We start from the raw sequence: 1153433 nt of genomic DNA, 5'->3' as shown, positions 1-1153433 counted from the left end.
AGATTGTAATATGTATGGCATAGCGCTGTGCTTTATAACCTAGGCATCGAGGAAGGCACGTTAGATGGGGCAATATAACCCGTGCGAAGGCAAGTGTGGCATGACATATTCACGGGGTGGTGTTACAGTGCACATGGGCTAGAGAGTGTCATAGCATACGCACTAGCTGGTGGAATACAACACAGAGGTGTGTGGCACTCGGCGGCACTGGTGGGTGTAACACAGCATTGGGCTCAGCCAGGAGCACGCTGTGACTCTTAAGTGAGGTTTGTCTCCTTTCCAGAGAGTAAAATAAAAAGTATTAAACATCCGGCGGTGGATGTGTGTTTTATTAACCGTGAGGGGGTTTCTTGCATAGTTTGGTCGAATTTTTGTCGAATCCCCTTTGAATGGCTTGGTGTGCATGTGTATTAAATGTGCCCGTCAATAGCTACCCATGTTTGTATAAATAAACGACAAGGGTGTCTACTTGGAGAGTACCCACCAGCGGGGGCGCCGGGATTAGGCACGGTAGGGTGTCAGAGCTTCACTAGCGGTGTGAATAGATTCTACGTGGATTCATTGTATGCATAGTCGCCTTTTAATGAATATCACGCAAATCGTCATGGTGATAGGTACATACGGTTTGTCCAGCATGTCCTAGGTGTTTCTATAAATATATATATATTTTTTTAAATAAAAAACAAAGGCCGGCCCCGGGGGATGGGGTCCCCGGGGCCATAAGTGGCCTGAGGAGGGGGCAACGCAGCCCCCCTCCTAAAGAATTAAAAAAAAAAAAAAGGCCATGACCCGGGGGTTGGGATCCCCGGGGCCGATTAAGGCTTTGGGAGGGCGAAATGTATTTTTTTCAACAAAAAAAATTAGGGTGCAGGCCCTGGGGGATGGGGTCCCCAGGGCTAATAAATTAGAAAAAGAAAGGGGGCCACACAGCCCTCCTTCTTAAAAATAAATAAATAAAAGACCAGCATCGCGCCGGAGGCCACGCCCCCTCCTTGCAGCACTCTGCAAACGCGACCCCTGGCCAGTTGTAAGTTGAGGAATTAATTCTCCTTCAATACTGAGGGTCCCTGAGGGCCAACTAGCCCAACAGGTATCTCCAGTGTGCGCCAGGGAGCTGCGTTGCAGACAGGTGTTCTTAGGCCACGCCCCTTTTTACACCTCCATGCAACGCAGCTCTGTGGCGCTTACTGGAGGTACCTAGTGGGCTAGTTTGACCCTAGGGACCCTTAGGATTCAAGGGGACTTAATCTCTCAACTCAGAACGCCCACAGGCCCTGTGGCGCGTTTTTAAGTTGGGGAAATAATTCCCTTTCAGTCCTGAGGGACCCTGGGGTCCAACTAGCCCACCAGGTGCTTCCAGTAAGCACCACTGCTCTGCGTTGCAGAGAGGTGGTGCAGGCCGTGCCACTTTTTACACCTCTCTGCAACGCAGCTCTGTGGCGCTTACTGGGGGTACCTAGTGGTCTAGTTGGACCCTAGGGACCCTCAGGATTCAAGGGGACTTAATCTCCCAACTTAAAATGGCTACAGGGCGTGTTTACACAGTGGGGAAGGGAGGGGACTGGGCATGAGGTGACGTGTTCAAACACGCCCTGTGGTGCGTTTTAAGAGGTAGTTTTAATCCCCTGCCCTAATATATACTAGGGGCTTACAGAGGAGGTCATGCTAATCACAGGGGGACCCCAACACATAGTGTGCCCTAGTGTATGTAGGTGTTTTCACTGTATTCTGAGTGTCTTTTAACATAGCACTGGCTCTAGGACTGGTTAATCAGACTCAGTTACCACCAGTATCCGTCTGAAAAAGTTGAGGGTACAGGATGATTTTGCAACAAGGCTTGTTTCTGCTCTTCTGTTTGTTCTTTCTGCACGTTATACTTCTTCCTGCACTTTTCTTAGACTTTGAGGACTTCTGTTGCTTCTTTCTGCATTTCTTTTTTTTCTTTCTGTGCGTTTTTCCTTCTTTCTTCACATGTCCTATCTCTGTAGGCATAGCTAGAAATTAGCATTTAAAAAACCTTTGAAATTCACTGAAAAAACATAGGTTTCAGGCACGTTATAGCTAGGAATTAGCATTTAAAAAACCTTAGAAATTCACTGAAAAAGCCATAGGTTTCAGGGGCGTTATACTTAGCTGGACTTTTCACTCGTACAAAATCATAGAAATTCCCCCGTTATAGTTAGTTCAGCTAACTATAACTCGCGCGCCCGCAATGCACTGCTGATGACGTCACATATTACATCACTCATGACATGGTCAGTGACATCATATATATATGTATAAAGCTCCAAGATGCCCCTAAGGCAAGACCACACTCAGGCAATTCGCTTACACAGCATTTATTGGTAAAATTGCATTTCCAGGGCAGAATGCCTCCACAGTCTCTTACTCCATTAACAGTCGATGTTGCCGACGCGTTTCGAAGCCACCATACTTCTTTCTCAAAGGCTCGACTGAAAACTGCAATGTCCGACACACCTTCTTTTCAATTGATGCCACGCCCTCCAATGGGCAAAGAATTATGGTTCTTGTAGTGTGTCAAAGTCATAAAACCCTGAATGGGTGCAGTGTTCCTCATTACTGCTTCTGGCAAAATTTCAAGCCCTCAGATGGGCCTCCGCCCCAGAGTTGTGCTTCAGATCCAATGCCAATTGTCCCACAAAAGGCAAGGCGAATCCAAAGCCTCGTGGCACCCTATTTCGGGTTGGTGCGAGTCTTCGCGGCAAGGGCGGCTGGGTTAACATAAAGCTCCAAGATGCCCCTAAGGCAAGACCACACTCAGGTAATTGGCTTACACAGCATTTATTGGTAAAATTGCATTTCCAGGGCAGAATGCCTCCACAGTCTCTTACTCCATTAACAGTCGATGTTGCCGACGCGTTTCGAAGCCACCATACTTCTTTCTCAAAGGCTCGACTGAAAACTGCAATGTCCGACACACCTTCTTTTCAATTGATGCCACGCCCTCCAATGGGCAAAGAATTATGGTTCTTGTAGTGTCAAAGTCATAAAACCCTGAATGGGTGCAGTGTTCCTCATTACTGCTTCTGGCAAAATTTCAAGCCCTCGGATGGGCCTCCGCCCCAGAGTTGCGCTTCAAATCCAATATCAATTGTCCCACAAAAGGCAAGGCGAATCCAAAGCCTCGTGGCACCCTATTTCGGGCTGGTGCGAGTCTTCGCGGCAAGGGCGGCCGCGTTAACATAAAGCTCCAAGATGCCCCTAAGGCAAGACCGCATAGAGATGTTCAAGTCCCCACAGGGATGGTGTGTTATCATAGTGATGTACAAGTCCCCACAAAGATAGTGTGTTATTACAGTGTAGTTCAAGTCCCCACAAAGAGAGTGTGTTATTACAGTGTAGTTCAAGTCCCGACAAAGAGAGTGTGTTATTATAGCAATGTTTAAGTCCCCACAGAGATGGTGCATGAAGGTGATTGTTTTTAAGTCCTCATTAAAATAGGGCCCAATTTACGAAGTTAAACTTAGACAAAAAGTTTAACTTTACTACTTTTCAGTATTCACAAAGCCCCATACAGAGAATGTAAAGCTGATGATGTTCAAGTTGAAGCAAACACAAGGAGATGATGGACGGAGTGCATAAACTTTTCAGTCACTCACCCCCAGTCACAGATCTGGGTTGAATCTATTGTTGTTCTTTAGCTCACTTTACCACCCCAGTTCAGACCCAGCTATATGCAAATCAGTCTTGACCCTGTGCCTCATGGGAACTGTCCAGCCCAAACTGCCAAGCCAGGTCTTCCCTGGACCGGAAACAAGCATCCTGGGACCGGTTTCGGGGTAACATCCCCTCATCAGCCAAGCTAGCTTGGATCCAGTGGCAAAGTGAGCAAGAGACCCACGTCTGGGCATACCCTGCCAACTTAGGGCAAACAAAGCAAACACAAGGAGATGATGGACGGAGCACTGAAACTTTTCAGACACTCACCCCCAGTCACAGATCTGGGTTGAATCTATCATCGTTCTTTAGCTCACTTCGCCACCCCAGTTCAGACACAGCTATATGCAAATCAGTCTTGACCCTGTGCCTCATTGTATCCCTTGGTGCTTCAAGTCGAAACAGAGCTTGCGTTTAGTTACAGGAATGCTCAAGTCCCCACAGAGATGGTATGTTTTTATAGTGATGTTCAAGCCCCCACAAAGATAGTGTTTTATTATAGCAACGTTTAAGTACCCACAAAGATAGTGCATGAACATGATTGTGTTTAAGTCCTCATTAAAATAGGGCCCGATTCACAAAGGTAAACTTAGATAAAAAGTCTAACTTTACTACTTTTCAGTTTCACAAATGTAAACTGAGACCAAAAGTCTAACTTTACTACTTTTCTGAGCTGATGATGCTCAAGCCACAACAGAGCTTGCGTGTAATTACAATTACAAAAATGCTCAAGTCCCCACAGAGATGGTGTGTGACTATAGTATTACCACGGTCGCCAAAGAGAATGTGTGTGATTATAGACATGCCCAGGTCCCCACAGAGATAGTGTGTGACTATAGTATTACCATGGTCGCCAAAGAGAATGTGTGTGATTATAGACATGTTTTAATCACAAAAAATACTCCCTTAGACCAACCAGTGGTCAGTGGTGTTAGTTAACTAACTACACGTGGGAAACAAGTAAGATAACTAGGCAAAAATAGGGGAAGGAAGAGGAAATAGGGGACCTCTATAGTGAAAGGTTGTACCTAACTCAACCATAAATGTGGGGAGGGGAACCTTAACATATATTTAGTTACCCTCACACACCCTAGTGGTGTCATGCTTCATCACCGGGTCACCCCGACTCCTACAAGTCGGGTGGGCTCGACCACAGTGTTGGGAGCTCTTTGGATAAATGAAGGTCGGGGGGGATTAAAGATTAAGAAACCTCAGGCAGACCCCTGGTGTCCCTTTATTCTTGGGTCTGTCTGGGTTATTAAAAATTGTAAAAAACGTGTCTGTAGGAGTGTTATAGACATGCCCAGGTCCCCACAGAGATAGTGTGTGATTATAGAGATGTTGAGGTCCCCACAGAGATAGTGTGTGATTATAGACATAGTATGGGTTTTGGAATGGCAAGGGATATTTTAGGGTTTAGGGTGGGTATAGGTTTTTCGGTGTCAATTGAATTGTTGGGGTTTAGGGTGGGTATAGGTTTTTGAGTTGTAAGGGATTTTTTAGAGTTTAGGGTGGGTATGGGTTTTTTCGGTGGAAAGGGCATTTTTAGGGTTTAGGGTGCGTATGGGTTTTTGGCTGGCAAGGGAAATTCCAGGGTTTAGGGTGGGTATGGGTTTTTAGGTGGCAAGGGAATTTTTAGGATTTAGGGTGATTATAGGTTTTTGGGTGGCAAGGAAATTTCTAGGGTTTAGGGTGGGTATGGATTTTTGATGGTAAGGTATTTTTTAGGGTTTAGTTTGAATATAGGGTTTAGGTGATATGAGCTTTTTAGGTTTTAGGATGGGTATGGGTTTTTGGGTGGCAAGGGAATTTTTAGGGTTTAGGGTGAGTATGGGTTTTTGGGTGGCAAATGAATTCTTAGGGTTCAGGGTGGGCATGGGTTTTTGGGTGACCTCTGAACTTTTTAGACTTTGGGTGGGTAGGGATATTTGGGTGGAAAGGGATTCCTTTTTAGGGTTTAGGCTGGGTATAGGCTTTTGGGTGGTAAGAGCTTTTTTAGGATTTAGGATGGGGATGATTTTTGTGTGGTATGGGTTTTTTTGGGGTTTAGGGTGGGTATGGGTTTTATGGGTGGCAAGGGAATTTTTATCATTTAAGATGGGTGTGGGATTTTTGGTGGCAAGGGATTTTGTAAGAATTATGGTGGGTGTGGATTTTTGGGTGACAAGGGAATTTTTACGGTTTTGGGTGGGTATGGGATTTTAGGTGGCAATGGAACCTTTAAGGTTTAGGTTGGGTATGGGTTCTTGGGCGATAATGATTTTATCAAGGTTTAGCATTTGTATAGGTTTTTGGGTGGCAAGGGGATTTTTAGGCTTTAGGGCGGGTATGGGTTTTTGGGTGGCAAAATAGTTTTTAAGGTTTAGAGTGAGTGTGGGTTTTTGGGTGCAAGGGAAATTTTATGGTTTAGGTTGGGTATGGGTTTTTCAGTGAGAAGGGATTTTTAGGGTTTACGATGGTTATGGGTTCTTGGGTTGTGAAGTTTGTCTTGGGGTTTAGGGTGGGTGTAGGATTTTTGGTCGCAAGGGAATTTCTAGGGTTTAGGGTGGGTATGTTTTTTTAGGTGATAAGGGCTTTTTAGGGATAAGGGTGGGTATGGGTTTGTGTGATAGGGATTTGTTAGGTTTTAGGGTGGTATGGGTTTTTAGTTTATATGGGATTTCTTAGAGATTACGGTGGGTATTGGTGGCAAGGGAATTTTGAGGTTTTAGGGTGGGTATGGGTATTTGGGTGTCAAGAGAATTTTTAGGGTTCAGGATGGGTATGGATTTTTGGACGGCAAGTTATTTTTGGGGTTTTTGGGTGGCAACAGATTTTTTTAGATTTAAGGTGGGTATGGGTATTTTGGTGGAAAGGGATTTTGAGTGTTTAGGGTGGTGGGTAAAGGTTTTTGGATGGTAAGATCTTTTTTAGGGTTGTGGGTGGGTATGATTTTTGGGTGGCAAGTGCATTTTTAGGGTTTAGGGTGGGTGTAGGTTTTTGAGTGGTTAGGGATTTTTAGGGTTTAGGGTGGGTATGGGTTTTATGGGTGGCAAGGGCATTTTTATCATTTAATTTGGGTGTGGTATTTTTGGTGGCAAGGGATGTTGTAGGATTTATGGTGGGTATGGGTTTTTGGGTGGCAAGGGGATTTTTAGGGTTTTGGGTGGGTGTAGGTTTTTGTGGGGCAAGGGAAATTTTATGGTTTAGCGTGGTTATGGGTTTTGGGTGGTAAGGGAACCTTTAGGGTTTAGGTTGGGTATGGCTTTTTGGGCGATAATGATTTTATTAGGGTTTAGCATTTGTATGGGATTTTGGGTGGCAAGAGAATTTTTAGGGTTTAGGGTGGGTGTGGGTTTTTTGGTGGCGAAGGAACTCTTAGGGATTTCGGTGGGTATGGGTTTTTGGATGGCGGATTTTTTTAGATTTAGAGTGGGTATGGGTTTTTAGGTTTTAGGAAAAAGCTCCACTGGCTACCTATTCTATCCAGGGTCAGAGTTAAAGCCCTTTGCCTAGCCCATCAAGTTATACATGGCATGGGTCCAGCCCTGTTAAAGTCCCTCGTCTCCCCATATGTCCCCAACAGATCCCTCAGGTCCTCATCTGACTTCCTCATGAACACACTAAGGATAAAGAGATCTAGATGGGGAGGAAGATCTTTTTCTCACTTGATCCCAAAACTCTGGAACTCAATGACCACTGAATTAAGACTTTCAAAGGACGAATGTAGTTTCAGGAAAAAACTCAAAACTTGGCTCTTCCCATGAGGGTTCCTCCATACCTCCTTGCCTCCTCTCTGCAGTGCTGGGAAGTCCTTGGGCAGCCATGCTCTTTATAAATCCCCTAAACCTAAACCTCTAGGCTGCTGTATTCATAATTCTTCTCTTTCTACCCAACATTCTTAACGGTGGCTCAATATATTTTTCTTTTCTGTGCCCCTTCCTACTTTGACTTTTTTTCTCTCCTTTTTTCCCTTTTACACTTTATGTATGTCCTCCATATTTCTATCGCATTGTTCCTGTAGCCCCGCTTTCTTTCACTTACAATTTTGTTTCTTGCCTTTCTGTTCTTACCCTTGTTCGCTCCTCTCTCCAACATATTCTGTTATTGCTCCTTGTGTGCTCTTTTCTGCATGAGTCCTTCTCTTATATCTTTCTCTCCCTCACCTTATTTCTTCACATCCCATCACTTTCCTCATTCCTTTTCCATCTTTCTCTACCTCTTTATATCATTTCTATGTATATTTAACTCTTTCTTCTTTCCCCCTCCTCTATCTCTCTTCCTGTTTTTTCTTTCTCCCGGCGGGTGCATGCAGCCCTCCTGACCTTTACATGTGGCCCCGTGGGAAGCAGCAGCACTGAGCGTCTGTTTACTCGACTCAGCACTAACAAACTTTTTCTAAATATACAACAAGCACTTATTTAAAGTATAAGAGCAGTTAGGGAAATGAAGTAACAAGACCCTTAACTTTAGGAACAGCTTCATTTTTAACAACAGCAAATGTGTAAAAATACAATAGTCTTTTCAAAATTCAAAAAGTGTATTTCATTGACCTGTAGAACCATTTCACTTTAGTAAATCAAATTATAGCAGTGCATTCAGAAGTATTTTTCTTAAAGTGATGGTTTTCAAACATGAATTTAGAAACGTTCATGCTTCCCCCCCCCTCCCATCCTGACAACAATGCCATTACCCCCAGGTCCCTCCTGTCCTCGTTCCCTTCATACTGACTAGTGAGATAACCTATCTCCTTGACAGAAAAAAGAAAAGCAGGAATGCGGGTACACCCCTCCCCCTCTCCACTGGGAGTACATAAGGGTACCTTACCCAGCATTCCTCCTGTTCTTTTTTCTGTCTTCCGACAGTATGAAGTGGACCAGGAGCCTGGAGGCTCCTGGGGCTTACCTGTTGCTGGGCTCCGAGTTTGTGCCCTTATGCTTGGTCTCCCCCCTGCCGGGCTTGGGGGGAGCCATGTTGGCGCTTCCTGGCGGTTCTTCTATTCCTGGGGAAGTCTCCCTCCCGCTGGTGGTGTCCTGGCCGCGTCTTCCGTGTTGCTGGGCATGTCAGGGATGTGGCAGTTCCTGGTTCTTCTCCGGGAGTGCCGCAGCCTCCGTGTGGCTGGGGCGCTTCCTTCCGGGGATTGCCTGACTTCCTTTGTTTGGAGCAGGAAGTCAGACGTTTCATTGATGGCGGCTGGCGGTGGTGGCGTGGGGTGCTTGCCGGCCCTGTCTGTAAGTACTGCATGGCGTTTTTTTGCTATTTCTACTGCCCTGGTTACTGGATTTTCACTGCATTTCTTTTTGGCCGTTTGGGGGTGAAGTGCTGCTGTGTTCTGTGCCGGTTTCGGCTGCCTTTCTTCGCACATTTGGGCTGCCGCTTGGAGGAGTCTTCTTTCCTGTGGTCCTGGGCTACAGGTGGGCTGCCTGGCTTCTGTGATTGGGTGGTCTGATGTCCTGCTCCTCCTGCGGTCCTGCTCCTGTGGTGGGTGGCTTGCGGTGCCTGGTTGGTCTGCGGTCCGGCAAGATGGGCAAACATGCCAAGAAGAACAGGCATGTGGATGTTTCCTCTTCTGCCTCGGATTCGTCTTCCTCTTCTCCTTCTCCTCCACATTCCGGGCGTCATTCCCAGGGGGGTGATGCCAGACTGAAGAGGCTCATTAGGGAGACTTTGATGGAAATGGGGAGTGCTCCCCGGTACAAGTCTTCGGGTCGGGCTCCGCCTCCTCCTCCTTCTACTTCTTCTGAGTCTGAGGATGAATGGTTGGGGGGCGATGTGCTGAAGGGCAAGTATGTCGAGAAGGACATGTTGCCGGACTTGTTGAGTCATGTGAAGGCTAATATGGGGTTTCCTGCTGAGTACTTCTGGGAGTTCCTTGCTTCGCCAATTCCAGTGCTCTGCTCCTGTGGTCATGCCGGTTCATCCATGTGTCAGGGAGGTGCTTGACCGGGAATGGAAGGATCCGGATCGCATTCTGCTCCCTCACTTCATGGCTAAGCTCTATCCTCTTCAGGATATGGCTAGGGACTTGCTGGACTCTGTTCCTGTGGATTCTTTTGTGGCCTGTCTCGTTGGGCACACTTCTTTGGCTGAGGACGCGGTTGTGCTAGATCCAGTGGACAAGAGGGTGGACGCTTCCATGCAGAAGGTTTATTCTGGTTCTCATCTAGCGCTCAGGGCTGGCATTTACGGGACTTATGTGGCTCAGTCTCTGCTTTCGGACTTGAAGTCCTTGTATGGGTCTATGGATGATGCCGTTGTGCGTGCCTCGACCCTCTCTGGGGGTGCTTGTGTGGCTGCACATCGTAACTTGGTTCTCAAAAACTGGAAGACTGATTCGGCCCAGAAGTCTGCTGCTCTGCGGTTGCCCTTTCAGGGTTCTATGTTTGGTGAGGAGTTGGAGGGCAGGTTACATCGGCTGATTAAGTAAAAGAATCATTCTTCCTCTTTCAAGCAGGCTTCTGCGGTGCCAGCTTTCTCTAAGCCTAAGCCGTTCTTCCGTCCTTCATCTCGCAGGCAGTTTACCAGAGGCAGAGGTCGTTTTCAGTCTGGGAAAAGTCGTGACAAGAAGGCGAAGTCTCCTCCTGCGAAGCCCCGTTCCTAACTGTCTGGGGGCGGCCGGCGCCGGATCCTTGGTTGGAGGTCGGCTCCGGTTCTTTCTTCCTGCCTGGATGTCCTCCTGTTCAGACTTGTGGGTGCTGGACATTTTCTGTTTGGGGTACCTCTTGGAGTTTTTGGCTCCTCCTCCGGACTTGGGGGTCCGTCCGACTCCCTGGCCGTCTTGTCCATCCAAGCGGGTAGAGCTGACTCTGGGGGTCAGGTCTCTGCTGGACAAGGGGGCGGTTCAGGTGGTTCCTCTGGGGGAAAGGGGTCAGGGGTTTTACTCCATCATTTTTCTGGTCTCCAAGGTGACTGGGGGGTTTCGTCTTGTCCTGGATCTAAAAGCCCTGAACAAGTATGTGCTGCGGGTTCTGTTCAAGATGGAGATTCTCTAGCGGGTGATTCTCCTGGTTCTCTGGGGTCATTACATGTGCACTCTGGACCTCCAGGATGCTTATTATCACGTTCCGGTCCACCCCCTCTCTCGTCCATTCCTGAGGTTTTGTCTTCAGGGTGTCCATTATCAGTTCCAGGTCCTGCCTTTCAGCCTGCGGTCAGCCCCCAGGGTGTTTACCAAGGTGGTGGCTCCCCTGGTGGCTTACTTGCATCTTCAGGGGGTGATGGTTTACCCATATCTGGACGATTGGCTCCTTCATGCTCCCTCCGGGGTTCAGTTGTTGAGGGATCAGGGGTTAGTGTGTTTGGCCTTGGAGACCCATGGGTTCCTGTTGAATCTCCCCAAGTGTCAGCTTCTGCTGTCTCGGGACCTGACTTTCATAGGGGCTCGTTTCCACACGGATCTGAATCGGGTCTTCCCACCGTTTGCTCGTGCGGTGTCCTTGTGTTCCCTGGCACATCGTTTCTGGTAGGTCGGTCCTTCCCGGTCCGTCTTTGGTTGCGCCTTCTGGGTCTGATGGCGGCTACGGTGTTCACTGTGCCTTGGGCGTGTTTCCATCTTCGGCCTCTTTGGCTCGGTGGGATCCTTTGTCTCTGGATTTGTCTCTGTTGTTTCTGGTGTCTGTCGATCCTTCCTGCTCTGCGCTGGTGGACTTTGTTGGACAATCTGGCCAGGGGCTTGCCTCCACAGTCTCCTCCTCCATTGGTCCTCACGACGGATGCCAGTGCGTTGGGTTGGGGGGTGACTTTGGGGTCAGAGTTCCTTCAGGGTCGTTGGTCACTACTGGAGGGTCGGCAGTCTTCGAACTAGCTGCTGTGTCTCAGGCGGTCATGGGGTTTTGGAGCCATCTGTTGCACCGCCATGTGTTGGTTCGGTCGGACAACACTGTGACCGTGGCCTTCTTGAATCATCAGGGGGGGTATCCTGTCTCAGTCCCTGAACGCGGTGATTTCTCCGTTGTTTGCTGGGCGGAGAGACAACTCTTGTCTCTGGCGGCTGTGCATGTCCGGGGGGGGTCAATGGGGTGGCGGATGCCCTCATTCGGTTTTTTCCAGTCTCCCTGTAGTTGGCCTTGACTCCGGTGGCCTTTCGTTTGGTGTGCGTGAGGTTTGGTCGTCCCTTTCTGGACCTCTTTGCTTCCCGGCTCAATGCTCTGCTTCCCCGCTTCTACTCCCGGGTTCCTCAGGAGGGGTCTTGGGGGGTGGATGCCTTGACCCCTCCCTTGGCCTTCTCGCCTGCTGTATGCCTTTCCTCCCCTTGCTCTGATCTCTCGGTTTCTGTCTCGGCAGGTGCTGGAGGATCGGTAGGTGGTGGTGATGGTGCCCTTCTGGCCTGCCGGTCGTGGTTTCCTACTCGGTTATTGGCGGTTCAGGGTCCTTGGTTCTTCCAGTTCTCGTTTGGAGGTTGAGAGGCAGGGGTGGAGGAGAATAGGGGTCTCCCCGAGCATTTAGCTTTGGCTATTCAGCAGTCCTGGAAGCCTTCTACTCTTCAGTCCTATGGCAGGCATTGGGGGAACTTCGAGCGTTGGTGTCTCGGTCTGGCATTGTCTCCTTTGGTTTGTCCTTTGCCTGATGTTCTTCAGTTCCTTTGGGTTGGGTTTGAGAAAGGTTTGTCTGTCTCGACTCTGCGGGCCCAGTGGGCTGCTATTCGGGCTTTCCGTGCCCCTTGGGGGAATCTGCCTGAAGTGGATGACCTGGTTTCTCGTTTGTTGCGCAGTTTTACGATCTCGCGTCCTGTGGTTTGGCCTTCTTTTCCTCTTTGGGACCTCCCTTTGGTTTTGCGGGCCTTGGTGGCTGCGCCTTTTGAGCCTTTGGAGGAGGTTGATTTGAAGTTTGTCACTTTTAAAGTTGTTTTTTTGGTGGCTATTACTTCTGCGCGTCGCCTGAGGGAGCTGGGGGCTTTGATGGCTAGGGAGCCTTTTCTTTCTTTTTCTGCGGATGGGGTTGTTCTACGTTTGGATTCCTCTTTTGTTCCAAATGTTTCCTCCCAATTCCATCGTTCTCAGGAGCTGGTCTTGCCTGCTCTATGTTCTGCTCAGGTGGATGAGGACGACCTTCCCTGGTCCTCGCTGGATGTTTGCCGTGCTTTGATGGTCTATGTGGACTGTACCCGTTCCTTTCGGCGTTCTGACTCCATGTTTGTTTCGTGTGGGGTGGTCTCCAGGGGTTGCCGGGCTACCACTTCCTCCACTGGTCGTTGGTTGAAGCAGGTTATTATGTTGGCCTATTCCCTTGCGGGCTCTCCTCCTCCGGCTGGGGTTCAGGGGCGTTCCACGCGGGAGGTGGCTGCTTCCTGGGCGGAGGTTCATGGTGTGTCCCTTTCTGAGATTTTTAGGGCTGCTACTTGGGCCTCTGCTAATACCTTTGTTAGACATTACCGGATTCAGAATGTTCTGGGGGATGACGCTAACTTTGGTTTGGGGGTGCTTCAGGCTGTTTGCTCCTGATCCCCCTTTTTTTCCTTGCAACTGTGCTGTTTTCTAATAGATTACTGGGTTTGCTATGGCTCTGTGTCCTGGTGGTTTGTTGGGTGATGATGGCCGGTTGCTGCTTGGGTATTCTCACTAGTCAGTATGAAGGGGACGAGGACAGGAGGGACCTGGGGGTAACGTCCTATTACTTACCGGTAATCTTCATTACTCCGGGTCCCGTTGTCCTCGTCCCCTTCATACCATCCCTCCCGGGCTTTCCGGCCCTCATCTGGGGCTTGGTGGTTTTGGAGGAATGCTGGATAAGGTACCCTTATGTACTCCCAGTGGGGAGGGTGAGGGGGTTACCAGCATTCCTGCTTTTATTTTTTCTGTCAAGGAGATAGGTTATCTCACTAGTCAGTATGAAGGGGACGAGGACAACGGGACCCGGAGTAATGAAGATTACCAGTAAGTAATAGGACATTAGTGATTACATCCAAGCATAGGAAATGGTTTTGAACAGTATGCATCCTGAAGTTGTGTATTTTGACTTCCTCTTATATGTGATAATGTAGAAAATGAAGTAAATTGAATTAAACATTTGCCTAGGGTCACACAAGTTGGTCACGTGGAGAAGCCGGGATTCATCCCATGTGTTCTAGTTTCACATTACGCAGTTGAGTTTAGCCACGACATATACATGCTTTGCTTCCAATATACTAAGTTTACACACCCTGCTGACATCAGTGCAGCCCGTGGTCACACCAAAGACCAAACTTTGTGGACCCCAGGAAAATGTTTGTGAGTGCCCATAGCATAGAGCATGAACAATGGGTCAGCCCATTTTAGCCATTGGCTAACTTCACTGTGTGCATCGGCATTGTGCTCTATCACAGTTGTTCCATTCAGTGCCAGGAATTGCTATGGCGATTTGTGGTTTTGAGACCTAAAAAGATTAGCTGTTAACCAATTTTGTTAATATATATATTGATGATTCTCCAGCACCTACCCCAACAAAATGTTTCACAAAAAAAGTGACAAAACAAAACATGCATTTACAAAGTCAAATGGCTGGTGGCAAACGCCAGACCTATTTGCTTTGCCAGTGGTTGTTATATCTTGTACTTTGTTCCTGTTACAATTTCAATGTTCAAAGACACATGTTTTTTTATTGCACAATGATGGTGATTTGTGCTTTATGTAGCGCTTGCTTTAGCAGATTTCTGCCATCCGTTCATTGATACTTGTTTCATAAATTCAAGAACATGATAGGCTGTGAATCCCCTGCTGATATTAATAATTGTGCCATATAGGGTAGACACAGATATCTGCAAAAGTCACTAGTGGACCATTTATCCATATTAGAACTTGCCAAACTTTGTGTTACATAGACCTACTCTTCTGAAATTCACAAATGTTGTGTTTTAGCAAATTCTGCAAAATTTCTTGGCATTTCATGAGTGCAAATTTGTTTTTAATTTGTGCCCACAGGACACTAGTCTGAGCATAAAATGTCTTACAGGGAGAGCAAAACCACTGAAGAGGTACATTTTTCTTCAAATCAACCTCCTACTGGTTTATCGTGGGGCTCTTGTACACAAGGCATGCCCTCACGTCAAATTTTTACTCAGGATGCAGGCCATCTATATGCAAAAGGGCCACCTATATGCACACATTATTTGCATTTTGGAAAGAAATGCATTTGTGGGCACTCCTAACCAATATGTAACATCATACTATGACTATTATATACAACCCAATGCCACAATGTAAAATTTATGTTGTACAGTTCAAGTCAAAATAGTGCTGCAAGTTATGATTCTCCTTCTCCTTGCATTACTAAAAAACACATACAGACTACTATGAAGATTTTTTTCTAATGTGACAGGCACTGTTCTTTGTCTTTGGAAAGCAAACCTCTTTCCAGAATATCATCATAGCTCGCTTTGCCATGTCATGTGATATCATGCCATGTCATACTGTTAGTAACTTCCCTTTTCTGCTTTTGTTTTAATGGGCGCATGCAAGGCACGAAACACGGGTCAGACCCTGGATGGCTATTCCTGCTGTTTGTTCTAAATTTGTGGTCTCTTCTATTTTAAACCAAGACGCCAGGACGCATTATGTAGCCCACTTGGCTCTTTATTATTAAGAAAGTGAAAGCATGTGAAGCAATGTACAATAAAAAAATAACTAAACGGAGGCCAGTCAAGTTATAAATGGCTCTCCGTCTTCAAGCAAGATGAGTGACCTTTGGTCCGCCTGCTGCAGTCCAGCTGGCCCCTCTTACGGCAGCTGGCGGGGGTTGGAGCCCTTTCAACCCAATGGGTGTTGCGCCCCTGTACATATTGCAATATGCCTGGTTCCTTTCAATGAGTGCATCAATCATGCACTGCTGTCACATAATGCAGACGCTTACATAGGTCTCAAAAAATACCTTACACATTTTCAAAGCTTTTAAAATGCTGCTATGACTCACAAGGTGAACTGGTATTTCATTATTTTGACAATGATACTAGCATGTCCCTGTTGGGCAATGAAACTGTTCTTTTTTTAAAGTACCTCACATTTGGTTGTATGGGGAGTTTAATGCAAAAGAAGCCTGTCATGGGCACATCAGGCGCTGGAATGCTATAGAGAGGGCAAAGCCTTCATGCCTCTCTCTGCATATCAAACAAAGTCGTTTTTTAAGAGGCGCATACAATACAAGATAAATACATACACATTTTTTTCGCTGCTCCTAAATCTATACTGCACAATTAAAGACACAACATAGTATTTTCCCCTCTAAAACCAAGGAAAAATGGGCCTTTGGGTTTACTTCTAACAAACAAAATGAAATGAAAATGCATTGAGGGCTAGTCACATTACTTCTGTTCCCTTATCACCATTAAAACAAAGGCGGAAACTTTGCATTTTGAGCACAGTAAAAAGAAAGGCCCTGCACAAAGCTGTCCGCAAAGTTTAGAAAGGACAACCTGCAGCGTTCTCAGGACAGGAGCTAAGAGAGCACTGTATTAGCAGCACAAAGGTTTCCAAGCCACCCACCTGACGAGGTGTTCACATATGTAAATTACCCCTTTGTTTTTCACCTCTGTGGCTGGAAGTGGAGGTCAAAGTCAAAGGGTGAGGCCAGCACTACAGGGACACCTCTCCCTTCCCCCAGCCGGGAAACACCTTGGCGGCTGCAACTTCTACATTTGAAAGGCGAAGAGCTGAGAGCCGAAAGCAATGTTTAGTGTAATGCAAGCAGGGTGCTAGCAAGGAAATCACTAATGTTACTTTGCACAAAAAAAGTCTTTTTTTTTTTTGGTCCCTGTACACCAATGAGACTCCAAAAAATAGTAAATGCCTATTATTTAATAGTGTACTGTGTTACATACCAACCGACAAACCAACCCATGAACGTGATTTACAAATTTCAATGTTATTAATTGTAACTGTCATTTCTAAATAAATACCAAAAAACATAACTAACCCTAATATAGTTTCCAGAATATAGGCCACAAATGTCCAGAGGAAAAAACTAAAGTACAAACTAAGAAATAATTTTTAAAGTGCTTATTCGATTTAAAATGTCATTCAACAGGATACATCAAATGGTGTGAAAAGGAAAAATAAAGATTAAAGACACCTCTTTCTGGGACATTTTGTCCGATGCACTAGTTCTAACGTGACCTCATACGCATATTGTTCCCGTTTTAGCACTAGAACTGCTAAGTAAAAATGTCGCTCATTTCTCCCATTAGCACTGAAAACTACAATCAGGTTTTACTGGGTTGTTTCTGTTTATGCTAATTCATGAACAATTACTAATATCATGTGCATAGTGGATATTAGTGCTGTTTATGTGTATTATTACCTATTTCATTGCAAAGAAACATTAAACAGCTGTAAATAAAAAACAAGCACTAGCAAATCCAATTGGTCCCTCCTTTGGGACCTGTTGGGTTGTATCCATGCTGAACATCGCCCTTGATGCCGTGCAGCATCGCTAAAGTTTTTTTTTTTAAACAACCTCTTGAGGTGCCCCTGTGCATCATTTTGTAGTCACGTGCATCACACATGCCTGCCCACAAAATGGTGCTGGCTTTTAAAATTATTTATGGTTAGCGATCCAAGTCAGATCAGTAACTAAAAAGAAAGATGCCAGGGAGGAGCGCCAAACCAAAACAGGGATGAGAGTGGACTGGGAAGCAAAACGGGGGATGCTGGTCATGCGAAAGCAACATGGGGGACAGAAACAACACTGGAGGGGCAGAAGAGCACAAGTGCAGACAAACCAGCATGGGGCGAGCCCAGAAGCACGGGGAAGCACATGACAAGACAGAGCAGCACGGAGGTGTGGAAAGCAACAAGGGGAACGGGAACAACATGGGAGGGGCAGACAAGCACATGAATCATATGGTGGAATAGGAGCTCCTGGACAGTCACAATGGATCTATGCTATGCAGCCACATCTTCCCTCGTCTTTGTTTGTCATCAGGATTTTGTATTTACAGTGGAAGAAGTTGGCCATATCTGGGGTGGAGGAGTAACTGAATCAGGCATTGGCGATGACTGAAAGACAGATATGTTAATGGAGGTCACAGGTAGTCTTAGCTGCTCCATAGAGCATCAATAAAAACACACAGTAAGGCATTAGATGGGAAAGGTGATGATACTTAGTCATCAGGGAAGTAAAGAGAAGGAGGAACATGAAGTGGAGGCGCAGTAGCAGGGTGGTAGGATAATCCATCACATGTTTGTGAACAGGTGGGCTTGAGAACCTGGTTATGGAAAGGTCACTTGAGAGTGCTTTGATGTTGTTAAAAAATTATTATTAAACCATTATCATGCCATTGTAATAGATGTTGATGGTGGTTGTTGAATTATGAGATTTAGCGGAAGGTATGAGCTTCTGCTCATCAGCACGAGGGGTAGGGGGCAGATCATATGGAAAGACCTTATTGTTCCAAGCATTGGTGTCACAGGAGGTTGGTAGTGATAATCTCATTTTAGGGCCTGATTATGAGTTACACACAGTGCTTAATTTGAGCTGATGGTTGCCAGTGGGAGGGTTTGCAGGGTGTCACAAAGTTCCTGGGAATGGGTGTTGACGATTTCGGTGGCTGAGGGGTTGAAGAACTCTCTGACTATGTTAAAGATTCCTTTGCAGGGGTTTGGGCTGGCTTTAGTGCGGTCTGCCAGGGAGTTGTTCTTAATCTCCTTCAGGAGCTGGTGGTAGTGGTTGAAGGCTGTCTTGAAGGTGGCTCTGTCTGTGGAATCCTTGCTAGTGCGCCATTTCCTTTCTAGTTGCTTGTAGTTGTGTTTCATGGTCCTTAGTTCCATGGTGTACCAACTTTTCTTTTCGGTGGATCTTTTGCATTTGCTGGGCTTGGTGGGGGCGACTGTCGGTGCAGTCAGTGATTCAGACAAAGCCGTTCTTGACAGCCTGTTCTAGGTTTGATGCAGTATCAGGGTGGGAAGTGTTGAGGGCATCGGTTCACTGCCTGTCTGACACTTTGATCCAGCTGTGGAGGGGGGAACTGGGAGGCTTGGTCAAAGTAATGGGAGGGTCTTCTGATGACAAAGTGGATAATGGTGTGGTCTGTCAAGGTGAGCTTGTGACATGACTGTACTTGACTCTGTCACTGGCCGTGAAGATGGGGTCATGCATGTGTCCTGCGTTGTGAGTATGGCTGGTAACTAGTTGGGTGAGGCTGATATTGTTCATGCTTTCGAGGAGGATGGCAGTGTTGAGGTGGAAATGTGGGACTCTGAGGAAGATGTAGCTCCTACATTACTTTACAACACTTTACACTACGCTGCTCTACAACACTATTCTACACCTCTCCACTCTACATCACTCCATTCTATGACACACTATTCCACTCCAATAGATACAAAAATTAATTAGGTAGTAGTGTTCCTATAATAGGAAAAACGGCACACCAAAAAATACAAATAGTAAATGAGATGCACAGAGTCAAGGCGTATTAATGTCAACAATCAACAGTGTAAAAAAAGGGTGCTCAAAGCTCAAATTGATGTCTACTACCTAGAGACATCATCCGTATGTACAAGACATACACAAATTGGTAATCACAAACAAAGACTTAAATGGCACACCCAAACGGTATAAAGGTTCAGTTTCCCATTAATAGGAATTACTGACTGTAATCAAGTCACATATGCTTGTCAAAAGAGAAAATAATAGGAACAGTTCCGTTGGTTGTCTTGTCCGATAACAAATCCAAAACCCCTTCACATTTAGTTGCTTGTCATCTTTATTATTTAGGATTGAAAGTTCCAATACACGAACCAGCCGACACGTGTTTCGTCTTACAAAGACTTTTTCAAGGCTGGAAAGATAAACATATTCACTAAATACATCCACCTACAACATAAGTTTAAAACACAATGTGAGGATTCCAAATTAGGATACTACCAATTACGTGCTCACCCACATTGGTGTTAATCGAAGATCAGTATGCCGATAGATGCCAAAAGCTCCCAAGATTTACTTGATGTATTGAAATAGGAAAAAAGATGAAATCATATAGTAAACCAAATGCACCAAACCACTGTGACATGTTATTCTTATCCCAATAGGGTAGGTATTGGTATTAACCATAGAGAAAGAGAGAGAAAGGATTGCGACACGGCCCATGCATTGTACGACAGTAATTAGCTAACTATCAAAAGTAAAACGAAATGTTGACAACCCACCACAATTTGTATTTTTTGGTGTGCCGTTTTTCCTATTATAGGAACACTACTACCCTCCACTCCACACCACTCCACTCCACTTCAATCTATACCGCTCTACTCCTATCTATACCACCCTACTGCACTCTACACTACATGACACTCCACTCCACTCCACTCTACCCTACTCCAAGACACTCCACTTCCCACAACTCGACACTCCACTGCACTCTACACTACTCCACGACACTCCACTCTACACTACTCCATGATACTCCACTCCACTCTACTGCACTCTACACTACTCCACTCAATGACACTCTACTACACTCTACACTACTGCACTCCACGACACTCTACTGCACCCTACACTACTGCACTCCACAACACTCTACTAACCTCTACACTACTCCATGGCACTCCACTCTACATTACTCTCCTCCACGACACTCCACTCTACACTACTCCACGACACTCCACTCTACACTACTCCACGACACTCCACTCTACACTACTACATGATACTCCACTCTACACTACTCCATGATACTCCACTCCACTGCACTCTACACTACTCCACTCAATGACACTCTACTGCACTCTACACTAGTGCACTCCACGGCACTCGACTGCACCCTACACTACTGCACTCCACAACCATCTACTAACCTCTACTTTACTCCATCCCACGACACTCCACTCTACACTACTCCACGGCACTCCACTCTACACTACTCTCCTCCACGACACTCTACACTACTCCACGACACTCCACTCTACACTACTCCACACCACTCTACTCCACTCCATGACACTCAACTCTACACTACTCCACTCTACACTACTCCACTCTACACTACTTCACTCTACACTACTTCACTCTACACTACTTCACTCTACACTACTCCACTCTACACTACTTCACTCTACACTACTCCACTCTGTATATAAGGAATAGTGGCAAGGTGTGGTCGATGCTTCAGGCAGTAACACTGGACACAAAGGAGGGCCCTCTGATTGTTGCACTTAATTTTGCGAGACCTCACTTGGCCGTGGGAATTCCCCCCTTTGTGTCCAGTGTTACTGCCTGGAGCATCAACCACACCTTGCCACTATTCCTTATATACAGAATCCAGCCCTACATTCAGAGGCCAGAATTGGCTCTACTACCTTGCCAAGCAGCGCCTAACCACGGTGTTCTGGAGCACGTTCTTGCAATTCAATAGTTCCTTAATTAAGTACTCGTGCCTATATTTAGGCGCTAGGCCCGACCAGGCCCCTTTTACACTTTACACTGCACCCAATATTAGTTTATTGCAGCCATACATCAGTATTGTGAGGGTACTCACCCGATTGAGCCCTGATGAAGTTCTCCATGAGAGAGCCAAACGCGTTGGCTAAGTTCAATGTTTCAATATCATAAGGAAATTAAGAATTGAAAATAAAGACTGTTTTTGAAAATCCACTATCAATCTCTAGACTTCATTATCCGGCGCACGCCCACCTTTTGCATTAATGAAAAATCTGACTGGGAACAGCAAGAGAGGTATGTTTTTAGCTATGAAAGTCTATTTCTGTATGGAATAGCACGTCTTACTTTTGGAACCAGCGATTTTTGTACACAAACCAAATAAGAAATCCAGAATTGGGTTTGAAGATCCTCTAAACTTTATATTATTTAAATTGATTGGCTTATCATTTAACAAACGTAGCCCTTCATCCATTGCCCTCAAGTGACCCTCATTTAGGGGTGAAAAATAATCATTCTTTTTCATGGCTGGACTGGCTACCGGGCGTTTTGGTGCTGGGGGTTGATTTCGTTGATGGCGACCTGTGCGTGCATAAAACCATTTGTTTTGCTTTGTTTATTTAGAAGCACATGCAGGTCACCATCAACGAAATCTGCCCCCACCGCAGTGTAATCAGCTTCCAGCTTGGCAGCACACCAAAACACCCGGTAGCCAGTCCGGCCTTGTTCTTTTTACTTGAAAAAATGACTGCATCATCACTACACAATCATCTCAGAAATGCATTTTATATAATATCCAGGCCCAGATTTACTAAAATATTGTCTCGGTTGCATCACTTATTTGGCGCAGTTGAGATGCAAAATCCATTGTGGACTTAAAAGGCTATGAAAATCCTGATATGCGTTGCCTTGTTAAAAACAAGTAAGGCAAGGCAGCACATAGAACACCCCCTTTGTAAATGGCAGATGAACACGACTAATAGAAACCTACATACATACTTAGAAATCCTGGACAAGCTATTTAGAATGATTGACAATGCTAAGTTTGTCTCCTCCCAAAGTCAGACAGGCACACATAATTAACGATCTTCTTGCTCCTCATAGGACAGCTTTGTCTGCCTCTTCGCTTTCCGCTCCAGACTTTGCAACCAGCTTCTCATGAAAAATCACCCTCCGATAAACCCTAGCCTCACTACTAACTTCTCCTCGTTCCACATTTGGCAACTTTGCCTGTAAATCCATTGGACCGTCCTCCGATATTCAAATCTAGTAACTTTTTGCGAACTTTTTACCCTTCAAATCCACAACCATTAAACTTCCTGCTCTAACCACTAAAGTACTACTGTGTCTGGCATCCCTATTTCGCACTCTCTCCTATCTGGTACCTACCCCTCATACTTTAAAACTGTGTTGGAGATACCTTTATAAAAAACAGCAAACCCGCATCCCAATCCAATGTTTCTACTGCCCTCCTTTTCCCAAAAATTAAATGTCTCGCCTTCAATCAACTTCAAGTCTTACATCCTGCTCCATGTGTTCCAGTCGGGATTGTGATCCCTCCACTCCGCTGAAATTTCCCTCATTCACATAGCTAACTTCCTAAAATCAGCCTATTGCTACTTTCTCTGAGCTGTCTCACTCACCACATTTGACACCATTAACCACCTACCTTACTTGAACTACTAAGGCCCATAACATTATAGGCTCAACATTGAACTGGTTTTTCCACCTCTTTGGGTGGTATGTCTGTGCAGACTGGCAATCCAACAAATCATCTCACCCCCAACTACCAGCTGGTGTCCACCAAGGTTCTGACTTTGGTCCTCTCCTTTTTTTGCTTTACACCACCTCCCTTAGTGATGTGATCTACTTGTTTGTGTTTGCTAAGAAATTTATGCGGACAAAACCAAATTTCCCCAACTTTTTCACCCCTTCTGAAGCCTCAGATATTAGACTGCCTTGAAGCAAGACATTTTCTGCATAAACCAGTCTTATGTAGGCAAAACAATGGGAAATTGCGTACGTTGAAAAATGTGTTGCTAGTGTCTTTACATTTATGACCATGCCTACTACTGAAAGTGAGTTCAGGAAAGCCTAGGATACATGTCCCCAGGCACATAATTAGTGAAAGTAACCCAGGAAACTACTGCTCCTGGCACAATGATAAGCGGAGCATTATCAGGTGCCTTGCAAGTATTCAAACTGCTACTCGGTTGAGACCCTCTACTGGTCATTCTCCCAAGAGCACAGCAGCAGATTAGAGATGTATGCTGAGAGAGAAATCTGAGTCTCATATTTTCTTTCTGAAAGGAATATGTCACTAAATATTGTTAATTTCTTATTTTACAAAACTGTACACCTTGTATCAAGAAGCAATTCAATGAACATAAAATATTAGGATAATATCGGTTCCTCTAAAAATAGAAATATCACATTTTCAAGTTTACATTGATGTGATTTTACTATCAAGTATGTAAAGATTATAGGATGTAACATAGAAAGCTTTTTTCTCGGTTGGTCATCTGAAGGAAGTGAAGCATATACTTTAAGGGGCATCCAAGAGTTGTGTTCAAGGCAGGTTCTGGCATTTACCTATTGCAGTACATACACCATAGCTGAAACCAGATTTTGATGTGAGGGATAAATTGAAGGATAGCTGTCCAGTATGAGAATTAGATTTTTGATGCTTGTAAATCTGAAATATAGCTGTGTTCCATGAAATACAAGCACTCAAAGCTATATGTAACAAGAAGGGAATCACTCTGTTCCTATGTCTGAGCCTGTAATTTGTACTCTGTAATACCTGAGCCTGTATGAATCTTTGTCACCTGAGATGTGGTTGAGACAAGAGTCAATTGATCTTTGTACCCTTTGGATTACTTTGGCTTTGTAAGGCCTCTGAAATGTGCATATGTGGGGTAGTTGTTTAGGATGGGATTAGTATGTGCCTGGGGCCCTCATATGGTACTTTCTAGTGTATGCCCTAAGGATTTGTTATGTGTATGAAATAGATGTGACATGGTCACTCAGGTACATCAGTGAATTGTAGAAGTTTTCAAACTTTGATTTGCCTTGTTATATGCAATACATAATCAGCACAAGTTTCAAAGGAATTCCTCGCCTGCATCGACCATTTATAATAGCACTTATTGATTTTACTCTGCTAATAATGCCTAATGCCGAAAAACAAGTGTGTCCTTGTGTAAAGTAACTGATGCTCATGTAAAGAGCTCTAGTACCTTTGGGTTAAGTTTGCGCCCCATACTCACTGACTCCCCTAAGAGAACGTGTGCGGATAACTTTTGAATACTTTAATGCTATCATGTGAAAACAGAGAAATACCCACTAGGATGATGCCCCATTTCAGAAGCAGAACACAGCTGAAGAGTGCAAGGGGTCAAGGAGTTGATCGTCTCCACACAGTCAAAGGTGATGGTGTTCCCTTCAACCTGAGGCTGTGGGAGGAGGGGATGGCAGCCTGTTCATTTTGAGTTGAGCAATTAAGGCACCTTGAGCGAGCTGCTCCTAAGCTTTCACGTGCAAATTGACCTTGGCCTCGCAGGGTGTTTTTAACTTCCCAGGCTGGTTTCACTTCATTCCTGAGAATGGACCAGGAGGGTGGAGTGTTAGACGATTTTCACTTTATGTGCAGAAACCCAATTCGAAATAAGGCTTGGATATTCCTACTGAAGCTTTAATGAGATGAGAAAGACCGTCTTATGTGTTCCCGAAATTGCACTTTTAAACGCTGTTTAAACTGTACTAACACAAAGCAAAAGAAGAATGCTTTCAGCTTTGTAATGCTTTTACAGCTACAAATGAAAATGTGCTTTAATCACATTTTAGACTGCTTCTCATTTCACTTGGGCTGAGCATTCAGACACGGAATGAAATAAACGGCAGCTTAGATTGCCGAACATTTTTGCGCAGCAAATACATGGTTAATGTAACCATCCGAAACTCCTCATACTTTCAATTGATATAAATAGGAAATAATGCAATGTGACCCACATGCTTCTATTTTTTTGTGGTTTATAACCATATTTATTTCTATCAGATTAAATAGTGAATCGGTTAAGTGTTGGAAGTGTAAAGAATTAGAATCCAAATAATTGTTCATGTCAATGTTTTTCAAAGAAGATAGCCACCAAACAAAATAAAAGTGGAATGTAAGTAGTTTCATTTGTTTCTAAAAAAAGGAAAAAAGGTTACATACAATTAAAAAGGTCATTGCATTCAGGCATTATGGTTTCTGACGGGTATGCTTCTTTAAAATCACTATCCTCTGTGTTGCTAGATAGGATTCAATTACTGCAGTGTGTTTAATATGCGAAGTGTGTTTAAGGCTGCAGTGCCACCTCCTGTCTACAGGGGCAGAGCTGAGCAAAAAAATAAACACACTTGGTGAAACACAGGTCCCCACAATGCAATTTTTACAAACGTTGTACAAATTGGCACAGATGCTTTTGAAGTCATTTCCAATCATTTGGAAGACTTTACCTTGTGGGGACTTGGGTTCAAGTCCCCACAGTGCAATCAAGTCCCCACAGCGTGAGTGTGTTATCATACTCAAGTTCCCACAAGGATAGTAACACACACACACACACGCACACACACGCACACGCACACACACAAAACATAAATGAAAAAGAAATACACGTCAACTGACAAAGCACTTGCTACAGTGCTGCCATACGCAATATAACAATTGTTAAAACCCTACATTAAATTTTTTTTAAAAAGGGCTATGAACAGAGTTTACCTTTATTGGCCCTATAAATCCTGCAAAAACATTGTTTTGAACTTGTAGCCTTGTGACTATGACTACATAATATGATCAAGGCTTCAAATCTGTGCCAGGAAAATAGCATCCTAAAGAAATAATGAACGGAATTTAAGGGTGGGTAGTGGTAATTTTACGGCTTAGGGGTGGGTAGTGGTAAAGAATGGTAAGGGTAGTTTTAGGGTTTGTGGGTGGGAGTATAGGGTGGTAAGGGTAATTTTAGGGGTGGGTAGTTGTATACTGTGGTCTGAGTAATGTTAGGGATTAGAGGTTGGTTGTAGTAATTGATGGTAAGGGTGATTTTAGGGTTTAAGGGTGGGTAGTGCTATAGGGTGGTAAGGGTAACTTCAGGGCTTAGGGGGCCTGTGGTAAAAGGTGCTGGTTAAGTTTGGAGTTTATGGATGGGTAGTGATATAAGGTGGTAAGGGTAATTTTAGGGGTGGTAAAGGCAGGCTTGGAGTAAAATGTAGAAAAAAATAGAGGGCTGGTGGGGGGGGAGGATTCAGTTCACCTGCATGGGAAAGTTATTCACCGTAATAAACATACATAGAGACATGAGCAGATTTGACCCTTATGCTGCTGTTTACCGCAGACTCAATCGCCAGTGGCCTACAACATGTACTGTTTTATATAGGTTCCAAATAATCCAATTCATGTGGGGTTTATTAAGAAGAGCATAAGGGTTCGAAACAACACAGTACATGGTCTCTCTTACATGAAGGGTCCACATCCAACAAGGCAAAATACATTTTTATTAGGTTTTGCTTCCAAACATCATGTGTGCACATTGTTTGCATTGGGAAAAAAGCTAGCATTAGGAAAAGAAAACAATATGCATTTAAAAGATTATTGTATTAAATGCAGAAGGGACAACACTCAGCATATTCAATTGCGATACTATAAATGGAAGTAACTGTGAGTTATCCAACTTATGCTAAAGTGTTGAACATAGTGGAACGCACATTCCAAGAGATCAAAGGAATGCTTGCTCACAGTGCATAAGCATCCCACAGAAAAGCCTCACAATAGAAACTAAATTGAAGTGTTAAACACTGCAAAGAATTGGTAGATTTCCCAAAGACATAAAAATGCGTGCTCAGGTGCTTTCTTTCCTATTGGAAGAACACTTTTCATTACCAGCAAACATTTGGACAATTTATATATATTTACAGTCTGTTCAGGCCCCTGGTCAAACAGCGGATGGGCCAGAGATTTTTGTTGGCATGCCATAAAGATAGCACTATGCTCTCTTCATAGGTTAATTCACCTACAAATCTTGGCAGTTATAAAAACAAAAGGACAGCTTCTAGCATCTAAGCGGAAGGAGTGCTGTGGCAGCACTTAAGCACGCCCAGTGAAAAGCAAACTCTAAACAAAACACTTTCATGCAGAAAATGTGTTTAAAAAAACCGAGACAAAAACAGCTTCTGATAAAAGAGACAGCAGAGTCCACAAATTACCTTACAGAAGCCATATAGCGAGAGCAGTGGGGGGAAGCATCCATTCTCATTAAGTGCTAAAAAAAAGATTTTCCGAACAGCAAGCGGTCATGGAAGAATAGGAGGAGCCAATCAGGAAGGTAGTAAAAAGGCTATGCTTCACTGGAGGGACTAGCTCAAGCTAGGTAGCCTAAAACAAAGCCAGCAAAGAGATTGGGAGATTGCAGAGAAGCAAAGAAAAGTTTGGGCTGATGAGTTGAATATGGCGGCATCATTCCTTCCAGCTAATGTATGTATGTATTTATTTTTTTATTTATGCATTTTTATATAGCGCGGACTTTACCCAAAGGTGTCAGAGCGCTTTACAATAGGATCAGTTACGTTACAGGAGGAGAATGTTACAAACGTATATGTTACAGAAGCCAAGGAGATGCAAGAAGAGGTATATTACAGCAATAGATGACAGTCACTCACAAACACACTAGGATGACGCTTGTACAGGCAAAGAATTCAAATTTACAAAAGTGAAAGAACTTCCTTGGGGGACTTGAAAGGGCATGTATTAGTTCTGGAAGTGTCTCTGGAAGAGAAGAGATTTGAGGTCAGTTTTGAAGGTCCGGGTAGAGGTGGTGGTACGGAGCTGTGGCGGAACCAAGTTCCAGATTCTCACTGCATTGCCCGAGAAGGATTGAGCCATCGATCTTTCCCTTTTAAAAGTGGGGGGCTCAAGCAGTAGTTTTTCCACATTACAAGACGGTCTAGAGCCTTCAGAGATTTTCAGTTTATTCGCCAGGTAGCGAGGGGACGAAGTGTTCAAGGCTTTTTGGTGATACAGGCAGTTTTGTAGATTGATCTTGCCTCGATAGGAAGCCAACAGAGGGAAGACAATAAGGGCGTGATGTGGTCACTTCTTTTGGCCCCAAAAATAAAACGAGCCGCTGAATGGAGAAACGATTTAAGAGGGGAAAAGTGGGATTTGGGGAGACCAGTAAGAAGAGAATTGCAAAAGTCCAATCTGGAGAGAACCAGCGATTAGACCAAGGTTTTTAGGTCTTGCTCTGGGAAGAAGCATTGAATCCCCCACAGAAGGTGCAGTTGGTATCGAGCATTCTTTGCAAAGGAATTGATGTGGGCGAGAAGATTGAGCCTTTTGTCGAGTACGACACCAAGGGATTTTGCGCTGTCGACAACGATAGGTTTACTGTTAAGTAGATTCAGCTGATCCATCCAAGATTGAACAGGAGGAAGAGAGAGTGAGGTAGAGAGGAGGAGGAATTCTGTTTTGGAGGGATTCAGAATGAGTTGACGAGTTAGCATCCAGTTTTGAATGGAGTGGAGAGTAGAGTTGAGGATTGAGAGATCATGTGTGGAGGACATTTTAAGTTAGATTTGGGTGTCAACCGCATAGAGATGGTAGAGGATCCCAGATTTACTAAGGAGATTTCCCAATGGTTCCAGATAGAAATTGAACAAAGTGGGTGCAAGGATAGAGCCTTGAGGGACGCCTTGACCTACTGCCAATGGAGATGAGACTGTTCGCTATTTTGATCATTTGGGATCTGTCAGAGAGAAAAGAGGCAAACCATTTAAACACTGTGCCTTCCAAACCCTTTCAGTGTTAAAGAGTCTTAAGGAGAGTGTTGTGATTGACAGTGTCAAAGGCTGCAGAAAGGTCTAGAAGAATCAAAAGACAAGACTACCCTAAATCGAGTATGCGCAGCACGTCATCAATCACTTGCAGCAGGGCTGTTTCAGTGCTGCAGTTTTGAATGAAACCAGACTGAAAGTTGTCAAGAAGATCATTGTCCTTAATATGACGGGGAAAGTTGTTTCGCTACACATCTTTCTGTGATTTTTGCAAGAAAAGGGAGGTTAGTGATGGGGTGGAAGTTGTTGAGGTCGTTCACATCAGCAGTGTGTTTTTTTAAGACGAGGGGTAACCTGTCCTGTTTTAAAGGTAATAAGAAGGGAGCCTTGACTGAGGGAGAGGTTAACCAGACCGGTCCAATAGGAAAGAGTATGGGTGTAGAAGTCAATGGCAATGTCACTAGTATGGTTTGGTTAAAAGTGATGGAGCGTACAGACAGCTTGGCTGAAAAGGTAATGTGTAGAGAACTTTTCAGCAGCACTAATGGGTGAAAGATAAACAGGCCGAGATAATTTACACAGGGTTTGATTATAAAAACAGCTTTTAAAGTAATCTCTTAAGAGTAGAGATTGGTCTCTTGAAAGAATGTGTCTTCCATATGGTCTAAAATATTTGTTTTCTTCTTGCATGGGCTAATCTTTCTAATTGATTATTGTATTGTAATTGGATTAGCCCCACCCCCCCTCTGAGGCTAAATTTATCTACCACAGAAAGTGCATCTGTAACCAGATCAGTATATTTGAGGGTGTTGAATTGTTCACACACAGAGTATGTCTGGTATAAAAATGGGACTAAAAAGAGAAAGGAACAGAGATGGTGAAAGGCAGAATCATGTAGTTTCAGGACAGAACCCTCACTCACCCGAAGGTGACGTGGTTCATCAGTGGGTTCCCTCCTCACAGCACGACCACAATACCTGCTGTGGGTTTTTGACTGAGCAGGGCAACACCTTTCTCTTGATCGCAGCACAGCCTCTATATGGTGCTTGGAAACCTGCTTGTGTTATTGCTCATATTACACGAACCTGGGTGAAGGCCAGAACCATTGTAAAGGATCCATTTTCCTGAAGGATGCCTAAAAGCACTGCCTTGGCCCCCTGAAAAGTGTTGGGATCCTGCAAGACACAGGACTTCAGTTTCATGGATTGCAAGCATGTTCGCCATCTACGTACCCTTGATTGCAGCATGAGGACTTGAAATGAGGGGCCTGGAGCGGCGTGTACCATCCCATTCCAAATGGATGAAAGAACAGTGGGAAAAAGTTATTGCTGCCACTCTGATCGATGTATCAGTCCCGGCCTGGTGTTGGAGGAAACACTTTTTTCATGTTTTTTCATTGTCCCTTCAGCTACAGGCTTCCATCAACACAGTATCATTAGTTTGTATGCTTCTTCAACACTACAGCTTTTGAAGACACAAGAATGTTAGTCAATAAAACTCGGTTCTCTTTACTTCAATGCTATAGTAGTCCAGGAAATACCTCACCCTGCAGCCGTTTCTCCCATGCCTCCAGGTCAAGGTAAGGTCTACCTGCACCATCATCGCAGTGTTGTACTGGTACTAACGTAGCTTCTTAGATTGTCGTCATGCTTTGGCTACCTGTACCGATTCCATTTTGAGTTGTTCAAGGGGTTCTCTTGATCACTTTCCTTTTGAGAAGCCACAATCGTGAAGGGAAGAGAAGAGAAGTTAAGCAGTTTTCATCATGCCCCTTTTGATGCACTCTATGATTTCCAACACGATGGTCTTTCTCAATCAGCTCCATTCCACAAGCCGACAGTAGTCAACCAGGGTGGTTATAGAGAACACAGGCTGGTGTGAACTATTCCGAAGAGCTATGGTTAATCTATGCATGATCGCTCTGGGCGCTAGAAAGGAAACGTGTCAGTTAATCTTCCCAATGGCTGCAATGTGTGCCCGGCACTTGGAGCTTCTACCCCAGGCCAAACACTAGATCATGCATCTAAGTGGTGGATGCTCAACTTTCTTACTTGGCTACTGTAGGTGACAGTGCAAGATCATGAAACCATGCAATTGGGGAGGAGCACTATATCTCACCTCTGCCCTAGTAATGGCTTTTTCCTTCTCACCTGGCAGGCTGTATCAGTCCACATGACAAGTCTGGGCCCTTTTTGGCTGTGTCTGGGCACAGGCGTGCTTCAGAAGAGAATGTTTTCTTTCAGAATGAGATTACTTTGACCCTCATAATTTAAAGTCCATCATTCTCAAAATATTCCGGCTATTATCGAGCATAGAACCCAACTTTTTTCACTAAAACAGCTCCTTTCTCAACAGCACATCCTTCCATCCCTAAAGCTCTTGTTCAGAGGAGATTCCATCATACTGTTGATGGTTGTTAAAATGAGGGGTAAGACACAGGTGGCGCTTAGGGGTTGCGGCCAGGCGTGCACAAGAAGCGGACACATACAACTTCAGACTGCCTTTGCTTTAAACTTTGACCAGTTCAGGTTCTAGGGACTGGGTGGTGTGAACCTACCTGCTGCACATTCAGTACTGCTGAGGGCCAAGAGCCTCATTTAGGCAAGAGATGCAAAGTGTAATCCTCCAAAAAGCATTAGTAACCCAATTTTCTTCCTAAGAAGGATCTTCACGGGAGCATTCTCTGCTGGATAAAATAACACTGCCACAGTTCAGGTCCTCTGGATAGAAAAGCTACTACAGCTGCCTAATAATGTAGAAAACTACAAATAGGGCAAATGGAATTATTTGGCAGGGAGGGCTCACATTAGGCAGCAAATTATGTGGCAGGGTGTCTACATTTTGCAGCACGAAAAGACAAATTATGCACCATAAGGAGGCACATTTTGAGTAGCATTACTTTATCATTTTGTCATTATTAGATGTTAATGCTGTATGGGCAAAGATTCCAAATCAAACCATCCATGTGTTTTTTCACTCAGCAACTGAAAGTTTAATCATTGACCTTTGCAAAGAGTCTGCCATGGCCCAGCAACATGAGTGGCAGCGTTTTAGTAACTTTTGATCATAATGAGTAGCAGCAACTTTTTGTTTGGTAAAATCTGCTCATTTTGCAGCAGATAATGAACAAAATGAGGGGGTTCATTTTGCCATATAAATTATGATTAGTGCTGCAGAAAGAAAAACTAGGGCACATTTTGACTTCTGAAATCCTCTTTTATTTCATAAAAACATTCTGACATGCAGACTGAAACATGCACTTTGAATACCAGCAGCAGACTTGCCTGGTGAGCAGTAGCTTTACTACAGTGATCTAATGAGCAACTAGAGTGCTAACATTCAGAATTTATGGAAAATGTGTGACACATCTGAATGCCTTCTTGATGGAATCAAAGTAAAAAACTGAAAGTATTTCCTACTGAGGAGACTGCAGTAAATGAGGAAATTAGGAAACTTCATAACAAATAAATCTCCCAAGATGCCCACCAGAGACAAAAGAGCCCAAATGTAGCCCAAATATCACCCAGATGTAGCCCAAGTATAGCCCAATGACAGAATGTCCCAGAGTGTTCTTAAGAACAACTAGAGCGCTTACTGTCTTACTTATGACAAAAGTATGGCACACCTGAAGCCATCTTGATTGGAATAAACTGGTAACACTTAAAACATTTAATTTAAAAAGGAACACAATGAGGGGGTTCATTTTGCCATAGAAATTATGATTAGTGCTGAAGAAAGACAAATTAGGGCACATTGTGACTGACTTCTCAAATCCTCTTCTATTTCATTAAAAAATTCAGATATGCAGACTGAAACATGCACTTCTAATACTAGCAGCAGACTTCCGTGGTGAGCAGTAGCTTTACTACAGTGATCTAATGAGCAACTAGAGTGCTAACATTCAGAATTTATGGCAAATGTGTGACATATCTGAATACCTTCTTGATGTAATCAAAGTAAAAAACTGAAAGCATTTCCTACTGAGGAGACTGCAGTAAATGAGGAAATTAGGAAACTTCATAACAAATAAATCTCCTAAAATGGCCACCAGAGACAAAAGAGCCCAAATGTAGCCCAAATATCACCCAGATGTAACCCAATGACAGAAGTGTGCAAAACACTTATTGTTTGTGTATTTGCAGTTTTATATAGTGCAGACTTGTCAGGTATTGGAGTGCTTTACATGAACATTGGTTACATCACACAAGATCAAATTCATTTTGGTTGTAGACATGGGGAGATTAAGTGATTTGACCAGAATCACAGAATGTTGAGCTGAAGCAGAAACTCCAACCTGGTTCCCCAGTTGCAAAGTCTGCAGCTCTGGAAGTAACACCACACCCTCTCCCCTTGGATGCAACATTTAATCAAGTGGTCAACTGGATAAAAAAACTAAGATTACAAATAATTTAAAAGTTCTTTGTCGCTATTTGAAAACTCAGAAAATATGTCCTCATTTTAGTTTTTTAGAGCACTAACCATAATTTTGATGCAAATAAGACCCTCTCATATATGTAATTTCTAAAGGAAATGCTCTAGGCATTACAGTTTTGATTACATCAAGATGACGTCAGGCATTACACACTTTTGTAATAAATATAGAATGTTAGCAATCTAGTTGTTCATTGGGATACTGTTGAGAGGCAGAGTCCAGGGGCACGGACTCTGAAAATTGAAGGCAGGTAGGAGAGTGCAGAGGCAACAATTTGACCACACTAGGCAGGCAGGAAGGGCAGTGGCAGCACAACAAACTATGGAGGGCAGTGGAAAGGGGGGCAGGGGAAACAAACCAACAATACAGGACTGGCAAGAGAGGCTGTGGCAATATAATAGACCATTGTGGGCAGAAGAAAGAGGCAGTGGTCATACAACCATACATGCCAACAGACCCGTTTCAGCCAGGAAACGTCCAATGTTTTTAAGCTCAAATGGGCTTTACTTGATCTGTTTCCTGTCTACAATCTTCTCTTTTTCAATGTAACTCAAAGGGGAAAATCAATACCCCAGTTTTATTTCAAAATCTCCCTCTTACCAAGTTCGAAATGTTCGCAAGTATGGTACATTGGATCATGGTAGGCAGGAGGAATTGGGGTAGGGACATGGACTCGGATAACAGAGGACAGGAGGGACATTGAGAGGTGCACCAAACTGACCCTACAGGGCAGACATCAGGGTTTGCAGCAGCACAATACACCACACAGGGCATGCGGGACGGGAGTGCAGCACAACAATCCATAGAAAGCAATAGGGAGGGGACAGGACCATGCACATGGACAACAGACAACAGAGGGGAAAGAGGCAATGGTAGCTAGCTGACCATAATGGACAGACAGGAGAGAAAGCTGCAGCATAACAGACCATAAAGGGCAGGAGGGACGGATCAGGGGCATTACAATGGAACCGACAAGCCAGGAGGGAGGGAATAGGGGTCTGCACATGGAAACAGAGGGTTGGCGGCAAGGGGGCAGGGCAGGAGCAGCAAGATGACCATGGAGGTCAGGCAGGTTGGGCACTAGAAACAAGACACACCATGGAGAGCAACAATGAGATTATGATGGCATACACACAGACCATGGAGGGAAGGTGGGAGGGGGTCAGGGACAGCTAGCTGACCACACAGGGAAGGTGGGAGGGGTCATGGCAGCACAGAAGACCATGCATGGCAATCGGGAGGGTTAGTGGCAGCACAATGGCTATGATGGGCAAGAAGGAGGGTGCAGGGGCATGCACAAAGGACCATGGAGGATAGAAGGGAGGGTTAGGACCTGGGCACAGACAAGAGAGTTCAGGGGAAGAGGCCTCACAACAGACCGCGCGGGGCAGGCAGGAGGAGCAGTTGCAGCACAACAGACCAGGGAGGGCAGAAGGGTGTGGCAGTAAAATGGACCATGGAGGACAGGAGGAAGGGGATAGGGGCATGGCATGTGGACAGGCAGGGTGGAGGTGGCAGGGTCAGGTTACAGTCATCTGACAATGCTAGGCAGGTGGTAGGGGAGTGGCAGCTCAACAGAACACTCAGAGTAGATAGGATTGGCAGGTCCATGGAACATGGTGGTCAAAAAGGATGGAGCAGGGGCATACACAAAGACATCGGAGGGCAGGGGGAAGGAGAATAGGGGCAGCAAGCCAAGCACAGAGGCTAAGCAGGAGGTCAATGATGGGCCATAGAATTGGGCAATGGAGGGCAGGATGAGTGGACTGGTACATCATGCTAAATGCAGGGCAGTAGTAGCACATCAGACCATGCATGGCAGGAGGAAGGAGGCTAGTCCATGGATTCAGACAACAGAGGATAGGGAGAAGGTGGATGGGGCAGCAAGCTAACTGTTCATAGAAGGTGGGTATTAGGAACTTTATTGTTTTTAAAATGTGTGTCTGTGCGAACTACTTAAAATATGAACAAGTATGCAGCATAATCTCACTTTTATTCAGGAAGAAGAGGACGTTTGGGACTGTGACTCCGGGCTCACTTGGCAGAAACATCCCCTGACCCTCCACCCCCCATCGCAAAATGTAATGCCCGTGAAAAGGGTAGGCGGACGCAGTGTTATATAGAACATAGTCCTGAGAGCACGATTGAAAATGAAAACTAGATATAGTATATGGTATAAACTATGCACCAAAAAGTGTGATATAAGATGAACCGGGCGTGAAATATAATATGTAATACATTGTGCGCAATGACAGATTCATTGGAGAGCGCGAGATAGCACAGGCACTAGCGCTTGCTATGTGATTTGCGCCTTGGAGTGTAATATGCACAGGGCAGTGTTGTGTAACCTAAGTAGTCTCTAAAGTTGTAATATAAAATATGTGCTGGGTAGTGTAACATTGCATATGCACTGTGACAAAGATATGGATCCCAGATTGTAATATGTATGGCATAGCGCTGTGCTTTATAACATAGGCATCGAGGAAGGCACGTTAGATGGGGCAATATAACCCGTGTGAAGGCAAGTGTGGCATGAGATATTCACGGGGTGGTGTTACAGTGCACATGGGCTAGAGAGTGTCATAGCATACGCACTAGCTGGTGGAATACAACACAGAGGTGTGTGGCACTCGGCGGGCACTGGTGGGTGTAACACAGCATTGGGCTCAGCCAGGAGCACGCTGTGACTCTCAAGTGAGGTTGGTCTCATTTCCAGAGAGTAAAATAAAAAGTATTACACATCCGGCGGTGGATGTGTGTTTTATTAACCGTGAGGGGGTTTCTTGCATAGTTTGGTCGAATTTTTGTCGAATCCCCTTTGAATGGCTTGGTGTGCATGTGTATAAAATGTGCCCGTCAATAGCTACCCATGTTTGTATAAATAAACGACAAGGGTGTCTACTTGGAGAGTACCCACCAGCGGGGGCGCCGGGATTAGGCATGGTAGGGTGTCAGACATGTCAGAGCTTCACTAGCGGTGTGAATACATTCTACGTGGATTCATTGAATGCATAGTCGCCTTTTAATGAATATCACGCAAATCGTCATGGTGATAGGTACATACGGTTTGTCCAGCATGTCCTAGGTGTTTCTATAAATATATATATTTTTTAAATAATAAAAAACAAAGGCCGGCCCCGGGGGATGGGGTCCCCGGGGCCATAAGTGGCCTGAGGAGGGGGCAACGCAGCCCCCCTCCTAAAGAATTAAAAAAAAAAAAAAGGCCATGACCCGGGTGTTGGGGTCCCCGGGGCCGATTAAGGCCTTGGGAGGGCGAAATGTATTTTTTTTAACAAAGAAAATTTGGGTGCAGGCCCTGGGGGATGGGGTCCCCAGGGCTAATAAATTAGAAAAAGAAAGGGGGCCACACAGCCCTCCTTCTTAAAAATAAATAAATAAAAGACCGGCTCGCGCCGGAGGCCACGCCCCCTCCTTGCAGCACTCTGCAAACGTGCCCCCTGGCCAGTTGTAAGTTGTGGAATTAATTCCCCTTCAATACTGAGGGTCCCTGAGGGCCAACTAGCCCAACAGGTATCTCCAGTATGCGCCAGGGAGCTGCGTTGCAGACAGGTGTTCTGAGGCCACGCCCCTTTTTACACCTCCATGCAACACAGCTCTGTGGCGCTTACTGGAGGTACCTAGTGGGCTAGTTTAACCCTAGGGACCCTTAGGATTCAAGGGGACTTAATCTCTCAACTCAGAACGCCCACAGGCCCTGTGGTGCGTTTTTAAGTTGGGGAAATAATTCCCTTTCAATCCTGAGGGACCCTGGGGTCCAACTAGCCCACCAGGTGCTTCCAGTAAGCACCACTGCTCTGCGTTGCAGAGAGGTGGTGCAGGCCGTGCCACTTTTTACACCTCTCTGCAACGCAGCTCTGTGGCGCTTACTGGAGGTACCTAGTGGTTTAGTTGGACCCTAGGGACCCTCAGGATTCAAGGGGACTTAATCTCCCAACTTAAAACGGCTACAGGGCGTGTTTACACAGTGGGGAAGGGAGGGGACGGGGCATGAGGTGACGTGTTCAAACACGCCCTGTGGTGCGTTTTAAGAGGTAGTTTTAATCCCCTGCCCTATTATATACTAGGGGCTTACAGAGGAGGTCATGCTAATCACAGGGGGACCCCAACACATAGTGTGCCCTAGTGTATGTAGGTGTTTTCACTGTATTCTGAGTGTCTTTTAACATAGCACTGGCTCTAGGACTGGTTAGTCAGACTCAGTTACCACCAGTATCCGTCTGAAAAAGTTGAGGGTACAGGATGATTTTGCAACAAGGCTTGTTTCTGCTCTTCTGTTTGTTCTTTCTGCACGTTATACTTCTTCCTGCACTTTTCTTCGTCTTTGAGGACTTCTGTTGCTTCTTTCTGCATTTCTTTTTTTTCTTTCTGTGCGTTTTTCCTTCTTTCTTCACATGTCCTATCTCTGTAGGCATAGCTAGAAATTAGCATTTATAAAAAACCTTAGAAATTCACTGAAAAAACCATAGGTTTCAGGGGCGTTATAGTTAGCTGGACTTTTCACTCATACAAAACCATAGAAATTCCCCCGTTATCGTTAGTTCAGCTAACTATAACTCGCGCGCCCGCAATGCACTGCTGATGACGTCACATATTACATCACTCATGACCTGGTCAGTGTCATCATATATATATATAAAGCTCCAAGATGCCCCTAAGGCAAGACCGCACTCAGGCAATTGGCTTACACAGCATTTACTGGTAAAATTGCATTTCCAGGGCAGAATGCCTCCACAGTCTCTTACTCCATTAACAGTCGATGTTGCCGACGCGTTTCGAAGCCACCATACTTCTTTCTCAAAGGCTCGACTGAAAACTGCAATGTCCGACACACCTTCTTTTCAATTGATGCCACGCCCTCCAATGGGCAAAGAATTATGGTTCTTGTAGTGTGTCAAAGTCATAAAACCCTGAATGGGTGCAGTGTTCCTCATTACTGCTTCTGACAAAATTTCAAGCCCTCCGATGGGCCTCCGCCCCAGAGTTGCGCTTCAAATCCAATGCCAATTGTCCCACAAAAGGCAAGGCGAATCCAAAGCCTCGTGGCACCCTATTTCGGGTTGGTGCGAGTCTTCGCGGCAAGGGCGGCCGCGTTAACATAAAGCTCCAAGATGCCCCTAAGGCAAGACCACACTCAGGCAATTGGCTTACACAGCATTTATTGGTAAAATTGCATTTCCAGGGCAGAATGCCTCCACAGTCTCTTACTCCATTAACAGTCGATGTTGCCGACGCGTTTCGAAGCCACCATACTTCTTTCTCAAAGGCTCGACTGAAAACTGCAATGTCCGACACACCTTCTTTTCAATTGATGCCACGCCCTCCAATGGGCAAAGAATTATGGTTCTTGTAGTGTGTCAAAGTCATAAAACCCTGAATGGGTGCAGTGTTCCTCATTACTGCTTCTGGCAAAATTTCAAGCCCTCGGATGGGCCTCCGCCCCAGAGTTGCGCTTCAAATCCAATGTCAATTGTCCCACAAAAGGCAAGGCGAATCCAAAGCCTCGTGGCACCCTATTTCGGGCTGGTGCAAGTCTTCGCGGCAAGGGCGGCCGCGTTAACATAAAGCTCCAAGATGCCCCTAAGGCAAGACCGCATAGAGATGTTCAAGTCCCCACAGGGATGGTGTGTTATCATAGTGATGTACAAGTCCCCACAAAGATAGTGTGTTATTACAGTGTAGTTCAAGTCCCCACAAAGATAGTGTGTTATTACAGTGTAGTTCAAGTCCCCACAAAGAGAGTGTGTTATTACAGTGTAGTTCAAGTCCCGACAAAGAGAGTGTGTTATTATAGCAATGTTTAAGTCCCCACAGAGATGGTGCATGAAGGTGATTGTTTTTAAGTCCTCATTAAAATAGGGCCCAATTTACGAAGTTAAACTTAGACAAAAAGTTTAACTTTACTACTTTTCAGTATTCACAAAGCCCAATACAGAGAATGTAAAGCTGATGATGTTCAAGTTGAAGCAAACACAAGGAGATGATGGACGGAGTGCATAAACTTTTCAGTCACTCACCCCCAGTCACAGATCTGGGTTGAATCTATTGTTGTTCTTTAGCTCACTTTACCACCCCAGTTCAGACCCAGCTATATGCAAATCAGTCTTGTCCCTCTGCCTCATGGGAACTGTCCAGCCCAAACTGCCAAGCCAGGTCTTCCCTGGACCGGAAACAAGCATCCTGGGACCGGTTTCGGGGTAACATCCCCTCATCAGCCAAGCTAGCTTGGATCCAGTGGCAAAGTGAGCAAGCGACCCACGTCTGGGCATACCCTGCCAACTTAGGGCAAACAAAGCAAACACAAGGAGATGATGGACAGAGCACTGAAACTTTTCAGACACTCACCCCCAGTCACAGATCTGGGTTGAATCTATCATCGTTCTTTAGCTCACTTCGCCACCCCAGTTCAGACACAGCTATATGCAAATCAGTCTTGACCCTGTGCCTCATTGTATCCCTTGGTGCTTCAAGTCGAAACAGAGCTTGCGTTTAGTTACAGGAATGCTCAAGTCCCCACAGAGATGGTATGTTTTTATAGTGATGTTCAAGCCCCCACAAAGATAGTGTTTTATTATAGCAATGTTTAAGTACCCACAAAGATAGTGCATGAACATGATTGTGTTTAAGTCCTCATTAAAATAGGGCCCGATTCACAAAGGTAAACTTAGATAAAAAGTCTAACTTTACTACTTTTCAGTTTCACAAATGTAAACTTAGACCAAAAGTCTAACTTTACTACTTTTCTGAGCTGATGATGCTCAAGCCACAACAGAGCTTGCGTGTAATTACAATTACAAAAATGCTCAAGTCCCCACAGAGATGGTGTGTGACTATAGTATTACCACGGTCGCCAAAGAGAATGTGTGTGATTATAGACATGCCCAGGTCCCCACAGAGATAGTGTGTGACTATAGTATTACCATGGTCGCCAAAGAGAATGTGTGTGATTATAGACATGTTTTAATCACAAAAAATACTCCCTTAGACCAACCAGTGGTCAGTGGTGTTAGTTAACTAACTACACGCGGGAAACAAGGAAGATAACTAGGCAAAAATAGGGGAAGGAAGAGGAAATAGGGGACCTCTATAGTGAAAGGTTGTACCTAACTCAACCATAAATGTGGGGAGGGGAACCTTAACATATATTTAGTTACCCTCACACACCCTAGTGGTGTCATGCTTCATCACCGGGTCACCCCGACTCCTACAAGTCGGGTGGGCTCGACCACAGTGTTGGGAGCTCTTTGGATAAATGAAGGTCGGGGGGGATTAAAGATTAAGAAACCTCAGGCAGACCCCTGGTGTCCCTTTATTCTTGGGTCTGTCTGGGTTATTAAAAATTGTAAAAAACGTGTCTGTAGGAGTGTTATGGTCCTAGGACCCTGGTGCCATTATAGACATGCCCAGGTCCCCACAGAGATAGTGTGTGATTATAGAGATGTTGAGGTCCCCACAGAGATAGTGTGTGATTATAGACATAGTATGGGTTTTGGAATGGTAGGGGATATTTTAGGGTTTAGGGTGGGTATAGGTTTTTCGGTGTCAATTGAATTGTTGGGGTTTAGGGTGGGTATAGGTTTTTGAGTTGTAAGGGATTTTTTAGAGTTTAGGGTGGGTATGGGTTTTTTCGGTGGAAAGGGCATTTTTAGGGTTTAGGGTGCGTATGGGTTTTTGGCTGGCAAGGGAAATTCCAGGGTTTAGGGTGGGTATGGGTTTTTAGGTGGCAAGGGAATTTTTAGGATTTAGGGCGATTATAGGTTTTTGGGTGGCAAGGAAATTTCTAGGGTTTAGGGTGGGTATGGATTTTTGATGGTAAGGTATTTTTTAGGGTTTAGTTTGAATATAGGGTTTAGGTGATATGAGCTTTTTAGGGTTTAGGATGGGTATGGGTTTTTGGGTGGCAAGGGAATTTTTAGGGTTTAGGGTGAGTATGGGTTTTTGGGTGGCAAATGAATTCTTAGGGTTCAGGGTGTGTATGGGTTTTTGGGTGACCTCTGAACTTTTTAGACTTTGGGTGGGTAGGGATATTTGGGTGGAAAGGGATTTCTTTTTAGGGTTTAGGCTGGGTATAGGCTTTTGGGTGGTAAGAGCTTTTTTAGGATTTAGGATGGAGATGATTTTTGTGTGGTAAGGGTTTTTTGGGGGTTTAGGGTGGGTATGGGTTTTATGGGTGGCAAGGGAATTTTTATCATTTAAGATGGGTGTGGGATTTTTGGTGGCAAGGGATTTTGTAAGAATTATGGTGGGTGTGGATTTTTGGGTGACAAGGGAATTTTTACGGTTTTGGGTGATTGTGGGTTTTTGCGGGGCAAGGGAAATGTTATGGTTTAGGGTGGGTATGGGATTTTAGGTGGCAATGGAACCTTTAAGGTTTAGGTTGGGTATGGGTTCTTGGGCGATAATGATTTTATCAAGGTTTAGCATTTGTATAGGTTTTTGGGTGGCAAGGGGATTTTTAGGCTTTAGGGCGGGTATGGGTTTTTGGGTGGCAAAATAGTTTTTAAGGTTTAGAGTGAGTGTGAGTTTTTGGGGGCAAGGGAAATTTTATGGTTTAGGTTGGGTATGGGTTTTTCAGTGAGAAGGGATTTTTAGGGTTTATGATGGTTATGGGTTCTTGGGTTGTGAAGTTTGTCTTGGGGTTTAGGGTGGGTGTAGGATTTTTGGTCGCAAGGGAATTTCTAGGGTTTAAGGTGGGTATGTTTTTTTAGGTGATAAGGGCTTTTTAGGGATAAGGGTGGGTATGGGTTTGTGTGATAGGGATTTGTTAGGTTTTAGGGTGGTATGGGTTTTTAGGTTATATGGGATTTCTTAGAGATTACGGTGGGTATTGGTGGCAAGGGAATTTTGAGGTTTTAGGGTGGGTATGGGTTTTTGGGTGTCAAGAGAATTTTTAGGGTTCAGGATGGGTATGGATTTTTGGACGGCAAGTTATTTTTGGGGTTTTTGGGTGGCAACAGAATTTTTTAGTTTTAAGGTGGGTATGGGTATTTTGGTGGAAAGGGATTTTGAGTGTTTAGGGTGGTGGGTAAAGGTTTTTGGATGGTAAGATCTTTTTTTAGGGTTGTGGGTGGGTATGATTTTTGGGTGGCAAGTGCATTTTTAGGGTTTAGGGTGGGTGTAGGTTTTTGAGTGGTTAGGGATGTTTAGGGTGGGTATGGGTTTTATGGGTGGCAAGGGCATTTTTATCATTTAATTTGGGTGTGGTATTTTTGGTGGCAAGGGATGTTGTAGGATTTATGGTGGGTATGGGTTTTTGGGTGGCAAGGGGATTTTTAGGGTTTTGGGTGGGTGTAGGTTTTTGTGGGGCAAGGGAAATTTTATGGTTTAGCGTGGGTATGGGTTTTGGGTGGTAAGGGAACCTTTAGGGTTTAGGTTGGGTATGGCTTTTTGGGCGATAATGATTTTATTAGGGTTTAGCATTTGTATGGGATTTTGGGTGGCAAGAGAATTTTTAGGGTTTAGGGTGGGTGTGGGTTTTTTGGTGGCGAAGGAACTCTTAGGGATTTCGGTGGGTATGGGTTTTTGGATGGCGGATTTTTTCAGATTTAGAGTTGGTATGGGTTTTTAGGTTTTAGGAAAAAGCTCCACTGGCTACCTATTCTATCCAGGGTCAGATTTAAAGCCCTTTGCCTAGCCCATCAAGTTATACATGGCATGGGTCCAGCCCTGTTAAAGTCCCTCATCTCACCATATGTCCCCAACAGATCCCTCAGGTCCTCATCTGACTTCCTCATGAACACACTAAGGATAAAGAGATCTAGATGGGAAGGAAGATCTTTTTCTCACTTGATCCCAAAACTCTGGAACTCAATGACCACTGAATTAAGACTTTCAAAGGACGAATGTAGTTTCAGGAAAAAACTCAAAACTTGGCTCTTCCCATGAGGGTTCCTCCATACCTCCTTGCCTCCTCTCTGCAGTGCTGGGAAGCCCTTGGGCAGCCCTGCTCTTTATAAATCCCCTAAACCTAAACCTCTAGGCTGCTGTATTCATAATTCTTCTCTTTCTACCCAACATTCTTAACGGTGGCTCAATATATTTTTCTTTTCTGTGCCCCTTCCTACTCTGACTTTTTTTCTCTCCTTTTATCCCTTTTACACTTTATGTATGTCCTCCATATTTCTATCGCATTGTTCCTGTAGCCCCGCTTTCTTTCACTTACAATTTTGTTTCTTGCCTTTCTGTTCTGACCCTTGTTCGCTCCTCTCTCCAACATATTCTGTTATTGCTCCTTGTGTGCTCTTTTCTGCATGAGTCCTTCTCTTATATCTTTCTCTCCCTCACCTTATTTCTTCACATCCCATCACTTTCCTCATTCCTTTTCCATCTTTCTCTACCTCTTTATATCATTTCTATGTATATTTAACTCTTTCTTCTTTCCCCCTCCTCTATCTCTCTTCCTGTTTTTTCTTTCTCCCCTGTGCCCTGTACCTCTTTTTCTTTTAATCACCTCCATTTTCTAAGCTAATCATTTGAATATACCTTCTAGCAATGCTCTTGGAATAACTAATTTTCAATGTTCAGCAGTACACCAGAAAAGAACGATTTTACCATGCACATTTTTTTATGCGCTTTATCTGATATATTTCAATTCTTATGAAACATTTTCTTTTTTTTTTTAGGTCCAGCGTTAGCCAACACCTTTTGATTTTACTAAAATATATACATAAAATACTTACTCATAGGGGCTTTCAGGCATCTCACTTCATCTATTGGTCTGTTTCATTCTAATTTCTTCAGCTCACAACAGCATAGAGCAGGGATACTCAAAGTACGGCCCGGCGGGTGCATGCAGCCCTCCTGACCTTTACATGTGGCCCCGTGGGAAGCAGCAGCACTGAGCGTCTGTTTACTCGACTCAGCACTAACAAACTTTTTCTAAATATACAACAAGCACTTATTTAAAGTATAAGAGCAGTTAGGGAAATGAAGTAACAAGACCCTTAACTTTAGGAACAGCTTCATTTTTAACAACAGCAAATGTGTAAAAATACAATAGTCTTTTCAAAATTCAAAAAGTGTATTTCATTGACCTGTAGAACCATTTCACTTTAGTAAATCAAATTATAGCAGTGCATTCAGAAGTATTTTTCTTAAAGTGATGGTTTTCAAACATGAATTTAGAAACGTTCATGCTTCCCCCCCCCCCTCCCATCCTGACAACAATGCCATTACCCCCAGGTCCCTCCTGTCCTCGTTCCCTTCATACTGACTAGTGAGATAACCTATCTCCTTGACAGAAAAAAGAAAAGCAGGAATGCGGGTACACCCCTCCCCCTCTCCACTGGGAGTACATAAGGGTACCTTACCCAGCATTCCTCCTGTTCTTTTTTCTGTCTTCCGACAGTATGAAGTGGACCAGGAGCCTGGAGGCTCCTGGGGCTTACCTGTTGCTGGGCTCCGGGTTTGTGCCCTTATGCTTGGTCTCCCCCCTGCCGGGCTTGGGGGGAGCCATGTTGGCGCTTCCTGGCGGTTCTTCTATTCCTGGGGAAGTCTCCCTCCCGCTGGTGGTGTCCTGGCCGCGTCTTCCGTGTTGCTGGGCATGTCAGGGATGTGGCAGTTCCTGGTTCTTCTCCGGGAGTGCGGCAGCCTCCGTGTGGCTGGGGCGCTTCCTTCCGGGAATTGCCTGACTTCCTTTGTTTGGAGCAGGAAGTCAGACGTTTCATTGATGGCGGCTGGCGGTGGTGGCGTGGGGTGCTTGCCGGCCCTGTCTGTAAGTACTGCATGGCGTTTTTTTGCTATTTCTACTGCCCTGGTTACTGGATTTTCACTGCATTTCTTTTTGGCCGTTTGGGGGTGAAGTGCTGCTGTGTTCTGTGCCGGTTTCGGCTGCCTTTCTTCGCACATTTGGGCTGCCGCTTGGAGGAGTCTTCTTTCCTGTGGTCCTGGGCTACAGGTGGGCTGCCTGGCTTCTGTGATTGGGTGGTCTGATGTCCTGCTCCTCCTGCGGTCCTGCTCCTGTGGTGGCTTGCGGTGCCTGGTTGGTCTGCGGTCCGGCAAGATGGGCAAACATGCCAAGAAGAACAGGCATGTGGATGTTTCCTCTTCTGCCTCGGATTCGTTTTCCTCTTCTCCTTCTCCTCCACATTCCGGGCGTCATTCCCAGGGGGGTGATGCCAGACTGAAGAGGCTCATTAGGGAGACTTTGATGGAAATGGGGGGTGCTCCCCGGTCCAAGTCTTCGGGTCGGGCTCCGCCTCCTCCTCCTTCTACTTCTTCTGAGTCTGAGGATGAATGGTTGGGGGGCGATGTGCTGAAGGGCAAGTATGTCGAGAAGGACATGTTGCCGGACTTGTTGAGTCATGTGAAGGCTAATATGGGGTTTCCTGCTGAGTACTTCTGGGAGTTCCTTGCTTCGCCAATTCCAGTGCTCTGCTCCTGTGGTCATGCCGGTTCATCCATGTGTCAGGGAGGTGCTTGACCGGGAATGGAAGGATCCGGATCGCATTCTGCTCCCTCACTTCATGGCTAAGCTCTATCCTCTTCAGGATATGGCTAGGGACTTGCTGGACTCTGTTCCTGTGGATTCTTTTGTGGCCTGTCTCGTTGGGCACACTTCTTTGGCTGAGGACGCGGTTGTGCTAGATCCAGTGGACAAGAGGGTGGACGCTTCCATGCAGAAGGTTTATTCTGGTTCTCATCTAGCGCTCAGGGCTGGCATTTACGGGACTTATGTGGCTCAGTCTCTGCTTTCGGACTTGAAGTCCTTGTATGGGTCTATGGATGATGCCGTTGTGCGTGCCTCGACCCTCTCTGGGGGTGCTTGTGTGGCTGCACATCGTAACTTGGTTCTCAAAAACTGGAAGACTGATTCGGCCCAGACGTCTGCTGCTCTGCGGTTGCCCTTTCAGGGTTCTATGTTTGGTGAGGAGTTGGAGGGCAGGTTACATCGGCTGATTAAGTAAAAGAATCATTCTTCCTCTTTCAAGCAGGCTTCTGCGGTGCCAGCTTTCTCTAAGCCTAAGCCGTTCTTCCGTCCTTCATCTCGCAGGCAGTTTACCAGAGGCAGAGGTCGTTTTCAGTCTGGGAAAAGTCGTGACAAGAAGGCGAAGTCTCCTCCTGTGAAGCCCCGTTCCTAACTGTCTGGGGGCGGCCGGTGCCGGATCCTTGGTTGGAGGTCGGCTCCGGTTCTTTCTTCCTGCCTGGATGTCCTCCTGTTCAGACTTGTGGGTGCTTGACATTTTCTGTTTGGGGTACCTCTTGGAGTTTTTGGCTCCTCCTCCGGACTTGGGGGTCTGTCCGACTCCCTGGCCGTCTTGTCCATCCAAGCGGGTAGAGCTGACTCTGGGGGTCAAGTCTGCTGGACAAGGGGGCGGTTCAGGTGGTTCCTCTGGGGGAAAGGGGTCAGGGGTTTTACTCCATCATTTTTCTGGTCTCCAAGGTGACTGGGGGGTTTCGTCTTGTCCTGGATCTAAAAGCCCTGAACAAGTATGTGCTGCGGGTTCTGTTCAAGATGGAGATTCTCTAGCGGGTGATTCTCCTGGTTCTCCGGGGTCATTACATGTGCACTCTGGACCTCCAGGATGCTTATTATCACGTTCCGGTCCACCCCCTCTCTCGTCCATTCCTGAGGTTTTGTCTTCAGGGTGTCCATTATCAGTTCCAGGTCCTGCCTTTCAGCCTGCGGTCAGCCCCCAGGGTGTTTACCAAGGTGGTGGCTCCCCTGGTGGCTTACTTGCATCTTCAGGGGGTGATGGTTTACCCATATCTGGACGATTGGCTCCTTCATGCTCCCTCCGAGGTTCAGTTGTTGAGGGATCAGGGGTTGGTGTGTTTGGCCTTGGAGACCCATGGGTTCCTGTTGAATCTCCCCAAGTGTCAGCTTCTACTGTCTCAGGACCTGACTTTCATAGGGGCTCGTTTCCGCACGGATCTGAATCGGGTCTTCCCACCGTTTGCTCGTGCGGTGTCCTTGTGTTCCCTGGCACATCGTTTCTGGTGGGTCGGTCCTTCCCGGTCCGTCTTTGGTTGCGCCTTCTGGGTCTGATGGCGGCTACGGTGTTCACTGTGCCTTGGGCGTGTTTCCATCTTCGGCCTCTTTGGCTCGGTGGGATCCTTTGTCTCTGGATTTGTCTGTTGTTTCTGGTGTCTGTCGATCCTTCCTGCTCTGCGCTGGTGGACTTTGTTGGACAATCTGGCCAGGGGCTTGCCTCCACAGTCTCCTCCTCCATTGGTCCTCACGACGGATGCCAGTGCGTTGTGTTGGGGGGTGACTTTGGGGTCGGAGTTCCTTCAGGGTCGTTGGTCACTACTGGAGGGTCGGCAGTCTTCGAACTAGCTGCTGTGTCTCAGGCGGTCATGGGGTTTTGGAGCCATCTGTTGCACCGCCATGTGTTGGTTCGGTCGGACAACACTGTGACCGTGGCCTTCTTGAATCATCAGGGGGGTATCCTGTCTCAGTCCCTGAACGCGGTGATTTCTCCGTTGTTTTGCTGGGCGGAGAGACAACTCTTGTCTCTGGCGGCTGTGCATGTCCGGGGGGGGTCAATGGGGTGGCGGATGCCCTCATTCGGTTTTTTCCAGTCTCCCTGTAGTTGGCCTTGACTCCGGTGGCCTTTCGTTTGGTGTGCGTGAGGTTTGGTCGTCCCTTTCTGGACCTCTTTGCTTCCCGGCTCAATGCTCTGCTTCCCCGCTTCTACTCCCGGGTTCCTCAGGAGGGGTCTTGGGGGGTGGATGCCTTGACCCCTCCCTTGGCCTTCTCGCCTGCTGTATGCCTTTCCTCCCCTTGCTCTGATCTCTCGGTTTCTGTCTCGGCAGGTGCTGGAGGATCGGTAGGTGGTGGTGATGGTGCCCTTCTGGCCTGCCGGTCGTGGTTTCCTACTCGGTTATTGGCGGTTCAGGGTCCTTGGTTCTTCCAGTTCCCGTTTGGAGGTTGAGAGGCAGGGGTGGAGGAATAGGGGTCTCCCCGAGCATTTAGCTTTGGCTATTCAGCAGTCCTGGAAGCCTTCTACTCTTCAGTCCTATGGCAGGCATTGGGGGAACTTCGAGCGTTGGTGTCTCGGTCTGGCATTGTCTCCTTTGGTTTGTCCTTTGCCTGATGTTCTTCAGTTCCTTTGGGTTGGGTTTGAGAAAGGTTTGTCTGTCTCGACTCTGCGGGCCCAGTGGGCTGCTATTCGGGCTTTCCGTGCCCCTTGGGGGAATCTGCCTGAAGTGGATGACCTGGTTTCTCGTTTGTTGCGCAGTTTTACGATCTCGCGTCCTGTGGTTTGGCCTTCTTTTCCTCTTTGGGACCTCCCTTTGGTTTTGCGGGCCTTGGTGGCTGCGCCTTTTGAGCCTTTGGAGGAGGTTGATTTGAAGTTTGTCACTTTTAAAGTTGTTTTTTTGGTGGCTATTACTTCTGCGCGTCGCCTGGGGGAGCTGGGGGCTTTGATGGCTAGGGAGCCTTTTCTTTCTTTTTCTGCGGATGGGGTTGTTCTAAGTTTGGATTCCTCTTTTGTTCCAAATGTTTCCTCCCAATTCCATCGTTCTCAGGAGCTGGTCTTGCCTGCTCTATGTTCTGCTCAGGTGGATGAGGACGACCTTCCCTGGTCCTCGCTGGATGTTTGCCGTGCTTTGATGGTCTATGTGGACTGTACCCGTTCCTTTCGGCGTTCTGACTCCATGTTTGTTTCGTTTGGGGTGGTCTCCAGGGGTTGCTGGGCTACCACTTCCTCCATTGGTCGTTGGTTGAAGCAGGTTATTATGTTGGCCTATTCCCTTGCGGGCTCTCCTCCTCCGGCTGGGGTTCAGGGGCGTTCCACGCGGGAGGTGGCTGCTTCCTGGGCGGAGGTTCATGGTGTGTCCCTTTCTGAGATTTTTAGGGCTGCTACTTGGGCCTCTGCTAATACCTTTGTTAGACATTACCGGATTCAGAATGTTCTGGGGGATGACGCTAACTTTGGTTTGGGGGTGCTTCAGGCTGTTTGCTCCTGATCCCCCTTTTTTTCTTTGCAACTGTGCTGTTTTCTAATAGATTACTGGGTTTGCTATGGCTCTGTGTCCTGGTGGTTTGTTGGGTGATGATGGCCGGTTGCTGCTTGGGTATTCTCACTAGTCAGTATGAAGGGGACGAGGACAGGAGGGACCTGGGGGTAACGTCCTATTACTTACCGGTAATCTTCATTACTCTGGGTCCCGTTGTCCTCGTCCCCTTCATACCATCCCTCCCGGGCTTTCCGGCCCTCATCTGGGGCTTGGTGGTTTTGGAGGAATGCTGGGTAAGGTACCCTTATGTACTCCCAGTGGGGAGGAGGAGGGGGTTACCAGCATTCCTGCTTTTATTTTTTCTGTCAAGGAGATAGGTTATCTCACTAGTCAGTATGAAGGGGACGAGGACAACGGGACCCGGAGTAATGAAGATTACCAGTAAGTAATAGGACATTAGTGATTACATCCAAGCATAGGAAATGGTTTTGAACAGTATGCATCCTGAAGTTGTGTATTTTGACTTCCTCTTATATGTGATAATGTAGAAAATGAAGTAAATTGAATTAAACATTTGCCTAGGGTCACACAAGTTGGTCACGTGGAGAAGCCAAGATTCATCCCATGTGTTCTAGTTTCACATTACGCAGTTGAGTTTAGCCACGACATATACATGCTTTGCTTCCAATATAATAAGTTTACACACCCTGCTGACATCAGTGCAGCCCGTGGTCACACCAAAGACCAAACTTTGTGGACCCCAGGAAAATGTTTGTGAGTGCCCATAGCATAGAGCATGAACATGGGTCAGCCCATTTTAGCCATTGGCTAACTTCACTGTGTGCATCGGCATTGTGCTCTATCACAGTTGTTCCATTCAGTGCCAGGAATTGCTATGGCGATTTGTGGTTTTGAGACCTAAAAAGATTAGCTGTTAACCAATTTTGTTAATATATATATTGATGATTCTCCAGCACCTACCCCAACAAAATGTTTCACAAAAAAAGTGACAAAACAAAACATGCATTTACAAAGTCAAATGGCTGGTGGCAAACGCCAGACCTATTTGCTTTGCCAGTGGTTGTTATGTCTTGTACTTTGTTCCTGTTACAATTTCAATGTTCAAAGACACATGTTTTTTTATTGCACAATGATGGTGATTTGTGCTTTATGTAGCGCTTGCTTTAGCAGATTTCTGCCATCAGTTCATTGATACTTGTTTCATAAATTCAAGAACATGATAGGCTGTGAATCCCCTGCTGATATTAATAATTGTGCCATATAGGGTAGACACAGATATCTCCAAAAGTCACTAGTGGACCATTTATCTATATTAGAACTTGCCAAACTTTGTGTTACATAGACCTACTCTTCTGAAATTCACAAATGTTGTGTTTTAGCAAATTCTGCAAAATTTCTTGGCATTTCATGAGTGCAAATTTGTTTTTAATTTGTGCCCACAGGACACTAGTCTGTGCATAAATGTCTTACAGGGAGAGCAAAACCACTGAAGAGGTACATTTTTCTTCAAATCAACCTCCTACTGGTTTATCGTGGGGCTCTTGTACACAAGGCATGCCCTCACGTCCAATTTTTACTCAGGATACAGGCCATCTATATTCAAAAGGGCCACCTATATGCACACATTATTTGCATTTTGGAAATAAATGCATTTGTGGGCACTCCTAACCAATATGTAACATCATACTATGACTATTATATACAACCCAATGCCACAATGTAAAATTTATGTTGTACAGTTCAAGTCAAAATAGTGCTGCAAGTTATGATTCTCCTTCTCCTTGCATTACTAAAAAACACATACAGACTACTATTAAGATTTTTTTTCTAATGTGACAGGCACTGTTCTTTGTCTTTGGAAAGCAAACCTCTTTCCAGAATATCATCATAGCTCGCTTTGCCATGTCATGTGATATCATGCCATGTCATACTGTTAGTAACTTCCCTTTTCTGCTTTTGTTTTAATGGGCGCATGCAAGGCACGAAACACGGGTCAGACCCTGGATGGCTATTCCTGCTGTTTGTTCTAAATTTGTGGTCTCTTCTATTTTAAACCAAGACGCCAGGACGCATTATGTAGCCCACTTGGCTCTTTATTATTAAGAAAGTGAAAGCATGTGAAGCAATGTACAATAAAAAAATAACTAAACGGAGGCCAGTCAAGTTATAAATGGCTCTCCGTCTTCAAGCAAGATGAGTGACCTTTGGTCCGCCTGCTGCAGTCCAGCTGGCCCCTCTTACGGCAGCTGGCGGGGGTTGGAGCCCTTTCAACCCAATGGGTGTTGCGCCCCTGTACATATTGCAATATGCCTGGTTCCTTTCAATGAGTGCATCAATCATGCACTGCTGTCACATAATGCAGACGCTTACATAGGTCTCAAAAAATACCTTACACATTTTCAAAGCTTTTAAAATGCTGCTATGACTCACAAGGTGAACTGGTATTTCATTATTTTGACAATCATACTAGCATGTCCCTGTTGGGCAATGAAACTGTTCTTTTTTTAAAGTACCTCACATTTGGTTGTATGGGGAGTTTAATGCAAAAGAAGCCTGTCATGGACACATCAGGCGCTGGAATGCGATAGAGAGGGCAAAGCCTTCAAGCCTCTCTCTGCATATCAAACAAAGTCGTTTTTTAAGAGGCGCATACAATACAAGATAAATACATACACATTTTTTTCGCTGCTCCTAAATCTATACTGCACAATTAAAGACACAACATAGTATTTTCCCCTCTAAAACCAAGGAAAAATGGGCCTTTGGGTTTACTTCTAACAAACAAAATGAAATGAAAATGCATTGAGGGCTAGTCACATTACTTCTGTTCCCTCATCACCATTAAAACAAAGGCGGAAACTTTGCATTTTGAGCACAGTAAAAAGAAAGGCCCTGCACAAAGCTGTCCGCAAAGTTTAGAAAGGACAACCTGCAGCGTTCTCAGAACCTGAGCTAAGAGAGCCCTGTATTAGCAGCACAAAGGTTTCCAAGCCACCCACCTGACGAGGTGTTCACATATGTAAATGACCCCTTTGTTTTTCACCTCTGTGGCTGGAAGCGGAGGTCAAAGTAAAGGGTGAAGCCAGCACTACAGGGACACCTCTCCCTTCCCCCAGCCGGGAAACACCTTGGCGGCTGCAACTTCTACATTTGAAAGGCGAAGAGCTGAGAGCCGAAAGCAATGTTTAGTGTAATGCAAGCAGGGTGCTAGCAAGGAAATCACTAATGTTACTTTGCACAAAAAAAGTCTTTTTTTTTTTTGGTCCCTGTACACCAATGAGACTCCAAAAAATAGTAAATGCCTATTATTTAATAGTGTACTGTGTTACATACCAACCGACAAACCAACCCATGAACGTGATTTACAAATTTCAATGTTATTAATTGTAACTGTCATTTCTAAATAAATACCAAAAAACATAACTAATTAACCCTAATATAGTTTCCAGAATATAGGCCACAAATGTCCAGAGGAAAAAACTAAAGTACAAACTAAGAAATAATTTTTAAAGTGCTTATTCGATTTAAAATATGTCATTCAACGGGATACATCAAATGGTATGAAAAGGAAAAATAAAGATTAATGACACCTCTTTCTGGGACATTTTGTCCGATGCACTAGTTCTAACGTGACCTCATACGCATATTGTTCCCGTATTAGCGTCAGAATTGCTAAGTAAAAATGTCGCTCATTTCTCCCATTAGCACTGAAAACTACAATCAGGTTTTACTGGGTTGTTTCTGTTTCTGCTAATTCATGAACAATTACTAATATCATGTGCATAGTGGATATTAGTGCTGTTTATGTGTATTATTACCTATTTCGTTGCAAAGAAACATTAAACAGCTGTAAATAAAAAACAAGCACTGGCAAATCCAATTGGTCCCTCCTTTGGGACCTGTTGGGTTGTATCCATGCTGAACATCGCCCTTGATGCCGTGCAGCATCGCTAAAGTTTTTTTTTTTTAAACAACCTCTTGAGGTGCCCCTGTGCATCATTTTGTAGTCATGTGCATCACACATGCCTGCCCACAAAATGGTGCTGGCTTTTAAAATTATTTATGGTTAGCGATCCAAGTCAGATCAGTAACTAAAAAGAAAGATGCCAGGGAGGAGCGCTAAACCAAAACAGGGATGAGAGTGGACTGGGAAGCAAAACGGGGGATGCTGGTCATGCGAAAGCAACATGGGGGACAGAAACAACACTGGAGGGGCAGAAGAGCACAAGTGCAGACAAACCAGCATGGGGCGAGCCCAGAAGCACGGGGAAGCACATGACAAGACAGAGCAGCACGGAGGTGTGGAAAGCAACAAGGGGAACGGGAACAACATGGGAGGGGCAGACAAGCACATGAATCATATGGTGGAATATGAGCTCCTGGACAGTCACAATGGATCTATGCTATGCAGCCACATCTTCCCTCGTCTTTGTTTGTCATCAGGATTTTGTATTTACAGTGGAAGAAGTTGGCCATATCTGGGGTGGAGGAGTAACTGAATCAGGCATTGGTGATGACTGAAAGACAGATATGTTAATGGAGGTCACAGGTAGTCTTAACTGCTCCATAGAGCATCAATAAAAACACACAGTAAGGCATTAGATGGGAAAGGTGATGATACTTAGTCATCAGGGAAGTAAAGAGAAGGAGGAACATGAAGTGGAGGCGCAGTAGCAGGGTGGTAGGATAATCCATCACGTGTGTGAACAGGTGGGCTTGAGAACCTGGTTATGGAAAGGTCACTTGAGAGTGCTTTGATGTTGTTAAAAAAATTATTATTAAACCATTATCATGCCATTGTAATAGATGTTGATGGTGGTTGTTGAATTATGAGATTTAGCGGAAGGTATGGGCTTCTGCTCATCAGCACGAGGGGTAGGGGGCAGATCATATGGAAAGACCTTATTGTTCCAAGCATTGGTGTCACAGGAGGTTGGTAGTGATAATCTCATTTTAGGGCCTGATTATGAGTTACACACAGAGCTTAATTTGAGCTGATGGTTGCCAGTGGGAGGGTTTGCAGGGTGTCACAAAGTTCCTGGGAATGGGTGTTGACGATTTCGGTGGCTGAGGGGTTGAAGACCTCTCTGACTATGTTAAAGAATCCTTTGCAGGGGTTTGGGCTGGCTTTAGTGCGGTCTGCCAGGGAGTTGTTCTTAATCTCCTTCAGGAGCTGGTGGTAGTGGTTGAAGGCTGTCTTGAAGGTGGCTCTGTCTGTGGAATCCTTGCTAGTGCACCATTTCCTTTCTAGTTTCTTGTAGTTGCGTTTCATGGTCCTTAGTTCCATAGTGTACCAACTTTTCTTTTTGGTGGATCTTTTGCATTTGCTGGGCTTGGTGGGGGCGACTCTGTCAGTGCAGTCAGTGATTCAGACAAAGCCGTTCTTGACAGCCTGTTCTAGGTTTGATGCAGTATCAGGGTGGGAAGTGTTGAGGGCATCAGTTCACTGCCTGTCTGACACTTTGATCCAGCTGTGGTGGGAACTGGGAGGCTTGGTCAAAGTAATGGGAGGGTCTTCTGATGACAAAGTGGATAATGGTGTGGTCTGTCTAGGTGAGCTTGTGACATGACTGTGCTTGACTCTGTCACTGGCCGTGAAGATGGAGTCATGCATGTGTCCTGCGTTGTGAGTGTGGCTGGTAACTAGTTGGGTGAGGCTGATATTGTTCATGCTTTCGAGGAGGATGGCAGTGTTGAGGTGGAAATGTAGGACTCTGAGGAAGATGTAGCTCCTACATTACTTTACAACACTTTACACTACGCTGCTCTACGACACTATTCTACACCTCTCCACTCTACATCACTCCATTCTATGACACACTATTCCACTCCAATAGATACAAAAATTAATTAGGTAGTAGTGTTCCTATAATAGGAAAAACGGCACACCAAAAAATACAAATAGTAAATGAGATGCACAGAGTCAAGGCGTATTAATGTCAACAATCAACAGTGTAAAATTGGTAATCACAAACAAAGACTTAAATGGCACACCCAAACGGTATAAAGGTTCAGTTTCCCATTAATAGGAATTACTGACTGTAATCAAGTCACATATGCTTGTCAAAAGAGAAAATAATAGGAACAGTTCCATTGGTTGGTTGTCTTGTCCGATAACAAATCCAAAACCCCTTCACATTTAGTTGCTTGTCATCTTTATTATTTAGGATTGAAAGTTCCAATACACGAACCAGCCGACACGTGTTTCGTCTTACAAAGACTTTTTCAAGGCTGGAAAGATAAACATATTCGCTAAATACATCCACCTACAACATAAGTTTAAAACACAATGTGAGAATTCCAAATTAGGATACTACCAATTACGTGCTCACCCACATTGGTGATAATCGAAGATCAGTATGCCGATAGATGCCAAAAGCTCCCAAGATTTTTACTTGATGTATTGAAATAGGAAAAAAGATGAAATCATATAGTAAACCAAATGTACCAAACCACTGTGACATGTTATTCTTATCCCAATAGGGTAGGTATTGGTATTAACCATAGAGAAAGAGAGAGAAAGGATTGCGACACGGCCCATGCATTGTACGACAGTAATTAGCTAACTATCAAAAGTAAAACGAAATGTTGACAACCCACCACAAATTGTATGATGGTTGTGTTGATGGTATTAGTGGAATTAAGGAATAAAAACTACATAAAGCAAAATTTGCTTTATGACCATCTGTGAGAGTCCTCGTGGTGGGATTCTGGTGTGGATTATTTCCTCCTTATGAATTGAACTTTGAGAGACATACCCTCTTGTAGTTTTTATTCCTTAATTGGTGTTGATTTGTCCTCCCAATAGATTTTATGATTTGCTGCGAGTTATAGTGACCTTGAACAGTTTGGACTTCGTGTTTTTGAGTTTCTACAGAGTACCACTAATACCATCAACACAACCATCATACAATTTGTGGTGGGTTGTCAACATTTCGTTTTACTTTTGATAGTTAGCTAATTACTGTCGTACAATGCATGGGCCGTGTCGCAATCCTTTCTCTCTCTTTCTCTATGGTTAATACCAATACCTACCCTATTGGGATAAGAATAACATGTCACATTGGTTTGGTACATTTTGGTTTACTATATGATTTCATCTTTTTTCCTATTTCAATACATCAAGTAAAAATCTTGGGAGCTTTTGGCATCTATCGGCATACTGATCTTCGATTATCACCAATGTGGGTGAGCACGTAATTGGTAGTATCCTAATTTGGAATTCTCACATTGTGTTTTAAACTTATGTTGTAGGTGGATGTATTTAGTGAATATGTTTATCTTTCCAGCCTTGAAAAAGTCTTTGTAAGACGAAACACGTGTCGGCTGGTTCGTGTATTGGAACTTTCAATCCTAAATAATAAATATGACAAGCAACTAAATGTGAAGGGGTTTTGGATTTGTTATCGGACAAGACAACCAACCAATGGAACTGTTCCTATTATTTTCTCTTTTGACAAGCATATGTGACTTGATTACAGTCAGTAATTCCTATTAATGGGAAACTGAACCTTTATACCGTTTGGGTGTGCCATTTAAGTCTTTTTTTGTGATTACCACTATTCCACTCCACTCTATGCCACTCTTTGCCACTCCACTGTAATCCACTTTACTCCACTCTATGCCATTCTACGCTACACCACTTTATGCCACTTCTCTCTCAGCCACTCAAATCCACTCTGAGCCCCTATACAACTTTACTCGGCTCCAGACCACTTCACTCTGACTCTTTACTCCCCTCCCCTCTACGCTACACCACTCCACGACACTTCACTCTATGACACTCTATGCCACTCCACTCTACGCCACTCCATGCCTCATCGCTATGCTAATCCTCTCTACCACACAGTACGCCACTCTACGATACTCTATGCCACTCGATTCTATTACTATTACATTCCATGCCACTGTACTCCACTCAATGACCCTCCATGTGGCAACACTCCAGTCTACACTCTGACACTCCATTCAATGCTACTCCATGCCATTCTATGACACCTATTCTGTACCAATCTACAACACTCTCTGCCACTCTACTCTTCTACCCTCTACTACCCTCCACTCGACACCATTCTACACCACTCCACTCTATGCTTCTCCATGCCGCTCCGTTCTTACACTATACAATGCTCCACTCTTCTATACGCTACTCTATGCCACTTCACTCTACAACACTCAGCACCATTCAACTCTATGCTACTCTGACACTTCACTCTGTGACACTGCGCCACTGTACGCCACTCTATGCCACTTAACTACTACACTCCATGCCTCTTCACTCTACTCTGACACTCCACGCTATGCAACTCCTTTCTATAATACTTTACTTCTCTTTTTGCTATGCCACTCCACTCCACTCAACAGCACTTTACTAAATTTAATAACACTTTACAACACACTATGCCATGCCACAATGCCACTCTAGGCCTCTCCACTCTATATCACTCCACTCCAATCTATGACATGCTATGCTATGCCACTTCACTCTGTGCTACACCACTCTATGCCACTTAACTCTAGGCCACTCTACTCCACTCCATTCTAAGACACTATGCAACTTTACTCCCTTCTACACCCCTCTGATCTACAACACTTCCCTCTATCCCTCTATGCCCCTCTAGACCAATCTGCAACACTCTACACCACTGCACGTCCCTCCACATTATGCCCCTCCACTCTGCAACACTCCATTCTTCCTCACTTTTTGCTCCTCCACTCTGCGCCCTTCTGCTCTACGACCCTCGACTCTACAACCCTCCACTCCATGACACTCCACAGTACTCTACTGTGCTCCAAGACACACTACTCAACACCACTCTACAACACTCCACTCTACCACACACCACACACCACAATTCCCTAAGACACTCCATGCCACTCTACACCACTCCACTCTGCGTCACTCTACTCTATTTCACTCCACTCTAATCCACTCTATGCCTCCACACTCTATGGTCCTCCACTCTATGCCTCCCCACTCTACGTGCCTCCACACTATGTCCCTCTGCTCAGTGACACTCCACTCAATACCACTCCATGCCACTCCACCCTATGGCACTGTACTCCATGCTACGACACTCCACTTTACTCAAATGCACTCCATGACGTTTTACTCACTGTAGGACACTTTAATCAACTTAATGTTATGCCACTCCATTCTACGACATTCCACGACACACCACTCTGTTCCACTCTACTCTTCCCACTCCACTCCACTCCACTCTAGTCCACTTCATTCTATCCCACTCCATGATACTTCACTCTATGACACTCCACTCGACGACAGTAAATGCCACAACACTCCATGCCCCGCCACTGTACTCCCCCCTACTCTACGTGACTCCACTGTATGACACTCTGCTCCAGAACACTCAACACCCCTCTATGCTAATCTATGCTACTTAACTCTAGGCCACTCAATTCCACTCTACACCACCCCACTCTATGACACGCTACACTACAACACTTTGTCACTCCACTCAATGCCAATTCACTCCAATCTATTCAATTCAAAGCTGATTTACTCCACTCTGTGCCCCTCCACTCTTTGCTCCCCACTCTGCAACCCTCCACTCCGCAACCCTCCACTCCGCAACCCTCCATTCTATGATGCTCCACTCCATGACTTTCCATGCCTCTCTAATCCCCCTCCGCTCTACACCCATTCACACTATGGCCCTCCACTTTCCACCCTTTTACTCTATGCCCCTTTATGAGACTCCCCTCTGACACTCTATGCCCCTCCACTCTATGTGATTTTTCTCTACTACACTCTACATCCCTCCACTCTGTAGTCCTGCAATCATTGCTACTCTACACCACTGTACTCTACAACACTTTACTCCCCTCCCCTCCACTCCACACCACTCCACTCTACTTCAATCTATACCGCTTTATCCCTTTCTATACCACTCTCCACAACGCTATTCCACTCTACTGCACTCTACACTACAACACTACATGACACTCCACTCCAATCTACCCTACTCCAAGACACTCCACTCCACTCCACTTTCCACTACTCCACGACACTCCACTGCACTCTACACTACTCCACGACACTCCACTCTACACTACTCCATGATACTCCACTCTACACTACTCCATGATACTCCAATCCACTGCACTCTACACTACTCTACTCCATGACACTCCACTGCACTCTACACTACTGCACTCCACGACACTCTACTGCACCCTACACTACTGCACTCCACAACACTTTACTAACCTCTACACTACTCCACGGCACTCCACTTTACACTACTCTCCTCCACAACACTCCACGACACTCTACACTACTCCACGACACTCTACTGCACTCTACACTACTGCACTCCACGACACTCTTCTGCACCCTACACTACTGCACTCCACAACACTCTACTAACCTCTACACTACTCCACGGCACTCCACTCTACACTACTGTCCTCCACGACACTCCACGACACTCTACACTACTCCACTCTACTCCACTCCACTCCATGACACTCAACTCTGTGATTTTACTTTACTCCACTCTACATCCCTCCACTCTGTAGTCCTGCAATCATTGCTACTCTACACCACTGTACTCTACAACACTTTACTCCCCTCCACTCCACACCACTCTACTTCAATCTATACCGCTCTACTCCTTTCTATACCACTCTACTGCACTCTACACTACAACACTACATGACACTCCACTCCACTCTACTGCACTCTACCCTACTCCAAGAAACTCCACTTCCCACAACTCCACGACACTCCACTGCACTCTACACTACTCTACGACACTCCACTCTACACTACTCCATGATACTCCACTCCACTCTACTGCACTCTACACTACTCCACTCAATGACACTCTACTGCACTCTACACTACTGCACTCCACGACACTCTACTGCACCCTACACTACTGCTCTCCACAACACTCTACTAACCTCTACACTACTCCATGGCACTCCACTCTACACTACTCCATGGCACTCCACTCTACACTACTCTCCTCCACGACACAACACTCTACACTACTCCACGACACCCCACTCTACTCTACTCCATGATACTCCACTCTACACTACTCCATGATACTCCACTCCACTCTACTCCACTCTACACTACTCCATGATACTCCATGATACTCCACTCCACTCTACTGCACTCTACACTACTCCACTCAATGACACTCTACTGCACTCTACACTACTGCACTCCACGACACTCTACTGCACCCTACACTACTGCTCTCCACAACACACTACTAACCTCTACACTACTCCATTGCACTCCACTCTACACTACTCCATGGCACTCCACTCTACACTACTCTCCTCCACGACACCCCACTCTACACTACTCCACGACACCCCACTCTACACTACTCCACGACACCCCACTCTACACTACTCCACGACACCCCACTCTACACTACTCCACGACACCCCTCTCTACACTACTCCATGATACTCCACTCTACACTACTCCATGATACTCCACTCCACTCTACTGCACTCTACACTACTCCACTCAATGACACTCTACTGCACTCTACACTACTGCACTCCACGGCACTCGGCTGCACCCTACACTACTGCACTCCACAACCATCTACTAACCTCTACACTACTCCATCCCACAACACTCCACACTACTCCACGGCACTCCACTCTACACTACTCTCCTCCACGACACTCTACACTACTCCACGACACTCCACTCTACACTACTCCACTCCACTCCATGACACTCAACTCTACACTACTCCACTCTACACTACTTCACTCTACACTACTCCACTCTACACTACTCCACTCTACACTACTCCACTCTACACTACTCCACTCTACACTACTCCACTCTACACTACTCCACTCTACACTACTCCACTCTACACTACTCCACTCTACACTACTTCACTCTACACTACTCCACTCTACACTAGTCCACTCTGTATATAAGGAATAGTGGCAAGGTGTGGTCGATGCTTCAGGCAGTAACACTGGACACAAAGGAGGGCCCTCTGATTGTTGCACTTAATTTTGCGAGGCCTCACTTGGCCGTGGGAATTCCCCCCTTTGTGTCCAGTGTTACTGCCTGGAGCATCAACCACACCTTGCCACTATTCCTTATATACAGAATCCAGCCCTACATTCAGAGGCCAGAATTGGCTCTACTACCTTGCCAAGCAGCGCCTGACCACGGTGTTCTGGAGCACGTTCTTGCAATTCAATAGTTCCTTAATTAAGGACTCGTGCCTATATTTAGGCGCTAGGCCCGACCAGGCCCCTTTTACACTTTACACTGCACCCAATATTAGTTTGTTGCAGCCATACATCAGTATTGTGAGGGTACTCAACCGATTAAGCCCTGATGAAGTTCTCCATGAGAGAGCCAAATGCGTTGGCTAAGTTCAATGTTTCAATATCATAAGGAAATTAAGAATTGAAAATAAAGACTGTTTTTGAAAATCCACTATTAATTTCTAGACTTCATTATCCGGCGCACGCCCACCTTTTGCATTAATGAAAAATCTGACTGGGAACAGCAAGAGAGGTATGTTTTTAGCTATGAAAGTCTATTTCTGTATGGAATAGCACGTCTTACTTTTGGAACCAGCGATTTTTGTACACAAACCAAATAAGAAATGCAGAACTGGGTTTGAAGATCCTCTAAACTTTATATTATTTAAATTGATTGGCTTATCATTTAACAAACGTAGCCCTTCATCCATTGCCCTCAAGTGACCCTCATTTAGGGGTAAAAAATAATCATTCTTTTTCATGGCTGGACTGGCTACCGGGCGTTTTGGTGCTGGGGGTTGATTTCGTTGATGGCGACCTGTGCGTGCATAAAACCATTTGTTTTGCTTTGTTTATTTAGAAGCACATGCAGGTCCCCATCAACGAAATCTGCCTCCACCGCAGTGTAATCAGCTTCCAGCTTGGCAGCACACCAAAACACCCGGTAGCCAGTCCGGCCTTGTTCTTTTTACTTGAAAAAATGACTGCATCATCACTACACAATAATCTCAGAAATGCATTTTATATAATATCCAGGCCCAGATTTACTAAAATATTGTCTCGGTTGCATCACTTACTTGGCGCAGTTGAGATGCAAAATCCATTGTGGACTTAAAAGGCTATGAAAATCCTGATATGCGTTGCCTTGTTAAAAACAAGTAAGGCAAGGCAGCACATAGAACACCCCTTTGTAAATGGCAGATGAACACGACTAATAGAAACCTACATACATACTTAGAAATCCTGGACAAGCTATTTAGAATGATTGACAATGCTAAGTTTGTCTCCTCCCAAAGTCAGACAGGCACACATAATTAACGATCTTCTTGCTCCTCATAGGACAGCTTTGTCTGCCTCTTCTCTTTCCGCACCAGACTTTGCAACCAGCTTCTCATTAAAAATCACTCTCCGATAAACCCTAGCCTCACTACTAACTTCTCCTCGTTCCACATTTGGCAACTTTGCCTGTAAATCCATTGGACCGTCCTCCGATACTCAAATCTAGTAACTTTTTGCGAACTTTTTACCCTTCAAATCCACAACCATTAAACTTCCTGCTCTAACCACTAAAGTACTACTGTGTCTGGCATCCCTATTTCGCACTCTCTCCTATCTGGTACCTACCCCTCATACTTTAAAACTGTGTTGGAGATACCTTTATAAAAAACATCAAACCCGCATCCCAATCCAATGTTTCTACTGCCCTCCTTTTCCCAAAAATTAAATGTCTCGCCTTCAATCAACTTCAAGTCTTACATCCTGCTCCATGTGTTCCAGTCGGGATTGTGAGCCCTCCACTCCGCTGAAATTTCCCTCATTCACATAGCTAACTTCCTAAAATCAGCCTATTGCTACTTTCTCTGAGCTGTCACACTCACCACATTTGACACCATTAACCACCTACCTTACTTGAACTACTAAGGCCCATAACATTATAGGCTCGACATTGAACTGGTTTTTCCACCTCTTTGGGTGGTATGTCTGTACAGACTGGCAATCCAACAAATCATCTCACCCCCAACTACCAGCTGGTGTCCACCAAGGTTCTGACTTTGGTCCTCTCCTTTTGCTGCTTTACACCACCTCCCTTAGTGATGTGATCTACTTGTTTGTGTTTGGTAAGAAATTTATGCAGACAAAACCAAATTTCCCCAACTTTTTCACCCCTTCTGAAGCCTCAGATATTAGACTGCCTTGAAGCAAGACATTTTCTGCATAAACCAGTCTTATGTAGGCAAAACAATGGGAAATTGCGTACGTTGAAAAATGTGTTGCTAGTGTCTTTACATTTATGACCATGCCTACTGAAAGTGAGGTCAGGAAAGCCTAGGATACATGTCCCCAGGCACATAATTAGTGAAAGTAACCCAGGAAACTACTGCTCCTGGCACAATGATAAGCGGAGCATTATCAGGTGCCTTGCAAGTATCCAAACTGCTACTCGGTTGAGACCCTCTACTGGTCATTCTCCCAAGAGCACAGCAGCAGATTAGAGATGTATGCTGAGAGAGAAATCTGAGTCTCATATTTTCTTTCTGAAAGGAATATGTCACTAAATATTGTTAATTTCTTATTTTACAAAACAGTACACCTTGTATCAAGAAGCAATTCAATGAACATAAAATATTCGGATAATATCGGTTCCTCTAAAAATAGAAATATCACATTTTCAAGTTTACATTGATGTGTTTTTACTATCAAGTATTTAAGATTATAGGATGTAACATAGAAAGCTTTTTTCTCGGTTTTTCATCTGAAGGAAGTGAAGCATATACTTTAAGGGGCATCCAAGAGTTGTGTTCAAGGCAGGTTCTGGCATTTACCTATTACAGTACATACACCATAGCTGAAACCAGATTTTGATGTGAGGGATAAATTGAAGGATAGCTGTCCAGTGTGAGAATTAGATTTGTGATGCTTGTAAATCTGAAATATAGCTGTGTCCATGAAATACAAGCACTCAAAGCTATATGTAACAAGAAGGGAATCACTCTGTTCCTATGTCTGAGCCTGTAATTTGTACTCTGTAATACCTGAACCTGTATGAATCTTTGTCACCTGAGATGTGGTTGAGACAAGAGTCAATTGATCTTTGTACCCTTTGGATTACTTTGGCTTTGTAAGGCCTCTGAAATGTGCATATGTGGGGTAGTGATTTAGGATGGGATTAGTATGTGCCTGGGGCCCTCACATGGTACTTTCTAGTGTGATCCCTAAGGATTTGTTATGTGTATGGAATAGATGTGACCTGGTCACTCAGGTACATCAGTGAATTGTAGAAGTTTTCAAACTTTGATTTGCCTTGTTATATGCAATACATAATCAGCACAAGTTTCAACGGAATTCCTCGCCTGCATCGACCATTTATAATAGCACATATTGATCTTACTCTGCTAATAATGCCTAATGCCTAAACACAAGTGTGTCCTTGTGTAAAGTAACTGATGCTCATGTAAAGAGCTCTAGTACCTTTGGGTTAAGTTTGCGCCCCATACTCACTGACTCCCCTAAGAGAACGTGTGCGGATAACTTTTGAATACTTTAATGCTATCATGTGAAAACAGAGAAATACCCACTAGGATGATGCCCCATTTCAGAAGCAGAACACAGCTGAAGAGTGTAAGGGGGTCAAGGAGTTGATCGTCTCCACATAGTCAAAGGTGATGGTGTTCCCTTCAACCTGAGGCCGTGGGAGGAGGGGATGGCAGCCTATTCATTTTGAGTTGAGCAATTAAGGCACCTTGAGCGAGCTGCTCCTAAGCTTTCACGTGCAAATTGACCTCGGCCTCGCAGGGTGTTTTTAACTTCCCAGGCTGGTTTCACTTCATTCCTGAGAATGGACCAGGAGGGTGGAGTGTCTGACGATTTTCACTTTATGTGCAGAAACCCAATTCGAAATAATGCTTGGATATTCCTACTGAAGCTTTAATGAGATGAGAAAGACCGTCTTATGTGTTCCCGAAATTGCACTTTTAAACGCTGTTTAAACTGTACTAACACAAAGCAAAAGAAGAATGCTTTCAGCTTTGTAATGCTTTTACAGCTACAAATGAAAATGTGCTTTAATCACATTTTAGACTGCTTCTCATTTCACTTGGGCTGAGCATTCAGACACGGAATGAAATAAACGGCAGCTTAGATTGCCGAACATTTTTGCGCAGCAAATACATGGTTAATGTAACCATCCGAAACTCCTCATACTTTCAATTGATATAAATAAGAAATAATGCAATGTGACCCACATGCTTCTATTTTTTTGTGGTTTATAACCATATTTATTTCTATCAGATTAAATAGTGAATCGGCTAAGTGTTGGAAGTGTAAAAAAATTTGAATCCAATTAATTGTTCATGTCAATGTTTTTCAAAGAAAATAGCCACCAAACAAAATAAAAGTGGAATGTAAGTAGTTTCATTTGCTTCTAAAAAAAAGGAAAAAAGGTTACATACAATTAAAAAGGTCATTGCGTTCAGGCATTATGGTTTCTGATGGGTATGCTTCATTAAAATCACTATCCTCTGAGTTGCTAGATAGGATTCAATTACTGCAGTGTGTTTAATATGCTAAGTGTGTTTAAGGCTGCAGTGCCATCTCCTGTCTACAGGGGCAGAGCTGAGCAATAAAATAAACACACTTGGTGAAACACAGGTCCCCACAATGCAATTTTTACAAAAGTTGTACAAATTGGCACAGATGCTTTTGAAGTCATTTCCAATTATTTAGAAGACTTTACCTTGTGGGGACTTGGGTTCAAGTCCCCACAGCGCAATCAAGTCCCCACAGCGTGAGAGTGTTATCATACTCAAGTTCCCGCAAGGATAGTAACGCACACACACACACACACACACACACACACACACCATAAATGAAAAAGAAATACACGTCAACTGACAAAGCACTTGCTACAGTGCTGCCATACGCAATATAACAATTGTTAAAACCCTACACTAAACTCTTTTAAAAAAGGGCTATGAACAGAGTTTACCTTTATTGGCCCAATAAATCCTGCAAAAACCTTATTTTGAACTTGTAGCCTTGTGACTATGACTACATAATATGATCAAGGCTTCAAATCTGTGCCAGGAAAATAGCATCCTAAAGAAATAATTAACGGAATTTAAGGGTGGGTAGTGGTAATTTTACGGCTCAGGGGTGGGTAGTGGTAAAGAATGGTAAGGGTAGTTTTAGGGTTTGTGGGTGGGAGTATAGGGTGGTAAGGGTAATTTTAGGGGTGGGTAGTTGTATACTGTGGTCTGAGTAATGTTAGGGATTAGAGGTTGGTTGTAGTAATTGATGGTAAGGGTGATTTTAGGGTTTAAGGGTGGGTAGTGCTATAGGGTGGTAAGGGTAACTTCAGGGCTTAGGGGGCCTGTGGTAAAAGGTGCTGGTTAAGTTTGGAGTTTATGAATGGGTAGTGATATAAGGTGGTAAGGGTAATTTTAAGGGTGGTAAAGGCAGGCTTGGAGTAAAATGTAGAAAAAAATAGAGGGCTGGTGGGGGGGAGGATTCAGTGCACCTGCATGGGAAAGTTATTCACCGTAATAAACATACATAGAGACATGAGCAGATGTGACCCTTATGCTGCTGTTTACCGCAGACTCAATCGCCAGTGGCCTACAACATGTACTGTTTTATATAGGTTCCAAATAATCCAATTCATGTGGGGTTTATTAAGAAGAGCATAAGGGTTCGAAAAAACACAGTACATGGTCTCCCTTACATGAAGGGTCCACATCCAACAAGGCAAAATACATTTTTATTAGGTTTTGCTTCCAAACATCATGTGTGCAACATTGTTTGCATTGGGAAAAAAGCTAGCATTAGGAAAAGAAAACAATATGCATTTAAAAGATTATTGTATTAAATGCAGAAGGGACAACACTCAGCATATTCAATTGCGATACTATAAATGGAAGTAACTGTGAGTTATCCAACTTATGCTAAAGTGTTGAACATAGTGGAACGCACATTCCAAGAGATCAAAGGAATGCTTGCTCACAGTGCATAAGCATCCCACAGAAAAGCCTCACAATAGAAACTAAATTGAGGGGGGGCGTGGCTTGGATGCCGCGCAAGATGGCCGGCTAGGTACGGAGCTCCGCCGCATCGACCACCTCACGGCGTTTTTTCCCGATGTAAACGGGATCGCTACTGAGCACCGTTGCCGGATTTGGCTGGCGGAACATTAGCGAAATCGGCGGAGCAGCTTTTCATCGCTTATGGAGCCGTTTTTGCCCCTCTCCGCGATGGATTCCCTGCCCCTCACGGAGCCGCCATTTTGAAGCTCTTTCGAGCATCGGAGCCTCTGCTGACAGGAGCTGTCACTACACGACGTGCCACTGGACACCAATGAACTTTCAGACACCGACTTCACTTCAGGGGTGAGACTTATATATATTGTGCAAGACACCTTTACTGCGTTTTTTCTCTCCTCCTCCACATTAGAGGAAACGTCCAAATACGCAGTTTTACGGCGCTTCACCCCTGACAACTGGATGTTTCCCGCCCTAACATGCTCACTGCTCTGAAACACTTTTTATCCTAAATTTCCTCCTCATGGCGCTATGATAACAACGTTCTCTGAGACTTTTTGCCCGTTTCTCCTGCGCCTCAGCTACTTCAGGATGCTCCTTCCTGTGCTTCCATTTTAGTCATTCTCCCCTTTTTGTACTCGTTATTTAGCATACTCTAATTCCCTGTCGCCTTTTCCACTGAGTTACGTCTGGGTGCTTCTCCCTCTCTTTGGAGATATTTCTGGAACATTTCACATGCACCTTTAGTCGTCTCACAGGGAATTGAGACTATATTGTCGCACGTTCATTTCTTTCTATGGTCAACTTACGCAAACCTAAATTTGTCTTCATACCATCGAGGAGTACTTCAGGTGCATCTTCATCTGGTACAAATAGAGCCACTGCATCTGCGAAAATGACGACCCCAAAATCATCATTGGCTCATACTAACACCAGTAAGTCTTCCCCACCCGCTCCGGCGGGCAAGCGCCTCAAGCAAAATTCTCCTACGCCAGAAGACAATCCTTCTCATTCTTCTATTGACCAAATTCTAGAGGAATTGCGTGCGCTGCGCCCATTTATTGAAAAGACGAGTACAGATATGCAGCTTTTAAAAGATAAATGGGAAAATATGGATGCCCGTCTCTCTACTGTTGAACACCACCTTCCTGAAGTTCAGTCCAACACACAACGTATAGACTCTTTAGAAAAAACGGTCCTCTCACTCCAAAAGCATACAGAGGATTTGGAAAATCGAAATAGGAGGAATAACCTCCGTATTTACAATTTGCCGGAAAATCTTGAAGGGGATAATCCAGTAACTTTCTTCACCACTTTCTTGCCGAAACTTCTGGACCTACCACCTTCCTCCATTAGTATACAAAGAGCCCATAGACTAGGTGCCAGAACGGGCTCCTCCTCAAAACCTCGTGGAGTCATTATTTTATTTCTGAAATACACAGATCTTTTATTGATTCTCTCAGCCGCGAGGAGTAAAAAACAAGTGTCTTGGCAAGGTCAACGAGTATATCTTTCTCAGGATGTCTCTAATGTCACCGCCTCCAGACGTAAAGAATTTCTGGCTATGCGTCCCTCTCTGCGCGCCTTGGGAGCAAGATATGGCTTGTTTCATCCTTGTACTCTCAGAGTCACCTATCGAGAAAAGACTTGGTCATTTCAGGAACCTGGAGAATTAAGGAACTTTCTTCTTCTACACAGTGGAGAAGGGATGGACGCCTCCTCTTCTGCTTCGACCAGTGGCTGAAATTGGACTTTTATTGTTTAACTTGTTTGTCTTCCTAATGGCTTGTCTTTGACTTCGTGTATTCTCCTTACTTCTCATCTCAGTTCTTACACTCTCTTTTCGCATCTCTTCTCTCCTTTATCTGTTTCTGGCATCTCCTATATACCCCTCTATTTTCTTTTCCTACTCTCTGGACTTCTATGTTTACGTCTACATGTTATGTATGTTAACATTTTTCCCTTTTTTCCTCCCCAGACGGATATGTATCGGATACTCCTCTCAACACCTTGTCCCATTCCATGTTCCTTTTGTGCGGTCTCGATGTGGTTCTCCTCCTGATCCTGGTCCGTACGTCTTGTAAAGCATCATCACCTCCCCACCTTCCCTATGTGTATTTTTTCTCTTTCAGGTATGTTTAATACAGTCATCCTTCTGGATTTGTACTGTCTTCTATGCATTCTCTCTTCTCTTCCTTCTTCCTTCCCCACTGGTCTCCCTTCCCTTTTCCCATCCCTCCCCTCCTCCCTTTTCCTTTTTCTTCTTCCTTTTCTACCTGTTCTTCCTTCTTCCTTTTTGAAGAGTTTTATGGTTAATACTTCTATACAGTTTGAATTATTATTACATGTACAGTATGTTTTTGCAAATCTTGATTTAGATCAGTTTAGTAAGCTTTCACCTTCAAAGTTGTTTCATGGAATGTGAAAGGATTTAATCACCCTATCAAAAGGCAAAGAGTACTCTCCCACCTTTCCTCTTACAATCCAGATATCGTCCTTATCCAAGAAACTCACCTATCTGACATCGAATCTTTAAAGCTAAAGCGATTATGGGTTGGAACTGTTTTATTTTCTTCTGCTTCCCAAAAAAAGAATGGAGTAGCCATTTTGATTCATAAGCGTCTCCAGTGTAAAGTAGTTCTAGAAGAAAAGGATGACGAGGGACGCTGGGTCTTAGCTAAACTACTAATTAACAATATCCCACTTACGATACTCAATGTTTACGGTCCCACATGTTTTGACTCCTCTTTTTGGCCCTCCATTACAGCAAAATGTATTCAGCGTAAAGGTGATGCTTTTCTATTGGGTGGAGACTGTAACCAGATCATTGACCCATTTTTAGACCGAAGATCCTCTGTTCGTTTTTCTCCTCATAAACCACATAAACAATTCCTTGACACTATCACCCAAACTCATCTGGTAGACTCATGGAGACTCACCCACCCAGACGTTATGGATTTTTCCTTCTTCTCTCCTCCTCATGCTTCCTTCTCCCGTTTAGACTATATCTTTCTCTCTTCATCTCTTTCTCAACACCTTATTTCTTCCTCTATTGAACCAATTGTTATCTCTGACCATGCTCCTATTATTACTGTTTTTGACCTTCTTCCTCCTACTCCTAAATCTTCTCGCTGGCGCTTCAACCCTTCTCTTCTTACTGATCCTCTTTTTTCCTCCTCTTTTCGTGCTTTTGCTTCTGAATTTTTTCATCTTAACTCTACGCCTGATACCCCACCTCATACTCTTTGGGATTCCTTCAAGGCCACAGCCCGAGGTTTTATTATTGATTTTGTCTCTAAAAAAAAGAAAAAATTCCTTCAAAAGCGTAAAGTCACCCTTGCACATATTAAATCTCTGGAACATCAATTCTATACTTCCTCTGATAAGATTATGTCTCCTGAATTGCTTAAGGCTAAGATTGCCTTTAACAAACTTACCACAGACTCTGCCTCCTCTTTTCTTCTCCGGAGCAGCGCGCGATTTTATGGAGGTCGAAATAAATCAGGTAAACTGTTAGCTAATTATTTAAAATCTCGTAAAGAACGTACTAATATTGATTCTATTTATTCCCCCTCTAATGTACTTCTTCATACCAATTCAGAAATTTTGGAACAATTCCACTCTTTTTATGAAACTTTATATACTCCGGAAAACCCTCCCACCCCAGAGCTTATTCAATCCTACTTTGACAACATACCTCAACCAGATACTTCCCACCTTAATATTTCGGCTGTTGATTCTGATCTTACGATTTCGGAACTGTCCTCTGCTCTATCCTCTCTCACTAAGGGGAAAACCCCAGGACCGGACGGCTTCCCAGTTGAATTCTACCTACATTTCTCAGACCTTCTTTTGCCCCACCTTCTATCTCTATTTCAATCTTTTTGTTCTACTGGATCAGCCCAAGGTTCTTTTCAGGACGCTACCATATGCCTTATCCCTAAAGATGGTAGAGACCCTAAGTTCTGTAAAAATTATCGACCTATATCTCTAGTTAATGTTGACTATAAAATTTTTGCGAAACTATTAGCTCTTCGCCTTGACCCGCTCCTACCACATCTTATAGGGAAAGAACAATGCGGCTTTGTTAAGGGCCGCCTGACCTCGGATAATTCTAGACTCTTCCTTAATGTTTTAAGTAAAGCCCCTTCACTATCGATTCCCCTTGCAGCCATTTCAGTAGATGCTGAGAAAGCCTTTGACCGGGTTGACTGGTTTTTTCTTCTGGCCTCCCTAAAATGGCACGGCTTTAACCCTAAATTCATTTCTTATATTTCTTTGATATATTCTATGCCCAAAGCGTCTGTTCTCGTTAATGGTCAACTCACTTCCCCATTCACACTTCAACGTGGTGTTCGTCAGGGCTGTCCCTTATCACCTCTTTTATTTATTTTAGCGCTTGAACCTTTTCTTACCTCCATACGCAATAATCCATCCATCTCTGGCTTCCCGTACGGTAAACGTCATCTTAAATTGTCTGCATATGCTGACGATATTCTTTTATTTATTTCTGACCCGCCTACCTCAGTCCCCGCATTACTAAACGAATTTCAGAAATTCTCCTTGGTCTCCGGTTACAAAATAAACTCGGACAAAACAGAGATTCTTCCTTTAACCAAACTTTGTCTCCCCCACTTTTTCACGGCTACTGGCTTTGCTTGGAATTCTACAAAAATTAAATATCTCGGCGTTCTTTTTTCTAGCTCCATATCCTCCTCCATTCAACTCAACATGAATGCAGTCATATCTAGGATAGACTCATTACTCACCTCTTGGAATCCACTATTTCTTTCCTGGTGGGGCCGTCTTGACTCCATCAGAATGATGATTGCCCCTATTTTGATCTACTTATTATCCATGCTCCCACTTCGTATCCCAAACTCCTATTTCCGTCGCATTGATTCTACGTTGTCCAAATTTCTTTGGAAGCAGAAAAAAGCCCGCATATCGCTTTCCAACTTACGTAAATCTAAACTTAATGGTGGTACCAACTTTCCAGACTTTCGCCTCTATCATAAGTCCTTTTCCCTTCGACAGGCTTCCCGCTGGTTATCTCAGGAACCCTCCCCTTTTTCTCCCCTCTGGCTTTCTGTTGAACAGGAACTACTGCTTCCGTACTCTTTTCAAGAAGTAATTCGTTTTACCTCTAAAGCCCCATGCCTTAATCCCCTTTTATTCAAACATACTTCTTCTCTTCTGCGCCCTTTAGTTTCACCTTCCTCAGTAACGCAGGAATCCTTCCTACTATTGCCTATATGGTACAATTCACTTCTATTAATTAACAACCGACCTATTGCATGGCCCTCATGGAGAGCAAAAGGTATCATTTGGATACGTCATCTTTTTGATGGGTCATCCCCTTGCTCATTTCCTGCATTTCGGTCTCAATTCCACTGCCCTCCTTCTTTTGTAAAGAAATTCCCTATCCTTATGGAAACCATTCTAGATCGTTATTACTCTCTCCCCTCTGAAGACCTACCTACCTCATCTTCCTCTCTACTCACTGTCCTTTCTACAACTCCTAAAGCTTCCATCATTTACCGGTACTTTTCAGCCCCCAATCCAGATCGTCTCAAATCAAAATTAGAATTGTCCTGGGAGACAGACTTACATTCTTCATGGCCGACTTCTCTCTGGGACAAAATATGGGCTCGATCCTTGAAGATTTCCCGTACTGCCTCTCTCACTCAATCCCTATTTTTCTTTTACCACAGACTATACCTTTCTCCTCTTTCTATCTCTCGCTTTCAACCTGATGCTGTATCTAACTGTTGGACCTGTAATGCCCCTTCTGCGGATCTTTTCCACCTCTTCTTCTTCTGTCCTTCAACTCGTATTTTCTGGTCTCAGCTATTCTCTCGCCTTTCTCGCATTTTCAACCTCTCTATTCAATTTTCTCCTTCTTTAGTATTTCTTGGTAGCCTTTCAGAGGATTTAGACCTCCCCCCACATTCTCGCGGTCTTTTTGACCTTATGCTGGCTCTGGCATTACAGCATACTGTCTCTAATTGGAAATCTCTGAACAAATTGTCTCTCAATTGTTGGTGGAATCTTGTATGTCACTCACACAGACTTGATGTTGCCTTTGCTTCCTCCTGTAAACCCTCCCGAAATGTTGAATTTTACTGGCTACCTCTTACTCTATACCTTGATCAATCCGCCAAAAAGAGTTACTCTCCACTATCTTCAGATAATTTCAAGCCCCCCTGAACACATGTACTCTTGCCTGCAGTTTTTCATGATATTTTTCAGTCTCAATATTGTTATTATTTAGCTTTATATTGACCTTCTTCATACTTCTTTTTCATTCATGCAATTACTCATATGATGGTCTTTTACTGTACTTTTTGATTGCCATTGACTGTATTTCCTATTATTGCTTACCCATCTTCTACGATCAATACCATGTTTTTGTTTTCTTCTCTCCTCCCTCCCCCCCCCTCCTTCCCTCCCCATCATTTAAAATGCTTTGTTTTTCATTGTGATATTGGCTGCTTCTATTTTCTTTGTCCCATCTTATACCTTTGTTCTCATATTGGCTGATGTCACCTTATTGTAATACTTATTTTTCTCTAATAAAGCTTTCAAACATAAAAAAAGAAACTAAATTGAACTGTTAAACACTGCAAAGAATTGGTAGATTTCCCACAGACATAAAAATGCGTGCTCGGGTGCTTTCTTTCCTATTGGAAGAACACTTTTCATTACCACCAAACATTTGGACAAATTATATATATTTACAGTCTGTTCAGGCCCCTGGTCAAACAGCTGATGGGCCAGAGATTTTTGTTGGCATGCCATAAAGATAGCACTATGCTCTCTTCACAGGTTAATTGACCTACAAATCTTGGCAGTTATAAAAACAAAAGGACAGCTTCTAGCATCTAAGTGGTAGGAGTGCTGTGGCAGCACTTAAGCACGCCCAGTGAAAAGCAAACTCTAAACAAAACACTTTCATGCAGAAAATGTGTTTAAAAAAACCGAGACAAAAAAAGCTTCTGATAAAAGTGACAGCAGAGTCCACAAATTACCTTACAGAAGCCATATAGCGAGAGCAGTGGGGGGGAAGCATCCATTCTCATGAAGTGCTAAAAAAAAAAAGCTTTTCCAAACAGCAAGCGGTCATGGAAGAATAGGAGGAGCTAATCAGGAAGGTAGTAAAAAGGCTATGCTTCACTGGAGGGACTCGCTCAAGCAAGGTAGCCTAAAACAAAGCCAGCAAAGAGATTGGGATATTGCAGAGAAACAAAGAAAAGTTTGGGCTGATGAGTTGAATATGGCGGCATTATTTCTTCCAGCTAAAGTATTTATTTATTTATTTATGTATTTATTTATTTATGCATTTTTATATAGCGCGGACTTTACCCAAAGGTGTCAGAGCGATTTACAATAGGATCAGTTACGTTAGAGGAGGAGAATGTTACAAAAGTACATGTTACAGAAGCCAAGGAGATGCAAGAAGAGGTATATTACAGCAATAGATAACAGTCACTCACAAACACGCTAGGATGACGCTTGTACAGGCAAAGAATACAAATTTACAAAAGTGAAAGAACTTCCTTGGGTGACTTGAAAGGGCATGTATTAGTTCTGGAAGTGTCTCTGGAAGAGAAGAGATTTGAGGTCCGTTTTGAAGGTCCAGGTAGAGGTGATGGTATGGAGCTGTGGCGGAACCGAGTTCCAGATTCTCACTGCATTGCCCGAGAAGGATTGAGCCATCGATCTTTCCCTTTTAAAAGTGGGGGGCTCAAGCAGTAGTTTTTCCACATTACGAGACGGTCTAGAGCCTCCAGAGATTTTCAGTTTATTCGCCAGGTAGCGAGGGGACGAAGTGTTCAAGGCTTTGTGGGGGATACAGGCAGTTTTGTAGATTGATCTTGCCTCGATAGGAAGCCAACAGAGGGAAGACAATAAGGGTGTGATGTGGTCACTTCTTTTGGCCCCAAAAATAAAACGAGCTGCTGAATGGAGAAAGGATTTAAGAGGGGAAAAGTGGGATTTGGGGAGGCCAGTAAGAAGAGAATTGCAAAAGTCCAATCTGGAGAGAACCAGCGATTAGACCAAGGTTTTTAGGTCTTGCTCCGGGAAGAAGCATTGAATCCCCCACAGAAGGCGCAGTTGGTATTGAGCATTCTTTGCAAAGGAATTGATGTGGGCGAGAAGATTGAGCCTTTTGTCGAGTACGACACCAAGGGATTTTGCTCTGTCGACAATGATAGGTTTACTGTTAAGTAGTTTCAGCTGATCCATCCAAGATTGAACAGGAGGAAGAGAGAGTGACGTAGAGAGGAGGAGGAATTCTGTTTTGGAGGGATTCAGAATGAGTTGATGAGTTAGCATCCAGTTTTGAATAGAGTGGAGAGTGGAGTTGAGGATTGAGAGATCATGTGTGGAGGACATTTTAAGGTAGATTTGGGTGTCATCCACATAGAGATGGTTTAGGATCCCAGATTTACTAAGGAGATTTCCCAATGGTTCCAGATAGAGATTGAACAAAGTGGGTGCAAGGATAGAGCCTTGAGGGACGCCTTGACCTACTGCCAATGGAGATGAGAGACTGTTCGCTATTTTGATCATTTGGGATCTGTCAGAGAGAAAAGAGGCAAACCATTTAAGCACTGTGCCTTCCAAACCCTTTCAGTGTTAAAGAGTGTTAAGGAGAGTGTTGTGATTGACAGTGTCAAAGGCTGCAGAAAGGTCTTGAAGAATCAAAAGACAAGACTACCCTACATCGAGTATGCGCAGCACGTCATCAATCACTTGCAGCAGGGCTGTTTCAGTGCTGCAGTTTTGAATGAAACCAGACTGAAAGTTTTCAAGAAGATCATTGTCCTTAATATGACGGGGAAAGTTGTTTTGCTACACATCTTTCTGTGATTTTTGCGAGAAAAGGAAGGTTAGTGATGGGGCGGAAGTTGTTGAGGTCGTTTGCATCAGCAGTGGGTTTTTAAGAAGAGGGGTAACCTGTCCTGTTTTAAAGGTAATAGGAAGGGAGCCTTGACTGAGGGAGAGGTTAACCAGACCGGTCCAATAGGAAAGAGTATGGGTGTAGAAGTCAATGGCAATGTCACTAGTATGGTTTGGCTAAAAGTGATGGAGCGTACAGACAGCTTGGCTGAAAAGGTAATGTGTAGAGAACTTTTCAGCAGCACTAAGGGCGAAAGATAAACAGGCCAAGATAATTTACACAGGGCTTGATTATAAAAACAGCTTTTAAAGTAATCTCTTAAGATTAGAGATTGGTCTCTTGAAAGAATGTGTCTTCCATATGGTCTAAAAGAATTGTTTTCTTCTTGCTTGGGCCAATCATTCTAATTGATTATTGTATTGTAATTGGATTAGCCCCACCCCCCTCTCTGAGGCTAAATTTAGCTACCACAGAAAGTGCGTCTGTAACCCGATCAGTATATTTGAGGGTGTTGAATTGTTCACACACAGAGTATGTCTGGTATAAAAATGGGACTAAAAAGAGAAAGGAACAGAGATGGTGAAAGGCAGAATCATGTAGTTTCAGGACAGAACTCTCACTCACCCGAAGGTGACATGGTTCATCAGTGGGTTCCCTCCTCACAGCACGACCACAATACCTGCTGTGGGTTTTTGACTGAGCAGGGCAACACCTTTCTCTTGATCGCAGCACAGCCTCTATATGGTGCTTGGAAACCTGCTTGTGTAATTGCTCATATTACACGAACCTGGGTGAAGGCCAGAACCATTGTAAAGGATCCATTTTCCTGAAGGATGCCTAAAAATAAATAAGGCACTGCCTTGGGCCCCTGAAAAGTGTTGGGATCCTGCAAGACACAGGACTTCAGTTTCAGGGATTGCAAGCATGGTCGCCATCTACGTACCCTTGATCTCAGCATGAGGACTTGAAATGAGGGGCCTGGAGCGGCGTGTACCATACCATTCCGAATGGATGAAGGAACAGTGGGAAAAAGTTATTGCTGCCACTCTGATCGATGTATCAGTCCCGGCCTGGTGTTGGAGGAAACACTTTTTTCATGTTTTTTCATTGTCCCTTCAGCTACAGGCTTCCATCAACACAGTATCATTAGTTTGTATGCTTCTTCAACACTACAGCTTTTGAAGACACAAGAATGTTAGTCAATAAAACTCGGTTCTCTTTACTTCAATGCTATAGTAGTCCAGGAAATACCTCACCCTGCAGCCGTTTCTCCCATGCCTCCAGGTCAAGGTAAGGTCTACCTGCACCACCATCGCAGTGTGTGCCCGGCACTTGGAACTTCTACTCAAGGCCAAACACTAGATCATGCATCTATTTTGAGAGCCCCTCTTCGAGAGGAAGTGGTGGATGCTCAACTTTCTTACTTGGCTACTGTAGGTGACAGTACAAGATCATGAAACCATGCAATTGGGGGAGGAGCACTATATCTCACCTCTGCCCTAGTAATGGCTTTTCCCTTCTCACCTGGCAAGCTGTATCAGTCCACATGACAAGTCTGGACCCTTTTTGGCTGTGTCTGGGCACAGGCGTGCTTCAGAAGAGAATGTTTTCTTTCAGAATGAGATTACTTTGACCCTCATCATTTAAAGTCCATCATTCTCAAAATATTCCGGCTTTTGTCGAGCATAGAACCCAACTTTTTTCACTAAAACAGCTCCTTTCTCAACAGCACACCCTTCCATCCCTAAAGCTCTTGTTCAGAGGAGATCCCATCATACTGGTTGATGGTTGTTAAAATGAGGGGTAAGACGCAGGTGGCGCTTAGGGGTTGCGGCCAGGCGTGCACAAGAAGCGGACACATACAACTTCAGACTGCCTTTGCTTTAAACTTTGACCAGTTCAGGTTCTAGGGACTGGGTGGTGTGAACCTACCTGCTGCGCATTCAGTTCTGCTGAGGGCCAAGAGCCTCATTTAGGCAAGAGATGCAAAGTGTAATCCTCCAAAAAGCATTAGTAACCCAATTTTCTTCCTAAGAAGGATCTTCACGGGAGCATTCTCTGCTGGATAAAATAACACCGCCACTCCTCAGGCAGGGAATCCTCCTATAAAATTCAATTTTCGGATGAAATAATGTCACTACTGTATACTGGAGGAATATTCATCACCACCCTTATCTAAATCAGGTCCTCGGGATAGAAAAGCTACTACAGCTGCCTAATAATGTAGTAATCTACAAATAGGGCAAATGGAATTATTTGGCAGGGAGGGATCACATTAGGCAGCAAATTATGTGGCAGGGTGTCTACATTTTGCAGCAAGAAAAGACAAATTATGCACCATAAGGAGGCACATTTTGAGTAGCATTACTTTATCATTTTGTCATTATTAGATGTTAATGCTGTATGGGCAAAGATTCCAAATCAAACCATCCATGTGTTTTTTCACTCAGCAACTGAAAGTTTAATCATTGACCTTTGCAAAGAGTCTGCCATGGCCCAGCAACATGAGTGGCAGCGTTTTAGTAACTTTTGATCATAATGAGTAGCAGCAACTTTTTGTTTGGTAAAATCTGCTCATTTTGCAGCAGATAATGAATATGTGGAAATTCCTAACTATGCAGAAAAAAATGAGCCGCAGAATCGCTTTATTCTAGTAGCTCTCACTATAAAGTTATAGACAAATGTAATAAAGTAAGGTAGTGAACTCGGAAGCGGAGTAATATAATGTACTGCCATGTTGCTATTCACTAGCTGCAAAAGTGCTTCCATAAATGGTGCCGGGTTGTAGATTTGCATTCAAGCTGGGTATTTACAGCCAAAGATTTGCATAAATGCTACACATTTAAAGAATATTTGATTTTGGATTCCTTTTTCAGATAATTAGTAACAGTGTCTGTATCATATGCCATATCTACCTCACACATCTTCGCCTTTGCTAAGAGACTGTGTAACATTTTTGTGGACATCACCTCTGGAGCATGAACATAGGACTGAGGTTTAGAGTTGTTTGAGGAGTGCTAAAGCCACTCCATTTTATTATAATTATGAAAACTACTCCCCCACACAGACTCTAAGCAGTGGTGGAATGTAAGCTACAAGCAGCCCTGGGAAATGTGTAGATACCAGCACCCTAGTATACTGAGTATGTGTGGGGAAACGGCTGTCTCGGAAAGGGGGAAACGGCTGTCTCGGAAAGGGGGAAACGGCTGTCTCGCAAACGGAAATGGAGCTGCGGGAGGTCGAAACGGAGTTGCGACTGTCGGTGCTGGAGACCTGCTCAGTGGCGGAGGCCCTGCGTCGGCACGATTCCCGGCACCTGGGGGTCCTGTGAACCTAGTGAGACTTCTCCTTCAGCCTGCGAAACCTAGACGTGCAACACCAGCTCTTCGGTTCGGATGCGAGGGCATGGACGAGGGGGCCCCTTCCAGACCCGCAGTGTTCTCCAGAGACTGGGTGTGGTGAACGGCGGAAGACCGGGCTTGCCATTTCACTCCAGGCGGCGCTGTTGCCTTGCTCGTCCGCGAATCTTCTTCTGCACCTAGAAGGTGAGGAGCCGTCATCGACTTGACTTAGCCGATCCTGTGCCAGCCAACGCTCAGGCGATCCTCACGGATGCTCCGTCACGCGGCCCCTAGACCCGCGGTGGCCTGCAGTGATTTGGGGAGCTGCGTAGCAACAAGCGTGGATCTTCTTCTCAGAACCCTGCGCCTTACTCACAGACATCTTCGCAGCCCCCATCTGCCATGTAGTCCCTCTCGGTCTGCTTGACTCAACCCCGGAGTCCTTGCTGGAAACCTGCTGCTACATCTTAGGAGACGCCGCTGCGCGGCACTGGCCTAGGACCACTGGAGCTCTGATCCGGTATTGATGCTTGGTGGGATTTCCTGACTCCGCCTGAGCTCATCCACGCATCCCCAGTGGCCCTGCAATACTATTGTACCTCGAGAGCGGGAGGCTCACCTGGGAGTAAAAAGGTGAGGGGGGCTGCAGATCCTAAACCTGATTGTACCTGCACTGTCCAGCACGAGAGCTGGGGACGCATAGGTGTCATTGAGAAATCACCTGGCCGACTGGGGCCTGCAGTCGTTTGGAGAATTGCGCGCAGACTGACGCTGAATTTTCCCATAGCAGTGCGACACCTCATGCAAAGACTTTGGTACACTCTTCTTCGGTTCAACACTGCTTTAATCGCCTGCTGCGTGCTCGTGGCCAACGCCGGGGCACACTGCTGCGTTATTATAAGTGGTACAAAAGGGGGTGGTGATGGACGGAGCATCAGAACCAATCAAACACTCACACCCAGTCAGCAGATCTGGGTTTGATCCATCACCGTTCTTTAGCCCACTCTGCCACCCCAGTTCAGACATGGCCATATGCAAATCAGTCTGAACCTGTGCCTCATGGGAACAGTCCAGCCCGAACTGCGAAGCCATGCCTTCCCTGGACCGGAAACAAGCTTCCTAGGACCGGTTTCTAGCATTTCAGCCGTCTTCAGCCAGGCTTGCTTGAATCCAGTGACACAGTGAGCAAGGGACTCACGTCTGAGCATACCCTGCCAACGTATGGCGAACAAAGCGGTATAAAAGGGGGTGGTGATGGACGGAGCATCAGAACCAATCAAACACTCACACCCAGTCAGCAGATCTGGGTTTGATCCATCACCGTTCTTTAGCCCACTCTGCCACCCCAGTTCAGACATGGCCATATGCAAATCAGTCTGAACCTGTGCCTCATGGAAACAGTCCAGCCCGAACTGCGAAGCCATGCCTTCCCTGGACCGGAAACAAGCTTCCTAGGGCCGGTTTCTAGCATTTCAGCCGTCTTCAGCCAGGCTTGCTTGAATCCAGTGACAAAGTGAGCAAGGGACTCACGTCTGAGCATACCCTGCCAACGTATGGCGAACAAAGCGGTACAAAAGGGGGTGGTGATGGACGGAGCATCAGAACCAATCAAACACTCACACCCAGTCAGCAGATCTGGGTTTGATCCATCACCGTTCTTTAGCCCACTCTGCCACCCCAGTTCAGACATGGCCATATGCAAATCAGTCTGAACCTGTGCCTCATGGGAACAGTCCAGCCCGAACTGCGAAGCCATGCCTTCCCTGGACCGGAAACAAGCTTCCTAGGACCGGTTTCTAGCATTTCAGCCGTCTTCAGCCAGGCTTGCTTGAATCCAGTGACAAAGTGAGCAAGGGACTCACGTCTGAGCATACCCTGCCAACGTATGGCGAACAAAGCGGTACAAAAGGGGGTGGTGATGGACGGAGCATCAGAACCAATCAAACACTCACACCCAGTCAGCAGATCTGGGTTTGATCCATCACCGTTCTTTAGCCCACTCTGCCACCCCAGTTCAGACATGGCCATATGCAAATCAGTCTGAACCTGTGCCTCATGGGAACAGTCCAGTCCCTTGCTCACTTTGTCACTGGATTCAAGCAAGCCTGGCTGAAGACGGCTGAAATGCCAGAAACCGGTCCTAGGAAGCTTGTTTCCGGTCCAGGGAAGGCATGGCTTGGCAGTTCGGGCTGGACTGTTCCCATGAGGCACAGGGTCAGACTGATTTACATATGGCCATGTCTGAACTGGGGTGGCAGAGTGGGCTAAAGAACGGTGATGGATCAAACCCAGATCTGTTGACTGGGTGTGAGTGTTTGATTGGTTCTGATGCTCCGTCCATCACCACCCCCTTTTGTACCGCGTTATTATAAGTGGCACCGTGAGTACCTCTCTTGAACACAGAGGAACTTTAACTACATGCTGACATGGGACTGGGCACCCTTGCATAATCGTATAACTGCATCTTATACCCCGTGACTCGTAGCAATATTCAACACCACCAACTAGTCTCTTATCGCATTAATCACCTGGAGTCACGAGGTACTCTTATCCTCATATATACCGAACTCTGTCTCACACCCAGCCTTTGCACCCCATTGACTTTGATGGTCGCGAACATTTCAGGCACCTGCTATTTGAATAAAGCTCCTGACGACGCTGTGCCCAGTCATTTCGGGGTCCATGGTTCTCCCTAGCCCTGTGCCATCCAGTACCTCTTAACGCGATTGTGCCCCTCAGGAGCCCAACCACAATCTGTGATATTCGTGCTTGCTTGGAGGAGGTTGACAAGGACTTCAAGTCCCAGGGGGCCTGCTGCTGATTGCCCGCACCTGACCCTGCCATTATTTTACCACACGCTGCTCCCGCTTCGTGGAAAGCGCGCAGGCGCGCGCCGGGCGAAGCCCGGGCCAAGGGCGGGCCTGTTTGAGCCTGTTAGAGAGCGAATGAGGCCGGGCTGGGCCCACTTTCTGAGACTGCTCACCCGACAAGGTTAGTCCTTGTCAGTATACTGGTGTTATTTGGAGGAATACACAGAAAAAGTCAGCTGTGTTTTGTTTTATTTCTACTTCCAATTCCATTTAAATAGACACCGAAGGATGAACCTGCGAGAGGGTAAGGGGAGAACTGGGCTGCCTGCAGGAAGCACGGTGGGGACTTTGGACCAGGTTTTAATCAGAGCTAGCTCGGTCCTTGCTCATGAGATAGCATTGACGGAGCGTCGTCTATCTCTTGATCCCCAACTGTCTAAGCGATCATCTTTGGGCGTAATGGCATCTGCACGTACTCCTGATTGTTCTTTGGTTGTAGACGCTGACTCCCCTGATGAGGCAAGTGATGCTGGTCAGTTTGCTAATGGGCTATTGGAAGCCTCTGCATCGCTGGTCACTGATAATATACTTAATCATGTGGAGTCGGTCCAGACGGATGCAGCACCCACCCAAAGCACCACACCTCCACGTGTTGTTACAAGGTCAGCACCCTAACGGAAAAATAAAGTTCCTGCTCCAATTCCAGATCCAGTGCTTAAAAGAAAGCGGGGAGGGGAGCCCCAGAGACAGAAATCGGTGAAAACTCAAAGGACAAACACTAATGGAGGAGGTACTACTTCAGCAATGGTAGCGACGGGGGAATCAGCTCTTAGTGTGCCTGGAATTTTGACCTCAGAGACTACAGGTGTTTCCTCTGCTGAGGCTAATGAGGCTGTGGAATAAACTGGGGGATTTAATTATAACATCTTTAACTCCTATTATCCACAGATTGACTAAGATCAAGGAGAGACTCAATAATTTCGAATTGAAGGTCATGATAAATCATAGTACCATAGAGGGTTTACTGACACAAGCCAACCGATTATCTACATCTAAAGAGCTGAGAAATGCGGTAGAAACCAATTCTAAACTGCTAAATCCATCGCCAACCAGGCTAATGTCATTGCTGTCAGGGAAAAATGGTACTGTGTCTATCAACCATGAAGTTGGAGTAACAAATGTGGGAAGGGAAGTGGGTGAGATAGAGAATGTGCCTAGTGGTTCTAGTGAAGTTAATCAGGGAGCTCGGGGAGGAGAGGAAACTAGATCATGTATAGGGCTTGTAGGTGAAAATGTACAACAGTCAATTTCCCGTGTACCAGTAAATCGGGATAGCTCTATACTACGGCCTTATGAACAAGGGTACCCCCAGACACGCTAGGGACTGGATAATAGCTCAGCTATTAAGGTTCTCGAGACTTACACCTTCCCCCGGCCGCAGCCCCTTTGGTGGTGGTTCTGAAGAATGTCCCAGTATTACAGGAAGGTCAGATTGAAACCACCGATCAACTGATGGCTAAAACCATGCATTGGCTTGCAACAAAACTGAAGGAGGTTGGGGTATGGGATTGGGATATCTGTAACCAGATGATTATGGTCAGACGATCTCCATGGATAGGTCACTCTACAAAGGATGGGAGAGGGGATTGTATAGTTAACTTTAATAACGAGAATGTCGTTAGATTTCTTTTAGACCATCTAAGTAGCATCAATCTAGAGTATCATAAATTTCAAATCTTTCTCCTGCCCCTAGGGTTCTTTTATAGACCCCGTCATACCCCTACGATGGGCTGGGCAATTTCGCGCCCAGTAAACCACCCAAGGGCACCCCACAGAATCCCACATAGACCACCTGATCTAAATTTAGCTAATAGATTTGCTCCTCTCTCTGGTTTAGATACATGTGACTGACTACCAACTGCAAACTTGCCCCTGTTAGAGAACACTGCTGTTCGGTCCATATCTCTCTTTTGAGATACGAGTCTTCAGCAAGCTATACCACCATACCCCATGAACAGTTTGATTAGGTCTTTTTTAGATAGGAGTGTTAGCACTGCTCCCTCTTTATTAAAGATAATGTCATGGAACATTGCTGGTTTTAAAAAAAAAATTAACTCTAGTGAGTGGTCGTGCTTTATAGAGAATCAAGACATCATTATGTTCCAGGAGACCTGGTCACTGAATAAGATTTTTCGTCCTGGGTATTTGACTTTTGGTAAATCGGCTATTCCTAGTCATAAAGGGAGACCATCTGGGGGTTTGCTCACATGGGTTAGACAGCAGGCATGTTACCAGGTGGAAGAGCTAATAATATATAACCCTGACATCCTGGTTATTAAAATTCGTTTTGAACATGGGCTAGATCTTATTTTTACCAACGTCTATGCAAGAGGGCAAGTAGGAGGGAAAGCCTCTCCTACAATCTTTAAACTTGATTCATTTATTAAACCATTGAAAGGGGCAAACCATCTAGTAGTAGCGGGTGATTTTAATTTTACATTTGAGCCCATGGGTTTAGAAGATGGAAGCCTGTCCAGGGATGAGGATGTGACCTGGGGCATACCATCGCTGGAGCTTTTCCCAATTAATAAATGGTCAGAGGCGGTCCTCCAGTTAAAAAGTTTATCCCTGGAAATGGGCCTTAGGGCTGTAAACGGAAGGTCAAAATCGGACTTTGAGGGCACCTATTCTTTTAATAATGGGATAAGAAGTAGCAGAATAGACTACTTTCTTATCAATTTGGAACTGTGGGTAAGGCTAGAGGATATGAAGGTCCAGAATAGACTGGAGAGTGACCATGACCCCCTAATTTTAACACTTAAAACTATTGGGCAACCTACGGCAAGGGTAGGTACTGAAATAGCTACAGCTGAAGTGACTATGTCCAATGATTGTCGTAGATTAAAATGGGCACGGATCTCAGAGGATGAGGGTACTATGGACCTGATAAAGCTAACCCTTGAAGATTCCTTATCAGTCCTCTCACAGCTTGATTTGCATGAGGCCTCTCTTCCTGCCCTTACAAAGGTTCACGAGGAGCTATTCATAAAGTTGAAAGCATTTTTTACAAAAAATAATAGGAGCTCCAAGCAGGTCATACAGAAATCTGCAAAATGGTATGATGGGGCATGCAGGGCTGCTTTTGGTCACCTCTCCCAAGCTGTTAGGTCAGGATTCCCGCGAGAAGTTAGGGAAGCTAGGGTTGCATATAAGGAAACCCAGCGAAGGGCAAAGAAGACCTTTGATGAAAAAAGATGGCAGGATTTACTAAATGCAAGTAATGGGAAAAACTGGGTGCGGTTCTGGCAGACAGTGAAATGTGGTAGTGGTGATATAGGGCCATCACCAACTAATAATGTCCCTCCTGAAGCATGGGTCATGCACTATCAGACCCAGTTTGCTTCAATGAATAGTAGTTTAAGCCATTATCCACGATTAATGTGTGACATCATGCTAACTTTTGATATAGGGGAAATTGAGAGAGCTTTGGATATTGTGGCAGCAGGTAGGGCTCCGGGTCCGGACTGCATCCCAGCGGACATTTTTAAATCTGAAAAAACTGGCTTAAATATATAGATCATATGGCCAATGGACTTGCAAGAGGTGCTCCCTTGCCAGAATCCTGGCGCGGGGCAGAGATTATCCCTATTTATAAAAAAGGGGATCGCGCCTGTCCAAGTAACTACAGGCCCATAAGTCTCATAGATACCATGCAAAAGATTGTGGCTAGACTTGTGTTGAGTAGGGTAAATACTTGGATAGATGATCAAGATATTCTATCCACTTTTCAAGCGGGCTTACGCCCTCATGTCAGTACTATTGACCATGTTTTTAGATTCAGGATGATTTACTGGAACACTGTGGTTTTAACAGGGGGGACTCTCTATGCTGCATTTATAGATCTAAAGTCAGCATTTGATTTTGTGCCCCGCTTTAAGCTGTGGGACTCACTTAAAGAAGCAGGGATGCCCCCTGCGATTTTAAATTTTATAATTAAACTTCATGAATCTAATTATGCCCGGGTTCGATGGGGTCGACAGGGAGAGATAACAGATCGGTTTCCTGTGACCAAGGGGGTACGGCAGGGCTGTGTTTTGGCCCCCACCCTCTTTTCTTTGTTCATAAATAATGTTCTCATATTTCTCTGAATATACAACTGATGCCCCTACTCTGGCTGGCGTGAGGGTTCCACTTTTAATGTTTGCAAACAACACTTTAATTTTATCCAAAACACAAATAGGTCTGCAACGAGCCCTCGATAGATTCACTTTACTTTCAATGACCATGAACTTATAGTTAATGTTGATAAGACTAAGTTCATGGTGTTGCATAAATACAAAAAAGTGAAAGGCAGAGTTGTAATGAATGGTGCAATATTGGAACAAACTGACACTTTTAAGTACCTGGGCGAAACGATGAGTTAGAGGATGAACTGGAAGCCTCAGATAGATTTACTAACCCTTAGGCATAATCAGTTAGCAAGGGCCCTTTTAAATGAGCACCGGCTGTCCTTCACTAAACCGCTAGGTCCAGCACTTGCCATATACAATGGGAAAATCAGGGCTTCCATAATTTACGGTGCAGAACTTTGGGGCTTCGATAATTTAGGCCCCTTAGTCCTGGCCCAAAATAAGTTTTTGAGATCTTTGACTGGCCTTCCCCAATCATCCCCCCTCAAACCCCTATTTTTTGATCTGGGATGTACTTCTATTGAGGAGGCAGCGGGTTTCAGACCCCTCGCGTATTGGAGACGGCTTTGGACAACCCCTGAGTTAGTACCATATGCCAAAGCAGTTAAGTACATCAGAGAAGCTGATATGTCTTCAAAAATCATTTGGCTGAAAAAATCAAAAGCATGCTGGTTGATATGGGGCTTAGGTATTTGTGGGAGGACCCCGAAGGGAATCAGTTTCCGTCTAAAAATGATTTTAAATCTCTTTATTGGGACATGGTTTGTCTTAAGTTCCTGTCACTGGTGGATAGTACCTCCCTGACAGGCCTCTTTTTAGATCATAGGTATGAATACTCGCTTGAGGCCTATTGGGATGTCATTACGAGACCTGGTGACAGGAAACTGTATCACCAACTTAAAACTTTTACGGCAAAATGGGGAGATGGTGACACAAAATGCACTGTGTGTACATCTCAGGATAAGTCCATACTACATGTATTGTTTGTGTGTCCCGTGTACAAGGGTCCCTGTAATAAATTGATTAAGCCGATCTGCCGTAATATTGGCACAAGATCATCCCAAATAGCACTGCGTATTTTAAAGACAGATACAAGGGAACCTGTAGTCATAGCTATGGCAAAATTTCTGAGCTGGGCCTGGGCCCTTAGAAGAAGTAGTTTGGCTGCAAATGCATGCTCCATTTTGCACTAATGAAGTGAATAATATAATGCGGGATGATCTTCCTCTGATGGACATGTGGGAATATTGTCTTTCTTTTTATGTGGCTCCCCTTTTTGATATAATTGTGTTTTATAATGAATGTAATTTAAAAAAAAAAAAATCCTTTTTAATATAATTAATTAATTCTTTTTAATAATAATCGGAAAATTATCGAATAAATACGCATTGAATTGAGTATGTGCAGGCTAAATTACTTGCATGTCTGCAAGAAAGTCGGGTGTGTGCCTTCAGAGGGGTTTGCTCAACTGGATAACTTTTGATCCCTCTTTCTATCCACCCCTAAAAGCAGCCACGCTGTCCTCGGCTACCAGGGTTTTTCCCTGATTACCTTACTGTCAGTTCAAACCCAACCAGTACTTAATTTGAGCCAGTGGTTGTGGGTGAGGGCCACCGTTCCTTATTTTTTGGGACCAGCACTTAGTTTTTCTCATCAGACTTTGACTGAGAGTAAGAGCGAAAAACACAAAAGAAGAAAGACTGAAAAAACTGTGACAAACAATTAACGCAAGGATGAAAAAGAACCTGCAAGAGTGAGATAAAGAGGCAGGGAGTGTTGTAGTGATTGAGAAAGGCATGAGGTGGAATCCACAACACATAGTTGTTATTAGCTAAACCCAAAATATGACAGCACAGCCAGGGCAGAGTCCGACTGGGACAAAAAACAGATCCAGGAGCCGAAATAAAAGTGGCCCACATTAGTGATTTAGAAAGTTAATGAAATGTTTGCAAATTGGTACCGTTTTTACTTTGTAAAGACTCACTGTATGTGTTTTGCAAGGTCTTGTAATTGCACTTGTATAGTTCCTAAGTACCCCTGATGAGGAATTGAAGCGTTTTTTGGCGAGTATATGGAAGACTTAAAATTTTTATTTTAATATCCGGAAAATCAACAGTAAAAACCGGCCTGGTAGACAAAGAGAGGCCCACATGCAGCCGCAAAAATGGCACACACTGATCTTTCAGACCAGCCCATCCGGCACTGCCTGATTACCCCATAGACCAGTCCAGCCCTGAGCAAAAATTTGGTCTCTGGCACATTCTTTAACAAATCAAGCACAGGGCTAACTCCTACAGTGTTTATTTTTCCAACCCCCAGAAAAGTTGAAGAGAGATTTTTAACAATCGTGTGCCAACGACTCATTGCCAGCACAAGCCGTCGCTGTGATTTACTTCATTGTGTATCCGCAGCTTGAAAGTAACTAATTACACAGCGCCTCGCAATCATTCTGATGCGAAAGGCGCGTGTCCCTGGCGCTCCTGCAAGCTGCCTGCCCCTAATGGAGAAAGTCATAATTATGTATTTAGAGAAGTAGTTTTTAGAGAAGTGGAAGCGTCTGTTTTCCAAACTTTGCTTTTTTGGTTGCCTTGCTCAATAGTCAACATGTATTGGTTTCTTCCCAATGTTGACTCCTGTCCGTACATACTGTACGCTTTAAACTTATTTTTTCTCCTTTGAATTTCAATCACTTAAATTATTTAAATAATTGGGTATTTCATATTGCTGCTTTTCAATTCTGAACGTAGTAAAATAAAAGCTGCATTTATTCATAATTGACTGCTTATTGTATAAGCCTCTATCTTTCATGCCAGGCACGTTTTTCATAATTACATACGGATTTATTTGCACCTTCAGTCAGAGAAGGTAGCTCTGTGCCGCCAGAACCTCTAACTACATTTCATTTATTTAAACTCCTACTTATTGTTTCAGATCTGCATACCAATATGTTTTTATAAAATTAAAGGCAAAATTTGATATTGCTTAATTCACTGATCGAGGGTGGTGGATGGAAAGCACTGTCTGGATTTATCACACTTTTTCTTTCCACTAGAAGGACATATGCATTGAGGGACAGATTTATCAAAGTGTTGGGTTGCCCTTGTGTTACGCAGGAGCAACACAACACTAAAGGCACATTTACCGAGCCTGCAAGGCCACTTTGCACGGCCCGGCAGTTTGTGGCAAATCAATAACGCAGAGCTGCATAAGTTGCTCCTTCTGTACTCTGCGGCAGGGAAGCGTTCCATGGGTGGAGCGTGGGTGTTCCCATGCATCCATCCACTGATTTTGGCGCATACCCAGATTTAACATGAGTGGTAGACCTGGGAACGCGTCAAAAAGCTACGCCTGCCCAGGGGAGGCGTAACAAGGAGACATATCTTCATTTCTCCTTGTTTTTTCTATTTCTATGTGGGCCGTATTCTGCAACAAACATAGAAAGAGGAAAAACCTCAAAGGATTGTTTTTGTGCAGGAACTCCCAGGCAATTGATTGCCACTATGTTGTGGTGTGGTAACTAATCCTCACTGCCATCAGATGCCATCTTATTTGCAAATGTATAAAAAGCAACACAATTACATTTTGAAAAAGGAAATAGCAGGTGCTTAATTATTTACAGGGTATTGTTTTAAATTGTTTGTGGTTGTTTTTTCCCCCACTGTTGAAAAATGAATCTTTATAGATCAATTATGGTGTACAAGTACAAAAGCTAAAAACAGTGCAAAAAAGGGAAAATAAATTCCATTACTATATTGTGAAATGATATTAAAGCATAAAAAAAAGGCCAACTATTTTGTTTAAAGTATGAACTTATGCTTTGTAGAAACTAAATATTTAACACAGAATTGTGCAAAAAGTAATACTAACTTATATTTATGTTGTTGGAAACCGGGCAACCGGGTTAGCAGTCACCAGGTTCCCAGCACAGTGGTAGCTTGGCTCGAGCGGTTGGGGGTCAGGCACCGTGTTAAGCGTACGTCACACCCTCACAATAACCATGCGTTCATCCATTCCAAAAACGACACTACACCGTAAAAATTATGGAAGTCAAGATGAAAATATATATGTCTTTATCCTATTTTCTCTTAGTTGCAGGCTTCTTATCATAAATACAATACAATAAGGATTTTCCATCAAAAGAGCAGGTCAAATAAACAATACTACTACGGAATTTCAACAAATAGGTTCAGGTCCTCATTAAGCAAAGAATAAATAGAGGTGCAATAAATACAGGCGGCAAATAAATACAGTCAGACAATAAATACAGTGCAAGAATAAATCAGTGGAAAACAATAAGTAAAGCACCTTCAATAAATAAGGTAAAGCAATCAATGACAATTACAGATCAGATCACTTTCATGAGGTCACTATACCAGTCTCAGTTCACCCCTGGCGCTCCCAGGCTGGTCCTAACACTCCTCTAACCCCTAGGATGGTCTTTAGGGCTCCACGGGGCCTTAGACGCCCCCTCTACCACTTACTGTCCCTTCCTCGACGATCGGCTCCGCTCGGCGCCGTGTCGACGCCGTGAGGCGGCTCCGGATCGATGTCGCTGGGCGGTCTCGACTCGATGTCGCTGGGCGGTCTCGACTCGACGTCGCTGGGCGGTCTCGACTCGATGTCGCTGGGCGGTCTCGACTCGATGTCGCCTTCCGGCATCGCAGGGACACGGTCTCTCCGCTTCCGGGTGTCTCCGGAGTGCGATCTCCACTCCCGACCTCGGGCGCGCTTCACCTCAGCTTCCGGCGACTCCGGTGGGCGGACTTCACTCCCCCGTCGACGCCTCACCTCGACCTCAGGTGACTCCCCACTCGACCTCCGGGGCCTTTCCACGACCTCCGTCGGCGTCCTCACTCGACCTCAGGTGACTCCTTACTCGACCTCCGGGGCCTTTCCACGACCTCCGTCGGCGTCCTCACTCGACCTCAGGTGACTCCTTACTCGACCTCCGGGGCCTTTCCACGACCTCCGTCGGCGTCCTCACTCGACCTCAGGTGACTCCTTACTCGACCTCAGGTGACTCCTGACTCGACTTCCGGTGCCTCTCCACGACCTCCGTCGGCGCCCTCACTCGACCTCTTACGGCTCCGGGTACGACGTCTGCTTTCTGTCAGCGCCGCTTCTCTACCTCAGGCCCCAAGTCTCCAGGCTTCTCGACGTCAGGACTCCAGGAGGACACCGCCTAACAGGTCAGGAGCTTGCTGTTCTTCCTCTTTAAGGCCTGTTCCAAATGTTCAGATCCTTAAGATGGTTCTTCTGGTCTTGGTCCCACACAGGGCTTTAGGCTGGGCTTGGTCAGTAGGGACTAGCATCAAGGGTGGGTTTCTGGACCCCACTCCAAGCACTGGTTTCCACCTCTGCTGCCTTACTCCGACCTCCTTCTATCTCTGTCCTCTCTCTTCTCCAGTCAGTTGCCAACTGCCACTCTGAGATGGCCTCCCAACATTCTAAAACTGCCTCCCACTATCACAAGATTCTAGAATGTTCCAGAAGGTTCTAGAAACCTCCAGTGAGTTCTGGATAGGTCACAGGTGACAATGGGTGGCCACCATTTTGTGTCTCAGGCCCACAGACAGAAGTTCCAGGGGTAGGGAAAATGGCTCCCTGACCCTGCATCAACACTAAAAAGTCTGGTGGTTCCCAAAAAGGAAAAATTATAACAGGGTTTGAGGCAGAAGTGGGACAAAATAAATAATGATGAGGAGGGACCACCCAAAGGGCTGACAGGTCTAACATATGTTCTTTATATTTTAAAACAAATGAATGACACCATCAATTGGAGTAAAGTAATTTTCAAATTACTTCTTTCTGTGTAGGTATACAAACTAACATTGTCATGGTATACACTAAGGTAGAGTCTCACTGAGACATACAGACACACACTGATAAAGCTACTCGTACACCCAGCCACTCACCCATTCAGCCACTCACATACTCACCGACACAGCCCATAACACACCAAAACATTTACACATACATCTACTACTACATATACTCACTTTCCCATACAGATACTCACAAACCCACTCATACAGCTACTAACACATGCATTTACTCATCCATACAGCCCCTCACCTACATTCACTTACGACATACATACCCACTCACTCATGCGGTCATTCATCCAGTCGCCCATATAATCACTAATATGCCCAGTCACTCTCCCATGTAAACACTGACACATCCAATCACTCAGACACATAGCTACAAACACATCCACTCACATACCCACATAGCTACTTACACACACTCACTCAACCTTACACCACTAATACATTCACTCACACAACCACTTTGCACCGTTTTGCTTACCCATACAGATACTCCTTGATACAGCAACTCACACACTCACTCATACAGTACTCACACTCACTTACTATCTCACACCACCACTCACACACCCACTATTTGACCCATACAGCTACTCATGCACACACTTACTCCTCCATACAGTCACTGACACAGCTACTAACTCACTCATAGAGGTACACACTCACCCAGACACTTACTCATACATGAACTCTCACACACATACCCATACAGCACTCATTCAGTCACTCACATACCCATACAGCTAGTTACACACTCGCTTACTCACTCATACAGCTAGTCACATGCACACTCTCTTATTTACCCATACAAGCACTCAAACACCTGACTCATCAACATACCACCCACGCACCCATTCACTCACTCATACAGGCTCTCATGCACCCACTTGCACACCCATACACCACTGATGCAGGCACTCACTCTCTCATAAACTACTCATGCACTCACTGTCACCCATACAGCCAATCATGCACCCTTTCACTCACCCATATAGATACTTACTCACTCACTCACCCATACACCACTCACACCCAATAACTCACCCATGCAGAATTCCTACACCCACATACACACTTATACAGCCAATAAGACACCCACTCACACTAATACTCTACTGATACACCATTGCACTAACTCATACAGGCACTAACACACACACTCTCACACACCCACATACTCATCTATACACTCAATAACACACTAATCGACATAACAAGATATATTCACACCACTACAAACTTACATTTAACATATATATTTTTTTCTTTCTCAGAGTGGAATGGGTGATTTTGACAAGAACCGTTTTTCAAAAAATATTTTTTAGTTTTTTTGTATTTTCTAACGGTTTGGGGTTTTTTGGTGGCTTTTTTCTTCTCAGAAAACTGGAAAATGTAGTGCTTGTGAACAAGTAGCACAGAAGTACAACAACTGCTGTAATAGTAGAAAAAACCTATCACTAGTTTGTGTTGATGATCTGAACTAGAGCAGGTATTGATTGTTCACCTATGCTCAATACTTTTTTGCATTTCAGGCAAAATTGACCCACATTCGCAAATTCAGGAACAGTTGTTGGAATACCCAGAATTTCTTGAGCAGCTGATGAGGTGCCTGGTTGTGGTTCAGCTCCAGCAAATGTTGCTTGCTGGCACCTCTCTCTTTCTCTCTCTGCTCATTCTGCCAGATGGTTGAAATGTATGGTCCTGAATTGCTACATCATTCTAAAAGTACCACAAGATTACTTCTTATCTGTATCTCTTGAAAGGGTCTTCTTGCAAATATTCTAGGTTACTTTTTTAGCATTAAGTTTTTTTCTCCCACTGGTATTGAGAAGAACTGCCATACAATACTCTCTTTCTTGGGCCTTACTTTCTCCAGTGAAGAGTTGCTATTTTCCTCTGGGTGGTCTTGATGAGCAGATGCCATCTTTCTCTAAAAAATTAAAAAACAAAGTAAAACAGCAAAGTAAAACAAAATTATCAGTGGAAATAGAGAAGTGTAAAAAAACACAGCCACTCCTAAAAGAGGGAGAAAAGTGGTGGGAGCTTCCTCTATTAATGATGAAAGGTGTTTCTACCATCAAATCCATTTGTTCCTGTGTCACATGCGATCCGTGATGCCGGCGTGATGTCGTTGTGACGCCATCGCAAACTCTGAAAATGTATTTAAACGAGCTTTAATATGTTTTTTCTCTACAATAATACTACTTTTAATACTTTATCAGTAAATCTCTAACATCAGACAATGCCTTTAAACTGTCCATATATGTGTATTAAGTGCTATTAAAAAACATGCCGGAGTAGCCAATTTCCCACAGTACCAGAAGTATGTGCTGGAAAGGGTCACGACTGAGTTGCGACTCTCCAAAATAATTTCAAAAAACATTGACACACACCAGGAGAGGGGCTTGATGAGATAAGTCTGACCCAAAACTGAATTCACAATAGAATGTAGTGCAGCCCATGGCCCCAGACAGTGTTGGTGTGAGAACTGGCAGGAACCTGAAAGACCACAGCATGATTAGAGCAGCCAATGGAATATGGGTGTGAGTAAGATATTGATGGAATTCATGAAACAACAGACAACACTTGTGCACCAGTATTCCTAAACTGCCAGCCCTGTGAAGGACCTCTGTCCAATTCTTGAGGCAACACCACTATTCTTAAGTGCAGTAACCAGTATTAGATCTAAAAATGAACTGTGAACATACACTACTGCACAAACCTTTTCAATGTGACTAAACTGTGCAAGGGTCTCTTATTAAGATGTTTATAGAGATAGACTTAATGTACACGCATGTACCAGTAAACATATCTTTTCTACAAAATCACATAAGTTAAAGAATACCCGCACTGTAAAACAAATTACCATATTTCCACGCAGGTCACAAAATATCATGCAGCACTAAGGTCAGCGTCATGTCACTCTGTAAAGTGTTGCCATATGAATAAATTCATTTCACAGATAGACCCTGCCACTGACAGATGTAGCGCCAACGATAGCTGTAGTGTAATGAAGGTAAAGCTTTGATGCACACAAAATTACCCATACATCCAAACAGAAACTAACACATCCAGTGACAACAATTAATACACCCAATAACAGAGCCATACAGCAAATTACTACTCTCCCAACCATAAAGGTACTTACACATTCACTGACACACACACACACATAATCACTGAAACATGCACCCACAGACCTATACAGACACTAACACACCCATTCTCAACGATTCGAAGTTACACTCAGGAAATTGAAAAAAAACCTTCAAAATTCACTAAAGAAAATGGTTACAGGGACGTTTTAGTTACAAAATGACCTTAAAAATCCTTTCAAATGCACTGAGAAAACCAAAGATTACAGGGCTGATATAATTAGGAAATAGATATAAAAAAAACTAAGAAATTCACTGAAAAAAACCAAAGGTTCTAAGGATGTTATAGTAAGGCTCACATTTCACTCATACAAAATCATTGAAATTCAGCAGTTATCGTTACCTGAGCTAATTATAACATACACCCCTGCAATGCACTGCGTATGATCTCATTTCTTATATCACTCATGACATGGTCAGTGACATCACTGATGATATTATTGATGACATCACTAATGATATCACTGATGACATCATTCACTGGATCACTCACACACCCACACACAACCCCTCATACATCCACTCACATACCCATACAACCACTCACATACCCATTCACAGACCTATACAACTACTGTTACACACCCAGTCATTCACTCATACAGCTATTCACAAAACTCACTCAAACAGCCATTCTCTCACCCATACGCTACTAACAGAGCTACTCACTCATGAACCATTCATACATCCATTCACTCATCAATACAAGTACTCACATAACCAATCACTCACCTACACAGCCACTCACACACATACTGTGCAAAACAGCCACTTGCCCACCCACTCACACCTATACCCACTCAAACAGCCACTCACCCATATACCCACTTACACACACACTCACCCACCCACAGTCACTGACAGAGCCACTCAGTCACCCACACAGTCACCCACACACCCACTCACTCACCACTAGTTTCTCACAGTCACTCACATAGTCACTCATTCAACCATACAGCTACTAACACAGCCACTCACCCATGCAGCAATTTATACACCCACTCACACACCCATACATCCACTCTAACACCTACTGTCACACTGAAACAGAGTCACACAGATTACATATGTTATAAACAGTATCACTCAGAAGTACAAAAAGAATAGTAATTTAACTTATGCAGTAGCTTACTATATATCTTTGTCTCAGAATCTTTTATGAAACATATCAGTGATGTAATTTGAGATGTCATCAGAGATGTCATCAGTGATGTCACTGACCATATCATGAGTGATGTGATATGTGAGGTGCATCGTGAGGGCGTAAGTTATAGTTCGCTCAGGCAACTAGAACTGCTGAATTTCAATGGTTTATGCAAGTGAAATTTGAGCCTAACTATAATGTCCCTGTAACCTTTGTTTTTTTCACTGAAAAAAACAAAGGTCACATGGATGTTATAGTTAGGTGAATATGTCAGTGACAACATTAACATTTGGAACTGAAAATCACCCAGAAATTCATCAGTTATAGTTAGCAACGCTAACTATAACTTGCGCCCCCGCCATGCACTGGTTATACCCTCACAAATGACATCACTCATGACATGTTTTATGGCATAATTTATGACATCACTGATGACATCTCAAATGACATCATTGATTACCTCACTGATGAAATCATCTCATGAGTATTAGTTTGTTTTCTAGTTTACTTAGTGGTGGCTAAATACCATATTACCTTTCTACCTAATATTGTACAGGCTGTGTCTAGCCAATCGGTACAAATGTTTACAAAACACATGTGCTCCTAATACACCATTGGTGTGAAGTGGTATTGAACACGCTTCTGAAGCAACTCTCTGTGGGCAGGAGCAATGCCTCTCCTGCTGGATGTGGGGAGCCAGCTGGGGCCACTGGGGCCTTGCGGCTCCCCCGGCATCCCCCAACGGAACTATGGTGGGTGCCCTGGGTGGGCACAAAGGCACCCACCTTTAGCAGTGCAGGGCCCCGAAGGATGGATTCCCCTGTGTTGAAATCGGCCTGGAAGGTCGCGTACCCCCCTCCTTCAATGAATAGCAGTGTAGTATAGTTCCTATTTCCCTAATAGACTCAACACATTGGACTAATATACCCTATAGATTTGGCATAGGATTGAGGTCAGTATGCCCCTATTGAGTATATTAAACATGAAATGCTAAACATTAAACAGAGTACCACATGTTGTAAAAAAAAATTGTAAAAGCACACTAAAAGAATTAGTTTTTTTTGTAAAGTAATGCAAATGTACTGTACATTTTAAACATTTTTCTCATTCTAAGCATACATCGGAAAAAAAATGCAATATGAATGAATAGAAATGTATACATATAACAAAATGGTTGACATGTGGTACTGTAAAATTCGGAACCACATTGGAGGCATGGCCCCACCATGCCGATTTTGGTATCAGCGAACCGCAAATGACTAGCGCGGTATGTATGAGTGTTTTCGTCATGTTTTACCGATTAATTCACCGTGTATACGATACTATATATCGTACCCTCGGGTTCCATTTTAGAGCGGTAGCCATTTTGTGGTTGCCCTCACATAGGCTGTGCACTAAGGCCATGCCTAGGCCTAAAGGACACGTACACCTTCTGATGACTTCTTTGTGACCTGTGCAAACTGACTCCAATGCCCGAGGTCATTCATGTCCGGCCGGTTCCTTTTACTGCGGCCAAATGGGATTAACATCAGGGCTTGACACACCATAAAGTCGTTCTTCCCACACGAACCCTGACTAATCTCTTTCACACCTGACTCCGTTTCCTACTTTATGGCTTACTTTACGAGGAGGAGGTGCCCGTTTTCTTGGGGTCTGTTGATATCTGATGAGGGTTCTGAGCCTTGCTGGGTTAAATGATTGTGGGCTGAACGAACTGAAATGTGGGATTGTCATCATGACTCTGCTTTTTCTTTGAAGCGAAAACATGTGAATGACCACTTGTAAAACAGGGGCGGTGTTGCCCAAAGCGTAATATTCTGTATAAAAGAGAAGACTGGTTTTTTTGATTAGGGAGACTGCCTCGTTCAGTTGCTAAGGCTTCTGTGTGACGTAGTCTCACTCATTTGAGTTTAATAAAGATGTCTTTTCATATTTCAGCTTCTTTTGCCAAGTTCTTTGTTATATTACCCTGAGAATGAAAATTTCAAGTACTACAGACAATTATTCAAAACCCAAATCCATTTCATAACATGGTACTAAATGGAATAGAGGTAAATAAGGTGACAATGTGTCCCTGGAAGTATTCAAAGAAGTCAGTTCTATTTGAGTAGTTCTACTGTAAGCAGATTGAATTGCCATGTATTTTCAAATTTAGAAGAGTTCCAAGTTTTGTTCTGTTTTGAAAATATGGAGGCCAAATTCATAGCTTCCCCGATACACTGTGAGTCGAACCAAGTCAGTGTATGGGTCTGGTGTAAACATGAAATCATCTACTCCTGTAGACAAAAGATCGTCTACCGATGTCGGTGACAGTTGGAACACCTTGTTTAGAAGGTCAACTGCACAGAGATGTGAAGCATCGCCTTCACCATGGGATGCCGCAGCAATGTTCACGTCTGTTAACTGTGTGCTTGTTGATCCATCTCGTACCTCAGCAGTAGCAGGAAGCGTCTGTGAGATCTCAACGAATGCCGTCATCAGGATTGTTAGCCTCTGGGGACAACACCGAGCATGGGCCGTTATCGGGTCCAGCAGAGTATCGATATCCATTGGCATGACTGATGGGAGTGTTAGACAGATGTCTAGAACGCATTCTTCACCGCAAAGCAGGCAGTGTAGAACAGGTAAGATGCAATCTTGCCAGATTGGTCTAAATGACAGAAACCATGTTGTATTAAATTCCCGTAGACGAGGTATGCCCAAAAGTTGCACTATGCGCTCATGGCACTTCCGTTCTAGGAGAGCTTTCTCCAAGTTGTTGGGAGTGACGCCGGTGGATAGGCTTGCCATAGCGTAGTAATAGGAATAGAAACAGCATTCCCGCAGTGAGTGCTAGAATTAATGTCAGATCACCAAACACTGAATGCACGAAGTTTGGAATGATTCCGAGGACTGCCTGAAAAGGTGTTAACAGTCCTGAACATATGGTCTTAAATACAAGTACAATCCCGTTCGTATCAGACATGTTTAAGATACGTCCCATCATTTCTACCAAATGTATAGGGCAGTTTGTATGAATTAGAGCCTGTATCTCAGCCGAAGTCCTTGCAATTTGTAGATCATAGGTTTCTTTGACCGAGGTCAAAGGCACGGTCTGTTGCAAAAGCATGGCTTTCATTATGCTTAAAATATCTGAAACGTATAAAAGAAACATTCAATGAAGGCCATAGAGGTGACTCCCTGACTGTGTCTATTTGGGGGAACAATACTTGCATACAACAAGTAACTCTGGAGCTAACCGTTACCAGATATGGGATGCCTGGCAACATGCCATAGCAACTTTGATCTTTCAACATGAGGTAACTCCCATTAGAAAGTTGGCCAAACGTTGAATTAATCACTGCAGCTGGTGTACCCTGCAGGTGGCAGGACAAGTTTGCCACAGAACCATTACAAGCCCCATCTAAAGAAATGTCCTGACATATGAGTGATCCGCTCAGTGCATTTTCACAGTGTGTACCGCTTAGAAACACTTCACGGCCCCCACTCCAACATCTGTATTCGTAAGGTAAATCCCAGGATGTCTTAATGTATTCCTTACCCAACCTTTCATATTTGCCTGCTTGCATTTGTTTGAGGCAATACTGAAAATGGAAAGTAGTGACAGGCAGAGTTATTTTGCCATGGATAAGCCATTCTGTAGCTGGTTTCTTCTGCTGCCGTAAATGGTAATGTTTCCAGTTTTTCAATGCTCAGCACTGTATGCTTTGCTCCCTTTGTGTCAGTTTGATCTGTTTATCTGTGAGATTGTATTCTGAAAACACAGAAGACGTGTTGATAAAACGCCAAGGCACATAGCCTGCACGGAAGGATTGAAGCGTCCAGCCTAATAACATAATAGAACGCAACTGAGATTGGCCTTGTTGTAACATGGCTAAATCTTGCTCCAGTATGTCAATAGCAGAGGATACAATGTAATATATTCTGTATGACAAAGTTGTTAACCCATTGTCGACCACAGTGAGAGATTTCTCTAAGTTAATACGATCAAGCTCACGTATTCTTTCTGCGTCCTCTGCCTGTGAAACCTTCCATATTTCATTATAAGCAGCATAAATGCCGGCATATATGAAACGTTTTTGATGCGGTTTTCTTGTTCCTAGCAAGAAATCCCAAAGGTCTGCGTCTTCTTTAAGTAAAGATAAGTGTTGTTTCACATCCCCAAGTGTAGATTTTTGTAACCAGTGGAGGCACAATTTTCCTACACTGTATGTTGTTACTACCTCGGGTGCTGTCGTTGAACATAACGTGTGTCTGGCCTATAGATAATAAAGCCCTGTATTCTATTCAGAATTCTTTCTTGACAGATGTTTGTGTCTGTGGGCCAGAGCAACCATTTTTTCCAATCAGGATCTGATCTGTTGTTTTGTAGTATTGTGTCTACTGTGACCGCACCCTGTGTAGTGCTATTACTTGCAGGTGTTGGTACAGAAGGTGTGTTCATGTCTTTGATCTTGGCTAATCCAAGGCAAGACGTTTGTTGCACAGTGTCATTCAAAAACCTAATTTGCTGTGGATGATACAGGCTCTAAACAAAGCTTCTATCCCCTGCACTTGCCAATCTTTAGAACCCCAGACAGATTTTGTGTTGATTGTGTTTTTCCAAAAGTCAAACCCTTGTCTCGACAGTTGGGCAATAAAGGCTGCAGAATAAATCTGTTTTGTATTAGTTAACATATTTTTCTGTCCTGTTACGTTTACATTTCTATAGAAAAATGTTTCTGGATCCGATGTATTGTACAATGAAAAATATGAACAATTATTTGCAAACGTTTTCGAACTACCTTTTGGTGGTGTAGGACAATGTTCCCATTGGTTAAACATAAACACATTTCTAGGCGTTCCAGATTTATGCAAGAAATGATGATCATAGTGGTTGTAACAATAAAGCTGTTCGTAGTCTAATGAACCCTCTAAGTTTTCATTGTTAGAGAACGCAGCAGACCTTTCTAGATCAGACATCATGTTATTAACAGCCTCAAAGTCCCAATCATCAGAATAGGTACTGGAGGTAATAAAGTCACTTAATGAAATTTTAAATAAATGTGGAATTTTCAAAAGTTCAGTCGGGCCGAATATGTCAATCGGTTTTGCCCCAAACTATACCATCCTGCATAGGAGCGGCTGTGATGTTCACTGCTGACAAGTCTCTTTCTTCACGATGGGAAGATTTGTGTGTCTTTAAAAGTAAGTTCACATTTTACTTTCAGTGTCCAAACAAATGTATCTGCCATTCATAAGCACGCTAAGAGTCATTACCAAAGCTAGCCAAAGCAGAAAGAAACATATACCAGAAATAATCCATAGTTCAATCCATGGTGAAACCAGATAAGTGTCTTCAAGAAAATGAAAAAAGTTTTGTACTTGTTGTTTGAAAGTTTTTAGGGCTGGCGTCAATTCAGGCTCACTTGGATCCTCAGAAAACGTATCAAAGTTATTGAAGTAGCCAGAAGCAGTTCGGTCTATTGTTGGAATAGCATCAGGATTCGACGAAATCACTGGAACAAGTTGATCACGTGTTACGTTGGTGTAGACAGGTGTATCTGGACGAACTGTTACTTGAGTTTCAAGAGGGATGAGTTCCATAGCATTGTTGCTTAGTCCTTCATCTCTTACTTCTGAATTCTCAATGGTTATGAGTCTTTCAGTCTGAACCTCTTGGATAGTAGCAAGAGGAGGGCGTCTGCTACTAGGTCGGAGTCCACGAGGCCTACTATTTAGTATCGGCCTCATAGTGTGGTTTGATGAGGTCGATTGACACAAATCTTTTCTCCTTTTTTCCAGCAATGGGCGGCAGAAGTACTGTTCTTGTTCTGTGGATGGCTAGGACAGGTACTAGTTGTCTGTAAGAAGGTTCAAATTCCTTCTTGTCCTCCATCTTCTCTCTGACTAGATCCCCAACTTTTGGGATCCAGACAGGCCTTGCTGGGACTGCCGGTTATTCCCCAGAGGTGGTTGGCTTCAGGAACACGTTGCTTTGTTTTGATCTTAGTTCATTTAGATCCTGTGAAACAGACAAACGATCTTTGATATCAAAGGGTCTATTTTCCACCACTGTGCCTTTACATTTGAGATCAGGAACCCACATTCTTGTCCCAAATAGGACCTCATATGAAGTGACCCCCCCTAGAGAACTTCTTGGAAAATTATTTAATGAGCGTTGGACCCCATAAAGATGTTTGACCCACCCATCACCCGAACCTAATACTCTAGCTGTTATAGACTGCTTTATGTCCCGGTTTTTCCTTTCCACAACAGAATTTCCCTCAGGATGAAATGGAGAGGAGTACCGCAATGCTACGCCCAAACTGGCCAAGGCTTCTTTGTAAGCCGGAGAGCTAAACGGAGGGCCCTGGTCAGAATGTAGTATGCCCATTGCGTATGTGCCGATTAAAGACTCACAAATTTTTTATAACAATTCGAGCGTCAGCCGAGCCCTGAGGCCACATCCATAGGAACCTTGAGCACAAATCTACTGCGACCATTATATATTTATAGTTACCGTCCCTTTGCAAGGGACTGCAGTGGTCTAGGTAAACACAAGCTAATGGTTTGTCTGAAATCAACAGGGGTGTCTGCGCAGGACTTTTCACTGTGGAGACTTTCATCTGTTGGCATATTTCACATTCCAAAACATAGTTTTTGGTCTGGTCTGCCAGGCCACCAATATCTTTGTTTTAGTAAAGATACAGCTGCAGAAACACCTGCATGTGCAGAGGCTATCCCTTCATGTGCTGCTAGGATCAGTCCTAATCTACGTTCCATGTTTGGAATTACCCTATCCCCCACTCCAGGGATTCAAGCAAAAGGAACGTTGTTCGCATCAATCACATAAGAGTACTTGAGTGGAAATTTCTTTGGTAACGCTGCACCACTGCCTTTTGCTTGAAGCATTGACACGCAACAATATCTCACTGTCTATTCTCGTTTTTGAACGAGTGATCGCAGCTACGGAAGCTGTCTGAACAGCCCCCTTTGCGGCTTCATCAGCCAATGAATTCCCTGCAACGTGAATGCCATCACGTTGATGACTCAGCGTGTGTTTCACGTGAACTTTTGGTAGTTTGTTTCATAACTGAACTACTTGTTCCCAAAGCGTTTTATGCTTTATTGTGCCACATTTTGCATCTTTGAATCTGTTTTGAAGCCAATTCTGTAAATATTCATTATATGTCTGAACACAGTAAAAGGAATCTCACACTATAAGTGTGGGGAATTCACGATCTGTACTTTCAAGTGCCAGTATGAATGCTTGTAGTTTAGCTCGCTGAGCTGTACAATCTCCAAGAGATTGAGTTTTAGTGGCCATTGGTCGGAAGTTACCATCACGCATGCGACCTTTAACGATTGAGCACGCTGCACTGTAAGCTTGCTTACTCCCTGTAGCGGGTTGTGCTGATCCGTCAGTATAAATTATGAATTCGTACTGATCGAGAGGCAGAATTTCAGTGGGCAGAGGACATTCATGTTCATATTGCAGGAACATTTGTGTTTTTAAATCAGGATCAAAAACATATTCAACATCTGTTGCAGCAAGAGAAATTACCCATTGTATCCATCTAGGATGTAAAGCTTTTGCATTTGGAATGCTCGCTTTTGTAACCGCCTCTTAGGCTGGTACTGGAGTCACGACAATAATGTGTTTCCCCTGAGCTAGTGCTCTTTCTTTTGCTACAGCGGTTTGTACTGCTGTCAATATTTTTTATGTTGAAGTGAAGCGCATTTCTGCTTGTGTATACAAATGGGATTTGTATGCTATTGGTACTTTTCACCCTCATTAAATGGTAAATAGGTGAATCCGCATTGACCCGAAATTATTTGGATCGCTAAATTGCGTTTATTTACGCGTGTTTGTAAGTGATTTGTTGCTAACATGTTAGCTTGGAGTGAACGCAGGATGTCTGTGTGTTCCTCAGTCCAATGTTTTTTTGAAAAATCAGGTTTGATTAATTCGTAGAGAGGTTTAACCCTTTCTGCGTAATTTAGAATGTAAGTTCTTCCAAAAATTTAGGAAACCCAAGATGGACATTTTTTTGCGTTTTTGGAGGTTGGAGCAGCGCACACTTTTCTAAAACGTTAGCTGCCAGGCTTTTGCCTTCACCTGAAAGCTCATATCCTAGGAAAAGGACATTGAGATGAGCAATTCTGGATTTTTTAAAGTAGAATTTGTAGCCCTCAGAGGCGAAGCCCAGTATAATGGTACTCACCCTGTTTAAGTGCCTATCTAGGTCATTGTCTGTCAGATAGATGTCATCGACATATGACAATGCCTCCTCATCATAAATTTGTAGTAACTCTGTTACCCTTGCTAAGAATAACCCCAAGCTGGTTTTGAACCCTTGTGGGAGTCGACAAAATTGACTCCAAGTCCCCATTATTGAGAAAGCTGTTAAGTACCTGCTTTCAGGTGCTATGTTTTGACAAGAGAAACCATTTCAAATGTCCAATGTGGTTATAGATTTTTACGCACAATGCTATTCATTAATGATATACTAGGTGCATTTTGCACAGCAAATGTTTTGGAACAAGTGTTCAAATGTCTGTAATCCAAAACTAGACGATATGTATTGTTTGGTTTGGATACAGGAAACAAAGGATTGTTCATTGAGGAGGTGCATGTTTCAATCACCCCTTTGTATTCAAGTTGATCTAAGATCTCCCTGACCTGTTTTTTAGCTTCTTGCTTTATTGGGTACTGCCTTTGTGCGGTAGGTGGATTTTTTTTGTATAATGCTGGGACCTGGGCAACTGCCCATTTCCTGGCATAAGTATATTTTAGGTGAATTGGAATATGGTTGGAGAAAGCTGGCATAATGATGTTCTCGCCGTGTGGGCACTCCCTGACAAATTTTGGTGGTCAGTCCTGTTCTGCTAGAAGTATATCATAACCCCTTGAAAGTTTTTCCCAAAAGAGTGCTTTCACTTTTCTTGGTATGTCTCCCTCCATCCGGAGTGTTATTTCATATAACTTTTGTGGAGTACTAACCCTGGTGTCTACAGTCTCTACTGTAATGTACTCATTCAATTCCACTATCTCCAGAAGTTCCTTCAGGTTCTGGCAAGCTATTGTTACTTCTACTCCACTGTCCAGCATTGTCTGAGCCCATTCTCCATTCTTGATCTGTGTTCTCAGTATTCTCGGCATGTCTGATCTTCAGACCTGCTACCTTCTTTTTGGTGAATTAAGGTTTTGATTTATGTTTCTGAATGTGTTGATCGTCTTTGGACTTCACGCGTTCTTCTTTGTGATCTGACCGTCCTCTTCTTTCTGATGTCTGTGACGATATCTGAAAGGTACGAGAGAAACGTGTATCAGTATCCTGATAACTGTCAGGTTTTCTTAAATTAACCCTATTCCTGAGGTTATACCTCCTTTCAGAGGGCTCCTTTTGAGGAGATCAACCTTGGGATTGAGAACGTTTCTCTTTTGAATTTTGTTTATTAGTTTCCAAGTTCTTTTTAGAAGATGTAGGATTTTGTGTAATGGAGTTCTTCTCAGGACCTTCAGACAGTTTTGGCTTCAATGGTTTTCCACCCAAACTGTCTCTGCCTAATTCTGCATAAGATTTTTCTATTCTGGGTAGTTCATGTTGATGTTCTGTTACATCAAATTCCCTTAAGCGTTGGCGGATCGCCACTGATGCTGCCTCCCCTTTAATATTAGATAATAGTATTGTTGAGACCTGTTCGAAGTTGTTCAGTAATTTCATATCTAAAATCATATTCGTTTTGAATTTGTTTCAGGACATTGGGTATTACTGCAATGGACGGAACACCATGTGTTTTAGTATAGATGGCAGCAAAGACTGTGCCCCAAGTGGTGCAGTCTTCCAGTTGTGGTGTGATCCCCATTGGTAAACAGATTGTTAGGATTCTGTGTTTCTCACAAAGGCTATACTTGGAAATACTTCTTCAATTTGAGTAATTTTTGGAGCTATCCAGAATGAAATTTGTTCACGTTTTGTGGGCATTTTACCCATGACTGCGTATAAAGTCTGTGGAGTAATTTTTAGTGCATACTCCTGTTGAGTGGTTTGATTTAGAATGGTCATTAGTGATTGGACTGTGAAAGTCCGCATGACATATTGGACTAATTGTCTGCAAATTTTTATTCACTCTTGTATTTGAGTGAGTAATTCCTCGTCTGACATCTCTTCGATGTCAAGATGAGGTGTGTAGCCGGCTAGAATCGTAGCTTCTTTCTACCTAGTGGACCGAGCCTGGTAATGTTTTTGTGATGTTTTAGGGCACCCTTAAACCAGAGATTATGCTCCTGGTATGTGAGTGGAATTTCAATATCCTCGAAAGGAATATATCCCTCAGGTGGTTCATCTTCTTTAAGGAAGTGAAATACTTTTGTTACTGGAGTTGATTCTGGGAATACGATCCATGAATAGAATACCTCTGTCTGAACGGATTTGTGTGCCTCTATCACGAAAACTGCTCTACCACCTCTTGGTGTTAGGCCGTGTTTTATAAGCTTTAGAGTGATGGCTCTCCTAAGTTTGTAGGGATGTTTATAACACCCTCATCGGTTTCATTTAAACCTGTAAAATTAAAAGCTGTTACGACTGGGTAAGCCGCAGCTACACTGTTCTCGGTGTTAGTATCCCTGTTAAGGGACATTGTTTTTGAAAAATGTAGAACAAGTTTCAAGGAAACAAAGATAAGGTGCACAATATTTTGTAACACTGTATCCTTCAACGTTGAACAAACCAAACAGCTAATATATAGGATTTTTGTCCTATTCAGTTTTGGTGGATACTTGACCCTACCCACTCCAGACGTCTTATGGAGTATGTGAGTAAGTGTCTCTGAGAAAAGCACAACTGAGTTACTCAGTATCTAGCGTTAAATTAGTGCCTTACCAAACGTTGGGCGCCATGTAGTGTAGTTCCTATTTCCCTAATAGGCTCTGCGCATTGGAATAATATACCCTATAGATTTGGCATAGGACTGAGGTCAGTATGCCCCTATCAAGTAAATTAAACTTAATTACTTTGTGCCAGCTAACTTAGAGGCCACTGGAAACTCCTTGTAAACAAGAAGGGAGTAGTTTCTGGCAACCGCATAAACATGACCACTTTGTTTCCCTTTAGAATCGAAACACTCTCAGAATCGTGGAAACAGATAACAGTTTCATTCAGCTAATCGTGCTTGCTTAGTTTCTTCAGAGTTACACAGAAGAATAGACGGGCATTTCAATAAAAGGATTTCTTGAACAGTCTTGTTTCTCGTGTAAGAGATATGAGCTGTTACAATCGTAAAACAGTATGCGAGATATATTATGTACAGAGTAAGCAGTACAGCGTAAGCAGTAGAAATAAATAATACTGAGCTAGCATTATCTTTTAGTTATGACACATATATTCATATACATAAATACCATAAGCTAAAAATGCTAGTACTCATAAGATGCTACTCTAACTAATTCTACCCCAGTGTACCTAACCTAAGTGTAGTACAAGGTAAGAAGTAGGTGATGTATTCTATAGTATGGTATTCTATAATATGGTATGCTATAGTCTGGTATGCCAAGAGTCCCTCTAGGTTCTAGTCAGCTCCATACCTTGAGAAGGAGTGAGGTGGGAATCTCTTTCCGTGTCTCGAACTCTAACACCCCGCGAAGGGAGTCAGAACACTGGAAGCTGGATTCTCTGTGAGCAGGGATAACAGCGTCTCTTGTCGGTGCATCAGGCCGGGACACGGGCTCCTCTAAAGTCGAGGTCTCCTCCTCCTTGCTTGGGCAAGGGAAGGTATATTTATACCTGGTAGGTGCCTTGGAATGTTAGCATTGACATAACCTCGAGCAGAGGAAGACGTCCGGAATGAACCCTTAAGGAAGAGCGGTTCATGCATAATAAATGAGTTCTTGGAGAAATCAATAATCCTGTGCTGGGGGAACTCCCAAGAGCTTAAGGGTCTGGTTTCTAAGGTCTCGTTGTGACGTTTGGGTGGATGGATGTAGGTGACCATGTCTGTATTTGGATAGCATGGCTAAAGCCTAAATAAGGACTGGGATCTTATGCCTATTTAAAGGCAATGCAAATTGTGCCTATATAAAAACATGTATCAGGAAAACCTATATACGGACACCTAAAGCGGAATACAACAGCAGTGGGCCCTAGAGAATGGTGCCCAAGGCTGAAATCGGCCCAGGGAGAGGGGCGAGTGTCCCCTCTCCTTAACAATGTCAGCAGGCCCAATGGGATGGGGTCCCCAGGGCTGAAATCGTCTCCCCTCCTCTTTTAACATATGCCCTGGGGATTGGGTTTCCAGGGCCCAAAGAGGCTCGGGGAGGGGGCTGCACAGCCCTCCCTCCCCTTTATAATATATATGTATGGCCCTAGAGGATGTGTTCCCCAGGGCCTAAAGAGGCTCAGGGAGGGGAGCAGTGTCCCCCCCTCCCCTTTATATCTAGTAATGGCCTGAGAGATGGGGTCCGCAGATGCCTAACAAGGCTCGGGGATTGGGGCTGTGTGGTCCCCGTCCCCAATAATAATTTTGTTTTTAAAAAGGCCATGGGGGTTGGGTTCCCAGGGCCTTAGTAGGCTTGGGGAGATGGGCCTCTTGGCCCCCCTCTCCTTTAGAAAGCAAAAGGCCCTGTTGCCAACCCCCAGCAGCACATGGCCAAAGTAGGGTAATAAAATATTACTTTGTCACAAAAAAAACTGAAATTCACTCCAAAACTTTTTTTAGAGTTAATGTAAATATGTCAAGGACAACATTAACATTTTTAACTAAAAAGCCACAGAAATTCACCAGTTATAGTTAGCAGAGTTAACTATAACTTTTGCCTTCGTCATGCACTCCATATTATCTCGCATATTACATCACTCATGACATATTCTAAAACATAATTTATGATATCACTGATGGCATCTCAAATGAGATCATTGATGACCGAGATTTCATCAGACAAGCCTTGTTTTTGCACATGTTGCTCTATAAATTAGCATGGCATTAGAGGTCTGAAAGTAAATACAAAATAGCTCAGATGCACCTCCCTGAGGTATAGAAAGCATGTGTTATGTGCAATATTGATGCTACACCATACATTTTATAAGAAGCATGGTTCATATTAACAATCAACCACAGATATATGGAAAACCCTCCTTGCATACAGTGTTCAGTCTGTTTGCAACTGTCCAGAAAAAGCAAAGTTCCTAAAAATACTTACCCTCTGCTCTGAAACTAATGCCCTTCTGCAGACAGTTTTTATCTGTATCAAACCCCTGACAGTCAACCACCTTACATTGAAAAATGTAGTTGAAATAAGTAGAGAAGTAGGCACTGTAAACAGTGTTCACTCTATGGAATATTTTTACTCTGTACATCACTGTTTGCTGACAGTAAACCTCTCATGAGAAATACACTACAGAGTATTAAAAAGTATTTACTAAGAACAGTGTACACTCTATGCAGCACATGGCAGAAAAAATACACAGTTCGCTTAAAATAGGCTACGTGGGAAGATGCTAAAGATTATACAACCTGCAGCCTTCACATTGTGGTGAAAACTTTACAGATAAAACATATTCTGAAGCAAAACAAGCACACGTATATAGATTAACACATTCTGCACACAGTCTTCTATGTTACGTAGAAATTGTCAGGCTGAAACAATTCTGTCTAATAACTTAAGACTGCTTACAATATGTAGTATGTTGTATGTAGAATGTTTGCCCTGTAGCAAAAGTTTTCTACAGAGCCTAAAATCATGTGTGGAACATGCTAAGCACAAGTTGTCAACTGTCTCCTGCTCATGTTAAATATATCCTGGGTATCTTGATAAAAGGATACTTTTATGGTATACCCTGGGGTATTTTTTGTCAAATAACTGGACCCAAGTTATCTAGAAAAAATAATATCTAGGAACTCACTTGGATTGTCAAGCCTGAGGTAGAGCCTGCCCTGGTAGTACCATCTTACCACGGTGGGACGAGGTGGCCTATGATGAAGCATGTCACATTACGTGAGTGAGCCCACCTTGTCTAAATCTTGGAATGTCCAGGCTTAGTAGGAGTCACCCCAGCAGATTCCGAAGGCTCATTAGAGTAGCTACTGGTGTTTCCCACAGATGCTCTTTTCATAAGGACACCATGCCAATTGGTCTATTGTATAACTGTCACCTGGACACAGGGTTACACTTCATTGTAAACATTTATAACCTGTTTAATATTTGTACATGACTATTATGTGTTAGGAGCACATGCATTTTGTAAACACACCCATCAACTTGACACATGGTGCACAAATTTAGATAAAGAAGTACTGTTTGTCACACACCACAATGTCAACTATATATTAGTCTAACACACTCATTGGATTTTTTTTTTGTATTAATTCTTTTTATTGGCATTTGGTAATTTAAGCGTACAAACATCGTGTTTCGTAAAGAGGACTGTGATACATAAGTAGCAGAGTAGACCATCATCAATACATAGAGTACGTTTTACATCTTATTCAGTGTGTGTAACGCCCTGAACGTCTCAGGATCGTTTAACAGACACGACAATGAGGACGCAACCACTTGTGAAGGGTTGGTTCTTTTAATGAAGGCAAATAAAATACAAAGAACAAACAAAAGTTATAGTCACTGGAATCCTCCAGGCTAAGTACGTTACCAGCCCACAGCACGGATGGTCCTAACCGTCCTCTGCATATACGCCGATCCCGGCGTATGCCAACAGAGGGCAGAAATGAAATGGCCGACAATGCCAATCGGTAGGCTGTGAGGGGCACGAAGAGTGTTGGGGAGAATCGAGGAGTCAGGGAAACACCCAGCCGGGGTCTCTACCTGAAGGGAGCAGCCGCTCAACCTCTTCCTCAGACTGCACCGGGACGCGGAGTCACCTCCTGGTGATGCGTCACCGATACCCCAATCACCAGCAAGAAGACTGAACCGAGAGCAGCCGCTCGATCGATCCTGTGGACTTCCGAGTCTGTAACGCGGCAAACACCTCCTGGTGTGCGTTACAGCTGGCAGTCCCTGTGTCTCTGGTCGGGCTGGGAGTTACGACTCCAACCAGCAAAAGCGCCACTGCGCTTGGACTCAGCCGAGTCAAAAAGCGAAGCTCAATGGTTGACCGGTAGAGCTTCCGGGTCCTTCACAGGTGACGATGGGGCAAGACACGGCCCAGGGAGTAACGACTCGACCTACCTCCGTTCTTGCCTTACTGGAGCACCACTCCGGAACACTGCTCTTCACGAAGCAGGTACGTCGGTGTAAACACAATATCCGACAGCCTTGTACCTCCCGGTTCCTCCCTTTATAGGGCGTGTTTTCCTTGAGTTATGTAACAGCTCTCCTGTTTACATAAGGGCGTGTTTCCCTTGAGTTATGTAACAGCTCTCCTGTTTACATAAGGGCGTGTTTCCCTTGAGTTATGTAACAGCTCTCCTGTTTACATAAGGGCGTGTTTCCCTTGAGTTATGTAACAGCTCTCCTGTTTACATAAGGGCGTGTTTCCCTTGTATGACAGGAATTCTTGACAGTGTGGATGCGGTCTGTGTTGTAGCAGGTCATTGCCAGTAAGAAAAACTCTGGCAAAACTAAACTGGGATGTGCCATGGGGTTTTCAGTGTTTAGGCCAGGCATGTACTGTGGGTCCGTTATTGCCTACTCGCAAGTGCAGCTACTATTCACCTGGGAGGAAGCGGGTGCGCGGGCTGACGTGGGGGGCCGTGGAGTGTGGCAGACGGGCAAGGACAGACCCGGTGGGTCTAGGAGTGGCGCGGGAAGTTGTGGAGGGGGATCCCCTGCCTCGGGAGCCTGTGCAGTGTGAGGCTGTATGGTGTCGGGGGTATGTAGGTCCGTGCCCGGGACCTCCGGAGTCTGGGATTGTCTGAATTAGTGCAGTAGAAGCGCCCATTCTAAAGAGATTGGGACCTTGCGGATACCTTTGGATTCTTCCTCGCAAATTGCATCCTCCTCGGCTGCCGGCCATTTCAGAACCGCCCCCACCCATGCCGCTAGTGGAGGACCCGATGGGGCCCGCCAATGCATGGCTATACAGCGTTTGGCCAACAGGTGGGCTAGGAAAACAAAGCGCATTGGTATTTTGTGTCGTTTCCTCTGTCCGAGTATGCCCAGCGCGCAACCCTCCCAGGTAGTCAAGTGGGTCAGCCCGGTGAGATCTTGGAGCGTCGCGTGGATAGATGACCAATAGGTCTGAATGCCCGGGCAGGTCCAGAACATGTGGGAAAAGGCTGCGTCCCCTGCTTGACAACGAGGGCAGAGGAAGGTCGTGTTAGGGTAGAAGCGTTGAAGGCGCGCTGGCGTTAGGTAGGCCCTATGTAGGATGTGAAACTGTATGTTCTTAAAACGGGCATTCCTGGATACTTTTTTGGGGAATTCTATCGCTCTTTCCCACTCACTATCATGTAATGGTCGTCCTGCTTCCTCCTCCCACAGGGCACGTAGGGATCCTAACAGTGGGGGTGTCAGTTCCCTAATCGATTTGTACAACCATGTGGTGAGATGGCGACCCAACCCCATTCGTAGTATTGAGTGGAGTACTGGGTGTGTGGGGGGTTCCCCCGATGTAAGGTCGGAGTATGGTCGGTAGTGGCTGAGAAGTTGACGGTGGAGCAAGAACTGGCCTGGGGGCAGGTCATAATCGTCCATAAGTTGTCGGTACGACCGGAGCTGTCCTTCTTCGAACAATGCTTCTGCCTCGACTACGTCTCTAGACGTCCATTCCCGAAGCATAGCAGAGGTGAAAAACCCCCCGTGTCTGGGCCAGCCGACTAGCGGTAGCAATGGTGTGTATGGGGGGCATTCTGGTGCCATGCGATGTATACGTTGAACGCACTTTCGGGCGATGTCTACATGTAGGGGGTAGGTTTGAGTGGGGCGAGATCCCGGTATAAGTAGGCGGCGTAACTCTGGTATGGGCATACGACCTGTGGTAGTACATGTTTCGAGTGTGTATCTGTCCGCCGTCCAATATGAGAGCCACTGAAGCTGCGATGCCAGGAAGTAGGCTTCAAATGACGGTGCGCCGAGCCCCCCTTGTGTTAACACACTCATTGGATGATGTCATCAGTGATATCAATTATGTAATTTGAGATGTCATCAGTGATGTCATAAATTATGTCATAGAACATGTCATGAGTGATGTAATTTGTGAGGTGATATGCAGTGCATTGCGGGTACACAAGTTATCGTGAGCTGTGCAAACTATAACTGGGGATTTTTTTTGCTTTTTAAGTTTAAATAATTAATGCTGTCACTGACAAATTCACCTAACTATAAAACTAATTTAACCTTTGGTTTTTAAAGTGAATTTTGAAGAGTTTTTTTATTTTTACTAAACCAGATCTTTTTATCACACCGAACTATAACATTACTTTACCCTTTGGTTTTTATCACGAATTTCTAAGTAAAAAAAAAAATAGATCTTTTTATCAAACCTACTTATATAATGTTACTTTAATCTTTGGGTTTTTTTTCAGTGAATTTCTAGGATTTTTTTAATTGCAGCCAACCCCCCTTCGACTATGAGGGGGAGGGGCAGTTTGGCCAAAGGGTCCCCATCCCCCAGGGCTATATTTTTAAAACTTTTCAAAGAGGAGGAGGTTGTGTGGTACCCTGCCCGAGCCTCATCACACCCTGGGGACCCTATTTTCCAGGATACTATTTATTTTAAAGGGGGGGCAGGGCTGCATAGTCCCCCTCTCTGAGCCTCATTATACCCTGGGGACCTCATCCCCAAGGACCTTTTTTTAATTAAGGGGGTACTTGCCCCCCCTCCGAGCCTCTTTAGGCCCTGGGAACCCCATCCCTTAGGGCCGTTTTTAGTTAAGGGGGGGAAAGCACGTCCCCTCCCTGACCCTTGTTGGGACCTGGGGACTCCATCTCCCTGGGCTATTACTAAATATAAAGGGGAAGGGGGCTGCATTGCCCCCCTCCCTGAGCCTCTTTAAGCCCTGGGGAACCCATCCTCCAGGGTCATACATATAGATGATGAAGGGAAGGAGGGCTGCGTGGCCTCCCACTCATTATTCCCTGGGAACCCCAGGGCCATTTTTGTAAGGGGAGGAGAGCCTCTTTAAGCCCTGGGGAACCCATCCTCCAGGGTCATACATATAGATGATGAAGGGAAGGAGGGCTGCGTGGCCCCCCACTCATTATTCCCTGGGAACCCCAGGGCTGTTTTTTTAAGGTGAGGAGGGCAGCATGCCCCCCTCCCTGTGCTGTTATCGCCACCCAGGAACCCCATCCCCTGGGACCTGTACTATTAAGGGTGGGTTTTCTGGTGCCCACCCAGGTCACCCACCATAAACTTGTTGGGGGCTGTCGGGTAGCTCCAGGGCCACTGCGGCCCCAGTCGGTTTCCGGCTTGCAGCGGAACCGGAATTGTTCCTACCTGGCGGAGCAACTACTTATGCGGCTCCCTCCCGGCAGGAGCAATATTTTGATCTGTTTGCCTGCCTGATCAAAAGTCTGCTCCCAGGTGGTGGGAGCATTTTTAAAGCACCTGTCAGCTGTGAGTATACTTTGTGTTTGCTGCAGAGTGTTGAAAGATTAAAAAATTCTCTGGCCAGACAGGGCCAGACACCGGCTTCCCTACTTGCACTGGTATGTGCACGGAAACTGCTATATCCCAGGGTCGGCTCCCTAGGACATAGCTAGTAAGTCAGCCCTGGGGGATGGGGTCCCCAGGGCCAGAGAAGGATCGGGGAAGAGGGGTGTGTGCCCCCCCTTGCTTTTTTAAAGCATTTCGGTCCCAGGGCTGCACAGCCTTTATTGAAAAGGGCCCTGGGGTGGGTCCACCGGGCTTATAATTGAACAATGAGGCCCGACTGCCATTTTTTTAATGATACTGTGGGAGTCCCATGGTATCGCAGCGATTTTTGCCAACTTTGTTTTTGTCTTTGGTATCAGGGGTGTCCCTCTGTACCCCCCTCCCCCAATAGGGCCTAGGCTGATCAGGCTATCTCTACCCTGCCCCTTATATATATATATTTTTGCATGTTCAGGCCAGAGGACTAGTAATGGCTGCCAGAAGCATTTGTTTCATGTCGCTGGCAGCCAATTAGAGCACTTGGTCCCGCTGGAGTCTGACTCCTGCAGGCAAGAGATGGCCCATGGAAAAATATCTCCGTAAGCCAATCCGAGCACTCTTATTTTAAATTGGCGCACCTGTGAGACTCTCCTGAGCTTCTTGCGGACACACCAGTCCAGATATACAATTATTTTGAAACCTTAATTTCTCAAACACTACCGAACGGATTTAAATCAAATCACAAATGCCCAATCAGTGTACCACGATCTAGCTTCCTGATAAATGTGTTGCAATTCTATTCTGCAGATTTTGCTGTAGCCCTTCTTAAAGAATTCTATGGAAAATGTGTGGGAATTTTGCGTTTTGAGACCCCCCCTTTTTGTTTATCAGCCCCTGCTTGACGGATCATTGCGAAACTTTCCATGAACAAACCGATCAGAAAGTACCACATTTAAAAAAAGTTTTGTGGTGATGCGTCAAACGGGACTAAAGTTATCAGCAACACAAATGCTGTTCCTATGGAACAGCTGACCTAACTATGATATATATATATCTATATATATTACCTACTGGCGGTCGCCAGTAGGTAGTTATAGTTAGGACCTATTTTCCATTGGAAATCCGCAACATTCTATTCCCAATAAGTCTGGCGCTGGTTGACGAATGCTCGTGAAATTTTCCAAACTTTTGGCCAGCTTCGGTCCGCTCTTATCCTGAAAGTTTCGTTGTGATTCGTCAAGCGGGGGCTGAGAAAAAAGGGGGGTCCCAAAACGCGTTTTCCCCATGCAATTTCCCGTAGGACCTGTTGACGCAGCTACAGCCCGAACTGCTGAACGGAATTACACCAAATTTGGCAAGAGGTAGTCCTCAGTTCAGACTTGTGCCTTTTGCATAAATGGTGTAAATCTGTTCAGTAGTTCCTGAGAAAATTAGACTAAAAAAGATAGATATATCTATGGCCTCGGAGGATCCGTGCACCCTAAGCGCACCCTATGAGCACCCTCCCCGAACCGAGCACGCACCCTCCCGATCACGCGCTTAATGCTAATTGGCTGTCAAGTGTCTGTCTACATTCAAAACCAGAAACTGTTGGCAGCCATTTTGTGCCTCGGTAGAAGCGAGGCTGATTAAGTAAGGGGAATAAGTGTTTAAAACATATAAAGGGGGCAGGGTAGAAATACTCTGACCCTCTAGTGTTGCTTAGGGGGTCCCAGAAGGACCCCCCGGACCCCCTTTTTTTAATTTTTAAATCGGCAAAATGCGCGCAGGGTGCGCAGATCCGGACGAAAAAAATAAAAAAGCCAAAGCGCGGCCTTTCGCGCTTCGTTGATAATTAGCCCCCGGGTGGGCCAAATCCCGGGGCAAAATGATTGTAAATTAATTGGGGGAGGGGGGCTGCGTGGCCCCCCTCCTGGAGCCCTCGAGGGCCCTGGAGACCGCCACCCCCCAGGGCCGGCTCTTTACAGTGTCCTGGGGTGCCCACCCCAGGACACTGTTTGCTATGAGAGGGCAGGAGTCTCCTGCTCTCCCATAGCAATCTTCATTAGGCTTTTGAAAGAGTGAGCAGGGAAACCTGCTCTCTCTTTCAAAATCCAAACGATATTGCATTTCCACACGGGGAGCTGCATGTCAGCAGCTCCCCATGTGGAAAAGCAATGCCGGCTCCCGAAGGACGCTGGAGCCGGCGGGAACCGTAGGGGCATTGAGGCTCCCTCCACCGTCCCCAACGGTTTTTTATAAGCCCCAGGGGATGGGGACCCCGGGGATAATAAAAATTAGTGATAGGGGCTATTTTTTTACGGTAAAATTAGGAGTCGCGCATCCCAACGCGTTGGGTGCATGGTTCCTCTCGCGTTGGGTGCGCGGTTCCTATCGCGTTGGGTGCGCGGTTCCTATCGCTTTGGGTGCGCGGATCCAAGGAAAAAAAAAGAACTTTTTGGGAGATAAACATCAAGCTTAAGTGTTTTGTTCTTGAGTGGCTCTAAAAAGAGCCGCTGTGTTCATTGAGAGTTTTTGGTACTTATAAGTAAGTACCTATACATAGTCTAAAGTTGTTGAGGAAGACTCTGTTTCCTTCATTAGTAAAGTGTACTCCATCTCTCCTATACATCTCTTGCATATGAAAGCGCAGATTGTTATTATAAATGGACCCCATTCTATAGTCTTGGAGAAAAGCAGAAACAGATTTATTCACATGTTTCCTAGCTTTCTCAATTTGTGGACAAAAATGATTGGAGCAGTTCCATTTCTGGCTTTGGCATATGTTGGAATACACAAAGGCAGTTTTGGGAAAAAGTGAAATCAATTCTTCAAAGGTGTCCTTCATAAGCATTTCCAGACATACCCCAGTCAAAGTGCCTATGCCATTGCCACCACAGTGCACTATTATGAGGTCAGGGTGTTGGATATGCATAAAGGTTTTTTACCAATGGCATCAATTGGTGCCACTTTAACCCTCTCTGCCCAATCCATTTAATGTCTACATTTGGCAAACCTAGGTCTTTGTGAATGCCTTTGTTTTCTGCATACCTTTGGCTCCAGAAAATATAGCTGTGTCCCACAATCCACATTCTAAGCATCTTGAAGGGAGGTCTGGATGCACTCAGATGGTCTCTGTAAATGAAATGGCAGTTTGAAAAGTAAGATTTTTCTAAAATGGTGGCTAAAATGCAGTTTTGAAAAAAGACAAGAAATCATTGGTTGCTTGACAACCTTCTACACTGAAAGGTAGGGTGCATGTTTCTGTTTTTTAAACGCATGATTCTTATTGTTTAACAAAAAGTGATTGAAAGGAACATTATATATGATAAGCTGATATGTTGAAAAGTCAAGCACACTTGCTGTTTTGATTTGCAACATTGTGTGCTGAACTTGTGACCTGTGTGCTTAGTTCAGTGTTCCATAACCTGTTTCTGTGGTAACAGGCAGAAGGCAGATTGGGGTAGGGTTGAAATGTATGTCATTTGGAAAGGGTTGAAATGTTTAACCAATAGAAATGTGTGTTTGGTTTTGAATTTATGTGGGAAGGAATGTGGTTTGATGTTTACATGTATATGTGTGGAAAATGAGAGGGAAACTTTGCCATTCTTTGGTTTTGCTGACAGGTGCACAGTGCAGAGATTCTGTATAAGAAAATCTGGTGTGTGACTGATATACTTCTTAATCTACAAAACAACTTGAAAGGTGAGTTATTTAATTGTGAGGGGATGTATGTGCTGTATTTTGATTTTAATCAGACTCATGTATTTCCCTGGTATAGTGCATGGAGTACTTATTTTTGTCTATTGACAGTGTGTGCATGTAGAAATCATTCTGTGATAAGCATTTGTGTTTCATGTGTTTGCAGAAAGATAACTGCTGTTTTTATATTTTGGTACAATTAGAAATCAGTCATTGTTTATGAATTTGCAAAATGAGTCATGTTGCTACACTAAAATGTAGTATTCATAGATTAAGAAATGTGTTTTGGTATAGTGCAAGGGATAGTGTTGTTTGTCTAGGATGACACAGTGAGTCTGTGTGCATTTAGGAATCTTTTTGAGTCAAACATTTTGGTACTAATCTGTAGTAGTAGATTTTCTGCAATGTATGCAGTCACCTTAGATTTTGTAGACTAGTCAATGTATTTTGTACAAGGGAAGTTGTCTTTCTACAATTACACTGTGAGTGTGTGTGCATTTGGGAACCACTGTGAGAGAAGCATTTGTTAACATTATGAATTTGCTGACAGATAACTGTTTTAAAACCTGCCATGTTGTCAAGTTTTAGAAGCATTAGAAGGCAGTCTTTGCTTATGCATTGAAAAAATGAGTTAGGCTTTGACACTAAAGTGCAGTACTTAAATATGTAGATTGTGTGCAGTCCCCTTATCCCTTCCATAGTAGTGAATGAGTTTTGGTGAACTCCTAGTGATAGTGTTGCTTGTCTAGAATCACACTGTGAGAGAAGCATTTGGTAACATCATGTATTTCCGGACAGAAAATTGTTTTAACCCCTTCGCTGCCAGGCCTTTTCCCCCTCCTGTGCCACGCCCTTTTTTGGCTATTTGAGGTAGTGCGCGCTGAGGCCCCTGTAACTTTATGACCACATAAGGTATCCACGCCAAATTTGCGTCCTTTTCTTCCAACATCATGGGGATTCTGAAGGTACTCAGGGTTTGTGGATTCCCCTGGAGGGGTCACGGAAATCCGCTGGACATTACTGGTTGTGGGGATAGATAGGACTTGTAGATTCACGAAGAATTCGACGAACCCAGAGCCAAAAACTGAGCAGCAACTTGCAATGGTTTTTTATTATGTACCGGGTATATAGTAATTATTCTGTAAAAATGTGTACATGGAAAAATCGGTATGAAAGACACTTATGTATTTCTGGAATGGGAACAAAATATAGAGTTTAGAAACAGTAGATATTTGCACATTTCCAAAATTGGGAATACTCATACTAGCATGAGAATTATCAGTCTTTTTTTAGAATGACTTCTTTTTTACACAATGTCTTTCATTTGGAAGGCAGAAATGCATCGAAAGTCAATAGGTAATAACAGTTCCTTTACAAATCTGAATTACCCTAAGTCTCCCGATAAAAATGATACCTCACTTGTAGGGGTAGGCCTAGTGCCCACAACAGGAAATGGCTCAAAACCCAACGTGAACACACCACATTTTCACAATGCAAAATTACCCTATTTTAGCAAAGTGCCAAGCTGTAGTTTTTTAACCCTAGCTCTGCCGGCACCTAGGGTAACCTAGCAAACCTATACATTTTTGAAAACTAGACACCCAGGGGAATCCAGGATGGGGTGACTTGACTGCCTCCCACCAGGTTCTGTTACCCAGAATCCCTTGCAAACCTAAAAAATTGCCAAAAAAAACACATTTTCCCCACATTTCTCTGGTGGAAAGTTCTGGAATCTGCGTGGATCCACAAATTTCCACCCACACCACGTTCCCCAAAGTCTTCCGAGAAAAATGGTACCTCACTTGTGTGGTTCAGCCTAGTGCCCGCAACAGGAAATGGCACAAAACGGAACATGGACACACCTCAATTTCGCTGTGAAAAATGACCCTTTTTTGGAAAAGTGCCTAGCTGTAGTTTTTGAACCATAGCTCTGCCGGCACCTAGGGAAACCTAGCAAACCTATACATTTTTTTTTTTTTTTTTTAAACCGTTTATTACAAAACTCAAAAAATATACAGAGATGGGCCTACAACCTTCCGGCCGGCCGCTAGTAGACAAAAGGAGCATATGATACACATTGTAGAGCGTGCGTTGCGGCTGAGGAAGATGCACAGGAGTTAGCAGCGTTGATAGCCACACCATCCGGACCCCACTGTACGGTTTCATTTTAAACTAAAAAAACAACCAGAAAAACAAACCCACAAGGCAATCCACAATCCGAAATAGCAGCATGTGCTCCCCTGAGAGGGGGACCCTACCAGTCCATAGGAGTATCAAGAAGGGGAAGAGATCAGGACTAGGGCTGGGTAAACTCAATGCCCGGAACAAGGAAGATGGGTCGGCTAAGGGGATGGGGCAGGCGACGGATCGGGCAATAACGGCGGAGCACAAATTCCCCCGCGGTAGGCGTTCCAGGGGCCCCATACTTTCACCCATGTCCCAGGCTTACCTCTCGCCACATACACCACCTTTTCCCGAAACATGCACCAATCCATATGTTCCTTCCAAGCCGAGACAGTCGGGGACCTCTGGGATCCCCACAGTTGAGCAATATCACGCTTGGCCACCATATATCCCAGAGTCACCCACCACGTCTGTGGGGCCGAGTTGTCGGTAGGTTCCCACACATTCAACAGGCATCTCCTCGCTTCGGGTAGCAGCACCACATGCGTAACCACACGCAGGACCTCATGCACACCACGCCAGAATCGCTCCACCTCCGGGCATTCCCACAGTATATGTAGAAAGGTCCCCAAAGCGCCACACCCACACTTACACAACCCGTCCACAGCATAACCCATACGCAGGAGCCTTGGCCCCGTCATGTAGACTCTGTGGAGTATCTTGAGCTGGACGAAGCGAAGGCGGGCCGGTATGGCCACCTCTTTCGGGGAGGCCACCGCAGAGGTCCAGTCCTCATCGTCCAGCTCCAGTCCATCGGCAACCCAAGCCTCACGAAGGGCAGTCAGCAATCCCGAGCGGTCATTGATCAGTTTTTTGTAGATCAGTGAGATCGTGCTGTCCGGAACGTGTCCATCCAGCACTCTATCCTCCAGGGGGGAATACTCCGGGATGGATGCAACGTCCGGGAAGACGGAGCCCAGTGCATGACGGATCTGCAAATACCGAAAGTACTCCCTGTCATGCAACTGGAATTCCGTCTGCAGCATCTCGAACATTTTAAATCCTCCCCTCGTCCAGAGATCCCCCACTTTGCTGATGCCTATCATGTCCCACTTCTCGAAGCCCTTCGAGGTCCACAGGGAGCCCAACTGCTCGGACGCGTATAGTGGCGATGCCCGGGTCAGACGGTCCTTCCACCCCATCGCCACATTAGCCGCGTGCCACACTCGCACCATGACACGCGTGGGGCCGGTCAGCCGAGCGTCGGGCGCGCTGGAGTAGAGCACTCGATTATAGTCCCCACCCGGGAGTAGCATCTTATCCATTTCGAATGCCGGGTTTAAGGCGGGCCCGTACAGGCCGTGATTAATCGCAGCCAGCTGGGAGGCCCAATAGTACCGTTTGATATCCGGGAGGGCGATCCCTCCGTCATACCATGGGAGCGTCAGCTTCGCCAGCGCGATACGCGGCCTCCCGTCCCAGAACAGGCGGCGCTGCAAACTCTCCACCTCACGGAAGTAGCGCGCTGGGACGAGGTCCATAGTATTCTGCAAAGCGTACAGGAAACGTGGCAGAGACATCATCTTAAACAATGCCGCCCGGCCGAGCGGCAAAAGCGGCAAGCGCCGCCAGCGCGTGACATCTTCCTTCAGGCGCTGGAGGGGGCGAAGCAAGTTCAGATCATACCGGGCCTCCGGGTCCAGAGTAATGAAGACACCCAGGTACCGAAATCCCTGCGGGGCGATCTGGATCGGACAGCCCCGCGGGAGAATAGGAGCCTCCCCAGAGAGAACATACACACACGATTTAGCCCAGTTGATGACAAGGCCGGAGTTACGACCAAATGAATGCAAAACATCAACCAGTACTAGTACTGGGGAAGCTAGGTACAAGAGGATGTCATCAGCGTATAGGGATACGCAGTCCTCATACTCGGGGGTCCAACGGAGACCACAGATGGAAGGCTCCCACTGCAGCCACTCCGCCAGGGGCTCCAAGGCAAGCGCAAAAAGGAGCGGCGATAAGGGGCAGCCCTGCCGCGTGCCTCGGCCCAGCTCGAACGGAGCCGATACTCTACCGTTCACCACCACCTGCGCCAATGGGCCCGAATACAGCAATTTGACCCAACTGATGAACCCAGCGCCAAAGCCAAACTTCGCAAGCATCGCCCAGATGTAAGGCCATTCAAGCGTGTCAAACGCCATAGTGGTGTCCAAGGACGCCAAAATGGCCGGCTCCCGGATGTACTGAACACGTGCGAGCACCTCATGCAAACGCCGCAAGTTAAGGGCCGTGTTATGATGGGGAATAAAGCCGGACTGATCCTGGTGAACCAGTTCGCCAACCACGCCGACCAGCCGATTGGCCAGGACCTTGGCGAGAATTTTGGGCTCCGCGTTCAGTAGCGAAATGGGCCGATAGGATGTAACCCGGTCCCGAGGTCTCCCCTCCTTGTGGATAACCACGATTGTAGCCAGACGCTGGTCCAGCGGGAGGGAGCCCACCGAATGAGCCTCCAGGAACATCGATCGGAGATGTGGAGCCAGCGTATCCGGTCGCAACTTGTACAACTCGATGGGGAGACCATTAGGACCCATGGCCTTGCCGGAAGCGACCGAACGTATGGCGAGGGCGATTTCGTCGGAGGTTGGAGCGGCGTCCAACGACACTCTGTCCTCCTCCGAAAGGGAAGGCAGCGCGATATCCCTGAGCAGGGCACGGGAATCCTCTTCAGAGCGGGAAGACACCGGGGAATACACCCCACGGAAATAATCCGCGAAGCAGGAGACAATTTCTTCCGGCTCAGTAACACACACACCATCCGTTTTCTCAATCAGCGGGACTACACGACTCGCTCTCTCCTTTTTGTCCAGCCACGCAATCAATTTACCAGCCTTATCACCCACATCATACAGTCTCCCCTGTTGCTCTCTACTGAGGCCCCTGGCCGCCTCCGTGACGAGGGCCCTATAGGCCGCTTGCTTGAGTTGGAGGACATGTAATACGGCATCCGTCACCCCACATTCTAGATTACCCTCCAACTCGGCTATCTCAGCTTCCACCCGGGTCACCTCCTCCCGCTCGCGCCTCCGGGTGTGGGAAATGAGGGACAGGGCCTCTCCTCGTAGTACTGTCTTGAATGCCTCCCACAGTGAGACAGCCGACGGCACGGACAACCTATACATTTTTGAAAACTAGACACCCAAGGGAATCCAGGATTGGGTGACTTGACTGCATCCCCCCAGGTTGTGTTACCCAGAATCCCTTGCAAACCTAAAAAATTGCCAAAAAAACCACATTTTCCCCACATTTCTGTGGTGGAAAGTTCTGGAATCTGCTTGGATCCACAAATTTCCACCCACCCCGCGTTCCCCAAAGTCTTCCAAGAAAAATGGTACCTCACTTGTGTGGGTCGGCCTAGTGCCCGCGACAGGAAACGGCGTAGAACGTAATGTGGACACACCTCAATTTCGCTGTGAAAAATGACCCTTTTTTGGCAAAGTGCCTAGCTGTAGTTTTTGAACCATAGCTCTGCCGGCACCTAGGGAAACCTAGCAAACCTATACATTTTTGAAAACTATACACCCAGGGGAATCCAGGATGGGGTGACTTGACTGCCTCCCACCAGGTTCTGCTACCCAGAATCCCTTGCAAACCTAAAAAATTGCCAAAAAACCCACATTTTCCCCACATTTCTGTGGTGGAAAGTTCTGGAATCTGCGTGGATCCACAAATTTCCACCCAAACCGTGTTCCCCAAAGTCTTTTGAGAAAAATGGTACCTCACTTGTGTGGGTCGGCCTAGTGCCCGCGACAGGAAACGGTGCAATACGCATCGTGGACACACATCAGTTTCGTAGTGAAAAATGAACCTTTTTTGGCAAAGTGCCTAGCTGTAGTTTTTTAACCCTAGCTCTGCCGGCACCTATGGAAACCTACTAAACCCACACATTTCTGAAAACTAGACACCCGGGGGATTCCAGAGGGGTATGGCTTGCATGGATCCCCCAATGTTTCCTTACCCAGAATGCCCTGCAAACCTCAAATTTAGCTGAAAAAAATCACCTTTTTCACACATTTTTGTGTGGGGAAAGTTGTGGCATCACCGGGCTGACACAAATTTCCTACCACACAGCATTCTCCCTGGTCTCCCGATAAAAACTGTGCCTCACTTGTGCGGGAGGCCCAAGTACCCGCGACAGGCAAGGGCCCACAACGTAGTGAGGCGACATGAAAATTGCCTATCTCAAAACAACCTGGTTTTGCAAGGGGGGTCACTTGGGTTTTTGGCCCGGTGCTCGGCGGCCACCAGGGAAACCTACCAAACACACACATTTCTGAAAACTAGACACCTGGGGGATTCCAGGGAGGTATGGCTTGCGTGGATCCCCCAACGTTTCCTTACCCAGAATACCCTGAAAACCTCAAATGTAGCTGAAAAAATCTCCTTTTTCACACATTTTTGTGTGGGAAAGTTGTGGCATCACCGGGCTGACACAAATTTCCTACCACCCAGTGTTCCCCCGGGTCTCCCAATAAAAATGGTGCCTCACACGTGTGGGAGGCCCAAGTACCCGTGACAGGCAAGGGCCCAAAACGTATTGAGGCGACATGAAAATTGCCTACCTCAAAACGACCTCGTTTTGCAAGGGGGGTCACCTGGGTTTTTGGCCCAGTGCTCGGCGGCCACCTAGGGAAACCTACCAAACCCACACATTTCTGAAAACTAGACACCCAGGGGATTCCAGGGAGGTATGGCTTGTGTGGATCCCCGAACGTTTCCTTACCCAGAATGCCCTGCAAACCTCAAATTTAGTTGAAAAAATCACCTTTTTCACACATTTGGGAAAGTTGTGGCATCACCGGGCTGACACAAATTTCCTACCACCCAGCATTCCCCCGGGTCTCCTGATAAAAACAGGGCCTCACTCGTGTGGGAGGCCCAAGTACCCGCGACAGGCAGGGGTCCAAAACGTAGTGCGTCTCAACAGGCAAGGGTCCTAAACGTAGTGCGCCTCACTACGTTGTGGGCCCTTGCCTGTCGTGGGTACTTGGGCCTCCCACACGAGTGAGGCACCATTTTTATCGGGAGACCCGGGGGAATGCTGGGTGGTAGGAAGTTTGTGTCAGTCCGGTGATGCCACAACTTTCCCACACAAAAATGTGTGAAAAAGGTGATTTTTTCAGCTAAATTTGAGGTTTGCAGGGCATTTTGGGTAAGGAAACGTTGGGGATCCATGCAAGCCATACCTCCCTGGAACCCCCCGGGTATCTAGTTTTCAGAAATGTGTGGGTTTGGTAGGTTTCCCTAGGTGGCCGCCGAGCACCGGGCCAAAAACCCAAGTGACTCACTTGCAAAACCAGGTCGTTTTGAGATAGGCAATTTTCATGTCGCCTCAATACGTTTTGGGCCCTTGCCTGTCGCGGGTACATGGGCCTCCCACACGAGTGAGGCACCGTTTTTATCGGGAGACCCGGGGGAACACTGGGTGGTAGGAAATTTGTCAGCCCGGTGATACCACAACTTTCCCACACAAAAATGTGTGAAAAAGGTGATTCTTTCAGCTAAATTTGAGGTTTGCAGTGCATTCTGGGTAAGGAAACATTGGGGGATCCATGCAAGCCATACCTCCCTGGAATCCCTCGGTTGTCTAGTTTTCAGAAATGTGTGGGTTTGGTAGGTTTCCCTAGGTGGCCGCCGAGCACCGGGCCAAAAACCCAAGTGACCCCCCCTTGCAAAACCAGGTCGTTTTGACATAGGCAATTTTCATGTTGCCTCACTACGTTGTGGGCCCTTGCCTGTCGTGGGTACTTGGGCCTCCCACACGAGTGAGGCACCGTTTTTATCGGGAGACCCGGGGGAGTGCTGGGTGGTAGGACATTTGTGTCAGCCCAGTGATGCCACAACTTTCCCACACAAAAATGTGTGAAAAAGGTGATTTTTCAGCTAAATTTGAGGTTTGCAGGGCATTCTGGGTAAGAAAACGTTGGGGGATCCACGCAAGCCCTACCTCCCTTGAATCCCCCGGGTGTCTAGTTTTCAGAAATGTGTGGGTTTGGTAGGTTTCCCTTGGTGGCCGCCGAGCACCGGGCTAAAAACCCAAGTGACCCCCCTTGCAAAACCAGGCCGTTTTGAGCTGGGCAATTTTCATTACGCCTCACTACGTTGTGGGCCCTTGCCTGTCGCGGGTACTTGGGCCTCCCACACGAGTAAGGCACCGTTTTTATCGGGAGACCCGGGGGAATGCTGGGTGGTAGGAAATTTGTGTCAGCCCGGTGATGCCACAACTTTCCCACACAAAAATGTGTGAAAAAGGTGATTTTTTTCAGCTAAATTTGAGGTTTGCAGGGCATTCTGGGTAAGGAAACGTTAGGGGATCCACGCAAGCCATACCTCTCTGGAACCCCCGGGTGTCTAGTTTTCAGAAATGTGTGGGTTTGGTAGGTTTCCCTAGGTGGCCGCCGAGCACCGGGCCAAAAACCCAAGTGACCCCCCTTGCAAAACCAGGTTGTTTTGAGATAGGCAATTTTCATGTCGCCTCACTACGTTTTGGACCCCTGCCTGTCGCGGGTACTTGGGCCTCCCACACGAGTGAGGCACCGTTTTTATCGGGAGACCCGGGAGAACACTGGGTGGTAGGAAATTTGTGTTAGCCCGGTGATGCCACAACTTTCCCACACAAAAATGTGTGAAAAAGGTGATTTTTTTCAGCTAAATGTGAGGTTTGCAGGGCATTCTGGGTAAGGAAACGTTGAGGGATCCACGCAAGCCATACCTCCCTGGAATTCCCCGGGTGTCTAGTTTTCAGAAATATGTGGGTTTGGTATGTTTCCCTAGATGGCCACCAAGCCTGGGGCCAAAAACTCACAGGACCCCCTTTGCAAAACTAGATTGGTTTGTGATAGGTAATTTTGATGTCTCCTCAATTGGTTTTGGGCTCTTGCCTGACACGGGCACTAGGCCTACCCACACAAGTGAGGTACCATTTTTCTCGGAAGACTTTGGGGAACGCGGGGTGGGTGGAATTTTGTGGACCCATGCAGATTCCAGAACTTTCACCCACAGAAATGTGAGGAAAATGTGTTATCTTCGACACAATTTTAGGTTTGCAATGGATTCTGGGTAACCGAACCTGGTGAGAGCCAGTCAAGTCACCCCATCCTGGATTCCCCTCGGTGTCTAGTTTTCAAAAATGTACAGGTTTGCCTATGTGCCAACTGCGCTAGGGCCCATAATCCACAGGTATGCACATTGCTAAAAAAAAGTAGGAGCCCAGTGGGCTTTCTGCCGGCCTGGGGGGGAATCGGGGAAGGGGGTTTCATCCCGATATGCCGCTAAAGGGGCAGAAAGACTGGCTATTTTTTGTGGGGGTGGGGGCATTGGTATGGCCATTTTGGGCAGCCCCCACCCCCATAAAAAAAGCCTGCGTACTCTCTGGCGCCTAGTGGGCTTTCTGCCCCCCCAGGGGGCAGATCAGGGGCCACTGCCACCATCTGCCCTCCCGGGGGGGGCAGAAAGACTGGAATTTCTCTGTGGGTGGGGTGGGGGTATTGTCATGCCCATTTTGGGGAGCCCCTACCCCAATAAATCAAAAAAATCCATGGTTTCTAGTGGGCTTTCTGCGCCCTCCAGCGGGGGCCAGATTGGGGACTACAGCTCCCATCTGCCTCCTGGGGGGCAGAAAGAATGTCAGTTTTTGTGGGGGGGTGGGGGCATTGGCGTGCCCATTTCGGTCAGCCCACACCCTAAAAACTATTGCGCAAAAAAATCCCTGGTAGATAGTGGGCTTTCTGCTCCTCTGGGGGGGCAGATTGGGGGCTACTGCCCCATCTGCCACCCAGGGGGGGCAGAAAGGCTGTAATGGTGGCGGGGGTGGGGGCATTGGCGTGCCCGTTTCGGGCAGCCTTCACCCTAAATAAAATCCATCACCCTAAATAAAATTGCGCGAAAAAAATCCCAGGCGTCAAGTGTACTTTCCACCCCCCCGAAGGGGCAGATTAGGGGCCAATGCCCCATCTGCCCCCCAGGGGGGGTGGAAAGGCTGTAAAGATGGCGGGTGGGTGGGGGCATTGGCGTTCCTGTTTTGGGCAGCCCCCACCCTAAAAAAAACCTAAAAACAAATCCCTGGTGTTTAGTAGGCTTTCTGCCCCACCAAAGGGGCAGATTAGGGGCCAATGCCCCATCTGCCCTCGGGGGGGGGGGCAGAAAGACTGTAATAATTGGGGAGGGTGGGGTGGGGGCATGGGCCTGCCCGTTTTGGACAGCCCCCACCCCTATTTTTTTTTTTAATTCCCTGGTGTCTAGTAGGCTTTTTGCCCCTCCGGGGGGGCAGATTGGGGGCCAATGCCCCATCTTCCCCCCAGGGGGGGCAGAAAGGCTATAATAATTTGGGGGTGGGGTGGGGGCATGGGCCTGCCCATTTTTGGCAGCCCCCACCCCTATTTTTATTTTATTTTTAATTCCCTGGTGTCTACTAGGCTTTTTGCCCCCCCCCCGGGGGCACAGATTGGGGGCCATTTCCCCATCTGCCCCCCAGGGGGGGCAGAAAGGCTGTAATGGTCACAGGTGGGTGGGGGCATTGGCGTGCCCGTTTCGGGCAGCCCCCATCCTAAAAAAAACTAAAAACAAATCCCTGGTGTTTAGTGGGCTTTCTGCCACCCCGAAGGGGCAGATTAGGGGCCAATGCCCCATCTGCCCCCCGGGGGGGGCAGAAAGACTGTAATAATTGGGGGGGTGGGGTAGGGGCATGGACCTGCCCTTTTTGGACAGCCCCCACCCCTATTTTTATTTTATTTTTAATTCCCTGGTGTCTACTAGGCTTTTTGCCACCCCGGGGGCACAGATTGGGGGCCAATGCCCCATCTGCCCCCAGGGGGGGCAGAAAGGCTGTAATAGTGGGTGGGGGCATTGGTGTGCCCGTTTTGGACAGCCCCCACCCTACAAAAATACTAAAAACAAATCCCTGGTGTTTAGTGGGCTTTCTGCCCCCCCCGAAGGGGCAGATTAGGGGCCAATGCCCCATCTGCCCCCCGGAAAGACTGTAATATATTTTTTAAAAAATTCCCTGGTGTCTAGTGGGCTTTTTGCCCCCCAGGGGGGGCAAAAAGACTCAGTGGTGCCAAAGTCATATGGGGGGACCAAAGGCCCTTGCCCAAGGGGCCGCTCCCCCCTCCCTGGTGTCTAGTGGGTGGATCCCTGCTTGGGGATCGCCCTCCTGTGGCGATCCCCAAGCAGGGAGATTCTCCCCTTTCCAACGATACCTCTCCCGTCTTTCTACGTGCTCAGGGGGCTGAGATAGCGTGACGTCGGCGCGACGTGCGAGCCGATCGTCAGTACACGGAAAGCAGGGGGGGGCCTCGGGAGCTGGGGAAGCTCTTCCGCACCAGAGGGATTCCCCAGGGAATGCCTCATGACGAGCTGGACTCGTCATGGGCACACGAGAACGGTGTGCCATGACGAGTCCAGCTCGTCATGGGCATTCAAGGGGTTACAATCACCCGTAAGGGTCTCTAGGCACTGGGGGCCGTCGGGAAGATTAAGCAAGCTATTGCCCAGAGTCACATGGTGCTGGACTACCTGCCTCTGGTGCTGGGGATCAAACCGTGATCCCCAGATTCCGGAGTCAGTCGCCCTGGCCGCGGCGCCACGATGAGTCAGGCTTTGACACTAAAGTGCAGTACTGAAATATGTAGATTGTGTGCAGTCCCCTTACCCCTTGCACAGTAGTGAATGAGTTTTGGTAAACTCCTAGGGATAATGATGCTTGTCTAGAATCACACTGAGAGTCTGTGTGTATTTGGGTAAGGATTGTGAGAGAAGGAATTGGCAACATCGAGTATTTGCTTACAGACAACTGTTTTAAAACCTGTCAAGTTGTCAAGTTTTAGTAGCATTAGAAGCCAGTCTTTGCTTAGGCATTGATAAAATGAGTTAGGCTTTGACACTAAAGTGCAGTACTTAAATATGTACATTCTGTGCAGTCCCCTTACCCCTTCCACCGTAGTGAATGAGTTTTGGTAAACTCCTAGAGATAGTGTTGCTTGTCTAGAATCACAGTGTAAGTCTGAGTGCATTTGCGAACCACTGTGAAAGAAGCATTTGGTAACATTGTGTATTTGCTGACAGATAACTGTTTTAAAACCTGTCATGTTGTCAAGTAGCTTTAGAAGCCAGTCAATGTACAAGCATTGATAAAATCAGTCAGGGATTGTCAGTAAAGTGCAGTACTGAAATATGTAGGTTGTGTGCAGTACCCTTACCCCTTCCACAGTAGTGAATGAGTTTTGGTAAACTCCTAGGGATAGTGTTGCTCGTCTAGAATCACACTGTGAGTCTGTGTGCCTTTGGGAACCACTGTGAGAGAAGCATTTGTATACTTCATATGTTTGAATACGCATAACTGCTTAAAAACTTTCCTGTTCTCAAGTTTTGTTAGAATTAGAAGGTAGTCATTGCTTATGTTTTCACCCAGAAACTGTCCTTGCAATACTGTAAACAGTCAGTTAATATTCAAGTAGTAACAGAGTGAGGCAGGCCTTAGCACATGCATTGATTTAAATGCTTATCTACTATGCATGCAGTCCTCTAACTATCTACACAGTTCTTTCACACCTTTAATTCCACAGTCAGTATGCATATACTTCAAGCAAACACCCTGTTACTCCCCATGTACTCCTCTAGTGACCCATTCAGCAGCATATACTAAAGCATTCACTTTGCCAAAACCCAAACACTTATAAATTCACTCATGCACCCTCTTTGCAGTACTCTTATCATTCCGTCAGTATCCAAGTATTCATGCAAAGAGCCAGGCCTTACAACATGGACTGCTTCAAACCGCTATCCAGTATGCATACAGGCCTCTAGTCACCTACACACTTGTCTTTCACTTCTTTAATTAACTAGTCAGTATCTATATACTACAATAAACATCCTGTCACTCATCTTGCACTCATCCAGTGACTGATCCAGTACCATGTACTAATGTTTTTACTGCGCCAAAACTGAAAAACGTCAAAATTTTACCCAGGCACTCTCCTAGCAGTAGTCTAATGATTCAGTCAGTTTGCAGGTACTCATGTAGTAAACCATGCATTACCACATAGAGGGCTACAAATGTCTATGCAGTATGCATGCAGTCTTCTAACACACTATACACTTGTCTTTAACAACTTCAATTCCCCAGACAGTATCCATGTACTTTCAGCAAACATCCTGTCACTCCCCTTGCAGTGTTCCAGTGAGTTATTCAGCACCATGTAGTAATGCATTCACTGCGCCAAAACTGGAACACTTGTAAATTCATCCAGGTACGCTTTCTGCAATAGTCTAATCATTCAGTCAGTACCTAAGTACTAATGGAGTGAGGCAGGCCTTAGCACATGGATTGATTCAAACGTGTTTCCAGTATGCATGAAGGCCTGTAACTACCGACACAATTGCCTTTCAGAGTTTCAATTTCTCTGTCAGTGTCTATAAACTCGAATAAACACTCTGTCACTTTAATTGCACACCTCCACTGACTTATTTGGTAGTAAGTACTAACCTATTCACAGCACTAGAATCCAAAATCTTAAATTGATTCACTGAGTCACTCTTTTTTGTAGTACTCTAATGATTCAGTCAGTAGTCAGGTATTTTTGCAGTGATACAAGTGTTACTCTATGCACTGTTTCAAACGTCTATCCATTATGGATGTAGGTCTCTAGCCACCTACATACTTGTCTTTCACACCTTAAATATCCCAGACAGTATTTATACAGTTCCAGCAAATACTCTGTCACTCTCCTTATACTTCTCCAGTGACCCATTCAGCACCATGTACTAATCCATTCACCGCACCAAAAGGCAACCACTTTTACATTCACCCAGGCAGTGTCCTTGCAGTGCTTTAATCATTCAGTCAGTACCCAAGTACTCCTGCAGTGAGCCAGGCCTTAGCACATGAATTGCTTCAAACACCTATCCAGTATGCATGCAGTCCTCTAACCACCTACACAGTTGTTTTTCACACCTTCAATTCCCTACTCAGTATACATACACTGCAGCAAACACCCTATCTCTCCCCTTGTACTCCTCCAGTGACCCATTCAGCATCATGTACTAATCCATTCACCGCACCAAAAGTCAACGATTTATAAATTCACTCAGGCTATCTCCTTGCAGTACTCTAATCATTCAGTCAGTACCCAAGTACTCAAGGAGTGAGTCAGGCCTTAGAACATGAATTGCTTCAAATGCCTATCCACTATGCATAAAGTCCTCTAACCACCTACACACTTGTCTTTCACACCTTCAATTCCCTAGTCAGTATTCATGCACTTCTAGCAAACACCCTGTCACTCCCCTTGCAGTCCTCTAGTGACCCATTCAACACCATTTACTTTGCCAAAACCCGAACACTTATAAATTTACCCAGGCACTCTCCTTGCAGTACTCTAATCATTTAATCAGTATCCAAGTAGTATTGGAGTGAGACAGGCCTTAACATATGGATGGATTGAAACATGTGTCCACTATCTATGTAGGTCTCATCGCCTACACACTTGTCTTTCACACCATCAATATCCATGTCAGTATTCATACACTTCTAGGAAACACCCTGTTACTCACCCAGTGTATCTCCTTATAGTATTGTAATCATTCAGTCAGTTAGCATGTACTCTTTTAGTGAGGTAGGCTTTAGGGCATGAACTGCTTCAAAGTAGTATGCACTATGCATGTAGTGTTTTAACCATCATCACACTTGTGCTTCAGGGCTATAGTTTCTTAGTCAGTTATAATATAAAATGTGTTTCTACAGTAATAGAATGGTATAAATTTGAAGGTTATTAATATACTTTTATTTGTGATTCTTTTTTACAGATACTGTTTTTCAACGTTAAAATGGAACAATCATGCCAGAAAAAAAAAGAAAAGAACAGAGACAGGAGAATTACTTGAAGAAACATGAACCACAAGTATTGAATGTACAAGATAATGTGGCTAAAAAGAAAAAATCTTCTGGTAAGATCACAAAGTAATTTATTAAAAATGTTTGTAGGAGCAAACAGAATGTACAGAATGCTGAAACCACTGAGAATGGTACAACTAGAAAAAAAAAAAAATAAGAGGAAAAGCAAAACAACAAATGTTCAGTCAAAGGAGACAAAGTATGCTAAAAGAAGGCAAAATCAATATAAGGAATTACGCAAAAAAATATTTTACAAGAGAGTAGTTCATAACTTGCTGAAAGATGTGAAGAAATATAAAAAGAGAGCTCTATTTTATAAAAAGAAGAAGCATATTGAAAACATTGTTGAAAAGGCTTTTGAAGTAAAAAGGAAACTATTCATTTTAGTATTAAACAGAATTTGATCACTAGATAAATCAATTTAATGAAGGCCAAAAGTAGGAGGAAAAGAATAATTAATAGAAAAAATGTTTGTGGTTTTTTTTGGGAGAATGGAAACACAGTTCCAGTTCAGAGCCTTTCTTTAATGAAGAGTTATTTACAGAGCAAAAAATTACTGTTTGCAGTTGACACCAGTGGTAGAGGTTATGAAGTTAGAGATGGTTGTCCAATTGAGAAAGAGAAAATGGTTGAAAGAAATGCAGAAGAAGTGATAGCTGAGGAAGTTCTAGGGAGACGTCCTAAACACCCTGTGTATACATGGGATTGCAGTAATATGTGTAGTGTGCGACAGGAATCTATTGATAAATTATGTAGTTTTTTACGAGCATATAGTAAAAAAAAAGTGTTAAACAAAAAATTAAGGTGTTGCAAGGATTAGACCCTTGCAGAGTGAGAAAAAATACTGGTTTGCAAGGTCATTCTCTGGCTTGTCTTTCTAGGAAAGTTTGTGAAAGTGTTTTTCACCAATTCAGGATGCTGGCAGTACATCATACTCAAATGCGGAAGTTAGTGAGAAGATTGTATTATGCGAAAAGTCCAGCACTAAAGTTAAATGAGTTGAACAGTGCTCTTTTGCGTGGCTCAGTATCAGATGTGAAGAAGGTTTGTGATGATATTGAGTTTTGTTACTTTGGTCCTCAGCAAGAGAGTGTAGAAACTGACACATTAGTAGAACAAAATGTTGAAGACAATGTAGAACCCGTGATTACAAAAAATTTTGAGGATGAAATCACAAAGTTTAAGGTAATTTCAGGTGAAAGACCAAATGTTTCTTGTATTTGTTGTCGGCGAAGTCACTATAAAATTCAGACTAGGGGTGTCAATCTGTATTTAAAAAGTGAAATAGAAGATAATGATAAGTGGATGGAATTTGAAACTTATTTGTTGGTAGAGGATTGTTTTGATTTGGGATGTGAGCAGCGGATTTGCAAATATTGTTATACCAAATCAGATGAGAATAAAATGCCTGCTAGAGCTTTTCATAATAATCTAGAATTGGTTGCTATTCCTCCAGAGCTGATAGATTTAAATACGTATGAGTCTATTCTCATTCAATGTGTTCACCCGTTTCAGGCTATTGTTCGTATATACCCTAAAACAGGTAAATTACCTCCATCAGAGTTGCAAAGAGGATTGAAAGGAAGAGTTGTGTATTTACCGTTAGATCTAAGGAAAAATATTGAAACTATTGGTGTAGACCATGTAGAAAATGAGCCACTAGTCATTCTAGTTAATGGTGTTCCTACTAAGAATAAGAAAATCTGGCAAGAGTTAGTGGATGTTAGAAAAGTGCAAAAGGCATCATTGTATCTGTTAAAAAATGAGTACTATAGAAATGTGTTTGTAGGAGAAGAAGAAATAGATTTAGCAGAAGATACTGAAACATTAAGTGGACAAATAGAAAACGTGGACATGTCCAGATGTGAAGAAATCTATGAACATTAGAGTGTACATCCACTTCATTCCAAAGAGGTGATGGGGAATACGATTGAGTTGTTCCAAATGAAAAAAGCAACAGGAAGTCCCATGAGTGTATGGGAAGAGAGTTTGGAGGCTCGTTGTTTCCCGCAGTTCTTTCCAACAGGAAAAGGTGGACGATATGATGAACGTCCTGTGCAGATTCCTGCATCTGAATATCGGACAACAAGATTATATGCAGAAGATCCAAGATTTCGACAATGTATCCCTAATATGTTTCATCTTCTGTTTGAAAGTGACTTGTCTGGACTTTCATATGCAGTAAATCACATTTTAAAACCTGGAATGCATCTGCAAAATGTAACTGCAAAGGATTTTATGGATAAAGTGCATCAGAGAGATGATCATTTAGAATCTCAGTTGATTAATCTGATGGCATGTCAGCGTGGGACTAATGAATATTGGTACTGTCGCATGGAGAACTGAAATGTATGCTACGTAACTTGGGAACTCCTACATGGTTTGTTACACTAAGCTGTGCTGAGTATGCTTGGGATGATTTACTTGAATGTCTTCGAGAGGCAAATTCCAATATAAAAAATATTGAATACAAGACACCTGGAGAATTGTGCTCTTTGGATCCTGTTAATGTATGCAGATATTTCAATCATAGATTTGAAGCTATGATGTCTTTCATCTGCAATAAAAAGAATCCTCCTCTTGGAGAAGTTGTGGATATTTTTTGGAGAAAGGAGTATCAAGCAAGAGGTTCTCCTCATATACATATGTTGTTGTGGATCAAGGACGCCCCCAAATTTGGAACAGATTCAGATGAAACTGTTTTGTCTTTCATTGAAGATTATGCCACATGTGCTGTACCCAATAGCAAAGAACATAAAAACTTAAAACAACAAGTCTTACGATTCCAAAACCATCGGTGTGGAAAATACTGTCGACGAAAGTACAAGTCAAAGGATAAGTTCTACACCAAATGGCGTTTTGGATTTCCACGTCCTGTATTATCTAAAGGAAGAGTGAACAGTTTTATGTCAGCTAAGCGACATACCATCACATGAAAGTCTCCGAAAAATACCTACAACTTAAAAAGAAGTGAAGGGGGGGGCGTGGCTAAGCCCCAGCGAAGATGGCGGCTTAGGTGCGAGCTCCGCCGGAGCGACATGTTTCCTCATGAAAATCCGGAATAAATCAGCCATGCAGAGCGGTTACGAGGTGGGAGAATCTTAAGGGCGACCTGCGGTGCTAAATCCTGTGCCCAGGGGACCTGAGGACGCCTTCGCGGCGAAGATACGGCGGACGAGTTGGGAAGCGCCGGGAGCAGCGAGGAGGCGGGCATAGAGGCGCACGCAACGCCCCGGAGGCCTGCGCGACACCTGCTGCCTGAAAAGTGAGATCCTGTCGGCCCCGCGTCGGAGGCGGGCGCGGCACCTGTAGGTACCGGAGGAAGGGACCGGCTCTGGGGGATGGGGCGCCGCCTTCCTCGTGGCAGCTTAAGCGGCGGCCCGGCGGGCCTGGACGACTGAAGCGGCAGACTCTGAGGGGCAACCACGAGGCAGCTGGTTCTATGGACTGTGGGGGACACCCCGATATGTGGAGATGACCGGGACCCTGGAGCAGCCTGCTGACCCCTGGAGCCTTGGCCATACACAACCCGCGGGGGTGCGAGCTGCTGAGTGAGGTGGAGGATCTGTGTGGCGTGCCTTTGGGGCCCCGCGGAGCAGTGGCGGAGAGTGAGTTGGGCCGCCCCACGGGATATCTGGGCCTCTCCTCCACGGGCCTTCTTGAATACACTCCGAGGGCCCGGGAACCTGTGGCCCAGTCGCTGACTGGGAGCGTCCACCCCACCAGGACCCGAAGGGAGGGCTACGCACCTGGAGATTGATCCCGGCCGCCCCTGGGCAGGGGAGCCAGGTACGGACGTGGCAGTGTGTGTGTGAGGCAGCCGTAGGCGAGGTGACACCACTGCACTGCACCCGTTGGTCTGCCTTCGGGCTGTCTGTATGGGTCCTGTCGGAGAAGGGGACCCGAGAAGTGCGCGTTCATCCACCCCCCCCTTTGTTCGGACTGACCAGGGGACATCCTAGTGGCGGCTGATTGGTGAGGAAGATCTGGTTGGCGCATGATAGACCTATTATCCTGCCTACAGGGATGCACCAACGGCCGGGTGGCGGTTGGCGCCGCGGGGCGAGGAGGCATAGCTCACTCCAGCAGAGGTGCTCCGATCAGCAGCATACGGCTGCAGCCTGCATGCGGGACATTACTGGGCAAGTGGCCTAGATCACGACCCGCACTTGTGGCCGGCGGCTTCACGTGGAGACCTCATCATGAAACCTAAAGGGGCGGTGGCGGCCCAAACGAACAAACTTGATAAGTATGCAGTCCCGAGGCCGGCCCCTCAGACCGAAGGGGCAACGGGGGAGCAGCTGACGCCGGCGGAGCCCTCCTTGACGGCTATCATGACCGCCATACAGACCCTGGGGACTACCCTCGAGACTAAAATTGACAAAATGTCCATTGAAAGGAATCTTTTGCGTACAGACCTCAACAAAACATCGGACAAGGCAAGAATTAATGAGACTGACATAGTGGAACTCAAGGCCTCCTCCAAGAAACTTGAACAGAGGGTCAATGAGCTGGTCCATCAACACCGTCAGGTGGCCCTGAAGCTTGAGGATCAGGAAGGGAGGGCCCGGAGGAACAACGTCCGCGTGGTTGGTGTTCCGGAAGGTTCAGAAGGGCCTAGCGTGGACCTATTCCTTGAAGACCTGATCCTTAATAGCCTGAAACCAAAGCGGCTCTCTGCTATGTTCTCCGTCGAAAGGGCTCACCGCGCACCCGTCCCTAAGCCTAGACCCGGTGCCCCGCCGCGAACCATTATTGCAAGGATCCTCAACTATAGGGATCGAGACGCCATTCTGCAGGCCGCCAGACAGAAGGGGGACCTACAGTATGAAAACGCGATGGTCAGGTTCTTTCCCGATTTCATGCTTAAGGTGCAACGAGAGTGACGATCGTTTGAAGGGGTGAAAGCAGTGTTGCAGGAGAGGGGCATCAAGTACATGATGTTCTTCCCAGCAAGGCTCAAAGTTCTCGATGGCAGCAGATCCCTCTTCTTCACTACGCCTTCAGAGGTGCAGGACTGGCTGGACAGGGGAGCCTCGCGACCGTCAACCAGCGCTACGAGGGACGACTGGAGGGAGGCCCAGATCGGCTCGCCAGTGCCCCTGATCGGCGGGTCGGAAGCGGATAATTTAAGTCAGCGCTCCTGGCACTCAAGGTCCCGCAGTCCGGACCTGGATGGCACCTAAAGACCTCGGAGGCGCTGGCACTGATGGGAGGGCGTTCTCCCTGGAGGATTACGCGCTGACCTGTAATGTATAATTTTTATCTACGATATTGAAGGGAGGGCTTGCCCAGGACAGCGCTTCCAGTGTGGGGGCCGCCCTCTCGGCGCCTGTGAGGGAATGTCTCTACACGGGAGGAGTCGGAGACTGCCAGGCTTTACATGCCTGCTCGGTGCAGGTAGTGGGCCCGACTTGCTGAGGACATTGAGGGAAAACAATTGATAAGAGAGCGTGGCAGTACTGCAGGGGACATTAGACTCTCTTGGTGACGTGCTCACATGGGTTGGAAGAGACTAAATGGAAATGGGGAGGGGTGCTCATCGGCTGGAGTTGGTGCTAGCGCACGCCTCACTTATCAGTTCTTAGAGGGGAGGGACTTTTTCTTTCCTTTCTTGTTTAGGGCGAAAGGCGCTCTGCTAGTTGGGGATGTGGGTAGTTGTAAACCTACATGGCAGGGTAGCAGGGAGGGAAGGGAGGTGGGGGGGCTACAGTTTCTGGGGGGTTTTGGGGGGATTAGTGACTCTCCGGGGGGGCAGGAGTTTCAGTTGGTCAAGTAAGAACGATCCTTGTAAGGTGGTGCGGTGTTGCATGCCATATGGACAACAGATTTACATCGTCTCTGGGAATGGCTATGAGGTGGGATAAAAGTATCAAAGTGCTTAGCTGGAATGTCAATGGGCTGGGGGACAAGCTTAAGAGAAGTATAGTACTCCAATTCCTCAAAAGGCACCTCCCAGATATTGTCCTATTGCAAGAAACACACCTCATCGGAAATACGTGCCAGGCACTTAACAGATGGGGGTACACACTGGCCACGCATGCCGGCTTCACATCGGGATCCCGAGGGGTGGGCATACTGGTGCGCCGTAATTTTCCAATGGTAATTGAACACACGAAAACGGACCCGCTGGGCCTCTATGCGGTGTTCACGGGAAAATGGGCAGGTCGTACGCTTAACCTGGTGACGGTGTACATTCCACCTGGTCTCCAGAGTCAATCCTATCAGGATCTGGGGGAACTCCTTCTCTCCCTCCCCGAAGGGCAGCTCTTAGTTGGGGGAGACTTTAATGCAGTAGTGTCGGGTGACTTAGATAGACATCCACTGCGGAACATTGCACCGGGGCACATGTGGCTCTCCAACCTGCTGGAGGCGTATGGGCTGGTGGACCTTTGGCGCCTTCTCCACCCCACCCAGCTACAATATACATTCTTCTCGGGACCACACCACACATTCTCCAGGATAGATTACCTCCTTACTCTCTTGCAGCACGACACTATGGTTCAGGACGTCAAACACTTGGCAAGGGGTATATCGGACCACTCCCCGCTGTGGACGCATCTAACAATCGGGGAGCAGAGGGTGGGATGTGTGGCGCCCATAAACCCCTGGTTCTTGCGTCACCCTGAAATTAAGAAGGCACTCACTCGGTCAATAGATCAATATTTCACTGACAATGTAGGGACAGTGGAGGCCCCAACTACCCTCTGGGAAGCATTTAAGACTGTATTGAGGGGGGAAGCCCTCTCAAAAATCGCCGGACAGCTTAAGGAGAGGGAAGCGCAGATGCTTACAATGGAGCGGGATCTTCTCGCACTTGAGGGAGAGGCACAGGTGCATGTGACCTTAAAGACCCAGCATCAAATGCAGTTGAAAGCCGCTGAGTACAAGGCCCTAGCCACGGAGGCTGCTAAGACTCTAGCGAGAAATAGAGGAGGCCGGCTATACGACCAAGGGGACAAAGCGGGTAAATTAATCGCCTGGTTGGATAAAAAACAGATGACGCAGAGGGTGGTGGCAGAAATCTGTTCTGAGGGGGCCTCCCCCCTAACCGAATAGGCGAATTTGCTGCACATTTCAAAGGAGTGTACAGCAGAGGTTCGGACCGGTCAGAAGAGGATTCCGCTGCGCTCCTAGAGGACATCAAGCTGCCCATGCTTACTGGGGAGGATCGCGAGACTCTGGACGGCGACCTCACCGTCGCCGAACTGGTTAAAGCTATTAAGGACCTGCGGCCTGGGAAGGCCTTGGGCCCTAACGGCCTACCTATTGAGCTGTACAAGCTCCGGCCCGACTGCCTGGGCATGCATCTCAAAAGTATGTTTGAAGACATCAAAGTGTTGGGGAAACTACCAAGAGACCAACGCATAGCCACTCTGGTAGCTATCCCCAAAGAAGGGAAGCCCAGAGACCGCTGCTCCTCCTACAGGCCAATATCGGTATTGAACGCTGAGCCTAAGATACTGGCTAAGCTCCTTGCAAATCGGATTAAACCAATAATCACCAAATTGGTCCATCCTGACCAATCGGGCTTCATGCCGCATCGAAATACAGCCCTTAACCTGCGCCGGCTCCACGGCGTGATGGGTCGCCGCCACACGATCCAGGAGGATGCGGTGGTGGTATCATTAGATGCCGCTATGGCATTCGATACGCTGGAATGGCCCTATATGATGGTGGTCCTTAAAAGATTGGGCTTTGGTCCCAACTGCGTTGGGTGGGTGCGCCTCCTCTATACTGAGCCGGTGGCCCAGGTAGTGGTGAATAACAAGAGCTCCGAGGTTTTTGCACTCAAAAGGGGAACAAGACAGGGCTGCCCCCTCTCACCCTTGCTGTTTGCCCTCTGCCTGGAGCCTCTGGCAGCTTGGATAAGACAGGATCCCTCAATACGAGGACTGAGATGGACGGAGGGATGGGAGGACAGGATCTCGCTATATGCAGACGATATCCTGTTATATCTTGCCTCCCCCTCTTAATCCCTCTGGGTGGCCCTAGACATTTGTACTAGCTTTGGGAAAAACTCCGGCTACAGCATCAACTGGGGAAAGTCATTGCTTTATGTTTTGCATGGCACCCCTCCCACTTTTCTGCGTGGTTGCCCGATCCAGATAGCCACGGAAGGGTTCAGGTACCTCGGAATCTTTATCTCCGGTGATGCAAAAATACGCTTTGAATATAACCTCAGGCCACTCCTGCAGAGGTTCCAGAGGGATACGGCAATCTGGAAGAAGCTCCTGCTGTCGCTGCTGGGTCGTGCGGCCCTTTTTAAGATGATGGCGCTGCCGCGGTTTTTATACGCGCTCCAAAATTACCCAGACCTGGTCCCACACAAGTACTTCGCAGATATTGAGGCTACTCAGAGAGACCTTCTGTGGAGTGGCGCACCACGCATAGCTCTCCAAAAACTAACACTGGGGTGGTACGACGGTGGTATAGCACTGCCGGACATCCGTAAATATTACTGGGCAGTGCATCTCTCGGCTATCAACCAAGGCACGTACGGCAGTGGGGATGATCCCAGGTATGGGATGGATAGGTGGCTCCTCCCCGGGGGAAACTTTGAGACCACACTCTACTCACGGCTCAATAAGTTCCACCTCACGGGGCCTACAAAGCACTCGGTCCAACTGTGGCACATTGTGAACCGGAAGCTAGGGTGGGCTGACAAACTTACGAAGGCAACCCCGCTCTGGGTGTCAGAAAGGCTCGGGTTGTTGGGTCGCACTAAGGGATTTCGCAATTGGGACCTGATCGGGATATCGCAATAAAGGGGAACTTTGGGGATCCAGGGGAATGGTGACCTTTGCCTCCCTACAGCAGTCCCACGAGTTGGCACACTCGGAGTTCTTCCGGGTCATGCAGGTTCGGCACTCTCTTCAATCTAACATTCCACCCGGGACAGCGCTCCCGGAATCCTCCCCCTTAGAGGATAGGTTGCTTGATGGCTACCTGCCGGAAAGGGCAATATCCCTCACATACAAAAAACTCGTACGTCACTCTCCAGATCCACTGCGCTCCCTCAGGGGGAAATGGGAGGCGGACGGCCTGGAGATTGATGATGAGGAATGGAGGGAGGCGCTCTCTTCCCCCAAAGAGGTGGCGATATTGGCAAGGTTGCGGCTGATACAGCTCAAAATATTACATCGGGTGTATGTCTCAGGCACCAGGCTAGTGTTGATGGGGAGGAGTGCAGATGGGCTCTGTCGGTGGCAGTGTGGGGAGAGGGGGACATTTCTTTACATAGTATGGGAATGCCTGCAAATTCAAACATATTGGGCAAAGATACATGATTGTATGAGCGAGGTTTGGGGGGTAAAGTTACGGCCTGAAGCTAAGCGGTGCCTCCTGAACATTTGGGAGCCCACGGACCTATCGGTAAAAGGCAAATTGTGGGCAATGCTGGGGCTGGTGATTGCAAAACGTAACATAGCGCGCCTATGGGGAGCGGGAGCGCCCCCGCTGATTAGTGCATGGAAGAAAGACATGGACTGGTGTATGCTGCAAGAAAAGATAGTGTATGTTTCGAGGGGGTGCCCCGGGAAATGGGTAACAGTCTGGTCTTGTTGGAATGCATACCGCGGCAACATCTGCGAACCTCCCATCTTCCCCCCCCCCCTTGAAGAAATGTTAACCCAATAATGTGATGGTACTGTCTACCCCTAATATGCTGTCCCATGTTAAGTTACAAAATTGTCTGTGAGTCCAAGGATGAAACACTGTAACACCATTAAGGGAAAACTGTGCAACGACCAACATGTTTGTGTGTTAATAAAAAGATTTAAAAAAAAAAAAAAGAAGTAAAGAATCGAAATACATAAATGACTACAATCCAGTTATTTTATCCATGTGGAATGCAAACATGGATATTCAGTATGTTGTGGACAATTCCATTGCTGTTGCACGATATGTAACGTCCGACATTACTAAATCAGAAAAGACGGAATTGAAAGAAATGTGGGAAGAGATTTCTCACGAGAAGACTCTAAGTAAAAAATTATAAAGTTTCAGTTTGAAGATGTTATCGCATTGTGAAATTGGAGCATATGATTGTTCAGATCGGTTATCATCTGCAAGTCTATATTCCAAAAGTAGAAGAATCATTTGGGTGAGTCTAGGTCTTGCGGGAATGCAAAATCGGGTACTGAAATCTGTGCAAGAAATTGAATATTTAGCAGAAAAAGAACCAGAAAGTACAGATATTTTGAAAACGAATATGTTGGACACATATTACCCAAACAGAAGTCATCATCTTGAGAGCATGTGTCTCTATGAAGTGTTGCAAAACTACACTTTTAAATGGAATACTACAGAGAACATCAATGATGGAAAATATGCAGTGATTGGTTCTGAAGGATGTCTGGTGAAACAAAGGAAAGGAAATTTAATTAATCACAGGAAACTGAGTTGCAACACTGCTGATAAAAGGGAAGTTTACTATTTAGCCCTTTTGCAAATGTTGAAACCATGGCGTTCAGAACTGGAATTACTTGGAGATTTTCATAGCTATGAAGATTTATTTAATGCTTGTAAAGATAGCATACAATGCAGTGCTTTTGCAAATTATATGAAAATGTTGAATGATGAAATTGATCAAGAAGCTATAATTGCAGCTGAGATTGCTAGAGACAGATCCACTTGGACAACCAATTGTTGAAAATGAAGCAGCGACTGCCATGAATGAGGTGGAAACAGCAATGTATCAAGCTCAAGAAGATGTAATACAGTTAGGAAACTTGGAAGAACAACTAAATGTTGAACAGAAACAAATATATCAACAAGTGAAATAGCAGATTGACCATGGATTACTTCATGAAAAGAAAGGGTGCTCATGTACATCATTTCAACGTATCCGAATGTATGTGAGTGGTCAAGCTGGAACAGGAAAAAGTTTCTTAATTAAAGTAATTACAAGTTATCTGCAAAAAACAACATTTGTCTTGTGTTGCCACTGCTCCAACTGGATTGGCAGCACATAACATTAAAGGAATTACTTTACATCGTTTACTAATGATATCTGGAGAAGCTTGTTGTGAAGTTTCAAGAGTCTTGAAGAAAATGAAACATCTCATTATTAATGAGGTAAGCATGGTCTCAATCTTGATGCTTGCCTTTGTGCATTTAAGAATGCAGCAAATTCTTAAAACAGAGTATGACGTGTTATTTGGAGGAAAACACGTCATAGTTTTTGGAGATCTATTGCAACTGACTCTGGTAAAAGGACAACCGGTATTTAAAACACTTGCACATGAAGATACCAGAAAGTCTCTTGGTAGTGTTGGTAATGTGAACATTTGGACTAATTTTGAATACAAAGAACTGACAACAAATATGCGACAGGCAAATGATGCTGAATATGGAAGTATTCTTCAAGATATAAGAATTGGAATTCTTACAAAACATGGCAAACAAGCTTTGGAAAGTCGATTACTTTGCAATGTCTTTCCAAATAAAAATGTAGTTCCTGCAAAAGTGTACATGAAAATTGCTGAAAATAAATCAGTGATCTGTTTAATGCCGACACTGCGCGAGTGTTCCATATTCAACGAAGAACTATTGAAATTGGAAAATGAAGAAATTATAAAAATGGAAGCCATCGATAAAATAGAGCATGAAGGAATCACTATTATTTTGACGGAAAAGTTGAAAACAAAACTGGATTCTTTAGAAAAAAAAATATCTAAAACAGCTGGTTTAGAAAAGACACTGTATGCGTGTGTAAACTGTCAGGTAAATTTAAGGCGTAATTTGGATGTAGAAAAAGGGTTAGTTAATGGTGCAATGGGTAAAGTGGTAGATTTTGTTAATTATCAGAAAAAAGAAGGAATTGAATTTTCAAAAATTACTTTTGATCAGATTGAAGATGTCAAAGAAATTGGTCGTTGTTCAGTTCGTATTTTGCTTGTTAAAGATTTATATGTCCGTAGGAATCCATTTCCATTTTCTCCGGCATATGTAGTGACTATTCATAAATCTCAAGGATTAAGTGTAGACAGTGCTTTGGTGAACATTGGATCTACTGTATTTAAATAGGGTATGGCATATGTTGCTTTGTCGCGAGTCAGAACATTATCTGGTTTGTTTTTGATTGATTTTGATGAGACAAAGGTTACTGCAGATGCAAACTGTGTAAAAGAGTATAATAGGTTAAGATGGGTGAATGCTCCAAATTTAGGTCAATATCCTGTATTTGAAAAGCGTGTGGTTGGTCGAAAAAGAAGGTTTGAGAATATCTGTTCTGAAGATGTTGAGAAGGGAATAGAACAAGATAATGTGATTGCAAGTAAAAAGAAATTGGACACTGTTGAAGAGGTTGTTGGTTATCGGTTTGAAAATAGTTCAGGTGTCAACTGCTATGCTAATGTAGTGGTCAATGTTGTTTTTTATCTTGAAGGTTTGCAAGAACAAATTATGCAGAATCGGCAACAAAGATTTTGTTCTCTGTTGCATTCTGTTTTTGAAAAATTGACAACAGATACAAGTAAAATACAATCTGTTTCAGATGTTCGTAATCTTTTGGATGTGTGTTCTGGTTCTACACAATTTACACAAAATATCCAACAAGATGCTCAGGAATTTTTAATATATATGATTACCATTTTTGAAAATGAAGGTGTAGAAATAGAAAATATTTTTGGGCCTTTCTTACAAATGGGAACATCATTGTGAAAATTGTATGTATACATGTTCCACTAATGTAGACACTGAAAGATTTCTGTATTTAACATTACCAGACTGTAAATCAGTTTCTTTTAATAAATTAGTTAAAGGTGCAAATCAAAACATGGAGTGTAGCCAATGTAAATCAGAAATGTTATCCACATTATTTTCAAGAAAATATGGACAATACATAATTTTAATGATGCAACGTTGTACAGCTGATGGAAGAAAATTGGATACTTTAATAGAGCAGTTTTTAGCAACACAAGTATCAATATCAGGAAGGACTTTTGTAGCAATTGCAATAATTTTCAATGATGGTCCTTCCACCACATCTGGACACATTATACTGCCTATCTAAAATGTGACAAAGGCTGGACACTTTGTAATGATTCCCAGTTGGTTTTCAAACAACATTTGCCTAGGGAATTACCAAATTCCTACCTAATATTTTTAAAGTCAAAGTTTTAGCAAGATAATTCACTCTCTGAGTAATTTATTATTATAATTTAATAGGACTACCATTGGACAATTTACATAAAAAAGAGTGCAAAAATACCATTTGGCCTCAAGGAAAGGTATATGTTTGAATTATGGACTTTTTTGTGCTCATTGACTCGTGAATATTTTTAAGCGAGAACATTTATAATTTTTATAAGTTAATGTTATAAAATTTTGTTAGCCATAAGCATTTCATATATGTGTGATTTGTGGTATTTTACTGAGAATAGCATGCTGGGTTTTTTTAAACAATCTTTTTGATTGTTTTTTTTTTGCCCGCTGTTAAGTGATGAGTACGATTGAAATCACTATTTCTAGTGAAATTCAATATATTCTGAGAACACCAAAAAGGGCAAACAAATTACTTTGTTGAAATTATGCTGTGTGGTAAAAAAATGTATTATTACATGTTATAACTATTTTTTCTTTTCTTTACAGATCCTAATTCTAAAATAAGCAGTTTACATAAATTTTTATTGCAAAACAAAATCTGAAAAAAATGTATACCATTTTTAATTTCTATGACTGTGAAGGTAAGTTTAAGTATAAATATGCAGAATGGGCAGATCTGCAAGAACCTACAAAGATTGATCAACTTTTTAAAAACACTCTGTTTATACCGATGTAGTTTTGAAATCTCTCTGTTACCGGATATTATGTGACCTGCAAAAAAACAGATTTGAGTGGTTCATAATATTTCCCATTGTACCTATCGAAGGACCGCAATCATTTCAATCATTCTTCTTTGAGCATCTTTGCAGACAAAACTCTGTGCTTACCTTTAATTATTCGGAAGCAATTTTAAAACAGAAATATGTCAGTTTTTGTAACATAGTTATTGCGCAAGATACTCTTTCATATTTACAAAGAGAGAAAAAGGCGCTGTGTGTACTTTTTCTACTCCATGTAAATACAACCTCATCATACGCACCACTTTGCGTTGAAAGGTTGTTCTATGAGTGTTGTTTTGTATGATTGCACTGAATACTCATAGAACAAGACACATCTCCTGATTTATCATAAATCATAAATCTCGATATGTGTGTGAATGCTGCACCATTCTCTAATTGGTGTACGAAAGCAGAACAAGGAGAATTGTTTTCTGTTCTCCTCATTTTTAAATCTTCAATGCATGCTAAAATGTTCAGCATACATTGAAAGAGAAAAGTGCGTTTATTGATAGTTTTTGTGCATGAAGGTGTGTCTTTCTGTACAAAAACAAACAGCACATGAGACAGATATCCTTGCACTATGGTGCAAGGGTGCCTGTGTCACCACATGGCTGCAATTTAACCACTTCCGTGCTCAGGACGGCTCCCGGCTGTCATGAGTCACGGTAGTCGTGTGCTCATGACGGCTGGGAGCCGTCCGACCGTTGCCGCTCTGCCCACGCGCAGCTAATTCCCCGCCTGTGCGGGCGAATTAATCAGAGGGTGGAGTTCGGACAGCTCCCGGCCGTCATGAGCACACGCCCACCGTGATTCATGACGGCCGGGAGCTGTCTTGAGTACCTGGGTGCCACACCCAGCCCCACCCCCCTCGCACCGTGGCAGAATTTGCTGCCCGCTGAAGGGGTTGAGCAGCCATGCAGAGAGAAGCATAGATGTGCAACATATTTATGTACATATGTTGCATCCCTGTGCTTCGGAAGTACTACAGCATACTGCAGTTAAAGAGGTTACTGTGTGATGCTGCAGCACTTCCTCATAGTTCTGCACTTATACATTCACCATATGCTATTAATGCATTCATTCAGTCAATTACGTTCTACACATACATTCATCTAAACTTTCACACACCAACAAAGTATATAGCTCTTTTTTTAAACCAGGAAAGTTAGTTCTTAGAAGAACTTTTTTTTCTTCTTTTTTCTTTTATATTTTTTTTTGTTTTTTTGAACAATTTTTTTTTTTAAAAAAAAGGAAAAAATAGAACTGGAGGAACAAAACAATGAACTTCAGGGGGAAAAAAAAAACCTAGCAATGGTGACTTTCTTGCTTGCGGCAGATCAGATCGATAGACTGCTCCCCGTAGCATAAAGTTGCATTGCATTTTGTGCAGAGCACTTTCAAAAATTGGAATTGCGGACGGATGTCCAAATTTTGTGCAGAAGGATGCACTCTTGAAGTGCTTGGCTGTGATGAATCGTAGGAGCAGGAGCGACTCTCATCCTTTGGCATTCCTCCCGAGCAAGATTTACTGGATGAAGGGTCCTCAGATGCTTCATCATGCTCGCCATTCCGCATGAATATTTCTTGTTTGGATCCCCACGAGACAGCACTCTCTGGCAGATCTTGCAAGTGACCAAGGTGGCATTGGTCTTTGTTTGCCCCTCTGGATATGTGAAAAACTTCCACACCACAGATGAAAAACGTGGTGGGCGTGGTGGCTCTTCCAAAAATTCATCCTCAGATGAATGAGGAGATCCAGGAGATGCCTGCTGCCCTGAAGCCATTGTTTGGTTAGAAAAAAAATTAGAGCTAAGTGTAAACTTAGTCCAAAAAAGCTTCTTCTCTGCAAAGAAATGCTCCTCCAAAGAAGGTCAAAGAAGAATGATTGAAATGGGTGGGGTCTTTCAATAGTTAGAATAGGAAGTGTAATGAACCAATCAAATCTCTTTTTTTCAGGTCACATGGGATCCGCGCACTGTGCGCTTACGCAGCACGCACCCAGCGCGCATTCCGCGAAATTGAATTTAAAAAGCATAGAGGATTAAATGTAAAAATATATTACTTTTATGAGTAGTTTAGAGTTTGTGTTCAATTAATATTCACATAAAATCCATATATATATGTTTTTTTAAATGTTAAATATTTCGCGGGATTCGCACACCTACTGCGTCTTGCACGCACATGACGCATCGCGGCAGCGCGCAAGCGTCGCGTAACGTGCATTGTATGCGTCGCGTATAGGCTTGGAGTCGCGTACTGGTCGCATTGTATTCGCGCACCAAACACGTACCCAACACATACCGTTCGTGGATGCTTACGCGTACGGGTCGTGAAGGGTGCGCATAGGGTGCGCGGATCCTCAAAAAATGAAAAGAAAGAAAAAAGAAATTGAAAATATAGTTTTAGAAATATTTTAAAAATATATTTTAAAACTAACAATTTTTTTTTTAAAACCCAATAAAAACAAATAATGTATTTTAATTTTTAAAAGAATTAATTGAAAAAAATACGTTAAAAAAAGGTGATAAAAATAAATTTAAAAAAAACATAATTAAAGGAATTGACAGACTGAAATAGAAAAATTTCGATATCCAATGAAAATCATTAAACAACATAGTTTTAGTGATAAATAACCATAGGTTTCATGCTCGTTATAGTTAGGAATTGGCATTTAAAAAACCTTAAAAATTCACTGAAAAAAAACATAGGTTTCAGGGGCGTTATAGTTAGCTGGACATTTCCCTCGTACAAAACCCTAGAAATTCCCCCGTTATAGTTCGTTCAGCTAACTATAACTCGCGCCCCCGCAATGCACTGCTGATGACGTCACATATTACATCACTCATGACAGTCAGTGACATCACTGATGACATCACTGATGACATCACTGATGATGTCATCCATGTGATAAATTAGTGCATCTTCTCACACCCTAATATAACCTTTGATATACCGACTCAAAATTTCAGATGCCATTCTCAAAACCATAGATACTCCAATACCAATAACTACATACCCACTCATTGACTCTTAAGTCTACACACACCTCCACTCAACCACCTGTACAGTCACACATAATTACACTGACTCAGTACAGGACTATCATATGCAATTATACACCTATATAGACACTCAGACACCGCCAATCATCCATAGACGTACTCACACACCTAGTCAGTCATGCAAATGATTAATCACACTCCAATTTACTCACCTATACAGTTATAGACACACAAGTTCACTTACTCATAAAAATACTACCATATTCTGACGCTGTTATACAATTACTGATACAAACACACACTCATCCATACAGCCACTGTCACAATCACACACTCTCACATATAGCCAGTTATATACTCTTACACACATATACACTGCCTTTCACATATGTAGTTACTGGCACATGTACCACTGAGATATACATTCAATCACTAACACAACCATACACACAGTCACCCACCCATACAGTCCATCACAGATGCACTCTTAAAACCATGCACCATAGAATCACCCACTCACACATCTATGCGCAGAGTCATACACACCCTACCCACACAAACACTCAGGCAGCCATACAGATACTCAGACAACCAATCAATAACCCATATAGACACTCATATAGCTATTCACAAAACCATGCAGCCACTTATACATCAACAGATAGACAGATGCACGCATTCACACAGTTTAGTCACTAGTCTGCAGTAAGATATGTTTAATGACTCACTTATATAGTCAGTCACTCACCTACTAAATCATCCATTCACATACTTATACACCCACTCATTCTTCCATAGCCCTTTCCCTATATATATTAAACATATTTAAATTTTACAGAAACACAGACTCACTGGATGACGTCATCGGTGATGTCATCAGTGATGTCATTTGAGATGTCATCAGTGATGTCACTCACCATGTCATGAGTGATGTAATATGTGACGTCATCAGCAGTGCATTGCGGGGGCGCGAGTTATAGTTAGCTGAACTAACTATAACGGGGGAATTTCTAGGGTTTTGTACGAGGGAAATGTCCAGCTAACTATAACGCCCCTGAAACCTATAGTTTTTTCAGTGAATATATATATAATATATATATATATATATATATATATATATATATATATAATCGTTTTACCCTCTAGTTTGCCTGTTTTAGGAATACAATACTGCTGTATCTATTGCCTATTGCTCTTTTTAATTAATGGGAGTGTTCTTAAAGATTCATTTGTCTTCAGTTCTTTCGGATTAACATGAGCTTCCAGCAAAAACATAATAGATTTGTCAGAACCACTTTCAGAGGGCCACATGGCAAACAGGTGTTACTGGGTTCCAACCATGGAGATTAAGGCCTTTTAATCCTTATGTCTTGGGCCTGACCTACTATGGATTCTGAGCAACTGGGCCAAGTAACCCTTCAGCACATTACTCTCAGGAATAGCATGGTCCAAGCACTGTTAGGCTCCCTCAGAGGGAGGTGTGGATAAAAGGAAGTTCACAACTCCAAATGTGCGCTGTAGAAGCAAGAAATCATTGTCCACCCAAATACTCACTTTTATGACAAAAGAGAAGCGTTCTATTTCTACCGCTACTAACATATAGGAAACATGTCACAGTCACAAACAATTGCACTGTCCCCCTGAGGGCTCTAGTGCTCTTTAGGTGAATCTGGTGAGTTTGTCACACGCAGGCCAGGCGGGTTACACTTAGTGGGTGCAGAGTTGCTCACTCGCGGTTGCGCCGCTGAAGTGACCTGAGGTTCTCTGCAGCTTCTTCTTGCAGGGTAAGTGTCTGATCCATCTCACAGCAGGGAGGTAACGATTCTGAAGCGGGTCCCTCATCTAGTTGACGATGTGCAGGCACTCCACGGCGACCTCACTTCTTCGGTGGGGGGCGTCAATCAGGTTGCACGTCTTGTTGCTCCTGGTGACCCTCTCTGGCTTACGGGGTCAACGTATCCTCTCTCTACATGGAATCTGGTCCGTTCGGCAAAGCAAAGTCCTCGATGGTGGCCCGTCCTGGCATACGGGGTTGTGGCACTTCACACGGCAGCAAGGCAGTCTTATCTCCACAGCCCTACTGAGATACATGATCCAGACTCACCACTGCACAAAGGGTACAGCCCTCACAGCATGGCAATCTTCTCACGGCAGCACCTCCTGGCATACGGGGTTGTGGCTCCTCACTATGCACGGGCCCTCACCTGATTGGCGTAGCGATGCACAAAGCTTATTTCATGTCAACCCTCTTCTGGAATACAACGATCACTGACTTGGACCTGCACACAGTCAGTGACCTGATCAGTGTATCAGCTGTCTCCTCATACCTCACAGAGGGAGTCCTCTTGATGGGGCTTGCCAACACGCTCCTGCCAATGCTTTCCTCTTCTTCACAGGTCACGCTGATCGTGGCAAGAAGGCAGGTGCTGGTGCTCCAGGGCAGGTGGTCTTGGATTCTTTGGGTGAAGTGCCCTCACCCAGCAGGGAGACTGGTAGTCCTTGGCCCCCAGTCCTGATCACATACAAAATTATTGCAGAATTTTCCCTCCTGACACAACTTGTCTGGTTGCTTGGCATTACCATTTTTGGGGGTCTCAGGCCATTCTTCTTTTAGTCCATTTCCAGATTCCAAATGTAATTTAGAGTCTGAGTCTTTGAAGATTATTTTGGGGGTCTGTTTCTTTTGAATTGCCCAATCCTCAGCCCTCTCTTCTACTTGAAAGCAGTTTGTCACAGCAGGAGTGACTCCAAAGCTCATAGCCCCACAACACAATCCACAGGCGTGACTAGAGTTCACATCTGGATGTCAGCCACTGTGTTGTATATCAAAAGGTTAGCTCAGTGCCTCACCCCTACCCTATATAATTGTATTATCAGCCCCATCTCCTTCCTGTGATTGCCTAGAACCCTTTCTTGTTACCTCTCACTGAATCAAAGAGCACCCTTTGAAGCGTACAGGGGAAGCCTGGCTCTCCCCTCTCCAGTGTCTGTTCCACCCAGCTTACAGAGGTCTGTCTAGGGGCTGGGAGGGGTGGGGGGGCTCTACCTCCTCTCTGTTTCATCATGTAGGCATGGGTCTCCCAGAATGGAACCCAGCGCATTCCATGTATTGTACCATTCACAGGCACACATACTCCCTATGCAGATATGCAGCCTCCACACAGTGCACAGTACTGTATCCTTCATGTACTGTACCACTGATAGGAACCCATATATCCAGCACATGAAAACACACTGCACAGCACTGAATCCATAAATGACTGTACCACTCGTAGGCACACATACATCCAGCATATGCATTTTCAAGCATGCACTGCACAGCACTACATCCTTCATGTATTGTACCACTCATAGGCAGACATACATCCATCACATGCATGCATGCACTGCACAGTAATGCACGATCTCTGTATTGCACCCTTCTCAGGTGCACATACACCAAGTACAGATACTCTATTCCTGTGTTGTACAGCACTACACATCAAACTGATGTAGGCCAAGGGTGAGTTAAGCACTCAGCAGCGGAACTTTAACTGAGAGAGCCTGTGGTCCTGTGACACAGGTTTAAAAGGACCTGTTCACTTCTACTGATCACTACATGATATACTGCCACCTCCACACGTGTGCTGCTTAACTTCTGGTGAAAGCAGTAGCCTTTCACCACTATGAGGGTAATCATTTGGCCTCCCCACCTGGTCCACCAAGACTGCAATCTTTGAGACAAGCCTATGTCATGGTGCACATGCATGATCTGTGTTTGCCTATGACAATAAAAATCAACATTAAGGATCCAGACATTAGCACAGTTAGGGCACTCAGGACAGGGGTGCACATCCATCCAGGGGCGGCTGGTGTTAATGGGCAAAATGGGCGTCATTGCCCCTACCACTCTGAGAGGAGAGGCAAAAAGAGAGTTCAGAAAATCGTCACGCAGCTGAAAATAAACTCCTACACGCTGCGCTCTTGGTTTTTATGGGCAGCTGTGAACTTTGCAGATGTCCTGCTTCTGCTGTGCATGTGCCTGCTGGGCGAGGTATTCTTCGACCTGCAGGCACAAGCTACAGCTGTAACATCAGGGCAGAGGGTGTGCCGATTTTCAATGTCATGAATAAGGTTCGATTTCGGGGGCTTACACAATGTCCCTGGGAGGAGTTCACAGAACTCCATTCATTTCAATAGCAGGGGGTGGGGCAGGCTGAGGAGAACGAGGTAATGGGTGGTAACAATTTAAACTCATCTCGAGAGGGGGAGGGCTGTAGGAGGGGTGCAGGGCAGAGGGTGTGCCGATTTTCAATGTCATGAATAAGGTTCGATTTCGGGGGCTTACACAATGGCCCTGGGAGGAGTTCACAGAACTCCATTCATTTCAATAGCAGAGGGCAGGGCAGGCTGAGGAGAACGAGGTAATGGGTGGTAACAATCACAAGAGGGGGAGAGCTGTAGGAGGGGCGCAGCCAGATTCTGTTCTCATTCCTCATGTGTCTTCATGTGCTTTCACTTTTGGAAACGTTACTCATGAAGCGGAAGCTGTGCCTGAGCCCTTTCTCTGTGGGTACCTCTCTCATCTTGTTCGAAGCAACACAGGCCCTAAAGAATACAGGTTGGCACCTATGTTTCCTTTAACTGCTATTACCTGAGCCCCCTGGCTACATTAGAGAGTTCAGCTATTTTCAGGCACCAGGTTGAGCGATTTGCCCAGAATCACATCACAGGATGTAGAGTCGGCACCAAGACTCGAGCAGCACGTTGTGCTTTTTAGGTCTCGCCTTAGCCAGCGCTTATAGCGCTGCTCTGGTGAGAGTTTTAGTAAGCGGGTTTTGGAAGTGCTAACCTAGTGGCTTTTCAGGCCTCCAGCTTGCGTTCGCGATGTCGTGCATGCGCACAGCTGCTATCCTGCTTTCTAGCATCCCTCGCATGGCAGGCTTTCCTCCCCCTGTCTCACCTGCTCCTCCCCCTCCCTTACTGCGAGACAACAGACAAAAGCCGCCACTGGGCTCGAAGCCAGACAGAGCCATCTGGCTTGATTAATGATTAATTACAGTGGGCAGATTGGAGCATTTTCTAAAAATGGCAGATTGGAGCATTTTACGCAAATTCAAACGGACTAATAACTTTTTTTTTTTTTGTCTTCGAGCACTTCATACAGTGCTCGTGTTTTCCGTTCACAGGCACTTTTAGTTTCTAGACACCCAAACACCACTAGGGAGGAACATGGGGGCACCTCAAAACGGATTTGACATTTTTGAAAAACCCTTTGAAAACAACCCTTCGCCGCTCTCAGGGTCCCCCGAGAGGACGCAGACCATGGCAATATTATCCCACTAAAATACACCTTTCCACGCACTTAACCTTTAATTAAATTTGTTTTTTAGTCTATTCCCTTTCCTCGCCTCCTCAAAATCATTAAAGTGTGCGCCACGTGCTAGAGCTGGGAACACGACTGCAGCCAAGGGAATGTTTTATTTCTTGGGCACAAAAAAATAACAGACAAAAGGAACGGTTGCAAGTAGGGGGGCGAGGATGGAGGACGGCCTTGTGCTGTGCCGGTTGTACATTGCGGGGAGGCGACGCGTGTTGTACACGTCTCCACACATCACTGTTTGCAAGTAGACACGCCAGCCCTCTCCGCCAGCCCCTCTCCGCATCACACTTCCTCCTTTGACGCACCCCAAACCGAATTGTGGCTGCCTCGTCCCCGTAAAAAAAGAAACAATGTCATAAAATGTTGGATGCGTTCTGCTCCGCAACAAACTGTTATGACCCGGACGCATTTCAACGGAGAGCGAGGAAGTGTGACTTGCCATGGCGTTGAAAGTTCACGAGCAACTGGCCACCCTGGGTAAACATTGCGGCAGCCGTGTTCAACGGAACCCCGATATACCAGGGGCTATGGTGGCGCTGGGAATACATAAGTATGCGTTTAGTTCTTTAGAAGGCTGTCTCATCTGTTTGGTAACAATATCTAATTACCTTGCATGCCATAATGCCATACATTCGACCACTACCATTTAAAGATATAAACAAGCATTGGCATAGCCAATAGGTCTCGCCTTTGGGACCTTATAAGTGTTTAGCCATGCAAAAGTTGATGTTGTTGTACCAATGATATTGTGTTGCATAACTAAATACTTATAAGGTCCCAAAGGCGAGACCTATTGGCTATGCCAATGCTTTTTTTTCTCTCTCTAACCTCTGTTTCACCTGGTGCACAGCCTGTGTTTTTCTCTTTTGGCACGCACATCTATGCCTGTGTCTTGTAGTGTTTACCCCATGTCTGTCTCTGTCTCTTCAGAACACATTGCGCGCCGTTCTGTACCGTGGCAGCCGGTAGCTGTCTCTTGTTACTTGTATTATCAGAATGGGCTTAAAAAACCCAGGCTGCAAAGTGACGATATAAGATAAAACCGAGGGGAGGAATCACACGTGGGCCTCTGTTGTCACCAGGCGCGCACAAATACTGAACATGGCAAACATTCACCCCAGGGTAGCACAATCTGCAGATCAGCAGAACATCTCCAACCTCCCGCCTTTGAAAACATCCTACGTCAGTCAATAGTAGTACCTAAAAACGCACAGATGGGAATATGAAAATACATTTCACCTTGGTGGCACAGTCGACCAAAACTATTTGTTGAATTAAAAAAAAAAACATACAGTATCAGTCATGAAATAACTACTCTAGTTATATTCTTATGTTATATCTCGTCTGTGCAAGTGCCACAATACCATAAGCAAATATTTTAAAAGGAAAAAGTTGTAGCTCCTCTTTTTCGTGTAAAAAAAAAAAAAGACCTAATTATATTGGACGGCTGTTATGCAGCTCAGTCATACAGTGATAATTAATTGATGATAAATATCCTAAAACGTTCAGGAATTTGGTGTCATCCTTGCGCAGGGGCCTTGCTAATCTCTGTATGGTTCCAATAAAGTCTAATATTCAAACTATTCCTTTCTAAGAGTGTCTACATCAAAGTAAAAACTGTGGTTATTACGCTTGTGGTACTTTCCTAACAAAATAAACTAAGATTCTTTAAAGAAAAAAAAAATGTGGACGTAGAAATAAACCTGTTTTACATCAATTGCATCGCTGGTGCACTATGGGTATGCAAGTTTTAAAAATGACTTCCCTGCCCAGGCTGGTCGTACTGCTCAGCTGGCAAAACACGTGTGACTGCAAGACCTATAGAAAGAACTATGGAGGAGATGAACTTCCGTTTAATTGTCAAGGTGATGTTTAATACATTCTCAGGGAACCAGTTGAAAGTGTCTTACTGAACTGGTTAATGTCTCTTTCTGCTGGTTAATTGTATCTCGTGAATCTGGTTAATAGTGTCTCAGGGAACTGGTTAATAGATACCACTGCTTTTTTTAAGCATATTTTTATTAACGTTTTGTCATACATTAATCCACATACAATATTAATAGTTTCTCCATAATATAGTGTCTACAACATGCAGGACATAATCAATCTTGGAGAAGAAATATTACAGCGGTCAGTACTGTAGCCAAGTGCTCCGGATCAGAATCATACCGATATTTGGCTGGTCCAGTATGTATGTATACCAACTGTTAGAGATACCTCATTCGAAAATTGCAGGACCCTAACTTTAGGTGCCTGCTTCTCTGCCTCCCTGGATCCACATAAACTTACATTCTCAAAAGCATGCAACGTAATTATATCTGGGCATGTGGAGGCTCCCCCGCTTTATGCCCCCATATCTATAATAATGAAAAAAGGAAAACCCACGTCAAACAGGGGAGTAAAAAAAATTGGGAAGTTAGCTGCCTGTCCAATAGGGTACCATACATACGAAATGCGTTTTAAGTCTCGGTTAGTGCCCAGGTAGGAGGGGAAAAAGAAGGGGGAGGGAGGGCGAGAGAGGGGATAGGAAGGGGGAGGGGGGAGGGGGGCCAGGTGGGAGAAAAACAATCCGCTCTACTAGTCACACCTACGTGCCAAACCCAGTCCCCTTAATGAGAGGGGGAAGAAAGAAGGAGGGAAAGGGGGTGTAGGAGAGTAGGAGAGTAGGATCTGCCTCTTATGTTGCCCCCACTTTTTTTCTGATGTTTACACTGGTTTCTGGCTATAGTCTGGCTGGGACCCTGCTAATCACGGCCCCAGCCTCTCTGGTCTCTCTAAACAACATGGAGTGCATATTAGGTACACTAGTGATTGGATACTGTGGTGCCTTATGAGTCCCTAGTATATGGTACCTTAGGTACCAAGGGCATAGGTACTTCACAGGCCTACCAGGGGCTGAAGCATGTATTATGCCACCCCTGGGAAGAAGACTAAATCTGAAACCACAGGCTGGCTACTGTAGCCTGGGTGAGGTAGTGCTAGCACTCCTCACTGAGATATAGGTTCACTATATCTCTCCTGCACACACATTTAAACCTATCAGTCACCCCTAAGGCAGGCCCTATCAATCCTGACGGCAGGGTGCTTGGTTTTCATGTGAGGGGGTGCCTCTGCCTGAGCAGGGCCCCTCTGCAGCTCTCAGAGTCCATTATCTGAGGCTGTTTGTGAATGCGGTCAAACCATATACTCTTAAGTGCATTATAACTTCGCGGTAAATGCTAACTTTGGAATGGCTGCATCAAAACATGTCGTGTTTGGTGTCATGCTTTGGAATCATACCCCCACACCAGTAACTGGTGTGGGAGTATGATCCCACCCTTCTAGAGGGATAGACATGTACCTACTGTGGAAACACGTTAGAATCCTGAAGAGCCCTGGCATCCGAAAATGGATGCCACCAGTCACAGACACTGGGCTGCCCTCCTGCTGATGACCAAAACTCGCAGTGGAGGAAGCCTAACAATAAGTATCCTGTCACAGGGAGGTGTGACCACCTCTCAGACAGGGTTTAGTGTATTGGGGCTGGGTGGGTGCACTCCTAGAGTGCTTTGAAGTCCTGCACTGGGGGAGCAGTAGGCTCCTCTGTGCATACACCAGTTCAAACCGGTTCAGGGGCTACCTGCCCCTGCTCTGGCGTGAAACTGGACAAAGGGAAGTGGCTGTAGCCACCCACTCCCCTGACCTTCCCATAGGTGGGGTCATAGAGCTAGTCCCTCCCTTCCTTTCAGTATAAGTTAGGGAACCCTTGCCATTGCAAACTAGATATCCCTGGACGTTGCTCTGAAGAAGAATCTTGGACCTTCGACGTTCCACTACCTCTGGAAGACGGAAGGATCTCCCTTGGAGTCAAGGAGTGACTCCCTTGCTTGGCTGGCAGCAAAAACTACAATCAACGGTCACAAACTCCATCGCTCCCGCCGGAGACGAAGTCCCTGCAGCCCTGGAAGAGGATTTTCTGACTTCTCCAAGGCCATCGTGAGTCCCCAGCGACGCTGAGGCAAGTGGACCCCACGAGTGATGAGGAACCGCAATACCTGGGTACCGTGCACTATTTTCAAGTGCAATCCCTTCACATGTGGTCCAAGCCTCCAGCAGGAATCCCTCCGAAGATCAGAGGCCTACCCTGTCCCGAGTGACCGTGGGCCCCTGTTGAGTGAATCCTCCCGAGGCGTCTTTGCGATCCCTTGCCGGTTGACTTGTGGGTCCCTTGAAGATTTTTCTACAGTTCCAAAGGGCTCCCCTGGTTGCTCCAGGCCTGCCCTGACTTACCCTCGCTTGGTGAGTCCCTCAGACCTTGCTGGTCTGCACCGCTGACATTTTATCCTTTCCACAAGACTTGATGTTACCAAGGCTTGTTGGCTCCAATCTGGTCACCGACACCGCAGTAAGCTGCAGACTTTGTGGGATACACTGAATCCAGCTCCTGGTTGTCGTCGACGCCTCCTGGACCTCGTGGCTGAAGAGTCAAGACACCCATGGATCACCTGAAATCACCCGACGATTGTGCGCATCCATCTTCCTTGCCCCGGGTCACTGCCAAGTGACTTTGAACACTGTCCCCTCTGCTTTCAGGTCCTCATTCTTCTGAATCCAGCCTTGGATTCCACCAGACACTTCTCCTGTCTTCACAAGCAGCAAGTCTTCTTTGGCTCCCATTGAAAACGACGCCCCGACCCGACACCAAAAGACACCTATGCACCCGGCTTCCCTGGGTGAGGTAACTCCAGCACTACGGTGCTCCTGTGGGTGTTGGATCTATAACTACTTACCTTGTAATTGACTTGCTTGTAGACTCTCCCGAAGTATCCTTAAACTCCTAATTTCTAATCGCGACTTACTCCATTGAAGTCAATAGGGATTCGCGGCTGTGTTCTCACACTGCATGCGTCTCCCGTGGGTCCTTTACTTACCTGCCTTGGGTGGTTTTGTGAGGCCCCAGCGCTTCTGAAGGCCCTAGGCCTTCTCCCCTCGCAAGTCGTTATTCTTAAGTCTCTTTTTTAGTATATGGTCTGGTACGCCCCTAGGGCCCCAGCCATATTTGTGCTTAACTTATTGTGAACAATATAAATCAAGTGTATCACCTTGACCTTTGCGCACTGTTGCCTGAAGCTATTTGCTTATTTGAACGTTTATCACCATTCGCAAAATTGTTTCTAATAAAAAAATTCCTTTCAAAACGCACCAAATAACCAAAAATGCCTTTTGTGATAATTTTTCTTCATACATTTATTATTTCATACACAAAAATCAAAAATTCTTATTTTTGGTAAATTCTCATTTAAATCAGAGATGCTGCTTGTCCATCACATCCTTTCTTTTGATATTCAAAATTATTTTCTTCATTTATTGTTTGCCCGCCCAATGCATTTCGGGCCCCTTTGGCCCTTCTTCAGGGGTGAGTATCTGTAAATTATACAAACAATACATCATTGACACATGAATTTCATGATATGTACAGGGAGACACTGTAGTCTACTAGACACTTTGAACAAGCTTAAAAATCCGTCACTAAATTAATCCCAGAAAAACTCGAAAATCATAATTATAGAAGACAACTATTATCCATGGTTCCCTCAGGATAACCCTTACAAGAACTAGTGCACGTATTTTCTAACTGCTCTAGTGTATACCTGCCTCTTCCTTGAGATCCCTATGTTCACAGAAACACTTCTTTTATACTAAATGACATAAATAAATGCTTGAAAACGCACCTTCATGAATCTCTGAATCGTTCACGCTGTATTATCAGTAGCCAAGAACAAACTGAAGCTGTCGCTGACGTTTCTAAAAGTAACCGAAGAAGCCAACAATGTAAACCTTGTTTACAGACAGGAAACTCTTCTCCTATATTAATCCGTTACTTAGTCACCAACGTAATTCTTACCTCCCCGTTCTTTCATGCATGCCGCGATTAGTCTCCTTTTTCTCAAACCGGCTAACTGCTACCAGACGCGGCGGGAACCCGCTCCATTACACCAGCTTCTGATTCATTCAATTTCACTTCCGCTACATAAGCACTTCCCAAACGTGTCTAAACAGCGAAAACGGACTGCTCAATGATAACTCCAGCGCTCCACTACTTGTATTACCCCAATCCAACATGGAGTGTCTAAACGTGTTTACTCTGTTGAAACAGATCATTTTATTACACTGATCGCTCCATACCCTTATTCTCACAATCCTGCACATAATGCGTTTTCTCAATATTTCACATTTCTTACCTGATAAATCTCAAAAAAACCTTTGAAAATTGCTAAAAAACACCAAAGGGGTGTTTTTGATTAGCTATTCACGAGAAGTGCTGAAACATCCTATGTTGCCCGAAAATAACACAATTTTTATGCATAAATATATGATAAAATGTGGAAAAAATGATAAGTACAACAAAAAGAAGTTAGTGACATTCAATGTTCATTAAAGCTCGACAACATGTAAGTCTTATACTGCAGGCTGCTTGTCCAGCAAAAGACTTTCAACATCCTGTAGTTCGTGTAGTGCCACTTTACCTAAACTTTAGGTGCAATTACAAAAAGCAACCCAAGTCTACTTTATCGTTAATTCCTTTCGGATCCTGAGTCTCCAGTCTCCTTATCCAGAAAATCTCTCTCTGAAGTAGAGTTTTGCTCAGATCTTTACCTGGTGTGTGTTCGACCTTCTCAATTATCTGAAATCTCAACTGTGAGATATTATGGCAGAATTTCATCCAGTGAACAGATAAACTACTTTTCATGTTTTTATTTCGAATGGTACTCTTATGTTCTGATATTCTGGTTTTGATTTTTCGTTCTGTCTTCCCTATATACAAAAAACCACATGGACACTTAATTCCATAAATCACGTTGCTTGTATTACAGTCTGAATTGTGTTTGACCTTGATCGTTTCTCCTGTGTGGGGATGTTGTATAGTATTTCCACAGATCACATTGTTGCAATGCACACAATTTTGGCATTTACGCAATCCTCTGTATTCTTGTTCCCCTTTCGTATCTTGAAACTTAAGATATTCTTTCAGATTCCTTGACCTTTTATATGCAAAAACAGGTTTGTTATCAAACAGTTCTTTAAAGTCACTCTCATTTTCTATAAATTCCCAACGTTTATTGATAATTCTTTTTAGTTGACTAGAGCTGGTTGAAAATGTAGAAACAAAGACTTGTCTTTTCAATGTTTTTTTTGGTTGAACTGTAAGTAATTCCTCTCGGGATATTGTGGTAATTTTGAGAATAGCTTCATCTAAAACATCTTTCGGATAGCCTTTTGACTCATATCTTTTTCTGATGATTTCCAAATTTTTTTGAAACGAATTATCATTTGAACAAATTCTTTTTGCCCTGAGTAGTTGAGAAAATGGAAGATTCTTGATCAGATTTTGAGAATCGAAACTGTTGAACACCAATGTATTATTTTTGTCAGTTAGTTTATGAAAAACTTCCGTCTGTATGGTATTTTCCGTTGGAGTTATCAAGACATCCAGAAATTATATTGATTTTCTATCAATGGTATGTGTGAAATCTATATGCTCATCCATTGAGTTTAATTGTATTATTTTTGTTTCCAACAAATTCTTGTTATTTCCCCAGATACAAAAAATGTCATCTATAAATCTGCAATACATCAACATATTGTCTGTCCATTCTTTATCTGATTTGATGTATTTTTCTTCAAACATAGCCATGTAGGTATTCGCGTACGCTGGAGCCCCAGCAAAGCCCATTGATGTACCTTTGAGCTGCAAAAAGAATTGATTCTCCCATTCAAAGTAGCTATGATGAAGGCAGAAATGTAACATTTCTAGTAGAAATACTTTGTCAGCTCCTATGGTCGATTGTTTTAATAAGGCCCATTCTACTGCTTCCATTCCTCCCTCGTGTGGAATGGAGGTATATAAAGCTTTTACGTCCAAAGTACATAAGAAAATCTCTTCATTATTTTCTACTGCAACTGTACGTAATTTTGGGAGAAAATGCGTTGTGTCCTTTACATAGGAAAACCAGTTTTGAACGAAAGGCTGTCGGAAATGATCAATGTATTCGAAGATCGTGCCACACCCTGTAATGATCGGTCTGAATGGTGGGTTGTCTAAACTTTTGTGGATTTTTGGTAACATATACAATCCTGGTTTCTTGGGGTTGGCGACTGTCAAGTATTGCTTAGTATTTTGTGTTATCCACTGCATTTCTAATGCCTTGATTAATATGCTGTCCAAAGTTGTTCTCATTTCCTGAGTTGGATCTTGATCTAAAAGTAAATACGTGCTGGAATCTGATACATGTTCTTTGACTTTGGATGTGGAAAATGTCCGATCCATGATCACTGTTGCACCTCCCTTATCTGCTTTCTGAATTTTGATCCTGGCATTGGTTTTAAGGGATCTCAAAACATTCTGATCATGTAGTGCAAAATTTGTTTTTTTAGTTTTTCTAACATTCATTGCTGACAAATCATTTTTTACTAAATTTTCAAAAGCATCCAATATCTTGTGTGACGTTGGGGCTTGAAACGTTGATTTTTTTTCTTGAATTCAATGAATTCGGGATCTTTTTTTTCCCCTTGAATGTCAGGTAGGGTAGCAAAAAAATAGCGAAGGCGTAATGTTCTCATAAATTTGAATAATGCTATTTCATTGTCCAGTTTTGTGGAATGATGCGTTGGCACAAAGCCCAATCCCCTGTTGGGAAGCCTAATTTGTTTGGGAGTCAATTCGACTGACGAAATATTCACCACTATGTCGTCTTCTGACTTCTCAAATTCAGTTTTTGTTTTTCTTTTGCTCCTCCTTGTTTTCCTCCCTGTTTTCCTGGTGGTTGGCTGGTGTCTGTTTCCTCCGATAAAAAAGACTTCGAGGTGGAACCTGATGTAGAAGGCATTTCTTCTTGTGGTGATGTGATGCCTCTAGTTTTTTCCAACCTTGGAGGTGCTCTAGTACATTGGGTATCCGCTTTGGTTGCTACACTTTCTTCTGAAGAGGTGTTGGTATTCCTCTTGAAATATGTTCTTCTTTGGGCGTATACTTCCGCCCAAGTATATACCTCATTTAACTTGTAATCTAACGTATCCCTCTTGTATTTTCTTAACTTGCCTTCTTGAAGTTCTTTAGAATACACATCTAATCTGGTATTGATGTCTTCCATTACTTTATTCCAATCTTCCATTTCCATTCTGGATTCCAGATCCGTTTGAATCATTGTTATTTCTTCCGTGATTTCTTTGATCACTACCGATAATTCCTCAATCAATAACAAGATGAGATCCAGAGAACATTTATTTAGTACCGCGTACCAGCAGTCCATAAATTCCTTTTTAAGATGAAATCTAAAAAGCATGGGTTTTATTGACAGTCTTAAACCCCTCTGAATTCTTTTGGCTCTGTGATATTGCACCAATGTTGAGGCGTGGAGGCGTTGATTTAATTGTCGCCTTGTTAAAAATTCTAGTTGTTTTATTTGTTGTTGTAGCGTGTTTCCCTGTACATTAAAAGATTTCACTTCTTGGATTAGTGAGTAAATTTCGGATGCTTGCTCATTTGTGTATGCTAAAGTTGTTGCTCTGTTTTCCGTAAGGTTTGTAATTGCGTCGAATGACATTTTCGGGTGCCTCCTCTTATGTAGACAGATCAGAAAACTTTATTTGTTGAAGTGGAGCACTCCTATTTCTTCTTTGATTTATACTTTATTGAACTCCTAAACATCGGCGTGCTGCAATGGTTGGACCTGCTGTCAGCTCAGGTCTTGAAAAGAACAATATAAATCAAGTATCACCTTGACCTTTGCGCACTGTTGCCTGAAGCTATTTGCTTATTTGAACGTTTATCACCATTCGCAAAATTGTTTTTAATAAAAAAAAATCCTTTCAAAACGCACCAAATAACCAAAAATGTCTTTTGTGATAATGTTTCTTCATACATTTATTATTTCATACAAAAAAATCAAAATTTCTTATTTTTGGTAAATTCTCATTTAAATCAGAGATGCTGCTTGTCCATCACATCCTTTCTTTTGATATTCAAAATTATTTTCTTCATTTATTGTTTGCCCGCCCAATGCATTTCGGGCCCCTTTGGCCCTTCTTCGGGGGCTGAGTATCTGTAAATTATACAAACAATACATCATTGACACATGAATTTCATGATATGTACAGGGAGACACTGTAGTCTACTAGACACTTTGAACAAGCTTTAAAATCCGTCACTAAATTAATCCCAGAAAAACTCGAAAATCATAATTATAGAAGACAACTATTATCCATGGTTCCCTCAGGATGACCCTTACAAGAACTAGTGCACGTATTTTCTAACTGCTCTAGTGTATACCTGCCTCTTCCTTGAGATCACTATGTTCACAGAAACACTTCTTTTATACTAAATGACATAAATAAATGCTTGAAAACGCACCTTCGTGAATCTCTGAATCGTTCACGCTGTATTATCAGTAGCCAAGAACAAACTGAAGCTGTCGCTGACGTTTCTAAAAGTAACCGAAGAAGCCAACAATGTAAACCTTGTTTACAGACAGGAAACATTTCTCCTATATTAATCCGTTACTTAGTCTCCAACGTAATTCTTACCTCCCCGTTCTTTCATGTATGCCGCGATTAGTCTCCTTTTTCTCAAACCGGCTAACTGCTACCAGACGCGGCGGGAACCCGCTCCATTACACCAGCTTCTGATTCATTCAATTTCACTTCCGCTACATAAGCACTTCCCAAACGTGTCTAAACAGCGAAAACGGACTGCTCAATGATAGCTCCAGCGCTCCACTACTTGTATTACCCCAATCCAACATGGAGTGTCTAAACGTGTTTACTCTGTTGAAACAGATCACTTTATTACACTGATCGCTCCATACCCTTATTCTCACATTCCTGCACATAATGCGTTTTCTCAATATTTCACATTTCTTACCTGATAAATCTCAAAAAAACCTTTGAAAATTGCTAAAAAACACCACTACTTGTATTACCCCAATCCAACATGGAGTGTTGGATTGCAGTATAAGACTTACATGTTGTCGAGCTTTAATGAACATTGAATGTCACTAACTTCTTTTTGTTGTACTTATCATTTTTTCCACATTTTATCATATATTTATGCATAAAAATTGTGCTATTTACGGACAACATAGGATGTTTCAGCACTTCTCGTGAATAGCTATTCAAAAACACCACTTTGGTGTTTTTTAGCAATTTTCAAAGGTTTTTTTTAGATTAATCAGGTAAGAAATGTGAAATATTGAGAAAACGCATTATGTGCAGGAATGTGAGAATAAGGGTATGGAGCGATCAGTGTAATAAAGTGATCTGTTTCAACAGAGTAAACACGTTTAGACACTCCATGTTGGATTGGGGTAATACAAGTAGTGGAGCGCTGGAGTTATCATTGAGCAGTCCGTTTTCGCTGTTTAGACACGTTTGGGAAGTGCTTATGTAGCGGAAGTGAAATTGAATGAATCAGAAGCTGGTGTAATGGAGCGGGTTCCCGCCGCGTCTGGTAGCAGTTAGCCGGTTTGAGAAAAAGGAGACTAATCGCGGCATGCATGAAAGAACGGGGAGGTAAGAATTACGTTGGTGACTAAGTAACGGATTAATATAGGAGAAGAGTTTCCGGTCTGTAAACAAGGTTTACATTGTTGGCTTCTTCGGTTACTTTTAGAAACGTCAGCGACAGCTTCAGTTTGTTCTTGGCTACTGATAATACAGCGTGAACGATTCAGAGATTCACGAAGGTGCGTTTTCAAGCATTTATTTATGTCATTTAGTATAAAAGAAGTGTTTCTGTGAACATAGTGATCTCAAGGAAGAGGCAGGTATACACTAGAGCAGTTAGAAAATACGTGCACTAGTTCTTGTAAGGGTTATCCTGAGGGAACCATGGATAATAGTTGTCTTCTAGAATTATGATTTTCGAGTTTTTCTGGGATTAATTTAGTGACTGATTTTAAAGCTTGTTCAAAGTGTCTAGTAGACTACAGTGTCTCCCTGTACATATCATGAAATTCATGTGTCAATGATGTATTGTTTGTATAATTTACAGATACTCACCCCTGAAGAAGGGCCAAAGGGGCCCGAAATGCATTGGGCGGGCAAACAATAAATGAAGAAAATAATTTTGAATATCAAAAGAAAGGATGTGATGGACAAGCAGCATCTCTGATTTAAATGAGAATTTACCAAAAATAAGAAATTTTGATTTTTGTGTATGAAATAATAAATGTATGAAGAAAAATTATCACAAAAGACATTTTTGGTTATTTGGTGCGTTTTGAAAGGAATTTTTTGATTAGAAACAATTTTGCGAATGGTGATAAACGTTCAAATAAGCAAATAGCTTCAGGCAACAGTGCGCAAAGGTCAAGGTGATACACTTGATTTATATTGTTCTTTTCAAGACCTGAGCTGACAGCAGGTCCAACCATTGCAGCACGCCGATATTTAGGAGTTCAATAAAGTATAAATCAAAGAAGAAATAGGAGTGCTCCCCTTCAAGAAATAAACTTAACTTATTGTGAAACATTGATTGTGCATATGTTCCTGCCTTCTAATCTCATAAAGAGATTAGTATAGAGTTGTTTAGTAATACATACATATATATTTGATGTATATACCTGTGTGGTGTCCTTTCATTCGGTAATTCAAGAGATTATAAGGTCAAACAAGCTGCTTTACATTCCTCTAAAGACTTAGCCCGAAGGCTGCTCTCTAGGATAGCTTTCTTTAAAAGGTTGTCTTAAACCTACTACCATAAGAGTCAAATTGTACTGGTGCAATGTGTCCACTTTAACTAGTGAACAGCATATACCAAGCCAACTTCTCACAGGGGGGAGAAGGGAGAAGGGGGGGAAGAACAATCCACCCCAGTCAGTCATTCCCTCTGGACTCCGGGAGGTGTCACTGTCTCCGCTCATATGGTCTGGGGCGTCCGGGTATTCCCAGGCATGTAATACGTCTCTCCATTGATCTGCTATCGGATGCAGTCGCAGCCCTCTCAACTCTTACCTACGCAGCGCTCTCTCCTCTGCCCCAGCCCACGTCGTTCCTTTCTTTCACCACACAGAAGCCTGTGGTCCTGCCGGTGCTTTACATGTGATTGCTATGCGCCATCTTGCCTACACCAGGGCCAGATCTATGAACTTATTTCCAGCCTTACGTTTGGGTGGCCTAGGAAAGAGTCCCAACAAACAGACAGCCACAGTGCAAGGGAGCGCACGATCAAGTGTAGCATTGAGCGCCAGGAGTACTGCGTGCCAAAATGCCTGTGCGAGCCCACATGCAGGAAGTCTGCATCCTCCCAGTTGCATCTCGGGCAACGCCTCAGTTCTCCCCCAAAAATTACGAAAATCCGGTGCTGAGTTAGATACGCCATGTGCACATAGTTGTGTGCTCCGTGCTACTTTCTTAGGGGATGCCATGATCCTACCCCATTCTGCATCTGTGAGGTCCCTTTCCAAATAACTTTCCCATTTCTCACGCAACCGGGTCAAGGGGGTCAGCGAGGCATCATGGAAGGACGCATAGAACCATTTAATTTGGTGTCTTGCTGTACCCAGGGTAATCAAGGAATGCAGCACAGTATGCGTTTCTGGTTCCTCCCTATTCCGGCCCCATAGCTGAGCAAACGTCCTCTGCAGCGTCTCATAGACTAAGAATTGGCCCGCGGTCAATCCACATCCCTCCGCCAACTCTGCAAAGGGAAATAATATCTTGTCTTGGTAACAGTCCACCGTGGTTTCGAGGCCTACCGCTGCCCAAAGGGCCAATTGCTCTACAGCCATGACCGGCAGTGGTTCGCCATGAGGCAGTCCCACCAGAGGTAACTCTGGGGAGTGTTTTGGAGCGTCTGGTATTCTCTTGAGGATACGTCTCCAGCATTGCAACGCCGTAGTCTGCAATACAGACTTTAGGGAACTCTTGTTGTGTGCATTAGTAGCTTTGCCAACAACAAACTGGGTGTCTGGCCAGGTTCTGTTAAAAAGGTTCCGTCAACATTCACACCCTCCAGCCATTGGGCCAGCCACTGCATCTGGGCCGCAAGCTGATACAGTTCGAAGTCAGGAACTCCCAGACCTCCCGCATCGATGGGGAGCTTCAGTATCGTAAGCGACACTGCGCCTGCCGTCACCCCATACCGGGTCCCGCACCAGGGAGTCTAAGGTACGAAACCAAGCCGTTGGCAATACCACTGGCATATTGGCAAAATAATACAACACCCAAGGGAGCATAATCATTTTTATCAAGTTTATCCTGGCCATGATGGGGAGACGCAATGTGCCCCAAAACTGAACACTAGATTGAAGGGACCTCAGCGCTTTCCCCAAATTCCCTTCTCTCAGATCCTCCAAAGAATGGAAGATCTGGATGCCCAGATACCGGAAAGTTTCCGATGCCCAATTTAGGTCCGCAGGCTCCCCCAACGGGAGCTCTAAAGGGCCAGCCACGGGGAAGAGACATGTCTTTCGTTTATTGATTCGCAATCCTGACAGGTCCCCAAACAGCTCCAAAAGTCGCAAAGCCGTGTCTGTCCCCCTAGCCGCATTGCAGAGATACACTAATAAATCATTGGCGTAAAAGGAGATAATGTGTATCCTTCCCCCTAGAGTCAGCCCCATGCCCTCACCTCCAAGCCGAAACAACTCAGCCAGGGGCTCTATGGTCAGAGCGAATAAGAGTTGCGACAAAGGGCAGCCCTGATGGGTGCCTCGCGCCACACGGTATTGGGAAGAAATAATTTTACCAGTCCTGACCCTGGCCGTGGGGACTGTATACAGCAATCGCACTCAAGCCACCCAGTCATCCCCCAAACCAAGACGTTTTATAACCGCCAGCAGGTATTCCCACCCTACAGTGTCAAAGGCCTTTTCTAGGTCAATTGATAAAATAGCAGCCTGTTGAAGAGGGGGCGCTTCAGGGTGGTAAAATACCGACTACAACCGACTGAGGTTGTACGAGGTGTTGCGGGAGGGGATAAATCCATTTTGGTCAGAGTGAACCAGGTCCCCCATGTGCGGGAGCAGCCAAAATGCCAGCACCTTGCTAAGAATCTTAAAATCGGTATTGAGCATAGAGAGGGGCCTAAAATCTGTCACTGCAGCGTCCAGGGACGCCGTCTTAGGAAGCGGGACCACCAACGCATCACGCATATTATCCGGCAAACAACCTGCTTGAAAAGAGTCTGCATACAGCGTCATCAGCCGTGGTGCTAACTCACTCCCATATTTCTAGTAGAATTCCCCCGGTAAGCCATCTGGGCCGGGAGTTTTCCCATTAGCCATAGTGGCAATAGCACCCTGCACCTCCTCCAGGGTCACCGGACCACCCAATTCCGCGCTCGCCTCCTTGTCTAGTGTACGAAGACCAAGCGGTTCTAAAAAAGCCCCAACAGCTGCACTGGGGGGCCCTGAGGGGGCAGCATAGAGAGATTTATAGTAATCCCTAAACAAAGTGTTGATATCACTTGGATCGTGCAGTGTCACGCCATCCTCCTTATGTGCATAATCGGGGATATAGATACTACTGCTTAATAGTGATTCTCAAGAAACTGGTTAATAGTGCCTCAAGAAATTGGTTAATGGTGACTCAATTAACTGGTTAATAGATTCTAATAGAACTGGTTACAAGTACAACTAAGTGTCTCACGAAACTGGGTGACAGTGTCTAAGAAATCTTGCTAATAGTGTCTCACAAAATATGCAAAGTCCTGCAGAACCGGTTATTAGAATATCGTGCAATTAGTTAATAGTGTCACAGGGAATAGTTTAATAGTGTGCCATGGTTACGCTCGCGACATAACACTTATCAACTTTTATGCCCTACCACTTTCAAATGTCATCAGCCGCCACAGCATCCATCACCTTGCGGTGGACTTTTCTGTCCCAACAAATTTATTGACTTCTTCTAAAATGCTAACTAATACTGGATCTTATAAAAAACAATTATATAACTTTGGCCTTATTTTGGGAGTTCAAAATTTTTATTTATTGAATTGGACACGGTTATAAAGTTGCCCTGTAGTCATGTTTAAATTGTATAGCTTGGAAACCAAGGACCAAGGCATCTTACTTACAGATCCTTCTGAATTCTTTTTTTTCTTTTGGTTTTAGGTTCTGCATGGGATTATCTTCAGTCATATCTTCCAGATCACACATTGTCTGCATCTTGGTAAAGCTCTCAGTTTGCGTGCCTCACTGTGTTCCGCATGGTTTTCATGAGGACTCTGTTCTTCGTCCCCTGCTTTTTTCTCTTTTTACTGTTCACCTGATGACCATAATACCTTCCTATGTTCAGGAGGCTACTGTTATATGGAGTATTTCTAAATCTTCATTTCCTTTAATCATCTTCTCACCTCTGTTCATGCTCAAGCCTTACTTTTCTCTCTTGAAGAATGCATGGCCTCTTATTGTCTCAAATGTATTCCTAAAAGCTCGTACGTAAGAAAGGTATTTGATGTTGCTCACCCCTTGGGCTAAACCTTTGAGGAAGAAGGATTGCATTGTTATAATCCTTGTTAAGAGAACTTCTTAAGAGGGGTTGTATATGCCGGATCTGGTGGCTTAGTGGACTAATGCATCCACTGTAGAGGCCTGTGTTCAACCTCATGGTCACAGGTTCAAACCACTGTGAGTACACTCCTCCTTTCATCCTTCTGAGGTCGATAAAATGAGTACCATTGATTTGGTTAACAATAAACATCTGCTATTCAGCACCAAGGTACCCTTGGGTGAACGTGCGCTTTACAAATACACATATTATATTGGTTTGCAAATTGTGATTTTACCACTTGTTATTTTGCTCACTGTTAGCTTGATGGTTGTCTTGTGAGTAAGCTTATACTTAATATAGTATGCCTGAGGGGGTGATGGTGATAAGCCAACGGTAAAGGCAACAGCCCTTATTAATTTAGGTAAGTTATATAGTAGCTGCCATAAGACATATAGTTTTAATATGAAATGTTATGAAAACGATTTACAGGAATAGTTGCCTCTCAGGTTGTTGTAAAAATAAAGAAATAACTTCAAAGATATATACATACATAGAGGGTCCTTGGGTCAGCCCTCTTCTGTCTGTTTCGGTGTAATTCACTTTCTGCTTGTCCCTATGACAGCATACTGCATGGGGGCAATATTTAAGCCCATTTCTGCAATTGGACCTATTGGCTTGTGAGTAAGAGCATTTTGCCTGATGAATGGTACAGATCTGCCTGGAAAGAAGTGTGCTTTAGTATCCTGGCTGGTGGACAGTTCTTTAGTTTTCCGTTTTTCTTTCATCAGTCTCATTTCATTTATTTCCTCCCCTTTTCCCCCAGTCAGTCATACTGGGCTGCTTGATTGGCGCTCATTTCATCTGTAGTTCGCTGCATCCTCTGCATCCATTATTGCTTAACTGGGCAGCCATCTTTGAAGTTATGTAGTGTGTCATTGTTTTGCCATTCCAAGATAGCCACCGTGTTTAGAATAATTGGGTCTGATTCACAAACTGCACTTTGTAGTACTAAAAAAACTCACATTAATCTACAAATATTTGTGTGGATTTCTATGCCCCGACTGCAGAGTCTCTGCACGCGTATGTATAGGTTTTAGTAGTTGATGTGGTAGGAATACAGGGGAATGGGTGGGAAAAGGAGCAGGCTTACTATTAAAGGGTATGGGATAGAGAGGAGTAAGAGGGGTTTTGAGAGGGTCGGGAGAGGTTTAGAGAGAGATATCAAGCAGCCACACAAAAGCAAGCCAATTGCTTTAATCTGGTGGTGGAGACATGTAATGCACACTTTTGTAGTGAGTTTACACTTGGAGTTTGTGACTACTGATAGTAGTAAACTTTCTCCAAAGTGTAATCTTGCTTGCACCTTAGAACAATGATATTCTATACACTTTAGAATTCAAATATGGATATCTAGTACCCCTACTGCCAGCCTCAAATCTTGAAAAATAAAATATTTTAACCGGGTTTATTATTGTTTTACTTTTCATGTTCTAGTCTTGGAGCGGGATCATCGCTAGGGAAGTCAGGAGAGGTAGTGGAGGGCACTAGTATTGGCGTGCATGTGTGTTTGGCCGGCCGTGTCAGGCTGGCCAAACACACATGCGCACTGAGCTGTCTCCAACCCCAGCTGTGTTGCTGGGTTGGAGACAGCAAAGCACAGGTTCCCAGTCTCACTGGGAGAGCAAATTCTCAGCGTTCAGGCCAATCCTGAAGCTGCTTTCAAACATGAGAGCAGCGTCATTATTGGTCGCAAGGGACACTGGTAGCCAGGGTCACAGCTGCAGCAAGACTCGGAGCAGAAAAGCAGCGGGCAATCCTAAGGTAAGATTTTGTTTTTCCTTTCTTTTATTTCTGTTTTCATCCCATTTTCCCCCATCCCCACCCTGTTGCTCTGCCCGCACAGCAGCCACTACTGCCCAGTGCAATATTTACTGAGTGGCCCTCGTGGAATAGTATTGTGCATAGTTTACGATTGGTTTATCTGCTTCAAGATGGCCAACACATTGCCTCTAAATGTGACAACAGAGCTGTTCTTTGCTGGGATAACGTCCTGGGTGAAAAGAAAGTTGGCACCTTCGCTGCTATGGTGAATACAATGATTAGCTGATACCACCTTGCTGATGGGGGAAAGGATTGTGGGTGTGTGGCAAAATGGGTTTTTTGCCCTCAGAAGAAGGAAACGGGGGAGTGAACTTGCCACTATCCAAACCTGAGAAGACAAGCTTAAACACAGATTCCTGAAGTGAGCACATTAGTCACCTAACCACTAGTATTATTTCACGTTCTTATATCCAGCATTTTGGACAATAGTTCTTCAAAAATTAGTGATCAATTGCTGTTTTTCTTTTGTTAAATTTGTTCGTTTTTCTTAATGGTACTGATAGAGCAAGGACTCGTAGAAAAGAGACTTGCTCGGATGCAATCCGCTTGTTTAACTCACTAATAAGTTAATAAGACTGTTTTGTGTTAAACTAATGCACACCACACAAACACGCGGGTTAGAGAAGCTTGCTAATGTGTTTACTAATGCAAGTAACACGGAAGAAGGACTAAAAATCCCTTTAAACTGGGAATCTTTACTGCGCATGCGTCAACTGCATTTACGCAGTATGGCGAGCTAACTCGCATGAGCAGAAGGCACTAACATGGCGGCTTAAAGGCTCACGTGCATGGCATCTGCTTTGCTGAAAAGAAAACAAGCTATTATACTAATGCTAATGCGGGGAATGTATCAATAAATAAAGGGGAATAGAGTAGAGATGGGTGTTACACAGTGAAACCATTTATGTTTAGAAGTAACATCTGTCTTTCTGACTTTATTATAAGTAAGCATTTGGGCCTCTTGTGTATGACAGAAGTAAGCAGAGCCATGTGATTGACTCGTTCAACTGTGTATGCCTATTGAGAGTGAACCCGGAAAGATGACTACAAACTTGAATACAAGCCAAGGCCGCAGAGTGCCCTGGCCTGAGAACTGAGCGGTGAAAAGTTCACTGGAATGAAAGAATATGTGGAAGTTATTATAAATGTTGCAAATGTAATGTGAATACGGGTGGGAAATAAAGAATGGAATAAAAATTGAGGGGATGAGTTTTGCAAACAATGGTCAATAGATATTGATGTCATGTAGGCATGGTGTGATGATCCCCTCTTGCCTGACCAATTAGATTTCTAAATTTTACGATATTGAAACATTAATGGGTGGAACATCCTGAACGGAAGGTATAATTAAGGTAACTTTAGTTAGTTAGCACAAGAGCCTAAGAGATGAAGATTTGCTGAATGCTGCAGAGGGGAGATGCTGTTGGTGTAGCGGGTGATGCAAATGCTGAGAGAGACGCTGTGAGATGCTGATGAAGAAGCCGAATGCAGAACTTTCTATCCTAATTTAATTGAGGTTAGAAGAAGACTTGCGGAAGAATCTCGGGGAGGAAGAGAGCGTCGGAGAGGGGTGCGGCACAATCGTCGGTATTAGAGAGGAAGCTGTCCTGAATCCTGTCCTGAAGTCTTTGTCTCCTGAACTATCCCGGGGGACCCTTACCAGCCCTTTGGGCAAGGGATTGGTCTTCACACCATTCTTGGTAACTATTATTTTGTGTATTTGCAGATGCTCTTATCTCTCTGTCCCCTCCCTTTATGAGCATAACTCATTGCAAGTGTTCGAAGTATGTGTTTGATGGTTAATTGAATTTTCTCTCCTAATGAGTGAAGGTGACTGTACTGTATTTTGGAAGTGGTTCACATACTCTAAAATTTTAGTTAAAGTTTTAAACCTTTAAAGGAGTCTGTGGTTATTTCATTTAATTAAAGTATAGGTAAGTGTAAGCGCTGCTATGGGCAGCTTAGTATAATTGTTCCTATGATGCATATATCAGATGTGGTTTTTCCCTCTTTGACGCGGATTTCCCGCCTTCATATATTGTAACTTGATGTGCAAGTTTCTCGATAAAGGTTTTTGGAAAAGAAAAAAGAAAAAAAAAGTATAGGTAAGTTGAGTTTGTCATTATCACCATTAATTAGTTCAACTAATGGTCCATCGACCAGAGGAAAGAACTTTTGATCTGTGAAGGGTTAGCAAAGGTGATTAAGACAAATCCTGAACATTTGTGCAAACCTATAAACTTGACACCCAGCGGTTTACTCAAATTGTGTGTTTATGGGCCCAGGTGAGTATATGGTAGTAGAGTATCTGTTGCTATTGAACCGCTAGATCAGTGCCCTTCACTAAAAAAGTAGAGCTTTATAGTTTTCAGACCTAGAGCACAGTGCTGCCATTCTTCCAGCTGTGTTGTCACAACCAGTTAATAAATAATGTTTGTAGTCAAACAATTGACACATTTTCTGCATGTTTGATTTATAGCATATATTTTTTGACTTTCAATCCCCCCAGTTCTTTTTATATTTAGCCGCATGGTTAACCATCTCAAATATGAGATTTGCTTTTTAGGCATCCCAGTTCAGTAACAAAGACGATTCAGTGTTAAAGTAACACTGTATGAAAACAACACAGTGCTGGTTTTGAATCTGAGGAACAATTGCACCCAGCATTGGTGTTTGGTAAAAGTGTGCACTGCTATGTCGGCTCAGACACCTGATATAACTATGACATTGGAGTTTGCCTGTAAAGAGAGAATGGTCCAATGGTAATGCTCACAGCTACAGCAACCAATGAGTGTGATGTGAACTGATCAACATGGGAATGACACAGCAACCACTGGGTGGGGTTGGTGGGGGGGGGTTATCTATTGACTCTCTTTCTGGGTAATGATGGGCTTGTCTCTGCCAGGCAGTTAAACCCAGATCCACTGAAATTATAGCGATTTTTCTGCATAAATATGGTGTTGGGATATAAATCATAATCAGCGGATTTTAGCAAAAAAAGAATACCAGCTCAAACAGACCAAAAGATACTAAAAATGCAGTAACACATGCTGCCATGCAGTGGAAGGATCTTCACAAAGATGATTGGTTACCTTTCTGTTGCTCATTGCTGTAGTATGGTGTCAAACTGGTACTAATGAGGTGAACTGTTTGCAAAGATAGTGTTAAAATGTGTAGGAATTACAAAATAATGAGGTAACATTATCACAAAATGTGGCGCATTATGCTGCATAATTTGTCCATTATTCAGTGTAATATAGCGAACCCTGTCAGATAATTTGATTCTCCCATGTGGCATACGTCCACTGGTCCTGGCTAAGCCTGTCTATGTCAGCAACAGGCCCTCATGGGCATGACTGAGCCAAAAGTAAATTCTGCCGCCTATGGACATTACAAACTTGGATTCTACATGGGAGAAAACTGAACTTGCGTGTTGGACATGATGGGGCGGCCTGTTATGGCTTTTATGGGTGGATGTTTAAGGAAAGAGAATTGGATTTCCTGGATAGCAGAAAATTGGACGAGGTCTCAATTTGAAGTCCATGTCTGAGACCTGCACTCTAATCGCAATGTGTGACCCTGAGCAAGTTACTTCATATTGCTTTGCTTCTGTTCCCGTGTCCTCCCAACATTTGTGTATCTGCTTCACAGGTTCCAGACTGTTAAAAATGCAGTGGCGAAGCTGATCTGAAACGTTTGCACTGGTCACCAGTGTCCAAAGGCATTCAATTTAAAGCGGTAATTTTTGTCTATAGAAGTTTTTTTTAAAGGTCCTGTCTATATAAGGAAAAGTCTTAACCCTTACCACCAAGCCAGATCTCTTAGATCTAACAAGCTTATGTTACTTCAAGTTCCCATAGTAGGCAAGGCCAAAAGACTCGCGGTGGCAGATCCAGCGCTTACCTCGCTTCTAAGCTCTGGAATGGCCTCCCTTTGGCTTTGCAGCGGACTCCTAATGTATCTATTTAAAAAAAGCAACTGAAGATGCTTCCATTAGTTTCCAATTCGGGGGCCAAATGCCCCTTGTCCTGCTGAGCGCCGGGGCGCTTCTTTGAAGCGGTTGTGCGGTGTATAAATGGCTTTATTATTTGGATAGCCTCGGTATTACATCGGTACTAACACGGAGGCCAACATCCGTGCCCTTATTTGCCTCTTGCCTATGCCGAGGCAGAAATGTACTTTTGCTTCTCTGTTCGTGTGGACCAGTCAAATTAAACGTCGCCGGCACCGCCGTCCACGCAGCACAGGAAGATGACGCGCGTGGTCCCTGTGGAACGTCCGCTCATCTGTTGTCTGAAAAACGAACCGAACTATAAGAACAGACCTGTCAGACGGACCTTGATATGTGATGAAAATGGAAAGTGGCGTGATATGTATATTATAAAACGCTAACGGGCAAATCTTACTTTGTGGCAAAATTGTTAAGGAAGGATGGAGAACAGGACTCCGCTGGAAAGAAGCGCAGGACTCATTCAGCAGATTTAAAGGTTCCCTTCGCTCCTCCCCCCGCCTCGTCAATCACCCCTCAGCTCACGATGCGTGTGATGCTCAGGCTGTCACTACTATGAATGACTACCCGTGTGCTCGGCTTTAGCGTGGAGTTGATTCCCGCAGACGGATATGTCTGCACAGACGTGCCGTGAAGACTGCCTGCGGGGGCTGCTCCAGACTGAGCCCACCAGAGCCCGCTGCATGCAGAGGGCACGGCGCTGCCTTCCGTAGTCAGACCTGGACCTCTCCTCTCCTTCACTCACCCTTCCCCTCACAGCTGCACACAGACTGAGGACCGAGAGGCGGCTGCGCCCCCGCCTCCCTCTCCTCCAGTGTGTTTACACGCATCGCTCCCAGCCCGAGCTCGTGGCAGGTTGAGGCCCTCGCAGCCCCTGCTGCATCCCTTCCAACAGGGTGCTGCTCCCCAGAGGATGGAGTGATGCTGCGACTCCCGCGGATGTGATTGCATAGCAACACTGGAGGAGGCGGGGGAGGCGGACGGAGGGGCGGCACGCGGCGAGCACCGGTGTCACTTCTCTGCTGATTCACGCGGGCTCCTGCCGTCACGTCCCCGGCGCCCCAGACCCGTGCTGACAGGATCACAGGTAGGCCTCGGCGGGAGGGCACCCCCGCGGCACCGCGAAGCTCCTGCTGCACCCCGAGTGCAGGAAACTTGCAGGGGGGAGGACGGGGCAGCCCGGCCGGCGCGCGCCAGACTCCTGGTTATGTCATTACCACAGTTGAACCCACGCTGCGGGGGCCACGGACTCGGCTGTGTGCCTTGCCTGACTGATGCCTCAGCCGTGGCCTCTCTGTTACCCTGTTAATGGCAGAGGCACGTTTTATTAGCAAAGGAGCGTCTCTTTTGGGAGAAGCAGAGTACAATGGCGGGGATGGGTAGCAGTAGAGGCAAAGAGTGACAGGACTCCTCGCAGGCAGATGCGATGAGAATAAATCAGACAGAAACAGGTGTGAATTCAACCCGCCCGTGTTTAACTGTGTGCTTATTTCTAGTCTGTGTTTTTAGCTGTGTGTGCGTGCGACTCGCAGTCCCGTTTGAACTAACCACCTTAGTTTCAGGGAGTGATGAATAAAGATATTTGACATTGTTTTTAACTCCATGCACACCTAGTTGCGGATGTGAGCAGAGAGGCCGTATAGTGTATGGATAGCAATGCGAGGCGCCCTTTCGTTCCTCTTGAGATCGGCATGGCTAGGTTGTAGTGCTATTTGTACTGTGTATTTGTTTAACTCGATCCTTTGGTAAGCACAAAGTATGGTGTTTAAAATATTCTGCAGCAGATCAGACCCCCCCCCCCCCCCACACACACACACAGCCTCCCGTCCTCAGGGGTAGTAAGCGCAATATAAATTCAATTACAATACAATACCGTGTGGGACCGCTCCTTCCAGTAGGCCCCACACTGCCTAGTCTGGGTAGCGGGTTCCAAGCCGTGAGTGGGGCTTTGATACCATCCGTGCCCATGACTTGGGGAAGGCGGCCTCCCTACAGGCAAATCACTGCAAATAAAGAAAGTATGTACCAAGAGAACACGTCTCAACGCAGCCTCATTCAGAGGGTCTTACACTCCACGAGCTCATCTTCTCCCTCCAAACAAGATAAATGAGTCCATTGGACTTCAACGGGGTCCCCTGCTCTGAGAGCCTCCGGGTTGGTCTGGGACAGAGAGTAGAGCCCAGCGCCACAAATAGTGTCTCCCCATTAGTGAATTACATAGGTGAAAAAGTGGCCCATGTTCGCAAACTGGGCCAGCTTTGAGCCTGTAAAAACCTGCTGCGTACGTGTTTTAAGAGGTATGGAAGATTGCATTGATTTGAACTTGCTGCAGGCAATGTATATTTTATTGTGAGGAAAATCAACAGAAAACCCGACTCAGCAGACCATAAAACAGACCCACAAAGAACCCCCAAAACGAGTTCATGCACTGACCTGTGAGACCAACCGGACAGTCCTTCGGGCATTGCTCGGTTACTTTCGTCAGACTGCAAACATTCCATTCCACTCCCTTGATTTCAGTAGGACGAGCCACAATCTCACCCTTCTTTGGGAATCAAAAAGCTGAGACATCAAACCCCAAAGTTCGGGCAGAGCCCGTGAGATGAGACGGGACATTTATGATGTGCGCCCCTGCTGGGCTAGCCCTGCCTCTTTGGTCATGTCTGTCATACATACTTTGCTCCATTAGCAGTGGTGACGTGAAGGTTTGCCTTACATGCATTGCCGCCAGAGACGTTTTAAGGCATGGGCAAAGTGGGCTCTGGCCCAGGGCCCCAGACTTTCAGGTAGGCCCCTTATAAAGCCAGCTCTGTTCTGAGGACAGTCTTGCCCTGACGCCCTTGAATAATTCTTAAACAGATTGTTTCAAATACCGTTTTCCTTTCATTTATTTTTAATGTGGGTGATGTATTTTGCAGAAAAAACACGTCGTGTTAATGTTTCACGCAACATCGATAAAAAAGTTTCTTTTCGATCAAAACAGGACCTCACGTATTCATATGTCACAGAGATCATTTGCAGTATTATTAATGAGCTGCTGCTGTGTTACACTATTCAAAACACACATCACTATCCCTAAAAATTAGATTTAGAATGTGGACCAGTGCGCCTGTGCTCTGACAGTGACCTGGCCAAAGAGGGCATGAAAAAGCTGAAACTGGATTATAAATTCCGAGCTGTTGTGAAAAAGGACACCATAATATAATCTGCCCAGGGTCCCCAAAATCCTTAAACTGTCCCTGATTGCCGCCTCGTTGTGAGCACGTGAAGAACAGCGAGGGACCTATTCACCCCTGTAGGTTTACAGCGGCATTAATGCGAGTTAACCCCAGCCTGTATTTCTCGTCAGGGGCTCGTTTGTAACCGCGTCAGGGCTGCTTATGCCCCGGGCCTTCTTTGAGGTCCCCCCTGACCGGCACACGTAGCAGGAGACTGACCGAGGTGCGCTGTGCATGGGCTGAGCAGAGGCCAGGCTCCTGGAGAGACCTCCAGCCCGTATTCTCTGCCTCTCTCCCGCCCTCTGTCTCTTTCCCAAGCATCTCACAGGCTCCCTCTCCAGCCCTAAGTATTCCATTTGGACCACTCTTTCCCAGGCAGTGTAACCTTCAGTCTCTCGTCTTCAGTGTCGTTCTCTCTCAGGCTGCCACTCCATTCTTCAGCCTCCTCTTCCAGCTGTCCGCCCCCTCTCTATTTTGTCTCCCATCCTGACTCGTTATCTGTCCCAGTCACTCCCTCAGTGTCACTTCTTACCGCCTAACTCTTCTTTCTTCATCTCACTTAATGTCTGTTTCGTCTCTCTCTCTTAATTTTTGCTCTTTCTCTGACACCATCTTGGTCAGCCTTACTCTTTCTTTTCCTCCCTAAGCCTCTCACATTCACAGTCTCTTTTTTTATCTACGTCTATGACTGTGTCTTAGTTTCCCTCACTTTTCCTGACTGATTCTCCGCAGTGAACGTTTTATTTCGTTCTCATGAAGCCTCTCTCTCAGTTCTTCGCGGTTCTTCATTCTCTTTAAGGCCCGCTGTCTGTCCCCCAATTGCTCCTTCTGGTGGTCTCCCAACTCTTTCTTCCCTTTCACCTATCCTCGCCAGTCTCGCTCTTTATTTTGGTTTCCAATTCGGTCTTTTATTCTCTCTTTCTCGCACTCTATCTGCATGTGTGTGTGTATGTATATATATATATATATATATATATATATATATGTCTATCTATTTATATATATATATATAATCAGTTCTTAATATTTAATTCTCATTCTCTCACCGCTCTTTCATTCTTCATTGCTCACCCTCTCCTTTTTTTCTCCCACCGCGTCCATGCCCTCCTCTCATGTTTCTGTGTCTCTCTCTTGCTTCTGCCTCTCTACATGTTTCTGTGCCTCTCCCTTGCTTTGTCTCTCTCCTGTTTCTGTCTCCCTCTTGCACGGGGACAAGCTGTTAAATCAGGAAAGCGCAATGAAGCCAGAGATTCTTCTTGTACTCACTTTCTGCACCTGAAACACACTCTCCCTTCTCATGTCTGGCCTGTCCACGCGCACCCCATTTCACTAATCCCAATACACATACACAAAAGGCCCACATATTTTGTATCCTCCAGGGGCTGTGGACTGCAGATACCACCGTCAATACATATCTTTCTATTTCAGTTATTCTTGTGCAGCAGACAGCATACACACCATGAATGTGTTCACTTTTTTAGAGTCTCTGTTGGGTTGACGTGGGTGTTTATTCTGTGCTTCTGCTCTTACCCAGGGGCAGACCCACAGGCACACACCTAAGTGTACAAAACATTTATTGTGTCGGTATTGTGTCCAAATACGGTTCATACTTCCCTTTCTCAGATCTCCCTGTCTCTGATATGCCTGTTATTTTTACCTGTTAGCCCACTGTTCTTATTCGTATTCTTGCTGCATTGTGGTGTTCTTTGGTATATTCTATTTGAATCGCATTCCCTTTACTTTTAAGTCCTCTTTGTAGCATGCTCTCCGTAGCAGTGGTTTGTATTCCAGGGTCTCACTTTAGCTTTTGTATTTGACACTGCTCTGGTTTTCATGTTAATGCAGTGAGAGCTCTTCCCTCTGCATTTAACTGTTGGGATGTGCTCACCAGTCATTAATCAGGAATCCTGTCTGCTTCTCAAACGAATTCCTACCTGATTTCAGATGGTGTCAGCACCGCAAGAGCAGATCCAAGAGTTGCTGTTCACTGGCAGTACCCTGGTGAATTCCACTCACCAGTTGGAACTGGTTGCTAGCTCTATTGCTGGTTGTTTATTGATATCTATTGAATTGTGTCAGTATAATTAAACAATGCAATGCCCCTTTTGTTTTTTCCACTAATTGTCCATGTCTCAGCTCATAACCATGTTCCAATACCCATATATACCACAACATGATGCCAAAGAAACAATTTGATGATCATTAAACTGAATTACATAACTAAAAGCAGTACAAAAGCGCCAAAAACAAGTGGAAAGAAACTATTGTTGAGATTATTTGTGTCAAATTCTTGCAGATTAAGTTGAGAACTGGAACCATCGAACCAACTCAACTTATTGCATCACATCTTGATCTCCAGAGGAAGGCTGTGGTAAAGCCCAACTTGCCACTCTTTCTGGGTGAGGATTACGTTAGAGATGACATAGTCATTCGGTCTTTATGTGTTCTTAATTTCTTTAATTCGTTTCTTGGCACTACACATGGACTTATTGCAAAACATCCAAAGCGTTTCGCCCACAATTCGGGCTTCTTCAGGGCTCAAAACGTATTATCAATTGCTTAGTATCTCCTTAGCGTACAGGAACAAATCGAAAGCGCATCTATGTTATGCAATGTTTAGCTGGGAATTAGCTGTAGCCCTGTTGTGTGGTTAAAGTTTTTTTGCACTAAAAAGCAACTTTCCAGCTGGCTATTCCATTGCATTTTAAGACTTTTCTGGGAACTTCATGAAACAATTTTCCGTCTATAATGACCAGTTTTTGAACAACAGTATGGATTTATATTTGTGTGGATGGATTTGGAGATATTTGTCTAATCTGTGTTGAAATAAAGTTGTAGACCCTTGGTGCATACCAATAGAAGGCCTGTCTTCAAGCCTTTTCCTTCTTGGTATCTTCTGTTTAAATCCTGGCAATATACTGGGTATGTGTGCTTCACTGACCACCGAAAAATTGATCTTAACTGCTGGGTTAGAGGGGTGTTTGTTGGGGAAAGCCTTGAATATGAAGCAGCATGATCTTGAAGGTGAAGGCTCCTTTCAAGGGGAGTCAATGTGGCTCTTGCCACATGGATGTGATTTGTTGGAACTTTCTCAGTCACTTGATGAGACTTGCTGGTATGTGGAGGGCGGTGTTTAGCAGCGTGGGGTGGATGTCTGTAAGGCTGGTGATCAGAATGGTATTGCTGTGTTGGTGTGGCAGGACAGGGTCTTGGTAATTCTGAATCAATACATCTGGAATGCATAATTAGAGAGTTTTGCTTGATTTTCCCCTGTCATGGTGCTGTTGTATTGAAATTTGAGAGACTCTTGGAGACTATTGAAGAGCTCGGGTGAATTTGCCAAGATTTATAGTAATGAGCCACTACTGTACTTAAGCAAGTTTGTTGTAATTGCCAAACTCTGTTTCCTGGAGTTACGCTTCATGTAGGCTTCAAACATCTAGGTTTGGATGAAGGAGAGAAAATTCTTTAGATGATATTGTTGCTATCAGATGCAATTTTATGCTAGAGTTGTATTTTATTTACCTATAGGTAAATCTTAATGTCGTTTCCAGCCTGGAATACACCGAGAGTTTTTGTACATAGGTAGAGCATACCCAGTGATAGGATGGTACTTTTGGATGTGGTGTGGGCCACTGAAATGCTTTCTGATCCTGAGGGTCTCTATTACATAAAGTGTTCCAGGAGCACAACACGCTTGTCTGCCCACTTTCTGTCCCGCAGGGGCACTTTGGTATTACAGAAGGTGCTGCAGACGCATATGTAGCTACTTCTATAATATACATTATGCTGGCACTATACATGGATTCCCTCATTTGCATTAGGTCGTGGCCCAATGCAAATGAGGGAAGCAGTTTGCCTCTGCACCTTCACTGTACTATGAACACAGGAACAGATGCAAGAGGCAGTCAAAAGACTCACTGACTGTGAGCCACAAAGAGGTGCTGGACAACCAGTAGGCCCCCCAAAGTTGTTGAGAGTTTGCATCCACCGAGTCAGAGGTATGACGTGGAGCAAACAATGACAGCACCAGGGGTGGGTGCAATCCCTCATGCGGAGTTACCAAAAAGCTCTGAGATTCCGCGAGCGGCAGAGTTGTGGTACGTTGCGCTGTTGAGTGTGATTTTTTAGCACTGGGAGCTTGTCCCGTGCTGTAAGATCAGCGCAAACTGGACCCCATGGCATGCCACAGGGTGCTGCTTCTTTCTACCACTTTAGCAGATTTTCTATACGAGTGGCAGCTTTCTCACCATGAGCATCAGCTTTCTCAATGCAAGCAGTAACAACCTACCGCAACTGCCTGCGTTGAGAAATCCCTCTGGGAGGGGGTCTAGTGCTTGATTTTCTTGCTCACCAACTTACTGTTGGTGAGCCACACAGAAGAAAAAATTCCGCCACGCGGTGGTTGGCTGAGTTAATCCAAAACTCTGTGCTCCAAGTGGAACGCAGGGTGGGCAAATCTCTGTGATCTCCATTGTAGGAGAGGAGTTTACCACCCACCTCTAGACAGCACACCGTTTACATAATGCAGGCTAAGGAGTTAATTTTGATAACATGGTATCTGCTTCTCAGACCCACTTATGAAGGATGCTATCAAAGCTCTCATTTGAAGTGAGGATTTTGAGCAAGTCTAGATGATTAATTGTATTGAATGCTAGAATTATAGGGGATTGTCCACCACCTCATTAGTGGTTGTCTCTGTGTTGGACGGTTGACTTAAATCTGACTGATAGCCATCTTTAAAGGCTTTGGTCTCAATTTATGTTTTTGGAAGTTTGTGATTCCGTTTTCGATGATGTAGCTGTGGAAGGGTAGATGGATGATTGAGCAGCAGTTCAAGAGGTTGTCGGGGTCAGGTTTGCCTTTCTTCAATAGAGGATGGACTTGCCCGGTTTTGAGTGTGTCTGGAATGATGCCTTGTGTGAGGGAGATATTGGCAATATATAGCAGTGACTTGAGTACTTCTTATTTTATTAAGAGTGTTTTTATAAAGCGCGAACATGACCCAAAGGATGATGGATTTCACTATTGGGGGTGGGTTCATGCCTTCATAGGATGTGACGTTGAAGAAGTTCAGAGGTTAGCTATATGGTCCATAGTGGTGGTTGTCTGGAGGGCATGAATGTTTACTACAGTGTATTGTGGCATTCCTGATGCGTTTCTTAATCTTATTTTTTTCCTCCTCGATGGAGAGGCTAACAGCACAAAACAAAGTGCTTTGTATATTTTTAACTCTGGCAGCAAAAATGGCTCTCCTTGGTGTGTTTACGTAGATAAACCCGGGCATATTGCAATGCCAACAGGGACTACTATTACCTTTTGTCTTTCACTGTATGCTGCTTCATTGTTCCTGGATATATTTACATTGTAGTGTAAGCAACAGAAGAATTCTTACCACTCACTTCTCTCCACAAGTGATATTACTATTTATGTCTCCCCACTTGCCTGCCTTGAGATCTCAGGCGGGGAAGCAGTATAATGTTGGAACACAAAGTCTATAATGGATAGTGTTGCTTCGAGGGAACGTTTTTGATGTTGTTGTTCGTGAACATCTGTCTTGTACAGGAGAACAATAGCCTTGGATTGTATCAACCATCTTGTGGTACTATATACATTGAACTGAGTCTAGGTTAGAGCCTGAGGGGGTGGGGTGGGGTGGAGGGAGGCACAAGAGATGTGTTCATGTTTAAATACTGTGTTGTTACTAACTTTGTCAGTATTAATGCCGTGATTATGAAATTGCCAATAACAACTTACACTTAAAAAAAAATCTTGTGAACGAACCCCAATGCAATGTTTGCATTATTCGATTTAATTTCTCTTTAAAGAGAATGTGCTTAATTCTTCCTTTCTCTCGTGCCGATGTATTTTTTCAGGGGTACGCTATGTACACGTGCACAGTGTCCCTGGTACGGTATGTACACGTGCACAGTGTCCCTGGACTCGCCCCTTCCCCGTGGCGCCCTGTCAGTCACGCGCCTATAGGCTGGTCTCGAGCCATGGCGCAGTCGGTTTATGGTTCCTCATTGCCATGTTCCGGTTTCACATTTTGGTTTCGCATTATAAAGCACTTCACTGGCCGCTGGATTCCTCACGGATTTATTTTGCCGTTTCGTGAGGCTGATGTGTAATTCAGTGCCTAGTTTACAGGTGGATTCATTTTCAGTTTGCTGTTTTATGCATGCATGCATGCATGCAGTCAGTGCTGCAACTGGAACACAATGACTGTGGGAAACCTAAAATAGGGACACTGCGGAGGTGGAGTTAATGGGGGCGGGCCAGGCAAGGAAGAGTCAGAAAAGATGCATTGTGTGGTAGGCAACCTAACGTCTAAGGTCTGCAATTACATATTAATTATTTGTTATAGACTCTGCTCCAAAGGTAACTGACAATTAGAAAAGCAATATTAAACTGTACTGGCATATTTGACTTTCTTATATAGACCACATTTTACAAAACCCATAACTTTGCTTAACATAAATGCTCGTACCGGATATAAATAAACTTGCATACAGATGTGCACAGCCAAAAGGAAATAAAAGAAGCCCTACACTCATACATAAATGTATGATAAACTGCCTCGTTGTACCTTTTATCCGCCGCTCCATCTGGGGATGAGATGTGAAATTCCTTACCTGTGCCAAGCCCCAAAAACAACCTATTGAAAATGAATTAATTACCTGTCAACCATGCAAATGTCGAGAGCCCGGTCCAGTCCATAAGGAAAGTAATCATGTGTCAATATGAACACCTCTACTTAACAATGCAGCACACCGCCACGCACAAAGAGGAGGAAATGGCCCCATCAACCCCCTGCTGCCAGCCAGCTGCTCAGTAAAATTCACACAATGCGTGTGAGGGACTGCCGTGATTGCCGAGGGAAGCCTGTGTGTCTCTATCGGGGACAGTGGCGGGGGAAGCTGCTGGCACCAGCCAAGAACGCTTTTCCCAAGCAATAATACCCACCGGAACGGGAAGCCTGTGCGTTCCCACAGCGTTCCAGCGCTGGATGTGTGTCAGCCAGTTCAGGAAATGGTAGGCGCACGCTGACGCAGTGTTGATGGTCTCATTTGATGGTGAACTATCCAAGTGACGGGCACTCCAGACTAGAGGAAATTACGACTTTCATAGTGAGGAGGGACTATGCACCCACCTGCGCGAGACTGACGGCCATAACCCTCAGGTTTCAGACTGTCTCTGAGGAGAACTTTCTTACGCTACATGTCTGCAAACATTGTAGTGTTTAAGACGGGCTTTTCATTGACATTTCACTCTGTACATTTATCTGAATAAGGTTTGACTGTACACGGGCAATTTGTAAAAAACAGAAGTGCCGGGGCACTCGTCAGGAGGCAGCTTCGACCTGCCCATTTCTCCTTTTAGCGCTGCTTAAAACAGCAGCAACAAACCCTACAAGTGGGGAAGAGGATGTGACCTAATGGCCAGGGCTGCCCACTTCGGAGCTGGGGAAACAGGTTCGAGTCTTGGCTCAACATCCTTTGATTCTGAGTGAAACACTTAATCTCCCTGTGCCTACCAAAAATGAATGTGTTCTTAAATGGTGCTCAAGCGCTGGTGTTGATGATTAAGTGCTGGTGCTGAGCACCGGCTCAAATTAAGCACTGATTTAGATGTATTTACGTCATGCAACCCTGGCCAGGTAGGTGAGTTAGAAAACCTTTTCTAGGCGCTAAGGGGCACCTTCCTGCACAAAAACTTTCAATTGAGGTGATTTCCTCTTCCAATGTGTGCTTTAGAATGTGGCACGCACTGAAAGAGGAGAAAAACGAAGAGAAATGAAACCATTTCTCCTCGTTGCACCTCGCTATGCCACCCCTAGGTTGACATAGCATTCTGACGCATTTCCAGATTTACGATTTCTCGTAAATCTGGAAATGCATCAGTGGACATGGGTGTTCCCACGCAACACCCATGTCATGCCCCTAACACGCAAAGTGTTGCGTGAACAGGGGCAATATTTACAAGCACAGGTTAAGTCACGCACTGTGACTTTACCTGTTTTTGTAAATATCACTTAGCAGGCTGCGTCACCAGTGTGTCACGCAACGTGATGCACCGGCGGTGCCAGGGGCTTGTAAAACTGCCCCCCTGAGTGCCCATACTACTTGCGGTGGAGGAGCAAATTAAAGCAATAAAGCTTTGCCTGTGCCTCTGTAAGAATCCAGTGACACAGTGTTGAAGTAGAAACTTAGTTTATTCCAGGAAATTGGATCCCATCCACAAACAGGCTGTTACAAAGATCCAAGCCAGGCTCCAACTGACCCCCAAGAAGACTTACATCATAACATTCTCTAGCACCTGGCAACAAGTGCAGAACCTTGGGATGCCACACATCTCCCTTCTTTACAATTAAAAATAACAATATGCTCAAATAAGATTACAATAAGATAAAAATACAAATTAACAATAACAAAAGGGAAAGGTAGAAGAAGATGCATACATCTACTTAACAAAATCCTTTAAGTAGCTTGGAGGAGAAGATACTCTCGAAGTCTTCCGAATGACAAGTGGATCATTAGAGGTGTGATGCAAATCACCAGAAGACTCCTTAGAGGTGTGATCCAACCCACCAGAAGACTCCTTAGAACCACAAATAAAATCCGTACTAACCACTACCACCCTGCTCAAATTCCAAATGCGGTGGTCAGCAGTCTTGATGGCATTGTTAAAAATCTTAATGACCTGAATAGGTTTCAAAAATGCCTCAGACGACCTTCTCTTGCAGGGATTTTTTTATCAAAACCCAATCTCCAACGTTCACAACTGTTTTCTTTACACATTTCTTAACATCATGAAGCTTTTTTCTAGTTTCAATTCTCTTGGACTCAGCCAACCTCCAATCACTCTTTTCATTTTCAATATGTCGATCTGGTTGCATGTCATTCACCCAAGTAGGCGTAACCAAAGTGTTAGCACACCTACCCCTAAACAACTCAAACAGGGTTCTTTTGGTGACAGCATGGGGAGACAACTTATAAATCTCAACTTTTTAAATAAACTTCTGTACGCCAGTCCAAACTTGCAGACTTGGCCATTTCAATAGTTTCTTTGAGCACCCGATTAAACCGCCCAACCAATCCATTGGTCTCTGGGTGATATAATGAAGATTTCTTGTGCTTAATACCATGTCTAGATAAGAATTCTTCCATTTCCCTGGAAACAAACTGCACACCATTATCTGTAAGAATGGTGTTGGGTATGCCCTTCTAGCAATGAGTTTCTCCAAAAATACTTTGACATGTTTTGTTTCAATTCCTCGTGTTATGGCAATTTCTGGCCACCTCGAAAAGAAATCAACAAGAACAACTATGTACCACTCTGTGCCAGAAGAACGGATGGGGCTAACTATGTCTAGACCAACCTCCTTCCATGGACCATCAGGACGCTCCCTTATGACCATGGGCTGCACCTTAGGTTTGGCCACTCTCTCACTCAACGCACATTGTATACAATCCCTAATATTCCGTTCTGCCTGTAAATCCATGCCAGGCCACCAATAAAACAATCTTAATCTTTCTTTTGTCTTAGAAATTCCCTGATGTCCATCTTGTGCAATGAAATTAGTTCTTCCCTAAGAGAACTTGGAGGAATAAGTCTCACCCTACCTTACAAGTAAACCATTTTGTTCTGACAGTTGATCCTTCACAAGCCAAAACTTTTCCACATTTTCATCACCTTTGGGTTTGATTTTCCAACCTGTTTTAATACACTCTAGAACCTTTACTAAAACTTTGTCAGCATACAAGGCTTTCTCCCATCTCTCTTTCTCAATGATGCTTCCCTCAATTTCTTCATCCTGTTCACACTCATCATCAGGGAAGACATCGTCTCTAACAACTACGTGGGATAAAGCATCTGCCACTTTATTCTCTACCCCCGGTAAATACTTTATATCAAAATTGTAATCTTGTAGAGCCACAACCCACTTAGTGATTGTACTGGAGACCGCATCGATGCCCCTTTCTGTAAAAATTTCACACAACGGCTTATGGTCGGTTCTGACCTCAAATACGCCTCCCCACAACACATTTTTCAGTTTCTTTACTGACCAGTACACAGCAAGAGCTTCTCTCTCTACCACTGAATATCGCAACTCAGGACCCCTCAAGCTTCTTGACAAAAAGAGTAGGACTTCATCATGCCCCCGGTCTCTTTGCAGAAGAACAGCTCCTAGACCTTTCAGGCTAGCATCAGTTATCAAGATAGATTTATTCTCTGGGTCAAAACTACTCAATTTAGGTGCCGAACTTAACTTCTCCTTAAGAATGCAAAATTCTCGTTCACAATTTTCGTCCCAAACAAACTCACACCCCTTACACAACAAGGCCCTCATGCGGACACATAATGAGGCACCGTAGATCCGAAGGCAGGCCGAGAGTTAAAGTCTGCAGGTGGGACGGGTTGAAGTTTAAAGGTTCATGGCTGTGGATGCTGAGGTGGTTGGGAGCTGGAAGGGGGTAGGGAGGGGGCGAGGGGCTGAGGATGGTTGGTGATGAATACTGTAATTGGGAGGGATGGACGATGGATTGTCGGTGTAGTTAGTTCCACGAGGGTTTGCGGGGAAGGTAGCTGATTGTGACTTTAGGGGGGAGGGCGGCGAGGTGTAGTAGAGCAGATTGGGAGGCCTTTGGGTGTCTTGGACTAATCTGTTAAATCTGCATGAAGCGTGAGGATCTGGTGTCCCTTTGATCTTCTTCTCAGTACTGCAGAATAAAGGATTTCCCGATGGGCCGGGCCTGGAAATCCAATCTGTTCCCTGAGCTAGAGCCAGGACCTGGCGCGAAAGACAAACATCGCCGTGTTCACAAACAGCAAGTAAGGCCTTCCTTCTGTTTGTGGTTGTCTGCCCCCTCCCCCGACTCTCCCCTCCACGTGCTTGTCGAAGAGGGCAGTGGGGATACGTCACAGATAAAATAGCATTACATTGAATCCGTGGTGCACAGGGGCGCTCAGTTACCACGCCGGTGACCATCACGTCACGCCACCCACGAGTCCACGACCCACCAAAAAAAAGCAGTGTTGGTAATGGCTTATTATTATGACCGTTACTTATGGTTACTGGTGGTGGTGGTGGGTGGCCGGGCACTGGCCTGCTTGCCTTTATTCGATAGGCGGCTTAGGCCTGCTGCTACCTGCACTACGACGTTGTCGGGCCGGGCTAACCACCTCAACCGCTGATGACTCATGGAGGAGTGCATGCAGGTGTGCCGGGGTGCGCATTTTGGAAAAAAATCTACGCACGCTGACTGCCGCACAGCCCTGCCCCCGCAGAAATCCAGCCCCTGCCCAATCTGTGTCCCGCCCACCTGCAAGGATCACCACCTAACTAAAGCAAATTCAAAAATGCGCATCGTGACCGTCACGACTGAATCACTGTGTGGATCTGATCTGCGTATTGGATTCATTCATGGAATAAATAAATTATTAGTCGAATGGTCTGGACCAGTATGTGATGCACCGAGTCAGTGAGGTAATTTAATTTTTTATATTGTCTAGTCTACGGCTAGGCGTACGCCACATTCACATTGCCATATGACGTGCGGATTTGCAGACACTTGGTGTTATGTAGACCCGGCCCTGATAAATATGTGCTGGTGCTAAGCACCGGAAAGCACAGACACAAATTAAGCACTGGGCAATATTTATGAGAAATGAATTGCCAGAGTTTATGAATATCCAGGAAGTCACACCTCATTTTCCTTCCCTCCTTCCACCCACCCCTACGCCTGTTGAAAAGCCAGTAAATCGGCGCCAACTCCACCCTTCACTCCCATTATATACGAATCCGCATTCAGTCATTTGCAGCCTCTGATTATGACACTTTTTCACACCAGAATTTCACTTTTGTGGGCAAACAGTTTCAATGAGCATGATAGATTTTTAAGGGTCCGGATATTTTTAGGTCTCGGGACCATCCGGTCTGCCGAAGGCAGAACCGGAAGTCGAGAGATTTAATGTTTTGGAGAAGAGGGGCTTGAACCCGCCCCTCTTCTCCCCTGTTCTCCATTGGCTGGCCTCTTCAATGCTGGCCAGCCATTGGAGAAGAGGTCCCGTCACTCCGATCATGCCCCGTCCTTTTCGGATCGGGGGGCGTGTTTTTTGCAGAAAGTCTAATTATCTCCTCCAGCCAATGGCTGGAGGAGATAACAGCAAAACACGCCCCCGAATCCGAAAAGGACGCTGCGTTTCTCCGAGGCATTTCTGCTCTGCCTCGGAGAAAGGCGGTGGTGTCTTCCGGTGCCCTCGGCTTGTTCCTCTTTACTTGTTTTTCACTGTACGAGTGCTGCCTGCCTAAAAAAACAGGGCCAGAGTCCCAGACCCTGTAGCATTTTAGAACGAACAAGTAAACGGATCCCCATTGTCTTGTCCTTACCTTTACTGGGGAAAAGCACGGACTATTTCTGAACAATTCATGTAATCCAGGTCAGTTATTTAGCGTCCGTTTATATTTCACGTTTTACTAATCTTGCACTCTTAGTATTCGCTGTTCCCACTAATGTTTCTGTAAATTTTATTTTCCTCTGGCATTACTGTTGAAATGAGCCTCCGAGTGTTTATAAAGACTTCGAGAGCGCGCTCTGGTATTCAGACTCGAGGCAGTGCGAGTTTCGTGCAGTGTCCCTCAGTTGGTCAAAAAGTTGTTCAGAATATAGGGACATCCAATTCTCGGCTTTTTTAGAGTACATTCATCCATTTGCAAAGCACTGTCCAGGCTGGTTATAGGTGCATGTCTTGTGTTGCATCTATATTCATTTACGCTGCCTAAGAACTGGTAGGGTGCCACATTATGCACGCAGCAGTCAGCAGACTGTTTGGGATGTGTACGTGACGAACCATCAAGCTCTTGCCCTGCAGAGGGACCAGAATCTAAAGCAGATGGGAACGGACCAGGAGATTTGAAAGCGCCAGCGTAATATGGTATTGTTGCGCTCACTGTCCCGCCATCATACGAAAATGCAGGGACACGAGTAACGCAACCCCAAATTAAATATTGGAAGAGAACCGTTTGACAGTGCTGTAGCACTGCGGTTCCTAATCTTGGTTTGTGAATATCCACCGAATTACGTTTGAAAGTAAGGTGCGCCGCCTAAGCAATTTCTACTATCGACTTCAAAACCCTGCATAAAAAAAATGAACATGTAAACTATCAATCCAGCCTAGCCGTTCTGTGGCAAGGTCAGACAAAGTAACTTCTAGACCTCTTCGGTACACAAAGCCAAACAAGCCTTCCCCCAGTTGATGCAACCTGAAAATTCCTCCCGTTTAAATCGCACGGGGGTGGGGGGGTAACAACCACCTCTTTATCTTTGTGGCCTAACCCGGAATTAATCTCCAGGAATTCAGTTAAGTTTATTTGGCAGCCCTGCGGCAGAATATTAGGCCTGAGAAATGTAGTTTCTTCTGTAGGTTATATGGGTGGATCAGAAGGGGGTTGAAGGCCCTTAAGTCTTAGCTGCCGCTTAAATTTACAACCTGTTCGAACTGCAGAATTAGCCCCGGGTAGTCTACGGCTAAATCCGTGGAGCAAAGCAAAATAAAAGCTCAGTCGAGGCGCTACATTTCCCCACACAACGCGCCCGTCACCCAAAAACATTCATAAACTATGCAAAGATCAGTCACCGAAAAAGTAGTATTGTAGGAGGGGCATCTTGTAAATGCTCAGGCCAATTCATCTTTGCCTAGAAAAGGGACCAATTGTTCGCAACGATACCCCCTACGATGGCTTGGTAAATGTTTCAGGAAAGTGAATCCAATTTGGTAAATAACGTTAGTGGTATTTTTCCCGCTGTCTCCATTTTCCCCTGTCTCTTCAAGGGTCTCTACGTTTTCTCATACTCACGACTAAAGACCAGATTGCAATCTGGATGCAGTGGGTATCCCAGGGTACCATTTCAAACCAACTAACAGACTCACATGTCTGCCGCTCAAATTAATTTCATATTTCCCTACACTAATTCACCAATAATACTTTTTGGGTTCTGGAGCAGCGTGCTACTCGCCGAAAAGCGCCTCGACTCCTCGTCAGGGGTAGCAATCGCGATATTAATGTAATTACAATTACACTCAATTATAACTGTCCTTGTTTTATACAGAGCTGCAAGCAAGCATAGATAGTGTTTTGTATATAAATATATATTTTTTAATGGTGTGCATTCACTTTGGAATTTTTGCGTCCTTTAAACAAGCAAACAGGAATCGGCATTTGCCTGGAATGCTGAGCTCTGCCTTCTTTCAAACACAAAACAAGCATTTACAATGCAATGGTCTCGGCATTGGTAAAGTTAGAGCTATTGGCATTGCTCATGACAATGCCGTTTCTTTAAATGTTTTAAAAACAAAAACATAAACAAAAATAATGTCATGAGCAATGCCAATAGCTCTAACTTTACCAATGCCGAGACCATTGCATTGTAAATGCTTGTTGCTCTTGTGATCAAGGCTTTTCATTAACTCCATGAATACTGCAGTTTAGAATGTGGCTTGTTTGTGCCTATAAAATGTTGTCACTTTGAGTCATTTCTAAAGTGAAGTACCCATTTGAGTTTCAAAAACATACACATGATTTACTAGAAGTAAAATCAATAAAATGCTGAATTATATTCGTTGTTTTTGTAAAGTGTTTGTTCAGGCAGGGGACCACTCCAGAGTGCTGATAAAACATAAAATAATAAATACATTTTTGTGTAAAACGTCACATTTTTAATGCGTCTCACATGTGATGGGACTGAGGCATACTTCCTGTACCATCAGTTCCAGGAACATCAGTTCATGGGACGTCACTGTGTACATTGCATCTACCAATTAGTACCTCATTATTTTTTCTAGGACTTTAGCCGTGCTTATGATTTCCTCTATTTTCTGTACTGCTTTTTCTGTTTCAATGGCACTCTACTATTAAGCCTTCTCGCCCCAGTGGCCTGTTTTCTTAAAGACCCATAAAACATGAATTCCAGTTGACCAGTCCACAAATGTTTTCAGGGGAATCTAGAATGATGTGCTTATCACAAAGGTACTTGTAAACTACATATCAAATAGGTAAAGCCACTGGATTTATGCATCAAGGAAGGACCAAGTTATGTGTCAGGGTTAACTAAATTATGCTGCTCGGAAAGGCAAATTATGTGACTGAACAGGCACAAATTGGTAATAGTATTCATAGTTTTGTCATTTTCTCACATGTTAACGCTCTCTATGCAAAGGTTTTGCCTCATTAGTATTATTTTATATTCCAAATACAGTAATAAGCAAGTGAAAGATGATGAGTTAACCTTTGCATATGATCTTCCAGAGTGCAGCAGCACAGCTTGCTGTGATTTGTCTGAATTTTGATCTGTTTGAAGTGGAAACACATTTTTGTTAAATTTGCAGGTTATGCATTTAATAATGGATTATGTGGCAAATCTGTCAAATCCCTACTTATGCGTAATATACAGTGGCCACCGTATCGCAAAATTCTAGTGGTCCTGCTCACATTTGTGCATGTAAACCTATTTGTGACAGTAAAATCCTGACACCCTTGAGCATAAACACTTACGTATAAATGGACATGGTGTACACTTACATTTCTCTTACAAAACGCGTATAAATCAGTTTGCAAGAGAAAAATCCCAATCCCTATTCACTGAATCACACCCGGCAAAAGGCTGACCTTATGAATGATGTTTGCAATAACTGAAATTTGGAAAGTGTGATAGAATTTTAGCAAGCATAGATTTACGTTAAAAGGCGGCTGTGTGGAAGTTTTTAAGAGGTCCGACATGCAAACACAAGTGAACAGCTACAAACGGTACATTTGGAGGTGGAGGACAAGTGTTTTCTTTATTCTCAACGACGGAAGATATTTTTTTTTTTATTTTTTTTTTTAAATCTCTTTATTGACTGCACAAAAGCACTTTCACATACAAAACGGAAGATATTTCCCCCATTGAAAAGCAAACAAAAATGTTGATTGTGCAATTAAATATTTAAACCGTATTTTCCCCTTGATGGAAATTCTGCATGGAAAAAGCACACTGTTCAATTGAGGTCCTGGCGCCTGCTGTAGTTTTCCACTAGGGACTCTTTGTGAATTTCATAAAAGTTGAAAACAGTTTTCAAACAACGGAGTAATCATAGGGGAGCAAATAGCAAATTTCTGGCGTTCCTCATACTTTTATGCACCCACCCTGTAGCCCCTTGTTATCTAAGTGAGTTGTTCCTTTAACGCATCGTTGTCTCTGTCTCTAGTTCCTTGTAGCCTCTCCCTTTCTCTGTTTCGTTTAGTCTATAGCATTATGAGCCCTTCATGATTTTAGAGTGTCTTGCTTAGTTTAAGTTGAATGTTTTATATAGTACCGAACATATTGAATTCTTAATTGTCAGAACATGTTTCCCAGTGTCACATTTTTCCCACCCATCTTCCCCTACAGCCTCTCAGTTGCTCACTGTTAGTATCTTCTTGCATTCTTACTGTTTCTCAATGCCATATTCACTTGTACTCAAGGCTGGGCTGGCTGTACCAGACATCAGGCGTTTTTGTAGCAGTGCAGCATTATTAAAGGTACCGTAGAGCCCCTTGTATGTCCAACAGTTTTCAGGCAACAATAAAAGTGCCAAGATCAAGGCCGGACTGGCCGGACCAGGCGTTTCCTTGGGATGTTGGAAGGGTGGGTGGCCGCTTTTGTAGCAGTGCAGCAGTTTTAAAAGCACTGCACAAATCCTAGGATATCCAACACTTGTCAGGTAACAATAAAAGTGCCAAGATAACTCTGGTGATTAATGTACCTGCTGGAGAGAGATAGGAGTTTTGTCTAGTTTTGACTCACCTAAGGTAGCGCAGAGCATTATTATGCCTGCTACAAAGGGCGTGTACTGTGCAGATCACAGAACAGTATTTTATGTGCATAGCTCAGTGGGTTACTGCTTTTGTCACAGAGATCCTTTCGTTACTGTGCAATTTATAAGTTACCATCATAATCTAGGTTAGAAAGTTATAATTATTTGTCCCAGTTTTTTATTATACTAATTATGCTAAAAGGGTTTGCTTGGGTAGAAATAAATTCTTGTTAGTAAAGTCAACTTTAACCCCTGTGCTACCCTCTGAATCCCAAGTTTGTGCTTCCCCAGACAAAGCACTCTTAAAAAATGCCTACCAGAATGGATGACGTGAATCCTACACCTTGTAGTCCCCCTTGTGTTAGGTAACATTTTCTATTCACTGATTTACTTAGGCATGAATCATTGTCTCTTAATGTGTTTGTGATGTAAAATGATCCGACACCCAACACTTGTATGAAAGACGCTATAAAACAAATGAAATACATGTGAGAGATGGGCTGTGGAGAGATGAGTGGCACTGTCGGAGTGTGATAGTGAGGGAATCATTGAAGAGCCCCAATAAAGATTGCCATATGCAGGTGCACTGTAAGATCATCATTTACAATGCTTTAATAGTGAAAAGAATTGTATATATAATGACAAATGTGTTGTAGTATGCACCATTGTTGCCACTTTTCCCTACCCCCCCCAAACTCCTTGTAGGGGTGAGGCTCGCGTGCCACGCTCGCTCTTTATGCATCATATGGGGCTGTTCTGACAAAATTTGCCAGGGCTGCTTTGGATTACCTGTCCGGCCCTGCTGGTACTAACCATTTTCTTGATTTTTTTGGGGTTCCAGACTTTCTTTTCTCTTAGCATCTTCCTATGTAGTGTTCTATTTTTTATGTGTCTGCTTTTTGGTGAAAGCTTTGTTTCCACTCAGCCGCATTGCAGTGCAGTCATTTTCTCCATCAGTGGTGTGTTCCCTTGTCTTTTATAATTGCACCGCTCTGGTCTGTTTCTCGTTTCAAATTCTGATTCAATAGTTTGTTTTATTGGCGCCACACTCCCTTGCACCTTGTTTTATTTTTGGTGTTCTTTCACAGTATTTTGTATAATGCGTTTATGAGCCAGGTAAAACTGGTTCCAGACAGAAAATATTTATTTTAATCTACTCCTGTAAATGTAAGTAAATGTAGATTTAGAAGTATATTCATGAATTTCCACAAATTCTGATAAAATTCCATGCTTCTACCTGGAGCGCTATCAAGCGCTTATTCATGTGCAAATGCACATGATGTATATTTACGCACTTGAAAATTTTCAGCTGAAGTGCATCTGCACGTCATTATTTTTTTTTACTGTTCGTGAGTGAAAACATTTCCCCCAGTGGGAAATTGATTGCCCCAATCACCGTCCATTTTTAGAGGTGTCCCTTAATACTTTCCATGGAAAAATATTTTATCCTGCCCTTGACAGTAAGAAATATCACATCTTTGACTGTTCCAGGGTGCAAACTGGCTTCAAAGAGTTTGTAAATACCCCCAAACTCACACGTTTGAGGGTGTTCACCATCATTGGGTCACATTTTCTTCTTGGAACAACTATTCTCTGCTCTAGCCGAAGATTTAGTGGCATAATATTACATGAGAGTTGATCAGTTTACTTTTTCCGAAGTGTCAATGTGAATTTTACACTCATGAATTTGGCTATTTGAGTGCATTCTCCACGCCGGGATACTCATGAGTAGCTGTGCGCGCTATAAATTTATGTAACATAACATAACTTGAATTTATGTGTGTAAATGGATTTGTGAATCAGGTCAAACAAATATGAAGCACACTCACAACTCACAATGCATCTGTCTACTGCAGTGCCTCTTTATTGAAATTCTTCTCTAATATTCGTTCATTTACTTCTGCAGGAGCTATCTCTAACTATGATGGCCCTGCTCTGCCCTAAACCAGAGTTGTTTTCTAGTCTACTTCCTGCCCATCCCCCAGACCGAAAGTAGTGTCTTGCATACAGTGCCTTCTTTCCCAGCTTCATGGTACTATATGCATGGCCTCATCTTAACTTCCTACTTCCTCAGTGGTAGATTAACATTGCGCTCTTTCTGTACTCAGCTTGTTCCCTTGCAGTTTCTACTCCTGTTACGGTGTAGTTTTCTTTTTCCTTAGTGGCTTGCTCGGATGTAATCTACGTATTCATATCATCATGGTCACTGATGGTGTTCTGTTTCGTTAATGTCATGCTGCCTTATGGCAGGTATTCGCCTAAGTCCCCTTAAAAGTCCCAAAACCCCGCCCGCCCCAACACGCCCACTTCAAATGACATAGCTCCAGTCCAGTTTTCTTTTTTTGGGTTAGGGGGTATGCAGGTCGTAATGGTATGTCATATTTATTATGATTGGCGGGTGGGGTCATGTTTGGTGGGGATAAATGTAGGGTCCATGTACTGAATCCTTTTAGTCCAAAATAACAGCGCTGTCACTAAACCCTCCAAGGGGTGCTGGCAGCAAGTCGAAAGGAGGTTGTGGTGATGCAGGGGGTTGGTCTCTGCTATAAATGAGGCTACCCTAAATTGGGGGAGCCTCTTCAATATGGCATGTAGTCGGCTATGTCCCCTGAAAGTCCCATCATCCCGCTACCTCACCATTAGCTCTTTTCAAATGGCATAGCTCCATTACAGTTATATTTTGGGTTAGGGACTGTAAAATCCCCAACCCTATTTACTATACATATACACACACAATTGTAAACATTACTGCGCAGTAACCCACAATAATTGCATCTTGCTCACAGGATTGAGACCTAGCTTAAACAGAGACGCTAGTACATTGGCATTACCTAACCATAACTAAGATTTGTTCCTGTGCAACCAAGAAAAAGCATAGGCATTCCGATTGAGATCATGACTGGCTTCAGGACAATTCCTCTTAAGACCCCTCATCTCTAAAGGAAAATGGATGGGTCCCACCTTATGGGAGGACCCCACCAACCGCCCTCCCATTCGGGAGTTTTCTGTGAATACCTACCTTGGGGCACCCCATACACCCACACTGCTTGTCCCCTAAGGGTCTGTGCTAGCTTGTGCCTACTGCGCCTGTGCCAGTGGTTGCCACGTAAGCATTGTGTATCAGCAACTGCACTGAACCCCCCTTGCCCCTGCAACCTCCATTTTACTAGATGCCTGCACCCCTTGAGGGTCGAGTGATGCTGCTGTTAATTTTGGTCTAAAAGGGTGCAGCACATGGATCCTAAATATCCCCACCAATTATGGCCTCACCCGCCATGGGCCAGCATAGTGCTTTCGGGGGCCGCTCCTGCCTGGCCAATCGTGCACGACCAGCCCAAAAGCCTGCGGCGCATTGCGCTGCAACCCTGGTTTGGTCCTCAGCTCCCCGCCATAAGTGAGTCTCCCCGAACTGGGAGAGCCTCTGAAATGTGTGTTTTGTTTTGTCAATGGCAAGCTCTGGTTATTTTCTGGGTATTCTTATCTTCATGTTCTCATGTAGTCCCTAAATGTCTCAGTGTTGTTTTTTTCTTGCAGTGCTCCACTTTGTTTAGTCTTCTTGTCAGTTAGTGTCTTGCGTATTCTTTTTATTTCTCAATGTCTTGTTCTCTTCCATTGTTTCTGTATTTTAGCTGGGCCTGTTCTTGTTTAGCCTAATGATTTTTGGTGCTATGATTTGTTTTGGGTCTCTGGGGCTGCCCCACTCTTGTTTACTATTCTGTTTTTTGTGTGTTGTACTATTCTGTTATAGTGCCTTGCTGTCTTATAGTGTGCAGATTCCTCATCCATGAATTCACTTGTATCTTCCTAGTCTCTGAGCCTGTTACCATCATTGTGTTCTTATTGTCATATTCTCATTTTGACTTGTTGTGCTTTGTCCCTTTCTCTTGCTATCTCATGACTTTCTGTGTTGTTATATTTTCTTGGTTTTGCGAGGTTTCATAATGCAGTCTTTCCATTTTTAAAGTTTTGGTAGATTGGTGTGTTGTTCCCTGCCATTGCTCTGTTTTTCCAGTGTGGACTAAGGCATGCTTTGGTGATCAGTGTTATTTCCTAATGGCATTTCTTTGCCACACACTCATTTACCATTTAGTGCGAAAGAACACGTAGTGAGGGTATTCTTAATCTCTTATAGTCCCTAAATTTCTCCGTGTCCCGCTCTCTTGCAGTTACTTAGTGTGGTAATACATTTAGTGGTGGTAGATATTGCAATAATAACTAAGGGTGGGCGTAGTTCGCGAAGTAGCACTTCGCGAAGCTACGCAAAGTGAAGTTCGCACTACGCGAGCTACGCGTAGCACTTCGCGAACTGCGAAGTAACATGTTCGCACTGTGCAAGATGTTGTTTTCAATGATTGCACAGTGCGGACAAGCAACCGGCACTGTGCAATCATTGAAAATGGCATCTTGCACAGTGCGAGCTGTAGTTTTCTGCTGCTCGAGTAGATTTTTCCTCGAGCTGCAGCTTTCTCAACGCGAACTGGTAGTTTCTCATCGCGAGCGGTCGCGAGCATACGCGACCCCTCGCAATGAGAAACCTGACCTTCTCGCGTTGTGAATCTCGCCGGGTGGTTTATTTTCCATGCTCGCGATCGCGAACAAGGAAAAAGTCTCGCCAGGATGTCATTTTGCTTGCTCGCGGTCGCCAACTTGACGTTGAGGACCGCGAGCAAGCAAAAAATGACCGCAGCACTACGCAACACTACGCTACACGTGTTCGCACTGTGCTACGTGCAGTTCGCGTAGTGCGAAGTAGCGCGAACTTCGCAAACTACGCGAGCGTAGCGTAGTGCTTCGCCCAGGCCTAATAATAACCATCCATTTAAACATTTAGGCAATAGAAGTCCTAAGATGTGTTCTAATGCAATAAAACACACAGTAGTACTGCAGTGCTATCACTGCATGTGGTGCTACACACTTTATCATTAAACCTGTAGTAAAGTGCCCTTGCATGGCAGAATAACTTGTCAATGTTGTGAATGCCATAACCCATAATGCAGGTAATTTAGGCCCTGCTTGTTGGTTTTATTGAAAGAGGGAGTTGTTAACCAGATGCCTTTGGACCGTTTATTCTACGTGGCATTTTTGCCGCTTTTCTGACCTAATGAACTACTTAAATCTGGCAGATTTTCGACAAGGACATTATTAAATTGGGAGTAATACCATCAAACTAAAAATATGTAGATACGGTAATTTCTGGTGGTAATCCAACTTCTGCTGAGTTTCCAAATTACCAGCATCCTCTACATAAAGGCCCCAGTGTCAATAATTGATGACTCCTCCGCCAAGTCCTGTGCAGAGCAGCAGTTCTCACTGCCATTACTGATGTGCATCATTACTGCTCTGACACCTCATGCCTCTCAGTAAAGCTCTGCCTTCTCAGTGCCATGTTTCCATTTAAACCTCTCTGTTGTTAAGTGACAAGTGTAATTGTGTTTTATATTCCTGTCATTCCCTAAATAAGAGCTTCTGCCACAGTTAGATGGGCCCTAATGGCTTGTAATGTGCAGCAGTCTCCTTGCTGCTTACTCAGGAATCCACACCATGAGGCAAGAGGGTGATTAGGGCAGTGAGATGTGAATCGCATATTATGAAAAACAGGACGCAGGTGTGACCTGACGTTAGCTTCTTGGAAAGAACCATTACTTGTGGTTAAAGTGGGCATCAATACGTGATAAAACAGCCTTTATCACAGCTTGTGCAATTGTGTTTAAAAAAAAACGGACACTGCTTAGACAGAACTTAAAATGGCAGCCATCTTGTAAAAACGTTCTCATGGGTCTATTTTGCTGAAACATTGTTTTTGCCAGATTAACCACAGTGATGTCCACACACATTATTGAGTGAAGTACGTTGGAAATGTAGGAGAGTATGTTAAGTGTTAGTGGCACCAGAACTTCTTCAAAGACCTCCTGGTGATTGCCTCGAGTCTCTGTTCAGGCCTCTTCAGTTCTTGATTGTTATGTACAAAAAACACCCTACCGACTTTGCATTAGACAGTACACATTGACTGTTTTTAGGGCAGGTTGGTCTGCTGTAGCGGAGTCTGTGGAGGCTGTGCGTGGTCACACACTCCGACATGATTGAGGACAGCTTGAGGGTATATCCAGGTAGACATGGCCATGAAGACGTGAGGGTTGACCCACAAAGACATGATTGTGGACGGCATGTGAGTGCTATCCCACAAACATCGATTTTGTCAGACGTGAGTTATTCCTATGCAAACAGGATGGTGCAGACAGCGCAAGTTCTTCCATGTTGATATTTTTGGAAACCTGTTACTACGTGTAGTACCCCTAACTGGAAATTAGAAAAGAAATACAAGAATGGCATTGTCCATTAGTTATCAGGACCACGCGCATCTTTTCATTAGGTTTAATATTTACTAAAGGCGATGAAAATTCTTCATGTAATGAGTGGAGAGGTGAAACAGCCCCAACTTTCCTCCAGACACTCGTAACACACATCCCCAAGAAAGGCTGCGTCACAGATTCAGCCGCATACTGACCAGTGTCTTTCCTCGATAGAGGCTCCCAGTTTCTGGGCGACTCATCTCAAATCGCGTGAAGCCTGGGTCACGGAGTCTTGTCACTTCCGTCCTCCAGGCCACATTTTATTATGGAACAGGCACAGCGGAAACAGGCTTTTAATTTGTGATCTTTTAGCATATTACCCAAAAAACAAGATGTACAGGTTATATAGGACTTTCATTTGATACTCTCAATAAAAGCATCATTGTGGAAAACCTTCTTGGCCATGAACCTGTTATTCTACTTGTAGGTGGCTTCTACTCGGGTTACACCACAGGTTGATGTATGGTCCAAGTGGCAGACTAGTCGTTCAGTTTGAAGTTATAATATGGTTGTCTTTTCCCACCCTTTTTTGTTTAAACTGTATAAACCTGGATACAACTTTGGCTGGCCCTAACACGGATATCCACAGGACTCACAGAATGTCCGACCATATAGAAACTTTCTTCATCCATTGTTTGACTTTCCTTAGGTTTGGTGCTTGAATGATTTCAAATAGTGCATTTCTGTTCGCATTATTGTGGTAGAAGGGTGCCAGTACTCTTTAGAGAAATAGTTTCTTGTCAGAGAAGGGTAGATACACGCTGATCCATTCAATACTGCACAAGTGCTTCCCAAGCATCCAAGCACTCCAGACCTGGTATTGCTGGATCTATTGCAGTTGAACACGAAGACGCTGAAGGCAGATCTGCGCCTGGGAAATAATTGCAGCCTCTAATCCATATTACAAATGGTGTTCTATGGCTTCTTAACAAATATGTTCTGTATTTTTAATTTTTTATTATTGTAGGGAGTTATATAGGACTCACATTTTTTGACAGCTCGGTAGTAAAGGAGAAGCTTGAGGGGTCTGGCGTCTCATGATTTAGGCACGCGATTCATATACTTCTCAGACTGGTTGAGCCGAATAGATGTGGCTAATGCTTTGTTGGTCCAAAGTGCACAGGCAAAGCTAGCTTTCAGTCCCAATACATTGATGAGAGATTGAACCAACAATGCTGAGCTTCTTGGCTAAGGCTGTAGCATACGAAAAACATGTGGCAGATTTGCATAATATGGAAATATAATGCACCTTTAAAGCTGCTCCTAAAAAGCTAAGAGCATGTTCCCTCGGCTGCAGGCGCAAGCATCCACTGGTGCCTTTAATTTGAATGCTATATCTAGCGCAAAGGCGGAGGAGAGTCGCCCCACAGGAAAAATAAAATGATTATAACACCATGTTATTATCATTTTTAGTTTTCAGTACTGGCTCTATTATGTTTCTTTTAGGTGTTGGGCGAGGTGGGAAAGGCCTGGGATGTCCACAATGCGGGTGGATGAGTGGTAGGCACTTTCCAAGTGCGCATGACAGTGTGGCCGGGTGTCTTGGGCCCACCAGACAGACATGTGCACTTAGCATGTTCTCCATCCGGCTGTATTGCACAGCTGGGTGGATAACATGCACAGGCTCCCACTACCTGTCTGAATGCCCAAATCAGGCTGCTGAGACCAATCACGACGCTGCTGTCATGATGATGACAGCAGCGTCGTGATTGGCTTATGGGAGTCGGGAAGCCTGTGTGCTTTCTGAGTCGATCGAAGAGGACGGAGGAGAGGTGGCAGCCACCTTTTTTTTATTTATTTTTTTACTGCTCCCGCCACCACAACTGCCATAGCAGCCGCCACTGATCTAGTGTTCAGGCAGGCACTGGACAATGTATGGTTTAGTTGACCTTCTGTTTAAAAACAAATGGCAGTCGCTAAGGAACTACCAACATATATTCTTCATTCTGAGTCTGAAGTTTGTAACAGGTGCAAATACGACTCGCAGCATCTGGGTGAGAGGGCTGTTTATTTGAGAAGCTACTGATGAGGTTTTTGAGGACACCACGTTGAAACCTGTACTGATTATGGAACATTCTCCAGTGCCTGATAACATTTCAAGTGCAGGAGTCTTTATAACTAACCTAAGCATCAAACCGCTGCCCTTAAATGAACTGGAAGCCAGATGGAGGGAAGAGCGGCTCACTGCTCTTACTGTAAATCAATACAAAGACCGGCAGAGCATCTATTACTGGCCTGTCTGTGTTATCATGTGCTTCGACAAAGACAGGCAATCGTGATCTTCATGGCGCTAATCTGATGGATGGGAGAGAGCTGGACTGAGAGCGAATTCCATCCCTGGCAAATGAGAAACAAGCTCTACGCTGCAGTGTGCAAGTGAGCGTGGCCACAGCGCATGCGCGACTCTCTGCTCTGAGGGTGGGCTGAGGGCGACGATATTCTACCAGTGAAAGAGTGTGTTTGTAGTTATTTCTGAAGGAGACTGGGTGAAATATTGAAATGCGTAAGGGTTTATCACAGTGCGGGGGTAATATTTATTTAAAGGAGAAACTCCTGCCTGCACCTACAGAGACCTCGAGTGCTAGTTACAACAAACGTTGACAAAGCCAATAGGTTTCACCTATGCGAGCTATTGGCTTGGCAATGTTTTTTTTTTTTTTAGCCATGCTGTACAGCAGCACGGAACCCCAATCGATTGCAAGAGAGAGTGCATGCGCTGTCGTAGGTGAGACCTAAAACGACGACGACTCCATAATCCCACACATTTGTGTGAGCTCAAATATTTGTTACAAAGGAGACCTATTCATTTTATATTCATGGGACTTTTGTCTTGCACGTGAATGGGTCTTCCGAATACAACAAACACGAGCGTAATTTGCAGCAACACTTGCATGGCCAAAATATGTGTAACACAGCCTAGCTGCCCAGAAAGTACAGACCATACTAGCGTGGTAATACTCAACCTACCGAGGGGAATAAACGGGTCTGGTTTCTGAAAACAATCGATGTAATATACTGGCCCATATTTAAATCCTGTGCTCTCGTAAACCCCATTCAAGCTTTTTTGTTAGGAGAGTGTGATTAAATACACGAACACATTTTCGCAAGCTTGCAAACTCTCCTCAGTGCCTCGGGATTATCAGTTGTGGCCCTGTAAAAAATGCAGGTTTGGGCAAGCACTTGAGAAGACTCAGTAAAGTATCCTCTGCCCACTCCTGCCAAAACAGTCCGCAACCTGGGGGTCATGGTGGACGAAAATCTCCAGATGCAAACCCAGGCCAACAAAACAATCCGCACCTGCCTCTCCCTGCTGAGAGCTCTTCGCCAAATACTCCCACTCTTACCAAGCGAGGCGAGGCCCTTAGTGGTCCAGAGTGTAATTCTGAGTAGACTGGACTACTGTAACTCCTTGTATTTGGGTGCTCCCCAATACATTGTGCAGGGGCTGCAACGAGTCCAGTCTATGGCAGCCAAAATGGCACTGAACCGACAACGTGACTCCTCTGTGCTGCAGGCACTGAAGGATCTACACTGGTTGCCTGTGAAAGACAGAGTTAGCTTCAAATCTCTGGTCATGGTCTACAAAGCTCTACACAGCATAGGTCCGCTACCTCTGCGAGAGCGCTTTTCATGGTATGAACCTAAAAGACTCCTCCGCTCCACCAGTCAAGGCCTAGTATCCGTCGCTAGAGTCAAACTAGCAAGGATGGGAGGCAGGGCCTTTGGCACGGCAGCCGCATGTCTTTGGAATAAGATCCCCCAAGAACTGAGACTGGCCGAATCCTGGCTGGGTTTTAGGAGAGGCCTTAAGACGTGGCTATTCGCCAAGAACAGATAGTAACTTCCCTGATTAGCTGACCGATCGTTCGACATGTTCTACATCATTTCTGTCTCTAAGCCCCAGGATACCCGTTGGGTGACAGTCGCGCTATACAAAAGAGTTATACAATACAATACAATACTCCTGGCCATCATCCTCATCTTTTAAAGGGGCTAAAGCCTGTCCCATATCATCAACCTTTTTTACCATGGAGTCCATTGCCCCCATATTTCGCATCATTGTCTCCATAAAAATATCCATGCGAGAGCGCTGTTCGCTCCGCTTCCCCTTAGGGGCCATTAATACTACCACTCAAATGCCCAATACCTTTAAAAACCAACTGCCACTAGAGCCCCACAATGTACTCCCAAAACAACGCAGTATCACGGGATTATATAATTACCAAAAATAATGCAGGCCAATGGCACCCCAACAATTTATTAAACTGATGGCTTTACCCTAGGGCACTCTTGCCCAATGCGCAATGGTCTGGAACACTGCCGGGATCCTTACCTCTAAGAAGTAACAGCCTCGGCCGGCCACCAGCACCCACGCAACCAGAGCCACGCCCACCAGCTAGTCCAGTGGATCAGATGAGTAAACTCTAACCCGCGTGGCTCCCAGAAGCAGTGGAAATGCAGGCCTGCCGGTGCTGCCCAAATGAAGAAATCCCAGTGTTCCTGTCCGAATTCCCACGAACCATCACATATGATGCTGGCCACACACCTGCAGTGGGACAAGGAGAACAAAAACACACTGCTCCCGTAATCTTCTTTGCTTTCAGCTGTTACCCAATCCCAGATCAGCTGTGGTAAAGAGCACACCCCCGGCGCTCTTACCGCTGGAAGAAACCAGCTACTTCCCCCGACAATCAGCTGTTGGAGGCGACGCTCGAGAGGAGAAATCACCCCAGCCTCCGGATCGGCTGCCCTCGCTGCAGCGTCTGCAGGGAAACAAGCAAAAAAAGAAGCAACACGATCCCCCCAGAACTCTTGCCGCTTGAGCAAAACCAGCTGCTTCCCCGACAATCAGCTGTTGGAGGTGGCGCTCGAAATGAGAAATAACCCCAGCCTCAAGATCAAGCTGCCCTCGATGCAGCGTCTGCAGGCAAACAAGGAAAAAAGCAGTAACACGATCCCCAGCTGCCTGGCGTCAATCAGCTGATTCAGCCCTCCGCCGCCTGGAAACCGTCTCGAACTCAGCAATAGTCCTGTAGGGAAACAAAAGAAAAAGGGTTCGTTGGGGCCTCAGACTGAGGTCCTGTCCTGGTATGCGACCGGAAGGCTGGGGAGCGGTGAACAGAGACCGTCCGCTTAGCTCCCCAGCCTTCTAAGCCCTTGAAGTCAGGCAAGCCGGTTTTGACCGGCTTGCCCGTCCGTTGACCCGACCCGTGAACCGGAAGCACTTGAAAGTGCTTCCGGTTCACGCCCGGACAGCCAATCAGGTGTGGGGGTTCAGGGGAGGCAGGGCGCCACATCACTTCTGTGCGTGGTGCGCGCTGACTTCCCCTGGGGCCTGGCGTGACCGACATACTGGCGGCGTGCCTGAGCTGTGCCTGCCTTTCAACAGTCTGCTTTCAGTACTCAGCAAATTTATAAAACATGGCAAGCTTCGCACAACTGCTTCTTTACATTTGAAATTTCACTAAAATCTGAGTGCACTTAACGTTCTCCTGCCAGTGATTGGCTGCTGATGAAAGCAGAAGGCAGTTCTTTTATCGGTTCCTTTACCGCGCCACCACGTGTCGATAACACGCGTGTATTAATAGCAGCTCAAACAACTGGATGAAGTGTCCCTAAAAAGCTTAAGCATGCCATTTACAAGCCAAAGGTGATAATCATTAACACGCCCCAAAAATACATTAAGACATTTAAATAAAAAGTACAAAATGGAAAAAATATATATATCAAGCTTTACAGCCTGAATACAATAAAAAAAGACGTGATGCTGAAAGCTAGGCTATTTCAATCAAAACTTTACATTTTAGGAAATAAAGGAAGTGCGACTACCCGAAAATTTTAGAGATGATTCATATCTGAAGGGCAAGAGAAAGACACTGAATGAGTAGAAAAAATCAAATAAAGAACAAATGCATCTTTCTTTTTGTAATCAAAAATAGTACCTCACTCACAGAGTGAGCAACACAGGGACATCAATAAAGTTAAATTAAATTGTACATGGGCCATGCTGCACACATATGCAGGAAGTGAAGTGTCGCAAGCGCTGCCGAATTAGAAGGCAGCAAAGAAGTGATTATGATGGCAATGAATGGTAAGTAATTGGTGGGCTAAAACCCCTTCTAGTAGAACTTTTTCTTTTAAAACACAAAAGATCATCATCATAGCGCTGCCTATAGTATACACTCGACCTAAAAACAATAGGATCCGAAGCAGGCAAATATTTTATGCTACTGAGCATGCAATGCATAGCGGATACAGGGTGCCCCATTGAGTAAAGACCGGGGCCGGACTGGCTACCAGGTTTTTTTTGCTGGGGTGGCAGGGTGGGGTCCAGGTTCACTGCTGAGGGGCTAATTTCGTTGCTGGGGAGCTGTTGACGCTTCTAAATGAGCAATCCAAAACAAATAGCTTTAAAGCATACTTTTAAAAACATTTTTTTTTGCATTGATTATTAAGGAAAGCCTGGTGACCAGTCCGACCTTGGTAAAGACCAATGCAGAATGCAACGCCAAGAGGAAGCCTTTTCTAGCTCAGAGCAGGGCCCAGTGCCTGTTTTATGTGCCTGCAAGACGTGAGGTGAATTCATTTAAGGCGACATTTCTTGAAGCGGGTGCTTTAATTTCGGATATCACTGCTTGGAAACAATGGTTCTGAGCTGGGCTGTCTGAAAATAAAGCACTGACTCCGAGAAATAACAACGGGTTAAGTGACTTTGCTTTAGGTCCTGCAGGGACATAAAACAAGAGCTGGGCTCTGCACTGCGCTGCAAAGGCCATCATGATGCGGCCACTCGTTTACAGTCTGTCAGGATACACCGCCCACCACTGTTCATGTGCTATTTAAGAGCCTGTCAAAAAATCGTGTTGCTAATAATATGCCGGTCTGCCATGGTGCTTCTCAGAGAAGAGAACCACTCAAAATGCGCGCCTGTCACGCATGATCACTGATGCTCAAAAAGCCCTTCGTTGCTATTTGTGACAGAAGGCCTCTCACAGTGTGCACAGGGCGTCCGATCTGGAGCAGGTAACCTGTTACAAAGGCTGAGTCCCCACACTTTAGTGGTGTCCGTGAGGCTACAGGTAATGCCAGTTACCACACTGCGCCAGTAAGAACATCAGAGACTGCCATGGAGGTCTCCCCGTTGCCATGCATGCAATACCACGCAGCTTTGTCAGATACCATATTGTAGAATTGTGCACCCCTGTTATGCTACTGCCAGTCCACATGACCCCCTATGTAAAGAACCACGACCAAATCAGAATCCACATTTCTCTGGGGTGTTCAGCAGCACTGCAGTCTGAGCATGAATCCTGCCTCAGTTCATTATCATGCCAGAATCCGCTCTGCCCAGCACGACGGCCCCACCACCAGGGTAACAAGGTGCCTCAATAGGGAAAAGCCCAATTGCAATGCAAGCAGCATTGCTAGTATGCTTATAATAACCTCCACTTCCGCAATATATTTACCTTTGCTCCTTCTCCTACTGGGGTATAATGCATGTCCGGTGCTAGGTGCTGCTTAGATTCAGGGGTGCAAGCGGGCTGTTTGAGTGGCTAGGGCACTAGGTCAGGGCTTGGGCTAGAATGGGGCCCATTCAGTCCTAGCAGCAAACACTCAGCTTGCAGTCCGTAGTGACATTTCAAGGTGCCTCAGTGGCCAGTCCAGCCCTGTTTGGAAAGGAGGAGTACAAGCATTTGCTCCAGTTTGAGAGCAATGATGTGGCTGAGGCATTCTAAAATAGGAAAATAGTGTCTGTGTAATAAGAACAAGACTGTTCACTGTATTACTTCCTCGCCACATGAATAACAAAGTGAGCTTCAGCTCCACACCAGAACCCTTCAAAGCAAAAAGTTAGCCTCCCATCCCTTCCCAATATGGCCAACCCAGTTCACCCATGATCTCTATAAGAGGCGGGCCGACCCAACCCTTCAGCCTGTTTTTTTGGTTCTGCGCTGCAGATCCTCCAGAGCATCAGGTAAGTTGGGGCGAGGTCCTGCTCCAGCAGGTCCCAGGGCCCTGGGGAAGAGGCCCTGCTCTAGTGGACTCACACACTGGTTCCCCCACCTTCTGGCCCTCGCACTACCATTTGGGTTCCCGCTCTGCCCAGTCGGGCCCTGGTGGTTGCGGGCTCTTGGGATTTGGTCTGCCCTGCTTTCATCCCCCTTGGAACTTGATACCCTGCTATAGCGGGCTCTGGGGTTTGGGCTATGCTGTTTGGCAGCCCGTCTCTGTGGGCTCTGGCAGGGGTGATTCCAGCCCTGCTCCCGGGGCGGCTGTGAGCTTCACTTGGATGTTGGGGCAGACCGGTTCCGGCCTCGGCCTCTGGCCTAGGGCCCGATTCGACCTGCTGCTGCCTTTACTATTTCGCAGGGTCCTGCAGCTCATGGGTCGCGTCTCTTACCCTGTACCGGGGGGCATCCTGTGGTTCACGCTCCTCCCTCACGTCTGGTGGCGTTTCTGCCCTGCTCTAGCGGGCTCTGGGGCATGGGGTTCTTGTGGGTGGCCCTGTGCGGACAGGCTCTGTTGGGAGCTCTCGAAGCTGCCTGTCACCCTTTGAATTGGAAGCGAGACCATTCCCTTCCAGCTCCGGGGGGAGGCTGCTCACACCTGCAGTCGGTTGTCACCACGCTGATGCTCAAATGGATTTATTAGTTCACAAGCCTCCTCGTTGTAACTTACTTTTGCTTCTCCGGCTCCTGTTGTGGGCTGCTGCCATGGCCTTTTTCAGTTCCTATCCCGACAGGATGCAGCGACTTCACCCGTTCCTCTGGAGCAGGGTCGAAACTAGGGCCGTCTTTCAGGCTGCTCCCTTCGGAGCTTTGACACGGCAGCAGGAGCGGAGGGCCCTGCTTGGACCCCGATTGCGGATTTGGGTTGTGTTTCAAAATGGATTGTGCATTTTCCGGGTCTGTGATTGTTGGAACTGTGTTTCGCCTTACTGCACGTTGCCTTCAGTACTACTGTTTGTTGACGATCCTTTGCTCCCTCGCATGCACACCTCGTTCGTCTCCAGCAGTGGGTTGCATCCCTGGTTTACGACTGTCAGTGGGAGCGGGTGAGTGTTGTGCTCTTGTCTCGCCTCGGATTGGGTCCTGATGTCCCAGTACTGTTTTGCAGGTGCAACGTACTCTTGGTGAGTGCTCTATATCTCTATTTGAAAGGATTTATGGAGGGGTTTTCTGCCTCCGTTTCCAGCGGTATGTCTGTTTTTTGCCTTGATACTTTCATTCGAGATTATGCTTACATTTCCCTTTTGGGGTGCGTTGGTTTCCCCTATTATGCCTTGTGTAGCCGGACCTGCTTCTTAGGCTGTGCGTTTGTTTGTGTAAGACGCTCAACATCCTGTGATTCTAGTGTTATACTAGATGTTCATTCTATGCTTTCACATGCTCACCGTCAACTGGGTCCTCTACGTCTCTCGTTTTTTTGCAAACATTTCTTTATTTTTTGCCTACCGGTCATTCCTGATTTTAAGTTGTTGTGATATTTTTCTTACAGCAGCATCTTGGAGTCTGGTGTACGCTGTCATGTGCACTGATTTACGGGGCCTTTGGCCCTTCCGGAAGTTTCTGCCGGGATGCTTTTGCTAAATGGTTCATCTTGTGTCTCTAGTGCACTGGCTCCCACAGGACTGGGGTTATTACCCTACTATTGCTGTCTGGTGTCCCAATGTGGTCCATGTTCCTGCATTCATTCAAGGTTGTGGGTTCCTGTCCTGGTGTTTTCCTGGGATGTTGGAGGTTGTATCATGGGGCCATGCCTTCGTCTTGTTGGCTGTGTTGACCCTGTCTCCTTCTTCCATTTCGGTTTTTGGGCCTGCGGTCCATTCGTCCTGTATGCGCCTGTTCCCGCCTGCTCTCTATGGGGTGCGGGTCTGACCTGCTCTGTCCCTGGTTGGTCGTCCACCTGGGGCTTTCTGGGTCTGTTGGCAGCTGCGGGTCTGATGGGGGCATGTTGCTGTTGGCACATGTCCGTCCTTCTCTGGGCTGCGTCTGTAGTCTCTGATTGGGCTATTTGCTTCTGCTTCTTCTCCTTTGGGCTTGCCCTCTCCTGTCCGAGTCCGCGCTCTTGGTGCCAGTATCTCATCCAGATTCTTGGCTCTGCATACGGCTGCTGGGGCTCTTGTCCGGGTCCTGCTTCTCCTCTGCACCTGACCTTTGTCCACCTGCTGCCGCGCTTCTCAGTTGTCGGTCTTGGCGGTCTCCCTGGTGCTCCTCCGGGTGTGGGGGGGCCTCGTCAGGTGAGGTCTTTGGGCCCTCCCTGTTCCTGGCGGTTCTCCTTGATTTTTCCTCTGGCCCCCTTCCTTTTGGTTGGGGTCCTCCTCGGAAGGTGTCCTGGTGTATTGTGGGCTTTGCATGGTCCTTTTCTTGGGGGCTCATGCCTTCCGGTCGTTCTCATGGACTGCTGGTCCATCCTGGGTTCTGGTTCAGTTTACTCTTCGCCTGTTCCCATGAGGGGTCTTTTCTCTGTCCCGCTCTCGGTTCCGTTAGGCGGTGGTTATGTCTCCACGGTTTTGGTCCGGTCTGAGTTGGTGGTTTCCGTTCTCTTCCCCTTCCTTTTGATCACAGGTCGGGCATGCGGTGCCCCCTGCCGGGTGATTGGGGCCCTTTCCGGCCTGTGGGGCTGGGGGGCGTGCTTGGGTTCCCGGTCGCCCTGCTGGCAGGTTCCTGGTCTGGTTTCTGGTGGCCTCTCCTTGACTTGTCTGGAGTTTGCCCCTGCCCTGCGGGGGTTTTTCTGGCGTATCTTCTGGACAGGTTTTCACCTGCCTCGTTCTCCGGGGGGTCGCTGGGTTGGCCCCTTTTGGCACAGTTTTGCTGTCCTTGACTGGGTCTCCTTTATTCCAGTTTTGGTGTGGTGGTGGCTCTCTCTCTGCCTTCTCATCCGGGCTTCTGGTTTTGCGCTTTCCTCTGGTCCATTTGCTTACGGGGGTCTGGGATTGTCTTGCCTGGGCGGGGTATTTGACTTGTTGGTGATGCCCTCCTGGAGGGTTCTATCTTGTTTTCTGCTGCTACGTGTGTTGGGCCATGGTGCTATGGCTCGTCGGTGCGTATTGCGCTTCTGGGGGCATGGCTTGCTCTGGTCAAGGATTTGCCTCCTGCCGCATCTTTCGCCTTTTCCCACGTTGGTGTGTGTTTGGACGGTGCCTTTACTTGTCCGGGGTGGCTGGGTTTGCCCGGCTACCGTTCCCCGGGCGGGGCCCTTCGATCCCTGTGTGGACTTTGCATCCTTTCTTCCTTGTACCTAGTTTTGGATGCATCTCTGTGGCTTGATGGTTGTGGTACTGTAACCTGCGTGCTCGGGCTTGTTCCCTGGTGTTGTTGACGTTGCTCTGGCTTGTTCGCCCAGCTATTCTGTCATTCTCGACTTAGGTGTGTTGCTGCCTGTGGCCTTGCCTCCCTGTGGGCTCCTGTTCCTTTCGGCTCTTCCTTGTTCGGCTGGGTAGGGTCTGGTTGTTGGTTGGCTGTATGGCCTCCTGTGCTCGCTTCGGCGGCTCGCTTCCTCCTTGTGGAAAATTGCTGGGACGTTTTGCTTGGCCCCTGGGCGGTGCGGTCTCACTCCTCCGTTCCCCTCCCTACTGTTCTGTTTGCTTTCTTGGGCATGCTGGCCCCTGGTGGGCCATCGCTTTCTGGTGGGTGGGCCCTGGGCCTGGTCCCTTCCGCTCTTTGGGATCCATGGACGGCCTTCTGGGTTTTCTGTTTCTCGCTGTTGACCGGTTGGTTTCCCTTGGGGTCCGGGTCATTCCGGCGGCTTCCTGGGTCTTTTTACCTTGCCAGGTTTTTCTCTTTTAGTGTCGCTCTCCCTTCCGGGGGGTCCTTTGTGCGACTGAGGTCGGTCTCCCGGTTTTGGGGACCTTCATTTTTCTGTTAGTTGGCGTGCTGGGTTCACTTCTGCACCTCCTTCGGTACTTGCAGCTGTGGCCTGTCAATTTTGTGTACTTCTGGTTCCGCTGCTTCGGTTCTCGGGTGGTTTTGCCTCTCTTGCGGCTGGTGGTCCCCCGTGCAACGGACTGCGTAGCTTTGCTGCTGTGGTTTGTTGCTGGGTCACTGTGGTAGGGTGGCCCTCGGTTTTCTTCGGTTCCAGTGTCTGGGCTTTTGCTTCCCTCTCGCTTTTGGCTGTCCGTTGGGCGATCTTGTTGTGTTTGGACCAGCTTGCTGCTTTCTGTTCTGGGGTGTACCGGGGGTCCGGGTCCTCAGTCCTCCCGGTGTCTCTCTGTCCAGGGCTGGTTCTTCCTGCTCCTGGTCGCCTCTTTCTTGGGTGGTCCTTCCACTCGTATGGTCTTTTGGGGTTGCCTGCTTCGTTCGCATCCCCTCCTGGTCCATTGGTTTCTGGTGTGTTTCCATGAAGCCGCTTGGCTTTGGTATGTGCTCACTTTGTTATTCATGTGGCGAGGAAGACTTACGAGGAGGTAATGCCCCGGTTACTTACCGGTAATCTTCGTTACTCCAAGTATAGTCTTCCTCGCCACATGATTTCCCATCCCTCCCTCCCTGTCTGGCTATCGGCTTCATGTTTTTGCTTGGTAGTTTCAGGCTGAAGGGTTGGGCCGGCCCGCCTCTTATAGAAGTCATGGGCGAACTGGGTCGGCCATATTGGGAAGGGATGGGAGGCTAACTTTTTGCTTCTGGTGTGGAGCTGAAGCTGAAGCTCACTTTGTTATTCATGTGGCGAGGAAGACTAAACTCGGAGTAATGAAGATTACCAGTAAGTAACCGGGGCATTAATCAAGCAAGCACGATTAAGGGGGTGCACACTGTCAAACTTCATTCTGAATCAAATGCCTGTGTATGTGTTCACTGTGGGGGATGAAGATGAGTTAGGGATGTTTGCTTGAATGTTTTTTCTCTTGAAATTATGCATGACTCTCATCATAAGCATTCCTCAATCTTATCTGTGAAGATTGTGTTGGATGCTTTTATTTGTAGATTGATGGCAGCAATTGTTATTGTAATTAATATATGAAATAAAGTGTTAAACTGTATTTATCTTTTCTGAAATACACTGCGTTGAAATTGGATAACTATAATGTTGCAGTCTGAGGTTTTGCTCGGCTCCTCTGACAGAATGCCTGCCAAGAACCATGGCTAGAAAAGCTGGCTTCCATGGATATTTAAGAACTGTTCCTCCTCCAGGAGTCCTCCTGGAGCCTCTTGAAAACCCAAGATCTTGAGGCCCACCGACTGCGTTCCTCGCATAGAAGGTGCTCAGGGGTTATTCTTGTTGGAGCCTTGGCACCTGCCACACACACTCCTTGAGACAGGCCTAGTTTAGACAATCTGAGGCTGTAGACTGAGACAGAAGCCACGACAAGAGCTGGGAATGTATCAGCAATGAAGCAATTGTGCTGTAGCGGTCATCTCCACAGGAGAGAGGTCAGGAGAATGAATAGACCGAGAGGCAGGTTGGGTGACACCCAGCTGGGGGCATTAGGGAGTGGGCTACATAGACGGTGAAACTGATGTTTTTTTATAAACAAGAATCCATACATTGGAGCTCCTACTGGTACCCTGTTGCAGTGATGTAATTTGTCCATAATGAGAGAGAGGTGTGGGCAGATCTTTCTAAAATGTAATAGGCGGAGCCTGGCCACTGTGGCAGTGTTGACTGTGAAAGAGCCTAGCCTGTCTCCAGCTGTACTAAATGCTCAGTTCCCAATGGTTTCCAGTGTTACATAAAATCACAAGATGATGGTAAGTTAGTCAAACTCAAAGGCTCTTTGGTAGTTGGAGAGGGGCAGAGAGAGTCTAGTGGGGGAGATTAGCAGGGCTGAAATAGGAATGATGGAGGATGCGGGAATATGTATTGTTTCCGTTTTGAAGAGTTAGTTGTAAGGCAGTGTAAAGCTACCCAAAACTTGATGGACGTTGAGATAGTTTTAGCTCCGGCTGACAGTATAAGATGGCTGTAAAGGAAATGAATATCTGGGTATCATCAAAATCCAAGTGTTAGTAAGAGGGCTGTAATAACATTAAGGGATGAGGCGTGCAGTGAGAAAACTAGCAAACCCAGACTGTAACATAAGGGGCACTCGTTGAAAAGAAGGTAGCTGCACGTTGGATTGAGTATCATGGGATCAATCATGACTGGTAGAATAACTAAGACGTGAGTCATTCATTTTATGCCTGCAACTCTAAGAAAGTTGTATGCAGATAGTACTTACAGCAAGGGATCCCTCATGTTTCATGTCCTACCTTGTGTCTGATACAGAGGGCTAGAGGCCAGTTTATTTTGCCAGTTCTTATTCAGTAAGAGGTGGTTGAGTAGAGCGTTTCCGCAAAGCTTTAAAACTTAGCATCTTTTAATCTCTTTTCCCATTTCAAGATATATGGTGTTGTCAGGGTTGGTGATTGTGAGAATCTCAAAGTCTCATTTCCAGGGTTAATTGTCCTTGGTACGTGAATAGTATCTGGTTGCTTACAAAGAGAGCGGGAGTAGTATGCATTTCTCGCGGCCTTCCTTGGATAACCTCATCAGTCTCTCGGTTCCATTTATGTTCAACTGCTTTCACTCCAGCTTGTCTTTTTCTCCCCCTAAGGTCGAACTCTTTTTCATTGTTGGCTTGAATTGTAAATCGCTTGTAGGTAGATTTAATAGCAAACAACAAAAATAACCCCTCTAAACATACATTTTGGGTCAGTACAACAGGACCCTTTATCACCTCAGAAGTAGATTTTGATTCGTGGAGATGGAGCTTGTGTAGGTAGATCAAATGTTATTTTTAAACATTTCATGAAATTATCTGTCATTTCCAATGCATACACAGACTATGCATGTGGAGAAACTCATGGGCACATGTTGATAGCTCTAGAACGACTTTCTGAATGACTAATACAAAAATGAGAAATAATTAATGGTATAGCTGTCATTAAAAGATGTTAGAATAGAACAACATTTTTCTAACTTCTTTGAATGAGGGTCCTCACTGGGTAGAGGTGGGCGAGCGTCTTAAGTCTCGACGCTCTACCATCGTATGGATAGAATTAAAAACAAAGCATAAGCCACTGGGGTTAAAAAGGAGGGAAAGAGGTAGTCATTGAGTGGGTGAATTGCATAATTTGAAACCTGAATATCTGGAACTAACCCTGGCTTCCTTGCTTGACCAAATTGTGTGATACTAGGCAAACATTAAAATTTACAATGCCTCCTTTTTCTTCATTATTACATATGAGGGCACCTTCCAATGCGTGAGTTCATGGGGTGCACTGTACAAAATAATCTGTTGTATTAGGGTGAAAACCTTTTGTATGTTAAAGAAGAGTTTTTTTTCAAATTTTAAAGAGACTCCCATACTTTCACGTGATCTTTGTTGCATGATTTAGATCCCAACTATTTGCACAGTTCGACTCATGCGTGGGCTCTTAGAGCCCAGCCAGACCATTGGCTCGGCTCTAGCTGAGCTCTCATTGTTAATTTGTTGGCTCGTAAAAGCTCTACTCATGGTCTTTCCTCTCTCCACCAACATGTGCCTTTCTTTTTGTTTTGACTGGTGAAGGCTCTTTTTGGGTCGCTGAGCACCAGTTCGTTCTCAACCCACGACAGTTTGAAGTTTAGCTTGCACATCTCCTTTCTATTCGCATTTCTCAAAATACAGAGGAGACTTGTGGGTCGTTGCCCAGCCCTCCCCGGCTCAGGAGAGCCGCTTTAGGGGTACTCAAGGACTGTCGTTGGCTGATGCAAAATGGAGGGCCAGGAGCTTGGTCTCGCATGACTCTCCTGACTTAACCCTATTGCAGTTTTTAATGTTACTCACAAAATACATTTTCCAAAAATAAACTTTTGTTCCTTTTTCACCATTTTGCATTCATCATAATTATTTCGTTTAATACACACATTGTCATACGTTGACCATTTTAAACTAAAGGACTATCATTCAGGAGCAGGAAAAAATGAATATTCAATTTAGTCCAGAATGAAAAGCAATAAATGAACGTTTCCTAACACTAAATGGAACATAACCCTCATATGTTGAACAAAGGAGGGTGCAGTGCAATTTTGAATTTCCATTAGTTCCCTCAAGACATTCACCTGAGCTGCTCTCTGTGTAGAAAATTGATGGAAATGTTGATGCAAGCCAGTGTGGCTTGGGTGTATTTAGATTTACCCTTCGAAGTGTGGTAGACGCTGGAGTACATCGCACACCAAGTCTATGCGTGAAGTCCAAAACTGACTGGACTCATCTGACGCGCGATGATATGATACGAGGACTGCTACGGTCACCATGACCACCATGAAAGGGTGACGGGGAAAGGCACACGGTTGTGCTCAAGTGTGTGCTATTCCTTTCTACTCGGGACAAATGCAGGGCATTTGGTCATGACAGGACCATAATACTATTTAGGACCAGGCCGAAATATTTCTCCTCCTTCAGCCTTTATGAGTACATTTTTACAACCGTACTGCAGATACTTGGCGCCAACATTCTGTCTTCATTTTGCCTCTTTGACACACTGAGGAAAATAAAAGGGCTTCATTTCTCCCCAGTGTCCATTTCTAACATGAAGTTGCAGCTTAATATCAGCTACACATTGAAGGATAACACATAGCAGAAACGAGGCGATTTTAAGTAATTCTGAGGTCGGGCTCACGGCTGATGGGTTTTGATCTTAACTTTTATGGCCCGGAACTATGGCACATCGCTCTTCTCCAGCCAGTCACACCAGCTGTGGGACAAGGTGGCAAATCCAATCTTCCCAAGTCTAGCCGTGTGGTAGCGGGTGGTCTTCCCAGATGTGGAACAAATAGGTATTACTTCTGGCAGCTACTCCAGTGATGCAGGAGTTGTCCATTGCTAATGGATTCCAACAAAAAGCTCAAAAGGCCCTGTCTGCAGGTGAATGCTTGTGCAGAAAACCTGCAAGTGAGAGTGGATAGACCATGATGGCCAGCTGAGAGAAGGCATGCCCCAACCTGCTGATACTAGCATAGCTGCCTCGAAATAATCTGTAATCCACGGCAGTAGTGTTCGGTCTTTATTTACACAGAGCTGAGTCCCGCTAATGGAATCCTTTCTTGTGGATTCCATTTGTCCTCTCTTAGGCGCCATCTTGAGAGGGAAAGTAGGAATGGAGATTGGTGCAATTCCTAATCCTCTAAAGGTGTCGGCCAGGCGCTCACCTTTGTCTTCGGTAACAGAACTGGGCACATGAAAAAGGAGGGGAAATTCTGAGGAGGGTCCACTTGGTGTAATCCCACGACAAGCATCCTGCATGGACTGTGATACCTAGGCACAGGAAGGAGGAAGGGGATATTGTGAATACAGTGGGCTAGTTGGGGCACACTGGAGTCCAATCCCATTAGGTTTACCATTACAGTAATGGCTACCATCACCACCTCAGGTTCATAAGTAAGCCAGAGGGACCTCTAGTCGAAATATGATGGTCCCTCGAGGGCCCTCACAATTATTCGAGAGCGGACTCCAGTCAGGATGGAAGCATAAAGGCTCCGCTTCTGCTCTCCTGAATCTTGAGCCGCCATTGCTGTATGAGAGCTTTTTTTGGTGGTGTTAAGATTATATCTTAGTGTTCTTGAAGAAAGGAGGCTCAGGAAGCACAAACAGCGAGAGGGGAAGAAGGAAGGCGTGACAAAGACGAAAACTCTTTTCAGATGATTGCTCATTATTAAGCCAACACCTGAAGATATTTCAACATTGGGGAAAACTGTGCAGCACGATGAGGCAGGCTAAGACAACCTATAATGTGCAGAGAAGGCTACAGCAGCCGCAGACAAGATTTTGGCTCTATAAATTACATTTTCTAATTTTTCTGCCCCATTAGAGTGAGCAAGTGCTTGGTTCATGGAAGTATAACATTTTTTTAGGAGCGGCAACAACAAATCTGTTTTTACATGGAGATGGAAAAAGGGAAGCTCTAGGACTATCTGCAAAAAAAACCTTATCAAAGCATGTTGTTTTTTGTGGCCTTGCATTCCCCAGGATATCTAATACTGTCTGAGTAATGGCGTAACATGCAAAGCATTTAGGATCCATGTCTAATGTCCAAAGAATTTATGGTTCATACATAATGTGCCAGTTATTTATGATCTATGTCACTTTTCGTCTTACGATTTATATACAATAGAGAAGCGTATTTTCATATAATCAGGTGTGGAGTCACTTTTGTGGTGTCTTCATGGTGTTACTGTGTGAGCGGGTTGCGCAAATGCTTTACACATTGCCTCGGATGATAAGCTTGCCTGCTCTGCGCCAAGCTACAAGAGAATGTGCACAGGTTATCTTTGGTGTTTAACTTACTTGCCCTGATTAGAGTGGTGGATTCTGCCTGGGTTAGGTGCATAATCTGGCCAACCGGAAACCCAATTTCTAACACTAATAGGTCATTCTCTTCCTGCTCATGGATAAGGCTTATACCTCTCATTAACTGAAACAAGTTTATATTTCAGCACTAGGTGAGCGGAATGCAATTCAACTCTCTGCCTTGATTTCAGAAAGCTGTTGGTGATTTTCTCCTGCCTTTAGCCACTAAAGATATTTAATCTGGAAATTTCCCAAGGGTAGTAGTAAAACTCAGTAGTTAGAAGTGTTTCTGCAAAACTGATAAGTCATTGAATACATTTAATAGAGCAAGAGATTATGAATTTCCATAAATGTAATAGGGCAAGTAAGTATGAATGTCTCCAGTGTCTCTCCAAGGGAAAGTGGAACAAAGTGTAATGTCAACTACTCTACATCATTCACAAAGTCTAATTGGGCTCAAGTACCTGCAAAAACCTAGCATACCAGCCCCTTCTTTATTCTCTGTCAGTCCTAGAATCTGAAGCTTTGCAATTTAAAAATGTTCCCTATACTTTACTACAGGAGGACTCCACAGTTTGGCTGGTGCCACTGCATTGTAAAATTGTGGATAAAATTTGAAAAGTTTTTAAAACTTAAAGATATTAAAATATGTTTAGGATACATATTAATGACACACATATATTTATTTTAAATACAAAGCTCAATTAAAAAGATGAGATAGCACGATTCATTTAATTTTAAATGAACTATTTAATTTGTTTAATAAATTACATGAAAATTATTTTTCTGAAGTTTTAGTTAAAAAGTAAATTCCCAGCTAAAGCAGCTCATGTAAAAAAATAATGCATCAATAAATATAAAAAATTATGCATAGATTTTATTATAAGTACTTTATTTAGACTTTAATAAAATGTATTGTACATTATTTTTTTAATTCAAAAGTTGTTCAAATATTTTATAATCAATTAAAAAATATGTACCAATGTGTAAATTATTTTTAACAAATTATATATTTCATATTTTTCAAACTATTTTTAATAAATTAACTTACTTTAACATTGATTCAAAGGTGTTTTATTAGAAGTTCACAACACATTTTTTTTCTACTAGAGTATTTTTTTTGTGATAACATACGTAAGTTAGCCTACACCCTCTTTTCCAAAGGGTGGGAGGCATGCAAGTCCACACTTTTCATTAACTTTAGCGTTGGAGTTTGTGAATAGCTAAAAGTAATAAAGTTAATCAAAAGTGTGAGTAGCCTACATATGTAACTCACACTTATGAGTACATTTCCATTTGTGAATAGACCTGCCGGTATTTCATCCAAAATATGCAGTAACACTGTAGCCAACTCAGGTAAAAAAAAGTTTGTCACCTTGGTCAAAGGAATGAGAGAGATTCTTTCGATCCTCTACAACCTGTGACTCGATGCCGAGAGTAAACCCTCTATCTCCTCAGAAAACAGACAATGAAAATTGCTATTGCGTGAAATTCCCCCCCAAAATGTGTGCAGTATTAGGCATAGAATCACACTATAAATTCTCATTTAATTAGTACCTATGCCCAACACAATTGCACAAAAGATTTCCACAAACTAGTGAACTATGTTGGAGGAGCTAATCTCAAAGAGGAGTTTTGCCATATATGGTGGGACTGTCCACACATTCAGCCTTACTGTACCGAAATATAAGCAGCAATTAAACACATTTTGGGAAAGCTTTTCCCATCAGACTTTGCACCTGCAGTCTTGGGTTACTTTCACTGCAGCAGGAGTGCCAAACTTAAATGGATTGCTGGATTATGTGGAACTGCTTGGGAGCGTCAAAACAACTTTAGCCTCGCGCTGGGAGCTAAACGTTGCTCCCTCGCTATCACTTAAGACTCTGCCATATTATGGCGATGGAGAAACTGGTAGGCAAACCTCCATAATAAAGATAAGAGAAGAGGGCTTAATCACTTACCTATTGAAAGACTTACCAAGTTGTTCTTACCCACCAAGATTGCTCTGCAGTAATTGTGCCATTGCTGAAATACAGCACTTGTATAGCATGCCCAGATGGTTTGAAATATGTGTGTATCCAGGGCTCGAGTCTAGGGTTATTCGCACTAACTTAACACAGGCCCCTGCGGTGTGGGGGCCCCAACCTCTAGGGCGTCCCATCAGCACAATACTCTGGATGGAAAGCTCCTGATTGAGTCCGGAGGGGGCTCCTCCACAAACTTTGCTGGGGAGGGGGGGGTGGGGGGGAGGGCCTCGAGTTTCGTTATATCAGTGGGTAGACGCAGGTATATGCCGTCTTCCCACTATTTTTAGAGGGTAGACTGCGTTTACCCTGCTGGGAAGCTGGCCGCTTTCAGCAGAATGCCACGTTGCTTTCCTAAATTCACAGAAATAAGCTGAACTCCTCCTGGTGTCATTTTCTGACACCAGGACACTTTCAGCAGCGCCTGCACGTTGTCTGCCTTTGTTCCGAGCAGAAATGTGCAGGTGGGGAAGGGGCTTTTCAGATTTCAGCTTCTGGCTGGGAGCTATCGGGAGCCTCACACCTAGAGGCAAAGGAGTGGAAGCAAAGGCTCACATCTTATCACTTCACAGGTACTTAAGAGAGAAATGCTTTTGACTTTGTTCAGCTCATGTATATAAAAGATATGCGCACACTACAAGAATGTCAGAAGTGTTGGTCGCTCCAGTATTTACACAAAGGATGCATGACGTTACAACGCGTGCTGTTACAACGAAACTGTTACAACGCAAGTGGATTTACAACGCATGCCATTACAACGCAAGTCTTTACATCGACTTGCGCTAGATGGCGTGCTAACATTAGAAAAGTGTAATTTACTATTCCAACTCCAGTCCACTTAACAGTAGGGAAGGTGTTGGGATAGTAAACTACACTATTTGTAATGTTAGCACGCCATCTAGCGCAAGTCGATGTAAAGACTTGCGTTGTAATGGCATGCGTTGTAAATCCACTTGCGTTGTAACAGTTTCGTTGTAATGGTAGTGCGTTGTAAAAGTTGCGTTGTAAAGGTTGTTCCCCTTACACAAATAACGATTTAAATACCACAATTTTCTTTTATTTCTTTTATAGCACTTTAGCGCTACAGTAGCGCTAAACAGTTATAAAAGAAATAAAACAAAATAGTGGTATTTAAATTATTTGCGTACTTGTAATGTAAAGCGCTCTGACACCCTCCATTGAGATGAGTAGTGCCACTATTCATCCCACTGCAGGGTGTCTGAGCACTTTACATCACATGTACAGATTATACATTCACAATAAATCGTGTGTGTACATCAATATAAAGATGTGTTACATAAAACAGTGAGGGTTACAAGGTGTAGGAGCCACATGTCCTTCATACCTCGCTGGGCTATATTAGAAGGATTACAATTTATGAACTGTAAGTAACAAAAGGATCTCTGTCTTAAAAGCAGTGACCCACTAACCTATTTACAGAAAATAAAAATCTGTAATCTGCGTTGTGCTTTACAGGAGACATATTTACCTTCTATGCTACTTTGATTCAAACCTAGGACTAGGCTCAACACAGATCTCTCCAGCAAATGCGTTATCCTCCAGAGTTATCTTATCATTATTATTATTCCCTGAGATTTAGCTGGCACACAAAGATCTCTGCAGCAGGTGCCTTAACCCTATAAGAGATTTCAAAATACTGACATAGCAACCAATTAAGCAGAACAGATTTACTGACACGTTTCTCCTTCTTGCCAATTTCTTTGTGGCAGAGTTTTAAAAAAATGTATAAGTTGAGGCCGAGATTTTGCGTTGTGGTTGCGTCAATATTTTGGCACAACCCCAATGCAAAATCAAATTTGGTAAATATGCGCTCAAATGTACTCATGAAAGACCTGCTAAACATATGTGAGGTCTTAAGATCTGATGTCACTTCCTGTGGGGTCATGGGTTGTGATACTACTTCCTATGATGCCAAATGTAATGTCTCACACCGTGATGTTACTTCCTGTGATGTCGCACACGGCGATGCCACTTCCTGTGATGTCACAAACAGTGTGATGTCACACACTGTGATGTCATGTGCAGGTATGTCACACCCATTCTGCCTAACTTGGTGAGTCCCCTTACTTTTTTTCTGTGTGTATCTCAATTTAGGGCTGGGGACAAAGTCAGTTTGAAGGTGTGGGGGGCACATCATTTGAAATGTTCTGTGGATTTCATTTTGGGCAGCAAAACATTCACATTTCTGCAGGAGAAAATCTAAAGCATACATTCACTTAATAACGTATTTTTTCACACTGGGAAGATTTATCTTCTTGGAGAAGCCAATTATCTTACACCCCAATTGATTTTGGGGTATCCCTTTCATTATCCAGTTTTGGAAAAGGATTTACCACTATCTCGTCAGCAGTTAATGTCAAACCTTTTTCAGTGTGGCAAAGGGTCGCAGAGAAGTTTGTGAATACCTAGCAGGCTATACGATTCTGGCATTCCAGTCCTATAGTTCCCACTACCCTCTTGTTCCCCACCCATCCACTTGTAAATATACCTTCCCAAAAATCCTTCTGTGAGTAACTCCATTTAGGTCTGTAAAACCCTTTTTTCCTGAATCAGAAAGGTGATTTTGCACTTTTGGTTTCGATCAGATCCTTACTTCCGTCGACGTGGTTGACATGAATACATTTGCTAATCCTGTCTTTATTACATACATGTAAGGGGTGTGCAGCTGTATCTGTTTTAGGTGGAAGAGAGCGCGGTGCCCAATGAATGTATGGAAAGTGAAAACTGGCAGCCATTTAGTGGTGCTACAGATCATTGGATCAGACCCTTTCAATTGCACACTGGCATTAGCATGCACACAACAGCCAAATAGAAAAAAAGTGACACAAATAGAATTGTACAACTGGCAATAAATTTGGAGAAAACACAAAGATCAATTTAATCACCAAGTAAACTACACTAATGAGGTGCTGGATATCAAGAAAAAAAAAGCAGGGTTTGAACATCATTAGGATAATTAATTCATCATTAGGAATACAATTGGGAAATCTAAGGCGTGGTAGATTTGCAAAGAACTAGAATTCACTGTAAATCATTGCAAGTATAGCTGATGGCTGTGTGAGGTATAACATGGCTGGGACAGAGGTGAAAACGCAGGCGAGAGAAATAGTGAGGGAGCATATCGGGTTCTTATATAGGTGCAACATACATATATTGTAACAGATTGTGCTCAACATACCATATGCAAAATGGTACTAGCAGTTGGAATTAGAAATTCTGAGATCTCTGCTAATTTATGTAAACAAACCAGCCCTTTGACAAAGATGTGAGCTGTGAGGGGGAAGGCTGGAGCATACTGATCGAGTGGGGGTTTGATTGTTCAGAAGCTGAATGCACTCTGTTTTTGCTTTGAAGTTGCAGGTAGGGCTTCCACTCTGCCTTGAGGGGCTTGTGTCTATTTAGGGACTGATGCGTTTGGATTTGGGCTGGTTATGAACCCCACACCACCGACGGAAAAGGCACTGCAAGTGATATGGCGTGCTGGAATATTGTCCACCAGCAGTGAGGGTACCAAAAAAAGGGAACCCTTTTAGCGACCTTGTGAGGAAACAAAGGAGAGTATTGCTTTGACAATAAATTCACTTTTACTGAAGAGACCTTAGACATAGATAATCACCAGCAGGTTGACTGTGAATCCCTCTAAATTAACATTCACACATCAACAAACATATCATTAATTACTAAAACATACAACAAAACACGAAGCAAGGTAGTAACAGAACTGACAACGTCTAGCTAGCTACAAAGAAAGTACCTTCTATATCAACTGCCCTTATATCCAGTGGTGGCTGGTATGGAATGGGGGTGACGGGTGAAAAAAAAGACAACATTTCACTTACCTCTGCACGAACACCGTCTCTCCTCCGTTGTCTGTCCTCTGCTTCTCTTACCAGAAGCAGGAAGTGCACAGACTCCCCTAAGTCAATCACGACCCTGCTGTCACCAGCCTCACAGCAGGATTGTGGTTAGTCTGAGCGGCCTGGTTTGGCACTCTAGACAGGCAGTGGGAGCCTTTGCATGTTCTCCACCCAGGCTTTGCAATACTGTTTGGGCGGCCTAAGACGGCTGGCTAAACTGTCATGCGCATTTAAGTGCACCAACCACTTCTCTCCCTGCTGGCAGCCAAGCCCTGCCAGCGGAAAAAAAATTAAAGTAACATTGTGTTATTATCAATTTATTTTTTCCTTTTCTGCACTGCGGAAAAGCAGTGAGGTGACGTTCCTCCACCTTAGTGGAGGAGCCACCGCTGCTTATATCCTTTGTCTGGGCTGACATGATGTCTAGATGACTTTTGGTTCTCCAGGTGGCTCGGAAAATCATCTTGTATTGAAAATTCTCAATTGGCAATTTGATATCATAGAAAGTGGCACTGAATATGGATGAACATTGAAAACAATGACGACCCAAAATCTCATGATATACCAAGGCGAGGGTCTCCTTCAACTGTGTAGCTTTCTTTCAGCTAGGACCCTTTGACTTTGATATGATTTGGTTTATGAGGGCTGCATGTGTAAACAGTTCTTGATAAGAGATTGGAACTCTATCAGGGACAACTTGAAGCACCCTAGTAACTGGACTCCACATTATAAAGTTTGTTGTACGAGTAAAAAGATAAGAACTTGCCTTAGGAGGGTGTTATTAGTAGAGTATTAGTACAAAAGCAAAAAAATAAATTTATTTTCTGTTTTATGTGATATCAATATTGAAATGTTTAAAAAATAAATAAAGATAATTCGATATATTCAGAAAGCATAGGCTGCGTAAAACTGCAAATAATGTGTATATTTGAATGTTGTAGTTAAAGGATATGGAAATAAAAAAAATGATTCACTTAACTAAACACCTATTTGTGCAGCCAAAAATGTATGGTGGCATATATCTTTATTTGGAAATTCGGTTATTATGAATAGTTCTTTTACTGAACATTCTGGCTTGTATATTTGCGAGACTTTCAATTTAGGACTGGGCAAAAGATCGAAATGGTAAACTCTGCAACACAGAGTACAAAGTTTCAAACAGAGGACTGTCTGAACATGTAGGCGCACTTTTCACAAGCCCCAAAAAAGGTGCTTCAAAATATTTCATCTGAATCTCAAATTATTTAAAACGACAATTTGAATCATTATATATGAGTGAAACACGTTCTCTTCGCTTGGTTGTAAACACTATCAAACCTTGAAGATATGTACAGCCCAATGAAACTAATGATACGCCTGGAAGACATGAACATGTAATCCAAAACAGTGATGAAAGCAGGCTCAATCGACAAATTGTTCATGTCATTAAATCCTGTAATGTTGGCGTTTTCATCTTTTCATATCTTGATAGCATGAATTGAAATCAAAACAATTCATAGTTCCCAATGCATTTCGGTGTCACTACACCTTCGTCAGGGGAATACTTTAAAAAATATATATACAAAGCTAATGTTTACTCAATTCAAGTTAACTCAAATACAGCAACATAAATATTTCATTATGCGGACGATTTTACACTTGAAATTTTGCAATTCTACAATTGACGATTGACAGGCCAAGCCGGTATCCAAAAAAAACTAAAAAGGACACACCGGTGAAAGAAAAGAAACCAATGGAAAATCATGTGACCAATAGAAAAAGAAAAGAACCGAGATATTAACCAAACGTGTATTAAAAAGTGTGGAGAGGGTTAAAGGTACGTGTTAGAAATGCGCAAAATCCTCAAATAAGTCTGTTACCCATACGAAAGGCAAACAAACATGTGTCATGCTGTTAAAGCATCTATATATCACTCGGTATCTCTGTGGAAAGCTCACCTACATATATGCCATCAGAAAACTGCTCCGCAAGAGCATACGCCGATTCAGTGCTATAAAAAATATCCAACAAAAAAGACTTCTTTGAGTACCTCAAGTCAGTTAGATATGACCGAGCATGTAGAAAATGCAGACAAATGAAAAGACCTACTTGGCAGCTCGAAAAGAGGGTCATCAATGAACTAACACGGTGATGGATCCTTTTAAAATGGGTAATGCTGTTAATTACAAAACACCCGGTTACTCCGGTTCGAAAGCTGGTATTGGACAGTATATCAAAGAGACCAACGTGAAGTATGCCTACCTTAATAGTTCAGCGTGCACTAGTGCAACATAATGCTCCTCTTATGTCTGTGTGCGAAATAGCCCCGAAGTGCTTCTCGAGTGCGTTTATTCCAAACTCAGCGTGTGACGTCACCGTGTCACGATCATAGACAGAGACAAAAGACTCGAAACTCTTGTGATCCGTCTCCATATAGCGGAGTGTAGTTTCTGATTTATATGTAAAATGCAAGTTTAACATCCTTGTATGTGATTTGAAAAATCAAGATGACCGAGAAGTGACAGAGGGAGTACAATAAAAGTGAAAGGAAATATAGCCGTAAAATAAAATAATGTGAAAGACCCAGACCACAGGGATAAAGATTAGTAGGAGGTTAAGAATGCCACAAGTGATAACCAAACATGAAGGTACGAATATGCATAAGAGCCTTCTAAACATACTATTACAATACATGTGAACCTACTGCGCTTTTCTAAAAATGAAATACAAATTACACAATTCGACTGCATCAAGTAAAAGAACAACAAAAACAATCAAAGTGCAAGTAAAAATAGACAAAATTCAAAACTGGTACAACCCCAAATGAATGAGAAACCAGTCTAATTACAGAAAACATGTAAATTCAATTTTATCATTCAGCCCACAAGGACTCATTGTATTTAATGAACGAATCCCAAAAAATTCTCTTTGTGCCAAACGTCTAGCAACATCAACATGTGGTACATTTGACACCTGCTCTAATATGGTGAAGCGGAACTGTGGAATGGTGTGCTTTTTTCCGGCCAAGTGTACTGCCAAGCAGGATTTAAAATTAGCCGTTCGGATCATGCTTTAATGTTCAGTTAGTCTTATTTTCATTTTTCTAGTTGTACGCCCAACGTACACAAGCCCGCATGGACATTTTATAGCATAGACAACCATACTTGTATTGCAATCAGAAGTGTGTCTGAGTTTAATGAGTTGCCCAGTGTGTGGATGTGCAAATTTGTCTCCCAAAATCACATTCCCGCAATGACCACAGTTGTGGCATTTGCCCATGCCAAGTTGGTGAAAGATGACACCTGCTTTTTGAGAATTTCCTTAATATTTTTGGATCTAGAGAAAGCAATGATTGGACGGCCACTAAAAACTTCCTTACAGTCATCCTCCTGCTCAATAATCTCCCAACGTTTATAAATACAACGTTTGATCGCGGTAGCAGCTGTTGAGTACTTGAGGACACACACCTCTCTAGTAGACTGTGACTTAGTCGCTTTCGCCAAAAGATGAGAACGATCTAGATTGATCGCCTTTTGTTTAGCTGTCTCCACAACTTCTGATGGGTAAGCCCTTCTCAAATATTGTTCAGATGTATCCTCAATGTGTGCTCTCCCCTGTGAATCATCAGAAAAAATCCGTCTGACTCTGATGAATTGTGATAGTGGCAGATGATTTTTGATGGTGTGTGGATGAAAACTGTTATAATGTAAGGCATTGTTCCTATCCGTGGGCTTTTTATATACCCTTGTCATCAACTTGTTACCTTGTCTTTCAATCAAGATGTCTAAATAATTGATGATGCTGGAGTTGATAGAGTGTGTAAACTTAATTTGGGGATGACACTGATTCAACATTACTAATGCATTTTCCAATTGTGTTCGAGTACCTTGCCAAAATACTAGTATGTCGTCTATGTACCGCAAATAGGTCAACAAGTGATCCGACCACACCTCATTGTGTAAAATGTGTGTATCCTCGAACTTAACCATGAAGATGTTTGCATATGTGGGTGCCCCCGTAAAACCCATAGAAGTGCCAGTCTTTTGCAGGTAAATCTGATTCTTGTAGGAAAAGTAACTGTGATAAAGACTAAATTGAAGAAGTTCTAATAGAAGGATGTTTAAAGATTCTTCGTGGTCGTGTCGAAGTTATAGCCACTCTACCGCTTCTATGCCTTCACCGTGAGGAATTGATGTGTACAATGCTGACACATCAATGGTACTTAACCATATTTCTGTGTCCTCTGGAATGTTGACCTTTTGTAATTTGTTCAGACAATCTGTAGTGTCCTGAACATATGTTAGCCAATTCTGAACCAAAGGTTGAAGATAATAGTCTAAGAATTTTCCAATTGGTTCGTGTATGGACCCACAACCTGCCACTATGGGGCGAAAGGGGGGTCTGTAAGATTTTTGGGCATCTTGGGAAGCATGTAAATATGTGGTCTTTTTGGATGATCAGATGTCAAGAATTTTCGAGTATTATCGTCGATCCATCCTACGTCTGTGGCTCTTTTCAAAATTTGTTTAACACCATTTTTTGAGACGTAGTCAATTGTACATTAGATATGTTCATGACTAATTCCTCTTCGGATTGCGTCGTGTACCGTCTTGTTTTTTTGGACCCGTGTCCCCTCCGGATTCGCTTAATTTGGCTGCCCCTTGCTCTTCTGGAGGGTGATTGGTTGTGCGTCCTGTCTAGGCCTGGGCGAAGCACTACGCTACGCTCGCGTAGTTTGCGAAGTTCGCTCTACTTCGCACTACGCGAACTGCACGTAGCACAGTGCGAACACGCGTAGCGTAGTGTTGCGTAGTGCTGCGGTCATTTTTTGCTTGCTCGCGGTCCTCAACGTCAAGTTGGAGACCGCGAGCAAGCAAAATGACATCCTGGCGAGACTTTTTCCTTGTTCGCGATCGCGAGCATGGAAAATAAACCTCCCGGCGAGATTCCCAACGCGAGAAGATCAGGTTTCTCATTGCGAGGGGTCGCGTATGCTCGCGACCGCTCGCGATGAGAAACTACCAGTTCGCGTTGAGAAAGCTGCAGCTCGAGTAAAAATCTACTCGAGCAGCAGAAAACTACAGCTCGCACTGTGCAAGATGCCATTTTCAATGATTGCACAGTGCCGGTTGCTTGTCCGCACTGTGCAATCATTGAAAACAACATCTTGCACAGTGCGAACATGTTACTTCGCAGTTCGCGAAGTGCTACGCGTAGCTCGCGTAGTGCGAACTTCACTTTGCGTAGCTTCGCGAAGTTCTACTTCACGAACTACGCCCACCCTTAGTCCTGTCTCCAAAAAAGACTGATTGGAAGTGCCACTGGTGGTCGTAGCGTCTGCAATGGTCTCAGTGGTGCTTGATGGAGTTTTAGCAGGGGGACATGTGGGTAATGTATCTTGTTCTGTTGCTATGCTCTCTTCAGATGTAGAGGCATCAGGTTTCCTATAGGTGCGTCTTTGGGCGTACATGTCTGCCCAAGTATACACCTCATCCAACTTGTAATCAATTGTGTCACGCCTAAACTTACGAAGTTTACGTTCGTGTACTTCCTTAGCATATCCTTCCAGTGTCTCATTAAGATCCTTCAAAGTTTGTTCTAATTCTTCTGAGGACATTCTTTTGGATAAGTCAACTTTCAAATCTTGGATTTCAGTTTCTAATTCTTTCAAAATATCAGATAACTCTTCGATAATCAGTAATATGAGATCTAAGGAACACTTATTTAAAATGGCAAACCATTTGGTCTTGAAAGGTTTGTTGAATTTGAATAACATGGGTCGTAATGCTATGCGCAATCCTCGCGGTATACGCTTTGCCTTGTGGTATTGAATGAGTGTGGTGGCATGAAGCCTTTGATTAATTTCTCTCTTCAAAGAATATTGTAATTGTTTAATCAATTGACTTGTGGGTCCCAGTTTGGCCTGAAAAGACCTAGTTTCTTGTATTAATGAATAAATGCTCTCAGCTTCCTCAGTTGTATAAACTTTTGTTTCTGCTTGGTTGAGTGTCAAGTGTGCAATATCATCAAAATCCATAGTTGTGGGTGCTAGTTACCAGGTTTGGGGCAAAAAAGTTATGAAGATCAATGATAATTTAGGTAACCTGCACAACCAATTTGTCAACAAAATTATAACCAATTTTCACAAAGATAATAATTTTAAACAATGTGTCAGGGCACCGTCATTGACACATTGTTTAAAATTATTATCTTTGTGAAAATTGGTTATAATTTTGTTACCAAATTGGTTGTGCAGGTTACCTAAATGATCATTGAAACTCTGCAACACACTACCAATGACTTGCGAATAAGCTTTGAAAAAAGCCAAGATAGAAATATAAACATATACGATTTATAGTAGAATGAAGCAAAATGCTAGAGGATGCACTTTTTTGTTGACTGCCTTCGATGTAGGGGAGTTAAATGTTTCTGTTCGCAAAAACTGCCAAACACGAAGGTTCAGGGGAGATTTTAAAGACCAAAGAGCCTGTCTCCATAATGCAAACACAAAGATGCTTGTAGTCTGCATATTGTGTGGCTAGTTATGCCACAGACACCCCTATATCTACTCTGTCACTGACTCCCTAAACACACTTGTATGTTAAGGATGGAAACCCACACCCTCCCGAAGGCGGCATGCTTCATCATATGGAAACTACTGACATTACTGACGAAAGCTTGTGGTGTGGGCCTTGGCCCTCCAACCCATGGAGGGGAGCACTTTGGAAGATGGTCAAAATGAAGTGAGTCTATGTGAGCAACAAGGTGTGGGTGTGTGCAGAATGCAAAATGAAACAAGAATTATAAATAAAACTATTGCTTGATGGATCTAAATGTGGCTTTATTATGTGTCTTGTCTCCAAGATAAACGATTAAAACTAAGATAGGCGACATTCACCCAAATAGTTGATAAGGAGTTGACATGTTTTGCCTGTTTAAAACCCTCTAGGAAGGTGTGAAGGCATTCAGAGGGCCACAGGGCAGGCAGGGGTTACTGGGCCCTACCTTGGTGGTTTAGGCCTTTTACAACTGATGTCCCGGAGCCCAAACTACTATGAATCCTACTCCACTGGACCAAGTACTCCTTTTGCACTTGACTCTCAGTGGTAGCTGTGGTCAAGCAGTGAAGGCTTGCATGGGGAGATGTAGATACAGGTCGGTGAACAGGACTCGTTACTGAGCAGCACTCCACATCTACCTGATGTAGACCAGGGCTGAGTAACAACACATCAGCAGAACCTTTAAAAGGTGAGTGAGCCTCTAACACCTTACTTTAGTGGTGCAGGGTAAAAAGGTCCTGTCCATTACTACTGATCACTACAAGGTATGCTGCCACCACTGCACCTGTGCTGCTTAACTCCTAGTGAAGGCTGTAGCCTTCCACCACTATGAGGGTGCATTTTCTGGTCCAACAATACCGCAATCCGTGAAAGAGGCCAATCTCATGGTGCACACAAAAGAGCTGTGTTTGCCTATGACAAAAACAGTTAAATCAGCATTCGGGATCTAGACAACAGTACAGTTGGGCATTCAGGGCAGGGGTGCACGTCTTTACCATGCAGAGGACTTTTCCATCCCAACAACCATTGTAATCACTCTGCCAGCTTGTAAGAACCAAAAATAAGCTACCAAAAAATGTACAAGCAGTGTCTAAGGATGGATTATGTCCACCATTGTCTCAACCCCAAACGGTTGGTTTCTGGGCTTCAAATCGAGCCTGTCGGTCAGGGAGGAGGAGGGGTTGTGCCTATGGTCTGCCGCATACAGCGTGTGCCACATTTCAGTAAGAGAGTCTCCGGGGTCTGCATTTCTCAGGGCAACCCTTGCGACAGCTTCTACTACAAACTCACTGACTTGTCAAGTACCTCGTTAGGCTCTGACTTTCAGAAGCCAGTAAATTCAAAGGGTCAAAGCTTACTTTTGAAGGATGTAGTGGGGGCAGAACATCTAGTTCACTCAACACATGCGTCACTTACAATAAAGATAATGTCCAAAGAGTTGTATTCTTTAAAAAAATATATATATTCCTTTCATTATCATTAATGGAACATTGATATGTGTTATGACATTTCTAACACTTTCAGCTACCATGTGACACCAAGTAAATGAACCCAGAAAAACAGGAGTATGGCAATCATAAGGGTCTGTATGGTCCCTACAGTATTTTGAGTCTGTTGGCAGTTGGTGTTATGCCACTGACTCCATAAGCAGAAACTGCTGGTAGTGGTTCAACACAGTTCAGCAGTGGCAGGTCGATGGTTGAATGATGTCACATGGCCTTAACTGTAGGTGCAAGCTGTTCTCAAGTGATCATGGTGCTTGAAAATAGGTACAGCTGGGATGTGGTACCGAAATTAGGATTATCGCTGATGCGCTGGTCTCAGAGGAGATTGCAGGAATTCCATAGGCATGGGTGCACCTTCTTTCCTGGCCTGCCATGGTTCTCTGGACCGACAGCCAAGTGACAGTCAGCTATTTGTTTAAATGTTTGTGAAATTTTGAAAATTCATACCGGCATCCAAAAACCTGGTGTGACAAGACAACCAGATGCTAAAAGACAACAAACCCAGACTATTTGAAACAGTAAAAAACGATAGATGCATTTTTCACATGTGAATGAGACATCAAAAAAAACAAATCTTGCCTGCAGCAGGCCACATTGAACTCTTCTGCCCGTCTCTTCCGCTGGCACAGGCTTCCAGACTCTACTGCGGCCAATCTTGATGCTGCTCTCAGGCTGCTGGTGGCAGCATGAAAGCAGCACCAGGATTGTACTGAGTGCCATGAATTTGCACACCCATTTAGACTGGGAGCCTGTGCCTGCTGTCTCCAACCTGGCAATGCAGCTCGGGTTGGAGACAGCTTCAGTGCGCATGACGGTTTGGCCGGCCTGAGACGGCAGGCCCAACAGTCATGCGCACTGACAACAGTGCCCACCACTTCTGCAGTCTGCCATCCCTAATGGCCCCGCCCCCAAAGACTCATCAGGAAAGAAAAAATAAAACAATAATAAAACGTGTTTATTATAGTTTTATTTTTCCTTTCCTACTGTTTTGAGGCAGATGGCAGGGGAGGGTGATGCTCCTCTGCAATTGCGGATGAGCCGCCGCTAGAGGGGAATGTCTAGAGCCAACGCATCGTTTGTTTCTTATGTGAATAGAATATTACAATATATGTTTTGGGGTTTTATCAGCATATTGACTAGTACATCCATTGATATTCTAGAATTATTAAATAGCATAAATCATTTGAACCCATGTAATATAAGATATGATTGTACAAAATCAGCCTTGATGATAATGGACATGATTTGGGTTAGTGGATCCCGGTGCAGGTGATGACTGATTGCGATCATGTGAAAGGACGCACTACACACTATGCACCTGTGGAGGAGGAGCCCGCTCGAGCTGCGAGCCGAGGAGCCCGCTGTGAGCCGCGGTCCGCCGAGGCTGCCGAGACTGCCATTGAGACTGCCACCGGGCTGGCCACCAGTCTCTGAGTCTGCTGAGCCAGCTGAGCCAGCGCCGGTCCCTGAGGGGTGCCTGAGGCGTGAAGTCGACGTTTGGTGGGTGGCTTGCCAGAGCGAGTGAGCTAGGTGAGGGGAGGGGGAGCGGGAGCAGGAGCGGAACGGTGTGCAAGAGGAGCGGAGCAATTCAGGCATGGTGGTGCTCACTTGCTCCCCGCCCATACCCCCTAGCTGGCTGTTTTTTTCTACGGAGGACTGTGCAAGTGCAAGTTTGACACACACAGTGCATCTAGGAGCACAAAGGAGCCTAGGAGGTAGGCCTGCACTGGAGAGCACAGTGGAGAGCACAGTGAGAACGGAGAACAGAGGTACGGTTTCCCTTTACCTTTCTCCTCCTATGTAAGGGAGCCCCCCGGAGACCGCCCTGAATGCCTAGTGAGCTATAGACATTCACAGAGACTGCGGGTGGCATAATACTGGGAGCTTCGGTGCGCCGCCGGGCAATTTTTACAAGAACGAGGGAGACACATTTGCGAGGCTGAACTGAGGAGACACAGCCTGTCCTCTTGCTGCGGCCAGAGCTGCTGAACACTTTCCCACCCAATGCTCACCCCACAATAGTTGTGACTAGGGTAGATAAAGTCAGTAGCAGCCAGTAGCAGTAGCGCATTGTGGGGACACTGGGAGCTACGACTGAAAAGAAAAGCTACCCGCACGCGGGTTATCGCAGCGCATCCTGACTCTGGTTCCTCTGTCCCGTGATTTGGATGACTCTGGACTGCTTTACTGCTTTATTTGTCATTTATGGTTATTTATGGTGTAACGCTCTATCCATTTGTTCCTATGTCCCTTTGTCATTGGATCCCTTATTTTTAGTAAAGAAAGGACAGTTCTGGCTCCAGTTGTTGTAGAGAGAGCTACTTTGTTCTGGATATTAAAGAGACTGTAATTAAGTCTATAACAAATATATAAGAATAAGTCTACAATAAGTCTACAAAACGTCTACAACAAATTGTACAACAAATATAACCTATATAATTGAAACTGGTTACCTACGCAGAACACTTTTTGTGCAGACCTTAAATATAATGACGGCAAGAAAACTTAGGTCAGGGCGATTACTTGTAGGTAGGGACTGTGCAAAAACTAAATCAAATCCCTTACGTAACAAGGACATCTGAAAGGAAAAAGTCAACTATTTAGTCTATGGGAAAGGAAAAAAATCTTCAAGTTGAGTCAAATACCTCGACCATTTGGAATGGGGGGGATAATGTGACTAGGAATGATGATATAATGGTTAATACTGTCACTGATATGGTTGAGGCCATTGAATCACATACTGCTGATAGTAAGCATGGAGGAGGAGAGCCCTTGGAGTCCCAGAAGCATTCAGTATGGTGCCCTGAGGACCTGATTGGCTCTCCAGCCCATCTGGTATCCTTAGGATCTTCTTTACCATCTCCTAAGACGGCAGATGTAATCCCACACAGAACAACACACGTGATCATAGAAGAGCCTCTTGGTCCCTACTTAGTAGAGGATGTCCAAAATAAAGATTTTACTATCCCCAATTTGGATTTAGAGCTTTGCAGGAGGTATATTTCTCATGACACTAGCAAGATTACGGAACTAGCAAATACCCCTGCAATGGCAGCTCCTATAGGACTAAAATTATTCAGTAGTACCCCCTCTAATAAATCTAATTATTCTCTTCTGCAATCATACCCCTCTTTGACCCCTGTTCCAAATATCAGTGATACCCAACCCAGTCAAATTCTAAGGAAGGATATAATAGTCTCGGATTCATTAGTATCCTTAGAACATTTATTATCCTCTATCCCAAAGCTACTCGAACAATTTGTAGGAGGTTCTGACTGTGTGTTGGAAACTGTAACTCAAATATTGAAGGTATTGTTAAAAAGTAATCAGGAGAGGGAGACTAGTTCAAGTGTACATATTGAACAAGTAGAAGCGGAAATAAAGGTAGAGGCGGTTCTAGAGAATATACTTGGTGGTGCTAGTAGTCAATCAGTCTGTACTGCATATTATCAACCCTCAATATATATGATCAACATGACATTACCAAAATTCTACTTTCTCTAAAACCAAATAATCATTACAATGACCCGCTGTCGGCGAAATGCTGGCCCTCCTGCAACCATATGGTCATCCCCTACTGGACTAAGATTATTAATCAATCGCTGGCCTAAGGATCAATTCCGGACTGCCTAAAAACAGGACAGGTGGTCCCTCTCTTAAAGAAACCTACGAGAACCCATCGGACCCTAACAACTTTCGTCCTGTAACAACCATTCCCCTTCTAGCCATAGTACTAGAAAAATGTGCACACAATTACTTAAATCAACACTTTACTAATTTTGAGCTACTTAATGACTACCAATCAGGGTTCAGACTAAACCATAGTAAGGAAACAGCAATCCTACACATAATAAATGACGCTTTACTAGCACTCGACCGTAATGAAACCTGTCTCTTGATCCTTCTAGACCTATCATCTGCATTTGACACAGTAAACCATCCCAAATTATTAGAGCGCCTGGAAAATAGGATGGGCTTATCAGGAACTGTACAGAAATGGTTCCACTCCTTCCTAGAGAACAGATCGCAAAGATTCCTGGTAGACAGAAAACTATCCCCACCATCTCCTTTTAAAATTGGGGTCCCACAAGGATCAACTCTATCCCCTTCACTATTTAACCTCTACATCGAACCATTAACTGAAGTACTGCACAAGTCTAACATTTCATTTCACATGTATGCTGACGACACCCAGCTGTATATGAAGATATCATCTCCGGAAGAGATCAACACTATGAACCATGCACTCCAGAAAACCGTTGAATGGCTAGCTGACAATCATCTTAAGCTCAACTCACAAAAAACCAAATTCCTTCTGATCTCCCCTCCTAAAAGTGCAGCCAAGATCAAAGAATGGACCAAGTTGATCACAGCACTAAATGGTACTCCTACTACACTGGACTCAACCAAATCCCTGGGTATCACACTGGACAGAAATCTAAACATGCGAGCTCACATCAACACAATGGCAAAAAACGCCTGTTTTCATCTGAATTACCTCAGAAAACTGAAGTCACTCATCGATCCCGATGATCTGAAATTGTCAGTACAAGCACTGGTTATTTCAAGAATTGAGTATGATATCAACAGCACCCCTAAAGGCGTGTCTTAATGTAGCAACTAGACTTATAACGGGAACAAGAAAATACGACCACATCACTCCACACCTGAAAGCGATCAACTGGCTACCATACGAAGCAAGAATAGAGCTACAAATTGCTTTTATCACTCACAAGGCATTACACCACAAAACTCCCAATTACCTAGCTCATAAAATTATGCTATCCGGAGGCGCTAGACCCTCGAGGGGATCGGAAGACTTTCTACTGAAACCAGCACTCCGTAAGAAAAAAACTTACGATAGAGCATTCACGGAAGCAGCACCAAGGATTTGGAATTTGCTCCCACAGAATATCAGAAGAATCACCTACGCTCCTCGATTCAAAAAGGAGACTAAGTCATTTCTGATGGGTAAATATCTCCCATAAGGACCAACAGGGACGTCGAAGTAGTTATTGATAGGAATGTCAATACGACGTGCCTAATAAAGAACAAAGAAACTGTTCACCTCCCGATGCATGATGCTATCATTTACTGAACTTTAATAGTGAGCCTCTACTCATATATTTGAAGTATGACAAGTCAATCTATAATGTAATCTAATGAGTTTTAATATTCCTCACTATATTTTTGTGTATAGACAAATATTTGCCAATATTAGCGGAACACATAGAGATGTTATAGATGTGAAAGAATTGGATATCTGCTGATATCAAAATTGTTGAAATGTAAAGCGCTCTGACACCCAACTCAGGGTCTGGTTTGCGCTTTAGAAAACACAGAATAAATAAATAAATGATGGCAATCCCCAAAATGATAAGATAATGAATAAAGTTGTGATGTTAGAGAAGACTCCTGAACGTTTACCTGAACCCATACAAGTTATCTCTGATTCGGCTCAAAAAGTATAAGGCTCGGTGGGCTTACCTAGAAGGATAGACCAGGAAGTATTCCCTATTTTTAAAACCCAGTTCAGTGGTGAGAAAGACAATGTCTTAGGAGCCTCACACCTGGAAAAAAATGGGAAAAAAGGTAAAGAATAGAGGGAAAAAGATGAAATCAAAACGAAGATTCTCAAAAAAGAAGCAAAGGAGAATTTGGTTTAAAGAAAACAATGAGGTCTCAGTTAGTACAGAGACTTCCTCCCAGCCCCTGCAACATACATCACGAGATATGAAGCTGGAAGATGAAATCGATTTTGTGAACTCTCAGAATAAAGGATTAACAACAGAGTCAATGGTGGCCTATGAGGCCTCCTCCTCGAATATTATTTACTCCACAGGAGATTGTGCTAATACCATAATAGAGGGGGTTCCATTACCTATAACAGTGGAGCAGTCAAGGTCAGTTAACCTTCTTTCATCAGTACTTAACCCCCTGGCTGTCCCCTTCCCTGACACCGTAAAAATGAGAGGTAAATCAGAGATAACTTGTGTTGAACCCCTCTGGGAAAGCATTGACACACTACAGTTAGATGTTATTCCTCTGTTTGATACAGATTTAATATTAAATAGGACTTCACTACTTAAATGTCTCTCGGAGACTGAAAATTTGAAATTTACACAAAGTAGTGATGTAAATTTAGTTTCCATCTTAAATACAGAAGTTGGTTATAAGTCGAGGGGAAGGTTTAATTCCCAAATTATTGCAAATCTTATATTACAATGGTCAGAAGGCCTCCAAAGCAGGGGGATTGATGTTATTCCACTCTTTGAGATACCCCGAAATAGAGACCTCGACAATAGATCTTTGTCAACTCACTCACATTTAGACAGTAGAGATTCTTTGCATGAAACAGAGGAATTAAAAATCTGTATTAATACAAATGGTAGACAAGTGAAACTTAAAGAATGCCCTCCCCTTTCCTTTAAATGGAATTCTAAAGAAGAGAGTCCAAAATGGAATTGGTTGCCTGGTGTACTATTGGGCAGATCTAACAGTAAACATCTACAACAGGTATGTAGGGATTATTTCACTTTAGATTGTAAAGCAACCCCATCCAGGAGGGGACATGCAAAGGGCGGGGTGGCTTGCTCACTTTCAAATAAGAGAAAAGGGAATTACAATTACTATAAAGATCCTAGTAATCTTTTTTTTACAATAATGTTGTATAATCTTGATAATAATGTAAAAAGTCCGTCACTAATGCTGATAAATGCCTATATTCCACCAGATGCCTCTCATGATGTTCTCTTAAAGGCGTTTTTTTCCTACATTAAAAAAGTTAACCATGTAGAACTTCCCCCTCATATAGTTCTGGTAGGAGATCCGAATTGTAAAATCTCTAACTCTACTTTGGATAGATTCTGAAATAAAGACAAAGAAGATTCCATGCAGATTCCTCAAGCGCTGTTTTCACAAAATATAAGAACTAATAAGAGAGGGAAAATGCTTGTTGATGAATTAATGAAGGTTGATGGCATTATAGTAAATGGAAGATTTCCTTCGGATACACCGGCAACTTCCACTTGTAAAACTTATAGTGGAGAATCTATTTTAGACTATGTGGTAGTGGGAAGTTCCTCATTTTTCTTATTAAAAGACATAAAGGAATCTAATTCTTTCTGTAGTGACCATAAAGTACTAACTCTTATCGTAAATTTAAATTTGTTTTCGCACAATCCATGGGCATTAAATGGTGAATCTGTTAGTTTTGCTAAGAAAACCGGGAGATGTCATTGGGATAACAAAGCCATTTTAGGCCTTGACAGTATCTTAGAGGTCACCTTAGAGAAATTGCGTAGTTGGAATGGAACAGAAATTGTAAGTTTTAACACATTCATGAATCAAGTGGTATAAATTGCAAAGAAGGTGAACCAAAGAATAAGCATTAAAGTAGTCCCCAGACTCCTCCTGCAGTTAAATGTTGAAATAAATAAACTGGTTAGGGAACAGTACTTGAATTGCTCCTCGGAAAGATATAATAGAATATTATTATTAAAAAGGAGGAGAACTCGGGTAAAGGTTAGGTTAAGAAAAGAGAGGGAAGATAACATTTGGATTAAACTGAGGGAAGCAGCCTTTAAAGGCCAGGTAAGAACCTTTTGGTCTCTCATCGGGGAGGGATGTGGAGCTAGATCTCAACCTCTCCCTGTGGCCATTGAAGAACGTGAATGGGTCAGCTTTATTCAGGATTTATATGCAGATAATGCAATGGCAATTAAGTACATCGCACCAAAGGAAGACCCCTCATCGTATGGACCTCCTTCTGAAAAAGAAATAGAAATGGTGATCAGGAGGATCGCTTCTCAGGAGCGATGGGCCCCGATGAATTACCAATCACAGTTTTAAAACAAAATAGTATACTGTGGAGTAAAATTATTTATCCGGTGTTCAAGTATTGCGATGAAAACAAAATGGTTCCCCCCCTCTTGGAAGGGGAGTATAATAGTCCCTCTGTTCAAGAAAGGAGATCAAGATGCTCCTCAGAACTATCGTCAAATTGCGCTTCTTGACGCAGTGGGTAAGGTTTTTGCTAAATGCCTCTTGACCCAAATTAATGACTGGGTGGATGCGGTTACAATTTTACCGTTGGAGCAAACCGGGTTTAGGGCAAAGCATGGAACAATTGATAACCTAACTGCACTACAGATAATAAATGAAAAATATGTTAAAGTTAGAGGAGGAAGGGTGTATACAGCCTTCATAGATTTCTCCACAGCATTCGATAAAGTAGATCGTCTTTTGCTGTGGAGAAAACTGTCAGACCTGGGTATGCCGGCTACCCTTTTGGAGTTAGTTCATGCTCTCCATACGGATACTTGGTGCAAGGTTCTAATGGGAGGGAAAAGAGGTCTCTCCCAAACCATCACTACTGAAAATGGCCTAAAACAAGGATGTTTATTGGCTCCCCTACTTTTGTCCTTGTATATCTTTGATCTTCCTCACAATTTGGCCCAAAGTGAGGGCATTGCCCCGTTACTGGGAGAAAACCAATTGCATGTTTACTTTATGCAGACGACATAATAATATTGTATCTAATGCCTAGGGGATTAAATAGTCATCTGCAGGCACTTCATAAATTTGCAGAGGCCCACTACTTAAAGATTAATATATCCAAAAGTAAAATCATGTGCATGCATGGAAGAAAAAAGTTGCAGTAAGGGAATTTCGTATGGTCTGTAGGTGGCCAAAATGTGGAACTTGTAAAATCTTACACTTTCTTGGGAAAAATAGTGTGTGGCAATCTAAGTGACAAAGCCCATATAGAAAATAACATCCGTAAAGCTACTACGCAGGGGGAAAAGCTTGACATCCCTCTGGAAAAAGACACTCCACACTTTTATTAGGGGTTTTTCGTGCAAAAATCCCTGCTTCGCTGTTGTATGCTATTGAATTTCTTGATGTAGAGAAATGTTTTTTTTAAATACAACAGAAGGCCAGGTTTTAAGGAGCCTACCTTGAGTCAAGTCTGCTTGCTCTGTGGCTGCTCTCAGGTTAGAATTTGGTTTAAGAAGTAGTTGGATACAGGGTCTTGCGAGGATAGTGTGATGGGTTGTAAGCCTGGTAAAGGGTGATCTTGGTACGCTAAGGTTTTTAATTCTTAAAGAAATATTAGAAAATTTAAAAGAGCAGTCATTAATTCTTAAAAATTTTAGGACTGCGGTTGAATGAGTCTCTGCTCTTCACCCTATTGTCATATCAATTAAAGGCCACTTTGAAACAGGCCACTTGGGAATTAAGTTTCACAAGGTATAGAGAAGCTCGCATTTTAAAGAGGGGTATCCACCTGGCCATAAACTCTTGTGTGATAAATAAAGTACAGGCCTATATTTCCTGGAACCTGCCCCATGGAGTGCGCCGCTTTTGGCTATTATTGAGGCAGGGTATGCTCCCTTTAAATACCGTACTGTCTAAATGGTATGGTTCTTCCCCGATTTGTAATTTGTGTAATAATACCATTCAGGATGTTAATCATGTGCTATTTATTTGCCCCGCTTCATTATTGTGTCGGCGTAAATGGATGAGACCAATTTGTTTACAATTATCTATTCTCTCGGCCTCTGCACTAATCGATTCTATTTATGAGCCACCAAATGAAATGTTTTGTCATGTGATTTTTAACTTTTTAAAGTGTTTTTTAAATTTGTATTAACGCTCATTCGATGAAGGGAGCAATTATTAAGGGGTCTATTACGATGGCAGGCCGTAATAGAACACAGGACCAACCGCCTAAGTTGTGGCGGTCCCGCCAGGCCAATTAGGATGCGCCCGTCACACTGGCGGGCGCATCCTCCTCTTTAACATTGTGGCAGGCGATGCTGTAAGCAGTACCACCCCAATGTTAAAGCCCAAGTTGTGCATTGCCATGCACAATGTGACAGGCACCGCGCGGTGCCTGCCTCCTTGTGCATGGCAATGATGGGGGTACCAAGGGTACCCCCCAGTGCAGCCACCCACCCTCCACCCCCCACCCCCGGGTCCCGCAATGGGCCCCCACAGTGATTTCCCGCATGCCTTTCCATGGCGGAGTCTCTGCCATGGAAAGGCAGGCATCCTAATATGGATGGCGGTGCCTGTAAGGCACCACCACCATATCCTGTGCCTTTTCCGCCCGCCCGGCAATCCACCTGGCGGAAAAGCGGCGGACGGTCTTTTTGTCCGTCGCAGTGCCCCTCGCCATACTAATATGTCAGGGGTGAAACAGGGTCATTTTTGCGGGCGGATCGCCACTGCCGGTCCGGTGGTGGCGATCCGCCAGTGATCCTACTAGGCCCGTAACTTTGGTTTTGACCTGTTGTTATACAGTATTAAGGGCATAAAGTATATTTTAACTATTTCTTACTGTATAAAATATTTCACTGTCGGCTTTCGCTTAGGATTGTAGAAACTGTGTTGCACAACATTTTGTATTTGTTGTTGGTCTTTCAAGTTTATGTGGATCTCTTTGGAGTTCCAAGATCATAAATAAATAAACTTGAACTTGATTGTACAAAATCAGACTTGATGATGATGGAAAACCCAAACAAAAACATACCCAAGGCAGAAAAGCAGCACAGTAACAAGTTGTACAGTAATATGTGTCAGGTGATCATTTAGAGGTATCATAAATAGCAAGTTCACCTACTTTTGAAACAAGCAAGCACCAGAGTACAAACACTATTTTATAAATTTTGGCAGCATAAAAATAAGCTATCTATAGTGCAATGAAACTGCAAGCCCGGAGCAAATGCTACATCAAGTAATTTATCATATTTAAACAAATGTAAGGGCACATCCCTAACACTGATAGCAATGAATACATGGAGCCATTATTTCCATCCGACTACCATTTCTTTCTTTGTGAAGTCTTGCCGGTAGCAATGCTAAATACATTTTCAAAGTACTGAATATTATTAAATCATGTCCTTCGTAGAGCCAAGAGCAAAATCAGGCTTGATCTGCAGTTAACTGCGGAAGATAGGAAATTAACGAGCTCTGAGAATACTGGAGCTCAGATTTACTAATTGGCGGCCACACTACTGTTCAGAAGCAATCGGATGCATCGAGAGGCAAAAGCTGATTCACAATGAAAATGTTTCATCCAATTACTATTTTGTTTAGGTGTTTTTGTACACTGTCTGCTGATTATTTTGTTATTAGTTTCAAAATTTTGAAGCAGTGCTTAGTTTGTAGAAAAAAGTAAGTGCCATGGCCCTCATCAAGAGGCCACCCCAGCTAGCACTACCCATTGCCGCTGGTAGCGCTGCCAATGACAGTACCTACACAACTACTAACCATCACACTCCTACAAGTGAGACAATTCAGACTGTTCGAGGTCCCCAAAGCTTATAAGAATGGTTTGGGATCAGGTTTTAGTTGTTTTCAATGTATATTCAATGAATAAATTACTGTGTTCTACTCATCTCTAAATTATACAAACCGCGCCAGTATGTGGCAGCTGTTCTAAGTGCCAGTGTTGATAATTAAGTGCCGTGTTAAGCACCAGAAACCACTGGCTCAAATTAAGCACTGCTTTGAGGAAAATAAAGAATAGTGTGGCCTGATAGACTAACTAACCTGTGTGGAAACAACACATTTTGCTACACACACATAGTCATGTAGCAATCCCAGCTCATAGAAACAATCAGTGTAAAGTTTGAGTGGTAGCACAATAATGCATCTGACCATCTGTCCCAAAATATGGACGCAGAACAATACCCATGTAGCTCAAACTCTTTCAAAATAAAATAAACATATCTAGAATAAACAGTCTTGTTTGTAGAGCAAAGATTTTAAGAGGAGAGATATATAGAGTGAAACACACAGGTAAGGAGGAAAGCCATGGGGGTGCAACAAATCAAGGTCACATTCTAAATGCCACATGTATTTGTAAATAAATAAACAGACTGCACTACTTTTTAGGTACATTAAAAATGATAAAACAGGTGTCACAAAGAGTGTCCAGACCTTAGGCATGAATGAATTCGTACTCCTCAAGGCAAGAAACTCTCACTTCAGATCTACACTTGTAACCCATCACAGCTCTAAGGAACTCTGCAGCCATACAAGCAACTCCTTAATTTACAAAATCCTCATCCCTAACCCAGCTATCTGCTAATTGCTGGGTGTCTTCAACCATGGCTCGTGGTACTCATATCGGCATAATTATAGCGCACTCTGCCCCTCCTGTCAAGCGAGTACTATCACCAATGTTTTTGTTTATAAAATGAACAAAATCATAAAAACGAGCTACCTCCCATCCAACCTTTAGATACCTTCTTCAATGGCAGTGGTGATGGGTGTTCAGGGTAAACCTCTCCTCTCCAAAATCAACACCTTCCTCTAATGTTAATATAATCTGTGAATAAAAATAGCCAGTGCCATCCCAGCTTGTAAAGAAGTTAAACCTGGTCCCAGAAGGTTATTTTTTAAACTATCATATCTCTTTTATGGCTAAGACCCTTGAAAAATTGTTAACTATTCTTAATTGCAAACCCGCCTTGAGGTTCCTAACATTCTCTCTGACTGGCAACCTGGTTCAAACCAGGAAGCAGTATATTCTTGGCATTGCCAAGTAAAGAAAACAAATTACATTGTTTTAGCAGCTACAGTCATTGAGCAGACCAGCAACAAACAGTACATGGTTGATCACAACCTCTTAACTTTGAGCTGCAAACTAACAAGGTTAAAAAAAAACGAAAACCCACACATTGACATATCCAAATATTCTGTCCCTTACTCTGCTTCATTGACAATGTAATGGTGATCATTGCATATGCGTGCATCGCTTAAAAAACTTGTTCTATAAAAGGACCATTAGCAAACTTCAACTGGTCAAAAGAATCACTGCTCTAGTTTTTGACTTTGATAATTCCTTCTGCCTGCCTCTATTTCACTGACATATGGTGTCTGGGATGCAGAAAAGTGGTTTGTCTCCTATCACTATCAAACAGAATCTGCCAGTTGGTTGTGTCATGGTTGTTTCAATTGTCCTTCTCTATAACTTCTTTTCACTACATCTTCACGACTGTCTGTCTACTTTATAACAGGCATTTAAACACCCACCCATTTTCTCTAGTGTCCTGTTCTTTTTCACACTCTGTGCTGTACATTTCCAGTAATGAACCATTATCTCAGCTTACTGACAGAGTGGCTTAATCCACCCCTCAATGCCATTTGGAACTCCTCACTAAGGCTTGTGGTTTTTTCATCAGCCTGGAAACTTGCGTTTCTACTCCCCATACTGAAGAAATCCAACGCCAACCCTGAAGAGGCCAGTAACTTCAGGCCCATCTCTCTTTTTTCAGCCCCCGCTAAAATCCTAGAGAAATTAGCCCACCAGCAGTTGGCAGCCTTTATTGAATCCAATGGGCTACTGCATGACTTCCAGTCTGGCTTCCGCCCTGGCTACAGCACTGATCGAGATGGCTGATTTCATTCGCTGGGCGGTGGATGGGGGCGCTGCGACTATATTGGTACTCCTCGACTTGTCATCAGCGTTTGAACAGTGTCTGATTCCATCTTGCTTGATCGTCTTAAACAAATTGGTATCCGTGGGACCACGCTGGACTGGATCGCCTCTTACCTACATGGCCGAGACCAACAAGTCTTTCTCCACCCTTTCACCTCTGCTGCAAACCACTTAGATGGGGAGTGCCTCAGGGCTCGGCTCTAAGCCCACTACTCTTCAATATCTATCTGGCACCTCTGGCGGAGCTCATTGCTAACATGGGGATCAAGATGATATCCTAAGCAGACGACACCCAACTGATGTTCTCCTTCAGCGAGGTGTCATCTTCAGTCTCAAAAGCATTTCCATCTGGATGAGCAACAATTATTTAAAGCTTAATGCCGATAAGATGGAGGTCCTGTTTTTTAACCAAGCAATCCCACCCCTGGCTGCCTTGTGGTGGCCGGCAGAACTGGGGACTGCCCCTGTGCCTAAGGATTCAGTCAGGAACCTTGGAATCAGATGGGATAAAGACTTATCCCTTTCTGCCCATGTCCAGCACGTATCCGCAGCCTGCTTTGGCAAGATGAAAATGATTAGAAAATTCATCGACTTCTTGCAAGAGCAATCCTGTAAAACTGTAGTGCATGCGTTAGTCACCTTACATCTCGATTACGCCAATGGACTCTACCTTGGCCTGCCTTGCTGCTTGATCCGCAGGCTACAGATAGTCCAAAATGCGGCCGCTATATTGGTATGTAAGGTTCCCATCCACCAGCATATTTCCCCCCACCTCAGACACCTTCATTGGCTCCCGGTGGGCAAGAGAGTGAAATTCAAGGCCCTCACGTTTGCTTTCTGGCCTACCAGGGCAGAGGCCCTAACTATCTGAAGAAGAGACTTCACCCTCACCATCCCCTGCTTTGTTAAAGCAAGGATGGGGGTGCAGAACGTTTGAGGTGGGAACCTCCAAATGCAGGAATGGCTTGCCTCTTCATCTACGTGCGATGCCCTCTGAACAGGAGTTGAGGAAGGCTTTGAAGACCTGGCTGTTCAGGCACAGGGACTAGCTCTTTTGCCAGCTCAGCTTTGTGGTTATCCGCTTTAGCGCCGGGACACCTCAGTCGAGGTAGCTGTGCGCTCTATAAATGTCTTTATTATTATTATTATTATTATTACTGTTATCTCAACTCAGATGCCCTTCTGCTCTTAGTTTTGCACTTGTGCTACAATCATCCTAGTCCCATCACTTTCATGCTGACCCAAACCTCACCCAGGCTGAAAATATTTTAGTGAGGTATGATGGATAGAGAAGTGACCTGGGTTGTCGTGGTTTTTAGTGGTTTTGTGGTGTGATGCAGTGTATATTGCTGTTTTGTAGTGTGGTAAGGTGTGATGTGATGGTGAATATTTTGCTGTGAAGAAGGTGTGATGTGGTACAATGCATAACCCCCGCACGGTGCCCACTCTTGCATGACATGCAACTTTCTTACATCTTCCATATATACTTGTACATAAACAGCCAACACATATTTTTGGTATTTGTGGTCAATGTTGGCCGCAGATTTAATATCATAAATGAATCATATCTTTCCTTACACTCCCCAGGTCATCACTTTATGACCCTGTTCATAAATCATCATAGTGGCATGTTACACCTTGTTGCTTGTCATAACTCGCTTGTTTGCCATAAATCATTAGCACATCATAATTCATAAGGTACTCAGCCAGTTCGTTGCTCTGCTTCTTCTGTGGGCAATTCTAATTTCTTGCCACTTGTGGGGTTCCTAAATTGTTCTGTTGGTTTCCACGCCCATTGCATGTGAAGGTTAGCCTCTCCCCGGAATTAGGCCCCAACTTGCTACCTTGTTTATCTCTTTTGCGCCCTGCCGCCCGGCCAGGTCTGGGCTGCGAGCGCCATCTCCGTTTGCTAGCCCCTTTTTGTCAGGCCTACTCACCCTGCCGTACGCCATCCCAAACTGAGTGACCTTCCTCCTGCACACCACCCTGCTGGTGTGCCTCCATAACCAACCATTGTACCCCTTCCTATCCGCTGCCTTGTCTGGTGTCCAGCACTGCAACGCTGCTGTTCCTATGACGTGGATGGGTGGGTCTAAAAAAAACGGTGCACCGCTCCCCCAGCTCCACAATGGTCGTGATGAGGTGTACTGTGAGGGGGAGAAGTGCCTATAACCCCTTGTGCCTCTGCTCTGCATGGGTGGCTTCCCCCTCTCATTGGGGGGATTGAAAATCGCCTGCCCCCCCATTGGCCTGGTGACCTGGCGCCTTCTTGGCGTGACCCTTGGTGCCAAAAATTGGGGCTGGTTGGGGAAGCTGGATTGCTCTTCTCTGGCGCTTTGTGGCAGCCCAAACTAGATTCTTCTGGGGCAGTGGTGGCTGTTATGGCGCCGGCCCTCGAGGCCCCCTTTCAGGGGACGGCCTCTGCAATTACCTCTGCACAGTGCCCACTCTTGCATGACATGCAACTTTCTTACATCTTACATAAATACTTCTACATAATCAGCCAACACATATTTTTGGTATTTGTGGTCGATGTTGGCTGCAGATTTATTATCATAAATGAATCATCATATCTTTCCTTACACTGCCCAGGTCATCGCTTTATGGCCCTGGTCATAAATCATCATAGTGACATGTTACACCTTGTTGCTTGTCATGAATCGCTTGTTTGTCATAAATCATTAGCACGTCATAATTCGTAAGGCACTCTGTTCTTTTGTGGGCAATTATCATTTCTTGCCATTTGTGAGGTCCCAAAAGTGCTCTGTTGGTTTCCACGCCCTTTGCATGTGAGGGGTAGCCTCTCCCCGGAGTTAGGCCCCCACTCGTTACCTTGTTAGTCTCTTTTGTGCCCTGCCGTATGGCAAGGTTTGGGCTGTGAGCACCGTCTCCGTTTGCTACCTCCTTTTTGTCAGACCTACTCACCCTGCCGTAAGGCATCCCAAAGTGAGTGTCCTTCCTCGTACACACCGCCCTGCTCGTGTGCCTAGATAACCAACCATTGTACCCCTTCCCATCCCGCCACGTCGTTGGGGAGGCTTCCGTATTCTTGTGGCTCCCCCTTCGATGACCATTGCTTCTTCTTTTTTGGGTGCTTTGTAGCGGCCCAAACCAGATTCTTCCGGTGCAGCGGGGCTGTTATGGTGCCGGCCCTCGAAGCCCCCTATCAGGGGGCAGCCTCTGCACGAGTGTTGTTTACTACAAAGCATTGGTTTATGATGGCCTCTGATGTTGTGAGGTGAACCATGTCCAAGGTGCATACGCATGCATTGTTTCCTCGAGTGTCCGTTACTGACTTTGTGCCATTTAGTCCATGTATGTATTTATTCCAGTACCTGTGTCCTGTCGCCTTTTTTTGTCTATCATTTACAGTGTCTGTAGTTTACAGCTTATAAGTATTCACTCTTGTACCTGGTGTTTGTGTCTCCAGAGTGATTGTTCTTGATGTGGGGGAAGAGTTCTAGTGATTCAGATGCAGGTGCAAAAAGGAATTTTCACCTAAACTGGAATTACAAGTTGTGCTCTAAAATATACTCCCATTTTTTGTATATGATAAAAGGTCCTGGAAAGGACAAAGACTCCAGAAAGACAAATTCTGCTGTAATTCTCCAATGGACAAGATCAAGACTCATTGGGGCTCATTTACAAGAAAGTGCCGCAGCGCGGCACCGCAAGCCCTTTGTCTGCGCCACGCTGCGGCACTTTCAAAACACAGTGATACGTCATATTTACAACAATACGACACATCCCTGTGCAATCTCCTGCGCTGGCGCATAATCAGCTGCCATGCACCACGCAGGCACCCTTGTGCCATGGTGCAAGGTGGCCTGCGTTGCGGAGAGACTGTTTCTGTGCAGGAACAAAACAATTTTTAAAAAAAAGGTGATTTCCTCTTCCTGTGTGTGCTGCAGAATGCAGCATCGCTACAAAGAGGGAAAAAACGAGGAGAGATATAATAATTTCTCCTCGTTGTGCCTTGCTACCCTGACGCATTTCCAGGTTTACGAATTCTTGTAAATCTGGAAATGCGGCAGAATACATGGGTGTTGTGTGGGAACACCCACAGCAACACCCATGTCATGCCCCTTTCACGCAGAGTGTTGCGTGAGAAGGGGCCATATTTACAAGAACAGGAAAAACCACGCAGGGTGGCTTTACGTGCCCTTGTAAATATGGGGCAGGAGGTTGCGCCAGCGGTGCGTCACAAAAAAGTGACGCATCAGTGGCGCAAGGAGCTTGTAAATAAGCCCCATAATCTCTCAGGATATTAAGTACCTGTCTGTTAAAACCAACTATTTACGACCAACTAACTAGGGTTCTGTCTCACTAAAAATATTGTGTAACAAAGAAGGTGGGAGCAACTTGTTCTGCTAGGTCGACAATGTGGTAAGAGTACCTATTAATGATGTGCACATTTCGGAGTATCCTTTGCGTCACCAATGAGCAGCAGATTTGAAATATGTCTGCATGTCATTGGCCTATTGTTTGAACTTGCGCTAATGGGAAAGGTCTTCCAGTGACTGCACCTCAGGATTGAAGATAAATGACTGGATTTAAGTCAAGTCAATAAGCTGATGGCACAATTTTCTCAGTGACTGATGCTGGAGGAGGAGGACATCTTGGGCCCGATTCACAGAACTAACTTAAAACAAAATCCTAAACTTACTACCATTTTGGTGTTCACAGAAGGCACTTACTCATTTCGGTATTCACAGAAGTTAGGAGTCCTAACTTTAGGACTCCTAAATGCCTTCTGTGAATACCGAAACTCTTAAAGTTAGGATTTTTCTAAGTTTAGGAGTAGTACATTTAGGACTCCTAACTTTACTACTCCTAAACTGAGAAAAATCCTAACGTTAAGACTTTCGGTATTCACAGAAGGCATTTAGGAGTCCTAAAGTTAGAAGTCCTAACTTTACTACTCCTAAACTGAGAAAAATCCTAACTTTAAGACTTTCGGTATTCACAGAAGGCATTTAGGAGTCCTAAAGTTAGGACTCCTAACTTCTGTGAATACCGAAATGAGTAAGTGCCTTCTGTGAATACCAAAATGGTAGTAAGTTTAGGATTTTGTCTTACGTTAGTTCTGTGAATCAGGCCCCTTGTACCCATCTGTTTTGATAAGGTGGACAATGTATCATTATATTTACATACAGTCCCGAAGTTGTTCAGTGATCCAGACTGCATTGATTGACTGTCATATCTGAGGCCACCCAGCACGTGGAAATGTTTATTTTGTTCATGAAATAGGGTAATTAAGATGCATTGCAGCAATCCATTTTCATACTCCCCCATTTGTTGGAGAAGGGTCTTTTGTTGTAGTGATAAATGCATATTGTGGTTGTTTTTCTCAGATGATGTTACAAAGTTAATGGCATTGAACAAGCTGTTGACCTGGATTGGGCTTGGTCTCATTGCAAGAGAAGAACTCCTGGCCAATAGCATCGTCCTCATCAAGGTTATTTTCAGCAGTAGACATAAAACCAATTGCAGTCCAGATTTCGAGTGGGTCGTGTGAGGCTGCAAGACCTGGGTATATAAAAAATTCAGGACACCTTGAATTGTTTAATTCACTCTTGATCGGAAGAGCCTTGACTATCTTGTGATGCGTTCTCCTAGCTTCTGAAAAACAAGGCACCTTTCCAAGCAGCTACAGCCAGCATAGTGAGGCACTGCAGAAGTCACAACAATCGCTTTGACGTGGGACTGCACTGGTAGATATTGGCATGGTTTTGATGCTAGGAGTTAAATGATTACAGTAGGTCCCATTACCAAACAAGCAGCCTGCTCTCTTGTCCATGATGTTGTCCAGATCGGCATTTATTCTGTGTACACACGGTGTGAAAACAGAATAAACCAACATTAATGGGTGTTACAAATGGGGTCTCTAGTTGGCAGTGGAAATGTGTAAAGTATTTGTACACACACACAGTAACACAGTGAAAACACTGCAAAAGTACTCCACACCAGTTTAGAAAAATAGCCAATATTTATAGAAGTAACACAAGACCAAAACGACAAAAATCCAACATATACAAGTCGATGTCTGAAATTTCAAGGTTAAATAAAGTTATAGCTCTTAGAAATCAATGGTTACGTTTCACCAGGACAAAGTATCTTTGATGCATCAAAATCAAGGATGATGTGTGGTGCAGGGGAGGTGAGGTCTCATTAAAGCAGGTGATGCGTCAGTTCCGTCCTGCTATCCAGGTCGCTGGCACGTTGGCGCTTGGTGACGGTGTCTTGCACAAAGCAGGCGATGTCTTGGTTCCTGGAGGCGGTGCAGGATCATTGAACCGCTAACGCCCGGTGATCATGTGAGGCGCAGGGGGTGTGATGCGTTGATTGAAAATGGGATGCTTCCGTTCCAGAAAGCCACGTGGTGTCGATGATGCATCGATGTCACAGCGCATTGCGTCAAATCTGCAGCGTCGATGTTAAACCATAGGCGCTGTGTTGGAGTCAGAGCGATGCGTCACCTTCTTCTGTGATGCGGTGCTCGAGACTCACGCAGTGGCGATTATTCAGAGCCCTACAGCAAAGTTGGAGCTTGAGCTGTAAACAGCGGTCGGTGTGTCATGCGCTTGGAGAGCAGAGACCACGGCTTCGGTGCAGGCAGCGGCGATTCTTCCATAGGTGCACTGATTCCAAAGTGACGGTTGGAGTCGATGTGTGGTTTTCTTCTCTTAGCACCAGAACTCACTTCCAAGGGCCCAGAACTGGAATTGGCACCACTTGGCAGAGTAGGGCTCTCAGTAAAGGAGCGCAGGTGCTGGCAGTTATAGTCTTTGATGGCCCTGACACTTCCAACAGGCGGCAAGCTCAACTCAAGCCTTTGGAGAAACTTGGAAAGCAAGATGTAGAGTCCTTTCACTCCCAGTACAGAAGCAGCAAGCAGCAGGCCAGTACAGTAAAGCAAACTGAAGAGTGGCAGTCCCTCCTGACAGCATCACAGCTCTTCTTCCTGGCAGAATGTCCTCAACCCAGAAGTGTTCCGAGTATATTGTGTCAGAGGTCCAGTACGTATACCCATTTCGGCCTTTGAAGTAGGCAAACTTCAAAGAAAAGTCTTTGTAGTTCACAAGGCCCTGGCTACAGACACACTACAGGGGGGCAGAGACTGCTTTGTGAGCGGACAGGCACAGCCCTATTCAGATGCAAGTGTCACCTCCTCCCACCACTCTAGCTCGGGGAGGCCCATCAGCATGGTCCACGTATGCAGAGCACACCTCATCTCACTTTGAGTGTGACTATATTGAGTTTATTCACAAAGCCCAGACGTATATTCTAGAGACAGGCAGAGGCACAGAATGGGTAAGCAAGAAAATGCCAACATTTAAAAGTGGCATTTTCAGACCTGCAATTTAAAAAAAACAACTTCACTAGAAGGTGTTTTTTTAAATTGTGAGTCCAGAGACACCAAACTCCAATTTTCTATCAGCTCCCAATTGGAAAATACACTTGTAAAATGTTATAAGGGAGATCCAATGCTAACCTATGGGGGAGATAGGCCTTGTTGTACTGAAAAACGAATTGAGCCATTTTTCACTACCAGGAGATGTGAAACATCAACATACATGTCCTACCTTTTATCTACACTACACCCTGCCCTTGTGGCTGCCTAGGGCCTACATTAGGGGTGCCTTACATGTAATAAAAGGGGTTTGACCTGGCAAGTAGGTGTACTTAGTCCAGACTGGGGCGGGATTTTGCCCCAATCAAATGCACAGCTAAGGTCGCCAATTAGGCAGTCATCTCTTTCAAACAAATTCATCTATGTATTCCACCGTAACCCATATTTTCAACACTGTAGTTCAACTTAATGTCAACGTTTTTTCTCTCTCCACACACGGATGATGCTTGCCAATTTTCATAATTTCTAATGCTTATGCTGGGCTGTCCGAACCTCTGGCAAAAAACATGAAAGATGCAAATTCGTCTAGGGCAGTGTTGTAATAACCAAGGAACATATTAAAACCTCAATAACTGATATTCAGCCGTTGATATCCTGTCAAAAATTAAATGCTACTTACTCGCTACCAGAGAATGCCAACTAACATTCCCCCCAACTATAATTAGCAGCAGCCCATGTGTACAAGTGATATGGAATATGTTAGGAGAGTGACGTACAGTATTTACCAACAATTTCAAGGTCAGTGGGACCCGTCCTCTACGCACTGTTACTAACTGGTGAAAGTACCAATTTATTTATTCAACATTTGTTGTCATCACAAGTTGTATGAAGAAGATTTTATCATCAAATATACTGAATTGATAAACAAATGACATATCTTTGTAATGAATACATTCCAATTTTATTCATTGGTTGTCCATAAAGTTCATTTTGTTCAATCCAGGTTTTAAACAATGGAAATTTCAATGTGTTTAGCGTATTGCCCAATGCATTTCGAGCCTAGTCGGCTCTTCTTCAGGGGCTCAGTTTTCTACGATATAAACAAAAATATTTTCTTTACATTGATGTTCAAGCATCAGTTTAACCAAAGCAATATGATATTATTCATTTAGCACAAAAAGTGAAAAATGGTTGGTAGTTCAGCAAAGACTTCGTAAAGGTAAACAAGTGGACCCTCCACCTATAACGTGACATAGTGAGACAATGTGCTGTAATCCGTAAGAAGACTGTTACTGTCAGGCGTAGCGGTGTGAGAAGAAAGTGAATAAAATAAGAAATAAGAGGGAGTGAAATGAACTGGTACCTTAATCTTGGGTCTGAAGGCACAAAGCGCAAAATGATGATAAAATCTTGAGTAATACGCGGTCTGAAAAAGCGATAATGGAATGAATGAACTTACAAGGGTTCAGAATCAAGCTTCTAAAACTTGGTTTGGTCGGGACAAGAAGGAGATTCTTACCAGGCGGTAACCCGAAGATTCTGAAGTCATTGTCCTTAATTCTTTCGTACAGAAAAATCAGGGGGTTCGACCAAGGTCTTCACCGTGCAGTGGCGCATAGTTCAGCGTCTAAAGTAATGGTAAAAAAGTCGAAGGAATCTCGCGTAAACTCTAGAGAACTAGAAACTGACAAGGGTCTTAGTGATAAAGGAAGTCGCCATCTTGGAACGTGTGGAGAAGCTTAAAACCAATTGGGTTTAGATCGCGGAGCTGTACATAGGGGGGGCGTATGGGAGCTCATAGTAAGGCTAATGTCCTTCGATGGAAATGGGGGTCTCGTAACTTAAAAGGGTACTGTATATCGATGATAACAAAGAGGGGACGAGAATGTGGAAACAGAATGTGGGAACAAATGGTGTGATAATAAAGACCAAAACACAGCCTAAACCACCCCGTGTTGTGTCGTCATGATATAGATTAGAAAACAGCGTATATATATATCATGCTGAACCATCCTATAACAGTGTGAAAATCCTTTCTCATAAGTAACATGTATAGTCAATTTTATCATTAATTCCCCTATCGATCAGAGTATCAAGGCGTTTTATCCAGTAAGTTTCTCTTTGTAGAAGACTTCTGGTGAGATCTGTTTCTGGATGTTGTACGACCTTTTCCAATACTGCAAACTTTAGTTGGGCGATGCTGTGTCTCTCCTCATTCCAGTGTGTAGCTAGACTGCTGTTTGTATTCTGTGTTCTGATAGTACTTTTGTGTTCTGATATTCGTACTTTAATTTTTTGTTCGGTTTTACCTACATATAATTTTCCACATGGACACTTAATGTAGTAGATGAGTTTACTCGAGTTACAGTCTGAGTTGTGAAAAAGTTTGATCATTTCTCCTGTTGAAGGGTGGTGTAGTATATTTCCGACTATGACGTTATTGCAATGTACAGTATTTACCACCCAAATTCAGGACAGTTTCAGTCATCCACAGTGAGTTGCAGCTCGCTGTAAAGGGCGTTCCAGTTCGTGGTGCCATCATCTTGAGATGAAAGAGTGATGAGGATACACTGAAACATACAAGTCTATGGCTGTCTCCAAAAATCACAAAATAAGTATTCTTAGTGAGTATTAGAAACAATATTGAATTTACTACTGACCCTGGATAGACTGATCGAGGGACACCACCTGTCATCTTCTGGTACGCTGAGCGAAGATGCTTACCAAGTCCTGCTGTAAGTGCCACAGTTCAACAGTGACTGTACTTCCTGATATGATGCATAAAAAAGCTCTACCCCTGGGGTGGGAGGGGGCTGTTCTTTTTCTCATCCAGTCAGGCTTTTTGTAAGTATATTTTCTGTAGAAGTAAAAGGAATCAAATGATATAAATATATTTCGGAAGGAAAATACCTGTGACTTATTTAGTAGTTTAATGGCCTATGTGGTTTTACCAATATCAGAAATTACTTGAACGTTTTTACCTTCCCATAACTCTTAACATCATCGCCAATCAATAGATCAATATCTGACAAGTGAAGTATGTTGAGTACCACTAGCATTTTATGAGAAAACTATTATTGTGTCACATTTGGAAAATCAGAAGCAGGACCAACCCCAAACCTGGTACATGGAAATGTTGTAGTTAAAAATATTAAGAGGTTTATGATAATTGTATTGTAACTTTCACCATCAAAGGCATAATTGTATCACTCAGTCCTTATAAAACTAGACTACGGGCCTGATTTAGATTTTGGAGGGAAATTAAAATAAACACCCCAATTTGGAGAAGGAACTCTTAAAACAGAGTCGAATCTATCAGCTGAAGTTCCCCCACAATACCATCCCTATGGTGGATGGAGGAAGCTCAGATGGAAAGTTCTACTTTGTATTTAACTTTCCCTCCAGAAACTAGAGGATTTTGAGTTCCCTCTAAATGGTAAATGAGTCCCTATGCCTCTGTGTCCAATGAGGAGCTAGTCTCTCTCATTGGAGGCTCTTTCATACACTCTCACTCTGCTGCTCTATCACTAGGCCCCAGTGCTTAATTTGAGCCAGTGGTTTCCGGTGCTCAGCACCGGTACTTAATTGTCAACACTGAGACCTATTACAGCCAGCCACATGGTGGCGCTGTTTGTCTAATTTTGTGATGAACACAACAGTTGTTTAGTAATTGTATATGCATTAACATGACTAATACCTGCCACCCAAAGCTATAAAAAATACCTTGAGTAGCAAGTATTTGTCATTTTCAATGTATAAAACGTCTGGCTTGTCATTAGTAGTGCAATAGGTGGTGCAAGCTGCTGTGATCTCCTGACAATGGCCCTAGCACTTATCTCTTTACAAATGGAGTCCTGCTAGGCCCGTTCTCATTCCCAGCACACGCTCATTGTTCGCCCACCTTGCTGGAGCATCTGCAAGGTCTGCGAATAAAGCAGCACAGAGATTAATTCAATCCACGCTTCAGAGTGTATCTTTTTTCATGTGCGTTTCTGCTACAAAGAAAATAAGATGTTGAGAAATGAGACAAAAGACCCTGAGGATTTGTTCTGACAAGCAGCAGTGATCCTTGGGAGTCACTTATTCCTGGGCAGATGAGCACAGCATCGATCCGCCTTACCTTGAAGCCGCCCATGGGTTTCACCGGGTCGGAGTTCCACTGATTGTCCACTGAGCCAAAGGGCCAGGAAGGCACCAGCACGCGCTGCATCGCCAGCGCCGCCGTAGAAAGAGACAGGCAGTCCATGACCCGAATAATGTGCCAGCAACTCGCATATCTTTTAGTCCAGCTGATTTTTTTAATGGCCTATTAGCGTTTCTTTCCACTAATGCCCTGCGCATCAATATTGCATCCTAACTGAAAGGCGTCAGGAGATAATGATGCCAGTGTGGGAGGCTATTATTGACTTTGCTGAAGTATTTCACCTGCAGGCCAGTCACTCCATGTTCCTACCTATGTTCACAGACCGACTGGAAGGATACAGTAGGACTCTGTAACCTCAGCAAGGAGCCTGGGAGGGAGGGAGGGAGGGAAGAAGGACTCCCTCTCTCTGCGGCGTGTCAGTCTGGGGAATGGGGTGGGACCAGGGTATGTAACAATCTGTATGAGACACCAGGGAGGAGGGCGTGTCTTGTCTCTGGCCCCTTTCGATAAACCACACCCTTAATTTAAGCTGTTAGGAGCTAAAACGCAGATGGTGGTTCCTTTCACAAAGGTTTGCTCATGGGAGTATTTGTATGAAGTGACAAGCATTGGCAAAGCCAATAGGTTTCGCCTTTGTGAACTGATGGCTTTGCCAATGGTTTTTAGCCACTCTGCACAGCATCCTTGATGCTCTGCAGCATGGCTGAAGTAAAAACAAAAAACTTTGAAGTGGCCACCCACGTTATTTTGCAGGCACGCGCACCACGTATGCGCACGCCTACAAAATGATAACAAAAATAACTACAAATACAAACACCGTCTACACAAGATAGCTGTACAATTGTACCAAATGAAAAGTTCACAGGAAGCCAGTGTTGGAGCCCAGGGTGGGGTCATGAAGCATCGTGATTTTTTGCGCATGAAACAAGCAATCTTTTTGTGACTTAACGAAGTTCAAGTAGAAACCATGATACAAACATTCACTGTGAGACATTGTCCAGAACATTACAGGCATTCCAGTAGCGAGGGATTTTCTCCACATAACATACTGAAATCGCATTTAAAAGCCAGAGTTACGAATTTCCAGAATCAACAAGCAGCCAAGAAAAACAAGATACGGGCCACCGCTCCACTGCATCTAGCCAACCACTGACCAGGGGGTAGTTCCTGCCACCTCAGCCAATCAACCACTGTTGACGAAGCAGCTCCCGGAAAGCTTAAAGAACAATGGAAAACTCGAGGTTTCCAGAGCTAAATTAACGTCACCATGGAACTAAACGAAGGAAAAAGCACTAACCCATTTTGAGGTGGTATGAAATTATTTTAAATGTTGAAAAAATGATTAATCCCAGAAAAACCATGGGCAAATTTGCATTGTTTAAAGGATTCAACCAATTAAATTTAAGGCGCGTGTGGAAAATGATACAATGACCAACACACTAAAAGATGCATAACTTTTTTTTTGTGAGAGGATGTGGCATAACACGAAGAGCAGCCGACTATGGAACTGAGGAAGTGGGATAGAGTCTAGACATCGACTCTCCCGTTCCTTCAGAAATGCAGACATGCCCATTTCAAATGTAAATAATAAAAAAAAATGGCATAAAGTTTATTAGCACTGATACAGGGAGGTGCTGAATACAGAGAAAGGGAGGGGGCGGGAGCAAAGGCATCATAACAACGGCAGCACTCACAGAGATAGGAGCAAAAGATGCTGATTTTTTTACTGAGAGGATCTGGCATAACACGAAGAGCTGCTGACTTGGAAGTGGAGAAGTGGGTTTGAGTCTCGCATCAACTCTCCTGCGCCTTCGGAAATGCAGACATGCCCATCTTAAATGTCAAAGAAACCATGCTTAAAAGTTTATTTTCACTAAAATGAGGGAGGTACTGAACACGTACAATGGGAGTAGCGCGTGCAGATAGGAGCATATTGTAGATATGCTTAAAGGGAAAACTAGAGCGGATGAGGACAAGCAAGAGATGTCGGGAGATCATGCCATGCAAATAAATGAGTGCCTGAACAAAGGTTAAATTAATTTAATTGTAAGGACACTTGTAATAGGGGCAGTTGCCACAAAATTGAAAACACACCCAAAGGCAGGACAAAGGGCAGTGTTACACCAGTAAAAAGAAAAGACTACAGAAAATAGAAAGTGGGGTTGTGGTCAAACATCACAGATGGATTACTGCATGTCTCACAGAGCAGTGCATGCGCGCTACCTCCAGGTTCGACCTAAAAGGGGCAGCACCAGATATGTGTGTATGTGCAATATAGGCCACAGGTCACATTTCCCTTTCCCACTGGGGCAAGATCAGAAGTCCTGCAGCCTGAAGTGCTAACAAGACTCGGCTGACCTGAATGTGTGCATATGCAGTGTAATAGTTATGGGTTTTGGGTTTCACGTCTATGCTTTCACTGATTGGTTGTATCAACATTCTAACTGAATCTCTCTCATTCTGTTGCATTTATCTTTGTATGCGGGGATTGTAAATCGGCTAGCTGGGATTAAACAGAGATGCAACCCGATTTTATACCTCATTGTGAGCTCTTTAATAGTTACTTTTATCAGCTTCCTGTTGTTTCCTCATTGGAAACAAGTGCTAAACAACCCCTTTAACAGCTCATCTGCTACTCCTGGAATAGCCCCTTGAGCTAATAGCTCTGGGTCCCAATAGCCGGCTGGTGGCTCCAACAGTTGCAATCTGAGTGTTGTTTCGACTGCGATTGATGATTAGCAGGTGCCAGTCAATCACTGGGCTGGTGATTTTGGTGGGCAGCATTTGGAGTGGAATCTGCCTGCCTGGAGCCACCACCATTATATCTTCACTGAAAGCATCATCATGCAACAGTGGTAGCAGAGTTCAATGTGCGTAAAACATTTGTCACAAGCGAAACAGTGCATCCTTCCACTAGTATTTAGGATAGCATCAGCTTGCCAAAAGACACCCAGCACCAACATGAAAACATGGTGGCTTTATTGTTTTTGTTTGTTTGAGTTTTCTGATGATAAAACACATTTTTTCTGTTATATCAACTCCTGTTGCATACACCTCAAAAGAAAATCCTGTAATAAGGTGCTGGAAATGGAGGTTGGTATTTTCTTTTAAAATAACTTTAGTGTTATAGTCTACGGACATCTATGTTGCTCCTTTGCATCTTCAACTTTATTTGCACTTCTCAGCCAACATGCAATGTGTTAATCCACTAACAACTTTCATGTCGTTTTTCAAATTAATACATTTCAGTCTAGCTCTTCCTCAGCAACAATGTGGCAAATCCCAATGCATTTCGAGCCTAAGCTCTTCTTCGGGGTACCTAGTTGGGGTAACAAATGTGAGACAAAAGAAATTAAGGACATAATTAAAACAAATACATGTAAAACCCCTTCATATCATGAGCAAGCCCCCTGTATGAGACAATTAATTGTTGTGTATGCAGACTTCTTTCTATATTGTCTATTCCCTTAATCCAAGTAGAGTTCTACTCTGTTTACCTCCCTGCACTGGCATTTAGCAAAACAGTGATATACAGCTAATAAAATACTAATGCGTCTGTTTGCTCTGCAAACACGCTAAAATAAAAGGTCATCAATTCCTAAACGCATGTCGGCGCCTCAAGTCAGTATTTATAAGCTGCGCGACATTAGACAGGAAATCCAGGGGATGCGCCTTCCGTACGCGACCTTTTCTTTCCTCTGCTGTTGCAAGGGAGTGTCGTCTGGTTCTCAAACTCGCTTGATTGTAAGCGGGGGTTAGCAGTAAACCGCTCCTTTCATTGGCTTGTGCGCCCTACTACAGCAATACCAGCATCTGCCTTTCTCACTGTTATAAAGTTGTCTACTCTTTCTTGGCATTCACCAATCAAACGCATGTTTGATTAATGCATCCCAAAATGTGTCTATGGGTCTGATTCAGAGTTTGACGGGCAGTGTACTCAATAGAGATGGCAGCGGGTACCCTCTCTGCCAAACTGAAGGTCCACCCACCTCATTTAGAGGTTGCCAGACCTCCAGTATGTCAACGATGAAGACTACATGATCTCCGTCGCTGGCATGCTCCTCCGACAGCTAGATTAAAGGCCGCCAGAGGCTTGGCTACCTGACTGCCCAGCTTATTCAGAGGGCGGTCAAATGGCCAGTTTTACTGCCATAAAACGTGATGGTAAGTGAAAGTAAACACATTTAAATGACCCCACACCGTGAGAAAACAGTCCCAGAGTGATGGGGGTCATCAGTTTCTATAGTTTCAAAAGAAAAATCTGCTTTGGGATTTTCTTTTTTAAATTAGAAAAAAAGTAGTGATAGCGTGCCAGATTCCACTGTCATGTTGATGGAGCCATACGGCACACTTTCAATCCATTGACAGTAACGGCTGTGACAGTTGCTCCTGCCAATGGTGAGATATGTCTGCTGGGCAGACGGACATCTCTAAATTCAGAGTGCGGTTGCTCTGTCAGGGTGAGGGAGTGCCCTGATGGAATAAAATCTGTATTTTATTGCAAAATCTAAATCCGGCCCAAACTTTTTAAGGTTCTCCTGCATTTAGTGCTGACCCATGTTGCTAATTAAAAGGTACTGCGTTGACTAGTCTAATCAAATGCTGAACTCTCCAGTTCACGCTGGATACTGTAGTTTATTTGGGCTGTTACTTATTGTAAGCAAGATGTTTAAATTATAATGGATAATTTTGCTTCATTCTTCACACCAATCAGTGGCTAATCCACGTATTTAAAGTTGTTTTGATGGATTTACTTTTATTCTCAGTAAAATGTAGATGCTGACTTGTCTGTAGTGTAGCTCATGCTGTGGTTGTTCCTCAAACTGCACCTTGGTTCAATTTCCTTGTACACTTGTACTCAGGGTCCCTAATTCACTCATTTGCTCCATTGTGTAATGCGTCATTCATATATTGACAAATTTGTTTTGGTGTACTCAATACAGTAGCTGACGTGTCTGCAATTTAGCTCTAAGTCAAGTTATACTGCAGTTAATCCTCAAACTGGATCCTGATTTCAGCTCAGTGCCTTTGCTTCTCCTGTTTCCAGTTCGGTGGCCTTGTTTCACCGTTCTTATTTCAACTCTGTGTCCTGGTTTTAACAATTTGCTGCTTTATTCTATATGTATTTTAACTGCTTTCCTTCTCTCAGCCTTGTAAAGACAGGATGGAGAGAAGAACGATGAATGAAATGGTTAAATGTATCTCCGTGACGCCAAAGTTTTCAGCCTTGTCTTCTATTAGCTGGTGTATTATATGGGTCTTACACAGAACGTATAAAAGGACTTGCGCTATGTTGTAGATCATTAGATAAAAAATGACTTTTGTGCTTTATGATTCAACCCTCATGGAAACAATGCATGCAATCTTTTGGTCCAAAATATTTCCTCTTGTGGTAACTATTTAGACCTGTCTTCTTCCTTCATTTCAGGGATGAGTTCTATGATCTGCCATCTCAGTTGTCTAACATTGTGCCTTCACTTTGTCAGGTGCTTGGCTACATATGAACTTGATTTTCAGTTCTTGTGTTGCTTTTGTGTCCAGAAATCCTCGCCTTGATTTTCTGTTCTGTCTTGCCTTCCTTTCCCAAGCCACAGGGATATTTGAGATAGTATATGCGGAATGGAGATTTACAATTCAATTAGCTTTTAATTGACTCTTTTCTTCTGTCTGGGGAAGAAGAGACAAATCGCCCTTAATTACATTGGTGCAATACCTGGAGTTCAAACAAGGTTTAGTGCAGGGTGCTTCAACGAGTAGATTGTGAACTACTGGTACTCCAGCTACGTTTAAGTGCTCTACTGTGTGCAGCCCTTTCTACTAAATGAGAAGACTTTGCCTGGTTGAATTAATATGTATATAGCAAAACAGCGACTGTGTATTTGAGATGACAATGTGTGTATATTCACAACTCACCAGCTGATGTCTGGAGAAAATGTCTGAATTTCCAATCTCCATTTAATACTGATAATTGAGATAATTGAGAGATAAATAATGTGGCTTTGTGGGGGGGGGGGTTATTATTACTAATAATATTACCTTTGTGCCAGGGCATTGCATCTATGACTCTTGTACCTGTGCGAGGCAATCCGAGTTGACAAAGCTTTTTTTTTACCTTACCACTGACAACCCTGCATGATGTAGTGAGGTGATCACTGCTTGTAATTTTGCATAAGCTGGCCACTAATATAATTTTGTCTGAAGTGGTCACTATTACAATACTAATAGTAAGAATGATTTTCTTTGAACATGAGTAGTTCTTGTTACAGAAAAGGTTGGAGACCCTTGGATTTGGGCCTTTTTTTCTTGATGTGCTAGAATAGATTTTCTCCTGCTGTTTATGATAAGGCCCATGGTATTTTTGCTTCTGGAGAAAGTGACAAGCATTCTAATAAGATGTTACTTATCATCTGGATGTATCACACACCAGTGTTTATAAATTAGCTGCTTCACGATTGTCATGAAAAAGTGGAAATGAACACTCGTTTTGTGTTGGGTTTCCTCTCTCTTTCATTCAGGAGTTGGATTTTGTCTATTTTATTGATTCAACCTTCAGCTTTGCTTCATATTTCATAAGAGTAATCTCTCTCCTTACATTTTTATTTCACTGTCTCTTTTGACTCCACATTATCCTGTTTAACAGTGGCAATTCTCTTTTTTCTCATGAATTGAGAACACAATAGGTTTAAGTGACCAATCATGAAAACTGTGGAAGTGCAATGTATGGTTTGCGTCCATAGGTTATTGGAATAGACGTGTCTGCCAATTCTCTCCTGTTTCATTGAAATTCATGTCTAGAAACTCTATAAGACTACCACTGAATGTATGTGTGAATTTGATGTTGGGATGTTTGTCACTAAGGGCCTCATTTACAAAGCAAATGAATGCTGATTTGTAATTTGCGATACTTACTGAATCGCAATTCCTGAATTGGTATTTGGTATATACGAATCTGTTCATCTGCCCTTTACCGATTTGGTACGAGCCTCATTCTCAATTTTAGGAATCACATTTAGTGATTTGATAAATAGTGAATCGAGACGCAAATTCAGAATGTTGTTTTCTGGCAGTGAGGGATGACTTCACAAACAAGAAGTAGTGTAGCACCAGGCTATAAGAAGACTGTAGAGCATTGAGACTGGTGGTTGTCTTTTGAATCCAATTGGAAATCAGCACCAACCTCAGCCATCCACCCTTGGAAAGCATCAATATGTCTTGGCAGAATCCAGAAAAGGAGAAGGTTCTTGGAGGGAGAAAAAACTTGGTTTGGGAATTTCAGATATGAAATAATACACATTGGAAACATGCTCAGAACAAGTTGTTACCCTTATAATTAAAGATGGAGAAGAGAAAAGCGTTGGCCACACCTCAGTTACGCACGGGTGAAATAATGGAGTGATGTGAATAACGTTTAAGTACAACAGAGAACATGGAATTTCAATGGTGGTTCATAGTTCAATAAAGGGAAGAATGTTTTACACCCAAGGACGCTGGTGTGGACTGATGTTTACCATGAGTACACAGTGCACCGTACACATTTGTTCAATTATGATGTATTTGTCACTCTTATCCAGAACAGATAAGTGATGGGAGGTAATCCTAGGCCTTCATGTCAGAGTGGTGGGTAATTATCGGAATTCCAGGGGGTCAGGTGTATCTGGCAGGTGTGTGCACTTCCTTGATGTTGTCTGCTGGCCGGTAGACCTGGGCTGAGCTGCTTGACTATATCTGCTCCTGGTGGTGTCTTTTTATACACTTGTCAGCTTGCATTCCTTCTCTACCATTTTCAGGTACCACAAATACGTACTTTAAGTTCTCTGTTGAATGGTTGGATGAAGGAAATCGAACTGTGTCATTACAAAACAACATTCCCTGCAATATCTGAATTTGGCATTCAAGGGTGCAATGAACTTGTTCTCTATTTCTCAGGCAAAGAACTGGCATTAAAAGTGTACTAGCCACCAGGACCAGACTCGGAACCGAAACGGGCCCTGGCAAACTGCTCGGCCGCCCCCCCCTTGGGGGTGAGGCCGAGCTGTTTGCTAGTGCCGGTTTCAGTCGATTTTGTTACAGGGGGCCGATATTGCCGGCCCCCGGTAACAAAAAAGGTCCACTGAGACCCAAAACCGGCCCCCACCCTTGCCGCCCACCGGGGAAATGCCCGGTGCCCACTACGGCCAGTACGGCCCTGCTAGCCACATTAAAATACTGTAAAGCATTGATACCATCATAACCTTTACAACATTTTGCATTTTGTTTATATAAAAGGGCAGGATGTCTCAGTAATTTGAATGCTCGCCATTGACAATTGTTGTGATTTGAACATCAAGGCAGACTCAGTATTTCATCCTTTGGGCGTAAATGTACTGCTATAAATTGGTTAATACTGAAATCCAATGCTTCATATGTTAAACGCCAAGCCCAAAGATTTTCTCGGAAGACTCCTCCTGCTTGTGCTGCTGAATGGCTCTGTTGCTGAATACCAAGGCTGTTTAGTCTTCATTCTAAAACATTCCTCTCTTCCACCACCCTACCGCCTTATCTCACACTTCTTTTTCATTCCTGATTTCTCCCTTTGTCACTGTTTTCTGTTTTTCGCTTCCTCATTTATTTTCCCTTTTCTGCTTTTTTCTCTTGTAATGGGTCTAAGTCTGATGATGAAAACTAGGTCCCTGTCCCCAAATATGAGTGCCAGTGAGCCCGACCTACAACCACCAGCTCTGAATGAGCACTGGGGATATCTGTTATTTACAACACTTGGAAATAGTCAAAGTTGGTAGAAAGTGCTATTTGAAAGCAAGGCATTATTTTTTCAATATATAAAACCAGTTTCTGAAATTAACAGGTATTTTGTAGTTGAAATAATGTATGGAAATAAACAATAGATTCCCTCATATTGATATACTGTAATTTATACCAATGGTTATTGAACATTTAGAAATTTCAGACTTCGTTGCCAAGAAATAATTATAGTTTCAGAAATTAACAGATGTTTTGCAGTTGAAATGCTTTATGAAGACATGCTAAAGGCACTAGGGTGGATATCTCTATTAAAATGCAATGCAACAATATACAGTGGAATAATGGTCTAAATGATAAAACAATTCAGAGATATATTCTCACCCATATATCGGATTTAGAGACTAGGCTGTCAAAAGATAATGGCATTACAAAGTTGATTGTACTAGAAATTCCTACATGAACCCACAATGGTGGTATTTTACCACACCAATTAGAAAATGACTTTGAACACCTATGACAAAAATATTTAATAAGAAAAGTCAACTTAAATAATGAAAATAAAGTTAATACATTGAATAGATAAAAGGTCAGATATATAAAAACATGGAGATTTGAGGATCATATCTCGGATAATAAAATGTACAACGTAGTTTCACAAAGAGGCCTAAGTTAACTAAGATTATGAGATCCACATACTGAAATGTAACTCATGTGCACAATGATAATAACAAAAGAAAAGCAGAGGCACTAGGTTGTTAATAAATTTCATAGAACCTTAAAAATCAATGAGTTAACAATAAACATAAGGCTCAAACAAGGCATAATAAATGAGCTAAGGGAACAGAATTTTATGGCATGACACGGAGGCTAACATTATGGAAATCTCCTTTATTGCGCAGCTCACAGCAGCAACAATTGAGGAAATCTAGAACTTCAAGAACATTCTAGTAACATTTAGAACATTGGCATGTTGGGAGCTCCATTGAAAAAAATGGAGTGCTCCGGGCTTATAATGGCTGGTATAAGCCCGGAGCTCCAACAGTCCAATGTTTCTTTGTTCACAGCTCTGGCTGTGAACAAAGGCTTCAGGGAGCCCGAGGGGATTTCAATCCCCTTGCGCTCCCTGAAGGCTTTGTTTTATTTGTTAGAACATTCTGCCCTCTAGTGGCAGAATGTTCTAATAGCCTTTTAGCCCTTCGTAGCAGGGCTATACCGCAATTAAAGTCCCGCTGCTTTGTTAAAGTCCCTCGCCTTCGGCTCGGGCCTTTAACGCTGCAGCGGGCCTTTAATAGCCGGTACAGCCCGCTACGGCGGGCTATAAGGCTATAATAAAGTCCATCAGCACGAAGCATTCTCCCTTCTTTGTTGCTGCTGCTCACAGATAAATACACTCTTTTGCTCTATCTTCAGTTTTGATTTAATACTGTTTTTAGCTGTTGAATACGCGTTTTATTAATACCCACCAACCCTCTACTAATACCTACACACTCCCTTTACATACTGAATTTCAACCCTTTCTGGGTCACTTTAATAGGAGGTGTGAAGCATCCCCTATCACCAGAGTGGACCCTTACCCAACACATTGCAGATTACTTCTCCTTTTGGCTCCACAAAGAGATACCTAAGGATGTCAGATCACGCTTGAATGTCCACGCCCCTCCCTACCAGACAAAATATCTGTAACTTCGGAACTTGACCCCAAAGTTGTTGCGTTTATTGCAAAAGGGGAAAAAGACCAAAGAAAAGGCATTGACGGGCCTTAAATCATGCCAGGATTGACTACTTCACCTAACTGGTTCACTGACCAAAATGTTCGAAATGGCCGAAGGGGCCTACATGGTTGACTCCCTAATCGATCTAAATGAGTTACGCCAATGGGTGCAGAGAGCAATCTGCCTCCTGGGAAATGCCAACACGGCACTCTCAAATGAAAGAAGGAAGAGCATCTTGCTAAACATTTACCCAAAAGTCTTAGAATTGGCTTCCAAAGAAGGTGGAGCTTCTGCCCAAGGACTCCTCTTTGGGTATATTTTCATTCGAGATATGGCAAAGTATGTGGGGGCTTTCAGCTCCATTAAAAGATCCCAGAAGGATATTAAACGAGTTTTTCAGCACAGAGTTTTTGGGAGGGCCCGGGAGAACACTGGGTCGGTTCTCCAGCCGTAGACAAGGTAATTCAAGACCTTCTTACAGACAGAGTCAAAGATTCCAGTCAAGCTTTGGCTCGTACTCCTCTTTCTATCCGCAGAAGCAGAGAGCTCATGGTAGAGGATTCAGAGGAGAAAGGAGACAGATAACTTTGTCAGCAGGTAAGACTTACCACAGACCTTTCACATACCCTTCTACAGGTGGGAGGGAGACTAGCCCAATTCTCTGGGGACTGGAATATGGTGATGGAAGATCCTTGGGTCTTAGAAACAGTGAGGGGATATAAAATAGAAATCACTGGTACCCCAGAAGAAATTATTAGGAAAAATAGATTTCCATCTGAGAACCCTAGCAAGGATTGTAGGCCTATCTTCTATTATCCAAGCTATCTACCCAGGTCCCCTATATTTGCAAGCTCTTCAAAGGCTCAAAGCCAAGGCTTTGAGAACTGACCAATCCTATTCTAAAAATGTAACTCTGGACTCCGATTCGAGAAAAGAAATAATATGGTTGTTAAAAAATGCAGAAGCATGGAATGGGAGAGCAATTTTCGGGGAAGAACCAGAGATAGTGATAAACTTAGATGCGAGCTTAGAAGGATGGTGGGCCAGCACAACTCGACAACTGGGGGTAGCTGGACAAAATAAGAGAAGGAATTACTCATCAACTGTTTAGAGTCACTGGCAGGCTCTTTTGCAATCCGTTGCTTCACCAAAGATTTAATTAAATGTTCTGTCGTGTTACGAATGGACAACTTATCTGCAGTCAGATATGTCAACAAGATGGGGGGAACCTCACTCCAAGGGTCTGACGGATTTAGTCAAACTCTTCTGGGGTTACTGCCTGAGCAAAAACATCTCAGTAATAGCGAAATATATACGAGGCCTGAACAATGGGGTCGCGGATTGGTTTTCCAGGAATTTTCAAAGATTCCTGCAATTGGAAATTACACAAGGGAATCTTCCTTTCCATCCAATCAATGTGGGGACCTTTCAGGGTAGACCTGTTTGCAGACAGATTGAACACTCAATTAACCAATTTCTTCAGCTGGAAGCCGGACCCTCAAGCCCTGGGGGTGGATGCCTTCTGTCAGAGTTGGAGGGTCTAACACATTATGCTTTCCCTCAGTTTGTCATGCTTCCCAGCCTACTAGTACACACTTGCAGGAACAAAGAAATTATAGTAGTAATAACCCCCTGTGGAGATCCCAGGTATGGCTTCCAATCCTGCTGAAAATGAGCAAACACCTTCCAATTCTAATACCAATATTCAAGGGAATATTACAGGCCCATAGGGAGAACAACATCGTTGGGTAGAGCAGGGCCTTCTAACACTGATGGCTTGGAAGATTTCAGGCGTCAGTGGCAGATCGTAGGCCTTTCGGCAGATGCTTTCAAACTCATATCAGAGTCATGGGCTCCTGGCACCAGGAAAACATTTATACTGGCTTGGGAGAAATTGGTTCGCTGTAGTCTTCAACTGAATTACAATCCTGTGACAACTAATTTAGTTCATGTATTAAACTACTTATGCAAGCTTTTCACATCAGGACTCCCTTACAGAACAGTTAATGTTTATAGGTCCACGATTGCAGTGGGCCACTGCCTCGTAGAAGGAATATTTGTTAGGACAAAACTTACGAACAAAAAATATTATGCGAAGTATGCGGGTCTTAAACCCTCCTTCCACAAAATACGCCGCTCTGTGGGATGTAAAAGATGTTCTTCAAGTTCTAGTTAACTGGGGTGAAAACTCTAACTTATCCCTTAAACATGTATTCTACCATCTCACTGTTTTACTGTGCCTGGTATCTTTTAGACAAACCTCAGATGTTAAAGCCGTAGACGTTAACAATAGGGTCTACCAACCAGTATGGGTTTGTTTCTACATAAAAAGAAGGACCAAAACAATGTGAACCTCTATTTTATTAGCCCTTTTCCCTCAAAATGAGACACTTTGCATTGTGAAATGCTTCAAGAATAGGAGAGGAAGACTACAACACTGAGAAGAAACACAAACCAATTGCTTCTATCCTATAGATCACCTCATAAGGCTGTCTCATCTCTCACTTTAGCTAGATTGGTCAAGGAGTTAATTAAAGAAGAGGGCATAGACATTACTGTATTTGGTGTACCCTCTCTAAGGGGTTCCTCTGCATCCAAAGCTTTCTTTCTAGAGGGAGGCCTACAAGATATCTCTAGAACTGCAGATTGGTCCAATGAAACAATGTTTAAAAGCTGTTATTTTAGACCTATTTGTAGTGCTATTGATAGTGTATTGAATGCACTTTAAACTTGCATAATGTTAGCCTCGGTTTCATGCCATAAATTGTAGATTTTTCACAGCCTGATGGGCAGAAAATCTGGATTTTATTAAAAACATGGAGGCTAAGATTATCCCACCACTGAAAACCCTCCCTGGTGGAGTAAAGTTTTTTTCTGACTGTATCTCATTTTTATTTTTCAGAATAGGAAATACTACACTTAGAAAACTAAAGTTATAGAAGTTATTCAGTTCGCAACATCAACAAAGAAGGGAGAATGCTTCGTGCTGATGGACTTTATATGTTGCTAGAATGTTATTGAAGTTCTAGATTTCTTCAATTGTTGCTGCTGTGAGCTGTGCAGTAAAGGTGATTTGCATAATCTTAGCCTCCGTGTCTTTAATAAAATCCAGTTTTCTGCCCATCAGGCTGTGAAAAATCAAAATGTACTTGACTGAAAGTATTGAAGATATAGCTATGTTGTAAACCATAAAAGTACAAAGGTGCTACAGCGAACCTACAGTGACTAAAATTGGCTTGGTTCCAGAAATACTACATTTTCATGCAATGTAGCACAGTAACCAAATAAGCTGCACTGTTTTGCACAATGGGGAAGGCTAGCCAGGGCAGAGCCATGTCTGCTGAGATTGGCTTGCTGCTACTGTCATCTCCGGAGCTGGTTCTTTTACCCCTTCTGTGCTCATGACGGAATGGTTCCGTCATGAGCACAAGTTCTAGTGTGCTCATGACGGAACCATTCCGTCATGAGCACATGCTCAGGAAATCCCTCTGCTGCAGACAGCAGAGGGATTTCCCTTTTTGGCCTGGGGACGTGGGGAAGAGCTTCCCCAACCTCCCCAGACAATATTTGGTATTCCATTGCAATGATGATCGCGCGCATGGTGTGCTATCGTCATTGCAACGAAACCGAAACTGAAACTTAGTTTCAGTTCCGGTGCTTGTGGGGCTATCTCAGCCCCCCGAGCACCGTAAAAGATGGGAGGGGTATTGTTGGAAAGGGGATAATCTCCCCTTTCCAATGGTACCCTTCCCTAATGGATCCCTGCTTGGGGATCACCCCAGGAGTGTGATCCCCAAGCAGGGATCCACCCACTAGCGCCAGGGAGGGGGGAGCGGCTCCTTGGGCAAGGGTCTCCGCCCATATTTGTTTGGCCGCTAATGACTTTCCGCCTCCCCTGGGGGGCAGATGGAGGCAGTGGCCCCCAATCTGCCCCCCCGGGGGGCGGAAAGATCACTAGAAACCAGAGATTCTTTTTTTCATTGAAGTTGGGGTGGGGGCTCCCCAAAAAGGGCAGAGAAATGTAAGTCTTTCTGCCCCCCCTTGGGGGCAGATGGGGGCAGTAGCCCCCAATATCCCCCCAGGGTCTGAAAGCCCACTAGGAACCAGTGTTTTTTTTATTGACGTTGGGGTGGGGGCTGCCTAAAAAGGGCATGGCAATGCCCCCATCCCCCCCGGGGTGGCAGAGAGCCCACTAGGAACCAGGGATTTTTTTTTAATTGACGTTGGGGTAGGGGCTGGCCAAAAAGGCCAATGCAATGCCCCCTCAGAGAAATGTCAGGCTTTATGCCCCCCCCAGGGGGCAGATGAGGGCAGTAGCCCCCAATCTGCCCCTCCCAGGGGGCAGAAAGCCCACTAGAAACCAGGTTTTTTTTTTATTGCCGTTGGGGTGGGGGCTGCCCAAAAAGGGCATGGCAATGCCCCCCACTCCCCCAGAGAAATGTAAGTCTTTCTGCCCCTAGGTGCCGGCAGAGCTAGGGTTAAAAAATCTACAGCTAGGCACTTTGCAAAAAAGGGTCATTTTTCACTGTGAAAATGTGGTGTGTCCACGTTGCGTTTTGCGCCATTTCCTGTCACGAGCACTAGGCCTACCAACACAAGTGAGGTACAATTTTTTACGGAAGACTTTGGGGACGTGGGTGGGTGGAATGTTGTGGATCCACGCAGATTCCAGAACTTTCCACCACAGAAATGTGATGAAAATGTGTTTTTTTGACACTTTTTTAGGTTTGCAAGGGATTCTGGGTAACAGAACCTGGTGAGAGCCAGTCAAGTCACCCCATCCTGAATTCCCCTGGGTATCTAGTTTTAAAAAATGTATAGGTTTGCTAAGTTTCCCTAGGTGCCGGCAGAGCTAGGGTTTCAAAAACTACAGCATTTACAATGAAATGGTCTCGGCATTGTTAAAGTTAGAGCTATTGGCATTGCTCCCGACATTATTTTTGTTTATGTTTTTGTTTTTAAAACATTTAAAGAAACAGCATTGTTATTTACAATGTCAATAGCTTAATCACTCTCAAATGCGAGACCTATAGCATTTGCACCCACACACAGAGCCACACACACCAAGCCACCCACACACACAGAGCCACCCACACACACAGAGCCACTCACATAGAAGCAGAAAAATAATCAGACTTCTGACCACTCGGAGATGAACAAAAGAGATAAACCTTCCTATGATCCCACCAGATGCGAATAGCAGAGATACACCTTTCTTTGATCCCTTCAGCATGAGAAACAAAGACACAACCCACTTGGCCCTTCAGGTGTGAAAGGCAGAGGTGAATTGTCCTTTGCCCCCCATAGGTGTGAACAGTAAAGATAAACCATCTGACTGCTCAAGTGTGTACAGTAAAGATACTTCCACTAGGCGCTCACATGCTAACAACAGTGACAAACTCTCCTCTGGCCTCTCAGGTAGGGACCAGCAGAGATAATCGTACTTCCTCGGCTGTGAACAGTAGAGATCAAACTTCTGCTACTGATGCTGCGTGACAGAGCCAAACAAGGCCGGGAGAGGAAGCAGGGTGCGCAGAACAGAATTTCCTGTATGTGTCAGAGCAGCTACTGTACGAGAATCTCACTGGAAACGACAAGTCCTTCAATGAAAACAAAAATATATTTTAAAAAAACAATGACCAGTCAAAGCACACTGAGCTAGAGAACACTGATGGATTCAACCCAGATCTGTGACTGGAGGGGAGTGTTTGAAAAGTTTCAGCACTCCGTCCATCATCTCCTTATGTTTGCTTTAAGCATATAATAGTCCTGTCCTCTTGCCCGTGTCATTATCTTTACTTACCTTGCCACAGTCCTTGGCCAAGTGTCACATTCAAAGCCAAGCAAGCATCACTGCATCATACTACCATTTTACCCAGCACTCTCTGGCAATGGACCTAAGCCTCCTCATGCCCACCACTCTTTCTGTCTCATGCTACCGATCGTGCAGGCCTTCCCTTCTTGAACCCTTAAATCTCAGGCAATTTTACACCATTCTATCTCGTGTCACTCTTGTAACCACCATCCTGACTTACCCCTTTCACCCTACCCTTCTACAATCATTTTTCTTCTCAAGTCATCTTCACCTTTCAAACTTCCACTCGACCAAATGCCACTATCCTTGCCACTAGTTCCAATTCAAAGTTACCATTCTCTTTCAGCCCACCACCATTCACCCCATGCCACAATCCTCGCCCTGCCGCCTCCACCACCCTCGCTTGTCACACAACTCAATCCAAGCACTGGCTTCGCCCTCTCTGGCCCTGTGCCCTCACCCTTGCATTAGACTTGTGCTCTCTTTCCCATGCCTCCCTTCTCATTCTGCCCACAAACATTTGCAACAGGCCACCATTTCTGACCTGTGAGACCACACCACACGCCTTGATGCCACCATTCTTGCGACCTCCACTCCGTCAGCTAGTCCTGGCTTTTAGTCAACATCACTTTGCAATCCGGTAGTTTCTTTCTCCACTATACCCAGGGTCTCGCATGTGTGAGCGTGCAAAGACGGGACTGTGAATGTGCCACATATGACACAGGGCTATTAGGCAGCATGCCTTTGTTGATTATCTCCCCTCCTTGTTAGTCCCGTACTACTGGATTTGTCCTACTCTGGCTCTCCGCCCGTGTGGTCACTATAGAGTAGACCATGTTTACTCGCGTCACATCTTTGTTACCCCTTTCACCACAGGCGATCCTCAACCCGCAGCTTGCCCCTATCACTTTCATTCTACACCCCCTTGCTACACTTCTTTTTCTTGGTATTCCCTTTATCTAACTGTTTCCCACTGCCCTTCACTCTACCTTTCGCCCCTCTCTTACCCTTATTATACACGTGAAGGTCAAGTCTAGCACCCCTTCTCCCGCGCAGAGACCAAACTGACGCTAGCCCCTGTCCAAAAGTTCCTCTGCGTCTGAAGGTCATTTGCATCCTCCGCTGCCCGACTCCCTCTCAGGCTTCACTCACCCGACTAACCGCTTTCTCCGCTTTGCGGGATCCTTGTGCCTCCGTTGCTGTCCCCGCGTCCGTCCTGCCCCGGACTGCAGCTCTGACAGCGGCTCCGTGCTCTGCACTACCACAAGCCGCCGCAAGGGGGCGTCAGACGGCGCCCCAGTTTCACGAGATATGGAGTCATAACACAGGGCCCAGTCAAGGGGAAAGTAGTGAAGTGACAGGGCTGCATGGGAGATGGAGTTTAGAGCCAGAGCTGTTTCTCAGACAGCAGTAGAGGGCGCTCGGGGTCAACGGGAGATGGAGTCTTGAGCTGCTGAATATTATCGACAGAGTGCCCAGAGGAACGCACAGACTTGTATATGGAAACCGAAAAACTCTGTGACAGGTGCACCATGGGAAACGTAGTCACGGACTGAAAGCTACCAGCTAAAGTCGAAGAATCGTTTACATTTACTATTTAAAAAATAAAATACTGTGCTAACATTTAACTTTGTGGCTTAGATGTTAATTGTTGAACAGATTCAAATACCTATGTGCGTGCTGACAGGCGCTGCTCTTCTGCCGGGCAGCCTCGGAGGCGGCGGCCGCGAGCCTCTCGGTGGATTTTTCGAGCTCCCGCTTGCCGGCCGCCCTCACCTCGGTGTGCAGGGCAGCCCTCTTCGAGGAGGCCAGCCGATGGGGCGAAAATGGCTGCATCGCACCACGCGAATCTACAGCGTGTGTTGCTCATGCTGCCTGCACGCGCCAGTAGGCTCTCTGATTGGTTGACAAGGTCCACCAATCACAGTGCTTATTTGGTAGTTGCCAACCAATCAGAGAGCCGACTGGCACGTGTAGGCAGCGTGAAGACATGCTGTCTTGTGGGCGTGTAAGGGGCGGGCTGCCAAAAAGCGAAAAGTAACAAAAAAAAACGCCCCCGAATCTGAAAAGGACGGGGCCTGTTCGGAGTGACAAACCTCTTCTCCAATGGCTGGCCAGCATTCAAGAGGCCAGCCAATGGAGAAGAGGAGAGAAGAGGGGCGGGTTCAAGCCCCTCTTCTCCAAGTCATTATATCTCGCAAGCGAGACTCCGCAAGCGCAGCCTTCGCTAGCCGAGACCCTAGCCGAGACCTAAAAAAAGTAATTTTTCATTTTGAAAATGAGGTGTTTCCATGTTGCGTTTCCTGTCGTAGGCACTAGGCCTACCCACACAAGTGAGGTACCATTTTTATCGGGAGACTTAGGGTAACACAGAATTTTAGAGCAACTTTTATTACCTACTGACTTTTGATGCATTTCTGCCTTCCAAATGAAAGACGGTGTGTAAAAAATAAGTCATTTTGAAAAATTACCTATAATTCTCATGCTAGTATGGGTATTCCCAATTTCGGAAATGTGTAAATATCTACTGTTTCTAAACTCTATATTTTGTTCCCATTTCAGAAATACATAGGTGTCTTTCATACAGATTTTTCCATGTATACATTTTCCCAGAATAATTGCTATATACCCAGTACATAATAAAAAACCATTGCAAGTCGCTGCTCAGTTATTGACTCTGGGTTCGTTGTGTTCTTGGTGAACCTACAAGTCCTATATATCCCCACAACCAGAAAAGTCCAGTGGATGTAACGGTATATTGCTTTCAAACAGCTGTCATAATTAGAAGAAGTTACAGGTGAAAATGTTGACACAAATGGCTGTTTTTCTCAACTAAATTTCAATTTTTCCTGTATTCAACGGTTAGTTTCTATAAAGAAACCTTGAAGGATCTACGCAAATGACCCCTTGCTGAATTCAGAATTATGTCTACTCTTCTAAAATGTATAGCTTTCCAGGATCCACTATTGCTTTCATACCCATTTCTACCATTAACTGTAAAGAGGTTGAAAGCACAAATAATAGCTAAAATAAGCTATGTCCCAGAAAAATGCCAAACTGTGTAAAAATGTTGGTTTTCTGACAAAAGTCTGCTTGTCCCTGAAAGCTGGGAAGATGGTGATTTCAGCACCACAACCTCTTTTTTGATACCATTTGCAGGGAAAAAAACAGACACTTCCATCTGTAGCCCTTTTTTCCCATTTTCCCCCAATAAACAAAATGTAGCTGTATTTTGGCTAATTTCTGGGTTCCCTCCAGGGGAATCACAAATCCTGGGTACCTTTAGAATCCCCATGATGTTGGAAAAAAAGGACGCAAATTTGGTGTGGACACCTTATGTGGTCAAAAAGTTACACGGGCCTAAGCGCAAACTACCCCAAATAGCCAAAAAAGGCTTAGCACAGGGGGAAAAAGGCCTAGCAGTGAAGGGGTTAACAAAGCTGACTTGTGTGATGCAGCCCTGCACCATTATACAAAGATGAGTGTGCATTATCTAGCGTAGATTTTATGCTGGAAGGTATATTCTTCCATTACTAATGCCTAGTACTAGACCAGCACAGAACGACCCAATGAATTGGCTGTGTGCTGTGCACTTCTGCATATATGCAATACATCATTTTTTGATAAATTAATGAACACATTTCCTCTTGTTTATGCTTGATTCATGTTGAACTAGTTTCTGATGTAAAACCGAATGTGGCTATTTTAGTAGATCAGGCATCATACCGAAAGCTACAAATGTTTTTATACTGATCTGTTCCAGTAAGGCCCACTTAATAGTCAAGGCCCACTTGACAGGATATAGCAAAAATATCTTTTTCAATTGTATGAAACTCGAATTTTTAGTTGGTTAAATATTCTCTGCTGCTGCCGATTTAATGTTTGTTTTTAAATTTTCGCTGATCATTTTTTCAATATAGCGAACTTTGATTCATTGACTGTACCTGAAACACTGATGAACTGACTACACCTAGACATATTTTGCACATTGCACACTACCATTGATTCCGCTTCTGCATGCTCCTCTGTATATTTTCTGGTGCCTGACTGTGATTTTTTTCTCCTCTTGGTTTTGGCAGAGGAGGAGGAGGCGGCTGCCATTTTTGCTCAACCCGGCTGGCACAAACTAGAGACTCAATTTTTTTTATTAGACATGCAAATTAGCATCAATAATTATCACGCCTATTCTATATTCATGCTTCATGCTTCTTCTTAATTAAACCTGCTAGCACCACAGGGTGTGGGGAGCAAGAAAGAAATGTTTGAAGGCAATTTTGTATTGTTAGTCTTTATGTAAATATCTCAGGCATGGGAATAGATCCTAAACAAGGAGAATATCTTACAAATACTGAATACTTTTAATGACACAAAGTTAAATCAGCAGGTATTGAGTACAGAATGTATTTCAGCTACAGATGCTCTTCTGAGAGAGGTAAAAAGATTCACCCGAGTATTCATCGGGGCTTCCACAGCTCGACCTGTCATCCCAGGGGTCTCCAATTGTTGTGTCGGAGAGAGGTGTATGTTGCAAAGCCAGGACTTCAGCTGCTTCCTGAACTTCCTCAGAGAGGAGGATGTGCGCAGGTAGTGGGGGAGGCCATCCCAGGACTTGGCGGCGATTTACGAGAAGGCGCTGCATCGGCTGCAGCAGATGAATGGGACGTGGGCTAAGGCGAGAGTGGCGGAGTGGAGCTCTCTGGTTAGTTGGGAGAAGGTAAGGTGGTTGTTGATGTAGGTGCAACCCTTTTTGTGGAGGGCTTTGTAGGCGTGAGTGAGGAGCTTGAAGACGCATCTCTTCTGAACATGGAGGTAGTGGAGGGCTCTGAGTTGAGGGACGATGTTGGCTCTTCTGGGAATGTTGACGATGAGTCTTGCTGCAGAGTTCTGGATGGTTTGGAGGCCGTTGAGGAGCTGTTTGGTGGTTCCGATATTGAGTACACTGCCGTAGTCGAGTTGGCTGGAGATGACGGTCTGGGCTACTGTCTTCCTGGCCGAGGTGGGGATTCACAGGAAGATCTTACGAAGCATGCGGAGGGTGTGAAAGCAGGCAGAGGAGACAGCGTTGATCTGATGCTTCATGGTGAGCTGGGTATCCAGGATGATGCAGAGGTTGCATGCGTGATCCGACGGGGAGGGTGATGGGTGGAGTGCGGAGGGTCACCAGTTATTATCCCAAGGGGAGGGCTTGTTTTCTAAGATGATGATCTCTGTCTTGTCTGAGTTGAGTTTTAGGCAGTTGCTTTTCATCCAGGCGATAATGTTAGTCATGGTGGTTTGGAAGTTGAGTCTTGGGTCTTCTGAGAAGGATTGGACAAACTCGGTGTCATCGGCGTAGGAGATGATGTTGAGTCTGTGGGTGCGGGCTATGTTGGCCAGAGGTATCATGTATGTGTTGAAGAGGGTGTGGCAGTGAGGGAGGAACCCTTGGGGATACCGCATACGATGTATTTGGGTGCTGAGGCAAAGCTTGGGAGGTGCATGCTCTGGGTTCGTCTGGAGAGGAAGGAGGCAATGCAGTCGAGAGCCTTGCCCTGGATGCTTATGTGGTAGAGTCTGGCAATGAAGGTGTGATGGAAGACTCTGTTGAAGGCTGCGAGAGATGGAGGAAGATGAGGGCAGCAGAGCCAACTTGGTCAAGGAGTCATCTGATGTCATCCTCGGCTGCGATCAGGGCGGTCTCAGTATTGTGGTTAGGCCAGAATCCTGAATGGAAGGGGTTGAGCAAGTTGTTCTCTTCGAGGAAGTTGGTAAGCTGGAGGTTAATGGCTTTCTCCAAGACTTTAGCGGGGAAAGAGAGGAGCGAGATGGGTCAGTAATTTTTGAGTTTGTTGGGGTTGGCTGTGGGAGTTCTTCAGGAGGGGTTTGACCTTGGCGTGCTTCCATGCGTCGGGTACGGTGGCAGTAGTGATGGAGGTGTTGAGGGGTCCTGCAATTTGGCTCCAGTAGCTTCACTTCCTAGGTTGAAGATGTGATGAGGGCAGGGATCTGAGGGGTATCCGGAGTGAATGGAGTTTATGATGGGCATGGTGTCTTCAGGTGAGAGCTGCTTCCATTCGGTGATTCGGTGGAGGGTGGTGTCACTAGGCGTGCAGGGCGCGGGGGAGGGTGTGGTTGGTGGTCAAAGTTGCTGTAGATGTCAGCAATCTAGTGGTGAAAGAAGTCTGCCATTGTGTCGCAGAGGGCTTGGGAAGGGTGGACAGTGTTTTCAGTGGTGGAGGGACAGGTGAACTCTTGGACAATGTTGTAGTGCTCCTTGGTGTGGTTGGTGCTCCCCTCAAGATGGGAGGTGAGGGATTCTTTCTTGGATCGAAGGAAGTAGTGAAAATGGTAAGGTGATTATCTCTATAGTTATTCGATGTTGACATAAATGTTTGTAGAATGGTGAAGCAAAAATGTCCATTTATGCAGTCAAGAACATACCCGTTGCCTGCCTCAGGGTCTTGCGAATCTAGCTGACTGCTCATACTCATCCCTGGGCTCTTCACGCTAGCCGCTCAAAAGGCGACCTAAGGTATTAGTGAAGCACTCAGAGGAAAGGGGGATTGGAAGAGAGGAACAGATGTTGGTGCTTCTAGAAGGGTAATGTCTTCTCCTTTGGCAGCCATTCTGCAATCAGCTTTATCAGCAGGGATTCTTTGGGAGGAGAAGAATGAACAACATGACATAACTCAGTGTTGTATGGCTGGCCCCCAAAACGTACTTTCTTTTTAACCCTGTTTGGGTAACCCTCACTACTTCTACTTCCTATATGTGTCCTTAGCATCGAACCTCGAGTGCTCTTTCTTCACTGCTATTGTTATCTCTAAGCAAGCAAGCAATTTTAACACACACATAGCACGACTACTCTCCGTCAGTATAACCGTCAACAGTTCTTAAACTCAACCTGAGGTAGTGATGCATGCCGCTAACTGCCAGTGATGCTGAATTAATATGGAGTGTTCCTTCACACTCTTATACACTCCCCACCTCTCTGAGCTTTTTGAGCCTGTGTGAGGGTTTTCTACACTCCTGCATCCCTACTGATGTCCCTGTGCACATGGTTCTCTCTCTGCCTGGGTCTATGTGTAGTCAGTCCAGGAGCACTAGGTTCTTGTAGTGCTTGTTTTCCTTTTTTTATTTTTTATTTTTATATTTTTTTATTTTATTCAAATCAGCATTGATAATTTCATTCTTACATTCAGAGAGCAATTATCATTACATAAACAATACCCAAAAACAAAGATAGAACAGTCAGACCCAATTAATTATTGGGGCCCATAGTGCACACCCAAGTTCTTTTTTTCCTTCACCTTTAAGTTTATACAGAGCGATTTCCAAATTATACAGGGATAGTAATTTAGCCTTCCAGGTAAAAAAAGACGGTGATTCCGGACTAAGCCATTGGGAGGTGATACATAAACGAAAAATGGCCATATATAAAAACAAAAACCCCTTTTCCGGGGTTGACCGTTTTCTGATATTTACCCCAAGCTCATATCCAAATAACACTAATTGAGGTGTAATGTCAACAGAGACTCCGAGACCTAGGTTCAAAAAGTATTTTACCTCATTTAACAGGGGGGCTAATGCAAGACAGTCATAGAACATATGCACCAGATCAGCTGCCCTCAAAGCGGATCTTAGACAAACATCCCCCCGATTGGTTCCCCATTTAGCTATCTTCGCTGGGGAATAATATAGGTCAAAGATAGCCATATAACATTGACTTTTGAAGCTGCCTGAAAAAAGAACAGCATCAGCTAAATAAAATACTAATTGTAAATTGACACCTACTATCCCCAGAATTCTATCCCAACGTTGCTCAAAGTAAACAAGGTCGTCCTGTTGGGCTGTGATTATAATTTTGGAGATTTGAGAAATCTTACATCTCGCCTTTATACATTCCAAGATCAGGTTCTTTTCCAAGCTAATCTGCCCTCTTAAAACAAGTTTATCTAAGAAGCTTCGAATTTGGAGATGTTTAAAAAAATCCGAACGTTGCAGCCCCGAACTTCTCTTGAAGTTCACAAAAAGACATCAATTGATTATTTGAAAAAAGGTCACCAATAGTTCTAATCCCCTGAGTATTCCATCTCCGCATAGATGAATCACAAAAAATTATAGGGAGTTTCCCTATTATTCCTAGAGGCATATAGCAGTTATATTCCTTTAAATTAAAATGTTTGCGAACTTTGCACCAAACTACAGCTGCAGCTCCAATAATCTTAAAGCGAGTTCTTTTATAGTAACTGGGCTCGAAAAACTTAGAAAATAAATGCCTAGCTTCAGGCCCCATAATAAGTTCATATATAGAGGGAGAAGCGGCAGGATCTATATACGACTGGGTACCAAAAAACAAAATCCCCATGTGCTGGAGCATCGCCGCCCAATAATAGTACTGGAATTGGGGAATATTCAGTCCCCCCCCTCGCTCTTGGTAGATTAAGTTTTTTGAAAGCTCTTCTTGTCCTCTTATACCCCCATATAAAACGAGAACACATTCTTTCTATCCTTGTAAAAATTGAATTAGGTAGCAGAAGTGGAATCGTGCGAAATAAATAAAGACATTTCGGAAAAACAACCATCTTAATAACATTACACCTACCATATAAAGATAAGTGTAAATAATCCAGATTTTCTAACATTTTATTAGATGAGGTTAAAATTGGGTCAAAGTTTAAGTTAATGGTTTGTACCTTCGAGGCAATTTTAACACCCAAATAAACAGCCTCTGTGACTGTATTAATACCTGTGAGAACATCAGTGCCAGTAAAAAGAACTTGTGTCTTATGTAAATTCAATTTATAGCCTGACACAGCACCAAATTCCGATGTCAAAATTTCAATACGTCTCATAGCTTTACCACATCCGTTGTAGCGACAACCACATCGTCTGCATAGGCTAAAACTTTAATAGATTCTTGCATGGGTTTAACTGATATAATCTCTGGATCATTCTCGATTTTGATCAACAGAGGCTCAATATAAAGAGCAAAGAGAAGGGGGGAACAAGGACAGCCCTGCCGAGTGCCCCTATATATCTTAAATTCCCCTGAATACTTCCCAGAAATAGGAATTGTGGCGGCAGGGCGAGTATAGAGGGCTTGCACTGCTTTGATGAAGGAAAGTGGGAAGCCTTTCCAATGGAGAACTGCCCATAAAAATTCCCAGGAGACCCTGTCAAATGCCTTCTCGGCATCCAACAGGGCCACCCCTATTGGAACTTCGGCAACCTGAGCCCAATCCAAAAGGGATATTATTCGGCGAACATGATCGGTGGTACCTCTACTTGCTACAAGCCCGTGCTGGCGCTGTGAGACTAAAGGTACTATAACCTTCCCTAGTTTGCTAGCAATAAGCTTAGAAAAAATCTTACTATCTGAGTTGATTAAAGTGATTGGTCGATATGAGGCCGGCTCAAGTGCATCCTTCCCTTTCTTTTTGAAAACGATTATGGTTGTCTTAGACCATGAATCCGGTACTATACCATTGAATGCCTGCTGAAATAGAGAAAATAACAGATCCCGCAGGTCAGCCTGAAAGAGAATATAAAACTCCAAGGGGATCATGTCTGGCCCCATTGCTTTGCCCCGGGGTAAAGATGCCATCGCCAATTCGATTTCCTCCCAGGTTATGGGGATGGACAGAGTCTCCTTCTGAGCCGAACCTAAACCTGCCAAAGGGGTTTCCCCCAGGTAATCCCTCGGATCTATAGTATTTTCATTCATGTATAACTTTTGGTAAAAAATTTTAAATACCTCACGAACACCAGCCTCCGACTCTTGTAATGACCCGTCTAAATCTTTAATTTTATCGATCTTGATTTGCATCTGTTTTTGCCGTAGTCTGTTAGCCAACACCTTCCCCACCTGTTCCCCATATTCAAAGCATTCCCTTCGGAAAGTCTGGTATTTAGCGGCCGATTCATCGGCATATTGCTGAAAAATTAACGACCTGTTTAGCTAGATTATTTTGAGATACAGAGACATCCAACCTATCTTTAATCTTCTGGGCTAACTCGCATTCCAATAAGCTTAACTCTAGAATACGTTGTTCAGATTTGTATCTCAAAGTATTGCGCTTCTGTATCACAAATCTCAGAGTTTCCCCCCTCATACCGGCCTTAAAAGTATCCCAAACAACTATGTCTGAAGCCGAGTTTTTATTAACTGAAAAGAAACCTGGGAGCCAAGACTTGATATAATCCCGATACCTCATCAGCTAATAACTTCCTATCAAAAGTCCAATTAAAACTTGAAAACGGTGCAGCAGACATCTCAAATTTTAACATAAGGGGATTATGATCCGAAATTAATCTTGGCAACAGAGTGATTGTAGCTTTTTCCAATATAGCAGATGACACCCATATATAGTCAAGCCGAAACAGTTAGTTGTGGGGTGCAGAGTAAAAGGTGCTGCCCTGCTGTCCTTTGTTAAACCTACTCCAAACATCATGAAGACCCTGATTCCGTGCTAGGTTGCACAGGGATTTATAAACTCTTGGCTTTCGTCCCACATATGTTGAACTTGAGCTGATACTGACTGACTCGTCTATATGTATATTAAAATCCTCGCAAAGTATAACAGGTTGGGGCCTTAAGGCAAGTTCCAGGTTAAGAAAATCGTATATTTCGGGTTCATCCAGGTTAGGCCCATAGATAGTACAGAGAGTTAATACATCCAAATTGCCAAATAATGCCTCAACGATCACCCACCTACCGTTTTTATCCTCCTTATATTTCTTACAAGACAAAACCCCCATTTTACAAAGAATTGCCACACCCCTAGTGTTTGAAGATTGTTTTGAACACGCAATCAGCTCCATCCCCATTCTTTTAAGCCACACTCTATTGGCCCAGGCAATATGTGTCTCCTGGAGGCAGAGAATGTCCCAAAAGAGACCTCTAGCAATATTTGCCAAAACCTGTCTTTTTTTAACATCATTCAGACCACATATATTTAAAGTACATAATGATAGTGTTTTCATTTTATGCTTTCAAAATTTAATTTTAAACCATTTAACCCTGCTACAAATGTGGGCCTTACCACATAACAATTAGACATCACTGTGTTACTACTTATTTCGAAAAAAAAAGCCTTCAGTTTCGAACACAATAGCACTAAAACAAACATCAATGCTGATTGTTCTTTACACCCCCCATCACCACCCCTTACACAGCCCCCCAACACCACCCCAACCCCCACCCCGTCCAGTTTCCCCCCACCCAACCCACCCTTACCCTTCCCATGAAGCACAGGGACAATGGTCCCAATAGATGATGAGTTGAGCTGCCCACCTCCCCCCCCACCGCAGCCCCTACATCTCAATCAATCGAGTTCAATATCCCTGAAGGATAATAAAGCCGAACACAATTTAAGCTTCCATAAGTCCAAAACTCAGAGTCCACAGAGAAAAAAAGATGAAAAAGAATGACTATAACTTATGCAAAAATTCCTTAGCAGTGCGTTTTTCCGTGAACACTGATGACCGTCCCTTAACAACAACTTTGAGCTTGGCCGGATTTTGTACAAAAAACCTGTGCTCCTTTTTCCTGAAACTTCGGGATTAGCTGTCGGAGTCTCCACCTAAGGTCCACCGTTGCCTGACAAAAATCCGGACGTACAAAAAATTCACAGCCCCTGGCTTGGGCTTTCTTAGTGGGACGGGCCAAATCAAAAAGAGCTTCTCGAGCCAAGAAATGATTCAGTGAGATTAAAATAGCTCTAGGGAGGGGGCTTTCTTGACCCACCGGTTTCCTCTGTAAGAATGGTAATCGATGGGCCCTCTGGACCTCTACCTTACAGTCCCAACTAGTGACTTCTGGAAACGCCTCAGAGAGGAGCTCCGCGACGAACTTCCGGGGGTCTGCTCCTTCCTTTCCCTCCGGGACCCCAAGAATTCTGAGGTTGTTGCGTCTTAACTTGTTTTCCATATCCGTAATCTTCCATACATAATCATCCCTATGAGCATTCAGTGCCGTAATCTCCTTTTTCTGAGACAACACGTCATCCTCTAGTGTTGATATCCGAGTTTCGGCTTCTCCAATTCTTATGGCAGTATCTGCACATGATTTAGCGACCCTGCGTAAAGAGTTCTGCAGCTTCTTTAACACATTCTGAGTATGGAGACTTTCCGCCTGCGCCTCTGCCCTATGCACCATAATGACATCATAGATAGTGTCCAATGTAATTTTTCTATGCTCATGGCCAAGAGGATCAAGGGTACCGGCTGATTGTGACGCTTTGAAAGGTTGGTTATTACTTTGAGGATTAGGCGAGTCTTGATATGCCCAGTTTGAGGAGTCATCAGACCCTTGTAAGCTCCCCATAGCAGATACAGATATTGGTTTCGATTCAGCTACCAGGTCTTCACCATCCTCTCCCCCTGAACTGCCCTCGTCTAGCCAGCCTTTCACCAGGCTTTCAGCTGAGGAGCGATCAGATAAAGAAAAAAAGTCATCCCCAATTGAAAGTTTATCCTGAACTTCGACATTACACCCCTCAGATTGCGCAGCACCCAATAATAGTGCAGAGTCCCCCGCAGGCCCCCCATGTTATAAATTGTTTGTTGTAGAGATCGGATGTACATCTCTAAAATCGCCTTCACTTTGTACAGTTAACGGGGTCATCAGCGCCTGCAGCGGGACTACAGCTCCCATAATGCCTTTCCCTAGTGACTCACCGTCAGTTACCGCACTCTGACAGCAAACCACCGTCCCCGGTATCCTACACGGTGATATCACAGGCGCTGCACCTACAATCGCGCAGGCAGTACTCTCGGAGCTAGAAGCTTCCCAAACCGGCAGCGAGGCAGAGGGTTGCAAGGTACTAGCCTGTGTTTCTGGTGTCACGGAGTCCTGTACAGGGTTCTTATTGCTCCGGGCTTTAAGAAAAAGGGACGGGACTTTGGGCCGAATGTCGCCAGCAAGGGATGCTTGCCCTTCCCTAACATTTTTACCAGCATCAAAATGGGCTGTAGCCCCCTCCTGTGTTGCTGCGTGTGCTTTCCCAACTGGTGCCGCTCCGGTCGCAGGACGCGTCTTCACCTGCGGAATGAGCGGCTTGGAGCGAGAAGCCCGGCATGATCCCTTGGTCGGTATAGATTCCTGTGGACAGGGCTTTAGTTCAGGAAAGGTAACAAACTTTCCAGCCACACGAACACAGCAACGATGTAAGAGAAACGCTTTGGCCGGATACAGCAGTCGCCAGAGCATCACGGAAACCACAGAGGCATCACTTCAGGTACGCACAGCATTCGGAGACCCGGGAGGGAGAGCAGCCTGCTCAAACGGCCAAACGCTTAGCCGCCATCTTGCTTCCGTCAACCTTGTAGTGCTTGTTTTCCAATGTACTACATCTATGACAAGAGTATTGTGCTCTGTCTCCTATGGCGACCCACCCCTTACATAAAGGATGTGGCCTGAACCACAACAGGCTTAGAAACATATGTGCAGGATTGCTGCTGGTGAGGTTTACTTGCTGTGGGGGACAGCGCTCTCACTGCTTCATGCAGAGTCCTTAATGCTGCCAGTGAGCTGCTCCTTTGCGAGGTCAGTCAGGATGTCCTTGCATGAGCTCTTTCCCAGGGAGCATTGATATCAAAGGTGGCAGTTAGTGAGGTCTTCATCCCATGAGCCTGCCGAATGTGACCTCCATGCTCTCATAAGACTTGATAATTGCCCATGAGCTTGAAGTCTCCTGTACTGTAGTGGAGCTGTGACGTGTGGACGAGGATCTGCTTCTTTCTGTTGTTGTCCTCTAAGATACCTGATTGTTTGAGGGGTTTCTGACTGTCTTAGTGTTCTTGGTTGTGTGCCTCCACAAGTCTAGCGTAACTGTGCTGGCTTGTCTCTGTTTTCGTTGAGCCATGATGGTGACAAAGGCCAGGTTTCTTTGCTGTCTAGTGACGGTGGTTCTGTTTTGCTAGCCTTCCAAATTGAAGGAGATACCTTGTGGCCACTGGCCATTACCTGGACACCCCAGGTGATCCAAGATCTATATCCAATGCCTCAACACCTCAAGCTCTGACATATGCTAAAAAAAATATCATTCCCTAACATGGAAATATATCTCAGCTTTCAAGATACTGTGTCAATCAGGACTCTGTTAAATGACACCAGATACATTAACTTAAATTCAAATTGATAATTTCCTGAACCAATAAAGGGGACCCCTAACAATAACCTCTGGAAGAGGGACCCGCAAGTAGTCAGATCTTGACCACTTCTGGCCAGACTGAAAGCTGGTTTTGCCCCTTTTTACATTAGAGCACTTACAAAATTGCCAGAATACTTAGAAGATAGCGCTCTGGAATGAGGCTGGATATCCTTGGGTTTAAAAGCATCTGATTTTGGTTTGCCTTGAAAGAGAAAAGATAATGTGTGATTTAAAAATGCTTTGTTGAATCATCTCTTGCAGGTCTTAAGCAAATGCGTTTCGGCCCTCAAATGGCATATGAAGCAGAAGCAAGTCTTTTTTGCTAGCATCAGTACGCAATTATCTCACCTGGTTGCCACCGTGTAACCTCCAGTAAAAACTGCCACATACATGGAGAGAAAAACAATAGAAGACAAAAATCCACTTGCTGACAAAATGTCCACATCCACCCTGTGGGAAAGTGAGTCTTTAGTTGTCATATCCCTTCCCCTGCCATCAACCCTGCCTTCAGGGTTAAATAACATGGAATCCAGCTCTCCATCCGTCCCTCTACAGGATACATTTTTGCCATAAGCTTTGGCATGATAAATTTCGCTGGACGTTTCCACTCACACAAAATCACACCCTTCATCTATTTATGTGGAGGAAAAGTAGAAGTGGATGTAGATGGCAAATCATATTACTCAAAAATAACTTTCTCCTTATTGTAGATAGCGGAAGCGCTAATAAATCCTGATTGTTCCCGGCACGACTCAGGGTTTGCGTCACCAAATCTATAGCCATAAATCTAGATTGCCTACTCAAACCCATGTTCTCCTCCCCATCAGAATTAGCAGCAGGGGCGGCTCCTCCGTTTGAGCAGAGCAGCGTCGCCTCACTGGTTAAAATGCCCCTCCATGCCCCAGAATTGAAAAATAAGATGGTAATAAAGTTGGTATATCAACATTTTATTTTTCAATATAACCCCGGTCTGACACTCACGTCAATACGTGACAGCAGCATGGTGGAGGGTGTGCTGCCTCTGCACTTTCCAAAGTGCACATGTCTTTTTGGCCGGCCGTCTTGCTATGACCAACCAGACATGAGCACTTTGAAACCTCTAACCCAGCTGTCTTAAGACAGTTAGGTTAGAGTAAGTGCAGGGCTCCAGTGTCCTCAGAAGCGGCGAGTAAGGCCGCTCCCTCCAATCGAGGTGCTGCTCTCACAGCATGAGAGCAGAGACAGGATTGGTTAAGGCACTTCTCAAGGACTTGCGCTACAGGAGGAAGACGTTCAGCAAGGAGGGGGTAGGAGGCAGACGTGTCGCAGGTGTTTTTTATTTTTACCCGCCACCCATTTGCTTGCCCCACCACTTCCCATGGATGCCAGCGGCCACTGATGAGCAGAGTACTCATGGTTTCGCCATTCCACCACAACCACAGCAAAAAAGGTTGCCTGAATCATGGCTTGTATCTCCGCAGCCCTTCGAGGAAGCCTACTGTCATAACTATTGAAGGGAGATCCGTGAAAGACACGCTCATAAGCTGGGGATCGTAACCATGACTGGAAGGAGAGTGTGCTCCTCTCCAACATCTCCTCCGCTCCGCAGCCTTTTTTGCCATGTGCTTCTTTGCTGAAATGCTTCGTGCAACAAGAGAAAGTGCTTAAATATGACACACACCAGTTTACTAATCATTCAGGGTTGACACATAGGCCTTATAAGATTGATAGTATTGGATCTGTTGAGGTTTGTTGTTCCAGGAGACTTTCCAAGGTTAGTCAAAGAACATTTCCCAGACTTTGCAAAGTATAAGCTTAGTAGGGGGAATGGTGTATAAGGCAGCAAATATCTATACTGCCACTTAATCAACCTATGTCCTGTCCACCTGACAAAAAGGGACTGCATGCAATAGTGCGGCTGAGTTTCCAAAATGGTAACGTGCTAGAGGGTATTCATCAGTGCCAGTATAGCTCTGTAGATCAAAAAGGACCCAGGGGGGAGTTCGGTGGTGTTAAGTAAGAAATCAAAGGTAATTAATTCCCCATTCTCAAAAAGATCACCCAGGGTGATGAACCCAGCTTGATTCCAGTGAGCTGCTGTGCGATCACCACACCTAGGCATTCACCAAATGGAAAGGTAAGAGGCATATTAGGAGCATGGGGTGTCGTATCTTTAGTGCGATGTGGCATCATCAAGTGACAGTATTGCACTACATATACAAGGTAGGCCGCAGTGTACCGTGGCATGTTGGCTGTGAAACCCATTGAGTCAGCTGTGTCAGCCTGAACTGTTGGGAGTTACCCTTGAGCTCGCTCAAATTTCGTTTCGCCAGTCAGCACACAATCCACTGTGTTTGGGCTGCCAAATAATACAATTCAAAATCTGGGATCTCCAGACCCCCTGCTCGATCCTCTGTTTCATGGTACTTGGGCAATTCTAGATGACCCGCATTTCAAATCAGATTCGACAATAAGCCATCTAGCTCTTCAAAGTGTTTCCTGGGGAAGATACATAGGAAATTTGTATAGTAATAAAGCGGACGAGAAAGCATTATCATGTTCCATTTTCCATCTGCAATCTTGACTGGTTGGGCCACCTACTTGACATTAGCTTGATCTGTTGTTTTTTGGATGCAGTTTACTTATTGCTCATCCGGGCTCACAACTTATGGCTCGAATGACATCCACTTACAGTGCCCGCTCGTCAGTTTCCCCATATGTGTATTTACACACTCCCTGCCCATCTGCTGCACCCAAGTAACACTATCTGAGCAACTTTCTACAGGTGACCCAATGTTGAGGTTCTGATGGATGCATAGCAAGTGAAGTTGAGAGAGTAGCGTCTTGTTACTGTGGAACAGTGGTATAATGGATTGCTGTCTAGTGGCTGCAGTACTAGGGAGTAAGCAGAGTATGGAACAGTTTAACACTGTTTAACACTGAGGCTCGGTAAAAGCTCTGATGTAGGGAGTCCCAGGGTGTCTGAAATTTCTGAGAGATCCTTTTGTTGTGGGTAGTGGTAAGAAGAAGTGGAAGCAACATTATGTCAATCTGATAATTTGGCTAGGCGATGTAGTGGTTTCCAACGGAAGTACCTGCAACTTCATGCCCTAATTTAGCTTTCTATTCTGCTATCCCTTTCCCCAGCAGCCCTCTAAAAGTTTGGACATTACCCTTTACATCACTGTTTCCCCCATTCCTGACCTACTCTGGCCTTCTCTGATCCAGCTGTTAGTGCAAACTTCCCCCCCCAACATACTGAAGTCTGAGTAAGGGAGGCATGGACCAAAGACTTGTGCCCTGGCTATATTTTTATTTCTTCTGGTAGAGATGGTCCTTCATCTTGTGTGTGCCCACTGACTTCCGCTTACCTTCCCACTCCACACGTATTGCGTTTTTGGCTGGGAGAGTGCTGTGTTTTACTGTTCAATGGGGAGTTGCTGAGGCACCTGCTGCCATTGAGTTGGTTATAGTGGCCCAACATGTTGATACTTTTGAAATCTCTGTGCTGCCAATTTACGAGTTGAACAACAAATGTTCTATAGACATCTGAGGTACTGTGAGGTATGTGAATCCCTTGCCTTATCTGTGATGTTTCTCCTATTCCTCTTGCTTCTCTGGCTGTTTTTGGCAGAGGTGAGAGTGCAGTGTTGACAGGGGATTCAATGAAAGAATTACTGCTTTACCAACGACTGCACTGCCTCGCTTTGTCCTTAATAATGCTCTTAAATAAGCTGCAAAAGGAACAAATGATGGACGGAATGCTGAACGATGCAAACGTTCACCCCCAGTCACAAAGATCTGGGTAAAATCCATCTTTCTTTTGCTCACCATGACACCCCAGTTTGGACACAGCCATATGCAAATTGGTCTTGACCCTGTGCCTCATGGGAATAGTCCAGTCCGAACGGCCAAGCCAGGTCCTCCCTGGACTGGAAACAAGCATCCTAGGACCAATTTCGGGGCATCACCCTTCATCAGCCATGATAGCTTGAATCCAGTGGCGCAGTGAGCATGGGACCCACATCTGGGCATACCTTTCCCACTTAGGGCAACAAAAACAAAAGGAAACAAGCATTTGCAATGCAATAGGTCTCGCATTTCGCAAGTTTGAACTATTGGCAAGTGGGCTGCTGGATGCTGTTGGCGTAGGAGTGGTTGATCATAAGAACTTGCAGGAGACACATGTGAACTCTGGTTCAGTGGTGCAGCGTGGCAGCAGTGCGGTGAGCGGCAGCCAGGCCTGAAAGCACAGAGGAGTGCAGCACGGTAGTGGGGCTTGGGACAGAACCAGGGTCCCTGGTGCTGGACACGGTGCAGGTGCAGATAGGGACAGCTGTGCCTGCTGCACGCATCCTTTCATCATCCGTTTTGCAGCTGCCACTAAGTAGTTTATGGGAAAGAGAAGGAGTGCAGGGTGCCGTGGGCGGGAAACGGAAATCAGTTATGTCACTTCCTGCACAATGGATGTTCGGAAATCCAGTGACGTCCCTTTCTGTGTAGATGGTTGATAGGAAATTAAGTTCTCTTTGTAGGTTTCTTCTACTGCCTAGATATAAGCCCTCATTTATTTCCCATGCTTGCAGTGCAATAAGCAGGTTAAACATTCACACTACACATATAGCCAGCGCACCTGTGTGCAAGACGGCGTTTACATGCATGAGCACATTGAAGCTTGGTACAATCAGACTACAGCATTAGTTCTGTATTGAAGAGATACAATTTGGAGAGATTGCAGCTCTTCTCGAGAGTACATATGGAAAGATAAACTGTTTTTAAAGCCTGCGTTCTATACGTTTTATCTTGAGTAACACAGATGCAGGCCTTGGAACTGCTAAACTCTGCGTTTCACTATTGCAAAATATCCAAGATAAGGATTGACTGAAAACTGGTAAATATAAAACTTTGCATCAGTTTGCAATTAACACGAAGGTGTGTTATTACCATGAGTGCTTGCCGCTGTACCTGTGTGCGTTCCATCAGTGATTGGCGCTGCACTGTAATGGCATTCTTGTAAAAAAAAACATCTCTGAGGTAAAAATCTTTCACAACAGGGCACATCATTTGACAGAATATTTTCCCCTTCTTACTACCATACTCCCGTTGGTGCACTGTAGTCACTAGCAAGCCACTTTCGTCCTCATGAGAAGGAATGATGGCAGCCGTTTCACCAACTCTCTGAGAAAGGCAGGTGACATGCATGCAGTCGGAACAACTCGCAAAAAAAAAAAAGCATAACAAATGCAATAGGTCTCGCCTTACATTAAGTTAAAGCCATTTGCTTTGCTATACAATACCATTAGCAAAGCAAATGGCTTTAACTTAATCAAAGGCAAAACCTATTGCATTTCCAATGCTTATTTTGTTAGTTGGCAAGTCTGGGGTTTACTTCACATTCGAAAAACAACCGTCTCTCACAGTGATTAAATATCACATTGAACGAATGGGAGGTTCGGGATTTTAGAAACTAGATGCACATTTCGTTTACTCTACAAAGTTTACCTCTCCTTTCGCTGTCTCAGCATTCAAACTTTTCAAAAGCGATATCTCCAATCCGCCCCATATACTTTTGAGCCCCCACCCCAATACCACTCCCTGTATTTTATGGCCAAGTTCCTACAAAACCTCTTTAATCAGAGAGGAAAGATATGCGCTAGACAAACCCATAAAATGTTAATAAACTGCCACAAATCATGCTCGCCCGCGGAAGCCTCTTCCCCTGACAATGTAATTGCTGACAGCGAAGGTGTGAACTGCCCGCCGCGGCGAGCTGTGATGTGTGTCTGGAATTTGGGGAGCGTCGACCGATTAGCATACCACACTCGCATTTACCGCTATGGGCTCTTCCCAAATAGCCACAAAAAACAACGTATAGAGGGGCATATTATCAAGAAACAGCGTTAACATTATCACCGCTTTAGCAGCAGAAAGCTGCCGCTAAAGTCTGATAATGGGCTTGATAATATGCCCTTGAGGATTCCCATAGAAGCCTGTTCTGGTGTCAACATGGGCTTCTATGGGAATTCTCTGCGGCATATTATCAAGCCCATTATCATTGCTTTAGCGGCAGTTTTCTGCCGCTAAAGCGGCGATAATGTTAACTCCGTGCTTGATAATATGCCCCTTGATTTCCATGTAGCTCGCCTGTTAATGGCACAATAGTTGATGCAAAGTTGTGACTCACTGGAAAAACATGACGCGCTGCTAGTGGATGCGTTAGCGATAAATCTGGGTTTGTCTGAGCGCTCCGGTGTTTTAAACTGGGATCCAGACCTGGTTTTAAAATGCCCCCCTCAACTTATTATGGGCCTGTTGAACGGCTGACCAATTGCCCCCATGTTACTTGTGATGCCTTCAGCCAGTCCTTTTTAGCCAACATCGCTATGCATGCTGGGGCCTGTAGTCTCATCGCTCTAATGGCAAACACGAAAATGCAGTTATCGTCTGGTTTCAAAGCCAAGGCTGTTGGAAGGTGCTACGCAGGAGTTTGTGCCACTGACGAGTGTTCTACGAGGGCGCTCTTAGTGCAATGGTGTGTACTGAGATTATTAGAAAGTAGAAAGTGTTCACTTTCTTCTGTAGTCCCTTTGACAAGGCTGTTGGACATGTATATAGCATTAACTACAAATTGAAATTCTAATTGTGCCGGAATATTGCATGCTGTTGATACCAAAATCAATAATACTCATTTTCAGTGTATCAGTTTATTGTAGGCATAAACCATTAGAGTGAAAATTTCTTACAACGATATTTTACACACACACAGGCGCACAAACACACACACACACACATTCACACACTCTCTTTTTTAAAAATACATTTTCTCTTCGTCCTTTCAAAACCAGAACAAAATGAAATAAAGTTCACCAATTCTAATTTTTTTAAAAGCAGTGTTGCACGCGCACCACAGAGGAGCGGGGGGAGGGAGCGCGGCAGCGAGGCGAACGCACGCTGCTGTTTGTGCTGGACACCGACGGAAATGGGCGTTGCAAAGGCGGGACATGCGCCCACCTTTGCCCAATCGCGTGCCTTTTTTTAAAAAAAAACACGCGAAAGCTAATGGTGGGCGCGGAAGCCTGATCGCACGCACGAGCGTGTGAGCAGCTTTCAGAACCCCCTTACAAGAGGTCTCGTGCTACGCACTTGCAACGCTAGGCGCGAGACCTAAAAATGATGGTCTGCATGCTGAACAATGCAAAAATTAATCCCCCAGTCACAAAGATCTGGGTTAAATCCATCGTTTTTTTGCACACCATGCCACCCCAGTTTGGACCCAGCCATATGTAAATCAGTCTTGACCCTGTGCCTCATGGGAACAATTGTTCCGCATTCTGTCCATCAATTATTCTTTTTGTTCTTTTTACTTAAATAAGATGCAGCATGATGAATGAATGAATGATTTATGGCACTTATGCTGGGCACAATAACAATAAATTGTCTTGGCAAGGTTATGAAAGGAATACTTAATAAGTAGATTAATTGATATTTTTGTAATCTAAGACAAACATGGTCTGCAATGAAGATATACTACATTTATGTCTCACAGCAGTAGGACTAATACATTAAGGATACATGGGAGTATGTTCAAAATTGGATAATTAATTGTCTTTGTACATAACATTTCCAGGTACTTCGAATAATTTAACAACATTGTTTTTGTTGAGAGTCTAATGTTTGCCATTGCAGTTATCCAGCTGGAGTGATTTATGCTGCCACACCGCTCTGAACCTACTGCCACCCGTACACCAGATAGTAGGTTGGTTAGGCCTATGGAAAGGGGAGTGGGATAAAAGTGAAAACAGAAACACTGAATATCACCACTCTGCTTGGCGATACAGCTTGGCACTGTCTTCAAATGGTGGAACGTTAATATCTTAAACAGGATGTCTTTAGCATTCTTATTGACCTTGCAACATCTATTCTTTTATATTGTATATGATATACCTTTAGTACTTCTCTCTGTCTCCTACTCTCTGGGGAATCTGTGTCTTCGAAGAGCTGAGACACAATTATCATCTATCAAATAAACATCAAGAGAATTTGGAGCTATTATGCTTTTCTCTCTACACACAACTACCTTTTGTGCTATGTGAATTGCTCTGTGAATCAAATTAAATTTGAAGTGACAGGTTCATAAATGACAACATAATAAAGATATGTTTTTCGAAAGTTCGTCTGACAACAAGCAATTTTCTCACCTGCGTCAATACCTTCATATCATACCAGTGTCAAAAGAAATGTTATCAAAGTCTGTGAAGAGATGAGAATTATTTGTTCTTTTCACATGAAAGATGTTAAAAATAAGAATTCACAAACCTCAAAGGATTACTCCTTTAAATAGTGCTCAGAAAATATAACCCAAATAGTTTCCTAGAATACTTCTCTGTATCCAGTTTACACTTTCATTGAATCCAACATAAACAGTCGGTAAGGTTTCTCATAACTTTCACAGTTTTAGCAACTAATGGGCATATTTATGAGAGGCTTGTGTCATGTTTGCCCCACGCAAAGTGGTACATTGGGGACGCAAGCTTCTAAGTAAGATTGTGTGGCTTTGAACGGCTTCATAAATCTGGAGTCAGGCAACGTAGCACAAATTGCTTACATGGGTGTTGTGGTGGGTGTTCCCATGCAACTCCCATGGCTTTTGACAAATTCTTAGATTTATAAAGACTTATAAACCTGGCAAAGTGTCAAGATCTTACTCCTCCCCAGGTGAGACGTAACAAGGAGATATATATTTATTTGTCCTTTTTTCTCTTTCTATGCTGCAGCACACATAGAAAGAGGAAAATGCCTCTATGGATTGTTTTGGTACAGGAATGTGCCCCTTCCTGCACAAAAACAATACTCCCTACTACAAAGGCACCCTTGCACCATCCTGCAAGGGTGCCTGTGTTGGCGCTAGGCTTCTGAGACAGCGCTAGCGCAGGGGGAAAGGACAGGAAGGCACCTTATTGAATTAATACGATGCATTTCTGCCCTTTCCGTTTGGCGCAGGGCAACACAGCAAGGTAACTTGCTGTGCTGCCCTGCACCACCATTCCAGTAAATATGCCCCTAAGTATCCTGATTGCCCCACAAGGGTATTCTAGACCAGTGGCATAGCTACGGGGGGGGGGGCGGTGGGGGCAGTCCGCCCCAGGCGGCACTATTTTGGGGGTGGACAAAGGCATTCAGATAAGGCTCGGCTTGCTTTCGTGGACGGGCAGAGAAGGAATAGGACTTGGGCAATGTCCTCTTCTTTTCTGTGCTGGCAGCTGCCCCCCCCTCTCTTCCTATTATTCCCTCTCTTCCGGTCTTGCTCCTCACTTACTGAAAACGATAGCTTGAAGAAACGGTTCACAACCTCTTTCCTTCTTTCATTTAGTTGCTTCCCTGTGAAATGGATCCAAAAAAGAAAAACAATCTTGCTAGAAATGCCCTTTTTCTGACATTTTTCTATTCCAAAGTGCAGCAGGATGGAGAGAAATAGAAGGTTTTAAATATGAAAACAAGTACATAACTAAATAAAGCAAGACAGAGTGGTTGCAAATTGGTTTTATTCACATCCAAACACATCAGCCTCACTTTACAGACTTTGCAGTGAAGCGCTACTTTTGTTTTCGCGTCTTTCTTTGAACAGCATTGTTGTTCCCAGGTGGGAAAGTGTACCATTACTGGAGGTACTGCAATACCTGGTTGATGGATGGATTGGAAAACAAAATGTGTATGGCTCTGTTTATGGATGTGGTCTTTTTAAACCATACTGCTTACGTTTATTAAGGATATAAGCAATGGACATTGAAACGGTTCCCTTCAGGGCCCTGTAGATATGTCCTTAACTTTTCAGGTAAAACCACTCGCTGATTTCTGAATAGTGAGTGAGAGATCGTTAAGGCAACCATGTTGTTTCTGCTTACATTTCACATGCTTTACTTAATCTTGCATTCCCTATGAGTGTTTGCTTTTACTTTTTTTTTTTTAGGCAGCATATTACCCTTATCAAGTGCATAATTTGAATTGATCCACATCCAAGTGTTTATAGCGGGCACAATTAGGTTGTAGCTTAAGGCAGTGAGAGTTTCTCTCAGTGGGGCAGTATGGTGTTCAGTGGGGGAGAGGATGTGGCACTATGGCCAGAGCTGTCGAATTTGGAACTGGGGAACTGGGTTCAGCCTTCATGACCAGTCCACCAGACCACTCTACTGAGGGAGTATATTCCCATGCTAGACCTTACAAGGCCCCACTAGACCTTAGAAGGCTTGATGTCTTAGCACAAGCAGGTGTACCCTAGTGGTGTCAATTGTGAGTTAACCTCGAAGGCTTTTTCACCACAATCCATACTGAAGTTCATCTCCAGTCTTGCGGGCAGGCCTACGAAGCAGCACACCCTAGAGCAACAGTGATCCAGTCACTGTGACTCTGTCACTGAGGTCACATGAACCTTGAGCAGGTTAGGGCGGTGCGAACGGTGTGACCGCCCTGGGTACCTATTTCGGGTGGGTGCGTAGTGTTTGCAAGTATATTATGGTTTAAAAAAAACTTGCTGCCTCCTTCCTGGCCTCCAGCAATTTTCGGAAACAATAAAAATGTTATGATAACTTCGGTGATTAATGTTCTTCCTAGAGAGAGATCCGAGTTTTGTCTAGTGGAAGGGTTGACTCCTGGAAAGGTAGCACAGAAGGTTAATGTGCCTGCTGCAAAGAACATGTACTATGCAGATCAGAAAGTGCACTGCTTTAATGGGGGGACCATGATGAATGGTCATTTAATGTCAGCTGTAGATGATGGATCCCCGAACAGTGTCATGTATGTGCATGTTTGCATTGTGCTGAGGGGATAACCAGGTAATCGTTCATGCAGCTCTCTGATGGATGTCACATGCAGTTTTTTCTGAGTCCCCAGATAGATCATGCAGTCTGTGTGTTCTCTTTTGTACTGCCAGTCACTGCCAGTCACCGGTGTATTTAACTGTGTAGCCTTGGACTGTGTCATGTATGTGCATGATCGAGGTAACTATTAGCGGCGATACTACGTGTCTCTCGATCCTCTTTCAAGTGCTTGCCGTCATTTTTCCCCAGCACTCCCCTACCCCCCCCCCCCCCCCCCCCCAGGGGCGGCAATCTGAGGGATAGCCCTGGGCGCCCCAAGCTCTAGCTATGCCTCTGTTCTAGACCTCAAGGATTTTATACTTTGTAACTTCTAAATGACTGCCAAAACTTGCGAACATGGTGAAGGATCTGCAACTTTACAGGGCATGTAGTTTCCTTGACTTGTCTAAGCCGTCTCGCTTAAAATGTGCAGTGAAAATGGGACACTTCTCTCCAAGAGGCGCCAAGACTCCATACAGCCTGCCAGCCTTTCCGGCTTCTGAATGTGGGAACCGTCAGGCCGTTCGGAGCTGGTTGAGCTGGACCACAGATCATGTCTGTGGTCTATGAACATCTGACTCAACTCAGCTCTTTTCCTCTCTCTACCTGTCCTTGTCTCTTTCTTCCCCTTTCTATTGTGATTAGCACCAGCATGTGCTTCAGTACTCTTCCAGTTTGTTTCAAAACAAGAAGCACTTCTTGTCCTCAGAGTTACCACCTCATGGGGATGATGGAAGCTAAGACCTTGATTCGGCATTCTTGTGTTTCAAAAACTCCTCTGCTTCTGTCACCTCTGTAACTTCAGGAGTAACAATGTTCACTTAGCATGCCAGTTTAAAGTGAAGCTTTCGTGTGCACACAAAGGGCTGAAAATTGCACAAGGCCCGGGAGTGCTTGATTTACTTGCATAGTGTAGCCAGGAGACCCTGCTTCTCTGTGGCATCCTCCCATCTCTCAATCCGCTAGATTCCCTCTCTGACTGCTCTCTGTGAATCACAGCCTTTTAGAAAATATGTTTCTTTTTTTTCCTGACACTCAAACTTACAATGAACTGCCAATCTTTGCTTTGCGTGAAAGGAGAGTGTGGGGGAAATGACGCGTTGCAGTAATTCCACGTGTTTTTGAATGACAGACTGGTTTATTTACCTTTTATCGTTAGGCAGTATTGTGTGTTTTGAATTCATGTTTGGATAATGGTCTTGAGAACGCGATGATGGCAGTGGTGGGAGAAGGGCTCCCTCGATGGGTTAACGCTGTCTGTTGCTCACCTTTTATCTTGCTGTTCCTATCTCGCCAAGGCCAGTGTGAAGGTGCTGCGCGCGAGCTCTCCCTGCCTCCATCCACGCTCCCCGCGCAGCGCTCGCGGGCAGACGAGAAGCGGGCTTTGTCCTTCGTGTTCGCGCGGCATTCTGAGGCGGCGCTCCCACGGGGCTCGCGCTCGCCCACCTAGAAAACCTTTTACAAATTGCAGAGAGGCCGCCTCCATTAGTACCAGCCAGCCGCGTTCGAAAAAATGTGCTGATGAGGAATGGAACCTCTCAGGTTAATGCATTCTTCAGTGCTACGGAATATCTTCGCTTTGTATTTTTTAGTATACCTTTTTTATTTTAGCTTACGTTATACAAAAAAAAGAGAGTGTTTTTTTGCGATGTCTTCCTCCTGCAGTTTTTAGGGACAGAGGATGATATAATAGTTTGAGGGAAATTAATGAACAGTTGAAAATACTGCGTAAAAGGTGCCCGTCCATCACTGGGCCCCAAACGTTTGCAGAAAGGCTAACTATTTTTCTTGATTTATACTCTTAGATTGATTGAATAAATGCGCTCTCCGTTTGAGCAATATCTGTGGTCAACAAAAGTTCCTGAAAACATATTTAAAAAAATCACCAAAATGTAACATAGAGTGTAACGCTATATAATACATCGTTTATATTATGCGTGCACTGATAAGGGCAGCTGTCTGGATATTGCAGAGGCTTCTACAATTTACCATGCAGGTCTGCGTTTAAGCCCCTGTGTGTTGATAGTGAGGACGTTTATTCGAGGTGGGAGATCGAGAAGAGAGAGCGCCTTAGGGTAATGAGCAAGGCAGCTGCCAGGCGCGCCCAGGGGTGCTTTTCGGAATCCTAGTGTGTGGATTGTAGCCTTAAATGTGTTTAGGCATAAGTGTCTAAAGTTAGTTTGTCATAATACTGGAAAAGCTATTTCACTCCGAACAATGGAGTGCGGACTTGTAAAAACGCTCTGTGTGAAGGTGAGACAGTGGCCTGCACCCTGAAGATGACTGATGCAGAGATGGAGTGCGGAAGGGGTGGAAGAAAGCTGCGCGCGAGCCGCTCCTTGTGCCTCACAGCCCTGTACTATGGTAAAGCAGGGCCTCGACTTGAGGAGGCCTGGATATGACGAGGATTATTTGGGGGAGACAACTGAGGCGTGTTGGGGAAGCAAGAGTGATGTGGCCCCCTTATGCATGGTTGGATAATAAGTAAGACTAACATCACCGGGGTCTCTGGGACCCCTGGCCCCTAGCCCCTGTTGATAGCTACAACCCTGAACTGAATATGGCTGAATTTATTGGCCTTTTGTCCATCTGACGCTGAGAACCAGGCATTTGAAAGTGTGCGTTCAGTTGATTAAGTACTTCAAACGTGGCACACAAACGTCCTTCCGAAAATATTCTACAATGTAAGGATCACTTGGCAAACAATATAATTCCCCCCGAAAAATTTTGAATGTTTCTTTTTGCAAACTTCAGTCACAAAGTACAAACTCTGTGAAATAATAATTTTCCATTTAGCACTGAGTGCAACAAAGATGTTATCTCTCTGATTGAATACATTCTTTACACTCAAGAGGGTGGAAGTTAAACCATCAAAGGGCTTTCAAATTAGAACAGTCTATTTCGTAATTAAGCACAATCAATTCCATTATGAGTGGCTATTTATTTATTTATACATAAAGTGGCTCTTCATTGATTATCCAGTCAGTCGATGGAGCCTATTCACAACGGTATTTTGGAGTGAATGAAGTAGTACTCCTGTCGTACTCGTTTACCTACTATTACAAGCCTTCATGAATTTTCCCCAAAACATATAAACACATAAAATACCCACAATTAGAATGGTCTGTGCCCTCTTTGCACATTTACTAATAGGAAGTTTGTAATTTAGGAGCTATTCATAAAGGCATGAAGAAGAAGTAAACAAGTGCTCCTATAGTATAACTTCCTGTAGTCATATTGCCGAAAAGCGCTTCGACGCCTCGTCAGGGGTAGTAAGCGCTATACAAATGCAGTTACAATACAATTACAATACATGTTTTTGTGAATCAGCTCCTGTATGTGTAGGAGTGATTATGAGAAGTAGTGACTAGTTGGATGCAAATACTGTTATTGATTTTATTAGTATGTCATCGAGCCTTGTCCCATGGAGTTTGGCACCTAAGGTCGTGGATATAATGCTTAGCGACCATAACTGTATTACTGTAGAGGTTGCTCTATGGAATAAAAAACCTGTACCTGAATCGGGAGTTATAGCTAATATTGAACCACATAGACCAAATGGTACAAGGTTAAGATGGAATGGCGACAAAGCGGAAATGACGTCTGATCTAATTATAAATAGCTGCTTATTTGAAATTATTGAGATTCTTGAGCAGGCTGACGTCACTGCCGATTCTATTCAACATTTTATTAGAATTAATTCCATCATTGATCAAAAATTTACCAAATCAACTGAGCGTAAGTCCAATCAGCAAAGGGGATGGTTCAATCATGCTTGCACCCTTGCACTTAAAGAGCTTAAAGATGCACTGGCAACCAAACCTAGAGTTAGGAGCCAGGTGTCTCAGCTTAGATTAAACTATAAGAATACAGTTAAGCGAAGGAAGACGGAGTTACAACACGAGGCCTGGGATAAATTGACACAGGCTGCTGAAAGGAAGGGCTGTACACTATTTTGGGCCACTGTTAACTGTCCATTTTTAAAAGATGAGAAGGTACCAGAATTAACATCTACGGTCAGTATGGAAACATGGATTTCCCATTTTTCTATTATTTTTGATTCGGATAAAGCCTTGGTTAATTATAATGACTGTTGGCCCATTGTCCCCTTGGATATTAGCATCACCGAGGTCTTAGATAGCATCGGTGCAAGCAAAGGGGGAAAGGCTCAGGGTCCCGATGGGGTGCCCATCGATGTTTATAAGTTAGTCCCGGAGGTATGGGGACCCATGTTGGTTAAAGTTTTCAATGCAGCAGTTTGTTTTTGGGTACCCCCAACTTGGGAGGAATCAATTATAATACCAATATTTAAGAAAGGAGATCGGGGGGACGTGAAGAACTACCGTCCCATCTCCCTGTTGGATTCCTCTGTGAAAATAATGAGCCGGGTACTTTTGGTCTGGCTGGAGGAATGGGCAGAAACCAATGGCATTCTGGCAAATTGCCAGTATGGGTTTAGAAAGGGACGCGGGACGATCAAGCAATATTTAAATCTCGAACTTTTGATTGGGAAATACACCCAGGCTAAGAAGGGCTCTATTTATCTCTGCTTTGCAGACTTGAGTAGTGCTTTTGATATGGTGGACCACGCAATTCTCTGGGCCTAGTTGATTGAAATGGGGGCCCCTGAGGGTATTGTCTTCTTCTTGGCCCGACTCTATGTCAAACTACGTACTAGCGTACGATATGGTTCTAGTGGGGAGTGTACCACCAAATTTTTGATCGGACGGGGCATAAGACAGGGGTGTGTTCTTGCCCCCTGCTCTTTACCCTTTTCATTAATGAAGTGGACTCCGTCCTACAGACGGTAGCGGCAGACGCCCCTAGAGTAAATAATATCAGTGTTCCGGTATTACTCTATGCGGACGATGCCGTGTTATTGTCCAGGACCCCGATAGGCCTTCAACGCTTAATGGATGGGTTTTCACAGTTTATTAAATCTAGAAAATTGGTGATTAATAAAACCAAAACTTATACCATGGAGTGTGGGCCGGGGAAGAGTAAGCCCCACTCTTATTATATAGATGAACATAGGGTCCAACAAGTTGATAATTTCAGTTATCTTGGTATCACTTTTTCCAAGAATTGCAGTTGGGCCAGCGAGCATATAAGTGTTAGAGCTAAGATGGTAAGGAGCGCTAATGGGGTCTTTACTTTTGCCACTAAATTAGGGGATAAACGGATAAGCGATATGCTTAAGATATTTCAGTCACGATGCCTCTCCACCGCCCTTTATGGGGCGGGGGTTTGGGGTCTTACCCCGGCCGGGTGCTTACAGGTGGAGGAGAATGTCTTTTTGAAAAAGACTTTTGAGTCTGCCCAAATCTGCTTCTAATGACTAAGTCCATAGAGAACTTGGTATTCCATTTCTGAATGATCTGATCCTCCTGAGGCCATTATTGCTGTGGCGGTCAATTTGGCTGAAAGAAGAGACATCTTTAAACAGAGCCATTATTAATGATTGTCTCACTGTTGATAACCATTTAAAGATCCCATGGATTAAATATATTATCAACAGTTTCCAGGAGATCTATGGCCTTGATATTAAAACTGATAGATATGGGGCTTCAGAAATTCCAAAGGCAGAAATGAAGCATATCTTTTTGATGTGTAAAACTGAGAGACGGGCCTGCAATACTGGCAATCTATCCACCTGTGTGCGTTACAGCAATGTGGTTATCAACCTTATTTGACCCAAGTGACCAGAGTTTCTCACCAGTTTGTTTTAACTAGACTAAGAATGGGGATTGTGCATCATCTGGTCGCCTTCCCTTCCGTGAACAAGCAGCCTGTTGGTCCCTGTCCGTGTGATAACTTGTCAGCACAAAGCACTACGCACTTTCTCTTGCTGTGTCAATTATAGGGGAACTTCCGTGAAGCCTTTTTAAAACCCATTTTTGTTAAGTTTGGTGTCAGGACAGTACATGATTCTATGAAATTGCTCTTTAATCTGCACCATCCTGACATTTGTTTTTTTACTGCTACTTTCCTACTAAAAGCTATCAATGTTAGGAAAAGTATGAGTTTTTAAATATTTATTCTCCCCTCGCCTGTATTATATGTTTCCTTTTTATATATCAGCTGTCTAATGTGATTGTAATTGTTCTGTTATTGTATTTTATTATATATGTGCTTTTATGGACATTGCTTTTTTGTTCCGAATAAAGCCTTATGAAATGAAATGACTAGTTGGATGCATGAGAAAGTGGATCCATGGACGTCTAAATGAGTGAGTGGATAGATTTATAGTTATAGAAGTGAGGGAACTCTTGGATCAAAGGGGGATTGAGCGTATGGTTTCATGGAGACAGGCTGCACCAATCTTCATCATACACCAGCAGCGATAATGTTAGAAAATGGAGTAAATTACCAATATTATATGAGTGCAAGGTTTGCACAGGGATTGAACACCATAGTATGAAGACTGACTAGTATATCTAATTACCACAAACCATATTGTTAGTGCAAATAGTATACCAATAGTGGGCTAATCGTAGAAAATGTGTCAAAAGTAAGTCAATAAATAGGTCCATTTTGGCAAAGTTAGCATTAGACAAAAAAGGACAAATTAAGGGAAGAATGTCCACAATAGTTTAATAATTATTTCTATTCTAACCTGTTGTGCATGTTCAGAATTATATCATAGCTCATTCTTAAGTCCATATGCATGTATAGATTTGCTCCATTCACTGGTATTCCTTACTGCATGTTTTTGCTGTAACATTTGCTGTCAGTGCGCCTTCTAGGCAGTGCATTGCATCCTTTACATCAGGTACTTATGCTGAAATCAGTCATGGGTGGTCGGCATTGTAGGTTTTTGAAGACGTGAAAGCAGATGCCTGATGGCTGGCAGCCTGGGATGATATTTGTCATTCAATACATGGCCTTGCCTGCTGAAAACACAAGATGGTACCACTGACGAGGTCTTCTTTGAAAGGTAACATTGGAATGCTCTAACGTGCTTTGACAGTCCTTGGCAGCACCAGAACAAAAATAACATGCACTGAAAATGGGCATTAAGCCGGAAAATTGTGAAGTTGTTAAAAATCTTTTGCAAAGAAATATGATTTAAATATAATTATAATTTCCTTCAACAATAAATATCATGAAATGGATTTTTACATTGTTCACTCTAAAGCCATTCCAAGATGGCTGAACTCCTTGCTGTATGACAAGCTTGAAAAAGCAAATTATGGGTCAGGTAGACCATATTGGAAAGGCTGCTTTCCCCACTACAGGCAACACAAGTCACCAAAAAATCAAAATGTTTATTTTTTTAATTAAGTATATAAATATGCTACAATCATTATCAGGCCATATTCTTTATTCATTCTGTATTTATATGTACATTTGTTGCACAAAACAAATGGTTTTATTGAAAATATAGTGCATTTACATAATAATTTACTCCACCACTTTCATCATTGTTCACTGAAAGACTATATACCATTCCAACATGGTCGACCCTTTTCCCTTTCCTTGGCGAGGCGGTCTTGTAATGATGCCTTATTCATAGCATCATGCTATGGTCAGGGAAACCAAATTGAAAAGTTGTGAGTTCCCTCAGCAGCATAAAAACACAAAACACAGATTTTAAGTATCATCTGAATACTTATTTAACAACACTATCATAACTGACATGCCTTATTTTGTGATAACTTTTATTTAATGATATTAAAAAATAATAGACAATTATGTTAGTATATTTACCTACTTAATTACATTATACGTCAAGCTTTTATTGGGGAAACCACTCTTTCAAAATGTATATGCATTTAGAAATTAGTCCCTTCCAACTTCTCCACAAACTAATGCATCTCATGCACTGCCTCATGAACTATCATAGGAGGCGGAATATTACACCAAGCACCCTTTAGCAGGACGATGGCAGAGAAATTTATGTTTCTAGAAAAGTAATGACGAAAGCTTGGAAAATGCCTAAAGTCACCAGGCCTTCAATTTGCAAGAGCTCAATTCTTCCCGAGGGAGTTGAAGTTAAATTAGTATCCATCATGCAGCACATGTTCTGTAGATGGCTATGCATATAAGTAATTCCTCTCACTGGGTGGAGAGTCAACAAGAAGTAATCCAGTAGGGTATTGTAGTCTGAGGCAGAGCGAAGGCTTAATCCTCTATTGTGGTTTTGTTCATATCAATGGTTAAAAAGCTTGTTAATAGATTTGTAGAGCATGCATTTACCAAGAGAGAAGTCTTGGCACTATGTTTGAATGGTATCTAACAGAAAAAAGGAAAGAAGAGAAAGTACCTACTTAGTAGCCAGGGGGAACAACCAGGTCAGGGAATTCATTTCACCATTTACAATTGGTATGGGAGAAACTTCTCCCTCCACAATGGGCCTTCTTGATCCTGGGGAAAACTACCTTGTTGGCAGTCGGGTATCGAAGATTACGAGTGGGTATATACCACTTGAACGACGTTTGGAGGGAGAGATGGGCAACTTTGTGAAGGGCCTTGGGGGCCCAGCACAGGGCTTGGAATTTAATCCACTCCCTGAAGGGTAGCCAGCGCAAATCGCGAAAGCTCTGAGAGATGGAACTGAATTTTGAGCGATTCATAAGAACTCGGGACTGCTGCATGCTGGAGAATTTAGCATTTCCCTAAAAAGTGTCTTTTTTATAGGCTCTTGAATGCAGAGGGGTTCCTTAATAGATTTCAAAGAGGGGCTTAGCATTTGCCAATGCGGATTGGATAGTTTAATAAAGCTGTGTTTTATTTGTTTGAATTTTGACTGTGCTGAACCAAGAGGGCCGATTGTCTAAGTTTCTGGAAGTGGTACAATTCAGTGCTAGATCTTATAGGTAATCTGGTCTATTTTTAGTAGCCTATGTAAAGCATACAACATTTTGAAGTTGAACATCTACTACAGAGGCAAATAGTTTAGGGTAATCAGTCCTTGTGTGGCTTGGTCACATATTCTCACATTTATATAGACTTTCAGACTTTCATTTTTTTTTAAAACAACATGTAAACAAATGTTGCAACAGTCAAGTGTTGATGTTAACTTTGATTTGAAGATTTGTAAGTAGTGTTTGGTTTACAATAGTAAGAAGACTTTTTGGAGCATGTTTAGTTGTATTAAGGAGATGGTGTTACCCTGTGGCCTAGCTAATTTCTGTAACTCACTCTCAATGATCAATTAGGTTAACTTACTTTAACTTCCAAATGTTCTTCTAACCAACACAAACCTGTATACCTTTTCTGTATGCAACTATGGCCCTCATTACAATTGGTGGAATTTCACCCAGAGCGATAACTCTTGGTGAAATTCTGCTGCCTACAATTCCAAGTCTATCTGGGGCTGGATTCATCAGGGCTAGAATCTCCCAACCATATATTTCCAAGCTTGGAGACACTGGACCCAGTAGCGGCTGCTACCAGACGGGGTGGTAGGGCGTGGTGAATGGGAAAAAAAAAGAACTTACCTGAAACGGACGGACAGCCGTCTCTCCTCCATCCTCTTCCTCTCCCGGTCGAAGTTCCGGCCAGCAGCAGGAAGCACCCAGGAATGCCATAGCCAATCACATTGCTGCAATGCAGCTTTGTGATTGGTCTGAGTGCCACGGTTCGGCACTCAGATGAGTACAGGGAGGCTTTGTATGTTCCTCAACAGGCTGTGTAATGCAGCCTGGTGGGGAAGATGCAAAGTGTGCATGACTGCTTGACCTTCCCAAAAGGGCCAGCCGAACAGTCATGGCACTTAGGCAGTGCAAACCACTCCTCCCCCTGCGCTGCCCAGCCTTGCCTCATGAGCCACTCACTTCCATAGGTAATATACAATGATAATAGCAATATGTTATTATCATTGTATTTTTCCTTTTGAGCAGTGGGGCGACGCTCCTCTGCCTGAGCGGGGGAGCCACCACTGACTGGGCCTTTCTTTGCTGCTGCTAGGGCCGGGACTGCGGGTAATATCGCAGCTTGGCCACTGTCTGACCCCTACAGCAGTACAGGTGGAGCAGACAATGCTCCTTCCAACCCACAACCCATCCCACTCACCGAACGTCCACCTACTCTTTTCCTGACATTTTCCACCTGCACAGAGCAGGCAGAAAATATAGGTGGTTTTTCTCGCAGGATTTGTGGAAAACCACATGGATAAGGACCTCACATCTCCAAGTGTCTGTCCTGATCCCCACACCAAATTCTAGCAATATGTTAATGAGGTCCAATGTGTTTACACAAACATTAAACATCAGTTTTGGTGTCATTTACGTTCCAGGCCAGTCCGTGCCTGTACCGCGCCCGGTGCTGGTCCCCCTGGTCCTTTCACCCAAACAAGGGCAAGCCCCATTAGTTATTCTTGAGACACTCTACTGGCACTACAATCAAATGCCCCCACTATAACTCCATGCCTCCCCCACAACCCTAAACAAACTGGTCGCATTAAACTCCACTTAGGAAGTAATCCAGATCAGACAGGAACAACTGATCAGAGGCAAAGGAAGGGCTCTGGCCCAACTACCGTAATATCTGCTGTATGCTACTAAACACAAGATCTCTGGTGAAACGCCAGCTAGATTTGTATGATCTTGTCCAAACCCAGAATGCTGATGTGACATTCGTGACAGAAACCCCCCCCCCTGGATTTGCTGTATATCGATTGGATAGACAGCAAAAAAAAAGGAAGGGGACTGGCGGTATTCTATCGCAGTCACTTCAAAACAAGATTCGAACCACTAACCACTATAGCTTTAGTCTTCTTGGTACAACCACCAGACTCATCAGCAATAAAGGGGATGTCAGTATATCGCCCGCAAGGAGTAAGGAGTAGCTTTATTGATAAACTTAGTATGGTGATAGAATCTTTAATTATCAATGAGAACTTCACTGTACTGGGAGTTTCAATTTCCATCTGGAAAAAAAAACTGACCCCGACTCTCAAAAACGTATTGATGCCATGGACGCCTTTGGACTCTCCCTAATAACCAAAGGCCCAATACACAGGGCAGGTCACATGCTGGATGGCATTTTCTCTAATAATGAGGCCATCCGCTTACTGCCATCTTTTCCAGTGACTTGGTCTGACCACTGGGCTGTTAAATGGCTAATAAAGATCGAGAAAACCATTAAACACAGGCACCCTATTCAACAATCCAAGGGCAGAGCCTGGCATAAAATACGCTCAGATGAACTAGAAGATGCAACCACCTCCAACCCTAGGGAATAATTTGGAACAAAATGTTGAAAACTTTACAGACTGGTTAAACACTGCATTGGACACGGTAGCACCAATTACACATAAAGGCACAACAAAAAAAGTCCAGGCCCTGGTACAATGAGAATCTCAGGCTATCAAGAGAGGACTGTCACAGACAATAACAAAAATAGAGGAAAAACTATGAGGCAGAGGAAAAGATCATCTATAAAGTTAAACTAGCAAAACGCAATGAAGGCATCCTAGCAGCAAAGACCACCTATTACTTAGAGCATATCAAAGCCGCCTTCGATGCAAATAAAACTCTCTTCTCTGTAATAAAAATGCTGGTTACACTAACTAGCGCATGCCACGCAGGTACAAATCAAGACTTTTGTGACACGCTAGCAACCTTTTTTCAAGAGAAGGTAGTTAATATCTACAATAAATTTGCCACAAATAAAGTAGCTAATCACCAGGATGAACAAGCTCCAACTGGCCTAGAAGGCAGACTCAGCTTCTCCACCTTTAAGATCCCCTCAGAGAAACAACTCATAGATCTAATTCCACTAATTAAATCTGGTGCACCACAAGATCCATGCCCGCGTAAGATCATGCACATGATACCTGCCCAAGTGGCAAAATACCTGGGACAAATCATTAACAATATGTTTACCAAAGGGATTTTCCCCTCCCAGTGGCAACTTGCCTCAATCCTCCCACTTCTAAAAAAAAAAGATAATCTGGACATTGCGGAACCCAGCAACTATTGCCCCATATCGAGACTCCCTTTCGCTGCTAAACTGGCAGAGAAAATAATGAACCAACAGATCTCAGAATACATAGAGGTTAACTCGTTACTGGATGACACCCAGCATGGATTTATGGAAAATCGTAGTACCGAATCGGCACTACTTGTAACAACGGAAGAAATACGAGAAACTCTTGATAGAGGGGGGGGGGCGGGCGACGGCGCTGATTCTGCTTGATCTCTCTGCGGCCTTTGATACGGTCCGCCACAAGATCTTAGTAGATCGGCTCCAGAGCCTGGGGATAACAGGTACAGCAATAGATCTCCTGAAATCATTTCTGACAAATCGACCACAAAATGTGGCATTGGGCAATTTTGTTTCTAGGCAGTTTTCTCTCCCGTGCGGAGTTCCACAAGGATCAGCACTGAGTCCAACACTTTTTAACCTTTATGTTACTCCACTTGCATCATTCATCAAAAATGCCGGTTTCACCTTGGCATCATATGCGGATGATACCCAAATTGTGGTGTCACTGACTAATGGTGATAACAACTCAGGTGAGGCATTTCCTATGTATGAGCAAGGTAAGCAACTGGATGGATTGCAATTGCCTGAAGCGGAATGCCTCAAAGACCAAGGTCATAATCTTCGGCAATAAACCCTCTCTCTGGACACCGGACTGGTGCCTGCCTGAGCTGGACACACTTCCTGCACCCTCAACTAAGGTTAAGAACCTGGGAGTAATGTTAGACAATGAACTGAAATTCAAAGAGCAAGTTAGTAAAACTGCATCCGCATCCTTTTGCTCCAATAGGCTGATAAGAAAAATCAAAAAATACCTGCCCCCAGAACTTTTAAAAACAGTGGCCATGGCTGTGGTCCTTACGAGGATTGATTACTGTAATAGCCTCTACCTCACTCTAACATCAGGCCTCATGAATAGACTCCAGATTTTGCAAAATGCTGGTGCCCGTTTCATCTTTCATATCCCCAAATACGAATTAGTGAAAGAAGCCATTAGAAAACTGCACTGGTTGCCAGTCACAAAAAGTTGCAAATTCAAAGCCCTCTGCCTGTCATTTAAATCTCTGCACGGACTCGGGCCTAACCAGTTTAAGAGAAAACTTAAATGGTACACACGGGCAAGAGCACTACACTCAGGCTCTGCCAGGATCATGGTGGCCTCCCCCCTTTAAAAAGGCCACCTGGTGGGGGAGGAGTTTTTACAGGAACACTGCAACGCTCTGGAATAATTTGCCATTGACTTTAAAAACAGCTCCTTCCCTACTCAGCTTCAGAATAGTCTTAAAGACCTGGCTTTTGACACAGGATGGATAAAAGCACCTTTTTCACCCCCTTGCTTATCCGTAGTGGCTATTTCTGTTACCCTAGATCAGACTCTATAGCACCAAGACGCCCCCGGGCATGAGCCGCGCTTTATAAATTATATTTACATAACATATGTTTTACATAGGGCATAAATGAGTATAAAATAATCAGATACAAAAATCTTCTTTTGACACTTCAGATGGCAGTATATTTAAATTAGCTGGGTATCAGTGGAAATGTCACATTATTTATAAAGGCTCGGAGAGCTGGCTACAAAACAATTCCTCGACGTACATCCGTGGGCAAGCCTCGAGATGGATTTGTGTCAAAGATCCTTGATGAGTGACAAACGCATTGACCCCTGGGTTTCTTGGTTTAATTAAATCATTCGCTTTTTATTCAGCCTCGGGTACATCTGGAGTGACAAGCAACTATCTATAGGATCATCAAGATACACACACTGTAGGGAATAGTATAGGGACTCGCTAAGGTAAATAACGAGCGAAATGGGTAAAACATTTGCTATCCACAAACATATGCTTCACAGCTTCTTTTTAATTAAACCTAGTCATGGTTGCTCACTTACAATAATAATAATAGGGTTCATTCATTGTAACTCTCTAGAATAAAATAAGCCTGTTTGCTTTCTTTGTAGGAAAACATTGCATTACAAAATGATTTAAAGACACTTTGTGTCCATTTCAATAATGTTGAAATTTATGGGGCATATTTATAGGATTGGTGGTGCAGGGCAGCGCAGCAAAATATCCTGCTGTACTGCCCTGTGCCACAGGGAAGGGCAGGAATGCACAGTATTTATCCAATATGGTGCATTCTTGTCCTTATCCCCTGCACTGGTGCCGGCGCTGTTTCTGCAGCCTAGCGCCAATGCAGACACCCTTGCACCATGGTGCAAGGGTACCCATGTTGTAGGAAGGATTGTTTTTGTGCATCTAGGGGTACCTTCCTGCACAAAAATAATCCACAGAGCTGGAGCACACATTGAAAGAGGAAAAAACGAGGTGAAATGAAGATATTTCTCCTCTTTATGCCTCACCTCGAAAGGCGTAAGATTGTGACGCATTTCCAGATTTACAAGTCCTTGTAAATCTGGAAATGTGTCAAAAACCATGGGAGTTGCGTGGGAACATGCACCACAATGCCCATGGAACACCTCCCTTGCACAGAGTAAGGCAACGCAGTGATTTGCACTGCCTTGCCTTACTCCATATGTAAATGTCATTCAAAGCCACACAAAGTGGCATTGCATGGCCTCATAAACATGATTTGGTGGTTTGCATCAGCGTTGCATCACAAAAAGTGAGGCCACAGAGGCGCAGGGGGCTCATAAATATGCCCTTATGTCTTTTAGAACGGGCAGAAATTAACATAAATCAACTGATGCAAAATCGACTTTTAAACACTACTGTGCAAGTATGATGAAAATAGCTCTGCATTCTTTTTTATGTGTTGAGGGAAAATTTTACCTTACACAATGTGGTTTACATTAATTATTAAAGATTCATTTTATAGTTTTTATAGTCACCAGTTATGTGTCGGACTATTTTTAAAAACATAGAGGAATCACTTTTCAGATTTCACTCTCAAGTGCCTGTCCCTCAGGTGTAGGAAAAGGGTTCATTTAAAGACAATCTGCCTTTGTGGTTCTCTATGCTAATTGTAAATGTAATTAAGGGAAGTAGTTAAAAGCCTCGCTAGGGTGGGTCTGATTCTCAAATCGTTTGCTAGCAAAGGATGTTACTGGTACTTGTAGTAATCCTGCCTTACTCCTGGAGTTCAAAATGAAGCCAGAAGTACTACAAGAGTAAGTGTTGGGACAGGAAAGTCCCTTGCTTAGTGACAAACTTATCCCACTGCCCTGAGTTCCCTACCTGCAGTGATGTCTGATTCCATGGTGTTGATTTTTGTTGTCATAGGCAAACATGGGTCATGCATGTGCACCATGACATAGGCCTGACTCATGGATTGTGGTTTTGTTGGACCGGTAAGGGCGCCTAAAGCTCTGCCTTCATAGTGGTGAAAGGCTACTGCCTTTGTTACGAGTTAAGTAGCACGAGAGCGCTGGTGGCAGCTTACTATGTAGTGATCAGTAGAAGTGAACAGGCCGTTTTCATGTGTGCTTAGTGTGAAGTCTATAGGCTTACTCATACACAGTTCCGCTGCTGTGTGCTTAACTCACTACTGGCCTACATCAAGTTAGTATGTAGTGCTGTGCAGCACGGGAAACAGCGTTTACAATGCTGTCTCCACTACGCGGTACCTTTACTACGCAGTCGTTACAAAGACCGAGTTGTTCCCACGCGTACCATTACATCACAAGTTGTTGCAATGACTTGCTGTAGGGGTCGCGCTGGTGTGGATTTACAATCCAACACCTTCCCTGCTGTTGCACAAACTGGAGTAGGAATAGTAAATAATACTATTCCTAAGTCCAGCGCGCCCCCTACAGCAAGTCATTGTAACTACTGCATTGTAACGGCATGCGATGTATTCGCATGCGTTGTTATGAGACATATTCTGCAGCGCAGAATATGAATGTGCTGGGTGTATATGTGCTTGTGAATGGTACAATACATGGAGGATTCTAGGTTCCATTTTGGGAGGCCCAGGGCTGACTGGAGGCGAATGAGGAAGTAGTGGAATCCCCTCTGACAGATTTGTGGATTGCTGTATTCCTGTGAGCTGGGTGGGACACACTCTGGAGGAAGGCTCTTCAGTATACTTCAAAGGGTGCTTTTTCAATTAGAGAGACTGGAAAGGGACTTGGGCACATCTTAGGAAGGAGATGGTGCTTATAAGAGAAACACAAAGAGTAGGGCTGGTGCCCTTGGGTAACAGTTTGATGCAAATGTCACTGTGGCTGTCATTCAGGTGTGAATCCTGAGTCACTTCCATGGCCTGTGTTGTTTGACTGTCAGATATGGAGGCACTGCTGCTGTGACTAACCAGTTTCTAGGGATCGGGTACGGCAGAAGAGCATGCACTTCAAAAGGAAGCAGACCTCCAAAGCAATCGTCAAAGACTCAGTCTCACGTTTGGTGTCTGGAAATGGACTGTAAGAAGGGAAGCTTGAGACCCCTAGAATTTGCAACTGTCATGCAGTCAGTCTGGCTGCGCGAGTAGGAGAGGCTCTGCAAGGCTTCTGCCTGGGACCAGGACTGGGTGGTAATGCCTACCAGTCTCCCAACTGGGACAGAGGGATATTCAAGACCACCTGCCCCAGGAGCCTGGAGCACCAGCACCTGCCTGCTTGCCAAAAACAGTGTGGTGTGTCCTGTGATGAAGAGGAGGAGAGTGCTGGAGAAAGCGAGGTCCAGTGAGGGATCCTGCTGAGTGGACCCCTATAGCGAGATGTGAAGAGTAAAGTTAGCAATGGTTAACATGACTGCCATGCTGATCGGGTTGTAGATCATGTGTGGAGTGAAGTCAACAACCCTGTATGACAAAGAGGGCCACTGTGAAGATTATCTCTGTGACTTTCTTTATAATAGGGTACTGGGTACATCACAATTTGTCTCTTATAAAGAAATTAGAGAAGGGTTTTTAGGCAGGGATTGCAGAAGCCCATGTATTAGAGTATTGCTATGTTGCTTTATGTAGGTTATTGCATTATGGTCAATTGGCTTATTGAGATATGTTAAAAAATACTGCAACATCTCCAGATAAAAGCAGAAAATGCATTGGAAGTTCCTGAGACAAGCAAACAATTACCATTGTCTACGTTTGCAAAATAGTCCCGCTCCAGCTCTTCAATGACCTAAGACACTAGTCATCCCAAAACGGTGGCAGAAACTGTGTCTTAACTTCACGCTCCCAGTGCTCACTTTATATGACATAGCCCTGGATCGTCCTACCTAAACACTTCCAGTGCTCACTATATGTGAGACGACCCAGGGAGTGGTAATAATTGGGGGGAGTACGGTAATTCTGATTTGTCTGATATGCACTTTAAATTTAGAAATTTTTCTTAGCAAAGTGCATTTCTATAAATGAATAAGATACCAAATAATGTTGTGGTGCAACAGCTGCCACAGGCCGTCATTTTGTATATGCTATGTACTATAAAGAGAAAGCACAAACAGTAATTGAGCGTTATCTGAAAAATATTGTATGACTACCTAATGAATAAAGCAGGTCATCATTGTTTCTCACCAAGACATAACTAGGAGACAGATACAGAGATATGAGAGAAACTATTCTCTCAGGTTCACTCTACAGATAAAAGAATTCCCAGAAACGTGAATACACAAATATTAGGAAACCTGGAAGTCTTAGAGGTAGTTTATTTTTTCCTTTTGTACCACTATATTGTCATTTATTCCATAAAACTAATTTGAAAATTTAGAGAGCCTGTATATTGGATAGATATGTTGCATTGCACCATCAATTGGAAAAATACAAGTAATGTAAATTAAGTTTACTCAAAAACATGTATGTGTTTGGCAGTGACGGCTGGTGATCTTTGAAAGTAGTGAGACTTAATGCTTGCCCCGAAGTCCAGCAAGCAAGTGTAGCAAGCAAACCCGACTTGTTTCTGGAGAGGTTGATGGGGTAACCCCCAAAAGAAAATGTTAAAAAAATGTAATTCAAATAGTACATTTTAAAGCACAATTTTCATGTGAATTTATTTAAAAGCCTTAGTTCTGAAAAGGCACTAATGAAATATCCTTGGTGTGCTCATGAAGCTCAACTCTTCCCAGCAGTTAACCATATGTTCCATATGGCAAGGATTACCTCTAGTGTGCCATTGGCAGCTTTTTGTGATGTTACCACCTTTATTCCATGAATTACATACAATATTCCTATACTATCTTGTTGCCATTTCTGCTGCCCATTTATCATGTGTGCTCCATAAGTCACAACTGCATCTAGCATGTCAGGGCCATCATTTTCTTATTACTGTCACCCATTACCTCCTATCTCCATATGCCACGGTTGCCTTGCCTTAGGCCAATAATTATTTTCAATATTCCAGTACTAGCATTTTACTATGGCTCGTCCCTATATTCAGAGAATTGCCTGCAGTATGCCTGGGCCTGCATTTTGCTTTAGTGGCCTTCCCGTTCAAGAATTACCTCCAGCACGACAGTGCCAGTAGCTAGTCATAGGCATCCCCATCTAAAGCAAGAATTACTTCAAGTATGCCATGACCAGTGTCAGACACTCAAGCATGATACATACTCTCACACATTCCCACTCACTCACACCCCCTCACTCACTCATTCTAACATACTCTCATTCACACTCCCTCAACCTCACTCTCTCATTCAAGCTCATACTCTCTTACAAATATAGTGACACTCACTCAATTTCAGTGACTCCCATTATCTTACTTACCCTTTTTTTTTTCTTTTCAAAAACCTTTATTGAAAATCGCGCATATCAAGTTACAAGGTAAGCAGATAGTACTGCAGCACATGACAGGAGAATGAAGAAACATCACATCAGTCAGAAACAGCATGGGAGTGGTAATACAAAGGTGGCACATTATGGAGTGAGAGGTTAAGTGGCTGTATGCGGAATGTACGGGGCAGCGCAGGGCATCGCTCGGGATGGGATATGGGCGCGAGGGGAGCAAGTGGACAGCAGTGCGCAAGGGGGAGGGAGGAGGATTCCTATGGACCAGCACCGGTGACCGCCACGAGCGGACTGCCGGCAGGGAGCGCGGGAGAGGTCGCAGAGGGAGCGGCATTCCTAGAGAGGAGATACGAGACAAGAGGGCCCCAGATATCGCGCGGCCGACCAGTAACCGGCGTTAGCTCCCAGAATTCGGATAAAAGAGTCTGACGCCGTGCAGCGTCTTCAAGCCAGGCCTTGGGCACGGGTCTCTGACCCCAATGTATAGCAACTCTGTGACGTGCGAGGACAAGCAGCATAGCCGTGAGTCGGCGGGAGGCATCAGGGCAGCGCCTTACCAAGCCAAGTAGACAGATCAGGGGATCCGGCAAAACGGGCGAGGAGGTTATCTCTGTAATGATAGTGCACACTTCGCGCCAGTATGTGGAGACCACAGGGCACAGCCAGGCAAGATGAGAGAAGACCGCTCCGGGAGACGAGCACTGAAGACACCTGTCACTAGGTATGAGATCCATTCTGAATAACTGAGCAGGGCAGCGGTATAGCCGATGTAAATATTTAAAGTGTATGAGGCGCAGGCGGGTGGGGATAAGCGTTTGGTCTGCTTGCAACAGTACAGCCAGTCCTCCTGAGAAAGATCGATGCCTAAGTCCTCGCTCCAGGCCATGTGGGCGCGATCAGCAGATATTGAAGAGGCTGCTAGCCTAGTGGCATAGAGCCTAGAGACCAGTCTGTGAGGAGAGGAAGAAGTGTATGCCAGGTCAAGGGCAGCCATTGAAGGAGGGGGCTGCGGAAACGTGGGATGCAAAGCCCGACATGACACTCTGAGTTGGTAGTAGATCAGTGTGTCCATTGGGCTGGATTCGGCCGGCAGCGAAAAGAAATTGCCATTGGGGTAGAGGTCAGAGATAGTGGTTAGACCCATGCCAGCCGCGCGTTTCGCCATCCCTGCAGTGTGCAGTGAGGGAAAAGCTGTGTGGTACACTACCGGCATGGCGCTGGCGGAGAGCGAGCTTGAGCCCGAATATTTACGGAGGCCGTCCCATGCCCAGTGCAGGGTCTCCACCATGTCGATTTCTCCACGCGGTGGCTTGGCAGGGGCAAAGATTGCGGTCTGTAGGGGTAGGGGGGCTGCCAGGTTGTCTTCGACAGCCACATGGGGCTGGAAAGGCATCGGATGCAGCCAGAAGTGGAGGAAGCTGGCCTGGGTGCTGAGGGAGTATAATTTAAAATCCGGGGCACCCATCTCTCTGCACGTGAGAGGAAGCATGAGGATATCATACGCAATTCTGGGTTGACGTCCTGCCCAGACAAGAGAGATGATGAGGGGACGGAGAGTGCGGAAGAAGTGGGCTTGGAGAGGGACAGGCACATTCAGAAACAAATATAAAAATGTCGTTAGCACTACCATCTTAGCGATGGCGATACGCCCTACCAAGGATAGGGGAGGCGCCACCAGAGGGGTATCTTGGTCTCCAGCCAGTCGACAGCCCGACCAAAATTGACTTTCCAAAGTTCATCCTTGTCCTTACTGAGCCAGATGCCCAGATATCTAGTGGGCCCCGATGCCCACACAAAAGGGTAGTCTGGGGTGAAGAGGAGGGTGGCATCCGTTAAAGGGAAAAGAATTGACTTGCTCCAGTTAACTTGGATGCCGGATAAGCCCCCAAAGTGTACCACCTCATGGGGCCGAGGTTCTCTTGGGGATGGCGGACATAGAGTGTGACATCGTCGGCGTTCATGGAGACGACCAGGGCTCGGGCCGCAAAGCCCAGGTCCCTCGGAGTGCGGTACGAAAAGCATGGGTGACAGTGGGCACCCCTGCCGCGTACCCCTCGGGACGTGGATGGGGTCTGATATCTGACCATTGATCTGGAGGCGGGCCACTGAAAGGGCGTAGAGGAGCTGGTCTTTGTGCAGAAAAACCGGGATAAAGCCAAGACGGGGGAGGAGATAAAAAAGGAAGGGCAATTCGAGAGTATCGGAGGCTTTCGTGGTGTCTAAGAGAGCCACCACGGCTGGTAGAGCATGGTTGATCTGATGGAGGACAGCAAATATTGTTATAGATTATGTGACGTAGCGCGCCCGGGAATAAAGCCGGACTGGTCCGGGCGAGCAATCATGGGCATGAGGGGCAAGAGGCGTGAGGCCAGAAGATCTTATTGTCGGTGTTGATAAGTGAAAGGGAGCGGTTTGAGTCCAGGAGTTCATGGGATTTGTCTGGTTTCAGGAGCAAAGTCAGCAGGGCCTCTCGAAGTGAAGGGGGAAGTGGCCGGACTCGAAGGAGTCGTTATACATGGTGGCGAGGTGCGGGATAAGGATGGGTGCAAATGCTTTATAAAAAGAGGCGGGCAAACCATCGGAGCCGGGTGCTTTGTCCCCGGGCAGACTATTGATGGCAACTAGGATCTCTTCCTTAGAGAAGGGTTCATCGAGGTATTCTCGGTGGCCATTGCTCAGCCAGAGGAGCTCAAGAGTGTTAAAGTACTGGTCCAGGAGGTCGTGCGGCGGGGCAGCCCTGGTAGAGTAAAGTTGAGTATAAAAAGCAGTGACACGTGAAATGACCTCGGTAGGAGAGATGTAGGAGGCAGCATGAGGTTGTCGCAAAAGATTGGCTAAGGTCTTACCATGCCGGTCACCCTCACCATAGCGGTGCGCCCTTGCCTCCCTACCCAAGAAGGAGAGCTCCCTATCGGCTTCTTGCTCGAATTCGGAGAGTTTACCTCGGAGCCGAGCGAGAGTGTCAGGTGGGTGTTGGTGGAGTGTAGAGAGTCGAGAGCTTGAATGTCGCCCTCCAGGCGCTCGAGAGTGCCACGGATAGAGCGCAAGACCCCCGAGTGTTTAGAATTACATTCGCCCTGAATCACCACCTTAAAACCCTCCCAGAGTATGGAGGGGGAATCCACTGAGCCGGCGTTAAGTTCGAAATAGTTCTCGATTGCTGTTTGAATCTCGGCGCAGAACACACTGAATCTTGGAGCGTGTTGGGAGGCAGGTGCCAGGTGAACATGCACTTAGGCACATGCAGGGGGAGTATGCTAAGGCGTACGGGTGCGTGGTCTGAAAGACTGCGCGTCATTTGCTCAATCTAGGTGATCCACGCATATGCGTTGCGAGTGGTGAGCCAAAGGTCCAAGCGGGACCATCAGCCAGAGGTTCCCATGATGCAGGTGCCCTTGATCATGTATGGATGAGTATGGCGCCACGCATCCAACAGGGAGTTGTCGGCAAGGATGGAGCGCAAAAGGGATGCAGAGCATGACTGCAGAGTGCGGGGCCTAGAGCAGTCCAGAGTAGCCGAGGGTGTGATGTTGAAGTGCCCCCCCCATAGTAGTGCGACCGGGCTAAGAGAGGATATGTGTTGCCAAACCTGCGCAAGGAAGTCGGGGTCATCGTAGTTAGGGCCGTAAATTGCAGCAAGAAACAGGGGCTGTGCGGAGAGAGTACAAAGCAGGATGACAAAGCGGCCCTCAGGATCCGTAATGACCTTGGTGGTGTGCCAGGGGAGCCCTCTGCGCTAAAGGATAGACACCCCGTGGGAGTAGCTAGAGTAGAAGGAGGAGTGGGTCTCTTCCCAGTGCCGAGACTGAAGCCTGGATGCGGTGGCAGGGAGCAAGTGCGTTTCTTGGAGGAAACAGATGTCAACTTTATGACGGATGAGGTGCACGTGGACCAGGGGGGCCTTCCGGTGATCATTGAGGCCACGTACATTCCAAGTCCAGATCGTGGTGGCTGTCATGTAACTAGGCCAGAGAGGTGAATGTCGGATGTGGCAGGGTGCGAAAGGGGAACCAGAGAAGCGTGAGGTGCGATGTGCAGTACAGTGAGCAGTATATCGGACGGCACAGTACAAAGTAGGTCAAGGAACAAACCCAACAACAGGCCACGGAGGCGAGGCAACATAACCCAGAGGACCTCCCCCACCGCCCACACCAATTGCCCCAATCAGGTTGAGAGACCAACCCCACCCACCCATGGATCCCCCAACTGGGAAAGGGAAAAGCTAAGCAAAAAATCAAGGCAATCATCCCACAGAGACGTGGCTCAGTGCAGCATACGCCCCTGCCACTGAGGCAGGGTGGTCAAGCCGTAGGTGAAAGCGGACTGAGGAAGAAGGGGAGGAGGGCCCGATATATCACCCCAGGGCCTAGAACCGGCTATGAAGACTATTAACAAATACAGTACAAAAAGAGAATGTCGATTCTGCGTAACGAAGGAGAGAGGGGTGTGGGCCTGTGAGGATCGCTGCAATATAGGTCCAATCAGCAGAGAGGAGCAACCAGGGTCATGAGCCTGGGAGCATGAGGGCATCAAGCGAGAGCGGACGTGATAATAGTAGAATAAACAACAGGAACTGGCGCGCTCGTGCCATGCAGCACAGGAGATAAGAGTACATGAGTAAGGGGTGTCGTTAGTCATTGTCACTTAAATCGCCGGTCGCGGCCCCCTGAGAGTTGGAAGGAGTGGGGAGCTGTGATTTGTCCAGTTTCTTGGCGTAGGCTAAAGCCGCCTTTGGCTCCAGAAAAGTGTGGACCTGCGAGCCGTGCCTGATGCACAGCTTGGCCGGGTATGCCAGAGAGTAGGATACGGCGTGTTTTTGCAGCAGGCGTTTGGCCGGGAGAAATTTGCGGCGGGCCGCCTGGACTGCCATGATATAATCAGGGTAGAATGAAATTAGGTTACCCTGATGGCGAATCTCCCCCTTCTCCCTGGCAGCTCTGAGGACCACATCCCGGTCACGGAAGTTTAATAGGTTGGCGATGATGGGTCGAGCAGGAAGGCCAGGTGGAGGCCGGGGCCCCAGAGAGCGGTGTGCGCGCTCAACGATGAAGACCGGGGAGAGGACCTCCCAAATAAGTCTCGGATCAATTGTTCAACAAAATCTTCCATTTTGGTTATGTTGGACGATTCGGGCACGCCCGTGATACGGAGATTGCTTCTGCGGGAACGCGCCTCTAAATCCTCATTTTTGTTTTTGATGAGTTCCAAGACTTTGTCCATCTGTAGTAGTATGTGGTGGTCCCGGGAGGCGATATCCTCCGCATCCGACACCCTAGCCTCAACTTGCGTTAGCCGCGTATTGTGGGAGCCCACCCGAGCCTTAACTGTGTCCAGACGGGCGGAGAGTTGGTCCAGCTGAGCAGCGATGCCAGTGACAGTAGATTTCGCATCCAGCATAATGGTTTTGAGATCATCCTCGTGGGAAGAGCCGCTTTCTGGCTGGGTATCGGGTTCGCCAGTGCCTGTGACTGTCTGTTATGGCTGCCAGGATATTTCCACAGGAGCGTCAGGAACCTGGAGAGAAGTCCTCAGCCTTCCCCTACGGCCTTCCGACTCTATCAGACTCTAGAGTATCAGATGGCACGTCAGGGGAAAACAGGGAAACAAAACAAGGAAAGGCGGGGGTAAAATCCGGTTGTGTTGATGGCACCACGTCAGGGACAGTTGAGGCAATACCCAGCTGTAAGAAAAGACTGTGTTATTCCTGTCTTCACCTTACAACCCAATTGTATTAACAACACACCTTTAAACACCTACCATGGTTATATGTCAGCTCTAGTAGTATAGGGGGAGGCGTATTTGGTTCAATCACTAATATCCTATACAACAGAAAAACAAAAGATTAGATAGGAGCCTCCATATTTATTAAAACATATGCTATAGATGTGTGCGACTCACCCCACCATTCTGCTGGAGAAATATGAGAACACAGGATCGTAATCCACCTTAGGTCCACGAAGAGCGAGAATCGTGCTTGTTCTGCTAATGGGTAAGGTATAATCTGCCACAGGATTAAGTCAAACTAAGTACCCCCCCAAAGTCACCATAAGCCACAATATATATAAGAAAGTAGCGCACTGCGCTGTTACCGTGATTCTGGAGCAATGAGCCTTAACTGCACAGTGGTCCACGCAAGTGCCCCAAGAGAATAATAGACAAAACCATCACAGGGAAGGCTGGGGAACAACCTCTGCCAATTTGCAGAGCACTTAGGTAGTGCCCGGCCCGGCCGTGGGGAACAGAGCCGGCTGCGGGGCGGAGCACCAGGTTTAGGGAAATACAGGGAAGAAGGAGCAGAGGAGTTCACGTATCTTTAAACGGCTTCAAACATCTCCCGACTGAGCACGGAGATCATAGGCAGTGCCCGGCCCGGCAGTGGGAATAGAGCCGACCGCGGGGCGGAGAACCAAGTTAGGGAAATACAGGGAAACAGCAGCGAACAGGAACCGCCAACTACTGAGAAGACGTTAGCGGAAACAGGAAACACCCAAAACGGAAGTCAGGCAACAGCAACAAAGACGGAAATAGGAGCAAGAACGCTAAACGGCGTTCGTGTGCACCTATGCTCCTTAAATACTAGACACATCTTGGGGCAGGACCGCGGGGAAGGACCGCGGGGCATGACACTGTTCCCTCCTGGCGCGCCGATTTGCGTTGGTCAAACGCCAGCTTCACTGTAGGGGGTCTGTCCACCCCATTATCTGGTGCAGACGCGCCCGAAGATCAGTGGTCAGGGAGACGAAGAGCAGCGTGTGGTGAGGCTGGGGTTGGCAGGAGAGGCCGAGTTGGAAAGGTAGCGCCAAAGGGGGTGGTGGCAGCCAGAAAAGCAGCGTAAACCGGAGTGGGAGATGTCGCCCACCATTGGCCAGGCCAACCAGGAGGTGAGCAGCATAAGGTGAGCTGGAGGGCCCAGTGGAGAGTGTTCAGGCGTCTGGGTGAGCAGAGTGTTCTGGCGCCGGTGCATTGGTAGCATGCCCCCACGAGGCACCGGGAAGACAAATCAGACCGGGTCGGAGAGGGGAGACCGGACAAGGAGGAGGAGGAGGAGGAGGAGGAGGAGGAGGAGGAGGTCCGCCCGTGTGTGAGCCCGGGCCGCAGGTGGTAGGTTCAGTGCCGGGACCCCGCAGAGCAAGTGGCACCTCGAGAGTGGGGGTGATGGTTGGCAAGAGAAAGGGGGCTCCTCACTCAGCAGATCGGCAGATGCAGTTGGCCCAGGAGCCGGGCGTGCAGGCCTGGAGGGCTGGGGAGAGCAAAGAAGATGGGCGGAGCGCTAGCCCTGGCGACCCGCCACAGAGCAAGGCTCGGCGGGGAGTCGCCCAGAGTCGGGAGGGGCTGGCAAGTGTCACGCCCGTTGGTCCAGGCGGTATCTGTTGTGTCAGGGCAAAGGTGAAGGCGCAAGGCCACGCCGGGCCGAGCAGAGCGTGGAGGAGGTGCTGGGCACAGGAGAGCAGCAGCGGGCTGACAGGAGACAAAGGGGAGGACGCCGCCCTCTGCAGCCAGGAGCCGGACGAAGCAACCAGTGTTTTGCACCCGCAGAGTCACCGGGCAGCGGGGAGCGTGCCGCCCACGTCGCAAGGCCGGTGGGTGAGAAAGGTGCCCTCGTTGGGAGCCGGCCCAGGCCTGGCGGTATGGCGTGTGCGTCCCCTACCCCGCCACGAGGCACCCACGCTAGCAGCGACTCACCGGGTCCGGTGGAGCAGGGTTGCAGGGAAGCTCAGGCAAGGCGTCCAAGTCAGTAGGAGGTCACTCCACGCAAGGTGGTGGGCCGGAGGCACCACTGCAGTGCAGATCGGGTGCCCTCCACGCGCCAGCAGGTAGGCCCAGTCACCGCACCGGTCCCCAGCGACAGCGGCGGATCTCAGCGTGTCGGCACAGATGGGGGCCCATGAAGGTAGCAACACGTACCCTGGGGTATGACGAGTCTGATGGTCCTGGTATAGGAGGAAAGTATCTTGAAAGTCCGCAGGATTTTAACGGATTATAGGCTTGGCCAGCAGAGCCCACTTAGAGTGCGGCCATTTTGCAGCTGGCCAGGCCACCCCCCCTTATCTTACTTACACTTATTGATTCTCACTCTCAATTGCTCACCCACACACACGTTCACCCTCTCAGTCCCCCTCACTCATTCTAACCCACTATACCACATCACTCGCTCATTCCCTCTCACTTACTCTCCCTCGTTCAACTACGCATTCTCACTCCTATTCTCTTTTGCTCACTCTCACTTACTCTCAGTTACACACACTCACTCACAGATGCACTCACTCTGAACCTCACTGATTCTCATTTCGTCCCACTGATTTTCACTCAGTGTCACTTATTTTCATTCACACAGAATCACACTCCCAAACAATTCATACGCTCACTCACACACTTGCTGTTACACACTCACATATTAATTCTCACTCCTACTCTCTCACAGCTACACACTAACTCTCTATCTCTCAAACTCTCACTCTCTCTTACTGATTCTCTCTCAGTCAAACACATTTACTAAGACACTCAAGCCCATACTCCCAAAGATATTCATACCCATACTCCCATTCTTTCACACTTCCTCTCTCTCACCCTTCCTCATTTACCCATTCTAACTTCCTCGTACTCACTCACACTACCTCAGTCACTTCCACACATATCCCCATCACTCACTCCCTCTCTCACTTATTCTCACTCATAATCACTTTCAGTCACTTTCTGAGACATACTTTCTCCCTATCTCTTGCTGATTCTCACACACACTCACTCGCACACTCACACACATAGTCTCACAAGTCTTACTCACATATGCACAGAGCAATTTACTTTTTTTACTTTACCTTGCCTCTGATAACTCTGTCATTACAGCAGTAGGGCAGGCATCTAGCACTGCACACAGGTTCCAGCATGGAGATGAGGAGCCAGAAAAGTCAGCAGAGTCACAAGAAAGTCCTGCCTCAAGCCTTCTCTTAGCTTCTAACAACGCAGGAATCAAAGCACTCTCAGAATCTGGGACAGTCTGGTAGCATTCCCTCCTACTCTATATGGATTCTCGTTAGGAAACAAGATGCCCCATATTATCAAATTCACTGTGCTGCCTGAGACATGTTCAGTATGCTAAAGAAAATGGATTGTGCCTGTTTGAGGAGATCGCAGTTGAATTATGCCTCTCACACACGTGCAATTCAGACATCCAGTGTGTGGTGCTCTTGAACAGCACTCATTAGAGGGAATATGACTCCGCCTCTTCAGCTCTTGCCCCCTCCTCCTTATTCTGTCACCTGAAGCCTAGAGGGACCAGGAGGGTTGACCTGCATGCTAACTGCAAAGGTCATAAAAACACAATAGTTACTAAACTATTTAAAGAACTGTGTGGGCAGATTGTGTCAGCTCAGAGGTGGCAGGGCTGCTCCCTGGTGACCTTGTTGACGAACTGGCACTGATATATGGGCACTTAGTGGATGTTAATACAATAGCTTAGAAGGTTAATGTAAACAACTGCATATACATTGATGGTCTCAGGTTTGAAGCCAGTGAGGTGCCCCCCGTCTTTTTTCTTTTTAAGACTGATGAGTCAAATGCCACATGTGCATATATGTATTCTAGAGTTACAAATAGTCGTTGTTGCAATGTGTAAATTATATCTACATCTACATATTCGTTTTTAGGTCGAGGACCTTCCGGTCTGCTGAAGGCAGAACCGGAAGTCGGAGATTTAATGATTCTTAGAGTGGCTATTTAGCCCGCCTCTCTTTTTGCTTCTCCTCGATTGGCTGGCTTCCTAAACGGAGGCCAGCCATTGGAGGAGAGAGCCGTCCCTCCAAATAGGCTCCGTCTTTTTCAGATTCGGGGGCGTGTTCCGTGCTGTTCTTTCCACTTTTTAGCCACGCCCTTTTTCGAACAGCAGGAACACGCCCCCGAATCCGAAAAAGTTTGGAAGCTTCCATCCGCCATTTTTTAGGTATCGTCTGGCCGTGAGGATCTTCTTGCTGTTGTGCGTACATTTCAGCTAACGCATCGATCTTCTGGCCGCCGAAAAACTTCCTGAATGCGCCCACAGCCCGACCTCAACTCGCAGCGCTTTATCTGCCACATAGAGTGCAATGTATCTGTGAGTCTTTACCTGTAATACACAGTAAGGGTTTGCTCCGAATTTGCACCTCTCTCTATGGCGCGGCTTCACCAACCCCCTTCCAGCATTAACAGACCGGACTCGTACTCTGACGCACTTTTTTTTTTGTTTACATTTCAGCTAACGCATCGATCTTCCGGCCGCAGAAAAACTTCCTGAACGCGCCCACAGCCCGACCTCAATCCGCAGTGCTTTATCTGCCACAGAGAGTGCAATGTAGCTGTGAGTCTTAACCTGTAAAACACAGTAAGGGTTTGCTCCGAATTTGCACCTCTCTATGGCGCGGCTTCACCAACCCCCTTCCAGCATTATCAGACCGGACTCGTACTCTGACGCACTTTTTTTTGTTTACATTTCAGCTAACGCATCGATCTTCTGGCCGCCGAAAAACTTCCTGAATGTGCCCACAGCCCGACCTCAACCCACAGCGTTTTATCTGCCACAGAGAGTGCAATGTATCTGAGTCTTTACCTGTAAAACACAGTAAGGGTTTGCTCCGAATTTGCACCCCTCTATGGCGCAGCTTCACCAACCCCCTTCCAGCATTAACAGACCGGGCATGTAATAGGAGCTTGCACAGCGCCTGGAGGACGAGCGCACAGGTCAGCAGCACATTAAGTAGGCGCACGAGACTCTGGGCCGGTCAGTGCGAGAGTGGCATTAAACACTGCCAGCTCGGGATGCCAGGCTTGTAAGTCGACAGGGGCCGGTTTGTTCAGCCAGCGCACGGCACCCCAGGAGCTATGGGCACGATTTGCTCCGAATTAAACGACTGGACAGGTGCACCTGAAGTAATAATTTACACGGAGAGGATGTTGCATAACGGCCAGAGCGGTCCAGCTTGAAGCTGGGGAACCAGATTCGAGTCTCGGCAGGGACACAACATCCTGTGATTCTGGGCAAAGCACTTAATCTCCCCGTTCCTAATAAAATTATGTGGCTCGACTGTTGTGCCACTGGCTGTATTACATCCTGTTAGGAGCATAAAGCGTAGGGTAACGCAGCGAGAGGTGCAGGGCGCGATGTACCGCAAGCTTCCCAGACTACCTCTGCCAATACATCTTCATCCCGACCAGCAACCCCTTGCCCCTCCCCGCTGAGTGCTTCAAGTACGTGAAAAGTGGAGGGATCTATCAGTGGATTAAGGAGTGGGTGTAGCCTACGGAGGCCTTCTTGTGAAGTAGAGGTCCCGGCTTAGTACTGAGGGCTAGCTAGTCTCCTATGCTTCATAAGTACGTCAACTAAATCATTCTGAATACAGAGAACATAAAAAAGTCCTTTTTCCCCCTGCTCGAGAAGCTAATAGTGGTTGCCCCAAAATTAAGAGGCCTTTTCAAGGTATGGGTGAATAAAGAGAAGAAGTACTATTACCAGCAGGTAAGGTTATTGCCAACTTTCCAAATTGGTCGACAAACGGTAGTACTAAACACATTTCTTGAATCAAAATTAAACCTCTCTTTCGCTCTCAAACGCTCACCTCCTCTCTATTGTCCGACCAGTCTGACGTAATTGACCTCTGGAGCCATAGCCTGCTCAATCTCATTCCTCACGCTTCTGCCTGAGCTCATCTCATGCCCAGAGGGGTAGGAACATTCTCCCAGAACAGAACCTGAATGGCAGGTTCTAAAAGAACTAGTCCTCATTATCTTCATCGTCCTGCCTACTATCTCAAATTCTTTATTTTCTTCCATACTTTAAACAACTCCCTCCCCACGCCACTCTTACTCGTGCTTTCTGTACTGCATGTATGTTTGTGTAGTAGTGGTTTGTGTTTGCCTGCTTTTAAAACCCAATAAGAGACCCCGCACACATGTTCATGGAAAGTTAGAGAAGTGAAGGAACCAAGTGTTGAGACGTTGTGTCGACTCGATGACCTGTTGGTAATCTTCCAGCCCCTTCTCTCTTTTTTGGTAGTTCTTTGAAGATGTCATGGAGATGCAATAACTTTTCATGCATGGATTTGGTTACCATTTTAAACTTCCTTCTCGTTCTTTTTGTCAAACTACCAAGGCCTTACCTTACGTTGCGCAGGTTTTAGCTCCCACTCTTAGACCCACTGCAAATTACATATGTCCCTGTGTAGTGCACACAAATTAAAGTGAATCAAAAGAGCCGATTTTGGTGGAACAAGGGCCGTTACAATTGAGGCAAGATCAGGGCACGAGTCGGGGTTAAACGCAGGTACACGGCGTCCACTCTATATTGCACTGTGTGAATGTATATAGATCTGTGTGTCCACATGTGTCTGTGTAGATTGCTTTATGGCTAAGTGTCGCTATTTAGAAGTAGCTCTGTCTGTGTGTACCTAAGTTTAGGCTGGATATATGTGTGTGGCTCTGTGTGTAACTGTGTTTGTGGCGCTCTGTGTGTGTGGCTCTGTATGTGTTGGTGGCTCTGTGTGTGTGTGGCTCAGTATGTGTAAGTCTGTGTATGTCTGTGTGGTTCTATGTGTGTAGCTGTGCGTGTGTGTGGCTCAGTGTATGTGTAGCTCAATAAGTGCATAGGTGCCTCTGTGTGTGTATAGATGGCTCAGTATCTTTATGTGGCTAGCTCGGTATGTGTGTTAAGTGACTCTATGACTCTGGCTAGCTCTGTATGTGTAAGTCAGTGGCTCTGTATGTGGATGTCTGTAGCTCTGAATATTTATGTGGATAGCTCTCTATCTGTGTCTGGCTGACTCTGTATGTGTGGCTCTGTGTGGGTGGTTCTGTATGTGTGTGGGGTTGGCTCTCTCACTACGTCACTCTCTCTCCCTAACTCTCTCTCTCTCTCACTACCTCACTATCTCTCACTACCTCACTATCTCTCACTATACTACACTCTCTCTCACTAACTCTCTACCTCACTCTCTAACTTACTACTCAACTCTCTCTTTCTCACAGCAACACAATATCACTACCACAGTAACTATCTCTCACTCTAACACACTACTTAAAAACTTCACTCTCTCTATCTCACTACCTCACTCTCTATCACTACATCACTATCTATTTGTATCTCACTCTCACTACCGCACTATAACACAACACACTCTCTCAAAACTTCACTACATCACTCTCACTACCTCACAACTTCACTCTCTCTTTCTAACTCTCTAATTCACTCTCTCTATCTCACTACCTCACTAAATCACTCTCTGTTTCTATCTTAATACCTCACAACATCCCTCACTACCTCACTCTCTCTTTCACTACCTCAATCTTTCTCTATCTCACTACCTCACAACATCACTCACTGTTTCTATCTCACTACGTCAGAAAATACCTCTCACTCACTAACTCACTCTTTCACTACCTCACTCTCTATCTACCTCACACTCTCACTACATAACTCTCTATACATCACTACTCCCCTCTATCTATATCACTACCTCACTATCTCACTACTTCTCTCTCTAAAAAGATCACTACCTCACTCTCTCACTAAGTCACTCTCTATATCACAACTTCACTCTCTCTCCAACTCACTACATCACTCACTCTCTATCTCTCTACCTCACTCTTTCTATCTCACTAACTCACTTTCACTGTCTCTTTCACTACCTCACTCTCTCTCACTACATAACTCTCTCTACCTCACTACTCCACTCTATCTCACTATCTCACAACTTCTCTCTCTCAAAACATGACTACCTCACTCTCTAGCTCACAACCTCACAACTTCACTCTCTCTCACTCACTACCTCAATCACTCTCTATCTCACTACCTCACTCTTTCTATCTCACTAACTCACTTTCACTCTCTCTTTCATTACCTCTCTCTCTCTAGCTCACTACATCACAACATCACTCTATGCTTATATATCACTACCTCACAACATCCCTCTCCCTCACTACCTCACTCTTTCACTACCTCACTCTCTCTATCTCACTACCTCACTCTCTATCTACCTCACTCTCTATCTCACTCTCTATCTACCTCACTCTCTCTCACTACCTCACTCTCTATTTCAATACCTCACTCTCTCTCTCTCTCTCTCTCACTACCTCACTCTCTCTCTCTGCTAATGCAATAGGTATCACATATGCAAAAAAAAAAGCTAATGCCAATAGAAATGACAATGCCATTTATTTAGGGATACAAAAATGATTAAAAAAATGAGCAATACCAATAGCTCTACCTATAATATTGCCGAGACCATTGCATTGTAAATGCTTGTTAGAAATTCATGGCCAGCAGGGAGTCAGAAATGCTCTTTAGTTTAGTTGTGGCGCTCAATACAGGTTATCTACGTTTCCAAATTCAGGTTTTTTTTTATCCAGAAGAGCATGGATAGATAAATAGATACCGCAGATCTTAAATAATGCTGATAAACATTTATTTTCTGAATGTTAGCCACTTGATTAATTCACCTGCAGAAGACACGCTACTCTGAAATTAAAAGTATTTTTGCACAATGTAGATTCTTACGTGATGTAACACATATCTTCTTGCCCATTGATATCGCACAACAAAAAAGGACATTTTACAAAAGTACAATTTACAACCAGTTTTCAAGGAGAGTAGCGATTCTAATTTCTAACTTTAAAGAGACGTTTTTATCGTATCAAATTAGCTATCCTTTATTTGCTTCTTGAATTAGTAGAAGGGAGTAGTGCCCTAGAGACAATAGTTTGTAATGATCAAAATTCCATTGGTTCCAGAGTTTTGGCATTTACATTCAAATACTGCATTCCATATCCTAAAACAACTTTATCAAACAAATCATGGAATATTATGCGCAGAAGATGTACCCATATTCTTAAATCGGGTTAGTATGACAACAGAGGTGCTGAGTAGGAGTTAGTGAAACATATATATGTGTATTATTAGGTAGCATAACTTCTTAAATTAACTCAACTGTAGTATTTATAGATGTCACATATATTGCAATGTTGGCTGTTTTAGGGTTTCGTTATATATTATCGAATTCCTTCATGTAGATTAATTCCCTCAGCCAGTACATAAAAGTAGTGGAGTGAGTTTAGTAATAGCAGCCTTTTTCCACGTCTGAGTACACCCAGGCCAAAGACGGCTGCATTGATTACAAATAATTCAATAGAAACAAAATAGAACAATCTCATAAGTCTTGGACTTTTTATTACGCTCAAACACACATCTCTGAATCAATATTCTTGTGCTTCTAGAGAGCGGCAAAGCAAATGCCCCAAATTATTCATTACAGGGATAATCTGTCGCCACAGCCAAACTTGAGGATAGAGTAGTTTTACATTACGTAATAAAATTAATTTGGAATTTGGAATTCAGTGTTTAAATGTAGTTCTCAACACCTGAAGCAACTTGCTTGAGCCGAGAAGGCCAAGATTCACAAATCTTAGCAATTTGCAAGAATGTAAAATGGCACCACATGTTTTAGAAATCACAAATGTATTTAGAATTACAATTACATGCAAATAAAGAAAATATAGTTTAGAGGATTTTGTGTGTGCGAGCAATGAACACTTCATATCAGAGGCAGAGCAGAGCGGTACGACAGACTGTCTTGAAGGTCAGGGAGATTCCAAATGAGCAGTGTTCATCAACAATTTTACAGATGAGACCCTGGAAACACTTGCTGAGGAAGTGACAGCAACAACATGTCCACCCTTTCTCCACCCCCAGACTGCCAACTGGATCCAGTGGCGTAATGCAACTTGAGGGCACCCTGCAAATTACTTGAAGAGTGCCCCCCCACGCTCTGGACCCAGTCTGGAGCACTCAGGCCAGGGGCCTGCTGACCTTGGACTGAGCCAAAGGGGGCCCCCTGGAGCTCAGGGGATGCGGGGGCTAATGTTACGCCACTGGTGGAATCAAAACACCGGTGCAGAGGTAATTTTTTACTCAGTCCAGTAGGAGAGTGAAATGCATTACCTCCATGCTTGCAGCAAGTTCCAGTTCTGTGAGTATGGCCTCAAGGTCAGTAACCATGACATGGAGTTACCTCACTCTCCAAAGATCATACATAAACCAGCTTTCCCTTTTTTTGTCTGCACTGCTCAGTTTTAAGAATCATCAGCAAAGTGGTCCTCACTCTCAATTACTTAGCCTAAGCTGATCTGAGAGCTTTTTAAGGAATAGCACACGTTACAACGCGTACCAATACAACGTATACCATTACAACGCGGGTATTAGTACACGTTGTCAATTACAACCCAAACTTTTACCCCGACTATGCCTTTATCACGCATGCCATTACAACGCAAAAACATGCATGGAAAAGGTATAGTCGTGGTAAAAGTTTGGAAGGTAATTGACAGTCCTCTCACTACATTTACACTACCCAGCACGACCCCCCTACACTACCCTAAACCCTAAAACACTACCCTACACTACACATACACAACAACACTACCCTTAACCCTAAAACACTACCCCAGCACGACCCCCTACACTACACAAACACCACAACACTACCCCAAACCCTAAAACACTACCAGCAGCACGACCCCCTCCACTACACAAACACCCCTACACTACCCTAAACCCTAAAACACTACCCTACACTACACAAACACCACAACACTACCCAAAACCCTAAAACACTACCCCCAGCATGACCCCCTACACTACACAAACACCACAACACTACCCTAAACCACTACCCCCAACACAACCCCCTACACTACACAAACACCACTACACTACCCCAAACCCTAAAACACTACTCCCAGCACGACCCCCCTGTCTCCCAGTCCTGTCCCTACACTCAAACACTACCCAGCACGACCCCCCTACACTACCCTAAACCCTAAAACACTACCCTAAACTCCACAAACACCACAACACTACCCTAAACCCTAAAACACTACCACCAGCACGTCCCCCTACACTACACAAACACCACTACACTCCCTAAACCCTAAAACACTACCCCAAGCCCGACCCCCTAAACCCTAAAAAGGTAACCCCATGCCCAATCCCCTTACCTTTCTCCCCCGACCCCCAGTCCTGTCCCTACACTCAAACACTACCCAGCACGACTCCCCTGCACTACCCTAAACCCTAAACACCACCCTACACTACACAAACACCACAACACTACCCTAACCCCTAAAACACTACCCCAAGCACGACCCCCTACACTACACAAACACCACAACACTACCCTAAACCCTAAAACACTACCCCCAGCACGACCCCCTACACTACACAAACACCACTACACTACCCTAAACCCTAAAACACTACTCCCAGCACGACCCCCCGGCCCCCAGTCCTGTCCCTACACTCAAACACTACCCAGCACGACCCCCCTACACTACCCTAAACCCTAAAACACTACCCTAAACTCCACAAACACCACAACACTACCCTAAACCCTAAAACACTACCCCCAGTACGACCCCCTACACTACACAAACACCACTACACTCCCTAAACCCTAAAACACTACCCCAAGCACGACCCCTGACCCCCTTAACCCTAAAAAAGCAACCCCATGCCCAATCCCCCTTACCTATATCTCCTCGTGGTTCCTCTCTCCTCCTGGTTCCTGCTTCACGTCGTCTCAGAGGGGCGATGCACGTCGTTGTGAGGAAACGGAACAGCCTCTGTTTCCTTACAACGACGTGGATCGTCTACATTTTTTTAGAACGCATGGTCAATTACTATACATACCTTTACAACGAAATTCATTGTAAAGGCATGCGTGGTAAATGACCATGAGTTCTAAAAAAGTGCGTCGTAATTACTTTGCGATGTAAAACGCATGCGTGGTAATGCATGCGTTGTAATGGTATCGCGAAGTAAAAAAATCGCTGAAATGGCTGTTTACCCTTTTTAAGTTGAACCTGCGGGCTTGGCAATGATAATACCAGTAAAGTCACCTTTTAGAAAAAAACATCAGTAACTGCTGTCACTCAGAGCCCCTTTTATGTGTGGTACAAAAAGTAATCACCTGAACCCATTACTAAATTGACAGTCACATACTCACACAAAGAAACAATATTTACGGCGCACATTTTCTATTTATTTAAAGTAAACTTTTAACTTACAGATGTATGCAAGATAAGATGCGCTACCTAAATCTTTTCAGCTGCATCTTTCGCAAAATAGGATACCATGTGCTTGTGATGTTAGGACACTAATATCTTCCATGCAGCATTGTGAGGCATGCCATTGGAAAAGAACTGCGAAAGCTAGAGGAGCCAATAGGAGCAGCTGAGACAGGTTAGTGGAATGCCATAAAGTAACAAGACAGACTATTATTTATTTTGTGACACAGAAGGGCAGTGTGTAATGAACACAGTCTGGAATTTGGGAATACATTTAAAATTCTGATCAATGAGACAGATTCCTATTGGCTCCTCTTGCTTTCGTAGATCATTTCCGAATGATATGCCTCACAATACTGCACGGAATAAATAGTGACCTAACAAATATGTTATCCTATCGGGTTGGGTAACCTAATAATTAGAAAACATTCTGACAATTAAACTATGTAAAATATATACACTGCTGCCAATAACTGTCCTCCCTCCTCTAAAACCAAGAAAAACTTGGGCACTTCCTCACCCACCAGCAAGGAAATTTGTAAAGTAAAAAAACATCTGGTACTCACAAATTACTACCTCAATATTACGCAAGCTAACGTTATGAAATGCAACATTTGCCTGTTTGTGTATTCTTGGTATTACCAGATCAACACTTCGCGGACCAAAGGAAATATCCAAGGAATACTAATAATGGATTCCATTACACAAATACCAAAATTGCTAAGTGTTTACCAAAACACACTCTTAAGTTTGTACTCAGATTCCAAACTATACTTTAGTTCAGCCAAACATTGGCAAAAACACACTTTTAGAAATGGGGTTTCTGGTTGGCTAGGGTATGCCCCCAAGCCAGGCAGAACCCACCACTCTAGTCAGGGCAAGTAAGTTACACACCAAAGATAACCTGTGCTCACCCTCTGGAATCTTGGGGCAGAGCAGTCAGGCTTATCATCAGAGGTAATATGTTAAGGGTTTGCGCAACACACTTACACCAGTGGCACAATGAATACACCGCAAAAGAGACTTCACACATGATTATATAAAAATATGCTTCAATGTATATAGATATCATAAGACCAAAACAACATAAATTAGAAACATTATGCATACCATGCCAATACTGAATTAGTACTTGATATCCTGATAAATGCAAAGGGCATCACTTCATCATACTTGATAACATCCAGGCATGACATACAAGACATTGGTCAGAAACCACACCTGAATTACACTGTATCACCCTCACCCCCTAAATACCCAGCAGGTAGTGCCCACTGGTTTAAAGGAACTACACATCACTAGAAAGCATATGCCCCAGTGCATCTGTGCTTTTAGTAGCAGGGCTACAATAGTTTCGGTGAGCTCTGAAGGACTAAGTGAATTTAGGAGCAGTGGGTAGGCCACAGGAGCACCTGCGTGTGCCAACTTGTCCGGATATGGTAATGCTGAATTCCATGTGGGGCAGGTGAACCCCGGCCTGCCAATTACCAACTATACGATCTCACTAAAATGAGAGGATAAGACTCCCTTGATCCGTGGCATACAACCACCTGTCAGACCCTCGAGACCAGTAGGCTTCAAAAAGAAGGTGGTTGTATTGAGCCACGCACAGACCCCACAAATCCTGCAGTAGACCTCACTGGGTATCCTGCTTCCCAAGTTTGTAACATGGCCGCCCTTGAGGAAGCACGGGACGGCTGCACCAACTCAGGGTGTGCCTCCTACCCCGCAATACCTGTTGGTCAAAACAGCGGGTGAGCCCAAGGGGCCGCGGTGAGATCCACACTGGTCTGTCCTCCAGAATGATATCTGGGCATCACCTTATGTCAGCGGCCTCCTTCTAACGTGCTGATACCGCAAACTTCACTGACACAGGGTGCACTGGACACAGCCACGCAGTAATCTGATACAGTGATAGCTGGTCACAGCACAGCACCTTCCAGGCACCGCAGCAGTCCCTCCTGACCTAGTTGACGGTGTCCATGTCGGGAATTCCTCTGACTTTTAGGAGTGGTCGGTGGGCTTCGAAAGCGGGCCCACATTGCCAGTGCAGCACATGCACTGTTTAAAAGAAATCAGATAAAGTACTCACCAGGCGCAGATCACAAAGAAGTACAAATATGAGTCGCTCACCATGCGCTAATTGTAGGGTCTGCGAGGGACGGACTCAGAGTCCGACGGCCAATTCTGGGGCAGCCATCAGTCCCAGGAGAACACTTGGGGGGCCGGCAAAAGAGTCCTTTTTGCAGGGTGGCAGTCTCTCCAGCAACCTAACAGGCAGGCAGGCCAGCACACAACAAAGCAAGAAGCTCAAATGGAGGATCCTCCTGACACCACCACAGTGCCTTGGTAGACTGTGAAGACAGAGAAGCTGGAAACAGGGCAACAAACAGAAAAGCAACCCAGTGAGTGCTTTATGCTACCCAGCAAGTAGTAGGCAGCAGGGCAACAGCAGAAGAGCAGTTCCAGATGAGAGTAGGTCCCAGTTTCAAAAGTGCTCTGCCAACATGGGTCATAACCCCTGTACTTTCAAGCAAGCCATGGCTCCAGATATGAGTGGGGGTAAATCAGTGCTTAATTTGTAAAATATTAAGTACAGGTGCTCAAAGTTTTGAAGGAGGCCGCACCCACTTTACCCAGCTCCACCCACTTCCTCCACTGGCCGCACCAACTTACTCTATTGGCTCTACCCACATCCTCAACTGGCACTCCTGAAAGCCAGATGTAATACCCATACTGAATTTCAGCAAGGGAGCCTGCCTCAAGTAAGGTTTTGATAGGAGGTTCCCCCGCCCCACATTCTGAAAAAGTAAATTTAATGCACAATTTTGGAATTAAGTGGCAAAAATGACTAATGCCTTGAAAAGGGACCTGTGAAATATTCCAGTCTGTATGTGTCGATATTGAGGAAAGGACAATATTGGGATATGCACAAAAGTGCTCTGTGTTGTAATTTTTAGCAGAGTCTAATTGAAATTTGAATTAGCTAAAGTGGGAATATTGTTTTGTGATCTGACTCATATGGATTTAAACATATACACTAACATATTTGTTCCATTTAGCACAGGATGTATGTGTCATGTGTCCTCAGCAGTGGGCAGCACCGAGAGCAGGGCTCACAAATCAGCTGTCCCATAACACACCATAATGGGTCTTAGAGGCACTAACAGTGCTGTATGCCTGCCACTCCATGAAGTCACACCGAATGTCTTGGTGTTGGGAATACATCTACCACCACAGCTCTATGTGGGTTTTGAGGAAGGAGAAACACATCTGGGTTTCCCCATGTGCAAATGGAATAAAAAATTATGCACGTTTTTTTCCAGATTACTCCAGATCGTAGCCCCTCTCCCAAAAAAATAGGATCCTGTATTTGTAGTCAGTCTTTATTGTAGCGAAATTCTTCAGTAGATTATAAGGTGAATGCAGGCACATGCCACAAAGCTGCAAGTGTGGGGTTTATCACAGCCATCGGCCACTTTATAAAAACCTTCACCCCTACACTATGGTGTTCTGCTTTGCACCATTTTCACAGAAACCAACTCCAGAACCACAAACCATCATCCCACATAGTAGGTTTTATAATACTACCTCAAATTGTTTCTGTCCATGAATGCCCTCTACTTATCTTATACCCTCCACACAACTTCAAACTGGTACAGCTATCACGATTCCAGTAGGTGCAGTGGCCGTGGTTTAAATGGGCAGGTACTGTCCGGCACTTCTTTAATTTGAAAGGGAGAGTACCTGCACCTCTCAGCACTACAGCAATTCCATTTAATGAGAGAGAACTGCCACTCCTGAGGAACAAAAAGTTCACTCAAGGGAGTACCTGCACTTCTATATTTCCGTTTAAAACACTGTGCAGTGGCATCATGGCCCCTGCGTTAGCAAGGGTCTGCTGCACCCCAATTAATAGCGTGGCGGTTTCTTTTTACTACCTAACCAGGGGTTTGGTGACCAATGTCCTTCTTTACCGGAGGGCCCATGGCACCCTTGCTGTGCCACTGCACGTCACTCAACCCTGGTCACTGGTTCTCTCACTATGGAAAAACACAAGCGTAACCTTCCATTCCTCAAATCAACAATTGAAAATGGTGGATATTAGACTTGGTGTAGTCACTTAGCTTCAAGGGTTTTTAATCACAACTGGAGCAGCTTGATCAATGAGAAATATGAGAAACAACTTTTGCATTCTAACAGTGCAGGATTTGTTATCTGAGAGAATATCTCTCGAGTAGACTCTGCAGTAATGCTGAAGGCATGATTAGAATGGCTGGGCATGCTGACCACTGTATGTCTAAGTTTTCATGCCCATATGCAGGTACAGTAGCAGCATCCAAAGTATGTCTAGAAGGGCTGGCGCCATCCCATATTCTAAGAATTACCAGTGATTATCTGAATGAGTTCCTTTTACCATATTTGTATTCAAATGTATCTCATTTTGATATCCTAAAACTGTAACCCAGCTCCGGCCTTCTGGGACCTATGTTGGACACCCTTGAGATACAAACTAAATCCTGAACAGCTTTAAAAACACAGATAATGACTACCTGATCCTGGGATTGGGGCATGGGAGGGCCATCTGCCAATAACAACGTGAAGGATATAGGTCACTTTCATTAGAAGGGGTAGCACCATAGCATTATTGTAGCCAAATAGTCTGTGTGCATATGCACGTGCAGCAGGAATCTGTGATTCAACGGACTCTGATTCACGTCTGGGCATGGCAGACTGACTTAACCTTTAAATGCTCTAGAGCCCCAATGATAGGAGTACGACTGAGTGGGGTAATAGCAGCGCATATCATTAACAGGCAGAGTGGCGATTTAGTTTCCAATGTGCGGGATATAAACGGTCAAGCTCCCCATCTACATCTAATTTGATCAGAGGTCGGCGCTTCAACAAAAATTGCTTCTAGTCTTTCATAGATAGGGTTGATATATTGAGTGATTTCGGTCACAAAAGCGGAGCACCATGGAGTCGGACCATAGATCTCTATCAACCCTGACCCTAGCCCCGGTCATTCCAGTTGTGGTAACCCCACGCTGCATCTCACAAACATGGTGCCCTGCTTTGCCACAGCCGCTCTCCTCACGCTAGAATGTTGTACCACATATTTGCATCTCGGAGATTGTGAAGTATTTCTACAAACTAGCTCGCTGTTATGTTATTTAGAAAAGTAAGCTTTGCTGGCTAGCATGTTGAGTATCATTGTTCTACATTTTATTATTTGAAACCCCTCAAACCAGACAGTTACGCCTGGTATATAGCGCTAAACTGCGAAAAAGAACAATAGTCATAGCTTCTTGTTCCGGTTGCACACAAGTAGGCAGCTGCTGCTGAAGGCTGTGCAATGGACCCCTAAAAACACTCTGCCAGTACACCTAAATATTTGCCTTTAGAATGCTCTACTAGTCCAGGACAGATACTCTCAACCCCACCCAAGCCGTTCAACGAATTATGGCATTACTTGACGCAGATAACCAGGCCGCTCTGTGTGTGCTGGAGGAACCGCGCATTCCATAGCCATCGATAATTTTACTAATTTCCGACGATATTTTCGGGCATAACATAGCAACGTAAGCCTGCGTTACTGTTATTTTATCTGCCCTAGGAAAAGCAGCGTTACTTGTACTTACTGCCTTTTAATGTGATTCCGAGACCTGCTGCTGCTACACGAGGACACGCTGCATGCTTCTTTAACAGACTGAAAAGAGCAGCGCTGCAGCTGCGCAGTATGCTAGGGCGGATGACGGTGCGTCATGCGTGTGTGCATCATGATAACGTGGGTGGCGTTGAATCTTACAAAGGCTACACTGCAGCACACAGGACAAAATCCAGCCGTCAGTGGCTCACCACAACACTGGCTGAAGATATGGATTTACCGCGTGAAATCGGCTGGCTCTTCACCTGGAGACAGTTGTGAAGTGCCGATATTGTGAAACACGTTGCCACCACCATGTGAGTCAGCAATCTCAGGTATGTCAATAGACCCGGCCCTGAGAAATAAGTGCCGGTGCTAAGCACCGGCACAAATTAAGCACTGGGGTAAATCAGCCCTTTGTGTGAAGGTAGGACTCAGCCTAAACAATTGTAAAGTGTGAATACCGCTCTCTCTCCCAGCTCAGAAAGGCCATCAGTATGGAGCTGAATGCAGATTAATACCCTGTCACACCCAGCCCTTCCTGTGTGGTGGCTGTCTGGAAAGTATACACAAGTGTAACTGTCTCCCAGCCATAGACATGGATTAGAATCAGGCTGCAAAGTACAAAGAGTTAGAAGCACAGAGAAATGCTTAAACCCTTCTTGACCGAGGTACCTTCTTATGTGCGTGACACGGCTGATTTTATCAATAAGATTGAAGGCCATGAATTTGATGAGTTGACCCAATGGATGGTGTCGTTTGACGTCACCTCATTATACACGAAGATACCCCAAGATGAGGCACTTCAAGTGATTGAGGCCTACTTGGAGGAAAGACCTCGTCCTCATAGGGTACCCTCACAGTTTATTCTTCAACTAGCAGAGGTTGCCTTAAAGAAAAATTATTTCAGATTTGAGAATTCCTTTTTATTCCGATCAAAGCTTCAGCTATGGGCTGTCCGTTTACTCCAGAAATGGCGATGCTCTTTATGGCCAAATATGAGGATAGATTTATTTTTAACAACAATCCATTTAAAGAGCATATAGCGAAATGGTTGAGCTATATAGATGACATCTGGTGCTTGTGGAATGGGTCTAAGGAAGAGTTGGAAAGTTTCTATGGTTGGCTAAACACCCGCCATCAGGATATCAAATTTACATTGACCTTGAGCAGGACAAAGCTGACGCTTTTGGATGTTGAAGTAGCGTCCAATGATAAAGCGTTAACAACTACTTTGCATAGAAAGGCAACTGATACAAATACCATCCTTCACCATACAAGTCCTCATCCTAGGAGCTTGAAAGAAAATCTTCTGTATGGACAACTATGAAGAATACGTCACAATTGTTCATCAGAATCAGATTTTGAACATCATGCGGCGTTATTTAAAGAACAGATGATCCTTCGTGGGTACCTAAAAAAGCTCTTGAAGCATTCAATAAAGAGAGCGTGGTACACGCCTCGGAAAGATCTTTTACAAAAGAAGGAGAAACCACCATTGAAACGTAAGATTTGAGCGACCACTTTTGGTCCGGATACAAATAGATTCAGGCAAGTTATAATGAAAAATTGGCACTTGCTTGAAAAATTAGAATGCGGTTTTCCAAAACCCCTGTTTGCATTGAGAAAAAACAAGAGTATTGGTCAACAACTAGTACGAGCAGACATCTTTCCCATTCAAAATAAACAGTCTTTAAGATCGCAATGGCAATTGAAACCGGTTGAGGGCCATCATAAATGTGGAACGTGTGCAGCTTGCGATTCAACCATTGAAGGTGTTGAATTTTCCCATAATGGTACCAAATGGCGCCATTCAGAATTCACTAATTGCAAATCAAAAAACATAGTGTATGCAATTGTCTGCCCGTGTGCCTTATTATATATTGGCAAAACAAATCAACAAATAAATCAAAGGATCACGCAGCACCGTTCTAGGATTAAAAAGAAAGTGTTGACTGCCCCTATGGTGCAACACTTTATTGACAATTCCCATACTGAGAAGGATTTTAAATGGACGGCTTTGTCTAGCTTTGAAACAACCAAACGCTATTTTGATATTGATGCCGCATTATTGAGAAAGGAAGATTATCTTATTTTAAAATTTGACAGTGCTTCCACTGGATTGAATGGTATGACTGAATTAGCTAGAGTGTAGTGTGCATACTACAAATCCCATAATTCAATTCATGAGCATTTGCAAAAAGAGGGACTTTAGAGCGTTTTGATCTGCAGTAAAGGTACATATCTTTTTGGTGCTTCCCTCTGGGTGTGTAAGTCAAGAGTATAAGTAGATATATTCAATACTTTGGTTCTTTCATTTCAGAAATTCATACTGGCAAAGTGTTAAGGGAGCCTCGTAGGCAGTAACATAAACGAGTCCAGTGGCAGAAAAGCCAAAAACTCTTGGAGCAAACGAGCTGGAGCGGCCGCTCCATCTCAAGAAAACAGGTACTCACTCAGTTAGTTACATGTACAAGAGAGAGAGTTAGTTCGGGTTGACGCTGGTTTTGCATCATTTATTTATTTCGGTTTTTGTAGAATATCCGGTCCATTTATATGAAGCCCTGATGATAGTCCCACTACTATTCGCCTGGGTCTTGAAACGCGTTGGCATTTTGGGAGGAATTTAGTTAATTCTGAATGCGGCGAGAGTTGAAGGAAATTATTGGATAAAGGATTGATATACTATTCAGACACTCTTTTGACGCTGGAGTTGGAATAACCCATGTGGTTCATAACAATGGATATTTTCATGTTTATTACTACATTTTGTATATGATGTACATTTTCCTAAAAATGTGTTTTGCATCAGATTAATGTATGAATTCATTTGCTGCTTTTGTCATGTTGTAAGCTGTTGCCAATAATTTTTTCACAGTGTCTAAGTCCATTTTTGTCTTTAAGTGTATGTTAATGTGAATTGTATATACGTGTAAGTTCATGTGTGAATTTGATAAGTCTTTTTCAGTCCAAAAAATAGTTTTGATCAATTTTTAAATTAATAAGAAACAGGAATGGTCTAATAAAAATTCAATTCGGACAGATAAAAGAGTTGACTGTTCGTTACTCCATGAGTAGTAGGAGTATACGGTAGTACGGAGCCGGGTTCATTGTTTTGTGTTCTGAATTTTGAATAGCCGTACCCGGCCCCGGTCCGTTGGGCTTAACCCCTATAGGTTTTTGCACTTTCTAAAAGTGGCATTTCTAAAATAGTAATGTGAAATCGGCCCACAGCAGTAAGCCGGATTTATCACCACTATTGCAAACATACCGAACATGGCAACACAACTCCTTTCTGATCAGCAATTACCACTTAATACTATATATGGGAATTCCCAAAGCTAGCCTATAAGAGGAGTAGGCCACTCAGCAGTGCGAAACAAAATAGATGATTTGGCACTACCAGTACATGCCGCATAATATTGGCACATGTCCTACCTTTTACTTACACAGCACCTGCCCATAGGGCTACGTAGGGCCTACCTTAGAAGTGTGACCTATATAAAAAGGGAGTTTAAGGTTTGGAAAGTAGTTTTAAAGGCCAAGTCAATGTGGCAGCAAACTGTGCATGCAGGCTCTACAGTGACAGGCCTAAGACAGGTTGAAAAGGCTACTTCTGTGGGTAGCACAAGCATAGCTGCCAAGGTTTCAGAATGCTATATGTGACATTTTCATAAATTAAGTGTAATTATGAGTGACATTTCAATGACTGTGAGTGACACTCATGAGCAAGTGTACCTACACTGAATAAATGCTACAAATAACCAAGTGTTAACTGTATACAATCCCGGTGTGGAGCGCATTGACACCCCTTCTATGCATTAGCTTGTACTGTGCAAAACATGCAAATAGCCCAGCGTTTAGGGTTTTGTGTCTTTGTCTTGTGCCTGCGCACAGCAATGCTACAAAGTGTGTGGACATCCTATTCAATAAAACAGTGGCCATATTTGCTTACTGGGCCGTCAATATGAGAATAACCCATGACTCTACCTGAAAGAATCCACGTCACAATATCAATTTAGGAAAAGATTGTCTTACCATCATCCAGGTATGCATGTCTAGTGCCTGCTGATGAGATCCTGGACACCTTCAGAAGCAGTAAATTGGGCTCCTACAGCCCTCTTAACTAAGTCTGGCATCGCGCTTTAGGCGCTCCAATGTAGGCACAACTCTGATCTTGGGCTGGCTGCAAGCAGGCTCAGGCCGCGAGCCACCGCGGGACGAGGCTATTCATGTTTGTGGTCCGGCCCGCCTCCAATGATAGTTGTCCAGACCGCTGTCCTGGGCAGGGCCGTCCGGTGAATGACAGTCCTGGCGGCTGCAGCGTCACCAACTCCTCTCCGTCTCCTGCTGCTGCAATATTAAATTAGGCCGGAGGTAATAACAGCTGGCATTGACAGCACATAGCCACCCGGTGCAAGCTGCAGCATGCAGCGCTGAGAGCCCCGCGGCCGGCGCTATAACTAATTGCAGAGCTGCCCTCAAACTAACCAGCAGCCTTCTCCTATCTCCAAAAACAAACGCCCCACTCCTCCGGGAGCAGGATGTGACGTCCTCCAGCGATGCCGTCAGGCTGATGGTTAGAGCCGCGCTGCGGGGATTGGAAGCACAATCATGATATATTGTATCAGTTGAGTGAGGCTGCCAGCAGCCTTAGCTCAACTGTGAGCCCCAAGTCTGCGGAAGCAGTGCGGGCATGCCACAGGTGGCGCGCTGCCACAGACTCAGTTTTAGGCAGCTTTTTCAGTGCTAGCTGCCACACAGCATATGCGTGACAATGCATTTCAGTGCGGTGATGCGGCCACCACACTGAAATGTGTTAGTCTAACGCCTGATGCGTGGCACTTGGCAGGACTGCACAAGCAGTGATGCAGGCCCACTAATAGCATTTCATTTACAGGCCCTGGGTATATGGGATACCTCTTTACAAGGGACTTGCAAGTCAATTAACTATGCCAAACAGGTGCAAACCAGTTATACCATATTTTAGGAGAGAGAGCAGATGCAGTTTAGCACTGATGAGCAGTGCCCACAGTCCTAAAGCCAACAAAAAGGACAGAAAAATAGGTGAAGGAATGCAAAAAGTTTGGGGATAATCTTGCAAAAAAGGCCAGGTCCAACACACACTATCCAACTTCAGACCAGTCTCCATTCTACTAATATTTGGTAAAGGAATTGAAAGATGTGTCATCAACTTGATAAACTGATTCACTGACAAAGAGAAACATTTAGCGGACTACTGTGCAAATCAGTGGTAAAATGTGAGATGATCTGCACACAAGTTTGGGGTAAACCTCTCCCTTACAATAGAGTTTGCCACTGAAGCTTCATCAAACTCACTAGTGCTCCAGGGGATAGAAGTGAATAAAATAAGGGGCGATCACACTTCATCAGCTACTAGTAAATGGTGACATCAATTATTGGCTCGAGGTGGCCTTCATTCTACCCTGTCTGGTACTGATAATTTGTTCACTCTGGGGTAGACAAGTGGTTTTCAGTATCGAGCACAAAATTAGAAAACAGTAAAAGATAGAAATTCACTTACCAGCAAAGGGTTACAGACTGTGATGAACCCCATGAAGTACCTGTAGACCTCTTGGAATTTGAGCACTGTTGTCTTGCACCTCCAGGCAGGAACATAAATACGGCACAAAAACAACCAGAAAAAATCTAGGGAAGATGGTATAGGAAGGAGCCAAGAAATGGGAAACTTTAGGGATCGAGAGGGAGCCAAAATAATGAAGGTTAGGGAAACAAATCACTTTCGGTAAATGAACTAGAGCGAAAAGGAGGAGCTATAAGAACCTAAAAGCAATATTGCCCTGCACCAGCATCATAGATCTAAGTTTCTTTATTTTGCTATTTGCTCAGTATGACCCGGAACTACTGTGTGACCTAGGTCTCTTAAAGGGCTGATTACCTTTAACTAATCCTTGTCAAAAAGCGCCAGCTTTTCCCTACCCATCATCACCCTGTACTCCACAGTTGTCGATCTCTTATACACAGTAACCTTCTCACTGTTCACTTGGAATTATATGTTGTTAAGCATTTTGTTTTGTTCTGAGTCTTGTTTCTAACCTGATTCTCAGATGCATGAGACCTCCTCTTGCTTTCGTCTCTAGGTGTGAGTTACCCATCTCCTATCTTACCGATTCGTGACAACTGCCAATCTGTCTTTTGCACTGGACATCGCATCAAAACAGTGACACTCAAATGTCTGGATAATTTACATCAAATCCAGGATGAAGGCAAAATCATGTCTCCACATTACTCATGATCTTTGGAGGAATTTAACTTGAACGACTAAAAACTGATGGATACATTAGAATATAATATTGACTTTTAAGGAGAGGTTCGAAACTGCTTTCCTGACTCATGTCTCACCAATATCAGTTAGTCTAAATTAACTTCCAAGAAAATCTCCATGACACGGGATTCAACAAAGGCTAGGGTGACCAACTGTCCGTAAATTTCACGGACCGTCTGTTATTTCCTTGTCTAGTCCGTTGTCCGTAATAATTATTTTTTATGGACTCCTTTTGTCCATAATTCTGGGGATTGCCGGAATCTGCGATGCCCACTGTGAGAACCCTCAGGAGTTTTACAGCAGTCACTGTTGAGGGCCAGCTCGCATTTCTTTGAAGGGAAGATGCCTCCCAGATTTCACGGACTGTCAATTAGCCCCATTGTCATTCTGTCTGTGGACGGTTCTCTCATACAGAATGACAATGGGTCATGCTGCAGTTACAGCATGTGGCGTGTCTGTGCCTGCATCGGCCTAGTACACCATTGCAGGAATGCATAAGCTCCGGAGACACACAGACCATAAACTTTAAAAAGAAGTCCATATAATATAACAAGCCTGTATTTCAAATTAATTAAAAAAATTGAATTTAAAAGGGACACTTTTAACCTACTTTGCAGTTTAAGGGAAAGGAACTATTTTTAGGCAAATATGAACAGTGGCTGAGACTTTGTGCCGCTCATACTGATGTAAAAAGAACAATTGATGGAAAGAATGCAGAACAATGTCATACATTCTCCCCAGTACAGAGATCTGGGCCTAAATCTATCGTTTTTCTGCTTACCGTGCCATTCCAGTTTGAACCCAGCCATATGCAAATCAGTCTTGACCCTGTGCCCAATGTGAACAGTCCAGCCCGAACTGCCAGGCCAGGTCCTCCTTGGACTGGAACCAAGCATCCTAGGACCAGTTTCAGGGTTTCACCCCTCATCAGCCAGGATAGCTTGACTCCAGTGGCATGGAAAGCACAGGACCCTCAACTGGGCATACCCGTCCCACTCGAGGTGACAAATGCAAAAAGAACAATTGATGGACAGAATGCAGAATGTTGAAGGGTGCAGTGGTAAAGTGGGTTGACCTATATAGCCCATTGATGTATGCCCTGGTGGGCTGAAGCAAAGTGTACATTTAACAATTTACAATTTAACAGGCCAATGAATGAATGATGCTGGCTCACAAAGACCCCTTTTATGTATTTATAATAGATATGCTCTTTTTTGTTGGCAAAAGTAGTATTTTGTCATTTTGCTTCTATTTCACAAGAAAATGTTCTTTATGTAACAGACAGTGTCTCCATACGACCTACAATAATGCCTCAACAACATATACAGTTTTAAGTCTGTAGCACACTTCTGAGCATCAAAGAGAATCCTCAGTTTACAGCTCACAGAAATGAAACAGCCCAATCAGTATGCTATTTCCCATATACAGGTAAAATAAGGAGCGCTGATATGGCTAGCTAGAACATTATATAGAAAATGTCAGCTCCTATCTAACAGTTCTGGTCCACAATAATACCACAACACTCAGCAGTGTGCAGCTAATTACAGCTCATGCAGGCTGGTTAATAACTCCTGTTTCCTGCTTAATGTTCCTACCCTCACACAAGACCTGTACGCTTTGGGTTATATCCATCACTTAGGTCTGAACCAGACTCTAAACCGGTCCTCACCAGCGGAACAGACATGGGATACATGAAGCGATCCAACACATAAAGCTGGCCACTCAGAGGACTGCACTCTAGTCCAGCACTGCAGGTCCCAATTAACTACATTCTATGAGTGCTTCTTTACATCAGCACTCCGATATGAGATATTAGTAACAAAGTCCATCCGAGCAGATCTTCCCGACCACTTCTCTTACCAAACATGCCTACTCCAGACATGAACTATAAACAAAATATCAGACTAAACAACCAGTGCAGTAACCATATAAATAGATTATGATAATCTGAAATACCACAAAAAGACCTGCACAGTTGCTCAAAGCTGCGCGCATACCGAAAAACAGCGAAGTGCATGATCGTCTCAACCTGGAATTAAAGCTATTAGACATCTGCCAGTCAGGTTTCAGACCCAGGCACTGCACCGAAACAGCAATTCTACATATAGAGAGGACACCCTACTTGCAATAAACCGTAATGAAACATCTCTGCTTGTGCTGCTTGACCTCTCGTCCGCTTTCAACACTGTTAACCATGGCAAAATACTCGAGAGACTTGAGAACAGGATGGGTGTAATGGGAACAGTCCTCAAATGGTTTAAATCCTTCTTAGATAACAGAACACAAAGATTTCTGGTGAATCAAAATATATCCTCACAATCCCCAAACCTATTAGGAGTACTACTAGGCTCAACACTATCCCATCACTATTTAATCTCTATATTGAACCCTTAACCGAAATATTACACCAGGCTAATATCTCCTCACACCCGTACGCAGATGACTCTCAGCTGTTTATTAAGATCACTTCCCTAGAAGAGATTAGGATGATGAACTAAGCATTAAAAAAGACCGTTCAATGGCTAACAATCACCTTAAGCTAATCTCTCAAAAAAACAAATTCCTTCTAATCTCCCCCCTAATAAACTCCACGGTGATGAAGGATTGGACCAAGCTGATCACTGCACTAAACTGTACTCCGATCCTGGAGAACTTTACCAAGTCACTAGGAATCACTCTAGACAAGAACCTAAATATGCAATCACACATCAACATGATGGCTAAAAATACACGTTTTCACCTCAGCTATCTTAGAAAAATGAAACCTTTCATCGAATCACCAGACATCAAAACTGCAGTTCAGACGTTAGTCATCTCGAGACTTGAATACAGATGTACAACTCTATCAGGACTACCCAAGATCTCAACAGCCCCGCTTAAAGCCTGTCTTAATGCAGCCGCAAGACTCTTAACAGGATCCCAAAAATAGGATCACATAGCTCACAACTGGCTGCCTTATAAAGCAATAATCCAACTAAAGATGGCCGGTATCACTCATAAAGCGATCCATCACAAAACTCCACTGTACCTAGCACAGAACTTTCGATTTCTGGAGGCAGCAGACTCTCTTGGAGCACCGGTAATCTTCTTCTGAAACCTTCATTCTTCCTTAAGAAAAAAACAGACGACAGAGCCTTCTCTGGGTCTGCACCAAGAATATGGAACTTGCTCCCTCTGAGCATCAGAAACAACTCATCTACTTCTATATTCAAAAAAGAAGCTAAGTCCTTCCTTTTGAGCAAATTCCTCCCTTAATCCCCAGCAGCCCGTTCACACCATGTTCTAGAAGCCCCAATCAGACAATCACTCGACCTACTTTAGCCTAGAGTGATACTCTCCGTGAGTTCATCCGCTATCAGACTCTGGATGGAGCTCCTCATTCTATAGCTAGGCCCATTCCTCTTGTCCTGATTTCACAATTGGATATCCTTTTGAGGACAGCTACATCTAATGTCACCATTGTGAATACCCAGAACAAGTACAAATGTATTATAAGTTAACAACCTAGGTTCTCTCTAACTGTATTATTGATTGTAGAAATGTTTCATTGTTTATTTTTTATTTTTTTATTAAGAAACCTTGCAACTGTTTATAGGTATCAATTTTACTGTTTAATACTACAATGCTCTAGATATGTGAAGCACTCTGATACCCATTTCTGGCTCTTGTTCGCGCTATACAAAACACTAAAAAATAAATAAATATAACCTAATATAAACTTATTTTGACTTGTACTTATGTTCGTTGTCTATTTACTTACTTACATACTGGCGCTCGACTTCCTCTGATGTGTCTGTAAAATGTACCTTTTGTCCCGAATATTTGGCTTGAATTTTGACCTTCTGTCCTGAATTTTGACCCTTTTCCCTGATTTTTTATACTCACCATCCTGAATTTGCACCCATGCCAGTTGGTCACCCTAACAAAGGCTCAACCTTAGCACCTACTCACCAGTCTGTATGTAATACCTATCCACACATTGTTTGCGGGGCAAGGTGTCGCCATCAAACATTACGCAGATGACACATACCTTTGTTTCCCTTCTTAAATGTTTTGTTGCAACTTCGAGACTACTTGACGAACTTGAATGTCAAATTATTTCCTATCACTACGCCCACAAAAGTGAATTCGTATTCATTAACTTGAGACACAAAAATAGCTTTAATCTCACACTCATCGGAGAACTAACAAGTAGTTGGCATCTCCTACTCCATTTCACCTTCCGTAAAATCCCTTGGCTTGGCATTTGCCTCCACTCGATCATCCATCACTCACATGCACAATGTAGTCAAAGCAGCCAATGTTCACCTATATGCTCCGATAAAAAAGTCTTCTGTCCTCACACATATAAAAATACCTGCATATGCCCTGGTTATCTCACGTCTTAATTTTTGCAATGACTCAATAGTTGGACTACCACTGCCTTCCATTAGTTTCTTGAAGTCTGTTCTACGCTCTGCTTCAAGACTTAGCAGTGCTTCAGAAAAATATATACCCCATAACCTCAATATATAAAGAAATACATTAACTACCTTTAAATTCTAGAGTGAAATTCAAGATTGGGTGCTTGGAATGCTGCGCAATTCACCCTGGCTGGCCTACTGGTCACGTTCAGGGGTCACAAACATGGTAGGAACAGAGATTCTGCACAATTCCAATCCTCTAAAATCACATGCTCACAGACGCACGCCAAATTATTTTCTGGGTCAACCACATTCTTCTGAACTTCCTACCACCAGACTGAAAAACAGAGCCCATACTGCTCCATTTTCAGGAAATATTTTAAAATCCACGTGTTTAGGTTACCTTAACCCGAAATAACGACTGGTACTGACCTGTCAAATTACCACTGCTATTCCATTTGCCACCTTTACTATCATTCTTTTAAATGTCAATGTATATTCCATCTAATGTTATGCCTACATCACTCTGCTTGACCCATCACTTTTAATCCTAAATTACATCTACTCTGCCACTACCTTCAATAAGTCTCATCTGTATCTTTCTATGTGTCATGTGTTCATGTTCCTTGTGAAGTTGACATATGTCACCAAGGCTCTGCAGTGCTCAAGAAAAAAAATACATATGCAATCCTGAACAGAGTGGAAGACCAGCTCAAACGTACACACTTCTTGTAAGAAAAGGTACTACAGCTGTGGTCTAAAACTTGTATTTAGTTTCCGGGTTTACCCTGTGCGAACACTAGAAGGCCTCTTTCCATTATGAAACAAACTTGAGGGACGGTAGAGTACATTCACATGATTTATGCAAGTGGGTCAGTGGGAAGCACATTGTGGTTCAAGAGGCTGGACCTTAAAAACTAGATGCAACATCTTTAGGATTCGTTTAAAGTCGGAATGCCATCTTGAAATAACTGATGGTTTAAAAACAACGTGTATAATGTAAACGGGAATACCTGGGAACAGAGAAGAAAACAATTTCATGACAAAGAAATCATTTTTCTTTCTATTCTTTTAGAATTAAATTTGTGTATTTAAGGTTCTTAGGGCCTAATGTAAAGTTTCGTGTAACAAGAACAGTGGTTCCTGATGGATGCTTCAATAATTTTGCATCACAAAATGACAAAAAGCTGGACCCATCAGGCAAATGTTATAGAATAAATATAATTGATTGATACATAAATGTACAAATAAGTGCTATGTGCTCAAGGGATCACACAGTGTAAAATGCAAATAACCAGTACAAGAGTGTGAAGATAAAAACAATGGGACAGTTCATTGATATTATACAAGGCACAACTCTGAGTATAGACAAGGTACTACTCTAGCTGCGCTTGCGCTGCTGTGTTTGCTGTGATTTTTAACTCCCCTGTTTTGTATTTGCTTTATCTTATTTTCATTTTCCCTGGTTTTAGTCTGGATTAGGTAGTGGTCTTCCCCCCCCCCCTATTACCGCATTTAAAACAATTCAAGCACCGCCGTTTGGTGGGTCCGGGTCACGGGAGGGTCCATAGTTTGGTTTTGGGCGCCATCTTTGGTTGGGCTGGTGTTGCTTTTCCCGGCGGGCGCCATTGCGAGCGTCCACGTGTCTGGACAACCTCGCGGGACACCTATTTAAAGTCGCTCCTCCCGCGCAGCGGGATCGCGCAGTGGGGCGCCGTCGCTTAGCCGGAGTCGTGCCTGAGTCCTGCCCGTCTGCGCCCGTCCGCGTCGAGGACGCTTGGGGCGCTAGGGGCTTGTATCGGGCACCCGGGTTGTGAGCGTCGGAATGATTACCTATACCAGCAACTTTCTACGGTCTATCGGATATTCCCTTCCAAAGTGTGATCAGGCACAGATACATCCGCTAAGCGGCCCATATCGGTGTGCCTGTAAGAGATGGGCACTTGGCTCTCCTGCCCACATCTGCAAGGGGACCCCCCTTGTAGCTTCCCAAGGCAATGCTTCGACGCCGATACTTCGTATATTAAACCTAAATGTTAGGTCTTTGGTCCAACATCATTTAGCTGTCTTTGACCTCATACAGGAGGAGTCCCCTGACATATTTGCGATTACGGAAACGTGGCTGCAGGAACACGATACTGCCATTATTAACTTGGCTTTCCCCCCGGAATATTCCGTTTTCACTCTGAATCGGACATCTAGAGGAGGGGGTATCGCCCTTGCTGTCAAATCTAGTTTCCCCTGTAGTTGGAAGGTATTAAACATCGTTGGATGTGAAAGTGCCTCTTTTAATATTTCGATCAGCCCTCAGTTTTCTATCTCGGGGATGGTGGTTTATCGGCCCCCAGGCAGTGATGTGGCATTTAGAGAAGTTTTCCCTGATGCTGTCAGCTCTTTGTCTATTGGCTGTGCTAATTTCTCCATCTTGGGAGACCGTAATCTCCACTTTGAGAACAGGAGTATGCCGGCTGTTAATAACATCTTAGCTGACATTGAGGCCCTCCAACTGGATCAAAAGGTAGCCCAACCCACTCATGTGGGAGGGCATACGCTTGATCCTTTTTTTTTTTACTAATCTTTTGGAAGCTACCATCTCTTCTATTACACCTGTGGGGTGGTCGGATCATTTTTTAGTGGCCATTCGAGTTCCGCTGCCTGTCACTCCCTTTATACCTCCTCCGCGACCAATTTTTAGAAGGCACTGGAATAAACTTAGACTAGAGGACCTCCATGAGGTTTTGGCTGCAGACCCGCTGGGACCCTTGGATAGTGTGGAACTGGGTTATGACCAGTTTTGCAAATGGATCACTAGGGCGCTTGATTCTTTGATCCCTATTATGGCAAGTAAATCTCGCGCTAGAGAATCGAGCCCTTGGTACGATAGCGCCCTTCGGGCGTTAAAGGGCACTTGTAGGCGGGCTGAGAGAGAGTGGCGGAAACACTACGATGCGGCTAAGAAAACGCTGTATTTAATCTCTGTTAAGGCGTACCATCGTGCCATTTGTAGAGCCCGCGCGGCGTTCTACTCGGAAGAATTCCGCAACAGCTCTAATCCATCAAAATCAATTTTTAAGGCCCTTAAAGATCTCTTGGCCAAAAGAACTTCCTCCCCGGTACTGGCCTCTACCATTCATTGTGAGGCTTTGGCATCCTTCTTCTTGGAGAAGGTGCAAGCCATTTACCGGACGTTTTCTTCCGCGACCCCATTATTGGGACCTCTGGTGATGATCTTGGGCTGCCCCATTATGGAGTCCTTTCCTCTGCTTTCTTCTGAGGAATTTGATAGGGTGACCCTAAAAATCAAGTCTGGCTCACCCTTGGATCCATTAAAGCCTGTCTTTTTTAGAGATCAGTCCTTTGTAGGACGCCCCATATTGCGATCTCTCATTAATGCCTCACTAGTGACGGGCATGGTCCCAGCTAACTGGAAGCGGGCAGTGGTCTCCCCTATCTTGAAGAAGCCTTCATTGGATCCTTTCTAAACCGGAGAATTACCGGCCTATTTCCCTACTTCCTTGGCCGGCAAAAGTCATGGAGGCCCATGTGAATCTGGCCCTCTCTGATTATCTCATCCGAGCCAATATCTTGGATGACACCCAGCATGGGTTTCGTGCTGGGCATAGTACGGAGACGGCTCTTCTCACTATGGTTGAGCATCTACGTGGGATGTTGGATGTGGGACAGACGGCGGCGCTAATACTATTAGATCTAAGCGCCGCCTTTGATACTGTCTCACACCCCATCCTTTTACGTCGCCTGGAGGAGATGGGCATCGGTGGTGTCGCCTTACAGTGGTTCCGCTCCTTCCTTGGCGACCGTTCCTTCTGCGTTGCCATACCTCCTCACCAGTCCAAATTCCATCTCTTGGGCCTGGGGGTGCCTCAGGGATCCTCGCTGAGTCCCACGCTTTTTAATCTTTATGTGAGGCCGCTGGCTGATGTCGTCAAGCAGTGGGGCATGACGATGGTCTCTTATGCTGACGACCCTCAGCTGGCGGTCACTATCAGCGGGGATGTTGAGTGCGATGCCCCCAGGTTCCAGAATGGACTGAGAGCGGTGGCTAGCTGGATGAATGCTAATTGTCTCCAGCTAAACGCGAAGAAGACCGAGGTTATGGTCATCGGGAAGGGGCGAGAGCTGTGGGGAGACAGATGGTGGCCACCGGAGCTTGGGCCGGCTCCTACTCCGGTTACGGAGTTGAGAAACTTGGGAGTGTGGCTGGAGCCCGCTCTCAGTTTTGTGGGGCATTCCAAGAAAACTGCAGCCTGCTGTTTTGGGGTACTTCGAGGTCTAAGATCTGTCCTGAAGTTTTTTGATCCCCCCACGAGGCAGCTGGTGGTGCAGGCTACTGTAATCTCTCGCTTGGACTATGCCAGTTCCCTTTTGATAGGGGTTAATCTGGCAGAAATCAATCGCCTCCAACGCGTCCAAAACGCAGCAGCCAGAGCCATAGTTGGCCTGCCTAGGTCCTGCTCTGTCTCCAGAACCCTCCGGTCTCTACACTGGTTGCCGGTGAAAACTAGAATTGATTTTAAAGTTTTATGCCTGGCCTTTAAGATCCTGAAGGGTCTAGCTCCTCGGACCCTCCGGAATCTTCTGTCTTTTTATGTACCTTCTCGCTCTCTGAGATCGGCGGACCAAGCGCTTGCGGTGGTCCAGAGATTCAAGTTGAGTCGGATGGGAGGTCGGTCTTTTCGGGTGAAAGCAGCTAGTCTGTGGAATTCTCTTCCGTTGGAGATTCGCCTTTTGGACGACCTCTTCTTGTTTCGCAAAGCTTTAAAGACTGTGCTATTTTAACTGTTCCCCTTCTGTGCTCTTTGTTTATCACTCTCTCTGTTCTGTTAGGTGCGGCTATGTTTATCTTGTCATGCGCCAGGACGCCCCTTAGCTGGGGCAGCTGTGCGCACTACAAATGCCCCTAACATAACATAACATAGGGAAAGACATAAGCAGCTCATGAGTTTTAGTGTCCTCATTGTCAGGGTTATTGATGGTATTTGACCCCAACACTATATAAGGGTCATCATGAGGACTACAAAATAAGTGGAGCAACGTCAGAGCAAGAACTCCACAAATAAAAAAAAGCCCACCCCCCCAAACAAAATGGTCACTTGAGCACAGAGCACTTGTTTGTATATTTATGATCAATTAAATGTGTGTGTGTGTGTTTTCTATACCATTTCCTAATGGGTACAGCTTGTTGTCATTTAGTCATGTAAAATGATTGCTTCATCTGCCAGGAACTACTGTTGTTGTTATGAGAATCTGCCCCTGTTTGCTTGTGGTTATTGGATTACCCCAGGTCTAGGTCACTACATATTTAAAGTTTGGCAGACTGGATGCTCCACCAAAATGTAGAGGGTATCGCATTCACTGTATTATAAGAGCCATAGGCAGGGCCAATGGAGTTTTGGAAGCTCTGGGAAGTTTTAAACGACCTAGGGATTCCGCCCTATCTCCTTAAAGTCCTGGTGAAGCTACATACAGGGACCTACGCGCAAGTAAGAAGTGGGAAACATGGGAAACTATCTGCGCGCTTCCCTGTTAAAAAAGGGGTACGCCAGGGATGTGTTCTTGCCCCAACCCTATTTTGTCTTTATATCAATGGGCTCATTGACCATCTTAACAACACCAAGGATAATGATGCCCCGAAATTGGGTTTGGGGAAGATACCTGCGTTGATGTTTGCGTTTGACACCCTGCTGCTGTCTAAAATTCCATCAGGCAGCCAACGCATTTTGGATGGATTTGCCGAGTTTTGTATCAAGCGGGGTTTGGAGATCAATTTAACCAAGACAAAATACATGATCTTCAACCCCCCCAAAACTACTCGACCAAGTCCCTCTCTTGATGGTATACCCCTGGAAAGGGTGAGGACATTTGACTACTTGGGTATTACCTTATCTGAAGATTTTACATGGGAACCCCAAATGGTCAAGGCCAGACTCAAATTAACACAGACGGTAGGTGGGTTAATGAAATTTCATCGGTCAACCCCATATAGGCCAGTGGCACCTGCACTAGAAATATACAAAGCCCAGGCAAGAGGAGCTGCTTTATATGGGGCTGAAATGTGGGGACATATGTCTGCTGCCAATTTTGTAAAAATCGAGAACAACTTTATGAGACAGATTGTAGGTCTCCCACTCAGTACCCCCTTAGTTCCCCTTCGTATGGACCTGGGCTTGCTGCCTATAAACGAAGAAATTGCCCTGAGGCCTATTACATTTTGGCGCAGGGTGTGGGTGACCCCTGAACTTTCCGCCTACAGAGACGAGCTGAGGGAGATCCTTACTACTATTAAAACCACAAAAAAGATCCTGTGATTGTTATATATTAGGGATCTCTTGGCTAGGCTAGGTAGGCTGGACCTCTGGCTAACCCCAGAGATATCATGTAGATCAATATCTAGACAAGACCTAGTGCTCCTCTATAGACAGGTTAACTTGCTGGCTATCCAGGAAAGTTTTATCGGGGGCTCGATGACTGCCAAGTTTTTGCTAGTCAAGGCTGAATATAGGAAAGAAGAGTTCCTAGACTTGATTTATCCCTTGCAGGCCAGGCAACACTACATGCCATTTAGAGTGGGGAATCTCCATCAAAATGCCCTTACTAGCAAATGGGCACTAGGGTACAAGAGGACCTGCCCTGCATGTACCTATAGGGAAGAGTCTGAAACACATGTACTATTTTTTTGCCTGGCATACACCCTCCCACGTAAACGCTGAATAATACCAATATGTCGCAATCTTGGGTTTAAGCTACATTTAGAGTCCTTTAGGATATTAAAACATGATACCCATCCCCCAATAGTTTTTGCTGTATCCCAATTTCTAAATTCGATGTAGTATCTACGCAGGGGCCTTGTAAAGTGATATGTGAATTTCTGTGTATACTGTGCGAATTTTTAATTTTGATTCAGGTTTTAACTTTTGAGTGTTTTTATCCTATTTTTTTTAACTTTGAGACATTTTATGTTCCTGAGATCTACATGTTGAATATAATATATTTCTCTGACATGAGATGCATTAGCTAAATGAGGCCTTTTTTTTTACATTGTAGATATAGCAAGTGTATGTGCTATAAAGGATGGACTCCCTGTATAGTCCATCTTGCAGTATCCATAGACTTATGTGGTCCCCGGCGTCCTATCATCTATGTATATCACAAAGAAATCATGATAGCATCCATATCTGCGTAAATCTCTCGCAATTAATTTTTACAATTAATTAATGACTACGTTTCTGGTCAACCAAAATTTGCACTATTTTTTATGTAATTGGCGGTAGTCTTTGCTTGTTTGCACTGAAATTGTATATTGTAGTATTTTTATTCTGTGCTTTTATGGTCTTTGACCGAAAAAAAGTTATTTAAGATAAGGAATTATACAATTTTGCAGCTGCAGCTTTTTCCGCATAATGATGGAGTTGCCACATAATCCATCTCTGCTACACAATCTGCGGATATTAACATAAAAAAGTTTCAGACTCAACTGGATCAAAAGTAAGTTACTAAAATCATGGGGAATCGTGTTACTGTGCAGTGGAAGACTTTATGCAAAGGTTGACTGTTCATCGTTCAGTTGATTATTATTGTATTTGGTAATTCCCCCACGGTGCGGGCGGGGGTGGCGCGGCGCCGCTGTGCTCATGACGAGTTGAGCTCGTCACGACCCCACCCACTGATTAATTCTCCCGCACAGGCGGGGAATTTATCGCTCGTGGGCGGGCCGCGGCCATTATGACGAGCTCAGCTTGTCATGAGCACAGCTCCACTGTGACTCATGACGAGCTGAGCTCATCATGAGCATGGAAGGGGTTAAACTGGTGCTAACAAGGTGAAACTTTTATCCAGGCAGTGTTAACATGTAAAACAAGCATTGGTAAATTCATTAGGTTAGGTCTCTGTAATTAATAATAAGTTGGTTTTTGTTCTAAGTTGTCGCTTACTGAATAGTTGTACAATGTAAGATACAGAAAGTCTGTTAAAGTGTTATGACTTGTTTTTATACAAAAAGGCAATATATTGTGCTACTGCCAGTTGTAAAGTGTGGGTAAGTAATAGCAACATTTTGAAAAATAAAAGAAGAAAATAATAGAATGTATTGATGGAATAGTAATATGATGTGTTTAGAGGAGTTCTGACAACGTTGGTCTCGGTGCCACTGCACCTGCTGCACCATTCAAATCATGCCCCTAGTGCCTGCAAGATAACTGTATTTGTGACTGCCAGTTTAGTAGTGAAATATAGGAATAATCTGTGTTTACTGGGGTGCCTACAGCTTTTGGTCCTAGTGCCTCTGCAATTGCTGCACTATTGAAATCATGACCCTTGTAAAGGAACAGGCTGCAATCACCATAAACAAAACTCAAGGAAAACTTGCACTAATGTATGAAACTTCAGTAAAGGTTGTATGCTACACCACTTGTTCTCCAGTATGTCATATGCAGGTAATACATTTACAGTGTGAAGAACAATCAGAAAACAATAATAAAAACACAGCAGAAAAGAATTCTCCCCCAAGCCCAAACCCCTTCCTTTAGTGATCAGCCCATCTAACTTAGATCCAGAGCTAACAAGCATTGGCATAGCCAATAGATCTCACCTTTGGGACCTTATAAGTGTTTAGCCATGCAACAGTTGCATAACTAAATACTTATAAGGTCCCAAAAGCGAGACCTATTGGCTATGCAAAGCGCCGTGCGGCCGCGAAAGTTAAAGTGATCGCGATCACGATCAAACATCAAAGTTAAAGTGATCGCGATCGGGATCACAATCAAACATCAAAGCGCCCGGGCGGCCGCGAAAGTGAAGGTAATTGCGGTAAAGCACGGTTCACGCGCACATGCACTGTAGCTCTAGGCTGGCCTGGTAGCACTTTTTGGAGCCCTCTCAATAAGTGTCGCCAGACCAGCGCATGCGCTGGGTCAGGCGAGCCCTAAAAAGGACTAGTTGTTAAAAAATGTTCAGCCATGCCAGACCGGGCTAGTCCTTTGCATTGCTACCCTAATCTAATTTCTTTAGGCAGGAATACCTTTTAAGTATTGCCTATGGAATGCTCATTTTAGGGGTGTGTTTCACTAAGCGGTTCATTGTGACAAAATAGACAATGAGAGCCAAGCTCGAGTTGTTTATGACACTCACAACCAAGAGGTGAAAAACATCCCCTTCATTCAGTTACCAATTTACACATTTATATTGTATATGTTGGTTTCAAATCTGTCCACTATTGTGAACGGGGTGTTAAAATTGTGGTGTTTTAAAAAGAGAAATATATATGGACTGGAGAAAGCCCTGACATTGTACTGACATCTCTCTCTTCAAATGGCCTACTATTGACCTCACACATTTATGCAGAGGAAACCTAATCTTAGAACGAAATCTCCCCGACTGGAGTGGAACAAGGAACGCTTATAGAATTCCAATAGCTGATACCATAGGCGCTGGAATAAGGAGCTGCAGCACCCCCACAAGTAATCATGCTGGAGTTCAAAAGGTGAATGAGCAATAAAGATCCCTTTAAATTTTGTGTGTATTCTGTCACATTTGCTGCACCTTCAAAGTTCAAATATCAGGCTATAACTTCTAAGAAGTGACGGCTTTTGCGGAAACTGGAGAGTACTTTTACTTCTCTGACTGCAAAGTGAGAGGATTTTGTAAAAGTGACCTAGGTGACAATCCTGTTGGGGTACAGAAAGCGAAAGTAAAGGAGGTAGCATGTCAGTTTTTTTTCTAACCCAGTACAACATTTAAATATCAGGAAATTACCTACACACATATTTCAAATTATATCAGCAATTAGGAACACACAAATAAAGCTCTCTTTTGTAATTCTGAAGGGTGATGGAGACAAAGATTTTAATGGGTTCAAAAGAAATCAAGACACATTACTCGGTGATGTGCAAATGATAAATATGAAGTCAAATCGGCTTTCCACACATTGGTTTTGCGCTGTATATTTTTACCAGTAAAACTGCATATCCATGCAAATGTATTGCCCATTTCAACAGAAAATGCGCTGTTTGTAAATGAAAGTGCACTACCTCATCAGCGCTCCAAAATTCACCGCCAGTATATATCACACCCTTACCATTCTCCTGCTGAATAGGTATGGCACATTTGCTACACTTGTTTTTTTTTTTGGCTCTGATGCTTGGATCTATCACAGTCCCTATGAGAGTGATATAACATTAATGGCAGCACTCCCACTCTGAAAATTGTTCCAGTACCACTGGCTGATACTGCCCGGAAACATGGCTGTGGCGTTTAGCATGCATTTACAGAACGTGCACATCCGGTACAGACTTGACCCCGTGAATTAAAAAAAATGGCATGCACCGACGGACGTACCAGAAATGCGTTTACGATTACAGCTGCCATGGTTGAAAGGCGCATGAAATGCAACAGGCAGTAAAAGCACCATTCTTGATGTGCATCCAAGCTCTGCCTTTGACAGTGTAGATCTTCATGGCATCATAGCGCTTTTTATTCGCTTTAATCCATGCTGCATATTAAAGGTGGATGAAACTGGTGCAATGGGTCAGCGACTTAGATTCACGCTCCAGCAATCTGAGCCTGACTTGTTTGACATCTCGAGTGGGCCAACTCAGCTGTTTGTCCTTCCATGGTCGCCAAACTGAGCAACTTGCTATTTATAACTCACATAAACTGCAATAAAAGAAGAAACAAGCTTTACAGAAAACTGTTATTAATTTTGATGAGTGTGGCCAATCAGTAACACATTTATTTCTGTAATAAAAGAATGTGTACATAAAGCATCCCAATTATACACAAGAACGCCCTCTTTAGTATTAAATCTTACAAACATGCAGCTCTTGTCGGGTGTATCATAAATGTTCCCACAAATGTGTTTTTTTTCTCATGCTTTGTGCAAAGTACTGCACCCTGTCGCAGTCACTTAATTATTACCACAGCACACTCATGCAGCTCTCGTCGGATGCATTATAAATTTTCCCACAAATGTGCTTTTTTTCTAAATCCTTGTGCAAAGTACTGCAGCCGACGGCAGGTACTTAATTATTAACTATGCAGTTTCTTACGGAAATGTAGTACTGTGTTGTGAGCATATGGCTCCTGCATTGAGGAATTGTAGTGATTTACACTGGGACCTGTAAATGAAATCCCCTTCCTCCATGTGAAAAAGCCTGCATTCAGTTTGTGGTCTTAAAAAAGAAACAGATGGAAATAATGTGGAAGGCTCAGGTCTTGAATGTGTGCATTGTGTGGGGGCAAACATTTTTCCAGTGCGACATGAGTGGTCCGTTTTAGGAGGGGATTCATGGCAATTATGCATTATGACAATTTGTTTTTGTTTTCACCGTCATGTGCCTCAGGTACTGAGTGAAGCTGGGCACCTTGCCCGGACAAAGAATGCTGACTCTCACTAAGTGCACCATATAATTGTGCATTACTATTCTCACACATCCCTTCCACCTGTTTAAAGGGGGTGGTGGACTATTAGAGAGCGGTCAAATGATAGGGCAGTTATAAATTTCTGTCAAGCATACATTACACATTAAAGCACTAAACATGAGATAATCAACAATAAAGTGGGGGGAAATGTATGACTTGTTACATAAATTAATAAATATGGGGGACAAAAACTGCTTTCTTATTTTTAGACCAATGCCCTGCTAATGGGAACTACTGACCCAATTGGCAAGTTGCAATCTTTACGGCATGATGGATACTGCTTTTATGCTTCTTTGGCCCACATGCATCAAAGCAAAAACCAGTCGCAAACGGGCAGATTCTCAGAATCTGCCCCTTTGCGACTGGGATTTTTGCATTTGGGATGCATCATCCCAAATGCAAAAATCGCAATTTAAGGAATCTCTAAATTGCGATTCCTTAAATTGCTATTGCATTTAAGGAATCCCAAATTGAGATTCCTTAAATGCAATGCATGAAAGTTAAAAAATTAGTGATTTCGCTAATAGGGGGAGCAAATTACCATGAAGTTGAACTTCATGGTAATTTGCAAAAACTTTGAAAAATGCACTAAAGTGCATTTTTCAAAGTTCCATTTTACACACACACATGCCCTTGGGGCATGTGTGTGCAAGATGTATTCATATGCAGATTCCAGGGGTGCAACAGGGTGTCTTTTTGACACCCTGGCACCCTTGAAATAGCATGTGCAATTTGCGATTCTCTAATTGAGATTAGCAAATTGAGAAAGTCTTCCCATTCATTCCTATGGGCCTCTAGGCCCATAGGAATCAATGGGGAGGTATTCCTTAATTGCAACTCGCAATTTGCGAGTAGCAATTAAGGAATGTTTAGAAATCGCTATTTTGTAAGCGATTTCTACATGCATAGCCTTTTGCTATTCCTTATTAGCGAATCCCTATTTTTTCGCTATTAAGGAATCGCAAATGGCATTGTTGATGCATGTGCCAGATAGTGTCTTGAGCTAATTCTAATAAAAAGTTGTTCAGTTGCTTAACACCCATGTAGATTTTTCTGAACACATAGAAGAGAGACCAAGTGCCTTTCTCACACTTTTTATACTTTGCTATCCTCAATGCTGAACACCCCTAGACAGGAAATGACAGGAAGTGACGAAAGACATCATTTACTGTAGTGAAAAACGAAGTTGAAAACTGACAAAAGAGGTCAGACATGCTCAATGCAGGAAGAAGCACAGAGAAGACATATTGGAATGTGTTTTTGTAATCGATGCAAAAAGAAAACAATATTGACATATTACAGTTTTACTAAGTTCACATTCTTGAATATATTTTTAATGTAATACATATTTTATATTTATCAGCATGTGAATATGTCAGTTTACCGGCTCGTTTGTCTGCCTGGGAATAATTGAAGCACTAGGGGCTGGAAATTAACCAACTGTCCACTGTGGACATATAACATGTAAGTGCCTCAGTGTAGAACAGAGTATGTAAACATATAACTGTGGAGCAAATTATTAATAATCTGCTGGTGCTGGGTCACACCACTTCGCCACGGGTTCTTATCAAGTAAGGAGGAAACGACACTGGAGTAAAGTCACACCATAGGTCATTTAATCATTCATGAATGGGTCTCCATCCGACAAGTACCATCAAGATACCCAAGGAGAGAGCACACTTGTACGATGGTTACATGGGTTTTTATAGGGAAGATCACAAATAAGGAACGCCCAGAGGTAAATATAACTTTGGAAAGAACGCACACATGAGGCAAGGCAAGAATCGACAGCCTCGGTGTCTTGTGCAATTGCTACGTCCTAAAGCTGGACAACAAGATATGCTATTCTGAGTAGACTTTACTTAAGATTAACCATTGCCTGAAAACTTTCGAGCAAGCTGACTCTGCATGTTTTCACAGCCTACAATGTCCCAACCTGCAATTCTTTACTCATGTTTATACAGATGCGGTGTCAAAAAGAGAGCCAGGCTGAAAGTAGGGCAGGGGTGAAAATGGATGAAGCACTGCTTAATCAAAAAATGAAAGAATCAGATTTTACATTTTAACATAACCACAGCTTGTCTTAAAGACGTCACTGATGACAGCCCCATGCGCTGGAGGCCTTTTTGAAATGAGAGTGTCTCTGTAGGCTTTGAAGCCAGACTGGCTTTGTGCAATGACAATCTGTGGAGTCACAGTACTGTTAAAATCAAGTACTCTATCACTTTTAAAAACACCGTCATCATGGAAGTAATGATAACAGACTACAACAAGCATAGTGCAAGCGCTGTGCCAGCAAAACCTTTACAAAAATGTTCCACAATTGCGGATGGAAACAGTACTTGGTTACTGGGAAACTGAAATGAGAAAAACAGAGGAGCAACAGGAATAGAGCCACTGGTTAGAGGAGGCATACCCTGAAGCAGAGGTCAGACCCGAGACCAGGGTTCGATTCCCAACGCGGCAGGGTCTGGAGCCCAATTGTCCACGGACTCGATAATTCTCGCTTCGGTGCCTACTCTAAGCACGAGTTCACACTATGCAGCTCTGGGCAACAAGCTTGCTTAATCTCCACAACGCCCCCCGCGGCGGGATGCCTGGCTTTCACCTTGGGGATGCCCAGTACGGGTTATCTCACAGGGAAAAACCAGGACGGGTTCCCAATGCAAGCGCCGAGATGCCCAAGGGTAATTTGAGCGCTATATAAGACCGCACATACATTCATACATACATAAATGGAGGAAAAGTAAATGGCAAGCACAGGAACCAATGAGAAAGCAAGGGGGTTGGATATAAGCCCTTTTTAAGATTTATATTAAATACAAGAGATTTCACAAGCACCGTGTACGCACTGTGCAGGTGAAACCTAAAAAACAATGACAAAATTATTAAGTAATATCACAAAATGTGCAATATTAGGTCGCATATTATGCCTTTTCGTGCTGGATAATTTGGTCAACCCTGCCGCATTTTTACAGGGTCCACGGCCGTAGGTTATAATGCACTTATAAAATGGGGCAAAGGACATCAGTCAGGTTCGTGAGAAGTACAACCTCCTCCCAAGGTCTATAATGTAACTTATTTTATGCTGCAAGCACGATCCAATCTCCAATACAGCACCTGGGATGGAAACCAACATAGGGAGAAATTCCAGGGCAGGCATTTAACAACAATCGCGGCCTGCGGCCGGAGGCAGCAATGTTTATTTTGCAATAAACGACTATAGCTAATCTTAACAATTCTGTTATCTTTACGACTGATGTCCCCTGTGTCTAGTTGTGCTTTTATACCGTGTTGTCCCTTAAAATGTAATGGGTTCGCAGGAAACGTCATTCCTTTCTTTATTCGGCAAATTCACCACAATCCTTTTCTTTCTGATTATTAAATTAATCCTCATTCGCAGGGTCCCGAGAACGCATCTGTCATGAGGCTGTTTGTACCTATTTCACAACAAAGGGTACAAACTCATCCATTCTATGAAATCTAATTGAAAAACATGTTTCCGCTCGAAGTCGTCCATCTGTCTCGCCTTCGACAGCTTTGTGTTTGAAATATCGTCCCTGTCCTGAGCCTCAGAGGGACACTCATCTCCCATCTTATCTCGCTGCTCTGCAAAGGGCATTTGGCATCCTCCGAAAAAAAAATCTTCACTCTGAAAAAACCCATTCATCTCTCTACGTGTCTCTCAGTGTCTGCTACTCGTTTTAGTATTAATGAGTCCCCATTTCCCCGAGCGGTCGGCGCGTGCGCACGCACGAGGGCACGCACACGCGCACATGTGTAAACTGTGAATTGGACTCATTTTCGCGTGTCTGATAGGTTGATGATATGTTATTCTTTGTGTAGAGTGCTTTCGGCTGCGTTATTCTCAGCTGCAAAGCTCTGTATGAAGACAGGTGACTGCACTCGAGAGCAAATGATTGTGTTAAGATACAAGAAATAGCTTACAAAGCAATGTGCTGAAAGCACTTACTAGCCGTGCACATTTATTTTAAATTTGTTAGAGATGTATTTATTTATTTGGTTATTATAGTAATAGGTACGTGATATTTCAAACATAAGTGCAAATGTGGGTACGTTTTCATTTCTGTAATACGCTGGCCAATAGATTATGGGGAATCACAAACAACAACATGGTTTGAAACAATATGTGTTAAAATAGGCTGCTGTATACATTTCGGCAATACAAACAGGCATACGAATACAATACAACACAATTCATTTACTAGGGTGACCCACTATCCTAGGTTATTGCGCACACTATTTACATTCCTGGACTTTTGAGTCATAACCTAATGCATTCTGGGTGTTGTAGTGTGCAGTGGTTTTGCTTTCATTGAGCTAATTAGACTAACAACCCTGAAATCAATGATTTTTAGATGAAAAGTTCAGGACTGGAGACAGTGTGCGTGATGACCTGGAGTGAGGTGGTGAACCTTTCCTGTACCGTAAATCAGCATAGTAGATAGTTGTCTCCTAGCTTGGGATGTATGCACCATTGACATGTTTACACTCGAAGGTCACCAGCGGTAGTAGTTGACCTCTAGGCATTCTAATTCTGAGAGGTGGATCTGTATTGCTTTTTAAGATTTGTGTAGTGTATCTCGAGTGTTGCAGTGTGTGAATCCACACTGCGTTGATGTCACCTCCACTTCCAATGGTGTTTTGGTGGATTGGCATCTATGACTTCAGGCTTGTGTTCGATTCCAAAACATAGTTTACTTTTTGTTAAATATGACAAACATATAGAGAAAATCATAAAAATCAAAATGTATAGGTTACACAGTGAGGTTTGAAAAGCGCATCTGAACTCTTTACATGAAGATTAGAAGTATTCTAAAAAAAAACAGTTAATTGAAATGCTCCATAATTACATTGAAACATAAATATGAAAGTAATAGAACTTCTGATAATCAACCATAAGATAGTAAAGAAATGATATGGCTAATAGTTTGTTTCGCCGCTTTTATAGCAATAACAGGTCCTTGGATACCTCGGAACATAAAGCCTGGCACTTCTCCCCACAAGTGACGAACATGTCCAAGCCTTAAATACATGGGGGCATATCAACAAGGGCTTTATCTCTGCTTTTTTGGTCATTTACTGTCAACGATATCTGATTTAACCCTAAACTTATGCTGTCGCGTCTTCTGCTTTTACCTGTGACCGTCAGACAATATATATTCAACATTCACCTCATCCCTTTTTGAAAGCGTTTCTTCTAGATAATGTATACCATACCTTTAAAAATTACTATTTTGCTGTCTCCATTGTTCTGTTTATGTTAGAAGGGAAAGTGATTTTATCTTTAGCTTATCTGCTTTTCCTTATTTGTCATTCTTTTTTAGCTTCTTTATTTAATTGGTGCCATTAAGGCTCTAAAGTTATTGTATACTTTCAGATCTGTAATATCAGCGTTCCCTTAAACCGCGGTGCAGCTTCTAAACCTCGAAATCAAACTTTTATTCCCTTTGCCAAATCTACAAATGCTCAGTGCATTAGCCCACTGTACCTATTCAGCGACATCTCCAATTACATCCTAGGCAAAAACAACCTATCAGCCAAGTAACGGAGCTTAGAGTTCAGTGGGGTACGCTGGTTGGTGGTAGGAACCTAAGATGTAGTGTGGTGTCAATTTCGGTAAGTATTCTTGTCTTTTGATCTAGTGTGCCTTGTGCAAAAGATTTTATTAATGGTTCCTCAAGGAACCTGTGAAGACCTTTCCCACTAGGATTTATATGGTCAAGTCTATTGTTGGAGAACCCAATACAAACAATAGTGCAACAATCAAGGCGTGCCTACACATGGGTTTTGTTTAGCTCTACGCAATGTTTAGCATGTTGGAGCAAGGGAGTTTCTCCAGCTATTAGAGTTGCTGCTAGATGCTTTTGACAATGGTGATGATCTATGGTGCAAATGAGGCATCTGCAGAGAAAATAATATATAGTTGTATTCTTTCTTTGCGCTGATAGAATCCAATAGACACAGCCCAGTGAAATTAATTATTTCTAGTATTTTCACTCTCTGCACTAGGATCTTCATTTTGGATGAATTAAAGCAAAGAATGTATCTTAATATAATAGTATTCTTGGTCAAGGCATATGATCATGTTACTCTGGCTGCCCAGGTTATCTTCTGTGATGGGATTTTGTGCATTGCTGACACATTCATTTGGAAGTGAACACAGTACTGCCCTAATACCTGCACCTTTGGCTGCATGTAGATATTTAGCTGCTGGGGCAGGAGGGATGATGCTTGAGGTCATACTCTGTCATCATACATGATGATTTTTCAAAAGATCCAAAGCGTATTTGGTAGTTTTGATTTGATGAGCGAGGAGGAGACTCATTCTAAAGTTATTTCTAATATGCCTAGGCATGGTGTTTGGATTTGACAAGAAAGTCAGAAATTTCTGGTTAGCATTCAGTTCCTTTTCTTGTGATTTTGGTGGGTGCAGAAGGCTTCTTTAATTAATGGCTTGCATCCAAGATTGGCTCTGGAAGAACAGAAAGGTTAGTCTTGGATATGAGATGCAGCGTTGACGGCCAGGAGCAGTGGTGCTGTGGTCCCATGGGGAACTTGAGGAAACCACACTTGTAGCAAGGCAGACTGCACAATTGGGGCTGGTCTCAGGTGCAGGAACAGCATCTCTGGCAGCCCAAAGTTTCAGTAATTGTTCACCCTTTAGGCTTCTTGAGCTCTTCCTTCATGCTACTGCTGGCCTGGACACAACAACGGTTTTCGTTGTCTCTCGGGGACATGGTGAAAGTTGCATGAGCCCGACTCTTATTGTCTATGATTCTTGTGTCACACTGGGCATTGAAATCAGTAGCAATACTCGTCTTTTGTACAGACTCCTCTTCCAGGAATTAGTACTCAGGGTAGCTATTGAAGCAGCTGGGCCTATGGTTCCTGAGCTGACAAAGACAGATTTTCAGCACGAAGAACAGTCTCCCACCTTCAGGTTACATCAACTTGGCTGCGCCCTTATGGAATGGCAACCAATACTTTCACCCTGGCCTAATCCTTCCTCTGGGATGGTGCACCACTTGGTCAAAAATTGAACTTGATAACTGCCTCTCTGTGCCAGTTTATATTCTCAAGTAGTTGAGTTGGTGGCAGGAGTAAATTCTAGGCTACCCGATAGACTCCAAATGCATCATGCTTCTGGTACATTTTAGTCAATGCTAAGAAACATATTGTAATGCTATTTTGATTGTTAGGTGTTTGTTATGAGTTCTATCTTAATGCGTTGAATAAAAGTACTTGTCGCATTTCCTGGTGTAGAAGGCTGTTGCATGACTTTATGTGTGTGTGTGTGATGTACTGCATATGTGTACTAAATTCTTTCTAAACTGTACTGTTAGTTATTTATTTGGAAAGTGTATTCAATCGAAGGCATTCTCCCCACTATCGAGGGATTTGATGGGTCAGCATAATAAGAGCTCTGTCCAAATACCTAATGTTTCTATCCCTCGTTCCTCTGCTCTGTTATCTCCCATGAATGCACCAGATTGACTGCATAACATATTGTGTATGCATCCCTGTAAGAGCTCAGGCCACATGAAATCCGGGGCACTGGGGGATATAGTGACAACTAGTGGTACAACTCCTATATATCTACAATTGTACCCCCCAGGCATTAGTAACAACAAGGAGGTGCTGTATGAGGGGGTACAAAGTTCATTTGAAAGATATGATATTGATGACTGTAATAATATATGTTTCCCTGATGACGCTGCGAGTTCATAAGAGCTCTTAGGCAGTGGCGGCTCGCAGCGGTAACGCTGTGGGGCGGGGGTGTGGCTGGGTGGGAGGGTAGGGGAGTCCAACATACAACAGCAAAGGTAAACGTAAATAAATACATAAATATCTGCCATTGTATGTCGGACTCCACTACCCCCCCCCATCCAGCCCCGCCCTGCCTCCCCGCCCCACAGCGTTACTGCTGCGAGCCGCCACTGCTCTTAGGGCACACATCTAATACTAATAATGATGATGATTTTGCCATTTTTCTTCATTTAAGTTTACTGTCTTGGAACCTAGCTGGTTTAAGTGCGAAATTATGTGATCAGGACTGGCTACGGTATATTAAGGACTTTGATGTGTGTCTGTTACAGGAGACATGGGCTACAGAGAGAATCTTTATAGATAGGTACACATCACTTAGCGTTGACGCTAAACCTGCCTTGCATTTTGACAGAGCTAGTGGAGGGCTTTTAACATTGGTAAATAATGGTCGCTTTAGCACTTTAACGCCCTTGGAAATAGATTGCCCAGACTTAATGGGGACTTTGGTTACTTTACCCTCCGGTCTCTCCTCGGCACAATTTAATATTTATGGTAGATCGTTTAAGTCCGATGATATTTCCGCTACTCTAACAGTTTAGATACCATACTGGAGGATTTACACCCTGATATGAAAATAATAGTGGCGGGAGATTTTAACACCCCCTTTAAAACCCGGTTCCTTTTTAACAGAGATTACTGCAGAGGAAGACGAGCATTGGGGTATTCCAGCATTGACAGTGCCCCCAAGAAAATTCTTACTTCTTGTGCATTACAAATAGTCTCGTTGATTACTAGTAGAGCACTTAATTGTCGCACCACCTCCTACTCTCTTCGTGCACCAACATTTAAGAGGAGACTATCTGCTAATGTTATTGATTATGTATTAATTGACGTGAGACTATGGCCTTTAGTAGCCGATATGGGAATTAATGTAAGGTTTGATAGCGATCACAATTCTCTTGAGGTGACATTTTCTGGAGAGCCCTTGGTGCAAGGGTATACTGCCTTCCTCACGGTTGTCCCTGTGTTAAATGGTAGCGGCAGTTTCAGTCGATAACCTTTCAAGTATTTGCCCGGCGGTAATCGCCTCTCATACCACTCGATAATTTACCAATAAAAGAGGCAGGCGCCGGAGACTGGAAGGCAGGAAACAAAGTTTTATTCCGTCGGAGCAGAACACATCAGATCAGACAGCAAGGTATCGTCACGAGGTGCTCTAACTGCATCTCTGAGACCTGGTCTCTTATACACAGGTTTATTGCTTTATTACACATAGTACATTCTTGAGATTCCCTTGATGTATGGGGGAATATCCCCTGAAGCCCTGGTTCAGATCCGATCCCACACATAGATACAGTAGAAGTTCCCACCCCACCCACAGTGGGAGATGGCTATTGCGCAGCAGGGTATTCCGCCAATTCCTGGGGGGTGTGTGTGACCGGTCGGGTCTCAGGGAGTAGGGGCTTTGATCTACTGTAATCCCTTTGATGTGGGGTGTTTCCCTTACAGTAGGGGCAATAAACTGCATCCGCAGGGCTAGGTGATGGCCTGGGACCAGTTCAGACAATGGGGCGCAGAGGAAGGGGGTTATTAAAGGAGAGGCATGACCATGTATGGGATGTCGGTCGGATGTGGTTCCGTAGCAGGGTCGCGCAGAAGGAGAGGGTTTATGGCCTGTATGAGAGAGCGGGGGTGGCCAGCGCGCAGGGGATGCTCGCAGCGCCAAGGGGAACGCGCTGGCGATTGACAATGAGCGGGGAGAGAGTGGGGTGCCTAAAATGGCGGCCGTGCATTCGCTGTGCGTGGCGCTGGGGAGAGGCAAGATGGCGCAGATAATGTTCAGTTTGCAAGCTAAATTTCCACAGTCCTCCCTTTTAACATATCTCGCCAGCTTGTCTAGTTCGGATTTATCCCCATAATACTACGGACTTCCACCTCATAAAGGGCTTTCATCCGTTCTGTTTCAAAGTTCAAAGTCTTAGGGCAGATGCAGTTCATAAAAAGCGAACATAAAGGTGGCAGACACTGAATCCCCAAACAACATCCACATAGTACCACAATCGGTATTAGGATAAATGAAAACAGCCTCCATCCCCAACTTTTAATAGCGTCCCAAAACCAACTCCCCAGCGACCATTCTTCTTGCTCTTGATGGACCTCTGTGGACAGTCTGTGGAGGTGTTCAATTGCTTTGTAGACTGAGGGTGAGTTATCTGGTACGTAGGTACAACAGCTGGACCCAATGATGCGGCATGCTCCTCCACGATCTGCCAGAACCATGTCTAGAACGAGGCGGTTCTGAAGGGCCACTAAGCGGACGGCCTGGAGCTCGGCGGTGTTGTTGGCGAGGGCGCCAGCCGTAATGTTCATTGCCGTTTCGACTGCCTGGGTTAAGTGGCGTATGGCACGGCTGTTTGCCATTGGACCCCAGAGTGGAACAAGGCCTTTTACTGCGTCCATGAACTGCGCTCCGGTGGAGTCGGCTTGTACAAGGTCTTTGGCACGTTTCTGTCGGTGATGGTTTGCTGGAGCCACATATGTCGGGGGAAGAACAAAGGCGATGTAGCAGGTGCCTCCCCAACCTTTCGGGAGCCAGGTGTAGGCCTTAGTACCACAGACGAAGTACATATTCGGGGAGGCAACAAAGGAGGGTGGGTCAACTGAGTCCAATGTTCGGGTGATGAGGCAGGAGCTGTGGCTCACCAGCTGTGCCCCCAGGCCTTCGAGGCATACAGATCCAGTGATGTTGATGACGGACAGGGCCACTGTTAGGGTGGCGGCCGTCCGTTTTCGGAGGTAAGAGAAGGTGAGTCTGGCTGGATTGTTGAACACTTGCATTTCAACTCGTTCTTTGGCAGGGATGTCCATGTGAAAGGAAGTGTTCGATCTCAGAGGGCAGAAGAGGGCGGAAGTTCTACCAGTTTTGTTCAGCCAGAACCCATGGTAGAAGTGTGACATGGTTCTGCCGGAAGTGGCATTGTCCTTGTAGCTCTCCTGCAGGAGGATCAGCCAGGCGAGGCAGGAACCATGGACAGAAAAAGGTGAAGGGATGAAAGGGATTGAGTGCCCAGTGGCATGTGGTAGCAATCCACAGATCCAGCAGTTAGTGGCGTTGGTGGCAAGATTGTGTTGGTGGAGCAACTGCACAAAAGAGTTATTCCAGAACTCCTTACGCCTTTCTCGGAGTTGGGGTGAAAGTGAGATCAGATGGTGTTCTTTCGTGGTGGTAGGTTGAACGGTGGTCAGCAATGTCTTATGAGCGGGTGTGTTCTCTTCCATGATCCAGAAGGTGACCATGAGGAGAAGGCAAAAGAGAAGGGTAATGAAAAGTGTAATAGTCTTTAAGCTGTGCATTCGGTCAGTCTTTGGGTTTCTGTAGTGGATCTTCGGACGTCCGGTTGCTTCCATCATCTTCATGTTGGGCGCTTCCATCACCTTCAAGAGACTCGGTAGCGGGCAGAACCACAGACTTTGTTTAGTTTCTCTCCTGGTGGCCTTTGAGGTGGCTAGGCAACCGCTCTGAAATTTCCACTTAGCCTGTGGTCTGCTTAGCCGAAGTTCTCTCCTTTCGTCGCAAGTTATACCCTTCTTTGGATGGCACAGTGGGATCGGGATGTTCAATCAATTCAAGTGTCTCTGTATCCGGGCAGCGGCTCAGGGATGGTCGGTCTTTGTCCAGAAGTTCCTCTTGGGCGGTGACGTTGTCCGTGGTTGTCAGGGTCGGTGATACCTTCTTGCAGTGGTGTGCATGCAGCCAATTGCGTTTCCCCTCCACTCGAAGAGCTGTTTGGGTGGTGATCAGGACTTGCAGGGGGCCCGTCCACCGGGGTCCAGAATCTTGGTGCGCTGGAAGTTACGCACTAAGACGAAGTCACCAGGTTGGATGTCGTGCCCGGGGCCCCTGGAAACATCGGGAATGGCGTGCAGCACCTGCTGATGGATGATAGACAACGTTTTAGTTAGATTGTACAGATAATCAGACATGAGGACGTCCGGGACGTCGTGGATGGATGTCGGTTTTGGTGCAGTCCAAAGGTTCATGGGCCGCCCGAAGACGACCTCGTAGGGGGTTAAGTGGTGTTTGGTGGGGGTGGAACGCATTGATAGCAATGCTAGTGGGAGAGCGTCTGGCCATCTTAGCCCTGTGGTGGCGACTATTTTTGCTATCTTAAGCTTCAATGTGGCATTGTGTCGCTCAACCAGGCCTGCAGATTGGGGATGGAAGACCGCATGGAATTTCTGTTTTACACCCAACCCTTTTAAGATGAGTTGGATAACTTCGGCTACGAAGTGGGGGCCGTTGTCGCTCCACAAAATTCGACAAAGGCCGTATCGGGGGAAGAATTCCTTCAGTAGTACTTTTGCGGTAGTCATAGCGGTGTTGTCATGGGTTGGGTAGGCTTCCACCCACTTGCTGAAGGCACACACAACGACAAGTACATACTTTAAACCTTGGCACCTTTCTAGCTGGACATAGTCCATTTGTAGGACTTCAAAGGGGTGATTGGGGACCCCAAACCCTCCCCGGGGTACAGCAGTTCCTTTCCCAGGGTTGTGTTGGAGGCATACTAGGCATTGTTGGACCAGACGTTTGGCTGAGTCTGGTATTCTGTCGTTGTGCCAGACTTTGGAGATGAGTTCGATCATGGGGGCAGACCCTATGTGTGCGGGGGAGTGTGCCATGGTCAGCATGGGGATCAAGTATGAGTCGGGTAGCAACCATTTGTTCGAGTCTTTAGTTCGCCAACAACCGTCATCGTCCTTCAATCCCACCCGGGCCCATTCAGTTAATTCGTGTGGTGTGCTGGCTAGTTGGATATCCCTAATTGTTTCCCTAGCATCCTTCCATTTCTCAGTTTGTGACCTGGTCACGTACATACGGGTCGTGGACCTATTCTCGGCTGTGGTTCGGGCAGTAATGTCAGCTAGTGCATTTCCCTGTCCTATAATGTCTGTCACCTTCTTGTGTGCCTGGCATTTGATCACAGCTAACTGTGTGGGGAGGAGGACTGCTTCGGTCAGGGCAGAGACTAGATCTCCATGCAGGATGGGTGTGCCATGAGAAGTCAAGATTCCCCTCTCTTTCCATAAGAGCCCAAAGTGGTGAACTACCCCAAAGGCGTACTGATTGTCTGTGTAAATGTTTGCGGTTGTCCCTGCTGCCAGGATGCAGGCTCGTGGGAGGGCAATTAGTTCCGCCGCTTGCGCGGATCGCTGTGTGATGCGGGCTGTCTCAACAACTGTTCGAGCTGTGGTGACTGTATAGGCAGCTGAGGTGGTACCATCGGGGAGCTTGATGCATGAGCCATCCACCCACAGTTCTCCGTCAGGGTCCGGGAAGGCAGTATCCCGGAGGTCAACCCTACTCTTGGTTTGTTCGTCGGTGAGGGTCACGCAATCATGTATAGGGGATGCATTGGGGTCAGCGTCAGGGAGAGGCAGTAGTGTGGCTGGATTCAGAGTGGTGCATCGTTTTAATGTGATGTGGGGTGCAAGCAGAGTCAGTTCATAACCAGTCAGTCGTGCGCTAGTCAGGTGTTGAGTCTTGGTTTGGTTCAGGAGGGTATCAACAGCATGGGGTACCAATACTGTGAGGGGGTTCGAGAGCACGATCCCCTCACTTTGCCGGATAGAGACAGCAGCGGCGGCTACTGCTCGAAGGCAGGCGGGCAAAGCTCTGGCTACGGGGTCAAGAGTGGCAGAGAAGTAGGCACAAGGGCGTTGCTTAGGGCCTATGGACTGGGTTAGGACAGACAACGCACATCCCTCCCTTTCGTGGGTGTAGAGGGAGAAAGGTTTAGTGTAGTCTGGGGTTCCTAGGACTGGGGCCGAGCAGAGGGCGTCTCGTAATTCTTTGAAGGAGGATTGACATTCGGGTGTCCAGGGGAGGGGGAAGGGGGTATCTTTAGCCAGCAGGGAAAGCAGAGGTTTTACGATAAGACTAAAATTTGGCAACCACTGACGACAAAAGGAGGTGAGGCCCACTAGGGACCGCACTTGCTTCTGAGTTTTGAGAACAGGGGTTTCTAGGATGGTTTGAATTCGGTCAGGGGTAAGTTTCCTCCCGTCTTTGGATAGTAGGTGGCCTAGATACGTTACTTGGGGCTGGCAGAATTGCAATTTCTTTCTGGAGACCTTGTGACCGTTCTCCGCTAGGAAGTGGAGGAGGTTAATGGTGGCTGTGACGGCAAGTGGAGTGGTGTCGGCCGCCAAAAGAATGTCATCGACGTACTGTATCAACGCCACTCCATCGGGTAGTTGGACTGCATCTAGTTGCCTCTTGAGGGCTTGGCTATAAATACTAGGACTCTCTGTGTAGCCTTGGGGTGCCCTGCAGAATCTGTACGAACGGGCTTTTAAAGTGAAGCCGAACAGGTAGCGGCTGTCTGGGTGGATGGGGATGGAAAAGAATGCGTTCTTGAGATCAATAACGGTAAAGATGGTGGCAGTGGATGGAATCAGGGTGAGGATGGTGGTGATGTCTGAGACCACGGGGTACTGGGGTACGACTACTTTGTTAACCTCTCGCAAGTCAACAATGAAACGGTAGGCTTTCTCATCCCCCTCGCCTTGCTTTTTTACAATGGGTAGGATAGGGCTGTTGCAAACATTACTAACTACTTCTTCTACCACTCCTGCTTCGACTAGGGACTCGATTTCCACCAATGCCTTCTCGCCTTCGGGTGATATCCGATACTGTGGAAGCTTTGGGAGCACTGCATCCGGTCGGACGGTTATGTGTACCGGGTCGATCACCATGCGCCCTACGTCTGAGTCGGTTTTAGCCCATAGATGTGAAGGTAATGTGTCGAGTAGGGACATATCAGCATCGGTTATAGAGAGCATACGCCGTGTGTGACAGGGTCTGGACAGATCTGGGTTATCGTGTAGGATGACTCGAACTCCGTCTGGGGAGCATCTGATGGTAGCTCGAAAATGTTTTAGCAAATCAAGTCCCATAATAGCATCGGGGGTGTTGGAGGAGAGCAGAAAGGGCGTGTCGGTGGTGTTATCTTCTAAGTCAAAGGGGATTGGTGCTGATAAGGGGTTAGTGGAGGGCGTTCCGTCAAAGCCTATTGAGGTTACGTGTGAGCCAGACAAGGGTGCCCTAGGAATCGGTCGTTTAGATAACGCACTACGTGTCACCCCAGTATCTACCAGGAATGGAGATTTTGTGCCCAAGACCTTAGCGGTGACGTAAGGACCTTGCTGGTCAACACGGAGTTCGACTGGATCCCTCCCTTGCCCCTGGCGGGCCTATGCGAAGTCATGAGTGCTTTCATAGTCGGACTGCTGACACTGGTTTTGTCGGGGGCGATCAAAGGTGTTTGGTCTGCCTGGCCTGTCGTTGATGGCGTCGTTCGTGTGCCCTCGTCCCTGTCCTCTATTTCTGGGGTCATATGCTGTGTCTCTGGGGTTCCTATTTTTGTTCATTTCCAGAAGGACCGGGCACTGGGATTTCCAGTGTCCGAACCCTCTACAGAACGCACATTGATTCCCATCTAAGTCTCTCCGTCCGTTGTAGGGTGCAGGTGTATGGTCTCTAGGGGGTAGCTTTCTAGGGGCGGTTGGTTGGTAATTCTCTTTTGGGGGTTCCCTTCCTATGGTCACCCCTTGCAACTGTGCTATCATCACCCTCTCCTTTAATTCCTTTTTCTTCTTCTCTGACGCCCTATCGTTCTCGTTCTTCTGGTTTTCGTAGTATTGGGCCATCTGGAGAATTGCTGCGGGTTTGGAGGCTGCCCAACTACTCTCGCTGGTCTGTAGCTTCTGGGAAACTTCTTGTGACAGACCCTTTACATAATTCTGGACAAAGAGGTGGTGTCCGGTTGCGGTGGTCATGTCTTGGCCACTGTAATCGGAAAACACAGTCTCGAATCGGGAGGAGTATTCAGACACATCTTCCTGGGGTTTCTGGCGGCAAGCCGTCACTATCGACCAGTCTACCTTTCTTTCTGGGATTAGAGTCTTCAGCTTTTGTACAATCTTGTCTGGGAGCTCTAAGATGGCTTTCGGGGGTTTCTGTCCTGGTTCTCGCTGTTTATCTATGGTATCGAGTTGTACCCAGGTATATCCGAACGGCTCAGCGTGGTCAACTTTCCGGATTTGTTTCCACACATCAGCCGGCAGGCATAGCCCAAAGAACAAGTCGATATCTGCTAACGTCATTATCGTTGAGCCTAAGGCTGTACCCAATTCCGTGTAGAAGGCAGTCGGGTTCTTTCTTAAGTCGGGTAGAGTCTTTCTAAAAGTCAAAATATCTTGCCGGTCCCACGGCTGATAGACCCAGTTATATACAACCCTTCCCTTCGCATCTTGGTGGTTGATGTCGTCGTGCGTTCCCTGACCCCGTGGGGGGACCCAGTAGGGGGCAGCTTCTTTGATGGGCATCATGGCATCAGCCCTTCCTCCCTGGGGTTTAGTTGCTATGGGGGTTTCTGTTTTGGTGGTCTGTCCATGTTCTTCAAGGTGTCGGTAGACCTCGAGTGTACGAGTGAAGAGGTTCGTTACATCGCCCTCTCTTTCTTCCCCAATGTCTACCTTCCTATATAGGGCCGCTAAGCCTTCGGGACCTTTATCGTGGTACCTATCCTCATATGCATTCAGGGCGTGATAACAGAGCCGTACGACGAAGTGTCGTCTGCGGCTGTCGGCATACGAGTTATACACGTCTGTTATATACTCCTCACTTTCTTTTCGCTCCACCAGCGTCCCTACTATCTTATCAATTCCTGCTCGTTCATCCTTAGTTAGTCGATTCATTCTGGTGGACTCTTTCTTTCCTATCTCATGGTCATCTAGCGTTGTAGTCGACATTGGGTTCGGTACAAGAGGCTCAGCCGGCGCGGAGGCTGTGAGGGCCGAGGCCCCTGTACTGCTTTCGCTCGTGTTCGGGGGTTGTGGGTGTTGCACTACTGATTGGGAGGGTGCATACGGAGGGGGCATGTAAATGATCGGGGGACCTAACAGTAATTCGTCATTCGTTCGCTGCTTGGAGGACAACTCAGGGTAGAGCAAAGAAGGGGTCCTAACAGCGTACTGGCCTGAGGTTTCGGGCTCCTGTCTTAGTTTAGTTTCCCTTCTCTCCTTTATGTCTTCTTCTAACTTTCTAGCGGCAAGGTGAGCTGCCTTTCGTAATTCCTTTTCTGCTTTTACTTCTTCCCTCTTTTTCCGTTGCATTGCTTCTTTGCGCCACATGCCGATACTGTCAAGCATAGTAGGCGTCGTCTTATTGCTACGCAGAGCTACTTCTAGCACTTCTATCTTATGGTCGTCGAAGGATCCCATCAGTGGCCACTGACTCTCGGGGTCCTTCTTGGTATATTTATGCCACAGTTTGCTATAAGCTACGGCGACTAGTCCATATTTAGTGAACATGTCCTTATTAGGGGTGCCTTCCAGTGGAGCCGGATGGTTCACCTCTAATAAGCGGTCCGGGCAGAACCAACTACCAATCAGTGGGGAGAAGATAGGCATGACGGGTTTCAACGGGGACAAAAGTCAGCACTACCTATCTTTTCACTGCTTGCAAAGACTAGACAGAATATCTCTATTCTTCGTTATTTGTAAGCAGAGAATACCTCCAAAGAACCAATATCGAACAACTAGTGTTCGGACAATCAATCAATCAATCAATGGGGAGATAAAGATAGGCATGACGGGTTTCAACGGGGACAAAAGTCTGCGTTACCTACCTTTCACTATTTGCAAAGACTAGACAGAATATTCCTATTCTACGTTATTTGCAAACAGAGAATATCTCAAAAAGCACTATTCTTCAAAACAATCAATGTTCGGACAATCAATCAATGGGGAGATAAAGATAGGCACGACGGGTTTCAACGGGGACAAAAGTCTGCGTTACCTACCCTTCACTATCTGCAAAGGGAGAGAGAGAGTATTTCTACTCCTCCCCGTTTGTAGACAGCGAATATCTCAAAGAGAACAATCAATGAGCAATACTAGTATTCAAACAATCAATCAATTATTTCGCACTTTTGTCGTGTTTCACGACCTTACCCGGACCGCGTGGACAGTTTCTCGTCTTCCGCCTCCAGCGCCCGATCGTCCTCTACTCTCCGTATTTGCCGCGGCACTCCTGATGGTTCCCAGTCAGGACCGTAGATCACTCGAGAGAGGTCTGCTCGGAACCAGTGAAGTTCGGATGATCGGCTGCCAGACGAGGGTCTATTGGGCAGGAGCTCTCCCGATCGTTGCAGTCGTTCACTCTGTCGTCGGGACCTCTCCCACTGGATCCACGTGTCGCTGATGGGCCCCACGTTTGGGACGCCAATTGTTAAATGGTAGCGGCAGTTTCAGTCGATAACCTTTCAAGTATTTGCCCGGCGGTAATCGCCTCTCATACCACTCGATAATTTACCAATAAAAGAGGCAGGCGCCGGAGACTGGAAGGCAGGAAACAAAGTTTTATTCCGTCGGAGCAGAACACATCAGATCAGACAGCAAGGTATCGTCACGAGGTGCTCTAACTGCATCTCTGTGACCTGGTCTCTTATACACAGGTTTATTGCTTTATTACACATAGTACATTCTTGAGATTCCCTTGATGTATGGGGGAATATCCCCTGAAGCCCCGGTTCAGATCCGATCCCACACATAGATACAGTAGAAGTTCCCACCCCACCCACAGTGGGAGATGGCTATTGCGCAGCAGGGTATTCCGCCAATTCCTGGGGGGTGTGTGTGACCGGTCGGGTCTCAGGGAGTAGGGGCTTTGATCTACTGTAATCCCTTTGATGTGGGGTGTTTCCCTTACAGTAGGGGCAATAAACTGCATCCGCAGGGCTAGGTGATGGCCTGGGACCAGTTCAGACAATGGGGCGCAGAGGAAGGGGGTTATCAAAGGAGAGGCATGACCATGTATGGGATGTCGGTCGGATGTGGTTCCGTAGCAGGGTCGCGCAGAAGGAGAGGGTTTATGGCCTGTATGAGAGAGCGGGGGTGGCCAGCGCGCGGGGGATGCTCGCAGCGCCAAGGGGAACGCGCTGGCGATTGACAATGAGCGGGGAGAGAGTGGGGTGCCTAAAATGGCGGCCGTGCATTCGCTGTGCGTGGCGCTGGGGAGAGGCAAGATGGCCCAGATAATGTTCAGTTTGCAAGCTAAATTTCCACACCTGCTCCAGCTGTAACCAACAATTGTTGCTCTGTAAAATGGCCCAAGGTTATGGCAGATCAAGAAGTATATTCAGAACTCTATATGCAGTTTTTTGCCTCATTAGAACAATATGAGGGAATAGATCCAGCCAGAATACCTATTCTCACAGTTTATAATCAGTTTTTGGGTGAATTACAGAAGATCTTCTATAAGGAGGGGACTGCTACTAATACCACACATTTAAGCATAATGTATGGTTTGACTCTGAATGCAAAGCAACGAAGAACTCATTGAAGATGGCAATAGTTGAGTGGGATGGAGGCAAAATTCGTACTGCTAAAGGTATCTATAAATCCCAACTTAGGCAGGCTAAACAAGATTGGGAAGATACATCTTGGGAGGATTTACTTGCAGCTAGTAAAATTAAGGACAGTAGATCATTCTGGAAACTAGTAGCGCAGAATAATCATGAAAGAGTGAAGTACCCTAGTTATAATATATCCCCTGACAAATGGGTGGTGCATTTCTCATCCCTTTATTCCCCGAGAAAATCTGACGACCCAGCTAGTGCTGTAAGCGCAACTGAAGATATACTAGAACATCATATAGAGCAAAAGTCACATAACACTCCTATTTGTTTTAGTACTGAAGAGACAAAAAGTGCAATAAATTCTCTTAAATTAGCTAAGGCACCAGGCCCCGATAAAATTCCGGGTGACCTTTTTAAGACAGAGCCATTCATCTGGTCTATCTATTTTAACTTATTAACAAATCCAATTTCGGCTGGGGGAGATATCCCCGAATCATGGAGGGGGGCAGAGACAATATGTATTTTTAAGAAGGGAGACACTAGCAATCCAGCAAATTATAGGCCTATAAGTCTGTTAGATAATGCCCAAAAAATCTTCTGTGGGCAAATTTTGAGTAAACTGAAGGATTGGATTGACGAAAATCAAATACTGTCACCCTTCCAGACCGGCTTTAGATAAAAAAAATCAGCACTATTGACCAGATTTTCATTATTATACTGGAAAAATTTGCTTTTAAATCTGGGTTTGTTCTATGTAGCTTTTATAGATCTTAGAGCTGCCTTTGACCTCATTCCCCGTTCCAATCTATGGCAGGTCTTAACAAATCTAGGAGTTCCGACCAATCTTGTACACTTACTGAGTAAACTACATGAGAAAAACTTTGCCCCAGTACGCTGGGGCCCGAATGGTGAACTAACTCAACGCATCCCAATTGAACATGGAGTTAGGCAAGGTTGTGTTCTTGCCCCCACTTTGATTTCTCTCTACTTAAATGATGTAGTTAAAGTATTGGAAAATAGTGTAAATGATTCCCCAATGTTGAATAACAAAAAGGTACTGATTTTATTATTCGCCGATGATTCTCTACTCATATCAAAGTCTCCCATGGGTCTGCAGACCCTGGTAAATACATTCTTATACTTTTGTAATGACGGGGATCTCGAGCTAAATGTTAATAAAACAAAATTTATGATATTGGGTAAGGGGTCTAGGAAAGGCAAAATAACTATTAGGGTTGGGAACAAGATCTTTAAGAGGGTAGATCATTTTGATTACCTAGGGGCTCGATTTATGGAGAGCTTTAAATGGTCGGATCAGATCATGAAAAGTAAACTCCTTATTGAACATAGGTCAGATGCCATTTTGAAGACGCAAAAGAAAACGGTGTCCCATGTAGTGTCGCCAGTTTTGGAGATCTATCGGGCCAAGGCACAGGGGGCTGCTCTCTATGGAGCTGAAGTCTGGGGCTATGCTGATGCCCAGCCACTTGCATTGGTAGAAAATAGCTTTGTTAGGAAAGCACTATGTGTTCCCCATAGTACACCTCTTATCCCATTGAATTTATCTTTTGGATTAAAAAGAGTAACTTATTTGGCTCCCCTGAAAATATTGGTATACTGGGTGCGTCTCTGGTGTACACCAGAGCTTGCTGACTACAGGGATTCCCTAAATGATGTTCTTAAGCAACCAGGTGCTAGATCGCTCCTATGGATTAAACATGTGTCCTCCTGGATGGGTAAACTAGGTCTCCATAGATTTTGGGCTGATCCTACCAAAATAAACAAAACTGATATAAGCCTACTAAAAACCACCTACTGAGCTTGTATTAACGAAGGGATAACAAGTAGATGTTCTGTAGGATCTTTGACTAACACATTTTTAGATTTTAAATTTCTACCCCTTTTTGAGGAATATTTAGACTTCATATCTTTAGCCTTTCCTAAAAGCCTTTTTATACGTTTTCATCTGGGGCACTCCCTGTAAGATCATTTACCCACAAATGGAATAAAGCACAGTCAATATTGAACTGTCCTATGTGCAACCAGGGTGATGAAAACGAATCACACTTACTCTTTTTCTGCCCAGAGTATTCGTCCCCCCCGTAGTAAATGGATCATTCCCTAATGTCAAGAACTGGGGATACACATTATCAAGCAGCGTTAAGGATACTAAAGACTGACTTATCTTTCAGAATTGTTTTAGCTGTTAGTAAATTCCTAGAAGCAGTCTGGCACACACATACATGCAACTTAAAAAAATCAAACAGCGTAATGATTATGCGCTCTATTTTACTCTTCATTTGCTACAATGAACTGCCTTTTTACGTACTGATTTTATGGTGTTTTACTGCATCTTATTTATAAATATTTAATGTGTTTCTATTCTGTATTGACCCTATTTATGATGTTATCTTATTTACTTTGTAATGCTACTGTGGTATTATCAGTTACATCATTTCTGAAGCACTTGGGACTTGAAAGCAGACAAACGACCTTGATGAGGGCTGCTACTAAGTATGCTGCTATCATTGTATATGGATACTAGCTATATCTATGCTTTGTATTCTTTTTGTCTAGTACTTCATTTGTATTGTATATTTTATATTGACAGTGGTATTTGATTCAAGGTGTATTCACTATGTTCTAGAGGTGCTGCTGTTGCTTGCCTGTATTGGTTACGGCGTATCAGGCAATAGTTCGATTTATGGACTGTGTATTGTTATTTTAATGTTTTATTCTGTTTTGTTGCAAACGTTGATGGTTCTCACAACTGAATAAAGTAATTACTACTATTTGGCAAGTGGTTATTAGAGATGCGCTTTAGTGAGCACAGTGGTACCCACATATATCACATATAGGCGCTGTGATGGATGTGTGTGTGTTATGATTAAGGTGTCCATTTGAGAGATTGTGTGTTTCCTGCCCAGAGTCGGTTTTGGAAAGTGGGAGTAAAGCTGGAGGACAACAAAGCAAGGAACTAAGTAGAGGGTAATGCAGAGGTCAGTGACTACAAAAGGGAGGCTGGCATTGGCGAAGAGAAAAAGGTTAGTGTTGACAGAATAGAGGGTAAGTTGAGGCACCCATGGACATTCTGGAGAATAGGTGAATACAGGAATTGTTGGACTAGGAGAAGGCTGCATTAGAAAACACGGGAAGATAGCTTATTAAAATTGTTGGGAAACAAGAGGATCATGAGCTGCCAGGAAGAATGTGGAGCAGCAGCTGCCTAGATAAGAGATCAGAACCTGCCTGGCAGAGAGGACACAGACATGACCTATGTAAAGGATGAACAGGACTTGGACAGAAGAGAGGTGGCTGCAGCTCCTCTTTCTCACCCTATATCTGCTGCAGTTTTCGTTGCCTACGTGTGTGTTTTTTGGGGGGGTTTTGTAGGGTACTAAGTGTCGTCTTGTGGTCACTTAAGAGCAGGCTCTGAACTTGGGACACTCGCAATGAACTGCAGAAGGATTTCTGATTGGGATGTACTTGTTCCCTTAAATGGAGAATTTGAGGATATGTAGGGACAATAATTCCTCCCAGTCCAGTTTTCTAGGAGTGAAGGATATGTCTCTGTTGTCATGTCTAAAATGCTATGAGTGCATATAAGCTGACTATGCTGCCAGTATTAAGTGCTTTATAAAATTCTATAATTGTTTACATTAACAGGCAGACGAAAGCTGTGAAACACATTTGCTTCCAAATTCATCCATTGTGCCTGCTTTGGCACGTGAAGCGGAAGAAGGGCTTAGCTGAGTTGGATTGAATTGGAATTGGCTAACCAATGCTGACCTCGACAACTGACCGTGACCAGAAAAGTATTCAATGCATCCTCCGCTTCAGACCATTTGAAACCTTTTAATGCCTACGAAAGCCAGTATTCTCTAAGGAGGTGTGCTGAATGGCATTGATACCATCCTAACAGAGATCAAAAGCAGTCTCATCCTCTTGTGAGCTCCAAGCCAAGAGTATGTGATCTGCTGTAAATGTTTAGCAACCTTCTGGAAACCTTAACGCAGTGGTTGCATTGGGAGGTCGGAGGCAGGAGTTCATCTCGTTTAGATTCCTTTTGCATATGCCTCAATTCATTAAAACCCCCTAAAGTGAGAGGGAATTGAAATTAGCATACTCCTATTGTTTTTTTCAGATTTTTTCTGGTTTCTGTAGGTTGAAGCTATTGTGAGTGACTGGGTATGAGATTGACCTATGTCTGTAGGGAAGGAAGTTCTTCAGGAGGGAATTAACATGTTCATAAAGCACTTTGTGTGCCAGAGCTTGAATGAGTAAATATACTGTTGCAGGGATCCTGCACATATACAGAACTATGCACAGAAAACCAGGACCTCGGTGTATAGTGGTGTACCAACCTATCACCTTAGTGCCCTAAATCCCAAAAACCGACTAGCTATAGTGTCTCATTCGTTCTCTGACATAATAGTGAAGCTACCCAGAATTAGACAACCCAGAACACAACACTCCTGACTCTCTCAGGAATCGTGGTAGTAAGACAACTCTTTCGCTCACTCACTCATACTTGTCCACAATAAGAGTAATCAGAGTCACTGTATAATTTAAAATGTTTATTTTAACTAACGTGCTTTATGGAGTGCAGTACACATGCCATTGCCAGCAGCAAAATGCATAAACACAATACGGTCAGCATTGTTACAATTCCAAAAAATACAAAAGGGGATGTCATTTTATAAAGACAGTGGAAAGGGCTATAGTACCTAACCACCCTCCCCATGGTAAGATATAGTTTATTATAAAAAATAACACCTCTGGGCTTTGTCAGCAGACCCCATACCTCAAGGCCTAGATGAAAGGTTTACATCTCAGGACCAGCACAGCTCTTCTCTCTGGAAAGGTCTCTCTCTAAGTGTTCAGAATAACATGCATCTCTGCAATATGAAAGCACGCGACTTTCAGTAGTGCAGCTGTGTGTCGTGTTATGTCTAGGTGCGAGGGACTGACCAGAACAGAATAACAAGGGGCATTGTTTATCGACCTTGTACTTCGTGTGCAGACTAAACCCCAGAGAACAGCAGAGAACGCGAAAAGCAGACAGTTCTCATGTGAAAGGCACAAACAAAGTCTTGCAAAATAAAAGCATGTAGTAACGTGCGCAAAAGCAGCCTCATGGCAGCGAAGCTCATGCTAACTTAGCAATGTTGATAATGATACTACCAACCATACAACAACACCTGTGAGGTGTTGCGGGGGACAGTTAAGTGAGGAACAGAATCACTATGTGGACGAAAAGTAGAGGGACCACACAATTACACTTCCCTTTCTTTGCCCCTACATCATCCCATAATTACCACCAACTTTATCATTCCCCAAATCACCATTTTTATCTTTGAAGTGTTTCTTTGCAGGTTTGAAGGATATGCCGAGTTTGCTGTCTGTGACTCCATGGGGACGACTGTCATCGCAAACACTACTTATGATGAGCCCTTTTCTCAGAGTCCTTAGGCCAATCAGGGAATGTTTCTGGGGCATTAGCATTTTCAAGTGCTGATTACAGAAAGCAGGGGATGGGAAAGCTTCACATCCCTTTTACTTAAGTGAGACCAGAGGGGTTGTCATTTGGCAGTGTCTTTGTTAAAATGTTCTTCATTTCACTAAAATTATTTTGATTTATTTTGGAAATCTATCCATAAATTCTCACAACAAACAATATTATGTACCAAAGTGTTGATTTAAAAAATCTAGCAATGGATTTAAATACGGTTTCTTAAAAGAAAAAAAAAGAAAATACATTGTAAATCTAGCATCTAAGAAGCACTGGTTGCCAGGTTTTAAGCTTAGTCTATGCACAGTTTGGTTTTTAATGGGTTTTACAATATGTTATTATTTGGGGAAGCTGTCGGGAAAAAGTTAAAATAATTTTTGTCTTAAAAAGCACACATTGCTATATTGGTCCCTGGCACAGAAGGGATGTGATCCTTATGAAAGGGCAGGATATCTTTACTCACAGTGAAGCTAGCCAATGGCTGATGAAGTGAGATGACCCATTGCCCAATGCTGTTTGCTGGGCTAAATGAAGGAACCACTAATGCCATTACCATGCATGCCTTTACAACACATCCATTACCACACATAGGCCTATACCACTCAAAGTTTTACTACACATGCCTTTTCATACGTAAGTGTTTCACAGGAAAGTATAAAGCTTTTTAATATATATATATATATCACTGAAAAAAATGAAAGTTACAGGAACGTTATAGTTAGGCTCAGATAACACTCATGAAAAACCATAGAAATTCAGAAGGTATAGTTACATGAGCTAACTATAACTTATGCCCCTGCAATGCACTGCTAATGACCTCACATATTACATCACTCATGTCATGGTCAGTGACATCACTGATGACATGTCAAATGACATTACTGATGACATCACTGACACCCCCACATACAGCCTCCCATACACCCACTCAAAGGTCGACACAGCCACTCACATACCCTTTTTCAGTCCCATACAACCACTCATGCACCTACTCACTCACTCATACAGCCACTCACACACCCATTCATCAAGATCCTGTACCCAGGCTCTGAAAGCACAAATCAAATCAACTGGAAAGGTACTGTTCCTGTCAGAGGAGATAGAAACGGAGACAAAAAAGGTGGACAAACCTCGGAAGGGGAATCCTACGGACAATTTCTTGGTGCCTTTACACACCCCTAGAGATGTCATGCTTCATCATGGGCATTGCTCCTCGTTGCTCCAGACCTGACTAAATTACATCCACAATTTCTGAATCTAATTAGGCACATTACGGCCCCACAGTAGCCCCAACCATGTTTTGGTCTTTTAATCCTGCCAGGAAAACCATCACATTAAAATACTGTTTTGGAATCTCCTAGACAGCATTAGTTTTTTCCTCACTTCCATATACACAATCACCCCACACTTTTAGGATGCCCTCATACTTACACCCTTCATCATATGGCATAAACAACAAAAGATCTCCTCTGAAGTGATCGTTTGTGGGGCCCGTGGGGCATTGCAGCACCGGCCCGATGAGAAGCAATGCCCATTGATGAAGTATGAACATCCTTGGGGGTGTGTGAGGGCAACAAAAAGTAGTCCGTAGGATTCCCCTTCGTAGGTCCATCCACCTATTTTTGTCTCCTCTCCTAACTATAATGTCTCTGTAACCTTTATTTTTTACAATGAATTTCTAAGGGTTTTTTCATTCTATTTCCTAACTCTAATGTTCCAGTACCCTATGCTTTTTTCAGGGAATTTCTACGTTTAAAAAAATTCTATTTCTTAACTATAAAGTCCCTGCAACCTTTGTTTTTTTCAGTAAATTTCAAGTTTAAAAAATATTATTTCCTACCTGTAACCTCTGAGAGTGGGTGTGTGAGTGGCTGTATGGGTCTTTGAATGGGTCTGTGAGAAATTTTGTGGTTGTGTGAGTGGCTGTATAGGTCTGTGAGTGGGTATTTGAGTGCCTGTGTGACTCTTTGAGTAGATGTGTGAGTGTCTGAGTCGGTCTGTGAGTGGGCATTTGAGTGTCTCAGTGGGTATGTGACTGAGTGCATGAGTGGGTCTGTGAGTTGGCGCATGAGTCTCTGAGTGGTTCTGTGAGTGTCTGAGAGTGTCTGTGAGTGCATGGATGAGTCTCTGAGTGGGTGAGTCAGTGGGTGCACATCTGACTGAGTGGGTCTGTAAGTGGCTCTGTGAGTCAATGAGTGGGTCTGTGAGTGGGTGGGTGAGTGGGTCAGTAAGTGGGTGCATGAGTCTCTGAGTGGATCTCTAAATGAGTACATGAGTGTCTGAGTGGGTCTGTAAGTGGCTCTGTGAGTCTCTGAGTGGGTCTGTGAGTGGGTAAGTAAGTGGGTGCATGAGTCTCTGAGTGGGTCTGTCAGTGGCTGCATGAGTCTCTGAGTGGGTTTGTGAGTGGGTACGTGAATGGATGAGAGGGTCTGTGTGTGGGTACGTGAGTGTATGAGTAGGTCTGTGAGCTGGTGCGTGAGTGTATGAGCAGGTCTGTGAGTTGTTGCATGCTAAAAGAAGGAGGGGCACATGGGGCCCGTTCCTAGGGCTTTCTGGAACTCTGGGGACCACTATCTCCACAGGACATTATTTTATCAATAGAGGGGGCCACATGGACAACCCTCCTGAGGCTTTACCATACGGGGCAAAATTTACAAAATAAGCAGGGGGCCGCCTGAACCCCCTGGGTCCTGGGGACCACCACTTCTCTGGGGCTTATTACAAAAATAATACAGAGAGGGGGGCCACTCGGCCCTACTCCATGGGCCAATTGCGGCCCCGGGGACACCCATCCCCCGGGTCCATGCCACCTCTACCTGGGAGGCCCACCCAGGGCACCCAGTGTGCTTTACCCCCTCCTGGGACTTTACCATGCCCTGGGAACCACCACCCCTGGACTAAATTTACAAAATAAGCAGGGGGGCAGCATGGACCCCCATGCCCTGGGACCACCAACTATCTAGAGCCTATTACAAAAATACCACCTCTCTGGGGCAAAAATAATTTTTTTATAAGGGGGCCACACAGATCCCCAGGGTCCCGGGGACCACCACCTCTCCAGGGTCAAAGACATAATTGAAACTTAGAGGGGGGCTGCACGGTCCCCATCCCCAGACCAATTTTGGCCCCAGGGACCCCATCTACTGGGGCCCAGTCAGTTCTAGCTGAGTGCCCGGGCATCCACCGAGGGCACCCAGTGTGCTATGATGGGGAACGTGGGGGAGCCTGAATGCCCTCACAGTCCCTGCCGGCTCCCCACCTCGTGCGGGAGCCGGCATTGCTCAAGCACGCAGGGAGCTTCTAAATATGCAGCTCCCTGCGTGTTGGAGCAATCTTTCATCTGTTTCCCTGCCTGCTTGACAGCGGGCAGGGAAACTGATGAAAACTCCACTCCCAGCAAGGGGGAGCGGTTTGAAACACAATTTGACACTGTAGTGCCAACATAAGTGGCAGAAGACCCACCCTAAATACTCTGCAGAGCTCAAATCGGTCATCCCTGCCTATTCAGGTTGACTTTTGAATCAAAGTCTATAATGCAGCTCATGTAAGGAATTTCCCACCTCATTAGAGATAGGAAGGGGTTGCATACTACGGCTAGTTAGCATATTGGGGCTCAGGGAGTCAACCTAACTTTTCTGAAAATTATATTTCTTAACTGGTTAAAAACAAATCTGACTTTACCAATTAATTGGATTTTAAAACAGTCATGAAAAGTTCTTGAACTTTTTCTGTAACTGTTTCCAACTGGATAATGCAGAAGTGGTGATTTAATCTGCTTAAACAGTACTTCGGATAGAAACAGTTAAACCCAGTAATGTGAAAATAGCTTTTAGTGATGTATTCACTGTAGGTACATGCTAGCCTTAATTTAGGCATTTCTCACTTCTGGGCACTATGCACCCTACCTTATGGCAAAACAGTAATTTAGGGGTGACTTATTTAGTCCTTAGAAGTGGGGTGTTAGGCGAAAGGTGAAAGAGTTTATTTGTATAGGTTAACATGAGAGTTTGCAGGATGCAGAGGGACAGGCCTCAATGGAGGCCTGTGTCATGTTTTCAGGGTCACAGGGTGGATGGTACAATATAGTACTTCGGTGAACATGTGACATTTCATTTTGGGTGCCATTGGTGTAGTTGTTATTCCATATTCAGTGGCTTATAGTAAAACTGAATATGCCAAATGGATTTTAACCCATATTCAACTTTAGTTTAGGGGCAGAGACATACACTGGGCACTGGATAGCAGTATTTCAGTGTTAGAGTTCAAAATTACCAGCAGATGAGTCCAAAAAAACATGAAAAACTGGGAATGACCACCCAAAAAGGGGCTGCTTCGTGATACACACAGAATCCCCTTATTCCATGCGGTTTCACCACATACCTTTACCACCTGCTTAGTGCATTGGGCAGGTGTTGCAGTCGGGTGGGTTGGAATTTTTGGAGGAAAGGGAAAGTTTATTTTTAGCTGGGGAAAGCACAGTATACTACTGCAGCCAAAGTGGTATGCACTCCCCCCCCCCTTATAAATCATATCAGGCCCTTCCACACCCAATAAATCTGGGTAGGGAAAAACCTAACCACTTATGGGTCCAAGCATGTCTTAATTTCTTTCCACTTGACTTGTAATCAGGCCCATAGCAAAATATTCCAGTGCCCACACGCTTTCTCACCCTCTTTGCCTCTAGCCGCCTCAATGCACCAATCCTTTGCTCAAGTGACTACAGCCACAGCAGTCCTTTGCAAGTACTTGTAGTCTCATAGGTGCCCCAAGCATCCAGCTATGCATTTCAGAGCCCCAAATGGCCACAATATTTCTCCCATTGGCCCCACTGTGCCTTTCCTTTTGGGATCCCAAGCCTCTATTGTCCTCTTCATGTGCATCTAGATTATTTGCCTCCACAAACTGATTTAAGTACAACAGTCCTTGGGCCCCAGTCAAGCTGCCACATGCAAGAGCCACCAAATATGTGACACTAATTGTTCCCTCTCCATGTACCACCTTCACAGCAATACCTCTCAGGGCCCTCCAGTAATCTTTCCATCAGAGATCCACAATGGATCACAGCCAGCCACAAGTGGACAGGGCCGGACTGGGAACCAAAACCGGCCCTGGCAAAGAGCTCGGCCAGCCAGCTGGAAGGGGGTGTGGAGGCTAGTGGAAAGCTCTGTGCCACTATTTGCTTTTGTTCCAGGGCCCCAGTAACAAAAATGGCCCCCCAGATGTCTAAAACTTGCCCCCACCCTGGCAGCTTACCCGGGAAACGCCCGGTGCCCACTACGGCCAGTCCGGTCCTGCAAGTGCATTTGTGACTGCCACAGCTCCAACTGCCTCCCCTGTTACTTTCAGGACTGTACCTGCAGTTTGAATATCCATTTCAAAGCACCCCCAGTTGCTTTACCCGAAACCCGGTAGCCTACTCCAATAGACCTCGGTAGCCACCTTCCTTAGAGCCGAAGATATTTCTTCTTCATTCCCCATTCCCTCTTATTGCCCATTACTCCACTCCTTGTGTGTCACAGAGGCCTGCTCATGTGGTTGCAGCTTGCCCTGTTTGCTTTCATGTGCCTTGGGCCCCAATGACTGTTTCCAAGAAACCCAAACGCTACGCATCCAGCTCAAGCTGTCTCCTTTATGTGCGTCCAAGTGCTCTGTTCTACGAGTTGTGTTCACCAGACTGTTCCTCTGTTTCCCTCTGTGGACTCTAATGTACCAATTCCATTTGGGCTCCTAGTTTAATGGCACCTTCCATGAACTACCAAACACTGCATCTTGCCTAATTGTTCCTCCATTTTCAATAAGGTGCTATTCTTTGAACCCCCTTCAAGACTCACCAGGAGCTATGCCCTCCTATGCCACTTGCTCATTCTGAGTAACATCAAGCACACTTATCCCTCTGTGCCTCAGATTCGCCTTTTGTATGTCCTTATCTGCACTTCTTGGTGTCCTCGTGCTATCCCTCCCTGACTAACCCCCAGTGACCAACCAACAGCCCCCCTCTCCTTTCTCTCTCCATGTGAAGCCAGGATACTGTTCCCCTGTCATAATTTCCTTCTGTAAGTATCTCAAGGCACCCCATTCCCTTTGTCCTCTCTTTGACTAGATGCCCATTTTCTGTGCCTCCTGTCCAAATAATCCAGTTGGATACCCCCACACTCCTCCCCTCTGTGCTGCAGAGGCTCTATCTCTTTGGCCTCATCCTAATTGCTTATTGTAAGTGCCATAGCCTACCACTACCTCTGTGCACCAGATGCAACAGCATCTAGCTCTAATGTCTTCTCCAGCACATCAAATTTAGCCTCGCTCCATTCCCAAATGCACACTCAGCATGGGACTACAACTGATCGTTTTCTCTGAGCGCCCTGTACTTTTCAGCTTCTGGTGATCCCACCTCAATCTACTAAACTCCAGTTCTCTTCTGTATGTGCTTTCTGGCAGCACATTCCTCTATGCCGGTGTTGCGCATTTTCGTGTCCCAATCCCCACTTACCTGTGGATGGGTGATGCCCAGGGGCCAGATGCCTACCCTGTAGCCCCGGAAATAACTGGACACACAGGCAGTGATTGTGGTGTGGCGGGAAAACCCTCAGCGGTCTCTCGCTGTTTATTTATCCCCTAGAGACAAGCCCACCTGAGGGGTGCGTGCAGTGGCAACAAAGTAGTGGAGAGCCCAAATGGCTCTCTACATCCCTACTTTTCTTTAGCCACTACCAATCACATCAAAGGCATGCTCAAAGTAAAACGCACACAAATTTTTTAAGCCACTGGTTAGGTGCAGGGTCGGCAGGAGACCATACCTCTGGTTACTTCTTCAGCCGGACTGCACGTCATCGGTTCATTCTGGGTGTCCTTATGGATAGTGTCTTGGGCTTGTGCAGCCATGCCAACCTGTGTCTCTTCAGGGTCTCCACTTGGAGTTGGTGAGGATGGCCGTCCACCACTCAGGGGGTTCTCGGCTTCCTCCAGTTTGATGGGCCAGTCCTGATTCAAGCAAGGTCCGTGCACTTTCTTAAACCAGGATACGTTCCGGGTGACCACACGCTGGCCTTTTTGTGCTAAGACCATAGTCCCCTGGATGCAAACGACTCCCCACACCTCGAACTCATACGGGGTCCGGGATTTCTAGCCTTCCCGACTACCACTTAGTCAACTACACCTAGTGAGGGTATCTTAGCGCATTTGGCGAGACTTGCTTTGTGGTTGGTCTTTTCTCTCTAGGATTGTACTGCTGTGCTGTCTCTCTCTGGGGGACTCCAGGCGGGATAGGTCAGGATGCTGTCTTGTGGAGCTTGTCTGAAGAACAGGTGAGATGGTGCACAGCGGGTGGTGCTGTGGGGGGTCTGCCGTTATGCATCAAGGAACTGGTGTAGAGACCTTTCTGCATCTTCTCCCCATTCCACTGCAATGTGCAGCGCCCGGTTGAGTGTCCTCATGAAGCGCTCAATTTCTCCATTTGCTTGCGGCCACTGCATGGTAAACTTCTGGGGTCGAATGGCTTTCCTTTCCTGGTATTCTTGAAACTCTTGCCCTTGGAAAGGGGGTCTATTGTCTGACCTGATCTCCTCTGGTAGGCGCAGCAATGCAAAAGATTTTTTGAGGACAGCTTGGACCTGGGCGAATGCTGTGTACACGAACACTTCTACAACAGGAAATTTTGAGTGGGAGTCCATTAGTACTAGTGTGCTGCTGCTGTCGGGGAAACTGCCGAAGTCAATGCTGACTCTCGGCCAGGGTGTTTCACTGGGTTCTTCGGTGATAACCGGGGCTGGGGCAGGGTCCCCTCCTGTTATTGTACATGAATGGCAGTTCCGGAATTTCTCCTCCACCATGGCGTCCATGCCAGGGAACCACACTTTGCAGCGCAGGCGTGCTTCAGTTTTCACCATTCCTTGGTGACCGACGTGTGCCAGCCCCACCATCGGGTCTTGTAGTTGCTTCGGGACCACGATGACATGGCCTTGCAGATCAACGCCTTGTAGGCCGAACAGGGACTCCCTGATGGCATTCTGGAAAACCTCAGCAGCCGATCACATCCCGAAGCTCAGCCTCTTGTATCTCCTGAGGCCCATGTGGGTGGAGAACGTGGTGATGTTTTGGCTCTCCTGCTCGAGCTCTAGCTGATGATACCCGGAATTCAGGTCTAGCTTCGAGAACCACCTGGCCTGTTGAGGTCCGCCACAATGTCGTCCATCGTGGGTGTCAGGTGTCGCTCCCTTTTGATGACCTTGTTTGGGAGGCACATATCCATGCACAGCCGGATAGCCAAGGGCTGTTTGGGCTTTGGTGCAATAACCAACAGCAATACCCACGGGGTGGGGCCGGACACCTGTTCAATGATGTCCAGGTCTTCAAGATTCTTCAGTTCCACTTCTACTTGTGGTCGTAAGTGGAACGGCACTCTCCTGTGTCTCAGGGCTGTTGGTCTGATGGATGAGTCGATATGCAGTTGAACTGCTTGCCTTTGAGTTTACCCTGGCCCTCGAACAGTTTTGGGAACTCCTGCATGATGGCGTCAGCGTCGGAGCCGTGTACCTGGTTCGCAAAGAAGACAAGGCCTAGGTCTTCAGCCATGTGGCAGCTGAGGAGAGTTCCTTTCTTCACTTCTGTGACGTGGAACTTTGCCCCATGTCATGTGCTGGTCGCTGGTGACCTCTACTTCAATTGCTCCTCTTAAGGGGAGCGGGCGTGTCCCACCGGCAGTATAGATTCTTGCTTTTGTCGGAGCGAGTGGGCGTCATGGTGACAGTCGCTCGTATTGTTCTGAGCCCATGACGTTCACGGACGCCCCTGTGTCAATTAGCGTTAGCACGGTGGACCCGGCCACTTTGACGGTGCACATGGGGGGAGGCTGGATTTGCTTGTCGGAACAGCTCACAAATGATATGATGAACACATCGTCATCGTCGTCTTCTATGTCAAATCGGCACCCTTGTACTGTGCTTTCTTCCTGGGTGTGATGGTCGTCGATCGTCAGCTGACAAATATTTGACGTGACTCCACATGGCTTGGTGAAGGTTGGCCAGGGCCTGCCACTCCTACATACCTTCACAAAGTGATTTTGCTTCCCGCACTGGGAACAGACTTTCCCTTTTGCAAACCAAGGGCCAGTTGGGGGATGTTCGGCTCCGCAGTTCCTGCAGGCTCCCCCAGTCTGGGCCTTGGTGGTGTTGCGCATCGGGTTCTGGCGCCTGTAGACTACTTCAACCCTCTCTTCCTTTACCTGGACATTCCGGTGAGCACACACGCGGTGGAACCTCTGATAAGGGCGGCTTCCATTTCATCCGATCTGGAGTCTGACAGCTCTTGAGACCGGGCGAGAACGAAGATGTCATCCAGTGACATTCCAGGTTGTCGGAGGATCAAACTACCTGAGAACCACTGATCAGCACCCCTGATGATCTGGGCCCTTATCTCCTCTCGTTGATTTGCAAGCGTGCATTTACTTGCGAGCCACCTTAGCCGTGCATAAAACATGTCCATTGATTCAGTGTCGGACTGCTTCCCCTGCCGTAGCTTGAATCGCTCAAAATCCGGGTTGAGCTGAGGGTCGAAGTGTCAGTTTAGCGTTGCAATGGCAGCCTCGTAGTCATCGTAGTTCTCTGTGTTTGGGAGTGTCTCAAATAGGTCATAGAGTTCTCTGCCCCATAGTATATTAGCAGAAACTTCTTCACCGCCTAGTCTGTCGCCCTCGTGCCACTGAAGTAATGGTTGAGGCGTCCTAGCCAGGCTTTCCAGTGTGGGGCTGCTGGCTCGGCGATTTCAATGAAAGGATGTAGCGGGGTTACTGCGGCGTGGCTGTGGATATGAGGTGGCACTGCAGCGCCAGCTTGAGGATCAGCAGCGCCTGCTTGTGGGCCAGCTGTGCCTGCTTGGGGTTGCGTGCTAATGGTTGCGTGACCTGCTGTGAGTGGACTGCTTCCTGAAGGTGTGCCTCTGTTGTGCCTCTTGCGGGGTCAGTGTACTGGCTTAGTTGTATTCTACCCTTGTGAAACATTTTTTGTTGTTTTTTCTTTGGATGATGGACAGTCTTATGTTGTCTGTGCTTCAGTGGGGGTTTGTTTCCCGTCTTTGTTCACAGGTTTGTTCCTGTTGGGGGCAGTATAGCTGCAGCTCCCATGTAACACATGGGGTCCCAGCGGGCTCCCCTCAGGTGCTGATGCTCCCGCACCCGTCGCTCCAGGCCTCTCATGACAGGCATGCACGCGCCGGGAGAATGTGAGCAGGGCCTCCCACTTCAGGACGGAGGCAGTCTCCGGTGCTCATCACGCAGCTTAGGCCTATCAGTGACTCACAGGCAGCTGTAGCGGGGACACTCCGAAGCACATGGATGTCAGCGAGGGGAGGGGGATGCACGTTCACAGCAGGAACTGTGGAGCCCCGGAGGCGGCAGCCGATCAGGCGCTCTGCGGCACAGCACACTTGGGACAGTTTGATGATCCTTTGCAGCTCGATGCAGGTGAACCGACCAGGTGCGGGTTCGGCACCGGCCTCATCGCTAATGTAGAAGGGTGATGCCCAGGGGGCAGAGGCCTACCCTGGTGCCCTGGAAATAACTGGACACACAGGCAGCTGTTGTGGTGTGGCGTTAAGACCCCGAGCGGTCTCTCACCGTTTATTTATCTCCTTGGACAAGCCCGCCTGAGGTGTGCGTGCGGTGGCAACAAAGTATTGGAGAGCCCGGATGGCTCTCTACATTACCAAACGCCTAGGCACCCCTTGTGCCACTGGTCTACTCTTTTTGTCCTAAATGCTTCATCTGCTCACTGTATAGTTTGGAGGCCCAGGCCTGTGGTAAGAGCACACTATGCATGTCTGAAGGCTTTCCTCTGCTTGTACAAAAAATATGGCTGCCTTGGGGTCAAGTCCTGTACATAAAGCCCATGGAGCAAGCAAGCAAGAAAAAGAATTATGAAAAGTAGGCACCTGTATGGGCCCTAGAGTTTAGGTGTAGTGCTCTTGAAGCAAACGTCAGTACTCTGCATTTGTGGTAAGTCTCCAAATAGATAGATTAAAAAAGCTATGAGCACAGAAAATCAATCAAGGGTTTACCATGGCAGCTTCCAGGAGACGAGCTCCCCAAGGCAAAGCACTGCACACATTTATAACAAATGTTGGAAGCTTGTAGATAAGACTAACTTGGTTATAAGTTTCAATACAGTGAGGCAGGTGTTGTAATGAGATTATACAGAACAGTGAAACATTGGAACTCAGAGGAGGTGTCCTTCATTTGTACCTAAGCTTGAAACTCGGCTTCTTATCATTTTATTCACAGCAGCAGTTTTTAAAAGTTATGCATCTCAGGTGCCAACAGAAGCCTTGTTATGCTGGGAGGTGAGAGCTTCTAGCTAATACAATAGCAAGGGGTAGGGAAAGACCGCCCCTTGAGTTAGCATAATTTTCTTTTCAAAGGGCCAACCCTTCCTGGACATGTCTGAAGGCTGGGTGCAGTGGAGGTTGGCTGCACAGATGGTTAAGTACAGGGCATTGGCAAATGCAAGATCCTGTGTCCAATATCCACCTAGCATGTCTGAATGGGTGATTGCTCAGATTGAGCAAAACGACTCAATGTGAAAGTATCAAGGAATAATTGCATTAAAATATTACAGTTTTACCACCTACACACGCAATCTTAAGCTCAAGGTCCCTTAGCAGACTTTACACCGCAGCTTCTGATACATGCCGGAGACGCGATGCTAATATGCTGACTCCTAGCACATGGTTTGGACCTGGTTAAGACTAAAATCATTTTGAAAGGAAGAAAGCGACTTGCTCTTCTGTGCAATGGGCAGACCCTGGTCTGTGATTTCTTAGACCAAGTCATAATCCAAGCGAGCAAATCCGAGCTGTGCAAGTCTGAGATTTGTCGGTTTGGAAACGTGACTAGGTCTAAGAAATCCCATGCGAAGTGTAGGCTTATCGACCTTGCCTTAGTGATCACTAAGCAAAAACATAGAATTTCATCAAAAACTGCCACAACCCAGAGCATTGCAAGGTGGCTCTCTGATACAATCCAATGGCTGGAGTCTGAGTGCAAAGTGCATTGGGTGGAGAACATGCAGTGGTACCGTGACTCCTGTCTAGGTGGCACTTCTGCTCAAAATGTCCAAGAATAATAATAGGCCATCTTAGTTTTCTCAATGGGTTGCACAGTGGGGCAGAGACTTGGCTCCTCTTCTGGCATTATAGAAAAGTCCTCTCTATGAATGGAAGAGTTTCAAGGAATATCATTGGATGGATGTGTGATAAGACTCTACATGCTGTGCCCGCCTCTGTATAGTGTTTCAGGTTTTTATCTCACAGTGGTGAGGTTCCAACAGCATCTACTCCATGTCTGCTTGCTTGCACTCCCTTCTTTTCTCTTTTGTCCCCTAGGGTACTGGTAACCTTTACCAATACCATCTAGGAGATTGTGCGTTGTTCGTCAAAATGCGAGCTGTTACTCGAATCATTATTTGCTTAGCACCAACGCATGACTAGCCTAGACCCAATGTTATTTTTCCATTTGTTACTTCCTCCTAATCTATTGGCTTGTCTGCCTCTTTTATGTTAAAATCTCAGTGAATATATCTAAATATAACAGTGGAGGGCCTTGCATGGTTGAGGGGAGGCTACACAAAGAGTTGGGGGCAGGGCCCGGCTGCAGGTCAAGTGGAAGACCACAGACATTGGCACACTAGGCCTTTCCCTGCTATTCATTCAGTTTACCGCCTATGACCGTACACATGATGTCACAGATGATTTGAAATGCCCTCTAGATTGCACACTCAACCATAATTATTTGGTGAGTTGGTTGGGAAGATTTGGGACTCATCTAATTAAAAAAAACCATATACGTTTGCTCTTCGGAAAGTGAGCCTAATCTCCCCCTCGGCATCCTATGCTCTTCTGTTGTATGGGCAAATGTTCTTCCATCTCTAGTGTATGGGCTGGAGACGCTTCCTGAAGATAAATGGCTTGATTGTGTGCAGCGCTTTACTTATAGACCCCTTTTTGATTTACCTCTGTCTACTATCCAGGTGTAAATACGTCTGATATTTAAAGGTGTGAGACAGGCCTGTGAGGTTCATTTTAATATACTTTAGAGTTCAGCTACTTGTGTGCATTCCATCAAATCCTAGTGTCAGGGAGAAGATTCATTTGGGGAAGGATGGCCGTCAGAATCCCTGGTCTTCAGATTTATCATCCTCGTTGAGTAATGTAGCGCTGAGTGAAGCATGGACCAGAGTACGGACCAGCCTAACTCCACATCTCCAAGAAGATCTAAAGCTAAAGACGAGGAGAAACCTAATTGCGTCTATTTCATAGATGTAATAGATTTCACTGAATTAGGACATTTTACTTTTCAGACTGGATGCTGCTTGAGTCTTAAATCTGTTTCACACCTTAGGAGTGCCTTTATAAACATGACTACATGTCATAGGGGAATTAATACACACACAATTTCTCCAGTTTAATTTACTAGAGCTTACAAAATATTTTCAGGAAAAAAAGCAATTGAATGTGATCTTGCAGGGTAAATGTTGCCTTTGAAAGAAATGTATCATGGCCTTGGTGGTACGTGGTGCAAAGTGGATCATTAAGCTGTGCAGCAGTAAGTAGCAGTGGGTAATAATGCATGTCTTATAGAGAGACATAGCAGCTGTTATTGGACAATATGGGAATAAAAACATTTCATCCATGCCTTTACAGTCGATCTGTGTGGTGAGAAAAAGCATTTTGGGTAATGCCGGTTGCTTCAAAGATGTGACATATGCGCACATTTATTCAATGGGGGGAGAGAAAAACAAATTTGTCGTGTGATGGAGGCCTACGAGCTGACCAGGATGCACTGCGTAGTTCGAATTGCTGCTTGGCTTGGAAGTCAATTGAATCAACATGGATGAGCTTGGGATGTAGATGTCAGGAGTTGAAGTAACATGCACGTTCTTACAACGAGGTGCGGCAGCTCTATGTTGGCGGTTACAGTGCAGAAATACACCAAGCTAGTAATCTTGCAGAGAATCATGCTGATGCTCCTGACATTGAGCTGAAAGCTTGAGACCGGGACCATAGGAGACCAATTTAGGTGACCAAGTGCATTGATCATCTGCCAGTGCGGGGAGGCAAAGTAAGACAAAACATAGGGACTGCTAATTATCTACAAACTGGTACAGATGCTTACCTGTCTAGAGTAGTGCGGTGGGCTGGTGAAGGGAAGGCTGAAAGGAGATTATGGATTGTTTAGTTATCATCATAGAAGTTTGTTCAGAGATGATTCCTGTGAAGGTATCTAGACAGGGGAGAGAGTTCCCTTTTCTGTAGGCTTACATTGAATGAAGACATTTGTTTTCACCTTTTTAAGAGGAGTTTCCCGACAGACAGCTTCTACTGTTTTGCAATATATCACTCTGTATCTGGAGCTGTGTGGGCATTACCTTGTCTCTTGAAAGAAGCCAGCACACTGGCAGAAGATAACCGAACTGCATTTTCAAAGGAAAACTCACAGCGAGGAATGTTCAACAATGCAGTATGGTGTGAAACGTCACTTTCTAGCTGAATCTAGAGGTATGGATTCTAATCTCATATTAGGGAAGGTTTCTATTGATTTGAACCAGTTTTTTTTTTTTTTTATTAACAGGGTTTATATAGCGCGAGCTTGACACAAAGCGGGGATCAGAGCGCTTTACATAGCATCAGTTACGTTACATGAGGACACACATTCATTTTTGTTAGGCACAGGGAGATTAGGTGATTTGCCCAGAATCACAGGATGTTCAGCGTCATTGCCGAGACTCGAACCCAGTTCCCTAGATTCGAGGTCGTCCGCCCTAGCCGTTAGGTCAACTCCTCTCCCGTTCTGCAGTTTATTATAAGCAGAAGTGAGCGGGAAAACACTCAAGGTCATATCTATAGTTAAGTGTGCACTTGAATTCACTCGTGACTGTCCTCGAAGACAAAGTGTTTTGAGAGGGTAAATGAACCAATGTCTGCAGCCATGCAGCCTTATGGGTATTTTCCAATTTGCACAGCTGCCATATGAATTAGTTTCATCTGCATCTGTCTTACAGAGTTTATGGGCTAAGGGTTAAGATCACATGGTGTATCTTACAAATTACTCCTGTAGCACTACTCTACGCTGGACCCATACATTTATGTTTTGGTGGCTTTCTTTTTAATGATCACTCTTTGGCACACATGAAAAACCTTTTCATACTTTTCTTTATTTCAGACTATGGGCCCCATTTACAAAGGCATTTATTAGCAGGCTTTATTTATTTATAACTGTCTTTGCGAATTGGCCCCACTTCTTGGCGCAACCCAAGAATCCCTTTACAAGTTCCTGGAGTCTGAATGGACATGTTATGGAGAACAAGATCAACACTTCATAAATAGAAATGTAAAGTTATGAAGAGTTAAATATACTTGTTGGGCTTCAAGGTTTCTAATGAAGGGCAAAGTCCGAAATCTGGTCTGATTCAAGCTACTGTCGATGCTACAACATTCAAAATAATTTATGTTCATGGGTTTGGTGGTGTACTATGTAAAGCTGGTCACATTTCAGTGCATTAATTGAGCCACTTCCACAATTTATTAGAACATTGGAATGTTGGGAGCTCCATTGAAAACAATCGAGTGCTCCGGGATTCTAATGGCTGGTAGAAGCCCGGAACTCCAACATTCCAAAGTTTGTTCACAACTGTTGCTGTAAACAAAGGCCTACAGAGCCAGAGGAGATTTCAACCCCCATGGACTCCGTTTACCTTTGCTTTACAAATTAGAACATTCTGCCTTCTAGGGGTGGAATGTTCTGCTAGCCTTAGAGCCTTCCGTAGAAGTCTCTTCCTGCAAATTAAAGGCCCGCTCCCTTGCTAAAGGCCGAAGGTGAGGGCCTTCAACTCTGGAGTGGACCTTTATTGGCTGGTAGAGCCCGCTACGTCGGGCTCTAAGACTGTATTAGAACATTGAATGTTGGGAGCTCCATTGAAAACAATGGTGTGCTCCAGACTTGTAATGGCCGACAGAAGTCCGAAGCTTCAACATTCCACAGTTGTGAAAAAGCCTCTAGAAACCAGAGGGGATTTCTATCCCCTCGGGCTCCATGAGGCCTTTGTTTTATTTGTTAGAACATTCTGACATCTAGTGGCGGAATGTTCTGATAGCCTTATGGCCCTCCGTAGCCTGGCTATACTAGCATTAAAGTCCCGCTCCCTTACACTGGAGCGGGCCTTTAATGGCCGGTATAGAACACGGTGAGCTATAAGGTTGTACTGGAAAAGGGCAGGTATTCCTGTGTTAGGGGAAAAAACAGCATTAAGGGTTCTGTCGCAAAAAAGAGGTAAGCGAGAATGCACCTATTTTTAAACCCTTCCATGTAGGGAAACTGATGATTTTAACAGTGAATCCAAGCTCCTGTGAACGAGTTAGATGGAGAGAAAGCTCTAGCATTCACTTTCTATGCTGCAGAGGGTAATGCAGGAAGATGATACTTTCAGATCTGTGAAGAGCGAGTAGCCTGTGTTTGGGAAACTGCCTGAGGACATACCTTGAGAGTTGTGCATCCCTTGACATCTGACCATACATATACCTTTACTGCATGCTTTGAAACCGAGCGGTTTGCCATTCTTGCTTGCCTGTCAAATTTTAAGTGTATTAATCCTATTTACAATGAGATATTTGCCATAGTACCAACAGAGAGTATAGTGATTGGAATAAATGCTGCTACGTTTTAACATGTTTCCTCCTAAGGTAATTTATAACACATTTTCGAATTATTAATTACACACGCTGTTTTTTTCTAGCTTGTTTTTACTATCTAAGCACCTTTCCTCGCCTTGTTCACGATGATTAATTGAAAAACTCACATTTGCCTAATTTGTTTCACAGCTGGGGCTCGTTTATGAAGGCGGACCTATTTGTTGTGACACATTTAGCACCATGGGTTGTTTTCACACGTGCTCTCATTCACTCCTCATATAAATGTATGGAATCGTCAATAGCGGTCTGGCAGGGGCTGTGGGGTGCCCACGTCCTCTGTTTTCACGTGCTCTCAGTACCCACCTGTTTTCTCTCACATCACACAAGCCTCTCATCCCTTCAATATACGCAGCTAAGGGATCTGGATCAGTCACCTGAAATGATTAAACGTAATTGTTAAAAGCAAACCAAATTATTTTGCCTCAGGGCTTGTAAATTCACCCAGCAGCCTGCACATGTTTGTTAGCAAATAAAGAAAACAAGCTGAAAGGGGGGATTGAGAATGTTGGTGACCTTGTGCATGCTTTTGCGGTTTGCCAATGCTTCAGGGATTTTGAAGGAGAACTTTTTTTTGCCTTAGCTCAATTTTTATTTGCGGGTATAACATGGCCACCATTCCATGCAGAATTTCAAATGTATTTTTATCCAACACCCTGTTTGTGGCTCGTTTATTTAACAACATCCCTGTATCCACCAGGACGACCTCTGTTGTCCTCCTGTTTAGGAATGAGCTGAAGACACAACTATTTAAAGAACCCTGCATCCCAACTAGGCTAAAGCACACCTCCGTGCTCGGCCCACCTCCTGCGCGCCTTTGATCCTGTGCAGTAGTCGCTGCCTTTCGGCTGGGTTTGTGTTATACCTTGTACATACATACATACATACATACATACATGCACGCTTTCCCAGAAATTGGATGGAGGAGAGGGCTCCACGGACCTTCATGAGATCTTCCACAATTAAGTGGCTGAGTTAACATTAAGTCAAGAAAGACAGTTGTCTACGGATTTCGGTGTTAAGTGAAAACCATTGGCTGCCTTATTGCAAGACTAATTTATAGCTCGTTTTTCTTTTCTTTCTGTATAGATTGTTCATTTTATTAAAAGGCCGTGCATTTATTTATTGAGTCTTCTGTTTCTCGTTTAGTCTTTCTTTGATACATTTCTTCTTCTTTGTTTCGCGTATCCATTATTCTTATATGCCCGTTTTCTTGCATTTATGTATTTTTGTTATGCCACTAAAAAAAAATACCATATATTAGCCCTTGTCATGCAAGCTCTAAGCTTGCATGTCAAGAAAGGCCAGAAACTACAGATATATTGGCTGAATCTTCCTCTTTCTAAGTGAAACTATATAACAGAAATGTATATTTGATGGTGTTCTACATTCTTACTCTTTAAGACATATAATGCTACAGTTTACGGCTAAACTGCACTAATTAACAAAGCCATAAACATCCAGGTTTAGCCATGAGACCATTCAACAGTTTTACATTTCTTTAAACAGAAAGCAATGAATATTTACCAGTTTACCTGCGTTACCTTCTTAACCTAATACGATCGCTATACTACACATTTGATTTTCCAAGTATTTTACTGTGGCTTATGTATTGCATATAATAACAACAGCTTGTTTTTGTAGATGTGAACATATATTTGATATACGTTGCTGGTAGCCAAACTGCACCTCAGCGACTGAGCTGGATATACTCTTGTGTACAGCTTTACCGTCTGGCTGTCGAGTTGTGGTCCAGAATCATAGCAAGAGGGCAACAATCCAGTCCTAAGTAGATTTGGAGATTCACCTTATAGCTGCCTGCTTGGGGTCAGTTTGAGGCACTGGAAGTCTGTTATTGTGTCTCTTGGGAGATTTATTTTAGAAAGAAATGTGATTCCTTTTGAAGATGGAGCTGGAAAGTAATGACATAGTTCAGAGTTCAGGATGAGCGATTAGAATGGAGTATATTTTAGAAATGGGGTCTCTAGTTGGCAGAGATGTGTGCCCTGTCCAAGTAGGGACCCACAATCCTAGTCAGGGTAAGTGCAGTACACACTATGTTTACCTGTGCTCAACCTCTGGCAGCTTGGCTCAGAGCAATCAGGCTAAACTAAAGAGGCATGTGCAAAGTATCTGTGCAGATACACACACACACACACACACACACACACACACACAGTGAAAACACCACAAAAGTAATCCATACCAGTTTAGAAAAATAACCAATATTTATCAGAGTAAAACAAGACCAAAACACCAAACATCCAACATGCACAAGTCAAGATATGAATTTTGAAAGATTAAATCAAAATGCAGTACTTAGAAGTCTAGAGTTCCAACTAGGGATATCTGGTCGTGCTTGACCGGGACCAATCCAAAAGTTCCGTCCGACCGTGATGAAGCGTGGGCTTCGATTCGTCAGAAACCAAAGAAAATGCGTGACGCAGAGGAGATGAGGCGTGGCGAATGCAGGTGAAGCGTCAGTTCCTTAAGGCGGTGCAGGGTCGTTGAAGCTGGACAGCTGCGGGACAATGCATTGTGCAGAGGAGATGTTGCTTGTGCGAGACCTCAGTTCCTGAATGTCTTGTGGTGTCCATGATGCATTGATGTCGAGAGCGTGGAACATTGATTACTTGGTGTCGAAGTCAAACCGCTGGCCCAAAGGCGATGTGCCGATCGAGATTCACGCAGGGTGTGTGATGCGTCAGAGTCGGAATGGTGCACCACGGACGTCGGTGGCGCATGGTCAGGACTCACGCTTCGGCGATTCTTTGGAGGCTTGGTGGCAAAGTCGGGCTGAATTGAAGTCAAGGCCGTCGCACTGTGCACTTAACAAGTGGTGTCCACAGCTTCGGTGCCGATAGCGGCGATGCATCAATTTCACAGGGATTAACCAGTTCCTAATTGACACTTTGGGTCAATGCATCAATTTCTTGGTTGCAGCACCAAATCAACCTCCAAGGGCCAAGGACTGGTTTTGGCACTACTTGGCAGGTTAAAACTCACAGAAGAGGAGCCCAGGTGCTGGTAGCAATATGCAGGTGAGGTCATTGATATCCCTGAGGCTTCAGAAACAGAATGCAGGCTCAGTCAAGTCCTTGGAGAAGCTTTAGAAAGCAGAATGCAGAGAGCAAAGTCCAGTCCTCTCACTCCCAGACAAGAAGCAGCAGGCCAACACAGCAAAGCAAGCAGCAAAGTGGCAGTCCCTCCTGGCAGCCCAACAGCTCTTCTTCCTGGCAGAATGTCCTCAGTCCAGATGTGTTCTGAGTATATGGTGTTAGAGGTCCAGTACTTATACCCATTTTAGCCTTTGAAGTAGGGAGACTTCAAACAAATGTCTTTGTAGTGCAGAAGACCCTGCCCTTCCTGGCCATGGCTTCAGGCACAGTACAGATGGGTATGCAGTATGGGAACAAGCACAACCCTATTCAGGTGACAGTGTCAGCGCTTCTCACCACTTTAGCTCAGGAGTGCTGTGTGAGGAAGACGGTGGGGTACACAAACCCCGGACTGAGGCAAATTGGACGCCTTACCGTTTCGACGATGATAACACATCCCTGCCGGAATTAAAGACAGACTTCTCCCTTCCGCAGGACGCGTACCGTAACCCGGAAGAGGAAACCCTGGAAGGAGGTGGACCAGAGGTGACGAGCAACCAATCCGCAACGCGGGATCGAGGTCACGGACGGCAGAAAAGCGGGACCGTGAACAGCGAAGGTGTGTCAGCCCAGAAGGGGAATCCAGAAGCAGGAGACGCGGACTATGGGAAAGACGCCAAGACACCACGAGACGCCGCCGGGAGCATTGAAGACGGGACCACTGACGAGGAAGACCACGAGGCCCCTGAAACCTGGTCGGAAGACTGGTGGATCCCGGACGGCGCACAAACCGCCACAACTCAGGAGAGTTGTGGCTTTTAACGGTACGTGGCGGAACAAAGGTGGGAGGGTGGGAACAAGCATAGAGGGAGGGGAAAACCACAGAAGAAACGTTTTGTTTAGTGATTATTTCTCCACTTTAGTTTTTGCCTCTTTGGTCTCCAGGCCACGGGACTTACTCCCTCTCCAAGCCCTTGCAATCCCCCCCCCCCAACCACACTCCTCTTTCCCCAAAAAGGGCAAGACAGACGTCAGGACATACACTGTCTATACCCTGAAAAGTAATCCAATGGACAGTGACCATTTAAATACATAGTCATTTTTTTTATTGATTTTCTTTTACCTCACACCTTTACAAGAAAGACCACCAATTGTGTGTATTCCCCCTACTTATGCACTTGGTGTGGTGACGGTAGACTAAAATGTCACAGTACGACATTGACCGCTTCTTCTCATTTGTTTTCTTTTCCGAGTGTGTTCCGGGACCACATCTTCGTTCCACCATGGCCCAACAGCTGAACCTCTAACGAAGAACCACCCCGGAAGACGTTCGTGAAGTTCCCTGTACCAGAAGAGAACTTATTGAATTGTTTTCAAGACTATCCTCTGCTCAACCCTTTCTTCCTTTCGCCACCCCAAAAATAAAAACCCAATATTCACCCTATACGGCCTCCTCGCTTCTGTTTCCGACCGTCCCTCCGACATTTGGTGTCAGAAGTGGGATCGGAGGAAATGGAGGCCGTGGTAAAAAAGATGGCTGAGGGGCAGGACCGCCTCGAACAAATTATGGCCCGGTTCTTGGAGACCGCAGAGGCTGAGAGAGAGGCTCTCCACAAAACTCTCACTGGACAGAATCAAAGTCAGGAAGCCACTGAGGGAAAATTAGCAGAGGTCCTGGGGCAACCTAGGGGATATACGGCCCCTCCTTCCATGGTGATACGGAAATATGTTCAAGGGGAGGATCCAGATTTTTTCCTCTCCAATTTTGAGAGAATGGCACGAGCAGCCCAGTGGTCGGAAGACCGTTGGGGTCAATACCTGGGTCCTCTTCTCAGTGGGGACCTTCAAGCAGCATACCAAGCCGCCAATCCCCTCGGGACCACACCCTATCCCGACATCAAACGATGTATATTAGAACTCATGGGTATAGACGAAGAAACATACAGAATGCGTCTTCGCAACATACGGGAAGGTCCACAGGAAAACCCCAGAGCACTCTGTTACCATATACGGGACACGGCAGACCGCTGGTTGAAACCTCTCACTGCCTCTAAAGAAGCGATATTGGAAAAAATGTATTTGGAACAATTCCTCTCCTCTTTACACCCCCCTATCCAGAAGTGGGTTCGACAACACACAGATCTCTCCCTGGACAAAGCTGTAGAGGTCGCAGCAGCCTATTTTAGGGCACAGGAGTTACAGAAGACTAGAGAGGATACCACTTGGAAACAACCCAGTAGTCAGCCTGTGAGACACACCCAGCCCCTACCTAACCCCCGTAAACCTGACACTGTGACCATAGTACCAAGTCCTTTAACCCCGGTTACAAGACCACCCGTCCCTGTTGGACCCAATGGTATCACTGTGGGGCCTTCGGTCATATAGCACGTTCCTGCCCACAGAAAGAGGAACCCATGGAAGTAGGGTATGCTAGAGCCTTAATGTGTTCTGTACAGGGTGACTCTCGTCCTTTCCACCATCCAGTTGCCATTAATGGAGAACACCAACAAGCCCTTATAGAAACAGGAAGTCGCCAAACCCTACTAAGACCACAGGTTATTCCAGGTGGTCCCCCAAGCCCCACAGGCGTAGTGAACATCCAGTGTATCCATGGAGATAGCAAAATGTACCCCGTGACTAATGTAGAGATACAGCACCAGGCCGCCCAACCCCCTGTAAACATGAAAGTCGGGCTCCTTCCTCACCTCCCTGAACCCGTTGTCCTAGGTACTGATTATCCTCACTTTCATGCTTTATTAAATGAAAAGAAAAAGGAAGAGGATGACTGGAGCAGAGAAGCCCCCTTCTTCCATGGCCTAGACCCTGGGTGGGTTCCAGGAGAAGATAGAAAGAGCAGACGACAGAAAAGGCAAGAAAAGAGAAACGGAAACCCGGTCTTTTGGAATAATACCCATACTCCTCTTTGGGACCACGATAGGACTTTTCGTGCGGCTCAAAGGGAAGACAACACCCTCCAAGAAGCCTGGAAACAAGCAACAGAAGAGGAAGATCCTCTGCAAGTAGGTCCCCAGTTCTTCCTCTATAAAGGCTTATTATATAGAAAGGGGGGAAAATACCAACCTACTCAGCTTCTGGTACCCATCCCCTTTAGAGAGAAAGTCCTCTACTTGCCACAGAGCCATTTGCTGGGAGGTCACTTTGGGGGGGAGAAAACCGAAAAGTCTATACTAGAAAGGTTTTATTGGCCTGGTATATACCAACAGGTGAGAAATTACTATAGAGAATGCACCAGTCAATATATCCCCCCCCCCGGGTTCCTTTGAGACCCTTACCTGTAATCGATGTCCCTTTTTCCAGAGTGGGAATTGATATCATTGGACCCCTACTACCTTCCCGTAACGGATATCGGTATGTGCTGGTCCTTGTGGACTATGCGACTCGATTTCCTGAAGCCGTGGCCCTCAGACAACCTAATACCACCCAAGTGGCTTAAGCGATGATTAACGTTTTTTTACCGCGTAGGGTTCCCCAAAGAAATACTTACTGATCAGGGCACACCCTTCACGTCCAGGCTGATGAAACAAGTTTGTCAGCAATTACACATCAAGCAGATCCGTACCACTGCCTACCACCCACAGACGGATGGCCTGGTTGAGCGGTACAACGCCACCTTAAAAACCACCTTACGGAAGCTGTTCAACCTAGAGGCCCAGAGATGGGAAGAGATGCTTCCCTTGGCCCTGTTCCCCATAAGGTGTGGACAACAAAAAAGTTTGGGGTACTCTCCCTTTGAGCTATTGTATGGGAGACCTCCCCGTACCCTTTTAGATATGGCCAGAGAGGAGTGGGAGGAAGAGACAAACACCACAAAACCCCTCCTGGAGTACGTGGCCGGTTTAAAAACCCACTTGAATCAGATCAGGGAGATAGTACGAAACAATCTAGAACATTCCCAAGCAGAACAAAAGAAGCACTACGACAAGTCCACCAAAGAACGGACCCTGCAGATCGGTGATCAGGTTCTCCTGTTACGTCCAACCTCCGAACACAAACTTCTAAGTCAATGGCAGGGTCCCTTTAAAGTTCTTGAAAAGGTAACACCAGTCACCTATAACCTACAAACAAATCCTTCCGCCCATACCACCCAGATCTTCCATATCAATTTACTTAAGAAATGGGAGGGCCCTACTCCTGCTCTCCTAGTGAGTCCCCAGACTACTCTGTATGACCAAAGTATAGATGACACCCTAACAGAACCCCTTAGACAGGACCTAAGACAAACACTGCCCCCCCTCCAAGAAGTGTTTTCTCTAACACCAGGTAAGACCCCATTAATAGAACATGCAATTCACACCCCGCCAGGGAAAACCGTACGACTAAAACCTTACAGAGTCCCTGAAGCACGAAGAGCCGCTATAGACCAGGAAATCACACAAATGTTACACTTAGACATCATTGAACCCTCAAAAAGCGAATGGTGTTCATGTCCTACACTGCACCCTGCCCAGGATGCCTTATAGGTAATTAAAGGGACGTGTGGGCCTGGCAAGTGGGTTAGCTTGCCTTGTCGACATGGCAGTTTAGAATTGCACACACAGGATCTTCAGTGGTAGGCCTGAGACAGGTTTTAAGGGCTCCTGAGAGGGGGGCCTAAAAGGGGCTGCAGTCCCACTAGTAGTATTTGATTTACAAGCCCTGGGTACACACAGTGCACTGTACTAGGGACTTATTAGTAATCAGATATGCCAATCATATGAAACCAAATGCCATTACATTTTAAACACAGAGCACATGCACTTTAGCACTGGTCAGAAGTGTTAAAGTGACCAGAGTCCTAAAACCAGCAAACATGAAGTCAAAAACAGAGGAAGAAGGCAAAACATTTGGGGATAAGCCTGCAAAAGGGCAATTTCCAACAGTATCAAACAGGATAACGTGGCACAAACATTTTTTTCTTAGCCCATATATTACATTTGCATAGAAAAATAGCTCTTGGAGGATGTGAAATCCACACATGGGTAGCAAGGAAAGGCATGTCCTTTAAATAGGCTGAATGGAGGTGGAGTCGGGATATAAAGTATTTTATTCATCCTCTGGCATCTCAGTTGTAATGGTTTAACTTGAAAGTTTACCATATGCTACCCTGTAATACATTTTACATATAAGGGATTGAGAGATCCTATACCACTTCACTAAATATGGTCAATCCCACCGATTAAAAAGACATTGTATGGGTCATTCGTTACCACTGCTTGTTTATGATGAAGAGGTTACTGGACAAGGAATACCTTAAACCAATTGCCTGCTTTACAAAATGAATGTGAATTGTGGACAACCCATGTTGGCTAAGTGAAATAATAAAAAGATAAATATATCTTGCCTCTATTATATTTAATCTATGCAGGACCTAGGGTTTCCACGGATACGATACTATACTACGAAAGTTTGGTAGAAAACACATCCATGAGACCTTGACAGGAATTTCCTATTGGACTATCTCACACTCTCCTTGAATGCTGAAAGATGCGTCTGTGAGTTTACTGAAAGCTCACTGCAACTAGTTGCCAAGTGCTCCCAAACTTTGGATATCAAGACACTCGACTCGAATAAGCAAACTGCTACATTAGTTTAGTTGAAGACATAAGGCATTTGGTTGTACCATCTTATACTGAGCCTAAGTCGCAGACTGGTTCCCTCTTTTGCTTGTTTGTTTTTATTTTATGAGTTTTATATAGCGCTGGCTAGAACCGGAGGTATCAGAGTGCTTCGCATGAGGATACACATTGGTACAAAGTTACATCAGTTACAAGTTACATCGGTTGCTAGAAACATTTAAATAGCATAGAAGATGAAATAAAAGGTGCGTAGAAGGGTAAGGTAAAAGGGTCGAGGGAGATACGGTGGAGAGACGAAGGAAGGACTGCCCAAAGTCCGGCTGGGTAGGTGACGGCCAAGGGGGAAGTCCACAGCCCATCTCCTCTATAGCTATTGAGGTAGCTACACCGGGCATCGGCCAAAATGCGAGGTCTCATAGATGTATACAGACCTTTTGTGACGATTTTAACAATGGGTGCAATTAGGCTGTTCCAGTAGGTTTTAGAGATGAGCAAGTGAATGGCATATGCTTGTGTATTGCCTTTTTATGTTGCCTTCTCCAGCACCAGACTGGCCCAGTCATTGGACTGTCATTTTAGGGTCCAAAGCTCTCAGTGAACAGTGAAGAAAACATAGCGGGTAATTCAAACAGAATTGGTTTCATAAAAGCTCTGGGACAGATTTAAGCTCAGATTTGGTATGAGGGGTGGTTGGAGAGATTTCTTCGAGAATGAATTTTAATGATGCAAGTGTGTTCCTTAAGGAGGTGCACAAAACACTGTCCTGTGATATATCCCAGCAAGGTTTTGAAATGTGTTTATATTCATTGTCATTGTAGCTTCTTGTGGTTATGCATTTCTTTCCTGAATCGATCCTAATCTCTTTGCTATTAAAAAATGATGTGTGAAGTGCTTGGTTAAAACTGCTGCTTGTTGATGATGCTGTTCTTAATACAAACTGTCAAGTAATGTCTTGGTTGATTGGCACTGGAATCTTTCCTGATCAATATTCTCTTGTCTAACCAATCGGATTTCGCATTACAGTATTTTTTTTCTTTGTAGAGGACAGACTTTTGAGAAAACGGAATTCAAACAATGTAGGAGGAGCCAGCATGAAAACTTCAATTTCTCAATCAAAGTGAGGTGTGATTTATTCCAAAGGCTTCATATTAGATGTAAAAGTTTTGTGAGTTTATTCCTCCTTTTGATTTTGGTGCTTGCTAGGGGCCACGAAAAGTTGTCGAATGGGGAATAAGTCTCAACTTTTTTTGAATACTGAACAGGAAGGCGTTTCCAGTATTGGAGAAAAAGTGCCAATGAATAGTGAAGTGAATGCCTAAAAATTGTATTAGGAAGCAGACGTTGGTCCATATGTGACTGGCGAGAATAAGTAATTCCCAAAAAAATGCATTTGAGCTAGACCTGCAGGTATGTCGAATTTAGGGTTAACTTTTAAGAGGGTGACCTGATCCATATTAGTAGAAGGTATGACATCACATACTTCAGTTTTGATACCATACATTTTGAGAAGTTCCATATTATTTGAAGAGCAGAATTGATGTCAAAGAAGAAAAGATAGCAGGAAGGCACACTGGGGGCCTCTTTGGACCTTGTGATGGTAGGCCATCACCCATTAGTAAGGATTAAGGATGTGGGGAAAGTTATGGAATCTTTACCAACTGGACAAAATCCAAATGTAAACATTTTAGAATGGGACGTCAAGTCTGACAAATGCATTTTCATTATGTAGGGTAATGGCACAAGAGTTGTCAGATTTTTGGCTAAAGCAATCAGGTTAGTGAATGGTTTGATGTTTGCCAATACCATGTTTGGTTGGGTATGATCAGACAACATATCACAGGAGGCATGAGACACACAATTCACCGAGGCTTTACAATAAGGGTTGTAGAGGGAACAAGGGTATTAGTTCCTTCTTTGGAGGAGGTCCCTGTAAGAGTTAGAGATTAAGGTAATCTGTGACTTTGCAACATTTATTTTCTGGTGACTGTGAGTGGAGAGGTACGAACAGGATAAGTCTAGCCTTAGGACAAGGGAGCTTAAAAAAGTGACATTCCAGGGAAATCTGGTGCATTGTTAGTGCCCCCTCGCCATGTTCTCTGCTTGAAATGTTGGGACAGATAAATATATAACAAAATGTGTTACTATTAATAATTTTAATGGTAGCAGATGGTAAAGGTGTGAGCCAATATGTCAGAACCTGAAGCATAAATATTTAACACATATTTCTTCACAAGGCATATCGAATGAAGCCTGGTTATACCTGCCTAATGAGAGTTACAAATATCTGTATCCTTCATTAAAAGAACATTTCAAAGAAGATTTGACAAAGTAGTTTAAGTGGAAGAAAACATCAAGGCAGGTTTATTTAAATAGATCTAAAGGGGCATATCTTCATTAGACGTACCTCATAGTGATCCTATGGCATACATCCTTCTATAACATTGTTTAAAATTGATCTAATCAGAGATATGTTTTTATAAGATGCCACAATGCACATGAAGTATAAGATCTCATTTTAAATGACGACTGGACTCGATTAAAGAAAATCTATCATTCAAATGTTCTAAAAGAAATCAAATGTGCAATATCATTCTACAAAATACTTGTTCAAATAGGATATATTATGCAAACTGGATGAAACATTAGTCTAACTATGGGTCTTGAGTGCCAAAAGGTAGATTTATAAAGGGCAAAATATTTTTCTTTAAGTATTAGCGCATACAGACATCTAGACACAGCATACAGTATATGTTTTTAATCGGATAAGTTGAGAATATGTGTTATGTGAAATTGAGATGCATATTTTTTTATTTAGGCATTGGCAAAGAAACATATCTGAAATACTTAAATAATTGATATTTGGTAGTAATCAATTATTGGCAACATGTGGATGTATAAAATGTACATAATCGTAAGTAAACCTAACTACAAGTGCAGGAATGGGATACGTGACAAAGACACAGAACGTTTGATGAAACAAGGAAGAAAATCTGCTTGTGAGATTCAATGCAGAGGCTACATAAAACATAATTTTAACACAAAAGGTGATGTTTCTAAGCAAGGCCAGTCAGTTGTACCTCACGTCAACTCAGATTTCCACTGTCATATGTAATCCTGTAGAGCCTTTATGAGCATGACGAAATAGTTAACATTTAGGATGCCTCCTACTTGATTAAATAGGGTAAGATTTATAAACAATGACCATTTCAGGACCTGCCTTGGCACAGTAAGGATCTTACTCCCTCCCAGTCTTCAGCCGAAATTGTAGAACACATGATACAGACATTCCCAAATACTACCTGCAGAATATTAAAAAGCTATAATACACACCCGACACAGCCCCACCTTCCTTCAAGACTTATTCTCTTCCCCTCTGAATTCATAATCATCTCCAACCCCCTTCTCACTTTAAACTTCAACTTCTGGCTAAGCACTAAATGGCTTGGGCAGGAAAAAGCCGACTTTCTAATAGTGGCGTTTTTAAAATCTGACTTTATCATGAAGGAGGATTTTTCATTACAATTCCGAAGACACCAAACGTGAACAGTAGTGTTTACCTGTACCCATTTTGAAGTTACAGTTTATTATATGTAATAAGGTAACTCCAAAGTTATCCTATGGGAAAAGCAGGCCTTGCAGTAGTGAAAAACAAATATTTCACTTCCAGTGCATGTAAAACTTAAAATTATATGTCCTACTATTTAAATAAATTGTACCCAGCCTTGTGAGCTGTTTGGGGCCTACCCTAGGTGTGACTTATATGTATAAAAAGGCAGGTTTGAGCCTGCCAAAATGTTTATTTTGTCAGGTTGAAATGGTAGGTTAAAACTGCACACACAGGCTTTTATAACGACAGGCCCGAGACAGGCCCGAGACGGGTTTGCAAGGCTACTTAAGTGGGTGGCACAAGAAGTGCTGCTGGCCCACTAGTAGCATTTAACTTACAGACCCTAGGAACATGTAGTACCATGTTAATAGGGATTTATAAGTAAACTAATTATGTCAATTGGGTGTAAGCCAATTCAACCATGTTCAGAGGAGTGAGTACAAGCACTTAATCACTGGTTAGCACTGGTAAAGTGCACATAGTCCTAATGCCAGCAAAAACAAGGTCCGCAAAAAAAATGAGGAAGGGAAAAAGTCTGGGGATGACCCTGCAGAAAGAGCCAAGTTCAACAGTGGCACATTATATACTCATGCACGGCATCATGTATTACACTTTTACTGGCCTATGATTATGCCAGTCAGCCACAGAGCAACGTGGAAGAATTTCTTGACCCTCCATGTAGGTCGAAATTACCTGCAAATGTCTGTGGTCACCTGCAATAGCCTGCAAGGCATTGTACCCAGATACCAATGGAAAACAATTAAAGGCTACCAACCATCTCTTTGATAGTGATCTGAGACAGCCAACCTCCTTATGGGCTCCAGAACAAAAGCAGAGGAGACAAATGCTTCTTTGTTGCTGCCTCTGGAATAACCATAACTCTTGGTTCCATGTTGCTGGAATAATAACATCCCTTAAACATCTGCAGTGCCTCAAACACAAAAAGATTTCTAAGCAAAACGGAACTCCAATCTTTCCTGCTACATCTCTGACATTGGTTCGAGATATGACCCACTAATTGATTCCCAACTTCTTGCATACAAGTCCTTGTGATATGCTGTGATAAAACATAGTGCAGCTGACCTTCAACACAGCTAAGTTCCAAATAGGGTGCAATGGTAATATAAAATGTATACATAAATAAAAGTTTTAATTGAGACCTCTCGCACAAACAGCATGGAGGGGAATGCATAATGCATGTAAAAACTCTCTCTAATACATTTTGCATGTATCACAGTTTACTGCACATATCACCAACCATTAAGGGCCTAGAACCAATGAAGGGTTGCTGTGTGAACTATACAATTAAAATAAACAAAGGTATTCCCCTATGTTTCCATTACCATCCTTCTCCCCAGAATTACCTCTGATCCTGAGACCATAACGTTACTGACCCGCGGCTGCTTCCTGTCGTCAACCCTGGTGGGGGCACAGCAACGGTGGCGATCCGTCGCAATCCAAGCCGGAGAAGGCACTCCCCTGGGACCTGCTGTCCTCCCATGTACCCCGGCCGATGTTGCGGCTTTTGTGGAGGCTGCAGTCGCCGGGCGGAGCTGCAGGTCCCATTTTGCGGTCTTGGGCGTGGACATGGACGTTGCGGCCTGCCGGTAGTAGGCCTAGACCAGAGGAGAGAGAGGAGACTAGGTTGCCTGCTTCCCGGACATGTCCGCATTGAGAAGGACCAATGGCCGGTCTTTTCTGCTCAGGCCCAGTGGATGGGCCGCGGCCCCGGCTCGTGGGGATGCAGCATGGAAGAGGCTGGGCCCTCCCTGTTCCTCGGCTAAAGCTGCTTCCTGGTGCTCTCCTGATCCCTTGTGGACTTGCGCCAGCTCTGGGGAAGCATCCTTTTCCACTGTGGCAGTCGTGGGGTCCGCAACCACAGAGAATGGGGCAGCGGCAACGCCGTGGTTCCTGTGATGTGGCCTTGGGTGTGGCTGCAGACGTTGTGGCACACAAATGGATGGCCGTGGACTGAGGGAGACGAAGGGGCAGGGTTGACCTGCTGCCCTGATGCAGCTGATTTGAGGAGGACTGACTGCCCCTTCATTGTGCTAGGGCCCGACTGGTAAGCCACCATCCCAACAAGCATGGAGGACATCTGGACGTTACCGGCTCGGGGATCCCTCCAGGCCCAAGATCCCCACCGGTCAGTGCAACAACACCCTGAAGGCCGGGCTGAAAGCAAGAACCCCAGCAATGGCGAGAAGATCATGCTGTCAGGGGCGGCTCCTCCACTAAAGCAGAGGAGTGTCGTCCCCACTGCCTTCAGCATGCAAAAAACAAAAAATACAATGATAATAATGTGAGGTTATTATGATTTTATTTTTCGTGCTGAGGCAGTTTTGTGGGGTGGGGTAGGGGCGGGGCTAGGCTCGGCAGCGCAGGCGGGAGGAGAGCTGGCCCCCTATAAGTGCCCATGACTCTTTGGCCAGCCGTCTTGATCCGGCCAAACAGCCATGCACACTTTGCATGTTCTCCACACAGGCTGCATTACAGCATGGGGGGAACATGCCCAGCCTCCAATTCCCAGTCTGAGTGCCGAACTACTGCGCTCATACCAATAACGTTGTGAATGGCTTAAGGAGCCTGGGTGCGTCTTGCTCGCAGAAAAGCCAGGAAGAGGACAGAGAAGACGGAGGCAGACGGCCAGCCGGCAGTTCGGTAGGTAAGTGAACTTTCTTTTCAAAGCCCTCTTCTCTCCTCCTTCCACCCTCCCCGCCCAACTACCGCTTCCCGGCAGCAGCCGCTCCTGCATGCTGTGTAAATATGTTATATATATTTGTCCAACCCTAATTGCGTCTACTTCTCTGAAGATGTAACCTTGTGTGAATATGGAACTTGTATATTTGTAACTCTAACCACTAGTATCTTTAGTAGACGTATGTACTTACTACCATTCTTATGTGAATATAGAGTTTATCTGTATCTTTTATGTAAATCATGTACTCTGAAGCCCTTATGCAGTGTAACTGTTCTATTGTAAAGCGCTCTGACACCTTCGGGTAAAGTTCGCTCTATATAAAAAAGCATAAATAAAAATATAAACGCTCCCTTTTTTTCTGCACTAAATATGCAGCGTGTTAAAAGGCAATGTTTTTTTCGCTTTTGGCAAGATCACTTTTGAGCCTCTGCAAATCCCGAGCCCGCGAGAAATCCGTGCCCTGGTAGCTTTTGAATAATATGAGAATGGCTTCAGAGCCACTCTTCCTATCAGAGGGAATTATCACTTCCAGTACATGTCGCTGCCTTCACAGCAATGCTCGCTTCATTCAGCGGTTCCAGTCCCCGGCAGTCCTGCGTCTTTCTTTTCATTTAATGTACCTAGAGAGAGGAATGTGAGTGGATTATATTAGAGGCTTTCAAACCTGCTCTCTTCAGATGATGCATATTTTTTATGCATTTGTCCCCACAGACTGGTAGCAATTCTGAAAATAGGAAAGTAATAGAAAAATGCATTGACTCAAAAGCTCGGCTAATTCAGTCAGGCACTTCATTCAAGCCGCTATTCGGGCAGATGCGCGTTTTATGCGCTGAAAGAAATGTACCTCTTTAGCCGCGGTATGATTTGCATTAACTATATTGTCCTGGCACGTACACCAGGTGCGACACATACGTGCTGTTATTCTGCCAGTAACAGACGGTCCAATTGAGGCTTTGAATTCAGCAGCAGCTACCGTTTCACTTTCGGTTTCGAACGTTTGTTTCTGTACAAAACTCAGATGAAAGGCATTTCAATATTGTTAGATGTTGTACTTCCATTTCTTCGCCCCCTCTTCCCCCCACCCCAGCATATTCAGGCAAGAAGAACCCTTTGGCCTGACAGGCCTGCTGTTCTGGAGCATGGATACATCACTTTCCATATACTTTCAGATAGGTATACATTAAACGAGGGTCGCCCTACACATTGGTCTGGCAGGCCAGACATCAAGAAGGTGCCATCTGAAGCCTTCCTGTTTTCGCATTAGGCTCTTACTGCCAGTGTCCAGTAAACTTCGACTCGGACGATAATTCGAGTTGGTCTGGTCTGAGAGTGTAGACCCTTCAGTCCCCCGCTTTGTACTCATTCCTTTGATATGGAGGCATACAAAGAAGACATTATAGCAAACTATTCGAGAAGGGACGGAAGCTCTGACAGGGTTAACCTTTTATTATGGATTAGATAGGGAAACAATCTGAGTAGTGTTGACAAGCAGTGTGGTCCTGGAGGGAGGTAATGTGCCATTTCATTGTGACTGAGACGGCCCCGTAGAGTAGATCTGGGTGCCATTTGCATGCAGGCAGAAATTCAGGCTTTGGATGCTGGTTGTGTTTGCTAAGGGTCGCATGCACTCATTGAAGAAGAGATAGAAAAGGGACACTGGAAATACTCTTTGGTGGGTCAATTTTTGAAGATCCGATCCACAGGCAAATGCCTAAAATTCACCTGCGATGTTGGCGGCAGTGAGCAGAACGGTGCCATCGACCAATAGGCGCAGTTCTGCTGGCATATCATAGACCTTTGTATTCATTCATACATTCATAGACCTTTGAGATACAGTGTGCCCCCCTCATCTGAAATCATTCTTCCATTCATATTAATTATTTACCTGCCTCACCAGGAGGTAATTTAGAATTGAAGGCATCGCATCCTAAAAAGAGATGCAAAACGTCTGAAATGCTTCTGCTGTCTGATAAAGAAACCAAGAGAAATGACTGCTGCTTTGAAACCAAAGGTGAAGACAGGGCTTTAAGTGAGATAGAAAAACAGGGGGGGGGGGCAGCAGAGAGGGTGTCTCTCAAAGTGGCATGGTCGATGTAATTAAGGGCGTGGCTTAAAAACACATAAACTAACAATCTGTGCTTAGCATAGTTTGCCTCCCGACTGGAATTTTGCTGCTTCTGTCATTGCATCTAGATATATAATACAACAAGTAACATTACACCTACAACAAGCCAGGACTGTTGGCTTTGTCCATGGTTGTTAGTTGCATAAGATAATAAGCAACAAGTATAGCTTCCTTGTTTATAAGATTGAAAATGCTTCCGTTCTGAAGTGGCGAGACTGTGAAAGTACTATAACGGGTCTCTTTGAAGGCAGTGATGGCTGGTACCTCTGCAGTGTTGAGATTTATTTTTCCCCCTCATGGTGAGGGCAAAAATGGAGAGCCCGATGGAGACCCACCTCAGCACCTGCTTTTTGGAAATGCTGGTGCTGAGCACCGGCAGGACCCAGCCCACTTAAAGCCCTGGGTGAAGATATGTGTTTTAATAATATTCCTCCATCAACCGAAAATGTTTCCATTATGTGGACAACATTGCCGCCGGTTCAAATTGCCAGAATAATGCGATAATCAGCAGTTGAAAGACAACCAGTTTGCGTTTTCTAAGTGTCTGGCCCAATGATTTTGTAACGTTTGAAATGTTGAAGCTGATGCAATAACATTTTCCCAGAGACCCTGAATATAAATAAGTATTCGAATCCTCATGTATGTATAGCAGCAGGAGGTTGAAGAATTCATCAAGGAAGGTAGTTGTAGGGGTTAATGAAGGGGCAAATGGAACCGGAAACAGTATCTAATATTGTGGTTGTATTTGGAGTGAGTGAGAAGTTTGCATCGGTGTTATAAGAAGGGAGCTATGCTGAAGTATCACACTACTGCATAGTGAGGATAGGAATATTGTGATCTAAGAATATTGTGGACAAAATATCAAAAACAAAATATCAAAATACTACAGTGCATGCATACAGAGGAAGCATAGATCTACTATTCCCAACTCCACATCTAACCGCTGTCTGCCATATTCCAAAGCTCAACAGTGCCAGCCTCCCCAACGCGTTTCGGTGCCTTCACGTTGCTCACGGGTACAAACGGCAGTTCATCATAATGACCTGAACCTTCACACGTGTTTTATAACATTTCCATGCATTTAAATGAGTTTCCACAATCAGATTATCAGTGGTGCATTATGGTTCCGGTAGTTTAAAACAATCAAATCCAACCTCCGATGGGTCATAAAACATTGTTCCTGTGCAAATATTGATCAAGTCCAGACATCCCATCACCAGCCCTACCAAAGGCTGGGAAGGCCCTCAAACACAGAAACCTGCGATAGCACGTAGCGTCATTCCACAATCATCACTTCCATAGTGCAGGCGATACGAAGCTGTTTTGGAGGGGGTGCAGAATCATACGGCATTGGGCTATGCCGGAATTGTATTTACAGTTTCTTCTCACGAAACCCTGAGAAAGAGAAGAGAGTGCACTCATGTACTATATATATATATAAATATATATATATATATATTACCCACTGGCGGTCGCCAGTAGGTAGATATAGTTAGGACCTATTTTCCATAGGAAATCCGCAACATTCTATTTGGAATAACGTTGGCGCCGATTGACGAATCTTCACGCAATTCTCCAAACTATTGGCCAGCTCCGGTCTGCTCCTATCCTGAAAACTTCACGGTAATTCGTCAAGCGGGGGCCGAGAAAAAAGGGGGTCCCAAAACGCGTTTTCCCCATGCATTTTCCCATAGGACCTGTTGACGCAGCTACAGCCCGAACTGCTGAACGGAATTACAGCAAATTTGGCAAAGAGGTAGTCCTTAGTTCAGACTCGTGCCTTTTGCTTAAATGGTGTAAATCCGTACAGTAGTTCCTGAGAAAATTACGGTAAAAAAGTTAGTGATATCTATAGCCTCAGAGGATCCGCGCACCCTCCCCGCACCCAGCACGCACCCTGCCGTGCACGAGCTGAATGCTAATTGGCTGTCAACACTCCAGATCAGGAAGTGTTGGTAGCCATCTTGTGCCTCGGTAGAACCGAGGCACAAGAAACCTAAAAAACCAATGCGAAAAACGCAACAAGGGGGCAGGGTAGAAACACCCTGACCCCCTAGGCCTGCTCAGGGGGTCCCACAAGGAACCCCAGGGCCAAAAAAAGAATTAAAAAAAAATGTGTATTATATAGTGCCCATCCCGCCTCTCTGCCTCAATCCCACAACTAAAGCAGAAGGCACCAGGGCCAGACTGGGAACCAAAACCGGCTCTGGCAAAGTGCTCGGCCGCCCCACTCCGCACCCCCTCTCCCCGCGGAGGGTTGGGGGTGCCGTCGATCTCTTTGCCAGAGCCGGTTTTCAGACGATTTTGTTACAGAGCCGAATTTTTTTTTTTTATTCTTTTTTTGGCACTGGGGGTCCTTGTGGGACACCCTGAGCAGGCCTACAATAAAATAAGCAAATACATATCTGTTATCAGATAGCTCAGAGTATAGTCAGGCGTAAGCATAATATACGGTTTTCCTCAGTTGCTGTGGTATTTTCTAAAGTACTGGTCAAAACATTGAGAACAACGAGCCCTGAAAGTTTTTAAGAAATACAAATTAAGTTGTAATAATGCTTTTGATTGAACTTATATTATTACACTCACAGGACCTCTCTGAGCGCCATGGGACGAGGCCACATTTGCAAGCTTTTGAGGGAGATGACACTTCCTTCTTGTCCCATCTATGGTTTTAATTGTGGGCCGTGCGGAGCAAGGGCCCCAATTGAGCGGCTTCTATACCCGCTGTCTCCACGGAGGCGTCGACTCCATTTTTTCCCCACCATGCACACTGTTAAGTAAAGTTGGTTGGACAACCCTTGGTAAAGCGCACATTGTCAAATGCTTTTTTTGTACCAGACAGCGATCTGAGAATAGAGGAGTCTTAGAGGACCACATGCAATCAAGAGCTCAGGTAATTGGAGAGGTCCACTTCTCTAATGCAAGCTCCCTATTCAATTAGATGTGGTCTTTGTATGCTCAAGGGAAGATGTGACCCGCTGGAGTCTACACTTAGGATTCATCTAACTATATTCTATGGGGTATGATTCACCCTGTGCGTTTGTCTTGGTACTTCTACCTGCTGGTACATGCTGAAGATCTTGTATTATTGTGTGATTTTCACACAGTGGAGTTTTCATAATTCATTGGCAGCTACACAGCCTGTTTTTTCAGACCCATCCTTTGTCTCCGTGCGGAGCTCAGATGAAAAGAACTCATCTTGCAAATTAGTAGATGCTGACCTGCCACATTCACAGGAATTCACAGAAATAATCTTTTTGAAATGGGGAAGGGAGCACAAAACATATTCAAAGGATTGATACATCAATGGATACAGTTACGGGCATGACAGAATGACATGCATTATGAAAGAATGAAGAAAGCCTTACACATTATTTTAATACCAACCTTAATAGTTTATGTGCAACATGTAGGCCCATGAACGAAAATGCAACAATGTATACAAGCTTTATCCAGATCAAAAACCAGACATTGTTAAAATATTCTCACAGTTTATACTTCTCGCAGATAAAAACGTTTCCAACCCCAGTGCTACATCCAAGGGCCTCATTTGTGCTAACATAATAATAATAGAGCAGAGCGTTTACATATTTCATTTAAAAAAACATGCATTAAGTACATTCGACGAATGGATACAAATATGGGATAATTTAAAATTAAATGAAGTGTTGAGTATTTTATATTTGCTATTCATACACCTTCCGCTCCTGCGATCTAACATTTGACTTCAATCTCTTGATGTAAAACCTGGGATGAAAACAGGGGCGGCTCCTCCGGTATGGCGTAGGAGCGCCGCCCCCCCCTGCTTGAGTGCCAGACAGCAGACAGAAATAGGAAAAATAAAATTATAATAAAACCATTTTATTTTCATTTTATTTTACTTTGTGATGCCGGCAGCCAAGTCTGGGTGGAGCAGGACTATGAGGACTGCAGGGGGAGGAGTAGAACACACTGTAAAGTGTGCATAACGGTTTGGCCTGCTGTCTAATTTGTTTCTTTTTAAATCTGTTTATTGACATTTCATAGTAAAACAGCAAGAGCTAAAGAACAGCAGTATGCATGCTATTACCACAAGAGCGACCCCCCCAATCATGAAGTAGCTTGAATTCTATTGAGCTTATGGTGTGCCATGAAAGGAGTAACATAGTACATACATTGGAGGGTCACTTATCGGTGTCAATTGTGGCGAGAGAACCACAATATGGTTTGTGGAGATGTATAGAATCCAGGAGTGTTATGTCACAGATCTGAACAGTGGGAGTGGTATTCAACAGAATGAGGACAAAGTAAGTAGAAGGAGAGGGGAATTAACTGTTAGTGACACGCAGCTGCGCTGTTCTCCGTCTAGTACCAACCCACATGTGTATTATTGTGTATGCGAGAGATGTCCCGTGTGTATGAGCTAGCTCGCTGACTGACTCAGGTAGGGATCTGCCCCAGATATATCTCCGAGTAGGTAGTGGCAGAGGAGTAGTACCAATTATGACGCTACAGCAGTCCAATCCTCTACCCCTACGGAGGAATCCACAGATACTACGTCTAGTCTCTGCAGATCAGCTAGAATAGCCTCCCAACTGTTGGCTAGGGGGCGTTTACGGAGACCCAGCAGCTCCTCCCTGTGCAGGATGATGCTCTCTGCCCTGGCCCAGTTAAGAAAAGGGCAGCGCCACGCTACTGCATTTGGAGCAACCAGTGTTCTCCACCGTTTTGTGATTAGACATTTAGTGGTAGCTAGGCCCAAGTCCAAGCGGGAAGTGACCCTATGTTTCCTGCCCCTTTTGAATAGATTTAAGAGATAGACCTCCCACTGGGAAGGGATGCCACGGTCAGTGCAGTGGGCTAGGGTGGCGACCACTTCAATTCAGTACCCATTGAGCACGGGACAATGCCATAGCATGTGTAGGACATCTGCATTGGTTAAGTGTCATCTAGGGCAGGCAGAGTCTGTGCGGTGAAAGTACTTATTAATTTTGTCTGGGGTGAGGTATGCTCGGTGTAAAATAAAAAACTGAGTTTGGCGGAAGCGCTGGTTGCAGGGGATGTGAGTAGGGCTTTCCAGGGCAGCTGTCCATTCTGTCTTTGAGAAGGTACGTCCCACATCTCCCTCCCATTGTAGTTTTAAGTGGGCTAGTGAGATTGCAGCATGCTGACGGAGTGATGCTGGGAACCATCGGATCAAGTGACCCCCTTCACCCATAATGTGTAAGTATTGTATTGTGTGGTGCACGGGAGGCTCTACAGACAGGCTACCCCATCTGGATGAGAGGGTTGCAATGATTGAGCGGTGCAATAAGAAATACCCCGGATAGAGACCCTCCTCCGATACGAGCTCGGTGTAGGGATAAGAGTACCATCCCAGAAGAGGTCCCAAGTGTCCAGCTGTGTCCGTGGTTGGCTGTCTATTGTCGTCCAAACCGTCATGCGCAATAAGAAATACCTAGGCCCTGAGCGAGCATTAAACAAGCCCACTTAGACCAATCACGGCACTGCTGTCATCTAGAAGCCTGCGCAGTGTGCAGGGACCCCAAGCCGAAAATTCCCAAGACTGCGGCCGGCAGCGCAGTAGCAGGTAAGTGTTTTTTATTTTATTTATTATATTTCCCTTACCCCCACACCTCTCCCCCTCCCCCCTACACCTCCCCCACTTCACCCCGCCCACCACTTGTTCAGAAAGGGAGCCTCTATTGAATGAAAACCCACTCTTCTAAGTATTTAGGTACACATTTTCACATCAGGAGGTTCTTACCCTCCAAGATAACCTAGAGAACCTACAAGTGACTTCTTTTGGTTACTATAATTACAACCCCTCTGTTGGTTTGGCTACTATGATGGTGCCTTCTCGTCCATGTAATACCGTCCAGGCAGCCTCGTACTCATTTATGATAGATAAACCATTTTTTGCTTCTCTTTTTTCTTTTTTACCTTGGTGCCTTCCGTAAAGAACTGTACCATTCAGTAGACATTCATTCAGTAGCCACTGGTCAAATGAAAGGTGTCACAAATTCTTGTACTATCTTGCACCTGAATAAGCATGTCATCTCCATAGTTGGTTTAGAAAACTGGCCAAGAAACCATATTAGGCTGATATTAGGCACAGCTCAAGTGGCCTGATCTGAATTATGGAAGTCGAATACTCTATCCAACCTGTAAAATCTAATAAATCCAAATCAGCTGCCTGGAACAAAACTCCTGTGCGGTAAATCAAAGTTGGTAACATTCTGAATAGGTAATCCCTCCTGAATGTCCAAAATGAATAACTACCATGATTACTACAGAATTTATCAAGACCCACAACAAACACACCCCTCTTAGCACCGAACATCAGCCCTTCGCTCACACCGAGATCAAATAACCACCCCAAATGTGTATATCTGGAGATCACCTCCAGCATAGCTGAACTCATAAATCAGCAGTGCTTCATGGCGATGGGGGCAAAACAAAGGATCTGCATGAAAATGAAGGCGCGGTTGCATGCACCCGGTCCTATACACCAGCACCACAGCAAAGTAACATGCTTAACCTCACAGTAGATCTCAGACACTGCTCTTCTTTATCCATATCAGGATATATTATATGGACATTAAACTGTGACGTGTGGGAGACGTTGCGGGAGCCGGGAGTTGTGTAGAGTAGCCCTATATCCCCTTCTTATGCCCAAATGGAAGTGGTTGAGAATCCTGCTCAATCTCCCTGTGAATCTAAAGGCAACCAACGTTTTTCCAGATATTTTGTTGATGGTATTAATTCCTTGTTTCCCCACAGTTAAGCATTTTGATCCCAAACTTTCCTCTGTCAACTATGCGAAATGCTGCACAGAATTCTTGAGAACACCTACAAGAACAATTCCTTCCAAACTCCGGGACCTTAGCAGTCTCGAGAACTGCACCAAAAAGTGCCACCAGCAGCGTTAGCAGCATGTCCATTAAAGTCACTGGAAGGCCATGAGTTGGTCCCCTAAGCTATAGAGTTCAGGAGCTCTAAAATGTGCCTCCTTAATTAAAATAAACAGCTGTTAATGGAGGCATACATGGTGCCATCTTTAGCCGGGGACACCGAAGGTTAGCCCTGAAAATGTGTTTTCCATGCTGAACCCATGCCTACAATGCCTACAGTGTTAAATTGCAGTCACAAATCAATTCACTTCATTACTTCGAGAATTTGTAGATCATGAGCTGTGAAAGTAAAACAGCATTCTCATGTATTTTTCTTCAGAGGGGGGCCTTGTTCGGGAGTACTGTGGAAAACACGAGAAAGCTTGACCAGGGCAGTTTTTATTCAGTTTTACTTGGTCTACTTTAGGTGGATAAAATAGATTAAAATATTGCATATGGTGATGATAGCAAACAACACTTAGGGCCAGATGTATGTAGCTCGCATTTTGCTATTACCTAATTGTGAATCACAAGGATTCGCAATTAACAAATAGCAAAATGCAATGTATGAAGGTGTATAGTACTCCTTTTGCGATTCCTAAGGGGTCGCAAATGACCTACCTCATGAATATTAATGAGGTAGGTCACAATTTGCGACCCCTTAGGAATCGCAAAAATCACAGGGATGGTGGCCTGCTGAGATCAGCAGACCACCATGTCCATGATTGCTATTCAATAAAGCAATCTTTTTTTTTTGTGAAGCAGCCCGTTTTCCTTTAAGGACAACGAGATGCTTTACAAAACGAAAAATTAAAAGTTTTCTTTTCATTTTTTAAGAGCAGGCAGTGGTCCGTGGGATCACTGCCTGCTCCTAAAAATGGTTTTACAACATTCACAAAGAGGAAGGGGTCCATTGGGGACCTACTTGAAGTAGGCGGTAAAATGCGAATGTTTTGCGACTGCAATTGCGGTCACAAAACATTCATATAAACCGATACTACTCGGTATTAGGAAGGGACGCCCTAAACACACCCCTTCCTAATACCGAATCGCAAACCCATTTTGCGATTTGGAAACAGGTTACCGAATCGCAAAATTTGGTTTGCTGCATCGGAAAAGCCATTTTTGCGTTCACAAACTGGCAGATTCTGCGAATCTGCCCTTTTGCAAACTCAAAAATGCTTGATACATCTGCCCCATAGTTGTTTAGTTTATTAGAATGGAAGGTATCAACTGTCAATTTGTAAAATAAATCCATGCAGTTCAAAATTTGTTTGCGTTTGGTTCGAACAATTTCTGATTGCCTGCAGAGGGGATACGTTTTACAGGGTTAAGGTGACCTCAGACTGGGGTGACTGGGGTGATGTTCTTTACCTTCCTGATATGATATTGACATCCTTACCTAAAGAGGTAGTTTTGCAGAGCAAGGCAGACGACCAAGGAGTTCCAATCAAAGTGTAGGGGTGACAAAAATGGAACACTCAATGACAAGTAAGGAAACAAACCCAACTTACTAACCTGCAGAACATATGCATGACCATTACACAAAGACTCATCAAATATAAACTCTTAAACAACACAATATCTCACAGTGAGATTGATCACCAGTCACTAAAACATGAAATCCATACTAAAAATGGTATGAACCTCTGTTGAGCAAGAAATAAGCCACCCCCGGAACAAGAGACATTGGCAGACATCCGAAGCTAGCAGCACTGTTGTCTTCAATCTAAATGTACTGCAGAATAAGTTGCTGTGTGTGCCGTTTTAAACTGCCATGTCGACCTGGCAAGTTAACCCTCTTGCCAGGCCGAAACCTTCCTTTTTAGGTCTCTGCCAGACAGCGCATGCGCTGTCTCGAAGAGACTTATTGTGTTCTATCTGTGGGCTTACAGGCCGCCCATCTCCTACCATTGGTAAACTTCACTGTTGCTCTCATTCTCTTTGTTGACGTTCATCATTGCACGCAGGCATCATGCCCTCTTTTTGTGTTTGGCCATCCATATTGCATGGACCAAGTACATGTGTACTTACTCCGCTCTCGGTTTGCTGAGCTATTTTATTCTTTGTTTTCAAGCACTCGTGCTTGTGTTTTCTGGCCTTCTCTCTTCTACACATACACATATATCACTAAATGCATACACGTGTACATAAACAAATGAATTTCTTAAAAAGTTGTTAAAACATGAACAACTGTATGGTTTATTCTTTTTTTTGCCCGATCAGATGGCATTGAAGAGCTTGCTCCATCATCCGTCTTGCCATAGCGCAAACTCAAGCTGATGGTATTGGAGCACTTTAAGTGCTCACCAATAACATTACACAACGAACATTTATTTCTGTCACTGATCCTGCTTCAATTAAGTTTTTTTTCCGTCGTTGCTTTCCTATCTCCCCATCCCCAACTGCTTCTCAGCTTGGCCCGTCCCACACTACCTCCCTTGTCGCTGCTGCTTTTTTTGCACGATCCGATGTTATTGGAGCGCTTGGTTCATCCTCCATCTTGCTATAGTGCTAACACCAGACCAAGGTATTGGAGTGCTTTCAGTGCTCACCAGTTACATTACACAATGACACATTCATTGTCGTTGACAGAGGGAAGCATAAGTGATTTGCCCAGAATCACAAATGGTTCAGCCAACCTCTAGATTTGAACCTGGGTCCCCAATTCCTCTGTCGGCAGCTCTGGCTGTTACACCACTTCTTTGCTTCACTTCAAAGCTCCTCAACTGGTTCTCACTATCACTTCCACATTTGTTCAGCAAGATGCCATCAACACCAAACAGCTTTGTCAAAGCCAATAGATCTCAGCAATGCCCGAGCTATTTGCCTTATCAATGTGAATATCTTTTAGCCATGATGTCTAGCAGCACATCTGCTCTTCAGCATGGTTGAAAGACACTGAAAAAAGTGCTATCATGCAGCCAGCGTAACCCATGTAATAGCGATTTTTTGTGTTAGGAGGGGCAGAACAATAAACTCAACATAGGGGGAGAAGAGACTCAGCATCAGCTCAACATTCTGTGATTCTGGGCTTTCAGTAACTTTCAGCAATGCTGAACAGCAGTTGTGCAACTAACCAACATGGCTAAAAACACATTCCCATTGACAAGGTAAAAAGCTTGGGTATTGCCAAGACTTATTGTCTTTGCCAATGTTTGTTAATACATATATGTCACCCTTAAGGTAGGCTCTAGGCAGCTCCAAGGGCAGAGTGCAGTCTATTTAAAAAGTTGGACATGTACTTTTAAGGTTTACATGTCTTTGTAGTGAAAAACTCTCACATTCGTTTCTCACTACTGCAAGGCATATCTCTCCCATAGGTTAACATTGGGATTACCTTATTACATTTAATAAGTTTAATTTCCAATTGGGAAAAGATGGATATTTCAAGTTTAGTGTCTCTGGACACTAAACTAAAATCACAACCTATGGTAAAGTTGGATTTCAAAGTTGCAAATCTGAAAATGCCACTTTTAGGAAGTTGGCATTTTCTTTCTTTAACCATTCTGTGCCTTCTGTCTGAATACACGTCTGGGCAGTGGTGGCTCCTCCGCGAAGGCAGAGGAGCGTCGCCCCACTGCTTCACAGCAGTGAAGTAAAGGAAACATAAAATGATAATAACTTGCGTTATCATCATTTTATGTTTCCTTCTGCTGCAGCTTTGCGTTTGGGGTGGGGCTGCTCCGATGACAGAGGAGCAGGGGAGGAGTGGTTTGCCCACTCCTAAGTTCCTAAGTGCACATAACTGTTTGGCCCGCCCTCTCGGGCCGGCCAAACATTCATGCGCACTTCACATCTTCTCCATGCAGGCTGCATTTCAGCCTGCGTGGAAAACATGCCCAGGACCCCATTCCCTGGCTGAGCGCCGATCCTTGGCACTCAGACCAATCACAACACTGCTTTGCAGCGTTGTGATTGGCTATCGGGAGGCTGGGAACTGGGTGCTTCCTGCTGCTTCCTGTATCCTACTGCAGGGCTGGACTCAGGAAGAAGAGGATGTAGGCGAGGCGGCGGCTGGCTGGCCGTCACAGGTAAGTGTTTTTTTTGTTTTTTTGCTCTTTTTGTCCTAACCCCCCTGCCCCACCACCCATGTCCGGTAGCAGCCGCTACAGCATCTGGTGTGGGTGACAGCTGGGCCTTGTGCATTCCCTACAGACAGCCACACACAATGGGAGCTTAGATGTGACTTGATGGGGCTTAATGGGCCATTAACTGGCTTGATGAGGTGGCAGAGCTAAATACAACCCCACTTGCACTTGAATGGGCTGGGCCCTTTCTCCCCACAATAGGCCTAACAACCCTGTATTGTCACTCCAACCAGCTTGGAGCCAGGGCAGGGGAGTAAGGGGATTCTCTGCACTTCAAATTCACTGTCTAGAAGCTTCGCCCACATTCCAGAACCAGAGCAACAAAGTATAAATACTGGACCTCACTCACCACCACTTCACTACACTTCTCAACCTGTGGACACTATGCCAGGAAGAAGGACTGTTGTGCTGTTACAAAGAGTGCCACGCTACTGGTCTGCTACTCTGCTGGGCTCCTGCTTTGCTGTGCTGGCCTGCTTCCCTCTTGCCTGGTAGTGAGAAGGACTGGACCTGCATCTCTCCAGCCCTGAACCAAAGTGACTCCAAGTGCTTGCTGGCTTGCCTCCTGTTGTCTAAGGTCTCAGGGCCACAAACTACTTCCAACTCCAGTGCTACAGCAGCTGGACCTTGCCATATATAAGTCTGCCCTGACAAGTGGTGCTATCCCGGTCCTGGACCCTTGGAAGTGGGCCTAAGGTGTTCTGCCTTCTGTAGTCCTTCTTGGAACCGAAGTAGGAAAACGCAAAGCCTTGCAAACTAACAGGGCGCAGACCTCGCACCAGGATTTAAGGTACTGTGTTCAGCTGGAGCAGGTGGGTTCCTGTAGCCGGCCCATTCTCTTGCGCGGTCAGTCTGAACTTGTGACTTTGTCCTGGTCTGGTATGACCAGACAGCCATAGTTGGTGCTTTGCGTTTTTATGGGTTGTTTTCACCGGAATCTTTAAAACTGCATATTTCAGGATCTACTTATTGGAATGTTTTTGTTTTGGTCTTGTTTTAACAGGTGTGGTTTCTTTTGTGTAGTGTTTTCATCACTGTTTTGCTGTTTGAAGTGTTGCACAAATACTTTAAACATTGCCTCAAGTTAAGCCTGACTGGGTGTGTATCTGACTTACCCTGACTAGGACTGTGGCACCTGCTTGGACAGAGTGCATACCTCTGCCAACCAGAAACCTAATTTCTAACAACAGGGTAGAGTGACTATCAGGACACTTTAGCTCCCTTAAATCCTGTTCCTGACCCTAAGTATCTAAATATTTTTAAGTTGAAAGGCCCCAACCAGCAAGTTATCAAGTGTACATCTCCTGCCCATACTATTTTAAATTCTAGAATTACATAAAACTAGTGGCTGAAAAGAAGCATTCACATTTATTGAGCCTGAGACTGCACTTGAGCTCCTTGGGCATGCGCTTTTTGCGCATTTTTTGTCAGACTTATTTGCTGTGATCCAATTGGGCAGCATCTGCTGGCGTCACCTCCTCCACACAGCACTTAATTTGCAAACAAATAAGTGCCAGGACTCTCGTCAGGAGACCGCTGCACTTTGTACTACACATAGCCCCTTCCAGCGCAGCCAATGATAGTAACAACACAAGTACTAACACTCACACTCCTACAAATGTGACAGTTAGGACTATTTCAGGCCCCCCAAAGCTATGAGAATGGCTTGGGTGGCAGGTAATATTCATTTTTAATGTATATTGAGTTAAAAATTAACTGTTGTTGTGATTACCTCTAAATTAGCCAGAAAGCGCCACCTTGTAGGAGACTGTCACAAGCCCCGGTGCTGACAATTAAGTGCCTGCGCCAAGCACTGGAAACCACCGGCTCAAATTAAACACTGCCTCTACACATTACTTCAGCTTTACGTACTATTTGTATTATTTTTTAAATGTATTCTTCATGTTGCTTATTCCCCCTCCCAACCATCCCCCAGGTGAGAACCAAAAAGCGATATGACGTGGCAAGCGTTTGCCACGTCCGTCATAACTCTTTTAACTACACTGATGTAAGAGAAACAGGCCTACCACATGTCTTGTTTTTGTTTGTTTTTAAATTGTGTCCATTCCAGGTTTCATCTTTTTCCGTGTTCACATGCAAGGCCTGTGAGTCCACTTAAGGTTGGTGTCTGTTTGCTCATTTTTACAATTGCTTATGCTTCGCCTGGGCACGTTTTCTTGTATTATATAAGTAGCAATGTGTTGGCCAGTGACATTTGGTTCCAACCATTGATGCCTGCAGTAAAGGGCATAAATGATGCTTCAGCCCGTTTATTAGTGTTTGTATTTGTACAGATGGACACTGAACTTTCCAGGACGTAAGGGGGATCGAGCATCTTAAGTATCTCACTGCCCATGGCCTGGCCGACCTACTGGAGACATTGGGGGAGCGAACAATATGGTACCATCCTTTAGAGGGAGTGGGGGGGAGAGCCTCCCTCATAGACTATATGTTTGTAAGCCCGAATCTCTGGTTTTCCAAAGCAGAGATTCTGCCCACAAGCTGGGGTGATCATAATGCCTTTAGTGCCTCCATCTGTCTACCGATCAAGGGTCTTGTTTGTAATAGCCATTTAGCTTCTATTGCACAACACTCTTTTCATGGTCTAAGATTAGTGTGGCGCTTGAAAAAACCCAAGGATACATTGTCAGCTTTAATCAAGTCACACCTAGATGTATTTCTTAACTGTTTAGTTGAAAGTGATCATGTGTCGATGGCCTTGTATTGAAACAGGTTACATTGCACAATCAGGGAGTCTATGCTCAAGCCAATCCATGAGTCCAATATGGACCCGAGATGGTTTGATAGGGCTTGTTCTCAGGCAAATCGTAGCCTGATAAAAGCTCTAAATGAACGGCACAGGGTAAGGAGTGAAATCTCCATGGCACGCATTGAGTATAAAACCACACTTTTAAACAGGAAGAGGGAAGTACACAAACAAGATTGGTAACTGCTGGAACTTGCAGCCCGGGGAAAGGATATTAATTCCTTTTGGGATTTAGTCAAATGAATTAAAACAAGAAACTCCCTCATTAACCCACTTCTGCAAAATAAAACCTTGGGCACAGACTGGGTCACTCATTTTGATTCTGTGTATCATATATAGGATGACCCAATTATGTCAGCTGTACTGTACAATAGATTGCAGAATATTTCTCCCCTCTCACTAACACTGAAGAAAGTGGTACTGGCTATCCAACACAGCAAAGGCGGGAAAGCGCCAGGCCCAGATTGGGTACCTATGGACCTTCTGAAATCCATGCCCGAGATATTACTAACACATTTAATTCTGTTTTATCAGTTAATATTTCTTCTTCCTGGACTACTGCAACAATTGTGCCAATTTTTAAAAAGGGGGACCGGTTGTTCCCAAAGTGTTATCATCCTATATCACTTATCAACAGTACTAATAAAATCATTGGAAGAGTTATTTATGACCGACTGGTCATATGGGGCAGCTGATAGAGATATTCTCTACCATTTCCAGTTTGGTTTTCGCCCGAAATTAGGCACTATTGAACAGTGTCTAAACCTGGCATTGACAATTTCCAAATATACTAAGGCTAGGCGTGCCCCTATCTTTATGGATTTGTCTACTGCATTTGATTCAGTGAAAAGAACTCAACTTTGGCTAATGCTGCTGGATCAAGGAGTGGACCCCCCTTTGGTAAATTTTTTTAAAATTTCTTTTTAATAAACAAAACATGCATCAGGTATATGCATTATACAGTATACATTAAAAGCATTTATCAGACATGACAACTATCGAGTCATTGCAACCCATCTTCTATATTAAAGGTGTGCGCGGAGCCCAGCAAAACCCAATGGAGCACGTCCCTGAACAACCCATGGAAACCATACGGTGTTCCACACAAGTCTCATCACAGGCCTCTATATTCTGTCCAGGGCCCCCATATCTTTTCACATTTTTGCGGGCAGCCCCGGCTTTGATATACCACCTGCTCCGAGCCGCTGCACCAATCCATATCACTGAGCCAGGCCGCCACTGTCGGAGGTTCGGGTTCTCCCCAAGCTCTTGCTATGTTCCTCTTAACAACCCCCCCTGCCAGAGCCAGCCACACTTTGGCCCATTTCGGCCATGTGAATTCTCCCATGACGCCAAGAATGTGCCATCTGGGCTCAAGCGGAACTCGTGCCCTCGTTACAGCTTCCATTACAGGGGTGACGCCTTTTCAGAACTTCTGAATCATGGGACAGGACGACAAAATATGGAAAAAGGAACCCTACACGCCACAGTTCCTGAGACAATCTATAGAGCTCCCTCCATTAATATGCACCTGCACCATTCTTGAGGCATATGACCTGTGAAGGATACGCAGTTGGACCAGTCGAAATCGCACATTGGAGGGCCTTTGCCCAGTTGTCGTCCTTCAGCAGGCCCACATCTGCCTCACAGGCCTCCCGCAAGGGGCCAAAACAATCTGGAGTGTTGTTAACAAACTTTTTGTACATTAATGACACCGCCTTTTGAATCATGGGGTCTAAGAGCAACCTATCCTCTAATGGGGTGTATTCTGGAACCACCGTCCCTTCTTTTACGTGGCAGTGGAGCGCCGAGCGCAGCTGACAGTATCAAAGGAATTCTCCTCCACTCATTGGAAGCCCTCTCGAAACTATCAAAGGTTACCATAGTACCACCTCTCCTGACATCCCCAAGCAAGTCAATGCCTATAAGGTTCCACCTCCGAAACCGCTGCAGTTTGTGCACTTCTTTAAGGAAATTCCCCTCCCACATTGGGATCTGTTCAGTGAGTTTCTGTTCCCACCCGCCATTCTAGTTGCTCTATGCCAAATATCTATGACCATTTTTGTATGTGGTGGTAGATGTGCTGAGCCTCACCCTCCGATAGAGTTCCCCCAAATGATTGCTCGAGCCCAATCTCAATCTGTCCACCCTATATGCCGGTTCCTCAAGTGGGGAGAAGACCCAGCTGTTAATGTTGATAAGATGGGCAGCCCAATAGTATTTTCTGAGGTCCGGGACTGGTAGCCCCCCTTCGTAAACTCCCTTTTGCAGTTTCTTAATCGCAATTCTGGGGCCACCTCCCCCCCCACAATAGCAGGCATAATTCAGAGTCTATCGTATGAAAGACTGAATCGGGATGTGATAAGGAGTATTCTGTAGGACGCACAGTAGGCGCGGGAGGGCCATCATATTTAAGAGGACAGTCCGTCCCATAAAGGAAATAGGAAGCCTCCTCCAGTGTGTTGAGTCTTCACGCAACCTAGACAGCTGTCCCTGCAGGTTCAGTTGTGTAAATTCCACTTAATTCTTAGTGATCCAAATGCCCACGTATTTGAATTTATCCTGATGTCCCATTTCTGAACATGTGGACGTCAAGACCGGAGGGTCCCCCGCGAGAGGAAAAACCAGGGACTTGACCTCATTTATACGATAGCCATAGTAGGAGCCAAAGGATCGTATGATATGAATAAGCCGATGGAAGGTCTGTCGGGGCAGGTGTGCGTAAAGAAGGATATCATCTGCATATAGTGAAATACGCTCTTCCCAGCCCCCTCCGAAATCAATCCCTCTTACCACCGGGTCTTTCCTAATCCAAGCCGCCAAAGGGTCAAGCGCCAGAGCAAAGAGCATCGGGGGCAGAGGACATCCCTGTTGTGTCCCCCTGTGCAATGCAAAGGCTCTGGAGATAGCCCCGTTAACCCGCACTCTGGCCATCGGGGCAGTGTATAGCAATCGGATCCACTGTTGCAGTCGCGGGCCAATGCCCATCTTCCCCAGCACAGCAAAAAGGTATGGCCATTCGATGCTATCAAACGCCATCCTCGCGTCTGGAGAGAGGAGGGCGGCTGGGAGCTCTGGCTGCCTTTGGGTCATATACATGACTCCAAATAAGCGTCTCACATTCAATCTCGTACTTCTATGGGGCATAAACCCGGACTGATCCGGATGAATCGAGGATTGTATAACCGGACCTAACCGGTTCGCAATAATTTTGGCTAATTCCTTAGCTTCGAAGTGTAAGAGGGATATTGGTCTGTAGGAGCTGCAGAGGTCGTGTGGTTTTCCTTTTTTAAGAACCACAATAGTAGCCATTCTCATGTCTTCTGATAATTGCCACCCCTCATACACCTCCTTAAACATTTCTAACATGTACGGAGCCAACTTGCCCTCCACACATTTAAACATTTCAGTGGGGAGCCCATTCGGGCCCACTGCCTTCCCCAATTGTAAGTCTCTCATGGCACTCTCCACCTCCTCCAAGTGGAAGTCAGAATCAAGCGCCTCCCTGTTTTGTGAACCTAAGGTTGATAGAGAGATGTCTCGCAAAAATGTGTTGCATTCCGATTCCCCCTTCATGGATTTGGATTGGTAAACGCTTTTAAAAAAATTGGCAAAAATCTCTGTCAGGGCCGCCCCGATGCCTCCCTGCATCCCTGCTTCAGACCGAATCTCGGACACCCAATTGCGACTCCTGTCCCTACGTTCCAGCCAAGCGATTAGTTTGTTGGCTTTGTCCCCCAGATCATATATTCTACGTTGTGTAGCAATCGCGTGCGCCCGAGCCATGTTTTCCGCAAGGTCACACAGGGATTGTTCTTTAAGTTTGAGGGAATGCTGGAGTCCACTGACCTCCCCCGTGGCTTCGGTTATGGTGCGCACCAGGGCAAGTGTGTCCTGTTCGAGTTCTTCACATTGGCGTTGTTTCTCTTTGTGTTGCGCACCCCGTTCCGCCTGCACATAGACCCTTGCCACCGTCTTGTATGCCTCCCAAAGGATACTGGCAGAGCTAACGGAGTCCACATTTTCAGTGAAGTATAGTTCCGTGCGTTCCTCGAAACGCTCCTGGAATTCCTGGTCTCAGAACATAAATGGATCCAATCTTGGGGGAAGAGACCAATCACTGACTTGACCTTGTAATTGTACCTCCACTGGTGAATGAGCAGAGATACCTCTAGCCCTATGACACCGACTCAGAAAAAGCCCTGCCGCAGTAGTATGTGTGAAAATATAGTCCAGCAGAGCACCACTGCCTTGGTACATTTTTATACTCATTACACGTAGATCTTTAAGCCAGAGTCTGTTTAAATTTTCAGGGCGAGCTGTCTTCTGATTTTTATTTGAAGGGCACGGTGAGGCAGGGGTGTATATTGGCTCCTTTATTAGTTATTTTACAAATTAACGGTCTAACAGTCCATTTATCTTCCTCTCACTCAGATATCCCAAGAATAGCTGGAACCCCAATTCTTCCATTTCTGTATGCTGATGAAGCTTTATTGTTAGCACTCACCCCAAACACACTGAGCCATCAGGTGGACTATTTTGTTTCTCTTATGCATAGTCTGAATTTAAAAGCTATCTATACAAAGTCACACATTATGTCTTGTGGTCCGGGCAAACTAAGGATACATAAAATCAGTATTAATGAACAAGAATTAAAGAGCATTGATAACTTTTGTCATCTAGGGTTAACCTCTAACTCCTCAGGGCGGTGAAATCCCCATCTTGCTCAATCTAGTTTTTTAAGCTTTGTAAATCAGCTAGCAGTTTGTGATCTTACTAGACATGGCCTCATGGGGACCGTCCTAGCACAATTGAAGGTTTATAACTAACTGTGTATCAGAGCAGCTAGGTATGGTGCAGGAGTTTGGGGTTTTAGCAAAAGTTACTCTTTACAGGCTGAGGAAAATCATTTTTTGCGGCGATCGCTGCGTTTACCACAGTCCATCTTTAGTCCTATTACCCATTTCGAGTTAAATCAAGAATTTGTAGTGGACAAGGTACAACCGGCACCACTCTCACTATGGGTCAGTATTTGGACGAAACCTGCAGCTAAGCTATGCAAAGACATTATACTAGACTGTTTGTTGTTGGACAAGGCTTGTTCTATGCCATGTCTAAGTTACATTCAGGACACTTTAGGAATCCTGGGCCTGTCGTCTTGGTTCATTGAACCTAGTTGTAGTACCAAAAAATTGAAGGCGAAGGTGAATACATTAATTTAAGGAGTTTTGCACAGACACAAGAATGGAAAATTAGTTATCCTTCTGTCTCAACCTACTGTAGTCTCTTATTTACAGGAGAACCCCTTATGTATCTATCTCTAGAATTGACAAGATGGGAGCCTTCTCTTCTTCTCTGATTTAGAGCAGGATCAATTTATTGGTCCTTTTGTTTAAAAATTATTTTAGACGCAGAAGGAAATACAGTATCTACCTGTACCTGTTATTTTCATTCTGCACAAACACTTTTGCACGTTATGTTTTTTTGTAAATTGTACAGTTTAGCACGTATGCACTTTCTGACCCCTTTGTTTCATAAGTTAGGATTTCGACGTTGTACAATAGCCCTGCTCCACTTACAATTTCTAAGTTCCCCTGAAATTGCCTTCTGTGATTGCACTTTTCTGAAAGCAGCCATTGGGACCAGGAAAACTATGGTATATTAATTCTTTGAAATGTATGTGTGATGTGGACTCGCAGGTGGAATCTGCTCAAGGTATTCTGGTTGTTTACTTTTTGGGGCGGGGGAGGGGAGTTATAGTAGGACTGCATAGCGGTCCGTTATTAGAGGTTTTCGTTCTCTGCTTTTCTCCCTAATTATGGAGATGTGTTACACTTTTTATGTACTTTTATGGTCTATTTTTAATCAGACCGAATAAAGATACTGAATTGTATTCGTAAAAAGCTAAGTAGTATTCTGGTCCGCTTCAATTAAACGTTTAAAGTTAATTATGTTTGCGGTTTAAAAAGATGCAAACGGACCCGTTTGAAGCGTTTGTCTTTACAGGGCCTGACTTCGTAAATGCTGTATTACGGAAGGTTCATGTGCTTGCAGAAAAAGAGCTCCTTGCGCCGCTTTTCTAGATGCATAGACACAAGTATGTTGTGCGCCTGTTAGAGATGCTATGCTCGGGCCCGCATAGCGATCTTCAAGCCTCAATTGCGCTCGAGGTTTAGTAAAGTGAGGTGAAGTGAGGATAAAACACTGAGACAGGGCGGTCAGTTTTAGAGTTTGAGCTGCTAGTGACGCTCTTGCTTTTTAAGGTGTGGTGCACTAGAGACGATAGTCATGTTTTAAGTAACAAAGTTTGTGAAAAGTACAACAAACATACCTAGTTAAGAGACAAGTTTAAACAAGCATTGACAAGAGTTAGAGCTACTGGTGTTGTCGTTCAAAGGAGGGAATGAAAATGTAATAACATATTTACTGAGGGTGGGTGTGGGGGACATTATGTCGCCACTGGGAAAATCATTTTCTTCATAGAGGAAATAAAAAGACACCTTTTTGTCACATGTATGCAGACCTTTTCACAATGTTGAACATCTGCATTAGTGTTATGCACTGCCCTTCCCCAGGAAATCTGCATCTGTAAGTCCCTAACAATGGCGATGGGCAGGAGATTAATGAGAGGCTGGACTGACGTCAGGCGGTGGGCTGAGGTCAGGAGGTCAGGCGGTGGGCTGAGGTCAGGAGGTCAGGAGGTCAGGAGGTGGGCTCAGGTCAAGGGGTTGGCTGAGGCCTTGTGAGTTGCCCAAAGAGAGTCAGTTTTTACTGCATGAGTGAGTCGTAGTCAAAGGTGAGTGAGTTTAGGTAAACGGGAGAGCTGAAGTCTGCCGGTGACTTTAGCAGAGTGGGCGACAGTACACAGATAGGAGGGGCGAACTGAGATGACGTCACACTATCATACATGTGAATAACCTCCACATCAGAGCCTAGTAAGCGATAGTCCATAAAGTTGGACCCTGGTTTTTGACCGCATTTTTAGAAGCAGACCAAGGATGGCCCAGCAAAAAGCGCCTGACCCTTTTGTACCCTCAACCCTGGAGACCGCCCTTCATTATACACTTTGAGAGCTGAATAACACAAGGCCAGATGCCGACAGGGAGGCCCTTATGCACACCTAGTATGCAGTGCGTTTCGCGTCTGGATGTGAATAAGACATTGGAACGTAGTTCAGACTAATATTGAAGCAAGCCAGAAAAACATTGATTTCTTTTAAATAATGCCTTACACAAGAAATATGAATTAATTATATCGCCTACGCTGAGCAGGTACATATTGGCCAAGGCTCACTTGCTGCCTTCCATCATATAAACAGCGCGCTGTATTCTCACATAAGCGACTCAATGACAAACAGCAGAATCTGGTGTAAGAGGCAGACCGATAGAGAGAAAGGCAGATATCTACTGAGAAAGAGGGAAGATAGAAAACAAATAATTGTAAAGGGAGAATAAGGCAAATGTGTGTTTGACTAAATATTGCAAAGTGCGCTTTCCCGCACTGAAAGCCATAATGTGATGTAACCGACAATTGTGATTCTGAAAATAACATATATCACAAAGTCAGCGTTCCTTCGTAATGGTACAAAAAATGAAAGTCACCTACGAAAGTGTTGCTTTGCAGGATAAAAAATGGAATGGATGAACCCACTGAATGTATTTTCACATTGTTTGGTTCACACACTGGCATATTAAAGGCAGCATTATTGTACGGACCTACCATTCAGCATGACCCAACTTCATAGCTGTAAACTATCTATCAGCTCTCTTCACATTGTCACCTGGTTAGGATCCGATATCAATCAATCAACATTTGTAGAGCGCACTACTCACCCGTGGGGGTCTCAAGGCGCTAAGAGGGGGGGGGGGGGGGGGAGAAAGCTGCTACTGCTCGAACAGCCAGGTCTTGAGAAGTCTCCTGAAGGTCAGCAGGTCCTGGGTGTGTCACAGGTGGATGGGGAGGGTGTTCCATGTCTTGGCGGCGAGGTGGGAGAAGGATCTGCCACCAGTGGTGGATGACGACCTCCGTCTTGTCCAAGATCAGCTTCAGGCGGCTGTTCTTCGCCCATTCGGCGACGGCCTTCATTTCTTTGTGGAAATTGGTCTTGGCGGTGGTGGGGTCCTTGGTGAGGAAGAGGATCAGGTGGGTGTCTTCGGCGTATGAGACGATGTTGAGAGCGTGCGATCGAACGATGTTGGCGAGCGGTGACATGTAGACGTTGAAAAGGGTTGGGCTGAGGGATGATCCTTGGAGTACGCCGCAGGTGATCTTGGTGGCTTTGGATCAGAATGGAGGAAGGTGGATTCTCTGAGTTCTGTTGGTGAGGAAGGAGGTGATCCAGTCCAGGGCTTTGACGCGGATCCACGCGTTGTGGAGGCGTGTGCGTAGGGTGTGGTGGCAGACGGTGTCGAAGGCGGCCGAGAGATCTAAGAGGATGAGTGCTATCACACAGTGGCAGGGAAAATGAGCTGAAAACCACTGTAAATAGTGGTTTTCCAGCTTGTTTACATAGGCTTTGAACTGCCGACATCCATTAAGGGGTGTGAAAACCCCCTAGGATATCGGCACCAGTCTCAGCAAGCTTTTTTGGGGTGAAGGAGGGGGGCAGTGGCGGTTCCTCTGTGTGGGTGTTGGGGTCTCGCCCCACTGATTATTTTGCCCCAGGGCCCACCAGCAGGCAGCAGCACACTTACTTTATAAAATTCAATTTCAACCTGCGGCACAGCAGCAATTTCACTCAGCCGCAGGCATTACCTCACGTCACTCACATCACTCACGTCACTCACTGTGGGGGGCGGAGGGGGTGTGGTTAGGAGCAAAGCAACTTGCAAGACTCAGGCATTCAGCAAGCCTAGTGCCAGTGCAGCAATGCGCATGTCGGGTTGGCCGGGTGCCTTCCCTTGGCCAGCCCGACATGCGCAGTCTTCAAGGTCTCGCCACTCTCGCCTATACAATGGGGGAGGGGCTTAGGAGCGGCGAGTTCTCCTGCCCAGGCCAATCCAAGTGCTGTTTTAGCAGCGCTTGGATTGGCTGCTTTAGCCAGTACTGGCCTTAATGTCTCTAGGCAGAGAACGCAAAGCCTGCTGTGACTGGGCACGTCCACGAGCATGAGAGGCATATTGACAGTGATTGGTCATTGCTGCCCTAGCTCAGCCTCTCCGTCCTCCCCCTCCCCTCCGTGCGCACGTGTATTCACACATGGAAGGGAGTGAGAGAGTTAGGAGCACTCGGAGAGCTCCGCCTGACCTTGTTGCCCAGTGAGGCCTCGCTGGCGCACACTAGCCCTGGCGCACACACTACTTCTTCATGGTAGGCAGCTTGCAAGCCCTGCAGGTGCTGCTGTCTTCTTAAACCTGCGGCTGAGTGCAGACCAGTGTCAGACTCTGGAAGGAGGATCGATTCAGTGAGTACTGACTACTAGCTGCGCTGCATATTGTTGTATTTAGTTTATCGTGCAGTGTATGCAGGCCCGGCTCCAGGAATTTTAAATTTGGGTGGGCCAAGGGTGCATTCGGGTGGGCCACTGCTGGCCCGATTTATCACTTATATATCTATCCAGGTCTGCTTCTGGGCCCTCCTTTATCTCTCCTTAGTCTTACAAGGCCCAGTAAAACGCACTCTTTTCCAAGTCTCTTTCTAAATGTTATCACTCTCAAAAAGTGTTTTTTCCATGTAATGTCCCTTTGATGGGAATAGGAGGTTTCTAAGGTGGGAGTATCAGGCAAGTGACACTACTCGGGCTCCCTCTGTGCGAGCCTTCAGGGAGAAAGCTTCTTCATTACTACCTCCACCTGACCCCTGATTCTGCAGCGCACTCCCTTACAGGCTTGATTAGCCACTTTTCTACCACCCCTCTCTATTGCACCTTATCTCACACCTGACCTTGGGCCCCAGCCCAATATCAGCCACCATTCAGTTCCACTTTCATTATTCCCAGTAGAAAACAACAGTAAAATCACCTTCAAACTTAAAACATTGAATATAGCAGTGAATGTAATTAGCACGTACTTTAAAGTATGCTCCACAGTTGTTCTAATCACCTGACTTTTAATTAAATAAACGAAAACAGAAAGGCCATAACAGGGCCGGCTTTAGTGCTGGAGTGAAAGTCTTTTTTGGCGGCCCACCAATTGCCTCTTTCTCTGTAGATAACTTAACTACCACCCTCCAACATTGCCCTTCATCTCTCTGTAGCCCCTCCCCCTCATGGCCTCCTCCTTAGACTCCCTAACTACCACCCTCCACTAGTGCCCCTCATCTCTCTGTAGCTCCCCCCACCCTATGACCTCCTCCTCAGATTCCCTCACTGCCACCCTTCACCAGTGCCCCTCATCTCTCTGTAGTTCCCCCCCCACCCCATGACCTCCTCCTCGGATTCCCTCACTGCCACCTTCCACCAGTGCCCCCCATCTCTCTGTAGTCCCCCCCACCCCATGACCTCCTCCTCGGCTTCCCTCACTGCCATCCTCCACCAGTGCCCCCCATCTCTCTGTAGTCCCCCCACCCCATGACCTCGCCCTTAGATTCCCTCACTGCCACCCTCCACTAGTACCCCTCATCTCTCTGTAGTTCCCCCCCACGCCATGACCTCCTCCTCGGCTTTCCTCACTGCCATCCTCCACCAGTGCCCCCCATCTCTCTGTAGTCCCCCCCACCCCATGACCTCTCCCTTAGATTCCCTCACTGCCACCCTCCACCAGTGCCCCTCATCTCTCTGTAGTCCCCCCCACGCCATGACCTCCTCCTCGGCTTCCCTCACTGCCACCCTCCAATAGTGCCCCTCATCTCTCCGTAGTTCCTCCCACCCCGTGACCTCCTCCTCTGACTCCCTCACTGCCACCCTTCACTAGTGCCCATCAGAATATCCCGCTTTGTGAATGTATTTTAATGTCAATAACTCATTATAACCTTAAATAATCATATATATCTATTGGTTGATTAAACTGGGCAGTGAAATGCCAAACAAATACTAAAAATTGGGATGTTTGCGCATTCTGGCCACACCTCTGGCTCCGCCCACTGACCAAATCCACTCATTATTCCCGCCCTCTGATTCTCCGCCCACAGTTCCCCTACTTTTTTTCCCCCACTTTGACCACTGACTGCAAGTAACACAAGGATATCTGTGACAAAGGCAGTAACCCACTGAGCTATTCCCATAAAATTCAGTTTATCAGCATTTAAAAACTACCAACAGACAAATGGTTGCTCTGCAGCAGGATCATAAATCACCAGTTATCTGATTTTTTTTTTTATTGTTGTTGTACATCTGTAGAAGATTCACTGCGAGGGCCAAGGCTCATGTTTGGATGGGCCAGTCTCATGTTTGGGTGGGCCTGGCCCACCCGGCCCACCCTCTAGAACCGGGCCTGAGTGTATTGTGGTAAATATTTAAATTACCTGTACTATTTTTTATGCGGTAAAGTCTAGTAAGAATAACTCAGTCAAAATAAGAGGCAGAATCCGTGGTATTAGAGGTTCTGAAAAGGGCTTTATTCCTTACAAAGGAATTATAGTTCGAACTAGGCAACCATATTCCATCACCACGAAGGTTCAGGAAGGGATCAGCAATACATTATTGACAAGTAACAATATTTATATGAAAAGCATTGCATTAGGACAGATGCAGGAGGCGTAACAGCTGATAATACAGATAAGAAATACACATACGTAATGAAAAATAGGCGTAATACTAGAAACGTCATTTAAAATGATGTCACAAGTGGGTGGATCCATAAGAGAATCCTGCAGTGTCAGCAGAAATATTTGACAGAGATGCGCGCGCAGCCGCATGACGTGTGATTGACGTGCAACTAGAGGGTGAAGGGGAATTGACATTTAGCTCTACATATGGAGACAGAAGTCTGGGGTGTCAGGACAACCTAGTCCTAAATCATATCTAATATCTTGTGTTTAAGGAACCATATTATCTGGAAGGAAAGGTCTTCTCGGACAGATCCTATTCTATACTGACTGTTAGTGCGTGTACAAGCGTCTATGTGTCTACATGAGATGCGAGGGGGCAAGAATCTTCCATGGGCCTACGAATTACTTGCATAAAGACAGCGAGGCCGGGCCCTTTGCTCGGTAGCTAGAAGGATGTTTACCTAAACTACTAGACAGGAATGTATTGGATGAGGAGCGGAGCAGATAACTTTGAAGGCTGAATACAGTTTTTGGCAGGCAACAGGCCGCGTCAGGCACCGCTAGCCGCGCAGGGAGTAAGACAAAGTTCATGGACACAGATGCAGGTCCAAGCTGGAGCATTTCAGAGGCAGAAACAGAAAAAGGCTTGATGGCAGAATTCAGGGCCTACTCGCCTTAACTACAAAACTAGAAAAGTGAACCACATAAAGTCGGTGGCCTTTCATACTTAGGAATGGAATATTCGACCCATTCATGGCGGATCTGAAAGAGGGCATGTTGACGTTGGACGCACATGTATTTGCGTCTTCATAGCTGGAACTGGAGGGAACATACATGTACTTATAGCATGTACATGGAGCCGTTGGGGTCTAAGATAGGGGACACAATTGACCATAAAAATTCATATTTCCACATTCCCTCCTTGTCCCCTACGGACCCTCATGAAATATCCATCTTCATCAATCCATCAATCTGTTCATATAGCATCATTTGTTCTTCTTTCTTCTTCCGGGATCTTGGATGAAAATTTGAAGGTGGGATACACGATGTGGCACACAGACCACAAATCGCTGGCCCACATTGTAGACACAAGCAGCAACTGAATAGTATGAGAAAGCCAATACCTAGGAAGGATAGGATCCTCCATCCCCAGGCTGACAACACGCTCCAGAACCAACCGGACCAAGTCCAGGTGCCTGGATTCTGGTGTATCTGGCTTACGATCTTATGAAGTCGAGTTATGGCTTTATATACTGACGGCGCGTTTTCTGGTATGAAAACACAGCAACTTGATCCGATGACCCTACAAGCTCCGCCCCTATCGGCCAGAATGACGTCAAGGACAAGACGATTTTGGAGAACAACGATCCGCATCGCAGACTGCTCCTCCGTTAAGTTGCCCAAAGCGGAAGTAGTTTCATTCACTACTGCTTCAAGGGTTCTAGTTAATCTACGTATCAGCTTACTATTGGTGACTGTACCTATGTAGGGAAAGAAACCTTTATTGAAATCTGTGTATTTCTCCCATGCTGTTTCAGTGTAGTCGACAATCGGGAGGTCTCTCTGCTGTCTATTGTGTACTAAATGGGTGTTCCTATGATAATCAGGCGGGGCTAGGAAAACAGGTGGCAGAAGGAATGCAATGTAACAGGTACCATACCAATCTAGGGGTAGGCGTATGTATGCGGTGTGACCACAGATGAAGTAGGAGTGACGGGAAGCTCTAAATGTAGATTTGCCTTTATCACTGAATTCTATTACAGTGGTACATTTACTATGGCCCATGTGTATTGAACCATTCTTTCTTACACATAATTCGCCTCTAACTGGAAATACTGACATAGCGGGCAAAATCGGGGTAGCTTCGGATTCAATATTCAGGATCATAAGATTAAGTGTAAAGTTACCTAATCCATATACTTCATTTTCTAGATCAGTTCCTGTTCTTTTGGGAAGTCCCTCCTTGTTAGGGTAGCAGACTTTAAGTAAAACTAGGTTCAGGTTTCCCCATACCCAATTGTCTTGGTAAACTACTGTATTTGAATCTAGGGAATTAATCAAACTAAACCATGCTCCACAGGAGCCATTGTGTGTGAATGGATACGGAAAGAGGGGCAGAACTCCCTTGTATTTCTGATAGGGAGGGAGTCGGCCACATATCCAACAATTTGTAGCATTGCTGGTCTGATGAGAATGATGTAACATACTAATGAATGTGTTGTTGCGCAGCGCAAATCTATAGGACAACTCATGTGGGGGTAATTCACTAAAAGAATGTTCGGCAGTAGCATTAAAAACATGCTTGGAGATAGGGTAATACATGTGTAATAATATACCGGAGATAATAATCAGAAGACTTAGAAAAAACATAATTAACAATGTCACTATGCAGTGACTCCGAAGTGATTTACAGTACGCATGTGTCCTGAGCTGTTTCTGTCCATTTTTCTCTCTATTTCGGTCTAGAGGATACATGTCAGAGACAAATTCAACCGATTCACCTTGGAGAGGACTTAAACAATCAAATTGTCTGACTTGCTAGACCTTAGTTTCAGTTTATAGGTTTCACTCTTGGTTTGTTCAACCAGGGGTAATTTTGAATCAGTCTGTGAGGGAATGCAGGGCTGAGGGTTCACGTCGGACGGTAGTCCATAACATTTTTTGATGTGGCTCGAATGCAACCACCCTTTACGTCCCTCAATCTTCACGGCTGTCCTTGTGGTTAACAAGACGAGCTTCGGCGACTGCCACCGAGGCTCCAGCTGGCTCCTCCTGTCAAAATTCCTCACAAACACGAGGTCCCCCGGAACCACGTCGTGGGGCTTCACCCCAGTGTTGTCGGGAAAAGCTGCAGCTACCTGTGAACGACAAGATTGTAGTGCAGACATCAAGGAAGCCAGGTAATCTGTCAGCATATTACAATCAACATCAGTTATTTTACGAGGTATAGGCGTCCCCCACATATTTGGCGGTCTACCGAAGATCACCTCATACGGAGATAGCCCTGTTCGAGAGTGTGCTACCATTCTCATGTAAAAGAGCGCAACTGGTAAAGCTACTATCCAGTCGACACCTTTTTCTCTACATACTTTGGATAGTCTAATTTTCAGAGTTTGATTATGTCGTTCCACGAGACCTGCTGCCTCGGGATGTCGGACACAGTGGAATTTCCATTGGTAGCCTAACAGAAGTGAAACATTTCTCATTAGTTCGGATGAGAACGGCTGGCCATTATCTGAGTACACGATACGGGGCAAACCATACCGTGGGAAGAATTCTCGAACTAACTGCTTGGCAGTGGTCGGGGCAGTGTAATCTGAGACGGGATACGCCTCTGTCCACCGGGAAAGAGCGCATACAACTACGAGGACATATTTGAATCCTCAACAACGTTCCATCTGGATATAATCCATCTGGAGGACTTCAAAAGGGTGATCGGGGGGTTGAAATCCACCCTGGTCTACAGGTACGCCTTTTCCTGGATTGAACTGACAACAAATCATACAGGTACGTACTTTCTGTTTAGCGGCTGCTCGTAAGTGTTTATTAAACCAAATGTGTTGAATACTGTCTAGCATAGCTTTCTCTCCTAGGTGCGCTGGACTATGTATTGTGTTAATGATGACCTGAACCATTGAGTCGGGGAGAAACCATATAGATTTTCCCTTCGTCATCCATCCTTGATCCGTTTGGATCCCTCCTAATTCAGTCCATTTCTTTATTTCTTCTGGTGTAGCATGGGTCTGTATGTCAATTACATCAAGGGCGGGATCCTTAACTGTCATGCAGTGTGTTGGTGTCGGAACTATTGTCTTTGTCGTGTCAATTAGACGAGTCTGATTCTGAGCAGTCTGTTTAGCTGTTCTGTCAGCTAGGTCATTACCCTGAGAAATAATGTCAGTCACTTTTGTATGGGCTTTACACTTCATAATCGATATTGCAGTAGGCAGATGTATTGCATCTAACAGAGCTTGAATAAGGGGACCGTGCTGGATGTGGGCACCGTGAGAAGTTAAATAACCTCTTTCTCGCCACAGCACGCCGAAGTCATGGACGACTCCGAATGCATAACGTGAATCTGTGTATATGTTGACTTTCTTATTTTTGGCTTGAATACAGGCTTGTGTCAGAGCGATGAGCTCTGCTGCTTGAGCTGACAAGGTATCGATACAATTTGTTTCAATAATTTCAGTGTCTGTTGTGACTGCATAAGCGGCCACTAATTCTCCTGCATTTGTTCTCATGCATGAACCATCTACATATAATGTCAGGTCTGGGTCTGATAAGGGAATATCTGTCAAGTCTTGTCTGGGTTTTGTTGTAATAGTAATGACTTCAATACAATCATGTGCCAATGGGTCTGTTCCATTTAATGGCAAAAGTGTGGCAGGATTTAATGTACTACAGCGTCTGATTTCTATGTGTGGCTGGAATAATGTTAATTCGTAACCCGTCAGTCTTGCTATAGTCAAGTGTTGTGTTTGGGTCCGGTTCAGGAGAACCTCTACTGCGTGTGGTACTTGTACTGTCAATTGATGTCCTAACACTATGGCGTCGCTTTGTCTGATTGCTAAAGCTGTTGCTGTGACTGATTTCAGGCACGCAGGAAGAGCCTGAGCTACGGGGGTCTAATGTACTAGAAAAATAAGCACATGGCTTGTGTGATCCTGCTTGTTCCTGCGTGAGTACTGACAAAGCAGTACCTTCACGTTCTGTAACAAAAAGTGTAAAACGTTTGCTGTAACATGGCGTTGCTAAAACAGGTGCTTGGCATAAAGCTTTCTTTAAGCTTTCAAAAGCTTGTGTATGTTCCTGAGTCCAAGGGAGGACAGTCGGTGTCGCTGCCTCCTGTGTTGTTAACTGAATGAGTGGTTTAGCTAAAAATGCATATTGGGGGATCCACTGCCTACAGTACGAAGTGAGGCCTATGAAGGCCCGTACCTCCTTTTGTGTCTTGGGTGGTGGCATGTTTACAATTAACTGGATGCGATCAGGTGTGAGCTGTCTCCCCCATTTGGACAGCAAGTGCCCTAGGTACACAACTTGCTGTACACAGAATTGTAGTTTCGAAGGGGACACTTTGTGCCCCTTGTCGGCTAAGAAATGTAAAACCGTCAGTGATGCTTTTTCACATTCAGGTTCGCTTCGCGCGGTGATCAGCAGATCATCGACGTATTGAAGCAGGGCAGTGTTAGCTGGCATGTGAATACTGTCAAGTTCTCTTTTCAGTGCTTGGCTATAGATGCTGGGGCTTTCTGTGAATCCTTGAGGTGCGCGTGTGAATTTAAAACTTCGTCCATTTAAACTGAATCCGAACAAATATTGGCTTTCCGGATCGATTGGGACGCTAAAGAAAGCGTTCTTGAGATCAATTACAGTAAAGAACGTTGCTTCTGAATCTATGGCCGTTAATAATGAAGAGATATCTGGGACCACGGGGTATTGCGGTACAATGCATTTATTTAATTCTCGCAGATCAATAACTAGTCGATATACTGGTGGTGCTTTTGGATCGGTTCGTTTAAGAATCGGAATTATCGGGGAATTACATATATTGGAGTCGGTTTCTACAACCACTCCTTGTGCGATGAGCTCGTCAATGATTTGCAGTAAAGCCACAACAGCATCTGGCGGTAATTTGTATTGTCGCATTCGTGGTAGTACCACTCCTGTTTTGAGTGTGACTCGATATGGTGTAATGTGCATACAACCTACATCAGTGGGGCCTTGTGCCCATAAATGTGCAGGTAGATTCTGTAACCGGTGATCCATGTCTCTAGACACGTAGTGACCTTTAAAGTCACGCAAAAATAGTCGTACTCCTTCCGGAGAACAACATATTACAGCTCCTAGAGCCTTCAATGTTTTTATACCTAACAAGTTTTCTGGACATGATTTCGTAAGTAATAGATCTGTAGTCCGTGTCAATGGACCGACTGTAAATGCAAGTGGTTGCGATACTTCGTTAACAGTAGGCTTTCCTGAAAAACCAAGGGAAATATTTTGTGAGCCTGAGAGGGGTACCCCTGGGACTTCGCTGTGACAGATAGTGGTTCTGCTTGCCCCTGTATCGAGTAGAAACTTTCTATCTTTCCCTAATAACTGACTTTGTACATAAGGACCTTCTTGATCTACTGGAACTTCAATAAGGGGTAAGCCAACTTCCCTCTCTAGGCTATTTCATGTGTAGCGCTGATACTCTGGGTAGTCATTTTGTGCATACTGGTACATCTGTTGTGTCGTGTTTTGTGTTGCAGCAATAGCCTGTGGTTGTTGTTGTAGTTGTTGTTGTGGTTGTGGTACGGTCTGTTGTACAGCTGGCATAGGCTGTATATTCTGAGGTACTTGTTGTTGGATCTGATCCTGTCTAGGCGGACGTGGTCTCTCTTTCGTTATACCCGTAGAGATATTATGTTTCAGAACTGCGCAATCGTGTATATAATGACCTGGCTGTTTACAATAGTTGCATGTCCCTCTAACAGGACCTACTGAATCATTGGACTGTGTCATACCCTTTTTATGACCGTCAGCTGGAACTGACTGAGCAACAAGCATTTTCATTTTCGTGTCCTTCATACGTTTTTGTTCATGTTCTTGTTCTTCCCTAATTCTATTGTGATGATATTGTAACATTTGTAACATCTGTGACGGTGTGTTTCCTTGCCAGGTACTCTCGAATTTCAGTACTCTACTCTTGACTTGGGGCAGGGAATTCTCAACTAATTTTGTCACAAACAGATGTGGATACGATTCACTACTTGCTTTTATGCCACTATTAATACCAAAACATTTTTCAAATCGGGAATAGAAATCACTAGTGTCTTCATCTTGTTTTTGTTTACAGGCTGAGATTGCACCCCAATCTTCCTTTTTCGTAGTTAATAAACGTGGTAGTACCTGCACTAATAATCCTGGTAATGCTGTAGTCCTTTCCCCAAGCCCTGAACCTGCAGCTCGGGCCTTTTCTTCATTTTCTAATACTGTCCAATCTATCTTTTGGTCTCCCACCTCCCATTCCTTTTCTTTGAGTTTCTCGTAAATACCGGCGGGTAATAGGACTTTTAATATTTTCATAAGGTCCGGGTAAGTATACTCTCCCAGGAGTAACATGTCTTTTATCTCACGGTGGAAACCTGCTGGGTCTTTGTCATGGCTAGGTACTACTTTCTTCATCTCTAATAATTCAATTTTAGTTATGGGCGCGTACACAAACACGCGTTTAAAAATATTGTCCTCACCTCTGACTGGGTGCACTTCGCGTAAGGGATTCTGTCTGTCTATGTGATACGTTTTTCTTTCCAACTTGGGGGGAACTGAAACATGCTCTGGGCATACGAAGACAATGTACTGGTGTCGATATTCTAGAATTTCCTTAATTAAATCAGTACCTGAACCTCTCCATTTATTCGTGAGTAATTCTATCAGTATATCAGGCAGGGGACCGGGATCGGAGTGTTGACTTCTATATAATATAACGAGATGTTGTATCATGTATATACCAGCTAAGCGCTGTTCGTCTGGGGTAAGATTCAAAAACGTGTGTGCCAACGCATCATCACTGTATTTTTCAGAACTGTCAGCCCATTGTACTGCTGACCTGGCTAATTCTTGTTCATCCATAGAATCGAGCATATGATACCCCCTTCGGTCTCGGAGTAATTTATCAGCAGCCTGGAATAAGTGTTCAGGGGACTTCATATTTAACATAGGGGCTTGAAAATGTCTGTTACATTCTGGACGTATCGGGCGTATCGGGTCATTAAAGTATCTGGTATTGTTACAAGGTCTTCCCCTACCTACATAAGCTATCGTTTCTAATTGTCCTGTGGGCATTTCTGATTCTTCCTCCTCCTCTCCCTCTGATTCAGTTTTGTCTGCCTCTAATCTGGCTTTATGTATTCGTTCTACTTCTTTGCGGATCTTTCGGCACATAACTACTATGCATGTCTGTTTATCATGCTTTCCCTCGGATATATTCTGACCCCATCGGGTAAGTACTTGCATTTCATCCTGGTCTACCTCGGACCTATCTCTGTCTCTGATCAAGCAGTTTATGAAGAAACGTAACAGTTGTCTCTGTATATCCGCTTTCTGGTATTCCATGGCTTCGTCAATACTTTCAGGGCCTTGCCCTGTTTGGACAAAGCGATATATATTGTCTAAATGTTTAATCATTCCTGGTAGCGTCGTTAAATATATTGAGGCTCGTCGTATACGTAGTGATGAGAGCACCATTCTGTCATTTTTACCGGGCACTGGATCATATCTACAATCTACAAGATGTTCCTTAAACATGTCGGATGTTGTTATTTGGGGTGTACGTTGGTTTGCTAAATCTCTAAGAGACGATTTGCTTCTTGATGGTGGTGTGGCAAAAATTGCTGTCGCACCTTCTGAGGTGCTAGGTATGAAAGGATTTGTGGGGTGTAAGGTAGAGACTGTGGATGCAGGAAAAGCGGTGGAAACAGATGGACCTGTTGGATTATGCGGAGGAGTTTGTGGTTGCGGAGGTGGGGGCAGATGATCTCGGCGTTGAGCACCATCGACAGGTGGCGTGTGTGGTGGACCATTAACATATTCTGGAGCTACATCGTCTAAATAAGAGGAAAGGAAAATATCTTTTGCGGTCTTGGGATGTGCTTTAGTCGGGAGTAATGGGGGTGGCAAATCTTTCGGCATTTCCGGGGTGGCCTTAGGTAAACCTTCGGCCAAAAGAGGATACATACCATTCATAAGAGTGTTTCGTTGTCTGTCTACTTGTTCTGTTTTTACTCGGATACCTTCCTCAACTAATACGTTTTCTCGGACTCTATTTGAGTTCTCCCTACTTTTCTCTTCTAGTCTGAGCGCTTTCTCCGTACGCCTATGCGATTCTTTACGCCATAACTCAATAGCATCTTTCTGTGACTGTCTGGCTTTCTTTTTCCATAATTCTTCTTCTACTCTTATGATGCAATCTGCATCCCATGTCCCAGCTGCGGGCCACCTCTGACTTTCTGCTAGATCCTTGGTGTAGTCCACCCATAAGTCAAGATATAATACGGCATCTAGGCCATGTTTATGATACATAAAATACCCTGGAGTGTCCCTAGGTGGAATGGGAACAGCTTCTTCGAGTACTCCTTTTCTAGTTTTGATCTGTCTTAATTTTGAAAAGAACGGCATCTTCAAACCTTGTTACTTGGTTCTTACTCGAACTGGACTTGAACACAATTAATACGATAAACACAATATAGAACACTCATTCATACCACAATTTTTGGACACAGTAAAACATTTAACATTTAACATTTAACTTTTAACGAACAATGATAATTAGAAGAAAACTAGTTACTGACATAATACTAATACTAGATAATACTGAATTATATACATGAACATACTGGATATACTGCTAAACAGTACAGATACACTGCTAAAACAGTGCAGACCGGATCTGTGTACCCAAACCCGTCAGGACCGGCACAAATTAATGTGCACGTCTAACTGCCTCCCCAGCAACGGTACTCACCGGGTAGCACGGAACGGAAGGCCTCGGAACTGAACTGAACTGGACCGGACTGGACTGGACTCGACTCGGAACTTCGGAACCTGGTGGGCCTCTGTATACCTCGGATCTTGCTCTCTCAGCTAGGCTCTGGTCGGGATACTTCGCACTTCTCACCGCCTCGTCTGGGTGTTGATCGCAGCCTCAGTCACCCCCGCTTGGTCGGAGGGAGATACAGGAAATCCTGCGGGTACGCGTTGTTGTCCGTCCGGCTGTGGCAGGAGACCGGGCCTGCAACGCACCTCCGGCGCGTGAGATGAGAAAGTGTCCCTATTCGGGCGCCAATTTATGTGGTAAATATTTAAATTACCTGTACTATTTTTTATGCGGTAAAGTCTAGTAAGAATAACTCAGTCAAAATAAGAGGCAGAATCCGTGGTATTAGAGGTTCTGAAAAGGGCTTTATTCCTTACAAAGGAATTATAGTTGGAACTAGGCAACCATATTCCATCACCACGAAGGTTCAGGAAGGGATCAGCAATACATTATTGACAAGTAACAATATTTATATGAAAAGCATTGCATTAGGACAGATGCAGGAGGCGTAACAGCTGATAATACAGATAAGAAATACACATACGTAATGAAAAATAGGCGTAATACTAGAAACGTCATTTAAAATGATGTCACAAGTGGGTGGATCCATAAGAGAATCCTGCAGTGTCAGCAGAAATATTTGACAGAGATGCGCGCGCAGCCGCATGACGTGTGATTGACGTGCAACTAGAGGGTGAAGGGGAATTGACATTTAGCTCTACATATGGAGACAGAAGTCTGGGGTGTCAGGACAACCTAGTCCTAAATCATATCTAATATCTTGTGTTTAAGGAACCATATTATCTGGAAGGAAAGGTCTTCTCGGACAGATCCTATTCTATACTGACTGTTAGTGCGTGTACAAGCGTCTATGTGTCTACATGAGATGCGAGGGGGCAAGAATCTTCCATGGGCCTACGAATTACTTGCATAAAGACAGCGAGGCCGGGCCCTTTGCTCGGTAGCTAGAAGGATGTTTACCTAAACTACTAGACAGGAATGTATTGGATGAGGAGCGGAGCAGATAACTTTGAAGGCTGAATACAGTTTTTGGCAGGCAACAGGCCGCGTCAGGCACCGCTAGCCGCGCAGGGAGTAAGACAAAGTTCATGGACACGGATGCAGGTCCAAGCTGGAGCATTTCAGAGGCAGAAACAGAAAAACGCTTGATGGCAGAATTCAGGGCCTACTCGCCTTAACTACAAAACTAGAAAAGTGAACCACATAAAGTCGGTGGCCTTTCATACTTAGGAATGGAATATTCGACCCATTCATGGCGGATCTGAAAGAGGGCATGTTGACGTTGGACGCACATGTATTTGCGTCTTCATAGCTGGAACTGGAGGGAACATACATGTACTTATAGCATGTACATGGAGCCGTTGGGGTCTAAGATAGGGGACACAATTGACCATAAAAATTCATATTTCCACAGTATGTATCATGTGTGTGAGTGCACTGTAGTCATCATGTGGCCCGTGACCGACCGTACTGACTGACCGTACTGGCCAGAGCACAGCTGCGGACTTTGGTGTGTCGAAAAGTCAGCAGGTCTGCTCTGGCCATTACGGCTATGACTGCACTGCACATTGCGTCAAATGATAAATGTTGAAGCCATCGACGCTGAGACCCGAACCTGGTTCACCGACCTGAAGGGAACCTAGTTCGAGTATTGGCATGGTCGACTCAACATCCTGTGATGGGCAAAACACTTTATAAAAAATAATCAACAGTCCCCCGTCCCCTGCCTGACAAAAAGTTATGAAAATGATGCCTAACGTTTCAAAAGAAATATTTTTTCAGAGGCTCGGAAACAGAAATGTATATCTGGGCGTAGACGGCGTGCTCATGAGAAGTAGAGCCATTTTTAACACGGAGCGGTATTCTGCTGGTTTGAATTCGGGTGGAAACTGCAGTGCTTTTTCGCTTGGATTTACCGGCCTCGACAAGCAGAAGTATCCTATGCAAAGAACAAGTATGTTATTATTTGTTCCACATCAATGCATGATTTGGGCACGTTGATATGCAAATGTTTAGCAATGGCCGCCATAGTCATAGACAGTAAGATTGCTGGATGAGTTGAAATCCATCGCTCAAAAGTGCAGCTGAGCTCACGTGCCTCGAAGCCCAACCTGCGGCCACGCAGCCTTAGTTTCAAAGGGGTACAAAGGAGGGTGGTGATGGACGGAGCATCAGAGCCAATCAAACACTCACACCCAGTCAACAGATCTGGGTTTGATCCATCACCGTTCTTTAGCCCACTCTGCCACCCCAGTTCAGACATGGCCATATGCAAATCAGTCTGACCCTGTGCCTCATGGGAACAGTCCAGCCCAAACTGCCAAGCCATGCCTTTCCTGGACCGGAAACAAGCTTCCCAGGACCGGTTTCTGGCATTTCAGCCGTCTTCAGCCAGGCTTGCTTGAATCCAGTGGCAAAGTGAGCAAGGGACTCAACGTCTGAGCATACCCTGCCAACTTATGGCGAACAAAGCGGTACAAAAGAGGGTGGTGATGGACGGAGCATCAGAGCCAATCCAACACTCACACCCAGTCAACAGATCTGGGTTTGATCCATCACCGTTCTTTAGCCCACTCTGCCACCCCAGTTCAGACATGGCCATATGCAAATCAGTCTGACCCTGTGCCTCATGGGAACAGTCCAGCCTGAACTGCCAAGCCATGCCTTCCCTGGACCAGAAACAAGCTTCCTAGGACCGGTTTCTGGCATTTCAGCCGTCTTCAGCCAGGCTTGCTTGAATCCAGTGGCAAAGTGAGCAAGGGACTCAACGTCTGAGCATACCCTGCCATCTTATGGTGAACAAAGCGGTACAAAAGAGGGTGGTGATGGACAGAGCATCAGAGCCAATCAAACACTCACACCCAGTCAACAGATCTGGGTTTGATCCATCACCGTTCTTTAGCCCACTCTGCCACCCCAGTTCAGACATGGCCATATGCAAATCAGTCTGACCCTGTGCCACATGGGAACAGTCCAGCCCGAACTGCCAAGCCATGCCTTCCCTGGACCGGAAACAAGCTTCCTAGGACCGGTTTCTGGCATTTCAGCCGTCTTTAGCCAGGCTTGCTTGAATCCAGTGGCAAAGTGAGCAAGGGACTCAACGTCTGAGCATACCCTGCCAACTTATGGCAAATATGGTGCAGGGGAGTGCGCCACCAGAAGGTCGAAAGAAGTGACGGCACTATCCCCTTGTTAATTTGTTCGTTAATGCCTGAAAATGATAGTTCGTCAAAGATTTTGAGGAGTGTATGAAGTGTGCCTGGTTTGGCAGGCCTGATGCCAATAAAAATTAACCCAGCACTGGCCTTTAATAGAGAGTGTGCCAGTGGAATTTCAGAGAATAGTGGATAGGGTAGAGTAGTATAATAGAATACCTGTCAAGCAGAGGTGTAGCTAGAGCTTGTGGCGCCCGGGGCTATCTCTCAGATTGCCGCCCCTTGGGGGGGGGGGGGGTTGCTGGGGAAAAAGGATGGCAAGCACTTGAAAGAGGACTGAGAGACACGTAATATCTCCGCTAATAGTTATCTCGATCATGCAAGTTACATGCACATACATGACACGGTCCAAGGCTACACAGTTGAATACACCGGTGACTGGCAGTACAAAAGAGAACACACAGACTGCATGATCTATCTGGGGACTCAGAAACACCGCATGTGACATCCATCAGAGAGCTGCATGAACAATGGTAATCCCCTCAGCACAATGCAAACATGCACATAGATGACACTTGTTCAGGGATCCATCATCTACAGCTGACATTAAATGACCATTCATCATGGTCCCCCCATTAAAGCAGTGCACTTTGTGATCTGCATGGTACATGTTCTTTGCAGCAGGCATATTAACCCTCTGTGCTACCTTTCCAGGAGTCAACCCTTCCACTAGGCAAAACTCGGATCTCTCTCTAGGAAGAACATTAATCACCAAAGTTATCATGACATTTTTATTATTTCTGAAAATTGCTGGAGGCCAGGAAGGTGGTAGTAAGTTTTTTTTAAACCATAATATACTTGCAAACACTACGCACCCACCCGAAATAGGTACCCAGTGCGGTCACACCGTTTGCACCGCCCTAACCTGCTCAAGGTTCATGTGACCTCAGTGACAGAGTCACAGTGACTGGATCACTGTTGCTCTAGGGTGTGGTGCTTCGTAGGCCTGCCCGCAAGACTGGAGATGAACTTCAATATGGATTGTGGTGGACAGGCCTTCAAGGTTAACTCACAATTGACACCACTAGGGTACACCTGCTTGTGCTAAGACATCAAGCCTTCTAAAGTCTAGTGGGGCCTTGTAAGGTCTAGCATGGGAATATGCTCCCTCAGTAGAGTGGTCTGGTGGACTGGTCATGAAGGCTGAACCCAGTTCCCCAGTTCCAAATTCGACAGCTCTGGCCATAGTGCCACATCCTCTCCCCCACTGAACACCATACTGCCCCACTGAGAGAAACTCGGACTGCCTTCAGCTAAAACCTAATTGTGTCCGCTATAAACACTTGGATGTGGCTCAATTCAAATTATGCACTTGATAAGAGTAATATGCTGCCTAAAAAAAAGAAAGAAAAAGCAAACACTCATAGGGAATGCAAGATTAAGTAAAGCATGTGAAATGTAAGCAGAAACAACATGGTTGCCTTAACGATCTCTCACTCACTATTCAGAAATCAGCGAGTGGTTTTACCTGAAAAGTTAAGGACATGACTACAGGGCCCTGAAGGGAACCGTTTCAATGTCCATTGCTTATATCCTTAATAAACGTAAGCAGTATGGTTTAAAAAGACCACATCCATAAACAGAGCCATACACATTTTGTTTTCCAATCCATCCATCATCCAGGTATTGCAGTACTTCCAGTAATGGTGCACTTCCCCACCTGGGGACAACAATGCTGTTCAAAGAAAGACGAAAAAACAAAAGTAGCGCTTCACTGCAAAGTTTGTAAAGTGAGGCTGATGTGTATGGATGTGAATAAAACCAATCTGGCCACTTTGCAACCACTCTGTCTTGCTTTATTTAGAAGTAACTCCATGTAATATGTGACATTGTCAGCTATTACTTCCTTCTTTTAACCTAACAGTAAAGTGCGTTCTGGAACATGTGGCTACAACTTTTTATCCTAAGAAATAAGAGCATGCAGAATGGCCTAGACTGACTGAAGGTGTCACGCATGATATGGTAGCATTTGGAAGAAAAAGGGCATTTGGAAGGGAGAATTGGTGAGGGGTGGCACGCTGGAGGATTGTAAATGTATTTAGAAAACAGAGGGGCTGGAACATTTTTTTTTTTTAATGAAGCACACCTGCATAGCAGAAAGTGAGGAGTGGAAGGATTATGCACCATATTCGAGAGGAAGGAGGCAAGAGAAGGAGGAGTAAGGCATAATGGTTACTAGAGGAGTATATGTTATAATGAATAAAATGCTCATTCAGAAGTTAAAGGAATAACGTACTCCTAATCATGCATAAGAAATACCATGACCCTACAAAGGCACGAGGTGCTGCAGCCTCTATATGACTTGAAATTGCCTTATAAATTACAGTTGGGGATTATCTATCTATCTATCTATCTATCTATCTATCTATCTATCTATCTATCTATCTATCTGTCTGTCTGTCTGTCTGTCTGTCTGTCTGTCTGTCTGTCTGTCTGTCTGTCTGTCTGTCTGTCTGTCTGTCTGTCTGTCTGTCTATCTATCTATTTGTCATGTGTGTATTATGGTACACAAACGTTTGGAGAAAAAAAAACTTAGCAAAGTTAAAGCTGCCTCAAGGAGTAGTTTTTTTTAAGCTAACACCTGACTGGATTTACACCAAAACCCATGGGTACTTACGTCGAAATGCCCATGTACCACCAAAAGAACGCCCCTTAACTCAAAGTAGTGCATAGTGCAACTTTGTGTTACTTTAGGACTCAACGCCAATGCAGCACTTTGCAGAATTTTGCATCACTTTTGTGATGCAAACCCAGCTCACTGTGTAAGTACCTCTGTGCCTTAGTGTAAGAAAATAGGACTATCCTCCCAACCATATGTAACTTGGATACGACTGAGTATAAGGTGCAAAAGTGGTTTATTTGCTCAGTTCTATCAATTGTTTAAAAAATATACATATTGTTAGACACTGCACTTTGGTTCTGTATCACTGTTCATACATTTAGCCAAGATCAAAACTTAAGTTTGAATTCTGCAAAATTGCATAGTATTAGCTTACTCATAAGAAGAGGAAATATACTTGTTCATAGTTAATGTATGGAATCAAGCAATAACGTGAAGAGTGAATGATGGTGCAGTGTTCAGTCTGCAGTCTGAGTAAAGTTCAGTATTAGCTATGTTGAAGATTGGTTGTGTTCACCTGGCATCATGATTCTATCTTGGCACATAATTGCAATTCTATGTTAAATTGACTAGTTCGGTATGAGTCGAAGAGACAAGAGGGAACACATAGGAATAAGTGAAGTCTGCGCACATGTAGCAAATTAAGGGGCATATGTATCAAACGATTTTTTAATCGCAAACGCTGCGATTCGCAAAATAACAGCGTTTGCGATTGAAAAATCGGTAATCGGGATGTATGAGACAAATCCCATCGCAAAATTAAGGAATTGCTAATTTAGCGATTTCTTAATTTTGCGTAAGCATTTAAGAAATCGCAAATTGCGATTTCTTAAATGAGATGTAAAAAGCACCCAAGTTGTGCAAATTATCCTTAAGAAATCGCAAATTACCACCAACTTCCAGTTGGTGGTAATTTGCGATTTCCTTTCAAAATTCACTTTTTTTAATTTTACAAAGTGCCACGTGGCGCTCATACATGCCCTTAGGGCATGTATGTGTGCCATATGCACACACATGCTCATTTCAGGGGTGCATCAGGGTGTCATCATGACACCCTTGCACCTTTGAAATTATTCCCAAATTGCGATTAGCAAATTGCGATTCGCTATTTGAGAATTACTTCCCATTCATTCCTATGGGTCTCCTGGCCCATAGAAATGAATGGGCAGGTATTCCTTAATTGCGATTTCGCAATTTGCTAATCGCAATTAAGGAATTTTAAGAAATCGCAAAAAGTTTGCAATTTTTTAAATACATCCCGTTTTGCAATTCTCAAATAGCGATTCTTTAACAATCGCTATTTGAGAATCGCAAATGGTCATGTTGATACATATGCCCCTAAGTGAAGTATAATATTATCATGCAAAGCGGAAGGAGTGAGGAGTGAGCATCTAATGCTGATCTCACCAATAGTGATTTGAAAGACATGCATAGGTTTTCACATACATCCCCTCCAACAAGAGCACACATAGCAGAAAACAAAACGTTGGTCAGATGCACAGCTTTCTCATGAGAAGAATGAAAAGGGTGCAAGAAATGCAAACTATCCGAAGGTGAGCTAGTCGTTTTATTAATCCCCATTTAGAGTGGCAAACATAAGAATGAAGCTGAATGCACCAGTGGTGGGAAGGCTGAGCACGGGCACAATGGAGAAACAAGGAGGCAGTACTAGAATCAGCATAGTACAGTGGTTTTATGCAAATTGTCGTGCAAACTCACAAACGCTTGACACACTATTTGAAAGTTTTGTATCAGTACATAAAAATACAACCACGGTACTCCGTATTTTGAAATGTGCATCACACTCTTTTTTTCGCCGCAAAACGTTTTGCTTCGCTCAGACCTACATAGACAGATATCAATATCTGTTTTTTTCAGTAGTTTTTAAAAACCTAATTCCGGTTGGCCCTGATTTAAAAAAAAAAATATTTCCTTCATTCCATAAAAGGAATTATTTTGCAAGTTTTTTATACTAAGAAGCATTTTTTGGGCCCAGTTTGATTTTGTTTTGGCTCCTAATGACTGGGTGCAGCAATCTAGGATTCTTAAATTAATCCACTCTGTCACAGTGTGCATTTATTCAAATAATTGAGCTGAATGGTTTGGCCACCTTCATCTGTCTCTGTAATAGAGAAGAGATTGCAAGTATTGTTTTTTTTTTTTTTGTTGAAACATTTTTTATTGTTTTCCAACACATCAATACAACAATCAACTCTCAATCCCCGCCCATTCAGGAAATACCCCACATATACCAGCATCTCCGCTCAACCTTCCCACCCGGTCCCTTCCCCCCCCTCCCCCTCCCTCTGTCAGTGTGCCCCCATCTTCTACCCCGGTCCCACTCTCGATGTGTCCCCTCCCCCTGGTCAATGCAATACAGGGGCCCAGCCTCTCCCTAAACCAACAGGACCTTCCCGCTAGCCCAGCCCAAAGTGTAGGCGGTCAGGGCCCGCCGTCTCGCCTCGACTACTCCCCGCTCCCCACTACCACTTCCCCATCAGACCCACTCCCCTCCTCCCCCGACTCGGACATCAACCCCTGGAGCTCTACCACCAACGCTTCCCATGCCCGGGCCGTCGCTAGCGCTTTTTCGTCATCTCGCCGGAGGGCCAGTTGCACCCTGAGCGTGCCCTCAGCCCCCGCCCAACGCGCCAGCGCTGATCTCCAGCGCAGGAAGTTGGGTCCCCCCCGGGATTTCCAGTGCAGAGTCAATTCCCTCTTGGCCATTATCAGCCCTAGATCATAAAATTTGCTAGTGACCTTCGTGCGACGAGTGTGGGGGAACCAAAGCAGCAAGCAGGTCCCCATCTCCGGAGCAATGGAGCAATCCGTGACCTGGTTCAAGCAATCTACCACCGCTTCCCAGTAGTCACCCAACTGCCTACAGGACCAAAACATGTGTCGAAAGTCTGCACCGTCCACCCCGCACCGCGGGCACTGAGAGTGCACACCCCCGAAATATTGCAGTATCTTGGCCGGTGTCAGGTATGCTCTGTGTAACGTGAAAAACTGGACTAACTGGAACCTGGCATTCCTCATCCCCTTCCATGCCCTCCGCACCAGTGTGGACCATGTAGACTCAGGGATCTCTTTCCCTAGGTCCGCCTCCCACTTTTCCCTCAAGGCGCCCAAGGGGCGGAGGCTCTCCGTCGATAGCCGGCGATAAAGGCATGTGATGGCCTTAGCCGTCCCCGCCGCCATCACTACATATTGGCAACCCGCGGCAGTCGGGGGCTCCGACAGCCCCACGTTCCAATGCCTCTGGAGGCTCGCCACCAAGGCCGCATGAAGCAGGAAGTCCCCCCGCGGAAGCCCATAAGAGTCCTGCAAGTCTTGGAAAGGCAGCAGTACTCCCTCTCTAAATAAGTCCCCCACCATCTGTACCCCCAGTTCCTCCCAGACCGCTAATCCCGACCAATCTCCTCCATGCGGGAACGCCGTACACATCCCCAGGGGGATCTCCGGGGCATAGGGGTGAACTATGTCAGCCCTTCTTTGGCATCTGTTCCAGCATAACCGGAGGGTACGTTCCTCCATGGTGAGCTGGGCGAGGTCCAACCTCTGGTGGAGGACTATAAAGGCCAGCACGTGGCGCGGGATTAGTCTGCCCTGGGGGCCTTCCGGGCCCCTGTACTCCCTGGCCACCGCCTGCGTGAGCCACTGAAGCTGGGCCGCCAGATAGTACCATTCGAAATCCGGAGCCGCCAGGCCCCCCTCCGCCCGTGGCCGCCGCAAGGTGGTCAGCGCCACTCGACGCCTTCCCGAACCCCAAATGAAGCTCGTGGTTAATACCCGCAGCGTCGCAAAGAACGACGCCGGGATCCATATTGGAAGGGTGCGAAAATAGTAAAGGAGCCGCGGCAGCGCCACCATTTTCAGCAGCGCCACCCTCCCAGCACACGAGAGCGGGAGCGTTTTCCAAAACCCCATACTACTCCTTAGGCCTCGAAGCGCTCTACCCACATTCCCTTCCAGCAAGTCAGCCTGGGTATGGTAAATGTTAACCCCCAGATAACGGAGACAGCTGCCTTCCCAGCGGATATGACCCAACGCCTGCGGGGGCTGTCCCCCTCGCGACAACGGGAACAAACATGTTTTACGCCAGTTGACTTTAAGCCCAGACAGCCGACCAAACACCTCCAAAAGGGCAACCGCTCCCTCCAGTGCACCCGCCGCATCTGCCAAGAACATCAGCAGATCATCCGCATAGAGGGAGATATAATGCGTATCCTCCCGCAAGGAAACCCCTACATACGCACCCCCTCGTCGGGCATGCGCCGCCAATGGTTCAATGGCCAGCGCAAACAGCAGGGGGGAGAGGGAACACCCCTGTCTCGTCCCCCTCCGGACATGGTAGATTGCAAGTATTGTTAACTCATCTATAAAGTAGCTGCTGGCATTCACATGGATGTCCATCTAAGGTGCACCATTTACTCTATTAATTTCAGGTGTTCAAGATAAGATTTGCCTCTAAATTTTCTAAAATGAAGTGCAGTCTATTTGGTCCAATACGTACCTTTTACTTACCATTGATTGATTCTGTTGCTATAATTTACATGGGTCTGATTGGTCAGCATGTACTTTGCATATCTTCCTGCTCTGCTTTGCCTCTTCATGCAGTGGCGTTGAGTTTAGCCCAAGTACAACTTCCAGTCACTGGCCATTGTCTGGCGGCCAGTGTCCTTCCACTGGCTACGCACTCTGAACGTACTTTTTAGGTCTCGCATAGGCAGCGCATGCGCTGCCTCTACGAGGCATGAAGTAATCTGGATATGTGTAGAATCTCCACCTACTGCAGCTCTTTGTTAGTAATTGGTTCCTGAGCTTGTCTGTTTTCTTGTGATCGCTTTTGACAGGCTAATACGCTTTGTAGATCAGCCTTTATTTTTTCAGGAACGCCCATGCAGCACCACCTAACTACAGTAAACATGCAGCAAGTGGCCTGAAGTGTTTCTGTTGGAACTCTTTTGTTTCTTTAGTGGTTATTGCTTTCTTCTATGTAGTGTTTTTTTGGGGGGGATATATTTGCGTTCGTTTTATTATTTTTCTTTATCAGTATTTAAGGAGTTTCTTTGCTCTTTATTTGCAGTGTTTGATGTTTTAGTTGCACTGCTATTTTGTGCGTTTAAATTTATTTTGCCGAAAGAGTTTTGGAACTCTTATTTACATGCATTATTAGTGCCGCGTTTTGTTGAATTGTGAAAGAGAATATACCGCGGTTTATCTTTTCGGGTTTTATCCTTTAGGATTGCAAACAGCGCTTTTACTTTCTTTTATGATAATTATATTTTGTTAAAGGGGACACTCACAAGTGAGAGGCCACCGTAGCAGACAAGAGCATCTCCCGCCCCGTTCCCAGCTCTTCCAGGAGTCCAGAAGCAGATATTATCTCAGAAGTGAAAGGACACGCACTCTCTGCAATAAACAAAGAGGCATTTCTATTTACGAGTGCAATTACCACTGACATCCACTCTTGGTAAACAGAACTCCCCGGGGCATTGATACATTTTGCTGCTGCGAGGTGCTGTAATTTTAACAGAGGTTGTCTTTGGCCGCTTTCTCCACTTCTACCTCCGCACATTCTCGTAAGCTGCCAAACCGGATGAGACATTTTACTCAGGGTCGTTTCACTGGTGCCTTCTGGCTGCAGCTGATAACGGCCACGGTCTTATGCTGCAGCTGCACTGAGTAGGAGGCTCATGGGAGATGCTTCTAATTATTTGTTTTGCATTTTCATATAGCCGAAATTGACCCGAAGGTATTAGCGTGCTTCACACAAGCACCAGTTGGATTACAGAGGGACATATTCATTCTTAGGCACAGGGAGATTTAGTTATTTGTGCAGAATCACTGGATGTTTGAGTCTCCTGCCAGACTGAACTTGGTTCCCCTGCTTCAAAGATCGCTGGCTTAGCCGTTAAGTCATACTTTCTCCCCAAACCATGTTTCCTAGTGACAGTTTCCTCTTTACGGAGGGCAGCTTTTTTTACTCGTTCTTTCCCAGTGTGTGTGTGTGTCGATCGCGAGCGTTTGGGGCTTATTTCAAGATTCTACCCAAAATATTTTTTTACATTACACCTATGATACAGTGCTGGGATTATTAGAGGATTCGTACTCTGTTTTAAAACACCTGCATTGTTTTCTTTGTATAACTATATTACAAATTGGCAATTTAAAGGGCCCTCCAATGGAAATAAAAATACATATTTTAACAAGTGTGGCCTTGGGCAGAACTGAAGAACCCACTTCTCGCGCGCCCTTACTAACTAACACACCTAAACACACCTAATACAGCACTCCGGATGACATTGCCTATTCTGGTCCAACGCCTCTTGATGACAATTTAACAGTTGCTTGATGGTCGGTTGCACTGGATTATGTTGTAATTGCGGTTTTATAGCGCTTCTTTCCTCGTGCGAGGCCTCGAAGCGCTCTACCTGATGGATAGCAGTCTAAATATCGAGGGTGTGCTGATAAGCACCGTCTAAAAAACTTGCAAGTGACGGTAATCATGTATTGAATTCAAGCAAAAATACAAACCATTAGGGCGTTGCAATTTTAAATGTGAGTTCACAAGTTTCCAGAGAAAATGTGTTTTAAATGCCTCAACAAAAGAAATAATTCTAAACATGATCATACAGTTGCATTAACATTGTTAATCATAATACTATTGTGCAAAGTAAATTATATCTATTTTAATGTATGGGTCCAGCTATACTCTAAAAATTAACTCCACGGCCTATGCGATGTGTTCAATCGTATGCAATAAGGATTTGTAAATAATTTCACAATAAAATGACACATAAACTACCAATGACAATTGCAAAAGTTTATTTGAAAAGCGATTTTTTCCCTCCCTAAATGCCACAAAGAAGCAGTCCCTTAACCCCAGGCATAAATAATTCCAAAGTCTTATCAAATAAGATGTTTGATACATTAATTAATTAATTTTATTTGCATTTTTTTTCTGTGCTAGCTAAAGGAAATGAAATGCAAAGAGGTGGCTGGCATATATTTTTAAGCAAACGACAAAGGGCAATGGCTTGGTGAGGACTCCTTTGGTTATTGAAACGTGTTTATCAATTTAGGAAATCATTACATTTTGGGTTGCAGCGGTCAACCCCTATATTTTCATTTGCCTATCAAAGTAAACTTTAAACATCTAGACGCTACATCTGCTTATCGTCCAACATTGTAATAGCTAGCGCTACGAAGTAGCTTGTGGGCGCACGTCAGCGCTGCAAAGCAAACAGCCCTGAATACCGCAGGGCATGTACACACTTGCACCAAAGGCCCCCTTTGCGAGGATGCAGTGCAGCTCCTGCTAGGAAGGGTTAAGAGGACGTGTTTGATCCCTGGGGTGTTTATTAGGTCTCGCCTGAGCCAGCGCTTTAGCGCTGCTCTCACGAGAGCTTTTGTAAATGGGGGATCTGGAAGTGCAAACGAGTGCTTTCAGGCCTCCAAATACAGTGCATGTGCGCCGGGCGCGCGCATCATTTGGCAGCCTGCACACCATTTGCTTTCACTTTCGCGGCCGCATGGCCGCTTCGATGTTTGTTCGCGATCGCGATCACTTTCTCTTTCGCGACTGCACGGCCGCTTGTTCTAATGTAACCCAGATTGCTTTCCGACTTAAAAACAAAAACACTCGCCAATTTCAACATGTTGCTAAAACTTGCATTTCTTTCCTTGATTGTTGTCTGGGATACTTTTGAAGCTTTTACTTTACGACAGAGAACTTACGTTTAAGTCACTTACTACAACTGGAAACTCGCGGTCGCATTTGCTTGCAATTCTAAAGCCTGCGTGCCTCTCTCCACTACCGCCGCACAGAGAACTTACGTTTAAGTCACTTACTACAACTGGAAATTCGCGGTCGCATTTGCTTGTTTATTTTTATTTTGCAGGGGTGGGTTTCAGCGTGCAGAGCTAACATTTATCTGTTGACCCCCATGCATGAAATTAAGGAGTACAGGGAATGGTAATTGAGTTCAAAGAATTTTTAAAAAAACAAGCTCGCAAGGAAAGGCTCTCAGTCCGTAATAGATTTCCAAGCAGATCAGAGGGAAGTTTTTTTTTTAGGAAACGGGGGGCGCAGAGGGGGATGTGGGCTACCAAAAGTGTTTGCTTACGATGACCCGTGTTTGTCCCTGCACATGTTGTCACCTCCTGCAAATGGCGATTCATTAAAAGGGATTAGCAAGGGCCTGCCCTTTGATGTGAGAGCGGATCCCCCCTGCAGTCCACTGAGAGCCGCCCTCACTCTTCTCTTGAAAACACAGCCACACCAATAAACTCTCGCAGCGCTCTGGGCTCCATGCGGGTAGAAGCCAACAGCGCATTTTGCCCATTTGGTAGTTTTGCAACACTTTGAAAATTAGCATTTTCAATGCAATCGGTCTCGCATTTACGCGAGTTTAAGCTACTGGCATTGTAAATGACAATGCCATTTATTTATCTGTTTTCAAAACCAATACATGGATAAAAGGATTGTTATTTATAATGCCAATAGCTCAAACGTTTGCAAATGCGAGACCTATTGCATTGCAAATGCTTGTTTCTTTATCGAGCACTCCATCCGAGTGCATCTGCAGGACGTCTTCTTTCCTCCCCAGCGTGTTAAACTACCAACCACACAGTTGTTTTTAACTAACCCCAGTGTTTTAACTCACCACGCCCTACACCCTGCTCTCTGTCGTTTTACCCTTCCCTCTGATTCAGCCACCTCCCACGCCCTCACTCATGTCCCCAAAGGTATTGGAGTGCTTTAAATGAGCCCCAGTTACATTACACACTGACAATTTCATTTTGTGTTTTTTTGCTATTACACAAGGGGCATTAAGTGATTTGCCCAGGATCACAGGATGTTGAGCCGATGGCGAGAATCAAACCTGCTTCCCCAGTTCAAAGTAGGAGGCATGAATGAGAACCACTGAAAATTAAAGGGGTCAGCTTTATTTTAATAGTTTTTCCGTGTGTATTATGTCAGTTCCCATCCCACATACATAACGCTGACCGCACCTGCAAACACTCGCTTCCACCCATTATTCATGTTCACTTGCCGCTCAGGCATGCAATAAAGCTTTCACTCTTAGGCTGGTTCGCTGCGCTTGTGTGAGAATGAAGTGATTTGCCCAGAATCACAGGATGTTGCACTGTTAGATTGGTTCACTGCACTTGTGTGAGGATTAAGTGATATGCCCAGGATCACCAGATGTTCAGCTGATGCTGATTGCTGAGACGCGAAGCAGCTTCCCCAGTTCCAAGCAGGAGGCATAAATGACAAGCATTGGCATAGCCAATAGGTCTTGCTTTTGGGACCTTATAAGTATTTAGTTATGCAGCACAATATCCTTTGTGCAACAACATCAACTGTTGCATGGCTAAACACTTATAAGGTCCCAAAGGTGAGACCTATTGCCTATGCCAATGCTTGTTATTATAGGGCCCCAGTTTAACAATCTACTTCTGAGCCACTCTCATTTCGATTTTTAGTACGAGTTCACTGAGAGCACCACTTCAAAGTGCGCTCTCTTTTTCAATAGGTCCTGTCAATGTAGGTCAGAGCTGCGAACGTGAAAAGTAACTGCATGCCATGGCACAAACAGGCCGGGTGGCGAGAATCAAACAGCAGCCAATTAAACTAATCATAACGTCCCAGCGAATGGAAGGAAGCTCACCTGATACTTCGTAATGGAGAATATGCTTCCCAGTCCCGCGCAAGCCTTGGCCGCCATGGTAGATGATACATTTCATGATGTTAGTATTGTGCGTATGTGACGCAAGGCAAAGTGAAGAAACAGCTTAAACTGCACAAAAATACAATTGAGTTGGAGGTTATGAAAACAGTTAGCAGTTAATTTTACAGAAAGGGATTCAACTGTTTAAGGAGACCACAGTAACGCCCACAATTGCTTTGAAGGGTTGGCGGCGTTTCGACCTATACAATTTCAGGTTATCATCAGGACCGAGTTACTTGAATAAGGTAAGTGCTGTACAGGGAGAAAAAGGAGAGGTAAGAGTCAAGAAATACCATTAAGGTAAACGTTGAAGGACAGTGAAGAAAAGAGAAGGGACTGTAGAGCCCGTCAGTGAAGAGCGAATCAAGTCAGGAGAGTCCAGGCTGGGTCTGTGGGGGAGGAATAAGAGTAATGAGGGTGCATGAAGCAGGGCACGGGACCAGTTGAAAAGAGGTAAATTATAAGGGGCAAAGTAAGTACCTGGGAAGGCTGCGAAGAGCCAGGGGGTAGGAATGAATCAAGTCGAGGCATACAGCAAAAATCTGCAGGGAGATGGAAATGGTGAATGGAGCAATTCCAGCAAGGTAGGTAGCAGTGGTGCCTGAGGGAGGTTGCGAAAGGCAAGGATGCTTACCAGCTAGGACACGTGTAGTTCAAGGCGTATGCAGTGAATGCGTGAAGAGGACAAATCTCCCGGTGTAGTAGGGCAGAACCGAATTGAAGAGGTCTGCGACGTGTGTGGAGGGACATCAGATGGGGAGGGGAGGCATGAGGATAGGCTGAAGGAATCAATGTAATTAAGGGCCGGATAATCCTGAATGGTGTGCAGACAGTTACCTGTAATGGAACGATTCCGTGGGGTTAGCGGAGACAGCTTGACGGGACAGGTCTCCGGCATTCAGTAAGGCAGAACCCAGCAAGCGTCTGGGTCCCGAGGGCGAGTGAAGCGCGCCTGGATCCGTGAAGATGTTTGCGGTATGTCTGGGTAAACTAGCGTCTTATTGTGGATTGGGGGTGGGGGTCATGTGCTACGTGGAGGGATAGGCCAGTGAGAAACAGAACTACCCAGTGCCCCCGGGGTTCGAGAGGATAAAGTGGAATAGATTGAGACTCAAACAAGATGAGAGATCGGAAAGTGCCCATAAACAAGAGTGAGGATAGCTAAAAAGCCCCAAAGGCATTTGTGTAAGCAAATAGGTCGTAGTGAAAAGTTTGCAAACACAGGTCTACAAATGGACATAATGGTAATACATATTGAAACAAGTATTGGCCGCGCGGTGTTCTGCTTAATGAGGAAGAGAGTTGTGTGCGCGCGCTAAACCAAATCAGCGCGCGCCGCCGCGCGCGAGCGGACGGAAACGCAAAATGTGGTGGGGGAGGGGGAGAAGCGGGAGTTGTGGGTGCGCGTGCGTCATCGCGATCGCTCTGAAAGCGAAAGTGATTGCGATGACGCACACGAGTTTTCAAAGTGCTGCTGGCGGCCGGCTGCGCGCGTGCATGATCGCGTGAACACAAGCGTTAGGCCAGCCAGCAGCACTTTGAAAATCCCACATACAAAATGTCTCTTCGAGCCAGCGCAAGCGCTGGGGCTCAGCGAGACCTAAAAACCACCCAAAAATGAAAGGGGTCAGCTTTCTTTTAATAATGTTTCCATATGTGTTGTGTCCGCTCCTGTCCAACATGCATGACTCTCACCACACCTGCAAACACTCTATCTCACTCACTGTTCATGTTTACTTGTCACTCATGCCTGCAATAACGCTTCCACTTTTAGACTGGTTCACCGTGCTTTGCCGCATTTATATTTCATCTTTAAAGTACTTGCTATCTTTTACCAGCCCAGTCCATGGTTTGTAGTGGTGTTAGGGCTGCAGACCATAAACAAAAATAAATCCTATATCCAAACTCTATGAAACATTAGTTATGCCAGTTTGCTAGTATTGTGTACACATTTAGATATACAAAGCCATCAGCACAAGCAGACAGTGTGCATATTTTTTGGGATAATCAATTTTATTGTTTGAAGAAAATGCAGCAAAGAAAAACAGTACCAGCTCTTGAGACAGTGAGCAGTGCGTAGCAGTGACAAACAAGCATTGGCATAGCCAATAGGTCTCGCTTTTGGGACCTTATAAGTATTTAGTTATGCAACTGTTGCATAGTTAAACACTTATAAGGTCCCAAAAGCGAGACCTATTGGCTATGCCAATGCTTATTACCATTACCAGGGTGATCAGATAGCTCCATGTCAGAGAACACTACCTTTGCATTCCTGGGCATTTTACAGGTCATTGTATTCTGGGAGTTGTAGTCTGGGTTCATTTCAATTGGACCAACACAGCTGATGACAATATTATGTAAGGCAAAGTCCAGCAATGGAAAAGTGGTGTCACACTAGCGTTATACCACCTGGTCACAAGTCACCGTAACCGTAAAGCATAAGGTAACTCGATCTAAAAGCATGCACATGCTGTTGATTTCAAATCCAGGACTGGCAAGAGGTGTCTCACATGATATGGATCCAATTAGAAGCAGCGTGAGAAGACACTCCAGGGGTGGTGGCAGGAATAATGACCATATGTCAAGCATACCTACGGTTTACCGGATGGCTGCAGTTTACCGACTAGTCCATGTTCTAGTTTTTTTTCTGTTTTGCGGTTTTTTGATAAACAATTTTTTTTTATTTTCGGCATAAAGGACAATATCAAGAATGATATACAACAGTGCATTGAACTTGGCATCAGTAACTTCAATCAGGGAAGCATTGACAAACAAATGTAAACCCCCCCCCCTCCTCCCCCACCCCCCGTCCCCGCCCTCGGCGCCCCCACCCCTCAAAACAGGCCCCCCAGCCATTTCCCCCATATTTTTCAGAATTTTTTGGGGCAGCCCCGGGCAGCGTACAACGACCGCTCCTGAGCCGCGCACCAATCCACCCCTCTACTCCAGGTAGCCCTTCTGGGCGGATCTGGCTGCGACCACACGGCCGCTATATCCCTCTTGGCTACCATTAGGGCAGTAGTGAGAAAGTACTTGTCGTTACGGGACCCATACAGCCCGTCCGTGATACCCAGCAGAGCCATTTTAGGCTCATGAGGGTCCTCCCATCCCAGGACCTCCGCTAGATCGGCTTCAATCGCTGCCCAGTAGCCCTCCAGGCGGGAACAAGACCACACCATATGAAAGAAATCCGCCGGAGCCACCCCACAGCGAGCACAAGAGGCGTCCACGCGGAGGCCAGCACGACATAGGCGGTCCGGAGTCAGATAAGCGGTGTGGAGGTAATAGAGTTGGATGAGCCGCAGCCTAGCGGAGGTGGTAAGCGATCGAGGTGCCATAAGGGCATCTCTCCAGTCCGCGTCATCTAGGGGTCCCACCCAGACCTCCCATCGCTGCTTCAATCCGCTCCAGTCTACCGGGGTATTGTTAATCAGGGATTTGTAAATGCGGGATATTCCCCCCTTCCCCAGACACCCCAACATCACCTGAGCCTCAGGCGGGCTATGAGAAGGCAATCTGGAGTCTAGAGGGACGTGGGCCTGGACCGCATGGCGCAGCTGAAGGTATCTATAAAATTGGGAAGGCTGTAGCGAGAAGCGGGTCCGAAGCTCCTGGAAGGAACACATGTGGCTCCCCCGCCATATATCGCCCAGGCTGGAGATCCCTAGAAGATCCCACTGCCGAAATCCTGCAAGTCCCGCCACCTCCCGCAGCCATGTCCCGTGCCACAGCGGTGTGAGCTGTGTTTTCATCCCCGACCAGCGGGTGTGCCTCAAAGCTGCGCACCACGCCAGAAAAGGGGCCCGCACGACACCGGGGAGCGACAGGGGGACCGTCGCCCCATAGAGCATGTTCTGGATAGAGGAGAACCCGAGACATTGCACCTCGAGTCGATAAGCCGGGTCGTCCCATCCACTCGAGAACCAGTCATGAATCACCAGTAGCTGGGTGGCCAAGTAATATAAATACAGGTTAGTCATGCTCAGGCCTCCATCATAGGAGGGGACTCTGCAGCGATCTAAGGCCAACCGGGGCCTGCCGCCGCCCCAGAGAAATTTAATCACCATCTTATCCAGCTCCCGGAACCACGGGCGCGGAAAGGGGCACGGAGTGTTTTGTAGCATGTACAGAAACTTGGGGAGGATCATCATCTTATAGAGGGCGACCCTCCCCAGCGGATTCAATGGGAGTGACTGCCACCTGAGCATATCTGATCTGGTCTTGTTGACTACGGGAGCCACGTTGAGGGCCCAGCAGAGTTCCGGAAGGAGGGTGACCCAGATCCCCAGATATTTGAATGAGAGTCTCCGTAGGGGGATATCAGATTGCCAGTCGAAACAGTCCCTTGACGGGTGTAATGGGACTAGGACGGATTTTTTAGGGTTCAGATGAAGACCCGACGCTTGGCCAAACCGACGGAGAATCCAGCGGACCTGGGGCCCCAAGGTCGCTGGATCAGAGAGATAGAGGAGGACGTCGTCCGCGTAGAGGGCGATCTTATCGGGGGTCATACCTGGCCAGTCCCACCCGCGGAGAGCGGGATCCGAGCGAATCAAGACCGCCAGGGGTTCCATGGCCAGAGCGAAAAGGAGGGGCGAGAGCGGACACTCCTGGCGCGTTCTTCGACCTATGGGAAACGGGCGGGATAGAGCCCCATTGACTAAAACACGGACCCGCGGGCTCGCATACAGGACGGCAACCATGGCTCGGAACCGGGGACCGAAACCCATGTGCTCCAGGACCTCACCCAAGTACGCCCACCCCACTGAGTCGAAGGCCTTTTCAATGTCGACCAGCAGGAGGGCCAGATAGGGGGAAAGGCGGCCGCGGTGCGCCAGGGCGAGGTGCAGGCGCCGCAGGCAGTATCTGGTCCCCCGTTCCGACATAAATCCACATTGGTCCGGGTGGACCAGGGAGGCAAGAGACGGGCGCAACCGCTGCGCGAGGACCGTGGCATAGATTTTGAGCTCGGTGTTAATAAGGGATATCGGCCGGTATTCCGAGCAGGACTGCGAAGGGGGCTGCGTCTTGGGAAGGACAACTATGGTTGCTGTGTCCGTCTCCGGCCGGAACGAGCCCGTCTCCACCACTTCTGCAAACAGGTCCCGAAGCCTCGGGGCCAGAGTCTCACGATAGTGAGCGTAGTATTCCTGAGGGAACCCATCAGGTCCTGGGGTCTTCCCGGGCGCCAGGCGGCTGATCGCTTCCTCAATCTCCTGCAGCTCGATAGGCGAATCGAGGGTCTCAGAAACCTCAGGGCCCAGCCGTTCAAGCACCGCCCCATTCGTCCCCAGCAACTCCTCCAGGGAGAGCTCAGACGCCCGGATTCGGTACAACCGGGAATAATAGTCAGCGAAAGCTTGGGCCATCGCCACCGAGGCCGTATGGAGTCCGCCCGCAGAGTCTTTGATGGCTGGAATAATCCTGCCCGCCCGGGGGTAAGTGGCCAGCCGGTGGAGAAGAGTGCCGTTTTTGTCTCCCCATCCGTATACCCGGGCCACCGAGGAGCGCCGCAAAGTCTTTGCCGCCTCCAGGGAGTGTAGACGAATCTCTTCCCGCAGGAAGGCCAAGCGGCGCGACCGTGTGTTGTCTTCCAACTCCCCCAGGTTGCGCTCCAGTTCCAAGGCTTGAGCTTCGCAATCCACGAGTTTCTGGGATTGAGCACGTCTCTGCCGTTGCAGATGCCCCTTAGCGGCCCCCCGAATAGTCGCCTTGCCGGCCTCCCAAAGGACGGCAGGGGAGGGGACGGAGCCTACATTGTGAGAATAATAATCAGCTATCTCGCCACCGACCACCTTCTGAAAAGCCTTGTCGTGGAGGAACCAAGCGTTCAAACGCCACATCGGACGGGCAGAGAGGGGGGGGGGGGGCCAAGAGCAAGGAGCACTGGCGAGTGGTCCGAAAGGCCCCTCGGGAGAATGCGTGCATCCTGCACCCCTGCGTAGTCGGTAGATGGGACGAAGATGAGGTCGATCCGGGCATGGGAGTGATGAGCCGCCGACGTGTGGGTGTACTGGCGAGCCTGCGGGTGCCAGATCCTCCAAACATCGCAGAGGCCCTGAGATTCCGCCCAGGTCAAGAGCTGCTTTGCGCGAGCGACACGCGCCAGTGATACCGGACCCGTCGAGTCCAAGTGGGGCGTGTAGACCGCGTTAAAGTCCCCGCCGAGAATGAGGGAACCCGCCGGAAGCATCGGGAGGAGGCCCGCGGTGTAGGAGAGGGCCGACGACAGGAGGGATGGAGCCGCGTAGAGGGACATCATGGTGAGGGGTCGCCCCTCAAGAGTACCACATACCGTCACTACCATGCCCTGGGGGTCCAAGTGCACCTGGGTCAGGACAAAGGGAAAGGACTTGCGGAGCAGGATAGCCACCCCCGGGATCCCCGTGCAAAACCTGAGTGCCACACCCTGTCATAACCGTAGCGGGTAAGAAAGGGACAGTTATTGCCCAGAAGGTGAGTCTCCTGGAGGCACGTCAATCTCCGCACGGTGCGCATATTTGAGGACCGCCATGCGTTTAAACCGGTCCAGAAGACCATTGACGTTCCAGGATAATACGCGCATGGCGGCCCTAGGAACAGGGGGGTCAGCCATGGTCCAGGACAGAAGAGGGGGTCATTGGAGGCATGGCTGCGCACGCCCCTAGAGAGGAAGGACAGCGGGACATCGGGCAGGAGAGCAGGTCAAAGATTACAAGATGCCTCGGAACAACAACAAAGAGGGAGTCACCCCCCACCAACAAAACCTTCCCAAGGAGGAAGAAACAACCCCAAACCAACCCCACCCCCCCACCCCCCACCCTATACTTCGAAAACAGAAGCATCTGTCGCCCGAACCAAATGGAAGAACCACCAAGCTAAAACGCTCGGGCTTGAGCACTAGTGGACCTCTGGTACAACTGAGATCAAGCCTGATTCACCTGCCCTGGCCAAGAGCAACACTGATAGGGGAGCACTCCAACCCAGGTCCGGGCATCCTCCACCCCCCCCCCGAAGAAACAGAGAGAGTCAAATGCTAGGGCTGCGAGAGAGGTCCGAAGTGTCCACCGACTCAGCCGGCTGGGTTGCAGGGCCCGCCAGCCGGGGCGACACGGCCCGCCGCCCGTCAGCCGCGGGACTGGCGTGCGCAGCCGAGGATACAGAAGAGGCCCTCGACCCCGGGCGCGGCCGTCCCCCGGAGCGCGTGGTGATCACCTCCTCCGCCGTGCGCTCCCGGGGTAATGTGCGATGCCGCCGGCGGGTCCTCGATGTCCGGGGCCTCCCCCGCCCCCCCCGCACACCCGTAGGCAATCCGCGCCCAGAGCGGTGCAGGGGATGCTCCTCCGTCAACCAGGACCAGGCCGCTCGTGGCGTATCGAAGAACAATGTCTTCTGCTGGAAGATGACCCGAAGGCGGGCCGGGAACTGAAGCTGGTATTGGAGGCCCAGGGAACGCATCTTCTGTTTCACTTCAGTGTAAGAGCGGCGCAGTTCTTGGACTTCACAAGTGTAGTCCGGGAATATCATGATTTTGTGGTTCTGGTAGTGGAGGGTGTCTGTGCGCCGGGCTTCGCGGAGAATGGCGTCCCTGTCTCGGAAGTTCAAGATCTTGAGGATGAATGGCTGGGGGGGCGCACCGGGGGGCCTGGGGGCCAGGGAACGATGGGCCCTCTCCACTACGAACGAAGCAGATAGGCTGTCCGCCGGCATCCAGGATCGGAACCAGCACTCCATAAAGTCGTCCGCCCGGCCCGATTCGACCCCCTCCGGGAATCCTACTAGGCGCAGGTTGCTGCGCCGAGCGCGGTTTTCCGCATCTTCGACCCGGCGGTGTAGTTCCTTAGAGTGGGTGGTCAGCTCCCGAACCTGGTCTTGCAGATGGCGGATGTCATCCTCAGCAGTGGATATCCTGGATTCGGCTTCCGAGATGCGGGTGGTGGCGTTCCGCAAATCCTGCCGAAGAAGAGCAACATCCACCTTGACCTCTCCCACCATGCCTTCGAGGGAGGCGCGAGATGAGTTGATGGCCTGCAGGATGGCAGCAAGGTCCGCAGCGGGGGCCGGGGCTGGCTCGCCCATAGGGCCGGACCCCTTCTCAGAGGTCGTGAATTTGTCCATCCTGGTTTGGGTGGCCCCGGACGCCGGCTTGGTTGCCCTGTCCTTACCCATGTCGGGGGCGGCCCGGGTGCGGCGCTCCGCGAGACCGGGCAGCAGGTTGGAGACACTCCTTCAGGACGTCGACGGGTGCTCGGGATGAAGTGGAGGCAGAAGGAGGTACGGCCGGGGGGTCCCGCGGCGAGAAATGGCCGGGCACCACCAGCCCCAGCAGTCAAGCCCCGGCGGGCCTCCCAGCGGGACAGCCAGTCTGACCCCCGGCCACAGTCGTGCCCACAGCCTCCCACCGACAAGGCGGGGTCCAGCACCGTAGTTCAAGGCCCCAGGCCCTTGGAGTGTCCCCCGAGTGCTCCGCAGCCAATAGCCGCCAAGGCCCCGACTCCTGTGTACAGCCAACCTCTCCGAGGGGGCGCCTCACCAGCGCGGACTCCCCACAACCCCAAGGGGGGGCACGTCACCACACGTCGGGTCTCGTCGTCCGGGGCCCAGAGCGATGGGAGGGGGGGGGATGGCACTCACTCCCCCCCGACCGCCGATGTGCAGCCCGAATCAAGGAGGGCCCCCCTGCATCCGGAGCCCCCTAGGCAGCCTCGGGCCGACTCCACACCGCAGCCAGGAAGAGGAGGGGAGGAGGGAGAGGGGGGGGGAGCGGGGGCCCGGGCCCCCGGCTGCCGACTCTCAGCCCGATGGGGGGGTCTCCCCTCCGCACCCGGCCCCCACAGCCGCCCCGGCGATGCTGTCCCTCGCAGCCGCACCCACCTCTTGCTCTGCCACACCAGGTCGCTCGGGGGGGGGTCCGCCTCACCACTTCTGGGTCTCCGCAATGTGCCAGCGGAGCAGGGCCGCGCTTCTCCAGTGCCGACAGGGCCCACGGCAGCTTTGCGGCCGCCGTCTCTTCCCCACCGGAGGGGTCAGGCCTGTACCCCTCGTGGGCGCCGCGGGCTCAATTTATAGCTCGCCCGGGTCACAGCTCCACAGCCGCCATCGTCCGCCGCCGGTCGGGTTCCGCGGCGTCCAGGCGGGTCCCGCGATGTCCACGGCGCCCGAGGATCGAGCCCGGGACAGCAGGGCAGCTCCACACGCCTCCGCACCCAGAGCAAGCCGGCCAGGGCAGTCCAGGATGAAGCCAGGAGATTTTGCGGGGACCGGCGCCGATAAATAGATCACCCCTTTAGAAGAAAATTCTGGGGCAGGATCAATGACCCCTTGGCATCATGCAGTCTACATGAACTGTGGGGCACAGAGGTTACATTCCCAGTTAGATAGCTGAATGGGTGTCGGAGATCTTGGGCTGATGAGCCAGTTGCAGATTCCCGTGCTAACCCACCTGCTCTGTATATGTATGATCCGCAGTTAGGATGCTCGGGCGGTTAGCGCGGTTGCTGCGGAGTTCGTCTTCAGGAATTCATCTGCTTGCCTTGGGTAAGTGTAAAGCCCAAAGTCTAGGTGAGACAATGAAGCTGAAGCTTCCAGCCCAGCGCGACCCCCTCCCCTGCATGTCCCAGATGTGGATTGGGGGGGTTGCACTACGGCAGCCCCCCGGCGGCTTCCATATCGGCACAGCAGGGTGGACATGAGGTGGGTTGTTTTTCCATTCAGCGCTCCTGCGCCGAATGGGATGATGGGTGATGAGGGCTCACCTCTGTAATTGATGCTCTGTAGTGAGTAATGACATCCCTTTGCGAGGTAGGTGAGGGGGGTAAATGATAGCCAGGCTGGTGCTGGGGGGGTTAAAGGTCACGGGGCCTGGGATTCTTCGTAGGGTGGGGGGTTCTTTTTCTTGACTGCACATCCGCAGAGGGGTTAGAGAAAAGGGGGCACAGAGATAATCTCGTGCACCTCCGAGGGATAAGTGTGTGTGGGTGATGGGTGATGCGAGCTGGAAGGAATAAGAGTTTTTTTTAGCAGAGTGTGGGAGCGATCTCAGACGTGGTCAATCACTCTGGCAGGTCAAATCAGACGAACAGGCAGGCACGTTGAAAGCGAAAAGCTCCAGGGACCACATTATATTTACTTATTGCAAATTTATATAGCGCGAACTCTGTATTGGAGCGCTTTACATGAGCACCCCCGTGTAATGCCAGCTACTGCAACAGGGGGAGGGACGGAGTCTGAGGAGAGAGAGCAGAGGAGGAAAGAGCAACAGAGAACCAGTCTGCCAAGTAGGTGCGAACGTTAGATTGTAAGGATTAAAGGGTTGGTTAGGTGTGGCCCAAAGAAGAATTAGAGGGTATGTTTCACTTGTGCGGCCGCTAAAGTGAAAGTAATCATTTCGCGGGCGCTTTGATGTTCGCAGTGGCCGCGCGGCTCACTGAGAACATCAAAGCGCCCGCGAAATGTACACACAGGCTGCCAAATGGTGCGCGCGCCCGGCGCACATGCACTGTAGTTGGGGGCCTGAAAAGCACTCGTTTGCACTTCCAAATCTCCGTTTTCTATAGCTCTCGCCAGAGCAGCGCTAAAGCGCTGGCTCAGGCGAGACCTAAAAATTAAGACCCCCAGCATATACAATTCAACATATGAAGAGCAGCAGCAGTGTCCTCACCCATGTCCATAATTGGTCATCTGGAATGTTCAATCTTCCACCAACCCATTTGCCCCATACCCGTTGGAACTTTTTGGGATAGCCCCGGGCCACATACATCGGTCGCTCTTGTGCAGCGCACCAGTCCACCCCTCTGCACCAGCGCGCCAGTGAAGGAGATATCGGGGTAATCGAATTGGCCGCGATGTCCCTTTTAGCCACTGTTAGACCTGGCACCTTGGCGTGAGTTTCCCTTCCACTTTTTGATGGTGTGCCTCGACTGTTTTGCTGGTGTTGTCCGCTCAGGGCACTGCGCCACGGCTAATCCGTGCCGCAGTGCAAGTGCTCCCTAGATAAAGTGTACCTGTAATTGATGTCCATGATTGGTTTATTGGATTCACTGTCAGTCCCCAGTCAAGTGCACCAGGGGTGCCAGGGCTTGTGAATGCCAATGCTGCTGGTGGGCTTGCAGCGCTGGTTGCGCCACCCACGGAAGCGGCCTTGTAAAGTGTGTCTAGGGTCTGCCACCGCAGACCCTGTGCGCGGTCCGGGACCGTCGCGCTGACTGCGCAAGTGCCCCCCACTTGCCAGTCCCTAAACCTTCCCTTACCTACATATTAGCCACCCCTCTGGTAGGCCCGAGGGCAGGGTGCATTGTAGGCATAAGGTAGGACATGCCCTGATGTGTGTGGCATGTCTTAGTAGTGAATTACAGCCTTGTCGTTTTTCACTATTGAAGGCTACCTGCTCTCCATAGGCCAGAATGGGCTGCCGGGGTCACGCCAACGCTGTGACCCCAGTGGACTCAGAGAGCATGGTAGAGTGTCAAGTTTGGTATGCCTGAACTCAGAATAATAAAATACTTCTTGTAGTCAAGTTTATTTTAATATCCTGGGTTTGTAAATACTACTTTTAGAAAGTTAGTATTTACTGACCTGACCATCTCAGTCCGCCTCTGCTGTGTGTATGTGTTCTGCCTGGCAACAGTGAGGAGCAGGGTTGGGGAATCCCCAGAGACAGGTTGGCTGCCAGGTGGTGGGTAGAGAGATTAGACCTGGATGGGTGGGAGGAGTACACCTTGACTCCTGAATAGACCTGTGCTCTGCCACCACAAAGCCGGCGCCACCCCCTGTGGGGCGGCTGATGTCTCTGCCCTGCTGCTGAAAGGAAAGAGCAGAGTCACCATAGCCGAGTGCTCCAGAACTGGACTGAGCCAGGCCTAGGCCCCCTGGCGCTAAAGAACAAAAGAATTGGTGTATAAAAGTAGGAGCCTGGCTCCTAAGAAATCAGAATCCTGTTTACCACAAAGAACCTCTGCCCGACTAGAAGGAGAAGAAGACGCCGGAGGAGCTGGCCTGCTGCTTGCCTTGCTGAGAGAGGAGAGGAAGAGACTTACTGAAAAGACTTTGCTACTTTGTGCTTGAACATTCTCCAAGGGCTTGATCTGAGCTTGCCCCCTGAACTGAACCCCAGGAACAGTGGGTTCTCTGTGCTTCTTGCTCGTCCTCCAATTCGAGCCGTGTGTGCATCCCGCTGGAAAAGAGACTGCGCCCCTCATCGCCCCTCCTAGGGCCGTGACACTCAGGAGCTCGCCTGCCGCCACCCCGTGAGAGCCCCGCTCCGTCCGGAGCCGCTCTCTGTCCCCGGGCCAGGCCGCCTGCACCCCTGTCACCGCCTGCCATTGGAGCGCGCTGAACGTGCTATCACCCCTCCCGCCGGAGGCCGTCCGACGACTGTGATCTACGCCGGGTCATCCAGCTGCACTGACCGTGCCCTGCGACCCCGCTTCGCTATCCCCGGACATCTCAGGCCGCGCCGCCCCCGCTGTGGAGACCCTCCTGCACCGCCGTGCCAAAGGGTCGCGGGCCGCGCCTGCCTACTTGCCCACACCTGCTGATTGAGGACCCAAGAACACTTCCCGAAGTTGAGAGTCGCACCGACCTGTGCCGACTCTCCTCATCACGAAAGAAGTCCAGTATCGGGCTCGGGGCCCGCAACGCCTTATTTCCCCGTTCGCAGGAACCGATCTCTGTGAGTACTGGAACTACAAGTAAAGAGACTACGAACTATCCATTTGAAACCACGAACCAAGAACATTTGCCTGCTGTATAATCTGGTGGCCTAGCGAAAACGTTATTGGTCTTGTGATAAGTCTGTTGAGATATATATACCTTATTTTTACATAAAGACTCGTATTTTTATATATATCCAAGTCTGGTGTCCGTTTCTGGGGGGATTGATGTATTTACTGTGTGTATGATTGTAAGTGCTTAACCAACAACGCCTGAGGAATCGCCTTGGCTGCTCACGCCACGCACCTAGAGGGTGAGCAAGGGTCATTCGCGAGGGGTTATCCTGCGCCCTGACGTGGAGGAGAGGGTTCCTGCTTGACACAAGGGCAACCTTGCGCCAACCAGAGATCCCCGACTCTAACATTTGTTGGCAGCGGTTGGGATTTCGGATTTGCACTTATAATTTGCATAACAGTGAATTATTAATCACCAGATAGTGAGAGCAGACCAAATAACGCAGCCACAGGTTTTCATTTGTTGAACTTTGTTGAGACATCTGCCATTACTGCAACCATGCCTGGCTCACACTCCGCTGGAAGAGCACTCTCTGTGATTTCTGGAATAGATGAGGTGGATTGGGAGAGACTGGAAGGCTACACGATAGAGCAATTGAAAGGCTACAGTGTAAAATTCCGAGTCCCCCATGCTGGATTCAAGAGGAGAACCCAGTACGCCAAGGCGCTGAGAGCCTGGAAGGAGTCACGAGACCCACGGAATGCGGGGGACATCGTTCCACCCGACAACCTTGAGGAGCCCAGCAGGGTCCGGTCGCCAGAGGAGCTGGCAGACAGGGCAGCAGACAGGGCGCATGCAATGGAGATGGCAAAGTTGGCAGGACAGATGGAAATGGAAAAGCAGAAGTTGGCCCTGGAGGCACAACAACGCCAAATGGATCATGATATCAGATTGAAGGAGTTGGAGCTGAAGGCGAAAAGTTTGGATACCGCTCCTTCTGGTGGCAGCACTCCACCAGCGCAGGTAGAGTCCAAGGTGTACATCCCCAAAGATGTAGTAAAGGAGTATTTTAGAAAGGATGACATAGGGCAGTGGTTTAGAGCCTACGAGGTGGCCATGTCCTCACACCGGGTCCCTGAGAAAGACTGGGGAGCGGGGTTGTGGGGAAGGTTCCTTGCGGAAGGGCGGGACACCCTGTTAAATTTGCCCTTGGAAGTCCAGACCTCATACCCCCATATGAAGGAAGCTTTAATGACCAGGTATGGGTTAACTCCGGAGCTATATAGACAGCGGTTCAGGGAGACGAAGAAGATCCCTGAGAGTACGTATGTGGAATATGTGACCTTTTTCTGCAGAGCGCTGGATGGTTGGGTGAAGGGTAGCAAAGTGAATGATTATCAAGGGCTGCTTGATTTAATTGCATGGGAGCACTTGTCCAGTCAATGTTTTCCTGAGCTACGCCAGCACCTGATAGATAGCAAGCTGTCCAACCCGAGGAAGCTTGCTGAGGAGGCGGACCGCTGGCTCAGCACCAGGGTCCACAAGGGTCAAGTGGGAGACTCCGCCAAAGGTGGGCAGGGTCCCCAGCAGAAGAGTGGGGGGGACAGGGGTAAACAGAAGGGGTTCCAAAAAGGCCCCCAAAGTAATTCCCAAGGGAACCAGCAGAAGGGTTCTCAGCCTCCCCCACCCCCGCAGCAGAACGGGGCCCCGACAGGTAGACCTGTTCCAAAGGGGCCCTTCAATTGTTATAAGTGTGGTGATCCGGGGCACATTGCCTCTGATCCTAAGTGTCGCCTGTTTGGTAAGACCGCACCCACTGGTGCTCCACCCCGGCAAGTAGCTAGTGTTAACTTTGGGGAGGAAGTAGCAGTCCAGGAGGGTGGGGGTCCCGGGCAGATGACCCTAGTCTCGCTAGGAGACAGTGAGATGGTCCCTGTAACCTACCTGCCCTCTAACACTAAGAAATATGGGCAGGTGGTGACCATCAATGGAAAGAAGGTTGAGGCTCTTAGAGATACAGGAGCCAGCGTGACCTCGGTGAGGCAACACCTGGTGTCTCAAGAGCAGATTGTACCCAATGCCTACTGTAGGGTTGTCAATGCTGACAACGTAGAGAGTCGTTGTCCAATGGCTCAAGTTCCCTTTGAGTGGGGGGAGGTTTCTGGTACTCTGCAAGTCGCTGTGAGAACTGACATGCCTGTAGACTGTCTGCTAGGAAACGACCTGGAGAGCTCCCCTTGGGAAAAGGTGGAGAAGACCACGCATCTGAGGATGGTGGGTCTACCCGACTGGGCGTGCGTGACCACCCGGTCCATGGCAGCCAGTAGGGGTGTTGAGAGGGTCCTGGAGCCTGAGGGAGAGGTCCAGGAACCGGCCTTAGGGAGAAGGCGCAGGAGGCGCGGGAAACCGGCCCCCGAAGTTCCCACGGCCCAGGAGGAAGTAGACCCTGAGGGGGATGCTCTGGAGCCTACCGGGGAACAGATTGCCGAACTGGGAGACTTGCCTGAGCTGACCCATTGGCAGCAAGAAGGAGGTCCCTCCAGGGAGGAATTCTGCAGGGAGCAGAAAGAATGCCCTTCTCTCGTGGGTATGCGGCAACAGGCTGCAGACCAGGCCAATGGTGTTCAGGCCAAAACACACTACGTGTACTGGGAGAGTGACCTCCTGTATTCCGAGCCTAAGGCTGCTGAACCTGGGTCAGCCCGTGTGCTGGTGGTACCCCAGAAGTTCAGAACCTTCCTACTGGGGCTGGCTCATGATGTGCCGTTAGCAGGACATTTGGGGAAGGACAAGACCTATGACAGGCTTGTCACCCACTTTTACTGGCCCCAAATGCACAAGAATTCAGATTCCTACTGCAGAACCTGTCAGACTTGCCAGGCAAGTGGTAAGAGCGGAGGGAAGCACAAGGCTCCTCTGCAACCTTTCCCTGTGGTCGGTACGCCATTCCAACGAGTGGGTATTGACATTGTGGGGCCTCTGGACCCCAAGACAGCCCTGGGCAACAGGTTCATCCTGGTCTTGGTGGACCATGCCACCCGGTACCCTGAAGCCATCCCTCTGAGGACAGTGACGGCCCCCGTGGTGGGACGGGCACTGATGGGAATTTTCTCCCGAGTGGGATTCCCTCTAGAGGTGGTGAGCGACAGGGGGACCAATTTCATATCCACATATATGAAATCCCTGTGGAAGGAGTGTGGGGTAACTTACAAGTTCACCACTCCTTACCATCCCCAAGGAAATGGGTTGGTTGAGAGATTCAACCGAACCCTCAAAGGCATGATCATGGGCCTGGACGGTCCAATGAGGCGTAAGTGGGACGTCCTCTTGCCATGCCTGCTCTTCGCTTACCGAGAGGTGCCGCAGAAGTCTCTAGGGTTCAGCCCCTTTGAGCTTCTGTATGGTCACCCGGTAAGAGGACCTCTGAGTTTGGTAAAGGAAGGCTGGGAGCAATCTCCCAGGAAACCTCCCCAGAATGTATATAGTTACATGCTGGCCTTCCGGAACCAGACTCGGCGTTTCAGGCAACTTGCTGAGGCAAATCTGGAAGCCAGCCAGGAAGAGATGAAGCGGTGGTACGACCGGAATGCCACTCTGGTAGAGCTTCAACCTGGACAAAAGGTGTGGGTCTTGGCCCCAGTGGAGCCGTGTGCACTTCAGGATAAGTGGACAGGTCCATTTGAGGTTGTGGAGCGCAAAAGTCCTATCACCTACTTGGTGGACATGCAGACTCCCAGGAACCCTTTGAGGGTCCTACATGTTAACCGCCTTAAGCCCCACTTAGAGAGGACCGAAGTGGGCATGCTGCTGGCCACTGATGATGGAATGGAAGAGGAGACCGAGCCTCTCCCTGACCTCTTAGTGGCCTCTGAGAAAGATGGGTCAGTGGATGGAGTTAACCTCTCACCCACCCTGACGCCCGAACAACAGGAAGACTGCCGCCACTTGCTGGGACAATTTTCCGACCGATTCTCCCTGGTTCCTGGTGTCACAGATTGGTGCGTCCATGATGTGGACACAGGAGACAGCTTACCCGTGAAGCACAAGGCTTACAGGGTAACTGACAGGGTCAGAGCTTGCATTAAGGAGGAGGTCTCCAAAATGCTTGCGCTAGGGGTGGTTGAGTCCTCCAGCAGTCCTTGGTCCAGCCCCGTGGTCTTGGTCCCAAAGGCTGCTGCGCCGGGAGCCACACCTGAACTCCGGTTCTGTGTGGACTACAGAGGACTCAATTCAGTCACGAAGACTGACGCGCACCCCATCCCCAGAGCTGATGAGCTCATTGATCGGCTGGGGGCTGCCCGGTTCCTCAGTACGTTTGATTTAACGTCTGGGTACTGGCAGATCGCCTTGACCGATGGGGCCAAAGCGAGGTCAGCATTCTCTACACCAGATGGGCACTTCCAGTTCCGAGTCATGCCATTTGGGATGAAGAATGCCCCTGCCACCTTTCAGAGGTTGGTCAACCAGGTACTGGTTGGGCTGGATGCGTTCAGTGCCGCCTACCTGGATGACATCGCCGTGTTCAGTGCCACCTGGCCTGAACACCTGCGCCACCTCTGGGAAGTGTTGATGGCGCTGCGCCGAGCAGGCCTCACGATCAAGGCAAGCAAGTGCCAGATCGGGCAGGGTTCCGTGGTGTACTTGGGACACCAAGTGGGGAGCGGCAAGGTGGCACCCTTGCAACCCAAAATTGAAACCATCCTGGCTTGGGAACCCCCCAAGACGCAGACCGCAGTGAGGGCCTTCCTGGGGCTCACTGGGTACTACAGGAGGTTTGTCAAGGGCTATGGAACGATCGTTGCCCCCTTGACAGAGCTGACTTCGAAGAAGCAGCCCAGGAACGTGATTTGGACTGACACCTGTCAGAAAGCTTTCGACACCCTGAAGACTGCCATGTGCACGGCGCCCGTGCTCTTGGCCCCCGACTTCTCCAAGGAATTCCTAGTCCAGACAGACGCTTCAGAGCATGGTGTAGGGGCTGTTCTCTCACAGATGACTGAGGAGGGCTGGGACCAACCCGTAGCCTTCATCAGTAGGAGGTTACTTCCACGGGAAAGTAGGTGGAGTGCAATTGAGCGAGAAGCATTTGCTGTGGTCTGGGCGCTGAAGAAGCTAAGACCCTACTTGTTTGGGTCTCACTTCCGGGTTCAGACGGACCACAGGCCCCTCAGATGGTTGATGCAAATGAGGGGTGAAAACCCGAAGCTGTTGAGGTGGTCCATCTCCCTACAGGGTATGGACTTTACGGTGGAACACCGTCCTGGTACAGATCACGCCAACGCTGACGGTCTGTCCAGGTATTTCCGCCTTAGTGACGAGGAACCCCCTGGGCAAGGGTAGTTCTCCCCACATTTCAGCTGGAGGGGACACGTGTTAGACCTGGCACCTTGGCGTGAGTTTCCCTTCCACTTTTTGATGGTGTGCCTCGACTGTTTTGCTGGTGTTGTCTGCTCAGGGCACTGCGCCACGGCTAATCCGTGCCGCAGTGCAAGTGCTCCCTAGATAAAGTGTACCTGTAATTGATGTCCATGATTGGTTTATTGGATTCACTGTCAGTCCCCAGTCAAGTGCACCAGGGGTGCCAGGGCTTGTGAATGCCAATGCTGCTGGTGGGCTTGCAGCGCTGGTTGCGCCACCCACGGAAGCGGCCTTGTAAAGTGTGTCTAGGGTCTGCCACCGCAGACCCTGTGCGCGGTCCGGGACCGTCGCGCTGACTGCGTAAGTGCCCCCCACTTGCCAGTCCCTAAACCTTCCCTTACCTACATATTAGCCACCCCTCTGGTAGGCCCGAGGGCAGGGTGCATTGTAGGCATAAGGTAGGACATGCCCTGATGTGTGTGGCATGTCTTAGTAGTGAATTACAGCCTTGTCGTTTTTCACTATTGAAGGCTACCTGCTCTCCATAGGCCAGAATGGGCTGCCGGGGTCACGCCAACGCTGTGACCCCAGTGGACTCAGAGAGCATGGTAGAGTGTCAAGTTTGGTATGCCTGAACTCAGAATAATAAAATACTTCTTGTAGTCAAGTTTATTTTAATATCCTGGGTTTGTAAATACTACTTTTAGAAAGTTAGTATTTACTGACCTGACCATCTCAGTCCGCCTCTGCTGTGTGTATGTGTTCTGCCTGGCAACAGTGAGGAGCAGGGTTGGGGAATCCCCAGAGACAGGTTGGCTGCCAGGTGGTGGGTAGAGAGATTAGACCTGGATGGGTGGGAGGAGTACACCTTGACTCCTGAATAGACCTGTGCTCTGCCACCACAAAGCCGGCGCCACCCCCTGTGGGGCGGCTGATGTCTCTGCCCTGCTGCTGAAAGGAAAGAGCAGAGTCACCATAGCCGAGTGCTCCAGAACTGGACTGAGCCAGGCCTAGGCCCCCTGGCGCTAAAGAACAAAAGAATTGGTGTATAAAAGTAGGAGCCTGGCTCCTAAGAAATCAGAATCCTGTTTACCACAAAGAACCTCTGCCCGACTAGAAGGAGAAGAAGACGCCGGAGGAGCTGGCCTGCTGCTTGCCTTGCTGAGAGAGGAGAGGAAGAGACTTACTGAAAAGACTTTGCTACTTTGTGCTTGAACATTCTCCAAGGGCTTGATCTGAGCTTGCCCCCTGAACTGAACCCCAGGAACAGTGGGTTCTCTGTGCTTCTTGCTCGTCCTCCAATTCGAGCCGTGTGTGCATCCCGCTGGAAAAGAGACTGCGCCCCTCATCGCCCCTCCTAGGGCCGTGACACTCAGGAGCTCGCCTGCCGCCACCCCGTGAGAGCCCCGCTCCGTCCGGAGCCGCTCTCTGTCCCCGGGCCAGGCCGCCTGCACCCCTGTCACCGCCTGCCATTGGAGCGCGCTGAACGTGCTATCACCCCTCCCGCCGGAGGCCGTCCGACGACTGTGATCTACGCCGGGTCATCCAGCTGCACTGACCGTGCCCTGCGACCCCGCTTCGCTATCCCCGGACATCTCAGGCCGCGCCGCCCCCGCTGTGGAGACCCTCCTGCACCGCCGTGCCAAAGGGTCGCGGGCCGCGCCTGCCTACTTGCCCACACCTGCTGATTGAGGACCCAAGAACACTTCCCGAAGTTGAGAGTCGCACCGACCTGTGCCGACTCTCCTCATCACGAAAGAAGTCCAGTATCGGGCTCGGGGCCCGCAACGCCTTATTTCCCCGTTCGCAGGAACCGATCTCTGTGAGTACTGGAACTACAAGTAAAGAGACTACGAACTATCCATTTGAAACCACGAACCAAGAACATTTGCCTGCTGTATAATCTGGTGGCCTAGCGAAAACGTTATTGGTCTTGTGATAAGTCTGTTGAGATATATATACCTTATTTTTACATAAAGACTCGTATTTTTATATATATCCAAGTCTGGTGTCCGTTTCTGGGGGGATTGATGTATTTACTGTGTGTATGATTGTAAGTGCTTAACCAACAACGCCTGAGGAATCGCCTTGGCTGCTCACGCCACGCACCTAGAGGGTGAGCAAGGGTCATTCGCGAGGGGTTATCCTGCGCCCTGACGTGGAGGAGAGGGTTCCTGCTTGACACAAGGGCAACCTTGCGCCAACCAGAGATCCCCGACTCTAACAGCCACCATCAATGCTGTGTTTAAACATAGCTTCTCGGCTCTCGTTCCGTCCAACCCCTCGGTTACGCCCAGGAGTATGTTCATCGAACTCAGGGGGAATTCCCAACCCAGGACCTCCGTAAGTCCCCCTGCCACCAGCTCCCAGTAGCGCGTGATTGCAGGACAAAGCCATACAATGTGGTAAAAGTCAGCTTGGGGGCACGCACAGCGGGGACAGGAAGCATCAGGTTGGAGCCCAGCGCGGTGAAGTCGCAATGGCGTGAGGTAGGCCACGTGTAAGTAGTATAGTTGAACTAATCGGAGCCGCGCTGAAGCAGTGACCATTTTTGGGGCCATCAGTCCATCTCTCCAATCAGCATCATCCAGGGAGCCAAGCCAGCCCTCCCACTTACCCAGGAGATGGGAGAGGGAGTTGGGGGTGTTATTTGTGAGGGAGCGATAGATGCGGGAAATCACCTCTTTCCCCAGATCGCCATTCATGACCTGGGCTTCAGGTGGGCTGTATTCGGGTAGGGAAGTCCCTTCTGGGATGTGGGTGTGGAGGGCGTGGCACAGCTGCAGGTAGTGATAAAACTGGAAGGTGTGGAGGAAGAATCTAGTCTGCAGATCCGGGAAATAGCGTATTTGACTCCCACCCCAGACATCCCCAAGCTGTGAAATTCCAATGAGATCCCAGGTTCTGAAGCCAGAAAGGGCGGCAACATCTCTGAGCCACGTTCCGCACCATAATGGGGTGTAACGGGTCAGTTTGCCTGACCAGCAGATATGGCGCAGGGAGGCCCGCCAGGCCAGGAGCACCCCTCGCGTGACAGGCAAAGCTTGGGGTATAGCGGTCCCGTATAGCATTCCTTAAATTTTGGAGAAACCTAAGTTATGCAGCTCCAAGCTGTATGCCGGGTCCGACCAGCCACCATTAAACCAATCATGTATGGTAAGGAGCAGGGTCGCCAAATAATATAAATACAGATTAGTCATACCCAGCCCACCGTCAAAAGGCGGTATCCTGCACTGGGTGAGGGCCAGCCTCAGTCTCCGACCCCCCCATAGAAATTTAGTTGCCAAACCATCCATCTCCTGGAACCATGACCGCAAAAAGGAGAGGGGTGTAGTCTGCAGCATATAGAGCATATAGAGAAATCGTGGCAGTACCATCATTTTAAAAAGAGATAAGGGGTCAGTTGATGTTGGTTGGCAGGGTCGAGGTGGAGACATCTGAGGCAGTGCCTGGTTCCCCGGAGGGCATAAACCCACACAGGTCCAGGTGGACCAATTTATCTAAGTAAGGACATATGCGGTTCGCCAAGACTGAGGCAAATATTTTGAGGTCCGAGTTAATGAGGGAGATAGGGCAATAATCAAAGCATTGGGCGGAGGGAGGCTGAGACTTAGGATTCACCACAATGGTGGCCAGGTCCGTCTCAGGAAGGAAGAAGTCACGGTCCGCAGCTTCATGATGCATCTCCAGGAGCTGGGGAACCGGTGTATCTCTGTAGGACGCATAAAACTCTTGTGGGAATCGGTCCAGTCCCGGTGTCTTGCCTGCGGCCATGCGGGAGATAGCGTCATTAATATTTTCCGGAGTGATCGGAAGATCAAGGTCTTCCGCCTCAGTGTCAGTGGAAGGGGGAATCGCTCTTGCAGGAGGAGCCCTTCGAGTGTCAGGTCTGGAGGCTGGGCAGAGTAGAGAGAAGCATAGAACGAGGCAAAGCACTGGGCCACCACCATGGGGGTCCATTGGGTTTCCCCATGGGAATCAACCATCTTAGGGATAATTCGATTAGCCATAGGATAGGTGGCTAAGCAATGTATCTCCCCAGCCATACACTAGCGCCACGGAGGACCTCAATTGCAGCTTAGCGCACTCCAGGGAGGCCTGCCTAATTTCATCTCTCAAAAACACCAATTTCCGATCTTGGGCCTCTGTTCCCTCACCTGGAGGGCGGGCCTCAAGCAAAGCAGCCTGGGCCTCCAGAAGTGTGAGACGGGCTTCTTGTTTTGTACGTTGGAGTTTAAGTTGGCCCTTGGCGAAGCCACGGATGGTGACCTTGCTGGCCTTCCACAGAGTACCAGGAGATGAGACCGAGCCCTGATTAGTGGAGAAGTATTGACGGAGTTCGTCCCCTATGTGTTTCCGGAAGTCTTTGTCCTGGAGAAACCAGGTGTTCAGCCGCCACATCGGACACGAAGACGCTGGGAGGACGCCCATCTGCATGTATACTGGGGAATGATCTAATAACCCCCTGGGAAGGATGGTGATGGCCTGGATTGACCGACAGTCCAGGGCCGGCAGGAAGAGATAATCCAGTCGGGCATGCGTGTGGTGGGAGGCTGATGTATAAGTGTATAGACGGGAGGTCGGGTGCCAGAGCCTCCAGGTGTCTCTGAGCCCCAGAGACGAAGCCCAATTCGAGAGGAGAGCAGATTGGGAAACTCGGGAGGCGGAAGGGGTCGCAGAAGTGTCAAGGCCCGGGTCCAAAACTGCAGTGAAGTCCCCGCCGACAACAGTCGCCCCCGGGGATAAGGCGGCCACCAGAGGGGCAAGACGCTGGAGTGTGGAAGACAGCAGAGAGGGGGGTAATACACAGCAATCAGGTTCAAGGATTGGTTCCCAATGGTCCCTTCCATGACGACAAAGCAACCCCCCGGGTCATGGACCACTTTACGCGCCACAAAGGGAAGAGCGCAGCGCATCAGGATCGCCACCCCCAAGAACCACGGGCAAAACCAGAATGCCAAATCCCACCATAGCCATAGCGCGCCAGAAAAGGACAATGGTTGCCTGACAGTTGCATCTCCTGAAGCATCAATATATCCACCATATGTCGCTGGGCATAACAGAGGACCGCAGTGCGCTTGACCTTATCTAAGAGGCAGTTGACATTCCAGGACATAACATGAAGTGAAGTCATTCCGGAACGACCATCTGGCATGGGGAGGTCGGGCGAATGGTCGAGCACTTGGCATGGGCAATGGGCGCGGTGCTACAAGTGTGCGGGGTAACGGAAATAGTGTTACAATGTCGGTCACTGCATGCTCGTGTCGCAGCTAGGCAGAACAGTGTGCACATTTTTATATTATTTATGAAGCTTTACCCCTCCTCCCAAGCAGCAGCACAATTGTGTTTACAGACAACATCCCCCACTGCTTGTAACCCACTGCCTCTTACTCCTTGCTCTCTCTTGTTTTACCCACGCCCCTGCTTTAGCCATCTCCCGCACCCTCACTCGTGTCCTCGAAGGTATTGGAGTACCTTAAACATGAGCACTATTTACATTAGACACAGGCACTTTCATTTCTTTTTTTCAATTACACACGAGGGGATTTAGTGATTTGCCCAGGACCACATGATGTTGAGGCGACGCAGAGACTTGAAACACGTTTCCAGGTTCCGTGGTCGGCAGCTCTGCCTTCGACATGCATTTGTTGTGTTAACCCACCACCCCCGCCCACCACCCAGAGCCGGCTCTAGGGCGGTGGGAACGGTGCCACTGCACCGAGCACTGACTTCAGGTGGGGCGCCTGTTTGCTAGTATATTTTTACCCACCACTCATCTCCAGACAGGAAAAAAAGTGCATAAGTAATAGAAAAGCTCTTAAGCACATAAATCAAAAGTCAATATTCGCTGAATACTCCTAAACAAAAGTAACACAAGCATTGACAAAGCCAATAGATCTCACACAGGCGAAACCTATTGGCTTTGCCAGTGCTTGTTAGAGTACTGTTGTCAGAAAACACTAACCTTGTACTCGGCATCCAATAGGCACTCTTCTGTCTTTCAATGCCTCCACAAATGAGCACCTACAAAAGAATATAAAGGCCAGTGTTAGAACTGGGGAAAGAGGAATGGGATAAGAGAGAAAATAAGGACACTGGACTCCACCACTCAGACCCTTTCCTGGGCACTAAGGGCTGCAAGGCACAATGCGTTGGGCAAAGGTAGCAAGATATATCTTTAGCAACTGGCCATAGCAGTCCTGTCTTAAACTGCAACAATCTATAGATATGCCCTAGCGATATTGCTGGGTAACTAACTTTCTGTCCTCGGATGTGGAACTTGTAATTCCTAAAACTGAACATGCCAGAGACGAGCATCTTATGGTTTCACGAACATATCTTTCTATGAATAGGAAACTCCCTCAGAGTTTGCCACCATGCACTCTCTGTAGAAGACTTGACGTGTTTTACTGAAAAGGAATTAATACACCTTCCTATCCTCTGATTCCTACTAAACAACTCTTGCAGCCGGTATCGAACTCTGAAAACTTTAAGAATTATCACTTCACCTCACATATGCACAGTTCTGTGTAAGTGGTGGTTAAAGAGGCCCATTTTGCTCGTTTTTTATTTGATCAAGTTCCAGCCGCTGGAACTCAATGTAACTCTTTTCTTTACTAATCTGTGTAGAGAGCGTGTTCAGTGGCACTCAAGTGTAGTTTCTGAAAGCTTCGCATTGCTTATGTTAAATGGCGCACGGCCCAGATTCTGTCACAGAATGTGACATGCCCAGGACCACTCCGAGTCCTCAGCCCAACCGGACCTCCATCTGCTGTGCGGCTCCAAGGTGCTTCTAAAAATAGTCTTCAGCAATTCATGAGAGACACAGCTCAAGGAAGACAATTACCATCTCCTCTTTCTTGTGAACAGTCTGGGCGCAGGCTGGGAGGGGAGGGGGGGGGGGGGGGGGGGAAGAGGGGGGGGGGTGCGAAGGGGGGGAGGGGGGTTTGGCAGACCAGCAAAACTGTCCACCATATTCCTGTAAAGTATTGCGATGAATATTAATATTAAAGCAATTAACCAAGTTCACCTAAATAAAAAAAAACTATCATATCTAAAGTCTATAAATGTACAACATTTCTAGCCAAAGGAAGTACATCCTATTAATCAATCAATTATTTATTGTTTAGGCATTAAGCCATTCAACTACACTGAGAAGTTTACGCATTAAAATTGGGTTCATCAATAATAATATACCATTATTTGCAAACTGCAGTTAAAAGCTAAGCTTATTAAATCAATACAGTTCAAACTAAAAACATTTAAAAGTAACAACAACCTACCTCTCTATACATGATTTGCATTATCGCATTCTACTACTTAACTTTCCTCGAACAATTTATTTTTACCTTTCACTGTAGCAGCATGTAACCTTTTACCCTGGTTAGAGTACATCCAAATTATAAATTACAAATTTTGGGCCAGCTCTACAGCCATTGAGTTTTGTGCCTCGTTAATTTTAGCCAAATTGCGAGTCGCAAAATTCAATGTACAAAAGTGTGTCAGACACTGTTTGCGATTCCCAATGGGGTCGCAAATTGCAAGCCTCTTGAATATTAATGAGGCTGTCGCAATTTGGGACCCCATTGGGAATGGCGGGCCTTAAAGGAAAACGGGATGCATTTAAAAAATGAAAAATGAAACTTTTTTGTTTCATTTTTTAAGGGCAGGCATTGGTCCCTGGGACCACTGTCTGCTCTTGAAAAATATTTGCGCACCCATTCACAAAGTGGACCCCTTCCCATTTGCAAATGGTTTACCACCTACTTGAAGTAGGTGGTAAACTGCGAGTTTTTTGCGACCACAAATGCTGTCGCAAAACACTCATACATGGCATTTGCACTCGCTATTAGGTAGGGACGCCCTTGGCATGCCCCTTCCTAATAGCGAGTCACTAACCCTATTTTGCGAGTCGCTAATAGATTAGGGACTCGCAAAATAGGGTTAGTACATTGTGAATCTGTTTTTTGCGGTCGCAAACGGCCCAAATGCCCCTTTGCGACCGCAAAAAACAGTCATACATCTTGCCCAAGATTCCATAAAGAGCATATGTCGAACAGTTTGAAGGCTACTTCTAGCTCATATTATTTGTTATTATGTATATTCATACTGGTACTGTAGAACTTTTATGTCTCTCTTTTAACCTCAGGGTTCAGGAGGAATTTAAAAAGGGAAGAGTGTAAGAATGTGCAGATTATGCACATTAGCTTCATAGGACAGGTAAAAATAGCAACACTCCTCAGCTTACCTGATTGTGTCAGTTCTGCTGCCACCTGCAGGCTCGTCTGGGCCACCAGCATGCAGGCAACCCGAGAGTGCTTGCTCTAGAAAAGCATCTTAAGTTCTTCTGGTCTCAGCCACAGGGTCATTTCATAGCTCCATTAGCAGCACCCACAGCAGCAACCACTGTCCCTTCCAGGCCACTTTGGACTGGATTCATGTCCTTTCCCGACTCCAAAGATGCCCGCACGCTCCATTGGTGGGAGCTTAAAAACAGACCTTCCTTAGCGACCTAAATGCTCCTCAGCTTATCTGAGGCAGCCAAGTGCTGCTGCTGCCACCACTGCCAAGGGTTGCCAAGCTGGATCCCTTACTGGCTCCGCCACTCCTTGAATCTGATTGAATTTGTGCTCCAGGACGGAAGAGCCGCCTACCTTGTCCGAGAGCACCACCAAAGATTGACTGAGTCAATGGTGCTATCTATTTGGGACTTTACTGGCAGGGAGGGCTTGGACTTCCCTGACTCACTGCCCGCCTTTCATACATTCACTGTGCTCAGTGTTTCTGACCATGCATTCCACTCCCTTATTGCTTTGCTGCCTGCAGGGCTTCATTACACCTCTCCAGATCCCTAAGACAGTGCTGATAACTGATGACACAGTCCTTGGGCATTAATTTGCTCATTCACTGTGTAAATGCGGCTCCCTTTGTCTAACTCAATTAGGTGTAGGTAGTGGCTACTTCTGCTTGCCCATGGTACCATTGGCATTGCCCGTGTGACTCTGATCTCCGGGTCATGAAGGCAGAGGCAGTAACAGAAACTAAACCAGGCCCATTTCTGTACTTTCCAATCTTTGCCTTTCCTCTTCCCTTGCAGGCTCTTGAGGGATAAAGGGTGAAGCAAGGGCTCAACTTTGTGAGGTTATCCAAGGTCAACCGGCGAAGGATGCTACTTCCAGTACCCATGACATTTTGGTGACTCGAGGGATATTCATGCCTCACCTCCTAAAATACAGGTTGTACAGCATGGCCGGCTGTTAAATTGTTGGCATTCTCTCGAATCCATTACAATGCCTGGCATTTTTACAGACTGGAAAAGCATGCATTTATAATGCCCCATTAAACTATCGATTTACCCAGTGAAAACTGGGATGCCAAGAAGCAATGAGTCTGGGGAGGGGGCCAAGTTTCCTCAATCACAGCCCGTCAGGGCAGGATAAAAGCCTACACCAATGTGTGAAGTTGTATTTCCCAGCAATGGGAATTTGGGCGATAGACGAGTCGTATAGGGCCAAGTGTGGGGCTGCGAGGGAGCCTTTTGTGCATTTGGCTATCCACTATAGCTGATGTTTGATGGCCCTCATAGAGGGAAGGGTAGACAGTTGATAACTACATTCATGGTAAATATGTAGGGGCTTATTTACAAGCCACTTGCCCTGCCGCTGAGTCACTTTTTTTGACACAGCGGCGGCGCAATCAGTGACCCACACTGCTCCATATCTACAAATTGACGCATTGGGTCCAATGCGTCAGTTGTACAGCCCTGCGTCACATTATACCTGCGCCATGTATAATGTATGCAGGGTAGGTGTTCCCACGCAAAAAAGCCTAAAGATTGGTGCAGTAAAATTTACATTTCTCGGCGTCACTCCTCAACTTAACGGCGTCAAAACCCTTTTGCTTGCTCAGACCAGGTGTAAGGATTGATGCAGGGCTGTTACAATGGGACTCTCTTATCTGTTCTGACGCATTGAGTTGCTTCAGTTTTACATCCAACTCCAGCAATGCGCTGCTTTGCGCAAACAGATGTGTTAGAATTTCTGACACAGCTGTTAAATCCTTGCACCATGGAGCCCTGTATTGTAAATACAGGGCACCCATGGTGTTGCAAGGACATTTGGCTCAGGCACAAGGAAACTGACGCATCGAGGCTGATGCGTCAGTTTCTTGTAAATGAGGCCCGAGTGTGCAAAATAAAGAGCAGGACTTTGTACTTTGAAGCATATCTAAGGGCAGAGGTGACACTGCGGTGTCCTCCGCGTAGATTTCGTTCCACTAGCAGTTTATTTACCACTTGTTTTTAGACTTGAACGATAGGCCATCCGTCTTTCAATTCCACTGTATGGCCTTCATATCAGTGCGTGGAAGGTGTGGAGGCGGGTTTACGAATTCCGACCTCAGACATGTAACTCTGACCAAAGATGGAACTGGGAAGAGCAAACAGGGAAGAACTCACAGACGAGTCAGAGATAGACCTAGGAACAAAAGACAAGGTAAACAAGCATTGGCACAGCCAAGTAGCCTGTCTGACTGGTTTACTTTGTGGTGCGACTTAAGACACTTTTGGGTGCAAGTAAGAAGGTGCTTTGTGCATATTGATTCGTCTTGTTATGTGCTCGAAAGGGATACTGGAGTGGTGTTGTGGTTAAATTGAAAATCTGGATTGTAATATGTCCTTCTCCTTTCCTAAAACTGTGTGATCCTAGGCAGATTACTTAAGCTCCTTGTCCCTCAATTAGTCCCTACCTCTGCTACAAGTGGAGGTGATTGGTAATTGGCTGACATTCCATTTTATGAGTAACTTGACATTTACATTTGGGTGTTGAGTTTCTTGTTGCCAAACTCATACCTGAGGAGAAACACTGAGAGGTCATGAAGTCCATCCCTCCCCTTATCTTCCTGAACAGGTGTAATGCACACTGTATGGACAAAGGAAAAAAACAGCATTTCTGCAGGGTCGCCATACTTGAAATAAAAATCACTAGTTCTCCTTTGCAAGACTACTATACTTTCAATGCTTCCCCTCCTGTGCATTAAGGGGTGTATTTACATGCCTACACTGCTCTATATCTACAAACTGACGCATTTCTTCCAATGCATCAGTTTGTAGAGCCCTGCGTCATATTATACCTGTGTCAAGTATAATGTATGCAGGGTAGGCATTCCCACGCAAAAAAAGCCACGTAGAAGTGGAGCAGAGAAATGTACAACATTTTTCGGCGTCACTTTATGTCTTGACTGCATCAAATCCTTAAGCCTGCTCAGACCAGGCCTAAGGATTGATGCAGGGCTGTTAAAAAGGGACTCGCCTATGTGCTCGGACACATTGCTGGAGTTGCAACCGTTTTATGACCTTCTCCAGTAATGCGTCACTTTTGCACTAACAGATGTGTCAGAATTTCTGATGCATCTGCTAAATCCTTGCGCCATGGAGCCCTGTATTGTAAATACAGCACATCCATGGTGTCGCAAGGACATTTGGCACTGGCACAAGGAAACTGGCGCATCGATGCCGATGCATCAGTTTCTTGCAAATGAGGCCCTAAAAGTGCAGCATCCTTGTCCATGCATTGAAAGTGTAGCAGGACTGCTGTACTTTCAATGCTTCATCTCCTATGCATTAAAAGTGCAGCATCCTCGTCTACGCATTGAAAATGGAGCAGGACTGCTGTACTTTCAATGCATCCCCTCCCTATGCATTGAAAGTGCAGCATCCTCGTCTATGCATTGAAAGTGGAGCAGGACTGCTGTACCTTTAATGCAGCCTCTCCTTTGCATTAAAAGCATATCAGTTAGTGCATCCATTCCTGTACATAACAAGTGGAGCAGAACTGGTGTACTGTTAATGCATCCATTTCTGTGCATTAAAAGTGGAGCAGGTTTGTCATATGTTTATTGACCGTGTCAACACTTTATGGCGCTTGCCAGTGGAATAGCAAGGATTAAATGCATATAGTCTGAATGTGTGTCTCATGATGCATATCAACTCTGATGTACACGAACATTGGGGAGAGGAGTTGGCCTAACAGCTAGGGCGCTCGACCTCGAATCTGGGGAACTGGGTTCGAGTCTCAGCAACAACGCTGAACATCCTGTGATTCTGGGCAAATCAATTAATCTCCCCGTGCCAACAAAAATGAATGTGTCCTCATGTAATGCAACTGGTGCTATGTAAAGCACTCTGATACCCGATACCGGGTCAAGTTCGCGCTATATAAAACTCTGTTAAATTAAAAAATTAGTGTCAAAAGCCAGTACTGCTGTGCTTGACTTCCTATCACGGTGCTATCTTTACAGTGGCTTTTTAGATGTCGCATGTGCATCGCTTGCGCTGTGCTTGTGAAATCTCCTGAATTTAAAATATCTTAAAAGAGGGCTCTATCAGTTCCCATGGGAAATTACTATGTTCATTCGCTTTTGTGTGTAACTTTTTTTTTGTTAACTTTACCTGGCTTCACGTATTTACGATGCTGCTAATAAAGCTGTTTACACTGTTTAAGCCCCATTCACTGTCAAGATAAGATCTTCACCCACAGAAAAGGCACACAGCTTCTAACAGTATGCTGGAATGCTTTCTTTTTATTACTTAGTTGTGTAAAGCATATGCTTTGGCCTTAGAACGTTTGTGGCATTTCCTATTCATGACTCAGTACCTTTCTTTGCACGCTGTAGGCATTATCAGATTGATTTTTTTAACTTAATCTATTAGGTAATTATGATCAAATTCTAAATGTTGTTATAAACATTGCACGTTAAAAATAAAGTTAATATACAAGAGCTATGCTATATTTTACTACTAAACAGGCAGCTACAAGTACAGATACCTCGCAGACAACAGGATCATGATTTGAATGGTGAAGCAGGTGCAGTAGCACCGGGCCCAAAAGTTGTCAGAACGCCTCTAAACACATCATTTTGCTATATTTGACTACTAAACATGCTGTCACAATTGCAGATACCTTCCAGTTAAAAGGGACTGGATTTTAATGGTGCAGCAGGTGCAGTGGCACTGGGCCAAAAGCTCCAGGGACCCCACTAAACCCATATTATTGCTAAATTATACTATGAAACAAGACAGTCACAAGTGCATTTATCTAGCAGGCAATAGGCTCATGATTTGAATGGTGCAGCAGGTGCAGTGGCACCGGGTCCGAAATTTGTCATGACCTCGTCGAAAAACCTAATATTGATATATTTTACTACTGTAGAGGCAGACACAATCGCAGTTATCTTGCAGTTAAAAGGGGCTTGATTTGAATGATGCAGCAGGTGCAGTGGCACCGGGGCCAACATCTCTAGGTACCCCACTAAACGCAGAATATTGCTAAACTTTACTACTAAATAGGCAGTCACAAGTGCAGTTATCTAGCAGGCAATAGGGTCATGGTTTCAGTGGTGCAGCAGTTGCAGTGACACTCTCAGCCCTGTCACCCATGTGGGTGGCACAATCAGTGCTGCAGGTCCACTAGTAGTACTTGATTTATAGGCCCTGGGCACACGCACTGTAGTGTAATAGGGACTTACTAGTAAACAGAATTTGCCAATCATAGAGAAACCAAACATACTGGTTAGCAGTGGTAAAGTGCCTAAAGTCCTAAAGCCAACAAAAAGAGGGTCAAAAAAATACAGAAGGAAGACAAAAAGTTTGGGGAGAGCCCTGCAAAAAGGTTCAGGTCCAACACTTCTCATCGAACCAGATGCCCAGGTTTTTAACCTTGGGCTCGGAAGTTGTTAAAGGACCAAGACTATCTGCCCATCAAGCTTTGGTCCAAATATTCAGATACTTGCCCAGTACCAGCACCTCAGTCTGCCTGGCATTCAGCTTCAAACGGTTAAGGTCCATCCAAGTTGTGACATCTGACAGTCACGCACGGAGAGAAGAGGCCTTGAACTCACTGTTGTGGGACAGGGTGATGTCGAGTTGTGTGTCATCGGCATACGAAATAATAGTAAAACCATACTGCGCAATGATTTCAGCTAACAGGGCTGACATATTAAAAAGAGCTGGACTCGATGAGGAGCCCCGTGGCACTCCTTGCTGCAGGGTGAACCGACAATTGAAATGGTTTTTGTGAAACCTGAAAGGTACGTACCTGCAGAAATGAAGCCAACCAATGCGGTGCTTTGTCAGCAATGCCACTGTTCCACAGCTGCTTGATCAAAATATTGTGCGATACAGTAACAAACGCAGCACTGAGGTCGAGCGTAAGCATAGCCGCGGCTGCCTTGCAGACTCGGAGGCAAGCAATTGTCTATTTACGTGCTTTTCTGCTAGCTTACCAAAAAGAGGCAGCAATGAGAGATAAAACTTGGCACAGAAAGTAAGGCAGTGGATGATTCAAAAGAAGAGAGTAAAGGGAGATGGGAAAATATAAAGAAATGGAGTGAGAGAGAGAAGGATGTAAGAGGGAAGAGCAAGAGGGGAAGAACATGACAAATATGGCAGGAAAAGTAGAGTTGAGGCACATCTGGATGGCATAGATTTCTAAAGCGTGATCCTCACTAGGAAACCACAGGGCCCTGAATAATTGTTGAGGAACGGTCACTGTGGAAGTTGGCCCGGTAAAGACGAAAGAGGCAGAGGGAAGAGCGATTGTGAGTGATGGAAATTAGGAAGAAGAAAAGGGGTGTAGAAGTTCAAAGAGAAACCTGAGACTAGAGAGACAGGAGGAGGAACAGCAGTCTTTAAAAGGTTTATTCGATTTTAGATATTGTTAGCAGCACAAAATGATTTATTATTGACAATTTTTCACTATTTTGTAAAAGTGTCATGGGAAATAAGCTGAAAATCCTCTTGTACAGGTCCCTGGGCAATTCTATCCTGTGTTGACCAAGGCCACTAACTCCAGCATTAATTGATGGAAAATCTCCTAACAGTAGTACCACATAGTGTAGACAAGCTGTCCAAGCTGTACAGCTGTTGGGAAATGTTGGCCTGGGGGATCTGTTTCAAGGACAGGGCAGCTGGCATGGCTGCTACTGCTCTTGTGATTAGGGATGGACATGGAGCAAATGCCCCTGACAGGCCAAAGTTCTCACTGACTACCCTTACCATGCCAGGAGGGACTTCTTTAACAATGTGGGCATCCATGTGTCTCTGGGGAAAAACTCCTCTTACATTCTTTGTACTTTAAATCTGCGTTCCTTAAACAAGCACTGGCAAAGTAAATAGCTTTTACCTTTGGGGCCTTTTGGCTTTACCAATGGAGCATGTGCGTGCCTACAAATAGACACAAGTGGGAGCAGGAGGGAAAGATGCTCAGATGTAGAAGCAATACCTGGGAGGGTGAGGCAGGGGTAGAATTACAGAAGGCCAGGGTTGGGGCATCGATAGAAGGGTGGTAGGGAAGCAATATGGGGGTAGGTCGGATGCAACAAGGGGGCCACTGGTGGGGTGAACTCACACAGATGTTGGAGGGAGGGAAGCATGCAAGGAGAGAGGAACCTGGAGCAGGGGAAAGAAAGTAGATGAGACATGGCACAATGTGGAGCTGTAGGGAGAAGCAAATGGTTGAGAAAAAATATCATGGAGGGAGAAGCCCGCAGGCAGAAAAAGGGCAACACAAGCATGGTGGGGGGGGGAGTACATGAGGGCGACAGCTGGGAAAGACATGCACCCTTGTGGCATGCTTAAATGAAAAGAATAAAGTAATGCCTGAAAATCCAGCAGTGGAAGAACACTAGTAACATGTCCATGCTCCAACGAAGGGACAACTTCACGAAGAAAAGGTAAAGCACACACAAACTAACGAAAAAGAAGCAAGGAAATGAAGTGACAATGAAGCCAACCAATAGTAAGCAATGGTCGGCTAAACGGGTAGGTTAAGTTGGCAATAAATCTCGCAACAGACAGAGAATTCGCTGTCTAATAGGCAAGACTTAAAATACACCACCACTTGCTACAAATGTCATAGAGATATATTGCATCCTTGTAAATCTCCTCATTTTTTAGCATGTATTTTATAACGTTTTAGAAGAAAGATGAGTACAAAGGTTACAGCCCGTAATAGCACTTGTGAGCTTAACATGTGACAAATAATAGCTACCATAGGTATTGTTGCGTTATATCTAGGTGTTAGGCACAATGAAAAAGCATATATCACATCCATGGACTTAGTAGTATATCAATATATTGAGTAATAAAGAATGAAAGAAACATAAACATCAACAACAAAAGAAATTAGAATCCTATCTTCCCTCCCTCACCCACCCACCTGCCCTGCCATGCCATGCCATGTACTATATTGCCAAGTTACCATGAGTAAGACGTGAGTGTCCCCACACTTGGGTTGTCGTAGGAGCTCATGTAACATGTTAATGTTAGGTAATAGGGTGAACATCAGGGGTCGTGGATCCAACCAAGTAGGACACAGGTGCGTATCTTAGACTCAATCTGTGTCCTTCTCTTGTATTTTAAAGTGTTTGAGCATGGCATCCCATATCACGGCTATTGGTTGTTTGTGTAGCCCGCAATATTCCTCTCTATTTAGCGCCAAGCTCTCCGCAGAGCCCCAACGCCACATCTCTTCACGTCAACCTACCGCTAGGGGTGCAGTGGGGGACTTCCATCGTCTTGTTATCTGCCTCTTGGCGAGGAGAAGCGCTTGGTCCTTAAATTGTGTGACAGGTTTAGAGGATTTCAGTCTATAATAGAGACCTAGGAGTCAGTGTTCCATTGTGTCCCAATGCACACTCCCCGTGAGGGACCTATGTGATTCCCTGACCTCCGTCCAATAGGAGAGTAGAGGGGGGCATGACCACAGCATGTGCAATAAATTTGCATCTTCAATATAGCATCTCGGCCATAATGATTGGCCCATAGGAAAAATCCTATGTAGTTTAGAGGGCATCAAGTATGCCCTATGCAGAAGCATAAACTGAATGAACCTAAAACGTGTGTTGCAGAGTATTATACTTGGGTATTCCAGAATGAAGCACCATTTGTTGTCGTGTAATACATGGACAATACCCGCCTTCCACTGGGCCCACAGTGGACTGAGGGAAATGTGCAGGTAGGATGTTACGCCCTTGTAGAGCCACTTGACTAAGTGTCTGCCGGTACCCATCTTGTGTATCGCTTGCACTAGTGCCTGTGTAGTAGGTTCCGTGCCCATCGGTGCCCAGTGTATCACGACATAGCGTAGTGTGTTACTGTGCGTTAAGAAATGGGCTCCTGAGAGTTCATGTAGTTGCATGAAGTATTGGTTGGACTGTAGTAGGCTGTCCTCAAAGAGGTAACCAACTATAGTGATCTCAATCTCCTCCAATGGTGCCAATCATGTGGACGTGAGCGTCCCCTGAGAAGTAGGCCGCCCACACAGGGGGATATTCAGGGCAGTGTTATGTAGTGTGTTATGTGCGTAATAGAGTGTGTTTTCCCAATATGCTATGGCGTTATGTAGGAGTACAGGAAGTGTGGGGAGCATGTGGCTCCTGGCAATTGGAGCTCATGTAAGCGTCCAGCGCATAACATTGTGTATAACTGATTTCCTGTAAGTGTATTCAAGCTAGCCAGTGAGAGAGCCATTGTAATTGGGCAGTGCAGCAGTAAGAGTGAAAATCGGGGCTTCCAGTCCGCCTTTCTCTGTTGGTAATTGTAATTTTGGAAGACTGACTCTACATATGCCAGGGTCCCAGATAAGATCAAGGAGAATGGAGTCTAACTGTTTGAAGATATTGTGGAATAATTTCAGGTAAATTTACAAAGTAGTATAAGATTAATTTGGGTAGCATGACTGTTTCAGAAAGGGCTAGGCGACCTGCTATGAAAAGGGGCAGTGTAACCCAGAATTTCACCTGAGCCCGCAGTGCTGCAGTGAACTTAAGTAAGCTCCTGTCTGTAGGAAGCTGGCTGTCTATATACTATACCAAAAATGAGGTATAGTGTGCAGAGTGTCCAGTGGTTCCCCAGAGGCTTTACAGAGGCTAAAGTAGATAATAATAATGCTCTGTTTTGTGGTAGCGTGGGCGAGCAGTTAGGCTTATGAGAGGGCAGTGTTAAGCATTTGTTGTATACACAGTGGCAATAAATGAGACACACACTCAGTGAATAAATCCCAGACCAAGACAAATCTCCCAGAAAATTGGGGTATCCGGGCGATTCAGAAACTCCCGGTCTGCCAGAGACCGGGTGCTCCAGCCACCCCGCTTCCGCAAGGAAAAAACATATCACCGAGCGTTCTCTGGGGCTACACCAAGAATCTGAAACTCGCTATAATCCTCCATCAAAAGAATACCTTCTCTGAAAATCTTCAAAAAGGAAGCTAAAACCTTCCTAATGAGCAAATTCCTCCAATAACTCTCCTTTGTCGCACATACCGCCTTTTACCATGGCTTTTGTTTCTGTGCATAATCTCCTGTACTGCTTGGCCCTTGCCGTGTAACAATTCTCACTCCTTCTAATGTTCTGCTGGTTCTCTCTGCCTTTTGCTATCATATGTCCCCTCTTCTACAATTGCTGGTTTTCTCTTTTTATCACTGACATATTGCTCTGCTGATTATGGTACTGTACTGATTATTGTATATAACTCTGCCTTTTGTCCTAATGTAGTCAATTCCCTAATCCCCATCTTTGTGTTTTACCTGTTCCTAACCTGTAAGTAATGTGTCATCCCTGTAAACCGCTCTGAAACCCTAACCGGTCACGTTCGCGCTCTATAAAACCATTAAATAAATAAATAACTAAAAATAATACTTGATTATATTTATTTTGTAGAACCACAGAACTTTGTCATAAGTAAATACGTTTTTCAATAAAAATGCTTTTCAGTTTAAAAAATGGATATAGTCCAATTTTCAGACTTTGTAATGTTTACCTATGGGAGGAAGAAAACATTCACCATAGATAGGAATAACATCAACTTACAAGACCAGTCTTCGGAAGTTAAATTAGTATTGGGCAAGGTTCAGTTCAGCATGAACAGTGGACCACCAGAGGCACAGGGGTGGCTGGCTGCAGGGTGCAAATACGAGGTCGAGCGCCCAATGCATAGAAATGGGGATTGGGGGTAATTGGTCAGAGGCTCCTTACAGATAAGTAGCAGCGGCTTAGGGGGTGGAAGCAAGCATTGGACGGGCAGCACCAACATTACACCACCAGCGCCACAGGAGCGGCCGAGGGCCCAATGCAAAGTAACGGAGACATCCAAAATCGGAAGCAGGTTGCAGGATCAGGCCTAAAGGCCGGTAGAAAGAATATACAACAACTGGGCAGGTAAGTTGCGATGCTCATGAACGTAGTGACATCTTTGTTCCTCTTCACCAAGACCCGTGGTGGACGGGTGCATGGGTGCCTTTTGGGGTAGGAAACGGCTTACCGGAGCAGGTTGCATTTGGGGGGGTCTCTGTGCAGAGGCTGCAGGTAACGTTGAGGAGTCCAAGAGAGGTCAGCTCACAGTCGACTCTGGATCTGGAGCGCTGGGGAACCATGCTGGAACCAGTGGGCCACTTGAACTCGGGCCGAAGGCGTCAGGTGCAGAGGTGGAACCGGGGGCAGACTTCGCCTTTTTTCAGGTCACATAGTCCTTACTTAGAAGATGTTTGCCTGGTGAACAGGTCCGCTGTTCTCTGGTGTCTTGATCTTTGTCAAAGATAGGCACTTCTACCACGGCTTTGGAGGTCACTGGGCTGCAGGACAGGTCTGTTGGTGCAGGAGAGTCGAGGGCTGCAGACAGGCTGGTTGGGATAGGGCCAAGTCAGTTGGTGTCTGTAGTCTTCTCTTCTGGTGAGACTCTGTAGTGTCCAGCTCTTCTTTGGTCATCAGAAACTGAATTTCAGGGCTCGAGGGGGAAACCTAAATACTACATTTAGAGGCGTTTAAATGAGTGCGAGGTAGTAGCCAATGGCTAATTACCTTAAGGGTGACTACACCCTCTAAATGCTCACTTCACTTGGGGGCGGGGCATATCCCTGATCCTGATTGGAGGAGTCCCACCATCTTCACGGTGCAGGGCACTGAAAAGTGTACTTCACCTCCAGCACCTGAGGGGTGGAGTTGGCCGAGGGGGCACACCTCCTATTCTGTCTATGTTTTTCCACTTGCCATCCCACCAAAAAGGGTGTGAGGTCAGGAAGGAGGCCTGCTCCCTCTAACAGGAGAGGATGGGGTTGCATTACAAAGGCAGCAAGGCCTTTGAAGCTCTCCACCATGGATGGCTCTTTCTGACCCAGGGGAGGTGTGAACACCTCCACCCAGGAAAGGCATTGTTCTCTGCCTCAGAGTGCGCAGGCACTCTCCCCATGAGGTCGGAACACTGTCTGGTGGTAGCAGGCTGGCTCAGGCCAGTCGATGACTGCACTAAGGAATGGTAGGTTTCAGGGGACCCCTCTAAGGGGTCCTCTGTGTTCACTTTTTAATAAATCTGACACTGGAATCAGTGCAGGTTTATTAAGCTGAGATGTTGGGTACCAAACATCCCCTATTTCAGTGAAGCCATCGTAGAGCTGAGGAACTCATAATGACGAGTGTCCAGCCCATGTAATTACTATGGCTCCAGGCCAATTACACTATCGAGGAATTGACACGGATACTGCAGGGGCATATATGCTAATGCAGATGTGCCCTCACAGGAGATATAGTACATCCTACCTTAGGGCTAAAGCCTGCTAGAGGGGTGTCTGACCTGTATCTCATGCAGTGTCTATGAGCATGGCACACAGGAATGTGTGCCATGTCGGCTCTTCAGTTTTGTGTGCACCAAGTCACGCAGGCTGCAGTGGCAGTGTGCATGTGCTTGTTGAGGGGTCCATTAGGGTGGCAAAATTCATGCTGAACCCTCTTTAACCACAAGGCCCTTGGCACCAGGGGTACCTTTTACAAGGGACGTATATGTGAGCTAAAGGGGTGCCAATAGTGGAAACAAAGGGTAGAGTTTTAGGGAAGGAGATCCGACACAGGGGCCCTGGTTAGCATGCACCCTGTGCACTTCCAGTTGAACCTACATCATTTTCCAGGAAAACAGAGCCACTTTCCTACACAGTCTAATTAGTCTTTGGGAGTTCTAAACCTGAATACCTAAGTTACGAAATGTGTGGCGTGCAAATCTCATCATGTTATACAATTATTCGTTTACAGGACCAAGGGAAGATTGCCACCTACACCTGGGAATACCTCTTATTAGATCTGGGTTTTGACAGCAGAGCTGTAAAGAAGATCTGTTAGTAATAGTACACATACAGTAGGCTTTGGATCCACCACTTATAACCACCAGCTTTTGTTTACCAGCCTCTTTCAGCCATTGGTTTGAGAATTTGTCAATCCATTTTGACTAAGCCCAGTGAGTATTCCTCAATGACCTAATACTATTAGGTGCGTTAATATATTTTTCTGCCCTCCGTTGAGTGGTTGCATTCAACTACTTTAGGGACTACTTTACAACTATAGCCTCCTCTGTCCACTCCACCTGTCTCCCTCCCCTGTGATTCACTCGAATGTGCTCAAGCTACACAAGTTAACATGTTAAACCCACACCTATTGGCTTTGCCAGTCTTGCATGTTGTTCCTGGTGGCCATTCCCCACACATTTCTACTTCTGGCTACTGGGATTAGAATACACAAGTGAGAAAGCCTGAGAGGAGGAGCATGAAAAGGAATTGGAAGGAGCTAAATAAATACCATTCTAGCTGGGCTGGTTTTGCTTGGCTGTGCTGCCCTTGAGCCCTACTCTGCAGTATGTCGCCCGAGTTTCCCCGGAAACTCGGTTGCAACTAGTTCAAAATGTTTATCTGCCTTTCAGAACTCGACATCTGACAACTCCTCGTCCTTGAAGAGGCAGAGAGGATGCTATTGTTATCGCGGCGTTCTTTCCCCAGCACTGCCTCTCTTTGAAACAGATCATTAACACATTAAAGATAAAATCCCCGAGTAGCTTCATATATAACCTTCTGAGGAAATGGGTCGACTTTTGATTTCTATCGAGCGAGAGGCAATGTAACCTTCAGCGTCCTCGAAGAACGGGAAGCATTTAGCATCTAAAGTCCTCCTGCGCCTCGCGCGCTCCTGCATAGGCTGTCAGTGGCTGGTTCATGATGTGCTGCACCCAGAGAGGCGGTGTACTGCGGGAGTAGCTCACACAGCCCCCCCTTTCATTACCTGAGATCAAATCACTTACCCGTCTATGATCACGGGTATAGCGCTTACATCTTAACAAGGAGCAGCCGAGCGCTAGCCAAAATGTTTCCCTTGACGACTTTTCCAAATTCAAGCGCATTTAAAATATTTTGTAGGTTTACTTGTATCAGGATCACTCTTTAGCCACATTAACAGCGCGAGCCGCCACCAGCACGTGCGCAGCACCAGCAAGATGTTGAATGCACTGCGGGCGCGTCATTCTTCCTTGTGCTGATAAGGAGTTCTCCCCAGTGGAGGCTGAAAGTGGCAGGGCCTGAAAATTAGTTCTGAAATGTACTGGACAAGTATGCCCGATTTCCTTCTGGTGGGTTTTAGGCGTGTTTTCATCCAAGAAAATTCTGTAAAAACAGCTGAATGTGCACCTGAATTGTGTGAGCTGCTCAGATGTCATAATTAGCGGGAAATCTACAGAGACCCTCGGAAGAGGTGCCTTTCCCCTTGGGTTGTTTTCAGACAGCCCCTAGTGTCAAAGAGTTCTCCAGACACAATGAATATAATTTAATAGTATCCTTTAATGGAGCTTGTAAGTCAGCTTCCATAGTCATCTTAGTATATCAGTTGAATGCCCCTTGTGCATTTCTTAAGCCTTGACATTCTTTTAGAACTAATGACATCATAATGTCATTACACATTACTACACCTAGGATGCTCTGGGTCATATGTGCCTGGCAGGAGGGATAGAGAGCATTACTGTGACCATATTACATACGGTGCCACGGGGGCACAGCAGGAGTGTGCTCCTGTTTTGTGCCCCCAAGGGTCACCATAGACAGGTGTGCTCCCCTTCTGTAATCCCTCTAGCTCTATCTCAAACAGGCATTCCATAATTTGCATAGCGGTATGGCTCCACGCAAGTGAGGGAAACACTTTGTCTCTGCATCATATTATGGCTGCGGGTGCAGAAAGAAAACGGTTGTCAGGGGCACGCTGATTGGGCCCTCCTCATGGTGTTCTTCTGGAAAAAAGAGTCCCATGGGCCCACCCAGAAAACCACCTGCAGGATGATGAAGTCACCTACTGCATCCACCTACAGAAGGACCTATGTTACCCCCCGCCCCCGCTTAAAATGCAGGCGGGTGCCACCTTCACAGTTTTGGACGGGGAAGTTCTTTTAAGTGGCCTCTCTGTCTTTCACCAATGCGCTGCCTCCAGGGCAGGTGCAAGTTCATGGGTGCCCTTGGGGAAGCACATTGTTTGTGAGAGGGTGTACCGTACCTGTTTGCGCCTAGCAGGTTGTCCCTGTTTGCATCTAGGACATCAGTTTAAAGGTGAGCCATGACGCAAACAGGGACAGTGTGCCTGTTACATAACACAGGCCCTGTACTGTATATCAGTCTTTTCCTCAGTATGGATATTTACTCAGCATTGAAACAAGTACAGTGTACTTTGTCCTGTTGTGATCTCTGTGACTGATATTTGTGTATGTACTCCGAGAGAAAATGTTCTAGAAACAGCCAGAACTAAGTCACTGTCGATGTCAACCTCAGAATGATATACACAGAAGTCCAGGGGTACGAAAAAGCAAAAAAACCAAAAAAACAAGAAGCAGACAGTGCAGTCGACCAAAATAGAACCTGGATGATACTTAAACTAATGCCTGACCTAAAAAGTCCTCAAAAAGAGGACGTAATCCCATCACCCACCGTGGTGGCATGCTTCATCATATGGGATCTCCTCTTAACCAAACCTGGTTTGGTTAAGGAGCTACTACTCCCAGGCTGAATCTGCGGGAGGAGCTCGCGGATGTTTTAATCTACGCTGATGGAAAAAGATCTCCTAAAGATCGATGAAGATAGCCTAAGTTAGGTGAGACCCTATAGTGCAGTGTAAACCTAAGTGATGTAAAATTGACTACAGGAAAAGAAAACTATTTAATGAGAATTTCCCTGTGCCAATATTAAAAGCAGAGTAGTAGCGCGGTCTGACCAAATTAACGAACGCGCTTACAATAAACCAGGAAAAGGTCTACATGTTTCAGCCAATCAAGATCAATAAATTGTGATCAAGGCTTTCTTCAGGACCAAACGAAAAAACTATTGCAACTGCAAATTAGTGCACAAAGCACTAACGTAAACAAGTGTCAAAAAATAGCCAAATGGAACAATACATCCAACCTTGTATCTCAGAGTCGATTCCAAAATTTAGAATCCTACCGGTCAAGAAGGTAAGTACTCGTATTAAATCGGGACTGCGCCTGCCGCTCCTGGTAGCAACTCAGGGCGTGAGGCAACGCTCTCTCCGTCGCTACCCCGAGCTTCCTTCCTGGGTGCTCCCGGTGGCCGCCGGGAGCACCCAGGAAGGAAGCGCGGGGTAGTGACGGAGAGTTGCAGTAGTTTTTTCGTTTGGTCCTGAAGAAAGCCTTGATCACAATTTATTGATTGGCTGAAACATGTAGACCTTTTCCTGGTTTATTGTAAGCGTGTTCGTTAATTTGGTCAGACCGCGCTACTACTCTGCTTTTAATATTGGCACAGGGAAATTCTCATTAAATAGTTTTCTTTTCCTGTAGTCAATTTTACATCACTTAGGTTTACACTGCACTATAGGGTCTCACCTAACTTAGGCTATCTTCATCGATCTTTAGGAGATCTTTTTCCATCAGCGTAGATTAAAACATCCGCGAGCTCCTCCCGCAGATTCAGCCTGGGAGTAGTAGCTCCTTAACCAAACCAGGTTTGGTTAGGAGGAGATCCCATATGATGAAGCATGCCACCACGGTGGGTGATGGGATTACGTCCTCTTTTTGAGGACTTTTTAGGTCAGGCATTAGTTGAAGTATCATCCAGGTTCTATTTTGGTCCACTGCACTGTCTGCTTCTTGTCTTTTTGTTTTTTTTGCTTTTTCGTACCCCTGGACTTCTGTGTATATACATTGTGAGTAGGGGGACTTGTCCAGGCTGGTTGTGTGCTCCCTCGCATCCCATCGTTTATTTTTTTTTTTACAACCTCAGAATGATCACAGATTTGAAGTCTGGTAAAAAAGCTCCATGAGGTAGAATCAGTTGAGAGATGAATCGAATTTGAGAAAGAGAATCAGCTGAGAAAGAAGTAGAATGCAGGAATTGAACCTGACGATTGGAAGGCGCTGTGAGCTGATCTTCTCTAGAAGAACCTTAAAGGAAGTAGTCCGAATGTAGAATTTAATTTATTTAAACCCCTGCAAGACCTTTAGCATGCGATCCTTCCCAGTGTATCGAATCCTGGCTAAAACCTGGAACACCAACCCTTACAACAGCATGGCTCTGTAAGTTGAGACATGGACCACTTATTGTAGGATATGGGTGGTTCATCAGGACCCTTGATTTAAGGAACATTATTGAAAGGTATATCCACTTCCCAGATTGAATAAGAGAATCGCATTGGTGTTAAGAGGTGACATAGCTTAGTCAACCCAATATTGCGCAAGCACTTTAGAGTAGGTGTGTTGTAGGATAAGAGTGACGTCGTACTTTTAAGAAATAGAGCTAGAAAGGTCACTCAGGGTTCCCTACAGTGAAAAGACCATTCTTCGAAAAGTCCAATATATTCCTTGATTTGATAATAAAGGCAGTACCTGAATATCCAGACCATATCAGATATATATTTATTACTGCAATGGAGCAAAGTACAGGAAGTCCCTAGAACAGATGAGTTATTAATAAAAGTGATGTCCTCAGATCAGAAGTATACACTTTTAATGGCTAAAATGAAATGCAGTTGTTCCCTATATTACCCATAACCTCACATTTTTAAGTAATGCAGGATGCAATATTAATTTAAAATCTTTGTTATTTTCTTATTACAGTGACGTATAGAGGTAATGATAGGTTGTTTCCTAAGATGTTGGCAAATCCGTTGAGTAGTAAAAGATGCCTTTATGCACAAAGCTTTGAAACAAAATGAATTAAGTGAATGGTTTTACATAATTAAAAGTTACACTACTTCGGTTCTATCATAAATTAACAGGATGTTTTACTCATAAACTTACTGAAGAGGATTGTATGTTGCTGACCTAATTGAGATTGCATCAAGAGATTGTAACCAGAGTATTAATTGTCTAATGCTTATGGAACAATTTACCAGTGCACCATTAAAATAAAAGGACAAATGGCGGGACCTAGGAAAGGAAGGTGCTTGTTTACATATTATATGCGTGCATAGTGCCCTACACAAGATTAGAAACTCCGGTGTTCATGGTTCGATGGTTGGAGCTCAGGTCGACTATTCCTTGGTAAGCAAGAGAGAAACCGCCCCTCTTTTGGTTTATTTAGTTGGAGGACCCCCTGAACTGGTCCTCGGTTCCTTGGTTTTCCTCAGGCGTCTCAGTTCAACCTACAGATCTACCTACACAGTAGGCTTCGGGGTATCTGTTTCTGTGGTTACGTCCTAGACTGCCGGGGGGTTCGGGAATGGTTCAAACATCAAGGCCAGCAGCTTGGCAGAAGTGACACGTGGAGGCCGATTGACAACTCTAAATTTCTCTCCTTATTGGCTAAGCCCCAGCTTGATAGGATCAGCTAGTAAGGAGTGAAGGCAAAGACATGGTGCCATCCTCTTCTTGCTAAATCTCATAAAGGATGCCTCCATGAGAAGAGGCAGAGACCTTTTCCCATCCTTTTCCTTTCCTCATTAGACTAATCTTACAAACATGTTGAATCAACGAGAAAAGGAGACAGAAACCTGGTCCCATTTTCTTTCTCCCCTCATTAAATAAACCTGACAAGGAACTTTTAATATATAGTGAGGATAAATGCTGACTTGCAATAATCATTCCTTTCCTGCTCTGGCGATGTCCACACAAAAGAGTACTAACCATACACAGATATGTCTGGCCCTACTGAATAAAATTTAGCTTTAAACTGCTACGCCATGTCCTTCCTCTTGATGTCTAGGAACTTAGGGGCATGTTTACAAGCCCCCAATGCCACCAGAGGTTCACTTTTTGTTGATGCTCCGGTGGTGCTGTGTGCCGGCCCAGATTTACAAGGCCATGCAAAGCCACCCTGCATGGATTCTCATGGGCTTGTAAATACGGCCACTTTTCATGCATCCCTTTGCATGCAAGGGGCATGTAATGGGTGTTGCTGTGGGTGTTACACCACAACACCCACTGCTTTTTGATACTTCCCCAAATTTACAAGGATCTGTAACTCTGAGGAAGTGCTAAAAGCGAATGCCATTGAAAAGCAAGCGTTTGTGGTGCAACAAGGATAAATACTTGTATTTCTCCATGTTTTTTGCTCGTTCTATGTGTGCTACAATCTGCAGAACACATAAAAGGAGCAAATCACCTTTAATTATTGTTTATGTGCAGGAAGGTCCCTTCCTGCGCATAAACAATCATCCTTGCAAACAGGCGCCCACAACATGGCGCAAGAGTGTCTGTGTTGGTGCCAGGCAGTTTTGTTTTAGCACCAGCGCAAGGTAAAACACAGGGTGTGTCGTATTCTTGTGAATATAGCGCATCCCTGCATTTTTTGAATGACGCAGCGTGGTCCTGCATCATTTCTTTGTAAATATGCCCCAGAATCTACACCTCACTGATGACTACCACAGAGACATACACGCATCCTCTGAGGGTGCTTCTAGTCTGCGAAGAGAGGACATAGCCTTTCAGTTTGTACTAGACAACACTTTTTCAGTAAGCTCAGTGCGGTACGAAAATGGTTGCTCAGCTAACGTGAGGATCACTGAAGAATATTAAAGAGGTGACTCTTGCAAACTAATAAATGGAAGACTGCACTCATCCACACTTTTTTTATCAAAAAATGTTTTTGCGCCTGACAAATATACAAGTATACAGGATCCGGGTAGAATTTGGAAAGAGCTACGGAATTCTGCTGGTACACTTACATCCCTACCTGCATCCCTACCTGCATCCCTACCTGCATCCCTACCTGCATCCCTACTCATTAACATGCACACAGGTGACCAATCTCTCCGTTCAGGTGTGCACTAGTCAGTCACTAGCTTAGCTTATGAGCTCAGTTCAGGCCATCAGTTAAGTTGCTGGCTGTTCTGCCCTGGTGGCTGACAGGACTGCTGGGACTCCATTCACAATATCCTACTGGGCACCACTGGTCATCCTTCCTGTGATGTATTCTGGGTCACGCGGCAGCTGACAAATATTTGAACATGATTCTGCTTTTCATTCAAAGTCAATCGAGCTCATATAGGATAGGAAAGCCCTTGTGGCCAAGCTATCATCCTACTAACCAAAAACCTATTAATCAGGGATGGGAAGAATTAACACCAACTAGACATTCGGTGAGACAAGGCTTTGCTGCTGCAAGACTATGCACAAGTTGCATTGGTCCCAAGGAAGGAGTTGGCTCAAAGAGAACTAAGATTTTGCAGGACATTGCCAAATGGGATACAGTTCTAAATGAATGGGGAAAATTACAATGTCACCTTGGTGCAGGGTGGGAAAGGACCTAGGACCAAGAAGACAGTCGAACAGATGTCATGACTTCACACAGAGGCAGGTCAGCAAGTAACAACTGGAGAAATGGCAGAACAGCAAATGTCTGGAAGGAGAGGTACATCCTGTGAAAGGGTGACACTTTGAAACAGATGACTTTGTAGAAGTAGTTTCTTAGTAGAAGGGGAAATATACTACAGAGAAAATGTGCTGTTTATAATTAAGACGATGTATGGCCTCTGGTTGAAATACTTTCTTAACAAGGCCATGAATATAACAGGTATAATCTAGTTCACAAAGATTTCAGAAAGCAGGGGTTTTGGGAGGGAAAACCTGAGAAAGATGAGGACCATGGAAAGACATCTTGGAGTTCAGGCTCCGAGAGTGGAGCTATTTTTATCTATTTTTCCATTCTTGAGTTATATTGGTAATGCTTGCTAGTTTAGCCTGTTTTAGTTGGAAAAAGGCAAAGGGTGTAGAGGAGGTATAGAATCTGGTGGGATGTATCCCACAGTAGAGCGAGATGTTAGACTAAAAGATGGAAGAATACAAGAACATGCTACAAGATTCAAAGACCTCACTTTTAATGTCGGGAGGCTGAACCTTCCTGCAAAAAGAACACAGGCGTACAATAAGCTGGGTGAAGCCAAATCAGAACTAATAGTCCTACAGGAACCTCACCTAAAAAGGGAGAGTCTAGCAGGTTTAAATCACACAACAACTCCTCTCAGGTTCATGCAAGTCCCTAACTTGTATTGTCAAGTAGCGGTGCTATTGAGGAATGGTTTGCTGGTGGTAGTAATAGAGACATTAGTGGACAAGATGGGAAGGAATGTTGGGTGGGATTGGAGGGAGTGACCATTGTTTTGACATATGCCCCAAAGCAAGGATGAGATAGATTTATTCTTCTGATCCTGAAGAAGGTTGTGGGATTCATGGTATAAGACATTGTTGTGGGGAGGATTCAATCAAAGGATAATCTCCGACGTAGTCAGAACTGGGTTGCATAGACATAGTAGACAAGCGAGTCTGATATATAGGGGCGCCATGGAGATACTAGCGGACTCTGGGGTAGTGACACACGGATGTCTGCTAAAGCCTGAGAAAAGGACTATATATTATTCGCCTATTTCAACCAACATAATCCAGAATATATTCAGTGTTTTTGACCATGACATTGGAAAAATGTGTGCGTGCAGTGGAGATTGGTTTCATTTCTGTATTAAGCCATGCCCCAGTCCAAGTGGGTTTTTTGGAATAGACGCAGCCCATAAAGAGACCTATGGTGAATGGGGAGACACCTATAACAGGATGCAGTGAATAGAATAGAAATATCACAAACCATAGTAGAGTACCTGAATCATCCACTTTAAACTACAATGGGAAGCTCACTCTGATTGCTCTCAGTGATTGATTCAGCTTTAAATGAGTGTCATGGGGCCAGGTGGACCAACTGGGAACGGTCTTTTATAAAGGAGATGATCCAGTCAAGTGCTGGGACTCATAACCCAGAGGCCTCGGCATGGTCCACCGGGTGATTGTGGTCCACCATCTTGAATGCCACCGACAGGTCAAGGAGGACCAGTGCTCAGGTGAAGCCTTGATCACGTTCTTTACGCATCCATCACAGAGAGGATGACTGCTTCTGTGGAGTGGGCTGGATGGAAACCTGCCTGACAAGGGTCCAAGAATTCGAACTCCTCTAAAAAGGCACATAGGTTGTGTGCCACATGTGCTTCAAGTACCCTAGCCAAAAAAGGTAACAAGGATATGGGGCGTAGTTTTTCAATGTAAGCGGATTGTCGCCTACTTTCTTCTTGAGGGGAACCGCTATTGCCTTCTTGAATATACTGGGTACCTTCCCTAGGCTATTGGAGAGGTTAAGGAAAGACAGGGCTAGGTCTGGGATATTGGATAGTACCGCTTTTAAAATCTTAGGGGGGCAGGTATCATTTGGAGAGCCTGATTTTACTTTAATCAGCAGGTCCTTGTACATGCTGGTATCAGGGAATGAAGATAAGGTAATGGGATTCATATCTTCAAGGATGATCTTATTTGCGAGAGAGGTCATAGGAATGCTTTCGTAGATGATCTTGATTTTGTCAATGAAGAAAGTATTGAGTGCATCACAGAGAATTTGAGAAGGAGCGATGTGTAGTGTGACTCTGTCGGGATTTGAGAGTTCCAAACAATTCCGAAGTTCTCCTTAGATTTATTTATGGATGAGAGAATTGTATTTGTGAAAAAGGGCAAATTTGAATTGCAGGATATGCATTTTGTATTCATTGAGGTGTTTTACAAGGATTTCCTCTGAGGAGTAGTGTTTCTACCATATACGCTCATAACAACGTGATTCGAACTTGGCATGTTTTAGGTCGTCAGTGAACCGTTTGGATGCATTGTGTCATCTGGCCTGTTTTGATTTTCATAGGGGGCATGGATATTGCTTGCTGTTGTTAGCCAGTCATAGATCGCTTTTCCATACAGGTCAATGTTGTTATTTGGATCAGGTAAGGTAGTTGCCAGAAATCCACAAAAGCAACTCAGTTCGACTTGTGACCAGTGCTTAGAGAAGATTCCTGGGTGAGGTGGTGGTCTTTGCTGGAGTAGTTCAGTTAGAGAGAAATTGATTAGATTGTGGTCAGGCCACATGCATGGGGATACTGTGAGGTTGCACAGGGATACATGTGCAGTCCAAACTTGTTCTAATGTGTGGCCTTTGATGTGCATGGGGGAAAACACATGTTGTTCGAGGTTCAACCTGCTAAGGTGGTTAGAGAAATCCATGGATTATTGTCCTCCTTTGTCATTATTTGCCCAGTAATTGCATTCGCCGACCAATACGATTTTTGCATGGTCGACACAGAAGGGGGCATTTAACTCAGAATAGTTGTGGGAAGTGCTGCATGTGGTCTGGTGGTTCATGTATGAGTAAGTATATGAGGAGAGAAGTAGGAGATTAATTGTGAGACTGTCTACTGCCAGTATGTTTAATGAAGTTAGTTTGAAGAACCTGAGATGTTTCTTTATTACTGCAGCTATACCACCTACTGTTTAGCTAGCTGGTCGATTGGTTTGAAAAATATAGTAGTTATCGGGCAGGGCGGCAAGGATATCAGAGAAGGGCTCTTACGTGAGCCATGTTTCAGTAAGTAATAGAATGTCTGGTCATTCAGAGTCTAGTAAGTTAAAGATCCCTGTTTGGTGTTTCATCATTGGCCGGGAATTTAAATAGATGATTGTTAACAGGTCAGGTTTGGGGCTGTGCATGGTGTGGCTGGTGTTAGTAGATTTGTTGAGGGGGAGATGGGCCCTTTGTTTCAGTAAAATTGGTGCAGTGTTGGTGTTTGATAGTCCTAAATTGTAACGTTTTTGGCGGAGTAGTGGCATAGTTTGTTGAGTAGAGGATTTTGATTTCACTAGGAGAGTAAGTGAAGGTTTGGGCCTTGTGGCTAACCCCTGGACCCAGCCAGACGTAAACAAGTGCAAACAGGCTTGCCTTTGGCGCGCTAGCTACTGCTTTGATGATTTGTGGCTTAGAGCTCTAGTAGCTCCACCCACTCAGTTACAGAGCTGTTTCCTTATTGGTTCCCGCAGGGCACCAACTTCTCTCTAATTGGTTCACCCCAAAGTACAAATACGGTGACCCGATTCGGTGACACCAACAATTTTAAAATCAAACACAGAATTTTAAAAGGCTGCTAAAGTGCAAAGGCTATTTAAGGTGCAAAATCAGCAATTTCAATAAGACCAGTTTTCACCTAACTTGTTCTGCTGCGTGTCTGCGCTGCTTTGATTATTCGTGGCTGAGAGCTCTAGCAGCTCCGCCCACTTGGTTATAGAGCCGTTTCCTCATTGTTTTCCAGCAGGGCACGAGTTATGTGTCTGATTGGTTCCCCCCAAAGTGCAAATGCGGCGATTGGATTCGATGACACAAACACTAAAGTGTTTTATTCTCACACAAAACATTTCATTTGTGGGACAAAAAGTGACAAGAACTATCATAAGTGCTTCCTGCCTGCATTTTTCACACACAAAAGAAGAGAGAATGTGCACAAAGAATGTGTAGGGTGCATGTAAGCAAAAAAAACACACAACTCTGTACTAATATTTTGCTTGTGCTTGTGCTTGAATATGCTTGGAGCTTGGTTAAGGAATATCAGTTTCTTAAGTTTCTGTGTAGTATTTGTTTGACGACGTTTCAACTTTGTTTAAATTGTTGAAGTCTCATCAGAACAGACATCTTGATAGAGGATTCATACCAAACAGATATTAGACAATGGCAAAAACAAGGAATAAGCTTGGCTACATCAAAATTATTGATAGGTACTCGGAGTCAGTCAAGCAAACAATTGCTCAGATCTGTGGTCCTTGAAAAACCTAAAAGTGCCAAAAACAAAATTACTGGATTGGGCGCAAATCAAAATGTTATTAGAGCATAAAGAGTTGGTAAGGGTGACTTTAGAGCTCACGGGAAGGATATAAGAAATTGCTATTGTTGCTCCGGGGTCTGAACTGTTTGTTCAGTTGTAGTTTTACCAGCTGCTTTTTTCTCCTCTCGCAGACGGAACGTGTCAGTACGCAATTTAACCACTCGCCTAATTAGATCAGGCACCTGTGAACGAAGAAAGGTGCCATCACTTAATTCTTTATAATTAGAATTTGTATCAGAGGGCTCTAAATCATCACAATGTTTTCTAAAACTGAGTATTACTTCCCAAGTAAACGTCTCTAAAAAATATAACTGCTCTAGATCTATTCACTCCCATGAGCTGCTTTACGAGCAGTGGTTCTAAGAGTGGCCTTGCATTCAGTAGTCAAAGAAGAGCGAGTCTTCCACCCGTCCTGCTTATCTATATCTTTTTCTTCTAAAGACAAATGCTCTTCATCAGAACCTTCATTCTCAGGGGCACTAGGGAATTTATACGGGGGTGGAGGTCGATCTCACAAAATAGAATCATCTTGAGTTCTATTAAGTATGGGATAAATGGGGCACCTAATAGGGTACTGGCCAGTTACCTCTAAACGACGCAACCTATCTTCTTTTTCTTTTATTTCCTTCATCACCTTATTTTTCAATTCCAATGCTTTTTTATATAATGTTTTTCGCTGTTCTTTTTCTGCTATAGCTTCTTCTTTCCTCGCTCTCTCATGCACTTCTTTCTTCCACATTCGTACACAATCAAACATATCTTGTCGACTCTTTCGTTTAAACAGACACTGCTCAACATACTGAATTTTATTTTAAATCAAATGACCCATTTACTGCCCATCGTAGATCAGAATCCTTTTTCGTATATTTGTTCCACAGTGTACTATACATTATGGAAGAAATACCGTATTTAATATACATATACCTATTAGGTGTCCCCTGTAGGGGAGCCGGCTGACTGCTTTCTGAATCCATTTTGATACCACCAAGACAGCAACACAACCTGCGAAGTGTGCTAGAAGCAAGCATGCTACCAAATTGTAGTAAAATATTACTTATCCCAGATATATCAAAGTAGAGCAAAATCTCCACATTACCTGCCTTTCTTTATTGCAATAAACAAACAAACAAAACCAGAATCTTGGTCAAGCAAATCCAAACTCAAGAGTGCCGCTTCAGCGACCTTACCAAACAAAAGTCTCGAACCTCCAACTGCCAATCTCTTGGTCGACCTAATGGTCGCTGCAAAACTTGCGCCAAAGGAGATCTCAGTTGGGACCGGCCACCACTTGGAGGGTCAAATTGGGAAAACCGGAAAAGCACTTCGGTCTGCAAAGACAAAAGGTCTCCTCGTGCAGAACGTCTCCTCAGTAAGATTCCATTCCTCCGTGAAGACCACTCCTGCGGACGGCCGCGTCTCCAATGAACCCCACGAGTCGGGTGCCAAACTGTGGAAATGTGCCTTTTCAGGGGCACACCGGTGCAGGGTTCACCCTTAAGTTTGTCCACAGGTCCTTAGACTAACAAAGAAGAGATTGGCATTGAAGCTGGAATTCAAAGTAACACGTTTATTAATCACTCATGAGTGGGACTACATCAATACAACACCCTCAGGCGCTGTAGGAGGTAGTACATGGAATACAGAAACCATGGACCTTTTATATACAGTTTGTTGCAAAGTAATAATGTAGTTACAATTAGAAGGTACAGGTCTACACAGGAATAGCTATCGACTAACATGGGCAGATGAATATCACTTAGTCAGCAGAGTGGGAGGGGAAACAGAACTACTTACATCAGTAGGATATGATAGACAGTTACATGCTCACACAAGTGCATCCTAGCAACTACAGGCCTTTCTGAGCTCATACATTGCTCTGGCTCAGTACAGAAGGAGATAACTAAGGTTGATGACTCAAGCAGAATAGAAAAGCGGGCAACAGTGATGACGGCAGAATCACAAGGCTAACAAAATGGATGCTGCAAACAGGATGGCTTTAGCTCATGCTAACAGGAATTATTTCCACATCAGTACGGATCCGTTAATGTCCCCACTTTAATATGTGCAAGAACCTGCTATGTACTTGCATTAGGGATCGGGCGCGCCAGACTATCCCCGGTCACTCCCGGAGGCGTATTATCTAGTTAAACTGGGCTTCTGCCCTCTGTCTCACTCTCATGGTTAACCAGAGCCCAGGGATCCAGCATTTCAAATGGATCACCAATGTCACTTATCTGCACCACTTTGGTTGGCTTTCTCCGGTTGGAAGGGCAGGCCCTGACTCTTCTGGTGCTGGTCATTTCAAACCGGCGATTGTGCTTGATTCTTTTTTCGCCCAGCGATCCGCCTCCCCTCCAACCAGTCCCACGCTGCCTCAGGAGAAGTGAAAAAGTGCGACTTCCCATCTGCTAGCACTTTAACTTTAAGTTTTGCGGGTAACAGCATCATTTATTTCAAGTTTTGTTCCCTAAGGACCTAGCGCGCGATGTGCTCGCTCCACCGTAAAGTAGTTTGACCTACTTTTTGGCTTGAGGACGTGGGTGATCAGGTGTTCCATGAAGAGGTCCACGGACGGTCCCTCCGCCCCCTTTGGCACCCCCACGACACGGATGTTGTTACACCTTGCCTTGCCATCCTGATCCTCCAGTCGGGCCATGATGTCCACGTTTTGCTTAGTGAGGATTGTGAACTGTTCTTCAAGGCATTTAGTCTTGCTTTGCAGATTTCTAATATTCGTTTCAGCTGCGGTTGCTTTTTCACCCAGTTTTCTTAGGTCTACCCTGAGCAGATTTACCTCTTCTGTAACCGAGTCTTACTTTGGCTCGAGGGTGCCCTTTAGGAGTGCTATTGCCCTCATATCTTTGAGGGATGGATCTGGATCATGTTCTTCCTGCTCTTGCAGAGAAGCCACCTCCTCCGCCCCTCCATCGTGGCTCATTGCGACTGTGTACTTGTAAATCTGGTTTGTTTGTCCCGGGCCTTTACTGCGCCCAATTGTGATGACAAACCACCCTGAGCCCAGAGGGTGTTATGTGTGTTTAAGAGGTCTCGCTGCGGTCCCAGCTTCGTGGGTTAGGATTCGTGGCTTAGCCTCCGTTTACTCTGCACTTTTCGCCGCGGGCCGCACCATCCAGTCGAGGGATCCCTCGTGTATGAATTAAGGAGGCAGGACCCCCCCCCAGGGAGGGATCTTTTTGTCGTCCCTTTATTACCGTCTCACTGCCCCACATGCCCCCTCTGGGTGTATATTGTTAACTCCGGCCACAGGACCATCAACAGGACTCCCCAGTATCCCTGCTCAGCAGCCGGCTCAGTTCACAGCACTCACATGGTTCATGGCTGATTCCTTTAATCAAAGTCGTCCCAGCCCTTTAAGCTATCGACGCGCCAGCGCTGCACTGTATTGGGTGCAGACCTAGGTGTCTCTCAATCTCAATACTGCTTTTTAGGGCTCATACATACATAGCTTCAGTAATGTCTATTAGTTTGTATCTGCATCGCAGCGCAGGAGTAAATGTGCCTTTGCGGATGCCAGCCATCACGCTCCCCGCAAATTCCGCTCCCGGACCAAGCCCTCGTCGCTGGCTGGAGGCCGCTCCACACTTTGATTCAGGCCTCTTATGTTACGGTGTATTTGGGGGGCCCGTTCAGGCCGCTGTGCCTGCCGCAGTCACGCAAATGTAAGCGCGCACTTGCCTGGGCCGACATGGTGTCACAGACGCCGTTCCCTTTGCTCACTGTGGCTCAGCTACCACCGCCTCACGGGGGATCCATTCCCGCAAGTGTGCTCCAGGTGTTGGTTTCCGGCCGCACTGCTCAGTGCACAACCGCCGCCATGTTGAGATTTGGTCGCGGCCCTCGCCTCCTCTGCCAATAGTGCCGTACTTTTGGCTGGGCCGGTCGCCTCTCGTTTCCGCGGCTTTTCTTTTATATTTCCTGCCCTTCAGTGTTCTACTTTCAGACGGATGATGCTGGATTTAGGTGGGGAGATAGCAGATGGGTATCGGAGCGCACTCAGTGTGCGGCTATCAGAGTCAGGCTTAAGCCACGTCCAACGCATTCTCTTTTGCACTATTTTCTGCTTGCATACTAGCTAATTAATCAAAGAGGATTTGCACAAGTACATTTATGTATGTATGCATGTGATGTCTGTTTAGCACAAACCTACCTGAAAGATTGTAGAGAGCTGTGCAGAGTGCACAATGCATTTTTTTAAATTTTAGTTTTATGCTTGCAAAATGCTTATGTGAACGTGGCCAATGAATGTTGTGGGCATCAGCTTTCTCCACAACACTTTCCATAAAGGGGTTGAGGGTGGTGTATTGGCACGTAAGTAAATCCGACATTAACACACACTTACCTTTGTCCCTTGTTCATGCCTTTTTAAGAACAGCACAGATACCATTCAGAAAGAGTTATTGAACTGCGTGTAAATACGCTTTGTTTTTTCTTTTCATTGTTTTCCGTTTTCAGCGCACTCAGAATTTAATGTTGGTGTTCAATCCAAAAATGAATATGTTGCATGTAAAACATGCATCATGCTGTTTCCAATGCAGCAGAAGAGGTTATATCTCTCTCACTTCGCCTTCTGGCCAATGCAGAGCGTAATTTATAATAAAATAAGTGCCATGGCTCTAATCAGGAGTCCTCTGCAGCTTGCACCACCCATTGCCACTGCCAGCATTGAAAATGACAGTACCTACACAACTACTAACCAGCACACTCCTACAAGCATGACAATTCAGACTATTCAAGGCCCCCAAAGCCATAAAAATTGCCTATGTGGCAAGTATTGGTTGTTTTTAATGCATACTGAATTATTAAACAATTGCTTTTCTGCTCATATCTAAATTATATAAACAGTGCCACCATGTGGCAGCTGGCATAAGTGCTGGTGTTGACAATTAAGTGCTTGTGCCAACATTTAAGTGCCGGTGCTGAGCACTGGAACCTACCGGCTCAAATTAAGCACTAGCCAATGACTCAAAGAGAAGCTGTGGAAGAGGATAGGCCTCACTCACTTCCACTTCTGACCAATGACAAAGAGAAGCGTTGGAAGAGGCTAGGCCTCGCTGACCTCCCCTAATGACCAATGACTCAAAGAGAAGTAGCAGAAGAGGCTAGGCCTCGGTCACCTCCCCTTCTGACCAATGACTCAAAGCAAAGCGCCAGAAGAGGCTAGGTCTCGGTTACCTCCCTTTCTGGCCAATGACTCAAAGATATAGTTTTGTGTTTGAGACACTGTTAGACTTGGCATCTTTTGCCATGTTCCCCCTGTCTTTTTGCTTTCTGACCTCCCAGTTTTGACTCTGTTTTTGCTGGTTTAGTGTCTCTGCGCACTTTGCCACTGCTGGTCAGTGTTAAAGTGCAAGTGCTCCTGTTGTAAATAATATTATGGATTGGTGTTTCCATGATTGGCATATTTAATTCACTGGTAATTCCTTAGTAAAGTGCACTGAGAGTGCCAGGGCCTATAAACCAAATGCTACTAGTGGGCCTGCAGCACTGATGGTGCCACCCACAGAAGTAGCCCTGTAAAGGTAACTCAGACCTGCCACTGCATAGCCTGCGTGCAGTTTGTAACTGCCATGCTGACCTGGCAAGTGCACCCACTTGCCAGGCCCTAATCTTCCCTTTTACTAAGTCACCCCTAATGTAGGGCCAGGGTGCCCCTGTGGGCAGGGTGCTGTGTATGTTAAAGGTAGGATATGTACTGGTGTGTGCGACATGTCCTGGTAGTGAATTACAGTGCATTTCGTTTTTCACTATGGAAATGCTATCTGTCAATAGAGAAGAATGGGAGTTTATTTATAACATCTTATAATTATAACTTTCCATTGGGACAAGATTAGAAAGTAAAGTTTAGTATGCATGAACTCAGAATATAAATATGCATCTTTTAGTAAAGAGAATTTTTATATTGTGTATTTGAAAATACCACTTTTAGAAAGTAGGTATTTTCTTGCTTAGCCATCCTGTGTGCCTCTGCTGGGGTTGTGGATTGACTGTTCGGCTTTGGAGTGACAGACGGTGTGGATGTGCATTCTCTTCAGACAGCAACTAGGGGGGTAGAGGTGTGTCCTGCCTTTCCTTGGATGAGTCAGGGCTGGGCTGAATAGACTTGGGCTGCATTTAGAGTAGTGGGAGGAGATTTCCTTACACCTGAATGGGCCTGGTCTGCTGTAGACAATGCTGTCTTTGCCTCCTGCTGGGAAGCTGGGCCAGAGATGACCAAACTGGCTTGGACTAAGCACAGACACTCTCTGTCTGAGGGAACAAAATCATTTTGAATATAAATATTGGGGCCCAGACTCCAGAACTTTAGAACTCTTTTGGAACCAAGAAGACAGCCAAGAAGAAGAGCTGGAGAAGCTGTGAGGAAGGACTACCACTTTGCTGTGTGCTTTTCTGTGTTGGCCTGCAGTGGCTGCTTCTGTCTTGGTCAGTGAAAGGACTGGATTGAACTTTCTGCAACTTCCTTTTGTGAGTTTCTCCAAGGGCTTGAGGTAGAGCTTGCCCCCTGTTCAAGAAGTCTCAGGAACAGCAAAGACTTCCAGTTAATCTGCTAACAGCACTGGGAACTGTGTGTTTTGTGCTGCAACAGAAAAAAAAGCAACCCGACGCCATTTACGATGCCGCTGCTGACTCAGTGTCCTGAAGGCACTGCAGAGGGCACAGCTGCACTTTGCATCACGACCCTGGTCTCACCGACGGCGACACTGCCACTGAGCCGCTGCATGAACCCCAACCTGTGGGCACCGCACTCTGCACCACCAGCTTCACTCCACCGCCCTGTATCCCCAACAACACCGCTCCACGCCGACATCGATGTCTCAGCTTGCAACGTGGTTTGAGGGCACCGCTCGGAAGTTACACAACACACCATCCTCATCCCACACCGCAGCCTTGGCCTACCGATGCCAGAGCCATCAAATTCAGTTCATCAGCCGATGACAGCGCCTCAGCAATGATTATGTTTGCACCGTGACCTGACAGCACCGCGACGAGCAACACATTACTTCGCACTGCAGCCCTGGTCTCACCGACGTTGCTGGACGACTGTCACCGAGCCGCTGCCTGCAACTCGACCTGAGGGCACCGCATGCCGCTGCACTTCGCTCCGCAACCCCAATGTCTGCCAACGCCGGCCCTCCCGACTTTAACCACGTGGAGTTCGATCTTCAACGCGTGTGCCTTCAAGGGCCCAAAGACTCCTGCATGACCTCCGGAACCAACACCTGCGGACGCTGGATCTTAGGGGCTCATCGAGAGGTCGCCAATGTCCTACATTTCTAAAGGTACTGTTTTGCGTGTCTTCCCAACAACGTATCTGGGCCGCGACACAGCGGTCATCCAGAACTGCTTCGATTTGTTGTTCACCATACCATGATAGCCCCAGACGAAGCTATTGCCCTCGAGGAACTGTATTTGAAGTTCATTTGGATTATTGAAGAGTTCAGAGAACTGTATGGTGGATTTTGATCGTGTTTGGTCTTGTTTTGGATATATAAAAAACGTGCATATTTTTCTAAACTGTTGTGGTGTCCTTCGCGGTGTTTTCACTGTATTACTGTTGGTTTGGTTATGTGCAAATTCCTAAGTATGCCACGCCCATGTTTGGAGAAATCACAAATACTGCAATAAAAACGTAATTAATCAGACCCAGGGTTCATTAGAACAATATTTAGCGTGAACATGTAAGCATGTATATGATAAGGTTTAGCACCAATGCCCACAAAATAACATACCATATTGAGGTTTTGATGAAAATAGAGGAAGGTAGTAGTGGGACCAAATCAACTGCAGAGTGAAACTAGCCTTTTCACCACTAGGAGATGCTTCCTCATAAATCAGGAAAAGGCTTCAATATTTATTTGGCTGTCCTTGTCTGACAACCCCTTCATGATGCAGCTTGTATAGCTACACCATAGGCAGAGGTAGGAAGACAGACTATCTCAGGGCATTGTTTTAATTGTAGCAGTTAGAGCTGCTGAATATTCGTCGAATGTGGCTATTAGGAGAGACCATGCACAATTTCTAATGCAATTATTTAAATCAACAATCGTCTTTTTTTTAACCAAAATGAGGGTCATGTGAAGTGAAAGGTATAAGTCTCAATAACTCTCATACCGCGCCTACGATAAGCTGTAAGCATGTAGCACTGCTAAAGCTGATGTGTTCTCTTCCAGGTGCCTTCATCCATCCTCGTGTCCGTCTCCATGGTCCTCCGTTCTTATGCATCCAATGGTCATGCAGGGAGGCGCCTGCACCCTCTTACAAGATCATGAATGGCAGACATTAGAAGCATCTCAGCTCTCCACCAGCAACTCCACGCTAAAGCTGCCTCAGGTAAGAGCATGTGAAGCCTCAGATCTAGACAGTTAGGGAAAGACAAGATCCATCACTAGTCAGGAATTTATTCTTGCTGATAGCAATGGTCCCTGAATAGAGGAAACATGCAAGTGTATTTATACTTGAGTGCACATGATTTATAGAATGATTATTGGAATGTCGCTGTTCTGAGTGGTACTATTGCTGTAAAGGGATTGGATGATCCAGGTGACATTACCAAAACATTGTTGCTTCCCCCTACTTGAGGTGTGAGGGCAGAGAGAGGTTGTCAGGAATTATAGCTGTGATATTTAATGTCACAGTGAAACAGTAAAACGATGGTTTGTATGCATAAATGTACAGTTTTTTTTACAACACAAACATAACTGTGGGACAAACAATTGAAGTAGGTGCTTCTGAGAGATGTGTACCTTGAAGATGAAAATGCTCTTATTCCTCCTGAGGTTTAGAAGAGAAGATGTCCGTTAGAGCTGTGTTGGTATGGAGCGTCAGTCCATAGGAGAGAAGGTGCTTCTGGTGGTGGTTTCCATCTTGCATTTGTTTGTTTCAAGCCTGGCAGTGCCCTGGGTGCTTGTGTTTCATCCACCACTGCATTTGAGTTTGATTTTGTCATCTAGGTATGGTTGTGTGTTACAAGTGACCATCTTACGTATAAGAAACATTATCCCCAGACAAGGGAACCAGGGGTGGGTCCTTAAACCACGAGAGGTTGGCCCACTATGAATTGCAAATACAAAGAAAAACCTCATATTCAATTTTTTTTGATGATTATATCATTGAAAGGAACAAAAACAATGAGTTAATCCTTGTAATATTTATTCAAAACCCTCTTTTAGAGATTATTTCTATGGTCATGTATAGGTTCCATACACCACAACATACACACTATAGGGCAAAAGCATCTAGCTACTTACTGAAGGAAAGTGCACAGGTATGTTGGAGCAACCTATGGGCATCTGACAACCAACCAAACAACCAACACTGAGTTAACTGACATGCAAAGTGTTTAAATATTGTTAAAAACTTCGAATCGTGGAAGAATCTTGTAAGCCATTTTGGGACCAAAGATCATAATCCCTGTCGCATCTTATGCCCCCGAGTTGTTTCAACATAACCAAGAACTTTCATTTATTGAGGAGCTAGATGCTTTTATTCACTGACAAGGAGACCCTTTAATCATTTTGGTTTGAACCTCTTTGACACTTCTGCCAGAGACAATACAAGACAGTAAGAAACAATGGGGAGCGATTTTCAAAAGGCAGATAGGACACCAATGTGCTCTCCAGAATTACATAACTAATTACCTCTGATTCATCCTTTATCGTAAAGGACAGACGAGCAATTTCTTCAAATAATCCACACCTAGTCCCTTCCTATAAATTATGTCCTGGGACTGAAATTGATCAAAAATGATTCCCTAAACACATTCATCTAATTGTCCATTTTTTGGCAAATTATGAAAAAAGAAGGTGTAGGCACATATCTTTTTTTATATATACATTTTGCTATTTTTATCACTATGTTTTTTTTGTAAATGTCTCCAATGTACGTATGAATTCAGTGTTATATGTATTCCTATCCTGTGTATGTCATGGCGTATGGAACCTAACCTATGCACGGCCATCTGTAAAAGATGTTTTTGAATGACATATTACAAGGATCCACTCATTGTTTTTATTCATTTCAATAGTAACAGAAGCAGTATAATTATTATCAGTAGTAGCAACAGATGTAAGAACCATAGTATTATTACCAACCACAGGACCATTAACTGGTATAGTCCTAAATACACACATACACACATGCACACACACACACACACACATGCACACATGCACAAACTCACAGACACTCACATACATAAAAAAAAATGTACTGAAAAAAACAAAAGTTAAAGTGGTGTTATAATGAGATCATAATGTCAGTTAAAAGGTAACGTTTTAAACAAAGAAAAACGCTGAAATTCCCCTGTTATAGTTAGCTGAAGTAACTATAACTCGCGCTAACTATAACTAGTGAATGTCAGTGTTTTTTTTTGTTTAAAATGTTACATTTTAACTGACATTATGACCTGACGATAACATCACTTTAAGCTTTGTTTTTTTGAGTGAATTTCAAAGGTTTCTTTTGATGTAAAGTAAGGTATTACCAGGCCTAACAATAACAGCACTTTAACCTTTGCTTTTTCAGTGAATTTCTGAGATTTTCTTTTATGTGAAATAACAATATAAAAGGATGTGACACGCTGTGGAATGTTGGTGCTTTTGTCTTCCCTTTTTTTATACAAAGGCTTTCTTTTTTTTTATACTAAGGCTGATTATTTGTGGTATTTGACCATGGTTTTCTTTGTAGTCATTTATGGCACTACTGCGATACGATTAGGGATTTTGGCTGGTTGGATGTTGGACACTGCCAGTATGTCTTTTCCCTACACTTTGTGACCTTTCCACTTTGTATTGCATCTGGGGCATGTTCTTTGTTGTGGGATGGAATATTTTATGGCTAGGTGTTGTACTACAACTCACAGTGTTGCTATTGCTTAGGACTTTCTCCTTGACTCATTGGATTATGGGATATGTACATGTTTGGCCCCTTTCGTGATGCATTTAGCCTTCCTGTGCACAGCATTGGTGCTATCAACTAAGTGTGTTTTCGGACTCACTTTATCATATATTTCACATGCAACACCATTTCCACGGTTTTTACCTTGGTAATTCTGTTTTTTTCATAGGTCATTTATGTGCTTTTGCTGGGCATTGGTAACCCCTTTTTGTTCTCTTTACATTGCATTAACACATGTTCCTTGATGGGACAAGGTGAGTTGTATAATGATATCTTTCACCTGGAGTTTGTTTCTTATCCCTATTTGTTTTCTATTTCTTTGATATTCTGACAATTCCTACATCTTCTTCCAGGCAACTACCAGTTTGTCCTTAGGAAGACCCCATTAAGTGTCTATAAGGGGGTCAAAACGTCACCTTTTCAGTCTAACGACTTTTGCATCAATTGCCAGACTTTGTGAAACCTATTTAATTTATTTGGTAAGAGTTTCTATTTTGTAATTGTTGTTGCAATGGTTAAGACCTTTTTGTGATTATGCCCACTATGTTTGTTTGTTATTTTTTGCACATTGCTCACTTAGGTTGCACTCTCACTGCACTATCACCTGTAGCACCTTTTCACACACTGTAATTGTCATTCTACTCATGATTGTACTGAGTAATTCAAAACATTAATTGTGATAGCAGGGCCATTGTATATGAACATTTCTGCAAGTGTACTAATTACTAAATGTGACTTATTGCTCTTTAGTGAGTTCTTTTGGAACACTGTTTCCCTTGTGGCCTTTATTACCCTAGTTACTTGGGAGCACAGGAGGCACACTTTTTCTTTTTCATTTTAGTTAAGGCAGACTTATGTCTTTGTCAAAGAGTCAGCATATCAAGATATGAAAGGTTGGCCTATTGGATTTAACAAGGAATCAGCATATCAACCTATATAAAGCAGACCTATTGGCTTTGTCAAGATATCAGCACAATAATTTATCAATAACCTTATTTCAAAATTATCCTTATAAATACACTCATGGCCATGCTTAGTTCTTATTGTCCCAACAATAATAAAATATGGAATTTTTATTCCAAATAACTCTAAATAATCTATTTGAGTCTTTCTTTTACACTCTTCCGGCCACAAAATGCAGCCATAGAACCAACCACGAGAGGCCCTCGTTGTACAGCTATTGAGCATAATACTCCAGCTCAGAGTGTTTAAAAATAACGGTAAGCTCTCATGCACTCAATGACCAAGGAGGCTTACCCTTTTTTAAGAAAAAAGGTTCCTGGGGGTGGTTGTTCTCCTTGCAGCCCACAACAACACTTTTCTAAATTGTTTTTGTGGTACCCCTGCCTCTTCTTGGGACTCAGAACAGTGAATATTTTGAGTGGTCTCACCATTTCTATAGTGAAGTGGCAAGGCTGCTTTTTTAATATATATAATTGGGTGCCCTGGTCTCATTCAGTGTACACCCAGTCTATTCAGTTTTTTTTTAAATGACAGTACTGGGAGCCCACTTCTATGCTGCCTGTCTTTTTTTTTTTTTTTTTTTTTTAAAGAAAAAAGTATTTTTCTTTTTAGTGTTTGGTCCGGTCCCACCGGGGGCACCCACAATATACACATTTTTGGGGGATACGGGGACAGGCTCAATGCCTTGCAGACCTGCCGGCTCCCCTGTCAGCACTCATCCTGAGTGCCAAAGGGAGCCAGCCATAGGGAAGAGGTTTTGTTTCTGCTCCCACCGGGTGGGAGCGAAGCTGTGTTAACTGCCCAGGAGAGTGCGGGCAGTGAATTAGATCTGTAATCTCTGTCCACACTCTGTCGGCCATGGTCCCTAAAACACTGACTAACTTTGGACCCCAGGGGATTTTGAGTCCCTGGGGCCTTACTATAGCTTGAGAGGGGGGCCCCATTCCCTCCTCTCTAAATAAGACTCTGGGCCCTTAGGCATGGGGTCCCAGGGGCCATAAAATAGGTCAGGGAGGTGGATCGCAAGCCCCCTTCCCATAGTCAAATTTAAATGCCCTCAGATCCAGGGGAATGAGGTACCTGGGACCATTTACTGGCTCATGAAATAAATCACATATATGTCTGCATCGGAGAGGGGGCAGGACTTCTGTGTAGCAGTTGATAGGGGCTTATACGCTTGTGTGGCTTATTGCCAAACATAGAGAGCTCAGAGAGATAAACCTTTGAGACACCTCTGCTTGTCCAAACTGCTACTTTCACATATTCCACACATATGGAAAGCCATATCTGGTGGTTGAGCCTTCGCCTACATCGCTCCTAAAGCATTAAACAACCTGCCACTACACATAAGAGCCTCTTGCTCACTTTTTTGAATTCCTCAAGAAGCTCAAGACCTGGCTTTTCGAGTAGTCCCACTAGGCCATAGATTTGTCTAGACTTTCATCTGTTCAGCACCAGGGCACGCTCCCAGCTGACAGTGCACTCTACAAATCTTTGTAACATAACATCACATAAAATAACATAACATAGCATATAACATAACCGCTCACCCTTGAGTTCTACTGTGATCTGTAGGTCATCATGAATTTAAACTCGTCCAAGGCAAACTCAGCTTTCCATCCTTCTGAATTAAATACATTGAATGCTATTAAATTGGGTAAGAGTGCAACCTGTTATTCACAAATATTGGAGGCAGCAGAAGTACATTTTGAGTTTTATATTAAAACAAAATATTAATGTGAGAGTGTTAGTGATTGGGAGGGGCATGATTATCACATTTCTAAACGTGATATTGGATCTGCAAACTTTTCTTTCTATATGTTATGTCACTTCCAGTTGCATAGAATTTAAAATATTGATATCATGTACCACTGTAGTTTACTTTTGCAAAATCTTTAAGTACTTGCCCTGTGGAAGGTTGAGGAGGTGCTGACAGTAATAGCTGCTGTTCCCTCGCTTCTCTCGGTTCTGTGGAGGCCACGGCGTTGAAGGCGGCTACTAGCTCTGTAATGATAAAGCACAGTGTAATGAAGTGGACAGTATGCTGTGGTTTGCATCAGCTGTCAGTCTTCTGTTTTGCTTTAAACAATAATTTTGTGTGGGGCCAACACAGAGGAGGGAGCAATATATGTATATTTCAACAGAGTGGCAATCAGGATAAGAAAGTAATGTATTATGTAATGCATAGAGAAAGACCACAAAAGAGATCAGAGGAAGAGACATGCCATTGAATTGCAAAGAAAGAGATAGAGGAAAAATGAGAATGAGAGTGAGCGGGACAGAGGAAGAAAGAGAGAAGAGAAGGCAGAAAGGTCTCAGTCCTACCCATTACAATTCTGTTACAGCAACAAACTGCTAAAGGAGATAATAAAAGGTGGGCACAGAAAAACAATGAATAATGAAGGGGCCTTTACGTCCAACAGGTCAAAGATGGATGCTCCTGACAGTATGTATTAGCCACATAAAAGTACTCTGTAAAATATATCATTATCCAAGAGGTGTTTTGAAAGAGTTGTATGCCAGCATTTTAATTAGTAAAAATACCACCTGACAGAAATATTCTCCCTAAATACAGTATACAAAAATATCTTTCTATTGGGTATAGATATTTTATAATCAATTCCTGGGAGGTGGGGGGAGGGGATGGGTTATGGTTTTGAAAATGAAAGTTAGGAAACAATTTTTCTGCCAGACCATATTTTGATTAAGATATTCTGGCACCATACCATTTGAAATGTGATTTAGGTCACACATCTGCCACGGAGGAGTAGATAGAAAAGCCATTGTCAACAAAATGTAGATACAATAGCACCTATACACACAAGAAAGGTAGGAAGAGGTAGAGGTAGGAAGGCATCAATCATATACAAGAAGATGTAAACTGCCATGTACCATATAAGAGGGAACTTAAAGGAGCATGAGCCACCAAGGAGGCCCTTGTAAGGATTATCGGCTATCCAATAGGGTATTCAAATGGCAAATCAACAACAGTCCCACTTATGTTGCTGGTTCTCCCTTTTTAAACAAGTTGGCATTTTTATGTTATGTCTGGCTTCCGAAGTAAATCATTATCTAGAACAGTGGCTCCCAAAGTTTTCAGAACCACGACCTACTTTTTAGAACAACAAACTTTCACGTTCCACCTACATGTAATGGGCGTGAGGCGGGCGATTTTTGAATGCAACTAAAGCATCATTTGATAGCCTATTGCCATTTACAGACATCATAATTTTCATTGAAATGGCCACTAAATTTGCACAGATGTACAGTTTTACCCATAAAAATCTATATAGCACACAAATAATAATAATGTGCGGAAATCGAGTTTCTAGAATATATATCATTTCTGTATCGGCAAGTGTCTTGATTTTTTAAAATCCAATTGAATTGTCTGTTTCCAGCACACTTTAGAATTGCAAAAAATGCCTCCTCTCACTTTCCAGCCAGAGAAAGAAAAGTAAACACCAATCCCCATGTTGAAAGAATAAAACAGCCTGACATTTGACCTCTGTCATTAAATTGCTGTCAAATGTGACAAGCTAAACACAGAATTTAAAGACCTCTTTATTTATTGGCCAGACTTTCATGACCCACCAAAAATCAGCTCTGGCGAGTTTAGCTGTTTTCTCTTCTCTGACATAGCAGTGAAGTGCCAGACCCAAAAGCCTGCACTTTGGCTCATGCCAATACAGAACCTCCCTTGGGTCTTTCGATGACAGAGAGAGTGAGAGGAATGTTGGTTTTGCTTTTGTGCCACAAATCTTTGTTTCCCATTTCAGCCATGCAGTCCCGAGCTGAGAGGAAAAATCAGGCCAAATTGAGGTGTGGCTCTCACAGAGCTGCAGTTAGTGCAGTGCTGGCTCTCTGCCAGTGCTTCATTTGTAAAACAGTAAGAGACAGAGCCCTCATCAGGAGGCCACTGCAGGTTGCACCACACATTGCCCCTGCTAGTGCTGTGAATGACACAGCTACTACCAATCACATTCCTACAAGTGTGACAATTCAGACTATTCCTAGCCCCCCAAGTTATAAGAATGTCTTGGGAGTCAGGCATTAGTCACTTTTAGTCTATATTGCATTAATAAAACACTGCTGATGTGCTCATCTCCAAATTAGATTAAACAGTGCCACCATGAGGCAGACTGTCATAAGTGCCAGTGCTGAAAATTAAGTGTTGGTGCCAAGCATCGGAAGCCACTGGCTCAAATTAAGCACTGCTCCCTGCTCTTGTGTGAGCGGAGAGATAACTTTGGGATGGGAGGGAAATGCTCAGATGGTGGTTAAGGAGGGAGGCAGGACAGTAGTTTAGTCAGATTGAAGGAGAGTGTTGCCATGGAAGGACAGGTAGGGCAGGAGGAAGACAGTTTTTTTTGTGGATTGAAGAGAGCATAAGTAGTAGGCCAGACTAGATGCATCATATACAAACACAAACATAACAGTTTTAATAGACAAAGTATGCACAATGTGTTTTATTGGCACCTAAACTGTGCATAAAATAAGGTTAAAAATAATCATATAGTCAGTGCTTCTGTACGCATTGGCTGGACAGAGTAGCAAGCACTGGCAAAGCCAATAGGCCTTACCTTTGCTACCGTTTAGCTTTGCCAATGGTTTTTAGTCATGTTGTACAGCATCCGCTATGTTGTGCAACATGGTGAAGTAAGAAAAAAAAGCCTATAACGGGAAGTATGGATGGCGGGTAGAGAGGCTAAGCAACAGCCAAGAGAGCAATGTGAAAAGGATGGGGAGAAGCACATGGGCAAGAAAGCAATGGGGGAGCACCTGAGAGTGAGCGCAACATAGAGGGTAATGTCAAGAAGCACACCGGTAACGGAGGCTAATACGCAGTGTAGGGGGAGAAGAGTACACATGGTAAACAGCTGGAAAGTACATGCACTTTCAAACAGTGCTTAGCCAAAAAGAAAAAAAGTAGTGATTGAATAGCAAGCAGTGGTAGCATAGAAGTCAGCCAATCAAAAGAGAAAGTAAAGAGGCTATGGTCCATGGGAGGAACAAACACAATATTGACAGGCTGGGACACAAATAAGAAGGAGGCAAATGAGTGACAGGAAAACCAATCTATAGTAAGCATTTCTTTTAGGACGAGTGCATGGCATGGTTGCTCCCTCTCTCCACTGTCAATTGGAAAAGTACATTATTTTCTGATTATATCTTGCTTTTATTAACACCACTAACATTGACTGGCTTCAAGCCCCTGCATGTTCTTTATAAGTCCACAATATGTCTTTAACATCCAGACAGGTTAATTATCTGGTAGCCGTGATCTAAAAGTAGTACTTCTGCTCATTTTATTTTGATGTAAGTGGTCGTAAGCAGGGGAATAATACAATACATCATTTTCAAACTGAACTGATGCTTAAAAAAGAGGGCACTCAATTGAAAAGAAGGGCAACCAACACATAAATCTAGAGCTCTTACCAGAAACCAAATACAATAAATGCACACAAGCACACTGTAGGTTTGCACATCTGCAGAGAACCAGATGAGAATGCATAGTTAAAGTGCTTAACGGAAGGGGTTCAGATTCTCGTTAATACTCCGCTTGTGGCACTCCAGCACAAATGGCTGTCCGTACCCCTCTAAACTCCTCATACCCCAGAATAGGTGGCTCACATTGTCCACCTACTGGAAACCAATGTATCAATCATGTAACGAGGCACTTTTGCCCTAGAGCCTGGCTTTATGACTGACTTCCTGGTGTCACAGATGGCAAGGGTGGGGCTTAGTGCCACAGGGGGGAGGTGGGGAAGCATGGCGCCACATAGTCATTGTGAAAGTACTTTTACAGCTGTCTAATACTGTTCAGTAAATCCAGGAAGTCTTCTTATGAGAATTTTATGCTCGTAGCCAATCATCAGACAACAGACCAATGCTAATATGGAGGTGTTCACTACTGTCATTAGCACTGACCTTTGCAGTGTACCCAAAACAGAAGTAGGCCTATATGCCTAAGGCTTTGTATTCTGAGAGGTGACAATAGAGCATGCATGTTAAATAGGCACAAAGTGCAGGCATAAAACCATTACAAAGACCATGGAATATATATTTCTGCCTTATCCTTGTTCATTGGGACCAGGAGCTTTTAAGTGAATTGCTAACTACACACTCTTACACAACATCCTGAGTTCCAAACTGAAGCTTTTATTAACAATCTGTAATTGCTGACACAGAGAGGGTCTAGCATATATCATTTAACGAGCTTATGGAAAAATCCATATATCCACAGAAAAGGGCAGACCTTGGCATTCGGAATAGCCAGGACTCCTCAACATACAGTACTCCCATCAGAAGCCAAACATACGCGTCTGAGGAATATCTGGTCTTAGTAACCTTCCCCATCTCCTTGCTGACATTCTATGTGTCTTATCTTATATGGGTCAAGGATGCCTCTACCCTACCAAATGTACCCTGGTGATTTGCTCACTTTTTCTACGAGAAGACAAATATGGTGATTCAGTGGTGACAAAGGACTCGGGAGATAATCACAATCATGCAAGCATATTTCTGTGTGAGGGACCTTGTCTGTTTGCCCAACTATGTGTCTGGCCTGAACACGCCCTGTTGTGACTATCACCAATTATCACCATTGATTGCCAATCATAGCCTATTACCTGTTATCTCTGCTCTTTGGTGGGGTAACAAGAAATGGGTGTAATGGGCCAGATGTACGACTATTCCTTTTTGCGGGTCGCAAATTGCAATTTTTTGCAACTTGCTAAATGGCATGTACTAATGTGTCTCAGACACATTTAGCGATTCCCAATGGGGTTGCAAATTACCGGCCTCATCAATATTCATGAGGCACGTCGCAATTTGCGACCCATTCGGAATAGGGTACAATCATTGGGATGGTTGGTAACCTGCTGGGGACAACAGACCACCATGTCTGTGTTTGCTTTTTAAATAAAGCTACATTTTTTATTTTAAATGTAGCTCGTTTTCCTTAAAGGAAAACGGGATACGTTTAAAAGAAAAAAAAGAAAAGATTTATTTTCATTTTGTTTAAGGTCAGTGATCCATGGGACCTCTGGCTGCTGTCCAAAAATACTTTTTCTGCCAAACACCAAGGGTAAGGGGTCCCAAGATACCCCTTCCTGTTTGCGACGGGCTTACCACCGATTTGAAATTGGTGGTAACTGTGAAATTTTTGCGGCCACATTTGTGGTCGCAAAGCAATCATACATCCCCCTGAGACTCGCTATTAGGAAGGGACGCCCTTGGCACACCTCTTTTTGATAACAGGGTTTGCGAGTCGGTAATAGGTTATCAACCGCAAAATAGGGTTTGTACATGCTACAACCCTTTTTAGCGGTCGCAAACTGCCCGATTTTCCGTTTGCGACCACTAAAAATGGTCGTACATCTGGTCCTTAGTAAATATGAAAGTTTTCGTTTGAGCCGTGGGGATTTTGACTTGCTTGAATACACAATAGATGAGTAGAAGATAACTTTATTAATGGTTATCATTGCACACATTAAGCAAAGTTATATTCAAGCCTGCAGTTGAGTCTGTTCACATTCACCGTTGGTGAATTTTCATTCTCATTACCCCATGAACGGATAGATTCTCAACTTGTGCCCTGATCTCTTTTGAGAAAAGTAACAAAGACAGCACATTTTTAGAGTGAAACCATCCACAAAAATGACAGGTTTTAGTCCCAAAAAAGAAAGATATTTATAAAAACTACAGGGTTTAGTCCCTGAAGGAGGATTTTTGGGATTCCAGGGAACATTATTCCAGTTAACCGAGCTCCCTGCCCTTGAACTCTGTATCTGGATCGTAGAAGGGTGCACTCGCCATTGCTGGTCTCCGGCTATGTAAGACTGTATTAGAGAGTTGCATATTCAGGAAATCATCAGAAATTCAAACACATGCTTGTTTAAGGTTTTAATAAAACATGAAGTATCTTCTCTGTCTTAAATTTTTAATATTCACTTTTGCTAATGTGTTTCTAATCTTTACTGTAATCGCGTTGCACCTACTGTGGTTGGTCTAGTTAGTGCTAAATAAAGAATTGTGTAAATTATTAATGCACATGTGGGTTTCTTCGACACAGTTTAGATTCAATATCTAAATTTGTCTTGCAAAGGATATCGTAGATGTAGGGTAGTCTCTATACTGTTCTATCCATGTCACATTTCTCTGGCAGACCTGAACAGGAAAATGTACTTCAAAATGGCCACCCTTAAATAGGTCATATGGTTGGGAATACATTGGTAGATGGCTCTTGGGCAGATGAGTTATTGGTCAAAGGATTCCGCCAGACGATCCAGCTGAGCATCCACCGACGGAAACCTGGTACCTCCCCCCACATCTAAATGGGATGGGAAAACCATGAGTTTGGCAGTGTGGGCATCAGCTTTTTTTTGCGTATGTACCATATTCACCAAACACTAAATGACCCCCTAATCTCTAGGAAAACTGACATACTCTCCAGTAAAGACAATGTCCACGCAAGTCAGAGGCAATGTGCCAAAATTAAATCTCTGCAAACCAGGAAGTACATTAAAAGACGATCAAATAAGATGTGGTCAGATGATTATGATGGAGAGTATTGACTAAAGTAGAAGGTAAAACAACAAAAAAAGGTTTGATTCCATTTATCAAACAATATTTGACAATTAGGATACTTAGGGCCTCATTACAAGTAGCCCAGAAAATGGGCTGAATGTTCCCCTCCCCCAGAGTTACTGATACCTCTGGATATCATTGGCTTGGTGGGTGGAGAAAATTCAGCTCATTATGATTTGGACGCTGAGGTGCCTCTAAGAAATAAGAAATTGCCAAGGGAACAGGTCATTCTGGATCCAGTTTGCTTTGTTATGCTTCATTTACAGTTGTCTCCCACACAGAGATCTCAACTGTTTCCAGCAGCCAAAACCTCTGTGTGGAAGTAAAAAACATATATTTCTGATGGGACTGCTAACTGCTGTCACAGCCCCTATCAGAATTAAAAGGTCATAGTAATCTGTGTGCTCTTAAAAATAAATAATATAATATCTGTAACCCTCTTGGGTCTACGAATTACCTACCTATTCCATGACCTCTCCTTCATGATTGTCTCTACAACAAATTGTTTAAATGTGGAACACGTGTTGCGCAATGCATTGTTTACCTATTTAACAAGTTCTAAAGGTTAAGTTATGCCCCAGGAATCTATTAGAAGGGTTCACTTGTGTCCAGGCGTGGCCCTTGCAGGTAAGCGTGGTTGGGCAGGCCGGGGGGGGAGGGGGATTTTGACGGACAATGACTATTAATAAATAATTCATTTTCCCTCATCATCGTCTGTTGAAATCCCCCCCACCTGGCCTCACTGCTTTTACCTGCACGGGCCGCGGCTGCTTGTGTCGCTCAATCATTCAGCTAGTCAAGGACTGCTTGTATCCCCTATGAAATAAGTGAAAGGCTTTTGGAGGTCAAGGGTAAATACAATGCTATAGCCATGGCAAGTAATATCATCCGCACTAGCGCCAGCACGGTTATATAGACAGTAGCACAGTCACAAATGCTCAGTTCACAGAATCACGTACGTTCTGAAACTGAATGAATGACCAGGAAGTTGAAAACATTACCCACAACTGGTTATCAATAACCTCTGTATAGATATTGTAAAACAAATGCTGCATAAAAGAAGAAGAATATTAATTCAGGTAAAGACCATCTTGAGCTAAAAAAATATTCAAAATCCAGTTACTAACATTCTCTGAGTGGTTGTCTATGTGGTGTTCTTTATCTAAGTTGTATTGATGCCGAAAAGACCATGCATCAGCAGAGGCCTCTGGTAGAACATTTAAAAAAAGATAAGGGTGCCTTCAAGTCTTGCCTGATGTATGGAAGTGACCTGAAAATCCGCTGCACCAAAAATCAATAAGGGTTGTTTTAGAGCAGAGGTCTTCAATCTGTGGGGTGTGACCCCCAGGGGGGGCATGCATCCTGAGAAGGGGGTTCGCATTCCCAGGCCTCACTTCTGTCTGGAAACCCAAATGTTTTGTTTTGGAAAAAGACAACTGACAACAGTTCGGGGACTGTTAATTCCATTCCTTAAAATGCTTCAGCTGAAGTTTAATTAATTGAGTCTCCTGTGCTGTGAAAGGAAGAAGCAGGGCAGACAGCTAAACCGTCCTTCCATGCAAATGTGTGCTATGAGTTAATCTGCACATGTAAAGGATGCTTGGGGTCCGGTTCTGGCTATAAATGCTCGAATCACTCCAAGCATTGTGATGGCAAATATTTGTTTTTTTGAGTGGTAGTGCAAAGAGTTAACAACTGGGCTGTGAGGAGAGTGTTTTTATTCGTATTTGTACTTAGACAGCACTTAGTACCCCAGAGGAGGTTTTGAATGAGCAGTTATGTAAAACAAAATCGCATTACCTGCAGTCTGGTATTATCAAAATCTAGATTTTGGAAGCACCATTTTATTGTAAAACTATTGGCAAATTTGTTAGCAGTCTATCTTATACTGTGTGAATGCAAGTATAAAATATTGACTTGAACATTCACAGTGCTTTATGTCACAGGCTGTGACCTCGTAGCACTAAAAAAGTACAAGTCACTATTCTCCACTGCACCAACCAAGTTTAATTCTGTGGCTCTCTGGTTCCACACTGCTCATGCCTGTCGAGACAGGCATGAGTGGTGTACCCAGGTCATGATATCTGAACAACAATTAAAAGTTCAAGCATGGAAAAAATAAGACATTCAGAACTGGATGACCTACTGATGCCTAACAAGAGAGCACACAAGACCGCTGTGAAAGTTTGAAAACACCTACTTGCTATATGAAATTAAATACTCCCATCTGTACATTAAAAGCATATTGCAAGCCACCTTAGACACTATGCAGTGCATTAACTAATAGAGGTTTCATAAGGTACTCCAGTGCATTACCCACTGAGTAACAACTTTTTTAAATGTATTTTTTATATGTAGCTAACTGATGTTGAAAGACCCAAACAACGAACAAAAGATTTTGGGGCTTATTAACGAGAGGCTTGTGCCGCCGGAGCGTCACATGTTTTGAAGCTCCGGCAGCACAAGCGTCTCAATCATATCTATGTGGCGACGCAAAGTCATGGCCTCATAGATGTGGATGGAGTAAGACAAAGCAGCGCAAGTTGCTGTGTTGGCATTCCATGGACATTGTGGTGGGTGTTCCCACGCAACACCCATGGATTTTGATGCTGCCCCAGATTTACAAAATCACGTGGGGCAGCGCCAAAACCTTATGCTCGTCAACCGCAGGCATAACAAGGAGAAATGTTTTCATTTCTCCTTGTTTTCCTCTTTCCATATGTGCTGCATTCTCTAGCTAACATAGAAAGAGGAAAACACCTCTCTGGATTGTTTTTGTGCAGGAACTTGCCCCTTTGTGCACAAAAACAATCCTGCCTACTCTAGGCAACAATTTATGCATCTCCGCAGGACGAAAGGACAGGACTGCACCTTATTTCATAAATACGGTGCATTCCTGCCCTTTCACATTAGCATGGGGCAGGGCAGCAAGAAGACTTGTGGCGCTGCCCTATGCCAATTCCTCATAAATTAAGCCCTTTGTTTTTAGCCACACGTTTGGCCACACTCACTGACCTCTGGTTTGCTAAACACTGTTTGACATTATTTACCCACCGAAAAAATGATTTGATGTGGCAATTGGGCGCGTTTATGGTTTTCAATGGTGGTCGATGATGAGGAGTACCAGTTTCTAGATCTTTTTTGTCAGGAGGGGGACATTATGCCTTAAAAAGTTTGACAGGGGGTCTCGGCATCAGGAAGTTTGAAGACCTCTGTTTTAGAGGATTGCGGTTTGGGTTACAAAATCTTTTATTGTTTTTGCAAATTGATCCTTTTCTATGGAAAACCCAGTCTTTTTTAAATTAATCAATTTGCATGTTTCAAAATGAATGAGTGAATCCAGGCTATTTTTTGGTTCCATCGCGGTCTCCAGATTGGCCCGTTTCATTTTGTGCTCACTAATTCGCTCACTGCACGCCTCGCATGTAGTGTGAGTGGAGGCGAATGCACATTGAATTAGAGGGATGAATCATGTCTTCTGTTTTTTACGTGGGTCAACACTACACAGAGCTAACAAACGAATGTAGATCCAAAGTTTAAGGATTACAGTTATGAGCCTGTCAGCCAATGCTACTGTTGCTCTGACAACCAAAATCATATCACACAATAGCCTGCAAATTACAGACCAATTATACTTAAACATTCCAGAGGAACAATGCATGAAGGAAGCAGCTGAGTAAGATACATAAAATATAATTTTCCTCTGAAACAATGTATCGGAAATTTACAGTTAAATCGCTGTTTCCATAACACCTGCTCAAATCAAGAACTCGGGACTTAAAGTAATAAAATTTTACAAAGTCAATAGCTCAGGCTGTTTGTAGGGCTACCAAAGATACACTTTAAGTTGGCTCGCTAACCTCAAGTTTTCAGAGAATCATGCATATGTGTGTGTGTACGACACGATCAACCATCTTTACAAAATAATCTGTTCAAGTGTCATTCACATTTAACCTGCGCCCACCACAGCCAACAGCATGGGGCAATGTATCAGTTCATTTCAGTCATTCGATCTTTTCACTGTGAGTCATGGCATTTCGCTCTTGCACATGTGTATATCCACCCAAAAACACTCCATTTCAGTACAAAGCTGGGGAGCCAATCCCTTCATTTATTTCTGCTTTTAGTTCATATTTTTGTTCATGAATTTATTTGATAGATTTTTTACTTATTTTCTTGCACACATTTGCGCACTACTTTTAAAATGTGGCATTTTTACTTTTGTTACTTTTCATGTGTATTGCATTTGTTGGAAAGAAATGGTGAAAATATTCCAGTCTTGCAAGGGCCAGACCCTTTGCTTTGTCAGTTTTTTGTGTTTGTATGTTATGCTATAATTGACACATTAATAAACACACACACACGCATACAACCATACATTGATACACACACAAACACACACACCTAGGCACAGAGATGCAAAAACTTTCAAGCGCACACACACAAACACACACAAGCAAAAATATGGACACTCAGTTAGCAACAGTAATCATAAATATGTGGCCTTCATGTTACTTTTTTTGAAGTATCGGTAGTACACATTGTATGTTTTACCAACACCTATTGTGGACAATACTAACAGCTGTAGTGGATGCAGAGTCAGCCTGTTGGTTAGCATTGTTTGACTTCCTACTCCTCTTTGGGTACTTTTTGTTCAATTTCCTTCCTTCCTCTTCTTTGTATGCTCCGCCTCTGTAGAATGCCATCCTTTTGATTGGACAGCTTGCATCCTTCCACTGCTCCTATTCAAGGAACTACTTTTTTTGCTTTTAACTTTCCAATGGAGTGCATGTTCTTTCTTCCGCTCCACCTTATGTAATGCTTCCCTCCTCTAAGCCCCTCTCCGTGAGCTCTGTGTGGGTTATCTCCCACCAGTTTCTCTGTTGTTTCCCCCACTGCTCCCAGCCCAGCATTATTTTCATTTTATTTTTCAACTTGCACTCAACCTTCCCAAGCTTCTCTGCTTCACCCTTGACCCCCACCCCCTCCTCTCTGGGTCCTGATTTTCCCCATTTCCCCAGCTGATCCTCTGTTGCATTTGTTTTAACAGTTTTTTTGTTGCTGCAAGACCATTCCTTTCCTAAAAGACAATTTTGCGCGCCTTCTATTAGTTTTTTAACTTACTGCTCCAAGATGGGCATTCACAAGGATGGTAAATCAAAAAGTAAAAAATAGCGGCTGCATCATGCCATGTGAACACATGGAAGTGATACATGTGACGTATATGTCATCACTCTAGGCGTCACCATAATACATAGATACATGTGAGCGAAGAGGCATGGACGTGGACATACATTGCATATTTTTCCGGTTTTTTCCCAATGCTGCATTGCAAAAAGCATTGGCAAAGACAATAGGTCTGCCTATGATCTTTGCTAGTGCTTGTTTGGATTTAGATTCCAGATAATTTTGTTGCCTTCAGGGAAGTTTAATGAGGGCTCTCCACTCACTTTAAAGACAATATGGAACTGATGAATTTGCTTCACCTGTATGAGAAGATAGACATGTAGTGGGAGTGAGTGCCATGAAAGCCAGGGCCTATCCAGGGTCTAGAGAGACGATCCGTGTGATCTGTAGAGTAGTCAAACATACACCTTGACTTGAAATCCACTGCCACGTGGGAAGGAAACGCAACACTAAGAAAGAGGAATTGAAGTAATGAGCGGTAAATAACACAACAAATTCCAACTTGTTTACATTGCTTTGGTGAAAGGAAATCTTAATGATATCTTCGATTTACGTGATTATATGAGCCAGATTATCTGTGCACAACCCCACATTATACAGTGCCATGACAACACATCCCTCCCCAGAGAACCTGCTCCTCGAGGTATAGGATTGGTCTGAGCTATTTACTTGGCTGTATTGCAGGGAATTTCCTGCAATGTGGTGCTCTGAGAGGTCCACAACAACATAAGGATGCAAAATAATGTAGACAATATCATGAAGAGCTGCACTGGCTCAGCACAGAGCTGGGCACCTGTGTTTTTGACATTTGAAGTGCCTACAGTTAATACATAAAATACATGAACACATAAGACTCTGAATTTCCCTGAATTGAGAATGAAATGAATATTACACAATCCAGAAGCAGTGATTGTCTCTCTCAGATTTTGACTTGTACTGTCTAAAGTTCATACATTATCTTGGAGAATTTCTGTGTTGATGTCGGCATGGAATTGGCAGGGTGAGTGAAGAGTTAAAGTTTTAGGCTGTAGATGAAGATGTCTATGAAGTATCCGAAGATTTGACATGTCTTTTAGTTTGATTTTGGGTTGCTGGTTGGACGCTGAGCAGGGAGATGGGGTGGCATGGTGGTTGCTGTAGTTCAGAGGTATGGGTGTTTTGTATTGGATTGTTGATGATGTTTTCTGGAAGAGTTAAAAAATTACTGTGTTTAAGAGGTCGAGGAGGGTGTTATTTAAAAAAAAAAAATGATTGCGCTTGCATTGTCAGGGAGATTAAAGTCACCCAAGAGTGTGGTGAGAGCTTGATAGATTTGATAAAGAGGTGAGGGTATATGAGAATTTCTCAATAAAGTTCTTGCACTGCTTGGGAGGCCTGGAGGTGAAATGGAAAGTGACAGAGCCGCAAAAAGTGGGGAGGAGCTCCATGAAGGTCAGACCCATATGCTGCCTGTGGTGTAGGACGTGGAGGACTTGCTTATGACAGAAAAGCTTCATCCCTTTTTATGTGCGCTGTCCACATGATAAACATGTTAGCCTGCAACAACAAGGAAGTCTAGTATTTGCAAGTGTGTGGAGGTGAACCATGTTTCTGTGGTGAGGAGTGCATCAAGCTTGTGATAGTTAATAAGGTCTGCAATGTCTGGAGCATGGAGTACTGCACAGCATGTATTAATGAGAATGAGCTGAAATGTGTTTGTTAGTTTAAGGGTGTGTGGTGGTTAGTGGGGTGTGTATGATGTCAGATCCATATGTCATGAATATGCTATGAGAGGGTTTGCTTGATCTAAGTATGGGTGTGATTGCATGTACCACCCTGAAGCTATTTCACAAGGTGTATGAAGCGAGATCATGTCTGTTACCGCCTTTATTTTTACTTTGGAATTTCTGGGATACTATGAGTGAAACTGCACTCTTGCACTGTATGTTTCTTTGTTTTTCTTATTTTAATGAAACTAATACAATGCAGTTAAAAAAAGTATGGGTGTGATTGTCATGGTGGGCAGTGGAGGGCGCTGGGTGAGATACATTATTATATCTTATGTTATACAGGAAAAGGGGTTCTTGCCTAAAGCCCTTCCTGACCCTAATGGGCTCAAATAGGCAGTGTCTTTGAGTGTGTCCACACTTTGCTGGGATCCACAGGTTTTGGGACACCCTGAGGACTATATTGAGGTACAGAGAATGCAGGAAGTGATGCATCTTCCTTTATAGGAGGCTGCTGTTAAAAGCAGTGATGTCATTTCCTGTAGCAGTGCATGCTGGGAAATTCAATGATGTTGCTTCCTGTGGAGATGGGTGTGGAAATGAAGTCTGCTTGTCTGGCTTCTTCTTTTAACCCCTTCGACGCTCATGACGGAACGGTTCCGTCATGAGCGTCGGTTGGGCTGTGCTCATGACGGAACCGTTCCGTCATGAGCCCGCCTGCGCAACGAACCTTCAGCGTGGCGCGGGAATCCGCGCCGCGCTGAAGGGGTTAAAGTTGTTTTTTGGCTTGAAATCAATGATGTCACTTCCTGAAAAGGTAGATGCTGTCAAATACAGTGATGTTACTTCCTGTAGAGGTGGATGATGTTGAAAGGAGACCGCTTATCTGACTTCTCCTTTTAAAAATGGTTTTGGCAGGAAACCAGTGTTGTCACTTCCTAAAGACGTGGATGCCGAAAAATGCAATAATGCCACTTCTTGTAATGATGGATGATAGAAATACATACACACATACTGACTGTTTACCTACTTGAGGTCATATTTAGTGCTCTTTAGCTTCATTATATTCACCAGTGGGAATTCCAGTTGATTTCTAGTGACAGTAAACAAAGAACATTTTTATCCAACCAATCACCTTCTATACCTAGATACGATTTGACTCTTCAGCAACTTCCCCGTAGATGTTTCTTTGACATCCTTCCTTCTGCTTGATACCATAGATTTTTGAGAAGCTGTATGTCATGAACAGTGAACACACCAATTCTGAAATCAGGCATGATGGTTCCCAGGGGACAGTAAATAAAAACATACTTTAAAAAATATTGAAGAGTTTTAAAACAGATGGTGCACGTGGGGCATATGGTATCCTTGTCTCAATATTTAAGAACACCCAGCAGTTGAGCTGATTACTCTGTTGTAGAATTACTTGCATTCTGCACATCTATTTGACAACCAGAGGGGGCATATTTTATTCACTATTTACAAGTAAGGGAGTCATCACTGTCTTTTAATCTATGGACTAATGGTCCTTCTTGAGAGTGGTGGTAAATGCGTCACAAAAGTCCTATTGCAGGAACTGGATCATTGAGCCAAGCATAACAAAATTATCCCCAATTATCAAACCAGATTCAGTAATACTGTGGGGCGAGGCACAATTTAATATCACTTTCCAATGCTTATCCATGGGACTATAAGTAATAAGGGTGCAAAACTTTACGCTGCCTTTATTCATTCTCTAACTAGTTCAACCGGCATTAACAGGAAATTGGTTGAATGCGTTATCCCACATCCCTTGCTTAAATCAAGTCATTCTTTGTGTTCAGAGCCTGAGTCAATGTTAAACTAGGACCATTGTTAATGTAAAAAACAGTATATGAATAGAGTATTACAGCAGGGATGCATTATTACACCCCAGCTTTTTACCTGCTATGTTACAGATTTCAAGCACACCCCTATCAGAACCCAAACATTTCCTTCCAAATCTGGTGGTAATCTTTTACCATTTCTGTACTATGCCGATGTGTCTGTATTATTAGATAAAATAGTTATTGTACTTCAAAGATATTTAATATAATTAAATGATAATAGCTTGAGAAACTAACTCATAATCAGCATTGAAAAAGTAAGGGCATCATTTTAGGACTAAAGTTGGGTATATGGCACATGGATGGCGTCAGACGGAGAGGATGTCTGTCTATAAATATCTGGGCATTTGACTAGAAGAAAGAGGAAGTAACTAATTATTTAGCCTCACGTAATTCAAACATTACAGTCTAATCTCAGGTTTCTTACACCTGCTTAAGAATGTATTTAATCCATTGCCATGACCAATTTTAGGAGTTATTTCAGCAAAGTTAATACCTTCTATGATTTTTGGCTTTCCCTGGAAACCTTTCTGGGATGGCTGATGCTGTCCAATGTTGTAAATTTAGATGTGTTTTTGGTCCCAGACATGCAACCATACAGGCAGTAATTCATGTAGAATTCTGCCTGACAAAACATGCATTGTGTTAAAATCAGGAATGCCCCCTAGGGTACTTTAAAGAGTTTAATTTGGAAGGAAATTAATTTAGATGTCTTTAAATCCACCAGTGGTTATTGTTTTTTTATACCTAAATGCAGCTCTATATAGCTCTAATTTAAAAATCTTGTGGGGAAAGAAGAGTCCTTATGGACAGTCTATAAGACTGGCTACTGTTCAGGTAAAGTGGCTCTCTTTTAAAATATATATATTTTCCAATGGAATGTTAAGAATCAGTTTGGTGGGCCGCGTCGAAAAATAGTTGAGTATGCCTTTGTCACACTTAACAAAGCGCAGGTTTATCAGGCTTAGGGTTTACTTATTATCACAGAGGGACTACCGCCATAGTTGGATGAATAAAATAGCAGGCAATTAAACTAGGTTCATAATATGGGTTTACAAATATGAGTCTTTTGAGCACTATTGATGTCTATATCCCACATTACTGACTGAGCAGAAGTGGTTATTAGTATCCCTGACTAATCAGCATTGTCTTAGAAGCTGTAAGAACATTGTGTGGCTCTGCCTAAAAGATCAAGAACCCCAACCAATAAGTTGTTCAGTGGAATGTATGGACTATGTCCGGTCACCCCTTAAAATGAGCTTATTTGCAATCTACTAGCTGCTTGCTGAATTTTAGAGCTGTTGTTATAATATTTTTTTTTTAAGTTTATTAATTCTATGCCTCCTGTCCATATGATAAACTGTGATTTTAGTTTCTGCAAGAAAGGGCCCTGTGAAGTTTTATACTAAAATCTTTAGAGTAGCTTTTACTTGCTATGGTTTTAATTAACTAAAGCAATAAACGTTTTTATTTTATTGGAATTAAAAAAACTGTCTTTCAAAGCCAAAAGAATGCATTTGTAAAAGACGTCATCACTGAACCACGTTGAAAATGAAACAATGACATGGGGGGTGGGATTCAACCATTCAGAAGTATCCTGACAGCCTTTCGTTCCAAGTGCACACTTTGGAACTGCCCCTACTCCTAATGGACCAGGATTCTGATCTATTATACTCATACGATGGACCATAGGATGGGGCATTTTGGAGAAATAGGATGCGTGCTTACTGCTATACCAAGTGAAGGCATTGCATAGACTGTACTTGAATTCCCTAGGTATGAGTTCTTGAATCTGAGCGGATGTACACAGGTGGAACCACAATCTCTATCGACTCTGATTCTGTCCTGAGAAAATCTGTCAATGGACGAAGCATGTGTTGGCCCTGATGTTTAGATGAAAAATAGAATTTGATACAAAAATGTCTACAGTTCAGAAATAATACTAGAAATTCAAAAATAGAAATAAATAAATGTTATGAATCACAGACACACTAGTAATTGTACTCAGTTATCAACGTATATTGTTAGTTGGGTGTGTAACTAACATCTTGGATGATCTGGCTATTCCTGTCATCATCTGGACTCCCCCATCTACACTTGCGGTAATGGGTGTTTGCTAGTTTGCAGACTCCCTGATGAAATACCTTCAGTAGCTGCAAAACATCCCAGGGACACTGCTTGGACCTTCCATTAATGAAGATGTGGACTATATTCTAATGCTAATGTCCGGCCAACAGCGTGTTTGTGGTTCTCCCAGTTGATGGTTAGGTTCACAGTTGCACGCATTAGATCCAGGAGTCCGCACTGACTCACACACTTACACATCTCTCACACTTTCACTGCAGCTTCGCGATAAGACGCTCATTGCTAGCGGGAGACTGAGTATGACATTATTTTACATGTCAGTCATCTGTTTGAACCTGTATGTTTAAAACCCACTGATTAAACATTGATATGAGTACTTGCCACATTTAGCAAAGCAGTGTTTATTTTACGCTCCCAGCTGTGAATCTTTGGTCACCATTTTGGAGGACTTGCTCAATGTGTTGAACGTTCCGGCTTTAAACAAAGTGTTGCTCGCTAGGTCACAAGACAAAATTCTTCCACCACTTGTGAGCTCACTCATATTTGCACTTGTTCACGCAGCTCTGAAACAACCTTCCTCTGCTCTGCAAATTGTCTGCTGTTTTTCCATAAAACTTGGCTTAACATGTCATTAAGACACCGTGCAGAACTTATTGATATATTTGTGGTTTTCAATAAAACGGGCCATATCATATCGACGTCACAGCACTTTACACCAGAGTAGAGGTGAGCTTACAGAATAAAGACAATGCTAGAATAGGCATACGGAAAACAATAGGCAAGTTGTAGTGTGGATTTTGATTATAATCGTACAGATATCTCTTGCCCAGAAAATAGACTAAGTGGTAGTGCGGCCAAAGCCTTACACTAGGTTGTCAAACAGATAACGGAATGTAGGCGAGGATGACGTTAAGCATTAAACTATACGTACTGTAGTCAAAGTAGGCAAGTCCAGGGATTGAATGGAGGTACCAGGGTATTTTAGCGGAATATGCATTAATAACATATCATAAAAACAAATAAATAACATTAAAAAAAGGGAGAAATACCACATATTTGCAGGAATAGGATTCTTGAAAGTCAAGCCCTCATTAACATAGAGGATGAAATAAATTGCAAAAATAAACTAGATCTGCTCAGACATGCCTGCAGGCTCCCGCTGCCTGGTGGCATTACACTGGGCAGGACTGGGCGCGCTGCATGGACTGTGTCTGCTGTGACTGCGCTACATTCAGTCATACCCTGTGGCCGAACAGCACGAACTCTGTATTCATCAATTTTCAGGTGTTTTTGTAGATAAAACGTTTAGCACATAGTTTGCCATGCATTGTTCAAAATGACGTTCAGCCTCATCTATCTAGAGATCAGCGCCTCCTAGCAGCGATTTAGAAACATATTAAAACGAATGTGATCTGAAGATAGTCAGTCAGATCAGTCAGTTTGTCATTTAATAATCTCAGTTATAAAGAGACTGTCTCAATTTATAACACACTGTTGAAAAGCTTCAGGCGAGGTTTACTAAGAGTAATATTCTCTTTCTGGGCAGTGACATTTAATTACCAGCTCCATTCTGTTTATTGTGCACTGTCCCCATTGCCTCTGGCGACTGCCAATTAGAATGTAGCTGCCTTAAGCATAGAAGGGGCAGTTTTTTCCCCCGATTTCGTGTGCAGCAGTGGGGTTAATTTAGGGTTGGAGCAAAACAGGAGAATGCCTTCGAGCAGTTTTGACCCATTGGGAATGAGGGCCGGAGAAATAGCTTCAGGTGACATAAAAATATGTTATTTGTGCCTTCAGGGGAGTCCTGAAGGCTCATGAGGGCATGGAGTGACTGAAAACCTGCTGCAGCTTCCCTATGAGACCTGTCAAAGAACACACAACACATCCTAAAAATAACATCCTTGGCCCTATACATAAGTGAATAATAGGTTTAACGAAAAGGACGTTGCGACCTTGTCACAAATGACCTCTGGAATATGTAAAGAAGTACTCTTGTAGTATTATTTTATGTGTCCTTACACATCTTTGTGAATTAGTCCCAAACTATGCAAAGTTTGAAGATTCAGGGGCTATTTTATACAATCTGCAAATGGAAAAGACTCATCAAATCGCAGGTTTTTAAAGCTTTGAGGAAAATGGAAGGATTATTAATGTCTTGCAGTTAAAAAGGTAGGTTAGTCCAAAGTTTGGGTAAAAGGTCCGAGATAGATGTTCTGCCGGTATAGGGCTGAAAATCGAAGAACCACCCACATGTGTTTTGTGCCCCTCACCGAAATGATGACATGGACACAGGAGTGCTGTCAGGGCGCGTCTTTAATTTTGCGCATAACGGAACTGCCGCTTCCACCATCGGCTCCTCCTCTTCCTCCCACGGCCATGCCTGACCCTGAGGCGAAGCCAGGACAGGCATTGCGACATGACATCTCCCCCTTTTGTATTTTAAATGTTCAATGTCTCTGTCAGGGTTCTTCAATGAGTCAAATATGTCTCCGAATGTCTCGTAGTGGTCGGCTGGGTCATGATTGACTGTGGGGAAGTTCTCTTCTCAGATCACGAGTCTCCGAGACCTGTATGGGTTCTTTGTGACTGTTTTCTTCTTGACTTGACACGTCCGTGTCCCAGTCAGGTTTCCGAGTCCAAGTGTAGGCTGTCGGGTTGCATCTTTTGAAGTGTGACATGTTCCTGGTCGTTCTCTTGCTTCCAGACTCAGCCATAACCATGGTTCCTTTTCTTCTTGTTACTTGTAATGGGTGATCGTGATAACGGCTGTCTGTTTTGGATTTCTTTTCTCGTCTCACCAGCACCCAGTCTCCTTCTCGGATGTCAGATATCTTGGCGTGTCTGCGGTGATCTGCATATTCCTTCATCTTCGCCTTCTCAGTCCGATCCAATTCGACCAGGGTTTCGTGGTCAGATGTCGTAGTCTTGGATTGCGTGACGGCGTCGGTGGTTGGTATCCGGGTGCGAGGGGTCCGGCCGGGCATTAGAGTGGCGGGACATTGGTTTGTGGTGCTGTGTGGTGTGGTCCTGTATGCTCGCAGTACTTCGTTTAGTGCTGGTTGAATATCACAGTGAGTTAACTCAGCTTGTTGAACTGTCTTTTTGATGGTGGCCATAAATCACTCCACCATCCCATTTGCCTGGGGCCACAGGGGAGTGATTTTCAGATGCTTGAAGTTTAGGTGTCTTGCGAATTCTGCAAATTCTTGTCCATTAAAAGGTGGTCCGTTGTCGGACTTCACCACCGTGGGCATTCCCCATGCAGCAAACGCTTCATCGATTACCGGTATGACAGTGCTCGCTTTAGTGGAGGAAATCTGGTGAGCAATGGGGAATCTGGAGTATTCATCCATGATGACGAGGATGTATTTTCCCGTTTTCAGCGGGCCAAAGAAGTCAATGGCTACATGTTGCCAGACACCATCTGGTAGGTCTGACATCTGCAGTGGGGCATGTGGTTCTTCTCGCCTTACTAGTTGACAGTGTGGACAGTCTTGTAGCGTGGTCTCCACCATCTGGTCAAGAGAGGGGAACCAGACGCGCTCTCGTAGCACTTTCTTCGTGGCTACCAACACTCGATGTCCTTCGAGTGCTAGATTTATGAGTCCCTGTCGCAGCTGGCTGGGGATGACAATCCTCCGACCTCTTAGTAGTAGTCTGTTGTCGCTGATGGAGAGTTAGTCTTTGACGTGCTTGAATGCCATGAGTTCCTGCGTGTTAATGGTGTAATTCGTCTTTGGTTCTTCTATGTGTCGCCATGAGTCGGTGCGAACACGGTGCATGATGTTTTGAATGGTGCCGTCGTTTGTAGATGCGTCAATGATGGCTTCTAGTGGAACAGCCGGTGGGCAGGCTCGATCAATGACGAACTGGAGATATTCTTCAGCCACGGAGTGTCGCGTTTGTGTCAGAGCCTGGGGATGTCGTGAGATGTAATCTGCCGGGTTCTCCGCCTTCCCCGGTTTGTGAATGATGGTGTACCTGTAATCTTGCAGGCGGATGCCCCATCGTTCTATTCGCGGAGGCATTTTCGCCCTGGGGTTCCCAACAATAATTGTCAGCGCTTGGTGGTCGGTGATGAGTGTGAAGTGCTTGCCATACACAAAAAGGTGAAAATGTTCACACGCCCACACGACTGCCAGGCTTTCTTTTTCTGGTTGGGAGTACGCCTTTTCGGTGTCAGTAAGGCTGCGGCTGGCGTACGCAACGATGTGGCGTTGGTCGGCTTCGTCATCGTATTGCGCTAGAATCGCCCCTAGCCCAACAGGGCTGGCATCCACAGTGATTTCTGTCTTAAGCTTGGGGTTGAAATACGCTAAATTGATGGCTGAACTCACAGCTGCCTTAATTTTGTTGAACGGTCGGTCACACGTGGCTGACCACTGGAAACTTTGCCCTTGTCGAGTTAGTTCCCTCAGGGCGCAACTGATGGTGGCGTAGTCTTTAATGTAGCGGGCGCAGTAACTGGCCATACCCAGGAATGAGCGGATGTCGCTGACATCATGCGGCTGCGGAGTGTCCGATAGTGCTTACACTTTTTCGGGGTCAGGTCTCATACCCTCTTTTGAGAAGATGTGTCCGTAGAATTTGAGAGTCGACTTGTGAAACTCGCACTTGTCCTGATTGAGTGTGAGGTTGGCGTTGAGGCGGGCGTGGCACACTCGGTCTAGCGCCTTGTCGTGGTCTTTCGGGTCTCTCCAAACACCAAGATGTCGTCACTATAGTTGAAAGCATTTAGGATGTCTTCTTTGACTCGCCGGACAGCCTCCTGGAAGATCTCAGCCGCTGATGAAATACCGAAGTTGAGGTGCTTATACCTGAAATGTCCTTGATGTGTGGTGAATGTGGTGATGTATCGCGATCCTTCGTGCAATTTGAGCTGATGATACACCTTGTTGAGGTCTAATTTCGAAAAGACTGTTGCCCCGTTCAGGCGTGTGATCATGTCACTGATGTGGGGGCCTGGGTGTTGCTCCCTTTCGATGGCTGTGTTAGGGGCTCGCATGTCTACGCATAGGCGTACTTTGTTGTCCTGGCCTCTCTTTGGCACGACCACTACTGGCGACACCCATGGAGTGGGTCCAGTTGATCTTTCTATGATGTCTGCCTTTAGTAGATCTTGCAGTTCATCATCTACTGCTTGTTGTTAATGGAACAGCACTTTCCTGTGGTGTTGTGCCACTGGCAACACATGTTCATTGATGTGCAGCTTGACCTTGAAGTGAGCTAGTTTTCCTAGGCCGCTGAACAGCTTTGGGAACTTGTTGACAATGTCTGGCGAGTCATCCACTTTGTACAGGATCTCAACTAGCTTCAAGCGCTCTGCTGTTGGCAGACTGAGGAGACAGTCTGCAGCTTCAGGACCTTCAATCATGTGAATTTGTGCTTGAATTTTCCTGTCTTTGTAGGTCAGAGTGGTACTAAATTGTCCTAGACATGGTAGCGGTTCTCTGGACATCTTCGTGTCGACCCTTACTGCAGCTGGTTCTAGTTTCGGTTTTGGGTTCATGCTCTGGTATTCGGTGGCGCAGATGTAGTTGAGTGATGCGCCGGTGTCTAGAACAAACTTGGCGGAATGACTTCCTATTTGGATGTGTAGTCGCAGGTACTTCTTCAGTCTATCTGGGTCTGCCACCATGCACACATATTCATCACTGTCTTGTGAGATGGGTGTAAGAGAGGATGACTCTCTGGACGTTGACCGTTGAGATCGGTAGGAGCTGTGTGACTGTACTGGATCTTGATGAGCTTGTCGAGTGGTCTCTCCGTCCTTGTACGGCCCTGGCGTGATATCGTGATCCTACGTTTTGCTTGATCTGTCTCGTCTCCGTGCGCCGGGCTTGGCAAGCGGCTTCGAATTGGTTGTCTTTTCCACATCGGTGGCATCGTTGGCCAATGGCTGGACATTGACCCGTGTGCAGGTAGTCTTGGCCACACCGGTAACACTGTGGAGGGTGTCTACGAGAGTGACTGTTCCTTTTCCCTCGCCGGGGTGACTTTGTACGAGGTGACCTTGCAAATCTTCCCGAGGTGCGACGATCTGGATGTTGCCTCAGTTCTGTGTGAGATTGCACGCAAAGAGCTTGTTCTTTTTTGTCAGTTTTACCGGCTTCCATTTTCTTTGCGTGCTCTTCTGCTTGATCGTTGATGCGAGTAAGTTCTTCAATTTCATCTAGAGTGTAGTACTTCTTCAGTAGTCGGCGGCATAATGATTCAGATTGACATCTGTCAATAATTCGTAGACGCAGCGCAGTCGAATTCGCAATAACGAGCTAGACGCTTGAGACGGGAGACGAAGTCGCCCATGGGTTCGTCTCGCTCCTGAGACGCAAGGTTGAATGTGTAGCGCTCGTAGTCTAGGTTCCGTATGGGAAGGAATTTCTTGTTTAATGCTTCTCTTACGCTCTCATATGACACAGCGTTGGCTGGAGGTAGGTCTTTGATGATTTGTCCAATGTCTTTACCTACAAGGTTACTCAGGGCTATGAGTTGTTGGTTGGAGTCATGGACCTGTGACCCTTTCATGAAGTCCTCAAAGTCCTCAAGCCAACTCTTCTAGTTGCTGGTTTTTGAAGAAGGTGTAGTTTATGAGGAGACTAGTCAGGCAAGCCCAGATCAGGTTGCCATAATATACCCTTGAAGACACAATGGGTTGGGTAGTGATGTTATGAAGGCGGATGGGAGTCGAGGCAGCCCTTTACACCAAGGTCTGAGGACAAGAAAGCCAAAAGAGGCTTAAATGATAACTCAGAGTCTGAACGAACTCCATGGCTTATTGCTTGAATGACATGGCTAGGAGGGGAGGCCACTCAGAGCTGAACCAAAAAGCCCTGCCAAAGCTCAGTAACTCAGTGTTATGAGTGTTTCACTTTAGGTGGCTGTCGAATTTGCATTCTGAGTTAGCAAGAATACAGTCTGAGGAATGTTGCTGAGCCGGAGGATCAAGTCTCACAGTGGGATGTGTATTACTAGTCTAGCAGTCACACCTAAGACCAAAATAAGATGCGCTATAAGAGCCATACGTTGTTGAATATTGTAGGGGTTAGGGCACAGCCTTGAGAAGGCCTCACATGGTAGTTCATGGAAAGGAAACAAAAGGGAGAAAGGGAGGCAGCCTATTCCCAGCCTAGTCAGGTAGAAAAAATGCAATTCAGCCATCATCTGGGCCTCCCATCTCAAGATCTTCAAGTCTGGTGACAAGTAGTGGATGGGAGATAGTATCAGAGGCTGCCAAGTGGTCAAGTGAAATAAGTGCTGCAGAACCACAATAGTTCAACATGGCTCCGGGTCTTTAAGAGTAAGAATAATTTGTACCATGGTTGGTAGAAAAGCCATCTAGGGCAGGTTCAAGTAAGGAATTACAAGAAGGCAGTTAACTGAGACTTTGAAAAGTTTCAATGACTTTCACATTAAAAGGAAGAAGGGAACTATATCCATGCCGTGAAGGGGAGAGCCTGATCTGATGGACTACATTATTGTAGAAATAGATTCTTGAGGGTTTTTGCGTTTTAAAGTCATCATTATATTAAGAAGCAGAATGTTGCAGACGTGCAAAGGAAATCTTCCTTGCATGTAAAACTATGTTGCCAGCATAGGAAAGCCATTTGTTAAAAATTGTGCGCAATAATCAAAGATGCAAACATGAAAATAGGAGTGGCAAAACTTTGACAATTACAAAACTGCATCCGGGAGTCAATTTCCGCACAGAGAAACATCCTACAAGCCCAAATCGCACTGCAAAGCAGCATACATGCAGCCTATCCCTTACCCACAAAATTGCAAGGTCTAATGCAGCACTATCAGACATGCAGCTCAAAGACTATCCTTATTTTCTGAAATCAAAGATACCTATTCTTCAGAAACTGCAGCAGCGAAGATCACAGCAACAGGCACCAGAAAAGGAAAAGATATTGTCCAACACATACTTGAAAAATAGTAACATCCATACCGTAAAAAAAAAAAGATCATGAATAATATTAAAGTGTTTAGAGTTACACCACCCCACCAAAGAAGACAGCAGACAGTTGCAGAATTTGCACGCAGAGAGATAGCAGCATGGGCCACCCTCCTGAATGCTCCGCACGTATTCACACAACTATCCAGGGAATCAACAAGCAACTGTTCCAAAAACAACACAATGGATGTGAGAATCCTATATGAACATAATTTCCTGCAAGTAGGTGCTGATCATCACTCCTTTACCTGTTCACCAAAGAGTGCCACCTGGAGCACCAGAGTATACAACCATTGTGGTGTATGGTAGCACCACAACTACAGCTCTGGACAACATTAGGGCACAGTGCCATTGTCTCAACAGTGCAGCATGTCCATTTCAACTGAATACACAAATGAGGCCTTTCAAAAAAAATGCTGCACCTGTGCTCCTTACAAGTGGGCCCACATTTGAATACTGCAAAAGATCATGCCAAGCAGTGCCCAAATATCCCACCATCTCTTCTCCAAATAACAGCCACAGAAACAAGAACAGCTGCAGCCCATGAAAAATGCAACTCATCTAACACATCACATCAACAGTATAGATTGCCTCGTTCAGACACACTACCAGACAGTTGGAAATGGGGGTCTCTAGTTGGCTGTAGCTTGCACCCTATCCAAGTAGGGCCCCTTATTCTTATTCTAGTGAGGGTAAGGGAGTTACACACCCAAGATAACCTCTGCTCGCCCCCTTGGTAACTTGGCACGAGCAGTCAGGCAATGTGTAAAGCATTTGTACATACACATGCAGTAACACAGTGAAAACACTATAAAAGGACATCAAACCAGTTTAGAAAAATATTCATCTGAGTAAAACAAGACCAAAACAACAAAACTCCACTGACACAAATCAAGATATCACTTTTAAAAGGTTTCAAAACAGTTCACTCCACAGGAAACTATGAATGCGTCACTTTTATCAGATAGTACCTGGGATGCATCAAAATCAAGGACGAAAACAGGCGCAGGGGAAGTGGCACACTGTAAAAGCAAAGCAATGCATTGGTTCCTTACTCCCAGGAGAGGTGTTGTGTCAGTTCCTTACTGAAGTGCAGAGAAGGTGATGCATCATTTCCTTACTGTGAGGGAAGGTGATGCGTCGGTTTTCAGACATGCGGCCCCGGTTCTTTACTGCTGGGCATCATCAATGAAGAACTTGGCGCACAGGTGCGATGCGTCAAAAATCCAGATGTGCTGGGTTGATGCAGCAGTGAAACAGGTGCTGCGTCGATTTTACAGCCGCAAAGCAGCTGATGCATCAATTTTTTGTAGCGGCACAGTAGGGACTGAGTTGGAGTCAGAGCAGGTGCCTCGGACGACGGAGACACGGTGCTCAGGACTCAGGCTGCTGCGATCTCTTCAGCCGCATGGCAGGTGCTGCACCGATTCTTCAGCCCCACCACGATGATGCATTGTTTTTTCAGCCGCACAGCAGTGCTTGCTTCAGGAAAAACAGGTACTAAAGGTCGATGCGTGGATTTTCTCAGTCCTTTGTAGCAAAAACCACCTCCAAGGGCCCAGAACTGGAATTGGCACCACTTGGCAGGTCAGAACTCCCGGCAGAGGAATACAAGGGCAGCAGATGAAATCTTTGATGGCCCTGAGAATTCTTAACAGGGGCTGGCAAACACAAGCCATTGGAGAACCTTGGCAAGCATGGTGTGGAAAGCAAACTCCAGTCCTGTCACTGCCCAAGACAGAAGCAGCAATCAGTAGGCCAGCACAGCACAGCAACAATCAGAGTGGCAGTTCTCCAACTGGGCTACTGTTGGCTACCTTGGGCCTACCTTAGGGGGGCCTTACCTATACTAAAAGGTAAGGTTTGGGCTTGGCAAGTGGGTACGTGTGTCAGGTCAACATGGCAGTTGAAAACTGCACACATAGACACTGCAGTGGCAGATCAGAGACATGGCTGCAGGGCTACCCATGTGGGTGCCACAATCAGTGCAGCATTCCCACTAGTAGCATTTGATTTGCAGGCCCTTGGCACACACAGTGCACGTTACTAGGGTCTTACCAGTAAATCAAATATGCAAATTTGGATAACCAATCATAAAAACAATTTATACAGAGAGCACTTGCACTTTAGCACTGATCAGCAGTGGTAAATTTCCCAGAGTTCTAACACCAGCAAAAACAGAATGCAGAACTCAGTCAAAAACAGGGGGTCAGAAGCAAAACAGTCAGGGGAAAAACACGCAAAAGATGGCAGGTTGTTGCAGGGATTCTGCACATACACAGAACTATGCTCAGGATTATGGGACCTTCGCTTATCGGGACTGTGCCTTCCTACCGCCTTAGTTCCCACGAGCCCGGACTGACTAGCTATAGTGTCTCACTTGCCCTCCTACATACTCACAGAGAAGCAAATGATTAGACACCCCAGGACACAACACTCCAGTATCTCTCAAGAATCACGGTAACAAGACACACCTTTTCGCTCACACTCTCGTACCTATCCACAATATGATCTGACTGAGACACGAATACAGTTTAAAATGTTTATTTTAACTATCATGCTCTAACATGCAGTATACGTGCCACAACAAGCAGAAAAATGCATAACACCAATATAGTTAGCATTGCAGCAAGGCCATACATCATAAAGGGAGATGTCATCTTACACAGATTATGGAGAAGGGACGATGGTACCTAGCCTCCTTCCCATTGGCTAAAAGGAGTATTACTATATGATAGAAGATCTCTGGGCTTTGTTAGCAGACTCCATACCTTAGACTAAAGATGGTATTTCTACATCGAAGGTGCGTGTTGCTCTTCTCCCTGGAAAGTTCCTTCTCCAAGTGTGTGTTGCCTAAACATGTATCCCTGTAATATCAAAGTACGAGCTTCCAGCCGCAGCATCGTTGATGTGTTTTGTCTAGGTGCTAGGGCCTGACCAGAACAGAAACACAAGGGGCAATGTTTATCGACCTTGCTCACAATGTTCAGATTAAACTCCAGGACAAGGCAGAGAACGAACACAGCAAAGAGTTCTCATGTAAAAAGCATAAACAGAGTCTTGCAAAAATAAAGCTTTGTAGTAACGTGCGCAACAGCTGCATCATAGCTGATGTTCTCATGCTAATTTTGTGATGCCGACAATATCCCTATCGGCCACATGACAAGGTCTAACACATACCCACACTCTTACAAAGTAAACTCATGCGGGACATGGCAGGGACAGGCATGAAGACCCATAAATAAAGAACATCAGACATTTCAAGTGCTAAATGGAAAATTATTTCCTCAGGATGCATGGAGAGATGAAGCCAACACACATAGGAACAAAAACATTGCCTGGAGGAAGATACCGGGAAGACAATAAACCACAGTAATGTACTATGCCAATTCCGTTATGTTTAATGACCCAGGACACAAAGCAACAACAGTAGCCTACATCTGCAACACTTCAGTATTCAAAGCACTATGCAAAGATTAGTAGCTATAAAACATCAGGAAGGCAAATCAACAACGCTGCACCATTACCTGCTATGCCCCAGCATTTAACACGCTGCGTTAAAATGAGTTTCTGTAATGCCCTGGCATGTAAAGGAAAACACTTGGTCAGTGTCTGCAGTTCTCCAACATATAAAGCACCTTTCTCAGGATGATGTCTGCAGTGTGTAAGGAAATTCCTCTTTTTGCATGATCACTGTTAAATATGGGGTCTCTACTTGACAGAGGTTTGCACCCTATCAAAGTAGGGGCCACCACTCTTGTCAGGGTAAATCAGATACATATCCTAAATTAACCTAGGCTTGCCTTCTGGTAGCTTGGCAGATATCTGTCAGGCTTAACTTAAAAGGCAATGTGTAAAGTATTTGTGTAACACTTAAATTACAGTAAAGCAATGAAAACACCACAAAAAGACTCTACAAAGATTTAGAACAATAGAAAATATTTATGTTTAAAACAAAAGCAAAACGACAGAAAATCCAATCAGTATAAGTCAAGATATGAATTTTGAAATATTAAATGTGAAAACAGTGCTTAGAAGTCACTAGCGGTCATAAAGTTACTTGAGGTCACGAGTCAAAGTGATCCAAAGTCAAAGTTCAGGGCGACCGCGATTGAGGTCAGGCCGGCTACAGGACCCAGACGGGTTTGCTGACAAAATACCTTGGATGGAGCTTTTGTCAATGTCAAGAGTCTATTGCATCATCGTAGAGCCATGGAAAGAGGGTCCTGTGTCGTTGTCAGCTCCGTTAAAGTCAATGCAAAGTTTCATCGTCGAGCAACCTCTGCGTCGCTGTTGAGTATCACAGGCTTTGGATTCTTCATCATTAAGCAGCCTCTGCATCGGCATCGAAGGGCAATGCGGCAGAAAATCTCAATCAGTCGAGGCAAGCAGAAATCAACTGCAGAGCCCACGTCTAAGGTCCAGGACTGGAGACGGCACCTCAGGCATGGGTAGAACTCACAGATGGCAGAGTTCATCAGCACCAGCAGGATTGCAGGGAGTCTTGTGTGTCCCTGTGACTTCAGAAAACAGAAGGCAAGCCAGCAAGCCCTTGAAGTGAATCTGGGTTCAGGTGAGATAGGCCTAGTCCTTGTCCTCAGCAGGGCAGAGATCAGCAAGCAGCAAGGCAGCTTAGCACAGCATAGAAGCAGTTCCTCACAACAGTCAGTCAAAGCAAAGTGGCAATCCCTTCAGCACAGCAGTCTTTAATCCAGCGAGAGTTTTTCCCAGACCTAGTAGTGAACTGGTTTGGTAGGGCCAGAGTCCTGGTACTTATACCCAAAAGTGCCTTTGATGTAGGGAGACATTTCAAAAGATTTCTCTGAAGTGCACATGGATCCCATTCAATCAGCCCTGTTTGCCAGGCTGTCTGTGGGGTGAAGTCAGCCCCTCTCTCTTTGTGTGAGTACAGAACACAGCCTATCCACCTCTCCCCCTTCCTGATCAGGAAACAAGGGAACTGGAGGCCCAAATAACATCTATGAGGACCAGTTGCCCCTTTCTTCCTGACACTGATTTTGCCACCTCTGAGGTCAGAGACTACAAAGGTAGTGCCAGGGGTCGCAAGGAGCAAGCCAGGGGACAACTGCAACCCCTAAATGACGTCCATGGTAGTCAGCTCCTTTGTGTGAGGACAGGACATAGTTTATTCAGATGTAAGTGTGAGCCACCTCTCCCTCTTCCTGCCCAGGAAGGCTATCAGAATGCAGTTGAGTCCTCTTTCACATACAGCCCTTGCTGTGTTTGTGATTGTCTAGAGGAAATGCACAAAGTTTAGCTGTCACCCAGCCCAGACATGCATTGGAGACAGGCTGCAGGCACACAGAACAAAGTTAAGAGCAGGGAAATATCCACTTTTTAAAACTGGCATTTCTAAAATGATAATGTCAAATCCAACTTTACTACTAAAGATGATCTATCACCACCATTTCAAAGATATTAAACATGAAGTAGCTACTCCTTTCCAATCATGAACTACAGTTTAAAGGTGTTTTAAGGAATCCCCAATGCTAGCCGAAAGAAGGAGTAGGCCTCACAGCATTAAAAACAAATGTAGCTGTTTATCCCTGCCAGGACATATAAAACTCAAAAGTACATGTCCTGTCTTTTAGTTACACAGCACCCTGCCCTTAGGGTCACTTAGGCCTTACATTGGGGGTGTCTTAGGTGTAATATAAGAGCAGTTTAAGGCATGGCAAGTTGTTTTAAATGCCAAGTCGAAGTGTCAGTAAACTGCACACACAGAAGCTGCAATGGCAGGCCTAAGACAGGTTTGAAAGGCTACTTGTGTGGGTGGCACAACCAATGCTGCAGGCTCACTAGTAGCATTTAGATTACAGGCCCTGGGTATATGGTATACAATTTGTCAAAGGATTTACAGGCAAAGTAAATATTCCAATCAGGTGTACAACAATGTTACCATGTTTAGGGGAGAAGCACATGCACTTCAGCACTGGTTAGCAGTGGTAAAGTGCTCTGAGTCCTAAGGGCAATAAAATGATACAGCAACATTTTGAGGGAAGCAGGCAAAACATTGGGGGGAAACCACCCTAAGGATGACAGGTCCAACAATCACCCCCAAAGTTTTGGACTGATGATACTGGGTTTTTTTACTCCAAGACCGCACTGAGTCCTGGCAAAATGGCCTCATTGCCATTGTTCTGACCATTATAAAGGGTATGTTTGATTGGCTCTCACAATTAGCATACATTAACTTGTAAGTCCCTAGTATATGGTACCAGAGGTACCCATGGCCCGTAAGTTAAAGTGTTCCTTGTGGACTACAGCACCTATTGTGCCAACACAAGTGTGACAAAGCAAAGCAAGACTCCCAGCCTGCCATTTCTGGCTTGCAGAGCAGTTCTTGAACTGATAACTCGAAATTGCAATTTAAATTAATGACAATATTTCGACCTTCCTAGTTAATGTAATTAACTCATCTCTAAGGCAGGCCTATTGAGCCTTATGGCAGGGTGCTGTATATTAAAATGTGGGCTATGTGTTTTTGTGTGTCCCATCAGTAAAAAAACACAAATTGCCCTTTTTGCTGTAGACAGAGTAGCAGCCCCATTGGTGAGTGCAGGGTTACACGTCGATAACTCAGTTGTGCTTACTTCTGAATGGGACTTCTAAAGTTGTTACTTCAAGGTAGCAAAAGAATCATACATTGAACCCTACTTGCTGCCCAAGTCAAATGTAATTTATTTTTTATGTAAATGGCAGCTCTAGAAATTTTTCGGTGTTTAATGCAACTGCAATTTACAGCGGATCATGTTTGTTTGGTCATAATAGTGATGCTCAGAGTCACTTTCACTCACTAATTTTGCACTGATGTTTCGTTGAGCACTGGTGATGAAGCATGTATATGGAGTTTCACAAGTAACACAGATTCAGCAGATGGTAACCAGGAGTCACACAGATGTTTTTTTAAATACCTTTTTAACATCTTTCACTGATACCTGGCTTTCCTCCTTTAATTTCTGACACAATCAAATTGTTGCCAGTAAAAGTCACTGTTCTCTACAATGGCAGTATATCATTGCATTTTCAGCTGCCCCTGAAGAAGGGTGGAAGTATCCGAAATGCATTGGGATCTACAGACAAGTCATGATCTCGTACTGTTTTATTTGTTGAGAATGTACCTAATTGCAAACTAATGTGATGTAACATAGTTTGATCAATAACACATTGTTTTGTGAATAATATTTTGTTGATGCGCTAAATACTATTTGGGAAACTATCAAAATCTTATGTGTATTATTGATTGAAAATTCAAAAGTATGGATTACAATTGAGCCAACAGGCTTTTATAGTAGTGCGCTTTGAATCTAGGATACCTTTGGGTAAACTAGTATAGTTCGAACTCTAGAAAGTTGCCACTCTGTTGCACATGTTTTCTAGTGACAGTTTACAGCTGATGACCATGAGACAGCCTTCTGCCCTCTGGGGGGAGGTGTGAAATACTCTCAGGAAGGAACACAAAGGGCCTGTAGTTGCGAGAGGTGTTATCTCTTCCTGGCAAGAAGGCCAAACGGGGTGTGAGCCCAAAAGGCGAACTTCAAAGAGGAAGCCACCTTTGAAAGGCAAATAGTGGGCACACGTGAGAGGGGCAGCTCTTTATTTCTGGTAAACAGGTTGGCATTAGGGACAGAGATGGAGAAACCATTGCCAAGCCAGTTTTGGTAGCCACACCTCTAGGGTGGGCTACCCAGGTCCACACCCCGTGGGAGGGGTTCTGCCATCTTGAGAGTGGACAGAATATTGCATTCTAGGATAGCTAGATGGCAACTGTCACAGCAAAGAAAACAAAAGTTAGCATTTGCTAACTCTACTTATCACCCACTACTCAAAAAGAAAACCTTCCTTATAGATAGATATTACAGACCCCAGAAGGTGCACAGAGAATGAGGACCATTTGGGGCAAGGCCGGAAGTTACAGGAAAAGAACTATTAGAACAAATGGAAAATGGAAAAACGCCAAGTCCAAAATGCTATTAAGAGAGCATCTTATTTCTCCCAGTTGTGTGTGTCACTACTTATAATCCAATGTCAAATAAAATGAAAAAGATGCTCAAACAATTGGCATATTCTGCTATCTTTGGACATCCAGCCACCTCTGTGTGCGTTCAAAATAGGAAGGAATTTAAGGAACTCAATAGTCAGAGCCATTCCATATTAAGAGACTAGTAAACAGATCACTCTGTATGGACTCCCAATAGTGAAAGGACATCACAGATATGGATCGACCGTATTTGTAGTCTCACACAAAACAGCACTGAAGTTTAAATTGCCATTAAAACAATACAACAGAACACATTTTCAAATTGTAACACCACAATTGTCACTTATCCTACCACAATTGCCACTTATTTCACTTATTTACACATTTCAATATGACAAAACTTAATTGGTATAGCTTCACAAACTGGTATGAATCAAATTATACAACACAATCTAGGGCTAACTGTGACGTTGCAAATGCCTCACTAGCTACTCATTACATGGAGACAGGCCATTGACAGTATTTGACGTACTCTGGACCGACCGAAGAGGGGGAGAAAATTAGCATGCTTGGAATCTTTTTTTATTCACAAACCTGACACTGTTAATAATGGGATAAATAATGCAGATGAATTAATCAGCCTTATATTCTATGGTTATACATGAGCTTACAAGATCCTGTTGTACACAACCAGATCTAGGTAGGGTTTTCGAACCAAATGTAAATGACAAGACCTTCCTATGATTAAGTTAATGCACTGTGCGGCATATTAGAAAGAACTAAAAAGATGTACTTTAGTATAAAAATCAAATCAGAGGCAATTTATTTGCGTTTGCAACAGTTGCCAAAAACATACTGTTGTTACAGTCTAGTGTTAATAAGAGAAATTATATTCTTCATATTAAAGTGATAAAGTTTCATACAGAATGTCATTTTAATTTTCTAATTGAATATGTTGCCACTGACATGCTTAAGACGACCTTTAAGACCCGATTATGATTTATTCACAAACGTGAATTGGAATGGCAGTTCTGGATGAAAATTAAATCTTGTATCACTTCATCATTCATCATGTTGCTGCATTTTGTTTAAATAGCCGTACATCGATAAGAACAATAATGTTAATACTGCTTTGTAGCATTGATTGAGAAGTTATGTATATGGATCTTTCTCAGAATACCATTAATAATGAGACTAGGGAAAAGGGGCAAAATGGCCGCGAAAAAACGCCACGGAAGGACCTTTCGCTCCCTTCCAAAGTCCCCTGCTGGTAATGCTGAATGAACTGTAAAAGATATGCCACGCTAGTTTCGTACTGACCTCATTACGCTTCCAGCGAGTTTCCCGCTGAGCCCTGAGCTTCCCGGTTGTTGTGCTAAGGAAAACCTGCAGACCCGGGTTTCTGGATTGGATCACCTCCCGGCTCACCAGCGCTACCGCCATAGTCCTTGTGGGAGGTCTCACAGCTGTGTACACTTCCCGGTCCCGTCGCTGCTCTCACAGTTTGTGCAGCGCGCTGTTCTATCCTTCCGACGCTGGGTGCGGATGAAAATGGCCCCAAAATCGATAAAAAACTTTAAAGAGCAGGGTGTTGTGGATATAGATCCAAAAGAAGCTGCTGGAGGATCCAAAGGTCGGAGGGAACAGAGGAGAGAGCAACCAGGAGGAGTGGTTGCGGATTCTGGGACAAATCAAGGTCAGACACGAAATGGCGGCCCCAAAAAGAGAAGTGAGGTGGGCAGAGTGGCTGATGCTGGTGTAGTCGGAGTAGCAGGCGGGACAAGATTACGGACGGCTAATGCTAGCGAGGGCGTTCTGCGTCAGCCATCGGTAATGGAGGCATTTGGGATATCAAGCATGATAGCGGCAGTCCCGGGGAATAATTTGAGCTTACCTGCTTGCTTGCCCCCCTGGTCTGACTGTATCCCCGCGAACCGAAGCTGCTTCACAGGTGTGTGATCCAGTTCCATCTACGGTTAAGATGGCTCTATCTCTACCGCTCTGGTGCATTCTGGGTCCGGTAGTTCTTCTGCTGTTCTTTTGCCTCAGCGGGGTAACAACACTGATAATACTGAACTGGACCCAGAGTTAAGCAATATGAGGCAGCTGGCCGTGGAGGCTGATCGACCAGCTGGACTAGTTGGACCGCATTTAATGCTGTTATTGGAGGGGGAGAACCCTTTCACAAGGTCCTGTGAGATGAGCGCCAAAAATAACAGCCAGGGCAGTGGCAGTGGCGAGGCGATAAATAAGGATATAAGCTGCTGTCGCAACATTGTCTTAACAGGTGACACGAACGTAGAAGGCGAGCCTGAGGCTGTGGTGTCGCTCCTCCAGATAACCCATGACAATGTATGCACATCCATTCAGATTTATCGCAATGTGGAACCATCTGATGTTAAGCCTGGAAATATGAGCAACACTTCCTGTGAGCTAGACAACCAAGGGTCTGGTTCCACCTGGCCATGTGCTCCTCTGCTCTCACCGGAGGGCGATACAGTTTTTTCACTGAATGATGACTCTGACACATCCCAGATCAGTGAGCAGGAATCATCACAGGAGAGTGTCTATGGAGAAGAGTCCCCGGTAACGCAGAAGCAGCATCACAGCCAGTCCAAGACTCTCAGGCGCCAGGCCAGGACTAAAGGTCGATCCTCGGACTCAACTAGCAGACGGCTTGAATGGGATTACTCTGCTTCAACTCTGATAACCTCCTCTGGTAGCGGGCTCGGGGGAGACAACGGTACGAGCGGAACTAACGATCCAGGCAGTGCACCTCCACCACCAACACTGGAGTTACTTTATACAACTCTTAAACAGATGCAGGGCGAGGCCCGGCAGGAGAGCAAGAGATCGCAACTCGCTACCAAGAAGCTTCAAGGGGCAATCCGCAAGACGAACAAGCTATGTTCTGATATGTCCGAACGGATAACCCATGTAGAAGCACGAACTGTTGCCATGGAGGAGGAGGTTGAGAAACTGCATATATTTAAAGCTGCTCAGGAAAAATATTCACGGGATGTGGACTGGAAACTTAAGGATTTTGAGAATCAGCAGTGCCGAAATAACGTCCGGCTACTTGGCCTTGAGGAAAAAGTGGAGGGGGAGGACATCTTGGCGTTCGTTGTGAAGCTATTGAAGGCTGCTTTTCCAGACCAGGCCCACTGGAATTGGGAGATGGAAGTGCAGCGGGCACACCGCTTCCCAATGTTTAGGAAAACCCAGCCCAATAGCCATGGAGACCGACCCAGAGCGATTCTGATCTTCATCGGCAATTTTTTGTTAAGACAGGCAATCATTGACCGAGCCAGACCGGACTCCAAAAGAACAGTAGAGGGGCATACCTTCTTCGCTCGGCCGGATTTTTGCCATACTACGGTTGAGTGGAGATGGAGGCTACGTCAGCTGATCACCCCATTTCAAGGGGTGGGCTGCGATGCCTTTTTGCTGTTTCCTGCACGGCTCAAGGTTATCCACAAGGGCCGGGTTAGAATGTTTCTCTCGGAGATAAAAGCCCAAGAGTTTCTCACGGATATAACTGAATCACGAGGGGCGAGGGCTTTGACCAACGTAGCCAAAAGGGATAAGGGTGATACAGGGTAGGACTGATGTGCTCTCTAAGATGACAAAATATTTCCCAATATGATAAATTTTCTTGCTAATTTAAGGGGCTGAGGGTGGCGCACATAATTATCTGTTAGTTTGATGTAAGGATGTTTTTCTTGAAGTATTGAAGTGGCTGTTCCTGGGGTTACTTGGGGGGAGGGAAGGGCACTGGCGCTGTCTATTTAGGAGTTGTCTCGGCCATATCTAGGTCATGGCTGACCTAATTGCCTGTAAGGGAGGCAGGGGGGGTGGGAGATTTGGGGTCCTTGTTGTAGGGGGTGGTGGGGGTTCAGCACAGGTTAAGCTGTTTCAATTTGTGAGGCAAGTAAAGGGGCAGCAGAATTGGATTCAAGATGACTTGGTCAGGTTACTTCAGGAGGCTCGTATGATGAGCATGAATGGCAAGGTAAGGTCCGATGTACTAGCAGTAAAATAGGTTTATTGTAAGGAAATAAGAAATGCTAAGACATGAATCTGCGGGTTTTGACAGTGAATATTTGTGGGCTCAATGACCAGAATAAGAGGAATAAGGCAGCAATTTGGTTGAAATCCTTACGTGTAGACTATCTATGCATTCAAGAAACACATATAGAGGGCAACAGAGCTCGCATAATGGAACAGCTTGGTTTTAAATTGTTGGCACATACCACACAGGGCTCTTGAACTCGGGGGTGGCAATTCTTACTCGGAGGAATGATGTGAGGGTTCTCAGAAAGTCAGTAGATCAATGGGGTCGGTGGGTAGTGATTGAATGCTTGCTTAATAATTTTAAATTCACAGTCTGTTCATTGTATGGCTCAACATGTGCTGACCCGGAATTGTTAGGAAAATTAGATTCCAGCTTGGCAATGTGGCCTGCTCCGATAATCCTATGCGGGGATTTTAATATCAATGGCTTGGGGGTACAATGGGGCACTCAAGGAAATAATGATTCGGGACAAAAGAGAAAAGTTGGTCTTGCCTTATCTAATTTAGTTTGTATTAATGGTTTGATAGATGCATGGGCTTATTTGAAACCTTCGGAAGCAGGTAACACTTTTTTCTCGGCTCCGCACAAAGTTGTTTCCCGCCTGGATTATTTGTTTGTGTCCAATCAATTCATTACTAATTTAGGGATTGAGAAGCATCCGCGTATTAATTCAGACCATAACCCACTAGTTTTGACGGTTAATTTTACGCTGATGGAAAAAAAGAAGGTTGTCTGGACTTTTGAACGGAGGTTATTATATGATACTGATTATATTGTTTATATGAAGGGATGGATTAAGGAATTCTGGGATTTTAATCGGGGGAGCACCAGGGTTGGAATCGTCTGGAATGCTTTTAAGGCGGGGGTGAGAGGGGAGACTATAAGTTTCAGTTTTGCGTCGTCAAAAGATGGAGCGACTTAGGGAATTGGAAATAAGGGAGGAATTAAATAATCTTGAGGAAATATTAGCCACTGCCATCAGCACTGGAGAAGTGCTAGATAGAATACTTTTACAGTTGGCTATTTAAAAGGCCGAGGCAGGTGATCATTTGGCTAAAAAAGCAGCTGAGATCGATCTGTCTAAAAATCAACACTGCTATGAATTCAATGAGCGCGTGGGACATACTCTGGCCGTAAGTGTTAGGCAAAAAGTGTCAGCTGGAAGATTTCTGAAATTTATGACACTGGCAGGAAGGTTATCACAGACGCAGCAGGTATTCGGGAGACCTTTAGGTTTTGTTATCAGCAGCTATATACCGTAAGATCAGTCGCTGCGCCTGGGGGTATCCGCGAATATTTAGATAAAGTATCTACACAGAAGGTTGATCCTATAGATAGAGAGGAACTCAAGAGGGTGTTTTCCCAAGATGAAATAATGGGTGCTTTACAAGATTTGCCTTCTGGTAAAGCTGTCGGCCCTGATCAGATCCCGTTGGAATTCTATAAAATGTTTAAAGACTCAATCGGACAGGATGTTATAGAGGTTATGTTGTTAGCTCAAAGGGGTGGACCTGCTCCTGATTCATGGGTGGGGGCAGATGTCGTTATTTTTTGGAAAAAAGATAAACCAGCTAAAAAACCCAGTTCATACCGCCCAATTACCCTAATGAACAGTGATGCAAAAAAAAAATCAAAAATGTTGGCTACGCGATTAAATGGTATTTTAAAAAAACTATTCACCCTTGCCAACATGGGTTCATCATGGGCCGCGGAACAACACAACAAATATGGTGGGTGATCACTCTTTTTGACGTGACGGAGATCTCAGGAGACCCCATGGCCGTTTTGTTATTAGTTGCTGAAAAGGCATTTGATAGGGTCTCCTGGGATTTTCTCTGGGAAGCAATGAGGTGGTTTGGGCTAGGGGAGGGATTTATTAAATCTGTCCAAGTGCTATATGTGGCCCCCACAGCTCGACTGAAGATTAATGGCAACTATACTTCCCCTTTTAATATACAGAGGGGGACCCGGCAGGACTGCCCTTCCTCCTCTCTGCTGTTTGCTATCTACATGGAACCCCTGATATGATTATTTGAGGCTAACAACGGAATTCGTCCAGTTGTAAGTCAGGGGATCGAATCCAAAGTCCTTGCATACGCCGATGATGTGGCTATTTTTACCACAGATCCACAATTGGCGCTGGAAACGGTTGAGTCAATTGCACTAGAGTTTGGTATCTTCACTGGGTATGCTCTTAATAAATCCAAGACTCAAGTTATAAAGAATCGATCGATTAACTTTGAAGATCCCCGCGTCACTGATTCGGCAGTTTATTTGGGTATACGAATCACCTCAGATTTAGGGAAACTGGTGGCTGAAAATATGGAACCAGTAATTAGGAAGGCGAAGGTGGACCTTGATAGACTGAATAACCTCCATCTCTCTCTCTCGTGGGACGCTGTAATGTCATCAAGATGATGTTTTTACCGAAAGTATTATATTTGTTTAGGGCAATCCCTCTGGAATTTTAAAAATCTTGGTTTATTATGTTAGAAGGTTTAATCAATCGGTTTATTTGGGCACACGGGAAAACCAGGCGGGCTCTTCGGTTTATGTCTTTATCACGGGGAAAGGGTGGCTTTTCGGTTCCTGATTTTCGTAGCTCCTATTGGGCGGCTGCCCTGCAATATATGGGGATACTGGTAGGGTCGTATCCTGGGGATAGGGAAGGGGAAACCGATCTCCCGGACGTCTACAAATTATTATTGGGCGAAAATGCCGAGAATTGTTTCTTTAAATTCACAGAACCTCGCTACTACAAGCGGACAAAATTTAAGACGCTGATAGCTGCTTTTAAGATTTGAGGGGCGTTAAAGAAGAAGATTGGATTAGGGAGACTCAATCATTATACGGTCTTATTTAAAAACCCCACGCTTCTGGAGATATTCTCTGACGAGATCATGGCAGGATGGGCTACTAAGGGTGTTCAACAAGCTGGGGATGTAATTGAGAAGCAAGGGGTTCGTCAATTTAAAGATATACAGAAGGAGTTTGGGCTGGAAAGAGGCAATTTTTTTAAAAATCTACAGCTTCGTAGCTTCTTCTGTAAAAAAAATTGGGGGGGCTTGTGGGTTTGCTAGTAATATAATAATTGACATTATGCAAGGCAGGACCAAGGAGGCGATCAAGCTGATCTATGCAGAATTGTTATATCTGAAACAAGATGACTTATCTAAACATGAGGCTAAATGGGCTGAGCGTGTGGGGGCTGCCCCCGGTGCACTTTCAAAATCCTTAGAGATGGGTCAGTCGGTTTTATGTATGGCTGGGCTTCAGGCACAACATTTTAAAACAGTTTTTTCTTTATATTACACGCCGGCCAGAATAGCACAGTGCCCTCGATGTGGGGGACTGGAAGCAGATTTGGTGCATATGTTTGCTTCTTGCCCTCGTTTGCAGGGGCTGCTGGATTTAATTATGGAATATTTAGATCATCTACTTGGGGTAAAAACTACATTAACCCCGGAATAAATTCTGCTAGAAATAAGTAGCATAAATCAAAATGAGATCGCTTTTCGATTTCTTTTTGTTGCTATGGCTGTCTTAAGGATTAATATTGCTTCTGCCTGGTTAGACCCCTTCCCCCCTACCTTTCAGCAATGGCTGGCTCGTCTACTTTCCATATACACAATGGAGAGAGCAATTTAGGAAAGAAAGGCAAAGAAAGCAAAACTGCTGGGAAAGCATATTTGGGCACCTTTAATAAAATGGAAGGAATCTGTATAATTTAAGTCAATTGGGGTGGAAACTTAATCGATTCTGGTATAAATTGGTCGAAACAAATTTACGAAATGTGGCTCCGACAAATGGCTTATCTGAGCTTCACTGTATCTTCGCTGTTGATTTTTTTTTTTCTCATGTTGTCTATATATTTGTTTGTTTTTGGGCCCTGCTCTTTGCCTCAAGCATTACATTTCTGTGGTCTTTGTTTTTTTCTTGATATTATTTATCTGTGCTGAAACCCCTTTTGAAAAAAGGGAAAAATCTCAATAAAGATATGTAAAAAAAAAAAACAAAAAAACAGAATACCATTTATAACATATACTTGCCATGCCAGGCTTGGGTAGGCATTCTAACGTTATAAAAAGCCAACCAGTTTGTTCCAGATAGCCCATAGGCTTAGTAGACCTTGGACCCGAGCTCAAGAGCATGTCAATTAGTGTAAATCTACTTCATAGCAATCTAACAAATGTGCCATTATGTATGTCATAGCTCAGTTAATCTCCCCTTTGAAAAAAGACAGATTGCGCATACATCTCCCCCTTACACCAGGACCACATAGCTCCCGGACTCCAAAAACAACAGCTAAACTATCAACATGGTTGCAGCTCCTCAGCTAACTGCCCAGGATCCCAAAGGGCATGCAACTAAAGCTGTTTCCATCTAGACACAGAACGGATTAATCTATATGACATATGGCATGAGCCTCTGCCTATAAGTCCATGCACATTCTGTAGGTGCGGCTGTTTGATTACCTTCCAGATTATTGGTACCGATTTAACTGACTCAAGTTATTACTTCTGGGCCACCTCCTACATTATAAAAGGTCAGTATATATACTTTTTGATCACTTGTGTAAATAAAAGAAGCAGCACATACATTAATATTTCTATTTTAAGGAAATGCATGTTTTTTTCCTAATTATAGTTATCTTTATTTAACAATCATATGTTTAAATCCTCTAACTTTATAACGATTAGAGTATTTTACTCACTAAGCCATCATTGGTTCTGTAATCATAAGAACACTGCCATAACCTAATTGACTTAATTTACTGTTTTTCAAGCCTGGTGCACTACAAATAAGACGAGTCACTATCTCCATTTACTTAGGGCAGTATACAGTTATAAAAGCAAGCTGTTAATCCCTAGCCACATATTTTACAATTTTCAAGCTACCATGCTTAATAACAGTTCGACTTGTTTGTAATTTAAATCAAAAAGCCCTTCTGAAGCGATCATTATCTTTACATCAGATGTGAATTGGAATAACACAATTAAAATATTTGCATGTCACAGTAAGGTGAGTGCAGCATTTAAGTGCAAACGTGTGCACAGTTGTAGAATATCCCAAGGGCATATACCATCATTATGGTTCCTACCAAATGTTTTCACCCTAAATAATTCATAAAGTTTAACCTTGATATTTGCAAACTGATAATACATTTACTTACATTACTTCTCATGGGAAAGCATGTAGCTATAGATATTTAAAAATGCTATTGTTTTCTGTAAAGGCGAATAAAAGGTCGGAATGTTTTATTAAAAAGTATTATATATATATATGTATATGTGTGTTACTTTATATATAGACTAGTTTGCAAATATAGTTCGGTTTGAATTGTAGGTTCCATTTTTATGTCCTCATGAGGCTTATACTTACGAACAGACTGCAACATGTCAATTCTGGGTCTTTGGAGGAAAAGAGAGAAATCAAGAAAATAAAAACTACATTAGTATAGCAAATAAAGAGTTGTGAATATTTTATCATCCTGGTACAATTAACCCAAACTGGAGTATAGGTGTGTTTGTCCACTAGAAGACAATCAGGTGCTCCTTCAGTTATAGAGGAAAAGTGATTAAAAAAATGGTAATCCTCTTTCTAACCGTGTTTAATATAAATACACAAATGATATAAAAAAATATGAACATCTGCATACTCCAGTACAATAGGTTTTCAGGTTCCAAGGTGTGCTATTAGAAATTTAAGTAATCACATTTTTGTAAATAAGAAGGCTTTGAGTGGCAGATTAATTCTGATATGTCAGTGAATTAGCACTGAATTCGTCCTTAATAGAAAGCACTATGCAGAGTTTAAAGCATCTTCTTTCGGGGTTAAGGGGCTTCTCTACGTATATACATCATGGTACAGAGGGCAACAGGGAGATTGATGCTGGAGATTGGGAAGATTCCTGCAGCACCAACAGACCCAGATAGGCCCAGGAGGGTGGCGTCCGCTGCGCCCTGAGTGAACATGACGGCTTGTGGCTCCTCACCAAGGAGAAGGAGGAGTAGTGAGGCACCCAGAAAAACCTGGGGCACCGCCTATTTTGACAGGGACGAGCTGAATAGACCCCAGTGGTGAAGGTCTGACCTGTTCACCCACAATGCAGGAGAGAAGATGTCAAACAACTCCAAAGTAGCCCTGGGCAAGCTGGGCCGCCACCAACTAAAAGGGGCACTGTTCTTGGGGGAGAAGAGTGGTATTACAAGTAAGAAGAATATAAGGAAGCCCAGGGGGATATGAGGTCAAGGCAGCCTGACATAGTGATGGTGACATCAAGTAGTGAAAGGCAGTATGTAGGAGCGGGCTCCTCAAGGAGCGATAGCCCCAATCAAATCCAAGATTCTGATCAGAAGAAGCAGGATTGCTGGTCATACACTCACGCATTGGAAGATGACTCGGCGAGGCATTGCCTGACCTACCATAGTGGGGAACAGAGGGTGGAGGTGAACGAATCACCCCTCTCAGGAAGTCTGGTGGCAGATGACATGAGTTGGGGAAGCAGATGGAGGCGAAAGTCAAAGGCGAAATTGAAGGTACAGGGAGGGATGACAGGTCAGTAATTGTGACTAAAGTAGAGGTGCATCAGATGTACCAAAGGCCAGGGGTTGCTGCTTTTTTAATTAACTCCACGTAGGCGAATAGGCACTATAGTTCACTGTGGGGGTTCACCGCCAATTGCTGTTTTGACTTCTGGTATGTTGTTACATATACCAGAATACCCCACCATTAACTGTAAATAAGTACTCAAGAGTCACATTCTAGGCTTATTTCCAACTGTATTGTCTACCACATACCTATGTACAAACGGTATAACCTACCTTCTTTTTTACAGGTAGCTCCAGACAATAACAGGTATTTTAAGTCAAGAGACACCGACTTGCTATATACTCTTTAGGTATAGCATTCTTTCTTTTTGTAGATAGTTGTTTTTTCCCCTAGGTCCTGATGAATCGCGAGTGTACTAACTCAATGCGAGAAACATGTTGACCATCAATTATTAATACAGGCCACTTTTACATGAGACATTACACTCTGTTGAGTGCTATACACACACGTTTTAATCAGGGAAGGAGGCCCTCAGAATAAAATTGTTTCTTATTAGGCACTCCCAACCCTGTTTCACATCACTTTTTCACATCTACACTATTTAGGCCCCCACACCCGCACTTCACCATACGGCAGTTGGATTGAAGAACTCCGCCAAAGAGCCCCTTTTTAAGGGAGCCCGTTAGGCATTGCACCGCCGGCCTGACGAGGAGCAGCCCATATGATGAAGCATGACACCTGAAAGGGTGTGTGAGGGCATTATTATCCAACAAATGGATTACCAACCATAGACACATGGTGGACTTAGTTGGATCCAGCCTTCTTTTGTGACTATTCTTTCTCTTCATTAGAGGAACAGCAGAAACTTCTCTTTTTTGTAACTCCTATCATTGGGGCACTTTTTCTTGCTGGACCTCCCACTCCCTCGTGAGTGGAAAAAGCCCCTTCGGTCCCTCCCTTTGTAGTTCATGGGGACAAAGAGCCCTTTGGCACCAGGCTATTCACGGGACACTGTAGAGGCTACATGGCAGCTAGCATAGAAGACATCGAGGAAACGGAGGGGTCCTTATTAGAGGACGAAGCTCTGTCAGATGATAGCAAGGAAGCAGAAAGTGGGCGCGTGCGGGATTGAAGTCAACAACAGCATCTGTAGTAGTAGTAACTGAGTGGTCGAGAAGTGATGTGCACAGACAGACAGAACGGGAGGGGGTAGAGACAGGAGGGAGGCGAGAACACACCCCTCAGAGACATAGAGATGAGAGGAGAGACAAGTGACAGCTGTCCTAGGGAACAACAACAGAGAGCAGAGAGACAGACAGTGGAAAACAGACTGAGATGGCCAGGACAGGCCACACAGGAGAATGAGTGTGAGAGGGACTGGTGGGAGGTATGGCGGTGGGACAGGGGAGCAGAGTGGTTAGCAGAGAGAGCAGGAATTTCAATTTAGAATCATTATAAAGTATCTGGCGAAATTGTGTACAAGTTTTTAGAAAACAGGGAACAGACGGTAAAAGTCTGAGAAGTCAGTTGTATTGGGTAAATGGGAGGGCAGTCTGGTGGCCATGGAGTCCCTGTTGTCCGGATACCTGCAGAGAGCAGAGGTGTGAAGATTGATGGGAGAGTTTAGGAATGGATTTAGGAAACCATATCTATGGCTGGGTAGTAGCCGCTAGGCAGAAAACTCGCAATCATTTAGAGACATGACTGAGATTGTTCAGAGCAAGGTAACAATGGACATTCAGGCCAGATGACCCCTTTTGGCAAATTCAGCTTCCTAACTGCATGTTGCCTAAGTGAGGTGTTCTGAAGAAGGCGAATGGCACGCCCAGCCTGGCCCACCACCTTGAGTAGTCAGAAGGCAAATCTGTCAATGACTGCAGTGAACAAAGTGAAGGTTCTGTCTCCAGCTTCAACATAGCCATTGCTATGGGCTGAAAGTTCAGGCTAGGTAATGAGATAGGCATAGGCGATATGAAACCCGCATTATGGTTACTTCTGGTGCACGCAGACAATTTCCTCTTACTATGGATTTAGGTCAAGGATCGGATATTTATTGACAAGGCAGGGCCAATGGACTGCTGTGTTGCTTGTGCGTTTTTGTGCAGTTTTCAGTTCGATCGTGTAGGTGGCAAGGAGGTGACTGCATCAGAGCAAGTACTGCACTATGATGACGTTTTGCAGGTTAAAAGGAAATGGGGGTGGGAAGAATGCAGCCACTTAATAAAGAAATTTGAGGGAGTAACTAAAATGTTTGTAGTGCTGCTGGCTCCAAAAAAGACTGAATGGCAGACTGAATGACATACCCATGGCCATGGTGCCACTCTTGTAGCCTGACAAACTGGAAAAGTCAAGCGGCTTGTTGCAGTTGGTAGTTGGGAGGAAGAAGTGGGAGCATAAGAAACTTCAGCAAGTTCTGGATCACTTGAATTTTGCATGTAGGGTGGTGGGTCTGGACAGGGAGTTCTGCAGATGCATGGCATTTAGCATGAGGAGAACATTGATTGAGAAGGGTGCATCATCCTTAAGAAACATATGACTAATGTTAATTCAGCCATTCAGCTGGCTTTAGATATATATGAAGTAAAAAGCTGCCACACTCGATTCTCTTGTTACATCAACCACACTTTTCGACTAGCTCCTTTCCAGGAACAAGTCTGCAAGATTCACACCCAAAGATCGAACCACCTGGCAGAGGCAGCAGAATAGCTCAATTACATGTGGCTAATGTAACATGAATGGAAATAGCAGGTTCCATGTAAAGTGTCTTTCAAAACAACATCTCTTCCACACCACACACCCCAGGTATTGAAATATCGCCGTCCCACAGGCAATATCAAGAAGCTTTACTGGAGGCCGACTTGGCATAACCACTTTACTTGCCCCAAGAGGGAAGTAAATTAGCTTCCCGATGATAATGTCCCTTGTACAGGATGGGGCAGGCCTGGAACCCTTGAGAACCAGAGGTCATTGTCCGCTTCTGAGTGTGCTTACTTTTCACACGCCCTGGAGGATTCTAATCACTACAAGGAGGAATTCGACTAGATTTACTCTTGTTCTTCTAAGAAGCGACAACCCAGAGGAATAAGGAATAAAAAACACGTTAAGACATAATAACGAATAAAAATTCATCTTAAGCGTTCGCCTCTAAAAGATATTTTAGTCTAGACGCTTATAATCACGAAAATAAAATATAACCCCATGGTGAGTTAAAGCTCATCCTTAAGTGTTCGTTTAATCTGTACCCACTGTAACAATCAGTCAATGTTGGCTGAGATACTGCAACATTCATGGCTTCAGTAAATGTATTACCCCATTACTCAAGAACATGCTTCTCACGTGTTTAGCATGACCAAGCCTTACCGCAGGGACTATCAACTGCACATGCGTGAAATGCTGTACCGCTACTTACACATCGGATATCTGCGCTCCAGATACCTCAAACGCTCAACAACCTGTAAAAGATCTAATTGAGAAGCCAACTGTACACAAATTCACATAAAACGATGCCATTTGAGTGCTTTTAGGCTGACAAGCATGGTTGATTTTACTTGACCACTGCGGGTTACTCAATGCGGTGTTGTGGTTTGATAGACCAGCACCGCTTTGTTCTGCTTTGATAGACGTGCACTGTTTATATACTGTATAAACGATCATGCCTCATGGCTTCCTTGATCACTAGCATGGCTTGCTTTACAGTAGTCGGATTGTAATACTCTAGTTCTTAAAGACTGAGGCATAGCAATGCTTGTGTCATATTTGTTTTTGAACAATATAACTTCCTGTTGAGTTGGTCCTAATTTCTCTCTGCATTAACTCTTGCAGGGTGATGATAGGCACATGATAAAACTAGGGTGCCCGCTGCAGAGTTGCCCCTCACATATGCCCGAATCAACCGAGCTTCAAGCACCACGGGAACTTAGATTTACGGACTGAGAAGACAGATTTGAAATCCTCCAATCCATTTTATTTAGGACGTCCCTTTATTCTCCATCAGGTATACATTCTACCCGCTAAGGCAAAGTTAGAGAAATGTTGGCCCTGTACACTTTTAATAGAGGAGAAAGAGGTAATTTTTTTCCTCAAGTGCAGTATAATTTTTGGAGTCCTGATTCGTGCACAATGGCGTTACTCCGTAACTGACCTACGTGGGCCAAACTACTTATGTACTGTCTGAAGGTCACCCTCAGACAGATGTAATTCTATACTCTTTCCAAATGGGTTGTCCAGCTGACCCTATGAATTTGCATCTGTTAATATTTGTATCAAAACATCTATATTTTAATTTACACTGATCTTAAGGTAATGTTTTTGGAGTAATTGGATAAAGTCTGAAGTCCTAGCTGTAGCCACTTGGCGTCTAATCAATTTATACAACATTAGGAGAGAGCACTGTGTATTTTACAACCATCCAGTTTTGGAGGAAACATTCTAGCTTTCTCAAACAGAGATGAAAACTGATGTGGATAAAAAGAGAAGAGTAGGGACCTAAATGCACCAAGGCTAGGACCATGGGAGCAGGGTGGATCCAAATGCACCGCACATACCACTTTTTTAGAAACATCCACTTGCTGAGACCCCTGTCGGCAAACAACATAATTCAACATCTATGCATGTGCATGAAATGCCTTCAAAGAAGCCTGAAATGTACATTTGGGATTCCGAACAGATTGAACTTATACCACAGTAATGAAAGGTCATGCAAAACTCTACATCTGGAACATGGTTGTTTTGTTGTCTTAATAATATGTATTTTTCAGCTATCATGCTTAGTGTTGTGATGTTATCTACTCACTTTTTTTTATTTTTTTACCGGCTTGCTCTTTAGGTAGAATTGTATCATCTATCCCTTTCTGAAGATGGTCTTGAATGTATTTACAAAATACCTTCCAAACTGGATCCCTTAGGGTGATTTGGATAAAGTGGTATGGAAATGTAACGTGCACGGCTAAGTTCAATGATGATATGTTGAGAGCTCTGCTAGTTTCCAAATCAAGCAGCTTCTTCCACTAAGCTACCAGAGTGTCTGGAGTCACTCTTCCCCAATAATGTGTTATGGGCACAAGAGGCTTCTTCGTTTCTTGAGTGTGGAAATGAGGGGAGTGATTTGTCTCCAGTTTAGGACAGTGGCGGCTCCCCCGCTAAGGCGGAAGAGCGTCGCCCCACATGAAAAATAAAATGAGAATAACATAAAGTTATTATCATTTTATTTTTACGGTAGTGGCACAGTTTTGATTAAGGGTTGGGCTGGGCTGTCAGCCAGCAGGGGGAGGAGTGTTATGTGCACTTAAGTGCGCATAACAGGCCTGATTCACAGAGCTAACTTAAGACAAAATCCTAAATTTACTACCATTTTGGTATTCACAGAAGGCACTTACTCATTTATGAGTAAGTGCCTTCTGTGAATACCAAAATGAGTAAGTGCCTTCTGTGAATACCAAAATGAGTAAGTGCCTTCTGTGAATACCAAAATGGTAGTAAATTTATAATTTTGTCTTAAGTTAGTTCTGTGAATTGGGCCTGTCGATTTGCCCAGCCATCTTGGGCCGGCCAAACCATCATGCGCATGTTGTATGTTCTCCAACCAGGCTGCATTACAGCCTCGGGGAGAACATGCCCAGGCTCCCACTTTGTCTTTGATCGCTGAGCCATGGGGTTCAGACCAATCATGACGCTGCTATCAGCAGCATCATGATTGGCTAGGGAGCCTGGGTGCTTCCTGTTCCAGCCTCATCAAAGTAAGAACGAAGGAAAGGTGCCGGCGGCCAGGTAAGTGCAATTTTCTTTTTTTTAAACACCCTCCCTGGTTTAGGAGCTGTGCCCGGTTTAATCAGAAGCAATGTAAATTGCTGTTCGCTTTCTAAAATCAATCTGTTTTCATTTAGGGCCTTTTTCATCAAAATATTCTTCTATGTATATACATTTCGGGGAAGATATGAGGTGCGGTCGTTCCAAAATCTAGATTTTACCGCTCCCTATTACCAGCTTTGCACGTGCAGAGTGGTGCAAACTTGTGTCACTGACTTGTTTGTTTAAGTGAAAATTGTTTTCTAGAAAGAACTATACACTAATGGCCTGTTTCACAAAGGTAAACTTACACTTATGTTTACAATTGTTTGTATTCACAAAGGGATTTATGAGTAGTATATTTACGAGTGTGGAGTCTTCACACATAAAAAGATAGGACTGTCCTATCTTTTTATGTAGAGAATCGTGTGCTAATTGTGAATAGCAAACAATCGTAAACTTACACAAAAGTGTAAGTTTAACTTTTTGAATCAGGCGGTGAGATTTTTACTACATTTGTGCTCTTAAAAGCAGTGGCGTTACAGAGGCCCCTGCGTGGGGCCCCGATTCAGCCTACAGCCTATGAATATTCATGAGAAATGGGAGTCTCAGCGCTTCTCACAAACATTCTGCAATGGTGTAAGAGGGAAAGGATTCTGCCTTACATTACTTCTTAAAAATGTTAAACAAAGAAATAAGGACTGGGCACCTTTGATGGAATATGGCCTAAAATCTTGGGGTATATATGTCTTTGGTAGCTATGATTATGATGCACATGCAGTTGTTTAAACATACTGTAAATTGTGCAATCTATCTATCTATCTATCTATCTATCTATCTATCTATCTATCTATCTATCTATCTATCTATCTATCTATCTATCTATCTATCTATCTATCTATCTATCTATCTATCTATCTATCTATCTATCTATCTATCTATCTATCTATCTATCTATCTATCTATCTATCTATACATGTACACACACACACACACAGAGCCTGGCGTGATCTCGTCTCGCTCTTAACCCCCTGTGCCAGGGTGGATCTTATTCGACAGATTTGCATAAACAATGCACACACTTCAAGTGTTTGCCCTATTCATCTCGTAATGTTCTGCTGGGAGCGGGAAGGAATGTGCTGCTTGGCTCGCCTCCCTCCAGGCAGGATGCCACCGAGAGCGACAGATGGAGGCAGCGAGGGAGCCGCGGACGCAGCCAAGCAGAGGGCTGGAGACGCGCAGACAGAGAGCTTTTCATGCCCTCGGCTGTAGGTGGACGGGGGATGGAAACAATGCCGGCCTGGAAAACCTGCGAACTCCGTGGGACGCTGGTGTGTAAAGGACAAAGTACTTTTGGCAAAAACAAAATATTTTTACTTGGTATCTAGCGAAGGAAAACAGAGACGTTAGACTTCTGATGCCCCAGCCGGATTTATCACCATAGAGCCGTCCGTACAGATTGTGCACGTGAGTGTGGGTGTGAATGATGGTCGAATGTGTCCGTCAGTGCCACTCGAGTCCCCCACCGTGGACGTATCCTCAGAAGGCACACTCAGTGAGAATCCCCTCAGTTCTGCAAGCTGTCACATTCTCTTACCACCCACCGCCAAGCTAATGGCATTACTGTGACGCGCGCCTGAAGGGGCACCGCTGGCATCGCCGATAGTCAAGGCTTTTAAGAATTGTGACCCCTTGGCTGGCATCAGGTAGCACAAGAGTGATCATGCTCACAATCTACAAAACAACCACTGAGCAACAGAACAATATAATGAAAACACAACCTCAATACAACACCAGACTACAGCTCAATGCAAAAACCAACATACAAGAACGTGTATTCAATCAAGCGAGCTATTGTAACAAAAAATGTACTAACAATCTCACTGAGAATTGATGTTTGTTTTGTTATCATACAGGCATTTATTCCCCCATACTTTACCATTAGCATCGCACCCCTTACAGTCCGAAGGACTTAAATGGATCAGAAATTTCCATCAAATATTCGCCAGGTGAGGGAATGCTATCAAGAGTGTGAATGGGGATGCGGCAACATTGCGTGGCTTTGTCATCTTGAACGACTTGTGACTGAATGTTCTTGGTGTTTGATGGGTAACTGAATCACTTACCCATCTCCCAGAACACGTAAATCCTAGAAGATGCGTCTGGGTGAAATACATTTGTGTAAGGCAATTGATGGCAGCGAGCTCTGCTGGGTTCCATAAAATAGCCAATTGTTTTATTAATTGGGTGAGAGTACGGGATGAACTCCAACAAAGTTAATAAACCTATAACTGCTTAGGTAAATACGGCTTTAATGAGAAAACATGAGCTTACTTCAGGTCGCTCTGGCACAAAAGAGCAGATTTTCCTTAGAAGAATTTAATAAGATTCAAAAGAAATCAATCAGTGAGATTCCCAAACTAATCTAGGAAAAAGATGATAAATGTAATAACTTAAACAAGACAAACATAAGCAGGGCCGGACTGGCCGTAGCGGGCACCGGGCAATCCCCCGGTGCGCCGCACGGGTGGGGGCCGGTTTTGGGCCCCTGGGGACCGATTTTGTTACAGGGCTGTTTTTGCAGCATAGCTGCAAAATCGGCCCTGTAACAAAATCGGCCGAAAACCGGCCCAGGCAAAGAGTTCGGCGGCACCCTCAACCCCCCCCCCCGCGGGGGTGGAGAGGGGGCCGGCCGAGCACTTTGCCAGGGCCGGTTTTGGTTCCCAGTCCGGCCCTGAACATAAGGCCTGTGACAGTCAGTCACGATGTAGCTCAAGTCTCATGGTGACCGGTCATCCTGCAGGCCCTGAAATGTCCCTTACACTTAGGGCCATATTTATGACTCTTGTGGCGCAGGGCAGAGAAGCAAGTCGCCTTGCTGCGCTGCACAACATCACAGGGAAAGGGCAGGAATGCACTGTATTTATCCAATACTGCATATCCCTGTCCTTTCCCCTTGCGTCATTTTGGTCGCCGAGCGTCAACGCAGGTACACTTGCAGCAAGGTGCAAGGAGGCCTGTGTTGTAGGCAGGATTGTTTTTGTGTAAGAAGGGGCACCATCCTTCACAAAAACAATCCTGAGAGGCTTTTGCCTCTTACTATGTGTGCTGCAAAGTGCAGCAGACATAGAAAGAGGACAAAATGCAGCACACATAGAAAGAGGAAAAATGAGGAGAAATGAAGATATTTCTCCTTGTTACACCTCATCTGGGGAGGCGTATCTTTTTGGTGCATTCCAAGTTTACTAGGTGTGGTAAATCTAGGAATGCATCAAAAACCATGGGAGTTGCGTGGTAACAGCCACACAATGCCCATGGAATGCCTCCCTTGTGCAGAGTAACGCAACACACTGATTTGCGCTGCGTTGCTTTACTCAATTTCTTTGAAGTTATTCTAAGCAAAGTGGCTTTGTGTAGCTTCAAAAATGTGAATTTAGGTTTGCGTTTCACTTGCACCACCTTGTGTGGTGCAAGAGCGATGCAAATTGGGTCATAAATACTAAGTTTGGGCTCATATCAGCTGGATCAGCGGTTTTAGATGAGTAAGATGTGTGCTAGGTATGGGAGGTGGAGCCAGAGTGGAACCTTCTGTAAGTCAAAGAAGGCCTTTATTGCTGCATAGGCTGTAGTGAGCTTGGGTTTGTGTGTCAGTGTGCCCATGTGTGTGCCCACATGCACATGGATATGGGTGTGTGAGAATGTGAACGAGGGAGAGAAAATATTTTACTGGTGTTTGGCATTCCGCTCTATGGAAGTCTTTCTCCCTAACATATACTTCACCACACAACATTGATGCACTCCGTGGGTATATTACGGGCCGCTTTGGCACCAGGTGCCATCCATAGGATAATGCCAGCCCTGACATATTGAAATGGTAGTAAATCATGGCACTTTGTAGGAATCCATGGCCTGACGAAGCTAACTAGCCTCAGAATAATGGTATGAATTTCTGGCAACTTAATTGTGTAATGATCGGGATAGAATGAGCCCCCGTGCCATGAGAAGTTGATGCTGAGCATGCGACATGCGAGGAGGGCTCTCTCTTCATCTGAATGCAGTTCATGCGAGAACTTGATGAAAACGATGAACTGATGTTTGGGCAAAAATATCGCATTTCCACCTACATGTTTTAAAACAGATATGTGATTGATGATTCATGATGAGTCCCAGAGGCTTGATGTTCTTTCTTTCAGAGCAGGAGGCACTTGATAACACTTTAAGACTATTGCCACCATCAGTATCAACCGACCTATTTGAGACTGTGAGAGTGGTGTAGCCTTTCTGCTGCCCAAAGCTGTGAGTTCTCTGTAAACTGAGTGAAAGCAATGTTATATGAGCCTATCGAACCTGACTCTGCCCCTGAAAGCCTGAGTTTGGGATATTTGGGTATTTTTCAACCATGACCCTGCAAAGTTGATTCTCAGTCAGAAATGATGCCAAAGAATCTACATGGAAGAGGCGCGACGGAAAAAATGAAAGGAGATGAAATGTAGAGGCGAAGAAAGATGGAAGAAACGCAACAAATTAGCAGATGCACAATCACCAGCAGAAACAAACTGCCAGCAGCAAAGATAAATAGCCTAAAAGGGCTACAAAAGTTAAGAAAGACCTGGCATCCAGAGTCCAGAAGCACAGGGGGGCTGCCTCCAAACAGAGACAGCAAAAAAGAATCCTGGGTGGAGGTGGTCTTTTTTAGGTGCCCCTGTACTTTTTTCTTTCAGGTTGGCAGCAGTGCACTTGTCTCAAGATGTGAACACCCCTCATGATGTATGGATTGGAGTCACGAGAAGACAACGCAAATACCTGCGGACATGCACGCGCCAAGGTTTTTAGTATTACAGTTTGATTTTCAGATTTTGCACCGTTGCCGTTGAAAAAGCAGCTCATTGGCCCAACTACACTTAGAACAACGAGTTTCCCCATCTCTACCTAGTTACCGATATCAATGTCGACTGACATTTCTTCAGTTTATGGGGTTTAAATCCAATAAAAGAAAGCAGTGACTCCACACTGTTTCCAGTGTGATGGTCAAAGCTAAGAACCCCCTTTGTGATACTTCCAATGGCAATTATAAAACTTAAACTGGTTAACACTCTGTTACCATATCTCACAAAACCTCTCACTCCATTCCAAAAGAATTACAAGATGGCTATTCTAGATGTAAAAAAGCAAAACACACTATGAAGCAAAGGGGAATAAGATATTGTCAGAGGAAAACATATGTTCTGCTCATAGCAACCACGGGTTCACTCAAGAAACTGAATTAAATAGTTCTGGTTAACTGAATCATTCATTGATGGATGAGTGAATATGCACACCCTCCTTTCCTGTGTATTTTACAAGGCTTTTGCTAGGGGAGGTGAATATGTGAAAGTGCCCCCTCACCTGGCAGTCTTTGTTAATTCCCTGGAGAGCCTGTTTCTCAGATACCAATGACATTCTAAAAGGTGATATTTGTGAGAAACCAATAGGAATACTATTAATGAAGCAAGAGGTACTCAATCTGCAAATGGTCATTTGAATATTCTGAAGATGTCCAGAGATTTGCTTTGTTCTTGGCATCGCTGTGCTGTACAGCAGACAAGGGCAAACGATAGGAGAAATGCTAAGGTATACTTTTCATACAGTGTACAGTGTGAGAGGAGTTGCATCAGGGTGTTTGGTGTTCAGCTTGGGTGAAGGGGAAGGCGATGGTGAGGTGTCCTATGCAGCGTTGTTCTTCTCGCATGCGCTATGAGATGACGTCATCATGCTGTGACTCTGACTCCACAGCACTAGCCTCAGTCATGCATGACAACCCGCTTTTGCTTTTTACAGCGTGAGCATTATGGGGCTTATCAACAAGCAGGCGATAAAAAATTATCGCCGCTTTAGCGTCCGTTTTCGGACGAAAAGTGGCGATAATTTTATCGCCTTATCAGGAAGGTCACGCTATCGCGTGAAACCTTGCCTGATCGCCATTTCCCTTAACGCCCATCTTTGCATCTCTAATGAGATGCAAAGTGGGCGTTCCGCCCCAGAATAACGGGAGAAATGTCGCTAAGCGACATTTCTCCTATTATCAAGCCTCACTCAAAGCAGCATAGCGACAAGAAAAGTAGCAATAACCTCTGTTATCGCTACTTTCCTTACGCCTGCTTTGAAACTGACTTAGCCATGATATCCTATGGAAGGTGGATATCATGGCTAAGTACGTGAGGCCCTATCAGCAAGCTATCGCCAAAAGTTGTGTGATTATCGCTGGATTTCTAGCGATAATCTCACTTTTGGCTGTTAGCGCTCTGAATTTTATCGCTTTGGAGATAAGCGTTGCTAATAGCACGCTATCTCCACGATTAAATTCAGAGTTGGCCGGCGATAATTATCCTCACGCTAAGAGCGCTGAGCGATAACTATCGCCGGCCCTTGCTGATATGCCCCTAAGTGTCAAGCCCATACTTGCATCAGAGACAGACAAGAGAAAGCTAACAAAGCAGCCGAGCTTTAACATCAAGCGGTGGAAAACGGAATCCGATGCCTGACTCCATCATCCGCACACAACAAGTAGACGCTCTCCTGCTGTCTCTCCAGGCCCTGGAGCTCTTAAACACAGACGAGTTAGAATTCAGGAAATCTATTTAAAGCAGACAAAAAGCAATTGTGATAGCAGAGGAGACATGTGCTTCCTTCAACTCGAGTTAAATACAATTCAGCCAAAGGATTATTTGCTTGTAGTTACCTTATTGAATTTCCAACAGATGCACTGGAAGTTAGATCAATATAAATGAAGGCCCCTGAAACCAGTAACAGATATTGTAGCATGTTTGTAGATATATTTGCAGGCGTTGCATTACTTTATTAGTAAACCTGTGTATGCTGTCAGTAAATCTGCATTTAAATTGTTCTAGTGCAAAGGTGTTTGAGCCTTGGAGCCTGACATAGTGGGCTCTACCGGCCAATAAAGGCGTACTCCAGCGTTAAAGGCCTTGAGCCGAAGGCGAGGTCCTTTAAAATGGAAGCGGGTCTTTAATGGCCAGTAGAGCCCGCTACAGGAGACTCTAAGGCTATTAGAACATTTCCACCCCTAGAGGGCAGAATGTTCTAATTTGTAAACACAAATGCCTGGTGGAGCCCGAGGGGGTTGAAATCTAGGGCTCCGTGAGGCCTTTGTTTACAGCAACAGTTGTGAACAAGCATTGGAACGTTGATGCTCCAGGCTTCTACAAACCATTAGAAGCCCGCAGCACTCCAGTGTATTGAATGGAGAGCTCAACATTCCAATGTTCTAAAACACATTAGAAATATTGGTGGCTATTGTTAAAGTAGTTAAAAACAAGAACATGATACTAGGATCAAAACACATAATAATCTCCTCTAACAAACTGAACCTATGCCTAGACTAGTATCCTTCAGCCCGATTGAGGGACGATGATTAATTAAAGTAGGCAAAGATATTCAAAGCCATTTAGTGATTGCAGACTCTGCTATTGGCTAAATCACAGGGTGAAAAACCTCTAAATTGCTTATTTCCATGGACTATATGTTGTGACTTACCCCTGTTGGTTTGCCCCGCTTCCCCCCTCTTCTTTCCCGCACCTTGGTCCTGCCCTAGAATGTTGGGATGAAGTCTCCCTTAGAATGTTGGTGACAGCCTGACTGTGACAGGCACCAGCGGCGAGCTGGAGATGTAGCTTTATAGACAGAAGAATAAAGAAGCAGTGACTTACTTTGGCGTCTGTCTTTACTTCATTAATTGGCGACGAGGACGGGATGCTGTGAAGGGACAGCGCTGCATCTTCCCCTTAATTCTTCGTCTCGCCGGCTGGTTGCAAGTTCCATCGCAGCGGTGTCAGTGAAAGGCCAGCGTGAAAGCGGTGTGGTTCCAGCACATACAACTTGAGGCAGGGCGCGTCTGCTGCCACTTAAGGTCATTGCTGGCTTTCACAATTTAAAGGAGCTGTGAGGTGTTGGGTGAGGACGCTGCACGTATGCGGTCAGCAGCCCCTGAGACACTCAGAGTCTACGACGGTACCCAGTGCGCTTAAACCCTTTTGTGCACTTCAGGGTTACCGAGTGGCGCTGACATCAGAAGCGAAGCTGAGGAAAAAAAAAAATTGAAGACGCGGAGCGACGCCAAGGTAACCACCCCGGTTCAGGTGGCTGACGGATCCAGTGTGGAGACAGGAGGGTTATGCTGTCGGTGGCTGGCGTTGAGTGAGGTAAAGCGCAGCTGTTCCGGCGACGCGCTGTGAGGAATTCGTGTGGCAGCTGATCGACGCGCTGTGAGGAATTCATGTGGCAGCTGATCGTGTGAGGCAGAGCGAGGGTCCTGGCGACGCGCTGTGAGGAATTCGTGAGGAGATTCGACGGCGTGAGTAGAGGCGTTCCGGGCCAGGCTGGTCGAAGTAAATGTAGCGGTGTTTCTACGCAGCAGTTTCCTCAAAGTGAAGAAAATAACTATACGGGTATTTCAAGAGCAGGAGGCGGGAAATCGGCGAGGGAGGAAATAAACTATATTTACTTGGACAACTCTGTCATTGTGGGGGATCGTAGGTACGGAGTCCACGGAGGCTCATTCTCTAAGCAAAGCTAAACCTTCAAAGCAGATTCAACAATGCAAGTAAGACATTGACTGTAGCGCTGAGACAGCGAAGAGGAGTAGGAGGGGAAAATTCAAAATCTACTCTGCTTTATAAGTAGTCTCAGCTCTAAGGGACTTAATCTAGGGTTGGGCATTGTTGTGTTGGTCTTTAACTTATTTTTCTTTTCAGAAAGGGATGGTATGCTAACGCTCCATTAAGGGGCTTTTACGTGGTGTACATCGGAGCTTGGAGCGAATAGGGAGAGTCATAACACGCAAGCCAGTGAAGGGAATTTAGGGCACCCCCCCCGCACTAAGTTATAGTTCCAGAAAAGCTTTCCCCCACACAAGGTATGGCTGGTGCTGGCATGAATCAACCACCCGCGTTCTTGAATGAAGTAGGAGAGCCTGATATACCATGGCATAGATGGGAAGGTATTTTTAAATCATATCTTATTGCCATTGGGGGTGGAAATTTTTCCAATGTGAGAAAACAGCACATTTTACTGCACAATCTTGGGGTTCAAGGAAGGAAAGTTTTTGAAGATATCACAGGGAGGTTAGTGGAGGATGAGACTGATGATGAAGAGGTCGGTGGAGATGTGTATGAATACACATTGAGGAAGTTGGAAGAGCACTTCAGACACAGGACAAATGTAGTACTAGAAAGGCATAAATTTTTCAAAAGGAGTCAGAAAAGGGAGGAGAAAGTTTCAACGTACGTAGCAGTTCTGAGGGGCTTATCTGCTACTTGTGAGTTTGGAGCTTTGACGGACTCCCTTATCAGGGACCAGTTAGTGCGTTGTACCAATGATACTAAAGTGCAGGAAGAGTTGTTAACTAGGAACCCTGACTTAGAGGAAGCGGTAAACATAGCAAAGGGATTAGAACACACAGCGATATGCATGAAGGAGATAAGATTGTCTTCTGGAGAGAGAGGTGACAAAGGGGAAACCAAAGCTGGCATATCAGAGGAGGCAGTGTGTAAGGTTAGTGAAAAAATAAAGGAGGCTCCCAAAAAACAGACGGAGAACTGGCTGTGTTTCAGATGTGGCAGTCCCAATCACTTGGCAAATAATTGGAGGTGCCCAGCTAGGAGCATGGTATGCAGGAAGTGCGAAAGGAAAGGACATTTGGCGAAGGTGTGCAAAGCATTTATACCCAGAGTGCATGAAATTGGGAGTGCAGAAGATGATTTGGGTAATGGAAAAAAGTATATCTTCCAGATTGCTCAGGGGGGCATGGAAGGGAAAGTACATTATCCTTCTTGTGAGGTAATTTTGGAGGGGGAAAAGTTTCAAATGTTCGCAGATTCCTGCTCACCATTTACACTCATTGAGGAGAAGGGATTTAAAGAGAAATTTACAGAGAAAAACATGGAGATAGAGAGGGCAGACATCAATCCCTTAGGGTACAACAAGGAACCTATACCTTTAGTGGGGATGGTGAGAATGAGAATTACCTTTAAGGACAGGCACACTGTTGGGAAGGTATACATCACCAAGAAAGGGTCAAATCTTCTAGGGTGGAAGCACCAGAAGGACTTAGGTATTAAATTGGACCCGAACAATGAAGAACAGGTTATGTTAGTAGAACCACAGGGAGTGTGCAATGATTTCATTAAACAATTTCCAGAAGTATTTTCTGATAAACTGGGTCAATTGAAGAATTACATGCACAAAATTATCCTGAAGGAGGGAGCCAAACCAATTGTGCACAAGACCAGATCCATTCCACTGCTCATGAGGGAACCTTTAAAGGAGGAACTTAGTAAATTGGTAGAGCAGGGGGTGATAGAGGAAATAGAAAGTTCAGAATGGTTGGCACCCATTGTTATCACGACCAAGGACAAAGGGGGCAGCATCAGATTGTGTGTGGACTTGAGAGACTTGAACGCTAACATCCTGGTGGATAGACATCCCTTACCAAGGATAAATGAAATGTTGAGCACAATCCATGGGGCAAAATTTTTCAGCGTGCTGGACTTGTCGTCCGCCTACCACCAGGTGGATCTCCACCCAGAGTCGCAGCTGTTAACGGCCTTCACCACCCCATTTGGAAATTTCAAGTTTGTAAGGATGCCATTTGGTTTGGCATCGGCCGCTGCCGCATTCCAAAGAATAATGCAGCATATCCTGAAAGACTGTAAGAAAACTATGTGTTTCCAAGATGACATACTAGTGTACGGATCTAACGAGCAGGAACATGGAGAAAATGTTGAAAGGGCACTCAACAAATTGAAGGAGGCGGGTTTCACAACAAAGGAGAGTAAGTGCAAATTGGGGGTGACTTCAGTGGATTATTTGGGGCACGTCATTTCGGAAGAAGGCATTAAACCAAAAATTGACTTGGTGGAAGCAGTAAGGAGAGCGTGTCCTCCCGCAAGTAGAGAAGATGTTCTGTCATTCTTGGGCTTGGCAGAATTCATGGCGAAATATATAAAGAACTTCTCAATGATATCTCAACCCTTAAGGGAACTGATAAAAAAAAGATTCAACATTCACCTGGGGGAAAGAACAGGAAGAGGCTTTCAAGTTGATAAAGGAAGCCATAATTTCAGCCCCTTTCATAGGAAATTTCGAGATTACAAGGGAAACCCTGATAACCACGGATGCTAGTGGCAAAGGGGTTGGGGCAACTTTGGCCCAGAGAGTGGATAATAAAGTGAGAGTGGTAGCATTTGCATCCAGAACATTGACAAGTGCTGAAGCAAACTATTCAACGGTAGAGAAAGAAGCGCTGGCAGTGTACTGGGCAATACAACATTTCAAGTTTTTTGTGTGGGGCGCACCATTTGAGGTGTGCACGGATCACAAACCCCTACTAGCCATTTTCACAAAAAAAGATATGGAGAACATGACTCCCCGCATCGCAAAATGGGTGTTGGGGCTACAAGGTTACAACTACAAGATGGTGTATGTACCTGGTCAGCAGAATAAGGTGGCAGATTTTCTGTCGCGAACTCCCATGGATACAGAGGTAGGGAGTCAAGGGGAAAAGGCAGTTCTGGAGATTTCGGTAAAAGCTGTGGCTAAAGAGCAATGGGACCTCCATATGGAACAAGATGACATCATTAAGGCCGTAAAAAACTATGTGATTAAGGGGTGGCCAACCAGATGTCAGGCTCTTCCTGAAGTAATACAACCCTTTTGGAACGTAAGAAATGAGTTGTCGGTGGAAGGGGATTTTCTTCTAAAGTCAGGAAAGTTAGTTCCCCCGGGGGGACTCAAGAATCGCATCATGGATCTCGCACATGAGGGACATCTGGGCAAGAGTCTGTGCAAAGCGAGATTAAGAGCGGATTTTTGGTTTCCATGCATGGACAAATTGATGGACGAGAAAGTGAGTGAATGTGAGCCGTGCAGCATGAGCGACAAAAGCAAGGTTACCAGGCGGGTTCCACTGAAACCAGTAGAAGTACCGGAGGATCCATGGCAAAAGTTGGGATTGGACATTGCTGGTCCCCTCCATGGTTTAGGTCCACAGGAAACGTATATGTTGGTCCTGATTGATTACCATTCGAACTGGATCACACATAAATTCGTTAACAAAATCAATACTAGGACCCTGATAGAGTTTTTGACGGAAATCTTTTCCACAGAGGGCATCCCGACTAGTATCATCACAGATAACGGGGTACAGTTTGCATCAGAAGAAATGAAGGAATTCTTAGCAGACATGTCCATAACACACATACGTACGCCTTTGTATTGCCCAAAAGCCAATGGAAAGGTGGAGAGAGCAAATAGACTGTTAAAAGGATGCATTCAATTGGCAGTAACATCACGGAAGCCAGTGGAATCGGCCGTAAGGGACATGTTGTGGTCATACCATACCTCACCTAACCTATCCACTGGGTATTCACCGTTTGAGCTTTTGAGGGGGAGAAAGGCAGGCTCAAAGTTGTCTCCAAATTGGATGCCCCAAGGGAAAACAAGGGTGGTCAACCCGGTAGAGCTAAAAGAGAAGGTTTCAGACAAGCAACAAAGATACAAGGAATGGTACGACAAGAAATGGGGGGCCAGGCACAAGTCTTTGTTTCCAGGACAAAGAGTTTGGATTAGGAAACCGGTTGGCTACAGCAGCAAAGGCGGGAAATTCTTTCCCCCAGAGAAGATCAGGGAGGTTAAGAGCAATGTGGTCATACTAGAGAATGGGAAAATGTGGAGTATGGATAGAGTGGCCACTAATCAAGGGGAAACTAGTGGAGCAAACAAGACAATGAGGCAGGGTGGCAGACGGGAAGAGGAGCAGAAGAGTTATGGGCAAAGACCCAGAAATGTACCCGCATGGCACAGAGACTATATGATGTGTTAAGGGAAATGAAAATATAATATAATGATGTTACCCATCCCTGCATGTATAGGTTTCCCGCAGGTCCCCAGTTGGGGTCCTCTCAGGGGAGGGAGATGTGTTGTGACTTACCCCTGTTGGTTTGCCCCGCTTCCCCCCTCTTCTTTCCCGCACCTTGGTCCTGCCCTAGAATGTTGGGATGAAGTCTCCCTTAGAATGTTGGTGACAGCCTGACTGTGACAGGCACCAGCGGCGAGCTGGAGATGTAGCTTTATAGACAGAAGAATAAAGAAGCAGTGACTTACTTTGGCGTCTGTCTTTACTTCACTATACCCATTTATCAATTTAGTAATAGGTCACTGGATTGCTAAATAGGTTTAGAAATGTATTACAAATTGTTATTTGGAAGGGGCATGTTTTGGACGTTTCTAAAGGATGGTCACAATGTTAAGGTGGAAACCCATTCACAAAGGAAAAAGGGGTGCCTGTGGAGAATGTAAAAAAATGTTTGGGAGTTGGCAATGGACCCGGGGACGACTGCCAACTCTTACACAAACCTTTTAAAAAAAGTTAATTACTTTTCTTTTCTAAATACAGACCCATTTCCTTTTTAGGAAATGGGATGCATTTAAAACAATGTACTTTACTGAAATGTGATAACAGACAAGGTGATCACTGACCCCAGCAGGCCACCTCCCCTTTGATTGCATACAATCTTAATGAGTCGCAATTTGGTCCCTGCTTCATGAATATTGAACCAACACGGCCAATAGGGACTGGACGTTTGGCAATAGTTCTATAGAGAGTAGTTTAGAAGCCTGTCTCCTACAGTGGTATCTAAAACAACAGTTCAAAATAAAATAGTGTCAAGGCAGCATCCATGATGAAATTATTCAATTTTTGGTACAGTTGTGATTTTGAAGCTTTTCAGCTACCGAAGGACTGGGATAAGATGCAACACCTACACGAAAAAGACAAAATCCCATCAACTACTTTTTTCATGTTTGTCCTATTCTAAGGTTTTGAGAACTAAGTCCAAGGCTATGAGGACTACATAATGGAAGGTATTTGACCTTGTGGCCTCATGTTTGGCTACAATATTCTCTTTATCCCACTGAAGGGCTTTGAGATACAAAGGTTTCTGATTTAGAATGTAAAACTGTAGACCAGGAACAAGTGTTGGGCTTTATCTGATCCTCAGTACATGACAATTGGCCCAAAAAAGGTGTCATACTATTATGGCCCATAAGATAACTTTGACTTTTACATTTCCCACTGTTTTCGATGGACTTCCCAAAAATATTCTGCAACAGAAAAAATGTGGCATTCTAAATGATTCTAGTCATTTTGGTATACTTTAACTATCTCCATTGTATTCTTTTCTGATAAAATGTTTTGGGAACGTTATTTTTGATAAATTCTTTTGGGAACTTTATATGCTTTCTTTGCAATATTTCAATGCATTTTTAGGATGCTATATGGTCATTATTGCTATGGGAAGCCTTCCGCTATGCCAAGCTCCTGAGGTTAATCTCGTAATTCCTCACAGAAACCTGATTGTATTGTTTGGATGCTAGCTTGTTTAAGTTTGAGAGTTCAGTCACAGCACACATCAAGACTGAGGCTTGTCTTTCTCTCCTGGTTATCATTCTGGTTTCTAAAAACAGCCATGTAGCTCAGGCTATTGCTACAAATGTTAGTTGAGGGTGCCCTCGTGTACCTTCTACTGATAGCCAGGGCCATAGATGAGAATGATGTTTTTATGGTTCTGTGCCTCTCTCCCTTCAGTGGCACGTTGATACTGCTGGGTTTTACCAAGGTTTCTATGTGCACTTTCTGCATCACATATAGATTGTGCTGCTGTGTGCGATTCAGCAGACAGGGCTACATTTTTTCAAATATTAGCAAGCTAAGGAATATATGTGTCTTTGTTAGAGCGGTAATAAGTAACCAATCATGACCAAAAATATAATGAACAAAAAAATAGTTTGTATAGTGCTAATTTAGCGAGTAATATAAGCTTCATTTATGTTGTTTGCACCCTAGCTGTTTGACAGCAACATCCAGTAAATGATGAATGTGGATGACACAGTTATTTTCTTTTTTTTTATTAAACTTTTTATTAAAGCAAGCACAATTTCAGTGATACAATACATTTGTAGGGTAAAGCACTTAAGCAGCACGGAATGTGAAGTCGAGCAAGTCACACAATAAGGCATTAAGAGTCTGCAAGCCTAGGCCGTCTCATTGCCATATCATCTGTGGGAGAGGTACATATTTCTCTCCGAAAGGCGTTCCACCCTCCCCACTTTTTATCCCACTTTCTGGGACAGCCCGACGTTTATAAACCTCTTTTTCTGCAATCATACATTTATCCATTTCAGCCACCCATCCTATCGTAAGTGGCAGTCTACTGGAACCCAAGGACATTGCAATTGCACGCTTAACCAATAAGTATCCTAGTGCCACCCATTGCTGCTCAACTTCCGTTAAATCAGTGAGTTCCCATATGTTTAGGAGCCCCATTCCTGGTGAGAGTTGAATGTGTTTGCCCAATGTGTCTCATCTTTGTGGTAGCTCTAACCCAAAACGGACGTATGTGAGGACACTCCCAGAGGATACGATAAAAAGAACCGTTTTGCTCACATCCTCTCAGGCATAACGCGTCACTCATGTTTCCGATTTTAGCCAGAAGTGTGCGGGAGAGGTATGTTCTGTGGAGTATTTTTAGGTGAATAAGACGAAAGCGATGGTGCACGGCTGTTTCTCTGGGGGACATTAGGGCGGTCTGCCAATCTTCGTCTTCCAACTCCCCTATATCTATTTGCCAGCGATTCCTCAAGGTTAAAAAGGTGTCAGGTAGGTTATTACAGAGTTTACGATAGGTGCTAGAGATGGCCTTCGTTAGTAGTGGTTCTGTAAGTATGCGATCCTCCAAAGGGGAGGCTTCTGGTAGGGACGATAGGTCCAGAATATTAGTGAGGATTGCATGCCGGATTTGGAGGTATCGGAAGATCTCTCCTTGTGCGAGAGAGTGTTGGACTTGCAGTTCTTTAAAGGTGAGGATCCTCCCCTTAGCCACTAGGTCCCCCAGAGTGGTGATGCCGATTGTGTCCCGTCTGTCGAATCCTTTATGGAAGCAGAGTGATACTAGCCGTTGTGAGTACCACAATGGCGTTGCTTTAGTAACTTTATCCATCCACCCCAGTCTTCTGTTAGCTTTGTGCCAGACTACCACCATGTGGGTTATGGGACCCAGGTAGCGATGTTTGCAAACTTTACCATATAGAGCTCCCATATAGCCTTCCCGGCCCGTTTGATATTTCTCTAAGTGAAATGCTGGGTTTGTTGGAGGTCCATGGATCCACTGATTTATGGGTACTAGTTGGGAGGCCCAATAGTATAGGCGGAGGTCATGGAGGGCTATTCCGCCGTCATACCATCCCTTAGTGAGTTTTTGGAGAGTAATGCGTGGGGCCCTCCCATCCCATAATAGAGTGCGAAGCTCTCCTTCTATAGTGGCAAAATAACTGTCTGCTATGGGAAACGGGCAGTTTTGAAGGGCATGCAGAAATCTGGGAAGAGCAAGCATTTTAAATAAAGCCGCTCTACCAAGAAGGGACGGGGCAGCGATCGCCAGTGTTTCACGCCTTCCTGTAACCGCTTTAGGGGACTTAAAAGGTTGTGTTCATAGAATAGTTTGGGGTCGGGGTGATAAAGATGCCCAAGTATTTAAAACCTATTGTAGTGTGTTGGATTGAGTATCTATACGGGAGGTGAGGTGGAGGGCCATGGGGCACATATAGTTGAGATTTCGACCAGTTGATAGAATAGCCGGAATATTTGCCAAAATTCTTAATGATATTGAATAAAGCGTTAAGAGAAGATCGGGGGGATGCTAAATATACGAGGATGTCGTCTGCATATAGCGAAATTTTGTCTTCTATTTCATCATTCCATTTGAGCCCTCGAATTGAGACATCCCGTCTGATCCAATGTGCCAAGGGCTCCAGTGTGAGCGCAAATAGCAAGGGGGATAAAGGACAGCCCTGTCGTGTACCTCTGTGTAAGGCGAACGTGCGGGAGCTGCGATTGTTTACTGTGATCTGTCCCAGTAAGTCTTTGTATAGTAATGCCACCCATCGTCTAAATTCGGGCCCAAATCCCAGCCTAGTCAGCACTTAAAAAAGATAGGGCCATTCTATGGAATCAAAAGCCATTGTGGTGTCCAAGGACAGTATGACCACATCTTCCTGCACATATGGTTGTCTGCCCAGGACATTGTGGACCCTTCGAATATTGAGGGCAGTATTTCAGCCAGGTATAAAACCAGATTGGTCATCATGGACCAATGAAGGAAGCACTTTTATTAAGCGGGCCACCAATAATTTGGCCAACACCTTAGCTTCTGAGCTAATGAGGGAAATGGGCCTATATGAACCACGGTGTGTTGCTGGTTTGCCTGGTTTACGGATAACTACTATGGTAGCTAGTCGTTGGTCTAAAGGAAGGACCCCTTGTTCTCTACTCCCTTCGTACATGTTTTTGAGATGTGGAGCCACTTTAAGAGCCATGCCCTTGAGGAATTCGATGGGAATGCCATTGGGTCCCATCGCTTTTCCAGAGTTTATGGCAAAGATAGCCCCGCATATTTCCTCTGCCGTGATGTCGGCCTCCAAAGCTTTTCTGTCAGTATCCGACAGCTGTAGCAGAGCCATCTCTGCCAAGAGTTGACGTGACTCTTCTCCCATCCTCCGATTCGAGTTCCGGGACCCATCTCGACTCTTGGTCTCGTTTTTCTAGCCAGGCTAGCATTTTCCCCGCTCGTTCACCGAGTTCATAAACTCTATGTCTCGTTTGAAGTAGTCTAGCTTGGGCCCTTTCTTTTACCAGTTCTCTATATTCTATTTGTTTATTGCAGAGTTTGTGGGCTGTGTAGTCATTGGGGGAGGTGTGGTGCTCGGTTTCCAGCAGAAGCAATTCGCTCTCTAGCTGGGTTAGTTGTTCATTGTTGTTCTTGAGGTATCCTATTTTTAGGCTTAGAGCACGACCTTTGATTACTGCTTCATATGCTTCCCATATGGTAGTCGCTGAATCCACTGAGCCCATCATTTTCAGTAAAATAGTGAGTTGTATGTTCAATCAGGTCATCTTTAATATCAGGGACAGTAAGGAGCCATGGGTTGATAATTATGGGGCCGCGGGTCTGGGGTCGTTGGAAGGTGAGTTCTATCTTGTAGGAGAGTGGTCAGAGATTCCTCTCAGCAATCCCTGAGGTTGGTGGAAAGTCGCTACGTCTGGTAGGAAGGTAAAAAAATAATCAATGAGGGATATGCTATTGTGGGCCTTAGAATAGTGTGTAAAGTAGGGTCTGTTCGAGTTATGTGAACGCCATAGGTCTGCAAGTCCCATCGCGTGCGCAAAATTTGCTAGGGGTGATGTACGATCAGGCGAGGTTTTATGAGGGTGTCTGTCGATCTTGTCATTCATGGTCATGTTAAAGTCTCCACCCAGGATGAGTGTTCCCGGGGGGAGATCGAGAAGTATTTTACCTAATTCTTGCAGTGCCGGTTTGGCCAGAGCTGGTGGGAGATAGGCTGAGACTACGTTTAGTTGTTTCCCTTCCCAGGTGGCTTCTAAGACTGCAAAGCGACCCTGTGGATCAGCCCAGATACGTGTGGGATTAAGGGCAAGGTTTTTACGTATCAGGATACCAGTGCCTCTAGAGCCTGATGTAAAGCCCGCGTGGGCTATACGTTTGTTATCCCATCTGTGGAGAGCCTTACAGCCTTTACCTACTAGGTGGGTTTCCTGCAGTAATACCAAGTCCGGCATTTGTCTCTTAAGATATTGCAGTACTATCCCCCGTATCTCCTTGCTGCCCAGTACATTGACATTCCACATCATCATGAACAGCTTCTTAAACGTGGAGTCGGCAATGGATAATACTACTATGTGGTGAGTGCGGAGCCAATGGCATACAGGTGCATCTTCGGCAGCGGACCCAGTAATCAAAAGTAATCAAAAGTAATGTGTGACCAAGTTCCCTGCCACCGCCCTTCCATGCTACATTCCGCGAGTTTCAGTTGATGTCTCCTTGTGCTACAGTAAGTTAAACAGTCCTGACTAATTTGTGCGTATTGTGCAATTAAAACCAAATTAACAAACCCCCAACTGTCCCCCCCCTTCCCCCGTCACCCCCCACCCAGCCCCCCTGCCAGTGGAATCTAAACTATCCACTCCCCAACAAGGCAGAGTGCCTGTCACCCTCCCACCCGTTCTCAAGGTGCCTGGCTAACCACCTCTGTCCAAACCAATGCCGCCTTTGCCAATAGTGTCGAATCCGTGGCGCCCTGCCCAGGTCCGCAGGTCCCCCATCAGCACTCGGTATGACGCAGTCACAGAAAATTTCAGTCTAGGATTGAGGGGTCCACGGTGTGTTACATATAGATACTGGTTCTACTTGAGATCTATGGGATCCTACAATTTGAATCAGTGCACTTCCTTTGTCTCTTCCTCCGACCGTTTCCCACCCGTTATGGGAGGCGGACGCCGGTCACCGTTAGTGTCGCCAGTGTAGTGTCGATCCGGGTGTTTGCCCGCTCTTCGCCATCCGTCTATACAGTCCCAGGCCTCCTCCGGGAAGAGGAAGAACCAGGTCTTACCCTCGGATTCCACTCTGAGTTTAGCCGGAAATAGCATGGAGTATTTGATAGATTTGTCATGGAGGGCTTTCTTTACTGCTGTGAAGCTGCGTCTCTGTGCCTGTACCTTAACTGTGTAATCCGGGAAGAATGTGATATTAGGATTCTCAATTTTTAGTGGAGGTCCTGTTCTTGCAGTTTGTAAAATCACGTCTCTATCACGGAAGTTGAAAACCCTGGCTATCATTGGACGTGGAGGAGCTCGGGGCTTAGGGTGCCCTCCGGGAACCCTATGAGCCCGTTCGATGGTAAAATAGCTTGAGAGGCGCTTGGGTTGGAGTTTTTTGAGAATAAGGTCCTCAATGAAGAGGTCGGCTGCTGGCCCTTCCATCCATTCGGGAATTCCAAGAATGCGGATGTTATTCTGTCTGGCCCTTCCTTCGTAATCGTCGAGGAGCTCTTCCATCTTCTTTTGTTGATGTTGCAATTGTGCGACCTGGTCCAGGAGAACGGAGGTATCAGTCACTAAGGTAGCCGTGGTGGTCTCCACTTCACGAACACTAGAGTCCATTTTTTTCAAGTCAGCTCTTAGGAGGGTCACCTCAATGTTTACCGAATCAATACGTGATTCAAGAGAAGTACGCACTCCTGCTATGGCCTCCATGACATCTTCCAGGGTAGGAGGTTTAGCCGATGGCCGAGGCTGAGACCTTTTGGGTTCTCCCCCTGAAGACATAGCTGGTACCTCACCTTGACTCATCCAAGCAAACTTCGCCAGTTGTTTTTGAATGTGCGCCTTGGAGCCGCTGTTGGTGGCCACATGGCTGTTCTGTGGGGTCACACCTGTAATGGCCGCTGCCTGCGCATGGGGAGAGAGATCCCTTGCCAGCCTGTCGGTGTTCCAGGTGGACCTCGTAGGTTAGAGACCAATCCGGGGTTCTTGCGCAAACCTGACCTGATCATCAACGTTTGCAGGAGATGGCTGGTGGAGTTGAGTGTTTGTGTTCTTCCGACAGTGCACCGGCACCAAAGGCGTAAAGTAGGCCCCGGGACCTGGTCGATGCTTGGGCAGGACTCGCCCCACACGCTTCCTACCGGGGGTCCTGCCGGTTGAAATCCAGAGGCTGCACCACCGTGTGTGGCGCGATGGGTCTGACACTGTGTCCCCCGCCGTATAATAGAGTGCCAGGTGTTGCTGTGGTGCCCACTTGGAGTTTCACTATGGTGGTGGCTCCGAGGTCAGCCGCGTCAATCAGGGCCGTAAGGAGGCACACTCTAGCCACAGGTCGCGCTCCTCATTGAATGGGGGCAGCAGGAGAGGAGCAAGTCTCAGGGCAGCTGCTAATTGAGTGGGGCAGCAGGAGAGGCGCAAGCCCCAAGGCAGTTATGAAGGCCGGCTGGAGCGCGGTGCCTGCAGTGTACTGGTTGAGGCCGGCGAAACGGGCCGAATTACCCCCGTAGCTGTAGGCCCTCAAGCCTGTGGCTCAATTTCAGTTCCAGCCCCACCACATCGCGCCCTGTGCGTGCCGCGGGGCAAGCAAAGTGTGGAGTTCCCTCGCCTCTGTCCCCCGCACGCCGCTCCTCACCTGCGGTCGCCGGAGGGTCCGGTGCAGTCCAGAACAGTTTCTGTTGCGCTCTAGCAGGACACCGATCCCAGGAAAACAGTTGGGCAGCACTTGGAGGGGAGAGCAGCGGTCCGGTGGTTCCCACGCCGTCTGCGTGTACCGCTTGCACCCCCGGAAAGACCACTTGGGTGCCGATTAGGAGGGAGTCGCGGGGAACGTGTCAGTGGAAAGTTGGACCCAGCAGCTTCTTTCCGACGTCCGCAGATCCCGGTCGCAGCAACTGTGGCCGTTAGGCTTTGAGGCCGCCATGTTGTGGACTCAGAGGCCGCTCCATCTCCGGTGCCTCTTTCGGCTTGGATTTTCGTCGCCTTGTCCTGGAAGCGGTGCCGCTGGATTGGATAGGGGTTTGGAACAGTCCCTACCGTTTCAGGGAAATCAATTATACATATTTCGGATATTTTGCCGGATAAATCGGTGCGGGCTATGGAGCCGCCTCAGCAAGCGACTTTCACCATCGGCCGCTAGCCACGCCCCCTCGTATGACACAGTTATGATTAATAAAAATCCTAATAGGATTGCATTTGAAACTTAAAAATGTAATTTACTAAATATCAGAATTGAGCGTTATATCCTATTTAGTTATTTAGGTGTAACTGTAGCAGCTTTCTCTAGTATAAGCCTCATTTGACTGCAATTAGGGCCAAAGTGACCTACAATTTTATGAAAACGATTTCAGTAAAATGGTACACCTTCCTGCACAAAAACAAACCCAGGAGTCAAATTTCTCTTTTAATGTGTGATGCAGAATGCAGCGCACTTAGAAATAGCAAGTAATAAGGAGAAATAAAGATATTTCTCCTTGTTTTACTTCCTCTGGGAAGGCGTAAGATTTTGGCGCATTCCCAGGTTTACAAGTCCGTGTAATACTGGGAATTCATCAAAATCCATGGGAGTTGCGTGGGAACACCCACGCAAAACACTTGGAACGCCTTCCCAGGGTAGAGAAATGCAATGCAGCAATTTGCACTGCGTTGCGCTACTCCAGATTCATGAAGCAACTCAGAGCCACTCAAAGTGGGATTGTGGGACTTCATAAACCTGTCCTGGAGTATTGGGTCATGCATGTACCACATTGCATGGTGCAAACGATACATAAGCCTCTTGTAAATATGCCCCTTGGTGTTTCCAACCATGTACACTTTAAGTCATCAGGGTCTTTCGCATTTGAGTTGCATCACATACTGTGTTGTGAAGATTTATAACTAACTGTAACCCTCTGAAAAAGGCTTTATTCAATATCATTTATAATCTGAGGACTATGAATATTTTAAAACTATAGCATAATATCTCCTGAGAAATGCAGAAATAGATGGTTGCAGGAAGCAGAAAATGTCTGTTGAACTTTTGTTGAGAAAATTGAATAAACATCCGAATCATTTAGAGACTTAAATGCAGATATGTGAGATATCAAATTTAGGTGAGAAATATAGGACAGTAAATTTGAAGTCCAAGAAAAAACCTTAGAAGAGGAAACATGAACTGAGATGTGGAGGCCATGACCCAGAAAAAAAAATCGATAATTCTGGCAAATAATAACTACTTCAGCTAGATCGTTCAAACATTTAAATTGTTTTATATCTTCTTCTTACTGTGGGAATGGCATATTACTTATCTGTAGAATGGTGAGTCATCAGTGTTTTTTAATTCATCCAACTAACAACCAATGAAGCTTATACTCACAGTAGTTATTCTCATTGAATACATTGCAGCTGCCACGCTCGCTTGAGCTCCTGGTCTCAGTGGGCTTTCGGGTTACATACTAAAAAGTGATCCATTTGGCCTACATTTCTTTTTCCTTTAAATAATAATGTTCTGAATTCTAGGCAGATACTAGAATCTTGGAAATATTTTGCACTGCAGCGTACTTATAAAAAGGGCACATTGTTGATACCGAGTAATTATAGTTTGATAGTCTTATTAAATTCAGAGCTAAACGTTTTTAGATACCTCTAAAGGAAATTATAACCTTGATGCAGGATAATTATATCCTCTGCACCTGTGCAAATAGAATTTAGACAAAATAACCGCATTGCTTAATGTCTTTGCTCTGACATAAATGGTATAGCCAGAGGCATAGTGTAATCAGCTGAGCGTTTACTGCAGGAACAAAACGGTGATCAACAGGTCGCGAGATTGAATCCTGGCAAAGTGAGTCAGCCTCCCATACCGAAAAAGGTCAGTAAAATGAGTACCATCAAATGGGTAATATTAACAACTGATATATACAGCTCTTAGACACTGCAGAATTGTGACATAAAGCGCTGTACAGAAAAGCTACTAGTATTGTGAATAACATCTTTGAAAAAAGGCTAATATTTCTGCTTCACATATAGATTGTACTGTGTGCAAGCTAAGGAATATGTAAGTGTTTGTTAGAGCACGAATACGTAAATAATCATGACCAAAAATATAATGGACTAACAACTGAAGAGGGGGGTGGGTATGAGTTAATAATACCTATTGATGGTAAGTGTAACATTTTTATTAGGTCTCCAATGGTAGGAATAAATGGGGTGGGGGATTAGTTCGACCCACAGAGAGAGGTGAACATGTTTCTGCCCATACAGCAACCTCAGTTGAAGCATAAGGGCATTCTTCAGTACCTTCTTTCTCTCTCTAAATGTGAAAGAGATGTAGTCAAAAAAATCAGAGGGTTTAAGTTTTTAATGGCAGATCAATCTGGTTTGTACAATCTGTTGTGGGAGGTGAAGTCACAAAGATACATTACCATCCATTGAGGGCCACCGAAAGTGCTGGGTAAGAATTCTGCAGGTTCCACCAACCTCTAGATGTCCTTCATGTGATGTTTTAATGAGAATACCATGCAAAGATACTGGTGGGTCACAGACATCAGCACGCATAAGAACGCCTTTAACAATAGACAATCTTGTGGCTACTTGTGCAAAAGATTTGAGAGGAAATGGAAGAGAGCGCTCCTTAGGCCACTCCTTTCTTACAAACTCCATTGCTAATTGTAAGACCTCATCCTGTTGTGCGACATCCAACCAATCTTTATATTATACCATACCTACAGACTCTGCCACATCCTCAACATATGCAACCACACATTCCACATCATCTTGTGTGTCATCTTGTACCGTACACTGAAAGGGAATTCTGGAAAGGCAATCAGCTCTGACATTTCGTCCGCCAGATGTTTACCTGATAACGAAATTGAATTTCTCTAAACGTGGCAAATGTCTCACTAACCTATCAGATGCTTTGCCACTTCCATCGCCATTTAAAATATGTAGTAATGACTAGTTGTCAGTGAAAATGTCCAACTGCATTCCCCACAAAAACGTCATTCATTTTTCTATAGCCCAGAAACAGGGAACGGCCTCCCTCTCTATTGTGCTGTAGTGAGACTCTACCTTTTCAAGTCTTCTAGAAGCAAAACCAATTGTGTGCTCTTTACCTGAAATCCATTGACAAAGCACAGCACGAAGGCCATGCTGTCTAGCATCAACAGTGAGAAAACTTTTTTGTCCTGGAATATAAAATAATAACACTGGAGCATTGACAATGAATCCTATAACATTCTGGAAAGCTGCATCAGAAATGGTTTCCCACTTGAACGGCACCCCTTTTTAAGCAAATAGCTCAGAGGTTGAACAACGTAGGCATATCCAGGTACAAATCTGGAATAATATTTGCTCATGCCTAGGAAGGATTTCAGAGTTTCTTTATCCTTTAGAGGTGGATCCTCTGCAATAGCTTGCATGAGGGAAAACTTGGGTTTGATTCCCATGGAAGTAATAGTGTGACCCAAGTAATCCAAGTTATTTGTTAGGAACTTGCACTTGTCATGCCCAAGGGTGACACCCACATCCTTGAAAATGTTTAACACTTTATTCAAGATAACTATGTGACCAGACACAAACTTTGAAAATATCAGAGCATCGTCCTGATAAGCCCGCACTCCATCAATTCCTGGCAAAATGTGCTCTATAAATTTCAGAAAAATGCTTGCCGCTGAGGCTAAGTCAAAGGGTAAGCTCAGATTTGTATATGCCCCAAAGGGGGTAACAAAGGTGGTGGGATCACAAGACTCCGAGGCTAAATGGATCTGATGGTGAGCAGACTTTAAATCCAGGAAGCTGAAAATTTGCAAATTCCCAATGTGTGCAAGAAATTCCTGAATTTTAGGGAGAGGGTGGCAGTCAACAACTATATTCTTATTGAGGATGCATAGATCAGCACAGAGACAAATGTCTCCACTCTTCTTGCGGACAACTACAATGGGACTCACCCATTCTGAGGAATCTGTAATGGTAATTACACCTTCCAGACCTAATTTATCTAACAAATGTTTCAGATCATTCCTTAAGCTTAGAGGGATTGACCTGACCTTATGCGTAGCAGGAATAGCATTCTTCCTGAGCTTTATTGCATGTTCAAATTTAGTGATCTTCCAAGATCCTATTATTTGCATGGCTAAATCCTTAGTTTTAACCTGGACACTATTCTCCCTGGACATCCGGTGGGCTGTAAGTGCCCTGGGGCTTACATAGTATTGCAAAAAATGGACACATGTACAGAGACTAATAATTCTATGACACAATTCTGAACCTTGCTCACTAGCTCAAATAAGAGATATGTGGACAGAATGTTGGGGATATTTACAGGAACCTGAGACATATTTTTTTATTGTTTTATTTTTTGTTTTGTCCATGCGGGTATGTTTTGTCCATACCAGCAATAAAGAAAACACAGGGGCAAATAGTCACCCATCTCCAAGAGATATTAGAAAAGTTCACAGAGTTTTACAAAACTTTGTAAACGGTCACTAGTCATCAAACCACAATGGACGAGGACAATTGCTTTTATGCTCTTTGCCTCCAGCAACTAACCTCAGACCAGAAACAATCCTTAGATCAAGATATAACAGAGGATGAAATGTTAACAGTGATTGATGACTTCCCAAATAACAAGGCACCATGGATTGATGGTTTTCCATTGTAATATTATGAGATCAATAAAGTGTCATTAGCACTAGTACTGACTAAACTGTTAAGGAGATACAAGATGGCCACATGCCCAAGCCAAAAACCAACACTGTCAAACTTGCCCTCACACTGAAACCAGATAAAGACCCACTGGAGTGCACCAGCTGCAGTCCAATATCCTTAATTAATATAGACCTGACTATACTGGCGGAGATAGTAGCCAAAGGGCTCAAGGCTGTCATACCATCACTGGTCCATCAAGACCAAGTCAGCGTTGTGCCTCATTGCACCTCAGTGTCTCACCCGAGATCTTTGACCCATGTCCTAAGGAGACTTTGAAGATGATAAGATGGCTTTTTCACTCGACCCGGAGAAAGCCTTTGATAGCATGGAGTGGCCCTACATATTCTGGACACTAATGAAATTTGGACTGGGAAGTGCATTTCTCACTAGAGTGAGATGGCTTCACTCCAGTCCGACAGTGGACGTGGGTTGTAATGTTCACATTTCACCAGCCTTTGTGATTCACTGAAGGACAAGACAGGGGGTGCCCCTTTTTGCCATTATTATTTATACTCGAACTCAAACCTCTCCTTATAGTGATTCGGCAACATAAAGGTATTAAAGGTAAACACATGCCAGAAGTGGAACACAAGGCTCTCTTATATGTGGATGAAGTGCTGGATACATTGTCCGCACTCATATTGTCCATAAACAACCTCTCTCACAACAAATGAATTCTCAATATTGTCAGGGTACAAAGTAAGCTGGGAGAAACGCAAGGCACCTCCACTAACCAGACACACTACAGTGACCTTGAACAGAGGTCCCCCTATTAGATGGAAGACTCCCAATCTGATATACTTAGGGATCAATATATATATTGCTGTAGACTATACATCAAACCAATGACCCTCATAATAAAATCAGACTAACATGAACACGCAGGCACTGCTTAGAGGAGGGAGGGGGAGGAGGAAGGAGGGAAGGGGGAGGGTGGATTTTGATAGGGGGAGGAGGGAGGAGGAAGGGGGAGTTGAGTGGAAATGAATAGTTAAAGACACCAGTCTTTTAAAAATAAAATATTAGATTTTTGAAAAAGCAATACAAACGGACATAGGCATGAGTCTGTAATAAACAAACAAACACTGCAGGTGAAAACAATCCAGGCAACAATCATAACGTTTTGCCACAACAGTATAATAGGGGCAGATATAGGTTGGGGGGACGGTAAGTCATTACAATCAGCATCTGTTACCCAAGCATCTGCCCTATACAGGTAGAGACCCAGACTCTTCCCCTGAGACGTAGAGGTGAAGGTCCAAAATCCACCCTCCCAGATGTAGTGGAATGTACATGGGCACCCTCTAGCTGTATAGGTTTAGACACCAGTTTTAACCCAAATACAGTTCACGGTCTAGTTATTTTTTGTTGTATAATGTAGAGGAAACTGGGAAAACTTTATAAAACGTTAATAAAGCATAGTTATACAATGAACTCTATGGGATCCACCATCCAAACCGTTAGTGCAAAATCTACTTTGCACATCTTACACGCCCCCACTCCCCCTCCTCCTTGCACATTTTCAGGCACAACCTTAAAGATAAAATGGGACCTGTTGACCCAATAATCTCTATTAAAAAACACGTGCTGAATTTTGCAAAACTCTCTGGGCTGCACTTGACAAACAGAATCCGGCCATGAAAATGCAAAACATCAAAAGTAATAAAAATGGCTCATGCATAATCAGCAAAGCCCATGGTTCTAGATACAGATGTCACACAACAGATAGCCTGGGTAGAAGCGCTTTATGTAATTATTGTCCTTCATCAGGGCTAATAGTCCTGGGTTGGTGTTCTATTATAAGGAGTCTTCAGTTTGTGCAGCTTCTTGCAGCAGACAAGGAAGTGATGATAAAACTGAAAGATGGGGCCTGTAGGAAAAATATGCGATTCCTATCTTGTGACTCATTTGCATGGGGGTTGGAGCTCCTAACTGACATTCTGTCGAAGTCACCTTTGCTGCAGTACTCTAGCACAAAGGAGCATTGATGAAATGTCACTGAAAATACCAAACTTTAGCACTTGCTGGCAGTGGGCCCAAATAGTCTTCTAAATGCCAAGACACGTGACACTTTCAACTGTACCAAAAGAGAAGCTTCTGAGTCTAAAGAATTATTGTTTGATCTAGTGTGATCTTCACTAAACTGAGGAGAAAGCATATGTAGTCCTGATTGGCTTTGCTTGATGCACAGTTTATAGAATGTGTGCTTCTGGAGCTTGTGCAATTACATTGTTGCCCTAAGCATGAGTCAGGCATAGATGTTGTTTTCACGAAAATAAGATGAAAATGGGACGACTGAGCCCACATCAGTAGGTATCACTGAGCACAGAACAATAGGTGCGATGGCCATAATTAACGTGAAGCTAGGAGGGGTGTGAAGCATATAAGTGGGAAAGCAACCCAGGCCGGGGAGGCGCACAGTGGTGGCTAGCACAGATCGAGGGTGGGAGGGCGGAGGGTGGGGGAGGAGAAAGGGGTAAAGAAACAAAAACGTACCTCCTTGCTGCGTCTCGCTGCTCTCTCCACCGTAGTCTCCGAAACAGAGCACCCAGAAAGCACCCAGGCACCCCTGAGCCAATCACAACGCTGCAATGCAGCATTGTGATTGGTCTGAGAGCCGTGGGGCTTGGGACTGGGGTCCTGGGCATGTTCTCCACCCAGACTGTAATACAGCCGGGGTGGAGAACATGCAAAGAGTGCATGGCTTTTTGGCCAGCGCTAGATGTCCGGCCAAACATTCATGCACACTTAGGGAGTGCAAACCACTCCTCCCCTCCCCTGCTATGTCAGCAGAGCAGCCCCGTCCGCAAAGCTGCCTCAACAAGGAAAAAATAAAATGATAATAACTTAAAGTTATTATCATTTTATTTTTCCTTTACTTATACTGCTTAAAAGCAATGGGACGACGCTCCTCGCCAATGGAAACAAAGTGAGAGCATCACGGATTGCGTTGAGGAGAACCACACAAGCAAGAGAGACAGTCGAGGCTGACATTTATGGGGACTGGTGAGGTGGGCAAATGGTTGGTGGGGTGAAAATAAAATACACTTACCTGCAACACGTCCATCTCCTACCCCTTCCTTGCTGCACATCTTTCCCGCCCAGCGCGAGCTCTTGACAAGTGCCTCAACCAATCCTGATGCTGCTCTCATGCTGTGAGAGCAGCCCCCTGATTGGAGGGAGCGACCTCACTGAGAGCTCCCAAGGACACTGGAGCCCTGCACTTCCTCTAACCTAGGACAGCTGGGGTGCGCATGTCTAGCTGGCCATAGCAAGACGGCTAGCCAAAAAGACATGTGCACTTTGAAAGGTGCCGAGGCAGCCCTCCCTGCTGCTGCTGTCACTCAGCAGAGGCCCCATGCAGTGACCCCGCCCCTGTCTTGACGCGAGCTCCAGGATAGGATTGTATTGAAAAATAAAGTGATAATAAACCAACTTTATTACCATTTTATTTTTTCAATTCTGGGGTATGGAGGGGCATTTTAACCAGTGGGGTGACGTTCCTCTGCTCAAACGGAGGAGCTGCCCCTGAAGAAAGAGCAGTGCGGATAGGGGAAGAGAGCACACCAGGGAGACATCTGAAATGCACATGCATTCTTGTGGAGTGCTTAAACAAAAAGAAAAAAGTAGGGCCTGAAAAAGTGAGCAGTAATGCAGCCATAATCCAGGGGCTGTATAAACACAAGAGGGGGAAAGAAAGCCCACACATGCTTACAATTTAAAACAAGAAAATGAGAGTGACAATGAAGCCAACCAGTGGCAAGCAAGCAATAGGTGATAGCTATGTCTACTGTAAGCTAACAATGATGCTTGCAAAAGACAGCGCATTGGAAACGCCAACTGGTTACACCTAGGTAAGATCTATTGGATTGTGATTGTTTTTTTAGACGTTACACAGTTTTATTTATTTGGATGTTACTCTGAATAAAGTATAGGGGCAACATTTTGGATGCATTGACCACAAGACTGTTCCCAATCCGGACAAGTTTAGACCCTCCACATCTGCCAGTGAGCAAGTTCAAAGAAAACTGATATTACATTTTACTGCTGTAGAGTGGATTGTTATCAGTAATCTTGAGATGAAATGGATTTCTATGTACTTTCTCAAATGAGCGTGTTGGTTTATGTACATCACAATTTTATTTTTTTCTATACTTTTTTTATTTTGAAATATGATGGAGCACAATAAAACGTTGAAGAAGCATTGGCACAGCCAATAGGTTTTACATACACAAGAGCTATTGGGTTTGGCAATCTGTTTTTTCCGTGGTGTACACCAGTGTAGCTGCTGTTCTGCATGGCTAAATGTTATTGGAAATTTATAATACTAAAACTCTAGGGGCTACTCTTTATGGTGCAGAACTCTTGGGGTGTTCAAATTGTAATAATCATTTGAATACTGAGCATAGGTTTGTTAGATCTCTAGTGAGTCTCCCAGTGTCTACTCCATTGAGTCCACTCTATTTGGTCAGAAGAGGGTGTCAGATAAGATCTGTTTACGGGTACTTATGTTTGGCAACGGTTGTGGACCACTGAAGCACTTGCCTGCTATAGAGAGGGGCTTCGGGAGCTAATGATAGTATCTGGTGTGAACAGGATCCCTTGATTGTTTGCAGTTAAGAACCTGCTGGATAAATTGGGGTTGCCTGTACATTGAAGGGAACCAGAAACCCTGAGTCAGGTAAACAAATCCAGCCTCAAAGCAATGTATTGGGGTACTATTGAAAATGACCTGATATTGAATTGTAAGGGGACACTTTCAACAGATTTTATGAACTTTAAACAATCTGCCCACTTTGAGCTGACATTAGATGAAATTGAGCCCCCTCTAGCTAGGAAACTGTATTTACAGTTTAGATATGGCTGTCTTCCTCTAAACCACTTTAGAAGAAATTGGAATAGAGAAAGGGAGCACGGTGAAGAAGAGTGTTTCCCCTGTTGTTTGGGGACTGCTGAGACTCTTGATCAAGTTTTATTTTTTTGCCCCCTTTACTCCTGATCTCAATTTAAATGGATAGTTCCCCTTTGTAGAAAATTGGGAGTAAGGAGATATAAGGAGGCACGCAGAATAATGAAGATTGACACAACACGCATGATTGTTTTTTGTGTATTAAAGTTTTTAATTGCCCTATGGATTAGGCGAGCCAAGTATTCTTCATCCGAAAGTGACAATGCAATGGTACCAATGATGTAAAATATAATTCAATTTTTTTTACATTTTTTATTCCTTTTAAAAAATAAAAAAAGAAGTTGTAACGTAGATAACTGGTTTTCTGTTTTAAGGAATATTTAAGAAGTTGGCATTTATAACCAATGATGCACATTGTATAATTAGGTTGCTACAATGTGGACCAACTACCCTCTTGCATAAATACTATCGCACCTTGAATAATTGATAACATTAAGATTGCAGACAGATCGTGACTGTTTATTTAGGGGTGACATATTTTATTTGTACTGTGTGTTTGTCATTGTCTTTTTATGGTGTACTTTTATGATCTGCAAAGATCGAAATAAAGTCTTAGAACTGAACTGAAATATTAGTGGGGTGGATTGCCCTAGAGTGGAGTGGGGGGAGTAGAGTGTCATAGACTAAATTCATTGGAGTAGAGTGTTGTAGGGTGGAGTAGGGGGAGTACAGTGTCATAGAGTTGAGTAGAGGAGAGTAGAATTCAGTGGCAGAAAGTGTCGTAAAGTGCAGTTTTTGTATAGTGGAGTGCTGCAGAGTAGAGGTCGGTGGAATAGGGAGGAGTGGGTTGGAGTGGATTGAGGTAGTGGGGTGGATTGGAGTAGATTGTGGTGGATTGGACTGGAGCTGATTGGAGTGATGTAAATTGGAGAGGTGCAGATTGTTTTGGGTTGGGGTGGGGCAGATTGTTTTAGATAGGAGTGGCACAGATTGGAGTGGGGCAGATTTATTTGGTTTGGAGTGGGAAAGATTGTTTTGGTTTGGAGTGGGACAGTTTGTTTTGGATTCCGTGGGGCAGATTGTTGTGGGACAGGTTGGAGTGGGACAGATTGATTTGGAATGGAGTGGGGTGGATAAGGTAGGTGGTGGGCTGGATTGAATTGGAATGAGGTGGATTGGAGTGAGCAAGACTGGATTGGCCTGGATTGGGGGTGGGTTGGATTGGTGTGGAGTGGATTTGAGTGGGGTGGAGTTTGGTGGATTGGAGCGGAGTGACTTGGGATGGAATGGATTGTGTGGGGTGAGGTAGATTGGATTGGAGTGGAGTAGGGCGAATTGGCATGTGGCAGATTGGAGTGGGGTAAATTATTTTGAATTGTAGTGAGGCAGATTGTAGTGGGGCAGATTGTTTTGGATTGATTGGGGCAGACTGTTTTGGATTAAGTGGGGCAGGTTGTTTTGCATTGGAGTGGGGGAGATTGGAGTGAGGCAGATTGTTTTGGACTGGAGTGGTGTTGCAGGGATTCTGCTTATGCACAGAACTATGCGCAGGAAACCAGGACCTCAGAGAATTGTGGTGTACCAGAAACTCCCCTCAGAACTAAGAACCCCTATCCGACTAGCTTAGTGTCACATTAGTTATCCGAGATTTAGCTCGGCGGTCCCAATGTATAGACAACCCAGAACAAGCGACTTAGATACTCTCAGGAGTGGTGGGAATCCAAAATACCCGTTGGTAGCTATATATCAGTCCACAACAGAATAACAAAGACACGGTAAAGTTTAAAGAGTTTATTTTATAAACCTCGCGTCCTAAGATGCAGTACTTTGGCTAACACAAGCAAACAAATGGTTAGGATCAGCACCATCAGCATTGTTACAATACCATAGAAAATGAAAGGAGCAATCATAATAATAATGACAGTGGAAAGCACCCACCCTCCTTTCTCTAGCAACTAATAAGGTATTATTAGACTAATAGAAGGTCTCTTAGGCTTGCATGGGGGACCCCATACCTTATAGATCAGCTTAGTGGAATCACATCACAGGATCAGCTAGGCTCTCTCCTGCAACAGCTCTTTGTTTCGAAAACTTTGCTATTTAACCAATAATGATTCCCATTCTTCCTGCCTTTTTTCCTCCCCCATTACTGATAAAGTCTTTTTTCTTTCGATCCTGTTGAAGTCTCAGCGCCAAGACGCCTAAGGGCATATGTTGCGCTTAATAAATTGTAAAAATAAATAAATAAATGTAACAGAAAACATGCTGCTCTGTAATATTAAAGGGCTCGTCTTTCAGGTATTGGCAGCTGTATGTATGTTATGGCTAAGAAGTGGTACGATCAACCTGAACACAACAACCTGCCCCGTTTAGTGACCCAGACTCGTTCTTTACACGGTGTACAGACCAAGGTCACTACTCACTGTTAAGGATGTTAAACAACAGACGGTTCTCATGTGAAGCAAAGTCGAGTCAGCACTTCTCGAATGAATAACATGTAACAACAGTGTCGCGTGCAAAAGCAGCAGAAGCAGCAAGCTGGCTTTCTAACAGCCATCGAGGTTATGCTAACTTAGCGTTGTACATAGGGCGTGGTTAACCCACACTACACCCCCCTTTGATCGGACTACTAACCACTAGGGGCGCACTTATCAAGAACGCAGAGTTCAAGTTAGAAAGAACGGAACCAAGGGCATGAACCATAAGTTCATATAAGGTAAGTGTAAAGTTCGAAAAAGAAAAAAATTCAAAAACAGAAAAAGATGTCGTCAGGTGGAAAAAAAAACATGAAAAAATGGGGAAAAAATGACATTGATCGATACCTCATGGGTAGACCAGGATAAAAAGTGAATCCATGAAAGTGTAGGCACAATAAATTGCAACAGCCTCCAAGAGGAAATCATTGGAGCGTTCCGCAAAAGTATCTGCCATCCAGTTTAACAAGGGAAAGGAACACACATGTTCACTCACAATAGGAGCCTCCAGCACCACTCGGGGACAACAGGAAGGTTCCTCAATATAACTGCGTTCCAGAAAGTCAATCGCAGCCTCTTCAATGGCCCAATTGCCAAGGACTCCAAGTGCCGCACCCAAGGCCATAAACCCAACACCAGAACATTCATACTCATGAGCCGTTAAGGGGCCCATCAGTTGACCAAAATCCGGTACAGGTGACACCGTGGTTGAAAGGCACAAATCCAGAGCCCACTGGAATGGACAATCCAGGCAGTGAAAGACGGGTTGCACACAAGTAAAGAAGGGAAACCGGAAGGATAATCCATACGCGACACTTAAAGTCGCCAGAGGCAACGTGCCATAGAATTCAAGCATCCGGTTACGCAGATGAAACAGCTGGGGCATGTTGTCTCTGTACGCAAGTTGCGCAGCCATTGCATAGGACGCAAACCAGCAAAAGTATTCCAGCAATAAGGGCAAGAAGCAAAGGAAGACCTCCGAAGACGCTGGAAAAAAAAGAATGAAAAAATGCGGGAATCACACCAAAAATAGTCTGAAAGGAGGTCACGAGGCCGGAGCCCACTATTTTAAAAAAATGAACTATGCCGGTCGTAGACGAGGCATTAAAGATAGTCTGTATCAATGTTCCAAAATGGAAGGGGAGGTCAGTATTCAAAAGTGCCTGCACCTCCGTGCGGGTGTTTGCCACGTGAAGAAGAAAGGTTTCACGGGACGAAGTTAAAGCGACCTCCCTTTGAGACAAAAGAGCCCTTATTCTGCTCATCTGGTTGAACTCTGCGCTCAAGGTTGGAATCAAAGGCCAGATAGAAACATCGAGCCGGCCATGCGGGGGTGGGAAAAGGACATTATTACAGCAAACTACACGCTGTGAAACAGTGACTATGTATGGAATGCCCTTTAGCATCCCACAGCATCTTTCATTATTTAAAAGCAAATAACTACCGTTAGCAAGCAGTGTAAATGAAGGGGTTATAACTGCCACCGGTACACCTTTCAGGACGCAAGCCAAATTAGGAGCGTGTACATTGCAAGCACCATGTAATTGTATGTGTCTACACACCACAGAATGATCAGGAGCAGAAGTGCATTCCTCACCCTTCAGATAAACCTCTGTGCCCTCCTGCATGCATCTATATGTAAATGGGAGCAACCAAACCTCGTGCAGGAACGCACTACCAAGTTGTTCATATCTGCCAAGAGCATAATGTTTCATGCACGAACTAAACCTAAAAAGCGAAAAAGGTAAAGTGATCACCCCGTGGATAAGCCACACGGCTGAATATAACTCAGCAATAGAGAAAGGCAATGGTTCTAATTTCTCAATGTGCAGTAATGAATAAGTCGCATCCTTCATAGACATAAACTGTTGCTTCGCAGTTAAATTAAAAGGGAAGAACAAAGAGGAAACATTCATGTAATCCCATGGGACCTTCCCTGCCTTTAACGTTTGTAAAGTCCATGCAAACTGCATAACAGAACGCAACTGATTCTGGCCATGGTACAACACAGACAAATCATCCTGCACAATGTCTACGACAGATGAAACAATGTTATCTAAAGTATAAATTCTAGAAGACAAGGTATTTATACTATTATCAATCACAGTCAACACTTTTTCCATATTGGCCTGGTCAATAGCACGTAATCTGGATGCAGCCTCAATTTGTGACAATTTCCAAACTTCGTTGTAAATAGCATATACCCATCTTTTGGACCTGCCTATTGCAGGACCTTTAATAAAATCATTCAAATCAATTTTGTCGTTTAAACAGACAAATGAAGTTTAACAGACGCTAATGTGGAATGTTGCAGCCATGACTGGCATAACTTACCCACAGAGTAGGTAGTCACAGTGTGTGATGATTCAAAACGAGGATCTACCCTGAGGTGCCAAGGCTAAAAATCGATGTTGACAAGAATCTGAACCAGTTTGCCAAACCAACCAACCCTCAGGATTAAATGCCGAAACATTAAAGGTGGTGTTGGAAATAAGGGACTGCAACTTAGTAAGGGAAAGATCTGTGTAATTACCCCAGACGGGATAAGCACCCAGATCCGGGATTGTGGGGGAATTAATTCTTTTAGACGTAGACAAGCCAAAACAAGTCGTCTGAAAAATAGATGAATTCAAAAATAAAATATGGTTAGGGATAAGACAGGCACGATGCAAAGCTTCTGTTCCCCGAACCTGCCATGGTTTAGTACCCCAAACCGATTTAAGATCGATAGTAGCTTTCCATAGCTCAGAGCCTCCGACAGCCAATTCGTCCATAAAGGACTTGGAATGTAATAATTTGGTATGTGTCAACCTTACCTTCGAGGCGGTTTCAGGCGCCATCTTAAAGTAAAAGGAGGCCGGTTTTGACACACTAAAATCCGAAAAGTATGTGAACTTGTTCACTAACGTTGTAGAACTGCCATGATGAGGGGCTGGACAATGTTCCCATTGTGTGTAATTAACAAATTTTCGAAAAGTATTTGCTCTGTGTAGGAAATGTGTGCCATAATGTTGATAACAAAATTGTTCACCATAATTAGCAGAATTTAAATATAAATCTTCAGCATCAAATGCAGCATAATATTTTAGATCAGAAAATAGTGCTTCTATTGCTTGTACATCCCAATCATCAGATCGGATATTCTGTTTAACTACATCACCCATAGAAACACGAAATACATTAGGCACATTAATCACTTCGGTAGGTCCATGAATTTGAAATTTAACAGCATCCCAAGCGATCCCATCACGCACAGGCCAGGCAGTAATGTTCACAAAAGTCTGGTCCCTTTTCATAATGTGTGATGAGGAATGGGGGGCCAAAGTTCCAGCAATTGATCTAATTGTAGATCGTTCAGTCAGGTAGTGTCCATTTATAATTTTAAAAAACACTACCACAAAGCCAATTGTCATGAACAAAAAAAAACATATTAGCACCAGCCAGATGTAAGTCCATGGTGCCACTAAAAAATGTCTCTTGAACCAGGCAAAAAATATAGCAATTTTGGAAGGGGCAGTGGAAGTCATTGATTCAGTGTCAAAGGAAGAACGGGCCTGGTTAATCGCTGTTGAATGTAAAAGAGGCAACGGGACACTTGCAGGATAAGCATTCTCAGGATCATCAGGCAAACCACCATCAATAGGCGGTATAGGAGGGGAAGCAACAGCATGCATCTCAACGGCAACCTCAGGCATGATGGTCGAGGGCGGCATCACAACAGAATTTCGCAGAATGGAAGGGCAAAAAACTGATGGTGTCATACTAAGAAGTATCGTCCACTCGCTGTAGCTTGACATTGTCAATCGAGATGTACCTGTTTTCCTTGCGACCAGGAAGTGGTGGTAAAATGACTGTACGTGTACCCTGGACTCCAAGCACCGGGACTGGTGCACGATAAGAGGGGCCAAACTCTTTCTTGTTCTCCACCTTCTCACGGACCAGATCACCAACTCGAGGTAGCCAGCCGACTACCGGAATCTGGAGCTCAGCTTCGCATGTAGAGGGTACGTGTTCCTTCGCCAGAGTGTCTCTTGCTTCTTGTAGATTCTGCAATACAGCACAGTGATCATCTAGGTCAAAAGGCGCGGCAGCCGCCGCCATGTCTAGACCCTCAAGGTCTGGAACAAACATTCTTACTCCAAAGAGCATCATGTATGGGGTCCGCCCACCCAGAGACCTTCTAGGGAGATTATTAAGTGCACGTTGCACGTCATACAAGTGGGTCAGCCAGCTTCGGCCTGTACCTAAAACCCTTGCTGTCAAAGATTGCTTTAGGTCACGGTTCATTCGCTCCACAACACTGTTCCCCTCAGGCCGGTATGGAGACGAAAATTTGACTTGGACCCCCAAACTTCTCATGGCTTCTTTGTAAGCCCTAGAGGCAAACGCAGGGCCCTGGTCAGAATGAAGGGTACCACATGCAAAACTCCCAATAAGGACACGCAAATCCTTGATGACCGTCCGGGCATCAGTACTCCTTTGCGGCCACACCCACAGAAAACGTGTGCATGAATCCACTGCAACCAAGATGTACTTGTATGCAGTATCAGAGGAAAAAGGACCGCAGTGATCTAAATAAACACACGCAAGTGGTTGATTAGATATAAACAGCTGCGTTTGTGGTGGACGCGCGACAGTAGAAGGTTTAATCTGCCGGCAAATGTCACATAAAAGAACATAAGCTCGCGTTTGTTTGTACAAACCGTACCACCAGTAATGTTGCTGCAAAAGAGATACAGTCGCCGAAACGCCGGCGTGCGCAGACGCAACACCTTCGTGGGCAGCTGTAATCAGAGATGGTCTGCAGTCCGCGTTGGGAATCAATCTGTCACCAACGTCGTTAATCCTCACTAACGGGACGTTATCAGGACTTAAACGATAATGGTAGTGGGAAGGGAATCCTTTTGGAAAGCCCGTCCCTGTCTCGGACGCAGCAATAGCTGCCAAGATGTCATCATCAATCCTAGTTTTGGATCTTGTAACTGCTGCTACTAAATATGTCGCCACTGCGGTTTTTGCTGCCTCGTCAGCCAAACTGTTACCGACAGCATGGACACCAACACGTTGGTGACCAAGAGTGTGAATTACATTCACGAGGGGCAGACCTTCTTTAAGTTCTGCCACTCAAACCCAAAGCGTTTTGTGGTTCACTGTGCTACCTTTCGAATCACGAAAGTCATTTTGACTCCAAAAGTGTAAATTCTCGTTGTATGATTGAACACAATAGAACGAGTCACTCACTATAAGAGTGGTGACCCGAGGATCAGCAAACTCAAGTGCAAGCACCAGAGCTTTCAGTTCTGCCAACTGCGCGGTACAATCACCCAATGACTGCGTATGCACGACATCAGACTGGAACTCACCGTTCACGAAAGTACCTACTACAATTGCGCAGGCCGCTGAATAGGCGTGCTTTGATCCAGTTGCGGGTTGCGCAGACCCATCAGTGTATATGACACAATGGTACTCCTCGAGCGGGCGCAAAGTCAGAGGAGCCGGATGAACAAATTCATACTCCAAGAACTCCTGTGTCTGTAATGCCGCGTCAAAGATATATGTGACGTCAGGCGAAGTCAAGGAGGTTGCCCATTGTATCCACCTTGGATGCAAAGCCTTAGAATTAGGTACACTGGCTTTAGTGACCGCCTCAAGGGCAGGGTACGGTGTTACCACCAGCATGTGCTTTCCCTGTGATAGCGCTCGCTCTTTCAGGATCGCCATCTGAACTGCTGTCAGTACTTTCTCGACAGCGGAGAAGCGCAGCTCAGCCGAAGTGTACAGATGAGATTTGTATGCAATGGGGACGGTGTCGCCCTCATTGAACGCCAAGTAGGTGAAACCCACTGCACCCGGTACAATTCTAATGACTAGGTTAGTGTGGTTATCACGAGTTTGTAAAAACTTTGAAGCAAGAAGATCAGACTGCAAAGATTGCAATGCAGCCGAATGCTCAGGCAGCCAGCAAGATTTGGTAAAAGTAGGTTGTACCAAGGCATAAAGCGACTTGATACGCTGGGCATAATCAGGAATGTAGGTACGACCGAAATTCAGAAAACCCAGCAAAGATTGTAATTTCTTCAGTGTCGTAGGAGTACTGAGGCCTGCGCATTTCTCAAGGAACTGCGGAGCCAAGCCTCGACCCTCATGATTGAGTTCGCAATGTGGGACTTGGCAAAGTTGAACTTGTAACCAAAGTCAGCAAACATAGTTATTATGTTATCCACACGAGCAAGGTGTGGAAGCAACTCGTCGTCCGTCAGGTAGATATCATCTACATACGAATATGCTTCCGGGTCAATCATCTCCAAAAGTGAGACCACACGAGCAGCAAAGACCCCGGGGCTGTTTTTATAGCCCATCGGGAGCCTTTTGAACCTCTTTTGTTTGCCACCCGAGGTAAACGCCATCCACTCATAGCTATAAGGAGACAGGTTGTGGCTATAAAAGCCATTGGAGTTGTCAAGAGTAGTTTTTAAACGTTTTCTCACGAGACTATCGACGAGAGCCGAACTGTGTGTATTCTGTACCGCACATGTCCGGCAGTGTGAATTTAAGTGCCGGTAATCCAAAACTAGGCGGTACGATCCGTCAGGCTTCGTCACAGTGAATAAAGGATTATTCATGGGTGACACACATGTTTCAATTACTCCCTGATATTCCAATTGCTCAAGGATAGACTCGACGTGAGACCGAGCTTCGCGACGCATGGGGTATTGGGGTTGTGGCTGGGGTTCCGACCGCAACGGAATCGTATGGTTGGGAGAAAATTTGTCCCAGCCTACCTGAGTACGGTACAACGCAGGCACTAGCACCTGCGCCCACTCCCCGGCTAACCTATTAGAATGTTCCAGTGGCACTGTGTGCCCAAAGGACGGGAGGATTACCACCTCCCCTCTAGGAGCCTCTAACACGAAAGCCGGGGGCCAATCCGCCTCCGCCAAAAGGATATCATAGGTGGAGGTTAGATTATCCCAAAATACCACTTTAATTTTACGTTGTATGTCACCCTCAATTAAAAGGTCAATTTTAAACATTCGTTCAGGGGGAGCTACGCGAGTATCAGCAGTTTCAACACTTACAAATGTATCAGTTGCTGTCGCCGCCAGAAACGGACGCAGCGCTTGTCGCACTACTGTAACTTCCGCCGCGCTGTCTAGCAGTGTTAGTGCCCATGTCTGGTTCAGAAGCTGTGTCCGTACCATCTGAGGCATATCTCGCAGTCAGAGCAGCAACTTTCTTCTTTTGAAACGGGGGTCTTTGATGCGCAGACTCGTCCTGTTTGCCTTTACCGTCAGTCTGATGGGGCTGCTCACGACCTTGAGCACCCCTTCCCTTCCCACGATCTCCGCCACTGGATTGATAAGCCGATGTTTCCTGTGAAGAACGAGGAGAGCGTTGTTCAGGAACCTGAAATCTATCAGATGACTTAATATTAGAACGATCGCGCAAATCATAAGTGCGTTCACTTTGTGTCTGCACCGGCGATGCAGAACGAGACCTCCGTTTCTCTTGCTGCTTCCCCTGTTTTTTAGCTCGCCAACTTTGTTTTGGAAAGTTGGGCTTCTCGTCTTTGGTAGACGAACTCACTTTAGGCTGCTGCACTGCAGTCGGAATGATCACGGCGGGTTTCACACCCAAGGCGCTACGACCCACCATTCTGTAGGCTTTCGCTATAATTTTAGCGAATTCCTTTGGCCTGTCGCCTGGATCCACAAGTGTCAACATATTGCACACCTGGAATTGCATGGCATCTCCTTTGAGGTTGCCCATAACCATGGAACAAACCACATCAAAGCTATCGACAAGCCTCAATCCCAACTCAATTGCTGCCTCGGCACCATGATTGTCTTGGACCTTCTTGATGACCGAGGGCAGTACAGACATAGACGGAGTGCCGTAGCACTTCGCATAGGTCGCAGCAAAGACCTTGCCCCAATTGTCATAGTCGACAATATCCGGGACCAGGTCCTTCGGCAAAGTTATAGTGAGGATCCTGTGTTTATCCACAGGAGAAGTATTTGGAAACACGGCTTCAAATTGATCAAATTTTTCAGCAAGCCAGTAAGGGAATTCATCCCTATTTTGGGGGCGCTTGCCGACAACCGAATTAACCATAACAGGACTGATGACCGTCGCATGATGGTCAGTCGTGTGGCCCGCAACCGCAGGTGCCCCCACCTGTACATTGCGAGACACGTACTGCACTAACGCCCTATGGACCGTAATCAGGGCAGTGTGTAGCACTCGTAACTCCGCCACCGCCACAGTCATGTAGCAGGGATGGGGTGTGTAACCGGCCAGCACCGGCCATGTGGCCCCTGCAATTGACAACGGGCCCATTCTCGCCGGTGCTACCGCATGGGGAAGGGCGCCATTAAACCAAATAGTATGCTGCCAGGCAGTGAGGAGTATCTCAAGTGTCCGATAAGGGGCATAGGCTGCAGGCACCGCGGTGTGAGTATATTCGTGGAACAAATTGTCGTTTGCATCCACTTTCTCAAACGTCACCCAAGAGTAAAACAACTCATACGGGAACGCCGCATCAGCGCCTACCACTAAAACAACAGCCAAGCCATCATCCGGGACCCCATAGACCCTCAAATGTGCGGTCAGGGGAACCCTACTATGCGCGGCAACATTGACTGCCATCGGGACACTTTCAAGAACAACGAAAAGCTATATTGTAGCACTGGGGTTCAGAAAAAGAAAACCTTTTTAATTATCAAGCTTGAAAGAACCTTTAGTCGAAAACTAGGTAGGCTAAGCCGTCACTCCCGTTGTCCGGAAACTAGAGTGAGGGCGTTGTGGACTAATAAAAGCACTACTAAGGCGTTTCAGATCAAAAGACCAAACGTTAGGTGCGCCATGTTGCAGGGATTCTGCTTATGCACAGAACTATGCGCAGGAAACCAGGACCTCCGAGAATTGTGGTGTACCAGAAACTCCCCTCAGAACTAAGAACCCCTATCCGACTAGCTTAGTGTCACATTCGTTATCCGAGATTTAGCTCGGCGGTCCCAATGTATAGGCAACCCAGAACAAGCGACTTAGATACTCTCAGGAGTGGTGGGAATCCGAAATACCTGTTGGTAGCTATATATCAGTCCACAACAGAATAAAAAAGACACGGTAAAGTTTAAAGAGTTTATTTTATAAACCTCGCGTCCTAAGATGCAGTACTTTGGCTAACACAAGCAGACAAATGGTTAGGATCAGCACCATCAGCATTGTTACAATACCATAGAAAATGAAAGGAGCAATCATAATAATAATGACAGTGGAAAGCACCCACCCTCCTTTCTCTAGCAACTAATAAGGTATTATTAGACTAATAGAAGGTCTCTTAGGCTTGCATGGGGGACCCCATACCTTATAGATCAGCTTAGTGGAATCACATCACAGGATCAGCTAGGCTCTCTCCTGCAACAGCTCTTCGTTTCGAATGTAACAGAAAACATGCTGCTCTGTAATATTAAAGGGCTCGTCTTTCAGGTATTGGCAGCTGTATGTATGTTATGGCTAAGAAGTGGTACGATCAACCTGAACACAACAACCTGCCCCGTCTAGTGACCCAGACTCGTTCTTTACACGGTGTACAGACCAAGGTCACTACTCACTGTTAAGGATGTTAAACAACAGACGGTTCTCATGTGAAACAAAGTCGAGTCAGCAGTTCTCGAATGAATAACATGTAACAAGAGTGTCACGTGCAAAAGCAGCAGAAGCAGCAAGCTGGCTTTCTAACAGCCATCGAGGCTATGCTAACTTAGCGTTGTACATAGGGCGTGGTTAACCCACACTACAGTGGGGCAGATTATTTTAGATTGGAGTGTGGCAGATTGTTTTGTATTGGAGTGGGGCAAATGGTTTTTGGATTGGAGTGGGGCAGATTGTTTGGGACTGGAGTAGGGAAGAATGTTTTGGACTGGAGTGGGGCTGACTGTTTTGGACTGGAGTGGGGTGAATTAGAATGGGGCAGATGGGAATGAGGAAGATTGTTGTGGGGCAGATTTGTTTGGATTGAGTGGGGTGAATTGGAGAGGGGTATATTGGAGTGGGGCACATTGGAGTGGATTGGATTGGGGTGAGTGGTTTAGGCTGGAGTGGGGTGGATTTGATTGGTGTTGGGTGCATTGGACTGAGTGGGGCGGATTGGTGTGGGGTGAGATAGGATTGATTGGTGTGGGCTGGAATGGGGAGGATTGGAGTGGGGTGGATTGAAGTGTACTGCACGATTATGTGTTAAAGCATCATTTTAGAAATTACACATAAGAAAGAAACAATGTCACTTTGCAATAAAATAATCCTCATCTTTTGAGAACAGGGCCCACGAGTGCAAAGTGACAAAAGAAGTCTTGGGAAAATAAAGGAAACTGAACTATAGTAAATAAATCTTTGCAATTTTGTTTGTCTTGGGTTCGTTTTTGCCAGCCACACGCCTTCTGTTTGCAGGGCACTAAAAGTTAAACAGAACAAACTAGTATCTCAATCATGTTGGGAGCAGCAGACAGGCACTGATTAAGTTGAATCAATCAGTGCTTGGTCCCTGCTCCATAGAAAGGAACGGAAATAATGTTAGGCCTGCCTTGACGAATTACAAGCCTGTAAAGAGTGACACGCAAGCCAACAAATGGTAAGCAATGGGCGGGCTCTAAGCCCTTTTATATACACAACAGTGTCTCACAAGTGAGATGCATGAGCTAGCACATGCTCTTGCAGGCTCAGTCCTGAAAAGAAAGAAAAGTGTTTTTTAAAGCTTGTAGCAGCACAGGATTTGCCTGGCTTCATAACGAATGGATGGCTCTCCGCTGTGATATTGTTGTATCTTGCTAATAATGGGAGTGCTTCACATCTTACCTTGCCTAAGTACCTTCTAAGTCATGGTCAGTTTATTCAAAATAGGGCAACATGTTTTTATCTTGTGCAGATAAGACCATTTGCATTTTGCAATTTGTAGTGCATCTCTGGCCTCCGGTTTCTCCTAGGATCCCGTCCGCTTGTCTTCCTCATTACTCAGAAATCAGAATAAAGAGTGACTTGTAGTAGGACCTCAACAAAATGATGGGTCCAGGTCAGGAGACTGATGCTTTTGTTATAGCGGGGTAAGCCATCTTTGCTTGCTCCTGCAAACTTGGTTTTGGTTAGGTTGTAATCAATTCCGGCTTCCCCACTTGACCAAATTGTGTGATCCTAGGCAATTATTTGTTTCACTTTGCCTCTTTTTCCTTCATTATTGCATATAAAGGGGCACCTTCAAATATATGAGTTCATGAGTTTCGCTGTACAAAACCTTTTCTTCTGTTTGATTCAATAAACTATAATGTTATCTATGTATAACAACCCAGTTCAAAACACTAGGAACGAACTTGCAGCCAACTTAACAGCGTTTTTGAGTCTTGTTTCTTTCATATATTGAAAAAGAAGAGGAACCAAAGTTTTTTTATTTTTAAAGAACCCTCACTTACCAAACTAGTAGGTGACATGCTTCATCATTGGGTTCCCACCCTGGGTGCCTATTGCCCTCACGGTGTGCGTGTGTGCTTCAACGCTAGATTTACTGCGGAACTGGTTTTTCTTTAACAGTGAAGAAAGTGGAAGTGATTTAAAATTGTCTCAAGGCCTACCACCAGTTAAGGTACTTTATTCAATGGTGGCCATGGGCAAATTTAAAAATCGTGGGGGATATATTCAAGACTTCAATGGTCCTGTATATCTTTTGTTTCCTATGATCAACATGTTTCAGCTGTTTCCAAGTGCCCCTAAGGGCCAATATGGCTTTCGTCTTCGCGTCGACGGGTCATAAACTCCACTGAGGTTAGTATGAATGTGAATATTACAATATACATACTCACACTATATGATCCCAGGGGGGAAACAGAGTAAGAGCCAGAAGCTGCTGACGTTACATATAAATCTTTAGTCTTTGCGCCCATGGGTCACCAACACCTCTGAGGTCAAGTATAGTGTCAATATTATAATATACAAAGTAACACTATATGAGGTCAAAGGAGCCAGAAAATGAACAGTGTTTTCTCTATTCTGTCTGTTTCTGAATACAAGCTGCTGACGTTACATATAAATGGCAAAAACAATCAATAACACTTTTTTCTAAATACAAATCTTTAAATAATCACAAATAGCTATGTATTATATATATCTGCTATGCCATAATCAAACAACTTGCAACTCCGTAATATGTTTTGTTATCGCAAAAGAAGGATCTGATGCTAGAAAACGGAACCTGCATCACAGAATGGACATGCGTAAATAACTCATAAAAACAAAACTAATCATCAGTCACTGAGCATGTCATGAGTGATGTAATATGTGACGTCATCAGCAGTGCATTGCGGGGGTGCAAGTTATACTTAGCTCAAATAACTATAACGGGTGAATTACTCTGGTTTTATATGAGTGAAATGTGCAACTAACTATAACGCCCCTGAAACCTATGGTTTTTTCAGTGAATTCATAAGGTTTTTTAAATGCTAATTTCTAACTATAACGTTTTTAAAACCTATGGGTTTTTCAGTGAATTTCTAAAGTTTTTTAAATGCTAATTTCTAACTATAACGTGTTTAAAACCTATTAACCCCTTCAGTGCCACGCCCTTTCCCCCTCCTGTGCCGGGCGTTGCACTAGTGGGTGGGGTTCATGACAAGATAGTCTCGTCATGGGCACAGCGCAACCGTGCTCCATGACGAGACTATCTCGTCATGGGCACTGAAGAGGTTAATGTTTTCTGCAATTGTTTCCTCTATAAGGTAAATGAGCGGCATGAAGGCAGCTGAAAAGGCCAAAACAGCAGCACAAAACTGTGTACGTCATGGGCTCCTAAAGTAGTTGTTGCAGTCAGAGATAAAAATAAATTACACCTTTTTAGATTACTTAGAGCTGACCTTGTATTGATAATCAACTTGATTTGACCCATTATCTTACTTTTCCAAGTAGGTGCAATGGTGAAAAATACTTTTTTTTTTTTTTTTATATATATCAAAAGAATTTATTATTTTAAAGGAGTAAAAACAAGCATAAAATACAAGCAAGAATGATACAAATGATATCAGCTGAAAAACACCCAATATGGTAGAATGAGAATTAACAATAAAAAAATCACTAGAAAGATCATTATCTGGAAATATCAGAGGAATAAATTAAATAAAGAAGAATCAATGGAAAATCAGGAGACGTGTTTATCAAAAGTATCATCATCAGATATTAATTTGGGGATAAAAGGAAAGAAAGGAAAGAAAGCAAAGACAGAAAAAAGATAGAAGAAAAAAGAAGAAAGACAAGACGAAGTGAAAGAAGAGAGGAGGATTTCCAAAGGATTCACCCAACACCAACAACAACATTAACCAGACAAATCAAAAGGATACTGAACCACCAACCCCTCTGAGGCCCTTTGCATGTATGTATCTAGAGCCAACCACACATCATTAGATATCGACGGAGAAAGATGAGCATGATCAACTGACGTATGAGCACTACGCAGAAAAGAAACCATTGCCCACCAAGTATGATAAGAGACTGAAGAAAAAGATTTCCACTCCATGAGAATTACTTTAACTGCAATAGTTAGTAAAAGATCCAACAGTTGTAATTCCATGGAATCTAAAGGCAACGGGACCGAGGCCGCCAGCGGACCTAGAAGAATTAGTGGAAAAGAGAGTTGAAACTTAATATTAAAAATAAGCATGAGGTGTTTGTGAACTAAACGCCAAAAGGGTTGGAGAAGAGAGCAGTCAAAGAACATATGCTGGAAATCACCTGGTACAAGACCACAACTCCAACATCGATCATCTTCTTTGAGATTTAACGCGTATAAACGAGTGGGAGTCCTGTGAAGAAGATTAATAGAGAAAAACTTAGATTGCATTAATAAGGGGGCAATTTTATTATGAAGAGAGAGCCTACCAATATCTTGCGAAGTGTCTGAAGAAATATGATCGGTAACATCATGCTCGAAATGACGTAGCCATTTTTGCTGTGCAACAGTTTGAGTAGGAAGTGGCGAGGATGACAAAAATTTATAAATCCTAGATGCTACATGACCAGACTTAATCCATAATTGAAACAGCATAATCGTGGGGGAAGAAGGCTGAAGCTGTACTCTAGCAAGTGCAACCTTTATCTTAAGAAAAATATAAAAGTCTAAATTAGATAAAGAAAATTGCTGGGCCAGGGTAGAGAAAGGAAGAGGGTCATTATTGGAATCATACAAATGTTTAACAAGTGAAATACCTTTTCCCGACCAATAAGACATCAAGTCTGGATCAATATTAATTTTAATTTTGGAATTTTGCCAAATAGATGACCATCTAGTTTTATGCAGCGGAATCGCCACTCTCTTATCAACCTTGCGAACCGCAGCAACAGTATCTAAAATAATAGATCTAGAAAATGGAATGGAAAGGGTATTCGTGGTTAAGAAAGAGGCAGTTGGAAGAGGAGAGGCCAATTCCTGTTCTATGAGCAACAAGCTGGAACATGCATAAAGGGAGAGGAAAACCAGAGCGCACCCTGAGAGGCCAAAAAAGCAGACTGATATTTCCCCCAATCAGGAAGATTACATCCCCCCAACTCGTAGGATTTCCTCAAAAATTTATAGGCAATTCTAGCCCTTTTATCATTCCATAAGAATTTGGAAGTAATTAAATCAAGATCGTGAAAGAAGGCATCAGAGAACTTTACTGGAAGCATAGAAGAGACAAAATTAATAATAGGTGTTATCATCATTTTAAGAGTTTGGAGATGGCCCCACCAGGAGATATGCTTCGGAGACCAATTTTCTAAAAGATGTCGCACCTTAAGAATAGTTTGAGATTCATTATAAGTAACCGTAGCATAAAGGGTGGAACAAAAATAAATACCCAGATATTTTAGTTGCTTAGATTGCCACTTAAAGCCCGCCGAACCCATATGAGAGGAGAAACAGTAAGCATTTAAGGGGAACATTTCTGTCTTATCTCTGTTCAGTGTATAACCTGAAACCTTTGAGAAGATGGAAATGATCTCAGAAATAGCAGGGATGGCACGTGCAATATCATCTGAGAAAATGAGAACGTCATCAGCATAAGCAGCTACTTTTAGCTGATGGGATCCAAAAGAAAAACCCATAATGTCTGGATGTACGTCAATCAGTCTGAGAAGAGGATCAATGGACAACAAAAATAAAAGAGGAGACAAAGGACACCCTTGTCTAGTACCCTGGCAAAGGTTAAAAAAGGACGACGTAGCCCCATTCACTCTTATGTTAGCCCTAGGTCGGGAGTAAAGAGACATAACCATACGGATAAAGGAATCACCAAGGTTATGTGCACATAAAACAGCTCGTAAAAAAGGCCAGGAAACCTTATCAAAGGCCTTTTCAGCATCAAGGGCCAAGGCCGCCGCCGGAAGATTGGATCGCTTGGCGGCACCGAGAATATGACAGAAAGTACGGATATTGTCACGTGCAAGACGACCCTTTACAAAGCCCGTTTGGGAAGGATGAACCAATTGAGGAATAAAGGATTCTAGGCGTTTAGCTAAGATTTTAGCAAAAATCTTAGCTTCCATGTTAAGCAGGGAAATAGGACGAAAATTTTTGGGGTCTGAATGATCTTTCCCTTCTTTGGGGATTACTACAATAGTAGCATCGGCAGCAGAGCCAGACACAGAGCCATCTTTGATAAAAGCATCAAAGACCGATTGAAGTTTCGGAACAATCACAGATAGAAAGGTCTTATAAAACAAAATAGGATACCCATCAGGACCCGTAGCATTACCGGAACGAGTAGCTTTAATCGCGGAAATAATTTCGTCAGAGGTAATCGGGCAATTTAATGAGTTATTATCATCCTCCGATATAGCTTTCAACGGCACTGTCTTCAAGAACTCCTGGCACTGTTCAAAAGAAGCTTGAGTAGAGGGGGTATATAAATTATCATAGAAATCGCGAAAGACCTCAAGAATTTCTTCAGTCTGAAATTTTTTCTTACCAAGATGGTCAGTAATAGAAGAGATTTGGGAAGATTTATTAGAAGATTCCTGGAACTTTAGTGTAGCTGCAAGAATCTTGCCCGCACGATTTTTTAACAGCAACTTAGATTTCTGAGCCTGAAGACCAATATGAGCTCTCTTAGTGACAATAGTATTATACGCATATTTTAAATTCTTATTAGATTGTAAGCATGACTTATCCTTAGAATGTCGAAAAAGAGATTCCTGACGTTTAATCTCATCTGCTAAGTCCGTGAGTTCCTTTTTAATGGCAGCGTTTCTCCTTGACATACACTTAATGACCTGACCACGAAAAGTGCATTTAAAAGAGTCCCAGAGAACAACAGGGGAGCTTACTGAACCAACATTCTCAAGGAAAAACGTCTCAATATCATTAGAAAACTCTCAAACCTGGGAATCATCATGTAGAATTTCCGTGTTTAGTCTCCAAGATCGAGATCTTGCCCTAGGAACAAAAGACATAAGTGTGAAAGTCACCGCGGCATGAACTGAAATTAAAATAGGATGAATAAGCGGAGATGAGGAAGATTGAACAAGAGAGGAGTGAACCAGAAGATAATCAATACGTGAGAAGGACGAGTGAGGGGAAGAAAAAAAGGAGAAGTCACTGCCAGTGGGATTATGAAGACACCAAACATCCTGAAGATGGGTCAGAGAACACATATTAATCATTTGTTTATGAGCTTGAGGGGGACGAAAGTTAAAGGCAGAATTCCTATCCAAGATAGGATCCATTGGTAAATTAAAGTCTCCACCTACAATAAGATTGCCAAAATGAGGTGTGTCATTTAGCTTTTTGGTGATTGTTTTCCAAAAAGACGGATCATCCTTGTTAGGGGCATAGATATTCATGACAAAGAGATCAGCATTCCCATCGGACACCTTAGATAGTAACCAACGTCCCTCTGTATCCTGTTCAGAGGAAACGATAGACAATCCAGAATGTTTAGAAACTAAAGTAATTACCCCATTTCTTTTACCACAAGCATCTGAACAAGCAACATCAGAAACCCATTCTTTCTTCAGAAATAACGCCTCCTTGACAGAGACCTTTGTCTCCTGAAAAAGGACGAGATCCGAAGAAAGAGATTTGCAGTAGTCTAAAATCTTTGACCTTTTAACTGGGTGATTTAACCCTTTGACATTAAGGGAGAGTACATTCAATCCAGACATAGAACTATTAACAGGAGAAAAAGATATTGCATATATGATATATGAACTACAACATCCAAGAAAACTCGCCTCCAGACACTAGACACCAACACGAAACAGGGAGAATCCAAGAAGGAAATCCGAAGAGAAAAGGAAAAAGAAGAGAAAAAAGAAAGCAAGAAAATAGACAGAAAGAGAGAGAGAAGGGCCAACAGGGAAGGTCTGAAAAAGACCAAATTCATACAAGGGGGAACATGGGAAATGAGCAAAGAGACCAACATGAGGAATAAAAACCATCAGCATAAATAGCCCCAAAACAGAACATAACTGATTATGCGTATTTAAAAAGAAGAACTATCTAAAGGGTATGAACAAGAATTAATTATAGTTCTAGAAACAGTACAACATATAAGTCTATAAAGGCGACATGTTTAACTAAATTGATAAATAGGTAACACCTATAAAGGATCATAAAAAAGTGGAAAAAGCGGAAAAGAGAGAAAAAACAAATGCAAACAATAAAAGCTAATGAAAAATGAGCTAAAAGCGATCGTCACTATTAGGTAGAGCCAAACCAAAGCAGACACCATAAAGAGTAAAAAAGAAAGAATAAAGAGGAAGAAATAAAGTCCAAAGGATACTATATGATACATTATGAAGAAAAGAAGTGAAATATAGTAGAGAACGGCATGTAGTAACAGATCAATATATCAATCAATGAAGCCCTATGACAGATAAATAAGATAAATGAGACTATACATAAATATGTACATCTATAGATAAGCTTATAGATAACTGTCCACAAATACCTAGCTCCCGTTGCAGTCAATTTAACTAAAAGAGGTGAGAATGTCTTAAATATATGAACATGGAAGTAAAGAAACATAAGCCTATCAATTACAATACAGCTATAGAATTCAGACCTAGTCGAAAAAGACAATTAATAATAATAAATAAACAAACCAATCAATGATATAACAGTGAAATAGATATAAACACTAACTCTAACTATAGCAGTTAATAAGCATCAAATAAGCATCTATAAATCAAATATATAACCAATCTATACACCAATACATTAATAAACACTAGCGTACTCCATAGATACGAAACAGCCAAAGACGATGAACAGGCAGAGAGACCAAAAACAAAGAGAGAAAAAAAACACCAAGTCACACACACAAAATAAAAGAAAATAAAGAAGTCATACAATGGGATAAGAAACGGACCAGGACCTAATATGCGGAAAGACAAATTGGGAAGGAAAGGAATAATAAGGACGACAAGCGCGCAAGAGTGACGTCAAACCATCAAGAAACACTACCACAAAATATTGGAAGATTCATACAGTAGAACTATCGACAATAAAAGACCACTACACCATAACGATAGGGAGGGAACACCAAAAGACGACAAAAGTACACCAAGAACAATGGACACTAGGACCACCACGCAGATCTAAAAGAGAGTAATCTCAATAGATCTGGCAAAGACGAAAACTCATTGCAGAACGAAAACCCGCGTCAGGTGCCAGAGGAACCAGGATCAAGCGAGGCCTCCATTTGAAGTTCCATATGTAGCTCCATCTGATTATCCAAAAACGAGACCAAGTCAGCAGGTTCATCGAAGATTCTGGAGCGACCTTTGAAAGTAATGCGGAATTTTGAGGGGCCAGCAAAAGAGAAGGGGATATTCATCTCAGATAGACGCTTCCGAAGATTCAGAAAGCCCTTCCTCCTTATTACTGTGTCTCTGGCAAAGTCTTGAGAGATTGAAATGCGATGACCATTCCACGAGACAACTCTAACCTTCTGCATATGAGCCAGAATTTGTTCTGTATGCTGATGGCGCAGTGGCTTAAAAATTATCGCTCTAGGTTGCGTAGCAGACTTAGATCGAAAAGTGGGAACACGGTGTGCACGTTCCAGCTCAAAATCTCTTTGGAAAGAAATTTGCAGTGTGGAAGGAAGCCATTGATAAAGGAAATCAATCATAGAAGATGCATCTTTCTCAACATCCTCCGGAAGACCAAAAATGGGCAGGTTAGACCTGCGGTTACGATCTTCTTGCTCAGTGAGGTCTTTCCGCAATGCTGCCATTGAACGCTCTAATTGTGAGAGAGATCTAGACTGCTTTTGCATGGAATCCTCTGCGCCACTAATACGTGCTTCTGTGTCCGAAACACGAAGAGACAGGGCCTTGAAATCATTCCTGATAGCTAACACCTCCACTTGCAATAAATCTGTGTTAGTCTTGGTAGACTGCGCAATTTCATAGACCTCATTAAGGCGCGTCAGGATAGTCTCAAGAGTGGGACTGGGGTCCTTTTGTGGAGATTCAGGTGTAGGAGATATCTGTTTGGCCCTTTTAAGAGACGCTTTAGATTCCTTTGCGTCTTTAGCATTTGGAGACGGGCCCATATTCGCAGCCATAGAGCACACCACCTCAGCAGGAGCAAAATACACCACTCCAGACAGATTACGAAAAGAGAATGCCAGATGAAGCAGGAAAACTCAATATATCATAAGGAAATGAGCAAAAATGGATAGCGCGCTCTCAGCAAGAGAACAGAAAAATAATAAAGGCAGTTTCCAGGGACAGGAAAGGGAACCACCTCACAAAAATATCACACCCTGCAGGTATAACAAGGGCTCCTTTCAACAGTCAGAAATAACCCAGAGGCAGGGAAACATTAATCAAAGAGGCCCCACAAAAAGGCATTGGCGGTGCTTCTGACGAGAGAAATATCAGCAGGAAACCAAAAAATATTATCAAAATAGGCAGCACGGCAGCAGGCAGAAATAAAAAACAATATAAGCTGAGGAAATAGGAGAAACGTCACCAGATCTTGCCTATCCACATTCCTGGCACTTCTGTAGCAGTGTCGGCGTCGTGCTGAGGAGAAAACCTCACCGCTCGTGAGAAAACAAAATGGCGGCCGCTCGCGAAAACACCGAGCGCCGTCAAAAGATTCCAAAGTAAGGTCACCGGCAGCCTCAGGAATCAGGAAACCTCCTCCAAAGCACACGTGGCATGTTCACATCCATGCGGTCGACATCCGAAATTACCGGGGCAGCCCGAGGCGGCAGCTACACCTCCGTCGGCTCTTGCTCAGCACAGAGCCCAAGCGCAGACCGCCATATCGCCGCGGCGCGCAAGCCACGCCCCCGGTGAAAAATACTTTTAATATTTTTGCACAGTTTATTTTACAAGTTTGTTTATTGTACAGGCCACCAACATTCCAAGCTAATCATCCATATGACCTTGCCTAAAATCCCTTTGGGGATCTGACTTGGATAGCGTTAGCTGCCGCCCAGAGGTTACCCTATCAAGACATAATATACAGAGAGGCCAACGTTTCATACCCATGTTGATCAGCCCACAATACAACCATTGCTTGTTGTCGCTATCAGTCATGCCGTATGCAGTTTTGTCATTGATGAAATAGTGCAATAGTGAGATGAGTCTGCATGGGAAAAAGTGCACTATTTTTAAATACACAGATCAGGCCAAGAAAGAGTACCCGTTGTGAGCCTTGGGAGGTGGGTAGGAGGTTGCAGTTGCAGCCACTACTCTCTCGAGCTGATCTGCACAGAGACGGCCAAGTGCAGCAGCAGCCTCTCCATCTTCCTCACACTCTCCCTGTGTCTTGCTGGCCCCTCACCATATTGCAGTGGTGTCGAGGATTGTCTTGGCCAGTTCGAGGTTACTGGTGGGCTGTTGTGCGGACTCTGCATGCACCACCATTGACAGACTCTCCCCATTGTGGGTCCTGGATGGTGCATGATAAGACAGGCATGGCTCTAGAGGTGATGTATGCACAGTTCCATCAGTAGCCTATCTGCAGCTCTGAGGCAATCTTAGCCGAGGGAGGGGGCAGCTCCCACCACATTACAGCACCATGGAAAGAGGGAAAGGGCATGGGCCTGCGCAAGGGAGAAAGAGGAGTGGGATGTGTACTATATGGTGGTTGTTGTGGCGTTTATTGTGCTTTGCAGGCAGGAACGACACAGACCCTAATTGTGTAGTGAATAGTGCTTAGATGACCCTGCCCATAGGTGGGGCCAACCCTTTTATTAACCACACCACCTGACCTCCGACGGGTCCATGTATTAACATATTTTGTGGTAACCAAACTGTCCTCTCCAGTATGGTACACCTCCGCTACAAGTCAACGCCTACTACATTATATTTCTCCCAAAATATAAGATATTCAGTACAAAGACAAAATAAACCAAGTTAGAAATCTTCCAATCACTCATTCTAACATATAGCGAATTCAAAGTTACTGTAACTGCAAGATGGCAAAGAATTAGCTACCAAACTGTAACAAGGAGGATCCCCTTGGGTCCCAAACACTGGTACCTCCCCTCTGACCTCAGAAGTCATATCAGTCCAGGGTATATCAGATCTTGATTCTCTACCCATACCATCCAGCCATATCAGCGACCCTCCCAGGACAGTGCCGTCCTTCCCACCATGAACAGGACTACCCTCCGCCTAGGGCATGACTTCAACCACAGGGACTGGTGCCGGGTACAGCTCTACACCACCCAGCTAGTTCTGGAACTTCTTGAAGAACACATTCCTCATGACCTCCTCACCTTCTCGACAAGCAGTCACCAACGTACCTCACTGACCTACAACTTGCTATGGGGAGGATTTGAAAGGCAGTAAAAATGTGTTGCCCGGATGATTGTCATGAACCAGCAACACATCACCCATCTTCAGGTCCGATACCTTGGCTCTTCTCTGTAAGCTAGCTTCATTGTTATTTTTCCGACGATTCCTTGACACCTGTTACTACCCAAAGGAGGAGAGGTCCAGCTTGGATGATGAGGAATAATATCCATAACAACTCGACTTATACACATACAAATTCCTCTTATGACCACCCTGTGCTCATATGAGGATTCTGTATTCACCAACAAAAGATTACATTGCCCACCCCAGTGGCTAGTAATTAGCAATGAATACGGATCAGGATGAACAGACTATTGCCTCCAATAGGGTACGCCACCGCTTCCAGTTGCAATGGCTTCCTTGTTTGTGATCCATTTATCTGGTCATGCATGTCTACATTGATGGAGTTTGAATTCTGTCATGCAGCCATCCATTAGTATATACATACACTCAGCCATCCATTTATCCATGGATGTTCTAACTCATCTGTTCATCTATCCATGCACTCATCCTTCCATCCATCTATTGTCTAAATCTTGATTTCGCTCTCTCACCCATTCACATCAATCACCACGGACACAAACATGCCAAACACTAACAAAGCACTTTTAACTCAAAAAGTCAGACCAATTGGCTTTGTCAATGCTGAGTGCCCAGGCTTGAGGTCGTCTGTCTCTAGAGTCTGTCTCTAAAGTGAGTATTCAGTAAAGGTGAAGGACTAGGTGAAGAATCATTGCGTACGACCTGCGAAACGGTAATAAACGTGCCTAATTTTAATCGTTTACCATTGGCCGTCAGGACTTCAGAGCTGGGGTCCCATCACCGAAAGAATTTCCCTAAGCTTAGCGCGTAACCGACTTTTTTAGTGACAAAGCCACGACCCCGTCCAGCAGCCCCTCTCACCAAGTGCACATCGCAGCATTTTAACGCAGTCAACCCAGGTTGGAGGGAGCTGGAATTTAGATAATACAAAGCTGCCATTTACTTCAGCAGTAGTTGCTTCCGCCCCTTCAGATTCCTGGGGAGCAGTAAACAGACCCTACAGCCAGCGGCTCCCGGCCTCGCTGCCATTCAGCGCGCTCTCCCGTCCGCCGCGCGCCTTTCCCTGCTCCATCCTCCCTGGCTGTGGCACGTGCAGGGCAGTCTCCGATGGCCATGAACCCGTGCAAAAAGGCTCTGCTCTCCCGGCGCAGGTAGGAAGTCTGCACGTATTATTTAAAGGCTGCCGCGATAACCAAGGTCATGCCTAGTGTCGTGATGCGAGCCAGGTGCAGCCTCCATCTCTCATGCGGGCTATTCCACTGACTTGGAGGTTTGTTCCGGTGTCTTGAGTTTAGCAGGTGCTGCTGCCGACACTTCCTGTTACTTGCAGGGGGCACATGAGAGAGGCTACCTGATATGTGCAGCTTTAGCCACTGCCTAACTCTAATTGTTAAAATGATTTGTTTGTATAGGTGGGTAGTCAACTGTGAAGCACTCCCAATTCCAAGTAAAAGCTGATATATAGAAAGTGAGTTGTTAGTTGCCTAAAACCACACAATATCTGTTAACAGCACCTTTAAGATAATGGGGGTAAAAACTCGGGTGTCCTGGCTGTAAAACCAGTGACCACACACTCTTACTGTATTGGGTGAAGGGGAGGTTGATAGCTTGTTTACTTTTATTAATGTCGATACTTATTAATTGCAAACGGGGAACAACCTTTACAACGCAACTTTTACAACGCACTACCATTACAACGCATTTTTTACAACGCATAATCCATTACAACGCATGACATTACAACGCATGACACTACAACGCATTTTTAAAAACTACCTTTACAACGCATTCCATTACAACGCATACTACCATTACAACGCATACCATTACAACGCATAATATTACACTATACTATCCAACACTTACCCTACTGATGCACCCCCTGGAGTTAGAATAGTAATTTTTACCCCTATACTATCCAACACTTACCCTACTGATGCACCCCCTGGAGTTAGAATAGTAATTTTTACCCCTATACTATCCAACACTTACCCTACTGATGCACCCCCTGGAGTTAGAATAGTAATTTTTACCCCTATACTATCCAACACTTACCCTACTGATGCACCCCCTGGAGTTAGAATAGTAATTTTTACCCCTATACTATCCAACACTTACCCTACTGATGCACCCCCTGGAGTTAGAATAGTAATTTTTACCCCTATACTATCCAACACTTACCCTACTGATGCACCCCCTGGAGTTAGAATAGTAATTTTTACCCCTATACTATCCAACACTTACCCTACTGATGCACCCCCTGGAGTTAGAATAGTAATGTTTACCCCTATACTATCCAACACTTACCCTACTGATGCACCCCCTGGAGTTAGAATAGTAATTTTTACCCCTATACTATCCAACACTTACCCTACTGATGCACCCCCTGGAGTTAGAATAGTAATTTTTACCCCTATAATATCCAACACTTACCCTACTGTTGCACCCCCTGGAGTTAGAATAGTAATTTTTACCCCTATACTATCCAACACTTACCCTACTGATGCACGCCCTGGAGTTAGAATAGTAATTTTTACCCCTATACTATCCAACACTTACCCTACTGTTGCACCCCCTGGAGTTAGAATAGTAATTTTTACCCCTATACTATCCAACACTTACCCTACTGATGCACCCCCTGGAGTTAGAATAGTAATTTTTACCCCTATACCATCCAACACTTACCCTACTGTTGCACCCCCTGGAGTTAGAATAGTAATTTTTACCCCTATACTATCCAACACTTACCCTACTGTTGCACCCCCTGGAGTTAGAATAGTAATTTTTACCCCTACACTATCCAACACTTACCCTACTGTTGCACCCCCTGGAGTTAGAATAGTAATTTTTACCCCTACACTATCCAACACTTACCCTACTGTTGCACCCCCTGGAGTTAGAATGGTAATTTTTACCCCTATACTATCCAACACTTACCCTACTGTTGCACCCCCTGGAGTTAGAATAGTAATTTTTACCCCTATACTATCTAATACTTACCTTAAATGTAATTTAATAATATGCGTTGTAATGGTATGCGTTGTAAAGGTAGTATGCGTTGTAATGGTAATGCGTTGTAAAGGTATTTTTAAAAAATGCGTTGTAGTGTCATGCGTTGTAATGTCATGCGTTGTAATGGATTATGCGTTGTAAAAAATGCGTTGTAAGTGCATGCGTTGTAAAAGTGTGCGTTGTAACGTCATACATCCATTGCAAACTGTACACGCCTGTTTGTTGCTAATTTGTGTTGAGGAGTTATGACTCATTGTTTTAATCTTTTGTGGGCATGTCATGGAGTGGTGGGGACTGATACTTACGGACTGATGCCATCTTGTGTGCAATCCTTATATCTGCCATACATTACCACTAATTTTATTGTCAAAAATAGCAAAATGGCATACATGATAAACTGTGCTGTGAGTTGGAAACGTAGCATCTAGTCAGACAGTACATGCTACTACCAAGGAGTTGCTCGGCCTGTATTGGGTGGTATATAGAATAGGCTTACTCACTCACCTTCCTCCCTACTTTGCTCACTCATTCATTCATTAATCAACATGCTCACTCCCTGGTTTACACAACCAACTGCTAACTCATCATTCATTCGCCTACTCATCCACTCACCCACCCAGTCACTCACTCATCCACTTGTTCATTCCCATGTTTACTCACTAGCCCAACCCCTTACTTATCCGACTGCTCACTCATTCGTCCACTCATTTTATCACTTATTCACTACTCACCGCTCACCCACTCACTCACTGATCCACTTGCATTCTCATACAACCAGTCGTTTACTCATCACTCTTTCACCTACTCACTTTCTCACTCACTCATGGACTTGCTCCTTACCTCACTCTGCTGCCTTCCCAGCTTCCACGCACACATATACATGTGGTACCTGAGTGATAGTGGGGATGCTGCACCCCAGTACCATTGACCAATATTTATGCAAACTTGAGTCGTAATCCATATTTGAGTTCTAGATGCTGTTTCTTTCGGATGTCACACACACTTTTGACCAGCTTATTTATGGCCATGCCAGTGCTCCTGGTCTCTATTAATTGCTAGTTCAGCTTTGTGGCAGAGTATCTTGTGTTGTGTGCACAGACGTCCACTGACTCTCATAAGCATATAATTTGTTTTCCTTGTGTAAATAGTGCAGTTTGTGCCTTGTTTTGATACTCAGGATCAAGCGTTCCTTTGTGTTTCTTCTAGGATAACACAACATCTCAAGATGGTGCCCAGTTGCCCACCCTTACCCAGCAGGCCGATGCCGCGGATGTAGATGCTGAACCCGAACAAATACTGGAGATGAATCTCTGTTGGAATGAAATCAAAAAGAAATCCCACAGCCTCAGGTAAATCTATTGCTGCCACTAATCGATCCAGACATCTGTCCATCAACCGATCCATTTGTCCGTCTATCCAATCCATCCATATGTAATTTCCCCTGTCTCATTTCTTCCTTTGTTTGTTCCTTCCGTCTCTCATCATCAGTCCATCCACTTTTCTTTTTCTCCTCCTTACTCAACGTGTAGGTGTCTGATGGGACAGAGCATAATCTGTGTAGCGGCAGTAGCAGTAATTGGCTATACTCACTGGCTCAGAAGAGCTCAGTGTGAACCCTATTTGCATGGAGGGGATGATTAAACATCAGTGAATGCCTTGTTTTGTGTGTAGTGACACTAAAAGCATATAAAGTGCAGTTTAAACCCAGTTATTACAACAACCCTAGATGAGCAGCATTGACTCCCCTTTCCTTTTCTTGCTCCTGTTTGCTCAACCCTTTTACATATACAAATGTCTGTACTGGGACAGAAAATAGGCACAGGCACCTAAATAAAAGTAGCCCCATTAGTGAGTTAGATAGCTAAAAGAGTGGCTCACGTTGCCAAATTATGGCACTTTTGAACTTGTGAAGACACATTGTGCAAGTGTTTTGAAAGACATGGAAGACTGCATGGATTTAGGTTTGCCGCAGGCAATGTTTATTTTAATATCAAAGAAATCAGCAGTAAAACAGACCCATTTGTTCATAAAACAGGTCCACAAACAACAATAGAACCAGCCAACACACTGCCCTCTCAAACCAGCCGTTTGGGCACTGCTTGATTGCCCTATAGGCCAGTCCAACCCTGTATACAAACCCAAATGTTCTATCCTTGATCCCCAAAAAGCAGAAGACTCATATAAGAGGGTTCATTGTAAAGGTAGATGCAAGAGAACTGCCTCAAACTCAAAATAGAAAAAAAACGTAGATTCTGATCTTCGGAAATAGGAACTCCCCCTGGAACTCTGTCTGGTGGCTACTTGACCTGGGTCCCACTCCCACAGACCACACCAGAAACCTTAGCATTGTGTTGGATGACAAACTCACAATGACTTAACAGGTCAACGCCATGACCGCATCCCACTGACACATCCTTAAAATGTTAAGCAAGGTCTTCAAATGGCTACCAATGTGGACAAGACACGCGGTGACCCAAGCCCTCATCACCCGCAGACTCGACTATGGCAGCACACTGAATATTGACATCTCCGACCTCTCACGCATAGACTCCAGACCATCCAAAACACTGTTGCCAGGCTCATCCTAGACATCCCCAGAAATGCCCACATCACTCCCTTCCTCACTGAACTCCACTGGCAACCCATCCAAAAAGTTTGCTAGTTAAAGCTGCTCATCCTTGCTTACAAGGCCCTCCACAACATAGGACAAGCTTATCTCAATGACTGACGTCAACTTTACAATCATTACAGTCAACTACGCTCCACCTCTCTCTCCCTGGCAAGAATCTCACACATCTACAGAACCAAGACAGGAGGGCGTGCTTTCTCCTTCATCTGCACCAAAAACTAGAACGAACTTCCTTTACATATCAGAACTGCAACTCCACTCCTCAATTTTCGCAAGAAGCTGGAGACCTGGCTGTTCAACTAGGAGCACTCCCTGGCCTGTGCTCCATTGCCTGTATACCCTCATGGGTGATGAGTTGCACCATACAAATCCTTCTAACATAACAATAATTATTAACACAATTCTACAGTGTGATTTGCTGCAGTCTGCAAACATCAACCAAAGGTTCAAGCAGCTGATGCCAATCAGAGCGCCTGCTGCAGACAACATAGACAAGCTTCAAAAACCAAACAGACGGCAGACATTATCCTTGCAGATTTAACCATATTTACGAGCCAGTGGGGCAAGTGCGAATCAAACGCACACTTTAAAGGACAAGGTGTACAAGACTTTATAGGTAGAGCCTTTTTTCTTACTATCCAAATGCAGAGTGACACCTGAATATTGAATCATCAATATCGATGGAACAGAATATCGAGGACAGCATATTGAAAACAAAATATGGACAGGTACGTCTAGATTTTCTATACCTAACTCCACATATATATACTTATACGGTGCATATATCTGCAAGGTGCGTAGATGTGGAGTTAGACACAGTAAATCTGTGCTTCCCTATATGCACTTCCCTTTCAACATTTTGTCTCTCAATATTCTGTCCTCGGTATTAGTATGCCACAATATTGTTGGTGTCGATATTCAGTAGTACAATCTCGAAATGCTGGATGCCACGGTTTTGCTGGTAAAGTCTAAGTGCCCACCAATTTTTGTGATAATCTTAAGTCCCTTTTTGCTACTCTTATTAAAACTCCCACCATTTCCAGTTTGCCCTGTTGCATCCTGGATTCCATGACTCCCAAATCTAACTTGCTTGCATAAAAATGTCAGTATTGATGCAGGAACCTGTGCATTTTCAAGTGCCAAAAACACCCCTAATTCAGCAGCCATGGCTTCATCATTTCATATTTGCCTCCTGCATTCTACCCTTTGCTATAAACAAGAAGTGATCAGTAGTGCAGCATTTGTTCATATCTGGACCTTTCTTTAGTTGACCATTGCAAGAATGCCCCAAAGGCCTTCAGGATCTCCCTTGCTATGAAGCACCCAATTGCCCTGCCTTACCACGCTTACAGTTCAGATTGTATTCCACTAAGATTCATATTTTTCTGGTCTACCCCTAACAGTCATAAAGTGGATTTTAGGTTACGTTTTGCCAATCCTGATGCTCCTTTCCCACATTCCCTCACTACTTCTCCTGACATTGGGTGCATCACAGAGCAACCAGCTTGATCTCTAATTTCACTCTTTGAGCCCCATGGGCCTCTAGGGATGATGCATGAACCTAAACCCTCCACTCCTCTCGGGTACTGTATTCAGCTTTCTTACCAAACACAGGCCTTCCCCTCACGTGGCTCCACCTTCAACTGTCCTTAGAGACTTCCTTCTTTTTCTCTTTTTACCCCTGTTGGTGTGCGCTACTGCTCAAAGACTCTTTCACACGAAACCAATAATTTCTCCAGCACTTTTCCTCTCAGACCCGTTCAGTGCTGTCTTTCCCTCTCATTTCAAAACCCGGGAATAAAAGTGAGTCGAAAGAATGGTAGGAGAAAGGAGAAGACGAGCATGCCATGTCATGTTGCAGTACATATAGCCCTTCAGCCATCTCAAAGCTGCTTGGAAATGCTGAGTGGGAACAGAAGGGGGAAAGGATGGACTCTGATGGGTAAGAATGATACAGAAAGCATGAGCCTACAGAATAAAGGGGGACTTGTGTAGACGGCTACTCAAGGAGACTCCCCTTTCTCCAGTGGTGTTATGACACTTGAGGGGACCCCCCCTGCAAAGTACATGGAGGGGGCTCACACACTCCGGTCCCAGTCAGTTCTCAGGCCAGGGGTCCACCGCCCAGTCACTGTGCCAGCGGGGGCTCCCCAGCATAGTGGGTCAGCAGGGGCTAATGTTACGCTACCGTCTCTCTCATCTTCTCCTGCTCTCTCATTCTTTTCTTCCTCTCCTTACTCCTCAAACTCTTTCCTTCCTCCAGCATCTTACCTCATTTTCCTCTCCTACTTTATTCTGATTCTTCTCTTGCTCCTTTTCCCTCACTATCTACTCATCTTTTTCTCATTCTTGTCTCCCCTGTTACCTTTCCATACTCTTTGTTTCTCTATTGACGCTTCCTTTGTGTCCTGTGGCACCAATCATCCAACCTTCTCCCCCTCCCTTCTCTCTTTCTCCGTCTCTTTTCAATCTTTCTCGTGCCTTTCCTGCCATCTGCTTTGTCTTATTCTCTCCCATGCTAATCTTCATTTTTTCTCTGCCCCTTTCTCACTCTCCTATCGCGCGCGCTCATCCATTCTGTGCTCTTGCTTCTCCTCCTGCCTTACTCTCCTCCATTCTCTCACCTTTCCTTCTTATTTCCCCTTCCTCTCTCCCCTGGACGCCTTTATCTCTCTAACCCCAGTCTCCTTTCTCAACTTCCCCACACCTCAGTGCTTAATTTGAGCTGGATGTTGCCAGTGAGGGCCACTGGCACGCGTTTTTGTTGCCCGGCACTTATTTTTCAGCAACAGACATTTACCACATGCAAGAGAGGGAAAAACAAACAACATAGAATGACGAAGGAAGTGAAAGACGGAAGAAACGTCATAAAAGGAGAAAGCAGGATCATGCAAGTGTGAGATAAAGGGGCATATAGTGTCCCGTACTGGATTAAAAGGCATGAGGTGGATTTAATACTAGGCAGCCTTGGGATTTGGTGCACCAAGATCTAATGGCACCTGTCGCGGCTTCTGGGCTGAGCTATGGGCACCTCCATTCATTCTTTTACAAACTAAGCATGACGCTCTTCTCCATCCTTGTCACCATCCACTTTGTTACCTCTCTCCATCCCCTTTCCTGCCTCTCGTCTTCTTCCTTCCCTATTACTTCTTCCTTGCTCTTTTCTCTCAGTTCAGTTGTTCCCTTCCTTGATTTCAATGACTTCACTATTCTGTCTTTTCCTCTTTCACTCAACTACAGCTAGTTCTCTTTCCCTCACCATGCACTCACCCAACCCTCAACCTCTTCTGTTCTCCACCTCTAGCTCTCTTTTTCAAATTCTCTCCTCTCACTTCTTTTCCTTATCTCTCCTAACTCTCGTCTTGCCTCTCAACCTCTTTGTCTACCTCTTTCCCCGTTGCTCGCTTCTTCTTTCTCTCTTCTTCATTGTTCCCCATTTTCTTTTATTTGACCTCCCTACATTTCTCTTCTGCCCCCTTAGGTACTCTCTGGCTCTCTTAACTTCTTTTTACCTTCCTCTCGTTTCTTTCTCTCTCTTTCTGCGTTTTTTCCATATCTCCCTTCTTGCCTGTTTCTTGAGCTCTCTTCTCCTCTCTCTCGCTCCCACCTGTCTCTTCGCCTTGCACCACTGCAGGACACACACACCAGTGCTGCGAGACACTGCAGCAAGGTAGGCTGAGCAGCGCAGCAGCAGCCGGCATTGAAAGCCGAAGCTATGCAAAACCCTCCGTTGTGAGTTATTAGCCAGATGCCTGTTTTGCTTGTAGTGGCCTTGCAGACTGGCTGTGGGCAAACTAGACTGGTGCTGGCAGTGGTCAAGCCGAAGTCATATTGTCAGAATCTGCCATTTTGTAGTTTGTTAGCTTGTCCTCTGACCCTGGTCCCACCAGCAGCTGCACTGCAAAAACTACAACAAACTCTGGATGCAGAATGCTTCTATGTGACTCCTCGGTTGTCACAAAAGATTGCCGCACTCTAGGACACAAAATACCAAGAATGTCTGGGCCTTGGCAGGCCTCCAACAAAGCACAAAGAGATGGCACCAGGCCTTGGACATTGCAGTTCAGTTTACTGAAGATAGAGCCTGCTTGTGGAACCACCTGGAAAGAGCTGTGGTCCCAAGTAAAAAATGCCAGTGGTGCCCACTGGCACCCTCTGGCTGAAATTAAGTACTGATTCTACTCATCCCCAAATTCTCTTGACCCAGTTGGTCTCTCAGTCCATGCAGGCTCTGCCAACAGAGGGAGGTGGTGCACATGCCATTGGTTACCCTTGTTTCATGGTCCTGTCTGCTGCATGATGGTCACTAGTATACCATATCCTAAGTAGTAGTGATTCAGTCATGTTCCCGATAATTGTGATTTCAGAGAAGCCACATTGTGACGCTTCGGTGCTGCCTTGCACTGTGCCTCTGTTTAGGGGGAGGAGTGAAGGATTCTGGCAATTTCTACTCATACCTTTTTTTGTGACCCTTCCTTAGTTGTTACCTAGGTATCTTGTTTCTAATAATTCTTATGGCACAAAGTGAATGCTTTCAATTTGTAAAATAGGCTCACCAGTCATGCTGCAGGTAATTTCTTTTGTTTTATTTGTTTTCTAAAGCAATATAGCTTTCTAGACTAACATTGCTACACTCTCTGTCCTTCATTCTGATAATTTACTCTATATATAACTTCAAACATCAGTTTGTAATCTGCACTGTAAAACCGATAGAGCGTAAAAATCAGAACTGCATATAAGCTCTTATTCCGTTGAGTAACTTTTAAGAATATGATTCTAAGCATTGGCGGTCTATCTCTGCAGAAGCTGATGTTATATTTAATTTAAGGAAGTAGCTGTTTATCTGGCCCCTGGCCAAATAGTACATAATATCTGCTGTTTACCCTGCTGATAATAAAATAGTACTTAATTTTTGCTATTTATCCAGCGGCTGGCTAGATAGCTGAACTTCACTGTTTATTCACCTGCAGGCTAAATAATAAAGATCATGTACTATATGAGCAATGGCGAATAAATTGTGTCAAAAAGGTCTATATTTAGCCAGACATGTAGAAAAAATCTACTCCAGGCAATGGCAGGGTTTTAGACATCTTGTGATGGGGGGTGCAGGAAAGTGTGTCAAGCATATGAAAGTAAGTGCATATAGAAATGTACTAAGGTAAATGAATAAATTAAGTAAAGTTGTTTATATATTTAAAAAAAGAGAACAGTAAAATCAATTTTAAATAAGAAACATTTCCTTTAATGAAATATTGAAAAAAGAAATGCATGAATCAAACTTCTGTTTATGGAGCTTCAGGATATGGCACACAGATCTTTAGCGCAAGTATTTATCCGTGTGCAAAAAATAGTGAGTATGGTTGTAATGCACGTTGCAAAAAGGCTTTCTTCAGTCATGAGAATACATTGTTTAATTTAATGTTTATGGTCATCCTTTTGATGATTTGAGTGCTTGATGCTTTTCCGCTTCTTTTTGAAGGCCTTGTGCAAGTTTTAGGCTTCTTTTTAAGAGTGTTGAATTTGCTTAGCATGTAGGACCTGGCAACACAGCAGTAGCAGACAACAGGGCCACAGAAGAAGTGGACTTTGCTTAAGGTAATTGGTGCTAGGGGGTACACTGCTTTGAGGGCACTTGCAGGAGGTAAATTGGGTGAGACACAGTAATGAGGCATGTATGCATCAAGAGAAGTGAAAGCTGGAGACTGGTAAACAAAGTACCTGAGCGATTCACAAGGGAGGTGTCTATCTGCCCAGCTGCCAACTGAATAAACACTATTTCACACTATTTACCCAGCATAGTGCATTTTAGGCATAGATGCTTATTGGTTCCATGTGATGAATAGGTTCTTCAGTCACACTAACATTTTAGTCATCCACCCAGTGTATCTTGGGCATGTTAGTTTGGTCTTCAACATGCTAACCAGTGTTTTAAGAGGGCTGGGTTCTGTCACTTATGGACACTCATTTCTGTCCCTCACAGTATTGTTTCAGCAAAAGAAATATGAAAGCTGAAAAAAAGTCTGAGTGACAGGCGTGGAGGTTGTATCCAGGTAAAGTCATAGTGAAGGGGACCTGGGAGGAAAGGAGGAGGACCGGTAGGAGGAGGAGGAGGATGAATAGTTGGAGGATTAGGACCAGGAGGTGGATGACCAGGAGGGCTACATTGATCAGAGCCAAAAGGACCAGATCAAGAAGAACCAGGACCAGGATGACCCAGGCCAGAGGGGAGCAGGAACAAAAAGGTGAGGAGTAAGAGGTTCAAAAGAAACATGTCTAGGGATCCAAGGATGAGGGTAAGAAGGATCAGGAGGACCCCGAGGAGGTAAAACAGGGGATCATGATCCAATGGAACAGGGCCCAAAGTAGCAGAAGGAGCAGGGGTAGGAGGAACAGAAGGCCCTGGACCAGAAAGAACAACAATCAGAACCAGCGGCATGAGAAGGACCAGGGCCAGGAATAGCAGAGACAGATGGAAATACCCAAAAAACAGTGCCAGGAGAACAGTGGAAAGAAGGAACAAAGACAGGAGGATCAGGACTACAAGATCAGATCATGAAGGGCCAATGGACTAGAAGCAGAAGGAACAGGAAGACTATAGCCAGGAAGGATCAGGGCTAGAATCACTAGGAGTTTCTTGATCAGCAGGATCCAGAGGAATAGAACATGTAGGAAGTCCAGGTCCAGTGGCACTAGGATCAGAACATCCATGAGGGTCAGACTCTAAACCAGGTTGACAAGGACTACATGGACCCGGTGACTCACCACACCAGAATTAGGAGCTCCAAGGACAGGGGACAAGGACAAGTAATACCAGACCTTGGAGGACCATTATTTGGAGGACCATGACAGTGGGGACCAGGATCCTATGGACAAGAAAAAGGTGGAACAGGTAAACCAGGAGACCAAGATGGCTAGTGGGACTAGGATGGGGCAGGAGGACCAGGGAAGTAGGGGCACTAGAGAAACCAAGCCAAGTATGACCAGCATGAGAGTACCAGGCAAAGCACAAGGGCTCTATGGACAGGAGAATCACGAGCAGAAGGATTAGAATCAGAAGAACCAGATAAATCAGGGGAGCAGGACCAGGAGAGTAGAGGAACTAGAATTTAGATAATGAAAATTAATGAAAAGGGACAGAACCAGGAGCCTATGAAGCAGGAAAACCAGGAACTAAGGAAACAGGGCCAGGAGTACATAGTAATGACAAGAGGTGACCAACACCAGGAAGACCAGGACCAGGGAGTCCTGGGCCATCAGAACTAGGAAAGGCTAGAATGATCAGTTGTGGGCCCGCACAAGTTATTCAAGACCATGAGGACAAGGAGCAGGAGGACTAGGGCCAGGAGGATCCGGACCAGTGTGAGGAGGACTATGAATATCAAGACAGGAGGACAATGGTCAGTGTGACCAGGAGACTAGAAGAGCAGTTCAGGGATTGAGAAGACCTGGGGGGCAGCACCAGGACCACCAAGAGGACGAGAGTAAGGAGGTCTATGTGGATTAAAATGATCATGACCAGGAGGACCGGAAACAGGGCTAAGACAGGAATGAAGATCAGGACCTAGAGGACAAAGGCCTGGAGCACTATATGGAACATATTGATCATCTCAGGTAGTAGGATCAGGTTAAAGAAGATCAGATGTAAGAAGGCCTAACATACTCAGGTAGATCATATTGCCAGGACTAGGGCAGCCAGAATGACATGGATCAAAATAATCAGGCTCAGGAGGACATGAACAAGAAGACCAAAAGGGGTATTACCAGTGAGTGCAGTTCAAAGAGGAACAGGAAGAGAAAGAATAGAGTCAGGAGGACCAGGACAACCCAAGTCAGGAGGACCAGGACTAGGATTGCCAGGCATGAGAATCAGATAGGCCAAGGGGAGCAGCAGGACCTGGACCTGAGTTACCAGGGCTAGGAGGGACAGAGTGGGAGTATCAGGGCAAAATGATCAGGGCCAAAGGGTCTAAAAAGGAACAGGGCCAGGAGGGGCCAAGACTAGTGGGAGCAGAAAGGACCAGGTGGCTAGAATACAAGGTTTCTGATTCCCAGCACAAGAGGGACAGGAAGGACCAGGAGGATCAGGACCAAATAAACAATTAAAAGGATGGCTAGGAGGACCAGGACCAATTGAACAAGGCCCCAGAGAACACAAACTATAAGGACCAGGATGAAGAGGATCAGGTCCAGTGGAAGACTATCACAGGCTATGCAAACCAGGCAACTAGAGCCAGAAGGATAAGTTCTAAGAGAACTAAGAACAAAGAACTAGGAGGACCAGGAAAAGAAGGACAAAGAGGACTAGGACTTGCTCTACCAGGACCTTGAACACATGGGTGAGTAGGAAAATGAGGATCCGGACAAGGATTGCTCAGGACCAGGATGAACACAGGAGGAGGGCCAGGCCAAATGGCAAGGAAAAAAATGGCTAGGAGGATATGAAACAGGATGACAATCCCCAGTAGGTGCATGATAAGGAGAATCATGGCCAGTTGGTGTAGAATCATGAGGACAAGGGACAGGAAGACCAGGGCCAGGAGGATCGGGAGCATATCAAGGAGTACTGTGAAGTTCAATAGAATGAGGACTATTGCCTGTAGGACCAAAATAAGCACTTTAGATCAGGAGGGCAGTACCAAGGATATCAGGAAGACTAGGACCAGAGCAAGGAGGACTAGCAGGATTAGGACCCAGGAGATTGGGAACAGGCCTAGGAGAGGACCAGGACCTCAGTACCAGGTTCCAGAGTACCATGTGGAGCAGAAAGGTCAGCTCTGGTGGTAGCAGGATCGGGGTGAGGAAGATCAGAGGGACCTGAAAATCCAGAGCCAGGAAGTCCAAGGGGCCTGGACCTGGATGGCCAGGCAGACCAGAACTAAAATGACTAGGCTCAAAAGGACCAAAACAAGGAGAACTGGGACCAAGAGAGCCCAGACTGTTCGTGCAGTGCTAGAAGGACCAGGAGAACAAGAAACAGGGCCAGGGGGCAAGGAAGACCCAGACCAGGAGGACAAAGACTAAGAGGGTTAGGCATAAGAAACTAAGATTCAAGAGCCGAGGTGGATCAAGGCGACCAGTAGGACCATGAACTGGTGTACAAGGAATCACAGGGTGAGGAGGATTAGAAGGACCAGTTCAAGTCGACAAGAGTCAAAAGAATGAAGAAGCAGACAAAAGACCTAAGAAAAGGAGGACAGGAAGAATCAGGATGGTCAGGAGGGCCAGGACCAAGAGGACTAGGCATATAAAGATCCAAATAAGGAAGACCAGAACCTGGAGTACCAAGTGGAACAGGAGCACCAGGACGTGGTGTAGCACTGTCAGGATAACTACAAAAAAGGTTACCAGGACAGCCAGAGCCAGCAGGACCAAGGGGACTAGACCCGGACAAAGAAGACTAGGCCCATCCCAAGAGGACCTAATAAGGAGGACCAGAACCAGTGGATACAGTGCTAGGTTGACCAAGAAGACAGGGACTAGGCCCAAGAACATCAGGATGACCCAAACCAAAAGGACAAGGAGTGTCAGACCCATGGGGACCAGGACAAGAGGGCCAGGTGGAGAAGGACTCAGCAGACAAGCAGTATCTGGATGGGTAGGATCAGTAGAAGTGGGCCAGGAGGTCCCGGTAGGGCAAATATAAGGAAGGGCACGACCAGGAAGTGCTCAGAAGGGGCTGTGCCAGGAAGGACTAGAACCAGTAGCAGCAGATTAAGAAAAGCTGTAGCATAGTGACTGGGGCTAGGGATCCAGGACGGGAAGAGGACCAGGAGGACCAAAACAATCCAGAAAAAGAGGACGTGGAACAAGACCAAGAGGAGAACCAGCACCAGAAAGCATAGAAGGATCAGGAAGAGAACAAAGACAACTGGGAGCAGGAGGACACCTATATTATTCTAGACCACATGTATTAAGATATCCCTTTTGTGAATGGTTTCTATTCATGCTTCTTCTGCTATCAAACCGTAGGAACCCCAGCTCTTTCAGAAAACTTACAGAACTGATGGTATTTGCTGAAAAATCAGAGCATTCAAAGTGAAGTAAAAGCCAGGACTGTTGCTCTCTGAGCTCTGATTGATCACAGATGCTGGTGGATGTTGGCACAGTGGTCTGAGGGTAGAGGGACTGAAACCTAACAGAGGGGTCTAAAAGTGGATGAGTAGAAAAGATTGTCTTCTGTGAAAGATGGCAAGAAGAATTTGAGAATCTCAGAGGGTTGAAGTTAGCAGAATGGTCAATGACTATCAAAGGGGGTCAGAGGGTATGACAATCAGCAAAGAGAAGCTGTGGATGAAAAGAAGGCTCTGGCAAGCAGAAGAAGGGTCAGGGAGGTTGCAGATAGCTGTGGTCAATTGGCCAAAGCCAGCAGTAGTACATTCAGTACCAGATGAGTAGTCTGTGAAACTCTGAGGGCAAGTTGGAGGGTGGTGGAGGTCCGAACGCAACAGAAGCATTTGGAAGGCTAGCGAGGAGAATCTGATTGTCAAGACCAGTAAAGTAGTCTGTGTGACTTCCAGACCTTTGTGCTGAAATTCAGTGTGTGTGTCAGGTGCATGCATGTTTGGTGAATTTGTAGCAAGCGTATAGTAATGAGATTGTGTGTGGTGAAGGTCTGAGTGCTGGGACCAGCGGAATGCATTGTTGATGTTTCAAGACAGTGGAATTGTATTGACTATATCCCTATGGCTGTAGGATGGCGACACTGAAGTGAGGGGGTGGAGAAAGGGATATCCACAGAAATTCAATGAGGTCCATGTTATCAAAGACCTACTGATTAGTTAGTTGTTCTTCAGCAATGATATTTGGTAAATGGTAAGAGTAAGGGGTAGGTCAGCAGTTTCTGTTGTTCAAGGCGAGGAAGTTTCAAAGCAGGGCTGGACTGACTTTTTTGTCTGTGCATGATGACTGCTTCAGGGAGCCTGATGGCAGCCAGGTGCAAAGATGTCACACTTCATTGTGCCTTTGTTTTGGATGCTCTTGCTTGGAGGCAGAACCATTTTTGCCTGCTGAGAGAGCCACCACCTTGCACAAAGGCTGTATCTGACCAATAGCCAGAAAATGACATCTGTAAGAGAAGCACCCCAAACCAGTTCTGAAACCTTAGACAGTGGATCTACATCCACTGCCTAGAAAATGAGTATACAAGTGTGACTATTAAATGATTGATCTGTGGGTCACAAGAATGAAGGGAACAACATTCCTCTGTTTATTCACAGTGAATTATTTCCTACAATATTTGTAATGAAGCCAATGGATATAACATATCTCTCAGTTTTTTTTTGTTCTGTGTCTTTGATGCCTAACACTCTTTTGTTGATTTGCTGAGCATATTCCTTAAAATTATATGACATTCAGTTCAATTAGTTTTAGGTCCAATCATTTGCTAATAACAAAGTTATTCTCCATGAGTTGACATTTATTGACACTCCAAGATAATTCCCTCCTTAACCTTCATGAGTTAATTCTTCCTTGTATGAAAGAGAAGAGAAGCAATGATTATCTTTGGTTTGTGGCTTGATTTCTCATTCTCCCCTCTTAGGACCGATCTCTGCCTGATAGAAGGAAGAGCTAGTGGTCATCTCTGAGGGAATGGCACTAAACATCCCTTGAATTCTGGTTCGTACCTTGAGAAAGTTTGAATTTTTCAGAGAGGGACGCCATTTACCCTTACTATGTCTGAGGGATTTTTATATAATACAACCACCATCTCTTCGAAGGAGGGACCAAAATTAAATTTGAGGATTGCTGATTTAAAAAAAGGCCAAGAGACCTTACCAGAGGCCTTTTTGGCATATAAGTCCATGGCTATCGCAGGAGAGTGGAGGAGGGGAGCTTTTTCTAACACGTACAAATAGTCTGAAGTTATCACAGGACAATCTCCCTTTAAGGAAGCCTGTTTTAGGGGCATATTAATAATGGGAGATGTTTTTCAAACCTGGTGGCAAGAATTTTGGCATACAATTTGCAATCTACGTTGAGTAATGAGATCGAGCTTTAGTTTTTGGTGCCTAATGGATCTTTGTTGTCTTTATGAATAACTGTAATTATCACTTCAGTGAAAATGTAGCCGGTTTTCTCGGAGGCGTAAAGGTCAAAGAGGGATTTTAGGTGAGGCTGAGTAGGGGTTGAAAGCTTTTGTAAAAGAAGCTTATAAAGTCATCTGGCTTAGTAGCTTTCTTTATTTTTAATGTTTTGATCGTCTTATCTATTTTTTTCTTTTCGAGCAGTTTATTCAGTGAAGTTTTGGTCTCCTTCTGCAGGTGAGGGGAGATGTATGTTCTTGAGTTAATTCTCGCAGTCTTTGATGTTAGGATGCCAATCCGGATTATAGAGTTCTTTATGAGATTGTGCAAAACAGCTTGCTATTTTTTGGATTCACTTTCAGTTTTACCTAATTTGCTTTTGATTGCAGCAATCGAGGAGCTCTGGCTTTTCACTTTTAGGTAATTGGCAAGAAATGTACCACTCTTGTTGAATTGGCATAGTTTTTTTTGCTTTGTAAGTATTTAGCCAGATTTGCGCTCTTTCGCTTGTTAACTTGTTATAGATATTTTAGGGGCATATTTACAAGGGCTTTATCTCCGCTTTTTTGGCTTTTAAAGTAAAAAAAGCAGAGATAAAACAATTGCCCTATTAGCAAGAGGGTGCTAACATGCATTAGCGCATGTTAGCATCCTTTTACCCAACGCCTCCCTTTGCATCTCTAATGAGATGCAAAGTGGGCGTTATTGGGCAGGACAACCTTGTAAATATCACTGATGTTCACATCGCAATATTTACAAGGCTGCCCCAGCATTTTAGCACACGTTAGTTTTTGGAGAAAACCGCTGTTTTCTCCAAAAACTAAAATGTCTGCTAAAATGCAGACTTACCTATCCCTAACATTGGGGTGGATTATACGACTGCCGGGCTATCGCCGCTTGCAGGGAACATCGCTGGAAAACCAGCGATGTTCCCAGCAAAATGGCGATAACCTCGCTATATCTGGAATTTTAATCGCCCTGGAGAAACACGTTGTTAATAACGCACTACCAGGACGATAAATTCCAGAGATAGCCTGCGATAACAAAATTATCGCTAAGCACGGCCAGCGATAATTATCGCTGCCTGTTGTTAATATGCCCCTCGGTGTCTTAAATTTGTTGATTGCTTTTTTCTATGGAGTGTTTTGAGATAAGGAGGCCTTTGAGGTTTTGGACTTTAGATTCAAGTGCCTCCATGGTTTTGTTGGATGTTTTTTTTTGTTGCTCATAATCCTGATCATTTTACCCCTGTGAGTGGCTTTCATCGCTTCCCAGAGTGTTTCTGGGAATTCGCCTGAAGAGGCATCCTCTTTAAAATTGTTATCAATGGTAGACCTTATTTCTTCTCTGCAAGTGGGATCGTTTAGTAGGGTGCCACTGAGGCACCAGAGTCTATCATGATTTTGGCTGGTAACAGGCATGACATCTACTGAGATGCTAGTGTGGTCAGATATAATGATAGGTCGATCTTACTGTTCGAGCAGGAAGGAGTTAGATTCCGATTGGTAAGTATATAGTCTATCATTGACTGAGAATTAGGAGGGTTTGGTTAGAAAATGAACTCACTACCTGTTGGGTTAAAAAGCCTTCAGATATCGGTAAGATTATGTTTAGTGGTACTTTTTTTCATTTGAGCATTGGATTTTCCAAGCCTAAGTTTACAGGGGGATAATCTATCCAGTATTAGCTCCATTGGGAGGCTAAAATTCCCACAAATAGAATCCTTGAGCCATTTGGGATTCCACGCGGCTGGCTAAATAGTGCTACCTTAATTTAAAGGATTAGCTTGCTTTACTGCCAAAGATTTCTTTAAAGATTGAATCCAACAATTTCTCTCTGTTTAAATGTCATCTTCCAATTTTATTCTGTGCCTTATCAGTCCTGACCTTAACACAACCAGATGGAGATCCAACTAATGTTCGGGTAATTCTCTACTTTTAGTTCATTTGATTTTTTGCAGGCATTCTATAGCAAATAATCTGCGGATACCTCACTTTATGAATATTATCCAGGCGTCAGACTAATTTCTGAAACTTTAAAGCAGTACTCTTGTGCACCGGCAGGTGGCACTGTGCAGCTCTGAGCTGACATGATTCCACTCTCGCAGTGATGAGCAGAGCTGCACATAAGCACCACCCATGTGCGCTGATATCGGCTCCTTTCTTTCTGTGCTTTCAGGCATAGATCCTGAGCTACTCTTTGGTCTTCATTGACCCTTTTTTTAAAAAAATGTCTACACCCACATATCACCAGGGTTCAAGCCGTGTATGGACTCTCGAAAACAGATGTCTGTAATGGATACCTCTTGAGGTATGCTTATGATGCCTGGGGCCAGAGCATGATTCCAGGGCATGTGACATCTGCATTCAGATGAATCCATGGCCATACTGGACTGCAAGGTGAAGTTGCATTACAGATATTTCAGAAAAGATACAATACATTCACAGTCACACTAAATATAAAGAGCAACCTATAAATACATTTTTTCAAAGGAATTAATTTATTGTTGCATTTCTTTTTTTCTACATTTTAACTACAATCCTTCTGTCAAAACATGGCCACTTATATTGTAACAGTAAGAGTCTATATCAAAATCCAATTAATTCGACTTGTGCTGAACATTACATTGTACAATCATCATGTTTTGATATTAGAAGCCAATTGAGATGTCTAGCAGTCTGTTGCGAAGTTTAGCAGCCAAAATGTGTTTCGCGGGTCACCCTGCTTTTTCAGGGCTGCAATATGATTAATAACAGTGCATCAAAAATATAAAGGCATCATAAATTATCAAACATTTACAGCACTCCTGAAAACCATGTGCTTATCTCTACTTAACATTGTTTTCATATTAAATAGAAGTAATGGAACCCTAATCCCTCATTACAAAACAAAATGCAAATCATAAACCTTTTAACATACAACATGATTGACCGACGGCCATGTCACCATACATCCAGAGTATATTCTTAATATCTTTTTAATGGGTAATGTTCTAAAAAGTCTAAGCCTATAGCTTACTGTTATATGGACACACCACAAGACAGCTTACCCGTTGATCAATGAAAGGCTCATTAATACTTGACTTAAAAGTCACATAGTAGCACAAAATATCTCACTTAATTAGAAGTTGTGACAGTCTTTCATAGTAGTGATTTCATCCTTGGAATTCCTCTCACATGTAAGCCTCAACATAGCCCAGAAAGAAGGAACAAGGCACAGTTACTAAAATCACACATTATACTTTAATACTGAAGGTCTCATTATTGGAGAGGTAAAAAGAGCTTAGCATAATAGTGGATCGCTCAGATATTTATTAAATATCTTCATGAGGTTCGAAGATCCATCATTATCCCATCATAAATTCAATAGTGACAGCAGTCCTAAGCCACTAGAAACTTCCCCAAGCCACAACAGGCATCTGAGGATATGGCAGAACAAAGACATTGATAGCAATATGGAGCACAAACACCGTAAAACTCTCGAATCACCATCCTAATGTTATATACTATTGGTTGCCAAAATTAGATTTCTGCCAACTTCACTTGTTAGCATTGTACGTTCATCGACAGTGGTGGGGGATGGACTTAGAGCCCCAGTTCTCCTTGCTGCAGGAAGCTGCCAACGTTGCTGATAGCACCCGGAGGTGCCTATTTCCTACCACCAAGCTCCTACTGCGCAGGAAGCGAAGTTCATTGCAGGTGATGGGGTCTGGACTCAGAGCCCCAGTTCTCCTTGTGCCAGGAAGCTGTCAATGTTGCTGATAGCGCTCAAAGGCACCTATTTACTCTTGAGGAGCTCCTGCTGTGCGACACACGCCCGGGCGCATGCCCTGGCCAAGAGCAGACCCGTCTGCGCCTGTCTGCGGCCAGATGAGGTTGGGCTGGGCCACTTCCCTTGGCTTCTCTTTGAAGTACATCCTGCAGCCCATTGTGATTTAAACTATAATTGCCGTTATTTAAATTTACTTGTGGTACATTTGATCTAATACAATGGGGAATAGAAAGGCTGGAGGCTCTCAGATCGCATCTAAATCACAACCCACTCCAACGTCAATTGACAAAAATGCTACAAAGAGCGGTGAATGCCATTAGCAATAAAATTGATTCCATAGAGAGAAGACTCTTCCTTAGCTTAATGAATATGGCGGCACCCCTTGAACAAACCTGTGCTACCCTCAGCCTGGATTTGCCCGCAGCAAGGCCACCAGGCACTTTGGTTTGGGCTCTTCCCGTGACAACTCCTGTGGCCAGGGAAAAGTCTGTTTTAAAATCTATGCCTGGTACCAAACGTCCCAAGCAGCTGACTAAACACGGCCAAAAGGGAATGTCCCCCAGACGGATGTGTTTGTACCAACTCCTGCACTAACCCTAGTTCTTTCTTGTGATCATTGCCATTCCTCTGATGGGATAGATAGTTCTGCTAGTTTGATGCCTAAGATGCTAGAAGGGGGGTTCTCCCTGGAGGATTGTTTGGACAAGATAAAAATTCTGATGCAGGTGGCAAAATAACCAGCCATTGCACGACTAGAAGCTATTGAACGTCTGCTTTTATCCATTAATTGCCGGGGGCGTGTAGACTGCTCAAATCCTACAGAAACATTGGCCTTACATTTTGATTTGGGAGTAGGCCGCAGTCAGGCAGAATCGTTTAAATGCCTGCTTTTCCCAACACTGGGTGAATCCTTTGGTAGTGTTACAATAACAAATCAAAATCTAGTATACCCTCCTACAGCGGATACTGATGTTGTTAATTATCGAAATAGATACTTATAAATAAAGAAAAACTAGAGAGTCAACACACAAAGAGAGATGGTTCTAAGGGGCATTCGATCCAAACTATTAATTAATTGGTGGTTAATCTCCCCCCAGTTTCCTGTCCATATATTCTAGTTCTGACGGGAGTTCCTCCACTAAGATAGGACCAGCAGGAGTCACATGAAGATTTTCTTAATAAGACCTTGCTTTGGTTAACTAGGCACAGGAACTTTACGTGTAAGCTAAAAAGCAATATTTTATTCATAAGAAGGGTGGGTTGGATTGGCCCTGGGCCTGTGGACCGAAAAGGCGATTGTATAATTGTAAATTTTAAATCATCCTCCTTGGTTAAGTACTTGCTCTTTGGCCAAGAAAGAAGCTTTTGGGTCCCTAACAATATATTGCCACTCCCCTGGGTTATTTGTATAAACCATGCCTGCCTGTATTCAAATTTCCTTATGATTCAGTTGCTACCCCGGGTTCTCTCATGCCCTTACTTCCTGCCATTCCGGTTCACAACTGCTATGATGTCCTGGCGGAGGTGGGCTGACTCGATGACGTAGGAAGGGAAGGTCACTTGAGCTCTGATGCCTTTGGTAATGTGAGGCCGACTCCAGCCCCGTTAATTAAATTAGTCTTTTGGAATATTGCAGAATTACATTCTAAACTTTCTAACCCAGAGTGGTGTAATTTTATTGATTTGTATGACATTTGCTTGTTTCAGGAGACTTGGTCTGCTGTCCTGCTCTTTAGCCTAGGGTTTGCTTCTTATAGTGAGTTAGACATTTCCTCAGGGAGAGGTAGGCCTGCAGGGGGCCTTACAATATGAGTTAAGACTGTCCTTTGTGCTACTATTAAAGAAGTCAATTGGGTTCCCTGATGTACTCGGTGTTAGCCTTGAATTTCCAAACTCTACCTCGTGCCATATTTATAATGTATATTGTAGGCCTAGGGGTGGTATGCCAGACTCAGAAGTGATCAGGTTGTTATCTACACATTTATCTTCACTCCTTATTGGGGTTAATGAAAATGTTCTAAATTACGTGATTTATTTTTTAAAGACTTTCGTAGTTTGGACAGGAGGCCGAAACCCCCAACCTAGTATAGCAGACAATGCACAATGGCCAGACAGGTGTTGACATATGCTATTAAATTGAAAGACCGTTTCAAGATCCAAGAAGCTAGAAAGTTGTACAAAGCCTGTATTTACGATGCTAAGAGAGGCTGGAAGCTGTAAAAACAGGAAACTGTCGTTCCTTTTGAAACATAGTTGCCACCAGTTCCATGGAAAGTAGCCCCCAGATTGAAAATAATATACCTTTGAGTGCTTAGGTTGATCACTTTTCCAATTTATACTCTCCCAAGATTCTAGGGCACCATCTGGTGCTGAAACCAGTTCCCCTATCAGTAGTGTGACCCCTATCAAGACCAGCATAGAACCACTCCTGCATGCTATCAACACCGATTCTCCCGACTGTTTAGACATCACCAATAAGGAGGTTGTAATGGCAATTAATACAATTGTAACACATAAAGCAACAGGATTGGATGAGGTTCCAGGAGACCTTTTCTTAGGTAAACCTGATGTGTGGGGTCCATACTTTTCACTGGTATTTAGTCCAACAACGAGGGGTGCTCCTGTACCTCCAACATCGGCTGGGGCTGAGCTCATCCTTATTTTTAAGAAGGGAGCACAAGATAGCCCACCTGATTATAAACTTATTAGTCTAATATATTGTACCCAAAAACATTTTGCTAGAGTTATTTGCTAGAGTTATTTTGAACAGGCTCCAAGAATGGATGACCGCCACCTAGATACACTCACCATTGCAGGCTAGGTTTAGACAGCGGACCAGCACTATAGATCAGGTGCTACGGTTCCAGTTCCTTTATTGGAAATTTGTTTTACTAGGGCGAGGTCGGATGTATTTGTTGATCTAAGATCAGCCTTTGACCTGGTTCCTCGCACCAAGCTATGGCAGGTGCTGGCTGATCTGGGGTCCCATATTATTTGCTGAAAATGATTAGGCGCTTGCATGAGAATAATTACGCGCAAATAAGATATGGCCAGAAGGGAGAACTGACAGAACCTTTCCCTGTAAAGAAGAGGAGTGAAACAGGGATGCGTTCTTGCTTCAATCCTCTTCTCCCCCTTCATTAATGATCTAGCAACCTTTGTGGACTGTGGTTGTTCTGATGCACCGTCCCTTGCAACCATCACGGTCCCGGACCTGATGTTTGCTAATGATACGTTCCTTATTTCAAAGTCCCCTATGGGTCTGCAAAACATCTTGGGCAGATTTGAATACCTTCTGCACCCTTAGAGGCTTAGATATTAACATATCTAAAACTAAATACTATGGTATTAAACCCCTTCAACACCACACATCCTAATCCCACCCTTACAGGGTCTCCCTTGGAATATGTTCATACATTTGAATATTTGGGAGTTAGCCTCACTGAGCACCTTAATTAGTTTTGGCACATACGTAGGAGTAGGCTATGGTTAGAGAAAGCTTTGGGGGGAATCATAACATTTCAGAAGGGTTCTTCCTTTTGCCGTATCTCCCCTGCAATGCAAATATTAAATTTCCAAGCACTTGGCTCAGCTCTGTATGGGGTGGAGCTCTTCGGGCATACTGATGTGTCCAATCTTGGGATACCTGAGAATCACTTTTTGCGGGAATTAGCTAGCCTTCTTAATAGAACCCCATTGACCCCCTTAAGATTAGACATGGGACAGGCGAATATAATGGATGTGATCGGTCTGAGGCCCACATTATACTGGAAGAGATTTTGGTCTACTCCTGAGCGGTTATCTTATCATGTAGGGTTGTGGTAATACGAAGTGCGGGTGCAGCTGATATTCAATGGATGAAGTATGTACAGTCTACTCTTTTGAAAATATTGGTCTTAGTCGTCTTTGGGATGCACCCGTAGAGGCTAGAGGAACATCTAAAGCCCTAATTAATAATGCTTATTGGGACTACAAGCTGAGTCTGTTACATCAGCAGCCAGATGCAGGTTCCCTTACTATGACATTTCTCCAAAGGAAGTATAGTTATGGGCTGGAGAAGTTTTTGGAAGAAACTGAGCCGATAACTGCTAGGAAACCGTATATGCAGTTCAGTTATGGGTCCTTGCCCCTTCCTTCCTTCACAGCGATGTGGGGGGTGCATGGCGATCCCCTCCAATGTGTTGTGTATCTTGCCCAGAAGTTACTGAAACGCTTGATCGTGTTTTATTTTTCTGCCCAGTATTACAAGCCCCCAGGAGCCTGTATATCCACCCACTGTGTCACAATTTAGGAGTTAGGTTACACCGAGAGGCTTAGAGAATTTTAATTAGTGACACCAGCCAGTGTGCAGTGTTTGTGGTCCCACTGTTCTTATTGACTATGTGGAGGGTTAGACAAAATAACATGAAGAAGAATATATTGCTGAGTTCTGACCACGATGCAAAGACTTAGACAAATGGAATTCTCTATTTTATGAAACTTTTATAAGACATAGACTTCTTTTAACTATTGTGAGGATCTATTTAACTTTTTAAATGTATTTATGTACTATAATCTTAATTATTGTTTTTCATACAGGATTTTAGCATATTTTAATGAGATTTGACTTTGATGGCATAAGGCCAAATAAAGTTGAGTGATTGGTAATATAACATGAAATTGTATATCGACAATCATCATAAGACTCCATGCCGTGACTAATCAAAGTCGAAAGGAAGGCCCTGTTCCCGCTGCTGAAGTCATTCTCTCTGTATATTATTGTCACAAAGTCTTTGGATAAGTTCAAAAAGTATCATAGGAACTTGAATGGCCCCTTCCTGCCATTCTCAAACTCCAGAGAAGGGTTGAGGGCATTGACATGCCTCCAGGTCTTGCTCCCAGTCTTCATCAGAGCCGATTCAGAGTCTACTCTCAATGCTTCCAAAATTTCAGGTTTTACTGGTCTGTTGGCCACATCACAGCAATTAGAGGCCTTTAGGGGGGCATGCTGCACATTTTTGGTGCTTTCCTGGTCCCTTGTGGCAAGCTCTCAGGCCCCAGGGATCTGCATGGGCCTCCATTCTGGCTTCTGCCAGTGGACCTTGCATCAGTTTCTACACAAACAGCGATTTTGGTTCCGGTGCCATCCTCCATGCTGGTTCCCTTTGCATCGATGCTGGTGCTGACACAGCTGATGCTGGAAGAAATTTACAACAAATTGTGCTTTCTGACTCCGACCAGAAATCACTGCAATCCCAACCAAGGTCACACCTGGGTCTCCCTTGAGGGCAGCCATGGACTATTCCTCTGATTCTGATTCCAAATAACATGATAGGGCCCATACTTTGTATAACTGTTTCAGCGTTGATTCAGACAATGCAAACTTTGATTATGGAGTGATTTTGTCCCCCAATATGATAAAGGAAATTGGTATGAACAACTCACAGACCTCAGTGGCCTGCTACATCTCCAGATGCTGGCCCTATTTCTCTTCCTGGTCCTGTCACTGAGGAAAGTGCCTTCTTTTTTCATTGTTACTTTAAGGGTGGCAGAAGTACTATGGAGGTGAAAAGCTGTGTTTTGACAAGCGTGCTTCAGTCTTGTCACGCACCTACAGATATTGACTTATAATGAACCCCCTGTTAATAATACTCATCATCATCACTTTTCACCAGATGACTCTGCTTTCGTTATTCCAAAATATCGTGCGCCAGAGTTTTTCATGATGCAAGCTTCCACTAATAAGGTAAATCCAAATGTCTTCCCCACCACCTCACCTGACTGTGACTCTAAGAGAGTAGAAAACTTATTTTTTCTTCCACAAGCTTTGCTCTGCGTTCAGTGAACGGCAACTGCCTTCTATGCAGCTGCTTCCATGGCCTATGGGTCACAGAGGTGGCTCAAATATTGCCTGCCATTCCAGATGACCTCATGGCATGCCTGACCCAAACTACCTAAGAGGGCTGCAATGCAGCAAAGTTTGTAATCTGGTCTGGTTTGGACAAGACCAACTGCTTAGGTCAAGCGATAGGTACAAGTATGGCACTTCGGTGCCATGCTTGTATGAGGTCAAATGGCTTCTCCGGGGTTCTCCAGGCATCCTTAATGGAAATGCTGATCGATGGTGTTTGCCTTTTTGATGACAACGTAGATTTGGTCCTGGAGCAGTTAAAGAAAGTTAGAGTTTAAGAAAGTTAGAGCCTGAGCACATTCCTTGGGTCTTTCTCACCCCAACAGACAATTTGATCAATTTTGTCCCATGTTTAGCTGTGGCAGGAGTGTCAGTTTCGCCAGTGTCTAGCCTGTCCATCAGCCCAGCAGCAGTGGCTGAGGCTGCAGCTTACAAAGGAACAGCCAGGACAGCAGGGATACAATGCAGCTCACTCCCCCACCCCTTCAGCATCCGCAGCTGCAAAACGACTTCAGTTTGTCCTTGCTGGCACACAGCCACCCTTTCAAAGGCAGGGTCCGATACTTTCTCCAAGGGTGGCAAGCCATCACTTCAGACAAGTGAGTTCTACAAATCGTACACCAGGGCTACACACTCCTATTTCCCTCCACCCTCTTGCTCTTTCCATCACCATCAGGGTGGCTGGCAGAGGACCACCTGTGCATCTTGCTGCATTAAAGGGGTCATAGAGAGGGTCCAGCTTGGGAAGTAAGAATTGGACCTTACTCTCACTACATCCTTGTTCTGAAGAAGGAAGGAGGCTTTCGTCCTACTGTAGATCTTCACTGTCTCAACACCTTCCTATGGAAGGACAAATTCAAGATGCCCTGTTGCTGTCTGCCCCAGGGCCTGGGGGCTGGGTGGTGATGTTGGACCTGCAGAACACTTATTTCCGTATCTCAGGCCCACAGGTGCTACGTGCATTTCACAGCGGGCCAAGAGCATTTTCAGATTGCAGTGCTCCATTTTTGTGTCACTAGTGCTCCTCATGAGTTCAGGGAAGTGATAGACGTGGTTGCAGCACACCTTCAAAAGTCTAGGGCACAAGTCTTTGCCTGCCTCGATGACTGGCTGCTGAAGCCATGCACCTCCCAGGCAGTCGTCAAGCACATTGAGATGACAGCAAACCTTCTAATATCATTGGGATTTTCTAGCAACATGCCAAATTCACACCTTACTCCTTTGCAGATGCTCCCATTCACCTAAGCCAGTCTGGATACGGTACGGTTTCATGCCTTGAACAGAGTCCAGTATATAGGGGCCATGATACCAATGTTTCAACCTCTGTCCTGGATCTAAGTGCGGATGACTCTGAGGCTGCTGAAACTGCTGACCTCCTGAAACATGATGCTCAAACATACCAGTTGGCACATGTGGGCTATGTAGTGAGACCTCAAGTCCCAGAGGCCACAGCACCAGGGGAATCTGTTGAATTGTATCCAGATTTTGGAGGAGACTGCAGAGGTTCTGGAGTGGTGGCTACTGGATGATGATTGAGTGAGTGGCAGACCTCGGTCCTAGCCCACCCAGATTTGACTGTGGTGATAGATGCATCACTTCTGTGTTGGGAAGGCCATCTGGTACACGTAGAGATCAGAGGCCTCTGGTTTCCAGTGGAGACTCATCTCCACATCAATTTGTTGGAGTTGAGGGAAATTCACTTAGAGCCATATTTATGGCCAAGTCACGCAGTGCATTCACATTATTTCTCCTCGTTATGCCTCACCTTGGGAACTGTAGGGTTTTGGTGCATTCCCAGGTGGTACAATAGGGGGTGGTGATGGATGGAGCATCAGAACCAATCAAACACTCACACCCAGTCAACAGATCTGGGTTTGATCCATCACCGTTCTTTAGCCCACTCTGCCACCCCAGTTCAGACATGGCCATATGCAAATCAGTCTGACCCTGTGCCTACCACTCCAAGAAGAGCTTTAAAATCCATAGATGTTGCATGGGAACTCCCATGGAATTGCCTTCCTGATGTAATGCAATGCAGGGATTTGCGCTGCACTGAGTTGCATTACTCGAGATTTATGAAGCCAATCAGGGCCATGAAAGATGGTCTTGCGTGGCTTCATAAATCTCATTTTGAAATTGCATCGCTCTTGCACCATGTTGCATGGTGCAAGAGCGACGCAATGGAGTTTGTAAATATGCCCCTTAGTGTTGAAGGCCTTCCTGCACACCATCAGAGGAAGGCAGCTGCAGGTGCTCACAGACAACACAACTGCCATGTTGTACTACAACACTCAGTGGGGGTTGGTTCTTGTATACTGTGCCAGAAGACGCTACGCCTCTGGAAATGCCCAGACTACCAGGGAATTTCTTTGGTGGTAAACTACCTGGCAGCATCTCAAAATGCCAGAGTGGACAAACTCAGCTGCCGATGTTTACTGTACCATGAATGGCAGCTACACCTATTGACCCACCAACACAAGTAAGGTAACATTTTTATTGGGAGACTTGGGGCAATGCTGGGTGGAAGGAGGTTTGTGGCTCCCCACAGATTATAGAACGTTCCATAACAGAAATGTGAGGAAAATTTGTTTTTTTACTCAAAGTTTGAGGTATGCAAGGGATTCTGGGTAGAGAAAACCTGGTGAGAGCCACACAAGTCACCCCACCCTGGATTTCCCCAGGTTTCTAGTTTTCAAAAATGTGCAAGTTTGCTATGTTTCCCCAAGTGCCTGCTGAGCTAGGGTCTAAAATTCACAGCTACCCCCTTCTCAAAAAAAGGGTCAGTTTTTTGGGGAAAAATGTGATGCGTCCATGTTGTGTGTTGGGACGTTTCCTGTTACGGGCACCAGGCTTACCCATATAAGTGAGGTAACATTTATATCAACATGTGGGATCATAGAACAGTACAACACTTGTTATTACCAATTGGGTTTTGCTGCATGTGTGCCTTCTAAATGTAAGCCAGTGTGTAAGAAAGAAGGCATTTTGAAAAATACCCTCTAAATCATATGCTAGTACGGGTACCCACAAATTTAGGGATGTACAAATAACAACTGGCCCAAAACGTCATATCTTGTGCCTATTTCAGAAATACATAGATTTCCTTGGTACCCATTTTTCACTCTACATATTTCACCATATGAAATGGTCTATACTCAGTATACCATGAAAACCCATTGAACAGTGAAGCTCAGTTGTTAGATCTGGGTACCTTGGGTTCTTGGAAAATCTACAACTCCTATATATCCCCACAACCAGAAGGGTCTAGCGAACATAATGCTATATTCAGCCATTGTGACAAAAGGTTACAGATGAAAATGTCACAAATGTCTGTTTTTTCCTACTCATTTTCATTATTTCTTTATTTCAACAGTTCGTTTCTTTGAGAACCCCTTGAGGTATCTACACATATGACCCCTTGCTGAATTCAGAATTTTGTTTACCTTTCAGAAATATTTAGCTTTTGTGGATCGCCCATGGGTTTTACACTGGTTTTCACCACAACCTGGAAATAGGTTGAGAGCACAAAAAATAGCAAAAATGGGCCACCTCTTTGACAAATGCCAAAATTGTGGTTACAAAAAATTGTTTTTTTTTTCAGCTCTGGATGTTCCTGAAAGTTGAAAAGATGGTGACATTAGCACAGTAAACTGTTTGTTGATGCCATTATTGGGAGAAAAGAAACAGACACGTTTACCCAGAGCACTTATTTCCTATTTTTCCCCAAAACTCAAAATGTAGCTATATTTTGCCAATTTTCTCCATCCCCGCCAGGTAAATTCACAAACTCTGGGTACTTTTAGAATCCCCAGGATGTTGGCAAAAAAGAACACAAACTTGGTGTGGATACCTTGTGTGGAAAAGAAGTGATGGTACCCTAACCGTGAACTTCCCCAAATAGCCCAAAAAAGGCTTAGCCCTCTGGGAGAAGCCACCGCAGTTAAGGGGTAATGCTTCTAATTGAAATAACATTTTTCGAGACGTTGCCTGCAAAACTAAATTTAATAATGCAAAAGCTACCAATGAACCTGTGAACCTAAGCTACCAATGAACATAAAGTCAACCACATAAAAAATACTTCGATTTTAGTGTTGCTCTGATTGTGGCTGCAGCATTAGCTAACCTTGCCTAATGGAAATCCAGTGTCCGTTCGGAAATATTATTTTGCTAATTTATTAGTTAATCTCTATAACCCAGCTCATGTTTGTCTATCAATACTGCAAAGTATATAATAGTACCTGTCGGGCAAGGTTAAGAGGTACTCTAACTACCTTCATATTCAGAGAAAAAGTGGTTAAGAAATCAAAATGCATTCTCGCAGGTGTTGTGGGCGAACTTGTAAGAAAATACAAACGGCAAAGAGGAGCCAGTCAAAACAATCCTGAGACTAAGTAGAGTCTGCCATGTTTCCGCAGACAGACAGATGGTTAGACAAGAATGGATGGATGGATGGGTGGTCCCCCCATTCTGTGACCAGTGTTTCTGCTGGTTTAGATGTTATACTTCGAAAGGTGAAGCAAAAATACAAGTAGAAAAACAAATTAAAGTGCTTCTACTTCCGGTTTTCTGAAATATGAAAATAAGTTACCAGTATCTTTGGTACAGCTGAGAAGTATTTTCATTTATTTTTGCATGTATTTATTTATGTTATGCTGCAATTGCTAGAAGAGTTTCTAGTTTCACAGTACTAATATAGAGAGAGGAGGACACTTCAATGTGGCAGGGGCGAACAAGGGGTGGTGTAAGAGGAACAGAACATAGAGGAGGGAAACCGTACTTAAGGGTGTAGTATCCTGTAAAGTATTCAGCACTTTAAGGGACGTTGTTTGAGATTAAGGGCCTGATTAACAGTGTGGTGGACAGGTTACAACATAGAATGCCTATGCACACGTTAAGAATAAGTACTGTATCCATACAGAAAGTAATGATAAGAGCAGCAGTGAAAACACAAAATACAGAAATCCAGAACGTTTCTTATTTTTTCTCTTGGTTTAATGTAATTCCGTTGCCCAGCCAACACGTGTTTCGTCCGGGTGTAAGACCCACGACTTCTTCAGGGCTACAAAAACAATAAGGTTATATTGTAGAAGAACACAAAGTATACATGATGTCTCATGTAATCAAATAGCGTGAAAAGCGTCAGACACCGTGACCGACCGCACGCACCCAAATATCAAAGGAAATTTGTGTGACAGATCCAAAGTTAGACCCCAAACGCCAAGAATATGACAAAAAGATTTAAATGTAAGGTTCTGCATTATAACCATCGAAACCCAATAATTACTTATGGTAAATGAGTACATACATCGTCACTGGGATTACTTATTGTCATTGAAAAGTTACATATAAAACCAAACAAAAGTCGTTAAAAACCACTACAGGGAGATATACATGTTAGAAAAAAATTTTTGGGATCATAACTTATCAAGACAGTTCAAAAATTCGTAGTGAACCATGTGTTTAGGAAACAAATTATTTTCATTAAAATGCAGAAAAATTAACAAACATCTCCTGGGTAAGGGGCTACTCCTAAAGAGTGCATAAGGATGTTTCTATGGAGAAAAGAGCAAAGAGTAGGAAAAGCAAGGGTGAGGGAAAGAACAAAGCTTAGAAGTAGACAGTTAAAATGAAGCGTGAACACAATCCGATCATAACGTAGGGAAATTAGATGAATTTGCTGAATCTTACCATCAGGCACAAAATGACTGGTTATTGGATCTAGAGATATAGAAAAAGGTATAGACCTCAGTGAAGCAAAAAATAAATAAAATTAAATTTAAAATAGACATAAATGGCCTAGGAACTGCACATAAAGCAGAATTAGGGAAAAACACCGGCTCACCTCTCCGCCGGTTATACTTCCGTCCCAAGTACAGTACAAGGTTCGCTGATTAAAATTAGTTACACTAGGGTGAGTAACCCAAGTGAAAATGGACCTATAGAAAGAATAATAACGAATCATAAGTCCCAGGGACAACTCATTACAACCTCAAAAATGTAATTTGCCATAAATCAAAATTTATAAAAACCACGAAAAATGAAAGGGCTCGTGTGACTGTAATTATTGGTGTTAAGTAATAGAAAGAGAGCCACGTGGTTACATAACAAAGTATGGCGTCAGACATCCAAACGCACAAGAGAGATTATGGCGGTGAAGTCAATGGAATATCAAAAGACAAACTCGCTATACGGTTAGTTAAGACAGTTTCAAAATTACAAGCATCATTGCTATGGTAGTGGTCTCAATATCCCGGGAACATTACTGTGACTATACCTAGGTTCATATGTGATACTAGGTGGAACCACGCTAGAACGCAATAACACAAGACGTGAAGCCAAGACGTGTAACTATGCATGGCAGTAAGAAGGTAGCGAAGGCAAATATAGTACAACTATCCGCAATGGAATATGAAAGTGCAGCTATTACCAATCATGTGTTTACAAATAAAGACAGTGTGCGTCCATAATCATTATGGTAGTGACGTTTAGTAAAAGCCACGGATAAAGTAAAAATAACCAACGTTCAATTCAATGGCCGAATATCATCATAAATCAAGCCGACTATGAGAAAAATTAAATGGGATTATGTATAGAATCTCAAACTAATAAGTTAATCGTATACAACACCCGTGCACAGAAATTGACTTACTTGCAAGACGAGTGCGTCAAGGAGTATAGAGGGTTTCCGGTTTGTAAGCAGGTCGGAAGTGACAAGCCGTGCACGTTATAACGTGATGAGAAGCCCAGAGCAACTAGACCGTAAATGGCTGTTAGTTAAAGCGCACCGGAAGTGGGAAAAAGGGAGCCATAAATAAGCCCGTTAATAACCGTAGCTCCTAACGGAGACGTGTACTAATCTTGAAATTCTATAAAGAAACCAAAATGCCGTAGTGCGCACGGGAAAACAACTATAAAATTCGTAGTGATGATGCCTCAAATGCAAAACAGACAACAAAGGACACTGTAATGTCAAGTGGTCAGTCATTCAAAGGACCACGTACCCCTACCATCTATGAACGGATTGCTGTCCGGTGGTGTGTACCAACGGAGAAAAGAAAGGAAAAGACATGGCTCCCAGGTATAAGCCGATGAGGAAAGTAATAGCAGAAAAGAGTAAGAATTACTAGCAAGAGAAAAAGGGGGCACTGAAGTGAAAGGATACGGCATAGTGGAGATCACAAGGCAATACATGATCAAAGACACCAATGTAAAGGAAAAAACAGTGAAAACCCAAAAGGGGGGGGAGAAGCTAGACATAAAGAAATTCAATTCTAAACTGTACAAATTCCAGCATATTGAGAATAGTACAACAGCGATTACTCAGAAGTTTAAGTTTGGAAAAATCACTATTTGAGAAAAATGCAGATATCTCGAGTAATCTGACGTGCGTTTGTGAATAATAAATTACCATCCACATTGTACTTAATGCATGGATATTTTACAATATAATACGGTATTAGTACAACAGATTTAAGGCATTTGAACATGGAGCAGATGGAATAAATACGACTAAGTAGATGGAAAACCCACTAATGAGAAGTGGAAATATCCGGTAAAGTGAATTCTTAATCGCCCAAGAAAAATTGCAGCTCATGGTCCGTGTTAAGACCCTGCTCTACCGCATTAAGACGCATGATCCAAGTGGCCTCAGAACGTCGTAATGCCAGTTCTCTATCTCCACCCCTAGGGTGTGGCAGAGTATGTTCGATACCAAAAAACGTAAAGCTTTTGTATTGGCCCTGTGCAGCACAGCTGTTGGCGTGCACAGCCAGAGGGTATCTGCCATCATTCTGTTTAAGCGCCCTTGCATGTTCGCTAATGCGTTCTTTTAGCATCCTGATTGTGCTACCTACATATAGTTGTTGACACACGCACGTAATTATATATACGACAAAACGTGTAGAGCAATTAATGTTATGTCTGATTGTGTATTCCTTCCCATTAGGTCCAACAAATGATTTCCTGTGTTGAGAAGCCCATCTACACACACCACAGCAGCCACATTTGTGAAAGCCAAGTGTGCGTTCGGTGAGCCAATCACTTATCTCTGTCTTTTTTGGTATAGTCGGGCTAAGAATGGACCTTAAAGTAGTGCCCTTCCTGTAAGTGACTAGGGGTCTATTCGAAGTGAATTTTTCAATGGTCTTATCAGCTCTAAGTATATCCCAATGTTTATTCATACTTTTGGTCAAACATTGTGTTTTTGGGTTGTAGTTGGTTATTAGCCTAATGGGTTGCTCCTGTTTCTTGTCATTTTTTCTGGTCGTGAGTGTCTCTGTTCTAGGCAGACCCAAAATACGCTTCTCTGCTTTCACTAAGGTAGTTCGTTCGTATCCACGAAACTTAAATCTATTCATCATGGAGTCAAGACATGAGTGAAATTCTCTGTCCTCACTACAGTTACGTCTTGCTCTCGTAAATTCACCAAAGGGTATGGCCCTAATCTGGTGCTGTGGATGTGCACTGGAGGCATGTAATACCGAATTGCAAGCCGTGGGCTTTCGGTGTAGTTTACTATGGAGAACCCCCTCTGTGATGTATAGTTCGATATCTAAAAAGACAAGATTTGTTCTGCTGTGTTGATGCGTGAATTGAACACCTAGGTTGTTGGAATCAAGATATTGATAGAAGTCATATAGCATGGTTTCAGTGCCTGACCAAAGTAACAGACAATCATCAATGTATCGCCCCCAGTAAACGATATACTGATTATATTGACACCCTTTGTCACTCCACAGCCATCTGGATTCAAAGTACCCCATGAAGAGGTTAGCAAATGATGGTGAAAACTTTGAACCCATGGCAACTCCTCGTATTTGTTTGTACCAAAGTCCTTCAAATAAGAAACAGTTGTTTGATAGAATGAGTTCAGTCATGGATACGAGCATTTGTATATGTTGCCATGTGTAGCTGGTAATTTGCCAAAGTGCCATCTCAAAGCTTCCATCCCTATAATCGGGTCAATGTTCGTGTAGAGGGAAACTACATCCAAAGACACAAGAATAATGTCATCTTGCCATGTTAGGTCAGATAGTAGGCTAAGAATATGTTTGGTGTCTTTTATGTAGGCAGGGTGATTCTGAACCAAAGGTTGTAAAAACAGATCAACATATTCCGCAAGTTTTTCAGTCGGACCCCCTATGCCAGAAACAATAGGTCTACCTGGAGGGAAAGGTAAGTTTTTATGTATTTTGGGCAGAGTGTATAGAACAGGAAATTTGGGTCTATTGACTTTAAGGTATAAGTATTCCTCCTGGCTGAGAAGTCCTTCTCTAAGCCAGACTTGAAGATGTTTATTAATGAGTAATGTGAGGGTACCCATTGGATTGCCTGTGAGGGATTCGTAGCATGTCACATCGTTGAGTTGGCCCTTTATTTCTTTATCGTAATCTTGTTTCTCCATAACCACGATATTCCCTCCCTTGTCAGCCTCCCTGATCATGATGGAGGTATTCGTAGAGAGGAGTGTCAATGCCTTACGCTCTCCTGCAGTAAGATTAGTATGTGAATAAATCCTACCTGAATTGCTCTTAGCCTCATGTTTGTCAATATCTTGTGAGACCAGTTTGTGAAAGATGTCAATAGTATTACCCCCTGGCAAGACTGGTGTCCATTTTGATTTCGGTTTCAAACCACTATCTATGTTATAGTCCGTATCAACATTCAGGTCTAGTAGCAAGTTTGTTAAATCATCGGGTGATGCTTCCTGATTGGTAATGGAAAGGAGTAATTGGGTGTCATATAACTCCTGAATACTAAGAATATCAGATGCACCACAGACAGGAATGTTCTTAGTATGTTTATTAATACTAGGATTAGTTGCAAACATTTTTTTTCAATTTCAAGTTTCTCGTGAATTTAAACAAATCAACTTTCATTTTGCACACATCTCCCCTATCTGTGGGACAGAAGTTTAAACCCTTTTTGAGGAGGGAGATCATGTCATCAGAGAGTGAAAAAGAAGAGAGATTTATAATATCCACCCCCTTCTCCTGTGTGTAGCTTAGTTCCTCTTGTCCCCTGACCTCAGGTTCCTTCTGTATTCGTTTGTGCCCTGACCTCTTGCTTCTCCTGGTTTTCTTAAAGTATCTGCAGGTATAGGCTGTGTCCTGTTGCCCCTTTTGATACGTTGAACTTCTTGTAAAAAAGAAGAGGAGGCATTCCCAGTTCTGTCGCTACTGGTATTAGCTGTAAGATTATCCGATTCCCCATCACTAGAGGCGGGTGCACTGAGGGAGGTGGTACTGGAGGAGACAGAACTATTGAGTTGACCTGTTGTCTTACCCTTTGTTTGATCAATAGTTGAGATGTCATCATACTTTTTCGCGAAGGTGAAAATTCTCCCTTCTCTGTAATCAATTTCATCACGTTTAAGTTTCCTAGCCTTGCGTTGTTTAATGTCATCCTGATGTTTGGCCAGGATATCAGCCAGGATGACATAATTTTTTTCGGTGGCTTCAACTAATCCTAGGTCTTTAATCTCACTTTCCAAAATACAGATCTCTTTCTGCAGTGCTGTTACTTTTCGATCCGCATTGTCAATTAGTATGCCCATTAAGGTTTTAGAGTTAGTTGTTAGCGATTCCTCCCAAAGTTTCAACAAGTCTTCATCTAATTCATCGTATGTAGGGAAAATAGTGGCACGTAATCCCCTGGGTATTCTATCCAATCTTAGATACTGCCTTAGAGTGATACCATCCCACCATTTGCTGTTCTCATTCTTTTTTAGTCTTTCTAATTTCACGAACTTGTCCCTCAAACCCTTCTTTTTAGTTGAGTTCGTATTCTTCATACTTGCTGCCACGGTGTCTCCTTTGGCCAGATTTTGGATTAATTCCTGTGCTATTTGGTCACGATTCATGTTAAGGTCGTGAAGTTCCTCAGTTGGAAAAGATAAAGCACAGAGCTCAGTTGTAAAATATTGTAACAAAAACGTCAGGGCAGCCCCTACCGATTAGGTTATACAGCAATACAAGAGCAGGGTTTTGGAAATTACGGTATGCGATGGCGCCCACAGTGTCTACGTCAAAAGTTTGGAGCTAAAGATTAGAACGGTGCAAATAGGACGAGGGGAAAACAAACCCTGAACCCCTCTAGTAGACCGAAGTCTAAAATAGGAAATAACATAGAATGCCTATGCACACGTTAAGAATAAGTACTGTATCCATACAGAAAGTAATGATAAGAGCAGCAGTGAAAACACAAAATACAGAAATCCAGAACGTTTCTTATTTTTTCTCTTGGTTTAATGTAATTCCGTTGCCCAGCCAACACGTGTTTCGTCCGGGTGTAAGACCCACGACTTCTTCAGGGCTACAAAAACAATAAGGTTATATTGTAGAAGAACACAAAGTATACATGATGTCTCATGTAATCAAATAGCGTGAAAAGCGTCAGACACCGTGACTGACCGCACGCACCCAAATATCAAAGGAAATTTGTGTGACAGATCCAAAGTTAGACCCCAAACGCCAAGAATATGACAAAAAGATTTAAATGTAAGGTTCTGCATTATAACCATCGAAACCCAATAATTACTTATGGTAAATGAGTACATACATCGTCACTGGGATTACTTATTGTCATTGAAAAGTTACATATAAAACCAAACAAAAGTCGTTAAAAACCACTACAGGGAGATATACATGTTAGAAATTTTTTTTTAGGATCATAACTTATCAAGACAGTTCAAAAATTCGTAGTGAACCATGTGTTTAGGAAACAAATTATTTTCATTAAAATGCAGAAAAATTAACAAACATCTCCTGGGTAAGGGGCTACTCCTAAAGAGTGCATAAGGATGTTTCTATGGAGAAAAGAGCAAAGAGTAGGAAAAGCGAGGGTGAGGGAAAGAACAAAGCTTAGAAGTAGACAGTTAAAATGAAGCGTGAACACAATCCGATCATAACGTAGGGAAATTAGATGAATTTGCTGAATCTTACCATAAGGCACAAAATGACTGGTTATTGGATCTAGAGATATAGAAAAAGGTATAGACCTCAGTGAAGCAAAAAATAAATAAAATTAAATTTAAAATAGACATAAATGGCCTAGGAACTGCACATAAAGCAGAATTAGGGAAAAACACCGGCTCACCTCTCCGCCGGTTATACTTCCGTCCCGGCTGCGCGGGAAAGTACAGTACAAGGTTCGCTGATTAAAATTAGTTACACTAGGGTGAGTAACCCAAGTGAAAATGGACCTATAGAAAGAATAATAACGAATCATAAGTCCCAGGGACAACTCATTACAACCTCAAAAATGTAATTTGCCATAAATCAAAATTTATAAAAACCACGAAAAATGAAAGGGCTCGTGTGACTGTAATTATTGGTGTTAAGTAATAGAAAGAGAGCCACGTGGTTACATAACAAAGTATGGCGTCAGACATCCAAACGCACAAGAGAGATTATGGCGGTGAAGTCAATGGAATATCAAAAGACAACCTTAGTATTAATAAACATACTAAGAACATTCCTGTCTGTGGTGCATCTGATATTCTTAGTATTCAGGAGTTATATGACACCCAATTACTCCTTTCCATTACCAATCAGGAAGCATCACCCGATGATTTAACAAACTTGCTACTAGACCTGAATGTTGATACGGACTATAACATAGATAGTGGTTTGAAACCGAAATCAAAATGGACACCAGTCTTGCCAGGGGGTAATACTATTGACATCTTTCACAAACTGGTCTCACAAGATATTGACAAACATGAGGCTAAGAGCAATTCAGGTAGGATTTATTCACATACTAATCTTACTGCAGGAGAGCGTAAGGCATTGACACTCCTCTCTACGAATACCTCCATCATGATCAGGGAGGCTGACAAGGGAGGGAATATCGTGGTTATGGATAAACAAGATTACGATAAAGAAATAAAGGGCCAACTCAACGATGTGACATGCTACGAATCCCTCACAGGCAATCCAATGGGTACCCTCACATTACTCATTAATAAACATCTTCAAGTCTGGCTTAGAGAAGGACTTCTCAGCCAGGAGGAATACTTATACCTTAAAGTCAATAGACCCAAATTTCCTGTTCTATACACTCTGCCCAAAATACATAAAAACTTACCTTTCCCTCCAGGTAGACCTATTGTTTCTGGCATAGGGGGTCCGACTGAAAAACTTGCGGAATATGTTGATCTGTTTTTACAACCTTTGGTTCAGAATCTCCCTGCCTACATAAAAGACACCAAACATATTCTTAGCCTACTATCTGACCTAACATGGCAAGATGACATTATTCTTGTGTCTTTGGATGTAGTTTCCCTCTACACGAACATTGACCCGATTATAGGGATGGAAGCTTTGAGATGGCACTTTGGCAAATTACCAGCTACACAATGGCAACATATACAAATGCTCGTATCCATGACTGAACTCATTCTATCAAACAACTGTTTCTTATTTGAAGGACTTTGGTACAAACAAATACGAGGAGTTGCCATGGGTTCAAAGTTTTCACCATCATTTGCTAACCTCTTCATGGGGTACTTTGAATCCAGATGGCTGTGGAGTGACAAAGGGTGTCAATATAATCAGTATATCGTTTACTGGGGGCGATACATTGATGATTGTCTGTTACTTTGGTCAGGCACTGAAACCATGCTATATGACTTCTATCAATATCTTGATTCCAACAACCTAGGTGTTCAATTCACGCATCAACACAGCAGAACAAATCTTGTCTTTTTAGATATCGAACTATACATCACAGAGGGGGTTCTCCATAGTAAACTACACCGAAAGCCCACGGCTTGCAATTCGGTATTACATGCCTCCAGTGCACATCCACAGCACCAGATTAGGGCCATACCCTTTGGTGAATTTACGAGAGCAAGACGTAACTGTAGTGAGGACAGAGAATTTCACTCATGTCTTGACTCCATGATGAATAGATTTAAGTTTCGTGGATACGAACGAACTACCTTAGTGAAAGCAGAGAAGCGTATTTTGGGTCTGCCTAGAACAGAGACACTCACGACCAGAAAAAATGACAAGAAACAGGAGCAACCCATTAGGCTCATAACCAACTACAACCCAAAAACACAATGTTTGACCAAAAGTATGAATAAACATTGGGATATACTTAGAGCTGATAAGACCATTGAAAAATTCACTTCGAATAGACCCCTAGTCACTTACAGGAAGGGCACTACTTTAAGGTCCATTCTTAGCCCGACTATACCAAAAAAGACAGAGATAAGTGATTGGCTCACCGAACGCACACTTGGCTTTCACAAATGTGGCTGCTGTGGTGTGTGTAGATGGGCTTCTCAACACAGGAAATCATTTGTTGGACCTAATGGGAAGGAATACACAATCAGACATAACATTAATTGCTCTACACGTTTTGTCGTATATATAATTACGTGCGTGTGTCAAAAACTATATGTAGGTAGCACAATCAGGATGCTAAAAGAACGCATTAGCGAACATGCAAGGGCGCTTAAACAGAATGATGGCAGATACCCTCTGGCTGTGCACGCCAACAGCTGTGCTGCACAGGGCCAATACAAAAGCTTTACGTTTTTTGGTATCGAACATACTCTGCCACACCCTAGGGGTGGAGATAGAGAACTGGCATTACGACGTTCTGAGGCCACTTGGATCATGCGTCTTAATGCGGTAGAGCAGGGTCTTAACACGGACCATGAGCTGCAATTTTTCTTGGGCGATTAAGAATTCGCTTTACCGGATATTTCCACTTCTCATTAGTGGGTTTTCCATCTACTTAGTCGTATTTATTCCATCTGCTCCATGTTCAAATGCCTTAAATCTGTTGTACTAATACCGTATTATATTGTAAAATATCCATGCATTAAGTACAATGTGGATGGTAATTTATTATTCACAAACGCACGTCAGATTACTCGAGATATCTGCATTTTTCTCAAATAGTGATTTTTCCAAACTTAAACTTCTGAGTAATCGCTGTTGTACTATTCTCAATATGCTGGAATTTGTACAGTTTAGAATTGAATTTCTTTATGTCTAGCTTCTCCCCCCCCTTTTGGGTTTTCATTGTTTTTTCCTTTACATTGGTGTCTTTGATCGTGTATTGCCTTGTGATCTCCACTATGCCGTATCCTTTCACTTCAGTGCCCCCTTTTTCTCTTGCTAGTAATTCTTACTCTTTTCTGCTATTACTTTCCTCATCGGCTTATACCTGGGAGCCATGTCTTTTCCTTTCTTTTCTCCGTTGGTACACACCACCGGACAGCAATCCGTTCATAGATGGTAGGGGTACGTGGTCCTTTGAATGACTGACCACTTGACATTACAGTGTCCTTTGTTGTCTGTTTTGCATTTGAGGCATCATCACTACGAATTTTATAGTTGTTTTCCCGTGCGCACTACGGCATTTTGGTTTCTTTATAGAATTTCAAGATTAGTACACGTCTCCGTTAGGAGCTACGGTTATTAACGGGCTTATTTATGGCTCCCTTTTTCCCACTTCCGGTGCGCTTTAACTAACAGCCATTTACGGTCTAGTTGCTCTGGGCTTCTCATCACGTTATAACGTGCACGGCTTGTCACTTCCGACCTGCTTACAAACCGGAAACCCTCTATACTCCTTGACGCACTCGTCTTGCAAGTAAGTCAATTTCTGTGCACGGGTGTTGTATACGATTAACTTATTAGTTTGAGATTCTATACATAATCCCATTTAATTTTTCTCATAGTCGGCTTGATTTATGATGATATTCGGCCATTGAATTGAACGTTGGTTATTTTTACTTTATCCGTGGCTTTTACTAAACGTCACTACCATAATGATTATGGACGCACACTGTCTTTATTTGTAAACACATGATTGGTAATAGCTGCACTTTCATATTCCATTGCGGATAGTTGTACTATATTTGCCTTCGCTACCTTCTTACTGCCATGCATAGTTACACGTCTTGGCTTCACGTCTTGTGTTATTGCGTTCTAGCGTGGTTCCACCTAGTATCACATATGAACCTAGGTATAGTCACAGTAATGTTCCCGGGATATTGAGACCACTACCATAGCAATGATGCTTGTAATTTTGAAACTGTCTTAACTAACCGTATAGCGAGGTTGTCTTTTGATATTCCATTGACTTCACCGCCATAATCTCTCTTGTGCGTTTGGATGTCTGACGCCATACTTTGTTATGTAACCACGTGGCTCTCTTTCTATTACTTAACACCAATAATTACAGTCACACGAGCCCTTTCATTTTTCGTGGTTTTTATAAATTTTGATTTATGGCAAATTACATTTTTGAGGTTGTAATGAGTTGTCCCTGGGACTTATGATTCGTTATTATTCTTTCTATAGGTCCATTTTCACTTGGGTTACTCACCCTAGTGTAACTAATTTTAATCAGCGAACCTTGTACTGTACTTTCCCGCGCAGCCGGGATGGAAGTATAACCGGCGGAGAGGTGAGCCGGTGTTTTTCCCTAATTCTGCTTAATGTGCAGTTCCTAGGCCATTTATGTCTATTTTAAATTTAATTTTATTTATTTTTAGCTTCACTGAGGTCTATACCTTTTTCTATATCTCTAGATCCAATAACCAGTCATTTTGTGCCTGATGGTAAGATTCAGCAAATTCATCTAATTTCCCTACGTTATGATCGGATTGTGTTCACGCTTCATTTTAATTGTCTACTTCTAAGCTTTGTTCTTTCCCTCACCCTCGCTTTTCCTACTCTTTGCTCTTTTCTCCATAGAAACATCCTTATGCACTCTTTAGGAGTAGCCCCTTACCCAGGAGATGTTTGTTAATTTTTCTGCATTTTAATGAAAATAATTTGTTTCCTAAACACATGGTTCACTACGAATTTTTGAACTGTCTTGATAAGTTATGATCCTAAAAAAAAATTTCTAACATGTATATCTCCCTGTAGTGGTTTTTAACGACTTTTGTTTGGTTTTATATGTAACTTTTCAATGACAATAAGTAATCCCAGTGACGATGTATGTACTCATTTACCATAAGTAATTATTGGGTTTCGATGGTTATAATGCAGAACCTTACATTTAAATCTTTTTGTCATATTCTTGGCGTTTGGGGTCTAACTTTGGATCTGTCACACAAATTTCCTTTGATATTTGGGTGCGTGCGGTCGGTCACGGTGTCTGACGCTTTTCACGCTATTTGATTACATGAGACATCATGTATACTTTGTGTTCTTCTACAATATAACCTTATTGTTTTTGTAGCCCTGAAGAAGTCGTGGGTCTTACACCCGGACGAAACACGTGTTGGCTGGGCAACGGAATTACATTAAACCAAGAGAAAAAATAAGAAACGTTCTGGATTTCTGTATTTTGTGTTTTCACTGCTGCTCTTATCATTACTTTCTGTATGGATACAGTACTTATTCTTAACGTGTGCATAGGCATTCTATGTTATTTCCTATTTTAGACTTCGGTCTACTAGAGGGGTTCAGGGTTTGTTTTCCCCTCGTCCTATTTGCACCGTTCTAATCTTTAGCTCCAAACTTTTGACGTAGACACTGTGGGCGCCATCGCATACCGTAATTTCCAAAACCCTGCTCTTGTATTGCTGTATAACCTAATCGGTAGGGGCTGCCCTGACGTTTTTGTTACAATATTTTACAACTGAGCTCTGTGCTTTATCTTTTCCAACTGAGGAACTTCACGACCTTAACATGAATCGTGACCAAATAGCACAGGAATTATTCCAAAATCTGGCCAAAGGAGACACCGTGGCAGCAAGTATGAAGAATACGAACTCAACTAAAAAGGAGGGTTTGAGGGACAAGTTCGTGAAATTAGAAAGACTAAAAAAGAATGAGAACAGTAAATGGTGGGATGGTATCACTCTAAGGCAGTATCTAAGATTGGATAGAATACCCAGGGGATTACGTGCCACTATTTTCCCTACATACGATGAATTAGATGAAGACTTGTTGAAACTTTGGGAGGAATCGCTAACAACTAACTCTAAAACCTTAATGGGCATACTAATTGACAATGCGGATCGAAAAGTAACAGCACTGCAGAAAGAGATCTGTATTTTGGAAAGTGAGATTAAAGACCTAGGATTAGTTGAAGCCACCGAAAAAAATTATGTCATCCTGGCTGATATCCTGGCCAAACATCAGGATGACATTAAACAACGCAAGGCTAGGAAACTTAAACGTGATGAAATTGATTACAGAGAAGGGAGAGTTTTCACCTTCGCCAAAAAGTATGATGACATCTCAACTATTGATCAAACAAAGGGTAAGACAACAGGTCAACTCAATAGTTCTGTCTCCTCCAGTACCACCTCCCTCAGTGCACCCGCCTCTAGTGATGGGGAATCGGATAATCTTACAGCTAATACCAGTAGCGACAGAACTGGGAATGCCTCCTCTTCTTTTTTACAAGAAGTTCAACGTATCAAAAGGGGCAACAGGACACAGCCTATACCTGCAGATACTTTAAGAAAACCAGGAGAAGCAAGAGGTCAGGGCACAAACGAATACAGAAGGAACCTGAGGTCAGGGGACAAGAGGAACTAAGCTACACACAGGAGAAGGGGGTGGATATTATAAATCTCTCTTCTTTTTCACTCTCTGATGACATGATCTCCCTCCTCAAAAAGGGTTTAAACTTCTGTCCCACAGATAGGGGAGATGTGTGCAAAATGAAAGTTGATTTGTTTAAATTCACGAGAAACTTGAAATTGAAAAAAAATGTTTGCAACTAATCCTAGTATTAATAAACATACTAAGAACATTCCTGTCTGTGGTGCATCTGATATTCTTAGTATTCAGGAGTTATATGACACCCAATTACTCCTTTCCATTACCAATCAGGAAGCATCACCCGATGATTTAACAAACTTGCTACTAGACCTGAATGTTGATACGGACTATAACATAGATAGTGGTTTGAAACCGAAATCAAAATGGACACCAGTCTTGCCAGGGGGTAATACTATTGACATCTTTCACAAACTGGTCTCACAAGATATTGACAAACATGAGGCTAAGAGCAATTCAGGTAGGATTTATTCACATACTAATCTTACTGCAGGAGAGCGTAAGGCATTGACACTCCTCTCTACGAATACCTCCATCATGATCAGGGAGGCTGACAAGGGAGGGAATATCGTGGTTATGGAGAAACAAGATTACGATAAAGAAATAAAGGGCCAACTCAACGATGTGACATGCTACGAATCCCTCACAGGCAATCCAATGGGTACCCTCACATTACTCATTAATAAACATCTTCAAGTCTGGCTTAGAGAAGGACTTCTCAGCCAGGAGGAATACTTATACCTTAAAGTCAATAGACCCAAATTTCCTGTTCTATACACTCTGCCCAAAATACATAAAAACTTACCTTTCCCTCCAGGTAGACCTATTGTTTCTGGCATAGGGGGTCCGACTGAAAAACTTGCGGAATATGTTGATCTGTTTTTACAACCTTTGGTTCAGAATCACCCTGCCTACATAAAAGACACCAAACATATTCTTAGCCTACTATCTGACCTAACATGGCAAGATGACATTATTCTTGTGTCTTTGGATGTAGTTTCCCTCTACACGAACATTGACCCGATTATAGGGATGGAAGCTTTGAGATGGCACTTTGGCAAATTACCAGCTACACAATGGCAACATATACAAATGCTCGTATCCATGACTGAACTCATTCTATCAAACAACTGTTTCTTATTTGAAGGACTTTGGTACAAACAAATACGAGGAGTTGCCATGGGTTCAAAGTTTTCACCATCATTTGCTAACCTCTTCATGGGGTACTTTGAATCCAGATGGCTGTGGAGTGACAAAGGGTGTCAATATAATCAGTATATCGTTTACTGGGGGCGATACATTGATGATTGTCTGTTACTTTGGTCAGGCACTGAAACCATGCTATATGACTTCTATCAATATCTTGATTCCAACAACCTAGGTGTTCAATTCACGCATCAACACAGCAGAACAAATCTTGTCTTTTTAGATATCGAACTATACATCACAGAGGGGGTTCTCCATAGTAAACTACACCGAAAGCCCACGGCTTGCAATTCGGTATTACATGCCTCCAGTACACATCCACAGCACCAGATTAGGGCCATACCCTTTGGTGAATTTACGAGAGCAAGACGTAACTGTAGTGAGGACAGAGAATTTCACTCATGTCTTGACTCCATGATGAATAGATTTAAGTTTCGTGGATACGAACGAACTACCTTAGTGAAAGCAGAGAAGCGTATTTTGGGTCTGCCTAGAACAGAGACACTCACGACCAGAAAAAATGACAAGAAACAGGAGCAACCCATTAGGCTCATAACCAACTACAACCCAAAAACACAATGTTTGACCAAAAGTATGAATAAACATTGGGATATACTTAGAGCTGATAAGACCATTGAAAAATTCACTTCGAATAGACCCCTAGTCACTTACAGGAAGGGCACTACTTTAAGGTCCATTCTTAGCCCGACTATACCAAAAAAGACAGAGATAAGTGATTGGCTCACCGAACGCACACTTGGCTTTCACAAATGTGGCTGCTGTGGTGTGTGTAGATGGGCTTCTCAACACAGGAAATCATTTGTTGGACCTAATGGGAAGGAATACACAATCAGACATAACATTAATTGCTCTACACGTTTTGTCGTATATATAATTACGTGCGTGTGTCAAAAACTATATGTAGGTAGCACAATCAGGATGCTAAAAGAACGCATTAGCGAACATGCAAGGGCGCTTAAACAGAATGATGGCAGATACCCTCTGGCTGTGCACGCCAACAGCTGTGCTGCACAGGGCCAATACAAAAGCTTTACGTTTTTTGGTATCGAACATACTCTGCCACACCCTAGGGGTGGAGATAGAGAACTGGCATTACGACGTTCTGAGGCCACTTGGATCATGCGTCTTAATGCGGTAGAGCAGGGTCTTAACACGGACCATGAGCTGCAATTTTTCTTGGGCGATTAAGAATTCACTTTACCGGATATTTCCACTTCTCATTAGGGGGTTTTCCATCTACTTAGTCGTATTTATTCCATCTGCTCCATGTTCAAATGCCTTAAATCTGTTGTACTAATACCGTATTATATTGTAAAATATCCATGCATTAAGTACAATGTGGATGGTAATTTATTATTCACAAACGCACGTCAGATTACTCGAGATATCTGTATTTTTCTCAAATAGTGATTTTTCCAAACTTAAACTTCTGAGTAATCGCTGTTGTACTATTCTCAATATGCTGGAATTTGTACAGTTTAGAATTGAATTTCTTTATGTCTAGCTTCTCCCCCCCCTTTTGGGTTTTCACTGTTTTTTCCTTTACATTGGTGTCTTTGATCATGTATTGCCTTGTGATCTCCACTATGCCGTATCCTTTCACTTCAGTGCCCCCTTTTTCTCTTGCTAGTAATTCTTACTCTTTTCTGCTATTACTTTCCTCATCGGCTTATACCTGGGAGCCATGTCTTTTCCTTTCTTTTCTCCGTTGGTACACACCACCGGACAGCAATCCGTTCATAGATGGTAGGGGTACGTGGTCCTTTGAATGACTGACCACTTGACATTACAGTGTCCTTTGTTGTCTGTTTTGCATTTGAGGCATCATCACTACGAATTTTATAGTTGTTTTCCCGTGCGCACTACGGCATTTTGGTTTCTTTATAGAATTTCAAGATTAGTACACGTCTCCGTTAGGAGCTACGGTTATTAACGGGCTTATTTATGGCTCCCTTTTTCCCACTTCCGGTGCGCTTTAACTAACAGCCATTTACGGTCTAGTTGCTCTGGGCTTCTCATCACGTTATAACGTGCACGGCTTGTCACTTCCGACCTGCTTACAAACCGGAAACCCTCTATACTCCTTGACGCACTCGTCTTGCAAGTAAGTCAATTTCTGTGCACGGGTGTTGTATACGATTAACTTATTAGTTTGAGATTCTATACATAATCCCATTTAATTTTTCTCATAGTCGGCTTGATTTATGATGATATTCGGCCATTGAATTGAACGTTGGTTATTTTTACTTTATCCGTGGCTTTTACTAAACGTCACTACCATAATGATTATGGACGCACACTGTCTTTATTTGTAAACACATGATTGGTAATAGCTGCACTTTCATATTCCATTGCGGATAGTTGTACTATATTTGCCTTCGCTACCTTCTTACTGCCATGCATAGTTACACGTCTTGGCTTCACGTCTTGTGTTATTGCGTTCTAGCGTGGTTCCACCTAGTATCACATATGAACCTAGGTATAGTCACAGTAATGTTCCCGGGATATTGAGACCACTACCATAGCAATGATGCTTGTAATTTTGAAACTGTCTTAACTAACCGTATAGCGAGGTTGTCTTTTGATATTCCATTGACTTCACCGCCATAATCTCTCTTGTGCGTTTGGATGTCTGACGCCATACTTTGTTATGTAACCACGTGGCTCTCTTTCTATTACTTAACACCAATAATTACAGTCACACGAGCCCTTTCATTTTTCGTGGTTTTTATCAATTTTGATTTATGGCAAATTACATTTTTGAGGTTGTAATGAGTTGTCCCTGGGACTTATGATTCGTTATTATTCTTTCTATAGGTCCATTTTCACTTGGGTTACTCACCCTAGTGTAACTAATTTTAATCAGCGAACCTTGTACTGTACTTTCCCGCGCAGCCGGGACGGAAGTATAACCGGCGGAGAGGTGAGCCGGTGTTTTTCCCTAATTCTGCTTTATGTGCAGTTCCTAGGCCATTTATGTCTATTTTAAATTTAATTTTATTTATTTTTTGCTTCACTGAGGTCTATACCTTTTTCTATATCTCTAGATCCAATAACCAGTCATTTTGTGCCTGATGGTAAGATTCAGCAAATTCATCTAATTTCCCTACGTTATGATCGGATTGTGTTCACGCTTCATTTTAACTGTCTACTTCTAAGCTTTGTTCTTTCCCTCACCCTCGCTTTTCCTACTCTTTGCTCTTTTCTCCATAGAAACATCCTTATGCACTCTTTAGGAGTAGCCCCTTACCCAGGAGATGTTTGTTAATTTTTCTGCATTTTAATGAAAATAATTTGTTTCCTAAACACATGGTTCACTACGAATTTTTGAACTGTCTTGATAAGTTATGATCCTAAAAAAATGTTCTAACATGTATATCTCCCTGTAGTGGTTTTTAACGACTTTTGTTTGGTTTTATATGTAACTTTTCAATGACAATAAGTAATCCCAGTGACGATGTATGTACTCATTTACCATAAGTAATTATTGGGTTTCGATGGTTATAATGCAGAACCTTACATTTAAATCTTTTTGTCATATTCTTGGCGTTTGGGGTCTAACTTTGGATCTGTCACACAAATTTCCTTTGATATTTGGGTGCGTGCGGTCGGTCACGGTGTCTGACGCTTTTCACGCTATTTGATTACATGAGACATCATGTATACTTTGTGTTCTTCTACAATATAACCTTATTGTTTTTGTAGCCCTGAAGAAGTCGTGGGTCTTACACCCGGACGAAACACGTGTTGGCTGGGCAACGGAATTACATTAAACCAAGAGAAAAAATAAGAAACGTTCTGGATTTCTGTATTTTGTGTTTTCACTGCTGCTCTTATCATTACTTTCTGTATGGATACAGTACTTATTCTTAACGTGTGCATAGGCATTCTATGTTATTTCCTATTTTAGACTTCGGTCTACTAGAGGGGTTCAGGGTTTGTTTTCCCCTCGTCCTATTTGCACCGTTCTAATCTTTAGCTCCAAACTTTTGACGTAGACACTGTGGGCGCCATCGCATACCGTAATTTCCAAAACCCTGCTCTTGTATTGCTGTGGACAGGTTACCCTGGCACGTCACAAACTTGACGGATACCCCGTTCTCATTAGTACAGGTCCATTGTATTCTATGACACTTGTAATGAGGCGGAAGGGGCATCCATCCCTTTTTTCATGAAGCCAGTGGCGGCTCCTCCACTAAGGCGGAGGAGTGTCACCCCACTGCTATTTCAGCAGGCCAAAAAAGAAAATGGTAATAGCATGACTTTATTATATATATTTTTTTCTATGCGTGAGTCGGGGAGGGGCTGGCTCCGTGACGCCAAAGCAGGGGAGTAGTGGTTTGCACTCCTCTAAGTCCACATGACGGTTTGGCCGGCCCTGTAGGGCCGGCCAAACTGCCATGCGCACTTGGCATGTTCTCCATTGAGCTGTGTTGCACAGGCCCGTGGAGAACATGTCCAGTCTCCCCAGGCACTGCCTGAGCATCCAAACAGGACGCTCAGACCGAGCAGCATCAGGATTGGCTGGGAGAGTCCGGAAGCCTGGGTGCTTCCAGACTCTTCCAGCAGACAGAGGGGAGCCGTGTGGCGGCGGAAGAGGCATGCAGCGGTGCGGTAGACAAGGCAAGTTATTTATTATTTCTTTTTTTAATCGCCCACGCCCACCACCCTCATTCCGTGCGAGCCACCACTGCATGAAGTACCCATCCACCAACATGAAGTACCCATCCACCAACTTCTAAATCAGGCCCTAAGAGCTGATCCCTTTAGCAACAATGCCAACTTGCAGTAAATAGATGGCTGCAGCTTAAAACACATGTAGAGTACAAAAAGAATCAACACCGGCAACAGCGCCCGTTGTAGTAAAGGTGCATCTTAAGGTTTCTTCCTGTATAGCATGTTTAATGCCATACTGGGAGTCCAATTCTTGAACAATGCCTGAAAGATATCTGCTTGAACAAAGCTGAATGGTTGAAAAGGGCAAACCCATAGCTCACCCTATGTATGTTGTAAGTAATAGGTCTACTTGACATCTAGACTGTCAAAACCCAGACATAGAAATCTGTAAATCTGTACCCAATGGTCTATGTATGGGCATAGATATTTACATTTTTAGAGTTCACTAAACAAAGATTTCCTTGAAATATGTTTGTACAATGTTTGTGAATTCCCTATTATACCAATCCGAGAGCAATAGCACGGGTGTAATTGTAAGTAGTGTACAAATGTGCACGCCATTTTTATTTACTTAGATTGCTCTCATTATTGCAAAAATATTTCTCTTTGCGGAAAACAGGTTTGGGAATAAAAGAGGATTTTAAGTGCGTGAAATGTTAAAAAACATTCTGATTAAGTATGGTACAATCTTCCTAAATCGGCAAGCTGGTATTTCTTGCTTAGTTTACTCTGCTTTAAACAGGTGGCCTCCGCTGCAGCACAACTCCAACATAATTGCTAGTTGCATTCTATTTTTTCCACCGACTTCACAAGGAGCCCTCGAAGTGAGGGAGCGCGCTGCAGCTGTGTGTGATGTGGCTATTATGGCATACACTGCTTCCCTGATGGCTTAGATTGTGGCCTTTCAGTGATTAAAACTGAAGGTGATTGCAGGTGCTGATGTGGATTGGGCTCTGAACAGGCATTATTACTGTGATTTCTGTGCATTTCATGCTGTACCCCCTCCCCTTGAGAACAATAATTTTAGTTGCTTAACATATAATGGAATTAATTGCAATTGTTTTAACAACTGTTGAAATTATTTTTGCTGCTCTTCCTAATTTCTTACAGTATGTATATGAAATGCCAAACATTGCACAAGGACATAGCAAGCACTGTGAAGATTTCTAGAAGTGCTTGCGACATTAGATACTTGGGGGCAGATTTACAATCTCCTTGCAACACTTTTGCGCTGCTGCTGAGTCACAAAAGTGACGTAGCGGCGGCGTAAACAATGTGTCCAATGACGCATCTAGGGAGATGCATCACGTGGTAAAGCCCTGCGTCACATTATACCTGCGTCAGGTATAATGTATGCAGGGTTCCCACGCAGGAAAGCATCCTAAAAGTACCGCAGTGAAATCTACAAGATCTCTCTGCGCCAATTCTAGGACGTCACTGCTTCAAAACCTTACGCCTGCTTGAAGCAGGCATAAGGAGTGACGCAGTGTGGTGAGACTAGGCCTCAACATGCATTGCTGGAGTTGCGTAGTGCTTGCGATACGACTTCTGCAATGCATGACTTTTGCGCCAACATATGCGTCAGAATTCCTGACACATCTGTCAATCCTTGTGCCATGGCGTGCAGTATTGTAAATACGGCGCATCCATGGTGGAGCAAGGGTTTCGCAGGCTGGCGCATGGAAACTGATGCATCTCTACAGATGCGTGACTTTCTTGTAAATCTGCCCTTTAAAATATTAACATTTACTAACACTATTATGGCAGTTTTCTCAGCATTATAGTAGGATACTAGATTAACATTCGAGGTGGGGTAAATGCCCACCTCAAGGAATAGTCACAATTCTTGTCAGGGTGAATCATTAAAGCCACTAAATTAGCCGAAGCTCAACCCCCTGCTACCTGTGGCACAGAGCAGAAAGGCTTAATTTAGGGCAATGTGTAACGTTTTTAAGCAGTACCAAAACACTAATAAAGTCAAAACAACCAACTTTAAAAATCCCAAACTGAAAATTAAATTACAATTTAATGAGTAAAATGACACCAAAATAACAAACATCCAATAAGGAGACACAGAGATAAGAATGTTAAAAGTTTTAAGTGAAAAGTGCACCAAAAAATACAGAGCACTAATTTTAGCCAATGGTTGGGACCTAGGACCTTTCGGACTTTGTCTGTTTTCTGGAGGTCGGAATCCTTCACCAGGTCAAGGATGCAGCTGCATCCAACGTTAAGTTTCATGACGATGGGTGCCTTTGTGCCATGGGTCAGCTGAACAAGATTTGCTGCCGTAGAGAAGCTCCGAACAATTTCACGGGCTGCAAAGTCGCACGTTGGTCTGATATGCTGGTATGGTTTGTCCAAGTTATCCGGAGATCTGGAAGACCAAAATGTATCTAAGTCCCATGTTTTCATGGGTAGTAGGAGTTATCCAGTTAAACAAAGTCAAGAGTCCCAGGACCCCAAGAACAGCTCTTCGAGGGTCAAGACTCACTCCAGCAGAGGCCACCAGCAGGGTTCATTTTAGGCTCAGTTGTTACTGTCAGCTGGGAAATTCAGGAAAAAGGCCCTAGCCACTCGTTGAAAACCTGCATCCATACAGGAAGTCAGCCAATTGACCCTTAGAGTCCACTTGTTTTTTCTGGGTGAAAGAGGGAGCAGGTACAGTTCCTTAGAGCTCCTCTTAGTTCCAGTCCTCTTTTGTTATTCTGCAGGTCCAGAAAGTATCTGAAGAGCATGCCTGTCACTAACTAGTGAGTGGGGTTGACCTCTGGCTCCTCCCTAACCAATAGGGCAAACGTTTCCTGGGGTTACTGTACCCATTTTGCAGCAGTTCTTGTTTGTCCTACTGCAAACAATCCCACAGGGCCTCTTTCTCCTAAAATCCAAGATGAGGAAACCATTTTCCTCTTGTCCATAACCTGTGTGCATACCCTGAGATGTGGCATGGGTAATGAGCAGGCCTGTCCTCTGTGGTCCCTTCAGACTCGTTCTGGGGGCAGCCTTATTCCAAAGGAATTGCTGCCTGACTGTGAGGAAAAAAGCTGGGACCTTCCCCGGTTTCACCTAACATTTCCTTGTGACATTATCCTGGAATGTCAATGGCTTGGACAGTAGAATTAAAAGAGGGGTGGTTTTGCACTACATTAATGTTGTGATGTTGTAGGAGACCCTTTTAGAGGGAAATTGTTGCAAAGTTTAAGGTAGATATGGCAACAGGATGCTGGTCCACTCTGGTTACAAATCTGAATCTGGCTGGGAGGAGTGGGGGGCCTCCTGCTCCGGAAATCAGTGCCCTCTGTCCCCGGCAGAATGTAGACGGACCCGCAATGCAAATATGTTGCACAAATGGAGCAGTCAGATGGCTTGATGGTTGACCTTTGTTCAGTATACATTCTGCCGAAACTGCATGCATCCACCTCCCAGAAATAAAACTACTACTACAGCTCCCATTGGGCATACTAATACTAGGCAGTGATTTGCACGCAGTGGTTTCTGGAGAGCAGGAAAGGGAGACCACTGTGGAGATAAAGGGATGGCCAGAAACACTACAGTCGTTCCTGAGTGCAATATGATTGATCGATATTTGGAGAGAGCACAATCCCTTGGAAAGGCTATACACTTACCCTTCGGGGGCCCATGACAGTTTTTTGCGTTTTGACTACATCTTAAAACTTCAGCTCCACATAGGCAGTTTTTGTGGGGATCAACACTTCGCTACAGGGATTTCTGATTACTTGCCTACCTGGGTGGAGCTCAGGGGTAGAATGGAGGGAGGTGAGAGGGAATAAACAATCAGTCCATGCCACCTTAAAAACAAAGAAATAATGTTGGAGCTCCACCTGGGCACTGACTACAATTTTACAGAAAATGAAGGGAGTGTAGACTTGCACTCAATCTCTGGGAGGCTGTCTCTGGTAACAGTTGCAAAGAAGAAAAAAGAGGAAGAAAATAGAAGAGCTAGAGAGGGATATTCTGGATATGAACTGCCTATAGCCCCTCAAACAGACCTGATGCATAAACACAGGCTTATCCTGAAACAGTAAGATTATCGGGCGGTAGAGAAAGAAAGAAACCGGGTCACCTTTGTGGCCTTCCAGCGTTGCCGATATAATTTTGGGAATGAGTCAGGGAAATTATTAGCCTGGCTAGAATGAAAGAGCAGATGACAAATTGGGTCCTAGAGAGCAAAAACCCTAAAGGTGATATAATTGGTGGGACTTTGGGATAACAGAAGAATTTGTGAGATATTACGCTACAATATATTCACACACAACAACTAAATTCACTACAGAGATTCCCAAATTCCTTGAAGATATACAACTGCCCCTATTTTCACAAGAGGAAAGACCGACGCTTGATACAGAGATTGAACCCATTGAGATTGTGGCAGAAATTAGGGTCCTACAATCCGGGAAGGCTATGGGACCTGACAAACTTTCTATATTGTTCTATAAGAATATGGCCACTGAGCTGTCACCACACTTGCTCCGCATGTACACTGAGGCAAGAGGGACACGCAACTCCCGGCCAGATCAAAGACTACCCCCCATACTGGTCATACCAAAGGAGGGTAAGCCACCAAATAGTATGTCTCAAATAGGCCAATGTCATTCGTAAATGCCGAGGTCAAAATACTAGCCAAAATATTGGCAACTAGGCTTCAAAGAGTTATAACAATCCTCGTCCACCACAACCAGCCTGGATTCATGGCGGAACAGAGAAACAAGGCTCAATATCTGTCATCTGTTTTGGGGTTCTAGTGTGCACTGACACTGCGCAAAAAAGAGCACTGGTAATGTCCCTGGATGCCACGATAGCATTCAACACTCCCAAATGGAATTATATATATCCAGACCTGGATAGATTAACCTTCCGCTGGCCAGTGTCAGGTTAATGGGGCTCAATTTATAATCTTTGAGTTGAAATGTGGAATGGGCTTTCACTCGAACCTTTAGCGGCATGGGCTAGGAAAGACCCATTGGTTAAGGGGCTGTAGTGGGATGTGCATGGGAAGAATGGCTCTATCTGTATATGCAGATGATGTACTGCTCTAAGTGGCGGATCCTGAACTAACTATATTCAGGTTAATGCAGATGTTGAGAAACTTTGACAAATGCCCTGGCTGTAGCATGAACTGGGGAACGCTCTGAATATACTCACTGACGGAAGGTCTTATTTATTTTTATTTATTTTTGCAGTTTTGGATAGCGCGAACAAGACCTTTACAGGTATCAGAGCGCTTTACAGTATAGAGATAACGACATAGAAAACATATGAGTATCGTGACCTAGGAGAAAAAAATAACGTTTCGCATACATTAGTGTCACATAGTTACAAGGGAGAATCAAAGAGTCATGTGAATTTGGCTAGAAGAATAGATTTCACTTCTTTCTTGAAAAAAGCAGCCGATGGGTTAAGTCTCGTTTCTTGGGGCAAGGCATTCCAAATCCTGGGCACTATTACTGAGAAGGAGCGGTAGTATGTTTTCTTCTTGGCGAACCTTTGTGGCTGAAGCAGAAGAGTGTTGGAGCTCCTAGTGGATCTGTTACCACCAGATAGTACCAATTTCTCCGTTAAGTATCTCGGTGTTTTGTGGTGTAAGGCCTTGTGAGTCATACAAGCGATTTTCAGGTGAAATCTGGCCTCAAAAGGAAGCCAGTTGAGGGCACGAAGGTCCGGGGAGATGTGGCTTCTTCTTTTGGAGCCTGTGACGAGCCTTGCAGCTGTGTTGATTGTGGCTCTTAAGGGAGCTGTCATTGATCTGGGTAGGCCACAGAGAGCAATACTTCCATAATCCACTTTGGGCAATACTAGGGATTGGACTGTCTGTTTAAAGTCTCTGGCCGGTATGAAGGGTTTCAGTTTTCTCAAGGTGTTAATCTGGAAATTAGCTCCTTTAGTTGCAGCGCTGATGTGTTTCTGCATATTTAACTTATTATCCAAGGTTATTCCCAGTGATTTAGCTGAGTCGATGATGGTAGGTGGGCAATCGAGAGCTGTAATGTGCTTCATCCATTCAAGGATGGTGGTTGTTTGGTTGGGGGGGGCGATAAGGAGAAATTCAGTTTTTAGACTGTTTAGTTTTAGATGATTTTCTGCCAGCCAGATCTGTGTTTTGTGGAGAGTTGAGTTAAGGGACTTGATGTCGTCAAGTGAGTGAACTTTGATGTAGAGTTGTGTGTCATCGGCATACATGTGATATTGGATGTTTGACGAGTTGAGTAGTTCTGTGAGAGGTTCCATAAACAGATTGAAGAGGGTCGGAGAGAGGGATGAACCCTGAGGTACTCCCAGAGTGACCGGGGAGGGGTTGGATAATGATTGGTTAATCTTGAATCGTTGTGTTCTGTTTTGGAGGAAGGACGTGAACCAGTTAAACACAGTACCAGATAGACCCATCCTGTGTTTCAAGAGGTCTAGAAGAGTGACATGTTTGACTGTGTCGAAGGCTGAGGATAGGTCCAGCAAGACTAGCAGGCATCCCTTGTTTCGATCCAGAATTTGTAGTGTGTCATCAATTATGTGGGTCATGGCTGATTCTGTGCTGTGTCCTGATCGAAAACTTGATTGGAATTGATCTAACGGGTCTATGTGCTTACTGAGCTGCACGTGGACACATTTTTCTAGCAATTTGGCGAGGGTCGAGATGTTGGAAATTGGACGATAGTTATTCAGGTCAGATGGGTCCGCCGATGGTGTTTTTTAGGATGGGGGATATCTGACCAACTTTGAGGATGTCTGGGATGATTCCTTGTGAAAGAGAAGTGTTTATAATCTTGGTCCATAGGGGCAATAGCAGTGGCGTGAAGGTTTTTAGATGGGTTGCTGGGAGAGGGTCTGTGAAGTGATTGGAAGGGTTCAGTGCTGTGATCATTTTTAAAATGGTTTCTTCATTGTAGAGGCTGAAGTCGGTCCAAGAGGCCATGTTTTTGGGTGCGAGCTTTGGAGAGCTTATTATCGGAATACTGGGTATGATCGGTGCATCACTCCTTTGTGAGCCAATATGTGATAATAGATCGTTGTGTAGGACTGTCTTCAGATTTTCAGTTTTAGTTGAGAAGAAGGATGCAAGATCGTCACAGTTGGGAAGTTTTTCGGGATCCACTTGGGGAGAGTGGGAGACACCCTTGGATTGATCTTTGATAATTTCGAATAGTCTTTTGGGACAATTCTTGGCTTGGTCTAGTTGTTGACGAATGAAGTCAGTTTTCGATCGTCTGATCTTTCTATAATAGGAATTTCTTTTACTTCTTAGCACTTTAAGGTGGGCTGCTGATGGAGAAGCTCTCCATTGTCTTTCAACTGTTCTTAAAGCTCTTCTGTCTTCATTTAGCCTACCATCATACCAGGGGTTTGAACCTTTAGTGGTGGCTCTTTTCAGTTGTAGTGGGGCTAAGTTGTCAAGAATCTGGTTCATAGAGTGGAAGTAGTGGTTGGTTAGAGCATGTACGTCATTTAGGCCCTCCAGTGGGGGTGTGAGGGTGTGAGTAGCGGTTGTGAGAGAGGCCGGGGTGATGTTTTCTAGGTTCCTCTTCCAAATTTTCTTTCTCATCGGTTGGATAGAGAGTGGCTTGACTACCTTCTTGATGTGGAAAGTAATTATTTGATGGTCAGACCAATCGCAAGGGAGGATCGATTCCAGCTGGGTAGTGTCTGTTTTGGCAATAACTAGGTCGAGGATGGCACCCTTTTCATGGGTGGGGCAGTCACATATTTGGGCCAGATTAAGGTCTGACAGAAAGGCTTTGAGGCTATTGACCTCTGGGTCTTCCGGATCATTCCAGTGTATGTTGAAGTCCCCCAAGAAGATTTGCGTATTTTGTTGTCCGACATTTGCGGCTATGATATCCATTATTTGTTCGATGAAGATGGGATTGTTTCCAGGAGGGTGGTAAAAGGAATGTAGGGAGCATAGGGGCATGTTATTGTTTGTGATGTCTAGGCAGAGGTACTCACATGAAGAAAGCGTTGGTGAGTTGATGCGGTTCACCGAGAGGAAGTTTCTATGAATGCAGGCGATGCCACCCCCTGGCCTATCTAGTCTGTCGAGTCTAGAGATGTAATAGTTAGGGGGAACTAGTATGTCTAGGATGGGCGTGGAAGAGTCATTTAGCCAGGTTTCTGTCAAAATTATGAGATCGGGTTCCGTGGTTAATATGAGGTCAGCTATGTCTGTGGCATGACGCAAAGCAGATCTACAGTTTAGTAGGATACATTTGAGCTGGGTTGTAGAGGAAGTGGTGTTGTGGTTGTGGAGGATGGGTACTCTCTTGAGGTTGTTTTCAACAATACCTCTAGGAGTATGTCGTGTCGAGACTCGAGAGGCACTGGGTTGGATGGCCTGGATAAAGGACAGTTTTTGTAGGGCGTCTGTCTGTGTAGTATCCAGGGAAGGGGGTGTGGGTGTGTAGGAGCGGAGCAGGGAGGTAAGATCATTCGCTGAGATGGGGGATGTTATCCTGTTGGGACGCGATGGGGCATTAGGGTAGAGTATTGATTTCCATCTGGGGGCGGCTGAGACCTGGGGCTAGTGCGTTGCTGATGAGTGTCTCTTGTTAGCGGTTTGTGTGGTTGCCGAATCAGGTCGTGAAGGGATTGGATGTCCTCTTTGATTTGGTGTAGGGATCTAAGTATCATGTCAAGTCCGTGATCTGAAATATGGGATGTCGTGTTTGAGAGGGGACATGTCTGGGTATTAACGTGTGCTTTCGACGTGGCTGGTTTAGTATCTGAGTGGCCATCAATGGCTGGGTGGGGGGTATGCAGGGGTTGGGAGGGGGTGTTGATGTGAGCGGAAGGCAGTGGGACTGTGCGCTTCGTGGTGCAGGGGGGGGGGAAGATGAGATAGCAAGCTGATCAGGAATGAGTGCCTGACTGTATATATGTAGTGCAGGAAGGATTCATAAATCTGGGCATATACATAACCACTGTACTAGAGTTGTTCCTAGAACAAAATCTATACTCACTCTTTGACCAATTTAGGCAAGATGTCCGTCATTGGCAAGCGCTGCTACTCTCACTCCTGGGTAGGGTGGCCATGTGTATAATGATGTCTATGCCCAGCTTCCTAGTTGCACTTCAAAACATGCCCTTCTAGGTTTTCCCCGAATTGTTTAAATAAATAGAGGCAGTATTGAGGTTGTTGCTATGGGACGGAAGGAGATAATCACCCTACTAGACATATGGAAATATTATGGGCGTCCCAGTTAATTATGATTAATGATTGGGTCCACAGGGCGCAGACTGTAACAATGGTGAGGATGGACAGACATACAATAAGAGTTAGAGATTACCATGTAGCACTATTTAGAAGGGGGCACCACCATGTGCCTTACCCATTCACACCAAAACAGTGATCTAGATATGGCGGGAGGCTACAGCCATTGTGGGACAGTCACATGCTATCAGCTGTAGAAAACCTGGGGGGCTTTGCCAGATAAGGTTTTAAAGGCATTTCTAAGCTTTCCCCTACAAACACTCCAAAGGAATATAACTTAGCGGTGAATGAAACATACTGCTACCTGCAGGTCAGACACGCTCTAGCATCCCATATCTAAAAAGATATGGAACAACCAGACTCCTTACCTTTGGAGGAAGGTGTGCTCCCAGACCCCCTGCCCGAAGAGACCATATCATTCCTGTAAAGAAAATCATGAACAATTCCCATGATCATCTACAGAACATCATGGAGGCCTGGGAAGGATTTCGGGCCTTTGAGGATGTGGAATGGGAGGAAGTGCTAGAGAACCTATGGGCTATATAGATACCTTCTGGGTTCTGACTCACGCAACTCCACATTTTGAATTGATACTACTACTCTAGAACAACCCATAATCCTGGTTAAGGTGGGGAGGTGTCAATCTGATAGGTGCTTGAGAGGGTAGGAGCACCTAGGATCCTTCTTTCTCACTGTCTGGGCATGTCCATGTATACAGAGCTATAAGGAGGTCTCAAGGCAACCGCATTGTGAACCCCGCTTTACCAGTTTTAGCGGAGATGGGGTGGTTAATGGGGCTCTTCTGTCTGCAACTCAGCAGACAAAAGCTGAGAATTACTGTTATAAAGGAATACATACAGCAAGTGTAAGCAGGAGTAATGAACGATGAGTAACTAGGAGAGGGAATGATGGAAGGACTATTGAATGGAAGGAAGGGTGAGAGAATGTATGGATGAGTGGGTGGATGAATAAGTGGGTAGAAGGATGAGTGGGTGAAAGGATGAATGAATGGATAGGTGGATTGATAGGTGAAATGATAGCATCAAAAGGGATGGATGGATGTGTGAATGAATGGATAGGTATGTGGACAGGTAAAAGGTTGGCCGAGTAAAGGAATGGATGGATGGATGAGTGGGTAAAAAGGTGAGTGACTCGATGGTAGAGTGGATGGACAAATGCTGGCTGAAAAAACGATATATAAGAGCACCAACTGCCCAAAGAAATGGGGAAAAATTTGAAATACACAGCATGCATGTCGGGCTGCTGACATTTCATAAACAATTGCACACAGCTGTGAACCAGGAAAGAAAGACCTGAAGGAACACTGTGGACTGGTGACAGACAACGGTTGGGAGGGGCAAACGTGTCTATACTAAGTAGCAGTAAAAACAAGGTTGAAAAACATTTACTTGTGACAGTGGAAGCTCATTCGAAGTAAGTAAAGTTCCAGGGCACACCCCAACTGGTCTTCTTGCCAGTGGAAGAGAAAAGCACCTCCCCATACCCGAGGTATTGCCTTTGCTCTGGGAAAAGTTTTCACGCCTCATCAGGGTTAATCATCCACTGGGCTACTGCTGGACAGCAAATGCAGACTAACCTCCAGGAGTTTCAGACAAGGGAAAGGTAACTTAATATAAGTTACCTTTACTTAATATTTAATAAAAATCCAACTTCACTATTAAATTGGACTTTCAATAAATATTAAAAAGAGTGGTATAGTCATGATGCTAGCTGGTCCCAAGCAAGAGATAGCAGAATGAATACCTAATAGTGCTTCCTATTGCTTCATATGGGCCAGCTGAGCCTTCTTACAGTGAAAATAGCTTTTGGGTACTAGTAATTGTAAGGACATGTTAACTTTAAATTTCTATATGTTCTAATTTTAAACACCATGTGGCATGCTTTGTGGGCTGCGAAGCCTCCTTAGGGGGTGAATTATTAATATTTCAAAATAAGCTTTTCCTCTCTCAAAAAGTGTTATTTTGACAGGTCACATAGCAGCTTTTACACAGCAATAGTCAGGCTACGCATGGTAGGCATGAAGTCAAGCTTGCCCTGCCACTCCAGTGGATAGCACAATAGGTGCTGCAGTCCACAAGTGGTATTTACTTTTCAAGATCTGGGTGCAGTTTCTACACAATAGACTAGGTACGTATAGGCAAGGTAAATGTGCCAATTAGGAAAAAAAACGAATTGAAGGGGGACCAAAGGCACTTTACTTTGGGTTAGCAGGGTTAAGGTGCAGAATTTTAAAGCCAGCAAAGCAGATAGGGTAAAAATCTGGGGAAGGGGCATCATGAAAAGATGTTTTTTTTCTACATTGCATATTAGAACTACTGTGTTTTTCAAGACCTGTCACGTTCAACCCTTTGCATGGCAGATTGGCCAATCACAATTGACTTTCAAGGACAATTTGCGAAGTTGTTGATGTTGCTAATGCCATTTATGCCAGAGACCTGCATTGTCGTACATCCATCTGTACCTTTTCTACCCCACCCATCCCACCAATGTTGGCCCATCCCAGACTTTGAATATCATGGCTGGCTCCTGCAAAGCCAAGGCAACTTTTCCTCCCCCAAATGCTAAACAGCCAACCATGCACCACAAGTTACCAGCTTCAATGCATGATCTACAGGTGGGCCAGTTAACAGAGCACACATAATAAATCCCTCGATTAGCCGCTTACTCCAATGGAAGAATGCGATGCTTGTGCCCTGAACAGAACAGAACAGAAAAAACAAATCATTAACAGTGAAAGAAAGACCTTCTCTACTTTTTTCTTTATGTTATCTATATAGGTTGCGTGTGACAATGGCAGCAGAGAACACAGGAGTTTTTTTAATTGAAATTCACGCCTGTACCCTAGCAACAGTGTAACTGTAACACAAGGGGGGTTTGGGTGTTAAAGAGGCCAAAGTCAGATCGTCATATGTGGGTAAATGCTAAGCCAGATGTTTTTTAGATGTGCTTTTTACTCATGAAAGGAAGTGGAAAAACTAAAAAGGTAGCACAGAGTTTTGTGATTTTTGTATTGTATATTATTTATTTCTGTGATTAATGGCAGTTTTATAGAGCGTGCTCAGGATTCAGTTGGTGGCAGAGCACTTAGAGCACTTTACATAGGAACACATTCCAACAATGAATAAAAATATGATATAATAATATTAGGAGTCAAATAATGTATAGTATAAAACAGATGCACAGGGCTTATAGTGTCCATAGGGTCAATAGCCAAACTAGGTTCAAAACATGTTTTAAAGATTCCATACCACAAACTACAGCAGAGAATAAAATGAATTTTCACAGCTGGAAAGAGAGGTTTTCAGCTCTGTTTTAAAAATAGCACAGGATAAAATTGTCCTAATACCCAGTGGGAGGTAGCTCCACACCCTACATGTACTCCCCAATAAGGATTATTTTAAAGATTCTGCCTTCTAAATCCTGATGTCTCCAAGAGAAGGATCTCACTATTCCAAAGGAAGCGCTGACCACTTAGAAATAGACAGTTTCTGGGCAAGATAGTTAGGGGGTCACCTAAAACAAGGATTAAGGTGTGATGCATACTGGTTTAGAATTGCTCCTAACTTTGTGAGGAGTTACTACAGAGAGACCAGAACTTGAGAGATGTGGTTGAACTTTCTTGAGCTGTTTGCCAGTCTTTGAGTTGCATGGAGTGCTGCCTTGCCAGGAGCTAGATACAATGTGAAAATTACTATAGTCCAGTCTTGACAGCCCAAGACACTGAGGGCCAAATTATCAAGGAACGGCGATAACATTATCGCCGCTTTAGCGGAAGGAAACGGATGCTTAAACGGCGATAATGGGCTTGATAATATGCCCTTGTGAATTCCCATAGAAGCCCAGGTTCACACCAGAACCTGGGCTTCTATGGGAATTCTCAAGGGCATATTATCAAGCCCATTATCGCCGCTTTAGCGGCAGTTTCCTGCCGCTAATGCGGCGATAATGTTATCGCCATTCCTTGATAATATGGCCCTAAATTACTACGCAGCAATCTGGGTCTACGACAGATGGTTTGATTCCAAGTAAGGCTCTAAATTGACATTGTGCCCTCTTGACCTCGCATTAATCCATGCTTGGTTGTTATTATTTTTGTTCGGGAGGAAGCCAAGAAGTTGTGTGCACTTTATGATTGATGGGTTATAGCTAAACACACAATTGAGCCTTGTTTGACCTTCTGTTTTAACCAGTTTAAGCTGTTGTTGGTGGTGCAACATCCAGGTTTGAATGCCCTCTAAATCTTTGAACATAAACGTCCTCATGAGAGGAAGCTTTCAGGTAGAGCTGGGTGTCATGTGAGAATGATTGAAAATGAAGGTGAGGGGGCAAAATAAGGCATTGAACATTTAGGGGACATATGGAGACATGGAGCCTTCATTTCCTTTGAATCCCTGAGATAAGAATTTGACTTAGCAGTATCCCAGACACTTCATTATTAAAGACTGGGACATGCACTCAGGGTGCACATCCAAGAGGGGAGGATTCTCCCTGATTCCTTCCCCCTGGAAGACTGTGTAATAGTAGACCCAATTCAAAGACAGGGTGTCTCAGTGATCTACAAAAAGCTACTGAATAACTCCCCAGACCCACTGGGACCCCTGAGGACGGTGTGAATAGATGACCTAGGTGATATTACGGATGAGGAAAGGATGGAGGCCATTCAAGTTTCTCAAGAAATAGCGACCGGGGCACGGTTGAGACTAATACAACTTAAAATTCGCCATTAGAACATACTACTCCTGTACCTTACTATATAAAATGGTAATGGCGGGAGACCCCCAGCACATGAGGGAATGTGGGCAGGAGGGCTCCTTTTATCAAATCCTTTGGGAGTGCCCACGGATACTCCGATACTGGGAATAAGTAACCGCTATTATGTCACAAGTTCTCTCAGCAGAGGTCCTGCTTGAGGCGAAGGGGCTACTGCTTATGATACAGGGAGAGGAAGACACTGGTGGCCTTGGTGCCAATAGCAATATTGCAGAGACATGGGGATCATGACTCCCGCCATCAGTGGCTGATTGGAAGAAAGACCTAGACTGGTGCCAAAGGGTGGAGGAAGTGATATATCGCAGTAGGGGATGCATCAAAAATGGGAAAAAATATGGAACCCATGGCAAACATATCGGGGACTAAACTTGGGGGAAGACAATCTCACAATGGGTGCTAGTTATCGCAGTTAGGGTAATGAAGTGTAAATTATGTGTACATCTACTACTTATAGCTTAAATCTGTGACTCCAAATGAACCATCTGTTTGTTTTGTGACGTCAAAAATTGACCTACTGCTGATATTACTTTGTGATTATCTCTGAAACTGCTACCTGCTGTTTACGTTGATAGTATGTGATGAGCATGTTCAATGAAAAATATATTTTTTTTAAAGAAAATGAAGGTGAGATGTTCCATGTAATGTCTAAAGAAGGTTAGTGAGAAATGGAATTCAGAGAACCCATAGTTGGAGAGACCCTGGGTTTGATAAGAAGTTGACAATTTTTATACGTTGAATATGGTTTTGCAGGCATGACAAGAGTCAATCAAGGACTACGCCACCCAGAACCATTCTGTTTTTGAGGATTTTCAGGAAAGTGGTGTGGCCCACCTTGTTGAAAAGAGCTGAAAGGTCAAGAATTATAAGAAGGCAGGGTGCCCCTTTATCAAGGATGAGGAGATCTTTGGATATGTATGGAAAATTCAATAAATAATTGTTCTAAGAAAATCAGAAGGTGTGGATGGGCTCAATTATCTGATCTGACGATATAATGACCAGGACTTTGCTTCATTCATTCAATTTGGAATATCACTTATGCTTCTACAAAGCTTCAGACTGTGATAGAGTGCCCCTCTCGATCACGATATAATGTTCTCATTTGAGGGTTTGTGACGGTTTACCCTGCGACGCGGGCACCAATGAAATAGAAGTAACTAAGTACAACTAGTTTATCTGGCCCAGTTTACCCCGCCATCTTTTTTGTATCAACTATGGAGAGTCATGCTGCCCTGTGTTGTGTCTTAGTAGGTTGCTGTTTTTTTTTTGTCATTCCCTAGGTAGTCTCCAGAGTCATGTATGGTGACTGAGGGATCTCCCTGTTTGATGTATTTAGAGTCAGAGCTAAACTCTGAGGCCATGATGGCACCCAAACAGAGTTGCTACTCAGGCTTTGCAGGACTGGAGGAGTGGAAACATGATTTGTGATGAAGGGGCACACCCTTTTGTACCTTTCTGGGGATATGAAAGCTAATGGCATCCTACATGTAAATGGTCTGCAAATCTTAATTAACTGAGGTTCTTTGCTTTCATATGTGCAGGACATGCATGTAAGTTGTGTGAGTTTATGTATAGATGTTACACTACATGATTATGTATTTAATAGCATCTTTTAGAATATTGAGTGCAGATCGAATATTTCTATATCACCAAGTTAACCATGTTTAGGTAAGTGTCAATTTACTTTTCTTAACTTCACATCTGTGTACCTTGAGATTATATATACCTTCATATATAATCTATCTGGAGACAGTATAGACTTGAAAGGTGGACTAACGGTATGACACCACCATTCTGCCTTTTAATGTAGGAACGCTCGCAGCACTCTGAGGAGGGGACATTGATATCCCCACAGATAGGTGTGGTGTATGACAGTACACACCTATGGAAGCCGGAGTGCTTGTGGGTTAATTGGAGCCCCATGCTGTCCTATAGGGACACTTTTAGGAGGTGCAAAACTTGTGCACCATTTTATATGTGGGGCACAATCAGTGTGCGTCCCTTTGGCTTGTTTTGTGAATGGGTTAAAGTGTTCCCTCACTTACATGTATGCTCAATTACAAATATGTTTCTTGGGATGCTGCAAGGACGCAAATTTGCACAAGCATCTGTACCCCCTTTTGTAACAAAAAGTGTGATTGCACCACTGCAGCATATTACGTAATGCTGCCCCATGCAAATTTCGACTCTTGCGAGGCGATATTCTAGTTGTGGAATTTAATGGCGTGTATAAGGAAGAGTTTTATCTTGAGCTTTTTTACAATGAACGTCTAGAATTTCTCCCATCTTTCGTTGGAGCTGTTGTTGGCCCCCTCTGGTGTGAGCAGTATGGACATTTTTCAGTCAGTATGTTGCTTGCTCTGTTTCTTTTTTTGATAAAGGTAGATTTGACTCTGAAGATAAGCCTTTTATCTTTCTTTCTTTCAGTTTAAAGTTCTGCCAGGTTCTCCACAGAGGGGTTTTGGTGCCAAATTTTTTCAGATGCTGCCGTCCGCCCCTGTGTCAACTGCCTGCCTGGCGGCCCGCTGATTGAGGCGATTTGATCTGCCTCCCCTTCCCCCCTGCTGTGGGTGTGCACACCTGGGGGAGCCTGCGAGATTTCCAGGCGGAGTTGCAGCCAGAATGGGCCTTGACCGGAGGGCGCTGCGGCGGGCAGACCTGGGGATTGGCGATATTGGGCCCAGAGACGCATGTGAGTTGTGACTTTTGCCGCACGGCTTTATATGACGGCTGGAGGACCCTGGACCATCCCGAGGCGTGCTGTGTCCCCATCTGCGCCTCCCGGTTTGCATTGCATTGCCCTGGAGGGTCCTCTCCTAAATTGTTGCCTACGGGCGAAGCAGACGTGTTGGGTCAGCCACAAAGCTGCATGGCCTGATCCTTAATTGGGACTCCTGACCTGCACTATTACTAGGGCTGGCGGGGCATCTGCGGCCTGGGCCCCTATGTGACTCTGTGGTGTGGCTGTGGGGATGGAGTAGATCATCAACCCGCGCTGTGCTCGGGCTGTGACCGCCTCCTACCAACGATCCTGCGGAGGTTCCGCTCGCCGCCGGTGGCCTAGGGAGTGCTGTCACCGGTGTGCGTAGAGGGACACTATATGCTCACTGCGGTCCCTGTGGAGCGCCTTTCATCTACAATCTATGCAGCAGAGGTACGGCCTGGCAGTGGCACCTATTAGGGGGGTGAGGAGTCGCCTGCATGCGGAGGCGGCTGGGCTACGCCCCGGTGCGGCTTGTGCATGGGTCTGCTCTGTGCCTGCTTCCCTGCCTATACGGTAGTTGAACTATACCTGGATTGCTTGCTCCTGGTGGGGCGCCCTTCCACTCCTTGACCCCTCCGGTGCCCTTGCTTACGTGAACACCGGTTTGGAGGCGGACGTACCAAATACTGGCCTGTACTGGTGTTGTCTCGCGCTGTGTGAACTTCCCTATTCTTGCCAATCATGACTCGTGACAAACTACAAAACTCCAAGCAGAGCACGCTCGATCGCTATGCTGGGGTGGGCGCGTAGTCGGTGGATCCGCCAGGTTAAGCTTCTCCTGGTCCAGACAACGCTGCGCTGATGGCGGCAATTACACAGTCCCGGGACGCACTGGAGGCCAAAATCGGAGCGGTGGGGTTGGACGTGATGTTGATCCGCCAAGATCTCCGCAAGGCGGTGGGCAGAATTACGGAGGCTGAGACCTGGATTTCAATCACAGAAGATACGGTTGCATCACTCCACAAGAGGGTGACTGCTCTGGAATCCATCACCAAGGGATTGGCACTTAGGGCAGAAGATGCCGAGGGCAGAGCCCGAAGGAATAACCTTCGCTTTGTTGGCTTTCCTGAGGGCTGCAAGGACAATGATGTCAAAAAATTCCTTACCATGTGGATTATGGGCTGGATCCCTCAGGCGTCACTGTCTACGTGCGTTATTATTGAGCGCGCACACCGTGGCTTGATGCAAAAACCTCCTCCAGGAGCCAGACCTTGACCCATTATAGCTTGGTTTTTAAATTTTCACATCGGGATGCGATCCTCACACAGGCCAGATCGATGGGCAAACTTCAGCACGACTCCCATTGCATTCTCATCTTTCCTGACTGTACGAAACTGGTACAGCAATGCTGGCAATCGTTCACGGCTGCTGAAGCCCGGCTGCTTGATCTTAAACTCCAGTATGCATTGCTTTTTCCGGCCCAGATGAGAGTTATCTTCAACTCCCGTACACTTTTCTTTGATACTCCCAAGGAGGTCTTCGCCTGGACAGATGAAAGGCAGAAACTCAAACCGCACACCCCGCCTCGCTTTTATTTGGCGTCATCCTCTGGGGAGCCCGTGCGCCAGCCTCTCAAGCCTAAAGGGAAACCAAGCCGAAGATCATGCTCGCAGTGCCGCTCAGACTCTAGGAGCGCCTCCACCTCCCCGGCGGCCGGGGAACCACGACATACATCGCTGTTGCGTCATGGAGATTGAGGGTCACAGATGACGTCCTTCTGCAGACCAGATGGGCCGGTGAACTCTGCCTCATATCCATTGTTTTCTCTACTCTCATATTTTTCTTTGCTAAACTGTATATTATCAACATTGGGGCCAGAGTGTTAAGACTTGCTAATTCCTTATGCTGATGGCCCGATGTATGTACCTACGTGAGGCCTTCCCCCATTCCTCTTTACTCAGTATTTGAGAACTATATTGTGTGTTTTGGGGACAGTTCTATGGGGAACCGTTGGTGCAGGGCCATGCCTTGCCCCCGTTGGGGCGGTGGTACGACACTCACCGCAACATATACTTCTATTGTTTTGAGGTATTGGGGTGGGGTGGGTGGAGGACGGGTTGGGATTTTTGAATTGCTTAATGTTACTTGCCACTGCCACTAGTCCCTCCGATTTACCTACACCTGGGACTGCCACTGCCATTCATCCTGCTAGTTTCTTCTATACATGTAATTACCGTCTAGGTAGAATTTAGCAGGGGTCAGGAATAGAGGGCTCTGAATCCTCAGCTGTAATGTCAATGGTCTACTTGATAAGATTAAACATAGTGCCGTGTTGCATCAAGCTAAAAGACACAGAGCAGATATCCTCCTCCTACAGTGGACCCATTTGGCAGGAACCAAGACACCGTGTCTGGGAAGTTTTGGCTTTGCCCACAAATATCACGCTGACTTTACTAGAGTTTCCTGGGGAGTTGCAATCCTCATGCATCGTAATGTACCCTTCGTCCACTGTCGTACATGGTCAGACCCACAGGGTAGATTTATTGTGATATATGGAACTCTATATGGGGAGCCTATTGCCTAGGTAGTGTATATGCCCCTCCCCCTCTCCTGGTCCCTAGTAGAAAAATTGACGCTGCTTTGGACCAAGCTTCCGTCGGGGCTGACTATAGTTGGAGGAGACTGGAATGATGTTATGTTCCCATCTCAAGACAGGTGGCATGCTAGGCCCCGAGTTGCAGAGCCTCCAGACTCCAAATTATTGCCAATGGTTCAAGGTCTGGGATGGGTTGAGTCCTGGAGAACTGTACACCCTGACACACACGCTTACACGTATTTTTCTGGAGTGCATTCATCCTTCGCTCGCCTAGATTACATTTTCTTATCGGGGCGCACACTCCTCGGTTAATCGAGGCTGTGATTCTTCCCAGAGGGCTCTCTGATCATTCCCCTGTCTCTGTTATCCTGTCCCTGAATCCTAGGCATTCCGTATTTAGGTGGCGCTTGTCACCGTGGTTGCTGTGGGACGATGACTATAGGACGCATATTCACGACTCACTGGCCGACTATTTACTACTCACCACAGGCACAGTGGAATCTCCGGTCACCCTGTGGGAGGCAATGAAACCCACTCTTAGGGGGCAGACATCGCCTTCTGCACCACACGACGCAGGCAGAGAAGTGATAAGCTGATTAAAATCAAGGCCCAATTGCTTGAGCTAGAGAACGCTAGAAGAGACACAATGGGGCAGGCTGCACGTAGACAGTTGTTACTTGTTCAACAGATATGTGCCAGTGAACTTTTAAACGAAGCTCGACTTTATTGACTCGCTACACGTGGCCAGATATTCCAATGAGGGGACAAATCCAGTGCCCTACTGCATCGCCTGTGCCAACAGACACTACGCCCCCAGGTGCTCCCGAGGATCCGGGGTCCAGATGGGACAGCTCCTACAGACCCATCCATTATTGCAGACCACTTTGCCTCGTACTTCGAAGACCTGTATACCCCCCATGAGGTGCTTCCTGCGACCATGATACAGAAATGTATTGACGACCTCCCCCTCGGGCGCTCTCGGACACAGAGCGAGATGCGCTGGACGTCCCCCTGTCGGTCGATGAACTGCTGCCCGCATTACTAGCTATGTGTGTCGGGAAAGGGCCGGGCCCGAACGGCTTCCCCTGTGAGTTTTTTCAGAATTATCACCCGCAGCTGTTAAAACCCTACCTAGCGGCGCTGGACACTGCCTGGGAGAATGGTGCTTTCCCGCCAGATTGGCGGCACGCAGAGATCGTAGTGTTCCTGAAGCCGGGTCGTCCACTGGAATACTATTCATCATATCGCCCAATCGCTTTACTTAATGTGGAGGCTAAACTCCTAGCCAAGGTGATAACTAATTGCCTGGTCTCCTATATTGCAGAATTGATCCACCCAGATCAGGCGGGCTTTATGCCCAACCGCGCTACGCGTCACAATATTAGGCGTGCTCATAATGTTTTCGCCACGGTTGATAGGCTTGGTACACCTGCTGCACTCTTATTGGCAGACATGATCAAAGCGTTTGACACCCTAAGCTGGACATATCTCTTCACTCTGCTTGCACGCCTGAATCTTGGGCCCTGGCTATTGAGCCTTATTCGCTTGCTGTACACTGACATAACTGCAGCGGTCCATGTGGCTGACTCGTTTTCCCGTTGCTTTCCTGTCGGGCGGGGTACCCACCAGTGTTGCCCCCTCTCCCTCTATCTCTTTGCCCTTGCTATGGAGCCACTCGCGGCTTGATTACGCATAGATGCACAACTGCACGGTTTTGAGTGGACACCGGGCTTGTCTGACCACATTGCGCTCTATGTGTATGATGTCTTATTCTTCCTCATGGACCTTGATCGAACTGGTCCACGTCTTCTCCGCATCATGCAAATCTTCGGTGAAACCTCCGGCCTCTACATGAACCGGGGGAAATCCTATTTGTGGCCACTGCAGGGCAGAGACCGACTGGGCGACTGGTCACGGGAGGTGGAGGTGACCCCAGACGGCTTCAAATATCTGGGAGTATGTCTCTCATCGTCTCCGGCACTGACGTGGAATACAAACCTCACGCCCTCATGTACGCAGGCAGGCGATCAGACACAGACATGCTCCCATCTCCCCTTATCTCCCTTTGGTAGGTCCGCTATCTTTAAAATTATTTCCCTACCTTGTTTCCTCTACCAATTACAAAACCATCCCTATCCCATAAAACCGTCATGGTTTCACCAGTAAAATGCTATCCTGGCCCGTTTTCTTTGGGGAAGCGGTGCCTCGCGGGTGGCCCTGAGGACTTGTTTCCAGTCCACCTACTCTGGCGGGGTGGCCACTCCGGACGTCCAGGCATACTACATAGCCTCTCATTTACTTGTCCTCAATGACTGGTGGTATGGCGACCGCGGGGACCCGGCATATGCCGTAGAATGCTGGCTATTGGGTGGCAACCCCCTCCATCTTGTTCTCTATTCTGAGGAGATACTTCGAGAGCTAGCACCCGCCACAACCACGGTCTTTAAGATCTGGAAGCCGGCACTCAGCCAAATGGGTTGGTGGGGAAGACTCACCAGGGAGACTTCACTGTGGCATAACAGACAGTTCCCACAGCTTATGCAACTGTCTGGCTTTCGAGGCTGGGAGACCATCCGGATAGATACAGTGGGAGCCGCACTCTCAAGTCCTTCTTAAATATGCAGACGGAATATGATATGCCCCGCTTGCAATTCTATCGTTATCTTCAATTCCGACACGCCTTTACCCCATACATCTCCCATCTATCAGAGATTCCATAATTTAACCCTAAAGGTTTTCATGGGCGAACTGGGGAATCATAAAATAACCAAAATATACCGTACATTCATTAACAATACCCCTACTACACTACACAGAACCAGAGAGGCATGGCAACAGAACTCGGTACCGCTGGAGGAGGATGATTGGGTGGAGGCTCTGGAATCCCCGTGTAACGCGGCAATTGCGTGCCGCCTACGTCTTATCCAATTCAAATACTTACACAGAGCTTATTATACCAGAAACCGGCTGTGGCGTATTGGGATTATTGCGTCCCAACACTGTCTACGCTGCAGGTCCACGGAGGGTGCCTTCCTACATACCGTCTGGTCCTGCCTGGCACTGTCAAAGTTCTGGACGGGGGTGTTCGTGTGTCTGTCTGAGGTCTTGGGGTGGGATATTGCACCCTCACCGAGGCTTACCATGTTGCATATTACAGAAGATATAGGTCTTACTGTGGCAATGTTTTTTTTTTCTATTCTTTTCAATTCTTATTTTATCTTGCAACCACTGTGTAACCATTTCTTGATTATTGGTTATAAGCACGTTGACATTTCTGTAGCTTACCCTGCAAATATATCTTGGGTGCCCTAAAGGCCCTTATGTTGTATTGGCTGCCAACAATAAAATTAAGTTGTGAAAAAGCAAAATTTGTTCAGATGGTATGAGAGTTTTGTAACCTCTTTTAGAGCACTGATAGCTTTAGTGTTTTTTAATTAAGTGTTTTAAGGGCAGCCATGTCTAATGTCCCTGCTATCTTTCATTGTTCTGGGCTTTGAGCCTGTTATTGTCCTGCTGTGCAGACATGGATATTAGTTTTTGTGATACTCTCCAAGATAGTGTGGGTATATCAATGTTTTGTTTGGTGTTGTCATGTTTGAAGGTGTACTGTTAGATAAAGAGATAGTTCATGAGTTTCGTACTAGGTCGTTTTGTCATAAAGGGCACAGTTTTGTAAAGATATTACTTTATTAGATTCTTTCATATTTTCCTTTTCTAGTTTTCATGACAACAAACGTACCCCCCTCAAAGAGCTATAGGTCAGCTGAGGGAGATGCAGCCTTTATGGTTAGGAGCAGTCTTCTTACACTTTGCAGTGTGATCATTGTAAATCAAATTTAGTGGAAGAATAAAATGAATAAATATCGATTTCTGTTTGAGGCATTCGCTCTCATTGCATTATGGAATGCGTGAGATGGAACTTTTGGCTGAAGACGTCTAGAAGCTGCGTTTAATCCAATTTGCAAAGTCACAAATCTTTGCTTGAGTTTTAATTCTTATGTGCCCCTACATCTTTCCATTTTTAATTTCTCTTGCAGGGTTTTTAGACCTATACCCTTATTGTCATGTCCTGGACTGGACGAACATTCCCCAATCGGTGAGTCAATCGTCCCAGTACCCATCATCTTATGTCCTCCACCTCATGAACTGCATCATTCCCAAACTCCACCCCCAATCTTCAGACAATCAGCTAGGGATACAGGACAGATATCCTTGGATCTCACCCCTAGGGTCCCAAGGTGACTGCCAAAGTAGCTGTTCAGACTGCTGCTGCGCTACACACGCAGGCATGGATTACTGCTCCTGGTTATCCAAGGTTGTTAGCAAAATGAATATTTGTCCCTCACTAGTCCTCCCTTGCGTGCAATTGCTCTCAACAGCATCCTTCGTGCAACTCATTAAAATGTTGATTCTTGGATGCTTTCACTAAACATTATTTCCTCCCTTTTACATTGTAAAGGATAATTTCAACGAATGCAACAAACAGGAGAAATTACCGCGTCCTTTCTATGCCAAGCTTGAATTTCCCTGCTGAATTCCACGAGTGAGCTTGCACAGTCGCCTGTGCTTTTTTGCTCTGAAAAGAAAAATGAGAAATCTACTTTCCTCTTTTTGACAGGGACAATGTTTAATGTTATATTCCAAATGTATTGCTTACATTTTCCCTTTAGATGTTTATGCAAAATTATGATTATTGTAATTCTAAATTATTATTCTCTTAAATCTTAGTAATGAACAGCAGCAGCACGTAATTGAATCTAGCAGAAAAAAAGAAGCAATCAATCTGCAATGAATGTTGTCCCGTTTGTGCACGGGGACACATGGCTTTGGTTGCATTGGGGATTTCTGCAAAAGCCTTGCAGTAAATACCACCACAATGTGACAAACCGTTAAGAGGCGATAAAGGTAGAAGATTTGCAGAAGTGATTTCACGAAGTTAGTTCGCTGTTAAGATGTATACACGTGGGCCAGGGTGACATTAACATACTAGCCTGCACACACGTGTAATGAGATTTCTCTCACCTTGTGCTGGTTAGTAAATATCATCCAGTGCCGATCGAAAGATATAATTAAAGAATTTGGCATCACTGTGCAGTGTAAATTGTTTTCATGTAGGACTGGCTAGCACTCCCAGGGATGGTGGCCTGGTGGGGTCAGTAGACCTCCATGTCTGGGACTGCTTTTAAATAAAGCAGTCTTTATTTTTTTTTTTAATGCATCCCGTTTTCCTTAAAGGAAAACGGGATGCATTTAAACAAGAAAAATTAAACTTTTCAGTTTCATATTTTTTAAGGGCGGGTACTGGTCCTTGGGACCACTCACTGCCTGCTCTTAAAAATATTTTGTCTCATACTCACAAAGGAAAAGAGGTCCCCTGGGGACCCCTTCCCATTTGTGAGTGGTTTACCACCTACTTGAAGTAGGTGGTAAACTGCAAGTGTTTTACGGCCGCAAATGCGGTTGCAAAACAATTGTACATGGCATGGTGACTCGCTAATAGGAAGGGACGCCCCTTCCTAATCGCGGGAGTCGCAAATGCTATTTTGCGAGTCAGTGACTCGCAAAATAGCATTTGTACATGCTATAACCCTTTTTTGTGGTCGCAAACGGGAGGATCTCCTATTTGCGGCCTCAAAAAGGGTCATACATCTGGCCCTCAGTGCTCAATTTGAGACGATGGTTGCCGGTGGGGGCAACAGGCTCTCATTTTTTGGAACCAGCACTTATTTTTCCTCATCAGATATTGAGCAAGAGAGAGAAAAACACACAAACGGGAAAGTAGGAGGAAGAAAAAGATGGAAAAAATGGCACAAAGTGAGAATGCAGGAACCTGTAAGAGTGAGATACAGGCAGCAGTGTCCAGTAGGGGATTAGAGACGCCTTAGGTGAATGCAACACTACGCAGCCTTGGTATTCGTGGCGCCGATTTCTAATAGTCCAGCTGCAGCAGAGGTTTTGGCACCAGCCCTCATTCTTCTACAAATTAAGCTCTGCATGTTCTCTTAGATGCCTGTGTGAACCTGTTGCAGAACATCCAACTTCCTACTAGTAAAGGTGCAGAGGGCACAGCCCTTCCTATTGGAACATATTGTATAGAAGTATTCCCCGACTATTTCCATTTTAGGTGTTTTTGGGCCTATTGATAAAGATACGTAAAATATATGTATAGAGTAGTACAGGAGGTTATAAACAGTGAGAGATTCTGGAATTAGTTCAGGGAAAAGGTAAGGAGTGGATCAAGTTCCTACTACAGTGACCCTCCCTCCCGGCTCCTTATTTAAAGGGACAGTAGCGGGCTGGTCAGTGTGACCCCTGTGCCCCCACAGCCGGTCGCTCCCCCTCACTGCTCTGCCTACCTGTCGCTGCCTGGCACCTGCCCACCCTGTTACCTCCGCCTGACGCCACTCACCTGGTTCACGCCGCTGCCGCCTCCTGCCTCCTGCTTCCTGCCTGTCGCTTCCTGCCGCTGCTGCCCCTCCTCGCCCGCTGACCTCCGACGCTGCCCCGGTGACTTCCGCTCCGTTTTTTCCCGCCCTTTTCGCCACCGCTGACCCGCTCTCCTCCTTCCTGCTCCCGCCTGCAGTCCCCGCCTCCCCCCACTGCCCATTGGACAACCCGCTCCCGCCTCCCAGCTGACCCTCCCTCCCGGCTCCTTATTTAAAGGGACAGTAGCGGGCTGGTCAGTGTGACCCCTGTGCCCCCACAGCCGGTCGCTCCCCCTCACTGCTCTGCCTACCTGTCGCTGCCTGGCACCTGCCCACCCTGTTACCTCCGCCTGACGCCACTCACCTGGTTCACGCCGCTGCCGCCTCCTGCCTCCTGCTTCCTGCCTGTCGCTTCCTGCCGCTGCTGCCCCTCCTCGCCCGCTGACCTCCGACGCTGCCCCGGTGACTTCCGCTCCGTTTTTTCCCGCCCTTTTCGCCACCGCTGACCCGCTCTCCTCCTTCCTGCTCCCGCCTGCAGTCCCCGCCTCCCCCCACTGCCCATTGGACAACCCGCTCCCGCCTCCCAGCTGACCCTCCCTCCCGGCTCCTTATTTATGACGCCCCCTGAGCGACCGCGCAGCGGACGCGCGCAGCGGGAGCGCCGACTGAGCGCCGAAGGTGCGCCAAAGGTAAGCCCGTCTGTGCCCGTCCGTGCCTGGACCGCGCCCAGCGCCAGACCCCCTGGCCCCCGCGCCCGCCAGCCTCCCCGCAGGACCTACGACTTCACTACGCTCATCGCACTCAAAACCGCCCGAGCCCCCGGGTGCTACCGAGCGTCCCCGCGACACACCCATGGACCCTTCGCCTGCCGATCCTGCAACTTCTCCTGCCTCCAAACAAGCACCACGCCCACCAAGACGGACAACAGCAACCACCTCAAGTGCATCCTGATCAACACACGCTCCGTCCACAGACACGCCGTGGAACTCTGGAACCTCCTCGACACCGCATCTCCAGATGTCGCCTTCCTCACGGAAACCTGGATGAACACCTCCTCAGCCCCCGACATCGCCATAGCCATCCCGGACGGCTACAAGATCATCAGGAGGGATCGCGTCAACCAGACCGGAGGAGGGATCGCCATCGTACACAAAGACACCATTCGCATCTCGACTGACTCCACCGACGCATTCAACACCGCCGAATACCTGCACTTCCAGATCCACACCGACCCCAAGACTACCCTCAGAGGCACCCTCATCTACAGACCCCCGGGACCACGCGCACAGTTCTGCGAAGACATCACGGACTTCATCAGCCCTCACGCCCTCCCCTCCGCCGACTACATCCTCCTCGGGGACCTCAACTTCCACCTGGAGAACAACAACGACCGCAACACGACCACCCTGCTGGACAACCTCGCCAACCTCGGACTCCAGCAACTGGTCAACACCCCCACCCACCACGCCGGCCACACGCTCGACCCCCTCTTCTCATCCAGCAAGCACGTCACCTTCAGCCACTGCACCGGACTCCACTGGACTGACCACAGCTGCGTCCACTTCAGCTTCAAGAAGAACACGGTCCAGCACCACCCGAAGCAGGTTCCCCACAGAAACTGGAGCAAGATCACCGTCGACCAGCTCACCACCTCCCTCAGCCAGAACCCACCGGTCAGGACAACGGACCCTAACACAGCAGCCCTCGACCTCACGCAATGGCTGACCTCCTGTGCCAACGACCTCGCCCCACTGAAGAACCCTCTCACCAGGCCCAGAAGCAAGAAGGCCCCCTGGTTCACCGACGAACTCAAGGACTCCAAGAAGGCCTGCCGCACCCTCGAGAAGGCCTGGCGCCTCGACAAGACCACCGACAACAGAACCGCCCTCAAACTCGCCACCCGCAGACATCATCAGCTCATCCGCACCACCAAGAAGAAATCTTTGAAGGAACGACTGGACAAGAACGCCCATGACAGCAAGGAGCTCTTCAACATCGTCAAGGAGTTCTCCAACCCCAGCGCCGGCAACAACGACATCACCCCCTCGCAGGACCTCTGCGACTCCCTCGCCTCGTACTTCCACCGCAAGATCGCCGACATCCACAACAGTTTCGGCGCTCCACCCCCGCACCCATCGACCGAACCTACACACCCCGCCGCTATCCTCCAGACATGGACCAAAGTGGCCACCGAAGACACGACACGCATGATGAACACCATCCACTCCGGATCTCCGACCGACCCATGCCCCCACCATGTCTTCAACAAGGCCGCCTCTACCATCGCACCTCACCTCCGAGACATCCTCAACGCCTCCTTCGACACAGCCACCTTCCCGGAGAGCTGGAAGCACGCCGAGCTCAGCGCACTACTGAAAAAACCAACAGCGGACCCGACCGACCTCAAGAACTTCCGCCCAATCTCGCTCCTTCCATTCCCTGCCAAAGTCATCGAGAAGGTCGTCAACAAGCAGCTGGCCGCCTTCCTCGAGACGAACGGATCCCTCGACCCATCGCAATCCGGATTCAGAGCCAACCACAGTACCGAGACCGCCCTCATCGCAGCCACCGATGACATCCGAGCCCTGCTCGACAAAGGTGAAACAGCGGCACTCATCCTCCTTGACCTCTCCGCAGCATTTGACACGGTCTGCCACCGCACCCTAGTCCAACGCCTCAATGACACCGGCATCCAGGGGACTGCTCTGGAATGGATCATCTCATTCCTCTCCGGCAGAACACAGAGAGTACGCCTCCCTCCGTTCCGCTCTGAGGCCACCGAAGTCATCTGCGGCGTCCCGCAAGGATCGTCGCTCAGCCCCACTCTCTTCAACATCTACATGAAACCCCTCGCTGCCATCGCACGCCAACACAACCTCAACATCATTTCCTACGCCGATGACACCCAGCTGATTCTCTCCCTCACCAGAGACCCCGACACCGCCAAAGCCGACCTACACGAAGGGATGAAAGATGTCGCCGAATGGATGAACATCAGCCGCCTGAAGTTGAACACGGACAAGACAGAAGTCCTCATCCTGGGACCGTCGCCCTCCGCATGGGACGACTCCTGGTGGCCCCCGGCCCTGGGCACCGCACCCAAGCCAACGGACCACGCACGCAACCTGGGCGTCATCCTGGACTCCTCCCTATCGATGACCAGACAAGTCAACGCTGTCTCCTCATCTTGCTTCCACAACCTCCGCATGCTCCGCAAGATCTTCAGATGGATCCCGACCGAGACCAGGAAGACTGTCACCCAGGCCCTCGTCACCAGCAGACTAGACTACGGAAACACCCTCTACGCCGGCACTACAGCCAAGCTTCTGAAAAGACTTCAGCGTATCCAGAACGCCTCCGCCCGTCTCATCCTGGACGCCCCCCGACGCAGCCACATCTCGAGCCACCTGAGAGACCTGCACTGGCTCCCTGTCAACAAGAGGATCACGTTCAGACTCCTCACCCACGCACACAAATCCCTCCACGACCTGGGCCCAAGGTACCTCAACGACCGCCTGACTTTCTACACGCCCACCCGACAGCTACGATCCGCAAACCTCGCCCTCGCCGCCGTCCCTCGCATCCAGAGAGCCACCGCCGGAGGAAGATCCTTCTCCTACCTAGCGGCCAAGACATGGAACTCCCTGCCCGTCCACCTGCGGCTGACCCAGGACCACTTCGCCTTCAGGAAGCAGCTCAAGACCTGGCTGTTCGAGCAGTAGCAGACCCCCTCCCCCAAGCGCCTTGAGACCCTTCCGGGTGAGTAGTGCGCGCTATAAATTCCATGATTGATTGATTGATTGATGAGGTTACTAATACAGGTGTACTGAACATTACAGTAGATAATTGCAATTAACAGAGATGGTGGTAAGGGTGTAGTTGACAGAGATTGTAGTAGGTGGACAAGGGTGAGCATGTTCAATTTTTGAGAATGGAGACTGAGAAGGAACACTATTAACCAAGTTCACAAATGCAGAAACCAAACGATTGCTGTGTATGGCATCCGGAGTGATTCCTACAAAGTTTTAGAACTACTGTGCAAGTGTACCTAGGGAGGGTGTAAAAACTTTAGTGTTCACCGAAGTGGGCGTTTTGGAAGTCTTAAAAAGTTATTGAAACAAATGTTTAACAAGACATTTTTATCGGATCAGCACTAGATATTATGTCTGGGAAGAGCAGAGGGAAAACACGGGGAGCGGCCTCTCACCTACCAGAGAGCCGCAGTGTGACCAATATCACCATACACCACGTGAGTCATTTCATGCATGTAATATATCACATAGAATGAAGGAGTGAATAACCACAATTTTGGTTAAAAAAATACAAATTTAAAACTATGTAATTTCCCATGTGAAAGGATTCTCTGGGGTTCCTGTTGGACATCAGAACCATATACAATATTCATAGGGCATTTGCCGTAGTCATTGCCTAGGGTTTGCTGTCAGGTACTACTGTTTTATTATTATTTCTAGTAGGTCAAACTCCATTCCCATTGGAACTCCTAAAAAAGCCCTGTCAAACTGCCCACCTCATCATAGACTTTCCTGCTATTTATCTGAGATTTCCCAGCCCACTTCCTGTCATAACATAACACAATCGTGGTTACAACCAGTGGCAGCCTGTAATGTGCAGCAGTGGCAGGGCAATCTCACACATGCACACACTCTCTATCCCATGCATACACACATACTCATCCATATGCATCCTCATTCACAAGCATACACACATTCACATACCTTTTACGAGCACGTACACACGCACACACCCTTTTGCAGCACATACGCGCACATACAGATACATTCATACATTCACACGCATGCATTCAACATCCATTAAGGACTTACCAGCTGCGGTGGGTGGCGGGAGAGAGGAAAGAAGTCTTGTTGTTTCCTGGAGGGTTCAGGGAAGGAAGGAACAGAAGGAAGAGCCTGCTGCATCTTCTCACTGGCTAACCTTGTCAAGGGTCAGCCAATTAGAGGAGGACCTTCCTTAACTTGTCACAGAGTTTGATGGGGTCAGTGAGAGTTGCTGACCCTACCCCACTCTGTGGCGCGAGTCACTGATGGACATTCATCCCTGGGCACTGCAGGGCTTAAAACTGAAGCACACGGGTCACAGACTATCAGTGATGCTCCCCCTCGTCACGAGGGAGAGGTTCACAAAAGACTTCTGAGCTGTGAAATCTTCAGCCCAGCACATTTCAGCTAAGACATCCAGTTGCCTGCACATTTAGCATATCTACAGCCCCTGGCTGCCTGACCCAGACATGAAGAGTGTCTATTAGGCAGACCCTTGCTCAGCCTGACAACAACTCTTCATGCGTTGGGAAAAGGTGGAGGGGAGGGGCCCCTCCTCTCTTAACATCAAGTTGCGGCCTATGTTGGAAGTACTTACTTAGCATGTGTGGTTTGTTCCTGTATGAATTTGTAGATTGCATTACTGCACCACGCAGATTTGGAAGATGTGAAAAGATATACGCTTCCCTGCAAAGTTTTTGTGATGTCTGCTTTTTCTCTTGTTTCCTCTTATTGGCCATATCTATAAATCCACTCACATGCACTCAGAGTTTGCTAAGCAGGGTATTAGACAAACACAAAATAATCTGTGTTTCATACAAAGTGAGGGCAGTAGATGCAAAAACGCCTATAAAACGTTTAAAAGTCATTGTGGAAAAGAGCTGCCTCAGAAGAAACCGTGGACAACAGTTGTTGTAGAAGAATATTGAAACATACATGGGCATTATTTTTAAAGATTAAATTATGGAGTAACTCAAATATCAGGAGCATAGCCAATGACCCAGAGGATCACCAGAATGTATTCTTGCAACATAAAATTCAAACTGATTTAAAAAAGAAATGGTTCTGCTACATTCTACCACAGTCCAATGAGATTGTTATCTTTTGATTATAGTTTTATTTTTTGTAAATACAAACCATGTTCTGAAGGCATCTAAGAGCTGTGAGGTCGAGAACATTTAATCGGTATTACGTGATATAACACTGGGATTTTCATTAGAACAGTAAGTTATAGCCCCTTATTACCAATGTAGAGGAGACATCACAATACAGTATGACTCACATGAGGCAACAGGAAGACAAATGGATACCGTTCATTTTATGTTTACAAACCCACGTCAGAATAGGGAACTGTGTGGAGAGAGAGCTTAAGAGGAGAGGACCAGTGGAGGGGGATGGGTTAGCGTGGAACAGTTTGGCGGGGTGACCTAAGATTTTGAGACTGAAAGGTGATTATCAGGCAGTCGTCATCCTCAGAGCTTTATTTATAACGGCAATGTGTTCTGGATATTACAATATTTTCACAAACGTTCTGCCTTATATCACTTTTGTATTGGAATAAGCAGTACTTCCTATTATCTGAAGAACGTCTGCTCCCGTCACAAAAAGACCCTAAACCTGAGAGAAACGAGATAAATCAGGCTTTCAAAGATAGGCATACTATCTTTGAACAATAGCTTTGCTACGTTTTAAAGAAACTATTAAACTACACAAATCGTCAAAAATATACTTGAAAGACTTAATTTTCTATTCATCACATCTTTATTCATCTTGCATTAAGAAACACGAACTTCATATTATTTCTAGTTATATCTTTAATGTAAACATTTGAGCATACTAACCGGCCATTGATTCATATCCTTTCCCAAATTCCTTCACGTTCACCCAGTCTCCATTTCCCTGCTTCCCTTAACCAAGTCAATGAGTTGTCCTCGTTGTTTCTAATATGGAAACTGAGCAAGGAATTTGGTAAACAAATTTCCACAATTGAGATCCAAATTAATGCATGAAGACCACATCCTCCCTGCATGGGAAGCTTGAACGCAAAAGCCTCGACACCAGAGACCTCAGTCAATCCTAATTGCAATTGTATCAACATGCCCACATCATAGGAACTCTAAGGTCTCTTAAAAACCTTGAAACAAAGGCTCGGGTTGACTTGCTTGCACAATGTACCTATTTGTTTTTTATAAGATAAAGTCTCGACATTATATAGTTATGTTGTGTTATGTAACAATTGTGCTAAAACACTGAAATTCTTCAGTTATGCATAAAACACACGTCATAACTCTAGTCACTCACCATGCTTAGCAATAGTTAGTGACTCTTATGGTCTTACGTAGAGCGTGGTGGAAGGCATACTCCATCAAAATGGGATGGATATCCCGTCCTCCATATTGCATGTGGCAAAGGCTAAAATGCACGTGTAATATGGAGGACTGGACAACATCAACATTTATAATGGCGTATCCTAGCCACCAAATTGTAAATAAGGCCTTCACTTTCCTGTATCATTGTAAAAGGGGAGTTTGTGTTTGGTTTTGTGTTTTCTCCATGACGGGTGAGGTGAGATGTCATCTGTTATGTATGAGATTGTAAGTAGTTCATGATGAGGGCATGGGTTATGACTGGTTTGCCTAAACATAGCTGGCAAATCTCAGTGGTTTTTAAGTTTTGTTTTACATCCAATCCTGGCAGTGCACGGCCTTGATTGTCTGCAGCAGGAGTTGGGTGAAGGGCATGGCCCTTCACAGTACCCGCTGCAGGTGGACAACCCCCGCTATGCAGGGCTTTTGGCCATGTGCAGCATGGGTTGACTGAATAGCCTGGTCATAGCCAGACTGTGACCCATCCCCCAGCAGGCAGCCAATCCCCACTGCGCATGACCTTTGTCTGTGTGCAGTGGGGGTTAGCCACAGGGCCTAGTCTCCGGCAAGGCTCTGCACCCAACCCAGTGTGGGCAGCCTACCCCAGTAGCGCACAGCCTCCCGCTATGTGCAGAGAGGAGTGGCCACAAGGCTTGGGCATGTCCAGACCCTGGGTCCAAGCTACTTTGGGCAACCTGCCCACAGTGCACTTAGGTTTCATGCAGTTATTTAGTATTTTATTTGTTTATTGGGTTCTTAAAGTGAGACATTGTTTTAATGTTCTTTCAGGCCCTGAACCTAAGTTTTGTAAACTTTTTTGTACATTTTATTTGAACCTTTGAATATTTTTTTTTAAGTTATTTTTTCAACAGATCATTGCTGGTTCCACCCATGACTATTTTCCAGGGCTGGCGGAGCATCCACCAAAATGTATAGACCATTTAGATCCTGCTATTCCATACTCAGCTAGTTCATGCAATTCTGATGCAGTTCATTGCACTATGCCATACAACAGCTCCGCAGCAACAGAGATTGTACAGTTTATTTTGCCGTAGTTTTCTTTCTTAGGGAAGCTAGATTTTGCCGACTTTTCTGATGGCTTCTCGGCAAGAAGAACAAGAGAAGAGAAATCCAAAATAAGAAGGAGACGAAGGAAATAAAGAAGTAGAAGATGTGATTCCAAGTCACCACCAGAATCTATTGTTTGGAAAATGTTCACCATTCCACTGAATGAAAAGGAATTGTCATCCAAATATGTGACGTATACTTTGTGCGATAATATGCGATAATATGAGAAGGGGCAACTGAGGAAAATACAGCTTTGGAACATCCTTGACGCACAAGCATGATAATGCATGGTATGACCAGCAGTTCATTGTCAATAATTAGATGAAGAATTCCAAAAAGGCTAGCAGGTACAGGGAAACCATGCCATATGCCATCCCTACTGGAGAGAGGTTGACTGAACATATCTTGCAGGAGGAAGAACAAGAAATTGATCCATACCTCAAAACTGTGAGACTTCATTGCTTTGTGTGTGTAGCAAGATCATGTCTTATAGAGAGTAAAGAGGAAGATTGGACAGAAATCGAGATCTTCTCCATCAGAACATGTGGAGAAACTATTGTTTTTATCTTTTTATCCCATTTTTTCATGTTTTGTTTTGTTTTCCTCAAAAAACCTAACAACTCAAAAAATGAAAAAATTCTTTAAATAATGGTTCATTTTAGAATCAACTTTAATAGTTTGAAATAAAATGTATATGTTGTTTGTTTTGTATGTGCGTAAAAGTGAGTGAAAGGGATGAACAGCAGAAGACCTGGGTGAGTAAAAGAGTGAATTATCAAAAAAGTGAGTGAAAATAGGGTGTGACTAGGTGAGTGTGAAATTGAGTAAGAGAGAGTGAGAGCGAAGAAAGGTGTGAGAAAGGGTGTGAGGAGCGGAAATGAGTGAGAAAGTGTGTGGCCAACTGTGGGATTTGGGCACATAGTCTAGCCTCCATCCAGACTCTACACCCAACTTCCTGCGGAGGTTTGGCCTCAAGCCCGGCTCTGCTCCCCACTCTCTGCATAAGTCAATCCATGCTTTACACTGCCTTTTCAGAATTTGAGGTACCCCGACACCTGCCCGAGGTCTGCAGTACCTCTCTCAGTATTTTAGGTGTTGGGGTACCAGGAATACCCAAGAAAAATCCACAGCTCTTGCAAAAAAAATTCCATTAACCTATGGGGGTCCCTTTGAGGGTACCCCAGCTATGGCTTTGGGGTTGTGTGTTGCTCGCCCTGCTCCCTTATATGGCTTGCAGTTTTTTTAAGGCACAGGGAATATGACACATATCGTGAGATAGCGGCTGTAAGAGAAATGTTTCTCTTGTAACCAGCCAATGAGAGAACATAGATCCATGGTCCAGCTTTGAAAACTCAGATCCAAAAGGGAAGATGGGAGAAAAGGCTTGCTTGTCCAATCGGATTCCTTTATTATTTTAGTTTTTGGATTTGCAGATATCTGCAGATTGTATCCAGGAACTTTCCACAGTTAAATCAGCCAAGATATATAAAAGTGTTAGCTCTTTAAAGCCAGCTCAGCAACCTTTTAAACATTTAATTCTAAAATACTACTGAATGGATGTACATCACAAACACATTGTCTGGTTAGTGTTTTACTTTCATGCCAAGTTTGGTGTAAATGTGTTCAGCGTTTTGGCCTATAGACATGAGCAAATTTCTTATGAGCTAGACCTGCACAAAAATTGACATGTCCTACATTAGCCGACTACGCCAAATGATTGCCAAATGTAGTGAAGATCTGTCCACAGGGTCTAATATAGGCAAATCAACAAATAGCTTTTTCAATGGGAATTGAAAGTGCAGCTGAACTATAAGTAAACAGCGCTATCTGCCACTGTGTAGTAACAAAAAAATATATGTATATTATGTATATGTGTGTATATATATATATTCACTTAAAAAACCATAGGTTTCACACACGTTATAGTTAGGTGGATATTTCACTCGTAAAAAACCAATGAAATTCCCCCGTTATAGTTACTTCAGATAACTATAACTCGCGCGCCCGCAATCCTCTGCTCATGACGTCACATATTACATCACTCATGGCATGGTCAGTGGCATCACTCTTGACATCACTGATGACATCATCCTTGTGATAGAGTGGCGGTCGCGCGAGTTATAGTTGTCTGAAGTAACTATAACGGGGGAATTTCATTGTTTTTTTACGAGTGGAATATCCACCTAACTATAACGTGTGTGAAACCTATGGTTTTTTAAGTGAATTTGCAAGGTTTTTTAAATGCTAATTCCTAAGTATAACGTGTGTGAAACCTATGGTTTTTTCAGTGAATTTGTATGGTTTTTTAAATGCTAAGTTATGTATGTATTATTATATATATATATCTATTTTTTTCCAATAAACTACGTATTAAATTTATTTTTTATTTTTTTATGGTTTTTCACCGTGCGCGCACGGTGCGCGCACCCCCGCGATTTAAAAATAAATAAATAATTTAATGTTTTTTTCTGCCTTCGGGGTCCTTCAGGGACCCCCTGACAAAGGCTAGGGGGTCAGGAACTCTCTACCCTGCCCCCTTTTCACGTTCGCCACCTTCCTTATCCACTCTCGCACTGAAAACAAACAAAATGGCGGCCGACACTTCCTGATTTCGACCGATTCGAACGTTGACTGACATGTAACAACCAATCAGAATTACGCTCGTGCACGTTAGGGTGCGCGCACCCTGCACGTACGGTGCGCGCACGGTGCGCGGCTATAGATATGTATGTGCTTTTTACTGCAATTTTCTCTGGAACTACTGAACAGATTGACTCAATATATGCAAAAGGCACTTCCCTGACCTGAGGATTACCTCTCTGCCAAATTTCAAGTAGTTCTGTTCAGCCGTTTGGGCTGTACCTTCGACTAAAGGTCCTATGGGAAAATGCATGGAGAAAACACGTTTTGGGACCCCCCTTTTTTCTCGGCCCCCGCTTGACGAATCCCCCCGAGACTTTCAGGGTAGGAGCTTAGCGGAGCGTCCCATTAGTTTTGAAAATTTCGCGAAGATTCGTCAACCGGCGCCAAAGTTATTCAAAATAGAATTTTGAGATTTCCTATGGAAACACGGTCCTAACTATAACAATCTACTGGCAACCGCCAGTAGATAATATATATATATATATATATATATATATATATATATATATATATATATATATATATATATATTACCTACTGGCGGTCGCCAGTAGGTAGTTATAGTTAGGACCCTGTTTCCATAGGAAATCCGCAACATTCTATTTGGAATAACTTTGGCGCCGGTCAACGAATCCTCGCGAAATTTTCAAAATAGGTGGGGCGCTACGCTCCGCTCCTACCCTGAAAGTCTCGGGGGGATTCGTCAAGCAGGGGCCGAGAAAAAAGGGGGGTCCCAAAACGCGTTTTCCCCATGCATTTTTCCATAGGACCTTTAGACACAGCTACAGCCCGAACGGCTGAACAGAATTACTTGAAATTTGGCAGAGAGGTAGCCATAAGGTCAAGGAAGTGCCTTTTGCAGGTCTGGTGTAAATCTGTTCAGTATTTCCTGAGAAAATACCATTTAAAAGCATATATATATGTGGGCGGAGCCTAACCACACATCTCATCCTGAGATCTGATTGGCTGTCAGCACTTCATCCAAGAAGTGTTGGCAGCCATCTTGGGACCAATATACATGATAGCACCTCATTAAAAAGCATTGCAGTTAATAGAAGGTTTTAAGACTTTAGTTACATTATAAATCATTTGTTGATGGTACCATACTCATTTTAGGAATTGTGGTATGTTCTAAGGTGATTTCACCATGTGAAAAAGCCTTCTGCTGGGATATCATGATTGAGAGAAAAATATTTTCTCATGCTTTTACCACAGAGGTTTGGAAGGTGATCTATAGGCTAAACTGAGAGCTTATTTTCTGTAAATTCACATTATCTTTCTCAGTCATGTGAGAATGAAGTCTGACATTCTCAGTAAAACATGTACATCCAACAAGGGCAGAGACTGTCAGTTGATTCCTTTGTGTTCTACTGCAGCTTCCCAGAGTGTTCCAAAGAACTACTAGAGCGCTAACAGTCCTACTTATGATAAACGTATGGCACACCTGAAGCCATCTTGCTTGGATTAAAGTGGTAACTCTTAAAACATTTAATTTAAAACGGAACAAAATGAGGGGGTTCATTTTTCCATAAAAAGTATGATTAGTGCTGCAGAAAGAAAAATTAGGGCACATTTTGAGTGACTTCTCAAATCCTCTTCTATTTCATTAAAAAATTCTGACATGCAGACTGAAACATGCACTTTCAATACCAGCAGCAGTTTTCCCTGGTGAGCAGTAGCTTTACTACAGTGATCTAATGAGCAAAAAGAGTGCTAACATTCTGAATTTATGGCAAATGTGTGACACATCTGAATGCCTTCTTGATGGAATCAAAGTAAAAAACTGAAAGTATTTCCTACTGAGGAGACTGCAGTAAATGAGGAAATTAGGAAACTTCATAACAAATAAGTCTCCCAAGATGGCCACCAGAGACAAAAGAGCCCAAATGTAGCCCAAATATCACCCAGATGTAGCCCAAGTATAGCCCAATGACAGAATGTCCCAGAATGTTCTTAAAAACAACTAGAGCGCTTACTGTCTTCATTATGACAAAAGTATGGCACACCTGAAGCCATCTTGATTGGAATAAACTGGTAACACTTAAAACATTTAATTTAAAAAGGAACACAATGAGGAGGTTCATTTTGCCATAGAAATTATGATTAATGCTGAAGAAAGAAAATGAGGGCACATTTTGAGTGACTTCTCAAATCCTCTTCTATTTCATTAAAAAATTCTGACATGCAGACTGAAACATGCACTTTTAATACTAGGAGCAGACTTCCATGGTGCAGTAGTTTTACTACAGTGATCTAATGAGCAACTAGAGTGCTAACATTCAGAATTTATGGCAAATGTGTGACATATCTGAATACCTTCATGATGGAATCAAAGTAAAAAACTGAAAGCATTTCCTACTGAGGAGACTGCAGTACATGAGGAAATTAGGAAACTTCATAACAAATAAATCTCCCAAGATGGCCACCGGAGACAAAAGAGCCCAAATGTAGCCCAAAATCACCCAGATGTAGCCCAAATATAGCCCAATGACAGAAGTGTGCAAAACACTTATTATTTTGTGTTTTTGCAGTGTTATATAGTGCAGACTTGTCAGGTATTGGAGTGCTTTACATGAGCATTGGTTACATCACACAAGAACAAATTCATTTTGGTTGTAGACATGGGGAGACTAAGTGATTTGACCAGAATCACAGAATGTCGAGCTGAAGCAGAAACTTCAACCTGGTTCCCCAGTTGCAAAGTTTGCAGTTCTGGAAGTAACACCACATCCTCTCCCCTAAGTGCAACATTTAATCAAGTGGTCAACTGGATAAAAAAACATAAAGATAACAAATAATTTAAAAGTGCTTTGTCGCTATTTGAAAACTCAGAAAATATGTCCTTATTTTAGTCTTTTAGAGCACTAACCATAATTTTGATGCCAATAAGACCCTCTCATATATGTAATTTCTAAAGGAAATGCTCTAGGTATTACAGTTTTGATTACATCAAGATGATGTCAGGCGTTCCACACTTTTGTAATAAATATAGAATGTTAGCAATCTAGTTGTTCATTAGGATACTGTTGAGAGGCAGAGGCCAGGGGCACGGACTCTGAAAATTGAAGGCAGGTAGGAGGGTGCAAAGGCAACAATTTAACCACACTGAGCAGGCAGGAAGGGCCGTGGAAGCACAACAGACTATGGAGGGCAGTGGAAAGGGGGGCAGGGGCAACAAACCAACAATACAGGACTTGCAAGAGAGGCTGTTGGAGGGAAGATCTATTACGGGTCAAGGAAGCTAGGGGCGGTCCCCAGATCCCCGGGAGCCACCACAGAACTGAGCAGGAGAGTGAGTCAGGGACAAAAGGGGCACCTTAATTTGAGCCGGGGTGCCTAGGAACGCTTGCTCCAAAAATGAAGAAAACAGACATATGAGACATGGAATTGGAGGCAGAATACAATGGCAGTTTAATGAGAAGATGCAACTTCAAAGAAACCGCAGAATAGAGACATAAAATACAAAATACAGAATCCAGATAATCATACAGCTGTCATAATATTCTCTGTATCTCAATTAATGTACTGACAGAGAGAGAGAGAAAACACATCTATAAATGCATCATGAGAAACAAGTTACACCAAGGAAAATGTTACCTAGGAACACTCACGTTTACTCTTAGAGCAAGCATTCCTGCAATTACAATACAAAATCTTTTAAATGCAAAAGTAAAGAGAACAATGGTTAAACATAACATGACATTTCATATAGGTAAAATAGAATAAGATACTTCAAGCAAAGCAGAGCAAGACATTTTAAGCAAAGGAAGACAAGAGCTCCCAGCTCTTGGGGAAAACCTGCACTGCCTGTTAACCTACATACAGACGGCGAGGTAGTCCGTCGATATCTGTGGGTGCTCCCTTTTTATATCATTTTGTGGGCTCCTTTGCACGCTACATCTACCTACGTATGCTACCCAAAAGCTTCGTCTGCAGATTTTACCAGACATTTCGTCATTTACCCACTTAATGCTGACAATGGACTGGGTGAAAAGGTCAGTCTCTCAGGCCAATCGCTTATCGTAAGTTCCATAGAGCAAGCAGAAAATAATGGGTATTGTACGGGAATTCAATATATTCATGTATAAAATCTCCTCAGTTCTCCTAACTTGACGCTCTGCGGTTGCCACTTCCTTAAAAGCGGGAAACCTGCCCAGGAAGCAAGTACCAGTCCAGGATGCAGCCTACTGTACGTCGACAGCTTCAGGGGGATGTTGAACTTTGATACCGAGCACGGAGCACTCGGGTAGGGTGGGGGCTACTAGTTTGGATCAGAAGGCCTCGCAGACCTGCCTTCAGACTGCTATACACTAAAATTGCAGAGCTATGGTCAATTTAACAAAGAGGCCTACATATTGAACAGAAGGGCCTACACAGGGGTTTTATGCTGGCTGAGTGGTAAGGATGTCTCAGGATAATTATATAGCAACACAGGACCCGCTGGTCAATTTAATACGGCCTACAAATGCAGCTGGCAGGGCAAGGACAAGGGTCTCATACTTCAGGTGTGGACAGAACGGGTCAGGGGCCCCCTGTGATACAAAATCTACCCTCCTTCAAGGCTGTGGCAATGTAATAGACCATTGTGGGCAGAAGGAAGAGGCAATGGTAGTACAACCATACATGCCAACAGACCCGATTCAGCCAGGAAACGTCCAATGTTTTTAAGCTCAAATGGGCTTTATTTGATCTGTCTCCTGTCTACAATATCCTCTTTTTCAATGTAACTCAAAGGGGAAAATCAATACCCCAGTTTTTTTTTCAAAATCTCCCTCTTACCAAGTTCAAAATGTTCGCAAGTATGGTACATTGGATCATGGAAGGAAATGGGATAGGGACATGGACTTGGATAACAGAGGACAGGAGGGACATGGAGAGGTGCACCAAACTGACCCTGCAGGGCAGGCATCAGGGTTTGCAGCAGCACAATACACCACACAGGGCATGCAGGACGGGAGTGCAGCACAACAATCCATAGAAAGCAAGAGGGAGGGGACAGGACCATGCACATGGACAGCAGAGAACAGAGGGGCAAGAGGCAATGGTAGCTAGCTGACCATAATGGACAGACAGGAGAGAAAGCTGCAGCATAACAGACCATAAAGGGCAGGAGGGACGGATCAGGGGCATTACAATGGAACAGACAAGCCAGGAGGGAGGGAGTAGGGCTGGGGGCAAGGGGGCAGGGCAGGAGCAGCAAGATAGCCATGGAGGTCAGGCAGGATGGGCACTAGAAGCAAGACACACCATGAAGAGCAACAGTGAGACTGTGATGGCATACACACAGACCATGGAGGGAAGGTGGGAGGGGGTCAGGGGCAGCTAACTGACCACACAGGGAAGGTGGGAGGGGCCATGGCAGCACAGAAGACCATGCATGGCAAGTGGGAGGGTTAGTGGCAGCACAATGGCTATGATGGGCAAGAAGGAGGGTGGAGGGGCATGCACAAAGGACGATGGAGGATAGAAGGGAGGGTCAGGACCTGTGCACAGACAAGAAAGTTCAGGGGAAGGGACCTCACAACAGACCACACGGGGCAGGCAGGAGGAGCAGTTGCAGCACAACAGACCAGGGAGGGCAGAAGGGTGTGGCAGTACAATGGACCATGTAGGACAGGAGGAAGAGGATAGGGGCATGGCATGTGGACAGGCAGGGTGGAGGTGGCAGGGACAGGTTACAGTCATCTGACAATGCTAGGCAGGTGGGAGGGGAGTGGCAGCTCAACAGAACACTCAGAGTAGATAGGAGTGGCAGGTCCATGGGACATGGTGGGCAAAAAGGATGGAGCAGGGGCATGCACAAAGACATCGGAGGGCAGGGGGAAGGAGAATAGGGGCAGCAAGCTAAGCACAGAGTTTAAGCAGGAGGTCAATGATGGGGCATAGAATTGGGCAATGGAGGGCAGGAGGAGTGGACTGGTACATCATACTAAATTGAGGGCAGTGGCAGCACATCAGACCATGCATGGCAGGAGGGAGGAGGCTAGTCCATGGATTCACACAACAGAGGATAGGGAGGAAGGGGATGGGGCAGCAAGCTAACTGTTCAGAGAAGGCGGGTATTAGGAACTTTATTGTTTATAAAACATTGTGTCTGTGCGAACTACTTAAAATATGAACAAGTATGCAGCATAATCTCACTTTTATTCAGGAAGAAGAGGACGTTTGTGACTGTGACTCCGGGCTCACTTGGCAGAAACACCCCCTGACCCTCCACCCCCTATCGCAAAATGTAATGCCCGTGAAAAGGGTAGGTGAACACAGTGTTATATAGAACATAGTCCTGAGAGCACGATTGAAAATGAAAACTAGATATAGTGTATGGTATAAACTATGCACCAAAAAGTGTGATATAAGATGAACCGGGTGTGAAATATAATATGCAATACATTGTGCGCAATGACAGATTCATTGGAGAGCGCGAGATAGCACAGGCACTAGCGCGTGCTATGCGATATGCGCCTTGGAGTGTAATAAGCACAGGGCAGTGTTGTGTAACCTAACTAGTCTCTAAAGTTGTAATATAAAATATGTGCTGGGGAGTGTAACGTTGCATATGCACTGTGACAAAGATATGGATCCCAGATTGTAATATGTATGGCATAGCACTGTGCGTTATAACATAGGCATCGAGAAAGGCACGTTAGATGGGGCAATATAACCCGTGCGAAGACAAGTGTGGCATGACATATTCACGGGGTGGTGTTACAGTGCACATGGGCTAGAGAGTGTCATAGCATATGCACTAGCTAGTGGAATACAACACAGAGGTGTGTGGCACTCGGCAGGCAATGGTGGGTGTAACACAGCATTGGGCTCTGTCAGGAGCACGCTGTGACTCTCAAGTGATGTTCGTCCCCTTTCCAGAGAGTAAAATAAAAAGTATTACACATCCGGCAGTGGATGTGTGTTTTATTAACCGTGAGGGGGGTTTCTTGCATAGTTTTGGTCGAATTTTTGTCGAATCCCCTTTGAATGGCTTGGTGTGCATGTGTATTAAATGTGCCCGTCAATAGCTACCCATGTTTGTATAAATAAACGACAAGGGTGTCTACCAGGATTAGGCACGGTAGGGCATCAGACATGTCAGAGCTTCACTAGTGGTGTAAATACATTCCACGTGGATTCATTGCATGCATAGTCGCCTTTTAATGAATATCACGCAAATCGTCATGGTGATAGGTACGTACGGTTTGTCCAGCATGTCCTAGGTGTGTCTATAAATATATATTTTTTAAAAATAATAAAAAACAGTGGCCGGCCCTGGGGATTGGGGTCAAAAAAATATAATTAGGAGACTGGCCCTGGGGGATGGGGTCATCAGGGCCAATAAATTAGAATAAGAAGGGGAACCAAACAGCCCCCCTTCTTAAAAAACTAAAATAAATAAAAGACTGGCATCGTGCCGGAGGCCATGCCCCCTCCGTGCAGCACTCTGCAAACGCGCCCCCAACAGGCATCTCCAGTATGCGCCAGGGAGCTGCACTGCAGCCAGGTGTTCTGAGGCCAAGCCCCTTTTTACACCTCTCTGCAACGCAGCTCTGTGGCGCTTACTGGAGGTACCTAGTGGTCTAGTTTGACCCTAGGGACCCTTAGGATTCAGGGGGACTTAATCTCTCAACTTAGAACAGCCACAGGGCGCGTTTACACAGTGGTGAAGGGAGGGGACGGGGCCTGAGGTGACGTGTGCAAACACGCACTATGGCACGTTTTAAATTGGGGATATAATTTCCCTTCAATACTGAGGGCCCCTGGGGGCTAACTAGCCCACCAAGTGCTTCCAGTAAGCGCCACTGAGCTGCATTGCAGAGAGGTGGTCCAGGCCGTGCCACTTTTTACACCTCTCTGCAACGCAGCTCTGTGGCACTTACTGGAGGTACCTAGTGGGCTAGTTGGACCCTAGGGACCCTCAGGATTCAAATGAACTTAATCTCCCAACTAAAAATGGACACAGGGCGTGTTTACACAGTGGTGAAGGGAGGGGACGGGGCCTGAGTTAACGTGTGCAAAAACGCCCTGTGGCCTGTTTTAAGAGGTAGTTTTAATCCCCATGCCCTATTATACACTAGGGGCTTACAGAGGAGGTCATGCTAATCACAGGGGGACCCCAACGCATAATGTTCCCTAGTGTATGTAGGTGTTTTCACTGTATTCTAAGTGTCTTTTAACATAGCACTGGCTCTAGGACTGGTTAGTCAGACTCAGTTACCACCAGTATCCATCTGAAAAAGTTGAGGGTACAGGATGATTTTGCAACAAGGCTTCTTTCTGCTCTTCTTTTTGTTCTTTCTGCACGTTATCCTTCTTCCTGCACTTATCTTCGTATTTGAGGACTTCTGTTGCTTCTTTCTGCACTTCTTTTGTTTCTTTCTGTGCATTTTTTCTTCTTTCTTCACATGTCCTATCTCTGTAGGCATAGTTAGAAATTAGCATTTAAAAAACCTTTGAAATTCACAGAAAAAACCATAGGTTTCAGGCACGTTATAGTTAGGAATTAGCATTTAAAAAACCTCAGAAATTCACTGAAAAAACCATAGGTTTCAGGGGTGTTATAGTTAGCTGGGCTTTTCACTTGTACAAAACCATTGAAATTCCCCCGTTATAGTTAGTTCAGCTAACTATAACTCGCGCGCCCGCAATGCACTGCTGATGACGTCACATATTACATCACTCATGACATGGTCAGTGACATCACTCATGACATCACTGATGACATCTCAAATGACATCACTGATGACATCACTGATGACATCACTGATGACATCATCCTTGTGATAGAGTGGCAGACCTCCTCTCACCCTAATATAACCTTTGATACACACATTCAAAAATAGAGACTAAAATTTTCAAAACAATGGACATACCAATACCAGTTACAACAACCTCTTCAGTAATTCTAAGATCCACATACACATCCACTCATTCACCAACAGTCCTATACAGTCACTCATACATGTACTCACTCATCATATGTACTCATACACCTATACATCCTGTTACACAATGCCACTCATCCATAGAGTTACTCACACACATAGTCACTCATGCTAATAAAGAATCAAACATACATTTACTTGCATATACAGTTATACACACACCACCATACTTACTTCTACGGAAACTTACACATACTTAGTCTTTTAAACAATCACTTATAGAAACACATACTTATTCATACAGGAACTCTTTCAATCTCTCACTCTCACATATACTCACATATATACACCAATAGTCACATATACTAGTTTAAAACATATGTAGTTACTCATAAAGACACTATTGAGACAGTCATTCACTCACTAACACACCCATACACACACTTATCCACCCATACAGTCCTGCACACATGCTGTGTTCAACACATACAAACAGTGAGTCACTCATTCATGCACCTATGCACTACGTAATACCCCCCACCGAACCATGCAGACACTCAGACTGATACTCAAAAAACCAACTAATAACCTATATAGACACCCATGTAGCTACTCACCAACCCATGCAGCCACTTATACACAAAGTGAGAGACTGATACAGATATTTACATATTTAAACATTACTCACTAAGCCATGTATTCACTATGATACACTTAATCAGTCAGTTACACAATCAATTTTTCAAAAACAAATCATCCATTTAGACACTTATATACCCATTTATTCTTCCATCGACCTTGAGATATACATATATAAAACATATTTAATTTTCAGAAAAACACACATTCACTGGATGATGTCATCAGTGATGTCATCAGTGATGTCATTTGAGATGTCATCAGTGATGTCATGAGTGATGTCACTGACCATGTCATGAGTGATGTAATATGTGACGTCATCAGCAGTGCATTGCGGGCGCGCGAGTTATAGTTAGCTGAACTAACTATAACGGGGGAATTTCAATGGTTTTGTACAAGTGAAAAGCCCAGCTAACTATAACACCCCTGAAACCTATGGTTTTTTCAGTGAATATATATATATATATTCACTGAAAAAACCATAGGTTTCACACATGTTATAGTTAGCGGAAATTTTACTGATAAAAAACCAATGAAATTCCCCCGTTATAGTTAGTGCAGGCAACTATAACTCACGCGACCGCAATCCTCTGCTGATGTTAATACTGTATTTAGACACTTATTTGCCCATGTCTTCTTCCATACATTTTTAGCTATACATATATTACAAATATTTTTTTTTCATAAAGACACATATGTCATCAGCAGAAGATTGCGGTCGCGTGAGTTATAGTTGCCTGCACTAACTATAACGGGGGAATTTCATTGGTTTTTTATCAGTAAAATTTCCGCTAACTATAACATGTGTGAAACCTATGGTTTTTTCAGTGAATATATATATATATACACACGCACACACACACACACACACACACACATGCATATGATGTTCCAAAGCAGTTGTGTGTGTGTATATGTATATACATATATATTTATACACAAACACAGCTTTGGAACATCATATACGTGTGTGTGTGTATATGTATGTATATATGTACACACACATATACATAGGTTAGGTTAGGTTATTAAATGCAATTAAGGCATGCAGATTAGACTGAATTAATGGGCTAGAGTTAGGCTAAATTATTAAAATAATGCAATTAAAAATTCACTGGATAATTTTAGCTTATTAAAATGAAATAAATACAAATGAATTATACTTAAAGAAAAGTGTTAGCGTGCATTATTAAATGTATTAGAAAACAAAATCTGAAAATGAAAGTTTAGTGTAATTTTATTCAATTCAGAGCAATTATAAATCAGTAGGTATAGGGTACTCTACTATAATTATAACAACTGTTAGGTTACTGAATACTGTAATCACAGCATAATGATATACATTTAAAGGGCAAATAGTGAAAAAGAATATGGTTACTCCTGAAATAAAATTATAATAAAAATGTAATAAACAAGTTGATGTAGATAAAGGGTAGGTGTAGTGGTGGCTGAGGAGGTAGCGATATTACTGAAAAACTGCCTTCACAATGTACTGATACCCTACAATATAGTGACTCACAAATTTAGTTGAAGTCGATGTAGTAACTTATAACCCCCAAAAAGATTCCCATTAATGCCCTTTTGCCCACTTCCTGCTCCCCATGGTGTGTAGTTGTGTGTTAGCACTTGAGCAACCACATGTGTACGGAAGAATCCACTCTGATGTCTGGGAACAGAGATGTGTTGCTATTCAGCAGGTTGATTGAGCCAACTTCCCCGCTCTCTTCTATCTCACGCTTCTGCTTTGTTGCGATGACACATCTTTGTTCCATATCACTCCTCACCTCTCTCCTGCTCCAGTCATCGACCAAATCTCTCACAGCTCCAGAGCTGTGCCACATCATGCACCATTTTATGCCTGCTCTCTTTTTCTCTCTGCTCCAACCCACTTACCAGTTGTTTCCTGCCATTCTTCAGTTGGCTCATTGCTCCTTGTTCCTACCTTTCAATGGAATAAGAACTCTCGCTGCATCTGCTCTTGAAAACTGACCAAGAACTGCCATTGTTGAGATGTTAGTACAGAACTGACTGTCCTTCCACTAGAACTGATATTCTCTTTTGGCCTGACACCTACTAAATATAGGCAAAGTAGAGGAAAAGCAAAAACAATGTTGATTCAAAATCCATTTGCATAATTCAAATCTCATCAGCATTTGCATGTTAAGGTGAGCTGTGGGCTTTGGAATGTCCCAAAAACACATAGCAAAGACAGTTCCATCACTGTGACGCATCCTTCAGCTTTATATGGACTACTGTAAGAATTTTGCAGTTAATGGTGGCAACCAACCAGTGCAGCCCAGGTATTCCATAAAGTTAGGTATCACAGAGTTCACAACAGTACCAAGTATAATAATCATTTTAAAAAAATCAACACTCCCCAACACAAGGAGGTCAGAACAACACACACGCATCTAGCACAATTCAGAGGCACCCTATAGTTAGTTATAAAACACATATTCGTATTTGTATTTGCATTTGTGTTTATAAAGCGCAACATTCATCCTAAGGGACATCACGGTGCTAGGAGAGCGTTATCCAGATATGGGGAGGGCGGATGTGAACAGTTTCGGGTTGCAGCATAGGCCAGGTTTTTAGGTGGCTTTGGCTATAATCTAGGGGACAGGAAAGTTTTTAATTTCTTCCTAAAGGACAGGTATTCGTTTGTTAGGCGTAGATTTAGTGGAAGTTCATTCCAGTGGACGGCTGCTAGTTTGGAAAAGGATCGGTCTCCTGCTCTAACCCTTTTGGTCCGTTTAATCGTGGCCAGGGCCTGATGGCGAGACCTCAAGATTCATGGGGGAGCGTAGAATTCTAACTTATCTTGCAAGATTCGGGGGCCGCTCTTGGGTAGCGCTCTGTGTGTCTAACAGAGGAGCTTGAACTTTGCCCTTCGGCATGCAGGCAGCCAGTGCAGTTCTCTCAAACATTCAGATGCCAAGCTGTATTTGCTTTTTTTGCAAACCAGTCTAGCAGCCGCATTTTGGACCGCCTGTAGTCGGGAGAAAAGATTCTCAGGCATGCCCACATAGAGCGCATTCCCATAGTCAAGTCTACTAGAAAATAGAGCCTGGGTAATGGACTTTCTACAGTTTAAGGAGATCCAGGAAAAAAGTATTCGAAGTAGTTTAAGTATAGCGAAGCTTTTTCAGCACAGCGTTCGAGCATGGTCTTGCATGGACAGTGCGTTGTCAATGAGTATGCCCAATTGTTTTGCAACTCGCTTAGGTTCTGAGGTGGCTCCCAGCGCCCGGGCCACCAGGTGTTGTCCCAAATTAGGTGTGCTCCACTGAAGAGCAGAATCTCTGATTTTCCGGCATTTAACTTTAAACAATGTTCCATTATCCAGGTTGCTGTTTCAGTGAGACAATTAATTAAGTTACTTTTGGTATCCTCACGCTTGACTTCCATGGCAATTAGCAGCTCACAACAGCCCCCCAACTGTTCATAAAACTATAAACCACTCCATGACAGCACACATAACATACTAATCCAATACCCAACAACTAATCTAGTTTAAAAGATGAAGTGGACTCTTAACATGAAAGTATGTATTCATTTTCCTCAGACAAGAGACTTTTAACAAGAGAGTGCACATGCCAATTTGGCCAAATCGAACACTCCCAGATTGGTATTGGCCTCCAGCTACACACAACAGACTAACAATAACAATACATGTGCAAATAAATACATACATGGAAGTGGCTTATTAACCATATTCACACTTTTTATTATCTAAGTCAGAAAATCAGAAACCAGGCTACGCTTTGTGATGGAATCCTAAAGACCTGGTACGAAGGCTCCTGGACTCTAACAGTATTGCAATCCCATACTGAAGGCAATAGAGCACTGTACAAATCTGCAACATATCATAAAGAATACCAGAGCCCACTGGTAATGATGTCCTCAGACCCATGGCTGCCCATTCTGGCAAGTGATGCTCCACATTTTTACGAATACATTTATGGGGGAGAGCAGGTATTCTCAACACACTATACATGAAGAGAAATCCTGACGCGAATACAGCAGCCCACACAAACCTATTGCTATAAATGATGTTTGTTATGATTAAAGCAAATGTGATCATGACTTGTCAGTAGGGAATATGGAGAGAGACTAAGAAGTGTTTAAAAGGGGACGCGTCTCTGAAACAACATCACAGAAGTAAAGCAGTTATCGTACAACTCTTGGCTCCTAGACAGTTGACGCAAAACGAGAGATCAATCAAAATTCTAATCTTTCGATGAAGGCAAAGAAAAACCACAGTCTTTTTTTTTATTCTTTATTGTCAAATTAATTAAAATAATTACACTAAAAACAACACAATTCATAAAACAAAACAATTTCTGACGTTCCTTAAAGATATTGAGGAAGTAATAACATACCTTAATAACCATTGTAATTACATTAAATATTATAGAAAAATATTTCATGTATAACCTGGTAGAAAACATTGCATTTCATTATTAATCACCATGCATATTAATAAAAACAACCATACAAATAATCTTTGAATCCTCTCTCTGGTCTTTAAACAGCCCCTTAAAAGAAGCTATACATAAGGTAACACATATTCAATTCAATTATAATCTTAATGCCGAATGTATAAAGTGCATCCGTGCTTCTTAAGATTTCCTTATACCTTAGATACTATATCATGAGCGAAAAATAGACATAGTTGGAATTTATCTAGTTACATTACCAATATGGGAAAAACAATATAGTTATTGTCATAGCCACTTTCTATTCTTATAGCGTGACCAAAACATCGTCCTGAGCCAATTTTTTCTCAGCTATAAAGATAAATTTAACAAAGTAAACTATTACATTAATAATACGCCCTTGAAGGCACAGTATTATTGCTTGGTAACACGTTCTCACCCCTTGTTCCTTAAATATTGGTTTTAAAAGTGTTAATCTTTCTTGACGCAGTTTGGGGCAGAAACATACAATGTGCAATAATGTTTCATTAGTATAACCACATAATCTACATTTTTGTGATTGCCAATCTTGTACCCCTCTAGAGGTCCCATCTTTTGTTGGATAATGGCTAAACCTAAGGTTTCAAAAAAGAGGTTAGAGGGGATTGGGGCTCCATTTTATCATACGAGTGAATAACCGACCAGGCATGTTTTTTTTTTGCGGTCATCACCTGATCTAATAAGAATGATTCAAATGTAGTTGATTGATTTGAAATCTGTTTTAAAATTGTCTTGTTCCTAATCATATATCCAAAAGATGGAAGATAAACAATATTCAAACTTTCCATTAAATATAACCTCTATGGGCTGGTATACTCTTTCTTATTCATTTCTTGCCAGCACATATATGCAAGGGACTCAGGGTCCGATAAATAGAGTGAAAATAGACATTTTAAAAATGCAGCTTGCCTTACCAATGTTTGGTTTAACAAACCAAACTCCAAACTAACTATAGCATTTTTTAAGATCCTAAAAATTGATTTAGAAACTTTTATTTGTAATTTATCCAACAGTTGGCTATCTTTGCCTTGAAAAATTATTGACCCATAAGTAAGCGCGGGGAAGCGTTTCACCTTCATTACTTTTAATAGGTGCTTGTAGCTTGGGCATAAAAGTTTATCTCGCAGTGATCTAAAGGCAAAAGACAATGAAGTTGCTTTGTCCTTTAAGTTATCAAAATGTGGTTTAAAAGTAATCCTATCATCAAGCGTAACACTTAAGTATTTATACTGCTTTACTGTTTCAATAGATAAATCCTTAATTTTCCATAATTTTGTTAATCCTATTATCATAATTTTTGATTTTTTTTGTATTTATTTGTAAACCATTTGCTAATATATATTTGTCAAATGACTATCAATCTTTGCAGCACTATTTACGTGTGACTTAGTAGAATGGTATCATCTGCATATTGCAAATATTTTATACTTTGGCCTGCAATGATTGGAGAGTGTGTATTGACATTATGTAAATAAAGTGATAGGTCGGCCATAAAGAGATTAAAAAGACATGGGGCAAGTATGCAGCCCTGTTTAAGGCCACTATATGTTTCAAGGCGACGAGTGGTACGGCTTCCATCCCCCACTTTAACTTGCACCCACGTTTTTGTATACAACTGTTCAATCATATCCAACAGATATTTTTGTATGCCCCATGCTGATAACTTTGCCTAAAGAAGATTACGCGGAACAGAATCAAAAGCTGCCTTTAGATCTATATAACAAATAAAAGGTTTTTGCTTTTTATATCTGGTTTTCTTTGCCAACTAGGTAAGTATCAGCAGGTTCATTATTGTTGATTGTCCCCTACGAAATCCAGTTTAAAAAATTCCTTGTAGTTGCCCATTCCTCTAGATCTTTAAGTAATCATGTTGAAAATATTTTCGCCTCTACATCCATTAGGGCCATTAGCCTATAGTTTGCTGGATTATCAGGAGGGCCACTTTTATAAATAGGATGTATTATGCTTCCTTGCCAGGATTCTGGGACCAATTTAGTTTTTACAATGTCTTTAAACATTTGAGTAAGAAATTTTGACCATGTTTCTGTTCTTGCTTTAAAGAGAGCATTCAGTATACCATTTGGACCAGGCGTACCATTTGATTTAATCCTACTTATCAGTGACTTTACCATGTCCACCTGTGGTGACTCAAATATTAATAATTGATCATCATAGTTTTTATGCCTTCTATTCTCATTATGTATATTAATTATATAGAGATTGGCCGATTTACAGCATTAGACCCATACACGATAGTAATAACAAAAACTCCCAGGCTATTGCAGGAATGTTGACACTGCTAGCTCTCGTATTGTTAATTATACCCCAAAAGGCTCTTAGATTGTTTGTCTTGCTTACATGGTTCAATTCTATCCACAATCCTTTCTTATATTCTCTTTTTGCTTTCCAAATCTCATTTTTGTATGATTTCCTCAAATTCTTTATTAAACACAATTGGGTAAATACTCCATGTGATGCTAGCACGAGAAGCTTTATTAAGAGCCTTTTTTTTGTTGGTATAACCTGTACGAATACCACATTTTCCTTTTCATTTTCGGTGTAAAAGGGTTTCCCCTGAAAGCTGGTTTTGCCGGAAAGTGATCAACCAGTACAGAGCAGAGACCTGGCCAAATTACCGCTATTGGATTACCGTGGCAGCCTTCATTTATTACTAGATCTATTATAGGGACTAGAAAGTCAAAAATCTCCTCTTGTTTTGCTGAATGTCACACCAGCCTTTTCAGATTGTAAACAACTGGCCCTTTATCAGAAACTCTTGGCTTGGGTCATGATCACTTTCTACTCTAGGAGCCACTTGTAATCCAATAACACAATTCATTAATTTATGTGAGATAATGGTATAGTCAATAGTAGAATGTTGCCTTGAATTTTTAAAGTTTTGGACTCCTGTCGTATTATGTTGAGTATCCTGTAACAGCACAAGATCCCATTTCTGCAATAGGGAACAGAGAACATCTTGGTCTTCGCATTGCCTCGCTTCTTTATGCTCCCTGTATTCTTAGTAAACAGATGCATATTGAAATCTCCCGAAATAATAAGGCTAGTTGCGGGATACTGATATGATAACATTATAATTGATGCCCAATATACTGAAAGCTGAGTCATCTTAACTGCATTCTTTACACTCAAATGCATATTTATAATTATGATTGGTGTTTCAAAATCTATTTTAATGCACAATAACTAGGTCAATTAAAAGTCAATTACATGGTGAGAAGCATCTAAATCAAAGGAAACATAAGCACACCTTTTGCTCGGCCATAAACAGATGTGCGAGTTGCAAAGATGGCATGTTCGTACATTTTCCATGTTTCCTGGAACATTAAGATTTTTTTATTCTGAATAAATGTTATGTATCATGATCTTCTAATATCAATCAATCAATCAATTGTAAACTTTATTCGATATGTAAAAACAGTATTATAAAAGTACACACAAATGAATTTAAAAAAGAATCAATAAAAATTTAGTAATAAAATACCACAAAGGGTCATAAAAACATTAAAAAGAGTACACTGGGGATAATCACAGTTGTTTGGCAGCTATCACAGAGTCATTTAAAATAGAGGTACACAACAAACATTAAATCATATGTCATCTAAGGCTGCATTGATGCCCTCACTCTCACAATCACTTTTAAGTAAGAGGAGACGGCGGCCATAGCTAAAGGAGTGTCCAATGTTTTTAATTTATAATAAGCCGCTCTACAGGATTGTAGTGCCCATGATTTGAGCAGAGGTTTCAAAAGGGTAGCCCTCGGCAGTTGATAGAACCTACAGAATAAAATACAGTGAATATTGGATTGTGTTGACAGACCATCACAAGGGCATTTCTCCAGGTCGCTGGACCAACAATTTTGATTGGGAAATGTTAATAATCTGAAGAAGGTATCAGTGCGAAAACGAGTCACGAGCATACGGATAAAAGATGATGGTATTAAGAATAGGTAATGCTGAATCCCTTTGGTTATAGTAGAATGTTAATAATCCACTACCGTGCTCTTATGTTTTTCGGATGACCAACGACGGCTAGTCAGATGGCTTAAGACTAGTCGTTTTAATGTAACTCTCGATATTTTGTTCAGAGTTGAGGGTTCAGAGAAAAATTCAGGATGCCCTAAGTCAGAAGACAAGTTTCTTACATAATTCAGCCACTTGATGTTATTAACCTCATTCAGTCTAAGGCAATCTGTGATAATTTCCCTGTTTGTGCCATAATATAATAGGGGAAGAGTTTATGATGTCCGTAATATGCGTAAGGCCAAGTTCATTGTGCACCACGTAGGTTGATGTACCACGTGGGACAGCCAGAAGGTGGCGCAAAAATAAGTTCTCGGAACGTTGAATTTGATCAGCGTGCTCGATTCCCCAGATCCATAAGTGCCAGTCGAAATGCACTTGGCCTGGTAGATCTGTAATAAGGGGTTAATCGGACTTCCCCCCAACTTTTTGGAAAAGTTGGTCAGCGCACCTGTAGCTTTAGAGAACGCAATGCCCCTAGCTTGGGCAGCAGCCCGCCAGGTGTCCCTCTTATCGAAAATAATGCCCAGATATGGAAACCTGTCAATACTATCCAATTTTCTACCTTTTAAAAAGATGGAACATTGTTTTTTTCCAATCCCTAAGCCGCAAGACACGGTAAAGGTTTTAGAGGCATTAACATTTAAACCTCTCCGTGACATAAAATCGGTAAATTCATCAACTGCCCTTTGTAGCCCCATGCGGGTCTGTGACATTATTGCTGCGTTATCCGCATAAAGAAGTATGGGTATAGATTTGCCATTTATAGTAGGGTAGTCGTGGTAAATTCTGTTTAGATGGTGGCCGACAGAATTTATATGGAGGGTGAAAAGTAGGGGGGCTAATATACATCCCTGTCTTACACCTCTCCTAATATAAAACCTGTCAGAACATTCTCCACTTCTACCGTATCTGACATGGGCTGACGCTCCCCTGTAAAGCTCTTTAATGAATGCAAGAATGGAAGGTTCTAATCCAATCTCTACAAGAGATTCCCAGAGCAGCTCATGGTCAACGCAGTCAAATGCGGAACTGAGATCTACAAAGGTTACGAAAAGGTTTCCCTTTTTTGCCTGGGTGTATTTGGCAATTATAAGGGTCAAGTTCAGACCTTGCTCGACGGTGCCTTTGCCCTGTCTGAAACCGTATTGTAGATTGGAGATGATGTCTTGGTCGCTTATCCAATCATGGATTCTATTTAAAATGATTCGCCCTGCGACCTTCATTAGGGAATCGAGCAATGAGATTGGGCGGTAATTAGAGGGATTATTTCTGTCGCCTGTTTTAAAGATCGGGACTACAACCGCCTCAGGCCAGGTGGAAATGAAGCCTGTGGCATTCAGGGAATTCAGAACATTGGTAAGCAAAGGAGCCCACAAATCCGGTTGTGATTTAAAAACATCTATTGGTACACAGTCCGGACCGGGGGCCTTCCCAGAAGGGCTTTCTTTTAGTGCCACAAGTACCTCTCCACAGTCAAAAAAGATGTTCAGGGGAAAAAGACTAGAAATGTATGACTCTGTCTGGGGATTAGGGTGACTTTCCCGCGCGCTCATCTGTTCTATAGAATCTGGTGGATTGTATAAAGTGCTAAAATGTTTAACCCAGGTTTCGGCTGTTATGGCTAAGTCCATCTTTGGGGGCTGGGAGCATCGCAAGAAAGGTGCATTAACTGCCCTCCAAAAGGTGGTATTATCCCTTTTACTGGAAGCATCCTGCAGGGCTTGCCAAGCCTCTGATTTCAGCTGGTTTTTCCTGGCCAGTCGGACTGCACGATAATTATGTCTGGCTTGCCGTAATTCTATCTGATTTCTCGGATTAGATTTTAGGGCAGTTTTTAAAAGTTTCAGAGCTTTAGTGTAAGTCCTATCGAACCAGCCTTGACTGCACGATGGGGTTTTCCTAGGAGCTCGTGCGAGTAATCTTTTGATCTCCAACGAGATTATGGAGAAAGAATGGCTGATTGCCTGGGGATTTTCTATTGTTGACAAGCATATCTGTATATGCTCGTAGGTGTTTTTGACCAGTGAGTTAAGAAAGACAGAGGGGACTACTTTGTCCCATTTTAAATAGAGCCCAGTGGTAGTTCCCAGCTTAAGTGGCGGGGTATAAGAGGGATTCTTCCTTACATTGGGATTAACGTGCAGGGTTAATTTTAAAGTCACCACAATAGGGTAATGGTCACTAATAGCAGTGTCAAGGGTCTCCCAATCGAGTATAATCCCTGAATGCCTTGAGGATATCAGGGTATAATCGATTGTGGTGTGACAACCTCTCCCATTGTAAGTTGGTTTAAAACACTTTGGTGGAAGACACAGCTCATTTACATAAGATAAATTAAAATGAGATGTTAGACCGTTTAAGAGGTCTCCTAATTTAGTGTGCGAAAAATGGGTAGAGGAATCGTCGCTAACAGTATCCATTCCACAGGTGCCTTTGTTACTCAGTGGGCACAAGGGGCAGTTGAAGTCGCCCACCCAAATAATCAACATATCAGTTTTAAGCTGGTTCTCTGTTTTTATTAGGTCAACCTTTAACCCATTGAGAACCGAATCATAACGGGGACTTAGAATGTTATTATAAAGATTAACCAGAATGATATTTTTAGAGGGTCCACCTGTTAGAGTAATAATCTGGTAGTTTTCGGTCCCTGTAAAATTTACTGGTTTTAATCCACATTCCACGGAAATGTATGTCGAGAGCCCCCCCTTACTTCTGCCGTGTGGACTAGGAGAAGCTGGGGTATGTAAGGTCTTGTACCCTAAAAGATGAAGTTCAGTGATAGTCCAGGATTCCTGCAAGCAAATGATACTGTGTCGGGAAACAATTTAAACCCATAAGGGGTTAGTCAGTTTGTCAAGTAGACCTGCCACGTTCCAAGACAATAGACTGTCTCCCAATCTGGTTTTTTTTTTACAGATGTTACCGTTCACAGTGTCATTCAAGATCTCAGTGATTTCCTGAGATGGGAGGGGAATTAATGGGGGCAAGATATCCCTCGTTGGATATTGGGTTGGAAAAGAGTTAGATGTTAAGCTACCAGTTGGGCTATCAAATTCAGGGGTTGAAGAGTGGCAGTCGGTGGCATGAGTTGACTTCGTCTCGGACTTACCGAGGTTCGTAGTGTTTTTCTTTGGGTTAAGATGATCAGAATCCAAAATGATTTGCAAGGGACTCGTGTTAGAGGAATTACCGACCACAATCTCAAGATTTGAGAGTCAGTCTAAATCATCCAGACCAGAAAGAGTGACAAATCGATTGAAGGTGGGAAGAGTGAAGTGGTGGGCCTCTGTTTGAATCCTGGGTGATAAATGTGATTTTGAGGGGTTTAGCAAGAGGGAGCGGGGATAGAAGTAGCTTAGGTCGTGCGTCGAGATACCCACGCCCCTTCTCGGGGTATACCAGTCCACTATATGAGGTAATGCCCTACGATCCCTAAAGTTGATAATAATGACGTCTCCCTGAATGTCCTTAGGTCTAGATCCCAGCCATCTCAATCTTCTCACGTGGAGTATTTCGCCGTTAATATCAGCGGGAAGTGGCCTGTTTTGACTCAACCAATGTACTACCTTATTTTTGAGTTCCTGATGTCTCTCTATTTTACCCGGGGCAAGCTCCGGGACACCTGTGAGTATCACTACATAGGGAGCTGCTTCTGGGGGCAGGTCGATGTGGTAAGTCATTCCCATCCTGTTATTCGAGGGGGGCTGCGGATTGACATTGTTACAAAGGGGCTCTACAGGGTTATAAGGTTGATCACCTCTGGCGTCCCTTTCACCTGTAATTCTTTTCTCTGCTATGGTCGTAAGAGCATGTGTGTTCTCCGTACTGACCGATGGAATTGCCTGGTTGGCTTTTTGATTGAGTGAAGGAGGCCCAGCATCGGGGATGGGATTTTTTAACAGGTGAGGGTTCAATTCCCTATTTGATGCAATAATTAAGGCATTTGATGCTTCCAAAGATGTTAACTGTGCTGCGATGTTTTTGACCCTCTCCACCAGAGGTAAAAGTAAGGATTTTACCAGGTGCTCTATGTCCGCCAATAAGTTAGAAGAAAGCGATGTAGGTGGCTGTGTGCAGGCTTCTGCGGACTTTGCAGGTGTGGAAATCAACGGGGTTTGAGAAATGACTTTGAGAGACTCAGTATGGACATCTTTCCTCCCTTTTTTCTGGCGCAAAGATTTTTTTACTAGGGGCTTGGGAGCGATAGGTTTGTTTCTTACTGCCTTTCTCGTATTATTTTTTACAGTTTGAGTTGGAATCAAATCCTCAAAGGAAGTGTCTATTATTGAATGTGTGTTTGGAGTGTGTGTGTTATTAACCTTTGATGTAGCCGGTATGTCTATTGAATCATGTAACTGCGGGGAGGAGCCAACATCCTGTACAAGTTCATGGCCCCTGTTAGGGATCGGGGGTGAAAGAACGTGCTGAATGCGGCCTAAGGACGAGCGCTTGTGATAAATAGGGTCCAAAGACAGACGGCGCTCTGTAATGGCTATTTCTTGCTCTAGCACAGTAGCAGCTCTGGTGATAAAATGGTCTAATGTCCCCCTGACAGAGCCCCCCACCAAGGATTGCCTACTTTTACTTAGGCGAGTAGCCATAATATGGCAGTGCAATTAATACGCAATCGGTATGGGCACAAATCAAAGATTAAAAACAACTACTGATATATGACAAATAAAGACAAAAAGAAAAATAGTAAAGGTGTATCCAGCCCCGAATACGCATAAGTGGATCACATTTAACCTTTCTCAGGAGAGTCTTGTAGGGCCTCAGCAACCAGCAACAAGGGGGGTGGCCCAGCCCAGCCTCAGTCGGCCTTGGACGGCCGTAGACGGCCTGCCCTTTGCCCGGGCTTAGCCCGTCGACGCCCGCCCGCGCGCGTCTCGCGGGACGGGATGCCGCCTTCCGTTAAGTATTACCTGCTGACTTAGGGGAGTATCCGGCAGACTCACTGGTGCCCCGATGCAACCTGGGTCCTGTAGTTCAGCCTCGGTCTCCTGCTGGCGATTAGGTAGCGGCAAAGCTGCAAGAACCACAAACGAAGCGTCTCCCGCGAAGCGTCTCCCGCGAAGCGGGAGGCGCGAGCAGCACAAATAGCCCCGCTGGCTTGGGAGAGTGTCCGGCAGTCTCGCTGGTGCCCCGATGCAACCTGGGGCCTGTAGTTCAGCCTCGGTCTCCTGCTGGCGATTAGGTAGCGGCAAAGCTGCAAGAACCACAAACGAAGCGTCTCAGGCGAAGCGGGAGGCGCGAGCAGCACAAATAGCCCCGCTGGCTTGGGGGAGTGTCCGGCAGTCTCGCTGGTGCCCCGATGCAACCTGGGGCCTGTAGTTCAGCCTCGGACTCCTGCTGGCGATTAGGTAGCGGCAAAGCTGCAAGAACCACAAACGAAGCGTCTCCCGCAAAGCGGGAGACGTGAGCAGCACAAATAGTCCCGCTGGCTTGGGGGAGTGTCCGGCAGTCTCGCTGGTGCCCCGATGCATCCTGGGGCCTGTAGTTCAGCCTCGGTCTCCTGCTGGCGATTAGGTAGCGGCAAAGCTGCAAGAACCACAAACGAAGCGTCTCCCGCGAAGCGGGAGGCGCGAGCAGCACAAATAGGCCCACTGGCTTGGGGGAGTGTCCGGCAGTCTCGCTGGTGCCCCGATGCAACCTGGGGCCTGTAGTTCAGCCTCGGTCTCCTGCTGGCGATTAGGTAGCGGCAAAGCTGCAAGAACCACAAACGAAGCGTCTCCCGCGAAGCGGGAGGCGCGAGCAGCACAAATAGCCCCGCTGGCTTGGGGGAGTGTCCGGCAGTCTCGCTGGTTCCCCGATGCAACCTGGGGCCTGTAGTTCAGCCTCGGTCTCCTGCTGGCAATTAGGTAGCGGCAAAGCTGCAAGAACCACAAACGAAGCATCTCCCGTGAAGCGGGAGGCGCGAGCAGCACAAATAGCCCCGCTGGCTTGGGGGAGTGTCCGGCAGTCTCGCTGGTTCCCCGATGCAACCTGGGGCCTGTAGTTCAGCCTCGGTCTCCTGCTGGCAATTAGGTAGCGGCAAAGCTGCAAGAACCACAAACGAAGCATCTCCCGTGAAGCGGGAGGCGCGAGCAGCACAAATAGCCCCGCTGGCTTGGGGGAGTGTCCGGCAGTCTCGCTGGTGCCCCGATGCAACCTGGGGCCTGTAGTTCAGCCTCGGTCTCCTGCTGGCGATTAGGTAGCGGCAAAGCTGCAAGAACCACAAACGAAGCGTCTCCCGCGAAGCGTCTCCCGCGAAGCGTCTCCCGCGAAGCGGGAGGCGCGGGCAGCACAAATAGCCCCACTGGCTTGGGGGAGTGTCCGGCAGTCTCGCTGGTGCCCCGATGCAACCTGGGGCCTGTAGTTCAGCCTCGGTCTCCTGCTGGCGATTAGGTAGCGGCAAAGCTGCAAGAACCACAAACGAAGCGTCTCCCTTCTAATAGCCTAGAAAGGCCATATACATTCCAAGAGCAAATATTAAAATTGGTAGTCCATTGTTTCTGGGCAAACTGCTCCTTCCTCATTCATTCTCATTAAGTTTCCCTCTACTGAGTATTTTCAATAGCCAGTCCCAATCCTCCATGGGGGCTGGTTGTTTTGGGATTTCTTTACAAATTCGAGCACCCCAACTACTACATGTGATGTTGATGCCGGAAGATAGTTCAAGATTGAGTAGTGGTCCTATTGCCCCTTTCAGAGTTTTGACATTCTCTTCTTGCGATCCCATAATCGTTGATTTAGTTGGTAAATTACTTTCTTCCTCGATCCGCCCGACATCCTAATGGGCCCCTATATGTCTATCACCTCGGGAATCATTGCTGGTTTTAGATCAGAACTGGATCTCCCTATTGTTGAAATTAGGCTAAAAGGATCCAGTTCAAATCCGTTTTTCTGATTCTTAGGACTTAAAACAGCTTCTGGATTCATGTTGTGACAGATCTGATCCCTATAATAATGAGATAGGGCTAGGTTTCTTGGTGATTGAATGAAGGATGGTAGAAATACATTGTCTGTTGAATTTGACTCTTTACCTGATCATATACTTATCACCAATGTATCCTCTTTCCAACTCAGTTCATCAGGTAATTCACCATCTTTATTGTCCTTTTCTAAGTCTTTCTCAGATCCATTTCCAGCCTTAGATACTATTTTTTCCACAGTCCCACTATTAGTACCACTTGGCTTGGTCAAAGTAGTCATAGAACAGGGAGAATGAACTTGAGCTTTTAAGACCAGAGAGTGAGCATTTAAGTTTAAAAGACAGACGTTTGGGGTACAAGACGCAGTTTTTGTTAATATATTTGACTTTTCTCCAATTTGTGGGGCTGGCCCTCCTCCAGATGCCTCAGAATCATCTATACCCATTTTCTTTTTCCGTTGCCCAATATGTTGTTGTAGCACTGCTCCACTGCTCTTATAATCCCCTAGTAATTTGACTCACTGAATCGAATACTTTATGATTGATAGTTGGTTCACAGTGCCAGTCACAATGTAATTGTTTGCAGTTTGAACACAATAAATTTAAATATTTAAATATTCCCCGAACAATTAAGTACAATAGATTTTAGATATTCCGAGGCTCACGTCACAAGCCACTTCTTAACAGGTACCTACTTCTCTCGCTTACACACAATGGGTGGAATTCCTTTAGAGTCTGGCCCGTAGGTGTTGAGAGGAAACTTAGATTAATTTATAACATTGACAGATGCCCCCTCTCACCTTATTGCCGTGGAGGAATACAATTCAGGTCTCCACTGGGGCCCAGAGGAGGGGAGGCAGGTCCCCAAAAATGGAAAGCCAACCAAGTTGTCTCACAGCCCTATCTCTCCATCCTCACAGGATAAGCCTCAGGTTCCTCTGGGTCCACCGTAATTCTCCTGGTTCACGAGCCGCCAGAAGCTGCCCAAGTTGCAGACTAAAGTGACATTTAATTAAATGAATGGTGGAATTAATGTTCTCACGCTAACCAGGCCTAGGGTGCTATGGCAGGCTATGGCAGACTCTCCAGCAGCCCACAAACTGCACCCAGCCTCTCGTAGGAGGGAGGCACCTTCTAGTGACCTGAGTCCATCCACGAATCTTGGGGGTTGCAGGGGTCATATTCAAGTTTAGGGGCAACACTAGAGCAGGGTGGAGGACACAACTTTTCACTGTGGGAACAGCTGCAATTAGCACCGGAATTGCTGCGCCCGTCGTGCCTCCTGTAACCGTTATCTGCGATCCCGCCACCCTCAAGCCTCACCTGGTCTATGCCACACCGGGCCACTTCCGTGGGACGGAGCACCTGCTGCACAATCTGACGGCTTGGACTCCCAGAACCCAGTTTGATTCCGTGCTCTAATTTCAGGTTCCGCACCGTAACGCCGTTAGTGACAGGGCTGTAGCGCCGTTAGTGACATGGCCTCTCCCCTGCACTCCTCCCACACTTGTCACTGTATCTGCTATACTGCTGTGGCCAAAACAAAACAAAACACCTGCGGGACTGTGACTGTCCGTGCAGATCAATGGGTCGGTTGTCAGGGACCAGGGGGGCCCGGGGAGCCTAGGGAGTTCTACTCCGCTCCGCGATGGCTCCGACATACACTTTTATCTGATGTAGCAGATACTGGTAAAAAGCTGTAAGAAGGGGGTGCAGAGGCAAGAGGGCAAACAAGGCCATTGTTTCTGTTTTTTGCTGTCATTTTTGTGTATTTGTTGTCAAGCACTCGACTCGCAGAAGAGATTCTTTGGTGAATAACAGAAGTCAAAACATATTGGGCTTGAAGCTCACAAGATCATTGTCTCAGTCACAATGGAAAAATCCACATTTTGAGCTATTTCCAAAGCAGGTGGCAATTTGAGTGCTGAAAGGGGATATTCCCATCCATATAATGCAGCTGGAATAGCTGTGTGGTAATGTACTTCAACTTAACCTTCACACCGCTACGGCTGAGCTAGACCTACAGGGTTCGACCAACCTACCTGAAGAGTAAGGGTGGGCGCAGTGCTCTGCTCCGCCCGCGGAGTGTGCGTAGTACTGCCCACTTCGCGCTTCGCAAAGTAGGTGTAGCAGGGGCAGACTACGCACAGGCAGACTACGCACACCCCGCGGCGGAGCAGAGTTGCCCGCCACCCGCCTCCCTCCCGCCCTCATTTTACAATTACTTATAAACATTACATAAAGAAAATTACTTACCTGAAGTGCCGCGTCCTGGGGCTCCATCTTGCTGCTTCCTGGATAGCTTCTTCCTCACGAATGCGCATGCGCGGGCGCCCACGCATGCGCATTCGTGAGGAAGAAGCTATTAGTTATTGTTCATGTGTAGGACGCTGTCCATTCCTGCACATAATCATTAGAAAATGACGAGTTGCTACTTCTATATGTGCTGCATTCTGCAGCACACATAGAAGGTACAAATCGCCATTATTGATTGTTTATGTGCAGGAAGGACCACCTTCCTGCACCTTCCTGCACATAAACAATCATTCCCTGCAACGCAAAGCAGGACAGTCACAGACTCTTCCAAATGTGGACAGTCTCCTCACTGGCATGTCTTACCTAGGCCTCACGCGTGCTAGTTTCCTGCATGCGTGTTGGTGAGATTAGATGCTGATTTCAGTTTCACTCTCCTTGGAAACAAGACTGATTTGGCCCATACACTCAAGCTAGTTAATTACTTAAGAAAGCCATTGCTAATAGACAGTTGTCAGTAGTATCTTCAGTTATATGACCTCTAAAAACATGATTAGAAGAATCTGGGAGAAATAGCGTGTAGACAGACGTTAGATGCCCAATGAAGCTAGAATCCAGATATCTATGTATAGTCTACTAGTCACAATATTAAACAGCACAAGCTGCATCCTCCTCAGAAGTGATGCTTCTGTCTTTGTACATATTTACAGGCATCTCTAGTTCTCTAATCTCAGGTGTGCCATGTATAGCCAGTTCTGTATACTTAAACTCACATCTTTTCGCTTTCCGATACTTCTATTTATTCTTAATGACTTTAAATGCAGAACTACAAGTATTAGAATGCTAAGTCTTACAAGTTAGGGATCACTGCACTCCAGTTATGGTAGAGAGATCCGGGTTTAGCGTTCACTGATGCAGTTCATGGAAACTCTAGAGCATGCAGGTCAACTGAACGATCTGCAAATTGTTCTGTGGGTAATTTTTAGATCTGGCATTAGTCAAGACCGTTTGCTGAAATTATTGACAAAATATACTTGCTTTGAGCCATTACTCTTTATCCACTGGTCTCTTTTGTGTCATTCACGTATTTCTTCTGCCCAAGTCAGCATCCCTCTTCATCCACTGGTCTCTTGTGTCATTCACATATTTCTTCTGCCCACTACAGCATACAGCATGGGGCAGTGGGTGGGCCCACTTTAGCCACTGGTTAACTTCATTGTGCATTATGGCAATTTCAGAAGGAGCACATCCACAAACAAAGTACTTACCTTCAGTGCTAGAGACTGCTATGGCATGGTCTGCTTTTGGAGACCAAACATATTATTTTTCTTTTAGCCAATATATATATATATATATAATATTATTTTGGTGAGGGTTCGGCAGCTCCCAAAAATCATGACAAAACAAAGCAATCATTGACCTTGTCAAAACGCTGACAGCCAGCACTGGAGCCATTGGCTTTGCTAATTCTTTTTTAGGAAATGAAGAGATTTAAGAGGCTGTTGTGTCTTTTTGTGCATTGATTTTCAATGCTTCGAGCTCACACTTAACTATGCAGTCTTTCATTAAGTACAGATATGTCAAGATTTTCTCCATTTATTGACTACAGTGTGCTTCATGATTTTGACTCCCTAGGGCATTTTTTATTTATTATTTGTTATGCACACCCCTCTCTGGTTTTGTTCTGTATACCCGGGTTCCCATGAGTCTAAGTGTGGCTCTTGTACCCTAATTTTATTTAGTTATTTCTAGAGCCTGACATCACAGTTATTTTCAGGATGGTTTACTGACAAAATATTGAAACCACAAATATAGTGGGACATAAGTATTGTGTAAAAAATATGGAGCACAAAAATATCTTTATCCTATACAATAAATAGTAACTAACTAATAAAATAATTATATTTCAGGAACTTCCCACCCTTTATCCCTACAAACCGAACAATGTTCACCTAATATATGTAAAAAAAATCATCCTAATTACTTAATTTACATAATTAATTATCAATTAAACAATTAATAACAATTAACTAATAATACATTCATTATATTGAATTAACTTCCCACCTTTTTACTCCTACAAACACAACAGCCGGCACCTCTTATATACCTTAAAAAATATCTTAATTACATAATTCACATAATTAATTATCGATTAAATAATTATTAATACTTAACATTAATTACTAATTATTATTATTAATTTTCGTCACACCTTTACCCCTACAAAAATCGCAACTCACACAAAAATATTAATACAAAATAATTTCACATTTTACATAATTAATTATCAATTAAATACTTATTAATAATTTCTAATTAATTATTAAATCATTATAATTAAATGACTTCCAACTCTATACCCCTACAGCCTCCCCAATCTGCACCTAAAGCTTAACTTAATTAAAATAATTAATTACACAATTAACATAATAATGTGTCAATTAAATATTTAATATTAATTAATTATTAATTATAAATAATTTACTTCCCACCCTGCACCCCTATAAACCCCACAACCCACTACGGCACTAAAAATACAAATAATCTATTAAATTCAATTTAAAAGCAACTAAAAGGTAAGAAACACTATTAAAAAACATTATCAATAATTTCACAGACAATTTATAACATATTCAATTCAAATATATTTTAAATAGATCAAAATAATTTAAAAGAGATATTATTAACAACAATATTTTTGTAAACCATATAAACAACATATATATATTTAACATCAATATTACCAACATTACGATTACGATGTAGATCGGCCGAGCATCTGACCAACATCGTAGTGGAAACGGGACCGCCCAACAAGGAGTCCATTATTACGATGCGACCACCTTCACAGCGGTTGAAAAGTGTATTTTTTCTATTGCGGCTTGTGCTGGGGGCTGCAGCACGAGGCAGAACAGAGAAAATACACTTTTAAAACATCCTTGCACCGGTGCCTGCCACACGATGTATGGATGTTTGGGGGGACCACAGGTGTCCCTCAGGCCTCATAGCTTAGGCCGCAGGGGGACGGGGGCCCTGCTAGGAGACCCCAAAATCACTTTCCGACACCCTTTCCATGTCGGAAAGGGCGACATGGAAAGGGTGTCAGAAACAGATGTCATAATCCTAATGCCATTTAGGTATTATCTGTCCGACTGATGCTCCGACTGGATCTCCGATCCTGCTGGAGGCATTGGTCCTACCTCCAGGCTTCAGCGGTCTGACCGACTGTATCGTAATGCGGAGGTCAGACCACTGAGTTGGATTGTCAGACGGACCGACAGCGTGTTGGTGGCGATCAGTCTGACATCGTAATAGCCCCCATAGATAAATGTAACATTGATTTAACTTACCTTAAAATGGATATTTGTGAACACGATATTTGAAACCCAATATTTCTGCTCGTCAATATTTCTTTTCGATATTTTGTTTGAACACCTTTCAGTATATTGACTTCGATGGCTTTGATGAGCAAGAACCTGTGCAAGTTTTATTTGTGGAAGTGATTTTGGCAGACTTCTTTTGAAAGAAATAATTTTGTTTTCCCATTGTCTTCCCTTGCCATTCTACCCATCACCAGGGCTCGTCTGGAGGCCTTTTCTGACCACAGTGCAAAACTGCAGCCTCCACTGCAAGAGATTGTTGATTGGCTTGGCCAGAAGGATGAAGAAATGTCAGCACAGTTACCGCTACGTGGGGATGTTCTCCTGGTGCAACAAGGGAAGGAGAAACACATGGTATGTGACAACGATTCCTAAGACATATGCAGTGAGAAGTTTTTTACTGTGCAACTTTGATAATTGTGGTTTGTGTGAAAATGGCAACTAAAAAATGGAAATACTGCGGCAATTTCCTGGTTAACAATTGTAGATACAAAATTAGGCTCATTTACTGTTGATAAATGCGTACATACTTTAACACATAGTTAACACCTCTATGTCACACACAATAAGGTTCTAAAATACTGTCATACTGTCACCAGCCCAATCTTTTTTACAATCGCTATCACTGACCCGAACACTTTCTAATCGCACAAAGGCTGCCTTACACCTCATTTAGAATGCTTCAGAGCATTACCCAAACTTTTAATTGCCTGAACAGAGCTGGTCACTACCGCCCAAGAAGCCATCACTCACCAAGTGTAGCAGTAAGATTTAAATATCACAGACTCATTCTCTTCTCAGCCCTTATTCCAAAAGGTTTGAAATGTCCTGCTCACACTGAGCCTGGTTCCTCATATTACATTGACCACTCACAACCAACTCCTGCAGAATTGTTCAGTGAGCTACAGATGTCAGTACATTGTGTACCATACATTGGTTAATGGCAGGTAATATGCTTTGAGAAAGTGAATGTGAAGTTTCTTAATAGAACCAAACTTCTCAGGGTCACCAGATTTGAATCAGTGGGTTTAGTAATAACACAAAAAGTAGGTTGGTGTTCTCGCTATACAGAGAGGAAGAGAAATGCACTTTTGTATGCTATTGCCCTGAGTTAGCTCAATGCATTATACAGAGTTTTTTTTTTGGTTAGCCATTATTTGGAGGATATAGAATGATACTGTTTCCAAAGGTAAATGTAGATCACCTGTATGGAATCCTGGGAAGTGACAGAAGCAATCTTATAGAGGAGGGTGTTTTATCTGTTGAAATCTTCTCCAGTTGAGGTGAAGACATCAGACCTCAATACCAATTCATCACGCTGTCTATTGCTAAGGATAACATCACTTTGGTATTGTGGTATGTCAAGAGCAGAAGAGCAAGCAAGCCGTTCTAGGCCTATTGTAGAAGGGACCAGATTATCAACACCAAAGAGACCAAGATCCATATCTAGACTTCTGTCTCAAAGCTTATATAAAGATGAAACAGAACCAATATAGGTTCACACATGAGGCCAACACCTTTAACATTGCAACTTAGGCCCTAATTACGAAGTTGGTGGGACCATCACCGACAGGCTGTTGGAGGTCCCAGCAACATTCAGGCCATCGGTCTGCCGCATTAGGATGCAGATTAATAGGTATAGTGGACAACCCAATCTACCCTTGAGGGCTCGGGCACAATTAGTGAACAGGTGAGAAATGCCTTCAAGGGATTTATTAAGATACTTAGTTATATAGTTCAAAATCTCAGTTAGATGTAAGATTTTATAATTTACTTACAGGTTGATTTCTTTATTGACAATTTATATTTTAACAATACAATTATATCTGATTATGAACCAACCGCATAAAGATACATCTCAAAAGAATATATATCCCTAAAAAGATAATTAAATCAGATTAAATCAAAAAGCAACAAAGAAAAGGATAAAACAAGGGTATGTATAAAACTAATAAAGTTTATCATCAAGTTTCATAAAGGGTACTTGAAATAAAACATTTACAATTATACAGGAAGGAACCATTCAATTATTCATGCCTTCACTGTAATAAATTTATACACTTTTTCACAATTGCAGTTGATTATTTTACAAGAAAAAAGTCTACGAGTCAACGTCTCGGTCTTTAGACTTTCGTTGGTAAGACCATCTTCAGGACTAACATATAAAAAAGTTGACCCCTGGTAAAATATGGAAAAAATAATAAATTAACATATTTTAATAAAAAATTATGCTAAACACCCGTGCAAATAATACTGTTGCTCAAAGAACATTTAAACAATTCATTAACATATTTTAATTCAAAAACTTGTTCAAGATAAATATCCATATTTTCTCTTTAATTTTGATCATTATACATATGTCTGAATTGATCAAAAAATGCACACATATCTCTGTATATATTATTTATTATCTGTGGCAATCTATTACATGTATTCTACTCAATGGCACCAGGTCTATAATTACATCTAGGATTTGCTTGGTTGGTATATCTTTATGGTTCACCAATGTGAGATTCTGTTTATCTCCGTTTTATCTAGAAATCAATTCGATATCAGCGAATCAGCGTGTCCTCAGTCTGGACTTTATTTATATCTAGGTAACTTCCAAACAGTTTGTAAACATTATATTAATGGAGTTCGAATGGTGAAACAAAAAAAGAGTTGTTTATTATATATACCAAAAACGTTTTTTTAAACGTTCCCAATAGAGGCAGCAGTCGCATCATTTTTTCAGAGGCTTAACGCGCTAAAATATCGTAACTAATAGAGTTAATACCTGAATTTCATGTGTTCGCAATTTCCAAACAGATTTGTAGACAACTGCCGTCTTTATTTTAGCGGTTGTTTCTAGGATCTTACGTAGTCAATCTAATTAAAGAAACATTAAAGCGATTTAAATTAGGTTACGTTTTTCTTTTGACATCTTTAAAAAGAAGGTGATTCAAGTGCGATTTACCTTGGTGTTAAAACACATGAACGTGTTGGGACTTATTTGGTGAACTCCGATTATTTAAAGATATAATCCGAGCAGTTTTGCATCTTAATTTACAGCCAGGAAAACATGTGGATATACAGTTTCGAATCTAGAATAAAGATATATGATATAATTATGTGGGGACTTCATAAAACATTTTAGGTTTGGCTGACTGTATTCTGCCCATGAGCTTTTGAACGTACCTGCAATCTCTTACAATCTCCTTCAGCGATACGCGGGAGCACTTATCGGCATTCTGATTTACGTGTTTTTTCATTTGCACTCTTTTAATCGTTTGGAGCGCGAAAGCGGACTGGCGTATGCAAGTTAGTTTAGATCTCTATTTTAGCGGCCGCCTTGGATTGGTGTTTAACTATTTTATTTCAAGGTTTAAAACTTATTGAGTGTAACTGGTAATCATATAAGGTTGGAGTCAGACCACATAGGTTATTAAAAAAACTTGAAAGATCACCAAGGCACATTCCGTTTTTAGTCTTAAACAGTGTGAAAACAGACTAACTTATGTGAAGTAGTTTCGATTTCAGCTTTAGTAGCCATCTTAACATGGGTTTTGTCCATTTCATTTTAGATATTTTGTCTTCACTAAACATAATTCCTCTTCCCAGATCATGGTAGAATAATGCTAGATATTCATAAATTATCAAGTGTCAACCAGCCATAGTTTTAACTACTTGATTACATGAATATAAAATATAATCTATGGTAAACATTTGACCATGGTTTCTCATTTCTTAAGTGATAACATTAGAATAGTGTCTAGCTTAATGATACATATTCATTTTTTCAATTAATCTGTAAATGCAAACGACGTTTCACTATATATACAGAAGTCATCTTTCATAGATCATAACTTAATTAACATTTAATAGCTAGAGAACATAACATCGTTACAACATCATTGCTTTACATCATAGAACAACTGTGGTACATAGGATGATATCAGATTATAACATGAGAGATTTTAGCAATTCTTACTGACAATGACTTGACAGTCCTGTTATACATTTAGGAGCTTGCAGTCACAGGCTTATTGTTACATAGTGAAATTATGTTACACATTTGGGGGCCTATGACTTGCAGTCACAAGTTTATCATTACAAAAAAGATTGTGCATACTTTTTATCTACGATAAATATAATCTTCATTATATATATCTGATAAATCAAAATGTATTTTGTCAACACACTCTAGATGATCATGACAGTATCAATCTATATCGATTTCAATGATTTCTTGTATTTTCAGAAACAGTTAGTGCAAGCAAGCTAAGGTATGCCATTCTGTTGCAGAATTGAGCCCCCGATTAACTAAATCAGTAAGACATATCCATCTGCCCTCTTTGATTGTCGGTATTTTATCCACATTGCTTTGTCTTTTTGTGGGTTTCACAACATCTATCACCCACCAACGCATTTCTTTTTCAGTATGTCGTTGTCTTCTGTAGTGTTCTACCAGTGGGGCATTTTCTGTATGACATCTAATGCGCGACTGGTGTTGTAAAATTCTTTTTTTGACTGGCTGAACAGTTTTGCCAATATAATATAAGTTACATGGGCAGTGTATGGCATACACCACATTTGGTGTGTTGCAATTTGAAAAAGTTTTAAGGGCGATGGTAATGCTGTTAATTATGCATGTCTTAGTTGTTTGCGTGGTATTACATGCTAGACACGTTACATTTGTGATGGCCAATCAACGGTGAAATTTGTCTCATATTGTCTATTATGTCTTTCGTATTTTCTTCATAGGCTCGTACCAATCTATCTTGTAGATTAGTGCCCCTTTTGAAGGAAAATAGAGGTTTCTGAGAAAATTCTGGCAAGTTCTTGAGAAGATTCCAGTGTTTATTAACAATTTTTTTGATTACATTTGTGTGGGTCCCAAATGTGGATACACATACTAATTGAGGTTTTTTAGGGCGATCTTTCACCATCAATAATGCATCCCTATCATTGTACCACGCACGTTTTATGGATCTTTTGAGTAATTAAGATGGGTATCCACGAGTCTTAAGTTTCTCTTTCAGTTTCTTTGCCTCTATAAAATAGTCTTCTTTAAAGGTACAATTCCTGCGTAAACGCAGGAATTGTCCAAAAGGCAGGCCATATTCAAGTGCTTGAGGGTGATGATTTTGATAGTTTAAAAGAGTATTTCTAGATGTTGGTTTGGTATACAAAGTAGTGTATAGATGGTTAGTGACATCATTCTTAATCGTAATATCAAGGAAATTCATCTTTTGTGTGTCAAACTCAATGGTAAATTGTAAATGTGGGTTTCTTGGGTTTAGCCAACTATGAAAGGCCTTAAGTTATTCTTGTGTACCATGCCAAACTAAAAACACATCATCTAAATGTCTGAGCCATTTTTTAATATTGGTCAGATAAGGATTAGATGGATGTGAGATATGTTCATTTTCAAATGTGGAGACATAGATATTTGCAATGTCTGGGGCATAAATTGCCCCCATAGCTACTCCCTTTTGTTGTTGATAGAACGTATTTTGAAACAAAAAGAAGTTCTCACAAAGGGAAATACGTACTCATTCTAAAATAAACTCTGTTGGAACCTCATGTGGTCTGGGTCTTTTTTCCAGAAGATTGTATGGAATCTGGAGTACTTCTTGCTGTGGAATGTTAGTATATAAGCTCTCTATGTCCATAGAGACAAGTAGTTCATTTTGAGGGGCAAACTCGTAATTTTCCACTGTATTAATGACGGCCATAGTATCTCTTATGTAAGAGGGTTGATGATGGCAAATGGCCTTATGAAATGGTCCGCATATTGTGCCAAGGGTTTAAGAATAGAATTGCATCCCGATACTATCGGGCGTCCTGGCGGGTTTATGGGATTTTTATGCACCTTAGGAAGCATATATCTGGCAGGTATTGTAGGTGCTTTATTAATTAGAAAAGCAGACTCTTTTTCATTAAGCCAACCTCCATCAAAGCCTGATTTACTTAATGTCGAGATTTCCGGTGCCAGTCTATTTGTTGGATTAGTAGCCAGTTTCTTATAATGGGCAGTTACTGAAAGTTGTTTTAATTCCTCTTGATTATATCTCTCTTTTTTCCCATAGCACTATCCCTCCCCCTATGTCTGCAGGTTTTATAAGGGCATTTGGGAGTGATTGTAAGTTTTGTAATGCTACTTGTTTCTCTCTAGAGAAATTGGATTTGAAATGCATCTTTTCTTTAAAGAGGTTCTCTATCTCTATCAATGTAGCATTTTCAAATGTGACAATTTCTTTCCTTATCATTGAGTTAGTTGGGTAAAATGTTGATGGATTTTTTAAGCCTGTACCTCCACAGATATTTATTGTGGTATTGTTGGCAAAGTAATTTTTTAGTCTTACAGAACGAAAAAATGTGTACATTTCCAATTTAGTTTGAAACAGGTCATTTTTCTAAGTAGGAATAAAACTGAGATCTGCTGAGAGAACCGCAATTTCTTGTTCTGATAGATTGTGTGATGACAAATTAAAGATAGGTATAGTTTGATTATACTCTTCCACTCGTAATATTGATTGCGAGTCTTCCGGAAACCCGGCATGTATTGATTGCGGTACCATCCTTGTTTGGATGACCGCTGTCTCTGGGGGGACCAATGCATCGGCGTTCCTGGCCTAAAAAAACCTGGTGCGAGGTTGATGGTTGCTGATCGTAATGCTGATAAGGGGTGTCTGTTGACTGATCACTACCTGTATCAGAATTTGTATCAGAAAAAGTAGTCCTTTTTCTAGTTATTTGATTAGGACCTTGAGGAGTATCAAAATCCTTATTTAAATAAGGGTACGTTTGTTCTTTATTGTATCTTTTGATATTGTTCTGGAGGTTCTCGTTTTTTTATGCGCGTTAAACTCCTCAAATTCTTTTATAGTTTGTTGAACTTTTTCTAAAATAAATTAGCTATTTGTGGTGGTAGAATCACCTAGTATCTTTTTTTCGAGAGTTTCAATTTATTTGCTAGAATCTTAAGTTGTTTTAAAGCAGTTTCTATGCTTAATACCATCCAGGTGCTTTGGCAGAGAAACTGAAACCTATCTTAAAATCTTCGTCATCAGTGAAAATTATAGGTATATTGCTAATTTGCAAACGTGTAGGAATGATGTTCGCATTTAAACAGTCTGTTAGAAATTTCACATGCAATTCAGTGCGTACTAATTTCTTTTTAAGACGCTCCAGTTGGTTAAGATCAGATTCATAGGGGAGTTGAGTTACTAAACCTCTATTGATCAAAAGTGAAGGGCCTCCTGCTATTTTTAGAATGTACTCATCTGAGTATGCCAGTGTCTCTGCCTCAGACATAGATATATTATTGTACAAATTAAACAACTACCACTGAGAAAAGTGGCCCCAACAGACTATTGTCTGTGCTTGAAACTGATAGGTATAGTGGACAACCCAATCTACCCTTGAGGGCTCGGGCAAAATTAGTGAACAGGTGAGAAGTGCCTTCAAGGGATTTATTAAGATACTTAGTTATATAGTTCAAAATCTCAGTTAGATGTAAGATTTTATAATTTACTTACAGATTGATTTCTTTTTTGACAATTTATATTTTGACAATACAATTATATCTGATTATGAACCAATTGCATAAAGATACATCTCCAAAGAGTATATATCCCTAAAAAGATAATTAAATCAGATTAAATCAAAAAGCAACAAAGAAAAGGAGAAAACACGGGTGTGTATAAAACTAATAAAGTTTATCATCAAGTTTCATAAAGGGTACTTGAAATAGAACATTTACAATTATGCTGGAAGGAAACATTCAATTATTCATGCCTTCACTGTAATAAATGTATACACTTTTTCACAATTGCAGTTGATTATTTTACAAGAAAAAAGTGTACGAGTCGACGTTTCGGTCTTTAGACTTTTGTTGGTAATACCATCTTCAGGACTAGTATATAAAAAAGTTGACCCCTGGTAAAATTTGGAAAAAATAATAAATGACCATATTTTTAATAAAAAATTATGCTAAACACCCGTGCAAATAATACTGTTTCTCAAAGAACATTTAAACAATTCATTAACATATTTTAATTCAAAAACGTGTTCAAGATAAATATCCCCATTTCCTCTTTAATTTCAATCATTTTGTATATGTCTGAATTGATCAGAAAATGCACACATATTTCTGTATATATTACATATTATCTCTGGCAATCTATTACATGTATTCCACTCACTGGCACCAGGTCTATAACTACATCTGGGATTTGCTTGGTTGGTATATCTTTATGGTTCACCAATGTGAAATTCTGTTTATCTCTGTTTTATCTAGAATCCAATTCAATATCAGAGAATCAGCGTGTCCTCAGTCTGGATTTTATTTATATCTAGGTAACTTCCAAACAGTTTGTAAACATTATATTAATGGAGTTCGAATGGTGAAACAAAAAAGAGTTGTTTATTATATATACCCAAAAAGTTTTTTTAGACGTTCCCAATAGTGGCAGCAGTCGCATCATTTTTTCAGAGGCTTAACGCGCTAAAATATCGTAACTAATAGAGTTAATACCTGAATTTCGTTTGTTAGCTATTGCCAAACAGATTTGTAGACAACTGCCGTCTTTATTTTAGCGGTTGTTTCTAGGATCTTACGTAGTCAATCTAATTAAAGAAACATTAAAGCGATTTAAATAAGGTTACGTTTTTCTTTTGACATCTTTAAAAAGAAGGTGATTCAAGTTCGATTTACCTTGGTGTTAAAACACATGAACGTGTCGGGACTTATTTGGTGAACTCCAATTATTTAAAGAAAGAATCCGGGCAGTTTAGCGTCTTAATTTACAGCCAGGAAATTATGTGGATATACAGTTTCGAATCTAGAATAAAGATATATGATATAATTATGTGGGGACTTCATAAAACATTTTAGGTTTGGCTGACTGTATTCTGCCCATGAGCTTTTGAACGTACCTGCAATCTCTTACAATCTCTTTCAGCGATACGCAGGAGCACTCATCGGCATTCTGACTTACGTGTTCATTCATTTGCACTCTTTTAATCGTTTAGAGCGCGAAAGCGGACTGACGTATGCAAGTTAGTTTAGATCTCTATTTTAGCGGCCATCTTGGATTGGTGTTTAACTACTTTGTTTCAAGGTTTAAAACTTATTGAGTGTAACTGGTAATCATATAAGGTTGGAGTCAGACCACATAGGTTATTAAACAAACTTGAAAGATCACCAAGGCACATTCCGTTTTTAGTCTTAAAAAGTGTGAAAACGGACTAACTTATATGAAGTAGTTCGATTTCAGCTTTAGTAGCCATCTTCACATAGGTTTTGTCCATTTCGTTTTAGATATTTTATCTCCACGCACTAAGTTGGCAGGGTATGCCCAGACGTGGGTCCCTTGCTCACTTTGCCACTGGGTTCAAGCTAGCCTGGCTGATGACGGCTGATTAACCAGAAACCGGTCCCAGGATGCTTGTTTCCGGTCCAGGGAAGACATGGCTTGGCAGTTCGGGCTGGACTGTTCCCATGAGGCACAGGGTCAGACTGATTTGCATATGGCCATGTCTGAACTGGGGTGACGGAGTGAGCTAAAGAATGATGATGGATTATACCCAGATCAGTTGACTGGGGGTGAGTGCTTGCAATGTTCAACTCTCCGTCCATCATCCCCTTTGGTTTTGCTCTGTACGCCCTAAGTTGGCAGGGTGTTCCCAGACGTGGGTCCCTTGCTCTCTTTGCCACTGGATTCAAGCTAGCCTGGCTGATGATGGCTGATTAACCAGAAACCGGTCCCAGGATGCTTGTTTCCGGTCCAGGGAAGACATGGCTTGGCAGTTCAGGCTGGACTGTTCCCATGAGGCACAGGGCCAGACTGATTTGCATATGGCCATATCTGAACTGGGGTGGCGGAGTGAGCTAAAGAATGATGATGGATTTTACCCAGATCAGTTGACTGGGGGTGAGTGTTTGCAATGTTCAACACTCCATCCATCATCCCCTTTGGTTTTGCTTTCTACGCCCCAAGTTGGCAGGGTATGGCCAGACGTGGGTCCCTTGCTCACTTTGCCACTGGATTAAAGCTAGCCTGGCTGATGACGGCTGATTAGCCAGAAACCGGTCCCAGGATTCTTCATTTCCAGTCCAGGGTAGACATGGCTTGGCAGTTCGGGCTGGACTGTTCCCATGAGGCACAGGGTCAGACTGATTTGCATATGGCCATGTCGGAACTGGGGTGGCAGAGTGAGCTAAAGAATGATGATGGATTATACCCAGATCAGTTGACTGGGGGTGAGTGCTTGCAATGTTCAACACTCCGTCCATCATCCCCTTTGGTTTTGCTTTGTACGCCCTACGTTGGCAGGGTTTGCCCAGACGTGGGTCCCTTACTCACTTTGCCACTGGATTCAAGCTAGCCTGGCTGATGACGGCTGATTAGCCAGAAACCGGTCCCAGGATGCTTGTTTCTGGTCTTGGGAAGACATTGGCTTGGCAGTTCGGGCTGGACTGTTCCCATGAGACACAGAGTCAGACTGATTTGCATATGGCCATGTCTGAACTAGGGTGGCAGAGTGAGCTAAAGAATGATGAGGGATTATACCCAGATCAGTTGACTGGGGGTGAGTGCTTGCAATGTTAAACACTCCGTCCATCATCCCCTTTGGTTTTGCAACAACCGTAGCAGACATGCAAACTCCAGCTGCTGACACTGAGCCAAAGCAAAGCAAGCGCGCGCATATTGCTTGAAAGCAGAAAAACAAGCGTGAGGGAGCGTGGCGCAGCTCCGCAGCCGCGATAGAGCAGGCAAATGCCATTGTGCTTGTGCTGGCATCCGCCTTGCGGGAGCGAGCAGCGGCGGCATGAGAGCCATATGTTTTCAACTACCACGCATGCCGCTGCTTGCTCCCACAAGTTGGATGCCAGCACAAGCACGAGTGTGGGAAAAAGGAGCAGACCAATGGCTAAAGGCCCTCCTAGTCAGCGCATGTGCGCTGCCTAGGAGTGACTTAAAAATTGACAAAAAAACTAATTTTCCTCACATTTCTGTGGTCGAAAGTTCTGGAAACTGCATGGATCCACAAGTTTCCACCCACCCCGCGGTCCCCAAAGTCTTCCGAGAAAAATGGTACCTCACTTGTGTGGGTAGGCCTAGTGCCCGCGACAGGAAACGGCGCAAAATGCAACGTGGACACACCTCAATTTCACAGTGAAAAATGACCCTTTTTTGGCAAGTGCCTAGCTGTAGTTTTTGAACTCTAGCTCTGCTGGCACTTAGGGAAACCTAGCAAACCTATACATTTTTGAAAACTAGACACCCAGGGGGATCCAGGATGGGGTGACTTGACTGCCTCTCACCAGGTTCTGTTACCGAGAATCCCTTGCAAACCTAGAAAATTGTCATAAAAACAACATTTTCCTCACATTTCTGTGGTGGAAAGTTCTGGAATCTGCGTGGATCCACAAATTTCTACCCACCCCGCATTCCCCAAAGTCTTCCGAGAAAATGGTACCTCACTTGCATGGGTAGGTCTAGTGCCAGCAACAGGAAACGGCGCAAAACGCAACGTGGACACACCACAATTTCACAGTGAAAAATGACCCTTTTTTGGCCAAGTGCCTAGCTGTTGTTTTTTAATCCTAGCTCTTCCGGCACCTAGGGAAACCTACAAAACCTATACATTTTTGAAAACTAGACAACCAGGGGAATCCAGGATGGGGTGACTTGACTGCCTCTCGCCAGGTTCTGTTACCCAGAATCCCTTGCAAACCTCAAAAACTGTAAAAAAAACACGTTTCCTCACATTTCTGTGGTGGAAAGTTCTGGAATCTGTGTGGATCCGCAAATTTCTACCCACCCCGCGTTCCCCAAAGTCTTCAGAGAAAAATGGTACCTCACTTGCGTGGGTGGGTCAAGGTCCCACGACAGGCAAGGGCCCAAAACCTATTGAGGCAACATCAAAATTACCTATCACAAACCAACCTAGTTTTGCAAGGGGGGTCCCATGAGTTTTTGGCCCGGGGCTCGGCGGCCATCTAGGGAAACCACACATTTCTGGAAACTAGACACCCGGGGGAGCCCAGTGAGGTATGGCTTGCGTGGGTCCCCAACATTCTCCTACACAGAATACCCTGCAAATCTTAAATTTCACTGAAAAAATCACTTTTTTCTCAAATTTCTCAGGCACACCTCCAGCCAAGTGCCAGTCCACGCACACTGCCAGCCAAGCGCCAGTCCAAACACACTGCCAGCCAAGCACCAGTCCACGCACACCACCAGCCAAGTGCCAGCCTACACACACCACCATCACATTTAGGATTTTTTTATACAAAAAAGAAAACACAAACATATTGCAAATAGATACAAATCTACTAACACAAAATCTGAAACTAAATACATTGCACAAATGCCAACCTTGAAACTGAACAAAAAAATATAAAACAATAGAGACCAGGCAGTTCACTTTATCCCTCATGGATGCTCCCAAGAATTATTTTGCGTATGGTACATTCTAAAACAAGCAGGCACACACAGCCCAGGGTTAGAAGGACACTAGGGGCAGTACATACGAGTCTCCTTCCGCGTACCTCCTCGCCAACGGACTCTACATCTCCTACTGGGAAAGTCTTTTGAGGGTGTGGGAGGAATGTGATCAGGAAAGTGGTGATCTTTCAATCCAGCCACATCCTCCACCACTCCCACTCTAGGAACACTTGCCTGTTCCACTAAAACAAGGTGCCTATTACAGACTCCTGAAACTTAGCAAAAGTCATCTTTGACCCAGGACAAGAATCCTTGAGTACAACAACACCATTAAAGGTTGCCAAGTGGAAAAGATGGATAGCCAACTTCTTATACCAAATGTAAGACTTACGAAGAGCAGCGTAAGGTTCCAACCTCTGATCTACTCTGTCAACACCACCCATGTGCCTATTATAGTCTAACATGCACACAGGTTTGCGTGCTTCAGCAACCTGACACCAAACAGTCACAGGTGAAGTGCTTTCATCATGGATGGTAGTCAGCATGTAGACATCTCTCCTGTCTGAAAACTTCACAGCTAGAAGTTCCTCGCAACGCAACACACTGCACTGTCCCTGCACAAGCTTTTGACAAACTAGTTCTTTAGGGAAACCTTTACGGTTAGAGCGGATTGTGCCACAAGCAACAGTGCCCTCTTTGGCCAATTCCCTGAACAACCGCACACCAGTGTAGAAGTTATCTACATATAAATGGTGACCTTTGTTAAAAAGTCCTCTACCAAGTTCCCACACAATTTTCTCAGTCACTCCAAAAGTGGACGGACAACCAGGGGGGTCAATCCTGGATTCCTTACCGGTGTACACCCTGAAATTAGAGACATATCCAGTCCTACTGTCACACAGCATATACAGCTTAATTCCATAGCGTGCCCTCTTACTAGGAATGTATTGCCTAAAAACCAAGCGGCCCTTGAACAAGACCAGACTCATCCACTGCTATTTCTTTCCCTGGAGCATAGATCTCAGAAAATCGATCTACAAAGTGATCAATGACAGGCTGAATCTTAAAAAGACGGTCACACTCAGGGTGATCTTGTGGCAACACTAAACCATTATCGACAAAATGCAGCATCCAAAGCAGAAGCAAATACCTATCATGACTCATGACTGCCGGAAATATAGCCGTTGCCATCAAGGGACTAGTAGACCAATATGAAGACATTGATGGCTTCCTTAGCAAGCCCATCAAAAAAGTTAAACCCAAGAACTTCTTCATCTCTTCCAGATTTGTGGGAGTCCACCGGGTAGCTCTAGAATGGGGCTTAAGGCTGGCACTGTTGTCCCTCAAAAACTGTTCGGCATACAAGTTAGTCTGCTCAACAATCTGTGCCAAAAACACATCGTCCATAAACAACTGAAAAAAATGTATTGGCAAAAAGTTTTCTGTATTCACTCTACACCCTGGAACACCAGTAAAGTCTGGCAATGCCGGCTGCACCATGCCTCGGGCAACCCAGAGGTCATCACTTCCAACTGGAAGCCTTGCAGCCCCAGGCTGCAACCCAGATGCCTCTTGCTGCACTATCGACAGATAATTGTCCTCCTCTAAAACAGGCACTTCATCCGCACTAAGAGTCGCTTCATCCTCACTGAGAGTAGCTTCATCATCCAATGATTCCATGTGGAGAGAAAACTCACTGCCTGAATCTTCCCCTCCCTTCTCTGCCTCAGATGCAGAGTCAGTCTCTGAACCATGGTCAGAGGAAGACTCAAAAAGCATACCAACAACCTGCTGAGCAGTAATCCTGCGGCTAGCCATTATCCTTACTAAGAAAGGAGACTGCACAAACAAGTCACCAACAACCAACACTGTGCAAAATAAGTAAGTAAAAGGAATGTGTGCCTTTATCACAAAGATCTATATACTCAAAAACTATATCATTCACTTGCAAGAGACAGCTACACTCACCAACACCTACTCTGCAGAGAGACAGCAAAAACCAACGATATCCCACTAGAAAGAAAAAAACAAAACCAATTACTCACAAGACAACAAAATACACATCGAGCACAAATGCAAAATATTTTTGACACTCAAAAACAGAAGCCAAACATACTGCTATTATTACACCATTTGCGAAAAACACATTCATGCAGAGAAATGAAAAACATTTACATTGTACCAAAAAAGTCTCTTACCAAACACATGCAACTACACAAACAGCAGAACCACCAGTAACGAAACCGCAACTTGGAACAGTCTAAAGAGCAAAGACCTTGAACTAAAACAAAAAGGGAGAAATAAGGCATTAAAATTGCAATTCACAAGAAATAAAACAATTAACATTATGACCCGCTATGTCACTACCCAAATGATCAATCTGCTAGATGGGCCTTCAAATAGGGCTGAGAAAAATGGGGGTGATCTTTCCCAAGGGATCGGGTTAGGCTGTCTGCCAGGCCGATCTGTCCCCCAGGTGGGGCAGAAAACAGCAGACAGAAATGTGCCCCCCTTGAGAAATAAATCCCTGGTGCCTAGTAGGGTTTTCTGCCTCCCCCTCCCGCCAAGGGCAGAAAGGCCAAAAAAAGGGGCAGATCTGTCACCAGGAATGGCAGAAAAAACATTAACCACATTTTACCCCCTTGGAAGCAACCATGTCGCTTCCATTACACACAAAACAAAATCCCTGGTGCCTAGTGGATTTTCTACCGCCCCCCCCCCCTTGGGGCAAAAAGGCCAAAAAACACAGGCCGATCGGCCCCGAGGGGGGGCAGAAAACACACACTAAAAAACATCTGCCCCCTGGGTCGCTTCCAATTTATTTACTTTTAAATCCCAGGCTCTAGTGGACTTTTCTGCCCCTCCTGGGGCCAGAAACGCCAAAAAATGCAGGCGATCTGTCCCCAGATGGGGCAGAAAAGTCTTAAAAATTAATAAGGCCCATAAGGAAGCGACCCTTGCCAAAGGGGTCGCTCCCATTTAAAATTTTAAAAACATCCTGGTGTCTAGTGGGGTTTTCTGCAGGCGATCTGTCCCCGGGGGGGTGGAGGGTGGGGGGGAGGGGGGGGGGAGGGGATCTTCAAAAAAACGTATCCCTCTAAGGAGGTGACCCTTGCCCAAGGGGTCGCTTCCAATTTAATTAAAAAAACAATCCCTGGCAGAAAGGCCAAATAAACAAACCAATCTGCCCCCGGGGGGACAGAATATGCTTTTTTTTAAAATAGGGCCCCTGGAAGTGACCCTTACCCAAGGGGTTGCTTCCAATTCAATTACAAAAACAATCCCTGGCTCTAGTGGGCTTTTCTGCCCACCCGGGGCCAGAAACGCCCACAAAATCAGGTGATCTGTCCCGAGGGGGCAGAAATGTCTTTAAATTAAATATCCCCCTAAGGTAGCGACCCTTGCCCAAGGGGTCGCTTCCTTTCATAAAAAACATCCTTGGTGTCTAGTGGGAGCATTCCTGCTGCCCGATCGCGACGCTGTGTGCGATCGTTCAGCAGGAATGCCCTGCATTGAGACATCAGGGGAGAGGAAACACTGTTTCCTCTACCCCGATGGCTCCAGGTGTGCGGATCTGCCTCCCCGGCCCCACCGGAGCCCAAAACTCACCTCTTCCTCCTTGGGATGCCTGGAAGTAAATGGCTTCCAGGCGTCCCAGAGCTTCCAGAGGACATCGGCACACGCTGTGCGCGCTGATGTCACAGGATCCTCGGAAGGGAGTCGGGGTGGCAGCGGAAGCTCTTCCGCTGCCTTCCCCCTCTGTGGCACGATGTTGTGCTGCCCATGGGGGGAGCGCCAGCGCTTCCCCCATGGGTGGGTGCCATGACGGAGCAGTTCCGTCATAAGCACACGCCCACCGTGGCTTATGATAGAACCGCTCCGTCATAAGCATCGAAGGGGTTAATCAAGGGATGCAGACTAGAGGTATTTGAGCTACTTTTTTTACAACATGCAATTACACATAAGAGATCAGTTTTTAGGTCTTGCCTTGCGTTGCAGCGCGCATGCGCTGCTCGCTTTGCAAGGCATGCAGTGTACACTATAGTGGGGAAGCTTTCTTTAAGCTCCGCCCACTCTCCGCCCATATTTTGTATTGGCTTATGTCCCAAATGCAGCCTTCTCATTGGTTTTAGGCTTCTTAGTCCCTCCTCCTGACGGCCATGTCGTCATTTGTGCCCTTCCATGGCTATCAGCCCCTTTACTGTAAACAGTATTTTGTTTCCGTGCCTTTTTTGTCCCCTTTCGCAGTCCATGACCTCTCGGGACACCACCCCCCCGCCCCCCCACACTCCCGTTTGTGTTTTTTTGCCCACCCGTATTCCCTTTTAAAATGCAATCGGACTCACGTAAATGCGAACTCTAAAGTAGTGTGCAGCAATGCCTTAAATTGTATGCATGCGTGCCAAAAGTCAGGCAGCAGTTGCCTGCCTGGTTGTGGGCGGGGATGAATTGGGAAACAAGACAGCAAACGGAGCCAGGCGTGGATGCGTCCCTGTCTGTAATGGAATGAATGGCTCCCTCATAAAAACTAGCAGAACTTTCTTAATAAAATGCAGAAAGCAATTGCGCCCAGTGTACTCGAAATGCACAAATTATTTGATTTTGGCTTCAGACTAAAGATTTTTTTTTCATCACAACAGAAGCATTCCGGATTAGTGTGGAGCAGCAATTCGGGGAAACGTCCATTTTGTTATAAAAGTATTCTGCAGATATTTTATTAGAATGCTCGTTTACGAAACCCTGATCTGGGGCTCTTTGTTCTGTCGGCTTCTCCCCTTGGTTCTGGATGTGCAGACTGTAATTGGTTCTTGCAGTGATGAAGGCGTCTGGGCAGGGTGCTATTTTTGGTTCCTCCCCCTTCTGATGCGGCTGATGAAGCCATAGGCAGCGATGACTTCAGATCTATTCGTAGCCCCAGCTTTGTTCAGACAGGTAGCTGGGATCCCGGTGCAGCACCTTGCAGACTTCCTGCAGCCGTGCGCCTCCAGACACCGGCATGCGCACCGTGTGACCACTGGCCCTTGTCCTCGTGACGCCCCTTAAGGCCTCACAACCACTTCATTAATTCTCCACGCTTCTCTTTCATGGTGCTCGTCCAACCAGCACCTCTGGCGAGTATGAAGTTCAACAAATGTTATGAGCACATCAGCTTGGTGAGTAGCATTCAGAGTTCTTTTCTGTGGAGGTACTCCATACCAATTGAGAAAGTTATTAACGTAAATCTGACATTTCATGTATAACAAAATAGTCTGGTTAATGTACAAAATTAAGCATAGCATGTGACTGTGTGTGGATATGTGTGAATTGCACTCTGCTTCTTGAGTAACAGGTATTATTGTTACCCTATGCAGTGGTACTGATCGGTTGAATTTGTGACTACGTTTCGGGACCTCACTACTGGATGAATGGTCTGTGTAAAGTGATGAAATGTAATAGTTGCAGTTTATGCCCAGGTCCCTGCATTGGCGCTCAACCCAGTGAGGTGCATGGGCACCGGTGCTATAAGAGGGCATATATTTCTTCAATCAGATTCATGTGATTTCTTCTGTGTGCAGATTACCTCACCAGGGAAGTAAAGGTAAGATGGTCTGGCATTAGGGTGAGCAGTGTTTAAAGGAACACTATTGGTTCATATGTTTATGGCAGAAGAAAGTAATTTGTTATTTGGGATGGGCGATTGCATACACAGAGAAGTGTTTCTTGCTCTGTGGTAGGTCACATTCATCAGCCTCCACATCTGTAAAGGGTACATGTCTCTAGTGCCGTTTACCATCACTGGTGAGTGGAGCCTGGATTACGCGCCACAGGTTTGCTTGTGAACTTCGAGTGCATGCTGCCGTGATGCACTCTCAGCACACTGGTCCTCGTGTGTGTACACTGCCGTTGCCACCCTCAGATTGGTTGCTTTACTACCTTGAGTTGGTCACTTTCAACAGTTCAAAAGCCACTGTTCGCAAAGTGCAACATACTTGCGAAGTGTCAGTTGCAGTTCTAGGTTTTCATTCTTTTGGTTTACTAGTAGTTAGTTTCCTACTGATAGTTTAGACTATAAAAGTGTGGGAGCAGAGTTCCTCCACATCAAAAGCCTGAAAAGCTGGTGATAACGGCAAATAATATGGACATGCATTTTTATTTTCACAAACTTACACAGACTTTTTTGTAGGCTCCACTTTTTTACACATTTAATTAAAACGTATCAATAATTTAATGTATTTGTCTTCAACCAACTCCTAAGAGCTCAAATACCACGTTCACTTGTCTGTTGCCAAATCGACTGCCAGACCCATGATCACTGCCACACAATCCATAGCTCCGCTACTATGCAGTAATATACGATAACGTGTTGCATGGCGAAATGCTTCTAAGGTCCCAAAGGTGAGACCGATTGCATTGCAAATGCTTGTTTACTTGTTGTATTTTAATTGTTGTTTATACGAGTTTTTTTTTTAAACCAATATCCAACTATTAAATATATCATTATTACATTCGGTAATGTATGTGGTATTTATGTATGTATGTGGTATTTCTATAGCACCAACCTAGCCAAAAAGCAGCAGAGCGCTGTACGGGGTCAAAGACAGCAGCATATGGAAATGTTGTGCTTAAATGCAGGAGAAGTATTGAAATGGACAGCAATGTAAAGCAAAGTAGTATTGCTAATAATATTAGTAATAATAGTAATAATAATAGCAACGGTGGCAATTTGTTGTTGGCATACTTTAAGACGATATCCTAGATCAGGTTTTTGCCTGACCTCTATGCCACGTTGAAGTGGTCTAAGCAAAATCTTACCCCCTTTTCAAAGTCAGCACCACGCAGACCAGTAGGACAACCACAAATTGCTGAAGTCCCACTCCTAAGTGTTAAAAGAAAAATCTCTTGCACCCTTCGAACTTCACCTTAGCTCCGACACCCAACCTACAGGCAAAAGGCATTGAATACCTTCTGTGACTATGCAAGAAGACGTGAATACCACCTTTTATTTGTGGGCCTACATATTTTGTGCTCGGCCACTACTGATCACCTGTCCTTGGTTCTCTGTAGTAAGGAGACTCTTGGTTAATAAAGCACGTTTTAACAGGATTGTCCCACCTGGAGGCTAAAATTTAAAACAATGAGGTAAGAACAGGGCTTTAAGTGGGCCGGGTCTCTCCGGGTCTGAGCAGCGGCAGTTTTTTTAAGGAGACCTCGAAACGGGTCTCTATCGGGCTCTGTTTTGTGCCCTGGCACTGGCAGTCCGTAACTAACAATCATTCACAAAGCTAATAGTCCTGGCTTGTTGTAGGTATGATGTTACTTGTTGTGTCATATATCTGGATGCAATGACAGAAACAACAAAATACAAGTCAAGTGGCACACTATGCTAAGAACAGATTTTTTGCTTAGATGTTTTTAAGCCCCGCCGTTAATTATATTGGCCACGCCCCTTTGAGAGACCCCCCCCAGTTTGTTCATCCCATTTAAAGCCCTGGGTAAAAATAACCAGGAGAGACACACCTGGACCTTGAAAGTCTGACCTGAGTCCTGCGAGCCCACAATTAAATACTCTGGAGCGCCTATTCAACGACTGATGTGGTGGCATCAAGTAGCTTTCTTCCCTTCAATCAATGATAGAACAAGAAAATATAGTTAAGAAGAGCATGAAATTAGTATCCTTTTTGGAGGAACTAGTTTAAACTCCCACTTAAGCTGCAACATTTTCGAATGTACAATCAAATGTGGTATATGGTGTAATATAGCAGTTGTACAACAGATAGGTGCTTTAGCATGCTTGCCTATTGATTTCCGTTCACCAGAAGCTAAGGGCTGATTAGCCGCCCTTAAGGGGATGATGCTCGACCGCCCTTGAACATTATAGGAGTAGTGCTCTACGGATTGGTCTCCCAGCAGCTTGATGTGTACTTGGCCCTTATTGGGCAGCTCAAAATATTTCTGTAAATATTCTTCTGCTTGGCAGTGCCAGGATAGCTTTGTAATCGAAAGGACTGCAGAACCAGCTGAACTGCAACGTTTGCAAATATATAAAGTGCTCAGTTCTCTTACTTCCATGTGTTATGTCCTAGGTGAGAGGGTTCCCTATTGTTCTGGCCAGTATTTCAAGTGTATACTCCGTGGCCCCTTTTATTCATGGGCATACCTTCCAATATAAGCTTTACTCTGAGCCTTCAAGTGGTCAGTTCCACTTTTCATCCATGGCTGATGGTCTTTACTTCCACAGCCTTTGTCTAGCCGTGCTCACTTAACAAAGGCTGAACATCTTTAAATGTGCGGCCTATGATTTATTGCTGATACAATTAATAAATGCAGCGCTTTGGCTCTGTTTCAACGTTTCTCTTCCACCCAGAGTTTCTTTTTTTGTGTGCTTTTCTCTGATGGGTTTCACTGTGCTGAATGACTTTTCTAATTGAAGAGCGCATGTTATAAGGCCATGCTCCGATTCATTAAGTGACAGCATGATAGCCCAGGGGTAAGTGGGAACAAATTATCAAGCTATTGGAAGTCCATATGTTGTTTTTATGCTTCTCCGTGTTTATGTTGTCTTAAGACTTCAATGTCAAAACAAAGCATTTGCATTGTTTTTTCAGAGTTCAGAGCAGGTCAGGGAACTGACAGAAGTGTGGAATTTTGTGATGTATTTTATCTCTTGCAGTCAAGCTGTTATGTTGATTGTGCTAAATCTGTCCACCACGAACAACACTGCATCATGCCTGCCTGCTTCAATGGCTGGTCCAGTATGATTGCCCTTCGGCCTCTGCCAGATGCCATTTCAATGGTCCCCAAGGTCGACTCAATGAGACCTAGTCCATTCATCACACTAGACTTTCCTCAGAACTTCTGAGAGAGCATCAGTGGTTCTCAGTTGGCATGTAACAACTATGCCAATGCCAACCTGAGTTACAGGATCATGTCTAGGGGTGTGGGGCAGTCTTGGAGGTAATGAAATCTGGATGAGGTGGCATTGGCTCCACCTCAGTGCACCAACTTCAGAGGGTATCTGCTTCAGATTGGTCAATAGATCAAAGATGTTATCGAGAGAACAATCTGAAGTTCTTTTTGGACGCTGTTACTCCACAAAACAAATTTAAAGACCGAGGACATATCCAAGACTTTGATATTTCCCTCTGTCCATTATAACCAAGTCAGTGAAGAGCTGGTTTTGTGGGATACATCTGGCCTGCAAGCTACAGGTAGCAATTCAAGGATAGTGACCAAAATAAACACCAATTTCGTCTTCATTTCCCTTGTGTATGCTTCTTCATAGAAGGCCTCCGGCAACAATTTAACCAACTGAGATAAATCTGCTATGTTACGTTATGTTACAAATCAATCAGGATCAATCAGGAGTTTGTTAAGCGCGACTACTCACGCGTAAGGGTCTCAATTCGCTGGGGGGGGGGGTGCAGGTTCCAGTCCATCAAGGAAGGGGGTCTGTCGAAGAGCCAGGGTTTGAGGTTTCTTGCGAATATGGGGAGCGATGTTGTCTGTCTGAGGTGGAGCAGAAGGGCTTTACAGGATTGTAAAGCACATGGCGACCCACGGGCATCCCAGTGCTGGTGGAGAAAAAGAAATGTTCCACAGAGGCAGAAAGAAGCATTTAGGATTTAGTTCTTGAAGAGGCAAGTCTAAAGGGCCTTCCGAAATCTCACCTCATTATCAATCGAGTGGATGGCCAAGGGGAGAGTTGCAAAGCTTTGCTACTTTGACACTAAAAGTTCGACCACCACTTCTGGCTCTTTTAACTGAGGCCACAGAGGCTGGATGTAAATGAGAGGATCTGAGTGGCCTCTTTGTAATGTGAGGGTTAACCAGCTGATGTAAAATGGGGGGACCACGCACATGTAGTGCTGTTTGGGCAATACACAGAGATTTGTATTCGATTCTCTGAGTGACCAGTAACCAGTGAAGAATTTTCAAACCATTTCTGGCTGATTCATGCCTGGGAATCCGAAGTGGCAGCCGTGCCGCAGCATTTTGCACCACTTCTAATTTCCGACTGACTGCCAAAGGCGAGCCCAGATACGGTGAGTTGCTGTAGTCCAGGCGAGAAAGTATCAAGGGTTGAACTACCAACCTCTTGCCATCTGAGGGAGCAGAGGCAGAACTGGCCGAAAGTTTAGTGACCTTAGTTTCCATTGTCGATGCTTTATCAAGCCACACCCGGGCTTTTTATAGCTGTAATAGCAACTGGGGGTGTGGGGGCTGAGACATCCTGGCCATCCCAAGGCTCATTGAGGGGAAAACTTTCTCCCAAGGATCCTGAGTTCGGTCTTTGATCCATTGAGCTTAAGACAGGATGTATTCATCCAGCTGACATCACGTTCCAGACAAGGCCCCGTGTGGATGCTAAAGGGTCGCCATCAGGAGCAAGTGAAAAAAAAACAGCAGGGTATCATCGGTGTAAGACGGTAGTGAAATCCCAAAGGGTGTAATAATATCAGCCTGTATCTGCCACTCTAAGACTCTTATGTGCTCTCCGCATATTTGGCAAATTCATGTCCAGCAGGTACAGTTTGTAGGTTCTTGCTGTTTCTCACAGATCTATGGCTGATGCATCTCAAGCAGAAATACCAAAACAACCATTGCTTATTAGCTACTCACAAGTCAGAGTGTAGAATGGCCCCTTCATTGCTTTCCTGCCAATTATAGTCTAGTGGCTCACAATTTTGTATTACTGTGCATGTGAAACTTGAAATGCAGGGCAGTGGCCTTGGATCTCTCTAGTTGGTTGTGTAACAAACTCTGTATCATGATTGTACTCTTGAATGAATATTGTGGCATACTAACATCGTAGTTGAAATATCAATGGACAAAATATTTAAAGAGAAGTATAGATTTACTATTCTTACCTCCACATCTATGTACCTTGACATTATATATATATGATCAAGGAACATAGTTGTGGAGATAGGTATTGAAAATACATACATACTTACTTTTCGATATTTTGTCCCTTAATATTTTGTTAATAATATTGGTGTCCACAATATTCTGGACTTGATATTTAGGAGCCACACCAGGTGCATCTGTAACACCTGTACAGCCACTCATATTCTCTGTGAACTTGAATGCATGTGAGCAGATCATATGGGCTGCAGCAAGCAGGCACATATCGCTGATGCTCACATTCTTTTACAAAATGTGTCACCGTTATGAGCAGAATATATGCAAAGCAGAGGAAATTAATCATATTCCACAGGCTTAGATCCGAAATCACATTAATAACTGTTATTGGCTGCTTTCCCATTTGCAGCCTGTAGCTGAGATTTAGTTTTTGTCCTCCACTTTTCCTTGTATAGTACCTAGTCGTAACTAGTGCCATGAAAGTCTTGCATATAAGAAGTTAGTTGCTGACAAAACACATGACCTTTCTGCGGATCCTGTATTTGGTACTACATTCCCACTTAACCATTAGTACTGTGGACAATGACCCAGTACACAGGACTAGGTATAATGTATTTTGACCACTGGTCCTCATGTCTGGTCAAGTTGATCATTCTCTTTTCATAAAAATCTAGTGCCTTTCTGTTGAACCTGACATTTGTGGCTCGTTTTCCCCCAACTTTCTGCCTTCCAGCCTCCTGTTTTTGCTGACTTTGTTTTTTCTGGCTTTAGGACTCTGAGCACTTTATGACTGGTAACCAGTGCTAAAGTGCGTATGCTCTCTCCTATAAACATGGTAACATTGTCTTACACCCAATTGGCACTTTTAATTTACTTGCTACTGCATGTACCCGGGGCTTGAAAATTAAATGCTACTAGTGGGCTTGCAGTACTCATTATCCCACCCACTTTAAACATGTCTCAGGCCTATGTGTGCCATTTCGTCCTGGCAAAATAAACCTTTTGCCATGCCCAAACCTTACTTTTTTAATATTTATGTCACCCTTAGGGTAAGCCCTAAACAGCCCAGAGGACAGGGTGTAGTGTATTTAAAAAGTGGAACATATAACTTTAAGGAGATGTCCTGATAATGAAAACCGCTTAAATATATTTTTTACTACTGCAATGTCTACCTCTCGCATAGGATAACATTAGTTAATATTTACTAGGGGATAACTTTCTATTGAGAGCATGTAGGAATGCCGAGTTTGGTGACTAAATAATTGTAATTAAAAGCCCTCTTTAATGGTAAAGTTGGATTGTCAGTCGCAGTTAGAAAACACCACTTTTAGAAAGTTGGCATTTTCTTGTCCCAATCATTTGTTGCCTGATGGCTGTATAGTAGTGTCTTTGAGAACTGCTCCCATATAGTTACACAAAAGGACATAGGTGTTGGCAGCATGGGCCATCTCTGACTTGATGAGAGGGAGGAGCTGTCACTTTCCTCACTTGTACATCACAAAGGTTGTGCCTGAGCACACTCACAAATAGTTTGACACTGGTCTATTGCGACCCCAGACAATTTGAGGCCAGAGTAAATTCTAAGTACCTCTGAGGGTGGAATCCTCCAGAATCTTCTGCTACTTCAAGGTAGGCACAAGCTATAAATATAAGGCCCTCAGACCCAACTCTTCAGTACACCTCTTAATCTGTGGAAGACTCAAAATGACTGCTGTGCTGCTCTGCAGAAGGACTGCTACTCTGTTGCCCTGCTGCCTGAGTGAAAGTCGGGACTTGCTTCTTGAACCTAGAAACACCAGCGTGAGTCCAAGGGCCAGTTGGCTGGTTATCTGATCAGAGCTTCTGGAACAAAACAGGCTCCCACAACCTTGAACCCGGCACCTGGAATCTGCCAGCTGTGAAACTTGTCCCCCCAAATGGTTTTAACCCAGTCCTGGATTCTTATAAGTGGACCTGAAGGTGCTCTGCGAGCCCAGCTGTGAATCTGTGGACAGAACCGATGCAGCGCAATGCATCTCCTTGCAGCTCAGCTTCGGAACTGCCAGTGCACAATCCATTTCTGACACAGGATTTTGCATCGCAGCTCAAAGTTACCTCAGAACCGCCACTGCATGACACATCCTCAACACAAGCTACCGTTGATAGTATCCTTCATGATGACGTAAGACTCCACATCACAATCTCTTCAATATCTTCAGAACCAGCTGGTGCGCTACGCACCTTCAACACAGGACTTTGCATTGCAAGCCCCTCGTTAATTGCATCCTCGACGACTCAGGACCTTGCATCGCTGCCTCACAGCTCCTTGGAACCACTGCTGTGCGACACATCCTTGATGCGGGATCTCACAATGCTTCACAACTAGGATTTAAGGTATTCTTGTTCACCGGGCTAAACTTCTTCCCTGTATCCAGCATGCACTCCATCAGGGTTGGCCTGAACTTATGACTTTGTACCGGTCCGCGTGACCAGATAATCAGAGTTGGCACTTTGTGCCTATAGTCACTATTTTTACTTAAAACTTTGAAATTGCATATCTCTGGTTCTATGTATTAAATGTTTGTCATTTTAGAGTTAATTACTTTATTAAACTTTACTCTATTTTTCTAAATTGGTGTGAGATTTTTCCTTTGTTGTGTTTCCACTTTTTTACTGTTTGAAGTGCTGTATAAATACTTTACACACTGCCTCTAAGTTACCAGAGGGTTGAGCACAGGTTAATTTGGGGTTTTCTTGTGACTTCAACCTGGCAGAAATAGTGGCTGCTGCTTGACTAGGGTTTCACCCCCTTTAACCAGTAACACAATTTCCAACACTTTCAAATGGCAAGAACATAATTGGTATGTAAATGGGGTTCTCGCGTACAGCAAAGCAACTGCTGCATGAATTTTTCCCAGACTTGGGGCCCGGATTTGATCCCCTTTTCTTAGCTGCACTTGCACAGAAGGGATATGGGGTCTCCTGTACAAAGGGTTTTAACTGTCATAGACCCTCAGATTTGGTCAATCTGAGGGTGTGTAACTGCTAAAACATTTTTTGAAATGTTCTTATCCCAATTAACGATTCGTTAAGGGTTTTCCAAATTGTTTAATGGGTTTAGAGAACAATAAGGAATAGGTATTAAGTGTGTGGGGGAAGGGTGTTATGGCATCTCTTCCAAACACTGATTTGTTTATGGCATGTTTTAATGTTTTGTGATGAAGCCTGGTTGAAATGTTTTTATAGTTTAGTACCAACTCAAAGGAGGTGATAACCCATTCACAAACAGGAGCACTGAGAACTCCTAAAAGAAATTGTGTAACTTTGCTTCTTTTTTTCTTTAAACACATCCCGTTTCAATCACACGCATATTGGTCTGTTGAACTCTGAAGGCCACCATCCCTGTGATTGTTGCCAGTCGTAGTGAGTTGCATTTTTCAAACTACCTCATCAATTCTCATAAGGTATGTTGAATTGTGACTCACTATAATTCTGTATTTTGTGAACCAACCTATTAGTTCATTGTCTCAAAAGCCCATTCGATCAGACTTTGTCTTGTCCAAAGGCCTGGTTGAACAAAAAAGTCTTCAATTTCTTCCGAAATGGGAGGAGAAGGGTTTCCATTCGCAAGATTTCCGGCAGTCTGTTCCACAACTGGGGTATCAGGACTGAAAAAGCCCATTCCCCCATAGTTGATTCATCAAACCGTCGAGAGGTCAACAGGTTTGCCTCGGACGACCGTAAGCATCTTCCCAGAATATATCTCCTTAGACGGTCCTTAATATAAACTGGCATCGTCCCATAGAGGATCCTATGTGCAATACATAAGTCCTTAAACCTGATCCTGTGCTTGACTGGCAGCCAATGCAATTGTTGCAGCAATGGTGCTGCATGGTACCGCCTTGGAAGCTTGAATATTAGTCTTGGTGCATCATTTATAACTACTTGGAGCTTACCCAACAAAATGTCGGGAAGCCCAATATATAGCACATTTCCATAATCCAGTTGCAACACACTCCGTGCCGCCACCACAGTTTGCATTGTTGAGAAAGATAAAAGGGATACAAATTTCCAAAGTTGCCTCAATAGTCTCACACAACTTCCTATCACCTGCTCGTTCAGAGCCAACTTGTTATCTAAATTAATACCCAGACTCTTCACAATAGACATTGGTGTCGGGGTGGCACCTAACTCCGGCCAAAAACTATCTGTCCAGGGGTTACCACCTGTGGTGATCGCTAGAACCGCTGTCTTATTTGGGTTCACTTTAAGCAGTTAGCTGTCATCCAATTCATCGTAAACTTAAGGATGTTCTGTGAATTTGACTGTGCTTGCTTAGAATTATCAATCCGAAGGATCAATTGAGTGTCATCTGCGTAATTAAACAGTTGACAGTCGATTCGTGCTAATGCCATCACCAGTGGTTGGAGGTAAATATTAAAAAGCAGTGGGTAAAGAGCGGAGTCCTGAGGAACTCCACACCAAAGTGCTCCTTTCCTCGACACACAACCACCCAGCTGGACCTTTTATGACCGATGCTTCAGGAAGGAGGAGATCCCCTGATAAGCCGAGCCTGTGATTCCCTGCTTCCTAATGCGGTTCATCAGCATTTGATGGTCCACCATCTCGAATGCAGCTGTGAGGTCCAATAAGATTAGCACCGAAGGCTTCTTCATATCAGCCGCTAGCCTGAGTTCATCCAATACAGAGAGCATCACCAATATCATGCTATGATGTGCCCTGAAACGTGCCTGCCGCGCATTAAGCAACTGATGTTCTTCTGTAAATACAGCCAGGATTCTGTGTACATACTGATCCACAATCTTCTCTAGGAAAGGCAGCCTAGATACTGGGCAATAGTTCTTTGGATTTTTTGGGTCTGCCCCTGCCTTCTTCAGTAGTGGAGTTACCATGGCTTTCTTAAATCTAAGAGGCACCTTCCCAGTTGCAAAGTAAAAAATTCAAAAGGGAGAGCAGTTCAACCCCACCCCAGGGAATGCTATTTTAAACACCTTAGGTGGGCAATGGTCTTCTGGCGAGCATGATTTAACTGTTGCCATTAAACGTGCTTAAACGTCAAGGTCCAGTGGAGGGAACACTGAACACTAGGTGACTGCGCAAAGTCTTTGTACATGATGCTTGTAGTGTGTTTTTTTTACATCTTTTGCACATATATTATCTCACAATAAATCTGATTTAGTATATTTGGCATTCTTCAGACCTACACCCGGCATATTTGCTACCACTGTTATGAGCAGTCACTGACGTGCCTGTTAATATATCTGTGCTCGATTGAAAAACGCGACTAGAATGGGCTCACTTCATTAAAACCGTGCCACGCCGGCTGTGGCAATGTCCCACTTTCAGTGTATGTTCTGATGCTGATAATAGCATGCATGCCACTGCGGAGCCCCTCGTTATGTTGCTTCTAAACCCATGCATGGCACCATTTGGGCAAGCAAAGATGAGGTACCAATGTAGGTGTGAGGGTTCCTGCAACAGAAAGTTTTATTGCAGTCCCTGCAGTTGGGAATATGCTTCTTTTGATCATCTTGCAGAAAGAGATTCAGCCATTGCCGTTTACATTGTGGGCAGCGACATGCCTATGGACGTTGCACAGAACTATGACAGACACACTTTCCTTCCTGATGAGAGCCATTGTGCTTTCCACAGCTTGGAACACTACTGCATGCGCCTTGTCATCTTTGATCTCAGCCCCTGAAACTGAGCTGGACCACTGGATTGCATCATGTAAAGATTTAGTCTTAATGCGAACACTGAAACTCTTCACTTTTTTGCACCTCGCATTTGAAATATGCAGTGGTGCTGCAGAGGGATGAATTTTTGCCTCATATTTTCCTGTTGATGATATACCTAAGTTTCAACCATGCTGGCAAAATCAGTCACCTCAGGCCTGCTGATTTGTGTACGAGGATTTCATTTTACTCATCAGTAGAAATTAAAATAATGTTTTGTGCATGTGAGCATAAAGCCTCTGACAAGCGTTGTGTCATAGGCATATCGAAATAAATATTGCATTTCTCTTACTCTTTGTATTGAGTTTTTAATCATATCTCACCGGTGGTAGCGGCTATCTTTAGCACAATGTAAAGGTGCTTTTTCAGTGTTGATGAAATTAACGAATTGGAAATTAATTTGGTGAAATTGTGAATCTAATTTATATTTTTATAAAGGCTAAATAGTATTTTCCCAGGTATTCCACAAAACACACTCATTGGTAGGCAAGCCTGAAATCAGCCTTACATATATTAATGAGCATGCTTGGAAGTTGAGGTTGGACTGACACACTTATACCTAGTGAAGGAAGATGCATCCTGTCTATCCCACAGAGAAGTGAAAGTGCAATGAGAGAGCAGGGAAGGCTGGTTCCAGACACTTGAACATGTGTCACTATGCACCTTAACCAAGACTGATGGTGTTTGTGAAGTCACTAGGACAGGTATTGATGATCTTGCGACAACCTGGCTTTGTGCTGGTTGCATTTAATTTTTGACTCAATACAGTGACATTTGGTGTAGTTGCCACTTCCATCACAAGCTATTTATATAAGGTCACTGTGGTGTTAATGATGCTGTGCCAGTGGCTGGTATGTTACCTAAAGTTTCTTGCACTCAGTACCTTGCGCAGTAACAAATGATTAAGTCACCAAGACCTTTTAATCTGCATGATCTATTCTGGTCTCACATGTAATAGGCAATAACGTTAAATCAAGATACTGAACGGAGATGCATTTGAAAAAGTATTTATTCTTAAATAACCTGATATTTCTGTTGAATAGTGTATTTAGGCCGTAGAGTATAGGATTTCCTAATCCTAACATCTATTAATTCGAATTTCTCTAATAAATTCATGCTTTTATCACTTATCCTTGGAAATGAATGCATAATTGTGACACCCATAAGTGAACCTTATCAAAGTTTAAAGGAAGAATGACTTCAACATTACACATTATTCATGGAGCGCTAAAGATTACAGTAAAGGAAAGGAGGGTGTTGTTAAATCAGAGATCTTTGGGTGAACGGTTTCAAAATCTTGTACTTTAGCTGGAGAAGGGTTGGTTAATTATTTCAGTCATTTTTGCATTAGGGATGTTAAAGAGTGTGCATGCATTCCTTTTAATGTCTGTCGTCCTGTGATGTGCAGTTATCTTTTATATAAGTGGAAAGTCCATGGTTGATGGCTTTGTGGTTGATACAGTCTGTTTTGGACTTGCTTTTGGGTTGCCGCGGGAGGCAGGATCCATCTCTCAGACTGGGTATGCAATGAATGATATTCTTTCTCCTTTTACCAGTGATGCAACAGCTTGGAGGGTGACATTCAGGGAAGGTAGTGCAGACTTGGGATACTGACCCATGGTGACTGTTACATCATATTAGTTCTTGCTTCCGTATTAGAGCTATACCTCAATAACCATTTGTAAAAAATATATTATTGTCCATATTTTTAAGGAATACCACAAAGTTCCTGATAGCACAAAGATACTAATCAACTCACAGGAAGCCCGAGCCCTGTAATTCAACAGTGCAGTGACAAGCACTATGCTAGACTCTCCCATGTCAGAGATTTAATCAGAGTTATGGAGGTAAAGAAGAGCTAATGACCGAGGAGGTCCAGCAGAAGAAAGTCAGGAAGGAGAATGCATGTATGAGGAGTGCTGTAAGGCACATATTGTTGTATTGAAGATGTTGCAAAGACAAACAAAACAGCAAACATAAATCTATCCCTTCTGCCTCCTACTGGTTAAGACGTGCCAACTGATGACAAGTGAAGGGCACATTCCGTGCCTTAGTGATGAACTGTTGAGATACTTAATGACTGACTCCTGTGTGAAGCCCACAAGTATACTAAGTCACGCTATTGAAGTCTAGAAAAACCACTGCCAACATTATACAGAGGTTGTTCTATAAACATCCTTTGTGCCATGCTCCTCAAAGGAAAATGTAACCTGGCATACCCATGAAAATAAGTACGATTGTTGCTGTATGCAAAACCGACCTGTTGCTTCTGCCTTCCTGCTTGTTGAACGACAGTCACCATCGAACGAATTGGAACAGCGCTATGGTGTTAGAAGATATGACTCTCTGAAAACAGTAGGCGCCTGTGAAAGACAACCATCTCAGGACTGACAACGTTCGTCTCCACACAGTTCTAATACATACAAGATATTAGCATCTCGGGCGCAATCAGGCACTGCAACTGAATTGTTATAAAATTATATGTAAAGAAATAAAACATTGACTTCAATAGCATTGTACATTGAGACATTTAGGGGCACATGCATTAAGGGATTTTCGATTGCAAAATCGTCCACTTGCGATCGCAAAATGACCTTTTGCAATGCATGAAAGTCTCTGGGATGCGCAATTTCGGTAATCGCAATTTTTTGCGATTTCCCAAATTGCGATTGCATTTAAGGAATCGCAATTTGCGATTCCTTAAATGCAATGCTAGAAGCACTTTGAAATAGCAATTTCACTATTTGGGGCCGCAAATTACCGAAAATTAAACTGGTCGGTAATTTGCAAAAACTTTGAAAAATGCACTAAAGTGCATTTTTCAATGTTTCATTTAACCCACACACATGCCCTTGGGGCATGTGTGTGCGCAACATGGGTGCATAGTACAATTTCAGGGGTGCAACAGGGTGTCCTTTTAACACCCTTGCACCCTTGAAATTGCATGCGCAATTTGCGAGTACCTGTTGGTACTCGCAAATTGTGCATGCAATATCCCATTCATTCCTGAATGATTAGGAAGCCATTCCTTAATTGCAACTCACAATTTGTGAGTCGCAATTATGGAATGTTTAGGAATCGCTATTTTTATAGCGGTTCCTACATGCATAGGCTTTTGTGAGCCCTTAATTGGGATTCCTTAATAAACGCAATTAAGGACTTGCAAAAGCCTACCTTGATGCATGTACCCCATAACCTCTTAACTGCTGAAGCTTTGCCACCTCAGTGCTGAATCCTTTTTTTGCTATTTAGGGTAGTTCCCCCTTAGGGGCTTATTTACAAGTCCCTTGCGCTGCCGGTACTTCACTTTTTCCCATTTCAAAAGTGACGTACCAGCGGCACAAGGGGCTTGTAAATAACCCCCTTAGTCTGCCATAACTTTTTTTCCACATAAATTATCCAGGCCAAATTTGCGCCCTATTGGGAATTTCAAAGGTATACTGGTTTTTGTTTTTTCCTCTGGAGGAGACTGAGAAAATAGGCAAAAGATAGTTCAATTTTGTTTTTTTGTGTGAAAAAAGTACTCTGCACAAAATTCCTAATAATGGCATCAGCAAAAAATTTGCTGTGCTAAAATCACCATGCAAAGACAACAGTTGATGGACAGAATGCAGAACAATGTCATACATTCACCCTGGTACAGAGATCTGGGCCTACATCCATCGTTTTTTTGCTCACTATGCCATTCTAGTTTGAACCCAGCCATATGCAAATCAGTCTTGATCCTGTGCCTCCTGGGAACAGTCCAGCTAGAACTGCCAAGCCAGGTCCTCCCTGGACTGGAAACAAGCATCCTAGGACTGGTTTCGGGGTTTCACCCCTCTTCAGCCAGGATACCTTGATTCCAGTGTTGAAATAATAAACAAATATGAAAAATGGGTAGGAAAAAACTGCCATTCATCTCTAACTTCTTGTCAAGAGGACTGCTTTACAAAAGCAATACCCTGGTACACCCGGTAGACTCTTCTTGTTGCAGGGCGATACAGGGTTTGTAGGTTCTCCAAAAACCCGAGGTACCAAGAGACAACAACTGAGCTATACCTTACAGTGGTTTTTCATTGTGTACTGAGTATAGATGAATACATATGGCAAAATATAAAGAGTGAAAAATGGGTATGAAGGAAACCCATGTGTTTCTAAAATGTACAGTAAATAGCGGGTTTAGTAGCAGTGGTTATTTGTACATCTCTGAATTTGTGAGTACCCATACTAGCATATGATTCAGAGGGCATTTTGCTAAATATATTCTTTCTTACACCCTGGCTTACATTTGGAAGGTCTCTCTAACAAGGAAGGGAGACTCAAGGGCTTAGTAACGGGATCCAGCATACGTGCCCAAACAATACTCAACAAGAAAGGTATGCTGTTCCCAAGGGCGGACAACGAGATAAGGAGAAAAAAGGAGGGAAGTCCTCCTTGTCGGAACTAGAGTCCTCACACACCCAGCAAGCTAGGTGTCATGCTTCATCATATGGACTTGCTCCTCGTCGGGTCGGCGCTGCAATACCCGACGGGCACCCTTAAAGGGGATCTTTAGCGGAGATCTTTTGTTCCTGCCATATGGTGCATGTGTGTGAGGGCCCTAAACAACAATGTAGATGTGGTGCAAGTGGGTGACGTTTAAAAAAGGTTAGCTAGTCCACATAAACTCTTTTTATTAGGCTGGTAATCCACCTTCTTAAAAAAACAACTTGAGTGGCTTCTCTCTGGCTCTATGGTCCAGTGAAGCTCAGCTCATCTCATTTAGTGTGGTCGACATGTTTCATGCGTGATGGTCAATACTGATCCTTTGCATTTCATCAGGACCTAGTGTTATAATGCTATCTACACGTGGTGTGGTGGGCAATGAGGCTCCTACCTACCACACTTCTTGGATGCGAGCACGAAGTCCCGTCAATCTAAGTGGTAACCTAGCTAAAGGAAATAACTCACTCAATTCGGTATTTTTGGGGCTTTCAGACACCAGGGTTGTGGTGTCCTCTCCACTTTGGACGTGCGCCGGTTCACCTCCCGCGCGTGGAGCCGCATAAAGCTGTCCGAATGGAGTGAGTTATTTCCATCTAATTGGTAATACCAAATGTCCTTCTACTCTGTGTTCCCAGTGGTCGCCTGATAAAAATGGTACCACACTTGTGTGGCGGAGCCTGGCACCTGCGAAATAATACACCTCAAAATGGGACCTAATGGCATCACATTTTATACAGCTGTATCCATGCTTTTTAAAAAACAAATGTGGGTGGCTGCGAGTTTTGGGTCCTAGCTCAGCCGAAACCAGGACAGCCTACAATACCCAGACATTTCTGAAAATTAGACTCTCGGGAGTGTCCAGGGTGGTGTTACTCCTGTGGTTCTAACAAGGTGTTTTTAACCAGAACCCCTTGTAAACCTCAAACGTTAGTTAAAAGCAGACATTTACTCATATTTCTGTTATGAAAAGTACTAGAATCTCAAATTTCTTACCAACCAGCCTTTGCTTAAGTCTTTTAATAAAAATGGAGTATCATTTGTGTGGGTTGGCCTAGCCCTCCCAACAGGAAAGGGACCAAAATGCAGCATGAACACATCAACTTTTTCGACTGAAAACCAACCCTTTTTTGCAATTTGGTTAGTTTGGGATTTTGGGCCCTAGCCCAGCTGGCAACTCGGGAAACCTAACAGACCTGCATATTTCAGAAATTTAGACAACTGGAAGAGACCGGGCTGGCATGACTTGTGTGGCTCTCACCAGGTGATTTTAGCCAGAAGCCATTGCAAACCTTGGCTAAAACAAAACATTTTCTCACCTTTCTGTGATGGAAAGTTCTAGAATCGATAGGGAACCACAAATGTCCTACCACCCAGCATTCCCCCAAGTCTCTTGATAAAAATGGTACCTCACTTGTGCGATTGAGCTTACCCCTACAACACGAAAGGGCTCAAAAGGCAACATGGACACATCAGCTTTTTCTACTGAAAAAACTTCCTTTTTTGCAAGTTGCTTAGCTGTGGATTCTGTGCCCTAGCTTAGCCAGCACCTGGGGAAACTTACCAGACCAGCAAATTTCCGAAAACTGGATATACAGGAGAGTGCAGGCATAATGTCTTATGTGGCTCTCAGCAGGGTATTTTACCCAGAAGCCCTTGCAAACCTTCAACCTAGGCAAAAAATCCATATTTCTTTCACATTTCTGTTGATGGAAAGTTCTGTAAACCGCGGGGATCCACAAATTTCCTACCACCCACAGTTCTCACAGTCTCCCAATAACAACGGTACCCCACTTTTGTGAACATTTACTAATGCCTTCCGTGGCAGCTACCTGAAGCCCAAGAAGACATGTCTTTCCTGCTCCATTAGCGCATTCGCTTTGCTAAATCCAACTCCTTCCAGTTTGTGTATGTGAGCTAGGTGATGTCCAAGAATGCCTCAAGGCCTAGATTCCCTGAACGGTGTAAGCATATCTACCATTGAAACAAACATATCCATGGTGGAGAAGACTGTCCTAAGTTCCCTATAGAGAAATTCAAAAACTACTGATGGCTTTGGCCGTGATTACGATGTCGGTCGGAAAGGGAACCGCCTGACCATAGGTCGGCGGTTCCGCACACCTGACCATGCCCCCGCCCTTTGGATCTCCCCCGGCCTCTGGCAAAAAAAATTGGAGCTGGTTCTATTTGATGTGGGGGGGGGGGTGGAGCCATCAGAGTGGTACTGGGTTAAGGTTAACTTTCAGTCTCAGAATCAGCAGATGCAGAATAACCTGAGAATGTGACTTGTTTCCGAGAAGGATATCCTCATTGATGGATGTAAGTATTGTTAGACTGATAGAAAGTGTCTGACAAATAGGGATAGGTCAAATTGTTATTGTAATTTGAAATATCTTTTTGTAATTTTGCACACTCTCTATTAAGGTTAATGGTTTCAAACTCCTAAATTGTACTTTGAAGAATGGATAAAGCTTCCCTAGCCCCTTGGATGCTTTTGTAATCTAAGTCAGAGATTTCTTTGGATAACTGTTCTATGTGTCTTAAAGCAATATCAATGCCCAAGACCATTTATTGTCTTGAGCACTGATTAGAAAAATGACTGAAATCATCCTTGTATCTTGGATCACCCACAAGCATCATAGGATGGTTCTAATCTGCAACCCTACTGGAATGGTATTGCCCTTTAGATAGGTTTCTGTGCATTTTGAATCATGGTGGCGTTCTCCCCCGTGGCTAATCCATGTGCTAATTTATTGCACATTGTTGTTTTTATTAGGAAACCAGAATGGACTATTTCTTCTACCCGGTGTTTGACTTGGCATTAAGTCACACATTGCTTTTCCTGTAATTATGATCCCCATATGGGGCTTCGTCCCCCCCTCCTTGGGGCTAATTAAATTCATTTCAAAGTTGTGTCCTTCGTAAGTAAGGCCACATGGATTCACTCCTCCCTTGTGTTGGAATTGGAGGGCCCGGGGGCGGAAGCATACAGAGATACGACGAACATCCTCAATGCTTTCGCCGCACATTATAAGCGGTTGTATACCACACAGAGAGCTGGGGTGCTGGACCTGGAGGACTTCCTAGCCGATGTGACCCTCGAGTGGCTAAGTGACCGACAGAGGGAGTTCCTCTGCACCCCGTTCCAATTAGACGAAGTGCGGGAGGCTATAATGCAGCTCCAATCTGGGAAGGCCACTGGCACGGATGGCATACCGGTTGAGTTTTATAAACTGTATATAGATCAGATGGCCCCCATACTGCGAGAGGTGTACGAAGATGCCCTGGAGGTCGGGCACCTCCCACCGTCTATGCGGGAGGCCCTAATTATCTCTATCTTGAAGCCCGGGAAGGAGCCACACTTGTGCGACTCTTATCGCCCATTGTCACTTCTGAACTGCGATGTCAAAATTCTAGCCAAGCTCATTGCCAACCGGCTGACCTTGCTGATGGAGGCTTTGGTGCTCCCTGATCAATCGGGATTTGTGCCTGGGCGCGCAACCTCCCATAACCTGCGCACCCTTTTCTCGGTGTTGAATAATGTTGCGCCTGAACTTCCCCTGGCGGCAGTCTTTCTGGATGCCACGAAGGCCTTCGACTCCCTTGAATGGGATTACATGTTTGGGGTGATGCTGCGTATGGGGTTCCCACCTCTCTTCCTCTCTTGGATTCAGTTGCTGTACAGCGTGCCCATGGCCAAGGTGCTTGTGAAAGGACGAGTGTCCAGTGCTTTCTTGGTTACAAGGGGCACCCGACAGGGATGCCCTCTGTCCCCTTTACTCTTCGCTCTCGCGGTGGAGCCCTTGGCGGCAAAGCTACGACAGCATCACAGTGATAAGGCGCTGCGCTGCAACATGAGACACATCTTAATTTCCCTATACGCGGACGATATTACTTTGTATGTCCGGGAGCCGCAGGTTAACTTGAACCCGATCCTTCGTGAGTTCATAGTGTTTGGGAGACTCTCTGGGGTTCAGATAAACTGGAGTAAGTCGAGTGTCTTTCCGTTGACGGACGCCGCAAACCAATTCCCGCTGGATTACCCCTTGGAGTGGTGTGAGGAAGAGGTGCGTTACCTGGGCATCGTGGTCTCGAGGGACAGGGAAGTGCTCATGCGCCTTAATTATGGCACGACTTTGATGCGTATTGCGGACTGCGTGACCCGCTGGATTTCCCTCCCGCTTTCAATGGCAGGGCGGGCCTCCCTGATCAAAATGGTACTTTTACCCCAGCTGCTGTACTTATTCCTTAATATACCGTTTTACCCCGGTAGTTACTTTTTCAAAACATTGCGGTCTGAGCTAATACGCCTGGTGTGGGGAGGCAAACATCCGCGGATACAATGGGCAGTCCTAACGCGGCCGTACTCGCAGGGGGGCTTTGGAGTGCCTGACCTTGAATTGTACTATCTCAGTGCGCAGGCACACTATGCGTACTTCTGGATGCGCCAGCCGCGTTACATGCCGCAGGTCGCAACGGAGCACTGGCTTGCTCACCCCATCCCAATTGACGGAGCGCTTTGGGAGGTGCCTACTGGCAGGGAGATGCCGGGTACGACGCTCGCCTGCACTGCGGCGGCGTGGAAACGAATCGGTGCCATGCTAGATGTGCCTATGCTCTATTCCCCGTTGCTGCCCCTTGTCTACCACCCCCATATGCCCCTGCTGCAGGAGACAGTGTTCCGCAGATTCGCGGAGCGGGTGCGCATTCGCACATGGGGGGATCTGTACCACAGTAGTCGATTTCGTACGCTTGAACATATGCTTCAGGACTCCCCGAGTACCCCCCTCGATGCATTCCTATATATCCGTCTTCGGCAGGGCATACGCTCTCTTACCCCCGGCTTCCCGGACGAGCCCCCTGAACTTGCGCCACTCCATTTACTCCTTAAAAGCGCGACGGCGAAACGCCTGGTCTCGCTGATATACTCTACTGTTCACACACAGCGGCAGGTATTGGCTGCCCCGGCCCGCGCGGGCTGGGATGCGGAGTTGGGCATTGAACTCACGGATGAGCAGTGGGAGTATTGTGCGATGCAGACAAAGCAGGTCTCGGCTAGCAGCAGACTGCGCATTGTGCATTATAAGTTTTTGCACAGAGTGTACTATACGCCGGCCAGACTGTGCAGATACAAGCTGAGAGAGGAGAATAACTGTGAACGGTGCAAAGCGCCGAATGCGGATTTTCTGCACCTGGCATGGGAGTGTCCAGACATACATGCGTACTGGAGAAAGGTGTTCGATGCCCTGGCTACGATGATCAATGAACGGGTTGAACCCACGCCGCTATTGGCACTCCTGGGATATGTTAAGCCACTGAAGGCTGCCTATCGCAAGTACGTAGCCCTAGCGCTGTTGCTGGCAAAACGGCGCGTGGCATGTCGCTGGAGCAGGGGAAGGGCGCCAAAATTTAAAGTATGGCTTGACGACTTGATTTACTGTCAGGAACAGCTGGGAGCCTACGCGGACTTGCTGCCGGGGGCCTCTAGGCCTGGCGATATTTGGGGGCCACTGACAGGCTATTTACTTGCACACCCGCAGGAGCAGGCTGCTGAGAAGGGCAGAGTGGGGCATGAGATTGGAGAAGGTGGGGAGGAGGGAGGAATGGAAAGAAGGGAATGAGTTGCTTGCCGTAGCGCAGATTCCGCTGTATTGAGGATGTGGATAGATACTGGGGGAGGATGCCGCTGCGATAGTCCGGGAGAAGGCGGGCTGGACCCGGATAGATGCGTTGATGGGATGAACCTGTAAGATCATATTTGAACGCCAGCTATGCCAAATGCTGATGAGAACAATGTACTGAATTCATGCTCCTGATTACGATGCAAGTGTCTGTCTTGTTTACAAAAGTTTATAAATAAAGATTTAAAAAAAATAAAAAAAATAAAAAGGCCACATGGATTATAAATACAGTCGTATCACCATGTTTTAAATGCAACTAATGTAGGTTCTTTTGTATCTAGGTGACTGGATACTAGGATCCATTCCCCTGTGTCATTTTCATTTCGATTTACTCCCTGGTTGTCTGCACTTCCTATACCCAGTTTGGTGTATATAAGAAGTGAGTTTCTTATACACAGCCCACATTCTGAGTGGGCGTGGATGCTTTGAATTGCACTCAAGTGATGCTTGATGGGTCTGTCACACTTTAGTAACTCTATTGCACTCTTTAATTGTCTCTTTAGCTATTTGGTGTGTCTAGGATCCATGGACTGTTCGTGTTTATTCTACTCTTGCGCTTAGTGGTTTTATTCTAAGCAAGTAATTTTGTGACCTGCCTTTTAATCAGTACACTTGCTTGGTGCTGGTAACCTTCATTTTCGAGCACTTGTCACTCACTCAGTGGTGATTTCCGTGTAAGAAAAAACTTGCATGGTTATTTTGATCTTGCGACACAGTGTCCTGATGATGTCCCTGGTCAAGTCCACCTAGGGCTGAAACGTCAACTTCTGTTTATGCAATATTATGCAATATTGGCTGTCTTATGTTGTCCTGTTTGATTCTTACTCTTATTCAAAAAAACGTTGGAATTGTTGTTATTTTTGATTAACAGTATTGCTGTGACAAACCGTTGCCAATCTATTGCTCTGTATAGTCTTTATCATCATTTTGTGTGTTGCTTTTAAATTGTTTGATTAATTAAAACCCTTTTGTGGCCCAAATCTCTCAAATGTCAGGTAATTTAATTTTTACTCTTAATTGTTGCAATCAGTCTCTGCTTTTGTGTTTTGGGAATAATTGGGGACATCATTTGTAATTCTTCTTCCTTATTACACTATATAGCACTATATATATATATACATATTTCTATATGTTGTAACTATTGTTAAATTTGAGGTTTCCTACATGTCATGTTCATTTAACTTCAAATAGCATATCTTTTCTTTTATGTCTATAGTCTCTGTTTGTGGTTGTTGAGACTATCCCAACTGAACCCCAGTTACTTGTTGATATATATTACCATGGTTCTTAGGGTTACATGGTCGACCTCATAAGTTGATGCTCCTACCATGATAGGGCAACCTACAGGATTTAGAGCAGAGTCCTACCCTTAATACACTCTCAGGCTGTATACATAACCAGAAGAGCTCTCACACAGCATGTACATTTTGATGCCATAACAAGCTCTCTTTTTGCTTGGTGTGTACTGGCTGAACAGCAGCCACCCTTTATACAGGATCAATTACTCATCGATGGCTATATTTATTACTGGAGTATAAATCTCTGGGAAACCTGGCAGACAAATATTCCACAACTGCTTGAATTTTGAATAACCCATCGTGGTCTGTATGGTTCCAGGGCAATCCAGCCGAATTATCATTGAAATGCAGCATATGCTGCAATAGCAATAACTGGTCTCTGCTCATGACCGGTGCAAAGCTAGATACTAGCCAAACTATGTGAGCAGAGCAGTTGGACTGTAGGATGATTGGTTTTTGCACTGTCCCCATTTTGAGCGTAAGGTCCAGAAACGTCTTCAACTCACAAAGTTAACCGGAAGTCCAGTGGTGTACTCTAGAATTAGACCTAAGAATGCCTCTATGCTCCCTCAGAAACGTTTCGGCACACAGATTTGTTTGATGCACAATTTCCCTAAGGAAATCAATATCCAAAAAGAGATACGTAGGGTCCGATTCACAAAAGTAATCTGAGACAAAATCCTAACTTTGCGACTTTCAGTATTCACAGAAGGCATATAGGAGTAGTAAAGTAAGGATCCCTAACTTTACTACTCCTCAACTGAGAAAAATGATAACTTTCCGACTTTCGGTATTCACAGAAGGCATTTAGGAGTGCTAAAGTTAGGATTCCTAACTTTACTACTCCTAAACTGAGAAAAATCCTAACTTTACAACTTTTGGTATTCACAAAAGGCATTTAGGAGTAGTACTCCTAAATGCCTTCTGTGAATACCGAAAGTCGTAAAGTTAGGATTTTGTCTCAATTACTTTTGTGAATCGGGACCCCAATCAATAGCCAAAATATTTGCTGTATTGACTTTACATTCAGCATCTGTAGCGGACGGGGCAATTTGGGGCTGCACTCAATTGGGGGTCTGGCAAGAGAGCACTCTGTCTGTGCTTGCCGCTGCACGTGTCATCTCTCTAGGCTGGTCTACCCTGCTTCTGTTGTCTGCTGCACAGACTGTGCTTGCAAAGTGACATCACAACTGCTGTGGCCATGTTCCTCAGAATCACTGGAAGGCAAGTCATCAGATGGAACCCCACCGACTAAAAAGTTGCTTCCAGATTGTGCTCTATTTTCTTCTCCCTCAGATGCTGTCTCAATATCTGATTCTGTCCTCCATAACGTGGGGGTCTGGTCAGCACTCATCCACTGAGATGCAAGTTATGTTGACTGTCCAAAACCTTTCTTCTAAAACACTGTCCTAAATAGAAGGCAGAAGTATGGCTCTAAAACAGTTGTTTGGTGTATGCAACTGTGATGTATGTGATGAAGTGTAAAAGCACTTAGCTGATCAATGGGTGGAATGTGCATCTGTGAGATGTTTGTGACAGTGTAAAAGCATAAAAGCACTTTGCTTTTCAATGCAGATGCAACTTCTCCATGGACACTAAAAACAAACAAAAAGCATCACTCGACCTTGCCACATCTCCAATACCACGGCATACCTCAAAGTGCAAGAGGTGAGCCACTCCAGCCCTTATTCATTTTTATGGCACTGACATGCAGCAGAGAAACTTTTGGGTCAGAGGCAACTAAACAAAACATATCCTAGTCAGGTAGGGCCAAAAACTAGGCTTGGGCACAACAATAAATGTGTTCCTTATTGACAAATTAGACAGCTAAACAACCATTTGCATAGCTAATACGTCTGAAGATCGCTGACAGCCTTTTAACTTTGTGAATTCTTGTTTTGCCATGGCCTATTGCCAGACTAAAAATATTTTCCTGAAGGGAAAAAACAAGCTTTTATCCCAAGAAACACACATTCACACAGTAGCCCCTGCAACTGAAGATTTTGTGTGCGGATTTGCTCCTTGTGAAAATTCACAATGCTATCTCTCACAGTCAAGTTAGACAATGGCAGAAGTGGCCTGACAAACTGCCCCATGCTGCAGTGGGTAGAAGAATTATGTGAATTACACAACAGACCAACAGATGAAGAGGGCTGTCTACAAACCCTTATGACACATCAGACCAATGGATGAAGAGGGCTATATGTCAGGAGTGCCAATTCCTTAGCAGTATTTTTTTTATGTGTGCTTCCTCATGGGAAAACACACATTTGTAATGTAATGTAACAAGGATTTCTAAAGCACACTATCACCCCACGGGTATCCTGGCGCTGAGAATAACAGGGGTTCCCCTACATGCACATATTTACCCACCGGTTACATTATCCTGCACTACATCCTTGGGAAGAGATAGGTTTTAAGCTTCTTCCTAAACTGAAGGAACTCTTCTAATTGCCTGATGTTGGGCGAAAGATTGTTCCACAGATGGGCGGCCGCACAACTAAACACTCTCCCTCCAAACCTAGAGGTTCTTATTCTGGCAGTACAGACCAGAGGAGCTGTGGAAGATCGAAGATTTCTTACGGGTGAATGCCAGCTAAATTTTTTCTGCTTTGGCAATGGTCCAAGTCCATGAAGGGCCTTTAAAACAATGCATAATGATTTGAACTGAATTATTTGAGCTATAGGGAGCCATTGGAGTTCATTAAGGGCTGCAGAGGCAGAGGCACTACTTGGCCTCTTTAGAGCTAACTTTGCGGCTATTGTCTGTCTTCTTTGCAGTTTCATAATGAGGAAATTGGGGGCACCGAGTAGCAGGGCATTTCAGTAGTTCAAACAGCTCAAAATAACACTTCTTATCACTAGGGCCCTGGCTGTCAAGGGTAACATAGGGAGAATTTTCCGCAATGCTTTAATGAGGGATAAGCATGTTCCATCTGTTTTGTTCACATGTTTTCCAGACTCAACTTGTTGTCAAAGACTACCCCCAGATTACACACTGCTACAGCTGGTGTAGGAGGCGTATTTGCCGGAATAGGCCAGAAGTTGGTCGGAAGAGGGCGGTGGATTTTCTTAGCTCTGCAGCATAGGATTTCTGCTTTCCCCCCGTTGAACTGCAGGGAATTGTCCGTGAGTCATCTAGCAGTCTTCTGCATGCATTCATGAAAGTTACTGAGTGGAGTAGTCTCCTTCCCTTCCAGGGACAGGATGAGTTGCGTGTCGTCTGCATAATTCACCAGCTTGATATTATAGGATTTAATGATGGGTAGCAGTCGTCTCAAATATTAAAAAGGATCGGGCTGATTGACGAACCTTGGGGGACACCATGCTGAACAGTTCTGAAATTGTTAAAAAAAACAAATGGGCACAAAGGAGGTCGACACATGTATCAGATGGGTTGACCCCTAACTACATTTTTTCAAAAAGTGTGCTTCCATAAAATATATTTTTGGGGCCCTTTGGTTCCAACAGGGGGTAAGGGGCGAGCCATATGTCAGGAGGCCTGATCTCCTAGCGTTTTTCATTTTTCTTATTTTTATTTCCCTTGGGGGCACTATAATGCCCCCCAGAAAAAAAAAACTCTTACACAATAAGACAATATGGCCCCCAGGGGGTGGACACATATACCAGAAAGGCCGACACCCCCACCAAACAACAAACCCCTGGTGGACTAGTGGGTATCCTGCTTGTGGATTGCAGCGCTCCTGCATCACTTGAATTGGGAGGCTCTCCCCTTTCCAATGAACCCTCCTGAAACATGGGGAGGCCGTTTTCTGCAAGAATCCCCACCGGACACGGTGCAAGAACTCACCTTCTTCTGTCCTCAGTGGCTGGTAGGGACTTTTGGCATCAGTGCAGCACCCTGATGTCACATACAGGCGCTAGAGGGCAGGGGCTGAAGCAGAAATGATTCTGCTTTGCTCTCAAAAAAAGGAATCCTCCATAGCGAGCACCAGTGGTTCCCTATAAACCCTCCTCAGTGTTTGTCAAGACGAAATGTGGAGGGAATGCAGGTGTCCACCGTTGGCCGATGTCCACACTAATGGGGTTAAAAAATAAATTAAAATAATACTGTATAGGCATAATTCAGTATTGAAATAAAGCTTTCAAACAGAACTGAAGGTCAAAGGTGGGCCATCTGTGCATCCTTTTAATATAGAAGTACTGTGGCCTGGGATGTCATGTGTGATGTGCACAAACAACCTTACTGAACATGTGTCGTTGAAAGTTCAGGCATGAATCCAAAACAGTGGGATGAAAAGGGGTGAATATCCCAGGTGTTGCCCATCCTTGGTGAATGGGTAGAATCAGGGTGCTCAGTTGTCCTTAGGATTGGGAACCCAATTAAAACGTAGAGATGAGATTAAAACTGAGTAACTGTGTCATACATTGTTTTTGTAGTTTAAATTAGTTCATGAATTCGGTTATCTTGAATTTGTGCAGGATGATTTTTATTCTTTTTAAATTAAGCGAAGTTCCAATATGTGAATCGAAATGTTTAGAAACAGCCAAAACGTGTTTTTTCCCTTCCTGGTGCACAGGCTTAGGGCTTTTCAAGGCTGACATATCAAACAACATAAAATAGTGAAGATAACATAAGATAAGACAAAATACACCAACATATGTATATGGTCAGTCATGTCAAGGATAGGACAGTCAAAGGAAAGTTCAACCTAAGTAAGTAAAAGTATCGAATGACCCAACCCAAAGGAAATGAAGCAATTGTACAATTTCAAAACCAAAACGGTGGCAGAGTAAGGTAAAATGTGGGCTGCAAACAGATCAGATAAAAATTCCAGTATTCCAACCAGTACCCAAAAGCTAGTCCAGTTGTAATGGTATAGAATTCTAAAGTGTAATATGGTTTTAGTAACAGGGTACAGGCAATGTTATTAGTCAATATACAAACAAGGCATTGTAAACGCAATCCAAATTTGACATATATGTATGTTCCAAGGATAGCATGAAGGCATGAATAGTGCAAAATATCAACATAAATATAGGTGAAACAGAAAGTACATAAAGAATCCAGCAGGCAGTAGGAGTCTGGCATGTCTTTAGGTCAAGATGGATTTGCCACAAGAATCAGATGAGATAAAAGGAATTTCATCAGGCCTGAAAAAATTAAGACGTGTATTGCATGATCTAGGTTTTGAATGGAGCACTTGAAACACCGCAGTGTGTAAAAACAGTTATCAGTCCAAAAAAGGAAAATTATGAGATCAGGTCATATAATGATAAGCTACGGGAAAATAAAAAGAAGACTTTTTTAAAAATGAGAAGATCGTGAAAAAAGGAATCAACTTTTTAGCAAAAATGTACATTGAGGCTGTGCATTATGTGCTTTAGTTGTGACTATACTCCATATCATTAATTGATTTGCATACCATTAGAAATTATGATAATGAGTGGGTTCTGATTCACGCTTTATGGTATATAATGATGAGCTGTATGGGCTGTCCACCATCCTGTGAGTGAAACTGGTAGTATCTCAAATCCAGCACACTCACGTAAAGACTCCTGCGATTAACTGAACAGATAGAAATACTATTAGCTGAGTTTCTATTCAATTTTCTCTTTTTTTCTTTTTCTTTTCTTCTCGTTTTTAAGAAAGGAGCTGCCAGATCATAGTTACATGCATTATGCTAGCCCTCTTCATCTCAGAGACCCAGTCAGAGACCGGAAGAAGTCTAGCATAATGCCTGTAATGAGGAAGGGTAGTTGCCAAGGAGGGAGGCAAGTCAAGAAGAAGTGAACCAGGAGTGAGGATACAGATATGAGGAGTGTTGTAAGGTACATATTTGTTAAATGACAACACTTTTAGGATTAATACAACAGTGATGTTAAATCTATTTCATTGAGTCTGTGCATTATGTGATTTAGCGGTGACTTTACTCCATAACTTTAATTGATGTGCATACCATTAGAAATTATGATAATGAGTGGGTGGTGAGTCACGCTTTTTGGTATATAATGATGAGCTGTTTGGGCTGTGGACCATCCTGTGAGTGAAACTGGTAGTATCTCAAATCCAGCACACTCACTTAAAGACTCCTGCGATTAACTGAACAGATAGGAAATCTTTATCCTATTTAGAAATACTATTAGCTGAGTTTCTATTCAATTTTCTCTTTATTTCTCTTTCTTTCCTTTCTCTTTTTTAAGAAAGGTGGTGCCAGATCACAGTTACAGGCATTACGCTAGACCTCTTCATGTCAGAGATCCAGTCAGAAACAGGAAGAAGTCTAGCATAATGCCTGTAATGAGGAAGGGGAGTTGCCAAGGAGGGAGGCAAGTCAAGAAGAAGTGAACCAGGAGTGAGGATACAGATATGAGGAGTGTTGTAAGGTACATATTGTTGAAATGACCACACTTTTAGGATTAATCTTACAGGGATGTTAAATCTATTTCATGTGCCACATGCAAGTTAAGATTTGAAAGAAAACCTAGAAATTCTTGCAGAGAAATGCAGACATTTACTATTCTAGAATGTGGCTTGGCGGTAGATCCCCTCAAAGTCTTATTCATTGTTGTATGAGGTCCAAGAAATTCTGTGGATTTGAAAATATAGGTAGGGCCACATTCTAGACATTGCTGGGTCAGGCTCTCTGGTACCCTTAGCCTTTCTCTCTTTGCATATGTTTGGCAGAGGAGTCATGTGGCCATATTATTATTAAACCACAAATTGAAATAGCCAAGTACCCCTTTTTACCAAACAGCACTCTGGTAAGGGGACAGAGCAGTCCAAGGTTTTCTCAAGGAGGTGATATGGGTTAGATACTCAGATAACATAGTAACTGAATCCATTCAATGTTATTGTTAATGATTTCTTAGAGAGCTGTGGCATGGGTACATACTAGAAGGCCCATACATTCTAGAGTGTGGGAGATTTTATGAGAGGCAATTGGAGAAGCTGGCTGGACCTGCAGTAGCTGGTACAGAGAGGAGCTGTTGATGGTTTTATTTACATACCTGTAATTCATTATTGTGTAGCTATCAATTCTGCTGTGTCGTGATACCTGCCACGCAACACAATGCTTTAATTTTATGAATGCAAATGTACATTAATTGATTTATGACAAATGATTGGACATAAAATAATGTTAGGCAAGGGAAACAAGGATGCTCTAGCTCATTCCTGGCCAGATATCTGTCCCCCAAAAGGGGTCAAAGTGCTTAAGTACCATGAATATACTTTCAGTTAAACTTGGAGTCTGTGGGCAGTATTGCCCTGAGTTTTCATTTCATGTCAATAAGTTTTATTTCGACAGTAATTGTCATAAAAGCAGTTACAATACAGCAGTAAACAAAAAAAATAGTCAATACTGTAAAAAATCTATCTATGAGAGCCAAAGCATTGCAGCATGCAGGGTATATAACAGGGCTATGCAATGGTCGTAAAATCGTCTAGGTCAGTTTCCATGTATGAGAGCCTGGGCATCGCAGCATACAGGGGGATAACCAAAATATACAATAATTGTAACATCCTCCACTAAAAGGCCTGTACAACATAGGGTACATTTGTAGTTAGCATATGAAAAAGTGGGAGTTTCCGTGTCAACCAGTTCTGAATTTAGAGCGCAGATGCTAGGTTCACAGGACGATGAGCATTTGTTTTTCAAGGGGGTGGTGATCTTGTGAATGCTCTTGCAGTGTCAAACTGTAGAGTCAGGAACAGTCTGTTCCCATGGAGTGCAGTAGTTGGTTGTGCAGTTTGTAAAGATAAAGTAGTATTGGTTCACCATGCTATTCTTCAAAGTTGAATCTTAGAATCTTTTTTTTCTCCCAGTAATTTGGTTCTCTGGTGATGTCAATTGAGTTTTTATGACATTGCATTGTACCTACCATGAAACCTCTTTGGAACCAGAGAACTTAACCATAGGCCCACCCAAAGTATGATGTGCCCACCCAGATCTTTGGCAAGCACTCACCACGTTTCAGAGCGACATGGGCTGCATCTGGTGCCAAGTGCCTGGTGTCTAGGTTCAATTAGGTTAAGTCTCCTAGCCTGCAGGCTAGTCATGGCGGACTAGAGTTGGTTGTGGTGCCAATAATCCAGAATCCCAGTGTTAGGGCACAGCATGGTTTACAGCCATATATGTTGAAAAGAACCAGATGCACTTGAATTTTGATGGTTCTGGTGGCCCCCACAGGGCACGGATTGTGACCACCGTCTGAAGAGAATAGACTAGGGGTACAAATACTAATGTCTTTGAAACGGTGCAAGCTGGAGGGATTTGATCAATGATTCAGGATTCAGGGTGACCTCATCTAGCAACCTTTCCAACTCTGCAAGAAAAGGGTTGAATCTGGATGTCATACATACGCTTTCCTGTACTACATGTATCGTCAAGGACAAAGCAGGATAATCCGCAGATGCAGTACGTGATGGTTCTTCCCCTGAGCTACAAGCAATACAGTAGATGATCATGATGATCTCAAGCAGATGGTTGAAAGGTAACCTCACATCAGTGGGGTAAATACAGTCTGCAATGGGGCAGAAAGGTCTCCTTGGGTCAGCAGGGCTCAGGACCTCTCTGCAGGCAAATACTCCACCTGAAAGGAGTAGTCCATTGTCTTCATTCACAGTCAACAGTCTTCGTAATTTGTGAGTGCCAAATAGGTACTCGCAAATTGCGTATGAACTTTCAAGGGTGCAAGAGTGTCAAAAGGACACCCTGATGCACCCATGTAATTGCCATGTGACCACATGTTGCACACACACATGCTCCAGGGCATGTATGTGTGCAACATGGAACTTTGAAAAATGCACTTTTGTGCGTTTTTCAAAGTTTTAGCAAATTACCATCAACTTGGAATTGATGGTAATTTGCGATTGTTATTTGCGAAATCACAATTTTTGGGGGGATAATGCATTGCATTTAGGGAATCACAATTTGCGATTCCTTAAATGCAATTGCAATTTAAGTAATCACAAATTTAGCAATTACTTAAATTGCGGTTATGCATATGGGATAATGCATCCCAAATGCAAAAATACCGGTTGCAAAGGGGCAGATTCTGCAATTCTGCCCCATTGCGCCCGCTATTTTGGATGATGCATGTGGCCCTAAAAGTGAAAAGGAGAGCAAATGTGTATGTTCATGGGAACGTTTTTCCAGCACCGAGTCCTTTGCCAGCACTTAATTTGAAGATGCAAAAATAAGAAAGTAGGCATACTGCTATGATACGCTTAAATGCTCTTCGCAGATGGTGTTTAATGAGGTGCAGAGCCGGCAAGTTTCTGCATTTGCGATTCTGTCATGTGTATGGCATGATGTCATTAAGCAACAGCATTTCTTTGGGGAAAGAGCAACTCTTACAAATATATTATTGCCTATAATGTTGGGACAGAGCAACACAAATGTAGACATTTATTCAATACTTTATTTTCACATATGCAATTTGAAAACCAATTATTTTTAAACCCCTCAACTTGCAATAATAATCCTAAACATAGTATTAATAAATCCCTTCTCACTTCTAGACCAGATGTTTCAATACCCGTACTATAATAGGTGCAGTGTTCATTTACAACTAACATATTCTTCTTCATTGCCAAAAGATATCCAACCACTTCTTGCATTAGAATCTTTATGGGAACTACATGTTTGCCAGGTTTGACAATTTCAGAGTCACTTTGAGTGTAGCCCACATCTTTGATATAACCTTAAAGTAGCCGCTCTGCAATGCACCTTTGTAAGATTGATGTAGCAGGATTGCCTCCATACTCTGGATGTCTTCAGAGCCAAAACATTTTCAGTCCTGGGTTTTTCTCGATGTTAGAAGGAGTACACAGTGACACAACAAAGGCTCCTATGACGTCAGGAGGAGCACTTGGGGGTCAAGACTCACTTCAGAAAAAGCCACCAGGAGGGTTCAGGGCAGGTCGAGTTGGAACTGGTCAGCTGGGCTGTTCAGGAAAAAGGGGCTTCTTGCAACTTTTTGTAGCCCTATAGCTTAACATGAGGTCAGCCAACTGACTCTTGGAGCCTGGTTCTTTGTCCTGGGTACAAGTGGGGGCAGGTCCATTCCTTCAGGTTTCCACAGGTTCTACCAGCAGCTGCAGTCCGTCTTGTGGGTGGGAGAGACTCCTGGCTTAGCACTTACCTATAGGCAAAAGGTTCCCAGGGGTAACCCTGCCCGTTTGTGCAGCATTTCCTGTGCACCCACTGCAAAGAATTCCACAGTGTCCCTGTCTGTCCAAATACACTATGATGAGACCTTTCTCCCCTAGTGCAGAGCCTGTGTGCCCGCTTTGAAAAGGTTTTGGAGTGGCCTCCTCTCATACTGGATTGAAGCCTGCCTACATGAAGAACAAAAAAAGGCCTAGGCCTTGTGCCAGCTATCATTTACCTGTGAGAGCCTAAGCATATTTGAGGCTAATCCAGTCCTGGGCATAGCCCAGACAATAATCCTGTCAGTGGAACAGAAGCCCTCAGCACATCCAATGTTTTTATTCTGCTCTGGGAGTAGTTTTCACACCTTATCAAGGGTGCTATTCTGCTACCAGGCGACAGATGGAGCTCACACAAATGGGCCACCAGAAGCTTTAGTTAGGGAAAAGGTAACTTTCTTCTTAAAGTACCTTTCCCTTAAGCGATATAAAAATGTAATATTCCCATTAAATTGGATTTTGAATAACTATTAAAACAAGAATTTATATTTCTAGTTCTTTCTAACTGAAATTAGCACAACAAGATGTAATACAGCAAAACGTTTTTTTCCTATGGAACAGCCAGCCTTGCAACAGTGAAAATAGCTTTTAGGGCTTTTTCAGTGAAAGGACATATTTATCATTTAACATTTAAGTCTCCTACTTTTAAATACCATGCACCATGCCTTATAGGCTGTAACACCTCGTTAGGAGTGACTTAATATTTAAGAGGAAGTTTTAGGCCTGCAAAAAGGGGCTATTTTGGTAGATTGAATTTCCAGTTTTAAACTGCAATAACCAGGCTACAATGGTAGGCCTACAATCATATTTGCACTATTACTGTTGTGGCTGACACAAAGGGTGCTGCAGTTCACTAGTGACATTTAACTTACAGGTCCTGGGTACCAGTTTCCTACAATTACATGTGTACCATATACTGGAGACTTATAGGTAGGTGAAATATATCAATTAGGAGTAAAAACCAATTTTGTCCCTGTGCACAGACTCAGATAAAACAGCAGTATCAGTCCACAAAATTGGTTTGATCATGCAAAAAGAGGCAGTTACCTACAATTATTAAATTCTATTGAATTATTGTGGGAAAATTACTTTCACTATGAAATAAATCCATTGAACTAGCCCGTACCACTGAGGACATATCTTTCTCAGTTGGCCTTGTCTTGTTCTCGAAGGCATCAGCCCCTATTTTAACAGCTTGTAAGCCAAAGTCAAGACTCTTTGCTTTGATAGCCACAGTGGCTGGCACTAGAATTCATTTCTTTGTTTTCATGTGGTATATATTCAGTGATTTTTCTAATAATTCTTCCCAGGAACATATATTACTGTTAGGACTATTTTATATAAGTATGCTTTTATAATGGGCTTACATCAAGGCAACCAACATTGAAACAACATTTACAATTTTTTGCAATTGATTCATTGGAGCTTAAAAGCGATCCAAACTTCTAAATATATATAATGGAGTTTAATATTACCAACGCCCTAAACAAAATCACTTTTCCTATCTCCGAAATGCATTGTTTGTGTTTTATTTGTATTTATAAACAGATTGTTGATCTTGCAGTAATCACTCAGCACACCAGCCTCTAAAGCCCTGTGGGCTTGGAATAAGCATATAAAAGTACACAAAATTGTTTGACATCAATTGTAGGCTGGAATCAATTTGTTCATCTTAAAACATGTGATGAATCTGAAAAAGAAGAAAAGTAAAAGGGAAACATTTAGCCAGTTCTCCATTTACCTCCACTTGGAACTTTATTGCAAGTATTTTAGTCGGTAAATAGTTTATTGTTTTAGTCAATAAAACAATATCTATATATATATCCAAGTAATGATTTAAAACTATCATAGTGACATACGAACTAAAAAGCTAAATGGCAGGAAAAACATTGACTTAAATGTATTGGCTAAACTGTGTTAATTTCCATCTCAAGTACATTGCAATAATACAGTGCCTACTGCTCTTAATTTTATGTAAACTTCAGTACATTACATTGGTAAAGATGCCTACTGCACTTATGGCCCAGCATGCCCAGCACGAGGCACTCACTACATATTTGAGTAGGGACTGTTTTAATGGAAGTTAAGCCAGTAAGGTTTCCAAAAGCATTCATTTTCCTCCAGAAAATATTTTGAACGACTTTTGTCAGTGCACCCTGGAAGTTCACATATCATGCCAACAAATTAGGCCAGTAGCCAAAATTTCAGTATCTTCCATAAATTAATTCACTCAACTCAATCGAACGTAGACTGAAAGTCTACATAGCACGGCAACAAATTTAATGGAGCCTCTGGACTTATACATGATATGATGCTGCTTTCTTTGGCAAGATCTAATTGCTGTCTTCCCAGTTGTAATGAGCTTATTATTGCTACTAATTTCTCAAAGCCGTCCAATACTACACTTGGAAATATCATTGCCAATGGATCCAATACTGATATTAATCAGTATTATGTAGGATCATTGTTATTTCCATTTTAGTATATATGGTTTTTATTATCAAACCTTGCCAAGCAGTTACCATTGCCCGCCGTGTAGCTGTGTATACAAACAGCAGGTGAAAGAACTTGTCCCATAGCTAGGGATCGTGTTTCATGACCACATTTGAAATTCGTTCTGGACATGGACCTTGACTGTTTTAATTATCATCTGAACATTAGTTTTCCCTTTACGCAACCCTTCTCTGGTGTCAGTAGATTCAAGTTGGCTCATTGTATTAGTTTTAGTCTAAATTCACCCACTACATATTCTTCCCATTGTAAATCGAATTGTTTTTGCTCTTTAGACACCCCTTTAGCTACAAGCTGCCAACATCCTTGTACAAAATCAGCTTTAATTGCTGCCACAGTTTACTTGTAGCTTTCTTTTTTATGCTAAATAGGGTCTAAATTCCTTTGGCTCTCTTCTGTAATAAGTTGTAGAAGTTCTGTTATTTGTTTGAGTTTATACATGCATTGTTTTTCAAACCACGGAGGTGCTGAGCTTGTCATCCAAAGAGAAAGGAGTGCCCATTGGGATGGCTTTGTAGATGATGAAGCTACTTTTCAAGATGGTGTAGGCTGGCCAAAAGGGGCGAGGCAATGGAGTGATGTGATCATAGTTCTTGAAGCCCTTAATGAAGCCTGTTGTGATGCACTGGATTCCATTTAGGGTGGCTTAGGAGAGAGAGTCTTTTGCACTGCTTTGCCTCTTCTTTCTGTTATTCTTCCCTACATCCTATGGTCAAAGTAATATGATTATCCCTAATCAAATACCTTTTCTCAGTTTGAGGGCATCTAATAGCTGTTCCTTTATCCAAAAACCTTACAACTTGGGGGCGTAGCCAGACACGATGCATGATTGGACGTAACCCACGACGGCTCCGCTGCTAGATGACAGGAACTGAAGGCATTACTCTAGCTATCGGCCTCATATGGACCTGAAAAGCAGTCGGACACTACATGGAATGTCGGTGGCACACAGGGGTTGAATAGTGGGGCTGAACTCCTCTGGATGGTGACTGATTGAGATCCAGCCTCGAGAGACAAAATGCCAGCGTTGCAACCAGGTGATGGGCCCCCCTTCTTCACCGCCGAGAGGCCCTCTGCCACACCGAGGGGGGCTAACCTGACATTGCTACAGCCCCAGGCATTGCTTCGCTGTGAGGAGGGGCACCGAGGGGGCCTAGAAAACCCTGGTAAGTCGGATGCAACAGCCCTGACACATCACAGGGCCCTCCACAGGGGCCCATCTGCTTAGAGGTGCCAAAGCCCATAGAACGCCACAGATGTTGTGGCCCAGGAGGTAGGCTGGTGCGGTAGTCTGCGGGGGCCCACGTCATCTTGAGTGACATTTAGCCCACAAACCAGAGCCCTGAAAGCCTCATGGCTCTGTTGCCTGGCCTTAAAATGGCAGCCAGCGGAGATGGCGTGATACGATTGATAGGATAGAGGATGTTCCTTGGCGCCTCATGAGCCCGGCCCATGCACTGGAGTGGGCACTTGGAGTCCACGTTGCTGGCCCCTACCAGTGTAACTACCAATTTCCACCAGCTTACCACTACACCAGTGCCTGACATTATGGCAGACTGAGAGAAGGAGAGCACCCCCTGGACAATGCCTTGCCCCTAGGCCCCTCCCCAGCAGCTACAACACAGTGATGGGCTAGGGTGTACTCATCAAGGTTCCGATCCCCCTACAGAGGTTCCAGGAGACACTTGCCACTGGGCGTGGGAATACCAGGACACCTCCATAACATCCAAACACCAGCTGGCTGATTGACCTGCGGCACCCATGGGCCACTCATTAAAGGCACAACCTGAGGGCCATGCTCCCCTCAGTTATGGCTGACGAGGTGACGTGTAACTTGGAGCACACTCCGCTCTAGGGTTCAGCATATCCCCATTAAGATAATACGGGTCAGTTACAGGGAAATGGGCAAGCATTCATGTCCTCTTGTAGCAGGGAGGACTGATCACCCACTAGACTGTGCGCTTGCCTGGTACGTGGGCATGTATTTTCTGCTACATCCTGCAGTCATGTACCTCCTAAAAACGAATACTGCAAAGGCCTGTGATTGGCGATTGTCCCCTGCCATCCCTGTGCTCGTGGTGAGGTCGGATACTACATGCAGTGTACACTCTCTACTTTCTCACCCTCACTACAAGGCTGTAGCCCCTGGCTGACCCTACTGCCATTATGCCTCTGAAGAGGCAGCTGACCAACAGAGTTTCCAGCTACTTCACACCAGCAGAGACAAGAGACTGCTTGCATGTGCCACCCACAGGTGACACCATGTCATTCAAGAAAGAAGACCTGCTCACATCTCTACAAGACTTCAAATGGGAACTTCGAGAAGAGTTTAAGGTGGACCTGGCCTCATATTTGGAGTCTTAAATTTGACCTTAACTGTAAGCTTACCTTGCTACAACAGGATGTAGATTCTGTGGGCACCCGGGGAGTGACTCTTAAAACAAAAATGGTAGCTCTGGAACGTCAGACCGGCCAGACAGAATATCTCACACACTCCCTATGTTCCCAACTACACGCGAGAAAATATGAATCCAGGGGATAGAAGAGGGTCCAGAGGGTCCCAACCTGGAGCTGTTTGGGGGTACATTACGGAAAGTGAAATTGGAAAGTGTCTGACAATAGGAGGCGCACAAGAGATATTGAAGCTAAACCACACTCTTTTAAAGTCAAAGAGGCCATCCTGCAGGCTGCCCGGAAGACAGACACAATCACATTTCAAGGATCCACCCACTCTCTCCTTCAAGATGTCGCTCCGGCAACGTTGGCCTGATGTCAGCAATTCCGTCTAGTGACTGATAGACTGAGAAGAGACAACATCAAATATAGCTTGACCTACCCCTTCGGGCTGGCCTTTAACTTACACAACAAACCCCACCATGTCTCGAACCTAGCTGAAGTGATAACTCTTCTAAACACTTCTAAACACTACTCCTGAGAATCAAGTTGCCGTGGATGACACCGGGATCCAACGAGGCAGCGCCGGTGGCTCGCAACACACAAGCCTCTCGCATACCCAAAATCAGCCCCGCTCCCACAGAAAACACTGAGCCACTATGACTTACCATCCACATTTTGAGACTTTTTCCACTAGGTGGCTTAGTCGGACCACAGATGGCGGATAGCTGACTCTCAGGAACAAAGCAAAATCTGTTACATTCAGAATCTTTCTACTGTAGGATAATCCCATCACTAAATAGGCTGCTCTAAATTGGCCGTAGCTGTTTCGGACCTATTCACCTGCTTAGATTAATTCCAGTCTATATGATGTTTCTCAACTGGGGACATATTGTCCCAACTGTTATTGGATTGGGGTTTTTCTTTTTATTATCTTGGGTGCATGGATGGCGATTTTTAGTATGAGTAGGGGTGAGAGGTGGTGGGTCCTACAGGGGAATAGTAATGGGGGGCAGTTGGGCTGGCCAACTTAGATGAACGGGAGGAGAGGATCTGATGGGATCTTTCTTAAGAACACACTGGCAGCAGTGGGGTAGCTGGTGGGGTGGTCCTCCCGGGGCCTCACGTTTTTGGGAGCGCAGGCGAGCCACCGGCGCAAGGTAAGTTTTGTTTTTTCTTTATTCATCCTCATTGTCGTTTGGTGCCAGCAACCCACCCTCCCGGCTCAACGCGGTCTTTTGCCAGCACCCCCACAACTGCCCCTGGGCGGCAAAACTATGGGATTGCCCCGGGCGTCAAAAGCTCTAGCTATGCCACTGACTGGCAGACAGTCTGTGAACTGTCTACACTGTGGTAATCACGACACTTACATGGAATGTTAAGGGCCTAAACTCACCAGCCAAGCGCCACAAAATGTGGAAATATCTTCTGGAAACACATCTCAAATGTGGTGAAGCCCATAGATTAAAGCATAACATCTGTTCTATGATGTATAAATCCTCAGCTGCATCTAAACAAAATGGTGTGGCACTTATCTTCCCTTAATTTTCAATGAGAGGGTTACAAAATTGACAAGGAGGGCAGGATTGTTTCGATGAAGGGCTGACTTAGGGGCAGAATGTGCACCGTTACCTCGGTTTACACACCGAACACCAACCAAGTACCATTTGTACAAGCCCTATTGTCACTACTTGGGGGTTTTGCTGAGGATGAGATCTTCTTGATGGGGGATTTTAACCTCATCTGGAATTCAGGAATGGACAGCTCACATCCACACAGATCGCCCACGGGTAGCTTTCCCAAAACGCTCAAGCAGGGTATTAAAGATTTGGGTCTGATGGACGCATGGAGGGCAATTCATCCCAACTCCTGTGACTATACCTTCTTTTCACACACATACACTGTACATATTCCCGATTGGATTATGTGTTTACTAGTCAAGCCCCTGCCAAAACCTGCAGGTGGCCCCAATCGACCCTATCTCCATTTCGGACCACACATCGGTATCAATGACGCTGGATTTTGGAGATCTGCCAGCAAGGTTTTGTTCCTCACTCCCTTATGAGGGATCTCCTCTTTATGGATGAGCTGTGGAAGTCCATTAGGGATTTTTTTCAACTAAACAGCCCAGTGACACTACCCTCTCTAATAATTGGGGTACAGTCAAGGCAGTGCTGAGGGAGAAATACTGAGACAGTTACACCCTCCGTGACCAAAGCACTTACATCAGTCATCCCAAAGCTGGGAAAAGACCCCCACTCATATGGCTCATACAGCCCTATTGCTTTGCTTGATCTGGATGCCAAACTCTGTTAAAACATTCTGGCCTCAAGACTGGAGGATATGATACTGGACTTGATCAACCCAGATCAATCTGGCTTCATTAAGGGCAGACAGACAAAGAACAATGTGAGGAAGGTACTTCACCTGATCGAAAAAGTCAATAATAAACAGATACCTGTGTTACTGTTAGGTCTCATTGCTGAGAAGCCATTCGACCGGGTGGACTGGTCCTTTTTATTTCACACACACAAGTGCTTTGGGTTCTGTGACTTCTTTATAGCAATGATACGAGCTAATTATGCTACAAGGTGGTCTGGAATCCTGATTAATGGGGTGAGCTCTGAACTCTTTAATTTGGGGAGGGGGACGAGTCAGGGGTGCCCCCTCACGCCACTCCTATTTGCTCTCAGTATTGAGCCCCTAGCAGCGATGATTTGTTCAACGCCATCCATCCGAGTTCTCATGTTTGGATCCATAGAGCATAAAATGTATTTATTTGCAGACATTGTGCTATTAACACTCACCTCCCCCAGTCCTTGCTAACATCCCTCCAAAATAAACTACGTCGCTTTGACAAAGTGGCAGACTTCCGTATTAATCTTACAAAGTACTTCCTTCTGAACCTAACGCTACCCAGTACAGCTATAGAGACTCTGGTGGCCTCTATCCCTTTTCCGATGGTCTAAAAAAGAAATTACCTACCTCAGCATTAAAATCACATTGAGATTGTCAGATCTGTATCGCGCCAATTATCCACCGCTTCTGCAGCAACTGAAAGCGGATCTCAAATGACGGGCACCTATGTATATTTCTTGGCTTGGACGTATCCATGCTATTAAGATGATGGTCTTGATAGTTTATTATATCTTTTTCAAGGCATGCCTATTGAGCTAGAGAGAGACTTCTTACTGACTCTGCATACACTCATCATACACTTTATCTGGCAGGATCGTAAGGCCTGCATGCCATTTAAACTGCTCAGACTCCCAAAAGACAGGGATGGACTAGCCCTCCCTGACTTCGAACTTTATTATAAAGTGGCACCGCTTTGGTTCAGTCAGGTTTGGTTTGAGTCAGACAAGCATTGGTTACACATGGACAGAGCAATAGTGGGTAGAGTAATATGAGATGTCCTATGGAAACCGAAAGCGGACTGCCATCCAAATGTCTACTTGAGCACCCCCATCAGAAGGACTCTCAGGGTCTGGGATGAGGTGAATAAAACGGCAGAGTGGAATACCTTCCCCTCCCCTTTTACACAGATTCATTATAGTTCCCTCAGCCCTTTCGCCATGTCCTTTTAATGCCTGGAGGGAGGGGGGTTGCCTTACTCTCTCTGCTAACTTCCATAATTTGGACAAATTAACCTTTGACCACTCTCAACGAGACTTCAACTTTTCAGATGCAGAGCATTACCATTATAAAAAACTGAAACATTTTGCACTCCACCGGTAAGTTAGACAGGCCGTCACAAGGGACCTCACAGCTATTGAACATTTCGCTAAAAGTGCGGGCTCCTCAAGGGGAGCCATCTCCTTTGTATACTCCTTTTTACTCACCACTCTTTGCACCCACACCACGACACATACCTTTCTGGGAATGCACTCTTGGGTGTGGGGGGGATATTTCTGAAGAAAGCTGGAGGAGACTCTGGAGTTACATCCCAAAATTCAACCACTCTTTAGGCATGAGCGCTGCACACTACAAGTTACTCTAAGACTGGTACCTCTAACTAACCAAACTTAAAAAAATCTTTCCTGATACCTCTGATTTGTTTTGGAAGGGGTTTGGTCTATTCAGTGACTTTCGCCACATCTGGTGGGATTGTCCAATACTCTGTCCTTTTTGGTCCAAGATCTTGGCTCAAATCAAAGACATCCTGGGGTACCTCATTCCTGATACCCTGAGTTTTGCATTACTGGGTCTGAGGGATGATGCCTTGAAGCACCAAACTAAAGGACAAAAAGTGGTTATGCCTGGGGGCAGCTAAATTAGCAGTCGCTGCGGCCTGGAAAAAGAAAGAGGCTCCAGCGTTGATGCAATGGCATGCTCATTTGTGGCAGGCACTAACTATGGAACGAATGGCAGACATCTTTTGGTACGATTTTTAAAACTTTGATTATACTTAGGGACCCTTAGTGTCTTATCTCTCTAGGGTACTTCCATTGACCGACTTCCCCACCTGCATATGTGCGGTTCATCTCTTCCAATTCTGAAAGGAGAGATTTGGAGCTGGTTAGCTTATGCATACATCCTCCCTTTGCATCCGGCTCCTTTACAACAGTCCCTCACTGACAACTGCTATATATCAACTTATGTTGCCTTCATGCACCATACTTTTTTTGGTTTTATTTGTTTTTTTGTTCTTTGTGTTTCGTTTTTCTTCTCTCATTGTGATACTTGATGGGGTTAGGGATACATGGGGAGGGGATTCTGGGGAAAATACTTTGTATGACATGTTTAGGCAATATAGCACCTTTTGTCAGGCCCTGTGATGTCTTTATATTGTTTCCTCATTGGCTGGGCACTGTTCACTGCAATAGCTTCTTTGTAAACATTGAGGAAGAAGATTTCGAATGTACCACTATCACTGGATATGTATACAATTCAATATAGAATGTTTAGACACAAAGGAAAACCCTATAGCTTGACAAATTAGCTCCTGAGATAGCTCTCTTCATTTGCAACATGTTATTATAATTATTGTTACTAGATATCATATCAGTAGCCATCAATATTCATACTAAATGTAGCTCTTCTTCAAAGTTTACTACTATTATGCATATGTAGGGTATGTAAAACTCAATTTGCTATTACCAGAAGCCAATTACTACTCTTCAGCACACTCCTGGGTTTATCATCAATCTTATTTAACTCTCTAAAACTGCAGTTTTGCTTCCTTGCTTCCAATCCATTGAGCAAAGTATCTTATTTTCAGTCATGAACAATCATAGTACCTTGATTGGCTATTTTTCATAGCTTTATGCAGCTTTTCCAAATTAATAACATTCTTGCTTTAATTCGCAAGCAGCTTTACCTTCCTTTTCCTACCTCTCATATCAACATAGGTTTTCTGGTGGATACTTCTAACTGCATATTCCTCACCTTTTGAATACTCCCCAGGCTCAGACTAGATCTGGAAACATTTAAAGCTGTTTTGTTGCGTTCCGGTAGGTGGTGTCATGCTGCTCCCTGTTGAGGTCGTTCTGCTCCCGGAGTAACAAGCAGAGTCACATGTTTAAACCACCCATGTATGCTGACATCAATTCCTTCCTGTTTTTACCTCGCATTCAGACACAGATCCTGAGCTTCCGATGTCCATGATGGATCCTCACAAAGTGTATCTTTGGTGCCTGGGGTCAGAGTTTAACTCCAAGGCCTGTGATGATTGTGCCAAGATGAATATGGAGGCCATACTGGACCACAAGGCTAAACTTTATGTTGCCAAACATAAGAAGAACCACCCTGTGACTGGTCGAAATTCCTGATCCTGAAGCTGTTCATGCAGCAGATCATTGTTAATTTTAGGTTTTCAGGTAATGCCAAACAAATCCCAATGATCCGCTGAGGCCTCTAGTCAGATTTCTGCTGGCAGGTCCGCCCTCTGCCCCATCTGTGCCCCTTGAGCCCACATCGAATTCAGCAATGGCTCAGGTGCGGACTTTGGTTGTGGCACCACCCCCTATGCCAGTTTCCTTTGCATCAACGCTACCAGAGGAGGATTGGAAGACCATTGTGCTATCCAAATCTGAGCAGGAGACAACACTACCCCGAAAAAAGCTGTGCCTGGCTCCAACTGCCACACAGCCAACATGCAATCCTGCCAACTCTGACCGTTTGCCATTTTGGCCTTTTTGCAAACTTTGCACAATCCTTTTGCCACTGACTCGAACAATGACAGTTATGAAGGGGATGATTACATCCCTCAATATGACTAGGAAAAATGGTATGAAGAACGCCAAGAAGCCAGTGGCATGAATACTCTCCAAATACTGACTTTAAGCCCCATTCCTGCTACAGATGTTTTATACCTACTATGGAGGTGAAAACAAATGTATTGCCTGAGGTCAAGCTTCTAGGGAATCTCTATAGCACTTAAATGAGGCCCTAACAGATACCCTTTTGGGCACCTGGGCAAAACCATGTTAGAGTTCCCCTGTTGATAGGCTGGTCACTCTTTGCCAACGTTACACACCAAGATTCCGAGCCTTTCTAACTCAACAACCTATGCCTGAGAGTTAGGTGGAACAGGCATCCACCAGTAAAATCAACCCCAACGCCTTGCCTAACACCCCGCCTGATTGTTAGTCAAAATGAATGCAATGATTTGGCAGGCAGATTGCTCCCTCTATGAGCCATGTTCTGAGGTCAGAAAATGTCAGCTAATTTCTGGGCTGTTTTGGGATACAGTGGCAAAAAGTTTACTGGCTGTTCCGGATGGACTTTGGGCACCCCTTAGTCAAACTATTCAGGACGGTCACGATGCATCAAAATTCATGTCCTTGCATGGACACGACCAACTGCAATAGGTACCAAAGGGGCTATGTAGCACCATGCCTGGATGAGGTCTGTGGGCTTCTCCTGGTCATCCCTGATGGACATGCCGTTTGGCATTTCTTGCTTATTTAGCGACATAGCGAATGCAGTTTTGGAACAGTTTAAGGAAACTAGCACCATAGTTGTTCATTGGATCTTTCCATCCCCACCAGATAATTCCACTAAGAATTGCACCCTCTCTGTGGCTATGGCTAGGGGGTTCAGTTTTGCAAAAGCCAGGTCCCTCCACCAACCTAGCAGGCTTTTCAGCCCTTTCATGGCGGAGGACTCTGTTCTTAAAGGCCACATCCTGGACAGCAGGGACAGCATACAGCTCAATCCTTTGCCCCTTCTGCATTGTCAGCTGCAAAACCACTTTAGTGTGTCAGCGCACAGCCCCCTGTCGGAGGCAGGATTCGACATTTCCTCCAAAGGTGGCAGGCCATCACTTTGGACAAGATAAGTAGAAACTGGGTGTTACTCCCGCTACATCCTTGCACCAAAGAAAGACAGAGGTCTTTGTCCTTTTGTAGATCTTCCCCCTCTCAATGACTTCCCGCAGAAGGACAAATTCAAGATGCTCATCCAAGCCAAGGTCCTGTCTGCCCTAGACCCTGGAGACTGGCTGGTGGCATTGGACCTGATGGATCCTGTAGAAATGAAAGAAGTCTCGAAGACAGCACTAGTAGTAAGTTATTTATTCTTCAGTTATATCATTACAGGTTCCAATATAAGTCTTAATGTAAGCCCCACCAGGAGCAGCCTCCTGGCTGCTCAGCCCATCTTCTCCAACTGCCACCCTTCAAGTAACAACATCCATAACATTCTACATGATATCACATAGCTAGACAGAGAACCAGGGCAAGGGAAATGCATAACATTAGAAGCAGATCACTACATAACCTTATTTCCATTTCCCTGTCATGCACACCCACAAGCACTATCACGGTGGACCAATTGCATTTTCAGTTTGCATTGCTTCCTTTTTTTACTCATCAGTGCCTCTCGGGTGTACATGAATGATGGCAGTGGTAGAAGCATACCATTGAAGGTCATGGGTACTTGATGACTGGTTGCTGAAGGTAGGCTTGCCCCAAGAAGTTGTCAGCCACCTCCAGATGACAGCAAACTCTAATATTTTTGAGGTTCACTATCAACTTGTCAAGATCACGGGGGTGTGGCTGAGCCGGCGGCGAAGATGGCCGCCAGCTAGTGAAGCTCCTGCGATCTGCCGGGCCCAGCGGCGATTTCCCCGATGTACTGCCAGCATCCCAGAGCTGCGGGCGGCAGAGCGGACGGCGGAAGCGGCGCTGCATTCGGAGCGTGGTCCGCCAGCATTTAACTCCCCCCCGATCTGGCGCAACACCGTGTGGAAGCGGGGCCGGGGCGCCCGGCGCAGTGAATTTCAGCGCGAGGCGCGGCCCCGCAGAGAGCAGCCCAGCAGACTACCGGCGGAGCCTCCGGGGACATCTTTGAGCACACCTGGTGAGTCGGGCCGCGGGGGCTGCGCTTTCCGCCCCTGTCTGCCAGGACTGCGGTCGGCGCTTGGGCTGGTGGCCCCACCCCGTAGCTGCTTGCTGTGCGTGGGGATAGGGCCCCCGGGACGCGGCCTTCTGGGGTGGGGTGCTAGTCTGGCGCGGTGGCGGTGGGGGTGGGAGCACACCCGTTCTGTGCTCGTCTCCCCGGTGGGGCGTGCTGCACCCGGAGGGCCTTCCTGAGGACTGCGGGGGCCCTGCGCACCTGTCCGGTGCATTTGTTCCTGCAGCTCTGGGGCACCCAGTAGAAAGCAGCTCGGTGTGCAGCGGTGGGACGTGGTGCCGCTTCCGCCAGTGCTAGGCCTTCACACCTAGGCCCACATGTCACCAACAGGAGCAGTGGAGCACTTATCCTACGGAGTGGGCATATTGCTGTTGCACGGGCCCCATTGATCACGCCCTCTGCCACTAGCTTCGCGCCGGAGCCTGCCTGCTACCCAGTGGTGACGCACTTGTTCAGGCTGGTCAGGTCCACTGTACAGCACATACTAGGCCTACGTGGGGACTGAGTGGACGACCTGCGTTGCTTGGACCCCCGCAGAATGGGACGAAAGGACCCCCGGCAAAGAACCCTCCTCTTTGAAAAGGCGGTTGGCGGTGCAGCCTCTCACACTGCCAACATGGCGGACACCGCTCCGGTTGTGGGCCCTCCCGACCCCTGTTGCTGCTCTACTTCTTGAAATGAAAGCCGGATTTAAGGCGCTGGACTCTCGTTTTGACACCCTCGACCAGACCATAGCAAATTTGGGCGCCAAAGTACAGGCACAGGAGCGGCGAATGGACGTGGCGGAGGCCCGGGTCTCAGATCTGGAGGACGGGACTGCTCAGTCACTGAAGCGGCTAGAACGGGCGGAGCGCCTGCTCAAGGAGGTAGCCATTAAAAACGAGGACTTGGAAGCGCGCGGACACCGCAACAACATTCGCATTATGGGGGTCCCGGAGACGACATCCATTGGCCGCATGGACTTGTTTGTGGAAAAGCTTCTCACGGACCTGTTTGGCAGCGAGGCCTTCACTGCTGGCTTTGTGGTAGAAAGAGCCCACAGATCACTTGGCCCCAGACCGAATCCGGGCCTTCCTCCTCGACTGATTGTAGCACGGCTCTTAAACTTCAGAGACCGGGACACCGCGCTTCGCTTGGCCCGAGAACGGGGTACAGTGGAGTGGCAAGGATCCAAACTGTCGTTTTACCCAGACTTCACGCCTATGGTTCAGGAGGCACGTCGCAAGTTTCAGGGAGTCAAGGCTACGTTGCGCAATTTGGGGCTCAAATATGGCATGTTGTATCCCGCTAGGCTCAGGGTGGATGTGGGCGGCAGATCACGCATATTTGACTCGCCAACGGAGGCTCAAGAGTTCTGCCGATCGTACAAGCCTCAAACCACACAAAACTCGGTTGGGAGTGTGGCATCCTCCCCGCCCCACAGCGGCTCTGATGCAAGTACGGACCTATTTTCAAATACTGGTGCGGGTTGATGTTGCATTTATTATGCCTGATTGCACACCATGATGGTTCATATTGGGGAAATTGCAATGTTTCCACAAAACCCATTTCTTTATTGGTTTTGTTACGTAAGATATATCTATTGGACAGCTAGATACCAGGTTGTCACCCCCCCCTTGGTGTATCCACTGAGTTTGTGCATTCCACTTTGAGGCACAGGTAGTGGACCTTAAGTGTATGTCTGGTGATCAATATGATGACTGGGCAGATTAGCTTTCAGGGGGAGGGCCACCTTGGGGTTTGCAGGTGGCTGGGTGGGGGGAGGCGGGCTGGGGTAATGTATGCATTTTGTGCATATGGTTATTCAAGTTTTGGGTTGGCATTGTTTTGGAAGTTACAACTGCAACGAAGTCCTGACAGGACACTTCACACGCTGGGTTTAGATGTCACGGCTAGGTAATACCCTGGGTCCTTCGGACATCACCTTAATGTCTTGGAATGTGAGTGGCCTCAATAACACACGCAAGAGACTACCTTCTCCGGCACACGGTCGACATCGCATTCCTGCAGGAAACACACCTCCCTCCCACAGATTCGGCTCGCGTTGGCTCCAGCTGGGGCGCACATAGATACTTTGCCAACTATAGCAACTACGCCAGAGGCACAGCAATATTGATACACAGGAGGGTTTCCTTCACTCTCATTGACGTGGCCCGGGATCCGATGGGGAGGTATTTGATGGTCACGGGGACGCTACATGATTATAGGGTCACTTTGATTAATGTGTATGCCCCCAATATAGATGCCCCAGAGTTTTTTCATGATTTAAATGCCCGGATTGCTAAGCACGACCCTCAGGTACTACTGTTGGGGGGGGGGGATCTTAATCTAACACTGTGCCCCACGCTGGACAGCACCTCTAGAGCTTCAGATGCTAAGCCACGGGCGAGGCGGGCCCTGAGAGATCTTTGCACCCAATACGCTCTGTTAGACATTTGGCGACATCGTAACCCCACCCTCACCAAATATACTCACTACTCGAGTCCCCACGGTACCTGGACCAGGCTAGACTATTGGTTGATCTCGCCCGGAATCGTTTCCCTCACCGCGTTCCTCAGCACATACTCTGACCACTCTCCTATAGCACTATGGCTGCTGATTCCGCGTCCGGAGGGGTATGAAAGGCAGTGGCGGTTCCCGAGCAGAGCCCTGCAGGATGAAGTGTTCAAGACGGAGGTTCGTGCGGCGATAGAGGATTATTTTGACACTAGCACAGGTTCGGTCGATTCCGTGGCGGTCCTGTGGGAGGGCTTCAAGGCCACTATACGGGGGGTTTGCATATCCAAGCGGGCGGGGGTGCTCAGAGACCTCCGACAAACTCTTTCCCGCATTGAACGTGACATTTCCCATTTAGACTCCTAACTTGCACTTGGCCCCACCCCAGAGCTTCAGGCGGCGAGACTGGCCCTCTTGACTGAATACAAAGACTCTGCCGAAAGGGAAATATTATACCTGGGTAAATATCACACAGCACGCAGATACGGCGAAGGTGATCGCCCGGGCAGGGTCCTGGCACAAATGCTGCGACCGCCGTACAACAAAACTTTTATTACGGAACTGCACTCAGCATCGGGTTCCACCCTCACTTCGACGTACGCGATTCGGGATGAATTTCTGGACTACTACACTAAGCTGTACTCCTCCAGGGCTGAGCCGGACGGCACGGCCCAGACGGCATATCTCGACGAGGTCGCACTGGTATATTTGGAGAAAGACATGCTAGAATTCATGGCTAATCCCATAGCTGTCAGCGAAGTCAAGCTTGCCATAGACACCCTACGGGGCTCTTCCGCCCCGGGACTTGATGGTTTCACGGGGGACTTTTATAAAGAATTTAAGGACGTAGTGGCACCTCAGCTGATTGAGCTTTACGCTGAGGCCTTAGAGAAGCAATGCCTCCCCCCCACATTGCATGAGGCCATTATAATATTGCTCCCCAAGCCGGGTAAAGACCACACACAATGCGGCTCCTTTTTGGCCAAGGTTCTAGCCAATAGACTGTCACAACTGATGGAGTACATTATCTCTCCGATGCATTCTGGCTTTGTCCCCCATCGTTCGACATCACTGAATCTCCGCACGCTCTTTGCGGTCATACACAGAATTCAGCCCGACATTCCAGCAGCTGCAGTTTTACTGGACGCGGAAAAAAGCGTTTGACTCTTTGGAGAGGCCATTCCTTGTGTAAGTGATAAGACGTATGGGGATGCCTTTCGGTTTCATTGCCACGGTTTCATTGCTATATAGCAAGCCATCGGCTAGACTCCGCTTAAATGGCACCTTGTCCAGCCCTTTTCGACTGTACAGGGGGACCAGACAGGGTTGCCCCTTATCCCCACTCCTATTTATTTTGGCCATGGACCCGCTGGTCAGACATTTCCAGGAACGCCATCTACAGAGAGGGATACAGTTTAACACGGGCCCGCTCCTCGCCTCCCTCTATGCAGATGATACTATTCTCTATGCACGGGAACCACACATCAACCTGCCGCCCCTTATCCGCGAAATCATCCGCTTCGGTAGCTTTTCGGGTTTGGGTATCAACTGGAACAAATCGATCATATTCCCGCTTACGGCGGGCACGGTCAAGTGGGACTGTGACTTTCCTCTTGAATGGTGCAGTGATTCGGTGAAATACCTTGGCGTACATATCCATTTGGACACCGCTCAAATCATTCGACTGAATTACGGGCTGGCCATTACTAACCTGGAGGAGCAGGTGAACAGGTGGCTGCGTTTGCCCCTTTCCCTGGCGGGCCGGGTGGCCATTCTGAAAATGGTGGTCATGCCAAAGTTTTTGTACTTTTTTAACAACATTCCGATCCCCCTTGCGGACTATTTTTTCCGTAGGTTATGCACACTTGCGATACGCTTGGTTTGGGGTGGCAGGAGACCACGCATCCATTGGTCCACGCTGACTCTGCCATACGATAGAGGCGGGTTCAATGTTCCGGACTTCCAGCTATACTACTTGGTGGCACAGTGCCGATATGCGTCCGCATGGTTTCACCCAGACGCCCGCATCCCGTATTTACGCCCGGAGGCGGATCTGGTGCTCCCCGATCGGCTGTGCGAGGTCCTCCCGTGTGGTTTCTCACGGGACAGACACGACATACAGACGGTGTCTACAACCTCTTGGGCGTGGCATAGATTGAGGAAACGCACGGGTGCAGCGCACTTGTATTCTTCTGCGCTACCATTGCCCAATGCTCGTTGGCTCCCAATTACCGGGGAAAAGCTGGTGCAACACACTTTGGCCATGCTGGATATTGCAAAGGTAGGGGATTTCTTTCCGGGGGGGTCACACATTTTCGTTAGACGAAGACATCAGGTTCACTGATTGCGATTTCATGACACGGTTCCTACTGAGCCGTTTGAAGTCGGCACTGCGTGCTGTGCTTCCCACATATCCGGACGAACCCGAATCCTTTCCCCCGCTTGATTTGGTGTTGGAGTCCCCAAACGGTGCACGCCTCATTTCCAAAATGTATAAGGCTAGCGCTAAGATACTGCAAGTTGACGATTCCAAAGTGAGAAGGGCTTGGGAAGTGGACACTGGTCACATCATAACAGACGAGCAATGGAAAAAATGTTGTGAGGTTACTAAGGACATTTCATTTAACAGTCGCCATAAGTTGCTGCATTTCAAGTTTCTTCAGCGGGCGTACTTTACACCAGCCATGGTACATTGGATAGACATCAGCAGACCGCACAGTTGTTTGAGGTGCGCGACTCCGCACGCAGATTTTTTCCATTTGGCATGGTCCTGTTCCCACCTGCAGCCCTACTGGGCTGCGATACATGCTACATTGGGGAAGATAATAGGCCTTTCACTGGCTCCACTACCTGAAATCGCACTGTTGGGATATACAGTCCAGATCCCCCCGAAGGTCAGGAAATTTGCTGCATTAGGACTCCTCCTAGCGAAAAGGGAAGTCGCCAACCATTGGGGCAGGAAAACAGTTCCTAAATTACAAGACTGGCTGAAGAGTTTAGTGTACTGCAATACAAATTCGGAGGTATATTCCAGTTTGATGCCACTGATGTCATGGCCCAAAGACTTATGGGGTCCCTTGAGGGCCTATCTGGAGAAGACTAAGCAGGCCCCCAACACACAGCCAGATAATGGAATAGTACCTGAGGGAGTGGGTTGAGGGAACACTTTCAGAGCCTCTTGTGGTTAACCCTCTATGATAGGCACTTACAGATGGGGGGAACCACGCAGAGGATCGGTGCGGTTTGGGGGGCACTGCCGGCATGGTCGCCCAATGGCGGGGTGTGAAGGGGTGGGCGGGTGAGGGCAGTTCAGGGGGTTGGCTGTTGCGCTAGATGTGATCAATGTACTGGCTGTGTAGATCACTATGTTTTTTATTGTATTACCACTGTCAGGAAAAACTTGAATGCTTATTCGTACTTCATTGCGATGCTATGTAACTCTCATGCGCTATTTGAAAAATAAAGTGTTTAAAAAAAAAAAAAACTTGTCAAAATCACACTTGATTCCTTCATAGACACTCCCATTCATCTGAGCTATTCTGGATACTTTTTGGTTTTGTGCCTTTCCCACATAAGAGAGAGTACAATAGATTCAGGCTATGATCCCAATGTTTCAGCCTCTGTCCTGGATCTCAGTGCAGATGACTCTGAGGCTGTTGCGATTGTTGGCTTTCTGCATCCTGCTGGCCAAACATACCACATGACACATGTGGGCTCTGCAGTGGGATCTGAAATCCAAGTGCGCACAGCTCCAGGGGTATCTTTTGGATTGTATCCAGATTTCAGAGGAGACTGCAAAAGATCTGCAGTAGTGGCTACTGGACCGTAATTGAGTCTCCTTACCCAGATTTGACAGTGGTGACCGATGTTTTATTTCTGGATTGGAGAGACCATCTGGGAGAGGTGTAGTTCAGAGGTCCCTGGTCTTCGGCGTAGGACTGACTTCACATCAGCTTGTTGAAGTTGTGAGTGAATCGCTTGGCTTTGTACGCCTTCCTGCCCACCATCAAGGGCAGTCTGGTGCAGGTGCTCACAGTCAACACCACTGCAATGTGGTACTGCCATAAGCAGGGTAGGGTGGGGTCTTGGGTCATCTGCTGGAAGGCGTTATGCCTCGAAGTGGCTAAATCACCAGGGAATGTTTCCAACTGAGGGGATTTTTAAATGACAGTGAGGATGAGCTAAGCCACAAAGCTTAGCGGTTTACGAATGGCAGCTGTACCCACAGGTGGTGCAGAGCATCTTCCAGCAATGAAGGAAGCCCTGGCTCAGTCTATTTACGACTGCCAAGAATGGGCAATGTCTGCAATTGTTTTGTGTGATTGAGTTTCCAAGGTGGCTCTCTATTGGAGTCACTTTCCATATTGAATGGAGCTTGGGACTCCTGCATGTCTTCCCGCTGCTGCCTCTTCTCAAGAAGATCAGGAGCAATCGGGCCCAAATCATCTTAATACCTCAGAATTAGGCCAGGAAAGTGTAGTACCAGGACAACCTAGGCATGAGCATCTGTCCTCCAATAAAGCTGCCAATTCTGGAGCATCTTCTGTCACAGCACCAGGGAGGGGTACTGCACCAGGCCTGCCCAATTTGCATCTCCATGCATGGAGATTGAGTGGCAGCAGTTGATCGGCTTCACCCTTCTTCCTGAGGTCAATGATGTTATATTGACAATGACGTGTCACTTGACAAACAAAGTGTTTGCCATATCACTGGGACAAGCTTGTGGTTTGGTGAGACACCTGTCTGTCTGAAGCTTTGATGTTTGTTTTGTCCCTGGCTCAGCAAGGACTTGCTTTTGGCACTGTTAAAGGCTATTAGCCAGCTCTTTTGGGCTTTTTTGCAAAACAGCCTTTATTTAAATCTCCAATTGTGATGAGATTTTTGAAAGGTTTGCATTTTTTTTCCCACCTAAACCCTTTGCTTTGTCCCAGTGGTACTTAAACTTAATTTTGTTTTGTCCCTGGCTCAGCAAGGACTTGCTTTTGGAACTGTTAAAGGCTATTAGCGAGCTCTTTTGGGCTTTTTTGCAAAACAGCCTTTATTTAAATCTCCAATTGTGATGATATTTTTGAAAGGTTTGCATCATTTTTTCCACCAAAACCCTTTGCTTTGTCCCAGTGGTACTTAAACTTAATTCTCACTTTTTTGGTTGTGCACCCCTTTGAGTTGCTGCACAATTGTCCATTAAGGCTTTTGATGCTAAAGACAGTCTTTCTCATCTTCATGACATCAGCTAGGCTCTTTCTGTCAGCCCCTCTTATACAACATTTTTTCTGGATAAGTTGACGCTAAGGACCCGAGCTTCCTTTTAGCTAAAAGCGATGGCTCCTTTTAATATCAGGCAGGCTATCACCCTTCTGTTGTTCTTTGCTGCTCCTCATCCCTTGAAGGAGGAAGAGAGACTTCATTGTTAGGACCCTAAAAGGGCACTGAGTTTTTATACAGGCAGAATAAAAAAATATTGAGTTGGCAATCAACTCTTAGTAGGATTTTTCAAGAGCAAAGAAGGGCAAGGCAGTTCAAAAACAGACTATTTTTTGATTGATTGTTTACGGCATAAAGATTTGCTATCCACTGTTGAAGAAGTAGCCTCCAGAAGGCTTATGGGCCTTTTCATCAGAACTAAAGTTTCTACCACTGCGCTAGCATGAGGGGATCCTGTTCTACACATTTGTCAGGTTTGCACATATGTTCACGAAACATTACTGCCTCGATAGTCAGGCCCGTCAAGAGGGGCATTTTGCCCACTATTTCTTGCACAACATTTTGATCTTAGCATGTTCATAGGCCCACCACCTGTGGAGATACTTCTGTGGTATCTATTCACAAGAGTGGGAATCGACTGTTAGATGCATTCATCAGAGAAAGAAGTTACGTGCCTTGAGTAAAAAGGTCCCAGTCTCGAGAACTGGACACTGCTCAAGCCAATGTGCTGATAGGTCCTGTGCTTGAGGGTGCAGACAGCCTAAGAAACTGACGTCGGCGCACAGGAGTGGGGCTTACATTCAGCTCCTCTTGCCACTTCCAGAACGGCATGGAGCCACACAAAACCACCTAACACTACACAGCAGTAGTGATTTAAAGGTTTGCGGTTTTAGTTTAACACCTGGAGAATATTCACAAGGTAAGGTATCAGAGGTTACATTGAGTATCCACCAGAAAGATCAGCACCGAAGGTATGAAACATGTTTATTCTAAACCTCAATCAGGGACAGAAGAAAAGTATTTAATATATGGTGTTCGTTGTCATTCAATGTTTTCCACTACAGCTTTCCCAGGTAGTGTTACTATCTCTTTCCAAATGATTCTTAGTTACACAGTATAGCTTTTCCTATCTTTTGCCAATGAGATTAGTGTTTCTAATAAAGCTAAAAGGATTGTTTGCATGAAGTAGAAAGTTTCATAATAGCATTTGATCCACTTCATTCAATGACTTTTTTTCTACCAGAGTACTTCCCATACTGGTTGACCGCTACCTTTCCCCTCTTTCTGACCAGCTGCTTAAAATAAAACTACAGTTTAATTAGAAGTATATTGAGCATTATTTTTTGTATGAGAAGCAATCACATTCTGAATGTATAGCAACTTATGCTACCTCTATTACCTCATTATATAACATAGCATCCTCTTCTGACACGTAAACCCCCAGGAAAGAATTGTATAGCCAGCCTGGTTATCCAACCTCTGATAATTACACTATATAAATCTCTTAACTGACTCAATAAAAGTTTAACCAGAAACATCTGACCCTTGTTCCAGTGTGGAAACATTTTAGCTCTAGAACCTACCTCTTTCTTAGATTTCTTGTTTTTTTCCCAACAGACTCTCTTTTCTGTTCTCTACCATTAGCATTCTACATTTACTCAACAGTAGCATTTTTGTACATTCCCTATGAAACTACCTAAAGGAACCCACCTGATACTGACTGAGTGGGCTTCTGGCCCTTGTCCTGCTGGCCCTGCTGTTCTGAGATGTATCAGCTTACAAGGCCTTGTAGAGACGGTGGGCAGGATTGATGGTTGAGGCAGGATAGCGGACAGCCAATTAAGTTATTTCCACAGGCAGATGTCCCTTCCCGGCTAAACACAACCTTCTCCTCCAGTGGTGAACCCAATTTCAGTTCAGATAAGCTCAACTAGGCAGTCTTATTTTTTACATCCTTTTTAAGGCTTTGTGTGCAGGACTTTGGTGAAGGTCACTAAGACAGAAAGTCAATCCATTGGATCCTTGGCTTTCATTGTCAAATGCTCGCTTCCACCAGGATGACCATGATTCCTCCACCTCTCAGCCCAATTTCAGTGTTTTATATCTCAAATACATGCTCATCCATAGTATCACCAGACTGGCAGTCATTATTGAACCCATATGAGCAGTTGATATTATAAGGGCCTTAAGGAAATTGTCCGGGGAGAGAGTTGATCCAGGAAGTTACCCCTCTACATCTCCCTCATTTTGTTGGCATATAAACGTAGGTGATAAATGCATGTGGCCTCCTCACAAAATGGCCTGCATTAGGAATTGTGGGAGATGGCACAACGTTTGCAGAATTGAAGTGTGCCAGACAGAGAAAAACATAATATTTAGCAGCTAAAGGGATGGCTTTAACATACATTTGCTCCCTATATGGAATGTTAGGAGCTGGCCAGACAATCAGACAATCGGAATGCTCAATTTGTGAGCTGTAGCCCGCTGTTATAGGCTCACAAATAAAGCAAAGGGCTGGCAGACTTTCACCAATGGGATGAATTAGTCAGCAGATTTACCAAGTCACAGGTAATTAATCATTCAGCCTCTAGATTTGGTGCATTTAAAATTTCCATTTGGAAATAAAAATTATCTGAAGCAATATCACTAGCTATGTGAATTCACTCTTGTACTTGCATAAGCATATATCTTTTTATAAGCCAAGAAATTATTTTCGAGCTTAGAGGGATAGTTAACACAGTTTGGTTCACATCCAACACAGACTCAGCACTTTGAGCAGTATCATTCAGGATCTGATTATCCAAACTCTAAAAAAAAGCCACTAGTTTCCAACTGCTTCTTCTGGTCATTCCTGCAGGACCTTTCTCCTTAGGGCAGTCTTAAGGGCACCAGGGGCACATTTACTAATATTTCATGCAACACATGGCAGCATTCAAAGTTGCTGCACTGCGTTTCATGAAAGGGAGAGCAGAAATGCTCTATATTTACAAGGATATGGAGCATTTCTGCCCTTTACTTGCACCGGTGCCATGTGTTCTGCCTAGTGCCAACCCTGGTACCATTACACCATTGTGCAAGGGCATCTGTGTTATGAGCAGATTTGTTTTTGTGCAGGTAGGGACAATTGTTTACATAACAACAACCCTTTTAGGCATTTTATCCCTTCTATGTATGCTGCAGAATGCAGAAAATGTAGAAAGAGGAAATAACAAGTAAAAATAAAGATATTTTTCCTTGATACACCTCACTGGGGAAGGTGTAGCATTTTGATGTGTCCGCAGGATTACAAGTTTTAATAAATCTGGGAATGCGCTAAAATCCATGGATGGGGGCAAGGGAACGCCCATGCTCTAACCATGTAATGTCTTCCGAGTTGAAATGTAATGTAACGCAGCATAAGCAGCTGCGTTACATTACAATTCTTTACAAAGCCATGCAAATCACCCATTATGTAACTTTGTAGATATTACTGAAGACTTTGTGTTGTTCTTGTGTTGCCTCGCGTGTTGCAAGCACAGCACAAAGGCATAAAACTGGACCCAGGTCATTCCAGCGCTCCTGCAGGATCTAGTACTCTTTGGTTAGCAGGACTCTTTTGGAGTCAGGGGTCCTTCTGCTTTTGTTGCCCCTGGAGCAGATAAACAAGAGGGCAACCACTTCACACTCGAAGAGGAGTTCTAGCTCATGGGTGATAGCAGGATTCAGGAGTCCTTGTGCGAGTCCTCTCCTTCCAGCCGGAGTCAAGAATCAGAAGTCAGGATTCTTTTGCCAGCAGGGCCTTTATCTTCAGATGTAGTCTTCCCAGGTCCAGGAGAGTTCTCAGGAGGTGGTTTATTGAGGTCCCAGATTTGTCCTGTAGACTAGCCAGTGTCTGGTAAAACATACCACCCAATCACATTTTCTTGCAGATACCCCATCTCCTTTTGCAGCACTTCTTCTTTACCTTATTTTAAATTTGCCAAGGATGCTCTGTTCCAAAATGGCAGGACCCAGATGCCTCCAATCAGGTCTGTCTTTAGCTCGTTAGTCACACCCCTAACTGACAGGGTTAAAACTGGTTTTCCCTCCTACTATGGCTGGTAGCTGGAGCCTGAATGTATAGGACATTGGCTCTTAACCTGTGGCCCAGGGCTCCCCTAGGGGTCCGCGAAACCTACTCAGGGGGTCCGCAACTGCTTAGAAAATCAATTAATATTTGCAGAATAATAAAGTGTATCTAAATAAAGAAGCAGCATTTATAAATTTAAAATCTTCAGTAAGTGTGAAGGAATTTGAATTTGGAGGCTAAAAATTAAGTTAGTATTCTCAGATTGATGCGTGGTAGCTGTGTAAGTACATCAAAGAATATAGTATGGACAATAAGCGGCCTCAACTGAATTTAGAAAAGCTCCAAGCTTCCTATTCATATTTAGAATTGTTTGTACATTTGTTTGTGAATTACATACAATGTTTCATCATTTGTGCATTTATTTGAGCAATGCTTGTTTGCGTATTGTTTTGAAGTACAAATCATCGAAAATGCTTAGCCTTATTCCAGTAATGAGTCAGTGGGGGTCCCCAGAATCTAATAATAATTCAGTGGGGGTCCCTGTGTTCCAATAATGAATAAATGGGAGTCCACATAAGTCAAAAGGTTAAGAACCACTTGTCCAGGGGATTAATGGTGATGTATAGGAGAATTCCTCTTTGGCACCTCAAAGTCAAAAGATGTAGTCCTGTTATGTTATGTTAGTACTTTTTATATAGCGCAAAGCTGCCTCAGCGAAGAGGCGTCCTATAGCTGCCCTTATTTCTACCAACTGCTCCTGTCCTCTCACAGATAGCTAATCTCTGCAAGTTGGTAATCAGTTAATGCCCATATTCTTTCCTGGGCCCAGAAGCAAGCAATCGTCCTCTGAACCAGAGTTGTTAACTCTCCTAGTCAAGGCTGTCATTTCAAGCTCTCAAGGTGTGATAGGACATAAAACTAGATTTCCCCCCTACTGTGACTAGAAAGTAGCTATCTAGGAGGGTCCTGCAAATGAATAGGAGAAGCCCTCTCAGGCATCTCCAAGTCAAAAGAGATAGTACTAAAGCTGCCCTTTGTTCTGCCAACTGCTCCTGTCCACGCTCAGATAGCCTATCTTCTAAGTGGTCTGCGGTTATCACCCATTGAACATTCCTGCACTCGGAGGCAGACCTTTGTTTTCACAACCAAGCTCGTTAACTCTCCCACCCAAGGATGCGCATTCCAGCTCTTGAGGTGTAATGAGTGACAGAACTAGCTTATGCCAGGTCTGGCTCAGGCAGCCCAAAGTACATTTTTTACAAAACTACTTGTCTGCTTATGTTATCAAAAGCCTGATTTCACCATCAAATTAAAACCAAGCAATAGACAACTAGTCTAGCCACGACAATAGAGTGAAATACCTTTTGGCTTTTATTTCACTGTGTGAGTACACTAAACCTAATATGTAGTATGCACTATTTTTACATATTAGCTCTCTGCTGTATTAGCTTACAATGCACACTTTAGAGGTGCTGTTTGAATGTATAAAAATAGGCTTCCCTGGCAGGGAAAACGACGTATACAGTTTTCCCTACCTGTGTATTTAAACTGCAGCCAAGCCAGAGCACAATCGTTCCCCTGGCAGAAATATTTGTATGTTATATGGGTGGTATAAATATTCACTGCAGCCCACATATGGCACTTAACAATCCATACCATAGGTGCACTTTGGATACCATTTACAGTGGACTTTAAGGGAAGTTAAACTGGTCAAATAGGGAGTTCTAATGTACAACACATGTTTTAGTGAGGAGTTGGGGGCTCTTTACTACTGTTTAACAGTAGTAAAGTGCACAGAGTCCTAAAGTCTGCAAAAATAGGGTTCAGAAAAAGACAAAACATCTGGGTGACCTTGCAGAAAAGGTGGATTTTCTACACTAATTAATTAAAAGCTTAAACAACACCTTTGGTCTTCTTGTTGACCTGCTGAAATACCAACTCAACTGCCCCCAAAGTGTTCAAAGCTCACCTGGAGAACTGAAAAAGGTGTTACAACTCTCATATTATCAGTAGCTTCCACTGATTACCTTTCAAAAGAACAGTTTCATTCACAGTGTTTTACCTCACCTTAAATTGCTTGGCCAATCTCACAGCCTCATACCTTGAAACATAATTATCTCTCACAGTCTTATTTGAATTCAAACCTCTTCCCTCCTCCTACTCCTCTCCAGTACTTAATTTGAGCTGGTGTTTGCCAGTGCTCTGCTACCAATTGCTACTCCTCTTTTTGTTGCGAGTTTCGCTGTGCAGCTACTTTACATACCAAAAACTAATTGACCAGCAATATGCCAGCGTGGTTCGGGCACCAAAAACCTGACAGATTCATAGCTCTATGGTAAGAGTCTATTTTCTACATATTCACGTTTTGACAATGGAGGCCTAGTATGCATACATTTACCTCAAACTAGCTAAACAACACTCTTTAACTTTAACTTACTATCATAGTTCTTCATGGCTTAGCTGTGTCTTAATATCCCTGGAGTCAGGCAATACGTCTTTGTCTTAGTTTCCTTTTAGCCTTAGTGGTTCACAGACACCATTTCTAACGTTTCCTGAATCTGCAGCAAGATACCTAAACTCATGTGGATTTATGTGCTATACCCATTGCACACCTACCCACTCGCCCACACGAAACCACTCAGAAGGTAACACTATTGGCTTAGTGCCTCCTGTCACACCGTCAGATCATTCGTTCAAAACCAGGCACAGCTGACCTGTGCTTTTATTCTCCTGATGTTACTCATTGCTCTGAAAGCCAGATCTAAATTATTAATCTCTACAACCCTGTTACAGAAGTCACTTCCTTTTGAGACACAGCAGGATCCTTTGAAAGACAGCCAGGATTTTTGTTTTAAGGTTTTTCTTTGAAAAAGTCAATAGTACAACTGGAAAGAGAATGCTGCAGTCAAGATAGTTGCAATTGTCTCATTCCCTTGTTACATGAATGAACGTTTATATGAGAGGTACAGCAACTCTTGTACTCCAGGATTTGTAGAAAAGGTTTATTCCAAATTTGCTGTACGGCAACCCCAGATGGAGAGTACAGTTAAATCAGCATCAAACTCCTCGCCTACCAAAATTGAATCCCTTGCTTCTACACGGAACATTCCACCACAGATGAAGCACTGTTATGTTATATAAAGTTTTGTGTACATTGCTCTATCACCCGGGAGAGTATCCTGGCACTGAAAAGGCGGCAATGATGGAATGGCCCAGAGGTAGGATGGTTGATGTCTCCTGCTTCTTGTGGAATTCGAGAATTGAAGAGGTGGCTCAAATGTGTAGTAGCAGGTCTGTTCAAGCTGTAGAAGCGATGGAGAAGAAAGCCCTGCCTCCGGATCTGGATCTGGTTATGCACGGTATGTGGGTGAGTAGTAGTCTGTCTGAGTGGTGGTGTCTGGTTGATTTGTGGAATGTGATGCGGTTGTTGAGGTAAGCTTGGCCATGTTGCATGAGGAGTTTGAACACAGGATTTGTTTGTGTATAGTAAGGCAGTGGAGCTCCCGGAAGTGTGAGGTGATGTGATTACAGTGCAGTACGTGGAGTGTGATCCTAGTTGCTGAGTTCGGGACTGGTTTGAAGAAGCCTGGTCAAATGTGTGCTGATTCTGGCATAGAGGGTGTGCCCGTAGACCAGTTTGCTTGGGTGAAGATTTTCTTAACCAGCTTAAGGGATCAGATGCAGGAGATAGTGATGGTGTTGACTTGGGCTGTCATGGTGAGTTAATTGTCAATGATGAGGACCTTGGCGTGGGTGGTGAATGTGGGTTCGAATTCTGCCAGTGCACGAGTTGGAGTCCCACAGTGAGGAATTTCTGCCCACAATCATGACTTCTAGCTTGTTGGTGTTCAGTTTGAGACAGTTGGTTTTTATTCAGTGGGCGAACTCGGTCATACAGGCTGCAAACTTTGTCTGGGTGTTAGGTGTTTTGTCTGAGAGGGATAGTATCAGCTGTATGTCATCAGCATAAGATAGATAGTCAATTCCATAGATGCAAATGATGCTGGTGAGTGGTATCATCTAGATGTTGAAGAGAGTCGGGCTAAGATAAGGATTCCTGTTGAGGAGGAGAGTGTGAATGGGGGAATGTAGACATTCACCACTGAGAAGTGAACATCCACAAATACAGCAGGTAATTTGTAAGCTCCCGCTCATTTGCTTACTTTCAACTTGTCATGACGCTTACTGCCAAAACGTCTGTGCAACAAGTGCATGTTCGTGGATAGTTTTGGGAGCTGTGCTTCAGATAATACTGCTGTAATATATATTTTTTAGATTGATGCAACAGGTGTATTTTTCGCTGCCATCATGCTTTCGGGCTGTTTTGCACTGCCTCTGGCCTTGCTGTGCTTGAGCGGTGTAAAATAACTTTGCCAACTCCCTTTTCTGCAAGACACATTAGTCACTAAAAGTGCTCAGTGCCAATAAAATACAATTTAGAGCATGATCATCGATCCTACTGCACACAGCCTAATCATAATGCATCCCACTCAATATCGTGCTCGATGCATAACCCATTTCCCATCATCTAACTCTCGTCACCTATCATGAAGCCCAAGAGCGATGTTCAGAATCACAGTAAAGTGCATACAATCATTCTGCCACCCAAATTAGATAAAGTGTCATCAAGACACTGCCAATCAGACTTCCAGTCAGTTTTCAAGTGCACAAATGGTAAACAACATTGCCTCTCCATTTCTGTTGGCTGACACTTCAATCTGCAATAATGTGCTTTATAGCATCAGCATCTTTAGCACATTAGCCAACCTATCTTTAATTCTATCCAGAACCACGCACCACTTAAATTGAAAAGGCAAGTCTGCCTAGTCTATGTTACACGTACGTTTTATTTGTTTCTACAGGCAATTTCCACTCTAAGTAAAGCTGTTGTTAGGTTTCACCTGCATAGTGCTTGCGCTGAGCTTGTGAAATCTCTTGTATTTAATATATCTTAAAATGGGGCCCTTATCAATTACCATAGCCAAATTATTGTGTTCATTCTCTTTTGTATGGAACTTTCTTTTGCTAACTTCTCCTGGCTGCATGCATTTACCATACTTCTACACAAGCTGTTCACACTGTTTCAGCCCCATTCAATGTCAAAATAAGACCTCTTCCCACGTAAAAGGCAGACAGCTTCTAACAGTATGCTGGAATGCTTGCTTTTTGTTACTTAGTTGTGTATAGCAGATGCTTTAGCCTTAGAACGTTTGTAGCATTTCCTATTCATGCCTCAGTGCTTTTCTTTCCAATTCATAGGCATTATCGGATTGATTTTTTCAACTTAATCTATTTGGTCATTATGATCAAAATCTAATGTTGTAATAAACACTGCATGTTAAAAATAAAGTTAATATACAAGAGCTATGCTATATTTTACTACTAAACAGGCAGCCAAAAGTGCAGTTACCTTGCAGACAACATGGTCATGATTTGAAAGGTGCAGTAGTGCTGGGCCCAAAAGATGTCAGAAATCCTCTAAACACAAAATATTGTTATTACATCAATTAATTCTATTATTTCCCTCTAAACACCTAATATTGCTATATTTTACAATTAAACTTGCAGTCACAAGTGCAGTTATCTAGGAAGCATTAGGGTCATGGTGTCAATAGTGCAGCAGGTGCAGTGGCACCAGGACCAAAAGTTCTAGGCACTCAATTAAACACTGAATATTGCTATATTTTCCAACTGAAAAGGCAGTCATGTTCAGTTATATTTTAGGCACTAGGGTCATGATTTGAATGGTGCAGCGGCTTCGGGCCAAAACGTTGTCAGAACTCCTCTAAACACCTAGTATTGGTATATTTTACTACTAAACAGGCAGTCACAATTGCAGTTACATTGAAGTTGAAAGGGGCTTGATTTAAATGGTGCAGCAGGTGCAGTGGCACTGGGGCCAAAAGGTGTCCTAACTCCACTGAAAACCAAATATAGTTATATTTTACATCTAAACAGGCACTCATAAGTGCAGTTACCTAGCAAGCACTAAGGTCATGATTTCAAAAGTGCAGCAGGTACAGTGGCACCAGGACCAAAAGGGCCAGGCATCCCACTAAGCATCTAATATGGCTATATTTCATTCCTAAACAGGCAACCACAAGTGCAGTTACCTCACAGACAACAGGGTCATGATTTGAATTGTGCAGCAGGTGCAGTAGCACCGGGCCCAGACGTTGTCAGAACTCCTCCAAACACATTATATTGCTATGTTTGACTACTAAACAGGCAGTCACAATTTCAGTTACCTTGCAGTTAAAAGGAGTCTTGATTTGAGTGGTGCAGCAGGTGCAGTGGCATTGAGGACAAAAGCTCTAGGGACCCCACTAAACCCAGATTATTGCTAAATTTTACTAAGAAAACAAGACAGTCACAAGTGCATTTATCTAGCCGGCAAAAGGGTCATGATTTGAATGCTGTAGCAGGTGCAGTAGCTCAAGGACCAAAAGCTCTAGGTACCCCACTAAACACCTAATATTGCTATATTTTACTACTAAACAGGCAGTCACATTTGCAGTTACCTTGCAGACAACAGGGTTATGCTTTGAATGGTGCAGCAGGTGAAGTGACTCCGGACCCACAAGTTTTCAGAACTCCTCAAAACACCTAATACTGCTATATTTTCCTTCTTTCCAGGCAGACAAAATTGCAGTTAATCTTGCAGTTAAAAGCGGCTTGGTTTGAATGGTGCAGCAGGTGCAGTGAGACCGGGGCCCAAAGCTCTAGGAACCCCTCTAAACAACAAATATTGCAATATTTTACTACTAAACAGACAGTCACAAGTGCAGTTACCTTACAGGCAATAGGGTCATGATTTGAATGGTGAAGCAGGTGCAGTGGTACCGGGCCCAAAAGTTGTGAGAACTCCTCTAAACACATACTATTGCTACTACATTAATTAATTCTATTATTTCCCTCTTTCATTTCATTTTTTAAAAATGTGCTATTTCTTACCAGTACTATACCACTTGTAACAGCATAATATAGGGCCTTTTTGTACATATACAAGTGATAACACGTTAACAAACTTTCTGTAACTTATAATGTACAAATACTTAGCAAGCTACAATTTACAACAAAAAACAGGTAATTATTTATCACATAGGTGAAACCTGATGCATTTACCAATACTTGTTTTTATGGTTGTAATCAGACATGGATTCCACATAAGCTGCACATGATACGTGTTGTGAGCCCACAATAATAGTAAACTGAGCATGACATAATCCTCCTTGGAGAATTGCTCCATCTGATTAAGACACTTGTGTAACTCATAGAGGGTATGAAGTATACCAATTACAATTTTTCAGGCCCCCTCAGCCTTTCATCACTAATAGGGCAGAGCAAGCTCTTGGAGGCAGCGTGGGTGACAAGATGTTGCCATTTTTTTGAAGACACCAATCTCAGTCCCACAACTAGCTTTAACTAGGCATTCAAATTGAGAGGCTTCATAGAAAACAGATTTCCTTAGATGGAATTCACAGTACCATGCAGATCCTTTCATTTCGTCTGGATCTAACCTGGGAGCTTTTGGTGCTTCCAAAAGTTGAAGTATTATTGTCTTTGCATCTGGTTTGGGAAACTTCATTGTCAATATGGTGGTAAAACAATCATGGTGTAAAGGAAAGTCCGTGGGCCTAATTATGAGTGGCTCGTTAAATTCTGTCCCATCTTAGAACCCTTGTTTGCACATGGGACAGAATTATACTTTTTTTTTTTAACTCATCCGATTGCGTTAAATAACTCAGTGTTAGTTACATATTGCCATGTCAAACCTGCCAACACTTAACAAGGGAAAATATATGGTATTTACCGTATCATGTGGATTTTGGTGCGTTATACACCAAAATCTGTATGTTATTCCCCATAAACTGATAATAGGTGTTATTTATCACACCCAATAAATAGCGTAGCCCGTGGTATCATTATTGATCAGGGATGATAAATAACACCTGAACTCGTAATCAGGCCCTATGTGGCAAAATACCTTCCCCCATTGATATATGGAGCAGAGGTGGGGTTGTTCAGGATGCACTGTGATCTGTAAATACATTAATAAAAGTTTCCTCCTACATTTGGAGCAAATGTATGACTTTTTGGGAATTCACGGGTCTTTGGGTTTTAGGGTTGTAGCAGTACCCCTGGGAAACTATAGGCCATTGCAGGCTCTTAGGAATCCTCTGGGCATTTGTTTAAAAAATCTTATATGCCATGAGAAAACATTTTTACTAGCATAAAATATGTAGTGCACAGTTAGACATGCTTAATTGTACCACACTAGAGCAAATGAACTTCAAAACCTTTTTTCATTATGTGGAAAATATTTTCCGTTACATTACGTCCCTACCAACTTTGTGGGTGTTTCCATTCCCTCCCTTGACCCAGATATACTCTTGTCCTTGACAGGATTAAACACCACACTAGGTCAAAGTTGGGTATGGGTATGTCTGTCTGTACCCACAAACATGCAACTTGGCATGCCATCAAAGACCTCTCAGGGCATCCCATGCTGGAGCCCCAATTAATCTCCTCTGGCAGAAATACTTTCACACGTACAAGTGTGATTCAGTAGATCTTTTTACGAGTGTAAATCCACATTTTGAGGATTTGAAACATGAATTTACACTAGGGAATCAGGCAATTTGTGCACTGAAAGTGCACTTTGGTGGACAATAGTCTTGAGAACTGTGCCCTAAAAAAACATATAGTGTAGAATGGTTTACCTACTGTATAATCCTATTAGACATTAGTTATGCATTAGAAAGGTCAGGCAGCAAAAGCCCATATAGAGTTGGACAAGAGTCATCAACCAAGCACACATCATTTGCGCTATGAGGCTTGCCTTCACAAATTATTCAGTAATTTACCGCGCGTGAGTGGCTTTCAGGGAACTCATCTTTACTTTTCCATGAATGCAAGCCGCTGGGGACCTGCAGTCAACATGCAGAGACAGAATTTCTAGCCTTCGATCAAACCATAAGGATAATACACACGTCCATTTACCAAGAGCCTTGAGCAGCAGGCCCCAGGTGAATATACCGGAAGTGAAACCTGTTTTTGGCTATTGCTGTACCGTGCTTGTAGCTTTGCCCATGTGTCCGAGATGTGACCCTGAAGCTATTGCTGTAAGAAAATAAAAATGTATGAAACGAAACCATATAATTCAAAACTATACTTAACTGAATGTTCAGAATATCCTTGTTTGTTGTGCTTAAAAACCTCTCTCCTACTCTGAGATTGTGCCATGCCTCACTCGTTTATGAAAAGATCTGCAAACATGGCTCTTGAAAAGTGCCATATCATTGTTATCTGATTAGCCAAGTGTTATTCGGGGGCCAGCTGCCCTGGTGCATCTAGATACAGACCCAGTTTTTTGTACTTGATGAAGTATTCACGGAGACATTTGTACTAAAAGCCAAAAGCTAATCTTTTTTAAAGGTGTTTGATTCTCTTGACTGGCACCTTGGTATGTTTGTGGGGTACAGATGTTGCATATTAACCTAGTAGTGAGGGCGAGGTGAAAGGGATTTTGTTTCCGACAAGTTATCTCTTGCGAAGGGAATCTGATTGAGTTTCCTCCCTTCCCAGTTTAGATTGTGTGATTGAGAAAACAACCTGTAAGGGTCATTGCTCCAAATTAGGTATAAAACATACAGACTCCTGTGCTTAACAACTTTACCTAACCGGGGTGGGCGGGGCATATTTACAAGGGGATTGAGTCACAGGAACGTCACTTTTTTTTTCATTCCTTTGGCACAATGCCCTTCACCATATTTACAAAGTGGCATGAAAGCGGCGTGCAATGGGTGTTGCTGTGGGCGTTCCACCGTAACACCCATTGGTTTTTGATGCTGCCCCAGATTTACAAGGATCTGTAATTCTGATGCAGCTCCTAAAACTAAAGCCATGCAATTGAAGGCGTTAGAATGGCACAATGAGGAGAAATACTTTTATTTCTCCTTGTTTTTGCTTTTTCTATGTATGTACATTCTGCAGCACATATAGAAAGAGTCAAAATGCTATTTCACATAAACAATCATTAAATAATGGCGATTTGCTACTTCTATGTGTGCAGCAGAATGCAGCCCACATAGAAGTAACAAATCGCCATTATTGATTGTTTATGTGCCGGAAGGGACACCTTCCTGCACATAAACAATCATTCCCTGCAATGCAGGCACCCTTGCAGTATGGCGCAATGGTGTCTGCGCTGGCGTTAGGCAGCTATTTTTAGAACCAGTGCTAGGGAAAAGGGTGCACCGTATTGTAAATACGGCACATCCCTGCATTTTCGAAATTTGCTGCAGCTTCGTTCTCTGCCATTTCATTGTAAATATGCCCCCTGATGTCTCTTGCTGGATTCATGTATCTGCTGCAGATAGGGCTTCTTTAGGGCAGTGCGACCGGTGCAGCCGCACTGGGCGCTGACCTGGGGGGGGGGCACTGACCTCAGGGGGTCACTGTGTTTAGGAGTAACTTATGATTTAAAATCACCTGCTGCAGAATTCCTCTGTCCAGCTTTCAGGCATCAATAAAGATAACTCGTGTGGTTAATGTTCCTGCTAGAGAGAGATCGGAGTTTTGTCTAGTGACAGTTTTAACTCTCCAAAATGTAGCACAGAGGGTTAATATGCCTGCTGCACAGAACAAGATCTGCCGTTTATGAGACTAGCTGAGCTGAGTGGATTAGTAAAGCAAGGATTAACCAGCGCTTTAAAACAAATGAAATGTATGTGAGAGAGTGGCTATGGACAGATGAGGGCACTTCTTTTTCCGGGTAATAGTCAGGTAAATGAAGGAGGAGGTCATGGGGAGGGAGCGCCAAAAAAGATTGTTGGACCGGGCGCCACCAGTGCTAAAGCCAGCCCTGGCTGTAAAGCACCCCATTTGAATATTGAAAGAATTTTTCGGCAAGGCAAATGCGGCTCTTAACACATTAATATGGAATGGAAGAGTACCTAATATGTCCATTGAAGCTCTATACAGGCGTGCCTATGATGGAAGGAAAGCATTATCTTGTCACATTCACCTCCTAGAGCTAGCCATCAGTGAGAATGTGCAGGATGCCATTCGATTATAAATTCTACCTGTACTGTCTCTATGGGGTCCTTAGGCAGGGACGCAGCATCGCTTGAAGCAATGCAAGCAGTCAAACATTTCTGGAAGGTGCCCCCCCAGGTTATGGGGTCAGTTGAGACTCCTGTGTTGTTTGGTGGTGGACTGGGAAGTCTATGCAGATTGAAGGGTTTTGTAAAGCAGAACATGACAGAGCTATCTTGACTGACTGCTTTTCTTTGAACAGCTGCAAATAAATCACGATTTGAACAAGGCCAAATTTGTCAAATACTTGCTGTTCTGAAATACGTCTAGCTACGCCACTGCACCCATGGAATGGCGCTTTCATACAGAGTAATGGGCGAAAGAGGCCCATATTTACAAGGCCATGGAAAAGTCACGCAGGGTGACTTTACGTGGCCTTGTAAATATGGGCAAACCCTTTGCACCGCCGCTGCGTCTAAAAAAGTGACGCAGCGGTGGCGCAATGGGCTCGGAAATAAGCCCCCAAAGATCCCTTGGCATGCTAGGTTTAGTGGCAGCATGTCAAGACATTGCAGAGAAATGGGGCAACTAGGCCTGCCTCCCCTGCGCTAGATATGAAGACCTTGGGGCCGATTCAAGATAAAATCCTAACCTTACTACTTTTGGTATTCACAGAAGGCATTTAGTAGTAGTAAAGTTAGGACTCCAAAACTTTACTACTACTAAACTGAGATAAAATCCTAAACTTACTACTTTTGGTATTCACAGAAGGCATTTAGTAGTAGTAAATGCCATCCATAATGTTGGCAAATGTGGGCTCTGTGCTTCTGCCAGGTAAGAATATGAGCAAGGGTTATGGTGTTGAACTTAGACCGGGTTACAGGTAAACTTGTGGAACACTAGCTACCAATATGAATGCCTACTGAATACTGGATAAACAGTCTATATGTAGATAGAACACACTAGGTCCTGAAGAATCGCTAGAGTAATCCTCAGATAGAGCGAGAAACATGTTGACCCCAGATGAGGCAGTGTATATAACCTAGCACATAAATCTACGTTACCAACACTTCACCTCATAGCTTTTAACTAGGCAAAGGAGGCTTCATAATAAACTGATTGAGAAGCACTCCCATCCCTATTTTAATTCACAATCACTATCTCCTTTCATCTACATCAAATTAGAGCCCCTCACCCCCACTTCACCGGACGGCTGTTGGATAAAAGATCTCCATAAGAGTGTTCCCTAATAAGGAGCCCGTCGGGTATTGCACCAGCCGACTCGACGTGGAGCAGCCCGATGATGAAGCATGACATCCTGATGGGTGTGTGAGGGCTTCCATATCCAACATTGTTGCCTCTACACAAACTCTCATGCACTCCACTTGCTCCGTCTCGTTTGTTAAAGGAACAGCTTCGACACTCTTTTGGTTGTACATTTTAGGGCTCGCTTAGCTGGACCTCCTTTCCAAAGCCCTGTTCGCCCCCCCTTTTTTCTTTACATATCTCGTGCACGGATGCTTATCCGTGGGGCATTATTAGGTGGGTTAACCTGTGTATATCCCCCTTTTTTAACGTCTTCCTTATTCTCCACACCAATAGCTGCAAAAAACTGTTTGCAGCATTACTAGAGCCACTGATCTGACCACGACACACGACCGCGCCCACCATAGTTTAGCGGGCACACATCCATCACTGTAGCCTACAGTAATGGAGGGCCAAGGATTAAGTTTTGGTGAAGACTTTGCCGATGAGATTCTAAGTGCCCCCTCTATCTTGGGAGCTGAAGGAGGAGCAGCCACAGGGAGCCAGTCAGAAGACTGTCAATCTTTATCCTCAATGAAAAGAGACTGGGTCAAGATCACCCTGCATGGCGCCCTCATGACCGAGTATTTGAGGGCAAACATTGCCCCGAACGGGTTAATAGTAAACATTTTCCCCCACATCTTTCTAGAGGATGGTACCTTTAAAGTTGACTGGTCCCAGGTATCCTGGAAATGTACCAGAGACCTCCTCATCTTGATCATCAGCACTGCTAAGAGACTAGCAGAGGCCCTACTGGCAAGAATCCAACTGGCGGAAAGCGCATTAAAAAGCGCAACCGCACCAACCAATTACAAGACCAAGCTTACTGAAATCAATAACGAGATTGCTGAACACCGCGAGTACCTAATGAAACAAAAGGTAAAGAAATTACAGAAAGACGTGAGCAATTTTGATAAAGAAAAAGTCTACCCTTACCTTAAGGAAGACTTTATACCACCTGGCTCCAATAATTCAGGAGACTCTGGCTCCAATTCCTCCAGACGAGGATCCTCGAGCAACAGCAATTCCAGTTCTGAATCAGTAAACTACGGCACATCCCGTAGAGGAAATCGCCAGGCCTATCAAAACTTCCGGATGGCCCCTTTCCAAAACACTGCATTTTGGCAATACCCAATGCACCCCCAAGGCCCGCCCCAATATCCTATGCCACCACAAGGCCCGCCCCAATTCTACCCCCCGGTGTACAACCAGCCTTTTTTAGGCAGAGGCTGGGGCAGAGGGCGCGGGCTAAGAAGAAAAAACAATCAGCCAACCCCACAAGGAACGAGAGTCCAGTGGGAGGACACCCCGAGAACCATGGAAACTCGGAGCTACACGAACAACAAAAAGAAGACCTAGTAGTCAATCTTTCCCAAAGACACCTCACAGACATCGAACACAAGGTATTACAGAGAGGCCTGGGCTTTGTACCAACTCCGAAGGTAGACCTTTTTAAACAACAATGTGAAATCCAACAGTTTTTCCGTAAGGTCAGATTGAAATCGTTCTTTCAAGACACGGAAACTGTACAAAGGACAGATAGTGGATTACACAACACGTCCACTTTCACTCCAAATACAACCATGATTCCACCTGAGGTAATCACCTTTGAACAGGCCGTACTTAAAGACTTGTCACATATGACAATACCTAGATAATACAACAATATGTCTAATGCTGAGACTGAGGCAATTAAGAACTTGTCCAATGACACATCTATCACCATCAAACAGGCAGACAAAGGTGGGGCTACAGTAATTATGGCCACCGTTGACTACGAATTGGAATGCACACGACAACTTAGTGACCGGGATTACTATACTCCAGTCACCAATAATCCCACACAGTGGCTTCTGACCACTATCACAGCCTTAGTCTTCTCGGCTGAGAGTCAAGGCTGGATAAGTAAGAAAGAAGCCGCTTTCCTGATCAAGAAGAACCCTCGGACCCCATATTTCTACACCCTTCCTAAAATCCATAAGGGGATCCGTCCTGTACCTGGCAGGCCAATAGTGTCGGGAATTGATTCAGTCCTCGAACCTCTCTCGCAATTCTGCGACCATTTTTTCCAACCATTTGTCAAAAAGACGGAATCTTACATACAAGACACCTCAGACTTGCTTCGCCTCCTAGCAGGGTTAACAATAACGGATGAGATCAAACTCCTGGTGACCCTAGACGTACAGGCTTTATACACCAATATACCCCAGAGGGCTACACTTGACGTAGTGGAAAGTGTTCTAAATCATGAACCCTGGGATCACAACACCCCTATCAGTTTTGTTATGGACTGCGCAACACTAGCCCTGACAGAAAACTTCTTCGAATACAAAGGTCAAATTTACCAACAAACACAAGGCACTTGTATGGGCAGCACTTTCGCGCCGAGTCTAGCATGCCTGTATATGGCAGATTTCGAGACTCGCCATATTTTCCATAACTCTAACCCATACAATGCTGATATATACCTTTGGAAAAGGTTCATTGATGACATCTTGATATTATGGAAAGGAGAGATGTCAGCCTGTATTGAGTTCTGTGGATGGATCAACACCCTCGATCCACATCTCAAGTTCACCCACACTGTGTCAGAGCACAACATCCCTTTCCTAGACCTTAATATAAACCTGAACAGAGGTACACTCTCAACATCGTTGTACAAGAATCCGACAGACCGCAATAGCCTGTTACTTTATTCCAGCCATCACCCACGAAGTTTGAAAGATAATCTCCCTGTCAGGCAATTTCTGAGGGTGAGGCGAAATTGCAGTAACCTATCAGATTACAGGTCAGAAGCAGAAAAATTGGCAAGCCACCTGAGGTCACGTGAATACCCAGTAAAACATATTGCTTTAGCCAATAAAAGAGCCCGCAACAACCATCGGGAGGCACTGCTGGAACCTAAAACAAAAAACCCAACAGATGTCCTCACCTGTGTCACCTCATTCACTCCAGTTTCCAATGAGATCACTAAAGTGATAAAAAAACACTGGAACATCTTGAACACTGGCACAATGAACCTTGAAGTGCCAAGATTCTCGTTCAAACGCACTAAAAACCTGAGGGACACACTGATACATACCCGCCCACGAGCACAGGGGCCCCCCAACCAAAGACAACTATGGGATCTCCCACCTGTGACTGGGCACTACCCATGTGGATCATGCTCGGTATGCCCTTTAACTACAACACACAAGATAGTCCAGCTTAACCACAGCTTCAAATGGGAGTTACGTCGCCACACTAATTGCAATACGTCCTACTGTGTGTACCTGATTACATGTCCCTGCAAATTGCAATATATTGGTATGACAACTCGCCCAGTAAAAACACGCATCACTGAGCACCGCAGCAACTTTCGTTGCAAAAGAACCAACACCAGGATGTGCATGAACTTTCAAGAAAAGGGACACACCCCGGACTCACTCACCTGGCTAGTTTTGGAATACTTTCCCAATATCACTAAAGAGGCCATACTAGTGAAAGAACAAAGGTGGGTGTACAGACTGGGCTCCCACGTTACAGGCCTTAATGAAGCCATACCATGGTCTTCCCTGAAACCACCCTGATTAATTCCACACCATCTCAGCTACCAAGAACACGGTGTACCCCTCTTCAAAATGTGACCAATCTGAACACGAATCTCTAGCCCTAATCTCTAAATCAGAATATCTGTATAATACAGCGCCATATGCCATACTTCCCTTACACTTCATCCCTACACAAGACCTACTAATATGGGCGCTAGGAGTTTACTCTCCCACAACAGCTAATCTATACATTGAGTATTTGACAATCACATGACGAAAATGGGATGAAGAAAATAAGGTTTTCCAACTCTAATGGTATTGTTTCAAACTACATTTAATGTCACCATTGCAATATATCACATGTATACTGTAGCAAAAATGTTTTGCCCAGATTAACATATCAAAGCCTTAATACTTGATAGCCATTGACACGCATTGAGTCCAAGTGCCGACAACGAGCCCCTCACCTAAGATGGCTGCCACAACGAGCCTCGAGTGATGTACCACACTTGAATTAGAGCCTCGACTTCCACTTCCGCCCACCACAGGATAACACTCCTTTTTAACTCCCACGATACATGAAACGTCACCTCCCAGTCCTGGTAGAGCGGGGTAGGACGACCGGTAACACGGACTCGGCGTGTCTGTAAGTATACGAACGCCTTCAGGCATTTACGATCTGTATGTTCTTTATCTGTTTCCCGCGGCATTCGCCGCCCCTCCACCCCCCCAACCCCCCTCCTTTTGCTGTTATTTCGATTCTCGCTCCTAACTATAGATACACCAACCTCAGAGGAATATAGCAACTATATATTCGATATATCGAGACACTAAGAACCTCGGAGACTCGGAGCGTTACATACGTGGTATTGGTCACTTACATTTTCTTTCAACAGTACAGCATATAACACGAGTATTCATCACCATACTACCTCTAGAACTGAGAGCACAGTTGCTTCAACTCTAGATCACAATATCACTCGAAATCAACGATGGTCCTTTTATTTCCTATACAATACGAGTAGTCAACAGCAGACTGCTCTTAGAACTGAGAGCACAGTTGAGTCAGTTTTACCACAGCTTTATGCTGCTCACAAGAGAACCGCGAGGTCAACCTTTATCCATATCTTATGGGTCCCCGAGCACACAGAGCGGTTGACGATTATGTCTTTAAACTAATAGAAGGGATATATAGAGCCGTCCTTTTGCATGTGGTTCAACAAAGAGAAGGGGCTTATATAGCCCTGGAGTCTGCGATTTTTATCATGTTTGTCTACTAGCCTTGTTTTTCAATATACAATTACAGAACGCAAGGAACTCCTTGCGTAGCCTACCAGGAACTGCAGTGTGCTATCCTATGGAATTGGTAGGGTAAGTTTACACAGCACGTCTGTTTCCTTTTTAATGTTTTTAGATAGTTGACACTTTGTGGAGTGATCACATCACGTGGCTTGGGGTTTTTAGAACCACTATGAATATTGTGCACCGTCACTGCAGCTGCACAAATTAGTTCACGAGACGCACTTTTTAAACATGAGAAGTTGTATTTTTGCATTCTATAACCACCCTGGTCTTCCTTTCCTTCCTCTCCATAGGTAGACCAGGTTACAGGTAAACTTGTGGAACACTAGCTACCAATATGAATGCCTACTGAATACTGGATAAACAGTCTATATGTAGATAGAACACACTAGGTCCTGAAGAATCGCTAGAGTAATCCTCAGATAGAGCGAGAAACATGTTGACCCCAGATGAGGCAGTGTATATAACCTAGCACATAAATCTACGTTACCAACACTTCACCTCATAGCTTTTAACTAGGCAAGGAGGCTTCATAATAAACTGATTGAGAAGCACTCCCATCCCTATTTTAATTCACAATCACTATCTCCTTTCATCTACATCAAATTAGAGCCCCTCACCCCCACTTCACCGGACGGCTGTTGGATAAAAGATCTCCATTAGAGTGTTCCCTAATAAGGAGCCCGTCGGGTATTGCACCAGCCGACTCGACGTGGAGCAGCCCGATGATGAAGCATGACATCCTGATGGGTGTGTGAGGGCTTCCATATCCAACATTGTTGCCTCTACACAAACTCTCATGCACTCCACTTGGTCCGTCTCATTTGTTAAAGGAACAGCTTCAACACTTTTTTGGTTGTACATTTTAGGGCTCGCTTAGCTGGACCTCCTTTCCAAAGCCCTGTTCGCCCCCCCTTTTTTCTTTACAGGTCTAATATTTATACCTGGTTCCAGGCTTTGAAGTTGGGGGAACGTCTAGGCTATCCCCACATATATTTCTGGGAAACTTCCTTTCTTCCCCTGCCCAGGCTTCAGGTGGTCTAGGGTGACAAAAGACTGATGTCACGTTCCTTTGTGAGAGTGCTGAAGGTAGCCTTTTGGATCATAAGTGCAACCTAACCTGGCAGGATTGCCATCCTGTCAACACCTAGTCTCCCTTTGTCTCACTGTATGGGAGGAATAGACAAAGGACAACTGCCAACTATTCACAATCATGTGACCCAGAACACAGGCTGTGGGCTCTAAATGGTTAAATCAGGAAAATGCCTACTTTCTAAATTGGGTATTTTCAGAATTGTGGCTTAAAATCCAACTTTACCATTCAAGATGATTTTAAATTACAATTATTTTAGACCAAACATGACATTTTCCGATCAAAGGTTAGCATTTATTAAATGTAATATGGTAACCAAGTGTTATTATATGGGACAGATAGGATTCACAGAAGTAAAACACAATTTTGGGAGTTTTTCACTACCAGGACATGTAAAGAACCATAACACATGTTTCTCCTTTTAAATACAATGAACCGTGCCCTCTGGGATGCTTAGAACCTACCTTATTGGTGACTTTTATCTATTAAAAAGGGAGGTTTATGCCTGGCAAATTGCCAGGTCGAGTTGACAGTTTAAAACTGTCCACAGGCTGCAATGGCAGGCCTGAGGCATGTTTTAAAGGGCTACTTAAGTGGGTGATTTAACACGTGTTGCAGGCCAACTAATAGCATGTAATTTATAGGCCCTGGGCACATGTAATACCACTTTACTAGGGACTTATATGTAAATGAAATGTGCCAGTTGGGTATAAACCGAATTTTACCACGTTTAAAGGAGTGGGCACAAGCATGTTAGCACTCAATCAATCAGGTGTTTGTTAAGCGCGACTACTCACCCGTAAGGGTCTCAAGGCGCTGGGGAGTGGGGGGGGGTCGCAGGTTCCAGTCCATCAAGGAGGGGGTCTGTCGAAGAGCCAGGTTTTGAGGTTTCTTGCGAAGATGGGGAGCGATGTTGTCTGTCTCAGGTGGAGCGGAAGGTCGTTCCAGGCTCTGGCCGCGCGGAAGGAGAAGGAGTAGCCTCCTGTTCTGGTCTTTCTGGTGCGGGGGACCACGGCGTAAGAGAGCTGGGCTGACGTAGGGTCCTTTGGGGTGCGTGTAATTTGAGTCGGCTGTTCAGGTATGCTGGTCCGGTGTCGTGGAGGGCCTTGTGAGCGAGGGTCAGCATCTTGAAGGTGACTCTAGCTTCGATGGGGAGCCAGTGGAGTGTGCGCAGGTGCTGGGAGATTTGGCAGTGTCTTGGCAGGTTGAGGACCAGTCTTGCGGTGGCGTTTTGGATGTTCTGTAGCTTGTGGTTGAGGTTTTTGTTTATTCCGGCATAGAGTGCGTTGCTGTAGTCGAGCCTGCTTATGATCAAGGCGTGAGTGATGGTCTTTCTGTGTTCAAGGAGGATCCATTTGAAGGTCTTACGTAGGAGGCGAAGGGTGTGGAAGCAGGAGGACGAGACGGAGTTGATCTGGTGGTCCATTTTGAGCTATGAGTCCAGGATTATTCCCAGGTTGCGTGCGTGGTCCGTGGGGGTTGGCGGGCTTCCGAGGGCGGGGGGCCACCAGGTGTCGTTCCAGACGTCGGGTTTGGGCCCATGATGAGTACTTCCATTTTGTTGGTGTTTAGTTGTAGGCAGCTGTTTTTCATCCATTTAGCGACGGCTTCCTTGCCTTCTCAAAAGTTGTGTCTGGCGGTGTTGGGTTTGTTGGATAGGGAGAGGATGAGTTGGGTGTCATCTGCGTATGACACAATGTTGAGTCCGTAGGTTCTGACGATGGGGGCGAGTGGAGCCATGTAGACGTTGAAGAGCATAGGGCTGAGGGAGGACTCCTGGGGGACTCCGCAAGTGGTAGGTGTAGGGTCCGAGAGGGAAGGAGGGAGTCTGACCCGCTGCGTTCTGCCGGAGAGGAATGAGTAGATCCAGTCGAGGGCCTTGTCTTGGATCCCTGTGTCGTGGAGTCTGCATATTAGGGTGCGGTGAGAGGCTGTGTCGAACGCCGCTGACGGGTCGAGGAGGATGAGGGCTGCTATTTCTCCTTTGTCCAGTAATGTGCGGATGTCGTCTGTTGCGGCGAGGAGGGCAGTTTCCGTACTGTGGTTTTTTCTGAAGCCGGATTGGGAGGAGTCGAGGATGTTGTGCACTTCGATGAATGTGGCGAGTTGGCTGTTGATGGCTTTCTCGGTGACTTTCGCTGGGAACGTGAGCAGGGAGATGGGTCTGTAGTTTTTGAGGTCTGTGGGGTCTGCCGAGGGTTTCTTCAGGAGGGGGTTGATCTCAGCGTGTTTCCAGTCATCGGGAACGAGGCGGTTGCCAGCGGTTGATGGTGTGGCAGAGCAAGGGTGCGATGGTGTCGGCGGCTCTGTTGAAAATGTGGTGGGGGCAAGGGTCCGTAGGGGCCCTGGAGTGGATTGACTTCGTCTTCAGTGTGTCTTCGGTGGTGAGGGCTGTCCAGTTGTCGATAGCTGGCTTCAGGGGGTGGTTGGTGAGGGTTCAGTGTGTTAGTTGTCTTCGTCGAAGTTGTCATAGATGCTCTTGATTTTATGGTGGAAAAAGGTGCTGAGTTTGTCGCAGAGGTCTTGTGAGGGAGGGATGTCGGTGGACTCCCTGGTGGGTTGGGCGAACTCCTTGATGATGTTGAAGAGTTCTTTGTTGTTGTGTGCATGAGTGGAAATTCTGTCTTCAATCGCTTTTTTCCTCGTTTTTCTGATGAGTTGGTGGTGGCCGTTGGTGGCAGCTCTGAAGTTGTTGTGGGCTTCTGTGGATTTGGTGTTCCTCCAGGTCTTTTCTAGGCAGCGGCAAGTGCGTCTGGACTCTCGAAGTTCGGTGGTGAACCATCTAGCTTTCTTGGCATGGGTGTTGTTGTTTTTCTTGAGGGTGGCTATGGTGTTGGCGCTGTCGGAAATCCATCTGTGCAGGGTTCGGGCTGCGGTGTTAGGGTCGCTGTTTTCTGCGATGGTTGGGGTGGAGTTGCTGAGTGATGAGGTTAGCTGGTCGTCGGTGATTCTGGTCCAGTTTCTTTGTGGGAGCAGGTGCTGGTGTCTGTGGATGGTGGGTGTTCTAAAGGTAAAGTGGACGCATCGGTGGTCAGTCCATGGGAGTTCGGTGGTGTGGCTGAAGGTGATGGAGTTTCCTGTTGTGAAGAGGGGGTCGAGGGTGTGTCCTGCTGAGTGCGTGGGTTCGGTCACGATCTGGCGGAGTCCAATGTTGTGGAGGTTGTTCAGGAGGGATGTGGTGCTGGGGTCCAGTTGGTTGTCGAGGTGGAAGTTGAGGTCTCCCAGTATGGTGTAGTTGGTGGACCCGATGGCATGTGGGGAGATAATGTCCATTATGGAGTTGGCAAAAAGTCTGCGGGGTCCAGGGGGTCGATAGATGAGGGTTCCTCGGAGGGTGGAGGTAGGGCTGGCCAGTATCTTGAAGTGAAGGTGTTTTATCAGGTCTGTGGGCTTGTCGGGAAGTGTGCTCAGGCGGAGGGTGGATTTGTGGACGATGGCGATTCCTCCTCCCTGGCGGGTGAGGAGGTCCTTCCTGGAGATCTTGTATCCTTGGGGAATAGCGATGGCGATGTCCGGTCCCGAGGTGGTGTTGGTCCAGGTTTCGGTAAAGAATGCTACGTCCGGGGTGGTGCTGTCGAGGAGGTCCCAGATTTCGGTGGCGTGTTTGTGGAGGGATCGGACGTTGAGGAGGATGCATTGCAGGGTCTTCGGTTCGGTTGTGTTCTTGCGAGCGGGTTGCGCTGGGTCCGTGGTCTTGGCGGTGCTGCAGGTGTGCCGGCAGCGGTGACAGCTGAAGGGTCCGTGGGTGTCGGCTGGTGATGCTAGCTTGCAGTTGTTGTTGCGGCCTGGGTTGAGGGCGTGGAGTGCCGCTGGGTCGTAGCGTTGGCGGTGCAGAGATCCAGGGTCGCTGGCGCACATCGCAGTCGGGTCGTGGACGGGCACAGATGGGCTTGCCTTTGGGGGGGAGGGGCCGCGGGGGCAGCAGCGGCTGGGAAAAACGGGCTGAAAAAAGCAGAAGGAAAAAGGCAAAAAGCGAGAGAAAAGTGCAAATAAGGCAGCAAAAGTGCAAGTAAGAGTGGAGGAAAGACATAGAGGACACAGAAGTAGAGTGAAAGGGGGAGATAGAGATGAGGAGATAAAAAGCGGAGCGAGAGAATGGAGACAGAGGTCCACTGGACCACCAGGGATGAGGTGCAGGTGAAACCTGCGGGTGGAGGAGGGCCTCGAACACCAACACTCGAGAGTGCAGGGGCTCGGGGGAAGGCCTCACTTAATGGTGGAGCTGCGAGGGAGGGAGAGCGATTTCACTAACAATGAGTCACTGGCTAGCAGTGATAAAGTAAAAACGAATTTCAGTTGCCTGGTCTAACAACAGTCTATTCATTACAAGGCTATATTTGTGTCTCCTCCTTCCATTTTTGGATTTATGTTTCCCAATATTCTCTAGAATTCTATGATACATTTGGCAAGAAGGACCTTATGTTCATTTGGTAGTAGAGAGGTTAGCCTAGATATTTAGTGTTGATCATGATTTTCGGTGAGCTGTAATTAGAAATGCAACCTGGAATGAGAGTTGCATTTGTGAGATTAGCTCCTCCTCTTAGGTGCTGCAGTAATCCACTGCTTACCTAGGACGAGTGGTGCATCAACCGCATAAAACCTTGAGTGACAAGAGGCCTCATTGTTTTTATTTGACTACATGTGGACAACAGCATGCTGATTCGCTGGATTTTTAGTTGGTTAACTTTTTTTCTAGTTTGCAATATTGATTTAGTCATTGGAGGTTGCTGTGGGTCATGTGAATATTGAAATTTGAAATACTGGCACAGGTTTTTCTGCAGATGTGTTCTTTAGCAGTGTGATTGGTGGACTGGGTTAGCTTCATAGAGGTCGTTCAGGCGTGCATTGCTTCACTGGGGCAAATGAGACTAAATAAGGAGAATGCTTTAATATGAGTCTAATGCTGACATGAATGTATTACTCTAATGCTTGGTTCAGTAGCTCATAAACATGCAAAGCTATGTAGCATAAATGTATGGCGGGAGCATTTACAACAGACAGAGGCTAATGGGATCATCTACTTTGCTTTCTCCCTCATATGTTTCTGTAATTGGTAGGTGGCTCATGTCTGTAAAGGCTTTCCAGAAGCAACCAAGCTTTATCCATACATTTAGTCATGTAATTTGTTATTAAAGTTTGAACGTATGCTCATGAGCGAACAATGAACGACTTGCTTGCAAAGCAGATGTGATCCAATGGGATGACTAAGACATGGCAGTCTCCATCGGAAACAATGTGGTCTCATCAGAGCCCTGGGCTCCGGTTTACGCATAAAACCACTCCACACAGCCACTCAAGGTGGACATTTGGAATATCAGTTTTATAGTGGTGAAGGAACATAGGAAGTGCAGTGGTAAAGCTGTGGCTGAGTTGTTCAATATGTAAGGTACACATGTGGCAAAAAGAATTTAACAAAAATGCACTAATATGGAAAAAATTCAAGGAAGGCAGTTCAAAGGGCAGCAGCAGAAACAGGCGAAAATATCAGCAAATCCCTGACTGCATAAGGCAAAAGTTTACCAGATTATTTACGGGAAAAAAAGATTCATAGAGTGGGGTTGTGAACCTGAGACGAGAAGTAGTACATAATGTAAAAGATGACTCAGAATAAGAAACAATGTTAAATAATTGCTTTAGTTCATAATTGAAAACAAAGTATGGATGAGGCCACTGAAGAGCGGAACAACGGATGGAGGAGACGAGCAGGTGGAGGGCAGTCAACTTTCCGATGTAAGAATCCTACTTGGTGTTGTAAACCTTGACGTAGATAAGATGCCGAGATTCGCTTGAATACATTCTAGGACCGTAAAGAAACATACATTTGCATTGTCCATGGCAGGCATAGGAATGTTCTGAGGAGTCGGGCTAGAGAAAAATCAGATGTAGTTCCACACCCCGAAGTGAAAGCAGAAAGAGGCTGCGACGCCAGCAAACCATATATCAGTGGCCGGGAGAAGATGTGGATCTACTTACAGCCTGCAAATATATGCATGGCAAAACAAACGTTTGCCTGGGCAACCAGGAGATGCACCATGGCAGAGTTTTGGGTGTGTTAGATTTAGATTTTAGCAAACCATCTAGTTCAACAGCCTTGGAATAGAATTTGGGTTCGCACATTCGGAATCTAGGAGTATTTGTTTATTATATCACGGTTTCCTCTTTCCAAGGATTGTTTGTGCAGGAAGATGACACTTCCTTCTCAAGAACATTCCTGCCTGCGATGCAGGCATGCTTGCACCATGGTGCAAAGGTGCCTGCGTTGGTGTTAGACAGCACATAGTGCCCTGGCGCATTGAGAGAGCAGGAATGCGCCATTTCTTTGTAAATATGGTGCCTTCCTGCACTCTGAAATTTGATGTAGCTCAGCAAGTTGTCTTGCTTCATTGCGCTGTGTCAAATATTGATAAACTAGGCCTCTGATTACCAGGCTCTGCCGGAGGCACATTGTCGCCAGAGCAGTCGTTCTCGGGGTTTAGTACCTGAATTGCCGTTCTTCCTTCTTCATGTTGCTCAGGCTGCACTTCTTAACTGAACAGGGCAGACAGAAGTGGAATTTCACTTGTTTGTCCTGTGGTGGTTACTCACTAGTATCCAAGAATGGGGACCCCTCCAACAAACATATTAATAGGTAGCCTTTGTGTTAGTTTTTGTGCATACGTGTATGTGTGTAGCTCTTTCATTATATACTCATGGCAGCATCTCTCTCAATATGTGCATATCTGTCTGTGGGTGAGTATATGGGTGTGGCTCCATCACTGTGTGGGTGTGCATACTTACTCATGTATGTGCGAGTATACTAAAGTCCACACAAGCTTTCCTGGACTGTGTGTATGCACTGCTCCCTTTCCCTTTCTCTCATAAAGATCTGCATACACAAAGTTACTGTGGAAAAAAAATGCGCTAATGCGAAATGCAGTGCAGAAATTGTATCCTAGGTAAGAAAAAGAGCACTTTAATGTAAGCGAAGCAGGTTATAAAATAAACAAGCACAAGCAGGCCTTAGCAGGTTTACCATGTATTTAAGTATTTATTCAAACGTATGCAACATACAAAAACAGTGGCAATAAATATATATTTTTTTAAATAATAATTATGAGTGACCAGCAGCCCAGGCACACCAGCCCTGTCACCGAAGTGCACGTCTGAGCGCATATGATTAGGTAAAATGCAGTTAAAGTGCAAGGCAGCTAATGGATGAAGTGGGCTACCACATTCCCCCATGTACAAAAATGTGAAGGACACTTGAGCAGGCTCAGTGGATGAAGAAGGCTGACTGAAAGCTTCCTTGTCTGTCTGTTTCTGTCTGTCTGTCGGTCTAACTGTCTGTCGGTGTATCTATCTATCTATCTATCTATCTATCTATCTATCTATCTATCTATCTATCTATCTATCTATCTATCTATCTATCTATCTATCTATCTATCTATCTATCTATCTATCTATCTATCTATCTATCTATCTATCTATCTTACCAGTGGTATTCGCCACTGGGTACCTATAGTTAGGACCACATTTCCATAGTAAAACCATTTTTTGTTTTCCGTAAAACTTTGACGGCATTTGCCGAATCTTCACAAAACTTTCCAAAGAAAATTTCACCTATTTCACCTCCTTCTTGGAAAGTTTCAGGGTGATCCAGCGGTCAAGCGGGGGAGTTTTCCCCATTCATTTTACCGTAGAATTACACCAAATTTGTCAGAAAACTGGATTTTAGTCCAGAAACTGTGCTTTTGTGATTTGGTGCAAATCCATTTAGGAGTTTTTGAAAGATGAATGTTTAAAAACATATAGATATTTCATGCCACAGAAGATCCGTGTAGATAAGAACTGATTGGCTGCCATCACATCAACAAAGTTGTGACAGCAGCAATTGTAGGACTCGGCGGCTGAGTCCTACAAATGAGTTAAAAAACCATATAAGGGGGCTGGTTAGGGATTCCCAGCCCCCCTAGGACTGGCTGAGACACCAAGGGGGCCAAAACACATTGTTTAAAAAAACTTGTGAAAGATTTGTGGATCGGTAGTAAATTTAAACAAGCATTTGCAATGCAATAGGTCTCGCATTATTAAAGTTTGAGCTATTGGCATTGCTAAATAATCCTTCCCAAGCCACTTACAGCAGTGCAAGTGTGCTTTATGTAATTAAGTATTATAGTAACATGTATGCATGTTATGTGACAAATGATTTAGAGAGCGTGCTAACACTTCGAGATTTCTTGGTGCAGGTACGTATTGAATGGGTTTTTATGTCACAAAAGCATAACATGGGGTGCAGTAGGGGGGTCTGCACTAAGCGGGTTGAGAAACAAATTCAGACTGCGTACATTCAGGGAAGGGAAATCATTTATAGTGTTAAGGTAAACTGGAAGTGAGTGGGCAACCAGGTTCGAACGGCCCAACATTCTGTGATTCTAGGCAAATCACGTAATCTCCATGCTTAAAAAGTGATTGTGACCGTAGGTAATTTAACTGGTGCTCATGTAATGTGCTCCAATAACTGCGGGTCGAGTTTGTGCTATACTATATAACTTTGTGCTATACTATATAACTTTGCAAAAAAAGTCTCTTGGGAATTGTTTCAGGCTAACTGCAGAATCTCTCAAATTCAAGGGAAACGTACCCACGTGCAGATGACGCGACCAGCGCCGCGTGCCAATTTGAGAACTGCAACCGACTGTGAAGCGGACAATTCTGTGTGTTTGAGGGTAGAGGTGACACTAGGTTGCTTGTATCTGTCTGCTACATCGATGAGGTCTTGTATCGTGCTATTCCTTTTACAGTGCGCGTACTGGCTGTGCTCTTGTCCTCCTCGCTTAAGAACACTTGTTTACTAATGACAGAAAATACAGTCGCTTTCTACTCGGGCCGCCTGCTGCAGGAGCATTAAGCCGCCGATCTACCTTACCAGCACACCCCACTCACGTCTATGAAGGGATGAGAAGTCACTTACCCGATGACGGGCTTGACTTTAGGCCACACCCAAGGACACCGCCAGACCCGGCTTCGACTGCTGCGAATCGACTGTAGGTCTGTCCACGGTGAGGTGAGGTCAGTCCTGGGGGAAGGGGCAGCTCAGCTCACACAGGGCAGCAGCAGTCACCTTTTCCTGTCAGCCTTTTCTGCTCGTGGTCGCCTTCGACTACGTTTGAAAACAAGCAACAAAATGTATTGGAGCCGCAAAGCCACAAGTAAAGCAATCGCGAAACTGAAAGCAATCGCTTTTGGAAACATGGAAAGCAGCGAGTGGTGCGCGCGCGTGCGCCACAGCAAACCATATGGTTTCAATTATCGCGCCCGTGTCTGGGCACGATAATTGAAACCATATTGCAGCAATGCGCGTAATAGACACCAATAGGCCGTGGGCGGAGCAATGCGCCCGCCTTTGGCCTATTGCGTCCTATCTTAAAAACAAACAGGCAGGCAAAGGCCAATAGCAGGACACAAAAGTAAAAACACACGCACAAGCGTGTACAATTCCAGGCTCCGTTTCGGAACCCCGGACAAAAGGACTCTCGCTGCGCGAGCAGTGTTGTACACTGCATCGCTAGGCGCGAGACCTATAAAGGGGGGGCAAACTCCAGCACTTTTAAACCCCTCCCCCATTAGGTTGGCCATTGCTCTTTTGGCAGTGCATACTTTTTTAAATGAGGAGGGGCATGCTGCTCCCCGCTGTGTACAGGCCTCGGGACCCCATACCACAGGGCCATATTAATTTATAACCGGAGGTGGGTGCACGTCTCTATTCTCCCAACCTTTTACAAGCCCTGGGACCGCATCTCCTGGGGCTGCATTCATTTGTAAGGGAAGGGGTTCCACGGACCCCTCCCTAAGTATTTTACAGGCCCCAGGTACCCCATGGCTGCATTCATTTTTCTGGACCATGGGGCTGTGGGGGGATCCCTAGCATATGCTCCCCAGCCTGTACCATTTGAATTACGGAAGTAGCTCACTCCATCAGATTTTTCACACCTGGTCAGAGCAGTTTTGCTTTGCTCCTGCCAGGCGGGAGCAAACTTGTATTCCCTGCCCTGCAACAGCGTGGGCAGGGAGTTTAAGTTCTCCCTTCACATGTTCTTGTAGGCAGGGAACTGCAGGGTCCCTGGGATTGGTGTCCCTGGGATGCTGAGGCTATTGGCCCTGGGGCTTGGGGTCCCTGGGACCATTAGATGGCAATGAGAGGGGGGCCTCGCATACCCCTTCCCTCCAAAAAAATGCTTAGGCCCCAGGGGATGGGGTCCCTGTCGTCCATAGGAAGCTCGGAGACTGTGACTCTACTCCCCCTCCCCAAAAACATAAAATGGGCCCAGGGGAGAGGCTCAGGGAAGGGGCTGCATGCCCCTCTCCCAAAAAAAGGAAAATTGTCTCAAGTGGATGGGGGTCATTAGTGCCCTTAAGAGGGAGAGGGAGCCGCATGCCCCCTTCACCCAAAAATAAACACCGGCCCCGGGGACTGGGCTGCCGGGCCTATAGAAAGCTGAAAGTGGCAGATACCCCCCTCCCCATATAATTAGAAAAAGAAAGGGGCATATTATCAAGGGCCTATCGCCGATTTAGCGGGTGGTGCTCTGGTCACTGGGGTTGTTCAGGTGGAACTTGAGTTCACCGAGTTGGATGTCGTCGGTGGATGGGAGACCCTGGGGTGCAATGAGGTCTACAATGGTATTTGAGAATGGGGGGCCATGGCCCGGGGGGGCTTCCACATAAGGGTGCCTCAGAGGATCTTCTTGGGCGTGGTCCAGATTTGGGAGTTGACGTGGTCCATGGTCACCCTTGACACAGTAGAGGTCGTTGTCAGTCGGAGTATGCCTCTGTAGGTGACAGCAATGCCTCCTCCTTGACGGTCGGGGTACTCCTTGAGGGTGATACTGCAGCCATCAGTGATGGCAAAGGCGATGTCCGGTTTTGGGGTAAAATTTGAAAATGTACGTTTGTCTTGGGGTAAAATATGAAAAATGGGGTGTTTGTTGGGGTAAAATATAAAAAATCATGTGTTTTCTGGGGTAAAATATGATAAATCAGGTGTTTTTTGGGGTAAAATATGAAAAATTGTGTTTTTCTGGGGGCAAAATATGAAAAATAGGGTGTTTGTTGGGGTAAAAAATGAAAAATGGGGTGTTTTTGGGGGTAAAATATGGAAAATGGGGTGTTTGTTGGGGTAAAATATGAAAAATGGGGTGCGCATTTGTCTCAAATGTGATTTTTGTGTGTGTATTGGGGGCTCAAAAAAGGACGTCCAGGGTTCACGGTTGGGTTTGTGGTGTGAAGGTTAGTTTTGGGTTGCACTCACTGAACTGGGAACAGTGATCTTTATGTCTCCGCTATGCAACACCCACTCTACTCTTGCAATGTGCCAAGTATTAGTATGCATTGGAATGGAATGCGAGGTGATGGCATGCGTCGCAACTACGTATGTGCCTTTAGCACACGAGTGGTACACCTGCTGTACATGGGTGCACAGCGCCCACAATTAAGAAGTGCGGGGTGTGCTGGACAGCTGTGAGGTGGTAAATGCCGGAAATAACACTGGATGATGCGTACACGCGGGGATGTGTATGTGAGCGTGTGTTGTTAAAAATTTATTGAGGGAAGTCTTACCTCGAAGCTGTGTCCTGTGTCTTTGTAGCTCCTGCTCTCCTGCGTCTGCTTCCAGGAACAGGAAGTAGGCTGCCACGCTCCCTCCCGTGAGTCAATCACAATGCTGCGATGCAGCGGTGGGATTGGTAATCGGCAATGGGACAAGTCATGTAGCAAGGAGCCGGAGGAGTGGCCATGTTCTCCATGCAGGCTGTAATGCAGCCAGCATTGCGAACAGGGAAGTGCACAAGACTGCTTTGGATGGCCTGAGTGGGCCGACCAAGCAGTCATTGCGCACTTGAGTGGGCATGTCAAACCGCCCATGCCCTGCTCTGTGTTTGGAGCCGTCCTACCCACCCTCCCACCCCCTTAGGATACATAGCATGATTACATCAGTTAGTTATCCCTTGTTTTTAACTTGTGATCTTTTTTGTGGGCTTCTCGGAGCCCGCACTTCCCGCTTCCTGCTGCTACTGCCCCTGTGGCCCCTCACCCCTGTCCTTGCCCATTGCCGCCTCCCAGCTGATCATTCCTCCCTCCCTCCTACATGGCGGACGCTATTGGGTTGCGCAGCGGAAATGCGCCGCAGGCGCGCCTAAGCCAAGCCCGTCTGCATCCGTCCGTGACCTGACCGCGACCAGCGCCAGGAACCCTGGATCTCAAGCCAGCCACTGCTACAACTCAGCCACCCTCCACGCACTCAACCACGGAAAACTCAGAGACTGACAACAAGCCTCGCCAAACACGACCCACGGCCAGTTCTCCTGCCTAGACTGCCGCCAGACCTTAACCACCACCCCGGCCTCCAACACATCCGACACCAGCGTCACAGCCAGAGAACTCCACACATGGACCTCCAACTGCGCATACAAGCTCGCCCTGCTACGCAAGTACAACAAACAGCGCCCCAGGAAAGCCACCTGTTTCACCACCGATCTCCAAGAAGCAAGATGCACCTGCAGATGCCTGGAGAAGAACTGGAGAAACACCAAGACACCCAAAATCTACACCACCTACAAGGACGCCATGACGGACTACCACAATCAAATCCTCAACAACTCCACAAACTACAAGCAACTCTTCAAGGTCATTCATGAATTCACCAACCCACGCAGCAAAGCCACAGACATCACCCCGTCCCAAGACCTCTGCGATAAGCGTGGAACCTACTTCAAAAAACTCGACAACAACTTTGCCGACCATCCACCAGGCGCCACAGCCGGCCCCCGCCCGACACACCAGCCAGCCCACCATCTCCACCTGGACGCCGGTTACAACCAAATACAACGCCTTGACCATGAAAGGCATCCACTCCGGGGCCCCGACCGACCCCTGCCCTCCTCACATCTACCACAGCACCGAGATCGCTCTACTCACCGCCACAGATGACATCCACACCCTCATGGACCAAGGCCAATCTGCAGCCCTCTTCCTACTCAACCTTTCAGCGGCCTTTGACACCGTCTCCCACCGCACACTAGTCGCCAGACTACACAACGCAGGCAGGAACAGCTCTAGACTGGATCCGATCATTCCTCACCGGAAGAAGCCAAAGGATTAGACTGCCACTCTTCCTCTCCCATCCCACGTAAATCACCTGCGGAGTCCCACAGGAGTCATCTCTGAGCCCGAGCCTCTTCTACATCTACATGGCCCCCCTCACTGCCATCGTCTGACAACACGGCCTCAACATCGTATCCTACGCTGATGACACCCAGCTCATCCTCTCCCTCACCAAAGACCCCATCACCGCCAGACTCAGCTTCCAGAAAGGAATGCATGACGTCAAAGTCTGGATAACCAACAGCTGCCTGTAGCTGAACGCCGAGAAGACAGTTGTCCTCGTCCTTGGAATCACCCTTTCAGCATGGGACAACAACTGGTGTCCACCGCCCTCGGAAGCCCACCTACCCCCTTGGACCACGCCAATAACCTTGGCATCGTACTCGCCTCATCCCTCACCATGAACCGACAGGTCTACACCATCACCTGCAGCTGCTTCAACACCCTCCGCATCCTCCATAAGACCTTCAAATGGAGCCCCCCAGAGTCAAGGAAGATTGTCATCCATGCGCTCATCACCAGCAGACTGGACTAATGAAATGCATACTCCAGACATTACAGAACACCGCCGCCAGACTCATCCTCGGCATCCCCGGCACAAACACATCAGCCAACGCCTACGTTGACTCCGCTGGCTTCCCATGGATAAAAGAGGCACCTTCAAAATCCTCACTCACGCCGACAAAGGCCTGCACAACAATGGACCCAAATTCCGCAACGAAAGAATCAAATTCCACGTACCCAAAAGAGACATCCGATCTCCCAAACTCGCACTGTCCGAAACCCCGTGCATCCACAGAGCCAGAGCAGGTGGCAGATCATTCTCCCACATTGCATCCAAGACCTGGAACGAGCTGCCAGCAGACATCAGACGTGCCCCCTCCCTGAACACCTTCAGATAGACCCTCAAGACCTGGCTCTTCGGCTAACAGCTCTGCACCACCCCCCCCCCAGCACCTTGATACCCTCATGGGTGAGTAGCGCATTTACAATTCCCCTGATTGATTCATTGATTGAGTTATCATCATGTGATGATTGTTCCTCTTCTCCCCTGCTTGAAGCAGTGTGGCAACGCACTTCCGCCATAGCGGAAGAGCCGCCTCTGTGGGTGTGTCATCGACATGTGTTAGGCATGAGCGACTCACCCCCTGGCCCTCTTGCGCTACGCGTCCCACCTTCTCCTTACCTGGACATTGACACCGTGGCACAATCCACTGCACTCTCTCCAAATCTGTGACTAAGCCAGCAGGTGCCTCAGCCAGGTGTGATTTCACTCGGCTGGGTACAGCAGTCGCCACCTAGTACGCTGGTGGACCTCCCAATGCAGACTTCACCACCAGGTACTGGCAATTGTCATGCATCAATGTCTCCTGCCACGGCTCATCGACTACACAGCTCCTCCACATCCCACTCCAGGCTCCAGACGCAGGTCCAGCGAGGCATCCAGGTTCAAGACGCAGATCCAGCGGGGCATCCAGGCTCCAGACGCAGGTCCAGGAAGGCATCCAGGCTCAACACACAGGTCCAGTGGGGCATTCAGGCTCCAGACGCAGGTCCAGCGGGGTATCCAGGCTCCAGACACAGGTCCAGGGAAGCATCCAGGCTCAAGACGAAGGTCCAGCGAGGCATCCAGGCTCCAGACGCAGGTCCAGTGGGGAAACCAGGCTCCAGAAGCAGGTCCAGGAAGTCATCCAGGCTCAAGACGCAGGTCCAGCGAGGCATCCAGGCTCAAGGTGCAGGTCCAGGAAGGCATCCAGGCTCCAGACGCAGATCCAGGGAGGCATCAGGGCTCCAGACGCAGGTCCAGCGGGGCATCCAAGCTCTCATCCTGGATGTTGGGTGGCTTGAGGGGGTTGATGATGTGTGCTGCATTGGCCCTGGATGCTCCAATCTGCATTAAACTTTTTTTTGGGGCATCTTTTCTATGGGAGGTGGACTGTTAGGCTATTTTTTAAGTTAGGGGGAAAAATCACTCATGTTGGGCTGCCCAACGTGTGTTTTTTTATCACTAATGAGCTTATCACCACTTTTTTAACGTTAGTGCGAGGATTTTTATCGCCGTCCCGCTAATATTATCGCCTGACATGTCATCCGGTAAGAGAAACTATTGCCTGTTAGCGGCGTGTTGTTAATACGCCACTAACACGGCGATAATTTCCAGTGGTAGACTGCAATAAACAAAGTCACGCTAACGGTGGTTAGCGATAATTATCGCCACTTCTTGATAATATCCCCCTCAGTGTTAGAACTGGGATTCTCTAGTTGGCTGAGGTAGGTACCTTAGGCCAAATAGGGACCCTTGCTTCTAAGTCAGGGAAAGGAAGGACACCTTCTCAGATAGCCCCTGCTCACCCCCTCGGTAGCTTGGCACGAGCAGCCAGGCTTATCTTCAACGCAAGTGTGTAAAGTATTTGCAACCACGCTCTCAGCAACCCAATGATGACACCACAAATGGACTCCACACGAGTTTCATAAAAACAATTAAATGTTTATATAAAAAGATATACGATGAGACCCCATGATAAAAATCCAACATATGTGTATTTGTAATATTTCACCTTGCCGGTTATTAGGCTAGCAAGCCCTTGTAGGTCCTTGCAGTATTAAGGAGCAATTCTCTATGATCCCCAGCAGTGCTCATGCAATGCTATGCAGTTCGTAATGCAAGAATCAGGCACTTTGTAATGTCAAAATAATGCAGTTTGTTATGCAACAATCAGGCAGTTCTTAATGCCAAAATAATGCAATGTGTAATGCAACAATGAGGTAGTTCATTATGCAAAAATAATGCAATATGTAATGCAACAATCAGGCAGTTTGTAATGCAAAAAATATGCAATGCGTAATGCAACAATCAGGCAGTTTGTTATGCAAAAATAATGCAATGCGTGATGCAACAATCAGGTAGTTCGTAATGCAAAAATAATGCAATGCGTAATGCTAAAATCAGGCAGTCCGTTATGCAAAAAAATTGCAATGCGTAATGCAACAATTAGGCAGTTCGTAATGCAATGCGTGATGCACTCCGGCACCGATCACGGTGCTTTGGACGGTCTCAATGCCACTTGAACTGACTCGCGGTCAGCTTCTGCCAACATCTGCCCCCATCACGGGTATGGTGTAAACCAAAGTGCTGCTCCACACTCCGGCCCCAGTACTGCCACTCCTTGGCAAGTACATGCCACTATACAAGCTTGAGCGGAGGCTTGCGCTGCCAGAATGAAAAAAAACCGAGAGCATCTCTCTCGGAGCCCACACCACGCCCCAGGTGGCGTCACACGTTACCTGGGGGGCGCGACCTCGCTCTCCTCTCCTCGCGACTTGGGCCTCCGATGCAACTTTGTTGATTCCAGGCAGTGGAACTCGGGCCCTCCCTCAGTGTGGATGGTTCGAGGTCCACTCTGGCAAAAGCGGGCTCAGGCTGGCGGTCTGGGCCGATGGCGATGACGAAGATCTCAGGCTGCAACAGGGCACACGCACACTGCGTCGCTGAGACTCACTTGAGCTTCGGGTGTGCACGGTCACAGGGCAATCCTCACGAAGGTCTCAGGCTGCACAAAGCACATGCACCCAGCGTCGCTGAGACTCACTTGAGTTCCGGTTGCACACGATCACAGGGCAATCCTCACGAAGGTCTCAGGCTGCACAAAGCACACAGCGTTGCTGAGACTCACTTGGATCCAGGTGCCCACGATCACAGGGCAATTCTTACGAGGGTCTCAGGCTGCAAAAAGCACACACACACACAGCGTCGCTGAGACACACCTGGAAACTTTTGTGTTCCTGAGTTTCCACAACAGGGAGCCAGCTCTCCTCTGGCCCTTGGGGATAAGTTACTTCAGGACACAGCACACAGCAAAGTCCTTTCAAGCAGGGGGACACAGCACACAGCAAAGTCCCTTTAGCCTCTCCTTGGTTAGATCAGCAAACTGCAGTCCAGCCCCTAGAAAACACAGCAAGGGTCAGTCCTTTCCTTCAGTCTCTTCAGCTGTTTCTTCCTTAGCAGAGGTTCCTCTTGACCACAAAGTCGTTTCAATCCTTTACAGTCTTGAACAGTTCCATTCCATTCCATTCCAACGTTCAGTGGTTTCAGCTCTCATAGTTATACCCCTAAATGTCTTTGACGTCTTTGTGTTCAGGGGGGCACTGACACCTGTCCAAAGCAGTTCTGGGTGTCTCCCTGCCAGTGACACCTTCTTACTTTGATAGTGGGGGTCTGGATTCTTAATCACTCAGCAGGATATGGAGCCATTGTTTTATGGTGGCAGCCCAGGCCTCTTCACCTCCAGGGGCTACTCCTCCCTCCTACACTCTAGATGCAGGTCAGCCTGTTGCTGTCTCACCTCCTCCCCTAGGTCAAGACATTCCCCAGATCCTATCACTTTCAAATCCAGACAGTCAATCCACACAGAAAAGTCAGAGACACACAGAAATGTTAGAAGACAAAAGCTCAGCCACTTCTAAAAGAGTGGTTTCTAAACACACAATGCAAAAACCACCTTCACAAAACGATGTGTTATTGAATTGTGAGTTCAGGCACACTAAACTTCACCTATCCATCTTTACCCTATTGAAAGATAGGCTGGAAACATATTACACAGCCTCCCAATTCTGTCCTATGTTCAAGATGGCCTTTCAACAGTAAAAAAATGAAATGGAGAGTATTTCACTGTCAGGGCATGGTACAAACCTCAGTACATAGGATCTGGGGAATGTGTTGACCCAGGGGAGGAGGTGAGACAGCAACAGGCTGAACTGCATCTGGAGTGAAGGGGGGGAGTAGGAGTAGCCCCTGGAGATGAAGAGGCCTGGGCTGCCGCTATAAAACAATGGCTCCATCTCCTGCTGAGTGATTAAGGATCCAGAACCTCACTATCAAAGGAAGAAGGTGTCACTGGCATGGAGACACCCAGAACTGGTTTGGAGAGGGGTCAGTGCCCCCCTGAACACAAAGACTTCAAAGACATTTAGGGGTGTAACTATGAGAGTTGACCCCCTGAACGTTGGAATGGAATGGAACTGTTCAAGACTGTAAAGGATTGAAACGACTTCGTGGTCAAGAGGTACCTCTGCCAAGGAAGAAACATCTGAATAGACTGAAGGAAAGGACTGACCCTTGCTGTGTTTTCTGGGGCTGGCGTACAGTTTGCTGATTTAACCATGGAGAGGCCAAAGGGACTTTGCTGTGTGCTGTGTCTCCCTGCTCGAAAGGACTTTGCTGTGTGCTGAGTCCTGAAGTAACTTATCCTCAAGGGCCCGAGGAGAGCTGGCTCCCTGTTCTGGAGACTCAGGAACACAAAAGTTTCCATGTTTTATGTTTGTAAATTGTAAAGAAGTCTGTCTACTGTAAATATGGTCTAGATGTACAAAGTATGTTTTTCTGCTCATATTTTACATACAAAACAAGGCAAGAAGGTAATTGTCTAGCTAGTCCTGCATAGGGTGAATGTGGTTTGGGAAAAGTAAACAAAAAACTTTTCATATATTCAATTATAACCCAGGGATAAATAAAAAATCCAACTGTAGAAAAAGAAAATTTGGATCTATGGTGTCAGAGGTAATTTGTTTTTGCATATAGTTGAGAATTCCTACCTCTGTAGTCCTGAACAGAATCAGTCCCCTGTTTTTTATCTGCTCTTTGAGTAGGCACCACGCCTACGAGGGAAGGTACATATAAAAGAGTCACAAGGCTCATTTTAGATGCCAATGAGAAGGCATTCGTAACCTTTTATACCAATCTCCCAAGACAGTTCTTGTTCCCTCCTTGCAGCACTCACCATAAGTTAGGATCAATTCCCTTAGTATTTCAATATCCAGTTGTCCCGTGAGCACTACACCAAAATACCACATAAAAAAACTAAAACTGGTACCACAAGTCCTCCTGACAAAGATTTACCCTGATGAAGACCTTTGCCCTAAGAAGCGCCATCTAGTAGGTCGAAATGCGTTGGTTACATATTTCTGAGAGGCTCGCTCAAAGAACCTAGCAATAACTTTGGTCCCGGATTTGGACATAATAGAGACCACGGCGTACGGCCCTACACTAGGTTCAAGATAGTGGTGTGACCTCTCTTTGGCACAAGAAACTAGTATACTCAGAGGACAGAAATGATAGGAGTCCCTGTACCGTTCATTAAGAAAGGAGTAGGACTATTATTTGTCTGGTGAAATGTACAGTTTTTGGTGCCTGTTAGCATCAACATGTTTTATGTTTCTAAATTGTATAGATGTATGTCTACTGTAAATATGGTCTAGATGTACAGAGTTTGTTTTTCTGCTAAAATGTTACATACAAAACACGGCAAGAAGGTAATTGTCTAGCTAGTCCTGCATAGGGTGAATGTGTTTTGGGAAAAGTAAACAAAAAACGTTTCATATATTCAAGTATAATCCAGAGCTAAATAAAAAATCCAACTGGAAAAAAAGAAAATTTGGATCTATGGTGTCAGAGGTAATTTGTTTTTGCATATAGTTTAGGATTCCTACCTCTGTACTCCTGAACAGAATCATTCCCCTGTTTTTTATCTGCTCTTTGAGTAGGCACCATGCCTACGAGGAAAGGTACATATAAAAGAGTCACAAGGCTAATTTTAGATGCCAGTGAGAAGGCATTCGTAACCTTCTTATACAAATCTCCCAAGACAGTTCTTGTTCCCCCCTTGCAGCACTCACCATAAGTTAGGATCAATTCCCTTAGTATTTCAATATCGAGTTGTCCCGTGAGCACTATACCAAAATACCACACAAAGAAACTAAAACTGGTACCACAAGTCCTCCTGACAAAGATTTACCCTGATGAAGACCTTTGCCATAAGAAGCGCCATCTAGTAGGTCGAAATGCGTTGGTTACATATTTCTGAGAGGCTCACTCAAAGAACCTAGCAATAACTTTGGTCCCGGATTGGACATAATAGAGCCCATGGCGTTCGTCCCTACACTAGGTTCAAGATAGTGGTGCGACCTCTCTTTGGCACAAGAAACTAGTGTACTCAAAGGACAGAAATGATAGGAGTCCCTGTACCGTTCATTAAGAAAGGAGTAGGACTATTATTTGTCTGGTGAAATGTACAGTTTTTCGTGCCTGTTAGCATCAACATGTTTTATGTTTGTAAATTGTATAGATGTCTGTCTACTGTAAATATGGTCTAGATGTACAGAGTATGTTTTTCTGCTAAAAGTTTACATACAAAACACGGCAAGAAGGTAATTGTCTAGCTAGTCCTACATAGGATGAATGTGTTTTGGGAAAAGTAAACAAAAAACGTTTCATATATTCAAGTATAATCCAGAGCTAAATAAAAAATCCAACTGGAAAAAAAGAAAATTTGGATCTATGGTGTCAGAGGTAATTTGTTTTTGCATATAGTTTAGGATTCCTACCTCTGTACTCCTGAACAGAATCATTCCCCTGTTTTTTATCTGCTCTTTGAGTAGGCACCATGCCTACGAGGGAAGGTACATATAAAAGAGTCACAAGGCTCATTTTAGATGCCAGTGAGAAGGCATTCGTAACCTTCTTTTACAAATCTCCCAAGACAGTTCTTGTTCCCCCCTTGCAGCACTCACCATAAGTTAGGATCAATTCCCTTAGTATTTCAATATCCAGTTGTCACATGAGCAGTACACCAAAATACCACATAAAAAAACTAAAACAGGTACCACAAGTCCTCCTGACAAAAATTTACCCTGATGAAGACCTTTGCCATTAGAAGCACCATCTAGAAGGTCGAAATGCGTTGGTTACATATTTCTGAGAGGCTCGTCCAAAGAACCTAGCAATCACTTTGGTCCCGGATTGGGACATAATAGAGACCACGGCGTACGGCCCTACACTAGGTTCAAGATAGTGGTGTGACCTCTCTTTGGCGCAAGAAACTAGTATACTCAGAGGAGAGAAATGATAGGAGTCCCTGTACCGTTCATTAAGAAAGGAGTAGGACTATTATTTGTCTGGTGAAATGTACAGTCTTTGGTGCCTGTTAGCATCAACATGTTTTATGTTTGTAAATTGTATAGATGTCTGTCTACTGTAAATATTGTCTAGATGTACAAAGTATGTTTTCTGCTCATATTTTACATACAAAACATGGCAAGAAGGTAATTGTCTAGCTAGTCCTGCATAAGGTGAATGTGTTTTGGGAAAAGTAAACAAAAAACGTTTCATATGTTCAAGTATAATCTAGGGATAAATAAAAAATCCAACTGGAGAAAAAGAAAATTTGGATCTATGGTGTCAGAGGTATTTGTTTTTGCACTTCAATAGGACAGAGGCACCACCAACCTTTTTTATGTTGGGTGAGGGCTGCAGGGAGCAACATTAAAAAAAAACACAGTAAGTCTCATTGTTCATTGAATTCATGACCCCAGGAGAGCTTGAAATACTTTCTAAAGCACTCTGAGCTGGAACTGTATGCTCTTCAGCTGTAGTGCAGGGCACCTTGTGGTTGGTTCCATGTCTGTACAGTAGTTGCCTAAAAAACTGTTAAAAATAGAATCATAGATATTTTAATGATTTTTTTAAATGCTTTAATGAAAATATTTTAAGACAATCACTTTTATCAAACATTGTAGTGTGTCAATTCATGAAATATACATTTGATCATACTTATTGGCGATTTGTTTACAAAGACTATAGGTCATTTCTGTATATGCTGATGTACTGGCCCCTTGATACAGCCAATATGCCCACCTGTTTTTGTATTTTGACCTTTTAAATCGGCCTTATTTAAAATTACACCCTTAAGATTGCAACACAACAGTCAGCCATGTGCTGCAGCTGGGGATTGGGTGCAGGCCGAAGGCTGTGAGTGGCATGGGGCGGTGACCTGTGGGAGCCAGATCCTGAACCCTACCTCACACCAAGCTTGGCAATTAACATCTTGCTTTACATTAAAACAACATAGAAATTCCGTGAAAATCCAAATGTAATGCTGAAGTTAAAATTAAGACTTTTAATAATGGATTACTTTCTATTTAAACAAGGTAGGAATTCACTGGAAAACAGAGGTTAAAGGGATGTTATAGTTAGGTGAAAGTTTTGTTCAAAACTTACCTTTTAAAAGAGCAAAACCACTGATGTGAGTTATAGGTAACTCAAGTACCTATAACTCGTGCTGTAAAGTAAGTATAACTTGGGCATTCGCCATGCACTGCTCAGTACGTCAAATATTCCATCACTCGCAGCATGCTGTATAACATTGATAACATCACTGTAACATCTGAAATAACATCAATGATAACAGCACCGTGCATGGTAGGGGCACAGTGTTCCAGATTAACTAGAGGGTAAGATTATATTTCTGTGAATAGTTTTGATGTTTTTAACTGTTCATTGGTTGGATTAACTATTTTATTATAAAGATAGAGAGTGCTTACTATAAAGTGGTAATTAGAAATGTGTTTATATACGTTAATCACGGTGGTAAATAATACATATTAGCACTTTCATCTTTGGCCTGTATTTCTTGAGTTTCATGAATTTGTATGTCAAAATATTTTGTTACAATGGGTGTAAATGGTTAGAACTTTTTATCTCTGTAGATTCTGCCTTGATTTTGCCTAGTGAAGCTTATGATTGCTGGTTTTTGTTTCATCTCTGTAGGCCTTCATGGAGGAGGTTAAATCCAGAGGTCCATATATTTATTCTGTATTGGAGTCGGCACAAGCCTTCTTGTCTCAGCATCCCTTTGAAGAATTGGAAGAACCTCTTCCTGAAAGCAAAGGTCAGTGGAAAGTTCTTCTTTATGCTTACGCCATAGTGCAGTTCTTTTACCCTGCATGATGTCTCTTTCTTAGTAGTTAACGGTGATGATCTACATACCTTGATTATATCTCTTCAAGATATGTAGATACATAGATGTGAAGCTGAGACCTGTAAATACATACATTCACCACTGGGTAGTAAATGTTAGGGCCACATTTCCATAGGCTATGGGTTTTTAGTTTGTAATAACTTTGGTGCCGTTAGACGAATCTCCACGAATCTTTAAAAATAAAGTCGCATACACCTCAGCCAGCTTCTACATGGAAAGCTAGAGGTGATCAATCAAGGTGGGGCCAAGAAAAGGGGGATTACCAAAACACGTTTTCCCCATATAGTTTCCCATTGGAACTTCAGACTCAGCTACAGCCAAAACGGGTGAATGGAATTACAACAAATTTGGCAGAAAGCTAGATCATTACCCAGAAACCTGACTTTTTGTGATTTCGTGTAAATCTGTTCCATAGTTTTCGAGGGCTTAAGGTTAAAAATGTATGTATATTGCATGTCCAGTCCCCTGGCCAGATAACAGTATTAAAAATATATTGGGGGGGGGGGGGCGGTAGTGACAGAGAGGGATTCCCTCACCGTCTTTGCTTGATATGGGGGGGGGGGTCCCGAAGACAAAAATGTAATTTAAAATGTTTTTTTACAGCTGATCTGCGGAGGATCAAGGGAGCCGGTGTAAATTTAAAAGAAAGGAAAAGTCGCCAGGGGCACCAATCTCATGCTGCCCCTCCCTAGCCATTTGAGGGTCACAGACACCCAATTCCCACCAGGGACCAATAGAATGTATATGTAGAGGGGGGGCGCAGCCCTCCGCCCTTAGCCATTTCAAAGGCCAGGAGACCCCATCTCAATGTTGTTAAGGGCTGTAGGGAGTGCAGCAGACTTCATTAGAACATTTGTAGAAAACTGACTGTAAGTCCACTGAGTAATTGAATACATGACCCCAGAAAAGCTTACCATTTTTTTTTTAAAGCACTCAGAGCTGGAGCTATATATTGCGAAAAAAGCCTTTTATATTTTGGTGTACTGATCCTTTGACAAAACCAGTAGATATGCCATTCTTACATGTCTTTATGTTGTTACTTTACAATAAAACAACATTCTGAAATTCACTGAAAAAAACAAAGGCTAAAGTGAAATTATAGTTAGGTGAAATATAATGTTTTAAACTTTAAAAACACTGACCAGTTATAACTGATTGAAGTGATTATAACTCATGCCCTCACCATGCACTGCTTATAACTCTGCCTATTAACCCCTTCGATGCTGCGCAGATTCCGCCGCTGTGCTGACGGAATCTTGCGCGGGTGTGGTCATGACGGAATGGTTCCGTCATGAGCACAGCTCAACCGTGGGTCATGACGGAACCATTCCGTCATGAGCACCGAAGGGGTTAAATCATTTATGAAACGTTCTATGACATCATTGATAACATCACTAATGTTATTTAAAGTTACATCATTTATGACAAATCTGGGCATGGTGGGGGAACGAGCTATAGGGTGGTTGGTTGTCTGTGACAGCTTGAAAACTGTTGGATGTAGTATGTGATCAAAACACCCACACATCACTGATAAATACAAAGTTTAAAATAAAGTTATGGTTAGCTTTGGTTTTAACACATAGCATAAGGTTAATTAGACCTCAGAGATTCATTAAAAAAGCACAGTTAAAGTGCAAATATGATTATGGATAAAATCTAAAACAACATCAAAATTTGCAAGGTATGGTTAGAACCACAATTCATAACACACAAAAAAACTGTGAAAGTTATAACTTGCACACTAGTTGCCATGCTTATAATCTCACAATATTTATAGCAATAAATAGGAACACCTAAAAAGACAATGCAATTAAATAACAACACATATTTAAACCAATAAATAATAATAAATAGTTGTCTTTTCCATAGTTTATGGGTAATCTGGTAGGGAAACTCATCTGCAAAGTCATTTATGACATGTGTAATCTGTAACCATTTTGTATCTATCACATTAGGTGTAAGCCATGGGAATGGAAATTTATAAGTTTGGCCCAATAACAGGTTGTTTAAGGCAACTGTACTAGTAAATGCTCAAGCACACATTTAAAACTGCAGTGGTTCTATGCTATCAAGAGAGTTAAGCAAAATTAGCAGGATAAAAACACTATTTACTGCCTCACAAATGGTATTTTACATTGACTTTACACAATTAAATAGGTCTTCCAAAGTCAGAAGGTCTCTTCAATGTGATTTTACCTTACTGTTGTAAAATTGGCATGTAACCTCCAATGTGTAATGTAATTTAAATGCCAAGACTCCCTTGAAATTTACATTGATGACTTAATTATTTTATGATTACATCATAAATGATGCCACATGTGTGATAAAGAATAACGCAGCAAACACACGAAGATGATGGACGGAGTGCTGAAACTTTTCAAACACTCACCCCTAGTCACATATCTGGGTTGAATCCATCATCATTCTTTAGCTCACTTTGCCACCCCAGTTCAGACACATCTATACACAGATCAGTCTTCATCCTGTGCCTCATGGGAACAGTTCACACCAAACTGCCAATCCATGTCTTCCCTGGACCGGAAACAAGCATCCTGGGGCCGGTTTCGGGCTAACAGCTCTCATCAGCCAGGCTAGCTTGAATCCAGTGGCAAACTGAGCAAGGGACCCACGTCTGGGCATACCCTGCCAACTTAGGGCGAACAAAGCAAACACAAGGAGATGATGAATGGAGTGCTGAAACCTTTCAAACACTCACCCCCAGTCACAGATCTGGGTTGAATCCATCATCATTCTTTAGCTCACTTTGCCATCCCAGTTCAGACACAGCTATATGTAAATCAGTCTTGACCCTGTGCCTCATGGGAACAGTCCAGACCGAACTGCCAAGCCATGTATTCCCTGGACCGGAAAAAAGTATCCTGGGACCGGTTTCGGGCTAACAGCCCTCATCAGCCAGGCTAGCTTGAATCCAGTGGCAAAGTGAGCAAGGGGCCCACGTCTGGGCATACCCTGATAACTTAGGGCGAACAAAGCAAACACAAGGAGCTGATGGACGGAGTGCTGAAACTTTTCAAACACTCACCCCCAGTCACAGATCTGGGTTGAATCCATCATCATTCTTTAGCTCACTTTGCCACCCAAGTTCAGACATAGCTATATGCAAATCAGTCTTGACTCTGTGCCTCATGGGAATTTACATTGATGACTTAATTATTTTATGATTACATCATTAATGATGCCACATATGTGATAAAGAGTAACACCAATAATGTCATCTGAAAGGCTCCTAGAATTATATGGAATCCAACAGTGACAAGAAGAACCTGTTGTAATGTATATGCCCTTTAATGTAAGCAGCTGGTGATAGAACAATTCATCCAACTGTATGGGAAGAAGTATTGACAGACACTCCTGGGATGTCAAGCAAAAAAGTACAGAGAAATGTTGACATGAGAAAGAAAAAACTGATGCAAGCTAGTGAGGTAGTTATTCTACAGGAAATGTCCAAGGAATAGAATTCACAGTCATGCACCTCCACTTTAATCTTGACAGAAACCTTTTTTGACAGAAAAATAATGATTCTTCTTTCAGTGAAATCTGTAGAGATAGAATTTGTTGCTGGTTCCTGCAGTGGGAAAAACAAAGACTAGTCATCTATTTCAATCGCAGATTCCTCCAACTGAAAATGTTTAGCGAACAGGTGTATTCCCACACTTATTCATAATGATAACATAGGACCTGATATAGAGTTTGACGGATGCTTTACCCTCTCACAAACATGACGAATATCGCGTCCTCCTTTTCACAAGTGCATTGAATCCTATGGCACTTGTAATAATGCGGATGGGATATCTATTACGTTAACCCGCCTGCCAAACTATAAATCAGGCTCTAAATGAGGCGCACATTTTGGAGTTTCAAGAAAATACTCTGTCAACATCTGCCAAGGAGGCAATGTGTGGATGCTTGGTGTAAGTCAAATGTTTAGTGGATGAATCTGCTTTGACTATTGTAGTGATATGGGTAATCTTTATGTTTAAAGATACAAGTGCTTAATTTATTGATTTTTGTCAGGTATAATACAACATATGCGTGTTTCCTGTCCTATGCTTACCTAATCTCCTTTCATTTATATGATTCCAAGGGCATGATACCTGTGGCCCAGCCCACTCACAGCTGTCGATAATGTAACGTTTATGCATGGCCAGCAAAGAGAAGACTTGGGCCTGTATCATTATCTCATTCGGTGGATAGCACAGATGCAAAACGGGTCCATGTTTGTATTTTTCTTTGAAATTGCACTGTCTACAGCTCATACATAAAGGGCGTTGATGCTGCAGATATCCCATGCCATATGCAGATCATCTAACAGCTGTAATGATAAGCTTATTGCTTTTGTAAGGGCAAAAGCCAGATTGATTGTCATCCACAGCACCAGAGGCCCCATGAGACCACAGAGCTGCTTGGCATCATGAAGTTCTAAGATTTTGTCCACAGTGAGGAGAAGAGCAACTGGCCACTACCTGGCTGGACTAGAGAGATTTAAATGTCACTTTTTCAGTTGCGCAATTGCACTACACTGTTTAAACGAGAAGGGGATTTTCCCAGTTACAAGGGATAAGATCAGAATGTGAATTAGAGTTAACTACAAAGTATCTTTTAGGGATGCCAGAAAGTGAATTAGGATTGGGTCAATGGGGAGTCTGATTTGCTTTTGCTGAGCAACTTTTCCAATCTGGACAAGGTGAAAAGTTTGAATTATTTCCAGAGAGCAGGTACATCTATACTAAAGTTAGGTTGAGACTGAAAAAGCACAAATTCATTGGAAGTTGTTTTTATTATTTTATCATTTTTGATGGAATAAAAATCAAGATTTTCACAAAGAGACTGTGATGGTGGAGTTGGAGCGAAAAGATGAAAGTTTGGCCACAATCTTAAAGATTTCATTTTGTTACTTTCATAACTTAAGGAGTCTAGCTTCCATCCACCAAGCGAGCTTGGTGGATGGTATGCTTATAGGATCTCAGCAAATCCTTATATTCATTTTTTTGTTTAGATGATAACGGAGCAACCATGAATTTCAGCTCTTTTAGAGGCACATTTCATTTCATGCAATTATTCATTGTGCCAAGGAGAGATGTTGATATATTTTCTAGTCATGTATTTAGCTTGAGTGGCTAAGTAGTGTGGTCCATAACCGGGGATGATTTTACTCATACTATTGAGAGGGGTTGGCATAGATTATGCCGAGCCGTAGGAGGATTCTAGGATAAAAATGATTGGTTCCAGAGAAATTTTATTCCATTTACGAGTCAACTTCTATGAGTGACTTAAAACATGAGAATGCGAAGGAAGGGGGACCGGGAATTTGAGGGAGTGTTGATTTGACCAAGCAACTGCAGTAGGGTTAATTGAACAGATTGTATTATCAAGAGAGATCAAAGAGCCTAACAAGTGTCCTGCAGTGTGACTGGAGGCCTTAGTGGGTTGTTGCAATCAGCACTCACTCAGAATCCGACAGTGAAGAACATTTCCGTTATTCACAGTTATATTTCAATATGTTCTGTATACTGTTAGAATCTAATTATTGTTCTTGATTTTAGATGTGTCGCCAAGGCATCGAATCCAGAACATCAGCCGCTTTGTCTGGAAACAGGCTAATGTGGCCAGCGAGCTGTGGGAGAAGCTCACTGCGCGCTGCATTGATCAGCACCGTCACATTGAGCGAACTTTGGAGCAGTTGCTTGAGCTCAAAGGCGCTATGGAAGAGCTCAACGTGACACTGACTCAAGCAGAAGGTGTCCGTGAAACCTGGGAGGCGATTGGGGACCTCTTCATTGACTCTTTACCAGACCACATACAGACAACCAAGGTACTGTCAGCTCGGCTCACCCGAGCCCTTCATTTACCTTATTATCCTCAAGCCTGGCAAACTGTTCCGAATCACATTCCTTGTGTATTTACAGTCTTATCAAAATTCTAGTGATTGTGAGTTTCTAAAATTTACAACAGATCTTTCAAAGTTTATTTACCATTACTGACAACTGTTTTCATTATGATGTATTTTTGAAACACTCTGGCCCTCATGACTTGTTGACCTCAATTGAATGCAATAATTATTGCTTCCGATAAAAAACAACTATGAGGTGTTTGGTATTAATAGAGCCTTATTAATATCACGTGCTTTATAGTTTTGGGCATAGCATTTATCAACCCACTCATAATGAGGGCATCTGTGCTCACGAAAAAAATCTCCATAAATAATACATAACCATGATATAATATACAGCCTACGAAAAGATTGATCATGCCTGATATATTCATTTACATATGTTAAGTGTAAAAGAACCACTATGGGTTCTCAAAACAGAAAATAAAACATAAACTAGTCACCACCGTCTGGAGGCATTAATAATTACCTTAATGAAATTTGTCAATTTGAAATATGTTTTGGTAGATTCATTATTTAAGTACAGTGGATTTTTTCCATTCACAGTGTGTAATACCAAACATAGTAAATTCATCAATTACATTTGTTTGCATGTCAAATCCTGGACATAGTGTCACATTCTGTCCCTATTCATATGGTATAAAATGCACTTAAAATTTGCGATGGACTGATTAGGCAGTGTCTGATTATATCTAGAATTTACAAATCAACAAATCTTATTTTCATACATTAACAGATTGTCTGCAGGTTCATCCGTGAGATTAGATATCTTTAATGTACTAGTTTCTCAGAATGGTCAAGTAAAATCAATCGAGTATTTAATTTTATCAGCTTGGTATGGACATAACAGAGGCTATTTTCTTTCTGGTCAAGGCTTAAATTCCTATATTCATAATTGTAAAACCCTTCCCATTAATTTTTCAATCTGTACTTTTCTACTAAGGAAGCTGGTAGCTTCATCTACATCAATAAAGACACATTAGGTGTCAGGATAGACTAATGCAGGTGAAATTTAAGATTACATATTGTTGTGCTCCCAATTCAAGTCTCAGTAAGCAATCGTTGATAACGTTGGATATAACACACATTTTTAGTAGTGTGCATCCCATTAAATCTGGGGTAACTGAGCACTCTTGAAAAAAATAACATTGCACAGCATAGTATAGTAGTCATGAACTTTCAGAAATGACGTACAAATGGTGCCTTCAAAAGAACTGTGAATAGTTTTTTAAGGCCACCTCCTGGGTCAAGTCTTCAGTGCTGGCATTCTCAAATGAGTTTCCAGGACAGCGGTGCTGTCAAAGTAGCCCCAAAGTAGCTATATTTATTCATATTTTCTAATTGTATCTCATTGGCATATCAATAATTGTTTTCGGAGCTATGCCCAAATACCATAATCTTTGTTTTTTTCAGTTTCATGGTTTCATTTTGTATGCTGTTGTCACCACTGTATGTTACTAATTTGTTTATAGGTTGTTGAGACATGAAAAAATAGATTAAGATCATCTTCATACGCAACCATAGACAATAATTTATCTCCCCCTCCCAAGGTACGAGGAAAAACATTTTACAACTTCGAAGGAGTTTTCTCGGTCTGCTGGGTATAAACTGAAAAGGGTTGCGCCAAAATAAACCCTAGATTTTGTCAATTTATCAGCTTTATCTCAGCAGTTACAGAACCTTTCGGATGGTTTTGTGCCATTACCTATGTATCCTGATGTAATGACACAATTAGGTGGAGAAAAGCTAGATTAGTTCCCAAACCACTAACTTTCTGGCAAAGTTTGGTCCTGACCACTCTGTCAAAGGCTGCCCTTTAGCCAACACAACAATAGTACAACCAACTTACCTCAGTGTGTAATTTGCTATCAACTTGAAGGCCACTATATTACGCAATCTAGATAGGCCAGCACAAAAATCTCATTTGGTAATTGGCAATACGTTGTTTTTGCATTCACTCTCATATTGTAATAGAATTATCTTTTCAAATAAGTTGCTTTATGCATCTATCAGTGTGAATACCTGTTAAATGCTTGGGGGCTTATTTATGAGAGGGTTGCATCACGTTTACACTACGCAATGTGGTACATGCGTGCTGCAAACCTCTAAGTCAGATATTTGAAGCCACGCAAAGCCACTTTGCGTGGCTCTGACTGGCTTCAAAGTTCTGGAGTAACACAACGCAGTGCAAATCACTGTGTTTTGTTACTCTGCCCTAGATAGGCGTTCCATGGTCATTGCGTGGGTGTTCCCACGCAGCTCCAATGCATTTTGACACATTTTCAGATTTACAAGAACTTGCAAACCTGGGAATGTGCCAAAATCTTACACCTTCCCTGGGAGGCGTAACAAGGAGACATATCTCTATTTATTCCTGCTCTTTCCCTGTAACATAGTGGAGTGCAGTAAGGTGACTTGCTGTGCTGCACTGCGTTAAAAGCTCATAAATGTGCCCCTTGGTGTAGAACAGTCACCTTGTTGTGTATTAGGAGCATCACATTCTCTTTCCATGAGTTGGTTATGCAACCAGTCTGAATGACAGCCAAAAACATTCAAAAATATAGTCTCCCAGAGCTTGCAGTTTAAGTAGTACAATGGGAATTCCATTTGGACTTGGTGCTCGTGAATGTTTTGACACTGATTTTAACTTTTTTAATACAGGCATTGTGCTTTCAAAGTTCCAGACACCCAGGCACATACAATATAGAGATTGAATAAATCCTACAGTAGGTGCATCTGTCAAGCAAATCTTTCCCCATCACCCTATCTTACATTATGGGCCTGACACCAGTACTTCATTTGTGCCAGTCTTTGCAAGTGTTCAGCACGGCACTTATTTTGTAACACTAGCCTATATTTATGACAGTCTACCACATGAGCAGAGTTTTTAACAAATCAATAGAGGGTTAAAAATATTAATTCCAATGCACCCAGGTCTTTCTTATGTGTCACGTGGCATAGTCTAAAATGTCCCATTTATAGGAGTGAAATGGTCCCTAGGTGGTGTTGGTACTGGTGTTTTGCATGCCTGGCGGGGACAGGAGGTGGTGCAGGCTGCAGTAGTCACCGGAGAATTGTCTTCTTGTGCCCTGGCACTCATTTATTTATTAGGTCTCGCCTGACCCAGCGCATGCGCTGGTCTGGCGAGACTTATTGAGAGGGCTCCAAAAAGTGCTACCAGGCCAGCCTAGAGCTACAGTGCATGTACGCGGGCGCGCGCGCCGCTTTTACCGCGATTACTTTCACTTTCACGGCCGCTTTGATGTTTGATCGCGATGGCGATCACTTTCACGGCCGCTTGGCATAGCCAATAGGTTTCGCTTTTGGTGCCTTATAAGTATTTAGTTATGCAACTGTTGAATGGCTAAATACTTATAAGGTCCCAAAGGCGAGACCTATTGGCTATGTCAATTCTTGTTTATTACAACTTGTGAACTGCTTGTAACTATGTAAATGTGTGGAAACAAACTTATTGGAAAGAGAATTGACATTCCCATTAAACTTGATGAAAGTCATGGTCATTGAAGCATTCACTGACTTACATGAGAGGTCTTTGCATCGAATGTTGTATTCAGATTTCACTGAAAGTACTAGCCAGTGTAGAAAGATATGTTTATGACACCAGCAAATCTGGAAAGGAGGTTCTCCGACTCCGAACAAAGCATTTGGAGAAGACAGTAGTGGAGATGTTCTAAATCAACGCCAAGGCAGAATCGATATTTCAGCTGGCCATGCATAGCATGCAATAGCCTGCAAAATATTACACAGGAGGACATACAAAGGGCAGATTGTCAGTGAGTCAAAAGGACATTTTAGCTGGGGCTAAATTGCAGAAGTGAAAGGGAAATCCACTAATCTGTAAGAAAGAAAACATTTATGAAGGTCATAGTTCATTGAGCACAAAATCTGCCTACCCTCGTTCTATGGGAGTTGCTGAAACTGAACAAAATAATGTTTGTAGAGTGATGGCAGAGCTCTGCCAGAGAGTAGTATTTTGCAGTTTTATTTGTTCAGTGTTCTCTCTTAAAAACAAATGTAGCCCGTCGGCAGAATATAACTGCCATGGCAGTTTGTTTGCGCACTGTAACCCTTATGCATAGGACATAAACCATAAAGCATGCCAAACCCTAGCAATTTATTACAAGGCAAGGCACAGAATAGTATCAAGGAATGGCAGAGAATGTAACATGTCTTACAACAAATATCCTGCAGACGTAGCAGGGTCTGATCATTTTTCGAACCGACATGTTTATCTCTATTTTCTTATTTATTCAACCATCAAACATGGCGCTTCTGCACTGAACAGTATTACAGCACGTTATATGCTGAATACTTTTCAGTAAATTGGCAAATAAATCACTTTGCCTGAAAATTTGTAAATGTGTTTGAAGATGGCAGCCATTACTTTAGAAAGAAGACAGGCCGAATAGAGGAGACTTTAGTTCCTGAAGGCAAGCAGGGGTGCTCAGTTCTTTTTTCACTATGAGTAAAGAGTTCTGGGGAGTGGTTAGAGCTCCAAAGAAGCAGATATTCTGTCCCAGAGTTGTTCTGAGTTTGAGGGAATCCATTATTAGAGAATTATTATGTTCACCTGAAATTGTTATGGTGTGGTGGAGAGCCTTGTCAGCAAGGCAGCAACATTAGAATGTAATCCTTGCATTTAGAGGCACCCGCTTGAGTTCACGTGGTATGGAGTGGATCCTGTTTTCAGAATTCCTTTGGCTGCTGCGTGCAGCATGCGCGGAGTGTGGTAAAGCGAATTGTAAGACAACAGCTAGAATTGCATTCCCAAAGTGTCGGCTATAAACAGCAAAAGCATAAACAGCTAATGTCAGGGGGTTTGCAGAGATAAGTGTTTATGTTACTTGATGGGCTGGAGGAAGAAGGGGGATTCTTCCAGCCTGTTGATGTGTGGTGTGTGATTATGGGGTAACTAAGAATGAATCAAGGGATCTTACCATAGAGAAGTATGTGAGAAAGAAGCCATCGCCGTCCAGTGAGGTTATAATTGAAGTGTCTAGTTTGTATCTTTGAGAATGGCAACCTATGTTCACCATGTTACATGTTGGTTTTTTTAACTGTTGAATTTTAATCAAGTTCTGCTCCATCATGGGTCCCGAGGTTAGAAAAAGAGGATTGCTGACTGTGGGAACAGAAGGCAGTGTAGATATTTCAGCCAGATGGTCTGTTGGTATGGACTACCAGGTGATTTTATTGTATGCCTTCATAGATCCTGATTATAAAGGCCTCTGTAAATGGTCATGTATTTACAAGACCAGTGAAATACTCATTGTGAAGTATTTTCTGGGTGATGCATTTACCGTCGCCAAGGAGTTTGCACAAATTGTGGAAAGGGCACAAGGTATCAATGTTTACTACTTCATATACTTCCTGTATAGGATGTTTCGCTTACATTTTACCCTGGGTGCAATTTGGCAGGTTTAACATTTTGTTTACTTCAAAAGTTTGAATTCTGATCCCTCAACAAACTCCCATTTGCGTGGGCATCAGAATTTCCCTCCACACTCGTAAGGCCATAGAGTATTGGGAATAAAAATAATCACATTGTGCTCTCCTGATAAATATCATGTTTAGGGTTTAGACGCTTGCCTGTATTCCGGATCCGAGTCTTCCGCTATCCAAGGTAAGGGAAACTGTTTCCAGAAGTCAAAATTACACCACGCACTGGAATATGGTTGGCAAGTGCCCTCGACAAGCTACTACATTCTCCAGAGAAAAAAGCCAAAGGTGTAAAAAAAACTCCTTGTTGGATGAACACTTCAAAAGATTGAAGAAGACAGGACTCAGTAATTCAACAGTGGAGTTCTACTGGAGCGAGGAGTCATGATCAGCAAGTGGAGGGAGCGAAGGAACAAGCGTAGGAACACAGCTGTGTTGTGAACCGTCCCCCAGCCTGACTGCAGCTCTTTACTGTAGCAGAACAGAAAATGGAAATGACATCAAACACCACAACATGAAACACAATGGAGTTGGAAAACCAGGTAGGTGCCAAGGAGCAATGATGATTAAGGATTAAGTTTAGACTTAGGACTACTAAATTGAGAAAAATCCTAATTTTAAGAAATTCGGTATTCACAGAAGGCATTTAGGAGTCCTAAAGTTAGGAGTCCTAACTATACTAGTAGTAAACTGAGAAAAATCCTAATTTTAAGACTTCCGGTAGTCACAGAAGGCACTTAGGAGTCCTAAAGTTAGGAGTCCTAAACTTAGGACTACTAAATTGAGAAAAATTCTAATTTTAAGAATTTCGGTATTCACAGAAGGCATTTAGGAGTCCTAAAGTTAGGAGTCCTAACTATACTACTACTAAACTGAGAAAAATCCTAATTTTAATACTTTCGGTAGTCACAGAAGGCATTTAGGAGTCCTAAAGTTAGGACTCCGAACTTCTGTGAATACCGAAATGAGTAAGTGCCTTCTGTGAATACCAAAATGAGTAAGTGCCTTCTGTGAATACCAAAATGGTAGTAAGTTTAGGATTTTGTCTTAAGTTAGTTCTGTGAATCGGGCCCTACATATTTAAGTACAGCAGATCAGTGTCAAGGCATGACTCATTTAATCAACATATAAGCAAAGACTGGATTCTAATGCTACTAAAACTTCACAACATGACAGATTTTAAAACACTTATCTGTCAGCAAATACATGATGTTACCAAATGATTCTCTCACACTGATCCCAAATACACACTAACTCACAGTGTGATTCTAGACAAGCACCACTATCCCTATGAGTTTACCAAAACTCATTCACTACTCTGGAAGAGTTAATGGTACTGCACATAATCTACATATTTAAGTACACCACATCAGTGTCAAAGCATGACTCATTTAATCATCGCATAAGCAAAGACTGGATTCTAATCCTACTAAAACTTCACAACATGACAGGTTTTAAAACAGTTATCTGTCAGCAAATACATGATGTTACCAAATGCGTCTCTCACAGTGATCCCAAATGCACACTAACTCAGTGTGATTCTAGACAAGCACCACTATCCCTATTAGTTTACCAAAACTCATTCACTACAGTGCAAGTGGTAAGAGAACTGCACACAATCTACATATTTCAGAACTGCAATTTACTGTCAATGCCTGACTCATATAATGAAAGCATAAGCCATAGCTGTCTTCTAATGCTACTAAAACTTGACAACATGACATGTTTTACAACACTTATCTGTCAGCAAATACACAATGTTACCAAACACTTCTCTCACAGTGGTTCCTAAATGCTCACAGACTCAGTGTGATTCTAGACAAACAACACTATCCCTAGGAGTTTACCAAAACTCATTCACTACAGTGGAAGTGGTAAAGGAACTGCAGACAATCTACATATTTCACGGCTACACTTTAATGTCAATGCCTGACTAATTTAAGCAACGCATAAGCAAAGACTGGCTTCTAATGCTACTAAAACTTGACAACATGACAGGTTTTAAAACAGTTATCTGTCAGTAAATACACAATGTTACCAAATGATTCTCCCACAATCCTTACCCAAATGCACACAGACTCACAGTGTGATTTTAGACAATCAACACTATCGTAGGACTTTACCAAAACTCATACACTAGTGTGGAAGGGGTAAGGGGACTGCACACAATCTACATATTTAAGTACAGCACATCAGTGTCAAGTCATGACTCATTTAATCAATATATAAGGAAAGACTGGATTCTAATGCTACTAAAACTACACAACATGACATATTTTGAAACAGTTATCTGTCAGCAAATACATGATGTTACCAAATGATTCACTCACACTGATCCCAAATACACACTAACTCACAGTGTGATTCTAGACAAGCACCACTATCCCTATGAGTTTACCAAAACTCATTCACTACAGTGCAAGTGGTAAGGGAACTGCACACAATCTACATATTTCAGGACTGCACTTTTCTGTCAAAGCCTGACTCATTTAATCAAATCATAAGCCATAACTGTCTTCTAATGCTACTAAAACTTCACAACATGACAAGTTAAAACAGTTATCTGTCAGCAAATACACGATGTCACCAAATGATTCTCTCACAGTGGTTCCCAAATGCACACAGACTCACTGTGTGATTCTAAACAAACGACACTATCCCTTGCACTATATCAAAACACATTTCTTCATCTAGAAGTAGTACTACATTTTAGTATAGAAACATAACATAACTAATTTCACAAATTCATAAACAATGACTGGTTTCTAATTCTACCAAAATATAAAAACTGCACAGTTATCTGTTTACAAACACATGAAAAACACAAATGCTTATCACAGAATGATTTCTACATGCACACACATTGTAGAGAAAAAAAGTACTCCCTACACTTTAGCAGGAAAAATACATTAGTCTGATTAAAATCAAAATAGTCCACATACATCCCCTCACAATTAAATAACTCATCTTTCAAGTTCTTTTGTAGATTAAGAAGTATATAAATCACTCACCATATTTTCTTTTACAGAATCTCTGCACTGTGCACCTCTCAGCAAAAGCAAAGAATGAAAAAGTTTCCCTTTCATTTTCCACACATATACATGTAAACATCAAATCCCAATCCTTTGCACATAAACTCAAAAGCAAACAGACATTTCTATTGGTTAAACATTTCAACCCTTTCTAACTGAAATACATTTCAACCCTTTCCCCAATCTGCCTTCTGCCTGTTACCATAGAAACAGGTCATTTAACACTGCACTGAGCTCATAGGTCACAAGTTCAGCACACAATGTTCCTACACAAGACAGGAAGTGTGCTTGACTTTTCAACATATCAGCTTATCATACATTATGGCCATACACCAGGGAGCCGCACAGTGATAAAAAAAAAGAAAGGCCTAGCCGCGGGGTTGGGTTTTCAGGGGCCGAAATCCCTCCTTTCATTGCTCAATTTTTTTAAATAAAAATGGAACAGGCCCCGGGCGATGGGGGCCACAATGATCAAGGGAAGGGGGTCACACAGCCCCCCTTCCTAAAAAAAAACCTTGCAACTTGTCGGAGGTTCTGTCCTCTCAATACACTACTCTGCAAACGTGCCTCCTGGTGCGCTTTTGGTTGGGGGATGAAGTACCCTTCGATGCTGAGGGTCCTTAGGGGCCAACTAGCCCACCTGTTACTCCAGTAACACAGTGGGATTGATGAGAGGTGTTAGGAGGCCAAACCCCTTATTACACCATTCTAGAAACATGCCTCTTGGGGCACTGCTGGTGGGGCGATGAGGTCCACTTGTGTCCTGAGGACTTCTGGACTAAAGTGGACTTCATGCCCCAAGCAGCAGTGGGCCAGGAGGCATGTTTGCAGAGTGGTGGAGAAAAGGGTCCTGGCCCCCTGACCACCTCTCAGCAATCGAGCTGTGTGGGGCTTACTGGATGTAACAGGAGGGCGAGTTGGCACCCAGGGACCCTCAAGAGGCAAGGGGACTCAGAGTAGCCAACCATGATTGTAGTCCAAAATTTACAGTACAATATTGTGCCAATATTCAGATACAATAGTGCTCTGTGTGCAAAGATCATACAGCTATGACAATAAGAGATAGTTTATCAAAGGTAAAACATGATTTTAGCTACTAAAATTGCTAAAATTAAGGCACCATAAGACCATAAAATTCTGTATGGCTAGCTAGCTGAAGTGCAATGTCAGCAGCATATAAACTCATTCTACAGATAACAAAAGCAGTTAGAAATAATTTATCAGACATAAAACCTGCTTTTAGCACCTAAAATTGAGATTAAGAGACTGTAAGACAATAAGGTTCTGTATAGGTTGCAAAAACCAATGTGCAAAGTCAGCAGCGTTTAGACTCTTTCTACAGATGGCAGGGACCATTGTGCAAAACCAAGCAGTTTATAAGTTCCTGTTAAACGTGCAAATCGGCAAATAATTGAGGAGCTACTTTGGGCTGTGGGTCATTATCCTTTCCAAGTTATTTTAGCATCCTGCAGTTTCAGTTTGCGATCAAATAAAAATGTACATGATTATCTACTGGTCGATGATCTATTTAGCGAAGAATTTCTTTTCAGCAATGCTCAGGAATCGTACAAGGCGACAGGCTAACTGAAACTCTCCACCAGTAAAGCATGCTTTCACTGCCTGCCTGCATGTTCTTATTCCCTTGACATTGAAGAGGGGCGTTAGCAGTAGTCTGCGTTCATATATAAGTTTCCCACATATGAACAGCAGATGTATCATGTCCTTGTTTGCTGCCCCACAGTGGCAGCAACTGAAGGTTATCTGTGGGCGTTTCCATAGTGGTAAACAGAGCAGAGATGGGATGATGCTAAGTCAGTGCTGAAGATATTTTTCTTTAGTTGCTTTGGTAAACCCTGCCTCTAGGTAAGACTGTGGAGATGCCTTGGGGTTACTGTGAAGAGTGAACCATCCGTGCACTCTACCTGGCAGCAGTGCTCTGTCCTCTGCTAAGGAAGCCCTTTTGACAGTTTTATTGACAAGCTATTTGAAGCTGTTGTATGTCCCTGAGGCCTCTCAGAGATCACGTAGGCCCAGTTGATCTATTGACTCTTGCAAGTAGGACTTAGCTGCACTGCTGCTTTTCCAATAATGGGTATATAATGAACCAGTCTCAGCTCTCTTGAACTTGTACCAGGTTTTGATGTAAGCGCTTCTGTGTGCGAGTTGTTGCATCTGCATACCAAATTCCAGTCTTATTTGTGCCGGTGAAGTGTATTTTGGTGAGTTAAAAATCATTCTCAATGCTCTCGTTACTATACCATCCATCATGCTGGTGTCCCTACCCATCATACACTCTTTCACATAGGTGATAGTTGGAATGAGCTTCGCCTGTATCACCTGAATCAGTGGAGGGAAACTTGGTCCAGCGAGTTTGATCTTGAAATTTTTTTTTCCTGCTACTTCTGTTGTAACCCCTCTTCTTTATAACGCCTCTTTATGAGCCACAAATGTACCTTTGCTGTTATTATGACCCCAAGATATTCATATTCGTTGACTGTTTCTAGCCATTGCCTGCCAAATGCCAGTTATGCTTTTGAGTGACCTTTTTTGGTATAACTGCATGACTTTGGAGTTGTCAAAGTTTATGTTCAACCCATTTTCAGCAACATAACTTTGAGTGGTGTCCAGTAAGTGTTGGAGGCTGACCGGAGTTTGGCTGATGAGCACAAAGTCATCAGCGTATAATAGGTTCAAAAGGGCAACTCCACCCATCTTTGGAGCATGGGAATTCCACTTGTCCAACTTGGTTGATAGATCTGACATAAAGAGATTGAACAAGTTGGGCCTTGTTTCAGCCCCTTTGCATTTGGAATCCTTCTTGTCAGATGGTCGCCAGCTCCCTTCTTCACTTGGATCCAAGTGTCTGTCTGTAGGTGGAATATTTCTTTTGGTGAGTTTGCCCCACAATTTCATTCTGTCTATGTGGTCGAAGGCTAAGTAGTAATCGATGAAGCAGACGTATAATGGCAAGTTGGCATCTTTTACAGTGTTCATCAGCAGGTAGAGAATTTGTATATTTGTGGTAGTTCCCACGTGCTTACTGAAACCTGTTTGATTGAGGGGGGATGACTGCATTTTCTGATGCCAAATCTGTAAGTTCTTCTAGGATGAGGCTAACTTAATATTGAATATCATTGCATATTAAGGCGACCAGCCTGTAGTTTTTTGCCTCATTCTTGACACCTTTCTTGTAGATTGGAGAAATAATTGATCCCCTCCAAGGAGCTGGGATTGTTTCTGTTTGAAGAATATGCTCAAAAACTGTTTCAATGCTTCCGCACAGTAATCCTGATCTAGTTTAAACAAGACCAGGGGTATTCCGTATGGACTCAGCGCACCTTCCCTCCAGCCTTTGGTTATCCTGTTTGTGATATGTTTGGAAGTGATTGTGATTTTGAAGGTTGCCTGAGGATGTTTGGATCATGAGTTCTTCCTCCATCTGTATAACCTATGTTGACCTCTTCATTTGCACTGCTGTGTGATTCCGTGTTTAAATGATACCAGAGAGAGCTTACCCAGGCCTCTTCTGTCAAGTGGGAGCTAACTCCATGAACTGTGGGAGTCTGTCATCTATTTACTGTGCTCCAAAATCATGCACTGTAATTGATTTTTATGCCATGGAGTAGATTGGCCCAAAGCATCTCTTCTGCTTCCCTTTTCGAATGATAAATTTTCTTTTTCTTAGTCGCTTTTAATTGCCTTAACTCCTTTAAGGCGTTAATATCCGGGCGGTTAGGCGAAACTTCTGCAGTGATCTGTTAATTGCTTTCATAAGATGTCGAATTTGCCTATTTTGTGAAGTGGAGAGGCGATCGGCTGGCGTGATTTTTGATATGGAGTTATTCCCATGTTGAGGCTTTTCTCTTATCATCAACCGTGGCTCTTCATTTGCTGAGTGAGCTTCTCCCAATGTTTTAGTGAAGTTTTCTCAGTTAGTTGTTACTTTTGGGCCAGCCATTTGATTTCCTCCAAAAGATTCTTCGCAAAAGCCGACGGTCTGTCGGGGTGGTGGGTTTTGCACTGTATGTATGTAGCTAGGATCCTTCACTGGCTGGTTTAGGTTTGCACCCTGCACACTAATTGTGATTTCCTGTGGGAGATGGTCACTATGATCTTTTGCTCCTAGATAAAAGTCTGCTATTTTGCAAATCAAGGGAAGGGTTACAAAAGTGTAGTCTATTGTGGTGCTGGCTGACACATTGTGAAAGGATGCTGCAGGGGTCGATCTACCGGGTAGCGCCCGTTTGATGCGCAATAACTTATATGTTCCATATCCCTCAGTAGATTTTTAGCTAACCTGGTGCTTTCCCTACTTCTTGTTTTCCTGCTGTGGGCTGTTCCATGCAGAAAGATGTTCTTCCAAGAAGTAGTCCTCTTCCGGTGGCTCCAGCAAGTACATGTTCAAATCGCCCGTTAGTACAAAATTTGGTGTAGGCTCGTCCGTAACCTTATTAGTTCCTCTCCCAGGAGTTTCACTCCATTGAGCTTATTACGTGGGAGCAGGCATACACTAGTGAGCATCAGGTGTAGGTCATTGTCGCAGCTTCTTATGTCCACTCTAAGTGATTGTGTGGCATTGGTGAATGTTGATTTTGTATCCAGCACCTTAGCCGCATTAATGCTCTTTAATGAAGTATATATTGCAAGTCCTCCTTTTAAATGTCAGAATTTAGCACTTGTTGAAGTTCGAAAAGGATTCCTTGAAGATGAAATGGTTGATCTAACCAAGTCTCTTGAAGAAAAATAAGATTGAAGGTTTGAAAATATAGCAGTAGCTGTGAGTCCATTGTTTTATTTCGCAGGACGTTACAGTCCCAAGAGCATAATCGTAAATGGGTATTGTCCATTGGGGACAGTTTTGTTCCAAGTTAGGCATTATTACTCTGAATATTTATTGTTCTAGCTAGCCAACCACAATCGTCTGATATTGAGGTATCAATCTTGGCTTGCCTCACCCTCCAGCCATCAGCTGTCTCCTTGTATACTGAGGATGTGCTCAGTGTCCCTCTAAGCACGGATTGTGGCTTCATCGTAGTGTGCATGAGGTGGGGGTTTGGCTGCTCATTAAATTTTGGTAGTAGGGATTCCAGATAACCTATTTTTTGATAGGGCATCAATTTGATCCACCAGACGTTTAATTGTGCTTCCTCATCCTTTACCCTCTTTGCTATTTCAAGTGATGCCCAGGTTGCTTTTGTCACCACGCTCGCTGAGAGATATTTGTACTCTTTGAACTCAATTGATTCCAGATTACAGGATCTTAGATCCACCGGTCTACTGATTGATGTTAGTAGTCACAGAACATTCCCTCTGTTGAGAATGTCATCCCGGGCATCTGGACTTATACTCTGGGATGTGCAGAATAGTATGGGTTTTTGACTGTGCCACAAGTAATTTAAGGAGTTGGCTTGATATACTCATTCTTCCAATTTGGGGGGACGTTTTGACTCCATCTGTGCTGATTCCATGGTACTTTCTGTTGTTAGAATTTTAGTTGAAGGTTCATCCTGTAAAGCTACTATCTTCCCCTCTATTGTGTCAGTTCTTCGGTCTTCCTGGCTGTTGCCACCCCAACTCCCTTGGGCCACCTCAGCTGCTTCGACGTTTGTACCAGGTTGGTTAAGGTTATTTTGCATGTTTACTGTTGTTATTTCGTTGTTTACCCCCTGCACTGGGCTTCCCTTGCTGGAATAGCAGAGCTGGTTGGGAAGAATGCTGTTATACCGGTCTTCCTTTTGCTGCCGTTCTTCCTCTGTTTCCGGTGTTCCTTTGAGGCAGATAATGTTTTTGCTCCAGCCTTGTCCTTATTGACTGCCCTGGCTGAGGGAAATCCTTTCTGGTAGCTGACTCCTCCAAGGGTCTGGGTGGCTGCCCAACAATCTCTTTATCTTTAGAGTCTGCATTTCTCTGAGAATGATCATTTTGTTTTTGAACATTTTCCCTGCTGGTTCCATCCCTCTGAACCTTCTCAGTTGTTGCTCAGTTGTTATATTATCCATCACAGGGCTGGCTTGGGATGCTACCCTTGTGGTATTAATTGCCTATTTTATATCAGACAGGAGATCCCCCATTGCAGAGGGTAATGTTGATAGTTTGTCAACTATTGCGACACAAGTGCAACATGATTTAGTTAGTTGCGTTTCAGCCAGAGCCCTTCTAATCAGATTATTCATGCTAGATAGTTTGGTATGGATATTTGTGACATGTATGGCAAGGAAATTAAGGTGAGGTAGTAATTATCAGATTGGTATTGCATTGATTTACAGTTGCATAGTATTTAATAAAGATGTCCATTTACTGTCTGTCCCATTCTGCTTCTCCTCAGTATTCAATATTCAGGATTGCAGGCGTTTTGCTGTCCTTCTCTTGAGATAATTCAGGGGTTTATGAAGCAACCAATTCTTTCCACTCTTGCAATGAGAGATATGATGTATTTAATGTGTCGCCATTTGCAATCTCTGTATCTAGCCTCTCTGGGAGGGAAATCGTTATCAGGGGCACTGTTTGAAGCCTGCTTTGTGGGTGAGAGCGTAGCCAGGTAAGGTTAACAATGTTTGGCTCCATTGCTTGACTTGTGATATGATAAGTCAGAATTGATAATACTTTGTGTAGCTTCATTTAGGTGTGAATAAGTTGTGGTGCTCATGCCATCCTATTCACATTTGCCTGAGAGTTCCTTCGCTTCTTGAATTTGTGAAACAGTGCTTGTTTTAAGTTTTTCCTTGAGGGAGGCCTCAATGAAGGTTTGTTCATTGCAATGTGTAGGTATCTCTGTTTCCACAATGGACATCAATGGTGCACAGTGATTTTGTGGCAATTTCCTAGTTGTATTTGAGTTTGGTAATATAACTGTTGGTTCTAGTGGAGCCCTTGTGACCCCAACCTCTCTGAGAATGTGGCATCATTACAGTCATTTCTCTGTATATTGAGCATTTATGCTGCAATCTCCTCTATAGAGTGATTAAGAGAGAGCATGCTTGTGTCTTCCAAGATCGTATTAATTATTTGCCCTTTGGGCGCCATTGCTCCTTGGTGGATTCCATTGCCCGAGCTTCTTTTGCCTTGTTTGTGTTTCCTTCATTTGTCATTGCTGGCTTGACGCCTAAGGTGTTGGTCTGATTTATAACTACTGGGTTCAGAAGGGATGGGAGGCTATTGAGCCTCTCATTACCTGCGCATAGCACAGCCCCTGCATCCTTCATGAAGAAAAATATTGTGTAGATCCTTGGCTGATACCCTGTTGTTGTGGCAATTGTGGCAGATTCTACTCCTACCAAAGTCGGGTAAGGGGTTGAGGCACTTTCCTCTGCTAGTATCCTTTTTTTGATTGCTTCGCTTGTCCCTTTGCAACTCCTTTTCCTTTTGTTATTCGTTGATTATCCAGTTTGCCTCTATCTCCCTGATCTCATGTCGGTGCGATCAACCTGGCCTGGCCACCTCCTAAGTTTTCCTGCTTTGAACCTCCTTGTGAACAGCCTCAAGTCCCACATTCTTAGGTCTGGGCAAATATAGCTGGTTTGCTGGGTCGCTGGTTCACTTCTTTTGTATGCTCCTATTGGGTTCCTGTTGTGCTCCTATTGTGCAGTAATATTAAAGAGGCTGCTCTACTTAATTGACTGTGCTGAGCCTGAGGTAGATGTCCAAGATGACCCTAGATCATGGGGAGACTAGTACAGCGCCACCACTCCCCACCAAGGAGTATTACCCACCAAATTCCACACACTCAGCTCTTTGATGCCTGGCACTCACAGGCTTGTGGACAGAATCCTGGTAAGTGTAGTCGCAGCCACGAGGCACTGGCACAAGGGCCACAGGAGGACACAGCAGAGTGACACAGATGCGATGGCATCATGAGGAATCTCCGCATCTCCGTTCAGTTTTCCTCCTCTGCCCCCGCTCTAGGCCAAGCATCAATCGGCCAAGCCTCTGTCAGTCAAGCCATTGCCCTCATTGTAGGTGGCTTACAGTAGGGGAATTTGGCAGGCAGGAACAGAGGTCAGTCTGACGTGGTCCAATGGTCCGAACCGGACAGCACTGGATCGATGTTTCCTAGCCCTGCCTCCTCACCTCGCTTCCTCGCAGTGTCACTTCCTCGCCTCGCTTCCTCGCAGCGTCATATCTGACCATGATGAGAGCAGAGACAAACCAAAGGGCAAAATCAATGGTATGGGAGTAACTGGAACACTTGACCAATTTTTCACTATTTCTCATTGATGATTATGATATATTACATTTTGGTCACTTCCCTCAACCCTCATAGAGGGAATAGACTTCTGAACTTCAGGTCCAGATAATATGTTGACTTGAGTGTTCAAGTCCATTGACACCAGCCTATTGACCATCCCTTTGCAATGACGTCAGAACGTACAATGGAAGACTCAGTCTCAATTCATTCTCTGTTTTGACCACTTTTGACTGCCTAGTCAAGTTTCCCGTTTCTCCCTGACTTATCACCAGGATTTCTAAATATTGTGTGTTACACAATCTTGCATGCAAATACAAAGCCATCCAGTTTCCTGGATCTTCCAGACTTGCCACCAGGGTAACTAAATATTCTATATATATATATAATTCATACACAATCTTCTATGCAAATATAAAATGATCCAGTTTCCTGGATCTTCTGAATTTACCACCAGGATAACCAAATATTGTATATTGTGGCAGTCAGTGAGATCAAATGAGACTCCTGGCTGGCTCGCCAAATGTTGGAGGAAAATTGGAAACAAAAGTAGACAAGACGCAATTGGCAAAGTAATATAAGTTTACTCAATATACCGCAGAGCAATCATCCATCACCTCTGTGAATGTTGAAAGCTGATTCCAAAGTACTGAACGCAGGCAGTGATATTTATACTGACAAACCACAAGATAAGTACAACTCCAAATGACTTATTGACCTTTAACAGTCTCGGTGATGACATACGGTAACTCTCAGTGTGGGTGTAGGTTCTTAGAATTTAAGCATACAAAAGCATATGTTTATGTGACCACACAGTGCATGGTCATATCTTGCTGAATGCTAACTGGACCAAGCTATCTGATTTTTACTATGTGTGGTATTTACAACGGCATGCACATATTAGTTTACATATGTTCTAGGGCAGGATGTGCACCTAGTGTCTCATCCTGTGTATGTGTTTAAGCATTGGTGTGAGGAACCGCAGTGCTTAGAGGGGAAGCAGGCTCCTATTTGATGGGTACATCTCAGCTCTTTCCAATAGCAGATGAAGATTGTGGTGACCTATTTTGTGCAGTATCTCATATGAACTAAACACAAGATTTTCTGTCAGGTTTGCTGAAACTGAAGTGTGATGTGACCTGTTTGTTTATGCTTAACCCACTGTCTTTCAGCACGTATCTGTTTCCATGTATGGGTCTGTCACTGATTACATAGGTTTGATGCTATTTCTAACCTGAAAGGTCCACATGGGGGGGTCTTAGATCTGTGGGGGTCTCTACACGATGCTTCTCATTCTGCCCTCGATCACTTATCCCTTTAAAGTCAACAGCATTTGTGATGCCATCCTTTGTTGTTCAGAGTAGTGGTGTGATTGCAGGTTTTAAAGCCCTGTGTGATAATACAGTGAGATACAGTGGTGCAGGTCAGTTCAGACAACTGATAACTGCAATGATCATGTGAACATAAGTGTTGCTTGCAAAATATGTGACATGCTTAAGTTATTAGCAGTTAGAGTGGCTCAGGTCTGTAAAGCATCACGAGTACTGACAAATTACTATCATATTTAAAGAAAGGTACATAGTATGGCAGTCATTTTTTCCATTAGGCAATGCATGTGGTATAATTCAGAATACCATGTGAATTATTTGTTTGATTATGCATAATTATGTTCCCAACACCCAAACAAGACCAGAATACCTCCTAACAGGTAAGTCCTCATGTGCATTATGTTGTTCGCAGGTATAGGCTGGGAATATCGAATCCTGAATATCGAGGGGTCACAATATTGTTACAAGAATATTGAGGGATAAAATATTGAAGGGCGAGTTTCTATAAATGTTTTATACCTAACTTCATATATATGCACCTTGGGCTGCGCTCACCACTAGGTAGGTCAGCTGTTCCATTGGAAAAGCGTTTTTTTGTATTGCTAATAACTTTGGCCCTATTTGTCCAGTCTCTATGAAACTTTACGAAATGGTGCTACTTCTTGACTAGTTTGTGCATGTAATGTTTTGAGGTGATCCATCATGTGGGTGCCCAGAACAAAGGGGATGCCAAAATGCAAAATCCACATGCATTTTCCATAGACTTCTTTAGAAAAGGCTACAGCAAAAACTGCTGAACAGAATTGTACCAAATTTACAGGAAGATAGATCTTGGTACGCAGATTGTGCTTTTTGTGATTTGGTGTAAATCTGCTTAGCAGATTTTGAGAAATAAAAAAAATAGATATCTGGACAGTTGGATCCACGAGAGGCTCAAGAGACTCTTGCTGGAGCGCCAATTTACAAATGGAGTGTTCTGATTGTCCCAGGGAGCTTTTTTCCCTTGGGCCAATGTGCTACTGCAGGAGTCAGACTTGTGTGGCAGTGAGCACTCTGATAGGCTGCCAGCAACATCACAAAAATGTTGCTGGACAGCCATTGCAGGACTCAGGGACTTAGTCCCCTGTCCTGAACTTGTGAAAAATAAATATAAGGTGACAGGTTAGGGATACCCTGCCCCCTAGCCCCCATGGGCGGGACCCATAGAAACCACCCCAGGGCGAAAAACAAAAACTAAATCAGCAGAAAATGCCTAAATACCATGGGATTCCTGTGGGATTGTAAAGAAAAATATCGGCCCGGGCAACATTAATTAATTATAGGCCCTGGGGTGGGGGGACATAGGTTTTCCCTCCCTAAGCTATTTAAATGTCCTTGGGAGCCATTATTGGCCTTGGAAAGCCCACCCTTGAGGTGGAAATCTGTATTTTGGGGAGGGGTGTGGTTCTGCCCCCCTCTCCAAGCCTCCCGAGGCCCCAGGGACCCAATGATTCCTTTATTAAAGGGGGGGGGGGGATGGCCCTTAAGATTTTGAATAAAAAAACACAGAAATTCACCAGTTATAGTTAGCATAGCTAACTAAAACTTGCACTTCCACCATGTACTGCTTATGATCTCACATATTACATCACTCATGACATGACATCATTTAAAGTCTCTTTTCTAGGGACTCTGATTTAGTTGCATAACCCCCCATCCTTGGAACACCAAGAGGACACCTTGGGGTACCAAGAATGTAAAATAAGGTCGATTATCACTTTTAGCATACTCATACCACAGAAGTCGAGTTTGCAGTGAATATTACTTTTAAAAGCAGTGCTGCGACACAGGGCTGTTTTTAAAATTACCTCAGGCTCTCAGTAGTGCACACATGCTAGGGCAACAAAGGCTGCTGTCCTCTAAACTGCCATGCCCTATTATATAATAGGGATGTATAGGTAGTTTTTATCCCTTGGCCCTATTATCTACTAGGGACTTATAGGGTAAGTCATGAAAATTACAAGTGTGTCTCAATGTATGTGTTTGTGCTTAACATAGCACTGGCCCTGAGCCTGACTAGCAGACCCCAGGACACAGTCAAAGTCAGCCACTACCAGTTCCATTCAGCATAAAAACAAAGGGGTAAACAGCCCAGAAAGGGTGAGTTTCTAAGAATATTATTCTGAGCTATTTTGCACTTACCTTCATAGCTCTAATGCTCTACCTGTTTTATTTATTTATTTATTTATTTGAAAGGTTTTATATAGCGCTGGCTAGACCCGGGGTTATCAGAGCGCTTTACATGAGTATCAGACCATAGTTGAATGTTACATCGTCACAAAGTTTACACAGTTTTAGAGCATAGCTACATAGTTACATGTTGGGTCGAGACAAACAATAAAGACATATAGGTAAGGGAAAAAGCAGGCAAGGGGAGAGATTCAGGGGAGAGGGGGTAGGAGCAGGGGAAGTAGACAGCGAATGAAGGAGGGAAAGAGGAGGGGGAGAGACATAGCATGAAAGAGGAGGGGGAGGGTGACAGGGGGACAAACCGGTAGACGAGTAATAGCTACGTCCAAAATCCAGTAAGCTGTGATCCCAGGGGAAGTGGTATCATTCCCCCATCTCCGTTGCGAGAGGCTCCCTTTACGCAGTGGATTCTCTCAGAGGGGTCTCTGAGACTCCAAGGCCTATCTACCGGCTCCTTCCCCAAAAAGGGGAGAGGGAGTGCTTTGGCAAAGGGCGCCTTACCATACCTCAACTGAGAGTGGCTCCCTTGGCGCTGTGAACTCTCTCAGAGGGATCACTCGGACTCCAGAGTATAAATATTGAAACTTTCCCCAACAAGGGGAGAAGGAGTGCTTAGTAAAAGGGCACAAGGGACAGGGGGCTAGGCGGCGTAGCAGGCAAGGGGAGAGAATCAGGGGAGAGGGGATAAGAGCAGAGGAAGTAGACAAAGAAAGAAAGAGGGAAAGCGGTGGGGAGGGTGAGAGACAGAGCATGAAGGAGGAGGGGGAGGGTGACGGGGGCACAAACCGGTAGACGAGTAAAAGCCGCATCCAAGGTCCGGTAAGCTGTGATCCCGGGGGAAGTGGTATCATTCCCACATCTCCGCTGCGTGAGGCTCCCTCTACGCAGTTGACTCTCTCAGAGGGGTCTCTGAGACTCCAAGGCCTACCTACAGGATCCTTCCCCAACAAGGGGAGAGGGAGTGCTTTGGCAAGGGGCGCCGTACCATACCTCAACTGTGCGTGGCTCCCTTGACGTTGTGGACTCTCTCAGAAGGGTCACTGAGACTCCAGAGTATGAATATTGGATCTTTCCCCAACAACAACAAGGGGAGAAGGAGTGCTTAGCCAAAGGGCAACAAGGGACAGGGGGCTAGGAGGCGGGTCGAACTGGCAGGTCAACAGAGGGGGAACAAACGGCAAAAGAAAAAAAATCACATTAATTACAGAAAGAAAACAAATTCAATACCAGGGTTAGTTAGCAATCCAGAAAAAGACAGGATCCACCAAAGGCAGGGGTTAGGGAGAACAAAGAGAGGGAGTCAGCGAGTTGAAGAGTCCCACAAGGAAGAGATACAGATAGCAGAAAAGGAAATGTATACGTTGTAGAGTCACTCAGGGGAGAGAATCAAGCGGGAAAGCTCAGAATCACAAAATAGTGATATTAAGTACAAGGCACTCCTACATATACTAGTGGTTAGAGTTGTAACTATGCAAATAGTAAATTCACTCAAGATTCCATTTACACAACGATTAGGCTAAAAACGATTGTATATTACTTATCTACAGAGTGAACGGAGAAATAAGACATCCAAGGGGGTAGAGAGAGGGAGAAGGGGAGATAAGATAGGTGATAGGAGAGACGGGGGGCCTGGGGGGGGAGAAAGAGATAAGGTAGTCCAGCCGAGGAGCAATGACTGAGGGTCAGCAGGATGAAGTCCAACGGACTGAGGGAGAGGACAATAAACAACAAAATGGTGGCTCCATGTCGTGGGTATCGAAGGACAGCCATGATAGGAAAATCGGACGGGCATCGAAGTTCTTCGCATGTAGATCATGTTGAGTCTGTCCAATGTCAGGCTGGGTAGGTGACAGCTGAAGGGAAAGTCAACAGCTCATCTCCTCTATAGCTAACAAAGTGGCTCCACCGGGCATCGGCCAAAAAAAGTTACGTCTCTAAGGTCATTGGCAAGATTCACAGGTTCCATGTCCTGATGGGTGAGCCGGATGAGGGGGGCAGGTGGGGATAATTAGCGTGGTCTGGTCGGTGTCCACTATGGGAGCTGTCGTACTCATACAATCCTGGAGTTTACAACTTCAGCAGGTAAGGAGTTCAGGCTGGCTGTTTCATGAAAGCCCATAGAGGAAGTAGCCATCTCCCACTCTGCGGTGATGGGGCAAACTAAGATAGCCACTGTGTGGAATACATGAGGAGGAACCCATTCCAAGATGGCCGCCACCAGCTGGGAATGGACCAGTCCCATTTCACATTCCATGGCATCCCGTACTTAGTGCTCAAGGAAGGGGGAGCCCTTCATCAACTTCCGAGGGAGAGGGCCAAAATGGATGATAGCCTCACCAAGACGCTAGTAGAGGTTCACAAAATGGGCGCTCATCTTGTAGTCAACTGAACTCAGGGGCAACCTTGCGTGCTAGGGCAGGAACATGGAAAGATCTGTAGCTATAAGCAAAAACTTTCACCACACTTGACACAGGCAGGAGGAGACGGCAGCCGGAGGAGTCACACGGACCGCAGGCGAGCAATGCCCATGCACGCATCAATCCAAAGCATTCACCTGATCTCAGAGCAATGTGTAAAAAAGAAGCTTAGATTGTGTCATCAGTAATGTCATCAATTATGTCATTTGAGTTGTCACCAGTGATGTCAGAAAAGATGTCATTTGAGATGTCATAAGTGATGTCATAAATGATGTCATAGAACATTAAATGAGTGATCTAATATGTGAAGTCATAAGCAGTGAAAGGCAGTGGCACAAGTTATATTTATCTATCTATCTATCTATCTATCTATCTATCTATCTATCTATCTATCTATCTATCTATCTATCTATCTATCTATATATATCTTCAAGCTATGCAGATGTGGAGTACGGAACAGTAAATCCTTTCTTCCCTCTGTGCACTTACCTTTTGATGTTTTGTCCCTCGATATTGCTGTAATGATATTCTGTCTCAACGGTATTTCCTACTGCAGTCCTCTTCGCATGAGATACTCGAACTGAGACGACCTGGTGAAAGGGAATGTACATGAACGCAGATGTCAGCAGGCAACACTTGCTGACCCATCCAGGAGAGCTGTAAAGTCAAATCACAGCAGCATTAAACTTGATATCACCCTTATGGGTAATGTCAAGACAAAGGTGTTGGCAGACAGCGTAAAATGGACTTGTAATAGGTTTGCATCAAGAAACACCCATCTCAGAAACGTTGCTGTTTGGCCTTCAATTACATTTGTCTGGACCCCACTCTTTCAGGAGCAAGATTAACTATACAACATTACTCCAAAATGTCTACCAGATACCCAAATATGCCAGCAACTGAAGCGTCCGACTCCGGCTAACCACAATCGTAATAATAAACAAAGTAACTCTTTCTTGGAGACTTATTCTGTAACAAATACAGTTTCAAAGCCCTTGTCGTACAAGGTTCAAAACGACTAGTTCTTATTATATTCGTATACAAAGTAACTAATACGGTAAAGTAATTAGGTTGCTGCAAAGCTTCAGTACTTCTCTGGGAAAGGTTTGTGTTTTCACGGTTCCTCAGTGTTCTGTCTTGGACCACAGTTAGGATCTGTTGTCTGTTCGTGTGTCAAATGACTGGTCTCGTAAGTTTATGTAGTATCTTCATGTAAGATAAATACTGTTCTCCAGTATCTTGTAAATAGCTGCTCAGCCAGTGTGAGAGTTCCATGTGGAATGTTGACGTGACTGGAATGTTGGAGGTTGGTGTGGTGTGAGACAGTTAGGAGAGGATGGGCTGAGCAGCCAGCAGGCTGCTCCTGGTGGGGCTATACTATGGACTTTACATCTTAATAAATAACCTAAAGATATATACTGGCTACGTCTGCTGTGTCACATCAACCTATGGAACCAGGTCACTTCAGTTTACTTTTCCCATTTCCTTCTTTATTTTCGATAAGTCAAGGCAGGCTGCTTTTTTAATGATTCTTTTTTGGGCGTTTTCCAAAAACGAATTTGTTCTAAACCCTGCTTACGCTTTTTACCGTCCAATACAGGTAGGTAGAGATAGGTAAAGTGCCACTAAGTAATCTGTTTCTTTTTTCTCCTCTTCCTCTCATTGCTTTTTGTGCTCTAGTTGTTCAAGGATGAGCTTTCTCCGATGAAAGATGGGGTGAAACTCGTCAATGACCTCGCCCACCAGCTTGCCATCTCAGACGTCCACCTGTCCATGGATAATGCACGGGCATTGGAGCAAATCAACACCCGCTGGAAACAACTGCAGGTAAGAGGGATCCTGTTTGGTAGAGCGTGATAGAAATCATAGACTTACAGTACATCTGTAAAAGCAGCATCATTGTTGTGTGAAAGCATGGTGACCCACACGTAACATGTCAGGTGAGTAAAATTCACCTATCTGTGTTTTAATTTCATGCCTCCTCCGCAAACTGGGCTTTGTGTTGGGGGAATGCCTTGGTAGTATGGTGCTCTCTGAAACCCACCAATGAGGATACATTTCTCAAGTGGACACTTCCTCATTAGCATGGTTGTGTGCCCAAATTGCTTCTATTTTGCTTCTGCAAAGGCTCGTGTTACAGAAGAAAACATGGGGTCAAGCAGGCCACTACATTTGCCTCTTAATATCCTTAGAGCGGTGGAGATTTAGTTCCATAACCCCTAGAAGGGGTGTTGTGAAGTGGCATTAAGTTTGCACCCAGAAACCATTCCACCCAATGAGGGAGTCTTCATGGCCCTTTGTAAATATGATCTGCAAACTGTAGCACATAGACACTGTAAATGTTTGTCCGATCTAAAGTAAATTGAACAACATCCTTTCACTCAGAAAACTCAGCATTACTCTACGGGATAAAGCTTCCACAACAGAACTTAATCCATCGAACTGGACAGGGCTGTACAGGGTGACAGTGTGAGGAAATACTTTTGAAAATTCTGGTTTGCTTGTGTTTATTTCTAACAATTTACGAGCTTATGGGGTCTGAAATGTATTTTGAGAAATGAAAGGAGCACTAAAGATAGGTTGCGAAAGACAATGGTTGAGAAAGACATTTAAACACTTCGTGAAAATCCATCTAAAACACAACCTTTAATCTAAAACTTTGCAGCGTAGTCATATTTTGATTATTTTTTCCAGAAGTTGAACTTGTTTGTTCAAGAATTTGCCTGCCCGAGATATCTAAGGACTATCTAGCCACATTTAATGGTGCAATATTTGTATTATGGCAGTATTCCAGAATGTATGGATCTTGGATGCCTGCTTAAAGTATGGGATATATATTTATTTTACTGCGTAATGTGTTGAAAAGAACAGCCTGCCTTTGTGGACCATAAAAAGGTCATTTTTCAGAGGGCCATGGTAATCTCGATTTGGGTTCAAATTGGAATCCATGGCTGATTCAGAGTTACAATTAGTGCGAAAATATTGCTCAGCTTGGAGGAGGTTCGCAGCTCAGAACGGAAATACAATTTGTAATATTAGCTCATTATCCCCCATTTCCGGGTGTGACCCCACAGTATAGGTATTAATATCGCATCTAATAAATACCACCTGCTACAGTATCAGTGTTTATCCGCTGCTGTATGATGTCCCAAAACACAGGGGCTCCCTTAATGAGACACAAAGTATTTTGAATTCTAATCTCTCTTAAATCTTTCAGTGCATGTTTAAGTTGGTCACAATTGCTGCATTTCCTCAACATTCTGCATTAGCATCATCCCAATATTTTGACTGCTGTGCCTTCTTTTCGTATTTGTGCTTTCAACTTCAACTACTGGGGACTCATTACAGGTGCCGTGTGCAGTGCATGGTAATTCAACTACACCTGGAGATACTGATATTACTGTTGAGAGGTTGGAGGCGCTGGGCATTACAAGTGGGGCCTTGAGAGTACCTCGAGAAATGAGCAGTTAATGAAGGATTGTTTGCCAATCCTCTTTCTCCTGGTTATTCTTCATTTCATTCTCACTATTTCACCTGGAGATTTGTGGTGTCCCACAGACTTTATAATTCGGATTACGCCAATAAGTCCCATTACCAGACCCATTGGAAATATAGCAGGACCAGCAAGAAAGGCCTTTCTGAAAAAGGACACATTTCTGTCTCATATATCCATATAAAATTAATGCTCCAACGCCTCCATGGAAGGATGTGAGTGTACTGTAGAGCATGCTGACAGACAGCAGCATAGCATTCCTAAATATTATGTGTACATATGTGTCGCTAAACCTCCACTGGGAAGGAAAGGTTTTGATGTCTTGCGCTATGAGCACTACATTTAAAAATGGGAAGAACAACAAGCACCAGAATTAAAAACAAGCATTGGCAAAGCCTATAGGTCTGGACTTTGCAAGCATGCAACATTCATTTATTGCTTGTATTTTTTTATTTTGCAAACAAACACAATATGCCAACAAAATATGTGGCACTGTTAGAAATGGGGCTCCCTAGTTGGCAATGGTTTGCACTTTTATCCAAGTAGGGGGGATACACTACTGAAATAACCCCTGCTCACCCCCTTGGTAGCTTGGCACAAGCAGTCAGGCTTATCTCAGCGGCAGTGTGTAAAGCATTTGCACATAACCAACCATAATACAGTGAAAACACTACAAAGGGATAACATACCAGTTTAGAAAAATATCCAATTCAATTCAATTCAAAATGCTTTATTCGGTATGTACAAGTACAACCATATAGCAACATACATCAAAACAGTAAAGAATCAAATTTATGAAAGTTAAATAATGAAACATTTAAAATTACATCACTATCCATGCCAATATTGTTAAATCAGTAATATATCACTTTGTGTACAGGGTTAAATTTAATCATTAGGTACATTCTAGTAGTAATTGTTAAGGGGGGAGTTAATTCAGTTTAGACATTTTAGCAGCAGTTTGTTTGTAATAAAAGTTTGTGCAAATGCCAATGCAAAAATAAATACACAACAACAATGTAATTTAACAGTAAATCACCAATAGTCATAAAACATAATAGCCAACGGGTGAACGGGGATAACGAAAGGAGGGAATCATATAATAATTGATTTCCTGTGCCAGGTACATTTTAAAATATAGGTGGCCACGCGATAGCACACATTCGGGGAAGCTAAATCAAACAACAATTGTATTGCGGCTCTTGTGTTGTATATCTTATATTCTAAAAATAGTTGCTTCAAATAAAACTTTCTAAAACCAGTATAAAAATTACAAAAGAGTAAAAAGTGACAGATGCTCTGTTTAGATTTCCCATCGCATGGGCACAGACATAACCCGGGTTTTTTTACAGTTGGGAAAGCCACCAAATGGTGGACTATTCCCAACCTCAGGCGTGCTAGAACGAAGCGATGAGAATTAATACTAACAAATGTAAGATAGGGTGGGAGACTTGTACTAAGGTTGTACTCCAAATATAATTTGAATGTACTTTGCATTGCATACTCCTTCGTTCTGGTCCCTTTTGCATGGTCCAAATAGGTGGTTTTAAGGTTACGCTTTGTTAAAACCGATGCTGTTAAAATATCTTTAAAAATATCCTGGCCAAAGAGAGTCTTATACCAGGAGTGAATATGTTCTAGCCAGGGGATTTTCGAATGCCAATCTAGTTTAATACAGTCCAAAATTACTTCCTGGGTAAACCTAGTTTCTTCTTTGGCCCATATGGACCGCCATAGGGACAAGGGACGCAATGCAATCAGATCAGCGACATAATTTATGCCTAGCTCTCTGTGGGTAATCTCGTTTGAGGCAGAAGCGGGGAGGCATAATAATCGTTTCAGGTACTTATTTTCCTCTTGCTGGATGGACAAAGCAATCTGACGATTATATCCCCATATTCCTGCTCCATACAAGGCAGAGGACATACACCTTGAATTATAGATGGAAATCATTTCTCGGATCCTGCGACCCCCCAATTTGGAGGCGAATCTGAAGATGCAATTTGTATTTCTGGTCATCTTCAGACCAACACAGGATTGCTCGTTTACCCATCTCCCATCACCTGAAAAGGTAATACCTAAGTAGCAGAAATGTCGGACTGCCTCAAGTTTATCCCCATCTAAAAAGAATGACTTGTTTTTCAATATTTTCTTACCACAAGTCATAGTCATAGTCTTACCCTTGTTAATTTTAAGCTTTCTGCCCTGAATAAAAATATGAAACTTCTCAATTAACTTTTGCAACCCATTCGCAGTCCTGGAAATCAGGACCGCGTCGTCCGCATATAATAGGACGGGTATTTGCTTTCCATTAATGATGGGAGCATCAGCATAAGATTCTTGTAAAAATTGATCAACCTGATTTATAAAAAGTGAGAATAAAAGGGGGGCAAGCACGCACCCTTGTCGGATCCCTCTACCAATTTTAAAAAGGGGGGTGCATTCACCATTTGTTCCGAATCTAACCTTACTTGAAAGGTTACTATACATTCTGGCTGGATGATTTCAGGTGGTGCGCCCATGTCAAGTAGTACTGGCCAGAGCAGTGCGTGTTCCACTAAATCAAATGCAGAACTTAGATCGGCAAAGCACATAAACAAATTCCCCTCCTTGGCTTTAGTGTACTTGCCGATGATAAGTTCAAGGTTCACGCACTGCTCCATAGTTCCTAGACCCCTTCGGAACCCAAACTGAACAGGCGAAAGAACATTATTGTCCTCGGCCCAGGTCTCTAGTCTCACCAGAAGTATACGACTCAAAATCTTTAACGACGAGTCTAAAAGTGAAATTGGGCGATAATTTCGTGCTTCGGCCCTAGAGCCCTTTTTGAAAAGTGGTACTAAGATGGATTGACCCCATGAGGTTGGTAACTCGTCCTCGATTGCTGCATTAAAATAACGGGTTAAAATGGGGGCCCATAGAACAATTTCAGATTTGAAAAAGTCCACGGGGACCCCATCTGGACCCGGGGCTTTCCCCCCCTTACTCTTTTCAATTGCCACAGTCACCTCACTTAGAGTCACCGAGAACAGTAATTTCTCCCATTTAAAACAGGTTGGAGTATCAGTTAAGACATTAGAATTAAGAACAGAAGTAAAATCAGAGGTAAAATCAGAATTAAAAATCCCAGTGAAGTGAGCTATCCAGGCCTGACAACTGACATGCGAGGTTAGTTCAGGGACATTGTCATTCTTCAGGAATGGACTATTTATGGTGTCCCAAAAAAGTTTATGATCTTTAGTATCTGCAGCCAGATCTAATTTGTCCCATGCCACATCCTGCAATTCCTTCTTCCTAATAGAAAGTGCAGTTTTATAGTTATGGCGTTCTTCCCTGATCTTACCAACATCTCTAGGAGTGGCATCAAGTGAGGTTTTTAACCTTTTTAATGACTGAGCACAATGGTCATCAAACCACACCGCCTTAACTTTCCTTGGATTCCGAGGTTTGTGTGTCAGGGATTTCTCAATGGTTTTTGAAATAATTAGGAATTTGGATAACAGAATTCGTGGGCATGGGTCCAGCAATAAACAATACTCGACCTCTCCATAACAGTTTGTGATCACATTGGCAACAAGTTTAGTGGGGTCAACTTTTGTCCATTTCACTCTCATCCCATTCGGTCTTTCTGCAACAATATCCTGAATTGGTTGACCAAAGGTATTCCTTTTGATTCCCCAACCTAATAGTTCAACGGTTACACTGTTGTGATCACTGACCTCTTGTTCAATCACCCAAACATTGATATAAGCTACAGAGCAAGATATCATAATATGATCAATAAATGATTGGCTGTTCCTCCCATGAAATGTCGGACATCTAACATTGTTTTTGTTCTTATTACATTCTAGGAGGTCCAGGTCATATTTGGCCAATAGGTTATTCAGGGCACTACCATAGTTGTTATGCGGGAAATGATTATATACACTTGTTGCTTCCCTTCCCGAGTACTCCTCCCTATGGCCACACACCCCCTTGAGTGCATAAGTACATGATTTAATGTTAAAATCTCCCACCCATATGATGGCAGCAGGTTTGGGTGTACTCAATAAAAAGGCATCAATGGCCTGCTCTATGTCAGAAATAAACTTTCCCTGTTTGTGCCCGGCAATGTTGTTATAAAAGTTCACTATTATTAAGTCTCTGTATCCACTATGGATCATACGCAGAACCGAGGCATGTTCACCTAGAACTACATGATCACTAGCACAGAACTCAGTCAGTGCAGTGGATATCAGGGTCACGAGTCCACCCTTGGCTCGACCGGCTTGGGATGCCACAGCCTGCACGTTAAAGGAAGTATAGCCCTCAACATGTACTTCAGCCCTATCCCAAGTTTCTTGCAGGCAAATAATATCATAACCTTGTTTGATAAAGTCAGCCCATATAGGGGTATTTACCTTAGAGGCTAGCCCGGCTATATTCCACGTAATAGCCCTAAGGTTCTCTTCTAAGGCTACTTGGGATGAGTTAATAACTATTGTGGCCGATGGAATAGTTGAATTTATCATGCGTTTTTCGGCAGTACATATGGTGGTATCTAACACAGTTGGGTCATTAGAAGTTCTTATAGTAATATTTTCCACATCCTGGAGAGACCCATCACTGCTTTGAGGGTCATCGACCACATTGAGTAACACAGTAACGTTCCCCACAACTCCACCTCCAATTTGACTCTCCCTCTTCCCCTGCCCGCACTGTAATTTTCAATCACAATCATCCATGCTGGAAAAAACATCAAACCTGTTCCCTAATTCTAAAGGTATAAAAGGCCTCAGGTGCTCCATTCTCCGAATGTTGTTATTCCTGTGGCCACTAAAGGGAACCATATTCCAACCTTGGTGATCGATTCGCTGATTTGATGCATAAAGGGCAGTGGGGTCATTTGTATAAACTGAATGATTTTTCCTTACATAGGATGTGGGGAAAACCAAGGACCTGGGATAAAAATAGGTCAAAGATCGAGGGTGAATTTGGCTATTACCATTGCCCAGGGGCCAGTTCAATATAAGAGCTACCGCTTCTGGGTCTCTGAAATTAATCAGAACTATATCACCATCGACGTCTTTATTCCTTCCACCAAGCCATGGGAGACGTCTTACATGCAATATCTCACCGTTTACTTTCCTATTTATAGGTCTATATGTTCTTAACCAGTGGATAATTTTATTTTTTAGCTGGGCGTAATCCTCACTCTTATTATCAGCTAAAACAGGAACCCCAGTCAACACCACCACTAAGGGTGCAGCTTCTGGGGGTAAATCAACCCGAAGACCATGAATCCCAGGGACCCCCTCCAACCTAGGGTTATCCCGCGCCTGGACAGTACTCCCTACTGGGGCAATACTGGCTTCCTCCACCAAATCCATAACGGGCTTACTAACTAAATGTTCCTTATGCAACAAAGGTCCATTTCTGCCCTGATCCGGGGCTAGGTGGCCCACAGTCTGCATTACATTCCTACTGAGATCAGGAAGTTCCCTAGGTGGATTTATAAGGGGGGCTCCAGCCTGTTTACTAGTGCCATCCGTTGTAACCTTACCTACAACGGCCATATTTCTCAATGTAGATTCGATGTTCTCTAGCCTATACTCCAGCTTCCTTAAGGTGTCAGTAATGGGTAAAAGGAGAATACTAATCATGTCCCCCAGTTGGGGTAAAAAATCCAAGGGAATAGGCGCCTGTGGAATATCTACAGCTGATAGAGCAGGCACTGGGGGGGTCACAGCAGGGTTCACAGCCATTAAACAGGTACTAATGGCCGCCGTCTGGCTATGATCTGGCCCAATTAAAGACCCTGAAACAGACCCATTAGAAAGATAGTGGCCAAATTCAGAATGCTGTGTCCTGGGGCCATTGATCACCCCCACCCTACGCCTTTTTTTCCTGGGAGGGGGGCCGTGAATAATCCCCTTTTTCGGGTTCTTAGCCTTTTTTCCTACCCCCCGTCCCACGAGCCGCGTATTAAGAGTTTTAGAATGACTTATGGCATGTGGGGGGGAGAATCGCTGATAACCTGAACACTAGGGACACAGTTTGTGGGCGAACAGTCACGTAACAATAGCGGAACACCCTCTTGCGAGAGGGGGGTGTCGGTTACACCCTTACTACCACTATCGACAACAGGAATGTTTGGGGAAGCAACCTCTGGAGCTCTACGTTTCATGTTTTCAATAGAGCGACGACGTTCTAGTCTGCGCTCCTCCAAGGTAGTGTCCAGCTCCTTATCCGTTATGAGAGGTTTTTTAAAATATCTATCAAGTGGGCCATTTACCACTGGCCTTGGTTTCTCCCCAGGCATAACATTCTCACTAGAAGCCATGGCAAAATTTAAAAGAAGAAGAAGAAACTCCCAATTACCACGATGCAGCAGAGTCACTCCTGGCCCAGCCCAGCCTCGATCGGCCTCGGAGGGTCTCAGAGGGTCCGCCCTTAGTCCGGGCTTTGTCCCGGGTGATGTCCCGCACACGCGTCCCGCTGACGCGTAATACCTTCAGGTCTTATACTGGCTGTGGATAGAGGGGGCGGAGTCGCGGGAAGAGGCGGCAGGTGTGCTAGATGGAGCACGCACAGCCTGCTGGTCCTCGCAGTCCCTTCCTCCAGTACAGCAGCTCCCCGGTCAGATTCCAATGCCCAACGAATGAAGCCAATGCCGTGCGATGCTCCAGAAGGCTGCAGGCAACAAAGGTCAAGTACTCCTTTGCGAGCGGCTCCCGCGAAGCGGGGGCCGCGAGGAGTTTTCAGCGGTCTGCAGGGGGCGGGGTCGCGGGAAGAGGTGGCAGGTGTGCTAGATGGAGCACGCACAGCCTGCTGGTCCTCGCAGTCCCTTCCTCCAGTACAGCAGCTCCCCGGTCAGATTCCAATGCCCAACGAATGAAGCCAATGCCGTGCGATGCTCCAGAAGGCTGCAGGCAACACAGGTCAAGTACTCCTTTGCGAGCGGCTCCCGCGAAGCGGGGGCCGCGAGGAGTTTTCAGCGGTCTGCAGGGGGCGGGGTCGCGGGAAGAGGCGGCAGGTGTGCTAGATGGAGCACGCACAGCCTGCTGGTCCTTGCAGTCCCTTCCTCCAGTACAGCAGCTCCCCGGTCAGATTCCAATGCCCAACGAATGAAGCCAATGCCGTGCGATGCTCCAGAAGGCTGCAGGCAACACAGGTCAAGTACTCCTTTGCGAGCGGCTCCCGCGAAGCGGGGGCCGCGAGGAGTTTTCAGCGGTCTGCAGGGGGCGGGGTCGCGGGAAGAGGCGGCAGGTGTGCTAGATGGAGCACGCACAGCCTGCTGGTCCTCGCAGTCCCTTCCTCCAGTACAGCAGCTCCCCGGTCAGATTCCAATGCCCAACGAATGAAGCCAATGCCGTGCGATGCTCCAGAAGGCTGCAGGCAACAAAGGTCAAGTACTCCTTTGCGAGCGGCTCCCGCGAAGCGGGGGCCGCGAGGAGTTTTCAGCGGTCTGCAGGGGGCGGGGTCGCGGGAAGAGGTGGCAGGTGTGCTAGATGGAGCACGCACAGCCTGCTGGTCCTCGCAGTCCCTTCCTCCAGTACAGCAGCTCCCCGGTCAGATTCCAATGCCCAACGAATGAAGCCAATGCCGTGCGATGCTCCAGAAGGCTGCAGGCAACACAGGTCAAGTACTCCTTTGCGAGCGGCTCCCGCGAAGCGGGGGCCGCGAGGAGTTTTCAGCGGTCTGCAGGGGGCGGGGTCGCGGGAAGAGGCGGCAGGTGTGCTAGATGGAGCACGCACAGCCTGCTGGTCCTTGCAGTCCCTTCCTCCAGTACAGCAGCTCCCCGGTCAGATTCCAATGCCCAACGAATGAAGCCAATGCCGTGCGATGCTCCAGAAGGCTGCAGGCAACACAGGTCAAGTACTCCTTTGCGAGCGGCTCCCGCGAAGCGGGGGCCGCGAGGAGTTTTCAGCGGTCTGCAGGGGGCGGGGTCGCGGGAAGAGGCGGCAGGTGTGCTAGATGGAGCACGCACAGCCTGCTGGTCCTCGCAGTCCCTTCCTCCAGTACAGCAGCTCCCCGGTCAGATTCCAATGCCCAACGAATGAAGCCAATGCCGTGCGATGCTCCAGAAGGCTGCAGGCAACACAGGTCAAGTACTCCTTTGCGGCAGAAAAATATCCAATATTTTTATATAATTAAAACAAGACCAAGAACGATTAAAATCCACCATACAGTTGCTAAATATATGCACTTTGCAAAAAGGACCTTCAAATGTGGTTTCTTGAAGTCGATAGCTCCATACGGTGCTAACACGGTACTGAGAACAACAGAATCCAACAGAGTCATCAGACCACGTTGGTCAGAGCTTTGGCTGACTCATAAACAGTACCTTTTCGTTGCAGTCAACACATTGGTGCGAGTCGGTCCTGGCAATCCCTCACGGTTGCTATATGAAGTGAAGCGGTGCAACGTGCGGTGCCCTCAAGGTTCAGTGCCGGCAGCAGCTCAGTGACGCTTGTCCAGCTGCTTCAGGGAGACCAGGGCTGCAATACGGAGTGAAGCGGTGCTTGTTGCGGTGCTGACAGGTGACAGTGCAAACGACAGAGCAGGTTAGCGGAAACTGGCGTTGGTCAGCCCAAAGTTTGGGGGGGACGAGGTGGTGCATTGTGAGACTTACGAGCGGTGCCCACAGCCACGATGCGGTCACTGGTGTCGAGGTCAGCAAGCAGCGACAGCGTCGGTGAGACCAGGGCGGCGTAGTGAAGCGAGGCGCTGCGGAGTTCGGTGACCACAGGTCACGATGCAAGCAGCGGCTCGGTGACAGCGGCGTCGGTCATTGTCTTCAGTGAGACCAGGGTTGCAGTGCAAGATGCGGCGGTGCCCTCTGCAGTGCCTTCTTGACACCGAACCAGCAACATCAGGTGCTGTTCCCCCTCTGTGGCAACTGAAACCACGGTTCCAGGTCTGTGAAGTCTTTGCGGTCCATGAGACTTCAGAACAGGAGGCAAGCTCTACTTCAAGCCCTTGGAGATACTTAGCACAAGTGAAGAAAGTTCAGTTCTGTCCTTTCACTGCTCAAGGCAGAAGCAGCAACTCCATGCCAACCCAACAAAGCAACAACACAGCAAAGGGGCAGTACTCCTCCTGGCAGTTCTTCTAGCTCTTCTTCTTGGCAGGTTCCTTGATTCCAGCGAGTTCTAAAGTTCTGGGGGTTGGGCTCCAATATTTATACTTCATTTCTTTTTGTTTTTTTGGGCAGAGAATATCTGTGCCCAGCCCAAACCAGTTCTGACCTCTCTGGCCCGGCTTCCTTGCAGGAGGTGGAGACAGCATTGTACAAGGCAGACCAAGCCCATTCAGATGCAAGGAAATCTCCTCCCACTACTCTAAAAGCAGCCCAGGTCTATTCAGCCCAGCTCTGACTCATCCAGGAAAGGCAGGACACACCTTGACACCCCCCCCCCCCCTTTGTGGCTGTTTGAAGAAAATGCACATCCTCAGCCCCTGTCACTCCAAAGCCAGACAGTCAATCCACAAACCCAGCAGAGGCACACAGGATGGCTAAGCAAGAAAATACCTCTTTTCTAAAAGTGGTATTTTCAAACACAGAACATAAAAATCATCTTTACTAAAAGATGCATTTTATATATTCTGAGTTCAGGCATACTAAACCCTGTATCTCTATCTTGTCCCAGTGGGAAGATATGTTTATCAGATGTTATAAATAAACTCCCATTCTGTCCTATGGAACCAATAGCCTTTCCATAGTGAAAAACTAAATACACTGTAATTCACTACCAGGACATGGTACACACACCAGTACCTGTCCTACCTTTCACATACACTGCACACTGCCCACAGGGGTACCTTGGGCCTACCTTAGGGGTGAATGACATGTAAAAAAAGGGAAGATTAGGACCTGGCAAGTGGGTGCACTTGCTAGGTCGATGTGGCAGTTACAAACTGCATGCAGGCACTGCAGTAGCAGGTCTGAGACCCCTTTACAGGGCTGCTTGTGTGGGTCGCACAACCAGTGCTGCAGGCCCACTAGCAGCATTTGATTTACAGGCCCTGGCACCCTCAGTGCACTTTACTAGGGACTTACTAGTAAATCAAATATGCCAATCATGAAAACAGCAATCCATATCACAATTTACAGTAGGAACCCCTTGCAGGTTAACGCTGAACAGCAGTGAGAAAGTGTGCAGAGACACTAAACCAGCAAAAATAGAATCAAAACTGGGAGGTCAAAAAGCAAAAAGACAGGGTAAACACGCCAAAAGATACCAGGTCTAACAGGCACCCATAAATATATATATATATAAAAATAAAGAAGTGGGCTAAACCACCAGCCCTGGCACTGTAGTGTGCTCATTTTCAGTCTGCGATGCACCTGTAATCTGGAAATATGCCATCACTCACTGTGCAAAGCAGGCAATGGAAGAAATGGGCTGACCAATTGTCCTATGCTATATGCTGTGGTGGGCAGAAGCAAAATGGAAATGGCACTTGAACACATCAATCGATGAAGAGGGCTGATGGAAAGCCCCAGGATTCATGTATTTTTTTATGAATTCTGTGGAAAACAGAAGACTGATGAAATGTCTCAACTGTTTCTAAGCCTGTCCTAAAAAACAGGGATGAAATGGGGCAGTGTTAAGTATCTGGTGCCCGGTGCCTAAAGACGTTTGCTGGGCAGCTTAGTTTGGAATGTTTATTCTTTGCAGTGCATTTTATTTCCATTTTCTAAATATTTTGAGCCTGTTGCAAAACTAGACCTTGCTCATTATTTAACACATAGATCTAATAATACCCTCAAATGTGTGATCACAGAACACTGCTTCCAATCCAGGTTTTCAGTCACAAAACGTATTAAAAGAATCAGGTTTGTCAATAGGATGGAATGAGATATGTTAAATAATATGTGAACACTAATGGAGTAAATATGGGTCATGGTTGCACACTCTGATAACACATTACCGTGCCACAGGGAAACTTCTTGATCTGATAGTCTCCAATCAGTGAAAACGAGTTCCTGTTGATAATTTCATCCTCTTAATGAGAAATCTATTTTTAAGTAATTTAAAGCAGCAGCTAATTCATTGTCATAGTGCATTGTCTGGAAATATTTCCAACACCACACTTTTATCCATAAATGATAGGCATGCATGCATCTATCATAGTCGCATCTGACGCAGGGACCCAGGACCGGACCACATAATTTACTCTAGGTAAAAGGTATTTAGCAGTTGGAAGCCTCGTGAGTTTCAGAATCGCAAGCTTTGCAACGGCAATATACCTTACTACATGAGGCCCTATATGTTTTATCGCCTATTTCAAACATAAAAACGGTCACTGTGATTTTCTTTTCTTTTCAAATCAGTGTTATTTTTTGCATTTGATATATATATATATATTGTGTCAAGCATTCCAATTTCCTTTGGGACAATGTCTGTGCTATGCAAGAATGAATTTTAAATGAAATACATGAATTAATAATATCGGTGCAACACAGCACATTTTTATTTTACCAATTTGGTTGCAGCTGGGTCTTTGTTTTTATGTTAACACTTTATTACCTGACTGGCCTAGGTATTTCTACATCCTGTGTAACTTTTAAATTATATTTGTTGTTTGTCGTGAGACATGTCAGATGTGACTTAATTGTTTCTTTAATGAAAAGTGAAAAGAATTGTGCCCTTTGACATCTTCAGGAAAAGACTGAGGGCCCTATTCACAAAGGTACACTAAGACCTGCAGTCTAAGTTTCGACTTGAAGTCTAAGGGCCCAATTCACAAAGGTAAACTTAGACCTGAAGGCCAAGCTTACCTTTGTTAATTGGGCCTGAATATGTTTGATATGATAATAACATTTTGTTAAAAGGAACCTGTTAAAACTGGGGGTCTCTAATTGGCAGAGGTAGGTACGTTTGACCAAGTAGGGACCCTTGCTTCTACTCAGGGTAAGGGGACTACACTCCTAAATAACCCTAGCTCACCCCCTTGGTAAAAACACTACAGATGGACACCACACAGGTTTTAAAAAAAATAAGTATTCTTTATATAGACTTAACACAAGATCCAAACAACAAAAATCCAGAATACTGTAATCAAAAATAGACTTAAAGATTGTAGAAATAGCTTAGTTCAAGGTTGATGGTAAATGCAACACGTTTCCCACAAAGGACCTGAAATGCGTAACGTTAAACAAACAAAAGGTTCGCATGGAGGGTGATGCGTCGGTTCCTTGTTTCGGGGGAGGAGATGTGTCTGTTCCTCAGTGCTTGCGCAAAGTAGGCGATGCGTCTGTTCCTTACCCGAGAGGAGGTGATGCGTCGATCTCTTACTGAGTTCCGGTTACGATGCGACAAGATGGCGCCTTGATGTGATACGATGATCCGGTGCGATAAGGTGGCGCCCTTGATGCAATGCGATGATGCGTGCACGCCAGGTGGCTGTGCGGCGAACTCTGTAACTTCTGAGCCACGACAGGCCTGAAGCTTTCCCACTTTTCTTATTTCTTATATTTTTAAAAACCTTATGAACCTAAGAATTGGGACAGTATCTGCCTTGGAAAAAAGCAAGAGGACTTAAAAATGCAAGAACTAACAAGTGCTTCAGGGATTACTGACAAAATGTTTCTTCCTCAGTGGGCTTACCACCTCCTCCAAAAGACTGCCAAGGAGGGAGATGTAGAGAGAGGGAGAAGAGACACCAGAATCTTCCCCCTGCTTCTCAAGCTCTACGATTGATGTGTAACAGTTTAACTTTTAAGACTTGGGCAACAACTGCTTGGTTACCGTCATAAATTGCTACAGTCAGCTGCACTCAGAGCCAAATGTCAGTCTCTTAAAGATTTGTTCTGGGACAAAAGATATTTCTGTGCCTATTCATTTGTTGCCCAGACGCTTGGAATTAAGACACTGAGTAAAGTCAATTGATAATAAGGTATTCTTTCAAGATATTTGACATCACATCATTCTATGCACAAACCAACATTGCACAGATTGATACTGACACGCTTCTCCGGTGATGCGATGGTGACCCTTGCGGTGGCGACATGCTTCTCTGGTGATGCGACGATCAGCAGATGTGGCGGAGACATGCTTCTCTGGTGATGCGATGGCGACCTTTGCAGTGGCAACACGCTTCTCCGGTGATGCGACGACCAGCAACTGCAACGTAGACACGCTTCTTCGGTGATGCGACGGCGACCTCTGCGGCAGCGACGCGCTTCTCCGGTAATGCGACGGTAACTGTTGCGGCGCCGGCACGCTGCTTCTCGTTGAGTCATGCTTTCAGCTCCCAACAACACGCAGGCTGCTGCAGACAGAATCCCTAGTAAGGGAATTCAGGGGGGGGGGCTGGTGGTGAAGTCTTGTATCCCTGAGATTTCAGCAGGAGGCAAGCACAATTCAAGCCCTTGGAAATTCTTCTTCAAGATGATGAAAGTTTCAATAAAACTCTTTCCCCTTTCCTTGGCAATAAACAAACCACTGCAGGCCAACCCCAGAAAATAGCACACTGGCAAAGGGGTAGGCAATTCCTTCTGCTTCTCTGGTTCTTCTCCATGGCAAAGATCCGTCTAGATTCTCAGAAGTGATCTAAAGTCTTGGGGTCTGAGCCCCAATATTTATACTAGTAAATCCTTTGTCCTCTGAAGGCAAGGGTGCTTGTACCTAGCCAAAACCAGTTCTGTGCAGCTTCCTGGCAGGAGGTGGAGACAGCATTGTTGAAAGCAGACCTGGCCCAGGTAGCTGAAAGGAAATCTCCCCCTACTCTCTATTCTATGAAGGCTGGGGGCACTGAAAGGAAATTTCCACCCCCTACTCTCTTTGCTGCCAAGGTCCTATTCAGCCCAGCCCTGACCCATCAGACTGCTGGGGCCCAAGCCCTCCTGTCACTCACTAACCAGACATGCAATACACAACCTAGCAGAGGCAGGCTGGATGGTTAGGCAAGAAAATACCTACTTCCTAAAAGAGGTATTTTCAGACATAGAATGTTAAAACCAACTTCACGAAAAGATGCATTTTATCATTCTGAGTTCAGGCATACTAAATTAGTTTTTCTACCATGTTCCCTGGGTCAGTTACGATTATAAGATGTTTTAATCAAACTGCCCATTCTGGCCTTGCAATAGTGAAAAACTAAATTGGCTGTAATTCACTATCAGGACATGCCACACACATCAGGGCATATTCTACCTTTCACATACAATGCACCCTGCCCTAGTCCTACCTTAGGGGTGTCTGATATGAAGAAAAGGGAAGGTTTAGGAACTGGTAAGTGGGAGCACTTACCAAGTCAGTATGGCAATACTGGACTGCACACAGGCTCTGCAAGCAGCCTCTGTGGGTGGCACTAGTGCTGCAAGCCCGCGAGCAGCATTTGATTTACAAGCCCTGGGCACACATGGTGCTAGGGTCTGACAAGTAAATCAAATAAGCCAATCATGGAGTCACTAATCCATTACATCAATTTTACATAGGGGGCACTTGCACTGTAGCATTGTATAGCAGTGGCACAGTGCCCTAAGTATCTAAACCATCAAAACATGTCAAAAACAGAGGAGACATCAGCAAAAAATGGAATGGAGACTCACACCAATCGTACCAGGTCTAACAGACCCACATATTTCCGAAATAATTTCACTGGCACTGGAATCCACAAGAAGAATTAGCTTTATGGTTTTCTGCAAGGCTTTGTTGATTTGCCTGGTTTCTGACTTCATGAGATGTCACATCTTTTTTTTCCCATCTGTTTCTGCTAACCTGATCTGAAACCCACCAGGACATCTTTGGTTACTGCTGAGCAGTGGAATTTTCCTGGGTTGCCTGAGCAACCAATGCTCATTTCACTTCTCCTTTGGTTTTCAACAGGCATTTTCACCGCTTTACTACAGTACAAGCATTGATTTTGCTTCTGTGTTTTGTTTTTTTGGCCTTTGTTAAAGGGTCTCACTAGTCACCTTTATGCCTAGGCTCACTAATGTCTCCTTTTCTTGACCATACATCGCATGTTTGTTTTGGCAGTCAATAAGCTTATTTTCTAACTTGACCACGGAGTTGATTAATGTGGGCATGTATCCTGTAAATTGAGTGCCTGGGGTAGGAGATCCTTTATTTCTTCTTTCAGACTACCATAGAAGAAAGATGCTCTCTCCTCCTCTGATAACCCAGCCTCCACGATCAAGCATTTGAAGGTCAACAAGTACATCATTAGATCATTGTTGCCATATTTGAGGTTGAGCGGTTCTGTACCTAATGACTGTGTGAAGGTGTACTTGGTAAACAACTGGCTAATTTCTTCTTTGAGAGTGTTGTGTTTATACAGCAAGTAGATATTCTTTTCAGCCACCAGAAAGAGCCTGTTGGCTCTACTATGTCCTCCTTTAGATAGCCTCTTTTGATTATTTTTTGCCTAGAAAGGATTTTGGGAGGTAGAGAAGGAAATACAATTGGCATTGATTCATGAGAATCCCTAACTTCCTGCTATCACCACTGATGCGTTCTGTGGTACCTAAATGCACTGGAGTAGGTATGACCAGTTTTATTTGAGAGGCAATCAGTGGCAGTGGAGTTGACATCATGCCTGGACTCACCTGGGATATATGAAAGGATGTGCTTCTCAACAGGCCTTCATCCTGTATCTCCTGGTTTAAGCATGCCCCACTGATGATGATAGGGTTATACAGTCTGATTTCCATCTCTCTGGTATGAAATTGAAGACGTTTGGGAAAAGTAACATTTGAAGAACCTAATTTTGTGACTCAGCAATCATTCCATTCCTGATTCCTTTATTGGTGTCACTCATTTATAAATAGCCTTTTCCTGTAAACGTGGTCTTTGCATTAGTTTACTCCTTTTTCCATTCATTTGACTTTCTGTGCAAAATTAGGAAAAGGTGAACTGTGCAAGCACATACCATAAACTCTTCGTTTGTGCAGTTCTTAGATGCATACTTTTGTGAATATGGTTCATTCTGATCTGCTGTAAGTTGCCCTTTCGCAGAAACATATTTTGTTTGTATCTTTCACTATTTAAGTCAGCTCATAGATACTGCATCGCTTGTCAATTGTTATTGTTCACCTTCAAGCAATCCTACTCTTATAGCATAGTTTATATGTATCACATGTAAGCAGTGTGTATTACAATGGTGGGCAGACACAATGGTGGAGTTTCTGAACTTGCATTGAAATGGAAGTAGATGAAAACATTTAGGTGCATGTGACATTCAATATGCAAATCTTGAAACTAAGCTTGTTTCTCCCTGAGCAGGCTTCCATCAATGAGCGCTTGAAGCAGTTGCAGGATGCCCATCGGGATTTCGGACCTGGCTCCCAACACTTCCTCTCCAGTAAGTGAGTAAAGCTTTTAAACCACTCAGTCTGGTTAGGAACTAACTTCTGCCATGAACAGGATGAACTACATATTCCAAAGACCACTTCCAACTGTACACACATTCACTGTCTGCTTCTTTTTCACATTTTCCCAAATCAGGCTGTCCTGGTTGGTAAAGCCAAGATGGACACCTTGCCATTTGTTCATGAATTTCGATTCACCAAAACGCCTGGGTAGCAGAAGTGACCCCACACACTATTTCTGAACACAATGACCTCACAGGAAGTAACAATATTTTGTCTTTGACCCTGAATCCCAAGAAATGATATCTCAAAATCTTTATCCAGATGAAATCATATTAATTGACTTCCCTGAACCCTACTGCTTACCTTAATGAAAATGTACAGTGAAATCACAGGGATATGCACAAAGAAAGAGATTAAAAAACACTCACTATTACCAATACTTCATAGGGACCAGTGGCGGCTGGTGGCTTTTGAGGGGGTGGTGAGGCGTACAAGTCATCCTTGAGTAAGAAAAGCGAGTGCACCAATGACCTAAGAGGGTTCCAGGCTAAAAGGCACTGTCTCCACATTCAGCACACAGGCAAATGCATGCCAATAGGCTTTGCATTAGCGTTAGCTCACATTTTACTTTGCATTAGTGTAATCTGAGGGTGTGGGAAGGCAAATTGTAATCACTGGAATAAACAACTCAACTTAATGATGGATAACATTGACCCTTTTGTCATAATTTAGCCTGTTACTATATCCATAGAGTACTGTCTATTCACTTGTAAATTAATTGCATACGAGTTCATGCTACTGAAAGTCTGCTATTAATTGGTAGAGACACAATACAAGATTGCTTCAGGTATAGTTATAGAAGCCTATGAGTGACTGACTGGCTCGGTTACAAAAAGTATATTTATCAACAGAAAACGAATGAGGTAATAGCTTCTATGCGATAGTGCTCCCCGCAATCTAAAATAGAAAAGGACATGGTCTTGGCATTATTCAGGCAGGAAAAGGTATGCAGAGGTGCTTTACAGGCTAATAGCAAGGTAATATTTCAAATGTTTCTTTTCATTTTACAGTTCTGCTGCACTGCCGATATTATTTAAATTGTCTCTTTTTGTTTATAAGATAATGCCATTTTATGCATGATGTTAGACTGTAGTTGTGTACCACTGGACATCCTGACTAGTGGGAGGGACTGTCAAATGAAATGACTGTGAGTTTTATTGTGAAGCAATGGTGTTGCAAGCTTCATGGGAGCAGTTTGCCCCACATGTAATACACATGTAATACACCAAAAGCCTGTGTAATTATAAAAAGCAGTGTGTTTCAAATCTTAAATACATGGTATAATGCCAGCTGTAACCAGAAAAAAATCACCACTTTTTATGATTTAAAATGTACATGACTGATTGCAATGCAGACAGACTGTCCTTACCTCTGAATTGAAATAAACATTTTTATCTCGCATCGTTTCTTTTACATTGTGCACATTCTTTTATTGCTCATTATTATTTCTTCGTATTGCTCTCTCAAGGCCGTAACATACCTAATTCTAAACCACACTGGCCTAAAATACTCACTTTTTATCATTATCTGCAGCTCACACACCCATCTCAGTTATTTGTAGCTGAAAAAAATAATATGGACTATATGCATGTTCGGTTTTGCAGGCGCCTTACTTGTCTGCCCTGTATGTCACCGTAAAGTAGCTTTAAAAAGAGGTCAAGCCGAGCCTGCACACATTCTCTGGGACAAACAGCAAAGGCAATGCTCTGTTGTCAGCACGGATGTCTTCACTTTGTATCTTCGCATGCTGCCTGAAGGAAGATCATTTGAAAACCGTCCCGCCCCCGCGCAGGCTAGCTCTACTGTAAGCTTAGAGGTTGCTTTATGCCAATGCCAACATAGCTCTTGTGATAATTATCATATTAAATACAATGAGAGCTGCACAGGGATTGGACAAGCAAGGTAACACAGCGCCCCAGTGAAGATACAGTGGGATTCGTTCTCTACCCCACCCCCTGCCAACCCATGGCCTCAACTCAGTGTGGATTTGTACTGTGAAGCCTGAAGTGCGCATGTCAGGCTGGCCATGTCCAAAGACCAGTCAGTCTGTCACGTGCACTTTAACTACACGGCACTGAAGCTCTCCATGGCAACATCTACACCCTCTCCCTTCGTGATGCCATTTTATAACGTGAGTAAATTCAGCACAGCCCTGCCGCGGTATGAGTATTTATATGTGCTAAAACGTACTATTCCTTTTTATAGTTAATTAGTTTTGACATCATTGCTTGTACAGAACTATCAAACTAGCAAAGCACAGAAATGATGATGCTGTTCAAAAACATAGTTTAAAAGATTTTACACTTTTTAATTTGTTCACTTTCATTTTATATTATAAAGAGTGCACATACTAGAACAGCTTTTTGCCTAGTTGAAGTACCTTCCAAAATATTAGGTGTCTCTTATATGTGCAGGACCAGGTCTCACCTCGTTTCCCACATACAGTGTACCTGATCCTGGACCTCGAACAGGTATGCAACACGCTGACGTGGGAATACCTGTTCTGAATACTGACCCTCATGGTAGGCAATCGTCTCCTACGGTACATTTATACAATGCCAACTTCGACTTGGAGGCTTATTTTACCAGTCTTTCTGGTGGGCAGGGGGAATAGACAGGCCTGCCCTTTGTCTCCCCTCCTTTTTGCTTTAACGATGGAGCCACTCACTGTATGCATCCGTCGGGAGGGGCAAACATGGAGCATCCCCTAGCTGACGGCCTGCATGCAGTTCTCCAATATACGTATGACCTGCTGCGCTCGGCTCGGACCTCAACTCCCTTGCTACCACGTTAAATGAGTTCACCATTGTGGCGGGCCTGCGCGTTAACTGAGCCAAGTCCAGTGTTTACGTTTTATGTCCTGGGGTCCCTCTCTGAGAGGTGTCCCTGACAGGGCACCCTTGTGGAAACGTGTAATATTTTCATTAGCATAAGCAACTGCCATTTTGGCTGTGGCGTCCATTTAGTTTCCTTCGTAATTCTTTCGTCCTCTGCTGTTCGCTTTTTCACCCTGCTTATGTTATCTATTTTAGTTGACCTCTTTCGACATGGCTAAGCAATGTACGTGCTGGGGAGTTTGTAGCTGCCAGTGCACCTCGTCTTAGATGTTATCTGTTGACTGTTTACTGCTGTCATAAGCATTCCTGCTCCCCTCCCTATTTTCTGATCAAGTAGTCATCCATCTGCCCTTGTTTGCTGATAGCTATTTCTAAACTTTTTCTTTCCATTTCTGTCCATATGCTTATATTGCAACAAAACTGTATATAAGGACGATGGTTTGTGAGTTCAGTGTACCTCCTCCTACAACACTTGAGAGTGTTGTGTGGACGTGGTCCCGCTCATGAGTGATTAATAAACTTGTTATTTTATTTCAACTCCAGTGCCGATCTCTTTTTGTTAGTCTTTGGACCCGTGGACGAGAGGGTGATCCTGCACCAGTGTGCTCACTTTTGGGTACATTTCCACACCCTTAGCTGTGGAGGCGGCACGGTTTGATACCTAGGAATACACCTGTACCACTCCACCGCTGATCTCTTTGATGGAAACTCGGGACTGGCCCTGTCATCCTTGAGGCCCTGTGTGCACTTTTGGAAGCAGTTTCCCCTGGCAATAACGAGGAGAATCACCCTATCAAAGACTGTAATCCTTCCCCAACTTCTATATTATTTTACAAATCTCCCCCTGGAACCATCTGTTCCTTTTGCCCAGATCTGGACATCCTGGAGAGAGATATTTTGGGGAGATCGGTGGCACTGCATTGCTTTGGCGAAGCTGTCAACGGGCGAGGACGGACTTGGTGCCCCTTCCTAAGAGGTTTATTATCTGGCGGCTCAATTACAGTGGCTGTCCCGCTGGCTTGAGTGTCGCACACCCTCTTCACAGCTGCACCGGGCCCTTCTGTTCCCATAACACCCTCCCTCCATCCCCGGGGTCCCTACACACAACAATAGCTCAAAGCTGCATGGTTAGGGTTCACATACTTATGTGTCAGGTCACGCCATATGCCCATGTGCTCCAACTACAGGGCCTTCCATGCCCCCTCCACCCAGGACATACCCTACGCCATTGGCATGAGCATTCCCTGGACATGGTGGATGACCTCTTCACTGAGGGATGACAACTCATCTTCGACCAATTCATAGTTGACCGTGGATACTCCCAGGCCAGTCCTCATGTAAGAACATCTCCGTAACTCTTTCAGCCTTTTCTGGTCCATGGTTGATGAGCAAACCCCGACTCACGTGGTCCTCCAGGTGTTGCTCGAGATGGGAACCGGGAGGCATCTCATCACCTGGCTCTACAGGGCACTCAGGAAACACACCCAGCCCTCACTCCTGTCCCTTTGCTCCAAGTGTGAGGATGATATTGGGAGGGTGCTACATGACAAAGAGTGGTAACAGTCGTTGGAATTCCCCCAATCATTCTCACGAAATCCATGGTTCAAAACATCCAATTTTCCATCCTGCACCAGGCCTACTTAACACCTGATCACTTCAATCACTATTTCCCCTTTGCCCACCTATTCTGTCCCTGGTGCCAATCGTCATCCATGGACTTACGCCATGCTCTGGTCCTGCCCATCCCTCTCTTACTATTCGTCTTATATACACACGATCCTCAGCAGCATCACAGAACTCCCAGACATGGACTCATGGGAGGCTGGTGCTCTGGGCATCTTCAAATGCCCGAAACGGCATACAAGCTACACACCCACTTTGCCAGCTTGGCCCTCCGTTTGGCGAAGAAGACTCTGATGGCACTCTTAAGGGAACCGTCCGTGCCACCAGCAGTGGCATGGCATGGGATGGTTTGCAACTGGGTTAGGGCTGAAGGCGAGGCCCTCCAAAAGGAGGAAGGCCGTTGACTATGTAAATTTCCCTCTCTGACGCCTGGGAGACACTACTGGACCAATTTTGCCTACTAACCCCCTCTGCATTCCCCTTCCTTGCTTTTCCCCGTGAGCCAGCGGGCCCTCTGCCCCTTATGGAAGAACGCCAGTCACCGGACCCCAACCTGGCCCACAGTCCCCTGAGGACCCCCCCTCACAGCACGGCGATCCGCTGTCACCTGCTCCTATCTCACGCCGCTGCGCCAGAGTAAGTCATGTTTCCCTTGATGGCCATGTTATGCAGGCTGAAACTCCTTATCACTCAGCCAACCCACTGCTTCTCTCAGTTGCACAGATCCTACCTCTAGGGTACCTGGCCCTCCCACTTATTCTTCCCCTCTGTTCCTCTTTAGCATAGTCTCATAGGGAACCCCTCCTTAAATTCCTTTACACCATAGGTACACCAGACTCATTGGACACGCAGAGCTCATATACCTGGCGTGACGTTGGCCCCATCCTGTGGGGTCGTCATTGAACCGACACCCACCGACACCTGCTCATGATAATGTACTAATGTTCTATCTTTACGCTCTAGCCGATGAAACTGCAATGTGACCCTATATGACCCTATGTGTGTGTTTTCTGAAAAATCGCAATAAAAACAGTTTAAAAACAAAATAGAGTGCACATTCCACTTCTGAATGTATGTATTTTTAATTAAAAGTGTAACTTCCCACCCACACCCCTCTTTGGGATCTTCAGAAAGTAAATAGTTCTTCAGAACACCATTTGTTTTCTGTGCTTAGTACTTCTTTTGCCACCTCTGAGGCCAGGAGTCGCAAAATCAGTGCTGGTGGTCCAAGAGGCAAGCCAGGGATAACAGCTGCAACACCTGGCGACCCCTAAATGACATCGATGCATTTATTTGAATCAAAGTGAGACCTTGCAAGTTTGTCATGGAAACAGTTGCATAAATATTGTTTGATTTAAAGTTTGTAATCATAAAATGTGAAAACATAACAATTTCTGTAGTATTACATTTTTTCATAGAATTAGAAGTGAATGCATGTCATAGTCTCCAAATAGGTAAAGCTTTAGGCCATCAAAGGTATGGAAATATGCAGATTGGATTGGCTTGGCTATTAATATCTAAAATCTATGAATTGGCAAAAGTTCTTGGATGGTGGAAAAAGTGCATGAGCCAATCTGCCAGCATTTTTTCAACACATGGAATATAAAGCAAATTGAAATCAGCCCTCATCTCAGTTTCCTGAGACATTGATCAAAGGCAGTACCCCCATAATAATCCAGGATTTCACAAAATTTAAAATAAACATTTTTTTTAACATCTTGAGGTCTAGATTTAGTGATTCTTCTTGATCACAGGAAGAAGATCCATCTTTGTGTGGGCCACCTTCTGAGTCTTTGCTTCTAGTCTGTCTGGAAACTGCGGCCCAGATTTACAAAGAGTTCATGCAACACAGGACAGCAAGTAAAGTTGCTGCACTGTGCTGCATGAACATGAGAGAGCAGAACTGCACCATATTAATTAAGAAGTGAGAGTTCTACTCTCTCCCTGTGCTAGTGCACTTCTGGCAGACATTCTCCAGTGCAGGCACCCTTTCCCCATACAGCAAGGTTGTATGTGATATGGTAAGCATAGTGTTTGTGCAGGAAAGGCTCACTTCCTCCCAGAATGCAGCACACATACAAAGAGGAAAAAACGAGAAATATCTCTCCTTTTTAGGCCCGCCCCAGCATGACACAGTATTTTGGCACAAATCCCTGTTTACAACTCTTTGTAGATAGGGACTTGTGTCAAAACCAATGGGTGGTTGTACGGGAATGCCCATGTACCACCCATGGAACGCCTCCTTGAGGCAAAGTAGTGCAAGGCAGTACATTGCCCTGCATTACTTTCAGTTACAAACCAACACAAATCACGTTTTGGATTAGTTTGTAAATACCAACTTAGATTTTGTGTCAGGTCTGCTTTAAAAAGTAACATATACCTGACACAGATTCTTTGTAAATCTGAGCCTGATTTTCTTGACATGTAGAAACTGCACCTACTGGCACACTAGTCAGATTAAAGAAACAGCAAAAACCATCATACAAGTAATAATGTAAACAGTTATAATAAATTACATTTAAACAGTAAATTACTGTAAGTAGAATGGGCAGATAGACGGTGATATGCAGCTCTTTCTATGCATGCAACAACATGACCACATTATAGAGGAAAGCAAAACCAAAGGGGATGATGGACGGAGTGTTGAACATTGCAAGCACTCACCCTCAGTCAACTGATCTGGGTTTAAACCATCATCATTCTTTAGCTCACTTCACCACCCCACGTTCAGACATGGCCATATGCAAATCAGTCTGACCCTGTGCCTCATGGTAACAATCCAGCCCGAACTGCCAAGTCATGTCTTCCCTGGACCGGAAACAAGCATCCTACGACCGGTTTCGGGTTCACAACCCTCATCAGCCAGGCGATCTTGAATCCAGTGGCAAAGTTAGCAAGGGACCCACATCTGGGCATACCCTGCCAACTTAGGGCGAACAAAGCAAAACCAAAGGGGATGATGGATGGAGTGTTGAACATTGCAAGTACTCACCCCCAGTCAACTGATCTAGGTTTAATCCATCATCATTCTTTAGCTCACTCCGCCACCCCAGTTCAGACATGGCCATATGCAAATCAGTCTGACCCTGTGCCTCATGGGAACAATCCAGCCCGAACTGCCAAGCCATGTCTTCCAGGGAGGACCTGGCCTGTCAGTTCGGGCTGGACTGTTCCCATTGGGCACAGGGTCAAGACTGATTTGCATATGGCTGTGTCCAAACTGGAATGGCATGGTGAGCAAAAGAAACGATGGATTTAGGCCCAGATCTCTGTACTGGGGTGAATGTATGACATTGTTCTGCATTCTGTCCATCAATAGTTCTTTTTGCATTTGTCACCCCGAGTGGGACGTGTATGCTCAGACGTGAGTCCCGTGCTCTCCATGTCACTGGAATCAAGCTATCCTGGCTGAAGAGAGGTGAAACCCCGAAACCGGTCCTAGGATGCCTGTTTCCAGTCCAGGGAGGGCCTGGCCTGGCAGTTCGGGCTGGACTGTTCCCATTGGGCACAGGGTCAAGACTGATTTGCATATGGCTGGGTCTAAACTGGAATGGCATGGTGAGCAAAAAAACGATGGATTTAGGCCCAGATCTCTGTACTGGAGTGAATGTATGACATTGTTCTGCATTCTGTCCATCAATAGTTCTTTTTGCATTTGTCACCCCGAGTGGGACGGGTATGCTCAGACGTGAGTCCCGTGCTCTACATGCCACTGGAATCAAGCTATCCTGGCTGAAGAGGGGTGAAACCCTGAAACCGGTCCTAGAATGCCTGTTTCCAGTCCAGGGAGGAACTGGCCTGGCAGTTCGGGCTGGACTGTTCCCATTGGGCATTGATTTGCATATGGCTGGGTCCAAACTGATATGGCATGGTGAGCAAAAAAACGATGGATTTAGGCCCAGATCTCTGTACTGGGGTGAATGTATGACATTATTCTGCATTCTGTCCATCAATAGTTCTTTTTGCATTTTTCACATTATAGAGGAATACAGGCTTGTCTAATGTTTGCTGAATGCAAGTCACATCTGAGATATGGAGGGAAATTGGACTGGAAAGGCTTACAATTCTTCATAAGCTTCTTCTAAGAAGGAGAGGACTTTGATATTTCCTTTGAGAAAGTGTCCCTTCAGATGAAAAAGTTTATTCCTCATACACCATGACAAGTATTTGTTTTTTGATTACTCCCAGGTGCAAGTTCCAGAAGCTACATTTCATTTGTCCATATGTGGCGAGTTGTAAGCAAGTAAGACACATGAAACACAGTAATCTGGCAGTTACTTCTTTACTTGCTGCAATGCCTTCCAAAGGAAACAGGTCTGCCTCGCCCTACCTCTGTACCCACGCGCAGTGTTGGTGTTTCTGTCAGTGGCCACTATCGAAGCAAGTGCTTCTGCCTAACCCAGCTGTCCTGCTTCTGCAACATAGCGATGGCACCAAATTCCACAAAGGGAAAGCTCCAATCTCCCCAGCGACTGCAATGGGACAGTAGTGCAGCTTTTATCTTACAGCCCAATACTGTTGGGGTTGACTGCTCTCCCCCCAGAGGCATCTATGTAGAAGGATTTTCTGAGGCTAAAGTGATGAAATATCTGTAGCACTTTTTCAAAACCCACTCGGACACACAAATCTGCACAGATTATGTGCTGTCCCTTAAATAACATAAGACCTATGTTGAGCAAGACAGTCTAAGTGGTAAGATATGTCTTTAACTTTCCAATTCAAATATTAGGAACAAGAACTTTAGATATTTGTATATTGCACTCTTCAAACGTGACAACATAATGGGAGTTGCTGTCTCCCACCACAATGGTTTTAATTTTGTTAATCTCAGAAGGCTGAAATGTTAAGATTCCAACATTACCCCTTCAGGCTACACGCGCATCTTTATTTCACAGACACTGAACTTACCGAGCCAGCTTAAGGCATTGAATGCTCTTTAGTATTTTAAAAGGCAATAGATACTGTAGAGCTCTGACATGGCTTGCTAAGTGAAGCGGTTATTTATGAATCTACTGACTGTTTGCCAAATCAATATGCTTAGTAGATTCAATATATGTTTAAATATTAATTAATAATAAATCTGCATTTCATGATAATATTTTGGACAGGTCAGTGTCTATTCAAAGGAGGCAAGTGCAGGCTTAAAACAGAAGAAAGAACATTTGTATCTGCCAGCTGTCAAACATCTGTTAGGTTCTTTGGGTTTCGGTGGACAGCTGGATGGCGGGAGTTCCGGGGCAAATGAGACCAGCCCTCCACTTTCTTGTTTTTATTAGTGTGACATTTTGGTTTTATTATCAGAAACTAAAACCTTAATGTATCCAGTGTATTATAACAGTAAGTTTTCTTCATAACATTTTTTTGCTGTCATTGTGTGTTAACCCTGACATATACATACCCAGCGGGTGCCAGGATACAAGAACTGTGATCTGCATATCTCTAGATCTATTGTTAAGGGCTAGCATTGAATACTGTTTGATTGTGAATATGTAGATCTGAGGGACTGGGACAAAAAAAATGATATTACAATCATGGGGATATATGTACACACCCCGGCTAGATTCCTATGTGTGACATTTCCATGGTTTATTGCCTGGATCATGGATGCTTATGTATGACATTTCCACGGTTTATGGCCTAGCCCTGGCCTGGATGCTTGTGTGTGACATTTCCACTGATTATGGCTTGGGTGCTTGCTTATGTGTGACAGTTCCATGCTTTCTGGCCTGGGTGCTAATGTGTGACATTTCCATGCTTTCTGGCCTGAGGGCTTATGTGTGACTTCTTCACTGTTTATGGCTTGGGCGCCAGTTTAGGGTGTGGCTGGATCCAATAGAGGAAGTGGGTGGGGCTAGTGGAGGAAGTGGGTGGGGCCGGGGGAAAGTGGGTGTGGCCTCCCACAACATTTGAGCACCTGGACTTCATATTTTACAAATTAAGCACTGGACCAGCCCCATCGCGTTGATACAATCATCTGATTCCTCGAGCCCGTTCCTATTCTTGCTGACTGTCCCATTTGAAACAATGATTTCCATTATAACCTGTAAGGCCCTCTTTAGTATATAGCGGGACATCGAAGCAACAGCTTCAGGAATACTCTTTGGAGGTAGAAACTGCACACCAAAGCAAAACCCAATATTGCCACTTCCCTCTCGATTTATGAAGTTTTGGAGTTATAGAAAAATGATTGTGCTTTCCTTACTTCACATTTCATCACTAGTATTTTTATGCAAATATTTTTTAATGAGCACTGGAAAGCAGTTGGATGTGTTATTTTATCAGATCTAATCACTTATGTAAAACAGTTATGGCTGTTTTTCTTAGCGAAGCGGACAGAGATGCAAAACTCACTTCCCCTTTTCCCATTTTTTTTTTTTTTTGCATATGTTTGATATCAATGTGAAATATGACACTGAAATAACATGATATTTTTATATTAATTTTCTATTAGCTCTAGGAATAGCATGATTTCTGTACTCATTTTATGGGGTCTTAAATATTCTCTCTAGGAGATAAAATATTTACAATCTGGTTGGAAAGCTCAGCGTTCTATTTTTATTTTCACATTTTGAATTCACTTTTTTTTCAAATAGAGCCAGTACATTTTTACATATGTTTGATTATTTATGCAAATTATGACACTAGACTAACATGTTATTTATACATTAATTTCCATTAGCTCTACGAATTGGATGATTTTTGTACAGATTTTACGGAGGCATAAATATTCTCTAGGACATAAAAAGTTAAAAATATGGTTGGAAAGCTCAGTGTTCTACCTATTTTTATTTTCACTTCTTTACACAAACTGTTCTCCGCTACATGTGTTAGTCTGTTTGTGCCCTTCCAAAAAGACTCCAGCTTCGAGAATCAGGGAGAATATTATATTTGTTTTTGCATTCACTTTTGTTGTATAACATGAATGCAAAGCTTGCTTTCAGGAGTCACCATAATTGGCCCGTCCTCCTTTCAGTCATACTTTTATGGCGTCACACCTTCTAGAAAGGAATTGAGCTTTTTTTTATACATTCCAAGACACAGTCATTGTGTTTTTCTTTGTGTTTCCAGGATAGGTGTTCTTTTCCGTGTTCCTGCTGATGTGGTCTCGGTACCCCCTGTGATGTCCCAGTTACATTGTGGGATGGTTAGTCGCAGATATGCAGCATCGTCTGTGATTTTACAGTAACAAGGGTTCTTGGACGGAAGCTCCATCAACAGGGTTTAGGGACTCACCATATTAAAGGTGAACAGCGGGGTGGGATTCCACGGGCAAACATGGATATGGTGTCAGTCATTCTGCAACGTACACAGGCACCAGAGAAGCTGTGGAGGTTTTGTTTTTCCTAAAAGTAGTTTTTTAATTGGCATTTATAGAAATCGGAATACTGAAATACAAGAGTTACCCACTGCTGCAGATATCAGTATGCACTGATGTTGGTGCACAGGTGTCCATCTAACTAGTGCGATGCAACACACACATAGCTTGGTGCAACTGGAAGGAAGTGAATGGCTGTACCTCAGAGTACTCTGACACTTCTCCTAGGAAACATTTTAGAGGCTTCACAAGAGACATTAAAAAGGTTCACATGAACATTCAGAAGGTAGGATTCGTGAGATGATTTAAAAGACACTTTCCAAAGCTGAGTTCAGTAAAAGCAGGAAGTCTCCAAGCTCTCCAGACAGTTATCCCCTTCTTCGCCAAGTTTAGACTCCACCTCCCAGAGAAAGGAGTTCATAGAAGAACACCCAAATTGAGAATATGTGAATAATCATTCTCTTTCCTAAGTTCTAGAGTGGGTAAGAGTCATCAAGGGGGTTCCAGGGCTTAAGGTACCTAGTACTAAGGTACTTTCACTTCTCAGATCAAATACTTTTTCCATCACACAAATCATTGAAGAGTGTTATTCTTTGAAGGATATGGAGCTGCACAGGATTCCTGCCCCTGATTTATGATTGCTTTCTATCCTCTGGTGTGGTGTGGGCTGAGGAATCACTTCTTCAAGTAGTGCAGATGGACTGCTTCTAACCAGTTTGACAAGGAGAATTTCCATGTAGAGAAAATAGCAGGCGATGTGGGGCTGCATCACACAAACTGTCCACTACTAATTCAAGACAAATCTCTGCTACATTTTTTGCTGATTGGTATCTTAAATGACCCATCAGTCAACAGCCTTAAACCCTTCCTAGCGGACCTAAATCTGACTCAATTGTGCGGCAGTCCCACACATAACTTAGGTGCGACTTTGGACCTGATTATTGAGAAGTGTAATATCATCCAAATGGAAACAATCATCCCTTGTAACTGGGCAGAACATCACTACATCACTTTCCTCATCATAGAATCAGTAAAGACAAGAATGGCTCAAATAAAGAAACCTAAACAATGGAGAAGTAGCTGGCAGAGAATTCATTGGAACTATCTGTCTTCCCTCAGCAACAGCATCTTGTCACCTCCTTTGGATATGACTGATGTCCATGACCTCACCTACCACTACAGCAACTCCATGATGAACATTCTAGACTCTATAGCACCCCTTCAGCTAAAGAGAATGTCCAACAATGACTCCAAACCTTTGTTCATGGCAGCTTAATGCAGAAAGACTTAAGCTTAGACTAGCTGAACGAGCATGGAGATCCTCACCGTAAAGATGCTGCCACACACTGGATGACAGTTGTAGGATCTTTAATAAATAATTTCCAACACACTCGTGAAGGGAGACACGGGGAGAGGTTGCGCCGTGTCTTCTCCAGTCAGTCATCAGCAGTTGCCTGTCAACATTCCAGAACGCACAATTGATGACATGACCAGATGGAACAATATGTACGGTATCCTGTGGTGGACAGCTAGGGCACAAATCATAACGCTCACCGTACCTCGAAAACCTTAAGCTCCTGAGATCTCTGAGGAGCATCTACAACAAATGTATCAGAGACTTGAAAGTGAATTTCTTTCGAAGCCAATTAGATAAAGCTAGAAATCGCCCAAAAAACCCAGTTTAAACTACAATCCAATATGCAACCCAACACTTCCCCCACAGGTTCTAAGCCACAGCCAAACTGCGACGAATTTGCCTCCTTTTTCATAGAAAAGACAAGAAATAACGCAAATGACCTGTGGCCAGCTACAGAGTACCATCCTTTCATACCTAACTGCAGCAGCATCCCACCCCAGAAGGCTGACACACCAGTTCTCTCAGCTCACTCCCTCAAAAACAATGCTACGTGGAGCTTATTCAAAACTTTTGAGGAAAGCACCATTTTAAAAATCCTAACAGCACTAAAACCTTCGAAACGACTTTAGCAACCTTCTTCCAACTAATGTCTTTAGTGAGATCAAAATATTCTTACTTCCCCTCTGGACTAAAATAGTTAACGGCTCAGTACTCCAAGGATTGATACCTGATTGCCTTAAAGGTGGCCATGTCTCCCACATTAAAAAAAATTCCGAAAGTGGACCTCTCAGACCTAATATACTTCTGCCCAATCACTACGATTCTGACACTAGCAAAGCTTCTTGAGAAATGTATACATTTACAATTGTGCAACCACATTGATCATTTCAGTCTCTTAGACCAATTCCAATGTGGTGTCCACCATAGCCACATGCTTTGTCGCTCACACACATAGTTGATGATGTGTTAAGAATGTTGGATCAGAACGAGTTCTGCCTTCTTATCCTCCTTAACCTATTGTCTGATTTGATACTGTCAAACATGACTGCCTTCTAGACCTTCTCAAACATAGGATGGGACTATCGGGCTCTGTTCTTAACTGGTTTGCCTCTTTTATCTCCAATAGAACTCAAAGAATCAAGGTTAATTTCTCCCTCTCCAACCCCACACAGGTCACTTTAGGGGTCCCTCAGGGGTCTTCACTCTCACACACTCTCTTTCACATATTCATGAAATCTCTGACTGAACTGTTGAACTTATCTGACATCACATGTACTCCGATTATACCCAACTGTACTTAAAAATCTCTTGCCTCAAAGATATTAGGTCTCTAAACTAAGCCCTACAAAAAACAAACATTGTAGAATATATGAAACAACTAACTGTGCTGAACTGCGTATCACACATCATAGAGTCAACAAGATTTCTTGGAATAACGCTGTACAAGAATCTGTACATGCAGGACCACATCAGCGCTGCCACCAAACGAGCAAATTTCCACATGAACATTTTAAGAAAAATAAGACCCTTCCGACCCCTGGATGACTTTAAATCAGCTGTTCAAGCACCAGTGACACCCAGGTTGGACTATGGGAGGGCCACCCTTTGCGGCCTACCCAGAGCTAAGCTGGTGCCATTTTGGGCTCCCCTTTACTCTGCTGCTAGGCTCATTACAGGGTCAAAAAACAAACAGTCACCCCACTCCTAATCTGAAATCCCTGAAGTGGCTTCCATATAAGGCAAGGATTCATCTTAAAATTGCCTGCATGACCCTTAAACCCCTCCATTTCAACACCTCAAGATACCCTGCAGAAAAGCTTGAATTATTTGGTGGTGTTCGATTTTCAGAAGCTCCAGTTCCCTACTGCTGAAACCACCTAAATTGTTTTTAAAAAAAAACCATATAACAGAGGCTTCTCAGGTATTGACCCACAAATCTGTCACACACCACCCCCTGTAATCAGAATGAACCCGTCAACTACGTAATTCAAAAAAGAAGTCTAATGGATACTGATAAACACATTTCTGCTGTAGAACTCATGAACTATACTCCAGGACAATATTTATCCTTAAGTCTGCACGCTTCCTATCTCTCTCAGACTATGTGCTTAATTCTCAGGTTGTTGTCTGTCTCGCTCCTAAGGTGTTTTCGCTAGGGCATTCTTCAATCCCAGGTTTCCATCCTTATATTGATGTCATTTTTATACCTATCACCTTGAACGTCAAGCGCTCTGATACCTGCCAGGGTCTTGTTCGCACTAAATAAAACTTTATAAATAAATACAATTCAATGGTTGAAGAGCTGGAGTAGCAATATTTTACCAACTTAGACAATGGTAAATGGTTGTGTATCATTGGGGCTTTAGAATAAGGTGCTACATTTATCTATAGAGGCAGAAGCATTTGTTAACATCTGTGAAGTAAACAATGGAACATAACACAATATCATAATACAAAACAATACAAGTAAAGCATAACTGGGAACACCATAGAAAAACAGAGTATTACACAACAGCCACAGTAAACCCAATACAGATCAGCACTGCAGTCCTAAAACAGCATAACACATAACCATCAAAAACAAATTGCCGCAAAACAAATATTCATAATTATTCTTTTCACATACTACCACCTCCAGAAACCTACTTTCATAATGTGGAGGTAAGAGCTGTTCAGTGCTGTGTGCAGTCTTACCACCAAACACATGTAATAGTGACAGTCAAAAAACCAACACTTATGCCACATATTCAATGCAGTGGGATTGACTCATCAATGCAGTGTTAGTTTATTTATTTTTGTTTGGCATTATGCCAGTCAGGCAACACAAACATTAAAACAACCATTAATTCATTGTTCCTTTGTATCAACATTTAAAATAGAGATCTGTCAGAATTCTTAGATTTTTATGCGATCACAGATCCAAAGGAATATTTTTCCATGTTTATTAACCATTTACATCAGCTTTAGGATTAATAATCAAAAAATGTATTAAAGCATTACAGTAACATAACCCATACAGCACATTTAGTACCAGCATATCATATAACTAATGTTCATCCATCTAAAATGTACATGCATAATACAATAAGAATGTTATATAATAATTAGTATTCTATTTTAAAGCCGTAAAAGTGCAGAAAAGAGGCCAATAATGTGCAAAGAGCTTCAAAGTGCCACGATATACAAAATTCAGTAAAGTGCAAAAAGATAGTTTGAACCTCAATTTCAAACTTCTATTCCATATAGCTAAGTGTAAGCTTCACATCCTGTAATTTTCTTTAATAACAGCAGCCTTCACCCGAGCTGATGTAGAAATTCATTTCTTTGTTTAAATCTTTGATCTTATACTTAACTCCATAAAATGCACTCTTAAAATATCAGCAAAATACTATTATACATTCAGTCTTGAACCTGAAAAAGATCTTTGCTCCCCAATCCACAGTCCCTCAACAATAACCTATAATTCTATTATTTTAATGTCTCCCTGTATCTACTTTCATTTACAATATATAAAAAGTCCCAATTTAAAACATAATCTCACATGTTCATATTTCATAATGAAGGAATGCAATGCATCAACTTCCTATTTTTGCAATTGCCTAAAAACAGTTAGTAATACTTCACTTATTGATGTTAAAAAATATGTGCAAAATACAATCAGGTGTACAAATGTAAAGTACCCAGTGTTAGAGAAGGAACAAATGAAGTGACTATGAGTCTTGATTATATTCTTCATCTTATTCATCTTCCCTTTGATAAATACAGGGGCTTGTCCCATTCTTTCTCCATCGTTCACCTACATTGTATTTTATTTTTTTGTGCAGTTGCAATTCACCTTTGTATTCATTGACCAGTAAGTGTGTATATCTTATTCCATTTTCATATCCCTCAAGATAATTTTGATTCCTTCCCCAGACTTTTCACCATCCTCTTTTTTTTGTGTTAACTCACAGGATTGCACTAACCCTAGTGGATCAACACTCACCATGATTTCTTTCAAGTTATCATACCATGCAACTTTATTTGAAGGCAGTACGTTTTTATCGTATACTTCAGCGAGCCCTCAACTGCTCCAGAAATAAACCAATAGTTCATTGTTCTCTGGTATTACTGAAATTGTCTGTTTATCAAACTTAATTTCAACCTTAATTTGCAAAGGGCTGTGAACCTGGGGTGACCTAATCAGATCTTTCATATACTCATCTCAACCATCAGGTTTCTTCTTACTTCTTTTTCCTCTAAAATATACAACCATGTAACATCAGATTCACGATTTTCATACAATATGATTCTTTCAACAGTTCCAGACTTATTTATTAAAATATAATGAAAATTAAGTACTTCTGTCTTTTTCATTGTTTTCCTTTTCCTCCTTGTCTTCAGTTTATGATCTCACTCAATTTAGTCTTTTCTTTTAGAAACTGAAAAGTTTTCGGGATCCCATTTTGTTAGCAACATTCTCCAGAAGTTTTCTGCAAGCACTTTGGAGATTTTCATTACCTGTCTTCATATCAAGGTCAGCCTCCAACATATCTACCAAAACCCTATTAGATTTAATGGTCCTCTTTGCATTAGTATTTCTTCCATCCATGACTACCCTCTTTGTTCAATCACATCATTAAGAGTCTAAAGGATTAACTTCAGTATGGGTTTGACCTTTTTTCTCATGTCCATTGAAATTATGAAAAGCGACCTCTTCACTTCTATATCTTTTTAGCTTCACTTCTATTAGATGTTGCAATATAGCTGTTAGCAGGCAACTATTATGGTTGTAGTCCTTCACCACTTTAGTCAGAAGATTCAAAATTGCTTCCAGAATGTTTTGAATTGCCAGCAATTGTAGGGTCAATTCCTGTCCGGGGAAAGGTTTACTACATATTCTCATACTCCTAATAAGTGACTGCATTGTTTGTTCCAGTGATATACAGCCATTTTTCCATGAACAAGTTTGTCATGTATGGAAAAGAAAATCATCTAGGATTTAATGACAAGTTATTACAGGCTGTAGTATTCTATGGGTACAGAATTTGATGACACTTTTGCCGTAAACATTTCGCAATTCCCACACAACATGAAACAGAGGGCATCTTCTCTTGTTCCTTTTTAACTAAATCACATGGCAATGATGCAATAATCTAATTCTCACTCAACAACATTTAGCTTTGACTCCACAACTTCTTCATTACATAGAGGTGTATGCCATACATTATTAAAACATTTCCACCAGCTTTGTTTTCATCCTTAACTTTATTTGCTGTATTTCCGCCTTGGTTGAATTCCTCCTAATAAGATGAATTTTATTCAGGTTTCCTAAGATCGCTATCTATATGTCTATATGGGATTTAATTTCAACTTGAACTATATGTTGTGATTTATTCCCAGGAGCGAGTTCTGATTCATCTTTCCTTTTTGAATTACATTCCTTTTAATCAAAGTGATTCTTTGCTTCTGTATTTATCATCTCCAACAAACTCTTCTCCAAAAGCTGAACTTTATCTTATTTCTTCCCCATTAGCAACTTGTTACTATTGGCATTGGTTCATGATTTGGTCCTTTGTTTTTGTTTTTTAGTTTCCCAAAATAATCCATGATGGTAGTTCTCATGATCCTAGAATTCCTTTCCAGGATAGATTTTCATGGAGGAATTAGGTTATTATAAAAGATATGTAAGCTATTCATCATTATCTCTACAGAGGGTTCAGCCAAAATCACTGATTCGATTCTTTTGCCTGCTTTTTAGATGGAGAGACAAATCCCCATTCTCTGATAGTCCCAACAGTTTATTAATAACAAACTCATTATTTAAAGAAGCATTTCTTCATGATGGCTCTTACAATCCAAGTAACTTGGACATGCTCTCGTTCAGTCAAGTTTGAGACTCAGACTTATTCTTGTAATTTTTCATCATCAAGCTTTCAGGAAATATTTTAATTTGTGACATTACTAATAGTTTACACTAGATTCTACCTTTAGCCTTTTTCCGTACTTTCTTTTTCATGATTCCTGACCTTAATGTCCTCAATGGACTTATTTCCAAACTGCCACTTCTCCTGAACTTTTTTTTACTGATAAGAACGGATATTTTGTTGGAGATTGCTGCCTTTGTATTTACCTTACTTATGTCTGACCATACTTTTATATTTTCTAGGCCTTTTTTGTGTTCTCTTTTGGGTTTAACAAGCTTCACAAGAAAATCAAGAACTAATATTGAACTTTTATTGCTTAGCCTTCAAATGGACTTCTACAAAATCTTCCAACAAAGGCTTGAGATTATAAATAATACGTGAAGCCCAAGGAAATTCAAAAGCAACCCAAAGGGAGAATCAAGTATTGGAAAACTTCCCACTGCACAATCACAGCTCCGGCCACTCCCCGGCTAGTTAAACTGAGCCACCACACTGCTCAGGGGTGAGGCGGTCTCAGCACCTTATTACCGCACCCCACCCACAAAGAAGTAAAAAATATGCATAATGGCAGAGTATAGACAGCACACCAAGTAGGGCCACAGGGAGGCATGAGCGCCCAACTGTTTTTTCAGGGGTTCTGTGCTCTCACAAGTGTATAATAGAATGCAGTACTAGAAAGTGCTCACTTTGGTCCTCTCCTCACCTGTCCTTGCAAGCCCAAAACCCCTTTGCGACTCTAGAGGCTGATTCGATCCTGAGTCGTCTGGAGTAAACTGAAGTAGAGACTGGGATCGACCAGAGACTCCCTCCGGACTTCAGCAACTCCAATAACACCAGTGTCTCAGCGGAACAATTCATTGAGGACCGGGAGGAAAAAGACACAGCACTCCAAGACAACACAGTAACTAATTTTGCGGCTGCAAGCCACACTGGTGCCACCTTCTCTCTGCATGGATAGACCCCCAATGACAAGCTGAGGCACCCCACAGCCCTCAACCTCAACTCACCCATTAGCTTCCTGATGGCAGGAGAGGAGGGGAGAGAGGACCCGGGGTATCAGACAAACCACAAATAAAATGAGAGGAAAAATCCCAGCATGACAGGGCATGAGCACAGCCAGCCTCTTCCATGGCTCCAAGCGTTTTGCAAATGCACAACCGGTAATATTATATGTGTCCTGCATCGTTTGGCCAATTCCTCATAGTATTAGTAAAATGCAGGGTTGAACAGCACTTCGAAGATGCTGTTTAAAAGTACAAGGCAGCCCATGAAAGCATGGTGGCTGAATAAATACATTATCTGGAAGTAAGTGCAAATTGCACAGCTGTGGGATGCCAGCTGGGTGAGGTGGCCATATGGACAGCTATGGGAAGTGAGGTGGAAGTTATGGTTAGCTTTGCTGGGTCTTTGGTGCTCCTGAGAGCATTACCTGTTAGGAAGTTTACATTCAGGGGTTCCATGCTTAATTTATTTAGATCACATTGTGGGTATCTACAATTAGTGATGCATGCAAGGCAAACATTACCAGTATAAGGTCCTGCCAATAGTTGGAAAGCAATTCTCCATATTTCAAGCAGTGTGGAAGCCCTCTTCTGTGTCTGATGATTGCAGAAGAATCTGCCTTAACTTGTATCTGATTCCAACTCAGGGGGCTCTGAAACGGGCAACCTGGTTCCTGTTGTGATCCATGAACTACTGTGACCTGCGGGTGGTCTGCTAAGCTGTTCCTCCTTTTAGTAAAAATCCAAACTTTCTTGGAGCATTTTCAACAGAGTACCAGCCATTCAGATCAGTATCGCCTAAACACTGAGACCAATGACGATTAGTTGGAAAAGGCCCATGTTTCCTGAACACACTTTGAGCAGCGGCTGGTAAAATATGAGTGGTGAGGCAACAAGCCTACAAGATTAACTTACTTTTCCTGCCGCTTGACCACTGTAATTCGAGGGAGTTTGAAAACGCCGATCTCTGTGTACTCGAGTACAGTTTATGCCAACTGCCTACAAATAGCTATAGTGGACAAAACATAGCTGCTTCCATTCTCTGCATTTCAACACAAAGTTTGAAAGCAGCATCGGGATTGGCTGGGCTGGCTAACCCAGCACTCCCTCCAAGTACGGGGGGCTGGGTCTCTGTCCCCATAGCGCTCTCATTCAGCGCAGATTCAGAGGGCAAATGTGCGCATGTCAGATTGGCCGCATTGAAGCTAACGGCCAGAGGATGGAGGATGTCACATGGTGCACTGTGACAGGGCCACTCCTCCTCCACTGACAATACTGGGCCTACAGTACTGCTGCCTGTCCCGAAGGTGCGGATCATTATAAATAACACTGCAGTGTGTGACGACTCACATTGGGGGCGGGCCAATGCCCCTAACGCCCCTTAAAAAAGAACCACCCCTGCAATTTTTGAATTCTAGAGTGGCACGGGAATCATAGAGCAATGCAGAGTGCCCCACAACATGGGAATTCTGGCGGTGTGCAGAAAGGAGTTGAATCCCATACTTTTGGAAAAATGCTGAAAGTAGCACAGTCCACCTATGAATATGATTCAATTATGCACAAACTGCTCTGTTACAAAGTTCTGAGACTGGTAGTGAGATAGTTACATGAGGCGGGATTTCAACATACCAATACCTTGACAATCTGTTATTATATGCAATGACCAACATATGTAGTGTGGGGTAGATGGCAAACACATTTTTGCCTAGGATTGCTCCTGAATTTTGTGTAGTTGTGCAGGGCGCACTGGAATACTGTCAAGAGATTCATACATTCGACAGATGCCTGCTGTTGCATTTGAGATCCTTTCAGTCCTACAATTCTGAAAAATGGTTTTGACGTGGGATTATATCACTGTTAAGACTTTAATACATTGTGTGTATTGCTTTAAGGCACCGTAAAGGGAGTAGAGGTCTTATTTTCTTGCTTTTGCATAAAATGTAACTTGCTTACAGCAGCAGCCGCGGTAAACGGAGGGTAGTGGGGCCGGTGTGGATGCGCAGGAGGCTTTGCTTGCGGGTGAGAAATATAATTTATTTTTGTTAAACTTGCCTTTTGCCGCTCCAGCATCGCGTCTCGTCACACCGCCACTCCTTTTCCTGCCTGCTGGTCCCAGCAGCCCCTGGGACAGACTCCTTGTCCAATCCCCGCCCTGCTGCAGTGTGGGGATTGGTCTGAGCAGACAGGAAAGATGCTCAGAGCAGGGAGTCTGTGGGGTTTCTCCAGCCTTGCTGCTCAATGCAGCTGGGCTGGAGAAAACCTAAGTGCACATGTGTGTTTTAGTCGGCCTGAGACGGTCGGCCAAACACACATGAGCACTTATTGAGTGGAGTGCACTAGCTCTCCTCCTCCCCCCTCCCAAGTCTAAGCCCTGCCCCTCCCAACACTGCTGGCTAAGAGCTGGCAAATGTAAAGTAAAATGATGCAAGAACTTTGTTTTATTTTACATTTGTTTGCTCTGAGCCAGGCAGTGGGCCACGTTCCTCCGCCATTGCGGAGGAGCCGCCACTGATTGCTTATCTAGATTAGCAATAGGTTTCAGCATGGTATATGCCATTGGTTCTTGAGAGGATGCAGCATTGCTTAATTTTAGTCAGTGGTTTCTGTGCTCAGCACCGTCACTCAATTCTCAACACCAGCTCTTATCTGTGGCACTGTTTGTCTAACTTTGAGATAAGCACAACAATAAAGGGGTATATTTACAAGAACGTGTGATAACTACCGCAAGAGTAGCTTAATGTAACTCTCAACATCGCAGCCTATCGCGGGAAAATAACCCCATGTCAACGTGGAATTCACAACAAGGCGGCCCATAGCGATAGTTTGCCGAAACCTGCAAACCCCAATGCCGAAAAACCTGCGATGGGCCAAAGCGTGATAAGAAAACAGTGACAACCAGCGCGAGGTTAGCAATAATCACACGTAATGCGGGAAAAAGCACAAGAACCGCAAACGGAAAATGCCACAGAAAAAAATACATCCACAGCAGAGTACCACAGATGCACCCTGACCGACTGCAGATGACAACATGTACACCACAACATCCAAGCACCGTGGAAGAACAGAACCGACAGGCACACCGCATAAAACAGACAAGTGACAGACAAATCAGAGCCGCAGGAGCGACTCTCCCACCATACAGCATACGCACATAAGCAGAAGTGCACCTCGACATTCACAATATCCCGGTACAAACAGCAGCCCCTCCACAACTGAACACAGGACACAACTGGTTCCGCAAATGTGCACAACATAGCAAATCACATCTGAAACTGCATGAAAATGTAACATGACAATGTAAAAGTGCAACCTGTAACCTGCAAATATGTTTTAATCTCACATGCAGTGCAATTGGACATCTTCTATTGTACCATGAGTGCCATGGACGGCCACAATGTAACGTGCTCATGAGAAGTAAGTGTCAATGATGGAGTTCCTACAGGCCATTCTTGCCGCAGCTGCAGTGGGATGTGGGCCACCTGCCCCATCGTCACCATCATTGCCCGGTACCTCTGGAACTGGGATCCATGGGGCATTGGTGCGAACACAGATGTTTTGCAACACACAACATGCAACGATCATCTTGCACACAATGTCCGGGCTGTACAGGAGCTTTCCACCTGTGCTGTCCAGGCACCTGAAACGTGACTTCAACACGCCAAATGTGTGTTCAGTGATGCCCCTGGTGCGTATGTGGGCCACATTGTACTGCATCTGGGTGGGTGTGTCCGGGTCTTGGAGGGGTGTCATCATCCAAGGGCAGAGTGCATATCCTTGATCACCTGTGACAGTGCAGGGAGAAAAGAGTCAATACTTAGTTCGGCAGGATGTGATGGCAGGCCCACTAATACAGTGACGCCTGTGCTGGCTGTGTGTGCAGTGAGTGTACGCCAGCCCTCAAGGAGTAGTTGGTGCTGGCAACAACTCCAACAGACATCAGGCACTCAGAAATGCATTGTCAGTACAACAAGGGGGAATGACTCGAGTCGCCAGGGCTAGTGGCCCCGGAAGCACAGCGGCGGACACGGGCCCACCGTCACGGCACGCTGACCTGTGGGAGACTGGGGTAGGGTCATGAGGGCAGAGCAGGGCCTTACATGTGTCATGGGTGCCTTCTGCAAAGTGTCACGGGGAGAATGGGAGGCCTACCCCCAGGGCATGATGCAGGGGGCACATGCCAGCTGTGTCCAGCAACATGGCAGATATGAATGCCACAGACCCAGGCCAGATACCAAGTCCGTACCTGTCCATTGCTGATGACAGCCCCCAGGCTACAGGCTCAGACACCAACAATGTTTCGCTGGAGGAAGACGGTCACTCATGGTGCATAGGGTTAGTGGCACCATGTGTCGCAGGCCTGCGATATGGAATCATGCCTCACTGATCGAAGGGAGTCTTGTGCTGTGGCCGCTGCCACGGACTTGGGACCACTGCCATTCAGGACACTGTTCCACATGTGGGACCTACTGGGCCGAAGAGGACGCCGGTGGTGCATGTAAATTAGTAAGGAGTGATGGGGACCAGCATTGGGGGGGGGCCAGCGATGGTCTGTGGAGGCTGCAGAGGTCACAGGTCTGGGGCTTGGTGCTTGCACCGACACATGTTGAGCCCTCTGTGACACACGATGGTGTCGGCAGGTGACCACTGGGGCGGGAAGGCCTGGTCTGTGCATCAGTGTCCTGGGGTGCAGCAGGTGCACAGGGTCGCAGGCCCCCCTGCTCACGGTGTCGGCCTCGTGGCAGGCCGCATGGCACCGCACTGTCAGTGACGTTGGCCTTCCTGGGAGTGGACCACGCCGTGCCCAACGGGGTTTGTCACCACACCCCTGCGCAGCCCTGGCGTACTCAGGGCCAACCCACTACGCTCACGCACACAGGGGGGGACGCAGCATGCAACACTTCTGCTACCTGTCCCAAGGCCTGGGGTGACACGGTTGCTTCCACTGCTCACTACTCGCCAGTCACCAGCAGTTGTGGTCTGCATGGACATATCCTGCACATCCACCCCTCACTTCTCGTTGTGTACATTCCCACTCATGGGTCACTTGAATCCTCGCACATGGCTGCATTCCGCTTCTCCACACGTTCAGCTGTTGTGTGGCTGTGCTGCCATGAAATGTCTGTGTTGGGTGCAGGGGTAGCCCAGGATGACCATGGAGTGGTGTTGTCGTGTCTGGTAGGTGGTCGTGTAGTGTGACATGTTGTATGTAGTTTGGTCATGTGTGAGTTCCCACAGTTGTGCGTTGTGTGTTGGTTGTTTTGGGGTGTGTGATGTGTTGATTTGGCACTTACCAACGAGCAGTCCTGTTCCATATGTGCCATCCTGGAAGCGCTGGTTGATGACGGACTGTCGGAAGATGAAGGAATCATGCACACTGCCTGGGTAGTTGGCGACGACATTGGTGACAAGTCCCTGGTGGTCCACTATTGCCTGCACATTAATCGAAAGCTGATGCTTTCTGTTGCGGTAGTGGTGTGCAGTATCCGCAGGGGGCACAAGTGGGACATGTGTGCAGTTAATTGCCCCCAACACGGCCTGGAATCCGGCTATGGCGTAGAAACCTTGCTTTGTCTCCAGCTGTTCCTGCGCAGTGTTGGGGAAGTGAAGGTACTGGGGAATGAAGCTGAGGATGGCATCCAGGACAGGTGTGATGAACTTTGATAGGGCTGACTGTGAGACCCCTCCAACTCTGGCAGTTGTTGGTTGGAAGGTACCAGAGGCCAACAGGTGCATCACAGCCAGCAGCTTTGTCTGCGGAGGGAAGTTGGTTATCCGCTGTGTTGGGACCGTCAGCCTGTGGGCGATGTGGGTCATGATGCTGAGGATGGTTGCCCTTTTGAGTCTGTAGTGGGCAATGACTTCCTTGGGCGTTAGGTCTGTGAGAGTGGTGTGTTTTCGGTAGGTCCGCTGTATTACTCTGCGCTGCGTCTGTGATGGTCAGGGCAGGGGGGGGGGGGGGGGCCGGGTCCGGGTCCTGGGGGTGGTGGCGCTGGGTGTTTGTGGCCCTGTTGGGGCTCCGAGCTGCATGATGAGTAGCTCCATGGCGTTGTTTGTTCTTCGGGTGTGGCTGTGTGCAAGGCTCCGTTGCATACTGCAGGTAGTCGTCCGTCTTTACACCTGCTTGAGGCAGGTGTTAAATACCTGCGGCTACCACAGCTTATCGCCTGTTTTTGGTTCGCTTTGCAGATCTGGCAGTTCGTTGTGAAAGTGGTGTTGTGTTTTTTTCGTGTGTTTTTGCACGGGAACACCTACTCTGCATCTCATTAGGGTTAGTTCGTGGTGTCTTCCGTGGTGATAAATGTTGGGGAATACTGACTATGTCTGCAGTTTGCACCAGCTTGTGAATAGGGAGTTAGGTCTATCTCAACTTTTGATGCGTTAAGGTGGAGATAAATCGGAGATCAGTCCTTGTGAATATCCCCCAAAGTGTTTAATAAGTCAATGCACCTTAAAATTGATAATACTTTCCACCCACGCCATTCTTATAGGTTTTAGCAGCCTGGAATAGTCTGAATTATCACACTTGTAGGAGTGTATTGGTTAGTACTTGTGTCAGTATTCACATTGGCAGTGCAGGAAGGGAGAATGGGTGTTGCGAGCCACACTGACCCCCTGAGAAGGCCCAGGAACTTACATGTTTACCATTAAATACTGGCATGCAGTCACTTTCATTCCAGCATACAATGAGACTGACAGTAATTTACTCTTAAAAAACGCAGTATTATTGGTCACCATGTCTTCTGTTCAGAGATCGGGGACATTAGGGGCTCTGTTGCATCAGGCTTATGTCGTTGGTTCATTCAGAGACTTTGTTGTAAATTGAATGTCAGGTCACAAATATTGTCATCATTTAACTATTCATCAGAAATTGTGCTTTTCACTTATTTTCCTGCTCCAATTTCAGAGGAGGTGAAAAATCTGTTAAATTTGTAATTAACTCAGTCAGTTAGGAAACCAGTCAGCCTTTTTGTGACATTTGGTTCAGCAGAACAGAATGCGTAGATGGATTAAGGCCAGTGCTGCTCTGGCCTACATTATGTCAGGTAAGGCAATTCATGGAAGATCTGCTAAATGATGGCAACCTGATGGGTACAGGTATGAGGAGTCATTTTGGTTCAATTTCATCAAGACTGCCAGAGGCATAATTCTTCCAACATTTGTTCCACACTATTCTTGGATAGATGGTGATCCTGAGGGAGACAGAGGCTATGTGTGCATCACCCAGTAAATTTGAATTTTCATGATGATGCATTTGGATGTATGGGCATCATGTGGGCCTATTATTTGGCCAATCAGTTGGGATGAAAACAAGGGATGTGGTGGTAATCTTTACACTGTTCCCAGTATTCCCACTGGTCCTAGTCAAATTCTTCCTAACCACAATCCTAAGAGGCATTCCACTCCCCCCGGTTAATAGGACTTTGGGCACTGGGGGACTTGTTCATTACCAGGAGAACTGTGAGCAGGGTTGTTGCTGGTCCGTACCTTGGATGATGTTTGCAGGACTAGTTTAGTTGTTGAAAACAGCAGGCTTCCTTTCCAGGGGGTGGGGCCACCTCAATGGCCAGGAATGCAATAAAGAAAAGTGGAAGTAGAACTAATAGAGCTAACCAGTAAGTAATTGAAACATTACATTATTTGAGAAAAGTGCATGGTAAGTACTGGTATAACTTTCATTTTACTCTCTCTGTTTACAGCTTCTGTCCAGGTTCCCTGGGAAAGAGCTATTTCACCAAACAAAGTGCCCTACTACATCAAGTGAGTCTATCTCAGATCCATTAGTGACTGTCGTATTTGTAATGCTTTATGTTCTCCTTTTTTTCTAATATTGATTTATTTTCTTACCTCTTCTTAAAAGGAATATTTTTTTCACAGTTAGAATGCTAAAAATACATTTGGATTTGAGAACACACCTCTAAGCCTTTGCAGCACCTGCAGCACCTTGCAGAGCAGACATGAACCAGACATGCCCTGAAAAAAGACATCCTGTCACTTTTCTAGCCCATCAATCCAGTGGGCGTTCCCCAAGGAAAATGGCATTATTGCCTATGGTGTCAGTCGTATAATGACTTCCCCCCCAGTAGTGCACTCTAAATTTTACGGGGAGGTTAGGAGAGGCTGCTTAATCCCTAGCCACTGCCACCAGCTCGTATTTACTTCCTGGCTCCCCTAAAATTATTTTAGTAAGTTGTAACTAAGGTTCCATACTAGTGGGTACTTATATTTAATTTTCCGAAGAAACCTTTAAATTACTGGCAAACAGAAACTTACTCCCAGAGATTGGCATAGGAGTTCTGATGACTCTACTCTGTACTTTGAGGGATATATCCATTGTGCCTGGAGATGAAGCCAACGTTTGTGGAACATCTTGTTAAGAGTGTCTAAGGATGAGAGACAGTGTTAGGCTAAGCAGTTACATGGTGAGAGAGTTTTCTACAAGAAAAATATGACATGCATGAGGTTCTCTTGAGGAGACCTCTGTAATATGAATCGATTGGTGAACCAGCAAGGCTGGTGGGCCTTTGAAAAACTGAATAACAAAATCCTGATGAATGCTGAAGAGGAGGCAAATTGGACCACACATGGTATCAGTGCTTTCTAGCAATTTTGTCACATATGATAGGGGTCAATGTTTAGTATATTTAAGGGTCGACTGTTGGGCATTCTTCTTTAATCGACCCTCATAATTTCACCAATACATTTGTAAGATTAACATTGCGCCGAACGAAGTAGGAGCTTAGTGAGTACTTTGCTTCCATGTCGCTGGGATTGGGTGATGAAAAGGCTAAAAGGCCAGTTGATGTCACCTAAAATGTGTACCATAGGAAAGGGTCTGAGGCTCAATACCTCTGGGTGCAAAATTGAGATACTTGTTTTTATATTACAATTATGCTTCATATGTTATGTATGCACAATTTATCTCAGGTGATTGTTTTTATTTAGATCATGTGCACTTTACAGATATATAAAGGAATTCACCATCCAATGAGGTCATAACTTGTTATTGAAAGAGTTTTTGGCTTGAATGTGTTCTGTTACAGTATATTGATGATTAGACACTCTACAAGGACTGCACTTTGGTGACTAATATAATTGTGATTAAACATGTTTCAGAGGAGACTCGAGTAAATTAAATTAATTCAGCATTGAAAAAGCTCATTGGCTTATAGGCCTCAGTGAAACATGTGTTGGCTGATCAACTCATATGAACAGATTCAACTTTACTTGTTTAAACTTTAAATAGGTTGAATACACCATTGAGCCTATCCATGTAAAAATAAGACATGCATATCAAATACTAATTTTATGAACGCATTGAATGATCAGTTCCTTCAGGCATCTGTGAAGTATACATGATCTAATTACCTATTGATCTCGTAAAGCATCCTTATATTTCTCAATTCATTAAGATATTTTTTTTTGCTATGCCTTTTGAGGTCGAGCATTCGTGACCTCTTATATATACTTTAGTATACACTTATATACTTTAGTATATACTTATATGTGTATGTTCTAGGACTTGTCTGCTTCCGCTTAGGGACTTTTTCTGTTCACCTGCCTTGATAGAAAACAACCAGCAGAGTTCAGTAAAATACCAGAAATGCTTTCTGCTGAGGGACTTTCATTCTTATATTTTTCTGGCAACTGCCTCTTTTTAACCTTCTTAATATAAAATGACCAGCAGAGGTCAGTAAAATACCAGAATCACTTTAGCATTCTCTAGATTCCAGTCCATAGAAATTGTCTTCCACGAGCACCCGTAGACAATAATAATTTTAACAAATCTTGTATTTTCAGTGATATGACCACCGAAGGCCCTGATTTTATATTAAAAACAGAGCTGTAAGGCAATATTTCTCTCCATGTGTTCCCAAACCTGGTGTGTCACACAGTTTGGTGCCTACATTCCCTCCATGTTAAAGAACAGTATATGTTTCAGCACCCAGGCTAATGTGCTGCATAGCTAAATACATATAAGGTCCCAAAGGTGAGACTGATTGCATTGCAAATGCTTGTTTTATCTATCGTTTCTTTGTAAATTCATTTACGTTTTTTCAGCCTTTGTTATCCGTAAACTGCAAGTTATAAAAGTAAGAACTGTTTACACCACCGAATAGCATGTTACATAACTCATGTCATCATGTTTCAATGTTTAATTTTGCTGCTTTCTGATGATACAGCCACCAGGCTCAGACTACATGCTGGGACCATCCCAAGATGATAGAGCTGTACCAAACCTTAGGTAAGTAAGTATGTACTCTGTTAATCACTTGCTTTCTGATAATCTTGCTTTTTACTTTCTCTTCTGTGTCTCTTTTCTAAGTGCAATTTTCTGTTGTATATGATTTGGAGTACCAAGTATTCATAACACATGGTTGTGATTAAAGTAGACAGTATATTTCCAATGAAAGCAGATTGGTGATTGGCCCCATTAAAATATTCTGGCGAGTTAATCCCCTGCAAAGTACTGAATGTTCCTATCTATTGTCTTTGCTTTTCAACATGTAAACCTGTGTGTGTGCCCTCCTATTCCTAGTATATTAAGGTGACACATAGACAATGCATTACTAAAAAACCTAATGATGAAAGCGTTACTCCAGGTATTCACCTGGAGATTCTTCTACCTCAGCAGGACAACAAAGGACATACAGCACAATATTTCTATGCACATCTCTAGATGACACCATCACCTGTCAAGCAGGTCAGGAGCCTGAGTGTGATCTTTACCTTCTATACCCCCTTCATTTCTCAAATGAACTATCAAGGGAGCAGTCCGCCACGTGAATATGCATTCCCAGGTAGGACTCGTCATCTCCTGACTATATTCTTGAGATGGCATTACATAGAACTTGTAAGATGAATTTTTCCAATGGGACTAGATTGTATGACATAAACTGTCTATGTCCTATAACACAAATAAACCTAATTTCATACCCACAAACACACTACAACTAGTGTAGCAAAATTAACACTGATACAAGATCCAGAAATAGATTGCAATTTTTTTCTTTTCATTGATCAAAAAATTGTTTCATTACATTTGTATACAATAAAACCAAGGGTTTACGTTTCCCCTGTATTAACACAATTAAAAACACATATATTCTTCCTAAAACAAATATACACCAATTCATATAAACATTAAATCATGTAAAAAAACACAAACGAGAGAAAAATACAATTATAGACTCCTATCGTTAGTCTTTGAGTGTACACATCCGCTATAATAGTAAGTTGTTAGTCCGTTTTCAACTTATAATTCTCGTAATACCCGGACCAACTTCCAATAGAGATTGTGTGTTCCAGTTGCGTCAACGCGTTTCGATGGATCTATCCAATCATTTCCATCTTTTTCAAGACAAACAATGAATTTCTCTCTATCTATTTACTTTCTGGCTTCTAATAATCCTGCATAAAAACAAATGCATGTGTAAATCAACAATCTATCTTTAGAAAGTCTATATCACAATGTGTATCGCGTTCCCATAATACATTATCTCCCCTTCATTTTTCTAGCGCAATTTTGCTCTATACACATATACAATCTTATCATGCCTTTTTAAATTGATTCTCCCTCACTTCTAATACGCCTGTCATATCATTATAATATACATCGACTTTACCTTGTTTGGATGTCTTAATTCTTATGCCAAATATCACAGTTAATCTCCTATAGGCTTAGATCGCTTTATCCTACATTCTTATACTTCTTTTCATTAAATATTTCTTGATTTCTTTACCTTTTATTTATTTTCGGTTGTAACTCTTTTTCCAGAGCCGTATGAAGATATATTTTTTAGAAGGAAAAACCCAGGACGATTTTGTAAAATACGGAGTTATCACCTGTTACATATCATAAATAAAGAGAGGGGAGGGACATAACATTATATTAGTATCTGACCACTTCTAGAACAGATATATATCACTACAGTTTCTTGTTGTGTTTCTACCTTTTAATTGGCGGTTTCTCCACTTGTATCCCGTCTTTGTACTTGTTAAAAAGGAGGCTCTTTGTATTTCCAGAATCACGGGAGACAGTTCCGTCTTATTCTGTGTTACGCTGTTTAAAACCAAATACCACAATGTCAACTGAAGATCTCATGTAATATTTCACAGTGCAGATATCGCTATCACTTTTGTCTGTATCGGACTAATCTTTTTAGATTTGATGTTCTACAATTATGGGTACACTGTATTAATATCTTTAAAACTCATACTTATTAAGCCGCTTCACCATCTGGAAAGTCATTAAGTTTACCCACTATCCTGTCATCTTAATTTAGGAAATTTTGAGTATTCTATTCTGTGTCCCTTCTCTTAAACATTCTGGTATACCTATCTCTTGCTTACCTACTGTTGTGCTGCTACCGTCCTGCACCTCTTCCTCTGTCGTAGTAACGGGCTTCCGACGTATACGTCTCCCGCTGGTTAGTTCCGTTTAAATACGGGCAAGCGTACTTCTCATTGGTTGTTACTAAATTGATTTGGGAGGTGTCAGCTTCTTGTGCTGACGCTGCCCATGCTTCCCCGGTAATGAAATTCTTTCATGATGTATCTAGACCCCGCTCGAGAAAATTCTTTTTTCGTTCATTAAGCAGGGTAATTATACCAACTAATACTTTCACCTATTTCCAAGTGATACATTTATAGACAGTATATTAAGAACTGCCTAGCTGGTATTAAGCAGATCGCTCTCTTTTGTGTTCTATTTCATTTTCCATTGCGCTCGTTCTACCTATTTTGACTCGGAACTGAATCTGGATTAATCATCCTGATTCTTGTTGTTCCGCTCGCTATTCCATATGTTACCCGGACATGAATCAGGGTGTTTTAATATTCCCCTCAATCATGTGGACATTCTCATTCCTTTAAAGGAATACTTACAACAATGGTCTCACAATTATGTGACCATTGCGAATATGGGGAACATTAACTGAGTCGCATAACCGATCTTGCGAAATAACCCTTTATCCTTTCCCTAGTTATTTATATAGATGTTACCTACAACCTGTTTTCCCCAAGAGTGTATTGGAATGATCCCTCCTAATCGTTATCATTTTGTTGTCTCTTCCGAGAATAGCCCGAAGAAGAAGGTGGGGTATTAAATAACACATATTGTGAACCGCACTACACTGTAAGATAGGTATCCTAACCTAGTATGAGCCCTCTCAGTATTTCTCAATCAAGCTGGCTTCCCAAATATATTTTAAAAGAATAAACTTAATAATAGTACTAATGCTCCAAGTACAAAGGGGAGCTCTCAATACTATATGGGGTAAACACATTTTAACATCTCGGAAAGTTTTGAGAGAGTTCCTATGATCTAATTCAGTCATATTTTATCATGTAACCTAAAATGTTATGTTTTTCTCTATTCTTCTTCATTTCATGATTATTCTCATCCAGTCTTCCCTAGTATTTAAACCCGTTTCCACAGTATTCAGATGGCAAATGTACCATTGCTCTCTCTGTTTCCTCCTCATTTCTACATCACCCCCTCTTCTATTAATATTAATATTTATTTTTTCTAGAATGAACCACTGCAGTTTGTCACAATTGTGCCCTAGTTTTATGAAGTGTTCAGTCAAAGGGGCATTTTCTTTTTTAGTCCTGATGGCTGATTTGTGTTCGAGGAGACGTATGCGTAATTCACGACCCGTCTCCCCCACATATCCAAGTCCACAAGGACATATCAATAGGTATACCACATTGTTACTCCGACAGTTGTTCAGGGTGGTTGCTATCATAGTTTTACCTGCAAATTTTATGCTTTTAGATTCTACACAGAGTGGGCATATGGAACATGATCCACATCTATAGTTGCCTACTGCCTTATTTCCTTCCAGTGTCTGTTGAATCCTTGGGATCATGGGGTATGTTTTTACTAAAGCGTTTTTGATTGTCTTGTTCCTTCTAAAGGAAAACAATGGTTTTTGTAATTGGGTTGTTGTTCCTTGGTTCAAGACTTTCCAATTTTTATTTACTATATTTTTTATTTTATTGCTTAAACCTGAAAATTTACTCACAAACACAACTCTATCTGTGTCTTGCTTCTTTTTCTCCTTGTTAATTTCCAATAGACAATCTCTATTATAGAAGCGAGCTCTCTTAAATGAATGTTTGATAAGTTTATTTGGATATCCCCTATCTTTGAGTTTATTTTTCATTTTATCTGAAGATCTTGGATGGTTGCTACTATAATGTAGCAAAGTGTTTCTGTCAGTGGGTTTGCTATACAGTTCTACTTGCAATTCATTGTCTACACATTTGAAACAGATATCAAGAAAGTCCACTCTTTCGTCACTGTAATGAGCTGTAAATCTTAAATTGGGGTCACCTAGATTAAGCCATTCTAAAAAAGCATCTAATTCATCACTAGCACCGTTCCAAATGAATATAATGTCATCAATATAACGGTGCCAGTATGTGATGTTCTCAAAATATGGTGCCATCTCATTGTAGATATGTATCTGCTCAAAGGCACCCACATACAGACAGGCCACATGTAGCCCCCTTACTGGTCCCCTTGATGTGCTTGTACAATTCATCCTTGAACAGAAAGATATTATTCTTAAGCACCATCACAATACATGCCAGTATAAAATCTTTAAACGCTCCATTTAATTCTTCCTGTGCAAGAATGTCAGCCATGACCTTGATTGTGTCATCCTGAGGTATATTAGTGTACAGAGCTTCAATGTCTAGGGTGACCTATAATTGGGTCACCCTATTGAAGCCCTGACCTTCAAAGACAGAGATAGCATGAGCTGTGTCTTTCAAATAGGATCTTTGTTTGTGAACTAAGGGTTTCAAAAAATGATCCACATATTTGCTGAGTGGCTCCAAGATTGACCCAAAACTGCTAATTATTGGGCGCATCGGTGGATTGGACACATCTTTATGTGCCTTTGGTAGTCCATATATTACTGGAGTAACCGGATGCATATTGGATAAGAATTTATATTCATTTTCACAGATCCAACCCTCTTCTCTTCCTAATGTTAGGAGATTTGTCACCTCCTTTTTGAGGTCACTGATGGCTGTAAGTCTAATTTTGGTAATCATCAGTGTCAAATACCACTATTCCACATAGAACTTGCCAAAACATGACTAAAACTGCAGCAGGCAGAGTGCCAAACTGCAAGACTGTGTTTCCAGCAGTCATGACCGCAGCGAACAGAGGCCCATCTCTATAGTATTAGCAGTGAGTGTCACGCATCACACACAATACATGTTGGATGTCTCCGCCTCAGTCACGAGAGAGCAGCACGTTCAAGATTCTGCGATCCAGTAATCAGCCAACAACCATACAACAAGATAGCAAGTACGAATATGGGGGGAGAACACAGAATTTAGGAGTTTTCCCTCCTCTACATGCCAAATAATGGCAATAGAACAATTTATAATTGACTAATAAAAGAAACCATAATACAGTCCTGATAATTGACTGTGAAATCTATTTGTCAGCGCCCCTCTGACCCTTTGTGCCACAAACTTATTCCTCCAATTGCACACATTTACTTTTCCTCCGGCTGATATCTTGCCATAAATATTTGTCTTATCCTCCTTATAAAACTCTTCACTCCGTTCACCACATTTTCTTCTTATCCTTATCACTTGCCTTCTTCACACCGCATGTGACCTTCCACTTGTAACCACCATATATATATATATATTCCAATCAACCCTCTTCTACCAATACCACAATGCCTAACAGCTGGATTGACCTCTTGGAAGATGAACAGCCCTACAAGCATTTTTTAACAGATGTTGAATATTTTATTTTCGAACATTCACCCATTCAAAATGTCCCTACTGGTAGCCTGTTGGAGATTATGAATATGTTTATCACTAGACTGGGCGCCATCTACTCTTTTGATCAACCAACCATATTTGTATACCTTCTTAGATCTTCCCATTCAGTAACTTAAACCCCCTGATGTTGGGCCTCTGTATCTGGAGAAACTCAAATAGCATAGCCAGTGCAATTATTTTAAAAGCATCTGTTGAGCAACAGTTGTCTCAACTTGCAGAGTCGGTAAACTTTTGGCTAGTCTCCTGATAAATGATAATATTTCTAATGAACATAATAATTGATGAATACAATATACGGAATACTTTGTACATTATACAGCATGTGCCTGTTGCAATACCAAAGGCTCTTTTTCTTCCCTCTGTGCAGTTTCCCTCACTTACCAGTGGGATGACCACTCTGAGTTAGTAATACCCCATTTGAATTTCAATGGTCACAGCTGGCCATCTTCTGTGAATTCATCAGCAATTGCATTCCTTAAATATTTACTAGATTTCCACCTGATTTAGTCTATTCAGATTGTTTTAAAGGTTTTTTTTGCAAATAGTATTACTGTACAGTGCGATTACCACAGATCAGATAATACATGTTTTATTGCGTGCACCTTGACACTCCTGTCCATACCATGCAGCTACTAAGATCATTACAATATCAACAATGTAGAAAATAGGAATTGTAACAAATACATATACAGACCCCATAATACCCCTATAAATTAAGATATTTAGTTAAAGCACAGTTGACTTATTGTTCCAGCTGCTGATAGGTTTAAAGTGTGCCAGTTCTGGTTTAATGCCATTCAATTTTTTTGTGCCTGTATGGTTTACCCCTATCTGGGTTTACTGTGGTTTATCATCAGATTTGGGGGGCAGGTTCCATCCAAATGGAATCCCATCCCATTACTACACCAGTTCTCCCAGTCTAGCACTGCATATGCCTGCTAGCGTCTTCTTTAGCTTGTGCCCAATTATATAATTCAGAGCGCCATGCTTCTACAATGATTTCTATCTAACAACCATAGCACTTTTTTGTGGGAAGTGGTGTTTACTATGACAACAGATCCCAAATTATTGTGTGTCTCTGCAAGAATTACAAAATGGGCAGTGAGACTACAGGAATACACATTACAGATAAAATATGTTTCTAGTATGGAAAACAATGCAATTGATTATCTGTCCAGGATAATCACAAATAAGAATTCCAGGGAAGACTTGGAGGAGGAGGACGAGGACATTGCAGAAAATGTGTCTGAGTACCAGAGGTGCTATTTTGGGGAATAAGTGTATGGAGGAACCACATATTAGGTGAGGTCGTTCACAATGTAAAAAGAGAACGATCTAAAGATTAAGAGCTCAAGACAGAAATAAAACCTCTCAGTACAGAATCTTCTTCTGTTCCCGAGCTTACTAACTTGGCACACAAATGTCCTCTGGGAGTGTCAAGGACAAGGAGAGAATTATGTTAGGTTATTGGTGGCTGGGTGTAATCCTAGAAATGGAGAAAATAATTGGGATTTGTTTAGAGTGTACCCGAAGTGATAAAATACTGAAAACTCACACTGCCCTCATGTATTTCAGAAGGTTACCAGAGTGGCCATGCGAAGCAGTGGCCTTGGATATTTAGGGACCATTAAGGAGGTACAATGTACACCTTATTTGTTTGCACTAGTTGATTTCGATTATAAGTTACCAAAATTTCAAAGGATGGACAACATCGGTTCAAATTGTGTGAGTTTCTTGGAGAATTATTTTTTAAGCAGATTCCCACAAACAATGTAGTGTGTAGCTTTGTTTCAGAGAAGCGAAAGAGTTCTTGAAAGTGTGTGGTGCTGAATGTAAAAAAGGGCCTTATAGCACCCTCATGTTAGGTAGATTTATAGAAACCATAGATGAAGGATTCAACTGGCTACGGGTAATACTTTAGACTGGAGAAAGGAGTAACAAAATATATTAGTGGCCTCCCCATAACAAATACCATTTTGTTGTTTAGGGGTAGAGCATCTGAGACCAAATTGGTTCCAGAGTGGGTGATGTTTGGATACATGTTGGAGTGAGCTGTTAGTGTATGGTGAATGGAGAATAAGGGGGATTCAGTTACAACGGAAGAGGAAGGAATACTATGTTGATAAAAGTCATAGAGAAATTGTAGTGAAATGCTGATTTGATGAGAGTCAAAACAACTATTGGTGTGGAGAAATGATTAAATTTCACAAAGCCTTTGAGCATGATTCAACTGTTCATTAATGCAGTGAAACTTGAGGATGTGAGAATATGGGAGTCTGAGCCGGGTCTAAAATGAAAACATGTGTTCGTGAACACTGGTACAGGCCGGGGAGACGTAATAAGGTCAACTGGAAATCAGAATGATCACTGAACGATGAATTTGCATGAGTAATGTGTCAAAAGCAAGAAGGTTTCAAAATAAGTCTCTGGATTTGAAAGAAATTAAATAACTGAATATCCCACTTGCTGAATGTGTGGTCTTTGTGTTTTCTTGTTCTTTGGATTCATTATCATATATATTTGGGGGAAGCTGAGGTTTACTATTTTTTGTGTTTTAAAGAAGGAATATGTGTAGTTGCTGCTGTCACTTTTTGGGTCAGATTCTATCATGGCCTCTGGTTGAGTCAGGATATTCTGAGGCTGAGCAGTGGGATTATACTATATCTGAGATTCCTGCATTAATCTCATAGCCGTGTCATCGACTGGGTTCAGTCTTTCTGTACCACTGTTTAGTTCATCTCCATGTCTCAACTTCACAGTGTGGTACACCTGGAACTCTTATGTATAGAACATGTATGTGAGTTCAAGTTGGCTACCTCCTTCATCTTCGCTTCTTTCTGCTCCTTGCATGCGCTCCTCTCTCTCTCTCCTTGCCATGCTTATCCTCTTTCTCTCAAGATTTTTTTATTTTCTATGAACGGCAGAGCAGTTTCAAGGTATCAGAGGATGCAGGTGTTTTTTCTCTTGTTCTAATTGCATTAATTGCCTGGTGAATATGTGAAAACAGTGTGAAGTTAAAACCAACTTTACTCATGTAAAATGAGCTATTCCAATGCCCTCCTTCCACAATAAGGGGGAAAGACATGAATTCACATAGTGATGTCATCTACATGCTGCTTGATTTTCTTCACTGTATGCTGCCTTGACTATGATATATTATTGTTCTTTCTACAACTCCAAAGACAATAATTAGTGTTATCTTGTTTATCTGCATTCTGTCATTCAGCTGATCTAAACAACATCAAGTTTTCAGCCTACCGAACTGCTATGAAGCTCCGGAGACTCCAGAAGGCTCTTCGCCGTAAGAAGCATGTTATGAGACATATCTGTATTTAAGGTTTCAAGCATGTGTTGTTTCTTTCCCTCCTTGATGAATGATACTGAGCTAGAGATCCGCCAACCTAACAGGTTACACTTTATGCTGTCGGTCAGGACCCTAGTCTGGGTTTCATTTAAGGGTTATTAAAGTGCAATAACATTTGGAGAAGTGACAGTTTTCAACACAGTGACCAAATCTAGCTCCTACAAGTGTAGGTGGGAATTGCATAGTTCAGGTTCTGGGGGAGAAGAACGTCAAAAGGGATAATTTAGCTGTAATACCATACCACAATTCAAAATATCCATGTCTCCTAGCTTTTTTTTATTTACTTTATAAAAAAACATATACACAGTTGTGTAGCATGTCACACCACCCTGGTTACGTCAATGCTTTTTGGTCACTGCCATTGGCTTTGCCAATACTTTTAAAATTGTGCCAGCATTGGCAAAGCCTGTATCAGTTACCATCCATCTTCAAAAGTGTATTTACTACGCTTCAAGATGGCTGTCAATTTGTTGGTCATCTTGAAAGTACAACACGGTTATATGCTATACTTTCAAGATGGCATCCACGTTGCATCACGCAGTGTTTGCTGCCATTGTGAAAGTATACTAAATACACTTTCAAGATACATGGCTGCTACTTTTGGCTTTGCTTATGCAAGTGAAATGTTAAAAGCACTCAGCCTTGGCAAAGTCAAACAGTGACAATTGTGTACTAGAAGAGGGATGGCAGGTAAGGAACAAGAGATACAGAGAAAGCCAGGGGAGGGAAAAGAGAGACATAGGAGTGGAGAGAGGCAGAGGGGGAAAGAGGGTATGACTCTGTGCTACAGCAGTGCTCTGTGTTGGTGAGTCAGAGAGAGGATTGGAGGAGAGGGATGGGATGGGGTGTAGGGACTTGAGGGAACAATTGTTCTCAGTGTACAGACACAACAAGAGGAAGAAGAAAGTAGTAGAACATTAACTCTTATTGAGTGCTTAATGAGAAAAGAAAGTGCACAAATAAAAATTGTTTCAGGATTTCAGCAGTGAAAGAATATAACTCATCCAATCAAAAGTGATAGTAAAGAAGAAACACTTCAGGGGCAGAACAAACACAAGAAAAGGTAGAAATGCTATTCAATTAAGAGCAGGGAAATGAGATAAACAAGCAAGTCATCCAAATCACGAGCAAGGGGTCCACCCAAAGGCAGATCTATATAGTATTGTATGCAGTGTTGTCTGATATAGACAACTGAAGCTATCTGTAGTGAGACTGCAAAAAATGCAAGAACATGATTTGGGGAAAAAACTGTTATGATGATTATAAAATCCATGTTTTGATGACTCCTGTTAGAATATTCATCATCTACACCCAGGCAACTATCAAGCATCCTAATTATTGCTAAAATGTCCTCAGTAATTTCCAAATTCCTAATATGAATTCAAATACTAATTTCATTATACTCAAATGTTACTTTAGTGTCAAACAACATTTTGTGCAGCATCTCACTACTTTGGGGCTGTTAAGGATGAGATGAAGAATATCCTCCCCAGGGAACGTTTCATAATCTGCAATATCTCTCTAGATGATCGAAAATGGCCTGGCATACCCCAGTATTGCTTATATGGGTCAATATCCCCAGGTAAAATAAAATACATTTCCTTTTTTTCTCCTGGTTGCAATTGTAGTCTCATAACAATAATGACCAATCCCTTCTTCAACCATTTTATAGTAAGCTAGGTAGGTCTCCTCAGTTATTATAGTAAATCGGCATTTTATGACTACGTCTTAATTGCCACAGTCACCTCCATATAAGTGGATATATATTTTTTTTAAATTGTAAACAGTTGCATCTTGGCTATCTACTGTTAGTGCTCATTGTATTAGAACTGAAGGCCCCCACTGAATATCCAGGGCTTTAAAAGAACATGCTTGCCTCACTAGTGTCAAACGTATGATGTTTGGTGAATCCTTTTATTCAACCTGAATATCAAATAAGCAGGTCGAAGAGGCTATTTAAATTACCTTTCAATTGGATGACCTCTGCTAAAACCGATGTTTCCAATCCTAGCCACCGTTTTCATGTTATAGCTTCCAGGGAGTCAATTTACCACTGTAATCCATTAGCAAATTTGTACTCAAAGGGAGTTTACATGCACAATTTCTATAGGGGGACCTTTGCCCTTTTTTCTATACAGATGATAGAATTGCTGAACAGCATTGATGCCTCACTATGTTTTGCGTTTTCTAACCGATTCCAAGCAATTGTTTGGCATGATCCCCAAGTAAGAGTAGTTTTTGACTATGCCTATGCTTCAACCATCAATTTCTAGAAGGGACCTGATGTTATTTTCCCCAAAATATGTGTTTTTTTAGTAGTGAGTGAGGGCAATGCATACATGATTTAACTGTAGCCAGGCTGCACTTCAGACTGATTAATGTTAAATTGCAGTTCATCTGAATAATAGAACACATGTTAATGAAACACACTGATGGACTTGCTTGTTACTTATACCGTACAACCACAATAGACCTGTCAAGAACATTAGTATACTTTGAAAAGACAATAGCAAGTAGTACACATCCTGGGTTTTCTTCTCCCACAATGGGCCACATGGGTGTATTGTCCATTCTTTATCAACCGTACCTTCGCCGACTGATATCACTCAGAATCCTACCTAGTCAGCGTGGTGTCCCCCAATTTATCATCATATTCCAAAGTTATAGCATTTAATTGGAATGAAGGGTTGTTGGGAAGTCAGTAGTCAGTCAGTCAGTCAAAGTTCATTGCACATAGATGAGTATTAAAATCACGCATGATTATAATAGAATAATAAGCTGTTTGCTTCAATCTATAATCCTCTAAAAAACATTTCAGATTGCATAAATGTTCATTAAAAAAATTACTCTCACCTGAGTTATATACATTGACAGTCAACATTTTGGATGTGTTGGAAGAAGTGATTTCTATAGCCATGCAATTGCAAGAAACAACCTCCACCCTACAATGAGTTCCTTACAATTTAAACTAGATTAACATTAAAAGGCCCCCTTTTGCTCTGCCTGCTGGAGAATGACGTGCAGGCACACCGTAGGATTTATACATATCCACCCAAAAATTATTCTCCAGGTCCCAGGTCTCCTGTAAACTCACTATATCATATTCTTTTACAAAATCAAGCTACCTGGAGTCATCTTGTTTACTTCTTAGACCTGCTATATTCCAACTAATAATCTTGCAGTTGGAGTTTTCACTCTCACTAGTCCCCTGACCCCTGGTGATGTCACTATTGGTACTCCGATGTCGGAGAGAAGGCTCCAGTCAATCATTTCCATCTAGGAGAGTTAATGGCATAAATCTGTTTTGACAAGCTAAACTGGTTTTCCCTTCTACCGCCCCAGTGGGCAATGTTGGCAGTTTAGGTGAGGACGATGTCCTGCGGGGAATTATATTAGGTAATAACTCCTCCCTGGAACTTGGTCAGGGTAAAGAACGCCCCCTTCTGTCTACTGAGGGCCAAACCCCCTGCTGACTCCTACCAGTTGGCTGTACCCCCTCATATGGTGGATAAAAGAACCCCAAGGGTAAGGCCCTAATGCCCCCTGGGCCTTCATTGGGACCTTCTTGGAATAACTACCCCACTATGTCTGCACGATCGAAGTTGACAACAATAGAATCACCTACTGCCTGTTTTGCCCCCATGGCCAACCAATCCCACTCACCTGGCCATTAAGATGTGTGAGGAGACCCGGGCTCTGCTGCTAGAATGTTGATCACACCAGTGTTTAGTTTTACGTAACAGCTCGGAAGTAGATTCAAGACAGTGCTCTCTAAGTGGGGGAACACCTATGAGAATAGCAACCAGAGGAGTAGCTTCTGGTGGCAAGTTGAGTCTGCAACTATTTGTCGCCCTATTATCCTCCTGATTAACGTGGTTCCTGCCCCGATATGGAGGCTTATGATTGGACACAGGGCCAGGAGCTGACTCAGTATGATCACAATTCTTGCTCACTACCCAACTGCCTAAGGTTGCAACTGGATGAGTGACGGCGATAGAACCCAGACTATTCTTGGACAAGGTTCGATTAGCGAACCCCTCTTCCCTTTTTTTCGCTGTAGAATACATTTGTGAATGGGTGAGAGCATGATTATCGGACAACACCCAATTATTTTTCAAGTCCCCTAATTGGGTCTGTAGGCGCTCTAATTTCCCCATTACCCCGTTTACCAGTGCGTTAAGTGAAACTGTAATGTCTTTAACAAAAGTAGAGAGAATAGACTCCAACAAAGAGTTGAACTGATCCTCCATAACTTTCCGGACAGCTGATTGAACGAGTGAGTCCAAATCGCCAACATGGTTAATGGCTGAGTCAGCAGTTAACTGCCCCTGTTTAGTGGATCTCCTTTTCCCCCTTTTTTGCCCTGGGGGTTGTCATAGTGCCTTCCGCAGGGGTGCGTCCACTCCCAAAGTCTCTCCCCTAGTCTTTCCCTCCTCACACCAGGGCACTCTATCAGTAGTCGTGGGGCCCTCTCCCTTGGCTCCCAACTCACTAACAGTGACTACTGACTTTTAGTGGAGAAATTTTGGGGAAAAATAGCTGGTAGAGTATTTGTCCTAGGAAGGTCAGAGCTCAAACCCAGTTCAACCTCGGCATTTTGAATTTCCTTATTCAAAGCCCCCACTGCAGAGGTTAAATAAGAGTTTTTGGGCACCTTTGCTCTTACTTTCCCTGGGTCCAGGCTACACAGTTGTTTGCGCTTACCCATGGTGGTAGCAGGAGCATTGATGTAAAGAGGGTGGCTCGGCCCAGCCTCCTCCGGGCTCTGACAAGCGCAGACGGGCCCGCCCGTGCTGCGGGAAGCCCTCGATGATTTTATATGCCTCCAGGCGCTCACGTAGCTGTCAGCCCCTCCCTGGTGCTAAATCTCCTGGCGCTGTAGTCCCCCGACACCGGCCACAACAATGGGCTACTGCCTCTGGGCTTCCCGCTGCGGGAAGCCCTCAATGATTTTATGCGTCTCCGGGCGCTTGCATTTCTCTCAGCGCCTCCCTGGCACAAAGTCTCCTGGGGGCTGAAGTCCACCGACACCGGCCACAACAACGGGACTTCCTCCCGGGCTCCCCAGTCAGTAAATGCACAATGCAACAGCAAAGGTCCATCATCAAAAGCTTGTTTTGCAAGTCTATTAATGTTGCAAATAGTATTTTGCTGACATTTTTGGTCTCAATCCTGTAAGAGTGACAGGCAATGCTGACATATTGCTTGGTCCAGTCAATCTTGGTACTTGCAGGCTTGGTCCACTCCAGCAGGTGCTCATGTGATACTATGATGATCTTAGCATGCGCAGCCTAGAATTTCCTGAGGGTGTCCTTGCCCTATATTTTTAACAGTATCTTAATTCATCCAGATCTACCCTTGCAGCAAGAGTCACAAGAAAGAGCCGTAAAGAGCTTGTGCCATATGGTTCTGCTATTTGTGATATCAAACTATACATCTCACTTCATTGTTCTCATTTCCAACAGATGCCAGCTTCCAAAAGAATTATTTTCACAATTAATGACTGCTTCACATACATTCAGTCAATTCATTTGGCATACTTCCCACTTCTTACATTTAAAAAAAAAGACTCATTGATGTCTTTGTTTGACTAATAATTGTTACAGCTCTGACTTTTTTAAGTCAGTACGTACTTCTCTCTCATATATCATGTTTAATTATGAAACCTTCTGAGTGATTTCCTATGCAAATCCAACAATTCCCGAAAATGCCCAGCAGACAAATTAATCGTTATGTTACCGATCAGCTTCAGATAAGTCTCCAATGTCTTTTGACACTGTACTGGTATTTTGCCAGCCATTGTCCCTAAACTCTTCTTGTGGAGTAATTCCTGATTTTCTGTCTCAGCAGATTTAAAGCCCCTGCATGTCTCCTTTAACTTCAGCATTCAATTGATATATTTGTTTTTAAGCTGGTAGCTTATGAACTCGAAGAGATATACACCACGGATAATGATGATCCTGCTCTATCCTTAGAGTTATCCTGAAATCTAAGTACCATTTACCATTCTTCCATTAAGAAGTTTAAAATCAATAACAGCGCCTCTTAATCCATCAATCCCTGTCAGCTGAGTTTGAACATCCCCAATTATACTCCCATTAAGCTAAGTGCATTCATGTTCCTGTTGTAACCCAATTATCTTTTCCCTTGTGTCTTCTCTGCGATTAGATGTGAAATAACCCTACCCCTTTCTCATTCAAACTGCTACATGCACATATTTTCCATTGAAATCACTTGTGATCACACAGTTTAACACATCCTTATGAGTTTAGACGATCAAAAGATAGTGTTATCTTGATTGCATTGCATATGATGTTGTATACCAGAAGGGTAATGCAAATAACAGGAGGGTTTAATGAAGAAATCATTGAAATGCACAGTATGTAATTAGTTTGTAACAATAGCTGTTTAACTTCTATTGCTGTCATTATGGACATCAATAATTGCGTCTCACAGATTGTTGTGCGCATTGAGACATTAAATTATAGTCAGTAATGTCAGTGGACCAACAACCAAGTTTTTCCTGTAGAAGCAATATTTGGAATTCCACAAATGTATTAAAATGTGTAGAGAACCCATATCTAGTGCATCATACCATACTTATAGGTTACAAGTCATCATAAGAATAACAGCTCCCTTTTTGATTTATGATGCCAGACATCCAGAACCACTATATATTATTTTTTTGCCAACTGATCCCACCTTTTTGAGCAGGGGAATTAGATCCATCAAGAGGATTGTAGATTCTTTAAGGTTTATCATAGTAAGGGCCTCATTACGATGTTGTGTGGAAAGCCTCCGACCGACAGTTGGATTCCCCTAGACCGAGTCAGAACCCATCTGCCTGAGTCGGTCGGAATCCAATCTGCCCGACCGATTACGATGCTCGGGGTCAGAAGGAGAACGTTTGGTCATTCCGAATCGGTCCAGATCAGCAATAGGAGAATCCGAGTCAGTCGGAGGCAATTCGTACAGCTCTACGGACAGCGTTTCCGACCAACCGAATACGATGTCGAATTCTGACAGCCGTTCCGACTCGGTCTGTCCGACACAAAAAGGCTGTCAGAAACTGGCTTCGGGGGCCCCTAGCAGGCCCCCCTTCATCATGAGGCTTCCAGTTAGGGGCCTTGGGGGTACCCAAGGTACCCCCCTGTAAGACTATGCAGGCACCATGGGGTGCCCGCCACAGGGTGCAAGGTTTTCAGCAGACACCCTTTTTCCCCATTAGAGCATGTGTTGTCAGTCATAACACAGGTTCCCATAGAAGTCAATGGGAGTCGTTCTGAACGTTGTTCAGATGTATCGTAATCAGTCGGGAGGAACTGCCCCTAGCAGGTCTCCCTTCATCCTGAGGCTTCCTGTTGGGGGCCGCGGGGGTACCCAAGGTACCCCCCTGTAAGACCATGCACTGTTTGGCATGCACCATGGGGTGCCCGCCATAGGGTGCAAGGCTTTCAAAAGACACCCCTTTTCACCTAGGAACCTGTGTTGTCAGTCAGAAAATAGGCTCCCATTGACTTACGGACAGTGTTAGGAAGCATCGTAATCAGTCAAGAGGAACTGCCGACCGCAAGTCGGTTGGATCCCGAATCCGAGACCTGTCGGGCAGAATGTTTCCACCTGACATGGTAATGAGACCCTAAATGATTAAAATGACTGAAAGTTTCAAAGATGTATACATTTGGACAGTTGACGTGACACATCTGGAATTGAGGTTTTGGAGCCTTAGAGAGGATCAGTTTTATGAATAGGATCTAGCAATATAAGTGCTGAAACTATGTGCAGGTCCTCCTTCTTCAAGTTACTTGAGCTGGAAATAAAACGTAACAACAGTTCAGTTTCCAGTGTTCCATCCACTCATTCTGATGGCAAGACTGTATTTTCTTAAATTAGTTTCTTCAAGAATACCATTTTGTAGTAATCAAGTCCACACATGTTGATGTAGATCAGGAAGATTTCTTGTAGATATGTAGATGAAATAAATAAGTCCAGTACAGGTCCTGAACAAGTCCCACCAGGAGCAGCCAGCATGCTGCTGAGCACATTCCAAACTGTGGCTTTTCTTCCCAGATTCCAAACATTACGTAATACATCATCACAGTAACATTCCACTCACTGAGCATGTGGTGGAAAATGGCATACATAAACATAGACAGGATACTAGGATACTACACATTTGTTAAGCATGCAATGTGAAACTTTGCAAAACTAATGGATAAGTACACTTTTGTTTGCAGTGTTCTCTTCAGTGGACAGAATATGTTGATACTGGTAAATCCGAAAATAGTTATCACACTTCAACAGCTTTTTACAGATGACAGGATGAGATAGAGCAAAAAATTGAGCCACTCAAAGGCATGCATTGTTTCTTATGAACAATTACATTCATAACATACAAAATACCATATTCTTGTACATGAGGGATGTATTATGGCTAATCATTGCTCGGACAATTAACTTGTTTACATAAAGTTTACTGACAAATCTGACCTCTGCAATGTTGCCATGTTTTCTCATTGATGCAACTCCTGCTTTGGGCCCCATGCCTCCTTCTTCCTGCGTGCATGCCTTGCAGTGGACTTGGTGACCCTGAAAACAGCCTCCGAAGTATTCAATGAGCACGAACTGCAATCAAGTGATCGAGTGATGGATGTCGTTGAAGTCATCCACTGCCTGACTGCACTTTACGAGCAGCTGGAGGAGGAAAGAGGTGTTCTGGTCAATGTTCCGCTTTGTGTGGACATGAGCTTGAACTGGTTGCTCAACGTTTTCGACAGGTATTGACTGCTTTTTGCTGTAAGAAGTCTTGTATGTTTTGCTTTATTACATTCCTTCAGAGACGTTGCTAATACAAAAATACCAACTGCTGCTGAAGGACCATGCAAAAATATACAGGGAGTTAAATTTCAATGCACTCTATACCCAATTCACCGATGGTTTTGGGCACCTAAGTTCAGCATAGTTGGAGAAAAAACAGGTAGAGGTTAAATTTTCTGGCCTGATTCACAGAATCATTGGAACTTTACTCTTGGGTTGCCACATTTGGAAAGGTGGAATTTGCACCAGTATGGTGAGATTCTGGTAGTCCTAAAACAATGATTATGGGTGAGCCTGTTGGTGTTCTTGTGAGGTCATATCTGCAAATATAAATGAGCAACCATAAATGTGTTAAACTCAGGGAATTTTCATGCTCCTTCCAGACAGTTTCCCACCAAGGAAATGACCGTAAATCTACGGTTGCTAGTAGCAGGGAGAAGTGTACTTTGGGAGTAAGAATACTAGAAAGGACACCCCCAGACATAATAGGGTTGTAGGAAAGATTTTCCACATGAAAACAAATTTTTCAGGTGCCTAACTAACAGTCAAAATAGAAATCATGTCAACCAATCACGTCAATAAAGACAAACTCTGTATATTTATCAAGGTACCTTTTTCTAAATCATCAAATATGAATGGTAAATTCACAAGAATACATTAGTATTTTTTTTGTACTTTTTGTTAATTCAAATTATTATATTGTGATCGTTCTCTAGTCCAGTTCATCCGGAACTTTTAACAAAATGTTTTTGTTCACTTGCAAAATGTCATGTCACCTTGGAAGCAGGAAGCACATCGAAACATTTTCATATCCACACACTCACTTCCACATTAGCTTGCAACATAGTCAACACAATTATTCATAGAGAAAAGTACTCTAACCGTAGGAAGGAAACTCTAGTGATGAACATGTGATGCAACGTGGAATGTCAAATCCTCCCTTCGTCACAGACCAAATGTCGCAATAGCACATTAACTCAATACATTCATTGGTGGGGCCCATAACACCAACACTCAGACTTCATTGATCTGCTCTCCCGGGAGGGATAAGTTTCCATACGCTGACATGAAAGGAATATCTTTTCACCTAAACCCTAATATACATTGAAAACCTTTATTAATTTCAAACCTCATGATATTCCCCTCATTTGGCGATGAATCAGTTAGTTGAATTTGGGTATTTGGTAATTCAATTCTTTTATTCATACTCTTCTCTTAATCTGATTTCTTCAAAAAACAACTCAACACATTTGTCTATTAATCAAAGCATCGTTTATCTAATTAATTGCAAATTTTAGAAAATCATCGACCAAACCGTAGAACATCATATTTACCTAATCTGGCTATCAGTCATCCTCTGAGTCAATCAAGTCGTGGAAAAATCTTAAATTCATCAAAGCCAGGCCGCAATTCAGTCTGTCAAAGATTCATGGAAACAGCTGTCCAGCAGTGTCACCGTCCTCTCCGTCAGCATAATGTCAGGAAATTCGCAGCAAGACAAATCGAACCCCTCAACTCACTATTCTACCAACTTTTATAATGATTTTAATGTCAAAATGTATCAAGGATGAGTTTTAGACAGTTCTGATTGGTGGGTTTGGGGTCGTTCGGTGAAGTTCTCACATAGTCTATTTGATTAAGTCATCACACTTGCTGGTTCCGGTTTTAAAGACAGACCTTTGTTTCGTGGTCCTGGCAACTCTCCCAGTACAACTTGCCTGGGGTGAGGACGAGGCCATTGTTGCTTGCTGTTGCGCAGGCGCATTTCACCCGAAACCTCGTGGAACGGTGACTAGGGCAGTCGAGTCAAAAGTCAGCCATCATTACAAAGGTCCAAACGGTCAACTTAAGCAAAACAAACACAAAACATGATTAAAACATAGAAATGGCTAATAAAATGATAAACCCTCACTAATTCCCCTATGTGTATGTAATTACCTAGCATAATAGCAACATTTAAAGCGTTTATATTCACCCAGTGATGTCATCTGGTGCAACTTACAATTACATCACAAAAGCAACATATATCATGCAATATTCTAATTTTCTACCATTAGTATGCGTACATATATTAGTATACAATTAGTTTAGCCATGCAAAATGCAAATCCCATGTGTAATTCTTTCGTTAATATAATTGGTGAGTTATCACTACAAACGGATTAATAATATTACAATTAATAGATTATTCGGATTAATATAAACATGCAGAATGGGGGGGGGTATACAACATTTTGTACTACCCGCTCCATCAATCCCCCCTTTGGTGATTATATCACCACACCAACAAAATTTTGTATCCCTTTTACGGAATTTAAAAGTGATTTCCTGTTTTTATTCATATTTCAGTTTCCCCTGTTTCTTCTCTTTTTGCTAATTTATACATGCTTTCCTTAAACTCCTCCAATTCTATCTCTTCAAATTCTCTTTCTTGTTTCTTATCTCTTCTCCTTAAATTTTCTCTTCTTAACTTCTTCTGATTTTTATCCTTTTTATGACAAATACACCCTAATTTAATTATTAATACTATGAAAATCATACATGTTAATGGAAATAATATCTTACCTAAAAACGTACTACCTAGTTTTACTATGAAATCTTTAATAGCTGATAATTTCTTTCCAATCTTTTCCCAAACACCTTCAACCTCCAGTGGTGCAATTTCGTCATGCAATTCTGTAATATTTTTAATATAAATTATCAAATCTTTACTTTCGTCCGGAATGTAAGTACAACAGTGTTGAACTTTCAGCATTCCACAGACTCCACCATCTTTTGCCAATAATATATCAAGGGCAAGTCGATTTTGCATTACCATAGCACGCATGGCAACCATTTCAGTATTTACTAATAAAAATCCTCCAGCGGTGCTTGTGGACAAGCGATCCACTACTGTTGAAATTCTTCTAATTTTGTTTGCATTCAGAGATATTCCCACTGCTGGTATCAATGCTCCAAAAATGTCACCCACAATTTCTGTCCAAGAGTCTCTCTTACTACGTGCTAAATAACTACCTAAACTATGTAAACCATCTTCTCCTCTATCCATATGAAAAATCTTTGGAAAAACCAGGCCTACATAACATGTGCCATACCAATGGTCTGGCAAACGATAATATGCCCTATTCCCACAAATGAAATATAACCCAGGAAAAACTGGATCTTTTCCACCTTTAAATCCCCATCCACCCATGATTCGGTATGTATCATGGCACTCACTATTACCTACAAAATAATTACCATATGCAGTTTGATTCCTTCTAATACACAATTTCCCTCTCCGAGGCCAATCTAAAGCCATAGTTGGACTAGCTTATCCTTTCAGATATTTTTCCATTTCTACATCCCACTTTTCCTTCAGATGCTTTTCTTTGCATTTTCAGTCTCCTTTCTTCAACCATATCTAAAAATGTATTTTCCTCTTTCTTTAAACTGCATGTCAAATTGTTCTTAAATATATATTCTAATGTTAGTTCTTTAGTCTCCAAGAAAAATTTACCTAATACTTTTGCAGGTTTTACCTTGTTTAGCTTGTTAATTGACGGTATTTGTGAAAATATAGCATCTACATCTGAAAGATAATACTCTAATTTCCCTGTTTGATAAAATAGACTAGCTATTACACTACATGTTATTCCATAAGTTACTGGAAGGTGGTGATAAGTCACTCCCTCCGATACAGAGGCAGGTAACTGCATACAAACGTAGCAGTCCCTTACGTCCATTGTCTTTACATATTCATACAACAATTTTGAAAACACATTATTAGAAAAATCAGTTATAGACCTGTCTTTATGTAAATATTTTTTATCTATTCTGGTCGGTACTACCTTTTGAATCTTTTCTATATTAGTTTTATTCTCACTATGTTCTTCTAGTGTATCTATAGTAACTTTGAATGAGATCAGGAGAGCAAGTATGCTCCATAGAAGCATTAGTAATCCTGTACAACAACAACACATTTTACACCTCCTCAAAAATGTACATCTACCTTTGCTACTATCTATGTTTGCCATTTTTGCTAAAATGGACCGTGTCTTTTGACTTAGCCTCTTCTACTTCACAACTAGTTTTTCTAACCCAAGGCTCTAAGCACCTACTTGGTTCTACCAGTATTTGTGTTTTTCTGTATTTTATTGTCTTTCTATCAATAGTTTTCTTATCTCATTCAGTTTGGCATTTCATCATATTTCACTTTTCCTTCGTGATCTGTATACAGAATGTCCTGAACATCCGCTTCTTCTCCAATATCGGACAAGATAACTCTCAGGATTTCCGATTCTTCGTCTTCCTCAACCACTTCTGGTACAACCACCTCTGGATTTCCTTGGCTATCCGCCTCTTCTTTTACTTCAGGCAGGGCCACATACGTCCATTCTGGTGATTTATACTTCTGGTTAGGTTTCCTTGTTCTTTTGCTTTCTTTAACTACAATTGTTTCTTCTTCTTTTGATTTCTCCTGACTCGTCACTTCATTCACCTGTTCAGCCCTTGGTGAATTTACTCGTATCAGTCGATATCTCAATCTTTTTATTTTATTCGGCCAAACGTCGTCTTTTGCAGTTCTTTTCAATTTACTCCCTTTATCGTTCTTTTCAGTTCTCCAAGCTCTCTTTCTTAGAACTCGACCTTCAGGTATTTCACCTTCACTTTCCACTGACTCTGTTTCAACTTGCTTTTTACTCTCAACAGTTTCTTTTTCCACCACTTGTCTTGTTTTCCCTACTTCTGTCCCTCCTCGAATCTCTGACACGCAATCTTCCTGCTGACTACTTGTCCCTGCTTCTAACTGGATGTTGGAGTTCCCTACACCTCCTCGGGGGTCTTCCACTATAATCTTTCCCTCTCTCTCTGTATCTGGCACCTGTCCATCTAAATGTGTTGTTTCAGGTGGAATTTCTCTTAATCTTTCATTTGGCACTTCCTTTTCATTCATTTCTTTTATCGTCTCTTCACTGTCTTTTTCTTTGTTCTTTCCTTGTTCTTTCCTGGAACATTGTGCTCCTTGTTCGGTTTCTGAGTCTGAACTGGTATCAGAAATCTGTAACCTTCTTCTCAGGGAACTACTTCTGGGGACAAATGTTAAACTTGGTTCTGCTTCCCCCCTTTCAGGGTTTTCTTTGGCTTTTGGCTCTCCGTCATCTGACTCAGTACTAGATTCTGATTCATCAAAATACTCTTTTTCTGTGCTGTCCACTGGATTTGGAATTCTCACAGTATGGCTTGCATGGATCCAGTTTTTCAATCCAGCACACTTCACAGCTGTTGTTGTGGTCAAGATGACTTGTCTTGGTTTTCCCCACCTTGGAACCAAACAGTTTCTTCTTCTGTGGACTTTTATCCTTACCCAGTCCCCTGGGCTTAGATCATGGGCTAGCTTCTTTTCAAGGGTGGTGGCATCCACTCCAACCTGATGAAACACAGAATGAACTGCATCAGCCAGGCTTTTACAGTATTCCAACACCATGTCATCAGTTATAGTCATCAGCTTGTTGACTGGTATAAACACGTGGCGCATGGCTCGACCCATGATGATTTCATGGGGGCTTAACCCCGTAGTTCTGTCTAGAATTGATCTAATAGTCATGAGTAACAGAGGCAAGACATCAGGCCATTTCATACCTGTGGCTAAACACATTTTCCCTATCCTGTTTTTGATAGTACCATTCATCTGTTCCACCACACCAGAAGCCTCTGGTCGGTAGGCACAATGCAGTTTTGGTCGTACATTCAATGCTTCACAAATCAGTTTTATGATCTCATTATGGAAATGTCCTCCTCGGTCTGATTCAATTGTCACTGGGAACCCAAATCTAGGGATACATTCCCTCAAAAGTAATTTTGCCACTGTCATCCCATCATTTCTTCTTGTTGGAAATCCCTCTACCCATCTGGAAAATAGACAGACCATAACTAAAACATACCTCAACCTATTACAGGGAGGCATCTCAATAAAGTCCACCTGCATTCTGGTAAAAGGCCCTCCTTCTCGACCTATTGTTTCTAGACTCACTACTGTCTTTCTTCCAGGATTGTATTGCAGACATATTAAGCATCTCTGACAAAGACTTTCTGCTACAAGTCTGAACTTTGCATTGTACTAGGTTTGTTTAAATGACCTGATCATGCCATCTCTCCCTATGTGTCCCTGACCATGATACATCCGTGCCATGGCAGACATCATGCTATCAGGCATAACTGGTCTTCCATCCCGATAGACCCACACATGATGCTTCTCTCTTGGTGCACATCCTGCTTTTACCCACTGCTTTATTTCCTCATCTCCTGCTTCTTCCTGCAATTGTCTTACTACTTCCCATGTTCCCACAATGTTAGTAAACAACAAGGAGCAAGAAACCCCTTCTCTTTCCTTAGCCCGATTAATGGAATTCTGATTTCGTGCACGGTATTGTGCCATGTCATTTGCGAATTTATTTCCAGTTGAGACATAATCACCACTGTGACTGTGGGCAGCACACTTTACAACAGCCAATTCTTTCTTACAAAATTGTAATTTTGATGGTGACACCTTTAGTCCTCCATCTGCCAAATGATTTAGCAGGGCTATCGTGTCTACCTCACAAGCTTCACGGGTTTTCGATGCCACAAGAAGGTCATTGATGTATTGAACTAACAATGAATTTTCGGGCATTTCTAGACTTTCCAAGGACTTCTTCAATAGCTGGTTAAATATTGAGGGGCTTTCTGTATACCCCTGTGGGATTCGGCACCAAGCCAAAATACGCTTGCCGAAACGAAATGCAAAAATTTGCTGACTGTCATGGTGCAATGGGATGGAAAAGAAAGCATGGCATAGATCAATCACTGTGTACCATTCTGCATCATGGGGAATCTGATATAAAATCACAGATGGATTCGGTACAATGGGACAGCATGACACAACAATTTTGTTTATCTTTCTCAGATCTTATACTATCCTGAACTTCCCATTAGGCTTTTTCAGTCCCATTATTGGTGAATTACATGAACTACTCATTATTTCTCTCAAAATTCCTTGTTTTATCATTTTCTCAATCACAGGAGTTACTCCTTCAATTATTTCAGGTGTCCATTTATATTGAGGGACATTGGGATAAATTATTCCTTCCTTAACTGTTATTTTTACTGGATCTATATTCCTCATTAATCCCACATCTTCTCCTGTGAAATCCCAAACTTCTGCTTTTACAGACTGTTTCAATTCTTTAGGTAATTCATCAGGATTAAATACAGCATAGGTTTCAGTAACCTCCTTCTCCCTGTTTACCATTGTCATTTTATACAACACATCATCATCTAGGGTTTCAAATGCTATTCCATCCGGGGTACAAAATATAGTGCAGTTCATTTTGCACAACAAATCCCTACCCAATAAATTTACAGGACTGGTATCGCACACGATAAAGCGGTGCATTTCAGAAAATTTTCCTATGCTCACTTTCACCGGTTCTGTAAGGTAAGTTTTAATCTGCCTGTTGGATACACCAACTACTTGGATCGTTTCATCTGAGAGAGGAAGATTCTTAGCATCAGCTGATCTAACAGTTGATCGAGTAGCACCAGTATAGACTAGGAAAGTAATATTTTCATTATTAACCTTTCCATCTATAAATGGGCCTGTCTGGTCTACTTCTAGAGATGCGCCAAGTACTTCTTCCTCCCTTCGGCACCGTCAATAACTTTCTTCTGAATCACTCTCATCGTGTTGCAGCCAATACTGCGAAGCAGCGCTAGCGCGCGGCCGTTTATTTACCTGTTCTCCGTTGTAGAATCCTGTTTCATTACTATACTTCTGGGAATTTTTGCTCTGTGGAAAAGGTGGTTTTGGCACCTGATTCTGTTGTGTTACAACCTGCTGCTGTCGCTGCGGTTGACCACTCACCTCATTCTGCACCTGTGGATTCAATGATGGATTTTCATCGTTAGTATTTGAGGGAAATTTACACTCGGATTTCCAATGCCCTACCCTACCGCAATTATGACACGGAAATTTCTTCTTAGCTTCCTCTATATTTCCTTTACCTTTCCCAGGACTAAATTTTTGTCTTGATCCTGCATTATTCGCTTGTTCTGCTAATTGAGCTTCTTGTCTCTCCACTACCTTTACTTGTGCCCACATAGCCTTTTCTTTCAATTTGCTTCAATCTCATCACTGAAATATTTGGCATGTCTCAATACTTCATCTATTTTCTTATTTTGCCAATCTACAGTATGTTGTTTTATCATCTCACTAATTTCTGGACCTAGACCATATACAAATCTGTACACAAAATGACTTAAATCCTTTTCACTCAAATTTTCATCTCCACTAAACTGTTTAAAGGCCAAGATCAGTCTTTCATAATATGCGTGTACTGACTCTTTGCTTTCCTGATGTGTTCTGTCAATTTTCACCCAATCTGTCTCTTTAGGAGGTACTTTGTTTTTCAGAAACGCAATAACCTGTTCGTATTTCTTCATTACCTCGGGGTCTGGAGCCCCTGTTTTTGGATCCCTTGGGTATTCTTGTGTTGGCCAATCTATCATGATTTTGCACTCTGTCCATAGATCTGCTGGTACTATCATGTCAAACAAGCTGTTTAGATCAATCCACAATACTTTGGACAATTTTACAAATCTGTCCACCTGTCTATACCACTCGACGGGTTTTTCACGTAGTCGAGGGAAGTCATTTGTCAATGACAAAATATCTTGCCTAGTCCATGGGACATGTACATATCCTCCTCCTGGAATTTCTCTCATAGGGCATTCTGTTACTACCTTCTCTTTTTCTCTAACAGGGAAAGCTGAAAAGGTTTTATCTGAAATATCATCTCGTTTTCGATACCATCTACTTTTCCATTTGTCCACATCTCCCCATTTTCTCAACCAAATAATTATTTCCTTAATCTGTCTCATTCGTCCTGTGGTATTCATATTTTCAATGTCCTTTTCAGTGAAATCTATTCGACATGGTTTCTGTAGGGCTTTTACCTTTTCAATATCTATACCCATTTCATTTGCCACTTCTTCTAATCTTTCATGGAGACTTTTTGCTCTCCACGTTATGCTTTTACACAGGATTAACAACTCCTCATCTTGGTAAGTTTTTAATTTCTCCGTAGGGATAGTTCCTACAATTAACTCTTCCAGTACCATTCGTAGTTTGGCCACATCTATTGAGTGAGATTCTTTGTCTTTCTTTTGCAAGCTTCTCAAACATTCACTTAATTCCTCTGTAGATGATCCTACCGACTTCTCTACATTACCTTGTCCAGAATCCTTTTGTGTTTCTAATATTGACTCCACTGTTGTTATACGTCTTTCTGCACAATTCTGGCCTACGAACGGATTATTTGAAACATTTGGTTCAATCATACTTATTGTCTGTCTCCATGGATTATCATTTTGACTCAGTTTTGGTTGTTCAACCTGTTTATTGCTTTTATAAGGGACCGTTAAACAATGTTCGACGTCTTTTTGTTTATCGAAAATAGGTATTACTGGACCTATCGTCACTGGAACTGTTACAGCTTCCAGATTTTTGGTCAATTCTCTTATTTTCTCTGTTAATTCTAAGGTTGTCTTTGCTAGTTCAGCTGAATTTTCACCATTTATTCTACCTCCGGACTTCTTTTCTACCTCTCTAATGGAGTTGTTTTTTCCCAAATCTTGGAACTCTGGTTCCGATTTTATGATTCGTAAAGTTTCTTTCATTGGGGCACTTGGGGTTAATATTTCTGGTTCTGACCGATATGGGGGTGGATTTTTATAGAACATGTCATCAAGAACATTGTCCTCTCATTCATTCACTCCATACTTTCTCGTTTCCACATTATGTCTCTTTTCTGTGCATTTTCTTCCTTCATTTTCTCCTGCAGTTCTTACGGGAAACAAACCCTCAGTCATACTCGCATTCCGCCATCTTCTCATTCGATCATCATGATTCTCATGTCCGTACGACCTACCAAACATGTATCTATACCTTCCGCCACTTCTCTGTCTTTCTCGGTCATGCATCTCATCTTCCCATTCGGTCTTGGTTCTAAATTCATCATTTTCTCTCTTAAATTTCTCAGAACTGCCAAGTTAAATGAACCATGTTCTGGGAAAACCAAGACTCCGTCATTTCTTGTATACTTTACCCAATTTTCTAACCAAATACAAGTATGATATCCATATTTCGCAACCATAAAGGATGCGGGGGTTTTCGGTGGAGGAAGTAACTGTCCTTCCCTTGTCACAATCGGTTTGTCCTTTTTAAACCACTTCTTAATTTTTCCAAACCAGGACTTTTTCTCCTTTTCTGGTGGATCGTAATACATTTTCCTGTCTTCTGTCCAATCGTAGCGCGACTCACACTAACGCCCCAATCCGGAGCGTCTACGTCACTTTTGCAATTCTCCAATCCCAGCGCGACTCATACTAACGCACCACTCAGAAGCATCTACATCACCCTGTGCTTCTCCACTCCTAGCGCGGCGTACACTAACGCACCAATCCGGAGCGTTCTACGTTTCCGACTGACTGGCCAATCCCAGCGCGGTCGTTCTGGTGTCAGCAGCCGCTGCCTCAGCTCCTGCTCCTGTCTACCCCTCCTTTACAAAATCCACTCGGTAAGTTTTGTTTACAAATTTACAATTCTGTTAGTAACAACATAAAAACACCACCATTGTCCGCTTCGCTAACCAAGGAATAGCAATAGACCTTTCTCACTAGAATTACGTCTTTCCCGAGAGCAGCGCTTACCTCTGCCCTACTGCGGAATCGTTACTTCCGTTGATAAAGTAGCACATCCCTCTACCTTACCCTTCTAACAAGCATTAGCTAACCGTTTCTCCAGAATTAAGACACTTGGTTGGAGACCCAATGCTCCTGAGAAATAAAACTAGAGTTTCACAATTAACCCGAATGCCTCCACATTCACGCACTTTCCCACTAGAAATTGTAGTACATTCACACAGAATCCTGTCTTTCCCGAGAACAGCGAACAATCTGTCCTACTACAGAATTATGACATACGTTGATAAAGTAGCACTTCCCTCTACTTTATCCTTCTAACAAGCTTAGGGAGCACCTATTACCTTTCTAGTGATAAGCGTTATCGGAGTGCCATTTGGACTCCTGGTACCTAAGACCAAAACTTCACAGGTGACCTTCGCTACCATACACTTCTTTCATACAGGAGTTATTTCTAATGGCAACACACGACGATGTCACCGGATCGAACCCAGACGATGCGTCGTGCAACTTCAATCGTTACACGTTTTTCCCTGTGTACCTACAGGGCATCAACAATTCTGTCTTTCCCGAGAGCAGCGCTTACCTCTGCTCTACTACGGAACCGTTACAAACTTCCAACTTCCTACATCCCAGAAGCCGTGCCAACAACATAGAACTTGACGCGACTCAACATAGAGTGTTAATACATAAACCAATATCAATCAATAACCAATAGTCAATAAGCAATTTACAAGCTATAATCACCAAACCAAAACAATAACAACCATCATTCTGCTACCAGAAAAACTGATGCAGCGTGGAATGTCAAATCCTCCCTTCGTCACAGACCAAATATCGCAATAGCACATTAACTCAATACATTCATTGGTGGGGCCCATAACACCAACACTCACACTTCATTGATCTGCTCTCCCGGGAGGGATAAGTTTCCATACGCTGATATGAAAGGAATATCTTTTCACCTAAACCCTAATATACATTGAATACCTTTATTAATTTCAAACCTCATGATATTCCCCTCATTTGGCGATGAATCAGTTAGTTGAATTTGGGTATTTGGTAATTCAATTATTTTATTTATACTCTTCTCTTAATCTAATTTCTTCAAAATACAACTCAACACATTTGTCTATTAATCAAAGCATCATTTATCTAATTAATTGCAAATTTTAGAAAATCATCGACCAAACCGCAGAACATCATATTTACCTAATCTGGCTATTGGTCGTCCTCTAAGTCAATCAAGTCGTGGAAAAATCTTAAATTCATCAAAGTCAGGCCACAATTCAGTCTGTCAAAGATTCATGGAAACAGCTGTCCAGCAGTGTCACCGTCCTCTCCGTCAGCATAACGTCAGGTAATTCGCAGCAAGACAAATCGAACTCCTCAACTCACTATTCTACCAACTTTTATAACGATTAAATGTCAAAATGTATCAAGGATGAATTTGAGACAGTTCTGATTGATGGGTTTGGGGTCGTTCGGTGAAGTTCTCACAGTCTATTCGATTAAGTCATCACACTTGCTGGTTCCGATTTTAAAGACAGTTCTTTGTTTCGTGGACCTGGCAACTCTCCCAGTGCGACCTTGGTTGGTACGTCTTGCCTGGGGTCAGGACGAGGCCATTGTTGCTAGCTGTTGCGCAGGCGCATTTCACCCGAAACCTCATGGAACGGTGACTAGGGCCGTCAAGTCAAAAGTCAGCCATCTTTACGAAGGTCCAAACGGTCAACTTAAGCAAAACAAACACAAAACATAATTAAAACATAGAAATGGCTAATAAAATGTTAAACCCTCACTAATTCCCCTATGTGTATGTAATTACCTAGCATAATAGCAACATTTAAAGCGTTTATATTCACCCAGTGATGTCATCTGGTGCAATTTACAATTACATCACAAAAGCAACATATATCATGCAATATTCTAATTTTCTACCATTAGTATGCGTACATATATTAGTATACAATTAGTTTAGCCATGCAAAATGCAAATCCCACGTGTAATTCTTTTGTTAATATAATTGGTGAGTTATCACTTCAAACGGATTAATAATATTACAATTAATAGATTATTCGGATTAATATAAACATGCAGAATGGGGGGGGTATACAACATTTTGTACTACCCGCTCCATCACATGCATTAACTGAAACAAATAGATCAGCATTTTAGGAAATATGAAGGACAAAATACATTCTTCTAATGCCTCTGTTAGAAAAGAAAAATTATACACAAACAGTTTTTGAGGGCTTAATAGAAAAAACAAAAATCATTTTCTAAAGAATAAGACACACCATTATTAATAATATATAAGAAAATAGAGAATGCATAAGAAACTATATAAAAAGAACCTCATCTGAATTGAACTCATAAGCATAGTCTGATTTAAATCTTTAAAAGTATAAACAATCACTTCTCTAATATGATTGTCATGATCAAAGAAAACACAAGCAAGAATAATTTTACTTTAAGCATTTTCATTATCATATTTTCTACAATTCTATTTGCAAGGTAGTTTTGTACTAAATTCTTTAGTGCCTTTAATAAGTTTCTCTCTCGTGACATATGATTTCTCACATACCAGTTTGCAAGGTAGTTTTGTACTAAATTCTTTAGTACATTTAATAAGTTTCTCTCTCGTGAAATATAATTTCTCACATACCAGTTTCCAACCCTCCTGCATGCTTTTCATTGCAGATTGTTTTTAACCCTAAGGGGCAGATGTACAACCCTTTTTTGTGGCTCCAAATGGGAGATTGGCCCATTCCAGGCATGTGCAAATGCTATTTTGAGAGTCACTGACTCGCAAAATAGCATTTGTTACGCTCACTATTAGGAAGAGGTGTTCCTGTCTAATAGTGAGAGACCATGCCATGTACTGTTGTTTTGCGACTTTAGTTGGCGCGTACATACGGGGCTGGGGTGGGGGTACGGCATGTACATACGGGGCTGGGGGTACGGCGCGTACATACGGGGCTGGGGTGGGGGTACGGCATGTACATACGGGGCTGGGGGTACGGTGCGTACATATGGGGCTGGGGTAGGGGTACGGTACGTACATACAGGGTGGGGTGGGGGTACGGCGCGTACATACGGGGCTGGGGGTACGGCGCGTACATACGCGGGTGGGGGTACTCCTGGGGTACGGTGCGTACATACGCGGGTGGGGTGGGGGGTACGGTCCGTACATATGCAATGTTGGGGTACGCACCGTACATGATGACACGTATGATGTGGGTGATGGCGTGTACGTCGCATAGCGGGCCCCCTTTTCCTCGTGCATCGCGGCGTACTTAGCTTTTCTGGCACTTTTTGGCTCCCGTAAAAATATAGCCGTGCGGAGTGCTGTGGGTACGAATCGTACTTGCTGGTCCGTAAAACGCTGCCTGACTCCGTGCGGACGTCGCGTACGCGCTGTCCAGGATCAGAATTGTATGTATTTTTTAGCCGTACTGTGTTTTTTACGATTCGTACGGAAATGGTATTTCTGTACGAATCGTACTTGCTGGTTTGTACTGTGGAATTTCCGGGTACGAGTCGTACGGAGAAAACGCTCCGTACGACCCGGGTTTTACAGGATCGGAATCGGCACCTAAATGAGCAGAGTTGATCAAACAAGATTATTCTCAAATAATCATGCTCCATCAGTTCCATGGACCATAAGACATTACAGGATATACATTTTACTAAAACGGGTAATTGAGGGCTTAGCTCTCTGCTCCTAGCCAGCTAGTAATGCGCTTTGCAAACTACAAAAACATATACACGTAAGTATTGAAATGTTTTCTTCCTTTCTCGATCTAGAACCTGATTTGCAAAAATTGTTATTTACGGATTTACTTCGCTACTGATCAAGTGTGTTGTTCTTTAGGGTTCTATTCTGTAAGGCTGATCTCTCTATATTCTAAATGGAACCACTCGGCTCAATGATCTAGGATAAAAAGACCTCTGGCCACAATCTCCCTGGCAAATCTCCTAATCAGGATAGCATGAATCTTGATGAAATGGAATGCTACAAAAACGGAATTCCTCCTCCTACAGTACAATTTACCTCTTGTTCAGAAATGGCTCACAGAACCTAATATCCCTCTAACCTTAGTCCAAGTTTCCAAATAACGTGGTTATATCGTTGACCTCTAGAGGCTATCCTTCTTACAACTGCTCACTTGTTTCTGGCACTATGAAATCATGGATCACATCACAGTGATTCTAATAACCCTCCACTGGTTATCTGTAGAAGCTCAAATTTCCCTGAAAATGGTGTGTGTAGTGACTAGAGGTCCAACGGCAACTAGAATAAATCTTACCCTGTATTGGAATTTCTGGAAATTCTGAAAAAGAAAAAGTCAAACTAAATGAACCATTCCTTCTCATGCCTAGTTCTGAAACAGTGGAGTATGCGTCCCGGATAATGAAGCTTTGCCTAGTTTAGTGAAGGTAGGTTTCAGTTCTATGTAGGACTCGGAGTTGAGGATTATGCTTTCCTTCTTCACTTTAATTGCTTTTCAAAAACAGAGCACCCCATAAAGTAGAACAAAAAATACTTTCCCCATGAACACCAGGGAAAGTAAAACCACAAGAGTCCACAAGCCCTTCTCTACTCCAAATGTAGTCCCTTGTTGCTGTCTGCTCTCTCTCTTTCTTCGTGCGAATCACGCATAAGGTCTTCTTCAAGCATCTTGTTAAGCTCCATCATTTCCTGCAATGTCATGCTGTGTCAGTAACCAGTTCCGAATCTCTAAGTCATCCATGCTCAAATTCAAATATTCACCATTGCCATAAACAGTCAGAGCAATTTACTTTGAAACGTGTTCATAACATTGCTTTGTAATGTAAAATCGAGTACTTACTCCGGAACGGGGTGGGCTAGTGTCTGCTTTAATTGCCGGATGGGAAAATCCTCACCTCTGAGTCCTTAATAGAATTGACACTTACCTTTACTAAGCTGGGCAAATTTCCATTCTATGTCAGAACCGGAGGCAAGGATCATGCTAGTATAAAGATTACTCACCACCAATTGTCCACATCCAACACCGGCTTAAAATAGAATCACTTAAAAGTAGAGTCCAAGGACCAGTCAGCCGCACGCATGAGGTCTTCTAAGCATGCCCCTAAACAAAAAGCTTTTCAAGCCATTGCTCTTCTTGCTGAATGTGCTCCAAGCATGTGTCTATGCCAGTTTATTGCATCATCTATCGAACCCAGCGGATTATAGTATGTGAGGGTAACTCTTTGTGCGGTTTTCTTAATGCAGTGAGAAGCTGTATTTTACCAGAGGGTGAACCTCCTCTGTCATTAGCTCGTACACCTTGAGGCAACGGGCCACATGTAGTTTGGGCAGGTCTGCGAAAGCTGGGTAAGAAATCATGCGCGTATTAGACATTGTACACCTACTCACCATGAAAACATGAAAACCAGCCCTTCAGGGGAGAAGACCCAGACCATTAGATCCAAAGCTCATACATCTGACACTCTCCTGCACGATATGAGGCAAAGTAACATTGCCCATTTGGCTGTAAGCTCTTTCCGGGAGAGGAACCAATTTGGTTGCAATGACAAAAAGAGGGTGAGGACCAGATTAACATCCCAGAGTTTTGCGTATCACCGTTCCGGTGGAAGCAAAAGTCACATGCCTCTCAGCAACCTGAAAACAAAGGGATGTTCACCAATTGGGGCACCACCTATGGGAACGTATCCCGCTGAAATTGCAGAACGGAAGGCATTAATTGAACGGTAGGCCAGGCCATCCTCTGCTCTGGAAAGGAGGAACTCAGCGTGGCACTAATGGCCAGGGAGTTTCTAGCGTTGCCTGTAATCCGCTACACCATAAGTGGGGTAGTCAGATTGGTGAATGTACTCACCGGTACAATTTGCAAAGGGCAAAAGCGGACAATTTGGAAAGTGTACTGGTGAACACATTCACTCACGAAACGGCTCCTTTTAGCCAAGATTCATCCTGGACGTCTAATAAAGTCGCCTTGGTGGACCAATCTCCGGATCCTTACCCCCGCTTGGCATTGACTGACCACTACTCTGTTAATTTGAGCATTGCTCCATGGGCCTAATAAGGTCATTCACCGCCCTAAAGATTGAGGTATCAATTGACTCATAGAAGTCATCATCCCACTGGAGAAACGACAAGGAGTCGTCCTCCTCCTCATAGGCAGCCTGTGAAAACTGCATGGCCTTCTTGGTGGCAATGGTAGGAGCGCCGCGAGCTGGCAGAAATTTGCCTAAAGCCACCAGGAAAGTAGCGAGGCTTCAGGCCTGGATATGGGGGCTGACAAGGCCCAGTCAGAGATGCTCATGTGTGGTGGTATGATGCTGAGGGGAGGATCCCAGGCAATGTGTGTGGCCACTATATTTAGGGCTAAGCCCTGGGGACACAGACACCCTGTCAGGTATAAATGGTTGGATTGTGCTACCCGGTAACGTGTTCCAGCACTGGCCTATACAGGCCTTAATGTACATACTGACCCCTCAGGGTGTCAAAAGAAACAGCTTCACCTACAGACCTCACTGGAGCATCAAAAACAGCAATTTGGGGAAGGACTGACCCAGCGCTGAGCTGGGCATCACCCTGGGTAGCGAGGAAACAAGGCTTAGTCAGTTTCAGGCTCCAACAGCGCGCTCTCCGGTCCCGATATGCGGGAGTCGCTGAACACAGCACCTTCAAGGGGCCTGAGGGCCGAGTCGCAGCCAGTAATAGGAATCTTTGAACACATGAGTAATGCACTTGCAGTCCAGCGATGGAATAGGGGATCAGGAAGAAAAACTTGTGTGCACTTACAGCGTTCAAATATTACAGTCAGTACAATCACCAATACCCAATACAGTTAAGGAGAGTAAAAGAAAACACGACTTCACTGACTGCTAAGCAGCGAAGAAATACAGAAAACAGACAGTGACAGGGGACTATGTTGGGGCCCGGCTGTAGAAAGGAAAGAAGGACTTGTGGACTCTTCTGGTTTTACTTTACCTGGTATTCGTGGGAAAAGTCATTTTTTTGCTGTTATGGGGTGATGTGTTTTTGAAATGTAATTAAAGCGAAGAAGAAAAGCATAATCCTCGTCTCTGGTCCTGATATAGAATCTAAGGCTTAACACAACCTGCTATTCTTCCAGACTAACTTAAAGAGAAAGCAGTTTAGAATGTACCTTATTTTTACCTGTCTCTGTTTCTCTTTCTTTCTTTGTAACTTCCTTATTTGCTTCAAACTTCAGTCCTGTTGTACAATCACTGTTTTATTTCATCTGTTCTGTTGTTCTTGCTAATTGTTCCGTGTTTTACAAATTCCTGAAATAAATATAGCAGTCTGTTAAAAGAATGTTATGTCAGTTTAATTTAATGTAAAGTAAAGTATGTTCATTACATTTTTTAAAGAATTGAGTGATGGGCGGAGTCATCTAGTGAAGTGTGGGGGCGTCTGGAAGTTCCAAAGTGATCATTTGGAAATAAGGGGGCAGATTTATGTTCCCTAGCGCATCCCTGCAAATCAGCAGGGATGCGCCAGGGAAGATGCGTCACGCAAGTTTACCCTTGCGCCACCGCAGATGCGCCGCATTTACAATGCGGTGCATCGTGGCGCAAGGACAAGCAGATGCGTGACACATCTGCTGGCGTAAGGTTGGCGCAGTGCTGAAGTTGTGTCGCAAGCGCGATGCAACTTCAGCACTGTTCCAACCTACCCTATCCCTAACATGGTGCGTCACGCCTTATGCCTGCTTGAAGCAGGCGTAAGGATTTGACGCACCAGCATCGGAAAAGTGACTCAGTGAAATGTCGTAGATTTCACTGCGTCACTTTTCCGAGGCTTTTTCCGACATAACGCCCACCCTGCATACATTAAACCTGACGCAGGTTTAATGTGGCGCAGGGCTTTACAACGTGACACATCTCCCTAGATGCGTCACGTTGTAAATCTGCCGCAGCATGGCGCTGGCTTTGCGGCGCCGCCGCTGCATCACAAAAGTGACGCAGCGGCGGCGCAAAAGTGACGCACAGGGCTTATAAATCTGCCCCAAGGTTTTTTTGATTGAAAGTTATTGCTGTTCTGGTGGTTGTGTTGTGCAATTCTGACTTTGTGATAGGGTCATTTGTCTAATTGGCAAGAAATTGCATTTTGTGTTATGATAACTTGCACAGTTTTTCTTTGGGTTTGAGAGATGAGCGGTTTGGGGTAAAAGTTACCTATTTATGTATTGACAACATGTATTTTAGTTGGGCTTACTTTCAAATGTTTTTGCAGACTAATTAATTTACACAAAAACAAAACTTAACATTGTAGCATATGGGGCTTCATAATTTATAGAATAAATCTATTTCAATCATTTAATTTCAAGCTAATACTCTTTAGAGCAAATCAATTTTAACAAATGGTATACATCTGACACCAATGTTGACTGTCTTTGCTATAAACCTATAAACCACTTGCCAACTTCCTCCGTGTAACTTTGGGGAAGGGAGAGGCCTTGGGAATGAATACCAATAGATTCAGCTATCTCTAACTGGTTACTATCTTAGATGAAGCTTCTAGTGCAGCAGGTGCCGTGCCACCAGGACCCAGACATCTGAGGGGTCTATTGTACATCCAATATAGATGATTTTTACTTCCAAACCCAGGGATGAGATGCCCAACTTTCTTGCCTGCATTAGAGCCCCTAACACTCTTGCTACACCACTCGGTACAAATATATGCCACCTCACAGGGCTGTAGGTACGGAGCAACAGTATTACAGAGTTCAATCTACTTGTGACTTATATATCTCAGCATTCCCATAGTAGTTCCAAGAGTTTCATCTATACTATGGAAGGATAACCTCATATGCCTTTGTTCTTGCTCCGCAGTGGTCGAAGTGGTAAGATGCGAGCTATATCCTTCAAGACTGGAATCGTGTGTCTTTGTGGGACAGAGGTGAAAGAGAAATTCCAATGTGAGTCAAGGAACACAAGTGCCAGCCTTACTATCAGAGCACAGATAAATATGCAAAGTAAAAATGAAATGTGACGCTGGTCCTCTGCTTAGTCAGTGATGTCATTGCTGCGCCTTTAAGTGACTGTATGTTATGTTATGTTTTGTTATCAGCAGCCTTTGAAGAGTAGCTTCTGCTGCTTGGATGACATCAAAGCATAAAGTGGTAGAAATCCTTATGTATTGTTCATATATTTAATGTCTATCACCATCTCTTTACCTGGGTCTCAATGTGCCATTCACTCTGATGGGTTTGCATAAATTGCATTCTTCTGCAGAGTGATTAGCTTTGTTATGCTGTGCTTTGTAGCTGGTCAACTGTCTTGCTAGAAACATAAGAAATAGCATTATATTTTCAAGATACTTCAATTATTTTATTAACATGTACATTATGGTAAAACAAGTATAAATATTAGAATGAATAGATAATACTTGATGTTGTAAGACTAATACAAGCAAATGAATCCTGTTAATCACCTACAAAAGATCTATGAGATATACACTTTGCAGTAGGAAATTGTTTAAAGAGAGGTTAAAAAAGCACCATAATTAGGGCTATTAGGGGGAAACCTAATTAGACTCAGAGGTTAAAGTATTGGTGACAGACTCAAGACAAACAATGAAGGTCATAACATTCATTCTATGAAGTTGAAATAGGGAGCCTGATGTGCCTGTGTCTTTTGGAAAAAGGTACATACAGGCCATATTTATGTATTTATCCGTTTATTAATTCATTCATTTGTAATGCACACTTCACAGACCAAACAGTACTGACGCATAAAGGAGAGCATTGCTGGGCATTCCATCAGAAAAATAGGAGGGCTTCGAAGGCTATGCCTACAAGACTGAGGTGCTAGTATTTGGCTCACAGAATTCCATCTGGTCAAATGCCTGGTGGCCTGCAGACTGTGGTCCCCTTCCTGCCCCGTTAGGACAGCAAAAAATCTGGGGGTCACTTTTGACGAGGGTCTGACCTTTGATGCCCAGGTCACGCGTACAGTCAGCACCTGTTTCTATATTTTAAGAACTCTTAGAAAGGTGCTGCCTTATATTCCATCTGAACAGCATCCTTTTACCATCATCGCATTAGTCACCTCCCATCTGGACTACTGCAACACTCTGTACCTTAACATCAATGCGGTATCCCTGAATAAGCTCCAGGTGGTACAGAATGCAGCGGCAAGGTTGACCCTTAACATTCCGAAGCATCAGTCAGCCAGGGAAGGGGTTTGTGCCTTGCCCTGGCTCCCCATCAGGAAGCGCATTTCCTTCAAGGTCCTGAGTTTGGTATATAAGGCTATGCACAGTAAAGGTTCGCTAAATTTGAAAACCATGTTCCAATAGTACACTCCTGGGAGGACCTTGAGAACCTCCACACAGAAAAAACTGGTTTCTCCCAGGTTTCGTAGGTCCAGATGGAGCAGCCACTCCTTCTCCGTAGCAGCCACCAAGCTTTGGAATTCCTTGCCCACCTTCATTTCCAATGCGGACTCTCTTCCGGTTTTCAGAAAACGTTAAAAATTTTGAAAACATGGCTATTTTCATTTTAGTTGGCTGTTATTGCATCTCTTCCCTCCTCCCTCCCTCCACCCAGCACCTTGACACCTTCGGTATTAGTGCGCTTTACAAATATTATCCTATGCTATCCTTTCGTAAAAGAGGTCTTCTTTTAGCTCGATTGAGAGACTATTCCACAGTTGGAAACCCAGTACTGAAAATCTGCCACAGTTGCACTGGGATCTTGGTGCCCTCTGCAGAAACTGGTGGATGCTAAGCCATATAGGTATATGTGAGAAAAGGTAAGAATTTGAAGGGCTTATTTATCAAAGCATCATGCAGCGCTGCATGCCACTAGTGCTGAATGGCAGGGAAAGGGTAGTAATGCACCTTATTTAACATAATATGGCGCATTCTTGTCTTTCTCCAGTGCTGACATACAATGTGCTGTCCAGCGCATAATGGTGCAAGGGTGCCTGTGTTGTATGCAGGATAGTTTTTGTGCAGGACCTTCCTGCACAAAAACAATACCCTGAGGCATTTCCGAAAGAGAAAAAACAAGAAGAATTAAAGATATTTCTCCTTGTTACGCCTACCCTGGGGATGCATTGCATTTTGACACATTCCCAGGTCTGTCAGTAATGGTAAATCTGGGAATGCATCAAAATCCCTGAGTATTGCGTGGGAACCAACCATGGAATGCCTCCCTGGGACAACGCAGCAATTTGAGCTGCTTTGCATTTCTCTAGATTAATCAAGCCACTCAGGGCCACGCAAGGGGGTCTTCAGTGGCTCGACAAATCTAACTTATGAGTTGTATCACTCTGGCGCCTCGTTGCATGGTGCAAGGGCGATGCAACTCGTTGAAAATATGGATCTTAATGGCTACCCTTGTCTTAATCAGCTGCCAACGTAAAGCTTGTGTCAGATGGGAAACTTTGTCTTGTTTCACATTGAATGACAATGAGTTTGTCCTCATGTTATCTGTTGGAAGACGACAGTCAAATAACTGCTTAGGCAAAACCTTTCAGATACTGAGTATTTTAATCGTTGGACTGATTAACTCTTTGCAGTATTGGATGATAATGGGGTTAATACAGCATGAATAATTGAAAATGTATTTGACAAAAGAGTGAGCCAGTCTTCTTTTTCATGGAAATATTTATTTAAAAAAGTAAAAAGCAATATTAGCAATATCAGGCTTACAGTTCAGGTAACAAGCTTAAGCAAGCATTGACAAAGCCGACAGGCCTCGTTTTTTTGACCTATTGAGTTTGGATATAATTTTTGCTGATAACATGTAGCATTGTCAAACAAAGAGATACCATTACTTAGGGGCTCACATGCATGATGACATATGCCCAAAATTTCATAACCGCATATGCATGTGCCTACAGAATGACACAGGCAGCATTTTCTTTTGTTTTTCCTTTACTAATCTGAGATGGCGAACTCCACATTGATCAGTAAATATAAAATTTTTATATTAATTGCGTTTTAGTAATTTTTGACAGAAAGAGTAGCCCTATAACAAATGACAGCTGCCAGTCCTCTCTAAAAACTAAAAATTAAATATTTAATTTAAAGGATGGGGAAGGTTGGGTGACCAAAAGAGTAGCGGGTGGGTGGAGTAACTGGGGGAAGCACTGGAGACTGCCCGGGTTAAAGTACAACAAAGGATTTTTGAGGCTGGGAGACAAAAAATAATAATTTAAGAAATGCTAGGGATGGGTGAGGACAGTAATGGCCATCTTGGGAATGGAGGAGCAACATGGAGTCTGCAGGGCAGCTTGTGGGTATTTTTAGCGTAGAAGCATCACTCAAAGGAGAGAGCTAGAAAATATGTGCACTCTCAAGGAGTGCTGTAGGAAAAAGAGAAAAGTAGTTCCCTAACTCTGAGGAGGGGGAGGATACATGTTAGCAAAGAAAAAGGATTGTTAAGAGGCTAGCTCCTATGGAACAAACACAAGAAGGGGAAGGCAAGCCATAGAATAAAAAGCAAGCAAATGAGAGTGAAAATAAAACCAAACAATGGTAAGCACTGGGTGGGCTCTATCCCCACTATATGTTTTAGTGTGGTCTACAAGAGATCTCTCTCAATCAGACAGCTTTATTTTGCCTGGTAGGGCGAGACATAAATATAAATGATGTGAATAATATTCATTAGCTATTATAAGTACAGAGAGTAAATTAGCTAGAAAGAGCAATGGCACACAAACCTATTAAAATATAAATACAGTTTTGGGTAATATCATTTCCTAAAAACGTCCTTGGAATGATCCATTAACCATGAAATAATATTCCTCTTGTAAGGAAAATTGGAAAACTATGCCATAAAATGGTGTTGTGGTGCCATTGAATTTGTGGAATGATAATCTGCCATATACTATTTCTTTGGTGGACATTCTCTTTTCTTAAAAGATGTAATTCTAAAGAAGTGTAAGGATGAGTCAGGCTACATGCCGCTTCATACTCTGCCACTAACGTGTAATACAAGACAACAACAAATGTTCAACACTAAAAACTCCACAGGTACTGATAAAAGAGGTTTCATGTTATGATTTACACAGACTGGAAAAGGCTTATTTTTCCAAAACATCTATAAAGTAACTAATTAATGGTTGTTCAAATCACCGATCCTGATGAAACTCCATACACTCTCCCCCCACCCCCCGCTGGAGACAAATGAAGTGATGGGAACATTAGTGACAGTCCCAGGCCCAGACCTCGGAAGTATCTAAAGCTTCAATACCCTTCCATCTAGACTGCACATTCTTCCAAAAGGGTCTGTGGACCTTGCTGTTGTGCTGTACTGAAGGTCTATAACACCACACCAGAGAGGAACCATTGGATCCCAGGAATACCAGACAGGCAAATAATTGCACAATCAACAATACATCAGACAGATTTCATACATCAAATGTATTTATTTAGTAGTTTATCATAATACAAATTCTTAAAATAATGCTGTGAGGACTATTTGCTCCTTCCATAATATCCATCAATTGTGTGTCTTTTGCTTTCTTGCCCTAAGTGTGCCAGGTATGCTCAGACGTAGGTCCTGGGCTCACTGTGCCACTGGAATCAAGCTATCCTGGCTGAAGAGGGGTGAAACCCCGAAACCGGTCCTAGGATGCTTGTTTCCGGTCCAGGGAGGACCTAGCTTGGCAGTTCGGGCTGGACCGTTCCCATGAGGCACAGGGTCAAAACTGATTTGCAAATGGCCATGTCTAAACTGGGGTGGCATGGTGAGCAAAAGAATGATGGATTTAACCCAGATCTCTTCACTGGGGGTGAATGTTTTGATTTGTTCTACATTCTGTCCATCAATTGTGTGTCTTTTGCTTTTTCCTTCCATAATATAAACCCACATTGTAAGTACACTGCCTGATGTACACTGGGAAGATAGATCATGTTCTCTTTACATCACTTTCTCAGTTAGCCGGTTCTCAGCGGATAAAGTCAGAACAGCACCCCATCCTGTAACCTCTACTTTATATATTCAAAGTTTGCATCACAGTGAAGTCAATTTAGCCGTTCACCTGCCTGAGGTTAAAGTAAGGGACCTGAACAGATCACATGAAGACTTTGATCTCTGTAAAACTTGATTTAATCAATGGCATTGGCTTTAAATATTTTTGTGTCAGCATTGAAAGGTCTCAGCAGTATAATTTGAATTTGTTGTGAAGAATGTTATTTATTGAAATACCATTGGACAAAATAAACAAATATCGTTTTTGGTGCATAATGTAGTTAAAATCAAGTAGTGCTGTGGGAATAGTCTCTGCTCCTTTTTTCTTGGTACCAACACAGTCTTTCGCTGCCTATACTCACAAACACATTAGATTTTTTTCCTCATTTTCTGTGGAGCCCTTAGAAGAGTGTTTCCCTTTGCCCATTTTTTTTTTTGGTGCAGTAAGGCAAGAAAAATGCTAATTTACATTTGCATGCTATATGTTTTATGTAAAAAGTGTAATAATGTATATAGAAAATGCGATAAGGTCGGTATTTGTGACAGGCACCCATGAAATATGTCTCTGATGAACTGAAAGACCATTTGTGACCACAATGCCAAGCTTGCCATTGTTGAACGCTGAAGGAAGTCCAAGAAGTCCCGGTCGTAGTGAAGGGCACAGACATGCTCATGGCCCATCATCATCAAAGTCAAAAACGTCCAAGAAACATAAGAAGTCTAAACAAGGCTCTCCTTAGTCCCACCATTCCCACCAATCAGAGTCGAACGTAACTCCAAGTACCCCTAGGCGGTGGAGTTATTGCCCCCTTTTAGAACCGATTTCGATGCTGCTTCCAATGCACTCTGATTTCTGAGAGCCAACAGCAATGACACAACAGCTACGTGAAAATGGTCATAGATAATATTTTTGGTACTCCTTCTGGTCCGTCTGGAGATACTTCAGGCCCCACAGATCCATGCCTATCTCCAGTCGGGAAACTGCTGACTGATTCGTCCTCAATTTCAACTGTGCCATCAGCCTGGATTGTGGTGAGGACAGCGACATCACCAATGTTGGAAGCGGAGTCAATAATTTGATTCAGAAGCTCCACCACGACTTGACCAAAGTCAGAAGCAATCCAGTATTGCCCCCATTCAGATCTTACTCACCATTACAATTACGATAATGTTGAAAATGAAAGTCCTTACGACGAGGAAAACTTATTCTTGGATCTGCAGGATGCCAGTATCTGGATGTCTCCCCAGACATTGGTCGTTTTCCCCTAGTCCTGCCACAGCTACAGAGCAATCTGCCTTCTTCGCTACAGGGATCCTCATCCTACCTACCACAGAGTTGAAAATTAAAGTCATCACGGAGGTCCTTCACCAAGGCCAAACTAATCAGGAACCTATCCTCCCTTTTAACAAGGCCATGTTGGACGTACTGCTGAACACCTGTGTAAAACCAGGACCTTGACCCCCAATCAATAGACAAATTGCAAGGCGGCATAGACCTGCCCCCTGAGATCTACCTTCCTCATGCAAGTAAACCTAATCCCAATGCGTTTTCCACTACACCGCCAGACAGGGAGCTGGAATGGATGGAGAAATTTGCTAAGGTCATGTTCTCATCTGTCAGCCTTGACCTCAGATCAGTCAACACGAGATGCATCCTGGGGTGATACTCACATGCTTTGTGGAACAGTGTGGTGGAATCATGTCAGCTATTCCTGATGAAATCCAGCCAACCCTGCAACATCTCATTGACGATGACGAGGACACAGTGAAGTATGTTTGGGTCTGGACACTACCTACTGTCGGGGTAGGGCAGCCGGAACTGCGTGGTGCTTCAATGCCACGCCTGGATTTGTTCCATTGGCTTTACAAATGACGTACAGCAATCCTTGAAGGACATGCCGTTTAATGGCTCTAGGCTCTTTAAAGCTAAGGCAGACTTGGCCTTAGAAAGATCTAACGAGAGAAAGTATGTGACGCACACTTTAGGCCTAGCTATACCTCTTCAGCATTTCCTCAAGCAATTTTACCCCTTTTGAGGCTTCGGCAGGGTATACTATCAGATACAATGCCAGAATGTACATCAACAACAGCATGCCTCTCAGTCCAAAGTAGAAGAAGGGAATCAGCCCAACAACGTCTAGACTTTCAGGAGACCCAAACCTTTCTCCCTGCAGTCACGGCAAAACCAGTTTAAATCACCCTCTGTGTTTCATGAACACCCAGCGGGAGAAAATATCACCTTCTTCTTCCCTGGGTGGAGGAGCATCACCTTTAATCAATGTGTGACCAGATTGTGGAACATGGTATCACCCAACCTGTCTTGTCACGTACCCCAGATATGCCTCCCACACTTCAACACTTCCCAGAGGAGCACTTATCCATACTCCAAGGAGAAGTTCAAGGTCTCTTTGCAAAGGGTGCAAAAGAGAAGGATCCAGTATCAGATATCACAGCTGGCTGTTACTCTCGTTATTTCTTGGTGCCAAACAAGGATGCAGGCCTTTATCCCATCCTACATCTTCACCATCGGAACTTCTTCCTTTGGAAGGACAAGTTCAAAGTGTTCAGTGTGGCCCAAGTTCTGTCTGCCCTGGACCAAGGAGACTAGATGGTATAGCTGGATTCACAGGACACCTATTTTCACAACCCCATCCTGCAATCACACAGGTGTTGCTGGCAGTTTTAGTTAGGCCAACAGCATTTTTAATTCTCCCTGCTCATATTTGGCCTTACAAGTGCACCTCTGGTGTTCACAAAGGATGTGGTAGTGGTTGCAACCCATCTGTGGAGAGTGGGAATACCGGTCTTCCCATTCCTCGGCGACTGGCTACTGAAGGCTGTCTTACCTCAAACGGTCGTAAATCACTTCCAGATGATGATCAATCTGTTGATGTCATTTGACTTTTCCATCAATGTGCAGAAGTCACTCGGACTCCATCGTAACGACCCCTTTTCATCTGAGCCATTCTAGATATGGTGCTCTTTTGTGTCTCGCCTCTGCCTTAAAAAGTACAGGACATTAGGGTCATGATATCAACGTTCCAAACTTGGACCTGGGTCTCCGTGAGAGCAGCTCTGAGGTTTCTTGGCATCCTGCATACTGCTTGTGGATTACACAAGGTGGCACATGCACGTTCTGCACTAGTATCTGACATCTCAGTGTGCTCAGCATTAAGGGAACCTTTCAGATTCCATCCAAGTGTCGTAGAAGACTCCAAAGATCTGCAGTGGTGGCTGCTTGACTGCAATTCAACCATTGGCAGATCTCTCCCCCTACCTCAGCTAGAGCTAATGGTAGTAATGAATGCATCATTACTGGATTGTGGAGGTCATGTGGGAGAGGTGGACATCAGATTATTCTGGTCTCCGGTGGACTCCTGCCTCCATATCAACTTGTTGGAGTTACGACTGATTCAGTTGTTACTGAAAGTGTTCCTTTCTACCATGAGGTGGAACAGATATAGGTGCTCACAGACAACATGACCATTGTGTGGTACTACAACAAACAGGACAGCATGGAGCCGTGGTTTCTGTGCCATTAGGCTCTACACCTGTGGAAACGGCTGAATGCTTAGGGCATCTCTTTATTAGTGTCCAGCACCTGGTAGGATTTTCAAACAACACAGCAGATACGCTCAGCAGTAGTTGCGTATTGAACCACAAATGGCAATTATACTCGCAGGCAGCACAAGACATTTTCCAAAAACTGAGGGAACCCAGGGTAGATCTATGCACCACCACAGAGAAGGCGCAGGGTCCACGCTTTTTGCTCATTGGGGTTCACCGAGCAATTCTCCCTTGGAGATGCCATTTACCCAGACTGGGGTTCTAGACTCCTGTATGCCTTTCTGCCCCTGCCTTTCTTGGGCAGAGTATTGAAAATGTTCAAGAAATACTGGGCCCAAGATTTCCAAGTGGCTCTGGACCAGGTGGAGACAGTGTGGTACCTAGAACCTTTGGCCATGAGCATTCACCTTTTGACTCAGCTGCCCCTTCGAGAGAATATTCTGTCGCAACGGCAGGACAGGGTCTTACACCCAAGCCTGCAGAACCTGCCCCTCCATGCATGGAGATTGACCAGTAACAGTTGATGGCTTTCAAACTCCCTCCCTAAGTGCTTAGTGTCATCTTGGCAGCCAGGTGTCCATCCACCAAAACTGTACATGTGGGGTTTGGGCATAAAATCAGAAAAATAAATATTGTGCTACAGAAATATCGATGAAGGAATATGTTGATATCCAAAATCGAAGATTACAATATCATTTTAAATGTTCTCTTTTAATATTGTTGTAAAGTATATTTGTAACAAAATATTTTTGTATGTAATACTGTTATGTAAGTTAATTTTGTATGGTATGTGTGTTAAAATTTGTTTCATGTAAGTTTTTATTAAAGAATTTTGGTCTCATATTTATTTATGGTGAAAGTAATTTTTATGTCTTTTTTGTTGTTGTATTTTTTTAAGTTAGTACTTACATTTAGGAGTAGGATGTTGGGTCTATTGGGGAAAGGGTGGGGAGATTCTTTATTTATGTTTGTTTTAATAATGTTAGTTATGTGGTTTATAATGGATTATTAATGTTCTATTTTTTTAATGTTTTTATATAATTTTATTTAAAATGCAGGTTGTTTATGGTAACATTTTAAATTTATTGTTTATATATTTATTTGTTTATTATTGGTAGAAAATATTTTAGTTATGTTTATATTAAATGTAACCACTTTATTGGCCAACGCTTTCCCACAAATGGTTTACGTTGGAGTGGGAATAGTAAATTTAAACCCTTTAGCATCCAATTTCTTTCCAAAAATTAATTAGATTGGAGTGGGAATAGAACTGCGTGTGCTGACTGTGAAAGGAAGCCAGTTACTTTTCCGGTTTCATCATATAGCTATGTTTTACTGAGCCAGTCTCTCCCATTGCATTTCTGATTCATCTACGATTTATGTATTTATAATCTTACATCGCAGACTGATCATCTTTTTTACTTAGCCTTTACACTTCAAGAGATTATGTTTAGATACCTTGTCTGTATTTACAATCCCTCCAACATGTGTTTGGTTTGAGGTATTGCCTTTGATATATAACTAGATACACTTTCTTGAATTAAATTCCCCCTTTTTAGGCCAGTCTAATTATACTAGCTTTCCCTAATGAGACAGTGTTGCTTATATTATTATTAGTAAGTGGTGTCACATGTCCTTTTTACTTCCTATTATTAATGTTTTGAAGTGCTGTTTGGTTGTGAAAGCCTAATGAAATAAGTACTTTATTGAAATACTGTGAACAAGAGTTATACCCGGCTATGTTGATCAATTTACATCTTAAATAATAATGACTAATTCGATCAGAATTGATATCTCGAAGTAATGGCTCGACATCTGATACTAAAATATAATCCAACTAAGTACATTTCTGAATATATCCCTTATAGGCACTATTATCTGATAACTTTTAGAAAGTTGGCATTTTCCTGTCCTTTGCCATTTGGTACCTGACGCCTGTCCTAGGTCACATGATTGTCTGTAGTTGGCATTTCATACCAGACAGTCACACAATAGAGGGCTTAGGTTTGTCTAAATGGACCATCTGATGGAAGGATGGGGGTGCCGAGCTGGGTACAACCCCACTATCAACTGAATAGCTGTGCTCTGCCTTCACACAAAGGGCTTGCCACTGCTACATTGTCCTTGCAGCCAGCTTGGAGCCAGGGCAGGAGAGTCAGGAAATTCCAAGCACTTCTAAGAGATACCCCTGGAAACTTCTCCTACTTTAAAGAAGTCACCAGGTATACAATAGGGACCCTCAGACCTTCTCTTCAGTTCACTTTCTGGACCTGTGGAAGGACTCTGAGAGGACTGCCTGCTGCTATGTCTTGCTGTGTACTCCACAAGACTGCTTTGCTGCACCTGGAAGGAAGGCTTTGCTGCCTAGAACCTGCCTTGACTCCTCAGAGGCCAGCCCATTCTGCTTGAGCCTTGCTTCATCACTTGAACCAAGGACTACCAGAGTGATTGCAAAGGCTTGTTTGCTGGCCTCCTCAACAGAGCCTCATGGACATTAAAGGCTCCCACCATCTTGAACCCACACCTGGACTCAGTCTGAATGAGTCTTGAACCCCCAGGTGGCGCCCCTCCAGTCCTGGACTCTTGGTTGTGGTGTTAAATGTGCCCCAACAGCCAAAATCCAAAACTTGGGACTTAGACCACTTTTGGCTAAAACTGCTCTGAGAACTGAGAGAAAACTAACCGTGAACAAAGAACTCCGCTCCGCCAGCAGAGTGTGCAGAGTTTTGCCTACTCCGCGTTCCATGGAGAATGCGGAGTAGGCAAATCCCCACACACTCCGCGGCAGAGTGGAGTTGGCCTGCCCCCGCCTCCCACCCACCCTATTATTAACAATTGCTAAAGTTTTAAAAAAGAACTTTAAAGCACCTTACCTTATCTGCGGCATCTGCGGCGTCCCCGACTTGCCTCCTCCTCTCTTCATCTCGGTTGCGTTGAAAACTGAGCATGCGTGGGCGCCCGCGCATTTCGTGAGAGAAATGCGCATGCACGGGGGCCCGGCCATGCGCAGTTTTTACAGCGAACGCGATGAAGAGAGGAGGAGGCCAGCTGGGGACGCCGCAGATAAGGTAAGGTGCGTCACAGTTATTTTTTAAAACTTTAGCAATTGTTAATAATAGGGCGGGTGGAAGGCGGGTTGCGTAGCGGAGCTACGCGGAGCTCCAGGGAGTTTGTTTTCAACTCCGTGGCGCTCCGCGTAGCCCCGCTACGCCCACTACGCCCAGGCTTAGAGAAAACTGTGACCAACCTGCTCATCTATTTGCCCAAGGTGCATCACCGGTCAGTCTGACTTTTCGGTAGCTCCAGCTACATTCTTTTGTGCCACAGCAAATGCAGTGCAGCGGTCCCTCAGCTAAGGGGTATCTGGCCTATTAGAACTCTTGTCAGCTACAATCTCCAGCTTCATCCCATGAAGATTTTCTACTTCCAGAAAAGTTACTAAGTCTGAACATATAAATCTTCACTGCGACTTCATCCAGATGCTCCCCAATGACAACGCTCCGCCCTTGGTCACCTCCTGCAGCCTTGCCCTGCTGCTAGAAATTTCTTTAAGTCTGAAAATAAGCACCGACTGCGCTCAATCCACTCCTTGTATCTGAACTGTGCTCATCACGGTCAACCACATTTTTAACTTTGACCCATTATCGCATGACTAGATGTCTGCAAATGACGCTTTGATCTTTTAGATGCTAGTTTCTACAATAACGTTTTTTTAATTCATAACTCTGGTTCTACTGATTGAATTTTTGTTGTTTTGGTGTCAAATCATTTATTACAATTTAATCTATTTTGTCAAATTCACATGGGATGTTTCTTGTGTTGCATGTTCACTTTGTTGCTGTTTGTGTTCTGCATAAATCCTTTACAGATTCCCTCTAAGTTATGCCTGACTGCTTCTTGTGCCAAGCTGCTAAGGTTTAAGCACAGATTAATTTAGTGATTTTTGTTGAACACCCTGCAGGGATTGTGGATGTTGTTTGAACAGGGGTCACCCCCCATTTAACCAACAACCAGATTTCTCACATTTGCTTTATAGTAAATTATATTGGTTTGTGTTTAGTTTGAATATTAGATGGTTATTAACTTTTTGCGTGGGTGCTAATTTGTGTTTGTGAAATGTTTGTTTGTATTGTTTTGTGCTATTATAAATATATGTTTATAGTTTATTACCATGTTTTAAAGTATACATTTTTTTATACAATGTTTTTTATTCTGTTTATTTTTTTATATGTTTATTTATTTGAAGGTAAAAAAAATTAATATGCGCAATGTTCACTTTGATGTATTTATATATATTATTTTTGTTGATATATGTATTTATTTTAACCCCTTCGCCGTGGCACGAACTTTGCCGCGGCGCTGGGGGGGTTTGGGGGCAGCGCGGCGCCCCCATGCTCGTGACGGAACCACTCCGTCATGAGTCACGGGCGCGCTGTGCTCATGACGGAGTGGTTCCCTCACGACTCCGCCCACTGCGCTAATCGCCCGCACAGGCGGGGAATTAGCGCCGCGTGGGCGGAGCGGCCGCCAACGGCCGCAGCATGACGGAACCACTCCGTCATGAGCACACGGCGCCCGTGGCTCATGACGGAGTGGTTCCGTCATGAGCAGGGAAGGGGTTAACTTTATATTCGTTCTATTGTTTAAATAAGAGTGTTTATGTACATGTTTTCATGTTTTGCTTACTTATAGCGCTGTTATTGTAGTCGTTATTGTGTGTTTCTATATTTTTGTTATTGTATATAGTTATTTAAAGGCTAAGATATTTTATTTTAGATATTTGCGTTTTTGATCTTGGTTAAAATAGATATTTTGTATGCTGATATTTTTGTCATCCATATTTGTGCTTTTTTATGGTGATATTTTTTAAAATACATCATTTTAATGATATTTTTGTTGTTCGATGTTATTTTCCACAATATTATGTCATGGATCTCTATCCTTAGTACCATGGGGAAATCTTGTTTTCTGGTCTTCCTCTCGCATATTTAACCCTTGTTCGACATTCTGTTATTTTGGCTTTCCATAGCCCAGCAAGTCCTCACTGTGGCACCTGTTAAGGGTTATTGTTTGGCCCTTTTGGCCTTTCTACACATGCAAGATCAACCATCTATTTTTAAATTACTTGTTGTGATGTGTTTATTGAGAGGGCTTATCTACATGTCCCTCTAACACGTTTAGTGATCATCTACCTGATGTGAACTCCCTTTGAACTGATACATTGTTGCTTTCTACATCTGTGACTATAAAAACAGTTTCTCACCGCAATAGCATCTGCCCGGTAACAAAGCAAATTCCAGGTCCTGTCTGTGCAGCAACCACAAACATCCATTTTCCCAGACAAGCTGGTCTTCTGGATAAAAGTGGCATTCCTGTCGTAGTTAGTCACGGCCTTGCACACAGGGCAATCCATCACTTTGCAAGCTTTTTATGCTGCACCTCTGCCATCTAAGGAGGAGGATTTGCTCCACTGTCTTTACCTTCATAGGGCCCTCAGTTTTACATCCGTTGGACCAGATGCCACCAATTGGATGATCAACTCTATGTGGGTTTCTCCTAAGCAAAAAGGGGAAAATGGTGCTGAAACAAAACATGTCTCGATGGATTGCTTTATGCATTAAAATCTTCAATAGGCTAGCTAAATAGCTGACCCAGAATGTTTTCACATTCATTTCACCAGAGCAATGGCTGCTCCACTGCTCTGGCGCACAGTGTGTCAGTTCTGGACATCTGCCAAGTTGTTACATGGACATCACTGCACACATTCACAAAGCACTTTTGTCTGGATAGCCAGGTCCGGTGGGATGGACACTTTGCCTGTTCTGTCCTGCAGGATTTCCTGGTCTGTGCCATTCTGCAGACCCACCACCTGCTTTGGTATGTATCTGTGGTTACAAGTCTCTATGTGAAGAAAAAGTTACTAATCTTTGGTAATGCCTTTTTCTGGTAGAAACTCTATCTAACAGCAGATTCCTCATCAAACCACCTGTTCTGTGGAAAGGACAAATACAGTCAATTAATAAAATCCCAATCTAGAGATCTTGACACTTGCATATTGTGGTTTCTATGGCCTCCATGTCCAACGGTGCAGAGTGAGATAACAGAAAGAAACTGAGGTTACATCCATAGGGACCAGACAGAGAGCCGTACGACACAACCTATGGACACACAAAGGAATTGCTATCAAAATTCCCAGGATCCAGTCTGGTGACTTGGGGAAGTCACAAGGTGGGAATCTGCGGTTAGGTAGAGTCTCTTTCAGAACAGGTATTACCAAAGGTAAGTAACTTGTTTGTGAGGCACAAAATGGCCCAGTACTCCACTGCAGGAATAAGCTGTGTGACGACTTTTTCCATTAAGAACTCATGCATATGTGAAAACACTATACATTTTGCAAGAACCTCCTAAAATAGGACTCATGACAACCTTTAAGGAAGAGTACCTTGCTGCTTTGATCACACCAACATTTTACTAAACGGCAAACTAAACAGCTCTGTAGCTGAAGGAGATTTTAAAATAAAATTTCTCAGCAATTGCAGGCCAAAAATCTTTTTTTTAAAAGCCTTCTGCTTGACGTTTCAGCATTGTAGCAACATTTTGTGCTTCTTCTGAGAGAATGCAGTCAATGTGCTTGATAAAGAAGCCATAGTATTAATAGCCAGCAATGTAGTTACAGCAGTATACGTTTGCATGGGACCAGCATATTATGTTACAAGTATTACTTACAAAGATATGGACCCTTTGGAGTAAAAAGTAGAAAATCTACACCCAATGAAATGATATTTTTCCAATCGAAATTAAGGCACAATATTCATATCAGACTATATTTCTGCATGTATTATATTGACATATACCCTTTTTCACCAATGTACATTTACAAGCTGAAATTACGAAATAATATCGAAATTGGGAGTCATCGCAGATGAAGATAAAGCTGTATAGACACAAGATTAAAACAGAGGTGTACATAGAAGGACTAGGCTTGCTTTGTAAGAAGGATAAACCAGAAGGACAGACAGGACATCTTAGAACCTTTATTTCTACTGCCATTTAGTTGAGCCTTAAATTAACTGCTAACCATGAAACATTCTACTTAAGCCTAAGCATCCAAAATAAACCCCAGCTCTGCTACTTTATTGATTTTGACAGGATTGCTTGAGCTCGTTTGCTCTTCTTTGATTTAATATAAAAGTGTATGAGGAGTAGAATGTAATACATGATACAATCAGCCAAAGAGCAAGGCCGTATGGATTTGACATACAATTCCAACCTAATTGCATCAAATGAGAGTGAATTGCAAAGGCTAAGCACCCACCTCCATAGTGATGTCTCTAGTACATTAGTGTATGTATTCCAGGGACATTTGTTTCAAATATTTCTTAAAGGCACAACATTGTCGAAATAATTTCAAACTGTTTTACAAGAATTGTCAAAGCCAGTAGGTCTGGCTTATGAATGAAAGTCCCTCTTGTGTCACTGGTAGGTTTAAGCACCCAGTAGGTCATCATACATGTACTCTGTCTCTCATCTGTGCATTCATGCATCAATTCATGCATCCACTGACTCTTTCTTGCATTCACCCTCTACCAAATTTGAAATACAACACATGCAAATTCAACAACATATGCACAATAAATTAAAAGAAAACAAGTAGAAAAAAGAAACCTGCTGCTGTCTAAATTCAGTGGGCATGTGCATGAAATAATGAAACTAAAAATAGCAGTAGGTATCCCTCTTTCAGGAGTATTGTAAATAGCCTATCATTGCTTTAAAGTTCCAGCATGGCTGCCACCTTTAAAACCAACATGTTGGCCATCTTGGATTGGTAGAAAAATGATATGCTATAGACAACCGCATTTCATCATGGTCTCCTGGTTTAGAGGAAGTGACCACGTGGTATGCGTAGCACTACAGATGAAATCAGTGGCAAGCAAGTGACCCCTTAAAGCTATGGTGTTGTTTCAATGAATATTAAAATAAAAACAGGAGAAGAAAAGATATGGAATGGGAATTAAAATGAATTAAATGAGAACATTGAAAACTAAATAATTGACCAATGAGCCCTGACATTGAAGTGCACTCATTTTCTGGTGGATCAGAAAATGCCATCATTCACAGGACAAGAAAGCCAATGGCTGTTGTGGACTGAACCATTACCCCTGCCATGGATGGAAGCAGAGTTTAAAAGCACTCAGACAGACCAATGGCAGAACAGAGCTGACCCAAAGGTCCTCCATGTACCCATATGGATGTATATTTATAAATATTGATGTATGTATTATATAATGGTTTTCTTTGTTACAAGATTCTGGTAGACAGCTGCGAAGAAAATCTGTCAAGAATATTTACAGTGCAAATCTTCTCCACCTAGGGTTTGTCAGAGGTGGTAACCTACACCACAATTCTTTCCTAGAAGGTAATTTGTGACATTTCATTTAACAAATGGGTCCGGATCATTCAAGAAACTCTCTTGCAGGGGCGTGGCCAACATCATGGCTGCTTAGAACATGCTTTCACTGAGCTCCGGCTGAAAACTCAATCCGTACACTAATCCGGCAGTCCGCAGGCTCGGACTATGAACATACTTACGACTAAAGAGTCGCAGACTTCTCGGCAACAGGCGTGATGAGAATCGGGAGGACGATTGGCCTCCAAGCCGCTGATCCTGGCCCTGAAAGCCTCCGCAGACGCCTCTGCAAAATGGCGCCCGCCCGGAACTGAACTGGCTTGGCGGACCCTCCGGGCCTGGGGTGCACCCCTTGGGCTACCAAACACTCTAGCGCGGCTATCGGGGGGGACAGTCGGCCTCCAGGCCTCTGTGGCGGGCACGGGGTGCCTTGTAGCTGCTCCACAAGACTGGTGCTTGTACGGACCCGTGGCGGCTGGACGGACCCGACAAGGTCGCGGCACGCACCCGGGCGCGGAGTTCCCTGCCATCGGCCCGCAGGAGGTGAAGCAACCGCAGCCGTGCGTGCCTGCAGACAATAGTGTGGACTGCCCACCACTGCCCCGGACTGAGGCCACAGGTGAGCCGGGCGGCGGCGGGACGCCGTGTTGTTTGGAGGGCTTGACTGGGGTCCGCGGCAAAGCCCGAGGGTGCTGCCTGGGCCGGCCTTCCATTACAGACTGCCCGTGAGAATTGGGAGGTCGCAGGAGCTACGGCAACATTCCCTGTGCTGTGAGGTGGCATCCTTGCCACCCTCCTAGGTGGTGCTGGACCGGGCCAGGCCTCAAATAAGTGGGCACCCTGCATACTAGCAGACCGGTGGATCATCGTGAAGGCGATGGGGGCCATCAAAAGAGCCTGGTGAGGCCTGAGGTCAGCGTCGACCGGCTGGGAACCACCCCTCCGAACTGGCTAAGCAGTGGGGGATCGACAAGAGTTGTCTGACCACAGCGCCTGTGCGGTCGTGATAGCTGCCGGGATATTCCACGTGAATGGTGAGTACCTCTCCGCCTCCCTCTCAGATGATGCCATAGCTGGACGGGCCCCAGATAGGTGGGCGCCTAACATTTTGGTGAACCGGTGGAGCGCTGTGTGGAGGATTGAGGCCCGAGCTGTACGCCAGTAGGGCCTGGTGAGGCCTTGAAATCAGCGTGGGAACACTGGTGACCGCCCCCCTCGCTCTGGCCTAACTGATGGCGGGATGGAGTGCTTTGGCCCTGACTGTGGTGCCCTGAGAGCGGAGCCCCCCCCCGCGGCCTTTCAGCTGAAGACGGACGGTGCTGGAACTCCAGCTGGGCCTTGAGGTCTGTGTCCACGCCACCCCCTCTATCCCTAGTGTGATGGTGAGCTCGAGTGTGGTCCCCCACCTTCTCCATCGGTTGGGGGCCCTGGCATGCTAGACGTGTTGGGGGGCTTGAACAGCTCGATTGGGCCGGGACTGACTGGCACCGGAATGGCGTGACGCCCTGCTACAAGGGGATCCACAGGAGTGTGAGGAGACTCCCCCTTCTGTGGGTCCTGGACTTTCCACTGCTCTTCCCAGAGCCCATCACAACACTTCCGACTATGGGCAAGGACAAAGATCCGAAACATTCAATATATGCTACTATTCCCCGTGAAATTGAAGGTACTATTCATGGGAAAGACCCACTTCTTCCAGATGCCAGAGGAAGCTTGGCAATGACTTGAGGAACACCCCGTCCTGAACCAGATGGATGTACCACTGCGCAATAGTCAGCCAGCGGCGGGGAAGGGCCCTAAACTCCCTGGCTTTCATAGGACACTGAGATCCCGTGGGAACCGGAAAGAACGTCTTCAGGGGACAACACCATATATCACAAGGGGAAGTGGACGGGTTAGATAACGCAGTGGGCATTGGCTAGACTCTAACAACGGGCTCGTGCACCTCCCGCCTCCCTAGCCGCCGTGAACCCTGCACTGAGACAGATACTAGGGAAAGCACGTCCGGGGACGAGGATCCTTCGCAACACCCTCTGGTGGCAGAAATAGTGGCAATGGAGCAAGACGCAGCAGCGGAGACTCTTGTATCACAGGGAGAAGCCCCCGACTCGAACTCCTGAATATGAGCCTTAGAGACTTGCCGTGGGACCTGATGATAATGGCGGAGTTTGGTGTTGTACGCCTTCCCCCAACATACTATCCACCCGACTTGCAGAGTGGCAGAAGGGCTCCATTCCATTCCAGCGCAGGTGACAGGCCAGAAGAGGCCTCAGATTTAGACTATGGATTGTTCCTTTTCTCTCTCTTTCCAGTCCTTCCGTCCTTGTTCTGTCTTCCCTTACCCTCTTCTGAGACCCTCCTCTTCAGTCTTGGCTCTGACCTTTTTTCTTTTCTTCGTTTTTTTCTTGCTTGGGGTTACTTGTGGTGCTGCAAGAGTTTAAAGTTGTAGCATAGGTTTGGGGATGGGGTGGGCGAAAGACCTCTACCACCCTTATGCACAACCTTGGACACGAGATTCTGGTGAGGGATGTGGAAATGGGGGGGGAGATGGGGTGGGGGAGATAGCAGGGGATTTCAACCATTTGAATAGGTGTTATTGTTTATTATGTTTTTGTTGCAGTACAGTCACAGAATATGCAGACCAAACACAACCTACCAAATCCCTAGCACAAAGCTTCATAGCACCACATATGCATGCATGTCCCACCAGTACACCATAGTCTTCCATGCCGATTGCGGAGGATAGCCCCTTCACGGCCCTAACCTGGAATGTCAACGGCCTTGGGGATAAAATTGAAAGAGGGTTAGTGTCGGTTTCATAAAATGCACCCACCCGGATGTGGTGCTGTTACAAGAAACACATCTTAAAGGAACAAAATGTGGGTTCCTGGCAATAGGGGCATACACTGTCCTGGCACATGCTGGATACGCCTCCGGCTCTAGAGGACTAGCCATCCCTTTAGGGTGACACATACGTGGATAGACCCCCAGGGTACCTTTGTGGGAGTGACAGGCTCATGGGGAAGGAGGAACATTACCATTATATCAGTCTATGCCCCGCCGAAATTGCAGACCAGGACACTAAATAAGGCGATGGACATTTTATTGGAGACACCAGCCTCGACACACATAATCGGGGGTGACTTTAATGACGTGATGCACACCCCCATAGGCCGTTTGGGGGGACATGCCCAACTGTCCCCTGACACACAATTGGCGTGCCTTGCAGACACGCTGGGATTGGTGGATGTATGGCGGCACCTGCATCCAGAGGAATGACAATACTCATATTTTTCTGGTGCCCATAGGGTTTACTCGAGACTGGATTATGTATTCCTCCCAAGCGGAGCAATACAAGACATATATGAGGTGGAGTACATGGCTAGGGATCTCTCTGACCACTCACTCCTCGTCCGAGTGGGCGACAAGGCCCGGACTGGGTGCGGGAGCTGGAGACTGTCGGCATGGGACCTACAGACCAAGGAGGTGCTCTAGGGCATCCGAGCTGATACGAAAGTCTTCTTTGCTGAAAATGTGGGCTCTGTGCAGATGAGGTGGTGATCTGGGAAGCGAATAAGACAGTTCTCAGAGATAGGGCGCAAAATTGGATAGCTTGGGAAAAGAGGAAGACTCAGGAGGAACTCACCACACTGGAGGGCCCATATTCTTACCCTAGAGCAACAAAACATTGCGCAGCGAGATCCTCAAATCCTGAGACAGCTCATGGATGTGCAGCTTCAATATAGGGCTCTGACCACTTTGGCGGCTACGGCGCAGGCCCAGGCAACCTTGCATAGGCTTTATGATGTGGGGGACAAGTCAGGCAGGCTACTGGCATGGCTTAGTCGGAGGGAGGTAGAGGCCCGGTGTGTGTAGAGTATTACAGACCCCCAAGGGATAACACGGACGCGTGATAAACAGATAGTGCAGACCTTTGCATCCTACTATCAAAACTTCTATGAGGCCCGGACTCGGAGTTTGCCCTCAGCCATTGCGGACTACTTGGCGGAGATTCAAACGCCACTACTGGACGAGGCTGAGAGGGACGGGCTAGACTCAGATATAACGGTTGACAAAATTAAATTGGCCATAACCAGACTGCATCCCGGGAAGACCCCGGGTCCAAATGGCCTACCTGCAGAACTAAATAAGAAGTGTGCAGATATTTTTAGCCCCCACCAACTGAATCTCTTTCAGGACGCGTCTCAAGAATGAATCCTACCCCTGGACATGCGCGTGGCCACGATTAGCCCTATTCATAAGCAGGGGAAACCCCCTACTGATTGTACATCATATCACCCAATATCTCTTCTTAATATTGAGGTGAAAATACTGGCCACGATCCTTGCTATGAGGCTCCACCAGGTAATCACAACTTTAGAGCATCAGTATCAGACGGGTTTCCTGCCAGGCTGGGCGACTCAACTGAATCTGCGCAGGACCCATAATTGGCTAATGGAGGTCCAGGACCATGACACCCCGCACCTGCTCCTGTCCTTAGACGCGGAAAAGGCGTTTGATGCGGTCCACTGGCCCTTCCCGGAGGCCACCTTGGCCAAAGTCGGTATAGGTCCCAATTTCCGGAACTGTGGGGTACTCCTAAATAGGGACCCCTGGGCGAGGGTTAAGGTCAATGGTCAGATCTCTGGTGACTTTCCTATCAGGAGTGGCACCCGTCTGGGCTGTCCTCTCTCCCCATTGCTTTTTGCTCTTACTATTGAAATAGTGGCTTGTGCAATTAGGCAGTGCCCAGAGATTCGGGAATTCCGCATTAAACCAGGGGACACAGGGGAAGAAAAGATCTCTCTATATGCAGACGATATCCTGCTCTATTTTACGCATCCAGACACCACGATTCCTACCTTGCTCTCCACCATGGATATCTATGGGACTCACTCAGGATACACCATTAACTGGCACAAGTCAGTCATATACAGCCTGGGTACCTTGTCCACTTGGCCTACCAAATAGCTCATACTGGGTTCACGTACCTAGGAATCTATCTTAACTACAGAAAAGACCCTCTTCTACCAGAGGAACATTCACCGGGTACTTACAAACTTTGCAGAGGACGCGCGGAGATGGAAAACCCTTCCTCTCACTATTCAAGGCCGGGCTGCTATGTTTAAAATGATTGCCTTGCCACGCTTCCCATATGCGCTACAAAACGCGTACTTCCCCTTCTCAAGACTAACTCTCCGGGCTTTTGAAGTGGAATTGCGTTCCCTCCTCTGGCTTGGGAAACAACCAAGGATTGCTCTGTCAACTTTGCAACCTAACCAATATAATGGGGGGATTTCGCTGCCAGACACGGAGGCCTAATATTGGGCGGAACACCTAACCCCGGTGAATGAGTGGATACACGCCACGGCAGACCATCCCACCTACAGACTGGAAAGGGAAACCATGGTGGGACGCACCTGCCTGCATTATCTATATGGGGGACAAGGTAAGGGGAGGCTTCTCCCGGCTACACAAGCCACGATAGTCGCGTGGGAGACAGCAACAAAGGCAATGGGATGGGATCGCAAACCTACTAAACAACCGCATCTTTGGCACTGCCCCTTTCTAAAAGAGATCCAGAAACTGAGGGGCTTCAAGGGATGCGATGCCGTAGGCATCTCTACTATAGATGACATCATAGCCAAGGGTAAACTTAAAAGCTTCCGCTCGCTGCAGACAGACTTTGAATTGCATACCTCCCTGTTTTTCAAGTACGCGCAACTCTGACATGCGTGGCAGGCAGAGACCTTACTCTCCTCCTTGTTACCAGACTACGCACCACTGGAGGGGCGCCTGCTACAGGAGCACGTGCTTGCCAAGGTGGTATCACTTACATATCGAACCTTAAATAACAATGCACCAGACAGGTTGGGTAGGCTGAGGGAGACCTGGGAACAGAACCTAGGCACGCTTGAGAACATAGATTGGGAACCAGCCCTGATGCATCACAGGGAAGTGGCTGTTAAATCCCGTCTCCGCCTCATCCAATACAAAATATTTCATAGAGTCTATTATGACAGGGCCAGACTTCACCGAATGGGCCGAGCCAGAGACCCTAGTTGCCAGAGATGTGGCTATGAACAGGGAGATTTCTACCATACCATCTGGGACTGCACCGAGATACGGGCCTACTGGGAGAAGGTAGTGGGGGAACTGAGCAAGGTTCTAGAAATAACTATCCCCTTGTACCCTAAATTTATACTGTTGGGTATACCCGGAGATGTGGATCTGAGCCGACTGCACCTCATTTTTACTATGTTGGCCCTGGTGGTGGCGAAAAGAGACGTAGCACAAACGTCGGGGGCCACAACTGCTCCCCTGCTCCGTGAGTGGAGAAAAGGAATGGATATGTACATGGTGGCAGAGAGGGTCACCTACAAGGTGAGGGGGTGCCCGAGAAAATTTTGCAGGGTGTAGGGCAAATGGAGGGTGTACTATGGTCTAGATGGGGTGCTGGGGATTGGTTAGCGGGCCTTTGAGGGGCCCTTCCTTTAACCTTACAAATAAGGGTTGGGCCCCTATCTTTCAAACATCCAAGTAGAGGAGCAACCATGGGATACTATAATGGGGACATGTGAACAGGCAGAAATTGGTCAATATGTGTATGTCGCTGTATGACTGTAACTGATTTTGTTGCGATTTCTTTTGCTCTTTGTATTTGGTAAAATATAAATTAAAAACTATTTTAAAAAAAAAAGAATCTCTCTTGCAGGGAAGGATTGCTGACTGCCTTAAGATGGGGCAAGTCACCACTCCCATCCCCAAGAAGCCTAATGCCAACTTAGCAGATCCCAACAATTTCCGTCCGATCACCAGCATTATGACTTTAGCTAAATTGCTCGAGAAATGCGTTCACACACAGCTTCTCAATCACATCGAGAAATTTCAGCTGCTTGACCTCTACTACTCAGGTTTCAGAGCGGGGCATAGTACAGAAACAGCTCTAACTCACATTGTTGATGATGCCTTGAGATCCCTTCACCAAAATGTTCCTTGTCTTCTGATCCTTCTTGACTTGTCCTCTGTATTTAACACCATCAAACATGATAACTTGATTGCTGTTCTTCAACATAGGATGGGGTTATCTGGCCCTGTCTTAAATTGGTTTGCCTCTTTCCTCCATAACCGTTCCCAAAGAATAAAAGTTAAGCAATCACTTGCTGCTACTACCCCAGTCACTATTGGAGTAACTCAAGGTTCGGCACTCCCGTCCACACTCTTCAACCTTTTCATGGAACCTCTCTCTGATATTCTAAACTGCTCTAGCATTCAATACCATATGTATGCTGATGGCACTCAACTGTATTTGAAGATCTCCTCTCCAGATGACATAACAACTCTTAATTGTGCGCTTCTAAAAATTTAACAATAGCTAGCGCATAATCATCAAACAGAATTCCTCCTGATTGCCCCCCCCCCCGTAACTACTCAGCACCTACTCAAGAATGGCTCAAACAACTTTCCGCACTCAACTGCACCCCTCATATTGTTAACTGTGCTAGATCTTTAGGCGTTACCCTGGACAAATACCTAAATGTGCAAGCGCACATCAGTGCCACTATTAGGAGTGCTAATCATCAGATGAACAGTTTTAGGAAAATCAAGCCAATCTTACCTCCTGAGGACATCCAGTCAGCCGTCCAATCCCTAGTTATCTCACAATTGGAATATGGTTTGGTGACCCTAGCTGAGCTACCTAAAGCTAGTTTAGCTCTGCTTAGAGCCACTTTGAAAGGCTTCTGCCAGACTAATCACGGGCTCCAGAAAACATGACCATATCACACCTGACTTAATTCAACTTAACTGGCTTTCAATTTATGCAAGGTTCTGTTTCAAGATAGCCTTCTTGATGCACAAAGGTATTCACTACAACACCCCTGTTTACCTGGTAAAAAAAACTTGAGCTATCCGGCTCTAGTCAGAACTTAAGAAGCTCTAATACTCTACTGTTGAAACCTCCCAAATTTAACTAGAAAAGAACTTACAACCGTGCCTTGTCTGGGCTCGCTCCAAGAATTTGGAATGCCCTTACTCCTGAGATCAGATCCAACCCATATTTTCCAAGGGAACCACTAGCTCTTATCAGTGGCTTGTCATCATAGCTAACTCAGACCTACTATGTTGGTTATAAGCATTACAACAATTCAACTGTTAGGTATGCCACCATAAAATTACAAATATATACAAAATGCAGTTGTCAAAGCAATATAAGATCCCTACTAATAGAGCCTAATGAGGATTATAATAGTTTAAATTGTCTACTCCCAAGGTTTGTTTGGGTGGGTCACCAAGAGCAATATCCTTGCCATCCAAGGTAATATGCAAGATTCCTTTTAACAAAATACCTAGCTCCAGGCTTTAGCACAATGTAATAGCAATTCAGCCTTAACAGCCTATTGCCTTTAATACATTCTCTTCACAATAAGTACAGTAAGTAAGTAAGGTCTAGTTGCTTTGCCATAACCTTTCCTTATTAACAGATCACATATAAGGACTCTGACATAATCTTTCCCAGTGAACCGATAAGGCCTCTAACCTTTAACAACAGCTTGACCCTAAATACAATACAGGCCTACTAAAATCTTCATAAATTGGCAACCATCATGCATCAGTTGTAAAATTACAAACGTACATAATTACAGTTGACATAACAATATACAACCCTTCTCAATAAGTCCTTACACGAATCAGCATAGTGAAATTCTGCACATTGGGTTTGTCAGAGTGGGTGACAATTACGAACACCCTTGTCTACTATGGTAATCTTTGAGATAACATGTAACTAAATATCTTTCTATGGACAGTATCACATTGTGACAACAATCTTCTGTTAGAGGCCTATTGGTTTTACCATATGCTTGGACACATAAATAAGCCAGGCTTACTGCAATTGTAATAACTTTTCATAATACGCAGGCCAGCTCTATGGCATCTAGCATAACATTTCCTTTCACATTAATCAAGCCATTTGCTGTAGTCATTGATTTGTGACCACACCAACTCAGGCCTGCTGTACTGAGGATACTTATTCCCACAAGGCAACCATCAGGCATACAGTCATTAAACTGGAAACCTATACAAAATTACAGTTGGCAAAGCAAAATACTATCTCTCCTAACAAGGCTAAAGAAGTATTATCACAGCGCAAATGTTCTATGCACGTGTTTTGTCAGAGGGTGTAAACAACCCCAAATTCCTTGCATACTAAGGTAATCTGTGAGATTTCATGAAACAAAGACCTAATTCAGAGTAATAACAATACACCCTTAAATGCCTATTAACTATAACATATTCTATCCGAGATCAAAGGGAGAATGGATCACTTGTACCTGCTACCAGGGTTCATATGGTTCTATCAGTCATTGCTTAAAAAACCCTCATTCACGTAGACAGATTGATGGGCGGTATATCTTGGTTCTCCGCCTGAGTTTAGGTACGTGACAGCATCATCATTGGGTTTCTTTCATGCTTCCTCCGCCTGGAGGGAACCACTGGTTTTTTCAGTAGTGATCAGAAATCAAAAAATATGGTGAGGGTGCTCGTGTAGAGTGAAACGTTTGTTGAAAAAGGTTCCTCATGTCACCTAAGCTTTCATTTTAATTTGTATAGGGCATGGGAAAAGAATAAAAACAGTGTTAGGGCATAATTGGACATATAATGAGTCCACTGCACTTGTTAATCCAGGTGAGTGGTCGACATGTTTTAGCCCCTTCGTGTGCCCCTAGGGGTCGGGGGGCTTTCGTCAGGACCTAGGAAAAAAGGGTGTGTTGGAAAGGGGTATTGTCCAAATCTGTAGTTCAGGATTCACGTTTCTGAACTGGAGGTCAAAAGTACCTTGTAAGTCCTATTCTGGGCTTCTTCGGGGATGAGGGCGCATGACGCAGCAGATGCAGCAGTTTCACATGACTTGTGCTGACGCTGCCTTCCTGTTCCCGGGTGAAACAACAACAACACAACAACAATATAACATAGTCTATTCACAATCAATATGCCAGGCCTCCTACCTTTATCGTAACTTTTCATATTGAACAATCTGGCCTATAGCCGTTATCACTGGCATGTCACCATAATCAACTGAAGTGTACTGTACTGAGTGTGAACTTTCTACAAGGTAACATCTGGCATATAGTCATAAAAGCACAGCTATACACAAAATGGAACAAAATACCATCCCTGCAAAGAGACCCTAAAAGGATTATTGTATAGCAAATCTTCTATCCCCGTGATTTGTTTAGGTGATTCACCAACATCGAAACCCTTGCATACTATGGTAAACTGTGATTTCTACATGTAACAAAATGCATGTCTATAGCCTGTCACACAATGTCATAACACATAACTGTTAAGGGCTTACTCAAATGCTTTTCAGAATAAGCTAGATCAATGGTGTTTGCCATAACGGTTCAAAATAAGCAGACAAGGCCTATGATATTGGACGTACCTGGTCCATGTCCCAGTGCACCAATCAGGCCTATAGCTTGTCACCATAACCTACAGTTTTGAGCATAGGCTTTTCCACAAGGCACTCATCGGACACACAGTCATATAATTAGAAATGAATGCAATGTTATAGTTGGCTGCGTAAAATACAGCCTAACAAGGATTTTCACAGAGTAAACTTATAGACATGGCTTGTCTACTAGGATAAGCAGTGAAATTCCATCTAAGAAAATACCTATCAAGTGACTTTAAAATAGAGTAATGACATTTAGCACTTAAATGCCTATTGATTTTAACATATGATTTTACAATAAATATGTCAGACTTAGTGCCTTTTTCAGAATACATAAACAGGTCAGGCCTATATCCATGATTAGTGGTTTGCCACCATAACCAACTCAGTCCTGTATCGAGTGAGCTTTACCACAAGACAAAAAGTGCAATAGAAGCAGTATTTTTAGTGAAAGCATACAAATTCTAACCAATCAAATCCTATAATCAGGGAAGCCAACATGTGGATGCCCCTTTCTCAGTAGTATTCTGAAAGTTGTTTTTTTTGTTGATTTCATAAGTTCAGGTGACAGTCGAACTCTCATTCCAGACCTAAAAATCCATGCAGATTAGTATAGCCCTGGGTATCCCATATTGCTCTCGAACACAAATCTGCCTTTTGAAGTTTAAAGTTAATAATGGAAGGAGAGGGTGCTGGGACCGCCATACATTCCTCATGGCTGCCCTCCTCTCATCTGTGATACTGCCAGAGAAAGACAAACACCATACATTTTCTAGTTCTCTAAAACACTATTACAGCATTACAATATCATATGTGTGTCCCTGAAAGTTCAAGCTCAGGCAGCTGGATAAATGAACAAAATATTCACTGCTGCATGGAGGGCAAGCAATTTTTTTGCCCAATCAAAACATGTGTGCCTGGCTCTTAACATGCAGGTGGAGCCAAAGCCCCTCTCTGGTGTTGCTCACATAATTGTCTGGCTACAGCGCTGTGCTGTTAAGCCATACCATAAAAACTGATGCTGGTCCTTTAAGTACCTGGCCAGAGACTATAGAGCAAGCTGAAGCAGCTGCTCTTCGATATGATTCTGAGTATCAACCAGTTCACATAAGTCTGACCTAATACCAAGTGACTTACTAATGATGCGTTGTCAATGTGAGTGAAGACAAAAAAACACTCTGAAGCTGCAACAAGGTGCTGTGATTGCATTATATAGGTCAACTGAAATGAATAAATGGGAATCATGCATTTATCAGACTTGTTTGCTCTGCTCTTTGCTTACTTTATATAACCCCATGTAAATAGTATGCGCTCAGTAATAATTACTATGGGCCAGATGTATCAAAGGGTTTTACCCATTCTGTGCCTATGGTAAAATCTGTTCATACATATGGCCCAATATGTCTGTGTGGCTGCCGTTCCACTGAAACATTACTTTGCCAACTATAAAGAGAACAAGGATTAAATCCTGGTGTTCTAGCCAGCAAAACATTTTAGACATATAATGAGAAAGCAAGGACTGGATTACTGGATGTAGCTGGAGTGAAACAGAAGTTTGTCCTGACATTTTGAGCCTCACAGTCACTTCTATATTACAAAAGAGGCCACAGATGCTTGCATGGGCACTGTTCGACTAGCAATCATGAGAGTGCCCTTTACGCCTCTGTTTGACGTTAAAGGGCCGTGCCCTCATGTGCATGCGCACAGGTATCCTAGGGACCTCCTAGGCACCTCCAGAGGCATATGACACCTGCCTATGTGGATTCCTAATCACTAGGCCAGTCCACCACCTGTAGTGAAAGATGGTGTAGTGGTTTCAGAAAGGCGTAGTGCTTTTCACTGATGCACTCTCCCTGGTGCAGCCATGAATTTGGGTGTTCGCGTCTGTTCTGGAGAGATGGCATTTGTTTTGTAGTTTGGCAGATAGTCCTACCCCATGCAGAGTCAAATCCCATGTGTGCAATTTAAGAAGTGGTAGATCAGAATATTCACATATATATCAAATTGCATAACTTTACCAAGCCACTCTGCATTAGGAAAATCAAAGACCTGTGTGAACTGTTTGGCACTCAAAAGTGTATTTAAGAGCAGCTGGTTGAGCTTGGTCCTGAGTCCCTGGCCCAGCATTTAAAGGACCTGCATCCTCTTTTATTCAGTATGAAATTCATTTTATAATTCATGGGATTCTGAAATCCCTGTATAAACGTCAGTCTCTGAGGTCTTTATAATGGACAACTTATGATGCACTCAGTCGCTGATTATAAAGAAAAGACATCAGAACTCGACTATTATAAGTTATTACAGTCGAGTTCTGACATCGCAATGCCTGCTGCCAGAGCCAGCATCCAAGATGAAAGGCAGCTCAGGCCACTGGGCATAATTTAAATAGCTTTAAAGCAACGAAAACAGAACGCTGCTTTTCTCTCTTCTGCTTGTATCTTACAATGACAAGCAGTGAAAATATGTTTATTTTTTGCACTCCTTAGATAAAGAAAAGCTGGAATCTTTTTGCATCTTTCTAACCCTTCCCCGCTACTGCAGCTTTTTTTTTTACACTTGCTTTTATTGAACTGTTTCTAATATCTGTTTGCACAAATAGCTAACAGGTTTTTGATGTGTTTAATTTTGCACTAGATTTTATTTTTATTCATGTTTGCAAACATGCTCACTCTTTTATATGAAAGACCTACGCACCAAGGTTTTAAGTAGATTGCATTAAAGGTGATGGTGTGATTATGTATTATTTTGGGTAAAGTACCCCCTGGCGTACATGATAAGGATATTGCAAGTCACCTTTGAGTTCCATTACCTTAAAAAGAAACCCAGCCTCATTCTCAGTTACTTTCAATATCCTTATAGTGTACAGCAGGGGTACTTTATGCCTTATATAATGTTGTGCCCTTATGGAAGATTTGGAACAAATGCTGCCATTAGCTATTCACACTAATTTGATGCAATTATGTTAGAATTCTCTATCAAATCCGCATGGGGGCGATGTTTGGATGATTATTTCGACTGCTAGTATAGTGTTGTACATGCTGCCCCGACACACTTTTATAACAAATCAAAGAAGAGTAAATTTACTTGAGCAATCCTGTTGAAATCTATGAAGTAACAGAGCTGGGATTTATTTGGATGTTTATGGCTTAAGTACAAGTGGTTTTATAGCTAGCTGTTAATTTAAAGCTTAACTAAATGCCAGCATAAATAAAGGTTCTAAAATAGCTGCTCTGTCCTTCTAGTTTATCCTTCTTGCAAAGCAAGCCTGGTCTTTCTATGTACACCTCTTGATACTCTTGATATCCTCGCCTGCGGTGACTCCCAATTATACGAGTACTTTTATGATGTTCAGGTTGGTGCCCTTCCTTTTTTCTAAATTATGGGGGCTTGAACACACATTTATATGGCGAGAAGGGTGCAATGGTTATGTGGCATTGTAACAAAGCTCGTAAAATTGCAACTGCTGCAATCTGCAGAAGCTGCAACAAGATCTTATCCTGCCCTGTTATGTGCTCCACGTGTAATTGTATATTATGTGCTAGTAAACCTTGTCTAACTTAGGTTCTCTCTAAGAAGTTATTTAGGTGTTTGTCTTTTGCTGTGCAATTATTAGGAGGAATAGTTGCTGTAATATAGTAGCATTCTGGAAGTTTATTGTTAGATCACGCCTAGGCAGCGCTTGCGCTGTCTCGTTGAGACATGCAGTATATACTATTGTGGAGAAGCTTCGTTTAAGCTCCGCCCACTCTCCGCCCATCTTTTGGATTGGCTTACATCCTAAATACTGCTTTCTGATTGGTTTTCGGCTTGTTAGTCCCGCCCCATGACAGCCATGTCGTCATTTGTGTCCTTCCATGGCTATCAGCCCCTTTACCTCACGGACTATTTTCTTCCGTCTTTTACCCTCCCTCCCGCAGTCCCTGAGTTCTTGGCGCGAGGACTCTGATCTGGTTCCGCTGCTGTCCTGGCAGAGACAGCACCTGTTCTGTTTTGCAGGCCATCCCGAGGCGGAAGCTGCAGAGGAACGAGAGCCTCTCTGGTGACCGGGGCTCAGTGAGTGGAGCCGTGCTGCCTGTCCCCCGTCTGCCTTGGCTAAGGCCATGCAGCCGAGTTCAGGGGCTCTGTTTTAACAGGAGACTCTACTCCGTGCTGCAACCGAACAGGCCTGAGACCAGAAGAGGTCTCTAAATTTGCAGGGACTGCTTGTTCCTTTACTGCGGGAGCCGCATGGAGCCAGACCGCGGCCCACGCATGTTACACCCGGAAAGCTGCAGCCGATGCGGCCCCGCCCAGCAGGACGCCACGGAGAGCAATGGTCGTTGGGCTGTTAAAATGACTGCTCCGTGGTGAGGAGGAGTGGGCGGTGTAGCAGAGGGCAAGTGTCCAGCGCTGAGAGGCTATGTATGTACTGGGTGCCTCCCTTGTTATACTAACGACAGCAGCGAGAGGAGTGTTTCACACCGCTTTGTGATTTATTTAAATTTGTATAGCGCTTCCTATCTATAACGAGGCGCCGAAGAGCATTCCACTTCCGAACCCTCAGAGATCCTGATCTCACGGTCTTATAATGGTCAGGAGGCACAAAGAACACCATAAAGAAAGAAATACTACATGGAAAAAAAAACGATAACGGCTACGATCTCCATTTCCATGCGCGCACTTAAGCACAAAGGTCTCCATACCCAATAAAACATCGAGTTATTCAATAATACACATTGCCAAGGGGTTTTAGTTTAACTTAATTAGCACCATGCGACTGCTCAACCATCCCACTGAGTACCGCCGGAACAAGCATGAGCTGGAGTTACAGCACAAGCACTTTAAATCACGTGCTGTTTACCCGCTGCACCGCTGCACGCCTTTTACTTATTTCAGCAGGGACGGCTTTCTCACGGCCTGTGCCTTTCCGGTACCACTTAGCTACTATAACATTAGCTTCATTCTGAGCTGCCTTCGGTGCCCCTGTACTCTGTAACTGCGCAGTCAAGCAGTCTGTCCCTGCTTGAGCAGTAAGTAACGCTTTAACGCACAGTTTCTGCCCCATTTCACTTTCCCGTTGCGGTTTTCATCCCCACCCTCCCTATTTACATTAACGTCTGGTGGTGCCAAACACAGATTGAGTTCTCAGGGTTACTGCGCACTGTGTTTATTTGTTACTGCAGCGGCTGCGTAGGGATAGTTCACTTTATTGATTCATCGTAGCTGCAGGACACCGCTTTCAATTTTTAATAGCCGCCAGTGCTGCCGAACACGGATCAATAATTGCAGTTACAAGGCACCGTTTTCATTTTAATTTACTGCGACTGGCGAGGACGCCGAACACAGTTTGGTTATAGGCAGATGCAGTACACTCTGTTTGTCGGAAATTACGTCTGCTTTTGGTGGTGTTAACCTTTTTTGTTGAGTTAGGATCGCAACGCATTGCCATCATTTTTGTAGTAGAGTATTTGCTAGCAGCACCACAGACTCGATGATTTTGTCACATATTTCATTGTTAGATAAGTACTCGTCATTCATTATGCACTACTTTCATGCTAGATTGCCGGACGAAACAATATTAAAATGGTTCGTCATGATGCACCCTCCCGCCTTCCTCCTGCTGTCTCTCATGATTTTGACCCTCTTGACATCCGATGTTTTGCTTCGTATCTCGCGGCTCTCTTCCCACTCTTGACGTTAGTCTGGCCCATCCACACCCAATCAGTGATATATTTTGATACTCTGGGGTGATGAGTACTATTAAGGGCCAATGTGTGACACTCAACAAACAACCCAGAGAAAGATTACACACAGCGAGTGAGCCTCCAACTGTCCTACATACTTCACCTATGTGGGCGGGTCACTACCACGCTAATGGAAACCCATGATTGTTAAAATATATATATTATACAGGGTGACCGCAGTGCCCAGTCAGAGAGGTGAAATACAGAGTCTTTTAGGGTCAGGTACCTGTGGAAGCAGAGAATGGGCAAGGTGGATGAACCTAACATTAAATATGGTTTCTATAACTTGAGGCAAATAAATGTCAAGAACAGAGTTTTGTCACTGGAAACAAGATTACCCACCATCTTTAAAAAGTGCTCGTTATAGAAAACCCTCACATACCTTCAAAGCATGCTTGCTTTGTCAAAGACAAAGTCTGCCAAAGTTTACACACTCAGAAAGAGATTTAATTCTATTTTGGCCTTTTACGCTACATATAGTAGTTTCCGTACAAGCAGCCTCCTAATAACGTGGGTCTACATAAAACTGATAACAAAATCTAGCCATAACACAAGTAACTTCATACTGCAAAAAACAAGTAACATGGCGTCATAATAAGCCAGTCAGAACAATGGCCTGTCGAGTCAAATGCTCGGTGCTGACATCTGCGAAGGTCTGTCAGACGCAGTTCGAATCGCAACAACGAAACCCAGGATTTTGATGTCAATTGAGCACCATTAAGGAGGCAGAAATAAAAGGGAGCTTCAGTCTGATTCAACAGATTTTACTACACTAATCATGCAATGCCAAACCTCCATAGAAAAGGGTGGATATACATTTCAGGTGATTGGGGCTCCAGTGCACATTTCAGAGCAGCAACATTTCAGGCGAGTGTAATCCTCCGCACAGGTGTACTGCACTCCAGGTGAGAGAGTGAGTGTCTTCTATGTATTCCTCACCTGCGGGCAGTGCTTTAGCTGGGCATTCATGGCAACATTTAGGTACTACAAACAGGGAGATTTTGGAAACATAAATCGAAGGACTTTATTTTCCGTTGTCCCTTTAGGCTGGAGACTCTTAAAAGAAAGGAATTTTTTGCAAACAAATCGGGAGTCGCCCGCCTGAATAATTGGGCATTACATGGGTGTGGCCCCAAGGAAGAGCTCTTGTCCACCCCTGCACTGCATCATTCTGCTCCCTATGCGGACGCGCTGCATCTGTCAAGAGGACACAAGTGCTTCTCGTTAGCATGTCACTCGTGTGCACGTGTGCACGCATGCACCGAGTCCTCAATGCACACAGTACACACCTGGCAGAGGCACGTAAGACAACAATGGTTCTAGTGTGCACACCACAAGAGATCCTTGGGCTAGTTATGTGTGGTTTGTGACAGGGCTCCATTGCTGGTAGACCTTCTTGTGTTGGGACCGTGTTCTGAGTGCAGGCAGGCCATTCTTGCAATGAGTGCTTCATGTGTCTGTGTTCTGGGTGCAGGCCCTGTCTTGCTGGTAGACCTTCCTGTGACCGTGTTCTGCGTGCAGGCCCTGTCTTGCTGGTAGACCTTCCTGTGGCCTTGTTCTGGGTGCAAGCCCTGTCTTGCTGGTAGACCTTCCTGTGACCGTGTTCTGGGTGCAGGCCCTGTCTTGCTGGTAGACCTTCCTGTGACCGTGTTCTGCGTGCAGGCCCTGTCTTGCTGGTAGACCTTACTGTGGCCTTGTTCTGGGTGCAAGCCCTGTCTTGCTGGTAGACCTTTCTGTGACCGTGTTCTGGGTGCAGGCCCTGTCTCGCCATGAGAGAGAGCCTTGGTCTAGAAGTGTGTGGTTTGTGACAGAGTTCGGTTGCTGGTAGGCATATCTATGCAGTGAGTGCTCTGGGTGCAGCATGCAGGCCTGCGGTGAGAGAGAGCCTTGGTCCAAAACACTTACCAGTGCTCGGTTGGTGATAGGCTTATCTGTGCTATTTTCTAGATTCCAGTCCATAGAAATTGTCTTTCACGAGCACCCGTAGACAATACTTTTTTCAAATCTTGTATTTTCAGTAATATGACCACTGAAGGCCCTGATTTTATATTAAAAACAGAAGCTTTGGACTATACCATTTCCCACTAAAAGGCATTATTTCTCTCCATGTGTTCCCATACCTGGCGTGTCATGCAGTTTGGTGCTCACTTTCCCTCCATGTTATAGAACAATAGATGTTTCAGCACCCAGGCTAATGTGCTGCATAGCTAAATACATATAAGGTGCCAAAGGCGAGACCGATGCATTGCAAATGCTTGTTTATAGGAGGCATGTTGTCTGTTGAATTATGACCTAATGCTGCTGTTTATCATTGCTTTGGTTATATTTCCTATAGAGTTTGAATAGTCTGTTCTTGTTGTTTGTATGGTTTTGTTATACCTATGACAAACTTGTTAATGGGAAAAATAATGCTCTTCTTTCAAGCATAATCTGCATTATCTGTATTTTGTCTATGGAATTGTGTCTTACCTTGTAGTGGGACACTGTGGTATGAAGGTATCTGATGAGCTTTGCTCCATGCCTTAAAGAAGGAATGATAGGATCATGTAAAGCATGTCTAGTTAGAAGTTTATTTAGGGGTTTAAGTCAAATGTCAGTAAACATTACACTAGAATTGCTTACTTTTAGGTCAAGCCTAGGAAGTGGCATGTGCTGTCTGCAAAACCTTTTGTTATCTCCTCTATCGGCTTTTGGCTTGCCCATGAATTGCCATTTGTTTGTTGTTGTTCCATTTAGAAATACTGGTATTTTATTGGTGCATTGTGTCTGATTCTCCTGCCTTTGCATGCATGGGTCACACCCAGGCGATTTCACTCATAGTTTGCTTGTATTGGCCATCCCAGTACGTCCACGGTTCCTCCTGGTCATCCTGAGCCGCCTGTTTATTTTGTAGGCTATCAACAGCGTTTTAGGCTTTCAGGCCGTTTCACGGTGCAGTGCTGTGTTCAGCACCTGCAAAGTGTCAATTTATGTCCAGTAGCTGTTGAGCTATGCCAATAGCTCTAACTCAAAAAAATCCGAGACCTATTGCATTTCTAATGCTTGTTTAAGCTGGAATGGAGGAACCTCAAAGGATGTGGGCCTGAACAATGGAGTTGCTTTGTCTTTGGGACTGCCCGTAACACTGTCTCTGGTTGTTGCTGTGAGCGCACAGAAAGCTCTCCCTAATCCAATAACAAATGTGGTCTAGGCTTTATTTTACTTTCCAGACTGACCATTTCATGGTCTATTTGGAAATGCATCTGAAAGCATTTCTATTGATCCATAAGTGCAGGTGTTGTGTGAATGCCTAATCTTGAAAGACAAGAGAGGGAGAAATGCTGATTTAAGGGGGAAGGTGTGTCTGTGTGTGTGTGTGGGTGTGCATTTCTTCACGAGTGCTGTAGTATTTGCTTGCCTTTAAGGTTTGAAGACTATTTTCTCAATGGGGTAGGTATTCGGCATTCAAAAGTTTAGTGACTGTAAGAGGTGAAGGTGTAGAGAGATATTAAGACACACACTGCAGCTGTTGGTTATGATCAAAACCATCAAGTCGCAGGTTTGGATATTACTGCTTGTTAATGTACAATGGTGGAAAGGGGCTGTATGTAAATATAATGTATGCAGAAATATTACCTGACATAAAAATTGTGCCCAAACGTCGGTTGTAAAAATATCATTCCATTGGATGTTGATTTTCTACTATTAACTTCAAAGGGTCAATATTTTTGCAAACAATATTTAAAACACAATATTCTGGCACCATATTGTGCAAAGGTAGATTTATGTAACTACATTACAGGCAGTACTAAGACTACTTTTCAGGTATAGTGATTATATCGTTCCAGAAGAAGCACAGAGGGCCAGCTTTACTATATTTTGATGCACTGCAGCGCAGCAATCCTTCCTGCGGCGCTGCCGTGCCTCAACATAAATGGGCAGGAATGTGCCGTATCTACAGGTTATGGCTCATTCCTGTCCTTCTCCCCTGCAACGGCATACAAACAGCAGCCATGCGCCAATGTAGACAGCCTTGCGCCATGGTGGAAGGGTGCCTGCGTTGCACGGATGATTGTTTATATGCAGGAAGAAGTACTGTCCGGCACTAAAGGCGATTTGGTCCTTCTATGTGTGCTGCAGAATGCAGCACCCCTAGAAAGAGCAAAAACAAGGGGAAATACAAGTATTTCTCATTGATGCACGACTCCTATGCCTCCCCTGGGAAGGTTTACAACACTTTGTAAATCTGGGAATGTGTCAGGCTCCATGGAATGCCCTTTCACACAGAGTAGTGCGAGAAAGGGATCCATATTTGCAAGGACATGAAAAGTCCTGCAGGGTGACATTACGTGGCCTTGTAAATATAGGTAAGCCATTGCGCTTCGGGTGCCTTTCAAAAAATTGACGCACCGGTGTCACAATGGGCTTGTAAATGAGGCCCAAAATGTCTCTGCAATGCTGAAAATTCAAGCGTAGGAATATTTTGTAATTGTTGGTTTGTTGTTGGTGATAAATTGTATTTTGAAAATGTCATTCAGCTATTGAGCTTCTTAGTTTGTACTTGTAACAATAAATGTTGTTGGGAGCACAGCTTAGACACATACAGGAGCAAACCTTGCTCTCTTTTTCCGACCTATACTAGCTAAAACAAACTCAGAGAAATATCGGGTTAAATGAATTTACTTTATGCACTGCAGGCGCGTTGAACAGGTGGTGGCTCTTCACTTTTCAGTAAACCCGCCATGATATGCCTCTTGGTCTGAAAGTACATACAGTGGTCTGCTACAGCCTATTCACCCACTGAGCTCTCCCTGTATGTTAGGATTCATGGTTTTAGGCACTTCATACGCATGGCATACACCATTCTCTTAGACTAGTGCTTGATAAAGGTAGGAAGTAGCTGATCTACTATGTTTTGACCATAAACGTGTACGATATTAACTAGATGTAATACTTTTTTGTCATCCACTCTTTGAATCTCTCTTTTGTCCTCAATATCACCCTTTCTCTCTTTCTCTTTTTTTTGCCTCATTCTTTCATTTTCACTCTCCCGCTCTCATTTACTCTTTCCTTGATGCTTTTCCCCTTTTCTATGTCTATCATTCACTCTCTCTTTTCCTGTCTACCCACTTCCTCTCACATCCCGTCTCCTCTTTCTCACACTTGCTTGCTGTGCCTCTGCTTTCTGACTTTTTTGTGCTCCCTTGCTCTGCCCCTTTCCCCATATTTCTTGCTGTTTCAATTCTTTGTTCGCGCTTACAACCTGCCTTTTCCACCTTTTTCTATTGCTGTCTCTCCATTTCTTTAACCAACTACTTTTTTCTCTTTCGCTCCTGCCTCCTTCTTGTGTTTTCTGATCCTTCTTTGCTGCACTCTGACCCCCACCTCTTTGTTTTTCTTTCTTTTTAACTTGAGCTCTGTACCTCTCTTCTATTTTATCCCTGTCTATTTCTGCTTCTCATTTTTCTCTCTTTATACTGGCTCTGCATCTGCCTCCTATACCTGTCTTCTATGATTGAAACTGCAGATCTCTTCAGCCAGGGAGCCAATCCCAGTGGCTTGTGTGACCAGCGACACCTTAGCACCCTGCTGCACGAAGGCATCCAGATTCCGCGCCAGCTGGGAGAGGTGGCAGCCTTCGGAGGAAGTAACGTGGAGCCCAGTGTCCGAAGCTGTTTTCGTTTTGTAAGTTCCTTATTGCCTATAATTGTAAGAATAAAAAATTGCACCCGGGTCCTTGTCAGGAGGCCACTGCAGTTTGCACCACCCATTGCCCCTGCCAGAACTGCCAATGACGGTACCAACGCAGCTAATGACCATCACACTGCAACAAGGGCGCCAATTCAGACTATTTTAGGCCCCCAGAGCCATACATATGGCTTGCGTGCCCGGTATAAATCACTTTTAATCATCTATAAATTAGGCAAACCACAAGGTGGCAAACTGTCAAAAGTGCTGATGTTGACGATTAAGTGTCTGGTGCCAAGCACCGGAAACCACCAGCTCAAATTTACCACTGCTCTTTCTATTAATTGCAGGCTCGATGTATCTTTCGGCTGGGTCACAGTGCAACCTGGTCAGGGTTTGTGCTGCTCTCTATCTTCATTCTTCATGACCTGCAAGACCTTACGTATGACTGCAAATGCAGGACTAGAAGCCTACAGGGACAGGCCCCTTACAAAGAACTCACGTTGTGACTCCCATTCATTAGATGAACAGGGGCTTCTATGCCAAAATTTAAGGCACATTTTCAATCAGTCAATCAATCATTCGTAGAGCGCGCTAATCCCCCGTGAGGGTCTGAAGGCGAGGACGGGGGGGGGGGGGGGGCAGTTACTGCTTGAACAGCCAGGTCTTGAGAAGTCTCCTGAAGGTCAGCAGGTCCTGGGTCTGTCGCAGCTGTGTGGGGAGGGTGCTCCATGTCTTGGTGGCGAGGTAGGAGAAGGATCTGCCACCGGTGGAGGTCCTGTGGCTGTGTGGGATGGTGGCGAGGGCGAGGTCGGTGGGCAGCGAAGCTGGCGGTTCGGGGTGTAGAAGGTGAGACGTTTGTTGAGGTATGCTGGCCCAGCGTTGTGTAGTGCTTTGTGGGCGTGGGTGAGGAGCCTGAAGGTGATCCTCTTATTGACTGGGAGCCAGTGCAGGTCTTTCAGGTGGGCAGTGATGTGGGTGTGGCGGGGTATGTCGAGGATGAGGTGTGCGGAGGCGTTCTGTATGCGTTGGAGTCTCTTCTGGAGTCTGGCCATGGTTCCTGCATAGAGGGCGTTGCCGTAGTCCAGTCTGCTGCTGACGAGGGCCTGTGTGAAAGGAATCTGTATGGTGCTGCCTACCTACCCTCTTCAACGCCAGAAGCTGTCTCTCACACACTGGAAGCTGTCCACTGTGGACAACTTTCTCTGAGCGGATGGCTACTGATTGCCCTTGGCATACTTGATAGATGCTTATTATTGGTTCCCTCCTGGTTGATGGTTTCTCTACTTCTTGGGAACCTTCTATATTAGCATGTTGACTGTGCTGTTCCCATACACTGAGTTCCCCTTTGATCTTCTCACTTTCTGTTGATCGATTGCACAGAAAATTGTACTCCCTGTCTGCTCATTTGATGTAATGTTACAGATCTGTATTGATCCTTTCTTGTTAACACTCACCTACCCACTTAAAGAAAAACTCCCCCTTGCATGTGTTGGTCTCACAAGCGTGCATGTTTCATCTCCTTGCCACTAGAATGGTTGTAACAGTGCAGCAACACCCTGTGCGTGTGATGGCATTGAGCTTTGACTCTGCTAGTGTTGACTTGAGCCTGGAGACAGCTGCCCCTTTTTTGTGGCTTTGGGTACTTTGAAATATGCTCCTGTTTACTGTTTTTCTCTGTTCTAACCACACTTCTGTAGTGTTTCGGATGTTAACCAAATTACTCCTGTTTAAGTCCTCCTAATGCAAGTAGTGTGAGAGAGTACCCGATGATCTCCTTCAACTATTCAGTCTTTTTAAGCATTTGCCAGGCTGTCATGTGGGCTGTTGAGGTGGTCAATGTAGGTTTTTTCGTGACAGTTCTTCCAACCCCCTAATTTATCCTTCTCCCTTTTGCAGTCAAAAGCCTCACCCCAATCAACCCTTTTTTTGCAATAGATCTCAAACATTCTTTCCTCTAATTGCACAAATTGGTAGTTTTTAGGTCTTGCCTAGCGTTGCAGCGCACATACGCTGCTCGCTCTGCAAGACATATTGGGGTGGAAGAGATTTTACAAAGGGACTTGAAGCACCGCCCCTCATTTTCATCGGGTCGTGTCAGCGTTTATGGTAAACGCTGGCTTCCCATTGAAAAGGAGGCTACTTGGTTATTTTTTTATCAGTGACTCTGTGACCCGCTAACAGTACCGTGTCACAATCATTTATGCGAATATTAATGCATTTCTAAAGTTTTATTGTGTATTTAATAATTTTATGTACCTCTGGCCAAACCTTCGGTTACTTTGAAATATTGTTGAATTTTCGAAATGAACGAGATCCTACGATGCTGATTTTGTGTTGCTGCAGCGCAGGCACTTGAGTGGCTCTCAAGAATGGACAGATTAAAATTCTATTAAAACGGGTTTTCAATCAGAAACGTGATTATTTTATGAATAACTTATATATATCGAGGCAGTGAGTTTGCAGTAAATGTAATTGTCTCTAGAAGTAATGAAGCGCTCTAAAGAATAGAGGCACGTGACTAAGGAATCAAGCAGAGTAGGGAGTTCAAATCCTGGCTTTTAGGGAGATTGTGTAGTTTTGGCCAAATCGCTGTATTTCGCAATGCCTCAGGCTATGTGCGCATTTCAATTGTTCCAAAGTGTAATTAGCCGATTTAAAGAAAATATGCACACAATATTTCTGAACATAATGGTCCAAGGGTCATGCAGTGACGTTTTGGGGTCACCTTTGTGAATTTCCCACAAACCAACTCGAGCCCCACAGTCACCATAAAATGGAGCGTAGACATGAGGGGTGGGAGGGGGAACACAAAGGGGAGTTTGGAAATGTTTATAATGTTTTATGGTGACCATCCAATCCCAGGCACCTCAATGAGCATTAATTAGCAACTCATTGAGGCGTCCTCCGAGCGACGCAGGTGGGTGTCTGCCGCCCTCCCTTCCACCCCCCAGGTGCTCTCAGTGCAGCCCCGACGGGTGGCTGCTCGCCCTCTGACTGGCAGCTTTTCGTGCCACTTTGGAGGAATGTATGTCACCTCTGTCACATTAAACATCTTTTTTATCTGCTCCTAAATCAGGGTTTTCTCTTCTTCAGGAGTGGGGGTTGGTTAATTTTTTTTTTTTTGTGAAAACCTTTATTGTACATAAAAACTCAATACAAACATGGGCCTACAACCACCAGGGCCGGCCGCTAATGTATACTTGTTCAACAACATCAAGGCAGCGACAAGCCCCCTGGGGCTCAGCCGAATTAACAAATTACTGAGTGCACCTCAGAGGTTATCAGGATACATAAATTTTAGAAATACAAACAGAGAAAAAAAAAAAAAAAAAAAACAAGGCGGAAACCATCGAAAAAGGGCGTCTAACCACAGCCGGGGGACCACACAATACATACTCCACCCTCAGGTGGTCAATGAGGATGATCAAGGGGGAGGTGGGGGCAACGGGAGAGCCGCAACCATCTACAGGTAAAATGTAATAGTCCGGGAACCTCAGGATCAGGGGGACAAGGCAGCATCAGATGTGTCCACGAGGGGGGGTGTGCAGATATTCCCTCGGTACGCGTTCCACTGACCCCAGATTCTACCCCACGCCCCCGGCTTACCCCGAGCCACATACACAGTCTTCTCTCTGCACATGCACCAATCCATGTTCTCCTTCCATACTGACACGGTGGGAGGCCGCCGGGAACCCCAAAGCTGTGCGATGTCCCTCTTAGCAATCATGTTCCCAAGGGGGGGGTTGGTTAATTAATTGTCAGATGTCAGCCACAACATTTGTGTTTAAAGAACGTTTTTACGAGCTCAGATAGTGAGCGGATAAGAGCTGGGAGTTAATTAAATGCATTTTGGGAGGTGACAAATGTTGGGGGTGGGGGTAGAGAAGGATGTGTGGGAGGACCGCAGAAGAGCTCCTGTGTGGGTGTGAAAAGAAAGTTAAACAAGCATTGGCATAGCCAATAGGTCTCGCCTTTGGGACCTTATAAGTGTTTTGCCATGCAACAGTTGATGCACTAAGGATATTATGCTGCATAACTAAAAACGTATAAGGTCCCAAAAGTGAGACCTATTGGCAATGCCAGTGCTCTCTGTCCCCCCAACACACTTTTTATTTAAAACTTCAATAAGCGCGGCGCCGTCTTCATGGACAGCATGCTATGCAATGCAATAGGTGTTGCTTTTGGTATTGTAAATAACAATGCCTTTAAATTTTTTTTAAAGCATTGCCATTTACAATGTCAATAGCTCAAAATAATGTCATTGCAAGACCTATTGCATTGCAAATGCTTGTTTATTCTTCTTTCTTTACAGGCCTAATGCAGCACTACCATTTCAGACCTATTCAGGGTCTCAGGAGATCGATCTTTCGATCAAGAGTTTAAATTGTTTTTTATAAAGGAAAATGCCTCACTGTGCATTAGTGAGTTATAGAAATGAACAATTCACAGTTATATAATCATACAAAAGCTGAATAAAGAAAGCTTCCAAGATGTGTTGCAGGCATGTTCCTTGAATGATTGTCTAATAAGATCTCCATTGCACCAAGAAACGTTCAGTTCACAATTCTTTCCATGAAGCTGTCAATTAACAAAAGAAAACAGAAACTAAAAGTGATCATTTTGCAAGATTAAAAGTCTCATCCTATTTTACATATTTCATCAGCTATAAAAAACTGATTATTCAAACTAAGCAGGATTTGTTTTCTAACAGGATTTTCGAGGTCCGAAACCCATAGAGGGGATTATTAATATTATGCAGGATCTCTCATCAACAGAAAGGGTCAGTGTAACAGCGACTACCTCCCAATCACGTTCTAATGTCTTAAATAAGTTCATAATAGACAAGATCTGTCTCATTAGAGCAGGGGTACTCACAAACTTTCTCTCGGGGCCAAATTTACAGTGTGGTTTGTGGCCGAGGGCCGCACCTGTGGGGGCGGGGTCAGTGGTGGAGGGGGCGGGGCTAGAGCAACTAAAAAAAACTGACCATGAGGTTGAACACAGACCCCTGCAGCGGACGCATTCGTCCACTGAGCCACCAGACCCAGCATACACACACACATATGTATACAGTTCATTGGGGATTTGTCCATCAGAAGAACCGCACTTGAACACAAGCTGCTTTTCCCCACAAGCTTTTATTAGGTATGGTTCGTCGCGCTTGCCTGTAATTATTCACACCTGACTGAGCCCGACGCGTTTCGATGACTCTCTTCCTCAGAGGCTCACACAGTCAGTAGTATGTGAATGAAAGTTCCCCGAGTCCTTGTTTGGCAGTATATCGTACGCAACGTGCTGTCTCATATAGAGCAGCCCATTTGGTCATACGACATACTGCCAAACAGGGACTCTCTCTCTCCCGGTCTCACTCTCTCTCTCCCGGTCTCCCTCTCTGTCTCCCTGTCTCCCTCTTTCTGTCACCCTGTCTCCCTCTGTGTCCCTCTGTCTCCCTCCCCCTCTCTCTCCCTCCCTCTCTCCCTCCCTCTGTCTCCCTCCCTCTCGGTCTCTCTCTCTCTCTGTCTCCCTCCCTCTCGCTGTCTCCCTCCCTCTCTCTCCCTCTGTTCCCTTTCTCTGTCTCCCCCCCTCTGTCTCGCTCCCTGTCTCCCTCCCTCCCTCTCCCTCCGTCTTCTACATCTCTCTGCCGCTCTCTGTCTGAGAACTCATTGTCCTTGTGACGAAAATTAAACATGCACCCTTTCTAAAACCCGCAAAGTTCTACAGGCCATGCTGACCTGTAAGTGGTAACTGGATGAAGATTAGATTCTGTGTGCTGATTTTTGGCATCATCGGTGATCTTTGGCAGTTGCCAGCCCACAAATACAAGCCCCCTGAATATGTGCCAAACGTACTTTAAAAATATTTTACTGTCATTTATTTTGTAAAATGGAAAACAAGCACAGTCCAGCAACATCAGTGGACAGTTAAACTATGCTTCATTTCTCATGTTTATTCACATCTTTGCTTGGAGCAGTATGTGGCAAGAAGGAATATCTATTTACAATCATTTAACCACCTGTGTGGCAGCTCGGGATGAGACAGCTTCCCAGGCTTGGGTGGGTTTGGGGAGGCCGCATTGTGAGGCCGCAGGTAGGGCAGCACCAGCGATGCTAGCCTGTTCGCCACAGAGGGGTAGGAGCAAATCGAGGCTCGTGGGCCCTGGTGAGAGGCATAAGAGATGCCTACGGTGGTGTGCGGCCCGCAGAGGAGAGACTGCTGAAAAAGCAGGTCCTTGCGTTGCTGTTCACTCGTCTTATCTCCCATCGAGTTTTAAGGGCAGAGGATCTGCGAGAGGTTGCTTGGGTAACACAGGCCATCAGGCGCGCAACAAGCATTGGACTCAAAGGGCTTCAGCCCCCCCTCCCACCCCCGTCGCGTGTGGCAGCCCGGGATGAGACAGCCTCGCTGCGCACACACAGCCGCACCCGAGCACTTCACAGGTCTTTAAAAGACCATTTGCATGTTAATGAGGCCTCGCTGTTTCACCCCTTCTAAGAGGCCCTGCAGCGCCACTCTGCCTATTGCTTAAAGATTCAGGCCCCCCCCCCCTCCCCCGAAATCAGCTCCACTCTGCCTAAAGCTTACAGATTCAACCCCCCCCCCCTTCCCCCCGCCGCCGAAATTTAGCTCTAGTTGCGCCTCTGCTTGCGAGGCACTGGTTTTGCGGATGCTTCTTTACCCAGTGAATGCGGCCCCCGAGGAATAACAACAGGCGGAATTGCAGTTGATTGCCAACTGTCTATTGTTTTACACGAGGGCCGCATGGAAAGGGCTGGCGGGCCGCAACTGGCCCGCGGGCCGTACTTTGAGTACCGCTGCATTAGAGAATCCATCATGATTCTTGCTGTTAGAAATGGGATTTCTGGTTGGCTTGGGCATGCACCTAAGCCAGGCAGAACCCACCACCGTAGTCAGGGCAAAGGAGTTACACGCTGAAGATAACCCCTGCTAACCCCCTAGGTAGCTTGGCAGAGCAGTCAGGCTTATCCCAGAGGCAATGTGTAAAGTGTTTGCTCAACACACTCACCTAGCAGCGACACACTAGGCACACCACAAAAGAAACTCCACACAAGGTCATATAAAAATAGCCTTTGCATTATGCATAAAAACACATTAGAATACAATCACATATATTACACTGTGCCACCAGGCACTCATTATGACTTCACAGGGATTACATAAATAATTTGCCCAGTGGGGCCACTGTCATAACATTACAAGTAGTGCACTCAAGCAAAATACTTATAGGGTGCACACTTCTCAAAACATCCTGCCAACATATGCATATCACCATGTATGATTGAAGCAGGAAATACAGCAGTTCATTGGGTAAAAACAGAACTACAACCGGCAACCCTAGGGCACAGGAAACATCTGCGCTTTTATTAGCTGGGTTATGGTAATTCTGGTGAGCCACCACGATCATCAGGCTGGGTGCGTAGGGCCGAAAAGCACCTGCTCATCTATTCACCATAATGCGGTAAAGGTTTCCATTTACCATGACCCCTTGTATTATGCACAGAAATTCGAAGATATGTGCTTCTAACTGTGAGAAGTGCCATAATGAAATGCCGAGACCGCTCAGGTCTGAACACCAGTAATCCGCCTGTAAGCACCAATGCAATTGCAAGACAGGAGCCAATGCGGTGAGACCTCACCCGGTCCTTCTCCCGCGATCACGGTCTCCACGAAGCTGCCCGTGTCTGTGCGGTGCAGATGCCAGCCAAGCCCGCACTTCGGCTCTTCCGATCCCAGCAGGGATCCTTCTTTTCCCAGCTCATCCCTCCTCGCCGTGCTTCCTCGTCGGTCTCTGCAACACGTCCGTTGTACTCTTGAGGAAGGCTGTCCACGCCGGACCCGGTCTCCCGCTGCTGGCCCCCCGGGGTGACTTCTCACTGGTCGGGGATTGTGAAGCCAAGGCCCGACACCCGCACTCGCATCAAGGGCTGAGGCAGTGTTACACACGTGCTGCAGGCAGGGGCACAGCCAGTCATTTCCAGCGCTGGTAGTGGCAAACAGCGCTCCTCTCGTGCTCTGCAACAATAGGGTGGAGAAACACAGCACTCTTCCAGGCCCTGACTAGCGCTCCGCATGCGCTGTTTCAAATCACAAGACGAAAAGCACAGTGCTCACCACGCGCCACTCCAAATCACCTGGGCAATCCACTCAGCCCTGGGAGATCACTGAGGATACCAACAGCAGGACACAGGCAGGCCAGCACAAAGGGTCCTGGTAACCACAGTGGCAGTCCTTCTTTCTACTCAGCAGGCAGCAGGTCAGCACTCTGATTCATCAAGTCCCATAGCGGTTCCTACAGGGGGTCTGTTGCAGTCCCACGCAGTGTCTTCTTTTTCCAAGTGACAGCAAGCTCAACCTTTCATGGGGTCACAGCCCCAGTACTTACACTACTAACAGTCTTTGTTCTGCCCCCCGAGCACAGGGCTCTGAGCCCAGTCCAAACCAGTTCTGGCGGACACTTTGCAAGTGCACAACAACCTTAATTGTCAGTGTGAGCCTTGGCCCCAGACACACCACAGGGCCATCATTGTGGAAGACAGACACAGCCCTATTCAGATGCAGGTGCTACTCCCACCACTCCAGATGCAGACCAGGCCTATTCAGCCTAGGGCTGACTCATCCAGACTCTCTAGAGCTAATGCACATCTCTCCCCCTATCGTTCAGAACCAGCCGGTCAATACACAACAGGCAGGTGCAAAGACACATAGCACACAGAAATGCCCACTTCTAAAAGTAAACAGGTAGAAGGGTGCCTTCAAGGGATTTGTTTGGTAAATAATTTGTATAATTTCGATTCTTAATTAAAGGTAGGGCAGTCATATACCTACAAATGTATTAATTAACACTTTTTCAATACTTAAATCAGCTTAGTTTGTCAGAATCAGGATTAAGTAAGGTGTGAGTGAATCATCACATGTTAACCTGAATACAATAAAATCAATAAACCAAAAGGAGGAGAAACAAGCGGGTGTATATATAAAAATTGAATTTATATTTCTAGTTCAAAAAAGGGTACTTCAAATTACAACAATTAAATACAGTGAAAGGAAATATTTCAATATTTGATGCCTTCACTTTCAAATTGATCAAACACTTTTTCACAACAATATATACCCATTTCTCCGGAAAACAGTGTGATTGTCGACGTATCGGTCTTTAGGTTTTCTTTACCAAGACCATCCTCAGGACAATTTTATTTACAAGGTTGACCCCTCAAATCACTGCGGGTTATTTTATCCACTGAAAATCAAGCGGGACGTCCTAAATTTGTAACCAATCGGTATATTGTAGTCAAAAAAGTTCAGTTGATTGTCAAAAAGCTCCCGTCTTAATCTGTAGGTTATTTAAATCTCAAAAGAGCCTCTGTGTGGTAAAACTACCCTTGTGTCTGTTTACCGACACCGTTAAAAGCTCAAATGGTCGGTACGACGTCCAGACGTGTATGCAAGACTCAAACCTTCAGAACAGCCAGATTAATTCGCTGACATCTTCACGACCATTTGAGCTTTTAACGGTGTCGGTAAACAGACACAAGAGTAGTTTTACCACACAGAGGCTCTTTTGAGATTTAAATAACCTACAGATTAAGACGGGAGCTTTTTGACAATCAACTGAACTTTTTTGACTACAATATACCGATTGGTTACAAATTTAGGACGTCCCGCTTGATTTTCAGTGGATAAAATAACCTGCAGTGATTTGAGGGGTCAACCTTGTAAATAAAATTGTCCTGAGGATGGTCTTGGTAAAGAAAACCTAAAGACCGATACGTCGACAATCACACTGTTTTCCAGAGAAATGGTTATATATTGTTGTGAAAAAGTGTTTGATCAATTTGAAAGTGAAGGCATCAAATATTGAAATATTTCCTTTCACTGTATTTAATTGTTGTAATTTGAAGTACCCTTTTTTGAACTAGAAATATAAATTCAATTTTTATATATACACCCGCTTGTTTCTCCTCCTTTTGGTTTATTGATTTTATTGTATTCAGGTTAACATGTGATGATTCACTCACACCTTACTTAATCCTGATTCTGACAAACTAAGCTGATTTAAGTATTGAAAAAGTGTTAATTAATAAATTTGTAGGTATATAACTGCCCTACCTTTAATTAAGAATCGAAGTTATACAAATTATTTACCAAACAAATCCCTTGAAGGCACCCTTCTAGCTGTTTATTCATATTTGCCCGAGCCCTCAAGGGTATATTGGGTTGTCCACTGCACTTACCTCACTTCTAAAAGTGGCATTTCTAAAATAGTAATAATAAATACGCTTTCACCAGTAAGCAGCATTTATCACCACTATTCCAAACATACCAAACTTGATCATGCTACCCCTCTCATGTTAGGAATTACCACTGAAGCACATATCAGGGAACCCCCAATGCATCCCTATGAGAGGGCTGCCTCACAGCAGTGAGAAACCAAATAGGCTGTTTGTTACTATCAGGACATGCCACACAGTTAAGGCACATGTCCTACCTTTTACCCTCACTGCACCCTGTCCATAGGGCTAGCTGGAGCCTACCTTAGGGGTGACTGATATGTAGTAAAAGGGGAGTCATAGACGTGGCATCCACTTTATGTGCCACGTCACAGCTGCAGTAAACTGTGCGCGCAGGCCCTGCAGTGGCAGAGGCCTTAGACAGGTTTGAAAGGCTACTTTGGTGGGTGGCGCAAGCAGTGCTGCAAGCCCATCAGTAGCATTTAATTTACTGGCCCTGGGTATATGGGATACCAATGTACAAGGGACTGAAAGGTAAATTAAATATGCCAAACAGGTGTAGACCAATCTTACTACGTTTACCATAAAGAGCACTTGCACTTTAGCACTGAACAGCAGTGATAAAGTGCTCAGAGTCCTAAATCCACCAACAGGTCAGAAAAAATACAGGAGGAAGGCAAAAAGTTCTGGGATGACACTGCAAAAAGGGCCAAGTCCAACACTTGCCCTCCCAGAATTTTTCAGCTGGTAGCTCCTGTTTTCTCTGAGCCACTCACCTTGTTGCTCAAAAATATTCCGTAATATAGGGGATCTAGTCTCAGAACTCCTTATTGACTAACTTCCAAATTAAAACAGATACCAAACATTTGATTTCTTTAGATGTTCCTCTGAGATATTTATCTCTGCTAGTGTATGGCTTACAATACTGCACCATCAGTGCCACGTAGACATTATGGGGTCATACTGAACCCGCTGATAATGCTGTGGATCAGATGAAATGTCTGCTGGCTAGGTTCCCAGACACGTTTTCCTCTCCGCTGCATTACAACAATGGAGAAAATTACAGGAAGATGCATTCCATACCACAGACTTCCTGATAGTTTTACAAATGGTTTCAGCAGGTAGATGCTGCCAGAGTGATGATATGACAATGATGGAAAGTAGTAATGTTACAGCAAGTTGTTTTTTTTAAAATCAATGAGCATTCACTAAAGGAGGCAGTAATGACTGCCAGTAATGCTCTTACCACTAAAGTCATTACTCCAGTATGTAGAAGTGGAGTCATAAAAAGGCCCTAGACAGATCGACTGCACCTCATTGAAAATGGTGCATAGTTGCTGACTTCAGTAACCAGATTCCATCATTATATTTCTCCTGGGCTGAATGAGGAATGTAATTTTCAATAATAAACTCACCAAGAAAGTTTGAGCATTATTGACTTGGCTTCCCGAATCCGTACACTGACCAAGCGTCTTTAGATGCTGCCCTGGATTTATTCTTTTTGGCAGAGCTTGTGGGGGTCTCGTAACCAGAAAGACTCCTGTTGTGCCCTGAGGAAAGACCCCTAATTGTTCTCCCCACCCTGTAGTCTCAAATAGGAGTGGGTGAAATGTTTCATTACACCTGCGTAATTGGTGGAATTTGGCTAAATTCTGCCAATCACTTATTGGCTTACTTTTTTCCCCACGAGGCTCTAGAAATGCAACGGACATATGATGTCCCCTAGTGCCATTTTCTAATGTGTGTGGTCGCAAGCAGTCGAGGTCAGAGGGCTGCTGTTGGAGTAGATTTCTACTCGAGAAGCAGCAAAATCATCTTGAATGGCTGTGCGCTCTTGCATACCACATGGTGCAGTTCACACTGATTTTTCAGCGTTGCTTTGCTACTGCTACTAAATTGCAGCGAGTGCAGTGTGACAGGCATATTTCTGCCATTTGGCAGAACTCCGCAGAATCTTAAGGCGTTTTTATGTAACTTGCGGAATTCGGCAGAGTGAATTCCGTGAGTTCCGCGCACCGCTAGTCCCCAGGAGTAGCCTCTGTTGGCCGCTCTGCTCAAGGTCTGGCTGTTGTCAGTTTATCCAATTCTGTGTTCTCTTGATGGCACTCTGAATGTACCTGTGTAAATTACGACCAGAAGCTTGAGATGTATGAGGGACAGTTAGAGTTCATGTAATAGCCGCAAATGTCAGAAGCAGTCATCACTACCTTAGAACTTTGTGAACATTAGAACAAATGCTTTTGGCAAATACCGTGTAAACACTACTGCTGCTCCTATGATTAAGGTTGCTTATAGCTGAATTTGAAAATGTATGTTGGTGCCTGAGTAGACCTTGCAAGATTAAAGATGTGTGCTGCCCACAGAGGATAATCCCACCCTTCACCTTTTCCTCGGTTCCTCTTTGTATTGGGAGTCCTGGATGGAAACAAATATATCTTCCTGCCACATTAGCCCCCTTGAAAATGTACCTGAGCTTCTCCAGGGGCATTGCAATCTGAGGAAAGGATTTTCTCAACCACCTCTATGAAGAGTGGACATTTAAACAGTACGATTGCACTGAACACTTAATGAAAGTGGCCATCTGCCAAACGAACTGATAGGTGTGTTGTACTGGACCCAGACAGCCTACACCACCATCTTTGAGCAAGGCCTTGATTGCTCGTCCACATCTACTCAGAGAGTGAAAGGGACTAGTGAGGTCAACTTTACCCATCAAGGCTGATACATGGACACTGGTTATTTGGAACTCTAAGACCTCTCTGTTTTGGAATGCTTTGTGACCTTTGTGTGCCCTTGCATAATGGATAAATACTCTTTCTTTACTGTGATCAGTATTATTATATAAAGTTTTAACATGGGATAGATGAACATCAGCTGTACTGGAGAGCATCACAATCATAAACAGTTATTTTAGCATGGAACACATACCTTGGCAGGGAGATGCACTAGAGTAGAAGAGAAGAGTCTTGTTGATAAGTAAGATAAGAGCAGGTTTGTCTGAAAAGCTTCGACCTTAATGTTATAGCTTAATCTGAATGCTACTCTTTAGGAGGCGAAGGCTGGCCGCATGCACAATGGATGCTCTCTGGAGAAGTCCATCTGCCACCCCAAGCAATTGACTGTGTGTGGACCTGGGGATGATTTTACCAACTTTAGGAGTAGTGAAAGAGGTTCCAGAGTGGGAGCACTCATCTCAGTGCAACTAAGGAACAGATTGCTGTCACTGGGCCGTAGAACCACTGGAGGCAGATAACACCTCCCTCTGCACTCCATGGAGCTGTGATGCCCAGAGTAAACATTTGTGAGTAGTGCAACAGCCTACGTTAAAGGAAGGCCCGCAAGTGTCAGCTGGGTGTGGGAATGAGCCCTGAGGTGTCGTTCATCTTGCTGTACTGCAGTCCCAGCCGCGTGTAGAGGTGCTGTGTAGGAGCACCCTTCTTCAATGTTGGCTGACATCTGTGTTGCATGTGGACAACTGCAAGTGTGCAGTTGGTGAAGGAGTAACACTGGCACCCCAAACAATGTCCATTGGTGGGTCTGAGGATCGCATGCCTTCAATTGGCTAAGAGCAGACCTGGTGCACAATCTGGGATCCCTTTTTTTAACTCCCTCCAAACTATTAGCACACCTGTTCTTCAATAAATGTGTCCTGGAATGGACTCCCTGTTCTAAAACTGTGGTCCTTAGACCATGGATCCTGTGTGAATACATATTCATTCTGTTCTGGACTCGTACTCTTGTAGTGAAATGTATGTGAAGTGCTGACACTCTAAGGCCTTTCTACTGGCTGTAAACTGAAACACTCAATTTCCTGCGCCTTTGTTGGATGGAAGCTCATTGAAGTAACTCAAGGCATCATCCTCATGCTGACTGGCTCTTCTTGATTCCATCCATGATTTCTTCTATGCAGGCTCGGCAGCTAATATTCTCTGACACCCTTGCTGGGAGTAAACAGACAATCCTGTCTGGGAGTACAAACATGCAGAAACCACATTGATACAATTCTTAAGGAGGGTTTTTTTTCCCTACAATAGGGCAAAAAGCTCCTTAGAGGCCAACGCCACTTTGGTTTTGAACTAAATGCGGTCTGTCCGCCAGGATCTTCCCTCTTTGCACACCTCCTTGGATTCAGTTGTTTAGCAGAACTGACACATCAAGGCAATTTTCCATGATAGCCCTGATTGGGGCCAAGAATTGTGGCTGCTGGGACAGATTTAGAAGGCCAATCATGTGTCAACAATATATGGCTTTACATTGTCCTGAACAAATGGAGCAGTAAGACTTGATTGATTCCCTTCAGAAGTGAATTCCTTGTCTGCTGACCTTGGAACTGGTTGAGTTCCTGGAATGGCTTGTTGTTTCCAATGCTGCAACCACCACCCCGCTGACAAACCTTGGCTGATAATAGTTTGCTTGTCATTTCACCAACATGCATGCTCGATAATGATGGCTACAACAAAGAACAAGAGAGCCCTGCCACAGTTTGAAGGTCACATCAACCACATCACCGCTGGTTACTTCTTTGATACGAACATTAAATGACCTAGAGGGTCTAAATCAGGTCATAGAGACATCGACTTGAAACAGAGACAAATTGCCTCGCCAGCAGCCCTCAACAACCTATGCTGACTGCCAAGAAGCACTTCCACTGAAGCCTCTATGATGTCCTTTATGTTGTTGATTGGTAGTGGTATATTCTGCCTTGTTGCTGACTGGCACTTGATGCCTTTTGAGGTTGGACTGTACTACCTTGTCTTGTTTACTTGTTGTTCTCCTTTTGCATGGTAAAAGCTTGGGGAATATTGTGTACACCTGGAGATCAACCAGATGTTTAGATTTCCAGGTAGTACATCAGAGAATTCTTTAGAAAACATTTGCAAATCTACACAAACCTTCCTGTTTTTTATAAATAGGGGCCTAATAGACCATATTTCATTGATGGACAAGGTTACCAAACAGAAATTATTTTGTAAAGTCATAAAGTGGAAGCAAAATCAAGTCAACAGACATGATTAAAACTGCAGTTAATCATAGTGACACCCATAGAATTATGGAATATTCTCATCTGTATACAATCAAATTTGAAGCTTGTCAGTTTGTTTCTAGTGACTCTGATATTGCAGGGGTTGCCCTGCATAAATTCTTCTTTTGTTTGTTCAGAAATGTTACTAATAGTTTTAGACTCCGAGTCCAGTTCCACAATTATGGTGGCCAGGTTTGTTTTTTAGGATAGATTCTAGAATCCAAAGTGAAAAGGGATATTTATTTATTTATTACACATTTTGCTTTAGAGCATCTCAACCAAAAAGCAGCTGTGCTACTTGTGCATGTCCACTGTTAAGTATCCTTGGTGTTGCAAATATGTTTCCTTATAAAGTAAAGTAACTTAACACAGTCTTAAGGTACAATTGTCCACCATGAATTGTGGTGGATACATGCAACGTAGGACCTGTGTTTAACCTCCTTTTGTGGCACAGCTACTCATGTCATGGCAGAGTGATGTTGTCCCTCACCGCTGAGTTAGATTCTTTCTCCTTTGCTGTTCCTCCAGAGTGACGGAAAAGCCACGATTGAGGTCTCCCAGTTCCTGGAGTGGGTGAGCCTGGAGCCGCAGTCCATGGTCTGGCTGGCGGTCCTTCACAGAGTGACCATTGCTGAGCAGGTGAAGCACCAGACCAAGTGCTCGGTTTGCAAGCAGTGTCCTCTCAAAGGCTTCAGGTATTAAGCGCCGCATCTCTTCATCTCTCTATGTCTACTGTATGATCCCTCTTCAACCTATAACTGACTAAATGATCACTGCATGAAAGGTGACTGAACGCCCTAATGGTGTGGCACTCGCGAGGAGCTCTCTTATAGGTAATAAATAGCTCCGTTTTGTCTTTATAAAGCCATGAGAGTCCTTAGTTCTGGCAGATGGTGTTCAGATTAATCACAAATAAAAGAGGGGGGGGGCCAAGGAGTTATTCAAGGTCCAGTGTCCATACTCCCAAATGCCTACATACGAATTCAAAAAAGGGGACACTGTTCCTGTGGCGGGATGCAAAAAGTCACCCACGCTTAAGGGTGCAAATAGTCACCCGTGCAAAGGAGAAATATAAAAACAGGGGTGAGGAGGTAGAAAGAAGAAGCAAAAGACATCCTAGGTAAATGTGACCCAAAAGTGAGGTGGAACAGCTATTTATTTGTCCTATGTTGCCCTCACACACCCCAAGAGGTGTCATGCTTCATCATCGGGCAGTTGCTCCTCGTAGGGCCGGCGCTGCAATTCCCTACGGGTCCCCCGAAGGGTCTCTTTGTCGGAGATCTTTTTATGGACTGCCGGATGGTGCATGTGGGTGTGTGGGGTATGGGTCTAATAAGGGTAAAAAAGAGTGCGTGCGAAAGTGGTGGAAAAATTAATAAAGGGTAAACATAAATCGAATGTGTAAAATGTAAACCCTTGGCAGATAAACTGTTACATAAAATCTTGTCCCAGAGGCACACTATGCCCAGGTGTCAAAAGGTCATAGGTCAACATGTTTCGCGCCTGTGTCGCCCTAAGGGTCGTTGGCGCTTCTTCAGGACCAGAGCAATAATATATGAAGTAACACATTTTTTTTCACGTGCACTTCATATAATATTGCTCTGGTCCTGAAGAAGCGCCAACGACCCTTAATGCTTAATCAAAGTTTCTCCTGGTTCTGGAGACCAGGCAACTTGAACTTCGACTGTCTTTGTATACCACTGTTTGTTAAAGTTTAAACTATATTTCAAAATTGTTTGGCATCGTGAGAGCCTGAAAATGCTCCAAATGAGAAGGAAATGTAAAGTTGCTCCAAAGAGAAGGGCTCTGTATCCAAATATGTGTCCTCTAGATGAACTGGCATGATATGTTTTATATAATAAATCATTTGCATTCTTCATTTCTTTCTAAATATGATGAATATTGTTCCTGTTTCCTAATAGTAAATGTATAAAACACTGAATGTGAATCCATACATTGCTCAATGTAATGCTGCCTCGTGCTTCTGTATTTCCTCAGATACCGGAGTCTGAAGCAGTTTAACGTGGACATCTGCCAGACGTGTTTCCTGACGGGAAGAGCCAGCAAAGGAAACAAGCTGCATTACCCCATCATGGAGTACTACACTCCGGTGAGCTGCACGTGAGGCCCCTTTATTTCCATGCATTGCACCCGCCAAATGTCTGCCACCTCATTGGTTCTTTCAGAATAGCATCGAAACATTCAACCAGTCCTTGCAATGCTGGCAAAACACAATCAATGTCATTCCGAAAGACAAAACAAGGCAACGAGGGAAACATATTATTTATGAAAGTCCTGCTAAGAGGCAGCATGAACTTTCCATTGAAATGCCCTTGAATGGATTATTATGGGTATTAAAAAGGAGCATGTCAGAGAAAATCATGGTGGCTTTTAGTGACAATTACAATTAAAATTAAATTCTTTTTGGTGCAACACTAATTTTAGGAGCTGTGAATTGCAGTCAAAAATGTGAATTCATCTCCTCGAGTTTAGATGCAACGTTTTTGAGAGAAAATTGTTTTTCTTTATGGTTTTATCATGGAAAGTATTAAAACATGTCCAGAAAACCAAAACGAGGTTACATTTTCTCAAAGTCATGAATATCATTTTCATCCTTCAATAAAGGTTTGCCATTCTGAGAAAAATGTATACTTACCGCAGCAGCACACTGTAGGTTGATTCCGCTGTGTTCTATTATAGCTTCACCAGAGACGTCTAATAAAAATCTAAAGTGCTATCATTACTCATCATAATTCTTGATTCGATTTAAATTAACCCATAAAATACAATAACTTCATTGGTAAGATACAAATACATTGTACATAAATCACTTGTATACCATAGTAAAGGAAATATCCTGAGCCGAATACACCAAGCGATGGATAAAATAGATACAATAATTAATAAAAATCAATCTGTAATCATAGTATTCCTCATTCTGACCGCACTACTAAAATACCAAGCAGCATTGGCCCAACCCTTAGGAATTCAAAACAAATGATGTATTACGTTGAACCTAAAACGGACCAATAAAAAAGAGTGAGCATTTGAGATCACATACCTTAAAATATTAAATATAGAGTGACAGCCACTGTGCCTGCAGATCGATAATGGATTTAGAAAGGTCAAGCGGTACACCATCCGGTCCAGTGGCTTTGTTCTTGGGCAGCACTAAAACGACATCCCTGACCTACTCCCAGCTAAAAGGTAAGCGATGGAGTCAAGCAGGAAAAGTGTGACTTAACCATCTGGGTATTTAAAGAAGGAATAGAGTCAGGGGCATCATAAATAGCAGCGAAGTGCATTACCCAAGAATCAGGAGTAATGTGCTGTGAGAGTAAATTACCGACTGAGAACGTAAAAATGGTACAATTAATGGTTTCCCAAAATTTGGAGTTGTCCCTGGTAGAACAAGATGCTATCAGATCTTCCCAGGCCTCTTGCTGTTATACAGATCTAATTTGCTTGATGGCTAAATTATATTTGCAATGGCAATCCCTGTTCCTAGCTTTCAGAAGGTTTTTTTGTGGGTAATGTAACATGAATGGTCAAACCATCTACATAAGACTGGTGCATTGGGGCTGGTGGTAGTTAGAATAAGCCTAACCTTATTGCAGATGGGAGAAAAAGAAGTCAACATTTTTCATCATTCATACAGATTAAGGAATCCCTGGGGACTCTCGGAACAATTCGTAATAAAATCTTTCGGGAATAACCTTGCCCCAGCAAATTCCGCAACCCGAATCTTTCATAGTTTCCCAACGACACAAAGCATGCATGCAGGATTGCAGGATTGCCTGTCCAAGAAAAGGTGACAGAAAAGGGTTTGTCATCCCTTATAGAATCCCATAAAACTTCAAAATTCAAAAGGGCGGACATCAAGCTAGAGGAAACAAAAATAAAGTCAATTGTAGAACAACAGCCTCACCCAGTAAAGGTAGGCACAGATGAGAACAGCTCACATCAGCACTATTCGGCCCAATAAGAATCCAATTATGATTACTCAATATGGAGTTAAACACCTCTCCCAGGGCAGAGTGTGTAAAGTGTGGGGCAGCAGGAAGGGGGCGACCACTTATTAACTTCCTGAACAGAACAAGTAATACATATATGTGTGAAATCTCCAAGTAACGCATTCCCCTTTACGGGCTGGGTATATCTATCTCGTAGATCTCTTAGATGGTAAACATTAGCGCCATGAGGCTGACTAGGCATAGCATTACAAAAATTAATAAGCAAGCTTCTATTAAAATTCCGAAAGGAAAGAGAAACTGACAATGGTTGGGGAGATTCTATATCCATTTTTGTAAGACTACAATTTAAACTTAAATGAATCGGCACCAATAGACCCCCCCCCCCCTTGGCTCTACCCCAGCTGGAACCTACTGCCTGCACAGAGAACCCCACGTGGCCCTCCAGGAACAAACTGAAGGACTTTTCCCATGTTTCCTTTAGACAAATTACAGTACGTTTTTTCAGAAATAAAAGCCACCTAACATGATCCTTGTTTCTCACTATCCCGCTTGTACCAGCTCAGAATAGTCAAAAAGCCCTGATCTATAAAATTAGAAAATGCCCTGCTATCGGGGTACGTTCTTCAGAAAGCAGTCAATCATTGTCAATAACAGAGCTCCAATGACCACATCTATTGTTGGTAGGAATGTCAGATATAATAACATTATCAAGTGCTTCATGATCTAAAAGTAACAGCGGATGAAGAACATGAGGCTGGTAAGAAAAAACAGAGGGAGTGGCAAGACACTAGTGAAAGGTGTGTGGGATTTGGGCAAGCTCGGTAGCATAGGGCCAGCAGTACATGGAGTGTTAAAACTCACACCCCTCAATCTACATCCATAGTTTTAGCCGCCTTTTCTAGCCTGTTTACCCTCCGCACCATATTGACAGAAATATAGAGATTCAAAGTGGTACCAATACACCTCTCCAGCCAATGCACAACTTTATTTCTCAGCTGCAAATAATGTTCAACTGCTTCGGTTTTTATTGAAGGCACATAGCAAGTACAATAACGTGGCTTGTAGCAGCCGGGGGCAAGTTGGATATAGCATTATTAGTACTGGAGACACCATCACTTGCATAAACACTAGTGGGTTTCCCAATAGCACTTCCATCATTGGGCGGTCGCTGGTGAGTTTGGTGATGATTAGGAGGAACATGTCTTTCTGTCCCTCCAGCTAGTCATGGCCTAGAATTACAAGTATTGGCTAAATTTGAGTCAGAATTACCATGGCGGGGAGCTGTTGCTTGAGTATAAATAGTATGAGAGGCTCCTGCCATAGAAAGAATAGGTTCCTCGGATGGCAAGGGTCGAGTTATGGAGGGCCGTGTACCCTCTAGAGAGGACAGATGGACAGGTTGGATGGAGACATCAAACATGATAAGAGTATCCTCCAATTGTTTGAGCCTGAAAAGGATGAACTGATTAGGTTTTCTAATTTAATGGAATATTTGGCCAGCAGATGTCAATTCTATGCCTTTAGTGGTACCCGGAGATACAGCAACTTTCTTTTTTTACTGTGAGGGTTTTAAAGAAGCAGCCTGGATTTCTGCTGGAGTTTGGTGTACTAAAACCTTTACTGTGCGTTAATATATTAGAGTCACTACACAGGTGTGTTTGAGCACAATGCTCTAGGGGCGACTTACAATACACAGTACTAAAAAAGAGGCTCAAGGAACCTACTGTAGGCTTAGAATTGTAGGAAGTCTTTTGCATCAAATGTTAGGGGTAGCCCAGACCAGCCTTCTCTGGGTGGATGGGTCCTGTGCCAGGGTGTGTCCCGCATGCGGGAACCATGGATCGCTTTAGAACATGAGGAAAGGGGCGTGTAGGGCCTCCTCCAGCCCACTCCACCCTGGTTTCGAGGCCATGCAGCCCTGCAGAGTACCAATTTCTTAATACTCTGTGGGACCCCTAGAGTGCTTTAAAGCACGAGGAAAGGGGTGTTGCACACCTCCTCGAGCCAACTCCACCAAGGTTTCTAGGATTTGCACTCCCTGCAGAGGTCTGCTTTCTTCCCGTGCTGCGGGACCACTCGAGCGCTGTTCCTGTTTGTTGCTGTTCTCCAATAACATATACCTGGCATTGCAATCTACCACTTTTGATAACACTTTGCTCTCTTTCTGCAGACCACATCAACTGAGAACATGAGGGACTTCGCTACAACCCTTAAAAACAAGTTTCGCACTAAACAGTATTTCAGCAAGCACCCGAAGAGAGGGTACTTACCAGTGCAATCTGTGCTGGAGGCTGACTTCATCGAAACGTGAGTATCTGACCTAGAGATGGGTCATATGTGCTTCCAGAGATTAAATGGGGTTGCACTTTATGTTCAAGAATAACTTGTCAAATATGACACCCATTCAAAACTAATACAGCCAAACACACTCCCTTGGGAGACTATTGCTATTAGAAATTGCTATTATGAACTCTAAATTTCTATTAGAAACCTTTCTCTGTTGGTGGAAGGAGAACGTTTGCACTGGCAACTAGAGTCTCATGGTCTCTTGAGCTGGTTTCAGGTTAATAATCTAGAAACTTTGATTACCAATCACTCTCAACTCTTCACCATCTGCATCGCTTGCTATATCGGCAACATCACACAGGTAAAGGAGAACATTCAGGGGCTTTAGAAGTAGGGTTGCATTTTATGGATGGCAAAGAGAAATGCCGGGTTATACCTTAGCTTCAGGGGACCGTCCTATCCATTGAATGAGAAACAGTGGGCACTGCCAGGAAGAAGAGGTGCATCCCTTCCATCTGCTCCCCTTAGTATCTGCTAGGTAACTGCACCCAAAAATAAGCATTGGAAATGCAATTGGTCTCACATTTGCTTGAGTTAGAGCTATAGGCATTGTAATTGAAGCACGGGAACAAGTTTACTTTGGGGATGCCTTTTCTCGTAGTTACAGATATTACGTTTGAAACAACGAGATTGTCTTTTACTTATTATTTTAAAGTGTTATTTTTTTGTGGGCTAAGAAAGAGCTTTAAAAAAAAGCTGAAACATAAAGCGCAGTGTACCGACAGTGGGTGCTACGCTCAGCTTTAAAGTAAAAAAAAACTTTAACAGCACAACTGACCCTATACATTAGGGGCCCGATTCACAGAACTAACTTAAGACAAAATCCTAAACTTACTACCATTTTGATATTCACAGAAGGCACTTACTCATTTTGGTATTCACAGAAGGCACTTACTCATTTCCGTATTCACAGAACTTAGGAGTCCTAACTTTAGGACTCCTAAATGCCTTCTGTGAATACCGAAAGGCTTAAAATTAGGATTTTTCTCATGATTAAAACAGTTGCAGTGGGAGGAATTTTCCTTGCTATGCCACTGTTTAATGGCAACATAGAAAATGTTTTGTAGATATCAGCACTCAGAAGTTAATGGAAGGAGCCATCAGGTGCTTTGCAACACACCTAAAATATGTATTACTGACGGGAGCCATTGCAGCACACATTAGCATACTTGTAAGGAATTAGAGAAAAAGCAAGGAAGAGATGGGTGGCGACTTAGAAGGGGGAGAAGAGGGAAAGCGGAGCAGGGGCTAGCGATGGGACGATGGGGGGGGGGGGCAGAGCTCCTGGCTAGGAAATGCGAGAAGCTAAAGTGTCAGTGAGAGAGGATTGGTGGAGAGCCAAAGGTGCAAGAATTGTATAAGAATGAGTAGTGAAGAGAGAGAATGAGAGAGGAGAGTTAAGAGTTGGCAGAGGAGAGGGGTTAAAACAGAAAAATGACAGCAAAGAAATGGAGAAGAACGGGGAAAAGAGAAGGAAGGAGGGAAGACAACACTGAAGGAAGTGGGAAAGGAGCAGTGTAGAAAAGAGGGATAGGTGAGAAGAGAGAATGAAGCCTGGGAATAGTTACAGGGGAGGGGTAAGAGAGCAAGCAGGATTCGAGGGTAGAGGAAATGATCAGGTGAGAGGTGGGTAGCAAAAGACAAGCAGCGGAGAAGTGAAGGGGTGAAATAAGAAGAAAATGAGTAGAAGGGGTGGTGAAAGAGTGGAGGAGGAGAGATGGTGGAGAGAGGTAAAAGGAAGGGTGGGTGGAAGAGGCAGGGTGAGAACCGAGAAAAGAAGGGGGCTAAATACGAGAGGCAGTGGAAGAAAAGAGGGGGTGGGCACGAAGAGACAGAAAAAGGGGAAATAGAGAGGGAGAGACCGACAGAAAGGGAAGGAGTGGAAAGCAGGGGAGTGACGTAGAGGGCAGAAGGAGAAGACAAAATGAAGGGGGGTGAAGACAGTAAATGTGAGAGAGTTAAGATGAGAGAGGAAGGTGGACAGGGTGGAATGATCGCAGAAGGGAGAAGGCAAAGCAGAGGAGGGACGAGAGAAGAAAGGTGTAGTAGAGAGGGGGTAAACTCGGAAATAAGGGATGAAGAGGGAGTGTGAGGTGAATGAGAGGAAAGTGTGGAGGGCAGCTCAGTTTGGGAGTGAGGAGTGCTGGAGTAGAGAAAGAGAGCGCAGGTCCAGCCAGGACACGGGAGGAGTGGAGAAGAGTGAGTAGAGAGGAGTAAAGGAGGGAAGTAGGCTGACTGGAGGGCGAGAGAAGGGTGTTGAGCTTTATGGAGGGAAGGAGATGTAGAGGAGGGCTGTGGGTAGTCGTGATGAAAGGGCAAGATGAAAAAATGGTGACACCAGGGAAAGGAGGGAGCATCGGTGGGTAGTGTGGCGATGGGCTGATGCAGGAGGAAAGGGGAGTGTAGTGGAGGAGGGGGATGGTAAGCGACACAGGAAAAAGTTGAAAAGAAAGAGGAGATCGGGGAGAGGGAACAGACCTGGTGGAGGTCACTAACAGGGAAGGGGGAGAGCGGAAGGAAAGGAAGTCAAAGAGCTGGGTACTGGAGTTGAAAGGACGGGGAGAGAAAAGCAGGAAATGATGGAAAGGGTGTCTAGTCAGAGGTAGGCATGAGGGTGGTAGTAGAGAAGTAGTGAGACACCATGATAGTGGAGGTAGTGGAAGACAAAAGTACATTAGAGAGGAAAGAAGTGGGTGAGGTGTAAATTGCTCCAATAACTTCAGGTCGAGTTCGAGCTATATAAAACAGCAAAAAACAAAGCTGGATGATAACTAGAGAAGAACGTGTAGAAGTGAAGGGAGAAAGAGGGCGACAGAAAAGGTGATGGAACGGAGACAAGAGTCGAGGAGTAGAGTATGTAAGGTGTAATGAATGAAGATGGGATGGGACATGTTGGGTAGAGAGGAGAAGGAGACAGAACATGGATGGAGGAGGTGAAAGAAACTATACAGGATTGGAATCAAAACCTGAAAAAAGTTGAGTTTTTATTAAGCACTCTATTGGGCTAGAAAAGGCCTCTTGGCACTGCTGTTAAACTGTGGTTCAAGGAAAAAATGTTTACTATTTTAAAAGCCACATCAGACGGGGAAAAAAAAGCTGAAACAAATACAGTGTCCCAGAAGTGGGCACCGCCCTCAGCTTTAAAGTAAAAAAAAAAGCAGAAACATAAAGCATGGTGTCTCTGAAGTGGGCACCGCGCTCAGCTTTAAAGTTAAAAAAAAAGGAAACAAAGTACGGTGTCCCTGAAGCAGGTGCCGCGCTTAGCTTTAAAGTTTAAAAAAAAGTAGAAACATAAAACGCGGTGGCACTGAAGTGGGCGACGCACTCAGCTTTCAAGTCGGGAAAAAAAACCTGAAACAAGGCTTGGTGTCCCTGAAGCAAGTGCTGTGCTGAGCTTTAAGCTAAAAAAAAAAAAAAGAAAGCTGAACCATAAAGCGCGCTCATCTTTAAAGTAACAAAAAAAACAACTGAAGCACGGAAAGGAAAGGGAGTTGTTTTAAGAATAGCTTCTGTAGTATGAGATAGATGAGGGGGAGCTTACAACGCAAAGCGGAAGGAAGAAGCCAAACTAAGCAAGCAGTGGCTAGTGGAAAGCAACATTTATAAAAAGAGTTCTTGCAAACAGCACATAAAGAATGGCTATGTGTGGAAACTATAATTGACCAGTGCTCCTCACCCTTAAACGGAAGTGAGGTACTTTTTGCGGGAATGAATCAGGAGGCAGGAAAGAAGACCGACGCTGCACTGAGCCTATGGTAAGCAGCAGGTGGGGAATAGAATAGTAGTATTGATCACTGCAGGTCTTGCAGACAGTGCATGTGTGCCGCCTAGGCTCAACCTAACCATCCTTTGTGTAACTGCCTTGTAGATACTAAACGTCCAGCAGCCATTCAGAATGCAGCATTCTGCTTCAGCTACGTAAGCAGGTTTATAATCCTTAATATCACAGTACTGTTTTATAATGGACCCAATACAGTTAGAGCCATATGTACAAGAAACTTCAGAAACACAAGCCTGCACCATATTTACAAGGATAGTAGTGTAGCACCAAAGCACACACCCTTGCACGATAGTGCAAGGGTGTCTGCGTGCAGGGGAACATTGTTTATGTGTAGTAAGATGTCCCTTCCTGCACATAAACAATCTTTGAAATACCATTTTGTCACTTCTATGTGTGCGGCTTAATGCATCACTCATGGAAATTACAAAATGTTCAATTAAAAAAAAAAAATGATGGTGTATGTGCAGGAAGGGACACCCTCCTACACATAAACAATCCAAAGTGTTTTGCTTTTTACATGACGTCATCAGCAGTGCATTGCGGGCGCACGAGTTATAGTTAGCTGAACTAACTATAACGGGGGAACTTCACTGGTTTTGTACGAGTGAAATGTCCAACTAACTATAATGCCCCTGAAACCTTTCTTTTTTCCAGTGAATTTCTAAGGTTTTTTAAATGCTAATTTCTAACTATAACGTGTCTGAAACCTATGTTTTTTTTTTTATATATATATATGTATATTACCTACTGGCGGTCGCCAGTAGGTAGTTATAGTTAGGACCTATTATCCATAGGAAAATCGTAACATTCTATTCCCAATAATTTTGGCTCCTGTTGACGAATATTTGCAACGTATTCAAAACTAATGGCCCGTTCCGGTCAGCTCTTATACTGAAAGTTTGGGGGTGATTCGTCAAGCGGGGGCCGAGAAAAAAGGGGGGTCCCAAAACACGTTTTCCCCATGTTATTTCCCATAGGAAATTTTAGACACGGCTACAGCCCGAACTGCTGAATGGAATTACACCAAATATTGCAAAAAGGTAGCCCTTGGTTCAGAAAGCTATAATGTGTCTGAAACCTATGGTTTTTTCAGTGAATTTCAAAGGTTTTTTAAATGCTAGTTTCTAACTATGCCTACAGAGGTAGGACATGTGATGAAAGAAGAAACAACGCACATAAAGAAAAAAAAAGAAATGCAGAAAGAAGCAACAGAAGTCCTCAAAGACGAAGAAAAGTGCAGGAAGAAGCAAGACATGTGCAGAAAGAACCAACAGAGGAGCAGAAAGAGGCCTTGTTACAAAATCATCCTGTGCCCACAACTTTTTCAGACGGGTACTGGTGTTTACTGACTCTGACTAACCAGGCCTAGAGCCAGTGGTATGCTAAAAGATACTTCGAATACAGTGAAAACACCTACATACACTAGGGAACACTATGCGTTGGGGTACCCTTGTGATTAGCATGACCTCCTCTGGAAACCCCTAGTACATAATAGGGCAGGGGGGTTAAAAATACCTCTTAAAACGCGCCACGGGGTTTGTTTGCACACTGGGGAAGGGAGGGGGGAGCCTGAGGTGACATGTGTGCAAACATGCCCTGTGGGTGTTTTAAGTTGGGGGATAAAGTCCCCTTGAATCCTGAGGGTCCCTGGGAGCCAACTAACGCACCAGGTATGTCCAGCAAGTGCCACAGAGTTGCATTGCAGAGAGGTTTAAAATGGGGCATGGCCTCGGACCACCTCTCTTCAACACAGCTCTGTGGTGCTTACTGGAGGTATATGGTGGGCTAGTTGGACCCAGGGACTCTGAGGATTAAAGGGGACTTAATTCCCCAACTTAAAACGCGCCACAGGGCATACTTGCACACGTCAACTCAGGCCCCATCCCCTCCCTTCACCACTGTATACACACGCCCTGTTTTAAGTTGGGAGATTAAGTCCTCTTGAATCCTGAGGGTCCCTAGGGTCCAACTCGCCCACAAGGTACCTCCAGTAAGCGCCACAGAGCTACGTTGCAGAGAGGTGTAAAAAGGGGCACAGCCTAGACCACCTTTCTGCATATATGTATATATAAGATAGATAGATAGATAGATAGATAGATAGATAGATAGATAGATAGATAGATAGATAGATAGATATGATTTTTTTTAATTATGATTCTTTTTTTTCTCTAGACCAGACCTGAAAGGTATTGTTGGAAGGGTTATCCCCAAACATTTTGCTTTTTCCTCCTTTGTTTTTCCTGACCTGTGGTTGTTGGCTATAGGACTGTGGGCACTTTACCACTGCTGATCAGTGCTAAAGTGCATATGCTCTGTGTAAATTATTATTGTGATTGGTTATCCATGATTGACATATTTGTCTTACCAGTAGGTCCCTAGTAAAGTGCACTGAGTGTGCCAGGGCTGGTAATTCAAATGCTAATAGTGGGCTTGCAGCACTGATTGTGCTACCCACATGAGTAGCCCAGAAAAGAGGTCTCAGGCCTACCACTGCAGTGCCTGTGCCCAGTTTGTTAACTGCCATGTCGACCTGGCCAGTGTACCCACTTGCCAGACCTTACCCTTCCCTTCTCTAACACATAAGACACCCCTATGGTAGGCCTCAGGTACCCCCTGGGCAGGGTGCAGAGTATGTAAAAGGTAGGACATGTACTAGTGTGTGTCCTGATAGTGAAATACTGCCAATTTCGTTTTTCACAATTGAAAGGCTATCTTGCCCATAGGCCTGAATGGGGAATGCTGTGTAACATGTTTACCTGCATATCTTCCCAAAGGAGTGAGATAGAAAATTGGAGTATGGTATCCCTGAACTCAGAATGTAATAACACATCTTTTAGTAAAGATGGTTCTTAAATTATGTGCTTGATAATAGCACTTTTAGAAAGTGGCTATTTTCTTGTTCAACCTTTCTGTGTGCCTCTGCCTGTTTGTGGATTGACTGTCTGGCTTGAAAGTGACAGGGGCTGGGATGGCTCCGGGAGTCTGGGTGAGTCAGCACTAGGCTGACTAGACCGATCTGCATTTGAAGTGGTTAGAGAAGTAGCACCTGGGCCTGAATAGGGCTGTGCCTGCCTTCGACAATGCTGGCTCCACCTCCTGCAGTGCGCCTGAAGACCCTGGCCCACATTCAAAAAGGAAGAAGTTGTGCACTGGCAGAGTGTACCCAGAACTGGTTTGGACTGGATTCAGGACCCCTCACACATAGAGAACAAAGACTTTTGGGGTATAAATATGAGAGCTGAAACCCCTGTAAGTCAGACTACTTCATGATCAAGAGGAACCTGTTGCCAAAGAGGACAGCTGAAGAGACTGAGGAGAAGTACTGCCCTTGCTGTATGTCTGGGGCTGGCCTGCAGTTTGCTGTTTCTGCTGAGGAGAGGACAAAGGGACGTTGCTGTGTGATGTGTCCCCTGTTTGAAGAAGGACTTTGCTGTGTGCTGTGTCCATCTGAAGAAAAATCTACAAGGGCCTGAGAAGAGCCGGCCCCCTGTTTTGAAGTCTCAGGAACAAAAGGACTTCACCCCCAGCTCCCCTGAACTTCCATGCTGGGAGTTCTGACCTGCCAGGAGGTGCCTGTAACTGTGTGTGTGCCTCTGGAGGTTGCTACAGCTGTTGGGAGCTGGAAGAAACTAAAGAGAAGGAAGAAATCCCATTTCTGACGTCCGTTGATGCCGCCGCTGTGATGCCACGACCTGCATCGAGGCCCGGGGAGACGCTCGTGAAGTGAACGACGTAGCGCCCGCCCTGCTCCGCAGCACCGACGCCGGCTGACGCCGGCAGTGATCGGCTGTGCCCGACGCCAGTGCTCGCATCGACTCCGCCAGCGTCTGCATCTTGTTATCGCGGCACCGATAACCACTGAAAGTGACTCGAGAAACTTGCCGATGTCGCATCATCACCGGAGCCGGCATCGGCCATCTTCGATGCCGTGAATCGTCACCGACATCGTTTTCAAGGTGCTGCTTGTTTGGGGGTATGTGTGACTCCGCACCAGTCGCCGCGATCCTCGCGGGCGGCACCGTACTTTGGATTTCGTACTGTCTTGACATCTTGATAGCCCTAGTTGGTGCTATTTGATTTCTACAAGCTTATTTTTGCAACATCCTTTTTAAAGACATTCTTCAGGGTATCTGTATGTTGGATTTTTGTCGTTTTAGTTTTGCTAGTTTAGATAAAGATATTTTATTTTTCTAAACTGGTGTGGTGTCCATTTGTGGTGTTTTCACTGTGTTACTGTGAGTGTTTGTACAAATACTTTACACATTGCCTTTGGGATAAACCTGTCTGCTCGTGCCAAGCTACCAAGGGGGTGAGCAGGGGTTATCTAAATAGTGTATCCGGGTTACCCTGACTAGAAGAAAGGGTCCCTAATTGGACAAAGGTACCTACCTCTGCCAACTAGACACCCCCATTTCTAACATTGGTGGGCAGCGGTGAGGATTTGAACTTGTATTTGTACTTGACCCACAGTAATTGGTGTACATCACTGGACTAGTGCAGACCATCACGCAACCACATACTGTGTTTTATTTTTTGATTCTATTTTTGATCTGATCCCTGAGTCATTCACGCATCATGTCTCAAAATGGTAAAGCAGCAAGTGAGAAGACAGAATTGGAGTTTCACATTGAGGATTTGTACTCCTACAAAGTAGATCAACTCAAGCAATTTTGCAAGGTTTTGGGATGTCCCATGAGGTGTAGCTCTAAGAAGGATGAAGTACAGAGGGCCTTAAAAGCCTGATGGGAGGCCAAAGAGGATGAGGAGACAGGTGATGCAGAAGTGGATAAGGATGCCCAAGGGGATGGTTTCAGGTCACAGGATCTGCCTGAGTCCAGAGCAGCCTCCAGGGCTGGCAGCAACCATTTCGCTAGAAGTTTTTTCCCAGAGGAGTTGGAGGAAAACCAAAGGGCTGGAGATCATGAGTTAGAAATCATGAGGCTTGAGATGAAAATATTGGAAATGGAGATCCAAAAAGCTGCAATGGAAGAAAAGAGATTGCTTTTAGAGAGCGAAAAGAGGGCAGAGGAGAGCAAGAACGCTCTCGTCCTGGAAGAACTGAAATTGACTTTGGCACATGAATTAAGAATGAGGGAGCTTGATTTGCAGCTCGAGAGGCTTGAGGCCATGAGGGTCTCAGCTGAAAAGGAAAAGTGTGTAGCTCAGGAAGTGAACTTTGCTGAGTTGGAGGTGGAGTCCAGCTCAGATGGTGGCAGCAAGTTTGTGTTATCTAGTGCTGAGGGAGAAGTACAAACACCCAGAGATGTGGCGCCTGACTTGAGGGAGGGGTTTAACATACACCTGGGGGTTCAGGTTTATGAGATAGCTCCAGTGGTGTGCAATGTCTCTGAAGTAGATTGGGGAACTGACACAGGGATCATATTCCTAGTGGTGGGAGGGACACTCTACTGACTCTAGATGAGAGGTGCAGGGAGAGGGGCTCCTCCATATTGGAAGTCCTGGTGTGTGAGTGTGAACACCGTCCAGAAGAGTGTAGGTTGAGTGACAGAGACAGTCAGACACTGTCTTGCCAATCTCAGGAGAGTGGTGTGGGGTACTTGTGTGAGGCACTGGATGGTGAGGCAAAGGGTGGCTTGGTTGACAACTGTGGGGGGCTGTGTGATTTATTTTTTTGGAGAGCATATTTCAAGTCCCTGTTTTCCAGAGCTATACCAACACCCGGTGGAGTGTGAGTTCTCTGATTCCAGGGAGCTTGTGTTGGAGGCAGACCTCTTGGTGGATTCCACAGGGTCTGAAGAGGCATTTGGGAGTGATCCTAAAAGACGTGGCTCAGGTATCTTCCAGACCTGTGTGGTGGGAGAGGTTCAGAGTAGCCCAGCTAAGTCCCGGTGTAGTGGGAGGGGTGTAGGGGCTCACGTCCTGTCTCAGTGGAGAAGGAGTGAGTGTGGGCTGTGTCCCAAGATGCCCGAAACCCAGTCTCAGGGCCTGGAGGGTTCCCTAAGGAAATGCCAGGTTGGGGGCCTAAGCTGTCATAGTAGGCAATTTGAGTGGGATCTCCTAGTGTCAGGGGAACCTAGAGCATCTGTAAACGGAGCTCCAGTGGTTCTGGTGTCTGGCGGTGCCGCTCCTAAGTGGAGGGTGCAGATGTCCAGATTGAGGGGTGAGAGGGGGATGTGTTCCCCAGTGGGAGAACCAGTGGGTCAGGGGCCAGCCAGAAGGGTTGAGCCTCCTAGGAGTGACCATGGTGACACCACCTCTGTCCTGGGGGATCTTCGCGCACTGTCAGATGAACAGGGGTCGGGAGATCTGCGCCAGGCAGACTGTCACGCAACACGTGAGTCACTTGTTACCCTCGGGGGTATACTGTGTGAGTCCCCAGAAGTCCTGGCGTGCCAGGCAAGTGCTCAGCCACGGGTTTCAGCCCCAAGGTTGGAAGGGCAGGTTGAGGTTCTGCCTGACCTAAAGGGAAGGATGACTTTAAGCAGTGTCCTGACAGGTTTGTCTTCCAGGGGTACCACTCTAGTTGGGAGGGTGCAGAACTCTGGAAGGGGGTGCAGAGGGAGGGAGTCCTCGCCTCTGACCCCGGTTCAACCTGAGGGTTTAGATCCCAGGTTGGTAGACCAGTTGCTGAAGAGAGGTCCTCAGCTGGTGGGAGAGTTGTGTTCTGAGGGTGCCTCTCCAAGGAGGAGAGTGTGGGACCCCAGAAAGAGAGGTAGGGGAGGAGAGCCTCGCCCATGACCTCTGGTCAGCCTGAGGGTGCAGACCCTGGGCTGGCAGGCCAGTGTCAGGATGCCTTACCTGACTTGGCAGGAGGGAGAGTGGAGAAAAGGTGCCTGATAGGCATGAGGCCTGGCTCTCAGCACTGACAGCTCTCAGTGGCACTGTACTGGTTGTCCTGGTGGACAGACTTGCCCCTGGGAGGGGGGCTGGAGTCACACCCTGGGGGTGGACCAGGCCACACCGCTGTGTTGGCCAGATGGGTACTGTCTACCAGTGCGGACACATCTGTGAGCAAAGAAGATTAGGCGCTGCACAGATGGGGTGCCCAGGTGAAGAGAAGTGTCCCCCATGGGTTAGCCCGGTGGGCCCTGAGAATATAGATAGAGGGATCCAACTGGGTTCAGGAAGGCGTAGAACAGGAATAGTCCCCTGCTGTTCGGGCCAGGTTTCATGTTCTGTCGTCCCAAGCAGGGAAGTCCATCAAGGCCTTGATTGGTCTACCCTGGCTTTAGGTTGGAAGGGGGTTGTGTTGGAAGTGACCCTTTTTGCAGGATTATCCCCAAACTTTTTGCTTCTTCCTCCTTTGTTTTTCCTGACCTGGGGTTGTTGGCTATAGAACTCTGGGCACTTTACCACTGCTGATCAGTGCTAAAGTGCATATGCTCTCTGTGTAAATTGTTATTGTGATTGGTTATCCATGATTGGCATATTTGTCTTACCAGTAGGTCCCTAGTACAGTGCACTGAGTGTGCCAGGGCTGGTAATTCAAATGCTACTAGTGGGCTTACAGCACTGATTGTGCCACCCACATGAGTAACCCTGAAAAGAGGTCTCAGGCCTGCCACTGCAGTGTCGGTGCGCAGTTTGTTAACTGCCATGTTGACCTGGCCAGTGAACCCACTTCCCAGACCTTACCCTTCCATTCTCTTACACATTGGACGCCCCTATGGTAGGCCCAAGGTACCCCCTGGGCAGGGTGCAGTGTATGTAAAAGGTAGGACATGTACTAGTGTGTGTAACATGTCCTGATAGTGAAATACTGCCAGTTTCATTTTTCACAATTGAAAGACTAGCTTGCCCATAGGCCAGAATGGGGAATGCTGTGCAACATGTTTACCTGATATCTTCTCATAGGAGTGAGATAGAAAATTGGAGTTTGGTATCGCTGAACTCAGAATTTAATATCACATCTTTTAGTAAAGATGGTTTTTAAATTCTGTGTTTGAAAATAGCACTTTTAGAAAGTGGCTATTTTCTTGTTCAACCTTTCTGTGTGCCTCTGCCTGTTTGTGGATTGACTGTCTGGCATGAGAGTGACAGGGGGTGGGGTGGCTCCAGGAGTCTGGGTGAGTCAGCACTAGGCTGAATAGGGCCGTTCTGTAGTAGGAGATCTCTGTGTATAGTCATAATCTATGAATAGTCCCGCCCATGTGCGGGGACCCCGGAGCAATCAAAATATCTCTTAAGGTGTCCTGCATTTGCAAACCTGCAAAGACACTTAAGAGACAGACAAACTAATACAGCCTAATACAACATGGCTGCACTGGCCAGCACTTCCTCTGAAGTGAACACAAAAGCCAAAATAAAGTTTAAATGTCATTTTTATTCACATCTGACATGTACCTTTAGTGTATCACACTCTTTTTTCCGGCTCCTGCTAGCAGGACCCTGGAGCTTGAGCTCTACCCTTTTGGGTGGATATTTGGATTAAATTTTTTTTTTTGCTAAAAATAGTTTGTTCATTCGACGTCTAGAGCCTTTCTCTGCTGCATCCTGCAATTTGGTGCAGTTTGACCCACTCTTAGCATGGCTTTATTTGATAAATGCCCTGAGTGTGGGAGGAAAAAGGCCAAGACGGACCCACATGATGCCTGCATCCTCTGCTTGTCATCTTCACATGTCCCTACTACATGTGACATCTGCAAGACCTTCTCCAAGAGGACCCTGAGGGACAGAGAGAAGATTCGCCTCCAGGGACAGGAGAAGCAGAGGACAGGTGGGGCTTCGGGGCATGGAGGATCTCATTCCCCTTCCTCTGCCCATGCTTCAGCCGCTGGAGGGACCTCCGGGCAGAAAAAGGGGCAGAAACGACACCTACCGGCTGGTAGGTCGTGTTCGACGTCGAAGGCGACGAAGTCGACGGTGAAAGGTAAAGCACCGGTGTGTTCGCCGTCGATACAGGGCTCTGGATCTCGGCGTTCTCGACGTTCGACGTCGAAAGAGGGGCCGGCGAGACCTAGGACTAGGTCTTGTTTGGAGGACAGATGGTTCACCCCAATCTCTCGTCCTTGAGTTTGGCAGCATGGCTCCTGAGCTAGTACAGTATGGACACTTGAACCAACCTCAGGACTGTATGGAGATCTTGAAAGAGTCGAAGAGACCGTCTATGAGGACTTCTTACGCCTATAAGTGGAAGAGATTCTGCTTGTGGTGCAAGGCGAAGGACATTGACTCTACATCCTGTAAAGAAGATGTTATTTTGCCTTATCTGCTGCAGTTAGCTCAATCTGGGCTTAATTTTCAGTCTATTAAAGTTCATCTCGCAGCTTTGACTGCGTATAGAAAGGGCCCTTCCCAAACCTCATTTTTTCAAATCCCTGTGATTAAAGATTTTTTGGAGGGTTTGCGTAAGGTGTTTCCCCCTGTTAGACGACCTTCTCCACCATGGGAATTGAATGTGGTGTTGTCCAGATTGATGAGGGAGCCTTTTGAGCCTATTCATAAGGCTTCTTTGCAGCATTTGTCCTGGAAGGCTGCCTTCCTTGTGGCCATTACATCGGCCAGGAGGGTAAGTGAGATTCAGGCTCTGTGTTGTCAAGAGCCGTATACTGTATTCCATGCGTCTAAAGTAGTGATGCGTACTCATCCTAAATTTTTGCCTAAAGTGATATCTGATTTCCATGTAAATCAAATGATAACTTTGCCTACATTTTTTCAGCATCCCTCTTCTCCGGCGGAGAGGTCTCTGCATTCACTAGATGTGCGTAGGGTGTTGAAATTCTATCTAGATAAGACAAAAGACATCCGCAGGTCGGATCAACTGTTTGTAAATTATGGTTCAGTAAGAACTGGTCTAGCAAAACAGTCCATCTCCAGATGGATTGTGTCCTGTATTCAGCTTTGTTATCAGAAAGCTAATAAGACGTTAGGGGGTAAGCCTACGGCGCATTCGACTAGGGGCAAAGCAGCTACTACAGCTGTGCTTAGGAATGTTCCAATTGCTGACATTTGTAAGGCTGCCACCTGGAAGTCGGTCCATACGTTTACAAAGCATTACTGCCTGGACTCTGATGCTAGGGCAGATGCGCAGGTTGGACAGGCTTCACTGAGGAATTTGTTTGCACAGTGATTTGTTGGTGTTTGGTTCTTACTCCACCGCTGTTTGTTGGTTGGGATGGGCTTGCCATTCTATTCATAGATTATGACTATACACAGAGATCCCCTACTACAGAAGGAGTAGTTTCTTACCTGTAACTCCAGTTCTGTAGTAGGGGTATCTCTGTTATAGTCATAAGCGACCCTCCCTCCTCCCCGGTGGAGTAAACTGGCAGTATCAGGCCTGTTGTTATACACCTTCAAAAAGAACTGAAAGTAACTTGCTTTGGCTGTGCATCCTGGGATACCGGGGGTCTCTGGAGAGTTCCTTAAAGGCACGGTATCCCTTTAGCAGACACATAATGACAGCCTATAGGGCTTGTCTGTCCACCCCTTCCTCTCTATTGTTTAAAGGGATTTTGGTGAAGGGAGTGTGATACACTAAAGGTACATGTCAGATGTGAATAAAAATGACATTTAAAATTTATTTTGGCTTTTGTGTTCACTTCAGAGGAAGTGCTGGCCAGTGCAGCTATGTTGTATTAGGCTGTATTATTTTGTCTGTCTCTTAAGTGTCTTTGCAGGTTTGCAAATGCAGGACACCTTAAGAGATATTTTGATTGCTCCGGGGTCCCCGCACATGGGTGGGACTATTCATAGATTATGACTATAACAGAGATACCCCTACTACAGAACTGGGAGTTACAGGTAAGAAACTACTCCATCTGCATTTGGAGTGGTGGGAGGAGTAGGACCTGGGCCTGAATAGGGCTGTGCCTGCCTTCCACAATGCTGGCACCACCTCCTGCAGTGCGTCTGAAGACCCTCACCCACATTCACAAAGGAAGAAGTTGTGCACTGGCAAAGTGCACCCAGAACTGGTTTGGACTGGGCCCAGGACCCCTCACACATAGAGAACAAAGACTTTTGGGGTATAAATATGAGAGCTGAAAACCCTGTAAGTCAGACTACTTCATGATCAAGAGGAACCTGTTGCCAAAGAGGACAGCTGAAGCGACTGAGAAGAAGTACTGCCCTTGCTGTGTGTCTGGGGTTGGCCTGCAGTTTGCTGTTTCTGCTGAGGAGAGGACAAAGGGACTTTGCTGTGTCCCCTGCTTGAAGAAGGACTTTGCTGTGTGCTGTGTCCATCTGAAGAACAGTCTCCAAGGGCCTGAGAAGAGCTGGCCTCCTGTTTTGAAGTCCCAGGAACAAAAGGACTTCACCCCCAGCTCCCCTGAACTTCCTAGCTGGGAGTTCTGACCTGCCAGGAGGTGCCTGTAACTGTGTGTGGGCCTCTGGAGGTTGTTACTGCTGTTGGGAGCTGGAAGAAACTAAAGACAAGGAAGAAATCCTGTTTCGGACACCATTGACGCTGCCGCTGTGACGCCGCAACCTGCATCGAGGCCCGGGGAGCCCTCGTGAAGTGAACGACGTAGCGCCCGGCTTGCTTCGCAGCTCCGACGCCCTATGACACCCGCCGACGCCGGCAGTGATGGGCCATGCCTGACGCCAGTGCTCGCATCGACTCCGCCTTCACTAGCGCCTGCATCTTGTTATCGCGGCGCAGATAACCTCACGGGTAGCGCCGTACTTTGGATTTCATACTGTCCTGACATCGTGATAGCCCCAGTTGGTGCTATTTGATTTCTACAAGCTTATTTTTGCAACATCCTTTTTAAAGACATTCTACTGGGTATCTGTAGGTTGGATATTTTGTCATTTTGGTCTTGTTTAGTTTAGATTAATATATTTTATTTTTCTAAACTGGTGTGGTGTCCATTTGTGGTGTTTTCACTGTGTTACTGTTAGTGTTGGTGCAAATACTTTACACATTGCCTTTGGGATAAGCCTGTCTGCTCATGCCAAGCTACCAAGATTAGAAGCAAGGGTCCCTATTTTGACAAAGGTACTTACCTCTGCCAACTAGAGACCCCCATTTCTAACAGGTCTAAAAGGATATATGTCTAAAGGTAATACATACATCTCATTGAAAGAAACTGATTTAAGACATACAGAGATACCTATAACGCTGCGCAAGCAAAGAGAAACTGTAAGGAGCAAACGATAAGTGCATATAAATCTTGGGGTTTATGAAGTACAATATGTGAACAGTGGACTGTGGATATGAAGTCGAATAACATTACTGAAATATCCCCTATTGATAAATGTTTCCTGCCCTCTACAGACCATAAGGCTGTTGTGATAGGACCTACTGTTTTCTTTTAATATGGTGATACACATTTTACTTGTAGTGTTCTTCTCAACAGTGGAAAAAGAGAGAGCAATAAAGAGAGACCGAGACAGCAGTAGAAGACAACAAAGAGTGATAGAAATAGAGGGGAAGATATATACTTATGAAGTATGTGCGGGCAAGTGCAGAAAGAGAGAGAGGACAAATGAGCAGAAGAGGGGTACATTTTGTGCATATGTTGAGTGTGTCACGTCCTACTGCTTGAAATCAAGGCTCAGTTTTTTTTCTTACAGTCCTGCATCATCCCCGATGTTACCACATGCGGACACACACTCCCGGATTGAACACTTTGCAAGCAGGTACTGTACTTCAATTTTATGCAACACTCTCCTATTTAAACATTTTCCTTCCATTACCTTATCTGACCACCAGTCTTTATGGAGTTTACGCCACCGCCATGAGATCTCCGGGTGATATGTGCGCTTAATAAATCCTTCTAGCTTGACTTGACTTATGGTAACAATAATCAAAGTAAATCAGTACAAGTGTTTTTAACGGTATGCCTATCGTTATTACGTCCGCAAAATTTCTATCACTACGCAGCTAATTCACACAAAATGCTAACTGTTAACAAAAATCAGGATGCAGAGATGAGGAGAAACGCCTCATGGACCTTCATAATGTGCTTAAGAAGTTAAACAAGCAGCTTCATTACATGCAGTTCAAAATGATATGTAATTTATTTAGTTCTTAGTGTGGTTTAAGATACTTTATCCATGTGGTTCATTCTTTGTGGACAGAGGTAAGGGGTGAAAACCATGATTGGGAGAACATGTTATAGAAGGTGGTTTTGAAGATCGCCAGTGAGGAACCAGATCTCAGGTGTCCTTATGCAGAGAAGACAGATAGCGATATTGTCTAAATTGATAGGTTGAATTGTGGATTTCTAATGAGTTAGGTAGTATAACCATTGCAAGCAGAAGGGATGGGATCAGTTATAGAAATAGACTGCACAAGGTTACGAAGTTGCAAGGTCAAATGTGGATCTGAAAATCAGAGTAACACATTTATAAAGAGGCTTGTTGTACACACCTAGTCAAGCTATGTTGTGTCTACAAGGGAGAATAATTTGAATATGGGATTGTAAACACAACATAAATTGCAGGGAAAAGACCAGGAGAAACTGAAAAGATGTTGTTGGATTATTTTTTTGAATATTTTCAGGAGGAGCCTGTTAGCAATGATCTAGGAATAGTGAAAGATAAGGCATGGGTGAGTTCCATGGGTGTCGAATACGAAAAGGTGGGAGTAGGCAGAGGGCGGAGGTAGTGAATGAAGTAGTGAAGAGAGAAGAGCCATATTTTGCTCTTATGTGAACCCTGATGTAGCAGGTAGAGGAGGAAGGTGGAATGTAGTTGGGAAGGAATATGATGAGAGATAAAATCGTATTGGGTTTAGTGGAGGAGTGGAAGCTTATCAGTGTTGGCAGAGTACAACCTAAGGCAATCCAGAAGCCTCTGGCATAGAGAATGTAAGATGCACAGTGTTAGACCTGTCAGCCCTTTGGGTGGTCCCTCCTCATCATTATTTATTTTGTCCCACTTTTGCCTCAAACCCTGTTATAATTTTTCCTTTTTGGGAACCACCAGACTTTTTAGTGTTGATGCAGGGTCAGGGAGCCATTTTCCCTACCCCTGGAACTTCTGTCTGAGGGCCTGAGACACAAAATGGTGGCCACCTATTGTCACCTGTGACATCACCAGAACTCACTGGAGGTTTCCAGAACATTCTAGAACCCTGTGACAGTGGGAGGCAGTTTAGAATGTTGGGAGGCCATCTCAGAGTGGCAGTTGGCATCTGACTAGAGAGGAGAGAGGACCAGTTCAGAAGGAGGTCGGAGTAAGGCAGCAGGGGTGGAAACCAGTGCTTGGAGTGGGGTCCAGAAACCCACCCTTGATGCTAGTCCCTACTGACCAAGCCCAGCCTTGAGCCCTGTGTGGGACCAAGACCAGAAAAACCATCTTAAGGACCTACATATTGTGAAGAGGCCTTAAAGAAGAAGACCAGCAAGCTCCTGACCTGTTTAGCGGTGTCCTCCTGGAGTCCTGACGTCGAGAAGCCTGGAGACCTGAGGCCTGAGGTGGAGAAGCGGCGCTGACAGAAAGCAGACGTCGTACCCGGAGCCGTCAGAGGTCGAGAGAGGGCCCCGACGGAGGTTGGGGAGAGGCACCGGAGGTCGAGTAAGGAGTCACCTGAGGTCGAGGTGAAGCGCGCCGGAGGTCGGGAGTGGAGATCGCACTCCGGAGACGCCGGAATCTGAGGTGAAGCGCGCCGGAGGTCGGGAGTGGAGGTCGCACTCCGGAGACACCCGGAAGCGGGGGGGCCGTGACCCTGCGACGCCGGAAGGCGACATCGAGCCGGAGCAGCCCAGCGACATCGAGCCGAGGCCGCCCAGCGACATCGAGCCGGAGCAGCCCAGCGACATCGAGCCGAGGCCGCCCAGCGACATCGATCCGGAACAGCCCGGCGACATCGATCCGAAGCCGCCCAGCGACATCGATCCGAAGCCGCCCAGCGACATCGATCCGAAGCCGCCCAACGACATCGAACCGGAGCCGCCCAGCGACGTCGACCCGGCGCCGAGCGGAGCCGATCATCGTGAAAAAGGGCAGTAAGTGGTAGAGGGGGCGTCTGAGGCCCCGTGGAGCCCTAAAAGACCATTCTAGGGGCTAGAGGGGTGTTAGAACCAGCTTGGGAGTGCCAGGGGTGAACTGAGACTGGTGCAGTGACCTCTGTGAGGGGTTGTGTATTTTGGGAGAGCCAGATCCTTAGGTTACCCTTATTCTACCTCAGTTCAGGCCCAGCCTTGACCAATCTAGGTGGGACACCCCCCATGTCATCCAATTGACCACAAGCTGTACTTGGGCAAAGTGAAACCAAACTACCTCATAAAAGGGTTGTGAACTGTAATTGTCATGGATTGTGTTATTTAAGTTATTGAGAGTGCTCTATTTATTGTCTTGCACTGTATTTATTCCTGCACTGTATTTATTCCTGACTGTATTTATTTGCCATCTGTATTTATTGCACCTATATTTATTCCGTGTTTATTTATGACCTGATCCTATTTATTGAAACCCCCACTGTGGTATTATTTATTTGACCTGCTATTTTCAAGAAAAGTCTTATGGTATTGTATGTATGTTTTGAAACCTGCAACTAAGAGAAAATAAGATAAAGACAAACTACTTTCTTTCATAATTTTTACGGTGTAGTGTTGGTTTTGGAACGGATGAACGCATGGTTATTGTGAGGGTGTGACGTACGCTTAACACGGTGCCTGACCCCCGACCGCTCGAGCCAAGCTACCATTGTGCTGGGAACCTGGTGACTGCTAACCCGGTTGCCCGGTTTCCAACATAAAATTGGTGTTCAGTGGTGGGATTGAGCTGTGCTTGTGTCCACTCGACAATAACTGTGGGTAGTCCATAGGCCTACACCGGGAGTTTTCTCCAAGCGGACTTCCTAATTTTGAGTTTTGTTTTTTCCAAATTTACTTCTGGTGGTGGGAGGAGGTATTACAAAAGGTACCCCCCTGCATAGCTTCTGTAAGCAACTGTCTTCTATCCTGAGTGGGCAAAATGGAGTTTGTACTAGAGGATGTGGAAACTTATACTGTGGCCCAACTCAGAGAGTTTTGTGAGCGAGAGGGGGTGTTTTGTCCCCAAGGTGCAAAGAAGGGTGAACTCCAGACCAGCTTGAGGGCTTGGGGGGAGGCACGGCGAGAAAGTAAGGTTGAGAAGGAGGACAGGGATGGAGAGCCTGACAGTGAGGGGGCTGGTTTGTACCAACCTGAGGTGGGGGACCTAGTAGCGGGGCCCAGAACACCTTCAAGGAAGGGCAGCAGTGTCTCTAGCCACGGCTTACTAGAAGCAGAATTCACTGACCGGAGGGAGAAAAGACAGCTCACATGGGAATTGGCGAAGCTGGAGAAAGAAAAGGAGGAACGGAGGATGGCTCACGAGTTGAGGCTCAGGGAGATAGATCTCCAGATCCTACGTGTCGGGGCACACCCTGTTCCTAATGGTGGCAGCGAAGAAAGAGAAATCACCAGGGAATCCAAACCCTATTTGCCAAAAGACATAGTAGCTAGCTATAGTGCGGGTGATGATATCGCCAGGTGGCTAGCAGCCTATGAGGTCTCTCTAAGAGTCCATGGGGTTCCAGAGAAATATTGGGGAGGGGGATTGTATAGATACATGCCTCCAGCTGGTAGGGATACATTATTGGCCCTAGAGCAGGATGAGCAGACCCACTACCCCACCATGAAAGTGGCGCTCGTGAGAAAGTTTGGACTAACACCCGAGAAGTACAGACAGAAGTTCCGGGGTAGCCACAAACTGGGCACACAGAATTGGGTGGATTTCCTGGACTATGCAAAGAAGGCATTAGAGGGTTGGATACAGGGCAGTGAGGTGAGGAACTACGAGGGGTTGTTTGATTTAATGTTGAAGGAACACCTGCTCGAAAAATGTTTCCCTGAACTGCGTCAACACCTGGTGGATAGCAAGCTGACCAATCCCCGGAAGCTTGCTGAGGAGGCGGACATTTGGGCTAGTACCCGGGTGTCCACAAGGGGGACTGGAGGGGACTCTCAAAAGACCGGACAGGGCGCCCCCCAGAAGAAAGAGGGAGGGGAAAAGAAAAAGGAGTTCTCTAAAGGCCCCCAAAATAGTTCCCCAGGGAAGGGAACAGGATTCACCCCTAGGGCTAACCCCCCCAGAAACCCTAATCCTGGCCAGAGTCAGCAGCCAAGGGTTGTCCATTGCTTCGAGTGCGGTGGTGTCGGACACTATAAGGGAGATGTGAAGTGCCCGAAAAGACCACCCGCTCCCATCGGAGGAAAGACCCCCGGAGTAGCTAGTGTAGTGCTCGGGGAGGAGATGCCTTTAGATAAGGGAAGGGAGTGGGTGGGCGTCACTTTAGTGTCCCTGGGAGAACGGGAGATGGTTCCTAAGATCCAGGTGCCCGCAAATACCACAAAGTATGGGCAGTGGGTCACCATCAACGGCCAAAGAGGGGAGGCTCTGAGAGACACAGGAGCCAGTATGACTATGGTACGTAGCCAGCTGGTGTCTCCAGAGCAGGTGATTCCCAATGCACTCCACCCTGCCGCGATGGCTGACGGCAGAATGGGCCACTATCCGGTGGCCGAGGTTCCATTTGAATGGGAAGGGGTTGCAGGGTTACTTCGAGTTGCCGTAAGCCCTGCCGTGCCAGTCGATTGTCTGCTGGGGAATGACATGGAGCATAATGCTTGGAAGGAGGTGGAATACCGGACTCATGCTGAGATGCTGGGTACACCTGAATGGGCCTGTGTCAGCACAAGGTCTGCGACTACCCGGAGGGGGAGTTCGTTTAGGCGGGAGCCTGGAACAAAGGCACCGCCGGCTGCCAATCAAGGGAAGAACCGAGGGCAGGAGGAGCCTGCCCCGGCATCCGCGCCCCGTATGACGGATAGGCCACCGGAGGTGGTGGACCAGGAGTCCGCGGAGGGGGATGTTACCGAACTGGAGAACCTACCCATCCCGGCCGAGTGGCATGTGGAGGGAGGGCCGACCAGGGAGGAATTCTGCAAGGGCCAGAGGGAGTGTCCTACCCTTGAGGGACTGAGGCGACAGGCCGAAGCCCAGGCAGCAGGGAACGTTGAGGGGAACTACAATATTTACTGGGAGGATGGCCTCCTCTACAGCGAACCCAAGGCACCCATGCACGGATCGTCACGGGCCTTGGTTGTCCCTCAACGTTACCGAGCCTTCCTTCTTGAATTGGCTCATGAGATCCCCTTGGCAGGACACCTGGGGCAAGACAAGACCTTTGCCCGTCTTGTCCCACACTTTTATTGGCCTCAGATGAAAGTGTCGTCCGACACCTACTGCCGGACGTGTGTGTCTTGTCAAGCCAGTGGGAAAACAGGGGTGAAGCTGAAAGCTCCCCTGGAACCACTTCCTGTCGTTAGCACCCCCTTTGAAAGGGTGGGCATCGACATTGTGGGTCCGTTAGATCCGCCTACTACAGCTGGTCACAGGTTTATCCTGGTTCTGGTGGATCATGCCACACGGTACCCAGAGGCTATACCTCTGAGGACCATTACTGCACCTGTTGTGGCTAGGGCCCTGATGGGAATCTTTACCCGAGTGGGTTTTCCCAAGGAAGTTGTGTCCGACAGGGGGACCAACTTCATGTCAGCATACATGCGGGCCATGTGGAAGGAGTGTGGAGTGACCTACCGGTTCACCACTCCTTACCACTCCCAGACCAATGGTCTGGTGGAGAGGTTCAATAAAACCTTAAAAGGCATGATCAGAAGTCTGCCTGAAAGCCTGCGGAGGAAATGGGATGTCCTCCTACCCTGTTTATTGTTTTCTTACAGGGAAGTGCCACAGAAGGGAGTGGGCTTCAGCCCCTTCGAGCTTTTGTATGGGCACCCTGTGCGTGGACCTCTCAGCCTGGTGAGAGACGGATGGGAAAGAACTCCCAGAAAGCTTCCCCAGGACGTGGTGAGCTACATGCTGGCCTTCCGGAGCCAAATGGCTAAGTTGTGGAAGCAAGCTTCTGACAACTTGGAAGCCAGCCAAGCAGTGATGAAGGCGTGGTATGACCACAATGCTCACTCGGTGGAGTTGGAGCCTGGCCAGAAGGTGTGGGTGATCGAACCAGGAGAGCTTAGCGCCCTCCAGGATCGCTGGTCAGGACCCTTTGAGGTGTTGGAGAAGAAGGGTAAGGCTACTTACTTGGTGGACCTGAAGACCCCTCGTCAGCCCCTACGGGTGCTGCATGCCAACCGCCTCAAACCCCACCATGAGAGGCCCGAAGTCATATTGTTAATGGTGACTGACGGAGCAGAGGACGTGGAAAGCGAGCCTCTCCCCGACTTATTTGCGTCTCAAGAGAAGGATGGGTTGGTGGAGGGAGTGATTCTCTCCCCGTCCCTAACTCCTGAACAGCAGGAGGACTGCCGCCAGGTCCTGGGGCAGTACTCTTCGTTGTTCTCCCTTGTTCCGGGTAGGACTCACCTGTGCGTCCATGACGTGGACACAGGAGACAGCCCACCTGTGAAGTCAAAGATCTACCGGATGACAGACAAGGTGAAGGCCAGCATTCACAGTGAAGTCACTAAGATGCTGGAGCTAGGAGTAATTGAACCTTCCAGCAGCCCCTGGTCCAGTCCGATGGTACTAGTACCAAAAGCTGTACCACCGGGTGCCCAACCGGAACTGAGGTTCTGTGTGGACTACCGGGGACTGAACTCAGTAACCAAGACTGATGCTCATCCGATCCCAAGAGCGGATGAACTGATTGACCGGCTGGGAGCTGCCCAATATCTGAGTACCTTTGACCTTACTTCCGGGTACTGGCAGATCTCTTTGACTGATGGAGCTAAGGAAAGGTCAGCCTTCTCCACGCCCAAGGGCCACTACCAGTTCTGCGTGATGCCCTTTGGGCTCAAGAACGCACCTGTCACGTTTCAGCGTCTGGTGAACCAGATCCTCGCCGGGATGGAGAGTTTCTCTGCTGCTTATCTTAGACGACATTGCTGTCTTCAGTAACAGCTGGGAGGATCACTTGTGTCACCTGCAAGCTGTTCTCCAGGCCCTGAAACACGCTGGTTTAACGATCAAGGCCAGTAAATGCCAGATCGGGCAGGGGTCGATAGTGTACCTTGGACACTTGGTGGGTAGGGGAGCGGTGCAACCCCTCCAGGCGAAAATCGAGGCAATCATGGCCTGGGAACCCCCCAAGACTCAGACTGAGGTCCGAGCTTTTCTGGGCCCCACCGGATATTACCGCCGCTTCGTGAAGGGGTACGGTACCATTGTGGCCCCCCTCACGGAGCTTACGTCCAAGAAGCAACCTCGACGGGTAGTCTGGACGGAGGCATGCCAGCAGGCCTTTGTGAAACTGAAGCAAGCCATGTGCGAGGCCCCGGTCTTAAGGGCCCCAGATTTTTCCAAGGAGTTCATTGTCCAGACGGATGCATCGGAACATGGCATTGGGGCAGTGTTATCGCAACTCAATGAAGAAGGTCTGGATCAACCCGTGGTCTTCCTATCCCGGAGACTACTTCCCAGGGAACAGAAGTGGAGTGCAATAGAGCGTGAAGCCTTTGCCGTGGTATGGGCTCTGAAGAAGTTGCGGCCATACCTGTTTGGCTCGCACTTCCTAGTTCAGACCGACCACAGACCCCTTCGGTGGCTGATGCAGATGAAGGGGGAGAATCCCAAGCTGCTAAGGTGGTCTATTTCCCTACAGGGAATGGACTTTCAGGTGGAACATCGACCTGGAGTGGACCACGCCAATGCAGACGGTCTCTCAAGGTATTTCCGCCTTAGTGATGAGAACTCCCAAGGGGTTGGGTAGCTCTCCCCACTTTCAGCTGGGGGAGACGCGTGTTAGACCTGTCAGCCCTTTGGGTGGTCCCTCCTCAACATTATTTATTTTGTCCCACTTTTGCCTCAAACCCTGTTATAATTTTTCCTTTTTGGGAACCACCAGACTTTTTAGTGTTGATGCAGGGTCAGGGAGCCATTTTCCCTACCCCTGGAACTTCTGTCTGAGGGCCTGAGACACAAAATGGTGGCCACCTATTGTCACCTGTGACATCACCAGAACTCACTGGAGGTTTCCAGAACATTCTAGAACCCTGTGACAGTGGGAGGCAGTTTAGAATGTTGGGAGGCCATCTCAGAGTGGCAGTTGGCATCTGACTAGAGAGGAGAGAGGACCAGTTCAGAAGGAGGTCGGAGTAAGGCAGCAGGGGTGGAAACCAGTGCTTGGAGTGGGGTCCAGAAACCCACCCTTGATGCTAGTCCCTACTGACCAAGCCCAGCCTAGAGCCCTGTGTGGGACCAAGACCAGAAAAACCATCTTAAGGACCTACATATTGTGAAGAGGCCTTAAAGAAGAAGACCAGCAAGCTCCTGACCTGTTTAGCGGTGTCCTCCTGGAGTCCTGACGTCGAGAAGCCTGGAGACCTGAGGCCTGAGGTGGAGAAGCGGCGCTGACAGAAAGCAGACGTCGTACCCGGAGCCGTCAGAGGTCGAGAGAGGGCGCCGACAGAGGTTGGGGAGAGGCACCGGAGGTCGAGTAAGGAGTCACCTGAGGTCGAGGTGAAGCGCGCCGGAGGTCGGGAGTGGAGATCGCACTCCGGAGACGCCGGAATCTGAGGTGAAGCGCGTCGGAGGTCGGGAGTGGAGGTCGCACTCCGGAGACACCCGGACGCGGGGAGGCCGTGACCCTGCGACGCCGGAAGGCGACATCGAGCCGGAGCAGCCCAGCGACATCGAGCCGAGGCCGCCCAGCGACATCGATCCGGAACAGCCCGGCGACATCGATCCGAAGCCGCCCAGCGACATCGATCCGAAGCCGCCCAGCGACATCGAACCGGAGCCGCCCAGCGACGTCGACCCGGCGCCGAGCGGAGCCAATCATCGTGAAAAAGGGCAGTAAGTGGTAGAGGGGGCGTCTGAGGCCCCGTGGAGCCCTAAAAGACCATTCTAGGGGCTAGAGGGGTGTTAGAACCAGCTTGGGAGTGCCAGGGGTGAACTGAGACTGGTGCAGTGACCTCTGTGAGGGGTTGTGTATTTTGGGAGAGCCAGATCCTTAGGTTACCCTTATTCTACCTCAGTTTATTTAAGTTATTGAAAGTGCTCTATTTATTGTCTTGCACTGTATTTATTCCTGCACTGTATTTATTTCTGACTGTATTTATTTGCCATCTGTATTTATTGCACCTATATTTATTCCGTGTTTATTTATGACCTGATCCTATTTATTGAAACCCCCACTGTGGTATTATTTATTTGACCTGCTATTTTCAAGAAAAGTCTTATGGTATTGTATGTATGTTTTGAAACCTGCAACTAAGAGAAAATAAGATAAAGACAAACTACTTTCTTTCATAATTTTTACGGTGTAATGTCGTTTTTGGAACGGATGAACGCATGGTTATTGTGAGGGTGTGACGTACGCTTAACACGGTGCCTGACCCCCGACCGCTCGAGCCAAGCTACCATTGTGCTGGGAACCTGGTGACTGCTAACCCGGTTGCCCGGTTTCCAACACACAGGCATGGGGTGCATGTGTGAAGGAGGAGAAGGCAAGTCAGATAATGTTAATAGAGGGGTTCTAGGAGAAACTGATAGAGGTATAAATGTTTCTGAAGGAGGTTGTGAGAAGAAGAGTGTCATTAAAGGAGAGAAGCTGGAGGATGGCCCTGGGTAATACTGTTGCTGAAAATCTGCATAAGTACAAAGACTAGACAGGGACTGTGATGGTTGGTTTGTCAGAAAAAGAGCCATAAGAGGGTAGTACCAGTGTTGCCAGCAATGTAATTAGTTGGAATTAGCTTCTGTGGTGGACTCTGTTAAAGTCAGCCATAGGAAAATGGCATAGGAAACGTTAGGAGGCCCAGGGTACAGTATTAGTCTGAATCAGCAAAAGATTTACTATGCGCATGGGAATGAGAACTATGTATAGTGGGTGCATTAAACATATTAGGAGCTGATCAAAAAATAATCTCATGTTCCTGGCAACACATTGATCATACTGAAAAATAATAATAGGGTTTGATGAAGCTGGTTAATGGTGCCCCTTTCCACATCCTGGAAAATGGGGATGGGTGACAATGATAGGTGTCTGATGCTGAATCATAAAGACTGTGAGAAAGTGGATTATTATATTGGGTGGATGGTAGTCCACCACAAGTCATGTCATTATTACTGTTAGGTCCAATAAATGTTTCTATAATGTATACCTGAGTTTAATAAAATGTTTAAAGCATTTAGAAATACCAAAGCAACTTAAATGTTAAAAACAAAACACAATATCCCACTCCACAAATCCCACCCCAGTTTACAACGATAGACGCTATTTAAATGAACAAAATGACACCAGAATGATAAAAATTTGATAAGGGGAACTATCGATATGAACTCTTAAACAAAAAATAGTGCAAAAATCATTAAACACCAACCACGGTCATCTGGTTATGCTTGACTGGGATAGATACAAGGTTTCTGGCTGACCGCGACGGGGCGCGGACAGGATACAATGACCTGGTTCATCCTGGTCGGAAGTCTTACCTTCTGACTTAGTCTCTGAAATAGAAGTCAAAAAACCTCAGTGGGGCATGGTAGGAGGCTGTGGCCCAGATGGGTTTCACTAGGCTAAATAGCCATCAGACAAAGTTCCCGTGTAGCTGTTCACTTTTGGTGGAAAAGTCCAAGTAGGAGAAATTAAAAATTTGTGCTCAAGGAAGGTCCCTCACTATCTGGATACTTTTGGCTCCTTAGCCTGGTAAAAATATCTACCTTCGGAATTAGTCACTTTTTGGAGTTTAGATTCCGCCAGTGGGGCAAGGCTGTAAGCTGTAGCTGAACAAGGATGGATAACCTCTCTGCGACATCCAGCTGAAACAGATTAGCTGCTGTGGAAAAGTTCCAAGTGGGAGCAACCTGAGTCTGACCCAACAGCAACGTAGCTTTGTCAGATTAACTTGACACATTTGCTCCAATCTTCTGTTGGTTCTCCAGGCAAAACTTCCTGCAAAAAATGTCTACATCCCAGCTTTTAGGGTTAGGTAGGAGGAGTACACTCTGACACTTATCTAAGGGCTCCAAGACCTCAGGGACAGCACATGGGGAGTGGGGTCAGGACTCACTCCAGTAGAAGCCAACAGCAGAGTCCAGGGCAGGTCCAGTTACAACTGGTCAGCTGGGCTCTTCAGGAAAGTGGACTCCTTGCAGTTGTTATATCCTGTAGCTTGACTCTTGGAGTCTACTTCTCCTGTGTACAAGTGGGAGCAGGTCCAACCCTTAGAGTTCTCTCCACAGGTCACAGCACTAGATGCAGTCCTTCTTCTACATTCCAAATGTCCACAGGTGTTCTTATGAGGGTACTTGGTGTGGCACATTTGCGCCCTGTGTCAGCCTGTGGGTGGGGGAAGTTTCTCAACACTCCCTAATCAATGGAATAAACATTACTAGGGGTGACCCTACCCACCTATGCACCACTTCCTGTGTGTTTTACTGTAAACTATCCCACAGTTACCGTATCTATATGAACTTTTCTTCCCCTGTGTAGAGCTCCCTATGCCCACCGAGAGTGTGGTATGATAGTGGGCAAACCGTCCTTTGTGTTCATGCACAACCGGTTCTGGGGCAGCCCCTCACCCACTGTGATTAGTGCCTGGTTGTCTAGCTGGACAATGGAGTTGGCAGGCCCATGAGTGAGCTACATCTGGCTGTGACAGGGTAGGTTCCTTTTGAAGTTAATTCAGTTCCCAGATGGCCATCCTGTCAGGGAGGAAAAATTTCCCCACACCCAAACCCTTTGTGTCTGGTAGCAATACACATTTCACCACAGGGAAGCCATTAAAGGTCAGATGGCACTGAACACTGGCAGAAAGGCACATTTGTCTCAGATAGTAGGAAAATGACGACTTTCTCAAAATGTCATTTTCAAAATAGTAATCTAAAATCCGACTTGTCCATTAACTTGGATTAAATTACTATTAAACTTGGATCACTTACCACAGTGAAAAATTATTTTAAACAGTTTTCATTGCCAGGGCATGTAAAGCATAAGTATACACTTTTTTAAATACCATGCACTTTGTGCTATGGGCATGTGGGTTTTACTTTAGGGGTGACTTATAAGTATTTAAAATGAAAGTTTAAGACAGGTAAAAGGCTTATTTTTCTAAACCGAATTGGCAGTTTTAAAACTACCTACACAGATTGCAAGCGCAGGCCTGGAGACATGATTTGCATGCTCACTTTTGTGGTGGCCAATATGTGCTGTTATCCACTAGTGAACTTTATCTTGCAGGCTCTAGGGTACACTTTTGTACCATGTACTAGGGACATATATGTAAGTGTAGCCAATTTCATCATGTTTTAGGGGTCAGAGCACATGTCAAAAGACCAGCAGAATCAGTCCAGAAGAAAAGCTCCCAAAGCTATCTGGCCATATACAGCAAACAAGACACGCATACAACAGGCAAACATTACATGCAGGCAGATGCTCTGTAACGCTGCCTCCTAATCAGTGAGCATCTAGTATAATTATATACGTCATAGCATATTTGCAGTGATCCTAGTTGTTGTAAGAAAAATAATTGCTAGTTTATGTTGTCTAATATTTGCATTCTGTAATATTGTAACTAGGAAGTGTTTCTGATGAGATGTATACAAAGTGAAAAATGCATGTAGTGAATTGTGCTTTGCTTCAAGATGCTGTTCGGGGCACTTTTAAAGATTTAAAAACCAATCCTGCTTTGGAAATGCCACTAAAAGTTGTATGGTGTTAACTCATAATCGAGTAAGGAGAAATCTACACTGCGAATTAAAACTATGACAGTTTGATAAGACTCTGACATTGGTGTCAAATTTAAGAGCCAATAATGGCTTCCAGTCTGCAATTTATGAGTCTCTTCCATACAGATCTTTGGCAAAGATTAATGAACAAGCTTCTAAAGCGATATTTTGATTTATGTACAATACTTTCTGGCTTACAGTACAATCTGGAATCCCTAATGTGGTGAATGCTTATTTTAATGTACGCCAGCCATGGTATGGTAAGCACATTGTTGAAAGATAAGCAACCAACAATAATCCTCGCCCATGGAAGTAAGAAAATGAATTTGATGTAATCTTCCACATAACTAAGTCCAATCTCTGGATGACACATGAAAGTAGGATTGTGGGACAGTCAACAGCCTACTTCTAAAGCTATTTTCCACCTTTTGTGGCTGTTAAACATTTGCATACCCCAATACCCCAGCGCCATAACTCCCTTTTGCAACACATTTGCTCTTCTAAATATGGCTTATCGCCCTCACTAGTTTATGAGCCAGTCTTGATGAAAAACGAAAGACTGATCCAATTGACCTTTGGAATTGGAGAACTCTTGGATTAAATAAGAAAAATCCCAATATGTAGCAGAATCAAAAGGATGCCCAAGTGTGTGAAGTTTTGCACTTTGGCGACTTCAATCCCTTCAATACAGAATGTCTTAGATTTGGTGTTTTTTGGCACATTTTATAATGAATGATTTCGTTAAATTAGTCTTGAGACACAGATCACTCATAGATATGTTAAAGGCATCTAAAACAGTTTGGAATCCATTCAGGGATCTCACAATTGGAAAGGCATCATCTGTATATAAGAGAACTGGACCTGGACGGTTTCCCATGGGGAAGCATATCTTTTCCTGCATGCGCTGGATATTTCCACGCCGTTGATATAAATAAGAATAAAAAAGAGGCCAAAACGCAACCCTGGCGAACTCCCAGTGTGGAGTTAATCTTAGGAGACAGCTCGCCATTTGATCCAAAATTAATCTTGGTCAATGCATGCCAGTGTAATCGTTGAGGCAGACTTATCAAAGCTTTTTCAAAGCCTTCCTAATGCTCAAAAGGCAGTTTGTATAAAACCCACGGTATTTCTTAACACAGCAATTCCACCATTATCTGGGTCTGGTGGCTCAGTGGACTAATGCAACCACTATAGTATCCTGTGTTTTACCTCATAGTCACAGGTTCAAATCCCAGCGGATCCCATCATCCTTTTAAGGTTGATAAAATAAGTATCATTGAGTTGGGTAACAATAAATATCTATTATTCAGCACCAAGATGCCCAAGAGTGAACATGCACTTTACAACTACAGGTTATGTTATTCAATTTAAAAACATTTAACAATACTTTAGACTGCATTAACATTGTTTTCATATGTTTTTATCTTGTATTGGTTGCATTATTTCAAAGGGGACAGACACCGTATTTTAATGATTGTCTTGATTGTTTAACCTACTTCGTTATTAAAATAACAAACAGGCCTGTAAAATACTGGTTAAGGTGGCAACCCTCAATCAAAAATTGATCCCAGGTTGAGAGTTAAGAGACAGGGAGGGGGAAGATAAGTTTGAGAAGAGTGAAGTGGTAAAGGTTACACATCCAACCTCAACTTGCTGGACTCAAATATCTGGCTAAGGCCTCCGGCAAAGAACCAAATATTGATGTTTTTTGAGTGAAAATAATGTAGTTTGGGTGATAGGTTTGTTAGATGCTTAAGTGTGGGATATGGAGATATGTGAGGCCTCTAACTGTTGGAAATTGCAGTTTTTAATTCTATGCACTAATAAGGCATCATGGAGTTCTCACCTATAGGATAAAAAGAGAGGAGGTATGGATGTATTAATATGATAACCCAGATCAAGGACAACTGTTATAATTTAAAAAAAAGATCAAGGCCAACTGTTAAGTTCCATGAAATCTAAACATAAATGCCAATAACAGAAAAGAATTAAGAATAGAATTGATGTGATCCATTTGAATTCAGTAAGTTCCTCGTACACATACCCAGATGCTTCTAGTTAAGCCTCGCCAGTGCTAGTGCTCGTCCACCACCAAGGAGAGCTAGGAGAGGTTTTAAGTTTATTGTCAGCCACTAATTACCAGGGCGTGCAGGCTCTCCTATTCCTTACCCAATTCTCTTTAAATCTTCACAGTCATATCAACATATTGCTTTTTGCACAGGGAAGGCTCTTCTTCAAAGATCCCCCAATCTAGCAAAGTTGATCACAATTTATATTGCATTTTAGCTCTTAAAAAATCTAAAGAAAGTTGTACACTATCAGGCTGTGAGCGAGTCAGTAATTTAGTTTTGGAAAAACTAGCTAGAATCCGTAAAGGAACAACAACTTTGATAATCATGATCAATGAAGATATTGGAGTCGTCCATGGTAGGAGCGCAAACATTTACTTAGCTAATGTCAGATTATTCAAAAGTATATCTACCCTTACCCATAGACTCTTGACCCAGGATTGAGATTGGTGTTACCCAATGTATTTCCCCTTTTGCCTCGGAATAAGACAAACTGAGAGCATCATAACTTAGAAATCCTTAGTTATATTGGGCCAGGCTCACAAACTACATTTGTACTATTTATACTACACAATACAGGTCACATACCTATGGCCACCTCTCCTATCGTTTCTATGCAGAGATCTCTAAGACGGTGGCAGAGATCTCTGCTCACGTAAGTATAGGAATTGCTAGTAAATATGGGAGAAACTGGGGGAATAATTACTACTAAAAGGGAGAAGTTTAGGGAAATGTTGAAAGGGGTTAGCACAACACAAAACACACACAGAGTAAGATAATTGTAATTCTCAAAATACATTTGTAAAGTTACTGTAATCCTAAAAGTGTCAGAACAGGCTCATAGGTTTTTCTGGCAGCACTGGAGCAAGCCAGCCACTGGTACTGCAGCACAATCCCATAGATTACAATTTAGGCAAGGGACTGTCATAAGACCCAATAGGAACGAAGGTTAAATAAATGAGTTTGACATTTAGAATTATATTTATAAGTAATAAAAATGTTATATAATTATAGATTTAAAACAATTGTATTAGTAAATTTAATTAAAAAACATAAAATGACACATTTAAACTTTTAAAAAAATGAAAAGGTTTAAAATTATTTAAATATAGAACTTTTAGTCTCTCTTAGGGGATTTCCATTTATAGTCATAAGCATTGAATAGTCCTGCCCACGTGCATGGCCCCAGAGCACTTTTTCACAATATATCTTCTTAAGTGTTGATGTTTGCATTTCTTGAAAAAGGCCTGCAGAGTCACTTAAGAAAATAATATTATGCAGCCTATAAGGCTGGGCTACAAGGGCCTATTTCTTCATCTGGTATTTAAAAAAGCGTCCAGGAAAATTATCTATATGTATAATTTCATTATGTTTTAGTACAGCAGCATAAATATCTTTCACAAATCCTTTTTTGGTAGCGTATAGACATGGAAGAGAGCAGGACAGTGTAGCTCCATAGGCTTTCATTATATTAGTTAACAATAGAGGCTGGGCCTTTAAGAAGCTAGGGACCACCAGTATCCCATCATGCTGAGCAGGTGGTAGTTGCTTCAGCACTTTTTTCCGACTCCTGCTGTCAGGACCCTGGAGCATTTAGCTCAGCCAAATTTTACCTTTTTTCCTCAAAATTCTGAACTGAATTTTGGTGACAACCTTTTCATTCGACGTCCTTGGTCTCTGCCTGGCTTTTTCTGTCTTCTCCTATCAGAAATGAGAGGGTTTTTTTTACAGAAAAATTCCATCTCTTTTTGACAACTGCCCAGCCTGTGGGACAAAAAAGGCCAAGACAGACCCTCATGAGGTGTGTATACTCTACCTCCCAGAAGTTCCTGAGTCTAGCCATCCTTGGAGGAACTTTTCAAGCTGCACCCTGAAAGACCAAGAGAAGATTCACCTTCATGGTACTGAGGAGCGGAGAAGACAACAGATGCAGTCTGAAGATGGGACCTCAGGGCGAGGAGTGGGTCAGACCTTTACCACGGCTCTATCATCTGTCTCTGGAGGGCATGCCAGGAAGAAAACTGCAGAAAACCGCAATCGATCCTGGTCAAAGTTGAGAAGATCGACATTAAGGAGAGGTACGGCGCTTTGAGACCGGTCAACAATGAGAACTCCCATGGCATGCTCAATACTATAGGAAGCAAGAAGGAAGAGGAAATGTATCAATTCCTCTCCAGATTCAAGAACATACTTCCCTTCAAGGGACATACCATGTTCTCCTCTGCCAGTGCCGTCTCTGCCTCCTCCAACAATTCCTCCTCCTCACCTCCGCCCCCAATACTACCGGCGCCAGTTGCTCGCACATCAAGGCCCACACCTCAGTCTAGATCGCGCCTTCATTCTAGGCAGGTGGAAGGAACCATAAGATTGGTTCCTTTCACTGGGAATGTCCTTCTTAATTCCTGTTTTTTTCTAGCTTGACCAGGTGTGGTATCTACTCACCCAGAACTCTTATGTTTGCTCTATTTTGTTCAGTGCTGTAACAATTTGTTTTTGAATATGGGGTGGCATGGGCTGCTTATTTGCCTTATTCTACTGATGTAACAGAAATATTCCACTATGTAAATCATGGGGATGTAACTCACATCACTTTGTGGTTCTATTTCCTTTGTTCCACAGGCTTGCTGAAATGGAAAACCAAAATTGTTTCTTCTACGGTGATGGCTTGTCTCCAGATGATAGCATGTGAGTATTTGCTTTTGTGCATAGGACTGTGCACTACACAGGTGGTGAAATGATTTTCCCTCTAACGACAGTTCATGTGCAATTGGTTGACTATTCATTAGGTATGGACTAGACAGATCTTCAGTCCCAGTTCCTCTTATGTCTGGTCTAGAGACAGTCTTGCCAGCCTCATGTAATAAAAAAATATCATAAATAATAAATGCATTCATCCGAAGAGGGACTTTGTGCCAGCCCTCTCCATCCATTGATCTGTAGTGTTGTGCATGAGTAATGTTTTATACCCTCACATATATTCATGCAGCGCTTTGTATGAAGGACTTTTCAACTCTTCATGTAGCCTCTTCTCATGTCATGTCTGAGCCTCACATGTCTGCAGCTAGGGAATTGTTTAAGTCTGGCTTGAAAGCACAGCTGTCTGCACGACATATATATTTTTTTTTTGTCCTCATCTCACCAAAGACTTCCACAGATTTGACAAGCCAACATTTTCTCATTCCTAGAGGCCTCTTTGGCTCACTATTTCCGTCTAGGCCCCACGGCCTTCCTCTCGTATTTGAGGACTGGTGTAATCATGGGACCTTATAGGTGGAGCTCTTTTTGTATTCCGATTCGATGGTGAATCGAATCAAATCAAATCAGATGCCTCTGCCGTGCCCATCTTATCAGAGGTTGCCAAATGTTATGATGACTGTCGTCCCTGGTGTCTTGGTTTAACCGTGCCATTTTGAAGGCGGCTCTCAACCATTCTTCCTTGCCCGGAGCGATGTTGTCCATCCACTTAATACAGATTTCTCTTCTTGCCAGGAGGATCAAATATAGAATGAGGATCATGTGATCCTGTGAGAGCACGTCACTGATTGAATCGTTCTTACCAAAAAACACCAGGGAAAGATCTACTACTATGTCTACTTCTAATATAGATGACAGTACATCTTTCAGGCCTTTCCAATATGTTGTTAATTCCGGGCACTGGAAGAAAATGTGTATATCATTGGCTTTAACAAGGCTGCATCTTGGGCAGCTTGGAGACGGGGTTGGTGCAAATTTTGCAATTTTGGCTGGGGTATAGTATAGTCTATTTATTACAAAAAAGTGATTTTTCTTCAGGGAAGCCGGCTTTATATATTTATACAGTAATTTCAATGATGGATTTAATAGCTCCTCGATGTGAGTGCACTGCATGCACCTACTCTCGTGTGATACGAGATTAGAACGAGAACGTGGAGAATCCATGACCTGACTTGAAAGCCACGTGATCGGCTAAGGGACGAGGAAAATGGCGGCCGTAGTGTGATCGGTCGCGGGTGTATTTCCCTCGATCTCCTCTATGTGTGCGATGGCGGACTAACACGGCTACCCTTCGGTGACAATTGAGCGCTGATTCCGGAGATCTTCCTGGCGATGAGAGAGGAGTGCTGGAGGCGCCGGTTGCCCTGTCCTCTCTCGGTCGAGGTGAACGCGCTCGATCCCCGGGACAAGGGCGGAGTCGTCTCCGGGAACCCGCGCTGGAAGTGGGAGGCGGCGGCAATAGCGCGAGGAAGCAACGCTCTACACTCGCAGATTTGGCGGTCACTGTGGGGAAGCCCAGTACAGCGTCCGCATCCCGGAGTCAACAGTTTGGTGTTGTTGAAGGTAGGGGTGGCCCGGTCAGAGCACAAAACCCAGACCGAGGTCTCCGTGGGGAATTTCTCCGAAGTACTGGGATGTCGAGAGGCTGGTTTCCCTTTCCGCTTTGCTGGTAGGTTTGAGATCAGCAAAGAGTCTGGTGAAGAGGGTATTTGTTGCGGTGGTGTGCATAGGGGGTGCAGTTCAAAAGGGGGGGCCGCCCGCTCGTTGGATTGTATGGAGAAAAGCGCAAAATTATATGAGGGCATTTCCCCCCCCAAGCTAAGCAGATATTCCTTGCGAGCAAGAGCAGCACACCTAGCCGCCAACAGGGACATTGTACACTTTTCCCAGAGGGTTCCAGTGCCTGTGGCAACAGTCCCCGAGGTCTCAGCTCGAGAGCTGCCCACGGAGTCAACCCACGCAGGGCAGTCAAAGGGGAAGTCAAGATTGTTAGAAAGGAGGAAAAAAAAACTGTAATTAAAACTAAAGTCACTCCATCACTGAAAACATATTACCAGGTTATCTCACTTATATCTTCAGCCAAATCGCCCCTACCGCTAAACAAAGTCATGCCTAGCCCTATGCAGGAGGAGGGGGCAGCTCTCCCTCCAACAGATATACCGAATACATTACTGTCACCCCCCGATCTGTCTCTTATTTCTACGCCTAAAGAGAAGGTGGGGAGGTCAGTAAAGATCAAGACGGCCAAGAAGGCTTCAATTAGCGACCAAAGGGGTCTAAACCAAGAGCTAAACAAACCCGTAAAATCTGCCCCTATAATGTCATCGGAACAAGACCCTCTTACAGGAACAGTCCTCTTCAACAGATTCTCAGTGTTAGAGGTTCAAGAGGAGGGCCAAGAGGAGGTAGTCCATAACATGGATCAAGAACAAGGTGAAGAGGAAATAGGGCAAGAGATTAATCAGAGAGATTCAAGTCGTTCTACTCTAGCTACTTTAGCATCAAACCCATGCTCATTAGCAGATCTGTTGTTAGCCATGAAGGAAGAAATGACATCCAGGTTCACTATTTCAGAGACAAATCAAGCGGAGATGGCCACGCGGTTCTCTGTCTCAGAGGCAAACCAGGCAGCTATCCGGATCTCATGCGACGCTCTGGCCAAAAAATTGGAAGAGGTTACGGCTAGAACCGAGACACTTGAGGAAGAGATACCAAAACTGAAAGATTCCTTAGAGACTACCACAGCAAGGTTAGACTCTCTTTTTGTTGAGAATAAAGAATTGAAGGATGACCTGGAACGCCTAGAGAATCACTCGAGGCGAAACAATCTAAAATTTCGAAACGTCCCAGAGGCACTTGAAGGGGGTGACTTGAAAGGTTTTTTGATCACTCTGTTAAAGGCTACTATCCTCAAGAACCTGCTGAATATAGATCTTAATCATGAGATTCAAAGGATTCATAGAGACCCCTTTAAAAGAAAGTCTGGGAAACAGAAGCCACGCAAGATACTGGTGAATTTCTTAACTTATTCCGTCAAAGAGCTAATCCTCACCCCAGCATTAAAAGAAGGGACAATATCATCGCCACCAACGGTTAATCCCACATTTTCCCTCACCATAAGATCCGACATTTCCCACATAACAGCTACAAGACAGTGGGAAATGGGGAAGAGGCTAGAAGAGATAAATAGTTTGGGGGCAAAAGCACAATTAAGATTCCCAGCTACCCTTCGGGTTATGTGGAAGAACCACATGCACATGTTACGGACATTGGAAGATGTCGATACATTCATTGCTAAAATCCAGCAAGAGAAAAAGGGTGGGTAATATAACAGGAGGGAGATATAGATGCTAAGCCTGAAGGATTGGTCCATTCCGCCCACAATATATCTGTCTTTAGATAGGGAAGAGCACGAGAGGAAAGCACCCGAACAGGCTCAGATCAGCCTAATAGAAGGGAGGGTTCCACAAGGGTTAGGGAAGTATGGGAGGGTAAAGGGCCACGTTGGGGAGATTAAGGGGTTAGGAATAGGAGGGGGGTCGGGAGGGGGGTAACACTAGGTGGGGAGCAGAGTAAGGGGAGAAAAAATAAAAATAAAAATACCTCATCACACCAAGATTTAGGTCTATTTTACAGTAAGAGAGTAATAAGGAAGAGTGTTTATTCCAAGGAAAACTCATGGCAACAACCAGCGGGATGAATAAAGTCTGTAAACTTCATTATATTTCTTGGAATTTAAACGGTCTGAGGTGCGAGCGTAGGCGTAGATTGATATTAAAATATTTAGAGCTCGCACCAGCACAGATATGTCTACTGCAAGAGACACATTTAAACTCAGTTGAATTTCAAGCGGTCTTCTCAAAGACCTCATGGGTACAGTGCTTTTGTGCTTCACAACAAGTAACGAACATCCGAGGGGTAGCAATCGTAGTAAAAAAGGGGCTCCCATGTAGGTTTAAGTCAGTCCAAACGGACCAATCAGGCAGATGGATAATTGCCCTCCTAGATATCGGGGGAGTTGAGATGACATGTTCATCCTATTATGGGCCGAATTCAGACGACCCTACATACTTAGTTAAACTACAAGGAAGCCTAATGTTAGTAAACCCTCCCCTGATAGTAGGAGGGGACTTTAATGTAAAACTGGATCCAATAAAAGACAGTTCCCACGCAAGTCATACTATAGCAACTCCAAAATCACGAAGGGTCTTGAAAAACTTATTTTCAAACTTAAATTTAGTTGATGTATGGAGAGCTAAGGTAAGCAACATCCAGGGATTCACCTATTATAGTAAAAAATATAATCATTCTTCACAGATAGATTATATATTGGTGAATAAAGAAGCACTAAAATGTTTTACAAGTATTACGGTTTTGCCAACTCATTTATCAGACCATGCACCCTTATTAGTAGTTTATGCGATAAGTGATAAATGTCCCCAAACTCGATGGACTCTGAATAGAGCGATGTTAATGGACTCAGAAATAATCCAATCTATCAGTAGCTCTTCCTTAGAATTCTTTTCTATTAACCTGGGATCAACCTCTATCGATCATGTATGGGATGCCTATAAGGCTAACCTAAGAGGTCTAATACAAGTACAAATAAGTTTAAAAAAACGAATAAAGGCACAGGAACTAAATACCCTTGAGGGAAAGATTGCTACGTTGGAGATTGTTACCAGCTTTTAAAAATATAAATAGATTGTGAGCTTTGGCTCCACCCAGAGAAAAATTACCCTCTTGCCTCCTCCCATTGGCTGTTTTGTGTATCATTCCATCTTCCAGATAGTGCTTCCAATGTAATGCCAGAGGGACGATTTTTCATCTGTAAAATAATCTCAATCATTACACTATTTTCCACATTGATTTCTCCTATATGCATTCCCTACAGGGAGTCATCCTTTTTGCTACTTTTTTCCCACCCTTGGGCATGCCAAACGTATAGGCTTTAATGTGATGAACTGCAAATGTGCATGCAACCCCTCTAAAAACAATTGTCAATGTCTGTGTTTACAAACATTGGCATATTAGAGCCGGACCTGGTGACTTTGCCAGTGGTTGTTTCTATTCCTATACAGTGCTGTATGTGAAGAGCTTCCCACATCCATACACATCAAATTCTTGTGTTTGAGAAACCTCTCCTAATATATCTTACTGTATTGCTGTAACTGAATAGTTCCTCATGTCTACACATATCTGCAGAGCTGCATATGAGAAGCTTCTTGCATTCTCACATATTTTCCAGCATTGATTTATGGCTAAGGAGCTTTTTACATCCTCGGGTATCTGAGGTAGTATGTGTGGGATGCATTCCATAATCTATATGTTCCCATGTAATAATGACTCCCCCATGGCATTGTAGTGATTTGCCTTGTTCTCCTACATCACACTGCTCTATTGGCATTTGTAAGTTGCCCCTCTGTGTGTGACACATTCCTCACTCCCTTACCATCTTCATATAACATTCCTCACAAAACATTCACCCAAATAAAGAGTATTCATCACAATAATCATAGTTCTTCTGTTTCTTCATGCGAAGGGATGATGACCAGTACCTTCTCCGCCACTCCAGCCCTATCACAGACAGAGAACCTTCCAGTGGGCAGCTGGTTCAAGTACCACTTAACAAAGAGCACAAGGGGGACCTGGAAACAGTTCTGGCACATTTAGAGCACGAGAACAGGTACAGTGAAAGTAACAGGATAATGAAAGTATTCCAGTTGGATTCATTTTAAAGACACAGGGCTTGATTTATCATAGTTTTGTGTCACTCTTGCACCATTCAATGCATGGCAGGGCAATGCAAAACCTAGATTCAGATTTATCAAGCCACAGTGTGGCTTGGTAAATCTGGTGTAACACAAGGCAGCGCAAGTCACTGCCTTGCATTACACTGCATAGTGGGGACATTACATGGGGGTGTGTGGGTGTTCCCATGCATCCACCTGTACATTCTGATACATTCTCATAATTGCCAACCCTGGTAGACCTAGAATGCGTCAGAATTGTACACCTTCCAACCAGATGCAGAACAAGAAGAAATATATCTATTTCTCCTTGTTGTTTCCTCTTTCTAAGTGTGCTGCATTCTGCAGCACACTTAAGATGAGGAAAATGCATCTGAGGATCGTGTTTGTGCAGGAAGGTGCCCTTTCCTGCACAAAAACAATTCTGCCTACAATGACGGCACCCTTGCACCACTGTGCAATGGTGACTGTTTTGGCACAAAGCAGCACACTGGGCACCAGCATAGGCAGAGTGCCGGAGAGCTGCCTATATCGGCAAATAAGGTTCTTACTGCTCTCACCCTTTCACGCAGCGCAGCAAGTTGTCGTGCTGCATTGCGTTGCGTGAAAGTATGATAAATCAGCCACCATTCTTTAACTCAAAGAGTAATACTTTGTAACGTACAATTTATTTCAGGCATTATATGTACACGTGCATAACACATATATACCTTGGGGCAGATTTACAAGCCCCTTGCGCTGCCAGTATGTCACTTTTTGGGATGCACTGGCAGTGCATTTCTCTGCCCCATATTTACAAGGACAGGAAAAGCCACCCTGTGTGGCTTTTCCTGTCCTTGATGGAGTTGCTTCACTTTGTGACACACTTCAGCAATGCGTCAGTTTTGCGCGGACAGATACGTCAGTAATACTGACATATCTGTCATTCTTTGCAACATGATGCGTCATACAGTAAATATGACGCATCGATGCTGCCGCAAGGAGGGCGTAATGAGAAGTGTTGCATCCCTGCTTTGTCTCAGCGATGCAACACTTCTCATAAATAAGGCCCTCAGTGTTCTCTATGACTTACACAAGAATGTTTACTTGCCCTTCCTAGATTTCAAAACTGCACATTCTGGAATGTAGCCTTCTTAAGTGTAGTGTCTAGAGCATGGAACTTTACTCTACATACATCAACTACACTGCTGTAGTTCAGGAGGGTTTAAGGAGTTGCCTTCCTTCTGGACATACCTAGATCTTATTTTTCATGTTATATGCTGATTGTTGTGATAGAACGATGTTAATCATTTTATAAAGAATTATGATTCAATGTACTTTGAATTATGTAAATGCTTTGGTATGTAGTGAGCAAAATGATATTAAACGATTGGACTGGTTGGATTTTTTTGTTAGGATTCTGCAGGGGGAGCTGAAACGTTTAAAATGGCAGCATGATGAGGCGGTAGAGTCTCCAACATTAGCCGAGCGAGCTCATGAAGCAGGGGGTGAAGTTCAAAATGATGAGCTCCTTGCTGAGGCAAGAATTCTCCGGCAGCACAAGACCCGTCTAGAGACTCGAATGCAGATCCTGGAGGATCACAACAAACAGCTGGAATCACAGTTGCAGAGGCTGAGGGAGTTACTACTTCCAGTAAGTTAGTGAAAAATCTGGACTTTGGAGTATCCATTTCAAAATGAACAATTGTGTAATGCATTGGAAGGAGAGTATTGTGTTATGTTATGTTATATTGTTGTGTTATGTTATGTTTAGTGGGTGGAAGCAATCTCTTCTGTGAAGTCGAATAAAGTTTAGAACATTGCCCTTTGCAAAGTCAGACAACGTTTTTTGACTTTACTCAGGCAGAACTAAACACACCCAATAAACACAAAGAAAGGGGTGGAGGGTAGATAGGAGCTCTATTAGAACACTATTTTCATAAATCTCTAAAAGACAAAGGGCCATATTATCAAGGAACGGCGATCACATTATCGCCGCTTTAGCAGCAGGAAACTACTGCTAAAGCGGCGATAACGGGCTTATGGGCTTGATAATATGCCCTTGAGAATTCCCATAGAAGCCCAGGTTGACACCAGAACCTGGGCTTCTATGGGAATTCTCCAGGGCATATTATCAAGCCCATTATCGCCGTTTAGCGGCAGTTTCCTGCCGCTAAAGCGGCGATAATGTTATCGCCGTTCCTTGATAATATGGCCCAAATTGTTTCGAGGTCTGTCGGTGCATTTCAAAAGTCAAAGTTCATAGACCTTTTGCTGGCTTTTTCAATGTTTTTTTATTTGATTTGCTCTTCCGAAACAAAACTGGTCAACACATTTTCACTACCTTTCCAGTCATGTAAGTTGCTCCATCAGGGCCAACAGCCTTTTTAATTATTAAGTTGCTGATGTGCAAAATACTTCAGTCTCATCATCTTTGTTAGTACCTCTCCTTTGTTTCACTGGAATGATACTGTTTTGCTCACATATGACAGTAGAAAGGAAAATAATTAAGAATAGTTATGAATTTTACCAACAACAGCCATGATAACTATGGTTACTTGAGTGTCCATATTCACAATGATTTCTCCTTGTGAAATCCTTTTGAATAACAATTTGTCTTTTAGGAATTAACCCACCCATTGCTGCTGCAATCCAGGATTTCCTGACGCAAGATGTCCCATTGGCAGGACATTCCTGGTCCAAAATCCTGTCAGTCACTTACTGGAGACTTCCTCAGTGCAACAAACCCCATGTGTACAAGGAAGTGAGGTGTGAATATAGAATGTGGGGTGGGGTGCTTGGTGTGAGATCTAAACAGTGAAAATCTTCAGTGCTGGAAGTGGACATGCAGCCATGTGAAAAAGGAATAACTCAGGTGTTGGCGGGAGCTGGGTAGGGATTGGAAAGGAGGACAACTAGTGTGGTGGTGGGAAAACAGGGAGCTTACCACCGTAGTGGTAGATTGGGGAGAAGCTGATAGGGATCAGTGTATGGTAGGGACACATTGCAATGAGACAAAGAATACTGATTCAAATTCAAATGCAAAATTCTTAATTTGGCACAGAAAAATGGCCTCAAGGAACCAGAGATAAAACATACATATAATACATTTACATAAGATCATTTATAATAAAAAATCTGCAGTAAAAAATAGCAGTAAAAATCCATCAAATGCACTAAACGGAGTTCATCTCCTATCACAGTCCCCCTGATGTAAAACATAGCCATCTCAAAGCACTTCCCACAATCAGTATCAATAAAAGAATAAAGATTCTTATTGCATCTAGCCATCTATCGGTTTTCTGCACCTCGCTGCTTTAAGAAAAGGGCAAACACTGTAACCATTTAAAAATTGGAGAAAAAACAGTCTTTATAAATAAGATAAAATACATTTTATAAATTTGCAGAAAAGCATAAAGGGCATCAAGGTCTGATCAGGGACAAACTGGTACCGGCAACCCCAAGGAGCAAAAAGTGCCTGAAAAGTTCAAAATCTGTATACCATACCGACCCTAAAGCAGAACAATAAAGATCTGTCCCATCGAGTTTAAAAAGTAATGTACTGGCACCTCAGGTGCAAAGAAGGTGAGATATTCCTTAACAATACTTTTGCTTGACTCAATATGTAACCTCTGGGAGTGACAGAACTCTAAAATGCAGCGATCTACGCTCATCTTATAACTTTTTTTATAAGTAAGAGGTGCATCAAACAACTCTTTTAGGTATTGAGATTTAAAGTTTTTTTGTACATAAGCCAATCAGGGAATTGAAAGCCCTTTGTGCGATTTGAGGCAGACAGTAACAATGTCTCTGTTCAGATTAGTCTCAGTGTTGGCCCACACACTGACACAAAGTAAAAGGGGCACTAACTTAACTTTATCAGAGATATACTGGAGATTAAGCTCTGAGTGCATAATAAAATGTGAGCTTGTGGGGGCCAGGTAAAAGAGCTGCCTACAGATATGGGTTTTCTGTCTGCAAGGTGGTAACATCCTGATAACCCCATATCCCAGCTCCATATAGTGCCGCAGATGCACTCTGGAAGTTATACAGTTTTTTAAAAGGGGGGAACTGTCCCCCTACCTACTGATCATATGTCATGAATGGTTAATCTGCAGGTGCCAGGAACCAGATCGATTAAAAACAGCCCCAAGATAGTTTAAATCATTCATACAGCCCAGAATTTGTCCCTTCACCCTTAAAGTGGATTTGTTTTTCTTCCCTAACCCACGCGCCATTATGTGCAATTTACCAAAGTTTGTGCCCAGGCCTAAGTTAGTCATAAATGATTCCGCCAGAAGACAAAGAGCCCCTGGTATTCGTGTCATAAGTACTGCATCATCTTCGTAAGCACCCCTGGTACTGGTACTTGGGAAATCTTCAGAATGTCTCTAGTGGCTTGAACCAAGGCAGGATACAGGTTTCTAAAATAAATGATAAAAAGCGAAGGGGCCAGAATACATGCTTGGCACACCCTGCAGGCAAAGGTAAACGTTTTGGACAGTTCTCCAGCCAGGCCATACCGAACCTTTTCTCCCAAGTTCTCATGTAACGTATGCAGGAAGTTAACCAATGACAGCTGCACACCTAAGTCCCTTAACAACAGTCAAAAGTTTGGATCTATTAATGCAGTATCAAAGGCCTTTGACAGATCCATAAAGGCAAAGTACAGCGGACAGCACTTAGCAATTGTGCATTTACTGATAATCAAGTTCAAGTTTAAGCACTGTTCCACCGTACCCAGCTCCTATCAGTAATCAAATTGAAAGGGACACAAGATGTCATTAGAGTTTGCCCACAGCTTCAAGCGATTGAATATCACCCGCCCAATGACCTTAACCGTGCTGTCAATGAGGGAAATAGGGTGATAACATTTTGGTGACTTACAATCCTCCTTCTAAAAAGGGAAAGTATTGTGGAGAAGGACCAGGAGGTAGGAATCTTACTGCTAAAAGAGTTATTAAACACGTTTGTTATCAAGGGCCCGAAAGATCCATGCTGCACTTAATTAGATCCATGGGGACCCCGGTCGACTCAGTGGGGTTACCTTTCGAACTTTACCTAATAGCTGTCATAACTTCCTGAAAAGTAACATACATAGCTGGTGAATGGGATAGTTTGGCCCTCAATGGTTCCCCAAGCACCCATCTTCCACCAAGTCATAAATTGCACTACAGTGCGTAACCCAAGCTGTGCCTGGAACATATGTAAAGAATGGATGGCCTGGCCAGAATAGCATGCAAACCTGGGGCAGGAAAGATAAGTGGTGTCCCATGTTTCTTGTAAAGCCACAATATCATATTTTGCAACTAAATGTAACGAAGCTGGATTAATAACCTTATCTTTTAAACCAGCGATGTTCCAACTCAACAAAGTGGAGGGGCTAACCGTATTAATGCTTGCGGGGCCCTTCGTACGAGCCCTATAACACAATCTATCAACAGTTTCCCGAGGAGGAAAGAGCTAAGTTACCGCGTAGAGTTTGGTCTGTAAGCCATTCCAACCTGGAAAGAGCATAAAAAGGGTTTGTTAGAGGTATAGGAGAATGAACATCCATATTGGGCCGATTATCAGGCTGTAACACAGTTAAAACTGGTACATTGGGGATGCAGGGGGAACCCACCAGAGTATTCTCATATATATTCAGAAGTATAAGAGCTGAACGATGACTGCATGGCTGCTGAGACAGAATATATGGTCTACAGAAAAAGCCAAGCAGAACTAAGGTTATGTTTCCCCTCGTCCCTTTCCCACTCAAACGCCTGAACAAAACATTCATTCATTGATAACTTTATTTCGGTCGAGGACCATAAAAGTACAGATAAAATACATACAAAGATAAACATTCTTATAAAAAAATAAATATAGATATATCCTTAAAAGCGAATTAAACAGTAAGTATCAAGCTATGTCAATGATATAAGGACTTTAAAACTTAACCTTCGACGCCACATACCATAAAAGAAACGGGAGACAGCAAATACAATAGGGGGAGAGGTGTCATATCTAAGAACTCTACACGCCTGCACACAGTGTCTAAAACCCAAATTTTTGCATATTGGAATAAGCCAAGTTTTACGTATATTACTGTATGCAGGACAGAAAAATAGGACATGGGTAACGTCTTCTCTAGTATGGTTACATGCTGGGCAATTTTCATTGTCAGTTTTTGCCCATTTCCTCGCGAGAGGGGGTTGGACTAAGTCCCAAAATTTCTCCCACCCCATTTCAACTTTAAATATGAGGAACTCAGCAGAAAGCCTTCCACAGGAAGTTGAACAGTGTAGAGCTCGTAGATTTTGCTGTCTCACCAAATTTAGCAACTGAGCCCTGGAAATCCTCGGACAACTTAGCTCGGGGGACCCCCATAACTGAGGCAACCCTATTTTTTCTGAGAAGGCCTTGATATTAGAGAGCCAAGGGATATTTTTGTTTTTTAACTGGTCCCAGGCCTCCCGAAATTCAAGTCTGAAAGAGACCAACTCGGGTACTGTCCAGAGCCTCCTCCAGTATAGCAAGGGACGTAATTCTGCCAGTTTCTCAATGGACTCCAATCCCAAATCCATTCGCAAGGGGATGAGGGGAGTACTTGTCGGTAGGCCCAACAAATTTCTCATAAAGGCCTGTTCAACCCTCAGGAGGCTTGTTGTAGTCTTGTGGCCCCATAGTTCAGCACCATAGAGAGAAGCGGTTCGGGCCTGGAGGCTATAGATCTCAAGACCCGACGCGACCAGTTTAGATATCGATGCTCTCTGTAGCTTACCAATACCCCCTGCAATTTGTGAGAGTCTAAGGGCAGATTTGGCAATCTGGTGGCCCCAGCCAAAATCCTCCGTCAGTGTGATCCCAAGGTAGGCGAAGGTTTTAACTCGTTCCAACGGGACACCATTCAAAAGAGGGTTCGGGCGCGTGCGCCTCGGGGGATTAAATATCATAAACTTGGTTTTATCCAGATAAATCTCCAAACCCCGCGAGGCGCAAAAGCTCACGAAACCATCCAATACACGCTGGATGCCCGAGCATGTTCGGGATAACAACAAAGTGTCATCCGCGAACATTAATGCAGGCACCCGGCCAGACGCCAACCAAGGAGCATCACTGTCCTTTACTTCATTCAGAGTATCAATGAGACCATTAATGAATAAGCTAAAAAGGGTAGGGGCCAGGACGCACCCCTGCCGGACACCCCTTGAAACAGGGAAGCGGGCCGAGAGGGCCCCATGTCTCCCACACCTAACCTGTGCATAGTTACCATCATGCAGACGGACCAGGATATTAAGCAAATAGGGGGGAAGGCCCAAATCGGCCAAAAACTCCCACAAGTTTTTCCTAGGGACCAAGTCAAAAGCAGCCCGCAGGTCCACAAAGACAAGGTAGAGGCTGCCACCCTCAACCCTTGTGGTTTTCCAAAAAAGGACCTGTAGCCGAAAGATTTGGTCCAAGGTTGAAATGCCGGACCTAAATCCAGCCTGGAGGGTGGACAATAAGTCCCGTTCCTCCATCCAGGCTTGTATCCTGTCCAATATAATTCTGCCCATTAGTTTTTGTGTTGTGTCTAGCAAACTGATGGGCCTGTAGTTTGAGGGGGTAAGTGGGGAGCCTTTTTTATAAATAGGGACTATCTCAGCCCCCAGCCAAGTGTCCGGTGGATCAGACCCCATAAGGACAGCGTTAAATAAAGTAACAAGGTAGGGGGCCCATATTTTTGGCTGGGATCGAAACAAGTCCCCTGGCAATTTGTCAAGACCAGGAGCTTTGTTTGGGAGCAATCTGACTATAGCGGATTCTACCTCCTTCAGAGTAATACTATCTTGGGGGTTTGGGGAGTGCATGCTCAATCCCGACTCATCGCCCGAGGCCCCCGTCAGTCGACACTCGTGGTGGGGGTCTGGGGCAGGGGGGTGGGCGAGCATCGCAATTCCCCCGCAATTTAGCTCTACGTGCTCCGAACATGCATATAAAGCTCCAAAATGAGTTTCCCAAACGGAGGATGCAATATTTGGGAGGGTAGCTTGTTCTGCTCTCTTAGAGCCGTAGCTAACAATAGCCCAGAATGTCTTAGCGTCCCTGATCAGGAGCGCGTTTCTAAGGTCATCCCACCTAGCTTCCTCCCAATCCCTCTTGGCTCCCTCGATTGCTTTTTTATAAAGCAAGCGAGATGATCTAATTTTTTGGCTATCCCTAGCTTTAATTTCAGTAAGGAGGTCCTTCTTAGCTTTCCTGCATGTAGCATTGTACCAGGGGTGTATCTTAGTCCCACCTCGTCTAGGCTTACTAAAGGGGCAAAAAACATCCCCCAGCACATTGGCCAACTGTCTATGGATATCAACAGCCTGGCCATTTGGCGGTAAATCGGCCATCGCAGCTAACTATGGAATGACAAGCGGGTATATTTCACCCAGCCTAGACGGAAAATTCTGAAAGTGGGGCCAGTTAACCCTACGACAATTATTCGAGACCATCAGGGGCAAGGTCGCATTAGTAGTGGGGTCGGCTTCAGGGTTTGTCAACCCAAAGCTCCCGGGCTTAAGTGTAAGAACTAAGGCGTTATGATCGCTATCATGTCTCGGATGTACTCTGAATCCTAGCAACCTGTCCCAATGCCTTGCTTCCATCATGATGTAATCAATGATCGACATTTGCGTAGCCCTATTAAATGTGGGTGATCCTGGGCGATCAGGATCCAGTCTCCCATTGCACGCTCGCAGGGACGTGGCAAGTGAGAGTGATTTAATTTGGAGAACCAACCGGGTCCAAGCCTTAACGGGAGGGATCTTTGAATCCGGGATACACCAATACAGATCTTCATCATCCTGCTCATCCGAGTCTGAATTTGCCAAGGGTTCGAATTGTCAATTAAAATCCCCACCGAGAATAATTGTAACAGAGGGGTCAAGAGTCTGGATAAAAAGACCTAATGCTTTTATCGTATCTGACTCCTGGCCACTCCTCACTGGCCTAGAATAGATATTTATTATGGCTATTTTTACTAAGCTGGGGGGTGTCAATAAGACACATTGGACATCAGGGGAGCTAGTTGGCATTTGGATAGCTTGGACACCCAAATGGGTGCCTATCCAGATTGACAGGCCGCCAGATGGGTGGCCTCTGGCGCTAGGTACTGCTAGGATGTGGAAAGTTGCATAACCTGGGCTAACATTCTCCTCTAGGGCCCAAGTTTCCTGAATCAGGCAGATGTCGTGGGCTGCCATAAAAGAGCCCCAGTCAGGATTGAATAGTTTGTTTTTTAAACCAGCAACGTTCCACGAAAGGATTTTTATAGTACTATCGGGTGCCTTACCAATTGGATTTGAAATACCTAATGCCAAGGTTAGGGTACTATCACAAATGGGGGACTCTAGGGAGGGTCTCCTCTCTTTTTTTTCTATACGGGGTGTTTCCCTCCTTACAACATATACTTCACTCGGGAGCCCCACATCCCCCGCGTCACACCCACCCTCCCTACCTACGCCACCAGGTGGAGTACCCACTGCAAAGATAGGGGTTTTAATATTACACTCCAGTGCAGTTTGAGGGAGAGATGGTTCACTAGTAATGTTCTGAGCTAGGTCCTTATCATGTGGGCGTCAATCTACCTGGTTCAATACACTAAACCTGTTTCTGTGCACAAAAGAAAACAGAGAGGGATTGTGAACATGGGGATCTTCCCAGTTTGCGTGTCCCTGGTACACTCCAGTTGAGCAACCAGTTCGTCTCTCATCAAATTTTACAGTTTTGCGATGAAGTGGTCTCAAATAAGGCACAGGATAAAAATAGGACAGGTGCAAGGGGAGGATTTGGGAGTTTAGACTCAAAGGGGACAAACCACAGATAGGCTCAACAGCAGCAGTGTCCCTGAAGTTTATTATCACACAATTCCCTGAAATAGTTTTAGGGCCCTTCCCAATCCACTCTATGCGTCTTACCGAGAGGATTTCCCCTGAAATGTAAGAGGGGAGGGGTCTATTTACATTTAGCCAATGTGTGCATTTATTTTTTAACTCACTATGGCTTTCATTTTTACCCTGGATTAAGGGTGGGACCCCCTTTAAAATTACAACGTACGGTAAAGACTCAGGGGGAAGGTTGATAATTGGTAACTCCGGAACAGTTGCTATAAAGGGTGAGTCTATATCTGATAGGGCCAAGGCATCGGAGGGCCCCCTTTCCAGGCTAGGGATTTCACCTCCTTTCTTCCCTTCCCTGGGAGTGGCTTCTGCATTAGCAGAGGTCAAGACCGGGATTTCAGCTACATGTGAGCCGTGAGCGACTATAGATGGACTAAGAAGAGAACTATCTATTTCCAAAACAGTCTCATTGTTGGGGGCCAATCGTATACCTTTATTCCCAGTAGCAGTGTCAGCTACTAAGGTGCTCCCTACTTCAGAAGCTCTGCCACCTGCTCCACTAGGGGCAGACCTTCCGTATGGGGCAGTTGATGGCATTTTTCCCAAACCCCTGTTATTAATGGTAGAAACAAGTCTATCTATCCGGGAGGCGCTCGCGGTATTTGAAGTCTTCAGTGCCCTCTAATGACGCGCTGCGTCACCCTCATACGGCCCCCTGGGAGATGTAGTTGAGATGCGATCCGTTCCCCCCACGGCAGCGTCGGAGACAGCAAGGAGGCAGCAGCTGGGATGAAGAGTAAAAGGGAAGGTGAGATTTTCCGCCGTTTCCTTCACGGCTTAAACGGATTCAAATGAGGCGCGTCCCGCTCTGCGGGAGGCGCTCGCGGTATTTGAAGTCTTCAGCGCCCTCTAATGACACGCTGCGTCACCCTCATACAGCCCCCTGGGAGATGTAGTTGAGATGCGATCTGTTCCCCTCACGGCAGCGTCGGAGACAGAAAGGAGGCAGCAGCTGGGATGAAGAGTAAAAGGGAAGGTGAGATTTTCCGCCGTTTCCCTCACGGCTTAAACGGATTCAAATGAGGCGCGTCCCCTGAGCAAAACACTTTATGCTAAAAAAGGAGATCTAAAGTTAACAATAACAAAATCACACTGATACAACTGGACCGGGCCCAATCCATCCTACTATGTGGGTCGACAAAATATCATCAGCAAATAAAGAGGAGAAACCTCTATGGAGTACTAGCCAGTCCAGGACTTTGTTGCTTAGCTCCTCATTAGACTCAGTCTGCACCCTACGCAAAGAGGGCAGTCCAGACATAATAGCAACATATGGTCACACTGCTAGCAGGAGGTTAATTTTAATCTGATTTGTGCTTGAGTTCTTAAATTCCCCTTGTTAGACCTGGTTTTTACAGCAGGTTTATCCCCAGATGTTTTTCTTTGTGGCCTTCTGTTTTAGAAAGTAAGTATTTTCTTGCTTAGCCATCCAGTATGCCGTTGCCTGGTTTGTGTATTTCATGTCTGGCTTTTGGATGACAGTGGCTGGGGATGAGCAGTGGCTCCAGAGAGCCTGATGAGTCAGGGCTGGGCTGAATAGACCTGGGCTGCATTTAGAGTAGGGGAAGGAGAATTCCTTTCACCTGAATGGGCCTGGTCTGCAAAGAACAATGTTGTCTCCACCTACTGCCAGGAAGCTGCACCAGAGAGGACAGAACCAGGTTTGACCAACCACAGGGACACAGAAAACAAAGGATCTTGCAGAATAAATATTGGGGTCCAGACCCCAGAACTTTAGATCACTTCTGGTAATCAAGAGGAACCTTTGCCAAGGAGAAGAGCCGGAGAAGCTGAGGAGGAATACTGCCCATGTGCTGTTTTGCTGTCTGTGGGTGGCCTGCAGTGGCTACTTGCTACCAAGGAAAGGAGGAAGGACTTTGCTGTTTGCTGTGCACCCTGCTTGAGGAAGATCTCCAAGGGCTTAAACTGAGCTTGCCCCCTGTTCACAAGGTCTTAGGAACATCAAAGATCTCACTAAACATCTGGGCACTGTCTCTGGAACCGCTGGTTTCACTTGCCTGGAGAAGAAAAGGGTAACCGACTCGGTCATCGAGTCCGTCGCAGGATTCCGTGTCCTAAAAGTACCGTAGAGAGCACCCCCTGGTTTCGCAATGCAAACCCTGGTCTCACCGACTCCATCAACGAGCCCCAGCTTGCACCGCGTCCTGGGGCCTTCGCACTCCGCAACGCTTCGCTACATGCTGTCCGGTCGTCATCGACTCCATCGCTGCCCGACTCGAACATCGACTGGCTCCGTCGCCGCACCGTGACCTGCCAGCACCTCATTGAGCATCGAATCACCCTGCAACGCAAGCCTTGGTCTCACAGACTCCGTCAATGAGCTGCTGCCTCCTCCGAGCCGTGGGGACACCGCCAGCTGCAACGCTTCCATCTCACATCGCAACCGCGACGGTGGCCCTGGCCCGGCTCGTACCATTGTGTCGTCCGCAACAACAAAAGGTCCTGTCTCCGAGTCTGTTGAAGCTTTTGATAACCTGTATCGATGCGGTTGGCTAGAATTGTTAAACTCTGTCGTATTCAGTAGCACAGTAGCCCTGGACAGAGCTTCCGAGTCGGAGGAACTGTATTTTTCAAGTTTTTCCTGCAATTTAAAGGTTATTTTGCACATTAACTATTTTTAAGAGTATTGTATGTTGGATTTTTGTCGTTTTTGGTCTTGTTGGTTTAGATAAAGTTTACGTATTTTTCTAAACTGGTGTGGTGTCCATTTGTAGTGTTTTCACTGCATTACAGTATGTGTTCACAAATGCTTTACACACTGCCTCTGAGATAACCCTGTCTGCTTGTGCCAAGCTACCAAGGGGGTGAGTAGGGGTTATTTTAGAAGTGTATCCTCCTTACCCTGACTAGTAGCAGGGGTCCCTATTTGGACAAAGCTACCTACCTCTGCCAACTAGAGACCCCCATTTCTAACACCCCTCCAAACAAAGATTTGCAGGTACGCTACTCCCCCTCAAGTTTGATCTAATCTCGCCTGATGTGAGAGGACACAACCTAGTAGAAGCTTTGTCCATGTGCTCCGTAGTAGAAAGGCTGTTATTAGTCTGATTAAAAGAGGTCTCTTCAGGTGCTCTTGAGGTGGACGAAATCCCACAGCTACATGGCAAGAGTGGGGGTATGGTGACAAACTTGTGAACATTTGGCCTTGGGCTGGCAGACTCCACTTTGCTATGTTTGTCAAACATGGATACGATTTGCGACTCAACAGCTTTAAGCTGCCCTATGAGGGGAAAGTTGAACATGGAGAAGCACCTTGATTTTTTTGCGCCAAATATCCATGACCTCTTCAACTCTTCAAAGTTGACCTGTAACTATGGACCCCAGAGCCCCTATCAGGGGTGAGAAAATGTAGAGTGCAGATTGCTAATGAGGGCTGCCTGCACACCCTAAGATTGGCTGGCCTGGTTTGCTGTGCCCGGTTTTTTGTTTTCTTGTTGGCTGGGAGAGAAGAACTTGATGCTTGGTTTAAGATTAAAATGGATGTATCAAGGGTGCCATCAGAGACTGATATTGCCTAGGCACCAACTGTACCATTACTAAGTGGACTATTCCCCGAAGCTACGATGATGGAGTCTCCTGAATTCGCCTTGTTATTTGTGAAAGGGGGCATTGTGGCCATTTTCAGTGAAAGCCTCATGTCTGTGAGTGTGATTACCTTATTAATAACTCCCATGGTCCTTTCCAGCATGCTGTCCATTGAAGTACGTTTTACTAGTGGGGTGGATAGTGGATACCATTTAGGCCCATGTAGTTTTTTTATTTACCATTGCAACAAATGAGTGACTAGCCAGACAGAAAGATTTGCAGACCATAGTTAGATAAAGTTGAAAAATCGGAACCGGATGGCAAAATCACACTTCATATAATAACCCAATTAAAACAGCCGCCTGTATCTTGATGAAGAGACCAAGAGGGGCTGCCCAGCCTCCTCTGGGCTCCAACAGGCATGGACGGACCCACCCTTGGCCTGGGCAGCCCGCGCTGCTGGGGACAATATCTCCTTTTAAAGCCCATGCCCGGTGCTTAAGCAATGAGGCTCTGTCTCCCAGCAACTTTGCCTGCTGGTTTGTTAAGTCCTATGGGCCCCTGCAGATATGAAATACTGGCTCTGTAGAGGTTTATAAGGGCAGGCAGCACCATTCTTCTGCTGCTTCTTACTTCAGTGTGAATGATTTCTTGTTGGCACGCAGGTATGGTAAAGCTTTTTATTTTTATTTTTCACAAGCTTCTCATTTTTTAAAGCTCACAAGGGGTTTTAAAAATGTTTTCAAAGTTGCAATTTGAATTTGTAGGTTTGCACCACCTAGTTTTATTATTTTATGCTATGTTACATTAGGTTATGCTGTACCAAGTTTTAGAGGCTCCACATCCCATGCATCCCTTAGTCTGGATTAGAAGGTGCTGATCAAAGACCAAAAGAACTGTCATCGCTATGTAAAAACTAGCCTTCAAAAGACCGAGAGTTCCAATGAAAGTACAACTGAGAGAGATGTATATTTTAGCATCTTTCTAAATGTGGCATGTTCATGTATATTGCACTTATTAGAAGTGAGAGAATCCCATGATCCCATTCCTCCCAAGTCCCACGCTCCAAAATCCGAGGCTTCCTACAGCTTCTGAGTTTCTCTATAAAACAACGTGAGGAGGTGAGAGCTCCCAATACATGAGCCAAAAACCTCTTCTTATAATGTTCTAATGGTGTACATCTGAATCATGATTTATAGAGAAAAAGCATGAGGATGTATGCTTGGAAGAAAAGAATAAAAAAAACTATGCTTTTGCCTTCATCAGATCCAGACGGACTCAGAAGGAAACCACTCAGGTGGGTCATCAACAGCTTCCTCTCCAAATCAATCAGAAGGAAGTCATCCCTCGGGGAAGCGAGAGTGCAGCACATCTGAAACGCAGGCTGCAGGTAAGATTGAGAGATGGGCTAACTCAAACTGAGAATTGTGCATCGATAATACCTCCATTGCACTGCTAGTTCACAGTTGTGGGCGACACTCCATCTGCCAAGGGCCACCACATTCAATGCATCGAGAGACCTGTTGTATGCAGGTTAGTTCTGCTGACAGAGTTTTGGTTTGCCTTATCCTCCATACAAGGCATGATAAACAGGGGCAGGGAAAATAAACAATTGCTACGACATACTGGATGATAAACTCCCAAAGTATCAATTAATCAATCAATCAGGAGCTTGTACAGCTCGGCTACTCACCTGTGAGGGTCTCATAACACTGAGGGGGGGAGGGGCTGCCAATCCGTGTGGATGTGGAGGTTCAGTCAAAGAGCCAGGTCTTGAGATCCTTCCTGAATTGCGTCAGCAATGGGGATTGCCTTAGGTGGAGTAGCAGGGTGTTCCAGGTCTTGGCGGTGAGGTAGGAGAAGGATCTTCCTCTGGTTCCGGTCTTGTGACTCCATGGGACGGTGGCCCGGGCAAGTTGGACGGAGCAAAGTTGTTTGACAGATGCGTGGAATGAGATGCAGTGGTTCAGATATGCTGGTCCTGCATCGTGGAGAGCCTTGTAGTCATGAGTGAGGAGCTTGAAGGTGATTTTCTTGTTGACTGGGAGCCAGTGGTGTTGACAGAAGTGTTGTGTTATGTGGCTGCGGCAAGTGATGTCAAGGACCAGTCTGGCTGTGGCGTTTTGAATGTTCTGTAGTTTCCTGAGCTGTTTCTGGGTTTAGATTGCGTAGCCGTAGTCAAGTCTGCTGGTGCTGAGTTTGTGAGTGACCGCAGTGTCAGCATCATTGATTTTATTTTTTCAGAAGTAAAACCCTGCTTTGAGTATTTGTTTCTAAAAAACAAAAAGATTGAAGAGGAGCGTGGCATGCAACCTCACAATCTCATTGTAATGACAAAAATCAATTACACAGAGATGGCCGAAGTGACCGAGGTTAAGACTGTATTAGATAATTTTACTCTTTTGAGGGACGATATGCTAATATGGCTAGTGGCCAAAATAAAATCATGGTCCCCGAATCATCCTTGTCCTCCCAGGATTATGCAGGTATTAGTTACTGTTTTATCAGAGCCACTCACCTCGTTGTTCAACTGGTCCTTGCAGTCAGAAATAGTACCTAACATGTCCCAGAAAGCTGCAGTTGTTCCTCTACTGAAAAAAATCAGTGATGACCCAGAGATATTGAAAAATTACCGACCTCTATTTCTTTTAACTTTCTGTGCCAAAATATTGAAATCCTATGTAGCCCAGAAACTGTGTACCTACTTGCAGACTTCAAGTTTCATGAACTGACAACAAGTAGGCTTCCGTCCAAAACATGACACAAAAACAGTGCTAGTTGCAGTGATTGATGAACTGTGGAAGGACTTCGATTTAAGACAAGTCATGGCTCTAATTGTGCTTGACCTCTCCGCGGTCTGTGATACGGTTGATCACGGAATACTACTTCACCATATCAGGGCCACGGGGTTATCTGATAAAGCAAAGGAGTGGATAAGTTCCTTCATTAGCAATAGAACACACGCTGTGCATTTAGCACCATTTAAAGCCCCTGAGTTCAAAGTTGACTGTAGAGTTCCCCAAATCTCAGCCCTTTGCCTCCACCTGTTCAATATTTATGTACAGCCATTGGTAAAGGCACCGGCCAGAAGAGGGTGCCACAACTTCAATTGTGTGGATGCCTCTGAGATCTTACCATGCTTAGAGAACAAGAAGATGTCTCAACTCCTCTTCCATGATTCAATGGGTTTTATCTGTGGGTGGATGGAAAATGGGGCTGCCCTCCACACCCACTGTGGCGGCAAGACATCTTGGCATAATAGTGGATCATAGACTATCCCTGAGACTGCAAATCAACAATGTGGTCTTGAAGGAGATGTTTACTCTTCGGACAGTAAGGAAGCGTACTTCCTACCCCTTGTCAGAAGCCATGAAACATGTCATGCAGCAATGATTGGAAGGGGAATCGACTATGCTGAAAGCATTTATCTGGTATTACCAGATTGTGATCTGAAATGAATCCAGATACTTCAGAACGCAGCTGCCAAGTAGCTGTTTAAGGCGCCTTCATTTGAAACAACTGCATTGGCTATCAATATCACAATGTATTCAATTCAAAGTTTGCTGTGTCGTCTTCAAGACCATTCACAGTTTAGCCCCAGACTTTCTCAAGTTAAAAGTGACACACTGGCGGCGCAAGAGGCTTGTAAATAAGCCCCTAAACATCTGTCAAGATACACTTTGACCACTGCCCTGCGCTCATCTACTGCCAATCATTTAATGGTACCTAGGTTTCAGGATGCAAGAAAAGGAGGTTTCAGGTTTTTAGTCGTGACTCCTAAGTTATGGAGTTCCCTTCTGCCTTCTATTCGGCTAGTAACATCGCTGGAACCTTTTAGACAGGTGCTGAAATCCTGGCTTTTTGAGATGGCTTTTGATTCCTGTATATAGTAGCTGTTAGAACACATTCACTTTCTTTCTGAGGGTTACCGCCATGATACCTTTGGGTGAACATGCACTTTATAAGTCAATAATACCATAACCATGTCATTGTGGTTGGCCCTGCATTCATTTGTGATGAAAGTACTTCCATGTACTTCCATGTATTCAGCAGCAGCACTTTTGTTAGAAATAATCCACTTATTAGGTGGGTTACTGTAAGTAGGGTGGGTGTTCTGCAGAGAAGGGACCTCTGTTAACTGTCAGCAGAGATCTAAATGACCCAGAGACTTTTTTTACATGAAATCAGACAGATGAACTATAGTTTTTGAATTTGAAAAGGTACACCCTGCTAACACTGTCCCTTTTATCATGTTTTACTGCTCTATGAGTTGCATGCTGCAATCTTAACCCAGCTGTGTTTACTTGTGGAATGACGGTAGTGAGTTAACAGAGAGCTGCATGTACTTTATTAGGTCTCACTACACACAGCTTTAGCTATCTAGCAAAACCTTGTGCCACCATTAAACACAACACATGACATTACACAACACATCTTACACAGCATAGTATACAATGTCCATGGCATTTGGCCAGTGTGCATGTTTCTGCTCTGAAGCTCGAAGCAGTGGTGTCCACTGATGTTAATTATGAAAACATTGGTCGCCCACCTCACAGACACTCATTGATGTTAATTATCTTTGCACTGGGAGAGCCGGGCACTAGCACGAAACCTAATACTGAAAGTTGATTGGATAGAAGTATTTTTTTCTGGAAAGACATGACTTTTCTTGTCCATTAAGCCGTACCTTTCAGGTTGCTTTCATCTGCTGCTGGACTGCGGCAGTGTTTTAGTGCGCCTGGAGGCTTATTATTGTCACATTAGTGCGCCAGGCCAATGCCTCATTTAAACGTGACCCATGGCTTAAATTGCACCATGTTCTGTGGTGCAAAAGCTACGCAACACTTGAAATGGGAATTATCAAGCAATGCAAAGCCAACTTAAGCGGCCCTGAGTGGCTTGATAAATCTAGAGTAACTCAACGCAGCACAAATTGTTGATTTGCATTACTCTGCCCCAGGAAGGCGTTCAATTGGTGTTGCATGGGTGTTCCCATGCAAAACTCATGGATTTTGACGAATTCTCAGATTTACCATTTCTGGTAGACCTGGGAATGCGTCAAAATGCTATGCCTTACCAGGGGAGGCATAACAATATTTCTCCTTGTTTTTTTCTCTTTCTATGTGTGCTGCATTCTGCAGATGACATAAAAAGAGGAAAGTGCCTCAGAGGATTGTTTTTGTGCAGGAATGCGCCCCTTCCTGCTAAACAACAATCCTCCTTACAACCCAGGCACCCTTGCACCATGGTGCAAGAGTGCCTGCATTGGGGCTAGGCAGCACATTGTGCATCGGCGCTGAGAAAAGGCAGAAATGCGCTGTATTGTGAAAATGATCGCACTTTCCTGCACTTTTCCTGTAATGCAGCGCAGCATGGTGACTTGCTACACTGTGCTGTATTACAGCTTGATAAATATGGCCCTTGCTGTGCAAAGAGTATCTGGGGATCCATTTTTGCAAGTATGAAGGAGAAATGGGAAAGCATTTCGTACATTAACAACAGAAGTAGAGAGCTGGATAGCCCTCCATCTGCCCATGATGGGACAGATAGCTATAATTAAAATGGTGGTGCTACCCAGGTTTCCTTATCTATTCACCAGGTTTCTTTATCTATTCATCAATACACCAATATCGAGATGAGACTTGTGAACTCCTCCACCAGGCCATCGGCCTCAGAATATGAGGCAGAGAAAAGTAAGATCAGAATTGCACAAAGTAATCACAACAAGCATTGCCTTAGCTGGAGCTGAGGATCTGTACTCGAAAATACTACCACTATTCGATAACTCAGCAGTAGTTCCAACATTGGAGACTGTTAGAAATGTGGTTTCTAGTTGGAAAATATCCGTTGCTCACCCTCTGGTAGCTAGGCACAGAGCGGTCAGGCTTGACTTAGAAGGCAATGTGTTAAGTATTTGCGCAATAACTCATGCAGTATCACAGTGAAACCTCCACATCGGGGTTAGAAACATAGATTATGATTTTATAAATAAAGCAAGATCAAAACGACAAAAATCCATCAAGTAGAAGTTGAGATATGAATTTTTAAGGAATAGATGTCAAAGTAACGCTTGGAAGCAAATACCGAATAAAAGGTTAATTGGTTGAGCTGAACCGGGACAAAGTAGAGAGTTCAGGCCGACTGCAAGGGAGCACGGGCCGGACACAGGGATCTACTTAGGCCCCCTGAACAAAAGTACCTTGATCCTAGGTTTGCGTTGACAGATGTAGGGAGTAGCAGAATGAGGCTTCAGTATCCCTAATGCAGCGGTAATGCAACAAGGGCTGTTGAGCAAAGCGTCGATCCCGGAATACAGTAGGTTCGAGTGTGCTGTTGCAGCTCCGGGTGCAATGTACCAATCCGATTCCAGCGACAGCAGGCAACACATAGTTAAGACTACAGCAGACCCCTAGGTCCATGTCCAGGGCTCTAGGACGGGGTTGGGTCTTCCTGGTAGGACAGACTCACCAGCAGATGAGCCCAAGGGTTGGAAAAAGCGAGCTCTATATCTTTTGTGTCCCTGAGAATTAAACAACAGGAGGGAAGCCAGAAAACCCTTGGAGTCACTCTGGGTTTAAGTGATGCAGGTCCAGTCCTTCTCACCCAGTCAGGAGAACAGAAGGCAGCGGGGTGGCTCAGCACGGCAAGAGCACAGCAAGGCAGAGTTCAGCAAAGCAGTAGTCCAGCAGAATGGCAGTCCTTTCAGCAGCACAGCAGCTCTTCTTCCTGGCAGAGTAGTCACAGGTAAAGAAGTGTACTGATTTGATTGTGCTAGAGGTCCAGTACTTATACCAGTGGTGCCTTTGAAGTGGGGGAAACTTCAAAGAAAGCAGAGGTTCCCCCTAACTGACCTGGCTCCAGACACAGGGTAGTAATCATTCCTTTGTGTGGGGACAGGACCCAGCCCTTTCAGGTGCTAGTGTCCACTCCTCCCTCTCTTCTTGCCTCAGGATGACGCATAACTCATTCACACTTACCCTTCTTTGTGTGTGGCTGTCTTGAGGGAATGCAGGAAGCTAGCTGTCAACCCCCAGACGTGTATTCCAGAGACAGGCAGTAGACACCACTTAGCTGAAGTTAGTAAATCAACTTTCTAAAAGTGGCATTTGCTAAACTGGAATTTAAAATCTAACTTCACAATATTTTGAGATTTTAAATTGCGAGTTCATTGACACTAAACTCGAAAGTGCAATCTTTTCCCAATTCGGAGTGACACTTGAAAGATGTGAAAGGTAATTCCAATGTTATCCTATGAGAGACATACGCCTTGCAGCACTGAAAAACTAAGGGCTCGATAATGGTATCAGACGGAAAGCCTCCTCCCGCCAGTCGGAATCTCCTCAACCGTGTTGGAACCCTTCCGACGATTCAGTCGGATTACAATCTGCCTGACTGTTTACGATGTTTGCGGTTGAATAGTTAACCACACGGTCATTCCGAATCAGTTCCAACTGGCTCTCAGAGAATTTGTGTCGGTCGTAACCGCATCGTACACCTCTTTGGACAGTGTTTCCGACCTCACAATTACGATGCCAATTTCCTACAGCCTTTCCGAGTCGTGCTATCAGAAACTGACTTTGGGAACCCCGAGCAGGCCCCTCTTCATCCTGAGGCCTCCGTTTGGGGGCCGAGTGGGTAGCTAAGCGACCCCCCTGTAAAAACCCTGCACTATGTGGCTGGCACAATGTGGTGCCCGCAACAGGGAGCACACCCCATTTTCCCATAGGAGCCTGTGTTATGGCAGGTTGTCGGGCGGAACACGGGCTCCCATAGGAAACAATGGGACTCTGACCGAACAGTGTTCGGTTGCATCCTAATCGGTCGGGTGGAATCGCCGACCTCGAGTCGGTGGTTCTGAATCCGAGACGGTGTCGGGCGGAAAGTTTCCGCACAACATCGTAATCGTCCCCTAAAGAGTGTTTTCCCTACCAGGACATGTAAAACTTACAAGTGCATGTTCTGCCCTTTACATGGCACCCTACAGGGCCTACCTCAGGGGTCACTTATATGTATAAAAAGGGAAGGTTTAGGCCTGGCATGAGGGCTACCCTGCCAGGTCGACTGCCCAAACAGGCTCTGCAATGGTTAGCCATGGTTAGGGGGCTACGTATGTGGGTGGCACAATGTGTGCTTCAGGCCCACTAGTAGAATTTATTTTGCAGGCCCTCAGCACATATAGAGCACTTTACTAGGGACATACAAGGAAACTAAATATGCCAATTGGGTATAAGCCAATGTTACCATGTTTTGGGGAGAGAGCACAAACACTTCTTTAGCACTGGTCAGCAGTGGTAAAGTGTGCAGAACCCTAAAACCAGCAAATATCGGTTCAGAAAAATGGAAGGAGGCAGGCAAAAAGTTGGTGAAACACCACCATAAGGCTGTCAGTTCTAACGGAGACTGGTTCCAAAAACAGTGTGCAAACTCACGATGACCACTATTGGAGTCCTCGTCCCAAAAGATTATAAATAGAGGGGTGGATTGTCACCGCTAGCGTTGCTGCTTTACTTCAGACTCCGACAAGCAGGAAGAGCATTATGGCAATGATTTCCACAAGTACCAGTAGAATACGAAGTGCTAACCAAAATTATAGAGAGGAAAGATACCTGATTTAACCTGCTCTCGCTCACTTATGCAGAGGCTGCACTGATTGCCACAAGAAACAAATGGGAGCAAGGTTTGGGACAAACTCTGGGAGAATAGTATTGGGACTAGTGCTGCGCCCAGGTCCACTTAGCCTGGTTCAATAATGAGCACAGATAATCCACTTAAAATTTTTATCAACATTATTTCACCCCTAAAAAATATAAAAAATATATAACCAAGCATAATCTTTTATTGTGGGAGATGCCAGGCACCAAATGCAGATTTTGGGCAACTAATCTGGGATTGCACTGCAATTACACAATAATGGCCCACTGTACTTGAAACTGTTGGAGATGTGACACTGGGAAACTTATCATAAACCCCTGTATTTGCTCTATTGGGGTACACGGTTAATAATAATAATCCACATTTATAAAGCGCAAACAATCACCCATAAGGGTCTCTAGGTGCTAGGGGCCGTCGGGAAGATTAAGCAAGCTATTGCCCAGAGTCACATGGTGCTGGGCTAATCTGCCGCTGGTGCCGGGGATCGAACCGCGATCCCCGGATTCCGGAGTCAGTCGCCCTGGCCGCAGCGCCACACCTCTTCGTTGGATGTACCAAAGGCGAGCAGGAGGTTTGGTGCTAATACTGGCTAAATGAAGAGTAGCAGTTAAATGGATGTGCACTGGGACAGCTCACCATAAAGACTGTTTGACAGATATGGCGCAGTTCAACGAACAAGTCCACACCTAATCTACCACCTTTCACCCAACTTTAATACTACATGACTTTTGGGAACCCCCTAAGAAAATGTATGGGCAAAACAGCGGGGTAAGCAATCCCTGACCTATGAACAATAGGACAGATGTAAAACACGAGTAACAAGATATCTGGGACACATACATAGGGGGACAACTCTTCCCGCTACAGAAAACATGCCTACCTAATCTATAAACGACAAGCATCGATCACAGAAGTGCATTGATAATTAGGCACAAACGTACCTAATGATTGTGAAACCTGTTTTGCCTTTCAAATGCAAAATACTGTTGTTTGAACAGAGACGTCAGTGGTGTCACACATTGCGATGTAACACGTATGTTCACATTTATAATAAGGTTTTAAAATAAAATCAATTAATCAGTTGGTAAAAAATATTTGGTAGTGCATACTAATTTCATGTTGAAGAACTAGTTTTGTAAGGGGCATATTTTTGTCTGTTGTAGGACCTGTGGTGGGCAGATATAGGCTGAACGTGTTATACCTGCGGTGGGCAGATTTAGGCTCATGCACGTCAATTCATCAAAATGCCAGGGGTAGCGGAAGTGACATCACACGCCTTTTGACCATCATTTTTACTCACATGCGTACATTCACACTTACACACACACTCACATAAACACACTTTCACCCGCAAGTACGCACACAACATACATTTAAAAGCATTTTTTACATACCTCAGCTGCCAGAGAGTGTCATATTTCAGCTAATTGATCTCAATTTTTACAACACTAGAAGTGAAAAATATTATATATATATACATATATAATCCAGAAAAATAGGGTGGGCGTGTGCCAGGTAATGAAGTCCAGAGATTGGTGGAGTTTTCAAAAAAGTCTTTATTTTCAACGTTTATTTTTCATATGATAAACACGCAGTGAACTCAGCCAACGCACTTCGTTCTCTCATATAGAACTTCGTCAGGGCTCAAGAGGGCGAATGCCCTCAAAAATATTAAATCTGGCTGAACGCACAGAACCCCACAATCGAAATGCTGGCGTGTAATATGAGTCGAATAAGGGCGTTGTCCTGCCTGGGGTCTAACTGTAGCAATAGTCCTTAAGTAAGGAGAGAAACAAAATCGCGCTCCAGGACTTCGGAGCCGGGTGCAACAGGCAAGAGTAAAAGCCAGTATTGGCCTCTGAATGTAGAGCTGTGATAACAGGAAAATAAGGTCAATTAAGGTAAACGATGTAGTTGTCGCGCCAGGCAGTTACACTGGAAACAGAAGTGGGGTAATTCCCAAGTCCTAGTATGGCCTTATGAAACAGAAAGACAACGTCCAAAGGTCCAGTATTAGTGTAATAATATAATTGACAGAATACAAAGAGAGTGCAGCCCCACTGACGTCCATAAGGACGAGCTGCCACTGTGTTCCTGGCACTGACCAGGCGTCTCAAAGGCAATGCCAGAGATAGCACGGGGCAAGCCATGGGTCACAGCTGCGACTCCTGGCGACACCTAAATGACGTCCCTGTTTAGGCGGGTGTGTTACACCTGCGGAGGGCAGATTTAGGCAGTACTGTTAAACCCGCGGTGAGCAGATTCAGGCTGAGTCTGTTACACATGCATTGGGCAGATTTAGTCTGAACCTGTTACACCTGTGGTGGGCATATTTAGGCTGACGTGTTACCTCTGTCTTCTAGAGCTGCAAACTGGAAAGAGTATGGTCCTGGCTCTGATTGCGTAAATGCAGAATGGGGAGTTATTGAAGATATTATTCACGCTCTCCTCCTTTTTAAAGCTAATAGAAGGCACACACCTAGCCGGCTCTGTTGAATTTATTAGTTATCAACAGACCCGAAGCCTTTTTTAACTTTATGAAAATAGAGTGCAAAAATAACATTGTAGGCAATTTGTCAAATAAGCTATTAGCAAAAGCAGGAAATTTTTATAACATTGAATAACAATTTGGTTTGTTTTAGGTATGGTATTAAGATCCATGCATGATCTTGATTTCATATTATATTTTAATGTAATTATATTTATATTGTATTTTTTCAAACTTGGAATACATTTTCCACTTCTAATATGTTATGGGCACATCTGCTCAATAATGTTCATTTGCATGTGTATTGCTTTATCCTTTAACTTCAAAGTGATAGGCATATGTCTTGCAGTTTTAACCAGTGGATACATCATATATTTGCTTTTCTAAATAATGTACAAATCAAGTAAATTTGCAAAACAATTAGGAATATTAACATTGTTTGTCCACATTTCAGTACTTTCGAAGTACTGAGATTTTCCAAATATATTTTGCATTTATTTAATGACACGTACAGGGTATTGGTAGGTGTTGCTTCATGGCCACTTCACACAGAAATATTAAATGCAAATTTGAGAATTGTTAATTGTGATGATTTATTTTGCTCTGCAAATTGTCCTCTTTATGTTGAACATTCTGAATGCACTTTTCAGCATTCAAAACTCACTCTCACAAGCGCTTGGTACATGCGGCCCACCTTTAGGGCCTGATACCATAGAACGCAACACCCAGCACTTTTTACACACTTTCCAAAACACAGAAAAAACAACACTGTTAAAAATGGGGTCTCTAGTTGGCAGTGGTTTGTACCCTGTACAAGTAGGGACCCTCACTCTAGTCAGTCTAAGGGAGTCACACAGCTAAGGTAACCCCTGCTCATCCGCTTGGTAGTTTGGCATGAGCAGTAAGGTTTATCTCAGACGCAATGTGTAAAGTATTTGTACTCACAGTCACACACACACACACGTATATTAACACAGTGAAAACACTACAAAAGGAGTCCATACCATTTTAGAAAAATAGCCAATATTTATCTGAATAAAACAAGACCATTCATTTTAGCATAAAGTACCTCAAATGTGTCAAACATCAAAGACGGTGCAAGGCGCAGTGGAGGAAAAGCAAAGTGATGCTGTAGTGTAGTTCCTATATTCCTGATAGGCCCTGCGCATTGGAATAATATACACTATAGTTTTGACATAGGACTCAGGTCAGTATGTCTCTATCGAGTACATTAATCTTAATTACTTGTGTGTGCCAGCTAACTCAGAGGTCACTAGAAACTTCTCGAATAAACAAGAAGGAATTCGTTTCTGACAGCCGCATAAACATGACAACTTTGTTTCCCTTAGAATGGGAATAATCTCAGAATCGTGGCAACAATAGATAACAGTTTCACCTAGTCAATCATGCATGCTTCGTTTCTACAGAGTTACACAAAAATAGATAAACGGGCGTTTCAATAAAAAGGGTTTATTGAACAGTCTTATTTCTCGTGCAAGAGATATGAACTGCTATAATCGTAAGACGGAGTGCGAAGTAAAATATGTACAGCTTTAGCAGTAAGATAAAATAATACTGCAATAGCATGGTGTGTAGCTATGACAGATATTCATAAAATACATACATAAATAACACAGGCTAAAATGTTAATACTCATCTGATGCTTCTAGCTAGTTCTACCCCAGTGTACCTAACCTAAGTGTAGTACGAGGTAAGAAGTAGGCGCTGTTTGTCTATAGTCTAGCTTAGCTATAGTTGCCAAGATTTGCCAAAAGTCCCTCTAGGTTCTAGTCCGCTCCATACCTTAGAATGAGTGAGGTTGGAATCTCTTTCCGAGTCTCGATCTCTAACACCCCGCAAGGGGAGCCAGAAAACACTGGAGCTCGATTCTCTGCGAGGAGGACGACAGTGTCTGGTCAGTGCGTCAGGCAGGGACTTGACTTCCTTCCGAACTTGCCGTGGCGAGCCGCGTCGTGCAAGTATACAGCCGAACCGTGGTTTGCCATGGTAAGTGAAGGTATATTTATACCTTGAAGGTGTTTAGGAACCAGTATTGATGTAAAAGTCGGGCAGAAGAACGTCATGAATGAACCCCTAAGGAATAGATGTTCATGCATAATAAATGAGTTCTTGGAGAAATCAATATCCAAGCAAGGGGAAGTCCTAAAGGCTTAGGAGTCTGGTTTTCCAAGAACTCGTTATGATGTAGATGAACGGATGTAGGTGGCCATGCCTGTATTTGGTTAGCATGGATAATGCCTAAATAAGGGTAGGATTTCTATGCCTAAATATGGGCAATGCGAATTGTGCCTATATAAGGACATACATCTGGAAACCTATATACGGTATCTAAATCGACACACAACAATGCATTGGTTCCTTACTACACAGGGGAGGTGATGCATCTGTAACTTACTGGCAGGGGAGGTGATGCGTCGGTTCCTTACAGCTAGGTAGGGGAGGTGTTGTGTCGGTTCCTTATTGGCAAGGGAGGTGATGCGTTGGTTTCCAGACATGCAACCTCGGTGCCTTACTGTGGTGCGGCTTTGATGAAGAATCAGCATCGAGGGACAATGCGTTGAAAATCCAGACACGCTGTGTCAATGCGACAGCGGCAATCCATGGGCTGCATGGATTTCACAGCCGCGAAGCAGGCGCTGCGTCGATTCTTCAGCCACAATCCTGGTGCTGGGTCGGAGTCAGAACGGGTGTCACGGACATCAGTGACACAGTGCTAGGTACTCACGCTGTGGTCGTCATTTTGGTTGATAGGGTCTCCGTCGAGTTTGTAAAAGAGTATCCTGTCCTCCAAACTCTAGGTTACCCCCATCATTTTGGGATGTTTCTTGTGTTGAATCCACAGTCCCTATGTAATTTGGACAACTTGAACAATGACTACACTTTCCAAATAAACAATGTGCAGTTCACAGTGCACTATTTTCCCTTTTAATACACAGAGCAGAATTCTGAAATAAAGAATAGGCAATTAAATGTTCTTTCCCCCCCCCCCTAAATCTTCTACATAGTTCAGTAGGTGCCATTTAGTTAGGCTTATATAAAACATTATTTATTTATTTATTTTGTTTAGTGCATTTCTGTAGCTTGGATCTATCTACAAGGCAGCCAAATGTTTCATGTTGAATAGGATAACATTAGAATGCTTGAAAAGGGATACCAAAATAAGGAGGGTGAAAGAAGTAAACATTGGAAAAATCCTGAATAAATGTGTCTATCGGTATTCTTTAGGATAATGTGGAGGTTTATGCTAGCCTTAGGAAGGTCAAACAGATTAAACAATAAGGCACATTTTTAACAAGTGTGTATTTGGATCTTTCTGAAAGGATAGCAAGTTGAGATTGAGTGTTAGACAATTCAGAAGATAGTTCCAGAGTGTTTGGCACATGATGAACAGGTTCATTGTCTTGGTATTTTTCTTATTTTGAGATTTCCAGTACTAGGTGCTTTTTTCCACTGGTTTCTCTTTGACCCCAAATCAGATGTAGTTTGCCCTTAAAGTAGCTGGGAAGGCCACGATTCAAGGTTTGGTTGATGATACAAGTCACCTGAAAGTGAATTCAACCTTCCAAGGATAGCGACATGGTTGGATATCTTAGTACCTGAAGCAAAGCAAGGAGCAGAATGAAGTGCAGCTTCAGAGGTGCGTTAATTGATATGGGCAGGAAAGAAAGTATAGTGTTACCACTGCTTTAACTATTGTATTGAAATTTGCTGAAGAAATGTATGGTTTCAGCTTCCTTAAATAAAGCCGCAGAAAGAAGGACGTTTTCTTAATCTCAAAGATATGTTGTATCATGTTTAACATTTCATCAATGATGTTGGCCAGTGATTTAGACAATGAAACCAGGGTAAGAGAAATATCTGTCTACCTATAAGTGGTCTTAGCCATTCTTTAACATGAGGTATAGAGTCTTTGGACTGCAGAATGGAGTGATATTTTTTGGAGCATTTAATTTTAATGAGAATGTCTAATTTTTAGGTTGTTCAGGAAGATTTTTAGGGTTGGTATGCCTGCAGCATTTGGGATCTTAAGGTACAGGTGATTATTGTTTCCATATTTTGGTGAATGTACATCTTTTTATCCTGCAGCAGTGTATCTACATGTTCCACATAGGGTTTTTATGTGTGGGGTGGGATACAAAGATGGAGCTTTGAGGTACTGCACACATAGGTCCTGATTTAATGATTGGCAGATGAGTACTCTGTCACAAACATGAAAGATATGATGTCCACCTTATTGCAAGGGCATTGTTTCTTAATGCCCTTATAAATAGGCGGTGGGATATACCCTGTCAACCAAACGCTAAGTCAGGTCCTTAAATATGAGGGCAGGACAAAATATGGATTAGTACATACCTATAGCTGGCACACATAGATCATATTCCAACTTTGCTATTATTACTAGTCAAAGATGACCATAGCATGTCGTTGACTTTGCCCCAGACCTGTCATCTTTTAATAGTGAAGCCTAAAATAATCTCAGCTTGCATCAGTTTCTCAGAACACATTTCCTCACGTGCTGCAGAGCATTTGCTACTCATAACTTCTAAGAAAGACCTGTATATCTGGATGCTTGCAAATTGTACTTGTAAATAATACTACAGCCATCAATGTAATGTTAGTTCCTGCATACACAAATTGGACCATGCATTCCTTTGCACAATGTCCATTCTGAGACCTAGGGCGGGCGGAGGTGAACAGTAAGGAGTATGCTTGATGTAACAATGCAATATTAAACCATGCCTAGCTGACTTCAACTTCACCTAATAAATCATAAACTACAACGCCTCATTCACAGCCTTACAAAGTGATCTGTTGGTGACAAAAGCCGGAAAGTAAATTATTTTGCCAGCTGAATTAAGGAAGCAACAAATTTCTCCATATGAATAATTCCTCTTTTTACCAAAAGGGGTTGCAAGACTACTTTTCATCTGGAGTTATGTCACTGTGTGTTGGAGGAGGCACTAGATGGCGGCACCTTGCTCAAAATTAAACTTGTGAGACCCCAGTTTTTGTTTATCTGACCTCCTTCAGTGTTTTTATGGTCTTTTGAATGAATTAGAGAACTCCCCACTGTTGTCTTTCCACTATTAGTGGTGACAAAAGGCAATGATGTCGGACTTTATGCTCAACAATATCCTTTACTTAGATGCTTAGCGAAGAGGAGAGAGGGGTACAGTTGCAAAGGCTGATATTTATCATCTTTCACCTGTGGTCAGGGATTGGTACTTTCACAGTGTATGCAATAAGAGTTCCACCTTATTTGGGAACAACGTGGTCATTACCTCCTTCCTGAAATCCAGGTAATGGTAAATATTTCTTATCTTTGTTCAGTGAGTTCTCAAGTTTGGAAGGCTTTAACATCAGTGCACATTTTCTTGAAGGGTAGGAAGGTCAGCAGCGGTGCTTGTCTTGAGTGGAGTGTCCTGTGCTGTGTATCACCAAAGATGTTCTGACAGTTTGGGAAAAACCGATCCTTTGAATGAGGTTTGTCTGTTATGAGAATACTGTGGAAAGTTTGTAAAGCCGGAGTGATGTGCTTGACTAGAAGTGGACTTAGTAGTTATCTTGCTGCAATAGCCTTTGCAATAGTTAGAGTGGGACTCTAAGGAAAACTTAATTGGCAAAGCCCAGGCTTCAGATGTGACTGTATAAGGGTGGTGACATTTTGAGGAAAACCTTGGGGAAATTCATTTCAGAGTTTGCAAGGTGAAGAAATAATTTCTGGTAACTTGATTTACCAGCAGCACTAAGGATGAGGCAGTCCATAATTGCTCCCGGGTTTCTTATTTCTGTTGTTGCCTTTAAAGGTGGTTTAAGTTAGAGAGGCAGAATGGTCATAGGTTGCTAATTCTTCCAGGTTATGCAGGTGAGGATCTTGATTTTTTATTAATTGATTTTCCTATGGTTGATCATCATCCATTGTACCACGAATGGAAGGCAGCGGTTTGCGAGAGGAAAGACTTATCCTATTGGAATTTTTAGCTGGAAGATTTTCTTGGTGTCCTGTGTATAGTTATAACAGGTTAGTTGAAGGACTTGATGAAGATTCATAACGGAATACCAGAGGTAGTACGGGAAGGAGTTGAACAGTACCATGGGAGTGAAATGATGCTCGATGTTTTGAAAGGGTAGGAGGGAATCGAGCCTTGAATGGTTGCTTAAATAGATAGATTTTCTTGTGTAATTAGTAGGGCAGGTGTACACGGTATTGAAGGTGGCTGATGAGTCTAATGGTAATAGAACATTAAGTTCATTTCTGTTGACTGTGGTCTTCAGGTCATCTCAGATAAGGATCAGGACAATTTGATTCCTTGCCCCATCAGATACTAGTTGGTGATCGGAAAGTGTGTTATTGTCTTCTTGTAAGATGTACATTTGGCTGAAGGCTGCTCTGTTGATGAGTTTGCTGACAAAAGTGGAGATTGATCGATAGCGATCAGGGACTGCTGCACTGAGATTTCATTATGAGATTCAGAAACTATTAATGATGGGAGGGACGGCGGTAGTAATGGAAAGTAGGATGAAATTATGAGAGGATCTTTTAGTGGTAAATTTAGCAACTTTCTCATAGGGAGAGAAGGGGTATTTAGGCAGGCTGTCTTGCTTAAGTTACTTCACAGCATTTTATCCATTTAGGCATGTTTTGACTACAAGCCTGTTAGCATGGATGCCATTTTAATAATTCATTTTGAATTCTAGGAAATATACAATTATTGTAAGGTTTACAGTGTTCTGTGTTTTTTGCCAGATGATTTAGATTCAAGAAACCGGGACACTGGCTTGTGTTTAGAAGATATCATGGACAAGCTACGGAATGCCTTTCCCAGTTCCACAGGTAAAGTTTCCTGGATGATCCCTTTCTCATTTTCGTGAGTCTCATCTTGCCACCTCAAGTCAAGAATGACAACCAACTCAGTTTAACAATAATTTTAAGATGCTCACCAGGACCAGTCACTGTCGTGTTGTATGCCATATTCTTCTACATGATATCTCTGCCATGGTTTTCTTGCATCTTTGTTATAGTTGAAACATGATGCAACCATGATTAAGTTACAGTAAATGGCTGATGGCTGCTGATTTAGATCTGACTTTGTCCATAAGGCACATTTCCACCTGTCATTAAGATCTGTATTTCAATGTTGCTTTCAATTGGAGTTTCAAATCATGGCTATGGCTAATAGGGGTTTCCTTAAATTGTGAACTATTGAGCCGTATATACTGCCCTAAAACGTGTATTCATAGTGTTGCACCGTTCCAAAACTAGAACAGTGCCATTTAGAGTATTTTATACAATGTACGGGATTATCTAGTTAGGTATACTTTTGTGGACAACATTAGAAACATACATTTATAATGTATTAAGGAAAGGGCAAAATGGTAAAGATGCAGGAGTTGACTTATGAGAGTCAATGGAATAACTAAATCATTAATTGAAGGCAACAATTGATTCCTTGGTAAACCTAAAGGAACTTTGATCAAAGCTGCAAGATCTCTCTCAGTGATCAGGACTGGGGCTCATCCATTGATGCCATGAGTATGGGAGGAAATCAACAATTTCCATTATTAAAAACATCTTGTTTTCCCCAATGGGTATTCCTAGTATATTTGTAAACGAAGTTGGTATTTACTCGGTGGCCTTCCAAATAGTACATCATTTCTGCTATTTTCCCCGTAGCTATAATCTCTTCTCTTTAGTTGATGATGTACAATTTGACTGGTGCAGACCAGCCATGCAATCACACATCTTCTGACAGGCTAACGAATTTTATGTGTATTTACTGCATTCCCCCAAGTACAGAAATTGTCACGCAAATCACCTTATCAATATTCAGAATGTGTTATCCTTCTCTGTGACTTGTGGCATCTTGCTACACTATTTACCCTTAGGCAGACAGTTAAATACAAGTGACCTGCTCCTTCTGGCACTGATTGACCAGTACAGTACTCAGACACATGCGTGCTGATATTTATCCCTCCCACCACGGAACCTGGAATTGTACGATAGTTGAGAGTGTATGATGATAAAACGTTTCTTAATTTAAAAATACACTTGGATGCTGAACTTTAAACGCATATTGAATAACTCATAGCATATAATGAATTGCATTTTGGGGATTTGCTATTTTAATGTTATCTCTTTAATGTATTTATTATTGTTTATAATTTCATTTATTCTTGTTGATCTCATTTGAGTTCCAAATCTCAAAAAATGAAAGATAAATAGTAAAGTGATACTTTGTATTACCTGTAAAATACTATTTCTCAACAAACCTGATTTCTTTCACTCAACCATCAAAAGATCTGTTGGCGCGAAGAGCTTAAGAAATATCTAAATTCTAAAGTGCAGGAAATTCAGAACAAATATAGTGGCCACACAAGTCTTCTAAAGTGCTGTGACTACAATTTTGAATTTACTTCCAGTCAAGATAAGACAATCAGAATCTTTATTTACTTATTGGAAAAGTCTAAAAATCTTCCTTTTCAATCCACACCTAAACTATGCACGCTAAAAATGTCCTACATTTAGTTTTCTGTTTTCCCTACCCATTCACCTCACAAGTCTATATCATGCTTTACATCTGCTTACTGCACCCACACCTCACATGTCCTATTTTTCTCCCAATTCCCAGTTTTTACCTTTCCTTCCCTATCCATCCTTTTGTAGCATTACCTTCTGTCAAGTGCAGAACCTATCTTACTGTGCCTTCCTTTTATTCTTTCTAATTTGATTGGCTTCCATTGAAAAATGTTCTATGTGACATTGAAGCGCACCTTAGCCTGGTTATATGTACACTGCACTGATATCCTTTGGTCAAGTGTGCTTTAGAGGAATATTTAAATAAAAACAAACAAAAGCAGTTGCCTCAATTCCTAGGTACACTGCATTAATAGTGCACCTCCTGCAATAAAGAGACACTGCTTTGATACATAATTACTGCAGAACTGTTTATTACAAATTCTGTATATCTCTTCTAGGGATGACTTCTCTTATCTAACATATTCAGTGAGTTAGGAGGATCCATCGGCTAGCCAGCCAGTCGACTATCTCGTCCATGAAGACCAACACAAGTTCTTCTACGGAGGAAACACCGACTCTCCTTCAACGAGGCTCTCGAGTTTCTGAAGATCTCAGGTGAACTGGCATTGGCTAAGACAACAGAGGCGCGGGCTCTTCCTAATCGCCTGCTGGAGTGATTCCAAAATGCATCCGTTTGCATGTTGTGTCTTTAACGGTTAGGCGGTAGGGTCTGTTTGAAGAGAAATGGAAGGACGAGGAAAGAAGAGCCTGAAATTCACAACAGACCTTTTCATCATGCCACATCAGTGACACCAGAGAAGAGTGCCACTTACTTGGATGGAGAGCATTTGGGAGAGGCGAATGTGTAACATGTCCTCTTGTTCCCACTCGCGGAGTGGTTGCGCTGTTGGTCTGCTACCTGCTGAGCTGGTACACTACGCAGGTCAAACAAAGAAGCCATTCACAGTCTTAATTGTTTAAAAAGTTGATTTTCTTAATCAGGTATTTTGATTGAATAATCTTGGAAAAATAGTTTTTGAAAGATGTACTAATGCACTTAGACCTTTTATGCCACAGCGGAGGTAGTTCTGAGGGTAAATGCCTATCTTCATTCTGTTGTGCTATTTTATGTTTCTGTTCCTTGCCCTAAACTCTTTTGAACAGGTCATTCCCTTTTTTTCTCCTTTTATGAAAAATATGCTTTGTTAATTGAGACATGATTAATGCTTACTTTGAAAAGGTTGTCATATGCCTCATGCCATCAGGTAAATATGTCTGAATCAGGAAGTGACATGGTTACTGATTCGGTTAAAGGTCATTCTAGTCATATAGGTGTGATTTCTGTCCTGTTCCGAGTGGACATATGTCATATGGAAACATCAGCATTATAAGGCATTACAGCACATGGTAATCTAATTAGCATGTTGTACATGAAGAGAGACATTACTACAATACCTTTGTGACAGAGTTGATAGTGTAGACTTTGCAGCCTTATGTTAAGGGATGCTTTGTCACATAGAGCCTTAAGCATCTTTCATGTGCATGTGATGTTGCATATCTAGGTATGCGTAGCTATATATGTTTACTATCCAGGCCAGGTGTTTCCTGTAGAGCTGCGGTTATGTTTACTAAAGCATATCAGAGCACACACTTGCAATTGCTATTTCTTTTCTCATGTTTTTGGACTATGACATATATGAGCGGTACAAAATCATGTCAGATTAAATTAAACCATAATCCTATTTGAAATAAAACCGTTAAGCAGTTTCACACTTGTGAAAGATGAGGAGAGGATATTTAATTTGATGATGCATTCACCACATAGGCAAAGGTGGCAGAAAAAAGGTACTAACATTAGGTAAATATTGTGGGTTCGATTCCGTGGAAAAGGTAGTAGTGTGTTACGCTGTCTGGAATGGAGTGTATTTGTGTGTGTGTGTGTGCAGGCAATTCATGCTAACATAATGTGCATTGCATGTCACACATAGATGGCAACAGTGGGTGTATCAAAGAAAAGTCAAGGCAAATTATGTGAACACCCACAAATGAATAGTGTTCATAGACGTTTAGAAATGCACGTCCTACACCTGATCAGACCATCAATGGTCCTGTAAGTTTGGGGAAGTGCTCCAATCTGTCCAGTGTTTGTATGAGGGGTGTAATGCATAGAAAACGTGCTGTAATAAATGTTAACCGAATCTCAAAATGTTGCTACTGCAGAGCATGTGTAATGTGAGCAGTGCGTATCCTACACACAGACACAAACACAAAGAGTTAATGAAACAGGTTTAAATGAACTCTCAAAAGTACATGATTGTCCAACCCTTATGCACAGAAGCTCAATTGTAACAGTAAGTAATTGTAGCTCGTAGGCACCGACACAATTTTCGGGACGGGAGTTTATCTTCATCATCGAACTTTGCCAGAGCAAGCGAGAAAAAGGCAGAAAAAAGAGAATATAGTAGGAGGAAAGTGACAGGAACACAAATAGGAAAACAGGCACAAATATTGAGAGCAGCGATGAAAAAGAACACGCTAGAGTGAGAGAAAGAGACTTAAAATATAGGGTGATGGAAGGAAGGGGCATATTAACAAGGGCTTTATCTCCGCTTTCTTGGCTTAAAAAGACCAAAAAGTGGAGATAAAACTATCATCCTATTTGCAAGAGGGTGCTAACATGCATAATCGCATGCTAGCACCCTTTTTCCCGACGCCTCCCTTTGCATCTCTAATGAGATGCAAAGTGGGCATCACTGGGCGTACCCCGGATGAACAACCTTGCAAATATCGCTGATGTTCACATCGCAATATTTACAATGCTGCCCCAGCATTTTAGCACACATTAGTTTTTGGAGAAAACCGCTGTTTTTTCCAAAAACCAACGTCTGCTAAAATGCAGACTTACCTATCCCTAACATTGGGATGGATTATGCTGATACGACCCTGTGGGTCTAATCAGCAAGGTTATCGCCGTTTTGCAGGGAACATCGCTGGAAAACCAGCGATGTTCCCTGCAAAACGGCGATAACCTCGCTATCTCTGGAATTTTTATTGCCGTGGAGTAACGCGTTGTTAATAATGCGCTACCAGGGCGATAAATTCCAGAGATAGCCTGCGATAATAAAATTATCGCTAAGCACGGCCAGCGATAATTATCGCTGGCCGTTGATAATATGCCCCGAAGAAGTTTGAGGTGGAATCGAGAATAATGCGACCTTGGTGTTTGGCAACCTTGGCCCAAAAACTATGGGTGCTTAGACATACTGTTTTTCAACAAATACAACACAGCTTTTATGCCCTTATTATATTATGCATAATATTTAGGTTTACAACACATACCTACAGTTTGAAATGAGTGTAAAATGAAGGAAAGAACCTTTATATCATGGAACATCAAACTGTCTGTCCAGATTTAATTAGAAATATCTTCCATGTATTAATTCTTATCCCCACTCAACAGTAAGCTATGTAGAAGAAAATGTCACACTCCACACAACAGTGTAACATTAGGAGAGCTCGAAGAACAGGGAAAGATGCGAAATATAGAAAAGAAGGAATTTACTATTTATCAACTCTAATTATATATGGTATTAAACTGATACAGGTTCCTATCTTATTTGTGGTTTAAGTATAAATTTCAAGACACGTCCTCTTGTTCATTGTTTTTGGTCAGGACTGTGTTACGCCAGATAATCTCCCAACATTGGGCAGATGTCTACGTTTCGCGGTGCAAGGCCAAACGGACAACACGACCAGGAATGGGATGTTATTGTAAAGCCAAAGGAACCAACGTGATGTGGAAATTGATTTATTTGAACTCCTTGGTAGAGTGGTAAAGGAGAGTAGAACTTGTGGTACACATTACAAGCAGCATAACATTTCCATACCTAGCTTCTCTGTAGCACCATTTTCATGGTTTTGGTGTTTTTGTTAAGAGCTGTGCTGAAAAAGAAATGTAGTTTGAACTTCCTCCTGCCAACAGTTTTTTATTTCTTCATATTTACCTGAGGGCATTCTGGCACTTTGCACGTTTATAAGCATTATGAAACTCAACAATCCATAGAAGGAATTTGGGCGTTTTTTCCTAAATGTGCTGTGAAATGTGATGTTTTATTTCCGCTAAAGTATATTGAACTGTTGATGTAGTTGAAGGTCAGAGCTAGGAATACAAAGTGTATATGTTTTGAGTTTCAGGGGGTCACTGTGGAAATTCTGGGCTTAGATGGGGACGTCAGGCATTTAAAACTAATTTTAAAGTTATTTACTTACAAAATATTGTCTGGGATAGACTATTTTTTTCTTGCTAGGAGAAAGCATTGGAGAAAAACTCCTGTATCCAGTTCTCTCACAATGATGGGCAAACAATTACCAGTTTGGCCTACCCATCACTTGCAACAAAGAACGTTTGAGTTGGATTTCATTTTATTGCAATTGAGCGGGTGGGATGGTCCAAACTTCGAATTCTCATCCACCCAGGAGAGGATACACCCAGCTGTTTAACAAGGCAGGGTGAATTAGATTTTACTATTTGATTGCTTTTGTGTTTTTAACAGTTCTTTCTAATCTCTGAGAAAGGATAAAAATGGCCCATCATGGTGGAATTTTCCAAAAAGTACTATACATATTGTGTCCTTATTTTATTCACAGTGGCCCATAACGTGTATATGGGCACATGAAATGATGAGTAGTGCAGGTGCTGTAGGAAGGCAGTGCTAGAGATGTGCACAGAATAAGTGATCCCTGATATCTAGAGGACTATATAGATTCAAACCACCAGGATCACTTATTGTGCAGGGCAGCAAAGACAAAGAAATGTTGAATAGTGGACCAGCCACGTTCACAGCAGTAACCGCAGGATACTCCTGTCAATTAGAGATGTCAAAAAAGACCTCCACTTGTAGGAAAGGTGTTTCAAACAGGTGCCACTTTTAAAAAAGAACATAGATGAAATGTTCAAAGTAGTCATTTTGGCTAAGATTTGACTGCCAGGCTCCTAAATGGCTGCAGCCACATCTAAGCTGAAACTGATTACGGAATAAAACTTTCTACAGGCTGTGACGCTTGCCAAATTTTATACACAGTAATGTTAAGCGTACTGCTTTTCTTAGAGGTTTAAAGCCAGATATTTTATCAACTCACATCATTATTTTATTCCTGATTCGGCATGTTTCACCTTATATCTCATGAAATGTGGTACTTTCATCTAAAGTGACAAATGTATGACAATACAAACAATATGATACAAAGACATGTTTCTTTTAATGGTTTGATGACTTCTTTACAAATTGCCTTCATTTCTCAGCATTCAAAGTTTAAGCTTTGTGGCAACTTTATCTGGTGGTTCTTCTAATAGCATTAACTAGAGAGATGCGCATAGGAAAAGACCCAAAGTAAGGTGCCAGGTGAGTTGAAGGTATCCTTTGAAAAGATGTGTCCTTTTTGTCGATTCTGACGTGCACAGCTTTAAAAGTAATTTGAGGACCAATTAAATGAAAAAGACATCAGTTGGTAAATATGGGGTTGGAACAGTTGAACACCCCTTGAGGTGCGGAAGGAATGCTGAAACTTGGGTGACATATTAAATGAATGTATTCTGTTGTGTAATATGTAAGAAGAAGGCATATACGTATTGTATGCTCGTTTATGTGACTCACATGTTTGATTACATAGGTTCTGTGTTAAAAGTATTGAAAGGAATGACGTTATGTAAAACTGACTTGTTGATTGAACCTAAGCCAAAAATTCAATTCAGCCTCTAAGAAAAAAGTTTTGTCCACCTTCTTTCTGCAGGTCCTTTGTAAATTATCAATATCTAAGTTAAGGAAGAGGAAATTATGTTTTTTCTTATGCCAAAATGTGAATTGAAATGTGTTGTGAAAATACATTTTTAAGAAGAAAAAGAATTCACTGTGCACCAAAAATAATGGGTTTCGAATCTTAAAGGAACATGTGGAACCTCTGAGCTTCATGAATAATGATTCTTGTTGTATAGAAATGTAAGGAAAAAACGCCCTAGGTAGGATGACCTTCGTATGTCAGATAAACATGTGCATGGCTTTTGGACTGATGTTAGTATTGAATACTTCTTGGCACAGAGAGCAAATCCAAAACAACATACAAATGTTCCCTTCTACTAGGAAACAACCAACCCTCTTCTAGAAAATTCAGCTATTTTTCAGTACAGTTATTACAGTCAAAAAATGTTTCAGTTAAGTGGAATTGATATAGTTTTGCTAGAATTAGACCACATTGGATTCCGGGAGCTTTGCCATAATGGTGGGAGCACGAAAAAAATAATTGAAAAAAAGGAAGCTTACTGCATTGGTAAACTGAAGTCAGTCCTTCCTATCTTCTGCTGTCGCATGACCAGATGATGGGCTTTCTCGTGGCGCAGTCTGGTTTTCAGAATCTGAAAGCTGCACCTGCGCAGAGCAGGACTGGATCTGAATCAGTAGTATCCAGTAGACGACAACCTTCATCAACACACTACTGCATCAATGCATTCAGTCACAATAGTGTGGATTAATCCATTGCCTGCATTTCTTTGGGGCAAACTACTTGAAAAGCGAGGTAAAAAATTATAATCAACCAGTGGTTGTTGGGAATTCATTCACTTAATAGCAATGGTTGCCACAGTGAAGGTTTAACCCTTCAAATTTCAGATTATGATCAAGAGTGAGGCCACAGATAAGTCTTCTGTGACTGTATGAAAGTGGAAATGTGTAACTTCAGCAGAATACACAGATGGGTCTCAGAAGATCAGGTCTTAAATGGCCAGAATTAGTGTGGTTGCTTTTGTTTTTATTTTAACAAAACACCTAAAGTCTCTGTCTACCAGGGCTGTGAATACCGATTCTGTTTTCTCGCTCTTGGAATTAGAGCTGCCACATGGCTCAGTATTTCCAGGATGCTTGAATACAACAGTATCTGAGTGGGGCCCTTAGTTTCTCCATGGAAATGATAATTACCAGGGATTTGTTGTTTCCATATCTCATTTCTGTGGTAATTATCCATATTCCTGTAGTTTCCCATCCAGATATTTCATCACCTTTAAGCTGGTGAAATGTCCGTAGGGAAAACATAAGGAGTTCGGTATTCTCATATCACTAATAATTCCCAGTGTGGCTGGTAATGCAGTCAGCGGCAAAATATGGGTTTTCAGCCAACTCAGAATAGAGGCCTTAGCGGGAGGAGGCCGTCTCTGTTCCCCCTTTGCCACTTAAGTCCATGTTCTTTTAACCACTTTGTAACTCTTCCTCCTTCTGTACTGTGCTGCAGCAAATGTGTAGAAATCAATAGCTTTAGTCAGGGATGTAACCCACCACTCCAGCCCATGTGGTGCATGGGGCTCTGCGCCACCGCCCTCGCCAGGGCTTCCATTTGCCAGTCTCCGCCAACGCCCTCACCCAGCTCAAGACACTGGTAGCAAGTAGCCCCTGCCATTAAAGCTGAGAGCCACCGACACATGCAGTACACTAGAACCACTCTGCCAGTAGAACTGTGGGGTTTTGATGCTGTCATATTTAGTTGTCTCTCAAGGTGGGCCTCTCATTTTGTATTAAATCACTGGCTACAGCTGCAGCAAACCAACACCACTGTGTATGCAGGATGCGAGGATGCAGTGCTCCTCGTATCAAGGGAGTGATGAAAATTCATGGGCATGAGTTCAGACTTTTGTTGTAAAAAAAAAAAAAGCGTGGGCAGCTGTGGGAAGAGGAAACCACTCGCATTTTCTGCCATTTACTGTTTCACTGTGCCCACTCCTCTGCTTTGTACAGTGTAGAAAATAAATTTGTATTTATTAAATCCTTTTCTGATGCTTCTTGCATCTTATAGCTAACTGTACACACCACTTAGATTGTACTTTAGCTCTTTTTATTAAAGGAAGTCTTGGAAGTAATGTATTTATAATACCGTACTACAGTCAAGTCGAAAGGTCTTTAGTCACCTTTTATAAGCAAATGACGTAGCTGCTCAACTGTAATAACTCATTACATGAAAGTTGTGATGTCATAATTCCTGCTGCCAGAGTGAGCAGCCAAGGTGAAAGGCAGGCCACTGAGCAGTATTACAGCTGCAGTTTAAACATTTTTCGTTCTTATGATCTGCTTTTTTAAAATAAACAATAATCAACACAAACGAGAGATTTATGGCAATATGTTTATTTCTTGCATGCTGTATGTAGTTCAACAAGAAAGAAATATTCTCTCTGCATGTTATAAGTCATTCTGAGCTATCACTTTTTTAAATCTGAATTACATTTAACCTTATTCTAACATGCTTTTGCCACAAATTACTAACTGCTTTTTAGTTTATTATATTTTGCGCCACATATTCCATTTTCTAATCTCTGAGAAAGGATAAAAATGGCCCATCATGGTGGAATTTTCCAAAAAGTACTATACATATTGTGTCCTTATTTTATTCACAGTGGCCCATAACGTGTATATGGGTACATGAAATGATGATAGTGCAGGTGCTGTAGGAAGGCAGTGCTAGAGATGTGCACAGAATAAGTGATCCCTGAAATCTAGAGGACTATATAGATTCAAACCACCAGGATCACTTATTGTGCAGGGCAGCAAAGACAAAGAAATGTTGAATAGTGGCCCAGCCACGTTCACAGCAGTAACCGCAGGATAATCCTGTCAATTAGAGATGTCAAAAAAGACCACCACTTGTAGGAAGGGTGTTTCAAACAGGTGTCACTTTTAACAAAGAACATAGATGAAATGTTCAAAGTAGTCATTCTGGCTAAGATTTGACTTCCAGGCTCCTAAATTGCTGCAGCCACTTCTAGGCTGAAACTGATTACGGATTAAAACGTTCTACAGGCTGTGACGCTTGCCAAATTTTATACACAGTAATGTTAAGCGTACTGCTTTTCTTAGAGGTCTAAAGCCAGATATTTTATCAACTCACATCATTATTTTATTCCTGATTCGGCATGTTTCACCTTTTATCTCATGAAATGTGGTACTTTCATCTAAAGTGACAAATGTATGACAATACAAACAATATGATACAAAGACATGTTTCTTTTAATGGTTTGATGACTTCTTTACAAATTGCCTTCATTTCTCAGCATTCAAAGTTTGAGCTTTGTGCCAACTTTATCTGGTGGTTCTTCTAATAGCATTAACTAGACAGATGCGCATAGGAAAAGACCCAAAGTAAGGTGCCAGGTGAGTTGAAGGTATCCTTTGAAAAGATGTGTCCTTTTTGTCGATTCTGACGTGCACAGCTGTAAAATTAATTTGAGGACCAATTAAATGAAAAAAGACATCAGTTGGTAAATATGGGGTTGGAACAGTTGAACACCCCTTGAGGTGTGGAAGGAATGCTGAAACTTGGGTGACATATTAAATGAAAGTATTCTGTTGTGTAATTTGTAAGAAGAAGGCATATAAGTATTGTATGCTCGTTTATGTGATTCACATGTTTGATTACATAGGCTCTGTGTTAAAAGTATTGAAAGGAATGACGTTATGTAAAACTGACTTGTTGATTGAACCTAAGACAAAAATTCAATCCAGCCTCTAAGAAAAAAGTTTTGTCCACCTTCTTTCTGCAGGTCCTTTGTAAATTATCAATATCTAAGTTAAGGAAGAGGAAATTATTTCTTTCTTATGCCAAAATGTGAATTGAAATGTGTTGTGAAAATACATTTTTAAGAAGAAAAAGAATTCACTGTGCACCAAAAATAATGGGTTTCGAATCTTAAAGGAACATGTGGAACCTCTGAGCTTCATGAATAATGATTCTTGTTGTATAGAAATGTAAGGAAAAAACGCCCTAGGTAGGATGACCTTCGTATGTCAGATAAACATGTGCATGGCTTTTGGACTGATGTTAGTATTGAATACTTCTTGGCACAGAGAGCAAATCCAAAACAACATACAAATGTTCCCTTCTACTAGGAAACAACCAACCCTCTTTTAGAAAATTCAGCTATTTTTCAGTACAGTTTTTACAGTCAAAAAATGTTTCAGTTAAGTGGAATTGATATTGTTTTGCTAGAATTAGACCGCATTGGATTCCGGGAGCTTTGCCATAATGGTGGGAGCACGAAAAAAATAATTGAAAAAAAGGAAGCTTACTGCATTGGTAAACTGAAGTCAGTCCTTCCTATCTTCTGCTGTCGCATGACCAGATGATGGGCTTTCTCGTGGCGCAGTCTGGTTTTCAGAATCTGAAAGCTGCACCTGCGCAGGCAGGACTGGGTCTGAATCAGTAGTATCCAGTAGACGACAACCTTCATCAACACACTACTGCATCAATGCATTCAGTCACAATAGTGTGGATTAATCCATTGCCTGCATTTCTTTGGGGCAAACTACTTGAAAAGCGAGGTAAAAAATTATAATCAACCAGTGGTTGTTGGGAATTCATTCACTTAATAGCAATGGTTGCCGCAGTGAAGGTTTAACACTTCAAATTTCAGATTATGACCAAGAGTGAGGCCACAGATAAGTCTTCTGTGACTGTATGAAAGTGGAAAATGTGTAACTTCAGCAGAATACACAGATGGGTCTCAGAAGATCAGGTCTTAAATGGCCAGAATTAGTGTGGTTGCTTTTGTTTTTATTTTAACAAAACACCTAAAGTCTCTGTCTACCAGGGCTGTGAATACCGATTCTGTTTTCTCGCTCTTGGAATTAGAGCTGCCACATGGCTCAGTATTTCCAGGATGCTTGAATACAACAGTATCTGAGTGGGGCCCTTAGTTTCTCCATGGAAATGATAATTACCAGGGATTTGTTGTTTCCATATCTCATTTCTGTGGTAATTATCCATATTCCTGTAGTTTCCCATCCAGATATTTCATCACCTTTAAGCTGGTGAAATGTCCGTAGGGAAAACATAAGGAGTTTGGTATTCTCATATCACTAATAATTCCCAGTGTGGCTGGTAATGCAGTCAGCGGCAAAATATGGGTTTTCAGCCAACTCAGAATAGAGGCCTTAGCGGGAGGAGGCCGTCTCTGTTCCCCCTTTGCCACTTAAGTCCATGTTCTTTTAACCACTTTGTAACTCTTCCTCCTTCTGTACTGTGCTGCAGCAAATGTGTAGAAATCAATAGCTTTAGTCAGGGATGTAACCCACCACCACAGCCCATGTGGTGCATGGGGCTCTGCGCCACCGCCCTCGCCAGGGCTTCCATTTGCCTGTCCCCGCCAACGCCCTCACCCAGCTCAAGACACTGGTAGCAAGTAGCCCTTGCCATTAAAGCTGAGAGCCACCGACACATGCAGTACACTAGAACCACTCTGCCAGTAGAACTGTGGGGTTTTGATGCTGTCATATTTAGTTGTCTCTCAAGGTGGGCCTCTCATTTTGTATTAAATCACTGGCTACAGCTGCAGCAAACCAACACCACTGTGTATGCAGGATGCGAGGATGCAGTGCTCCTCGTATCAAGGGAGTGATGAAAATTCATGGGCATGAGTTCAGACTTTTGTTGTAAAAAAAAAAAAAAGCGTGGGCAGCTGTGGGAAGAGGAAACCACTCGCATTTTCTGCCATTTACTGTTTCACTGTGCCCACTCCTCTGCTTTGTACAGTGTAGAAAATAAATTTGTATTTATTAAATCCTTTTCTGATGCTTCTTGCTTCTTATAGCTAACTGTACACACCACTTAGATTGTACTTTAGCTCTTTTTATTAAAGGAAGTCTTGGAAGTAATGTATTTATAATACCTTACTACAGTCAAGTCGAAAGGTCTTTAGTCACCTTTTATAAGCAAATGACGTAGCTGCTCAACTGTAATAACTCATTACATGCAAGTTGTGATGTCATAATTCCTGCTGCGAGAGTGAGCAGCCAAGGTGAAAGGCAGGCCACTGAGCAGTATTACAGCTGCAGTTTAAACATTTTTCGTTCTTATGATCTGCTTTTTTAAAATAAACAATAATCAACACAAACGAGAGATTTATGGCAATATGTTTATTTCTTGCATGCTGTATGTAGTTCAACAAGAAAGAAATATTCTCTCTGCATGTTATAAGTCATTCTGAGCTATCACTTTTTTAAATCTGAATTACATTAACCTTATTCTAACATGCTTTTGCCACAAATTACTAACTGCTTTTTAGTTTATTATATTTTGCGCCACATATTCCATTTTTATTCTTCATATTTGCGTCCATACTGTGGGGCATATTATCAAGACCAGTGTTAAAATTTTCGCCGCTTTAGTGGCAGGAAACTGGGATATGGTCTTGATAATATGCCCTTGAGAATTCCAATAGAAGTCCAGGTTCACACCAGAACATGGGCCTTTATTGGAATTCTCTAGGGCATATTATCAAGCCCATTATCGCCGCTTTAGTGGCAGTGTCCGGCCGCTAAAGCGGCTATAATTTTAACGTCGTTCTTGATAATATGCCCCTGTGTCTTTTATAAGAAGGGTCAAGACACAAAGGGCTTGATTCACAAAGGGACGTTTAGATTTGAAAATCGAATCATTTGTAGATCTACTCCTAAACCCAGTTGTAGCTTGCCACTTTTATGTGATTCACCATTTCCGAGTGGAGGTTTACAAGTGTAAAGGTCCTATAGGATGTTAGTATAAATCCATTGCTTTCTATGCAGTATTTTGCAATACTAGTTGTTGGCAATGGGTGGTGGTTGACTTACTCAGAGGTTGGGCTGGAGTACACTCAAGCCTGTTTTGACACCATTAGCGTTGTAGAAAGTTTAGTTCTTGTAAATTGAAATGTTCTTACTCTTCAGGGTGTCCTGTTTATCTTATTATCTGCCTCCCAACCCCCTACTAATTTCCTTGTTTATCCCTCTCATTTTTGAGTAATTATTACATATTTTCCAACCATTCACACTATCCCTCCTGCAATACCTATGTGTGCGAAGATGCCTAAACAAAAATGATAAGAGGTGAAGTTGGAGATCTCCAGCTGTAGGTTTGTGACATGCAAACTACATGAGTACGATGTTACGTAATACAAAATATAGTTTGTGAATCCTCAAGGATTTACTTGATTTGTTGGATAGGTGATGGTGTGACCATGAATTACAAGGAATACAATTCCCTCAGGTGTATGTTAAAAGGATATTGCAAGTTACCTCTGAGTTCCATGACCTTACAAAGGAACTCGGCCTTTGGACTCATTCTTGTATATGGTCATGGAACTCCTCTGGGACTTGCAATGCCATTAGAACGTAATGCCCATTATGCTATTATTTCCCAGTATATTGTTTTTAATCATTCATGAACCCAAGAGCATATCTTGGTTATATTTACATTAATATCAACAGCAACGTGCTTCTTTGATGATGTGCCCATCCTAGGAATTTGTTTTTCTACCTGCCTGTCCCTCTGATGATGGAAGACTCACCGATTGACCTGCTAAGCCTCTGATGCTTGTAGACTGACTACACTGACGTACTCTGTCTGTTGTACTGGCAGGCACTGCCATGTAGACTCATTGTGACTCAGGTACTTGTAGACTGCCATACAACCCCACTACCTCTTTAGCTATGGCAGACTGTCATGCACAACTCCATTATCTCTCTAGTGCTTGGAGACTGAAAATCAGCCCCACTTTCTCTGCAAATGGAAAACATTCTTACAGACTGTTAGAAATGGGGGTCTCTAGTTGGCAGAGGTAGGTACCTTTGTCCAAATAGGGGCCCTTGCTTCTATTCAGGGTAAGGGGGGTACACTCCTAAAATTACCCCTGCTCACCCCCTTAGTAGCTTGGCACGAGCAGACAGGCTTATCTCAGAGACGGTGTGTAAATGCACTTGTGACCACATACAGTAATACAGTGAAAATACTACAAATGGACACCACACCAATTTAGAAAAATAAATAATCTTTATCTAAACTTAAAACAAGACCAAATGAAAAAAATCCACAATACAGTATCAGAAATATCCTTAAAAATAGGTTATTCACTTAAATCAAGCTTGTAGCAACAAATAACTCCACTTTGAGTTATTACGACGTTGTGACAGAAGAAATCCCAAAGTACAGACCCACAAAGAACAGTACCTTGGAAAAGCGATGAAAACGAAGACAGTTCACGGTGTCGGGGAGGTGCGGCTTCGTTGGCGCTGTGCGGCGTCAGTTCCTTACGACCTGAGGGAAGGTGTAGACTCTGTTCCTTACTGCAGCGCAGGGGAGGCGAGACGACTGTTCCTTACTGTGTTGGGGAGGTGGCATCACGATGGCGTCGAACCCACTGTTCCTTACGATGTCGCTATGTCGATGGATTTGGGGTCACTCACGTCGAGGATCGGCTCCGCGATAATGAAGTCGGCTTCGGAGTCAATGCAGCACAGCAGCAGGCGTTGGGCCCAAGTCGCAAGTTGAAGCAGCGCTTACTGCTTCAGGCAGGTTACAACGTCGCTCGCTGGCGTCGATGTGGCACGGCAGCTGGCGTTGGGCCTACGTCGCAAGTCGGAGCAGCGCTCACGGTTTTACTGCAGGTTACGGAGTCGATCGCCGGCATCGGTGTTGCAATTTCCTTCTGTAGCAGGTAAAACAGCAGTTCTAGATGAAGGCAGGCAGCAGGGGTGAAGTCTTTGTGTTCCTGAGACTTCATAACAGGAGACAAGCTCAGTTTCAAGCCCTTGGCAAAGGTTTCCTCTTGATTTCCCAGAAGTGATCTAAAGGTCTGGGGTCTGTGCCCCTCTTTTTATATACACAAATCCTTTGTTCTCTGAAGGCAGAGAGTGTCTGTACCCAGCCAAAACCAGTTCTGTCCTCACTGGTGCAGCTTACTGGTAGGAGGTGGAGACAGCATTTTTGAAGGCAAACCAGGCCCATTCAGGTGAAAAGGAAATCTCCACTCCCTGCTCCAAATGCAACCCAGGTCTATTCAGCCCAGTCCTGACTCATCAGACCTCTGGAGCCAAAGCCCTCTCCAGCCCCCTGTCATCCAAAAACCAGACATGCAATACACAAACCTAGCAGAGGCACACTGGATGGTTAGGCAAGAAAATACCCACTTTCTAAAAGTGGTATTTTCAAACACAGCATGTAAATATCACCCTCACTAAAAGATGCATCTTAACATTCTGAGTTCAGGCATACTAAACTTTATTTTCCTATCTTACTCCTAGGGTCAGTTATGTTTATAGGATGTTATAAACAAACTTCCTATTTTGGCCTATGGTAACAGATAGCCTTGCAATAGTGAAAAACTAACTATCAGGACATGCCACACACATCAGGGCATGTCCTACCTTTCACATACAATGCATCCTGCCCACAGGGGTACCTTGGGCCTAACTTAGGGGTGACTAACATGCAGAAAAGGGAAGGTTTGGGGACTGACATGTGTGCACTTGCCAAGTCGATATGGCAGTCCGAGACTACACACAGGCTCTGCAATGGCAGGCCTGAGTCACATTTTACAAGCTGCTTCTGTGGGTGGCAAAATCAGTGCGTCAAGCCCACCAGCAGCATTTGATTTACAGGCCTTGGGCACACATGGTGCACTGTACCAGGGTCTGACAAGTAAATCAAATAATCCAATCATGGAATCACTAATCCATACCACAATTGACAAAGGGAACACTTGCACTGTGGCACTGAACACAAGTGGCAAAGTACCCAAAGCATCTAGACCAGCAAAAACAGATGAGGGCAACAGCAAAAAAAATGGAAGGGAGACCCACGCCAATGGTGTCAAGTTTAACACGGACGCACTACCCCTTTGCTACTGGCAGATTTCCTCAGAGCCTGCAAACTCTTTGGTACTTGCAGTCTGCCATCTGCCAGGCAGTCTGCTTGTCATGTAGTACTTGAGACTAAAGCACAATTGCTCTAATTATAGTACTAGACTCCTGATTGTCCCGCTCAAGCCGACATATTTCTACATCACGTTCATGCACATTGCCTTACTGCTTACTCTAAATATTCTGCCATCAGAGGACCATGCTGGAGCATTGTTTGTTTGATCACAGCAGACAGCCACAGTTTTGTTCTTCCAGTAACATGTTGCCAAGGGCCGGAACTGGAATAGTTCTTCACTTGTTTGCTATAACTCTGATGCTAACAGTGCAGTCTACTGCCTCACCTCACCCTGGCTCTTTACTTTCTCTGTGACACTTGGGTTCTAAAGATCTAGAGGAAGGAGTCACTGTAAGTCATTTGTACTATAATCTTGTTGTATTCTTTATTTGTCCTTCTTGTTCATACAAGGCATCTGCTGTAAGGCCTTAGTGTTATCTTAATGTCGCTCTAGTGCCAGCTGTCTGCAAAGTTCCTTCCCTGAGTTTCTGATTCAAGAAGGATGACACACTTGCTACTTAGTACATTGGTGGTAATAACATACCTTCACACTTAAATGATGCTTCAAACAAAAGCTGAATCCACCCTGCCTCTCTGTTGCTTGCAGCTCATTCTACTCCTTTCCTGATGTGGTGGAATATTTTGCAATCTTATTTCTTTTATGTTATGCTAATGAAAGCCATTGCATAACATATAATGTGCACAATCTTAAGGTTCTAGTACAGGCTCACAGACATCACTCTAACAATCTCCTTTCATCATGGCATACAGTAAAGCCTGTCAATGGTGATTGTTGCTGAGTCAGTCCAATGGGCATGAAGATAGTGTTGACCAAAAATGCATCTGTCCGTATCAGCTGTTGAGCCTTGAGGATGTATTGACATACCATCCATGCAGAAGCCACAATGAGTGGGATAAGTACACATCAATTCAATGAACATACATATAATTCATCATCCAGGACAGAAGACAAAGAAGAGTGAAGAGGAGGCAGATAAAACAGTCATCCCTAGACCCACACAACAGGTATTGTAAATCGTCATGGCAAGCATGGCTTGCATGTACAGTCTGCAAAGCCTTATACCTGTGGTCTTGACTCTAAGACTTTGCATTTCTAGAGTAATACCTATTTGATCATCAACGTGAATGGTCAGTCAATTGTTAGCATGAGTCAGTTTAGTAGATAGGCATGCAGGTCTTTGGAATCACACCTGTCCATTTCTACTTTCATGGCCACCTTGTTCACTAGCACCTCATGAATGGTGACATCTCTGGGGACACCAGGGCTTTTATCAGAAGATGGCTTTGGCCTTTAAGGGGTGGTCTGTAACTCCTATGTTAAATGTCATTGCTACCGAGCAGGGGTGCAGAACTTTTATTTACTCAACTTGTGCACATGAGATACTTTTATTTATGACCAACCATTTTCTCCTCTAAAACTGTTCTGTTTCATGCCATGCCATATTTTCCCTAGCTCCAGGTGAGGTGGAATGGTTAGCACACATGTGTTACAATTCAAGTGTGCCAAGGTCCACCTAGGCTCATGGTACATTGATTGCTCATAGACTTGTCTTCTTCTTTTGCCCCAGTACTTTTCTTCTGCTTAGGTTTTCTTTCTTCCTGGAGGGAGGTCAAATCTGTCAATAAATCTGCTTTAGTAGGAGAATTTTCAATTGTTCACACCGCGTGTCGCACAATCTTAGCAGCGTAAACCATACACTGTTTCTCTTATATAGTTCACAAATATGGTCTTTTGAATCAATATTATCATGAGTATTCATCATGTAATGTTTTTAACCCCAATGTATTTTGGAATTTCCTACATTCATCAGGGGTATTCCTTTCCATCCTAAAGCCAAACTTTGATAGAGGACTAATTAAAAATCTACAACTAAATCAGATTGATTTGATTATGCAGTAGATTGTGTCTGCATGCAAGCCAGCACCTGGAAAAAGTTTTAAAGTGAAGAAGAAAAACATAGAAAGAAATGGAATTAATAAAGGAGAACTGTCGAGTCTAAAGAAACCAGTGGTCAACAAATGACACTCAAATGACACTGTTGTAACTGGTTACTCCTGAGGACACTCTTCAGCTTCAGTCTCATGTCTTGTGACATGTGGTATGTGCACTGACATCAATAAAATGCTTACAAGCTCCATCATTGGTCCTCGTACCAAAACGCCTCAGCACATTGTTCAATTACCCATCCAAATGAGTTAGGGTACAGCATGCCTTCTTTATCTTGCAGTGATACTGAACAAAATTCAAGAAACATGTGTCATGCAATCTACCCACACTATGGATCTGATCCAATCTATGATAGTAAAATGCATATAAGTGAGTTGTGTGCCTTCTTGCAGTAAGTAATAATATTGTATGCCTCCTAGCTTTGTATGTTTCTTTGTAAGTGGGGTAGCATACAAGAGATTTGCTTTTACTAATAATTGCCATATGAATATGGCTCCAGGCTTTATCTTGCTATTTGTATTGATTTGTAGGAAAATGTCTCCAGAAAAATGAAGAAAGCAACCCTGGTGGGATAATATACACGGTAGCACCTAGAAAAGTATCCCAATTGGGGTACACCATGTGATGTCCAGGCTAGTGTGTCCCAGGCAATTCAAAACATTGTGAGGAGGACCCTCACACACCTACCCAGATGTCATGCTTCATCCTCGGGTCTCCTCATTTGCCAAACATTATAATGGCGGGCAGGCGGGCTTCCTACCTGAGTTGGAAGTAGTTGATAAAGAGTATTAAGGAGGGGAGTCTAGCATAGGGGAGTAAAAAGTGACTTTGTTTCTCAAGTATTCTCTATGATGATTACCTAAGAGATGCTTAACAGTAACGTGGTGAATGCCTAGGAGGGCAATTACTCTTGCATCGTTCAAGTCAACATGTTTCTGCCTGCTGATCCCTCAAGGGTACGTAGCATTAATCGGGACCAGTATCCCTTCTTATTTTAGACTTCAATATCCCATGCACTCATGCAACATTCATACAGGTTCACAATTTGTGCAAATAAAAATCACAAGGGAGAGACATCACCCACCCACACGCGAGTAATGCAAATATCCAAGGAGTACACATGACTCCCACATCTTCACACACTCCACCATTAATCAACAATTTAAGAATGGTCATCATGGAGATTGCCTACTACTTGGTAAGTCAATTTGCCTTAAGTTTTCACACACAATTTTATAGTTACATATTTTCAGTTTCTTTATGTAAGTCAATGTTTATGTCTCTATGTCAGAAGACATGCCTATGTCATATGACCTAAGAGATATGTTCTTAGTTAGAACTTAATATGATTTTTTTAAATTATGGAAGCACATTTATTTTAAAATAAACTTTCATAAATGTGAAGTATACAGATTTTTTTTTCTCATTTTCTGGTTTCTATTTACATTATTTAAAGGGGACTAGGGCTATGCCTTTCAATCATGGTTTACGTTTTTTTCTTAAACATTTGTTAAATGTATCAAAATCTCAATATGCCTTAGTACAATATTCTAAACCGTATTACTTTCTGAAATAAACATAACACCAAATACAATTTTTGATTGTATTAGCACCAATTTTATTTAGACTTACTTATGTGTTGGTTACTAATATATGTTTTAGTAATGTTTTTAATGTCAACCTGTATCGAATGTATATTAATTTTGATCTCAATTTTTACATATTCGTTTTCTAAATAAAATATACTAACATTATTATATGTATTAAACAGTTGCAAACTTGTAGTTACAGTTAGGTCAGAGTTTTTAGAGGAAAAGTATTTTTTTTTCTTAATAACTTTGGCACAGTTAAAGAAAATCTCCGTGAAACTTCACACAAAAAAAAATCATCTACTTTGGCTCCTTCATACACTGATCCATCCAGCCGGGGCTGAGAAAAAGGGGATTCCAACATGTGGATTTCCCACTTGAATTCCCATAGGAATATTTGCTGTACAGAAAAAGCAGCTAAATGGAATCACACTAAGGGGGATATTTTCAAGAACGTGTGATAACCATAGCTAAATTTGCTTAACCCAACCCTTCACAACGCAGTCTATCATGGGTAAATAACACTGTTTTAACGTAGTATTCCCAAGCCGGCGGCACCATGCGATAGCCCCACGACAACTCGTCAAATGAACGTGTTAAAATCAACGCGACTCCGCAAAAATGCGAAATACAAAAATAGTAGCGATGAGGCCAATCAAGATACAAAAATCAGCGATAACCAGCGATGGGCCTGCAATTCCCACATGTCATGTAGGAAAATGCACCATAAAAGCAGAGTACAAAAACAGTGAGATGACAATGTACGAACACAACCCCACATCGTGATGTTGAACAAATGACCGTTGTCTTGCATCACATAGGCAACTCCTCACAGTCACAATGTACATTGACATGCAGTCTGCATGTAAACTGCGCCAATGCAGACACATGCATGGAACACACAGTGAAACCGCATCCCCCTTCACATTGCAGAGGGACAAGCAACCCCTCCTGCACACATACGTGTCATGCCCATAATCAATTAATTATGACAGCGTGGATGAATGTAGGGGCGGTGACTCCCGCTTACGTACATGTTGCCCATGTTGTGAGACTTGAGTCACAGGGGGCATCCCTGCATCACGGTGGCACATAACTGACCCCAAAAAGAGCCCTGTTGTCACCTGTAGGTCACAAATGGCATCCAAAATGGAATGATCTTGGACACATGTGAAATGCCGAAGAGTGGGATACCCTACTAACTGTGACACACAGAACTGACCCCTGAAACAGCCTCCCTGCACAGAGGTGACACACCCACCATCCATGAACACATCATAAAATCGTTATCAACACGTGTCGCACTCACACTTGTCTAAGTGATGTGCATGTACAGATCAGTGACATGCACTTAGGGAACGTCATTTTGGAATGCATTTATTTGCACATGCTGTGCCTGTGGTTATTCTGTACTGTCCCATGATTGCCAACGACTATCACAATGTGACGTGCTCATCTGAAGAAATTTGCAATGATGGTGTCCCTGCGGGCTATTCCTGCTGCGGCTGCAGTGGGGTGTGGTCCACCTGCCTCATCTTCATCATCATCGTACGGTGCCTCTGGAACTGGTATCCATGGTGCCTTGCTGCGTACACATATCATGTGCAACACACAACATGCAACGATCATCTTGCACACAATGTCTGGGCTGTACAGAAGCCTTCCACCTGTGATGTCCAGGCACCTGAAACGTGACTTCAACATGCCAAATGTGCGTTCCATGATGCTCCTGGTGCATTTGTTGGCTGCATTGTACTGCCTCTGGGGCTGTGTATTCGAGGCTCGGAGAGGTGTCATCATCCAAGCGCAGAGTGCATATCCTTGGTCACCTGTGACAGTGCAGAGAGACATGAGTCAATAGTT

At 44.4% G+C, this 1153433-nt stretch overlaps 1 protein-coding gene, 1 long non-coding RNA gene and 1 pseudogene across 4 annotated transcripts; 1 reads left to right on the top strand and 2 right to left on the bottom strand.

Moving 5' to 3' along the window:
- Positions 1 to 157552: 157552 nt before the first annotated feature.
- On the bottom strand, positions 157553 to 157650 carry LOC146829087 (U6 spliceosomal RNA; annotated as a pseudogene).
- Positions 157651 to 179345: 21695 nt separating this feature from the next.
- On the top strand, positions 179346 to 1135202 carry DRP2 (dystrophin related protein 2). 2 transcript variants are annotated; one of them, XM_085607714.1, is made up of 24 exons: positions 179346 to 179512; positions 535969 to 536128; positions 651076 to 651218; positions 766020 to 766176; positions 882480 to 882600; positions 888255 to 888523; positions 912930 to 913076; positions 930960 to 931038; positions 958845 to 958905; positions 961329 to 961390; positions 970190 to 970264; positions 978903 to 979104; positions 998716 to 998801; positions 1037468 to 1037625; positions 1053430 to 1053596; positions 1054900 to 1055011; positions 1059046 to 1059182; positions 1075483 to 1075548; positions 1093257 to 1093322; positions 1098934 to 1099077; positions 1100537 to 1100774; positions 1113841 to 1113964; positions 1130484 to 1130570; positions 1132712 to 1135202. In XM_085607714.1, the coding sequence occupies exons 2-24, from the start codon at positions 536015 to 536017 to the stop codon at positions 1132729 to 1132731; spliced, it is 2835 nt and encodes a 944-aa protein (XP_085463840.1). In that variant the 5' UTR covers positions 179346 to 179512; positions 535969 to 536014; the 3' UTR covers positions 1132732 to 1135202. The 2 variants fall into 2 exon arrangements, with proteins under 2 accessions (XP_085463840.1, XP_085463841.1); XM_085607715.1 differs by lacking the exons at positions 179346 to 179512; positions 535969 to 536128 and adding an exon at positions 647901 to 648008.
- On the bottom strand, positions 366104 to 576505 carry LOC146829086 (uncharacterized). 2 transcript variants are annotated; one of them, XR_014962180.1, is made up of 5 exons: positions 576368 to 576505; positions 541564 to 541660; positions 500783 to 500841; positions 409459 to 409529; positions 366104 to 366930 (listed from the first exon to the last, which is right to left on the bottom strand). It is a non-coding gene; the product is annotated as an uncharacterized LOC146829086 (long non-coding RNA). The 2 variants fall into 2 exon arrangements; XR_014962181.1 differs by lacking the exon at positions 409459 to 409529.
- Positions 1135203 to 1153433: the final 18231 nt, after the last annotated feature.

This window comes from Triturus cristatus, chromosome 5_2 (genome assembly GCF_964204655.1).
Source record: "Triturus cristatus chromosome 5_2, aTriCri1.1, whole genome shotgun sequence".
Classification (NCBI taxonomy): Eukaryota; Metazoa; Chordata; class Amphibia; order Caudata; family Salamandridae; genus Triturus; species Triturus cristatus.
Note: the sequence above shows the minus strand (reverse complement) of the source record. Positions and strands in the feature narration are given on the sequence as shown.

Excerpts from the sequence above, each read along its gene's own strand:
- DRP2 (XM_085607714.1), top strand. The coding sequence starts at position 536,015 with ATGCATCCAATGGTCATGCAGGGAGGCGCCTGCACCCTCTTACAAGAT. Across the intron at positions 1,099,078-1,100,536 it reads CATTTAGAGCACGAGAACAG|GATTCTGCAGGGGGAGCTGA; the intron begins GTACAGTGAAAG and ends TTTTTTTGTTAG. Across the intron at positions 1,113,965-1,130,483 it reads ATCTGAAACGCAGGCTGCAG|ATGATTTAGATTCAAGAAAC; the intron begins GTAAGATTGAGA and ends GTTTTTTGCCAG.